At 45.1% G+C, this 1,146,694-nt stretch overlaps 1 protein-coding gene across 1 annotated transcript; it reads left to right on the forward strand.

The window, feature by feature from the left end:
* Positions 1-19,395: 19,395 nt before the first annotated feature.
* Positions 19,396-949,932, forward strand: DOC2A (double C2 domain alpha). Its single transcript, XM_085618777.1, has 11 exons — positions 19,396-19,749; positions 167,706-167,997; positions 315,011-315,090; positions 418,114-418,188; positions 608,219-608,328; positions 609,326-609,452; positions 660,099-660,158; positions 661,416-661,573; positions 934,675-934,756; positions 943,503-943,599; positions 943,709-949,932. Exons 2-11 carry the CDS (start codon positions 167,715-167,717, stop codon positions 943,843-943,845), a joined length of 1,209 nt encoding a protein of 402 aa, XP_085474903.1. The 5' UTR covers positions 19,396-19,749; positions 167,706-167,714; the 3' UTR covers positions 943,846-949,932.
* The last annotated feature ends 196,762 nt before the right edge of the window (positions 949,933-1,146,694 follow it).

A 1,146,694-nucleotide genomic window follows, 5' to 3' on the forward strand; every position in this document is an offset into this window, starting at 1 on the left:
AAAGATGACATCACTGGTGTCGTCAAGCATGGCACCAGTTACTTAATATAATCACTGAAACATGGTTGCATTTGTGTTTTGGAGATATTTCTTCTGACAATGGAATTACAGTCTATTTTTATACGTAGCAATTACCAGCAAGCTACAGTATTTTTAACTGCAACGGGAATTATATTTATGTACACAGATGATATAAGAAATGAGATCATTAGTAACATTACTGGTGACTTGCCATATCACTTCAGTACCAACATCATTAAGAGTATAGCTGGTGCTGCAAACAATTGCTATTTTCATGTGTTTGCTGACAGTGAAAGGACAGACTGGATTCTATTGCAGGGATGTATAGACATAGAAAAATAAGCTGCAAAACATCCAACTACTATTAAAACCTGTCTATATTTACTTGGATAAATGTCTTGTGAACAGCAAGACATACAGATTTTGTCGGGGGGCACCAAAATCCAAGTCTTACACCCCATTTAATAAGCAATACTTGTAATTGCATTTATATGGTGCTTACTACCCCTGATGAGGCGTTGAAGTGCTTTTCGGCGAGTAGCACACTACTCCAGAACCCACAAAGGATTCGTGGTGAATTAGTAAAGGGAAATATGAATTCATTTGAGTGGTGGACATGTGAGTCTGTTAGTTGAATTGAAAAGGATAGTGGAGACATAGAAGAGGGAAGGGTCTAGAAAGTGTCTATTTGGAGATCATTGCAGTAGGAGGGGATTTGGGATGAGTAAAGGAGAGATGGAGAAGGGAAGAGTTTCTAGAAGTGGATTAGTGATAAAGATGATGAGGTATTGGATGAGTCTCGGAGAGATACATGAGGGAAGGGTTTAGAAAGGCTTGCTTGGGAGATCTGAATAGTAAAACGAGTATGAGACGATGCAAGGAGTGACAGAGAAGGGATGAGTCTAGAAAGGGTTATTTTAGGGAACATAGTAGTGGAATGAGGTTTGGGATAAGTCAGCAAGTGTAGTTAGAGGATATATTGAGAAAGGTATAGGGTGAGATATAGGGATGTGTATTGGTGGGCTGATTTGTTTTTATTTTTATATTTTGCTACATAAGTACATGGAAGGTATATATGTATAAGGAAGGTAATTTATCAATATTTAAGTTGCATTTAATAAACTCAGACTCTAGGTGCCCATGCATGTGTTTTTGCGCTACAATGCTTGTTGAACACTGAGGTGCTTCTCAAGTGGCTGCCTTGCCTTTGCATCTGCTCCAGGAAGGAAGGGGATTCTTTCCTAAACATCGCTACTTGCTTAGTGTTCCGATCTGGCACTGTTTTTCATAAGAAGAACTCTCAAAATACTTTGGATATTTTTCTTAGTTACCGTTAACCACCATGATTCTACCAGCTGGAGACTTTTCTAAGTTGTAAACTTGCAAATACGTAAGGACTATTCTGAATTCCTCTGCACCCTCACTGACATTCCAAATCTTTGGTTTAGAAGAACTGCTCTCACCCTTACGTTTCAGTTGAAACGTTTTTTTATATTAAAGACATGTTAGTATGACAAGCTTGTTTATCGGATTTCTGGATTTAAAGTGCCACTCAAATCTAGCTGTAGGGACGAATAACCCCGAAGAAAGTATGAATGTGCTACTAAAAATTGCATTTACAGAAGGAGACTGAACAATCTTAGGAATTACCCTACAAGCAGCTATTTCTGAATTACCCCAGTCCAGTGCACAAGTCCTAAATAAAGAAGTGGGGGACTAACCAAGTTAGGCAGTATGAAAGTGACATCATGGCACATGAAATCACAGCGCGACATCATGGCGCGGCTTCACAGGATGTGACATCACAACCCATGACCTCACAGGAAGTGACATCAGATCTTAACACCTCACACATAGGTTTTGCAGGTCTATCATGAGCTCATTACAAGATTTAACAAATTAGATTTTGCGTCAGGGTTGTGCCAAAAAGGTGACATACCAAAGCAAAATTTGAGCCTCAGCTTATACGTCTGGCACATAAAAATTGGCAACAAGGAGAAGCATGACAGTAAATCTGTTCTGCTTAATTGGATGCAAAGTCCACATTTTTAAATATCTTAAGGCTACAAAAAAATAAAATAAAGGTATGTAAAATGTAATTTGTGTAGACACTGGGACATCAACACAACAAAACCAGGTTTCTAAGTCGCTTTTTATTATTAACCTTCCAACTTTCATCAATGTGTGTGAATTACTGCCATTTGCTCAGTTGTACTACTCTATTTTATATATATTTTTATAGTAGTCACACTCCGTGTAGTCGCCTTTCTTTTTTTTAAAACACAATTTTTACAGTAGGGAGTCCTCCAATAGCAGGGTTTCTTCAAACTAGCCTGATGTAAACCCCGCAATCACAAACTGTGAGAAATAATACAAACAATGTGGAAAGAAAAAATGTGGGAAGACAAAATGACCCCTCACGTGCGCACCACCAATGACATAGCTGGTTGGTACTCACCAGTTGTGCCCACTTTTATCATCATTGGCAGTCATTTTGTTAAAAAGAAAACGAAAAAGTGTCCAAACAAGAAATTATAAAAATCAAGTGCGGTGAAGTGAAATAGGTCACATCACTCGATGTAACCAAATGTGATATTAAAATTGAGCAAACACTCACAAAGCAATCCTTTATTATTTACTGAGTGTTTTTATCAAATTAAAATGAATAGGTTGTCACTCATGCATACCTTTTCAAATGCCAACATGTTTCTTTGCCGCAATAATTTAGGCAAATTCATCAGGGCCAAAAGCACTTCGTCAAAGCACCCGTTTTGGACACAGAGTTATGGAAGACCTCAGATAGCCAACGTTTTGTATACCAGCTTCACTTTTGAGGTCACCTACAGAACTCCTTTTATGAGTCCTCCTTGCGAAATGACCATACCAATGACTGACGGCAGCTGACAACGCGCTCCGTGAGGCCCCAAGAAATTGACATAATAACTATATGGTCATTTCGCAAGGAGGGCTCATAAAAGGAGTTCTGTAGGTGACCTCAATAGTGAAGCTGGTATACAAAACGTTGGCTATCCGAGGTCTTCCATAACGCTGTGTCCAATACGGGTGCTTTGATGAAGTGCTTTTGGCCCTGATGAATTTGCCTAAATTATTGCAGCAAAGAAACATGTTGGCATTTGAAAAGGTATGCATGAGTGGCAACCTATTCATTTTAATTTGATAAAAACACTCAGGAAATAATAAAGGATTGCTTTGTGAGTGTTTGCTCAATTTTAATATCACATTTGGTTACATCGAGGGATGTGACCTATTTCACTTCACCGCACTTGATTTTTATAATTTCTTGTTTGGACACTTTTTTGTTTTCTTTTTTACAAAATGACCGCCAATGACGATAAAAGTGGGCACAACTGGTGAGTACCAACCAGCTATGCCATTGGTGGTGCGCACGTGAGGGATCATTTTGTCTTCCCACATTTTTTCTTTCCACATTGTTTGTATTATTTCTCACAGTTTGTGATTGCAGGGTTCACATCAGGCTAGTTTGAAGAAACCCTGTTATTGGAGGACTGCCTTCTGTAAAAATTGTTTTTTTTTAAAAGAAAGGCGACTACACAGAGTGTGACTACTATAAAAATATATATAAAATAGAGTAGTACAACTGAGCAAATGGCAGTAATTCACACACGTTGATGAAAGTTGGAAGGTTAATAATAAAAAGCGCCTTAGAAACCTGGTTTTGTTGTGTTGATGTTTGATGAGTGGAGGGCGACCAGGCTTTCTTTTCCCTCTGTTGCTCCTTTGTGAATACTAGACACTGGGACATACCAGCAAATTTGGCATTGGTACAGTGCATGCATATCCCTTATATACAGGGATTGAACAAAGTAAAAAGCACTCCTCTCTTAAGTATTTGTGAAGAGATAACAAGCTGTGACCCTTTGTTTCCCCTCCCTTGCATCTAGGTGTGACAGCTCAGATAGCTCCCATCCAGGATGATTGAACAAAAGGAGACCTGATGGCCTCTTAAATTCGGCTTTTGTTATGGACCCAGCTGGAGTTTGAAATAGGAAAGCCCCCTCGCTGCCTGCACATTGCTGCTCTGAAAGTAGACAACGTACAGGTGCAGCTGAATGGGTCCCGGAGCCTGGAAATTACGCCAGAACAACTTCAGCATTTTTCAGTGGGGTCCAGCTTCTTGCAGGGTGGACGGCATTCACCCTGTGAAATAGTGGGTTGGCTCTGTGTACCCATGTGTACCCCCGACTTGTGCCCTGCTCCTGGGAACAGAGGATGTGCAAGTGGGAACTGTACATGCACAGAAGAAGAAAACCTAGTACCACTAAATTGAAAACAAATTTTGTATAAAAAGGGAATTCCAGGAAAAGCTTCCAATAAGGCTGTGCGCAGAGAGAGTATTGAGGGTGGCAATAAAGGGGCTTAGAGGTTGACTTGAGGAATCACCTGGTGCCTCATCTTGGTCAGTTTGGTACCCTCCAGCTATCAAGTAAGCCCAACAATAATAATGGGCAAAGGGCTTTACAAAATTGGAGGAATGAAAAAACAATAATGAAGAATGAATTCTGAAATTGTGCACATAGACAACACTGGAAAACATCTAGCTAAAATATTGATTAATGGGAACTTAACTAGAGCAATACATATTGGGAGAGGAACGAGACAGGGTTGTCCCCTGTCACCGATACTCTTTAATATGTATATCGAACCGTTAGCACACAATCTAAGATCATCTCAGAACATTATTCCCTTTAAATGTAATGGGTGGGAAAAAAGAATAGGCCTCTATGCGGACGACTTAGTTATATTCACTGGAAATTTGGAAAAATCATATGGGGGGATATGGCAGGAAATAGAGAACTTTGGAAGGGTCTCGGGCTATCTTCTCAATCAACAAAAAACAGAACTTATGAAGTGGCATATAGACTTTGAGAGTCCCTATGAAAAAAAGGAGATAAGATACTTAGGAATTCAGATCGTGCAAGACATCAATAAAATAGCGCAAGTTAATTTTGACAAAACAACTAAAGAAAGAGCCTCCCAGCTACAATCATGGGGAGCGCTTTCTCTCTCTTTTTTGGGTAAATCTAATATCGTGAAAATGTCCATTATTCCAAAATTCACTTTTTTGTTCAACGCTATCCCTCTAGAGTTCCCAAAAATGTGGTTCGGGAAAGTTCAGGGGCTCCTCTCAAGGTTCATATGGGCTAATAAATGTCCGAGGATTGCACGAAATAAACTTAGGAAAAAAAAGGAGTACGGTGGAATCGCAAGCCCCGACCTCTATTTGTACATGTGTGCATTCCAATTAAAAAACTTTCGTCAATTAATGTTAGAGGACTGTTTGTTCTCTCCCCTCTTTAATGCCCGTACAAAAGAATTTTCTAAACAAGCTGGGAAGTTTCTTCTTAAATTTGGGAACCCCAAATTTTTCAAAAAAGTGAACTCAAGATATTAAGTGCGGCAATAAAAATTTGGACACAAGTAAGACGATTGCTAAAAATCCCATACTACAATGAATCTGCGCCAATTTGGGACTCTCCTGGCACTCCGGAATGCTTAATGGACAGCTTGGCAGCCCTGTTAAGAAGATCTGGGATCAATACCTGGGGGCAAATTCTACATGAAGCCGAAATAATTTCCTGGCCTCATTGATCATCTTTAACTGGAGGTTCGATTTCCAAGTTCAAATTTTATCAGCTGACAAGCTGGATCAGATCTGCCGGGAATGACGTGAAAGGGAACTCAAATTTGGCGTATAAGATATGCACTCATAGTGGCAAAGAAAAAGAAGTGGCTGCCTGGTACTGGCTACTTGCCCAAGGTGGAGAGGAGGACCAGGCTGCTTTTATGGAAATTTGGAAAAAAAGACCTTCCGGATGAAGACCTTGAAAATATTGGGCAAGTATCTATGTTCAATCTTTGGTCCTATGTAAATGCTGCTTCTTTAAAAAAGAATCACATCTTTACAGCGCACAAGGCATACTGGACTCCCCAGAAAATTTCAAAGATGGGAAGTCGTGCCACTAAGAAGTGCCCCAAATGTGGAGATGAAATGGCTAACGAGGTACATATGTTCTGGAGTTGCCCGGTCTTAACTCCCTTCTGGGATAAAATTGGTAAGACTCTTTCTAAAATTATGGGATTAGAAATATAGCTAACAACAGTTTCGGTTCTTTTCGGGTTACTCCCTAGGGAAATTAATGATCGAAGACTAACTAGAAACCATAAAGCGCTATTTTTTGTCCTGATCCTTTTAGCCAGGAGGGAAATATGTATTAAGTGGATATTGCCATCTTCCCCTACGGAAGTAGAATGGGTACATTCCATCCAAAGGATAGCTATGCTAGACCAAGTTGGGACCCATAAGAAAAAAGCCAGATTGTGGGAAATATGGGAAAATTGGGTTGAGTCAGGGACTAGTTATACTTAAAGGGAAGGGGAGGGGGGAGAGGCGATATGAGAGATAAAAGAAACCAAAATGTATAGAAATTAAAATATATTGTTGATCTCCCTTTTCCTTTCCCTTTTTTTTTTTTTTTTTCGGGTTCTATGATTATCTAACATGCCCAAGGTAAAGCCCAGGCGTATGGGCTGAGAAGGCCTTTTGTTTTTGTTTTGTTTTTATGGGCAACGTGTTATCGGGGGCCAAATGTAGACTCAAGACAAAGTCGAAAACCCATATAAGGAGTCGAAGGTTCGGTTTTTTGGAAGTTACATTGTATCCTCCTCGCTTTGAGGGGTGTCCTTAAATCGGTAATTACAGGAGTACTCCTTCAGACTACAATTTGGGTTAGAGACTCTCTTTTCTTGTTTCTTTTTCTTGGAACATGTTATCTTCATATGAGGACAAAGAAAAAAAAAAAACACTGGAAAACATCTACAGAAAAAATACAGTTTACAACTCTGAAGCCATAGTGACAATTTTCTGTAAGTATACCTACAATGAGATGTTATTGAGACTTGAGAGCTGCTCCAAGCTGCTAGCTTAGTAAGACCATAAACTGCAAACCTATCTCTAACACTTCTTCACTCATCACTCAGCTAAGTTGTGCCCCCATAACACGATAACCACAGTTCAACAGTCCGCACACATGCTATGGAAATACTTCTAACGTAGGATCAAAACATGGACAACACCCTTCCGACCACGCGCTCTATACAGTGTAGCACGCAGTCCAAATCGGCAAGCGCTTCAGCACCCCATGAAAGGATAGTAAGTATTATATAAGTGCTGCACATCTTAACAATACAGTGTTTCAAAGATATCTGAAGATGTTTAGTTACAGGAGAGGAACGGAGCTGAGGAGGACAAAAAAAAGGGCTAGTATTTAGAGAAAATACATATACCAAACCCCAGAAATGTTCTCTGGGCCTCTTACACACAAAGGCCTTTCTGGTTTTGATAACAAAGCAAAAATAAAGCTAAAAAACACCTCTGGTGAGTGAACTGCACACACTGGGGCCGATTCCGATCCTGGAAAAACCGGTTACAAACCGTCGGTCGGAGCGTTTTCTCCGTCCGACTCGTACCCGGGAAAAAAAACCTACAAACTTGCAAGTACGATTCGTACGGAAACACCCTTTCCGTACGAGTCGGAAAAAACACCGACCGACAGTAAAATACATCCGAATGTGACCCGGGACACCGCGGACGTAACGTCCGGACGGAGTTAGGCATGCTTTTACGTACCAGCAAGTACGATTCGTACTGACTGCAGTCCGGATGGGAATATTTTTACGGCACCCAATAAGTGCCGGAAAAGCTAAGTACGCGGCGATGCGAGCTGACTAGGGGGCCCGGTACGCGCCGTACCCCCCCGCCCCCCGTATGTTCGCGCCATACCCCCCCGCCCCCCGTATGTTCTCGCCGTACCCCCAGCCCCCTCGCGGATGGACGCGCCATACCCCCCAGCCCCCCGTATGTACGGAGCGTACCCCCCAGCCCCCCGTATGTACGGAGCGTACCCCCACCCCCATATGTACGGAGCGTACCCCCCAGCCCCCCGTATGTACGGAGCGTACCCCCACCCCCGTATGTACAGAGCGTACCCCCCAACCCCCCGTATGTACGGAGCGTACCCCCAGCGCTACGAGCTGGCGGTCCGTACCGTACATACGGGTGTGGGGGTACGCTCCGTACATATGGGGGGCTGGGGGGTATTCTCCGTACATACGGGGGGCTGGGGGTACGCTCCGTACATACGGGGTGCTGGGGGGTACGCTCCGTACATACGGGGGCTGGGGGGTACGCTCCGTACATACGGGGGCTGGGGGGTACGGCGCGTCCATCCGCGAGGGTGCTGGGGCTACGGCGCGTACACACGGGGGAGGGCTAGGGGGGTGTTCGGCGCGTACCAGGCACCTGTTTGGACATCTCCATGGTTGCTATGGGAGTTCGCTCCGGACGGTCTTTTTTCCATACAGTTGTACAATCGGACGGATCGTACTTGCGCATTCGGACTTCAGTTTTCCCATTTGCACGTAAAAATGTCCGGGGACGTGTCGGAGACTTTTCCCGACCCGAGGACGTGTGGGGGAATTTTCCCAATGCGATTAGTATGGACTTTTTCCCATACGAATCGTACTTGCCAGTTTGCACGGGACTTGTACGATTCGGTCGGAAAAAAATCCAGATACGATTCGTACGGGGAAAATTTTTCCAGGATCGGAATCGGCCCCACTATGTCCAAGTGCTGATTTCCAGATTTATTTCATGACCGGTCCCTAGTAACCAGGAATGCTCAAAGGGACATTGTGCTTCTGTAGCATTCACTAGATGCTGTACGAGCTGGCCTGTCCTCCTATGCGTGTCTTGCTGAATTGTGGGAAGTCGTTTGATTGAACGGGGACTTTTGAAACAGACATCCAAAGGATTATTTTTACACATGCATCAGTGTGACACCACCCCCGGAGGTTGCTGGGGGTAGGAAGAACACCCCAACCAATGGCCAAGCACTGTGTGGAATAGATTCTGCATTATTAAATAATGCTATTACAAATACATTTAAACATCTATTTCGGCTTCCACCTAATGTATCACCTGCTCAGAAAAGGCTAGAATTTGGCCTTTGTAATCAACAATATGCAAGAATGGGTCAGTACATTAAGACCTGGAGACAAATTAAAACTAATATCAATAATCCAATGTGCACATTCTTGTGGAAAGAAATGGAACAAAATAAAAAACTGTCCTTCCATAAATATTTACAAAAAGTACTTGAAGATTTGTCAGTTGCTAAAATCTGGGAAATGTCCTTAACAGCACAAAGTTTTAAGAAAATAATTAATAAATCAGTTAAACATTTGTCCCTTTTAAAAGATAAAGAACTGTTTATTAAGAGATCTCATGCATGGATGTTGGTCCAGGAATATACAAGTCTTAAGGTCCAGCCATACCTAGAAATACCATGGTCTGCAGAAACTAAAAACACTTTTATTAAAGCACGATTTGGCAATTTACCTGGCTTAAAACATGCAGTGCCCTGGTTGAGACCATCTAAGCCGACTATGTGCAGATTATGCAATCTATGGGATGAAAGTATTCTACATCTTGTTTGTATATGTACAGTAATGATGGTGGAAAGAAAACGATACTTGAAAAACTGCTTCATTGACAGAGGTGTTCGGACCTGCAGACACGCCATGGTAGTCTGTTTTAGACCAACGGATATTCAAATGATTTCCAATTTTAATAAATTTTTAATACTTGCTAAAAAGAAGTTGGATGCCTGTGAGTTGGCCACAGGAAATCTGGAAGTCTAAAATAGCTAAGGACAAAACTTAGGACTAAGTTTAGGATCTCATGCATAAGTTATAGAAATATTAATTGATACTATTCATATTAAGTTCTGGAAAGATGATGGCCTGATGTAATGTTTATACATTGTATTTATGTCTAAGAAAACTTTTTAACTTTTATAATTCTTTTTAAAAAATGGAACTATATTTCTAATTGGTGCGTTTTCGCAAAGAATGTAGTAATTGTAAGATATTTATTAATCATGCAAATAAAAATTTACCTTACCTTACAATGGCCAAGCATCTCTGCCTGCCCACACCCGTGTAACAGCGGAAGGCTGCTCCAGGAAAAGATCCGTGGAGATGTGGAGGGACCTCCAGGAGTCGATGCTCTTGAACAAAGCCCTCCATTTCCAGAGCTCTTGGTATGTAGTGTACCCGGGCACATGTAGAAGCCTGGAAAGAGGAACAAAGATTGTTGAGGGCAGCCGATATGTTATGGCAGGCACATTATTTCCATGTCTCAGAAAGTAAGCAGCGTGAAAAAAAGATTTGTAAATTCATTTGGTTTTCCTACCTGTATATGAGCTGTAGTGTGTAGAGTTGAAATTCACGTGTCTTCAGGAGCCCGTACATGTGTTCTTTGCAGCTACAATATTTGTTGAACACTGAGGCGCATCTCAACTGACTGCCTTGCCTTCGTGTGTGCTCCAGGAAGGAAGGCGACTCTTTCCTCACTGTCACTTCACTTCATGGCATCACTGCGTGGGCAGAGATGGCATGACGCACACTGAAGTGAACGAAGCATGTTGCTTAACCTTTTGCAGTGATGTGCACAATTACATCAGAGAAACGTATTCCCGTTTTGCAGAACAATTGCACTTCTACATGATATCACTGCGTGTGCAGGGGTGATATGACTACAATAATGCTGACTTTCAACTCGCAGTGACACAGAGAATGATTTCGTAGACATGCACAGTGCAAGTGCTGTGCAGGGCGATTACGTTAACAAGCACAGCACAAGCGCTAAGAAAAAACTATTGACACAGAGAAAGGACTGTTTCTGCGAGCGCATCTTTCATATTAGACCATAAAATTGAGGAGCTCAGGTTACGGGGTAACGTTACACCGAGCCAGTTGGAAGGATGAATTGTGCGTTTGCAATTCTAATAATACGAAGCAGGCAACAAGTTAGGGGTTTTAAAAGTTATGCCTGACTCCAAATGGTGGCAATCTAACATAGGCTGTGACGGGGATGTGTGGAGATTTTTGTAATTGAAGTGGTGCGTGGGAGGATGGAAAAGGGGAGGGGGACCAACATGAAGGACACATACTAACTGTAGAGAGCCATGCACTCTGCAGCCAGTGCAAGAGTGATAGAGGAAGGGGAATGATGGCTGATGGCAAAGAAAATACTTCCAGAAAAGCGGATGGAAACAGTACTTTGACACAGGAAACTGATAAGAGAAGCACATGAGGAAATACACAGGAACAATCATTGGTAAATGCAGGAATCAGTATGCTATAGACAATAGAAATAGAGCAAAAGTAAGTGGCAAGCACAGGAACCAATGAAAAGCAAGGAAAGCAAGGAGGCGGGATGTAAGCCCCTTTTAAGATGTATGTTAAATACAAATGATTTCACAAGCACAGGGAAAGCGTTGTACAGGCCAAACCTAAAAAGGGGCTAACAAAGCTCAATAATTTAAACTGAGTAATTCCCTGAGCTTGTGGGAAAGCTCAGAACTGCTGAAACAACAGAAGAACGGGGCAGGAGTGGTTGTGATCCCATCATTTATTATAAAATGTTGTTCTATTCTTCTTGAGTATTGAGTCCTTTGGATACAGAGTCACATTTGAAAATCCATTTACATTAAAGTCTGTTCAGTATTTGTTGGTTGTTTTCTCCTTTGGGTTGTGGTCTCCGCACATTGATTATTTGCCACGTGAAGTCATTCTCAGTGTGACTTTTTTGAAGGAAATGTTCGACCAACGGTGCCGTTATTACTGTGCAGCGGATCATGCTTTTGTGATGAATGATGCTGGACTTAACCTTTTGGGTTTTTTGCCTAATGTATATCAGATTGCTGATGCAACTAATGCAGTAAATGACATTATTAGTATTACAGTTGGAGAAAAAAATTCAGTGTTTGGTGGACTTTGTCATGATCAAATGTTTAAACATTTTTAGTTTGGTGTCATGCCTGACATTTTCCACATTTGAAGCGGCCTCGTATGAGCGGAAGTCCTAGGAGGGGATGAACGGTGTTGTCTATTTTAGTCGGCTTGTGTGCCCTGACTAGATGATGCTTAATATTACTTCCTTTTTTAAAGACAAAAAGGGATGTTTCCAGAGCTAGATTAGCTGTGGATAGGACATTTCAGTGGTTTTTTTTTTAAAATATTTGTTGTCCGTTTATTAGTTATTGGGCAAAAAATAGTAACACACTGGATTTTTTCAAGTGGCGTTCTGTCTTTGGGTTTCAAAAGTATTTCTGTGTGTGTGTGTACCCGGCTTGTTTTAGCAAACACTTGACAAGCCTTCTCGGCTATCCTCTTTTTATGAGCTTATTAAAGAGGACCTCAGATTCTTTTTAATAAATCCTCTTTGTATTTGTAATTGTGCCAAATGCACAAAAACTGGCCATAAGGAAGGTCATCTTTCAATGAACATGGATGCCAACTTGAGTATTAAAGGAAGGTATTTCTCTTGGTTGGTTTCCGAAATAAAGTGGTACATAACTGGTTATCTAACGCCCCTGCTGTTACGTCCAGATAGTCAATACTGGTATTAATATGGTGGTGTGTAAATCTCAAATCAGGATGGCAATCATTGGGCTAATCGCAGAAAAGGGAATGGTCTTGTTCAGTTTCAGACCAAATCATGAAAACTTCATCTATATACCTTTTCCAAATAAATATTTTTGAGAAAAAGGGGTTTCTGGCATTGAGAGTGTACTTCAATATTGTCCCGAAAAGTATGATAAAATTGGGAGCAAAAACTGCTCCCTTGGAAGTCCCTTTCTGTTGTCGGTAGTACTTGTCTTCAAATAAGAAGCAGTTTTTGTGAGAGCAATTTCAAGTAGGGAGATGATAAAACTGGTATGAACTTGTGTAGGGGCAGGCCGTGAGTTCAGATGGTTTGTTTTCTCATACGCCTGTCTGTGGTGTATTTGTACATAGAGATTCTATGTTTAGTGTCACTAGAAATTTTATATTGGGGTTGAAAACCTCTGTCCCAATGATAATAAAAATGAGTGGTATCCTTTACATAGGTGGCCGAGGAAGGTACTATGTCTTTTATTTAAAAAAAAATCTATGTATCTTACAAGAGGTTCTAAAACTGAGCCACATCCTGACAGTAAGGGCTTTCCCTGGGGTGCCTCAAGACTTTGTGTATTTTGGGGAGCGTATATACGATGGAAGGGTTGAGGGTATTCAAAAATATATATTAATTGTGGCTTTGGAACCCTTCTTACTCAGCTGTTTTAGTGAGAGTCTGGAAAGCAGCCTGTATCTCACATGGAGGGCACTGCGTCTGTACTTGATAATGGTCACTAATATTAAGCTGATGTAAAATCTCATCATTGTATTTTTGTTTGTCTTGGATTACTATCCCTTCACCTTTGTCACAAGGTTTTATTACTGTGCTATCATTAGGTTTTAGAGCCCAAACGGTTTCTTTTTCTTTGCGAATTTTATTGTATGGGACAAACAGCTGCTAGTTCTGAAGAGAATCAAAACCTTTAACTACCAATTTTTCAAAGGTAGTTATTTCTGGAGGCATCAAATGGGAGGGTGGTTGGAAGGCTGAGTTAGGATGGAGCCCTGATGTGTCATGTATGGCACTGCTTTCTTTATCCAGAAAGAAAAAACATCTTCCTAGAGAATTGTAGGAGTTTGGTATATAATGTGAACCAATCAGGTTTTTAAGTTATTACAAAAGTACAACCCGTTATTCAGCTTGTCACTCTCTGCAGAAGATAACTGATGTGAAGAGAGGTTGAATATGGGTACCTCAGTAGGTGGATTGGGAGTGCCAGTAGGCGTGATAGTATTGGGGACCCCATTGTTAGAATTTCCGTCTCGTTTTCCGTTTCCCTGAGGAGAAGTTGTTCTTGGTCCTGCCTCTACCTCTGTAATTCTGTTGGCCTCTAGCTAAAAATGCCTGTTGGGCTTGTGCAGATGTACTCAGGCCATCCCCGGGGTCAGAATAGTCCGACTCCGCTGAGGACACCGAAAAAGTATCAAAAGTAGAGTTTTTACTTGGGCACAGCCTCAAAGTTACGATGGAGAGTTTAAAGAAATGTGTACTGTTTAATGTGCTCCCGGGGTATCGCTCTCCGATCACGAGCGTGTTTAATACTGAATGTTAGTTCACCCGAAAGGAAATGGGGTGACTCACCCTAGGCACAATCTATACCCTCTGTAGGGTATTGAACTGTTTGTTGTATCAAATAATGAAGACACGTAATCGCGGTGTTTTCCAATTTGTATTTTGAAATGAAGATGGACTTAAATTCAATTCATGATACTTAAATATCCATGAGAGTCATAATACAATGTGTTGCATGTTTTACTATACATTCAAAAAGTAATCCAATGCATTTCGGACATCCCTCCCTTCATCAGGGAAAACTTTAAATGTACATGCAATAGAACTCGGCTGGAGGAGCTCCGACGAGTGTCTGAATTTCCTGCGTTGTAGTAGGAACAAAAAGCAATCATCTGTTGGTTCTTGAACCTGTCCCATGTGTTGTTGCAGTTTCTCTGTGACCCTTGTGGGTGGGAAGTAAAATATTCGTCAGGAGGTATGGGTACGGCCTTTCTTTATTATATATTTTTATGTCTTTTGATGGTTTGTTAGATTTCTTGTGGCGCTCGAATTTTTGGACTTATAGTGTTGCTTTATCCAGTTTTTCTAGTCAGGGTATTGGATTCAAGAATTGCTTTTTCTAGCTCTAGGACCACAGGGTCCCTGCACTGTTTTATGTGAACTCGTTAGTAGTTATTGCACTCCACCTTCGCTGGCAGACTGGCTATGCGTACTCAAACTGAGTTTGTCAATTACCAGTCGGATATTTTGGTCCCCCTTAGGTGATTGTATATTCTCTTCTTCAAAAATACAGAATTTGTTTTTCTACTTACTTATGGTATTTATTATTCTTTATTTTTAATTAATTTTTTTCTGCTTATGCTCTCATTTGGCTGCCCTTCACTACGCCTACCCTTTATTGATGGACCTATCTCATGATTCATTCCTTCTTACTAGGCAAGCTCTGTTTAATGACAGTTTCATATACAGGTCACATCTGTCCAGGGCATATTTTACACTGACATTCTCTGCTTAAAATTCAGATACTGGGTGCTCTCGCTCATGTCCTGATGATGACCTCACAGTCAGAGAGGTCGAAACGCCATCAACACTAGACTTAGATAGCAATATCAATTACATAAACGTGCAGGTAGGAGTCATATGTCTCTTTTTAATAGCAATTCACTTGTTTTGCTTCATCTCGCACTTCGCACTGCACCTTCCATGTCACTTATAGCATGAGCACCAGATCTTCCCTTTTGATGATAAATATGTCTATATAATGCAATAAACATTGCAATTGCAATTGATGCAGTGTTTTTTTGGCCTTTTACGTTTTTATGCCTCGGTATAAAGTTATATTGTTGTGGTGTCTTCATACACAGAAGACTTTTTCTTAAGGTGTTAAATTGATTTATATCCTAGCGAACTATTGTTCTTTTGAAACACTACCCCACCGCAGGTTCTCTAAAATAATGGGGTCACCCTTGTTTATAAATATATGTTTTCACAAGGATAGTGTTCATTTATCTAAATAGGGCAACAAGTTGTTTGTTGAATCTTTGCTAGCATTAGCTGTGCAGCATTTCTCACAGTCATAAGAATACCAACTTGAGGGGGGGGGGGGGATAGACAGTCAACCGCCCAGGCCTGTGGTGAGGGGTAGAGTCGCGCTTGGCAAAGATCAGGTAGACACCTTAGCATCTGGCATTAAAAATCAGGTGAATTCTAGATTGATTTGGCTTGAAATATTATCTTAAGCCTGGGCAGTGGTACTGCATTGTGAAGTATAAAGCTGAGGACATGCACAACAGGGATTCTCCTTAGCCCTCTGCGGTACTGAAATCTATTGCACTTCCCTGGGAATGTTGGAAGTTGATGCTTGCACCAGGATACCAAGGTTTGGCCCACTTGCTCAGGCCTATCTCCTGCCTGGTGCTGAGTAATTCCTCTTCTAGGTGGGTTCTGCAGCTTACATGCTGGCCCAGGCTCCCTGTGGTGTGAGGGTTTCGGGAGGGTTTGTCCAGTGAAAGTCACATCTAGAGGGCCCTGGGTACACTTGTGCCCAAATCAATTAACCGTTGCTGTAGTGGCCAGCGGGATGTGAACCATGACTCCACTGAAATGTTGGTTAGAACATTCAATGTCTAGCTTACTGTCAGTCATACAATATGTCATGATGACTATAGCCATGTTAAGTGTGTTATGGAAACAGGAGATAGTGTGAATTATAGTTCGTGTTTGAGTGAAGGTGTAATGCATACTTCCAGAGAATGATTTACTCTATAACACAATACGCAACTGGTCTCAGTTTGTTAGTGCCTGCTTTGGAGAATTAAATAGAGTTAAATGTCATTTTATCCTATATGGCTCGCTTTGGGCCTTCGTCATCCCGTGCTTAGGTGTGGTATGCCACCTGTTATGAAAAGTGGTTCGCAATGAGGGCAGACCACGGTATGCAGGCTGGGCCTCACCTGGGTAGGGGGAGCGACGTTCCATGGCCACTGTTGTTGGACTTTTGAATTCTGACCCGGGGAGGGTGACGGCCCAGGAAGCTGAGTTCCGTGCCCATTGGCTGCCAGGGTACCGCAGAGTTTCCAGATTGGAGGCAGGGGCAAAGAAAGAGGCATATGAACTGGATGAGCCATTACAGCCTACTTGTCCCAGCTGGTTAACCCTGACGCCCACCGACGCACCCATTGCTTCTTGGAACCCAAGTTGCTGTTTTACAACCCTCCCATCCCTCAGGGTACAGAAGGGGGGAGAGGATATGTTTTTCTTTTTTGGTTATGTTCCGAATGGAATTGCTGCTGCCCATATTCGACCTACTCTGTGTGTGCGGGAATCCTGCAATGCTGCTGGTGCATTGTACATGCGACGTGTGTTTAATGAAGGTTGCCTTTTCTCTATCTTCAGCAGACTTTAGGCTCACACGCTGCTGTTCTACCTTCCTCACCTGTTCTGTTGTGCCCTTTCTCTGCCTGAGGTAAGCTTAACCTTCTGCTGCTCGTCTGTGTGCAACTATAAGCTTGTGTGTAAGTGTGTGGGTGCATGTGTGTGTTCATGTGTATGTGTACATATGTGTACGTGTGTGCCTGTGTGTATGTGTTTGGATGTATGTGTATGTGTGCGTGTCTGTTCATCTGTGGGTTGCGCATTTAAGTGTGCGTGACTATGTGACGTATGTCTGCATGTGTGTGCATGTGCCTACTTGTGCGTGCGTGTGTGCATCTGTGTGCGTGTGTCTGTGCCTCCGGTTCTGGGGTATGCCCATCTGTCTCACTCCATGGGTGAGTGCCGCCCCCACCCCCAGGCTGGCATTATGCAGTGCTCGATGCTCTGCAGATAAGTCACACCGCGCGCCGCTGGGTGCATTATTTCCGTGTCTGTGATATGCTCCGTTTTCATTATTCAGGAGCCCCTCCCCCACCCTCCCCCCTCTTCTTTGCAGGTTCTTGAGTGCAATCCTTGACCGCAGTGGTGTGAGCGCGGTGCTGAATGAAGTGCTTGCCTGTGATGAATGAGGTCCGGATTAATGTTCTCGTTATCGCGCCTCCCGTCTCTCTTCCACTGCTCCCTCTCGTTTCCCATTTCAGATCTTTTTTTCCTTTTGTCCACTCTCCCTCTTTCCTTTTAATTCCTCTCGTTCGATTTCTTCAGCCTTTGCTTCCTCCACCTCGATTTCCCTCCTCTTTACCAGTTCACTCTTTCATCCAACTGCTCTCACCCCCTCCTCTCGTTGCCCGCCCTCTTTTTTCTAAGCATTCCCTTTGCTTATTTTCCGTATCTCTCGCCTCTTCCTTTTCTCTTTCTCCTCCTTTTTCTTTATTTGCCTATTCATCCTTCTCATTCTTCCTTACATTATGCCTCTCGATCCCCTTTCGCTTTCCTGATTTCACACCTCCCCCTCCTTTCATTTCCGCTCACTCTTTCTTCCGTGCCTTCTCTTGCCCACTATCCTCCTCCGTCGTCTTCCGCTACTCTTTCTTCCTCTCTTTCTCCATATCATTGTCTAATCTCCTTCCCGCGTTCTGTGTCCCAATCCATCTATCCGCCCATCCCTTTTTCTCCCGTCCACTCGCAACCACACACACTCTTGATTTACACTCACTCGTTTTCTTTGTCTTTTTCTCCTTTTGGTGACCTTTTCCCCACATTTACCCTTTACTCTATCGTCTCTCTATTTCTGTTCCTTTCCGTTTTAACTTATGTCCTTCACTTTTCTTCTTCTTCACAACTCCCTCTCCCGGCCACTTTTCTCTTTCTATCTCACAAACACACCCCTCCCCTCTGGCGCCCCTCTTAACTTCTATCCTAGGTCATTCTTTAACGTTCGTACATCTCTTTAAACACCCAGCTATCACAGCTACACCAACACGCCCCCTACACCGCACTCACTCTCTCTCTTGAAACACACGTACAGAAACACACGCACAGATCTCTTACAAGTGCATGTTAAGTCTTGACCTAAGAAACACATCCCCTCAAATGCACCTATGGGTCACTCCGCCGTAGGCACCTCTCCCTCACTCGCACACTTCATTTACAAACAGCTTACCCGGCCACATATCTACTTAACACATTTCTACCACGCACTGTATATCCACACAACATACACACATACATCTATTTCCGACACAACGCTCTCTTACATAGTCTCCATGAAGACGTGTAGCCCTTAGGCTTAGAGGCTCACATTACTCTTAAACACATATCTCACTTGCACAGATCCCCGTTGCACTCAGACCGCTAGTAAACACGCATCTCCTTACCACATAACATCCTTACACAACAGACACACACAAACACACACATGCACGCATATATCAGTCACAAGCACACATTGCTTCAACAGCAAACACTCCCCTTACATTTGCACATCCCTTAGGTATACACCGCTCTTAAACACAAATACAGTTCTCCCTATCTCTTTATCCCATTAAAGACACTCACCTCCCTTACACACATACACAACTGCACACATGATCCTTACACATAATTTCGCTTAAACACTCAGGCTTACACACATAATCTCCCTTTTACACAATCCGTTTGCCTGTTGGAAACCATGTTTTTCTCCTTCTGACTTATTTCTATCTGACTTCTCACACTCTAACTAACACCCCTCTTCTTCTACCCCACGGTGGAATTTCTCAACACTTTTCTCTTTCTCGTCTCAGCTGTGTTCTCTTGCTCACACACAGCTTTTTCTCATTTTATCGTTCCCCTGTCACCTCTGTGTTCTTTCTCGAGCATCTGTAGGCCATTGTATCCCTTCCTCTCTTTACCCTCTCCTTACACTCTGTTTTTCTTTCTTTCTTTCCCCCCCATTTTCACATTTCCACTTCATCGTTTTCAGTCCTGTGTTTTCCGGTTCTCCCGCTCCCTTCCACCCCTCGCTCACTCTTGTGTACATCTCGTCTTTTTCTCCCATCACCCTCTCTCCTCTCGTGGTCCCCACCGCTTTCTCGTGCTCTTTTCCTTCTCTCTCTCTGTCTCCTCCTCCTCTCCTCCCCTCACGCGCAGCAAGTCAGAGATACAGCACAGAGAGCCGCTGACTCCTAACTCCCCCACCCCAATCTCCACCACCCACCCACCGTCTGAGCTGTGGGAGAAGCCCCCTCCTCGCTGCCAAGGTGCCAGCCGCTTGTCCTTCTACCCAACTGAGGACCTGTGGGGGGCAGGATATACAGGTAAGAAGGTGGCTCCCCACCCTGGGCGTGGCTGGGAGGAGAGGGAACAGGTGTCAGAGATCCCGTCCAGCCTGGGAAAGGAGCTTGGTGCATTAGTGTAGCAGCGCGGCAGTAACTGCACTTGCTCGGTACATGACCATTTCTTCATACATGTGAGGTGTTTTGTCACACGAGGGTGTGAGACGGCACCTCGGAGCGTGGACAGCGCGACGGGGGAGGTGTAAAATGTGGTCCTCCGAAGTTTGGCGGCTCTCAGTCAGAGGCTCCTGTTTGTTATTGTGTTGGTGCGTGCCTTTTCCGTTTTTCGGTGTTAATTAAGTGCACGCTTGCGGGGCGCGTGGTCTGCACGAGCGGCGACAGCAGCGGCTTTTCTCGCTGGCTTCGCGCCTTTTCGCCGCCGGAGCTGAGGCGCCGCTGTGCGCGCGGGTCGCAACCTCCGGGAGGGGGGACGCCGCTCGAGGGAACGCGCCAACTTTGTCGGTGGCCGCGACGGTGGTCTAGCTGCAGCACAGAAGGTCGGGGGCCACAGTGGTTTCCTGCTGGGGGAGGCGGCTAAGGGTGTTCATGTTTGGCCACACCGCTACTGTCTTTTAGATTTCCAACAGCCATGCATTTCGTAGCGCCGCACCACACTCTGAGCTGCCTCGTGTCGCTTTTTACCAATGAATGCCGTTTCCCCAAAGTGAAAGGCCAAGTCTTCCACGCGGGGTTTCGTTTAAAGCTGGAGATGAACAAAAACCTCTGTGGCAGGCGCACATTCCACTGAGCTGTTTTACCAGTATGTATTCTCCTTTTCATGATAGATATGTTGATGGCATTTATGTGATGTAATGCAGTTTGCTAGCAATGTAGTACAATGCTATGGCTTATGGTCAACTTTGAAAAAGTGGTTATTGTGTAATTAATTATCCGAAGAATCAGAATATCCGCATTTTACCTACAGCTTCCCATGTTTGAAAAGTGTGTGATCCTTTGCACATCACCTTATCACCCATGCCTCGGTTCCTTATCCAGCAAATATGTACAATTAGAGACACGTTATCTACAAAACTGGCCCATAACACCTAAATGCATGTCTCCATCCTTTAGGTGCAATCAAATCTTATCCTTTAAACAAGAGTGAAGTCACATTTCTGAAAAGAGAAAATACATTACTGAAGCAGACTATTATGTTTGCAAAGAAATAGCACCAGCTGCAACCCACATGCCTACGGAAATAAGCATTCTGACCACGTTTTCAAGTGGAAATTACACTTGGTAAAAATGTTGTTTTAAACCCAAAGCATTTTGATGGAGGTTGTAAAGTAGGCATTTCCTTCTGGGTCTAAGCGTTTTTGGGGAATTGGCTGACAGCATTTCTTGAAAAATGGCTGACTGAATTAGGACTAATATGCAAACTTAGCCTCAGAATCATAAAAAGGCCTGTTGGGGAGTGGTCTTCGGTACTAGAAGCAGTACATTTGATGTGGCCTCCAGGACTGGACACAGTACTTCAGAGCAAGTCTCAATCACTGGGCATACCACTCTAGATCAGCACTCCAGAACAGGAAGCAATATTGAGCAGCGCATGCTTCTCAACCTGCATCCCCAGAACATGCACTATCCAGAATATATTGTTTCTGTAACTGTACATGATACTACAAGGGTAGCTTCCAAAACCAGGTATGATGCCCTGGATGTTGTTCTTAGAACGGTACATAGTGTTCCAGATATGACAATTGAAGATCACACAAAACATCATGAAGGAAACAGTATTCCAAATGCGGAACACAACACTTTAGAAGGGCCATCAGAAATGGATGCAATACTACAGATGTGGCCTCCAGCATTAGACACAATCTACCAGGAGTGGTCTCAAGCATTGGGCAAGACCCTGCAGATGTGACCTACTGAAGATCACAAGATATTTCAGAAGTGAGAACAGGACTAAAAAATTGGCCTCAGAACTGGTTGAAAAACTTCAGACGTGGCTTCTGGAACAAGCAAATGATAAGAAAGAATGAGACAATGCAAGTATATGTTGGATAAGTTATCAAGATGAAGTAAGAGAGGAAGCGAAGAACGGATGAAGAGCGAAAGGTTAAGAAACTGCTGTGGGATATTCAGTGTGGGGAAGGGAGGAGCAGAAGGAAAGCAAGGAATACATGATAGTAGATAATAACTTCACTGGGGTCCATTGACATGGAAGACTGCATACCAGGTTAACACCAAGTGCTTTGTGTAGGACCATGCTCCAATTTCAGTAGCACAGGTCAATTTGTTAACATGCCTGCTGCATAGAACTGTGTGTAGTGTAAAGGTGGCATGTTGCAATGCTAGGAAATAGCAGAAGAGAATAATGAACCTTCTTGTGAGAGCGTTTAACTTCCTGGCCAACCCAACAAGATAAATAAGAATGTTATATCTGCAGAAATGTCTGTAACCTTAAGGCTACTGCATAAAATCTCTCTGGGGCCAACTTGGCCTGGAAGTCCACAAATTGAATTGGGCAGAATCAACATCTTGGGCAGCGACAGTATGACCGCTATGTACAAACACAGGTTATTTGTATAGCCAGCTGAATGAGCTCCTTTTTTCGTCACTGAGCTCGGTAACCACCTTCTCACTTTCATACCCAAGGCTCCCATGAATCGCCTCGGATTGCAGAGCTGTGAATTAATGAGAGGGAATGCGAATGGGTCTTTTATTGCACTCGACACGTTCATAGCGCAGTATGGCCGCAGGAAATCATTTTGACATCTTTTATGCTTGGTTGACAGTCATTTATTCAGCATGCTTCTCCCTCCCTTGTTACATCTTTTATGTATGTGAAGGTGAGTTCTCAGCATTGAGATCTGTCCGGGAGGGATGTGGGTGGGAGAGGGGGTATTATGAGCAGAGTAATGCCCGGGGAGGCGTGGAGGGTGCACAAGAGCTCAGGGTGTACAAGCAAAACCAAAACAGTTGTGTCAATAGGAGGGTATTTACTGGTGGCTAACGTGTTTTTCTGGCAAGTAAAGGAATGTTGTTATGTTTTCTTGATTTTTTTGTTGTTGTTGGTAAAACACAAAATTTGGCGTTGTTATGACTTCTTGGCGCTGAGGGGATGTCTAGTTCAGCTGGATTCATATTTCGAAGGCAGAGGGGGCTGGCAGCCAAGTAGGGGACTAGCGAAGGCTGTAAATGTGCCGTGGAATAACTTACAGTGTCACTCAAAGTGAATGACTGACGATTATTGTGCCATAACAATTGTTTTGTTAGGAGCAAACATACCTTAGTTTTGCCATCTCTACAGGCTGTAATCTGAAGATTTTACTATTATCAAATGTAAAAAGACTCAATTCACCTAGCTTGAAAAAACGAACATTTAAACTCCTTACCTGTATATATCTTTAAGCGAGTACTTAACACATGGAACCCTGCTGCCAGCTCATATCTGTTGAAGAGGAAGCTGGTTCCCTGGATTATTGCGTAGACTTGCTCAATTTACGATGGTAAATATACACCATGATCTCTCAAACCACTAAAATGAGGGGTTTTCTTACATGGTCTGGCGAGAGGACAATGTTAGGTTGTCTCATGTCAGGCATCCTCATCTTACTGGACCAGGGTCGGACTGGCCTATACCGCAGTCAGGCAGTGCCCGATGGGATGATCTGACAGGTCAATGTGTGAGCCATTTTTTGGTAGTTCTGGCCTGTTTCATGGTCTGCTGGGCCAGTTTTAACTATTTCCCTAATAAAAAAAAACACTGCCTGCAGCGAGCTCAAATCCATGCAGCCTCCCATACCTTGCAAAACACGTACACAGTGTGTCTTTACACATTCAAAACGGACCCAGTTTAGAAACATGGGCCACTTTATAGCTATCTGATTCATTGATGGGGCCACTTTTATTTTGGTGCTCGGACCTACATTCTGTCCCAGTCCATCCCTGCCCCGAACCACTAGTATGTCCACCATGAAGATGCTTTCATACGTATACTTTGGTAGGCCCTGTCTCTTTAATATGGTTGAAAAATGTGCATAGTTGTCTACTTCAAGACTCTGTCCCCAGGGGCAGTGGTTGGGAGCTCCAGGCATCACTCTTAACATTCCTACATGTCTCCTATTTCCTCAAGGTCTTCTTGATAATTTCCTTGTCCCAAGATGTTTGTAAGTCTTCTCGAACCTTCACCTCAGTTCTCTGTGGATCTGGAATCTGCCAACAGGTTTCCTAATTCCTCCCATGCATTCTTCAGTTCATTACAGTCCACTTACTGATAGGGTGCTGCCAGAACCCTGTCAGTCACTCCCACTGCAACCGCCCGGTCCACTACACTGTTAGTGTGGCTGCATCTGAGTTCAACATGCATCTAAAGCAGAGGTCTTCAAACTTTTGGGTGCCGAGACCCCCCTGTCAACATTTTCAGTCGTAAGGACCCCCTCCTGACAAACATTTCTAAACCTGTAGGCCGGGCTTCTGGAATTACAAGGCAGGTGAGGACCAAATTACACGACAGGCTTGACTAAATTGTGTGGGAAGAAAATTTAAATAATGTTATGTGTTGCCGCGTTATTTTGGGATAGAATTGCTTCATTATTTTGACATTTTTTTGCACACAGTAACACTGTGGAAAGATTTCAACCCATCAGTACCAGTTTATAACCAAAATACAGCCATTAACATCAGAAAGATGTCTAGTCAACCTTTGTGATGGGCCTTCCACTCCGCAGGCATACGTGCTGCCACATTAGAAGCTCACCTGGCCCTGGCAGGGAGCAGCAGGGGTCCCTTAAAACCCTGGCGGTCTTGTGCAGAGTTAAGCAATTTACCCATGCCGCTTTCCTCTCACCCCTCCCTTCCATCCCTCTCTCTTCTCATCTCCCAATCCCGGATCCCTCTCTCACTTTGCAGGCCATTTTCTTTCACCCCTTTTTACAACTTCTGAACTCTCCCCATTCAACTTTTCACTTCACCCGTAATCACCTCTTGCCATCCTGTCTTTTCACTGCCCTCATCTCTAACAGTTTCTCGCATTTATCTCATGGCCTCTCTGGCCCCGTCACCTCCCGTGCCCATCTGCACTTCTCATTCACCTCAAGTCTCTCCATTCAAATTGTTGTCTATTTGTATGTTACACCTCTCCAGTCCCCCATTCATCTTTCACATCTCTCCTTTGTTTTTTCACACCTTCTTGAACCAATGTCCCTCTCCCCTGTTACCTCAGCACCAGTGCTTAATTTGAGCAGGTGGTTTCCGGTGCTCCGCACTGGCACCTAATTGTGCACACTGGCACTATGACTGTCTGCCACATGGCGGCTCTGTCTGTGTAATTTAGAGATGAGCAGAACAGCTGTTTATTAATTCATCAATATACATTAAAAACTCCTGACATCCATGCCATTCTTATAACTTTGGGGGCTTGAAATAGTCACACTTGTACAGTGTTATGGTTGGTAGTTGCACAGGTATTGTCATTGGCTGCACAGGCAAGGCAATTGGTGGGTAGTTAAAGTTGCAGTGGCCTACTGGTGAGGGCCCTGGCACATGTTTTATTACAAATTAATCACTGCTCAGCACCCACCCCTGTACTCCCTCTCTTCCCCTATCGCTGCTGTTCCTCACCCCTGTCGCGTCAAATTACCTTTTAGGTCACAGATCATCTCTCAGCAATCTTCTCTCACAGTTTGACAGTAGCCCTCCTCTGTGCCCTCAACTTTCCCTCACACTCACTTCTTGCGTATCCGCACTTCCCTTCGGCGCTTCACATTTCTCCTCATCCCTGACCTCTTCAATCAAATTCTCTCACTCCCTTGCTGTCCTTTCTCATCCTCTCATCTCTCCTCACCGAGCACACGGGTTGGACCCGTATGCTCCTCTTGGCCTGTGCCACTCTGCTTATTGTTCCCTAATTCAGGAAGGCATGAATTGTCTGTCTTGCTGTTTTGGTGCAGGCCACACAGTTATGGAACGTGCATCCTCCTTTGCTTCGCTCCACCAAGAATCTATTATCCTTTAGGAAGATGTAAAACCTGGCTCTATGCTCTGTAGGTCACCCCATTTGGCTGGTTCTCCTTCTCCTTCTGTGTGTTTCTCATTTGCCTTCAGGCAGCAGATGGCTATTAGCCCCAGCACACCTTTTGGTAACAGTAGTGCACTACAAATGTAAATAATAATAGTAATAGGCAGAAGCAGGGGAGCCACTAGACCCAACCTTCGCAGGGACCTACACTCCCAGGCATGGCTGGCCATAGCACTGGTCACACACGGCGCAACAGTCGTTTTTGGTGCCCCATTCCCCGTTTCCTCCTTCTCCATAAATTCCCTCACTAGCACTCACAAACAAAGCACCTAATCTATCTGTTGCACCTTTCTGACAAACATTTTTTTTATAGTGCTACTCATAGTTTACTCACACTCAGTTCTGTGATCTGCATAGTACATGTTCTTTGTAGCAGGCACATTAACCCTCTGCACTCTGTGGATGAGAAGAGTGCCCATGTGAGTGCGCGGTGAGCGATGCAACAGTGTGATAGTAGGGAAAGAGGAGTGACTGCAGGGTGAGTGAGGTGACCATATGAATTTGGGTGCGGATGTAAGTGCAGAGTGGGACAAATGAATGCATGGTTAATTATGGGCTTGTTTAAGTGAGTTGCAAATTGAGCAGTGAGGGGGCAGGTGAATGAGGTGTCACATGAGTGTAGATGAGTAGTGTGACTGCAGGCTGACGTACAGGGTGAACAACGCAAGTGCGTTGTGATTGCAGAGTGATCACTGTGAGTGCAGGGTGAGAGGGTGAATGATGTGAGTGCATGGTGATCAGTGTGAGTGCATTGTGATCGCTGTGAGTGCACGGTGAGCGTGAAAGTGAAGTGCGAGAATGAGAAGTGAGTCTTCTGAATGCAGGGTGCATTCCCAGACACTTGAAGTAACTCAGCATATTATTGACGGCAGCGTAGGGTTTAAAGATACAAGTTAAACTATTGCTATTATGACATTAATCAGGGATCGAGGGTGGAGGAAATAAATAATGTGCTGATCCTGCAACACACTTCCACTCCTATGGGTAGGGTTGCCTACTCATTATTTTGATGTCCCAGACGGTACAAAAATAAGCAGTCACCTAAAGCTGTATATTTCAGCACTCATCTGTGCGTACTTGGAACAGCAAATATAAATAGAAAGCACTTTTAATTGTGTTCTAGGGCGGCCTCAATGATCCATGACTGATAATTAAAGGGAACAAAGACAAAAAAGTCACATTACGAATGAATGCATATGATTTTATTTACAATCCCATTTAGTGTCAAGAGGAGGCCTTTGCAGGCTCTTTAAACATCACATGGCTGGTATTTTTCTTCTTGCAACCCTACTTTATATTTCTTTTCATGAAATGCGTTCTAACACACTACTGTAGTAAATGTAAAATACAAATGTAAGGAAAAGGCAGAGTTGAGGCCCAGGGGGTACTGGAACTAGAAAAAAACTAAGCCTCAGTAACCAGTTTACTAAAGTTATGTAAACATGCAAATGGTCTTTAACAACCTGTGAAAAACTCAGGCGTGCCGTGCCCTGCTGTGCTGGAGATAAGACTGCAGACACAGCCCAGCGGAGCCCACAGCAGCTCGAGCTGAGACACACTACGGGGGAGGAGGGGGGCTGAATCCCTTCTTGTCCGATGGGCCTGGGCAGAAGTGTGACCGGGAGTGCGCGACCCCCTTTCCATCACTTCATGGCCCCCCTGGGGGTCGCGCCCCACACTTTGAAGACCCCTGATCTAAAGTCTCCCACTAGTAAGGTGGGACGTCTCCAGCTGCCTCACTATAACGTCGCCAGCTGCCTCGCTATAACGGCTCAATCCTAACCTGTTTTTATGCAATTAGTCCTTCCAAGTCCTCTACATGGTGTGAAAGTTGTGAACATCAAGGACTGTGTTGATCCTGTCAATGGTGTTGATGGATACTTTAGGCCCTGAGTGGTATGTGCAATGGATAGTGTAGTATAGACCCCGTACGATACTGCTGCTTAATACTGCAGCAAGTTGCAGTGGCATGTTTCAAAATGATGAAGGTCACACAGCCCTAGTTTGCTCAGGGGCCCTTAAAACATCACTCAGTTTGGCCGTCTCAAAGCTATGCAAAAGTCTTGGCCTGAGTTTAGGGTCCGAAGAATGGGGTCCTGCATCCAAGGCCAGAGTTTCACAAGCCAATGTTTCAGTTCTGAAATGTGGGAAATTTGGATTACTTTGAAAGATGTCAGCCTAGTGGTAAGCCTCAAAGGAACAGGGGTCTAACACGAGTAACCAGCAAAATGATCTTGTGGGTATGTGTGCGGGGAGGGAGTGAGGTGACATCCTTGTCATTGGAGAAATAATGGACTGGAATGTGGCAGAGCAATCAATATTGGCTGAGATTAGTCCAAGATTTCCTCCAATCACTGTATCATTTGTTGTATGGTTGTATGGTAATGAAGAGTCAAGTGAGGGGAGGATAGTCAATACAAATGAGTTCATGTTTTCAGAGACGGTAACAAAGGAGTGACTCGATAGCCCACTCTTTGCCACACACACCTTTCCAAATGTAGATCGACACTGTTTGCAAGGTAGACACTTCTAGCTGAAGAAAGGGACAGGAAGTTTAGTGCCTTTTTGAATTCGGTCCATTATTTTACTGATAATATAATTATATGTTTTTAACAATTTTAATATGTTTTTATGTACTTTTATGGTTATGTCTGTAACCGAATAAAGTGTTATTGATTGATTGATTGATAGTGCCTTGATGAAGTTAAATAAGATAACCCCTTCCCTCACCCAGACCAAAATCTGAGGTGTCTGCCATAAAGAAAAAGTCTGCAAATAAGTTTCTGTATTGAGTGTGAACTTAAGGCTCACTACAAATACTTTAAAGTGTTAATAGATAATTGACTTAATATCGTTCTCTTGGACACCGTTTTTGAAGAAATCTGTTAAAGGTGCAATCTTTGTATTATACTTACTTTAATCTTTATTTCGACTCCATAGAGTCATAAAAGAACAAAAGAAAAATATACAGTCAAATAATAACAGAAAACAAGCACCCAGGGTAAAGGAAAAGTTACATCGACTGCAAATAATATAATATGTCAGGAACATAGACTTCATAGATACAATTATATTTCATAATGTCAAAAGAGTTCTTCTAATGTTCCATACAGCGGCTAAATACTTGGTAACAGCAAAAACAGTGGGAGGGGATAGGTCAGATTTCAGCAAGCGATAAGCATCCAAATGATTCCTAAAACCCCAATTTTTACAAATAGGAATAATCCACTTTTTCCTGGGTTTCATATAAAATGGACAAAAAAACATTAAAATGAATATCATTTTCCAGCTCATTTATACAAGCTGGACAATTTTTAGAAGTGGGTGGGTGCCAGCGACTAGTAAGGGCTCTAATAGGTAGTGCATTGTGTCGCCATTGCAGGAATAGTTTCCTAAGACCAATGGGGTTAATATCGTCCAAAACTGTCTCCAACATATAATAATCCTTCACTATTAGGAAGGAGGTAGACATGGGCCCCCAAAGTGGTCATTGTTGATAAAAGAGTCATATTACGATCTTTGTATTATACTGATAATAAGAGTAGACCACAAAGATACATTATTTACTGCCCTTCTTTGTAATTGTATCCGTCGTTTTAGACTTTTTCTGTATTTTTATTCCCCAGAATCTACAGTGCCAGGGCAATGATTCATGGATAGCCTCTCATTTGCCTGTCTGTGGTCAGATCTCATAGTATAGATTGTAGCCAAGTACTTCACCAAAGAGCCCTCTATCACATAGTTTGAGGCTGTAGCTGTGTCTATCCTGGACTGGCAATCAGTGTCCTCCAAACATGCCACAGAAGTGCCACAAAGATCAGTAAGAAAGTAGAAGTTGGCCCAGTGAAACATTGAATGGTGATGGACATCCAAACCATTACATTGTTAGTTCTTACATTTGAAAAAACTGTTGGGGGCTGAGGGAGCAGTCTTGCTTTTGGTTTCAGGGTCGAGAGGATATCTCTTCATCAAATCCAACTTCGATTTACAGGATCCTGGCAAAACTATTGGTCATTCTCTTTACTTGGGATATATGATATGGAAGAAACAGAATTGGCAATCCTAATAACCATGATGAGTGTCAACACAGAAATGAATTGAGTCATTAGGTGTTGGTACAATAACAAAACAAGAAGTCTGATTAAACCTACAAATTATCAGATGAGTTTAAAATTCCTGAGTTTAATGTTTAAGGTACCACTTGGTGAAATATCTCTAGAAATACTTGAATATAGTAAGCAATTTGTTTTTGACTTCTCGAGTTTCAAGGAAAACGCGGTGCTAAAACGTAATGTTATTTTTAGGTAACCCAGATTAAACAGATTTGTAATTATCCATGAGATTCTCAACTCCTCTTCATTGTTGCCCGTGAGGATTATCGGTGCTATACGTCCTTCAGTTACCTCAGCCAATTCCTAACTTCTTTTCAGTATTCTTAATTAATTTGTGAAAGAATTTTATATAGCACAAACAATTTAGTAAAACGATTTTGTTGTTGTTGTTGTTTTTTTGTAGTAATACAAGTACCTTTGAGCCAGGGCAAATATTTGTAGAAAGTCATGTTCATGTCAGTATGTGGTCTTTGGCTATCTATACTTTTAAATATTATGGATTGCAAAGAATGTATACATCATGAAACCATAAACGTGTTTGCTAATTGCTTTATGTCCTAGGCTGATTTTCCCGACACTGATTTTGTCTAGTAGCACATCTAGGGTGACTGAAGGACAAAAACCCAAAGTAGGAGAAGCCGGAGTAAAATGATCGGGAATAAACAATAGAAACAGCACCAGGAGTAAAACTGCATCCCATGTTCTTCCCATCTACATGATTACCTTTTGTAAAATACTCTTTATGTTTTGATTACCTTGTTCAAATAATTTGGCCATTTGTGAATGAAAGATGGATGTCTAAACCCCTTAGTTAGAGTTTGTCAAAGTGGGAGCACCGATGTCCACTAAACTAGTGCTTGCCTCTATTTCCAGCCAGGTTTACCCCAGTGCAGCCTCCACTGACTCTGCCCCTGCCCTGTCAACCTCAACCTGCTAGCCCATCTGCCAAGAGGCTGCCTCATCACAATGATGGTCAGTTGCCCTATTTATGGCGTAAGTCTAATCACTGACCCCTTGCATGGCAGACATGGGTAGGGGAAATGTGGAATCGCCCCTACATGCCAGGAGAAATCTCGGGGCATGGGGAGCATCTGTTTATTTTATATTGCGAAAACCAACTTCTACTTTCAGAGTTTGTTTTCTTAATTAAAAACGTTTGCCAAGTGGGTCTTCTACACATGGCGCCTGCTCGACAATGCTTCACACACCTTCAGCTCCTGTCAAGGAACCGTCACGGCAACTCTCTTCACCTTCACAGAGATTTCCACCAGATAGGCGAAGAACTCTAAAGTCCTCCGTCTGCCAGGGGGAGGCCAAGGCTACAAGCCCCCTGAAAGATCAATGGACCAGAGTCTAAATTACTACTTTAATGTTTTTAATCCTAAGGTTTCACAAGTTCATGTCATTAGGACAGGGGTTCCATATCTGTTCAAGTTTTTTTCTTTGTGAAACTTTGGGCTCCATTTTGGGGTATGCTTTGATGGGAATCCACCGAAAATATCTTGCCTGCTCACCTCTTTGTTCCTCTCTCATTTGTTGGTGGAAAACCGGATTGTTGTTGAAGGCAGATTCTCAGCATGCTTCGTGTTAGACTTGGCATCTTTTGGCGTGTTTCCCTTGAGTTTTTGCTTTCTGCCCTCCCGGTTTTGACTCTGTTTTCGCTGGCGTAGTGTTTCTGCGCTCTTTTCTCACGGCTGATCAGTGGTAAAGTGCAATTGCTCCTGTGGTAAATTGGTGTTTCCATTAATGGATATTTGATTTACTTGTTAGTCCCTAGTAAAGTGAACTGCGTGTGCCAGGGCCTGTAAATCAAATGCTACTAGTGGGCCTGCAGCACTGATTGTGCCACCCACGTGAGTAGCCCTAAAAAGGTAACTCAGACCTGCCATTGCAGAGTCGGCACGTAGTTTGTAACTGCCATGTCGACTTGGCAAGTGCCCCCACTTGCCAGGCCCTAAACCTTACCTTTTCTACATGTTAGTCACCCCTAAGGTAGGTCCGAGGTACCCCTGTGGACAGAGTGCAGTGTATGTGAAAGGTAGGGCATGCCCTGGTGTGTGTGGCATGTCCTGATAGTGAATTACAGCCCATTTCGTTTTTCACTATTGCAAGGCTACCTGTCACCATATGACAGAATGGGAAGTTTGTTTATAACATCTTATAAACATAACTGGCCCTGGGAACTAGGTAGGAAGATACAATTTAGTATGCCTGAACTCAGAATCTAAAGATGCATCATATAGTGAAGTTGATTTTTACATTCTGTGTTTGAAAATACCACTTTTAGAAAGTAAGTATTTTCTTGCTCAGTCATCCCGTGTGCACTGCTGCAATGTGGATTGCCTGTCTGGGTTTTGGATGATAGAAGGCTGGGGAGCGGGAGGGGCGCCAGATAGTCTAGGTAGGTCAGGAAAGGGCTGAATAGACCTGGGCTGCGATGGGGGAAGAGGGAGGGGATTTCCTTGCACCTCAAAGGGCCTGGTCTGCCTCTGACAATGCCGTCTCCACCTCCTGCCAGGAAATCACACCAGAGAAGGCAGAACTGGTTCTAGCTGGGCACAGACACACTCTGCCTAAGACATCAAAGGAATTTTGGATATAAATATTGGGGCCCAGCCCCCTGGACTTTAGAACTCTTTGTATCAAGAAGACTTCCAAGAAGTACTGCTGGAGAAGCTGTGAGGAGGACCTATCACTTTGCTGTGTGCTTTGCTGTGTTGGCCTGCAGTGACTGCTTCTGTCCTGGGCAGTGAAAGGACTGGACTGAACTTTCTGCAATCTGCTTTGTGAGTTTCTCCAAGGGCTTGAGGTAGAGCTTGCCCCCTGTTCAAGAAGTCTCAGGAACAACAAAGACTTCAAGCTCTTCTGCCCGCAGCACTGGGGACTGTGTGTTTTGTGCTGCAAACAGAGGAAAAGCAACTCGATGACGTCTACGACGCCGCTGCCGACTCAGTGTCCTGACTGCACCCCAGAGGGCACTGCCGCAACACCGCACCGCGACCGTGGTCTCACCGACGCTGCCTGCTGGCGCCGCCACGAGCCGCTGCTCACACCGCGACCTGTGGGCTCCGCACCACCTCGCTTCACGACGACGCCTTGGCATCGCAGAGGGCACCGCCGCAACACGGCACTGCGACCCTGGTCTCACCGACAACGCCTGCTGACATCACCACCGAGCCGCTGCTCGCACCGCGACCCGTGGGCACTGCACTCCGCACCGCCTCACTTCACAACGATGCCTTGGTATCCCCGACACTGCCTCTCCACGCCAATATCGACGCCTCTGCTTGCACCGTGGTTCGAGGGCACCGCTCGTAAAGTTACACGACACACCACCCTCATCCCGCACTGCAGCCTTGGCCTAAAGATGCCGGTGCCATCGACTCTGGTTCGCCAGACGACGACAGCGTTTTAGCAACGATGACGCCGCTGCTTGCACCGTGACCTGCTAGCACCGTGACGAGCACCGCCTTCATCTCGCACCGTGACCCTGGTCTCACCGACGACGCCATCTGATGCCGCCGCCGAGCCGCTGCTCGCACCGCGACCTAAGGGCACCGCTGCACTTCGCACCGCAGCACCCGACGCCTGCCGACGCCAGCGCTCCTGACTTGAACAGAGAGGAGATCGACCTGCAACGCATGTGACTCCTGCACCGACCTCCGGAACCGATGCCTGCGGACTCCATGTTTTCGGAAACTCCACAAGAGGTCGCAGGCGCCCTGCATTTCTAAAAGGTACTGTTTGCGGTCAGCCAGAACTGTTTGGATTTGTTTGCTCACGACACCGTGATAGCTCCAGACGGATCTATCGACATCAAGGAACAGTTTTTAAAGCGTATTTTGATAAATGTAGATTTTTAAGTACTGTATTGTGGATTTTCATCGTTTTGGGTCTTGTATATAAATATTGGATATTTTTCTAAACTGCTGTGGTGTCCATTGGTAGTGCTTACACTGTATTACTGTTGGGTATGTGCAAATACTTTACACACTGCCTCTAAGATAAGCCTGACTGCTCGTGCCAAGCAACCAAGGGGGTGAGCAGGGGTTATTTTAGGAGTGTAACTCCCTTATCCTGACTAGGAAGAAGGGTCCCTATTTGGACAAAGGTGCAAGCCTTTGCCAACTAGAGAACCTCATTTCTAACACTTCGTTATCAAATACACATTTTAACAAGCCAGCAGTTGTAGATGCCTTCTCTTTCGTTTCCAAGGCGTGCCCTTTTAAGTGCTTTGGTTCCGTCGATGCTTCTCACTTAGGAGGACCCTCAATCCATGGCATTACGGTCCTGAATTGGAAAAAATGTATGCACAAGCCATTTACTTTTTTTTTCTTCCAAAAACAAACATCTGTTTTATGGGTTTATTGTGGGAAAATACAACAAAATGCCATCTGGCCTGCCATTCCGCTATGACATGGTGGACCCGGCATATTGTGTATTTTTCCCAAAATTGTTCCTGCTGTGTCAGCATATCCAATTTCACAAAATATTTACCATCTGGGACCTGTAATGTCAGCAGGTGAGTTTTGACAAAGGCGCCAGAGTCACCACCCCTTTGCACCCTACCCACAAACGTTTAAACAAAGTCTTCAGTCTCAAAATTAAATCTAACTTAAAATGGCTTACTGTGAGAGTACTCACATTTGGCAGCAGTATTGCATTATGGTACCTTGTGGCACCACCCTCTTGTACCAGAATATATCTGTGTGCTCATGGAAAGGGATCCAGTGACCGTAGCAAATATGCCCCTATGTACTTAATTTGCATTCCAAGTAGGGACAAAAGGCTTACACTGGAGCTTTGGGTACCCTTGCTAATTTAACAATTTGCAGCTGGGACAGCATTTACAATCGTTTTTACATCGGTGTATAAATTGTTCCGTATAATATTTCTCGAAAATTTACGTTTTCAAAAGTGGTTAATAGAAAAATCAAAAAAAGAGTTTTGGTTAGGGTTAGAGTCACCTGTTCCTCTCCACCTTTGGCCCTGAAGGCTGTGGTTACAGAGGTGACGTCACCTGCAGTATGACCATGTGATCATCTCAGACACAGGATGCAATAGACCCCTGTGGGGCTTCTCACAATAGTTCCAAGTAAATCTTGTTGATCACTTTTCTGCAGAAGTTGATATCCTGTAAAGCCACACATCGCCCAGATGGATGATCATGTTTGGACAAGAGGGTTCTTGTATTCTTTGTGTACATTGCTGTAATAAAAATTAATATTCATTCAAATTGAGCTATCCAAGGATGACCTTTTGCAGCTTGTCAGAGGGAGTTGTACCTGAAGTTGTACCTGAATGGTTGACTGCCTGACGTTTCCTTCCGAGAAGATGAGGTATATATACAACTCACAAAAGCTGTATTTGTCAAATTGCATTATGTGATCCTGACCAAGTTTGTAAAAAATGCAATGTGTCTTATCTGTCTCAATAGCACTGTAGAATGAAAACAAGGATGTTCAGATGTAATCTAGAGACATAAATTACACTCATCAACAGAAGATGAACACTGTGTTTTTATCTCTGCCATGCAGTTTGTCACTGCCAATAAGCTTACTTTGCATGCTGATGGAGATAGTCTGCCTGAGTGATTTGCTACTCCAGTGCCCATGGTTACCTCTAGTTCGGTGGTAGGCTCTGTCATGAAAGCTTCCATCTTGTCTTAACCTCCAGATAATACTATACCGCCTCACGTAGAGTAAAGATGGTAAAAGAAGTTTTTCGTTTTGAGGTCAGATCATGTTTTGATTCAGAGGTATGTTCACAAGTAAACCAATATTCCATGTACAATTTTTAACCTGCGTTTTTTAAATATATTGTTTTCATAAACTTGTTCAACTTTGCAGTTGATCAATCCAGAGCCTAATGAGGTTGAGGCGGCCAAATATTTTGAAAGTAAACTAGTGTCAATGTGAAATGCAACTTTAGAGAACTATCCAACAGCCTTTCGCAACCTTAACTAACATACGGAGAGCTGCCCAGATTCAAACGTTTCTGTAAGTTTTTAGAACGTTTCGTGAAATTTTGTAAAAATGCGATCTGTGTAAGAACTAAAAAAAAGTTCCTGTAGAGTAGACTAATCAGCTCAACCATAACTCAAGTTAGTAACATAAAGTCTTATATCTCAACTTTTTACAATATGATTTATTGCATTGCACAACATTCACAAATTATTTGACCCGGCACAGTAGGGGTGTTTTTGCAGCTATCAGCTATGACAACTGGTGGGGTGGGCTATTGAAGGGATCTTTGTAGGTAATATTCATCTCTCGTACTCCCATGTGGCCCAAGTACTTTGTTTAAGCAGTTTGTATATTATGAGTAGATCCAGTGGGCCCTGGATGGCTTGGCAGTTGTTTTGGCCAGTCTGTGTTCCATCATCGAATGCTTGTGCATGCGGCCTGTGAGTAGGCCCAATATTGCCAGTGAGAACAGGTGGTATCGCAAAGGGGGCCTGGGCCTTGCCTTCTCTCAACTTGAGTCTGCGATTAGATTTTAATATAGGTGTGGTTTTATAGAGCTCAATGACTGCCTACATCCTCTGTGTCATTGTGAGTCTCAGCATTGTGAGTGTGATCCTAGGGAAATACTTATCTAGTCCATGCCATTGTTTTATTAATTCATTATCAGTTTGAAGACGCCTTACATCATTTTTTATTTGGCTCTCCATGGTCTCCTTTCCTTTGAGTATGAGGAACAGGTGCCAGAGGAGTCACTTGCAGAAAAGGTATGATGCAGAGAGGTATAGCAGGATGAGTCACAGCTTTCTGCGGTAAAGAGCTGGGGTGCAGAATGGTGTTGGTCGTTATAGAAGGGTAGGTAAAATGTTTGGAAATGGAGTGTGGGGACAGGGTCTGGCACACAGATTACAGATTGTGGTTTTAGAAACACAGGTTAAAGGTCACGTGACACGCTCATTCATTGTTGGATTTAATACACTTGACAAAGACGGAATGAAAAGGAATTAGCATTTCACCCTTACAATGTAGCCACAATTACCTCAAATCTTTCGAAGCGCATGTCCGCCAAATCTTAATGTCAGAGGGAAAGAAAAACTGAATCAGTTAATGAAGCTTAGAGATTCTGAAGACCAGTAGACGAGCAAGATCCCTGATGAATTAGTGACTAGCGACTAAACATTTTGATACTTTGTTATTTAAAGTGTCATGGCGAATTGGGTAAATTGTAATAATCGCTAACTTCATCAGATTCCAACACTTTTTGGTGTGGTGCTGCCGCTTGCACATTAGAAGATTTAAATGATGAAATGTATGTGTTTTTTTAATATTTGAAGTCGGAGTGTGCAGCTGGTATTTTCTTTAGTTTTTGTAATTGCTGATTCGCGAGACCCATACCTGGCGGCAGGATTGCGGTGGTGAAATAAAAGTGAATGACACTAATTTTGCAACAGATTTTCCCAGCATGCCCGTATCCCAAAACTAGGATATTCGGATGGAACAAGGTCCCTTGCTTGGCTCTGAAGATTGCGTCCTGGCCTTCAGTTCACTGTAGCAACCTGTTGCTTTTTGACACCTGCGTCAGCACTCATGATGATCATGCTTGTGTCCTGGAGGTGTCTTTTGTGAGAAGGATTGGCACTCAAAGCAGAGGTCTGCGGTGGCACATAGAACCTTTCACACTGGGCTGTCGAGGACAGACAGCAGTGGCAGCAACATGGCTCAAGGAGCAGCGCAACACTTTGTAAGTGTTGCCTGCCAGGGAGCATAGCCCAGCAGATTCTCACATGGTTTTAAATTATTTTGCCAGTACCCTGCAACGGGATCCGTCGCCCATCTATGTGTCTAATGTATGTCACATCTGTGTAGCATTTGGTGTGTGTGGAGGATGCTTGTGTGGAGAATTAGTGAAACAGTGGTCAATAGGATGCATTTTGTATTTCCTACATGCTAGTAGTGATGGAGGCTTGAAGGGACAGCCCAGACACAGGGGCATATTAAGCCCCTGCAGCCCCTGCAGTGTAGTGGGCCCGAACCAATTTGGTTGCCCTCAAACCCTTCAGCGGTCCCTCAATCAGGCCAATGTCAATGAATATCTGTGAGAGATGGGAGAGTCAGGGTTCCCTCATTAAATGCTCCATCACTGCCCAGACTGCTGGTGTCTATTACAGCGCTCCTCCTAGAACATTGCAGAGATCCTTTATAGTGGGTCAGGCTGATGACTGTTAAGTGAAGGAAAGAAGGCCTCTTTGAAGCAAGGGAGACTCCAATGCCATTCCCCAGTCCATTGGTCAATGGATGGGTTACCTGCTTTTCCTCACAGGTTAACAGATAATTAAGAGGGACTGCTTCTCTTGCCTTCTTTTACAAGTTATGGCGTCTCCTGGAAGGATACTCCACTCGCATCTTGCGACAAAGACTTTGGTTAGACTATTCTGCGTGGAAAAAGCGAAAGGGCTGAAGTGGTCTCAAACTGACTGTTGGGTTGCACAACTGCTGTCTGAATCTGCAGTAAAAGGATGGGGCAACCTAGCGTGCCAACATTTTGCTACCAGTAATCGTTGTTCAACACCAGTGTCAAATAAGAAACTCTTTTGTGCATCAGTGTTGAGGTATAGACCACTAACTCCCCTTGCCAGGTTTGTAGACTACAAACTAAGGAATTTTGAGAGTCTGCCATAAAAAGCTGCCTTGGCGTGTGCTTTGAAATTGTTAATGGAGATACCCTTGCACGAGGAAGACACTACCTAGATAAAGACAGTGACAGAGCTGAGGAGGATACAAATTGCTACGGTCACTGAGGATGAAGTGTGAGGTCCCAAGTGTCACAGCACCATGTGCTGTTTGGTGGAAGTGTCTGAGAACCCAGGGCGATCCTGAAGATCCATGAAGTACATGGCGGATGATTCCACTGTCAAGAGCTAGCCCCTAGAGGTGTGAGGCACCATATGACTTACAATCATAGGCAATGGTTGCATTGAACTGTGCATGAAGAGTAGACAACCACTGTCCATGGCCAAGGACATCGAGCACCTCGCTGCTGCATCTTGGGTGTGAGCTAACCTTTTTTTGGTTAAGAAGATGCTGTTTAGGCTAGAGAAAGAACCCAAAAATCAAGACTCATCCAACTGCAAGCATCGCACCCTCCATACAGCCACTCAACTGCTGGTACTGACACTGCCATAGGTCCCCCAACTAAGCAAGTGCCGGCACATCTACAGTGGACCACAGTAAGTATCAGCTGACCCTGGGAAGAGAAGCAGGTGAGGGCCACTCAGAGGGCCATGCTTGGGGCACATCACCTTGATTACTGTACAAGAGAGGGGGCCCCCCAGCCCAAGGGGACAGGGCACTGCTATACAGTGAAGAGAACAAAAATTCCCCTTGGAAATCTTTAACACACACACTCACATGCAAACACAGGCTCACTTTGGTAACTTATAACCTGTACACAACTTCAACAAGAGGTTACAGTCGAACCCACCTTCCAAGCTTGTATGCCACCAATTATGAGATTCAACAACCAAGAGAATTTTCTTTATATAAAAAAGTTGTTTTAATAGAATAGGTTTTCTACTTTATATCAGATTGTCATTTCTTACTGCTTATAATCACAACATATAAACATTTCATAAAATTCATATTTAGCATGCAATATACAATTTAAAAACAATATGTGCAGTATATAAAAAAACACTTTTTTGAAGTATCTGGAAAAAACGATATCTTAATGGGGAACCCTTTGTGCACAGTTCAGAAAAGAAGCTGTTCCATTAGCTGAGCCAACAGTTCACATCAAGTTTATGTCCTGGTGAATGTGAGAATCCATTCATTCCAGTAGTTCCTTGTGGTCGGATTCAGCAGTGCACGCTGAGCATCACCTTGAGCCAGCTTAAAACAGCCCCAGAAGGAAGGACTAAAATATATGGTGTCACTGTGACTCCATGTAGTGACGAACTGGTTGGGGAACTAAAAGACAAACTCTTGGGCACAGAGTGATCTGAGCTGTGGGAACTCCCTATAGATAACTGTACTAATGAGTATTACTATGCATAGACCTGTCCATAGAGAGCCGTTTAGAGTTTACCCAGAAATGTCCATGCTTACTAATTACAAACTGTATACCACATGAAGTGTCCTCTCATTATTATGTATTGTGCTGTGTTTAGTAAAGAAGACATTTTTCGTTTCCTAAACTAAGGTATGGCTATACAGTGATTCAGAATTTGTTGGGCATTATTCTGTTTTCGGAGACTCTAAGTCCACGCTGCCACCCTGAATGAGCCTTGTACTGCTTGACATCGCTATTATGAGGGTCAAGTGCTACAGGGGTGTACTTGATACTCAGTTTTTGGGTCACTAGTAAAGGTAAACCCCAGGGCACCTTTGAGTGACTTAATAAGAACCCAGTAGCACCTGCTTTCCCTGGGTCTCCTGAAAAAGGTCTTACATTGGCCAACTCATTATAATTCCTGTCTGGCTCTGATAATTTTCCCTGTGTTCATCTTCCACTTCATGCTCAATTTAGAGGTTCTTCTCGAGTGTATGCCTCTGAACAGTCCTGGTTTATTCGTGTGCAATGTATTATTGATTGGTTATCTGTTCGAGTGTGCGTGTCTTCTTGCGCCCTATGTGTGGGGTTCTTTACTCTTTTGTTCCTCCTTTGTCTCTTGCTGCTCATCCTTGTTCCAGTGAGGGTGTGTCAGGTTCTACTGTGTGAGCATGTGTCGTCTTGAGTGCAGGGTGTTGGTGAGTAGCTAGTGTGAGTGTCAAGACATTATGGGGCCTACCTCAGTCGCATCAGTATAGATAGATGACAATGAAGACTGTGCAAGTAAAATGGACTTATCTTTTGGATCCATGAGCCCTAACCCTCACCTCGCCCAGCAACAAACCACCCCGATCAACTCACAGCTGTATTACCGTCTCTTCATATTGGGCTGGTTAGATGTCCTTGGGAGGATGCGAAAAGCCTTGTATTACCAAAGGTTTTCTAGGAGACGGTGATTGGGAATGGAGCAGAAAGAGAAAGCCCCGTGAACATTATTCTGAATTCGTTTATCATGGTGAATCATTCACCCCGGGGAGAAAAACTGTCCCAAAATGTTCATTTTTTAATCTTTTTGTTCTGAGAATTATAAATAAAAATTTCAACCAAGAGCTTTTTGACGCTTCAGTACCTTCAAGTAGATAGAGTGAAAGGTTGAAATCTGACATTGTTCCTTACCTATTAGTGGTTCATGGGTAAACGGCCACTGTGACTTTCTGGTGCGTTTTGTGTCTTCCGGCCTTCCAAGGCTTTTTGTTCAGTGGGGTCTCAAGGCCATTGAGGGATGTACTTTTCATATTTTGCTGCCACCATCTGAATGCTAGACTTTGCAGAACTGGGGATATACTCTAAAAATACCATGACCTATAGCAGAGGCTTAGTGGCCATGCTGCGTTAATATGGACAGTTGGTGGCAGAGGATTTACAGTACATCACTATAGGACTTTGATTTACAGTACATCACTATAGGACTTTGATTTACAGTACATCAATATAGGACTTTGATTTACAGTACATCAATACAGGACTTTTCCTCTGAAAGCAATGCCTGCTGATCCTATGGGACGTCCAAGCAGCTTCCCATGACTGGCATCCTTCCTTTCACCTGAGTGTATTTTGCCTGAATTACTTAAGAGTTACGTGCATGTACATTGAATGAGATATAAATTATTGGTGCGCCGGATTTGAATTTTGCTGTTGAAGTTTTGTGAAGGTGACCATCTTTGCAATATGACAGTCACAAAAAGTGTCCTGTTCGTAAATCTGCACATGTAGGCAAAATCCCCGTCAAAACAGTATTCCCTGTAGAAGTTTCCAGCTAAAAAATTTTTAAAGAAAAATATCCAGCTGAAAATGATTTTATTTGTAGCTTAACTTGCTACAAAGCCTACATTTTAGAGACTTTTTCCCCACACCGTTTGAAAAGCTTTACCACCTTTAATGAATTTCACGAAGGTTGCAAAATCTAAACAAGCATGCTTAAAAACGTGCATTTTGCAAACACAATGTGGGAAACTTTTCCCACCCCTAGTGGAACTTGAGTCATCTGCAAGAGTCAGTAACATGCAGCATCCAATTGCTGCTCTCTTTGGAGGATTTAAGGCAGTTCCACCTTCGCAATCTCGGCCTGCACCTTAGAGACCCTGTAGAAGTTTAACCCTTGTCTGGTTTGTAGTTGCAAGAAATATTCAGCCCAGAGGCCTGGCCAAAAACAAACTGTCATGGCAGGTTTACCAACTTGGACATTTCTGCCCCTGATCTACAAACAACATAATGTCACGGTTAATCGACATCTGGCCTGTGCTTCTTGGAATTCTAATTATTAAGGCCCTCTGTGATCTCCCCTCATCTGTGCCTTGAGCTGTCTAGGAAGATCAAAGACCAAGGTGAAGACATATTTACTTTCTGTCCTGTAATAAACATTTCTTTGAACGTTTGCTGCTTGCTCCTCCCCCCGGGTCGAGATTTACCCGACAAGATGTGCCCAACATGGGACTGCATGAAACTATGATTCTTGAAGTTTCCTTCTTATTGACCCTGCTTATCAGTAGGCCTAAACTGGATAAGAGCTGGACCTTCAGAGTAAAGTCCTTGCATTTTCTTTGGACTTAGGAGGAGCTTGCCTTCCAGCTCTGGACCTTGTGGTGCTAGCATTTGAAAAGGCCATTTTCCTTTGGCTTGCTCTGAAGAACAAGGCTGTCCCATTCTGAAAATGGGAGGAGCCATACAATTAGAATGAAATAACCTGTTGTACAACCACAACGTCCTGTAGTCTTACTGGACTGATTCAAATCCAAAAAGCATCTGACATCATCTGCATCGCTTGAGTATTGAGGCTGTGAGGGTTCTGAGGAAGAATGCGCCATGTGCTGAGCCAGCTCTGTTTATCGGCGCCCCCTTTGTTTTCTAAGGCTATTGGGCACCCTTTAGTAGCTATAAAGGAGCTGAATTGTTTTCTTTTTAACTTAGGTTCTTCAAGCGTGTTCTGTTAGCAGAGACTGGTCGCTCTGATTCCAGAAGCCATTTGGGCCATATTCACTTCACCTGTAGTAGTAGAGATTTCATCCTTTAATGATGCAGTGGGAGCATTACTCTAAGCACCATCTTCCCCAATCCCCAGTGGTTTTTGTTTATGACTCACAATGAGTAGCATCTGAGGCCATTAAGGTATGCACTCCCATGTGCTTAATTAAGAAGAAAAATCTTTATTGCTTGATTGTTAAAACCGTTGCAATATAGTGCATGGTAAAATATATTTAAAATACATAAAACAAACACGTTGTGCCATCATCTAGAAAATTATAGCCGTTGTTTATTTTCTATAAGTACTTTTAAATCTGCACTTTAAAAGCTTAAATCCCTTTTGCCTAAGCCTTAATTGAGCGTATTTAAGGGAGAGGACTCTCTGCCTACCCTACTACTCAGGATTGTTGACCCCATAACTATGGGCGCCCTACAGCTTGGCGGGCGGTACATACGGTTTAAAATTCCTAAAAGATAGGACGTGGTTACCTGGGAATACCCAGTCTTTCCCAGGGAGACGCACACCAAGATCTTCTAGCGATTATTTTAATTAGTGTGAGAGTTTACTGGTGAGTGTGGTAAATAAAGTGCAAAAGATGTTATTGGTGTAAAAGTGCAAGTGCAGTAGATAAAGTGCGCAGTGCTTATCTGGATTAAAATGCCACTTCTCATTGTAATATAAAGAGCAGGTAGTGGGCAGCTTTAAGAGAGTCATCAAGGGTTGGGGCAGGTGGCTTTAGTGATTTTTTTCTGAGCTCCCCGACCAAGCAGTCCCTTGTGCTGAGTAATACTAGGCTGGGGGAATTGTTGGTGTTACAGGGGCTGCATCCTCACTGATCAGCAGTGCCAACCTTGGCCCCGGCCTTTTCCCCCAACCTCTGAAGGAATTTCACCGTTCCACAGCTCAGCCTGGTCTTCGTTGGTTCCAAGCAGGCCATTACCGCCTCCCTGCAGGACCTTATTCCATGATCTTTTAGTTTTCTGTGTGGGAGCTCCAGCCGATACTCCATGAGAGAGACGCACAAGCAGATTGCATGAATAATGTCCTCCTGCCCTTGCTCATATAGCCGACAAATCTCTTGACCTTCCCATCTTTTCCTCGGGGTGTAATGACTTAGGATAGGTAATATCCGCAGGCTATATTTCAGGAACTGTCCCTTAATCAGATTTCAGTCTGGTATAACTATGAAGTGCCATCCAACCATGTTTATGTCTGGACAGTCTTTGTCCTCAAGCACTGACCGGAGCTTTGTGCTAGATTTAACCAGGTTTTTCAACTCCAGGTGACTTAGGGGTAAGTCCCAAATGCTGCTTAGATCAGGGGTGCACAGGGCCTAATGCATGTAAATCCGTGCCAGGGAGGTCAGTCTTTCTTCCAATTCAGATCAGAGATGATGGCCCAGGGAGCCTTCCGTTGCCAGCTTCAGTTTGTGACAACACATCGTGAAGGCCGCCTTCAGAGCCAATGATTGTTTGGCAATACCGAACTCCAGCCTGATCTGGGCCGAAGATGTGTAAGTTGGTAGTTGGAAGATTGACCTATATACTTTGAGTATCATTTTGCCCAGGATCTATCTAGTCCCCTAAGAGCCTCACTCCCATAGGTCAAGGTTCTGAAGACTTTTGCTTAAGCCACCTGCGAGATCGGTGTAAGCGTTGGGCCTTTTATTATGTTATAAACAGACCGAAGGCCAAGGCATTGCCTTTCTTTCTTATTTCTTCGAGCTAATCAATGTACCTTTCGTTACCGTTGAAGTAAACTCCGTGATACTTCAAGCTGTTTGTCAGTCCCATTTTTTCACTTCCCAAGGATCATGTGTGCTTCTCTAACCTTTTGCCTTGGACTACCAGTATCTTTGTTTTCATTCTGTCAGTCAATTCCTCACTGAGTAGGCCAAGGTTACATCAAAAAGACACTGCAGGCCAACCTTGGTTCTGCTAATGAGGACTAGATCATCAGCATACAGGTTATTTGAAAGCTGGATGCCTCCCAATTTGGGCGGGTGAAAGGTGACTGCATTTAGTATGGGAGTAAGACCTGATAAAAACAGGTTAAACAAAGTTGGAGTCAGGACGCAGCCCTGCTTCAGGCTTTGAGTTATTTTATTAGTCTTAGATAAATGGAAGGCATCCCTAATTTTGATTCTGACCCTTGTGCTTATTTACAAAGCTAAGTTTCTCCTCAGCACCATAGTGCCCCTGTTCAAACAATGAAACTGATAACCAGTGGAGCTGTAACTAACAAAACCCTGCACATGCAGGAGTGTAACCAAGCCTCTGAGGTGCACTGGTGGAGCCCAACCGTCCAGGGGACACCCAACCATAAAAGAGGGGTCCCATTCAGCACAAAGCCAAAGAATGTATATGAGACATTGGAGGCTCAGGCCCTTCATCACGTTTTGCAGGGGGCCCCATTATTTTGTGTTACGCCAATGGGCATATGTATGCGCATTTGTAAAGCATATTGTTAGATCAGATATGATCCTGTTAATTGGATGCTGGAACTTTGAATTTGGCATCACCTTTTCACCATATACTTTGTGGATTGGGAGGGTGTGGTAGTTGTGAGTTTTGGGGATTTTTGACAAGCTCTCAGCTCAAGCTCTCAGCTACCTGGACTCAAACCACCTTGCAGCAATGCTTTTAAGGCAGTACAGTAAAGGGTGAATACATCAGATTGCAACATAGCATGTTGCATATCATCTTGTAGCATTCAGTCTGGCACCAAGTATCATGAAAATCGTTCACAGTGATATGCTGAGACCAGAAGAAATCTGTAAAATGTAGGGCTGCGGTTCTTAACCTCTCAAACGTTTGGCTTACATGGACCCCCAAAACATCACCATTGGAAGCCACAGATCCCCACCTAAACTATCTGTAATACATTAAACTCAAGGAAATACCCAAAACTGCAGACAGAAGAATTTATAAAACAAATACACAAATTGTGAACAATTTTCTTTAATCCGGAAACAAAAATCGAAATTTGATTTTATTGGGAAGGTTGAAGCTTTTCAAAATGTGATTTTATTGTAAAAAAACGAAGTAATGGAACAGGTTCTCACAAATTGCTTTAACTCTTATGCTCCTAATGCAGCCTCTCTTTTTGTCAAAGCATTCCAGTGCTCCTGTGAGGCCACCTTTGTCCACACTGTTGTTTGCTTTACTTGTACTGCTCCAATGAATCAAAATAAAGATACCAACTTATTTTAGCCGGCAAGTGTAGAGGTGGCATGCTTCATCATAGGGACCCAGTGTGGGCTATAAATCCCCCATGGGGAGGATCAGAGGAAATCTACAGCACGACATGCACTACAGAGTGACATATATATTCTGGTCCCTAGGAATGCCTAGAACTTTTTAAGTCCCGTTTGGCAGAAACATGTTGACTATATTATAGGGTAATATCCATAATCCCTATTCATTTTGCTTTTTTTTAACCCTTTCCATTGGGGCACCACCAGAATAAAATACTTTTTTGCCCACCAGGAGATCGTTTTACTCACTTTTCTTTATCTACATCTGCACTCTGCCCCCCTCTCGCCCCACATCTGTAGTGCTCATTGTGCTGTAGAACACCTCTGCTCTTCCCCCGCGGGTAGTTGTAGCCCACAGTGGGTGCCTTGCGGTCCCAGTGTGAGGAGGGGACCCTATGATGAAGTATTTCACCTTTGGGTGAGTGAGGGTTCTTGTCCTAACAGAGCAGTGCTCTCCACTACTTTTCTTTTCTACCCACATACATAGTGTGTGTTTATTCATTATTAGAAAGACACAGGCAGAGGGTGTACATCATTTAGGGGTCGCCAGAGGTAGCAGTTGCTACCCCTCACTTCCCCCTTGCAACTACTAGCTCTGTACATGCGACTTGGGCCTCAGAGGTGGCAAAGCAGTGCCAAGAACAGAAGGCAAACAGCAGTCTCATTGAGTGGCCTCATGAGCACTGTTTACTTTCTACAACCCCTACTAGGACATTTCACTTTGAGTTTTTTAACTTAAATATATTCATACGTGTGATGTGCACTCTATAGAAAACTGCATAAAATGAAATAAGTTTAAAAAAGAAACATGTTTTCAAAATTTTCCATGTTTCAATATTGAAAATACATAAAAATGTTTTTACAATGATAATTTTTCCTCTGTGATTCACAAGAGTGACAGTTCCTTACAAGTGATCACAAAACAATACTAATCAACAATGATAAGAAGTAATTAAAACCAATTAACATAGTTCATATTCATTTTATTATCCATACGATTTAATACAGGTAGACATGACCTTTAATCTCTTTTTTGAGTGACTCCCTGTGATCTATAAACACCATTTCTTTTTTATGTATATACTGGGATTAAGTGAAGCCAATTATTGTTATAGGAAGAATAAGGTCATCTAATGTTGCTTTCTGTGATGTCACTAAGGTTGAAGGGAGTATGATGCCACTTTTGCTACACTTGGCGTTGAGTGATTCAATATCCTCTGACAGAAGGGCGTGGAGAGAGAGAGAGAGGCAGAAGAAAGAGGAGAAAGACACTGACAGAGAAATAGAAACACGGAGAAGAGAGAGACACAGATGCAGAAAAATAGGAACCGAAACATAAATGCAATTACAATTGACAGGGGAAAGAAGCAGCAAGTCGCAAAAGAACCTGAAAAGCAATCACCTGAACTTGGTTCTTGTAGACCTTCTGGTAGTCCTTTTCATGGGCGTAGAATTTGCAGACAGAAGCGAGGAATTTATAAGATTGATATTGCAAGCATTGCTGTTTGATAATAGAGAGTTCCCTGATGAAGCAGTATTCACAAATCGCGAAACACAAAGTTGGCATGGCTTCTTGGTATTGCACTTAAAGGATTGAAAGAAACCGATCAATACATTCGGTATCAATTTTATACAATAGTAGGAATACTGATCATTATTTTAAGCAGAAAAAAGTGTTTGATAAATCTTTAGAAACCTAAGTTGTGGTGCACCTACTTTGTTTAATCTTACCTTTGATGGCAGGTTTCACCTCTGAACTAATTACATTTTCTAAAATATCATCAGTCTGTCATAATTAGTTATTGTTTATTTTATAGTGACATGTCTTCCCATCCCAGCAGGAGACTGACTATATCAGTACCCTTCATGGGAGGAGTAGACATACATCGAATTGGCAAATCGATGGACATAAGATATGATATGTTTAGAACATCAATTTATTTGTATACATCATGCAATCAGCATTTCCTCTGATAAGTGGGTAGATTGCTAGGATGGAGCATGTGCAGTATCTCGTTGTGACTTCATGGAAGCCAATACATTTTTTGCCAGAAGTGATGGTGCAGACTCTCAATGTCACCTGAATCAGTGTGCATGTCGGACGTTTCACTAATTAAAAGGGCCGATCAGACGGATCAGGGCATTATGAGTGGCAAAGGACGCTGACCCTAAGTAAATAAAATAAATCAACACAGAAAAACCCATACATTATAATATTCAAAGTCCAAACCATAAATGTTTATTTGAAATTAGGAATCTTTACAGAAGGCAAGAGGCAAATGGTTAGTTAATTCAAATCAGCATCAATAAAGAATTATCAAAGCATAGAGTCATATAACAGACTGTCATAGAGTCTGCTCTTAAAGAAAGCAAGGAAAATCTGGCGTACATCCCAAACAGCACTTTTTATAGTTACAGAAGAGTAGAACACCACACTCTTCATACAGTGTGAAGTGGCATTGTGGGTCGTACTTATTATAGTTACATGGCATAGACTAATCAACACTGCAGAACTTAAATTACGTAAAATAGGATACCTCTAGAGCTCCACCCAAATTGAATAAGCAGTGAATGCCTTTAATCGACATACAAAAGGAAATGCCATTGAAGAATATAGCACTTTACAACACAAATTTTACACCGCGATACATTCACAACGCGGTTGTTACAACGACCACGTTGTTTCAGCGCAGTGCCATTACAACGCAAGTTGTTACAACGACTTGCGCTAGATGGCGCGCTGGACTTAGGAATAGTATGATTTACTATTCCAACACCAGTGTGTGAAACAGTAGGGAAGGTGTTGGAATAGTAAATCATGCTATTCCTTAGTCCAGAGCACCATCTAGCACAAGTTGCTGTAACGACTTGCGTTGTAATGGCACTGCGTTGTGACAACGTGGTCGTTGTAACAACCGCGTTTTGAATGTATCACGGTGTAAAATCCGCGATGTAAAGGTTGTTTCCCACCATGGAACTACTAACAATTTTATGAATAGGAGCACAGTTAACCAGCAAGCAGCATCAGCCTTGAACTTTGGAAACATTACATGTATATCCCCAGAAGGCTTCCTACGAAGCACATTAGTTGATACAAGCAAAATAAACAACACCATGGTGAAGAACACATTTTATACCTGCCACCTTCAACAAAAAGCTCACAGTGTGAGGAGGGGACAGGGCCTTGGAGGGGCGGGACCTCATGCTGAGAAGTACCCAGGAAGCACTTTTGACCCCAAACCGGCCCCAAGCCCCCTCGTCTAAAAAAAAATAAAAAGTAAAAGCTTCCTGAGACTTTTTTCCGATGTCCTGGGGTGTTTTCACACCCATTAATGGGCATCAGCAGTTGAAAGCCTCCGAAAGCGATCTGAAAACCACTGTTTACAGTGGTTTTCAGCTCGCTGCCCCTGCCACCATAATATATCTTCTCCTCATCGTGTGATGGGAGCTGATATCGTGTGTCACACGGTGACACCATGTGAGTTGGAAGGTCTGACATTTTCATCTATTTTATGAAAAAGGAAGGACAGAAAATTAGTGAAAGATATCATGCACACAGTGCAACTTTCAAAACACCACGTTTTTTAGCAGTCAGTGCAACCAGCCCAGAGCCCCAGTTAACTTGTGACTTAATTACGTTAAACTAAGCACATGAAAATGAATGTTAATCTTTATTAATAAATCTGCTTTCACGTGTGAATGCCGAGATCCAACATGGTGGGCCTTTCCCATTAAAAGGTCATTGAATGACACATAGCACCTTGTGAGACATGTGCTGTGTCCCAGGGCATTTGTGATGGTCTGAGCTCATCAAGCTGTGCACATGGGAAACCTTAGCGCTGCATTCTGCTTGCACTGATGTTTTTGATTAAGGTGACATAATTCCCAAATACACATCCCAGCCATGGTTCCAACTGAAACATACTAAAAAGGTAGTTTAGTTGCCTGGAGTACAGTAAGAGGCTCCAGTGTCACTTACGGTCCCAGACCTATGCTGCCGTCTTCTGAAGGCAGCAGTACATAAGAAATATGGCATCATCTGTGTTTGCACTGTATTTTAAATCCAGGTTCTGTGCAAATTGTGTTTGGTCCCCAGCGTTTACATTTTCGTCAGGCAATACCTTTAGGAATTTATGCAGTCGGGTGAATACTGGTTGGAAAGCATGGTACTGGCATTTGTTCCCTATTACTGGGAGGTCAACACTCTGAATCAGCAAAAAAATGTTACGCTACCTGTTTTGAATTACAGGAAAAAGGTCATGTACAGCGAAGAGTAAAAATAAGGATAGCATAATTTCACGTTATAATATCGCATATTAAAGGAAATACATAACACACAGTAGTGAGTGAAAAAATGAGTAATATGCAAGATACAAAAAGCAGAAATAGATTGGCTTTCTATATATGTATCATAATACTCTTAGTAGGACTAGTGTCAGTCATGGCTTTTATTTTGCATGGAGACGTCAACTTTTTATCTTGTGCCAGTGAACAGGTAAAGCCAAAGGATTGAAATAATGGCACCCATGGGTAGAGGTATATGATGGAACGGGTGTAGAATGACACAAAGCTACACGGTACCCAAAAGGAGAAGACAATGGGGAATGACTAGGTTGGGTGCAGTGGACAACACTGCTCCCTGCTTGACAGGAAGGATCAATTCCAGGCCCATGCTACGCCTTCCACAACATCAGCAGCGTCAACAAAATATTATGCTATTTCTGAGGAATGTGCATTCTCTCATCAAAATACAGTATTCCACTGATTGTGCTTCAGTGCCAAGTCTTTGACTAAGTTGTTCTCCTCGTGTTCTACAAATGTGTTTTTTAAATAAGTTTAACAGAGACATACTTTGACAGCGGAATCTGCCGTTGTACAAGTTTATCTGACACTGTCAATCAATCAATCAATCAAAACATTTGTAAAGCGCGCTACTCACCCGGAAGGGTCTCAAGGCGCTAGGGGGAGGGGACTGCTACTGCTCGAACAGCCAGGTCTTGAGTTGTCTCCTGAAGGCGAGGTGGTCTTGGGTCAACCGAAGGTGGATGGGGAGGGAGTTCCATGTCTTGGCTGCCAGGTAGGAGAAGGATCTGCCTCCGGCGGTGGCCCTTCGGATGCGTGGTACGGCGGCGAGGGCGAGGCTGGCAGACCGTAGCTGGCGGGTGGGCGTGTGTAAGGTCAGGCGGTCGTTGAGGTACTTGGGACCCAGGTCGTGAAGAGCCTTGTGTGCGTGGGTGAGGAGCCTGAAGGTGATCCTCTTGTTGACGGGGAGCCAGTGCAGGTCCTTCAGGTGGCTGGAGATGTGGCTGCGTCGGGGGATATCCAGGATGAGTCGGGCGGAGGCGTTCTGGATGCGTTGGAGTCTTTTCTGTAGCTTGGCTGTTGTTCCAGCGTAGAGGGTGTTACCGTAGTCTAGTCGGCTGGTGACGAGGGCCTGGGTGACCGTCTTCCTGGTTTCGGTCGGGATCCATCGGAAGATCTTGCGGAGCATGCGGAGGGTGTGGAAGCATGAAGAGGAGACGGCGTTGACTTGTCTGGTCATCGAGAGGGAGGAGTCCAGGATGAAGCCCAGGTTGCGTGCGTGGTCTGTCGGCTTGGGGGCGGTGCCCAGGGCTGGGGGCCACCAGGAGTCGTCCCAGGCGGAGGGTGATGGTCCCAGGATGAGGACTTCCGTCTTGTCTGAGTTCAGTTTCAGGCGGCTGTTCTTCATCCACTCGGCGACGTCTTTCATCCCTTCGTGGAGGTTGGTTCTGGCAGTGTCGGGGTCTCTGGTGAGGGAGAGGATCAGCTGGGTGTCGTCGGCATAGGAGATGATGTTGAGGTTGTGTTGGCGAGCGATGATAGCGAGAGGTCTCATGTAGACGTTGAAGAGGGTGGGGCTGAGTGATGATCCTTGCGGGACGCCGCAGATGACTTCGGTGGCCTCTGATCGAAACGGGGGGAGGCGGACTCTCTGTGTTCTTCCGGCGAGGAACGAGATGATCCACTTCAGTGCCTTCTCCTGGATGCCGGTGTTGCTGAGGCGTTGGACAAGGGTGTGGTGGCAGACAGTGTCAAACGCTGCGGAGAGGTCCAGGAGGATGAGTGCCGCAGTTTCCCCGTTGTCGAGCAGGGCTCGGATGTCGTCGGTGGCTGCGATGAGGGCGGTCTCGGTGCTGTGGTTGGCTCTGAAACCGGACTGCGAGGGGTCGAGGGATCCATTCATCTCGAGGAAGGCAGCAAGCTGTCTGTTGGCGATCTTCTCGATGACTTTGGCCAGAAAAGGGAGGAGCGAGATGGGGCGGAAGTTCTTGAGATCCATGGGGTCTGCTGTTGGTTTCTTCAGTAGGGCGTTGAGCTCGGCATGCTTCCAGCTCTCCGGGTAGGTGGCGGTGTTGAAGGAGGTGTTGATGACGTCTCGGAGATAGGGTGCGATGGTGGAGGCGGCTTTGTTGAAGACGTGGTGGGGGCAGGGGTCAGTCGGAGATCCGGAGTGGATGGTATTCATCGTGTGGGCTGTGTCTTCGGTGGTCACTGTGGTCCAGGTGCGGAGAGTGGCGGTGGGGGGCGTTGGTTCGGCGCTTGGGTGCGAGGGTGGTGTGCCGAAGCTGTTGTGGATGTCGGCAATCTTGCGGTGGAAAAACAAGGCGAGGGAGTCGCAGAGATCTTGTGAGGGGGTGATGTCGTTGTTGCCGGTGCTGGGGTTGGAGAACTCTTTGACGATGCTGAAGAGTTCCTTGCTGTCATGGGCGTTGTTGTCCAGTCGATCCTTCAGAGATTTCTTCTTGGTGGTGCGGATGAGCTGGTGGTGCTTGCGGGTGGCGTGTTTGAGGGTGGTCATGTTGTCGGTGGTCTGGTCGAGGAGCCAGGCTTTCTCGAGGGTGCGGCAGGTCTTCTTGGAGTCCTTGAGTTCGCTGGTGAACCAGGGGGCCTTCTTGCTTCTGGGTTTGCTGGGAGGGTTCTTGAGTGGTGCGAGGTCTTCGGCGCAGGCGGTCAGCCACTGCGTGAAGTTGCGGGTTGCAACGTTGGGGTCCGGTGTGCTGGCAGGGGGGTTCTGGCTGAGGGCGGTGGTGAGCTGGTCGGTGGTGATCTTGCTCCAGCTTCTGTGAGGGGCCTGTTGCGGGTGGTGGTGGGTTGTGGCTTTTCTGAAGCTGAAGTGGACGCATCTGTGGTCGGTCCAGTGAAGTCCGGTGGAGTGGTTGAAGGTGACGATCTTGCTGGATGAGAAGACGGGGTCAAGCGTGTGGCCGGCATAGTGGGTGGGGGTATTGACCAGTTGCTTGAGTCCGAGGTTGGCGAGGTTGTCCAGCAGGGTGACGGTGTTGCGGTCCTTGTTGTTCTCCAAGTGGAAGTTGAGGTCCCCTAGGAGGATGTAGTCGGTGGAGGGGAGGGCGTGTGGGCTGATGAAGTCCGTGAAGTCTTCGCTAAATTGTATGCGTGGTCCCGGGGGTCTGTAGACGAGGGTGCCTCTGAGGGTCGTCTATGGGTCGGTGTGTATCTGGAAGTGAAGGTATTCGGCGGTGGCGTAGTTGTTGTCGGCGTCGGTTGTGATGCGGATGGTGTTCTCGTGGACGATGGCGATGCCTCCTCCAGTCTGGTTGACGCGGTCCCTCCTGATGATCTTGTATCCATCCGGGATGGCGATGGCGATGTCGGGGGCTGAGGAGGCGTTCATCCATGTTTCAGTGAGGAAGGCGATGTCTGGTGAGGTTGTGTCCAGGAGGTTCCAGAGTTCGACGGCGTGTCTGTGGACGGAGCGGGTGATGAGCAGGATGCACTTGAGGTGGTTGTTGCTGGAGTTTGGCTTGGCTGGCGCGGTGTATGTTCGGAGGCAGGTGAACTTGCAGGTTGTGCAGGTGACGGGTCCGTGGAAGCCTTTCGGGGCGGCCCGGCAGCAGGTGGGGTTATGGCCGGTGTTGAGTGCGTTGAGGGTTGCGGCGTCGTAGGTCCGTCGTGTGGGCTGGCGTTGGCGGGGGCCAGGGGTCCTGGCACTGGGTGCGGTCCAGGCGCGGACGGGCGCAGATGGGCTTGCCTTAGGCACGCCTTCGGCGCGCCTTCGGCGCGCGGCCTCCATAAGAGGGTAGAGGGAGGGAGGAGGAGCTGGGAGCGGGGTGGCCAATGGGGACGAGGGGGGCGGAGTCGCAAGCCAACGGAGTTGAAAAAAAACGGCGGGAAAAACGGAGGCGGTGGGGCAGGGAGGGGGGTGGCACAAGGGTACAGAAGGCAAAAATGAAGGACACAGGGGTACAGGCAAGGGCGATGAGGAGGGGTACAGAAGGAAAAAAAGGGAGAAGGCACAAGGTACAATCGAACAGCAGTCAGGGACACACAGGGTACAGAAGGCAAAAATGAAGGACACAGGGGTACAAGTAAGGGCGGTAAGGAGGGGATACAGAAGGAAAAAATGGAGAAGGCACAAAGTACAATCGAACAGCAGTCAGGGACACACAGTCAGGGATACACCAGTGCGGGGCACAGTGATCACCTGGCAAGCGGCTGGAGCAGCGGAGCGCGAGTCTCCCAGGGGCTGTGCGGCGGTGAGGGAAGCGACCTGCCTGGTGACAGGGTCAGAGGTCGCTCTCTCTACCGCTGCGGGGCCTCCATAAGAGGGCAGAGGGAGGGAGGAGGAGCTGGGAGGTGGGAGCGGGGTGGCCAATGGGGACGAGGGGGGCGGGGTCGCGGGCCAACGGAGGTGAAAAAAAACAGCGGGAAAAACGGAGGGGCAGGGAGGGGGGTGGCACAAGGGTACAGAAGGCAAACATGAAGGCCACAGGGGTACAGGCAAGGGCGATGAGGAGGGGTACAGAAGGAAAAAGAGGGAGAAGGCACAAGGTACAATTGAACAGCAGTCAGGGACACACAGGGTACAGAAGGCAAAAATGAAGGACACGGGTACAAGTAAGGGCGGTAAGGAGGGGATACAGAAGGAAAAAATGGAGAAGGCACAAAGTACAATCGAACAGCAGTCAGGGACACACAGTCAGGGACACACCAGTGCGGGGCACAGTGATCACCTGGCAAGCGGCTGGAGCAGCGGAGCGCGAGTCTCCCAGGGGCTGTGCGGCGGTGAGGGAAGCGACCTGCCTGGTGACAGGGACAGAGGTAAGACCCTGTTCTCCCTGCCACCTGCCATGATCCAATGATGAGTGGAAGTTTTCATGCATTGTTGCCCCTGTGTTCCTCCCGCCCCCTCCCTCTAAAACTCATGGTATCTGCGCTTCCTTATAAATGCTAAATTGTATTCTCTCGTATATTGAATAGATGATGTAATTTTAGATAAAGAGCAAAATGCCCCAGAGTTGGGGGTAAAGGGGTTACCCAGTGCATTCCCTTCTGATGTCTCATATTGGATCCCCTCATGGTAATCACGGTCAGTGGCCCGGACTACAGATTCTTTGTCAAGCTGTACTACGGTGTTAAGTGTTTGAGGCATCCAGGCCCTCAACTCAGTCACTATACTCAATCAATAAGGAGCTACAGAGGGAAAGAACAAACAGGTTGCCCTCCACTCAGTATACAATATAAATACAAAGACATGTTCATTAAAGGCTCCTCATCAAAAGGATAGTTGTATAAGTGGAGGAGGGGGTTCCATCACTCTTTTTCCCATAAACACTCCTCACTTTCACCAGAGGTAGAGTCCTCCCACTTTACTGCCTACACTTTCTTTTAATATATATGAAACTTTTTCATATGACAGTCACTATATCTCCGTACCCCCTATACATATAGGGATGTACCTTTGATAATGTGTCAAGAAAGGTTACATCAATCTATGTGTGAACCTAAAAAATGTGAAAAAGGACAAGATGGCACCTCACGTGTGCACCACAAATAGAGCTTGCTGATTGGTACTCACCAGCTATGCCCACTTATCTTCTGTTTGGTAACCATCTTGCCTTAAATAATAAAGACGTGTCCCAAAAAAAGTGCAAAAAATGCCAATGTGGTGTTTATAAAACAAGACCCCGTGAAGATAAAATTTAAATAAGTAGCACAATTACCAACTTTATTTTTCACGTTTGCACTTATTCAAATTTAAAACCGGCTGCATTTATGCAGACCACTTCATGCTAGGCCGACATGTTTCATTGCCAATACTGCTTTAAGGCAATTTTGTCAGGGCAGTAGGGTCATTAATCACCAATCAGGGACACTGGTATAGTTCCATACAGTGACTGTCAAATGTAATAAGAGACACAGCCTGGTTACTAAACCAAGTTTTTTCACTCTCCTGAGTTAAGCACGCATCATTACTCAATACACGCATTATCATTACCATGTGGGAGCCAAAGTCACTCGTACCAGCCCTCCACTTCGTCACAATGAGGGTAACTCCAACCGTGAGTATGTCTTGTGGGCGTGTACTCTACTGTCGTAAGAGATCTAAAAACAATAAGAACATGGAATCATGCCAATAACCTCATTTCGCAATCATGTCGGTACCTCACTCGGTATTTCAATCCATTCATCTACACCGCCATGGATCGATATCCGTCACTTCAACATCACCTGTAATTTAGGTTGTCATTCAACATTACTGCCAAACCCCTACCAATTTTTCTAACACAACCCACGTGAATGAATGTTTGTGTTCATTACAGTGTTGTACCAGCTTGGTAGACAATTTCCCAGCTTTGATAGTGCTCAAGTGTTCCTGCACTCTGACTTTGATTTTTCGTGTAGTGAGCCCTATATAATGTAGTCCACACTGACACGTCAACCTGTAAACGACGTTCGCCGTATTACAGTTACTAAACTGAGTCAAATGCTATACTTTTCCAGAGCTCAGATCCACACTAAGAGTCTTCTTTGTAAGATTACACACTGAACATGTACCACAAGGGTAATGTCCAGGAGGGATAGTAGTGTCTTCCTGGTGTGGTTTAGCCCGGGAATCTACCAGTTTGTCCTTGAGGTTGCTTGACCGTTTAAAAGCAAATCTCGGGGGTGTCATTTTAAAATCAGTTGTCGACAATAAGGCTCAATGTTTCCGTATCAACTGGCGGATCTGAGTCGTCAGTGGATCAAAAGTCATCACGACTGGCAGGCAGTGTTCCTTAGCCCTTACATTTTTTTCCAATAATGCACTGCATGGGGTGTTGAGCGCTCTTTTCCTAGCCTGATTAACAATCTTCAGAGGATAACTCCTCTGCCTGAATTTCTCACATAAGCCTTCCGATTGTTCAAGGTATGACGTAGTTGTGGAACAGTTCCTGCAGTAACGCAGGAACTGACCTACCGGAAGGTTATCTCGTAGTACCCTCGGGTGGTATGACTGGTAGTGCAAAAGAGAGTTCTTATCGGTCAATTTATGATGCACACCAGTACATAGTGTGTTATTTTCCACAATGATGTCCAAGTCGAGTTACATCGCTTTCTGACTGCTGTAAGTCCATGTAAATCGTAAACTGGCATCTTGACCATTTAACCAGTTAAGAAACTCAAGTAGAGCCTCTTCTCCACCAGACCAGATGCACAACACATCGTCTATATACCGCTTCCAGAGGTGGAGGTACCTCTGGAAGGGATTATATGCAGTGCTCCTCAAACTGGCCTACATAAATGCAGGCCAGACTGTGCGCAATAGTTGCGCCCATAGATGTCCCCGTGGTTTGTAGGTACAAGTTAGCTTTATAACTAAAATAGTTACGAGTTAGTGCCAGTTCTATACATTGTAGTACGAAGGACTGTGGTGTATCATAGAACCACTCCTGTTCACCCAAGGCGCGCGCTGCTGCCACCAGCGCCGCGTCTTGGGGTATACAGGTGTAGAGTGACTCTATGTCAATCTTTCCCAAAAAGTCACATGAAGAATCAAAGTGGGTATCCTCCAAAATATTCAAAACATCTGTAGTGTCCTGAATGAATGAATGATCGTTGGTTCACCACTGATTCTCTAAGGAAAAAGTCGGCAAGCTGAGATAACGGTTCTAAAACCGACTGGATCCCCGACACAATTGGTCGACGGGGTGGACGCTGAGGTTTATGTATTTTGGGCAGGATATAGAATGTCGGAGTCCTGGGCTTAGTGTTAATCAGGAACTCGGCTTCTTTCACAGTGATCCATTTCTTCTCTTTGGCTATTCCTACCATCTCTTTAATGGTATCTTGAAGTTCATTTACTGGGTCACGAATAAGAGGTCGATAATTATTACGTGCCCCCAATAATCTCAACACATCTGCATCATAGTCTGTAGAGTTCATAACAATCACTGCCCCACCCTTATCAGCTGATTTAATTGCCAGCAACTGGTTATTCTGTAGACTACTGACTGCCTGCCAGTCGTCCCGACTCATGTTGTTAAACTTCTGATGTCTGTTGCTTTGATCAAGTGCTGTGATGTCCTCCAAAACCTTACTCTAAAAATACTGCCACTTCCGGGCCCATCAGAATATTGGTAGGACAGAACTGGCATGGTTTTCTCAGTGTGATACTAAAGAGGGATGGGGGGTCCTGAAGTTTGTTCGCAAAAAACGTTTTACGTTTTATCTTTCTCATGGTCTCCTGAAATTCAACCCTGCACTTAAACATGTCATGGTTGGGTGTCGGACCGTACCCCAACCCTTTATTTAAAACTCTCACCTCACTATTAGTGAGAGTGTGGTCAGATAGATTTACCACTATATCATTCATAAATGATTCCTCCCCCGACTGCGTGTTATCCGGGGGGGAGTATGTTTGCCATGTTTGGTTCTGATTGCCTCGTGCACGGCCTCTGCCTATCTGACCCTCGCCTCTGCTGCCCCTTTGGTTCTGCCCTAAAAAAGACCGGCTTATAGCTCCCAAGTCTTCGTTAGTTTTATCCTGATGGTTGAACCTCACTCTATTCGGATTAGATGTTTGTTGACCAACTTCTTCTTCTTCGCTTGAGGTGTTATCGAAGGTTGTAATAATGGAGAGTAGTCACGTGACATGTTGACGACGTCTGAAGTGTTTTTAAATCGAATCACCGGCACGCTGGGAGCGAGGAATGAGGAAACGCTCTCCGGTTTGAGAAGGCGGTAAGACTGCCATTGCTTTACCCCAGGGTTGAAACTAGTAAGTGAGAGGGCTTGGCAGTAATGTTGAATGACAGCCTAAATTACAGGTGATGTTGGAGTGACGAATATCGATCCGTGGCGGTGTAGATGAATGGATTGAAATACCGAGTGAGGTACCGACATGATTGCGAAATGTTGTTGTTGGCATAATTCCATGTTCTTATTGTTTTTAGATCTTGTACGACAGTAGTGTACACGCCCACAAGAGGTACTCACGGTTGGAGTTACCCTCATTGTGACGAAGTGGAGGGCTGGTACGAGTGACTTTGGCTCCCACATGGTAATGATAATGCGTGTATTGAGTAATGATGTGTGCTTAACTTGGGAGAGTAAAAAAACTTGGTTTAGTAACCAGGCTGTGTCTCTTTTTACATTTGACAGTCACTGTATGGAACTATACCAGTGTCCCTGATTGGTGATTAAGGACCCTACTGCCCTGACGAAATTGCCTTAAAGCAGTATTGGCAATGAAACATGTCGGCCTAGCACGAAGGTTTTAAATTTGAATAAGTGCACACGTGAAAAATAAAACTGGTAATTGTGCTACTTATTTCAATTTTATCTTCACGAGGTCGTGTTTTATAAACACCACATTAATATTTTTTGCACTTTTTTGGGGACACATCTTTATTGTTTAAGGCAAGATGGTTACCAATGATGAGATAAGTGGGCATAGCTGGTGAGTACAAATCAGCAAGCTCTATTGGTGGTGCGCACGTGAGGTGCCATCTTGTCCTTTTTCACATTTTTAGGTTCACACATAGATTGCTGTAACCTTTCTTGACACATTATCAAAGGTACATCCCTATATGTATAGGGGGTACGGCGATATAGTGACAGTCATATGAAAAAGTTTTATTATATAATAAAAGAATGTCTAGGCAGTAAAGTGGGAGGACACTACCTCTGGTGAAAGTAAGGAGTGTTTATGGGAAAAAGAGTGATGGAACCCCCTCCTCCACTTATACAACTATCCTCTAGATGAGGAGCCTTTAATGAACAGGTCTTTGTATTTATATTCCTCAACTCAGTCAATCAATCAATGCATTGTTTAATTTGTTTAGCTCAAAAATCGAAACAATTTGAAACACAAATTAATTTTAAAAGTGCAAATTGAATCTCTGCATTTAATCAGAGAGTGTAAATAGCATTCTTAGTTGTCTTGAGTCAGTCATCTTGAGCCCAGAGACAATCATTTGGGGGTAGAATCTCTCACGCCATAATGTGGAGAATCTAGACATAGATCATATGAGGTTCCTGAGATTGATTTATGTGGCGCATTTGCAAGCCATCTATCTGATCGAGCGGGGAATTTTAATCCTCAATCTCTTGGTAAAGTCCTCAAAGAGAATCCCCCATTGCACATGTGGTGCTTTGGTAAATAACTTGAACCGTTGAGGGAGAGCTAAAACTCAGAGTTCATTTGAATTTAAATTAAACCAATATAGTTCCACAATAATGACAGAGAGGATGGTATGCAATCATTCAGGTTTATTTTAAAATTATTAGTTCATTACAATTAGCCAAACTGATTAATAAAATATATAATTACCGGAAAAGGCTAAAGGCGCTCAAGCACTCTGAATTTAAATATTATGAAGTACTGAATGCAAACAATCAATATGTAAAGAATGTGAAGCATCTAAACCAAGTTTTCCATAAAGAAACTAACCCCAGCAAAATCGAGCAATGAAAGGGCCAATGGGATTTCTAAAGGGAAAGAAAGGAAGGTATCTGCATCATATGAACCTCAAACAAAAAGAGCGTTCAGCATGAAGCTTTACACTCAAGGACATCAGGAAAGTAGAGAGAGATGATCTCTTTCTAGTCACAAAAAGGTCCCCCCAACTACTGTAGAACAACAATTAAAACACAAGTGAAAGTTCTAGAGCATCCAGATCTTACTCCCGCAGTCCAGAGCCAATCCCACTGCTGCATTTGCCAGGAGCCAATAATTTCACAAACTACCATCCCAACACAATTAGGTACACATCTGCTCATCCTTGAGAGTTTCATCTTCCTAGTACGCCAGGTACAGGAGACTCTTTTAATTGTCATTTCTCTGCCTCTACTGCCAACTTTCGTCTTTATGCCTCACTGTCAATCTAGTAGAAAATAACAAGCACCTGCCAAGGGAGAAATACACAGCATACTAGCAACTTCAAAATGTGTAAAACTCAGCTTAGGCCTAATGTTAAACTAAGTTAGCGTGAGAATCAAAATGGAGGCACATTATAACATTAATCACCATAGGAAAGTAAGTTGCCATCATTATTACGTGAATATCAAATAAATGCAAATACGTGGGTTATTTATTCACTCAAATACACTACATGTGGCTTCTAACTATGCACAGCAATGCTTATTATCTACGATAATGCATATAGGTGAAACCCACAAATTAATGAGTTAAGGCATAGTATATGTAAAGGATGGGGTCTAGATTACGGTGCTCCACACCCATCAGCTTTTGTTGTTTTATCTTTGTTTTAATTAACACCTCCATCTCAATTTGTTAAGAAGGCATGTGTATACTGCTTTCATTAGCCTTGCCAACCAGGTGAGGAAACCGTGGCTTTGCTTGTGATTCCAGGCCTAAGCACTGATAACGCCCACAACAGCAGTGGGATTTCTCGCCTTCCCGCTGTGGACTCTGGGTTTATCCTGCCATGCATATTTTGCTTTAGTATGCCACAGATTTGCAGCCATACCACTCTGTTTTGCTTTGAATTTATTACATAGCTGTGTTCGCATTTTTTGAAATTTAATATAAATGGAAAGCAGAGTGTCTCGTTCTCGCTGTTAGATCCAATTTCATATATTTATATCATTATGGCATTGTAATAACTCGCCCCTATTCCTCCATGGTTGGAAGACAGGGGTGTTTCATGACAAGTGAACAATTGCCTTTTAGTAAGCAGCCATTTGTTTCACTTGTCGATCTGCGTGAACGTTTTTTCAAACTTTCAATTCGTATTCTAAGGTGACTGTCTTGCAGTTTTAGCACACCGATTTTACATTTTTAATAACAGAGTTTAAAATATGTATGCATGTGCAAATAACACAGAAGGTTTGAAATGCCCACAAAGACTTCAAGGGGTCATAATTGGCAACAAATGCAGATTTTCCACAGTTTTAATGTATAGAAAATCATGATTTTATTAAAGGCACGGAGGCTAATATTATGCATCGTTCCTTTATTACTACTCAAACAGCAGCAACATCACATGGAATTAGAATACGAATAAACACTCTAGAACACTGAACATGCTTATATCCCCGAACAGGCAGCCATCTTCCTCTTTGTAGCTGCGAAAAACCAAGTCCCTTATAAACATACTCCTTCTTCTTCCAAATTCTTCCGTCCTCAATGCCAAATCTCTTCTTCTTTGTTAACCTATAAAACAAACAAATTTATTAACAATCATGGGCGGGCACAGCGGAGGGATAATATTAGCCTCCGTGCCTTTAATAACATCATGATTTTCTATACATTAAAACTGTGGAAAATCTGCATTTTATGGCAAGACCCAGAGGCCAATATTATGCATGTTCAAAGCTCTTCTAAAACAGAATCCAACTCATTTTCTACAGGCTTAAAGTAAAACTTTCTAAAAGTATTATCATTAGACCAATCAGCGGATTTCATAATATCATTCAAACTAAATCCTCTCATGAAGGCCTTACTTGCAATAGCTCCTCTAACCGAATGAGCTCCAAAAACACTAATATCCACACCGGCCTTAATCATTACTCCTCTTATCCATCTTGCTAAAGTGGGTGTTGAAACAGCCTTCTATGGTCTTACATATGAAATTAGTAATTGTGTACAATTTCCTGCTCTCAAACCCAAGGTTCTTTTTTCATACTCCTTTAAACAACTTACCACACACAACATTCTATCCCCCTCAAAAAGAGGATACAAAATTGTCTTAGACATAGTCTTTGTTCTTTTCCTAATTTCAAAACAAACCCCTTCTAGCTGAAAAAACCTTGAATTCACCTCCAATGTTCTTACATCAGAAACCCTCCTAAAAGAAACTAGACATAAAAGCATAGCTAACTTCCATGATAAGAGTTTCAAATCTAAACTAGAATTTGCTCCCCAACTCTCCAACTCCCTTAATACTACTGAAACATCCCAAAGTGATAAATACTTCGCTCTTGGTGGATGCATAATAAGCACACTTTTAACTAACCTTTTAATCAAAGCATGCTGACCAACAGGAACTCCATCAACCAAAGCATGACCTGCTGAAATCGCCGACCTGCTTGAATTTACTGTACTATACGCCAAACCTTCTTCAAACTGTTCCGACAAATTATCTGCCACCTCTACCACAGGTGCCGATATGGGATCCAAATCCCTCTTAATACACCAATCATTCCACTTTCTCCATGCTGAACCAAATGACTTTGAAGTCCCCTTTGACCAGCATTTAGACACAAGATCCTCCGCTCTCTTTGATAATCCATGCATCTGCCATACTCTCCTGAAATCAACCAAGCTATTAACCGTAACTGCCCTGTCACCACCAATTTGTGAACATTCCCTTGAACATCCTGTAGAATTTCCCTTATGTTTGGCAATAGTACCGGATCCTCCACCAGAAGATCCATCACATCCGGAAACCACACCTGAGCTCTCCAAAAGGGGGTTATCAGTATTAATTCCATTTGTTCCCTCCTGACCTTGTTCAGGACTCTCTGGATCATTGAAAAAGGAGGAAACGCATAATGCCTTCCCTCCTTCCATATCTGAAGAAATGCATCTACCCCCTTCACCTCTGGATTCGGTCTCCAACTGTAAAAATCTTTCAACTGTGCATTCAATCTGTCTGCAAAAAGATCCACTTTCAGCGGACCCCACAACCTCTCCAAACTCAGAAAAACTTCTCTCCTCAGCCTCCAATTGCTTACATCCCTCAGGTATCTTGAATACCAATCCGCTTCTACGTTGTTCAGCCCTGGTATATACTGTGCCTGAACCTTTATCTTCCTTTCCAAGCAAAACTCCCAAAACTCCTTGGCAAGCTCTGCCAATCCCCTTGACCGAGCACCTCCCATCTTGTTCACATACCGGACTGCTGACAAATTGCCCATTTTCAAAAGAACATAACACTTCACCCGATCCTTTACAAAACTCTTTATCGCAAAAGATCCTGCTAGAAGTTCCAAGCAATTTATGTGCATCCTTCCTTCATTCTTCGACCATTGTCCCCCGTTGCAACCATTCCACACCTTGCACCCCATCCGTGCATGCTCGCATCCGACTCTATCTCTATTTCTGGCATTTCTCCAAAAATTGCCCTTCCGTTCCAAGCATCCAAACTCATTATACACCAATCCAACTCCTCCTGAGTTTCCTGATTCATTCTCACTTTCTGTGAATATCTTGCATCCTTCCTTAAATGATATGCCTTCAACCTCTGTAAAGCACGATAATATAGAGGAGCTGGGAATATTGCCTGAATCGATGATGACAGAAGACCCAGCAAATGAGCCAACTGTCTCAGAGTTATCCACTCCGCATTCCTGACTCTCCTCACTTCCTTCCTGATTCTCCTTACCTTCTCCATCGGCAACTTCAATACACATTCCAATGTCAGTATCTGAAAACCTAAAAACTTCATTTTCTGTTGCGGTACAACACAAGACTTCTCCTTGTTCACTACAAAACCCAGATTCTCTATGACCTTCACCGCGAATTCTGTCTGATCCTTCGCCAGAGTACTCTCCTCTGCCATAATCAGAATATCGTCCAGATACACAATCAGACGAATCCCTCTTGATCTCAACCATGCTACCACAGGCCCCATCACCTTGGTAAAGAACCATGGAGCAGATGTCAGCCCAAACGGAAGACTCTTGAATCTCCATCTCTTCCCTTTCCACCTGAATTGCAAAAAGTCTCTTTGCTCCTGACACATTGGAATCGTTAGATATGCATCCTTTAAATCTAACCTCGTCATCCAATCTCCTTTCCTCAACAAGTCTCTCAACATGTGTATCCCTTCCATCTTGAAATGATTGTAACCAACCCAATTGTTTAGCTCCCTCAAATTTATTACCGGTCTCATTCCTTTCTCTTTTTTCTCTACCAAAAACAAATTGCTTACGAATCCGCCTTGAACTTCTCTTGCAGGCTCTATTGCACCGTTCTCTTCCAATGCCAACACCTCCTCTGTCACAAGCAATTCCATCTCTCTTGTGAATCTTAAAATTTTTGGTACCCTCACCTGAACTGGAGTACCGATGAAACCAGCTATAGTTTCCAACACCCAAGGATCTTGAGTAATTTCCTCCCATCGTGAAAAAAATTGGGCTAGTCTGCCGCCCAATTTTGATCGTGTAACAGAATGGTCTGCTAGAGGTCTTACCTGAAACTCCTCTTGGTCTCCTCTCAGCACGCGAGCCTCTTGCTCTTCCCCTCTGCCTTTGCGGAAAGAAACTTCCCTGATCTGACCTCGAGTACACATATCCTCCTCCAAAACTTGCTCCATAGGGTCTTAAACCTCTTCCAAAATTGCTTCTGGTGAAGCCTTGTGCTCGGCCGGGAAACCGACCCCGTGTTCTCCCGGCCGGCCCAAGAACCTTCCTAATGTCTTTTTGGACCTTTTGTAAGCTATTGAAGGTGCCTACATATCTGGCCATGTCCTTCACGAAATCATCTCCGAAAAGTAGGCCTTCACTTTCTTCACCCAACTCCTTGCCAGCCAATTCTGCAAGTTTTGGGTCTATTTTAAAAAGAATACTCTTTCTCCATTCTATGCACAAAGCTGCATTCTCATTTCCCAGCAAACAAATTGCCCTTTGCAGCCACTGGCGCATCTCAATTACATCCACACCAGTGTTACTGCTATGAGCTTCCTCACACATATCAAATACTTTAGTCAGCGGGACCAAGACGTCTAAAAGCCTGTCTTGGCAACCCTTTAAACCCTTGTCAAGTCCTCTTCTTGGATCCCTTCCACCATTATTTATAAAGGCCAACATCTTCTGATCTAATTCAGGTGTGTATTAGGGGTGGGCGGAATTACCGGAAGTGCCTTTCGCCAAATATCGCGAAACGGCACAAAATCTCCGCGATCACGCGATATTTCGCGTGATCGCGGAGATTGTGCTTCCGGTTGGGGTTTCACTTTCATAGTGGGGGAAAGGGCGGGAAGACGTTGCCCACCACTGGTGTGTGGGGCGGGGCTTCCATGCAGTTCACATGCCGCGGGCCAGAGACCGATCAGAGCAGCAGACGAGGAGACAGAACCTCCTGGTGTCAGGAACTACATGGGGATTGCGCTCGAGAAAGTCATGGCTGCACAGAGCTCCATCAAGGACCACAGCTAATTTTTTACGGTAGATATGGGGAGAAAAGCACACCATGGCGCCGACGGGCCCCCTCGAGTCAGCTGTCCATCATAGTGGGGGAAAGGGCGAGAAGACGTTGCCCACCGCTGTTGTGTGGGGCGGGGCTTCCATGCAGTTCACATGCTGCGGGCCATAGACCGATCAGAGCAGCAGACGAGGAGACAGAACCTCCTGGTGTCAGGAACTACACGGGGATTGCGCTCGAGAAAGTCATGCCTGCACAGAGCTCCATCAGGTAAGGAGTCGCCAGGACCACAGCTAATTTTTGACGGTAGATATGGGGAGAAAAGCATACCTGCCCAGCCTCGACCTAGCTCCCGAATGTTTTGTGCTGATTAATGCGTTACTGAATTTGAGCTTGCCTGCTGCCTTCAACTCGACGAGGCGACAATTTCCGTCCCCTCGCGGAAATTGCGACAATTCGACATTTTTGCGTTCCGTGCGGAACGCGAAAATGACAAATTGTCGCAATTTCCGCGGGCGGCACGGAAACTGTCGCCCACCCCTAATGTGTATGCCACCTTACTATTCAGACTAGGCCTTGGGCACTCCGAACGTAGCCTTGTTCTTACCTCTTTAGGTCACTGTGGTGATAATGGATGCTAAATCAATAGTGGGTCAAACATATCCTCTCCTTGAGGATCCACAAATTCCCCTATTTCCATTTTAATTTCCTTGTCATCATATTTCCTTTTCTTTATAGGGACCCCTTCAACATCTGCATCCTCCAGGCTAGAACTACAAGTCAGTTCCACATCACCTGAGGTTGAACTTGAATCACAGGATACCACACTGTGTTTCCTCTTTTGCGCCTTTATTGCGCTTATTTTGGCCTTTATAGCCTTTTCCTTCTGAACCTTACGTTCATCACCAACTATTTTTTTACCTTTCTCCACATTTTTTCTTTTCTCCTTCCTTTTCCCACTTACACCAGACCTTCCTGCCACAACCTCGACATCCTCAGTCGTCCAATAATTCTCTTCCTCACCACTTTTCTGTCTATTGTCTCTTTTCCTTAAACTTTTTTCAAAAGTATCCTCTATTTTCTTATCTATTGATGCTGACAATCCATCAAACATTTTCTCCATATAAGATTTCATCTTATCCTCCAAATTTCCCTCCATATTCTCCATTTCAATTTAATTTTTTAATTTATTAATTTCAAATATTTCTCTCAAATCAAATAAGTATCCTCCTATTTTAAACTCTCCAACAAAGCTGCAAATCCTACCTCACAAAACAACACCTCTCACATTCCTAACCTTCCTGACCAAAACTCGACCTTTCTGTATGAAAAAAACGATCGCTCTCAGTCAGAAACTGTCATCCGATCACTTTGACTTCCCTAAATATGGCCGAATGTTTTCTTTACTTTGTAAAGCTCTCTCCCCAAGCTCGCAAAATGGCCGCCGTACGTTGCGCTTGTACGGCGGCTCCTTTAATTCAATTTCCCATTCTATTTACTTTGAATTATCAAACACGCTCATGTGCCACCTAAAACCCGCTCATGGACCGTAACTGTGCACGCGCTGATGCGCGCATAGCAACACTCCTCTCAACTCCCTCGTGCGTGGCTCTACTGCTCTCGCGCACGTAACAACCTCCTCTACCTCTAACGGTAAATTTACTTTACATCAAACCTGCTGTCCGTTTCACCGCCTACAAAACATCCTCATAATTATGACGACTACTACCTAAGCCTCTCTTTCCATGCGTCATTCTCGCTAAAAATCCGTCATCCATCTTTTAAAACGTTCCGTTATTTATTTTTTATTTTTTAAATTGCCCTCTTAAGCTTATCTCACAACCTTAAACTTTATAATGATTTCTTCTAACCTTACATTACTTGCTAAATTAGCTTCAACATCTATATTCCTTAAATGATATAGTTCATGCAAATGTACTTATCTTGTTGTTCGAGCAGCAACAAAAGAGGAAGATGGCTGCCTGTTCGGGGATATAAGCATGTTCAGTGTTCTAGAGTGTTTACTCGTATTCTAATTCCATGTGATGTTGCTGCTGTTTGAGTAGTAATAAAGGAACGATGCATAATATTGGCCTCCGGGCCTTGCCATAAAATTAGCCATTAAATAATTGCATTTTCTCGCGGTCGTTATAAATGTTATGTTTTACATTTTTGGAAAAATATTCACAGTTCAGCAGCACTGCTGTAGACACATTGTACAAGCTTGACATGTGGCAGTGTCAAATTTGGTGCTTTATTTCCTATAGGTCCAGCTGCTTCCGAACCCAAATTACACGATCAAACTATGGTATAGGGAGAGAGAAGCAGTGCGCTTTTCTCTACTATCGTTTTATTTTGATGCTAGTTCTAGGAATAGTATTTGTCCTGATACGTCATTTGGCAACATAAGAGAAGTGCACGCATATGTCAAGCAAAATTTGTACCAACACTAACCATTAGTAATCTAGACTATTAAACTATCTCTACTAACCAAACACACACAACATATCATAGACTGTTGATCGATGAGAATTCCATAACCATATAGCTCCCAAAGCCATGAAAGTGAAAGTGCGTGTGAAAGTGAAAGAGATCAGCAACAGAACATTGGAGAGGCGGAGCGAGGCGCGTGCGCTTGTGCGCGTAATAGCAAGCTGGTGGCCGGCCATGCGCTGGCTCTAGCGAGACCTAAAAAGGATATTTATTCAAAAGGTCACTATAATACTATTGATAAACATAACATGACGCAACGTAGTATAACATGTATGGTATCACTTTAGGCCTGTGCAAAATTCTTATTATGTTTATGACTAGGAGCCCCCTGAAAATAGCAGAGGGGCGCCATTAGTCGCACCACGAGCACAAGCGAAGTGGGAGTCCCTCATCGGTGTTGCTATCAAGGGGAGTTCCTGCTGACGTCATCTGGGGGCGCCGCCTGGGAGGACAGAATATAAGGCATCACCGGGCAAGGAGTTCGCCTCTTTTCCCTCCACTGCGAACCGGATTACATCCTAATGTATTTTCAAACTCCTGGATGAAGACGGTATTGGCGGACTTTATTGCAGCTGAAAAGGGGGTCTACCCCAAATGTGGACTGAATTTCTGAACTTTTCCCGTGAAGGGGTGTTGATTTGTGTGGGCACTGGGCAGGCAGGTAGGGGGACTGACCTACTGGTGGTCGTGGACCTTTTTGCTCTACCCAGGGATGCCTGGAGTTGATTAATTTGGGGGATTTGCCTGGTGACAGGTACCCCGGCAGGGACAGAGCGCTATGCGGTTCCCTTGTGTATGTGTTGGTATGGAATGGCGGGTATTTCCTGCCCATCCCTCTGAGTGATGAGGGGAAGTGCCTACTAAGGTGTGGATGCTCTTGGTGGAGGGCGTGGGCGATGGTTAAGGAAATAGGCATTCTGGCACTTTCCATCCTGAAGTGTTCAGCAGTGATGGAAGGTAGAGACACCTCTGTATCATTGTATCGTTTTGCTGACCTGATGTCATACATTCTCCTAACAATAATGTATGTCTTTGCTGATCTTATGTCCTGTATTCTCATAACAATGTGTACTTAAGTCCTGTATTTACATAACAATGTGCTTAATTGTGGCTATTGTTTCTCAGTGATGCTATGTGAATAAAAGGCTACACCCTTGCTTAAACCACAGTAATGGATTTTGTCTCTCTCCTTGGGAGTTGTTGCAGTAAGGGGGTAGCGAGTTGCACATGTGAGCGCACTATAAATTGTGTACCGTTGGGTACTGAGTCGAGCAGAAAATGTCTTGTATACATAGTGGTTCATTTTTAACATGAGATACTGCAAAATGTAATTTTGTGGCATTGTGTAATAATTTTGTGTATTTTTTGCGGTTTCACAATATAATGTTTTGTAATTCCACACAGGCAACGTCAGCTTTAGCTAGGTAGAGGGAATTGAGGTGAGGAGATTGGCAACACTTGACAGTACTACAGGGAGGGTTAGTGCCAGGGTCTCGGAGCCTCATATGGAGAACTGGAGCTCTATGGGGTGGGGAAGAGCTCCGAGATCTGCCTTCAGAGCCGGTGAGGTGGGTGGCTATCTGAGGTCAAAGAGAAGGACATTCCTGTGCAGGGCAGGAAGGAGAATGAGGAGAATGAGAGGAACTGGGGGGGAGGCCCGGAAGCATTTGGGGGACAGTTGAAATGTTTTTGAAGCTGTGGGTAAGAGCAGTCTCAGTGAAGAGACGTTTCAGACTCCTCCTTGAGTAGGTTATAGAGTTCTTTGCAGATGAGGTGCCGGGATCTATATCCTCTGCCACACAACCTCTGTCTTTGCCAGCAAAACGTTGGTCATACAATTGGACACCTCACTCTAAGATAGACGGATGAACTATCTGCCGTTGTGTGTCTGTGCCTCTGTTACCACACTCTTCTAAATGAGGCCCAGTCCCTTTGCATGAAGTGCTCTTCATTGTGTCATTTGTCATATGGCTTGCTGTAACACACAATGACGGAATAGGCACTTTGGCACATTGGTATTGCAGCTTCACTCTGGTGACCAACTGCATGGTTGCAAATTCAGGACAGTGAGTGTAAAACTTCAGGACAAAGGGTCAAAATTCAGGACAGATTTGTAGGACAGAAAGTCAAAATTCAGGACAAAACTTCGAGGCAAAAGGTACGTTTTACAGACACATGAGTGCCATTGTGAGATGTAAAGCGTCACGCATAAGATTTAGCTGATTGGGACCTGCAGTGCTGGACTCGAGTGCAGTCCTCCCAGTGGCCAGCTTTATGTGTCAGATCGCTTCAGGTATTCCATGTCTGTTCAGCTGGTGATGAGCGGTTTAGGGGCTGGTACAGTACAGAGTGATGGATAAGATCCATAGCGAACAGGTCTTGTGTGAGGGTAAGAGCATGAAGCAATAAAAGGAAGTTAACCAGCCTGCATGAGCTATAATTAGCCACAGACTGCTGAGCGTTATGGGATTTTTGTGAGTTAGAATGGTTAGATAGGAGTTGACATTACTATATAATGCCCGGCTAATCATATATCAGCCCTCCTCATTTTACCTGTATATGGGAAATAGTATACTGCTTGGGATGTTTCATTTCTGTGAGCTGTAAACTGCAGATTCTCATTGATGCACTGAAGTGTGCTACAGACTAGAGACTGTATACGTTGTTGAGGCATTATTGCAGGTCAGAAGGAGCACTGTCTTTTACATACAGAAATTTTCTATTGAATGGAAGCAAAATGCCAACATGCAGTTTTACTGATAAAACCATATAGCGCACAAATACTAATGTGTGGAAATCTGGTTTTGGCAAATAAGAATAATTTGAAAATCACGTGCAAAGTGTCTTGATTGTTTTTCTCCTATTAAAACTCTGTTTCCAGCACACTTCTGAATTACAAATAAGTGGGCCATTTGTGGTTTCCTAACTGCTGATATGTTTGAAACACTTCCACAGTGCATTTGCAGAAATTTAGAAGTTGTGTGTTACAAACAAACTGACAGCTTACAGCCTTTGTTTTCACACCCCCAAGAAAATTTGCGAAAACATGGTGTATTCTGCCACACATTTGTCATTCTACATTGAATTGTATTAGCTTCCAAAGCAAAGTAAATGATGACCTTACTGTACGCCAGGATACGACAATCTTTGATCGGGCTCTTCAATGAGTCCCTCACTATCACCAACGTCGCCTCTCTCTCACATGTATTTAATTTGTTTCACAGCACCTCTCATAACAGTGTAGGGTGCCAGAGCACTTTACATCACACACACAGAGACAATGAATCACATGTGCGTAAATCAGTGTATAGAAAATGTTACATAATACAACGGGGACTACAAGGTGTAGGATGCACGTCATCCATACCGGTAGGCATTTTGTAAGAGTGCTTGATCTGAAGAAGCACAAACTCAGGATCCTGAACATAACACAGTAGTTAACATTGGCTTTAATGATGAGAATGTATTTCTATCCAAACAAACCCTTTTTAGCAACATCAGGATAATGAAAAACTGGGAAGACAACATAACTTTGTAACCTGTACCATGCAGATTGCATGCAGCTTTTTGATGGCAGTTCATAGCTCACTTTGCTAGATTACATATTTAACTTATGAACTGCACAGTAACAAAAGAATCTCAGTGACAAAAGCAGTACCCCACTGAGCTCTGCACATAAAAAACTATTCTCTGATGTGAAGGGTACACATTATTTGCAGCAGGTATTTTAACCCCCCTGTGCTACTTTAGATGATTCAAAACTGCCACTAAACAAAACTCCCATCTCTCTCCAGCGTGTACATTAGTCACCAGAGTTATCATGGTACTTTTTTGGTTGCCTGAAAACTGATGGATATACTAGGAACTTTGCAGTGCCAGGCTCCAGTAACAAAACTGCCCCCCCCCACCCCTCCACTCTCCCAGGGAAATGCCTGATGCCGGGTATGACCTGTCTGGCCTTGCTATCACCCTCCATTTGCTCCCCCTTCTTCACATAGACCCTCTCTCATGTTAATTTAATTTCTTGTATGGTGCTACTCATCCAAAGTATGTATGGCAGGGTGTCGGAGTGTGTTACATCACACACATATTATATACAGACCATGACTCATAAATGTGAAAGTCATATGTAGAAAATGTTACTTAAGACAATGAGGGCTACAAGGTGTAAGAGTCAGATGTCATTCATTCTGGTAGGCAGTGGCGTAGCGTGGGCACGTAGCGTAAGCGGGGCCTCAGGGATGGTTGCCCTGGGTGCAATATTCTTAGGGATGTAAAATTTTCAAAGAATTTTTTTTGTGGTGGAATGGGACTCGAGTCACGTCAGTGCTGCTGTCTGCAAGTGCAGGTTATGCTGTCTTCCTCATCTTTGCCCGCAGAAGGGCTCCACGGAGCCGTACCCTCATGCATCTCTCATGGCCTCGTTGCAGGGGGAGGGCTGCTCATGCTGCTTGCCGGTGGCATGGGAGCAGCTCCACCCAATGGCACAACAGCAGAACTGCACTTGTTGCCTGACGTCTTGTGTCGGTTTGGGATGGTGGGTTGAGTCACCCAGGGGTGTGGCATCCATTCATTCTTTCATCCATTATTCAGTCTTTCCTGATTCATTCTGTCCTTCCATCTGTGTACCCATCTATATCAAACCTATTCAACCATTTCTAAACCTTTCCATCATCTATCCTTCCATCCAACATTTCACTCATCCATCAATTCACTCATCCATCCAACCATTTACCCTTTCACCCATATAGCCATCCTTTCGCTTACTCATGCATACATTCACCCAGTCACTCATCCATCCATTTGTCCATCCATTCACCATTTCACTCATCCATCCATACTTTCTTCCAGCTCTGCACTCTCCATTTCACTCATATATGCATTCTTTGACTCATCCATCCTTACATCCTTCTTTTCACTCATCCATACACCCATTCGCACTTCCATCCTGTCAATCATCCATTCATACTTTCACTCATCCATCCATCCTCCCTTTCTCTCTCCATCCCCCTTTCACTTAGCCATCTCTTCACCCATCCATCCACCCACCCATCCATCCACTCATCCACTCATGAATCCATCCATTGACCCCATCACTCATCCAGTCTTTCACTCATCTATCCATCCTTTTTCCTTTCTACCTTCCCTTTCATTCACTCATCCATCCTTACATCCACCCTTTCACTCATCCGTCCATCCACTCACCCTTTCACTTATCAATTCATCAGTACATCTATCATTTCACTCGTCCATCCACCCATTCACTCATCCATCATCCACTCTTTCACTCATCTATCCATCTTTTCACTCATACATCCACCATTCACCCATACATTATTTATTCACCCTTACACTCATCCCATTCATCCATTCACTAATCCGTCCAGCCATTCACTCAATCCTTCACTTACTTACTCGCCCACATTTTCACATTAATTATGAGCTCAGCCTTTGTCTGCAGAGTTGCAGATAGAAGAGGCCCATCAAGAACTTCACTCTTTCTGTAGTTCCTAAAGCAAGGGGTGGGGTAGGGGAGGGTTCACTATGCCCCTGCCCATAGGCAATCTGAATTTCATGAGTCTTGCATGATGCATAGTGCCAGGACGTGATGTGACTGTGACATGGTGTTGTTTCCAGGGCTTTAAGTCGGTTGAAAAAACTTGGGGGTCTCACCAAAGGGCGTGTCCGATGTAATTAAGTGCGTGTCTTAAAACACATAAGCTAAACATCTGTGCTTAGCATAGTGTGCTGCCCGACAGGTATTCTGCTACATCTGTTATTGCATCCAGATATATAATACGTTACACCTATCACAAGCCAGGACTATTGGCTCTGTCAATGGTTGTTAGTTGCATAAAATAAGAAAGCAACAACTATAGCTTCATTGTATATAATAGGGAGAAGTGTGGCGCAGCGGCCAGGGCGGCTGACTCCGGAGCACGGGGCTCATGGTTCAATCTCCGGTGCCGGCAGCAGCTCAGCCGAGCACCATGTGGCTCTGGGCAATAGCTCGCTTAATCTTCCTGACGGCCCCCATGCCTTGAGACCCTTTAGGGGTGATTAGTTTGCGCCTTACAAATACCGGGTTATTATAATATTGAAAATGCTTCAGTTCCCAAATGATGAGACTGTGAAAGAACTATAACCCTTTATTTTTACCTTCTTCCACTGGCTTCTATTCATGAACTGAATTCTGTGCATTTCTTCCATCTGGTGAGGTGCAACATTTTTCTTTATGTACTTTTTAAAACAGAATGCCCTGCCCCTGACCAAGGTAGGAGGAGGCCACCACATGCTGTAACAGCCCAAGACGGGCCCATTGTCATTCTGTGTGTGACAATCATCAGCTGCATACGTGGGGCTGGCTGCTCTTGAGCTCAGAGGAAGAGTGCGAGGCGGCCCCATGAGGGAGCTGAGCTTTCTTGCAGGGCTACAGCGCTGCTCCCCGCAACGCCCAAAATTACAGACAAAAGGCGTCCGTAAAAATAATCATCACGGACAACGGAAGTGAGATCCAAATCACGGACCGTCCATGAAATTTACGGACGGTTGGTCACCCTAGGCTTCACACAACAGTTCAGTTCATTTTGACTTACAACTACCAAAACGAGTTATTTCCCTTTCAGATTACTTCCAAGACCAATGGAAAACTTTTTTAAAGATATTTTAGTCAACATAAATACAACCAAACAACCATAAGTAGCAATCCATTAGTACAGTCACGGAATCCCAAAAAAACAAGTAAATATGCCTACACATGAATAATGAAAGTGATGCATGCTACTTGCCCAGACCAATGTAAGTACAGTATTTACAAAACTTGAAATAAAAAGATAGACAAAAAAACTAAAAAGTGCAGTAGGCTAGACAACGGGGTAGATGACAAAAAAAATACATCCTATCACCGAATGAGTTATCGTATGAGTAATTGAACGCCATTTGTATATCCTCATATTTCACCATTTTACCATTTCTTGGGTCCCAACTGCCCTGGCTATCAACACACCTGTGAATGGGTATTAATTGGTATATATTCTTTGAGAGGGTAAAATTGCTTTTTAGATAAGTATAGCTACTATGTTAAAACACCGCACCCCTGTAACATAACATAGTAGAACAAGCATTGGTAAATGCATTAGGTGTCGCCTAATAATATAGATATGTATGTATTTTTATTTAATTTTTACGTTAGTGAGCAGTTGTGCAATATAATGATTGGACCAAGACCACGCAGCGTGTGAAAAATGGTGAAGCCAGGTTTAGAACTAGGCCTGGGCGTAGTTCGCGAAGTAGCACTTCGCGAAGCTACGCAAAGTGAAGTTCGCACTACGCGAGCTACGCGTAGCACTTCGCGAACTGCGTAGTACCTTGTTCGCACTGTGCCAGATGTCATTTTCAATGATTGCACAGTGCGGACAAGCAACCGGCACTGCGCAATCATTGAAAATGGCATCTTGCACAGTGCGAGCTGTAGTTTTCTGCTGCTCGAGTAGATTTTTACTCGAGCTTCAGCTTTCTCAACGCGAACTGGTAGTTTCTCATCGCGAGCGGTCGCGAGCATACGCGACCACTCGCAATGAGAAACCTGACCTCCTCGAGTTGGGAATCTCGCCGGGAGGTTTATTTTCCATGCTCGCGATCGCCAACTTGCAGTTGCTGATCGCGAACAAGGAAAAAGTCTCGCCGGGATGTCATTTTGCTTGCTCGCGGTCGCCAACTTGACGTTGAGGACCGCGAGCAAGCAAAAAATGACCGCAGCACTACGCAACACTACGCTACGCGTGTTCGCACTGTGCTACGTGCAGTTCGCGTAGTGCGAAGTAGCGCGAACTTCGCAAACTACGCGAGCGTAGCGTAGTGCTTTGCCCAGGCTTATTTAGAACCAGGTGTGCTGATTTCGAAGTAAACAATACAGGACAACAAAAGCAATTTATCAATGCGGGGTGGAGGGCACAGTCAGCGCTTTGAAGCAGCACGAAGGAAGCTCGAGGCTCTTTATCATGCAGGTAATAAATTCATGTTGCCATACAGTCTGCTTCTGTGTCCCTTCTCACACAGGCTATCATCAAGAAATGCTTCGAGGAAGATGTTTTCTTCGCCAGTGTTTCAAAGCTCCGTCAGTTATAAAAGTACAAGCAAAAATAAAGTTTGGACCAAAACCACGCAACATGTGAAAGTGGAGAAGTGGGCTTAGAACCACGTGTCCTGATTTTGAAGTAAACACTAAACAGCAACGAAAGCAATTATCAATGCTGGGGGGAGGCACAGGGAGATTAAGTGAAGGGCGCACCAGCGCTTGGAAGCAGCACGAAGGAAGAATGAGGTGCTTTATCATGCAGTAAATAAATGCACGTTGCACTGCACTTTGCTCCCGCGTCCCTTCTCAAACATGTGTTTTTAAAGCTGTGTCAAGATGCTGAATGGCTACGTTTTGATTGCTTCCCGGTGACTACATAAGGTATGTGGGGAAACTATGCATACCTTAGAAAATATGAGTTTTTTTTTTTTTTTTTTTTTTAAAGTTTTTATTGAAATTAGACAAATCAAATAATACAGATTTTGCGGCTGTGCGATACATAAATGACCAATCAGTAGCAACATTGTGACTTTTCCGGTCCTGAAATAAACAATACCACATCATGAATGCAACCAACAACAAGACCCCATCTACCAATCCATCATCAACACCCGTCCGAACCTGAACCAGGGGGATCCCTGACCCGTGGGCTGTCTCCAGGGTACTAAAGACGTCCCCCTCCCCTGCACTCATTGCTAGCATGGGAAAACGCCACTCGGTGTACAGTACCTGACCCCAGGAGCTTAATATCCCCGCGTCGACACCCCAGCAGGACCCCTACATCTTCGTAATAGTGGGTTGGTACGACCTACCCCACTCCAGTGGGAGCTATTCCGGGATTCGGGGATGGCGGGGTCGAGCCAGGTAAGCCTGCAATGTATGTTTTATAAGGGCCCCAGATGTCCCTAGGACGCGCTATCGTTGGGAGGAGACTAGAGTAGAGCTCGCTATTCGTGCTGCAGAAAGCCATGGCTGTAAGCCATGTCTTGGACGTGGGAGCTGTCTTCCTCCCCCAGTGCTTTGCTATCTCCCTCTTGGCCAGAAGAAGCCCTAGAGAGGCCAGTTTACGGACATTCTTTGGGAAATTGACCGTATAACCCAACAGTGCGACCTCAGGAGTGGGAATGAGTGTAAGCCCTAGCATCTCTTCTAGGATCTTGTGAACCTGAGCCCAGAATGTCTGCAGTCTCGGACACGTCCAGGCCATGTGTGCAAAATCGGCATGTGGTGCAGCGCATTTCCAGCAGGCGTGCAGCCGCGCGGGATCAATGGCGTGGAGTTTAACCGGGGTCATATACCAACGGCGCAGGAATTTATAATGTAGGAGTTTGTGACGGCTATTCAGTGACACGGTGTCGGTGACCTTGCAACATGCCGTCCATTGTTCGTCCGTGATAGGCCTACCAAGGTCTGTCCCCCACTCCTCCCGCGCACGATCATCCGCACAGGGGACCCGCGCCGCGCACGCCCTGTACAGCTTGGAAACAATATGTGCCCCGTATCGGCGTCAATCAAGATGGTGAGGGGTTCTAAGGAGGCCGGCTCGAGGGGAAATCCCTGAATCTCCGCCCGGGCGGCGCAATAGAGCCGGCGAAGAACGAACCGGTCCATGAATGTAGCGTCACTTAATCGCGCGTCCTCTGACGCCGAGAAAATGTGCCCGCCCGGGTACAAGTCCCCGATCCTGGTGAGGTCAAATTTCGTCAACGTTCGTCGCACTAGTGCTTCATCCGTGCCAGGTAACAGACCAGGGTTGGGTATCGGGAGGGAAGACGAATACAGCAGAGGCTGAGCCAAATAGCGCGAGAGCCTGTTCCACGCCCAGCTGGTGGTAGACACGGTTTGAATGTCCTTTGGGTCCCTGGGGACACCTTTGGGCAACACCGTCGACAGGCGACCCGGGAGGACAAAGTCCGCCTCTGGGCGAAGGAATGGGATCCGAGCATCAGGGTGATACCAGGCATAGGCATGTGCACACTGAGCGACTAGATAGTATAAATATAAATCCGGCACTCCAAGGCCGCCACGCTCTTGTGGGAGTGTGAGGGTCGCCCAGCGGATCCGGGAGTGTTTCCCACCCCAGACCAGCCTAATCATGAGGGACCGCAGTGTGGAGAAGAAGGCCCGGGTCAGAGGGATAGGGATGTTATTGAAAAGATACAAGAATTTGGGGAGCACTATCATTTTAAGAATAGCTATCCTGGCGGACATAGAGAGCGGGAGCCGCAGCCACCCATCCACCTGAGTCTCCAGCCGCGCAATCGCGCGGCCATAGTTGAGGCGGATGATTTCGTCCGTGTTCAAATGTATTTGTATGCCCAAGTACCGCACCGAGTCTGAGCACCACTCAAGAGGGAACTCACATTGCCATGGGGAGGTGCCGATAGTCAGTGGGAAGATGATGGACTTATGCCAGTTTATGCCCAGGCCCGAATGGCTACCGAAACGAAGGATCTCATGTATCAAGGGGGCCAGGTTGGCCTGCGGCTCCCTGACATACAGGATTGTGTCATCGGCATAAAGAGAGGCCAGCAATGGGCCCGTCCGAAACTGGAGACCCCTGTGGAGGTGCCGCTCTTGGAAATGCCGAATCAGGGGGTCCATAGCCAAAATGAACAAGAGCGGTGAAAGCGGGCAACCCTGCCGCGTACCGCGCGTGAGTGAGAATGGGCGAGATAGCGTGCCGTTAAGACGCAAACGGGCCGTAGGGCGACTATATAGGAGTCTGACGGTCGCCAGGAAGTTCATGGGCATGCCCATGAGCTCCATGACGGAAAGAAAGAAAGGCCACTCCAAAGAATCGAACGCTTTTTCGGTGTCTAGGAGGATCGCTGCAGCCGGAGTGGTCGGGTTAATTCTGTGCAGAACCGTGAAGAGCGTTCGCAAATTAAGCGACGTAGAGCGGCGAGGGACAAAGCCGGACTGTGCGGGCGATATAATGAATTCCATCAGCTGGGAAAGCCTGTTGGCCACTATTTTGGCCAAGATCTTATAGTCAGTGTTTAAGAGGGAGAGGGGCCTGTACGACCCACACAATGTAGGGTCCTTATTCGGCTTCGGGAGCAGCACAATGACCGCCTCACTAAGAGTTGACGGGAGGGAGCCACGTTCCAAGGCCTCCGCATACACCTCTATTAGCTTGGGCGCCAGCAGATCCGAAAAGGCCTTGTAGAAGTCAGCGGAGAAGCCATCAAGGCCCGGGGCAGAAGAGCCCCGGAGCACTTTGATCGCCCCCCGCACCTCCGCAACCGTTATAGGTTCCGCCATGAACTCCTGCATGCCCTTATCCAGGAACACAAGAGCGATTTCCGATAAATAGGCCGCACGCGCGGCCGCGGAGTCCCCCAACTTGGTGGTGTATAGATCTGTGTAGTAGGCCAGGAACTCGTCCCGGATCTCAGCGGGCGCTGTGCGGAGCTCCCCGTCCGCGCCCCGCACCTCGGCGATCAGGGACTTGCTGTATGGTGGTCGCAAGGCCTGCGCTAGCGTGCGCCCTGGTCTGTCCCCCTCTCCATACCTACGCGCAACCTGGTACTTCCCCAGATACAGGATCTCCCTGTCCGCGGCCTCCCGGAAGTCAGATAACAGTCGTAAGCGCCTGGTAAATACCTCGTCAGCGGGTGCCTGCTGCGCCTCAGTGTCTAGCGCGTCTAGCTGCGTCTCCAGTTGCGTTATTGTGGCGCGCAATACTTTCAGGACCCCCGCGTGCTTGGCAATGCAGACCCCTCTGATGTATGCCTTGAACCCATCCCAGAGCACTGCCCACGAGTCCACCGAGCCAGTATTTATGGTGAAGTAGTCCTCTATCGCCTCGGAAACCTCGTGCACAAAAAGGTCATCCAGCAGCGCCCTCCCAGGGAAGCGCCACTGCCGCTCAAACCCCTCAGGTCGAGGAACGTCTAAGCCAAGCAGGACTGGAGAGTGGTCCGAGTACGTTCTAGGGAACGTCCTCAATGCGCGGAACCAAGGGGACAGGCCCGGGGAGAGGAGCCAGTAGTCAATTCTGGTCCAAGTGTTGTGCTGCCCTGAAAAGTGTGTGTAGTCAGTAGTGTTTGGGTGTCGCCTGCGCCATATATCCGTCAACAAGAATCGACGGCACAGGTCCTGGAGTGCGCGCCTTGCCCTAGGCTTAGAGTCTGTGGCCCCAGAGGTGCTATCCAGCCCCACATCCAGCAGCATGTTTAGGTCGCCGCCCAGCAAAACGCCAGCCGGTGCCAGGGTTACCAGTTGGGCCGCAAGCGCATTGAAAAAATCCGGGGAATCAGTGTTGGGGGCATACACACAGACAAGAGTAACAACATGGCCCATCAAGACCCCCTGTACAATACAGTAGCGCCCCTCCCTGTCCCCTAGAAACGTTTGGCATTGAAACGGGACTCTCTTATGGATCAGCACCGCAGTGCCTCTAGCGTAAGTACTATAATTAGCGAAGTATCGGTGAGCGCCCCAGGAAGTCGCAAAGCGGGAGGGCATGGGGCCATGCAGATGAGTCTCTTGGAGAAAAGCAATGTCCACCTGATGCCGATTTAAGTAATGCAGTACTTGTTTGCATTTACTCCGGTTGTTCAGGCCCCGGACATTCCAAGTCATTAATGATAGATTGAGAGGAGCTTCATTCAAACCTATGTGGGCCATTGATGCCAGTCAGCAAGTGATGGGAGCAGCAAAATCGGAATGTCACTGTGTATCAATAAAGTTCGTTCACACATAGCCGTAGTAGTAGAATCAAAATTGCTTACCCCAACCCCCCTCCCCCCGCCCAGCCAAACCACGCAAACGTGAGGCAATCCCAACTCTGGAAAAAAAGAAGAACATAGCTCTAGGCAGGAATACCCAGTGTAACCAAACAACAAAAAATAGAGCATCGTAACAGAAAACGATCCCAGCGGTTTCAACCAAAGGGGGGTGACAACGATCCGCAATCAACCCAGCGCTGCAGCACCTATATACTCCAAATGTTAATACGTCCTCAAATAACCAAAGTTAAAACAGTGCAAAGTTCAGTAACGGGCGCAGTCTCAGCCGACACCGGAGGATGAGAACAGGTCCTGGCTGCCCGCAGACCCACTACCAGGGGAAGACCGTCCACCCTCATCTCCCCCCGGCGGGCCCCCGCGCGGCTTGTAGGTACGGCAAAACTCCTGCACTGCAGGGGGATTGTCAAATAGCCGAGCTCGGCCCTCAACTTCGACCCGGAGCCGGGCCGGATAGAGCATGCCATATTTAAGGCCCAGGTTCCGGAGCGCCGCCTTCACCCCCGCATACTTACGCCTGGCCTCCTGGACCATGGCAGTGAAGTCTGGGTAGAATGAGAGTCTCGCACCCTGCCAAGTAATCTCGCCCTTCTCCCTGGCAAGCCGCAAGGCCGTGTCACGGTCTCGGAAGTTCATAATGCGGGCAATCAGGGGGCGAGGCGGGAGCCCCGGGTTAGGCCTCGGCCCCAGTGAGCGGTGGGCACGCTCCACCACGAAGCCAGGAGTGAAGGAGTCTCTTCCAAAGATATCAGCCAACAGTTGTTCCACGAAAACATCCAGCCGGCCCGTGGCCGTGGACTCCGGAACCCCAATAATCCGTACATTGTTTCGCCGACTGCGCGATTCCAAATCTTCGTTTTTGCTGGCCACTTCCTTCAGTATGCGCTCCAATCTGTCCACCCTTTTGATCTCCTGTACCGATTTATCCTCCACTGCCGAGATACGGGCCTCAGCCTCCCCCAAACGCTTGTCATGGGCCTGGATTTTGGCCCCCATAGTTTCCAGCGTCTTATTGAGGGCGTCAAAGCGACCATCCAGGGCCCTGAAGCCGGCACGCATCTCCTGTAGCCAGTCCGGGGCCGGAGCCTGGGTCGTCGAGCCGCCGGTCGCCCCACCAGCCGGGTCCGGCATGTCAGGGGGGTTATCCGTGGGCTGCTCAGACAGTTTCTCAAATTGCAGCGTTTTCTGTTTGGGGTCCTTGCGACCCATTCTCACAACCGCCAGACGTGTGGAGCGCAAGGGAGGCGATGGTGCGTTGGAGCGTCCGGCTAATCCTTAGCCAATCTGGTCAGGAGCACTGATGATGGTGGGCCCACCGGGCACCGGACAGATCACGTCCTCACTGCACAGCAGGCAAGAGCCACGACTCCGTGTAGCCAGCAGGGCCCCAATGGAACATCAAGTGCGCCACCGCGATGTGTTCAGCAGCCACGATTCGGCGCCGCCGGGAGGGGCAAGGAAGGAACGCAACAACCAGCCGCGGAGCACATGGCAAAACCCGAGAGGGCCCAAGTGACGAGGCAGAGACAACCCGGGCGCAGCGCAGGGCCCCAACCGCCCCCCCCCACCGCCAGCAGGCCGTCCCGCCACCCCTCCCAGGCTCCCCGACCGGATTAGTCCGGGGCCCCAGGGATGAGACAACGAGCGAGGCCGCGGCCGGAGCGCAGGGCCGGAGCCGTGCGCCCGGTCGTCCTCCGGTCCGCAACGGCGTAGGGAGAAAGAAGCGGGCCCCCGCCAGCCAGCACCCCGGTGCTCAATGCCCCCCCCTCCGAGCCCCCCGGGTACCTGTCTCTCGGCCGGCCGCCCTCCTCGCACTCGAGTCCCCCGCTCCCGGATCAGCCCGCCATCTTGGGCCTCAGGATGGTGCGCTCATCTCCGGGCGCCCCCGTGGCCCGGGAGGTCCGCTCTGCATCCCAGCGCACTCCAGGGTCTTAGTAGGGTCAGCGGCAGCGTCTGGCGTCCCGCGCCCGCATCAGGAGGGCGAGGAAAGCAGGGTTTGCGCCGGGTCGATGGCGGAGCTTCAACGCCGTGCGGCCATCTTAGCCCGCGGCTTGGCCACGCCCCCAACCACCAATGCTTCACATGTGTAGCTTAGAGACAGCAGAAAATATGAGTTTAGTATACTAAAGCAGCTGTACAGGTTAGATGACCGACATCATCTTGAAAATTCTGGACTACCCTTTCCAGGAAAATGTGACTATCTTGTAGAGTCTGCCCACCCCGGGGAATTGTCCACCTTGTTAAACAGTGCAGCCGCGGCCTGTGCAGGTAAGAGCAGTGGGGCCGGGAGGTGGGGATTTGGACAGACAACGAGGGAAAATTAATTATTTATTTAATTTTCCCTCGTGGCCATCTGTCAAATCCACCCCCCACCAACCCGGCCCAACAGCCCCGACGCTCTTACCTTCACGGGTCGTGGCTGAGGCAGTGCGGTTCGGATTTTTGTGTGATAGCGCGCGCTGCCTGTACTGTGCCTGTTATAGCCCCAATGCGGAAAAGGCAGATGTAGATTACGAGAACCTTTCTTTAAATCCTGAGCCAGAAGGGAATTATCGGGCTGTTTCTGTGTTGGATAGTGTGGTTCACCACTGGTGTTGCAGGACTCAAGACTCTTTCACTCCATTTAGATGACAGTTATTCATTTTGCTAACTTGCTGCTCCATGGGTGACAGTTGCGGCTTGGCAAGTCTTAATCCTGAAGGTGGTAAATAGATAGGGATTCTAAGACAGTGTGACATATAAATCATAATCAATATGTTCCATATACCTAAGGGTTAAAGATTTATAAAATGTTTTTATTTAAAGGAGGTGTTCTGCTATGAAACCCCAAAAATGTTCTTTGTGACTCGTAGTCTACCCACTTCTCAACAAATGTCTTCTGGTATTCCCACACGTGCAAGGGTGTCTGCCCGTGCAAAGTGTCTATAGAGGTGCAAAGGGACGTGTGAAGTGGTAGTGGACAGTTGGCCAGCCTATTCGGACCACAATAGTCAGAAAAACATTAAGATCTCCGAAACAGACAAATTGAACAAATATTCGACAGCTTGTTCGACTGATGCAGAAGAAAACTCAATTTTTTTGTTCATTTAGTTGTGAATATCGAGCTGTGACATCCAGCTATCAGGTATGGCGCGGACAGAGGGTCCAGCAAGGTACATCCAATGATCCTTCCTTCGAGATGGTTAAAAAAAGAAACAGAGAGATATCTAAAATGGCAATCAGACGGGGTGCACCAGATATACTTTTCAGAAGGCCTAATATTGTGAAAATTAGATGCTTGCTTGCTGCAATTCAAGCCTCCTGGATAGAGAAACAGCAGGGGGACCGCAGTAGGAGTGAACTGTGTAACTTATCGTCCTACCTCTATGAAAACAAACAGCTGATGCTTCAGTGTAAGCACATGAGCTGCGCCAAGCACTCACTGTGAATGTTTTCCCAAAAAATAAAGTCTTGGACCTCTGCCTGCATCGCAGATAAGATTGTGCTTCTCTGAGCTCTGTGAGTGGAACCGGTCACTTCGAGGTGGGGCAGCTGGTGTACATTCATTGAGGGTATGTCACCACTCATGAGAACTAGAGGGTGTGACAAAGGTGACTTTGGGTCCCTGGAAAGATCAGGCATGTGGTCCTGTGGAGTGATCCCCCCTCTGAAAGTGACAGAGTATGAAAAGCATTTCCATCAGATTTTTTTTTTTGGTTATGAGGCAATCTCCCAACAGTGGGTGACTAGGTCATGATGTATTCTCCAGGAAGAGCATGGCTGGGTGAGGTGTTGCTGTAGTGATGCTGGGTTGTGAGGAGCGACCGTTTCACCCTGTGCGGGTGTTGTTGAGTGCAGGATCCTGTTCCTGAAGTAGGTACAGTTCCCTTGTGGAGCTAATCCCTCAAAGAGTACCTTGTGCGCTTCCTTCAGCAGTTTCTGATGAGGCGTTGAAGCGGCGAGTAGTATGCTACTCCGGAACCCAAAAGGATTAGTGGTGAATTATTATAGGGAACTATAAGTATGATATTAGTATATGGAAGTATGAGTTGATTTGAGGGGAGGACATGCGAGTCTGTTAGGTGGATTGAATAGAGAAATGGAGGGATAGAAGAGGGAAGATAACCAGGAGTTCATAGTATTAAGTTGAGGTCTGGGATGATTAAAGGAGATGGAGGAGGGACAATCCTGTAGAAAGGGTTTAGGGGAAAAGAACCAGTAGACACATTTGGTTAGGGATGTGTCAAAGGGGAGGTAACATGAGTGAGAATTTAGTAGGGTTGCTTGGGAGATCATAGAAGTAAACTGATGTTTTGGGTGACCCAGGGGGTTTAGAGGAGGGATGAGTCTAGGATGGGTCACTTTGGAGATCATAGTAGTGGTAAGAGTTTGGGATGACAGAAAGTGAAGATAGAGGATAAATTGATACAGGTGTAGGGTGAAGGTAGGAAAGAGAAAAGCTTTTGAGTGTAATTTTTGTCTTGTACAATAGGACTAAGATATATAGATACATGATAACATAGTAAGGGAATGTAGGTGGAAGGAATATAATATATTAAGATGTGTGTGTTTTGTTTTTATGGAGTAGTGAAAGTAGCTATTGATGTAGTGGTTTTCTGTGAAAGATTTGTATGTGCAGTACTGCTGTTGAGTGGTATTTGAATAGTACAGGGATACTGATGTATGTGGGGTTTAAGAAGGGGTGGACAAGAGTTATGAGCGTTTGTGTTACATGTGAACACTGGAATAGGTAATGTGTGTGGTGGAGTGGCGTGTAAGGATTGTATGGTTGTGTGTAATTGGTAAAAAGAGGAGGCGGGTGTTGGTGGATAGAGGCGGAGTATAGGTTTTGTCATGATAAAAGGGGATCTGTTAGGAGCAAGTAGAGGATAGAGCTGGTTTTTTAACATCTCATCGAGATGGCAACAGTGGAGAGGGGTGGTCAATCATAGTGTATTAGACAATATGTGGTATTTTTATGTAGTGACAGAACCTTGCTGCTCACTCATAGTGATGTGCGTGCCGACACGAGCTATTGAATGAGTCTTTGTATTGAATCAAAGGGACTCGGCTGCAGCTTCTAAATTGGAACCGGCAGTGAATGATGCTGCAATGGGGTAAGATTAGCAATACGCAGAGTGCGCAATATGTGGGCCGTAAGTGACGAGGTGCGCTGCTGCATGCAGCGGGTTACCAGTAGCTGTGCTCTGTTGTGGGGTGTGCTATCGAATGAATGAGGTGCGATGCTTATGATTATATTGTGGGACGACGGGTCAGCCACTAACAGCCACTAACAGACAATTGTGGAAGTACATAGATGAGCAAAAGATCCAGCTTAGTTTGGGAGTTGTAAGAAAGGAAGTTGGCACCCACTTTGTTTTTGCTTTATCTCAACAATGTTGTTTCTTAACTGTGCTCCATACATACTGATGCTCCATCTCTGACGGGCATCAAGACACCGATTCTTCTTTTTGCGGATGACACCCTATTGATTTCCAAAACTCAGAGCGGTCTGCAACTTGGTTTAGATCGCTTCTCAGAATTTTGCTCCCTTCGAGGTTTGGAAATCAATTGCACAAAGACTAAGATAAAGTTTCTTTTAAAGAGAAACTTGAGTTAGGGGGCGAGCCACTTGATAGGGACCATCTCCCCAAATCGTTCATGGAAACCTCAGCTAGATTTGCTAACTCTTCAGCAAAAGCAAATACCGGGAGCAATAATTAGAGAGAACAATATCGCCTTAACGAAACCCATTGCCCTGACTTTGCAAATTTATGATGCTAAACATGTTGGTGCCTGTTTTTATGGCTTGGAGTTATGGGGCCTGTCTGACCTCTCCCTGCTGACTAGATCAGAAAATTTATTTCTGAGGAAATTGGTCAATTTGCAGCAAAGCACTCCTCTTAAACCTCTGATGTTGGACATGGGTCAACGATCATTGGCAGATAGAGCCAAATTGAGGTCCTTGTTATTCTGGAGGAGGTTGTGGTTTCAGCCTGAGCTGGCACACTATGGTGGCACATTAAGGGATGTAATGACTGCAGACACGTTTTATACCATGCCTGAGACAGGTCCGCAAGTTGCTTGTAGTCATTAGTCTTGGGGACTATTGGCTCAATCCTCTTTACAGTTTGCCCCTGACACCAAGGCTGTTGAGAGCCCATTATTGGCAGTGGGTAGACGAAATGCAGTTAGATCAAGCATTGGTCACCCGCTGATTGGAGGCTTCTATGATTTTAAATTCACATTTTATCTGAAATCATAATGGGATCAAATAACTGTAACCCCAAGATAGGAAATTATATTTCCAATTTAGGTTAGGTACACTGCCCCCCCCCCCCGATAAAAATGACATTTGTCCACTGTGCACTGCTGCTTCGGAATCTGTTGGCCACGTATTCTTTGCCTGCTCTGGATATGACAGCATTCACCGATCATTGATTAATTCGATATGCAGGCTGTTGGGGACTCGCTGTTGCCAAACTACCCTTAGGATACTTAGATCAGACCAGAACCAGGCATCTGTATGTGCTGTTGCCAAGTTTCTGGGTAAATTATTCTCTCAAAGGCAATAATAAGGGCTGCATGATAAGACTGACATCCTTTGAACTGCTCAAGCAATCATCACATCATCTGTCCATGTTTACTTATTGTGAATAAATGAATGGTGACCACCCTTACAGCTCCACGTATGCCCTTTGATCTGTAAAATAACATGTGTTATTCTGTTGTATTTCTTCCAATCTCTGTATGTAAATAGAGGATCAGGCTGTTCAAATCAACCTCTTAACAAATGTTTATTTATTTATTGATGATATTTTGTAATGAATGGTTTTATTCTATTTTATACTGTTTTATTATGCTCTATATAAGGTTGCATTTGTATGAGTACTCCTGTATTTAATATATGCTTTTATGACTTGTATTGTCGAATAAAGCATTGATTGAATTGAATTGTAAGAAAACTACAGCTTACACCTATGGGTTAAAATAACTCCAACAGGTGATGGAACACCCAACATGTGTGCCGCTGCTACCTCTAGCCTAGATATCAGGCTTTAAGAGAACTCCAGACATCCGGGCTTGCATAGAGCCCTGCATGATTCATATACATTATAGTGGCTTTAAACGACCTCAACGAGCAAGGCAAAGACACACTACATCATCCAATGACAACCTGAGCAGGCAGCAACATGCACTACCCTTCAGCATGTGGCAGTCATTAGCTGTCCTTTCTTCACTCTGCAGAATTAAAACGCACACTCATGCTTCAAAACCACCCACCACTCTCAAAGCTTGCAATAAGTAAAATGCATTACCTGCATATCAAAATCAGATACTCCATTGGCCCAGAATCTGCACATCTATCAGGTGACCAGACTAGCAAAACCAACTTACACCAAGCCAGGAGATGAGTAGACACTACAATTTCAACCTATTACTCCATTTTAACTTCTATGCGCAGGTGCTGAACTGTCTCCATGACTAAGGAGATTGTCAAATAATACAGGGATGGTGTGTGTCGAGCCTGAAGGTCTGGTAGGGGCAAACCCAGGAGGTCTGCCAAATCTTTTAGGTGGGTTGGTACTTTAGTGGAGAGGCTAGAATAGGTGTGATTAAATGGACAAGAGGGGGAACCGCTGGTAAAGAGAGGATGACTTGGACGTAAGACGGTATCACGGGGGGAAGCCTTTAGGAATCCTAGATGGGGGCGCTGAGATGGTAGGGGCTGTAATGGGTGTGCAGAGTCGAAATACTAAGTAACTGGGCGGGAGACGTGGCGAGACTGCAACAAGGATTTGGAATTCCCTCGTCCCTGTCACGAGTAACGTACAGATCTCTTTGTTCTCCTTCCTGGCTCAGATCTAGGCTAACCTCGTCGTCCAGAAAATCCAAGTAGTCTCGCTGAGCCTTGCGCATTTCCCTGTCATCTACCAAATCAGTCTGCGGAGCTGCGGCCATGCTAGCGGTTCAAAGGGGGTGCAGGTAACGGGAAGAGTTGGCTGCCGGGTGGTGCAGGTTATTGTGCACAGATCGCAGTGCCGCATAATGCATTTCTGGCAGGCTTCACTTTCCCCGAATGTCAAGATTGCACTATGGTGCTGCGGGGCCCGTACGCGTATGACATGAATGCACTTTCTTGTCCTAATTCACAAATGTATAAAGCAGTTAAGAGTGTATGCTGCTTTGAAATAGCAAGTCCTTCCCGTTCCCTTTTGCCACATGTTCCTCAAACAGCAGCGACATTATCGTTTGTCATGTAGCCTCACCATTAGTGTTGAAGTGCGTACTGCGGAATCAGCTTGTTTATTATCCTAGGCTATTGCATGGCTACAGGAGCCAGTATCCTGAACGTTCAGGGCACTCCATCAACACAACTTCTAAAACATGTGGCTAACCGGCCCATTCACTACACCTGCTGGAGCGGTGACGAAGTCACAAATAAAGAGGCTACAGATGGAAACAGAGCGGCCATTTTCAAAGGGACAGATTACAATGCAGAGGAACATTACAGAATTTTAACTAGAAACACGAAAATAATTTTATTTCATGTTACTTTCACAAAATAATACGTAAATTGTTCATACTAAAGAAAGTCATTTTTTTACACTGCTAAAAACTAAATAATGTGTTTGTAAGTTTGAGACATTAAAAGTGATGTTAGCTATCATGCTGTGAGGAAATCATAGGTTCGCCTGTCGTCTAATTAAGCCTCCAAACAGAAATGCGCTCTAAATGCTTGCAGCCAGGGAAAGTAAATGATGCACAGCATTAATCAAAAGAAAAAGAGTATGAACAACCATTGTTGATGAGAATGAGTAGTTAGGTCACGGGCAACTGATAAGTGACACACAGAAAGGAGAAAAGGCTACAACCAATAGAAACAGGGGAAAGTAAACTGGCAAACATATGGTCCAATAAGAATTGAAGGCGGGATGTAAGTCCCTTTTAAGATATATTAAAAATGATAGATTTCACAAGCACAGTGCAAGCACTGTGTAGGGGAAACGTAAAAAGCACAGCAAACAAAAGATACCACAAAATAACAGCCAAGCCATTAAAAATAAGGACGTATGTCCCACCATGATTGAAGCATGTCTTCAAACATCATGCACCTCAAGTCACACCTTCCATACAGGGCTTACTAGAGCCAACACTGTTCCAGCCACACACTTTCGAAAGGGAGCCCAGAAAACAATGCTTCATTTTAGCCTGTGGTTCCAGTGTTCAGCACTTAATTGGCAACACTGGTACTTATGAAAGTCTGCCACACAGTAGCGATGTTTGTCTAATTTACATGTGAGCACAACAACAATTGTTTATTAATTCCATATACATTCAAAATGACGACTACCTGCCACTCAAGCTATTCTTATTGCTTTGGGAACTTAGAATGTTCTGAATTGTCTCACTTGTAGGAGTGTGATGGTTTGTAGTTGTGTTGGTGCTGTCATTGCCAGCGATGGCAGGGGTAATGGGTGGCATAAGGTGCAGCAGCCCCAGACATGGGTCCAGGCACTTATGTTATTTACCAACTAAGCACTGATCAAACCAGAATACTTTGCAGCCTCGTCAGGTTTATAAGGTCCTATACAAATGCTTAAATACAATGCAGCCCTGTCTTTAAATAAATCCACTTCACTGGTGTCTCTATTACCACAGTGCCAATTAAACTGTTTTTCTACTGGATCACTCCTACTTCAAAAACACAGGTGCAACAGTAGAAAGCTTCATTCTCTGTCTATCATACTAGGACGGATGATAGACTAATTTGGTCACACCGCGATTGGACCGTGCGACCACAGTAATTGCACATATACTTATTTGTCACTTACTTTTAGATGCTGAAAATTACTTTTTCAAAAGGTCCATCACATGCAGAACGGTAAATCATAGCTATTGCATTCAAAAAATTAAATGTGAATCTTTTTAGGTCTTGCTTAAGACATCTTGGGGACATTCAGAAAGCTTCCCAGGGAATGTATTTCGCCCACTGCTTACCATTGACATTGTGGGTGTAACTCACATTTTCAGGCTTTCTCTTTGCTGGCTTTTTGGTTTTTTTAGGCTGTTCAGGGTGGGTTTGTTTTTTCTCCCAAGGAGCAAAGCCTTTTCACACCATGTGCCCTTGTACTCTTCCACCAGTGCTCCCCTCTGTAAACAGGCCTGTAAATCTTGTTCTTATCTTGTACACTTGCTGTGTATTCAAACACTGAGGTCAAATGTCACGCTCTGTCTTCAGAGGAGCTTAGAACTTTTCTTTTTCCTGACTTCAAAGTGAGAGAATTTATGTGACAATCTTGCAGGGTGGTGGGGAGCAAAGGGTTTTTTCTAGCACACAACAACATTTATATGAACTGCGCAAATATTTCAGACTGTTTCAGAATTAAAAACAAAAATGGAGCACATTTTTTGTTAATTCTGAAGTGTGTTGGAAAACAAGCACTTTAATATGATCAAAACAAATTATTACACTAGGTGATGCCATTTCCACACATTATTGTTTGTGCGCTGTATGTTTTCTTTTAGTAAAACTGTGTGTCTGTGCAAATGTGATGGTCATTTCAATTGAAAATGTGTTTTCTGCAATGGCAGTGTGCTAGCACACCATGCATACTTCACTCTACACCATTCCATTTTACTCTGCACCACTCCACTTTACACCACTATATGCCACTGCACTCTGCACCACTGCACTCTACTCCACTCTTCACAACTCTACTCTATGCCACTGCACTCTACGCCGCTTCACTCTACGCCTCTACTCTGCACCACTGAGTGGAGTGAAGTGGCATAGAGTGGCGCAAGGCAGAGTGGAGTTGTGTAGGGAAGAGTGTAGTGGTATAGAGTAGTGGCGCAGAGTGCATTTTCATAGAGTGCAGTGTTGCAGAGTGGAGTGCTGCAGAGTGGATTGGTGCATAGTGGAGTGGCCCAGACTGGAGTGGTGTAGAGTGCAGTGGTAAAGAATGCAGTGGTGCACACTAGAGTGGAGTAAAGTGCACTAACATAGAGCAGAGTGACGCAGAGTAAAGTAGAGAGGCATAGAGTGAAGTTGCGTAGAGTACAGTGTACAGTGTAGAGTTGTGCAGAGTAGAGTGCAGTGGCATAGAGTAAAGTTGCGCTGAGCAGAGTGGCATAGAGTAGAGAAGCATTGAGTTCAGTGACAGAGAGAGCAGTGCTCCAGAGTAGAGTGTTGTAATGTGCAGTGCTGCAGAGTAGAGTGTTGAAGAGAGTAGAATGCATTGGTGAAGAGTGTAGTGGCGTACATTGGTGCAGAGTAAAGTAACATAGAGTGCAATAGTGAGAGTGGAGTGACGTACAGTGCAGTGGCGCAGAGTAGATTGGCCTGGAGCGCGGTGGTATAGAGTGTATTGATTTTGAGTAAAGTGGTGTAGAGTGCATTGGCATTGAGTGCAGTGGTGTAGAGTGTAGTGGCATGGTGTGGAGTTGCGCAGAGTGCAATAGAGTGGCATAGACTGCAGTGGCAGAGTAGACTGTTTCTGAGTAGAGTGAAGTGACGTAGAGCGCTGTGGTATAGAGCAGAGTGTAGTGTGCAGTGGTGCAGAGTAGATTAGAGTGGCTTGAAGTGGATTGGCATTGAGTGCAGTGACGTTGAGTTCAGTGGCGTAGATTTCCATAAAGCAGAGTGGCACAGAGTGTACTGTTGCAGAGTATACTGTTGTGGAGTGAAGCGGTGTACAGTAGAGTGGCGTGGAGTGCAGTGGCGCAAAGTAGAGAGACGTAGAGTGCAGTGGCATAGAGTAGAGTGCAATGGCACAGATTAGAGTGGGGTAGTGAACAGGAGCATAGAGTACAGTGGTGCAGTGTAGAATAGAGTGGCATAGAGTGCAGTGATGCAGAGTAGAATAGAGTGGCCTTGATTGCAATTGTGTAGAGTATAGTGGGTAGAGTAGATGGCACAGAGTGCATTAGGTTTGAGTAAAGTAGTGTAGAGTGCAGTGACATAGAGTGCAGTGGCATAGAATGCAGTATCGTAGAGTAGGGTAGGGTGGCATAGAGTGGAGTGGTGTAGAGTGCAGTGGTGAACAGTGCAGCGGTGCATAGTAGAGTAGTGTGGGGTAGCGTGCATTGGCATAGAGTGGAGTGGAGTAGTGTAGAGTAGAGAGGTGTAGAGTGGAGTGGTGCAGAGAAGAGTGCAGTGACACAGTGTGAAGTGGAGTGGCATAATGTGGAGAGACGCACAATAGAGTGCAGTGGCGTGGATAGTGCAGAGTAGAGTGGAGTGGAGTAACGTGGAGTATGCACCTTATGGTATTGTACTGCCATTACAAACAACACATCTTCAATTGAAATTACCATTACATATGTGCTCACATACAGTTTTTCTGATAAAAGCATACAGTGAACAAATAATAATGTGTGTAAATTTCATCACCCAATGTATTGATTGATCGTCAGCAGAGTTCATTTACAGAAATTTACATTTTTTTGTGTGCTAAAAAAAAACATCTGTACAGCCTTCCTCAAGTAGACCTCCACTAGCCAGCATGATTGTCACATAAATCCTTTAACTTTAAAGTCAGAGAAAGAAAAATAAACCTCAAGCTCACTGCATGACACAGCCTGATATTTGATCTCTGTTTTTGAATGCACAGCAAATGTGACAGGATAAGAAAAAGATTTAAAGACCTGTTCACAGAAAGCAAGTTTGTGGAAGAATGCAGTAAACAAGGTTGGGAAGTGGGAGGGATGAACTTGAGCTGGACCGTTGGGCAATGGGAGGGATGTACTCGAGCTGGACAGCCTAAAGCAAATAAAGCCAGCAAATAGAAAGCAGCCATAAAATGTGAGTTACAAAACACAAAGTCATTGGTAAGCAACATGCAGAATCCATTCTTGGTCCTCTTTCTCAATGCCCCAAGATGTCTTTAGCAAACCAGATAGCTGTGTTGTCTGGTAGGCCGTGACATTAAAAGCACTAGGCAGTAAATGACTTCATGTAGTGCCACTTCCTGTGGTGTGCCTCTAGTTGGTAGTACTTCTGGCCTTCAGTAAATTATTATGTGCCCCTAGAGTCATAAGGGAACATGCTAAATATGGATTTTTAATATTGTCATTGATTTCCTGGAAAGGTAAGAAGGTATTGATTCGGCCATGTTTTGGCTATAGTCCTTTGTAAACAACTATCTGGATTGGGTTTTTTTAAAGATTTATAGTGCATTTGCACTTTCTGTTCAACAGGACTGAACTCTTTCTTTGTCATGTCTTTGTAAATGTATTGAATTTCAAATATTTCAACTGCGTGCACTCAAATTAATTAATTGTAGTTCGTAATTCTCTCCAGCCAGTATTTTGTGCATGCAAGTGAATTTTCAATGGCCAGTAGCCCTAGTAAAATTCAAAATAGTGTACGAAATAGAATTGAATAATTCAATAGAATTCTTATGTGGTCCATATATGTTACTGTAAGGGCGGGCAATGAGTGGAGGAGAGAGAAGGACGTTTCAAGGCAGGTTTTATTTTGCTATAGACTTTTTTCTTGTAATACTCCAGTCTGTGGGGATAATGCTTCTTATCCTCCTCCGTGTTTGGGACTGGGAATGGGGTAGTTGGTCTAGGGGAAGCTGTTCCTTCTTGTCCTTTTCTTGCAAGGCCATCGACAGTGCCTCCTAGCGCGTCCTCTCTCCCGTGGGTTTGGTCCTCGTGGTGGGCCGGGGGTTAGGGATAAAAACAAAGTCAAAAAGAATAAGGCGTCCGTGAGGTTCCGGGAATCATTAGTAGTTACAGGGAAAAGGAGTGAGGGACCACCGGTGCAGAGTCACACAAATCTAGGCGGGTGAAAAGTGCAGGGAGTCCGGGGTTGATGCCGGATGTCGGGAAGAGTGTTACGCAGCAGGTTTCCTCCCCACCCACCCGGTAATGCGCTCCCGTACCTGTTGAAGCCAAGCTCCTCCTGGAGCGTTTCTCGGTGCAGGACCGTCTCAGAGGCCTCCTGGCTCTCAAATCGGTACTACCTTTCGCATTGGATGAGTACAGCAAGGTTCGCTCTCTCCCTCTCGTATTTCTTGGTTCCTTCGACTCCTCGACTCTCCAACTCCCTCCGATGCTTCCAGGTTCCTCCTCTTCTTCAGGCGAGCCTCCCTCTAGTGGCCAGCTCCCGTCGACGTCATCCTGACGTCTCTCTTCTCTGGGCTCCTGCTCCCAGTTAAAGGGACCTTGTCCTATATACTCTGGGTCTTCCTCCTGCAGGCAGTGTCCAGAAGGGTGGTGTTCTTCGGGCTGGGGAGACAGAAAGGGACTAATTCGGTGAGATTCCTCCCACCCTGCCACCTGATCTCTCAGTGGGTCCCGCGCGGATGTGACCCTGTGACAGTTACACCGGAACTAGCACTCTTTTTAGGTCTCGGCTAGCGAAGGCTGCGCTTGCGCAGTCTCGCTCGCGAGATTTAATGTTTTTTAGTACGGGGCTTGAACCCGCCCCTCTTCACCATTGGCTGGCTTCCTAAACGGAGGCCAGCCATTGGAGGAGAGGAGCGTCTGTTTGTTTAAACCCCGTCTTTTTCGGATTCGGGGGCGTGTTTTTTACTTTCTTTCTCTCCTCTGGAATGTAAACATTCCAGCCAATGGGAAGAGGAGAGAAAGAAAAACACGCCCCCCAATCCGAAAATGCCACTGCGTTTCTCCGAGGCATTTCTGCTTGACCTCGGAGAAAGGCGGTGGTGTTCATGGCGTCATCCCCGTCCACCACTCCCCCTGCTCTCGGCTCCCTCGGTGCTCCTCAGTCTAAACACGGTCCCTCCAACTTGGACGGTCCCGCCTTTCCGCGGATGGCTTGCCATCTGGTGAAGCCCATCCATGAGAAAGCCTTTCCGTCCCTCCGCCCCCTCGCTCATCATTTCACTGATGACTGCCCAGGCTTCACAACATCACTCACACAGACAACAGTCACTAGGAAAACTACACAAAGCACTAAAAACACCATTAGAGTTGCCGCTCCTGCTAGTCAAACAACTCATGCTTTAATTATGGGTCTATCTGCTGGCTAAATACCACTGGCACACACTGCTTGCCATCAAGCCACCGATGTGCTATGTACTTCCTGGCAATCACCAACGTTGAAACGCTTGCAGGATACAGTGAACTGGTTTATAGAGATTAGAAATGGCAGAAGCACGGTGTGCAGGAAAGTCCGCTACGTGCAGCCCCCCCTCCCCCCCGTACTGTACAGGACAGTAAAAAGTGGGCATGGGTTACATAGCGACAGTGATTTGAACAGAGGTGACCCAGTCACATATCTGCAATGAAGCTCTCCAAAAGTCTTCCGAGTGAAAAACTGCCAAAAGTTGTGCTGCTCAAGCACCCGAGCTGGCGTCACAAGGAGGTTTCTAGCCACACTCCTTGGCTGGCCTCGTGGTTTTATATATTACACCCCATCCTTCAGTAAAACAACATGGCAGGCGTTTCACCTCGTCATTACAAAGAGCACGTGAAGGAGACTCCTAGCATTACAAGGAATTGACATGGGAGTGCGGCGATCAGTTTATCGCTGGACAGACGCAGAAAAAGCCCCACAACACAGCTAATAGAAAATATGTACACCTCTTTATATACGTGCTCTGAACCCACTGCAGCCTTTCATTCAGTTGCATAAGCAAATTCAACATCTCCCTTTGCAGACTTCATAAAGACGATGATGCGAATGCGCACGGAAGCAGCTTGCTATATAGTTACACGATAAGATGTCCATAGTATAGGGGCCAACGCGAGCATCCAGGCCCTGTTCCTTAGACTGACAGCTCAGATTGGCCTGATGTCTTACATACAATGAACAATTACCGCAAAGCTGTCATTAACACGCGCAGCAAACCAAACAATTGGGACTAGCTTATCCTAGTGATGCCAGCACAAGCACATGGGACGTTACACTCACAAGCCGGCTGAGGGAGCGCAGATGGCTGTGTGTGTGTGGGTGGCTCTGTGTGTGTGTGGGTGGCTCTGTGTGCGTGTGGGAGGCTCTGTGTGTGTGGCTGGCTTTTTTTGTAGGTGCTCTATGCGTGGTGACTTTGTCTGTGTGTGGGTAACTCTGTGTGTGTGTGTGTAGGTGGCTATGTGAGTGGCTGTGTGTGTGTGGGTGGCTTTGTGTGTGTGGCTCTGTGTGTGGGTGCAAATGCAATATGTCTCGCATTTGAGAGTGATTAAGCTATTGACATTGTAAATAACAATGCCGTTTCTTTAAATGTTTTAAAAACAAAAACAAAAATAATGTCATGAGCAATGCCAATAGCTCTAACTTTAACAATGCCGAGACCATTGCATTGTAAATGCTTGTTTGGTGCCCTTTTAATCCATGTCGTGCTGGTACAGCACCCTCGAGGCAGACCAGGGGTTATTTTAGGATTTCTAGTTAGTTATTCGTAAGAAGTCTAACCGGGACTACTCACCAGTGGACTCTATACTCATGAAAAATAACTGTCCCTTCATAGCAGTGACATACAAGTACTGAGAATATATTAATATTACCATGACCGTCATACATGGATACTCTGATATAAAATGAGCACTGACTAATCTACAGGCCCAGGCTGGCCCTACTGTGGGCATCAGGCGTTTTCCCTGGAGGCAGGAAAGGATGGGGGCCGGTTCTGATGGTAAGGGCCAGTGTAGATGCTGGCCACCGGCAGGACTTCACTCTCTTTAGCCCAGGTTGGCGCTTTCAGCGCAAGCAAAGTCACAAGGAGGAAAGTCACGAGGAGCAGAAGCAAACAGTCAACTTATAAATTGACAAAAAAGAAACAACGCTGCTGTAAATGTGAACTCTGTTATGGCTTACCTAATTGTCACAAACATGGTGCATTTTAAAATGGCTTATAGACTTATGGTACTTGCTGTAGAGCTCTTTATGTACCCAGAAAGTTCTGTGGTATAATAGTAGTGAGATACCTCTGGTGGTCAATGAACTTGCCCTAGAAATCTGCACGCTTTATTGCCATAACTTTGACTCCTCATAAAAATCATAAAGGGTTAATGTGTCCACTTCAAGGTTAAGCGTGTAACAGGTAGAGCCAGATTACAGATTTGTTATGAAGACAACTGAGAGGTTTTACTAATTCTTTTGTAACTTGTGACCTGGAGGGCACATGTTACAGTCCTTGAAATATAGCTTAGTGGGCTATGAACTGGAATCAGTGAGCTGCATGTCACCTGCAAAGCATACGTTTAGAACCTTACTGTTTTTTCCAGTGTTTCATTATTCTATGTTTTTAAAAAGGGTGCCTGTGGGAAGCAAAACAGATACATTAGTAAGTGCACATAGACGGTTATTAGTGCAATTACTCATATAGACAGATGCATCTGTCATTATTACAGTGTAAGCATCTCACTTGTATTCAAAGCTTAGAAAACAAAAAATGCACGCAAATCATAGTTTAACTCTTGAGCACTTGTAAAGTGACACGCGAATTATATTTGTTTCCGGTAGGCCTGGGTGAAAATTCCGTTCCGCTTGCGGAAATTGTGATAATTTGACATTTTCGTGTTCCGCGGAGAGCGCGAAAATGTCAAAATTTCCGCAATCCGCATCTTACCGGAAATTGTTTTCTTGCCCACGCTGTAAAAAAATACATTCTCGCGTGTGCGCGATCGCCTTACCTGAATCCCCGCGTTCGCCGACAAGTTTTCCCGATCCGGTCGCGTTCTCCACGAGATGTTGGATTGTTGGTAGCCATTTGCGCTGTCTCGCGAACGCATGAACGTCATTCGTCGCGCGATCACGTCTTTCTTCTCGCGATCATGCACCGCGAGACAAGTGAAAACAAGATGGCCGCGCCCGTGAGCAACTGCATGGGTAAGTTGGCGAGCCGCGATCACGCAGAATATACAGCGCACGGGCGGGAAAAAAAACGTCTGCGTCTTCGCGATATTTCCGCGTGTTTGCGGAGATTTTTAACATTTTCGCGATAGTTTGCGGAAGTGAATTTCGCAAATTCCGCCCACCCCTAGTTTCCGGCATCGAGGTATTTGGGTCCAGCTAGCTCACAGCCAGGAAAAGTCTCAGACAGAATGAGTGCTAACGGCTCTATAAGTGAGGTATATTGGTCTTTGAGCAGCGGCAGCTTATATTAGCAGGCCTCCTTCACCTCCTGCAGGTTGATGCGCGGTGTTGTAAAAGGCATCATTTTTGCAAAATGTTTTTCAAAATATTCTTGGTGAGAGAACATCCTTAAATCCCCTAGCATTTGCCAGCCTCATTTACTGAGATCTCTCACTACGTGCAGTGGGGAATGAGCTGCTTTTAGTTTCCAATCCGTCCCTGCTAATCGTGCACTTTGGCTCATCATTGCATGCTTTCCCATCCCAGAGTTGACTTTATAAAAAGCTACTTCCAGTATTACCATAGAGTGTAACTTCTGTGCCTTTCAGCTCCAACGCCCTTCGGGAAATGTAGAAGTTTGCTCCTCTGACACTAATAGAGAAGGGTCATCATAACACTGGTTACCACTGCCTCGGTTAACAGGGCCTTATTCCAACTGAATGGGTTTATGTTTGAACACGGGTGGTGGTACGTTACATGTGGATATGGCCTGTTAAAACAGCAAGCCACTGTGACAAATCAGGGTAAAGTTATCCATATACGGTTTTAAGGATTTTTCTGTTTTTTTTTAAATAATTGACAACTACTTAACCGAATGAAAGAGGGGCCGAGTAACCACAGGAAGTGTCCTGTACCCCAGGCGATCACATACAGAAACAAAGGAATATAGTCTGTGTCAGTAGTTAATGCAGGTTCCCACATCACTGAGCAGATATATTAATTCATAAAGCAGGGCATCAACCACATTTGCTGTGCTAAATTGCACAAGGGGAAAACCTAGCACCGAGCCATGTCTGCTAAGATAGGTCGGCTGCTGCCCTCTTCCCCTGCACTGGCTCTCTTAATGGCGGCCTTACAGGATGCACAGCCTCGCAGAGATGAGTGTGCGCTAGCTAGGATAAGGTTTCTTCTGGAAGCAATGGCATACCTTTTCAGTAAAATTCCCTATGTCAAGACAAATAAAGAAGGATCCCACGCGCTGGATATGTGCTGTGAACTTACATTTAAACATGTCTCCTTGTTAGCTGGCGCCTGCTTCAAAGAGGTGTTAGTTTTTGATGCAAAGCAGAGTCTGGCCATCATATCAGATTAAGGTTTGCACAAAAAAGGATGTGTATACGCACTGTAATGCCCAGTAATGCTCCCTTGCTGCAAAGCGACACATACCCCCCCCCCTGCTTTCTGCTGCTGAAAAGTAAACATCGCTGCGTTGCTGTGAACTGCCTTGCGTGACTCTGAATCACTGTGCAACAGCACCAAGTATTAGTAAACCTTAGCACACATTGCCTCTTGGATTTAATTGCCTCTGGTGCACTGAATGTTCTAAACCATTTCAGAACTCAGATTATTGGATACTAAGCTACAGATTATCTCTGGGGTGAAAGCGGATAGCAACAAAAACAACACTGCCTTCAAGCCCAGAATGAAAAAGAAGTATAAAAAAAATAATCACAGGATAACCACTGAAAGCTGCACACTGCATTAAGCTCTGGGGTGGTGGAAATCAGGAAGACTTTACTTAACAGCAGGGGCGGTGGGTGAGATTTTAAAGTGGTGGGGCGCAAACGAATTAGCATACAGCACCGTAGTGAGCGAGCGCAGCGAGCGAGCCCGAACCCCAAAAGGGGGGTTTGGGGGGATAACCCCCCCCAAGAAAATTTTGAAAAAAAAGAAGAAAAATCGTGCATTTTCAAGCAAATTTGAGAAAGCAGGAAGGTTAATAAAGCAATTGTGAAAGTGCAGTTATTACATTAATAGATGGCATAACATAGGTAGCTGCTTATTCAGTATTACCACAGAGCTTCATACATTCTGTCCTATTATGCTCAGGTGCTGAATTCAGACTATAAGACTCATGGAAATCTCAGCTCTAAGAGTAGAAGAAGTTGCACAGCAGTGTAATGGTTGCCAGGCTCGTTCCGCAGGAGCGTCAGGAACTTGAAGAAAAGTCCACAGTCTTCCCCTACGGCCTTCCGACTCTATTAGACTCTAGAGTAACGAATGGCACGCAAGGGGAAAACAGGGAAACAAAACAAGGAAAGGCGGGGGAAGAAAAACAGTCTTACAACATACTGAATAAGACTCTAGAGTAACGAATGGCAAGCAAGGGGAAAACAGGGAAACAAAACAAGGAAAGGCGGGGGAAGAAAAACAGTCTTACAATATACTGAATATAAAAGAGGCAGCGCAATGCGCTGTTACCGTGATTCTGGTTGAGCTGAACTTTGTACACACACTTCACATAGGTCCACGCAAGTACCCCAAATATAAATGGTATAAAGCAGTGTTTCCCAAACTGTGGTCACATTCCCAGGGGGGTCCTCAGGCAGTAATTTTAAAAGCACAAAAAAGTTCCTTGTAGAATCAGCAGTTTTCCAGCAACAATAAAAGTGTCAAGATTACGTCGGTGATTAATGTACCTGCTGGAGAGAGATGAGAGTTGTGTCAAGTGGCAGCTTTGACTTATCTAATGTAGCACAGAGGGTTAATATGCCTACTGCAAAGAACGTGTACCATGCATTTTGAGTTATGGATGCCTTGCAGGTAAAAATCTGATCCATGCAGCCCACTCAAATTATTTACATCAATTGGTGCGTTTAAACCTTTGCTCATCAAATTATTGGGTGGATGGACTTGGATAAGTGAAGTAGAAAGTCAGTCACAAGTATCCATGTTCTACAGAGGGGCCAACCTGTAGGTAGAATACTATTGGCTGGCCTAGAAGTAGAAACCAAATGTCTATTTGCAAAATGGCTCAGACTCTGTGTATTCGATCTATACATAGCTGGTGGCTTATAAAACAAGCATTGGCATAGCTAATAGGTCTCGCCTTTGGGACCTTTTAAGTATTTATCCATGCAACACTTGATGTTGTTGCACCAAGGATATTGTGCTGGATAACTAAACACTTATAAGGTCCCAAAGGCAAAACCTATTGGCTATCCCAATGCTTGTTTTCTTTACTTTTAATTTACTGTATATTTTAAAGTGTGTGCAAATGCATTACAGAGAAAGGAGCAGCTCAGTAGCAAATTAAAGCTCCGGGGCCCTTCGAAAACAAATTATTATATTTTTTTTAAATGGTGAGGGAGACAAACAACGTCGGAGCTACGGAGAGGTGGGAAGAACATTTAAAAGTCTGTGGAGGACAGAGTGGGGTAGAGCAAAAAATGGACATGCTTGGGGCAACAACACAGAGAGTGCAGGGTGGGGATGTGAGGGGAAAGCAGCACACGGAAAAGGCAACAAGAAAACACATGCACTTCCATGGGGTGATTTAAAAAAACATTTTTTTAAGTTGTTCCCTGAATAGAAACAGTGGAAGGATGCAGCTCATCCAGTCAGAAACACTGTAAAACAGTTATGCTCAAGAGGATGGGCAAACACAAGAAAAGGAATGAAAGCCATTGAGTAAGAAACACGCAAAAGAGGCAAGAAAGTCATACAATCATGAGAAATAAGTCGATTCAAAGCCCTCTGTAAGCATTGGTTTTGTGCACAATAGATCGTTCAAGCGAGACCTAAAAATGTTAAAATAAGAGATGAGGAAGAGCTAAAAGGAGGGAGAAAGAGAAATGATATAGAAAGAGAGAGTGGGAATTTGAGTTAGAAGAGAGTAAAAAGTATAGGGTGCAAGTGAGCGACTAAACATTGGGTGAAGGAGAATGAAAAAAAGGAGGCGAAAGCAGGGTGGAAGAGAGGTTAAGGAAGATGAGCTAGAAAGAAGGAAGGCATGGAGGGGATAAAGAGGAGATGGAAGACATAGTGAGCAAGAGAGATGAAAGGATACAGAAAGATGGAAGAATAAAAATGGGTAAAGAGGGGGAGTGGATTGGGCAACTGAGTGTGGAATCCTTGTTTAAAACACAAATGCGTCAAAAGTCTCCATGTTCTGTATAAATCCCACTTGCACATTTTGGTGCCCCCCAGCGTGATCACAAATTATTTAAGCATTCTAATGATTCAGTGCTTTGAAAATAGCCTCTCTGGTTATGTCAGGGCCCATTTTATGTCAGCATTTGAATTCTTGCAAGGGTCTGACTTTGCTACCTTTCTGTAAATCTACATGAAGCGGCTGGAATTATGTCAGAAGCTATAACTCCAGCAAGCCCGGGAGCGGTGCGTGCGTGCGCCACACGCGTGCTTGTCACAGTAAAAGACAAACACACTGCTGGCACAATTTTTTTGATATTAATTTATCTTTCCTCTTCGGGAATAGCAATACGCAAGGCCAAACACCAATCAAAATATAACCTGGTGTCTTCCTGAAACATTTTGGACTATAGCGTTATTTCAGGCTTGTCCTACCAGTAGCTCTCCAGCTCCTTTTGAGTAGCTTTCCGGGGGGGAAAGCGTACTCTACTAAATCGAAAAAGTGTTTATTCGAGAAAAAAAAATTATTTTCAGAGCTCAAGTCATAAGATTTTTGGAGAAAAATGGTTGGATTTCAAAAATACTTTTAAAGTCAAGTGATAAAACATGTAGCATTGGGGAGACATATTAATAATACTGTTACCTTAGTGCCATAAGCATTTCAGCTACAGCTGTTAAGCACTTCCTATGTAAAAAGATTCCAAATTGACAGACTTTTTAAAGTTATTGCTGGCAACCCTGCCAGTGCCTTATGCACTGAGCTGTCAGTAATGTTGAATAGCGTGGCCACCACCTATATCATCTTGTCTCATGTCGTTGCTATTACAAGGCCAACAACATTAGTAGCTCGGGAAAACTTTTATTGAACATAAGAAGCTCTGGTTACAGAAAAGGTTTGAGACCCCTGCGTTATTTACTATTCTAACTTTAAAAACTAGAAATGCTATCTGTTTGAACGTTTTTCCTCAGCAGCCTGCTGGGCACAGCCCACGTGTACAGCGGTGCAATTTGTGATCCCGGTTTATACCCAAAAGAAGCTTGAATGGCGCACGCACGAGTCATGATCAGGCAGAGCGGGACAGTCGGCCGCCGCCGCAGCGGTGGTTTGGAAAGGTTTCTGCACCTATGAAATCTCACCCACCGCCCCTGCCTATGGCTTCGGCTAGCCTGGCGGCATGAGAGCTGAAAGCTTCGTGTGCTGCCACCCGAGTGTGAGAAGGAAGTTTATTGCTGGACCAAACTAAGCAAGCATTTGCAATGCAACAGGTGTCTCGTTTTCGAAAGCTTGAGCGTTTGGTGTTGAAAATGACAAGTATTTTCCTTTAGTTTGTTGGATGGAGTGGAGTCATATATATTTCCATTGCGCTCTTGACATTTGCATGAACTCGCCGCGCTGGAAAACCAGAAAATGGGAAATAGATTATGAGGGGGGGGGGGGGGGAGACCAGAGTGATTTGCTGCCTGGGGGGCAAAAGAAAATGTCACAACAAGAGAATGAGATGCTCCTGAAGCTACAACATTTTCAACAGCGGAGAGACAAGCGTAAAACACAGACACGAGAAATAGAGATACATAGATATGTAAAGAAACAAGAAATGTTAAAGACAGAGTGCGAGATGGGGCAACATGGATGGTAACTTAGCAGAGAGAACGAGAGAAAGTGGAGAGAGACGAAGACAGAGGTCAGTGTGTAGGGTGAGAGAGAATAATCTTACCTGTCTATAGGGGAACTAATGAAGGTCCTGCGCACACACACCGTCCCTCACGACCACGAGGCTGGGCTCAGGCAGCGACGCGCACGCACGAGTCAGTCAGTCGAGACAGAGTGAAGTTCAAGTTAGTGAACCCGACCGTTACTTACGTCGTCACGCTCTCGGCATCCAATTGCCCGCCCCTGCGGTGACCGGCCAATCCTGGCGCAGTGGCGCTGCATGCAGCACCAGGATTGGCTTGGAGGGCACAGTGACTCCTCGCCCTGTCGGCCCTTTTGCTGCCAGCGCTGCCGCCAGCAGGTCCTGCACCCCCCCCCCCCTACTAGCTAATGGGGCCGGCCTGGGTGCGCATGCTCGGGCAAGTTGCTGCCCGGAGCATACATGCGGGGATAAAAACGTATTTTTTTAAACACAGACACCAGCCAGCCCGGCCCGCCCCCCCCCCCCTGCACACTCCCGATAAAGTCGGGTGCTGCCCGGCGCAGCGGCGCCGTGTAAAATGGTAAGTAATATTTATTAAAACTTGATTTATTTTAATTGAAATTCTTTAACGCGGGTCCAGGGCTGGTGGGGCTACGCCCCTACGCCCCAATGGACGCACCGCGGCTGCTTAACAGAGGATCACGGGTCTGGAGCAATAGGGTTTACAAGCTTAGTGGAGGGAATTTTGAATGATGGAAGTCTCCAGGGATTGAAAACCTGACGGTCACACACCTGGCATGCCACCAATTATGGAGGTTGATCTTTGGTAGATATAAGGTAGGAATTTATGGGACAGCCACACCTCTCGTCTCGTCTCTAATCAGAAGCTGGAAAGTCTTTAAAACCGAACTTTTTAAAGAGGCTCTCAAACTAAACCAGGTGTCTACATTTGGAGTGACCAAAGACTGTTAGATCTGTGTTCACCTTACGCATCCAGCTGGCCTCTAACTCTCACACACTCAGAACTTCACATTCTTATATTTTTCTTTTTCTGCCCGGTACTTTGAAGTGGCGTAGGCGAGGAGTAGTGCTACAGATACATAAACAAATGAGGTGCTTTTGGTTGATTTCCATCCTACCCAAGTAGGCTGCCATGGAGGCTTTGAGATAAGTCTGGCAATTAAAATCCCACGGGTGAGCAGCTTGTCGAAAATCTATTCATGGATTAAGGAATGGCAGATTAGCCCACAATATTCAGAAAACTGTGACGATTTACAACAAAAGTAAAGAACACGTTTTACCCATTCACAATCACAGGCCCCAAAAGATCTCACAACCCTGCTACCACATTCGTTGATTGATAGGACATACTCAGATAAGTACCGCCCAATGATGAGGCTTCACATGCAAAATCTTCTGAGGTGGCCTTACATTTCGGCCAAGACAGGCTTCCGCACAAAAAATCCAATGTTGGGCACAATGGGCCTTAGCAATATAGTTTTAGGCTTATTCCCCAGGCACTCTGACTAAGAATCAGTTATGACTACAGTTCCTTGCCGCTGACAACCAGCCCCTTCTTGTGTAGAGTACCGTCAAGGGATTGACAGCATCTTGAAGCCTCAGGGTCAGATTTAGAGTAGGGAGGTGACTGAAAATCTTAAAATTTCTGGAAGAACTGCAAAACTTTGAAGAAAACCCAATGGTGACATTTCCTTCACAATATTATCCTTAGGGGGAGGAAACTTTGCTGGTGGATTTTCCTCTCGATGCAGCACTCACTCCAGAATATGTAGGACTTCTCATCACCAGACCACTTTAAATCAGGCCCTAGTTCTTCTTTATGCATCCGTCCAAAAGTCAATAAAGGGTAACTGCATACCCTGGCCCTTGCACACTTGAGGCGCTTCAGCTGGCTTTTATCCGTTACCCTAAATTAGGCAGTTAATGGTTTCTGAAGATTTGCTATCCAAACCCAATTCTTACCTACTGGCCTGGGCTTAATCCTGCTGCTCGACATGGACCATCTTGTATAACATAAATAGTGCCATTCTCCTGGAGTTACCCCAGATAGAATTATAAAATTGCAGTCCACCGAAAGTGATAGGTAGGTTAGATGCTCTGAGGGCTGGGTTAACCCGGTAAAGCCAGCCCGTGGCCCTATTAAAATGTAGCACATATGAATCAATTTTTACAGTAGGTTCTCAAAGTGTTATATTATCTTTATATGAAGGCTTTATCTTACATTTGTAAAGCCCCCCTTTCCTTGAAAACAATCAAAATAACAATTATATTAAAAGTAATCATCATCATTGCATCATCATGGTGGTTAATTTATCCCTTTACTGCCACAGATTTGTTCTGCATCAGAGCACTGCAGTTAACCAGTGTTACTATGGCACAAATCAATGGGATCTCCTTCAACCGTTCCAAAGTCCTCTTTTTGCACTTTGCACACTCTCACTTTTCAGCGTTGACTTTGATATCAGTTGTGGGGAGGATTGTTTGGATAACATAGTTACTATCCAGACGTGTGCTGTGGCAAGCCTAATGAGTTCCCCTCATGCCGCTAATATAAAAATAATCCAATTCTTGATCTTCCTACTCAAGATCTGTGCACTTGCCAACTTACTACAATGCTTGTTTCTTGGCAGAACCATGTTCAGTTGTGAAACCTTGGATCAGTTCTCTGCAGCCTCCAGCCACTCTCTATCTTGTATCAGCGGCTTTTATATCAAAATGCAAATTTTGGCTGTCCCCAGTACTCAAAGTCGATAAGCCATGGTATTCTTCTTAGATGCTCTAACAATGCCTTCTCTGGCTTTTGGGTAACAGGACTATCAGCTACGTGGCCAAACGGGTAGAGCTACAATAGGCAACACCACATACGTAGTAAATCTGACACATGATAGACCTATTCAGAAACCAACTAGCCTTCAAAAGATAAAGGCCAATCATGATATCGCCCCATTTACAGGCATTTTAGTTGCCTGTTGTCCAAGGCCTATTGAGGACAATTCCAATACTTACAGTAGGTTTTGGCATAGCCAACTGCTTACCATTGGCTGGGTTTCCTGCTAACCTCATTAGGTTGCTTGTTTTTCAGTGTGCTTCGGCACAGCCTTTGCTGACCACTGACTGGCTTTCTTGTCAATCTCACTTGGTTGCTTGTTATTTGGTGGTTTTCCCTCCTCTTCTTGTGTTTTTTCCTTCTCTGGAGCATGGTTTTGTTGTCATTCTTTTGATAGGACGACTTGTATCAGTCCACGACTCACATTCAGCAAAATACTTTTTCTTACAGCACGCCATAGGAGTGCATGGATTTTATGTGCTTGCCCTTGTACTCTGCTTCCCCCGCAAATACAGGCCCCTTTTGTGTATGTGTTGCTCTTTCCTCTTCACCACAGCTCTGCTGTCCCTTCCCCCACCTCTTCCAGACCAACATTTCTTTTCTTTTTCTTTTAATTATTTTCACTGCAAACGTATGCTGTCCTACCCACCCACTCCATATTGCCCTCTAGAACTTGACTTTTCTCCACAGCCGCACCTCCATTGCTCACCTGCCCCTCTGCCTGTAATCTTTTCATTTGTGGAGGACCTGACAGCTGCAGTTTGCTTCTGGGCCAAGCTGCATAAGATGCATTTCTGGACATTTTTTTTAAATTACTATTTTCTTTTATTTACTGGTCCAAAACTGGAATCTGCCGCCTTTGAACAGTGAATAAAAAATAAACAAAATGTTCATCATATGTAAAAAGCATTGGCAAAGGCAACCGTCTTGAAGTGGGCGCCGAAAGGATTTTCTATATACAACTCTACCTCTAAGTTGTATTGAGGATACGCCTCAATATAATTCACTTTATTTTCTGGGCAAAAATGTAAGATCCTTTTTCCCTTTTAGTCAGCTTCTAGTCCACTTTTCGTCTGGTTGCCTAAATAGTAGGCAGCACTACAGATTTATTTGGTTTGACGATTGTGCACCACTCAACCTCCACCAGTGTCAAGTGTGTTGCAAAGGGGGAGGTGTGCTGCAAAGGCTCCTTTGTTGACATGCATATTCACTAAAGTTTGCCCTGGTCCACCAGGCACCTATGCTTGCCAGATGTTCAGGACAACCCTTGAAGGTGCACGTGATTAGAATTTATATTAATTGAATGCACTTTCGTGCCATATGGATATCGTCAAAACAGTTATGGGACAAACACTCGTTGATAAAGTTTGACCAACAAGCTGGGCTAACACCACAATCATCCACGTAAAAAAAGTTTTAAACACAGCCCGTTTCTTTCAGAGTAACTTTGCTGCAAATTGTTTCTTTGGTCTTGAATATCACATTGGCCACTTCTCTTTCTCTTTTTCTACATTTTTATGGCTAAAAACACCCACAGCTATCAAGGATGTAGAGTGGCGTAATAATGGGAAAATGTGTGATTTCTGGAGGTCTTGCAAGAACTGGAGAAGAATCGTTGGTTTCTGACATTTGCTCCATCATACAGTCACTGGAAATCCATCAAATGAGTACAATAGCCGTATTAGAGTAACTGTTTGTTGTGTAACTAATATTCCATGATAGAGAATGTTATATCTTAATTTCTTCTATAGAATAACTGCCAATTGTTCTTTAGGGTGCAGTTGAGCTGATATGGATATGGAATTCTGTAACAATTACGTAGATGGGCTCTAAAATGCACCATAGTGCATACACCAGGAGTCACCCATATACCCAAAGGGACCTGGGTAATGTTTGTATCATACAACAATGTCCCAAAGGGCATCAATGAAAGAAATGCAATTTGGTCACTCTTACAATACTACAAGACAATGCATTGCATCTGTAACTCGATATTTAAAATGTATATTTAATAAATAGCAGCATCAAATATGAGTTAGAAGTGAAAGTGCTTAATGTGTACAGTTAGCACACAGTGCTTGGAAAAATCATGTGCGCGGGGTGAAGTGATATACATAAAAACAAGCTAACGGCGAAAAGTAATGGTAATCCAAAATTATACATTCATGAAAATAAAGTCCAAAATCTCATTAATGTGTCATTGCACAATACATATTCTTTCCTATTTGATGTTGCTATTAGTTGAATATAAAAATTTAATAGCTGTCTTTGGATTGTTGTTGGCCATATCTTCTTTCTTATGTTGTAATCTAGTTACGGATGCAATTCATTGTCTTGGAGTATTGTAAGAGTGACCAAATTGCTTTTTTCCCATTAAAGCCCGTGGGGACTTCGTTGTATGATACAATCTAAAATGCACCATGCATTATTTCCTGGTGTTTGTGTGAGGTCACGTGTGTTTGTCCGTTCCTCAAATCGAACTTTCATAGAGAAGGTTAGATGTTTTTCAGATTTCTTATTAATATTGTGGTGTGTGTATTCCCAGAGATACTCCGGACACTATTCCACACCTGGGTCACACAGCATCTTTCCAAGTAAGTTGAAATAGAATCAAATGCATCCAGGTTTGTTAGCTATCTTATACAAAGGGAATGATACATCATATCAATCTGGTATGCTCATTTGTGCGCTGAGTTAGACTGAGGCATATACAATGACATTCAGTGATGCTTTGATTCCTGGATGCTCAGGTGGTACAGTTTTCGTCATCTCCATCCTTCCTATTCTATGGAATAAGATCACCCCCTGAGAAGGACAGCCCGCTGTCTCTGAAACACCAGCCCCTTTGCCATTTGGCATCTCCACCTCTCCCTTAGCAGCAGATCCTCCAAGGCCTCCTTAACAACAATAGATCTAGGGCATCATCTACAAGAAAATGACACAGTACGGCGTTGCAAGCCATCTGCTGCGCCATTTTCAAGGCACAGGGATGCATCGTATTAACAACAATGCAGCACATCCCTAAGTTTTCTCCTGCGCTGGTGCACAGTTGGCTGTCATGAGACAGCGCAGGCACCCTTGCGTCATTTTGCAAGTGTGCCTGCGCTGCGGGGATGATTGTTTTTGTGCAGGAAGGGACACCTTCCTGCACAAAAACAATGATTAATGGCATTTTCCTCCTTCTATGCTTGCTGTAAATCTGGGAATGGGTCACATTCCATGGATGTTGAGTGAGAACACCCACAGCAACACCCATGGAATGCCCTTTCACTCAGAGTAATGCATGAAAGGGGCCCATGTTTACAAGGTCATGAAAAGTCACGCAGGGTAACTTTATGTGGCCTTGTAAATATAGGCAAGCCCATTGCGCCGCTAGGGCGTCAAAAAAAGTGACGCATCGGCGGCACAATCGGCTTGTAAAGCTGAGGCATTGCCCCCTCACCCCAGCCATTGCAATCCACAAGAAAATATCAAAACCATATCAAGTATTTAGACCCTCTTTAAAATAAAACAAGCAATCCTTTGCGTTGCAACACACTTGCAAAATGTATTCTCAGCAAGCAGCTACCCCCGTAATACACTTGAAAAGAACTCAAACAGAACCCCAAACCTCTAGCATTGCCAACGTCCACCCAGTAGGCGGAATCAGATACTCAAATCAATGGCTCATGCATAAGAGAGCTTAGACTCCAAATATGGAAAGGCCTTTTTTCTGGGGGTTGCTGGTGAAATCTGGCTGAAGGAACTAAATCTAGACATTACATATAAATAGAGAGTAGAAAAAAGCAAACTCATAAGGTAAGATCTCAGTGATTTGGGTTTGCCCCTCACACTCCCAACCCCTGAGGCTGAGCCTACCATGTCCTCCTGCCTCTCAGCCACTCTCTGGCAGACTGGCTCTGGTTAGACGTGTAACAGGTGACAGTAAAATATTTTATCCCATTCCCCTGAAGGAACACTGCTCCAGGTGTGTTCGTAACTGAGCAGCAGTGAGTTGAAGATCTGGAGAAGGAGAGACAAAATGTTTCTTGGTTCATTCAGACTACGGCCCTTTGTTTGCACCCATAACTTATGCAAAAGGGAAGGATCATGAAATTAAAAATAACAGGAACTATTAGTGGGCCTTCAGGTTACGGAGGTATGCTTCCTTTAGATACAGATAGGACAGTACATTGTATGGGAGTAGGAGAGAAATGACTCACAAGAGGGTATCCATTACGGGTGGGAGGGGGGGTTGTTTGAACCAGAAATATTTATAAATGTATTCCATGATTCCAATCTGTAGAGAGGAGTGAAGACGTTCTTGTTTAGGAAAGCCTGAACCCCATTAATGTATGCTTATTCTTTTGACAAAGTTCAAGGGCAATAGAGGCAGGATAACACTAGAATAAGAGAGAGAGAGAGAAAGAGAGAGAGAGAGAGAGAGAGAGATTCTATTGTGTTGCCTATGCAAATTCCATGCTTCACACAAATATCTAAGAAATTAATTGCCCAAGACTTCTAGAAAGTGAACCAGTCTAACTTCGACTGGAAGACTGCTCCCCTCTCTGGTGGTCTAGCTTGAGTAGTGAGAGGGTCTAAAGGAACAACAGTGTGATCCTTGCCCAAGCACCGCTCTGAGAGCTATCTCCTAACACGACCCATGAACTGACAAGAAGACCACTGGGGTAAAAAGACTGAATATGAGACAAATATGATGGGGCTAGTACTCTGGCACTCCAAAGGAACATCTGAGCCTGATTATGTTGTGGAAGGAATATGCCATCCAAATGAAAACAAAAAGGCTTACAGTCTCGAATGGTGTTTCCAGCAGCCTGGTAGACTTCTACACATTCCAGTGTCTCATTCCAAAGGACATTGTTTTCTTCAAACATACTGATCAGTGTCAACAATGGTGTGGCAGCGGCATTTAGGACAGAGAGCTATGAATAGTGCCTTAAATCCTCAGGAGACTTGCAGAATCTGTTAGCTGTTCCTCCTGTGGCTTCTCGACCCCCGCCTCGCTATGACCTCTTCCTCCTTAGTGCTGTTTGCTGCAGGTCCACCCATCAGACGAAGGTGCACCTCGGCCAAGCCGATTGAGCCTGTCTGACCATGCATTGTGCCCTGCACAGCACACCAAATTGTCACCACGGACATAGCCTATATTATTTTTGAGCTGGACTCAACAGTGCTCTAAAAGCAACACTGCAGATGCATCCATTTTCAATGGTCGAAGAGCTGATGCATCTTTCCATCCTAAAGCAATGCTATCCATCAGTTCCTGCTCATTGGTTCCATGGGCCTCCTTTGCATTACAGAGAGCTGGCTTAAAGAGCACTCAATACATTTTACTGCTGAAGCTATTAGCCTGAGTAAAATATATTCTGGAAAGATTTCTCCTTAAACACCTAAGGTACTTTGGAGGACTTGTTTAGGTTGACAGATGTTGGAATCACATTTTGTTGTGGTTACCGTCTCTCTCTGTCGATGGTGAAGCTTCAGTTGTTAAATGCACCGTTTCACCACCACCAATATAAAAGTTAATATTTACTGCTCCCTGACTATAAAGCAACTTTTCTGAACTTTCCAATGTTACTTCATTGCTACTCTTGACTTGAGACAAGAAAGTCTTAAGGTGAATCAAAGGCCACTTTGACAAAGTATTTTTTCAGCAGATGGAACCTGTTCACCACATCCAGCTGGAATATGTCCCCATTTGTTTGGCTTGTCCCCTAATGTACTTGCTGTCAGTTACTGGGGATCTGGCCAACACATTATTTTTTAATCTGGCCTGTTCATGTAGTGAATTTAAGCCTCTAAGAACCAGTGTCACTGACCTCAGCATCCTAGGTTATGAATTGGGTCACATTAGTTCTTGTAGCATATTTTGCTCCTGTAATGTAATTATTCTTGAGGAATGTCCTAGTGAGCTCTGCTTTTGATATGTTACTCATGTGGATAACCCATTTGCTCAATATCCTTGCTCTGGTTGGGCCACACCTAAATATTTTGTTTTATTTTTATCTGTTTTTATAGTTTTGTAAAGCGCAAAGCTACGCCTAAAGGTTTCCCAACGCTTAGCATGATGAAACAAGAGAACTATCTACTTAGAATTGCCATGTCTTCAAATCTTTGTGGAAAGTAACAAGAGAGGTACTGTCACTAAGGAATTTGGAAAGGGAGTTCTACGATTTCGGACCAAGCACTGCAAAAGAACGTCCTCTCATCTAGGCCAGATGGAATCTCGGTACAGTGCAAAAAGCCAAGTTGGAGGACCTCAGGGGACATGATGGGATGTAAGATGTCACAGGGTCTTGGATGTAATGTGGCCCTGCTCTAGCTTTGGCCTTAAAAATATTGCAAGGAGCCTGAAATTGGATCCATTTAGAAACTGTCAGCCAATGCAGTTCAGAAAAGAGATATGAAACTGAAGAATGTCTGGGAAGTCAGTAGAGCAGTCTGGCTGATGAATTCTGGACCATCAACAAAATGTATAGGGGTTAGCCATAATCCTCCGCATAAAGTGGGCTGAAACACGTGTGAATGACAAGTGGTGTAATGCAGGAAAGGATTATTGTATCGTTAATTATCCAATGATTACATGAATTAATCACGTGGGCTATATTCTCAATTTCTGCTAATTTATTGTAACCTTTTTAACTGAGCCGATAATCGTTCACTCCTGGAGTAGGTTACTGGGTTATACAAATGCTGTAAAACACATTAAACATACACAAATTAACACAAAAATGCAAACATGCACAAGGGACAATCAAAGCACCAATTTGCATATACATAAAACATATATCAACTACCAAACAATAAATGTGCCAAATAGGAAGTTACTTTCTTCAGTCTTCCAGTTGTTTTAAACAGATATTGCTGTGTTCTTTACTTTTTGCACAGTTTGCAATGGAAATAGTCTGTGGATTGTACAGATGTGAAGGGCAGTTTTGCCCTCTATATTCTTGGTGTGTATCAAATAATGTCTTTGAAAGTTGATTGGAAATTATAGAGACTCCTCCATTGAAAGTGTTGTTGTGTTTCGCCTATAAACTGCAGGCCTCTTCAGGATGAAAGAAAGACGAGGTACTAGTTGTCCTGTCTGTAGGTGGGGAGAACCACCGCAATCCTCTGGAAGGGATCTGTATCCTCGTGTCAAGGGGTTGACAGGCATACAGTCATGGTGAGGAGGATCCTGGAAGTTCCTCACCCATTTCAGCACAGCGAAACAATTAGAGGTAACTTTAGACACCTGAGGTTTCATTGGTAGTTTGTCATCAAGAACAAAACCAAAGTTCTTAACCTTGGAAGAAGAAGTAGGGATAGGTGGTTTAGTTGACCCCATTGTTTTCAAAAGTCCCTCCCACAATGATGGGAGTTGTGTCACTGTATAAAATGCACGGTATCAAATGACAAACACACTGCATTCACTATATTGACTACCACAATATCTTCAAAGTTGGTAGAGGTGGAATTAGGAAAAGAAAATCTATGCTCACCTACTCATAATTACCTTGAAGATATAGTGGTAGGCAATATTTTTGTAGGTCGATTTTGTTAACTTTGATATTGTGATATTTAACCTTCCCCAGTGACCTTGCCAACTAACGCCCCATCTCTTCGCTGCCCGCTTCCACGAAAGTCACAGGGTCTGATTACAATTTAGCCGTATATAGGTATAGGGTCATCAGATGTTCAGATTTAACATTTCCAGTGGTACCCCCACAACTACATTTGGCTGTTATGAGTTAATCCACCCAGAATAAGAAACACAATGTGGTCTTTTTGTTATCAGTACAAACTCTGCATGCAGATCTTCAGTCCATGCATAATATGGGCCATATTTGTGCTTTGAGTAAATGGGAGAAGAGATAGGTGAGGGTTGGGCAAGGGGAGAGTGGAGAAAGGAGGAGAGGCATCTGGGGTGAATGGAGGTTGATGAGACACTGGGGGAACAGCTAGTAATTAATAGTTATTGGCATATGTCTACGAAACCCTTGAGGGTGACGTTGTGCTATACACTAAATGTTTGGTTTGAGCAAAAAGGGCACCATTTGCACCATATCCAAAAGAGGATAGAGATATGTTAGTATGCGAACTGTAGAAGAGCAAATCAGAAATTAATACATACGTACTCACCGGCCCCACAACATTGTAGTAAGGCATGTAGAAGTATAGATACTTAACTAATCAATAGTAACCAGTAGCAATTAAAGAATATAAACTAGTGATAATATTAGTACATAAAGTTAGCTTGGGACAGCTCAAGCCTGTTTTGGCAATTTAGACATTAACATATTGCATAAAAATAAGATAGAATCTGACCCGAACTATAGCGACCCTGAAATGTCTGGGTTTTTTTGTGAATATATATATACATATATTCCCACACAAAAAAACAAAGGCTACAGGGATGTTATAGTTAGGGTCAGATTTTACTCATACAAAACCAGAGAAATTCAGCTGTTATAGTTACCTGAGTTAACTATAGCTGTGCCCCCGCAATGCACTGCTTATGACCTCACATATTACATCACTCATGACATGGAAGATGACATCACTGGGGGGATTCGCTCATCCAACGTGACTCCCACCGACAATTATTTAAAAAATGATTTTGTGGGCCCTGGGGTTCCCTGTGGGACCCTCTGAACAGGCCTAGTGGGTCAGATTATTTCTACCCTGCCCCCTTTGCTTTTTTAAAAATGTTTTTGCTTGAGACTCGGTTCAACCGTGTTACAGGATGGCTGCCAACACTTCCTGGTTCGAAGGAATGGCAGCCAATCAAATCTCAGAACGAGATTTGGATGGTTCGCAGATCCACTGTGGCCACAGTTGCATATCTGAGAAATCTTTAGATTTCTTAGGCACTACTGAATGGATTTACATCAATTAACGAAAAGAGTGCTTTTTGGACCAAGAGCTACCTTTCTGCCAAATTTGGTGTAATTCCAATTCAGCAGTTCGGGCTGTAGCCATGTCTAAAGTTTCCTATGGAAATTAACATAGTGAGAAAGTGTTTTGGGACCCCCCTTTTTCTCAGCCCCCGCTTGATGGATCACCCCGAAATTTTCAATACAGCAGCTTACGTGACTGACCCCTTAGTTTTGAAAATTTCACGAAGATTCGTCCAACAACCCTAAAGTTACTGGCAAATCAAAAAACACTCTTCCTATGGAAACTAGGTCCAAACTAGGTCCAACTAAACGCTCTTCCTATGGAAACTAGGTCCAAATTGTAACTACCTACTGGTGACCGCCAGTAGGTAATTTGTATATATATATATATATATGCGTCCTGTTGGAGCGGACTTACCACCCCACTCAGTAGTCCTGTGGTAATCTGGTGACTGGGTACCGTAGGAGTATCCACTCCCAATGGTGAGGTGGGTGAATAGCAATTCATTTTTTACGTGTACGGGTCTCCACGGACTTTGCAATACAGCAATAAACAAATCTGTACTGTCTTCACGGAGCCCGATTTCAAGCAACTCACTAGATGCATGCTGGGAATAGTAGTTGTTTTTTTTCAAGCGATGACTATTGGTTGAGATGCCCTGTGACTTTTGAACTGCGGATTTGTCTGCTCTGTAGTCGATGGTGGCTGGATCTAAGTCATGGGGAAAGGTTATAGTCACTCATTAGCTCATAGAAGAAACGTACAAGCTGTTAATATTTGCTATGTTTGTTGTTTTTTTAAATATTGAAGTCATGTGCAACATAACGACGGAAAGCGGGGAGGACTTTTAATAATGAGTCTCACCTGTTGATAACGGTTAGATTATTTCAGTGCTAACACAGTATTTTATGTGTCAGGATATGAACTGCATTTTGTTGCTTTTATTTTTCATTAGTAATTTTCATTTCTGACATCTAATATGTGTATTATTAGCTGGCCTGCAGATTTTCAAAAATCATGGACACATTAGGTTTTTCTTTTATTAGCAGGTATGTTATGAACTTTAATGAGACATATTCACCGCGCACTCATTATGAAGTATGTCTTCTATGTTTAGCACTTTAAGATATTTAAATGGCGTTCTCTTGATTGACAAAGGCATCTTTTCTGCCAAAACGTGTCTCTCTTTTGTGCAGAGTCTTTGGAGGCCTTTGGCAATAAAGATGTGCTGCATATTTTACCTGCTTTGAGTGCGTGCCCTCTTCTTGTTTGCATGAATTTGGTTTTGGTGGAATATATATATATATATTCACTGAAAAAAACATAGGTTTCAGGGATGTTATAGTTAGAAATTAGCATTAAAAAACTTTGAAATTCACTGAAAAAACATAGGTTTCGGGGACGTTATAGTTAGTTGGACATTTCACTCGTACAAAACAAAGGAAATTCGGCCATTATATTTAGTTCAGCTAACTATAACTCGCGCCCCCGCAATGCACTGCTGATGACATCACATTTTACATCACTCATGACATTTTCAGTGACATCACTGATGACATCTCAAATGACATCACTGATGACACCATCCAGTGACTGTGTTTCTGTAAAGTTTAAATTTGTTATATATATATGCCAAGGTGTATTGAAGAATGAGTGGGTGTAAGACTGTCTGAATGGATGATTTAGTAGGTGCGTGACTGACTGTATAAGTGAGTGATTAAATGTGTCTTACAGAATGCATGGGTTAGTGACTAAACTGTGTGAATGTCTGTATCAGTCTGTCTGTGGGTGTGTAAGGGGCTGCATGGGTTGGTGAGTAGCTACATGAGTGTCTATATGGGTTATTGATTGAGTGTCTGGGTATCTGTATGGGTGCCTGAGTGTCTTTGTGGGTGTGTGGGGTGTGTGTGACTCCCTGCATGGATGTGTGAATGGGTGATTCACTGGGTGTATGGGTTCAAGATTGTGTCTGCCAGGGGCTGTATGGGTGGGTGAGTATGTGTATGGCTGTGTTGGTGAGTGAATGGATGTCTCAGTGGTACATGTGTGAGTAACTACATATGTGAAAGGCAGTATATGTGAGTTTTGGAGTATATAAATGACTATATGTGAGATTGAGTGATTGTGAGAGTGGCTGTGTGGCTGTGTGGATGAGTGTATGCTTGTGTCATTGATTGTAGAAGAGAGTAAGTATGTGTTAGTATCTGTATGAATATGTGAGGTGGTGTGTGTATAACTGTATAGGTGAGTAAATGGGAGTGTGATTGATTCTTTGCATGACTGACTAGCTGTGTAAGTAACTCTATGGGTGAGTGGTGGTGTGTGAGTGTCTGTATGGGTGTATGAGTGCATATGATAATGGCTGTATTGATGAGTGACACTGACTGCATGTATGAGTGACTGTATGGGTGAGTGAGTGGATGTGTGTAGACCTAGGAATCAGTGAGTGGGTATGTAATAATTGGTATTGGCGTGTCTGTGGTTTTGAGAATGATAGTCTGTATTTTAGAGTGGGTGTATCAAAGATTATATTATGATGTGAGGAGGTGCATCAGATTATCACAGGATGATATCATCAGTGATGTCATTTGAGATGTCATCAGTGATGTTATCAGTGATGTCACTGAAAATGTCATGAGTGATGTAATATGTGATGTCATCAGCAGTGCATTGCAGGGGCACGAGTTATAGTTAGCTGAACTAACTATAACGGCCGAATTTCACTGGTTTTGTATGAGTGAAATGTCCAACTAACTATAACGTCCCTGAAACCTATGGGTTGTTTCAGTGAATTTCACAGGTTTTTTAAATGCTAATTTCTAAATATAACGTCCATTTAACCTATGGTTTTTTCAGTAAATTTCAAAGGTTTTTTAAAGGTTAACTTCTAACTATAACGTCCCTGAAACCTATGTTTTTTTCAGTGAATTTCAAAGGTTTTTTAAAGGCTAACTTTTAACTATAACGTCCCTGAAACCTATGGTTTTTTCAGTGAATTTCAAAGGTTTTTTAAAGGCTAACTTCTAACTATAACGTCCCTGAAACCTATGGTTTGTCAGTGAATTACAAAAGGTTATTTAAATGCTAATTTCTAACTATAAAGTCCCTTAAACCTATATATATATATATATATATATATATACACACACAATTTAATAGTATCTTATTCTCTAAGCATTTAAGACTAGCAAAGCAGGCTGGCACCACGTTAGAACAGTGCACCAACCCACATGGGTTTTATTTCAAGCATGAAGTTGGAGGAATGAAAGCGCACCCACTCGGGAACACTTGAAAGTGGACTACAGCAACCATGAGGCTGTGCTGACAGCCACGCCCACTGAGGCAGGTAGTTGGAACATATAAATGTGCGCGATTAACGTAACTTTCATTCTTGCTGCATAGCCACTGAGGAAAGGAAAATGATTCCTGAAACGCGTCTGGCGTAAGATTTCAGATGCCTGTTGTCTGGTGAGGTGCTAGCTGGCAGGTTGTCGATAATTAAAGAATTTGACCTACAAGAGCTTCCTGTGGACTCCCTCCTTTGGTGCTACCTGGTATGTTGGGATATATATATATATATATATATACACAATTTAATAGTATCTTATTCTTTAAGCATTTAAGACTAGCAAATTATAGTAAAACATTTTACTGTGACGTACTTATTGTTAAGATTAAGCGTAGTTACATTTGTTTTAGTTTAAATTTTGCAGTTGAAATAAATATGCATCTATTTTGCCAGACTATTATTAATATGGCACGTTACGTGTCCACCGTTTCTAAAACTCAATACATGGTTAGAGGGTGTAGCGAAGGTCAACTTTATCAAAAAAATGGTTAGATTATTAGCACTTTTTTTTTTTACAGACTACATGAACGTTGTCACTGTATGGAGATAATTTTTGTATGCATTTTATTTATTGCATGGCGGTATTTTAATGTTGTGTAAAATCTTGTAAATTTTGCAGAAATTGTGAAACTGTCAACATGAGCGAAAATTTTAATGGAATGGGAATTGCTGGTGAAAGCAGAAAGGAAAGCTAGTCACACATGGTTATCATACAATGCGCTCACGACTTTCTGGAGACTTTACATCACGTTTTGTGTTATAATTAATGGTGGAGGTGGTTGGAAGCTGAACTTTTTTTATTCTGTGCTTGCTACATCCTAGTTTAATAATTTTACAATGGGGTTGCCCGAAAGATGGAAGTTGTGCACCCTGGAAGTGGGCGCCCTCGCTGTGTGAGTCACTGGTGCCCTTGTATTATCATGGCCTCTTCTGTGCCTCAGTCTACCCCCTCACCTCCACAAGATGAACAATTCCCTCATCCCCTCCGTGTTCTTGTGAAGCGGGGCAGTGCTTGTTTGCACCGGGTGCTGTTATATCCATTGTATTTCAAAGGTAAGACTTGAACTTGTATCCTAATTACACACCGTGACCGTTCACGCTCTCTTGCTTTCCAAATCAAAGCTGCAGGGATCTCAATCTTTCTCTCTAATTACAGACTGCGTTTTAAAATAAAGAATTTGCGGTTTGAAAGTTCTTTCCTTTTATATACTCGTTTTTTACCTGTGCGCAGCTGCTCTGAGGTGATTCGCTTTCTGCGCAGTTGGATTGAATCCATGGGGGTTGGGATGAGGGTGCCTTCCTTCTACATGGCCTGTGGTTTGTTTTCAAGGTTTGGTGCATTGGGAGCAGGGGGGCGAGGCAGCTCCCTCGTGACCCTCTTCGCCCCCTCTTCCCATTCCTCGTGCCCCCACCCCTTGCGCCCTCCAGCCATCGTCTGTGGTCATCTAATGCCTGGTTTTCTGCCGTTCCCAGGGCTGAGGTAAGCAGCAGCCTCCGAGTCTGTGTGTGTGTGAGGGGGGGTGGCTGTCAGGACTCACGCTGTGTGTGTAAAGGGCTACGCATTTAAGAGGTGTGTGGTATGTGTACATTGTTGACTAGAGTGAATGCAGTAGTGGAGTGTTGGAGGAGATGAGTCTTTACATGCTGGAGTAAACACAAAAGGGCGCTGTGCCGTGAAGATATCTGCCATGAGAGGGAATGACGGTATGTATATTGGATGAGGGGTGGCACATGTGGATACCACCACAGGCGAGGCGCTAGGACAATCTCTGGTGGGATAGAGCCATGAGGAATCAGGCTTGGCGCTGCACAGGTGTCACTGAGAGGTAGTGGGCAAACCCTGAACCAGACACGGCTCTACACAGGTGACAGTGAAGGGTGTGGATAGTCCCCAGCTGAACCCCCTGGTGAAGTCGACACAGCCCTACACGGTGATGGTGAGGGGTGCAGGATGGAGGCTGACAGCCCAATGAAGGAGACTCGTCTCTGCACAGCTGACGGTGAGGGTTACAGTGCACTCCCTGGAGAGAGCCGTGGGGAAGGAGACAGTCAGACTGCTCCACCTTTGACAATGAAGGGAACAGTGCAGCCCCTGGTGAGAGAGAACCCGGTCCTTGAGTAAGCAGGGAAGACTTTGCATCGGTGCCAGTGAGGGGGGCAGAGCAGGCCTTGGGGAGAGAGAGCCCTGGTGAAGCTGCTATGTCACTGCATCGCAGGAGCTGTGTATGCTGCCACATTCCTCGGTTCTTCAGAGCTGTGGGACACAGTAATGTCCCTCCCTCTGAGCCCCGGAGCAGTGGCGCTGCTGTACCCCCATGGGACCTGGAGCTGTGGGTGCTGCTGTGGGCCTTGGAGCTGTGAGTACTGCTGTGTCCCTCGGGGCCCCAGTGCTGTGGGTGCTGCAGTGTTCCTCCGACCTCTAGGAGCTGTGGGTGCTGCTGTGTCTCACCGTGCCTCCGAGCTGGGCTCAGCCTATGTCACGGGCATGGCCGGTGCCATCGTTGGGATAGAGTGTGCAGGAGGCCACATGGCCGGTAAGCCTCTGGTGTAGCCTCATGGTGCAGGGCCGACTGTGGAGAGCCCCCCCACCCTGCCCAGGAGAGGGGGAGGAATCCTTATGAAAAACTGCGCCGTGGTTTTACCAGCATGTTTTCACACATTTCCCTCCTAAAATATCTCCCGCGCCAAAGTGTGCAGTCTGACTCCATTTATTGGCTGCTCATCACCTGGCTCCTCAAATCAAGCCAGCGCATTGGCTCATCTCCCTGCCGACCCATCTATTGCCTGGTGCCAACTGTTCCCTTAAACGATTGGCTTTGCCCCTGGAACCTGGCCCATCCGGGGGCTTACAAATAACGAAGCGCGAAGCATGTGCTTCGTTTTTTAAAAATGTTCTCGGCGGATTCGCGACCCCAGCGCGAATTATGCAGATTTAAAAACAATACATGCTTTTTTGGGCCCTGGGGTTCCCTGTAGGACTCCCTGAGCAGGCCTAGGGGGTAAGGGTGTTTCTACCCTGCCCCCTTTTCTTCTTTTTGAATGGGTTTTCTTCAGTGTTTTCTTGTCACTCGGTTACCGAGTCACAAGATGGCTGCCAAAACGTCCTAGTTTGGAGTGTTGGCAGCCAATCGGAGTGAAGCTCGTGCCCAGGAGGGTTCGCGAATCCTCCTCTGTGCTCAGATATAGATATTTTTATTTTTCTAATTTCTCAGGAACTATTGAACGGATTTACACCATTTAGAAAAAGGGCTCTTTCTGAACTAAGGGCTACCTATTTGCCAAATGTGGTGTAATTACGTTCAGCAGTTCGGGCTGTAGCCTGTTCCAATTTTTCCTATGGATATTAACATGGGGAAAATGCGTTTTGGGACCCCCTTTTTGTTTGGCCCCCGCTTGACGAATCACCCCGAAACTTCCAAGACAGGAGCTGACCTGAGCGCGCCATTAATTTTGAACATTGCGCGAAGATCCGTCAAACGACACAAAAGATATTGGGAAAAGAAAAAACGCTACTTGAATAGAAATGAGATCCTAACTATAACTACCAACTGGCGAACGCCAGGTAATTAATATATATATATATATATTAATATATATTAATATATATTATATATATAATCTACTGGCGGCCGCCAGTAGATAGTTATAGTTAGGACCGAGTTCCCATAGGAAATCTGAAAATTCTATTTTGAATAACTTTGACGCCGGTTGACTTATCTTCGTGAAATTTTCAAAACGAATGGGGCGCTCCACTCAGCTCCTACCCTTTAGTCGAAGGTACCACCCGAACGGCTGAACAGAATTACTTGAAATTTGGCAAAGAGGTAGTCCTCAGGTCAGGCATGTGCCTTTTGCTTAAATGGTGTAAATCCGTTCAGTAGTCAAAAGTAAAATCACATATATATCTGGGCGGAGCCTAACCACACATCTCATCGTGAGATCTGATTGGCTGTCAGCACTTCATCCAAGAAGTGTAGGCAGCCATCTTGGGACCAATATACATGATAGCACCTCATTAAAAAGCATTGCAGTTAATAGAAGGTTTTAAGACTTTAGTTACATTATAAATCATTTGTTGATGGTACCATACTCATTTTAGGAATTGTGGTGTGTTCTAAGGTGATTTTACCATGTGAAAAAGCCTTCTGCTGTGATATCACGAATCATGTTTGAGAGAAAACTATTTTCCCACAGAGGTTTGGAAGGTGATCTATAAGCTAACTGAGAGCATATTTTCTGTAAATTCCCATTATCTTTCTCAGTCATGTGAGAATGAAGTCTGACATTCTCAGTAAAACATGTACATCCAACAAGGGCAGAGACTGTCAGTTGATTCCTTTGTGTTCTACAGCAGCTTCCGAGAGTGTTCTAAAGAACAACTAGAGCGCTAACAGTCCTACTTATGACAAACGTATGGCACACCTGAAGCCATCTTGGTCGGAATAAAGTGGTAATTCTTAAAACATTTAATTTAAAAAGGAACAACATGAGGGGGTTCATTTTGCCATAGAAAGTATGATTAAATTAGTGCTGCAGAAAGAAAAATTAGGGCACATTTTGAGTGACTTCTCAAATCCTCTTCTATTTCATTAAAAAATTCTGACATGCAGACTGAAACATGCACTTTCAATACCAGCAGCAGAATTCCCTGGTGAGCAGTAGCTTTACTACAGTGATCTAATAAGCAACTAGAGTGCTAACATTCTGAATTTATGGTAAATTTGTGACACATCTGAATGCCTTCTTGATGGAATTAAAGTAAAAAACTGAAAGTATTTCCTACTGAGGAGACTGTAGTAAATGAGGAAATTAGGAAACATTATAACAAATAAGTCTCCCAAAATGGCCACCAGAGACAAAAGAGCCCACATGTAGCCCAAATATCACCCAGATTAAGCCCAAGTATAGCCCAATGACAGAATGTCCCAGAGTGTTCTAACGAACAACTAGAGCGCTAACAGTCTTACTTATGACAAAAGTATGGCACACCTGAAGCCATCTTGAATGGAATGAAGTGGTAACACTTAAAACATTTAATTTACAAATGAATACAATGAGAGGATTCATTTAGCCATAGAAATTATGATTTGTGCTGCAGGAAGAAAAATTAGGCCACATTTTGACTTCTCAAATCCTCTTCTATGTCATAAAAAAATTCTGACATGCAGACTGAAACATGCACTTTGAATACCAGCAGCAGACTTCCCTGGTGAGCAGTAGCTTTACTACAGTGATCTAATGAGCAACTAGAGTGCTAACATTCAGAATTTATGGCAAATTTGTGACACATCTGAATGCCGTCTTGATGGAACCAAGTAAAAAACTGAAAGTATTTCCTACTGAGGAGACTGCAGTAAATGAGTACATTAGGAAACTTCATAACAAATAAATCTCCCAAGATGGCCACCAGAGACAAAAGAGCCCAAATGTAGCCCAAATATCACCCAGATGTAGCCCAAGTATAGCCCAATGACAGAATGTCCCAGAGTGTTCTAACGAACAACTAGAGCGCTAACAGTCTTACTTATGACAAAAGTATGGCACACCTGAAGCCATCTTGATTGGAATAAAGTGGTAACACTTAAAACATTTAATTTACAAAGGAACAAAATGAGGGGGTTCATTTTGCCATAGAAATTATGATTAGTTCTGCAGAAAGAAAAATTAGGGCACATTTTGACTTCTCAAATCCTCTTCTATTTCATAAACAAATTCTGACATGCAGACTGAAACATGCACTTTGAATACCAGCAGCAGACTTCCCTGGTGAGCAGTAGTTTTACTACAGTTATCTAATGAGCAACTAGAGTGCTAACATTCAGAATTGATGGCAAATGTGTGACACATCTGAATGCCTTCTTGATGGAACCAAAATAAAAAACTGAAAGTATTCCCACTGAGTAGACTGCAGTAAATGAGGAAATTAGGAAACTTCATAACAAATAAATCTCCCAAGATGGCCACCAGAGACAAAAGAGCCCAAATGTAGCCCAAATATCACCCAGATGTAGCCCAAGTATAGCCTAATGACAGAATGTCCCAGAGTGTTCTTAAGAACAACTAGAGTGCTTACTGTCTTACTTATGACAAAAGTATGGCACACCTGAAGCCATCTTGATTGGAATAAACTGGTAACACTTAAAACATTTAATTTAAAAAGGAACACAATGAGGGGGTTCATTTTGCCGTAGAAATTATGATTAGTGCTGAAGAAAGAAAAATTAGGGCACATTTTGAGTGACTTCTCAAATCCTCTTCTATTTCATTAAAAAATTCTGATATGCAGACTGAAACATGCACTTTTAATACCAGCAGCAGACTTCCGTGGTGAGCAGTAGCTTTACTACAGTGATCTAATGAGCAACTAGAGTGCTAACATTCAGAATTTATGGCAAATGTGTGACATATCTGAATACCTTCTTGATGGAATCAAAGTAAAAAACTGAAAGCATTTCCTACTGAGGAGACTGCAGTAAATGAGGAAATTAGGATACTTCATAACAAATAAATCTCCCAAGATGGCCACCAGACACAAAGGAGCCTAAATGCAGCACAAATATCACCCAGATGTAGCCCACATGTAGCCCAATGACAGAAGTGTGCAAACCACTTTTTGTGTATTTGCAGGTTTATATAGTGCAGACTTGTCAGGTATTGGAATGCTTTACATGAGCATTGGCTACATCACACAAGATCAAATTCATTTTGGTTGTAGACATGGGGAGACTAAGTGATTTGACCACAATCACAGAATGTTGAGCTGAAGCAGAAACTCCAACCTGGTTCCCCAGTTTCAAAGTCTGCAGCTCTGGAAGTAACACCACATCCTCTCGCCAAGGTGCAACATTTAATCAAGTGGTCAACTGGATAAAAAAACATAAAGATTAAAAATAATTTAAAAGTTCTTTGTCGCTATTTGAAAACTCAGAAAATATGTCCTCATTTTAGTTTTTTAGAGCACTAACCATAATTTTGATGCAAATAAGACCCTCTCATATATGTAATTTCTAAAGGAAATACTCTAGGTATTACAGTTTTGATTACATCAACATGACGTCAGGCGTTCCACACTTTTGTAATAAATATAGAATGTTAGCAATCTAGTTGTTCATTGGGATACTGTTGAGAGGCAGAGGCCAGGGGCACGGACTCTGAAAATTGAAGGCAGGTAGGAGAGTGCAGAGGCAACAATTTGACCACACTGGGCAGGCAGGAAGGGCAGTGGCAGAACAACAGACTATGGAGGGCAGTGGAAAGGGGGGGCAGGGGCAACAAACCAACAATACAGGACTAGCAAGAGAGGCTGTGGCAATATAATAGACCATTGTGGGCAGAAGGAAGAGGCAGTGGTAGTACAACCATACATGCCAACAGACCCGTTTCAGCCCGGAAACGTCCAATGTTTTTAAGCTCAAATGGGCTTTATTTGATCTGTCTCCTGTCTACAATCTCCTCTTTTTCAATGTAACTCAAAGGGGAAAATCAATACCCCAGCTTTTTTTCAAAATCTCCCTCTTACCAAGTTCAAAATGTTCGCAAGTATGGTACATTGAATCCTGGTAGGCAGGAGGAATTGGGGTAGGAACATGGACTCGGATAACAGAGGACAGGAGGGACATGGAGAGGTGCACCAAACTGACCCTACAGGGCAGGCATCAGGGTTTGCAGCAGCACAATACACCACACAGCGCATGCGGGACGGGAGTGCAGCACAACAATCCATAGAAAGCAATAGGGAGGGGACAGGACCATGCACATGGACAACAGAGAACAGATGGGAAAGAGGCAATGGTAGCTAGCTGACCATAATGGACAGACAGGAGAGAAAGCTGCAGCATAACAGACCATAAAGGGCAGGAGGGACGGATCAGGGGCATTACAATGGAACAGACAAGCCAGGAGGGAGGGAATAGGGGGTCTGCACATGGAAACAGAGGGCTGGGGGCAAGGTGGCAGGGCAGGAGCAGCAAGATGACCATGGAGGTCAGGCAGGATGGGCACTAGAAACAAGACACACCATGGAGAGCAACAATGAGACTATGGTGGCATACACACAGAGTATGGTGGGAGGGGGTCAGGGGCAGCTAGCTGACCACACAGGGAAGGTGGGAGGGGCCATGGCAGCACAGAAGACCATGCATGGCAAGCGGGAGGGTTAGTGGCAGCACAATGGCTATGATGGGCAAGAAGGAGGGTGCAGGGGCATGCACAAAGGACTATGGAGGATAGAAGGGAGGGTCAGGACCTGGGCACAGACAAGAGAGTTCAGGGGAAGGGGCCTCACAACAGACCACGCGGGGCAGGCAGGAGGAGCAGTTGCAGCACAACAGATCAGGGAGGGCAGAAGGGTGTGGCAGTAAAATGGACCATGGAGGACAGGAGGAAGGGGATAGGGGCATGGCATGTGGACAGGCAGGGTGGAGGTGGCAGGGACAGGTTACAGTCATCTGACAATGCTAGGCAGGTGGGAGGGGAGTGGCAGCTCAACAGAACACTCAGAGTAGATAGGAGTGGCAGGTCCATGGAACATAGTGGGCAAAAAGGATGGAGCAGGGGCATGCAAAAAGACATCGGAGGGCAGGGGGAAGGAGAATAGGGGCAGCAAGCTAAGCACAGAGGCTAAGCAGGAGGTCAATGATGGGCCATAGAATTGGGCAATGGAGGGCAGGAGGAGTGGACTGGTACATCATGCTAAATGGAGGGCAGTGGCAGCACATCAGACCATGCATGGCAGGAGGGAGGAGGCTAGTCCATGGATTCAGACAACAGAGGATAGGGAGGAGGTGGATGGGGCAGCAAGCTAACTGTTCAGAGAAGGTGGGTATTAGGAACTTTATTGTTTTTAAAATGTGTGTCTGTGCGAACTACTTAAAATATGAACAAGTATGCAGCATAATCTCACTTTTATTCAGGAAGAAGAGGACGTTTGTGACTGTGACTCTGGGCTCACTTGGCAGAAACACCCCCTGACCCTCCACCCCCTCGCAAAATGTAATGCCCGTGAAAAGGGTAGGTGGACGCAGTGTTATATAGAACATAGTCCTGAGAGCACGATTGGAAATGAAAACTAGATGTAGTATATGGTATAAACTATGCACCAAAAAGTGTGATATAAGATGAACCGGGGCGTGAAATATAATATGCAATACATTGTGCGCAATGGCAGATTCATTGGAGAGCGCGAGATAGCACAGGCACTAGCGCGTGCTATGCGATATGCGCCTTGGAGTGTAATATGCACAGGGCAGTGTTGTGTAACATAACTAGTCTCTAAAGTTGTAATATAAAATATGTGCTGGGGAGTGTAACGTTGCATATGCACTGTGACAAAGATATGGATCCCAGATTGTAATATGTATGGCATAGCGCTGTGCGTTATAACATACACATCGAGGAAAGGCACGTTAGATGGGGCAATATAACCCGTGCGAAGGCAAGTGTGGCATGACATATTCACGGGGTGGTGTTACAGTGCACATGGGCTAGAGAGTGTCATAGCATACGCACTAGCTGGTGGAATACAACACAGAGGTGTGAGGCAATCGGCGGGCACTGGTGGGTGTAACACAGCATTGGGCTCAGCCAGGAACACGCTGTGACTCTCAAGTGAGGTTCGTCTCCTTTCCAGAGAGTAAAATAAAAAGTATTACACATCCAGCGGTGGATGTGTTTTTTATTAACCGTGAGGGTGGCTTCTAGCATAGTTTGGTCGAATTTTTGTCGAATCCCCTTTGAATGGCTTGGTGTGCGTGTATATTAAATGTGCCCGTCAATAGCTACCCATGTTTGTATAAATAAACGACAAGGGTGTCTACTTGGAGAGTACCCACCGGCGGGGGCGCCGGGATTAGGCACGCACGGTAGGGCGTCAGACACGTCAGAGCTTCACTGCGGTGTAAATACATTCCATGTGGATTCATTCTATGCATAGTCGCCTTTTTATGAATATCACGCAAATCGTCATGGTGATAGGTACATACGGTTTGTCCAGCATGTCCTAGGTGTTTCTATAAATATATATATTTTTAAAATAATAAAAAACAAAGGCCGGCCCCGGGGGATGGGGTCCCCGGAGCCATAAGTGGAATGAGGAGGGGGGCAACGCAGCCTCCTCCTAAAGAATTTAAATAAAAAAAAGGCCATGACCCGGGGGCTGGGGTCCCCGGGGCCGATTAAGGCCTTGGAGGGCCAAATTTATTTTTTTCAACAAAAACAATTAGGGTGCAGGCCCTGGGGGATGGGGTCCCCAGGGCCAGTAAATTAGAAAAAGAAGGGGGGCCACACAGCCCTCCTTCTTAAAAAAAATAAATAAATAAAAGACCAGCATCGCGCTGGAGGCCACGCCCCCTCCTTGCAGCACTCTGCAAACACGCCCCCTGGCCAGTTGTAAGTTGGGGAATTAATTTCCCTTCAATACTGAGGGTCCCTGAGGGCCAACTAGCCCAACAGGTATCTCCAGTGTGCGCCAGGGAGCTGCGTTGCAGACAGGTGTTCTGAGGCCACGCCCCTTTTTACACCTCTATGCAACGCAGCTCTGTGGCGCTTACTGCAGGTACCTAGTGGGCTAGTTTGACCCTAGGGACCCTTAGGATTCAAGGGGACTTAATCTCTCAACTTAGAACGGCCACAGGGCGCGTTTACACAGTGGTGAAGGGAGGGGACGGGGCCTGAGGTGACGTGTGCAAACATGCCCTGTGGTGCGTTTTAAGTTGGGGAAATAATTCCCTTTCAATCCTGAGGGACCCTGGGGGCCAACTAGCCCACCAGGTGCTTCCAGTAAGTGCCACTGCTCTGCGTTGCAGAGAGGTGGTGCAGGCCGTGCCCCTTTTTACACCTCTCTGCAATGGCGCTTACTGGACGTACCTAGTGGGCTATTTTGCCCCTAGGGATCCTCAGGATTCAAGGTGACTTAATCTCCCAACTTAAAAAAACGGCAACAGGGCATGTTTACACAGTGGGGAAGGGAGGGGACGGGGCCTGAGTTAACGTGTGCAAACAAGCCCTGTGGCGCGTTTTAAGTTGGGGAAATAATTCCCCTTCAATCCTGAGGGCCCCTGGGGGCTAACTAGCCCACCAGGTGCTTCCAGTAAGCGCCACTGAGCTGCGTTGCAGAGAGGTGGTCTAGGCCGTGCCACTTTTTACACCTCTCTGCAACGCAGCCCTGTGGCGCGTTTTAAGAGGTAGTTTTTATACCATGCCCTAATATATACTAGGGGCTTACAGAGGAGGTCATGCTGATCACAGGGGGGCCCCAACACATAGTGTTCCCTAGTGTATGTAGGTGTTTTCACTGTATTGTGAGTGTCTTTTAACATAGCACTGGCTCTAGGACTGGTTAGTCAGACTCAGTTACCACCAGTATCCGTCTGAAAAAGTTGAGGGTACAGGATGATTTTGCAACAAGGCTTCTTTCTGCTCTTCTGTTTGTTCTTTCTGCACGTTTTCCTTCTTCCTGCACTTTTCTTCGTCTTTGAGGACTTCTGTTGCTTCTTTCTGCATTTCTTTTTTTTCTTTCTGTGCGTTTTTTCTTCTTTCTTCACATGTCCTATCTCTGTAGGCATAGTTAGAAATTAGCTTTCAAAAAACCTTTGAAATTCACTGAAAAAAACATAGGTTTCAGGCACGTTATAGTTAGGAATTAGCATTTAAAAAACCTTAGAAATTCACTGAAAAAACCATAGGTTTCAGGGGCGTTATAGTAAGCTGGACTTTTCACTCGTACAAAACCATTGAAATTCCCCCGTTATAGTTAGTTCAGCTAACTATAACTCGCGCGCCCGCAATGCACTGCTGATGACGTCACATATTACATCACTCATGACATGGTCAGTGACATCACTCATGACATCACTGACAGTGCATTGCGGGCGCGCGAGTTATAGTTAGCTGAACTAACTATAACGGGGGAATTTCAATGGTTTTGTACGAGTGAAAAGTCCAGCTAACTATAACGCCCCTGAAACCTATGGTTTTTTCAGTGAATTTCTAAGGTTTTTTAAATGCTAATTCCTAACTATAACGTGCCTGAAACCTATGGTTTTTTCAGTGAATTTCAAAGGTTTTTTAAATGCTAATTTCTAACTATGCCTACAGAGATAGGACATGTGAAGAAAGAAGAAAAAGCGCACAGAAAGAAAAAAAAGAAATGCAGAAAGAAGCAACAGAAGTCCTCAAAGACGAAGAAAAGTGCAGGAAGAAGGATAACGTGCAGAAAGAACAAACAGAAGAGCACAGATGAGTGTATTTGCAAAACCTCCAGCTGTGACTGTGATGCTGGCATATTATATGAGGACCAACGCATACTTTTCTTCTATATCAGGTAAGGTTTCGGATGTCACACCCTTCATCTTTTTGTCTCTTGTCTTAAAAGACGTCTAGAGGAAATTGGAGCTCTACCACAGACAAATGACTTATGTTCTCTCGTACAAGATGTGCTGGCCTCCTAAACAATGCACATCATGGGCTACCTAGCACCAGATAATTAACTTAGCCACTGGAGGCCGGTTTACCTTTATGAATTCATGTCTGAGGAATCCTCAATGGACAGGCTGTAATGCTAACACTTCTGTCTCATGGGAACCAGAAACCCTGCACAGGTACGCATAGACACACTTGACATGGGTCAGCAGAGTGATCATGCATATACCCATGAAAACCCAGCGAGAACATATAAGGCGTACCTAATATAATTTTTAGGGGGCATCAGAGAGCTGAGCAGCAAGATGGACATCACCAGTGAGGCTCTGCCAGCCGAGAGATTAATTAGATAAGTATCTCTGTGACAATGGCTTGATTGGCGTGGGGCCTGCTGGTCTGTATCTGCGCCTAGTGGTGATCTGCGTGGAACTTGGTGGCCTGGCTTTATCCTTACGGAGATTGGAACTCCGACTTTTGTGGGAGTGTAAATGAGTACTGAGCCCACTACGGGAGACTGGCGCGGCTGGCCAGTGAAGGAGTGTGGACTGTCATGAGGCTGGTCTTCCTGCTGGAGACAGTGCAGCTTAGGAAGTGGGTCTTCATGCTAGGCTGGGAGTGTGCCCACATGGCAGGTCCGTGGCCCTGAGAATTCTACTCGGTGAGTCTGTCTAGATCCGTTCTCTCGTATGTCTGGGAGCTGCCAGAAGGCTGTGACCGTGATCCTGCGACCTCCCTAATCAGGCGAACTGCACGGAGCAGCCTACTGGATGCCGTGGTCCTGCTCTCTCCTGTAGCTGACAGCCCGAGCCTCCACTGTCAGCCCTTCATTGAGCTGCATCTTGGTCCCTAGATGGCTGAAGCGGAATGGCTGAAGCGGAATGGCTGAAACTGGTGAGATGGTCTCTGGAGATCGGGTGTAACCACAACTCCGTCTTGAGAAGAAATTAACTACATCACTGCATCACTCGTGCCACCCTGCTTATGCCTGAGTGGTGGCCAGGGTGTGGCAGGACCCTGCCCGTAACCATGAGGGAACCCTGTGTATAAGGGATACACTTCTGGTGCTTATAGTGCTGTTTATTTGAAGCACTGGTAGTGCTACCTGCACCTCTCCTCTGACCTCCCCCCTCTCCAACATGGGCAAACTTGAAATCAAACAGTCCAAACTGGCCTTCAATAATAAACGCCTCAGCAGAACTACAGAATCAAATTCTGTGGACAGTCTCAGAAGACCCCCAAGCCTGGTCCCTTCACCCCAGGCCAAGAATACAGAGATAAAAGATAGACTCTATATTATTGATTCAAAAATCAACCTTTGCACTATTAGGATTGATCACATGAAGAAGAGATTGGACAAGAATGATGGCCGCTTTGATCAACTAGGCCGTCATACATCTCACGTGAAGATAGTCATACAACTACTAACGAACACTTTCCACGCATTGAAAAAGTGCTAAAAACTTTCAAAAACAAGAACAAAGATTTTGAAGCGAGATCCAGATGTAACAATATCCACTGCAATGGATTAAATGGAGAACTATGTTGAGACTATATTTCACTCCCAATTTAGTGATGCTCTATCGATTTTCTTCACTGTAGAACGTGCACATCCCTCTTTGGGTCTGTGACCCCTGCTGGGTGTTTCAGCGTAGCCGATAGTAGCCCACCTGCTCAACTATAAAGACAGAGACACGGTGCTGAGATTGACAAGAGAGTGGAGGTACATTCAATACCAGGACAATGCGATTGCCCTGTATACGGACTTCGCTCTTGTAGTTTAGGCTGGTGCTGTGAGGCCAAACGTGATCTTCAGAAGGAAGGGGCCACCTACTCACTTATATTCCAGGGCAAACTGCATGTTAATCTAAACAGTCCGAATATTATTCCACAGACCCTAAGGCCACTCGGAAGATCTTCTGCAGGTTCATGTCTCCCAGGGTGTGTAGCTTGGCTTTGCCTGGGGACGAATCTGGAGGAGGGACTAAAGATCATGTCAGGCCGGTGGTCCTTAAACAAACTCCCTGGCGGGCACAGACTGTCAGCCCATTGTAGATGCGAAGAGGTAATTCTTTTGATGAAGCCTGTTGATCCCGGCACGATAATGGTACTTCCACGTTATTGCAGTAGGAGGTGGAACTAATGTATACATTGCTATAGATATCAGTGACTGTCTCCTGGCTTTGTAATTTGTTTATTGCCATGCTTGCTCTCTAGTTGTTTTCAAACTGGGTTGCTCACCAGGCATCCTGGTTACCCCTGGGATCAATTCCCATGTGTCAGCCATATGTTGGGCTATTGGGATAGGTGTTGAGGGGGATGTTGTTCTTCAACAAGTTGGGAGCATTGGAGTGGGTGAGGGGTGGTTCTTCTGAAGATCTACAGTTTTAGCTATCCACAGCGTGGGACTGATATTGCTATCAGACAAGCTCATGGTTTTGTCCACACGCAGTGCATGCATATGCTGCTCACTGACTTTGGAATGCACAGACTCTCTTTTACTCACAACTACAATTACATGCCTCACCTGGAATATCTGCAGTTTGAATGAGCAGCACAGTGCGAGGCAGATGCTTACCTATCTCATTCGGCACAAAATTGAAACCAGCTGCCTCCAGTAGCTGCATCTGGCATATCACACACAATCCCGGCTGCATGCTGATTGGATTCATGGAAATGCATAATGCCACGTACTCTGTCCTTTTTATGCCATGGTAATCATTCGAAAAGGCACGCTTTTTTCACACACACAGAGTTATACACGTCAAAGAAGGCAGATTTGTACTACTACAAGGAGTGCTGTACAGCTGACAGGTCACCCTGGCCTCCATATAAGGACCCAATGTGGTTTGACCTGACTTTTTTGCAGCAATATAGCATTTGATTATTAGTGTTGGTCCAGGTACTGTGCTTTGGGGTGGGGATTTTAATGTGAACCTTGCCTTGTTTGCAGATAGATCTAGTCATACCAGCTGCCCCCGAGATCTAGTCATAACAGCCGTCCACACCATGGGACTGCCGCTCAGACACACACCATTATGCCAGACAATGATCTTTTAGAGATATGAGCAGTGAAAAATGCTCAGAGCATCAAGGACACATGCATCACTTCCACACATAACACTTGAACCAGAATTGACCACTGTTTGGTCACTAGAGACGTTTTACTTGCACCTCTAGAATAGAGCACTTTCCCAGGACATTGTCTGAGTTAGTCCCCCTGCCACCAGCAGTAGATCTTTTTTGGGTTTAGAGATCCCGTCTTCAGAGACAAAATCAAATCCGACATTCTTGAATACTTCTCTCTCAACACACAGCCTGTGGCATCTTCATCCATGCTTTGGGAGACCTTTAATACTGTTATTCGTGGAGCTTGTATTCATGGAAGTTTCTGGTATTGAAGGCACTGTGAAAGCAGGTAGCCACTCTAGAAAGAGACTTCCTCACACTTGCACTCAACTATTACAGGTCTGAGATTATGAGTATATTCGCCACCCTCAAAAGCAAGCTCCTGGAATTATTATATTTAAGTTTGTAAATTATTATTATTATTATATTTAAGTTTGTAAAGCGCTCAGCTACCCGTAGGTTTCCCGGCGCTAGAAACCAAATGAGAGGGGAAGAGTCAGAAAGGAAGGTTGTTACATATTGAATAACCAGTTTTTTACCTGTCCGCGAAACTTAAGGTAGCAAGGTTCAGTTCGCAACTGGAGAGGAAGGGCGTTCCAGAGTGAAGGGGCCAACCAAGCGAAGGAGCGGCCACCCATTCTAGATCTTTTGATTCTAGGAATCGAGAACAAATGCTGATTAGATGAGCGCAGAGTACGGGGGGGACAGTAATGCTGTACCAAGGAGTTAAGGTAGGATGGGGCCAGGCCAGCATTTATTCTGTACATGATGCAAAGGGCCTTAAATTTTGTCCGGCTTTCAATACGGAGCCAATGCAGAGTGCGTAGAGAGTTGGAGGTAGGGGATGTATTGGGTAGATTACAGAGCAGTCGCGCTGCCATATTCTGGACTGTCTGTAGTTTACGAGTCACCTCTTTGCATGCTCCCAGGAGAAGAATGTTCCCGTAGTCCAGTCTAGAGGTGATTAAGGCCTGGACCACGGTTTTCTGAGTATCCTGGGGGAGCATCCAAATGATCTTACGCAACCACTTAATGATAGTGATGCAAGTGGAAGAAGTCTTAACCACGTGGTTTTTCATAGATAGCTGGTCGTCGAAAATGACGCCGAGGTTGCGTGCTGTTTTAGATGGAATAGGTAACGTGCCCATTTGAGAGGGCCAATGTTGGGGTCCCCATAAGGTGGTCTTATGGCCAAACAGAAGAAGCTCTGTTTTCCCCCCGTTCAGTTTCAGTTTGTTATCATACATCCAAGCTGCGATGTTACTGAGACCTGTACAGAGGGAAGAGGGGGAGGAATGTGAACCCGTAGAAAGAGAATAAAGGACCTGGGTATCATCGGCGTACGAGTAAATAGTGAGCCCGGCTTGCTCCGCAATAGTAGCCAGAGGTCTGACATACAAATTAAAGAGCAAGGGGCTCAAGATGGAACCTTGCGGAACACCGTACGCCGATTTATAGATTCGGGAGACAGATGAGGAAGAGAAGACTTGAAAGGTACGGTTTGATAAAAAACTAACGAACCAGTTGAGGGCTGAGCCGATAATGCCGGATGATCTAAGGGCATTAATAAGAATGGGGTGGGAAACCGTGTCAAATGCGGCACTCAGATCAAGCAAAATGAGTGTCACGGTTTCCCCCCCTCCACTCGGCATCGTATGTTTTCAGAGATCCCCAATAAAGTAGATTCCGTCGAGAAACCTGACCTAAAACCGGATTGGGAAGGGTGTAGAATTCCCCTTGATTCGACATGGGAAGAGAGTTGAGAGTTGTTGTGCTTTTCCATAATTTTTGAGAAAACTGGGAGAAGTGAAATAGGACGGAAGTTGGAGGGAATACTGGGGTCGGCATTGGCCTTTTTTAACAAAGGCACTATCATTGCATGTTTCCATGCAGAGGGTACTGTAGCTTCTCTAAGGGAGGAATTAAGAAGATCCATAATAAGTTCAAGGGACGAATTGTCCAGCATTTTTAATATTTGAGGGGGAAAAGGATCCAATGGGGAACCGGATTTAATTTTACTGATAATATCAGAGAGAGTATTAATGTTAAGAGGATCCCAAGTATCGATCAACTGTGAAGCAGGAGGACAGGTATCTCGTAGGACCCCTGAGTCATAGGAGGTCGTAAGGTTAGATACTGTGGGGGGGGTCTGCTGAGCAGGGATAGGAGACCTATCCTCTAAAATCACTCGATCAGAAGATGTAGTTAAAGCTGGTGAGTGAAACGGAGAAGGAGGGGGGCCAGATTTTTCAAAATCAGAATATATGGTATCAATTTTGGCAATAAAAAATTCAGCCAAGGAATTGCACTGTGCGGTATCGAGACAAGGTGGTTTGGGCTGACACAAGGCACCCGAGAGTTTTTGTACTACCTTAAAAAGTGCTTTAGGGCGATTTTGTGCCTCAAGGATAGTTAGATTGACATGTTCAGCTTTTGCAGTTTTGCATAGGGAATGGTATTTAGCTAAGGCAGCTTCATAAATTTGCTTGGAACACAGATCATATTTTATACGCCATTTGCGTTCGAGGTTTTTGCAGATGGTTTTTTCTTTTTTTAGAGCAGCTGTAAACCAGGGCGCAGGCGGGTGGTGAAAGTTGTGTTTTTGCATGCGCTGTGGAATACAAGCGTCGGCAGCATGTGCCAACCAGGCTTGAACAGCATCAGCTGCGTCAATGCTAGTAACTTCCGTAAAAGGTCTAGAATTCTCAAGACAGGAGTTAAGTTTCTTAAAGTCCAAATTATTCCAATTTCTAGATAGTCTAGATTCTGTAGAGTTAGAGAGGATATTCGGAGGACAGCTAATGGTAACAGAGAAGGTCACCATATAGTGGTCAGACCATACAATAGGTAACGGAACCTCGCATGTGATAATGTCTAAATTAGAAAAAATGGGGTCCAGCAGGTTCCCTGCTTTATGAGTAGGACCAGAGTTATGTAAAATAATGTTTAAAGCAGCCAAATCCTGTAAAAGATTGGTGCTGGTGGGGCAAGAAGGATCATTCAGGTGCAGATTCAGATCACCAATAATTGAAAAGTTTGTCGACTGCTGAATTACAGGTGCTACGTACTCAGGAAAGGTGGCGGCCCAGGAACTCGCTGGGCCAGGGGGGCGGTAAATGAGCATTCCTGAAAGAGTAAAGTTGGGAGATAGCGAAAGTTTGAAAAGACCGGCTTCACTGTTAGGAAGTTCAAAGTCTTCCCATTTGCAGGAATACAGTCTATTATAGATTATGGCTATTCCTCCACCATCCTTCACTGATCTATTTTTACCAACATAAGTATAATTGTCAGGGAGAGCAGCAGCAATATCCGGGCCAGAGTAGTCTTTTAACCATGTCTCAGTAAGAAATAAGGCTGTGGGTTCCACCGAGACGAGTAGATCAAAGATCTCTTTCTTATGTTTGACTAATGATCTACAATTTAAGCTGATCAGCGTGCGAGATTGAGGCAGGTCAACAGATGTAGGTTTAGAGCGTGAAGGCGGAAAATCAGATAAGGCTGTATTGGTTAGGGAGGGGAAGGATGTAAGGGAGAGAAAGCAAACCGAGCAGGTTAAAGGAGCGCAATGAGGATTCATAGTAGTACAGTGAGAACACTGTGATGGCCTGAAGCTAAGGAGTGGCAACAATGGGGGTTCTGGCTCCAACGCAGTAAGGCTGCGCCAATACAAGAGTCAACAAAAAAATGCCAGTACTGCACTTCAATTCAATAGTTTCTGCTAATTGAGTAACAATCCTCAATTCGTAAAGACCAATCTTTTAGTCTGGTTTCTTATGAACATTTCTTTTATTTTGGATTTTATTCCTAAAGTTTTTTTAAAATTTTTTTACATTTTTTTTGTTGGACCTTCTTTAAACAAAAATTAATTTCACAACAAAATAGAGACTTGAAAAGTATATACAAAAACATCCAATATATACAAAGACATCAAATAATGTCACAACTCTCATACAATGTATGTCACTTTGCAAAATATTAAGTGAGCACATTAAACATTCAAAAGACAACATTAAGTGCACTTAGAGACATAAACATCAAGACTGAACAAATTGACGACACATTAACAAATATAGCCTGTTCAGAAACAAGTGAAAACGCCCTGTGTTAAATAAAGGTTTTTGAGAACAGGTGCGGATACTAGTGATTAGTACAAAATTTGTTTGTTCTTATTTTCATATAATAGACCATCAGATAATTCAATTTTTAAGTTGTAATCCTGGGGAGATTGGTCTATTTGTGAGGACGGAGGTAAAGAGAACAGGGGTCGAGAACAGGGGTCGACGCGTTTCGAATCCCTTATGTAGCAGGGATTCTCATCAGGACCATGAAGATTCAATCTACAGAAAAAATAATAAAAAAACATTCTGTCAGTCATACTCACAACACTCGACTTCAATCAATCACGCACACTCTCAGATCATACCTGTATTTATGATTCAGTGGTCGGTCTCCCAAAAAAATTGTCTAATCGTGTAGCTGTAATGTTAAGAATTCAATGGGCATAATTAGTGTTGGTGAACCAGTAAAAGGGAAAACAATGATGACGTTCGTTAAGGTACTTACATGGAGATGCGGTGTGACCGCGTGGTCAGTTCCTTATTGTCAATTTCTTCAAACAATTCTGAAATGAAGAAAAAGTCCTATTTACTTTGGCGAAGAAAGGCACGCAGATGCGGCTTAGTGGGGGGGGTGTTTAATCGAGCTCTTAAGTTTGTTAGCACGCAGCAAGTCTGATTTCTAAGAGAAGGTGTGCCAATAAATGAGGTGGTTTTACGTTCGGTAGCGTTCATTTAGGAAGAATGTAGAATTCATTTAGGCACTTCTGCGTTCTATGAATCGGTAGAGTGTCTATGCTCGTGTTAAATGACAGATTTCGTCAGGCGGCTTCCCAAGTGCACGGATGGGTTGAAGCTTTTCGGCTGCGCGCTAAGAAGATCTTACCGGTATTAGTTTCTCAAGTCTCCTCCATACGCGTCCACGTCCATCACTGAGGCGCGTTTGTGATTGACCCGGTTGACCCGGTTGTATAAGTGATTGGAGCCTGCTGCTAAGGCTTCTGGGAATCGTAGTTTTAAACATGTTGCGCTGATTGCAATATTTGTTTAGCGGTATGTAAAAGTGTGGTTTAATCCGTTTTTGGTGGCAGGATATGCCGATTCCGTAGGTCTGGAGGTTTTTTAAAAAAACTTGACAGCTGTCGCTTAGCAACCCTTGTAAGTGCATTATAGATCAATTGTCTAGTGGTGGAATGTGTCATTGCTGTCCACTGTATCCATGAATTCTTGCCACAGTAGATGTAAAATGGAGGGAGAAAGAAAGAAACACTGTATTCATAAGTTGTAAAGTTCCGACATTTCGTTCAAGCCCTGTGTGGCCGAGTTAAATTTTAGGATCAGCATTGCTTCTCGTTGCTTTAGTTTGGTCTCTAGATCTCCGCCCCTCTGGTCATGCTCTAACTTCGAAATGACGGTCCATCTGAAGTCAAGATCTCCGTGTGACTCGTCAATCCAATGTTGTACAAGGGGTGCTGTGGTGATTTTTTTCTTTATTCTTGATTTATGTTGAGAGATTCTCTGTCTGATTTCCTGATTTGTTTTCCCTATGTACAATTTGGGGCATGGACATAGGATGGCATAGATCACATTTTTCGATTTACAATTCGTAAAGATGTTGTGTTTCCATGAGATTCCTTCGTGTTGGAATACATTCCCCTCAATTGTGGAATTACAACACATGCATGTTCCACACTTCTTATGTCCTGTAACAGGAGGTAAATTGACAAATTCACGTATTGTAGGGGTCTTCTTGACAGGGACGGCTGCCCTAATGATTTGGTTCGCAATACTCTTATCTTTTTTGAAGGCGAAGAGTGGTTTGGCGTTCAACTGTATGTCAATATCCTTTATTAGATGCCAGTTCTGGTGGATGACCTTTTTGAGAAAGTTAGATGATGCCCCAAAGGTAGTAACACATACTGTGCGCTCGAGTTTTCTCTTTTCTTTCTTTCTCAGGAGTTCTTCTCGTGGTGTCCACCACGCGCGTTTGATTGCTTGTTTAACCAATTTAGATGGATATCCCCGGTCTAAAAGTCTCCCCATGAGCAAGTTTGCATGGTACATATACTCGTCTTTAAATGAACAATTTCGACGTATACGGAGAAGTTGGCCTATTGGTAAATTTTCTTTCAGACTGCGCGGGTGGTTACTTGAGAAATGCAAGGATTTGTTGCGGTCAGTCTCTTTTCTGAAGAGGGTGGTCACCAACTGTCCATCTGTGCAATAAACTTCCACATCTAGGAAGGAAAGTCTTGTGGGTGATGACTGGATACTGAATTTGATGTCCATTGTGCGACTGTTGAGCCATCCATGAAAGTCAGTTAATTGTTCCATTGTGCCGGACCATGTGAAAAAAATGTCGTCAATGAAACGGACCCAACCCCCTATCCATTGTGAGAAGGGGTTGTTATTGTGTACGTATCTGTCCTCATATACACTCATAAAGAGTATAGCCAGCTCCGGGGCAAAGGGACAGCCCATGGCTACTCCCTTTATTTGGAGAAAGAAGTCCTCATGGAATTTAAAGTAGTTTTTAGTTAAAGCCATTCTAGCTAATTCCAAAATGAAGTCCGTAGGAATTTTTGCTGGACGATCTCTTTTATCCAAGAAGATTTCCACCACTTCCAAGGCCTGATCTTGGGGAATTTGGGTATATAGTGAAACTATATCCATGCGGATATAGTTTCACTATATACCCAAATTCCCCAAGATCAGGCCTTGGAAGTGGTGGAAATCTTCTTGGATAAAAGAGATCGTCCAGCAAAAATTCCTACGGACTTCATTTTGGAATTAGCTAGAATGGCTTTAACTAAAAACTACTTTAAATTCCATGAGGACTTCTTTCTCCAAATAAAGGGAGTAGCCATGGGCTGTCCCTTTGCCCCGGAGCTGGCTATACTCTTTATGAGTGTATATGAGGACAGATACGTACACAATAACAACCCCTTCTCACAATGGATAGGGGGTTGGGTCCGTTTCATTGACGACATTTTTTTCACATGGTCCGGCACAATGGAACAATTAACTGACTTTCATGGATGGCTCAACAGTCGCACAATGGACATCAAATTCAGTATCCAGTCATCACCCACAAGACTTTCCTTCCTAGATGTGGAAGTTTATTGCACAGATGGACAGTTGGTGACCACCCTCTTCAGAAAAGAGACTGACCGCAACAAATCCTTGCATTTCTCAAGTAACCACCCGCGCAGTCTGAAAGAAAATTTACCAATAGGCCAACTTCTCCGTATACGTCGAAATTGTTCATTTAAAGACGAGTATATGTACCATGCAAACTTGCTCATGGGGAGACTTTTAGACCGGGGATATCCATCTAAATTGGTTAAACAAGCAATCAAACGCGCGTGGTGGACACCACGAGAAGAACTCCTGAGAAAGAAAGAAAAGAGAAAACTCGAGCGCACAGTATGTGTTACTACCTTTGGGGCATCATCTAACTTTCTCAAAAAGGTCATCCACCAGAACTGGCATCTAATAAAGGATATTGACATACAGTTGAACGCCAAACCACTCTTCGCCTTCAAAAAAGATAAGAGTATTGCGAACCAAATCATTAGGGCAGCCGTCCCTGTCAAGAAGACCCCTACAATACGTGAATTTGTCAATTTACCTCCTGTTACAGGACATAAGAAGTGTGGAACATGCATGTGTTGTAATTCCACAATTGAGGGGAATGTATTCCAACACGAAGGAATCTCATGGAAACACAACATCTTTACGAATTGTAAATCGAAAAATGTGATCTATGCCATCCTATGTCCATGCCCCAAATTGTACATAGGGAAAACAAATCAGGAAATCAGACAGAGAATCTCTCAACATAAATCAAGAATAAAGAAAAAAATCACCACAGCACCCCTTGTACAACATTGGATTGACGAGTCACACGGAGATCTTGACTTCAGATGGACCGTCATTTCGAAGTTAGAGCATGACCAGAGGGGCGGAGATCTAGAGACCAAACTAAAGCAACGAGAAGCAATGCTGATCCTAAAATTTAACTCGGCCACACAGGGCTTGAACGAAATGTCAGAACTTTACAACTTATGAATACAGTGTTTCTTTCTTTCTCCCTCCATTTTACATCTACTGTGGCAAGAATTCATGGATACAGTGGACAGCAATGACACATTCCACCACTAGACAATTGATCTATAATGCACTTACAAGGGTTGCTAAGCGACAGCTGTCAAGTTTTTTTAAAAAACCTCCAGACCTACGGAATCGGCATATCCTGCCACCAAAAACGGATTAAACCACACTTTTACATACCGCTAAACAAATATTGCAATCAGCGCAACATGTTTAAAACTACGATTCCCAGAAGCCTTAGCAGCAGGCTCCAATCACTTATACAACCGGGTCAACCGGGTCAATCACAAACGCGCCTCAGTGATGGACGTGGACGCGTATGGAGGAGACTTGAGAAACTAATACCGGTAAGATCTTCTTAGCGCGCAGCCGAAAAGCTTCAACCCATCCGTGCACTTGGGAAGCCGCCTGACGAAATCTGTCATTTAACACGAGCATAGACACTCTACCGATTCATAGAACGCAGAAGTGCCTAAATGAATTCTACATTCTTCCTAAATGAACGCTACCGAACGTAAAACCACCTCATTTATTGGCACACCTTCTCTTAGAAATCAGACTTGCTGCGTGCTAACAAACTTAAGAGCTCGATTAAACACCCCCCCCACTAAGCCGCATCTGCGTGCCTTTCTTCGCCAAAGTAAATAGGACTTTTTCTTCATTTCAGAATTGTTTGAAGAAATTGACAATAAGGAACTGACCACGCGGTCACACCGCATCTCCATGTAAGTACCTTAACGAACGTCATCATTGTTTTCCCTTTTACTGGTTCACCAACACTAATTATGCCCATTGAATTCTTAACATTACAGCTACACGATTAGACAATTTTTTTGGGAGACCGACCACTGAATCATAAATACAGGTATGATCTGAGAGTGTGCGTGATTGATTGAAGTCGAGTGTTGTGAGTATGACTGACAGAATGTTTTTTTATTATTTTTTCTGTAGATAGAATCTTCATGGTCCTGATGAGAATCCCTGCTACATAAGGGATTCGAAACGCGTCGACCCCTGTTCTCGACCCCTGTTCTCTTTACCTCCGTCCTCTCAAATAGACCAATCTCCCCAGGATTACAACTTAAAAATTGAATTATCTGATGGTCTATTATATGAAAATAAGAACAAACAAATTTTGTACTAATCACTAGTATCCGCACCTGTTCTCAAAAACCTTTATTTAACACAGGGCGTTTTCACTTGTTTCTGAACAGGCTATATTTGTTAATGTGTCGTCAATTTGTTCAGTCTTGATGTTTATGTCTCTAAGTGCACTTAATGTTGTCTTTTGAATGTTTAATGTGCTCACTTAATATTTTGCAAAGTGACATACATTGTATGAGAGTTGTGACATTATTTGATGTCTTTGTATATATTGGATGTTTTTGTATATACTTTTCAAGTCTCTATTTTGTTGTGAAATTAATTTTTGTTTAAAGAAGGTCCAACACAAAAAAAATTTAAAAAAATTTTAAAAAAACTTTAGGAATAAAATCCAAAATAAAAGAAATGTTCATAAGAAACCAGACTAAAAGATTGGTCTTTACGAATTGAGGATTGTTACTCAATTAGCAGAAACTATTGAATTGAAGTGCAGTACTGGCATTTTTTTGTTGACTTCTGAAGCTAAGGAGGGCCTCCCTAGAGTAAGTATGAGGTACACCAGGGAGTGTAGTACCAGGGGTTGTAGCCCCTAGTACCGGCCCGTCGCGGACGGGTGCAGACGGGCTTGCCTTAGGCGCGCCTTCGGCGCGCAAACGGCGCGCCCGCTGCGCTCGTCCGCTGCGCTTCCTGGAATTGCACATTTATATATGTGACGGAGGACGGTAGGGGGGGGCGTGGCCTCAAAAGGGGCGTGGCCAGCGGCCTCACTGGTGATGGCGGCGGGGTGTTCCGTGACGCGCAAGGTCCTGTGTCAGCGCTGGATCTGCTGCACAGTGACCCCAAGCGAGTGAGGAGCAATCAGGTAGGTTTTTTAGTTTAAAAACACACACTGGTTTAAAAATAACAAGCGCAGCCTACTCCCGGCTTTCCACCTCAGGAGAAATGGTAACTAAAGGCGCTCGAATTCAGCACAAGTTAAGTATCATGGGCGAGGGGCGTGGCCTCAAAAGGGGCGTGGCCAGCGGCCTCGCTGGTGATGGCGGCGGGGTGTTCCGTGACGCGCAAGGTCCCGTGTCAGCGCTGGATCTGCTACACAGTGACCCCAAGCGAATGAGGAGCAATCAGGTAGGTTTTTTAGTTTAAAAACACACACTGGTTTAAAAATAACAAGCGCAGCCTACTCCCGGCTTTCCGCCTCAGGAGAAATGGAAATGGAATAATGAGGAGGCGGCAGCCGGATAAACTCACTACCTCGGGATGCTCCACAGCCCACAATCTGCGCACTGTGTTTCAGCCTTTTTCATGCTATTGAACCCCAACTCTGTGCTGCTGCCATTCTCCTGGACACAGCAAATGCGTTTGATTCCTTAGAGTGTAAGTAGCTCTTCCAACTTTTAGTTTGTCTCAGTATTAGTTTCTGCTTTCTCCGCTGGATCAAACTCCTCTACACACACCCTAGTGCACGGTGGCTCATAAATGGTTTGGTCAACCCTCCTTTTTCCATATCCCAGGGCACCAGACATGGATGCCCATTGTTGCCTATTCTGTTTGCTATCGCGATGGAACACCTGAACACCTGGTGGATAGGCTGCGGCAACACCACTCACGGAGAGGTTTCACCTTTACTGCCAGAAGGATATTAGGATCAATGTATGCTGATGATGTTACATTGTAGGTGCGAGACTCTCAAACTAATATACCACTTAAAATTCGAAGTTGTCACATTTTGCAACTATGTGGGAATCTCTACTTATTGGTCCAAATCAATCATCCTACCTCTCAACCCTGCAACTTATTCAGTTGAATCTGAATATCCATTGCAATGGGCAACTGGGGCTGTTTGATATCTCAAAATATATGTCAGCAGAAATATTGATGGATTTTGGAAGGTGAACTATGGTAAGCTAATGAGGAGGCTGGAGGGAATTCCAACGTGGTCCTGACTACTGCTCTCTGTAGTAGAGGGGACGCCGTTGCTAAGATGGGAGTCTATCCTAAATTCCTTTATTTGTTTATCAGTTTCCCAATACTTCTCACCATGAAATGTTTCATAACGCTCCGGGCTAATCTTATGACTCTGACCAACAACCCAGAGTTCCATGGGAAATGCCAACTTTACCCGTTGAGCAGGGCGGTCTTTGTGCCCCTGATATGGAATTGTATTACCACTTTGCCCATGCACCGTTAGCAGTCTTCTAGCTATAGCTCTCCTTATTTTAGCCACATACTGCTGTTAAGACAGATAGCATGTCTTTCTGCCCCCTAAATACCGCTCTTTCTCTGCCTGTCGGCCAGGGGCAGAGATTGACACAGTGGCCGGCACTGTGTGAGTGGGGATTGTTCGCATATATATTCCCAGATGGAATGCATTTTTCACCAAGCATACTGCTAGCCAGAAACCCCATGCTGCCCGCCACAAATTATTGTGGTGTTTGTCTCCAATGAATACGTCTTCGGCTCCACATGTTTGGTGACTACCTCCCAGAAGAGCAATTTTTTAAACCACACCATATCTTGTATGACCCAATACACACCACTCTTGATATTGTTCTGTACCATAGGCTTCGAGTTGTATTTAGATTGCTACATAACTCCTTCCTGGGGGCCCCTCCAACCCTTCTTGGAGACATTGAAAACAAATTTGGCCCCTCATAAATGAATTACATGTCTATATGTAGATGACTCAATCCAGGAAAAGGCCTGTATACGCACTCCGAAAGCTCGGACAATTGAGGAGATGATTTGAAGCCCCTCCACCCCCACACTGAGGAGCAGTGGCGTTACTACTGGGCCCAGTTTAGAGCACTCTCATTGAATTACAGACTGGGACTCCTCCATATTAATTTCATACACTGAATGTATTGTACACCTGACCAACTACATAAGATGGGGCTCTTGGAGGATGCATGTTGCCTCAGATATGCTGCCAATGCACCTATTTTCATTTGTCTTGCATAGGAGTGCACCGGAGCTGCCCCGTTCTAGACTTGTGTCTTCAATACCACTGAAATAATTTCTGACCACTGTCCTCAGCAATCTCCCCTAGTTGCTCTTTTGGGATATGTGAAGGATGTCCTGGCTGGTGTCAGATGACCAATCGCAATGCTGCTACTCCTCGACAAGCAGAGAGTGGCCATACATTGGGGTTGACGCCCCTCTACCCCAATTAAATGTTGGTTGCAGGACACTGCATACTCTCTAGAACAACTTGAGGCATACTAGAAACTGAGGCCAGAGCTATCTCGCCCAGGAATATCTGAACCCCACTTATCATCTATGTTATCCCACGGACAGAGACAGAGTCTGATGGGAGGTGCCTGATCCCTGGTCGACCCATTGAGGACGCAAAATGAGCATCACTTAGATGATTACACTGAAGTTGTCATGCTACTTGCTTTGGTTTTCACAGTATGTCATAAATTGTCATTTCTGTTTCTTGCCGCTCAACATCTATTGTATGTAAACGGACAATGGGACAATGTATATTAGCGTAAACTAACTTGCATGTAGCTTTATTTATCACATTGCCTTGCTACAAAAGAAGCTGTAATGCAATTGAATCATATCGTTGTACACTGTGGAAATGGTCTTGTTCTGTACCATTCAATTTGGAAAATCGAATAAAAACATATAATTCTTAAATAGCAAACATCAGTCACATCAGGTCCATAATCTGCCAGACAATCTTCATGGGACCTCCATAAAAGCTAACCTTGGATCCTGTGGTGGCTGGTTTCAGTGATGTATGTAGATTGCAAACTTGTTGTCTTATGCTACATGCTGTTTTCTTAGCACAGCGGTCACCAATTGGTTGGTTTCTTGGTGCTATTGGGTGATTCTGAGAACAGACTGTTGTTTGCTACTATATTTTCCCATGCATATATCAAAAGGCTTTTTCACAGGACAGGGTCTAAAGATGGATCTTCAGAGATTGTGTAGCTTGCACTCCAATGTATTTATGAATCTTATCCCAAAACCTATGACATTTTGTATCTTTTTGCTTGCCTCTTTTTTGTGGCCTGTTCCACACATGTTTTTAAACTCCTCACCTCTAGATACTGCTTCTGACCACTTCTACTCTTCTTTATTGGTTCAATTTGAATATCTTGCTTATTTCCTCAATCCTCTTCCATTTTCTGTTCTGAAATATTGGTAGAAAATCCACATATTGGCAAGCAGTTTACACTGCCCCATTTAACCATTTATTGAAAGCTGTGATAGCTTTCAATAAATGGTTAAATGGGGCAGTGTAAACTGCTTGCCAATATGTGGATTTTCTACCAATATTTCAGAATAAAAAAAACTCACTCATAAATTGTGAGTATAAAATTTATCAGAGGTGGACATAAAGCACTTGGGTCAAAAATGTGCTTAAAAGCATAATAACCTTACTCTTTATCATTCTGAGGTAACATCACAGGAGCTGAATGTGCCTGTCTGGAGGTCTTGCCTAACGATTCTGCCTGTTGTTGAAATACCTCTCCTGGACCATACCAAAGCCTATAGTGGGCTTTTGGCCAGCCCATCGCTTACCATTGGTTGACCCTCTTGCCACTCTCATTTGCTTGGTCCTTCTTTGATGGCTTTCCTTTCTCATCCCTCCTCTGAACCACAACTTCTTTACTATAATTTTGACTGAATTAATTGTATCCTTCCATTACTTACATTAGGAAAACTACTTTTTCTTTACATTTCAACATTCCATGTGAGTGCCTTTGTTTTCTTGATCTCTTAGTCATTTGCTCCTTCCCTCTCAAAGCCCCGTCACATCAAGCATTCCTTATTGCTGTAGCCTACAGCTCTTCAATTGCTTCCCCGCTCTTGCCAAGTTTATTTAGATTTTTTAAAACCTACAACAAACCCAAATTTCGAGCTTCTTGTTGCTCTCCTATTCCCCATGGTTTCCCTGTGCCACTGCACCTCTCCTCCCACGACCCCCTGGCTCCAGCTACTTGGTGGCATTTACTTTTTTTAAAAAATCCCAACCCCCAATGTTTGCTCCCCAAAACCTCTTCCACTGCTCTCCCACCCCTTTTACGACCCTCCTTGTCACTTTCATTTCATTTTTTACTTTTACGGGGGGAGAGGGGCAGCAGCTGCAGTCAGCAGGTGAAATATTTTGATAAAAAGCACTTTTGCATACATTCAACCTATTTTTTTAATCGACTTCTCTGCCATCTTAGAATGGTAAATAAAGAAAATGAAAGCAGCATCATGACACTTATGTGTAATTGCACCCTTTCTTTTAATTTTTCTGTCGATGTTATACAACTTCGGGAAAGAGATTCTTTTTCTTTTTTTGGCAATGCTGAACAGCATAATCAAAAATTATTCACAAAGCCAATGGGTCCACAATAGCAGCTAAATAGTGAAAAATATTGACTTTGCCAGTGCTTGTTTACAACTTGTAACTTGAACATCAACCTGCCCAAAGAAATTGCTGCTCCACTGTTTACCACTTTGACAATTTTGGTGAGGATCAGCTAAGTGGGGGAGGACTATTGAAGTGCTCCAGTGGAGGTCAACAAGCTTACTTGAGTTACATCAATCAGCCTCCGTATTACTCAGATCACTAAAGCATAATTCAAAAGCTGCTAAAAAGAGCTCGATGAAATTGCCATGCTGACACACACAACCTGATGTATTACCTTTTGAAGAAATGTGGTTTTTAGGGATCAAATTCACACATCTGACACAAAGGACCTCATTGCATTAGCTGGATAATTTCCAAGATGTGAGGCAACTTCTGTTAACTTGTATATCATAATTATGAGTTTTGAGGTTTTTATCGCACCACTACAAAGACGTGGGGCAAAACCGCATCCTTGACCTGCTGAAATATAGAGTCAGAAAAAGACCCAGAAAATACCAGGACATGTAGATTTTGGTGTAGTGAGCTTCGCAATCCCAATGTTATGTTCCCTTTTAAGGGGAAGCTCTTAATAGGTGCTATTTGCCGCAGTGGTAATTAATCTACCCCACGGTATGATTATTACCAGGTATGATAAATTGCATCTAACACAGGGCAACGTTTTTTAATGAGAGCCTATTGTAATTGTATTTATATAGCGCTTACTACCCCTGCCGAGGCACTGATGCGCTTCCCTGGAACCCAAAGTGAATTGGTGGTGGATTTGCATAGAGAAATATAAGTTGTTAATTGGAGTGTTGGGCATATGAGTCTGTTAGTTGGATCGATAAGGGTAAAGGAGGGATAGAGGACGGGAGAGCCTGGAAGGTGTTATTTGGGAGATCATAGTAGTAAAATGAGGTTTGGAATGAGCCAAAGGAGGGATAGAAGAGGGAAGAATCTAGAAGGGGTTATTTGGGAGCTCATAGTAGTAAAATGAGGTTTGGAATGAGCCAAAGGAGGGATAGAAGAGGGAAGAGTCTAGAAGGGGTTATTTGGGAGCTCATAGTAGGAAAGTGAGGTTTGGGATGAGTCAGGGAGTAGAGGTAGAGGATATATCGAAAGTGGTATAGGAGGAAACATAAAGTAGAGTTGGAGAGAGTTGCATGTTTTTTTTCCTACAGGGGAGTAAAGTAATAAATATATGGATACATAACTAAATTAAAATGTATATGGAAAAAAATAAAGATATATAATGTTGTACTATATAAAGTCCCATATGTACATATATGGAAAAATATTTCGAAACTCAGACTTTCCAGTGTTCCTGTACATAAAGCTAATTTATTTATTTATTTTTATTATTTCATATTCTTTTTGATAATTTTATGTTCTTTTTTATTTGTTACTTATTTATTTATATTTATTTTTTTATTAATATTTTTCCTAATATTTTAATATTGAAGCACTTATAGATACAATTGTTGTGATCATATTTACACATTGTGATAGATAATAAAACAGACACCCATAAGTATATAATCTAATAAATGATAAGTATACTATGCAGTGACCTATATATATGTTAAGCATAAAATAATATATAAATATATATATATATATTTAAAGCATAAGTAATATATACATTTGATAAGCAGACCTATAAAAATATCTATATATTTTCAAACCATAAGTAGTATTTACATTTATACAAAGAAATGCACATATCTAAATACATACATATAATCAAATTATACATGTTTACATACACAAGCATATGCTGTGCGCTTGTATTTTGAGTATGATGGTCATGTAGGAAAAAGCCATCTCTTGAGTAGTCTTCTGAAGATAAGATACTTATCCGTGGATCTTATTTTTGGGGGTAATTTAATCCATAGTTTGGCTGCTTGAACAGAGAAAGATGTACCACCCATGTTTTTTTTTGGAATGCTGGGGTTTTGAGGCGGGGTGCCAATCAACAGCAGAGGTTCCTTTAATGTATGTATTTGGTGATGTAATTCCTGGTGAAAAGTGGACCTGTTCCATGTATGCCTTGCCGGTGGTATAAAGCAGCTTGAAATAGATCTTCTGGCAACTGGTAACCAATGTAGGACCCTCAAGGCAGGGAAGATGTGGGCGTGTGTCTTTACATGTAGGAGTAGTCTGGTAGTCTGGCAGCATAGTTCAGAACTCAATGTAGTCTTTTTATAGTTGATGAAGATGGTTTGTGGTAAAGGCCATTGGCATAATCAAGTTTAGACCGTACAAGTAAGATATTAGCTTGGACCTTGAGTGGAAATCCTAAATTGAGGGAGATGCATCACAGAGTTTTGATAGTAATGAAAGCTTGACTCATGATGTCCACTTATTTTGGTGCCCGGGCCTATTTTCGATCCCAGTCTGACCCTACTGGTGAGAATAAAAGCGGGAGGCCTTGGCTGTAATCCTGGCTGTGCACTAAGCAAACTCTATGTTGGTGAACAAATAACCATGATCAGACAGCATATCAGCAGAGACAACAGACTTCATTTCACATAACGGACTCTTATCAACCAACACAAAACTGAAACTGTCACTAAATAAAGTGACAAAGGCTCTCGCACACTTCCCTGAAATCACCTTGAATTAATATTCTGTCTTCCCTAACCAGTCTCGCGGATGCACTCTGGACATAAAACACTGTGAAGGCGACAACACAGAAATCTGCATCCCATCCCCCTGCAGCAGATCCCATTAATCTCTGCTATGGGGCAGTCCAAAGCAGAACAGATCCAGTAAGCAGAAGGTCCGATGCCCATTCATCTAGCCATCATTACTGGAAAAAGGGCTAATGTCCACTCACATGGAAGCGGTGGGGAGATGGTGTGTGTCGGGGGAGGGTGCACATGGTATGTGGGCCAGGAAGGCTTTGGTGCAGCCAAAATAAACACTGCGTTCAAATGGAAAAATAAGGAGGTGCCATCACTGGCTCAGTGGTACCACAGATCACATAAAGGGAGAGGTGGGCGGATTCAGGTGTTGTTTGAGAAACTGTACCATACTGTAGCATTGATGTTGATTAAAGACACCACGGGCCCGATTCACAGAACTAACTTAAGACAAAATCCTAAACTTACTACCATTGTGGTATTCACAGAAGGCATTTACTCATTTTGGTATTCACAGAAGGCACTTACTAATTTCGGTATTCACAGAAGTTAGGAGTCCTAACTTTAGGACTCCTAAATGCCTTCTGTGAATACCGAAAGTCTTAAAGTTAGGATTTTTCTCAGTTTAGGAGTAGTAAAGTTAGGACTCCTAACTTTAGGACTCCTAAATGCCTCCTGTGAATACAGAAAGTCTTAAAGTTAGGATTTTTCTCAGTTTAGGAGTAGTAAAGTTAGGAGTCCTAACTTTACTACTCCTAAACTGAGAAAAAGCCCTAAATGTGCACACTGTTCCCGGCTGGGCGTTGTAGGACTTGGCCTTTTTGGCTAAAGTTCCCTAAACTTTTTGCTTTCCCCCAGATCTTTTTCCTTTTTGCCAATGCAGATGCTTTGGGTACTTTGCCACTGCTGATCAGTGTCAAAGTACACGAGTTCCCTATGTAAAGTACAATGGTAATTGGTTGGCCATAATTGGTATGTTTGCCTTACTACTAAAAGTCCCTAGTGATGTGCACTGTGTGAGCAAGGGCTTGTAATACAAAGGCGCGCAGAGAAGGGAACTCAGGTCTTCAGTGTAGGGCCTGCACGCAGAGTGCTAAGTTAGCATGTTGTCCTGACAAGTACAACCTCTTGTCAGGCCTTACTTTCCCTTATGCATAAACAGTGGGCACCCCTGTGGTAGGTCCCGGGTAACCCCTCGGCAGGGTGCAGTGTAAGTAAAAGGCAGGACATATACTGAGGTGTGTGCTATGTTCTGACAGTGAAAAACACTTGATTTCGTTTTTCACTGCTGAAAGGCGATTCTGCCCATAGGACAGAATGGGGGAGGCTGGGTGTTGTGTTTGTTAGCCTAGTTTCCTATAAGTTTAAAATGGAGAGGTGAAGTTTAGTATGTATGAACTCACAGTGTCATAACACATCTTTCTTTGAAAGTGGTTTTGTCACTGTGTGTTCAGAAAGCACTCTTTTAGTTTTGTGCGTTAAGCATTTCTGTGTTTCTCTGCTGAATGTGGATTGACTGTCTGGATCTGAGAGGTGAGAGGAGCTGGGAGAGGTCTTGACTCAGGGAGGGTTTGAGATGGCACCAGGCTGCCCAGCATCTGGAGTGTAGGGAGAGGAGAAGCCCGGGAGGTCAAAAGGCCTGGGCTGGTGCTATAAACCAATTGACCCATCTCCTGCTGAGTGAATAAGGATCCAGACCCCCAATATCAAAGGGAAAAAGGTGACACTGAGAGGGAGACACCCAGAACTGATTTAGGCAGGGGTCAGGGACCCCTGAGCACAACAAACTTCAAAGACATGAAGGGGTATAACTAAGAGAACTGAAATCCCTAGAATTTGGTGTAGTTTTGAATGGCAAAATGGACAGGTTGAGTCTGCAAAGACTTTGACCTCATTCGTGGTCAAGAAGAACCTCTGCCAAGGAAGAAGTTGCTGAAGAGACTGCTTGATAGGACTGACCCTTGCTTCGTAATCTGGGGCTGGCCTGCAGTTTGTAACTTTTACTAAGGAAGAGACTAAAGGGACATTGCAGTGGGTGGTGTCCCCCCTTCTTGAACAGGACTGTGCTTTGTGCTGTGTCCTGAACCCCAAGGACCTGAGGTGAGCTGGCTTCCTGTTTGGAAACACAGGAACATAAAAGTTTCCGGAGACATCCTAAGCAACGCGGTGTGCGCATGCTTTTGCAGCTTGAGACCCTCGGAGGTTGTGCCTTGTGATCATGGGCACACAGGAGTAAACTGAGTCTCAGACGCGCAGGGTGCGTGTCTTGGTGCAAGCCAACGCATTGGTGAAGAGCGCCTGGTCGTTGTATGCACCGGGAGAAGAGGAGACTCGGACGTGCAGGGTGCGTGTTGTGGTGCAGCCGAGGCGTTGGTGAAGAGCTTCTGGTCATCGTGTGCACCGGGAGAAGGGAGGAGACTCGGACGCGCAGGGTGCTTGTTGTGGTGCAAGCCAAGGTGTTGGTGAAGAGTGCCTGGTTGTTGTGTGCACCGGGAGAAGAAGTGAGTCTCGGATGCACAGGGTGCGTGTCGTGGTGCTTCTGAGGCATTGGTGAAGAGCGCCTGGTCATCGTGTGCACCGGGAGAAGAGGTGAGACTCAGACGCGCAGGGTGCATGTCGAGGTGCAAGTCGAGGCGTTAGTGAGGAGTGCCTGGGTAGTGTGTGCACGGAAAACGAAGTAAGTCTTCACAGTGCTGAGTGCGGGTCTCGGTGTCCACTGAGACCGCCGGAAGGAGGGCCAGGTCATTGGGCCCTCCTGGTTATCACCTATGCACCGTCTTTAGCCTTATTTCTGTAAACCACTGCCCATCTCTGCACTAAGCTGTGCAAACACAATGGTTTGTTCTCTCGTGTGTGTTCTATGCAGTGTTCTCTACACATACGGTTTGAATACAGCTTTAACTGGGATGCGGTATTTGAGGCAAAAAAGCTAAAACAACATATTACAAGATGAAAAATGGATGTGCCTGCTCAAAAGATTATTGACTTATGGTGTCCAACACACATCTTGCCCCATTGATGGACACAGCCACACACCTCTGTGGGAGGCCACTTTCCATTGATTACTGAGTAATGAACGGGATCTTTGTACAATAGATTGGCAGGTCTCAAGGTTTTGAAGTGTTTCCAGCCTTACTCTCAGTGCACCAACCTCTCCGAACATTTCTCCTTTACCCAAATGCACGGTTCGCTTTCAGGGATCAAGGGTGAGAAGTGCAATGGTACAAGTGCCTGTGTTAGGACCCCAGCCTGCTGCAATACCTCCCAGCGCAATTACAGTGCAAGCAAGAGGTAAATAAAAGTTTAACTTGCCACACTGCCTGCAGTGCGTCTCAATGTTCCTTGTGCCAGACTCCTCAGAGTGCAAGGTCCATACCAATCAAGACACAGCTCTCATGCTGTTAACTGTGTTAAGCAGCATGATTGAAGCATCTTGATTGGCTGGAGCACGCTGGCTCAGCTCTCCAAAAAGTGCTGGAAGACTTTGCCACAGATGGGTTGGAGAGGTTTGAATTGAGCATGTCAGGCTGGCTGTAGCAAGATAGCTGGCCAAATGGAAATGCGCACTTCAAACTGAAGCAGACACTCCTCATAGCTGCCAATCAGCAGCAATGATGCACCGGCATCGCCCCACATTGTTCAGCAGAAAGTATAAAATAAAATGGTAATAAAATCATTTTATTACCATTTTATTCTTCATGCTTTCTGCACAGCAATGGGGTGGACGCTCCTCCGCTCCTGTGGCGGAGCCGCCGCTGCTAAAGCTGCCATTTCAGCATAAAGCTGAGTCCTTGGATGGATGCATGAGTGGGACGTCAAGAGGACTGAAGGCTTGGCTCGTTGACAACGTTTTACGGCATTTTGAGGGGAATGGTTCTTTCCCCACAGAGCACTGAGCTTTCAATGTAGTTATGCAGCTTCATTAAAAATGGGAACGTCTTGTCCTTCTGATGACAGTTGTACATTTATGAGGCTAGCATCTTACCTCGGTGGTGTAGATGACAGGATTCTTGGAAGGTTGCCTGGATGGAAACTTAGTTGGTATGCAACCAACCCACAAGCTTGTTGTAGGCATGTGGAATCAGTCTCTCACTTTTTTACCAGCTTGCAGTATAGAGGCCAATTCTCCTAGAGCAGCAATACAATGATGCTAGGTTATTTTACGTTATGTTATGTTATGTGAAATCTATTTCTTGAGCAGCCTTTGGGCTGGGTTTCTGGGCGCTATAGGATTAAGGCAACATGCCTACTGATTAGAAGAACTAGCAAGGAGTAGTGAGTAGTAAAAGATAAACAGCCAAGTCTTTAGGAGTTTCCTGCACCTGATATGACAGTTTTCTACCCACAGCGGGATTGGGCCTGAGTTCTAGGTTGGAGCTCCAGCCACTGAAAGTGCTTTAGGTTAGCAGGGGTGGTGCCAGCTGAACTTCGAAGCTACGAACTCAGTAGACGTATGTAACATAGTTCTGTAAACTACAGTCATGGCTTTGAAAAGTTCCTGTAAGCAATGAATGGAAGATGGTGGAGACATGCTACCCTTTTGAGGGACTAGTAATTTAGTGTGAGCCAGCGTTTTGTCCTAATAGTTATCTGCCTAGTATTTTTACAGGTAGAGCAAAGAAGATTCAATTTCTATAATACAGGCTTGAATGAATGACGGTTTTACAACTGGTATTTGTAGATGTGACTCAATAAAGTGCATATTCTTTTAGAGACTTTTAGCTGAAAAGCAGGTCCTTGTTACCTTGAATGCTTAAACATCTAATGTAGAATTTTGATCAACTGAAATTACGAGATTACACACTGACTCACTAGGGTTGAGACCCAGGGCCGTGGCTGCTGGCCACACACACTTGACCCAAGTTGCAGGTGCATTGGATGAAAGATGCACCTCTATCTGTAACGGATTTACTTTCAGGAAACAATCAGCCATGCACCATCTAATGAAAGTGACCACATCTGTCACGGAGTGATGCTTCTGGGCAAAGTGTGTCCCACTGGAATCTTTACGGAGACTGAGGGCCTGAAGTAGAGTTTGGCAGATGGATTACTCCATTACAAACGTAACAGATATTCTGTTCACCTTATTACACGTTTATTGTATCCTTTGGCACTTTTAATAAAGATAGAAAGGATATCTGCAGCAAGGTTTGGTGACAGATGCTTTAGAAGCTTAGGTGGCCAGGGATCTAATGGGAACCCTGTGGGCCGACAACCGGAAGTGAAAGGTGTCAATGCTTGCCATTGCTGTGAACAGCATGTCATGCATGGCAAAGACTGTCTGACATGGTACAACGACTTGCACAAGTCGAACATATTGCCAACTCTATCAACCGAAAAGGTGAAAAGTTGGTACAGAGCTTTTAGATGGAATGACTGTTGATGGAGGTCCCTAGGTTTGCCTATCTCAGGCAAAATCCAGTCGGTATGCTGCCTTGATTTCTAGTTGTCAGGCGACGGGTGGGACTGCGATCACAGTAATGCATTCAGGTAGTGGTAAAGGAGGACGACTGACTACTCGCTCTATATCCAGATGTTTCCGATTCCTTTCAGATTTCAGAAATGTACCAGGCATAAAGATGGAGCAGACAGGAACATGATATACACGGGTACTGCTTGGTGATCTTACCATGCGAATGAGATAGGATCGTAAGGACTAGCATAGTCGCAGACTGGAAACTATAGGTCCAACAGGCACCTTGTGATTAAGTAATACAAATTTAGAGGACAGATTGCATAAAACGTCAAGTGCATTTCATTAAGGAGCTTCCAGCCAATGCCAAATCACACAAGGTGTGATGGGTATGTGTTTTAAGACTGGAATACGTAAAACATCAACATTTTCATCACATTTCATAAAGGTGGCGTCGAGTGAGGTTCCATTCTGATTTTTGCAAGTAAATGTAAGTTTCTAGAGTGGTAAATGCAACTTCCCCTGTTATAACTAGGTATCACCTTACATAAGATACTAATATTAGTGAGGACTAGTTCAGTCTTCTGTTTAACAAGTATCTGTCAGACAGAACACATCAAGGGGTGTAAATGGCTTCTCTAGTTTTCACCAATGCGCAGACATTTGACAAAATGGCCCTGATGGAAATGTCTTTGGATTTCATTATTACAATATTAAACTGTACCTTACATAAGCGGGAGGTGATGAAGCTTCTGTTTCCTAAGAGTATCAATCTGAGTGGCATCATATCTTTTCAGTAGGAAGTAGTGAAAGAAGGCTCTTGAGAGGACAGGTTAAAATGAAGTCCACAGTGGTGTGTTTGCATGTTGTTAACAAGTGTGGCCGACTTCTGGTGGCGTTTGGCACAGAGAGGCTCAGACGAGCTAGCTCTAGGTGTGAAATGTTGTGCACTTTTAGCACTCCCGCTGCATAGGCATGTTGCATCCTCCCCTAAACAGTGGCCCATCGGAAAGCATATGACAGGCACCAGAAGCTGTATGGCTCATGCAAAAAAAATTAAAAGGTTGCTTGAAGAAGGTATAAGATTGCTAAAAAAAACAATTCACAAAAATGGTGATAAAGGTCAAAATGTGTGACCTAAGTACAGTTACATTTTATTCATGTTGATTGGCACAATCACAAAGCAATATAGATGTACCGCTTATAGACCAAAATATCAAATGGTTGCTTCTAAGCCAGAGAAACATTGAGGCTCAGAGGGGATTCTGAGCCTGCCGATTGCTGCTAGGAGTAGAACTAAACATCTCAGAGCTCCAGGTGCCATGACAATAATTCCAACCTACAGAGAATGTTGACCAATACAGACCAGAACACCAAAATGTCAGGTGCCAGTAGTGACATATTGAATCGGTCCACACCTTGTCTCGTGGCTTGAGAAACTCAGGGTGGCACATCAGTTGTCATAGGCCACTGATGTGCCACCCTGAAAAATGCAACTTTAAAAGAATGCTGGTATGGGTAGGATATAGCACACCTCCGCCCAGATCTGTGGTAGACCCCTTATTTACTGGGCAGAATGCAGTGTGTTCAGAAATTAGCTTATAAGTACGATTGTGAACATAACTTTCCAAATAAAAGATGCTAGACTTATATATTACTATCTCTGTATTATCAACTATCTAAAAACAGCATTTTAGCATGTTAAGAAATGGAAAATTTCATGGTTCGGGCATTTCTTGTGGCTCTCCAAAACAAAACGTGGTCCATGGAAATCCTGAATAACTTTCTAAAGCACTAGTGAACCTCTCAGATCTCATGGTTAATGTAGTTCTCACTAGACCTCATTTCACAAGTTGGAACCGCCCGAGCTGCCCAGAATGGTAATTTCTAGGTTCATGTGCCTTTTTTTTTCTTCCACTGTAGGAGGTAGCCAGTTCACGAAATTTAGTTAGAAATAATTTCTACATACTGTAAAATAAAAAAAATCATCTAGCAGTACTCTTAATCCCACTTCCAATCCCCATCACTTTCTGTAATTCCCTAGACAGCAGCAAGAGAAGCACAAGTCTCGGAGAGAGATAAGCGGAACCAGTAACTTGCCTTGAGAGTAATGAAAGTTACCAGTAAGTAATCTGATTATTACCTTCTCATTCATCTATGTCCCAGTCCCTATGCATTGAGGACACATCAAACAAAGTACGGGCCTTTACAGGAAACCACACCCAGCACTGAATAAAAAAGAAAACACAGATACTAAGTACATCTACACAAATGGTTGCAAAATAGAAGAATACAATCCAGAAAAACACTCCCAGAGACCCACTCTCATAAGACCCGGCACACCTCCAGTATGGAGACTCCTCTCCACTCCACTCAGGTGAGATCCTGGAGCGCAGGAGAGAACAAGGAACCTTCAAAACCTAATATGCCTTATTCTCTAATCATATCCCCAAAGCTAACAGCCACAAGGAAAGCCAAATTCGCTAATAGCAGGGAAAGGGGAACCTGTTCAAGAGGCTTAAAGTGAAGCTTGTGCAAAAAGGTCAAGACCGAAAGGCAATCGTAGTAGGTCAGTGGAACCTAACACAAAGGTCTCTGAAGCCAGAAACTACACAGTAGCTGAGCAACAAGCAGTTCTAGAGACGACGAGCATTGCAAGGGATACTACAGGTATACAAGCTCATCCACTGGCACGTCAACTTGGATTGAGACAACCTCTTCATGAAACCACACTGCAAAAAATCGTTGAAAGGGATCGCAAAACAAAGGCAAAAAGGCCTTCAATGTTCAGAGAAATGGAACCAATGTTGCAAGTCGCTCACTAAATTAGAAGACTCATTGGAAGACTGAAATCCTATCACTGCCGCCACCTTAAAACCTAACTACTCACGGTAAGATAACTCACATACGAAGCAAATAGGTGCAGCTTGGAGAGGGCTGATGGTAGGAGTAGAGGAAAGAGTGATGGAGGAAGATCGTGCACAGTGGCGGCTGCTACGGAACAGAAATGGTAGGGCAGCACAGGAGAGAAAAAAACTGAAAATATTATTTACCTGCCGGCCGCCGCATCTCCTCCGTCCTTTTCTGTTCCTGTCAACTTCCAGCAGAACACAGTCTTCCAAACTCCCTTAAACCAATCAAGACGCTGCTCTGAGCAGTGCCTCGATTAGTCTGAATGGCCTGGTTTGCTTCTCAGACAGTGCCTGGGACCGTTCGCCACCTGGCTGTTCAACAGTCTGGGTTGGAGAAATGTTAAGTAAGCATGTGAGTTTGGCCATCCTACGATGGCCAGCCAAACCGAAATACGCACTTATGGTGCCAACCAGTCCTCCACCTTGCTCCCTTACGATAGCCCAGCCTTGCCCCGCCCTAGACTGGCTCAGACCTGAAAAATAAAATGATAATAACATTGTATTATCATCATTGTATTTTCCTTTTTGCACTGCTTAGAGAGCAGTGGGGCGACACTCCTCCACCTTAATGGAGGAGCTGCCGCTGATCATGCAGAAGGTAGAATGGTGGTTTCACTGTCATTTGAAGCAGAAGACAAACCAATGACCACTGGAGCCAGTGTAGAACAGTAAGAATCAATGAAACACTCTCCCATTGGCTCTTAATCAGCGTCTGCGGGAGATGGGGAATTGAAGTAAAGGCATAAAACTGATTTTGAGGTCACCGGAGTGACAGGGCATCCATTGCCCCTCCCACCTCACCTTGGGACAAAGAATAGAAAAACAGAAAGATGGCTTTTGATTGGGAGGCAATACAATCGACCCATGGACAACCCAACTTCTCACAGGGTAGTCTGTGATCCATCATTAGAATCAGTGGTTTGGAAGGGGATGGGCATCCCCCACCAGAAGGACGCTGTCAACCAACCACTCCACTATGACAGTTCAGATCACAGGAGTGGCCTAGAGGAGATGCCAACGTTTTACTAAGCAGGAGTCCAGTGACCCAGAAGAAACTGAACCCAGGTAATGGCTGACAATGTATTTTAAACCCAGACTTTTACCATTAAAAGAGGTGTTTGACAGGGTTGCATCGTCACCCCTTTTTTATTTATAATGTATATTAGGTGCCTGGAAGGGGTGATGTCTAGTAGCGGCTTAGATGTTCTGAAGGTAAAGGGTAGGCCTAGTCCGTGCTTTTATGTGCTGATGACGCAGTTTTGATTGCTCACACTGCCAGATGCTTAAATCGACTTTTAGATTCATACATCTTTTTTATGATCGAAATGGATCTTTCCATCAATCATAAGAAATCTCATTTTATGGAGGTTGGGCCAAAGAATACAAAAAACGCCAATTTTGTAACTCAGGGACAATTTTTAAGCAGAGTGGAAAATTGTTCCTATCTGGAGATTCTTTGAAATTCAAATTTTAGTTTCCAACCCCTGATAAAAAAAAACGCTGGGACTTTAAAGACAGCTATTTCTGTCTTGAACAACTTTGTAATCAGTTGGGGCGCAGGCCAATAAACATAATGTTAGAACTCCACATGGCAACATATGGGAGTGAGATCCGGGTCTTTGCATCTATTCACCCTATCCAGGTGACTGAAAATAAGTTTTTAGGTGTTTACTGTCAGTAGGCCAAAGTACCATATATGAAACCCCCATAAAGGATAGGGCACACATTTTATTTCTGATTTTATTCGATTGTGTCCACTCTTATTCTGGTGTTCAATCTGGCATAAGGAGGAGTTAGAGTTAAATCGATTGATTCTCCGGGATTGTTGGTCCTTAGATAATGCCCTTTATATTCCCTGGCTTAACCATATAAAATCCTGCTTTGAGAACCTAGGGAGGCCTAGTTCAATTTTCAACCCTGAATCCATTGTAAAAACAGATGTTCGTTGGGTCTGGCAGACGTTCTCCTGCTGGGTGGCAGCCGAGTGGGCGTCTACTGCTGTTACTAAGCAGTCTATGCAATCATATATCATGGGCAAATCAGTCGGGGAAATTAAGCTGTGTCTCCTCCTGGATTTGCCCAAACAAAACCAATGGTGCTTAACCTGTTTTATGCTTAGTATTCTTTATCAGCTTTTGTTACAAAAAGGTTTATGGTATAAGCCAACCTGTGTGCCTTACTGTACCTGTTATGATATTTCTGTGTGTGACACCATGCATCTAGTGCTTGTTTGCCCCAGATTCTCTTCCCTGTGCTCCATGTATATCAGGCCTCTTCTGCTGTCAATGAACTTTAGACAGATTAGGCCTGCTTTTTTGCATTTACAATTGTTAAGGACCCCAAAACTGTGTTTTTGTATATCTAGGTTTCTGGCTGTTGTTTTGTGCTAATTGTTAACTACAGGCTTCTTTTCTTGACACTATTGCTCCTTATGAGAGACTGTTGTGGTATTATTGCACTTAGATTGTTTTTATGCATTGTTTGACTTGGCAAAGGATTTTAATGATGTACATAAAGATCTGTTGTGTTTACATGTATACTTATATGATTTTCATGAAAAATTTAATACAGTTTGTTAACCAAACTGAACTGACTGACATTGTGGTGGCCAAAAAACTCTGAACTCAGACATTGACAGGCACATTCCTGTGAGAGAAGCACATTTGAAAGAAGAGTCTTAAGGACAAGTACTTTGTCCATCGTTTGGGACACCCTTCCCAGCATTGTCTACAATCTGCCACCAATGAAGTGCACATGGCTGCAAACAAGACATTTCTGTGTTCATGAGGAACCTGTGTTTTGGAGAGCTTCGCAAACCCACTGCATGCTGTGGAGCACATTAGGGTGACTAAAAGGGCACACATTAGCCAGTTGTCATGGAAAGGAAGGAGCAGAATACCATCCTTTAAGATGGCAGCAACCACCAGCGCAAGTGCCTTGGGAACAAAACACTTGGAGTATTTGGCAAGGTGAAGGATGAAAGGCACAACTGGTAAGGATCCATTTCAACCGCAAAGAGTAGACACTGACAAGAGCTTGGTTGAACCATTAGTTGCAGTGACAGGTGATCAAATCTAGAGAAATGAGGAGGACACCTGACTCAGGAGAAGGATAAGGAACCAAAGGGGCCCTCTCCTGAAAGACTTGCTCACAAACTTGTTGATCCCTACTGGGTTTGAAGCCCCCCTGTTGGCTCTGGAACGAGAAACAGAATGGAGTGACATTCCTTGCCAGTATACCCTTGCGGGTGAGATGCACGTTATGCAAATAAAATATAATTCAGGGCTCTGACCCAAGGCTGACACCCAGCTGTTCATCGTTTTTTTCAAAAGAGAATGAATCTCATTCCAAAGTACAGCCACGCTGATCAGGCACCGCAGCAAAAGAGTTCAACTGAACCTGGGAGGACAAGGACAGTTGGAGAGTTCAATGACATATTCTGAGATGACCTATTGAGCCCAGAGATCTTGAACCGTCTTCCAGTCGGTAAAAATGTAAAATTACCCCTCATCACTCCCCCTGTAGGCAAGCCATAATTTGGCTCCAGGAATGGGAGGTGGATAAGAGGGCCTTCTGGCCAGTCTCCATCTAGACATGCAGGCAGCAGGAGATGGAAGCCTCTGAAGTTCTTACGGTGGACCATAAGCCATCAAAGGTTGCAAAAGACAGGATACAACTTACTCCAGTGGTGCCAGGTCGATACAGTCCAGACTCTCCTGGGTAGAATAATGTAAGGCTCGAAAATCTTTCGGGAGTCCCTGAGCAGCGTAGGTGGCATAGGCTATAGCATGCAGCAAAACATTCATTGTAGAAAAAGAGCACTGAAGTCTGTCTTGGCCTTCAGGTCTGACAGGTCCTGTGCTGTCCACTCTTCAAATGCCACGAAGGGGACCGAAGGAAACGCAGCCTCAAACTTTCCACTGGGTCTTTTTTTGGTAAGAAAGCAAAAGAACCAGCACATTATTCCTTTCCTTATGAAATACAGTCCTATTGGCCTTTTGTAGAGGGAGGGCATCTGATGTCTTAGTATTGTATTGAAGCAAAGTCCTCAGGCACTGCAATCACAAATGTGGTCTGTAATTTGGGCCAATACGTCCTTCCTCAGGATCAGGGACTGAAAACACCATGTGCTCTGTAATTTGAGCCACCACGTCCTGCAATTGTGACTAATGGACATACTTCCCACGAGGCAAAGGGACCATAGGCTCTATAGCATTGAACGCCCAACCCTGTTCTCTTCACAGTTGGCTGGTCATCATGCTGAGTAAAAGCAGCATCACTCATGGGTTAGAACTTACTGCTACATAATAAGTGGAGGGAATCCTCAGCTTGCAAATTCAGCTCTATGTTGAGTCACTCCCCTGTACATTTTCACAACAAGCCTCACCTGCTTTTGTGACCCTGATCCTAGCATTCAGGTGCATATTTACAAGGAAATGACAAAGCGTGGAGCTGCGGCAAATTTTGCAACTCCACGCCATTTCCAAAATGCAGGGATGTACTGTATTTACAACAGTACGGAGCACCCCTGTGTTTTCCCTAGCACTGGCGCTAAAAATAACTGCCTAGCGTGTTGGAATGAAAATGTTTTCGTTATTCCTGTCATTGCATTATTCTATGTAAGTTAGTATTCGCTGCACCATTTTAAGTTTTGCCGCCATTTTGAACCATGATCAAAACTAATCCCTGCTTTCTCATCAAATGGCCTGTGTTGAATTTTGTTTTTTCAAAGGTTAGATTTTGCTTTGCGAATGAATACACTGTTCTTATTAGTGCATACCTTTCGCACTAGATAGAGGTCTTCTCCCACCAGTCTAGTGGCTGGCATGGACAGAGTGACCTTGAGTAGGAGATAGTGTGTGCCCGGCCTCAGAATCAAAACCTATCCTTCTGTACTTCTTTGTTTAGCTGCACCTGCTTGGAAAATTCCATTATGAGCGTGCCTTCATTGGTTCTGAATTGGACATGATGTATCTCCATGTTTGCTGATGTCAGTCCTCTCTGTAGCACCCCTAAGCGACTGGGCAGACGGGGCTCAGTTCGAGTATATCTGAATAAACATATATTGGTTTGTATTCTCTACTATCTGACCTACTCTTCATTTGATATGGAAGGCTGAGCGGTGGTCACGAGTGACCCTGGTGACCCTGAACGGGTCACTTCCTTCAAGCGCCAACGCAGACACCCTTGTGCCATAGTGCAAGGGTGCCTGCGTAGCAGGGAATGATTGTTTATGTGCAGGAAGTTGTCTCTTCTTGCACATAAACAATCAATAATGCATTTTGCTCTTTCTATGTGTGCTGCTGAATGCGCCATTCTAACACCTTCTATTGCATGGTTTTAGTTCTTGGTGCTGCTTCAGAATTACACCTCCTTGTAAATCTGGGGCAACGTCAAAAAGCAATGGGTGTGGTGGGGGAACGCCCAACGCAACACCGATTGCACGCAGATACCTGCGTGAAAGGATACCATATTTACAAAGCGGCGTTAAGCCACAAAAAGTGGCTTAACGCCACTTTGTAAACATGGTGCAGGGCACTGCGCCACTGGAACATCAAAAAAAAGGATGTTCCGGTGGCTCAATCCCCTTCTTATTATGTTTTTTCTTTGTTTATTGATATGTAAACATTGACTGCTCTTTTAGATATTTTGACCCCAAGCTTTGAAATTTTCTACCTTATGACATAAGCAAAATTAACAATCATCTTGGTTTTAGGAAAGGACTGAAAACCTTCATGTTTTCTTACATTTGGTGATGGATATGATTGCATTTTGTTGTGTTGTTGCTTGTTTTTTCTTAAGGACCATAAAGATAGTAGTGTGCTCATATAAATTACGTCACATACCAATATGCTTCAAAGCGTAAGGGCTGGGAGGAGAAAGATTTGAGAAACAGGTTATGTGGGAAGTTTTCTGCACTTGAAATTCCAGATCTGTAATAGACCTCATTGTTGGGCAGTAAGAGGGTGCTTAATCTTTCAACGAAGGTTTGCGGCAGCTCAGTGGTGTTACGAATACTGTATGTCTTCATTTCACTCAAACCCTCACCAATGGTCTTTCTCTCATGGTCCTTGTGCAGGACGCATGCATGACCGTGCGCAAAGGGGAGAAGATGGCCATCACCATCCAGGAGCACATGGCCATCAACGTCTGCCCTGGACCCATCCGGCCCATCAAGCAGATCTCAGACTACTTCCCGCGCTGCCACGGCCTGGGCGCCGACGGGGCCCGCTCGCCCACAGGACCCACCGACCTCTCGCCCCTCGACATCTCCCCTACTGGAAGGCCACCAGCTTTTGACCCCACCGCGGACCCTGATGTGCGCATGGAGGAGGGCACAGAGATCGATAGCTATGACTCAGACGACACAAGTAAGTGCCCAATTTACCTCCTCGTGGGCTTGTTTTAAAGGTGGTGGGCCTATGTGCATGTGTGTTCATGGGCAGAGAAAGTGAAATTAAAGACTAAACTCTTGTGCTCCATTTTTCTCAAGGCTCATTTCTTGAATATTCTTTCCTACTTCCCTATATTTCCCTTACATTTTCATTCTTCGTTCCATCTTTTCCATCTTTCATTCTTTCCACTATCCCTTACTTCCTTCCTGCCTGCACTCTTTAGGCCTTTCCTCTCAGCCTTGCTGCTACATCGCCTTATTTCTGTTCACCAATACTCCCTTACTGCCTCCATCAACCACTTTCTGTCTTTGCTTCATCCTTTAATCCATTTATTCCTGCCTACCCCCCCGCCTTTTGTCCAGTGCTTCCTTCTTCCTCCAATTTGTTCTTTGTTCTTTCCTTCCACTTCCTTGCCTACTTTTTCTATATTCTACTTACCTTCAGACAGTTCCTTCTTTCCCAGTCATTCTTAGGTATTTCCTTCCTTCCTTTGCCAGTCCTTATTTGGTCATTTCATTCAATTGTACACAAGCTCCTTTATTCATTCGCCCTCCCTCTCAATCTTCTAGGTTTAATCATTTTGTCACCGCCTTCCATACTATTCCTTTGCATCTAACTCGCTCCCTTTTGCTTGGTTAAGACATCCTTCATCTTTCCCTGCATTTTCACTTTCCATCCTCCCCACCCCCTTCACTCCTCTCTTCTTCTGCCAAGCCCTCCGCCTCTGCCACTCGACCCACTCCCCCAGGGACCCTGACTCCGGTGTGAATGAGTGAACAGACAAATCAAGTTAAGATGCAGCTAATGGAATACTACAGTCATGCAGAACCTGCACCAGCAGCCAGAGCACCGAGGGGAGGAAGGGTCTGCGGTATCCAGCCTTGAAGAGCACTGAGAGAGAGCCCTGCCGCAGACACTGAGGGAACCCTGCCGCAGACACTGAGGGAGCCCTGCCGCAGACACTGAGGGAGCCCCGCCGCAGACACTGAGAGATCCCCGCCGCATACACTGAGGGAGCCCTGCTGCAGACACTGAGGGAGCCCTGCCGCAGGCACTGAGGGAGCCCTGCCGCAGACACTGAGGGAGCCCTGCCACAGACACTGAGAGAGCCCCGCCGCAGACACTGAGGGAGCCCCGCCACAGACACTGAGGGAACCCTGCCGCAGACACTGAGGGAGCCCTGCCGCAAACACTGAGGGAGCCCTGCCGCAGACACTGAGGGAGCCCTGCCGCAGATACTGAGGGAGCCCCGCCACAGACACTGAGGGAGCCCTGCCGCAGACACTGAGAGAGCCCCGCCGCAGACACTGAGGGAGCCCCGCCGCAGACACTGAGGGAGCCCCGCCACAGACACTGAGGGAGCCCCGCCGCAGACACTGAGGGAGCCCCGCCGCAGACACTGAGGGAGCCCCGCCGCAGACACTGAGGGAGCCCCGCCGCAGACACTGAGGGAGCCCTGCCGCAGACACTGAGGGAGCCCTGCCGCAGACACTAAGAGAGCCCCGCCGCAGACACTGAGAGAGCCCCGCCGCAGACACTGAGGGAGCCCCGCCACAGACACTGAGGGAACCCTGCCGCAGACACTGAGGGAGCCCTGCCACAAACACTGAGGGAGCCCTGCCGCAGACACTGAGGGAGCCCTGCCGCAGATACTGAGGGAGCCCCGCCACAGACACTGAGGGAGCCCCGCCGCAGACACTGAGAGAGCCCCGCCGCAGACACTGAGGGAGCCCCGCCGCAGACACTGAGGGAGCCCCGCCACAGACACTGAGGGAGCCCCGCCGCAGACACTGAGGGAGCCCCGCCGCAGACACTGAGGGAGCCCCGCCGCAGACACTGAGGGAGCCCCGCCGCAGACACTGAGGGAGCCCTGCCGCAGACACTAAGAGAGCCCCGCCGCAGACACTGAGGGAGCCCCGCCACAGACACTGAGGGAGCCCTGCCGCAGATACTGAGGGATCCCCGCCGCAGACACTGAGGGAGCCCTGCCGCAGACACTGAGGGAGCCCTGCCGCAGACCCTGAGGGAGCCCTGCCGCAGACACTGAGGGAGCCCCGCCGCAGACACTGAGAGAGCCCCGCTGCAGACACTGAGGGAGCCCCGCCACAGACACTGAGGGAGCCCTGCCGCAGACACTGAGGGAGCCCCGCCGCAGACACTGAGGAAGCGCTGCTGCAGACACTGAGGGAGCCCCGCCGCAGACACTCAGGGAGCCGCACCACAGACACTCAGGGAGCCCCGCCACAGACACTGTGGGAGCCCTGCCACAGACACTGAGGGAGCCCTGCCACAGACACCGAGGGAGCCCTACGCAGACACCGAGGGATCCCTGCCACAGACACTGAGGGAGCCCTGCTGCAGACACCGAGGGAGCCCTGCTGCAGACACCGAGGGAGCCCTGCTGCAGACACTGATGGAGCCCTGCAGCAGACACTGAGGGAGCCCTGTCACACACATTGAGGGAGCCCTGCCGCAGACACTGGGGGAGCCCTGCTGCAGACACTGAGGGAGCCCTGCTGCAGACACTGAGGGAGCCCTGTAACACACACCAAGGGAGTCCTGTTGCATACATGAGAGAGCCCTGCCGCAGACACTGAGGGAGCCATGCGCAGACACTGAGGGAGCCCTGCCGCAGACACTGAGGGATCCCTGCCTCAGACACTGAGGGAGCCCTTCCGCAGACACTGAGGGATCCCTGCCTCAGACACTGAGGGAGCCCTTCCGCAGACACCGAGGGAGCCCTGTCGCAGACACTGAGAGAGAGAGGGCTTCCCTGCAGTCATCTCTAGAAGGCCATGCCACAGCCAATGAGAAAGAGATGCCAGTGGAAGTTACGGAGAGGGAGCCCCGCCGCAGTCACTGAGAGGCAGCTCTGCCGTAGTCACTGAGAAAGAATCCCGCCACAGTCTCTGAGAGCCCTGTCATGGGCACGGAGAGACACTGCCAGAGAGTCCTGCTACATTCAGTACCAAAAAGACCCGCCTCAGCCACTGAGAGTCCTTTTCCGACAAACCCGTTCTCGAAATTTTAAAGACTAAAGGCATTTACCACATTCAAGGATCAAACCTGGACAATACCCTTCATGTCGAAAAAGTTTTCTCTGTTTGTTTTTCCTGGGATGGCGGCGATCCTCCTCTCCATGCTTTCCTTTACTGTCTTTATTAGAAGATAACCCCACATCACTCTTCTTTTCCCACCTCATCTCCCTCTCTGTGCTACCATTTTAGGTCTCCCCTACAGACAGCCTATATATAGCTTTCACTTTCTGACGGATCATTCCTTACCATTTGCGGACTTTCTTTTTAATCTCATTTGCTTTAATCATATTCAATGACTTTCCTTCCGTTTCTGGTGTTTTAACCTCCTCTGAGCATAGCATACCACTCATTTGATTCGATGAATTTTATTCTTCAGCGGCACAACACCAGAAAACTACTTTTTCGGTCTCGACAAAAAACAGCTTTACCTGTCTGTTCACCAGACCTATTGTTTCCAATATCCATGAAGCGGGTCCCTTGATCATGAGTGTATGGCTTTGTTGTACATGTCAGTTTTCTCCTCTTCATTCAGTGGCTTTGCTCCCTATTTGTGTGTTTGTGCCGCCCAGATGCATTTCGATCTCAAAGTGTTCTGATTAGTTGACATGTATTTTTGCACTGCTGATGCTTGTACTCGGGGAACTATGTTTTTATTTTCCCTTAAACATTCTGGGGAGGCATGTGTCTTCTTGCTTTCATCCCATCTTCCTTCACTTTGCCGGTAGCTCTTCTGTCTGGGTTGCTTCCTCCCTGTCCGCCCCAGCTCGTATGTTACTGCCCCAGCCCAACTCATTCCACTCGATTTTTAAAAAGCCCCTCTCCCCCACCCCTGCTACTTTGTTGCTCCCCCGCCACTCCCTGCTTCTTCCCACCCTTCCCTACCCCTCTCTCAGGAAATGTTAGTTTCGATGATTGCATGGAGTTCATCTTAAAATCATTTTTAACCCATTTCAAGACTTTCGCTCTCAGGTGTGCAAGCAAAGTCATGCGTCGCAGGCACACAGAAATGGGTTGTTATTATTTGAATAAACGTATTCTAAATGGGTTTATTCAAATATCACAAAGTAATCAAAGATGGCTATCGTAGTCGGGGGGAGTGTCGCTGGTGCCAGAGCCCAGGCGTTGTCTCCTAAACGTGTGGGAACCCAATGACCTTAACCGACAGGCTCAGAGCTGGGCTACGCTGGGGATTGTGCTTGCTAAGCGGAACATAGCTCAGAAATGGGGATCGGGAGAGGCACCGCTGCTGTCTGTATGGGGAAGGGACATGGATAGGGCTATGCTGGCTGAGAGATCGGTGTTCATCGGGCGGGGGTGTCCACAAAGATGGCTATCGTACTTGCGTATGCATCCATGGCTCCCATCTTTCAATGCATTTGTAATGTTTTAACATACCCATTCAAAGATGGTCGCAGCAATTCCATCGCACCCCACCTTCACAAAATTATCAACCTCTCCTTCGAGACCGCCACTTTCCCTGAGAACTGGAAGCATGCAGAGATCAACGCCCTACTGAAGAAACCCAAGGCGGATCCGAGCGAACTCAAGAACTTCCGACCCATCTCCCTGCTCCCATTTCCAGCAAAGTTCATCGAGAAGATAGTTGACACCCAGCTCACCCATCACCTCGAAGACAATAACATCCTGGACCCCTCCCAATCAGGATTCCGCAGCAACCACAGCACCGAGACCGTCCTCATCGCCGCCACAGACGACATCAGGATCCTTCTAGACAAAGGCGAGACGGCGGCCCTCATCCTCCTGGATCTCTCCGCCACCTTCGACACCGTCTGCCACCGCACACTACGCACACGACTCCAAGACGCAAGGATCCGGGAGAAGGCCCTGGACTGGACCACCTCCTTCCTCTCCGGCAGAACTCAGAGAGTCCGCCTCCCCCCGTTCCAGTCCGAGGCCTTCGAGATCATCTGCGGCATCCCACAAGGATCTTCCCTCAGCCCAACGCTGTTCAACGTCTACATGGCACCACTAGCAGGCATCGCCCGACAGCATAACCTCAACATATTCTCCTACGCCGATGACACGCAGCTGATCCTCTCCCTCACTAAGGACCCTCCCACCACCAAATCCAACCTCCACCAGGGAATGAAGACAGTCGCCGACTGGATGAAGGAAAGCCGACTTAAGCTGAACTCAGACAAGACGGAGATCCTCATCCTCGGGTCCAACCCCTCAGCATGGGATGACTCATGGTGGCCCGCATCACTGGGGACCCCCCTGGCCCCCACCGACCACGCACGCAACATGGGAGTCATCCTTGACTCAAAACTCACCATGACCAAACAAGTCAACGCAGTCTCCTCCACCTGCGTAAACACCCTCCGCATGCTCCGCAAGATCTACAGATGGATCCCGACAAACACGAGGAAAACAGTCACCCAGGCCCTAGTCAGCAGCAGACTCGACTACGGAAATGCCCTCTACGCCAGAGCCTCGTCCAAGCTCATCAACAGACTGCAAAGAATCCAGAACGCCTCTGCACGCCTGATCCTCGACGTCCCGTGCCGCGACCACATCACCCCCCTCCTGAGGAACCTGCACTGGCTCCCCGTCGACAGGAGAATCTCCTTGAAGCTCCTGATCCACGCACACAAGGCACTCCACAAGACCGGACCAGCCTATCTCAACAGTCGACTCTCCTTCTACATACCCAACAGGAAACTCCGCTCTGCCGACAACGCCCTGGCCACGGTCCCGCGCATCCGTAGAACCACTTCCGGAGGCTGGTCCTTCTCCCACCGCGCCGCCAAGACCTGGAACACCCTCCCCCTCTACCTACGACACACCGAAGACCTGCTGACTTTGAGGAGACAACTCAAGACCTGGCTCTTCGACCAGTAGCAGCAGCACCCCCCCCCCCCCCCCCAGCGCCTTGTAACCCTTACGGGTAAGTAGTGCGCTTTACAAATTATATGATTGATTGATTGATGTCTATACGTTCAAGGTAGCTCTCTTGCACAAAACTAATTGCCAAAGTTGATTGTTTTTACGGCTGAAATCTACTGGCTTTGCCAATGCTTGTTGATTTTGCTTTCAGCACCCCATGGGAGTGCATGTATTTTCTTGTTCTCTCCTATGTTCACAGTTGTCCTCTTACATCCCAGCCCCATTGCTCTCCATATTGCTCCCCGTAGTTCTTCTGTTGCGTGCATTGGCTCTCCCCATCCGCCTCCGATTTTTTTTTAATGTAACAACCCCACAACTAGGTCCTCCATTAATAATCCTTTCCTCTCATGCCACTTTTCACCTGCTCCACTGTCAAACCCCATTCTTTTTTTGGGGGGGGGTGGGGGAGGGGAGGTTGGCATCTGCACTTGCTGCTAAGCCTCTCTTTTCTTTGAAAAATGTGGTGCAGTCACTTTTTATTCTTTTAAAATGCCACTCCAAGATGGCTGTCCACAGTCTTGGAATGGTAAATATAAACACAAAAAAAATGGACACAATATCAAGGTGGATGTGGACTATAAAATATTAAGCAAGATACTAGCGACACAGCTCTTGCTACATATGTCGACCCTGGTCCACGCAGACCAGACTGGGTTTATCCCAGGGCGTAACACTGCCATTAACATAAGACGGCTCCTTGCTGTTATTGACTCCAAAGAGTATGACAAACTGGAGGCAGCGGTGTTCGCGGTGGACATCGAGAAGGCCTTTCACAGCCTAGAATGGCCCTTCTTGTTTGAGGTCCTGTCAACAATGGGAATGGGGGAGGCTTCCTTGCATGGGTAAAGCTGCTTTACGCAACCCCTACAGCCCGAGTACGTACCGGGAACACTATTTCGCCTAGACAGGAGGTGGAAAGAGGCACGGGGCAGGAATGCCCCCTTTCCTCACTGTTATTTGCCCTTGCCATGGAGCCCCTGGCTTGCGAGGAGCGGGCAGGACTATAGTGGCTTGTGGACAGGAGTTGTGAGGCACTACATAGCTCTATACGCGGACAACCTCCTGCTGTTTCTCCGCAATACAGCTACAGAGCTGACGGGGCGCGAGACATGCTGGCGCAATCCGGCAGGCTATCCGGCCTTAAGGTCAACTGGCAGAAATCAAAATTGTACCCTATGACACCTAACAGACCCCTGACACCCGACATGGGAAGTCTACAGTGGGAGCCCGACTGCCTGCCATACCTAGGAGTAAAAATATACCATGGCTCAGCTGAATTATTAAAGGGCAACGTAGGCAGAGCGATACGCTCGATCCGGTTCTCTATGGATTTCTGGAGGACCTTGCCGCTCTCGGTGGCTGAACGAGTAGCAGTCCTGAAGATGGTGGCACTCCTACGGCTGTTCTACTTTTTCCGCACTCTTCCAGTGTGGATACCGCGAGCGACATTCAGGGACCTCTACTCAATGATAGTGTCCTTCCTTTGGGGGACGGGACGCAGGAGGGTAGCGCTGGCCACGTTGCAGCACCCCATGGCTGAGGGAGGCCTATCAGTCAAAGACTTTGAAGGATACAATATAGCAGCCCAGCTGTATTGGCTGATCCAGTGGCGAGCAGCCAGAAGGAACCCAGGCAGAGAGCAGTGCCCCTCGGCACCGTCCGCCACAACCCTTGTGAAGATAGTACTGCGGGTGCAGAGGAACTTGTCAGGAGATAGGGCAGAGACCAGAGTGGTAACGCGTTGTTGGGCCAGATACCTGAGGCGAGTAGGCGCTAGAACTCCTTATTCTCCAGACCTACCCATAGCAATGCTTCATTGCCTCCCACAGGGAGAGCACTGGGCGGGACTGGAGGATTGGGAAGAGGCAGGTCTGAAAGTGATGGGAGACCTATACAGAGATTCGGTAATGCTTCCTTTTGAAGAACTTCGAACAGACTACGATTTGCCTAGGGGCCAGTTCCTGAAGCAAAGAGCGCTCGTGCGGAGGATTGGGAAGCACTAAGGGTCCAGGCAATGCAGAGCCCCGAGTGCTTGCAGGATGCAGATATGTTGCACTGTTGGAGGGAATGATCAAAATGATCTACTGTCTCTATAAGGCAATCAAGCAGGACATGTAAAGACCGATGGACCGCCTACGATTGTAATGGGAGGAGGACTTGGGGAAACAGATCCCAGAGTAAGACTGGGACACGATAGTGGAAAGGACCTGAAGGAGTTCAGGAACACGCGGTTCAAGCTAATCAACTACTATGTGCTCCACAGAGTATACCTTACCCCGTCCCGCATAAGGCAGTACTTTGGAGTAGACTCCGCAGCATGCCCCAGGTGCGGGGAGAGAGAAGCCCACATACTACACATGTTTTGGGACTGCCCTATCTTGCATGCATTTTGGGAAGAGATACAATGCACAATAGGGGACGCCATCGAAAAGGGGTTACCGCAAACCCAAGACCACTACCTATTGGGATAGTTCCCACATATGGCCAAAAACAAAACGACAGGGAAATTTCAGGACCTCGCTTATGTCCTGGCCAAGCGAGAGATAGCCAGGAACTGGAAGACACCAAGGGGGCCGCGGGTGGGCACATGGAAAAAGGAATTAGAAAAATGGGCGGGGCAGAAGGAAGACTCTTACTCAGGGAACAAGACGGGTAATAGACCGGGTGAGAGCCTGGGAACACATAGTGGGTGAGTTAGCAGCTGACAGGCAGGGATCCAGTAGAGCAGAATCCCCACAATGGATAGCACAGGACCAGGAAGAGGGGGAGGCAAACAGGCGGGTCAGGGATAGATGAACTACTCCAGCACCCTGACCCAAGACAAGACCCATAATGAGCTAGCGACACCCGGCGGCCCATCTACTGAGAACCAACAGCAACTCAAGGGGGGGGGGGATGGGGGTTTCGTTCTTTGGCAGTTAGGCTAGATATGTACACAAGCATGGTAATGCATATGAGTGCATACGTTATCCGTAGCCACTATAGCAACATGACAAAGGTGTGCTCTTGCGTCGTGATTCTTGCATGTGTATTCATCATAATGCTTGTTTTGGTCGACGCTGTGCTACATCGGCAAACAAGATATTATTTTTTTTTGTTGCGTAAGGAAAAAAGATTCATTGCCCTTGATAATGCTTGGTTTCTATTATTGCACCCCTTAATTGTCACTCATTTTCTTCCTCCTTCCATCTTTATCTCTATGCAATATCTCTCACAAAAGATAATGCGCATTCTCTAGGGCAGGGTTCTAAAAAACGGCCTCCCAAAACCCCAACGGATCCCCTTCAAAGAAGTCGTACCTGCAGCAGCTCATCTGGCCTCCGCCACAAAGACTTTCGACCGATTCAAGCTGGCTCGCAAAGCCTCCTTCCCGGTGGTAATCTGATTAATTTATTCAACGGCGTATTTCACTTACAAGGCCATCAGAAAACAACACTCTAAGAGGCTTCGCCCAGTTCATATCCGTGGAAGGAAGAGAAGCTTTAGGACTGGGTCTGTCCTCCGACGGTAACCCCCCAGATTCAAAATAAAATCTATTTCGGCTTCCGTTCCTCCTAGCACCGGCCCTCAGTACACTACCTAAAAGGAAGGCACCAGAGCTTTTCGGAAACTGTTCAACGAGTCCATTTCTGTGTCATTTCCATTCTTATTCTTAGGCCTAATGTGCAATAATCGAGTGCTTTTTGGAGTCAAATAAGCGTTGCAATAGAGGTGAACTACAGATTAACTCTAATCTCTCTGCTGGTCATTCACTCTTCTCGCTGTCTAGCTGTTTACCTCTTTATTAGCAGACAATTCGTATTCCAGTTTGCCAGGCAATGTTGTGCGTGTTGGTGTGTTTGTGGCCGTTTATTATGTGATGGATACCTGCGAGTCAGCACCGGGCCCATGATTGTGTTTAGCTTTCAACTCGGCCACAATCAGCCATGGAGAGCCCTGCCGCTGTCACTGATACAGAGTTCTGCTGCTGTCACATATAGAGAGCCCTGCTGCTGTCACATATAAAGAGCCCCGCCGCTGTCACTGATAGAGAGCTCTGCCGCTGTCACTGATACAGAGCTCTGCTGCTGTCACATATAGAGAGCTCTGCTGCTGTCACATATAGAGAGCCCTGCCGCTGTCACTGATAGAGAGCCCTGCCGCTGTCACTGATAGAGAGCCCTGCCGCTGTCACTGATACAGAGCTCTGCTGCTGTCACATATAGAGAGCCCTGCTGCTGTCACATATAGAGAGCCCTGCCGCTGTCACTGATAGAGAGCCCTGCCGCTGTCACTGATACAGAGCTCTGCTGCTGTCACATATAGAGAGCCCTGCTGCTGTCACATATAGAGAGCCATGCCGCTGTCACTGATAGAGAGCCCTGCCGCTGTCACTGATAGAGAGCCCGGCCGCTGTCACTGATAGAGAGCTCTGCTGCTGTCACATATAGAGAGCCCTGCTGCTGTCACATATAGAGAGCCCTGCTGCTGTCAAATATAGAGATCCCTGCTGCGGTCACTGATAGAGAGCCCTGCTGCTGTCACTGATAGAGAGCCCTGCTGCTGTCACATATAGAGAGCTCTGCTGCTGTCACGGATAGAGAGCCCTGCTGCTGTCATTGATAGAGCCCTGCTGCTGTCACATATAGAAAGCCCTGCTGCTGTCACATATAGAGAGCGCTGTCACTGATAGAGAGCCCTGCCGCTGTCACTGATAGAGAGCTCTGCTGCTGTCACATATAGAGAGCCCTGCTGCTGTCACATATAGAGAGCCCTGCTGCTGTCACATATAGAGAGCCCTGCTGCTGTCACTGATAGCGAGCCCTGCTGCTATCACATATTAAGAGCCCTGCTGCTGTCACATATAGAGAGCCCTGCTGCTGTCACGGATAGAGAGCCCTGCTGCTGTCACATATAGAGAGCCCTGCTGCTGTCACGGATAGAGAGCCCTGCTGCTGTCACATATAGAAAGCCCTGCTGCTGTCACATATAGAGAGCCCTGCCGCTGTCACTGATAGAGAGCCCTGCCGCTGTCACTGATAGAGAGCTCTGCTGCTGTCACATATAGAGAGCCCTGCTGCTGTCACATATAGAGAGCCCTGCTGCTGTCACTGATAGAGAGCCCTGCTGCGGTCACTGATAGAGAGCCCTGCTGCTGTCACATATTAAGAGCCCTGCTGCTGTCACATATAGAGAGCCCTGCTGCTATCACATATAGAGAGCCCTGCTGCTGTCACAGATAGAGAGCCCTGCTGCTGTCACTGATAGAGCCCTGCTGCTGTCACGTATAGAGAGCTCTGCTGCTGGCACATATAAAAAGCCCTGCTGCAGTCACATATAGAGAGCCCTGCTGCTGTCACATATAGAGAGCCCTGCCACTGTCACTGATAGAGAGCTCTGCTGCTGTCACTTGTAGAGAGCCCTGCTGCTGTCACTTGTAGAGAGCCCTGCTGCTGTCACTTGTAGCGAGCCCTGCTGCTGTCACTTATAGAGAAAAACTGCTGTCACCTATAGGAAGCCCTGCTGCTGTCACTTATAGAGAGCCCTGCTGCTGTCACATATGGAGAGCTCTGCTGCTATCACTTGTAGAAAGCCCTGCTGCTGTCACGTATAGAGAGACCTGCTGCTGTCACTTATAGAGAGCCCTGCCGCTGTCACATATGGAGAGCTCTGCTGCTGTCACTTGTAGAGAGCCCTGTGCTGTCACGTATAGAGAGCCCTGCTGCTGTCACTTATAGAGATAAACTGCTGTCACTTATAGAGAGCCCTGATGCTCTCACTTATATAGAGACACTGCTGTCACTTATAGAGAGCCCTGCTGCTCTCACTTATAGAGAGCCATGCTGCTGTCACATAAAGATAGAAACTGCTGTCACTTATAGAGAGCCCTGCTGCTCTCACTTATAGAGAAAAACTGCTGTCACTTATAAAGAGCCCTGCTGCTCTCACTTATAGAGAGAAACTGCTGTCGCTTAGAGAGAGCCCTGCTGCTGTCACTTATAGAGAGCTCTGCTTCTGTTAATTATGGAGAGCCCTGCTGCTGTCACTTATAGAGAGCCCTGCTGCTGTCACTTATAGAGAGCCCTGCTGCTGTCATTTATAGAGAGCCCTGCTGCTGTCACTTATAGAGAGAAACTGATGTCACTTGTAGAGAGCCCTGCTGCTGTCACTTATAGAGAGAAACTGCTGTCACTTATAGAGAGTTTTGCTGCTATCACTTATAGAGAGAAACTGCTGTCACTTATAGAGAGCCCTGCTGCTGTCACGTATAGAGAGAAACTGCTGTCACTTATAGAGAGCCCTGCAGTTGTCACATATAGAGAGAAACTGTTGTCACTTATAGAGAGCCCTGCTGTGCTCACTTATAGAGAGCCCTGCTGTTGTCACACATAGAGATAAACTGCTGTCACGTATGGAGAGCCCTGCTGCTCTCACTTATAGAGAGAAACTCCTGTCACTTATAGAGAGCCCTGCTGCTCTCACTTATAGAGAGCCCTGCTGCTCTCAATTATAGGGAGAAACTGCTGTCACTTTTAGAGAGCCCTACTGCTCTCACTTATAGAAACTGCTGTCACTTATAGAGAGCCCTGCTGCTGTCAATTATGCTCTCACTTATAGAGAGAAACTGCTATCACTTATAGAGAGCCCTGTTGCTGTCACTTATAGAGAGAAACTGCTATCACTTATAGAGAGCCCTGTTGCTGTCACTTATAGAGAGAAACTGCTATCAATTATAGAGAGCCCTGCTGCCTTCACCTAGAACCATGCTCCTACCACGTAATTAAACCCTTTCTTTTAAAATGTTTGGCGAGCTCTGCTGCTATAGCATATAGAGAGCCATGCTCCTGTCACATATAGAGAGCCCTGCTGCCATCACTTATAGGAAGCAGTGCTACTGTCACGTGTAGAGAGCCCTGCCGCTATCACGTATGGAGAGCCTTGCTGCCATCACTCATAGACAGTCCCCCTGTCTTCACTTATCAATGGATACAAAAATGCTGAGCAGTGACTAAAACTTCAGGACGAAGGGTCAACATCCAGGAGAAAAGGTTTTACAGACTCATCAGTGTAGGTCAAATGATGATATAAAATTAGGTAAATAGACAGTGGACATAAGTACTAGGCCTGGGCTAAAATTTCGTTCCGTTCGCGGAAATTGCGATAATTTGACATTTTCGCGTTCCGCGGAATGCGCGAAAATGTCAAAATTTCCGCATTCCGCAGCTTGGCGATAATTTGTTTCTTGCTCGCGCTGTAAAAGAATACATTCTCGCGCGCGCGCGATCGCCTTACCTGAATCCCTGCGTTCGCCGACAAGTTTTCTTGATCCGGTCGCGTTCTCCATGAGATGTTGTATTGTTTTTAGCCATTTGCGCTGTCTCGCGACAGTTCGCGCCCGCAGTGACGTCATGCGTCGCGCGATCACGTCTTTCTTCTCGCGATCATGCACCGCGAGACAACTGAAAACAAGATGGCCGCGCCCGCGAGCAACCACATGGGTAAGTTGGCGAGCCGCAACCATGCAGAAAATCTCGCAAACATGCGGGAAAAAAACTTCCGCATCTTCGCGATATTTCCGTGTGTTTGCGATAATTTTTAACATTTTCGCGATTGCGAAAGTGGATTTCGCAAATTCCGCCCACCCCTAATAAGTACAAGTCAAAAAAGGTTTGGATTCATTGTTTGTATTATACATTGCAGCATTAAGCAACCATACACATGTAACTGGACTTACGTAAAGATAAAAAAAAGCAGCTAAAATATGCACACTAAGCATTATTTGACAGCCAACATATGGGGCAGTTGTTACATGATTCAGACCCTTACCACGAAAGATAGCATCCGAAGCAGTGCTCTGTTGAAGGTGGATTCCAGCTCATACACAATAGTCTCTAGCTACCACAGGCGGCGAGTGGAGTGATGAAGTTTGAGGGAGAGGGTGCTTATGTGTGACTAATCTCACCGTGAATATTTCTGACAAACTTGCACAGGCTTTCAGCCAACCCCTTCAAAGCTATTTGCGCTGCCTCTGCATCAGCCAGCCTTGACTCAGTCTTGAAAGGTAGCTTCAAGATTGTGTCAAAGCACTGGCAAAACCATCAGTTTTATGTTCACACCTGAGTACTGACAGAAGCAACAAAATTGTCTGCTGGAGCAAAAAACATTTAAAATACAATTGCTTTCTCCATGAAGTGCACAGATGAGATAAAGAATAAAATGTGTATCAATAGTCTACACTTTTGTAAAATAGTACCTCAATCAATCCGAACGAAGCGGTAGTATATCCCGAAATAGAAAATAAAATGAAGGTGAGCATAAAATACTCCTGTGGTCAGATCACAGATGCGATTGACAATGTCTCATGTCAAATTTTGAATTGTTCCTGATGCAAAGAAGCGTCTGGCTGAATATAGCTGATCCAATTGCAGTCAATTCTAAAAACATGAATGAGGCGCAGTAAAGGAGCACGCACAACCATTAAAAAAATTCCACTTATTTGCACTACGTGGATGTGCCAAACAGTGCACCACCATATGCTGCACAGTGCAACATTACCCACTGTGTTGTGAACCACAACAAATGGCATAGTGCACCAGCCCACATAGCACCTGGCACGGCCACTTACAGAAAAGGGCACCTCTACCTTCAGCACACTCATCTACAATCTGAGACACATTGCGCCACCGCTATCAAAACAGGGCAGGAAAACATACGGGATTGTTCCCCACTACACATTGGCATCGTGCACTATCACACACATTGCACTACCACCACAGATCAGTGCACCTTCTCCCTCAGCACAATGAACTCCAACCTGTGGTACAATCCCCCATCACCCTAAGAACAGTGGAAAACAATCTGTGGCACAATGCACCACACACCCAAGCCAATATGCACCAATAGACTCCACAAATAACTTACTTCCACACTGCCTAGTTTTTCCCAATTCTGAAGCAATAGTTCAGGTAAAACATTTGACGAATGAAGACGTTACCATCTACACACCCTGGAGAGGTCACCATCAGAATAATAGTCATTATCTGCATCATTTACAAAGTAGTTATAACTGTTTGACATCCGGGCTTGGAGGGGGTGTTTCCTCTTCAGGTCGGATCGCAACCCCCCGTTTTATTCACCAACATGCAAGTGCTGAAGTGCAGAAGACATTTGCGCCAGCGCCAGAGCTCTGCAATGGATTCTTTCCTCAGCTGGCAGCCAGTGCATGTCATGCACAAAGCAAGGTGACAAATATGCCCTCTCACAATCCTGAACACTGCCCTCGGCGGGGGTGGAATTTTGAAGCACCTGTAAATTCTTCAAGTTGACTTTGTGGTCGTCGAATGTTATCTTCTTGTCAGTGAAAAAAAGTGTTTTGGAGAGACGTCTTGTGAAGGGAGGGCAGGGGCGTAGCCGGCCGGTCGTGTTGCTTGCCCACTGGTCTGGACAGGTTAGGCTTGGTTGGGGGGCCGGATCCAGTTGGTGCCTCTTAGAACAGTTGGCTCCTCTGAAGGGCAAAAGTAAAAAATAAGACCAGTGCATCCTTGGGAAAGAGCCCGTCAAATGCAGTGTACTGAACACTAGGATTGGCTGGCTGAAATACAAGCCAATCCAAGGTCAGCACAGTCACCGTGGCCGCACTCGAGGGTGGCATTGGAAGGGTGTAGTAACCCACCTGATTAGCTGTCAAGAAGCATCATTTAAATTATAGGCAAATGTTAACCGGTACAGGATTAGTTATGGATAATGGACAAACCTGCTGTTTAACATCATGTAACTCACACTGGCTCACTGTGGAAAGTGAAAAAGTGCTGAACTTATGAACAGAGCCTGTTCCTTGTCTGATCAATAACAGACAATGGACATTATGCTCAACTTATGGACAGTCCGTGTAATTAGTGGACAGGTGGACATCCTACCTCAGGAAGGCATTTTAGGGAGCTACACTGGCTGCTAACATGTAACCCTCCACCCAGGCGTGATATTTCCATCATATGGATGTCTCCCTCTTTGCTAATTTGAGTTTTTTATGAGATATTTTTTGGAAGTAAATTGTCAAGAGGGTCTTAGCTTGTGTTACCTTCCTATTTGATGCAGGGGAAATATTGCGGAGCCATGTACAAGAACATTCTTTCTCCAGGGAAGGGAAGTGGCTGGTACTGGTTGTGACACATTAGGCACAGTAGGCAAACAGAGGAGGCTCCTCCACTAGGGCAGAGGACTGTCGCCCCACTGCTTTCTAGCAGTGCAAGAAGCAGAAACACAAAATGGTGATAACTTCTCGTTATTACCATTTTATGGTTAGTTGCAGGTGGGCGGGAGGGTGGGGCAGCTCTGAAAGCAGGGGAGTGAGAAGTGGTGTGTCCACTACTCAGGTGCAATAACTTTGGTTGGCCCTCTGGGCCGTCCCAACCAGTCATGCGCTCTCTGCCCTTTCTCTATGTGGCCTATAGAATATGGCCTCCCCAAAGCCCCTGGCTGGGCGGCGTCCCCACCAATCACATTGCTGCCATTGCAGCATAGTGATTGCCTAGGGGAGGGGAGGGAGGCTTCCTGACCTCTGTTCCTGCCGGAGGCAGGAGCAGAGAAAACACGGGACCCGGCCGACGGAAAGGTACGTTTTTTTTGTAATTTATTATCAAATTATCACCCCCGCGTGACACCCTGCTCCCCTCCACCCGCAAGCCCGTTGACAGCAAAGAACCCTTTAATGGTGTCGGGTAGCATTTTTGTTTCACCTTTCCAATGTGAAGGAAGTGACCCAATTTTGGCCACCCGGGTCACTCACGACCACCTCTCAGCCTTCCAAGAAATGAAGAATCGATGAGACAGTAGAGAATACAAAGCAAGTTATTTATTAGCAATTGCGCTCGAGCAGAGTCGAGTCAGACTAGCCTCCTTAGATGCTAGAGAGGCGACTGACTTCAGAACACTTGGCAAAACATAATATGCATTTCCAACACCCCTATAGACCCGCCCAGACTGGAATTTTCCAGCTCGGGCACTGATGAACAAAGGAGGTACAGAAAGGTGAGCTACCACCTGCAGAACGGGTACATGTTATCACATTCTCAAGGTTGTGGTGTTCAATCTTAACGCTCTCTAGTGTGGGAGCAGGGCTACAGTAGAGGAAAGGCATGCAAAGACAGTATAAACTATTCATTAGTGTGTTAGGATTCAACCTTGAATACGATAAGAAGTAACTCAAAGCAGCTTTTCACTGAGGCAGACTGTTCATGAGGCAGAAGCTTGCTTTCGATCACAGTGCAAAATGGCGGCTAACGACAAAATGGTGCCGCAAATGCTAACCTAACTCGCACAATGCTAGAAGGAGTCGGCTATTTTAAATGTCCAGATTGACGTTGGTCGGAATCAGTTTGCCTTGCGTACAGCATCTTTTTCCCCCCTTTATTTCTATTCCGGCGTATCTGAGTGGGGAGACGCTTTTGTGTACTGGGATTAGATAATGAACTGTCTGAATCCACCTCCGAATCCTCCAGCATAGATACTTCACAACCACTAGCATTGGATGGCTCAGAGTCCTCATTAAGAGAAAAAAAATTGTCACCTCCTTCAGGAGTCCCTGCAGTCAAATTCTGTGTCTGAGAATGTCTAGGGTTGACAGTCAAACCTTCATTAGTGACCTGTTCCTGCTCCTTACACCCATGTCTCCCCACCATGATACTAGCCTCCAGGCACTGTGGCTCCTCCTGCAAAATGTCCCCTTGTTCTAGACATATGGGTGCAAAGGGCACAAGTCCCGTACTTACAGTGGCCAGGGGTGGAGTGCCATCACCACTTGTAGCCGACACTGGTGTAACCTCGGTATTGCTCGCCACAGCCTCACTGAGCGTTTTGCCTTTCTCTTGGGTCTTCCCACGGCCGGCAAACATTCCAGGAATCACTTGCTGCCTGTCGGAGGCAGAGCCCGCCTCCTCCCCATGGTGCTGATCCCTTGCTTTCGGTTTCCCAGGGGCTGCCTCCGCGCTTCCTGTTGCTGCTGCGGGAGTAACGTCTCCTCACTTCTTCCCGCTCAACGCTTTGAGTCACCGGGGGCCGCGCTGGTTCCCAGACGTTCCTGCTCCATTGCCCGCAGCATCAATGAGACCGTGGGGGTTTGCATAATTTTGGCAGCATATTGACTCGTCGAGGGTGGGACTATTCCACTACGTATTTTGAAATTGATGATGGGTTGGCACCAGATGACAGCTCTCAAGGGGAAAATAATATACTTACTCTAACCAAGTGTACAACTCAGGTTTCCCCCTCGATGGATCTTATTTAATCCACTCTTAAGCAGATACAATCTGAAGCTTCACAGGAGCATAAGAGGGCTCATCATGCAACAAAGTTGATACAAGGGACCATTCGGAAAATAAATAAAACCTGCACAGAAATTGCCGAAAGAACAACGGCATTGGAAGAGCGAGTGGTGACACTAGAGACCAGAGCAGGGAGGATCATCCAACAAGTTACATCAAACGAATCCAGGATGATGGATGTCATGTGGAAGCTCAAAGATTTCGAGAATTGCCAGAGTTGTAACAATCTAAGGTGATTGGGTATTCCGGAAAAAAGCGGAAGGTGAAGACATCAGAGGGTTTGTGCTGCGATTGCTGAAGGGCGACTTTCCTGAACTTGCACACTGGGATTGGGACACAGAAGTACAGCATGTGCATCATTTCCCACTCATGCTGGGAAAAAAAGGAAGGGTCAGAATGAAAGGAATGATAAACCCTGAGCTATATTATGTTTTTCCAGCAACTTTTTGTTACGACAAGCACATTTTGACAAGGCGTGCCCTGAAGTAGGACGTTCAGCAGAGGGCCATTCCTTTTAAGCCAGACCGGACTTCTGCCACATTACTGTGGAAAGGAGGTGGAGGCTACGGCAGCTTATTACTCCCTTCCAGAAGGCTGGCTGTGAGGTGTTTTTGTTGAGTTCTGCCAGCCTTAAGGTCATCTACCGTGGACACACAAGGGTTTTCGCCTCAGAGATACAAGCACAAGATTTTCTACGGGAGATATCAGGAGCCACAAATCATAAGTACCCTCTAGGCTGATGTACTCGGACAATAATCACATTTATTTTCTGTTGCTTACATAAGCGAGTTAGATGGGTGGTGGGGGGAAGCAGTTTCATGCAGGAGGCATCACAAGGGTCTTTGGACCTTTTTTACAGCAAGGAAGGGTGGGAAGAGGGAGGGGGGGGTGGGATTCCTTTTGGGGGGTTGGCTGGTCCATTGGGCAGTAGTACATGTAATGGCATGGAGATTATGCAGAATGTTATGTACTTTCATTTATGACAACTGGAAATGTAACAAATGGCAAGGGGTAAGCTAAGGATTGCATCTGTTAATATATGCAGTTTGAACTGTCCGCTTAAAAAGAGCAGGGTCAACGAAGACATCCAGCATCTTAATGCGGATAAAGTATGTCTACAACAGACACATATCGAAGCTGGGAGACAAAAGGTGGCAGAACTCGCAGGTTATCAGCTAGTTTCCTGCACAACCCAAGGCACACGCACAGAAGGGGTAGCCATCATGGCTCGCAGAAATGTTTTTAGCTTCCCACGCTCTAAAGCGGATCCCCTGGGCAGATGGGCTATCACTTTATGCAATGCCGATAATTAGTCCTTCACGCTTTGCTTGGTCTATGGCTCAGTGTTTGATGATCCTGCCCTTTTTAATTGGTTAAATATGGAACTTGTTGGCTGGCCATTGCCTTTAATAATTTTCAGTGATTTAAATTTAAATTTGAGTGCTAACACTATGAAGCTTGGGCCTAGCCTATACAGAGGTCGTAAACCCAAAGTCTTTAAATCTTTGCGTAATTTATGTATGACTCATGGACTTATTGATGCTTGGGCCTCGCAAGAACCCCAATACTCTGGCTTTACCTTTTTTTCAGCCCCACATCAGACACATGCCAGGCTTGACTATTTCTTTGTGTCCCAGGGTCTCTCGATTAACTGCCGGATCTCTAAATTTCCAAGGGTCATGTCTGACCATAATCCGTTAGTCCTTGAGATTCCAATTCAAGCCTAAAAGAGGGGGGTACCACGATGGACTTTTGATAGAGCACTCCTTTATGATCAGGAGTACTTAGCACATATGAGAGTATGGATTCCTAGATTTATATTTGAGAATAGGTTTAGCACTCGGGTGGATATTTTATTGGATGCTCTGAAAGCTGGGATAAGGGAGAAAACCTCAAGGTATGGCTGGCGGTCTCAGAAGGTGGTTAAAGTCTATATGCAGGAACTCTATGACAAACAAGCTGAGACAGAGGCACAATTAGTAGAAGTTATTATGAATGGTGGAGAGGTGGGTCAGGTACAAATTCGGGTAGCATTAACTAAATCTAAAATCTTAGAAGTTTCAACAAATAAAGCGGCAGGGAAATACGCAGCGTGGAGATCCAAAATGTATGAATGCAGTGAGAGAGTGGGACATTTGCTTTCGGTACGCACTCGACAAAGGGTGACACAGGGAGCAATTCTTGGGTTCGTTTCTGAGGCCTCAGATATTCGGGCTGCCTTCCAGCGTTTCTATCAACTGCTTTATACTGAAGAAATCATTGGAAATGAGAATGAAACTCAGGACTATCTAGCAGAGCTTCCAGGGGAAAAGCTGACTAGGGAGGAAAGAGAAGCACTGGAGTTACCCATTACGGCTGAAGAAGTTGTGGATGTCATCAGCTCTTTGGCTAACGGGAAGGCGGCTGGCACCGATTCTATTCCAGGGGAGTTCTATAAAAAACTGTCTCCCTGCTTACTGGAACTAATGGTTGATGTCTTTCTCAAAGCCCAGTCTGGTCAGAGGGCACCTGACTCATGGGGCTCTGCCAAGATTGTGGTTTTTCCCGAAAAAGGGAAATCGGTTAAGGAGTTGGGGTCTTATCGGCCTATAAAGTTAATTAACAGTGATGTAAAGGTTTATGCCAAGATTCTGGCAAATCGGCTTGCCGCTGTGATTAAGAAACTGGTTTCACCCACCCAACATGGGTTTGTTCCCGGTAGGAGCACAATTGATCATATTCAGAGGGTGATTGATCTCTTTGATACGGGAGGGATTACCGGAGACCCTATCGGGCTAATCCTGCTAGATGCGGAGAAAGCCTTTGATAGGGTCTCCTGGCCGTTCTTGTGGGCAACACTCGAGAGTAGAGGGCTTGGTACAGGCTTCATTAAGGCTATTTTAATAATGTACAACAATCCAGTGGCAAGAATTGCTATTATGGGGGAACTGTCAGATCCTGTGCCAATTAGTAGGGGGACGCGTCAGGGGTGCCCTTGCTCCACCCTATTATTTGCTTTGTACATTGACCCTTATGTCAGGAAAATTGTGGATAACAACCAGATTTTAGCTATACATAGTAAGGGGGGGAGCACTAAGATCTTGGCGTATGCCGACGACCTAGCTATTATGACCGCTAACCCACTTTGTGCACTAGCTGAAATAGAAAAAGAGGCAGAGATTTTTGGGCATATCTCGGGATATTGACCCAACTCCAATAAAACCCTTGTTGTTGTCGGTAAGGGACTCCAGACTAATGACCCCTGGGTCGTTCGGAAGGCAACATATCTTGGGGTCGAAATAATGGCAGATGTGTCTAAGATTGTTGAAACTAACCTGGATCCACTGCTTCCAAAATTTAAAGCAGATCTTAATCGCATAGACAATCTTAGGCTAAGCCTGGTGGGGAGGTGCAATGTCATTAAGATGGTGTGTTTGCCAAAAATTCTATATTTTTTTAGGGCAATTCCATTGGCTATAAACAATACTTGGTTTAAAGCTATAAACCAGTTGTTCACTAAATTTCTTTGGGCCACTTGTCGCCCCCGGAGAGCGCTAACATTTTTGACGCTACCTAGGGACAAAGGTGGATGGGCAGTCTCCAATCTGCAGCTATATCACTGGGCTGCTATATTATTTAAAATAGGTAGCTTAATTAGGGCTGAACTTGATCAGGTGCAGGAGGCGGCTCCCTTATCAATGTATGATTTATTATTGGGGTCAGGGGCTAGGGGTTGTCTCTTACAGTATTGTGATCTTAAATATTACAAAAGGGTGAAATTCAAGACGCTGATGTGTGCTTTTAAAACTTGGATCTCAGTTCGAAAAAGGCTCGGTCTGGGCCGCATTCATGCTTATACCCCACTGTACGGCAATAAGCTGCTCCCTAGTATTTTTAATGATGGGTTTATGAAAATATGGCATGACAAAGGCATAGGATGGTTGGTGACATGGACGAGGCAGGGGTGATTACCGTTGACATGATTAAAGAAACCTTTGGGGTCGATAACAGACAATTCTTTAAATATCTCCAGATTAGAGATTTCTTAGTGAGGAAATCGGGAGGCAGCAGCGGTTTCGCCCGGGTGACGGTGGTTGAGATGTTGCTTAAAGGGTCAGGTACACTAGGTGGGATTTATGAAAAAACTAAACGAGACGATGATTGATGATTTACCCAAACACTGTGACCGTTGGCAGGAGCGACTACAGGTTGAAGCGGGGGAAGTAGAAGATTCACTTAATATGGCCCAAACTTCATGTATAGCTGCCAACCTCCAATTGCAATGTTTTAAGACCTGGTTTAATCTTTATATAACACCGGAAAAGATTTCTGAATGGGGAGGAGGTGCGGGAACATCATGTCCACGCTGCAGTTATCCAGCAGCAGATATCGTACACACGTTTGCCTCCTGCCCCGATTTGGGTATAACTAAAAGGGAAGTTGGTACCATTTTAGAATCCCATTTGGGCCAGCGACTAGAGATGACACCACAGCTGATTGTACTGGGAGTGAGTAGTTCTCACCTACTAACTCGGGTTCAGACTTTTCTTTTTGTTGCGATGATAGTATTCAGACTCTGTTTAGCCACTCATTGGCTCGATCCTGTTCCACCTACGGGTCAACCATGGCTGGGGAGATATTTGGCAATGTTTAGGCTATAGACGGCAGTATATGCTAGAAGGGGGCAGAGAGCAAGAGCCAAGGGGATGGAAATTTGGGCCCCTTTGATTAGATGGTCTGAAGATAGTTAAGATGGCGGGAATAGGCGATAATGTATCTGTGCTTGTGCTTCATTGTTTATGGCCCAAATGTTTTATAATACTTGCAAGCTTTTGTTTGCTGCTACTTTTTGATCAGTGGTTTTTCTATTTTTTTTTTTTCTTCTTTCATTTTTTGTTGTCTTTTTCATGCCAGTGGAAGAACTTATTTCTTTCTTTCTTTTTCTTTCTCTCTTTCAAGAACCAGCTGGGGGGGGGGAGAATTTTGGGGTTGGGAGCATTTGGGATACTTGTCGTTATGCATTTGTATTTTGTTATATGCTGTATATGCTTGGTTATTAAACTTAATAAAGAACTTTAAAAAAAAAAATAGAAGGAGCCGGCTAGATGCGTTTGCGGTCCAACAGACCCTCCTTTTAGCATTTGCAAACAATTGTGTCTATTCTAGCATTATAAGAACATTCATTAATGCAGAGCAACACACATACTGCTAATATTAAAAAATACCGCCGTCAATATTCATCAGGTCATAGACAGTTTGCATCATCATTGCTGAGGGCTTAGCATCATGCCCTGGGGCCTTGGGTACAGGTGTTAACTTGCTAACACAATATGTACAGCAGGCAGGAAGACAATACACAGGCAACAAGTGAAAATTACAACCGCAATGGCTACTAGGAAAAGGAGTATTTTCCAACCCAAGAATGCTATGAAACACCAGAACTAGCCAGAAAGGGACCAGGTGCCATTCTCTAGGTGAATATCTGATGCAAGTTGGTGCAACTTCTGTATTGCTGCATAGACATTCGGAGCATGTTCCCGTATGTACACAAAGCAACTACTACCGATGACGCAACAGGCCCCACCTCGATCAGCAAGGATGACGTCTAACCCCATCCGGTTTTGAAGAGCAACAAGTTTCATAGCCTAAAGTTCAGAGTTCAGCTGTAATGTTGGTCAGCATTCCTGCCGTGGTGTTGATAACTCTCTCCACAACCCTTTTGAGTCTGCGAATGTTAAGGCTATTGAACATAGGACCCCAGAAAGGTACATTACCCTTCATGGCATCAGTGAACTACTGCAATGTGGTGTCTGTTTGATCAATGTCCTCGGTATTGATTACGGGATAGACTGACTTACGTACGCTGTAATCGGTGGTCCCTATGGTAATTGGACGGGCTATATATATTGGGGGTAAGAGGAAAGAGACGTAACATATACCAGACCACCCCCTGAGAAGCCATACATAAACCTGGGACCCACAAACAAAATACACATTATGGGGTGGAAGTAAAGGTGGGTTGTTGATCGTGCTCAAATCATAGGTATAATTGCAAATACTCCTTCCCACTTTAACACTCCCAAAACCTTGGACACAGAAACTAGCTGTCGTGTTAACTATTGGCACTGGCCTTGCTTCGTCTTTAGTAATATTACGCATCTGAAAAGACCTGAAGTATTCAGTGACATTAAAATATTGAAAATCCATAATTTCATTTTGGAACCACGTTACATTCCTTTTGACTTCATACATTTTCAAACAGGCATTTGGATGCAAGGTATCAGGGGGCCCCTTGTTCTCCTGGAGTAAAACCCTTGTGTACACGGATATATTCTTACACAGTCTCATGATAGGCATACGTCATATTCATTGCATCAGTATGGTAATGGATATACACCATGGTAAACAGTTGAAACCATGCCTCACAGCTCCCTAAATAAGAGAAGGGTAGGGACATTAATAAATCATTATTATGCGTCACAGAAGGGAGCAAGCCACATACCCAGCAATTAGTAACATTATAGGTATGGTGCACCTGAGGGAGCATCTGTAAGAAAACATTATCAACGTACGTTTGTCTGTGTCTCCCCTTATGAGGGGCCAAAGTGACAAATACATGCTCAGGGGGATCAGGAGCAGTACCAATCAAAGAGTGCACAGGACATTTTTCTTCAAGGAACCACATAATTCCAAATGCAGTTATTAAGAAGATCAGAACAATTACTACAAAGATTGCCTTGCTTTTAGTAGACCAGCTAGACAAATGCTTGATAGGGGTGTTCACTTGGCTCAGGTTGAATCAATTAAAGTGCAACCCAGAGAAATCGGAGATAATTTTCTTTGGTTCTTCATCCTGTGACGAATGGCGTCAATGGTGGCCTTTAGACATGTCACCCCCCTTAACAACAGTCAATACAGTTAAGAACCTGGGGGTCAAGCTGGATGACACTTTATCCATGAAAGCTCAAATTCAGACAGTAGCGGGATCCTGTTTTGGCCTCCTAAGAATGCAAAAGAATATTCTTCCCTTACTATTGATCACTCACAGGAAGACCGTAGTCCAAGCTCCCATTGTTTCTAGGCTGGACTATGTAAACGTCTTGTACATGGGCCTCCCAGAATACCTACTGAATAGACTTCAGTGGTCCAGAATGCAGCTGCCAGGGTAATTCACATGTTGGGACCCAGAGCGCAGGTTTCCACTCACAGGAAAGCTCTGCACTGGCTTCCTGTGCAAAAGAGAATTTGTTTTAAAGCTTTGGTCTTAGCTTTTAAAGCTCTACATGCTGTGTCTTTGATGTATTGGATGAAATGTTAGAGTGCAGTCTGGAGAGCTCTCCGCTTACTGCTTTGCTGGGGTATTGGAAAAACCTCCCAACAGAGGTAAGGCGTTTGGCCGATATGTTGTTTCTATTAGCCAAGAGGCGTGTGGCTATCTTTTGGGGCCACAGGCGCTGACCGCTTAGGGATGAATGGTTTAGGGATGCTGCTTTCTGCCATCACCAACTATCAGAGTTCTGGGAACTCATGCCGGTACAGGCCCGCCCCCACGGCATTTGGGAACCACTACAAACGTTTTTGCAAGCACACTCGGATGATCGTGCATGCATCATGCATCCCAGCAGTGGAGGGATGAGCGGCTGTGCTGACGTGCGCGCTGCCGGTAGGTGGTTGGCTTGCGCGCCGGTGCACCCGCCTCTCCAGCACAACCAGAGAGCTACTATTCCCTCCCCCCTCTCGCCCCTCTCCTCTTCTTCTCTCTCCTTCTTCTGTTGCATTCCATTTGAGATCCCTTTCTCTACTATATATCTCCTCCTTTTCTTTTGTGGCTAACCTGTGGCTGCTGACACCCGGACTGTTACACAGACTGGCAAGCCCCAATATTATCGTGGACCCACAACTGCATTGAGGACTCACTATTCTTGCCTGCAGTATGATTACTATGTAGCTGTATGTATGCATGTACAATCTTGCGCATTTATGTGTCTCCTATGTCCACCCTCTCGGGGCAGTGGGCCGCAGCCTGTGTCTATATAAATAAAGTTACAAAAAATATTAGAAAGAGAGTTCTACACTATATTCCTTGTAGAACCTTGAGGTCTTCCTTTCGGCAGCAAGCGATTGTCCCCAAGTTTTCCTGCGCCCGCATAGGTGGCTGCTCCTTCCAAGTTCAGGCTGCCCGTCTGTGCAACTTTCTGTCGGTGTCACTAAGACAGGCGCCTGACTGAAGCAACTGAAAACCTGACTATTTTAGCAATAGCCTAATGGCCTCTTCTCTCTTTCAGTAATAGTAACAGTTCTGCCTGAGGTTCTTTATCGCAGGAAAACTCTTCCTGAGTAGTTGTGCGCTCTATAAGTACCAATTTAAGATAACATAACATAACCAACCGGGTCCACTTTGCTCAAAACGGGGGGCTGCCAAAGGTTGTTCTTCTTCCATAATTAGGCGGCCAAATGGGTAAATTATTTTTGCTTTTTTTTTGTATCAGACTACAAGAGACTACCAGAGGAAAGGTCATACAATGGAGCCAATGATGATGAAATAAAGAAAAGAGGCACAAAATCCAGCGTCCTTCTGAGCCTCGCTGGTAGACTCCTATTGTTCATTGACGGTGGTGCTACTGAGCACTTCTCGGTGGAGCTGCGCAATCGCAGCCCTTTCTGCAGAAATCCACATCGCTCAGGCATCCTCCCTTCTGGGAAGACACCCTCAACTTATCCTGTCTAGTGTCTCAGACAATGCACCAATTTCCCCTTCCCTGCTCTATCGTTGGTACCGCAAACAGGGTACATACACCCTAATCTTCATCCATGCAGTCCATCCCTACTAATCTGACTTTTCCTTTGGTGCACTGTCCCTCCGTCAGGGGCGTAAATTGTACCTAGCCACTCTGGGCACTGTGTCATCATGGAAAAGGATCTTAAACTCAGAGGGGCCAAGGAACTGGGACTCAAGCTCCTGTGGGCCAGATGGAGGAGGATCCTGGGCAGCCCTTACTTCTGGGGGGGCCACCTTTTTCAAGACAGCATTGTTCTCTTCCGTTTGCACCCATGTCAGTCGAGTGTCAGAAAAGGGGATGAAACGTGGTACCTTCTCTGTCTCGTGGTCCCCCACACCCTCCAAGACCCACTGGTCATAGGGGAGGGGTAACGGGACTCTCCGGCAGTGGGGTGAGTGAAGCCAATGCTTCTGGCCGTCCACCTTCACTGCTGTCTGGTGGCGAGGAGGACCTGCAGGGGTCCTTTCCAGCGTGGCTCCAAACTCCCCTTCCTCTGGTAGTTCTTCACCAAGATGTAGTCATCAGGTCGAATGTCTTGACCTGGTCCCACAGGTATTGGAGGTAGAGCCTCGTAAATCTGTTGGTGAATAGAACGCAAATTTTTAGTCAACTCACACAAGTAGCCCACAATCAAAGGGTATTCTATCTCAAAGAAAAGATGGGGCCGTAGGACGCCCCACACATTTGCCGGGTGGCCAAAAACAACCTTGTATGGTGACAACCCTGTTCTAGAGTTGGCTGTGGCCCTTGTGGACAACAGGGCTAGGGGTAATGCATCTGGCCATTGCAATCCTGTGCTTTGTTTGATCTTTGCCAACTTCAGCTTGAGAGTACCATTGTACTTTTCAACTAAACCTGCCGATTGGGGATGGTTTGCTGCGTGTGGAAACCATCGTACACTAACTGGATAACCTTTGAGTTGGAGTGACTTCTGCTGGTACTCCAAATCAAACAGGGCAAGCCGAAGCGCGGGAATAACTCTTTTAAGAGTACCTCTGCCATTGCCATGGCTGAGTTCTCTTTAATAGGGTAAGCATCAATCCATTTACTGAATGCACAAACAACCACTAACACATATTTCAAATTGTTAACTCGTTCCATTTCAATGAAATCCATCTGGAGAACCTCGAAAGGGAAGGAAGGTGGTGCAAAGTTACAAGACGGTGTAGGGGTTTTGTATCATGCAGACCATGCAGTACTTCACCAGGTGAGCGGCTACCTTGGGGATGTTATCATTGTGCCATACAGGGTCTAACAACTTTTATATACCCTTTGCACTAATGTGAGCTGGCCTGTGCACCATTGTGACTACAGGGAGTACATATGCATCTGGTAACATCCATCTCTGCTTCTCTGACGTATCAGTACAGCACACTTCTTTGTCTAAACGTCCTGTTCTTTCCTGCCATATTGCTAACTCCTCAATTGTTGCCTCGCTTTTAATCTCTTTAACGCTCTCCAATGTATCTTCGAACATCGCACCGTTGTGTACCCATCTAGCAGGACCTGCCACAAACATTATTTTCATTTTAGATCGGGCTGTCTCCTTAGCTGTCTGATCTGCAAATGCATTTCCCCTCCCCATATCATCAGTAATTGCCTTGTGGGCACTGCACTTCACTATTGCTAGCTTTTTTGGAAGTGTCAGAGCTGACAAAAGCCTATGTATCAAGGGGCCATTCTGGATTTTTAACCCATGTGAAGTCAAGAATCCCCTCTCCGCCCAGGGCCTCCCAAAATTATGAGCAACCCCAAAGGCGTACTGGCTGTCAGTATAAATATTGAAAGTCAGTCCCTCACTTAACTCATAAGCTCGAAGAAGAGCAACTAGTTCTGCAGCTTGGGCCGATTGATAAGGAACATGTAATGTCTCAGCTACAGTACACACCGTAGTAATAGCGTATGCTGCAGTGGTGGTGCCATCTGGTAGTTTAAAACAAGAGCCATCGACATATAGTTCCCCTTGTGGGTCAGATAAGGGAACATCAGTCAGGTCTACCCGTCCCTTCCTCTCTTCTTCTGTTCTGAAAATACAGTCATGTATATCGCTGTCCTCACTTTCAGAAGAGAGGGGTAGTAACGTGGCTGGCTTCAGAGTGGCACATCTTTTAAGTGTGACATGTGGCGCAAAAAGAGTCCGTTCATACCCAGTCAGACGTGCACTGGTGAGGTGCAGTGTCTTCGTTTTGTTCAAAAGTGTGTCTACAGCATGAGGTGCCATAACTGTGAGATCAGTATCAAGGATGAGCCCCACCGATTGTCAGATAGAGACGGCCACGACTGCTCTTAGACAGCTTGGGAGGGTTCTTGCGACGTTATCAAGCAAAGCGGACAAATAAGCACACCGCCTCTGCTTACCTCCAAAGACTTGTGTTAAACAGAGAGCATGCAACCAGCCGTCTCGTGTACATACAACACGAACGGCTTAGCATAATCTGGGTTGCCAAGCACAGTTGCAGAGCAAAGCTCAACTTTTAATTGCTCAAAAGCTTGTTGACATTAAGGCGTCCAGGACAAAGGTTCATGGACATCTTTAGTGGTTAGCTGCAACAGCGGCTTTGTTAGTAAAGAATAGTTAGCAATCCAGTGATGACAGTATGAAGTAATGCCAATGAAGGCACGCACATTCCTCTGAGTCTTAGAGATGGGCATTTTAACAATAGCACTGATGTGTTCAGGTGTTAGTCTCCGTCCCTCCTTCGACAGTAGGTGACCTAAGTAGGTGACCTCCTGTCGACAATATTGAAACTTTGAAAGGGACACTTTATGTCTGTGATGTGCCAAATGTAATAATAATTTGACCGTTGCATCTCTGCAACCTTCTTCAGTGTCAGAAGTGATCAGGAGATCGTCCATATACTGCAGTAATACATTACCTGGGGGAAGTGTGAGAGAATCCAATTGGCCTTTTAAAGCTTGGCTATATGCTAGGACTTTCAGTATAGCCCTGAGGAGCGTGACAGAATCGGAAGCTGCTACCGGCCAGAGTAAATCCAAAAAGGTGCCTGCTATCTAGATAAATGGGAATGCTAAAGAAAGCATTTTTCAAATCAATCACAGAAAAGAATTTGGCAGTGGAAGGAATCATCGTCAGAAGGGCAGTAATGTCGGGGACCACAAGAAACTGAGGGACCTTTATTTTGCTAACCTCACGCAAATCAATCACAAAATGATAGACATCAGGATGAGCATCAGAGGAATCCAAGGGTGCCGTCTTAAGAATGGGAAGAATAGGACTATTACACACATTTGCTACTGTTTCCTCAACATCTCCTGACTTAATCAAATCCTGTATAATCTGCAATAGAGCTTGTTCCCCTGCCTGCCATATTTTGTACTGAGGAATACGAGGCAACACAGCATTGTCTTTGACCCTAATAGAGACCGGAGGTATCTGCAACAACCCTACATCCGTATCACCTGTAGCCCGCAACGTGGGCAGCACATCTTTGAACTCAGCAGGGAGTGGCGCATCTTTGGAAAAACACTATTTGGTACTAGCCACATTTGGTCCTACCGTCATATAGACACCATCCAGAGAACAGAAAATTATTGCATGCAACTTTTTCAACCAATCCAGTCCCATTAAATCCTCTCCGCAATTTGTCCCTGGCTGTCCGAGCTGTAAGACATCCCTGTCACCTTGTCCATATCATAATCATCGTGATCATACTGTCTTCCTCGAGGGTCATCAAAATAGTTCTGATCAGAGGGACCCTGCGACGAACCTCGTCATGACCTCTTCCACCATGACCCCGTCCGCGAAGACCCCATCCTCTGGGGGCCGCAACTTTTTGTAACAACTCTGGGCACTCACTTCGCCAGTGTCCCTCCTTCTTACAATGCGCACAATTGTTTTGACCCACCGGTGCGCTATTTCTGCTAGTGCGGGGCAGCTGTCAGGCTGGACCGGTGCCACGTTCTCTTCCATTTCCCCTAGTCGCCTGCTGCATCAACACCTTTGTCTTCAACTCTTTATTTTTCTTCTCCACCTTTTCCTTCTCCTCATTTTCCCTATGCTCATAATACTGTGCCATACTATATATCATTGAAGGGGAGAATGTAGTACAAGTGCTCTCCGAAGCCTGTAACCGAGTCGCGATCTCAGGAAGCAGGTTCGTAACAAATCTGTTAACGAACAATCGGACACCTCACTCCATTGACAAATCCTGCCCACTGAATTTCCAAAACACACCTTCATGCCTAGTAAAGAAATTGGATACGCTTTCATCTTTCTTCTGACGACATGCTGCTAACTTGTCCCAATCTACCCGTCTAGGTGGGATGAGGGAGTGCATGTAAGTTATAATGCGACTAGGTAAAGCTAGTACCTCAGCCCTAGGTTTCTCACAAGGCTTCCTCTCTTTATCCCATGCCCTGATCTCGTCCCAAGTGCCACCCAACTCCACAACGTGGTCCTGTGTATGCACCTCTCTCCAAATATCCACCGGTACCAACAAACCGAAAAATCTGCCAACGTCATCACTGTTGACGAGGAGGTCTCTGTCAATTCTTTGTAATATGCAGTCGGATTTTTCCTAGGGTCTAGCAACTGACTCTTAAGAGATAAAACCTCACTCCTTTTCCATGGAGTGTAAACCCAATTGATCTTGAAAGTGGGCCTCTACTCGCTGTCTGATAACTACATCATGCTGATTACGCAGCCCCGGTATCTCAGGGTGAAAAATAGGAAGTACTTCCCTCATTGGAAACTGGGACACTGTCGTTGGTGTTTTCTGTAGTAACCTACCTCGGTAACCAATCAGTGTGGCAACATTACTAAAAACGTCATTTGGATCCATGTCGGCAGCATACACATGGTCCCGGATGTCATAAATTATCTGAGGTGCGACACTATTGAAACACTGTTCCCACAACCCTGTTAGTGTGGCTGACATATGCTTGAGGGCATGCTGTTGCACAAACAGCTCATAATCTTTCACCACACTCCACACATCCTCCACGATGTAAATCGGATGCCGGGCCCACTTCATGGCCTGATCTGCCACCATCTTCTTCTCCTCATTACCCACATCAGATCAAATCAGCACCAGCTCCCTTCGTCCGGTCCACGCACCGGCATCTCAACACTCAGCACTGTCGGGGAAGAGGCATTTGAGGAAGACACAATAGATGAAGGGGCAGGCACCAGAGTTATTAATGGCTGCGTTGAGAGTGTGAGGGAAGGAGAGAGCGCAGCAGGGAGACTTGCAGTCATTGCATCCGAGGTATGTGAAGCTAGAGAAGAAGCAGGTGGGGCCGAAGCAGCCAGGTCAAGAGCAGAAGAGCCAGAGGTGGAAGCAGGAGGGGCGGAAGATTGGGATGTCGGGACAACAGGGTATATTCTCTGCGGGGCATAATGAGGTGGAGGTCGAGCATCTAACAGCTCCTCCACAAATGTATCACCTTCCTCTCGGGCGACATAAGATTTATCACATTGCAATCGAAATTTCCTATCAGCACACTCTATACCTTTTTCTTTTTTCTCTCTATCATACTCTACTGCTTTCTGACTCACTGTCTCCATCTTCCCTCTGCTTTCTGCTTTCATGCGCCTTTGCCTAGCTTCCTTTTGCCACACCTGAAGAGAATCAAACATCAACTGTCTACTTCGTTTTGAAAACAATTTATCCTGCAGGAAATTCAGTTTTTGTTCATCACAGCTACATGTTAGTGGCCACTGCAGCTTGCATTGTCCCTCGTATATTTGTGCCGTAGTGTACTAAACATAATAGGGCCGATGCTGTGCTTGGTATACATTTCAACGTTCAGGGTGCCTTCCGGAAGTGCAAGTTGTCTTTCCTCCAATCGGGCCTCAGCGGAACAACAACGGCACCCCAAACAGCACAATTTGCTCAAACAAGGCATCTTAATAAAAGACACGTTAACTGCATCAAAAAAAAGGAAACCAAGAGTCAGTCTTCAGACTGCACCAAAGAAACAGGCTCAAGCCCCAGGTGTTTTCAAGAGGAAGCCAAATTCATTATGTTGCCTGGCAGAGTGTCCGCAGACACTCTGTATCTAAACGGTCCGCAGACCTACCAAGTTCGAACAAGCCAAGAAATGGTATCCAGACCATACCCAAGATTATTCAAAATAGCGCAATTTTCATGAAGAGTCAAGACCAACTCACCTGGTGCACACAGGTTGAACAAAGTTATTCTCCACTGCCGACTCTTTGGACCAAACGGTCAGATCTAAGGGTTTCACCTTTCAGGACCCCAGCTGGGATGACCGCTGGGTGAGGCACCGCCCGATCATACAGGCGCGGGCGCTGCGAGTACTAGGCTCTATCATGCGGGATCCCTGATCCGCCCATCTGACCCAACGTGGCCCCGTCCTCTCCACCCATTCGCGGGCAAAGATGGGTCAGCCCGATGGAGTCCCTGTTCGGGCGCCAACTGAAGGAAGTGACCCGATTAGGGCCACCCGGATCACTCGCGACCACCTCTCAACTTTCCAAGAAATTGAGATTAGATGAGACAGTAGAGAATACAAACCAAGTTATTTATTAGCAATTGCGCTCAAGTGGAGTCCAGTCATACTAGCCTCCTTAGATGCTACCGAGGGGACTGGCTTCAGAACACTTGGTAAAACATAATATGCATTTCCAACACCCCTAAAGACCTGCCCAGACTGGAATTTTCTAGCTCAGGCACTGCTGAACAAAGGAGGTACAGAAGGATTAGCTACCACCTGCAGAACGGGTACATGTTATCACATTCTCAAGGTTGTCGTGTTCAATCTTAACGCTCTCTAGTGTGGGAGGAGGGCTACGGTAGATGAAAGGCATGCGAAGACAGCATAAACTATTCATTAGTGTGTTAGGATTCAACCTTGAATACGATAAGAAGAAGTTACTCGAAGCAGCTTTTCCCTGAGGGATACAGTTCATGAGGCAGAAGCTTACTTTCAATCACAGTGCAAAATGGCGGCTAAGGACAAAATGGCGCCGCAAATGCTAACTAAACTCACACAATGTTATAAGGAGTTGGTTAGATGTGTTTGCAGTCGAAAAACTGTCAGACGCTCACTTTGATTGTTCCACAAAAAACTCAGACAGCATGTTTGTGTGTCTGAATGAAGAACTCCAAGGCTTTGAAATTGCCTCTGTTGTTTCTCTCTGACTGACCTTTCTGGTATCTATATGAGTCACAGCAACTTCTTTATATCACAATCCATCCATCCATCCATCAAAACATCCACCTACCTATCCACCCATCCCTCAATTCATCCATCCACTGCACCTAATAGTAGAAACATCAGCATGCTCAAGTTAAATGAAAACCTGCTTTGGCAGTAAAAATCTTGTTGCTAAATTATGAGAGGAAAACAGTAAAGAAAGAAAATAGATCGGAAAACCATAATAATAAAAGCCATAAAACAGCAGGACAAGCAACAGGCTAGATCTTTTCAAATTTCCTGTTTGTTCTTGTGTTATGTTCAAAACATCTCTCTGTTGGATTCATTGCTCAATAATGTTTGACGCTGCATGGAAGCCATGTCTGATATCTCCTCTGAAGCAGATTAAAATTACATCACATACCTGCCAGCAGCAGAATATTCCAGAAAGCTATAAAGGTAAATGCTGAAATTATGGAGAAACGCTGACCGTTGTCAGATCAATAACAGACAATGGACATTAGACCATCATTACAGACAAGTTGTGTGATTTACGGACAGGGAGCCACACAACTCATAAAGAGCCTTGCTGCCATGACTTTTCGAGAGCCCAACTGCGTCACTCATAGAGAGCCCTGCTCCTGTCACTCTTATAAACCCCTGTTACAGGCACTGATAGAGCAGCCTGCGCCTGTCCGTCATCGCACAGGGCCTTAAGACAGAGACGAGCATCCTGCTGTAGTCACAAGGAGTCTAAAACAGTTGTAGCACATTCCCAGCAGAGACCGGTGACATGAGACCTGCTGCCTTCCCAGCCAGAAAACTCTGCAACAAGCATGGAAAGAAAACAGTAGTACAGTCAGCTCTAGAGACTTTCTGCAATCTGGGATGTAGCACCTCGGTGCAGTCACAAGAGAGCCCTTCTGCAGTCAGGCATAAAGCCCCCCTCCACACCTAACTGAGGAAGAGCTCGCCACTGTCACTCGGGAACAGGCACTTGCTCAGGTATGGAGAACCCTTATACAGGGATTCGGGTCCAGAGAGACTCATTACATTCATTCTGTCAGAGAGAATGCTCTTACGTTTCTTTTTTTCAAAGAGAATCCTGCTAAAGTACACAGACTCCTGTTACGGTCACTCATATAATACAGAACTCTATGCCAGTCACTGAAATATACAGAAACCTTTTAAAGACGCTCAGATACACAGGGCCTTTTTGCAGTCACTAAGGTACACAGACCCCCTAGACAGTCTCTCAGGTACTCAGATCACTAAGTTCAGACACCCCTGTTGCAGTCCCTCAGGTACACAGAGCCCTTTTACAGTCACTCAGAGAACTGTGACAGTTGCTTGAGTTCACAGATGGCTGTTACAGTCTCTAAAATACACAGAGCCCTGTTACATTCGCTCAGGTACACAGAGCCCTGTTACATTCGCTCAGGTACACAGAGCCCTGTTACAGTCTTTCAGGTACACAGAGCCCCGTTACAGTCTTTCAGGTACACAGAGCCCTGTTACACCTTTCAGGTACGCAGACCCAACTACAGCCTTGCAGCTATGGAGAGCCCTGTTACAGTCGCTTAGGTAATCTGAGCCTATGCACAGTGCCCTGTGACAGTCTTTCACAAACATAGAGCCCTGTTACAGTCACATGGGGCAGGTGCGCTGAGCCCAGGAACCGTTTCTCAGGTACGCAGAGTCCATTTATAGTCCCCCAGGTATTTAAACCCTGTTAGAGTCGCTCAAGTACACAGAACCTTGTGTACATGATTGTGTCAGTCAGGTACACAGTGCCCTGTTGCAGTCACTCAGGTACACTGAGTCATTTCGCAGGTGCTCAGGTACACAGATCCCTGCTACAGGCATGCAGTTAGGCAGAGCCTTTACAGTCGCTCAGGTATGGAGAGTCCTGCTATAGTCGAGCAGGTACACAAAGTCCTGTTTCAGTCACTCAGGTACTCGGAGACCTTTTACAGTCACTCAGTTACAAAGCCCTGTTACATTCGCTCAGATATACAGAACCCTGTCACTTTCACTCAGATTGAAAGGTTCCTATTACAGTTGATCAGGTACACAGAGCCCTGTTATAGTCCCAAAAAAAATCAGAGCCCCATTACAGTTGTTTAGGTAAGCAGTGCCCTGTTGCAGACTCTCGTTTACACAGAGCCCTGTGGCAGTCACTCAGATATGCAAAGTCCATGTTATATTTGGTCAGGTACGCGGAGCCATATTGCAGTCGCTTCGGCGAGCAGTTCCTGTTGCAGTCACTCATATACACAAAGCTCTGTTAGAGATGTTCAGACATGCAGAGCCCCATCACAGTCGCTTCCACATGCAGAGCCCTTAGGTAAGGTAAGAGGTGCCCTATTATAGTTGCGCAGGTGGGAGAGCCTGAGAAGGTCGCTCATGTACACAGAGCCCTGTTACTGTTGTGCAGGTATGCTGAGTCCTGTGACAGTCACTGAGGTACGCAGAATCCTTTTATCGTTGCCCAGGTATCACACCTCTTTTACAGTCAACAAGGTATACAGAACTATTTACCTTTGCTCAAGTACACAGTATGCCAAACCCTGAGGCAGTCACTCAGATAATCAAACCCTATTTCAATTGCACAGGTATGCAGTGCCATTTTACAGTCTCTCAGGTATGCAGATCCTGTGTACAGGCACTCACAGACTTGCCAACTCACACGGTGCGACAGTGTGTCACACGATTTCGTCTCCCTTCACATGATCACCCGGTGAGGAGCCCAAATCATGGGGTGCCAGAGAAAGCAAGCTGGAAGTCACTGCACAAAGGGGCTTTCCAGCTCATCATTGGAAGGTCTGAGCCGCCGATGTCCATTAAGGGGTGAGAAAACACCCCCGTACATCGGCGACAGCTTCAGCGACTCTTTGAGTTCTTTCATTTTTTCTTTTGTGGGGCATGGTGTGGGCGTCTTGCTGAGGTACAGAGTGCCTCTTAGATATCACTCGGCTTAAGGCCATGCCCCCTCCGCGGCCCTCCCCCCTCATCACATGGTGAAATAAGTTTATAAATTGGCAGTTCTGCACTCAGGCATTCAGAGCCATATTACATTCACTCAGGTAAGCAGTGCCTGTTACAGTTACTCAGGTACACAGAGACCTGCAACAATTGCTTAGGTATGCAGAGCCCTGCTACAGTCTTGCAGGTACGCAGAGTCATGTGAAACTTGCTCAGGTACACAGAGTTCCTGTGACATTTGTTCCAGTAAGCGGTGCCCTGCTATGGTAGCTCAGGTATGGACAGCTCTGTTATAGTCACATAGGTCCGCAGAGCCCTTTTGTAGTTGCTCAGATAAGCAGTGTCCTTTAACTGGCGTCAGGTAGGCAGAGCCCTGTTGCAGTCGCTCAGATATGTCATCCTTTTTTTACAGCTGTTCATGAACGCATAGTCTTATTACTGTCACTAAAGTATGGGGAGTCCTGTTACAGTGGCACATGTATGAAAAGCCCTGCCCTGTTAGAGTCACTAAGCAGAGCTGTGTTACAGTCACTCAGGTAAACTGTGCCCTGACAAGTTGCTCAGGTATGGGAGCCATATTACCACTGCCTAGGTACGCAGTGCCCTATCACAGTCGTCCATGGATACAGAGCCCTGTTACAGTCTCTCAGATACAGAGCCCAGTTAAAGCCACGCAGGTAAGCAGTACCCTGCCATAGTCACTCGGGTACGCAGAATCCTGTTAACTGTCATTCAAATATGCACAGCCCTCTCTCACAGTGGCGGCTCCTTAACAAGGGCTTCAGGGTGCAACCATGCACCCTGGGAGGTGTCACTTAATCCCCCTGCTATAACTGCTAGCCTTCAATTGCACAGCGGTCATGAATGAAAACACGACTTTCGTGTTTTCATGAACGCTACCAGTGTACAGGTCAACCTTCCCAGCATCCTCTCCAGGCTACTGATGACAGGAGGAGGAGGAGGGAGATGGGGGGGGGGGGGGAGGGGTGGGAGATGAGAGGGTGAGCAATGATCCCTCTGCAGACTGTAGTTTAAAAACTCAGCACTCTGTAGCTGGATCGCTGGATTGCACATGTGAGGGGCGTAGTTCAATTATATTCCCCTCACACAGGCACCATCCATTTTATTTAGCAGATATACTGCACAGGCCTCAGGCAGCACCGTTTTTCTGCTGCAGTTGGGCTGTCAGGTCGCACATTAGCACATCCCTAAGGTCAATATTAAGCCACACAAAGCAGCAGGAGCAGAGTCGTCAACACCATGCCAGCTTCTTCTAGGGCCGTGCTTCCGGTCCAATCAAGCAGCTGGGAGAGGGATTTAGGAGGGTCTTCCCCGTTTTTTAAACTTGGCCTTTCTGGTCTGCCTGGTTCCTCATTAGGAATCATGGCTTGCTGGTTCCAATGCCCAGTCCCAGATTCCTCCTCTGCTACTGCCAATGAGACACTGAGTTGCCAGCAAAGCATGCAAAGTAATTAAAAAGAATGTATCTTTGTGCATGTTTGTAAGGGATTGAAAGTGAGATTAAGTGTGGTTGTGTTTGTGAATTTTAAGAGTGAAAATCTGAGTTTAGGAGAGTGTATGAATAAGTGAAAGTGAGTACAAAAGTGAGTACAAGTGAGAGAGTGAAAGGAGTGTGAGTGTGCTAGATAGAGTGAGTGACTAGAGATTATGAGGGGGAGTGGAAGTGAGTCAGGGATGTAGCTATCAGTGGTGCAGCAGGTACAGCTGCACCAGGGCCCAGAGTCAGTGAGTGTGAAAGGATGAGTGTGTGTGTTTTTGTATGTGAGCAACTATGCAGTTGGGTTCTCACTTTCCAGACCAAATAAACAAGTAGACCAAAACAACGATATTAATAGGGCAGGAAGAAATTGGAAGGGTCTATCAGATGAGACTCTCTCAACGGCACATAGAACCAGGAATGGTACTGAATATGAAGATATGGAACTGGCTGCAGTGGAGTTCTCATCCTGGCTCGGCTCCACACTGAACGTGTTGGCCCCCTAAAGAAAACTCAGAGGCACAGGAAAGTGCCATCAGCCCCTTGGTTTACCAAACGGCTCAAAGCACTGAGACAATCTTGCCGGCGACAAGAATGCGCCTGGTGGAATGATTAAGAGTCAGGCGAAAGACACATATAAGACTCATATTAGGGATTATAAAGCTGGAATCAGGGTAGAAAAGGCTAACTTCTACAGTAATAAGATTAACCCGGCCAAATCTACGAGGGTACTTTTCAAGGCTGTAAACCTTCTATTTGCCCCTAAAATCCTATTAACGCAGAGGGATCCCAGGACTTTTGTAACAAACTGGCAGATTATTTCCAAACCAAAATTCTCACAATTTACAGAGAATTTGATCCCCCACTCAAAAGAAATATGGATGCACTCCCAGCTGGCACTAACAACTGAGCCCAACGTCTCAGGTATCAGAGATGAAATAGGGGCACACACAGGTCTCTGTAACTGTGGAACAAATAGAGCATTATCTTCATGGTATAAAATCAGGATCTCCTTTTGAACCTTGTCCTCCTAATATAATGCATCTAGTAGCCAATACCATTGCTCCCACCTTAACCTCCCTCATGAACAAAATAATGAGCACATGATGCTATCCACGTACGTGAAAAAAAAAGCGGCAGTCAGGCCCTTACTGAAAAAGCCAAATCTGGATACAGTTCCATCTCCTTGCTCTCTGTACCACCACAAATCCTCGAAAAGCATCTAAATGTAGAACTTATGTCCCATACTGAATGAAATAATATGATAGATGTTTCTCAGTTTAGATTTAGGAGCAATCATGGCATAGAAACTGAACTGGTTGCAGCAGTGGACATTATCAGATGCATGGTTGATGTTGGTCAGACTGAGGTACTAATCCTATTGGACTTGTCCACAACCTTCAATACCTTCTCCCCCTCCATTATGATAAGTCGACTTTAAGAATTTGGAATCAAAGCTCCCACACTAGACCTACTAAGATCCTTTCTCACAGATAGATCATAGATTGTGACAATCAACCAGTTTAAGTTGGACTATTTCACCCTGCCATGTGGGGTTTCTCAGGGATCTTCCCATAGTTCAAACTTATTTAATATATATGTCTCCCCACTAGCAAAACTAATCCAGACATTTGGACTTCAGGCACTATTTTACGCGATACCAAAATAATTGTCTCTATCACTAAAGACATTGAGTCAGTCGAAGTCAGTTTCAACAACTGTATGAAGATGGTGGCTAAATGGATGAGAGATAATTGTTTAAAATTAAATGGGGGAGGGCGTGGTCTGGCCACGCAGGAAGATGGCCGCCTGACGGGTGAGCTCCGCCGCGGGATGAGCTCTTAACGGAATTCTCTCACCTTCCATCGGCTTTGGAGTCTTCTTTTCATGCCCTGCTGCAGCCGGAAGGTGGGGGGCAGGATTTGGGCGGGTTTCGGAGGCATGACGACAACAGCTCTCTGTTGCTGACCGTTTCGACGATGTTCTGTGGTGCTGCTATCCGGCGCACTCTGCCTGACATGCTCCCTCAGGCCGCCTCACTCTCCTCATGAAGCCGCGCCCCCGATGTTGACGACGGGCGCCTGCCTGGTTTCACTTTGGCCGCGCCTCCTTCAATGTGCCTGCAGCAACACCTCCTTCAGGAGTTTCATCTGACAGGAACCATGATTTTTGCCGCGCTGTTCGTCAGCTACTGGTAGGGCTAATTTCTCCTATACTACTGTTGTAGCACCTTTGACGCACATTTCGCACAGGAATTGTGCATTCCATTCTCTACACGGTCAACGGCTCTCTTGTAATTGGAATTTCTGGTTCCTCAAGCTCAGCTGAATTTTTAAAAACTGAACCTTTCGCTCTTTTGAGAGTTGTTTCTCCACACCTTTACTGCAGCTGCAATTTTGCGCTTTTTGACTATTGTATAAGCTGGTGCTTCATGGAAATGGCTTTCTTTAGCGCAGACTGACTGACATACATTAGAGTGTGTCTCCTCATAATGTCGTCATAGCGCTCTTGTCAACTTTTTCAGTCAGGAATTGTGTTCTCTGCTCCTGCATGGGCCATGACTAGTCTGCATTCTGGAATATTGATTATTTAAGTCTCGTCATAATCGCAAATTTGTCTGCCACCGCCATAAGCGCACATACGCTGATTATCATTCTATTACTGTTATATTTCTGTGCCCTTTTGACTATAGCGATAGTTGATACCTTGTCATTGCACAGATACCACTTTTTGAAAATATGCTTTCGCATTCCAGTGTTTGAAAGTGAGACATAAGCTCCTTTTGGGGGGGCCAGTGTCTTATTATCATATATATGTACAGTTATTAATTGTGCTGCTTTTGCATATTCCGATACTTTGCCATATTTTTTGTGCTCACATATAAGTATTTCATAACACGGAAAGACGTCTTCACGTATTTTCAAAGTTTCCATCAAGCCTATTCTCCAAATGTCTGCTGCCAAGCAAGGAAATAAGACTCCTAAACCACTTCTTTTCGCAGAAGCTCTTAAACAGTCTACTACTATGCCAACGAAAGGCAATGCATCCTCCTCGGCCCCTTCACCTCACACTTCGCCCTCTAATGGTGGGCAAGCGTCGGCGGCAACTATGCAGCGTATTCTGCATGAAATATCTGAGGTTAGTCGCCGACTAGATGACATGAACCTTACAATCACGTCCTTGGCTGAGGAGACTAAATTGATTAGAGCAGAAATCACCAGCTTCCATGTGAAGGTTGAATCCCTGGACTCCAGAGTTCTGGCAATGGAGAAACGATTTGATTCCCTTCCAAACAAGGACCAAGACCTTTTATTCTTTCATAGCAAACTCATTGATTTGGAAGACCGTAGTAGGAGGGACAACATCCGTTTTTTTGGTTTTCCAGAGCGCATTGAAGGACAAAACTCCAGTGCATTTTTGTGTCGTATACTTCCAAAGCTGACTGGCATTTCTTTCACTCCACCTCTGGAGATACAGCGGGCTCATAGACTTGGCCCTCCACGTAATGATCCTGCTGCGCGACCACGACCGATCATTGCCTGTTTCCTTCGCCACGAACAAACAAGACAATTACTGGCGGCTGCTCGGTTACAAGGCTCCTTTTCCTTTGATGGCCATCGGATTCATATGGCAGCTGATTTCTCTAAGGAAACAAATGAGCGGCGGAAAGCCTTTCTCTCCATGCGACCTCAATTACGTCAATTAGGCATTAAGTATGGCCTATTTGAACCTGCACGTTTTCGCATCACCAAAGATGGAGATTCTAAGGACTTTTATGACCCAGAGCATCTTCAGCAATTTTTGGACTGTCTTCAACCTCAAGATATGGAGGTCCTCACTCCATCTTCGCAGCAGAATCAGTCCCATTCTCCCTATAAGTCTTCTACTCCATTGCCAGACCGCAGCAGACGCCCTCCTAGTAGTCCTCGGCCTCGTGGTAGGGACTTCGAAAGACTTCATCGCTCACAAGAAGATAGGAAATCTGTATCACAATCGGTTTCGACGCCTCAATTCCCACAAGATCTGCAAAGAGACAAGTCTAGGTCTCCTCTTAAAACTCCTTCAGATGCAGATTGAATGATTCTTTTCTCCCCTGAAAGTTGTTATCTTCAGACCTTTTGGTAGTTACTTGTAGACTCCATACTTGTTTGTGAGTCTTGTTCTTATTGTTAGTTACATCAAGGTTAATTAACGTATTTTGGTATATTTTGCTGTTCTCACAATGTCTGACTCCCCTCCTTCTTTCCTTCCTCACTTGCTATATGCCCTATTTTCTTCCTTTTAACCCTGTGTTCTACCATTTCTTTGCATTATAGCACTACTTTTATTTTTAATATATTATTTGCTCTCCATATTACAATTTACAGTATATCATTATTAGTCCTGCATTTGTTTGGGTGCCTTGGCGCCTAATTGTTTGATTCGCGTTTTACTAATTCATTTTGTGCCTGCCTGCATATTGGTTTAAGTCTATTTATATGCGCAACGTATGTTCTATGCTTTTAGGTTATTCTATGTTATCTAATTACTACTCGATCTCTTCTTCCTGAGCAATGCTTCACAGTTTCTAAACCCCTATTTTGCTTTCTCTTACTCTTCTATTCTCCTCCATCGTACTTGTGTTCTATATCAAAATGTTTTTATGGGCTCTCCTTCTATACTATTATTATTTTTCCTAATCCTTTCTCTTTTTCTGTGGGTTTTTTTCCCGCGGCGGCACTCCAGTGCGCCCAGACCCGCGGGTAACAGTTTTCGGTCTCTTGATCTTTACTTGCTACTACCTGATATTTTATAGTTTTGTTTACTATTGTACCATCTGTCCAAATCTCATTTTCTTTTCTTTCTTGCTCTTTTAATTCTTTCTTTATGCTTTTCACTTGAACCAGTCTTTATCCTTTGTTCCTTTTGATTAGCTCTGAACGTTGTTTTGTGTTTTATTCTTCTTCTGGTACTGATATTGGCACTATTCTAATATGGCAAAAGCACATTCTCTAAATACAATTACTTGGAATGTACATGGTCTCACCCATTACATAAAACGGAAGAAAGTACTCTCTTACCTTCAGACTAAACATGTAGATGTAGCTTTGCTACAAGAGACTCACTTGGATGCTCTAGAATCAGATAAACTTTGCAGAGATTGGGTGGGCAAGGTTATACATAGTAGCATCCAAAAGGATGAATCCAATGACGCAGGTCCCTCTCGCAAATGTGGAGTTGCAATTCTCCTTCGCAAGTCGCTTCCGGTCACTGTTTCTAAAACATGGTCAGATGTAAATGGCCGTTATGTATTTGCTAAACTCAAAATTGGAGATTCTCACATTTGTGTAGGATCTGTTTATGCCCCTACAGGTACTAAAAAAACATTCTTTCTTCAATTATCCCGCCTGCTACTAGAATTTAATGCATCACAATATTTGATTGGCGGGGACTGGAATGTGACTCAAGACTCCATTCTAGACAAAACTGGCCCATTAGATAGGGGCAATGCATCAGACAGAGCTTTGCTAGGTGATATCATATCAGATATTGGATTGGTTGATCATTGGCGTTTCAGTCATCCAACGGATAAGGAATATACCTTTTTTTCACCGGTCCATGGTACGTTTTGTCGTCTTGACTATTTCCTCATCTCGCATAACGTAGTTCAATTGGTCACAGACTCCTGTATTCTGGAGGCAGCCTTGTCTGACCATTCTCCTGTTTTCCTTTCCCTTGATTTGGGACTTTCTAGGCCTGGACGAAAGCCCTGGCGTATGAGTATACAACGCCACAGGACTCCTACTGGTAAATCCCAACTACAATCACACCTTCAAACCTATCTTTCCACTAACCAGGGGTCTGTGGCCTCCAGCAGGACTCTTTGGGCTGCAGCTAAGGCTACTATAAGGGGCCAATTAATGCGCGATGCAGCAATTGCTAATAAGCAAAATGCAAGGAAACAAGCTGAACTAGAACATGACATACAAACCTACTCTCGCTTGTATATAGCTTCCCCGACCTTACAAAATCGTAAATTACTCGAGCAAGCCCGAATGGCTTTAAACAGTCTTTTTACGTCTAAAGCAGAATATGCCTTACAAAAAATGAAAGGTCGACACTACGAGCAAGGGGAAAAAGCGGGAAGATTATTAGCTGCGCAGTTACGCCAGAGGGAGGCGGCTATGGCCATTCCGGCCATCAGATCAGAGCACGGAGACTTGTGCACAAAGCCTCAAGACATTGTTAATGAGTTCGCCTCCTTTTATAAATCCCTCTACACCTCAGATAACCGCATGGATCCGGATAAGATGTCAGCATTTCTTGCAAAGGTGCACCTCCCTTCTCTCTCAGCGGATGGCAGAGCCATTCTTGAGGGTGACATAACCAAGGATGAGGTTTCTCGTGCGATAGCTGCCCTGCCTTATCATAAGGCTCCTGGTGAGGATGGATTTCCTGCTGAATTTTATCGATGGGCAGGTCACAATGTTATTGACACTCTACATGCCGCACTCCAGGAGGCGGATAGTGTATCTTCATTAGGTTCCGTCTCTAACAAAGCTATTATTGTTGTGCTTCCGAAGCCAGGTAAAGATCCCCAACTTTGCAGCAGCTATCGTCCTATTTCTCTGCTGAACTCTGATATTAAAATTCTAGCTAGCATCCTTGCATCCCGTTTACGTAAAGTCTTACCTTCTTTGATACACCATACTCAAGTAGGCTTTGTACCGGGACGTTCTTCCCGGAATCATCTGCGCTCTCTGTCCCATGCACTATGGTCAGCTCAGCATCTTACAGAAGATGCGTTAGCCCTTTCACTTGACGCAGAAAAGGCGTTCGATCGCATTGAATGGGATTATCTTTTTACGGTCATGGACAGATTTGGTTTAGGTAAGAACTTTATAGATAAGGTACACTTATTGTACAACAACCCCTCTGCCCAGGTGAATTGTGGTGGGTTTTTATCTGACTCTTTTACGATTAAGAGAGGGACACGCCAAGGTTGTCCATTATCCCCCCTTCTCTTTCTTCTGGCTATGGAGCCTTTGGCTGCTACTATTCGCCAATCTGAGGAGGTCTCAGGTGTCCCTCTCCCAATCAGACATTCCAAAATATACCTATATGCTGATGACATTTTACTCACTCTTACTCGTCTTCCTCTGTCGCTTCCTTCTCTTCTTCAAATTATAAATGATTTCTCTTCTTTTTTAGGTTATAAAATTAATTGGGACAAGACTGAGGCATTACCCATTTCTAATGGAACTACAAAAGCAGCTATTTATGGATTTCCTTTTCACTGGCAGTCTTCACGCCTTAAATACTTGGGTGTCCTAGTTAATAAAGGGTTACAAGACATGGTTGCAGATAATTTAACTCCTCTAATCTCCCAAATGCAACGGGATTTTGATAAATGGAAGGCTTTGGGTCTTTCTCTCTGGGGTAGAACCCAGGCTATTAAAATGGTCACCCTTCCGAGATTTATTTACATTTTAGGTATGCTTCCCCTACAGATTCCCTTATCTTTGCTTCGATCAATAGATGCCCAGATTAAATCTTTTATTTGGGGCACCGCTAAACCTCGTCTTGCTATAACAAAGCTAAAGGCTCATCAGTTATGCGGGGGACTTGGCCTTCCATCTATTGAACACTATTCTCTAGCATTGCACATTTCCCAACTTTCATATTTTCTACCCGGTATCAAAGATTTACCACAATGGGTTCAAATAGAACGTCATCTTCTATCCTCAGAAACAAATCTTACTCCTTTGTATGGTAGTGGTACTAGTCGCTTTGATCCGAAAAATCCAATGCTGTCTGCCATGCATAAATCCTGGCAGAAAAGTCATAGGTTACTAGGTTCAAATCCAAGCATCCATATCAAGGCTCCCCTATGGAATAATTCGGGTATCCATATCAATGGTCGTATGTTATCCTGGCCTGAATGGCAGGCTGCAGGTATCCTTTGTCCGGATCAACTTCTTCAGGATGGTGACTTTAAATCGTTCTCTCAGCTCAGTGCGGAATTTGACCTTCCCCAACATCATTCTTCTAAATACCTTCAGCTTCAGCGATGTTTGAAGACTCATCTGGGGTCATCACCTTGGTTATTGCAAGATTCCCCTATATTATCCTATTTAAATACTTGGGGGAAATTTAAAGGTGTTACTTTTGGTTTATACAAAACATTTTTGTCTCATCTTTTCTCCAAATCTCTTTCGCATGATCTTCAATGTAAATGGCAATCTCGTCTCTCAGTTTCCTTTTCAGACACCAAATGGGATCTTATCCTAGAAAATTTACATAAAGGAACCCGAGAATCAAGGCTCAAATTCTGTCTCTTTAAAATACTGCATAATTGGCACTGGTCTCCAGTCAAATTACACAAAGCCGGCCTTCTCTCTCATACTAATTGCTGGAGATGTTCCAATCCTGGTTGTGATATCACCCATATCATTTGTGAATGTCCTAGTATACAAGCCTATTGGACTTACATTGGTGCTTCCTTGAGTTCCACTATGCCTCTAAAATTACCACTTACACCAATTAACATTCTCTTGCATGATTTAGGTCACTCCCCAAAGCTCTCGAAACCACAACTCCGCCTTTTTCATACCTCACTTGCTACAGCTAAAATATGTATACTGCGTCATTGGAAATCATCTTTACCTCCCTCTCAGGAAGATTGGTTAGTAGCGATGATGCAGACAGCCTCACATGAACGCACAATTTATAATCTCCAGGACCAAGCTGATCTTTTTCTTCAAACTTGGTCTCCATTTCTTAAATCAAACGCTGCAGACCCTCCTGCTTCCACTCTTGCCCAAGCAGATTAATCAGCTTTTACCCTCTTTTGCTTTTTATTTCTCTCTTTCTCTTTGCCTCTTCCATCCTTTAGAGCGTCCTTCTGTTTCTATCTAATTACTCTTTCCTTGCTTCATTCATTCATATTTTGTGTACTTATCTTCTAGGTTTTTTCCTTTTTCTCTTTTCTATAGGTTACTCTTTATTATGTATTAACCTATGTTTTAATTTAATTGTTGCTTCACCTATTATTTATTTATGTAAATGCATATTTATAACATATTTATTCATCAGTACTTCTTTGCACTGTATATTTCACTATGGATTTATCATCTTCTTATTTATTGATGTTCATGCTCTGATGTATTATCGATCTATGTTTTAATCTAATTGTTGCTTCAGCTATTATTTATTTATGTAAATGCATATTTATTTCATATTTATTCATCAATACTTCTTTGCACTGTATATTTCACTATGGATTTATCATCTTCTTATTTATTGATGTGCATGCTTCGATGTATTCTTATTATAAACCCAATAAAAAATGTCAACACAAAAAAAAAAAATTAAATGGGGACAGGATGGAGGTCCTAATATGTGGCAATCAACCATCCATGTGGACCATCATTAAGTGGGCAGAGATGCTAGGATTTTGCTGAGCCCCATCTACTCGCAAAAAATCTAGGTTTGATTATGGACACTAAGCTGGCCTTTGACCGGCAGGTGAATCGCATAGTTTCCACCTGTTTCTGCATCATTAGGATCCTGCGCAACTACTTTAATTTATTCCAACATCAGCGAAAACTTAAGTTGTACTATCACTTATATCATCTAGAATTGACTACTGCAGTGCACTCTATCTTGGCATCAACAAGTCGACTTTGACCAAGTTGCAAACAGTGCAAAACGCAGCAACAAGACTAATCCTAGACATCCCTAAATACCAGTCAGTATCAGTCGAACTAATCAAGCTGCACTGGTGATAAGCGCATTATGTATAAAGCTTTATGGCTTGCTCATAAGGCTCTTCATGATTCTGACCCAGAAGCACTGAGATCTATTTTCCAGTGGTATGTCCCCTCCAGACGCCTTCGATTGTCAAATCGAAGGTTGATAGTTATCCCCAAATTTTGGAAGGCAAGATGGGGAGGTAGAGCCTTCTCGATTGCTACAGCCAAGTTGTAGAATTCTCTCACTCAGCAGCTCTCTAGCCTGGATTCCCATGCCTCCTTTAGAAAAGCAGTAAAAACTTGGCTTCTCACTCAGTAATCTCCAAACATATAGAAAAAATCTTTTTTGCTCATTTCTCATCTGAATTACCTAGTCTTTTAGCGCCTTGACGCCTTCGGGTATGTGCGCGTTTTCATCAAACTAATTTCACTTCATTCAGATTGAGACCCACTGAGTATGAGTGGATTTGTGAGTCAAAGTAAGTGGTGGTGAGTAGGAGTGAGAGACTGGGTTAGTGTGAGTAAGGAGGAAGAGAGTGAATTTGAGAGGGAGCGAGTATGAGTGAGGGAGTGTGAGTGAGTGAGTGAATATGTGTGTGCTTGTTTACATGCTTTAGGATTGTGAATCTGTCCTTGGGTATAGCATACTCACTATAATTCTGAGCATATAGTGGCACCCAAGCTAATATGCGGCTGCTCAGCTGCTGCCATATCGGAGATACCTCTTGGCACAAGTAAAGGTACCCATGGCAAAGTTCAGGTCCCGACATACTAGCAGTAATTCATGACATGGGGCCTTTGTAGGGAAATGTTGGTGCTTGCATACTGGTGGAAATTCTTGGCATGGGTTCACCTGTGGTGAAATACTAACACTGGAACATTGGAGGTAATTCTTGGTATAAGGAAAGGCATCCAAGGCAAAATGCAGACCATGAACGTCTGGAAGTAATACTTGACATAAGGGGGCACCTATGGGAAATGCTGGTGCTGGCACACTGGAGGTAATTCTTTGCCTCAGAGAGGGCAGCCTTGGCTTTTGGGGGCTGGTTCAGTGCTTAATGTATTAAAAACAATACGTGCCTGGGCTCCTGTAAGGAGGCCACTGTAGCTTGCACCAAATATTGCCCTCCTATGCTGCCAATGATAGTAACAACACAACTATTAATCATCACACTCCTACAAGTGTGACAATTCAGACTGTTTCAGGGCCATAAATCTATGAGAACGGCTTGGGCAGCAGGTAATAGTAATTTTTAAAGTATATTTAATTAATAGTTAACTGCTGTTGATGTAATCTCTTAATTAGTCAGACAGCGCTACCTTGGGACAAACTGTCATAAGCGCCGGTGCTGAGCACAAGCTCAAATTAAGTACTGCTCTGTTTGGGGAATCATGAAAAAATGCTGGCTCTGAAATAATGGCAGTAGTTTTTAAATACGAGCCACCCATAGTACATGGGCAGTATCAATGGTAAATTTGTGGTACTGGAATATTGTAAGTAATGTTCGGCATAAATGGGTACCCAAAACAAAATGCTGGCATTGGCAAAATTAAGGTAATCCTTAACATAAAGCAAATTTTGAAAACAATTGGGTGAAGTCCTGTCGCTCAGGATCGCCGAGCTCCTACAGCCACTCAGGTAAGCAATGTCCTGTTACAGTTGTTCTGTTATGGAGAGCCCTGTTACCTACAGTTACTAGCTGAATGAGGATCCTAGGAAAATTAAGTTGTCCATGCCAACTAATATCAGAACCTGATCCCCACTTTGTCATTCTTGGCTGACCCAGATTTAACTTCTGAAAAGATCATTGGTGCGCACACCAGATGCTTCAAGAGACTAGAAGTGCAGTTCTTTACTAAACCCTCCTCCTAGAACCGCGTTGTGACATCAGATTCTATATGGTACAACAAAGGCTGCAGAGTGGCGTAAAGTTGCCTCCTGTGTGGATTGCCCAAGATGTTAAGAGAGCTACACCCACTTATAAATCTGCCCAAAAGTATTCGAAATCTACCTGGGATAGAGCTATTTGGAGTGAGTTGTTGTCTGCTGTGCAATTGGGGAAACAAAAGGATGTGTGGCACATAATTTCACATTGGGGCCAAGTCTTTTAAAATGAGGCCAGAATCTCCTATCTTTCCCCAAGTTTGGGTGACTCATTTTAAAACCCAATACAGTTCTTTACACGATCTTACTAATTGTGTACATAGCCAAATCTGGTCCCAGTATTGCTTGAACTCTCTGCCCGCCATTCTTTGACACCATATTTGCTGAAGGGTTTTTTCCCCCATGGAAATGAAATATGCTTTAGAATCCCAGAAACCAGGGAAGTCCCCTAGCTTGGATCGAATTCCAGTTAATCTTTTTATATCTGACCCACCCATTTGGATACCGTATCTCACCTGTATTCCTAACGTCATAATGGCAGGAGGGGATATACCTGTATTATGGAAGGGGATGGAAATTATCCCTATCCACAAGAAAGGTTCAAAACTGGATCGGGTGAACTACCGGTCTGTTAGCTTCATTGATTCGACCCAAAGCATTTTCTGTAAGGCAATCTTAGATCGGTTGCTTTCACGGATGAAAGAAAACAAGGTCCTGCCAAAATTTCAGCCAGGATTTCGCCCAGCACGGCCGACCAAGTCTTTTGTTTCCAACTTTTGAGGTGGAAAGAGATGGCCTGGTAGGGGTAAACTCTATGCCACTTTGCCACTTTGTAGATCTCAAAGCAGCATATGACGTGGTCCCAAGAGATTATCGAGGTTTACAGAGGTGTGTGGAAAGGCTGCATTCTTGCCCCCACGCTGTTCCTGTTGTTTACTAATGGGTACTTAGATTATCTAATGACCTGGGACAACAATGCCCCGGTTCTTGGAGGAGTTCAAATGCCAGCTTTGTTGCTCGCAGATGACACGTTCATTTTCAAGACTCCCAGAGGTCTCGAGACTCTCTTGTAAAAATTCAGTTTATTTTGTTTGGACCATGGCCTGAGGATCAATTAAAATAAAACTAAAATGATGGCTAATCATCCTCCCAGGGGCTTTAGAGGGACTATGGTGCACATGCATCAAGCAAACCAAAAGCGATTCCTTAATAGCGAGAAATAAGGATTCGTTATTAAGGAATCGGCATGCATCAACAGATTCGGTAAATTTTAGCGATTCCTTAAAAATCGCTATTTTTACCAATTATTCAATAGCGGGGCATGCAAACTCCGAATAGCTAATTGCGAGTTCGGTAATACCGAATTAGCAAATAGCGAATTCGGTATTCCCGAAATCGCAAATGACCACGTCGCACCGGGAACGTGCAGATGACATCACCAACCAGGAAATACTGCAGCCCCACCCTCATTGCCTCGACAGAGGAGCATACAGGAGCTCTGACTGCAGACTGCCTGTGCAGACTGAAGCCACACAGACTGTGCCATCTGGAAAAAGAGACCATCCATGGAGAAGGAAGCACCATCCAGCGCTGAGGCTGCACGCAAGCGCAAGTTCTCCGACAGGGAGCTGGAGCACCTAATAGAGGGAGTCTCTAGCAAGCACGATCGCCTCTTCGGCAAGCTGTCCCTCAAGGTGCCTGAGGCGGAGAAGCGCCGCATATGGCTGCGCATCCGCGAGAGGGTGAATGCTGTAGGTGTGACGCCCCGCAGCATCGACGACCTCAAGAAAAGGTGGTACGACCTGCGGAAGCGTGCGAAGGAGAGGATAGCAGAGAGGCTCCGGGACGCAAGCAGAACGGGAGGCGGCCCTTCCACGGTCCAGGCTAACACTGCCCTGGAGGAGCTGGTGGAAGGAACAATCGAGCGGGAAGCCGTCGTGGGAGTGACCCAGATGGACATGTCCGGCGCAGCCACAAGTGCCCAAGGTAAGATTTATGCCTGTGGCCATACCCAGCATAGCGTTAATCCAATTCCATGCCCCCAGCAGGATCTGAGTGTGAATGCAGCTTTGCAACACACAGCCTTACTCCTAACACTAGTGCATCATGGGAGTTGTAGTCTAGTCAGCCCAGTGTGCATTTACAGAGGTAAATGCAATAACCATTCACCACATCAGTAGAAGCTGGGTATAGACAGTATATTTAGTGGATCACAGAGGGACATGTATGTGTACAACACTACGTAGGTGTAACCATCCCACTAACCATGCACTGTTTCACACACAGATGCATCTCCTGGGGATTCGGATGACAGCGGCCAGCTCATAATCTCCGAAACACCTGTTGATTCAGACCTGGAGACAGCGCAGGATGCGCCTACAGCACCTCCACCTGCCGCCCCACCAGCACCACCAGCACCAGCCACACCAGCACCAGCACCAGCCACACCAGCTGCAGCTACGACAGCCACCAAAGTGCCCAGGCGCAGGTCCCAAGTTGCGCCCTTGCCGGTGATGGAAACACCCACCACACAATTGGGACACGGTCAGCGCGCCATCACACCACCTGAACGCGCCAGACTTAGACAGCGGCGCAGGGCTCGGCAACGTTCGGTCTCCTCAGGCAACCAGGATGTCCCACACACCTCTGCCATCGAGGAGAGGATGCTGTCTGTACAGCACGTGCAGAGCCGCCACATGGCAACCATTAGCACCAATATCGTGACCCTTGCTCGTGAAATGCGAGCCATGACTGCCGCGGTAACGGACATGGGCACGGCGGTTAGGGACATGAGCACTGTGGTGGCAGAGGGCAATGCTCACCTCAGGGAAGATATCCAAGAGCTCACCCGTGCCATGAGGGAGGGCCATGAGTGCCAGAAGAGGAGGCACCGACAGCAATTGTTGCGTTCCGCCGCCGCTACAAAGGCCATCACGCGGCACAGCAACAGTACCGCTGTGTTGGCACGCCGCACTGTGTCCTTGCAGGTAGACCTTGGGCACTTCTGCGGGGATGTTACAAAGGCACTAGGGCAGATGACCACTGCTGTTGAACACTTACAGAGCAGCACATGCAGTGCTGCTGCTTTGGGAGGGGATGACGCCAGTGAGGCTGCCTCCAGTGTCAGCAGCGTGTCACTGGCAGAGGCCAGCACCAGGCGCCGCAGTTCGCGGGCCTCCACGGGGACAGGCCGTGGTGAGCCATTGGAGACACCTGAGCGGAGGCTTGGGGGACGTGGCAAGCACCACTAGACACTTGAACATGCATACCGGCCCATGGTGGGGCAACCATGGACCTCCCCTTTCTGAGTATGCACAGGTGTGACTTTAACGCACATTTAATTTTCCATTATTCATTTGGAGCATTATTGCCATTGCCAGTTTTGTTGCACATACCTCAGTGCTACTGTGCATTAAACAGTTGCACCCCAAACAAACTTGTAGTGTTTCATTCTCACCTGATTCAAAAATAATGTTGCATGATGTATGTAAGCCTCCTATGGCCCTCTGCTGTGTTAGGGACGTGTGCCTGTCGGTGTTGTGCGGGTGGTTGGTCACCCCGGTGGTCATAATTCATGTCAACCTCTATGGGTATCCCCCTTCTGGTCGCAATGTTGTGCAGCATTGCACATACAGCAATAATCCGGCAGCATGTTTCAGGTTTGTATAGCAAGGCGCCGCCAGTCTTATGTAGGATTCTAAAGCGACTCTTCAGAATCCCAAATGTCCTCTCTATGACATTCCTAGTGCTTATTTGTGCTGCGTTGTAGCGATGTTCCTGTGGGGTTGCTGGATTGATGTATGGGGTGAGTATATATTCACGCAGGGCATAAGCACTGTCACCTAGAAGATAGAAGCAAAGACTTGGCATTGGTGATGTTCATACATGTGTGGTGTTGGTGTGGGGAAGCGTAATTTGTACGTACCAAGCAGGAGGCCCTCTCCGAATTCTCCGTTGATTAGACGCCTGTGGATTCCACTGTGGCGGAATATGTAGGAGTCGTGTGTGCTCCCCGGGAATTGTGCCACTAGGTCCGTGATGATGTGCTTGGCATCGCACACAACCTGCATGTTGATTGAGTGGTATGACTTGCGGTTCCGGAATATGTACTCTTTTGCTGCGGGTGGACATATGGGGATATGCGTACAGTCGATGCATCCAATTACATGGGGGAATTGTGCCACCTGGTAGAATGCCTGTTTGTTGCGGTCCAACTGCTGTGGGGTTGTGGGGAAGCTGATTTGAGTGTGTAGCATTGTCAGCATGGCATCTAGGAATTTCTTGAAGAAGCGTGAGAGTGCGCTTTGCGATACGCCTCCCGCCACCGCAATTACCCCCTGGAAACTCCCTGAGGCCAGTAGGTGCAGGCTGCATAGGACCTGGACGTGCGCAGGGATAGCATTGGTCCGGTGTGTCTGGTGCTGCAGTAATGGTTCCAGGTCTGCAATGAGGCGCATGATCATGGCACGATTGAGTCGATACTTCTCGTACACCTCGTCCTCATTCTGGCCGAGCAAGGTGATGCGCAGTCTGAAAACTCTCTCCTGGACCCTTCTCCTGCGCTGTCCTGCCGCATTGATACGCATCCTCCTTGCAAGCACATAGAGGGCAGCCATTTTGTGGTAGCCAACAGGGTCTCCTGGGCCACATTTAAGGGTTTGGTGATTGCCACAATCAGTTGCACATGTGGAATCTTTTTTTTGTATTCAAATTGTTTTTTTTTTAACTTTACCTCCAGGTTCTGATTCCCCTTATTTAGCTCAAGCAAAATAGCGAATTTTGGCATTTTCGGTATTACCGACTGCTGTTGCATTGGGGTGCGATTCGTTATTTGCCATTAGCACTTTCCGGGAGCTAATTGTGATTTCGGTATCTGCTAATTCGGTATTTTGCGATTCGGTAATTTTGCTTTTTGGTTAATTGCGATTCGGTATTTTACCGCTTTTTTTTTAGCGATTCGTTATTTGCTCACATTTTGGGTTCATGCATTGGAAATGGGTATTTTTAATTCGCTAACGGGTGTTTTTAGCGAATCGGTATTTTACCGACTGGATTTTGGCTTGATGCATGAGGCTGTATATCCCTAGAAGGAGAACAGCTTGAGAGAGTTTATGAGTTTGATTACCTTGGTATCTGCCTGTTTAATACCAATTATTGGGTAAATCAAGTCACTAAAAGCACTTTAATATTGAAACACCAAGTAGCTTTACTAAAATTTGCTAATAAACCATCCCTTCACCCCTATACTTGAGGTTTGGAGGGCTCAAGCAGTGGCTGCCGCTACCTATGGTGCAGAATTTTGGAGCCACAGTAAGTTGGACACCCTGGAAGTGGCAGATAACAATTTCCTAAAGGGATTCTTAAAATCCCTCAAAGCTCCCCTTTAATTTTTAAGCAAGACCTAGGGATTCGGTCTATAGCCCAATTAATTTGTCTGAGACCAATATTGTATTGGTTTCGCTTCTGGTCGACCCCAGAGTGGGCCAATTTCAGAGAGGGACTAAAAGATGCTCTGGTCAGGGCCCAGGGCAGGAGGAAGCTACCATGGATGAACGTTGTAAAACACACATGTTTTTCGTTAGGTCTGCAAGAGTACTGGCAGGATCCACACACTATTTCCCCTATTGCTATGAAAAAGTTGAAGGCCATCCTCTGGGAACGGGAGAAACATGCACTGCTACACCAGGCAGACTTGGGGAAGCTAACAGAACTCTCTATTGAATTCAAACCATACCCATCCTTTGAGAATTATTTGGATGAAATAGATCACTCCTTTGCTAAAGCACCATGTATCAAGTTTAGGCTGGGGCTTTTGCCACCAGCCACAGTCACAGCAAAACTGGAAAGGTAACCACTGGGTCAATAAATCATGCCCTTTATGTAGAAGAGCTGATGAAACGATAGACCATTTATTATTTTTTCGCCTGAAATATGGTACACAGCGTAGTCGCTGTATAGTCGTCCCATTATGTAGTTCCTTAGGTATCCGAAGCTGCAGGGTAGCGCTGAGAATATGCAGAGTTGAGACGTCTCCAGTTGTAGTGTTTTCCATTGCTAAATAGCTTGAGAGCATCTGGCGCAACATGTTATCTCTTCCCACTCCAATACTAGTGTCGACTTGATCACTGACCACGGGCACTTAATAACGCTTTTTTGCTGGGAAACCGGATTGTATGACTATACACCAATAATGATGTATTTTATGATTTTTTTTATTGTATTGTTTTAAGTTTTAAAATTTGACATTAAATCTTTATCTGAACTGTATATTTTTATGGTCTAAGACCGAAATAAAGTATGTAAACGAATGAAATGAGGACCCTATGTTTTATGCCTCTTCAGTTATTGCGCATTATCTTCTGGCAACAGGAGGGTCTTATAATAGATTCATAAATTGGAACTCGATGACAACCATCTGTTCCGAGCTGTGACGGCAAACACTGGAACAAAACTTACGGCGGCCTCCAGACGAGACAGAATCATACTGGAACGGGGAGATGCTGCCTGCAAGCAGTGGGGGAGAGAGAGGTGGTATATCAGAGAGTGCTTCCTTCAGCAGTCAGGGAGAGGAGAGCGATATGTCCTGTGGCGATCTTCATTTCGTGCAGTGATACAGTAAGAGAGGGTAGAAGGGCCTGGAGTGTTCTTCTGCCCATGCACTCCTACCCGCAGGAGAGTGCGCATGTCTGGGGAAACGTTTTTAAATGTTATTATACCGTGCATTGATACATTGAGCAACAAGGACCGGAAGGCCATGGCATCGTAGCAGTGATGTAGTGAGACACGGTCAAAACGTCTGCGCATGCTCTTCAATATATATGGCGAGCCAGTGATGCCGGCCTCCTACATCACAATATCACAACACTTAGAGCTGTCCTTCATGCTTCTCCCAGGGTGCCCACAAACACGAAGCAACTGGACCGCATTTGCCCCATAAAATAGTTCCGATAGAGCCATGCTGCTCCATGGGAAGGATGCATGGTGGAACAATGCATGCTGTTACCACGCGTGCCTTTACAACGTGGCTACCATTACCATGCATTGCCACGCAGGATTTTACCACGCATATGCCTTTACCACACATGTCTTTGCAACAAATTTCATTGTGAGGGCGTGAATGGTAAAGGCATATGCTTCGTTAAGGTTTTAAATTGAAATGTACGTTTTTTCAGGTAAGTAGAAAACCCTTTTTATGTGTATATAAAATGTTTATACTTATCTGTATAATACTCATTTTCGCGGTAAAGGCATGCATGGTAAACACATGTGCTTGGTAAAAATTGTACAGTCGGTACAAACTCTATACAGATATATATCACAGTCAATCCTTTTTCTCACACGGTGCCCTGCAGCCTGGAACCAGAAACAGGAAAGGATTCCACTTTGTTTGTGCAAATTTTCGTTTTTATTGATTCGTGCGCTGTGTATATCTATATATATATGTGCATATATCTGAATGTGTGTGTGTGTGTATATATCCACATATATATATATGGCGGTTGGTGCTGGGCATTAAACTAAAATAAATTACAGCACTACGAATGTGGGTCTGTATCGTCTGTTTTCCACTAGAAAGGAATGGTGTGCAGTACGAGAAATTGGAATATATATGTATATATATATATATATATATATCACTAAAAAAACCATAGGTTTCACACATGTTATAGTTAGCTGGACATTTCACTCATAAAAAACCAATGAAATTCCCCCGTTATAGTTAGTGCAGGCAACTATAACTCACGCGACCGCAATCCTCTGCTGAGGACGTCAGATATTACATCACTGATGACATATGTGTCTTTATGAAAAATAAATATTTGTAATATATGTATAGCTAAAGATACAGTATTAGCATCAACAGAGGATTGCGGTCGCATGAGTTATAGTTGCCTGCACTAACTATAACAGGGGAATTTCATTGGTTTTTTACGAGTGAAATGTCCAGCTAACTATAACATGTGTGAAACCTATGGTTTTTTCAGTGAATTTGCAAGGTTTTTTAAATGCTAATTCCTAACTATAACGTGTGTGAAACCTATGGTTTTTTCAGTGAATTTGTACGGTTTTTTAAACAATTTTTTTTTTGGAGATTTTTGGTAAACCTATGTATAAAATAATATATGTACTATATCCTGCATTATGGAATGGTTAATTTTTTTTTTTATGCATTTTTTTCCGTGCGCGTACGGTAAGCTGACGCTACGCGCTCCGTACGTCATAAGTACGGTGCGCTTACGTGATACGATGCGCGTACCGTAAGCTGCCGCTACGCGCTCCGTACGTCATAAGTACAGTGCGCTTACGTGATACGTACGTGACGTACGCGTACACGCATGCGCGTTGGGCGGAAGCAACGTCGCGGTTACGCAGGGGCGTGTAATGCGCATGCGCGAGTGCGTCTTACGTACGCGCTCCGTAAGCGCTCCGTAAGCGTCACGTTTGCGCATGCGTACTTGTTTACGAGCGCGTACCGTAAGCTTACCGAGCGCGCACGGTAGGTCATGTGAGCCACAAAGAACACTTTTCATTGCAAGCAGGCACCCCACAATCAGCGGATCTAGCGCTGCTTCGTGGGATAGTTGTTTTACGGCCGCCATCGCTGCACACGCGAGGCCACGCCCACCTGACAGGCCACGCCCACCCCCCCTTTCCCTAAATGTGCTTCCCACGCAAGCGCAGCGGACGAGCGCAGCGGGAGCGCCGTTTGCGCGCCGAAGGCGCACCTAAGGCAAGCCCGTCTTCGCCCGTCCTCGCCAAGTCATCGCCTCTCGCCAGTCCCCCTGGCCTTTCTCCATCAGTACCCCTTCATTATGACAGGGAACAACTACTTGCCGGGAATCCTGGACGGTCCTGCGCAAACATTACAGGTACGCTTGGTCTCACCTGCCTTCAATGTCAAACTTGTGACCTTACTACGGCCAACCCCCACACTATTCGACAGCTACTAGAGCCTGCCGATACTACCCCCATCACGATTCTCCATCTTAACGTCAGGTCACTATCTAAACACCACCTTGAGGTCAATACCCTCATACAGAGCGAAAACCCTGACGTCCTCTTCCTCTGTGAAACCTGGTTATGGGACGGCACCTCTGCCATACCTAACCTCACGCTACCAGACGACTATCTTATGTCGACCATTAATAGGGATGGAAGAGGAGGAGGTATCGCCATAATTTATAAGAAACAGTTTTCATGTTCATTCGCCAAGAAAGAACTGCCCGACTGTGAAAGTGCATATTTTAAAATCATAATAAATCCCAACTTCACTGTGTCGGGCCTCTACATCTATCGCCCCCCTGGCCCTGCTTCAAAACTCATTGGGGCTCTACTCGAGACAGCAAACTCTCTAGTAACAAAAAACTCTAACTTTACCATCCTAGGCGATCTCAACCTTCACTTTGACCTGCTAAATGACGCCACGATTAAAAATCTTCTCGCTGATCTCTCTGCCTTGCAATTTAATTCCCTCATTCTAGCTCCAACACATTTAGCTGGTCATATTCTAGACCCAGTATTCACAAACATTGAAGAACTTAAAGCAGAGACACCCTTACCAATGGGATGGACAGACCATCACCTTATCAAACTGTCCATTCTAGTCAACAAAATTAGGCACAAAACTGCACCAATTCGTCGTCTAAAAAGACCATGGCACAAACTTTCAATCAGCGATCTTCACACCACCCTTGGGGATTTCCACCATGACACCAATTCTGATATCAACGTAACCTATAGCGCGTTTCATGACTGGATCACCGGAGGACTTGACGCCCTCATACCAGCAAAATGGACGAAAGGACGCAACTTACCGTCCAACCCATGGTATAACGACATCCTCAGAACCATGCGCAAAGACTGTAAAAAAGCCGAGCGCTTATGGAGAAGGAAATATAACAACGAAGAAAAATACAACTATCTACTAAAACTAAAAACGTACCATAAAGCCATCCGTGCTGCGCGAACTGCCTTCTATGCAGACAAAATCGAATCCAGCCCCACTCCTGCCAAAGAAGTCTTTAAACTCGTTCAAGAACTTCAGAGCGGCAAATCCCCCCTCCCTAGTATCTCCTCCGCACAACAATGCGAAGATCTTGCTACGTTCTTTGTCGACAAGGTACAGAAAATCTATACTTCTTTTCCTCAGCGCTCCCGCAGCCCTTCCAAAAACCCTACTCCTTCCCCCAACCATACTACCCTGACTCACATCCCGAAAATTTCCATTGACAACCTTACCAAACTATGCCGGAAAGTTAAATCTGGTTCGCCGGCAGACCCTATGCGCCCGGCCCAATTTTTAGAGTCACTTAACTTTTTTCTACCTTCACTTACCTCTATTCTGAACCTCTCCTTCACATCAGCAAGTGTACCACCTGCCTGGAAGCAAGCGTGGGTTTCACCCATTATCAAGAAACCCACCTTAGATTCATCTAAACCGGAGAATTTCCGACCAATCTCCCTGCTCCCATGGCTGTCCAAACTTGCTGAAGCACATGTGAACAGTGCTCTATCCCAGCACATGGTCCAAAACATCATCCTGGACCCATCTCAAAATGGGTTCAGACCAGGCCATAGTACTGAGTCTGCTCTCCTGGCCACCACAGAGCACCTCCAAACGATTTTAGATGCCGGTCAAAGTGCTGCGCTGATTCTTCTTGACCTCAGCGCGGCCTTTGATACGGTATCCCATGATATCCTTCTAAATCGTCTGGAGATATTTGGAGTATCTGGCCACGCATTGGAGTGGTTCCGATCTTTTCTCAAAGACAGATCCTTTGGGGTCTCAGCACCCCCCTTTCTATCTAAACCTCACCCCATTGCACAGGGAGTTCCGCAGGGCTCTGCGTTGAGCCCATCCCTTTTTAATCTTTACGTGCAACCTCTAGCAGCAGTGGCCAAAGAATGGGGACTGACTTTGGTGTCGTACGCCGACGACACACAACTGGCCATCGCTCTTACAGAAGGCCCTTCCATCGCCTCCTCCAGTTTTAAAAACGGTCTCTCCGCAGTAGCCCAATGGATGACAGATAACTGTTTACAGCTCAATGCTGGTAAAACAGAAGTGCTACTCTTTGGCAAAAACACCAGCCTCTGGAATGAGCACTGGTGGCCGTCCTTCCTAGGCACCATCCCACCTCCCAAATCCCTAGTTAAAAACCTAGGAGTTTGGATGGATTCCTCACTCAACTTTCAGGCCCACACCAAAAAAGTTGCTGGCACCTGTATTGGCCTGCTGAGGAGTCTTAGCCACATACTAGGCTTCTTTAACGCCAAGACTCGCCAACTTATTATTCAGGCTACCATCCTTTCGCGTCTTGACTACGCCAATGTACTCCTCCTTGGCGCCAACAAAGGAGAGATATCACGACTCCAATGCGTGCAAAACTCTGCGGCTAGAATGCTAGTCGGCCTCCCCCGCAGATGTTCAGCCAGAGCGACCATCCAAAAACTACACTGGCTACCTGTGGACTCCAGACTTAAATTCAAGACCCTCATTATTACCTTTAAAATCATTAAACTGGATACCCCTCCACTGCTTCGACCACTCCTCACCCCCTATGTCCCGACACGTAACCTGCGTTCCTCCAACCAAAACCTCCTGTGCGTTCCGCGCATAAAACTCTGCCGCATGGGCGGCCGCTCCTTTAGGGTCCTTGGAGCCAAACTATGGAACAGTCTGCCGCAATACATCCGCTCCATAGAAAGTCTTTCGGCGTTCCGGAAAGCAATTAAGACGCATCTATTCCCTCTTTCCTAATTCCCTTCATCTTATTTCGCTCAGGCCTGGGTTTTTGCGGTTTCTCTAGCGCCGGGACGCCTCATTGCTGGGGCAGCTGTTTGCGCTCTACCAAAACAATACAATACAATTGGTTGAAACTACTTTCAGTTCCAGAAATTTCCCACACCACACCCATTCCCCTCATTACTGCTTGAGATCCCCTAGGAGAAGGAGCTGAATTGACATTGAGATACAATGGCAGAGCAGCAGACCTCTTCTGAGAGTGAGCCTAGCAGCACCATCATCAGACAGAGAAGGAGGAAACAAAAGGATTCTTTTGTGTGGGAGTATTTTACTTTTCCAGAGGGGCAGAAAAAGGTCAATGCTCCATTGGTCACTTGCACACTTTGTGACCGTGTTTTATCTAGAGGAGATCCAAGGAAGAAGTATTCCTTTGGAAATGACTCTATGAAGAGACACCTTAGGGATAGACATCCCAGGACCTTTGCTCGACATACTGGAGAAAACTCTTCAGTAAGTCACCTGAGCCCAACCTCAGAAGCTCAGCCGAGTACATCATCGGCAGCTCAGCTGAGCCCTTCCTCTGAGGTGGGAGCATCACCTTCGTCTGCTCCTCTGGACATTAACCCTCGATTTCGGAGGGTTGCAATGAAGTGTACAATGTGTTGTGGTCTTATTGTTTTTGGGGAGACCAGTGTTTCCCTTATTAACAATAAGATAGACCAGCACGTTTGTAGACGCTCATAATATTCCCATTCTTTCTTTCCTCCATCCCTATATTAACCCAACGGCTCTTTTAAGAGCCAACCTTACCTCACAATTTTTTTTTTTTTTTTAAGCTTTCCTTTTTGAATTTTTTTTTTGCCGTGCGCGCACGGTACGCGTAATAGTTACGCGAAGTTCGCAGAATTTTTCCTCGCGGAATTTTTCCGTTTACGCCGTACGCGCACGCTACGCGCATTCGGCGATTTTTCGAAAAAAAATTAAAATTAATTTTTGCCCTTGGAGGTCCTTCTGGGACCCCCTGACAAAGGCTAGGGGGTCAGGAACTGTCCACTCTGCCCCCTTTTCACGTTCTCCACCTTTGTTTTTCACCCCCTCAGACTGCGAGAGACAAAATGGCGGCCGACACTTCCTGGTTTCGACCGATTCGAATGTTTACTGAGATCTAACAACCAATCAGAATCGCGCTCGCGCACGGCAGCGTGCGCGTACGGTAAGCTTACGGTACGCGCTCGGAGCGCGCCCATAGATATATATATTGATTTAAATGGTATTTTCTCAGGAAATACTGAACAGATTTACACGAGACCTTCAAAAGGCACATCCCTGACCTGAGGGCTACCTCTCTGCCAAATTTCAAGTAATTCTGTTCAGCCGTTCGGGCTGTAGCGCGGACTAAAGGTCCTATGGAAAAATGCATGGGGAAAACGCGTTTTGGGACCCCCCCTTTTTCTCAGCCCCCGCTTGACGAATCCCCCCGAGACTTTCAGGGTAGGAGCGGAGCGGAGCGCCCCACCTATTTTGAGAATTTCGCGAGGATTCGTCAATCGGCGCCAAAGTTATTCCAAATAGAATGTTGCGGATTTCCTATGGAAACACGGTCCTAACTATAACTATCTACTGGCGACCGCCAGTAGATAATATATATATATATATATATATATATATATATATATATATATATATATATATATATCAAAAACATCCTGTCCACACTTGTACCCTTTCGGCAGAACCCCAGGCACGGACCTCCAGACTCCAAGGAGAAATCACGGACTCCCACAAGACATAGGTGGGTGAAGCAGTGGCAATTTATTAAACAACAAATATGACAGGAGCAGTGCCTGCCATGACGCATTTCGCTCCTCGGGGGGAGCTTGATCACATGATGGGTCTCCACACTGTGACGTATTTAAAGTGAAAGATGTGCACAATCAACTAAAGAAACAGGCTGTCATTGAAAAACAACATAGAAAACAGACTACGGCCATGATACGGTCAATTACTAACAATAGAACATTTACCATAGGCATGGAAAAACTTCAAAAATCAGTGCAATATAAATTATAAATAATATAGAGAGAACTGCATGATTTCATAAAAGCGAAATACAGTAATTTAAAACATATAATTCATAAACAGTTCAGAAGTATATACTGTAATCGCCAATAAACAGCCTAAAAATAAAGGTTGATGATGTCCATTGAGAACAATGTTCAGCAAGTGCCCTAAATACAAAGTTACAAAATACAAATCTCTCAAAAATAGATACGAAATGAGTTTGTCGACCGGGTGTAAATAATGCCAAACATAAACCCTGAGGCATCATACAATCGCATATCATGTCATGCAAATCGATCATAGACTGCAAATACATAATTGTTCATCCCAGATTGGTCTAATTAGCAGCAAATAATACCTCAATAAAGTGCAAGTGCAATATTGAAAGGTAACTGGTCTAATCTAAAGAGACCCAATACTAAAAGGGGGACATGAATGTATAAAATCAGTAAATATCAAAATTGAAAGCTAAAAAATACATATATATACAATTAAAATGCCATATGATAGTAAATAGTCTGTATAAAAAACAAAGTACAAAATACCAAAAAAGTGCAAGATAGTGCAGTGCAAAAAAATCCTCTAACACTAGCAGCAACGGAAAAAAAACCTGAATCGCTTAGGCCTAAACGATCCTAAAGTGCAAGTGCAATGATAATAGTAAAATCCCAGGACAAACCACTATATAATTAGCAAAACATATATAACACTGATCCAATGAAACAGATGATTATCATATTACATTACCATCATGATAAATGAACATCATAGAATAATTTCATAAAAAATTGTGCAAATCTTCATTCATCTTAAGACCATTAGGGACTCTTGTGTCAAGAGCTAAGATAAAGTGAGATTCTCGTTGTCACAATAATTTCTCTCGATTGCCCCCCCGTCCGGGGTTGGGAACTGACCCTAAAACTGTGATTTCCAAGTCTTTTAGTTTGTTGTCATGAATAGACTTGAAATGTCTGGCCACCGGGTAATTGTGGTCAGAATTAACAGTTGCCCTAACATGCTGAAGAATGCGTTTATGCACCGGGAGCTTTGTAGTGCCAATGTATTCAAGATTGCAGGAGCACTTCAATTTGTAAATAGCATATTCGGTACGACATGTGAGATGCTCATGAATAGCTATCTCCTTCTCACTGAAAGCTGTTTTATAGTGAGTACAGTTTTTGGCAAAAGTGCACGCATGAAAAGAATTACATTTGAAAAAACCCATCTTAGTGAGCCAAGTATTTTTAGATTTCACCTCAGGCATAGATTTAACAAGGGCATCCCTCATAGAGGGTGCCCTTCTAAAGGTGATGGCTGGTAAGCTCGGTAGAATGGGACCAAGGATGTTTTCGGTCAAGACAATAGGCCATTCTGAATAAATATTCTTACGAATAGCCTGTTCTTGTGCACTAAACGTGGTTATCAACTGAATACGACAGACATCTTTCTGAAAACTCTCTTTATCAGATTTCATACTAGAATGGGGCAAGAGCAGGATATCTCTTTGCAGATTATTAGCCTTGTTAAGGGCAAGGGTGAATTGGAGTTTCTTGTAACCCCTGCCAAGAAATCTGTGAAAAGCTGCCATTTGACAATCCATGGAGACTATATCAGAACCTGAATATGGATAATTGCAGGTAAGTAAACAATTAAATAAATAAAACGAATTTCGTAGCGTGCGTTGCATCGCAAAATGCGTCCTCTCCATCTGCATAACGTCAGGAAATCGAGTTCGTCAAAGAAGAACGTGCGATGCAATAGCATTAGCATAAGCATTTGTTCAATTCCGTACCTACTTTTATAATGAAAATAATGTCAAAAAGTATCAAGATCGGGGTTTAGAAAGTCCTGATTGGTCCATTTGGGGTCGAGGGGTACAGTTCTCAGGGTGTCAAACGATGAAGTCATCAAACTTGCTTGTTCCGGTTTTTAAATTGAGCATGTTTTTGGTCTTGGATAGGTTCTCGGAGCGTCCTTGAAGGGTACATGTTCTCCCGGGGTTAGGTCTAGGCCACTGCTGCTGGCGGTGACGCCTGCGCACTTCACCCAGAACCTCGTGTTGTCAGGGCAGTCACGTTTAACGTCTCGTTCAGCCATCTTGTTTAGGCCGAAATGGTCAACTTAAGCAAAAGAAACACCAAAACGTAATTAAAACATAGAAATGGCTGATAAAATGTTATTCCCTTGCCAATACCCATATGTGTGTGTATTTATCTAGCAGAAGCAACACTCAGAGCGGTTTATACTCACTGAATAAAGCACAAATCACAAATACGTCACCAAAGCAACATAAAACATGCAGTTTCTAATTTTCTACTATTAATATGCGTACACAAGTTAGTTTACAATTAATATAGCCATGCAAGTGCAATTCCCACGTGTAATTCTTTTGTTAGTATGATTGGTAAATATTTCACTGCAAACCAATTAATAAGATTACTATTAGTTAATTATTCAGATTAATATAAACATGCAGAATGGGGGGGTATACAAAACTACCCGCTCCATCAATCCCCCCTTTGGTGATTATAATCACCACACTAACCCAAAAATGTTGTATCCCTATTTACGGAATTTTAAATTGATTTCTTGTTTCATTCATATTTCATGTTTCCCCTGTTTCTTCTCTTTTTGCTGTTTTATACATGCTATCCTTTAACTCTTCTAGTTCTATTTCTTCAAATTCTCTTTCTTGTTTCTTATCCCTTCTCCTTAAGTTTTCTCTTTTTATTCTTTTCTGGTTTTTATTCTTCCTACAACAAATACAACCTAGTCTAATTATTAATACTAAGGAAATCACACATGTTAATGGAAATAATATTTTTCCTATAAATGTACTACCCAATTTTACTACAAAGTCTTTAATAGGTGATATTTTCTTACCAATCTTCTCCCAGACACCTTCAACTTCCAGTGGTACAATTTCGTCATGCAATTCTGTAATATTTTTAATATAAATTTTCAAATCTCTACTTTCATCAGGAATGTAAGTACAACAATGTTGAACTTTCAGCATTCCACAGACTCCACCCTCCTTTGCCAATAAAATATCAAGGGCAAGTCGATTTTGCATTACCATAGCACACATGGCAACCATTTCAGTATTCACTAATAAGAATCCTCCAGCGGTGCTTGTTGACAAGCGATTCACTACTGTTGAAAGTTTTCTAATTTTGTTCGCATTCAGAGATATTCCCACTGCGGGTATCAGTGCTCCAAAAATGACACCCACAATTTCAGTCCAAGATTCTCTCTTACTACGTGCTAAATAGCTACCTAAACTATGTACACCATCTTCTCCTCTATCCATGTGAAAAATCTTTGGAAAAACCAGGCCAACATAACATGTGCCATACCAGTGGTCTGGCAAATGATAATATGCCCTGTTCCCACAAATGAAATACAGTCGTGGAAAGACTGGATCTCTTCCACCTTTAAATCCCCATCCTCCCATGATCCGGTATGTATCATGGCATTCACTATTCCCTAGAAAATAATTGTCATACGCCGTCTGATTCCTTCTTATACACAATTTCCCTTTCTGAGGCCAATCTAAAGCCATAGTTGGACTCGTTTCCCCTCTTAAGTGTTTCTCCGTTTCTACATCCCAAACCGTTTTCTCCACTTTCCTTTCTGAAGCCTTTCTTTGCATTTTCAATCTCCTTTCTTCAACCATATCCAAAAATGTCTTCTCTTCTTTCTTTAAACTGCAAGTCAAGTTATTTCTAAATATATATTCTAAGGTTAGTTCTTTAGTCCCTAAGAAAAATATACCTAATACCTTTTCTTATGGACCCTCATTGATTTTATGGGCGGTGCGCTCCTCCACGGCCGGGGCTGCCATGATTAAATGTATCCATTGTTGTGCCCAAAGATGAGGACGCACTCCAACTGCATGTAGGTTTCACACCACTTTATTGAAGGGAAAGTCCCATTACTGCTGAGCACGGTCTTCTGCGTGTCCAAGGGAAAGTGGCATTTCCACGGCAGCCCCGGCCGTGGAGGAGCGCACCGCCCATAAAATCAATGAGGGTCCGTAAGAAAAGGAACTTTCCTTTGCTCAATGGCACTGCAGTGGAGCATTTGGTAAGAGGTACTTTCCTCCCCGGGGCCCACTGGAGGGCTGAAAAACAGGTCCTGATTCGACGTGGAAGTGTCCGACCCACCGGAGGGTGATTAATTTGCATTAAGAGACTACAGGTCCCAGCGCGCCTTGAAAAAGTATTTCAACTTGAACAGCACACCAGAGGCTGATAAATTAAGGAACACGCAGAAGACCGTGCTCAGCAGTAATGGGACACACACGTTTGCCTCTGGCGAAGAAGCAGGATAGCTTCGAAACGCGTTAGGTAAAGGATTAATAAGCCGGGAAGAAATGCCACTTTGCCTTCAATAAATTGGTGTGAAACCTACCTGCAGTTGGAGTGCGTGCTCATCTTTGGGCACAACAGTGGATATATATATATATATATATATATTCACTGAAAAAACCATAGGTTCAGGGATGTTATAGTTAGCTGGACATTTCCCTCGTACAAAACCCTAGAAATTCCCCTGTTATAGTTAGTTCAGCTAACTATAACTCGCGCCCCCGCAATGCACTGCTGATGACGTCACATATTACATCACTCATGACATGGTCAGTGACATCACTGATGACATCACTGATGACATCTCAAATGACATCACTGATGACATCACTGATGACGTCATCCAGTGACTGTGTGTTTCTGTAAAGTTTAAATATGTTTTATATATTTATAGTGAAAGGCCTGTGGAAGAATGAGTGGGTGTACAAGTGTGTGAATGGATGATTTTCTAGGTGCGTAACTGACTCTATAAGTGAGTCATTAAATGTATCTTACTGCAGACTAGTGACTAAACTGTGTGAATGTCTGTATGCGTCTGTGTGTAGGTGTATAAGTGGCTGCATGGTTTTGTGAATAGCTATATGAGTGTCTATATGGGTTATTGATTGGTTGTCTGAGAATCTGTATGGGTGCCTGAGTGTTTGTGTGGGTAGGGTGTGTGTGACTCTATGCATAGATGTGTGAGTGGGTGATTCTATGGGTGCATGGTTTTAAGAGTGCATCTGTGATGAACTGTATGGTTGAGTGAGTGTATGTATGGGTGTGTTAGGGATTGAATGTATATCTCAGTGGTACATGTGTGACTAACTACATATGTGAAAGGCAGTATATATGCGTGTAAGAGTATATAAGTGGGTATATGTGAGAGTGTGTGATTGTGAGAGTGGCTGTATGGATGAGTGTGTGCTTGTATCAATGATTGTATAAGAGCGTAAGAATGTGGTACTATTTTTATGAGTAAGTGAACTTGAGTATGTATAACTGCATAGGTGAGTAAATGGGAGTGTGATTAATTATTTGCATGACTGACTAGGTGTGAGAGTACCTCTATGGATGATTGGTGGTGTGTGAGTGTCTATGTAGGTGTATAAATGCATATGATAGTTGTAATAATCAAGATGAACCGAGGTGTAGGAATAACTGCTTTATTCAGGCCAACCGCTCTCGCTCTGGCGAGCAGTATGTCAACATTCTAAGGTAAGCTTCAGGAGATACCAAGGTGAGTGGGAAGGCAGGGGTGGGTGGAAGGTACCAAGGTGGGAGTAATAAGGGAAGATACAACACATCTCCTTACCCAACATAACTGAGAACATGAGTAGGGTGAAACTTTACATAGCAACTCTATCCCCACTCCATACATGACCATCCTCCAACTCCACCACATTTCTCCCCTTGTTCTTGATTTTTTGTGGAAGGAAAAATTTACTCTGTCCCACTTGTACCCTTGTGGGTTTCTTTATCACTGCAGAATCATTAACATTGGTTTTAAATTCTTCACACCATATTTCTTGTCATACCACCCTTTGTAGCAGGATTGATGTTGCTGAACTTTTATCTGACTTTCTGTTCTGTCATAGACAACAGTCTTACCCCCATCAAGCCAAAGGGGAAACAACTTTGTGCCAGGTTCTCTCCCTCTCAACACCACAAAAGGAGAGATACCTGTCACTAAATTGGGCACCGTGTGGTAGGCCCACAAACAGTCTCTCAGAGAATTGTCTACGTTGAACCCATTAGATATTGCCAGTTGGATATGTTCTTTGATCATGCGGTTCATCCTCTCCACTAACCCATTTGCCTTGGGACAGTAGAGGGCCGTTTTCTCATGCTTGATGTTAAGGTTCTTAAAAAAAATATCATTTCCTCCGAAGTAAATTGTACCCCATTGTCGGTCACTAACATGGAAGGTACCCCTTCATAGGAAAACACTGACTTTAAGAAGGCAATGAGGTTCTTGGTCGTAGTGGAAGGAGTAAATTTGACATTAACCCAGTGGGAAGTGTAGTCCACCAAAACAAACATGAACCTTCTTTGTGGACCTAGGGCATCCATTGGGCCAATTATGTCCATGGCCAATTTTGTCCAAGGAACAGTAGGTACCTCCACAGGGGAAAGAGGAACCCTATGAGTGGACCTTACCTTGTCACTTTTGGCGCAGTTATAGCAGTCCTTAACCTTCAATTCTACCCTTGAGTCCATCTTTGGGAACCAGAAACTGTTCCTCACTTTACTTTTTGTGAAGCTCCTCCCTAAGTGGCCTTCATGGGCAAGATCTATTATCCTGTCTCTGAGAGCTTCAGGTGGCACAATTTTAGAATTGCGATAAATTTTGTTTCCATTTATAATAAGACCTTTGAGTGCCTTCATGCTGGAATCCTTCTCCATTTCCTCATTCCATTCCTCCTTTGAAAAAGAAGGTGTGAGAATAGAAAGAATGGGAGTATCTAAAGGGTCTGCCTCTATGTTGCCTGTATTAGGAGATCTGGATAAATAGTCTGCAAGGACATTGTCCTGACCAGGAAGATACTCAATACGAAAGTTACATTTCTCCAGCCCAAGGACCCATTTAGCTATCCTAGGGGATTCACAAAATACCTTCTTAGATGAAAAAATGTGTGTTAGAGGTTTGTGATCCGAGCGGACAGTAAAAGTACTTCCCCAAAGGAAAAACTTAAAATGGTTAATGGCCCAGTAGCATGCCAAAGCTTCCCTTTCAATTACGGAATAATTCCGTTCAGGTGGACTTAAGGTGCGGGAAGCAAAAGCTATGATAGTTTCTACACCTTCTCCCTTCTGTGTTAGAGTGGCCCCAAGACCTTTGTTGGATGCATCAGTGCATAAAATGGTTCTCTTCCTATGGTCAAAAGGGCCCAGTGCACGTGAGCTTATGATTTCTTTTTTTAAATTGGCTATGGAATCAGAGTGACTTTTTTCCCATTTGAATTCGCAATTTTTTTTTTGCAGTTCTCGTAAGGAATCACATTTTTCTGAAAAATTGGGAATGAACTTCGCCATATACTCAACTAGTCCTAAAAATGATTTCAGCTCTTCCTTGTTCGTTGGTAAAAGGAGCGTTTTCCACTGCTTGAACCAGACTGAGTTTAGGTTTTATCCCTTCAAAGGAAAGATTGTGACCCAAGTAACCCACTTCAGTGACTTTGATCTTGCATTTATCTTTTTTTTACAGTAAGCCCTGCATTAGTTAGCCTGGTACACACTTTCCTAAATATAGAGTCATGTTCTTCTTCATCCGCACCGTAAACCAACACATCATCTTGAAAACACATGCTGTTCGGGATTCCTTCCAGTACCCTTTGCATTATTTTTTGGAAGACAGCCGCCGCCGAGGCAAGGCCGAAAGGCATTCTACCAAACATGTATGTGCCAAAAGGAGTAGAAAATGCTGTTAGTAGCCTAGAATCCGGGTGAAGATCAACTTGATAATAGGCCATGGAGAGGTCTATGACCGAAAAAAACTTAGCCTTACCCATGGTACTCAACATTTCATTGATGTTGGGAAGAGGGAAACGTTCCACCCAAATGTTTTCATTAAGGCTGCGTAGATCAATACAAAGGCGAATGCCCTGTCCATTGGCCTTGGAAGCTATAACGATTGGAGATAACCACTCTGATGCGTCAATAGGATGGATGACGCCTAATTGGCACAATTTGTCGAGTTCTTCTTTCAATGGTTGTCTTAAGAGTAAAGGAACCTGACGCGTTTTATGCACCACAGGTTTAGCCCCTTGTCTAATTTTTATCTTATGCTGATAGTGTTTCAACAACCCCAGATTATTAGAGAAAAGATTGGGAAATTCATCACAGAGGGGTGATTCTCCCGTGGCTTCTTTAACTAATTTGACCTGTTCCTTGCTATTGGGGTCAAGGATAATGCCAAGTTCCCTTTGGTGACGCCACCCTAGGAGATTGGATCCTGAGCTGACCAGGTAAACCTTACCCACCGTGGACCTCCCTTTAAAATGTATTTGTGTCTCCACCATTCCCACTAACGGAATAGGATCTTTGGTATAGCCATGGGGTGAAATGTCAGGTGTAGATATAACCATACTAGATTCCCCTTTGATTTTCCTGAAATCATTCACATTTAACAGAGTAAAAGGAGAGCAGGAGTCTGCAAACATTTCAAAAGATTCGCTATTGATTACAATATTGCATTTAGGGTAATCATTGGAATTTCTTCCAGCCGAACTCTTTACTTGGAACACAAAACTGAGTTGGTCTTCGCTGGGTGCACTGATGGCTTTGACTTGGCTCGAATCGCTGTCCCTGCACACTCTAGCTAAATGTCCCCTTCTGTTACACTTCTTACAATGAGCATTACGAGCAGTGCATGACGGGTTGTTAGCTAGGTGATTACTACTCCCACATCTATAGCATTTGAGTTCATTTTGTTCTCTTGGGAACTTTATGGAAGACTCTCCTTTATGTCTGACTTTTGTAAAATTCTTATTAGACGCATCAACTTGAACCGCTGCAACCACTTCCTCAGGTATTTTGATTTCCTTCATACATTTAGTGGTGTGTTCAATTGACTGGGCTATGGAAACAGCTTCTTCCAGTGATGGATTTTTGGATAGCAATTTCTCTTGGATCCTACTATTACTTGTGCACCTGACCAACTGGTCACGTATAAGTGAGTCATTAAGATCTCCAAAATCACACCTTTGAGTTAGACCCCTCAAGACTGCTATGTAGTTTTTTACGGACTCATTTTTTCCTTGGGACCTACTGAAGAACTTATGACGTTCTAGGACCACATTAATTTTGTCCCCAAAATGATTACCTAACTTTAACATAGTTATGTCATAAACATCTAGGTCATCTTCCTCCTCCAACTCAGGTTCTGCCAGAGTTTCATACACTTTACGCCCATGAACACCAATATTGTGTAAGAGAAGGTGCTGTTTCCTTAAAGCAGAAAACCTCTCCCCACCCATGGCAATCAAGTAGGATTCAAAAAGCTTAGTCCATTCCTTCCAATGAATTTCAGGGTCAACACAATCATTTAGGAATGAAGGAGGTTGGCAAATTCCCGGAGTGCCCATACTATTACACAGGAGGAATCAAATATGCAACGAATTGAAACAGGGAGTCCAAACACAAGCACATTTTGAAATATAAGCTCCCAACTGTAAGTACATAGAATTGTGGCACAGCGATAGGTTCAGTATATTCTTTCACTGGCAATACCTTGGAAATTGTAAAAGCAAGTATATTTGGCCAAATAGACAGTACTAATAGCTGGCTTAAAAGTGGTTCACTGCTGGCAGGGTTAATGATTGTAGAAACCTACCACAACTTCCCCGAAATAAATTAGATTGCACAGTGAGAATGCCTCGCTTCAGAGATGAAGAACAATTTACGCCAACAGCAAAGGTAATGACAGGTTTAATATAGCAAACCACGTTGAAATGGTGAGGTAGCTAACTTTTACCTCAACCTAAAGTAGACAGCAGCCGAAAAGTTTAGTGCCCCAAGGTAAAGGATACTTGCAGCAGGCGAGTAGAGTATGCCCAACCAATAGCAGGAAACTAGGACACGAAGGAACTGAAGATGAAGACGCTGACAACACCACCTGCAGGAACGAGCACAGACCTCCTCCGAGCACCCGCAGCAGAGAACCTCCGCCGAGCAGGACCCAACGGAGCACGAAGCTTCTTGCCCGCTGTACGACACCACCTGCAGGAGCGAGCACAAACCTACTCAACCAGCACCCGCAGCAGAGTACCTCCGCCGAGCGGGACCCAACGGAGCACGATACTTCTTGCCCGCTTGTGGGCGTGGAGAGGCGACTTCACTCGATCCTCAAAGGCACCGTGGAGAACTCCGCCCGCTGGTGGGCGTGAGGAGGCGTTCTAAGCCTCGTCTGGAAACCGCATAGGAAACTGACAGGACGCGGAAGCTGCCACAGAACGTCCACCGTCTGACACACACCACTCCACGATCAGCTCCGCCCGCTGTGGGCGTGGAGAGGCAACCCAGTCGATCTTCCAGCAACCCCAGTCAACTCCGCCCGCTTGTGGGCGTCAGGAGGCGTTCACAGTCCGACAGGAAGCTGACAGAAAGCAGAGACTCCCCACACGTCGGCTGCCAAACGAGCTGGAAAGGAAAGACGAGAACGCTCATCGGAGATTCCTCACTGCTGTCAGTAAATCCTTCCTCAACAGGTGATGGAAACTACCACGTATGCTGTCGTACAGGACACTACCCTATTCCGGTACCATCCACTCCAGAACAGCTTGACGGAGAAGATGCACAGCTGGTCTAAACCGTGTTCGAGAGCAAACACAAAGGGGAGTTGGCCTGACCTGCCCCCCCCCACAGGATCGTCGCCAGTGTAATAATCAAGATGAACCGAGGTGTAGGAATAACTGCTTTATTCAGGCCAACCGCTCTCGCTCTGGCGAGCAGTATGTCAACATTCTAAGGTAAGCTTCAGGAGATACCAAGGTGAGTGGGAAGGCGGGGGTGGGTGGAAGGTACCAAGGTGGGAGTAATAAGGGAAGATGCAACAATAGTCTTTTACAGAGTGACTGTAAGTATGAGTGACTGTACAGGTGAGTGAGTGGAGGTGTATGTAGACCTAAGAGTTAATGAGTGGGTATGTAGTTATTGGTATTGGAGTATCTAGGGTTTTGAGAATGGACGTCTAACTGCAGTGTGCTGTAGTACTTCCGAAGCACAGGGATGCAACATATGTACATAAATATGTTGCAAATCTATGCTTCTGTCTGCACAGCTGCTTAAACTGCAGCCATGTGGTGACACAGGCACCCTTGCACCATAGTGCAAGGATATCTGTGTCATGTGCGGTTTGTTTTTCTACAGGAAGACACACCTTCCTGCACAAAAACAATGAGAAAATGCATTTTTCTCCTTCAATGTATGCTGAACATTTCAGCATGCATTGAAGATATAAAAATGTGGGGAAATTAAAACAATTCTCCTTGTTGTGCTTTCCTACACCAATTTTAGAATGGTGCATAATTCACACACATATCGAGATTTATGATTTCTGATAAATCTAGACATGTGTCTTGTTCTATGAGTATTAAGTGCAATCATGCCCAACAACACTTATAGAACACCCTTTCAACACAAAGTGGTCTACATGATGAGGTTGTATTTACATGGAGTATAAAAAGTGCACAGAGTGCCTTTTCCTCTCTTTGTAAATATGAAAGAGTATCTTACACAATAACTATGTTACAAAAAGTGACATATTTCCGTTTTTAAAATTCCTTGCGAATGATAAAAGGTAAGCACAGAGTTTTGTTTGCAAAAATGTTCAAAGAAGAATGATTGAAATAATTGCGGTCCTTCAATAGCTAAAATGGGAAATATTATGAACCCCTCAAATCTCTTTTTTGGCAGGTCACATGATATCTGATTATGGTCAGATTTCAAAACTACATAGGTATAAATAGAGTGTTTTTAGAAACATGTTTCAACTTTGTAGCTTCTTGCAGACCTCCTTATTCTGCATATTGAGACTTAGTTAAACTTACCTTCACAGTAAAAAGAATAAAAAATGGTACACAATTTTTTCACATTTTCATTCCAATATAGATTCATAAAAATTGCTTATTTTAAAATTTTGGATCTGTGAAAGAAAAGGAAAAAAAATTATAACATGTAATAATACATTTTTTACAACACAGCATAATTTCCACAAAGTAATTTTTTTGCCTTTTTTGCTGTTCTCAGAATATATAGAATTTCACTAAAAATAGTGATTTCAATTTTACTCATCACTTAACAGCGGGCAAAAAAACCAATCTCAAAGATTGTTAAAAAAAAACAACATGCTATTCTCAAACAAAAAACAAGATACAAATCACAGATATATAAAATGCATACAGCTAACAAAATGTTATAAGTTTAACTTACAAAAACTGTAAATGTTGTCGCGTTAAAATATTCACCGAATCTAAGGATGAATTTTTGGAGGATACACCACGCCCACAACGTTTTCCTTCAGTGGTGTGGAAATGTTCTACTTTTCTCGAGGCGCAAACAAAGACCAATGCCACCTTCGTCACGTGCAAGATTTGCAAAAGAGTTTTGTTACGAGGGTATCCTAACAAAAAATACTCGTGCGGCACGGCAAGTATGATGAAACACCTAAGGACCCTTCATCCAAACAATCTTGCACGAGAAGAGTGCAAACGGATGAGAAACACTCCTGTTCTGTATCTGTAAAAAAGAATCACAAATAAATGTATATTAATACCTTTCAAATTTATACTATTCCATTACTGTACAAACACATTTTATATAAAGACTGAATAAGAAACTATAGTCCTGAACCACAAGTGTGACGATCGTTAAAAACACCACATGCATAGTGCATACTACTTTGAAGCAGTTCATGCCCTAAAGCCTACCTCACTAAAAGACTACATGCTAACTGACTAAATGATTACAGTACTATAAGGAGACACACTGGGTGAGTGACAGGGTGTTTGCTAGAAGTGTATAAATACTAACTAGGGAATTGAAGGTGTGAAAGACAACTGTGTAGGTGATTAGAGGACTGCATCCATACTGGATAGGCATTTAAAGCAGCCCATGTGCTAAGGCCTGGCTCACTGCATGAGTACTTGGGTACTGACTGAATGATTAGAGTACAGCAAGGAGAGTGCCTAGGTGAATTTATAAGTGGTAGGCTTTTCGCACAGGGAATGGATCAGTACTTGGTACTGAATGGGTCACTAGAGGAGTGCAAAGGGAGTGACAGGATGTTTGCTGGACTGTATGGATACTGACTAGGGAATTGAAAGTGTGAAGGACTAGTGTCTAGGTGGTTAGAAGGCTGCATACATAGTGGATAGGGGTTTGAAGCAGTCCATGTGCTAAGGCCTGGCTCAGTGCACGAATACTTAGGCACTGACTGAATGATTAGAATACTACAAAGATAGTATCTTGGTGAATTTATAAGTGTTTGGGTTTTGGCACAGTGAATGGATTAGTACATGGTGCTGAATGGGTCACTAGAGGACTGCAAAGGGAGTTACAGGGTGTTTCCTGGAAGTGTATGGATACTGACTAGCGAATTGAAAATGTGAAAGACAAGTGTATAGTATGTTAGAAGACTGCATGCATACTGCATAGACATTTGAAGCAATCTATGTGGTAATGTATGGTTCACAACATGAGTACTTGGACACTGACTAAATCATCAGACTACTGCTAGGTTAGTGCCTGGGTAAACCTTTTACATTTTCAGTTCTGGCACAGTGAAGAGAATAGTACATGGTACTGCACTTTAGTGTCAAACCCTGACTCATTTTATCAATGCATAAGCAAGGAATTGCTTCTAAAGCTACTAAAACTTGACAACATGACCGATTTTAAAACAGTTATCTGTCATCAAATACACCATGTTACCAAATGCTTCTCTCACAATCCTTACCCAAATGTACACAGACTCACAGTGTGATTTTAGACAAGCAACACTATCCCTAGCAGTTTACCAAAACTCATTCACTAGTCTAGAAGAGGTAATGGTACTGCACACAATCTACAAATTTAAGTACAGCACATTAGTGTCAAAGCATGACTCATTTAATCAACGCATAAGCAAAGACTGGCTTCTAATACTACCAAAACTTGACAACATGACAGGTTTTAAAAGAGTTATCTGCTAAAAAATACACGATGTTACCAAATGCTTCTCTCACAGTGGTTCCCAAATGCACACAGACTCACAGTGTGATTCTAGACAACAACCACTATACCTAGGAGTTTACCAAAAATCATTCACTACTGTGGAACTGATAAGGGAACTGCACACAATCTACATATTTCAGGACTGCACTTTTGTGTCAAAGCCTGACTCATTTAATAAAAGCATAAGCAAAAACTGGCTTCTAATTCTACTAAAACTTGACAACATGACAGGTTTTAAAACAATTATCTGTCAGCAAATACACAACGTTACCAAATACTTCTCTGACAGTGGTTCCCAAATGCACACAGACTCACAGTGTGATTCTAGACAAGCAACACTATCCCTAGCAGCTTACCAAAACTCATTCACTACTGTGGAAGGGGTAAGGGGACTGCACACAATCTACATATTTCAGTACTGCACTTTAGTGTCAAAGCATGAATCATTTTATCAATGCATAACCAAAGACTAGCTTCTAATGCTACTAAAACTTGACAACATGACAGGTTTTAAAAGAGTTATCTGTCAGCAAATACATGATGTTACCAAATGCTTCTCTCACAGTGGTTCCCAAATGCACACAGACTCACAGTGTGATTCTAGACAACAACCACTATACCTAGAAGTTTACCAAAAATCATTCACTACTGTGGAAGTGGTAAGGTAACTGCACACAATCTACATATTTCAGGACTGCACTTTTGTGTCAAAGCCTAACTCATTTAATCAACACATAAGCAAAGACTGGCTTCTAATGCTACTAAAACTTGACAACATGACAGGTTTAAAAAAAGTTATCTGTCAGAAAATACACAATGTTACCAAATGCTTCTCTCACAGTGGTTCCCAAATACACACTAACTCACAGTGTGATTCTAGACAAGCACCACTATCCCTAGAAGTTTACCAAAACTCATTCACTACAGTGCAAGTGGTAAGGGAACTGCACACAATCTACATATTTCAGGACTGCACTTTTGTGTCAAAGCCTGACTCATTTAATCAAAGCATAAGCAAAAACTGCCTTCTAATGCTACTAAAACTTGACAACAAGACAGGTTTTAAAACAGTTATCTGTCTGCAAATACACAATATTACCACATACTTCTCTCACAGTGGTTCCCAAATGCACACAGACTCACAGTGGGATTCTAGACAAGCAACACTATCCCTAGCAGCTTACCAAAACTCATTCACTACTGTGCAAGGGGTAAGGGGACTGCACACAATCTACATATTTCAGTACTGCACATTAGTGCCAAAGCATGACTTATTTTATCAATGCATAAGCAAAGACTGGCTTCTAATGCTACTAAAACTTGACAACATGACAGGTTTTAAAACAGTTATCTGTCAGCAAATACACGATGTTACCAAATGCTTCTCTCACAGTGGTTCCCAAAGGCACACATACTCACTGTGTGATTCTAGAAAAACAACACTATCCCTTGCACTATACTAAAACACATTTCTTCATCTAGAAGAAGTACTACATTTTAGTATAGAAACATAACATAACTCATTTCACAAATCCATAAACAATGACTGGTTTCTAATTCTACCAAAATATAAAAACAGCACAGTTATCTGTCTGCAAACACATGAAAAACACAAATGCTTATCACAGAATGGTTTCTACATGCACACACACTGTCAATAAGATTGTAAAGAAAAAAAGTACTCCCTACACTTTAGCAGGAGAAATACATTAGTCTGATTAAAATCAAAATAGTCTACATACATCCCCTCACAATTAAATAACTCACCTTTCAAGTTGTTTTGTAGATTAAGAAGTATATCAGTCACACACCAGATTTTCTTTTACAGAATCTCTGCACTGTGCAACTCTCAGCAAAACAAAGAATGGAAAAGTTTCCCTTTCATTTTCCACACATATACATGTAAACATCAAATCACAATCCTTCACACATAAACTCAAAAGCAAACACACATTTCTATTGGTTAAACATTTCAACCCTTCCCCCAATCTGCCTTCTGCCTCTTACCATAGAAACAGGTCATGAAACACTGCACTGAGCACACAGGTCACAAGTTCAGCACACAATATTGCTAAACAAGACAGGAAGTGTGCTTGACTTTTCAACATATCAGCTTATCATATATAATGTTCCTTACAATCTGTTTTTGTTAACCAATAAGAATCATACCTTTAAAAAACAGAAATATACACCCTAGTGTAGAAAGTAGTCATACAACCAATGATTTCTTGTCTTTTTTAAAAGAAAAATTCCGTGGATCCGCGCACCCAACGCGAGAGAATCCGTGCACCCAACGCGATAGGATGCGCGCACCGTGCGCGCATTTTGCCGTTAAAAAAAAAAAAAAAAAGGGGGGGCCCCAGGGGGTGCTTCTAGTATTGAAGGGGAATTAATTCCCCAACTTACAACTGGCCAGGGGGCGCGTTTGCAGAGTGCTGCAAGGAGGGGGCGTGACCTCCGGCGCGATGCCGGTCTTTTATTTATTTAATTTTTTTAAGAAGGAGGGCTGTGTGGCCCGCCTTCTTTTTCTAATTTATTGGCCCTGGGGGCCCCATCCTCCAGGGCCTGCACCCTAATTTTTTTTGTTGAAAAAAATTCATTTGGAAGGGGCCCGCGTGGCCCCCCTCCCAAGAACTTATTCAGCCCCGGGGACCCCAACCCCCGGGTCATGTTTTTTTAATTTTTTTTTAATTCTTTAGGAGGGGGGCTGCGTTGCCCCCTCCTCAGGCCACTTATGGCCCCGGGGAACCCACCCCCGGGGCCGGCCTTTGTTTTTTATTTAAAATATATTTATAGAAACTGTACAAATGGCAAAAGACTTTGTGCATTTCTATCTCGGCGTGGATAACATTGTGCTAATCCTATGCTTAAAAACTTTGATAGAAAAGCAGACATTTGAGGTGAGCAAATTTAGAGTGTCGCTGGTGTTGAGGGTGCTCTGTACACGAGCTGCCGTCCACCTAAACTTGGGAACTACCCAGAGTTCTCTCCTTCTTTTTTGCATAATTTATGCATCCCTCTATGCCTGCAAGGGAATTGTTTTGACTAATACTAGGTGCTCCCTTGTGTCTGGACAAAGCTAAATCTCTCTGAAGAGCTGTAATGACAGCGAAACACGTGTCAGGGGTTGCTTTTATTCATTTCAGGTTGGCTTGGATGGTATTTCACCAATCCAAAGCTATAATACAGTGCCCGGAGTGATAAATGGCTTTTGTCATTTTACAGCTCGGCGGGGATAGCACTGTGCTAATGCTATGCTTAAAGACTTTGCTGTACAAATGGCAAAAGACTTTGTCCATTTCTATCTCGGTGTGGATAGCATTGTGCTAATCCTATGCTTAAAAACTTTCATAGAAAAGCAGACATTTGAGGTGAGCAAATTTAGAGTGTCGCTGGTGTTGAGAGTGCTCTGTACACGAGCTGCCGTCCACCTAAACTTGGGAACTACCCAGAGTTCTCTCCTTCTTTTTTGCATAATTTATGCGTCACTATGCCTGCAAGGGAATTGTTTTGACTTATACTGGGTGCTCCCTTGTGTCTGGACAAAGCTAAACCTCTCTGAAGAGCTGTAATGACAGCGAAACACGTGTCAGGGTTTGCTTTTATTCATTTCAGGTTGGCTTGGATGGTATTTCACCAACCCAAAGCTATAATACTGTGCCTGGAGTGATAAATGGCTTTTGTCATTTTACAGCTCGGCGGGGATAGCACTGTGCTAATCCTATGCTTAAAGACTTTGCTGTACAAATGGCAAAAGACTTTGTCCATTTCTATCTCGGCGTGGATAGCATTGTGCTAATCCTATGCTTAAAAACTTTAATAGAAAAGCAGACATTTGAGGTGAGCAAATTTAGAGTGTAGCTGGTGTTGAGGGTGTTCTGTACACTAGCTGCCGTCCACCTAAACTTGGGAACTACCCAGAGTTCTCTCCTTCTTTTTTGCATAATTTATGCGTCACTCTATGCCTGCAAGGGTATTGTTTTGATTTATATATATTTATATATATATATATATATCTTGCCACCCAAAAAACCATACGCACCATAAACCCTAAAAATTCCCTTGCCACACACACACACATATATATAGATATATATATACCCATTGATTTACACACACACACATATATATATACACATGCATATATCTGAATGTGTATGTATATATACATATGAAAAACACACACACATATATATGAGAAAGAGGCTTTGCCAATAAATTTGCACGCTAAAAGAAGTTTGAACCGTGGTGTTGTGTTTTTTTCAAGGAGTAACGACGCATTTGTGGATATATATATATATATATTCACTGAACAAACCATAGGTTTCAGGCACGTTATAGTTAGGAATTAGCATTTAAAAAACCTTAGAAATTCACTGAAAAAACCATAGGTTTCAGAGGCGTTATAGTTAGCTGTACTTTTCACTCGTACAAAACCATTGAAATTCCCCCGTTATAGTTAGTTCAGCTAACTATAACTCGCGCACCCGCAATGCACTGCTGATGACGTCACATATTACATCACTCATGACATGGTCAGTGACATCACTGATTACATCTCAAATGACATCACTGATGACATCACTGATGACATCATCTTGTGAATGTGTGTTTTTCTGAAAATTACATATGTTTTATATATGTATATCTCAAGGTCGATGGAAGAATAAATGGGCATATAAGTGTCTAAATGGATGATTTGTTTTTGAAAAATTGATTGTATAACTGACTGATTAAGTGTATCTTAGTGAATACATGGCTTAGTGAGTAATGTTTAAATATGTAAATATCTGTATCAGTCTCTCACTTTGTGTATAAGTGGCTGCATGGGTTGGTGAGTAGCTACATGCGTGTCTATATAGGTTATTAGTTGGTTTTTTGAGTATCAGTATGAGTGTCTGAGTGTCTGTATGGTTCGGTGGGGGGTATTACGTAGTGCATAGGTGCATGAATGAGTGACTCACTGTTTGTATGTGTTGAAGACAGCATGTGTGCAGGACTGTATGGGTGGATGAGTGTGTGCATGGGTGTGTTAATGAGTGAATGGCTGTCTCAATAGTGTCTTTATGAGTAACTACATATGTTTTAAACTAGTATATGTGACTATTGGTGTATATAAGTGAGTATATGTGAGAGTGAGAGATTGGAAGAGTTCCTGTATGAATAAGTATGTGTTTCTATAAGTGATTGTTTAAAAGACTAAGTATGTGTACGTTTCTGTAGAAGTAAGTGTGGTGGTGTGTGTATAACTGTATATGCAAGTAAATGGATGTTTGATTCTTTATTAGCATGAGTGACTGTGTGTGAGTAACTCTATGGATGAGTGGCGTTGTGTAACAGGATGTATAGGTGTATGAGTACATATGATGAGTGAGTACATGTATGAGTGACTGTATAGGACTGTTGGTGAATGAGTGGATGTGTATGTGGATCTTAGAATTACTGAATAGGTTGTTGTAACTGGTATTGGTATGTACATTGTTTTGAAAATTTTAGTTTCTATTTTTGAATGTGTGTCTCAAAAGTTATATTAGGAGGAGAGGAGGTCTGCCACTCTAACACAAGGATAATGTCATCAGTGATGTCATCAGTGATGTAATGAGTGATGTCACTGACCATGTCATGAGTGATGTAATATGTGATGTCATCAGCAGTGCATTGCGGGCGCGCGAGTTATAGTTAGCTGAACTAACTATAACGGGGGAATTTCAATGGTTTTGTACGAGTGAAAAGTCCAGCTAACTATAACGCCTCTGAAACCTATGTTTTTTTCAGTGAATTTCTAAGGTTTTTTAAATGCGAATTCCTAACTATAACGTGCCTGAAACCTATGTTTTTTTCAGTGAATTTCAAAGGTTTTTTAAATGCTAATTTCTAGCTATGCCTACAGAGATAGGACATGTGAAGAAAGAAGAAAATACGCACAGAAAGAAAAAAAAGAAATGCAGAAAGAAGAAACAGAAGTCCTCAAAGACGAAGAAAAGTGCAGGAAGAAGGATAACGTGCAGAAAGAACAAACAGAAGAGCAAAAAGAAGCCTTTTTGCAAAATCATCCTGTACCCTCAACTTTTTCAGACGGATACTGGTGGTAACTGAGTCTGACTAACCAGTCCTAGAGCCAGTGCTATGTTAAAAGACACTCAGAATACAGTGAAAACACCTACATACACTAGGGAACACGATGCCTTGGGGTCCCCCTGTGATTAGCATGACCTCGTCTGTAAGCCCCTAGTATATAATAGGGCAGGGGATTAAAACTACCTCTTAAAACACGCCACAGGGCGTGTTTGCACACTTCACCTCAGGCCCTGTCCCCTCCCTTCACCACTGTGTAAACACGCCCTGTGGGCGTTCTAAATTGAGAGATTAAGTCCCCTTGAATCCTAAGGGTCCCTAGGGTCAAACTAGCCCACTAGGTACCTCCAGTAAGCGTCACAGAGCTGCGTTGCATAGAGGTGTAAAAAGGGGCGTAGCCTCAAAACACCTGCCTGCAACGCAGCTCCCTGGCGCATACTTGAGATACCTGTTGGGCTAGTTGGCCCTCAGGGACCCTCATTATTGATGGGGAATTAATTCCCCAACTTACAACTGGCCAGGGGGCGCGTTTGCAGAGTGCTGCAAGGAGGGGGCGTGTCCTCCGGCGCGATGCCGGTCTTTTATTTATTTAATTTTTTTTAAGAAGGAGGGCTGTGTGGCCCCCCTTCTTTTTCTAATTTATTGGCCCTGGGGACCCCATCCCCCAGGGCCTGCACCCTATTTGTTGAAAAAAATTAATTTGGAAGGGGGGCGCGTGGCCCCCCTCCCAAGGCCCTATTCAGCCCCGGGGACCCCAAGCCCCGGGTCATGGGCTTTTTTAAAAAAAATCTTTAGGAGGGGGGCTGCGTTGCCCCCCTCCTCAGGCCACTTATGGCCCTGGGGACCCCACCCGGCCTTTGTTTTTTATTTAAAATATATTTATAGAAACACCTAGGACATGCTGGACAAACCGTATGTACCTATCACCATGACGATTTGCGTGATATTCATTAAAAGGCGACTATGCATACAATGAATCCAGGTGGAATGTATTTACACCGCTAGTGAAACTCTGATGTGTCTGATGCCCTACCGAGCCTAATCCGGCGCCCCCGCCGGTGGGAACTCTCCAAGTAGACACCCTTGTCGTTTATTTACACAAACATGGGTAGCTGTTGACGGGCACATTTAATACACACGCACACCAAGCCATTCAAAGGGGATTCGACAAAAATTCGACCAAACTATGCAAGAAACCCCCCTCACGGTTAATAAAACACACATCCACCGCCGGATGTGTAATACTTTTTGTTTTACTCTCTGGAAAGGAGACGAACCTCACTTGAGAGTCACAGCTTGCTCCTGGCTGAACCCAATGCTGTGTTACACCCACCAGTGCCTGCCGAGTGCCACACACCACTGTGTTGTATTCCACCAGCTAGGGCATATGCTATGACACTCTCTAGCCCATGTGCACTGTAACACCACCCCATGAATATGTCATGCCACTTTGCCTTCACACGGGTTATATTGCCCCATCTAACGTGCCTTCCTCGATGCCTATGTTATAACGCAAAGCGCTATGCCATACATATTACAATCTGGGATCCATATCTTTGTCACAGTTCATATGCAACGTTACACTCCCAAGCACATATTTTATATTACAACATTAGAGACTAGTTAGGTTACACATCACTGCCCTGTGCATATTACACTCCAAGGCGCATATCGCATAGCACGCGCTAGTGCCTGTGCTATCTCGCGCTCTCCAATGAATCTGTCATTGCGCACAATGTATTGCATATTATATTTCACGCCCCGGTTCATCTTATATCACACTTTTTGGTGCATAGTTTATACCATATACTATATCTAGTTTTCATTTTCAATCGTGCTCTCAGGACTATGTTCTATATAACACTGCGTCCACCTACCCTTTTCACGGGCATTACATTTTGCGATGGGGGGTGGAGGGTCAGGGGGTGTTTCTGCCAAGTGAGCCCGGAATCACAGACACAACGTCCTCTTCTTCCTGAATAAAAGTGAGATTATGCTGCATACTTGTTCATATTTTAAGTAGTTCGCACAGACACACATTTTAAAAACAATAAAGTTCCTAATACCCACCTTCTCTGAACAGTTAACTTGCTGCCCCATCCACCTCCTCCCTATCCTCTGTTGTCTGAATCCATGGACTAGCCTCCTCCCTCCTGCCATGCATGGTCTGATGTGCTGCTACTGCCCTCCATTTAGCATGATGTACCAGTCCACTCCTCCTGCCCTCCATTGCCCAATTCTATGGCCCATCATTGACCTCCTGTTTAGCCTCTGTGCTTAGCTTGCTGCCCCTATTCCGCTTCCCCCTGCCCTCCGATGTCTTTGTGCATGCCCCAGCTCCATCCTTTTTGCCCACCATGTTCCATGGACCTGCCACTCCTATCTACTCTGAGTGTTCTGTTGAGCTGCCACTCCCCTCCCACCTGCCTAGCATTGTCAGATGACTGTAACCTGTCCCTGCCACCTCCACCCTGCCTGTCCACATGCCATGCCCCTATCCCCTTTCTCCTGTCCTCCATGGTCCATTTTACTGCCACACCCTTCTGCCTTCCCTGGTCTGTTGTGCTGCAACTGCTCCTCCTGCCTGCCCCACGCAGTCTGTTGTGAAGCCCCTTCCCCTGAACTCTCTTGTCTGTGCCCAGGTCCTGACCCTCCCTTCTATCCTCCATGGTCCTTTGTGCATGCCCCTGCACCCTCCTTCTTGCCCATCATAGCCATTGTGCTGCCACTAGCCCTCGCGCTTGCCATGCATGGTCTTCTGTGCTGCCATGACCCCTCCCACCTTCCCTGTGTGGTCAGCTAGCTGCCCCTGACCCCCACCCACCTTCCCTCCATGGTCTGTGTGTATGCCATCATAGTCTCACTGTTGCTCTCCATGGTGTGTCTTGTTTCTAGTGCCCATCCTGCCTGACCTCCATGGTCATCTTGCTGCTCCTGCCCCCTTGCCCCCAGCCCTCTGTTTCCATGTGCAGACCCCTATTCCCTCCCTCCTGGCTTATCTGTTCCATTGTAATGCCCCTGATCCGTCCCTCCTGCCTTTTATGGTCTGTTATGCTGCAGCTTTCTCTCCTGTTTTTTCATTATGGTCAGCTAGCTACCATTGCCTATTTCCCCTCTGTTCTCTGTTGTCCATGTGCATGGTCCTGTCCCCTCCCTATTGCTTTCTATGGATTGATGTGCTGCACTCCCGTCCCGCATGCCCTGTGTGGTGTATTGTGCTGCTGCAAACCCTGATGCCTACCCTGTAGGGTCAGTTTGGTGCACCTCTCCATGTCCCTCCTGTCCTCTGTTATCCGAGTCCATGTCCCTACCCCAATTCCCCCTGCCTACCATGATCCAATGTACCATACTTGCGAACATTTTGAACTTGGTAAGAGGGAGATTTTGAAAAAAAACTGGGGTATTGATTTTCCCCTTTGAGTTACATTGAAAAAGAGGATTTTGTAGACAGGAGACAGATCAAATAAAGCCCATTTGAGCTTAAAAACATTGGACGTTTCCTGGCTGAAACAGGTCTGTTGGCATGTATGGTTGTACTACCACTGCCTCTTCCTTCTGCCCACAATGGTCTATTATATTGCCGCAGCCTCTCTTGCCAGTCCTGTATTGTTGGTGTGTTGCCCCTGCCCCCCTTTCCACGGCCCTCCTTAGTCTGTTGTGCTGCCACTGCCCTTCCTGCATGCCCAGTGTGGTCAAATTGTTTCCTCTGCACTCTCCTACCTGCCTTCAATTTTCAGAGTCCGTGTCCCTGGCCTCTGCCTCTCAACAGTATCCCAATGAACAACTAGATTGCTAACATTCTATATTTATTACAAAAGTGTGGAACGCCTGACGTCATCTTGATGTAATCAAAACTGTAATACCTAGAGCATTTCCTATAGAAATTACATATATGAGAGGGTCTTATTTGCATCAAAATTATGGTTAGTGCTCTAAAAAACTAAAATGAGGACTTATTTTATGAGTTTTCAAATAGCGACAAAGAACTTTTAAATTATTTGTAATATTTATGTTTTTTTATCCAGTTGACCACTTGATTAAATGTTGCACTTAGGGGAGAGGATGTGGTGTTACTTTCAGAGCTGCAGACTTTGCAACTGGGGAACCAGGTTGGAGTTTCTGCTTCAGCTCAACATTCTGTGATTCTGTTCAAATCACTTAATCTCCCCATGTCTACAACCAAAATGAATTTGATCTTGTGTGATGTAACCAATGGTCATGTAAAGCACTCCAATACCTGACAAGTCTGCACTATATAAAACTGCAAATACACAAAAAATAAGTGTTTTGCACACTTCTGTCATTGGGCTACATGTGGGCTACATTTGGGTGATATTTGTGCTGCATTTGGGCTCTTTTGTCTCTGGTGGCCATCTTGGGAGATTTTTTTGTTATGAAGTTTCCTAATTTCCTCATTTACTGCAGTCTCCTCAGTAGGAAATGCTTTCAGTTTTTTACTTTGATTCCATCAAGAAGGTATTCAGATATGTCACACATTTGCCATAAATTCTGAATGTTAGCACTCTAGTTGCTCATTAGATCACTGTAGTAAAGCTACTGCTCACCACGGAAGTCTGCTGCTGGTATTAAAAGTGCATGTTTCAGTCTGCATGTCAGAATTTTTTTATGAAATAGAAGAGGATTTGAGAAGTCAAAATGTGCCCTAATTTTTCTTTCTGCAGCACGAATCAGAATTTCTATGGCAAAATGAACCTCCTCATGTTGTTCCTTTGTAAATTAAATGTTTTAAGTGTTACCACTTTATTCCAATCAAGATGGCTTCATGTGTGCAATACGTTTGTCATAAGTAGGACTGTTAGCGCTCTAGTTGTTCTTTAGAACACTCTGGGAAGCTGCAGTAGAACACAAAGGAATCAACTGACAGTCTCTGCCCTTGTTGGATGTACATGTTTTACTGAGAATGTCAGACTTCATTCTCACATGACTGAGAAAGATAATGTGAATTTACAGAAAATATGCTCTCATTTTAGCTTATAGATCACCTTCCAAACCTCTGTGGGAAAGGAAGCATGAGAAAATAGTTTTCTCTCAAACATGATTCATGATATCACAGCAGAAGGCTTTTTCACATGGTAAAATCACCTTAGAACACACCACAATTCCTAAAATGAGAATGGCACCATCAACAAATGATTTATAATGTAACTAAAGTCTTAAAACCTTCTATTAACTGCAATGCTTTTTAATGAGGTGCTATCATGTATATTTGTCCCAAGATGGCTGCCAACACTTCTTGGATGAAGTACTGACAGCCAATCAGATCTCACTATGAGATGTGTGGTTAGGCTCCGCCCAGATATATCTATCTTTTTAACTCTAATTTTCTCAGGAACTACTGAACGGATTTACACCATTTAAGCAAAAGGCACAAGTCTGAACTGAAGACTACCTATTTGCCAAATTTGGTGTAATTCCGTTCAGCAGTTCAGGCTGTAGCTGCGTCAACAGGTCCTATGGGGAAATGCATGGGGAAAATGCGTTCTGGGACCCCCTTTTTTCTCGGCCCCCGCTTGATGAATCACCGTGAAATTTTCAGGATAGGAGTGGACCGGAGCTGGCCAAAAGTTTGGAAAATTTCACGAAGATTCGTCAATCGGCGCCAACGTTATTCCAAACAGAATGTTGTGGATTTCCTATGGAAAATAGGTCCTAACTATAACTACCTACTGGCGACTGCCAGTAGGTAATATATATATATATATATATTACCTACTGGCGGTCGCCAGTAGGTAGTTATAGTTAGGACCCCTTTTCCATAGGAAATCCGCAACATTCTATTTTGAATAACTTTGGCGCCGGTCGATGAATCCTCGCGAATTTCTCAAAATAGGTGGGGCGCTACCCTACGCTCCTACCCTGGAAGTCTCGGGGGGATTCGTCAAGCGGGGGCTGAGATAAAAGGGGGTTCCCAAAACACGTTTTTCCCATGCATTTTTCCATAGGACCTTTAGAACGAGCTACAGCCCGAACGGCTGAACAGAATTACTCGAAATTTGGCTGAGAGGTAGTCCCTAGGTCAAGGAAGTGCCTTTTGTAGGTTTGGTGTAAATCTGTTCAGTAGATTCTGAGAAAATAGCCTTTAAACCAATATATATATCTGAGCCCGCTTACGGTACGCTTACCGTACGCTTACCGTACACGTACGGTGGCGTGCGCGAGCGCGATTCTGATTGGCTCTTAGATCTTAGTAAACATTCGAATCGGCCGAAACCAGGAAGCGGCGGCCGCCATTTTGTGTGTTTCACTCAGAAAAAAAAGAGTGGAAACAAGAAAAGGGGGCAATGAGGAGAGTTACAGACCCCCTTACATTTGTGAGGGGGTCAAAGAAGGACTGTAAAGTACAAAGAAAACATTTATTGATTTTTAAAAAAATCACGGGGTACGCGTACGGTAAGCTCACCGTAAGCGTACGGTAAAAAAAAAAAAGAAAAAAAGAAATGAAAGGCAGATTTAAGTGTTTAGATATTAGGGGGCTCTAAAAAGAGCCGTTGTGTTTATGAAGTGATTTTTTAGTGGTACCTACAAGTAAGTACCGATGCAGAGTCTAAGGTTCAAGAGGAAGACTCTGTTCCCTTCATCATTGAAGTGCACACCATCTCCTCTATAAATGTCTTGCATGTCATAACGCAAGTTGTTGTGGTAAATGGCACCCATACCATAGTCACGGAGGAAAGCAGAAACAGATTTGTTGACGTGCTTTCTTGCTTTGTCAATCTGCGGACAGAAATGATTGGACCAGTTCCATTTTTGCCTTTGGCATATGTTGGAAAACACAAAGGCAGTTTTAGGGAAAAGTGAAAACAGTTGTGCAAAGGTGTCCTTCATAAGCATTTCCAGACCTACCCCAGTCAAAGTGCCTAGGTCATTGCCACCACAGTGCACTATTATGAGGTCAGGGTGTTGGATTTGCATGAAGGATTTCACCAATGGCATCAATTGGTGCCACTTTAACCCTCTCTGACCAATCCATTTAATGTCTACATTTGGCAAAGCAAGGTCTCTCACCATATCTGTTTTCTCTGCAAACTTTTCACTCCAGAAGACATAGCTGTGCCCTACAATCCACACTGTGAACATCTTCAAAGGAGAACTGGATGCACTCAGGAGGTGTCTTTCAGTGGAATGGCAATATGAAAAGAAAGACAGTTTGGAAATGGAGGCATACATATTTTTTTTTTTTAAAAAAGAACTGATTGGCTGTTTCATACCATTCTAGAATAAAAACTAGGCTGTATGTGTAAATTAATAGAAGCATGTTTTGTATTGGTACAAAAAAATGTGTTACCAAAGAACAGTACTATGGATTTGCTGTTAGGTTTGAAAAGTCAAGCACTCTTGCTCTGTGGAATTGAAACATTGTGTGGCGAACTTCTGACCTAACTCCACACAGCAGTGTTCCATGAGCTGTTGCTATGGTAGCAGGCAGAAGTCAAGTTGGGGGAAGGGTACTAGGCAGAAGTCAAGTTGGAGGAAGGGTACTTTTGGAAAAGGGTTGGTTTTCAACCAATAGAAATGTGTGATTACATTTGAAAAAAGGGGGAAGCACTGAGATTTGAAACTTACATGTATATGTGTGGAAAAATAGAGGGAAAGTTTGCCATTATCTGGTTCTGCTGAGAGGAGAGAGGTGTAGAGAACAGAGATCCTGGCTCTGATAATCTGCTGTTTGAGTGCCACATTTCTTTCACAACTAACTAATTTTAAAGGTGAGGTTAGAGTTTGAGAGGAGATGTATATGGTAAATTAAGAAATGAATAATAGAAATGGAAATTCTTTTTGTTGAAGTTGCGTTTATCATTTTCTGTTTTGGGAGAAATTTAAATGTGAGGAACATGTAAAATAATATGGACTATGTTTTCACGATAAATTAAGGTGTACTGGAAAAAAAAAGAATAGTTTAAGGGTTTGAGGTTGGACTCAGTAATGCAAATACATTCAGCATCACTAAGGCTGGTTGCCCTTGCTGGAATGTAGGCAGCCACCCAGGTTACACATGGTGGTGGTCTGAAAAAAGCAGTTTGGACATGTGCATTTAAAAAAATCAAAAAAGTTGTTTCATAATGTGTCAGTCTGTAAAAGTGATTTTCACTTGCCAAAAAAAAAGAGCAGTAAGTGTGCATTCAAATTGGCAAAGAAATTTCGTTTTGGGACTAATGTGAAAACATGACTCTGTGTGGAAATAGGAATTACAGGCAGAGATTTATTGCGTTTTTTTCTGGTGATTTCACAGTTGCATTAGTAGGAAAAAGGGGGAGCGATTTTTTGGGGGAAGAAGCAGACTCTTAGCACACACCCATCTGCTTGCCATGTATAATCATGCACAGTATTTACAAGCGAGTGGGGTTTTCAGGTTTCAGTCTGTAATGCAAATACATTCAGCATCACTAAGGCTGGTTGCCCTTGCTGGAATGTAGGCAGCCACCCAGGTTACACATGGTGGTGGTCTGAAAAAGCAGTTTGGACATGTGCATTTAAAAAAATCAAAAAAGTGGTTTTATAATGTGTCAGTCTGTAAAAGTGATTTTCACTTGCCAAAAAAAAAGAGCAGTAAGTGTGCATTCAAATTGGCAAAGAAATTTCGTTTTGGGACTAATGTGAAAACATGACTCTGTGTGGAAATAGGAATTACAGGCAGAGATTTATTGCATTTTTTTCTGGTGATTTCACAGTTGCATTAGTAGGAAAAAGGGGGAGCGATTTTTTGGGGGAAGAAGCAGACTATTAGCACACACCCAGCTCCTTTCCATGTATAATCATGCACAGTATTTAGAAGCGAGTGGGGTTTTGAGGTTTCAGTCTGTAATGCAAATACATTCAGCATCACTAAGGCTGGTTGCCCTTGCTGGAATGTAGGCAGCCACCCAGGTTACACATGGTGGTGGTCTGAAAAAGCAGTTTGGACATGTGCATTTAAAAAAATCAAAAAAGTGGTTTCATAATGTGTCAGTCTGTAAAAGTGATTTTCACTTGCCAAAAAAAAGAGCAGTAAGTGTGCATTCAAATTGGCAAAGAAATTTAGTTTTGGGACTAATGTGAAAACATGACTGTGTGGAAATAGGAATTACAGGCAGAGATTTATTGCGTTTTTTTCTGGTGATTTCACAGTTGCATTAGTAGGAAAAAGGGGGAGCGATTTTTTGGGAGAAGAAGCAGACTCTTAGCACACACCCATCTGCTTGCCATGTATAATCATGCACAGTATTTACAAGCGAGTGGGGTTTTCAGGTTTCAGTCTGTAATGCAAATACATTCAGCATCACTAAGGCTGGTTGCCCTTGCTGGAATGTAGGCAGCCACCCAGGTTACAGATGGTGGTGGTCTGAAAAAGCAGTTTGGACATGTGCATTTAAAAAAATCAAAAAAGTGGTTTCATAATGTGTCAGTCTGTAAAAGTGATTTTCACTTGCCAAAAAAAAAGAGCAGTAAGTGTGCTTTCAAATTGGCAAAGAAATTTCGTTTTGGGACTAATGTGAAAACATGACTCTGTGTGGAAATAGGAATTACAGGCAGAGATTTATTGCGTTTTTTTCTGGTGATTTCACAGTTGCATTAGTAGGAAAAAGGGGGAGCGATTTTTTGGGGGAAGAAGCAGACTCTTAGCACACACCCATCTGCTTGCCATGTATAATCATGCACAGTATTTACAAGCGAGTGGGGTTTTCAGGTTTCAGTCTGTAATGCAAATACATTCAGCATCACTAAGGCTGGTTGCCCTTGCTGGAATGTAGGCAGCCACCCAGGTTACACATGGTGGTGGTCTGAAAAAGCAGTTTGGACATGTGCATTTAAAAAAATCAAAAAAGTGGTTTCATAATGTGTCAGTCTGTAAAAGTGATTTTCACTTGCCAAAAAAAAAGAGCAGTAAGTGTGCTTTCAAATTGGCAAAGAAATTTCGTTTTGGGACTAATGTGAAAACATGACTCTGTGTGCAAAGAGGAATTACAGGCAGAGATTTATTGCGTTTTTTTCTGGTGATTTCACAGTTGCATTAGTAGGAAAAAGGGGGAGCGGTTTTTTGGGGGAAGAAGCAGACTCTTAGCACACACCCATCTGCTTGCCATGTATAATCATGCACAGTATTTACAAGCGAGTGGGGTTTTCAGGTTTCAGTCTGTAATGCAAATACATTCAGCATCACTAAGGCTGGTTGCCCTTGAAGGAGTGTAGGCAGTCACTGAGGATACACATGGTGGTGGTCTGAAAAAGCAGTTTGGACATGTGCATTTAAAAAAATCAAAAAAGTGGTTTCATAATGTGTCAGTCTGTAAAAGTGATTTTCACTTGCCAAAAAAAAAGAGCAGTAAGTGTGCATTAAAATTGGCAAAGAAATTTCGTTTTGTGACTATTGTGAAAAGAAATGTAGTAATATATTTAAATAAAATAAAGGAAATTTTTTTTTAGTTTTTTTCAGGTATTGCTGAAGAGCAGTGAACAAAATTTAAGATGCCTACAAAATCCATAGTTCAAAAAACGCTAAAAAAAAAACTATATTTGAAGACAACTAGAGGATCAAAGTTAGTAGAAGATGCTGATGTTGGGAGGAAGAAAAAATCTTCTGGTAAGCAAACAAAAGATTTTCTAAGGAACATATTCAAAAAAAGGAAAAATGTACAAAATGTCTGTACTGGAAAGAATGATTTCAATCGAAAAGGACAGGAAAAAATTGAGAATTTAGTTAATGCAAATATACCTTCTGCAACTAAAAAGATAAACTTAAACAGAAAAACAGCGTTTAAAGAGATACGTAGAAAAATGTTTCAGAGGAGAGTTATGTCCAATTTGATAAAGGATGTGAAGAAATATAAGCAAAAGGCAAAGTTTTATAAGAGAAAAAAAGAAATTGAAGCCATTGCAGCAAAGGCATTAGAATTAAAAAGGAAACTATTCATATTAATTTTGAATAGGATGTGTACATTAGACAAAATGGTTAATGTACTGAAATCACATAGCAAAAGGAAAAGAGTAGTGAACAGAACAAACTTTTGTAAAGTGTTTTTAGGAAAGTGGATGCATAGTTCAAGTAGTGAACCTTTTTTTAATGAAGAGAGCTATTTTCAAAGTAATAGTTTGCTGCATGCAGTTGACACCAGAGGTCGTTCATACGAAGTAAAAAATGGTTGCATAATGGAGAAGGAGATAATGGTTCCAAGAGATGAGGTACAAGTGATGGCAGATGAGGCAATGGGGAGACGTCCTAAAGCCCCAGTGTACACTTGGAATTGTAGTAGTATTTGCACTGTGCGTCAGGAATCTATTGACAAATTTCGAGAGTTTCTAAGAGAATATAGTAAAAAAAGTATAAAACAGAAGATTAAGGTGCTTCAAAGTCTGGATCCATGCAGAGTGAGAGAGAATACTGGTTTGCAGGGTCATTCTCTGGCTTGTCTATCTAGAAAAGTGTGCAATAGTGTTTTCCATCATTTTAGGATGCTGGCTGTTCATCATACTGAAATGAGAAAGTTTGTGAGACGGTTGTATTTTGCCAAAAGTCCAGCAATAAAGTTAAATGAATTGAATAGGGCTCTGTTCCGAGGAACGGTATCAGATGTAGAGAAGGTTGTTGATGAAATTCAGTTTTGTTACTTTGGTCCTGAACAAAACAGTGCAGAGAAGGATACACTAAATGAGGAAGAAGTGGAAGAGAATGTAGAACCCTCTGTAAGTTACACATTTAATGATCACATAACAAAATTTGCAATTGTCTCTAATGAAAGACCAAATTTTACTTGTATTTGTTGCCGCAGAACTCATTATAGAAAACAAACTAGGAATGTTGATCTCTACAGAAAGAGTGAAAATGAAGATAATTATAAGTGGAAGGATTTTGCCACATATATATTTCTAGAAAATTGTTTTGAATTGGGTGAAGATCAGCGTATTTGTAAATACTGTTACAACAAGTTAGAGGAAAATAGAATGCCGACCAGAGCTGTACATAATAATTTAGAATTGGATGCTATTCCTGCTGAACTTTCTGAATTAAATACATATGAGTCTATACTCATTCAATGTGTTCATCCGTTCCAGACCATAGTACGTATGGAGCCCAAAACTGGTAAATTACCTCCTTCAGATTTACTGAGAGGTTTAAAAGGTAGAGTGGTGTATTTGCCCTTGGATTTGAAAAAAAATATGGAAACTATTGATGCGGATACTTTGGAAACTGAACCATTAATTATTCTGGTTAATGGTGTACCTTCAAAGAATAAGAAGATTTGGCAGGAGCTGGTAGATGTACGGAAAGTACAAAAAGCAAATTTGTATTTGAAAAGGAATAACAAATGGTATGAATCAATTTATATAGAAGAAGAAGAAGAAGAAGATTTACAAGAAGACACAGAAACACCAACTGGACAAATTGAAAAAGTGGACAAGTCAAAGGAAGAAGAAATTTATGAACATTTTAGCATACATCCTCTTCATTCAAAAGAAGTTATGGGAGACAATATTGATCTCTTTCAGATGAAGAAAGCAAAAGGAACTCCCGTGAGTGTATGGGAGGAGAGCTTGGAAGCTCGATGTTTTCCCCAGCTGTTTCCTAAAGGAAAAGGAGGACGATACGATGAACGTCCAGAACAGATTCCAGCTTCTGAGTATCGGACTACAAGACTATATGCTGAAGATCCCAGATTTCGAAAAAGTATTCCTTATTTGTTCCATCTTTTATTTGAAAGCGACTTGTCTGCACTGTCTTATGCAGTAAATCACATTTTAAAAAGTGGAGTACATTTACAAAATGTGTCTGCTAAGGATTTTATGGAGAAAGTGCAGCACCGAGATGATCATTTGGAAACACAACTGATCAATCTGATGGCTTGTCAGCGTGGGACAAATGAATATTGGTACCGACGCCATGGTGAATTAAAATGCATGTTACGGAATTTAGGAACACCAACATGGTTCCTTACCCTAAGCTGTGCCGAGTACGCTTGGGATGATTTACTGGATTTTCTACGAGAGGCAAATTCAAACATTAAAAACATCGAATACAAGACACCAGGAGAACTGTGCTCATTGGATCCGGTTAATGTTTGCAGATATTTCAATCATAGATTTGAGGCTATGATGTCCTTCATCTGCAATAAAAAAAATCCACCTCTTGGAGAAGTAGAGGATTTCTTTTGGAGAAAAGAGTACCAGGCAAGAGGTGCTCCTCATATTCATATGCTGTTGTGGATCAAGGATGCCCCAAAGTTTGGAACAGATACTGATGAAGCAGTGTTATCTTACATTGAAGAATATGCAACATGTGCTATACCAAAAAGCACAGAAGAGAAAAAGTTAAAGGAGCAAGTTTTACGTTTCCAAAGTCATCGGTGTGGAAAATACTGTCGACGGAAATACAAGAGCAAAGATAAATACTACACTAAATGTCGATTTGGATTTCCAAGACCTGTTCTTTCAAATGGAAGAGTCAACAGTTTTATGTCAGCTGTGAGACATACTATCACAAGAAAATCACCTAAGAATACCTACAACCTAAAAAGAAAAGAAGAATCAAAAAATATAAATGACTACAACCCAGTCATTTTATCCATGTGGAACGCTAACATGGATATACAGTATGTTGCTGACAATTCCATTGCTGTTGCTCGATATGTAACGTCTTACATTACAAAATCAGAAAAAACAGAATTGAAGGAAATGTGGAAAGAGATTTCTCCGGAGAAGACTGTCAGTCAGAAGCTGTACAGTTTCAGTTTGAAGATGTTATCGCATCGAGAAATTGGATCCTACGAATGTTCAGATAGGTTATCTTCTGCAAGTCTCTACTCGAAGTCAAGAAGAATAATTTGGGCAAGTTTAGGCCTTGCAGCAATGAGAAATCGGGTACTGAAATCTGTAGGAGAAATTGAATATTTGGCCGAGAATGACCCAGAAAGTACAGATATTTTGAAATCAAACATGTTGGACACTTATTATCCCAAGAGAAGTCATCATCTGGAGAACATGTGTCTCTATGAAGTGCTGCAGAACTACATTTATTCACGGAAAGCCGCAGAAGACATCAACAATGGAAAATATAAAGTCGTTGGTGAAGAAGGATGTTTGGTGAAGCAAACAAAAGGAAGTTTGATAAATCACCGGAAGCTGAGTTGTGACACTACTGACAAGAAGGAATTTTACTACTTGGCTCTTTTACAGTTTTTTAAACCATGGCGTACAGAGGATGAACTACTGGGAGAATTTCAAAGCTATGAAGATTCTTTTAATGCTTGCAAAGACAGCATACAATGCAGTACATTCTCAACTTATCTGCAAATGTTAAATGAAGAAATTGAACAGGAAACTACAATTGCAGCAGAAATAGCTAGAGACAGTTCTCAAGACAGCCAAAGTTCAGGAACACTCAGTCAAGATCCCCTAGGACAACCAATCGTTGAAAATGAAGCATCAATAGCCATGAATGAAGTGGAAACGGCTATGAATCAAGCTCAAGAAGAATTTATAGACTTAGAAAATTTGGAAAGACAACTGAATCAAGAGCAGCAGCAAATTTATGAAGAGATCAAAAACAAAATTGATCACGGATTTCTACATGAAAAAAAAGAGTGCTCATGCACATCATTTCAACCAATCAGGATGTATGTAAGCGGACAAGCTGGAACTGGAAAAAGTTTCCTTATAAAAGTCATCAGAAGCTACCTACAGCAAAAAACGGATTCTACTTTGTCTTGTGTGGTTACTGCTCCAACTGGGTTAGCAGCATATAACATAAAAGGAATCACTTTACATCGTTTGCTAATGTTACCAGTGGAGCATGAGAACAAAATACAATACAACAAGCTAACTGGAGAAGCATCCTTGGAAGTTTCAAGAGTATTGAAGAAGATGCAAGTTCTCATTATTGATGAGGTGAGCATGGTATCAAACTTAATGCTTGCCTTTGTGCATTTAAGAATGCAGCAAATTTTAAAGACAGACTATGACATGTTATTTGGTGGAAAACACGTCATAGTTTTTGGAGATCTTTTGCAACTTACTCCAGTTAAAGGACAACCAGTATTTAATACTGTCACACATGAAGACACGAAGAAGTCATTGGGAAGCATCGGAAATACAAATATTTGGTCCTTCTTTGAGTACAAGGAACTTACTACTAATATGAGGCAAGCAAGCGATGAAGAATATGGAAGTATTCTGAAAGATATCAGAATTGGACTACTCACAGAAGTTGGTAAAAAAGCATTACAGAGTCGGCTGCTACATAATTTATTTCCAAAGGAAGAAATAGTTGCAGAGAAAATATACAAGAATATTGCAGAAAACAAAAGTGTCATCTGCTTAATGCCAACTCTACGTGAATGCTCAATATTTAATGAGGAGCTTTTGAAATTGGAAAAGGAACAGATCAGGAAATTGGAAGCAGTGGACAAAATTGAGGATGGAAGAATTACTGTCACAGTAACAGGCAAACTGAAAAATAAATTGGACTCACTAGAGAAGAACATCTCCAAAACAGCTGGATTAGAAAAAAATCTATATGTTTGCATGAACTGTAGAGTATTTTTAAGAAGAAATTTGGATGTTGAAAAAGGTTTAGTTAATGGAGCTATGGGAAGAGTTGTGGGTTTTATTAATTATCAGAAAAAAGAAGGAATTGAATGTTTAAAAATAAAATTTGATCAGATAGAAGAAGTTAAAGATATTTGTCGTTGTACAGTTCGTTTCATGCTTGTGAAAGACTTATATGTACGTAGGAAGCAGTTTCCGTTTTCTCTAGCATATGCTGTAACTATTCACAAGTCTCAAGGATTGACTGTAGATTGTGCATTTGTGAACATTGGTTCAACTGTGTTCAAAGAAGGTATGGCATATGTTGCTTTGTCACGAGTGAAAACATTATCAGGTTTATTCATGATAGACTTTGATGATTCAAAAGTTAGTGCTGATACAAACTGTGTAAAGGAGTATAATAGATTAAGAAGAAGCTATGCTCCTCATTTAGGTCAGTATCCTGTGTTGGAGAAACGTGTAGTTTCTCGTAAAAGAAAAAATGAGAATATCTGTAATGAAGATGTAGAGAAGAGGAAAAAAAAGAGGAGTGATGTAATTGCAAGCAAAAAGAAAAAGGAAAATGAAGAACAGGTTGTAGGATGTCATTTTGAAAATAGCTCTGGTGTCAACTGCTACGCTAATGTAGTGCTGAATGTTGCATTTTATCTGGAAAGTTTGCAAGAGCAGATAATAGTAAATCAGGGAAAAAGATTCTGTTCAGAGCTGAGTCTCCTTTTTCAAAAGCTGAGTAAAGATAAAACTCAAATAGAAAGTGCTACTGAAATTAGAAAACTTTTAGATATATGTTCAGGACGAACACCGTTTTCTCAAAATGAACAGCAAGATGCACAGGAATTTTTGATGTATTTTCTTCAGGTAGTGGAAGAAAAAGGAGTTCCCATTGAAATTTTTTTTGGTCTCTCTTATAAATGGGAACATAGTTGTGAAAATTGTTATAATATATGTGGCTCTAATGTTGATAATGAAAGGTTTATTTATTTGACATTGCCAGAGAGTAAAACAGTCACTTTTGCAAAATTAGTTAAAGATGCTAATCATAGCATGAAATGTGGTGAGTGTAAATCTGACATGTTTTCAACATTAATTTTAAAGGAATACGGACAGTATGTAATTTTAATGATGCAACGATGTAGAGCTGATGGTTCAAAATTGGATACTTTAATAAAGAAGTTTACAGGACAGCAATTATCAATTTCAGGAAAAACTTGTGTAACTGTTGCAATAATTTTCCATGATGGACCTACTGTTACTTCTGGACATTACACAGTTTATCTTAAATGTGAAAAAGGCTGGACACTGTGTAATGATTCCCAATTGATTTTCAAACAACGTTTGCCTTTTGATTTAGCAAATTCCTATCTAATCTTCCTGAAACCTAAATTTTAGAGAGATTTGGCAAGATCTGGACAAAATAATTGTACCATTTTACTGGATTACCATTGCAATTTTGTAAAAAAAAAGATTTTTTAAATTATCATTTGGCCTAATGGAAAGATAACCAATTGTAATGTGGACTTTTTTATTTTTTAATGAAACTTTCAAAAACCAATAATTTAGAGATAATCGGTAACATCTGCACAATTTAAATTTTGGAATGTTATTGGACTGCCATTGGAAATTTTTTCAAAAATGATTTAAAAAATTACTATTTGGCCATGCGGAAAAGTAACCAATTCTATTGTGGACTTAATAAATTATTCAAAAAATTTTTGTGAACGAAAATGTTACAGAGAATCGGTGAGATCTGGACAAATTAAACGTTAGAATTTTATTGGATTACCGTTGGAAATTTATTCCCAAAAAATTTTTAAAATTACTATTTGGCCTAAAGGAAATGCAATCAGATGTATTGTGGAGTTATTTGAGATATAATATTGTGATTATACTTCTGAAACAAACATATCAGACGGTATTTTAAAGAAATAAGTATTGGTATTAGATGATATTTTTTTAGAATATTATGCATTTCTATAATGTTAAGTTTAAGTAAAAAGAGATTCTGGGCTTTTTTAATACAATCTTTGTGATTGTTATTTTTTTTTGCCCGCTGTAAAATGATGAATGCAATTGCTTTCACAATTTATAGTGAAATGCAATATATTCTGAAAACAGCAAAAATAAGGCAAAAATATTTTTTGAAAAATATGTAAAAATGTGTACTGTATTATAAAATGTTTTAAAAATATTAATACTTTTTTCTTTTTTTTCAGATTGATATAGAAAAATTTCGAAAACTAGAACCATTTTTAAAGCTATTTTTTTTAAAAACAAATGAATAAATATTTTTTTGAGTGGGTATGGTAAGTCAAAAATAATAATTGTAGTCTCTCAAGGACCTTGTAATGTGATAATTGATTTTTAGTGTTTTTTAAAAAAAAAAAAAAAAATTACGCGTACTGTACGCGTACGGTAAAAAAAAAAAAAAAAAAAGTTTTTAAAAACATATGTAAAAAAAAGATGAAAGATAAGGTTGGCTCTTAAAAGAACTGTTGTGTTCATGCAGGGACAGAGGAAAGAAAGAATGGGAAAATTACTCAAAGCGACAAATGTGCTGATCTATTTTGTTGTTCACTAGGGAAACACTGCTCTCCCTATGGCAAATTAGATCTTGACAAAAGGCGCATCGAATATCAACCCTCCGAAATCGAGGGTTCATTTCCAGAGGGCCAGCAAAAGGAGATGCTCCCCCCACAGATGAAGGGCTCACCTGACCTGCAGAAGAAGGAGTCAGCTCTGCAGATGATGGTCCAGGCTGAGCTGCTGTGGATGTACTTGCTTGTCTTTCTGAAGAGTTACCTCCAAAAAGATGACCATGTGTCCTTCTGTGTACATCCTTGAGGTGTCTCTTCATGGTATGATTCCCAAAGGAATACTTCCTGTCAGGATTACCTCTGGAAAGTACACGCTGACACAGCCTACAAGTTACTAAGGGTGCATTCACCTTTTGCTGGCCTTCAGGAAAAGTAAAATAATCCCATACATAAGAGGGCTTTTGTTTCCTCGCTCTCTGCCTCAAGACAGTGCTGCTAGTGCTAGCCTCACTCTCAGAAGAGCTCTGCTGTTCTGCCATCGTATCACAAAGACAACCCAGCTCCTTCTCCTAAGGGATCACAAGCAGAAATGAGGGGAATGGGTGTGGTGTAGGAGAGTTCTAGAACTGAAAGTAGTTTCAACCAATCAAAAGTTGTGTTTCATGATCACATGACCTACCGTACGCTTACGGTACGCTTACGGTACGCTTACGGCAAAAGTACGCATGCGCGTAAAAAAGACACGTGCTTGCGCGCATGCGCATAACAGTCACTACCCGACACTTCCGCGTAACGTGCGCGTGTAGCGTACGCGCGCACGCGTCCCACGCGGAATACGCGCGGCTACGCAAATTGCGTAACTATACGCAAGCAGCGTAGAAAAATTAAGGGCGTTGCGTAAACCGTACGCTTACCGTGAGCTTACGGTACGCGTACTAAAAAAAATCAAAAAAATAGAAAAAATGTACTGCAAATAAATTTTACATGTTTATTTTAAAAAATATATTAAAAAAAAACATATTAAAGAATTTTAAAAATTTAACCATAGTCTTTATAAAGGGTAAGAAAATAAAAATAAAAATATGTTTAAAAAAATAGAAGAAAAAAAAAGAAATTTGCATTTAAAAAACCTTGCAAATTCACTGAAAAAACCATGGGTTTCACACACGTTATAGTTAGGAATTAGCATTTAAAAAACCTTAGAAATTCAGTGAAAAAACCATAGGTTTCACACACGTTATAGTTAGGAATTAGCATTTAAAAAACCTTAGAAATTCAGTGAAAAAACCATAGGTTTCACACATGTTATAGTTAGCTGGACATTTTACTCGTAAAAAACCAATGAAATTCCCCCGTTATTGTTAGTTCAGCTAACTATAACTTGCGCGCCCGCAATGCACTGCTGATGACGTCACATATTACATCACTCATGACATGGTCAGTGACATCACTCATGACATCACTGATGACATCTCAAATGACATCACTGATGACATCACTGATGACATCATCCTTGTGATAGAGTGGCAGACCTCCTCTTCCCCTAATATAACCTTTGATACACACATTCAAAAATAGAGACTAAAATTTTCAAAACAATGGACATACCAATAACAGTTACAACAACCTCTTCAGTAATTCTAAGATCCACATACACATCCACTCATTCACCAACAGTCCTATACAGTCACTCATACATGAACTCACTTATCATATGTACTCATACACCTATACATCCTGTTACACAATGCCACTCATCCATAGAGCTACTCACACACATAGTCACTCATGCTAATAAAGAATCAAACATACATTTACTTGCATATACAGTTATACACACACCACCACACTTACTTCTACGGAAACTTACATATACTTACTCTTTTAAACAATAACTTATAGAAACACATACTTATTCATACAGGAACTCTTCCAATCTCTTACTCTCACATATACTCACTTATATACACCAATAGTCACATATACTAGTTTCAAACATATGTAGTTACTCATAAAGACACTATTGAGACAGTCATTCACTCACTAACACACCCATACACACACTCATCCACCCATGCAGTCCTGCACACATGCTCTGATCAACACATACAAACAGTGAGTCACTCATTCATGCACCTATGTACTACGTCATACCCCCAACGAACCATGCAGACACTCAGACTGATACTCAAAAAACCAACTAATAACCTATATAGACACCCATGTAGCTATTCACCAACCCATGCAGCCACTTATACACAAAGTGAAAAAATGATACAGATATTTACATATTTAAACATTACTCACTAAGCCATGTATTCACTATGATACACCTAATCAGTCAGTAACACAATCAATTTTTCAAAAACATATCATCCATTTAGACACTTATATACCCATTTATTCTTCCATCGACCTTGAGATATACGTATATAAAACATATTTAATTTTCAGAAAAACACACATTCACTGGATGATGTCATCAGTGATGTCATCAGTGATGTCATTTGAGATGTCATCAGTGATGTCATGAGTGATGTCACTGACCATGTCATGAGTGATGTAATATGTGACGTCATCAGCAGTGCATTGCGGGCGCGCGAGTTATAGTTAGCTGAACTAACTATAACGGGGGAATTTCATTGTTTTTTTACGAGTAAAATGTACAGCTAACTATAACATGTGTGAAACCTATGGTTTTTTCACTGAATATATATATATATATATATATATATATATATATATCTCCAAACACCAACGTTGGCTTTATCCCAAGCCTCTTGCACGGCGGGCTCACGGGAGGGGTAGCCACCCCCACAACATCCAAAACAGTCATCAATGTGTCTCCTACAATCCAGGAATACAAAAACACTGGAGCCGTGGCCTCTATCCAAAGTGAGATTTATTCAGTCGACACTACGTCCGACGTGTTTCGGAGTTAAACACACTCCTTCTTCACGGGCAATTAGACTTGGGTTATATGTTGATCACGTCACCAATTGATTACCTGAATGTACATTGTTACATGCTATTACACATTAGCCATGTCTACCAATTATGAGTTTCAACGCTTTGAAGTATTAACTACTATATATATATTTTTGGTATTACGATGTTTGTGCTAAGACATAGCTCAGGACGACTGCACTCTGATTTCTTTTGTAAGTGCTAGCAACAACATGAGTTCGCGGCTGGGTCTGAGTGATACCTCCGCTCGGAAAAAGTTTTTTCTTTACTGGCTTTAATTTTCTTTTGCAATTATTAGATGCATTACAATATAATTTTAAGTGTTATCACGCATTTGTTATGATTGTATATACCTTCAATTATGCCAGTCTATGCCATGTCGATTGACTGTTTAGCCCGTAACACCGGCGGTATGACCATTTAGTCTTGGCGTGTTATCTGATTAACATGAAATGTTCGTCCTGTTTTATTTATGAATCTAACATGGCTTTGATGAAATACATGATTTATAAAGTTTAATTATCATGTTAAAACTTTATTGAGATGGTTAAAGGACATCAAATATTTCTTTTATGTCTATATCACATGATCGTCATTGTTGCACTTTATTAGTAACCACAAACACACAGTCTAATTGCCCGTGAAGAAAGGAGTGTGTTTAACTCCGAAACACGTCGGACGTAGTGTCGACTGATTAAATCACACTTTGGATAGAGGCCACGGCTCCAGTGTATTTTGTATTCCTGGATTGTATGAGACACACATTGGTGACTGTTTTGGATGTTGTGGGGGTGGCTACCCCTCCCGTGAGCCCGCCGTGCAAGTGGCTTGGGATAAAGCCAATGTTGGTGTTTGGAGATATATATATATATATATTACCTACTGACAGTCACCCAAAATCCCATACCCACCCTAAACCATAAAAATTCCCTTGCTACTCAAAAACTCATACCCACCCTAAATGCTGAAAATTACCTTGGCAACCAAAAACACATATCCAGCCTAAACCCTAAAAAATCCTGGGATTCCTGAGAGCTGGTCGGAGACCCGCCCTCTTTCTTCACAACTCTGCAGATGCGACTACTAGTTAAAGAAAGCCATAGGAATTCACTGAAAAAAAACAAAAGTTACAGGGACGTTATAGTTAGGAAATAGAATTTTTTTTTAAAATTAGAAATTCACTGAAAAAAACAATGGTTACAGGGATGCCATAGTTTGGAAATAGAATTTTAAAAACCTTAGAAATTCATAGAAAAAAAACAAAGGTTACAGGGACACTAAAGTTAGGCTCAGATTTCACTTGTACAAAACCATAGAAATTCAGCAGTTATGGTTACTTGAGCAAACAATAACTTACGCCCCACAGTGCACTGTCTACGACCTCACATATTACATCACTCATGACATGGTCAGTGATATCACTCATGACATCACTGATGACATCTCAAATGTACTATGTACTAACCATATTTTGGGAGTCAGTAACCTAATACTAACTTGCAATATAGGGTTTGCGAGTTGCTACTAGGAAGGGGCTTACCAAGGACGTCCTTTCCTAATAGCGAGTTGCAGTGGTATGTACAATTGTTTTGCGACCGGAATGCAGTCGCAAAACAATTGCAGTTTTCCACCTACTTCAAGAAGATAGTAAGCTAGTCGCAAACGGGAAGAGGTCCCCAGCGGACCTCTCCCCTTTTGTGAATGGTAGCAAAATTGTTTTTTAAGATCAGGCAGTGGTCCATGGACCACTGACTGCTCTTAAAAAATGAAACTGGAGTGATTCATTTTTCTCTTTGAAACGCATCCCGTTTTTCTTTAGGGAAAATGGGCTGTATTTTTAAAAATAAATTCTTTTATTTTAAAAGCAACCTAGTCCCACTGGGTCGCAAATTGCGACCTGCCTTATGAATATTGATGAGGCAGGTCATTTGTGACCCCATTGGGAATGGCAAAATGTGTCTCAGACACATTATTACATTTCCTTTTGCGACTCGCAAATTGCGAGTCACTAAAATTTGCAAATTGCAAAAGGAAATGGTCGAACATGTGACCCTAAGTCCCTATCTTAATCTAAAGGACCTAACCTATCATAGCAAGAACCCATGAAGAGTTATTTTGGAAAAGAGTGAAATATTTGAAGCAACAGGCTAATAGCTATGAACGGTTGAATTCCCCATAAAGAGTAATTCTGGAAACTAAGCTGAGTTCCCTAATAGCTGCAGTAGCAACCGCTAAAACAGGTAGAAGTAAATAACCACAGCAGTAACTATATCAGCATGGAGCAAGTCTGCAAAAAGGCATCCAAATAATGGCAAGTCACTGTTAGCAGTAGCTCACAGCAGTTTCGGGCAAGAGTACCACAGTCAAGTGCTAGAGGGCATGGCAGGGAAGATGATTTGCATAGTATGCATTGCCTCTCTAACTAGGAACACATACTATATAGAAAAGTACAAAACATGTTGCAAACTCTGAATGTTGGATCATCTCTAGCCAATAGAAAAGGATCTTCGATGCTCCATCGTCTTCTCTCACTCGATTCCCAAGGTAAACGTCCAAGTCGGCATGTTGTTATTTGAATACGGATACAGCGTATTACAAAATGATACATCCACGAAGGTTCTCATGAGAACTTTTGCAAGCCTACTCTGTTAACTGTTCAGTGTCACGTTGTGCAACAATGGGCCGCTCTGAAACTGAACATTAATATCTAGGATGTCATGGTTACATCATGAAATTCAAGTCTATAAAAAGCATTTTCTTTCATCATTATAAGCATGTGGCAGAAAAATAAGTTGAAATCATATGGCGCGAGGAAGGAAAGAAATTCATTCTGCAGCAAACAGCAGAATTTGCTAACAGGTCAAGTTCTGTAGTTCATTTATAACATTCAATGAGCATTTATAAAAAGCATACATTTTTTTAAAGGAAAAGCAAGGAATTAAGGAATAATTAGGTCTAGCAGTGAGAGAGCGATAGAAATTGGAGATTTCTGTAGAAAATAGAAGCATTTTTCTCTTTTTGCACGTTTAATACAGGCACATTTTCTCTAACTACTATATTGACACACATTTTCTATGTTAACATTAAGGTACATTTCTGAATTGTTATGAGGTAAATTTACATAAACATTTTCAATTTTCACAGTGTTCTCTTCATTTTGCTGAAGTGGTAAACAGAATAGCAAACAAAAGACCCTGAACTGTAGCAGGAATGATGCATGTTGGTGACTAGAATAGCCAATTGTTTTCTCAAATCACAGACTTAAGACAGGAACACAACCCATCAGTAGACCAATGTATTATGTATTTCTTGCTCATGAGAGCTGTAAGACTAACTTGGGGATGTGAAACTACTGAGCCACCTATTCACAGGATCCTCCCAGCCTTGAGAACACTGGGACCACCCCAAAAGTTAGCAACCCCCAAAAAATAAGACAATTGAAAGACTTGTTAACACTGGAAGCCTCCTAAGAGCTAGTGACCCAATCGTAAAAGGTAACCTGTGGCTGTGATTCTGGTAGACTCAAGTGTACTAAAACTCAAACGCAGACAGATCTACAGAAACAACTGTCAGAAAATGAATGAGAAACAGAATTGCACCACACAGCCATGGTCTCTAGCAATGCTAGGTTTAAATTACTGCCATTTAAATACATACAAAACCCATGCCACATACTTCATAGGCTCCATGAAATGTACACAAGTGTTTCAGACATGTTTTAAGTATAGATCATAAATATCATGCTTCTTCAACATGGTATGGGACTTTCCGATCCTTGAGTAGTTTTGTTTAGAAGGTTACGGATAATATTACTTCCCTATCAGGCAGGGATCATTTGTATTCTCCGGGACCATGTTTGTTGGGAGATTGGCCAGACCCACATCTGACAAATCAACAAGTAAATTCATTGACTTAGCACTCTTAGTAGCTTAATTATTGATGGCAATGAAGTGTTCAACCCAGGTCCCTAATGTTGCCATTTGGAAGTCAAAATTGTCAAACTGGGCAAAGGTGGTAGCAGATAGATTGGCAGCATTTTGTAGAGTAGGCAGGGGCACCCTTGCCCCACTGACATGGGGCATCCTATTAGATTTGATCCAGGACACTGGAGCCCTTCCACCGTTAACACCTGGGCCTTGATGACTAGAAAATGAGTTAGGTAAATGTTTAGCTATTTGCCAGGCAACCAGCGTGGCACTATTGCAAATTCATGCAGTACTGACCCACACATGTGTCTAGCTCAAATAGATGCAATTAATATCCTCTGACTACGGGACAACTGGACTTATGTTCTGTCAAACTCTGCTGTCATTGATGTAAGGTTCACGTATAAAGCTGATGGTGTTATGGGTGAGAAGTGGGTGGATGAATTAATTCAAGAATGGCTTACAATGAATACAGAATTGTAGATATGTAGAGCAAATGGTCTCAATGCACTGACTGAGGGTGTAGCTTTGGTTTTCATTTCAGCTACTGAATTACATCACCCTCCCCAAACACTACCACCACCAATCCTTGTACCAATACATGCACAAACTGGATGTATTTAACACAGTGCACTTAGCACCTCAAATAAAAAAACACAAAGTATTAAGCTTTGAACCAAACTGGGAGAGAGAAAGAGATAATCATGTAGTGGTCGAAATGACCGATGTTAAACTAGGTAACCTTACATCAGTCGCGGCTGGCATGCCTCTCCCGCCGCTCCCGAGGTTACTGCTTTTGCTCTAACCCAGTTGTCTTGAGACAGCTGGGTTAGAGCTTTCAAAGTGCGCATGTCTGGCTGGCCGTCACAAGAAGGCCGGCCAATGGGACATGCGCACTTTGAAAAGTGTCCAGGCAGTCAGTGATGACTCCTCTGCTAAGGCAGAGGAGCATCGCCACATTGTTCAACAGGAAAAATGATAATAACTTATCATTATTATCGTTTTATTTTTCCCATTGAAGGCAGTGGCTCTTGGGGCGGGGCGGGCTGGACAGAGACAGGGAGAGGAGTGTTTGCACTCCTTAAGTGCATATGACTGTTTGGCTGGCCCTCTAAGGCCAGCCAAACAGTCCTGCGCACTCTGCATCTTCCCCACTGGGCTTGCTTTACGCCCCCAACCATGGCACTCAGACTAATCACAACGCTGCATTGCAGCGTTGTGATAGGCAATGGTGAGGCTGTGAGCCCGGGTGCTTCCTGCTGACGGTGGAGACAGAAAAAAGTGGACGGAGGAGATGGGCCCAAGTAAGCGTTTTTTTTTTCCCATTTCCTTTCAGCCCCCGCCCCACCACCTCCGATCAGTAGCAGCCACTACTGTAGGCAGCCCACCCTCATCCCTGCTGCTGTCACTCTGCAAACCCTGCCCCATCCTGGCCCTCATATTGGGACGGGGATGGAAAATAAAACGGTAATAGATTAGCTTTATTACCGTGTTAGTTTTCATCTCTGGGGCTTTTGGCAGCAATTGAGGTTGCAGGAAAATGCTCCTCTGCTCTCACGTAGGAGCCGCACCTGCCATATATCAATCCCAGCTTCCACTTGACCACATTGTATGATCCTAAGCAATTACTTTCTTTCACAGCCCCTCTTTCCCTTCGTTATGAGAGCACTGTAGAGGACACCAGTTCAGGGTGAGCTGTACAAAAACAAAAGACTATATTATTACTATAATATTACTCCATTGACAGAAGCTCCCTAGGCTACATGTAGGGACAAAAAGACAATTGACTTTCCTCTTTGTTCACTGATAGCACTGTCGTCAGGGTAGTGGCAACGTGAATATTTCTAAATTCATTTTTAGAATTACTTCGAACAATTGTCACTCAATGCAGTGGTATAATTTATTACGTCATAAAGAAATACACAGTTTTGAATTTTGAAGAGTCTTTACCATATAAGAACTGGAATGAGGGCAGTATGGGGGCTGGACCGACTAAATTTGCATGGAGTGCTTTCGGTTCCCACTCCAGCTCCGATGTAGCGTACATAAGTTCCTGATTGAAAGAGTTATGAAACGAGTGCCATGTTTTCTGCTCTGACATATTCTTCACAACAGGGATCTTTCAGGGCTCCCTGAGATTGCCTCTAGAAACCATTAATGTTCATTTATGAAAATGGCTGGGTTGGCAGAAGTACCATCATAAATCCTTTGATGCAAATGGCATCACAAATGTCACTCCTAGGCACACGTTTAGTCTATCAACAGCCACCTATTTGTTACTGAAGGACAGTAAAGACGGTCAAAAAAGTGGAACAGGAGAAAAACAGGGACTCCATAGGCACCGTTTTACGTCATGCACAGATACTGCTTACATGGCCCGCAAGACCACAGTTGTCAAGTGTAGCATCATGGGTGCCAGAGGTCATACCCCATAGCTACTGCTTATCAACATCTCTGGCAGGATCTGCTTCGAGGGTACAACAGATGTATATTTCTCAGACTCCAATAATGTGGCACTGTGGATTGACGATAGCTCATCTTTCAGAAAAATATATGTCCTTCTCCTGCTCTTATGGTTAACATATCATTCTTACCAGCACCCTGCTCCCAATACACAAACTAAATGTACGTAATCTTGAAAACTGAGTCCTGATAAATGTCGCAGTGTTCTCATCCCACTTGAATACAGCAAATCCCAACATCTAAACCATACTCACTTCAGAAATAGTTTATTTTAGTCAATAAAAGTAAATTTCAACAGGATGTGTTCCAACGGCTAGGGCAGCCGACTTCGAAGCTGGGGAACTGGGTTCAAGTCTTGGCAAGGACGCTCAACATCCTGTGATTCTGGGCAAATCACTTAATCTACCCATGCCTTACAAAAAGGAATGTGTCCCTCTGCAACTGGTGCTCATGTAAAGTGCTTTGATACCTACGGGTCTAGTTCAGTGATGTCATTTGAGATGTCATCAGTGATGTCATCAGTGATGTCACCGACCATGTCATGAGTGATGTAATATGTGACGTCATCATCAGTGCATTACAGGGGCGCGAGTTATAGTTAGCTGAACTAACTATAACAGGGGAATTTCTAGGGTTTTGTACGAGGCAAATGTCCAGCTAACTGTAACACGCCTGAAACCTATGGTTTTGTCAGTGAATTTCTAAGGTTTTTTTAAATGCCAATTCCTAACTATAACGCCCCTAAAACCTTTGGTTTTTTCAGTGAATTTCAAAGGTTTTGTAAATGCTAATTCCTATCTATAACTTATCTCTGAAGATATCATGTTTAATGATTTTGATTGGATTTGTATATTTTTCAAATTCAGTGTGTCAATTTCATTAATTACATTTTTTTTTAAATACTTTTTTATCACCATTTTTTAAACTTATTTTTTCAATTAATTCTTTCAAAAATTAAAAAATATTATTTTAACTTAATGGATTTTTCAAACATATTTTTTTATATTTTTTAAAATATATTTTTAACTATATGTGCAAAACTTTATTTTATATATATTTTTCAATGCTTTTGGATCCACGCACCCTAAGCGCACCGTTCCCGATTCCTACGCGATAGCATCCGCGCATGGTATGCGTTGGGTACGTGTTCAGTGCGCGATCGCAATGCGACCGATATACGACTCCCAGCGTATACGCGACACGTTCGATGTACGTAACGCGACGTTTACGCGCTTCCGCGATGCGTCATCTGCGTCTATGATGCGGTAGGTGCGCGTATCCCGCGAAATAGTCAACATTTAAAAAAACATATATATATCTATTTCATGTGAATATTAATTGGAGACAAACTCTAAACTAGTCTTAAAACTAATATATTTTTACATCTAATCCTATTATATTTTTTTAATTCAATTTTGCGGATGCGCGCTGGGTGCGTGCTGCGTAAGCGCACGGTGCGCGGATCCCATGTGACCTGCAAAAAAAGATATTTGATTGGTTCATTACACTTCCTATTCTAACTATTGAAAGACCCTACCCATTTCAATCATTCTTAGAGCTTCTTTGCAGGAACACCTCACACCTTAGAACTAGAAGAAACTTTTTGGGGAAGATTTCCACAGCTGCAATTTTTCTGAAGACAAGGGCTTCTGCACAGCAGCCACCATCAGAATCAGACCATTTATCCGATGAGGAATTTGTTGTGGAACCTCCACGCCCAGAAAGATACACCTCTGTGGTGTGGTAATTGTTTTCCTTCCCAGAAGGACAAAATACAACTAATTCAACTAAAGTGACATGTAAAATATGTCAAAGAGTGCTTTCCAGAGGAGATCCATCACAAAAATACTCTTGTGGGACTGCAAGTATGTTAAAACACCTGAAGACTCTGCATCCCGTGAACCTGGCCAAGCAGGAATGCAGAAGACTCCGACAGCAGCCTCAGCCAGCAGTGGCAAGCACTTCTGCAGCATCACCATCAAGCACTCACCCGGACATACGTCTAGAATTTGGAAAACTAAAAATTAGTTGCATTAAATGCAACAAACTACTATGTTACGGCGAGCAGTCAACTGAACTAATCTGTCGAGCGCAGCAAAACTACAAGTGCTAAACTTGTGTTTTTTTTTTTTTTGCAGAAGTTGACTGTTTTGTTCTTCCTGTTGTTTTTTTTTCCTTTTGAAAAAAAAAAAATAACAAAATTGTTCCAAAAAGTACAAAAAAATTAAAAAACAAAAAAGAAGAAAAAAAAAAGTTCTTGTAAGAACTAACTTTCCTGGTTTAAAAAAAGAGCTACATTTCTTTGTTAGTGTGTGAAAGTTTGGATGAATGTATGTGTAGTACGTAATTGACTGAATGAATGCATTAGTAGCGTATGGTGAATGTATTGAGGAAGTGCTGCAGCATCACACAGTAACCTCTTTAACTGCAGTGTGCTGTAGTACTTCCGAAGCACAGGGATGCAACATATGTACATAATGTGTTGCAAATCTATGCTTCTCTCTGCACGGCTGCTTAAACTGCAGCCATGTGGTGACACAGGCACCCTTGCACCATAGTGCAAGGATATCTGTGTCATGTGCTGTTAGTTTTTCTGCAGGAATACACACCTTCCTGCACAAAAACAATGAGAAAATGCATTTTTCTCCTTCAATGTATGCTGAACATTTCAGCATGCATTGAAGATATAAAAATGTGGAGAAATGAAAACAATTCTCCTTGTTGTGCTTTCCTACACCAATTTTAGAATGGTGCACCATTCACACACATATCGAGATTTATGATTTCTGATAAATCTAGACATGTGTCTTGTTCTATGAGTATTCAGTGCAATCATGCACAACAACACTTATAGAACACCCTTTCAAAACAAAGTGGTCTGCATGATGAGGTCGTATTTACATGGAGTAAATATGAAAGAGTATCTTACACAATAACTATGTTACAAAAAGTGACATATTTCCGTTTTTAAAATTCCTTGCGAATGATAAAAGGTAAGCACAGAGTTTTTGTCTGCAAAGATGTTCAAAGAAGAATGATTGAAATAATTGCGGTCCTTCAATAGCTAGAATAGGAAATATTATGAACCCCTCAAATCTCTTTTTTTGCTGGTCACATGGTATCTGATTATGGTCAGATTTCAAAACTACATAGGTATAAACAGAGTGTTTTTAGAAACATGTTTCAACTTTGTAGCTTCTTGCAGACCTCCTCATTCTGCATATTGAGACTTAGTTAAACTTACCTTCACAGTAATAGGAGTAAAAAATGGTACACATTTTTTTCACATTTTCATTCCAATCTAAATTCTTAAAAATTGCTTATTTTAAAATGTGGATCTTTGAAAGAAATGGAAAAAAAATTATAACATGTAATAATACATTTTTTACAACACAGCATAATTTTCACAAAGTAATTTTTTTGCCTTTTTTGCTGTTCTCAGAATATATTAAATTTCACTAAAAATAGTGATTTCAATCGTACTCATCACTTAACAGCGGGCAAAAAAAAAACAATCACAAAGATTGTTAAAAAAAAACAACATGCTATTCTCAAAAAAAAGAAACAAGATACAAATCACAGATATATAAAATGCACACAGCTAACAATTTTTTTTAACTTTAACTTACAAAAACTGTAAATGATGTCGCTTTAAAATATTCACCGAATCTAAAGATGAATTTTTGGAGGATGCACCACGCCCACAACGTTTTCCTTCAGTGATGTGGAAATTTTCTACTTTTCTCGAGGGGCAAACAAAGACCAATGCCACCTTTGTCACGCGCAAGATTTTCAAAAGAGTTCTGTTACGAGGGGATCCTAACAAAAAATACTTGTGCGGCACAGCAAGTATGATGAAACACCTAAGGACCCTTCATCCAAACAATCTTGCACGAGAAGAGTGCAAACAGATGAGAAACACTCCTGTTCTGTATCTGTAAAAAAGAATCACAAATAAATGTATATTAATAACTTTCAAATTTATACTATTCCATTACTGTACAAACACATTTTATATAAATACTGACTAAGAAACTATAGCCCTGAACCACAAGTGTGATGATGGTTAAAACACTACATGCATAGTGCATACTACTTTGAAGCAGTTCATGCCCTAGAGCCTACCTCACTAAAACACTACATGCTAACTGACTAAATGATTACAGTACTATAAGGAGATACACTGGGTGAGTGACAGGGTGTTTGCTAGAAGTGTATGAATACTAAATAGGGAATTGAAGGTGTGAAACACAACTGTGTAGATGATTAGAGGACTGCATCCATACTGCATAGGCATTTAAAGCAGTCCATGTGCTAAGGCCTGGCTCACTGCATGACTACTTGGGTACTGACAGAATGATTAGAGTACAGCAAGGAGAGTGCCTAGGTGAATTTATAAGTGGTAGGCTTTTCGCACAGGGAATGGATTAGTACTTGGTACTGAATGGGTCACTAGAGGAGGGCAAAGGCAGTGACAGGATGTTTGCTGGACTGTATGGATACTGACTAGGGAATTGAAAGTGTGAAAGACAAGTGTCTAAGTGGTTAGAAAACTGCATACATCGTGGATAGGGGTTTGAAGCAGTCCATGTGCTAAGGCCTGGCTCAGTGCGTGAATACTTAGGCACTGACTGAATGATTAGAGTACTGCAAAGATAGCATCTTGGTGAATTTATAAGTGATTGATTTTTCGCACAGTGAATGGATTAGTACAGGATGCTGAATGGGTCACTAGAGAACTGCAAAGGGAGTGACAGGGTGTTCCCTGGAAGTGTATGGATACTGACTAGGGAATTGAAGGTGTGAAAGACAATTGTGTAGGTGGTTAGAGGACTGCATGCATAGTGGATAGGGGTTTGAAGCAGTCCATATGCTAAGGCCTGGGTCACTGGATGAGTACTTGGGTACTGACTGAATGATTAGAGTACTGCAAGGAGAGTGCCTGGGTGAATTTATTAGGGTTTGGGTTTTGGCGCAGTGAATGGATTAGTACATAATGCTTAATAGGTCACTAGAGGAGTGCAAGGGGAGTGACAGGGTGTTTGCTGGAAGTGTATGGATACTGACTGGGGAATTGAAGGTGTGAAAGACAAGTGTGTAGGTGGTTAGAGGACTGCATGCATAGTGGATAGGGGTTTGAAGAAGTTCATGTGCTAAGGCCTGGCTCAGTGCATGAATACTTAGGCAGTGACTGAATCATTAGAGTACTGGAAAAAGAGTGTCTTGGTGAATTTATAAGTGTTTGGGTTTTGGCACAGTGAATGGATTAGTACATGGTGTTGAATGGGTCCCTAGAGGACTGCACAGGGAGTGACAGGGTGTTTCCTGGAAGTGTATGGATACTGACTAGGGAATCGAAGGTGTAAAAGACAAGTGTATAGTATGTTAGAACACTACATGCATACTGCATAGACATTTGAAGCAGTCTATTTGGTACTTAGAAACTGACTAAATCATCAGACTACTTCTAGGACAGTGCTTGGGTAAAACTTTAAAATTTTCAGTTCTGCCACAGTGAAGAGAATAGTACATGGTACTGCACCTTAGTGTCAAACCCTGACTCATTTTATCAATGCATAAGCAAAGACTAGCTTCTAATGCTACTAAAACTTGACAACATGACAGGTTTTAAAAGAGTTATCTGCTAAAAAATACACAATGTTACCAAATGCTTCTCTCACAGTGGTTCCCAAATGCACACAGACTCACAGTGTGATTCTAGACAACATCCACTATACCTAGGAGTTTACCAAAAATCATTCACTACTGTGGAAGTGGTAAGGGAACTGCACACAATCTACATATTTCAGGACTGCACTTTTATGTCAAAGCCTGACTCATTTAATCAAAGCATAAGCAAAGACTGGCTTCTAATGCTACTAAAACTTGACAACATGACCGGTTTTAAAACAGTTATCTGTCAGCAAATACACGATCTTACCAAATGCTTCTCTCACAATCCTTACCCAAATGCACACAGACTCACAGTGTGATTTTAGACAAGCAACACTATCCTAGGAGTTTACCAAAACTCATTCACTAGTCTAGAAGAGTTAATGGTACTGCACACAATCTACATATTTAAGTACAGCACATTAGTGTCAAAGCATGACTCATTTAATCAACGCATAAGCAAAGACTGTATTCTAATGCTACTAAAACTTCACAACATGACAGGTTTTAAAACAGTTATCTGTCAGAAAATACATGATGTTACCAAATGCTTCTCTCACAGTGATTCCAAATACACACTAACTCACAGTGTGATTCTAGACAAGCACCACTATCCCTAGAAGTTTACCAAAACTCATTCACTACAGTGCAAGTGGTAAGGGAACTGCACACAATCTACATATTTCAGGACTGCACTTTTCTGTCAAAGCCTGACTCATTTAATCAAAGCATAAGCCATACCTGTCTTCTAATGCTACTAAAACTTCACAACATGACAGGTTAAAACATTTATCTGTCAGCAAATACACAATGTTACCAAATACTTCTCTCACAGTGGTTCCCAAATACACACTAACTCACAGTGTGATTCTAGACAAGCACCACTATCCCTAGGAGTTTCCCAAAACTCATTCACTACAGTGCAAGTGGTAAGGGAACTGCACACAATCTACATATTTCAGGACTGCACTTTTGTGTCAAAGCCTGACTCATTTAATCAAACATAAGCAAAAACTGCCTTCTAATGCTACTAAAACTTGACAACAAGACAGGTTTTAAAACATTTATCTGTCAGCAAATACACAATGTTACCAAATGCTTCTCCAAAACACATTTCTTCATCTAGAAGAAGTACTACATTTTAGTATAGAATCATCACATAACTCATTTCACAAATTCAGAAACAATGACTGGTTTCTAATTCTACCAAAATATAAAAACAGCACAGTTATCGGTCTGCAAATACATGAAAAACACAAATGCTTATCACAGAATGGTTTCTACATGCACACACACTGTCAATAAGATTGTAGAGAAAAAAAGTACTCCCTACACTTTAGCAGGAGAAATACATTAGTCTGATTAAAATCAAAATAGTCTACATACATCCCCTCACAATTAAATAACTCACCTTTCAAGTTGTTTTGTAGATTAAGAAGTATATCAGTCACACACCAGATTTTCTTTTACAGAATCTCTGCACTGTGCAACTCTCAGCAAAAACAAATAATGGAAAAGTTTCCCTTTCATTTTCCACACATATACATGTAAACATCAAATCACAATCCTTCACACATAAACTCAAAAGCAAACACACATTTCTATTGGTTAAACATTTCAACCCTTTCCAACTGAAATACATTTCAACACTTCCCCCAATCTGCCTTCTGCCTGTTACCATAGAAACAGGTCATGGAACACTGCACTGAGCACACAGGTCAGAAGTTCAGCACACAATGTTGCTATACAAGAGAGGAAGTGTGCTTCACTTTTCAACATATCAGCTAATCATATATAATTTTCCTTACAATCTGTTTTTGTTAACCAATAAGAATCATACCTTTAAAAAACAGAAATATACACCCTACCTTTCAGTGTACAAAGTAGTCATACAACCAATGATATCTCGTCTTTTTTAAAAAATAAAATCCGTGGATCCGCGCACCCAACGCGATAGGATGCACGCACCGTGCGCGCATTTCGCGGGTTTTTTTTTTTGTTTATAAGGGGGCCCCAAGGGGTCCTTCTGGGACCCCCGAAGCACCTCTAGAGGGTCAGAGTATTTCCACTCTGCCCCCTTTATATGTTTTACACACTTATTCCCCTTGCTTCTTCAGCCTCGCTTCTACCGAGGCAGAAAATGGCTGCCAACAGTTCCTGGTTTCGAATGTAGAGAGACACTCAACAGCCAATTAGCATTCAGCGCGCAATCGGGAGAGTGCACGCTCGGTTCTCGGAGGGTGCGCTTACGGTGTGTGTAGGGTCCGCGGATCCTCCCCGGCCATAGATATTTATGTACTTTTAACTCTAATTTTCTCAGGAACTACTGAACGGATTCACACCATTTATGCAAAAGGCACGAGTCTGAACTGAGGACTACCTCTTTGCCAAATTTTGTGTCATTCCGTTCAGCGGTTCGGGCTGTAGCTGCGACAGCAGATCCTATGGGAAATTGCATAGGGAAAATGCGTTTTGGGACCCCCCTTTTTTCTCAGCCCCCGCTTGACGATTCACCACGAAACTTTCAGGGTCGGAGCGGAGCTGGCCAAAAGTTTTGAAAATTTTGCGAGGATTCGTCAACCGGCACCAGACTTATTGGGAATAGAATGTTGCGGATTTCCTATGGAAAATAGGTCCTAACTATAACTATCTACTGGCGACCGCCAGTAGTTAATATATATATATATATACACACACACACACATACATATACTGAATGCCAGAAAGGCTTAGACAAATGCAAAATCCTTAATGTCATGCTGGCTTGAAAACGATGTGTTCTATTTAAAATTGCATGTAAACATTACATTTCACCCTGAGTTCCAAGCATTCTGCCTGTGAAATACAAAATAGCAGCTGAAATAGGTTAAAAACTCTTTTTATCTTGGGGTCCATAGGTTTAAACACCGTAAAGGCAGAGATCTACAGTGCAAAAGCTGTGGAAATGGGGAGGGTGTGCCATTTTGGAGCAAAAATTGTTTAGATAACTGAATAATGTAGTTTTCGAGCAGTAATTTGAAGTAAAAGCAAGTAGTAAAGACATTTACAAGGGCATGAAGTGATTTGCCCTATCCCCCTACCTCCAAGTGTCCCAAAATGTTGCTTAGATTTTGGTTAGGAAGACTGTATTGGCCAGGTGAATCAATCTTGCTCTATCAAAGTTTGACTTCCAGGCGGTGGGCCTTGGTGGGGGTACCCTTCTTTATGTGCTTCCTTAAGCAAATGGTCTTCGGCTTTATCCAACCTCTGCTATTTCATCTGTCCCCAAATAGTGGCGTCATAAATTAGGGTCGAGACCACCTTAGAATATAACGCAGTTAAAAGGCAGGGCTTTAAGTGGGGGGTCTGTGGGAATCTGAGCCCCCCCAGTTTTTTGGGGGGGGCCTCGAAAGGGGTCTCCAGGGGGCTCTATTTTCATGCCTCAAAGGTCATAGGTAGGGTAACATGTTTACCTGCATATCTTCCCATAACAGCAAGATAGGCATATGGAATCTGGTATCCCTGAACTCAGAATTTAATAACACATACTTTAGTGAAGATGGTTTTTAAATTCTAAGTTTGGAAATAGCACTTTTAGAAAGTGGCTATTTTCCTGTTCAACCTTTCTGTGTGCCTCTGCCTGGTTGGGTATTGACAGTCTGGTTTGTGAGTGACAGGGGCTGGGGGTGGCTCCAGGAGGCTGGGTGAGTCAGCACTGGGCTGAATAGCCCCATCTACATGTAGAGTGGTGGGGAGGAGTAGCACCTGGGTCTCAATAGGGCTGTGCCTGCCTGCCACAATGCTGGCTCCACCTCCTGCGGTGCGTCTGATGTCCCTGGCCCACACTCACAAATGAAGAAGAGGTGCACTGGCAGAGTGCACCCAGAACTGGTTTAGACTGGGTCCAGGACCCCTCACACAAAAAGAACAAAGACTGTTGGGGTATAAAAGTAGGACTGGAGCCCCAGTAAAATTAGATTAGGAAACTTCGTGATCAAGAAGGAATCCCTGCCACAAGAAGAACAGCCAGGAAGACTGAGGAAAAGTGCTGCCATTGCCGAGTGTCTGGGAGCTGACCTACAGTTGCTGTGAATGCTGAGGAAGAGGACCAAGGGACTGTCTGCTGTGTGCTGTGTCCCCCTTACTCTGCCTCAAGCGTGATCTGCCCCAGGATCATGTCCCTCGTGCTCTGTGCGGATTAACGCACCGCTGAGTAACTTTGGGGTGCCTGCTTTGCCCCCGAGCGCTGTGTGTGCATTGACTCCACTGCCGCCCCTCGAGCTGTGTTGTGTTCCCGAGGCCGGGTTCGCCGCTCGGAGAAGGAGCCTTGAAAACACCCTGCCGGTATTCACCACCGCCGGCCCGGGATCGTCATTTCCGAGCCGCGCTCGGATTGGTCACAGCAATGAGGGTCTCCCCCAGCAACGCGGAGGTTCGTCAGGCGGAGCTACATTGAGTCTGGAGAGGCGCGTGGCGTCCCCTAGCAACCGGGGTTCACTCGCGCTCATCATCTAGGAAAGGAGCTGAACCTGAGGCCGAGGCGCGTCCCACCGGTGAAAGCGGCTTCACCAGAGATCAGCGCGGACCGCAGAGCCCCCTTCACATCCTAAGGTAAACGGCTCCAACACGTGACCAGAGTTTGCACGGGGGGAGATTGTGATCAGACGCGCTACCGGCGGGCCGCCGCAGGGGTGATTTAAGCTTGGTGACTTGACTATGGCAATCACAGGAGTGATTTGAGAAAGCGCTATTTTTGTGATTTGAGAAAGCGCTATTTTTGTGATAAGGAAAACGCAACTTTTTTTTAAGAAAACTTTCTTTTGCGTTTAAATAGTAAACAATATGATACATTCGTAGTATAGCAGTCATTTACGCAAATGACGATGTTGTTTTACAGCTTACAGTTAATTGCATTTTCATCGCATTTATGTGAAGGGAAATATACAAAATTTCATATCGCCTACACATTAGCCAATCTCTAATTACACATTAGTTGCCCCAACTAAGCCGTTGTAGTGTAATAAGAAGGTGTTTTACAGTTGTGATATATGAGAAAACGCTAATTTGGGTGATTCTCTGACTTCACGAGTGCAGCTGGGGCATTTTTGAAAACATCTCAGTCACATTGGTTTTGAAATAACGTTCCACACGCTAGGAGCAGGAGTCCTCCAAGCCGAAGGGCTCAGTCAATTTCATTATTCATCAGGTTTAAGGGAACATTATCCAAGTGAGCATTTTTAAGAGAACATTATCCAAGTGAGCATTTATAAGAGAACATTATCCAAGTGAGAATTTTTAGGAGAACATAACCCAAGTGAACATTTTTCAAGAGAACATTTTCTAAAACAGGAGTGATTGTGTATGTGCTGTTTATGACATTTTGATCTGCCTAATCTATATAAAGTAATTTATATTTTTATAAATACTTGGTGTAGTGTCCATTTGTGGTGTTGTGCTATGTTACTGTGAGTGTTGGTACAAATACTTTACACATTGCCTTGGGGATAAGCCTGTCTGCTCGTGCCAAACTACCAAGGGGGTGAGCAGGGGTTATCTACAGTGTGAAAAATAATATTTCTTTTTTCGATGCAGTAATGCAGTAGGATGGCAGTGCCTCAGGATATTCTTTATTCCATGCAGTAGTCTATTCTTGTTCCACTGCACAATGAGAGATCCTTTCAGGAGCAGCACAAAATGAAGAGTAACATCTGCCTGCCACATGGCACTCCAATTAAACCTTGTTGATCAGTGGAGTAAACTATTCAATTTTTGTTGCAGATAAGAGGCTTAATATTCTCGTTCCGTGATGCAAGGCCTTATCACCTGGAAACCAAAATCAGCAGAGGAAATCAGCAGAGGAAGCTTTTCTTTTCTTTTTCAGATATGCCAGTCCAGCCTTCAAGAAGGAAGTTCTACATTTTTCCATGGCTACTAGGGCTTATCTGCTTCTGCTCTGAAGCGCAAGTCTATGCAGTCTTCAATGATTGACTTCCTACCGTCACTGAAGCGCCAGCGTGTTACAGGGGAGTCTTGTCCAGTGCAACCAACTAGTGATGAGGCTAGTAAAACTCAGCAAGAGTCTACCAAGGACAGTCCACCTTTACAAAGACTCCAACGTGTGCCAGAGAAAGAAAGTGTCAAACTCCCTGACTGCTGGAACACTAAACAGTGGTATTTCAAGAGGAATATAAATGGTTGTATCTTAAGTCAGGCAATATTGGATGTTCTTCCTGCAAACAGGCTAAATCAACAGGTCTTTCAGTGCACAATAACACCCAGGGCATGCGCATAAGTAAAGTGTGGGCAGATGGCGAGGTTGGTCCTTCCGGTGATGGAAAAGCTTCCAGGCAGAAAAAGCTCATGAAGAAGATCATGAAGCATATGGTGAGCGCTGGTCACTTGGCAGCTGAAGACATTCTTACAGCTCAGCAGGAAAATACATTGGGGGTGACAGTACACAAATGTAACGCAAAACATATGGAGAGCACATGCAGGATATTTGACACTGCCTACTACTTGGCAAAAAAATATCGCCCTTTCATTGACCACCCTGATCTAATTCTCCTTCAGGCAAAGAATTGCAGTGCAATGGGCCGTGTTTTGCACAGCAATGTGACTGCAACTGAAATAATAAAACACATTGCACTGGAAATGCAACAAAGATTGGTCTGTTATATCAGACAACACAAACCAAACATCACAGTATTAATTGATGAAAGCACTTCTAATAGCAATGCTTCTACCTTAATCATCTACCTCCGTGGCATTTTTGGAAATGAAAGTACCCCAGTGACCATCTAGTTCGGCCTTCTGGAGCTGGCAGAAACAAAATCCCTTGGCGTAAAGACAGCTCTCCTAAGCTACTTCGAAAGAGTTGGACTCACAAAAAGTCTGCTACATGATATCTTGATTGCAGTATGTTCAGATGGAGCAGCAGTAATGTTTGGTAGAAAAGGAGGAGTAGTAGCATTGCTGAAATCAGAATTTCCAAATCTTGTACTGACATGGCACTGCTTGGCTCACAGACTAGAACTTGCTGTGGCAGATACAGTTGAGGTTGCCTGGGTCAATCACTTCAAGATTTTCATGGACTCATTGTATGCCACATACAGCATGTCACCAAAAAACCAGAGAGAGCTAAATCTGGCCGCCAGCGAGCTATGTGTACAGCTTCAGAAGATAGGGAAAATGCTTGATAGTAGATGGGTAGCATCCCGTTACAGATCTGTGAAAGCTGTTTGGAACTGCTTCCCTCCCTTGTGCAAACATTTTGAGAATGCTTCTAAAGACCCATCTGGACCCATAAGAGACCGGAGTAAGTATGAAGGTCTCTTGAAGAAGCTTACATCCTATTCTTTTATCAGAGATTTGGGGGTAATGTTTGATGCACTTCAAGAGCTCAAATACTTATCACTCTCCTTACAGAGGAGAGACATTACAATTGTTAATGCCCACAGACTTTTGGTTAGTCAAGTACGTATATTCAGAGAAATTAGGGACTCACCAGGGGAGTTTGCTTCTGCGGCTCAGAGAGCAGTTGATGAGGGCAAATTCAAGAATGTTCCTTTTTTCCATGGTAGAAGTAACTCTGTTGCCCTTAATCAAAATCAGTTTTACCAAAGTCTGTCTGTAAATATCAATAAACGATGTGCCCCAGATTCTGAAAAATAACTTATAGCCAGCTTCAGTGTGCTAGATGCAGGCAACTTGCCTTCTGGTGATGAATGCATTCTTTATGGTGAAACAGATATCCAGAAACTGTGTTCAGAGTTTCAGCTGCCAGCAAGAGATACTATCCAAGCTTTTAGACTTTTCAAAGATTTTGGTGGAAAGAAAATCCCTGAAGCATTAAAAAAGTTAGTAGTTTGCATGGAAACCCTGCCAGCAAGTAATGCGGATTGCGAGAGAGGTTTCAGCGCAATGAACTTAATTGCTAGTCCAACAACGGCCTCTCTTCTTGTAGAGACCATTTCTTCATGTTTATGGGTAGAACTCAATGGTCCTCCATTTGAAACATTTGACGCAAAGCTGTATGTAAAGAGTTGGCTGGCAAAAGGTAGAAGGTCTGCTGAAGAAAATTTTTGTGAGAAACCCCAGCAAAATAGACACAGTGAATATCTTCAATGGTTTTGGGAAATCCTGCAATAGATTTCAAAGTAATGTAAATAATTTTTACATGTTTTTTCAAGTGTTTGGTATTTTATGGCTTATACTTAATAAAAATACCTTTTTGCCTATTTTATTATCCTTTGCTGGATGTGACTTCATGATTTTCTTAAGCACACAATACTAGTTATCTTGATTTAGACCACGCCCCTACTCGGATAGGCCACACCCCTTTAATAAATGTGCCACGCCCCTTTTAGAGCACCCCCAGTTTTTTTCCCCACTTAAAGCCCTGTTAAAAGGGGTTGAATAGAAACAATTTCAATAGGATTGCGGCATTTAATCAAATTCCCATAATACTTTTTGACTTTGTTTTACATCTAAGAGATTTTACCAATACATCTTGTCATCATTTAGCAAATCTGGGCATGAATATTCCATGAATGTGTTTAAATACGGCCTTTGTAATGGCAGACAAAATTATAGCCACGTTAAGAAGCAGACAATTTTCCTTTTGCTTGGTTAATAGAAAGGTAATAAGTATTGTTGAAGTCTTTTGGTCCTCTCTGCAGAGGTTGTAGGCCCACAGGGGTGGCAAATAAATATCATGTCATCTATGTATAAAAGTGCTGGTATATGGCTGTTTCTTATTTTCGAATCAATACCATTAGCTTTCATGAGTGGAGAAATTAAACAAAAACAGGCCAATAAGCAACCTGGTTTTACCCACGAGGTGTGGGAAGGTAAAGAGTGTGGCCCTCCCCGTTTCCAAGATGAACTGAAGTCCATTTTTGATTGTACTGAATGGCACTTATGTCCGATTTTCTTTAGGAACTTCTAATTTATACATTTTGTTGAACAGAGGAGCACCTAATGGTGTTCAACAATCTTTCAAGAATTACATACACTTAATAAAGCTGTAGGCTTGTCTTGTATTAAGAAAATAGAAATCAAGTTAATAAACGCAAACCAGTTAGCGAGCTTATTGCTTTCGAAAAACAGTTTATATCATTTTCCTCAACCTAGTTTTGAAAAGGGAAGAGCGAACTTTGGCAATTTATTTTGGTAGCGATGCAACAAAGAGCCCTCCAAGTTAGTCAACCTCCTCCCAGGAGTCACCAAGCTGTGGAATACAGACAAGGAATCCTTGCCCAGCCATTTAAATCTGCAGCTTTGGGTGGTTTGAAAGCTTTATAACCTCAATTATCCGACCAGCGGTGAAGGTGGATGAACAGATAGAGACAACCATGAGAAGTCACAAAAGGGTCACACGACTCTATAAGGATTTAATGTTTGAATCAATTAGCACTACTGATTGGATTCCCTTGGGTTGTCGATGCTGCACTTTTTAAGGCCTGCCTCATTTGTTTTAAGGTAACCCTTTTCAAAGTTGACCTGCAACGGACATCCCTAATACAGCTACAGGAACTATGCAGTATTCCCCAGTGTCTTTTGAAGAAGTCATTCTCTGGGGCTCAACAGCAGGTTCGACGGCGGCTTTTGAAGTTATAGGACAATGCAACTATAACCAGCCCCCACACGGTCTCCATGGGGCTAAACCTCTAATAGGTTCCCATAAATTTTCCCCTACACAGAATGCTGTACGGTTGCCTCACCGTAAGTATATGGTCTGGCTATTTGTTGAACCAGGTGACGGATGCGCCTTCGCGTTCGCAGACCTCCTGGTCTCAGCTTTTGGTCCTGGCGAAAACCTTGTATTACCACACATAGGTTGAAACATGTTGACCAACGACCTTTGCACTTAAAACACTGATACTTTTTGGTCAATTAAGCCATTTTAAGTATCTCACTTGTTTTTAATCTTGTCTTGTTGCTCCAAATAAAGACTTAGGGAGTACAACAAAGATATTTTTAATTCACCCACGCACACCATCTTGTTCACACAAACAAAAAAACCCAGCTAAGCTGTAGTCCAGGCGTCGAAGCACACCCAAGTGACATTCTGCTACTTGGGTGGACCCCGATGATGAAGCATGTCACCAAATAGGTTGGTGAGTGAGGAGTTTCTTACAAAAGGAAATACTTTTTTCCTTTGATACCACTTTCCATTTTTTCAAGCGACGAGGACGCCTTCGTCCTTGGGATACTCTCTCTTCTTGTTTCGATACAATTACCTCAGGGGACTGGGAGTGTGATCCCAATAAAATACCCTTTCTCTCTCTTTGTTTAAAGAAGTCATTCTCTGCCCAGGTGTTGGGTGCTATGACATGGCCCAGATGGATGATAATTAAGGGTTTCCATTATTAAACTGGCAGATAGCATGCTATACATGTGACTGACAGACACAGCTGTGACCCCCTGCCTCAGGGTGTTGTTCGTCAGTTCAAGAGCATATTCAGAGCACAATAAGGCCTTAAAATGAGATAATAATGATATTGATTTGTGTGGCTTAAAGGAGCTAGCCTGAGGGAGGTGGTCACTCTACAGAAAGTTATGGATCTCAATGTCTCCATCAACTGAACCTTGCAACATTGTCAGCTTCGCATTGACCAGAGGACCACATTAACTTTCAGCAAGGGTCAAGTTTTGGTAGTTTAAATTAATGCTTAACATGAAAGTTATGCTGTACCCCAAGGCGGACAACGTGGTAGGGGGTTTTAAGGAGGGAAGTCCTCCTTGTCGGAACTAGAGTCCTCACACACCCAGCAAGCTAGGTGTCATGCTTCATCATATGGACTTGCACCTCATTGGGTCGGCGCTGCAATACCTGACGGGCACCTGCCGTATGATGTGTGGGTGTGAGGGCCCTAAAGAACAGTGTGGTGCGGATATGTGACGTTAAAAAAGGTTGGATAGTCCACATAAACTCTTAATTAGGCTGGTAATCCACCTTCTTAAAAGCAAAATGAGTGGCCGCTCTGGCTCTGTGGTCCAGTGGAGCTCAGCTCATCTCATATAGTGTGGTCGACATGTTTCATGCGTAGTGGTCAATACTGATTGCATTTCATCAGGACCTAATGTTTTGATACTATCTACACGAGGTGGTGGTGGGCAATGAGGCTCCTACCTACCACACTCGTAGAGTTTAAATTAATGACCAGGAATTGACCATACATTGTTAGCTGATAGAGCGCGAGCTTGTCAAGAGATAGAACCCCACTAAATTCCCATTCACGAGGTAAGCTCATGGTGGAGGCCACGGATTATGCTCTTTCCAGTTTAACAAAGCCATTTAGAGTAGAGTGAGGCAAAGGGGTGGTTGGGGGGACGGTAGATAGTGACCAAAACACGATACTTCCAACATAAGTAAAAGGTCTTGAGATTGGTGGTTATCAGGACACACACGAGCACACATTGGACCTTGACTCAGATTAAAACTGAAAACGTTCTACCCTTCAGCATAGTAATACAAACACATACAAAGAGAGTGGCAGGGCTTTAAGTGGGCCGGTTACCTCCAGGTCTCTAACCCGTAGTAAATAAAAGTTAACATAAAAAACGGCCCTTAGGGTACCCTATTTATAGATGTAGCCTTAACATTACTCGTGTCTAGTGCATACTTTTACCAGAGTTGCATCCATATGTTGAGAAAGGACTACAACTGAAAGTTCTCTAGTTGAGGCTGACTGAATTGCAGGTTTCTCACTTTGGCTGTCTCTGGGTCAAAAAGGTGTTCGGGATAGATGGCCATCCAACCACTGACAAAGCCAACAGTCATGGCTTGTTTCAGTAAGCATCAGTTGTGTTATGTGTCTTGATGAAATAACAGAAAACACAGAGAAACAGCAAAATACCAGTCGGGCGACACACTATGGGAAGCACGGATTTTTAGTTTACATGTTCAGCCGCGCCCTTAATGACGTGGGCCACGCCCCTTTTAGAGACACCCCCGCTCTCCCCCCAGTATTTTCTGCCCACTTAAAGCCCTCTAGGGTTATTATAGTAGAGGTGGTGTAGAGCAAAATGATGTCCCACTCTACGAAATGTGATCAGGGGTGCGCCACTGTCCGTAGAACTGGGCACCGCGCGGGTAAACGAGGCTTTAAGGCCGGTGTCACCGAGGGCTGTGCACCGCTGCCTGAGCTGGGATGGACGGACGGTTGCTCGGGCTCCTGTGCCTGCAAGAGAGCTATACAGACGTATGAAGCCGCGCTACCCGCAGCCCTGGGGAGCTGTTCTCGGCGCCCGCCCTCGCCTCGCCTTTGTTCCCTCTCCGGTGACACGGCTGCAGACTGGGTAATGAAATCTGTACTCACAGATCGCATCTCTCCTCCTCCCCCTCCCGCGCGTTCTCTTTCTAATCAGTGATGTGGTTTTAATTGCAAACCGAAGCCGTCTGAAATCGAGGATTCCCCTTCCCCCAGCTCTCTCCAAGCACCTGCTTCCTTCCTTCCCCTCAATTTGTCCTCGCGCATGAGGCAGTTAGCCGTGCAAAGCAACATGCAAAGAGCGAGCAGTGCATTCTTCAGCACACGAGTGAGCAATTTGTACCCAAGAATCCAGGAGTGAGTAAAGAATAACCAAGCAGAAGAGAGTGAACACCGCATACTCAAGAATGCAGGAATGAGCAGACCATTCTCATACATGAGAGTGAGCAGTGGTAACCTAACAGGGCAGCAGCGAGCACTGCATACTCCAGCACAGGAGAGAAAGCACAGCATACCCAAGAATGCAGGAGTGAGCACTCACTACATCTTCAAGTACAAGGGAGAGAGCCCTGTATGCTCAAGAATGCAAGAGTGAGCGCAGTATGTTTACGTACATGAAAGTAAGCATTGCATGCTCAAGAATGCAAGAGTGAGCGCAGTATGTTTACGTACATGAAAGTAAGCATTGCATGCTCAAGAATGCAAGAGTGAGCGCAGTATGTTTACGTACATGAAATTAAGCATTGCATGCTCAAGAATGCAGGAGTGAGCGCAGTATGTTTACGTACATGAAAGTAAGCATTGCATGCTCAAGAATGCAAGAGTGAGCGCAGTATGTTTACGTACATGAAAGTAAGCATTACATGCTCAAGAATGCAAGAGTGAGCGCAGTATGTTTACGTACATGAAAGTAAGCATTGCATGCTCAAGAATGCAAGAGTGAGCGCAGTATGTTTACGTACATGAAAGTAAGCATTGCATACTCAAGAATGCAGAAGAGGTCATTTAATATTCAAGCACAAGTGAATGACCACTGTATACTCAAGAATGCAGGCGTGAACACAGTAGATTTACGTGCATTAAAGTAAGCATTGCATGCTCAAGAATGCAGGAGTGAGTGCAGTATGTTTACGTACATGAAAGTAAGCACTGAATACTCAAGAATGCAGAAGAGATCATTTAATATTCAAGCACAAGTGAATGACCACTGCATACTCAAGAATGGAGCAGTGAGCAGAGCCTGCTCAACATACATAAAAGCGAGCACTGCTAACCCAACAATTCAACTGCGAGCATTGCATACTTAAGCACATAACAGTGAGCACTGCATATTCAAGAGTACAGTAGTGAGCAATGAATATTTAAACACAAGGGAGAGAGCATTACATACCCAAAAATGAAAGCATGAGCACTCTATAAATAATTACTTCTACATGTAAATATGCAAAACCCCATCTTGCCAGTCTTGAGGCTCTACACCTTCTCCAAATAGCAAGATCCTCTTTTGAACTACTGTGCATCTCACCCATATCTATCAATGGCAAATAAATCAAATTCATTCCAACAAAAATCACAAAATACTCTCAAGCAAGAACTTCTGTTCCAGAATGACACTGCTTTTAATAATTGCCGAAGACAGGAAGAAATCCATTGGTGGCACTAAAATTCTCCCGTCAAGCTGCACAACTATGAAACTCCCTGCCTGCAAAGAGCAGAGCCACTGAAAATCACTTAGGGATACAACAGGGAGCCCTGATCATTCAAGAACAAGGGAGTTGACACTGCATGCTCGAGGATGCAGGAATGATCACTGTATAGTTCTGCTTATGGGAGTGAGGAATGCAACAGTGAGTGATGAATATTCGAAAATTCAGGAGTGAGCCCTGTATACTTCTGGACATACTCAAGAATGGAAACGCGAGCCCCGATTATTGAAGCAGAAGGGAGAAAACACTGCATACTCAAGAATGCAGGAGTGAGCACTGTATTCTTTAGTACAAGGGAGGTAGCACTGTGTACTCAAGGATGCAGGATCAAGCAGTGCGTGGCCAAACACGAGAGTGAGGACTGCAAACCCAGCTATTCAGGACCGAGCAGTACATACTTGAGCGCGTGAGCACTGCATACTCAAGAATGCAGGAGTGAGCACTGTATACTTTAGTACAAGGGAGGGCGCACTGTGTACTCAAGGATGCAGGATCAAGCAGTGCGTGCCCAAACACGAGAGTAAGGACTGTAAACCTAGCTATTCAGGACCGAGCAGTACATACTTGAGCGCGTGAGCACTGCATATTCAAGGATGCAGGAGTGAGCACTGAATATCTAAGCACAATGGACTGAGCACTCCAGGTACAGACATGCGGGAGCAAACAGTAAATGCGCAAACATTAGAGTGAGCACTGCAAGCCCAACAATGCAAGGGGGAGAACTGCACACATAAGCAAATGTGAATGAGCATTTCACACTCAAGAATGCAAGAGTGAACATTGAATATTCAAAAGCAAGGGAGTGAGCACTGCACACTCTAGACTGCAGGTTAGCTTGGTATACTTAAGCATATGAGAGTGAACACTGCATGCTCATGAATGTATTAGTAAGCTCTGAATATTCAAAGCATAAGAGAATGAGCACTGCACACTCAAGAAGAAGTGAGCAAGAATTGATTATTCAGGCACAAGTGAGTGAGCTCTGCATGCTCATGAATGCAGGAATGAGCAGGGTAAACTCACGCACACAGGATTGAGCTTGGTGTACTCAATGCAGGAATCAACACAGCATACTTCAGCACACGAGAGAGCCCTTCAGACTGAAGCATGCAGGAGGGAGTAATGTATACTCAAGCACGTAAGACTAAGCGCACACTCAACAATGAAGAAGTGTATACTTAAGCACGTGACAGGGAGCACTGCAAACTCAAAAATACAGGAGTGTGCACTGAATAATTAGGAATAGCAGTGACTACTCAGTATTCAAGCACAAGGAAGAGAGCACAGCATAGTCAAGAATGTATGAGTGTGCACTGCATAACCACATGAGAGCGGGTATTCCATACTCAAGAATGTCTGAGTGAGCACTGCAAGTACAAACACAGGAAAGCATACACTGCATACTCAAGAATGCAGGAATGACCATTGAATACTCAAATATGAGTGAGGATTGCACTGCAGCCTTAAGCAGCAATTTTCAAAACACTGCACCAACTGACGACCCCACCACCAAGATATTTCTGGTTAAAGTTAGAGGTGTAAAGTTACCAGTGGGAAGGGTTCAATGTACTTCAACGTCAAATGCTGATAATGGCAGGGTTTGGGTGACATCTCTGCAATGATGTCACTCAGGAGGATGGGTCCAGGAAACAGCCAGGCTAGCCAGAGATATTGTGACCAGTCTTCCTGTGATAGGGGATGGCTTGATATTTTCTCCGGCAATGCGATCCGAAGGGTCATCAGGAGGGAACAATGTACTCAGTAATCAGCAAGGCTTGTCCGAGACATAACAACGAGCCTTTGAATATTAAAGGCAGTCTAATGTTTCAGTGTACCTATATGGCACAAGACCGAAGTTCTTGAATGAACCAATACACTCAATCAACACACAATGGTGTCTGGAGCAGGCATTCAGAGGGGTTAAATTATGAGTAGTCCAGGTAGGAAATTACACTTATTGGCTACTATTGTTTTAGCTCAAAGGCCTCTGGCTAGAGGTGAGAGCAGAATTAGGGGATGGGGTGGGACAGGGTGGGAATAGACCAGAAAAGGAGGGTGGAAGAGAAGTCAATGTGTGGAGGCCTATGTGAAAAGAGTTTTTCAGAAGGCTAACAGGCCAGAAAAGAGCTTGGATAAGAATGAGTAAATTGAGAACTACCAAACCGGGGCCATGCTGCAGTCCTCATCAAAATAATGGAAGTAAGGTAAACAGCCTTTAAAATCATTATCTTTACTTACCCTGAAATGTCATATACCACTAATAATGAAAATGGAAGTTGTTCTGGGAGGAAATTCTAGAAGGTTAGGAGGATACCTCATTATATAAACTAGAAAGAGCAAAGGTCTCTGGGATCCACAAAAGTACTGAATCCACATGGAGGGATGAGGACAGCTGAGTCACGAAAGGCAAGCCAATCTGCTCTTGTGCTGTCAAGGCAGCAACTTACCAAGCGCTTCATCTCTCACCCTCACATGTGAAGTGTGCCCCTCTGGCTCGGATCAAAGCTACGGTCTGATTAGGGCTCACCCGACTGGTGCTTCTCCTCCTTAATCGGGTTGCCAGCCTTGATTGCTCTTCTACGTCCTTCATCCTAGTGGGTGTATTTGTTCAGCAGCAGACAGTATAAAATAAATACTTAAAATAAAATAATGCATGGTTACTACTTTTGTCACCCATTCCCATTTTAGCACTTTTGATATGCTTTTACGCATTCAACAGCATCTCTGCCGGGCACATGTCACTGTGTGGATTATTGGGCCTTCTTTGATTAACCCCCTTTTTTATGTACGGGCACCCAGCATCTGATTGACCGTGTGTATCTAGGCTGGTAAGTTCTCATTATAATTATAATGTGCATTTCTGTCTCTCACATGCCCTCACCCATCACACCGCCAGGCACTGCGTCCCACAGCGGTATGTGCATCTTGGTGGTCAACATAAAAACACTTGCAATATAGGCTCAAGACAAATATAACCTCAGAACCACACTTCCTACATTGTGTTGCTTGCTATCTGTGTGAGCAAGCACCACAGCGCCCCCATAGGGGTGGTAAGCTATACACAATTGATGCAATACAAAATTCAAGAATGTTGTAGCGATCACTATATTATCAAGCAGTCAATCACATGAAGCACTGCAGACTCAAGAAAGCAAGCATGAGAACTGTTTAATAAAGCACATGAGAGCGAGCACTGCATATTCATGCTCATAGGAGGGAAGACTACATACTCAAGGATGCAGAAGTGGTACCTGCATACTTAGGCAGTATACAGGATCACACACACAGCAGTGTGTCCGACAAACAAATGCAGCCTATCTACTTGAATCAACGCAATAATGCAAAACAACCCCCCCCCCCCATATTTATGAACAAGCATACAGACCCAAACTCAAAAACACCTAAGTTTTCATACTTATTTAAGTATTTACTTCTGTCTTTTCACGTTAAAAAAAACCTTTAAAACCACACAGACAAAGGCACATATGTTCCTTTTAGGAAAATTCATATTTTTCAGTATACATAACTAAAAAGAGCAAAAATGAAAAACTAAGTCAATAAATGTGCTCCTGGAACCAAACATCGCTTTGGTGGAGACTGAAGATATGATCACGTCTAATGTGCGCTACTTAAATATCTATGCTTGAATATATTTATGGCTTAAAATGTTCAGTTTTTACCATAGGCGCTGGTAATAGCAGCGAGTGATTGCTGCAGCTCTCCCAAACTAACCATGCTTGAGTTCAGAAGGTGAATGAAGAATAAAGACGTCTTTACATTTTGTTGTTATCTTGTCCATGTATATGTTTGTAGAAAGGGCTAAAAAACAAAACATGGATGGGCTTTTCAGAACACTCCTCACAGCCTGGAGACAAATCACCGCTTTAACCCATAACCTGGTTCCATCAGCTGGTAAATGACTTTAAGGGTATGGTACCATACCTACATTGAAGATAGAGTTTCCTTGCCAGTGGGGCAGGCAATTTCATTGATGGTGCCTTCATAGGCGGCCATTGCTTTCCGGTCAATAAAGGACACAAATAGAGTGCCCTTACATTGCCTAACATTATTGACTGTCACATTTTTCCAAAAGAGTTCCTTATACTGGCCTTGCCATCAAGCACATGCTTTTAGGAGTGGTCAAATATTCATCCAATTTCAATTTATAAAGTAGATCTTGCGTAGCACAGAGCCATGGTATTTTACGAGCATACTGTGGAACCAAATGATCTTTGACAGCCTCACAGTAGGACTCAAGAGTAGGTGTTGTTCATTACCTATACCAAAAAATCAGCGTTCTGCATTCTATCTTGCCTGCAATTTTCATTTGGGACAAATCTAAATATAAGGGGGTCAACGGTGTGCTTAAGGGGAGATTCAGTAGGGTTCTTAGAAACCTATGCTACACTATGGATTGGCCCTCAATATGTGAATAATCCCACAGCTCAGCACCATAAGGAACCGCCCTTAAGGCCTTCACATCATAGATTTTAAGTGCTGGAACTGCCCTTTTATATAATGTTTTTCAGTGGATTTTCCCTATATGTGCTGTGTGCTGAATCAGAGACAGGTGGGCTTTTTGCACCTATAGTGCCTAGCTTAGATTCCTGGTCAATTTAATCCCCAAATAGTCAAAACAGGGCACCATACCTATGATTGTATCACCCACTAACATCCTCCTCTTGTAAAAAGTCGACGTCTGTCTAGTAAAAATCATACATTTGGTCTTGGAGCTATTAAGCTCCAAGCCTCGATCCACACAGAACAATTGGAAAGAATTCAGAAGTTGGTGCAATCCCTGCAGTGATTTAGAAACTTGCAATGTATCGTCTACAAAGAGAAGTGCAGGAACCCTCTGCCCACCTATCTTAGGTGCATCACACCCATCTTAGTCTAAAGAGCCAATTACACCATTTATATATAATGTAAAAATGGTGGGCACCAAAACACACTCCTGCCGGACCCCCCGATCAATATGGACGGGTCTGTCAGTGCCCCGTGCTGCCCCCACCTCACCTGTGCAAGTGTATCAGTATAAAACCTCTCGATGATGTCCAACAGGGGGGCTGGTAGTCCCATCTCTTCAAAAACCTTCCATAATCTGGCTTGTGGAACTAAATCAAAAGCTGCACGAAGATCGCCAAAAGCAACATGAAGTTTGCCCTTGCTTATGATCACCTCTCTCCAGTACAAATACACAAAGCAGAGAATCTGATCCACTGTGCTCACATTTTGCCTAAAGCCTGCCTACCAATCCATGAGTATACTATCATCTCTAATCCACTCCTGTCATCGAGCCCGTACCTGCTTGCAAAACATTTTTTGTAGGGAAGCAATCGGATTTATTGACCGATAGTTGGTCCAGTCCCCTTTTTTATAGAGGGCAATAATTTCGGCTAGTTTCCAGGAGGATGAAATCTCCATACCAGCCAGAATTGTGTTTGAGAGCAGCTTAATGTATGGCCCCCAAATTTCTGGATATTCTCTGTAAAGATCATTGGGCAGTCTATCTGGCCCCATGGTGCGACCGGGGATAGAGGTATTTATCGATAATAATGTTTCAGTGAGCGTAAAAGACAGATTGGCAGGCCTTGGAAGAGAAACTGGTTCGAATAGCATTTGAATCGTGTCACCTTGAAGAGAGTAAAGTTGTTTAAAATGGGCCATCAGTCTTGTAGCTGGATGCAAAAGTCTTTATGGCACTCCGGCGCCTGACAATTATGTTGCGGCCCCTCCTCAGGCTGAGAGAAGTGGAAAAGAGCTGGTGCGGCAAGTGGAGGGTCCTGCGCTGTGGGACGCCTCCTATGGCTTTATGGCGCTCCGTGCACCGGAAGATTAGTTGCAGCCCCTCTGTGGGGCATGGCTCACTTGCTGCACTTGTTCTTAGGGTGATTCTTGGATTTTTCATAATTCCAATGACATGACTTCAGGGATGGAACACTGATGGCACCATCCACACTCTGTAAATTATTCCAGCTCTACTTGTTTTTACTGACTTTTACACATAAATGCAGATGGAAAGGAACCTGTTTCCCTGCCTGTTTTTTATTTTAAAAAACAAAAAACAACAAATATTAGATCTTCTTTAGAGTGTGCTGTCAATTATGACCAAAGCACACAGAAGGAGATGATGGACGGAGTGCTGAAACTTTTCAGACACTCACACCCAGTCACTATTAGATCTGAGGTGAATCCATCATTGTACTTTAGGTCACTTCGCCACCCCAGTTCAGACCCAGCCATATGCAAGTCATTCTTGACCCTGTTCCTCATGGGAACATTCCAACTCGAACTGCCAAACCAGGTCTTCCTTGGACCGGAAAGAAGCATCCTGGGACCGTTTCGGGGTAACACCCCTCATCAGCCAGGCTAGGTTGAATCCAGTGGCAAAGTGAGCAGGAGACCCATGTCTGGGCATACCCTGCCTACTTAGGGCGAACAAAGCAAACACAAGGAGATGATGGATGGCAATTGTTCTTTTTGCATGTGTCCATAACCACCAGCTTGCCAAAGCAAACCTCTTGTATTCAATCTAATAGGAGTGTGCTTTTGGTCAAGCTCTTTCAATTGAAGGCCTTGTGTGGCTGAGTCCCTTTCAGCCATAGGCCTGAAACATTGTCAATCATATCTTGGATCAGCCCAGAGGAATATTCTATTCCCACTTTCATGCTATTAACTGTTTGAGTGTTTCTTTTCACGTCCTTGGAAGTGCTTCCATTGGAATTATGCTATTATTAATTTTAGGCATCCAGGGATAGCGCAGCGCCTTCTTGCTCACAATCTGTCAGGCAATCAATTGATAGAACACATTAACATATTACCTCAGAGCTTTTTTTTTTACAGACATCTGAATCCAGGCTGAGCTTCCGTACACCCCCTAATGCCTTCTGGTCCTATTTGCTCAAATAGAGTTAGTTTACCATGTGAGAATATTTTTTATCCACTCATAGATCTGAACGAAATGTATTGACTTCAACAGACTACTGTAACAATCGAGGTGGTTCTCCAGTCAGCAGTTCATGGCCCATTGTCCTTAGTAGGATTGAGGTTTGGGGAAAACAAATCAAGGCAATTTCCCAGGTGCAATATGGTTTTTGGAATGGTGTTGGTACCCAGGAACATTGCCTCAACTCACACCTGATCATTAGTAAAAATACCGTGGCAAAAAGGGGGCCATATACACTTCATCTATGGACCTCAGTAGTGCTTTTGACAGGGTCAACTGAGGTAAATTATGTAGCATTTTTACCCAAATTGGTCTTGCCAAGCATCTGGTTGATTTTTTAAGGGAATTGCACTGCAGGGTTTCAGTCTCAGTTAGGATTGGGGCAGTGTGGAGGAAGGGGGATTGCTCCGAAATGTTTTTCCTAGCAAGAGGTGTGCGCCAAGGATGTGTTCTGGCTCTGGCATTATGTTTATTGAATAATAATGTTTTTTAAAATTTCCTCTGAGATGGACATGTCTGTGATTAATTGAACTCAAATCGCAGCCCTTCTATACACAGATGACGTGGTCTTGCTTTCACACACCACCTGCCACGGTCCGTGCAGATAACTGCGGTGGGTCAGTGGGGCCGCATGAGGGGGAGATTTCGAGGGATGATGGAGAGGGAAAATTAATTATTTATTTAATTTCATGATTTTTAATTTTTTAAAATATATATATATATATTTTCAATTGTTTAAGTGTTATTAGTAATTTTTGTTTCTCTGCTATCCAAGACTTTCCCTAATGTTGTAATCACTAGAGTGGGAATAGTAATTTTTACCTCTCTGCTATTCAGCACTTTCCCTACTGTTGCATTCGATGGAGTGGGAATAGTCATTTTTACCCCTCTGCTATCCAACACTTTCCCTACTGTTGCACTCACTGGAGTAGGAATAGTAATTTTCACTCCTCCGCTATCCAACATTTTCCCTACTGTTGCACCCACTGGAGTTGGAATAGTAAATTTAATTCCTCGGCTATACAACATTTACCCTACTTTTGCACTCACTGCAGTGGGAATAGTAATTTTTACCCCTCCGCTATCTAATACTTGCCATACTGTTGTACTCTGGAGTGGTAATAGTAATTTTTGGCCCTCCGCTATCCAACACTTTCCCTACTGTTGCACTCATTGGAGTGGGAATAGCAATTTTTACCCGTCCGCTATCCAACACTTTCCCTACTATTGCACTCATTGGAGTGGGAATAGTTATTGTTACCCCTCCGCTATCCAACATTTTCCCTCCTGTTGCACTCACTGGAGTTGGATTAGTAAACTTAATTCTTCTACCATCCAACACTTACCCTACTTTTGCACTCACTGGAGTGGGAATAGTAATGTGTACCCCTCTGCGATCACACACTTTCCCTACTGTTGCTTTCTTCGGAGTGGGAATAGTATTTCTTTTCCCTCCGCTATCCAGCATTTTCCCTACTGTTGCTATCACTGGCGTGGGAATAGTAATTTTCACCCCTCTGCTATCCAACACTTTCCCTACTATTGCACTTGCCTGTAAGTTTAAATTTGTTTTAATAGTTAAAATTTTAAATTTATTATAGAGTTTTTTTATTTTAAATTATTGATATATATATTTTATTTTCTATATAAATTTAAAGTTTAAAAATTAAATAAAGATAATAGTTAATACATTATTTTAAACTAAATATGTATATGTATACATTTTTATGTTTGTGTTTATATTTTTTAAATGATGTTTATTTGTTAAATTTAGTTAAAATGTATATTAAATGTAATTTATTTTGATCCAAATAATATTAATATTTAATATATTTACTGTTAGACCCGGGATCCCTGGTTGGCTGAGGTAGGTGCCTTAGGCCAAATAGTGACCCGCGGTTCCACGTCAGGGAAAGGAAGATCACCTTCTGAGATAGCCCGCTCACCTCCTTGGAAGCTTGGCACAAGCAGCCAGGCTTATCTTCAAGGCAAATGTGTAAAGTATTTGCAACCATGCTCACAGCAACCTAATGATGACACCACAAATAGACTCCACACGACTTTTATAAAAACGAGTTTAAACTTTATATAAAAAGATATACAATAAGACCACACAATATAAATCCAACATATGCGTATTTGTAATATTCCTTCTGGACGGTTGTTAGGCCATCCAGCCCTTGTAAGTTCTAGCGATATTAATGAGCACTTCTAAACAGTCTACTGTAATCCTAACACCATGTTATGCAGATCGTAATGCTGGAATCAGGCACTTTGCAATGTAAAAATTATGCAATGCGTAGGGTACTTTGCAATGTAAAAATAATGAAATGCGTAACACAACCACCAAGTACGTCGCTATGCAGAAATAAGGTAATACGTAATACACTAATCAGGTAGTTCATTATGCAGGAATAATGCACTTCGTAATACGCTAATCAGGTAGTTCTTTATGCAGAAACAATGTAAAATGCGTCATACGACAATCAGGTAGTTCATTATGCAGAAATAATGCCATGCGTCATACACTAATTAGGTAGTTCGTTATGCAGGAATAATGCCATGCGTAATACTCTAATCAGGTACTTCGTTATGCAGAAATAATGCAATGTGTAATACGACAATCAGGTACTCCGTTATGCAGAAATAGAGCAATCCGTAATACACTCCGGCAACGATCACGGTGCCTCAGGTGGTCCCTCCGCCACTCGTGCTGACTCGCAGGAAGCCTCGGACAACAGTTGCCCCCCCCCCCCACGGGTATGGTATAACACAAAAAGTACAGCACCGCACTCCGGCCCTGGTACTGCCACTCCCATGGCAATACGAGCCGCGATACGAGCTGAAGCAGAGGCTCACGATGCTGAGATGAGAAAGAGGCCGAGAGCGTCTCCCTCTGACCCCACGGCCCGCCCCAGGAGTCGGCACACATTACCTGGGGGCGCAAACTTACTCTCCTCTCCTCATCCAGCGATTTGGGCCTCCGATGCAATCTTTGGGACTTGGCAACGGCGGGCTCGGGCCGGCGGCTCGGCTCCTCCGGGGCTGCCACTCCGGGCCGCTACTGCTAGGAAGATCTCAAGCTGCCACTGGGCACACACACATAGCGTCGCTGAGACTTCCTTGAGCTTCGGGTGCACGATCACCGGGCACTCCACACGAAGGTCTCAGGCTGCACGATGAACATGCACGCAGCGTCACTGAGACCCACTTTAACTCCGGGTGCACGATAACAAGGCAATCCACACGAAGGTCTCACGCTGCACAAAGCACACGCACACAGCGTCGTGGAGACTCACTTGGATTCCGGGTGCACAATAACAAGGCAATTCTCACGAAGGTCTCACGCTGCACAAAGCACATGCACACAGCGTCGAGAGACTCACTTGGATACCGGTGCACACAATAACTGGACAATCCTCACAAAAGGTTCATGCTGCAAAAAGCACACACACACAGCGTCGCTGATCCTCGCTTGGACTCCAGGTGCCCACGATCACAGGGCACTGCTTACGAGGGTCTTGGGCTGCAACAAGCATGCACACACAGCGCCGCTGAGACTCTCCTGGAAACTTTTGTGTTCCTGAGTTTCCGCAACAGGGAGCCAGCTCACATCGGGCCCTTGGGGATAAGTTACTTCAGGACACAGCACAAGCAAAGTCCTTTCAAGCAAGGGGGACACAGCAAAGTCCCTTCAGCCTTTCCTTGGTTAAAATAACAAACTGCAGGTCAGCCCCAGAACACACTGCAAGGGTCAGTCCTTTCCTTCAGTCTATTCAGTTGTTTCTTCCTTGGCAAAGGTTCCTCTTGACCATGAAGTAGTTCCAGTCTTGTTCAATCTCGATCAAGCCATTCTCCACAGTTCAGGGGCTTCAGCTCTCATAGTTATACCCCTCAATAGCTTTGAAGTATTGTGTTCAGGGGGCACTGACCCCTGTTCAAACCAGTTCTGGGTGCCTCCCTGCCAGTGACACCTTCTTCCTTTGATTAGTGGGGGTCTGGACTCTCAATCACTCAGCAAGAGATGGGACAATTGTTTTATAGCAGTAACCCAGGCCTCTTCACCTCTAGGGGCTACTCTTCCCCCTACACTCCAGATGTAGGTCAGCCTGCTGCTGTCTCACCTCCTCCCCTGGATCAAGACATTCCCCAGATCCTATTGCTTTCAAATCCAGTCAGTCAATACACAACCAGGCAGAGACACACATAAATGTTAGAGCACAAAATCCCAGCCACTTCTAAAAGAGTGGCTTATAAACACAGAATGCAAAAACCACCTTCATAAAAAGATGTGTTATTACATTGTGAGTTCAGGCCTACTAGACTTCACCTTTCCATCTTAAGCCTTTAGGAAGATAGGCTGGAAAACATATTACACAGCCTTCCCATTCTATCCTATGGGCAAGATGGCCTTTCCACAGTGAACAAGCATTGGCATAACCAATAGGTCTCGCCTTTGGGATCTTATAAGTGTTTAGCCTTGCAGTTCATTTATTACATGGCGTGGTCAATCACAGAGTGACACACACTTCTGTAGGCCAACACTGAGGAGTGTAGAATTGGGTAGAAAAGGCACCAAGAGTGACTACTGTGTTTAAATAGATAAGCCGTCTGCCGGAGCATCGTACAGCTCCTGCAGCGCTCAGGCTGGCAGTAGCCGGGCTGACTCTTCCTCTGTAAACAGACGCTGCATACAGTAGCGAATAAAAGCTAATCAAGCCATAAAGGTTTGTGAAGTATTACAGAAGTACAACAGCACAAACAGGTGCAGAAATAAAATCCATGCCATGTAAACTCAAACATGCATCTTTCTACACAATACATACCTTGCCTAAGCAGTACAGGAGTGCCAGAAGTAAGAAACGCTGCAGTCAAATGCACACTACTGCATCCCATCCGTGAGTGTTAGAGTGCACCAGCCATCATTGCCAGTTCGACTGCTCTTTCCTGCACTCAGCCAAACAGGAAATTACCTCTTTGGGGTGTGAGTGGACTGTGCAAATTCTATGGGGGCAAAGGGAATTGGTTGTGCAGGCAGTTACCTAGGCACAGAGCATGGTACCAATAACATAAATATTCAAATAAAAAATAAGTTTGATTGAAATCATCCTCCCCAGCTTTAAGAGCGCATGTCATACCGGATGAAGGGGTGAGGTCACCTCTGCCTAAGTTACAGAGTGCAGGTGTTAACATCAATGAGCTGACAGGGTAAGGCTCGCACACGTGATTGGCTCGCACACGCGATTGGTCACGTGCAGAGTCCACGCATACATCGCAGTTGCAAACTGGTCGGCAATGCGTTATACGCCTGGGAAAAAATTTGCCAAATTGCGCCGCATTAGATTAAGTAGCGAAAAACTCATTTTGCATGAGGTACAATTTGTATTAAGTGAGAGTTGCATGTGGATGGGAGGTGCACTGTCAGGGGTGTGGCTCTTGAATAAGTCAGCCCCTGATCGACACACACGTAAAAGTTATACTTTGGAAAGCCACAGGAATGGGAGTTGCCTAAATTTAAACATGCAGCTATAACTAGCACCATAAAAGAACAAAACGTTAGTGGCTTAACGTTACAAGAAACAGGCTGGCCTTGAGAGACAATGTGCAAAAGTGATTCACAACACAGAAAAACAAGCATTGGCCGCGTGGATTTCACAGAGGGGGGCGCGCTGCACGGGAAAGCACGAATATGGATGAAGCTTGACCTGGCAATTTATCAAAAAGCAGTCTGTAAATTTGTGACAGAGTGAATAGCTTACCCTGAAACAAACACATCTCGAAGACTCTTCAGACCCTAGGCCGTAAAGACTGCTGCAATAATCCAGAGGCAATGACCCCTGCAACCGCGTAGCTACATAAGGATAAGTGTTGGACGTATAAAAGTTCTGCAGCAGGAGGACATCTGTTAACCCAATTTCAGGCAATAACATAAACTGCATTTTTTGAACCCTGCATGGACCATCTCTTCCCAGTTATGAGAAGGTCACTTTTTTATCAAATTTCGTTTGGGAACCCAACACGTCAAAACAGTCACAGAAAAATGGAAAATACCTGGGGCAGTCTCAACCACATGCAACTGAAAACAAGGAGGGGAAGAAGCCCTGCTTCACTTTATGTTGTTATGTACCAAGTCACTGCCAGTGAGGAAAGAACATCTCAGGTCGGTATTTATTAAGCATAATATAAGGCACTACAATCAGCCAGGACATTTTGCCTACATACTGATAATGAGGCAGGCTACAGGCCAGCACAGCCCAGTAGCGGTATGCATTTATGGTCCTGGCAATCAACAAGGGGCATCTCCCAAAGGCACACCCAGCTCCAAAGAGCGGGACTGCTCTAGTTATGGTATTCATAGTGCTGAAGCTTCCTCCAGCTATCGGGAGGAAACCAAGGGATAACTTTTAGCAATTTTATCCTGTGGTCCCCTTTCTTTGTAATTCCCCATATCTATCTAAGGTACTGGTCACCTACTCTTTCACAAAGGTATTTAGACATGTATTGTTAAGTCAAAAATATATATATATATATATATATATATATATTTATTTATTATAGATTACAAGGTAGTAATGTTTAAGAAAGCGCACCTCAAAGAGGTTAATGTAATCAGATTAGGTATTCAATAATATATGTCATCTAGTGTTTAAGAAAAGACAAAAAAGGACAAAAGCAATTTACGGTGCCACTTGGGATGGGAATGCACCCTACTACCTAGGTGCTAGATTACACAGATCATGCAAAGCAGTCACCGTGATGAACAAAGTTTAAACAGAAGTATCCCAGCACTCCACAGTCACAATTTATTATTCGTGTTGGTTATTAACCATAAAAACAGAGAATATTGTATCATCGATATCGCACTGGCTGCAAAGCAAATTGAGGTTCTCACAGTGAAATATATCAAAAGATAATTTAATTTAGAAGTGTTTCTTGTGAGGGAAAGGCACAATTGTTAGCAAAGATCAAAGTTCCCTAATACATGTGATTCTAGTCAACAGTTCATACAGTAGAGGCTCATAGTCTCAAGGTCTTGGTCCACTAGTCAACAGTTCATAAAATAGAGACTCATAGTCTCAAAGTCTTGGTCCAAATGGATGACAGCCGACACGTGTTTCGTCACGTTAAGTGACTTCCTCAGGGCTTTGTTTGAATAGAGATTTATGTATCATTCATATATTGATGTAGTACCAAAGATGTTTCGATTATTGTCCTTCCAGAAGCGCACTTTATGAGTTCAAAAAGTGCGGTATTCGCGTTATTCTAGAAATGTTCTCTCTATATAATGAGAAATGGTTGTAGTGTTAGCTCAGCTTGTGTTTGAAGAAACATGTTTCCTACAGATGTTCTAGAAATTGAACGGAGATTGACCGTCTTTCAATATATGAGCGGCCCAGGGTACTCGACTGTATTGTCTCTGAGAGTTGATCGTTGTGATAATCTTCGTTATTGTCTTCTAGATAATGGTTATCATTGTGGTCGTTGTCTCCACCAACTTTCGTTGTGGAGGATATACGGGACCCACATTTCGGGAATCTTCAACTACACTACGCGGGCATATCAGAGCTGGTCTTCCAATTCACCTATGGTGGAGACAACGACCACAATGATAACCAATATCTAGAAGACAATAACGAAGATTATCACAACGATCAACTCTCAGAGACAATACAGTCGAGTACCCTGGGCCGCTCATATATTGAAAGACGGTCAATCTCCGTTCAATTTCTAGAACATCTGTTGGAGACATGTTTCTTCAAACACAAGCTGAGCTAACACTACAACCATTTCTCATTATATAGAGAGAACATTTCTATAATAACGCGAATACCGCACTTTTTGAACTCATAAAGTGCGCTTCTGGAAGGACAATAATCGAAACATCTTTGGTACTACATCAATATATGAATGATACATAAATCTCTATTCAAACAAAGCCCTGAGGAAGTCACTTAACGTGACGAAACACGTGTCGGCTGTCATCCATTTGGACCAAGACTTTGAGACTATGAGTCTCTATTTTATGAACTGTTGACTAGTGGACCAAGACCTTGAGACTATGAGCCTCTACTGAATGAACTGTAGACTAGAATCACATGTATTAGGGAACTTTGATCTTTGCTAACAATTGTGCCTTTCCCTCACAACAAACACTTCTAAATTAAATTATCTTTTGATATATTTCACTGTGAGAACCTCAATTTGCTTTGCAGCCAGTGCGATATCGATGATACATTATTCTCTGTCTTTATGGTTAATAACCAATACGAATAATAATTGTGACTGTGGAGTGCTGGGATACTTCTGTTTAAATATATATATATATTTATATATATTTAGACCAGTTTTTATTAGCAGGTTCTGACAATGAATTATGCCAAGTGTAAGGAGTTCTCTATAGTGATTTAACTAAGTCTTGAAGAACACAACTGCCAGCTCCAGTATGTTTTGAATGTGTGAATTATGTACTAGATCCATGTTAATTTTTATTGTTTTTATTTTATGCTATATTGGGGAGCTTCTAGTTGATAAGCTGGAACAGTAAAGATTTCATTCAGTACCTGTTCAAGAATGCTTCTTTTGATTCTTATGGTTTCTATCAATAAAACCGTGCTTTGTACTTTTTACATATGTTGCCAACTCAACTTGTATGTGACTCCGTGCAATAGTTTTTGAAAGCTGTTATACGCAAAATCAATCAATTTAATTTTTGAAACTCTATTTTACATTTCACCCTTGCATTGCTGTGTGATATTGAATGCTCTCTCCATGCGAACGGACGTGCTCAGCTTCTGTGTCACGTCGGCTGTGTTTTTAGCTCTCTCTCTGTGGATGTCCAGCTCTGATCCTTTTTCCGATTTTGTATTCCAGCAGCGCTCGGCACCTTGGAGTTTGACTTGCTGTACGACCAGGAAAAGTGCACCCTGCAATGCAACGTGCTGCGAGCTAAGGTAACCGGCGCCCCGCCCCCTCCCACCATCCCTGCTTCTGCAACAGTGCAGAGGCCCTCCTTTAATGCTGCCTCGGCAAGGTGAAGGGCTACCAGGGTATTCTGGTTATGACTACTAGAAATGGACAAATTTACCCATGGGTCTAGGCTGCCCTGAACATACCTACCTTGGGCACCCCCTTCAACCAACTTCTTCATCCCCCAAAGGGCTAGGAGGTGGTAGCAGTAGAATGAGGAATCACGGGTCGGAGCTATGAGGAGCAGAGTCTAATTGACAATATAAATGTTTATTTTGTAAAATCTCTGCATTCAAGAAATTGTCGATAGGGAGAAATGTGATAGCAAATCTGTTCTGTTTTACTTCATTGGCACAAACAGACCCATTTTAAAAATATTGTACGTGTCAAGGCACAAGCTGCAGAGATCTTTGTGTACCCAGCAATTTTCAGGGTATAATAACAGTGAGATAACTCTGCTCATTAATGCACCGGCTGGCGAAATATGTGTGCGGATTAATCATGGGTTTGAATAATCGTGAAAAAACACAGAGGGACAATGTGCCTGCTGCAAAGGACAATGTATAAAAAGCGCGTCACAGATGTGTATTTTATGTAGGCAGCTTTGCATGATAGTGTGTTTGCTGCAGAGATTCTTGTGATACTTGCATGTCACACATTATAGTCCTTGCAATAGACTACAGTAGTTAGAAACTGGCATTAAAGACAAAGACATGCTTTTTTGGACTTGGAGCAGTGTTACTGGTTTTCTCTCAATCTTTCATTATTTAAAGCTTGCTAAAAAGGTTCCTTTGGGTAGTAATGTAGAAAATTAGTAAGAACTATGTAACGTGTTAGTGCAATTACCCATATAGACTGATATATCTGACTTTCTTACAATGCATGCATATCTTTTACATAACAGAGGTTGGAAAACTCACAGACCTGCCGTCATATCATATGGCCACTTTTTGGAATTGAGATCGCAAGATCTCACGCCGTGTTTTTATTTGCACACACACAACATAATACCATCATTTTTCACAGTAACCACATAATTTACATATTCCTTACAAGTGAAAACCTAACCTTAACAGAGCCTCTAGTACATGGGAGTCACCTAACCGTAACTAGTTAGTTCCAGTGCAGCTAACAACACAAACTGTTCCTGAGTGAGATCATGACTATGTGACCCCGTCCAGAGGGAGGTCCCCAGCTTCTCTCTCCCGCACAAGGAGTTCTTGTGCATGGGTCCTGGCTACCCTTAACATACCCTTAACATACCTACCTTGGGCACCCCCTTCAACCAACTTCTTCATGCCCCAAAGGGCTAACTGTGCCTGTGCGGGTGGTTGACAGGTATGGACCAAGTGTCAGCAACCGTCCTCAGCCTCCCGCTGAACTACAACCTCATTACGACTTGCTGCTAGCACCCCTTTCACGGTCCAGTGACGCTGATGTTTTAGCCATTGTTTTGCTACAAAAAGGATGCCGCACGGGACCCGGAGTGTCCCCGCCAATCATGACCTGGCTCTCCAGAAGCCAGCATAGTTCCTTTACTATCTTCCCACCCTCCCCCGTTCTAGGTGCATGGACCCGGCCATGCCAGCAAATTTTCCAAAACATTGTATTACCTTCCTTGGACAAGGGCACACCATCCTGTAAGAAAAAACGCTCACCCTTGATTCAACCATGAGAAATAGATGATAAACTGGATGTGTTCAAGAACTTACCCACCTTCCTGTTTAAGAGTTTTGCTGACTCATTGAGGACCCTAAATGACTTACCACCTCTCCAGTTCATCCTTGGGACAGTATTTGACCATGGTATTATAGCTCCAGGGAACCTCCTTGAGAGCCAACCCACTTCTGAGACAATCAATTCAAATAAGCCCCTGTGCCCTAGATCATTCAAATAGCTGGCTCCCAAATGCACGATCACCACCTCTGGGGCAGAAGTCTTTGTGATAGTACTCTCTCCAATGCAGATCTCAAGTCATGTAGGTGCAGGCGTCCTTGCCTCAGAAAGCTAGCTGAAATAGGGCCATTTTGCACACAGTGCGCTGCATACCAGACCTTTGCCCGGCTCACATAGAAATGACCCAGCACAAGCACTTCTTCAATACCACTTGCTCCCGCGTTGACAGGAGACAACAAAGTATTTAGCAGCCGCATCTCTTTACTATGCCTTCCACCTGCGCTAACAGGAGCATACCACAAAGGAATAGCAAAGATTAACGTCCCATCATCACAACATGTTCAATCTCAAATATCACTTTTAAAAATCAGATTTCCATCTGCCTATCCTTTGGACCAATTGCCCCCCAGCCCTATGCCTGACGCCGCAGTGGCTGCCCAGATTCTGAAGGAATGAGGGTGTACTCTGTAGGATCTAACCCTGCTGACACCAGGGCAATACTGAGGACCTTGGCAAACTGAAATTTAGTGAGTGGTGTCCCATCCTCATGAATATACAGGGTGCTCAGAGCCCGTTCTGACCAGTGAGCCATAAAAACCTCCAAGTTCTCCAATGGACAGCACTCATTTCCTGGCACCCATATACCCTCTACCCATTTTGACGGTCTTTGAGAGAGTGTTTGTCACTGCCAAGGAAGCATTTGGACACCCAATATCTCCCAACTGCAGATCACCCAGTTTGTCCTTCTTGCCACCAGTTCCCCTACCTACCCTCAATGCCTAATAAAATGCCAGGGAGAAAGCTGCTCTGAAAATGCATATCTCCGCTGGTGACTTGCACACATTCTCTAGGATGGCCATTATCTTCCCCAGTTTTAGTGTGTTTATGGGGAGCCTAGTATCCTGCTTGGTCCCTTTCAGTCTCTGCCAGCTTTTCAGCACCCTTTGTACCAGGAAAACCTTGGTCCCATTCGCGTGACCCAGCATCTTTGCAAAGAAGGAAATAGCTGTGGTGTGCCGCCTAGTGTACAACAATGGCTTCCCTTCCCCTCTCAAGGCTCTCAGGAATGGAATAATAGACGCCTGTAAAAACAGTTCCTCCACCCCTGCGCCTCCATGAAACCTGCGGTGTGTGCAGAATGCTCCCTCATAGGCACGCCTCGTTCTGGGCGCAAACCTGGCAACCACGAGGTCTGGAAGGCTGGGACACCAAGCTGCCAGAGTTGGTCTGGGAATGGTGAAGGAGACTCTACTGCTACTGGGTGGTGGTACCTGATGCCCTGCATCTTAAAATGAGACGGAGCATCTGCTGCATTGTTCAATATTCCAGGCACGTTTGGATTTAAAATTGACATTGAGCTTCAAACATAGCAGTATGATTTCTTTTAATAATCACAAGATCATCTTACATTTTGCAGCTTGCTGGATAATGCCCTACAGTCATGTTGTCCGACCCAAATATCAAGGACTGAATGCAAAACTGATCAGGCCAGATTCTGAGGGTCACCGGGATGGGGAAGAGCTCCAAGAAACCTATGTTTGCCCCCAGCCCAGATTCAATCAAGTCTGTTGGCCAATGTTGGGCACACCAAGAGATGCCCAAAAGGGAGCCAAATCCTACGCTGCCTGGGGAGTCTGTAAACAGACCTAACTCCCTGTTGGTCTTGGCGGGGCTTGGCCATATGACCAAACTGTTGAAATCTCTCAAAAATGCCTTGCAAATTCTCATGTCTTGTCGCAGTTCGCTCCACAACCTGGTGTGATGTTGTTTCAATTTCAGACCAAACATGGTCTGAGCAATAGACCTGGAAAATGGTTGGCCTATGGGTATGATACACAAAGCGAAAACCAACTGTCCCACTAAACCTGCAATTTATGTAATGTCACTTTCTTGGCCTCCAGACATTCCTTCAATGCCCTCGTAAATGCTTTGACCTACTCTTAGGGAAGCCTGGACATGCCTGCCTTGGAATCCAGTTCTATTACAAGGAATTTGATTTCTGTAACTGGACACATGTCTTCTCCTGCGCTAAAGGCACCCCAGACACCCCCATTAGCTCCTGAAATACTTTGAGGGGCTCCCCACAGCCCATTGTGTCTGGGGACCCAGACAAAAAGGAAATCACCCAGATAATGCAATATCCACTAGTGCCCTGTCCTCTGCCGGAAAACCCACTCCAAAAAAGTGCAAAACCTCTCGAAGTAAGTGCAGGAGATGGAACAGCCCATGGGCATACATTTGTCAAAGTAGAAAGCACCTTCAAATTGGAAACCCAATAAATGGAAATTATCAGAATGCACAGGCAGCATCCTAACAGTTTATTCTATATCTGCCTTGGCTAGCAATGTTCCAGGTCCCAGCTCCTGGAGCATCCTAATCTCTTAATCTAGCGAGGCGTATTTTACAGAGCACAATGCCCCATCAATAGCTTCATTGGCCGACTGACCTCTAGGTGCTGATAGATTCAAGTGATACTCCCCTGGATCTTTCTCCAGGGCCACCCCTAAAGGGAAACACATGAAATTCTCCAGTGGGATGGATTCGAATAGACCTGCTACCCTCCCCAGATTTCTTTCATTTGGGATTTTATTCCTTGCAATGCCTGCAAGGATTAGCCCGCAGCGACTGCCGGTTTTTGCAAAATGTCACACCTACACAGCCCTCTGTCGGGATTCTGAAACCATTCCTAAAACTCTCATTCAATTGCTGTACTTCCGCTGTCTTGTTTTACGCATTAAACCATGTCACCATTGCCTACCAATTAAATGGGGAGAGGGCCGTAGCCAATAATGGGTGCCCCTTCATGCTTTTAGGGGCCCCTATCCTTTGATTTTTTTTAAACACTTGACTGTGGGTGTGAGGGGAGGCCACAGAAGGAGCAGCATTGCTTGACCTTGCATTTCCCTGGGGCTGTAGAACACTGGCTCGTAATAAAGTCTCAGCATGACCCCTTTCTTGACCCCCCCCCATGTGGGTAGTTGCCCCCGAAGCCACCCAAAAGGGCTGACCTGGGACAGCCTCAAATGTCTGATCCCTTCATGAAGCACAGTCAAGTATTCATGTCTGTCGGATCCCATACCAGCGTGCGTGGGTCTAGTGGTCTTTATCCTCCTGAATTCCTTATCGTAAACCCTCCATGTAGTACCCCAAACTCATCATGTGCATACACTATTCTATTCTAATAGCACGCTAGTTGTGCTCCCAGTGTTGGAAATCTCTTGCCCATGGTTGCCTGGTTCAACAATGTTTCTTCCATCTTCTTCCTGTATGGCCAATGCCCACACTGCCAATGCCATTTCAAAATCTATTAACAGACACTGGAAAATTCTGGAGAGGAATAACAGAAAATGGACCAAACCTCTTTTTTCATACAAAAAAGCAAGAAGTATCAGAGATGCCCTTGTCCACACTCGACCGAGGGACATCATAAAGGACACTACCCCCACAGTATTAAATGCTTGGGGTTTACCTAAGATACAGGGTAATTTCCCTTGCGGTAACTGTAGTGTCTGTCACCTTACCACACATACAAAAATTCTGAATCTGGAACCTGGCTCCACATGGACCCAACGCTCGCATACCAACTGTAATTCATCAAATGTGGTATATTTAATTATTTGTCCCTGCAATCTGAGATATGTGGGAATGACTACGCGTAAAATCAAGCAACGCATGTGTGAACATCGTAGTAATATCCGTTGTAAGCGAAGTGCTACTCGCATGACGGATCAATTTCTACAATTGAACCACACAAACAACGATTTTCAGTGGACAATAATTGAACAGATCAGCACATGGGGTAACCAATCTCAACGCCTTTTTGAAAAGGAACAAAGATGAGTGTACCGCCTGTCAACTCACTCTTCTGGCCTCAATGATAACATCCCATGGGGCACGATTCTGGCACGCTAGTCACACCATGCTCTTCTGAAATATCCAATGTTAATATACCAATGTTGTGAAGATGTAGTGATTAATACGAGAGATGCCACATGCCTTTTTGGGTTTCTTCTGGTCTTATTTCTGAATTTTTTTCTGACCTTTTTGTCTTTATTAATCCCTGGCACCTTCTATATGTACCTTGTGACATATCTAATCCATTGACTGTCGGCAGTAGAAACTCACATTTAGGTAGCTCAAGTGAGACCAAAAATTCCATTTCGAATAAGTCTGCTGTCTCATTTGATTAGCGTCCAAAATACAATACACTCCACCCGTATCTTTCACTTTTGTGAAATAATACTTATGTGTGCTGCAGACAATTGCTTTCCCGTTTAATGTAGACTAGATTTTAAAACGATATTTGTGCTATTTAACACACACAAACATTTATCCATTTAAAATATCATGGTGGAATTAATAATTACTATGACTATTGTCTCTTGGTATGGCCTAAATGATACTTGTTTAGGACACCTTAATAAAGTTTTTTCTATTGATTTTAAATTCAGTTCCGTTTCTTCCCCCCTTTTTTTCTCTACTACATTACGGCGTATCCGCATTGAAAACCGGAAGTCGTTTTCAAGACGCTGGGCTCTTAATCCTTATGTAGAGTACTGGTCTAGTTTTTCTGTTTAACTGACGCGCGTTGACGTTGCAACGTCATCTCACGGACGCACGCAGGAAGCAGAGGGCTACACCGCATTGACTCCTTTAAAAAGCCTTCCCGCGATCAGTTCATCATCGTCGGTGTCCTGCTACTGGGCCGTCATAGGTGTTTGGCGGTCGGCGTACTTTGGAGTAGTAAGTAATTTTAAGCACAGATTTTCGTTAGATGGGTGAGCAGTTTTATTTGTACGATTTTGTATTTAACTTGGTCCTACGTCTCTTACATTTTATAAACAGACTGTGACTACAAGTACGCGCTCCCCTCCTGGACCCATGGGGCTATTCCCCTCTCCCTTTAAAGTAAGTGATATATTCCTAACATTACCACACTTACTATGCTACCTATCACGTTTTTTGTAAGTTCAGTCAAACCATATGGATTTTAATGTGTATGCGTGTGTATGTGAAACTCCACCGATAATTCTCACGTCCCACATAGAGTGCATGAGACAGTCACTCTACCTTATAGGAATTTTCTGTTTGGAAACCGAGGTATCACACTATTAATCCCGGGTGGGATTTGGTATGCTTCAATTACAGAAAGTAATATACCTATATAAGTAATACCATAACAATGCTGCAGAATTTGTAGGATTCTTTGCCATATTGACAATTGATTCACTCTTGTGTTGAGAATATCTTACAAAATTATATTATGTCCACGCAACTGTGTGTCTTTTTTTTCATTATTTATCTGCAGATACTAATGGCTTTCTGAAAAGCGGTAAGCCGGACTACAAATTGTAAGTCACCTTGTATTTGTTCACAAACACCCCAGGTTAGGGTGCACCTTAGAGTGTGCATACCGCCGAGGTGTTCTCTAATTTTTTCACCAGTTGGTCCTGATGAAAGCCTTGCTAAATGGGCCAATCTAAAGGCAGAAACATGTAAACCATGATTTTATTTTACCTGTATTTTGGACTAGACTAATAGATTCAGTCTTCACGTCCAATCACGTTTTAGTAGAGCTTGGCTAACCACAAATAAAGTTGGTTTGGGTTCAAACCAAGCCCTTTTTAAAATCACTATCTTTCTATATCACCACACCCTGAAAGAAACCTGCTCCGCTGTAACCAGGCGAGGTAGCACACCAGGGAAGCATTCGGCCTCTCTGGTGGGAACCCAATGATGAAGCATGTCACCAACCAGGTTGGTGAGTGAGGGTTCTTTTACTCACAAGAGTGACTCTCCAACCTTTTTCTAGGCGTTGTATAATGATTACGTTTGTTGTGCACTCTTTCATTGTTTTTTGTTTAGATTGATCAGGGGATTAAGAGTGTCTCATTTCTCCCTTCCTCTCTTGTAGTTATAATACAATGCCCACAATCCACAGAATGCAAGCATTCCTTACACCACTTACTCTCCTCCCACTCAGTCATATCGGAAAGTTGTTCACATATTTCGACATAATTTCCTTTTCAAATCTTCTCTTTAATCTCAGTTTGGCACGTCTAACCATCTGATCGTGCTCTGAATGCACTTCCCCCAAATCAATGCTTGTTAGTGTTGTAACTGTACCTGTTGACATAGAATCCTTGGTAAGGGGTGGGGCCCCTGTCTGAAAAAAATCCTTTAAGTAGCTAAAATCATTAATCACCACATCTGCAACAAAGGGAGGACAAGCAGGTTTATTGCATATGCACAGAATAAGACAGCTGAGAGAGTGTCCGCACCATAAGAGACGCACAAGTCAGTCTCAAATTACACACGCTGCAAGTCCATTCTTATAATACTATTTTTGGCAAACAGCCATAACTTCAATACAATATTAACAATAGAAAAAGCTTCCTGCTCTCCCGTTCTGTGCCACCCAGCCTGCACACATTTCCTCAAAATGTAGTTTTCCTGTTTTCATAACTCCAGCAGTCACGCTACATATACAATTCTAAGTTTGGAACATCCTCTGCTGCTCTGAATTTCTTGCAAAATATTCAAGTCACGAAAATTCCCAGAAACACACAATAGGAGGAAAAACACTTGAAAGTCAGACAGCATTTGGACCTTTTGTCAAAGCAAGCTGTAGATTATTACCAGATAAATGTGCAACTTAAACATGCAGCCTCATACAAAATGTCCTTCTTTACATGATAATAATGATTCGCAGTTTCTGGGTGAGAGACAGGTAACACAGAATAATGAACAGAATGATGAGGGCCTTAAGCTAAATTTGGGTTTTGATTCCTTAACCCCCATTGCCACCTGCAAGGCCTGAGACACACTGCGTGTGTGGAGAGTACTGGCAACTACTGGATACTGTGCAACCTTAGTGACCACTGCGGAATCCCCAGCCGCTGCTGCAGGTGCGCTAGCCACTCCAGCTTGCTGACCCTGCCTATATTGCCCACCTGCCCTGTCCAGATACGCCACCAGCCTCCTCAATCAATCAATCAATCAGCGGCATTTGTATAGCGCACTATTCACCCGGAGGGTCTCAAGGCGCTGGGAGGGGGGGGGACGTTACTGCTCGAACAGCCAGGTCTTGAGTTGCTTCCTGAAGGTGAGATGGTCCTGGGTTGTCCGGAGGTGGATGGGGAGGGAGTTCCATGTCTTGGCCGCTAGGTAAGAGAAGGATCTTCCTCCGGCGGTGGCTCTGTGGATGCGTGGGACGGCGGCGAGAGCGAGGCTGGCGGAGCGGAGCTGGCGGGTGGCCTGGTGGAAGGTCAGGCGGTTGTTGAGGAGCTTGGGGCCCAGGTCGTGGAGGGCCTTGTGTGCGTGGGTGAGGAGTCTGAACGTGATCCTTTTGCTGACTGGGAGCCAGTGAAGGTCTCTCAGATGTCCGGAGATGTGGCTGTGACGGGGGATGTCCAGGATGAGTCGAGCTGATGCGTTCTGGATCCGTTGGAGTTTCTTCTGGAGTTTGGTGGTGGTGCCGGCGTAGAGGGCGTTCCCGTAGTCCAGCTGGCTGGTGACGAGGGCCTGGGTGACCGTCTTCCTGGTCTCGGTGGGGATCCATCAGAAGATCTTTCGCAGCATGCGCAGGGTGTTGAAGCACGAGGACGAGATGGCGTTGACTTGTCTGGACATTGAGAGGGAGGAGTCCAGGATGAAGCCCAGGTTGCGTGCGTGGTCCGTTGGCTTGCGGGTGGCGCCCAGGGCAGGGGGCCACCAGGAGTCGTCCCAGGCGGAGGGTGATGACCCCAGGATGAGAACCCCCGTCTTGTCTGTGTTCAGTTTCAGGCGGCTGTTCTTCATCCATTCGGCGACGTCTTTCATCCCTTCGTGTAGGCTGGCTCTGGCGGTGTCCGGGTCGTTGGTGAGGGAGAGGATCAGCTGGATGTCGTAGGCGTAGGTGATGATCTTGAGGTTGTGTTGGCGAGCGATGGCTGCGAGGGGGCTCATGTAGACCTTGAAGAGGGTGGGGCTGAGCGATGACCCCTGAGGAACGCCGCAGATGACTTCAGTGGCCACGGACCGGAACGGGGGGAGGCGGACTCTCTGGCTTCTTCCGGCGAGGAATGAGGTGATCCACTCTAGGGCCTTCTCCTGGATTCCGGTGTTGTTCAGGCGTTGTACCAGGGTGCGGTGGCAGACAGTGTTGAATGCTGCGGAGAGGTCCAGGAGGATGAGGGCCGCTGTTTCCCCGTTGTCCAGTAGGGATCTGATGTCGTCTGTGGCTGCGATGAGGGCGGTCTCCGTGCTGTGGTTGGCTCGGAAACCGGACTGCGAGTGTTCGAGGGAGCCGTTGGTCTCAAGGAAGGCGGCTAGCTGTCTGTTGACGGTCTTCTCGATGTCTTTGGCGGGAAACGGGAGGAGCGAGATGGGGCGGAAGTTCTTGAGGTCGGTGGGGTCTGCTGTAGGTTTCTTCAGCAGGGCGCTGATCTCGGCGTGTTTGCAGCAATCCAGGAAGGTGGCGGTTTTGAAGGAGGCGTTGATGATGTCGCGGAGTTGGGGTGCGATGATGTCGTCGGCTGAGTTGAAGATGTGGTGTGGACAGGGGTCCGTGGGGGATCCGGAGTGGATGGTGTTCATCGTGCGTGTTGTGTCTTCGGTGCTGACCGGGGTCCAGGTGCGGAGGGTGGCGGTGGGGGGCATTGGTTCGGTGGTGGGGTTCGTGGTTGGAGGGCCGAAGCTGTTGTGTATTTCGGCGATCTTGTCGTGGAAGAAGGCGGCGAGAGAGTCGCAGAGGTCCTGCGAGGGAGTGATGTTGTTGTTTCCGGCGTCGGGGTTGGAGAGCTCTTTGACGATGGTGAAGAGTTCTTTGCTGTTGCAGGTGTTGTTGTCCAATCGTTCCTTGAAGGCTGTCTTCCTTGTGGCGCGGATCAGTTGGTGGTGTTTGCGGGTGGCGTGTTTGAGGGCAGTCATGTTGTCTGTGGTCTGGTTGGTGCGCCAGGTATTCTCCAGGGAGCGGCAGTTCTTCTTGGAGGTGATGAGTTCGTCGGTGAACCAGGAGGTTTTCTTGATGGCGTGTGGGCTGACGAAATCAGTGATGACTTCGCTGAATTGTGTGCGCGGTCCCGGTGGTCTGTAGACGAGGGTTCCCCTGAGCGTGGTCTTGGGGTCGGTGTGTATCTGGAAGTGGAGGTGTTCGGCGGAGGTGAGGGTGTCATCCGAGTTGGTCGTGATGCGGATGGTGTTCTTGTGGGCGATGGCGATGCCACCTCGCGTCTGGTTGACGCGGTCTCTCCTGGTGATCTTGTAGCCGTCCTGGATGGCTATGGCGATGTCGGGCGCTGAGGAGGCGTTCGTCCAGGTTTCCGTCAGGAAGGCGATGTCTGGTGATGTCGAGTCGAGGAGGTTTCAGAGTTCGCCGGCGTGACGGTGGATGGAGCGGGTGTTGAGCAGGATGCACTTCAGATGGTTGTTGCTGGGGCTCGGTTTGGCTGGTGCGGTGCGGGGTCGGAGGCAGGAGAAACTGCAGGCATGGCAGGAGAAGGGTCCGTGGGTGCGTCTCGGGGTGGCGTGGTGGCAGGCGTTGTTTTGTCCGGCGTTGAGTGCGAGGAGGGTTGTAGCGTCGTAGGTGAGTCGGTGCGCTGGCGGCAACGAGGACCACGGGCTCTGGCGCTGGGCGTGGTCCAGGCGCGGACGGGCGCAGACAGGCTTACCTTTGGAGCACCTTCGGCGCACATTCGGTGCTCCCGCTGCGCGCATCTCCTGTGCGGTCGCTCAGGGGGCGTCATAAGTAAGGAGCCGGGAGGGAGGGTCCGCTGGGTGGCGGGAGCGGGGCGGCGAATGGGCAGGAGGGGGGGCGGGGCCGCAGGGAGGCAGCGGCGGGAAAATGAAAATCCGGCAGCAGGAATCGGCGGGAAAAGAGGAGGTGGGTGGCTCAGTGAAGGCTGGGTCGCCCTCGAGGAGCAGCGGCAATCAGGCGCAATCCGGGAAGCAGGACAGGAGGCAGGAGGCAGTGGAGCGTGGGGCGACCTCGCCTTTGGGGAGGCTCAGCGGTCGCTACCTGTCTCTGGTGTGGACCCCTTAAGTAAGGAGCCAGGAGGGAGGGTCAGCTGGGTGGCGGGAGCGGGGCGGCGAATGGGCAGGAGGGGGGGCGGGGCCGCAGGGAGGCAGCGGCGGGAAAATGAAAATCCGGCGGCAGGAATCGACGGGAAAAGAGGAGGTGGGTGGCTCAGCGAAGGCTGGGTGGCCCTCGAGGAGCAGCTGCAATCAGGCGCAATCCGGGAAGCAGGACAGGAGGCAGGAGGCAGTGGAGCGTGGGGCGACCTCGCCTTTGGGGAGGCTCAGCGGTCGCTACCTGTCTCTGGTGTGGACCCCTTAAGTAAGGGCGCCGGGAGGGAGGGTCAGCTGGGTGGCGGGAGCGGGGCGGCGAATGGGCAGGAGGGGGGGCGGGGCCGCAGGGAGGCAGCGGCGGGAAAATGAAAATCCGGCGGCAGGAATCGGCAAGAAAAGAGGAGGTGGGTGGCTCAGCGAAGGCTGGGTCGCCCTCGAGGAGCAGCGGCAATCAGGCGCAATCCGGGAAGCAGGACAGGAGGCAGGAGGCAGTGGAGCGTGGGGCGACCTCGCCTTTGGGGAGGCTCAGCGGTCCTGGCCCTTTCAACATTGTAGCTCTTAGCTACCCTCGCCAATGCACCCCCCATAAGGGGTGGAGATAACATCCCCACTTTTGATAACCATGGCAACACACTGGCTGAGTTTGTGACCAAATCTGTCTGCCTTGCACTTCCCGCTGGCATCATCCCAATCGCAATGCAACTATTGCCATTCTGCACAATGTTGTTGTACGCCACAGGCACTATCACTGCAGGGGAGGTACTCTGCCCTTCCACTGGCGCAACATCCGGGGTAACCTGTGAACCTTGACCAGCTTCATTACTTGTTCACAGGCGTAACACAGGCTCCTGCAGCCCCCCCGGTGCGGGGTGACTCCCAAACTCCAGGGGGCCCCCTCAGCACAGCACTCTGGCTGCAGAGCTCCTGATTGAGCCAGGTGGGGGGCCCTCCAAGTGCCTTGCAGAAAGGCCCCCTCCAGTTTCATTACGCCAGTGTACTTGTTCCTACCAATATTTTTTAATGACAAGAAAGCCACCCTTAGAAGAACTCCTGGCCTCATAGGCCTCTCTAATGTCGCCACTAGCACCAGTGTTTGTCCTGCTTTGGGGCCTGTGGGTGCAAAAGTGCCAATAACTCATCCATTGCATCCATCCTATGCATCAATACCTCCATATCTACTCCAGTATGTGAGCGTTTGCTGGCTTTCTTAGCCACAATATTAGTCTTAGCCAATAATCGCCAACAAACCTTTCTCAAAGTGACCTACACTCAATACCCTTGCTGCCACAACTCTGAGCAAAGCTTGCCTGCTTAAGGCCCCCCCAAAATAGATTGCAATACCAGCAGCTGGACTGCCAACCACCTGTACACAATTCCAAATTAGGGGCAAGAACTGCTCATAAAGCCAAAACCAAACAGTGGTTAGTGCTGCTGCTTAATTAATGCCCAACTGCCACCATATTCCTTACAGGGACTTATATAGAAGCAAACAAATGATTTTCTTTACTATATGCACACTCTGCAACAAAAAGGGCCTAAAATAGCACCAAAAGCCCCTCGCGATGTGATTACATAAATTTGAAGGGCCACACAAGCCTCAAAACCGCCTCATTATCCCCAGTACCTGCCGCTGGCCGCTAAAGCCCCTTGATGCCCTCCAGAGCCAACACTAAAAGTGTATGCACTCCTGGCTTGGGTAAGAAACAAGCACTATAAGCGTGCGGCTCACGGAGGACATAATGAGGGGCTCTCAGCAGCTCTGTGGCTCCTCGTGGATCCGGGCGTCCTGGCTGTCTCCAACGTCGATGCACGGTGCTGCCGAACGGGAATAAAGAGACCTGCTCGTCATTGAGCGCGCCTTTTTAGGTCCCGCCTGAGCCAGCGTATGCGCTGCTCTGGCGAGACATTTAGTGAGTGGGCTTTAAAAAGCCGACCACAGCTTTTTGGGTGGCATAGAGCGTGCGGTTACACGCGCAATGACGAGCAGAGGCGCCATCTGGCTTTCCTCTCTCATCATGGTGCGCGCACATCGCACACCACTCGCCAGCAGACGTGCCGCCTTTTTTTTTTCTTCCAACTTGCAGCGCGAGGCGCGCGTTTGTTTTGTCTTTACAGTCAAAGCATGATAGCAGATCAAAATTCGCCTTCCTGATTTCGTTTGTGAACTATCTGCTAACTACTGTGGCGTGCCTACCTCGGCCTCCTTCCCAGCCTCTGCCCTGCTGTCTACCTTGTTTTCCTCATAAAGTATGTATATTTTGCTTCGGGCTGCTGCTCCCTGTCTCCTCTATGGCACACTTTCCATATGACGTTCAATCTTTTTCCTTGTGTGTGTGGCCAAACATTTAGCTTTGTTTCGCTGCATCCATCACTCTGCCATTCGCTCTGCCTCTGGCTTTATTTCTCTTTTCGTTTTATTTCCTTCTTTCTCTGTTCTCTATCTCCCGCTTTCTGTTTCTCATACATGCCTGCTTCCTTCCACGTCTCTGTGCCTCAATGTCTGGCTGCATCTGTCTTTCTCGAAGAATGTAGATTCATAAAGGCTTCTTGTGGTGCGTCTGCTGCTTCTGTGGCTGAACAATGAGTATTATCTGTTTGTTGATGGACTTTGAAATAGTCACACATGCCAGTGTCAGTACGGAGAAACCAATAAAGACAACATTTGTGTGAAACATAAGTAGGGAGGGACCTATGCACACTGCCACCGTGTCCTCCTTTTCCTGGTGATGATGCATGCTTGTGCGCGCTATCCATCTTTGCTCAGGGCTCTTGGGGGCAGCAGAGGCGCGTGCATCTCTCCTTCAAAGGTGGACAATTCCAGCTCGGGTTCACCCTGGCGACTACAGAAAACCCCCCTCCCTCTGCGCCGCTTCCCATTCACATAAGCCATCTGAAAGTGGCCATATTTAATTCTGCCCATTTAAAACAGCTTTTGTTGTTTGAGTAAGGCAATTTTGGAAATCGTTCAGACAACATTATAACATTCCTTTAGCGTCTTTAACACCTGATGTTCTCCATTGCAGACATTTTACTGAAATAAATTGCCCTTCCTTGTTTTTCTTGAGGGAATATTGTGCTGAAAAGCCCGGTGGGAGCACTCTTAATGCCCAGACTCACCTTCTTGTAGTTAAACTGTGTTTGTGGGCTTTTTCAATGGCCCTTTGTCCCTAGTTCATCGAGGAAAAAGTCCGCATTTTAAATGTATGCAAATGGGAAGGTCTGGCAGGGCAGATATATACAGTGGAAACATCGCCCTCAAGCGTGCAGCAATTGTGTAGTGCGTGGAAGTACAGGGCTAGTTTGTTTAAATGTGTCATTTCATAATGTAACACAGCAGCCTCTTGGTTACACACTGTATACATCTCTCCTCTTGTTCTGTGTCCTAATGGTTTTGACCAGTTGAAGCCACCCTTGGAAAGGCTTCAGTATCTTTATTCCATCAAATAAGCAGAAGAGACTAAACATTTCAAATGCAAATGTCACATTTAAAGTGGGTAGTAAGTGGACAGGCTGTTGGATTGTAGCAACAGTGGTAGTCATAGCATAAGAGAAGTGTCATGTAGCGCTGAGCACAACATCCAGGGCCACTTCCTGGCACATGCACAAGGCTGCCTGCATCACAAGGTGCTGGGCGCTAGCTTGGCCAACGCTGGGGCCACCTTATTAAGATCATACACTCAAGCGGCTCCCTGCCTCTGCATGGCATGGTTAGGGCTATGACAACCTCCTCTTGGCCACTCAGCTGGGGTCCAGGCTTCCCCGCTCCAAAAAAGGGAAAAACATTGGGGTAATTAGGGATTTGGAACTCTCATTAGACCCAAGTTAAATATTTTTGGATTGGGAGCTCTTATTAGACCCAGGTTAAATAAGCATTGGCATAGCCAATAGGTCACGCTTTTGGGACCTTATAAGTATTTAGTTATGCAGCACAATATCCTTGGTGCAACAACATCAACTGTTGCATGGCTAAACACTTATAAGGTCCCAAAGGTGAGACCTATTGGCTATGCCAATGCTTGTTTAGCCCATGGCCCTCGCACCGCTGGAAGTGACCTCTCACCCTAGAAGGACTGATCCCTTCAGGGGTGACGCAGGAGTGGCTAGCCCACCCCCCGGGTTGACCTCGCTGGTCCGGAGGAAATGTAACTGCACCAGCCTGGTCCCGTCGCCTCCCGCGATAAGGGTTGGCTCTCCCAAGTTGGGAGAGCCTCTTCGATACTTTACCTCAAGCACTAGTGAAGAGGCAAACTGAGTGTCATGTTTCCTCAGTGGCATTTGCATTAAGAGTTAGGCTCCAGGTACCTCTCTTCCAGGATGAGACTGGAACAAAAGGAATGCTGATGGCCCTTTAAGTGAGGCAATTGTGTGAGGCAGCAGGAACTGAAAATTGGAGACACCCTACCCTATGCAATTTGTTGTTTTAAACAAAAAAGAATTGTCGGTGTTGGCTAATTACACCTGGAGAAAGTCAGGACATGTCACTGAGCCCCGCCCCGATCCGGGGTGTGGCTCAGGAATAGCTGCTGGATCCCAGATCCGTATGGATCTTTCTCATTTCCAACTCTGACGGAGGAACTGGAATTTACTGTGGAAACCGGTGTTTCTGCATGAGATTTCCCACGTTAATTCTTTATTTTTCACCCATTTTCCACTTGCGTATTTTAATTGCTATTTGTCTGAGAAATGTGCTGGGGCAATATATTATGAGTGGTTTTACCACATTACTTGTAATTCGGATTCAGCCACAAAATTAGGCTAGTTTAATTTGGCAATTTCAAGAATTTTGCAGTAAGAATGTTTATGAAATTCATGAAATTACAGCATTATGCCACTTCATGTATTTATGTACTACAATTGTGCCATTCCTGGTTAAAAAATGAGAGCGAACATACAGGAACAACAGCATGCAAGTGGCTGTTGCATGCAGTTTCTTTTGTGCACTTTGTGTGATGCAAAATGCATCCTTCTTATCAAAAACTGAAGAGACAAAGCAGTTCACAATAAAATATAGCACAAAATGACGTTCACATTTCACACTTCACACAATTACACATAATTTTGCTTATTTCCACAAAAGCAAATTGCGTGAATTTTGCACATCCCTAATTATCAGCAGAATCAGAATGAAATACTTATTTAGGTTGATGGCCTAAGAGCCCTCAGTATTCAGAATGAGACCCTGAGAGTATTGGAAATTTTGGTGGATTATGTCAAAGAATACAAAAGGGAGGGGGGACCAGGAGCTGATTAAAGGTCCAGTGCCCATGCTCCGGGAGTTAAATGTAAAGTCAAAAACAAGGGGACACTGTTCCTAGGGAGTTGTGCAGAGTGTCACTCGCTCCCTCGAAAGAAGGGGAAGAAGGAGAAGTGAGGAACATAGGCTTAGTGACAGGAAAGAACAAGTCTTGTCCCTTGTTGCCCTCACACACCCCGAAGGATGTCATGCTTCATCATTGGGCAGTTGCTCCTCGTCGGGCCGGTGCTGCAATGCCCTACGGGTCCCCCAAAGGGTCACTTTGTCGGAGATCTTCTGCGAACTGCCGTATGGTGTATGTGGGTGTGCAGGGGGAGTCCTAAGTAAGTAGTGAGAAAGTGCGTGCAGTGATCTAAAATTGACTAAGGGTTAGCAGGAGAATGTGTTTTAATATGGCGGTACCCTTGCCATGGTAAACAAGCATTGGCATAGACAATAGGTCTCGCCTTTGGGACCTTATAAGTGTTTAGTTATCCTTGGTGCAACAACATCAACTGTTGCATGGCTAAACACTTATAAGGTCCCAAAGGCGAGACCTATTGGCTATGCAAATGCTTGTTAATCTGGGCATTTGAATAAAAACCAAGGTTGGCGAGACGCGCAAACACTTCCCTGTGCAGTTGCCTTGGAAATACAAGCAAGGAAGTCGGGGACCTCATAATGTGTTGTGAAATAAAAATATATATTCAGGGGAGGGGGCTTCCTCAGGAGAATTCCAGTGTGCGGCTGTTGCTTGCCTTTGTTAATCCACTTGTTTTTTGTTCTGACGGTGCCTCGGGGTTAATCACACAAAAAAACATATATAGCCGTGAAGCCTCGCGTCCTCCCACACAAAAGCTGTCAGTACAACAAGACTGCAAATTGAGAGGCGGGTGAAGGGACACTGATATCAAATGTATGCCAGAAAGATATACAGAAGAGGCTACGCGCACAAGGCCCAATGGAAACAAGCATTGGCTCACAGAGAACATCAAAGCGGAAGTGATCGCCATCAAACATCAAAGCGGCCGTGCGGCTGCGAAAGTGAAAGTGATCGCGAACAAACGCGGCGCGCGCCCGCGCACATGCACTGTAGCTCTAGGCTGGCCATGGTAGCATTTTTTCAAGCCCTCACAAAAAGTCTCGCCAGACCAGCGCATGCACTGAGTCAGGCGAGACCTAAAAACCCGTTGGTTAAGTGTTACCCCACAAAGTGTAATGTGCCTGGGTAACTCAAACGGTCGACATGTTTCGTGCCTTTAAGGTCCCGTAGGATCCGTGGTGCTTCTTCAGGACCAAGTGAACATTGTGTGCTGTCTAGTGCACGTGATAAGGCGTAATACACAAGCAAATGAATAAATGCAGAGGGTCCTTAGAGGCGCCTACGGGTTTTTTACCTTGGAAACACATTCTCCTGGTAACCCTCAGTCAATTTTAGATCACTGCACGCACTTTCTCACTACTTACTTAGGACTCCCCTGAACACCCGCATGCACCATACAACACTTCGCAGAAGATCTCCGACAAAGTGAACCTTCGGGGGACCCATAGGGCTTTGCAGCACTGGCCCGAATTCTACTAAAAGTCATGTTTTTTCTGTCACTTTAAATCGTAGAAGTGTTACCTCACATTTCAGGGGACTTTTGCTTACTTCCTTCTATTTGCAAAAGAGGGTCTCGTCCCATACAGTAAGTAAAATGTTTAGCCTCACTTCACCTGCAAATTGCATTGCTGAAAATGTTTGTGAATGATTCATGTCTCAGACTTGCCAACTCAAACGGTGCCACCATGTGGCACATGATATCTGCTCCCTTCACACGGTCACCTGCTGAGGAGCCGATATCACATGGTGGAAATGTAAACAAACTGACAACCACTGTAAACAGTGGATTTCCAGCTCATTTGCAGAGGCTTTGAACTGCTGACGTTCATTAAGGGGTGTGATAACACCCCAGGACATTAGCACCCACCTCACCAAGATTATTTATTTTTTGGGGGGAGGAGGACGTTTGGGAGTAGGGAGGCGACAAACGTGCCTCTTAGGTAATACTCTGCATGAGGCCTCACCCTTCCAAGGCCATGCGCCATCGTCACATGGTGAAAATGTTGTTTTAGTTGACAGGTCTGATGTCTGGAAACTCTATCAAAGTTTATGCCTTTATTTTCAGGAAATCTGTTGTGGCTGTAAAGCTATTTGTCCTTACTGTGAATACAGCTGAAAGGGAATATGCTTTAAGGGGTGTAACTCATGCCCCTGCAGCCCCTCTAGCGGGGGGGTGGCAAACCTTCAGAGGGCCCCAACCCTTCCAGGGGTCCCCCATTCAGTTGAAGGCCTATGAATATCATAGACTCAGGAGACTATAGGAGACATGGGCCCCTCATCACATTGTGGAAGAGGCCTCATCTTTTGTGTTATGCCACTGTGTGCTTTATTTGCCTAGAAAGTAATTTGGACTAGGTCGTCCCAAAATTTTTATTACACAGGCAAAATCTCACAAAATTTGCCTATGTTACCTTCCATTATGTTTTTTAGGTCTACTCTGACCCAGCGCATGAGTTGGTCTTACGAGACTTATTGAGAGGGCTCCAAAAAGTGCTACCAGGCCAGCCAAGAGCTACAGTGCATGTGCGCGGGCGCGCGTGCCGCGCTTTACCGCGATTACTTTCACTTTCAGGGCCGCTTTGATGTTTGATCGTGATCGCGATCACTTTCACTTTCGTGGCCGCATGGCCACTTTGCATAGCCAATAGGTCTCGCTTTTGGGACCTTATAAGTATTTAGTTATGCAACTGTTGCATGGCTAAACACTTATAAGGTCCCAAAGGCGAGACCTATTGGCTATGCCAATGCTTGTCCTTTTTGCAGTCGCGCTAGTTTAAAGAATTTTGGCATGTGAGGAAGAGGTTTAAGCAGAAAATGTTTCACTGTAATAGTAATACTATGGGAAAAACATATTTTCTGCTCAAAGCAGTCTCCTGCTGGGTTCTTGCTTGAATTTGTTCACCAGATATGCTGTTGCATTAATTTTGCTGTTGGATACTAGCAAATTTTACGTAAGACTCAGGGCCTGATTTAGATCTCGGTGGATGGGTTACTCCATTACAACAGTGACGGATATCCCGTCAGTTGAAATATAAATCCTATAGGATATAAGTGGGATTTATTTTTCGGCAGGTAGGATATCTGTCACAGTTGTGATGGAATAACCTGTCCGCCCTGACCTAAATCAAGCCCATCATTTTGAGTAATCGTGGGCATTTACAGTTTTTACCCACCACCATTTTGGACAAAGTTTGGGTCAAAGGTGCGGTGTACAAGGTGGCCATTTTCCGTGTTGCACTCTGTGCTTCGTTTGGCGTTTTGAGATTATTGTTTTAGGGTGATGGACATTGTAATCTCCGAATGCTGCATGCTCTAGGGTATTACTATAGACATATTCATGCCTTTTTGTCGACTGTTTTAATTATTTAACAGCAGCCTCTTTAAACTGTGCCCCAAGCCCTCTCACTGCCCTCCACTCCTACTCCCTCCTACACCAAAACTGACTTTTTCCAAGACATTCATAGAAGATGAAGTTGTATTTTGTGTTCCATTCTCTGCTAAGCTAGAAACTACTCAAAAGTGTCAGACCTTTCCTTCAAGTCCTGGGAGATGGAATATATTCGACAATACTTTTATGATAGTGTTATTTCTTCTCCCAGCCATGCATCCCTTGCTATCGTTCCATACTGAGACTACCTCAGTGTCCTTGACTTTCCAGAGGTAGCTGTGACCGAGCAGTCAAGGCCAAGCAGCCTAGGCCTGCTCTAAAAGGTGACTGAAGCAGAGATACTAAATAACAAAAAATAAGCTATGAAAACTGCAATATATGGCACAGAATACAATGGTATGTTCCGACAATGTAAGGGAGCATGAACATGGCCCCAATGGGGCCGGACCCGTGCCAATGAAACTCTATGGGGTCTTTTCAATAGGCATCTGAAGTGGCTGGGTTCAGGATTACTGGTGCTTAATATTGAGACCAGAAGGCAATGGGGTGATGCACTGTGTGTTTAAGAGATAGCCCAGACTTCCTAACTTTTTGGAGTCTCTCTTTGTTCAAAGCTGCTGAGTGGGCTTTGGCTCCTACCCGGTAGCACAGGTATGGATTCTTGTTAGGTTCCCAATTTGGTAAGTCATAAGGTGGGGGAAAGATGCATTTTAACAGGACATTCGGATAAATGTTGCTGCAATGCAAAATTTCTCAGTGGGGTAGTCTTCCTTAGCAGATTCTATGTGGTGGGTTTACCAGGAACTATTCAGAGGTCAAAACCTTTAAAATGGCTGGTTGGTGGTCGAATGTTGGGTTTTTTCATGTGGTCAGTGTTGTTAAGTGGCCCCAGATGGTTGTTTAGAAGTGGTGGGCCTTAACAGGAAAACTTAGAAGCTTGCTATCTTGGGAACCACCAGTCATGGATGAAATATTATTTTAATGCGGGGGCCCTGCGGTCATGTAGCCTTTTTTGGGTTAGGTGGCAGTTCTCCAGGGTCAAATGAACTTGGAGCAATATAGTTTCTACCCGGGGGACTCCTTCTCGGGCTAAGCACTGAAAGTTGAGGATCCATGCCGAGTCAGAAAGATGGGGCATGTGAATCCTGAAGTATTTAAAGGAATCCTGCTGGAGAGGGATATCCGGCCACCGATCCTGCCCCCCAGCATCACCTCTCACCTCCCTCAAGTTAGATTTGCTCGTTTTGATTTGGAGGCCATGGCTTCGCCTTAGAGCCGAAGGATCTCAAGGCATTGGGGTCCGGAAGTCTGAGGATCACTGAGGAACAGAAGAATATTGTCAGCATATAATGCTATGCGGTCTTCAAATCCGATCCCCCATATCCAACAACGTATCTGTGCGTCGCAACGTAGCCAGCGCGCCAGGGGCTCTATAGCAAGAGCGAATAGTAAAGGGGAAAGAAAGCAGCTCTGGCACATACCTTGTTGGATGAGGAAGGGGGCGGACAGGATACCGTTCACCCGGACCTGAGCTGTAGGGTCACTATAAAGAAGACTGACCATCTTGAGGAATGTAGCTCCCAAGCCCACCCGTAGGAGGACCACATTCAGGAAGTCCAATGAAACTGTTTCTAAGGCTTTGGAAAAATCTATCAAAAGGAAGGCCTGCATCTCGGAGAGAGCCACCTGTACTCTGCATATGCAGGGGCGGGTGCTCCTACTTGGCATAAACTCACATTGGTCCGGGTAAATGAGGTGTGGAAGAGTACGGGTCAGTCAGGTCGCCAAGGCCTTAGCATAAATCCTAATGTCTGCATTGATGAGTGAGAAAGGGCGATAGGAAGAGTATTAGTCTGGGGGGAGACCCTCCGTGGGAAGAACCATGATAGTGGCACAACCCATGTCCGGTGGGAAGGACCCCCGCTGTATTCCAGCAGTGTAAAGATTTAACAGATGAGGGGTTAAGATGTCACGGAACCTCTTGTCCCGGAGGATGGGATTCTCCATCTCCTTCAAAGGTGCTGGGCACAGAGTGTAGAGAGTTCGATAAAATGTTGCAAAGGTCTGGGAGATTTGGGACAGTTCCTCCTGAAGGCGGCTGATTGAGTCCCGGATGGCAAGCACCACTCTTTTGGAGATGCCATGGGCCATCAGCCAGTACATCAATTTTCCGGGTTTATCAACCGATTCATAGATTCTTTGAGTTGGATCCCTCCAGCGTTGTTTTGCCTCTTCTAGGGAGACGGCTTGCAGCTCAGTGCGATCCAGGGCCAGAAGTCAACAAGTCTCCTCCATGTCATTGCGCAGAGAGCGGCTTCCAGTTGAAGTATCCTGCTTTCAAGGTCGGTTACCCATGCTTGCTGGCGAGACTCATAACACCATACATGGCCCTTCAAGAAGCCCCTCAGGGAAGACTTGCTTAATGCCCACAGTGTGGTTGCTTATGACACAGAGTCCTCATTAAGCTGAAAGAAGGTCTGGAATTCCTTATCTATGAACGTGATGCAATCAGGGGCCTTCAGGTGCCAGGCACTAAATCTCCAGATGGACAGAGGGATTGGGGTTGAATGCTCCATTCTATCATCAGGGGGGAGTGGTCAGAAATGCCGCATGGAAGGATGCGAACGGACTGAAGGGAAAGGAGGTCCGCAGCAGGCTGATCCGTGAATCCGTGTTGTGAGCCGGTGATTGATGTGTGTAGGCCCATGCTGCAAGATGCCATCAGCGCCATGCTTCACACAAACCCATGGAGTCAGCCCAGGAGGACAAACATGCCGAAAGGGAGCAGCGGCCTGGTCCGCCTGTTCTTTAATTGCAAGTGTTGAAAATGTGTCTTTAATGTGGGCTGTCCTGCCTTGAATTTGCTGTTGGCCAAGGCCCAGGCCCAAAATTATTTTTAATTTGTTTGCTGAATTTTAGAACCAACATACAGCAGGTGCGTTACCCCCAGGACTCAACAATGTGATAATTACATTATATTATATGTTTTGACCCCATTCCATCTTTGATGTGATTCCCATTCAGGTAGTTGCATAGTAAGGACCCCAATACATTCTGTCTTACAGACAGCTTTAGGAATCAATTCTGTTCCCCATCCTGTTACAATCATCAATATTGCAAATAGATAGAGATTAACATTTGAGTTGGAATACATTGGGAGTTGTATCGTAATCATCAGAAGCCATTGTAAGGAAGCTCATTATCCTGTCCCAATATAGTTTCTACCCGGGGGACTCCTTCTCAGGGTTGTATGATAGACCACGCATGCCTAAACCACGCATGCCTTAACAACACAGTCTGAACAATGACTGTGTTGTACCCAAGTTGTTACAACAACTTGCTTGAGGGAAGTGCAGGACTTTGGAATAGTATAATTTACTCTTTCAACTCCAGTCTGTGTATCACTATGGAAGGTTTTTTTAACTGACTTTCTGGAACGGCTTTGTTATACGATGAAATTTGCGGAAGACAGGGGCATATCATTGCCCGATGCTCGTCGTTGAATTATCAATCTCTATTTTAACATTTATTTGAAAATATGGGGAATCATTTCCGTTGTGGAGACAAATACTTTCCTTGATAGGACTAAATATTCTTGCTGGAAGACCAGAATCACTTATGGAACATTTTTAGAGTCCATCTAGTATCTCTTTAAGCCTTGAAAAAGTTTCTTTGAAACTAAACACGTGTCGGCTGCCAGTTTAACGCTAAGTGGAAGGATCAATGTATCAAGCTTCCCATCGTTGAAACATAATATTGTCCGTCTCCAAATATATGATTTAAATGTATTTGCTTGATGTGTTTATTGTATTGAACAGCAAGTAACTTTTGGTATTTTGAATAAAAAATCTTTTTGTACGAATCAAAATTGAACAGACTTGAGTGCCGAGGTTTATCTATAGTCTTTGACATTCCCACTGGGTTCCTCTGAGCCACAGTGGACAACACCTTAGGTAGTGGGGTGTAAATCTTCAACCTTGAGGGGCACCAATACTGTGTACCGATATTTAATGCACATAGAGTGTGATGTGCTACCAATAAGACCACCGCTTCCATTTGTAAATATTGATCACTATGGAAGGTATTGGACTTAAAATCTAACAACTGTCCAACACCTCGTTCCCAAAAGCAAGTCGTTGTAACGACTTGTGTACTAAGCAACGTGTAGTAAAGACACAGTCGTTGTTCAGAAGCGTTGTAAAGGTACTGTATGGTTCAGACTGTATGGTAAATTATGTTTCCCCCTTGTCGGCCATTGCCACAGGCCCCACTCCTGTGATTCAAGGTGGCTTTCAGCTTGCTGCGCTAGATACATGCTGAATGGACTCCAGATGTCCTTCGGTCCAGACCTGATCATCCAGTTGTTCTTGGTAGAGGTTCCTCTACACCAATGCATATCTTGTTAGTTTAAGTTTGACTAGGAGGAGCTTTAATGCAGTAAGTTTGCACCTACCTGGCGGTACCTCTTTGATGTATCCTAATAGTGCAACTAGCAGCAGCGCTGAACACTGTTTATCTCTCTACATGTGGTGCGCACGCGGTAGCATAAGAGCACATCAAGAGGTGTGCAGTTCACAGTGTCTTGGATTTTCTGGAGGCTATTAAAATTCCCCCCCAGGGTGAATATCCCTCAGTCTATGCAGATTCATATGTCTCAGCAGATGGTAGGCCTATATGTCTGCAGAGAAGCAAGCATGGGGGTTTGTGCCAAACGGGTATCTCATCAGTATATAAGCAAGTCAGTTTAACTCAGCGTCACGACACCCCCCCCAGCACATTCCATAGATGCTACAGTATCGATTTCACTCAGTTCCAACATTGTCTGCAGTTTGGCACCTACTTTTCAGTGCCGGCCCTTTTACATGTATTGGGACAATCTGCATCGGAAACACTTTGTAGTCAGGGTTCAGTAGGTGGGCAATGTGCTCAGTGTATTGACGGAGTTCTTGTATTCATTGTCAGTGCTCATGTTGGGGAGACTGACAGTGAATTGAATTGAATAAGCTTTATTTCGATACATAGATATCATAAAAGCACATATGATTATAAAAATGTTGGCAATCATAAAAACAGAGATTAAGAAGTAACAGCATCGCCAAGGTTCCTAGGCAGATAAAATTTAAAACACATATAAATATAATAAATAGGACAATTGAGTTAAAAAGATATATCAGAATAATTAAACTGCATTACATTTGGACTGCGAGACGTTTAGATCTTAGAATCCAGGCCCACCTTAAAAACTTGGAGAGTGCACAAACATACAGGGTTCTGGTATCTGATCTAAGGATACACAAGGCTTGATTATAGTTTCTGATCCCCATGTTTCTGCACAAAGGTTTAAGCCAAAATGACCTTGGGTGTTTATATTCCGGACAAGCAAATAAAATGTGTGCTATTGATTCAGGCTTGGTCTCGCAGAAAGGACAGAAGGGCGATGTTTGTAGAGGAGGTTTCCAGCGCGTGGTCAACTCACGCACTGGAAGTGTGCCCACCCTAAATTTAAAATAAAGTGCGCGATCAAAGGGTTTCTGAATAGTATCGAGATAAGGCTCAAAGCGCACTTCTTCTTTGAGCCTTAGGAATTCCATGGTGCATCTAGCACCATGGGAACTTGAATTCCTCCTCGCGGTGACCCATCTCCAATAAATTAACTTAAATTCAGGTTTGGGTGGAGAAGTTCTATTTACCCAGGCATCCTTTAGGCCAAGGTCAAACAGTAAGGACTTAAGATCCCTTAACCACTTGATCTTATGCCAACACGACATGGAAAGAATTTCGGACAAACCCTCAGCATACTTCGCGAGCTCCGGGGTGCGCCAGAGGCGGGCCCAAAGAAGGAGAGGGCGAACTCTTGCCGTATCCTTCAGAGCCTGGCACCCTAAATCCATCAGCAGGGGAGTGACAGGTGTACTCTGAGGGAGTGCCATCAATTCTTTAAGGAAGGTCGACTCGGATTTAGCGAGCTGATCAATATTATTCATACCCCATAGTTCAGCTCCATAAAGTGCTGAGCTTACGCCTCTAGCTTTATATATCGTAAGGGCGGGAGCTATTGGTCTAGAGGAGGAAGAACGATGCTCTCTAAGGAGGGCTCCAGTAATCCGCTTGTGATTTAGGAGCATCTTGTGTATGTGTGATGACCACTGCATTTTGTCGGAAATACGGATGCCCAAATAGTCAAATTCTTTTACCCTTTCCAAAACGGCTGAGTTTAGTATAGGGGGCCGACCTAACTTCTTTGGTGGATTCAGAATCAGGTATTTGGTTTTAGAGGAGTTTATTATAAGCCCTCTATTGGTACAAAAGGATTGGAAGCTGTTCAGTAGGGTTTGGAGACCCATAGGTGATTTGGATATTAGGAGAGTATCGTCAGCGAACAGGAGAGTTGGAATACGTTCGCCCGCCAGGGATGGTGCATCAGAGGGAACTTGTGCCAAATGCTCCACTACACCATTCACGTAAAGTGAAAATAGAGTAGGGGCAAGAACACATCCCTGGCGGACGCCCCTGTTCACTGGAATTCTCTCTGTTTTTTGGCCTTGGGAACCCCAGCGTACCTGTGTAAAATTCCCCTCATGTAATTTGTACAGAAGAGCTAACAAATATGGTGGGATCTTCATAGTGGCAAGGACATTCCAGAGGGTGGAACGGGGGACTAGGTCGAAGGCTGTTTTAAGATCTATAAAGGCAAGGTAAAGACTACCTTTCCCAAGAAAAACAACCTTCCAGTAAATAAGGAGCAGTCTAAAGACTTGCTCAATAGTACCAGTCCCAGTTCTAAAACCCGCCTGGTAGTTCGAGAGGATGTTATTATCACTTATCCAAGATAACATCCTTTCCAGGATCACCTTTCCTACAAGTTGAATCTATCAGGCTAATAGGGCGGTAATTTGCCGGGTCATCCCTACCTCCCTTCTTAAAAATTGGAACTACCTCGGCCCCCTTCCAAGAGTCCGGGACCGGTGCTCCATTCATAATGGCATTAATTAAAGCTGACAGAAGCTTCGCCCATCTTACTGGGTCGAGTCTAAGTATGTCCCCGGGAATACCATCAGGGCCTGCTGCCTTCTGGGGGACATTGGATTTGATGGCATTAATCACTTCCCCTTCACTAAAATGATCAAATGATGCTAAATCCTTGATGGGGGGAGCCTCCAAACAGGGAGGCTCGCCCTCACTCTCAGGGCAAAATGAATAGAGCTTGGAGAAATGGTCAAACCAAGCCGCACAGGGGATGTTACAAGTGATGAGATCTTGATCAGGTCTATTCTTTGTCCTAATAGTGCTCCAAAAGAGGCCAGAATCCCGCTTAAGGGAAGCTTCCTTTAGTGTCTGCCAATATGAGTCTTCCCAAGCCTTTTTAGCACCAGCCACACTAATCCTATACTCTCTCCTAGCCAGCTGAATCTCAGGAATGACTCTGCTTTTAAGGGCTGCAATTAAGGCCGATTTCTTCAACCTGCAATCTTTTGAGTACCAGCCTCCTACTGATTTCTGCTTTCCCCCCCCTGCTAGTTGTCTACCTTTGCCTTTTACTAAAAATAAGGACCCCAAATCTTTAATGAGGCCTTGGAAAAGCGTAGAAACCTTAGCATGATAGGTCTCATGGGAGTATAGGGAGGCTAACTCTTCTTGTGCGTCACACAAGATGGATCCAATCGACTGGACTTTCGTCTCATCGAGCATCACTTTGCGCCATTTAAGGCGTCTCTCACAATTAGATGGGAATACCTCAAGGGTAGTCATGAGTGGACCAACTGGCAAGATCATGGGGCCAGTGTCTTTCTCCCATAAAGGGTGTATGCTTAGGGATAGCTGATTGTGGTCGCTGTCCACAGACGAGATTACTTCCATGTCTTGGACAAATGGCCATAGTTTAAAATCAAGGAGGATGTAATCGATCCTTGAGGTGTGGCCTGTCCTGTTATAAGTGTGGGCACCATGTTGGTCCGACCAAGTTCTACCATTAGCCGCCCTTAGGCCAAACTCCAATGTCAAGGAGTTCATAAAAATAACTGACTTTGACCATCTCGTAATAGGAGGCAAAGATAATACGGGAATACCTCTTTTGGCATCGTCCTCCAGAAGCTCTGGGGAATCTAGCACGGAAAGAGGCTCAAAGGAGCAATTGAAGTCTCCTGCAATCAAAACATGAGAGGCCTGGGGACACTTGCGCAGTTCCTGTTCAAGGGACGTGAGAGTGGATGACAAAGCTCCCCCACTTAAGCCCCTAGCATAAACGTTAAATAAAATAAGGGACTTTTCACCCTGTGGTCCCTTGATAGTAATTCTTAATAGATCAGGGGAAATGTGGTTGGCCTGCTTGACAGTACATCTCAAGGAGATACTAACCCAGATGAGGAGACCGCCAGAGGGGCGGCCTCTCCCAGACGGGGATAAAACGGCCGGTTCAAAAAAGGTAGTGTAACCCACCATATGGTGGGGTACTGTACTCCATGTCTCCTGAAATATACAAATACAATAAGACTCAATTAAAGAATTCCAAGCTGGGAGATCTAATTTGCTCGAAAGGCCAGCAACATTCCAGCTTAGGATCTTCAAAGGAAAGTCAATTTTGGAGGGATCACAGGGAGGTGAAGAAATAATATGATTAGGGACACCCTGTTGACAAGTGAATAGCGGGGCCAGTGGAGGGACGGCACTAAGCTGGGGGTATAGACCAGGCTGTGACCACTGGTTAGAGTAATAAAATAAAGATGGATTAGAAGAGAAATCCGCAGACAATGCGAGAGGGGTCGTCATTGCATTATTAGAAGTCTCCCCTGGGGAAATACAGAGATCAGCCATAGGCAGGGTTCCATGTCAGTATGAGTCATTCTGGAAATGTGGTTCTCTATGTCTATTAAAAGAGGGAATAGCAAGGTCAGTAACTCTAATCAGCTGATCCCCATCATAGCACCCTTCATACGCTGTATGGGAAAGAAACCGTGAGTGCTGGGAATAAGAAAAGTCTGAATAAAATTGGCTTAGATCGTAGCAGCCTATGCCATTCTGAACAGGGCCAGCATGATGATTACAGATAAACCTTGGGACCCTTGGGTCTCTAAAATTTACAAGGATACAATCCCCAGATAAACTTTTGCATCTATTACCCACCCAAGAGACTCTTCTGACGTAGAGAACATGGCCATCCAAATGCCTCGGGAGCGGCCTGTTATTGTTCAGCCAGTATGTCGTTTTGTTTTTTAGTTCAGAGAAGGATTCACGTTTACCAGCTTTAAGATGGGGAACTCCCACTAAGACAACCACGTAAGGCAAACACTCGGGTGGTAAATTAATATGTGGCAAAACTTGCTGAGTGCTGGCAGAATTGTCATTCGAGGGGGCAAGAGCAGGGTTCACATCAGGAGGTATATGTTGATACGTAGTGGGCTCCATCTCGTGAGACGATGCTCCTGCACTCGCACAACATGGTACCGGACCATAAACCAGAGCTTCTTTATTCTTTGGTTTGCAATTCCGAGAAAGGGAAGATGGTACTGATTTATGGGGTGCAGTGGAAGGTACGTTCTTAGGCCTAGTGGTTGAGATGGTATTAGAGTTTGACAAGATAGGCGGGGAGATAAGCTCACTTGACGCCATCATTGTTGGTTGACCACTGTCACAGTTATCATGACCAATCTTCGCATGCAACTTGATCAGAGATTTAAGGGAGAAGAAATTATCTAGGGAGGCCTGTTCAAACCTCTCAAGCCTCTCAGACAGAGTCCTCACCCTTTCGATCAGAGGGAGCATAAAGGATTTAAAAAGAAGTTCTATTTGGTCAATTATAGGAGATTGGGACTCGTGGCCAAGAGCACCTAAGTTGGAAGATGGATGTTCTACAGATGAAAAATCAAGGGCTGAGTTAGTAGGAAGCCTAGGCGAAAGGTGATTTCTCTGGGGGCAAGAGGAAAAAGGAACTGCACGTCCAGAGTTGGTATTATTATTATTACATGGCTTGGATTTTTGTTTCTTGGAAACTTTTTGGGGGTCCCCCTTATGGCCACTACCTACTCTTTTCCTTTTACTAGGAACAACTTTTGGTCCTACAGCAATAGGGGCCTCAAGAGGAGAGACAAGAGCGTGACCTGTTACAGGGTTAGCTGACGGCATAGGGAGAGCTGGATGAACTACCTGCGTGGGAAAGCAAGGAGAATCTAAATGAAGGGGAGGACCGTTAGTAGCAGAACTGTTAGTAATTACGTCTCCGCTAGGCTCCACAGGCTCCACAGACTGCGTAAGACATGGACTAGATGTAATAATCTGTGTAGGTCCTAACATGGGGGAGGCTGCTAGGGCATGTTACCCAGTGACGACCTCTTAGTATACAACGGATCAAGTGATAGGCGCCGTTCCGTGATGGCAATTTCTTTTTCTAACACAGAGCAAGCACGTATAATAAAATGGTCTAAAGTGCCACTAATAGTACGATCACCAACCCCACCTCCCTTTCCCGAACGTGTGGACATAGCCATAATTGCAGAAGAAGTGATCAGTATTACACACAAACACAAGTGTCTATTGAAGTGCTCTGTGCCAGGAGTTTTTACCAGAGTCAGCGTGATCTTCGTAGGAACCAAAGGAGATGACCCAGCCGTGAAAGCACTGGGTATGATAACACACACCGATATACAAGAGTCTCGAACAGTGCCAACAGACAGGCTTTACCTTGAGCAGTGAAACGCAGATGTAAGGGGGATAGGCCCTGCCCGGCCTCCTCCGGCCCCGGACGGCCACAGACGGTCCCGCCCTTGTCCCGGGCTTCTCCCGGCGCCGCCCGCGCGCGTCCCGCGATGCGGGGGGCGTGAACAGTTAAGTAGCGCCTCCGGGCGCGCGATCTTCAATTTTCCCGCTTCCGGGTCCCCGGGAATCCTGGGCGTTGTGGTCCCGTCCCTCGCTCCCCCCGCACCGCGGTCGCGTTGGCAGGCGACGGCGGGAGGGAGACGTGGAAGCAAGCAAGAAGCCGGTAGCCCCAGGAGAGGAACCTCGCAGGTGAGAAACAAGGACCTCGCAATCGTGGTTTATTCAGTCAGCCAACAGCCCCCGCTCTGCCGGGGGCGTGAACAGTTAAGTAGCGCCTCCGGGCGCGCGATCTTGAATTTTCCCGCTTCCGGGTCCCCGGGAATCCTGGGCGTTGTGGTCCCGTCCCTCGCTCCCCCCGCACCGCGGTCGCGTTGGCAGGCGACGGCGGGAGGGAGACGTGGAAGCAAGCAAGAAGCCGGTAGCCCCAGGAGAGGAACCTCGCAGGTGAGAAACAAGGACCTCGCAATCGTGGTTTATTCAGTCAGCCAACAGTATCGATTTCACTCAGTTCCAACATTGTCTGCAGTTTGGCACCTACTTTTCAGTGCCGGCCCTTTTACATGTATTGGGACAATCTGCATCGGAAACACTTTGTAGTCAGGGTTCAGTAGGTGGGCAATGTGCTCAGTGTATTGACGGAGTTCTTGTATTCATTGTCAGTGCTCATGTTGGGGAGACTGACAGTGATTTAAGGGGGCCAGGTTGCCAGAGCTTACCACCAGCAAAGCAGAAAAGATGATGAGAAGGCCCCTTTTTAATGCCCTCATTGCCTTCAATCACCATAAAAATCCTGACGCTGGTTAAAACAAGCATTTGCAATGCAATAGGTCTCGCATTTGCAAGATTTTTATCTATTGGCATTGTAAATGACAATGCCTTTTATTTATGTTTAAAAACCTGCAATAATAAAAGGTATTTTCATTTACCATACCAATAGGTAAAAGTTTTGAAAATGCGAGACCTATTGCATTGCAAATGCTTGTTCTTTTTCCATCCTCCTAATGATTCCAACCGGACACTTTCACTTTCATATTTAGAATGAAACGTTTTATCTGGTAAAATGACTGGGGAGATAGCACAACTAAAAATAAATTATAAAATTAAGGAGTATGGTGTTTCCACTCACAGACACAAGTAAAAAAGAGCATAGGACTTTTAACAGTTGCGATGAATACCCGGCGGGGACTGCAACACCTTCCTCCTAAATCCAGAAATGTCTAAAACGAGCCCAAGGAGCCCACGTCATGTGAGTCGTCCTTGAGGATTCATGTATTTTATTCTGCACCGCGACCTTATGAGAGGAATTAACTCCCACTCCCGCGAGGTGTTTATCGTACCCTCGCAGCCTTCGCTAGCCAGGTGACGACAAGCTACACAATGTTGCTCTAAATGAATACCCTTCCTATTCCTGGGCGTTATTTAAGGTTTCTTGCCCGTAATTGGCAGGGAACGTAACACAGAACCTCTGATCAATTCCACAATGCCCGGAGGTGCCATAAATGTACTACCGCATTAGGACAGATGTGCACCGCAATTACACAAGAGACGTACTCCCCAAACTGGAGCACCGGACAGAGGAAAAGTAGCACCACGGGTTCTAGTTCCACTTGCTGTCGCGGGTTTAGTCGGTGATGATTTTCTGGAGCCAAAAACTCTAGCTGGGCACGCGCTTTTTAAATCAAGGGAAAATGAAGAGTTCCTTTCAGGCGATTATTCCTACTCTAACATTCAGTGTGGCACTAACTATCCCGAATGCACAGATACACAAGCATTTGCAATGCAATAGGTCACCTTGTGCAAACCGGGCCAGCGATAGACGGCTGCTGCGGCACACCCGCACAGTCTCTCCGCTCCCCGAGCAGGCGAGCATGAGCTCATTTGTAAAAGAGGCGCTTTCTACACCTGAGCCCGGCCGTCACCGCCACCTAAACACACAACAATAGTGCACACGGGTCCTTTCTGTTCCCATCGAACTCCTACCAGGAGCTAAAATCACCTCGGCCATTACATCATCCCAGTCGTGGGCTGCAGTCTCTCCACAGCAGAAAAAAACAAATGGGACTATGTCAAGGTGCGTGAACGCCAAACACCCTTTCTTTCTCAAGATAAAGGGCCTTGTTCATGTGATGTCTCCCACCTGCTCATCTGCAGCTCGCCGTCCGGAGAGGGGACTTGCAGGAGAGCAGCATGTGTCATGAATGAATGAATAAATTCACATTTATATAGCGCATGGCTACCCATGGGCATCCCAGCACTTAATGTGGCACCTTAAAAACTAAGAACAGATCACAATGATTTCCGGGGAGAGTTCGAGGTTAGGGAAACATGAAATAAAAAACCATAAAACCGGGCGCCGTGCCAGCGCAGCGCCCAAGCACATTAATTAAACAAGAAATGGCGCGGGCGTGTTTCATGTGCTTTCAGGGGAACTCTAAGGGTGCGGGAGAGTCCGAGGTTAGGGAAACATTAAAAACAAGCTGTCACCATTAGGCGAACAGCCGCTTGTTTATATTTGCATCGCGATTTCACTTTAACCCCTTCAGTGCCCGCCCCTTTCCCCGCCCTGTGCCGGCCGTTGCATTAGCGGGCGGGGTTTATGACGAGCTGGACTCGTCATGGGCACAGCGCCACCGCGGCCCATGACGAGTCCAGCTCGTCATGGGCACTGAAGAGGTTAAGTGACAGCGCGATGCAAATATAAACAAGCGGCCTCCCTTGCCAAAGACGACTGAAAAAGCTGTTGCCATTACACAAATGAAAAAAAATAGTGCTTGCCCATTAGTTGAAGGAGAATGTATAACGCCGCAAGTAAAACATCCAGTCTGGATGGGCTGTCCAAGAAGAAGACAGGGCGGTAACAAAAAAGCCTAATTCTGAATCACGAGCCAGCGTTTAGCATAAACGGTGATGCCACCCAATCAAAATGATGGGCGTGGCTTCATCTCCACTTCTGAAATATCGCAATTGCACGAAGCCTCGCAGAGCGTGCAGCGCTTGCGCGCTGCAACGCAGGTCTGCGAGACCTAAAAAGTACAAGAGTTGCAGGCTTGGGGACCGAGACTAACCTTTAATTTGTTCTGGCTAATGCTGCTTTTTGTCCACTTATCTGCTGCTTCAGGACCACTTCACTGTAGGTGTGAACCTTCCTTCTCAATAGAATTTCTAAAGTTGAAAGTGGTGTTTATCAAAAGGCCTTTCTTGCAGTGCCTTCTCTCTCCCAGTCACAATGTGCACAAATGTGCCCTGCTGTTGTACCTGTGGGCCTCTAGGATGCATTGGCTATGGGATGTCTCATGTCGCTCTCGAGCCTGTGCCTGCGTGCACTTGAGAGCAGCTCGGGGCCTTGCGTACCCTTTGAGAATTGTTCTTGTTCGTGGGTTTATTCGCATGCTGTGTCTTTTGTTTTTCACGCGCCTACTAACTATGTGATGTTTAGTTTTGAAATATGGAGCTTTCCTAATGTAGCCAGCGCACCAGTTAAATCAGTTTATCCTGACTGTTCGAGGTGTTGGCTGTGTCAGCTGTGGACTCGTTATCTTATTACTAAATAAAAGATTTATCACTTACCTGGATATCACTCGCTTTTCTTAGTGAGCACAACGGACTTGTAAACACTTGCACAGCTCATGTTAAAGTGTGGAGGGCTGTGAGAGGCAAACCCCACCAGGCCGCTGGAGGTTTCAAACCCTGCCCTGCCTGAAGATCAGACTTGAGTATGAGGTGGAAGTGGGAGCGGCAGTCAGTAAGGATGAAGTGGAGGCTGGGAGGCCCAAAAGGATTAAGTGACAGACAACGAGCAGACAGACAAGGAAGACAAGGAGTGGGCAAGAAAGATCATGAGGAGAGAGAGGATATAAACCAGAGGACCAAAACCAGGTGACCAGGGCCACAATAATTAGGACCAAAAAGGAGGGGGAGAACCAGGAAGGCTATGTCAAAGATGACGACCACCAGGAGGACAAGGACCACTAGACCAGCAGAAGGACCAGGAAAGCTAGGAACACTAGGAGGACTATAGCAAGAGATCCAAGCCTAGTGCTAGTAGAATGAAGAGGAGAAAGGAGGATACGTAGCAGTATGAAGAATACGTGAAGTAAGAGGACCAGGAACACCAGGTGGACTAGAAAAAACACTCTCACCAGGAGGAGCATGAGGGCAGAGACCAAAGGACCAGAAGAACTGAGAGGCCTAGTACCTGGAGGACTCAGAGAGGGAAGTTTAGGGGACCCAGAGCCGGAAAGACTAGATAGAGGACTAGGAATGCCAGAAGCAAGAGGAATAGCAGGAGAAGGAACATGACGAGATTGGGAAGAGGATGTAGCCTTACGGCTAGAGCAGTCGACCTTGAAGCTGGGGAAACAGGTTCGAGTCTCGGCATCGACGCTCAGCATCCGGTGATTCTGGGCAAATCACTTAATCTCGCTGTGCCTAACAAAAATTAATGTGTCCATCTGTAACAAAACTGGTGCTCATGTAAAGCGCTTTGATTCCCTCGGGTCTAGTGCACTCTATATAAAACTTTAAAAAAACCCTAAAGGGACACGACTACGAGTAGGAGGACTAGGAAGCCCATGACCATGAGGAGGACGCCCAAAATATGGGTTCTTGATAAACAAAAGAGCAAGGAAGATGCAAATGTAAGCCACAAGAAGGAAAAGGAGGACAACGGAAAGGGGAGGAAGAGGATCAGGACAAGCAGGAAAACATAGAGCCCTAGGACCACCAGGAGGTCCGAGCCCAGGAGGACAACAAACAGGAGGACCTGGACCAGAAGGATCAATACATTTACAAAGACCAGGAAGAGGAGAAGGGCAAGGGAAACCAGCAGGAGGTGGAGGAACAACAAAAAGAGAGAGAGGGAAAAAATTAGGAGGGCCAGGACAGCCAAGGGACAACCACTATGGAAGGGGGAACAGGATCAACAGAAGCATGAGCAGAAGGGCCGGACCAGCAGAACAAAGAGGAGGGTGTGGAGTAAGAGAAGGCAGACAAAGTAGAGGAGGACAGGATGAGTAGGAAGAGGAGGTCAGGTGGTCAGATAGCTTTAGCTGATACCTTTGAAACCTGGGGAACCCGGATTCGAATCTTGACCTTAGCTCTAGACTCACGATTGTGTGATTCTGGAAAATCACTTAATCTCTCTGTGCCTAAATGTGTGTAAAATGTGTTTCATAATCCCCTCTTGATGTACATGATCTATGATTATCTTTCATTCCCATATGTAATGAATAGTACTCTGATGCTTCACAGCTAGATTCGTACTAAATAAGTGCCAATACACCAATACCCATACATGAATAGAAAGAAGACCAGCACTATGACCATGCGAGGGACCACGAACTGAAAGAGCACGACAAGGAGGTAAATGAATAAGTGTAACAGCACCAGGAGGTTTAGAAAGACTAGGAAGGCTGGGGGAGAAAAAAGACTGATGTATGTGGATGTGTGTAACTATACAGTTACTGATTTGAATCCTGGTCGGTGTACTGAGGAACAGTGACATGCATTTACAGTGCCAAGAAGTCCAAGCCTGTGACAGTAAGCACTGTGAATATGTAGGACATTAGACATATTATGAATTGGTGGTCGCAAAATGTACAAAACGATTGTGCTTAAATGTTAACAGTGCTTGCGAATTTGATGTTTTAGTAATACGCTCACTGTACCCAGTGGAAATCTTTTTTATAGGTTTCCATTAAAAGGACAAATTACAGATTATATCAATTAAAGGCTATACTGAATCCCAAGTGGCCATCTATATTTGATAATTGATCAATTGCACATATTTACGATTCTTTCAGGTAGTAGGCACCCGGAAGTGAAGGTGTGTTTCTTCGTTAGCTGCCTCTCCCTTCCCTCACATTGCGTATGTTATGTTATGTTATCCAAATGTAATATAGCGCAACGAATCACCCCAGCAGGGGTATCTCAACGCTAAAGCACAGTCCCAAGATGAGAAAGGAAAAAATAAATATGGTTAAAAAAAAGCCAGGTTTTAAGTAGCTTCTTGAAGAAGACAAAATGAGAGCAAATTCGAATGAGAGATGGAAGCCTGTTCCAATAAAAAAGAACCACGTAAGAAAACGATCGGCCGACTGCAAATACGACATGGGCAGAGCAAGAATTGATCCTTAGATCTCAAACTTCTGGTTGGTCGATAGATTGACAGTTTGTTTTGGAAATACGTTGGTGCCCTAACTGAAAGAGCTCTGTGTACAAGGCGCAGAAGCTTGAAAATGACTCACTTTCTAATGGGAAGCCAGTGCAGTGATTTAAGCGTGGTTATAGAAGGTGTGCGAGGTAGGAGTTTGAGGACAAGCCGGGCTGCAGTGTTCTGAACTACCATAAGTCTGGACAGGACAGAGTCATCAGCCACTGCCATGAGGGCATTACAATAATCTAAGTGGCTGACCACAAGTGCCTGCATGAGAGTCTTTCTTGAATGGAGATGCAGACATTAAAATACTATTCTTAACATGCACATTATCCCAAAGCAGGTGCCACATGTAGATATCACTTTCTCTCTCATTGAGAGCTTTCGTCAATAAGAATACCCAGGTTTTTGACCACCTTTTTGGGTTTAGGGGGAGTGCCTAATTCAGGTGGCCATCAATCATTCGTCCAGTTGTCATGGGCCTTGCTGAACAACATTATTTCTGAAATGTCACCATTGAGCTGTAGGCAATTGTGATATCTAGGAAGCAGTTTTCCTCATGCACTCTCTGATCTTCAGTTTAAGAAAGTCCGGGTTTGGGCCCATGGAAATGATTAATTGAGTGTTAGCATATGAGACGACATCGAATCCACAGGACCTGATTACTTGAGCCAGAGGTGCCACATAGATGTTAAAAAATACAGGGCTTGGTGAAGGGACTCCTCTGCCCAATGACATGATCTGAGATTTTAAGGGGCCTAGATTGATAACCTAGGTACAGTTGCTGAGGAAGCTATGAAACCAGCCATGGGCTTTGTCACCGACACCAATCTCAGAGTCTTTGAATCATGATCAAATGTGACATGGTGTCGAAGGCAGCTGAGAGATCAAGCAACACCAGCCCGGCTAGACAGCCCTCATCAAGGGAGAGTCTTATAGTATCTATAACCCCCATCAGTGCTGTTTCAGTGCTATGAAAGGCTCTAAACCCAGATTGCGAGGGGTCTACTAGGGTATTGGATACTAAATACTGGGTAGGTTGTTGGCTAACTAGGCTTTCCATAATCTTGCCACGGTAAGGGAGAAGGGAGATAGGCCTATAATTTTCTGGATTCAAAGGGTCCGCATTAGCTTTCTTCAGGATGGGCATGACCTGTGCTATTTTCCACACCTGATGTAAAGTGGCAGTATCCAGGGAAAGGTTACACAGTGCTGTGATGGCGGGGATTAGAGAATTGGAAAGTCCCACCATTTTGCGAGGGGGAGAAGGATCAGGGGGGAACCCGACTTGATCTTGCTCATCATGTCTGTTAGAAATGGGGGTCTCTAGTTGGCAATGGTTTGCATCGTTGTCCAAGTATGGATCCTTCTTCCTAGTCAGGGTAAGGGGGATACACTTCTAAAATTACCCCTACTCACCCCCTTGGTAGCTTGGCACAAGTAGACAGGCTTATCTCAGAGGCAATATGTAAAGCATTTGTGCATGCATACAGTAGCACAGTGAAAACACTACAAATGGACACCATACCAGTTAAGAAAAATAAGCAATTCTTTATCTTAACCAAACAAGACCAAAAACAACAAAAATTCACAATACAGTTTTAAAAAATATGCAGTTTGCAAGAAAACTTTAAATTTGTAGAAATGTCCACAAAACACAGTTCTCCTGAGTCGGAAGCTCAGTCCGGGGCTACCGCGATGCTGAAAACAACAGAGTCTAACATTTACAGACGACCGCGTTGGTACGAGCCAGCTAAAGCGTGGAGAGACTCGAAAACAGCACCTTTCTCGTTGCGGCCAACACGTTGGTGCAAGTCTGTCGGGGCAACAGTCGCGGTTGCGTTGAAGAGGATTTGGCCCTTTTTGCAGGGTTATCCCCAAACTTTTTGCTTCTTCCTCCTATTTTTTTCCTGAACTTTTTTGTTGGTTTTAAGACTCTGTGCACATTGCCACTGCTGATCAGTGCTAAAGTGCATTGTCTGCAGTTTGGTTTCTGATGCCCTCAGATATTGTTACCTTGACTTGGAGGATCGGCTACTCAGCAGTGTCTGTGTGCAGTTGCTTTCCTTTTCTTACATGTAAGGCACCCCTATGATAGGCCCAAGGTACGCCCCTGGGCAGAGTGCAGTGTATGTGAAAGGTAGGACATGTACTGGTGTGCGTGACATGTCCTGATAGTGAAATACTGCCAATTTTATTTTTTCACTATTGAAAGGCTATTTTACTCCATAGGATAGAATGGGAGTTTATTTATAACATCTTATAAATATAACTTCCCATTGGGACAAGATAGAGAAATTAAGTTTAGGCTTCCTGAACTCAGAATTTAATAACACATGTTTTAGTAAATGTGTTTGAAAATGCAACTTTTAGAAAGTAGCCATTTTCTTGTTTAACCATTCTGTGTGCCTTTGCCTGTTTGTTTATTGACTGTCGGTTTTTGGAGTGACAGGGCTGGGGATGTGCATTTTCTCAGACAGCCACCGGGAGGTGGGGTGATGTGTGTCCCTCCTTTCCTGAATGAGTCAGGGCTGGGCTGAATAGACCTGGTCTGCATTCAGAGTAGTGGGAGGAGTTTGCACCAGCACCTGAATAGGCCTGGTCTGCATTTAGAGTGTTGGAGGAGATTTTCCTTGCATCTGCGTAGGGCCTGTCTTCCCTGCACAATGCTGTCTCCACTCCCTGTGGTCATGCTGCACCAGTGAGGAGAGAATTGGTTTGGACTGGGCTCAGAGACCCTTCTACAAAGAGAACAATACATTTGGGGGTATAAGTACTTGACCTAAAACCTCTGAACTTTAGACTACTTTGGAATCAAGAGGAACCTTTTCCAATGAGAAGAGCTGGAGAAACTGAGGAGAAGTACTGCCCCTTTGCTGTGTGCTGTCTGTGGTTGGCCTGCAGTAGCTGTTCCTGCCAAGGAAAGGAGAAGGACTTTGCTGTGTGCTGTGTCCCCCTGCTTGAGGAAGATCTCCAAGGGCTTGAGTAGAGCTTGCCTCCTGTCCTGAAGTCTCAGGGACATAAAGGGACTCCCCCAGCTCCCTTGAACGTCCTTGCTGGGAGTTCTGACCTGCTAAGAGGTGCTTGTGGCTTTGTTGGGTCTCTGGAGGTTGCTCCTGCTGTTGGGAGCTGGAAAAGAAACGCGACTGCAAGAACATCGATGCATTGCTCTTCTTGCAGCTGTTTTTCCGATGCAGCACAGATGTGCGAGAAGAATCTCCACGCATCGCCGCTCCTCTGCCAACGCAGCGCCAGTAGCAGCTGCAACAACCAACACATCAAGGGATCACGGCTGAAGAAGCTAGACGCTGCAGCATCGATCGCCGACGCATCCCGGATTTCCACGTATTGCACCTGTGTGGCAAGTTTTCCCGATGCATCACCTGTGCACCGAAACCGTCTCGGAATCGATGCATCACTTTCCCCTACAGACCAGATTTGACGCACCACTTCTCCTGCATGCAGTAGAACTGTTGCACCACCTCCCCATGTCTCAGGAACTGACGCATCTTTGTTTTTCGATGCGTCCCATCTCGGCGGCTGTTTGGCCTTGTAAATTTTGTCGCAACTACGGGTACTTTGAGAGAAATCACGCATCCATAGTTTTCTATGGGCTAAGTTGTTTAAACCTTTTTAAAGTCATATTCTTATTACATGTATGATGGATTTTTGTTGTTTTAGTCTTGTGAGTTTAGATAAAGATACTTAATTTTTCTAAACTGGTGTGGTGTCCCTTTGTGTTGTTATCACTGCATTACTGTGTGCTTTGAGTACAAACACTTTACACATTGCCTTTTGGCTAAGTCTGTCTGCTTGTGCCAAGCTAACCAGAGGGTGAGCAGGGGTTATCTAAAGTGTGTATCCCCATTACCTTGACTAGAAGCAATGGTCCCTATTAGGACAAAGGTACTTACCTCTGCCAACTAGAGACCTCCATTTCTAACACGTTGCAAAAATGGAGGTGGTGCAGGGTGCGATGCCCTCACGACGCGGTGCAGGCAGCGGCTCGGTGATCATCATCCAGACGGCGTCAGTGAGGCCAAGGCTTACGGTGCGGGTGAAGCGGTGCTCGATGCGTTGCTGAGAGGCTGGGGTGCATGCGATGGAGCCAGTCGACGTTTGAGCCGTGCAGCGACGGTGTCGGTGACGTCCAGGTAGGATGAAGTGAGGCTGTGCGGAGTGCAGTGCCCACAGAACGCGGTGCAGGCAACCACTCAGTGACGATCATCCAGACGGCGTCGATGAGACCAAAGATGCAGTGTGAAGTGCGGTGGGGCCTTCTGCGGTGCCTTCACGACATGGAAACCTACATCGGACTCGGCAACAGAGTCGGCTGCTCCTTTCCTCTGCGGTGACTGAAACCAGCGGTTCCAGAGACAGTGTCCAGAAGGATGGTGAGGTATTTGCTGTTCCTGAGACCTCTTGAACAGGGGGCAAGCTCCACTTCAAGCCCTTGGAGACACTTTACAAGCAGGATACACACACAGTTCCTTTCCTTGGCAGAAACAGCTACTGCAGGCCAACCCCAAACAGCACACAGCAAAGGGGCCATACGTCTCCTCCAGCTTCTTCCAGCTCTTTACCTCGGTAGAGGTCCCTTTTGAATTTCAAAAGTGATCTAAAGTTCAGGGGTCTGGGAGCCAGTTTTTATAGTACAAATGGGTTTGTTCTTTGGTGGCAGAGAAGCACTTTGCCCAGTCAAAACCAGTTCTGCCCTCTCTGGTGCAGCTTCCCGGCAGGAGGTGGAGACAGGATTGTGTAAGGAAGACCAGGCCAAAACAGGTGCAAGGAAATCTCCCCCGCCTACTCTAAATCCAGCCCAGGTCTATTTAGGTCAGCCCTGACTCATTGAGGAAAGGCAGAACACACATCACCACCCCCCAGTGGCTGTCTGAAAGAATGCACATCCCCAGCCCCAGTCACTATAAAGCCAGACAGTCAATCCACAAACCAGCAAAGGCACACAGGGTGGCTAAGCAAGAAAATACCCACTTTTTAAAAGTGGCATTTTCAAACACAATATAAAAATCATCTTTATTGAAAGATGCATTTTTATATTCTGAGTTCAGGCATGCTAAACTCCATCTTCTCATCTTATCCCAATGGCAAGTTATATATATATATATAAGATGTTATAAATAAGCACCCATTCTTATCCTATGGGACAGATAGCCTTTCAATAGTGAAAAACGAAATACACTATATTTCACTATCAGGACATGTCACACACCTCAGTACATGTCCTACCTTTCACATACACTGCACCCTGCCCATGGGGCTACCTTGGGCCTACCTTAGGGGTGCCTTACATGTACGAAATGAGAAGGTTAGGGCCTGGCAAGTGGGTGTATTTGCCAGGTTGACATGGCAGTACCAAACTGTGAACAAACACTGCAGTGGCAGGTCTGAGTTACATTTACAAGCTGCTCTTGTGGGTGGCACAATCAGTGCTGCATGCCCACTAGCAGCATTTACAGGCCTTGGGCACCCACAGTGCAATGTACTAGGGACTTACCAGTAAACCAAATATGCCAATCTTGGAATCACCAATCCATAAACACAATGTATAGGGAAAACATATGCTCTTTAGCACTGATCAGCAGTGGTAAAGTGCCCAGAGTCATAATACCAACAACAACAGGGTCCAAAACAGGAGCCCAATAAGCAAAAAGTCTGGGGCTAAACCCACTGGAAAAGCAAGGTCTAACAATGTCTAACACTGATTCCGGAGTGATGGATTCAAAATGATCCAGGGCAGTGGAGGAATTATGAGTAGAGGAAATGATGGGTAAAGAGCTAGTAGAAGGGGGGCAGTTGGAGAGACTCTTGTAAGTATTTTCAGTTTTATTCTCAAACTGGTTAGTTAAGGCATTGCACAGATGCTGTGAGATTAGAGTAGGGGAAGTGGAAGCTGTCGGCGCATGAATTCATTAGGACCTTTAAAAAGTTCTTTGGTGGAATTACAGGCGTTATCAATTCTATTGATGAGAGGAGCCCTAAGGGTGGCTCGACTTTTTTCAGAATAGTTATTTAGGGCTGACTTGTAGATCATTTTGTCAGAGGGAGCTTTAGATATACGCCATCTCTTTTCTAGTTTCCTACAAGCTGACTTTTCTTGCTTAAGTTCCTCTGTGAACCATGAAGCAGGGGGTCTAGTGGACATGCAGTGATTGGTTCTTAAAGGTGCAATTATATCCAAAGTCTGAATAAAAGACTTCTGAAAAGTTGTGAGTGCACTATTTTTGTTCGAGAATTCTCAAATATATTGAGTAGGAAAGTTAGAGGAGAAGGATGACTCAGAAATTTTCTTCCAGGGACAGATCTGCCCTTGTGGTTTATTGTTCCTACTGGTTTGCATTGCAGTGTGAGACGTTTGAAAACTGAGCATGAAATGATCTGACCAGCTTAGGGAGAGGAGAATTAACTTGAAGGTCCGAGACATTTGTAAAAATAAGATCTAGTGTATGACCTGCAGTGCGAGTGGGGCTGGTAACCTTCAAGGACCGCCCCAGTGTCTCCAGATCGGAGACAAGAAGTTGGGGTTCCAGATCTGTGACCAACTCTGCATGATAATAAAGGGTCCCCCACCAAAATAACGTTTTTGTGAAAAAATTACAGGTGGGGCAAGGCATTCAATGAGTTTATGGCTGAAATCTTCTTTGGGGTGGCGGATCATAGACTAAAGCAACCTTCCAGTATTCTCCCTTAGTAAACTCCAGGCTACATAAACTAAGCTCAATCCAATCCTCACAGAGAATATCTACACTAGGGACATTCACTGTGTTACGAAAAACAATGGCCTCATGCCCTTTTTTTATTACTTATTTATTTAGAGTTTTATAGAGCGCGAACGTGACCCGTTAGGGTATCAGAGAGCTTTACAGGGATAACACGTTGCATACAAGTATGAAATAGTCAAAGAAAAAAAAATACATAAGTAGGGGTAGATGGAAGTGAAACATTTGGGGAATAACAGGCTGTAAACAATGTTCAGATCATAATTCAGAGAAATCCAGCAATTACATTTGTGGGAGTACAAGGTCAGTACAAGATGGATAGCAGCCAGTCAGTCCAAACTCTAGCGGCAACAAAAATAAGCAAAGCTACTGAGCAGTGTGTGAAAAGCATGATTTATGGAAGAAACTTGCCCATTAGGAAGGTTTTGGCTTTCTTTTTAAATTTTGAAAGAGAGGGAATTCTTCTGATGAAAGACGGCAGTGAGTTCCAGATTCTTGGTGCGGTCCCAGAGAAAGCATGATTGTATGTTTTTTACTTTGGGAAGCAGGGAGGCTGGAGCAGAAACTCTCTAGCGGACCGGGAGTTTCTGGCTCCTCCAGAAATCATAAATTTCTGGGCAAGATATGCAGGGGATTTTGTGTGTAGCGCTTTGCTGGTGATACATGCCAGTTTGAGTTGGATTCTGGCTTCAAGAGGAGCAGTGAAATGTGGTTGAATTTGTTTGAGCCTGTTAAGAGTCTGGTGGCGGCGTTGAGGCAAGCTTCTAGGAGGGGCCATGGAGATCTTGGGCAGGCCTGAAAGGGTTGAGCATCCGCATTCGATTCTGGAGATAACTAATGCCTGGACTACCATTTTTAGGTCTGAGGCATCAAGGAAAGGTTTTAGTTTCCTCAGGTAGCTCAGGTGAAACCTGGCAGTTTTACCCATCGAGCTGATGTGGTCTTGAATATTCAGGTTGCTGTCTAGGATTATTCCAAGAGATTTGGCAGATTCCACTCTGGTCGGTGTGCAGTTTAGTGCTGTGATCGACTTGGTCCATTCCCGTATGTCAGTGTTACTTTTAGGGAGGGGAGATTAGAAGAACTCCATTTTTTGGGGCATTTCGTTTGAGCTGGTTGCAGGCGAGTCATTGAACAGTCAGTTTTAGGGCCTCATTCAAAGAGTACATCTCCTCTAGAGATGAGATTTTGATGTAGATCTGAGTATCATTGGCATACATGTGAAAGGAGATGTTTGCGGTACATAGTAATTCAGCTAACGGTTCAAGGTAGAGATTGAAGAGGATTGGGGAAAGAGTTGATTCTTGGGGGACTCCGACCGTTATTGGGGAAGGAGCAGATAGATTACAGTTGACTAGGAATCTCTGGGTGTGGTTCCCCTTACTCCCATCTTGAATTTGAGTCATTCAAGCAGTTTCTCGTGGTTGACTGTGTCGAATGCAGAGAATAAATCCAGTAGAATGAGGAGACATGTTTTGCCTTGGTCAAGGGCCTGAAGAGCATCATTCACAATATGGAGATCAGTAGTTTCCGTGCTGTGCCCAGGCCTGAACCCGGATTGGAATTTGTCTAGCAGATTAAAGTTGGTGATATGTTGGCTCAGTTGAAGTTGCACACATTTCTCCAGAGCTTTCTCTAGAAGTAGGTTATTGGTCTGAAATTGTCTGGAGTAGCAGGATTCAAGGTGGGTTTTTAAAAGATGGGGACGACTTGACCAGCTTTTAGAGAGTCAGGTATGGACCCTTGCAGTAGAGAATCGTTGATTATTGTAGTCCAAATGGGAATGATAAAATGGGAGGTCGCGGCCACGCAGCTAGAGGGGAGTGGGTCATTAAAATGGTTATTCGGATTGAAGGAGGATAGAATGTTTGAGATGGAATGGTCCTCATATAACTTGAAGTTGGACCAGGGCACTTCGTTCTTGGGTGTTGTCTGGGAGGAATGAGAGGAGAGATGGGACCCGTCAGGAAGAGGTCGGATGTTGGTGGCGAAATTAAGTTATTTTCCTAGGGAGGTAATTTTGGCTGTAAAGAAGGAGGAGAACTCCTCACAGGTTATTAGGGATTTTGAAGTTACTCTGTCTAGTCTTCGTAAACTGTAGTCTGTGAGGATGGCTATGAGAATACATTGGGTGATCGAAGGATTGAGCCAGGTTTCAGAAAGGAAACATAAATCGGGTTTGTGATTAGTAATGAGGTACAAAATACAAATAGTGAACTGGTGGTCATGGAACAATGAGGAAATGAATACAAAGAACAGGTGAAAAATAGAAGGATGCTATAATCAACTATTCTGAGTGTGGTTAATAGAAATAGAACAATGTACTCTTGATGCGGATTCCCATCAACTGCCAAGGGAGGCCAGTGTCATCACTTGGTAATCCTTCCTTCCTGTCACTACTCCGTATAGCCAAGAGGCCAGTGTAGTAGGCAAGATCAGAGCAGAGTACAAGTTCCAAGGAGAAATCGACCAAGAGTGGCCATATCTATTCCTGTTGACAGGTACTATGTGTAGTAAGTGCAGTGCAAGTGAAAAGACTATTAAAAAGGGAGTTGGACAGGGAAAACTATGTTTATTGAATATCTCTGTTCCAATCCGATTAAAAAGAAGAATTGTAGCGGCAACTTTTAACAAATAGGTTGCATCATATAGGGGTCAACTAGTTTCAGCCAGTTGGGACTATTTTCCCGGCTTTCTTCAGGACCAATACATAATTGCTACTGCAAGTGAAAAACAAGAAAAAGTGGAAAAAATGGCAAGTTGTTAAGTGATACAACCTGGTACCTATCGACCTCACAGCAAGTAGGGTGTATTTCACTCCTGACTTGTGTGAGCGTCAGACCTCACCTCACCCGGTAACAACTCAGGTAATTGAGACCCCGCCCTCTCCGTCGGTGCCTCGGTCCTTCCTGTGTTTGTGGGACCTCCCACAAACACAGGAAGGACCGAGGCACCGACGGAGAGGGCGGGGTCTCAATTACCTGAGTTGTTACCGGGTGAGGTGAGGTCTGACGCTCACACAAGTCAGGAGTGAAATACACCCTACTTGCTGTGAGGTCGATAGGTACCAGGTTGTATCACTTAACAACTTGCCATTTTTTCCACTTTTTCTTGTTTTTCACTTGCAGTAGCAATTATGTATTGGTCCTGAAGAAAGCCGGGAAAATAGTCCCAACTGGCTGAAACTAGTTGACCCCTATATGATGCAACCTATTTGTTAAAAGTTGCCGCTACAATTCTTCTTTTTAATCGGATTGGAACAGAGATATTCAATAAACATAGTTTTCCCTGTCCAACTCCCTTTTTAATAGTCTTTTCACTTGCACTGCACTTACTACACATAGTACCTGTCAACAGGAATAGATATGGCCACTCTTGGTCGATTTCTCCTTGGAACTTGTACTCTGCTCTGATCTTGCCTACTACACTGGCCTCTTGGCTATACGGAGTAGTGACAGGAAGGAAGGATTACCAAGTGATGACACTGGCCTCCCTTGGCAGTTGATGGGAATCCGCATCAAGAGTACATTGTTCTATTTCTATTAACCACACTCAGAATAGTTGATTATAGCATCCTTCTATTTTTCACCTGTTCTTTGTATTCATTTCCTCATTGTTCCATGACCACCAGTTCACTATTTGTATTTTGTATGTAAGGATAGGGGATTTGAACTGTTGTGTTGGTCATTAAACTTTTCCCTTAGACCCTTTCTTCCCCCTCGGGGGATTTATATTGATATTAGTAATGAGGTCCCATATTTCTACTGTATATCTGGGAAGGGAGCGGACATTGCAATAGAGACCCTTTATCACAGACTGAATTTTACCAGTGTGTTGTTTTTCACTTAAAGGTGAACAGTAAGTGCTTATAGAATGGTCCTGTGTGGTATTGTTCTCTTTAAGGCCCATAGAAGACACAGGAAGGCATGGGGTGAAGGCAAAGCTACAAGACTTGCATTTAGTGGGCATGCCATATTCCAGAGATAGGTGAGTATGTCCCACCAAGTCTTTCTGCTTCAGTTATGTAATTTCAGTATTGATCTTCATAAGAGTATCATTGGAGTATGTCAGTCTTGTAGTATGTCTTACCTCTAGAAATAAAGAGGCAGAGTTTCTGGTAGTGGTCAGGCGTGGATGGGCGCAGACGGGCTTTCCTTTGGCACGCCTTTGGCGCGCCCGCTGCATACGTCTACCGCACGTCTGCACCAGACCAGCAAATTTATAGGCCGTTGAAGCATTCCTCAATGAAGAATCAGGATGCAGATGTGTTCAAAGAAATAAGTTTATTCCATCGAGATCCCATCCATCCAGACTCTTGTCATCCAGCAACTCCCAGTTTACTTCTAAATCCCATTCCTAGAATTCAGTGACATCGCAGATGACACTACTAACATTCTAAAGCTAACGTCCAATAATAAGATGAGGTAAAGCAAGTGTATGCCATGCTTATGACATACTACACACCTCCCTTCGTCACATGAAATTTAACATACATTAAAATACAATAAATCAAAATAATTACATCACATGCCTATAAATCAGAAGACAGAGAATATTCTCTAAACATAGTCTAACAGATAAGGTGGCTTCTTACAAACTCTAGTTGAAGCACGAATCTTACCACTTTCAGATGTACTCGGATAAGCCTCATCATCATGACAACCATCCACCCTTCCTTTTATCACTACAACCCTGTTCAAATTCCAAATTCTATGATCTTATGTCTTTATGGCATTTTTGAATACCTTAATAACTTTCATAGGTTTCATGAACTTAGAAACAGAATTACCCAACAAACCAGGGCGTTTGATCATAACCAAATCGCCAACCATAACCTTGGTTACTTTTACAGCTTTTTTTCCATCAAAATAACACTTTCTCAATTTACTTTTTTCCTCCTCTCTCTTTTGAATCATTTCATTATCACACTTCTTTTCTTTACCCTTTCCCAACTCATATCTATTGACCCATGTAGGTTCTACATCGGTGTTAGGAACTCTCCCACGGAACAACAGAAAGGGTGTTTTACCAGTAGTGGAATGAGGAAACAATCTGTACTCTTCAATTTTCTTCAGTACTTCATCTTTCCAATTTAAGGACATAGATTTAGATAATGCAATTGTCTCTTTAATCACCCTGTGAAATCTCTCCACCATCCCATTTGCCTCAGGATGGTAAAGAGAGCACATTTTATGTGTAATGCCCTTGGATGCTAGAAATGTTTTCATCTCATTAGACACCAATTGCACCCCATTGTCCGTTAGTATAGAATCAGGGATTCCCTCTTTAGAGAATACATTTTTCAAACATTTAATTATGTGAGTTGAGCTAATGCTTGACAAAAAGAAAACTTCAGGCCAACGTGAAAACATGTCAATTACCACTAACACAAATGTTTGAGATCCATTTGAGTGAATAGGACCAAGAATATGCAAAGCAATGTCCTGCCAAGGATTCGAAGGACGCCTCCTTATCACCATAGGCTGAACACGTGTGCTCTTGGATTTATCACTCAATGTGCATGGCATGCAATCTGGAATCACACGTTCCACTTCTATATCCATGCCCGGCCACCAATATGACATCCTCAAGCGTTCTTTAGACTTTGTAATGCCTGCATGAGAGGAATGAACCAGATCTATAAGTTCCTTCCTAAGACTACAAGGAGGAATCAGCCTCGTTCCCCGAAATAAAAGATTATTCTCTACTGACAACTCATTGCGCACTGCCCAGAATCTCCTTGTGTCCAACGATCCTTGTTTGTTGCTGTTACAACCCTTCCTAAGTAGATGCATAACTTCATTTAGAACAGTATCCAGAATCATTTCATTACCCCATCTCTCTTCACTAATAAGATTCTGATCAATGCCACAAACCAATCCCTCAGAATCTTCCCAATCATCCTCACCAGATGATTTCATGGGCGTGAGGCGTGACAGTACATCTGCCACATTATTCTCGACCCCTGGTATGTATTTCATTTCAAAATTATATTCCTGCAATCCTATTACCCATCTGGTAATTCTACTAGATATCGAATCCAGACCCTTCTTGCTAACTATCTCTACCAGCGGCTTGTGATCCGTCCTCACCTCAAAACTTATGCCCCAAAGAAACTTTTTCAATTTCTTTACAGCCCAATACACTGCAAGAGATTCACGTTCTACAACAGAATATCTCGTCTCAGGATCTTTGAGGCTACGTGACAAGCACATAATGGTATGAATGCCATCCTCACCATGTTGCTGCAAGACGGCTCCCAAACCCTTTTCGCTTGCATCCGTGATGAGGATTGGTTTGATCATGGGATTAAAGCTAGCAAGGGAAGGAGCTGCTTTGAGTTTATTCTTGATATCCTTGAATTCATGCTCACAGCTTTCCGTCCACTGAAAGTCTACTCCCTTCCTTAGTAGATGTCTCATTTTTACTGCACAATTGGCAAAATTCTTAACAAATTTTGAGTAATACTCAACTACCCCTTAGAACTTCATGAGTTCACTTTTGTTGGAATGCGAGCTCATTTCTTGGATAGTATTAATTAAGTCTTTTTTAGGTCTTACACCATCACAAGTTATATTATGCCCTAAATAATCAATGGAGCTAGTTCTAAATTTACACTTTTCCGCCTTAATTGTTAAATTATACTCAGAAAGTCTTCTCAAGGCTGACCTCACACGAACATCATGTTGATTGGTATCCTGCCCAAAAACTAAAATGTCATCCTGGTAAACGTAAATACCAGGTAAGCCTTGAAGCATGTTTTCCATAACCCTTTGAAAGACAGAAGAGGCCGATACTAACCCAAAGGGCATGCGTATGAATCTGAAAGTACCAAATGGTGTTATGAAAGAAGTGTAGTCCCTACACGACTTCTCCAACTCTATTTGGTGGTATGCCGAAGTTAAGTCAATCGTACTAAAGACTTTAGCTCCACCCAGTAGAGACAGCAACTCATTTATGTTAGGCAAAGGGTATTTATCAATTACCACACACTTATTCAACTGTCTCAAGTCGATGCAGAGTCTCAGGTCCCCATTAGGTTTGCGTGCTGCCACAACTGGGGCCAACCATTCAGTCCCTTCAAGCTCCTCTATGATGCCTCCCTTTTTTAACTTTACAATTTCTTTCTGCATGTCATCCCTTACCGAAATCGGAACATTTCTTACTTTGCAACATGCAAGAGTAGAATCCTTCTTTAGTAATATCTTATGCTTGTATCCTTTGAGACAACCCAGCTCTTTTCTGAAAACATTAGGATAATCTCTTTTGAGATCATCCAATAGATTGACATTACCAGCCTTGGAAATGGAGTTTACATCGCTCTTCAATTGAATGAGAGGATCACCATTGGGATCAAGAAATACACTGAGATCTCCTTGATGGATCCAACTAATGATGCTATCACCCTTTTTAGATACGTAAATCTTACCTTAAATCAATCTCCCTTTATACTCAATTAGACCTATGAAGAAAGCATGTAATTTGATGGGCTCCCCGCCATAAGCCAACGGCTTTATGTCAGGCTTTAAAAGTTCAACCTTGGTTTTCAAATTATTCATGTAAAATTCGCTTGAGACAATTGTGATTTTTGCCCCTGAATCAAATAGGACTCTGGTTTTTGCTCCTTCAACTAGAATTTCATCAAATGGGGAATTTCTTTTCTTTTCACCAGTCACTACCTGCACAACTATCTGACCACCTTCATATTCCTCAGAGTTAGTTTCATCATAGCTATCATCATCAACTTGAACTTCTTTTACTTTTGATACATTTTTACTATTACACATAGAGGCAAAGTGACCTTTCTTTTTGCACTTGGGACACAATGAGCCTAGAGCAGGTCACTTTGGATTATTTGCTAAATGTCCCAACTTCCCACATCTGAAACACTTGCTATTAATCCACCTCTCACTTATCTTTCCTTTTGTAGACAAAGATTCCTTTTGGGTCTTGTCTTTATTTTTAAAGTCCACTTTGTTTTTACTCTTCACCTCTTGAACCTTGCATTCATTGGGGGAATCTTTCTTTAAAACAGCAACACATTTAATAGAATGTTCTATTCTTTTAGCTACGACAAGAACCTCATCTAAAGTGGGTTCATCGCGTAACCACAATTCTTCCCTAACTTTTTCTATATTGCATCCAAACATGAACTGATCACGAATGCGTTCATCAGTTGTGCCATCAAATTTACATGAAGATGCAAGTTTTCTTAAAATGGTTATGTATCCTTCCACCGTTTCTTCATCCGCTTGCATTCTCTTAGCAAAAGTATACCTTTCTAGGATGGTACTTACTTTTGGTAAGTAATGTTTATCTAGTTTTTTTATGCAAATTTCATAATCATTGAGCCCATTTCCTTCCTCGTGCGATAATTCTGGAAGGTGGTCAAAAACGTCCTGCCCCTCTGACCCCAAACAGTGCAATAATAAAGCAGATCTCCTCTCCGCACTAAGTGAATGGCCACATACTCTAGCATAACGTTCAAATACCACTTTCCACTTTTTCCATTTTATATTAGGGTCGCCAGGCTCAGATAAGAAAAACGGAGCCGCAGTGACGTTTTGCATTTTTCACAGGACTTAAGTATTGGTCTTGAAATATATGTTATATATTGAAAGCTGCGCGCATCAGTGAAAGGAAAACAAGAAGCTGAGCGCAGAAAACAATGTAAAGTATTGTTATATAGCCTTCTATGCTAAATAAATGCACACACCAGTAGATATCCTATAAAACAAAAAAAACTTGAATATTGAAGCTTGCTGTTACCTTGTAATATTCATTAAGATGCAGCACAGATCATTATAAAACAAAACATCGACCAAGCGAAACGCTGTGTATATCAGTGCAAAAGAGTTCCATCTATGCCCCCAAAATGTATACGTTTAGCTAGATAAGATGCACGATGCAAAACGAAAGCTGTGTGCATCGGCGAATTTTACTTTGTTGCTTGGATATAAAAGCCGTGCGTATCGGCGAATAATATTCTGTTGCCAAGATACGTGATACAAACATCCAATATGGCTTCTACGTTGTCACGCACGCAATGACCTCATGCGTGCATCACGCTATTACGCTGGTGCGTCTCTCGTGATGAGTTACATGGAGAAGAAGACGAGCATTCTCATCCAGGCAACGCAGCCGGTCGCACCCTGAGACTATCCAGGCAAGGCAGGCGGTCGCTCCTCGAGACTGGTAATGTTCGTTGGGATGTAGCTTGTTATTAATTGAACGTCTGTAGCAAAGTGGAGCGAGCGTTAGCGTTGAAAGAAAATCCTTCAATTATTAAAAGTTGAAACTCAGGGTCAAGCGATGCGATCCATTACTTCTTTTTCTAAGCCATGATGCAAACATCGAGTTGAAATAAGTTTGCAACAGTTGTATAAAGGCACGTATTATAATCCACATATGGCAAAGCTCTCAGTATTCAGATACTTCCCAATTGGTCTTGCTAAATCTAGATTAGTAAAAGATACTTTGCCAAGTACAGTCAAATTAACGTATAGTCAAATTAGCGCAATAACCTCCAGGAGTCGATACTTTCCAATTGGTCTTGCTAACCTCCAGGAGTTGATACTTTCTAATTGGTCTTGCTAAATCCAGATTGGTAAAAGATACTTTGCCAAGTACAGTCAAATTAACGCAAACTTTGCCACATATAGTCAAATTAGCGCAATGACCGCGCAATGACCTCCAGGAGTCCACTCGTTCCTTTAAATTTGATTAATTTCTCACCAATGTTCCATGTTCTGTGTTGGGATCTCAGATGGCTATTCTCTGCCGACTACGCCAGTGAAGCATTCCTCAATGAAGAATCAGGATGCAGATGTGTTCAAAGAAATAAGTTTATTCCATCGAGATCCCATCCATCCAGACTCTTGTCATCCAGCAACTCCCAGTTTACTTCTAAATCCCATTCCTAGAATTCAGTGACATCGCAGATGACACTACTAACATTCTAAAGCTAACGTCCAATAATAAGATGAGGTAAAGCAAGTGTATGCCATGCTTATGACATACTACAGACGTCCTAGTCTAACATTGCCAAAGTTAGACTGCTAACCTCCCAAAGATGGCGACCGCAAAGTGTCTCAGATGCCGGCAACCATACAAGGATTCCCTCCAAGGCCGAAACCACGGCCAACTGTTAGGAGATCCAGGGAAACAGTACAACCCGAGAAAGAGTGAGCCAAAGATGCAGGCTATCGAGTAGAAAAACAGGTTTCTCTCAGCTCAAGTGGCCGGAGCCGCGGCAGAATCCAGAATCCAGAAGCAGTGCACCAGCACAGATGCCCAAGGTGAGACAGCAAGAGTGAGATGAGAGTTAAGATCCATACTATAACAGGTAAAAAAGTGCCAGTGACAGTAAAGGAGATCTTTCAGGTAGTTCAAAACACTGTGGCCTGTCTTGTTAAGAACCCACCAGCCAGGACAGCGTCCCTCCCCCTCTTACAACATCTGCATTGGCTACCGATACGTAAGCGGGTTAGGTTTAAGATATGTTGCATTGTGCACAAAGCTTTGAACAGTAAAGGACCTGGTTATCTAGCTGAATAACTCATCCAATATCAGCCAAATAGATCCCTTCGATCAGGAGAGAAATCTCTGCTTCTCATTCCCCGTTTCAAGAAATCTCACATGGGTGGGAAAGCTTTCTTTTACTTAGCCCCCTACTACTGGAATCAACTCCAGATTCATCTTCGTAAATGCTCAGAATATTTTTCATTTAGAAATCTTCTTAAGACTGAGCTCTTCTAAATTGTCCTCACCTGGTCTGTTCTGAAAGCTGTACCTCCTACAGTGCGGAGATACCCCTTAGGGGCTGATTTGGGCGCTTTCTAAGTAAATAAAATAAATAATAAATATCCCTGTCAACCAACAGCTACTCAACCATTCAGAAATGGTTGTTTTTGTAAGTAAAAATTATAGGCACAGTTTTGATCAAATAAATTAAGCTTGCTAATGGGAACTTTGTCCCCCTGTCCATTTCGATCTCTGAATAACAGTGCACATTAACGGTGGAAAGGTCAGGAGAGAAGAGAAGAGTGAAGGCGATGAAAAGAAAAGGGATGACATTGGAAGATGGAGAAGAAGAGATTAGAATGGGCGAGGAGTATGCGAAGTGGGAGATTATGTTAACAGAAGAAAGGAGATGTAAAAGTAGAAACCGGTAGGGATGAGGGAATTGGGGAAAGATGAAAAATTAAAGGGGAAAATAAACGAGGGAGCGATAAAAGAGCCGTAATAAAAAGAGTAAAATGTAGGGAAATGATAAAGGACGAAATGGGAGGAGAGAGCAGTGCACATTAGAGGCGGAAAGGTCAAGAGAGGAGAGAAGAATGAAAGCAATGGAAAAAGTAACAGGTAGGGTATAACGTGAAGGATTGAGAAGAAGAGATGAAAAAAGACACTGCAAAAGGTTTAGACGGAAAAATAGGCGGAAGAAGAGAAATGTAAGAGGGAGACAAGAAGAGGTCACAGAAAGAGAGTAAGAGGTATAGGGTTGGAGCCAGCGTCGGATTGGTAACGCGGGCACTCGGGCAATGCCCAAGGGGCCGGTGTCCAGTTCCAGCTGTGGGCTGCTTTTTTGAGCAGTCTGGGGAGTGATGTGGCGGTTTCTACGTTATTCGGATGCCGCCAGCAGCCGAGTGGGTGCCTGAGTGGCCTTTCTGGAGGAAGATGAGCCGCCATTATCTCCCTTTTATCAAAGGGCAGAGGTGGCACTCCCTTTCTCTCGCTGGGGCCGGCCCATTCACATATGTATATTGAACAGGGGCAAAGCGGCTTGAGCAAAGTGGCCTCACTTGTATTCAGGTGAGTTTAACCAATGTAAACTAATCCTTGCATTTTTTTTTACCCCTTTTTTTTTTTATAAATCTTCGCCGAAGCAGTGTTTTGCAAAGGCAATATTCAAATGTGGGCCACTTTTTTTTAGTATGCCCGGGCGATTTTTAATCCCAATCCAACCCTGGTCGGAGCAGACGATAAAACCTAGAAAGGCCGAGCAATACGAATGTTAGAAAGGAAGGGAGGGGTAAGAGAATGGGCGAAAGGTTGGAAAAAGAGAAGGGGAAGGAGAAATAAAGGAGAAAGGAAGCAAGCAGAAAGAGGAAATCAAGTATGAGGTGGCTATAAAGAGGGCTGGTGGGTGATAATAACAAGTCTCCCCTCCACCCTCTTACTTGCTTAGAGGGTGCCAACCCCGGGGAGTCTGCAGGAAGCTCTGTCTGCAACCTAGCGCTACCCTGCATTACCTGCTGCCATGGCAACCGTGAGGGATGTCGCGGAGACTGTGAGGGCCTGTTCGGCCAAAGCGAGCTGCACCGCTGATGTTAACTGCGGGAGATGTCAGCACCGAGCACGCAGCCGACAGCTGTTGATGCATCTCAGTGCTGACCCGCAGCATCAGTTGTGCTACCTTCCCTGTCACCCCGGGGTGGTAAAGAGGTAGTGACGGGCGAGTGATAGGGTCAGCACCGTGTGGTTTAACACCATCCTTCGGTAACGGGCTGGAGGTAAGGGGTGTACTATTCGTTTGAAAGCAGTAGGTCAGGTCACCGGGCTATTTAAGGTCGCAGCTGTAATCCCGCGAGGCTTGTAAAATATTCCCGAGCTCTCGTTTTGGAAGGCAGCCGAAGAGAAGCAGCGCGTGTAGGAGTGTGTGGGAGACACAATTAAATACGAAGCAATTTGGCGCGCACTGAGGGAACAACAAACAAGAGAGCTTTACCAACAACTCAACAGCTTTGATCAAAATCCTCTAAAAGAATACAAATCTACCCGAACGTATATGGACTTTTACATACTATGCGACCCGTATGCTATTTGTCAGCTCAGCCCTGATGCCCCAAAGCCGCATCAAAGTATTGGCAACACCAGTGACCGGGCTTTAACGTAATTCTGCAGGTCTGTCTTTGCATGTGCTATCACATTACAGGCAAATTCGTTGGCTTTGTCAATATGTTTCGCTATTTTAAATAGTTAGCAAACTTACTGGTTAAAATCAATATTTTGATGACACTGGTCCCCGAAAAATCATTTTTTTGCCACCAATATCCTGACTGAACCTCTTAGAAAATGTCTAAACAAAGATTAATGGTAGTGCGAGTGCAGAGAGGAAGGGAGCAATAGACGAGGTGAAGCGAAACAAGACAATGGTGAGGAAAACAAGTAAAAGTGATATGAAGCATAAATGAATCATGCTAAGATGCACACTTGACGAGGTATAGTTATACAAGTAAGTCAAAACAATAATAAAACTCTTCACAAATTTCGATTATAGCACGCTTTTAACATTTTCATAGCAGTAAACCTGACATTGCGCCAGAGTATTCAAAAACATTTGCGTGAGGTTTGTATTACTTGTACAGTACATTCTTGAAAGTAAATGTGATTGTATGTTTACATTTACATGCAGCAGAGAGAGGATGTGGCTTAACGGCTAGAGCGACCAACCTTGAAGCTGGGGAACCAGATTTGAGTCTCGTGGGAGGCTTAAACATCCTGTGATTCTGGGCAAATCACTCAATCTTCCTGTGCCTAAAAATGAATGTGTCCTTTTGTAGTGCAACTGGTGCACATGTAAAGTGCTCTGATACCTTTAGGTCGGGCTTGTGCTATATAAAACTGCACACACAAAAACAAGCATTGGGAATGCAATAGGTCTCGCATTTGTTTGAGTTAGAGCTCTTGGCATTGTAAATGGCAATGACTTTTACTTGCAGGTTATGGAGTGTACGTATGTTATGTGTAGTGGAGTTATGCAGGTTGGATTGGATTCGTTGTGGACTTGTGTGGCATGGAATCGTGTGGTATGTAGTGGATTTTTGTAATGGAATTATGGGGCACGGTGTGCTTTGGAAACACTCTCATGGCATGCACGCACACAGCGCACTCCACAACACTGGACCAGTTTACCTCAACTGACGACTCACCCTCTACATCCCCAACTGCCAGCTCTGCTCCGCCGACCTCGCCACCGTCCCCCGCATCCAAAGAGCGACCTCCGGCTGCAAATCATTCTCTCAACTCGCTGCCAAGACCTGGAACACCCTCCCCATCCATTTACGGCAGACCCAGGACCTGCTAACCTTCAGAGGACTTCTCAAGACCTGGCTATTCGAGCAGTAGCAGCAAGCCCCCCCCCACCCCCCCACCCCCCCAGCGCCTTGAGACCCCCACGGGTGAGTAGTGCACTTTACAAATGTTCTGATTGATTGATGATAACAAAAAAGAACAAGGTACTGCTTGAAAATCAAGCAATGGAAGAATAGAAGCCATAAAAAACAGGCTACAGTGACAGGTTTTACTGCGTATGGCCCAGTGTAAAGTTGCTATATAAACTGCTAAATATTGTGGTGCTTACTGATCGCAGTTATTGTTATGATCAAAAGCCCCATTTATGATTTTGTGAGGCAAGTTATTCTATTCCACAGGTATTTGGCCCACCTTTTATAAAAGGGCCTAAACTCATGCCACGTCCCCATTAGAGACCAATCACCATTTTCATCCCACCCAAAGCAGTGAATATAACATTATCTATATTTAAAACCTTGACACTTATCAGCTGCAATATGGTGGGCTGCTAAATTTCTACTTTACAACACTTTTTCGTGCTTTCAAAACAGAAAAAATGCATGTATGTACTGATGCTGCAGGGTCAGATTGGGATCAGAATTCGGCCTGGGCACTCCCAAAAAAGTGGCCCAGCATTTGGCTGGTCTCATCGGGCTCATTTTTAGAGAAATGTTTGATAAATTATGTATATTAAAGCTCATAGAGCCAGAAACATTGGTGAACACTAGAAGCACTACATTTTGGCTGGGCAGGCGAAGGGAAATAAAGTGGCAAAAGGCCACAACTCCTGATAAGCTATGTTTGCCACCTGGCTGTCTTTTTTTAACCAGCATTACCAGTATTTCAATGCCCTTGCCAGTACGAAAATGAAGAAAATCACCTAAAGCTGGTATTTTATCCCCTGATCGATATGTTCTTTAAATGTTTGAGCAGTAAACGTAAGGTGAAAGCAGTTTAAAATGTGGTCTAAAGCTTCTTTAAAACTAAGGAAGAAAAGCCATGTTACGAAGGAATACAGTCTTTTTAGGTCTCACCTTGCTATCGCGTAAGCGATTGCAAAGCGAGACTATAGAATACGGGTTTCAAAAGTGCTCCCAAAAAGCGGATTGCATGGCTAGCACGCGCACAATCACGCGCATCGTGCCGCCATGCAATCCGCCTTTTGGGAGCACTTCAAAGGGTCCGCTCCCCCGCCCCCAAGCGCGCGCGCCACGCTCCGCCGGGCTTGTTTTTCTTTTTTTTTTAAACTTCAAGTGCGAGGTGCGCGTGCGGCCAATGCTTGTTGGATTTGTCAACCTGCCGTGTTTTGACATCGTCTTGTCTTCTCCTCGTTGTCTCTACTGAAGGCTGTCCCCCTAAGTGTCCACCTACTTCACAGGAAAGGTAACAGACTTCTTCTAAATTTTTACTTCCATACAATATGTTCCTACCTAAACATATCTACAAACATCACTGCATTACAAACTGCACACACAATACACGTCATGCAAAGGCCCACAACATTGAAATCTCTCGTCATCCTTTGCAGCAGCCTAGACTCCTTACAAAAGATTTGTTTATCCCAACTTTGAAGCCACATGTTGTAATATGCTTCCCAACTGCCTTTATAAAATGCCTGGCGTGCACACAGGACTACACTGCCAGGCACAGCGCTGCCGACTGCCTGCCTTCCTGTCTACGCACTGTTACCCCGTGCTGCAGCCACAGGACAGTGGCTACATTCCCTGCATCTGCTCCACAACACGTTGTTCCTGCCATGGGGGTTCCCACAGCCGGGTGCAGTTAATAAGTACAGGGACCCAAAGGCATGTGGCATCGCAGAACGGACGAGGTACAGGTAATCTTAATGTGTTTTACTTTTATATAGTGCAAACTTTACCCGAAGATATCAAAGCGCTTTAAATCAAAACCAATTGCATTACAGTTAGACACAAGCTTAGCATGAAAGAGAGTAGGCATGCACAGTGGGGCAGAGGGGGGAGCGCCGGCGTTTATAAAGTATGTAAACCACAGTGCATGTTTGGTGAATTACATAACACTGCGCAGCCTAAAGGTGGGATGCCGGGCAGGGCTTGTACTAGGTTCCCTGGTTCTATAGTGCACCACTTGAAGTGCAGGAGTGTAATGCAGTTAAATCCCTCCACAGAGGCTTGACAAGGTCCTCGGGAATTTATTTATAAAGGGCTGCCTTTTCTGGTCTTCACAGCTGCCCCGGCCGTGGACTGACTCTGGTGTTTGTTTGTCCTATTTCACACGCAATGTGACACTTTGAAACAGGATGTGAAAACCAGACCCGCGGCAGCTGTGTTGATAAGCTGTTGACGATAAGCTCATCTCGCTCGAGCATCGGCTTGTTCACTCTTGTAACAAATACCATACAGAGGGAGACGTGTACAGTTACACTCAGTGTTTCACTCTTGTAACAAATACCATACAGAGGGAGACGTGTACAGTTACACTCAGTGTTTCACTCTTGTAACAAATACCATACAGAGGGAGACGTGTACAGTTACACTCAGTGTTTCACTCTTGTAACGCAAATACCATAGAGAGGGAGACGTGTACAGTTACACTCAGTGTTTCACTCTTGTAACGCAAATACCATAGAGAGGTAGACGTGTACAGTTACACTCAGTGTGTGGTTCCCAGTTACCCTTTAAATCGTTTGTTTATTGTCTCCGGCTGAAGGACACTTCTAAAGCACCGGTCAATTAGTCACTGTTTTCTTATTCCCATTTTTATTATGCACTCTTTCAACGTGATAATATTATTGAACTTTAAAAAGCATTTTACATTTGGAAAAGAAACAAAGTAAATAAAGAAGCCAATAGAATAGTCTAATGCTTAACGCTGACAAACGAAAGGAGCAGCTGCACCGGGACATATAAACCTCCAGCCCGTCCCTCGCTGAAACTCTCAGAGGCATCAAGTTCGCCCACACCGTAAAATGCATTATCACGTTTTAAAACAACAGCAATCTGCAGAAAAGTACACTTGAGCCAGTTGTAGTGTGCCAGCCAGTGCTTAATTTGTGCCGGTTACGTTTCCGGTGCTCAGCACCCGCACTTAATTGTGATAATAGCTGTCTGCTACATGGCAGCACTGTTTGAGTGATTCAGAGACGAGCACAACAACAATTCTTTCTTAATTGAAAAGACATTATAAATGACTAATACCTTGCGTCCCAGCTGTTCTTGTAGCTTTGGGGCATGGAAGAGTCTGATTTGCCACACTTGTAGGAGTGTGATTGCTAGACATTTAACAGGTTTAGTTCGCTGGACATGGTGGATTGACAACACAAGGAGAGTGGAGGGGTGGCCACCAGTTCATCTAAGGGTCCCAAGAGGAGAAATGATACCCCAGTTGGTCTAACGTCAAACTCCCCCAAGGTAGCTCAGTCTGAGGCGCTCAGTGTTGTTAAGGACCCCGAGTCATGGGCAATAGTCCCCCCACCTAGTATTAACGTTCCTATAGCTGATAGGGAGGAACCCCGACAAAACATCAGATCTATGGCCACACTGGGTGAAAATACCCCCACAGTTCCCTATGAAATAAGCAGCCCTCCACACCTAAAGATGCTGTCTTGGAACGTGGCCGGTCTGGGGAACAAGCTGGATTCCCCAGAATGGGCCTCCTTTGTGGAAAGTAATGATATCTGTATGTTCCAAGAAACCTGGGCGAGAGAGGAGTACTCTCGCCCAGGTTTCGCAGCATTCTCAGTGGCAGCTAGGTGGGGGGGTCGTGGGCGGCCATCGGGAGGCCTTATCATCTGGGTGGCAACTGATCTGGGGTGCTCTGCTACACGAATCCTCACCCATTCAGAGGACATCCTCGGCGTGATACTGGAATGGTCAAATTCTTCCAGGCTCGCCCTGGTTAATGTCTATTCAAGGCCGGTTAATATCACCCAAGAATCGAGGACGATGGATAAACTCTCAGCCTTTCTCGATAGCATTTCCCCGGACATACCCTTCGTGGTGGGGGGAGATCTGAATTCACAATTCGAGCCTCTACCGGGCTTAGTGGATGGACCCTCTCGAGACGAGGACGCCGTTTGGTTGGTTCCTCCCACATATGCTATCCCACCTAGAGCTTGGACACCCCTTGCGGTCCAGGTCACTGCACTAACACTTAAGCACGGTTTGCGGGCCTGTAATGGCCGTGTAAACTCTGATATCCCTCCAAAGTGGACGTATAATAAACAGGGTAGGGAATCAAGAATAGATTATATCTTGGTCCAACTCTCCCAGTGGTCGCTAATCATTGACTTTAAGGTAATTACAAGGGAGGACAGCGACCACAATGCGCTCCAGTTACAATATAAGATTCCGGGTCTAGTGGGAAGAAGGGTCATGGTAGGTTCTGCGTCCACGGGGCTGGTCCTTACGTCTAATAGAAGGAGAATTAGATGGGAAAAGCTTTCCACTAATCAAGGGAAAGTCGCAGAATTATACTCCAGGGTAATCCCCACTTTGGAGGTAGTGAGTACTTTAATGGGAAATTCTATCGCCAAAGACAATTATGAGTTATTGCGTTTGGCGCACGATGACTTGATAAAGTCTCTGGCTGAAGTCCTCTTTTGTCCACATAAGAAGGGGGTGGGGCCCACTAATCGCCAGACCTGGTATAATGTTGCTTGCCGTAAGGCGAAATCAGACCTTTTAATCGCCGTTAAGGAAGGCAATAGCCGAGTTGAGATCAAGGCTAGGAGGAGGGAGTATAAGCGATTGATCTCTAACGCTAAGATTGAGTGGGATCAGGAGAAGTGGGAGGACCTTACTAAATCGTTAGCCAATAGGGACTCCCGCAAATTCTGGAGAATTGTAAATACTGGCTCAGAAGATCTTCCATCGGCTATAGAACCTAACATCTCAGCTGAAGCTTGGAAGGAGCATTTCTGGTCCCTTTATAGGGTGGAGGCTGGGGTCCCCGGTGAATTACCACCCACTGTAACACCATGTCATTCTGAAGACCATTTTACGGTGACTGAAATTAGAGCAGCAATTTCTGCCTTACCCCTTGGCAAGGCTCCGGGTTTGGATGGCCTCCCCGGGGATCTTTTTAAACAGGAACCAGATGTTTGGGCACCATATCTATTGTCTATGTTTAATGCTATTCTGGGTGGCATGGAGGTGCCTAGTACTTGGCTGGGCGCAGAGATTGTGCTCCCAGCCAACTACAGGCCCATTAGCCTTATAGATGTCTCCCAGAAGTTGTTTGGTAGGCTGATTCTTGATCGCCTCCAAACTTGGATTGATGACTTTTCCATCCTTAGCCCCTATCAGGCCGGTTTTAGGAAGGGGGTTTCATCTACGGACCAGGTGTTCCGCTTGAACCTTATTTACTGGAAGACCGCAATAATCGAGGGTGGCAGCTTGTACACGGTTTTCGTGGACCTGCGTGCTGCCTTCGACTTAGTCCCAAGAGCAAGACTCTGGTCCGTCTTGGCGGACCTGGCCATACCGCATGATATCCTTTCCATTTTGATAAGACTGCACATGGGAAATTTTGCACGTGTGAGGTGCGGTAGGAATGGGGTACTTACGGATAGATTTCCGGTTGACAGGGGGGTAAGACAGGGCTGTGTCCTCGCTCCGACCCTGTTTTGCCTCTTTGTCAACGGGGTTATCGACCACCTGCTGAGGGTGGCCGACTCCGATGCACCAAAACTCAATGGCAGGAGGGTGCCCGCTATTATGTTTGCGGATGACACCCTGCTGCTGTCTAAGTCCCCCATGGGAATTCAACGAATTTTAGATGGATTCTCGACCTTTTGTACTGAGCGGGGTCTAGAGATCAACGCAATGAAGACGAAATACATGATTCTCAATCCCCCAAATTCCACCTGGCCTAATCCCATCATAGGCACTCAGAAGTTGGAGAGAGTATGTACATTTGAGTATTTGGGGGTCACCATTAATCAAACAATGTCCTGGGACACCCATCGTAACAAGGCCAATTTGAGACTTGTTCAATTAACTGGAGGTATCTGTAGGTTGAGGAATACTTCGTCCTTTAAACCTTTGACCCCAGCCCTACAAATTTATAAAATGCAAGCGCGTGGGGCAGTAGTATACGGCGGGGAACTGTGGGGCCACACCTCTACACAGAACTTACTAGTCACTGAAAACAATTTTATTAGGCAGCTGGCAGCCCTTCCAACAAGTACACCTCTTTTTCCGTTGAGGCTGGACCTGGGATTGAGACCAATTAGTGAAGAGCTGGCACTCAAACCGCTGACTTTCTGGCGTCGATTGTGGGCTAGGCCAGAACTTGCAACATATAGGTCTGAACTACAAGAGATTTTAACTCTGCCAAAAGCCGCTCTTATCCCATGGTTATCCTATGTGAAAAAGACATGTGAGAATCTGGGACGGCCGGAGCTTTGGCTAAACCCAGGGAGTGTGTGCTGTAGGATCCCTAGGAAACTCCTGGCAAAGGAATTTTATGAATTTAAATTATCAAAACTTATAGGGGCTACAAAGGAGGGGTCTCTTACTAACTTATTTGTTAAAATGAAAGATGTGTACCACCAAGAGAGTGTTCTTGACAATATCAGCCCGGTCTTCACCAGAAAATTGTTTCTTCAGTGGAGACATAGCTCACTCCCCCTTGGGTCATTTACGAAGCAGTGGTCCAATCCCCCCTCATCCGAGCAATGCTCACTATGCACCCAAACCCGGGAGGATGACCTACAAATGATCTTTTTCTGTAAAGCATACCGTAGACCCAGAAATTATTGGCTTGTTCCCCTTCTTAAGAACCTGGGTCTTAGGCATTATCTACATGCATACAGAGTGTTAAAAACAGATCTTTCGCCCCCGGTTGTGTTTGCGGTAGCTAAATTTTTAAGAGCAATGTGGCACATTCGAGCAAGACATATAAAGCAGGTTGAGGCTGGGGATAATAGAACTATTGAATAAATTGTATTTTGCACCATGTTGTTATTTATGCTCCTTCTCAAAATGTCATGTGCTTTTTATTCGAAAGTTAACTCTATTTTAAATGTTTTTATTGTTGTATATCTTTTATGATCTAAAACGGTCGAAATAAAGATTATAAAGAAAGAAAGATTGCTAGAAGTTGTGGTGTTACTCTTATTGGCAGCACTGGCAGGGGCAACGGGTAGTGTGCGAGCTATGATAGTCTCATTAAGAGAGCCCTGGCACATATTGTTTTACAAATTAAGCACTGGTGCAAGTGGTAGCTTGATGCAAAGCACGGCATTCTATTTACTATCCAGCTATTTTGCATTGGAAAGATGCACATTTCACTGCGTAAAAAATGGAAGGCCCTGGTTTGTGTCAAGGGGCAAACAGTGATAGAGTTTGACTCCAGGCCCGACTACGAAAATAGCCAGACCAGGCTCTACATTCAAATAGCAATATCTACTTAAAGCAAGTGCAAAATGTGTTAATTTCTCCCACAAATGACACACTGTATGTGTGCTACAGTGCACAGCACACATCCAATGTGTGGCAACCTTTTGAGTTTGTCTACGCATATACATTTGTGGTGGAAATGTGTGCCCCAAGTACAATCCTATGCTAGAAGCTTACACTCCCCCTGTGCACCCTGGTGTGAAGCTACCTGTCTCACAGGGCAGCCCTGTTTGTGTGACAGCGCAGGGGATGCACTGTATTTTTCTCCTTGCACAAATCAGCACAATAAATTCATTTGGATGCGGCACTGTGTGAAAAAAAGAATATCTGGGCCTTGTTTACTAGGAGCACGAAAGTAAAAGAGTGTAGTTTCGGTTACAGTGCCAACATGTATGTAAAACTCTCTCCTCTCTTTTTACTATGACATATATGCACTGACTGGCTGCATAACAATTACACTTGCCACATCTCTTACTACCCCTCTCTCTTCTTTCTTTCTTTCTCTCTCCATCTCACTCTCTCTTTCTCTCTGTTATTTTTGTCCTCTTTTCCTTTTCTTACTCATCCTCTTTTTTTGTCTTCTGTTTTCTCCCTTGACACTCTTCCTTGGCCCTCTCTTTCATTTTCGTCTCCACAGCGTTACTCATCTCTCTGTCTTTCTGTGGCGCACGCACTGTTTTTATCTTCCCTTGTCCCTAAAGCAAAGACAAAACCATTGCTCAGTTTAACAAGCATTTGCAATGCAATAGGTCTCGCATTTACGCGAGTTTAAGCTATTGGCATTGTAAATAATAATCCCTTTTATTTATTTGTTTTAAAAACCAAAACATAAATAAAAGGCATTGTCATTTACAATGCCAATAGCTCAAACTCAAGTAAATGCGAGACCTATTGCATTGCAAATGCTTGTTTTATTATTGAATAAAGAATCTTCTCTCATTATTAAGTTCCAGCCTTTGCAGATTCTTAAAAAATGAGCAAACAGAAGGTTATGTTTTTTATTGTAGTTTTATATAGCGTACACTCGGCAAAGGGCGCACTATTATGAGTACCAGTTACATTACAGAAGATCAAATTCATTTTTATTTTAGGCCTTTGCGCATTTAAGTCATTTGCCAAGAATCACAGGATGTTGCGGTGATGCTGGGACTCAAACCTACTTCCATAGTTCCACATTCGGCAGCTCTGACCCTAACATTACATTATCTCAATTTTCTGTTCTGGGCAAGCTGCTTCACAGCGAGGTTTATGCAAAGATACACCCTCTCCACCACCACCACCACCACCAAGGCCTGAAAGACACTGTAGCCGAGGTGTCAACAACCGGCCCTCAGCAAGGCCATTAACTTACTCTCCCTAGCCCAGTCAACTGTAGCCTCAGGGTGATGGCCTGACAGGGGAGGGGTGAACAAAAGCAGGGAAGCCGAGGTGATGATGGCCCACAGCAGGGGAGTGGGACATTGCTTCTGGGCGTCTACGCCGGCCCCACGGGAGGCCAAGATAAAGTCTGCAGAGGACAGAACAATATTGGTCTAGGGACACTGCTGAAAGCAACCCCCTCAGCGCCTCCTTGCTCGTGATGCTGCCACCCTCTTATAGTGGCCTGGTGGGGAAGACGATAAGTCTCTGTGGGCCGGTTGACAAAAACCGGCCCACAGGTGACCGGTAGGCACCGGCCCATCGGCCAACGCCCAACTGCTCGCGTTACCAATCCGATGCTGAGATGCTGTAACCAAGAAGCCACGAAGGGACACACATCTTACACACATTGGACAGACTGAGATTCGGTTTCAGCAAGCTGTCAAGTGCCTTTCAGGAGACCAAAATTACAGAGAAGATGTGAGAAACAAATAAAAGTCCAATTTATATGCACTTCTCGCTATTAGCGAATATAAAATGTATTCACCAAAATGCATATGTCAACGTATACAATGGAAATCCTGGCCACTGTTTGATGATTTCAACTATACATAAACATACCCCAAATCTCAATGAACAGTACTATAATCACCAGAAAACCTGCGACAATGGAGAGAGCAATAACAGTTCCTCAAGAAAATACTTTTAGCTCAGTGCTTTAAAGCTGCGAACAATTGCCATTTTGTATTATAGAAGTATGATAACCCTGTTACTATTGTATTTTACAAATAACCGAATCTGCCGGGTCTCCCCAAAATAGATGGATAAACTAGATGTCTGTTTGCTAATAGCTCACCTGAAACTAGCTTTTCTGGAACATCCTGCTCCACACCCGGAAGGCGGTGAACTTCCAACCTGACACAAACAATGCAGCACCGTAAACATAACCGCTGTCCGTCAGCAGCTGTTGCGTTTTTTCCACTACTGTGCTCCTCCTTTGGATTCGTTTTAGAGGAAAATAGCAAAGAAAAAAAACACAACATCAATACAAAAAAACACTGAAGAGGTTTTTGGTTGAGAACGCTGCAAAATACTTCCGGCTTCCAGCAGAGATAAACTCACTACCACCAATAAACTATACGGAACTCTTTCCAGCACCCCAGGGGCACTCGTTAAAGCTAAGGACTCGGGAGCACTTGCAAACTGTCCAACGGGTACCAGTCGAAATTGAGATGGAAAGCTACCTTTTTAACGCTCAAGAAGACCTCCCTTTCCGCCTGTCTAAACCACGCCCACTCTCGTATACTGATGTTAATATTTAGGTCGAGTGTGATGAGTATTGTAACTGCATGAGTAAGTCTAGATTTTTTTTTCTGCCGTGTTTTGTTCCAGTACGAGGGATAAACAGGCGGATCTATGATACTTTCAGACTCATGTACTCTTATTTATTTATACATGCGTTTTTATATTGCGCGTACTCTACCCGAAGAAGTAGTAAGATGGGCGGCAAAGTGAAGGTAACTCCTGCAAGAACCAGCCAAGACGAGCGGGCAATGGGTGCCGAATAGTAAGGAAGCAACAGCTGGTAGGAGAAAGTACTTTAAGAAAATAGATCCCAGAGACTAGTAATAAAACCTGCAGAGTAACAACACAATTAAAGGGCCAGTCCTCGTGGAAGGTTACAAAAGTAGAAAAGGCTGTACTAATGAGGGACTACTAAGACTATTCATGAATCAAAAGCAACCATTTAGAATAAACAGTAACAGGAGCCAATTGAAAAGATGGGCAGGGAAAATGGGAGGGGCTTCAAGTCAAAACCTGAATACAGCATGTCTTACAGAGACAGCGCAAGCTCTGCCTAGGCGAGACCTAAAAACAGGGAGCAAGGCAGTGAAGTGTACTTATAAAGGTGTTGATTCTTCAGGGGGGTTTTCCCTGTTGGAATCAGGGTGGCCTAACCTCAAGATGGCTGTCTGAAGTCATGAAATACCACAGCTTTTGTTATTTATCTCATAAGACTTTAGGTAAAGCTGTCTGGATCTGCAAATATAAAAGACAATAAGGCTGCCATTATATGGTCAGACTTGCACTTAAGTCCTGACAAATGCATTAAAAAAATGTCTTTTACTGTGCAAAAAAAATCAGCATTGGCAAAGCCAGTAGGTCATGCCTTTGTGACCCATTGGCTTTGCTAGTTTTATTTAGACACACTGCACTGCATTTGAGATGCTGAGCAGCATGGCTAAAGGGAAAAAAAAGGTTTTGACATGGCCACCAGTGCCATTTTATAGGTACCCGCACCATGCATGTGCGCATACAAAATTATACTGGCACTTTTTTTTTGTTACCGACCCTAGGTGGATCGCTATTAAACAGAAAATAAAACTCGCAAAAGCGTTGTTTTTTTTTAAAGTGGGCAGGCAGGGGAACAGAACTAACATGGGGAGGCTGGTAGGAATGGTGGAGCAACACAGGACAAGATGTGAAAGTAATTGGAAGAGGGCTGGAGGGTCGGGTGGGAGGAAGCACTAGGGAGAAACACATGGGCGAGCACAAGGAGGGGGCATGGAAAAGCAGTTGGGCAACAGAGAGCAACACAGAGTGCAGCGGGAGAGATGTACATGAGAGAGGTGGCTCGAAAAACACATACTCTAATTGAGTGCTTCACACAAAAGAAAAATATTGTGCTCGGAAATCAAACAGTGGAAGCAGTGATGCCATCCAATCAAAGAGGCTGTAAAGTATCACTGCTCCCTTGCAGGGACAAACACAAGATTGACAATCTGGGACACAAATAGGGAGCAGGCAAATTAGAGTGACAAGGAAAGCCAACCAATGGGTGATTCTTGGTAGGAGTAGGATAAACACATTTAGTCATAAACTTACCTTTTGGACAAAATTTACCTTTGTAAAATTGCTCCAATGTGTCCATTTGTTTGGAAGACAATGGGGCAGTATGCCAACCTATTCAAAGATATTAAAAATCTATCTGTATGACTGTTCTGAGAATGTATATTATTTCTGCAAACATTGTCTCTCACTCTGTGGTGGAATTTTGGGTAATATCATTTACATTTGTGAAGTCAGAATTAGCACACGTGCTGCAGTATGCTTCTTGTTAAAAAGGTGATGAAGTTGTGTAGCTCGACGTCTTGTAGAGAATGGAGCATTGTACTGACTGTGACACTGGGTTTGAACTAATATTGAGAAGCATTTTGTGATGTATAGGATGATTATAAATTCCACAGTTCTGGGGGGTGGAGACTATCCTCCTGTAAACATCAGTACTATGTGGTAACACCACACCACTGTGAAATTACAAGTTAATCTCCAAGAGATGGGAAGAACCACAAGAACTCAGTTTTTCAATGGGTATTAACACTCTCTTTTACTACCTGCTGTGGGTAGGTGGTAAATAAGTGTGGGGTGCTGGCATAGGGTTGGCGGATGCACTTGAGGGAAGTGCTCAGGGTGGCAAAGAGAAGGGATGATGTTGCTTAGCAGGGGTGAGCCTGGTATACTACCCTTGTGCCTTAGAATGGGTTCAGGGAGGCCTAATGATCTGCACCAGGATTCACTTACAGCCCAATACCAAAGAAATACTACCAGCAAGGTTTCCTGGCTGTTAAAATCTGGTCAGGTGTCCCCGCACTCTGGAAAACCAGGTGTGGTACACCAGGCAAGTTACAACTGGGCTGAGTGGTATCCAACCCAAGGATGAAGCTCTGCTCAACTTGTAACTGGGAACACTGTGGAATAGCAGTCAAGCATATCAAACCACACAGTTATATTTGACAACATATCCTGATGTCCTGAGACAGAATATTTTCATGGAGACATTGTTATACAGACATTTGATGACCTAATTTGTTGGAAATAATATAATTTACCCTTGGAAGATCACAGGTAAACATCTAAAGACAAAAAGATTCTTAAACTTCAAGAGGCAGTCACTCTGTTTACCTCAGTGATTTAATTGAGACCTTCCACTGTGCTAATTACCTGTCTTTATTTATTGTTTATCTATAGTGTTGACTTAGCTAGGGCGCCACATGACTTTACAAGCAAGTTTCTGTTAGGAGGCCAGGAACAGAGACTATGTATAGAGAAGATAATGGTAGTTGTTCTCTCAGTCAAAATCATAGAGTTGAGGTCCAATTAGTTAGTACATCAAAATAATGTTTATATAGCGTAGATATAATCTTTCCAGTATGTTAGCAAGGCTCCGAAGCTTGCATGTGACTAGTAGATGGCAGCCATGCGTATGTTTTATTCCAAATATTTGGAGCACTCCTGGAGAAATAGCATTTTATAAGGCACCTTTTGATGTACTTCGATATTTTAAGTTGTAATGATAGTTTTCCTCTCAGAATTCTGTAGTTTCATTTGGTGGCGCATTTGTGTGTCAGGTGATTGAGTGCATGTAAAAGCCTGCTTCCCTTTTGGATATCATGATCTCTATAGCACACCCTCTTTATTGGCTATTACTACCGCAAGTATGCAGTGCTTAATTTGTGCTTGTGGTTGAAGGTGGTGGGAACCTATGCTTATTTTTGTGGTAAGACTTATCTTTCATCATCAGACTATGGCCCTATTCAAGAGAGATAAAGGCTGAAAAGGGAGCTGGGAGGAGGAAGAGAAATAAAGGAAAACAGTGACAAAGAGAGAGAGCAGGAATGAAAAGAACCTGTAAGAGTGAGATAAAGAGACAGGAAGTGTAGAGTGGCAGAAGAAAGCAGCATGAAATTATATCAATACTAAACAACCCCAGACTTCGGTAACACCAATGTTTGTTATAAAGAAGTGGCTGGTTCTTAAGAAAAACCTGGGCTCCTTCACCTATTTTTAGGTCTCGGCTAGCGATGGCTGCGCTTGCGCAGTCTCGCTCGCGAGATTTAATGACTTTAAGAAGAGGGGCTTGCACCCGCCCCTCTTCTCTCCTGTTCTCCATTGGCTGGCCTCTTAAATGCTGGCCAGCCACTGGAGAAGAGGTCCAGTCACTCCGATTATGCCCCGTCCCTTTCGGATCGGGGGGCGTGTTTTTTGCGAGAAGTCTCAGGGAGGAGACAACAGCAAAACACGCCCCCAAATCCGAAAAGGACGCTCCCTTTCTCCGAGGCATTTTCTGCTGTGCCTCGGAGAAAGGCGGTGGTGTCAATGGCGTCCTCTCACCCTGCTGTCGGCTTCCGTGTTGTTCGTTCCTTGGAGGATTCAACTCCTGCTTTCCTGATCTTCGGCCTCATTTCAATGCGGCATACTTCTCACCACAGCCGCTCCGAGGGTCACCAAAGTGCGAGTCTCTCCCCCTGCACTCGTGGCCGGGGCCTGCACCACGTGTGAAGCCGCGAGCTCGAGTTACAGGAGCCGCCCGCAGCGTTCAGCTCCGCCACCGCGGCCGGCCGCCTCTCTCCGGGTCACACAGCTCGGCACAGTTCATCTTCCAAGGCGAGTGTCTAATCTGTAGGGACTTTGACAAGAGTCGGCATAGAAGAGTATGAAAGTAGGAGTGAGGACTTAACCAACTTTGATGTATTCTGTTCAATATCCGAGGAAGGTTCAAGGACCTTGTTTGTTATCATTCTGCAGGCGCTTTATATCTATTTGTAAATACCGCATTATTCAATGACCTTCTACAAGACCTTTGGCACCACCTTTCCGCAAAGCTCTTAGAACCTTACCTTTCCCCCGACAGAACTGTCCTCCTTGGCTGGCACCACTAGTTTATTTGAGGTTGGATGCTCGAAGTAGTGAAACATTATTTTATCCTCTGCGACAGAGATCCATAATGTGGCACATCAGCCCTAAATGCTGTTTATCCAACATTCCCTAAACAAAGCTGCTCACACCCAGGCCTCCGAGGTATATTGTGCAAAGCAAGTTGTATGTACAGATTAAACACCACTATATTTTTTGAATTTCTCGAGTTGGTGTTCACCACAGACAGTATAACCACTCAGAGCTGGCAAGTGTACAGTTTGAACAATATAGTGTTTTTGTTGATGATGTCATTACCGCTACTGGCTTTATAGTGCTTAGCATGTTTACTGAAGAACTCGCTTTCTCAGTTGATTTCTCCTCCCTCGTAGTTATCGTAGGTATAGAGCTTGTCACTCACTTTCTGTTCTTTCCAGGATAAGTTGTTGTCTTTGCTGCAGATGGTGAAGGATTTGTTGGCCCAGAACTCCTTTTGCCGCTCAGTGTTCTGCCAGGAGCTTTTACTTCCTCATCTCCGTCCCCAGGGACCGGGCGCGCAACACCAATTGGACTCAAAGTGCTTCATCCCCCCCCCCCCCCACCCCCCCTCGTGTGTGGCAGCCCGGGATGAGACAGCTTCCCAGTGCCCACACAGCCGCACCCGAGCACTTCACAGGTCTTTGAAAGACCATTGGCATGTTAATGAGGCCTCGCTGGTGTTTCACCCTTTCTAAGAGCCCCTGCAGCTCCACTCTGCCTATTGCTTCAAGATTCAGGCCAGGCCCCCCCCCCCCCTCCCCCTGCAAAAAAAATGTCTTCGCCCCCCCCCCTCCCCTCGTAATTGGGATCTAGTTGCGCCTGTGTGTGCAACCAGACCTCTTGCACGGTCTGGGAGACACAACCTAACACATTGCTTTATAAGTGTTCCCCTTAACTTAATTGTTTTGTTCGGTGTTGATTGTTTCTTCTCCCTGTCACATAATAATTAAATGCACGATACAACTGAAATGCTTGTGACAGAACATCACCAGTAAAACAGTCCGATGTTATTATTTTTAATTCCACAATATTTATTGCAAGCATATAGTGGATTGGTCAGGAAGCTGCCTGTTTTCTCGTTTTTGTTTTTGTGCCGCTTGCTAAATATCCATTGCAACAGCTTGCCAAGTCCAGATACATTGGGTTTGCCAATGCTTGTTTGTAGTGGCTCGGCTTCCGCTTTGCACCCCGTGCGCTGTCTCAGCTGAGGTCTCATAGTGAGACGCGTGAAGTTTGAAATGCCCACTCCTAATTCAGATGTTGCCACCTCCCTAAGAATTGGTGCAAATAATGTTTGCTTCTGTGTTCAAGCATAGCGCCTAAGCGGTGTGAAGCGCTTTTTACACTTTGTTCACTTCCCCCGTCATTGTTTACCGGTAGCAATAGAAAGTGCAAAAGTAAAAAGAAATGTGTAACCAATACAAAGAAAGGTGACGTAAAAGCCACTTATATGTGTTTCCTTCACTTTGGGGTTAGTGATTCATTGGCTGCAAAAGCGTCTTTTAAATTATATCACGACAAGAGACAGCAGGGTGATTCTTATCAACGTGGTTATTTAAAGGACTCTTCTATTTGCCTTCCAAAATTCTTTAACTGCACAGAAATGTGAGTTTTTACATGATTAGCATAAAAGAAAGCAAAGTATGTACATGTCGTGAACTAAAATGGTGAAAAATCAGGAATGAATGGAAAATATACAAAACTACAAGTCCCATAATGCCTGTGGTTAAACGAATCCCTCAACGGGAGCCGAGCACTTTTAAATGTTGCACGAGCGGATTTGTCGGGGTAGCGCTCACGCTTTCAAGCATATGAACGTGGTCCCTCGGAGCCTTGCTTCCTGCGCAGGGGTGCGTGCGCCCCCGGAGAGGCAATTCTGTCGCTTGACCGTTGAAATGCGTCGTTGTTTACACTGTAAGTAGATGCTTTTTTTGTTGACAAAGATTACAGACAAATCAACATATGTTTGTGAAGACTTACAGTGCTGAGAAGGAATGACTGCCAATTGAGACTACGAATACCATGATGCAACGCGTGAAATAAAACTAAAGGGGGCTGGACCTGCCCAACCTGAAAAGCGCGTGATCTGCAATTCCTTTGCATCAATTTCTTTTCCTGTGTTGTCATTGGGACATCCTTCGCAGCATTACTTTTAAATATAGCACCCAGAAGCGATCCAGTCTATACAGTGCTCTGTGAAACTAGAATTTCGCACTCAGTGCGAACATAGCGCAGCGAGGCACACAGGGAAATCAATGAATTTTCATGCAAAATCACCCCCAGCCTCATGTACCTCTGGCGCTATTACCGGACTGGTGGTCTGAGCTCCTCTTAATGTTTCTGGGCGCTATGTGTGTGGTTGGGTGTTAGGGGTCTGGGTTAGAACAGATAAGGGCATCATTGTAAAGAACAGGAGTGACAAAGAGTGTCTGAACTGTTTTGTTTGTTTACAAATTGTGATGTAGCGCTGGTATGCTGCCTGTCTGCTGTTTCAAAGCGCTTTGAGACACTGCAAGCATGCAGACATGACAAGACAGGGCTCAGAGAATACAGTGATAGTGTAATATGAATGCAGGGGCACGGGCTGTGAGATAATGTTGTCGCCTAGAGCCCCCCCACCCCCGTGGGTTCAAAGGGATCCAGCCAGCAGGATATATTCTGGTTGTCTATCTGTCCACCCCAGCTGTCAACTTGTATTAAATAAACAAGCATTTACAATGCAACGGTCTCGGCATTGTTAAAGTTAGAGCTATTGGCATTGCTCATGACAATGCCGTTTCTTTAAATGTTTTAAAAACAAAAACATAAACAAAAATAATGTCATGAGCAATGCCAATAGCTCAAACTTTACCAATGCCGAGACCATTGCATTGTAAATGCTTGTTTATATTATGATTCTGATAGAGACTTCTAGCTGCAGATTCCTCACGTTTTGAATATTGCCCAGGCGTCATATTGGATCCAGATACTTTTCCATAGTACCTCTGCGTGCTGGAAGGTGGCACCGTATGGCTTTGCATTGACACCGTTTCACACTGGAAGTGACATGCGGGAACAGTATAGGCGCCGCTCCTGTGCGCAGATGTCAGTTCCTTTCTTTCCACACCATCAGCCATGGATCTGGAGTATCTTCTCATCTCTCAGAGACCCTTACTTCAATTGTTCTCTCACACAAACATTTTTTCAGTGTGCAAGGGATGTCAACTGACATTTGGCCTCTGTTTTTAAAGCACAGCACGTTACCAGAAAAAAAACAATTTAAAGGCATCTTTATTGCTCGTATTTTGGGGGTGCTGCAGCACTACAGGCACCCCTACTTCCAGCACCTATGACAAGAGGCCTGCAGCTCCGAGGGCCCCTTAAACCTGACTCACAGCAGCCCAGGTCTGCTTCTCCAGCACAGGGCCCCACACACGGCTCTGCAGCACAATGGGGAGTTAGTACACAGCTGCTCAGACCTCCTCTTCCAGCGCTCGGGATACACACTCCGCTCTGTAGCACTACTTAGCCATGACTTAGCTTTGAAGGAGGCTAAAAAGAACTTTTTTAGTGTTCGGATCGAGAAGGCTAGCAATTCCCCAGGGGAATCTTTCAAGATCTTTAAAGAGCTGCTGAAGGCCCCGGCTCCCCCAGTTGTCTATGACGACCCGCAGGAGAAATGTGAGGAGCTCGCCAAGTTTTTTCACTTGAAAATCGAAAAGATTCTGTCCTCACTGCCAGCGATGTTGCAGAGCGTGGAAATGGACATCAGTTCAACAATAAGTCCCGCTGAGCTGCTATCATTCGGCCCCTTCTCAGAGGAGGAGGTCGAAAAGGTCCTGAAAAAGATGAAGAGTGGGTCTCCAAGTGACCCGGCGCCTATGAAATCCCTTAAACAGGTGGCAAATGTTCTTTCCACTCCGCTTGCGGATCTTATTAATCTTTCGCTTGCACAAGGAATAGTGCCTCAAAGGTGGAAAGCCGCTGTTGTCAAAGCACTTTTGAAGAAACCGGGACTAGATCCGTCTAATCTGGCCAATTTTAGGCCCATTTCACTCTTGCCCGGTTTTTCTAAAGTTGCAGAAAAGCTGGTCAATTACCAACTTTCTTGCCATCTTGAAGACCACCATTTGCTCGGGGATTCCCAGACGGGTTTTCGCCCTGGTCAGGGGACAGATACAGCCTTACTGGCAGTGGTGGAGGAAGCAAGGAGCATTCTCGACTCAGGGGGGTCAGTGGCAGTGATCCTCCTGGACTTGAGCGCGGCCTTTGACACCGTTAACCATCAGGTGCTACTCCAACGGCTGGCAGAGGTGGGTGTTAAAGGGATGGCCCTTGAATGGTTGAAATCCTTCCTCTCAGACCGGTCCTATCAAGTCTGGGAAGGGGGAGAACAGTCCACCTTGTTCCCTCTTCAATGTGGAGTCCCGCAGGGCTCATCTTTGAGCCCTACCTTATTTAACACCTATATGGCTCCCCTTGAAAGAGTGGTCTCCCCCTCAGGAGTGAAGATCATCAGCTATGCTGATGATACGCAGCTGGTTGTGGGCCTCACCCAGCTGGAAGAACATCCCGAAGTCCTTCATGACTGTCTCTCCAATGTCCATCGCTGGATGTCTCAGTCCGCGTTGAAGCTCAACGGTGACAAGACTGAGCTGATGGTGCTGGGCAAGGCCTGTCCCTCTCTCATTACCAGTTGCTGGCCGCGGTCCCTGGGTGATCCACCATCCCCCAAGAAGGAAATCAAGAGCTTGGGGGTTTGGTTGGAGGAAGATCTATCCTTCAGGACCCATGCTAGGAAAACCGCGGGGGTATGCTTTGGCTTGCTGCGTTCTGCTCGCAAAGTGCTACCTCTGCTCCCTAACACTTCCAGGAAGCTTTTGATTCGCGGCCTAATCTTGTCGCGGCTTGACTTCGGGAACGCACTATTTTTAGGCGCCCCAGAAGCAACTTTCAAAACCCTTCAGCAGGTGCAGAATGCAGCAGCGAGGGTGTTAATGGAAGTGCCACGTAGACAATCAGCTGCCCCCGCCCTGAAAGCGCTCCACTGGCTCCCTGTTAAGGAGCGGGTGAAATTCAAGGCGCTATGTACGGCCCATAAAATCTTGTACGGCAGGGGCCCTTCTATTCTGTCTTCTATGGCACGCCCCTACAAGTCCACACGCCCACTGCGTTTGGATCAAAGACATCTGATGCAGACTACAAGAGTAAAAAGAGCTCGCTCCGGGGGCCGACGCTTCTCGGTGCAAGTAGCGTCACACTGGAATTCCTTGCCCCTTAAGATCCGCGCTGAGCCCAATATCCTGCACTTCAGGAAACTACTTAAAACACACTTATTCCCAGTGTAGGACTGAGTAAGAGCCTTTCGCGTCTGTGTTCACAGCGCCGGGATGCCCCTGGGTAACTGTGCGCGTTACAAATTTTATATAATAATAATAATAATGACCAACAGCAGCCCAGGCATACTCTTTCAGCCCAGAGCCCCACACAAGACTCTGAAGCACACCTTATCCCTGGCCCACCACAGCCCAGACCTCTTCTTCAAGCACTGGGACCCATACTCTTCAGTATAGCTAAACCCTGACCCAGAGCAGCCTATACAATATCTTCCCTCACTGGGACTCGCATATGGCTCTGGCTCTGTAGCACACGTTAGCCCTGACCCAGAGCATCCAGTCCTGCTCTTCTAGCACAGGGCAACACAGTGGGCTCTACAGCACCCTGTAGCCTGACCCACAGTAGTCCAGACCTACTCTTCCAGCACTCGGGTACACACATGGCCCTGCAGCATCGGTCAGCCCTGACCCACAGCAGCTCAGACATGGTCTTCCCTCACAGCACCTCACACAAGACTCTGCAGCACAACATAGATCTGACCCACAGCAGCCTACACCTACTCTTCCAGCCCTGTGACCCAAATTCAGCTCTGCAGCACAACTTAGCCCTGATCTACAGCTGTCCAGACCTACTGCGCTTGATACCCATACGCAGCTCTTCAGCACAACTTAGCCCTGACCCACAGCAGCTCAACCTTAATCTTCCAGGACTGAGACCCACCCACGGTTTAGCATCTCATCATAGCGCTGAACCACAGCAGCATGCAGCTGTGCATGTCCCCTTTGCCCTTATCCACAGCAGCACAATCCTGCTCTTCGAGCATGCAGCTGTGCATGTCCTCATAGCCGAGACCTACAGCAGCCCAGACCTCTTCTTCCTGCACATATACCAAGATACTTCTCTGCAGCACTTCTCAGCCTGACACACAACAGCCCTTCCACACAGCTGTGCAGAACCTATCATTCATTGACAGCTCATTTCATGCATCTACTAAATTTCCTCCCTCTTTCCCTTCTCTCTAGCACTGAAATGGTTAAGGATGGGATGACTTTTATTATCTAGTTTATAACTCCCCCATCTCACAAATCAAGGTCTCTCAATGGGTCCAGAAGCCATTGCTGCTAATATATGTACTGGAATACTGTAATGAGATGCAGCGAAGCGCAGAGCAATATCTAGAGTGTATCCACTCAAGCGCACAGGCAGGCAGGCGAATGCGCACCCACATACACACCACCAACAACAACACACTCTTGCTTCATTCCAAGCTATTGTAGTTGGTATAATAATAATTCCTACTGTCCTTAAGGCCTGATTAACAAGCCGCTCATACACAGATATTGTACATACCTGTACATAATGCACACTCATATACACAGAAACGGAGGCATACACAAAGATATGCCAATGTATACACAAATATATTACGTTCATGCACATAGTCCCACAAATTTACAAGCATGACAACACATACATTGATCACTTGCATGTAAATACACCCACACACACACACTGGCTGACGTCTATGCACATGCAAAAACACAACTACACATTTTGAAAGTATAGAAAGGGTACGATTGGGGGTGTGGCCTGGGAGCTGATCAAGATGGCGGCGCTCTAGCGGAGCTCCGACACCCGACTCCATAATATCCTACAATCCGTCTATCGATCCGATGGGAGCGGAGATCCCGTGCGAGGCGGACGCTCTATACCCCTACAGCGAGGCGGAGAGACGCAGCAGACTGTGACCAATTGCACGATCTGTACTCGGTGGCCCCCGGAGACGCGGAACAGAAAAGCGAGTGGCCGGATCGCCCGTGGTGGACCCAAGGAGGGAAGACCGACCGCTATGGTGCAATCCGGGGGCCCGACTGTAACAACCCCGGTTCCGGTGCGGTGCGGCACCACCAGCCGGTTGGCCCCGTGAAAGTGCAGGCCGGTACGGTAGATATCGAGGTGTGCCAGCAGACACTACCCATAGCACTGGAGGGCCAACATACACCACCTATGAAGGCAAGACGTGGGACAACCACACTACACGGAGCCATTGGGGTTTTGAGGTCCCCCCTAGTGCTTTAAGCTCGATCTACGTGAGCTGCCATTCAGTGGCTGGAACGGCAGTGGTGGTCGCGGTGGGCCCAGGGAGTAGAGGCCAACATCTGCAGTGTCATCAGCTGGGAGCCCTGGGGAGGTTGCCTTAGATCCAGTGAGGAACACTACTTCCTGCAGGGCTGATGCCCAGGGAGAAAGGGGGACAGTGTGGCTGAGGCTGCGGTGCGCCACAGTAAACAACTGCTGCAGCTGGGAGTTATACCGATACACGCCGCGCAACAACAGGGGGAGAAGAGCCAGCACACACAGTGTCCATCAGTAACTGAGTGGGCGATTGAGGGGTATAGAACAAGGGAATTTTTGCAGAGGGCATACGACAGTGGCTATGGACTCACAGTTAGATGGCATGCCGACTGGGGTGGTGAAACAGGTCAGCACCCCCTGGGTGATAAGTCCAGAACATGATTCCAGGAGGGGCTTATACTTACTGGGAGAAACAGAACTGGACTGCAGCGCTGACCCCTTATGGCCCCACTGGGAGAGAACAGTTCGGAACTGAGGTGGGAGACACGTGAAAAGCCTCAACTCGGGGGGATCACCAGCAAGTGAATTGACTGTGACACAGGGCCCTCGTATGAAGCCCAAGGAACAACCCAGGATGCAGACTAACAAAATGGACAAATACGCTGTTCCGAAGTCAATGGCAGCTGGCCCAGAAAACAGCGACCGAAGGACACGATGGAACCCTCCCCGAGTGCAATAATGGCAGCGATTGCGGATCTGAAAGGTACGATAGAACCCAAACTAGATGCTGTGACTGCGGATGCGAATCTCCTGCGGGCCGATTTTCACAAAATGGCCGACAAAGTCGCTGCCACTGAGACAGAGCTGGCGCACCCACAGACGAGCACGAAACACGTTTAAGAGCAAGTGCAGTCCCTTACGAAGCAGCAAGAGACAATAGCGGCTAAGCTAGAGGACCAGGAAGGGCGGGCACATAGGAATAATATCAGAGTGTTGGGGGTCCCGGAAGGTATGGAGAGATCGAGCGTTGATCTGTTTCCAGAAGATTTAATCCTCAATCACTTGAAGCCCCCACAGCTCTCCACCCACTTTACTATAGAGCATGCACATAGGGTGCCCATTCCCAAGCCAAAGCCTTGATCCCCACCCAGTTATAGCACGGGTCCTTAATTATCGTGACTGAGACGCTATCCTGCAGACAGCAGAGGCACACGGGGATCTATACCATGAGAACGCCGTGATACGCTTCTTCCTGGATTTCACGCTGCAAGTCCAACGGCAAAGAAGAACATTCGAGGGAGTTAAAAGAGAACTGCGCAGCACAAATACTCAATGCTATTTCCAGCGAAGTTAAAAGTGGTCGCCAAGGGGAAATGTGATACTTCAGCACTGCTGAGGAAACCTGGGAATGGCTGGAGGGTTGGCGCACAGTGGGCCGCTGAGAGAAGACCGGGACCATCCAAGGACAAGCAAGGGGGACCGACGGCAGACAGGTCCCAGGTCTCGGACTAAGACATGTCCAGAAGGGGGGTCCGGCTTAAGACGGACATGCGATTGTGCAACATTGGTAACTAGAGACACAAGGTTGGACACCCTGCATTAGGTGTGAGGTATAATGGGGTGTATGGAACCATACTCATTGGGACATACAACTGGCTGAGGGCCTGACAAGTGTACGGCAGTACTGGAACAGAACTAAGAGAACCTTGGGATGTGCGGGAGGTCGGGGGTGGTGCTCTAATTTGCTCAGCACCTTCCAACCCACGGTTAGTTATTCAGTTAAGGGCGACAGGCACTCTGTGAGTTTGGGAGGTGGGTGGTTGTTTAACCCGCCAGCAGGGTAGCAGGGAGGGGGGACAGTGGGGTCAGGGTATGAAGGGTTATTATAGTTCTCTTATAGATGTTTATTTCTTGTTAGGGAAATGTTGGATTGCACGATTTATGCAGTACTTAGCGGCTGAGATGCTGTGGTTGATATCTAAGTGATCAGTGAAGGAGCTATTTTACTCCAAATGGAGGACCAAAGTGTAAAGGCGCTGCGCCAGGAGGAACATGGGAGTGGCGATAATCTTAGAATCCTGTCATGGAACGTTAACGGTTTAGGTAATAGAATTAAACGCACAGTTGTTTTGCAATATCTTCATAGACATACCCCGGATCTGGCGCTGCTTCAAGAAGCGCACCTTAAAGGCAATAGGTATAAAGCACTGGAGAGATATGGCTATAAGCTTGCAGCACACTCAGGCTACACAACAGGTTCAAGGAGGGGTAGGGATAATGGTCAGGACTGGCCTCCCACTAGTAGTGAGGACGATCTGGCACAACCCCCTAGGAAGATATGTGGCGCTCACAGGAACATGTCCAATGCGATGACGTGTTGGCACTGCGAAACACTATTGTGGTAAGGAGAGCCTTTTCTGTCTGCTGTAATTATGCCATTTTGACCGACCTTTTTAGATCCCCAACTCTCCTGATCTCTTGGCAGGATCTAGGGAATAGGAGCTCTATACTATCTTTCAACATCAATGCGGGAAGGATCTTGATTTTACATCACTATAATACTTTTCAGTGATGCGAGCTGCAAATAGGAATACTTTGCTTTGTGGAGTGAACTGTCTCAGCTCTGGCTCCCTTTCGAGCTGCCTTTTACTGCTTGGTATTGTAGCAGTGTAGAGTGTGGTGGTGAGGCAACAAACCACCCTTGCTTTTCTTGGTTTGAGGTTGAGAGGGGGAAGACTGAAGGTGTAGTAAAGAGAATGAAGTTATAGAAGTCGTGATTGGATTAGACTGCTCAAGCTGAAGGCCCCTTAGCCAGTAGATGTTAAATTGTGAAGCCTGTTCCTCGTGTTCTGCTGATGAGGGTTGTGGTAAGAGGATTAGATGTTGAAATTCGAGGATTTAATGATGTTACAAACTCCCACTCTTCACTTGATGATCGACAATTGAGAGGTGGTTATTATAGTGAAGAATTGGGTTTGTAAGTGATTAGCTCGCTGGAGCCAGACCAAATGCTCCTCTCCTTTCAGGCAGCCATCTTTACTTGAGTAAGGGGTAAGCTGGCAAGCGCAAGTGAGGAAAATCCAACGCTATACCACTTCCCTTTGAGATTTCTCAACGTGGGTGGTTGCGAATGGTCACTACCACTCGTGTTGAGAAACCTTCCGTTTGCAGTGAGGAAGCTATCTCTCGAGAAGAACTTCTTCTCGAGCGGCAGAAAGAAGCAGTGCCCTCTTGCACTGTGTTAGATGCTGTTTGCGCGGGACAAACATGTGGCTCTAAAAATCAGTGCTAAAGCCTGAGGTACCTCCCTCCGCCGCTCACGGAACTCTGCGTAGCTTGGCAGAATTTTTTTCCGTGAACTCCACCCAGACTTAGACTTGATTTGGTGAGGTCGTTCTTTTCCTTCGCTCTGCAGAGCTGCATCAAAAAGTAAAATTACGTCCATACTGTCACCTCATTCACACTCATTTTATACTTTCAAAAGGCATGGTTGTATTTTTGCATGTGCATACAATGTCACCTCAATCGTACCCATTTGTTTTCAACAAATCTTTTTATTAAGCATGCATTGTTTGCAGTATACAGTACTATCTTCACTGACAATTGAAGATATAGACAAAGCTTACATCTACATTTTCTTGATCCATTGGTACATCAGACATTCTGGATCTTACATCTCTGACCTCTCTTATTGTAATAACACTTTCACCATCTGGTTTCGAGCCTGCTATCCCCCCTACCTTCCCCTCCCAACCTTACAGACCCCTATATGTCTCTCATTGGTGCCATATTTTCTCCCATTTCCTAGGGCAACCCTAACTCTCATTTACTACTTTTTCTGCAGCACAATACCAATCTAGGTCGGCCTTCCACTTCTCCACCTTCGGTATTACCTTCCCATAATATTGTTGTATAACAGGACACTACCAAATGATATGGAAGAAGGTACCCCTTCGGTCGCAGCCCCTCATGCAGCTATCTATATGGATGCGCTCAGGTTAGTGCATGAGTCTACTCGTAGAGTAGGACCTATGGAGAATTCTTAACTGTACTAGCCTGAATCTCCCTCTGACTGCTACTTCTCTTGGGCTTTGTATGGCCTCTACCCAATCATCATCTTCCAATAGGCTGATGTCAGTCTCCCAGGCCTCCCGCAACACCACCAGGGGATCGGGTGAATTGTTAACAATCTTCCTATATGTAAGGGATAATGTCTTTTCTGGGATTGGGTCTAATAAGAGTGGTTCTTCCAAGGGACTACATTCCTGAATGCGTTCCCCCTATCTAATATGCCTACGGAGTGCATGCCCCAAGTGCACTGCTTCCGCTTGCTGAAACTCCTTCTGTAGATTTTCAAACGAGATTATCGCTGGGCTATATCCAGCAGTTTCCATTTACTGAAGCCCTGTAATTTGCCGACCTCCTCCAGCATATCGCTATCCCATAGTGGGGTACATTCTGTCAGTTTTTTATCCCACACAAGTAATTTATTGGCCCCTTTCAATGCATCCAGCACAGTCTTTGTATGTGAGGGTGTGCTTCCCAGCCTATTAACGATACAGTGCACCTGTATAGCCTCTGGGGCCCATCACAAAGTGGTCTACGCGGTATGCTGTGTTGTTTCTGTCCCCTAAGATCCAGTCATTAATAGTTATCAGCTGGCGTGCTCAATAATATTTCCTAAGGTTGTACAGCCCGGCCACCCTCATATATGCCTCTCTGGAGTTTGACCAATGCTATTCCTGCACCTCCCCATCCCACAATAATTTCCTCAATTCACTTTCTACTTCCCTGAAGAATCTGTCAGATATCTTGTATGGGGTGTTCTGGAGGACATATACCATAGGAAGTAATTACATAATTTTAAACAGAATCGCTCTCCCCATCAGGGAGATTGGCAGCGTCCTCTAATGCGCCACATCTCTTCTCAGGCATTCCAGTTGGGGCAACAAATTACTTTCTATAAATCCCGTTTCTGTTTTGGCAATAGTGTTACCGAAATATTTGAAGCTATCTTTCAGTTGGGGCTTTATCCCTCTGGAGAAAGCGGGCGGTGGGCCATCAGAGAGCATAAACATGAGGGACTTCTCCCAATTAATTTGATAACCTGCATACCCCCGAATAAGTGAAAAATGTGAAGGAGTCTGCGAATTGTAAAATGAGGCCTAGTTGCATATAAAAGCATATAAGGATATTTCCTTCCCACTGTCCACCGCCTACGATTCCGGAGGCCACTGGGTCCCCTCTCACCCATGCCGCAAGCAGCTCCAGAGCCAACGTGAACAACACGGTGGAAAGTGGGAACCCTTGTCTCGTCCCCCTGTGCAAGGAGAAGGAGCGGGAGACAGAGCCATTCACCAATACCCTAGCCAATGGGTTTTTGTAGGGTAGCCTAATCCACGATTGGAACCGGGGGCCAAACCTGAATCTGTCCAAGACTGTGAACAGGTAGTGCCATTCGATACTGTCGAACGCCATACGCGCATCCAATGACAGTAATGCTCTTTCCTCACCTGGACGGGATTTGGTCAGATGCATCACGCCATGCAGACGACTTAAGTTTACTCTGGTGCTCCAGCGTGGCATAAATCTGGACTGGTCAGGATGTATCAGTGACGTGATCACTCCTGACAGGCGGTTCACCAGGACTTTAGCAAGGATTTTAACTTCCATATTTAATAAGGTTATAGGCCTGTAAGAGCTACATTGCTCCAGTGGTTTGCCCGCATTGGGTATAACCACAATGGTGGCTGTCCGTTGGTCCAAAGGCAGGCAACCCACATCCCTAGGCTCCTCAAACATGTTCAGGATATGTGGCACAAAAATGCTTGTCATGTTCTTGAATAACTACGCTGGTAGGCCGTTTGGCCCTGGAGCCTTCCCTGCCTGTAGATCTTGGATGGGCCCCTCTATCTCTTTGACCGTTATATCTTTCTCCATGCCCTCTACATAAGACAGCGTGGGAAGCCAAACATCAATCAGCAGCCCCCGACATTCTGCTTCTGTTCTGATGAGGTTGGAGGCATAAACCTCCTCATAATACTCCGCAAATGCTCCCGCTATCCCATCACAGGTTGAGTGTGTTACCCCCTGAGAGTCACATACCTTAGCCCTTTTCCAGCCAGGCGATCATTTTGTTGGCCTTATCACTGAGATTGTATATCCTACTTTGTGTAGCCAAAGCGGCGGACTTCACGGAGTTATCTGCAAGGCTCCTCATCTCCTGCTTCAAGTTGCTGCGCGAGCCGTGGATCCGCCTCCTCCCCGGCCAGAATCCTAGCCTCCATCATGGCTACTTTGGTTTCTAACGTATCCCGTTGAATCTTTTTTTCTTTTTTACACCCCCCGAGGTGGACCTGGATATGCCCTTGTATTACTGGCTTGAATAAATGCCCAGTCTACCGATCCCTCATTTTCTTGGAAGTAGAGTTGCGCCCTCTCTCTAGTTGGTTTGTCCAAATCCTTATTCTTAAAAACCAAGGCGTTTATCTTGGGCGCAAATACATTAGTTCTTGTCGGGCCCTGCAGTGTCACCTCCACCGGCGAGTGGTCCGACTTTCCATGCGACTTGATGCAGGCATTACGGAACCACCCTTCGCTACCATGAAGTGTTAAGATGTGATCCAGGCGAGAGTAGCTGCCATGCGTGGCTGACCAAAAGGTGTAATGTCGTTCTTGGGGATTATGAAGACGCCATATATCTGTTAGGCCCATGGCCTCTACAATGGTGTGAAGCGGTTCCACCCCCTCCCCCTATTAGCCTTAGTGTCCCTATTTCTCTCCTGGTCTATAGTGGAATTCATGTTTCCCCCTAATATTAAATCCCCAGTGGGAGGTCCACTAACAGGGCCTCCAGTGGCGACAATACCTCCGCGTGCAGAACTGGCGGTATGTAGCCCGAGACTATATTCAACGTCTGTCCCTCCCATGGCAAAGTAGCTGGTCCTAGACTCGGAAAGCTAAGGTAAGGGTCCGACACCCTGTGCAGGCCTTCATGTGGAATGCCATTTAGCGCTCCAGCAGTGGTCATCCAGTAACAGTGTAGTTCAACCTACCAAAAGACACTAACTACACACCTCTAGAGCAACAGGCAATCAAATGGTAAGAGAAAGGGCACTACCTTGGAAGCCCCACTGAAGTAAACAACCAGTCTGACTGTTCAAGCCTGTTCGTAATCACTTGTCAGGCTACAACAACTTTAACAACTAGACCAGTCAAAGCACAATTTCTCCCACCAAAAGGAACCTAACAACGGTTCCCTCACAAAGCTAAAATCCATTCCTAAGTCTGGGGCCTCATAGAATCTTTCAACAGGCTCACTGAATAGCAGCACCTAGACTGCTCACTCAGAGTAATTCATAAGAGGCCTGAGGCTGGTTCCCTAACATTGGAAGGACGCAATCGAAGTGAAACGCGTTTATAGGTTACATCATTGAACAGATATCCCTGTTAAGACATAAAGCCCTTTTATTTACATTGTGCAACAAGCAGCTTCTGCTAATGCAGTGAGAAGCACTCTCTGTTCCAGCACTAAACAGGTAATCCGGTTAGTACCTAGCTCCATCTCCTTTACATTGTGCGAAGTGCAGCTTCAGCCATGAATCATTTGTGAACAATAGACTCCTTTAATTCATCTATGATTCTGCTGCCCGAAGCCCTTTTCCACTTGATCATTAGTTGCTTCAGTATTCCATCCTTCCCAAAATTTGACCCAAGAAAGATTACTAGCCACCCCCAGATATCCCATTAAATTGAATAGATCAAGCGCCAGTTGCTTACCCCCCTCCGCCACCAAATATCTGCCACTACAGCTCCCTTTTAAGCCAGTTAGCACATTAGACAGATCTCTCATGCTCATTTCTACACAGACACACACCACCGCTTACCAAACTCACTTGAATCCAAATGTGTTGGCTTTAGCTCAAGCTCCCTCCACCACTCACACAATTCACTTGAATACTAGAGCGATTCCCGGTCGATCCCTGGTTCCTAGTAGGACTCTGGTGACCTCAATTCCACCTCAGGCTCCAGTAATAAAGTGTAAGTTCTTTCCACACCTTCCACTTATCCTCCTACTCACTTGCCCTATTCACCTGCTAACAACTTCGTTCCTCTCATTCCAGCACACTATCCAGCCAGTTTGCAGTTTTCTAGACTAATTTGTGGTTCTTTTTTCCTGCCTCCGGCACACAGTTCCTCCTACTCTGGCGCCCGACAAAGCCAGCTTGCAATTCAAGCCCTCCTTCTACAGCGATCCCTCAGCAAGCAGGCGCATTTCAAGGACAGATCCCCAATTCCTCTCTTTCTACGCACACACCACCACCTCCCAACTCACCAGAGTGTTCAAGTTGACCCCTCATTAGCATCTTGCAAGTGTATACCATACATGCAGATATTTTAGAACAGGATAATGAGAGTATTTGAAAAAGAAATTGGGGTAATGTATTTTCACCATTGGCTTCTATTGAAGCAGAGGCAATTTGGGGTGGGATGCAGATCAAAGAAATACATTTTTGGATTTAAAAAACGTGAGTCTCCCACCTGAATCAGGTCTATTGGCATGTATGAGATACCCTTGTGAATCCAGCTTCCCACTCCCTTCCCAACATCTGTCTACCAAGCCATCTCTGAATCTTCCCCGCCGCCCATGCCCTTCTCCTAAACTACTCCTGTCCTTCATGCAAGGAGCATGATATTTCCCTCAGGGAATTATTTCTTCCGTTTTACTTCCTTGACATTCAACATAGGTCTTCCTGTCACATCTTAGTAGATAACATGTGTGTACAAACTCAAGTCAACATAATTCACAAAAATCGTGGAAGCCCTTGGCAAAGGCCACCACCCCAAAGATAGGTCAACCTGGACAGCCTGAGAAGAAATACATAAAGAATCCCCTGCTGGAAACACATCAGCAGACTTTGATCAAAGGCATTCTCCGGAATATCAGATCTGCGAATACTCACATCTGCAGGTTGGCTCCTTTTTTTTCTTAATAAACAAGTGCTATTGGACTTTGTCATAAAGCATTGCATAAACAGTAAATCAAAGAAGCATCATTATGAAGTAACATAGAATTTAGTTTGAAGGTAGTTTTTTGCAGATTGCCTCCTTGATAGAACAACACACCATAGACTTACAATGCATGACGGAAAGATGGCTGCATGAGCTTTCTAACAATATTCTTGGCTCTCCTGTGCCAGAACGTTACAATATATTCACACTCAATAGACAAGGCATGATAGGATGTGGGTATCTCTCATCATCAGAGACTCCTTTAAAGACATCATCTTACCCTTTATTTGAGAATATGAAAATAGCAATATCAATAAATCCATCACGTTTCATTTATTTACACATTATATCATGGCCACTTAAGTCCCAAAACTTCATAGAACACTTATCTGAAGATATTTTTACCAATCAGATGTTTTCAATTCACAATATTTATATGGGAAACTTCATCATTGATTTGGGAGACCCTAATTCCAAAACTTTCAGTGAAATAAACAGCTTAAGCATCCACAACTAAGCCCAATTGGTGTCACATCAAAAAGAGATGGCTAGACTTAATCTTCTCAGAGTTACAAGGAGTATCATGCATCCCAATTCAGATGTTAACTGGTCTGACTAATTTCCACTTGTCTTTCAAATCCAAATCTCAGGACGAATCTGCTAACTCAGAAAAAAACAGTAACCACAATTTGAGATGTGATAGCAGGCAATTTAGTGAAAAGAACATCAACAAGATATTGATTCCTACACTAAACCACATTAATCGCTGAGACAATATTGAGTCAACGGGCACCAAATATACCATGTGCACCGAAAGATTTGTGGACATAGTTGCACTAAAAAGCTAAAAACTCTCAGAACCACTCACAATAAACCTTGGTTCAATGAAACCCTAAATGCCATCAAGAAAGAATTAATACAGATGGAAAGACAGTAATGGAAAATCAGACAAATTGAAAAAAACAATTACATTCATGATCACATCGTACTAGAGGCTAACCTTACCAAGCATTTATTTAAATTCATAAAAGTCAACACCAGAGTCTCCCAAGCTGAAATAATAACCTGATCCAAAGTGAAATGCAACATTATCCTCACATTCTTTGATAACAAAATTGTTAAACTAAAAGCAGAATTCGTGTAGAAGGGAAGCAAGACCCAACCATGATGCCATAATTACACAACATCTGGAATTCATTCCTGACTCTTTCATTTATTTGCTCTTACATGGCTGGATTTAATCAATGCATTCTTATTACTATTACAAGGAATATACCCCAACAATTTCATGGTAGGAGAGAGATAACTGATCCTCCAGAAACCGAATGCAAATCCTGATAACATGAACGATTATAGACCTATCATAACATTGTTTTGGCTGGGCAAAATGTGTGACTGTATAACTAAACAACTACATTAAGGAGAACTCCCTACTTGCCTCTTCCCAATCAGGCTTCCAAGATTGGCATAGCACTGAAAGAGCCACACTGAAAGTAGTAGACAAAATTCTACAAATCCTGGACAAATGAGAAACCTACCACCTGGTGTTACGGCAGCCTTCAACACAGGAGAACACAATCTACTTTTAAAATCCTCATATACTGGAGGAGCTACTGAGAAAAGATACCCAGATTTGTTCAAGTCCTTCCTGAAAGGCAGATCACAAATAATAAGAGAAATTTTGTGGAACTGCGCTCGTTGCTTTTTTGGATGTGGAAGTATGAATACCTTCCACATCCAAGAAAGTAACGAGCGCAGTTCCACAAAGATTCGCTGTTGCTCCTATTATATTCAACCTATATGTCGAACCATTCAGTAAGCTACTCTACAACTCAAGTGTGAAGGTACACAATGATACACAATTATACCTAAAAATGACATTGATCAATGACCTCTTTACACTTCAGTCCATGCTAGGTAGTTTACACAATTGGATGGACTTGTATTGCCTAAAACGAAACCCCCCAGAGACAGAATTTATGTTCATATCCAGAAAAGGCAGCAACTACAATCACCCAGCTATCTAAGATTGACTACATACCTTCGCCCAACTATACTGTTAAATCAAAGGGTATCATAATTGTCTGCATTTTATCTATGGGGGCTCTTTGACAGTGTCTAAGGACAGCTAAGGGTTTGGGCATTCGAAGGGTCTCTGAGAGTATGCTCATGGATCTTTAAGGGTATGCTGTAGGGGTCTGAGGGCAAACAATGCACACCTGTTTGTTTTTTAATTCCAGAAGATGGTGTGTGATAATAGGCTGAGGGACAGCTGGCCATGTCTAAGAGCTGAATGGAGGTTCCAAGGGGGAAGTCTGACAGCAAGCTGGGATCTCTGAGGAACGTTCAGATGTTTCTGAGAGTGGTATGGGGGTGTTTTACTGGACAGTGAGGGTGTCCAATTGCTGGCTCAGGGTCTCTGAAGGCCAGCTAGCAATATGTGAAGATAGGATTAGGGTTTCATTGGGACTTCTTGTGGGATCGATTGATGAGGGGAGGGTGTTTCAGGATTGACCACGGACTGGCACACATTGATAATGACTAAATATTGGAACATTACATTTGTCTGGCTGAGCGTTACAGACACCGAGGGTATGCTGAGGATCACTGATAGCTAGTTCAATTAAATTGGGGATGTGTCTGAAGTGTTTGAGTTGGCTGGAGTTATCTGAGAAAGATGGTAGTGTGGTTGAGGGATTTCTGATGGTTTGTGGGTGGCATCCGATAGCATGCCAAGTGTTTTGTGAGGACCAAATGAGGGTATATGATAAAAAGCTCTGGGCCCCTGAGGGTGACTTGACACTTTTGGACGGTAGATGAGTGAGTGTCATTTGTGGTTTTCTAAACACCTTTGAGGCTAGATTGAGGTACCTATGGGCCTGCTGTGAATGCCTGGAGGTGAGCTGAGGTTAGGATGGGCAGTAGGGGCTGTTTGAAGGCCGTTGGAGGGTCTCTCTGACATTATCATGGTTTTTAAGGGCCCACTAGAGGTGTCTATTGCCTACCTGAGAAAGTCTCTGAGAGCAGGCCAATGGTGTTTAAGCAACAGCTGTGGCTAAATGAGAGAACGTGACTGTCACTGATGATGTGCTGAGTGTCTCCTAGAGTCCACTGAGAATGTTTAAGGACAAAAGATAAGTATCTAAATATAGACAGAAGTTCGCAGTGGTTCGGCGAGGGTCTCTCTTTGTCTCTCTTTTTGGTGTCTAAAGCCAGACCAGCAGTCTGTGAAGGGGCCCAAAGGACCAACTGGAGGTTCCAATTGGCAGACTGAGGGTCTCTGGTATTATTCTTGGACCATCTGGGAGTAGCTGAAGAGTGGTGGAGGGCTCATTCAGTATATGCATTGGTCAACTAGGGTGTTAGAATGCCAGCTGAGAGTCTATGGGAGCCTGCTGGTAATGTGAGATGTAATATTGAAAGTTCCTGGTGGACATCCGCTGGTGTCTAATGACTAACTGTAGGTATTTAAATGTATATTGAGGGCTAACTGGGGTGTTCAGTGTACAAATGCAGGTGTCTGAATGTCAGATGTGCCTTAAGGTCTCTGAGGACAGGCAGAGCTTCTCTAATGACTGGTGCAGAATATGTGGGACTGGTCCAGGGGTGTATCAGAGTTGGTTAGGGGTGTCTGAAGGTAGGTAAAGTGTGTCCAGTGCATGCTTGAGAGATCTTTGAAGGCCTTCTGGGTGCGTCAAGCACAAGAAAACGGTTTGAACCCAAATACCATAGCATATTGAAGGACCAACTAGCTGTGTCTGTGAAAAGAGCTGAGTGCCTCTGATGGTGAGACAGTCTCTGTGGACTACCTGGAGGTGACTGAGAGCCAGTTGGTGGGGTTCGGGGTGTATGTGAAGGGGAAACGGATCTTTAAGAACCAGCCTGAAGTGTCTGAAGCAGGGTTGTTACAAAAGGGGGGGGGCGCAGGGCGGGAGTGGTGCCAGTTCATTCTCTCCTGTCCCAGTGCCTCTGATGGCCCCAGGTATTAATTTTCAGATTCAGAAGGGCATCGAGAGGCTAAAAACATGTTTTCTTCAGACTTGGACATTTACTGAAAAGGCATGTGTCAAAAGAACAAATGCTGTTTAAATTGTATGTCTGGGCTGGGTTCTGCTGAGCCCTCAGTGCTGTCAGTTTCCATCCACAGTACTGTGTGGAAGCCCTGCTCCTTGGATGCTTCATAGTTGTCCTTCTTAGGAACTTTTGTGTTTTTTAATCCAACATATAATTCCCAAAGTTTGTTTGCTAGTGGTATATAATTTTTTTAGTAGAGGAATGTTTTAGCGATGCCACAGATAGTGCATTTTGGAAATTAGTTTTGTATTTCAAGTTGGATTTTTTTTGTGTGCAGTTGAAACGTCTCAATTATATCCCTTTCTTTTGATTTTCAAAATCTCAATACATAGTCTCTGGTGTACTAGCATCTCTGGTGCTCTCAATGATATGGCTTATCGTGCATGGCACATTCCCAGTTTAGGCAGGTGATTCCTCATCCTTAAGCCATAAATGACATAATTTTAGTCTTCTCTCTCCAAAATCTCCCTCAGCTCCCATACAAGTTAATGTGAGGTTTTCTTTCTTTGAATCTCTCTTAGAAATTCCTAAATGACATCATGAGAGCTTTACTTATGTGGTGAAGATTTACATTGTTTGATTTGGATCCAGCATCACTTGGTCTATTTAAAAAAAGAGTTCTAAAGTTCAAAGTGAATTTGACGTGCTTCAGTGCAAAAAGTGTTCCGTCTAACAACACTTAGGGCCATATGTACGAACACATTTTCCCATAGACACAGAATGGGTAAAACCCTTTGATACATCTGGCCCTTAGTCATACAACAGACAATTCGCCACTAAAGAGCCGCTCCTCTGAGCGAGCACGCGCTACTTTCGGTCAGTTTTCAAGCTTGTGATATCTTCATTTATTTGTTTTTCAAACAATTTCAGAATCCATTTCTAAATGTTGAACACATTTTTTCGTAGTCCGATTCCATTGACAAAACATATATTACGTTCATGTCAGAAATTCGTCTTCAAATTCCAAGTGTTTGTATTAGGCCATGCAATGCACCCAGGCATTACTGAATAAATAAATGGAAAAAAAGAAGAAAACCCAGATGTCGAAAATCAAATCCGTGCTAACCATTCCATTACTACACGAAGCGAGTGAGGCAGTACATCTAATTTCATGCACCACCAATACCGTCCAAAGCAACCAAAACAAACAAGGACGCAATTCGGAATGTGGTTTTTCCGTGGTATTCCCGTATTGGTACTCTCGATTAAAACACGTTTTTTCTGTTTATCTCGTAGTTACCACCAGTCCCCCCGACAAAGGGCTAGAAGAGCCCCCAATGCAAATTCCCCAATTTGGGGATCTTAAAAATTGATAAATGAAGGTTCTCAGTGGAGGGTCTTTTACATTAAACATCATGAAGACAAATGTCTGACTTGAAATACATATATGTTTTGTCCATGAAAGTGAACTAGGAAAAATATTTTTGTTTAACTCTTAGAAATGGATTCTGAAACTTTTTAAAAACAAATAAACTGACTTTATCACAAGCTTGAAGACTGAGCGAATATAACTCGTGTGAAAACTCAGAGTGGCCACTCTTTAGTGTCCGGTGGGACCCCTTTCAGTGGAGCAGCTATCATCTATTTAAAGAAGCACACACCCAAAATATCTGTTTTGGTGCATAACCCAACTTGATACATAGTTACATTCTATGTGTAACACCTTCCGTCAGTACCAGCTATATTTAGCTAAAAGAACTTTGCCCATAGTTTACAATGTACAAAAAGACTTGAAACGTCCTAGAATGCACATGCAGGGCACTTACAAGCCAGGACTGACCCCTAGACCTGGTACTGGGCATATCTTTGTAGGCTTCTCTGCATACTCCCTCCATACCTGGGGAGGTATCCGTTTATTTTTTGTTGGCTGTGCCTTGCCAAGCAGCTGGGGTCTTACCTGGCAGCTGGCCTTTGTGCAATGGTCTGGAATGGCTCTCCCTCAGCAGCAGGTACAGTTCTGTTTATGGCAGTAGGAGAGCCACCCGGAGGCATTCTCCCGGTGTTCACGGCGCTACTTTTGATGAACCTGTTAGTCCCAATCCGGTTTCATTATTTGTTGTCTTGCGACAGAATCGTAACGTTACACAATGTCATCTTAGTTGAATGTGTGTCAGTTTTATTTTCCTAATTGCGTACTTTACTTAATAAAAGCAGAGTGTAGTGCCTTAACGGCCAGTCACGGATTGCATACAACGAAGTGAAGCAAGGCAATACTGTTTACAGTGCTGGTGGTGTAAACATCAAAATGATGAGTTCAGGGTGCATCAAAAGTCCAAGCAAAGTTGATGCCTTATGGCACCCACTAAGTGGCACCAAATTACAAGAAAACAGCTGAAAGGAATGCTGTTTTCTTGAGTGGGTAGGAGCGTTCAAGCAGCAAAACACTGTTCCTGGAAAAGTAAACTCATTTATATATGCTAATCCAATCTCTCTCATTTGAACGAGTTGTGGTCATACTGAATGCTCTTCGGAACAGATGGCCAGATTATTTTAGAAAACAGGTGGCCAGCCAGTTTTTTAGGTCTCGTCTAGCGACGTAGCGCATGCGCTGCTGGCCTTGGCGAGACCTATTGTTGTCAGTTTGGTGGGCGAAGGGGGACAGGACATGTGCACCCGCACGGCTGGCAGCGTAAGCACAAGGGACAGCAGATGTGCGCGGGTTCGGCACCCTCAACGTGCGCAGGACAGGAGATGTGCACGCATACGGCTCGGCTCCCTGAACGCGCGCATGGCGTGCTTTCGCTTTCCCCTGGACACAGACATGGCCTCCGAGACTGAGCGGCCGTTTTGAACCTACTCATCTGCTGCTCATCTGTGTGTGTGTGTGTGTGGGTGGGAGAGGGGTTGAAAACCTGCTCTTATCTGTAATACCGTGGGACAGTGCATGTCTTCAGAGCTTTGAGGGGACCTGCAAGTCACGTGAGTACCGTGAAACTCTCGCCATCTTCACTTACCTGCGGGACAGTGAGGCGGCGACTGCAAGTCAGGTAACATGTAAAGTTTTTGTAGCGCTACGAGGCATTGAGTACTTGCACGCCTATGAGACATCGAGGCGTGCATCCCTGCCTATGCTGCGAGACAGAGTACGCTGCATGTGCGTCTATAGTGAGACTGACACCAAGTGATTAGGCTTTGAGATGGCGACAGTGTGCTCTCGGATAGTCAGTTACATAGCGCGTGATTGAATCAAGTGATTTCACTTCCTGCCTTCTCTATCCCAGCTACGCTAAAACACTATCATAGTCTCTTCTCTCTCGATTACTTCTCACCTGCGGACAGTCCCTCTCTTCCTCTTCCACACACGCCCTCTCCCTCATGCTGACACATCTGTCACTTTTGCGGTGAATGCGGGTCATTGAGCAGCCTCTGTGAGGCCAGCCTCGCTCACATGCCCCTCTGCCCTGGCTAGTTGATTGGCCGTGACACTTCCCCTTCCCCGAAGGCAGTGAATACCATGCGGTCACTAAGCAATTCTTTGGTTCTTAACAGCCATGAATACAGCAGTCGCAAGGCCCAACAATTCACACTGTGGAGGCATAGTGCGACTAGACGCCACAGTCGCACAGCCCCAACGCAAGGGCAAAGTCAGAAACAGCACTAGACTTATTCCCACATCAATACTACCAGGGCACATCCGCACATACATACTGTATAGGATCAAAGGCCCCCTCTTCACCTCCAGTGCAAGGCCTCTCAGTCCTATACAGATGTGTGCCACTTCGTAACTGCAGTGTACAAAAAGTGATGGATCAAATGTTAGAATTAATCCCAGCCACTGGTAATTACTCAGGGTCCCATCCCAATCCATCGTTATTTTGCACAGCATGCCTCCTCAGTTTGGACCCAGACATATGCAAATTAGTCTTCACCCTGCTCCAGTCAGAATAGTCCAGCCCGAACTGCGAGGCCTGGTCCTGTCTGATCCAGAGCACAAGTGACCCAGGACTGGTTTCATTGTAATTGGGGGTCTTCAGTCAGGTGTATCTTGGTTCCTGTAGGACGGCCAGCATGAAACCTATGCCTGGACGTGTCCTCCGCACCAAGAGCGGCGCACTGAAGTATACCAAACAAGCAGTTGCAATGTAATAGGTCTCGCATTTGCAAGAGTTTGAGCTATTGGCATTGTAAATGACTATGCTTTTTGTTTATGTGTTTTGAAAACCTGCAAGCGGTGAGTAAACACGCACTTTGTACAGATAGTCCTTGCTTATGAGAAGCAAGGCTGGCAGTAAAATTGGCGCAGTTATTGCCAGCCATGCTTCTCTTAAGCAAAGGCTATAAGTACAGAGTGCATGTTTACGCCCCTCTTGCAAGTTTTCAAAACACATAAATAAAAGGCATTGTCATTTACAATGCAAATAGCTCAAACTCTCGCAAAAGCGAGACCTATTGCATTGCAAATGCTTGTTCTTAATGATGCTTGTCAGTTTATTGAAGGAACACAAGTCCCTTAATATTATTACAGGCTCAAAATGTTTTCTCACCTCTCCGATTCCCGTATAGAAGACTGTAAATTTATTTTCCACACTGAATTGATATTTTTGGTAGATGTACAAAGTTGTAGCAGAGGCGTCCCAGTATGACTCTGTTTTGATACTGTGGTCGGGTGGTCAGTCCTTTTATTCTTTTATTTTTCGGAAACAAGTTTAAGGTAAATAAGTATGCAAAGTCATATATTTGGATATCTTATAGGTTTTCTCTTCTTACTCACGTTTTAGAAGCAGCCTTTTGCTGTTTTGAGAGCACTCTGCATGTACCTCGCTTACGTTTACAATGGATTAAATTAGAAACAAGCATTTGCAATGCAATCGGTCTCACCTTTGGGACCTTATATGTATTTATCTATGTAGCACATTAGCCTGGGTGCAGAAACATCTACTGTTCTTTAACATGGAGGGAAAGTAAGAACCAAACTGCGTGACATGCCAGGTATGGGAACACATGGAGAGAAATATTGCCATTCAGCGGGAAATGGTATAGTCCAAGGCTATGTTTTTAATATAAAATCAGGGCCTTCGGTGGTCATATCACTGAAAATACAAGATTTGAAAAAAAATATTATTGTCTACAGGTGCTCGTGGAAGACAATTTCTATGGACTGGAATCTAAAGAATGCTAAAGTGATTCTGGTATTTTACTGACCTCTGCTGGTTGTTTTCTATCAAGAAAGTTAAATAGAGTCAGTTGCCAGAAAAATAAAAAACATGAAAGTCCCTCAGCAGAAAGCAATTCTGGTATTTTACTGACCTCTACTGGTCGTTTTCTATCAAGTCAGTTAAATAGTGGCAGTTGAATAAGCAGAAAGCAAGTCTGGTATTTCACTGACCTCTACTGGTCGTTTTCTACCAAGACAGTTTAAATAGAGGCACTTGAACAGAATAAAAGTCCCTAAGCAGTAGCAGACAAGTCCTAGGGCTGATTTCCAGAGCACACAAAGTACATACACATATAAGTATATACTAATGTATATACAAGAGGTCTCAAATGCTCGACCTAAAAAGCTGCGAAAAGATCTGTGGGTGCCTAGTGTAATGGAACTGTCAGGAGAAATAGACTAGTAGCACACATACATGTGCAACAAGCATACAGGAAAGAAAGTTAAACAGAAGGGAAGACTGGTTTGATTGGGAAAGATGTGATGGAAGATATAATAGAACAACCACGCACCAGGTGTAGGAAAACAGACCACATCAATTAAAAGACTTTAGAACCTGTGCAGCAAAAAAAGGCGGTTGTGGAAATTTTAAAATGTGGCCCAAACCATGTGAGCTTAATAATATGTCAAAAGTAAAAATGCTCGATTTAGATAGTCCACTCTAGCATTGGATGTTTCCTGCACACAATGAGGCAAATTCCCCACAAGTTGATAAAATTATAACTGACCGACAGAATCCTACCTTATACTGTTGCATGAAAATTCCTTTTTTTAGGGTCATATATGTTCAAACTAATTATTCATCTGAAAGATTCCTAAAGGAACAATTGATAACAACCAATTTGAGAGACTTCTATTTCTTCTCAGTGAATGTAGTTTGCTTTCATGTGAATTATTTTCTCTGGTATAGTCTCATAAAATGCTTTAGTGGAACTTAAGCTCTCATTCTCAATGCTATTTATAGCCTACTAGTTTAATGGTATTAAACATAGACAATTCTGTAAATTAGCCATTATTTCCACCTTTTATGGTCAATGTATAATGCTTACATATATGTTTTGACACACCATATACATCAACTCCTCCTGATTATGCTCACCAAGCACCCAGACCACCCCAGTGCCCAACAGTATCAGGACATTTTATGTAAATTATATCCCCTCACCCACACTCTGGCAATGCTGGCTACACCCTTCATTGTTCCATATTAAAAGGAAGCGTCATTGAGGAGAAGGAATGTTAAATACTTTCAGGATAAATGACTGCTGATTGTTGGGAAGGACTGTTGGAATGAAGAATAATTGTATGATGCATTTCTGAAATAGAGAATTGTTGGTAACGAGCATTGCTAGAGTAAGAATTATTGAAATGTAATGTGGCTATAAAGTACTGCTGGACTGAAAGAGCGTGAGCAGTGCTTAGTTTGTAAAATAATAAGTGCCAGGGCTTTCGTCAGGAGGCCACTGCAGCTTGCATCACACATTGCCACTGTACTTACACAACTACTAAAAATCACACTGTTACAAGTGTGACAATTCAGATTATTTCAGGCCCCGAGAGCTATAAGAATGGCTTGGGCGGCAGGTAATAGTCGTTTATAATGTATATTGAATTACTGAGTCTCTCTGATAGGAGCAAACACAGTTGGATGCTCGGGATTCTACCAGAATAGAAAATATCACAACAAGCGTACACAGATCCTGTTGAGGCAAAACATTGAAAGAAACGAGGATCTTTCCAGTTCGATTTCGCAAAAATTTCGCAGTGCAAAGACACAGATTATATGGAGACGCATTGTTATTTGACAATCACATTGCTCTGCTGATTCCAATTTGGCAGCCACCACTGTGCGTGAAAAGGATTTCTTTCTACGCCTAACAACTCATTGAACCCCTAGCTCACAATACAGAGTTAAGAAAATGACCTTTTGGTCCTGAAGAAGGTGATATAAATTAAGAAATCACCGAAATGTACGTAGACCACTGATTACACATCTGGGAATCTTACACAAAGAGACGTATGAAGAAATAATAAAGAAGAAACAACGAGGGAAAATAATTGAATTAATCTCTATCAAATTCTGATATCATTACCTGTCAGATATCTACAGTAGATTGGATCCCATTGTGATGTGTATTTTATAGTTTCTTTTTTGCTTTTGTATGGTATGTTTGAGAGTATGATTGATGAGAATGAAAGTTATTAATACGGAGATGATGGCCTTGTCTAGGGGAGCTCGTTTTTTGAATGTTTTTCTTAATGCTTTTTTCATTGATGTTCTAAATCATCGTGTTATGTCTAATTGATGTTTTTTAGTGTTTCTATGCTTATATAAACATAAAGAACGGTAAAAGATAATTTTGTAATGTAAAATAATTTGCGAATTTAAAAAAATAAAAATTCATTTTTTTTTTATTGCACGTGAAGAACTGTTTGCCCATGGGAAAAATGTCTTTTTTGGGAGTCTCTACCACAGTTAAAATACGATAGGTCAGATAAGAGGTTTTGTTCTTTGATAGTTTTCCGTCCCCCTCCTCTTGGACCTTAAAGTAAATTGGGGGTTACCTTCTTCTTACTGTTTGACACACCATATACATCAACTCCTCTAGATTATGCTCACCTTGCACCCAGACCACCCCAGTTCCCAACAGCATCAGGACATTTTATGTAAATTATATCCCCTCACCCACACTCTGGCAATGCTGGCTACACCCTTCATTGTTCCATATTAAAAGGAAGCGTCATTGAGGAGAAGGAATGTTAAATACTTTCAGGATAAATGATTGCTGATTGTTGGGAAGGACTGTTGGAATGAAGAATAATTGTATGATGCATTTCTGAAATAGAGAATTGTTGGGAAAGAGCATTGCTAGAGTAAGAATTATTGAAATGTAATGTGGCTATAAAGAACTTCTGGACTGAAAGAGCGTGAGCAGTGCTTTGCTTATGAAAATATAAAGTGCCAGGGCTCTCGTCAGGAGGCCACTGCAGCTTGCATCACACATTGCCACTGTACTTACACAACTACTAAAAATCACACTGCTACAAGTGTGACAATTCAGATTATTTCAGGCCCCAAGAGCTTTAAGAATGGCTTGGGCGGCAGGTAATAGTCGTTTATAATGTATATTGAATTATTAAGTAACTGTTGTTGTTGTCATCTCTAAATTAACCAGACAGCACACCTTGTGGCAGACTGTCACAAATTCACAATTATGTTTCAGTGCTGGGCACCAGAAACCACCGGCTCAAATTAAGCACAGAGAGTGAGAATAAAGAATGACTAGAATTACGAATTTATGGGATGAAGGATTGGATAAACAGTAGAATAAAGGCAAGTTTCTTAAAATTATATTATTAGGATAAATGATTGTTGTGGGAAAGATTGTTCATAAGTAAGATAGTTGGGATGAAAGAATTGGAATATGAAGAATTGTTGGAATGACGGATTGTTGGGATGAAAGGATGTAGAAAACATGGGCTGTTAGTATGGAACATAAAAAGGTCAACATTGCATAAATAATCTTTGAACTCAGGAAATCAAGCATCATTGAGAATAAACAGTAATTGAATAAAGTGGGTAGGAGGATCAATGTGAAGATGGAGGATTGGGACTGAATGATTGTTGGGCTGGAGGGTTGGAATGACGCATTGTTTGGGTTAACAATTCCTGGATGAAGGATCCTTGCAATGAAGGCTCGTTGTTTTGGAAGATGCTTGGAACGTGAAAATATCAGGGTGAAAAGTAGTTCATTTTTGGGATTGAGAGATGCTTGAATATTTTGTCAGTAGCATTGCAGATTGTTGTCACTAGGGGTGGGTGGGACTAGTGAGTTTTTCTGCATAGTTACATAAAAACTCTGCAAGATTCTGCGGACTTCTGCCAACGGGCAGAAAAGACGAAGCTTGCGCTGCAATTTTGCATCTGTAGCACGTGCTGAGCTGAAAAATCAGCGCAAACGGCACCATGCATCGTGCAAGGGTGCACAGCCATTCAAGTTGATTTTGCTGTTTCTCAAGTAGAAAATCTACTTGAGTGGTAGGGAATCTGCTTAAATGGCAGCTCTCTTACCGTGACCGCCGCGTCTGCCCACATTCGAAAATCACGCTAGGGCACACAAAATCCCACTCGCACTTACCATTGCGGGAGAAAGATTCTGTCACACAACAATTGGTGGAATTTGGCCAGAACTCTGTGTTAAAGAGTAATGTGGAGTGACCACAATTCCAACAATTCTGCTGGCAGAATGAAAACTTTCCCCCACCCTAGGTGTCCCGCCTCGCACATGTGACTAAAATGGAGCACTAGCACTATAGGAAAGGGTAGGAATAATCTGTCTACTCCTGTCTCCCTGTCAGCTAATCACCTCATTGATATTTAATCTTCAACAAATGCCCATAAAACAACCAAATTTACATAGAAGGTCTGGTCTAATTCATGCTCCTTCTTCTCATAGGGACTGAAACCCATGGACTTCAATGGCTTGGCTGACCCCTATGTCAAACTCCACTTGCTGCCGGGGGCATGTAAGGTATGTGTCAATGACTTTGCAAGATATGTTCATAGGCTGTCGAAGCTTTGTATTCCTAGCATTACAGGCATGCCTCAAGTGTATTTACCGTTTGTGAAAAGAAAAGTACGCTTGTAACGAATTTACATGAAATGAGCCCACTTGAGATGCAAAGAATACAGCTTAATACATATATAGCACATCAGAATGAATATAATAATGAACAAAAAAAATACTATAAATACCAGCATGAATATGATATGCAATACATAGTATAAAAATCACATACACACAACATTGAATAATATACTACAATGAAATTGCCTACACCAATATTAATATGACCTCTGTTGAAAAAATATGATTATTACTGAAATGAAAGACCTGTTGAGGTGAAGATGACATCTGTTGAAATTAATGTTGCACGCTGAAATGAATATGACCCACATGGTAAGAAAATAAGTTATTTACCTTGTACTGTATTTCTCCAGTGTTAGTTTCTTGCATAGATTCACATGCTTAAATCATTCCCCGTCGTTGAAGTGGGAGTCCCACGGTACAATAATAAAGCAGTATGTATCATTATCATTGGCTCTAATAGCAATTAACAATCTATGTATTTTTTTAAAAAAAGAAACGAACTTCAGCCAATCATGCAATAGCAGCACCCTCTAGAACAGTCTCAAGAGAGTCCCACTGATTTTCATAGCACAAGTGGGAAATAGATTCCAAGCTATAAGGAGAGCCTCTCGCCAGAGGAGCGCGGTTCGCATGTGAATCTATGAAAGATACCAATACTGGAGAACTACAGTTACAGGAAAGTAATTTATTTTCTTCTCCAGTATTGGATCTTTCATAGATTCACATGCTTGAATCAGAATAGCAAGCAGTTAATGTATTTGTATACTTTATATTATTAGCACAAATAGCGGATGATGGAGATATATATATATATATTCACTGAAAAAACCATAGGTTTCACACATGTTATAGTTAGCTGGACATTTTACTGATAAAAAACCAATGAAATTCCCCCGTTATAGTTACTGTAGGTAACTATAACTCACGCGACCGTAATCCTCTGCTGATGCTAATACTGTATTTAGACACTTATTTGCCCATATCTTCTTCCATTAAATTTTAGCTATACATATATTACAAATATTTTTTTTTCATAAAGACACATATGTCATCAGCAGAGGATTACGGTCGCGTGAGTTATAGTTGCCTACAGTAACTATAACGGGGGAATTTCATTGGTTTTTTATCAGTAAAATGTCCAGCTAACTATAACATGTGTGAAACCTATGGTTTTTTCAGTGAATTAGCAAGGTTTTTTAAATGCTATTTCCTAACTATAACGTGTGTGAAACCTATGGTTTTTTCAGTGAATTTGTACGGTTTTTTAAATGCTAAGTTACTTTACGCCATTTGTGGCGTGCGCGCCCACTTAACGCAGTTCGTTCCGTGCACGGTTTTTATCAACTTTAATAAGCCCTGTACATTTGGTGGCCTTCGGCCACCAAAAGCACAGGGGGTGAGGTCAATGTGGATAGTGTTTTTTTTATTTCGATTTTATAATTTCATGTTGCCAAAATTACGTTTTTTTTCTCTATTAATAAGCCCTGCACATTTGGTGGCCTGCGGCCACCAAAAGCACAGGGGGTGGGGTAAGTGTGGATAGTGTTTTTTTTATTTTTATTTTTTTACCGTAAGCGTACGGTAAGCTTACGGTAAGCGTACGGTAAGCGTACGGTAAGCGTACCCCGCGAAATTGCCGAAAAAAAAATAAAACCGTTTTTGCTCTTGGGGGATGTTTGGGGACTCCCTCAACATGACTATGTGGGAGGGAGTTGTCAAAACAGCCCCGTAACATGTTTTTGGCCATCATGTTTGATAAACAACACTCAGTGCGAGAGACAAAATGGCGGACGCCGCTTCCTGGTTTCGGCCGATTCGAATGTTTACTAAGATCTAAGAGCCAATCAGAATCGCGCTCGCGCACGCCACCGTAAGCTTACAGTAAGCGTACGGTAAGCGTACGGTAAGCGTACCGTAAGCGGGCTCAGATATATATATTGATTTAAAGGCTATTTTCTCAGAATCTACTGAACAGATTTACACCAAACCTACAAAAGGCACTTCCTTGACCTAGGGACTACCTCCCTGCCAAATTTCTAGTAATTCTGTTCAGCCGTTCGGGCTGTAGCTCGTTCTAAAGGTCCTATGGAAAAATGCATGGGAAAAACGCGTTTTGGGACCCCCCTTTTATCTCAGCCCCCGCTTGACGAATCCCCCCGAGACTTTCAGGGTAGGAGCGGAGCGTAGCGCCCCACCTATTTTGAGAAATTCGCGAGGATTCGTCGACCGGCGCCAAAGTTATTCAAAATAGAATGTTGAGGTTTTCCTATGGAAACGTGGTCCTAACTATAACTACCTACTGGCGACCGCCAGTAGGTAATATATATATATATATACACATATACATAACATATTTCTATGTAATTTAAAATAAACATATACACATATACACCTGTAGCTATATATCTGTGTATAAATTCCATTAAAGTTTGCATAAATACAGAATCAAGCAAATGTAATCCAAACATGCTCACGTTATAGAAGTAAGTGGAGTATAAAGCCTGTCCAACCCGTGCATCACTGCGTGTGCCGATTCCAGGCAATAATGCTGTCCGAATGTATGTACACTTTTCCAGGTCGCAGCACAACATATTTTGTCCAGAGGCACTCCCGTAAACATAGCATTTGAGGAGGAAACTGCCATAGTTAAATGTGCCCTGGTTTTTGTTGTGAGTGCTTTGCCCGCTTTTGAGTGGCAAAACTAGATCGCAGCTGAGATCCATCGAGCGATGGTTGCTTTTGTGATTGCAGCACCCTTACGAGTGTGTGCATATTTGACCAACAGCTAGTCAGTTTTTCACAGTTGTTTAGTGCAGTGTAGATAGAACTTTAGACATCTTTTAATATCTCGCATATGGAGAGACCTTTCTGCTGGTGAGGTCGGATTCATGAAGAAAATCCATAATATTATAGGCTCATTAAGGAGAAAATCAGAGGGTCCTTTGGAATGAATTCTGGGGTGGTTCCGAGAATGACAGAATCATCCATGAAGCGCAAGATGAGTTCTTGAGTTGTGAAAGCCCGTATCTCACTCACCCATCTGGGCGAAGTGAGCGCTAGCAACAATGAGACCTTCCATGTGAGACATTTGATGTCTGCCCTGTGTATGGGTTCGAACAAACTCTTTATGAGTTGAGAAAAAACTACGTTCAGGAGCCCTTACCGGAGGGAAGAAGTCTGAACAATATTTTCATGAACTGTTTGATGGTTCAGTTCGAGCACAAAGAGAGTGAATGCGAGGAATGCTTATATCTTGATATTGCAGTGAGATGTACCTTGATAGAGGCATGCACCAACCCAGACTGAGCTAGCGAGAGGAGACAGGGTAGTATCTGCTCAGGTGATGCCTGGAGAGGATGCAGATTAGATTTCTGGCACCGTAAGCCAAAAAGTTTCCATTTGGGTTCATATGTTTTTATCATGGCTTCCACCCTTGCTTTGGACAGAACATCTCTGCAGTCCTGAGGAATATTCAGATCTTTGAATTCATGGAATTTAGAAGCCATGTGCATAAGCGTCGAGAAGTTGGGTCTGGCTGAAGGACCTGGCCTTGTTTCATCGTCATAAGTGTTTGGAATGTTAGTAGGTGAATGTGGTTGGAATACGAAAGTAGGAAAAATGGTGTGAATCAATGCTGCCTGGGCCACCTGGGAGCCATTAGGATGAAGCGACACCCTCCTCTTTTATCTTACTGAGAACTTTTGGCATTAGAGGAGTTGTGAGAAAAGCGTAGCACAGATCCCGGACCATCTAATCATAAAGGGAATCCCCCAGCAATCCTGGATGTGGATGCTAACTTGCATAGAACTGGCGATTCCAATCCTTGTTTGTTACAAAGAGATCAAGTGCCGGTTTTTCCCAGAGTGAGAAGATCCTGTTTAGCTCTGACTGATCAAGCTCCCGTTCGCAGCAGCTGTTCCTAGTTCTACTTAGCATGTCTAATAAGAGATTGCCTGTTTGGCCCGAAGAGTTATCCTGTGTGTTGTCAGCCAGCGCCTGATTTCCTGAGTTTCCTTGGAGAGCGCCAATGATCTTATGCCCCCTAGTTTATTCATGTAGTACATGCTGGTGGTATTGTCCATGCGATCTAACACCTAAGTCTGTGCTATGCTCGATAGAAACGTTTGGAGACTGAGATAGATGGCTTTGAGCTCCCGGCGATTGATAGGAATGCTCTTCTGGAGTGGAGATCACTTTCCTTGAATTTGCAGGTCCTGCAGATGACTGCCCCAGCCCTCTAGGCGGGTATCCATAGTTATTACGAACTCGTGTATTTAAGATCAGAATGTGAGGCCCTGAGGGAGGAGCCTAGCGCGCAACCAAGATGGCCGCGTAGGCTTACGGCTCTCGAGGGCCTCCGCAACCTCCCACGTCCATCCTGACTTAATCCTGGTTTATTTGACGGGCTTTTGCAGATGAACTTGCGCTGAGGTGCCACCCGTTTTCCAAATTCAGATCGGACGCCGGGACCCGGAATGGTTGCACTCCGAAGTTTGCGGCCTGCTCTTGCCTTGGTCCCGATCTTGAGCTGGTGAAGTGCCCGGGTACGAAGTGAACAACAGCGGCTGGCTGGGCTTGACCTGCCACGGACCCCGCACTTTCACTTTCGTTTTCATGCTTGTTCCCTGATATCGGCTGAGAGACTTTGGTGTTTCAGAGGGGCGCGGACGGCGAAGTGTCTGGCTGCGTCTCGGACTATACATGGGCTGACTGTCGGCGACGGCTGTGTTCAATTGAATTAGCTACCTGGTCCCTTTCTCCTGGTGCGGGCGGGTGCCGGCCTTGGTGGCCTCCGGACGATGGCGGCGAGACTAGACGGAGACAAGTCGAAACCCAAGTCAACCCGGAGGGGTACCTATACCCAGGTCAATAACATGGATCGATATGCGCAGGCAAAGGGATCCCCTGGTGGCTCGCATAAATCGCCTGAGAGGTCTAAGGAGGTCTCAGGCCCATCGTCGGAATTGACCTTGCTGGACGTCATGGGCGCCATTGAGGAGATGAAGACCGCTGTGGGTCAGCAGTTTGATACCCTGGCTCATAAATTGGACGCGGTCCTGATCGATGTGAATTTGGTCAGGGCAGACCTGTCCAAGACTAACGAGCGGGTCGACTCCTTGAGTCAAGCGGTGTCGAGCCTAACTGTGGACGTGGCTGCCATGCAGACGGAGGTCCGTAGGTTGCGGCTGGCCAGTGACCTGACGGACCGTCGACTTGAGGACTCCGAAAGCAGGGCTAGACGGAACAATGTTCGTATCATTGGAGTGCCGGAAAGATCGGAGGAATCTGCTGCGGATCTTTTTGTGGAGGATCTGGTGACCAATCGTCTCGCGCCCAAGGGCCTGAGCAAGTTCTTTGCGGTGGAGCGGGCCCACAGGATTCCGGGTGGTGCGCCCAAGGTGGGTGCTCCCCCGCGGCCGATAATCGCCCGACTCTTTAACTTTCGGGATAGGGATGCTATCCTTCAGGCGTCGAGGGTGGCCGGGCCGCTGAAGTTTGAGAACTCCAATGTCAGCTTTTATCCGGACTTCACGCAAGCGGTCCAGAAACAACGGCTGGGATTTTTGGGTGTCAAACGGCGCTTGAGGGACATGGAGCTGAAATATGCGATGTTATTCCCGGCGAGGCTGCGGGTTGAGTTCCAGGGTCGTTCCCACTTTTTCGACCGGCCGGAGGCGGTTGGAGACTGGTTGGATGCCCTGCCTCGGGGACAGGATCGAGACAGTCGGATGGCGGAGAGCGGACGGGATTTGGTGGAGCAGAACTAGAACTTGGTTCCTGGTGATGGACTGGACTGGTGACGTTTTGTACCTTGGCTCAACTGGACCCTAGTTTGGCACAATATGCCCTCCAAATGCCTGGGGGCTGTGGGGAGCTTTTTGGGGTCCTTTCCTCCTTCTGGGGTTCTTTTTGTGGTACATGTTAGGGCGACAGGCACACTGCGAGTTGGGGGGGCTGTTTGGGCTCAAGCAGGGGTGCAGGGAGGGGGGAGTTGTGGTTTTGGGATTGTGGGGGAGGGGGGTTGTTGGGGATTGTTTGTTTGTTTCGCAAGGCAATGTGAAGTTCTCTGCTGACTTATCCGGGTTGTGCTTTCCGGGATGTGGGTATCATGCAAGGGAGTGGGATGGGGGGTAGGGGATTGAGAATCCTTTCGTGGAATGTGAATGGACTGGGGGACAGGATCAAGCGCGGGGTGGTGTTGCAGTTTTTGAAGCGGATTTCGCCCGACATTGTTTTCCTGCAGGAGACACATTTGATTGGGAACTCCTTCCATGCCCTAAATAGGAGGGGCTATCGCCTTGCCGCTCACTCTGGTTTCACTTCTGGCTCTAGGGGAGTGGGCATATTGGTTAGGGCCTCTCTCCCATTGGAAGTGGATGAGGTGCTTCACGATGATAGGGGGCGCTATGTGGCACTGGTGGGGAGATGGGAGGGTAGGACTATTTCGCTCGTGGCTGTGTATGTGCCTCCGGGGTTACAGACGGCTACATTTGCTGATTTGGGGCGTTTGGTCCTGGGACTCCCTGGGGGGGTTCTGGTGTTGGGGGGTGACTTTAATGCTGTTGTCTCCGGGTTGGAGGACCGTCACCCCCCCAGGGACCTCCCTAGGGCTCAGGCCTGTTTGGGTGGCTTTTTAGACACTTTGGGACTTGTAGATTGCTGGAGATTGATGCACCCGGGACAGGCGCAATATACCTTTCACTCGGGGGCCCATGGGAGTCTCTCGAGACTTGATTACATGCTTATGCCGGCGATCCAAGCTGGTATGATTGGGGAGGTGCGTCATTTAGCCCGAGGTATTTCTGACCATTCCCCTATATGGTTGCAACTGAAGGTTGTCCCTGGGGCAGAGGGGAGAGTGGCACCCATTAGCCCCTGGTATCTACGTAACCCTAAGATCCGCGCGGAACTGGTCAAGTCCACTGATCACTACTTCAATGATAATGTGGGGTCGGTGTCGTCGGCCGTCTCCCTATGGGAGGCTTATAAAGTGGTGATCAGGGGGCAGGCCTTGTCCCTTATCTCCCATGCTAAGAGGTGCGAGAGAGCAGAGGTGGTTCGCCTGGAAACTGAAATAGCGGAAATGGAGGAGGACTTGGAGCGGGGAGTTACTGATGAGAAATTGCATGTTCTCAGCCTCAAACAATCAGATTATAGAGCGCTAGTCACGGAAGCCGCTAAAGGGCTGAGTAGAGAGCAGCAAGGACGACTGTATGATGTGGGGGATAAGGCCGGAAAGTTGATTGCCTGGTTGGATAAGAAGGAGAGAGCGAGCAGGGTGGTGCCCGTTGTGGAGAGAATGGATGGAGTGTGTGTGACTGACCCGGTGGAGATCGTTGACTGCTCCGCGGCTCATTTCCGCGGGGTATACTCTCCGGTTTCTGTGCGTTCGGAGGAGGATTCTCATCTGTTGCTTAGAGACATTGCATTGCCAACCCTATCGGAGGCTGATGCAGTATTGATGGAGGCGAAGTTGTCGTCAGATGAGATCGCTCTGGCCACTCGCTCGATCGCATCGGGTAAAGCTGTGGGTCCTAATGGTCTTCCCATCGAACTATATAAGTTGCGTCCCGATAAGATAGCGCCGTATCTTCGGGACATGTTTTTCGCGGCACGTGCGGCGGGCTTCCTCCCCCCTGACCAACGCTTCGCCAACATAGTTGTGATACACAAAGAGGGGAAGCCGCGAGATCGCTGCGCCTCCTATAGGCCCATTTCGCTGTTGAACGCAGAACCCAAAATTCTGGCTAAGGTATTGGCTAATCGACTGGTTCGGGTCGTGGGCGACTTGATTCATCAGGATCAGTCCGGTTTTATACCCCATCGGAATACCGCTCTAAATTTGAGGCGGTTGCACGGCGTGCTTGCTAGAGCGGAATTTATACGTGAGCCGGCCATCTTGGCATCTTTAGATGCTACTATGGCGTTCGACACTTTGGAGTGGCCATATATTTGGGCCGTGCTGGCGAAATTTGGGTTCGGCCCTGAGTTTATTGGTTGGGTAAAATTACAATATGCTGACCCACTGGCTCAGGTGGTGGTGAATGGGAGGGTGTCGGCTCCCTTCGCACTGGGGAGAGGTACGCGGCAGGGATGTCCGTTATCACCCCTTCTCTTTGCACTTTCTTTGGAGCCTCTCGCCGCCTGGTTGCGTTGGGACCCGTCGTTGCGAGGCATTAGATGGACGCCAGAGTTTGAAGACCGTGTCTCCCTTTACGCGGATGACATCCTTCTGTATCTCACCTCTCCCCGACAGTCGCTAATTGTATTGGTGGACGTACTGAATTCCTTTGGTCGCAACTCCGGCCTGGTCATCAACTGGGCCAAGTCGTGTGTTTACGTCCTCTCGGGTGAGGCCCCCCCTCCTGCCACGGGATTGCCCTATCCAGATTGCTACCCTGGTGTTCAAATATTTGGGAATCTTTATCTCACTGGATCCCGCGGTCCGCTGTGGGCGAAACCTTCTCCCTCCCCTCCAGCGATTGAAGGCCGACGTCGCGAGGTGGCGACGACTTCCGCTCTCGCCGCTCGGACGGGCGGCATTGTTTAAAATGATGTCGTTACCTCGCTTCTTGTACGCTTTGCAAAATACTCTGGATGTCGTTCCAGCCCGTTATTTCCGGGAGGTGGAGGGTCTTCAGCGCCAACTGTTTTGGGACGGGCGGCCGCGGACTGCTCTCGCCAAGTTGACGCTCCCTTGGTACGATGGGGGGGTCGCCCTCCCCGATATTAAACAACACTATTGGGCGTCTCAGTTGGCGGCGGTGAACCACGGGATATACGGTCCTGCCTTGAATCCGGCCTTCGAGATGGATACATTTCTGCTCCCGGGTGGGGACTATAATAGGGCGCTGTATTCAGTGACCCCGGACACGCGGTTGACAGGACCCACGCAGGTTGCGGTACGTGTGTGGCACGCGGCGAATGCTGCGATGGGGTGGAGGGATCGCTTGACTCGGGCGACGCCGTTGTATGCCTCTGGGCGGTTGGGCTGTTTGTGGAGATCGAAAGGCTTTGAGAAATGGGATATGATTGGTATATGTAAGGTGGGGGATCTTTGGGCGAAGGGGTCTTTCAAAACGTTTGAAATGCTTAAAATTGAATATAAATTAAACGATAGAGAGTACTTCCGGTATGCTCAAGTCTATCATGCGCTGTGTTCAGTTTTTCCGGACGTTGCTGCTATCCCCTAATATTCCCCACTGGAGGATAGAGTGTTGGATGGCTACGTGCCCGACAGCACTATTTCTCTGATTTATAAGAAACTCATTAATGATCGCGCGGACTTGCTGCTCTGTCTGCGGGAGGCATGGACGGGCGATGGCTTGGAACTGGACGATGAGGACTGGGTATCGGCGGTGGCCTCCCCGAAAGAGGTGGCGATCCCGGCCCGCTTACGATTCGTACAGCTGAAGATCCTTCATAGAGTGTATGTCACGGGGCCCGGTTTGCTGCGTATGGGTTACTCGATGGATGGACTGTGTAAGCGTGGATGTGGCCTGCTGGGTACCTTTCTTCATATCTTATGGGAATGTTCGGAGGTTGTGCGATTTTGGAACGGTATCCACACCGTAATGGAGGAGGTCACGCACGTTGCTCTGTTGCCAGAGGCTAGGAGGTGTTTGTTGAATGTCTGGGAACCGAATGATTGTAATGCGGCACAGACGCAGTGGGTGACCTTGGGGTACATGGTGGCTAAGCGTAACATTGCACAGCTATGGGGCTCCCCGAGGCCACCCACGATCGAGGTATGGAAGGAGAATATGGACTGGTGTATGTTTAGGGAAAAGACGGTGTATGTGGCGAGAGGCAAGCCAGGGAAATGGACTAAGGTATGGGGTCCATGGAATTTATATCGTGGACGTATCTGCACCCCGCCTCTGCCATTAGAGGACGATATTGCTTTGTCCCCCTAGCCACACATTCTGCGGGATGGTGTGAGGTGTGTTCCATGCTTTGTTTTCCCGTTGCCCCCCTCTACCGCTTCCAGACAAGAACTGCTTTGGACACTGTACGTTGTTCCCCGTCCTGGGAAGAGCACGCTGCTATTTCGGACTCTCATTGCCTTGAGTGTGTTTTATATTTAATAGAAAATGAAACTGTTTTTTCCGATTGCTCCTGGCCTATGGCCACGGCCTGTTACATGTGCTCACGAACTGCCGGGAGCTTTGCCTCTGGTTCATTTGAATGTGTGGCGTTGCACTGCGGGCCCTCGGGCTCTATAGCGGCCGGCCCTGGTGGTTGTAGGCCCTTGTCTGTATTTTATTGTGTACCAACGGTTTCTAATAAAAAAAAATAAAAAAAAAGAATGTGAGGCCCTCTGACAGGTGGGATATCTGGGACCACCAGGCTAGTGCTTTTATCATACCTGGTGTGATGTTCCTCCGGTCCTCGATAGATCTTTCTGTTTGAATCCATGGTTTTGTAGCTGTTCCTGTAAGGCTCTCATTTTTAGGAGTGCCAGAGGGATCAGATTGGTCGCTGATGACACAATTCCCAGAGGCTACTTGAACAGACGCACTGGAACTGCCTTTTTTTCTGGAGTTTGATTGCCAGTTAGTTGAGCCTTTGTTGCCTGTCCTGGGATAAAAAGTATTTGTCTTGGACAGTATCTAGTATTGCACCCAGGAACATTAACTTCTTGGAATGAGTAGTTGATGATTTTTGATAATTTATAGTGAGACCTATTGAGAACAACTTGAGGCAAACCTCTGTGGCACTGGATGCTTAAAATGCTGTTGGTACTTTTATCAACCAGTCAAGGAGGCAGGGGAATACCTGATGACCGTCCCTCCTGAGAAAAGCTGCCACAGGGGCTAGGCATTTGGTGAAATAGAGGGAGCTGATGTGAGGCTAAATGGGAGGACTTTGGATTGGTAATGGGTGTCGGCTACAGGGAAGTGTATTTGCAATGTGTAGGATGGATGGGGAGGTGGAAGTATGCATCCTGTTAATCGAGAGTTGTCATGTGGTCTCTGTGGTTTAGAAGATGCAGAATGCCTGAGAGTGCGACCATGCAAAAAGACTGTATCTGTAAATACTTGTTTAATTTCTGGAGGTCTAGGATGGGTCACTATTCCCCTGTTTTCTTGTCTATGAGGACAAAACGAGAATAGAAGCCCATTACTTGCTGAAAATGTGGGACTTTCTCTATGGCACCTTTGCTTAGCATAGCTAGCACTTCCTTCCGAAGAAGATGGCGATGAGGTGGGTGCCCTCGTTTTGGTGGAGTGGTGGGTGGAATCTGGGTGAACCCTAACATGTGACCCTATGTGATGACACCCAGTACCCATTTGTGTAATGTTATTTTCTGCCACAGATGTGAACAATTTTTACATTTTTCTCCCACAGGATGGTGTGTTGTAGGGGCGTAACCGGCCCTACAATGTTGACATTGTTTTTTGCCAGTGTCTCTTATCTGCACTGCCTGCCTTCTCCTTGGTGGTTGCTTGGGGTAGGCTACTGCATGATAATCTAGTGCATAGGGCTGCTGAGAGGGCTGATAAGTCTTGTAGCGCTGGTATCCTCCTGAATAAAAAAAAGTTTATTTTTCGCCGGCCCCCTAACAGGTGTTTTTTTAAATTGCAATGTGCCCAGAGATCTTACAGTGTCAGTGTCTGCCTTGATTGCTTACAAGGCGTCATCGACGTGCTTGCCAAATGGAGCGTCACCATTGTATGGCATATCAAGTGTTTTGCATCTCAGGTTAAATGTTGTGGCATTCAACCAACCTTGGCGTCTCGGGACCGCTGACCCTGCCAGCTGTCGGGATCCTATTGAAACTATATGCATAGTGCAATCTATAATTTTCAATGAGGAGCTCGGTCCCTCCTGAAGAATCTGCCCTTTTGTCTTCCGGCAGAAATTCCATGTATGTGGCGATGTCTGACCACATCTGGTGGTCATACTTGCCCGGTATTGCCTGTGAATGCCAGCCCATACAGTAGTAACGGACATGGTTGAGAATCTCTCTCCAATGTTATCAAGAATTCCACTTTGCCTGTCAGGCGGGGTTGTGATTGGTGTGGAAGGGTTCTTCGAACAACGGTGAGCCACTTTTCTGATGATGGAGTTTGCTTCCAGGCGTTCACCAGAGATGGTGGTGAGTCTTCAGGTGCTTTGTACTTCTTATCAATTCTTGGTAGGACTGCTGTGATTGTAATTCTTCCCAGATATAATCAACAATTGGAATAGTTCTCACAGTCTTTCTCTTTAAAATCATAAAGAAAAGAAACCAATTGCTTGTTTGTTATTGGAAGTTGGAAGCATTTGGGTATGGAAACCACCAAAATCATATGCTGGAAATTCCACCAGTTGTGGTGCCGGAGGTGAAGGTGTTGGTATTTAATAACTGTCCCATTTATCGGGTACAGATTGAGTATTGTGAATGTGACCTTCTCTTTGTCATCATCCGAGGCGGACAGGTTGTTTCGAGGAAGCACAGGAATATTTGGCATGGGGTCATTCATGGAGTGTCAGTATACTGATGTATCGGAGATGATGTGACCTTGCAGGCTCAGGAAAGTGTTTTTAGTAATCCTGTAACATGCCCTGTAGGTCTAGTACTAGAGCTACCGGGACCTGAGCCATGCCCTCTGGAGTTGAAGGTAGAGCGCAGTGTTGAAATTGCTCCACATACTTATATTGCTGCCTGTTGTAAACATGCTCATATTGGTCCCCTTCATTCTTGTCATTAAGTTATGATGGACTATTGTGTCTTTGGTTTTTGCTAATGACTACGGTACTTTCGTCATCGTTTGTGTCGTCAACAAGATCTTCGCCGACAAGGCTCACGCAAACGAGGTTGCCATCGTCGATGAGGTTGTCATCGTTGACGAGGTATATCGTAGACCGGGCCATCATCAATGAGTCTTTCATCGCAGATGAGGCCGTCATAGACTATGTTGTTGTAAGCAAGGCTGTCGTAGAAAAGACTTTCGTAGCCGAGACAGTAATAGTCAACGTGGTTCTATTTGTCGACATTGTCATCATAATTGTTGTTGGTGATGGTTTTGCCATAGATGCATCATTGTCAGGTTCTGTTTCACCATGACTGGCTTCTGAAGAGGATTTCCCTGATGTAGTGTCTGGGCTGAAGAGGGAGTAGCAGGGTCTGATATTGCCTTGGACGAGCTTTTTTCCATTTTCTTTCTCTGAGAAGTGCCTTTTGAAGACTCATGTTGAGTCTTTTGTATAGATTTCCTGCGCACCTCTGTAGACCCTATGCACGACCTCTCCCATTCACCTCTTTTGTGAGGTGATGGAATCCTCACTAACAAATGTAAATTTCTGTAGGCAAAATAATAGCCTCATCACTCTATATGTGAAAGTTTTAGAGGAAAAGATAAGACATATTTTGAAGTCCTTTACCTTGTGGGCAGGATGAAGGTAGTAGATTCACCCATAATATCTTCAGGGTGTAACCTCTCCTTTTATTTGTCTGCTGCTCTGAGATATTAGTGCCAGGGTCAGAGAACTGAAACAGGAAATGTAATCTTGGATGATCCAAAACAAGTAATAGCTTAAGAAACTGAGCAGAGCTCAGGGAGACTCCCTTCACACAACGTGCAGTAGAAAATCTGAGGGATTCAGCCTCTCTTGGGAGTGTTCTTGAGGGTGATGACACCTCATTGGCTGAAGTTTGGTTCTTTTTAAAAAAAAAGATATGGATAGGCTATTAAAGTGATTGTTCATTGCCGTAATAGCCTATGATAATGATACATACTGCTTTCTTATTGTACCGTCGGACTCCCACTTCGACGACGAGGAATGATTCAAGCATGTTAATCTCTGAAAGATCCAATACTGGAGAATGATTATGATATATGTTGCAGTTACTATGACTCCCTAAAAATAGCCATCCTCACATTTAAAAGAATATGAACAATAGTTAAGTAAACCGCAGGCAATGAAATAAGTATGACATGTATAAAGCATGGCACTGGCCCATGATCTATGACAAGATAGGTATGTAGCCAGTTTACTGTGAGAACATCATAAGTTTACTGTTGGTAATTTCATGAACCATGCCACAAGGTGCTTACTGGGCACATTAGATTGTCAGTGTCAGCACATCATCATTTCACTGAAGAAGCCACCCTGATGGTACGGTCTGTCACCTGGTCAGAATTATAGTTCTGCTCTAAAATTTGCACATTTCAGAATAAGTAATTTGTGAGAATTTAAGAAATTTTGCATTGAGCTATTTTACATCATGCTGAAATCTGATTTAAGGATAAAAATTCTCACCCATATTTTCTGCTCGCACCACTGCTGTTTAATGGTGGTGGTGCTCCTGCCAATATGTGGAGGCCTGCATCCGCTGATAGCAACATTGGAAATGCCACTTGCATCATCACCCACATGCATTCCGCCTCAGCTACAAATACTTAGTAGAGTAATAAGCCAGTGGCTACTTGACTTGAACTGTGTCGAACAATTTACTTGAAAATATTGATTGCTTATCTTGTGTGCTTATTTTGAGTTTCACTTGACATTCTCTTTTTTTGATAAATGTTTGGGTTGCACCAATTGCTTAGTAACAATGAAACAACAGTGAGGCACAGCGACCGTCCCATGGCAGATCAACAGATATCATCATGGTGGATAAGGTTTAGTTATGGGTGAAGTTTGAATATTGAGGTACTTGCAAATATTCCAGTAATTACAGGCCTGCTGTTTGTGTTGATTGAATGAGAGTGGTATTGGCCTCTACCCACTGAATATTTACTCTTGTGTGGTGGAGCAGGAGGGCCGGACCTACGTAGAGGGTGGAGGTGGAGTATAGGGTGCAGGATACTTCTTTATAATGATAGGGTGGAGCTCACATGGATGGTTTGAGGAACACGAGTGAGCACCTTAAACTACGCCCTGTGAATTGTTCTGCTTCATGTCTGTAATGCGAGCTGAGTGATTATCTAGACTAAAGATGGCCCATGTGGTCTGTGCGGTAATGTGTTTGATGTGGTAACGGTGGTAATTTTGTCAAACAGAGTGATTGCATACTTGGTTAGTCCCATTGGTTGGAGCGTTCGCATTAGTAAAACTTTTTTTCATTATCCAAACTGTGTTGGCATTGTTGTCATGTATACAATTCAGTAGTGTGGTACCTCTTTCAAATGGCATCACGTTTGTGAACTTGTGTGTAGATCATTTAATTTGGAATTTTTATGATTTTAATATTCAGCAGGGTAAGAGGCAGGGTGCATTACACGTTACAGTATGAACATAATTGCTATGTGAAGTGCTTGACTAAATGTGAAACTTGTTTCCTGACTGTTATTGTGGCCATGGTCATTAAGCTTCCACATGTGCAGAGGCCTAGACCTGTCCACATGGACGTCATTTAGTGGTTGCAATTGCGACCCCTAGTTTGACCCTTGCTACACCAAGCACTGCCTTTGCGACCCCTGGCCGCAGAGGTGGCCATATCAGTGGCAAGAACACCGGGGTGTCTCGCAGTATCAGTCAGGCTTTAACCTTGATTTCTGCTCATTTTTATTACATTAATAGTGATTAATAATATATTATCCACTATGAGTGTAATAAAAAGTGGAGCAGCAAGATCTGGACCTTCACTGGCATCTTAGATGAGAAAAATACAATTGTGTTAATGTATGTTGTGTGCGTGCTTGTGGGTGAGAGTGAGTTTGGGTGAGAGAGCATGGATATGTGTGAGCATGTATGTTTGTATATGGGATCGTGGATGTGTGTGTGTGTCAAAATGAGCGAGTAAGTGTAAGTGAGTAAGAGTGAGTGAGAGAGTGTGAATGAGTGATTCAGGATGAGAGTGAGTGCATGAGAGTAGGTGAAAATGAATGAGTGCAAGTCAGTGCTAATGATTAAATGAGTGTGAAAAAGTGAATGTAAGTGAGTATGTGTTGTTATGCTTGCACATCCGCTGTTGGACCTGACACGCTTCTTCGCTTGTAGAAGCACCCTTGAAAAAATGTTGGCACTGGAATACTGAAAGCAATACTTGCATAAGGTATACCCTCATTAAAATGCTACTGCTGGCATTCTGTAGATTCATTTTGGCATGGAGCACCTATGATAAAATGCCAGTGCTGGCCTCCTGGAGGAAATTCTTGGCATAGTTGGCCTCTGTGGCAAATTGCTTGTGATGGCACATTGAAGGAAATTTCTGGCATATGGAAAGACAACTGTGGCAAGGTCATGGGGCCATCCATGACAAATTGTGGTCCTTGACATATTAGACATACCTTTGACATAAGAGATCTTCATAGTGCAAGAGAAGCAGCCTCAGGAAAACTCTGGAGCTGGCATATTGTATGTAACGTTTGGGCAAAAGGCACAACCATGGCAAAATTATGGTCCCAGCAATGGAGGTAATATTTGACATGAGGGGGCACCCATAGGACATTTTAAAAACATAATTAGGCGAACTCATGGGGACTGTCAGATTTCAGTAGCTTGATGCACCATGAAAGGACTTGAATATTTAGTGAGTGTTTATTTAGAGCCTATGGCTTTTTAACAAATGTATGTGAAAATTCTGCATTAAAATGCACAAGTAAAACCCTTTATTTTCGAACCTTTCTCAGGGAAGAGAAACACCCACCCTTTGTTCTCCCCTAGAAGAATATATAATATTCATTATGTAATTATGTAACTTCAGCATGGTTAATTATTGTGATGTCATCAGGATTAAGATTATCTGACATCACTTCTTGGGATGATGTTGGGTCAAATGTCATATGATGCCACTTCCTGTGACATCATGAAGGTCAAAGGGTATATGATGTCACTTCCCCTACCCCAGGCATTTTGGTGAATCGACGTCATGCCTGTCGATGGTAATGCAAGGTCCAGAAACCATTCTGTGACCTCAAGGGCCACAACACATGCCCTTGTGGTGGACATTGGACTTGTGTCCATGCCTTGAGTGTATCACATAATGCAGAGGTGGCAGCAAACCATAGTCTGTGAATATATATTGTGAGCAGACCATTATCTCTATTTCAGGGAGAGGCGAACCTGCTGTAAATTCTCTCATGTAAAGTTCCACTGTTATGACAACCGAGGGCAAGAGGTAAATTTTTTTGCATTTCCAAATAATCCAATTTGGAGTTTGCGACTGCATAAACATTTCTGGCAATCTAGCAAACCCATTTTAGGGGTCTGTAACGTTACTGACTCCTAGAATGGGCCTGCCAATGGATACTGATTCAATATAGGGAAATAGCGTGCTTTGGGGGTCTCTTTCAAATGCCAAATCAGTATCAGATCTATCAATCGTTTACAGCCAGAAATCTGGTCGCAAACCATTGAAAAGTTACCAACCCCTAGTGTAAGTCCAGCATGTTCTCAAAATGAGGAGCAAACAGAGAAAATAAACTATTCTGGAGGTTAAAGCTAGGAACAACTGGTGCCATGAACTGGACCCCGGTCACTCTGTGTGGGTCCTGTGTGAGCCACACTAAGACTGTTACAGAGCAAGTGCCCATGTAAAGTCCAGCAGTCAGCCAAAGGCTCGAAAGAATGGTGTTGCTGCTGGCATCAGGTAGAGTGAAGCTGCATTCCCACCAAACAGGAAGCCCTGAAGAGCGCAGAGGCTGCAACTCAACTGCTGAAGGTCCATCACCGCAGATGACCTAGACTGGATGCCAGTAACTGCAGAATCTGAACCGTGGTCTGCAAATGTAAGCACGGCTGCTGCTATGAAAGGTGTGGGCGCGTCGCAGCCCGTACAGGAGGGGAGCCTCGGCCATGACGGAGGGAGCATGAATCACTTTCACCACATTGCTGCAGCTCTGTTATTAACCAGCAGGTAAACGCTGGGTTTATCCTTTACCTGGGTAACAGACTGAGGCATGCAAATTGATGCGCACGGTGAATACTTTTTCCTGTAGAGTAAAATAAGTTATACTGAGCTGCATTTGACCTGTGAGAGAATTTTACACTATCTGCACCTGTGCCTGACTGATGTCATAAGGTGATGTGGAATCTAGACATACTATCCGGATCCTGGCGGGAGGCAGGGCATCACCAGAGGTGGGTATAGTACCTTAATGTTGAACAGAACTTAGGTTACAAGCCTGTGTTATGACTTATCGAATTGTGTAGTACTGAGTTCTGCTGTGAGAGTAAACATACTCTCTCCCTTCCCTGCTCATGACGGAACCGTTCCGTCATGAGCCACGGTTGCGCTGTGCTCATGACGGAACGGTTCCGTCATGACAATCCTGTCGGCGGCCGCTCCGCCTGCGCGGCGCTGTTTCCCCGCCTGTGCGGGGCGACAACGCAAATGGGCGGAGTCATGACGGAACCGTTCCGTCATGAGCACAGCTCAACTGTGGCTCATGACGGAGCGGCTCCGTCATGAGCACAGGCCCACCGCGCTGCCCCCCTGCCCCCCCCAGCGCTGCAGCGGAATGTCCGCAGCAGCGAAGGGGTTAACATAGAAGATAAACATGGGGCTACTCCTTGTCATTACATCATTACCTCTTTTGTTGGATTCTGAGCAGTGCAGAAAGGGCTGTACTTGGCCCTGTTTCAAAGCCTTAATAGGACGGACGCCAGGACACCATTGGTAAACAATCTCAACCATCACATTTTGGGCCCCAGTCACCACTATCTTCCCTGTCCCTCCCGCCCCCCAAGGTGGGTCTGACAAACAATATTTATATTGTCGTAATGTTGAAAGTTAACATTCTCTTGTTGAGAGCTGTTAGCTTTGTCAGATTCTATTCTGCCAGTTGAAACATAGACTTGATACCAAATGTTATTCCACTTCTATGTCTGCCAAAAGAAACGAATACGGTAGAAAGTGGGAATAAAGTAAATGCAGTAGTATCAACTAAATGTGACTCAAAGGTCGAATAAGAAAAAAGGAGAACTAAAGAATAGCTGTAATACAGTACTAGGGACATTGGAAGGAATGAGGGAGTTCTCATTGTCGACACATTAATAACATGAACACCCATTCGACACTCAACATATATTTAACACAATCTGTGATAATTGCATACATTGTTGCCACTGAATTGCCAATGTAAAATGATGTATGAAACAACGGTCCAACTTTGCCCTCAGAAAAACTGTGTTGAAGAAATATTGCATTCTATTACTTTGGAATTTAGTGCCCCTGGAACAACTTCCCAATCCTAGGTTATTTTTTGACACCTTCTACAATAAAGGAACATGTTATGACGAGACATTAGAGGATCATTCAAGAATAGAGGAATTCACCTAGACCGTTAGTGGAGGGTGTTGCGGACCTTGACGCGGTGGATATCTGGCGAGAACTACACAGGACAGAGACTTTACATTTTACTCTCATGTCAATAGGACTGCACATTTTTTTGCACTAAGACGTCCAATATCTCAGTTTCTGGAATGCACCACAGACACCCGTTCTATCTGACCATGGCCCTGTTCTTGTTCAGAATGTGGGGCATCACTCGCTCTTCGCTGGCTAGACGCTGGTGCATGAATGAAAAAGCGTTCCGAGATCCTCTCTTTCGGGATTTGATACCAGATGCCCTGGATAATCGCTTCCAGATAACAATGAGACTGACATTTCCCTCGCAGTTCCCTGAGATGCTGCAAAAGCTGTCATACAGGGGGAATTCCTTACTCACACTACATTTTTTTTGTAGAAATGGAGCCACTAAACACACCCTAGAGACAGAAATAATACAGTTAAAGGGAAAGCACGAGGCTACAGGATCTAGGCAGGTTTACGGCTCTCGCCAGAAACTGAGGAGGGAACTTGAATATCTTCTAATGAGGGAAATGGCTCGGAAATTGTTGTGGGCACAACAGAAGTACTATGAGAGGGGAGATATGGCAGACAACATTTTGCCTTACAATATCAATGTATGAGGAACAAGGGCACCCCAATATTAAGACCTGGGGTAGTGAATGCTTAAGATAGGTAACAATGGTCTGAAGTGGCCCTAGGGGTCCTAAGGAAGGCGTGTGCCTGAAGCAACTTGTAATAGGGTTGAGTCCAGATACACCAAAAAATGGTGGTCAAGTATTTATGCGACAGATGCTTGGAGACACGATAGATGCAATATAACATTTATTAGCTCCATAAATGATATATCATAAATTATATGCTAGTTCCAGTGTTCAACAAACAAGTGTATAGTGCGTGGTGACAAGGTGATAGTGAAGTTAAAAGAAAACATCGCATTGACAACATTGTAAAAACTCTATAGGTGAATTTAAACAATTTAAGGACGTTTTTTGTTGTAAGCTGGCCGACGACAGGCCGACGACATTTCGATCTCAATTAGTTGAGATCATCATCAGGACGTAAAAGTGAGCACATTGGAATCCTGAAGTTGGAAGGAATCAATAGTCTAGATATGGCGGGAATAAAAAATTAGCTAGCATTCACGCCAAGAATTTTCAATTCTATTAAGGACACGGAGGCGAGGATTATGCTTCTCTTTCTATTTATTGCTTCTCACAGCAGCCAATGAAAACTTGTATTATGTAAACAAAAACTATATTTCCCTTGATGCATATATTACATCACATCCTGCAATGCCCCATAAGAGCCACCATCACCGGAACTTGTCCTCTTTCTTCGCTTTGAACATTAAAGTCCAACAATATAACCGAAGTCCAAACAATAGCTTCCAACGTGGAATAACCAGGCCAGCTGGGAGGTACGTCATCTTCAACCAGGATTACACTTAATCCATCTTCTTCTCAGACCCTGAAAGAAAGAGAGATAGAACAACCCGTAACTTCTGCGTAACCAGAATATAAATGCAAACGGGTGGGTAATAATTACAATACTGTAATGTAACCGGGTGGGATAATCCTCGCCTCCGTGTCCTTAATAGAATTGAAAATTCTTGCCGCGAATGCTAGCTAATTTTTTATTCTATTACAGGACCGGAGGCTTCGTATTATGCTAGTTTAACGCTGATTAAAGACCACAGAGGATATATCATAATAAAACTGTTTAAAAGTCGACTCAGAAGACCAATCTGCAGAATGCATGATATCTTGAACAGTAGAACCCAACATGAACGTCTTAGAGGCCATGGCGCCTCGGACAGAATGTGCACCAAAGACTTGAGTATTAATACCTGCTTCCTGCATAACATATTTTAACCATCTGGCTAAAGTGGCCGCAGTAACAGGCTTGTAAGGTTTCTGCAAGGCAATTAATAATTGCACCACACCCTCAGGCCGAATAGATCTGGTACATTCGTCATAGGCCTTAAGACAATGAACCACACAAAGCTTAGTATTAAGAGGAAAAGCGTGATATTCTACGTTGCGTGACAAAGTTTTAGTCCTGGACGTGATATTAAAAGAAACTCCTTCAGGAGTAAATACTCTACTTGTAATATCTAGAGCCTTAACGTCCGACGAACGTCTACAGGCCGCCAGGCATAACAGCATGGCCAGTTTGGATGAAAGTTGTTTCCTTGTCAACATATTGTTGCAGGGCCATTGATTGAATAAGGAAAGAACTAACAAGACATCCCACAAGGAAGAATACTTCGGCTTGGGTGGATTAGCTACTCTAATACCTTTTAAGAGTTTACATACTAAAGGATGCATCCCTACTGGCTTGCCCTCAACCTGAGAGTGGCCCGCCGATATGGCTGAACGAAAATTGTTAACAGAACGATATGCCAAACCCTCAGAAGTCTTTTCGGACAGAAAATGTACAACATAGGGTAAGTCTGCCCCCACGGGATCCACGTGTCGTTCCACCTACCAACAAACCCAACACTTCCAAGCTGAAGAATACCGTTTCTTGGTAGAGGGGGCCCAAGTTTGGTTGATGAAGTCTGAAGCTTGCTCCAAAAATCCTGGCATTTGCCAACGTTGCCGGAAAGTCTCCAGGCCATCAGGGACAACTGCCCCGATATTACCATCGGGTGCATCTCTCCATGAGGGCCCTGAAGCATCGTTGAGGACCATGGGATCCTCCTGGGGAAGTCGCAACTCGCCTCCAACAGTTTCGGGAACCAAGGCTACGACTTCCACAAGGGAGTTACTAAAATCACTTCCGCCTTCTGACGCATCACCTGTGTGAACACGCTTGGAATTAGAATGAAGGGTGGAAACGCATAATTCAAATGCGGAGTCCAATCCTGTGAAAAAGCATCTGTCGCCAGAGCTATCGGGTCCGGCCTCCAGCTGAAAAACTTGGTCATTTGACGATTCAGTCTGGAGGCAAACAGGTCGATTTCGCAAAGACCCCAGATCTCCTGCAACCACTCAACTATCTGGGGTTGGAGCTGCCAGTCGCTGTAATCCTTGAGATGGCGTGAGTTCCAGTCCGCCACTACATTCGACTGACCCGGAATGTACTCGGCTATAACCGAAATCTGATGATTCCGGCAATAATGGCAGAAATCCTTTGCTATTTCCACCAACATTGAGGATCTCGTGCCCCCCAGTTTGTTGATGTATTGAACCGCCGAGATGTTGTCCATCCGCAGAAGGATGCAACACGAGACTTGTTTGGGTGATAGTGTCCTGATCGCAAACGACCCTGCAAGGAGTTCTAGGCAATTGATGAGGAGATTTAGCTCGCCTAGGGACCAACGTCCCCCTGTGGAAATATTTCCGCAGCGCGCTCCCCAACCCCAACGACTGGCGTCAAACTCTATGACGACCTCCGACAGAGAGCCGAAAATGGCTCTGCCGTTCCACGCCTCTACCTGAGCAAGCCAACACTGGATCTCCTCTCGTACCTCTTGGGAAAGAGGTACTAGGTCTGTGTAAGAGAGACCCTTCTGCTAGTGTTGAATCTTGAGTCTCTGAAGGGCCCGATAATGTAAGGGTCCTGGAAAAATTGCTTGAATGGATGACGCTTGAAGGCCCACTATCCTAGCGATCACCCTGAGTAAGACCATCTGTTTGGATAATAGGGAATACAGCTCCTTCTTGATGTCCCGAAGTTTGGAGCATGGAAGACTGAGCTGAGCCGTCTGAGAATTTATGACGAACCCCAGAAAATTTATAGTCTGGGTAGGACACAGTACAGATTTGTTTTCGTTGATCACGAACCCCAGATTTTGTAAGATACGAATGGTCATGCGCAACTGCTGAGCTGCCAAAATTGGAGATTGCGCCATGATGAGAATGTCGTCTTGATAGACTATCATGCATACCCCCTGTTCCCTGAGATAAGCTATCACTGGCTTCCGAACCTTGGTGAAGCACCACGGTGCCGAGGAAAGTCCGGAAGGAAGGACCAAATATTCGTACCACCGGTTCCGCCATTGAAACTGTAGGAATCTTCGATACGGGGAAAAAATGGGAATAGACAGATAAGCGTCTTTCAGGTCCAGACAGACCAACCAGTCCCCCTGTTTCAGGAGATCCACCAAAAGATGGATACCCTCCATCTTGAAATGCTTGTAAGTCATGTAATGGTTGAATTCCTTTAGATTGAGTACCAACCTGTAACCTCCGCCTTTCTTCTGCACCAGAAAAATATTGCTGCAGAAACCGCGAGGGCCCTCGTCGCAAGGAGCTATCGCGCGTTTCTGCAGCAATCCTTCGATTTCGGAATCTATAAAATCGCACTCTAGTCGGGAAAAAGAAAGCTGTCTTGGCCGATGGGCCTGATAGGGAGTCTGGAAAATGTAGTTGGAAACCCTGAATTGTTTGCAAGACCCAGGCATCCTGAGATAGTTTAACCCAATTGTGATAGAAAAATTGAGTACGTCCCCCCAAGGGTAGATGGAATAGGTCCGGGGCACTCACCTGTAGATTCGGTGTTCTGGAAACCTCACCGATAGGATCCTCTATTAAAGCGCCGCTTGTTGAAGTGCTGCCTGGTGGGGTAGAAGGTTCCTCCACGGGTAGAGTCCCACTCTCCCCTGCCACGACCGAAGTCTCCTCACTGAGGACCTTGTGAAAACTGACAGCCAAACGAGCGTACCCGGCCTCGTCCGGCCCTGTTGAAAACCCCAGCCTAAAAGACTCGTTTTATTCCTAACTGCTCTTTATCCAAGGCCGTGAATGTGCCCACATACTTGGCCACATCCTTGACGAAACGGTCCCCATAAAGGTTTCCGTCCGCCAAGGGTCCAGGTTCTGCTGCTGCCAACTCAGTTAGATTAGAGTCCATGCGCATGAGTATGGATTTGCACCGCTCCGTGGAGATGGCGCAGTTGGCATTACCCAGAAGACATATGGCTCATTAGGTCCAACCCGCCAACACATGGGAATCTATTGTGTTCCCCGATTCCTGTGCTTCCAAGGCCATTTCCAGAATCTTGGCCAGAGGGCCGACTACATCCAAGAGCTTATCCTGGCACCCTCGCCAGGCGCAATCGATACCTTTTTTGGGGTCCTTCGTGAACTTCTTTAGGAAAGTCAAAAGGCTAGAGTCTATTTCAGGGGTTTCGGCCACTTTATCCGAGATGTCTGGTCGAGGGCATTCAGAGCGTAGTCTGTTGCGCACCTCCTTATCAAAACTTTTGCAGAGATTTTCATGCAAATACGCCGCCACCTCAGGGGCGGACAGCCAATCCGAGGACCTGGGATGGACGTTGTCAGCGGGGTTAAATGTAAATGAAGTAGGGATTGCTTGTGGGACTTCCACATTTTTGGATTTCTTCGTTCTCTTCCTGGCAGGGGAATCGTCCTGGGGTGTCAGAGCTGGTCGTATCGGGATCTGTATCGGAATCCTGACCCTTATCTTTGTCAGCATCGGGACGAGGAAGCGAAGAGTAAGAGGCAGAGTTAGGCAAAGGCTTAGGCTGGGAACCGTCAGTGGGAGCACCTGCCGGGGCAGTGAAGCCATGGCGCTTCTCAAACTTCTCAAGTTGTTTGGTTATAGGTTTCAAAGCAGTAGCTAGCGCTTGCTGCACAGTTCCAAGAACTGCTTTCTCCAGGGCCTTGTTGACCGACTCCTGGACCGAGGCGTCCAGGGCCTCAACAATGTTCTCTTCAATGGAAGGGGTACCCACTTCCTCCTCATATATGGTCTCATCCGCCTCATAATGGACCCAATTCTCCATCGCTGAACCAAATTTATAAATATAATTGCTCATAAGGCTACTTGCCTTATGAGCAATTATATTTATAAATTTGGAGGAGTAGAGGGGGGAGCCAACCCACAGCACAAATCAGAAAATGTACCTAGCTCCTCAGCATAAGCTGTATCACAGTTATTTCAGCCCTCAGGGCGTAGTGGAGCCAAAGAGCCAATATTGTCCAAGGAGGTGTGCTCCCTCCAGGTCCAGATCGTTTTTACAGCCAGCCAGGCGTAAGGCAATTCTCAGTGGTGAAATCCCCGGTGGAATAGACAAAAAACGAAAGAAAAACGGGTAGTATCGACGTGCGTAGCCCAATCCTACCAAAATATAGCCCAATTGGGCTACGCACGTGGAAACATGATGAAAACGAAAGTGACAGGCTCCAAGCGCACCGGCTGACAAGGGGAGCCTCGCACTGAAATTCTATTTATTTAAAACACTGCCATAGGCGGAGCGGTACAACACTTGCCAAAGCATAAATCATGCAAAGCGCTTGTAGCGCTAACAAAGCGAAGCGGGCGGCGCGCCCAGAAAGTCTGCAGATACTAGCGCGATACGCGTGCACTTAAGGGAACTCACACAAGCCCGAGCGGGCCGCCTGGCATGTAAATTAATCAGCGCTCCCAGTGGGAGTGTCCCAGCGCCCCCAATGGCTTAAACAATAGTCGCACAGCAAAGCGGATGAAATGTAGTCCCTTAAATACATAAACATGAAGCAGCGCGTGCTGTTGCGATTAGTAAAAGCATCACATAACAATTTATATCAATATAAAACTCTCGAGCACTTAACTGTCTGCGTGAGCAGCAAAGAAAGAGGACAAGTTGCGGTGATGGTGGCTCTTATGGGGCATTGCAGGATGTGATGTAATATATGCATCATGGGAAATGTAGGTTTTGTTTACATAATAAAAGTTTTCATTGGCTGCTGTGAGTAGCAATAAATAGAAAGAGAAGCATAATACGAAGCCTCTGGTCCTGTAATAGAATTCACACTGCAGCGTCTATGCACTATCACTTCGGTAGGCGCTAGTTGAGCAATTCAATGCAGGGGGTATGTATTCCACTCCAATTTTAGGGATCATGGCGATCAATCCGCGCAGCTTGAGGCAGCACTCAATGCTGAGTTGGGGATTTCTCCGTGTTGCAGCACTCAATGCTGAGTCGGGGATTTCTCCGTGTGGCACAATAACACCGCAACACAATTCATAGTCTTAGTTAGGCATCCATCTGGGAATACCACTTACCCCACAAGAAAGATTCTGCAAATTTTCTATGAATTCATCTCACACTTACACGAAGCCACCCTGCAAACAGCACACAACCCAAGGCATATTGATTTATAAATTCCATCAAGCCATTACCATCAGACAGGGTTCCCGATCATGGGGGCTTCAGTGCCACTTTTTATAAAGCATTCAAGTAACTCCTAGCAATCCCTCTTGCGAACCTGTCAACTCTTTTCTCGACACAGAGGAAATATCAGACACCATGACGGACTGTGCAATGGTCCTAATCACCAAACCAGGCATAGAACCAGAATTGTGCTCCTTGTAATGACCATTCTCCTTGTTAAATACCGATTTGAAAATATTCACCAAATCTCTCTGTTAACGACTGGAGAAGATCTGGGTTGTTTTAATACAGCAGACTCAGTTCAGATTTGACCAGGCAGACAAACGAGAGATAATATTTGTGTAGCTATAGATTTATGCCATGTAGCGTAACAGCAGAACACTAGTTTCTTGCTGCTTTCTTTACATGCCAAAAAGGCATTCAATAGGTTAGACTGGCAGTATGCTTCCAAAGTATTAGATAAGACCCCTGTAGGCCCTAATGTAAAATGAAGGATAAGAGCTAATTTGGCTGCTCCAGCATGAGATTATGTATCCACGGTATTTTGAGCTAGCCGTTAATACTGGAGATGGGGACAAGACAGGGGTGCCCTCTTTCGCCCTATATTTTTGCCATAGTACTGGAGCCGTTGGTCCTTAGGATCCAGGCGAATCCCGTAATTTGATGCTTAGAGGATAATGGCACTGAGTTCAAGATAGTCCTTTTCGCGGATGATATTTTGTGCTTTTAACTGACATGCAAATGGCTATCCCAGCATTCATTTTGGAGATTTGACACTTTCCATCTGTCTCGGGCTTTAAAATTAACTACAAAAATTCAACAGTGGTGGGGTTCCCTAGTATCCCGACACAGTAGAGGTACACCTTGCTGAAACATTCCTCACGTATAGTTAGAAACTGGCTAATTGACCTACCTTGGTGTCTTTCTCCGGGCCCAGCAGAAACACAGCTATAGAGAAAATGTTCCCTCCTTATTGGATACACTGTATAAAGAACTATATAGATGGGGCAGACTGGAGATGTCTTGGTTTGGGTGCATCTTCTGTATAAAAATGAATTTTCTACGTAGACTCCTATATGTTTCTCGGAAACTGCTTCTCCTATTTCAACTTGCTGTCATACGCATGATGTCTGGCCATAGCAGACAATATAGCATATAGTAAGACAGGGCTCCTAACTGTTGAAACCCAGATCTCATCCTAATTCTTCACATACCCTGCTCGGATCCATCCATCCTGTTAATTTTCTGGGACTTCCTCCTTCAAACTTTTGATCTTTTCCCATGTATCAGCAACATTCAACAAAAGGCTTGTAACAACATCATTTTCAGAATCATTTTAATGGTCTCTATTCAATGTGCAAGATCCAAGAGTGCAATATCTGGCCATGTCATCCGCACAGGGGTTGCCAGCAGTCACAAAATCACATCCACTCTTGTATGCTGCACATTTCACAACCACTATTTCAGAGGGCAACTGTAAAGCATCAGGCAAGTCAATGACATAATTTCCATTGCAGGTAGGGGAGTCAGATGAGGTCATGAAACACCTCTGGGACCACAGCTGTCCTAAATCATGAACGACACCAATCCTGTATCAGTGTGAATGGTGCCTCTCACATTGATAGAGACACAACAGGCTCTAGAAGGATCAAGGGGCTTTCTGTGTACACCCTTGGAACTCTGCACCATTATACACTGACACAAAAAGGTGGATTTGCCTTTGAAGGAAATAAACAACCCATAAGGGAGGGGAGACCTTCTAAGCAGTTAGGGAAGATATGGATAGGTTCACCGGGAACGTAAAACTTTAAAACAATAAAGTAACCATCTGCCCATGCACAAGTAAACCCACAGAGCCGAAGTAACGTAGTGTGGTGTCTTGAAATACAGGGGCGGAAAAGGCTTTCCTTTTTATATACAACCCTCACTCTAGTAGTGGCATGTTTTATCATAGGATTCATCCTGGCCGCTAAAAGCAATGATGAGCTCAAACTGATTCATCCACGTTCAGGTATCCCTTTATTGACGGGGTAGATGGGAGCTATAGAAATAATTATACTTAGGATAATTATAGGGAGGGGCAAAAAAGAGTACAATGGTCCTATGACCAACATGTTTCTTCCCTATTCCTATCGCCAAAATTGGTCCTGGGCATTCATCAGAACAAAAGAAATGTCAGTGCCCCAATGTGATTCTAGGGTTCATTACACACAAATGGCATGTACATATAATTGCATGTGACAGGGAAGGCTACTTGCCTGTCCACGGACTGGTACGATAGTACCAGAAACACCAAATCTGTGAACAAAAACAAACACATTAGTATATAGTCACATCATATACCTATATGAAGCATGCTATATGCAGGGTTTCCAACATACTGTTCACATCTAGTCTGCTTAAAATAAATGAGCAAATGTCTGGTCTTATGCGCACTGTGGGACCAACGAAAGATCAAAGTGAAAACATGCAATTGTGATACTGTAAAAAAAGTGGTCTCTGCAAACCATGCATCAGTTTAAAAACTGTGTGATGCGATATGGTGCTGCAGCAACAAATGATTTACAGAATGCTGAGTAAATCAAACATTCACCCCCTTCAAGAGATCTGGGTTAAATCCATCATTCTTTTGCTCACTATGCCACCCCAGTTTGGACAAAGCCATATACAAATCAGTCTTGATCCTGCTCCACATAGGAACAGTCCAGCCCGTATGCCCAGAAGTGGGTCCTTTGCTCGCTGTGCCACTGGATTCAAGCTAGCCTATCTGATGAGGGGTGTTACACTGAAACGTGTCCCAGGATACTTTTTATCGGTCCAGGGAGGACCCGGCTTGGCAGTTCAGGCTGGACTGTTCCCATGAAGAGCAGGGTCATGACAAGTTACAGCATAATACAACTCAATATCCATCCCTGGATCTTAGAGTCCAATGAGTCAGATAACCAAATTAATCCCTACAAGCAATATGCATGAAACAGCGAAGACAAAGTAGAACTGGCTATAAAGCAAATGATCAACAACAAGGCCCCTGGCCCAGACGGTGTCCCGGCCAAATTATATAAACAAAAGCCAACTTTCTGGGCCAAAATTTTGACAAATGTTTATAATGTGTTAAGTCAACAGGGTTTTCCCACACCGTGGGCATCTTCCATAATCATCCCAGTTTTTAAAAAAAGGCCAGAGAGGAGACCCACGCTGTTACAGGTCAATATCTTTAACTGACTCTGCTGTTACAGTGTTGGGGAGAGTGATATTAACGTTGGACGAGAATGGTGTTTTAACAATCCTCCAATTCGGTTTTAGACAAGGAAGGTTTACATTAGATCAGTGCCTAAATTTACACTTATTAGCATGGAAATTCACATTGGCCAAAGCAGGGACACTACAGCTGGCCTTTCTGGACCTTTCCTCTGCTTTTGGTCTGGTAAATAGATCAAAGCTATGGTCCATCTTGAAAGGGATGGGAATAGATCAATGTTTAGTTCACTTCTTGGCTGACTTACACAGGGATCTCTCCGCAAGGGTGAGAGTCAACCAAGAAGGTAATTGCACAAAGCACTGTAGGTCTGGATGAGGCATCCAACAGGGCTGCATTTTAGCTCCACTGCTTTTTACTCTATATATAAATAACTTAGGAAAGTTTTTAGACTCTGCCAGCTTCGATATTGCGCGAGTAGGAGACAGGGTTATCCCTGTGCTGCTATATGCGGATGACGCTGTATTACTAGCCCGTACACCTGTAGGGCTTCAGAGGCTTTTGGACTCCTTTGGGGCCTTTATGAAATCACTGGACCTAGTGGTTAACATAGCCAAATCACATATAATGACTATGGGCCAGAGGCCAAGAAAGCCAAAAACTGTTTATTGTGTAGGTACAGAGTTGTCTAGGGTGACCTCTTTCACCTATCTGGGAGTTCTATTCGACGAGATGAGTTCGTGGGTCCCTCAACAGACAGCGGAAAAAAATGCGATGGCAATGTCTACGGTTGCCGTTCATGGTTTTGCACAGCGATTGGGTGCCAGGCCAATCACAGCCATGCTTAACATTTATAGGTCCAAATGTATAGCCATTGCAACATATGGAGCTGCCATCTGGGGCTAAAAGACAGTGGAGGGGTTACAGACAGTTGAAAATAAGTTTTTACGTACTCTTTTGTCCGTCCCCCAATCTACCTCTACTTTTGTAACACATCAAGAGCTAGGTGTTAGCTATCGTTCCGATTGGTTAAGGTTGGCCAAGGTGGTTTGTTGGCTTAAGACTTGGATCAACCCAGAATTAACTTGAATCACGAGATCATTAGGGATTGTTTCTCTATGGAGCAAGCTAGTTGTATCTCTTGGCTCAACTATGTTAAGCAAACACTATATAAACTAGGGCACCTAGATTCCCCGGATAAAATAAGAAAAGTGGATCTGGTGTGGGTTAAAAAACATTTCCTTAATTTAATGTTGGTAGAGAGAGAGGCGAATGAGCTAATGAAACCCTCAGTAAAAGTCTATTTCTTGCTAAAAACTTCTCCCAAGATTGAACCCTACATGACTATTGTCACAAAGCCCTTCCATCGCCTGCTTTTAACTAGGTTTCGTTTTAACTTGATTCATTTTCTTTTAGGCTATACACAAGGTTGGAGCAGGGCAGGTGACTTAGGCCCCTGCACATGTGACAATTTTTCATCTCAGGACACTATGCACTTTATAATGTTTTGTGATCATTATAGTGATATCCGTAGGAGTTTTTTACTCCCAATTTTGAGAGGAAATGGTTTTACTCAGGTTAGACCTGCCTTACTCTATCTTCAGATGCTAAATGACCCGTGGGAGATATTTAATATTGTGAGTTACCTAGTGGCTGCTGTTAGACTTAGGAGAAAACAGTATCCTCTGACAAGCATTTTACGAGTTCCCGCTATGATTAACTGATTACCGTTTTTATGCTGGCATATTTAACTCTGAACTATTTTTTAATTTTTAACTGAGCTATTTATTAAGTATATATGTATTAATGGTATTTCGGGTTTTTATGAGTATCAATGAACTCTGACTTTGTAATGTTTTTTAGGTCGCCCATATTTAATGATGATTTGTATCGCAGATGTTTTTATGGTGTTGTGTAATATGTTGTATGTGCTGTACTGTTATGGTTTTAAGTAACCGAATAAAGTGGTTTGACTGACTGGCATGAAACAGCATTTCAGATATCAACTTCAGCAAACAGCTCTCCTGAACCAAAATGGACACCACGTGACAAAACAAACTACCTCATAAAAACTGATTAAAATGCAATACTAAGCAACACACAATCAAAGACACATAATCCTACTTATTCTCACACTTCTAGGACACTACAACTGCTTCAGGAATGCTGGAACACAACCAGTCCTCCGGTCTGTACCATGGAACCATGGGTAAACAGACTGGGCTCGGGCAGATTCTGACTCACTCTGGGGCAAATTCTAACTCTTTAAATCTCAGCAGGGACCATCCCCTACTACCAGAATTTTGTTGCATTGCAGATTTCCACTGTACAGGTCGCTGAATCACATTCAAATCCAAGCTTCACAAGTGCATGGACCTATAGGCCGGGACTAAGGTTCAACATCATTAGATCAATGACCTTGAAGAACATAAGGCCCGTAACGGAAACAGAAAGTAGCAGATCTGCAAACCATGAAAGTTTTATACGCAGATTAGCAAAGTTACAAATTCAAATCATTCATAAATGAACGATTATGATATTGGTTCATTGTTCAGTATAATTCGTAGTGATTCAATAATAGCAAATACACAAACAACTACTTAAAGTTGTCTTAAGCAAATTGAGCAAATTTCAGTTTCCCCTGAATGGAAATTCACTAACATGCTAAACTAAATCAAAATCAGGAAATTTGCGAAAGAAGTCAAACAGAAGTTGTCAGCAAGTAAAGCCTCCAAAAGGCAAAATCAAATTAAGATTCAGTCAGGCAAACGAGAATGGATTCGCTCAGGAGTCTAAGTCGTTGAGCAGGAGCAGAATAAGGCATCTAATCTCAAGAGAGTGAATAAAGGCATCTGAATCTAACTATCTCAGCAATGCACAATTAAATTGTGGAGTTCTCGACAAGTAGCAACACTCAGAGCTCGCAGAGTAGAAGGATACATCGCGTTCAGCCTGTCCTCAGCACAGGAGCAGGAATTCATTATTCAGCTTTTGGTGAAACACACACAAATAATTGTCACAGAATCCAAAACATTTTGCAACAATCTAATTAGTGTGAACTACAGAACTATGGCTAACCTAATGTGAAAAATCACAATTTACATATGTGTATATGATGTCTATGAAAAATAGTGACAGAGCGTCACCGCAGACATGGTGGTCTGCTGACCCTAGTAGGCCATCATCCGACTTCAAATCGGAATTTAGCAAACTGACCTATTAGTAAATGTTAAAATTCTTTACTTGATTGAAAAAATACTGGTTGCATTCATTAGTACACTGTGCTCTATGTGCTTTCTGGTCAATCATTATGTAGGGCTGGGTTTTTTGTATATTTAAGACATGGGTAAATCAAAGAGATAGGTAAATTTCGGGCAAGTGTCAAATAAGGTGGTGTGTACTTTTTAACAACAGGCCAATCAGAGCTGTGTACATTTTAGCCATGGGCCAGGTTATGTGCCTGCGAGTGTTGAGTCCTGTCGGATAATGGGTACTTTCAGTTATCACTCAGTCAGGAAGCCTTGCACCTTGAGTGAAGTAGAAAGTTGAATACTGTTTTTCATCAGCGTGTCACTTGGGTGCTTTGTGTTTTTTATTCCATAATCCTTAGGCATTTTTGTAAATTCGGCTTCATATTCCGGTTTCTTTGTACTTTGATTGGCTGACCATCAAAGAAACATTTCTTTTGCAGCTGCCATTACCAACATTGTGCACTGAGCACCGTGTTGTGAAAAATCAAACCAAGCAGAGCATAAGGGGGCAGGGTGATGCTACTGTCACCCCTAGGCCTGTGTCGAGGGTCCCAGTGGTATCGACTGGCAATAAAATAAATATTTTAAAAAACTGCTTTTTACAGTGGGATTTGTTAATCTTAAACCCTCCCTGGCTTCTCTGGACCTTCCTGGGGTTTCAGGATTATTGTATTCTTCAGAGGATTTGTGAATCTTTAAAAAAAGTTTTAAAATTATCTATATCTATATCTATCTATCTATCTATCTATCTATCTATCTATCTATCTATCTATCTATCTATCTATCTATCTATCTATCTATCTATCTATCTATCTATATATATATTCACTGAAAAAACCATAGGTTTCACACACGTTATAGTTAGGAATTAGCATTTAAAAAACCTTGCAAATTCACTGAAAAAACCATAGGTTTCACACATGTTATAGTTAGCGGAAATTTTACTGATAAAAAACCAATGAAATTGCCCCGTTATAGTTAGTGCTGGCAACTATAACTCACGCGACCGCAATCCTCTGCTGATGCTAATACTGTATTTAGACACTTATTTGCCCATGTCTTCTTCCATACATTTTTAGCTATACATATATTACAAATATTTTTTTTTATAAAGACACATATGTCATCAGCAGAAGATTGCGGTCGCGTGAGTTATAGTTGCCAGCACTAACTATAACGGGGCAATTTCATTGGTTTTTTATCAGTAAAATTTCCGCTAACTATAACATGTGTGAAACCTATGGTTTTTTCAGTGAATTTGCAAGGTTTTTTAAATGCTAATTCCTAACTATAACGTGTGTGAAACCTATGGTTTTTTCAGTGAATTTGTACGGTTTTTTAAATGCTAAGTTACTTTACGCCATTCGAGGCGTGCGCGCCCACTTAACGCAGTGCGTTCCGTGCACGGTTTTTATCAACTTTAATAAGCCCTGTACATTTGGTGGCCTTCGGCCACCAAAAGCACAGGGGGTGGGGTCAATGTGGATAGTGTTTTTTTTATTTCGATTTTATAATTTCATGTTGCCAAAATATAGTTTTTTTACTGATTTAATAAGCCCTGTACATTTGGTGGCCTACGGCCACCAAAAGCACAGGGGGTGGGGTAAGTGTGGATAGTGTTTTTTTTATTTCTATTTTTTACCGTACGCTTACCGTAAGCGTACGGTAAGCGTACTCGGCGAAATTGCCGAAAAAAAAATAAAACCGTTTTTGCTCTTGGGGGATGTTTGGGGACTCCCTCAACATGACTATGTGGGAGGGAGTTGTCAAAACAGCCCCGTAACATGTTTTTTGGCATCATGTTTGATAAATAACACTCAGTGCGAGAGACAAAATGGCGGACGCCGCTTCCTGGTTTCGGCCGATTCGAATGTTTACTAAGATCTAAGAGCCAATCAGATTCGCGCTCGCGCACGCCACCGTACGCGTACCGTAAGCTTACCGTAAGCGTACGGTAAGCGTACCGTAAGCGGGCTCAGATATATATATTGATTTAAAGGCTATTTTCTCAGAATCTACTGAACAGATTTACACCAAACCTACAAAAGGCACTTCCTTGACATAGGGACTACCTCTCTGCCAAATTTCTAGTAATTCTGTTCAGCCGTTCGGGCTGTAGCTCGTTCTAAAGGTCCTATGGAAAAATGCATGGGAAAAACGCGTTTTGGGACCCCCCTTTTATCTCAGCCCCCGCTTGACGTATCCCCCCGAGACTTTCAGGGTCGGAGCGGAGCGGAGCGCCCCACCTATTTTGAGAAATTCGCGAGGATTCGTCGACCGGCGCCAAAGTTATTCAAAATAGAATGTTGCGGATTTCCTATGGAAAAGGGGTCCTAACTATAACTACCTACTGGCGACCGCCAGTAGGTAATATATATATATATATATATATATATATATATATATATATATATATATATATATATATATCTTTGGTGCACTACAGCTGTGTTTGACCAACAACCGCTGTGCATGGCCATGCATAGTGGGGACTCTCCACCCATGATGGGTTGGGTGCGAGATCTGATGTAGGGTAAAGGCCATACACAGCAGTGTTGACCCAGTGCTTTGGCATTTATGCAGTGCCTGACTGAAAAACAGGCCCTCATGCCAACCCCAACAGCACACAGCCAAAGTGATGTTATTAAATATGTCATTTAATATCTCACGAGTGCTGTCATATGTAAGGTAATAGGCTGTGTAAGACAGCGGAGCAAGCCTTTGTTCACTTTTCTCAAATTTGTGAATGTTAGTATTTTTAGGTTTCTTTTGTAAACATAACTGCAATTTCCAATGAAAATTTGATTTTTTTAAAATATACGTTAAGGTTCTGTAACCAAAACTAACCGTAACTTTTTTCATATATTGATCATGGAGCTAACGACCCCGAACCGGATTGGGCGTTTTTGCTGCCTTAAATAAACTCATCACACTGAAAGAAGTTGAGCCGCGGCCCGTCTCTTCTTTTGAGAAACTCTTCTTTTGAGCAAGTCCTGTATCTGAGTAGGGGTTCGCTACCCCAGCGCGGGCTCACCATCACAAGAAGCGGGGGATCCAGCAAATTACCTGGTTGAGATATAGATATATATATATATATGTTGTATAATTCGTCACCAGCTTCCACGTCGCACAGGAACAGACGAAAATAGACCCGGGTATCAGTGCAAGAATTTTATTTTTATTTTTCACCCAGCACTGCCGCCATTACGCGTTTCGGCCTCCCATATATATATATATATATATAGGCACTCCCCACTGGGGGAGTACTTACGTTGGATTGCCTGCAGCAGATGGACTCGGAGCACCGAGTTTTGAAACACTCCTTTTTGTACCTATTAGAGTGTCTCCACCAATAAAAGAGAGGTGCTCTGAATTTTAAATGTGGACTCAGAGCAACCGAGATGGTAGAGGCATTTGAGAAAGGTATTACATTCGAAACGCCAGTCAGGAGGCACTGGTTCCCGGCACGCCATCTCGTTCAGGCGCAATGCGCCAGCTTGCAAACATTGGACTGTGTACTAAAATACAGCACGTTGCCCCCCAGGCAGGCAAGATATTTACTGTAATAACACTGCTGCAAGGGGAGAGAGGAAGCAGTATTGACTGCGTGAAGGTGACACACAAGTGACTTACCATCAATGCCTCCCTTAGAAAGGCTGCTGCGGTGGTTTTGAGGACCGTGGCCAACAAGTTTGGGACACCACTAGTTTTACAGGTGCCCAATTACTTAATGTGCACTCGCAGCGGGACACACAAAACCTGGCCTGGATCATCCTGGGGAGCAGCGCATGCTGTGGCCGTACAGCGGAGGATGGGCTAACATCATACTCCAATGGGAGTGGACCGCTGAAATCTTAAACAAGCCTCCAGGTGGAATATCGCTGTTGATGTGGAACTGGCACAGAGGAAAGCCACAAGGGTGAGACGCGTCTGCCCAAGCATTTCACGAACATAGTTTTTCAATGCCATGCGCCTGAAGTAATGGCATTAAAGATCACTTGATGTTACAGAGCAAGCGTCGGACCTATTCTTTTGTGAGTGGAGGTGGACTTCATGTTTTACCAGTCAGCAGGAACTGGTTCCCGGCACGCCCTCTCGTTCAGGAGCAACGCGCCAGCTTGCAAACATTGGACTGTGTACTAAAATACAAAAGTTTCCAATTTCCTTCCTGATGGGATTCCATGTGTTTCGCCACTGCCTTTCCTCGATCTTTATTGATTGTTACGTGAACATGTTCCAAGTTCCGTTTTTTTAACCCACAAATTGTACTCCCTATATATGTCAGGGAGCATGGACATTTGATGACATAAACAACAAACTGACTTTTGCACGTGATTAGCTCCTTGATTTGCACATTTTATTGATTGCCATTTAAATGTCTGTTGTGTTCTTTGCTATTTGGCACGATTTACATTTGTGGCATTTTACGAATCCTTTGGCTTTAAGCCACTGATATGCTTTATTACTCTTCTTTTGAAAGTGGCTATGGATTAACTGGTCTGGGTGGAAGAGGTGTGGTGCAGCGGCCAGGGGGACAGACTCCGGATCCTTGCGCTCACGGTTCGATCGCCGGCGGCAGATCAGCCCAGCACCATGTGACTCTGGGCAATTTCTCGCTTAATCTTCCCGACAGCCCCCAGCGCCGGGACACCTCTCCGGAGGTAGCTGTGCGCTTTACAAATACTGGACATTTACATTACCCCAGTATTGGAACTTTCATAGATTCTCATGCTTTGTATCATTCCCCGTCGTCGGAATGGGAGCCTCTGTAAATAAAAAATATATCATAACCATAGAAACAAAAGAGAAAATAGGCTTAGCCCTCATCTCATTTTGTAGTATATCATCCTCTTTGTGTAAAAGAGCCCAAACTTTTGCCAGGACCAATCAGCACAGCCTCACCCTTTGGAACCTTCCTGAGAGAGCTCAGAACCTCAGATTTTTCTACCGCATGTTGTGCTAGGGAGTCTCCACTGAGCTCTGCTCAGTTTTTCACAAATTTTCTGTTAGAAATCTACTTTTTACCATCTATAGTGATATTATGTTAGAAAAGGAAAAGAAAGCCTTATTCAGACCCTGTGCTTCTTGTGGAAAGAAGAGACTTTTCATTGAGGATAGGATTGAGAGTTGTATTTACTGCTTATACCCGGAACACAAGGCCACAGACTGCAAGATTTGTCGGACCTTATCTACCAAGACTTTGCGTGACAGAGAAGGTCGGTTGCTGACATTGCTGCAAAAGCTGAAAACCAGGAAGGAGGTTCTCTCTTCAGATGAGGAGGATTCGATTTCTGGCACCTCCTCCAGGAGATCTAAGAAGAGGGGTAGGTCATCTCCCTCCATCTCTGCAGAACCCCCTGTCAAAGCCCCTCACGGGATCTCTGAAAGGTCTGAGGAGGCTGGTCCCATGAAATCTCCTCACGGAAGTAAAAAGGAGAGGCAGGGACAGGCTGCTGGTGTGGACACAGCCTCTAGGGACAAAAAGGAGGTTTCCAAATCTTCTCCTCCGTCCCAAAAGGAAAAGCCTGTGAAGAAACACTCTCCAGGAACTCTACAGATGGCTCCGGTGAAGAAACAGCGTCCGTCGACACTGACTAAAGCAGGTACGTCGACGACGATTTCCATAGTAAAGACTGTTTCCTTGGTATCGTCGACGGGACCGTCGACGATGTCTGCTTCATCATCTACGACAGCTTCATTCTCGTCTTCGACGGCGGTGTCGACGACGAAGACCACGACGACGATGACAACGACGGCGACGTCGTCGTCGATGCTGATGACGACGAGTTCGTCGACGAGACCATCGACGGTTGTCCCGTCGACGATGAAGAAAGCTCCGTCGACGAGCTTGCCGTTGACGAAGAAGAAGGCTCCGTCGACGATCCCACCGTCGACGACGATTCAGGCATCGTCGACGACCTCATTGTCGACGACGATTCACGCTCCGGCGACGAAGACTACCGTGCCGTCGACGATTTCATCGGCGATTTCGTCGACGCTTGGGATTCCTTCGACGACGACTCCGTCGACGGGACCATCGACGGGACCGTCGACGGCGAAAAATTCAGGATTTTCAATACAGAGGTTGAAAATTACACCGGACATGACTTCACCTAGGCGGGTTACGCCTTTACCACCATCCATGCTTCTCGATGAGTCGTAGGACGAGGATGAGGCTGAGCAGTATGGGGATGCCTACAGTCCTTCAGATCTGCATGTAAAGCAGCAAGAGACTGATACTGAGGAGTATTATGGTCAAGAGGAGCAGGAGGAGCAACAATATGTTCAACAGGAAGTACATCCTCGCACTTTGAGGCAGGACATGATAGCTTTACCAGTTGCTCTGGTTACGGACTTGCAGATGATGTTGCAGGACTACAGAGCTCGTTTTCCATCACACCCTGACGTTCCACCAGTGCACCCATTTACATCGGTGGTTCCGCGAGGGCCGGCATTGGACTTGCCACCTCTTCCTAAAGACATACCCCGTACCTCACCAATGGTGGTACCAGTAGTGGTTCCTCAGACTTCGTATTCGGAACCTGCCAATGAGGATACACAAGATGTGGATACGGATGACGATGATGAGGGGCACGTGGTCCCACTAACTGATCCAGGGGATCCGGATGTGGATCCTGATGACACTGGAATGCAAGATCCGGATGCTGCAGGCCGGGAGACGAACGTGTCGCCTCCGGCAGATATTGGGGGGTTCCATAATCTTATGGAGCGTGCATCCAAGAGGTTTGGTCTGCCTCTTACAGTGGAACAGTCGGACTGTTTTCTGTATGACTTTAAGGCGCAGTATGAAAAGTCGGTCAGATCGATTCCCATCATTGAGCATGTCTGGGATGAGGGAATTAAGACTATGCAGAACCCAGCTACGGTCATCCCGGTTCTTCCCCGGCTGGAGAAGAAATACAAGGCCCCTGAGAGCAGTCCTGCATGTCTTCTAGGACAACCAAAGCCTGACTCTGTAATATCTCAGGCCGCACAAAGCAAGTCCAAGAATCCGTCAACACCTTTAACTACGCCTCCGGATAAGGAGGGCAGGCGGCTGGACAATGTAGGGAAGAGATTTTCCACCATGGCCAGCTTGTTGGTTCGAGCGGCAAATTCATTAGCCAGTCTAGGCAGATACGACCGCCAGATGTGGTGCGACATGGAGCCGTTTATGGATCTACTGCCAGATTCGACTCAGGAGGAGGCCAGGCAGGTTCTCATGGAAGGAGAGAGATGTTCTTCTGAAGTCATTGACTGTGCTATGGACATAGCCTCTACTGCTTTCAGGGCTTTGGCAGGGTCAGCGGTCTTGCGCCGTCAAGGCTGGTTAAAAGCAACCTGGTTCCGTCAGGAGGTCCAAAATAAGATCCTGGACCTTCCCTTTGACGGAGAAATGCTTTTTGGTAAGCATGTCGATGAGGCCCTGCAAAGCATAAAGAAGGACACAGACACAGCAAAGTCCTTAGGATCCTTAAATTATCGCAAGGTTCCATTCAGAGGAGCACGTGGACGAGGGTTTTCTACTTATAGAGGAAACCAACGTCAGTATTCAACACAGTCAGGACAGTCATATAAGAATCAGCACTCAAACCAACGCCAAGGTCAATCGGCGTCTTTCTCTCGTCAGTCCCAGAGAGGACGTCAGAATCATCAGGGACGAGACAATGCCAAGAGGCAATAGCGGCCTCCTGGCTCTGACTACTGTTCCTCCCCTACCAAGGACACCGGTTGGGGGCAGGATCTCCAATTGTCTGGACAGCTGGGTCCTTATAACATCGGACCGGTGGGTTTTGAATATTGTTCAGAGTGGCCATACGTTGGAATTCCAAGATCTTCCTCCAACGAGAGCTCCGGACGCCCGTCCCTCAAAACATCTCCGACTGTTACATCTCGAAGCCCACCAACTATTCATCAAAGGGGCGATAGAACCAGTACCTCTTTCGCAGAGGGGCAAGGGTTTCTATTCCAGGTTCTTCCTGGTTCGGAAGACGGAAGATACGTGGCGTCCTATACTAGACCTAAGGGAGCTCAACACCTATCTCATCAAGCTCTCCTTCAGGATGGTCACTCTCCAGGATATTCTCCGTCTACCGAATCCGGGCGATTTTTTTGGCGTCCCTGGATTTAGAGGATGCGTACTTCCACGTTCCAACCCACCCAGCTCACAGGCAATATCTACGCTTCACAGTAGGCAAGAGCCATTTCCAGTTCAAGGTGCTTCCGTTTGGCCTTCGGTCTGCACCTCGGATATTCACGAAGATGCTGGCACCAGTCGCTGCTTTTCTCAGAAAGCAATCCTTAGAAGTGTTCCCATACTTGGACGACTGGCTCGTCAAGGCTCCATCGCTCAAGGCAACTTCTCAAGCCGTGTCAACTTGCATTCAATTGTTCGCCCACTTGGGTCTTCAGCTCAACAGATCCAAGTCGGTGCTGATACCTTCCAGGTCCCAAAGGTTCCTTGGAGCTATTCTGGACACGACACTATGCACCGCTCGTCCGTCGGAGGAGCGTCAACGCAAGCTGATCACCTGCGCTCAAGTGCTGCAGAGGAAAAATGTGTCGGTTCGCCGGTACAAGTCCTTACTCGGATCGATATCATCCTGCATACCATTAATACCGCATTGCAGGCTTCATATGCGTCCTCTGCAGGAGGAGTTAGACAAACAATGGCGCCAGGCAGAAGGGTCGTTCAACGACAAGGTGTGGGTAACACCAGCTATGCGCAAGGCCTGCGAGTGGTGGCTGGTAAAGCAGAACATCGCAGTAGGATTAACATTCCGGACCCCTCCTTCTCCTATGGTGGTGACCACAGATGCCTCCTTAGAAGGCTGGGGAGCGGTACTCCAGGAGCTTCAAATCAGCGGTCACTGGAGTCCAGCGCAGAGCCTACACCACATCAACCTCTTGGAGCTGATGGCTATTCGCTTAGCATTGCTGGCGTTCCTTCCCAGACTTCAGAATCATGCAGTGCTGGTCCGGACAGACAACACGACGGACATGCACTATATCAACAAGCAAGGGGGAACAAGATCGCGGACTCTGTCCAAGGAAGCTCAGACGATCTGGGATTTTGCGATTTCTCACAAGATCACCCTACAAGCCGAGCACCTAGCAGGGTGCCTCAACATCACGGCGGATGCTCTGAGTCGTCAGACGGAAGTGACTCACGAGTGGGAATTAGACCAAGCCACGCTGGAGGGAGTGTTCGAGAAATGGGGTACTCCGACCATAGACCTCTTTGCGTCCCCGGAGAACGCCAAATGTCGGTTTTATGCAAGCAAGGTTCCCCATCGAGGATCGCTGGGGAATGCCCTTTCGATTGCTTGGTTCGGCGCATTTTGCTACGCTTTTCCTCCCATTCCTCTCATTCCTCGAGTTCTCAGGAAGGTCAGGGCGGAACCATGCAAGAGGATTCTCATTGCTCCAGCGTGGGCCCGGCAGTTCTGGTTCACGGAACTCCTGCTTCTCTCCCAGGATCACCCAATTCGCTTGCCGCTGATTCCATCTCTGTTGTCGCGGGATCAGGGACAGGTGCTCCATCCGGATCCGAAGTCACTACACTTGACAGCGTGGCTCCTGAATACAGAGAATTCCGTCATCTGAATCTCTCCAGGGAGTGCAGGGAGGTTTTGTCTCAGGCGCGGGCGCCAAGCACTAATAAGACATACAGGGCAAAATGGAAGAGATTTTGTCTGTGGTGCCAGAGGAATAAACTCCATCCTTATAAATCCCTGCCACATCAGGTTTTGCCTTACATCCTGTCACTGGCTAAATCAGGTTTGGCGCACTCTTCTGTCAAGGTACATCTGGCTGCCATATCCCGTTTTCGACGTAAGACATCGGGGCCATCTCTATGGTCCGCAAGGATTGTAAAACAGTTCCTTAAAGGGTTGTTTCGGATGTATCCTCCGGTCCGAGCACCTCCACCGATCTGGCAGCTCAACCTAGTACTGGCTCAGCTCATGAAAGCTTCCTTTGAGCCAATTCACAGGGCGGACTTGAAGTTCATATCTTGGAAGCTAGCCCTCCTTTTAGCATTGACTTCGGCTAGGAGGGTTAGTGAACCCCAGGCTCTGTCCATAGTGGAGCCTTTTCTGCAGTTCAAAAAGGATGTGCTAATTTTGAGAACCAACCCAAAATTGATCCCGAAGGTGCCTTCGGATTTTCATCTGAATGAACCCTTGATTTTGAATTCCTTTTTTCCACGTCCTTCGACCCAGGCGGAACGAACATTGCATTCTTTGGATGTCCAGAGATGTCTGAAATTCTATCTCGAGCGCACACGATCTTTCAGGAAGTCCACACAGCTATTTATTGCCTACAGTGCACCACGGAAGGGGTTGCCTCTCGCTAAGAGTGGCATTTCCCGCTGGATCTCCAGTGCAATTCAATTCTGTCATCAGGCTGCGGGCAAACCTTTGGACAGAAGGGCCCGTGCTCATTCTACAAGAGTGATGGCATCTTCAGTGGCTCTGTTTGCTGGCGTTGCTATCAAGGACATTTGCAGGGCAGCAACGTGGAGCAGTGTACACACCTTCACGAAACACTACTGCCTGGAGTCGGTGGGACGAGATGACGCTGCTGTTGGTCAAGCAGTCCTCAGGAATCTTTTTCATTGAGAGGTGAGCTTTCCCTACAATCCCTCCATCCTGGTAAGCACATTTGGTTCAGTAATGTTGTTTTCTCTTGGTTACCATGTACTAGTTGTAACTGTAAACTGAGATGGTTATGTAAGGCCAGGTGTCTACCAAAATGTGCTTTTGTGATTTACTGCTAGCTATTCTGATACAAAGCATGAGAATCTATGAAAGTTCCAATACTGGGGTAAGAAAACAAGTTACTTACCTGTAACTTTGGTTCCCCAGTATTGGTAACTTTCATAGATTCTCATGCGCCCACCCACCTCCCCTGGGAAAGCTCTGCCGGTTTACTGAGGTAGTGGCTGTTTGCACAACGGCTACGAAAATCTGAGGCTCTGAGCTCTCTCAGGAAGGTTCCAAAGGGTGAGGCTGTGCTGATTGGTCCTGGCAAAAGTTTGGGCTCTTTTACACAAAGAGGGTGATATACTACAAAATGAGATGAGGCCTAAGCCTATTTTCTCTTTTGTTTCTATGGTTATGATATATTTTTTATTTACCGAGGCTCCCATTCCGACGACGGGGAATGATACAAAGCATGAGAATCTAAGAAAGTTACCAATACTGGGGAAGCAAAGTTACAGGTGTGTAACTTGTTTTCTTTTTTTAAATTTTTTGCTCTCCTAAAAGTTACGTTTACCCATGAGTTTCCCGACTGTGGGGTCCAATTGGAGTATTTTCAATTTTCCCAATATTGCATTGATCTTCTTGGATTCATTCGAGTAATCAGCAATCAGTCTGATTGTTTCTGAATCTTTTTTATTCACCATTAGTTTAGCTTTTAAAGTTTCTTCTCTCGTCTTTCGATTGGCTTTTGTCCAGCATTTTTTTATGATGCCTTCATTGTATCCTCTTTGTTTGAATCTTCGAGATGTTACTGTGCTATGCTTGTTCCATTCATTATTCTCTGAGCAGATTTGTCAAATTCTTAAAAATTCCCCATACAGTATGTTTAGAATTAACGTTGGTTGGTGAAAGCTTTCCGCATGAAGTGTGGCATTTGTTGATGTAAATTTTCGATGTAGCGTTGTATGGAATTGATTGTTCTTTATATATATTTCTGTGTCCAGGAACGTCACTCTCTCTTGACTGGTGTTGTAAGTGAACTTAAGATTAGCTGTTGTAGCAGTCAAAATTTTAAACTATTCCTAGAATTCTATCTCTGATCCATCCCAAATAATCAGAATATCATCGATAAATTGAAGCCACATCACTGTGTTATTTACAAATTCGTCATTTTTCTGGTGCCAAGCTAATCGCTGTTCCCACCACCCCATCACAAGGCATGCATAGCTGGGCCTAAAGGAAAACCCCATCGCGGTTTCTGTGATCTGCTTATAGATCTCTTCTCCAAATAAAAAATTGTTTTGGGTCAAACACATTCCAATCATTTCAAGTAGCATTTGATTATGCTGGGTATAATGTATGTTCCTTTCTTTAAAAACAAAAACCTCACAAGCTTTGATTCCTATGTTGTTCTCTATGTTAGTTTACAATGATACCACGTCCATTGTGATGAGCTTATATTATTCCTGCCAAGGTGTTCCTTGTAGGTGTCGCAGCAGGTCACTTGTATCCTTGATTTAAGCTTAAGACAAACGGCATTAAAAAGTAATCAATGTAATTGGCAATTGGTTCCAGGAGCGATCCTTTAGCCTTTAACCAATATGATCGGTCGGCCTGGTGGTTTCAACGGATCTTTATGGAGTTTTGGTAAGAAATAAACAGTTGCTGTGATTGGAAAGTCTGTTGTTAGATATTTCCGTTCATCATTGTCAATGAGGTCTAATGAGAGCCACTCCATCAGTTTTTGGTCTAGATCCTTTTTAAATTTCATGGTTGGATTTTTTTCCAATTTCTGATAATATTCAATATTGCTTAGTTGTTGATGTGCCTCTATTACATAATCTTTTTTATCCCAGATGACAATTTTACCGCCTTATCCGCCATGTTGATAACAATTTGTTGATCCTGGGTTAGATCAAACAGGGCTTCTCTCTCATGTATGGTTAAATTGTCAGAATATATTTTTTTCTTGATTTTGTATATGTTTTGAATCACTGCTTCGTGGAAAATGATGATTTTATTCCCCGGTGTTAGTTGGGGGTAGAAACGTGAATTTGTTTTTTTTTCCACTTAGGCCTGCTCCCATTTGGGGACAGGCAGTTTCCAAGGTTATATTATTGCATTCCTTTACTATATCCAGATTGATCAAAGTCAATAAATCATCCGATTCTTTAGCTGTTAGAGTGGGAACAAGCATTTTGGTCTTTTTTGCATGTTCACGCAGTTCTTTATTTTCTGAATAGATTTTGCCCAATTCAATTTTTCTCACATACTTATAGAGGTCTATTCTTGTTTGGGCCATGTCCATCTGTTGGACTGGGCAGAAATTAATGCCACGTTTCAACAACGATATTTCTGATTCTGTCATTTCTCTCTTTGATAGATTTACTACTGCTAGCTCTTCCATTGGGTTTGAAAGGTCTTCTTCTGGCACATGCTCCTCGTAGTTGTTCCTATTTTTACCTTTGTTTCGCTTGCTCCTTTTTCCTCTTCTCGTTTGTTTCTGGAGTCCCAATGGCGTCCTCTTCCTCTTCCCCTTTGGCCTTGTAGGGTATTTCTGTTTTGTTCCCACTGTCATCGTTGAAGTACTAGTCGCATATCCCCTAAAAAACGTATGTTTTACTTTTTCCCCAGTTGTTTCAATTTCACCTTCACTTGCATCCATTGAAGTGAGTGACGAGATGCTACTGAAAATATGGGCTGCACTATCCATTCTGTCTTGTTGTTTGAACGTGTCAAACTTTCTCGAATATGTGAATATTCTTTCTTCCGCGTAATTGTCTTTATCACGCTGGAATTTCGTCTGTTTTTGTAGTCTCACTGTTACCTCATGTTTTTCAATCTGTCGTTCCAAGTCTTCCTTGAGTTTGGTCATTTCTGAATTTAATTCTAACTTTATTAATTCCTTTTCCATATCTTGTAGTTGTTCCTTGATCTTCTTTAATGCAGTTTCTGTATGTTTCACTAATATGAACATTAAACCCATTGAGGAATTTAAAATATGTTCCTCCCACTCCTGCAGTAATTGATTGGTCGAAACTTGGTGAGTAGGCATTAACAATATCCTCAATCCTCTTGGTAACCTCTGTACCTCCAGATATATTTTTAGGTTAATTAGTTCCTACCATTTATTTATTTATTTTCTACTTAGTTGTTCCCAAAGTTTCAATTTACTTCTCGTATCCAATTTTTTGGGGGAGAGATTTTTGTTCTGTTTTAATTAAAGCATTAATTTCTTGGTCGAAGAATGATTCCAACAGTTAACTGCATTTTGCTTCTCTTTTCTCCATTGAAAGATTTCAAAAATTCCTATAGAGTAACTTAAAGGCTTGCTGCATGTTTCCAATGCCAGGGGTACCTTCGGTATGTGAATTTAAACAGAACTTCCTAAAAATCCTCTGCCACACATTTACAATTAAACATTAATGTGGTACTTTATACGGTCGGTTTGATTTCACAGGTTAACCAGCTTTAACAACATAGAGAACAAAATAGGAATCAAAGGTTGTGAGTTTTTTTTTTTAAAGAAAGGAACATACATTATACCCAGCATAATCAAATGCTACTTGAAATGATTGGAATGTGTTTGACCCCCAAAAAAATGTATTTGGAGAAGATATCTATAAGCAGATCAAAGGAACCACAATGGGGTTTTCCTTTAGCCCCAGCTACGCATGCCTTGTGATGGGGTGGTGGGAACAGCGATTAGTGCGGCACCCGAAGAATGAAAAATTGGTAAATAAAACATCGATGTGGCTTTGATTTATCGATGATCTTCTGATTATTTGGGATGGAATTCCAGAAATATTTGAAAACTTTGAATGCTACAACAGCTAATCTTAAATTCACTTACAACATCAGTAAAGAGAGAGTGATGTTCCTGGACACAGAAATATATATAAAGAACAATCAAATCCATACAACGCTACATCAAAATTTGACGTCAACAAATGCCACACTTCATGCAGAAAACTTTCACCAACCAACATTAATTCAAAACATCCCATATGGCGAATTTTTAAGTATTCGACAAATCTGCTCAGAGGATAATGAATGGAACAAGCATAGCACAGTAACATCTCGAAGATTCAAACAAAGAGGATACAATGTAAGCATCATAAACAAATAATGGACAAAATTCAATCAAAAGGCAAGATAAGAAACTTTAAAAGCTAAACTAATGGTGAATAAAAAATATTCGGAAACAATCAGACTGATTACTGATTACTCGAATGAATATAAGAAGATCAATGCAATATTGAGAAAAAAACTGGAAAATACTCCAGTTGGACACCACAGTCGGGAAACTCATGGGTAAACACCCAAACGTAACTTTTAGGTTAGCAAGAAATGTAAAAGACCAGTTAATCCATGGCCACTTTCATAAGAAGACTAATAAAGCAAATTAGTGGCTTAAAATCAAAGGATTCGTAAAATGCCACAAATGTAAACTGTGCCAAATAGCAAAGAACACTACAGAAATAAAAATGGCAAACAATAAAATATGGCAAATCAAGGAAATAATCAAGTGCAAAAGTCAATTTGTTGTTTATGTCATCGAATGTCCATGCTCCCTGAAATACATAGGGAGTAAAATTTGTGAGTTAAAAAAACGTATCCTGGAACATGTTCGCGCAACCATCAATAAAGATCGAGGAAACGCAGTGGCGAAACACATGGTATCCCATCATGAAGGAAATTGGAAGTGTCTGAATTTTTATGCGAGACAGTAACACAGAGTGATACAGGCGGAAACAGGGAGAAAAAGTTACGACGAAGAGAATCACGACAGAATCTGAATTTCAGAACCTTCACTCCACATGGGTTGAGCCAAAACGAAGAACTGTATGTACATTTATAAAATATTCGTTTTGCTTCCGAAAATTTGGTTTCTAAATCACACTTTTAAAAAAATGTTGTCACTTGATGAACATTGAAAGATCCTTTAAATCTTTAAATTTTAAGAAATAACCATCAGTTGAAAAATCTAGGGAACGCCCACTGGAGGGCAGGACTGAGGCAAATTCCGTTACTGAACTGGTTTAAATAAAATAATATATAAATTGTTCAACTAATGAAGTGAAAAAACTTTAAACACTGTTGAGTATCTGGACAAATCACAAATGAATTATTCACTTATTGTGCACTTTATCACTTTTTTAATCACTTGAAACACTGTGTGAAACACGTATGTAAGGACACTACAACTCCCAAAATGCTTGGCGATGTTTGCCAAAACAGGTAATGACCACATAATAATACTGTTTATAATTGATTGTGGCAAACAAAGTAATTACCGTCGTGAACAAGGTCTCGGGGGAGACCGAAACACGTCGATGTGGCTTTCATCCTGTGAATAGAAATAATGGAATAAAGGGTAATTTAAAACCTTCTGTGAGTGCGACCCAATTTCCTCTGCTGAAAGGAATTTGTAAATTGATTTTGGCTGGGCTTTGCCACGGGATCTCGCACCGTTGAAGAAGCTCCGGGAAGCCAGCGAAAACGGAGCCAGTGGAGGAGGAGATATGTATATATAAATATATATATATATATATATATATATATATATATATATCCCAAAAATTGTGAAGCGATCCACGTGCGCTCTCAGGAGAAAAACCACAAACAAGAATGATGCAGGAAAGGGTTGTTTAATCCACAACGCGTTTCAGCTCGGAAGCCTTGTTCACCTATATATATATATATACTTACCTATATCTAAAGCCCTAACACTAAACACAGCCAAAGTGTAGTACAAACAATATATCTGTCTTTTTATTTTCAAAAAGCAGCAATTACCAACTTATATTCTGACTTGTCATTTCCATGTACCACATTATACTGCAGAGTTATCTCGGTATACCATGGCCTAGACTATAACTAAGGCCTACCAGTATTATTGGATTGCAGTACCCTTGCGCCACTTATGGGTAATAAAATACTTAAGTACGTTTTACAAAGAAACGTTAGGACACCATGCATGGCCCTGCATTGATTGATAAAGCTGGATAAATGCAAGGCAGCGTAATTCGCTGTTTTGTGCCACTAGGCACACCTTAATCTGCATTGCTGTAAATTTCACATACATCTGTATGCCATGACACTGTAACCACTCCACTATATGCTATTCCACGCTATGCCACTCCACTCTAGGCCTCTCCACTGTATGAGACTCCAATCTCCCTGACTCCACTCTACGCTATTAGACTGTACTCAACGGCACTGTATGCCTCTACAGTCTACGTCACTCAACTATATGCTACTCCACTGGATGCTACTCCACTATAAGCTATTGCACTCTACATCATTCTACTGTACACCACTCCACTCTACTCTACTCTATTCCACTGTATGTCACTCCACTCTGCAACACTCCACTTTGTGCCAGTCCACTGGATGCTACTCCACTCTATGCTACTCCAGTGTATGGCACTCCACTCTACGCCACTTCATTCTAAGCTATTCGATTGAACCCCACTCCAATGTACGGCACTCCATTGTTGCTATTATACTCTACCCCACGCCACTAAATGCCACTCCAGTCTACACCACTGCATTATACGCCACTCCACTGTACATGACTCCATTATACACTAATACACTCAGCACCACTCCACTGTACAACACTTCGCTCTACACCACTCCACTCAACGCTATTACATTCTACACAAATCCAATCTACATCAGTCCAGTCTACTCTATTACACTGTATGAAACTCCACTCTACGCCTCTTCAGTGTACGCCACTACCCTGTATAATACTACTCTATACACCACTCCAGTAAATGCTATTTCAACCTATGTTATTCCACTGTATACTACTCCACTCTACACCACTCTAGTGTAAGCCGGTCCATTCTACCCCACTCCATTCTACACTATTCCATTGGACACCACTTCACTGTACGCCACTCCACTGTATGCTATTACACTCTATCCCATTTCAGTGTAAGCCACTACAGTCTACACCACTTCACTGTACGCTACTCTACTATACGCTATTCCATTCTGTGCCACTCTACTGTACAACACTCCACTCCACTCTATGCTCTTGTATATGCCACTCTACTATATGCTGCTCCACTCTATGCCACTCCACTCTACACCACTCCATTCTATGCTAGTCCATTGGACACTACGCCACTGCACAATATGCTATTTTACTTTACCCCACTCCACTGCACACCACTTACGTCTACGCCCACTCCACTGTACACCACTCCACTCTATGCTATTCTACTCTACGCTATCCCACTCTATTCTATTCCACTATACGCCACTCCATTCTACGCTTTTACACTGTACGCAACTTCAATCTTTTACCCTCTACTGTATGGTATGCCACTCTACCCCATACACTGTACGCTACTCCTCTGTATTCTATTTAACTCTACCCCACCCCACAATTGACCACTCCAGTCTAAACCACTTCACTTTACCCACTCCACTGTACGATACTACACTATACGCTATTACACTTTACGCCACTCCACTGTACCATACTACACTATACGATATTACACTCTACGCCACTCCACTCTACGATATTCCACTTTAAGCCACTCCATTCAATGCTAATCCACTCTACACCATTCCGGTGTACTCTCCTCCACTCTACAAAACTGTACTACACTCTATGCCACTCAACTATACTCTAGTCTACTCTATCCTCATACACTCCACTGTCCAAATTTGCACTCAATTCTATGCCTGTAGACTTTATTGTAAAACAGTCTACTCCACTGTACAATAGTTTCCAACACTGTACAACTGAGCACTCCACTCTACTGTATGAGATGCCACTCTCAGTTATAAGTTTCCTCGATTCTACGCTACGCCACTTTAATGTATGCCACCCCACTATACGCTAATCCATTGTGCCCTACTACACTGTAGACCACTCCACTCTATGTGAATCTATGCCACTCCACTCTTCTACATTTCACTGTACACTATTCCACTGTATGTTACTCCACTTTATGGTAATCCAATCTACACCACTACAGTGTACGCCATTCCACTCTACATCGCTCCATTGTATGGCACTCTCTTTCTCCACTCTATATAATCCATTCTATAAAAGTCTACCACTCTTCATGGCAGTCTACAACATTCTATTCTACTCTATCCCCATATACTTCACTTTCCAACTCTATACTCCACTCTATGCCGTACACTATAATGTACAACACTCCATTCCACTATACGACACAGCACTCCACTCTACTGTACAAGACAGCACTCCAATTTATAACAGTTTACTACCTACCCTGTCCCAGTACACTCCATACCACTTTACTATATGACACACCAATGCACTCTATTGTACTTTACTCCACACCACGTTACACCTATCCACTCAACTCCACTTTACGAGACTTTACCTCACTCTACTCTACTACATAACCATCCACTCTAAGCAGTTCCACTGTTTTACACAGAACTGTACTCTATGGACCTCCACTCTACTACACTATGCCACTCTCTGGCACTTTACTCGTGTGTACACCCCTTTACTCCACTGTACAACACTGTACGATACTGTATGCCACTGTATAACACTTTACTCTGATACTCTGGTCCACTATATGAAACTGTACGCAACTCTTTGCATGCCACTGCACCCAACTTTACCCCACTTTACTCTGACACAGTACCCAACTCTACTCCACTACTTCCCTGTATGCCACTCCACTTTACGCCACTCAATGCCATTGTACTCTATAACACTGTTTGCCAGTCCACTGTACCACACTCTACAATACTGTACTGTACAACACTCCACTCTGCAAAAATCAACTAGGCTGTATGCCATTCTACTCTGCTGTAGTCTATATCACTTACCAATATTTTATGACACCCCACTACACTCTAATCTACAACACGGTGCTCCAATTTATGACACTTTGCTCCACTGTATGTTACGCCACTCGGCTCTACTGCAATCCATGCCAGTATAGTCTACAACATGCCACTCCACTCTATGACACTTTACTTCACTCTACACTACTTGACTCCAGTGCACCCCACTCCACTATTCTCCACTCTACTACACTTTATCCCACTCTACACCACTGTACTATACACCATACTACGCCGCTCCACTGTCCGACACTCTACTCCACTGTATGCAACTCCACTCTACAACACATTGCTACACTCTATGCCACTCTACTCCACTATATGCTCATCCACTCTACACCACTGCACTACACTGTATGACACTCAACGACATGTCACTCAACTTCTCTCTTCGATACGCCACTCCACTATATGACATGGTACTCCACTCTATGACACTCTCCTCCACTACACTCTATGAGACTCCACTTGACGATACTCCACTCTATGACACTCTAGTTCACCCTACTCCACTTTAAAACACTCTACTCCACTCTATGACAGTCTACGACACCCTACTCTGCTGTTTGACATGCCATTCCACTATACAACTCACTGCTCCAGGCTACGATACTTGACAAACACTAGATCAGACGCTATGCCACTCCACTATATAACACTTAACTATACTGTATGATACGCGACTACACTCTACTCTACTACACTCAACTTCAATCTATATTACTCCAGTCTATGACAATAGACTTTACAACACTCTCCACTGTGCTGTACTACAGTCCACTTTATGACACTCCACACCGCGATTTGAAACACATTTTAATAAAAAAATAAAAACCATTAACATACAATGAAAAAACAAAGGTTAAAGATAATTTATAGTTAGAAATACCTTATGTATTCTTTCTATGCAAACCCAACTTAAAACACACAAACATTAAAAATTGTAAAGTTATAATTATACCTTTAATTTATAATTTAAGCACCACCTTCAAATTACTATATTCGCACACCTCCAAACACAGTCTTTTCACCACACTACATTAACTATAACTCATGGCTTTTACATGCCCTGTTTATACCCTTTCATACTACATCACTTATAGCATGCGAAATCATAGCATTGATAACAACACTTATAACTTCTCAAATTAAATTATTTGTCCCAGTACAGTTGGTAAGAGTAATTGTTGTGACAGAGTGGCGAGTTTTAGTTAGTGTTGTCTGGTTAGCGACCTGAAAAGAGTGTGTAACAAAGTCTGCGGCTTATAATAATTTGATGGTGGTGGGGAAATTGTAAAGTTATAAATATAACTTTAGAATTTATAAAGTTTGTGTACTTTAAACTTGGCTGGTATATGGAAAACAAGTTTTCCTAACTACTATAACTAAGCTTTAACCTGTGTTTTCCCCCCATTATTTGTTTTTATATATATATATATATACATACATACATACATACATAGATACACGACTGCTTAATATTCTGATTCAAGCGTTAAAGTCTATGAAAGATACCACAATACTGGCTATATATATGACTCTCACAACTCCAGCTCTCTCGTGGTTTCGGTGGAATTGAGGCAGCACTTCAGGGGTGATTTCCAAAGATTTTATTATAATACTTGTGCAATATAAGGACAGTCTACGCATTTCGGCGAGTTGCCTTCTACAGGACCCTAGAGTCCTGATTTCTAGCTAGTGCTTTTAAACTGTTTGTGACCTTAGTCCATCAACAATCTTTACTACTCAGGTCGTCACTAGACCTCATGCAATATTTACTTTGTTAAACCATTCATGCATCGTGTTCAACATTATATACATTTCAAAAATGTCCTAGAGGAGAAGCAGCACTCCATTAAGAATCCACTACACCTCTTTATTGTGTGGTCACAAGCAAACAAAGGGGCATATTTACAAGCCCCTATCGCCACACTAAAGTCACTTTTTTGACGTTCCTGTGGCGATACTGGCTTTGCCTTATTCACAAGGCAGTTTTAAGCCACTTAACATGGCTTAACGCTGCCTTGTAAATAAGGCACCCTTTCAAGCTATACTTAGCGTGAAAGGGGAGGGCATTGGGTGTTGTGGTGGGTGTTCCGCTGCAACACCCATTGATTTTTACACAGCCCCATATTTACATGGGGGTGTAAATATGTGGCAGTGCCAAAATTAAGGCCCAAAAAAACCTGGTCTGAACATGGCGCAACGAGGAGAAATGCTTTATTTCTCCCTGTTTTTGCTGTTTCAATGTGTATTGCATTGTGCAGCATTTGGGAAAAAGGGGGTGGTGATGGACAGAGTTTCTGAATGATGCAGAATACTCTTACCAAGTCAAGAGATCATGGTTTTAATCCATCACCGTTTTTTAGCTCACTGCACCATCCCAGCTCAGAACCTGGCTACATGCAAATTAGTCTGTACCTGTCCCAGTGCATGATGGGAACAGGGCAAACCAAACTACCAAGCCAATTCTAATACTGGGAAGGAAAAAAGCTTCCGGGGACTGGTTTCTGGCATCACAGCCTTCGTCGGCCCGGCTTGCCTGAATCCTGATGGTGCAATGAGCAAGGGACTCACGTCTGAGCATACCCTCCCACACTAAGTGTGGATAAAATCGATTTGGGAAAAAGGGGGTGGTGATGGACAGAGTTTCTGAATGATGCAGAATACTCTTACCAAGTCAAGAGATCATGGTTTTAATCCATCACCGTTTTTTAGCTCACTGCACCATCCCAGCTCAGAACCTGGCTACATGCAAATTAGTCTGTACCTGTCCCAGTGCATGATGGGAACAGGGCAAACCAAACTACCAAGCCAATTCTTATACTGGGAAGGAAACAAGCTTCCGGGGACCGGTTTCTGGCATCACAGCCTTCGTCGGCCCGGCTTGCCTGAATCTTGATGGTGCAATGAGCAAGGGACTCACGTCTGAGCATACCCTCCCACAAGCACACATAGAAACAGAAAAACGCTATGCATGATTGTTTATGTGCAGAAACATAAATAATCATTTTAAAAATGACGAGTTGCAACTTCTATGTGTGCTGCACAAAGCAGCACACAGAGAAGTTACAAATCACCAGTTACAATTATTTATGTGCAGGAATGGACACCTTCTTGCACATAAACAATCATTCCCACAAAGCAGGCATCCTTGCACTATAGTGCAAGGGAGCCTGGGTTGGCGCTAAGCAGCTGTAATTAGCCCCAGCATAGGGGAAAAAGCAGGGCTGCACCGTATTGTTGTAAGTACGGTGCAGCCCTTCATTTCCAAAGTGGCAGAGTGCAGCGTTAAGCCAAGAAGGCAAATGTGGCGTACTTCCCTTGTAAATATACCCTAAAGTGTTTCAGCATGGCCGAAGCGTGAGAAATTGGCCTGGTATATGCTGTCCACTAATTAAAGTGGGCACCGTGTACCAGTCTAAACAACCCTTATGGTGATTTAAGAGGTCAAAGATAACTTTAGAAAGCTATCCAAGTGGTAGCTGTAGAAAGCAGCCTTGAGGCTTCGTTTTGAAGGAATGTTAAGCAGCTTGTTTCACCAGAATGTAACCGTATTGTATTGGTTAAATGAAAGGAGAATCACACTGTAGGTATAAAAATATGTATTTATCTTTATAACACACTCTAAATACCTCACATTATCTGCTACATGAAGATAAACATAAAGCACACAATACTGTTGCACAGAAACAATCGTAAGTAGCACTAGTACACAGTGGGCTCCGGGGGGATCAAACCATATACTAAAATAGTGGTATAAGAATCATGACTTGATTCACGACAGTGTCTGGAAGATGTAGAATCGCTGGGACCGCAAGGAACCACCCAAGGTGAGTAAGTAGGGACCCCACGGAGGACAGGTTCAGTGTGGGAACACAAACTTGTTCGCCGTACAATTCTATGGGAGAGTCGCAGTTGCAGCTTTAAAGTTTAAGGACCCTTCCCAGTGGATTACGAGGAAGCCATTTGGACCATAAGAGGTTGAAGAGCCACCCCACCCGTGGATACCATATGACCAGAGTTACCTATCCCAGGGAAGCTGGGTGTATAGGGCTGAAGTGGTGTCGGAAACCATTGTCGATCTAAATGGAGGACATCAAGGAAATGCCACTGCGGGAAAGAAGGAAAGTGTCCGATGGAATCCAAAGGTGGATTCTAGATGAAGATTACCTGAAAGCAGAGGGGACAGAGTTTGGGTCATTCAGTAGTGACCAGGGGCTCGGTAGACGAATGCCCACTGATGTCGGGTGCTTCAGGTGCGTTAAGGGAGTTCTGGACTCTGCAGCCACCGGAACCAGGAGACATCAAGAATGACCAGGAGCCAGATGTGAGCAGTCCCACAAAGGATGTTGAGTGCTGAGGGGTCGTAGTCCAGCTGGTGCACTAACAAGCCTTGGCAGCGGCAACCCATGAATATGGTCAAGAAAGGTTACGGTTCGGACCAGCACGGTCTAGGAGACTCACCAAACACTGGGGAGTCAGGGCAAGCCTGGAGCAACCAGAGAAGCAAATATGACACTCAAGAGGACCCACAGGCCAGAGGCACAGGATTTGCAAGGGGACATTGAGCAGATTTACAAAGCAACAGCCCACGGGGCACTCGGTGTGAGGAAGCCAAGGTTCTTTAGTGGAAAGGGTGCCAGAGGTTGGGGCTACTCGGACCCCAGTACACTTGTTTTGGGAATGCCAACAAGCATATGCAATTGCAAAAGTATGCAGTGCACAGGGGTACGGGTATTGTAGTCCGCGCAAGGGATTCTGACCTCAAACTTAGTGAGACGGCAGCTCGGACCTCGAGAGACTTGGAAACCCACCGCCTGTGTTGCTGGAGACTTTGGAGTTCATAGGAGCAGCAGACAGGTCAGTCGTGATGTGGTGCCTGTGGTTGCAGGGGAGCGACTCCTTCACTCCAGGGAGATGTCTTCGGTTGTTCTTGATACTCCACAGGTCTTGCACGGAGCTTGTATGGTGCACGGGCACAGACGATGATTTGGTCGGAGTGGGAGATGAAGTCGGGACCAAACAAAGTCCAGTGAAGTCCAGAGTGTTCAGAGGTTTCTGGTCCAGAATCTTGTCCACATCGAATCTAGGGTCCTACAGCCAGGTAAGCCCTTTCGTACCCATGGGAGAGGGTTGGACAGATTCAGGGGACCCTCCCAGGGCAGGGTTTGGACAGTGCGAAGGTTACTCCCATGTCCTTTGTCCAGTTTCACGCTAGAGCAGGAGCCAACGGCTCCCAGGACTGGTTGGAACTAGACTATGCACAGGGACACCAAATGTGCCTCTCATGCAGACTTTCGGTCACTGGCAAGTGCACCTACCCAGGCCTAATACACTAAATCCTGTCTGGGAAGTGGTCACACCTCCCTGTGACATGATGCCTATTGTTCTGCCTTCCCCTGCTCGAGCTTGGATCAGCAGCAGGAGTGCAGAAATGGGTCAGTAGCAACCTTTTTGGTCTGCCCGGGACTAGAAGCCTGGTACCGGGAACACCAGGAACCTCACAAAGCTCGTTTCTGAGGGGTGGAATCATACCTTCCACACCGGTTACCAGTGTGGGGGTATGATTCCACAATGTTTCATACCAAACACGATTGGGTTACTTTCAGCCGTTTTACAGTTGGTCATCACACGTTCGCATAATGCCACCCTATATGTCATAAATGGCTGCAGCACTGACAACCTGGGAGAATGGACTCTGTAGGCTGCAGGGGTATCCTCCTCATGCAGTGGCACCCTCTCACTTAGAACCAAGCACCCTGCCTTCAGTATTGTTAAGCCCTGCGATAGAGGTGACTTATAGGTTTTCAGTGCTGTGACCCTTCAGGTGTTTCTCATGAGGTCCGCCTTACTCTGAATAGGAGTGAGTTGGCGGTTGAAAAATAACTGGGACCTCTGGTATTGATTGGACAAACAGTAATGAAGGAATCTATGGTGATTACATCAAAATATCTTTATGCAATTGCAGTGGCGGCTGCTCCGCTAAGGCATTGCTTTTAAGCAGCGTAAATAAAGGAAAAATAAAATGATAATAACTCAACGTTATTATTATTTTATTTTTTCCTGCTGCTGCAGTGCGGCAGCGTGGCAGGGCTGCTCTGCTCTCAGAGCAGGGGAGGAGTAGTGGGCACTCGGTAAAGTGTGCATGAATGTTTGGCCAGTCGTCTCAAGCCGGCTAACCATTCATGCACACTTTGCATGTTCCCCACCCAGGCTGCATTACATCTTGGGTGGAGAACATGACCAGGCCCATAGTCCCCGTCTGAGTGCCGAACCACGGTGCTCAGACCAATTACAACGCTGCATTGCAGTGTTGTGATTGGCTCAGGTGAGCCTGGGTGCTTCCTGTTCCTGCAGAGGGAGGGACGAGGAGGAGAGAAATTGCAAAGAGATAAGTAGTATTTACTTTTTATTTCCCTCCACCTCCCCGGGGTTTCAATAGAAATAAAAGTGTGGGGGGGAGCTTCTGCCCCCCCCCCCCCCACACTGCCTCTGGGACTACCACCTCCCCAGGGCATTGACTAAATTAAATACGGGGGTCCGTAGCGACCCTCCGGCCCCATGGACCACTACCTCCCCAGGGCTTTAATCTGTTGGGAGGGTCCTGGAGCTCTCCTTGGCCCTGGGGACTGCCATCCCCCAGGGCCGGCTCCAGCAATGTCCCGGTGTGCCCACCCCCGGGACATTGCAGTTTGCTATGTCAGGGCGGGAGCACAGCTCCTGCCCTGTCATAGCAAACTCCTGCTTTGCTTCGTGGAAGCCTGCTTTCACTTCCACGTAGCAAAGCAGAATTGCTTTTGGGCAAAGGGAGCTGCATGTTTGCAGCTCCCTTTGCCCAAAAGCAATGCCGGCTCCCTCAGGAGGTGGGGAGCCAGCAGGGACCGCGGGGCTTTGGGGCTCCCCCCACGGTCCCCAACGTGAGGGCTAGCCCTGGGGGATGGGGTTCCCGAGGTCAAAAGTGGTCCAGGGAAGGGGGCCACCAGGCCCCCTCCCGTGAAAAATTTAAATTATATATTTTTTAAAAGAGGCAATGCCCCGGGGTATGGTGTCCCCGGGGCCAATAATGGCTTAAAAATAATATAGCTTTTAAAAAATAAAAATTGTGGCTATGCCTGGGGTGTGGGGTTCCCGGGGCCGAAACCGGCCTCGGGAGGGGGGCTGCTCAGCCTCCTTCCCCTTTTTTTATTTTTAAGAAATGTCACAGGCCCTGGGGTATGGGGTCTCCAGGGCCCATAAAATATTGAGAGAAGGGGGGACCACACAGCCCCCCTTCTAACTAGAAATAAAAGAGAAAGAAAAGCCGGCATCTCGCCGGAGGCCCCAACCCCTCCCTGCACCACTCTGCAATAATGGCTCCTGGCGCGTTCTGGGTTGGGGGATGTCATCATTGTCATTTAAGATGTCATCATTGATGTCATCAGTGATGTCACTTACCATGTTGAGTGATGTAATATGTGATGTCATCAGCAGTGCATTGCGGGTGCACGAGTTATAGTTAGCTCAACTAACTATAACGGCCAAATTACTCTGGTTTTGTACAAGTGAAATGTCCAACTAACTATAACGTCCCTGAAACCTGTGTTTTTTTCAGTGAATGTATATATACTGTGTGTGGATGTTGAAACAGTAGCATTCTACCATCTGTGACAGGTCAGCTTACTTCTAGAGTTGGATAGTTCAGGGACTAGGAGCATGGTGACATGGATTGGTGCACGAGGACAGAATCTGTCACTCCTGGAACAGAATGGTTCATGGCATTGATAAAGGAATATAGAGGCTTTCACATCCTAGGTTCCACTGTTTCCAGGTTCAAGGAAGAGGCATAGGAATACAGATGCTGCCCCCTTGAGCCCTGGTGGTTTCAAAGAGTTACTAAGCGTGCAGAAAGTCACGTCCTATAATGAACAGTTGTGTGTATTTAGATAAGAGACATCGAGCATGGACATGTTAAGGAGAGTGTGCACAGATGTCTTCACTCTGGGACTGGATGAACGCCGTGGCCTGAGGCCATTCCCACAGGGGTGGGGCTCACCACGCTCAGAAACTCAGAAGACGGGAACTGCAATACACACTGGTCGAACATGTTTGGTATATTAACATTTTCACCAGGGCAAAAAAATCCACTGTTTTTCTCTGTGTGGTTAGTATGGGATGAAGCAAAACACGTTCACCTTTTCATTCCTTAAATAAATGGACTCGGACTGAATCAACATTTTGCTGTTTATCGTATTACATCTCCCCATCTTTTTACAAACTGCAGTAAAAGACCCATTTTTTTTGTTGAACACTTTAAAAGTAAAGCAGAGTATAAGCAATAAAAGCATCATGATTTTTGCAATGTTTTCCAATCTGATTCCCTCCTTTTTGCCTTGTACTAACATCTTGATGTTACACCAAATGGAACAATGTAATTTGCATAAGCAGACAAGTAAGGCTCCAGGTGTTACAGAGCTCAGACTGCCGTCAATGGTAAACACACTCAGTGGATGGAAGCCGGGCGGCTTTCTTCCTTCCTACATCCTGAGAAGTCCAAATGATGGGGCTGCTTGATTGCTGTCTGCTTGCTGCTTCTGCGGTTGCGTCTGCTGCTGCTGTTGCTACTATGGCTGTGTTGGGTCCTTCACGTGTGCCCCTGGTTACCAGTGAGAGGCATAGCAACTCATTGTTTGAGGACCAGAACTTTGTAGACTGAACGAGAGCAAATGAGAGAAAGAAAGGGGGAAAAGGAGGAAGAAAAAAAAGAGAAAATGTAACAAAGGAAGAAATCGGGTGATGAAAAAGTACCTGCAACAAAGTGGGCCACAGTTTAATGCATGTTAAAAGTAATAGAAGGTATAATCGTGTTGTGGTTAATTTCAATGTGGGTGATAATAATCTCAACCGGTGTCCTAGTTTTCAGGACGCATTATATTAATTTCAAGAGGTTTCAGATTAATGTCAACATGTCACAAATATTTCAACGTAGGTGTTGTGCATTTCAGTGCATGTCATACTGTTCTGATCATATGTCGATGATTTTAGAGATTAGCATATGCTTTCTACCACGTCACCTACTTTTCAGTGTTGTATTTTTCCGTGATATTCATTGTAATGGGATTCATTTTCACATTGATACGTGTCTTTTGCAGCCGAGGTATGCGTTATTTGTATGTCATTCATTTTATAATGAATTCTGGTGAGCGCTGGATTAATTTTGATACGGTATATTATTCTATGATGTGTTTTTTCTGTATTACTCATTACAAGAGTTTTCATACTTTGTCGAACTGTAATTTTGCATTGAATGGCTTCCCATACACCATGGCGAATGAGATTAACACAGACTTGTAGGATGTGTGTGTTGTCTATTTTTATGTGTGTGTTTGCCCTATTACCCTTTGATCTCTTGCTTCTACCTTTCGCTTTTTCTGTCGTACTCGATTCCTCCTTCACTTTCTGTTTTATCTATTATGTTCCCTCTTTTCTTAACATCACACCTTCTTCCTGTTCACTGATACTCTTTCTATCTCTCTGTTTCTATTCTACGCCATCATTTCTCTCTCTCTCCATCTTGCTCCCCTCTCTCTCAATCCTTTCTCTCTCTTTCTCTGTGTATCTCCCTCTGTCTCACTCCCTAGCTCTCTCTTTTCAATGATGGCTTATTGGCGTGGTCTGCACATTTCAAGGCACTGGCCAGAGGATGTTTGCCAATAATGCAAGAGAACTCATACAGCGTGAACGGATCTACACAGCAACGGCGCGCTGACAGGAATAGACTGCCGCTGTTACTCTTTCATTTAAGTCTCTGACAGCATCATATTTCCTACGATGCTCTAGTCACGTGACTGACAGGTCCAGCTTAGCTCTGCTGTCAGGTCAGATTCTGCTGGTGTCACGTCCATGTCTGTTATATTCCTGGCGTACTCTCCCCAAGGCCCACAGGCTGCCCAAAGAATATCCACCGAATATTCAAAAACGGGCTTTCTCAAAGTGGATAAATAAAAAAAAAGAATCAACCCAGTCGTGGAACATTATGCTTTTGACATCTCACATCCTCTTTGGGCGTCAATTAAGTGTTAGAAGATTATATTTCGAAGACTATCCTGTAATGCATACACAAGGGCTGTAATTGGGCTGAGACAGAACCCCCATCTCACGCCCGCTCCTCGTTGATAGAGTCTGTAGGATTGTTGTTAATCTTCACACTTCACGTTTGGATCACACTCCTTTACCTCTGACGCATGTCCCACTGAGTCACTTTATTGGAGTAGTATGAGTGACACAATTGAGAAAATCGAGAAGATGCGGAAATATTTCAGGTTTGTGAATCTCGGAGATGTATTCATTTACAAATGTGTGTAAGATGCACACGTACCGGTTGTCTTGCCTTTGGAGAGATATTGTTCCGTGCTCCAATGTAGACTATTTTTGTCCCTAAAGCGCCTCTTCAATATTCTATTTAGGACGACACAGAACCTTTGCCAAATTGCTTGTCTCACAAACGCCTCTATATCGATTGTGATGCAGATTAAATAGTTTTTGCTTGTGCTAAGCCTCTTAGATCATGTTTGAGATATTTTGTGGAACTGAGAACGAGCTCGAACAGTTTTGTCAATGTTACTTGTGGTTTCAAAGTGTTGATTTGCCGTTTTATTGATTGTTCCATTGATTCTAAGTGCACTTTTTTGTTTTAGATGTTTCAGTGCCTGTTGTAATTTTGGGATTGTCGCCTGTAGTAAATGGGATTTTAAATTATCTTGGACAGCAGGGATATGATCAACTTCCATCCAAGTTTCTTATTTTCTCCCAGTTACCAAGGTCGTGGAAGCAGAAGTGACATCTCAGTTCATTGATTTTTGGAGACCTCTTGCTGTTTGGATGAATTGCCATTTGTTTTTCTTCCTCACAAGGATACTGAATCTGCACTGACCTTGATCTTTAATTTTCAGACCTGTCTTCAGTGATTGGCAGGTAGTTTCCCTTCCATCTTTTACATCTTATTTCATACCATCAACCGTGGTGACTGCAAGGCCCATTCTTTTCTGAGGTCTGTTTAGAATTCATCCTGAGACACGTGCTCAACTGATTCAATTCTGTGGCTGCCACATTTACAAGAAAGCTGGCAGTGCTTAATGTGTGAAAACTGACTGGTACTACTCAACAGGACATAGAACTATAAAGGGTGTCCTCTTAAAGAGGACAGGATCCCATCACCCACCAAGGTGGCATGCTTCATCATATGGGATCTCCTCTTAACTGCAACCTAGTGCAGTTAAGGAGCTACAACTCCTTGCAAATGTCAAAAGAGGAGCTCACGGATGTTTTAAGATGTAAACAGAGGACTAGATCTCCTAAAGATCGATGAAGCTTCACAAAGTGTGGTGAAAAATATATGGTGCAGTGTCAATGAAGTGTCTGTTAAAATTGGCTACCAGGAGAAAAATATATTTATTAGATATCTCAAGGTGTCAAGGTTAAAAAGCAGTAAGGGCGCGGTCTGAACAAATAAACAAACGCGCTGGTGAAGAATGAGGTAATTTGCAAGGAGTTGTAGCTCCTTCACTGCACTAGGTTGCAGTTAAGAGGAGATCCCATATGATGAAGCATGCCACCTCGGTGGGTGATGGGATCCTGTCCTCTTTAAGAGGACTCCCTTTATAGTTCTATGTCCTGTTGAATAGTACCAATCAGTTTTCACATATTTCCATAAGAGACCCGTGGACTCTTTGTTATTGTAGATATAGTAAGGGGACTTGTCCGCGCTGGTCTGAAAATCTCCCTCAGACCCTCTAACCCACCCGGTTTTGTGATAGTGCTTAATGTGTGCCTGTATCACCGGCATTCACTTTTGGAACCAGGATTCATCGTTCCATCATCAAACGTTGACCCAGAGCAAAAGCAGGAGAAAGGGGGGGGAGTGAAAGATAGGAAGAGTGACAAAGGTAAATGGAATTGATGAACAAAGTGAGATAAACAGCTGAAAAAGGTAAGGTAGTGGAAGAAAGAGACATGAGGTGGAATCAAATCTAGACAGCCTTGTTGTCCTGTATCTCAGCGTTCAGAAGGGCCGGAAGAAAAACTCTGGTCTCTTGGGCTTAATTTATACAAATTAACCTCTATATGCTGATGTTAGTAAGATACTATTGAATTTGTGGGACATTACGGTGTGCAGTCTCCAACAGAATGTAGTGGCTATCAGGAACTAATTGTGCTGCAACTCGCTGAAGCACAAAAGAACTTGGAATTCTGGTGGTGCAGAGAAACATTCATCTTCTGGTCTGCAAATATGGGAACATTGCCTGAACGTGTACTGAAGAAAATAGGGTTTCTGGACACTTTACCGGTTTAGCAGTTAAGGCCATTGCACCTACTTATTTTTTCTATGTGAAGGTATCATCAAACAGGATCATTTATATGCTGACGGAGGGCTGAAAAAATACTGCAAGTTTGCACATTGGAATAAGGTTATATAATGGTGAAGCTCCCTACGTTGGTCTTCCTGAAATATGACTTGAAATCCCAGCAAATCATTTAAAAAGAGGCAGCTAGTCTGCTTGATAGTAAACAAAAGTCCCAAAACGCTACTGCGATTCGTTCATCCTTACACTCGCTCCCAGTTTAGGAGCATAATCTATTATGCCTGTGAATGGCCCATGAGCCTATGTATAGCATATGTACCCTTTCTTAAGGCAATTTCTTAGATATTACAAGCCAACTTTCTAACTCAGGACTCGGAACATCCAGCACTTTTGGAAACAAATGAACGGAAGATAAGTCTTTTATGGCCCAGTCCCTTTCACATGGAAAATAATCAACTAGCTCTACATGCTAGATCCATTTCTTTTCACTTCCAAAGACCTTTAGACCTGGCCCTTATGTCTGCTGATCGTCATTGCGTTTTTCCAGAGACCACTGTGTTTCTGCCAGGAAGTCCTTATAGGTGACTAAGTCGTGATGAGCGATCTATAAAACATCACATATCATAACATGATTGTATTGTATTTTTACGGTTGGTGAAGCCTTTTCAAAATGTACATTTGCTCTGATGGTCTTTGTAGAGGTTGGAGAATGTAGCTGTCCACACATTTGCAGGTGTGGGGCTTGCCTATTCTTATTTTTCTGAGCATTGCGCATTGCAATTCATGTATACCAGAATTTATTCAATGAGAATGTTTGCTAACTAATACGTTTTTGAGTCGTGGAGATACTCCATAATTAGTACAATTCAACCAATTGAAGGTGCTTTGTTATTTAAAGGCTCAGCACGATGTCGGTCGGAGTTGCCTCCAACCAACACTGTCTCTGACTCGGGACCGACTGACCTGAGGTCGGCAGTTCTGACCTCCTGATTACGATGCGACCGAACAGTATTCGGTCAGATTCCCATTATTCTCTATGGGAGCTTGTGTTAAGGCTGTGAATCGGCCATAATACAGACTCCTATTGTGAAATGGGGGTGTGTGTAAAACCTTGCACCCTGTGGCAGGCCCCCCATGGTGCCACATGTGCAGAGTTTTACAGGGTAGTACTCTAATCACCCCCTCGACCACCGACAGTAGACCGCGGAGGCAAGGAGGCAATGCTAGGGGCCCCCAAAGTCACTGACAGCGTTTCCATGCCAGAAATGCCGGCACGGAAGGGCTGTGAAAAACCGACATTGTAATCCCGACAGCGGAAACACCGTCCATAGGAGATTACGTGCAGCTCTGACCGACAGGAAGAATCCGAGAGCTGGCCGGAACCGAGTTGGAATGATCGGTCAGTTTACGTTCTGACCACCTACATCGTAATCCGTCGATCGGACCACAAACCGACCAAATCAGTCAGAAAGCTTCCGACTAGAGGTCGGAGGCTTTCCAACCAACATCGTAATCGGCCCCTAAGATGTGAAAGCATGCATTCTATTTCTGAAATCTTTGCTAGCTGAATATTTGAATAGAGTATGGGCCTCATCCAAAGTTTGGCACTGCTTTGACAGTCATTTTTACGTGTCAACTACCAGACAGTACAAGTTGCTTAACATTCGCTGACTTTAGTCTCACTCTCGTTTACTTGATTCTTATTCAATAGTTTGCCTTTCTCTTCTTATGCTATGGCTTTACGATCCTGTGGATTGGCTGAATTGTATTCTTCCTCTGCTCACATTTAAGGAACACATTTTTTTATTTTTCTCTCAGCTCATCCAAAAGTTTCATGTGACTTCTAGCTCTCTGCTTTATGTGCTGCTTCCCCTCTCAAATACCGCATGCTGTGCTGCAACTCAGCTTAACTTTAAAAGCACAGCCAACAGGGATCCTTTTGATGGGGAGTGACTGAAGAGCAGACTTTAAGGTGTGTTTGTTTTATCTTCTGCAATCTACACATTGCATGAAAGATTAAGCTGAAGGACTCTAGGTTTTGGAGTAGAGTGACCAAGGTCATATCCAGAGTCATCTCCAGACCAGTGCCCCTTGATGCCAAGTGGTTACTATTAGCGATACAGGGGGAAGGATAATTGGCCTAAAAACAACATAATCTGGTTAAAAATGGCGACCGGGTGGCTAAGAGCAACATAGCAAGATGGTGGGGCCTAGACACTCCCCCAAACGTTGAAGAATGGGAATCTGATCTTGGTGGGTGCCAGAGGGTGGAGGAGCTGATCTATCATAGTCGCCCCCAAAAACGGGAGAAAGTGTGGTGGAGCTGGAGGGAATTTAGAGATGCTGCCACAGGGCTCTGATAGCGCAGACAATGTTGAATCTTGCACTTCGATGGGTTGACCGCACTAGAGCTCCCAAATCGCTGGCAGTGATTATCATATGAAGGTTATTGGTCTGTTGTATTGCTTTCTGAATGTGGCCTCAACTGTGTTAAGCTTTTGTGTTTATCTCTATCATGTAATGTAGGATGAGAAAGGTTTAATAAAATATATATTTTTTAAAAGCTCAAGGACTCAAGGGCTTTTACGGCGCCTGAGGTATGGCCAACTACTGCATTCACTCAGCTGGCATCTGAGGCAGAAGGTGTACTTAACAGGACACTTCTCCTGGAGGTCCATAAATCTGTGTCCTCGACTAGTACAGATGGCCAGATGGCTGGATCTTGTGCAAAGTAAATTAGGACACGGAAAGTATACCCTTTAATTTTGACACTTACATTCTGTTCAGTTTCCTGAGTGAAAAGTATATGAAAAAGAAACCATGCAATTTATGAGATTAAAAATAAAAAAATGCAATGTGCAGTATTAAGATATATTATAAGATATATGTTTGCTTTTCTTCCAGTATTTTGATTATTTTTCAATCATACTTTACAAACATCGGCAAAGCCAATACATCAGCACTTCAATATAAAAGCAAGGCCAATTCCTTTTACCAGTGCTTGTTTCACATTACCGTTGCTTGTGTCCTGTAGCAGCTCTCATGTTCAAAGTGTCTGCTACAGAAGTAGAAAAAGGCATCAGAGGCAACACGTCCACCACACCATGGTGGCATGGCAGACTTAGAGTTACTTATGCTGTTTCCGAAGACGAACAGATAGGCTTCAGAAATGACATAACTAATGTCACCCAGTGATCAATTTTTGGCGGATGTTCGATTGTCACCCTACCCTCATTGTGATAGGATGTAATCAACTCAGTATGAAGAGATTTATAACTAGAGTCAAGCCATGTGTTATGTAGTTTCTAGTGTTTTTTCTACATGCTCGTGTCAGAGTTAACTTGAGTGTTGGACAACCTCGTAAAGATAATCTTCAAAAGGAACACATGGACGGAATGCTGAACAAATCAAACATTCACTCTCAGTCACAGATCTGAGATTAACCCATTGTGTTTTTTTGCTCACAACGCCACCCCAGTTTGGACCCAGCCATATGCAAATCAGTCTTGACCCTGCTACCCATTGGAACAGTCCAGTCCAAATTGCCAGGCCAGGTCCTCCCAGACTAGAAACAAGCATACTGGGACAGGTTTCAGGGTATCACCCCATATCAGCCAGGTTATCTTCAATTCAGTGGCACAGTGAATCTGGGACTCACGTCTGGGTATACCCTTCCCACTTAGGGCACCAAAAGCAAAAAGAACAGATGATGAATGGAATGGTAAACAAATCAAACATTAACCCCCAGTCATGGCATTGTGAGCAAAGAGTGATGGTTTTAGGCCCAGATCTCTAGACTGGGGGTGACTGTTTGACCTTGATCAGCATTCCGGCCATTAATTGTTCTTTCTGCATTTGTCACCCGAGTGTGACAGGAATGCCCAGACATTGGTCCCGTGCTCTTCGTGTTATTGGAGTCAAGCTAGCCTGGCTGATGAGGGGTGAGACCCCGAAACCAATCCCAGGATGCTTGTCCAGTCCAAGGAGGACCTGGCCTGGCAGTTCGGGTTGGACTGTACCCACTGGGAGCAGGGTCAAGACTGATTTGCATATGGATGGGTCCAACATTGAATGGCATGGTGAGCAAAAAAAGGTGGATTTAGGCCCAGATCTCTGTACTGGGGGTGAATGTTTGACATTATTCAGCATTCCGGCCATCAATTTTGTTCTTTTTCCATAAAGACTATCTGGCAGTTTTTTTGGCGTTGTTGTACTTTAGCACCACTAGGATAAAGTAGTGTATTGATATCTTAGGAAATATGTCAAACTGGCTTTCCACCTCCACAACCAAGAGTTCAAACAGGTCTCAATGAGTGCCAGCAGCAACCAATTATGCTTGCCTCTTGCAAATAGAAAATATCTCCAAAGTCTGACTGGTTTCTCACAACACAGGTGGAGAAGACCTGCTGAAAATGCGGTACTTTACTTGAAAGGCAGGCAATGAGCGGCATCCCCATGCCAGGCTACACGCATTTGGCCCATATACTAAGTATGAGTCTTGCTTCTTACTTGGATGCAGTGGTGGAAAGAGAGAGCCTGGTTGATTCTAGGCCTGTGTGGAGTTTGCAGAGTTCTGCGTGACCCTGCCCAGCTTCAGAGTTCCGTAAGAAGCAGAGCGCGTTACCTCGCGTCGTTCACACATGTTTGTCCCACGCTGTAAAATCAGCGCAAACGACATCGTGTGCAGCGCAAGAGGGCACTGCTTCTTTCTGCTGCTCGAATGGAAGTTCTACTTGAGTGGCAGCTTCTTCAACAAGAACATAATGTTTCTCAGCGCGCAGAGTTGCGACCATCCGGGACCGGCTGTGTTGGGAAATCTTGCTGGAGGTCTAGAGTTGGATTTTCCTGGCTCGTGTTCACCAAATTATCCTTGGCTAGCGTGAGCAAGGAAAAACTCTGCACCGCAATGCGGAGCGGAGTTTTTCGGAAATCCATGAGCTCCATGGAGCGCAGAGGGTGAAAATCTCCGCAAACAGAGCGTAGTTCACCGCCCAGGCCTAGGTGATACCTGATGCTACCTGGGCCCCACCCCTTCATCTCTGTATTCATGGGAGGAGCATGCATAGCGACATCATGGTTAAAGGTCACTAAAAGAAGAGAGGTGGGGGAAGAACTATCTTCTGAGATTGGCAATAACATCTCTGAGCCTCTCTGGCATGTGTGAGGTGGTATGGTCTGCTTACAGTGGTGGTATTAAAAGTATCAAATGATAAAATAATAACTTGCAATAATATTATTACTATAGTAAAGATAAATATATAAGGAAGTGTGGATTTATTATTCTTCACTCTGTACCTTGAGTATATATACATTGTCAAGGTACTCAGATGGGGCTTTGAAAACAGTAAATCTATAATTACCTATGTACTTACCATGATATTATGATAGTTGATGTTCTGGAGTACAATTGTTGTAGACTGAAATTCTACACTTGTTATCATGGTAGAACACCCCTTACATCCCGCCAATCCCTGCACGAAGGAGTGGTACCAGATGGTTGGAAGCAAGCAATAGTGACTCCCCTGTTGAAGAAGCCGTCCCTAGACCCAACGCTGCCAGCCAATTTCCGCCCCATATCCCTGTTGCCTTTTCCTATTAAGATCTTGGAGAAGTTGGTCAGTAAGTCCCTGTCGTTTCACCTGGAAGAGAACCATCTTCTGGACAGGGATCAATTTGGATTTCGGCCAGGGCACGGGACGGAAACTGCTCTGACTACAGTACTGGATAAACTGCGAATGCGTGCCGACAGTGGGACCTCTTCAGTGTTGGTCTTACTGGATATGTCGGCCGCATTCGACACGGTTAGTCATGCGGTACTGGTGGCAAGATTAGAGAGCATGGGAGTGAGGGGCTATGCCCTGAAGTGGCTTCAATCCTATCTGTCAGGTCAACAGCAAGCGGTCAGCATGACACCATTTGTTTCTCCGTGGTCCCCAGTATGCTATGGAGTACCCCAGGGTTCGGCTATCAGTCCGATCCTCTTTAATGTCTACCTCAGCCCCCTGTTTCCCATCATAAGATCCTTTGGGAGTGATGTTGTCAACTACGCCGATGACATTCAGCTGCTCTTCTCTATCGAAGGAAAGCATGCAGTGTCCATGAACTCCTTTCAGGCGTGCATGGGGCAGATCTCGGACTGGTTGGGGGCTAACTCCCTCCAGCTTAATGCCGGGAAAACAGAGCTGCTGTACTATGGTATAGCGAAACTGTCTAAACATCGCATGGACGAATTTAGGTTTACACCAGAGGACGCTCCCATAATGGCAGCTAAAACGGTCCGCAATCTGGGGGTTATGGTGGATGAAGACCTTCAGATGCGAACCCAGGCCAATAAAACAATTGGCATCTGTTTTGCACAGTTGAGAGCCCTTCGTCAAATCCTTCCTTTACTTTCAAGTGAGGTGAGACCATTAGTGGTCCGCAGCATCATTCTGAGCAGACTGGACTACTGCAACTCCCTGTATTTGGGTGCACCCCAATATATTCTGCAGGGGTTGCAAAGAGTCCAGTCTATGGCAGCAGAATTGGCCCTTAAGAGACAGCGCAGCTCTTCTGCGACGCTGGCATTGAGGGACCTACACTGGCTGCCTATCAAGGATAGAGTCAGCTTCAAATCCCTATGCCTTGTCTACAGAGCACTACACTATACAGGCCACTACAAGAGCGATTCACCTGGTACATGCCCAAAAGACTCCTCCGGTCCACCAGCCAAGGTCTGGCGGTTGTTGCCAGAGTGAAATTGGCATAGCTAGGAGGCAGAGCTTTTGGCACGGCAGCAGCTCGTCTCTGGAATGAGATTCCTCAAAACCTCAGACAAACTGACTCTATGCTCATTTTTAGGAGGAACCTTAAGACCTGGCTATTTGCTAGAAATGGCTAGTAATATGCTTGACTATTGATCTTGTCGCTCCGGTTGCTCTATGTCATCTGGGTCTCTAAGCGCCAAGATACCCGAGGGGTGAAAGCTGCGCTATATAAATGTTTATACAATACAATACAATACATCCAACACCAAATACTTCATGCTGTTTCCTCACAGGAGAGCTTAGAGACTTGAGATGTTGCCGTCGTTAGTATCTGTTAGACCTGTCAGCCTTAGGATGGTCTTCTCCCAAACGTTTTGCCTTTCTCCTCCATTTTTGACTGATCTAATTTATTTACTTATAAGTACCTAATAAAGTGGCCCTACATGTGCCATGGGGCTGTAAATTAAAGGCTACTAGTGGGCCTGCAGCACTGATTGTACCACCCACTTAAGCAGCCCTGTAAAGTAAACACGTCTCAGGCCTTGCACTGCAGCCTATGTGGGCAGTTTTAAACTGCCATTTTGGCATGGCAAGATAAACCTTTTGCCAGGCCTAAACCTTCATTTTTAATACATATAAGTCACTCATAGAGTAGGCCTTGGACAGCCCAAAGGTCAGGGTGCAGTGCATTTAAAAATTGGGACATACAATTTTAAGTTCTACATGGCCTGGTAGTCAAAAACTTTTACATTTGTTTTTCACTTGGGATAGGTCTACCTCTCCCTTAAGATACCATTGGAGTAACCTCAGTACATGAATAATGTGTAATTTCTAAATGGGAACAGGTACCCAATTCATGTTTGGTGTCTTTAGATTTGTAATGAAAAAATCCTAACTTACAATGAAATAGGATTTTAAATTACAATTCTGTATCCGGGTCATGTGATTGGGTGTAGCGGACAGTTGAGCTTTGAGTATTCATCCTAGACAGCCACACACACAAGTGAGCTTAGGTGTACCTAGATGGGCCATCACTAGCAGGAGGGGAGGGGGGAGCTGGGCACAGCCCCACTTATACTTGAATAGGCTGTGTCATGTCTCCAAAAAAGGGCTACATTTCCCCTGAAGTTAGTCTAGAGCCAGGACAGGGAATACAGGATGCCTGGGGACTTTAAAGGGAAACCTCTAGAAGCTTCTCCTCCACTTCAAAGGCATAACTGGGTATAAATATTTGACCTCAGACACCACCTCTTCATTACACTTCTTGGCCTGGTAACACTCTGCCTGAATGAGCGACTGATGTGCTGCTGAAGGACTGCTACTCTGCCAGACTACTGCCTTTTACCCGAACTGCTGCCTTGTGCTGAGCTGCTGCTGCTGTCCTCTTGCCTGAGTGAGAAGGACTAGACCTGCATACCTTGAACCCAGAAACCCAGGGTGAAACAAGGGATAGTTGGCCATCCTCCTAATTTGCAGCATCAGGGACAAAACAGACTTCCAAAAACCTTGCACTTGCACCTGGACTCTGCCATCTGTGAGTCTACTGGGCCAAGTGGTGTCGCTCAGTCTTAGACATTTGGAAGTGGCCCTAAGATGCACTGCCAGCCTCAGTGAATGCTTTGGAACCGACACATCTCCTCTGCTGCATGGTAGAACCCCGAGTAGAACCAACTCATTGCCGCTGCTGCGTGGATCGGAACCGTCCCAAAGACCCGCATTGCATAGCAGTCCATTGCCACATCGGAACTGACGTGTTGCAACGTATCCTGGGCACAGGCTCTAGCATCCCTCATCAATGGCAGCCTTGCTGCTCCTCAGAACCGACGCATCACCTCAACTGAGCGACACATCCTCAATGCTGGACTTTGCATCACAAGCCCTTGTCGATGGGATGGGATCCTAGATAATCCTGCAGGACCTTGCACCGCAGCCTCACTGCATCTGGGAACTGACTAATCCCCTTGGCTGTGCAACGCATCTTCGATGCAGATACTCGCAATGCTCCGCAGTCCAGGATTTAAGGCACTCTGTTGAACCGTCCTTTAAAAGGGACATTCCACCGTGGTTAGGTTCCCAGCTATGACAGCAATATTTATAGACCCAAGGATTCTGATTGATACGTTGAGTAGGGGAGCAAACCCTTGCAAGTCTTTAAACCTCCTCTGGCCCTCCTTTGTGTTATTACTCTGTTCAGCTGGCCTAACTGGGTCCCTGTAGCCGGTCTGCACTCCATCGCAATCGGCCTGAAGTTTTAACTTTGTCCCGGTCCGACGCGACCAGATATCCACAGTGGGTGCTTTATGCCTTTTGATGCGAATTTCACTGAAATCTATGACATTGAATGTCTCTGGTTCTACTCTCTGGATTTATTTTGACTTTTTCTATTTATTAAAAATTACAAGTCTGTTGTGAGATCCTTTTGTGGTGTGTTTTCACTTTGTTGCTGTTTGAAGTGTTGCAAACATACTTTACACTTTGCCTCTGAGTTAATGCTGACTGCTCTGTGCAAGGCTACACGAAGGATGAGCAAAGGTTAATTCAGGTTTTGCTTGTGACTCAACCCGTAACTCAGTTTCTTACAGCATCTATTTGCACACTGCTCAAGCTACAGCAGCTAGTGTAGAGGTAGCAAGGAGAAGTGTGGTCCAGTAACTGGAGTTTTGGCTGCTACCTCAACACTAGGCTAACCAGTGTACATGGAACTTGACCCTCTGGGCTACAGAGACAGTGAGTTTTAGGCTCATTGACAGGCTGAGTGACCCACAGGGACCAGCCAGTAGTTAACTATTGACATTCACATATACAGGGGCTCTACTGTGTGAGGTAGAAAAATAGTAAGTGTGGTAGTCATGTTTGTGCATAAGTGGACAAGCACTTGTGCTCACCAACACATTCACCCAAGTACACTGATGATACATCAATCACTCTAAAGCTGCAGTAGCCTTCTGACCTTAATTTTGGCACTTATGGTAACTACCTCCAAGCAGCTGACTTAGGCAGATTTTGCCAAACCATCTGATGTTCAACACTTCTAAGACAGAGATTATCTCCAGTGGATCCTGTTATAACTCCTACGGGAGCATGGTCCCAGGACTGCTACTAACTTCCTCGATAAAAGTGATCAACTTATGAGTGATCATGGATTCCAAACTCTCCGTCCAACCACAGGTTACCGGAGTGTTTGGTTGGAAAAGTCCCTAGCATGGTGACCGACATGTACCCCTTCCCTTAGGGCCCCAAATGCAAAGATTTCTGGATCCCTGGTGCTGATCTTTGTTGGCCTAGTACAACATGGATCATACGTGTTCACCATGAGAAAGACCTGACTCATGGATTGCGGTCTCGATGGGCCAGGAGGAGCCCCCAAAGTGCTACCCCCATAATGGTGAAAAGCTACAGCCTTTCCCAGGAGTTTAGTAGCACAAGCGTGGGGGTGCCAGCATACTGTGTAATGATCAGTAGGAGTGAACAGAGCCACTGGAGTGAGGCCTACAAGCCCAAACATGTAAAGTTCCGCTGCTGTGTGCTTGACTCACCCTTGGCCTACATCAAGTTAACATGTAGCACTGTGCAGTGCACATGTGGTTACATGCTTGTGCTAGGTGTGTGTGTACCTGTGAGTGGTACATTACATGGAAGACTCACACTTCAAAGACTTAGACCCAAATACCGCAGCCAAAATGGGTCAGCTTTCATAGCAAAAACTTCATGTCTCTTTGTTGCATTTTGGGGCCTATAATGTTTCAGGCACTAAGCCCAAGCCACACAAATGGGGTGCCTTTTTACCAGGAGAAGCATGGGAATCATGGGAGAGGTGTGGCGCAGTGGCCAGAGCAGCTGACTACAGAGCACGGGGGTAACGGTTCGAGCTCTGGCGGCAGCTTATCTCAGCATCATGTGACTTTGGGAATAGCTCACTTAATCTCCCCGAAAGCCCCCAGCGCCTCGAAAACCTTAAGGGGGTGACATGTTTGCACTTTACAAGTATAGATTTATTTTTTTTCATTTATTTAATCTAGAATAATAAGACATTTGCAATTAACAATTGAGTTACTTTCCAATTTTTGCTACTAAATGGTTATAAAGAACACATTTTACATATGCTTTCTCAATCATGTGATAGTATTGGTAACCCCAAATTCACAGTTGTTCAAATAACTACTGCTCCTCAACTCTGTATCTTGGGCACATTCGAAAAGTGCATAGGATTCTTTCATACCCATTTTTTCATTCATTAGATTTCACTATATAAATTGCTGCTTGTTCTGTACATAATTAAATATCACTTTAGCTTCATCTAATGCCATGCAATAGCAGGTGTTAGACTGAAACAACTTGGAGAAATACATTTATTTCTCCACGTATTGTGCAGCACACAAAGAAAGAGCAAAATGCGATTATTGATTGTTTATGTGCAGGAAGAGACACTTTCCTGCATGTAAAGAATCATTCCCTGCAAAGCAGGCACCCTTGCACTATGGCGCATGTATCTGCGTTGGTGCTAGGCATCTATTTGTAGCACCAGAGAAACACAGGGGTGGCCTCTATTGTTGTAAATACGGTGTATCTCTGCATTTTGGAAATGTCAGAGTGTGGTGTTGCCAAATTTGCTGCAGCTCCGTGCTCCGTCATTTCCTTGTAAATATTCCCCTATGTGTCCCTGCAACTGGAAGAGTCTGACAAAAATAGCAACATGTTTCCTTTGTAAATTAACCAGTAGGGCAAACTATTTTAACCTGTTTCTATGTTCCTCTATTTTTGTTTTACATTTTTTAAATATCAATTATAATTTCTTTTGGAAAACTATGAGTGATCTACACAAATAACCCCTTGCTGAATTCAGAATTAAGTCTACTTTTCAGAAATGTACAGCTCTCCAGGTTCACCCACACCCTTTGGCTTCACACCTGTTTCCAGCACAAATTGCAGGTAGGTAGAAATCAAAAAATAAGAAAATGGACTTACACTTAGAAAAATTTAAAAACTCTAGGAAAAAGATTTTTTATAACTCTGGTTGTTACTGAAAGGTGGGAAGATGTTGATCTTAGCACATCAAACCTTTTGGTAACACCATTTTTAGAAAAAAGTCTGCTTTCTTGCACAACACTTTTTTTCCCATTTTCCTATACAACAACAAATGTACTATATTTTAACTAAGGGTACCCTTAGAATCTTCAGCGTGTGAGAAAGAAAGGGTGCAAATTTGGTTTTGATACATTCTGTGAAAAAATGGTTGCAAAAGCTTAAGTGAGAAGTATCCCAAATATCAAAAAAGGGCTTAGCAATGGGGCAGCAAAAGCCTCAACAGCTAAAGGGGTTAACCCTGGGGTCAGAGAGGAGAGTTGGGCAAACAGTCCCAAAACTTTCTCGCACTCTCATTGCTGTCTAAAAATCAGATCTTTGACTGGTCCAGGTATTGCACTATCAACTATCAGTGGTCAGTCTCATAATCCACTACATGCTGTCCAGGGGGCTCAGGAGTTCCTCTGCATACCACTCTGACCAAGGACTAGAGGACATGAACAGAATGTCTAAATCAAACTAAAAGGGACTAAACCAATGCCATTCTTTGGAATCTCTTGAGAGGCAAATAAGAGACTGGCACAAGAAGAACACGCTTCCTTCCAAGATCTTCTCCAGCAGGATACATATAATGCTCTCAAGGGTCTTGTTAAAACATTCCAGCAACCCAGTGGTCTTCAAGTGGTAAACAGTGGAGAAGTAGCATGGCACACCAGCTTACTTCCACACCCCTCACATTTAAGGGGAGAGAAAATGTGTTCTTCTGTTGAAATCACTCTCTTGGCTAATCCGCCCACCAAAAAGATCTCCAGAAGTGCCCTCTCTACTAACTTAGCGGTTGTTCTCCTCAGAGGTACGTCTCTGGATACCTATTGGTATGATCCACCACAACGAAGATGTACTTGTTGCCTGATGGAGGGGAAGGCAAAAGGGATTGACAGTATTAATGTACTCCCACTCAAACTGCACACCTTCGATCAGTAACGCATCCAATGGTGCCATGGTCTTACCCCCAGAATTACCACTCATTTGGCTATCTGAACAGGTCCTACAGAGCCGCGGTGTGTTTGCCACATACCCGGCCAATAGAAAATAGGGTTTAACTATCCTGGGCCTGCAGTGAAGGGAATGTTGTTTAGTGGAGAGTGGGAGGTACTGTCTAGGGCATGGGGAAGCTGCTTTGTGTAGGAGAGGGTAGACCGGGATCTAGCTCTAAGATGCCCACAACCCCAGCAGCTTTCCATACTGGTTGGTTGTTTCCTGGCCTGGAATTTGCAAGTCCGATATTTGTGACACCGTTATTCCCAGACCATAAACACCAGACCACCCAGACTTGCACTAAGTGGAATACTAGGGACACTCCTTCAAGCAACTCATAATGATAGTCTTAATGTTTGACACTTGAAGGTTCATTGGTGGCTTTGCTGAAAAGTGGCTAAGGAGAGGTTACTTGCTGGGGTTTAATAGTGGGCTGTTAGCCAGTGGGTGCTTCCCGCACTGGTTTTTAATTGCTTTCTGACCACTTGGTTCCTTAGTATGAGTATGAGAACATTGACCCTTTAAGGCAACTCTGAGTAAATCACATCGTACAGTCTAAGAGCACCAGTACCTGAACATTACTCAGCTCCATCTCATGGTTAGCTTGAAGGAGTCCTTGACACAGCATGCCTAAACCACTGCAATGCCATCTACTCTGTTCTGCTGTGGAGACCAATTTCCAGGGCCATACACTTCAGAACCAGGTCGTCTGAAAAGTCGGTTAACCACAGAAAATGGAAACATATCAGTTCAGTTCAGTTCAAAAATGCTTTATTCGGCAAGTATATACAGCCACATAGCAAACATAAAATGACATACAACAATCATACAATAAAACTATAAAATGGCAGAATATAGACCAATTACAAAGTTGGGTACAAAACAAGAATAATTATTATACTATCCCCGAAAGGTTAATTATGTTGCCATCCCCGTAGAAAAGTCAGTGCAAGATAGGATGAGCAATATAGAACAGATAAAATAGTTCTGATAGGCACAATTTCCCATCCATCAAATTTAGTGGCAAAATGGCCAGGGGGGTAAAAATAAGTCAGAGGAAAGGCCTTAATTGACATACCTATTTTAGAGTCATTCCAGTTGCAAATGTAGTCAACTATAGTGGGGTCATCAAAGTTTATTAGAATACAATCCCCCTCTATGTTTTTTGTCAAATGGCCAACCCATGGCGCCCTCCTAACCATAGTTATCTTACAGGCTTTGTGCAATGGGAGTGGTCTATTTTTATTAAGCCAGTGCACAACCCTGTTTCTCAAGGTTATTGGGGATTCAACCTCATGTTTGCCCAATAAGGGAACCCCTGTTAAGATAACAACAAATGGGGCAGCTTCAGGTGGTAAGTTTGGAATATTTTTCCCCCTTGGTGTCTCTGGAGTAGGAAACTTAGCATCGTGCTTAAGTTGGAGTGCTTTGCGTTGGGCAGGTTGCTCTTAATCAGGCACAACTATAGATTTGTTAGTTGTAGTTAGATCCTGATGAGTTATGGGCAATCCTGGCAAGTTTTGGGGAGCAGCCGAAACAATTTCTACTCGAGTGTTATCCAATGGTTGGCAAACACCAGGATGGCCAGTATTACTTCTGGAATCGATAAAACCCCTGAGCCCTAATTCAATCCTGGATAGGTGATCTTCGATCTTATTTATTCTATCCTCTATAGGGCGAAGGAGAGATCTGATTGTGTCAAGAATTTTGGACAAATCATGGCACATTCCCTCCTCTCTAGTTATGACGTTTGCCCCCCACTTGCAACCTGCATAACAGGTAAAGGAAGGGCTGGAGGTGCATTTTTATTGACGGGTGCGGCCAATATATGCTGCTCTAAATGGGCATTAGACGATCTGGAACTACTCAAGTGGTTCACAGGCTTTGTTTTTTTACTTCCTTTCTTGGCCTTACCACCATTTATGGGAGTATAGCCATGTTTAGTTTTAGGGACAGCCCCAGGATTCCTATCTCGCAATTGTCTAGTGCATGGTTCTGTGATTACACTGTGTGTAGGTGGTAACAGACGAGGAGAGCTCAACAGTGAATCAGAAACCATGGACTGTTCACTCGCTGATACTGCGACTGTTCCGCTAGGCAACAAGTCCACAGTCGAAACATCAGCATCAGAGCATGGCGTTGCGAGGCTTGTAATAATATGTTGAACGGGGGTACAAACATTGGCTATATGACCCAACGAAGACCTCCTGGCCGCCGCGAGATCCTGTGATACGCGGCGTTCCAGGAGCGTGATTTCCTGGTCAATAACAGAATTTACTTTAGTGATAAATTGGTCCATAGCTCCAGAATATTGAACTTTGGAGGCTTTCCCTTTCGTATCTTTAACAGGCATAGTAAAACACAGATATGATCACAAATTAAGATGTAATTAGCTACGCTAGTCAGCGGGGTTACACGGGAGATATGTGCTCAATATATTGTTAGGTTATCACTATGTATCCCTTTCTCTGCACTCTACAGCATACACAATTTGAATAGGCAGTAAGTGGTACCTGAAAGCATCTACCACAAATACGTCCTTAGGGGGGTTGCCCAGTCCAGTCTGTTCCTGTCAGTGACGGGCAAGGACGGGCCCGCCCTTGGCCCGGGCTTCGCCCGGGCGCCGCCCGCATTCGCGTCCCGCGCTGCGGAGGCACCTGTGATCTTTTGAGGGGTCCCGGCTCGCTCTGATGACGTTAGGTGCTGCGCCGGACCCAGGTGGTGCTGGGGAATGTAGTTGGTAACAGCCGTTCCCCTCACGGCGACGAAGAAAGTGGCAGGAAGCAGGATTCGCCCGCTAAGGACAGCGTTCTCTTCACGGCAGGTAGGTAGGGTTTCTCAAGCCACACCAGTTAGTTGCGCGCGTCCCGCGCTGCGGAGGCACCTGTGATCTTTTGAGGGGTCCCGGCTCGCTCTGATGACGTTAGGTGCTGCGCCGGACCCAGGTGGTGCTGGGGAATGTAGTTGGTAACAGCCGTTCCCCTCACGGCGACGAAGAAAGTGGCAGGAAGCAGGATTCGCCCGCTAAGGACAGCGTTCCCTTCACGGCAGGTAGGTAGGGTTTCTCAAGCCACACCAGTTAGTTGCGCGCGTCTCGCGCTGCGGAGGCACCTGTGATCTTTTGAGGGGTCCCGGCTCGCTCTGATGACGTTAGGTACTGCGCCGGACCCAGGTGGTGCTGGGGAATGTAGTTGGTAACAGCCGTTCCCCTCACGGCAACGAAGAAAGTGGCAGGAAGCAGGATTCGCCCGCTAAGGACAGCGTTCCCTTCACGGCAGGTAGGTAGGGTTTCTCAAGCCACACCAGTTAGTTGCGCGCGTCCCACTCTTTAAGTTCTCCATTGGCTCCAAGATTAAACTTAAGTTCTTGCGCATCATTTGTAAAGTGTACTGGGGCAAAGGTCCTAGATATGTGCATGGCCTGACAGCTCACCAGAGAACTATGCTCAATGTCTGCCATCAGATCATTCAAAAATGCTTCATAAGATTGCAGCACAGTGACAGGTTTCTGGATGTACAAGGACCAAGACTCTACAATGATGTTAACCCCAAGCTAAAAGCTAAGCCCAACCACAGAAAGCTCAGAAAACTCTGAAAATGTGTACTTTTCAGACTCGCTTTCAACTTTGACTGTCTAAAAAGAAGGCTTGTATTGAAGTAGATGTCAGCCATGCTTAAACACCATGCCTGACTTGACGTAATCCCTTGTTCCAGCAATCTGTCCTTTCACCTGCAAGTGCTCTGAAGTTACCAAAATGCAATAAGTATAGCAATATAAAACACCCCAATAAAGAAATAATTATCATGTATGTATGTATGTATATGGTATTTCTATAGAGTGAGCCAAGCCAAAAGACAGCAGAGCACTGTACATTGTCAAAGGCAAGCTTAAAGTCGCAGACGAAACTGAGTTGGGGACAGTTAATGCATTGTGATGTAGTGTTCAGTAAAGAGAAGATGGACTTAGGATGTTGTTCCAGATACTGTATGAATAGATGGAAAAGGCATGATGCCTTGTTTATTTCTTTTTTACAATTCTTATTCTTCAGTCTGATGGTGTCCTAGCTGCAAGTGTACCGAAGACCACCAGAAATGGTGAGCTTGTCTGCAGGAAAAGAAGAGTTACTGGTTGTGATAGCTTTGTAAATTATGCCACTAGTTTTGAAGATGATGCGGGCTGGCAAAGGGAGGCAAGGGGAGCCAATGGAGTTCTTAAGGCCCTCAATGGGAAGGGATATGGGGCCTCATGTAGGTAGCTAATACCGGTCGGTAACGGCCGAAATTCGGTAAATATCCCGTTACCGACCGGTATTTAGCTATTTGAGATGTAGGAGGCATATTTCAGGATTCGGTAAATTACCGAATCGGTAAAATACCGATTCGGTAAATACCGAATACTGAATGTAGGGAGCACTCTAAAGAGTGAAAAATAGTTTTAAGAATTCGTTATTTACCACCAAATACAGGTTGGTGATAAATAACGAATACCTTGCAAAAAGCAATATTTTGCTGATTTAAGAGTGCCATGTGGCAGACATACATGCCCTTAGGGCATGTATGTGCGCCACATGTGCACACATGCAAGATTCAGGGGTGCAACAGGGTGTCAATGTGACACCCTGCCACCCTTGAATATGCTCCCCCCATTACCGAATCGGTATTTACCGATTCGGTAATGAGGCATACCTTCCCATTGATTCCTATGGGCCTCCAGGCCCATAGGAATCAATGGGAAGGTATGCCTCATTACCGAATCGGTAAATACCGATTCATAATTACCGAATTATTCCGATTCGGTAAAATTTACTGAATTATTACCTACATCACATTTACCGATTCATAAATACCGAATCGGTAAAATTCGGTATTTATGAATCGGTAAATGTGAGGCTACCTACATATGGCCCATGGTGAGTAGATTGCCCCTAAGGGCCACCCACCCGAGCTTTCAAGTACCTCCAATTAAGACATGCACTAAGGGCGGGTATCACACCAGACGTGGATGTTATGGAGACTTCACCTCTGGAGTATAGATTATTGGATGGGCCAATGCTTACCAGTATGATTTATGTCACCCATCAGACACTGATGAGAAATACACAGAAGGACTTAGAACCTCTGAGAATGAGATGGCAGAGAGATATGGTAGAACTGGAGGAGATGATTGGGAAAATGCACTGCAGTTCCCAAGACTGGTGGCCCTCTACAGATCGATACAGCTCAAGATTTTACTTATGGGTATTTTATACCAGGGTCCTCTTTCGTAAACTGGGTAGAGCACCAAATGAAAAGTGTTTGCCGCGATTCGGTTAGAGGGGTATGTTTCTTCATGAATTGTGGGATTGTCCAACTCTCCTCTAATACTGGAGAGGGTGACCCATAGGTTGGAGAGCGCTACTGATATTCAGGTGGACCTACTGGCCCAACTAGTATTGCTGGGGTTATGGAGCAGATCTGAGGCATCTGACTACCTGTGGCTCCCATTTAATCTAGGCTTCCTTCTGGCTAAGAGAGAAGGGGCACACAAATGGGGCTCCTCGGTGATACCAACGGTAGGTGACTGGGGAAGTGAAAATAATATTTGCTACGAGCAGGATAAAGGGATTTATAAGAGGAGTGGATGCCCAAACAAATGTGATAAGATTTGGAATGGCCGGGTTAGTGATGAGTAGAGCAGTTTAGCTGGTGACCTCAATGAGTGGTGGTGGTGCGGGGGGGGGGGGGGGTTAGAGTTGGGGAACTTTTTTTGGGTTGCATAACCATGTTGCACTGTTGGAAATTTAATAAAATATGCTATAAAACAAGAATGCCCCCGAGGGGTGTCAGTGTGGAGTCAGCGAGACCTTTTAGAAAGGTGCTACCACCATCCAGATGCAAGAGTACAAGGTCTTGAACAACAGTTCTGAAGTGGCTTTCTGGAAGCAACGGTTTAACTTTCATTAGAAGAGAGGGCTGGTATCAGCTCTGTAATATATCCGCTGTATTACAGTTTCCCTCCGCCCTCCACCTGGGCCTCCCATACTCACCTGCCTGCCATATAATGGCCTCTTTCCTGTACAGCGCCCCCTTGCTTCACAGCTAAGTTTGAGCCATTGAAGTCTTGAACATGCATATGTCGGACCATTTCTGTTAAAGCGTAAATGAGGATAGTTTCGCTTTACTAGAGATGAGTTTGTGGGCTGATGACAGAAGTCTTGGTAATATTACCCTGCACACCAGTGGAACTGCATACTCTCTGCGCCGGACATGAACCAGTGAATCTTCACAGGGCTTTGCGTGGATGCGGCATTATTTGCCCACAGCTATTTCTTGTGGCGTGTGGGCGGCGTCCGCCTTTATTCTGTGTTTCTCCTTGAGTTTATTGCTCTGGCACTCTGTCTCTGTCACCGGACTCTATTTCTATTTCGCGCTGTCTCTGTCATTTATGTTCCTATCTCTATCGGGCTCTGTTTGTCTCTGTTTCTCGGGTTTACGTCACTATCTCTCTTTATCTGTTTCTCTCGTCTCCCCTGCACCCCTCTTTATTTTTCCCTCCGCCCCTCTCTCCCTCACACACACACACACACGCTCTCTCTCATTCTTTGTTTCAGGACTGCAGATGTGTGAAGGGGAGGGTGTAGTGATTCAGAGGGGGCTACGTGGACAGCGATGAGACATGAGGGGTGGCAACCTCGGTGGGTGGCAGCGGGGGATGTGACAGTGAAAGACTGGGTGGCATTGTTGGAGTGTGGGGGCACGCACAGGGGAAGGGAGGTTAATAGAAAGACGCAGGAATCTCCCGGCTTCATTAGATTTCACAGATAAGAAATACATCTTCATCAGATAGAGCAGGGGCTCACTGGTCCCAGAAGCCGAAGGGAGGGGGAAGGAGGAAGGTTTGGAGAGAGGATTGAAATGGACGGAAAGAGGGGCGTAGGAGAGGCGAGGCAAAGGTAGAGCGAGGTGAGGTGAATTAAACGACTTTAAGGGCAAAAATATACCTGTTTAGACACTGTCTATAAAACGAATTATCTGCCTTTTACTCTTGTCCCCTGCCTCTTCGCTTTTGGAAACATCTCCCCTACGTTCTACACACCACACCCTGCATCTAACTTATCACCAGAAAGCAGCTTTTCTCTCCTGCTTAATAAACCCACTTCCCTGTATTATGTAGGCTGATAAGTATATTGTAAAGAAAACTTGTTTCACACGGTTTTTGTGAATGGACAGAACTGCACTGCATAAACGTATGGAATAAAAAAAGATGGAGAGGTTAAGAGAATTAGAAAAAAGAAAATGACAGAGGAAATGCAAAGAGACAGAGAAAAGGGCAAAATAAGAGAGAACATTAGAAGACATAAGGGAGAAGAAACAAGATGTGTGGTGGTAAAAATTAAAGGAATAGAATGGCAGGGAATTGAAAGGGGGGAAGCAAGTATGTGCTGAGGGGAAGAGAAGTACAGTGGGAGAAGGGGTGAGATGAGGTACAGTATAGTAGATGAAACCAGATAGGATAGATGAGAGAGTGGAGCAAGTGAAATGGGGAAACTGAAAATGTAAAGAGAGGAGAGAGGTCAAGGGAGACATAATGGATGTGGGAAAAGAGTATTGAAAGGGAAGTATGAGTGAAGAAATTAAAGATGTTAGAAAAATGACAGAAGAGAGGTGGAAAATAAAGAGGTTTGGAGGAGAAAGATGAGAGCAAAGGGTTGCCACCTTGTCCTATTTGGGGGTCTTATTTGACGATAAGGGTACTTGGGCCCCACAAAGGAAAGCAAAGAGCAATGCTATGTCAAGAGCTACAGTTGCAGTTATTAACTTTGCTAAAAAGATGGAGGCGAAACCAGTTCAAGCCATGTTAAAGGTTTACAATGCAAATTCACCATTGCCTGTTATGGTTTGGATATTTGGGGACAATGGAGGTCGGGAGATCTCCAAATAGTGGAGGACAAGTTTTTGAGAAACATGCTTTCTCACCCTCAAGCTCTCTCATCCTACATCAGGAATTAGGGGTAGTGTCTGTATCTGATTTGGTCGCAGTGACTCCACCATCACGCTGGATAAGGATATGGACTAATCCGGATGTAGAACTGCCCCAAAAATGGTTAAAGATTGCCTATTTTTGGAAAGAGCAAATAATATCCCTTGGCTCTGCTACATTAGAATGTTAGCAGATAAACTGGGGCGCCCAGATCTGTTTGAATCCCCAAACGGGCTAGTTAGAAAAGATCTGATATGGGCCAAAAAACAATATTTGTCCAGCATGAATACAGAAAGAGAAGCAATGGAGATTCTTAAACCTACTGTACAGGCCCATATTCTATTAAAAACATCCCGGCTACTAGATCCATACCTAACGGTAATTACAATTCCCTACCATTGCTTCCTTTTAACAAGGATTCTATTAAATCTTTTTCATTTCTTGCTTGCAGAACCTCAATGGTGGCATAAGGTTGATGAACTGGGCCCCTGTACCTGTGATAACTTTTCTATTCCAGAAACACTGCATTTTATGATGTTTTGTGACCATTGTTGCTTTTTTCGCATAAGTTTTATATTACCATTAATAAAAGATAAAGGTTTTCTGCAAGTAAGACCGGTGTTAGTTTATCTCCAGATGTTAACAAGTCCCTTGGATTCTTTTAGTATTACCAATTTTTTTGTTGCGGCCGTCGGAAAGAAGAAGAGACGGGCTTTTTAACATGTTGAGAAATTGATTTTTTTACGTCCTTTTTTTAGGTCTCGCCTAGCGACGCAGCACATGCGCTGCTCGCCTTGGCGAGATCTATTGTCATCGGTTTTTCAGCAGAAGGGGGACAGGAGATGTGCACGTGCCCGGACAGGCGATGTGCACGTGTACAACTCCCGTCGCGCTTTCACTGTCCTAGTGCACGCGCCAGGACAACACTGAGCGCGGTGCCCGCTTCAGGGACACCGCGCTTGGTTTATTTATTTATTTTTATAAACTGTAACACTGAGCGCGACGTCTGCTTTTGGGGCATTGCGCTCGTTTTTTGTTGTTGTTTTTTTTCAAGTTTAAGACAAAGCGCAGCGTAAGTAGACTCCGGCCGCCAGGCAGGTGGAGGACAAACGGGCATCTGCAAGAGCGGCCCCTCCGCTTTCGCAGCTCGGCAAAGTGTGAAACTTGCCTCCCTCATCAGATAAACGGAGATTAGCAACCTTTGTGGGATTTCCTCATTAAAGCTCGGGGTGCCGGGGGTGGTCAGCTGCAGCCTTGATACACATGCATCACCTCCGGGCTTCTTCAGTCCCACTACCCCTCCCAGTCTCTTTCCGAGTGAAACTGACCTTACCCCAGCCCTACCCAGCCCATTTCCACTAGATTCGGTCGTTGGCATATCATTAGGGCCCGCGCCTGTAACTTTTCATGATGCAGCCGCGCTTTCATTAAGGCACGTGCCGGTAAATAATAGTGTGCTCTGCTGCACAGCACTGCAAGAATAGATATTTTATCTGTGGCATGATAAAGTCGCTTGACAGGAGTAGAAGTGGGCAGTGCTTTAATTTTGCTTAAGGTTGATGATCTAGCGTTTGGATCAGATTTCAGCTTTGAGTGTTGAGTAAATGCATTTAAACTGGGCTTTTATGTAGGTGATGGACTGTGCTTTAGCTCAGCGGAACATTATAGGCAGAGAGAGCAACTCTAGGCCAATAGGCAGCAATGGAGGACCACATTATGCAGTAGGGTTTACTAGATTATGCGGCATGAAACGCAAATTAGGTGGCATAATGCTGCTCATTGTGAGGCAGTTTATTTTGCTTTTTTGAATCGAATTAATACTGCCTGGGTAAAAGATGTACATTGGTAGGACTAGTTTAACAAGTTAACACAGAAATTAACTACTAAAAAGTGACCACTCAGCCTTTCCAGAGGGCCTGCCACTGCGCAGCGCCACTGTGGGTAGTAAGGCGCAATGTCTGTTTTATTCCATGTTACCTCTCAGTACATTCTGTAGCTACGGTGGGCGCTACAAATGGAGCTGGGCACGAGCCCTTCCAAATACTTTCACTGGCTAGGACAGGTCAATGCAAAACGAAAGCACCATAATGCGAAGGAACAATCATAACTGAACTGTCTCCTCCCACGGAGCACAGGACATTTCGAGTTCTCTAAAAAAAAGAAGATCTTCGTACAGGGTTGTTTTCAGTTTGCCCACCGCCCTTCTGTCTCCTCCCCAGAACACAGACACTAATGTCTTGCGCTCCCCTCTCGACACTTCACCCACGTGTAAACCTCTGGCTGAGGGTTCCAGGTGGCGTGACTCCTCCCCCCGCCCTTGCTCCACCACTTCAGCATACAGCGCTCCGTAGCCAGAATAGCGCCAAGTAAATCCCATTCACCTTCAGTGGGGTGCTCTGTCCCTATCTACACCCCTTTCAAAGGCCCGGGGTGTAAAGTCACGGCTGGGGGAGGTGGGGGTGGGCGGGCTAACCACAGCTCAAGTCTCAGACACCAGGATGAAGGGGGCAGGGGGCAGAAGGAGCCACGCTGGAGGGTGTGGCCCAGCAGGGAAAGAGCTCACGCGCAGCACTCATAAGAGATTAAACTGGCAGGGTGTCTCTCATAGGGCCGTGGCCACTGTAATTAAGGGCATGGCTTTCAACAAAGCTAAAATTCTGCGCTTAGCATAGTATGCGTTCCCACTGGTATTTTGCTTTATCTGTCCATTGATCCAGAAATATCACACAAGTAACATCATACCTACAACAAGCCAGGACTATTGACTTTGTCAATGGTCGTAAGTTGCATAAGATAAATATGCAGCAACTATGACTTTGCTGTATATAATACTGAAAATGCAACTGGCTCTTGTGGGAGAGGTTGTGGTAAAATTAGAGGAGCCAACCTTCGAGCTGAGAAAACCGGTTCGAGCCTCACGGCTCAACATCCTGTGATTCAAAAATGAATATACCCCGCCTTGTGTAATGTAACTGGTGCTCATGTAAAGTGCTCTAAGTTTGCGCTATATAAAACGGTCGAGTTGTATTATTGCAGAGTTGAGGTTCTTTTGTTTTCAACCCGAGTGGAACAAGCATTTGCAATACAATAGGTCTCGCATTTGCGAAGTTTTAAGCTATTGGCATTCTAAATGACAATGCTTTTATTTATCTGTTTTTAAAACCAACACATAGATAAAATGTTTGTCATTTACAATGCCAGTAGCTCAAAGTCTCGCAAATGCGAGACCTATTGCATTGCAAATGCTTGTTTATTATTATTGTTATGCTGTGATATTTTTATCAGTGAGATTTTACGAACGCTTTTATGTAGGATGATTCTATGCTTACTTTTGATTTTAAAGGATTTACTTTTATGGTTTTAATTAAACAATTAAAGTATTTTGACTGAATGAGAGCAAAGGAGATGAAACAACAAAATCCAGAGGGTAGAAGGTTGGATGGAGGGCTAATGCAAGTTACTTCTGTATGAAAATCAGGCCCAGTTTATAAGCTGAGAGAATATAAATGGTGGTGCGGCTGCACGAACAGAACCATTGTGACCAATCACACACACATCTCAGGTGGGTCCAAGCCCACCCAAACACAGCAGAACAATGCACCCATCACCCTTCTGATCAACCCGTTCTCTGGCCACCTTAGCAAGCACCCGATTTAAAGAAGGGTGTATATAAACCTCTGATAAGCAGCTGAGAACTCTCTAATCCTGTAGATCTTTTCTTTCCTTGGTGGACCTTTTATTTGTTGCATGAGAGGTAAGAGGGAGTAAACATAGATTGCACATCACAACAACAGTGTAACAAAGTAGTTACACAATAAGGCTAGGACTACTGAAGAGAGTTAAATGTTTTTATCATAGACTCAGAAACAACCTGATATAGATGAGTTTCTGAAGCATATTATAGAAATATAGTATCACAAGAAGGAATCTGAATCTCCTCATGAAATTCAGTCCACACAGCAGGAAGCACACCAATAACTCGGTGGCCGCAATACAGAAAATGAGAAATAGAATCAGAAGATTTATTTGCAGAACGTGATCCTCCTGCCTAGTCATTAGTATCTCTGATGAAATCTAACTTATCCTGCTCTAGACTAACTTCGGGGAAACCCTAGCAAGCTATGGAAAGGTTGGAACAGGTGTCAGTATTATGGAGTCTTTTATAAAAGTACTCCTAGTCTAAAGAAGCCACACAGTGAGAGGAATCGCTTTAGAGGTCTGTACCTCATGAAATGCTAAAGATCTTTGCTCTCCAGCTAGCAATAGAACATCTGTTAGCACACAGAGCATTCAAGGTAACCAGTGTCATCATTTTACAGTACATTTCCATCTTTCTAGGTAGACTTTAGCAACATCCAGCTCTTCGCCACACTTTCAATTGGGCACATTCGATTGTCCTTGAGCGTGCCTTATCTACCACGAGAACTTGTCTCCTACCTCGTTAATGCATCTTGTTTTTGCCAAGAAATTCCTCCCGTAACTTACTATCGCTACAAACAATCGATGCCTTGCTCTAACTCCCAAAGCATTGAATCTGCACCTGCGTAGGAGAGAACATTCAAGAAAAACAATTCTCATGTGAAGTATTGAAATTCACAAGCTTACGGCCTTTGGTTACACTAATTTAGCACAGCAGTTAGAGTGCACTTGGCATTTGAATATATGTGCATTCACATTTATAATTAATACACATATGAAATATCATGTGGCATAAATCATGACTACATAGAACCATGTGTTACATTTGAAAACATTTGTATGATTATGAGCAAAAACTACCTTTTTACTAAAACCTTCAAAAGTAGTATGCACACGTTAAATGATTCCATTAGGTTTGTGATAGAGTATTTCAGGCAAACATTCAAAATTCCCTTATTTATTAGAAAGTTAGAACACACAAAATGAAATAAATGCCAATCTGCATAAATCAATGTGAATAAGTGATGTGTAAGGGTGGAGACAAATGAAGCTCCTACCTTCTGCTGACTTCACTGGCGTGGAGACTTGGGTGCTGTCTCTCTGCCCCTTGGCGGTGTCTTGGCCCTGGTCTCCCTCCCGCAGCCGCGCCTGTCAATATCGCGCCTGCGGCTTGGAGGGGGACTTCATTACCCAGGTGTACCTGCTTCCTGTTTTCGAGCCCGGACGCTCCCGCCCACCACCCGCACTTGGAGGTGACTACAAAAAGGACCTGACCCTCGGCGGAGCGGGGACCTACCTTCTGCTGACTTCACTGGCGTGGAGACTTGGGTGCTGTCTCTCTGCCCCTTGGCGGTGTCTTGGCCCTGGTCTCCCTCCCGCCGCCGCGCCTGTCTATATCGTGCCTGCGGCTTGGAGGGGGACTTCATTACCCAGGTGTACCTGCTTCCCGTTTTCGAGCCCCGACGCTCCCGCCCACCACCCGCACCTGGAGGTGACTACAAAAAGCACCTGACCCTCGGCGGAGCGGGGACCTACCTTCTGCTGACTTCACTGGCGTGGAGACTTGGGTGCTGTCTCTCTGCCCCTTGGCGGTGTCTTGGCCCTGGTCTCCCTCCCGCCGCTGCGCCTGTCAATATCGCGCCTGCGGCTTGGAGGGGGACTTCATTACCCAGGTGTACCTGCTTCCTGTTTTCGAGCCCGGACGCTCCCGCCCACCACCCGCACCTGGAGGTGACTACAAAAAGCACCTGACCCTCGGCGGAGCAGGGGCCTACCTTCTGCTGACTTTACTGGCGTGGAGACTTGGGTGCTGTCTCTCTGCCCCTTGGCGGTGTCTTGGCCCTGGTCGCCCTCCCGCCGCCGCGCCTGTCAATATCGTGCCTGCGGCTTGGAGGGGGACTTCTTACCCAGGTGTACCTGCTTCCCGTTTTCGAGCCCGGACGCTCCCGCCCACCACCCGCACCTGGAGGTGACTCCAAAAAGCACCTGACCCTCGGCGGAGCGGGGACCTACCTTCTGCTGACTTCACTGGCGTGGAGACTTGGGTGCTGTCTCTCTGCCCCTTGGCGGTGTCTTGGCCCTGGTCTCCCTCCCGCCGCTGCGCCTGTCAATATCGCGCCTGCGGCTTGGAGGGGGACTTCATTACCCAGGTGTACCTGCTTCCTGTTTTCGAGCCCGGACGCTCCCGCCCACCACCCGCACCTGGAGGTGACTACAAAAAGCACCTGACCCTCGGCGGAGCGGGGGCCTACCTTCTGCTGACTTCACTGGCGTGGAGACTTGGGTGCTGTCTCTCTGCCCCTTGGCGGTGTCTTGGCCCTGGTCTCCCTCCCGCCGCCGCGCCTGTCAATATCGCGCCTGCGGCTTGGAGGGGGACTTCATTACCCAGGTGTACCTGCTTCCTGTTTTCGAGTCCGGACGCTCCCGCCCACCACCCGCACCTGGAGGTGACTACAAAAAGCACCTGACCCTCGGCGGAGCGGGGACCTACCTTCTGCTGACTTCACTGGCGTGGAGACTTGGGTGCTGTCTCTCTGCCCCTTGGCGGTGTCTTGGCCCTGGTCTCCCTCCCGCCGCCGCGCCTGTCAATATCGTGCCTGCGGCTTGGAGGGGGACTTCATTACCCAGGTGTACCTGCTTCCTGTTTTCGAGCCCGGACGCTCCCGCCCACCACCCGCACCTGGAAGTGACTACAAAAAGCACCTGACCCTCGGCGGAGCGGGGGCCTACCTTCTGCTGACTTCACTGGCGTGGAGACTTGGGTGCTGTCTCTCTGCCCCTTGGCGGTGTCTTGGCCCTGGTCTCCCTCCCGCCGCTGCGCCTGTCAATATCGCGCCTGCGGCTTGGAGGGGGACTTCATTACCCAGGTGAACCTGCTTCCTGTTTTCGAGTCCGGACGCTCCCGCCCACCACCCGCACCTGGAGGTGACTACAAAAAGCACCTGACCCTCGGCGGAGCGGGGACCTACCTTCTGCTGACTTCACTGGCGTGGAGACTTGGGTGCTGTCTCTCTGCCCCTTGGCGGTGTCTTGGCCCTGGTCTCCCTCCCGCCGCCGCGCCTGTCAATATCGCGCCTGCGGCTTGGAGGGGGACTTCAATACCCAGGTGTACCTGCTTCCTGTTTTCGAGTCCGGACGCTCCCGCCCACCACCCGCACCTGGAGGTGACTACAAAAAGCACCTGACCCTCGGCGGAGCGGGGACCTACCTTCTGCTGACTTCACTGGCGTGGAGACTTGGGTGCTGTCTCTCTGCCCCTTGGCGGTGTCTTGGCCCTGGTCTCCCTCCCGCCGCCGCGCCTGTCAATATCGCGCCTGCGGCTTGGAGGGGGACTTCATTACCCAGGTGTACCTGCTTCCTGTTTTCGAGCCCGGACGCTCCCGCCCACCACCCGCACCTGGAGGTGACTACAAAAAGCACCTGACCCTCGGCGGAGCGGGGGCCTACCTTCTGCTGACTTCACTGGCGTGGAGACTTGGGTGCTGTCTCTCTGCCCCTTGGCGGTGTCTTTGCCCTGGTCTCCCTCCCGCCGCCGCGCCTGTCAATATCGCGCCTGCGGCTTGGAGGGGGACTTCATTACCCAGGTGTACCTGCTTCCTGTTTTCGAGCCCGGACACTCCCGCCCACCACCCGCACCTGGAGGTGACTACAAAAAGCACCTGACCCTCGGCGGAGCGGGGGCCTACCTTCTGCTGACTTCACTGGCGTGGAGACTTGGGTGCTGTCTCTCTGCCCCTTGGCGGTGTCTTGGCCCTGGTCTCCCTCCCGCCGCCGCGCCTGTCAATATCGCGCCTGCGGCTTGGAGGGGGACTTCATTACCCAGGTGTACCTGCTTCCTGTTTTCGAGTCCGGACGCTCCCGCCCACCACCCGCACCTGGAGGTGACTACAAAAAGCACCTGACCATCGGCGGAGCGGGGACCTACCTTCTGCTGACTTCACTGGCGTGGAGACTTGGGTGCTGTCTCTCTGCCCCTTGGCGGTGTCTTGGCCCTGGTCTCCCTCCCGCCGCCGCGCCTGTCAATATCGCGCCTGCGGCTTGGAGGGAGACTTCATTACCCAGGTGTACCTGCTTCCTGTTTTCGAGCCCAGACGCTCCCGCCCACCACCCGCACCTGGAAGTGACTACAAAAAGCACCTGACCCTCGGCGGAGCGGGGGCCTACCTTCTGCTGACTTCACTGGCATGGAGACTTGGGTGCTGTCTCTCTGCCCCTTGGCGGTGTCTTGGCCCTGGTCTCCCTCCCGCCGCCGCGCCTGTCAATATCGCGCCTGCGGCTTGGAGGGGAACTTCATTACCCAGGTGTACCTGCTTCCTGTTTTCGAGTCCGGACGCTCCCGCTCACCACCCGCACCTGGAGGTGACTACAAAAAGCACCTGACCCTCGGCGGAGCGGGGACCTACCTTCTGCTGACTTCACTGGCGTGGAGACTTGGGTGCTGTCTCTCTGCCCCTTGGCGGTGTCTTGGCCCTGGTCTCCCTCCCGCCGCCGCGCCTGTCAATATCGCGCCTGCGGCTTGGAGGGGGACTTCATTACCCAGGTGTACCTGCTTCCTGTTTTCGAGTCCGGACGCTCCCGCCCACCACCCGCACCTGGAGGTGACTACAAAAAGCACCTGACCCTCGGCGGAGCGGGGACCTACCTTCTGCTGACTTCACTGGCGTGGAGACTTGGGTGCTGTCTCTCTGCCCCTTGGCGGTGTCTTGGCCCTGGTCTCCCTCCCGCCGCCACGCCTGTCAATATCACGCCTGCGGCTTGGAGGGGGACTTCATTACCCAGGTGTACCTGCTTCCTGTTTTCGAGTCCGGACGCTCCCGCCCACCACCCGCACCTGGAGGTGACTACAAAAAGCACCTGACCCTCGGCGGAGCGGGGACCTACCTTCTGCTGACTTCACTGGCGTGGAGACTTGGGTGATGTCTCTCTGCCCCTTGGCGGTGTCTTGGCCCTGGTCTCCCTCCCGCCGCCGCGCCTGTCAATATCGCGCCTGCGGCTTGGAGGGGGACTTCATTACCCAGGTGTACCTGCTTCCTGTTTTTGAGTCCGGACGCTCCCGCCCACCACCCGCACCTGGAGGTGACTACAAAAAGCACCTGACCCTCGGCGGAGTGGGGACCTACCTTCTGCTGACTTCACTGGCGTGGAGACTTGGGTGCTGTCTCTCTGCCCCTTGGCGGTGTCTTGGCCCTGGTCTCCCTCCCGCCGCTGCGCCTGTCAATATCGCGCCTGCGGCTTGGAGGGGGACTTCATTACCCAGGTGTACCTGCTTCCTGTTTTCGAGCCCGGACGCTCCCGCCCACCACCCGCACCTGGAGGTGACTACAAAAAGCACCTGACCCTCGGCGGAGCGGGGGCCTACCTTCTGCTGACTTCACTGGCGTGGAGACTTGGGTGCTGTCTCTCTGCCCCTTGGCGGTGTCTTGGCCCTGGTCTCCCTCCCGCCGCCGCGCCTGTCAATATCGCGCCTGCGGCTTGGAGGGGGACTTCATTACCCAGGTGTACCTGCTTCCTGTTTTCGAGTCCGGACGCTCCCGCCCACCACCCGCACCTGGAGGTGACTACAAAAAGCACCTGACCCTCGGCGGAGCGGGGACCTACCTTCTGCTGACTTCACTGGCGTGGAGACTTGGGTGCTGTCTCTCTGCCCCTTGGCGGTGTCTTGGCCCTGGTCTCCCTCCCGCCGCCGCGCCTGTCAATATCGTGCCTGCGGCTTGGAGGGGGACTTCATTACCCAGGTGTACCTGCTTCCTGTTTTCGAGCCCGGACGCTCCCGCCCACCACCCGCACCTGGAAGTGACTACAAAAAGCACCTGACCCTCGGCGGAGCGGGGGCCTACCTTCTGCTGACTTCACTGGCATGGAGACTTGGGTGCTGTCTCTCTGCCCCTTGGCGGTGTCTTGGCCCTGGTCTCCCTCCCGCCGCTGCGCCTGTCAATATCGCGCCTGCGGCTTGGAGGGGGACTTCATTACCCAGGTGTACCTGCTTCCTGTTTTCGAGTCCGGACGCTCCCGCCCACCACCCGCACCTGGAGGTGACTACAAAAAGCACCTGACCCTCGGCGGAGCGGGTACCTACCTTCTGCTGACTTCACTGGCGTGGAGACTTGGGTGCTGTCTCTCTGCCCCTTGGCGGTGTCTTGGCCCTGGTCTCCCTCCCGCCGCCGCGCCTGTCAATATCGCGCCTGCGGCTTGGAGTGGGACTTCATTACCCAGGTGTACCTGCTTCCTGTTTTCGAGCCCGGACGCTCCCGCCCACCACCCGCACCTGGAGGTGACTACAAAAAGCACCTGACCCTCGGCGGAGCGGGGGCCTACCTTCTGCTGACTTCACTGGCGTGGAGACTTGGGTGCTGTCTCTCTGCCCCTTGGCGGTGTCTTGGCCCTGGTCTCCCTCCCGCCGCCGTGCCTGTCAATATCGCGCCTGCGGCTTGGAGGGGGACTTCATTACCCAGGTGTACCTGCTTCCTGTTTTCGAGCCCGGACGCTCCCGCCCACCACCCGCACCTGGAGGTGACTACAAAAAGCACCTGACCCTCGGTGGAGCGGGGGCCTACCTTCTGCTGACTTCACTGGCGTGGAGACTTGGGTGCTGTCTCTCTGCCCCTTGGCGGTGTCTTGGCCCTGGTCTCCCTCCCGCCGCCGCGCCTGTCAATATCGCGCCTGCGGCTTGGAGGGGGACTTCATTACCCAGGTGTACCTGCTTCCTGTTTTCGAGGCCGGACGCTCCCGCCCACCACCCGCACTTGGAGGTGACTACAGAAAGCACCTGACCATCGGCGGAGCGGGATCGCGCGCGGTTGGCGCCGGGCTAAGCCCCCCTAATGCGGATATACTGACACCAATTTACAAATCATTTGTTAAGGTACTATGCTCCGGCTAATTGACTTTTATGTAGTGTGCGAGGGTCCCGGTTCATTGTGGTGTAACTACGAGCTTGTTTCCTGTAAACTGTTTATTTGTTGCCTCATAGCTTGTGCTATCTCTTACTCTGTTGGGTTACAATCACTTCGAGAACGCCAGAAGAGAGACAGCAGCCGGAAAGGAGAGAGAAGACCCCGGAGCACCGTAGAAGCGGACCACAAAACGCACAAGTAAAGAGAAAGAAACCAGCAAGATACATACGAGGCAAGTCATTTCCTGTCAGCTGGCACCACACAGAACACGGCAACACATAGAAGACAAGCCACCTTGTCTCGGAGTGAGCGAACAGAAGTCCGATTCCAACTTTACATCTGCCCTGAAGACGACCTTATAAACATCACACAGGTCCCTAGCTACACAGGTCGAAACGCGTTGGCAAACAAGCAGAGATCGTGAACACCTCTGTAGGAGACAAATCGAGAATAAGCTCCTACACACAAGCAAATGCACAGAAGGACTACAACCTGCATCCTTGTTTAAACTATTTATAGCCACAAGTATCCGACTCTGCTCAGGACCGCAACAATAGCTAGAACTATAGGAAGCCAACCGGCTTAAGTTCCTTAAGTAAAAAAGTATCGGACAAATGACTATGGTTATGCAAAATAGATCTATTTGATTGCTTTCATGTTATTTTTGACATGTTCTGAAGTCACTGTATAAATGTAAATATATATGTCACGGTCTTATGTATATAATAAGTGTATGTCTAACGAGTAGTGTTCATCCAGCCAAAAAGTTGATAAGTAAAAGAAAAAATTGCTTTTCAGATCGCAGTCATTAAACAGACTTGCCGATAAAACAAACGTTGTGATCAATGGTGTCAGAGGCAAAATGTATGTTGTAAAAAGGGTTACAATTATGGGCAAAAGGAAAGCCGTAGAGGGAGGCCAGATGAGTACTAGCAAAAAGGGCAAAAAGTCTAAGAAGAGCATCCACGCCGCCATGAATTTCGTTTTGACCAGAATAGAGGAAGTTGTTCATGACTGCGAGGACACGCTGCTTGACGAGCAAGCGGGGAGTCAGACAGTTAAAGCTGCCCCAAAGTCTAATAGCACAATACCATCTATGTTTCATACCCAGCGCTTGACCAAACAACAAAGGTCTAACTCCGTCCCCGCCATTACTATTCCTGATCCGCAACTCACTCCTTTACAGCCCATGGTCACCATGAACGCCTCTGAAGTGGCCCTAGTAACTCCGGACCTTGCCCTCCAACCCTTATTATGTTCTAACAGGTTTTCCTCCCTTGATCCTGACTTATTTCATCCCACTGGCCCGGCAGCTGAGCCCATAGCGGACCCCGTGATTTCTACCAGGTCTGACGTTGACAACTTGGCATCGCTCTATGGTAGAATTGAGAGATTAGAGGAGTTGGTGGCTGATCTCAGTGAGAGAGTGGAGAGTCTTCCTATGAGCAGGGTTCCCTCTCCGAGCTCCCCTGTTCTTCCACCACCCTCTGGGGCAGCCCTCCCTATGAAGAAGTCCGACTTACCAAAGTTAATTTCCCCGAAAACTAATGTCGACCATGTAAATGTGGGAGCTCAATTAGAGGAAAACCATACTAGAGCAAATGGCCATTCCAAGCCACATCTAGACACGATGAGACACTTTGTGCCACCAAGCGTACCCACTGTAAATCCTTCTTCTAGATGTACCCCTAGTTCTCTTCCGCCTCGTAATAACAATCTAACATTTTACACTTCAGCTTACCCGGTCACCTCCCTTCCCGCGTATAGCAATCCTCTTGTTTTCATGACTCATGCTCCAAAATTGACTTCACGCTGCGTTGTTGAAAACTGTGACTCTTTACATAATAAAGTTATACACTGGTTGAGACATATAAGAGGATGCAGATCAATCATTAGAGAGGACATCACAACGGTTAGAAGGCTTTCACGGGTGGACGCCAGTACTGATTGTGTAGAGATTGTCTTCAGGGATCCTGCCTTAGCAGAAAACCTACTCTTGTTAGAGTATAGGACCTCGCCACCTGCTCACTCTTCAATTCAGATCCGTAGGTTTCCTGTTTGGACTCATCAGAGGGAGGGAGAGGATTCTGGCTTAAGACAAGTAGATTGACTACCTAATGTACATATAAGATCTCCTTCTTGTCCACTTATACCTCATCCAGCTGCGGGTCTAGTTTTGAATACCACCCCAGCTTCTAACCCGCTCTTAAATGTCTTGGGTGAAGCTGCTGATAGTCTGGCAGCAGACGAGGGCTGTCAAGCTAGTATGTCGGTGGACATGGGGACCTCCTTAATGCCAATCCCCTCGGGTGTCATCAAGTTTTTATCATGGAACATCGCGGGGCTAAGGAGGAATCTGACAGATCCTGTTTGGAGTGATTTTATCGACAAGTTCGATCTCATCCTCTTTCAGGAAACCTGGAGTCTGGTCCCCCTGCATAGATCAGGGTTTACTACCTTTTTTGTTCCAGCAATTAGGTCCACACGAGGACGACCCTCTGGGGGTCTCCTTATTTGGGTTAACATCAGCTTGAACTGGGCAGTTAAGATGCATGTAACTACATCTCATGACCTCTTGCATAGTTCTATCAAGGGGTTAGACCATCAATTTCCCCTTGAAATATTTAACATCTATGCTAGAGGTACTTCTGGCGGACAAGTAAGCCCGACTGTTTCAGCTCTTGAGTCTGAACTCTCAGCAACTCCCTCCAAGGCGGATGTCATAGTTGCCGGGGACCTAAATTGTACTTTTGAGCCCCTGAGCAGCGATGACATCCTGGATATCGGCGATGCTGATTCCAAGCAGGGTATACCCCAACTAACTCTTCCGCCATTGAAGAAATGGTCTAAGAGAGCTGTACAAATCAATGCTCTTACTTTGGAGTTCAACCTGAGGGCCACAAATGGACAAACCCAATCAGATGGCTTGGGCGCCCCTACATTCACGAGAACTGGTGCCCCCTCACGCATTGATTATATCTTGTTGGACACAGAGCTCTGGCCGGATCTCATTGATATGGAAGTGGTCTACAGGCCCGAGAGCGATCACAGCCCTCTGTTCATGCAACTTAGGCGTGGGCTGGTTACTACTTCTATTGAGCCCTCAATTGAACAGAGGCCTGGGGCTAGAGAGGTCGCCCCTACTAATTGTAACAGACGCCTCAAGTGGCCAAGGGTGGCAAAGCGAGAGATGGACCTGTGCAAAATCAGAAGCTTAGTTGAAGACGGCATTGCAGCTCTGAACATGCCCATGGCCTGCCTCTCGCAGACTCTCCCCCCTAATGACGTCTTAGAAGTCTACCATCGGACGGTAGCAAGGGTTGGGAACTTCTTTGTGAGGCAGGAAAAGGGGGACCAAAAGCGACACACCTCAAAAATAGAAAGCCCTTGGTTCTCACAGGACTGTAGGGAAATGAGACAGACCCTATCCCGAGCCATCAAATCCAAGGAACAGCTAGCCATCACCAATGCCCGGAAAATGTATTATAATACCATAAGGAAGGCAAAGCGTCTGTGGGACGAAACTCACTGGCAGGACTTAAAGGCCGCAGCCATATTGAAAGACTCCTCCTCCTTCTGGAACCTCATAAACATCAGTACTAGGGGTGGGGTCGATCCAATCCCGAACTATATAACGGGGTCCCAATGGCATTCACACTTTTCAAATCTTTACTCATCTAGGGAAAGTGTGGGCCACGAGGAGCAGATTCTGGAATTGGAGCACCCGGCATCTCTAGAGTTGGAGGCCGACTTTGGTCTAAATGAGGTCCTCTCTGCAATCAACATGATTGCCTCGGGAAAGGCAGCCGGACCCGATGGTCTCCCAGGTGACCTATTGCTTCATGAAAAAGATCTCTGGGCAGAATTTATTCTCCGGATTCTAAAAAATCTAGCTCTAGGATGCCCAATCCCAGACTCCTGGAAAGGGGCGGAGGTGGTGGCCATCTACAAAAAAGGGGATAGGGGGGACCCTGCCAACTACAGACCGATTAGTTTAATCAATGTAATTCAAAAAGTGGTTGGCCGAGTCCTCCTGACTAGGATTAAGGCCTGGATAGATGAGGAGGGTATCCTGAGTCATCTACAAGCAGGTTTCAGGGAAGGAGTAGGTACTATCGACCAGGTCTTCAGATTTTGTACCATATACTGGAAATCTGTGGTCATTGAAAAAGGCAGCCTTTATCTGGCATTTATTGACTTAAAAACAGCCTTTGACCTGGTCCCACGATTACAGCTGTGGCAGGTACTGCATGATCTGGGTATCCCTCCCCTAACCCTCGACCTCCTTAAACGCCTCCACGTAGGCAACTTTGCCAAAGTTAGGTGGGGACACCAGGGACAGCTTACAGAGAGGATTTCTGTCGAGAAAGGAGTGCGCCAGGGTTGTGTTCTGGCCCCGACCCTGTTTTCTCTCTATATAAATGGTGTGGCAGACTATTTGAGAGGCGACATGGTCGATGCACCAACCCTGTGCGGGGAAAAAATATCTACCCTGCTCTTTGCCGACGACACTCTCTTGATCTCAAAAAGCCCTATGGGCTTGCAAAGACTGCTGTCCCGTTTTTCCCAGTTTTGTGACATCAGGGGCTTGAAAATAAACACATCAAAAACCAAGCTGATGGCACTATCTCCCTCAAAAAACTTTAGGAATAATATCAAGCTTAATGGTACCACACTTGAGCTAGTGGAGGCTTTTGATTACCTTGGAGTGAGGGTGAACAACAAGCTTAAATGGGCCCCCCATCTTTCGAAAATGCTCCTTGCCAATAAAAGAGCCTCAGGGGCAATATCGAAACATCAGAGGCTCTCATATAGCAGGCCAATAGCGGCGGCTGTTAAGGTCTATGAGGGGAAGGCATTGTCAGCAGCCCCCTACGGGGCGGAACTGTGGGGATTCGAAAATCTGACAGAGCTACTTAGATCTGAGAACAAGTTCTTCAGAGACTTAGTCTCGCTCCCCATGTCTACCCCGCTAGTTCCACTCCGTAGCGACCTTGGCAGACAAAACATCAGCAACGTGGCCAGGTTGCGCCCTATATTATACTGGTCAAGGATTAGAAGGTCCCCTGAACTCCGCCACTATGCTTTTGCCCTGGACGAGTTATTAAATCTAGGAGCAGAACACAAGATCCCTTGGGTATCGAACCTGAAAAAACAACTGCAGAAGATAGGTTTGGAAGAGGCTTGGGTGAGCCAGGTCCCTCCACCCAAACTAATGTTGAAAAAAATCTACTGGGATTGGGTCACGGCCGATACCTTAAGAAATCAGGAGGGTGCGCTCACTGTGAACTTTCTGGACACGAAACCTGCTCCTAGTTTGGAGTCCTTTTTGGACCTCATTGAATCCCCTGAAGATAGATCGCTATATCTCAAATTGAGATATGGTACACTTCCACTCCATGAATTTCAATCTAGCTGGAGCAAGGCAATCGTGAACTCAAAAGGCTGCCCAGGCTGTGCCTCGCCTATAGAGTCCATTGGCCATTTTATGTTTGCCTGCCAGGCATACAGGCAACCAAGACTAAGGTGGCTCAAACCGGTCTGAAAAAATCGGGGTATAAGGTCTGCCAGGGTGGCACTGCGCATTCTGACCTACGAAACATCTGTCCCTAGCGTAATCTGTGGGACCGCCAAATATCTGGGTTGGGCATGGAGGATAAGACGCAGGCTACTCAAGGCGCACCAATTACAACCAAACCACCCACCTCCTTGACCCTGTAGGACTAATACTGTTTACAATATCACCCAAAGGGGATACATGAAAATGTCAAGTGTATATATACGTTGTCTTTTTACTTCTTTTTAACTATATAAGGAATGAAGTCATCTGTTGTAGTAGGTTTTAAATTGTTCTTATATGTACTGTGCTACACTTTTATGATATTTTTTATATGTCGAATAAAGTACTACAACAACAACAGCTGCTACACAGCGATAACATATTTTTCTCAAGAGTATAATTTCCACTGGAGGATTCTCCACTAGAGGAACTTCCATCATCATATTGTGTGAGTGCAGTCTTGAGCCAGAGGCCTGGCTCTGACTCAGCTCGAAGTCCTCTTGAAACCTTGCGCCCAATTCGAGCTGAGCTTTCATGTTGTTTTCGCCTGCCACACATGCTCTAACCTCATGCACCAAGAATTAAAAACAAAGAATACATCTTTGATGTTAAAGAGGAAAGATAGCCATCTAATGGCTGAATTGCATAGCAGGGATCAATCCCAGCTTCCTTGCAGGATCAAACTGTGTGATCCCAGGCAAATATTTTATTGCACAGAGCTTCCTGTTTTTTCAGTATGATATGTAAAAGCACCTTCATCTAAGTTTAGAATGTGCGCTGTATAAAAACACCTCTTGTGTTTGATTTAACAGACGATAATGTTGCTCCATGTACAATAAGAATGTAGGCAACATTTAGTGTACAAACGACAACTGAACAACTGACTTGCTTGATAGTTTACTAACAGCATTGTCCTCAGGGTGGAGGGCAGGAATGTATCAAAATTCTTGTTTAAAAGCTATCACTTTTCATAAATACCTCTCAGTGCAGTGATATAATCTAACAACAAAGGTGAAGCGCTTTTATGTGGTAAAGAAATACACTTTTTGATTTTTGAAGAGTCTGTATCATATTTCTACATAATGTTTGTTACATGATGTACAAGCCAACTATTACCAGGACACGGCTTGGCTCGTGCATGGGCGTGGCTCTGGATCCGCTCTCCCCGTTAATTCGATGGCTCACTTACCTCCATTTCCGCCGAGAGTTATCCGCTGCAGGAAATACTGTTCTCCTGCTAAAGTGTAACACTAATATTTCCACCAGCATAGAGTCCTCCAAAGAAAATGAGATTTATGGAGGGAATTATGTTACCACCGCTTCTTAGAGAATTGCAGGCTACCGCCCTCTACTACATCAGGCCCCGGATGTCTACCAGATGAAAGATCACACCATAATCAGATCATGAACCTACATGCACTGAGCAATGAAAGCATCACCGAGGGAGACTCCACTCCGGAAGCAAACAATATGACCTCCCGTCAGCCAGTTCTTGGTCTATTCAAGCAAAGCAAGTACAGGCAAGTTTCCAGCTGACAACATCACGAGGGCCACGTCTGCAGCAAAGGAACAGCGGGTGAAGGCCTTTGGCACCGCCAATAGGAGGCAGCAGAACTCCTTCACCATAAAAGACCGAGTGCAAAATATGGCTTCAGGCTGAGCTGCTTAAATAATTGCACCAGCCTTTTTCTCTTCTGACCCAGCACTCCTGACTTACACAGTGCCAGTCAGAGGCAAAACAAGGACGCTTCGCTTCCGGAGCCCATGTTTGGAGCACAGAGCTCGACTCGGGCGGCGATTGTGAGCGGCAGACCAACAGAAAAGCATCTTTAACAAGGATGCAGGCATCTTTCTTAACCAATCACAATGCACGGATGTGCCCATAGGTCAGGGCTTCAAGTGGGATGAAAAAACTGTGGGGTCTCTCACAGGGGCATGGTAAATGTAATTAAGGGCGTGGCTTATAATACGTATGCTAAAAATCTGTGTTTAGCACAGTGTGTCGCCCGATTTGTGTTGTGCGGTTCCTGTCCTTGCGTCCAGGTATATGATACAAGTCACATCATACCTACAAGTCAGGACTATTGGCTTTGTCAATGGTTGCTACTTGCTAGTTGCATAAGATAAGCAGCAACTATGGCTTGTATATAATATTGAAAAAGCTTCGATCTAAAGCCCTGGTGGCACCACAAATGCAAAAACAACAGTTGATGGACACAATGCAGAACAATGTCATACATTCACCCCAGTACAGAGATCTGGGCCTAAATCCATCGTTTTTTTGCTCACCATGCCTTTCCAGTTTGAACCCAGCCATATGCAAATCAGTCTTGACCCTGTGCCTCATGGGAACAGTCCAGGCCGAACTGCCAAGCCAAGTCCTCCCTGGAGCGGAAACAAGCATCCTAGGACCAGTTTCAGGTTATGTCACCCCTCTTCAGCCAGGATAGCTTGATTCCAGTGGCATGGAGACCACGTCAATGTTGCTGCTCCTGAGTTTCAAAAAGAGAAGGGAAATCCATAGATAATGACTCTCTTTAAAGGATTTCCCTTCCCCTACAACGCTCACTACGCGCACATTGATGTGCCTGATGTCACTGCAGTCTGCAAAAAAAAAACGGACCGGCTGTGCCAGGGCACAAAACAGAGCCCGACAGAGACCCGTTTCGAGGCCCCTGTAAAAAAACTGCCAGTGCTCAGACCCGGTGAGACCCGGCCCACTTAAAGCCCTGCCATAGGTAGTAACAATTCAATGCAAGAGTATAGGTAAGGTCCAGAGGTCTCTGAGAATGTCTGTCAATCAAACCAGTGAACTCGGGCCAGACAGAGGGTAGTCGGAGGATTAGATGGATTCCAGTCGAACTATGTTGCAGGGTGAGGCCGCTGTAAAAACCCACACAAGAGTATAAGGTCCGGATTCTTTTAAGAGGTGCCGTCTGCTCGGCCAGACACGTTCTCCCAAAGGGCTTCCTCAGCCTTGCAGTACTTTTCGGTACTGCCTTTACTATTGCCAACTTTTCTTTAGGTCCAAGGACTGGACCGAAACGCGTAGGGCATGGCAAACATCAAATAAATCCGCCCTAATCCTGAAAAACGAGTGAGTGCGTTCTTTTCTCTTGCTGCAAAGCAAAATTGTTCTCATGCACACCGGCGTGGCTCTGCCAGAAAGAAACGCACCGCCCCCATCCAAGAGCGCCGGCGGCAAACTACTGGGCTGAATTGTGGCAATCATATATATATATATATATATATATATATATATATATATATATATAGGTGTGGGTGTGCGTGCGTGCGAGCGTGCGCGTTGATACTCAGTAATGCTCCCTCGAAATATAAAACGTAGAGTCACTAAGCTGTGGCCTGGAGGTTGCCATAAATTCACCACACGAGGAACCTTTCCCCTCTAAAACATCTGACTGCCTTTATCTCTTGGTAAAATAGGATTAAGGCACCTTATGCAGAAATTAATTTGCATTTGCTCCCCAGAGTATAGGCAAGTACAAGAGGCAACACTGTTGTTCAAACCCGTTGGATTGTTTAGGGTTATGTACTAGTTGATGTGGTGGTATAGACATACTCCAACATGGCACAGGATAATCACAGATATAAATTGGTCCTTTTATTATGTTGCCATGTGAAAAATCGGGGAAATTAGGAATTTGTACATACTGAACTGGTAACCCATTTCGGGCGTGATATCATTTCTTTAACAATGTTTGTCAAAAATTGTACTTGTCTAAACAAAGTCGTTGTTAACAATAAGTACCTGTGGTATACTAATGATACATGATGTATAAACCATTACAATATGGTGCTAGCGATTTACGGGGATGTGTTAGTCCCTTGTTGCTGTTGTTGCACAGGAAATGTGGTAATGATACATAAATATGGCGGCTTCCGATGTGCCTGTAAACCATTGAGGAAGGCATACCCGAAACGTGTCTGGTTTTAGCGCTGTGAGTCGCAATAAATCTTTGACTCTCCCCCGCGAGTGCTGTGTCTTTTCTAAAAGAAGAGGAGACGTGGAGCGTGGATATTTGGCGGGAGCACCCCCCGCCTTACAGCACCCGTTCGAGAGTGCGAGACACTGGTGCAAGTGAAGCGATAATATATATATATATATTCAGTGAAAAAACCATAGGTTTCACACACGTTATAGTTAGGAATTAGCATTTAAAAAACCTTAGAAATTCAGTGAAAAAACCATAGGTTTCACACATGTTATAGTTAGCTGGACATTTTACTCGTAAAAAACCAATGAAATTGCCCCGTTATAGTTAGTTCAGCTAACTATAACTCGCGCGCCCGCAATGCACTGCTGATGACGTCACATATTACATCACTCATGACATGGTCAGTGACATCACTCATGACATCACTGATGACATCTCAAATGACATCACTGATGACATCACTGATGACATCATCCAGTGAATGTGGGTTTTTCTGAAAATTAAATATGTTTTATATATGTATATCTCAAGGTCGATGGAAGAATAAATGGGTATATAAGTGTCTAAATGGATGATTTGTTTTTGAAAAATTGATTGTTTAACTGACTGATTAAGTGTATCATAGTGAATACATGTTTTAGTGAGTAATGTTTAAATATGTATATATCTGTATCAGTCTCTCACTTTGTGTATAAGTGGCTGCATGGGTTGGTGAGTAGCTACATGGGTGTCTATATAGGTTATTAGTTGGTTTTTTCAGTATCAGTCTGAGTGTCTGCATGGTTCGGTGGGGGGTATTACGTAGTGCATAGGTGTATGAATGAGTGACTCACTGTTTGTATGTGTTGAACACAGCATGTGTGCAGGACTGTATGGGTGGATGAGTGTGTGCATGGATGTGTTATTGAGTGAATGACTGTCTCAATAGTGTCTTTATGAGTAACTACATATGTTTTAAACTAGTATATGTGACTATTGGTGTATATATGTGAGTATATGTGAGAGTGAGAGATTGAAAGAGTTCTTGTATGAATAAGTATGTGTTTCTATAAGTGATTGTTTAAAAGACTAAGTATGTGTAAGTTTCCGTAGAAGTAAGTGTGGTGGTGTGTGTATAACTGTATATGCAAGTAAATGTATGTTTGATTCTTTGTTAGCATGAGTGACTATGTGTGTGAGTAACTCTATGGATGAGTGGCATTGTGTAACAGGATGTATAGGTGTATGAGTACATATGATGAGTGAGTACATGTATGAGTGACTGAATTGGACTGTTGGTGAATGAGTGGATGTGTATGTGGATCTTAGAATTACTGAATAGGTTGTTTTAACTGGTATTGGTATGTCCATTGTTTTGAACATTGTAGTTTCTATTTTTGAATGTGTGTGTCAAAGGTTATATTAGGGGAAGAGGAGGTCTGCCACTCTATCACAAGGATGATGTCATCAGTGATGTCATCAGTGATGTCATTTGAGATGTCATCAGTGATGTCATGAGTGATGTCACTGACCATGTCATGAGTGATGTAATATGTGATGTCATCAGCAGTGCATTGCGGGCGCGCGAGTTATAGTTAGCTGAACTAACTATAACGGGGCAATTTCATTGGTTTTTTACGAGTAAAATGTCCAGCTAACTATAACATGTGTGAAACCTATGGTTTTTTCACTGAATTTCTAAGGTTTTTTAAATGCTAATTCCTAACTATAACGTGTGTGAAACCTATGGTTTTTTCACTGAATTTCAAAGGTTTTTGAAATGCTAATTCCTAACTATAACGTGTGTGAAACCCATGGTTTTTTCAGTGAATTTGCAAGGTTTTTTAAATGCTAATTTTTTTTTTATTCTTCAATTTTTTCAAACATATTTTTAATTTAATTTTCTTACCTTTTATAAAGACTATGCTTAAATTTTTAAAATCCTTAAATATTTTTTTTTAATATATTTTTTAAAATAAACATGTAAAATTTATTTCCAGTTCTTTTTTTTTTTTTTTATTTTTTTTAGTACGCGTACCGTAAGCTCACGGTAAGCGTACGGTTTACGCAACGTCCGTAATCTATCTACGCTGCTTGCGTATAGTTACGCACTTTGCGTAGCCGCGCGTACTGCGCGTGGGACGCGTGCGCGCTTACGCCACACGCGCACGTTACGCGGAAGTGCCGGGGAGTGACTGTTATGCGCATGCGCGCAAGCGCGTGTCTTTTTTACGCGCACGCGTACTTTTTGCCGTAAGCGTACCGTAAGCGTACGGTAGGTCATGTGATCTTGAAACACAACTTTTGATTGGTTGAAACTACTTTCAGTTCTAGAACTCTCCTACACCACACCCATTCCCCTCATTTCTGCTTGTGATCCCTTGGGAGAAGGAGCTGGTTTGTCTTTGGGATACGATGGCAGAACAGCAGAGCTCTTCTGAGAGTGAGGCTAGCACTAGCAGCACTGTCTTGAGGCAGAGATCGAGGAAACAAAAGCCTTCTTATGTTTGGGATTATTTTACTTTTCCAGAAGGCCAGCAAAAGGTGAATGCACCCTTAGTTACTTGCAGGCTGTGTAAGCGTGTACTTTCTAGAGGTAATCCTGACAGGAAGTATTCCTTTGGGAATCACACCATGAAGAGACACCTCCAGGATGTACACAGAAGGACACATGGTCATCTTTTTGGAGGTAACTCTTCAGAAAGACGAGCCAGTACATCCACAGCAGCTCAGCCTGGACCATCATCTGCAGGGCTTACTCCTTCTTCTGCAGGTCAGGTGAGCCCTTCATCTGTGGGGGGAGAATCTCCTTTTGCTGGCCCTCTGGAAATGAACCCTCGATTTCGGAAGGTTGATATTCATTGCACATTTTGTAAAGATCTAATTTGCCATAGGGAGACCAGTGTTTCCCTAGTGAACAACAAAATAGATCAGCACATTTGTCGCTTTGAATAATTTTCCCATGCTTCCTTTCCTCTGTCCCTGCATGAACACAACGGTTCTTTTAAGAGCCAACCTTATCTTTCATCTTTTTTTTACATATGTTTTTAAAAACTTTTTTTTATTTTTTTTTACCGTACGTGTACGGTGCGCGTACTTTTTTTTTATTTTTTAAAAAAAACACTAAAAATCATTTATCACATTACATTGTCCTTGAGAGACTACAATTATTATTATTGACTTACCATACTCACTGAAAAAATATTTATTCATTTCTTTTTTTAAAAAATAGTTTTAAAAATGTTTGTAGTTTTCGAAAATTTTCTATATCTATCTGGAAAAAAAGAAAAAAGTATTAATATTTTTTAAACATTTTATAATACAGTACACATATTTACATTTTTTACCAAAAAATCTTTTTGCCTTATTTTTGCTGTTTTCAGAATATATTGCATTTCACTATAAATTGTGAAAGCAATTGCATTCATCATTTTACAGCGGGCAAAAAAAAATACCAATCACAAAGATTGTATTAAAAAAGCCCTGATTCTTTTTTTACTTAAACTTAACATTATAGAAATGCATAATTTTGTAAAAAAATATCATCTAATACCAATACTTATTTCTTTAAAATACCGTCTGATATGTTTGTTTCAGAACTATAATCACAATATTATATCTCAAATAACTCCAAAATACATCTGATTTCATTTCCTTTAGGCCAAATAGTAATTTTAATTTTTTTTTTGGAATAAATTTCCAACGGAAATCCAATAAAATTCTAAAGTTTAATTTGTCCAGATCTCACCGATTCTCTGTAACATTTTGGTTCACGAAAATTTTTTGAATAATTTATTTAGTCCACAATAGAATTGGTTACTTTTCCACATGGCCAAATAGTAATTTTTTAAATCATTTTTGAAAAAATTTCCAATGGCAGTCCAATAACATTCCAAAATTTAAAATGTGCAGAAGTTACCGATAATCTCTAAATTATTGGTTTTTCAAAATTGCATTAAAAATTTTAAAAGTCCACATTACAATTGGTTATCTTTCCATTAGGCCAAATGATAATTTTAAAAATCTTTTTTTTACAAAATTGCAATGGTAATCCAGTAAAATGGTAAAATTATTTTGTCCAGATCTTGCCAAGTCTCTCTAAAATTTAGGTTTCAGGAAGATTAGATAGGAATTTGCTAAATCAAAAGGCAAACGTTGTTTGAAAATCAATTGGGAATCATTACACAGTGTCCAGCCTTTTTCACATTTTAGATAAACTGTGTAATGTCCAGAAGTAACAGTAGGTCCATCATGGAAAATTATTGCAACAGTTACAAAAGTTTTTCCTGAAATTGATAATTGCTGTCCTGTAAACTTCTTTATTAAAGTATCCAATTTTGAACCATCAGCTCTACATCGTTGCATCATTAAAATTACATACTGTCCGTATTCCTTTAAAATTAATGTTGAAAACATGTCAGAATTACACTCACCACATTTCATGCTATGATTAGCATCTTTAACTAATTTTGCAAAAGTGACTGTTTTACTCTCTGGCAATGTCAAATAAATAAACCTTTCATTATCAACAATAGAGCCACATATATTATAACAATTATCACAACTATGTTCCCATTTATAAGAGAGACCAAAAAAAATGTCAATGGGAACTCCTTCTTCTTCCACTACCTGAAGAAAATACATCAAAAATTCATGTGCATCTTGCTGTTCATTTTGAGAAAACTGTGTTCGTCCTGAACATACATCTAAAAGTTTTCTAATGTCAGTAGCACTTTCTATTTGAGTTTTATCTTTACTCAGCTTTTGAAAAAGGAGACTCAGCTCTGAACAGAATCTTTTTCCCTGATTTACTATTATCTGCTCTTGCAAACTTTCCAGATAAAATGCAACATTCAGCACTACATTTGCGTAGCAGTTGACACCAGAGCTATTTTCAAAATGACATCCTACAACCTGTTCTTCATTTTCCTTTTTCTTTTTGCTTGCAATTACATCACTCCTCTTTTTTTTCCTCTTCTCTACATCTTCACTACAGATATTCTCATTTTTTCTTTTACGAGAAACTACACGTTTCTCCAACACAGGATACTGACCTAAATGAGGAGCATAGCTTCTTCTTAATCTATTATACTCCTTTACACAATTTGTATCAGCACTAACTTTTGATTCTTCAAAGTCTATCATGAATAAACCTGATAATGTTTTGACTCGTGACAAAGCAACATATGCCATACCTTCTTTGAACACAGTTGAACCAATGTTCACAAATGCACAATCTACAGTCAATCCTTGAGACTTGTGAATAGTTACAGCATATGCTAGAGAAAACGGAAACTGCTTCCTACGTACATATAAGTCTTTCACAAGCATAAAACGAACTGTACAACGACAAATATCTTTAACTTCATCTATCTGATCAAATTTTATTTTTAAACATTCAATTCCTTCTTTTTTCTGATAATTAATAAAACCCACAACTCTTCCCATCGCTCCATTAACTAAACCTTTCTCAACATCCAAATTTCTCCTTAAAAACACTCTACAGTTCATGCAAACATATAGATTTTTTTCTAATCCAGCTGTTTTGGAGATGTTCTTCTCTAGTGAGTCCAATTTATTTTTCAGTTTGCCTGTTACTGTGACAGTAATTCTTCCATCCTCAATTTTGTCCACTGCTTCCAATTTCCTGATCTCTTCCTTTTCCAATTTCAAAAGCTCCTCATTGAATATTGAGCATTCACGTAGAGTAGGCATTAAGCAGATGACACTTTTGTTTTCTGCAATGTTCTTGTATATCTTCTCTGCAACTATTTCTTCCTTTGGAAATAAATTATGTAGCAGCCGAGTCTGTAATGCTTTTTTGCCAGCTTCTGTGAGTAGTCCAATCCTGATATCTTTCAGAATACTTCCATATTCTTCATCGTTTGCTTGCCTCATATTAGTTGTAAGTTCCTTGTACTCAAAGAAGGACCAAATATTTGTATTACCGATGCTTCCCAATGACTTCTTCGTGTCTTCATGTGTCACAGTATTAAACACTGGTTGTCCTTTAACTGGAGTAAGTTGCAAAAGATCTCCAAAAACTATGACGTGTTTTCCACCAAATAACACGTCATAGTCTGTCTTCAAAATTTGCTGCATTCTTAAATGCACAAAGGCAAGCATTAAGTTTGATACCATGCTCACCTCATCAATAATGAGAACTTGCATCTTCTTCAATACTCGTGAAACTTCCAAGGATGCTTCTCCAGTTAGCTTGTTGAATTGTATTTTGTTCTCATGCTCCACTGGTAACATTAGCAAACGATGTAAGGTGATTCCTTTTATGTTATATGCTGCTAACCCAGTTGGAGCAGTAACCACACAAGACAAAGTAGAATCCGTTTTTTGCTTTAGGTAGCTTCTGATGACTTTAATTAGGAAACTTTTTCCAGTGCCAGCTTGTCCGCTTACATACATCCTGATTGGATGAAATGATGTGCATGAGCACTCTTTTTTTACATGTAGAAATCCGTGATCAATTTTGTTTTTGATCTCTTCATAAATTTGTTGCTGCTCTTGATTCAGTTGTCTTTCCAAATTTTCTAAGTCTATAAATTCTTCTTGAGCTTGATTCATAGCTGTTTCCACTTCATTCATGGCTATTGATGCTTCATTTTCAACGATTGGTTGTCCTAGGGGATCTTGACTGTGTGTTCCTGAACTTTGGCTGTCCTGAGAACTGTCTCTAGCTATTTCTGCTGCAATTGTAGTTTCCTGTTCAATTTCTTCATTTAACATTTGCAGATAAGTTGTGAATGTATTGCATTGTATGCTGTCTTTGCAAGCATTAAATGAATCCTCATAGCTTTGAAATTCTCCCAGTAGTTCATCCTCTGTACGCCATGGTTTAAACGACTGTAAAAGAGCCAAGTAGTAAAATTCTTTCTTGTCGGTAGTGTCGCAACTCAGCTTCCGGTGATTTATCAAACTTCCTTTGGTTTGCTTCACCAAACATCCTTCTTCACCAACAACTTTATATTTTCCATTATTAATGTCTTCTGCAGCTTTCCGTGAATAAATGTAGTTCTGCAACACTTCATAGAGACACATGTTCTCCAGATGATGACTTCTCTTGGGATAATATGTGTCCAACATGTTTGTTTTCAATATATCTGTACTTTCTGGGTCATTCTCGGCCAAATATTCAATTTCTCCAACAGATTTCAGTACCCGATTTCTCATTGCTGCAAGGCCTAAACTTGCCCAAATTATTCTTCTTGACTTCGAGTAGAGACTTGCAGAAGATAACCTATCTGAACATTCGTAGGATCCAATTTCTCGATGCGATAACATCTTCAAACTGAAACTGTACAGCTTCTTACTGACAGTCTTCTCGTGAGAAATCTCTTCCCACATTTCCTTCAATTCTGTTTTTTCTGATTTCGTAATGTAAGACGTTACATATCGTGCAACAGCAATGGAATTGTCAGCTACATACTGTATATCCATGTTAGCGTTCCACATGGATAAAATGACTGGGTTGTAGTCATTTATATTTTTTGATTCTTCTTTTCTTTTAAGGTTGTAGGTATTCTTAGGTGATTTTCTTGTGATAGTATGTCTCACAGCTGACATAAAACTGTTTACTCTTCCATTTGAAAGAACAGGTCTAGGAAATCCAAATCGACATTTAGTGTAGTATTTTTCTTTGCTCTTGTATTTCCGTCGACAGTATTTTCCACACCGATGACTTTGGAAACGTAAAACTTGCTCCTTTAACTTGTTCTCTTCTGTGCTTTTTGGTATACCACATGTTGCATATTCTTCAATGTAAGATAACACTGCTTCATCAGTATCTGTTCCAAACTTTGGGGCATCCTTGATCCACAACAGCATATGAATATGAGGAGCACCTCTTGCCTGGTACTCTTTTCTCCAAAAGAAATCCACTACTTCTCCAAGGGGTGGATTTTTTTTATTGCAGATGAAGGACATCATAGCCTCAAATCTATGATTGAAATATCTGCAAACATTAACCGGATCCAATGAGTACAGTTCTCCTGCTGTCTTGTATTCGATGTTTTTAATGTTTGAATTGGCCTCTCGTAGAAAATCCAGTAAATCATCCCAAGCGTACTCGGCACAGCTTAGGGTAAGGAACCATGTTGGTGTTCCTAAATTGCGTAACATGCATTTTAGTTCACCATGGCGTCGGTACCAATATTCATTTGTCCCACGCTGACAAGCCATCAGATTGATCAGTTGTGTTTCCAAATGATCATCTCGGTGCTGCACTTTCTCCATAAAATCCTTAGCAGACACATTTTGTAAATGTACTCCACTTTTTAAAATGTGATTTACTGCATAAGACAGTGCAGACAAGTCGCTTTCAAATAAAAGATGGAACAAATAAGGAATACTTTGTCGAAATCTGGGATCTTCAGCATATAGTCTTGTAGTCCGATACTCTGAAGCTGGAATCTGTTCTGGACGTTCATCGTATCGTCCTCCTTTTCCCGTAGGAAACAGCTGGGGAAAACATCGAGCTTCCAAGCTCTCCTCCCATACACTCACGGGAGTTCCTTTTGCTTTCTTCATCTGAAAGAGATCAATATTGTCTCCCATAACTTCTTTCGAATGAAGAGGATGTATGCTAAAATGTTCATAAATTTCTTCTTCCTTTGTCTTGTCCACTTTTTCAATTTGTCCAGTTGGTGTTTCTGTGTCTTCTTGAAAATCTTCGTCTTCTTCTTCTTCTTCTATATAAATTGATTCATACCATTTGTTATTTTTTTTCAAATACAAATTTGCTCTTTGTACTTTCCGCACATCTACCAGCTCCTGCCAAATCTTCTTATTCTTTGTAGGTACACCATTAACCAGAATAATTAATGGTTCAGTTTCCAAAGTATCCGCATCAATAGTTTCCATATTTTTTTTCAAATCCAAGGGCAAATACACCACTCTACCTTTTAAACCTCTCAGTAAATCTGAAGGAGGTAATTTACCAGTTTTGGGCTCCATACGTACTATGGTCTGGAACGGATGAACACATTGAATGAGTATAGACTCATATGTATTTAATTCAGAAAGTTCAGCAGGAATAGCATCCAATTCTAAATTATTATGTACAGCTCTGGTCGGCATTCTATTTTCCTCTAACTTGTTGTAACAGTATTTACAAATACGCTGATCTTCACCCAATTCAAAACAATTTTCAAGAAATATATATGTGGCAAAATCCATCCACTTATAATTATCTTCATTTTCACTCTTTCTGTAGAGATCAACATTCCTAGTTTGTTTTCTATAATGAGTTCTGCGGCAACAAATACAAGTAACATTTGGTCTTTCATTAGAGACTATTGCAAATTTTGTTATGTGATCATTAAATGTCTTACTTACAGAAGGTTCTACATTCTCTTCCACTTCTTCCTCATTTACTGTGTCCTTCTCTGCACTGTTTTGTTCAGGACCAAAGTAACAAAACTGAATTTCATCAACAACCTTCTCTACATCTGATACAGTTCCTCGGAACAGAGCCCTATTCAATTCATTTAACTTTATTGCTGGACTTTTGGCAAAATACAACCGTCTCACAAACTTTCTCATTTCAGTATGATGAACAGCCAGCATCCTAAAATGATGGAAAACACTATTGCACACTTTTCTAGATAGACAAGCCAGAGAATGACCTTGCAAACCAGTATTCTCTCTCACTCTGCATGGATCCAGACTTTGAAGCACCTTAATCTTCTGTTTTACACTTTTTTTACTATATTCTCTTAGAAACTCTCGAAATCTGTCAATAGATTCCTGACGCACAGTGCAAATACTACTACAATTCCAAGTGTACACTGGGGCTTTAGGACGTCTCCCCATTGCCTCATCTGCCATCACTTGTACCTCATCTCTTGGAACCATTATCTCCTTCTCCATTATGCAACCATTTTTTACTTCGTATGAACGACCTCTGGTGTCAACTGCATGCAGCAAACTATTACTTTGAAAATAGCTCTCTTCATTAAAAAAAGGTTCACTACTTGAACTATGCATCCACTTTCCTAAAAACACTTTACAAAAGTTTGTTCTGTTCACTACTCTTTTGCTTTTGCTTTGTGATTTCAGTACATTAACCATTTTATCTAATGTACGCATCCTATTCAAAATTAATATGAATAGTTTCCTTTTTAATTCTAATGCTTTTGCTGCAATGGCTTCAATTTCTTTTTTTCTCTTGTAATATTTTGCCTTTTGCTTATATTTCTTCACATCCTTTATCAAATTGGACATAACTCTTCTCTGAAACATTTTTCTACGTATCTCTTTAAACGCTGTTTTTCTGTTTATGTAAAACTTTTCAGTTGCAGAAGGTATATTTGCATTAACTAAATTCTCAATTTTTTGCTGTTCTCTTCGTTTTGTTACATTCTTCCCAGGACAGACATTTTGTACATTTTTCTTTGTTTTGAATATTTTTTTAAGAAATTGTTTTTTCTGCTTACCAGAAGATTTTTTCTTTTTCCCAACATGAGCATCTTCTACTAACTTTGGTCCTCCAGTTGTCTTCAAATATAGTTTTTTTTTTAGCGTTTTTTGAACTCGAGATTTTGTAGGCATCTTAAATTTTGTTCACTGTTCTTCAGCAATACCTGAAAAAAACTAAAAAAAAATCCTTTATTGTATTTAAATATATTACTACATTTCTTTTCACAATAGTCACAAAACAAAATTTCTTTGCCAATTTGAATGCACACAAACTGCTCTTTTTTTTGGGCAAGTGAAAATCTCTTTTACAAACTGTCACATTATGAAACCACTTTTCAGATTTTTTAAAAAGCCCATGTCCAGAGTGCTACACTCCAGCAAGGGCAACCAGCCTTAGTGAATCTCAATGTATTTGCATTACAGACTGAAACCTGAAAACCCCACTCGCTTCTAAATACTGTGCATGACTATACACGGCAAGCACATGGGTGTGTGCTAAGACTCTGCTTCTTCCCCCAAAAATTCACTCCCCCTTTCCATCTAATGCAACTGTGAAATCACCAGAGCAAGACGCAATAAATCTCTGCCTATAATTCCTCTATGCACACAGAGTCATGTTTTCACATTAGTCCCAAAACGAAATTTCTTTGCCATTTTTAAAGCACACTTACTGCTCTTTTTTTTTTCGGGGCAAGTGAAAATCACTTTTACAGACTGACACATTATGAAACCTTTTTTTTTAATTTATTTAATTGCACTTGTCCAAGCTGTTTTTTTCAGACCACCACCATGTGTATTCGCGGTGACTGCCTACACTCCAGCAAGGGCAACCAGCCTTAGTGATGCTGAATGTATTTGCATTACAGACTTAAACCTGAAAACCCCACTCGCTTGTAAATACTGTGCATGACTATACATGGCAAGCACATGGGTGTGTGCTAAGACTCTGCTTCTTCCCCAAAAAATTCGCTCCCCCTTTCCATCTAATGCAACTGTGAAATCACCAGAGCAAGACGCAATAAATCTCTGCCTATAATTCCTCTATGCACACAGAGTCATTTTTTCACATTAGTCCCAAAACGAAATTTCTTTGCCATTTTGAAAGCACACTTACTGCTCTTTTTTTTTCGGGCCAAGTGAAAATCACTTTTTACAATTGGAAATCACTTTTACAGACTGACACATTATAAAACCACTTTTTTTGATTTATTTAAATGCACATGTCCAAGCTGTTTTTTCAGACCACCACCATGTGTATTCTCTGTGACTGCCTACACTCCAGCAAGGGCAACCAGCCTTAGTGATGCTGAATGTATTTGCATTACAGACCTAAACCTGAAAACCCCACTCGCTTCTAAATACTGTGCATGACTATACATGGCAAGCACATGGGTGTGTGCTAAGACTCTGCTTCTTCCCCCAAAAATTCGCTCCCCCTTTCCATCTAATGCAACTGTGAAATCACCAGAGCAAGACGCAATAAATCTCTGCCTATAATTCCTCTATGCACACAGAGTCATGTTTTCACATTAGTCCCAAAACGAAATTTCTTTGCCATTTTTAAAGCACACTTACTGCTCTTTTTTTTTCGGGGCAAGTGAAAATCACTTTTACAGACTGACACATTATGAAACCTTTTTTTTAAATTTATTTAATTGCACATGTCCAAGCTGTTTTTTCAGACCACCACCATGTGTATTCTCTGTGACTGCCTACACTCCAGCAAGGGCAACCAGCCTTAGTGATGCTGAATGTATTTGCATTACAGACTTAAACCTGAAAACCCCACTCGCTTCTAAATACTGTGCATGACTATACATGGCAAGCACATGGGTGTGTGCTAAGACTCTGCTTCTTCCCCCAAAAATTCGCCCCCCTTTCCATCTAATGCAACTGTGAAATCACCAGAGCAAGACGCAATAAATCTCTGCCTATAATTCCTCTATGCACACAGAGTCATGTTTTCACATTAGTCCCAAAACGAAATTTCTTTGCCATTTTGAAAGCACACTTACTGCTCTTTTTTTTTCGGGCCAAGTGAAAATCACTTTTTACAATTGGAAATCACTTTTACAGACTGACACATTATGAAACCACTTTTTTTGATTTATTTAAATGCACATGTCCAAGCTGTTTTTTCAGACCACCACCATGTGTATTCTCTGTGACTGCCTACACTCCAGCAAGGGCAACCAGCCTTAGTGATGCTGAATGTATTTGCATTACAGACTTAAACCTGAAAACCCCACTCGCTTGTAAATACTGTGCATGACTATACATGGCAAGCACATGGGTGTGTGCTAAGACTCTGCTTCTTCCCCCAAAAATTCGCCCCCCCTTTCCATCTAATGCAACTGTGAAATCACCAGAGCAAGACGCAATAAATCTCTGCCTATAATTCCTCTATGCACACAGAGTCATGTTTTCACATTAGTCCCAAAACGAAATTTCTTTGCCATTTTTAAAGCACACTTACTGCTCTTTTTTTTTCGGGGCAAGTGAAAATCACTTTTACAGACTGACACATTATGAAACCTTTTTTTTTAATTTATTTAATTGCACATGTCCAAGCTGTTTTTTCAGACCACCACCATGTGTATTCTCTGTGACTGCCTACACTCCAGCAAGGGCAACCAGCCTTAGTGATGCTGAATGTATTTGCATTACAGACTTAAACCTGAAAACCCCACTCGCTTCTAAATACTGTGCATGACTATACATAGCAAGCACATGGGTGTGTGCTAAGACTCTGCTTCTTCCCCCAAAAATTCGCCCCCCTTTCCATCTAATGCAACTGTGAAATCACCAGAGCAAGACGCAATAAATCTCTGCCTATAATTCCTCTATGCACACAGAGTCATGTTTTCACATTAGTCCCAAAACGAAATTTCTTTGCCATTTTGAAAGCACACTTACTGCTCTTTTTTTTTCGGGCCAAGTGAAAATCACTTTTTACAATTGGAAATCACTTTTACAGACTGACACATTATGAAACCACTTTTTTTGATTTATTTAAATGCACATGTCCAAGCTGTTTTTTCAGACCACCACCATGTGTATTCTCTGTGACTGCCTACACTCCAGCAAGGGCAACCAGCCTTAGTGATGCTGAATGTATTTGCATTACAGACTTAAACCTGAAAACCCCACTCGCTTCTAAATACTGTGCATGACTATACATGGCAAGCACATGGGTGTGTGCTAAGACTCTGCTTCTTCCCCCAAAAATTCGCTCCCCCTTTCCATCTAATGCAACTGTGAAATCACCAGAGCAAGACGCAATAAATCTCTGCCTATAATTCTTCTATGCACACAGAGTCATGTTTTCACATTAGTCCCAAAACGAAATTTCTTTGCCAATTTGAAAGCACACTTACTGCTCTTTTTTTTTTCGGGGCAAGTGTAAATCACTTTTACAGACTGACACATTATGAAACCACCATGTGTAACTACAAAAAAAACAATTCCCATTTCTATTATTCATTTCTTAAGTTACCACATACATCCCCTCTCAAACTGTAAACTCACCTTTAAAATTAGTTAGTTGTGAAAGAAATGTGACACTCAAACAGCAGATTATCAGAGCCAGGATCTCTGTTGTGTTCACCTCTCTCCTCTCAGCAGAACCAGATAATGGCAAACTTTCCCTCTATTTTTCCACACATATACATGTAAGTTTCAAATCTCAGTGCTTCCCCCTTTTTTTCAAATGTAATCACACATTTCTATTGGTTGAAAACCAACCCTTTTCCAAAAGTACCCTTCCCCCAACTTGACTTCTGCCTAGTACCCTTCCCCCAACTTGACTTCTGCCTGCTACCATAGCAACAGCTCATGGAACACTGCTGTGTAGAGTTAGGTCAGAAGTTCGACACACAATGTTTCAATTCCACAGAGCAAGAGTGCTTGACTTTTCAAACCTTACAGCAAATCCATAGTACTGTTCTTTGGTTACACATTTTTTTGTACCAATACAAAACATGCTTCTATTAATTTACACATACAGCCTAGTTTTTATTCTAGAATGGTATGAAACAGCCAATCAGTTCTTTTTGTTTTGAAAAAAATATGTATGCCTCCATTTCCAAACTGTCTTTCTTTTCATATTGCCATTCTACTGAAAGACACCTCCTGAGTGCATCCAGTTCTCCTTTGAAGATGTTCACAGTGTGGATTGTAGGGCACAGCTATGTCTTCTGGAGTGAAAAGTTTGCAGAGAAAACAGGTATGGTGAGAGACCTTGCTTTGCCAAATGTAGACATTAAATGGATTGGTCAGAGAGGGTTAAAGTGGCACCAATTGATGCCATTGGTGAAATCCTTCATTCAAATCCAACACCCTGACCTCATAATAGTGCACTGTGGTGGCAATGACCTAGGCACTTTGACTGGGGTAGGTCTGGAAATGCTTATGAAGGACACCTTTGCACAACTGTTTACACTTTTCCCTAAAACTGCCTTTGTGTTTTCCAACATATGCCAAAGGCAAAAATGGAACTGGTCCAATCATTTCTGTCCGCAGATTGACAAAGCAAGAAAGCACGTCAACAAATCTGTTTCTGCTTTCCTCCGTGACTATGGTATGGGTGCCATTTACCACAACAACTTGCGTTATGACATGCAAGACATTTATAGAGGAGATGGTGTGCACTTCAATGATGAAGGGAACAGAGTCTTCCTCTTGAACCTTAGACTCTGCATCGGTACTTACTTGTAGGTACCACTAAAAAAATGACTTCATAAACACAACAGCTCTTTTTAGAGCTCCCTAATTTCTAAACTCTTAAATCTGCTTTTCATTTATTTATTTTTATTTTTTTTACCGTACGCTTACCGTAAGCTTACCGTACGCGTACCCCGTGATTTTTTTAAAATCAATAAATGTTTTTTTTGTACTTTTCTGTCCTTCTTTGACCCCCTTACAAATGTTAGGGGGTCTGTAACTCTCCTCATTGCCCCCTTTCCTTGTTTTCTCTGTTTTTTTTCTGAGTGAAACACACAAAATGGCGGCCGCCGCTTCCTGGTTTCGGCCGATTCGAATGTTTACTAAGATCTATGGGCCAATCAGAATCTCCTTCGCGCACGCCATGTTTCTTCCGTACGCTTACCGTAAGCTTACCGTACGCGTACCCCGTGATTTTTTTTAAAAATCAATAAATGTTTGTTTTGTACTTTACAGTCCTTCTTTGACCCCCTCACAAATGTAAGGGGGTCTGTAACTCTCCTCATTGCCCCCTTTTCTTGTTTTCACTCTTTTTTTTTCAGAGTGAAACACAGAAAATGGCGGCCGCCGCTTCCTGGTTTCGGCCGATTCGAATGTTTACTAAGATCTAAGAGCCAATCAGAATCGCGCTCGCGCACGCCACCGTACGCTTACCGTAAGCGTACGGTAAGCGTACCGTAAGCGGGCTCAGATATATATATTGATTTAAAGGCTATTTTCTCAGAATCTACTGAACAGATTTACACCAAACCTACAAAAGGCACTTCCTTGACCTAGGGACTACCTCTCTGCCAAATTTTGAGTAATTCTGTTCAGCCGTTCGGGCTGTAGCTCGTTCTAAAGGTCCTATGGAAAAATGCATGGGAAAAACGCGTTTTGGGACCCCCCTTTTATCTCAGCCCCCGCTTGACGGATCCCCCCGAGACTTTCAGGGTAGGAGCGGAGCGTAGCGCCCCACCTATTTTGAGAAATTCGCGAGGATTCGTCGACCGGCGCCAAAGTTATTCAAAATAGAATGTTGAGGTTTTCCTATGGAAACGTGGTCCTAACTCTAACTACCTACTGGCGACCGCCAGTAGGTAATATATATATATATATATATATATATATATAGGTGTGGGTGTGCGTGCGAGCGTGCGCGTTGATACTCAGTAATGCTCCCTCGAAATATAAAACTTAGAGTCACTAAGCTGTGGCCTGGGGGTTGCCATAAATTCACCACACGAGGAACATTTCCCCTCTAAAACATCTGACTGCCTTTATCTCTTGGTAAAATAGGATTAAGGCACCTTATGCAGAAATTAATTTGCATTTGCTCCCCAGAGTATAGGCAAGTACAAGAGGCAACACTGTTGTTCAAACCCGTTGGATTGTTTAGGGTTATGTACTAGTTGATGTGGTGGTATAGACATACTCCAACATGGCACAGGATAATCACAGATATAAATTGGTCCTTTTATTATGTTGCCATGTGAAAAATCGGGGAAATTAGGAATTTGTACATACTGAACTGGTAACCCATTTCGGGCGTGATATCATTTCTTTAACAATGTTTGTCAAAAATTGTACTTGTCTAAACAAAGTCGTTGTTAACAATAAGTACCTGTGGTATACTAATGATACATGATGTATAAACCATTACAATATGGTGCTAGCGATTTACGGGGATGTGTTAGTCCCTTGTTGCTGTTGTTGCACAGGAAATGTGGTAATGATACATAAATATGGCGGCTTCCGATGTGCCTGTAAACCATTGAGGAAGGCATACCCGAAACGCGTCTGGTTTTAGCGCTGTGAGTCGCAATAAATCTTTGACTCTCCCCCGCGAGTGCTGTGTCTTTTCTAAAAGAAGAGGAGACGTGGAGCGTGGATATTTGGCGGGAGCACCCCCCGCCTTACAGCACCCGTTCGAGAGTGCGAGACACTGGTGCAAGTGAAGCGATAATATATATATATATATATATATATATATATATATATATATATATTCACTGAAAAAACCATAGGTTTCACACACGTTATAGTTAGGAATTAGCATTTTAAAAACCTTGCAAATTCACTGAAAAAACCATAGGTTTCACACATGTTATAGTTAGCGGAAATTTTACTGATAAAAAACCAATGAAATTCCCCCGTTATAGTTAGTGCAGGCAACTATAACTCACGCGACCGCAATCCTCTGCTGATGCTAATACTGTATTTAGACACTTATTTGCCCATGTCTTCTTCCATACATTTTTAGCTATACATATATTACAAATATTTTTTTTTCATAAAGACACATATGTCATCAGCAGAAGATTGCGGTCGCGTGAGTTATAGTTGCCTGCACTAACTATAACGGGGGAATTTCATTGGTTTTTTATCAGTAAAATTTCCGCTAACTATAACATGTGTGAAACCTATGGTTTTTTCAGTGAATTTGCAAGGTTTTTTAAATGCTAATTCCTAACTATAACGTGTGTGAAACCTATGGTTTTTTCAGTGAATTTGTACGGTTTTTTAAATGCTAAGTTACTTTACGCCATTCGTGGCGTGCGCGCCCACTTAACGCAGTTCGTTCCGTGCGCGCACGGTGCGCTTCGTGCACCGCGCGCCCACTTTACGCAGTTAGTGCCGTGCACGCACGGTGGGCACGCGGTGCGCTACGCGCACCGCGTGCCCACGTTACGCTAGATGGGCCATGTACGCACGATGCGCTTCGCGCACCGTGCGCACATGGAGGACATATTATGCGCTTCCTTGTGATAGGTAATCTGTTGAAATTTTTTGGGGAAATGCTGACCATAAATAAAAAAGCGATGCACAAATGGTGGCCTTCGGCCACCATTTGCACACGGGGTGGAGAGAGTGTGGATTTTTTTTTTTTGTAATTTTTTACCGTACGCGTACGGTAAGCGTACGGTAAGCGTAATCGGCGAAATTTTTTAAAAATTAAAAATTACCGTTTTTTGCCTTGGGGGATCTTTGAAGACTCAACTAACATGGTTATGTGCATGGGCGCTGTCTAAACAGCCCCTTTATATGTTTTTGGCATTTGTTTATCAGCTCCCCCCTCAGAGTGCGAGAGAGAAAATGGCGGCCGCCGCTTCCTGGTTTCGACCGATTCGAATGTTTACTAAGATCTAAGGGCCAATCAGAATCGCGCTCGCGCACGCCACCGTACGCGTACGGTAAGCGTACCGTAAGCGCACCGTAAGCTGGCACAGATATATATATTGATTTAAAGGCTATTTTCTCAGAATCTACTGAACAGATTTACACCAAACCTACAAAAGGCACTTCCTTGACCTGAGGACTACCTCTCTGCCAAATTTCTAGTAATTCTGTTCAGCCGTTCGGGCTGTAGCCCTGTCTAAAGGTCCTATGGAAAAATGCATGGGAAAAACGCGTTTTGGGACCCCCCTTTTATCTCAGCCCCCGCTTGACGAATCCCCCCGAGACTTTCAGGGTAGGAGCGGAGCGTAGCGCCCCACCTATTTTGAAAAATTCGCGAGGATTCGTCGACCGGCGCCAAAGTTATTCAAAATAGAATGTTGAGGTTTTCCTATGGAAACGTGGTCCTAACTATAACTACCTACTGGCGACCGCCAGTAGGTAATATATATATATATATATATATATATATATATATATATATATATATATATAGGTGTGGGTGTGCGTGCGAGCGTGCGCGTTGATACTCAGTAATGCTCCCTCGAAATATAAAACTTAGAGTCACTAAGCTGTGGCCTGGGGGTTGCCATAAATTCACCACACGAGGAACATTTCCCCTCTAAAACATCTGACTGCCTTTATCTCTTGGTAAAATAGGATTAAGGCACCTTATGCAGAAATCATGTCGATCCAGCAAGCCCCTGTACCTTCACCTGGCAAGATAGCTCAAACAGTTAATGCTCTCGCAGCTGAGATCTGATTGCAATCTAGTGTAAATCATTCCGCGGGTCATGAGATTATTGTACATAGCTCTTTGTGTAGCCTGCAGATCAAAGGTTTAAATTCTAGTAAGATAGCTCAGTGTGTTCATGAATTTGTTGCAAGGATGCGTGTGCAACGGGCAGGTCATATGTTCTGATTCTGCTATGCAGCTCAGTAGACTGTGCAGATAGTTGCGTGTAACCTGCAAGAAGTACATAGGAATTCTTCCAAGACTAACTCAGACTTTCGCCTTTTAGACGTGCTAAAATTAGTGTGCTGAATAAATAGTTATTATTGACTAAATCGTTTTATCTGGCACGCTTGCACGCTACGGAGTACTGGGTGCTTAATAAAGAACGCATTTGGAACTTTGAAAAAGAAGGAGTACACTGAACAGACCAGAGAAACAGAGATCAGGTATCGCAGGAAAAGAGTGGCACCAATGTGTAGAGTACACAAAGGTACGGCAGGGATCCGACATCTGTCTGTTCATCTGTAGCAGAGTAAGGCATCAGGGAATACTTATATATCCATCCACATACAGATTCTTACATATAATATATGTTGCATGGGCTTGCCTATACAGAATGACGAATACAAGCTTTCTTGCAGCAGTATCCGACATATACTTATTCTTCTGGTATAATCACAAACGTGCTCTACTTTTTCACTGTAAGGCTTTTGTTCTTTTTAGAGACTTTGAAAAAGTAGGACTCTTTGAAGTGATGGTGCGTCTATGCTTCCCCTGGTGGCCTGCTGAGTCTGGAGACAACCTATGACAGTGCCTGGCTGTGTTTCTATGACAGCTGGCATCTACTCCAGAACACAACTCTGACAAATAGAAGTACAGAGTGCTGTTCAAGTAGTGTGTTTAAAAAGCAGGTACATCTGTCTCTGGTTCCATTTCGCAGGGGAGAAATGTTTGTGAGGCCCGGGGAAGAACTGGAGGCAGAACCTAATGAGGACATTTCGTCTCTACAGGGTAAAAATTGTAAATTGTAAATTGATACTTGTATAGCGCACTACTCACCCGCAAGGGTCTCAAGGCGCTTGTACAAATACCGCTGTGGAACCCATCCTGGCTTTCCCTGTGAGGTGTCCACTCCTGGGCACCCCCAAGGTGGAGGCCAGGCATCCTTAGCGTTGTGGGGGCCGTTGTGGAGATTAAGCAAGCTATTGCCCTGAGTTGCAGAGTGGGACTCCATGATTGGAATAGGCACCGAGGCGAGAATTATCAGGTCCATGGAATTTTGAGCCCAAGACCCGCCGAGGCAGGGAATTGAACCCTGGACCCAGGCCAGACCTCTGCATCAGGGTCTGCCGCTCTAACCATTGAGCCACACTTCTCCACAGGGTCCTTCCTTGTGGTCTACAAGATGGTAGCTGGGAGGGCTCTACTGGGGGGAGGGGTAATTTTGGAGGGCCTTGAAGGGACGTTTTGCATTATATGCAGGCAGCCGGCAAGATGCGGATCAAGCGTTCTGACTGGTACATTGGAAAGCCAGCAGAATCCCTCCTCTGCCTCTAGAGTTGCTTTTGTGGAAAAAAGATTTGTCAGGTTAAAGTTTAAAAGAGCCAATCAAAAGGGATTTATTTTTTCAAAACAACACCGAATTGGTCTCAACACTGGTGGAACGCCAAGGCATCACATAGCTAGAGGGCTCTGTGGCCATCAGCTTCTAGGTTGAAAAACCATTGCTGGCCCCATGATGGACTCTCGGAAGGCATGTAGGAAGAAGGCTCATTTTACAGCTCGACATTCCAAGTACAATTGTGGGCTGAGAGCAAAGATCTCCGGATCTATCAGCTATTTGGAGCTGAGTTGCAATTTCTAGGCCACTGTGAAATTAAAATGTGTGGTCTGGCACGGACCTGCCACTGATTATTTTTAGGGGCACAAGGCAATCATTTCACCAAAGATCTCTGCCAGGTTTCTCAACAGTCTTCCACATCCCACACATCCATGCACATTTATTTGCATGTCAATATCCACACTCCTAGGGTTACCGTCAACCAGGAAGGTCCTCTAATGTCATATCGTGGGGAGAGATGGTCCAGGTTGCCGTCGGAATTTACAAATGGGGAACGAGATAGCGACATTTTGAGGACTCTTGGAAATACGGAAGAAAGCAGTAACAAAGACAGTGAGGCATTTTACGTGGCACATATACCACAACTAAATGGTAGTTTAACCACTTTGGCCATAATGATGGAAATATATGATTAGAAAGGACAAAGAACCTGTTTACACACCTTGAAAAAGCCCTGGCTTGCAAGCCAAGGGCGAAACACGTGTTGGCTGACTCAGCTTCTCAAGGAGTTTTTAATATGGATGTAGCGTGAATTAAAACAAGACACAGAGATACAGAATTGTGTGCGTAAACTCATGTTTTTCTGAGAAACAGAAAAATAAACAAATATTGGAATTGAATCCATCCATCCTTTATCCTGCCTGTTGCTCAGGAATCTTTCAAACATTGAGTAATCCAAAGGTTCAACAACACTTCATATCCTCAGCAAAATGTAAACCCAACCGTCCTACTCATTGACTTGTGGGTCACCCCAAGTTCAAACCAAGTTTAGGCAAACCTATCCTTAGGCTCTGTTGTCTTAAATTTGAATCCCATCTCTGCCACCTACATAGGGAATCAGACTGTCAGGTCACATTCTGTTTGCTATCAGTGGCTGTCACCAGATCCTAGATGAAAAAACAAACTATGGTCTAACAGTACTTTTGCGTAGAAAAGATGGGCTGCAGCATTGCAGTCAATCTGTGACATGGCACACCGGACTTTGAGTGGTACTTTTGGATATGGGGAAAAGTTATCCTAGGATACACCAACATAACAAGTACATATGTGACTCGTATGAGGTGTTCCAGACATATTACAATTATCTTATAGTATGTTACATTTTAATATTTGGCACTTAACAGGATCGGCTCAGTGGCTTGAAACAAAGCTAGGCCACTCCCATTAGAGCAAAGGATGCTATGTGAGGGAATGGCAGAACATCTGACTAGAGCACATGTGACTGAGGCCTAGGCACCAGGTCCTAAAAGATAAATAATTGGGATACACACATGGCAGAATGAGTTCCTCACAGCCTTCATTCATTCACCCACGGATTATGGACTAAGAGATCTCCTCAAGATCTGATTCCAAGTTCAAGTTTGACATAAGACCTTCTGCATTTCGATTTTGGGGGTCCAATCTGTTGTTCTACGGTGAAGTGTAAACACAGAATTTGAAAGAGAGAGATCACCTTCTGTAGCTTTATGTGAAGCGACTTTAATGAGTGATGTTAAATTTGTGTAAGGGACTGTGTCCAAAGAGATGTGGTCTGGATGTTTGCAAGAGTCACTGAATAGAACACAACTTCCTTACAAAGTCTGGCAACAGTCTCTAGTGGTGGACATTTAAATTATATACATTTGCACCTCGGTTGGGTCATCATCTGTACAATGAACTTTCCACCAAAATTCTGTAACTTTCCACACACGGTGAATTAGAGAAGGCTGTCTTCAATATCTCAAAAACAGTATTAGGGCTCTCTTGAGTTGCCTAATTTTGATTATTACATGGATGTCTGTTTGGACGGAGTCCCAGAGTTGCTCAAACAAGTTTGCTGATACCTTGTGAGGACAAAGAGGGCTCTCAATGGCGTCTGTCTCTTGGATGGGGCCACAACATGAGCATTTGGATTTAGGCTTAGAGAGGCTGAACATTCCCTCGATTTATTCAGTTTACAATCTGCACATCTGAGTTTTCTCCCACTTGGACTTGCACTCGGTTGCCTTCATGGTGAGGTTAGGCTGTTGTAGTGTCTACAACACCTTCCTATTATGAGTTATGGCGGAATCATTTTATGAATTGGGAAAGACAGGCGATAACTTAAGGGTGGCAAAGGCACTCATAAACAAACCCACTGAATAAAGCATAGCTACATGAGTGACAAAATCGTGGCTTCCAGTAGATGGATTCCCATTGGATTGAGAAACATCAATCTGTAGGCAGCACAGGTAGTATTTGTTGCGGCAAAGAGGTTTTGACTGGCAGAGCAGAGATTTCTTCAGGATAACTATACCAGAGAAGAGCAGATTGTTGCCGTGAAGAATAGGCTCAAAAGGGTGGACAGAGCCCTGCTTGAGGCAGTCAGCCAGGTGAGGTAATTGTTTGCTTGGGGAAGTTGAACACGATTGTGGAGGCAAGGTTTATAACTCTGAACAGAAAGACAAAGGTGTTGAGTGGTATACCGCCTAGGGTACTGTCTCAGTAATACACTAATGCAGCGATTAAGGCTTTGGCTGTGGAAAGGGGAGATGAGGGCAGATCCTTCATTCATTCAGTACCTGAAATTAACCTGGTAAAATAATTTTATACAATCATTATGTTATTTAAACCCTCACCATTGGCTTTGAGGTATTTGAATTATTTTTTGTTTTTTTTGTACATTCATACTTTTATCATAATTATCTAATAGGGCAGAGGGTACAAAAATTCACAAAGGCGAACATCCAATACATTGAGCAGGGATATCTTGTGATTTTTGTACCTGAGGGCAACTTTCAAGTATTGCTTTCAGACTGACATCTGCCTACCTCATTGAACAAGTTCTCTCTTGACATTTGCACCGAAGAGTATATCTCAAATACAAGTTTCATTCATATGACCACCCAAGGCATTGAGGAGATATCTTGGTGTATGGTCGCAGGCAACGGCGGACACAATGACCGCACTATCCCAAAGTGTACCCTTAGTATTAACGTCCGTAATATCTATGGGGAAGGTGTGCGTTAGCCACTTCCAGCACCTGCCGTTGTTGGGTGCTAGCTGCAGAGCAGAGAAATACTGAATTCGGGTTTTTGGAGTGGCGCACTACCAATGTATACACAAAGTTGTTATTCCCAATGAGTCGCAAAGTCTTTATAGTTAGTAAACCAATAATGTCTTTTATTGGAAAATGTTTGTCATTTTTAAGACGATTGTCAGCCAACGCGTTTCGTTCAGAGATGAACTTCTTCAGGGCATGTGCGAGTGTTATCTTGTGTGCACTGTAGCGTGTTGCTTGCCAGTCCGGGCCTCCTTGATAAGGGCTCGTAGTCTGGTAGATCAAAGAAAAGGCTGCTTGCTGCTCCGTCCAGTCGAGTCTATTGTTGAGGAGATATCTTGCCTGACTCCTTAATGTGAGAACATATTTGACATATTCTTCGCGACACCCGCCAAAGTAAAATACACATTATGCACGTCATTTTTAAGAAAGCTTTAGATTGTACGCTTAAGAAGCTTGACACAGTTTTGGTCAGCCTTACCTGAAACCTGATGGCATGAATGACTCTGGCTGCATATAGTTTTTCTTGCGCATCCGAGTTACAAGAAGGGTGCCCGAGTTGATTTGTGTCTCTCGGACCCACAGAGGCATCTTGTCTGTCAAAGACGTTTGGATCCATGTGTTTTAAGTTCCTAAGTCTCAATGTTTTCCCACCTCTGAACCCATCAGTGTTAAGCCTCAGCCACTGCATGATACCCGGAGAGCGCTATCACTGCTGCAGCAGAACCGTCCAAGCTGAATCAGACTGAAGACAGCCGCTCAAGGGCTCCATTGAACGTGTCATTAACATCTTTCAGAGTAATCGCTTCCAGGCTTTAATCTGCCAGCAGGGGTCCCGGACTACGTGGTCCATAAGCCCCAGTGAGGGGAGGCGGAGATTTGAAGGCTAGCACCAGGCAGGAGCTTAAAGATTCAAAGCTCTTCCTTGCGGCACAGATGCTTGTTTGTTTGCATGCTGGTGGGGGCCAGGACTATGTGGCCCACAAGCCCCAGCGAGGGAAGGCAGAAATTGAGACGCCAGCACCCAGCGGGTACTGGAAGAACCCTCGTTCTTCCCTGTGGCGCGTGAAGTGCCCGCACCCAGGTGAAAAACAAGCCCATCTGAGCCCGTCAGTGGCCGAAAGACGTCCGAGCGGAGCCAGTTCTTAATTTGTGCCAGTGGTTTCCGGTGCTCGGCACCGGCACTTAATTGTCAACACAGTCTGCCACATAGTGGCACTGTCGGTCTAATGTAGAGATGAGCACCACAACAGTTGTTTATCAATACAATATAGATGAAAAATGACTATTACCTGTCGATCAAGCCATTCTTATAGCTTTGGAGGCTTCGAATAGTCTGAATTTTCGCACTTGTAGGAGTGTGATGGTTGGTAATTGTGTTGGTACTATCATTGGCAGCGCTGGTAGGGGCAATGTGTGGTGCCAGCTACAATGGCCTCCTGACGAGGGCCCTGGCACTTTTGCTTATTACAAATTAAGCACTAGGCGGAGCACCCCTGTTTCGTGAATCTTTTGTGAATCTTATCCTAACCACAGTGCAACCCACTACTCTGAACTTTGCGAACCTTCGACAACTAACACTACCACTGCTATCCAGCACTATCATTGGTGCCCTTTCGCAATATGTTCCCTTTCTATTGTATTCTTTATATTTTGTGTCCTATATAACCTAGTCATTCCTTAAATATATTTGTGGTGTGTACTTTCTCAAACCATTCCTAATGCTATTTCTAGAAGTTGTAGTCTGTAACATTGGCAATGGAACTTCCAGGTGAGTGTATCTATTCTATAGTTGTAGATGACAAAATGTGATGTCCCCTATTAGTGTGCATGTTATTATCTACTAGGCACTAGTCATTATAATGGCAGCAATGGGGGGGTCAATACTACTAGGAGCACCCATGGCCATTTTCTCTCATTGTTCTGAAAGTCTTGAGGCATTCATTGTTCCATTCGTTGGTACGTGTGGCTAGTGTGACTAGTTGGAAGAATGTCTTATCTTCTGTTGCACTTTCACTCTTTTCAAAAGTCCGCTGAGGAATAATGCAGAGACTCAGTGATGATACCTGTAAACAGAAAATTAACCGTTGGTGCCTGTCTTCAAGCAATTTGAAAGGTTAGCAAGCACCTCTATTACTTAGGCACTTTCAATATGAAGAAAACAAAGTGATGAGGAAGGTAAAGATGTCTCGTTCTCACAGCTTGTAGACTGAGGCGTTGGGGCATTGATGTTCCAGATGTCTTTTGTTGATGTATCGTTGGGGCCCACTTTCACACTCTCCCTTTCTCTGCTGTGTGCAGCACGCGCAACCCTTCAGGATGAGCTTGGATACCTTTCTCACTTGGTACCTTTCGTGGGACACGTGTTGTAATGATGTTGTACTTGATGTAATGCAGGGGAAGGTACTGGAGGCTCCTGTGGTGGCAGCGGAGTCACTGCTTTCTTTGTATGAGAGCCATGGATCTTGGAAGTTAGGCCCTCACACGTGACTGCTGTTGCTGTTGTCAAAAGGACCAGATATGGCCCCTTCCACAGATGTTGGAGACAGTACCGTCTGGTGTGGGCTTTTATCCAAACCCAATCCCTTGGTAGGAGGCCGTGGGCTGCTGGTGTCTCTGCTTCAGGAAGGGCCTACAGCACCTGATCATTTGCAGTATTGAAGAATCAGATCATCAGATACGGCAGAGGGACAATAGACATGTGGCCTGGAATGTTCTTTGGCCGTCCAAACACTACTTCATGTGGGCTGAGCTTTTTCACTCTGTCCTCATGGACAACAGAACAAGTGGTAGTGCATAAATCCAGGTCAGTTTAGTGGATGCACAAATCTTCCCTATCTTATTTTCCAACACTCCGTTCCTTCTCTCAACAGCAAACACTGCTGGAGCATGATAGGCACAATGTTGTTTCTGTGTAGCTCCTAGCCCCTTGCACAACCCCTCAATCACATGTGAGATGAATGTCAGTATATTGTCAGAACGCAAAAGTATAGGCACTTAAAAGCGTGGAATGAACTCTTTCAGGAGGCATTTAGCAACAGTTTGTGCATCGCAGTTCTTAGATGGGTATGCCTCAGTCCATTTGCTGAACATGCACACAATAACCAACACGTACATGTACTTTTGAGTAGGGGAGCATGTTGATGAAGTCCATCCCATTTGGGTAAGGGAACTGGCCTGGGGCAGTGAAAGTACCCTTTCCAATTTTACCATTGTACCAGCATTAGGAAAACAGTCTGATCATTCCATCACGTCCTACAGGTGATGGACCATGAAAAAGTTGGGCCATGGGTGAAAGCATTATCGTTGGTGAATACATTTTTCCATTTGGGCCTATCCATATTCACTCTTCTGTTTGCCTACATCCTCCCCTTTTCCATTCTTTCTTCTCTTCCACACCCACCCTTTGTGCAATATACTTTGGGGCATTGTACATATCATCATTCTTTATCTTGATATCATGATATCATGTGAAGTACAAGCAATTTGAACCATTGTGTTCTCACAACCATTTAATGCTATTTTTTGTTTTTCCTCCTGCATCAATGAATGCGTTACCTCTTGATACATAGTCCTTGGAGGTGGTGTGTGCAGCACATTCTACAATTGAAACTCTCTTTGGTAGCAACAGGCCTTGCAATAGTTGTGCTATTATTGGTGCATGCTGTATTTGTTGGCCAGCTGAGGTAAAGAATCCCCTCATAGCCCACAGCTGGCCAAAATCAGGGGCCACCCCAAAAGTATATTGGCTGTCTGTGTAAATGTCCACTATTCTTCCTTCATGTTGTTAATCTTGCAGTACATTCCAGTACATTTCTAGCCGTGCCCACTGCGTAAGAATTTTACAGTGAGCCTGTGTTATTGCTGATCCATGAACCACAATTAGAGCTACATCTCCATCGGAAAAAGGTGTGTCTCTTAAATCATGTTGAACATTTGCATACTTTTTCTGTAGCTAGCACACATGGGCTATTCTTTACCAAACACTCTCCGTCTATAACCCATTGCTAGGTGAGAAATCAGTAGTGGAGCAATGTGTGGGCCAAATTGTCAGAAAAACAGAACACATTTGCACCAGTGGAGCTTCCTAACTTGATATGAGAAGATGAAAAATGTATAATTAAGCACATGCAGGCAACCATTTTTGTAAACAGGGAGCTTCTCTGACACAGTAACACTTTAGGGAATCAAAATACTCTTAGTTGTCGAACTGTGCCAATTCCTTATACCTGGAAAAATATTTGCAATCACCTCTAAAGGCTGCACCTATATAGTAAAATACATAATACATTTCTACACATTGTATCCTTAAAACATTATAATACGAAGCACAGTTATTCAATGCACACTATTCTTCTACATTGGCATATACTCATTACTAAACACCAATATATAAACATAAGATTACTACTTTATATCCTATCCTTTGTAGCCCCTGGTGAATGCACTGTATTACAATGCATTTTAGTGCATCACACCTTACAATGTAATTTGTTATAATAATATTTTCTGCAACTCTAAAAGAACATAGAAAAAGAAAGCATTAATATGCATACTCATTATTTCTTTTACATACATACATACATAAAATAGTACTTCTCCTTGTGCCATTTAATTTTGCAAAACTCTTCAAGAACTCAATATACCTAGTGCTATTATATATGGGCTTGAGAGGATGGCGGTGTTATATGTTTGGCGGCGGTCTGTGGAGTGAGAAATGGGGAAAACAAGCCAGCTACCTAACCTAAATATTTGTGTGATCCTGGGCATTTAATTTCCTTTAATACTTTTGGTGTACTATTATCCCGAAAGTGATGCTGTGCAGGGCACTCTGGCTACCTCACTTCAATAATGTAACTTCATCATTAAGCAAATGTTTGGCTCTATATCTTACCTTCTCTCTTACTCCAGCACTTAGTCATCAGAGTAAACAGCACCCTTCTGCTGTTCATAGGCCCAGATGTGACCGGCAGGAAGTCTGTATATGGCTCCCGAAGCGCACTTTCACTATGAGGGCAGTTGCCTTTCACACCTGTTTGCATGTACATTTCCTATAAACGTACCCCCTACTTTTTGATTAAGTAGCTATTTAAACGAAATGTAATGCACTCTTTTGTTCTTTAAAACAGCAAATGACTCCTGTTGTAAATTACTCTGGCAGATGGGGGTGGGGGACCTGTGGATGCCGTCACTCTGGCCCTTACAATGTAAATCGACAAGAGACATACCATGAAGCAAGACATAAAACAGACATGTAGGAGAAACGAACATCTCTTCACTGACGTTCTTGCATCTGAAAATGAAAATATTAGGAAGCAAACCCGTTGCACCAAAACCTATTAAAGTGCATATACACAAAATAACACTTCTCTTCGTTAAGTATTTGCATTCCTTTACATTCTCCGCTGCGAAGAATACATTTTTTTAACCAGTTCTGTTCATACCCACAGAAAACTGTTGTAGTGTGTGGTTTGGTCTTGGCGCAATGCCCAGAGTCTGTGGCCAGCCAGGATCGTTATTTCAAAGCCAGTCCAAAAGAGTTTTCTTTAACCCTTCAATATATCATAATATCAAAGGCCTTGCTGGGCAGAACATTTCTCAGTAACTATTGTTGATCACTCTTTTTACTCTATGAAATTATCAGGGGTGCAAAGTGTCTCCGGAGAGGTCAGGTCTCCTCGAGCGGTCTGAAACACACTTTCCAGTGTATTTTTGTGCCTTAGAAGCTGGAAATCAAATGTGGCCAGCTCCAAGGGCGTTAATTGAGAGACTATAGCTGCTGTTTTTAAATCTAGTTATCCTGGAACAATGGGTGTATTCCATTCCACCTATTTGTCTCCCTTCCTGTCTCATTAGTTCTGTGTACCCTCTGTCGGAGGGTCAGGTCTCTGAACAGAAGATCCAATATCCACGGGAGGGAAGCGTGAGCCTTTCCTCTCCCCTGAGATACAGTCTCCTCCTGCTAAATGCAATATGCAGAAGGATAGTTCGGTATCCCCAGGGAGCGAAGAGACAAGGCAGGACCACCAAGGAATATCCAGGCCAATCCAATGGAAAGGAGGGACGACTCTGAGGGTAGTTAGCCTGTAGCAATAGATAAGAAGAGAGGGACAGGTTAAAAAGGAAGCAATACTTAAACACAAGAGTTCTAGGCCACTTTAAACTAGGACATGGGTTGTGCATCCTCACATACTCACTATGGTGATCACTGGTTGTCCTTTTGAAAAAAAGCGCTGTTCCCAAATGGCACAACAAAAAGTAATCCAACAGAAAAATCAATACTGGACTTGTGTGTACTCCAGGCATGAAGCAAGTGGCATACAATCAGGCTGTTTTGAAGGCAAACATCTGCCTTGTGACAATTGTCCCAAAGGGAATCACTGAAGTGCCATAGCAAATTCTTTAGAACCCTTTTTACCACTTCTTCTGGCAGATGCAAAGCTGCTTACAGGCTCTATTACTGCATAGAGCGATCAAGAGATACAGAAGGGGAGTGCAGAGTCCCAGGAGCTACAATGTATCCGCAGTCCACGCGGTTAGGGCAACAACATAGTAAGAACAACAACACAAAAAGAAACAGCGCTCCCTCGCGCTATGTTTGGAGCAGTTTGTTAGCTTGCACAAAGATCTGCACTCAGAGCGTTTTGACGCTCATCCAACAAATAACAGAGCGTCCTCTTCCTTGCTCTCTACTCTGGGAAATAATGAAGGCAGTTGGAGCGCGGCTTCGTCCTCGCGCTCTGAGCTGGGAGAAAGGAAGTCAGCTGGGGCACGGCTTCGTCTTCTCGCTCGAAGCTGGGAAATCAGCTGGGGCGCGGCTTCGTCTTTGCGCTCAAAGCCGGGTGAAAGGAAAGCAACAGGAGCACGGCTACACACTCCTCGGGAAGGTAGCACTATTGAGGAATTAGCGCGTCCTCGCGCTCAAGGGGCAAAAAGGTCAGGCAGTAAAACACGGAGGAAACAAATAACAGCGCTACCTCGCGCTCTGAAATAGGTAAACAGAAAGTTCAGGAAAGCTCTTTACGAATGGGTTCCTCAGAAAAGCACCAGTACACGAACCAGCAAGGGAAAGGAATTCAGAGAAGGGAATCCAAGAGGGAAAGGGCGTCGTCCTCACAGGAAGCAAAGCCAAGCACCTGTGACAAGGCGCTAACAGCTTATAAGCTAACACAGTCAGCTGACCTTTTGCCAGTGCAGTATGGGAAGGCACACAACCCCACATCTAATCTATTGCATTATGGGAGTGGTAGTCTTTATATTCCAAGGCAATGAAAAGGTATAGGAGGCTTGGCAGCTAACAGTTCTCCCCCTAATGGTCTATTCACAGGTCTGGTATAGAGCGTGAAATCTCCTCACCAACACAGGAGTATGGACATTCTCAGCAGGTTCCCAGGTTCGATCTTCAGGGGCGCACCCCACCCAGTCTACAAGGAATTGTAGTTTACCGCTATGTCGCCGTGAATCTATAATGCATCATACTTCATACTCCAATTCTCCTTCTATGGTAATAGGAGGAGGAGGAGGCTCAGGGCAGGAAGGAAGAGTATAGGTCTTAAGTAGAGAAGTATGAAAAACAGGATGTATCTGCATGTCTGGGGGAAGCTCTAATTTAACAGCAACAGGCTTAATTACACGTGTTATGGTGAAAGGTCCTATGTATCTGGGTTGTAATTTACGGGGACCTGTTAACTGGAGGTTTTTTGTGGATAGCCACACCTGATCTCCTTCAGTGTAATCTGGGGCGGGACGTCTGTGTTTATCAGCTTGGGTTTTCATAAATTGTTTGGCTTCAAGCAGTTCGTGTTTGGCTAGTTCCCATATGGACAAGAGATGAGTGTGGTGCTCCGCAGCGGCTGGTACGTCAGAGATAGAGAGGGAGAAATTTAGGATGATACCCTTTATTGAAGTAAAAGGGTGATATTTTGGAAGCAGAATGCGTGAAATTGTTGTACGCGAATTCAGCCAAACGGAGAGCCTGGACCCAATCACTAGTGGTAGTTCATATCAAGCATCTAAGATATTGTTCTAGGGTCTGGTTTGTTCTCTTCGTTTGTCCATCCGTTTGAGGATGATACGCAGAAGAGAGGCGATGGTCTATGTGAAGCGCCTTACGTAGTCCTTGCCAGAACTTGGATACGAACTGTGGTCCCCTACCTAAAACAATGATAGAGGGCAACCTAAGTAAACGTACTACACTTTCTATAAAGGTATCTGTGAGTTCTTTGGCGTTCTGCAATTTCTTTAGGGGGATGAAATGTGCCATTTTGGACAGCATATCCACCACCACCATTATAGTGGTGAATCCTCTTATTGCTGGCAGGTCTGTAATAAAATTCATGCTGAGGGAAGACCAGGGAACTTCAGGGACGGGCAAAGGCTGCAACAGGCCTGCAGGAACGCAATGTAATGACTTCTGACTGCACAAGTAGGACAGGCTGTCACAAAATTAATGATGTCTTGGGACATGCCTTTCCACCAGAACCATCTCTGGCAAGTTTGTACTGTCTTCTCTCCCCCGGTGTGACCGGACAAAGGCAGGGTGTGACACCACTTCATAATCAGGTTTCAGGTTTCTTCCAAAGGGATAAACAAATGGTCCTCATGATAGAATAAATTGTATACTATTTTGTTCAAAGGATCTGTCAACCATCTCTCACGATCAAGGGTGGCAAAAGCACATTCTAGTTGAGCAGCAAAAGAGTCAGACATATCACCTACAGCTATGATTTTGTTTTCAGGTATGATGGGCACAGGAGTCTCCACTATGAATTTCTGGTCTTTTCCCAAGCGAGACAGAGCGTCCGCTTTCCCTTGTTTTGCGCCAGGGCGAATGGTGATAACAAAATCATATTCACAAAAAAAGAGACCCACCTCATCTGTCTTGGTGTGAGGACTCTGGCTGATCTAAAGAACTGTAGATTTCGAGTAAATGGTGATGGTATGAAGCGAACCCATAAGATAATGGCACCATTCTTGAAAAGCCATTTTAATTGCTAGGAGTTCCCTTTCTCCAATGGTATAGTTCTGTTCCGTTTGTGTAAGGGTCCTAGAAAAGTAGGCTACCGGATGGAGAGTCCCTGATTTCATATCACGCTGTGATAGAACCCCATCTACGGCATACAGGGAAACATCAGCTTCGACATAGTAGGGCTGAGTTTCGTCTGCATGTCGTATGATGGGAACCGATGTGAAGCTGTTCTTCAGTGCTTGAAACGCCCTTTCAGCTGCCTCATTCCACTCAAATGCAACTCCCTTTTTTATTAGCCTAGTAATAGGAGTGACGAGATCAGAAAAACGGTCGATAAATCTCTTACAGAAATTTGCGAATCCTAAAAAGGACTGTACCTCTTTGACTGTCTTAGGGCTATTTCACTTGGTTATGGCTGACACCTTGGCAGGATCCATGTGTATGCCTGCAGGGGAGATCACGAAACCCAAGAAATCTACTTTCTGGGCATGAAATAGACATTTGTCTAGTTTGGCAAACAGATGGTTGTCCTGCAATTTTTGTAAGATCAGTTTAACATGTTCCACATGTTCTTGTACAGTTTGGGAATAAATTAAAATGTCGTCGATATAGACGATTACAAATATGTCCAGGTATTCCCTAAGGATTTCGTTTACAAAAAATTGGAATGCCGCGGGGGCATTGCACAAGCCGAAGTGCATGACTCAATATTCATACAATCCGAACTTTGTACTTTAGGCCATCTTCCTCTCATCTCCTTCTCTGACTCGAATCAAGTGATAGGCCCCCCTAAGATCTAGTTTAGCAAAGACCTTGGCCTTATGCACCTGATCCAAGAGATTGGAGATGAGCGGAAGAGGGTATTTGTTCTTTATGGTCACCTTGTTCAAGGCACGATAGTCCAAATAAGCTCTTTTAGGTATAAAGAAAATAGGAGAAGAGACTGGAGAAGTTGAGTGACGTATAAACCCCTTGTTAAACATGTCCTGAAGAAAGTCATAGAGATATTTAGTCTCAGGTTGAGTGAGTGCGTATACCCTACTATCAGGCAGCTCTGCGCCCAGTACCAAGTCTATTCTACAATCGTAGGACCTGTGTTGGGGTAATGCCACTGCTTTTACTTCATCAAAGACTCCTGCGAACTCGAGATATTCAGAGGGTAGGACGGAGGAGCCTGTATGTGCTAAGGCACAACATAGAGGGGTTTGCCAGAGTGAGGTTTTTTGGTAGCAATGCATCAAACAATAAGAAGAGCGTAGTGTTACTTTTCTAGACACCCAATCAATGAGCGGATAGTGTAGCTGTAGCCATGGAACTCCCAGAATGGCACCAAAATTAGGGGTGTCGATTAGATCAAATGATATAACTTCCGAATACCTGTTATCACACACCATGATAAGATCAGGGGTTTGGGAGGTGATCAAACCAGAAGATAATTCTGTTCCGTCAACCGCCCTTACTCTTCCGGGTTGTGCTTTTGGAATGAATTCTACACCAAGAGCCTTTGCTACTGAGATATCGAGAAAATTTCCTGTCGCCCCCGAATCCAACAGTATGGACATGGACTTTCGATATTGGGATGGTGATACGAATACAACTGTAACTGTGAAATGCTTAGGCACGGGAGCCAGTGTATTAGCTAGGAAGTGTGAGATCTGTAAGAGGTAAGGACTTGGTGGAGCGATCTCTGTACTCTCCAAGTCACTTAGTTTTCTAGTTGCACCGCTGCTCCAGTCCTAATCGCAACGGGTTTCAGGGAAGATTTGGGTTTGAAAGGACACTCCCTGGCAAAAATGACCACCCTTGCCAAGGTAAAGGCAGACATTCAACTTCCTATGTTTTTCTCGTTCTTCGTTGGATAACGGGCCCCTAACACCCCCTATCTGTATGGGTTCACTGGTATCCCGTGTCTCCTTCTTCTCGTTTTTGGCAAGAAAAAGGCGGGTGTATTCTCCCTTGGACTTTTCCCCTTTCCTTTCTGCTAATCTATGATCCAGTTTGTCTACTAGATCCATGAATGATTAGCAGTCCTCCGGCGGGTCCACTATCTGGGACAAGATGTCCTTAAGCTCATCTTTTAATCCTCGGTAGAACAAAGAAGTTCTCTTTTCTTCTGGCCATTGAGTTTCAGTAACAAACTGATTGAAGGTGGTGATATACGTTAACAGGTCCTTTGAACCTTGTTTGAGACTCAACAGCTCATTGTCACTTGCCTGCATATATGAATGATGTGCAAAGAGACTCCTCATTCTTTCCTTGAACAGTGATAGGTCATACAAAATGAGGTTGTCATTCTCCACTAGGGGCACTGCCCAAAGTGCTGCATTGCCGCTTAAATAGGAAATTTTAAAAGCTACTTTAGCCGCGTCATCCGGAAAAGAAGCCGCTCTACATAAGAACTGGAGGTGACACTGATTCATGAAAACCCCGTACTTGCTGCTGTCCCCATTGAATCTTTCGGGCATTGCTAAAGGGGTCTGGGGAGGCGTTACGACTGTCACGTTCACTGGAGAAGAGGGAGAGGCTGCAGGTGCAGGGACAGAGGCAGGGGAAAGGACTTGGAAGTGAGCAGGTTGTATGTAGCTTCTTTTGTGTTTTGGGATGGTATCTGTTACTCTCGCCTCTATCTGTTTTTTGCATCTTAGGACACCTAACTCTGAGACAAGGCGCTGGTTTTCCCCTCTCAGCATTCTAAGTTCATCTTGTAGGTTTACTACTGCTGTTGCTAACCCATTCATAGTGGTTTGTGGGGACTCAAGAGACTGGGCATCATCCATGAGTGCGTCAAATGAGGCTCCCTTTTCCATCTTCGCTCAGGGGATAATATAAACGTGGGATTGGCTTTTCTGTTGGAGGGTCAGGTCTCTGAACAGAAGATCCAATATCCATGGGAGCGAAGCATGAGCCTTTCCTCTCCCCTGAGATACAGTCTCCTCCTCTAAATGCAGAAGGATAGAGCAGTATCCCCAGGGAGCAAAGAGACAAGGTCGGACCACCATGGAATATCCAGGCCAATCCAATGGAAAGGAGAGACGACTCTGAGGGTAGTTAGCCTTTAGCAATAAGATAAGAAGAGAGGGACAGGTTAAAAAGGAAGCAATACTTAAACACAAGAGTTCTAGGCCACTATAAACTAGGACATGGGTTGTGCTTCCTCAAATACTCACTATGGTGATCACTGGTAGTCCTTTTGAATAAAAGCGCTGTTCCCAAATGGCAAAACAAAAAGTAATCCAACAGAAAAATCAATACTGGACTTGTGTGTACTTCAATCATGAAGCAAGTGGCATACAATCAGGCTGTTTTGAAGGCAAACGTCAGCCTTGTGACAATTGTCCCAAAGGGAATAACTGAAGTGCCATGGCAGATTCTTTAGAACCTTTTTTCAAGTTACCACTTCTTCCGGCAGATGCTAAGCTGCTTACAGGCTCTATTACTGCATAGAGCGATCAAGAGATGCAGAAGGGGAGTGCCGAGTCCCAGGAGTTACAATGTATCCACAGTCCACGCGGTTAGGGCAACAACATAGTGAGAACAACAACAACAACAAAAAAACAGCGCACCCTCGCGCTATGGGCCCGATTCACAGAACTAACTTAAGACAAAATCCTAAACTTACTAACATTTTGGTATTCACAGAAGGCACTTACTCATTTTGGTATTCACAGAAGGCACTTACTCATTTTGGTATTCACAGAAGTTAGGAGTCCTAACTTTAGGACTCCTAAATGCCTTCTGTGAATACCGAAAGTCTTAAAGTTAGGATTTTTCTCAGTTTAGGAGTAGTAAAGTTAGGACTCCTAACTGTAGGACTCCTAAATGCCTCCTGTGAATACAGAAAGTCTTAAAGTTAGGATTTTTCTCAGTTTAGGAGTAGTAAAGTTAGGACTCCTAACTTTACTACTCTTAAACTGAGAAAAATCCTAACTTTAAGACTTTCGGTATTCACAGAAGGCATTTAGGAGTCCTAAAGTTAGAAGTCCTAACTTTACTACTTCTAAACTGAGAAAAATCCTAACTTTAAGACTTTCGGTATTCACAGAAGGCATTTAGGAGTCTTAAAGTTAGGAGTCCTAACTTTACTACTCCTAAACTGAGAAAAATCCTAACTTTAAGACTTTCGGTATTCACAGAAGGCATTTAGGAGTCCTAAAGTTAGGACTTCTAACTTCTCTGAATACCGAAATGAGTAAGTGCCGTCTGTGAATACCAAAATGAGTAAGTGCCTTCTGTGAATACCACAATGGTAGTAAGTTTAGGATTTTGTCTTAAGTTAGTTTTGTGAATCGGGCCCTATGTTTGGAGCAGTTTGTTAGCTTGCACAAAGATCTGCACTCAGAGCGTTTTGACGCTCATCCAACAAATAACAGTGCGTCCTCTTCTTGCGCTCTACTCGGGGAAATAATGAAGGCAGTTGGAGCGCGGCTTCGTCCTTGTGCTCTGAGCAGGGAGAAAGGAAGTCAGCTGGGGCGCGGCTTTGTCTTCGCACTCGAAGCCGGGAAATCAGCTGGGGCATGGCTTCGTCCTCGCGCTCGAAGCCGGGCGAAAGGAAAGCAACAGGAGCACAGCTACACACTCCTCGGTAAGGTAGCGCTATTGAGGAATTAGCGCGTCCTCGCGCAAAAGGGGCAAAAAGGTCAGGCAGTAAAACACGGAGGAAACAAATAACAGCGCTACCTCACGCTCTGAAATAGGTAAACAGAAAGTTCAAGAAATCTCTCTACGAACGGGTTCCTCAGAAAAGCACCAGTTCACAAACCAGCAAGGGAAAGGAATTTAGAGGAGGGAATCCAACAGGGAAAGGGCGTGGTCCTCACAGGAAGCAAAGCCAAGCACCTGGGACAGGGCGCTGACAGCTTATAAGCTAACATAGCCAGCTGACCTTTTACCAGTGCAGTATGGGAAGGCACACAACCCAACATCTAATCTATTGCATTATGGGAGTGGTAGTCTTTATATTCCAAGGCAATGAAAGGGCACAGGAAGCTTGGCGGCTAACACCCTCTTCTTTGTTCTTCACGTAATTTCGGAATGTAAAAGACATGAGATCTGCTCTGGGCCATGGAACATGTACATATGCTACTTTATATTCCTTCTCCCCAGGTGGAGGGGACACATTTCACAGGGGCATTATCAATGTGGGTGTTGTGGGCACTTGGAAATCTGTGAACGTAAATTTGGCTACATCCCAACTATAATCTGGATAGAGGGGGTCAGTTTCTGTATTCCATCTTTTTATAGGGCCGTGGCTTGAAGCTCATACGCACAGTGGCCTGAGGACCTTTCGACATTAATTCTGCATGTGTTAGCGAGAGTACTGTATCCTGGTATGAGCTGGAGTTAGTGGCTGTGAAAGCGTTTACTTGTAGCCTTCCCTCTCCCAGTTGGTCAAGAAGGGCTTGGCATTTACAGATGTCATTTGTAATAGTTTCTGTTGTACTACAGGGGGCAAGTGCTGTGTGGTGTTAACGGAATAGTGATGATTAAAACTCTCTTTGTGAGCCTATTGAGGCAGAGCTGACTGTTCTATTTAAGGCCTTTCTAGTGTTGTTATATCGTGGGCTGTCTGATGAGCATAAATGCAGATGTCCCATGCCAAAGTTTCCCATGTTTTGGCTGTAAATGTGTCAGCTAGTGAATTATCATCAAAATGTGGTTTCCACATATTATCAATACAACACAGTCCTGTGTTTTGGTTTTCTGTGCATAATTCTAACAGCACATTTTTCTTTCTACAGAATTTGGAAGCCGCATAGGCTGCTTCCTGTCCCATTGTTACAAGAAAAGCAATATTTGTAGCATTCTAATGAAAGTTCTATTTCGTTAATTTCCCCAGTCATGAGTTTGTGTGCGAGAGATTTGCAAAAGGTCTGTTCATCATTGGACAGCTCGGTACGTTGTGCACCTGTGGCAGAGAATGCCAAAAGGTGGCGTGTTAGGTTAATGCCAGGTGACACAATAGGAAGGACAAAGGTTACCACACACTTTCGGCCAGCCTGAAGCCTTTGAAAAAGCAGAGGAAGCCGTCCGTCATTCAACAAACAATGCAATTGCTACTAGTTCAACAAAGCATTCACAAGTTGGAAAGGGAAGGAAACGTCCTTGGTACCAGCATTCCTTGGACAGTATAAAAGGTGACAGGCATACACATGAAATACAGGAGCAGGAATTCAGTCCCTGCGCAGTGGCGCTGTGTTGTACTGTATGCTATGGCTGAGTGATGTACTCCCAACCTAGTCCCAAGATAATAATAGTGGAAACAGAAAGAGGATAATGGGGACGTCAAGTGCGATAAGAAATATCACACATGCAGAGGGTCATCTGTCCAATATAAAGTAAACGTCAGATGGTCGGTTAGTCAAGTCGACAGTCTGTATCAACATAGTATTGTGACGTTTCAAAGTAAAATTTGTATTAAGGCGGCCGGTAATCAGTCATTTGATATATAATCAGCATATGAAAGGTCAGTCGCAAAATATTAAGAATCTAAATGAATCACAATATATTATGTGACAATCAAAGACAGCATGTCAAAAAAATAAAAGCACTTCAAAGAAATGCATACAATACAATAACAGCACTTCAAGTGAATGCACATAATGCAATACCAACCCCCTCCTTGTTGTGAGTAGATTGACACCTATTCACATCTGGAGACCACCCTTGGTGTCCAGCAGGAGGCAGTGCACCAGAGCCAACCGCTCTCTGGCTACACTATAGTGTGGCTACCAGCACCAACACCAGGGTTGTCACTAAAGCCAGCGCCAAAATACCTGTTGCAACACACAGGGGGAAGCACCACCTGCTAGCCCCCCACGATATTGTCATGCACTCAATGCCAGTGCCAAACCGGGGAGCAATTCCTGCATCAACCCTAAACCTGGGGAACATTACCTGCTATTGCTACAACGCGAAGCAATACCTGCTACCACCCAAAATTTGAGGAGGGGAAACCACCTCTAGCACTCACCTAGTGATGTCCTGTCTGGGAATGCCCACCAACCTCTTATGTTACTCACGGCTGAAGCCTTCAGCCCGTGCTGGGGAGACATGGCTGGCAAGACAGGGAAATTGCAGTACTACACCCTCTCTGACCCACAGTCAGTAAAAGGGCTGCTTAGAATCAGAGAGTCACTGCTGGCTAGGAAAGAATTGCAGAATATTTGCCCTCTCCAGTGCCCTGAGGTTAAGGCGACAGCCCAGCAACTAAAATTCAAATTTAAACGCACCTGAGTAAATATGGAAACACATGGTCAGACGGCATAGACAAAGAGAACTGTACCAGTAGTGCAAACTCAATGGGGCCTGTGAGCCAACGGTAGCCCAGTGACAACGACAGCAGATGGAAAAAGAGAAGGAATAAAACAGAGGATAGCACAATCAGAGGATATACATGAGAGGAAACCTAAAACCAAGACCAAAACAAATACTCCTCCCCTTTGTAACTGGCCCTTCGCCAGGGACAACCGAAGCGAAATACGCAGGGAGACGGCAACAGTGTCCCCCGGTGGCTAGAGGCAACAAGATGGTGCAGCACTGGCCGAGCACCAGAAGTGCACACCAGAGAGAGACATAGTCACCAACAGAGCCGTCATTGACAGTGTGGCGACAAACCCGAAAATACACAGATCATACAACGCCAAAAAACCCAACCACGAGAAGGAGGGTGAGGCTCGCAAAACACAAAATCATGCGCTGAGAGAACCTGGGAAAACATGGAGCACGAGCAGCCCAGAGATGTGACAACTACTCACAGCTAGCGCAGCACCCAGCTCAGAGCTGAGGGACAGAGAGACCTCAAAGACAGGGAAGTGTCATGATCAGACTACAGAAGGGGAAGGCTGCAGCCCACCACAGCAGAAGACATGCCTTCTGGAGTTGCATTCTCTCACCAAATGTGGTAGCCTAAATGAAATATTAGCAATCGGTACATATGATAAAGAAAATTTAATATAGATGACAAGATAATACAAATACGTGCAGCACGGAGACAGTCAGCATAGCCGCTGAGTGTCCGAAGAGGAGATGCCCTTGACAGCTTTTATTGTCGCAAACCGCATAGGAAGCATCGTCATAATACACGTAACACAAGTTAGGCAGTGCGTTTCTATCCAATCAACAAGGGCCTAGGTTGCATAATACCATGTATGGTCCGAACTACATTGTTGCTGACCACATGTCTTAAGTAGGCATCTTTTGGGACTTTCCACTGTAATACAATGTATTAGCCTTGGTACTTTTCCATAGAAATAATTGCAATATAGCACATGCCAGACATATTTCTAAATGTGAAATGCTGAAATACTTGTGGCTAAGCTAGCATCCTGCGCTGTTCTGGTATCTCTCTTACAGAAGCCTTGCATTACAAAATAATCGTTACTTTCAGCAGCTTCAGTAACTTTTAATTAATTATTTTGTGTCAACGTTCCACAGGCCTTTAACTTAGATATTTGGTATCACATTAGAAAGGCAGTTTCTACAATCTAATTTGCTAGATTTGTATGGTGCTAGCTGTCAGCAATATGGGACAGGGAAATCGGTCGCCATGTGCTCAAGGTAAACAGCCCTCAGTGACTCCAAACATTTTCACCTTTTTAACCAATGCCATTTGGGGAATTAATGAAGAGAACAGCAATGCAGAAGAGAGGCAGTGAAAGAGATGACTAACAAGAATGTTCACTTGCCCTCTCCTGAGGAAACTAGTATGGTGCTAGCTCAACAAGGCAAAAACCAAAGGAAATGATGGACGGAGTGTTGAACATTGCAAGCACTCACCCCCAGTCAACTGATCTGGGTTTAATCCATCACCGTTCTTTAGCCCACTCTGCCACCCCAGTTCAGACATGGCCATATGCAAATCAGTCTGACCCTGTGCCTCATGGGAACAGTTCAGCCCGAAATGCCAAACCATGTCTTCCCTGGACCGGAAACAAGCTTCCTAGGACCGGTTTCTGGCATTTCAGCCGTCTTCAGCCAGGCTTACTTGAATCCAGTGGCAAAGTGAGCAAGGGACTCACGTCTGAGCATACCCTGCCAACTTATGGCGAACAAAGCAAAAACCAAAGGAAATGATGGACGGAGTGTTGAACATTGCAAGCACTCACCCCCAGTCAACTTATCTGGGTTTAATCCATCACCGTTCTTTAGCCCACCCTGCCACCCCAGTTCAGACACGGCCATATGCAAATCAGTCTGACCCTGTGCCTCATGGGAACAGTCCAGCCCGAACTGCCAAACCATGTCTTTCCTGGACCGGAAACAAGCTTCCTAGGACCAGTTTCTGGCATTTCAGCCGTCTTCAGCCAGGCTTGCTTGAATCCAGTGGCAAAGTGAGCAAGGGACTCACGTCTGAGCATACCCTGCCAACTTATGGAGAACAAAGCAAAAACCAAAGGAAATGATGGACGGAGTGTTGAACATTGCAAGCACTCACCCCCAGTCAACTGATCTTGGTTTAATCCATCACCGTTCTTTAGCCCACTCTGCCACCCCAGTTCAGACATGGCCATATGCAAATCAGTCTGAGCCTGTGCCTCATGGGAACAGTCCAGCCCGAACTGCCAAACCATGTCTTCCCTGGACCGGAAACAAGCTTCCTAGGACCGGTTTCTGGCATTTCAGCCGTCTTCAGCAAGGCTTGCTTGAATCCAGTGGCAAAGTGAGCAAGGGACTCACGTCTGAGCATACCCTGCCAACTTATGGCGAACAAAGCAAAAACCAAAGGAAATGATGGACGGAGTGTTGAACATTGCAAGCACTCAACCCCAGTCAACTGATCTGGGTTTAATCCATCACCGTTCTTTAGCCCACTCTGCCACCCCAGTTCAGACATGGCCATATGCAAATCAGTCTGACCCTGTGCCTCATGGGAACAGTCCAGCCCGAACCGCCAAACCATGTCTTCCCTGGACCGGAAACAAGCTTCCTAGGACCGGTTTCTGGCATTTCAGCCGTCTTCAGCCAGGCTTGCTTGAATCCAGTGGCAAAGTTGAATTGTAATACCCATGGTGGGACCACCAACAGCAAGTCAGGCGGTCCCATCCCCGATATGATGGCAGTCAGACGAAAGTCCAACCACCATCATAATCAGGCACTTAGTTTTGAAATATGCCTCATTGATTGATCGTGAAGGGTCTACGGCCCTTACATTGGCCACAGGATTGCAATGTACTGCATTTTTATGTTCCTTTTCAAGAAATTTCAATTAAAAGATTTATTTAAAAAAAAAAAAAGATGGATCCAAGATGTTGCAGGTCACTTTCTCTGCTAGACTCCACCTTTAAGGAGATGGGTATAATCTTACTAATGAGCCACTTGGGCTGAAGAGAATATTATATGTGACGCCCAGCAAGGTTTCTAGAAACAAAATAGAGCAATGTTTGAATTTGCATCTTTTAATTAGTAAGTGTACTCTGGCAAAAAAGGGTTTGCCATACATGGCATTTATGGGCTTGTCTTGCACTTTCGATGGTGTATATTGCAGTAAATTATGGGACCTTCTGATGAACATAGACGTTGAGATGACAATTATACTGTTTTTAAAGGCAACTGTACATGGGGATCACAGCATGTGTAAGATATGAAAGCAAGGGGGAGTGACCAAGTTATTTAATGCAGATAAAGGGGTTAGGTGAGCTGCATCTTAGCTCTGTTCTTATTCTCTTTGTATATTTATGATATTGAGGAATACCTGGCGGGTAAAGCATGTTAATTGCCTCAAGTTGGGTCTCGACCTTTGCCGATTTTGTGATATGCGAATGACGCAGTCTTGATGGCGCATCCGGGCAATGCCCTTCAGTCATTGCTTGATCACTTTGTGCTGTTTATGGAGGGCTTGGGGTTGAGTGTGAATCAAGGAGAGTCCGTTAGAATGGTCATAGGGGATGTCAAGAAGAAGACTGGATCACACTTCCTTAAAGGAAGAAAGATGGTTACTAGTGATGCCTTCTCTTATTTGGGCCTCTTATTTATTGTCCCAAAAACTGGGAATCATTGCTGGAGGCAAGAAGCATGTATTTTCAAAGAAACAAAGAAGCTGTTTTTAGATTTGCCACAAAGTTAGGTTTAAATTCCTTGAATGGGATATCCTCCATATACAATTTTAAATATGTGGCAGGGGCATCCTATGGGGCAGGAGCATGGAGATAAGCCCATGTGAAAATTCTTCAGCATGTAGAAAATAAATGTTTGAAGAAGATGCTGGAAGCCTATCCCCCTTGGCCCAGTTTCACTCATTGTACTTGCCAAGAAGATCTAGGCATCTTATTTATTGAGTATAAAAGCCATCTTGCACCCTTACTCTTGTGGCGAGCAATATGGAGTAAGCGGGCAACTTCTTGCCTGGCCCTAGAAGGAGTGGGTCAAATACTCTGACTAAATTGTATCAGGAATATGTTTGGTAAGATGGGCAAGAGTAAGTTTTTTCTTAGATCCTGAATCTATTGCAGGTATGAGTAAAAGGGAACTGAAAAATAATTTCCTCAGTCTGGTGAGGAGAGAGAAAGGGAGAACAATGAATTAAAGAAATCCAGCATATCTGCCCATACCCTTTTACTCATCCAGCCACGTATCCAACCCTATATTAGAATGGTTACCAATTCAGATCACAGGTTTTTATTACTATATTTCATCTGAACATTGTACACCGTTTGTCTACCTTCAGTGATTCTGATGGGCTGGATTGGTCTCTTCCGCCTTGCCCGGTAATAATTTATCGGAACAAAGCATTTTACATGTATGTTTCTTTAGTAGCTTTTGTACGATACCCAGAAGAGAGCTGATCAATCCTGTAATTAAACATTTACATTTTGTGCAATGCAGATCATCATTTGTATACCTTCAGCATTTACATTCATGCGCTATGTGTTACTCCATAGCCAGCTTTCTTGTCCAGGTTAGGAGGATCAGGAAAAGTTTTAATGGTGGATAGGTATTTATTCTTTTTATTGTGTGTTTTTAAATTATGTATTTTTAGCAAAATGTAGGGAATATATGCTGCACATATATAGAACCTGGGTTATAATTAACATATAAATCTTTATTTTGACTTTGAACCGGGTGATGCCTCAATCGGTGGTACTGTATTGTCGAGCTGTGCCGCGAGCCAGTGTGAAGCGCCATAACAGTAATTGGTTGATTAGCTTACACCCCCGGGTGTATAAACAATATGAGGCAGCCTTAATTGAAATATCCTACATGGGACTGAAAAGAATCATATCTCTATTAGTTCAAGGCTAAAGAGACATAGGAAAAGAAGGTAAGAAGTTCACCAATTAGTGCATGTATGCTCACCTAGTAATAGGTACAGCATTAGTATAGTGAGAATGTCGATAGATATGAAAATAAACCAGGAGATTCCCAACCTCTTTGTGCACATCATAAAATGCGCTATTAAAAAATACTCACCACTTGTAAACATTTTATGTTGCTAATATAGTCGTAATTGTCGCAAGACATCAAACTGTGTTGTCACAGTAAACCGCATATCCTGAGAGGAACACAACGACAATAATGCATTTTCTCTGTCTTAACCCCTTCGATGCTGCGCAGATTCCGCCGCTGTGCTGACGGAATCTTGCGCGGGCGTGGTCATGACGGAATGGTTCCGTCATGAGCACAGCTCAACCGTGGGTCATGACGGAACCATTCCGTCATGAGCACCGAAGGGGTTAAGGTTCTAGTTAACTATCAAAGTAATCAATCTCTTATTACATTTTCAAACGACAGTCACCGACTAGGTCCATGTATCATGTTACTAATATAAACGTAAGTAGCATTATCAGGCGGCCATGTCTATCTGATATGTCCATAAAAACACTGTTCCATGTTCAAATGCATATTAAAACCAAACTGGCTTCAGTTAGATTCACTCAGTACTCTAAGTAACTGCATGCTAAGCAATTCAATGTTTACAGGTATTGTCCCCCGTAAGTCAATTAAATCAAATACGAGATACACTGACTAAAGATAGTGGATTGCTAATGAAATTAACCCTCATTACATTTATGAAGTCATGTTTGTCCCCGTGTGTCCATCTTAGGGTAACTAGGACTTACTATGTTACGTATAGTCTTACCTTTACGGTAAGCACTACTCGGCTGTTTCGTTATATATCTTTGTAACAAAGGGTCAGCTGTTAGTAGATGCCAGTGCCGTTTGAAGATATTAAAAACCTTGTTTGACCATGGATGGTAACTAGTAATCATTCTCACTGGTGCAGAGCCCTCATTATCCTTTTTAGTTCTAGGCTTAAGAGTCTCGTTCCTGGCAGTGGCGTAACGAAACTTGAAGGGGCCCCCCTGCAAGTTACATGGAGGGGCCCCCCATGCTCCAGACGACCTGGAGCACAGGGGACTCCCCTGCACCGCAGGGACTTTTCGTTGGCTATAGTTACGGCACTTTCCCATAGATGATCTGTATCTGTATATGATAATCTTATGTGACACACCTCAAATCAACCCAGCTTCTCCAGTAGAATGGGCATGTAACAGTAGTAGACACATATTAAAGAAAGGTCCTAAGACAGCAAAAACCGCAAAATGCAGGATGCTTCTTTGAATGCCAACCTATGACAGTATCTATGAACTTTATCAGAATTTCACAAAAGGGTAATGTTACTAGTTGATTCCCTGTCACAAAGCACACGATGCACCTGTAGTGTATACCGATCATTGTTTTCAGCATCAATTGATGTGATAAAAGAAAACACTAGGAATTGTTTAGGTTGTTAAATCAAACATTAAAGGTGGAAAACTGCATTCCTGTTGATATGGAGTGACCTTACAAAAATGTATCGAAGGCCTGAGCCATCTATAAACAAGCAGAATGCGCTGCAGGCTGCAAGAGCGCTAGAGGACTTAACCAGGCTCAGGGGCAAAGCTATCATTGGTGGAGCCAGTGCAGTGGAACTAGTGCCCAGGGGCGTGAGGGGTCCACTGCACTATACAATAGCTGCATGTGACTACTCAACCTGCAAGCAGGAGGATGGTTTTCCTTACATGCATGAGGACTGTGTGCACCCTTTCTATGCACTGACCACCTGTGTCATTTATGCAGCAGCTTGAATGAAATGTCCTGGCAGTTGCTTATCTATTTTCTTAATTGAGTCAAGTCGTGGTATGCCGGGCATTCAAAGATCCCAGACTCTGCAGCTGATGAAAATCACGTTATAACAAGATCGATTAATTACATACGTCTTTTAAAATGAAAGCAAGACAAATACATCTGAGGTGTATAACTATTGATTTAATAGAATTAAATTAGAGACGTGTTTTACAAATAAAACTCATAAAACAACTGTCTGCGTGCTTATTTCTGGAAACTGACACAATCCATTCATCAACAGAGCCTCTTTGATAAGTAAATAACTGTCTCCGTCGATGGCACACGCTGAACAGTTAGCGTAAACGCAGGAACTCCGAGCAGCCACAGATTACTGTGCTGAGGGGGCCCCCTGCAGCTGAGGGCCCCCCCCGCACCGAGGGAGCAGCAGGGGCCTGTGTTACGCCCCTGATCTGTGGAGTTCTTTGGCTGCGAGGTTGGCGTCGGTCGAGGTAGTGGGGGCATCGTTGCTGAGGGTGGAGTTGAGCTGCTCTTCAGTGACTTTGCTCCAGTTCCTTCGTGGAGGGTGTGGTGCGGGTTTGGGCGGCGAGGGGTTGTCAACATGGAAGTGAACGCAGTGGTGGTCCGTCCAAGGGGGTTGTGTGGTGTGGCTGAAGTGGATATTGTTGCCACCCGCGAAGATGCGGTCGAGGGTGTGTCCTGCATTGTGGGTCGGCGTGGTGATGAGCTGTTTCAGTCCGATGTTGGCGAGGTTGTCCAGGAGGGAGGTGAAGTTGGGGTTGTTGGGGTTGTCAAGGTGGAAGTTCAGGTCCTCGACGAGTATGTAGTCCATGGAGGCGATGGCGTGGGGTGCGATGAGATCAGCGACGGCAGTGACGAACAGAGCGTGGGGTCCAGGGGGTCTGAGATTCGGGTGCCACGAAGGGTGGTTCTCGGGCTGGTCTGGACCTGAAAGTGGAGATGTTCGTTGGTGGGGGAGGAGTTGCTCGTGGTGGAGAGTCGGAGGGAGCTCTTGTGTGTGATTGCATAGTGCTAAAATACCCTCCAGTGCGCACACACACACACACACACAGTACATAGCGCTAAAATACCCTCCAGTGCGCACACACACAGTGCATAGTGCTAAAACACCCTCCAGCGCACACACACACACAGTGCATAGCGCTAAAACACCCTCCGGCGCACACACACACACAGTGCATAGCGCTATACAAACATACTTTCAGCAAAACATTCCTGACTAATGTGCACATGATAAGAGCAGATGGGATGTGTTTTAGAAGGTAAGTTAACAAGGACTGTTTATAACATGCTTCCTGTTTTTTATACATGACAACATGCATTGCTTCATACAATCGTAGGCTGGAAATGGAACCCTTGAAATACATCACTTGAAGGAACTGGAACATTAGACTGGTTATTTCAATCATTTGTTTTAGTGGTGTCAGTGAGGGACATTTTGCAAGCAAATGGAACGGGTGTATACAGCTAATTTAAATCCTTTCGAAAATTTGTGAGCGCGATGGAATAGTAATTGTGCAGGAAAAAAAACTTGGGTGGCTTCTTTGACCGGCTTGGCTGAGGCGAAGCAAGGCCAGCAGAGGGCATGGTCGTGCCCAGGAGACGCACGTGCCTACATGGGAATATATTCTTAATACAGTAGTGGGCTCGCACAAGAACTCAAAGGAAACCATGTTTATGAAGCCGATGTAAAAAGGCTTTGAAACAATCTTTGACGCCGCGAGAAGGCTGACGGGGACCACTCCTTCCTGAAAAAGACTCGCACACCATGGAAAATAAGACACAATAGCTCTCAGCACTTCCTGTCACTTTTTACACAACTGAGAAAACATGTCAAGGATTGACCTAAGGCGGGGGACTGTGGGGCAGAGAGCGATGGCAACTACCCGATTTACTGATGCAAAATTCAGCGCTGCATAAATATACAAGTAAACAGAAGCAACGTCACTGAAGACAATGTCGCACCGTGGCTCTGCACTTTAGGGGGGCCTCTGCAGCTTGGGGCCGGGCCACTCCGCACCGCGGGGCTGTGGGGGCCTGTGTTACACCCCTGGTTCCTGGCTAAAGTGTGTGCCCTTTTCATTGCTTTATTGATCCCATGTTTATTATAACCTCTTGCTACAAATCTTTGTTCAATATCAGCAGTAAACTCATTAAATTCTGAATCCTTGCTGCAGTTTCTACGTGCTCTATAGAATTCTCCATACGGGATAGAGTTGATTTGTGTTTTGGGGTGAGCACTAGCTGCATGTAGCAGAGAATTACAAGACGTGTCCTTTCTATACATTCTGCAGTTAATTTTATCATCTTCAACATATAAGTCCACATCGAAGAACACCATTTTCTCTTTACTGTGTGCCATTGTAAATGTGTGCCATTGTAAATGTCATGTTAAACAAGTTATCGTTCATGTATTGAAAGAAATACTGGAGTTCTGTGTCGCTGCCAGTCCAGATTAAAGGGCAGTCATCTATGTATCTGCCATAGTATACTACATGATCCTGCGAATTAGCCCCCTATGGGCCCCAGAAATGAGCCGCCTCAAACCACCCCATAAAGAGGCAGGCAAAGGACGGCTCAAATCTGAAACCCATTGCAGTTCCGCACGTCTGCTGGTACCAATTTCCCTTGAACAAAAATATGTTATGCTCTAAGATCATTTGCGACATAGCAATCAACATTTCAGAATGTTGCATGAATTCCACAGGTCTTTTATAGAGAAAATGTCGAAGTGCAGACAAGCCTTGTTGGTGTAAGATATTAGTGTACTATCTGAGACCTTATAGCTCATTAGAAATCCACCATCTTTAGTCAGTGTATCTTGTATTTGATTTGATTGACTTACAGGGGACAATACCTGTAAACAATGATTTGCTTAGCATGCAGTTACTCAAAGTAGGGTACTGAGTGAATCGAACTGAAGCCAGTTTGGTTGTAATATGCATTTGAACTTGGAACAGTGTTTTTATGGACATATCAGATAGACATGGCTGCCTGATAATGCTACTTACCTTTATATTAGTAACATGATATATGGACCTAGTCGGTGACTGTCGTTTGAAAATGTAATAAGAGATTGATTACTTTGATAGTTAACTAGAACCTTAAGACATAGAAAATGCATATTGTCATTGTGTTCCTCTCAGGATATGCGGTTTACTGTGACAACACAGTTTGATGTCTTGCGACAATTACGACTATATTAGCAACATAAAATGTTTACAAGTGGTGTTTTTTTTTAATAGCGTACTTTATGATGTGCACAAAGAGGGTGGGCATCTCCTGGTTTAATTTCATATCTATCTACATTCTCACTAAACTAATGCTGTACCGATTACTAGGTGAGCATACATGCACTGATTGGTGAACTTCTTACCTTCTTTTCCTCTGTCTCTTTAGCCTTGAACTAATAGAGATATGCTTCTTTTCAGTCCCATGTAGGACATTTCAATTAAGGCTGCCTCATATTGTTGGTACGTCCGGGGTTGTAAGCTAATTGGTGTAAGACCCTTTGTAAATACATTAGTAGAGCTTTGCTATAATGTTGTAATATAGCTGCTCTGCTTCTGTTCTAGCCCTGATGAAGTCTATGGTTTTAAAGCCTTATAGACGAAACACGTGTTGGCATGCTTTGTGGCTACGTCTGTTGTAATGAAGATTGAAATGCGGATGTACACTTATCAAGAGTTGGAATAAAGCAAAGAAGAATTAATCAAAGACTACTATTTGGATTCATATGTGCTTTACTTTTTTGCTCAGGTTATTGGTTTTAGGTTACTATGTTGGTGTGGAACTAGGTCTACATCTCTTACAACGTGGGCTGGTCGTTGTACAATAACCTTTGAGCATATACACTTGTTCTAATATTGTCACTGAATATGTTTGTACATAATCCTGCGCAGATTACCCCAAATGCCTCTCTGCTGTCATGAGTAAATGGTTGATGTTTAATGTTTAGGAATAACTGTCTTTTTATGTATTTTCTTAAGTTTTATTGATTCTATGTTTCAAATTTATTTTATTGTATTGGCTCATTGTATATGTATGGTTTTATTTAAACCGAATAATGTATTTTGGATGGATGAATGAATGACTCAAGTCGCATGCTGGGTTTTAAGAGTGTGTTGAGGTTTCTGGAGGAGGGGGGCAAGTAAGAGAAGCCGGGAGTGAAGTTAATCAGGATAAGTAGGTTGCTTAGTGCAGATGAAGCAGACAAAGATATGGTCCCAGTTTTAGAACAATTCAGAAAGCAAGTGCAGAGTGCCTTTAAGTGATGGATGACTGCAATCCGGTGAGAGATTCCAGAATAGAGGGCAGAGGCGAATGTTGCAAATGAGAAAAAGATTTGAGTTTGGTCCGTGTAGACGTGATTGCGGAGCCCAAAAAAGGAGATGATATTGCCAAGGAAGGATGTGTAAAGGTTGAAGAGAAATGAAGTCAGTCCTGAGCCTTGAATGACAATGGGCAGTGAAACTGGTGGTCAGAGCAGGGACTCGCCAGAGACAGAGACATGCATACTTAAAAAATGTAGAATGAGAACATGTGGAACACTAGCCTGGTAAGGATGAACAGCAGTGTGGAGTGGACAACACAGTCACCAGTCACAAAGAAATCAATGAGTATCACAATAGATGGCTGCACATACAGTGAGCAAGAGTGGTGAGTGTGTGAGGGCAGTATTTATTTGTGTGGACGTGCTTTGGAGACGAATGGCAGTTCAGAGACTGGGAAAGAAAGAAACATGTTCAGCATTAGGTGCTTTGAGCAGGGATAGGACCATCGATGATTTAAAAATGATTGAGTAGGTGCTGGAACGCATGAATGGGTTGAATAATGTAGTCCTGTGGGACAGAAGAATGCAGAATTTGAGTGTACGAGGCTTGATAGCAGCAGCTAACTTTTCAGCAGTACCTCTGCTTGTCAAAAAGTGGCGCAGTGTGGCTCAGCACTGATGCTGCTCCGCTCCAAAAATGATGTGCAGAGCCTATACAAGTGTGACTCCCACGCGCTGATGTCAGTAGCTTTCAGGACTGTCTGCGTCCCTAGGCGCGGAGCCCCAAAACCAAATTGGCTGACCAGTGTCAGATCCCCTAGACTTGGAATCTTATTAATGGATAGAGTCCAATCACAGAACGTGAAGGACTGTAGGGTAGTTGAGGAATCTGTGGCTATATAAAGTTGGCAGGGTATGTTCTGACGTGGCTCCCTTGCTCACTTTCCCCTGGATTCAAGCTAGCCTGGTTGATACGGGGTGTTACCCTGAAACCAGTCCCAGGATGCTTGTTTCCGGTCCAAGGAAGACCTGGCTTGGCAGTTCGGGCTGGTCTGTTCCATGAGGCACTGGGTCAAGACTGGTTTGCATATGGCTGGGTCTGAACTGGGGTGGTGAAGTGAGCTAAAGAACAATGATGGATTCAACCCAGATCTATGACTGGGGGTGAGTGTCTGAAAAGTTTTAGCGCTCCGTCCATCATCTCTTCGTGTTTGCTTTGTTCGCCCTAAGTTGGCAGGGGATGCCTAGATGTGGGTCTCTTGCGCACTTTGCCACTGGATTCAAGCTAGCCTGGCTGATGAGGGGTATTACCCCAAAAGTGGTCCCAGGATGCTTGTTTTCCGGTCCAGGGAAATCCTGGCTTGGCAGTTCGGGCTGGTCTGTTCCATGAGGCACAGAGTCAAGACTGGTTTGCATATGGCTGAGTTTGAACTAGGGTGGCGAAGTGAGCTAAAGAACGATGATGGATTCAACCCAGGTCTGTGACTGGGGGTCAGTGTCTGAAAAGTTTCAGCGCTCCGTCCATCATCTCCTTGTGTTTGCTATATAAAGACTCTACCAGAAAGAGCGTTATTAAAGCACAGTAACTTGTTCTTCTTATAGAGACTTCTAGCCGCAAATTCTGCACCTTTTGAATAGATACCAAACTTGAAAGTACTGAAGGACCAAGTGAGCACACTACTTCTCTCGGCAAACCTGGCTTTTCAGGAAATAGGGCTTTTTGAACACATGCCCACATAGACACCTGTCAGATGTCCAGGAACTGGACACTGCATGCTAAAACAGTGGTAGCAGCTTTTGCCTTTGTAGAATGAGCACACAGCCCTTTCAGAGGCAGTTTGAAAATGGGGAACAGCGTCACATGACCATCGGCAGCCAATCCCACCTCAGACTTTTCAGGAGTGGAGTTGTAGGCCAAGTACCACCTAGGCAAAGGAGTAAATGATGTAGGTTTGCATGCCCTCAATTAGCTAATTATAGAAAGTTTGCAGTGATGTTGGTGACTTTCCAGATGATGAAGGAGTCCAGAGAAGAGACCAGATGGCATATTTTAAGGGCATGGAGATCGGACGACCAGAGCAGAGGTACGGGAGGCAGGAACAGGAGTGACCCCTTCGAGCAGACCGGAGACGAGTTGAGGACGCCGGGAAGCTTACGGACGTCAGGGAGTAGAAGGGGAAGACGACTGCAGTGGAGTGCCTCAGGCCTGGGCCCTGCCTTAAAGCAATAATACCCCCGGCGCCCAGGACAGGGTCGGCCGAGCAGGTGAGAGGAGTACCCACGTGAATACCGTCCCTGAGATGACCAGGAGTTATAGAGGCAGGATCGCAGCCCCATGCAGCGGTAATTAGGCCGGGACAGACGAGAGCAAAGACTGCCTTGGGAGGTAAGTCTGCTCCGTTGAGTGGTTGGCCAGCTGGGAGCAGAGAGTCGGAGTGGAGGGCGCCTGGTGAGGTAGAGCACGGTCTCGGGGACGGCACACAAGACGAGGTCGCCAGCAGTAAGGCAACTATCTGGAGGGAGGTGGTGGCCACTGAAGAGACCTGAGGCTGGGTGCCCTGAGGTTCTGAGTTGGACAGGCCCTCACAAGAGACACAGGGGAGGGGTGAGCTTGAGTCCCACCAAGACAGGAGAGGGGAGGATTAATCTCTCAGACAAGTGAACCAAAGTGGCGTAGTTTGACCTCCGGGACCCACAGAGGCCATGAGAGAACTCTGAGGGCCTGGGGGATAGGTCCAAGGGCACCGCAACCAGGTCAAAAAGAACATAATAGGACTCAGAGGGTCCACTCCACATAAGGCACCAGAAGTAATTCGCTGATCGCTTGAATACCAAATGAGAACCTAGGGTGGCAACACCACAACAGGATAGTAAGGGGCCTGGGAACTGTCAAGATCCGGGTCCGTAGGCGTGGATGCTCATTGGGCGAGATCCCATCAGAGGAGTTTGGAAGGCGACAGAACCTACGATTAAGGCCACAGAACTTCGCTCATGCCCATTGGCTAACCTACTGGAACCTGCAGCACAGGAGCTTTTTCAAGCTTTAATAAAGGATAACCGTTCATCCAGAATTGGAATCATAGCGCAGTTTTGGTTTTGTCATGTCTTCATTAAGGGGAAAGAAAGACAGGAATTTAAAGGACATGTCGACCAAGCCTTCGAGGGCAAGCGGAGGAGAGGGGCGAGTGTCACTTAACACACCAATGGGGCAGGATTCAGATAATGATGAAGAGCCGGTCACACGTTCTTTCTTGGAAAAGCTGTTCAGTGCGCTACGGGAGGATTTGCAGACTCTCAGAGGGGAGTTCTCGAAGGAGATGAAAGAGGTCTGACAGGATGTCGAGGCAATGGGAGAACAGGTGGCACAAATTGAAGACCACGAGTTGGCTCAGGATGAAGAGGTGGAACAGCTACAACAGGAGGTCATTCGATTACGGGCGCAGCAGATTGATATTCAGGCACAAACAGAGGACTTGGAAAATCGTTCTTGAAGAAATACCATCCGTGTTAGAGGAGTTCCGCCCAAGGAAGAAGGCTCTCCCGTCTCACTATATTTACAGGACCTCTTCAGAAATATATTGGAGGCCCCTCCAGAGTTTGCAATCAAAATAGACAGGGCACATAGAGTGGGCTTGCAAAGACGATTGCCAGCTCCCCCCCGGACATCTTAGCCTATCTCCCGGATTTTCAATTAAAAGTACAAATTTTACAAAAAACCCAAGATAGGCAACCTCTGACTTACCAGGGGCACGCCATTGCTCTCTACCAAGATCTAGCCGCTATAACTTTACAAAAAAGAAGAGATTTCCGTCCGGTTGCGACATACTTGCGTAAACTTGGGATCGCATATTCATGCGGTCACCCCTTCAGATTGATCTTCAGATGGGAGGGCAAGCTGCACCAACTTAGGGCATTACAGAAAACGTGCCGCATCCTGGGTATCGAACATTCTCAACAAGAGGAACCAGAAAAAAGTGGCGTCACGGGGCTTCAAGATCGGTGGCGAAGGGCCCGAGGCGGCCGATCCTTGGAGTACAAGGCAAAACCAGACCCCACCACGATAGCGTAGGAGAAACAAGAAATTTTAGAGACATTGTCTAACGAGAAGCTCTCCAAAGATGGCCTTTGAAGTTTCAGGGCACAGATAAGCGGACAGAGATGGGCTTGGTGGGTGGCAGAGAGGCTTCTGGGAGCAGGGAGGGCACATATTGGTCACTTTATGCACCCAACTAATTTGTGTACCACGGACATGTGGACTCAACCTGCGGGTCCTGGACTGAATGGGGATTGTTTTTGTTTTCTAGTTGGGGTTAGGGAGGGGCTGGTTGGAAACCGGTAACCAAAGAAGAGGGGCAACAGAGGTATTACATGGTCAAACGGGGGACGGGCGACACTCTGGATAAGATGGAGGGAAGGGTAAATGGAGGTCCATAGAGAGCTCAGCCTAGCTGCACATGATCCTGCTTAACATGTCAAACTACACATTGAAGGTCCTTACTCTTAACGTGAAAGGACTTAATAAACCCATTAAAAGACGGGCCATCCTCTCCTATTTAGAAAACTCGGAAGCAGATATTTGCCTCCTACAGGAGACCCATCTCTTAACTAAGGACTGGCACCGCATGCGGTCACAAGCTTTCCCCCAACAGTTCTTCTCGTCTACCCCAGATTAGAAAGCGGGAGTCGCTATCCTGATTGCCAAAAGCTTTAGAGGAGAGGTGAGAGACAAGGTAGAAGAAATAAAAGGGAGACTATTAGTTTATACATTCTCGGTGAGAGGTCATACTACGGTGATAGGGTCGATTTAGGCACCTAATTTGGGACAAGGGGTTTTTCTGAAGAAGGCAATATCAGATGCCATGAATACTCAAATACGCATGACATTGTTGGGGGGTTTACTTGAATATAGTCATGGATATGGCTAAAGATTGATCAGGCAGTCGCTCCACTCAGACTGGAGAGATGTCACGAGAGGGGGTAAATGGCTACAGACCATGGGGTTGGTGGACCTGTGGAGAGAGGAGCACCCCTAGGTGTCGCAATACATTCTTCTCTCATGCTCAAGGGACCTATGCACGCCTCGATCATCTTTTGGGCATGGGGGAGATTTCATAGGGTGGTGAGAGACGTGGATATAGAACCTGCGGCGCTCTCGAACCATGACGCAGTGACTGTCACCTTACTGCTGCTACCACAACAGAAGCGGGTTTGGAACTGGCAGTTGAGAGAAAACATGCTCCACAAAGTGTAATCAGGATTATTTAGCAATAAATGATTCCCTGAATATCTCCATTCCCACCCTGTGGGAGGCTCTGATGGTGGTAGTGAGGGGCGAGCTTATCGCTATATCGGCAGCAGATAATAAGGTGTGTAAAGAAAAGAGAGAGCAACGGACTGCACGAGTTAAGGAGCTGGAGAGGGTGCATAGTCGTACTGGGGCACTAGAGTGTGGCGTCAGTTGAAAGCAGCGAGAGCGCAGCTAGCGGGAATAGATCTGGATAAAGCGGAATACGCTGCGTGGTGCCTAAAACACACCTACTACATAGGGAGGGGGGGGGGGCAGGACGAGACGCCTGCTGGCTAGTAAGCTCGGAGGGTAGAATGGGGGGAACTCACTGAAGACGAAGACATAGCTCAAACATATTGAGACTTTTACGGGGAACTATATAATGGGGAGGCCCTAGAGGAACATCATATGCCATCATATTGAGGGCACTCACACATCTAGGATAACTCCCGACCAAGCTGACTCCCTTGATGCCCCTATACGGATTGAGGAGGTGATCACTGCGATATCACGCCTTAAACCCTTCAAGTCGCCGGTCCCAGATGGGTTCTCAGCGGCTTTCTACAAGACATTTTGCCAACTCTTAGCCCTGATCCTGACACGATTAATTACTTTGGGGTGCCGGTATAGGTTCCCTTTAACATGTTAGTGGCAGCCATTGTGCTATTACCTAAACCTGGGAAGGATAAAAGACTATGCGGCTCCTACCGCCCTGTATCTCTTCTCAATGTGGACTTAAAATTGTTCACAAGTATTTTGGCTACACGATTAGGCCCACTGATGCCAAATATAATAGAACCTGATCAGGCAGGATTCATAAAAAATCGCCAAAGCGAGGATAACACCAAACGGATCCTTCATTCAATCGACAAGGCCCATCATACAAACCTGAATGCACTTTTATTGACGGTCAATGCCGAAAAGGCGTTTGACCGGGTGGATTGGGAATACCTAGAACGAACATTGTCCCACTTTGGTATGGAGCAGAGATTTAGATTGTGGGTAAGGAGTTGTTATAGCTCCCCAACAGCTTCAATTAGGGTTAATGGCATCTCCTCTCATCCTTTCTCCATTCACCAGGGTACCAGGCAGGGGTGTCTTTTGTCGCCCCTCCTGTTTGCGCTTTACATTGAACCACTGGCACATAGGGTTAGAGACAACCCTGATATTAAAGGGATTCCGTTTGGAGGGGAAGACCACTCCATTTGCTTTACGCTGATGACATATTAGCATCACTTGAGAATCCGGAGAAGTCACTTCCAGTTTTTCTGGAGGAGCTGGAGAATTTTGGTCTGGCTTCAGGGTTCCGGGTAAATGTAGGTAAATCTCAGGCTCTCAGCTTATCCACAACGCTCTGGGGCTCGGTGACAGGGGAAAACCGTTTCCCAGTGGCTCAGGCAGCTGAATCTGTCCCGTTTCAGCTGATTGAATTGGCCCCAACCATCTAGCAAACGGTAACGTTGAACTGCACCAAACTGGCTCGACAGGTTAAGACAGATCTAGATAATTGGAGACATGATCACCTGTCACTCTTGGGTCACGTGGCAGCTATTAAAATTTAACTTTTACCTAAAGCACTATATTTGTTTCAGACATTACCGGTTTCCCCTCCTAGGGGAACCCTCTCCTCACTACAAAAGGACATCCTCCACTTTTTGTGTGCCGTATCTCGACCCCGCATGAGACGGGAATGGGGGTTTTTGAGCCCGGAAGACGGGGGCCTGGGGATCCCAAATGTAATGGATTACTTTCGAGCGGTGCAGATGAGGTATCTTGTAGAGTGGGGCAGAGATGAGTCAGAAAAGCGGTGGCTGTTTCAGGACAGGGCAATAGCAGGGCTCTCCCTTTGGAAGGTACCTTTTCTAAAGAAAGTAGATAGGCCGTGGAGTCTTCAGAGGTCACCCATTACAATGACGGTGATGGAGGTGTGGGGCGGGGTAGCCACTCGAAGGGAGCTCACAACATTCCCCTCACCTATGACGCCACTTTTTGAGAATGGGGATTTCTTCCCGGGTGTGGAGGGCAGTACTTTCGCTGCATAGCATGCTACGTCATGCAAGGCAGCAGGACATATGTTTGATGTTGAGGGTATTATTCCATTATCTCAACTAAGACAGGCATACAACATATCAGCATCAGAATGGCTACGATACTTGCAGCTTCAAAATTTGAAAAATTATTGGTCACAAAACACAAAATGACAAGAGACTGATCTCCGAAATAAATGCTATGATCTGGCAACCGCCCCCCCCCCCCCCCCCCAGCTACCCTTTACCAACCAGAAAAGATAGGCAAAAAAAATAGGGAGGGACTTATCAAGTAAGGAATGGGGAGAAATTTATTATAGGGCTAAACACACGGCGCATAACGCATCTAGTATAGAAACGGCCACTAAAATAGCCACTTATTGGTATTTGACACTGATGCGCCTTAACAAAGGAAACCCAGATCGAAGTCCCACTTGCTGGCGGGGATGTAGGAAGAATGGTACTCTTTTACATTTGTTGTGGGATTTTCCTGTCTTGACATCTTATTGGCCCAAGATATTAGATGACATAGATCAGCAATTTGATACACAAATCCCAAGATTCCCTGCGTACATAGTGCTGGGATTGCTTAACCCCTTAACATTTCCACTTAAATCTCGCAGGGGGAGACAGATGGAATTAGCCCTGGGGACGGCGCACCAAAATATTGTGACACACTGGGGGACACAAACAGTACCCACATACTTAGGCTAGCTTCATAGATTATGGTACATCCTTGGGATGGAGCGAATACATGCCACCCTTGCAAATCCAGCATCCACATTTAAAGAGATGTGGAAGCCATTCCTCACCCTACTTTCTACAGAATTCAATGAAATCCCTTGCCCAAGGTATCTCCGCCTTCTCCGATTAGCGGAGGTGGAGAGATCCCCCGTAACCCAAAAATAAAACTCAGCTCAGACAGTCCAGTGAATACCAGAGCTACAAATACAGTTGGTAATGAGAATACCGGTAGAGGGAGGGGGGAGTTGGGAAATGTTTGAATTTCTTCTACATTTTTTTCCCTGTGCTTCACATATTTTGGAATAGTACCACAGTGCATGTAATTCTCCACTGTCATGGAATGTAATCGCAATGAAAGGAGGAAGTAGATGGGGTTACAGACATATGTTGTATTTTACGAATTGTGTGGTGCTCATAGCAATTGAGTTCATTTTGATGATAATAACAATAAAAGATTTAAACCTAAAATATAACTGCACATCTAGCCCCAATCCCATCCCTATGCATGAACCTACCCCTAGCACTGAACTTAGCCCTAGCCCTGAACCTACCCCTTGCCCTGAACCTACCCATAGATATGAACCTACCCCTAGCTCTGAATTTACACCTAGCACTAAACTTAATCCTACCACTCTTACTTAACACTTACCCGGTTATATAAGTGCAGAAAATATTATGACTCCAAGTATCTGTACCCTGATGATATTTTGCCCACAAACATTTTGAGACATAATACTGTAAAGAAAATCTATATTTTGGTGTTAGCCCCTTGCAAGCACATCGTGCATGGTATACAACTTCACAACCTACAATCTACCAAAAAGCACAGCTCATTAAAAACTGTTCAGCAGCCCCTTCCTATCAAGCTTCATGGATTTGCTAAAAGTAGCCCTGTCTATAACAACCTCACTTCATTGTCTGAGTCTCCACCCTCCAGCCACAGGAATGCAGGTAATACACTTCCTCTGTAGGAGGAAACTACCCTTACCACCACCTTGTGCAGTGCATGCCACAACCAGCAAAAATCAAAATGGATCCCACATGTCTTTCGTAATTAATACTGTGAGCCAAACATTAAGGGTGAACATCAGTAAATATCCACAGCATTTGCAGAATATCATTTTTGATGTTTGTGTTATTTACCCAGTGCATTCATGTTGCTATGATCATGAGGCTACTGCTGTCTTTGAGCACAGCATAAACCTCTCGAAATGTCCCTATATTCGTGTCCGGCCATTACTTTATGCTTCCAGTCCTTGAGCTGATCAGCTGTTCTTACTAAAGCAGTGGGCTAGCTGTACCTGTTCAGGAAAGGACTGTTCACCTGATTCTAGTACTTATCAAAAGTACCTAACATAGCACTCTCTCACCTGCAAATAATATTGTTTCTTCTACAGTTTTGCATCCTCAGATTGCATGATGTCTCAAAAAACCCTCCTCTTAATTCCCATGAAAATTGACCTTGCCTAAAAATCTCCAATTATTGCCTCTCCTTTTCTTTCAGATGAACCTCTCCTTACTTTCCATCCTCTGCATGCCTCCTCCTAATACCTATCATTGAATTTCTGCAAATTGCCCAACCTCGCCTTTGAAAGTCATGCTCCTGCAACCTAACAATACCCAATCTCCTGTAGCTCATCTATTATTACCGATGACGATTTGCATGAATTAACCCAACTAAAAGATCACAATTAAATCCTGTTTGTTTAATTTGCCAATAGCAACTGAAGTTCATGTGTGGAATGGTTTCTTTAAGAGCAGAAGACTAATCCCAATAGCCAACAAAAACCACTGATAAAAACACTAACCATGGGTTTCAGATCAGCATGCTGCAGAGTATAAAGCCCTTCCACACTTTGTCTGGGGGAGTAAATGCTATATAAATGCAATTACAGTACAACACAATGTATTCCTCTCCTGGCTCACACCAATACCATAGGACTCAGTGATCAGGCAGTTGGTTGTACTTCATAAAGGCTGCATAATAATTGCCTTATACAGCTTGGCACCCTCACACTCACATAAGAAAGGTATGCTACAGGTTTTCTCCATCACCCAATACTGCATCAGCTCATGAAGGAACTGAACATCCATGGAATAACTGAAGAGATCTGCCACATACTGCTGGCCAATTGGAGGATTCTAATCTAGTCTACTACTGCAGGTTCCAACAAATTAAATTCTATGACTGCTTCTTGACATCTCACACTGACAATCAGATATTGGATGATATTAATGTAGTACATTAACTTAAAAAATCAAGGACCCCCTGAAAATACTAGGAGTTGCTAGGACAGGGAAGCAATTCTTATTGAAGTAACATTCCTAGGCAACTAGAGACCAAGCGAAAAACAAGTCCTATACATTTTAATTAATATCAACACAGGCTCAGTGAACTACCATAAATCAGTTAAAAACAGTTCATTTTATTCATACAATTTCTTTTCTTTTTTTTACATAAGCAGCCATAGTGAAACATAAATAACATCACAAACAATATCACAATACATGTACTAAAATAATCACTTTACATACAATTATAGAACAGATAGCTCAACATCATGTAAGACAAAATTAATATTCATGTGGTATAAACCCCAAGTGGCCAGAATTTGTAGATGTAGATGATATTCTCTACACGCGTTTCGGCGTGTCACATCCCTTCTTCAGGAGGAGCCACATAAATATCAAAAGGATAAATGGAAGCTTGACACAAGTTGTGAATCTTTAAAAGAAACAATTCTGTTAGAGACCTTGGGTCCACAAAATGTGCAGACAACTGTAGTTTTAATGATGAAAGGTCAATAAAGGGATCTGAAAATAATTATACCGGTCTCAGAGTAGGAGAACAGTGATACTGAGATGACGCTTGAGCCCAAGACATCAAACCGGCAAGACTTCGGGAAAAGGAGAGAATGACAACCCCCTTCACAGGTATCTTTAACTCTGTAATGTAGGTCTTGACATATTGGCACTGAATAACTGAGTGACGGAGTAGTCACGGGAAAAAGCTGATTATGAGTAGCGTTTATATGCAGCACCAAAAGTAGGGTCTACCCGAAGCCCATGCGTTTTTTCACCGCATGGACTTCGGGTAGACCCTACTTTAGTCACTTCAAATAAACGCTACTCATAATCAGCTTTTTCCCATGACTACTCCGTCACTCAGTTATTCAGTGCCAATATTTCAAGACCTACATTACAGAGTTAAAGATACCTGTGAAGGGGGTTGTCATTCTCTACTTTTCCCAAAGTCCTGCCAGTTTGATGTCTTGGGCTCAAGCGTCATCTCATTATCACTGCTCTCCTATTCTGAGACCGGTATAATTATTTTCAGATCCCTTTATTGACCTTTCACCATTCAATATCTACAGTTGTCTACACATTTTGTGGACCCAAGGTCTCTAACAGAATTGCTCATCTTTTAAAGATTCACAACTTGTGTCAAGCTTCCATTTATCCTTTTGATATTTATGTGGCTCCTCCTGAAGAAGGCGTGTGACACGCCGAAAGGTGCATAGAGAATATAATCTACATCTACAAAGTCTAGCCACTTGTGGTTTATACCACATGAATATTAATTTTGTGTTACATGATGTTGAGCTATCTGTTCTATAATTGTATGTAAAGTGATTATTTTAGTACATGTATTGTGATATTGTTTGTGATGTTATTTATGTTGCACTATGGCTGCTTATGTAAAAAAAAAATTGTATGAATAAAATGAACTGTTTTTAACTGATTTATGGTAGTACACTGAGCCTGTGTTGATATTAATTAAAATGTATAGGACTTGATTTTCGCTTGGTCTATAGTTGCTCAGGAATGGTATTTCAATAAGGATTAATGTAGTACATCCAAGCAGATCTCACCACTGTATCTTCCTTGAACCTATGCCTAGTCAGAACCAAAAACTTGAAATAAAATATCTCACAATGGACAACACGGTGCAGTACGAGACTATGATCATAGGTACTGTAAAGGGACCGGTAGAGCTTTTCAAAGTGGCCAGCTCACTAAAAATCATACCCTGTGTGCCTCTTTTTCACACTTTTCCATCAATCACACTGCTAGCAATGTGTCCCATAACACAATAACCACACAATAACCACACCTTGTTTGTCATCATGCAAGACATAGAAACGATTCTCACATACTTCCTACCATTTACTCTACACGGGGTAGTGTGCACCCATGTAGGTAAGCACTTCGGCACCTCATATAGGGGTAGTAATTGCTATATAAATGTTGCAATATAATACAATACACCAACCACAGGACTCAAACTAATCACTTATAACACAGCACTCAATCCATTATCCAAGAGGCTCACTCCAAATACAGCTGTTTCCACAACAATATTGTCCTGTAGTTGCATTAAGGTAGGCTTCATGTGCTGGATGAAGAAGCATGGAGCATTGCTGATTGGCTGCACATGACTCCACTAGTGTGTTTGGTGGAAAATTGTGGATTTGTAGTGTTTAGTATGTGTAAAATGGATCCATGTCGTGTGACAACCCGCACTGTGCTTTTATTGTGTTATATGTCACCGCACTCCAGTGTGCAGTGGAACTAAAAGGAGTTTAGAGACAGGATGCTTACACTTATAAGGTGTTGTTATGTATGGTGGAAGGGTGTGAGAAGTCAGTGAGACCTATGTAGGAAGTATATTGGCACTTGGTATGATTAGCATAATCTGCTCTGATAGTGTTGTTGCGAACAAGAGGCTGCACTTGTGTGTGGAGTGAAATGGAGGAGAATACACAGTAGCTGTGTATGTGCTTGGGCCTACCATCCTTCAGGGAAATTTGGTTCCAGTTGTATGGTGGGTCTGAACCTCAGTTCTGTGTGTGCTTGCCCTCCTTGAGATGACAAATGGATGACAAATGGTTCTTTCTGCTATTTAGTGGTACAATCATTATCAAATGTGGAAACAACAGTTTTTTAAACAATGTTTTATTGTCAATCTGCTATTAAAGACTAAGAAATGTATTTGCAGTGCAAATACTAAATTCTTGGTGGTCTTGGATATGATTTGCTTTTTGCAGGAGTGAGTTTTATCATTTTGCTACTTTACAGAGTTGAGGTTTCCATGTATTCATTTCTTCTAGAAGAAGTGTATGATCAGCTGAGGTATCAGTCTATAGAAGAGGGGTCTCTTCTCTACTTTTTTTGCTTTTTTTGCTGCTTTATTTGCATGACGGATGGACATGACTTTGATGGTCCAATAGTCAATCCAGAGTGCCTTGGAAGTGGCATCTGGCCATGGAAAGCCAGGGAAGAGGTTGGAAGAATGGTGAAATGGGGTGCCTTATGCAAAGATTTAGGAATTATCTTATTGCTACATTCTCGATTATATGCATTGTTCAAAGTAATTGACAGGTACTTCTTGATTGACTCTATTTGTGTAATCTAGTAGAGGCTTGCCAGGGTTATGAAGGCCAGAAATGTTTTTGAGAAATCTAGATTGGTGCAAATATGCTGAAATGTTTACATTTTATAGAATCAACTGAAGTCAATGGCTAAAAAGGGGGTCATTCATAAAACAGTATACTTAGTCATTTGAATCACAGAACCAATCATGAATAACAAAATGAATTAAAAACATGAATGGAAAACAGGCATACTAAAATAAAGATATGCCTTTGTCATATGGTTCATACTTTCTCAGTAAAACTGTGCGTTTGCTGGACAACATAAACATCAAAACTGTGCGAGACTGAGTCCACGCACGCCATCAAGATATGTTGACTATAGTCTTGGCTAGCTCACAGTGCCCCATCTGTACCCCTAACATAGCAAGGTAACTGGTGGTATGTGCAACCTTAGAACATGACAACCCTGATTCCCGAAGGAAATCGTGGAAACATATCTAAAGCCCTTGTGTTTGGTAACTCATGCTTTCCTAAAGGGAGACACACAAGAATTATTACAATTTGCATTTCAAATATTTATTGAAGCAAAGAGATTCTTGCGTAAAAGACGTGTGCTGCAATTATCAATAGAAGGAAACAAAACAGAGTAATCAGCATCACATGAATAGTAAAGAAAATGAACAGTTCAACAATTGTGCTGTTACATAGAATATATGCTTGTATATAAGTATAGGTATAGTTATGCTCCTACTGAGCGCTCCCTATCCTAGTGTGCCTAGAGTGGGTGATTTTGCCTGATCCCTGCGTGTGATCTAACTCCCCAGTTACTTGTGGGTATGTTTCATCTGGGAGCCCGTATTAGTGTACAGCTGGGCACCATCCTTCTCAGGAGGTAAACAGAATTCAGCTGGGCTGGAATTCTAGCATGGGGCGACCTCAACAGTGTCAGCAGAATGCTCCCTAACTACACAAAGGAGTGATGTTGTTTATATAATAAACTTCCCCCATGTTGCGATACCGTAGTCCCAGTCAGGCTGTCATTATTGATTCTATCTTGTCAAATCTGTCGTGAGTGAATAATAACAAACAACAACATTTTGCGCAGTGAACTTTAGCTTTTGTACAGAATGTTCAAGGCTGTGATAATATACCTATGAAGATGTGTAAATATAAGCAAAGTTATTTCATGGAACATTATCCAATACGAGCATGCAAGTAAATGTGTGTCAAATGTCAACGTTCAAGAAATTATGTCAACTTTAAACTTGAGAATTAAAAATGGTGGTGCTCTTGCCTGGGCCTAATATAACCACACCACACCTTCACTTTATGTATATTACAGAATAAGATACATTAGTAGAGGTACTGAGAAAAGCAATCAGGCACACATATGTCCGGTGTGTATTTTGTCAATGTTGCTAGACTAATAATAATGTGGGAGACAAATGTATGTGAACTCCATTCTCAAAAAACATTCAGAATAACATTTCCATTAGCTGTGGAATTTGTTCTAATGATAAATAAATCACAAATGAGTAGTGTAACTGTGCCGATGTTGTGGTCTCTATTGTGTTAAATACGTGTGCTCTTCCTCATTACTAATTGCATTTGTGAAATCTGAGATCCCCTAAGGTGTCTCATTCACCGTGGGGTAAGAGAAATGCACCAGATTTGATTAACACTGGTTAAATATGCACAACAATGGCAGAGTATTAGGCTGTATTTTGCCAGGCATTAGCACTAGTATGGTCTGAAAAAAATCACACCGGTAGCCAGCCGTGAATCAAACACACCAGCTCTCCTTTATCAAAGTCCCCTATTCTAATTTTTCTCTGTGCCCCTTCTAATGTACGTTAGTTATTCTGTAATATGCATAAAGTAAATGCAATAGCTTTATTTTTGTATGACTGTTTTTCATTCATTTTTTACATTATTTTTGTTACCCAGGATTGATTTTGTTGATCTAATTCAATTGATTTGTGTATTTGCTTTAATACAGTAATAATTCAGTTTAATTCATATGCTTCGATTCAAGGCGTCATATGTCATAATTGCCTAAATATCTGGACTAAGTATACTCTGTTTTGTGAATGACTCCCTTTCTGCCCATTGACTTCTGTTGATTCTGTTACCCAAGCTCGCAAGGGGCTTTCGGGTTGCCCTTCATTTGTAATGAATGGTATAGAAAGCAGTTCTTGAGACTTGATCCATCTGGGGGATCAGGCCAAAGCAGTGGTCCATTCTTTCACTTGGTGCTGTTCCTAGTGGTAGGCCTACTTCATGGGGCCAGATGGATGTAGAATGGTAGCCTTTCCATACGATTCAGGTTAGGAACAGTGTTTGTGAAGAGTTCGGTTTAATGTGATTACACAGCATTTATTGGTTGATTTCTGCAACTAAGTGGTCTAGTCCTGAGATGTCTATGTACCTCATGGCTTCCAACTTCTGAATGAAGTGACTGATGTCTGCATTGTTGTAGCAGATTATATGGAAGGACTTGATGAGGTCCAGTATTACGTTGGAGTAGGTCTTGAAAAGTAGTGCTGTGATGATGGAAACTTGAGGTACGTCCTACACATGAATCCAACAATGTGCTCAAGGCCTTCTGCCACACTCAGGATCCACTACTCTCCAAAACGACAAGCCTTCTAGGGGTACATATAGTGCACATTACATACCCAATGAACACACACACACAAATCACACCTACAACACTACAATTAAAAAGAAAGTGGCAGGTACATGCTTCGGTCTCCTAAGAGCCCTTAGAAAGACGCTCAAGTGTTACCCTGCAGAAACCCAGAGAAAAGTGGTACAAGGCCTTCTACGTTCTTGTTTAGATTATGGCAACTCGCTTTATGTAGGCAGTCCTGCCTATGTCACTAGGAAGCTGCAGGTTATTCAAAATGCCTCAGCCCAAGTACTGCTGAGCTTTCCAAAAACACAGTCTGCACGCCCAGCTCCGGCTAGCCTACAGTGGCTGCCAGTGAGAAAAAGAAAATAATTTATATCTCTTTGCATTGCACATAAGGTAAAACATGCTCACGGCCCACTCATCCTCAGTCATCTCATTACCCCGTATAACAATGCAAGAGAGTTTAGATTGAACAATCGTCTACTTTTGGCTATTCCTGGAATCAAAAGGCGAGAAGTGGAGAGCGGTCATTTGCCTATTTAGTGTCCAAGCTCTGGAACTCCCTCCTAGACTAAGACCAACAGCAACTTGCTCAGCTTTAAAAAACAACTGAAGACTCACCTCTTTGTATATTCAGCGCATTATTTATCTCACAATCCGTGTCAGCGCTGAGAATCACGTCTCTGGGTAGCCATGTGCTCTACAAGAAACTGTAACATAAGATAACATCACACATATCACACCAGGCAACAACTACAACTTCATACTCCACATCCCATTTTGTGTGATTCAATAGGCAATGCAGTGAAGCATAACCTAAACCATCCAGAATTGTGTAGCAACATGCAACTGACACTACCCAGGCAACAAGCAATCAGAATTATCCAAAGCAGTGCCGCAATACACCATCAGGACTTGCAAGCTCGGGTCCCAGGCGGGTCCCAGGGTCCAGACCCTCCACTGGGGCGTGGCGGCCGGTTCAGCTGCCGCGTGCATCCGACTCCATTCCTGACGCTTTCCTGTGGGCCCCTGCTGTGGAGAGCAGAGAGCAGATCCAGCTGGCAGGAGTCCGGCTGGGAATTTGAAGCAGGCTTAGTAGAGAGGCGAGCGAGGCTAGAGGGGTGGTCTCTCCTGTGGAGGAGGAAGCGGGGTAAATTAAGCTGGTGCGGCATGCCTCCCTGTAACGGCCGCTTCCGACCTGTCCTCCTCCTTCCTTCCCTGGAGAGCTTGACAGTCTGCTCGCCATCCGGGGGGGGAGAGGGGAAAGGGGGTTGGGGGGGTAAATAAGTAAAATTTCAATTGTTCAACTCTGCAGTCTCCGTTCCCCTCCCCCTTAACCGCTTGCAGCACCCAGCCTGGCCTTTTACAGGAACTTCAGCTAGACCTGGGCCCAGGCACATATATTGGTGCCAACGGTATGTGTAGCAGAACACAGCACAGTGGGCTCTTGGCAGGTTCAGGACCTCTACAACCGGGACGAGTGCACGCAAGAAGGTGGCTTCAGGATTATAAGGTATCCCCCCAGAATCTCTATAAGTAATAGTGACCCTCATACAAGAGTGCAACGATTAGCATGCTCTTGCCCATCCCCCCGGGCAGCCAAGCAGGATCCATAGGCTGAGGAGAGGTGTAGCAGCGCTGACTGTTTTTCATTCATTTTTTACATTATTTTTGTTACCCAGGATTGATTTTGTTGATCTAATTCAATTGATTTGTGTATTTGCTTTAATACAGTAATAATTCAGTTTAATTCATATGCTTCGATTCAAGGCGTCATATGTCATAATTGCCTAAATATCTGGACTAAGTATACTCTGTTTTGTGAATGACTCCCTTTCTGCCCATTGACTTCTGTTGATTCTGTTACCCAAGCTCGCAAGGGGCTTTCGGGTTGCCCTTCATTTGTAATGAATGGTATAGAAAGCAGTTCTTGAGACTTGATCCATCTGGGGGATCAGGCCAAAGCAGTGGTCCATTCTTTCACTTGGTGCTGTTCCTAGTGGTAGGCCTACTTCATGGGGCCAGATGGATGTAGAATGGTAGCCTTTCCATACGATTCAGGTTAGGAACAGTGTTTGTGAAGAGTTCGGTTTAATGTGATTACACAGCATTTATTGGTTGATTTCTGCAACTAAGTGGTCTAGTCCTGAGATGTCTATGTACCTCATGGCTTCCAACTTCTGAATGAAGTGACTGATGTCTGCATTGTTGTAGCAGATTATATGGAAGGACTTGATGAGGTCCAGTATTACGTTGGAGTAGGTCTTGAAAAGTAGTGCTGTGATGATGGAAACTTGAGGTACGTCCTACACATGAATCCAACAATGTGCTCAAGGCCTTCTGCCACACTCAGGATCCACTACTCTCCAAAACGACAAGCCTTCTAGGGGTACATATAGTGCACATTACATACCCAATGAACACACACACACAAATCACACCTACAACACTACAATTAAAAAGAAAGTGGCAGGTACATGCTTCGGTCTCCTAAGAGCCCTTAGAAAGACGCTCAAGTGTTACCCTGCAGAAACCCAGAGAAAAGTGGTACAAGGCCTTCTACGTTCTTGTTTAGATTATGGCAACTCGCTTTATGTAGGCAGTCCTGCCTATGTCACTAGGAAGCTGCAGGTTATTCAAAATGCCTCAGCCCAAGTACTGCTGAGCTTTCCAAAAACACAGTCTGCACGCCCAGCTCCGGCTAGCCTACAGTGGCTGCCAGTGAGAAAAAGAAAATAATTTATATCTCTTTGCATTGCACATAAGGTAAAACATGCTCACGGCCCACTCATCCTCAGTCATCTCATTACCCCGTATAACAATGCAAGAGAGTTTAGATTGAACAATCGTCTACTTTTGGCTATTCCTGGAATCAAAAGGCGAGAAGTGGAGAGCGGTCATTTGCCTATTTAATGTCCAAGCTCTGGTACTCCCTCCTAGACTAAGACCAACAGCAACTTGCTCAGCTTTAAAAAGCAACTGAAGACTCACCTCTTTGTATATTCAGCGCATTATTTATCTCACAATCCGTCCTCCTCCTTCCTTCCCTGGAGAGCTTGACAGTCTGCTCGCCATCCGGGGGGGGAGAGGGGAAAGGGGGTTGGGGGGGGTAAATAAGTAAAATTTCAATTGTTCAACTCTGCAGTCTCCGTTCCCCTCCCCCTTAACCGCTTGCAGCACCCAGCCTGGCCTTTTACAGGAACTTCAGCTAGACCTGGGCCCAGGCACATATATTGGTGCCAACGGTATGTGTAGCAGAACACAGCACAGTGGGCTCTTGGCAGGTTCAGGACCTCTACAACCGGGACGAGTGCACGCAAGAAGGTGGCTTCAGGATTATAAGGTATCCCCCCAGAATCTCTATAAGTAATAGTGACCCTCATACAAGAGTGCAACGATTAGCATGCTCTTGCCCATCCCCCCGGGCAGCCAAGCAGGATCCATAGGCTGAGGAGAGGTGTAGCAGCGCTGTTTAAAACAAAACAAGAGAAATGCGATCAGGCAGAACAAGGAGGGCTCCCTTGGTAACTACAAGACGCAGAAAGCCTGAGTAGGGCACAGTAGGATTTACAAACAATCCAGCGAAGCCACCTAATCTAGCCCAAGATATAACCTTACAGCACCCACTTTCACCAAATTCTGCTAAATCTTCAGTGCTGGGATCAGTCCAATCGACGACCTCTGGCTGCACCTCTGCAACCACAACTTTGGACAATCTCTCAACCACGCAAATTAATACCACTGGTCCAGCAGGCTGTTTTCACCCTCATACCTCTACTCTTCTGGACTTTAAAAAAAAAAACATCCGGTGCAGTGGGTAGCACCCCTCCCTCTTACAGGTTGGAACAGCCGAAGGTGAGCCCTCCATTGTTAAAGGTAGAGGCAACAGTTCATTCATCCCTGAAAATTAGTCTCATGCCAACCCAGGATGAACTCAGTGACGGTGCGGTGGCGGCAGAAACAAATTTCCAACAAGACCAATATAATGCACTAGACCTAGAGCCATGTCTAACACTAGCTAAACAACATTCTAGCAGACTGCCCCTCCCCGGGGCACTCTCCGGCAACCATCCATTCTCAATTCACACAACACTCAACTGTAGACTCAGAATTAGCCTTTAAAGAAATCCTGCATCAAGTAACACATACTTTCACACAGACCTCACAAGGTCTTCAAACTAGTCTCCACGTGAACCCAGCTTAGTCATCACTGTCCTTTCCAAACAAAGGAAACATGTGCCAGTAGCATTATCAACCCTTAGTGTTATCAACATGTCCAGTCTGCCAGCCACCCAGTGGGCTAGGTCCCCAAAGGGGAATATAAAACTACTCTGGCCCACAAAGCCACTTAACACGGAATCCACCAATGACCCCACACAACAATCTGGAGGCATGCAACCTAACGATCAATCCCTTTTGGAGTTATCCTTTTTCCTCAAAGACCCTGAACGGCCTCTTAGTCAGGAAATTGAATTTAGCTTCAACAAAGCTCCCAGTCTGCAATGTGGCCATAACTGCTGCAAACACTCCAGTCTACTGTTTCGGCTCTAAATTATCCCTCGAACAAACTGGACATACAAGTGTACTTCTTGAACTCTTTAGCAGTATTTACAGCAGGTATCAACAGTAAGCTGGATAATTAAACAAGCTAATTGTTAGAGGACAATAAGCCTCAAATTTGGTCCTGTCTATCTGCTGCTGTTCTCCAATTATAGACTATTTGTCATCCCTTCCGATGTTTCTTAACACTGTCCTGGACGAAGTTAAAGTCCTGTCTGGAGCTTCAGGTAAAAGCGAGCATCTCACACAGGCGCCCCTTAACCACATGCCATCGATGCTGGACAGAAAAACCAACACAGGTCTTGAGTCTTCGGATCAACGTCACACAGCAAGTCCTGTAGCAACCAATCACTTGGTCTCCAGTACCACTCTCAAGGACCAGCCTTTCCACCCATACGCCACGGTCCGGTCACCTCGCAATGGATCTTCATGATAGGATTTCCTCTGAGCAGCCAAGCCACACAATTCAGGACCTCAGGCAGTCCTCGGCTGCTAAATAATTCTCCTCTGCCGAGTCACAAATACCCCTCCCACTAAGTAAGTGGGAAAAGAAAAGGCTGCAAAAGCAACAAAATAAATCCTACTATAATACAGTTTCGGGCTCTCGCAAACTGTACCCACTGTTTTCAACAAAACACATAGAACTGGGTCGAAGCAGTAGCGAGCAGAATGCCTCACAACAACATCCACACTTCACAAGAACTTCTAATGCACAAGGCCGGTAACATGAACAGAGCAGCCCTTCCTACGTGCAGCAACTTACACCGGAGGCCCCTGCAGTCGGAGTGCCGATGGCTGTTTCAACAAAGCCACACACTTACTTGCCTTGAAAGTGTTAAGACTCATCCATCTAGGCACCATGACAAGGCCATAAGTGAAGAAACAAGGACCCACAAGGGTACCGCAAGTCCAAATGGATTGTTTACAGCCCAAAAAATACAGCAGGAACAACAACAGCCCCCCTCATGGTCTCACACTGGCTTCACCCACGCCGGTGACGATCCATTAAGAGTAATAATCAGTAATATAACAAGGCCAGTAAGTAAAAACCAACCCGACTTCCACCAGTCTCGAGGCAAAAAGATGCACAGCCGAGGAATTACATCAAGGTCACCTCTGGTAGACCAGGATTCAATCGGACATTTGATCACCACCAGGACAGACCCCCCCACTCCGCTAACATCAAGTTATTATTCATTCCAGAGTATCACTCGAAAGGCCGTCATGACATTCTAAATAGGAGCAATATCTTAAGACTATTGAAAGCAACTCCAGGGCTTGGTGCTCTGGAATCAAGAGACTTTGAGTACATCAAATTCCTCCCCCCCCCCAAGAGGTTGGCAACCCTCAGAAGTCACTTTGGTAACGTTTAATTCACCCACCTGGGTACCAACTCTTCCATCCAGCTCAGAAATTTCCAACACATGGGGCATCCATTCTGCCCGTACTCAGTCTGGTTACCCTACCATGTTGACAAAATACCAATATACATCTGAGTTGTGTTCAATCAAACAGTACTCAATTATAAGGAATGGCCAAGGCTGTGCGGTCACCAAAGGCAGATCCCGGACCACCACTGCAACCTTTCATACTGAGTCCGACTGGAAATGGCTGCCTGCCCTCAGTCACTTAACCTGAACCTGGAGTTGCTCCAAACCCACTCTTGGCAGTGGTATATAAAACATACAAATGCCCTCAAGATGAGATCGATACAGTGGAGGTGTTACGCTGGAGCTGGGAGGGCTTAAGCAAAAAGGGCTAAACTTGAGAATCTATATGCTCCATCCATGCTGCTGTCTTTTCACCTGCACATCTCTCCCCTGAGTGACAGGGGCGAGTTGGCTCTGGCACAACAGTTAGGCCTAAATTACTGAAAAAGTGTGGAGCGAAGTGACACCCCACTCCAGAACTCTTTGATTAAACGTGGAAAAATTGGTGTGCATTTCGTCATTCTTCTTTCGTAACTTTATACAGTACTGCCTACCTGACAAGTTGCACCCTTGGATTACAGATTAACAAACGGATAAGAGAGACATCATCACATGACGGACTATATAACAGCCTATTCCGAAATTAATAATGACGAACTGCTATTTTGGAACAGCTGATTTTGAAACTCAAAATCATGAACTGCTATTTTGTACAGAACATTAAGAGAATGAAATACAAATAGAGACACGTTTTTTTGTAACGTTAAAAAATGACATCTGTAGGTGGGCGGGGAATCTAAAGTTTTAAAGTGTAAATGCACAGAGGGTGATCAATATGGAACACAATAGGTGATCAACATGGAATGAGTACTATAGGTTGATAATCATTCTAGAGAACAAGTAGGCGCAGGCGAACACAGGTGAACTTAGAATTCTCCATGAAATTATATGCGCAAACGTCCATTAAGGCATTTCTAACTTCCAGTTGCAATGTACTATGGTTAGTGTAGTTGGATGGAATAGTCGGTTTTCATTGGATGAATACTAAAGGGCGGGGAATACCAATGGGCGGGGATATGTTGCAGGTGATTAAAATCGAGTGAGAGAGAGAAGCGATTAGAAGGGTTTAGAACATGAGGTGATTCGGTGTTTGAGCACAAGATAAAACCGCCATCTGTATGATTAAGGTATGTGTTCACTTGATAAAGCATATTTAGAGGGATATTTTCATCAGAAGTGGTTGTTGACACAGTTGTGAGGGAACTGAGTGATGTGAACTTAAGGGGTGGCGGGAGAAAAGATCGGACAATGAAGCACTGGGCATTTATAAATTTTTCAATCCAGCGGGCATAACGTTACCAATGAGTTTAACTTTAGTCACTAAATGTGCTTAATGTGGATTATCATGATGTAATCTAACAGAAATGTTTTGAAAATTGCAGAGTACCCCTGACGACTGGCCATGTAGGCCCAAAATGCATTGGGTGAGGATAATTATCATTTGAGGAATACCTATGTATCACACCGTGCTCTAGAACAAGGCCAGTATCGGAATGTCTACAGCATTGTGGCCAATTGCACATGCTGTCCCCCAACTACAAGCTAAGGTTGATTCACTTTAAATTCTTACAACAATTTTATCGCACCCCTATACAGCTGTACCAGATGGGGATCCGATCAGACACTAGCTGCTGGAAATGTGGGGCTACACCTGCAACCTTCTTACACCTGGCCTGGTCTTGTCCGGTGATAGCGAAATATTGGGTTGCTGTTTTCACCACCATAGGGGATATTCTGGAAACATTGGTTGAGCCTACACCCCTATTAGGCATACTGGGATATGTAAAAGATACACCTACAAGTTCCCGTTGTTTGCTCGCCATGCTACTATTGCTGGCAAAACGTAGAGTAGCTATGCATTGGGGGTCAGTTATTGCCCCGAGAGTAAAAAATTGGCTACAGGACATTACCTTTTGCCATCCCAATTGTCATTATTTTGGGAGCAAATGCCTATTGCCTCTAGGTCAAAGGATATTTGGGAGTCACTGCTAGCTTTGTTCCGCAATAGACCACCAGATGATGGCGTTGAGCCTTGTAGTGTAGTTCCTATATCCCTGATAGGCTCTGCGCATTGGAATAACATACACTATAGATGTGACATAGGACTAAGGTCAGTATGTCTCTATCGAGTATATTAAACTTAATTACTTGTGTGTGCCAGCTAACTCAGAGGTCACTAGAAACTTCTCGAATATACAAGAAGGGATTGGTCTCTGAAAACCGCATAAACATGACAACTTTGTTTCCCTTTAGAATCGGAATAGTCTCAGAATCGTGGAAACAATAGATAACAGTTTCACTCAGTCAATCGTGCATGCTTCGTTTCTACAGAGTTGCACAGAATTAGAGAGACAGGAGTTTCAATAAAAGGGTTTATTGAACAGTCTTATTTTTCATGCAAGAGATATGAATTGCTATAATCGTAAGACAGACTGCGTACAATATGTACGAGGTTAGCAGTAAGACAAAATAATACTGCAATAGCATGGTTTTTAGCTATGACATAGATTAATCAAAATACATACATAAATAACATAATGCTAAAATGTGATACTCATCGGATGTTTCTAAATTGTTCTACCCCAGTGTACCTAACCTAAGTGCAGTACGAGGTTTGAAGTGGGTGCTGTTTCTAAAGTATAGCTAGCTATATTTTACTTTAGCCAAGAGTTGCCAAAAGTTTCTCTAAGTTCTAGTCAGCTCCATACCTGAGAATGAGAGAGGTTGGAATCTCTTTTCTGGACTTGATAGTCTAACCCCCGCAAGGGAAGTCAGAGAGCACTGGAGCTGGATTCTCTGCGAGGAGGATGGCAGCGTCAGGTCAGTGCATCAGGCTGGAACTCGATCTCCTTCCAAACTTGCCGTAGTCTGGGTTAGATCGAATCCTCTGGGAACCGCAATTTGCCAGGGCAAGTGCTGGTATATTTATACCTTGAAGGTGTCTAGGAATGCCAGTATTGACTTAAAAGTCGGGCAGAGGAACGTCATGAATGAACCCCTAAGGAATAGATGTTCATGCATACTTAATGAGTTCTTGGAGAAATCAATATTCAAGCTGAGGGAAATTCCTAAAGGCTTAACTGTCTGGTTTTCCAAGAATTCGTTGTGACGTGGATGGACGGATGTAGGTGGCCATGTCTGTATTTGGTTTGTATGAACAATGTCTAAATAAGGGCCGGATTTCTATGTCCAAATAAGGGCAATGTGAATTGTACCTATGTAAGGGCATAAATCGGGAAACTTATATACGGAATCTAAATCTGCACACAACACCCACTCCAGTTTCGTATGAACAACGTTACTAAATCCTAAACGTCCTAAACATATCTTAAAACCGAGTATCGCATGGGTTTGCTAAAACAAGCTAAAAACATATGGTCTAAAAATACATTACAAAACCATTGCTATGCATAAAGTGTTGTACATATTAAAGGCAATGTTCCATTCTAAGCATAGGATCACATTGGAATGCTAAATGAATGAACCAAAATAAATACATGTGATGGAATGGCTCGTAAATACAGAAGAAAAAAGGGGCCGAAACCATTTCATATCAGGTTACATAAGTCAAATTGTTATTCATGACAAGGTGGCATACTGTCCCTGGAAGTGTTTATCAAAGAATTCTGTTCTCCATGAATAGTTCTACTATAAGCAGATTACTGTGCCAAAAAATGAAAAATACAATTTTGGGATGGGAAAAAAATATAATCATAGAAAAAGTTCCAAAGTCAGTATTACGTTTAAAAAAGAATGAAGGCCAAATTCAGAGTCTCCCCGGAACACTGTGTGATTGAATCAAAAGTCAGTGTATGGGGATGGAGAAAACAAAACATTTTCTAATCCTGTAGATTTCTTTGGCAGAGGTCAAAGGCACAGTTTTTTGCAAAAGAATGGCTTTCATTCTGCTTAGAGTATCAATTTGTATAGAAGAAATATTCAGTGAAGGCCATAAAGGCAACTCCCTGGCTATGTCTATTTGTGGAAACAAGACTTGCATACGGCAAGTGACCCTGGATGTAACCGTTACTAGATATGGGATACCTGGCAGCATGCCACAGCAGCTGTGATCATTCAACATAATGTAACTCCCATTTGAAAGTTGACCAAAGATTGGATTAATCACTGCTGCCGGTGAACCGTGCAGGTGGCAGGATAAGTTTGTAGTGGAACCGTCACAGGCGTGGTCACAGTTTTCACCACTAAGAAACACTTCACGTCCCCCACTCCAACATCTATGTGTGTAAGGTAAATCCCAGGATGTCTTGATGTATTCTTTACCCAACCTTTCATATTTGCCTGCTGGTATATTATTTAGGCAATACTGAAAATGGAAAGTCGTAACAGGCAGAGTAATCTTACCATGTATGATCCAATCAGTAGCTGGTTTTTCTGCCACTATGAATGGTAATTTTTCCAGTTTTTCAATGCTCAGCACCGTATAGTCTGCTCCCCTTTGTGCCATTTTGATCTGTCTATCAGTGAGATTGAATTCTGCAAACAGTGATGTAGTTTTGATTAAACGCCAAGGCACATTGCCAGAACGCAGGTTTTGAAGCATCCAGCCTAATAGCATGATAGAACGTAGAAGTGACTGACCATGTTGCAACATGACCAAGTCTTGTTCCATGATGTCTATGAAAGAGGATACAATGCTGTCCAAAGAATATATCCTCGACGACAGAGTTGTTAACCCATTGTCTACTACAGAGAGAGATTTCTCTAAATTAATACGATCAATTTCTCGTATTCGTTCTGCAGTCTCTACTTGGGTGACCTTCCATGCTTCATTTTAAGCAGCGTAGATACCGGCATGTATGAAACGTTTTTTACGCCATTTTCTTGGTCCTAGCAAGAATTGCCTAAGGTCTGCGCCTTCTTGAAGTAAAGTTAAGTATTGTTTTACATCCTCTAGTGTAGCTTTCTGTAGCCAATCAAGGCAAAGTTTCCCTACACTGTAAGTTCTTACTACCCCCAGATGCTGTCTTTGGACAGAACGTGGGTCTGTTCTATGAAAGGTAAAACCTTGTGTCTTGTTCAGGAATCTATCTTGACAGTTGTTTGTGTCTAAGGGTCAGAGCAACCATTTTTTCCATTCAGGATCTGATCTGGTATTTTTCAAAATAGTATGTACGTCGACCTCTCCCTGTGTAGTACTTTCATTTGTAGGTGCAAGTATAGACGGAGTGTTCATGTCTTTTATCTTGGCTATTCCAAGGCATGATGTTTGTTGGACAGTGTCGTTCAAAAACATAATTTGCTCAGGGATGATACAGGCTCTAAACAAAGGTTCTATTCCCTGTACTTGCCAATCTTTAGTACCCCAGACAGTTTTCGTCTCAATGTTGTCTTTCCAAAAGTCGTAACCCTGTCTAGACAGTTGGGCAATAAAGGCTGTAGAATAAATCTATTTGGTATTCGTTAACATACTTTTCATTCCTGTCTTATTGACATTCTTAAATTAAAATGTCTCTGCATTCAAGATATTAAACCCTGAAAAATATGGACATTTTATTACAAATGTTTTCGAGCTACCCTTTGGTGGCGTAGGACAATGTTCCCATTGGTAATACATAAATACATTTCTAGGTGTTGCAGAGTTATGCAAGAAATGATGACCATAGTGGTTATAACAATACAATTGTTCATAGTCTGATGAACCTTGTAAATATTCATTATTAGTAAATGCAGTTGACATCTCAAGATCAGACATCATATTATTAACAGTCTCGAAGTTCCAATCATCAGAAAATGTACTGGAGGTAATAAAGTCACTTAATGAAATTTTAAATAAATGTGGAATCTTCAAAAGCTCCGACGGACCAAAAATGTCATATTCGGTTTTGTCCCAAACTATACCATCTGGTATAGGAATCGCTGTGATGTTCACTGCTGACAAGTCTCTTGATTCACGATGGGATGATTTGTGTGGCTGGAGAAGTAAGTTCACTCTTTTACTTGCTGTGTCCATTTGAATATATCTTCCATTTCGCTTGATCGCTTGTGCACTCTTGTTTGGAGGAGTATTCAGAGAATACACAATGGGATGTTTGCAATAGTTTTATTGAACCGTTATTCTTGTATAGAATACATGTGCTGCGATAATCAGTAGACAGTGCTAAAACAGTGTATATTTTCAGGCATATAAAACAAGGTAGTAATCAGGCGTACTCCTACAATGCAAACCCTGCTCTATGTGCATCTAGAGTGTATGTGAGCGTATAAGCAAGAATCCCCACACATGATGATCCAACCCCATTACTTGGTGATATAGATTGTAGGACCCCTGTCTTGGTCACGAACTGAACACCTCTCACAGAGGTGTTAGGCAACTGCTTGGCTAAGACTCAGCATGCAGGGACCTCTCGATGTCAGCAGAAGTCTGGCTAACCCCTGGAAATGTTATTTATATATAATAAAAAGCATCCTTGCGAAACATATGCAGATTAGCATTCTTATGGATATGTAGATAACCCTGTCGCCCTGTGATGAAGACAGAATGACATTTGTACAGCAAGCGAAAAGGCCTTGTACTCTGTGTTTGAGGAGTCATGATAATGTTGCGTGAAGCAAAATGCATAAGCAAAGCAGTTTCAAAGAAACAAATCCAAAATTGTCTCACACACACAAATATGTGCAAAAGGTCACAGTAAAATGTTATTGTACTGAAAGAGAACAATGTAAGAAAATGTGTAGCGTTGCTACATGGGCACAAAACACCAGTTGCTCACCAACACCTACCTTCAAGTTAAGCTGGGGGACGGTTCACACCTGTATAGGAAAATCACCACGTCACGGGAAGTCAAGCAGGGATGTGTGCTAGCTCCCCTGCTTTTTAATCTGTTCATAGCTGATCTCCCTCAGGTACTGGACACAGTAAATTGTCATCCACCAAAGATCGGCAAAGCCCAGATTTGCAACCTCTTAAACGCCAACGACGTTGCCATTTTCAGTCTTACTAGTGTAGGGTTGCAACGGTTGCTTAATCAACTGTATATATAAACAGCCACTAATAATTTAGAGGTTAACTTGAAGTGGTAAAATTCGGCAGAAAAAGGTACCAAGGGTGTGGCTGGACTTATAACAACCATCAGATTACAGTAGAATAAACATACAGGTACCTGGGAATTCATATCAATGCAAAGGGCTCTTTTATTAAGCACCGGAGGAAAATCGCAGCAAAACCCACAGCTCTCCAAGTCAGCTTATCCAAACTCTCAAGAACACTGTTAGTCCCAAGCCTAGCCCTAATGCTGGAAGTTATGTGAGCTAAGAGTTCCCCTACCTTATCTTATGGCTCTGAAATCTTTTTGGGCAAGCTAAGCAGTGCACTGAACCAACATGCAATGAAGATTTATAAACGTATGATGCGGCTGCCAAAAACCTCGTCTACCTTTTGGATCAGACTGGAACTTGGCCTCCTCAACCATCAAGCGGTAGGTACAGCGCTTTCCTCAACCTAAGCCGTAAGCTGAAAAGGGTCAGAGCCGGCTCTCTGGAGACCCTGTTATGGGCCGACATTTGCTCCAGTTGGCCAACTGGGTCACATCGTCTGTTTTTGAATGATTGTGTGCAGCTACTGTCCGCAAATGAAATGTGGGACTTAAATCCAAGTCAAATATCCTTTAAATTAAGCATTAAGAAACGTATACATCTTTGGTCCTGCCACGCAGACAGAGCAACCTCAGTCAAACGCAAGCATGCATGCACAGTTAATAATTCATACCAGCCGGCCTCCCAGCCTCCTATCTTGTCTTTACATACTCGTTGCACTTGAAGCTAAGATTCATGGCTCTCAGACTGGGTGAGTGGCTTTAAAAACATTTAGCCCACTGGCGTCATTTAACGGAAGAAACCAAATGCAAGGGCTGTGGCAAGTCCGATGAATCCTTGGAGCACATACAGTGCATCTGCCCAGTAATGATGGACTTGCGTAAATCAAGTCTTATGACTGAGTGGAATAAATTGGGAGTCCGAACCTGTCGGCAGAGCATCATAGCAGCGCCAATCCCAAAAAACACAGCCCTAAACATTCATCTGACAAAAGGTATTCATCTTGCATATAGAAGGTCTAGGTCCTTAGGTGGCCTCCCAGGAAGTCCAGCCTGATGTACAACTAGCTGCTACATTCGCGCCCTCGCGCCTCCTTAGGACTGCTAGATGTAAACATACTGTCGCTACCTTTTGAAGGCTCTTGGAAATCGATTTGATATTTTATGTGCTTATTTATACCCTGTTTTTATACTATCTTCTGTCTATTTTATAATATGGACTGTTTACCCTTGTTCACTAATAATGGTTATGGTTCTGCTTCCTCTTAGACTCGTTAAATGGAATTATAATGCCGCTAGTACCTGAAGGCACTTGAAAATCAGTTTGGCATTATACATATTTATTTAAAACTCGTTTCTATCACTTAATATCTGTCTATTTTATAACATGGATTGTCTTTTCTTGCACACTTGTAAAGGTTTTAAATATTCACATACAATAAAGATATAACGAAGACTGCAAGACCCTCCAGTCTAGCTCAATGGCAAAACTGAGAGTCTGACTCCCAAGTCTGTACTACAGTATGATACTGACCAGAACACTTTGCATTACATTTTTCAATGATGGGGTCCTGGCAGTAAGACCTTACAGTCTTCTCTAGATTACATAAATCTGTTCTAGGTTGCAATATTGCCTCTAAAACGGTACAGTTTGTTCTGTATTGGTATACTGACAGTAAGACCCTCCAACATGTTCTAGAGTGTAATTCTGTCTGTAAGACCGCCCCAGCCTGTACCAGTTTGATAGTAAGTGTAAAATGTTGCCCCAGTCTTTGATGTGAGGTTCCGAATTTGTATGTAAAAAGACTAAGATATACCCAGGCGTTCGCTTGTTTGATTAGAAGGATTAATTCTGGCTTCTCATCAGAAGAGATAAGGCGACAGAGTAAATAGGTGGCCAGTGAATACAATATGCACTGTCCAAACAATGCAATCAATTCAATAAGACAAGAATTTGAGCAAGGTAAATCAAATGGAAAATATAACTGGGGTTCAATTAAGAAGGAGTGCCACAGGCCTTGAAAAGTAATTAAGTATTTTGCAGTTCTTTCAGCAATAACGAAGAACAAGCCAAGAATGATTAAAAAGAGTTTCACAGACTCTCTGAGCAGAAATTATAGTTTGGGAAACATTGAAAGACATGAACATATGCTGGTATTTATTTTTTATTTCTGAGTTTTGTATAGCGCTGCATGCCACTTAGGACACTTCGGACAGCTATACAGTGAATTAAAAACATGATAATGGGAAATTCCTGGATAAATTACTTGGAGTCCAGGCAGATGATTATGAGTATACACTGGGTAGGCTTTGGTCTCTCCCATGTGGCTGTACACAGGTTTCTGACTGCAGTGTAGCCACTGGCCACGCCTTGGTTTGTTTGTCTCCAAGACCAGGCCTGCTGCTACGCTGCAGCCTAGGACGTTTGCATCAGTAAATGTGCACACAATCCATAGGCCTTATCACAAATGGCCGTAAAATTCCAACCCCTGCACCACCCAATACTTTATGGCGCCCTTTGATTAACAGGCATTATAAAAGGGGCATCCAGTGAATAATGTCACAATGTGTCTGGAAACCAAGGCGGAAGCCATCAAACAAAGCAGAGACATGCAGATGTTGGTGTATTAAGCAAAATGTGCATGTTATTCTCCATTGTTTGCAATAACTTGTGACAGGTGCAATTTATCACACACGGTAAATCAATAAGTCCCAAACTGTCTTCTTTATTGGGTGCGATAAATAGTGACAACCTCCCAGGCACACTCACGCCCAGGGACGTTGGGCGTGAGTTTTTAACTAGACTCTGAATGCCAAAGGCAGCCAACAGAGAGATTCCAGGGCTGGCTTAATGCGGCCATGTTCACCTGACTCTCTTATCGAGCAGGCATAGTTCCGAGGACGTTCTGGGTACAGCACTTTAAGTTGATACAAGCACTGCTGCTTAAAAAGAAGAACGTGTCTCTATAGACGCAGCAGGGATGCAGTGCTGCTACGCCTGGTGTCCTACAAGTCTGCAGGGCACACAGGGTTTGATTTCAACAATCTGTCCCACAGCTTGCTTCAGTGACAGCTGATTTTCCATGCTACCACACCTCACTTCACAGAGGGCTGGGAGGGCAGATAGCAGAATGGAATAAGCTGTTTCTGCAGCAGCATTGAGAGTCTGGCCTCTGTCATCGCCTTCCATACAAATCAAGAGGAGCCTAGAGTTTGTGACAGAAACCTACCAGCCTCAACACAATCAAACTTCATACACCAGTTGTGTATGAAGTAGGTCCACGAACCCACATTCGTGCAAGAATTTATACCATCCATGAGATACATTTATGTAGAATTAATAATAATGCGACTAGTTTACGTAATTGGCCGATAACCCAGTAATCTGCCATTCAGTCGCACTCCTATGCCTAGTTTGGTCATCTCTTGTTTTCAGTCTACAGTTTGTCAGAGGGTCCACATAGTGACTGTAAGAACCTGAAATATGCAGAAGTCAACTTGTCTGCAATATCCTTCATTCTGAACCTGTCCTAGATGTCCACAGAGCTTGTTAGCCCCAGCGGACTTTACTAGGTTTCTGTGCTAATTGTAAGACCCCCACAGTCTGTGATAAGCAATGACGCCCTGTGTGCTAGATACCTTTCACCTTTTCTGAATTGTACAGGCTGTCTTTCATGTGATCTGGCCAGGTCTAAGCTGGTATGCTCCTGACCTTGTCTTGTTTTTGATTCGCAGGCCAACAAATTAAAGACGAAAACTGTGAGGAATACGCTCAATCCAACCTGGAACGAGAATCTGACATACTGTGGGATCACTGAAGAGGATATGGCACGAAAAATCCTCAGGTAAGGACCAGGCCTACAATGATATCAGTAATAGATGTTAATTTTGATGAGACTTAATGGTCTGGTTCTCCGATGTCTGCTCTAGATCTCTGAGAGGTCGCTTCTAAATCGGATTGGTCAGCTGTAGGTCTCTGCGAAGTTGGTTCTAAATCTTAGAAGTTTATTTCACATCCACATGGGACAGCTGTTTCAGATTACTAAAGTACGTGTTCTAGATGTGACACATATTCTATAGATCTTCAAGAAACCTGTTCTAATTTTGTAGGGGGTATTTTGTGTGTTTCTGAGAATCCTATTCTAAGCATGAAAGCAATGACTACATTTGTTTGCGGTATCTGTTTTCTATCTCTAAGAGGTGTGTTCAAGATCCCTGAAAAGTTAATTGAGTCTTTTGACTTAATCTTGATCACTGAGGTCTGTTTCTGTTCTCTAAATGTATTGTCTAGCTTTTAAGTGTACATTTTAAGTCAGTCTTTTCTAGATCGGCCTCTAAATGCTTCTACGTTTATCTGTTCCATATTGCCATGTCGCTTGTCTTTGAAAGATATGATATAGGTTTTTGAAAGGATTGTTCTAGGTTTCTGAAAGGATTGTTCTAGCTCTAAAAGGGGTGTGCTCTAGGTTCAATATATCTCCCCTGAATCTCTGTGTCTGAGTAACGTGCACTAGGCCTCATGTATATATCTGTATAGGTCTTTGTGAGGTTTGCAGTAGGTCGCTGATGTGTGTTTAACAGGTCTACAAGGGAGATATGTTTAGATGTCTGTGGAGTACAAGCCATGTTTTTGAAAGGTCTGTTCTAGGTCTCTGAGAAGTATGTGTAGATTGCCAATGTGACTACTAAATATTTTTCTTGAATACGTGTACTAGGACTCTGTTTGAGATGTGTGCTAGGTCTCTGTGGGTTCGACTGCAGGTCTTTGAAAGATGTGCGCCAGGTCTCAGTAGGCTACTGTTCCTAGTGGGAGTGTAACTAACCCCTGTTTTGTACTTCTAGAATATCCGTCTGTGATGAGGATAAACTGAGCCACAATGAGTTCATTGGCGAAACACGGGTTCCACTGCGACGACTCAAATACGGCCAGAAGAAGCACTTCAATATCTGCTTAGAACGGCAAGCCCCTGTGAGTGTGCAAACAACATTCTAGCATGCAGACCTAGAATACAATCCCCAAGAGAGCTACAAATCTAGAGCAGTTTTCTCCCCAGTAGACATAGCATAGGCAGGCCAGATAGAGGCAGTGGAGTCTAGACAAATGCAGACATAAACACATAGACATATACACAGACCATTGCTCTTGCTTATGCACAGCCAGTATAGGATACTACATTTTTTGATGATAGCCGCTACCCGTACTAAGATTGTGTCCGAGGAGATTGAAAGAGCTTCATATAGTGAAATTGATATCTTTATTCAAGAACAAGACAGGAAAGCGAAGAATCTGAACCAAAAGAAGGCTATTACAGGTAAGTAAGTTTATTAATTCCCAGGAAGGTAATAAGATATTTGGCTGTCTAGAATGGAAGGTGAGAACAAATGTTTCTGATTTTCAGAAACTGGTATTTGGCTTCTGTCGCGATGGTTGGGACAAATTCCTCCAGCTGGATGAGTAAATCAAAGAGTAAGCCAAGGTTCCCGGCAATCAGGAATGAACCAAGAACATCAGAGGGAAAGATGGTTGGTTGCGTAAGGTACAAGATGCTGGAAAGTAGATCATCGCAGTTTTTAAGGAGTTACAGGAAAGAAGATGGAGAACAGTCGAGTGTCAAATGACTGTGAATCCTTCTGAAATGCAAGACTATGGATAGGAAGAGAAGGTAGGAAAAGGATTTATTTGTCCTGTCTGTGGACATAGGGCCTCATTACGAGTGCCTCAGATTCCTACCTGTTAGTTCCACCCCTATGATAACTGGTTTAAAACACCAATTGCATGGTATTATCTGCTCCTTCTGTTTCCCATACTCCTAAAGACCCTCGATTTTGAGTGTAGTTTTAATTTTGATGCCACCCCTATATTACTGAAATCTCTGGGTGAAACTCTGGTTGAGAATGAGAAATTAATAGTGGATCTGGATGAGGTATTCTTGAGTAACTGCATCCCTTGAGTAACCAGTTGTAAAGATGCACTGGAAGGAGAAAGGCTGAACTTTGATGGATGGCCCTTGATAGTGGTATGTGCAGTGAGTGCAAGAAATGCCAGAAGACGGATTAGAAGGAAAGAGAAACAACTGAATTATGTGGTCTCTATTAAGTTGAGGGTGGCCAAAATTGTAGCGTGACAATCAAATTCTGTAGACAGATTGAGGATTGAGGAAAAATTGATATTTTGGGGAGAGGTGATTACTGGTCAATCAAGTGGTTTGGAAAAAATGCGGGAAAGTTGTAATCATTTTAAGTCATGGGATGAGCTCAAGCTGGTTTGAAGGAATGAGGATCAAAAACAAAAGAAAGGAAGAGGCCGCAGAGAGTAGGCAAAATAGGATTCTGGAGGAGAGGTTAGCAGGCTTATGGTTTGAGGGTCGATTGGAACAAATGGAGCACAGGAGGGATTGCCTTGACAATCTTGAGAATCACAATGTTTACATGGGAAATGGTGGCACGTTGTAAATAGACTAAGGGGGTTTGGAAATTAATGCCGAATAGAGGGGCAGTTGGAGGTACTGACATCCCAACTGGCAAATGATTTTCCATCCCTAAGTTCAATTTGGGTTTGCAAAATTTTCAATTAATGTCCGAAAATTCCCAATCCTTATTCACAGAATTGTGGCAGGTTGAATTTTTTACTTTGAAAATGTATCTTGAAAATACAGAAATTCCATTATTTAGTTACTGGTAAGGGTTTGTGAGTGTACTGGGCAGGTCTCACCATAAAGGTTGATAAATGCATACAAGTGTATGTTCACCAACAATTGCAATGAAGTATCCCACCTAGGAAGTGCATGCAAATCTAAATTTGTTATGGGCAACAGTAATTGTGTTTTTGGATTGGGAACAAATCTAAAGGGGGGGTTAAGGAAAAGGAAAACATTTTTCCTATTGGGAAATATAAGAATAAATAACTGTAAATGTGGGAATGAACATTCATCCTAAAACCCCATAGGAAATGTTTGCCTTGTGTAGATTCCACGTAGGTAAATATTGTGCGTAAGAGCACCCAGAGAAAACTGCAATGTCAGAATTTTCCAGGAGTAGTCTTGGAATTATTTGAGAATTTCAAAAGAGTCAGGAATTTGTTGAAAGCATAGACATAAACTATAACAAGTGTGAAGGTAAAAATGTGTTACTATTTCCTCAAGTACCAGACAACCGAAGTATGGATGCTGAGTTTACCTCACCAGAATTTGTACGTGTGACCTCCAGTTTACCACATTTTCCTGCTGCCTTCACCTGAGCAGGAGCTCTCCACCTGAGAACACTGAAATATGTCCAGACATATATTGACTGACTCTAAGGGTTACAGCTGTAGAACACGTTCAAAATAACATTTTACACATTCCACCTGCACCTTCTTGATCACACTGCACTATAGCAGCGTGTTAAATTGGGTTACTGGTTGACTGGCATGTTAGCCTTGGTCAAACAGCAACCACAATTCTTGTCAAGGTAAGGCACATGCAAATCCCAAATTAACCTGCGCTAACCTATGCTCAACCCCCTGGCAGCTTGGCACAGAGCAGCCAGGCTTAACTTAAAGGCAATGTGTAAAGTATTTGTGCAAAATTTCAAACAGTAAAATAGTGAAAACACCACGTGAAAAAGATCTACACCAGGTTAGAAAAATATAGCTGAATTTAACAAATAAAACACGACCAAAATGACAAATATCCAATCAGTAGAACTGAAGTTATGATTTTATTAATGAATAAATTGTAAAACAGCACCTAAAAGCATTGAGTGGCTATCTGGTCACATTGGACTGGTTCAAAGTCAAAAGCAAGCCAACCGCAATGAAACGAAGGTCATATACAGTCCCAGATTAGTCCAGCTGAAGTTTACCTTCTCAAGTTTTGTGCCAAAATTCCTGTTTGTGATGGAGAAGACCACAAGGGGCAAGGAAAGCATTGCTGGAGGGGTAGTGTAAAGAACAGGCTGGGTTTTGCGGATGGGTTGGCTCGTGCTGTGCTCTGGCAGTTCCCCATGACCGGTTAATGCTGTAATGCGAAGAGACGGGCTGGCAGTAGCTCATGCAGACTAGGAGTCACTCTGGGGTCCTGGGTTCAAAATGAAGTTGCAGGTCCAGTTCTTTTCCCCAGGTAAGAGAGCAGCAGGCAGAAAGTCAACACAGCAGGGGAGCAGTTCCTTAATAGCAGCAGTCCAGCTGAATGGCAGTCATTTCAGCAGCACAGCAGTCCTACCTGGCAGAGTATCTAAAGGTCCGGAAGTGTACTGAAATGGTGGTGTCTGCGGTCCATTATATATACACAGTTGTGCCTTTTGAAGTGAGAAGAAGCTTCTAGAGGCATGCTTTGAAATGCATAAATGCCCTGCCTTCCTGGCCTTGGCTCTAGACTAACTACAGGGGGTATTCAGCCCTCCGTGTGGAGGCTGGACACAGCCTATTCAAGTGTAAGTGGTGCTGTGCCCAGCTCCTCCTTCCCATCCTGCCAGTGATGGCCCGTCCAGTCACACCATAGCTTCTCATTGTGTGTAGCTGTCTTGGAGGAATACACAAAGCCCAACTGTCACCCACACCCAGTCATGTGACCCAGAGACAGGCTGCAGGCACCAAATCGCTCAGGCACAAAATGCCAACTTTCTAAAAGTGGCCTTTTCAGAATTGCAATTTAAAATCTGACTTCGCCATTAGCTAGGATTTTAAAATGTGATTCCAGAGACACCAAACATGCAGTGGGTACCTGTTCCCATTTGGAAATTACACTTATAGATTGTAATAAGGTAATTCTAATGTTATCCTATAGAAGTGGTAGACCTTGCATTAGTGAAAAACGAATGTAAGAGTTTTCACTACCGGGACATGTAAAACTTAAAAGTACATGTCCTATGTTTTAAATAGATTGCACCCTGCCCTTTGGGCTGTCTAGGGTCTATCTTAGGGGTGACTTATATGTATTAAAAATGAAGATTTGAGCCTTGCAAAAGGTTAACTTTGCAAGGTCCAAATTGCAGTTTAAACTGCACACACAGGCTCCAATGACAGGCCTGCAACATGTTTAAAGGGCTACTTAAGTGAGTAGCACCATCAGTGCTGCAGGCTCACTACTAGCATTTAGTTGCAGGCCCTGGGCACAGGTAGTGCCACTTTACTAGGGACTTACAAGTAAACTAAATGTGCCAATTGGGTATAAGACAGTCCAACTAGTGCTTAATTTGTGCTGGTGGTTTCCGGTGCTTAGCACCGTCAATTATTTATCACTGCCAACTTGTATAAACGTTGCTACTGCACTGCACGTCATATGTCAAAGTAAATATAATTGACTAACTTACAGCAGTGTTGTTCACACCCTGTTACAGTCTCCCGAGTCGCTCAGTGAAGAAGAGTGTTGCTGTGCTGCTGAGAGAGCGAGCCTGATAATAAATCCACAACCATGCGAATTTGCCTTCAGTTCAGTGTTGCCAGTGGGCGGGCCACTGATTGGCTGTATTTGGTTCTATGGGGGTAGGGCCTGTGGCAGTGTGCGTAATCTTTTTTCAAAATTCCACACCCCGGCACACACGCACCGCACGAGTCACCACCAGTTCAGCACGACGTCTAGGCGGGCACTATTATTTGAAGCAGCAGCAGGCCTCTTAATAAAGGCAGTGCCACCAGCAGTAACCTAGTAAGAAACACAACAAACCAACACTGCTATTTCTTGTGCGTGGTGACGGTCACCGTTGGGTTGCAAAACAGACTTATGAACGGAGTCAGAGACCTGAACAATCATGCCACTGGCGCCGAACGGGGCACCGTATGTAATGCCCTGGCCCCCAGGTCAGGAGGCTGGAAGGGCAGGGCCTTACCCTTAATCCCTTTTGGTTCAGGTTGTTTGTGTTGTGCATGCAGTGGTGGTTCTGGTTGTGGGGTACGGACCAGTTGAGCCACTCCATATGTTTGCTGCATGGCCTCTTTCCCTTAGGTGATGTTTGTCTGCATCCTGAGTTAGTTTAACTTTAAATTGAGTTCCATTGCCATTCAAAGATCGCCAGCCTTGCTTGTGCACCTTCAGCTTCCGGTGCTCCTTCCACGTTTGTCTGTGTTTGCTGGATGACCTGAGGCCCCGGAGCCCCCCTCTGTGCAGAGTTAGCAGAGTGTGGTTACCTTCTTCAGATACTTTGTCTGCGGTGCTGTGGGTCCTGGGGGCACACAAGAGTTGCCAATGTGCATTTTGTGCAGCAAGGGATGTATGTAGTCAGTACCTAACTTTCAATTTCCAACCCCAGTAAGTTAATGCCACATAAGTTAACAAGTGACTAGAGAAAAAACCACATCCAATATTACACATATTATTCATATACAGCGCTTCACTCAGCCAAGCAATACCTAATTAATGAAAGTATATTAAAGAATATGGATTTCATTTTTATTTCTGTATTCCTCACATTTGACACTCGCTACTGGCCCATGTGGGATTGAATGAAAGGGGTGGGATTGTGTCTAAATATGTATAGAATAGATCATCTCAAGGAGATTTTATTTTAGGTTGTTGCAGTATCATGAATCTAACTGCAAGATGCAGTGCCACTTTGTACAGAACATTTTTATGTCTGCAGCAGCATTCAAAACATGAGGTGCTGCAGGTCTGGTTTAAATCTGATTACAAAGAAGCATAATGTGGGATAAGATTTTACATTGCACATATTTTATATATATATATATATATATATATATATATATATATATATATATATATATATATATACACATAGAGAGAGAGAGAGAGATATACATATGGAAGTTTGTTGTTTAGTTCCATTGTGTGCTGCTATTGGCTAAGAAGGGGGGAGGGTACTTTGTGACACTATTTGAAGATGAAATGGGTCCTAGCGTGTCATGTGATCAAGGTCGTGTTATATGCGGCCGAAACGCGTCATGCTGATCCTCACGGAATAAATATGCACTGAAATTGAACCTGCAGCACATTGTGGTCTGTACTTGTGTGTTCAAAGATTCGGAGTTTGGGATTGTGATTATATATATATATTCTAATTGTACTCCTCCTCCACCGTTCATACTAGGAAACAGCCACCCAACGTGGTATTTAGTTTACGTGTTTTGATCTTGCAATCTTTATCATATATAAATATATATATATATATATATATTATCTACTGGCGGTCGCCAGTAGATAGTTATAGTTACAACCTAGTTTCCATAGGAAATCTCAAAATTCTATTTTGAATCACTTTGGCGCCGGTTGATGAATCCTCGCGAAATTTTAAAAACAAATGGGGCGCTCCGTTCAGCTCCTACCCTGAAAGTCTCGGGGTGATTCGTCAAACGGGGGCCGAGAAAAAGGGGGGGTCCCAAAACGCGTTTTCCCCATGCATTTTTCCATAGGACCTTTAGTCGCAGCTACAGCCCGAACGGCTGAACAGAATTACGTGAAATTTGGCAGAGAGGTAGCCATAAGGTCAAGGAAGTGCCTTTTGCAGGTCTGGTGTAAATCTGTTCAGTATTTCCTGAGAAAATATCATTTAAAAGCATATCAATATCTATACGCGCGCACCGTGCGCGAGCGCAATTCTGATTGGTTGTTAGATGTCGGTTAACATTCGAATCGGTCGAAACCAGGAAGTGTCGGCCGCCATTTTGTTTCTCGCAGTCTGAGGGGGTGAAAAAAAAGGTGGAGAACGTGAAAAGGGGGCAGAGTGGACAGTTCCTGACCCCCTAGCCTTGGTCAGGGGGTCACAGAAGGACCCCCCAAGGGAGAAAAAAACATTTTTTTTTGTTTTAAATCGCGTGGTGCACGCACCGCGCGCGCACGGCACGCACTGCGAACCGTGGGTGCATGGTGAGCGCACGGTGAAAAACCTGAAAAAAAAAAAATTAATAAATACATAACTTAGCATTTAAAAAACCATACAAATTCACAGAAAAAACCATAGGTTTCACACACGTTATAGTTACGAATTAGCATTTAAAAAACCTTGCAAATTCACTTAAAAAACCATAGGTTTCACACATGTTATAGTTAGCTGGACATTTCACTCGTAAAAAACCAATGAAATTCCCCCGTTATAGTTAGTGCAGGCAACTATAACTCACGCGACCGCAATCCTCTGCTGATGACGTCAGATATTACATCACTGATGACATATGTGTCTTTATGAAAAATAAATATTTGTAATATATGTATAGCTAAAGATTAATGGAAGAAGACATGGGTAAATAAGTGTCTAAATACAGTGATGTAATATCTGACGTCATCAGCAGAGGATTGCGGTCGCGTGAGTTATAGTTGCCTGCACTAACTAGAACGGGGCAATTTCATTGGTTTTTTACGAGTGAAATGTCCAGCTAACTATAACATGTGTGAAACCTATGGTTTTTTAAGTGAATTTGCAAGGTTTTTTAAATGCTAATTCGTAACTATAACGTGTGTGAAACCTATGGTTTTTTCAGTGAATATATATATATATATATATATATATATATATATATATATATATATATATATATATATATATATATATATATATATATATAAGAAAAGAGAGAAATAATGTACACTATGCATAACATATTTAGTCCCATTCTCTGGTTCCTCAGTCTACAACCCCATTTTGAAGGGGGAGAGGGCCTGCTCTCTCCCCAGTTGAGACTATTATCGGGAGGACCCACCACAACTGACAGCAATTTTCACCTCAAGAGTTAGATATCAGACACACTTCGACAGCAAGCCAGTAGCATGCACACAGAAACTAATATCACTTACAGGGTTTGTTGGAAAGTCACACAAAATACACCATGCAGAAACAGCGCATGAGAAGAAACCCACAACCATTTAACAAACTATATCCATACTAATTACAGGAACACAACAACATGCAGGTAAGCGGAAGGTTAAAACACTTGGTCGTGCCTGCCATTGGGAAAGCCTCAACCATAACAACAACAGTCTATTTGTTATGGGCAAGCGATAAAAAAACATCCCAACAAACTCCAACGGGTTTGGTGATGAACGCTCTATCCAAAACCAATGTTGTGTGATATATATATATATATCAATAAAACCCTAAAACGTTTGCTGATTTCTGCATTAGGGCATCATTCACAACCAATAAATCAGCCAAGGTGTTGAACGTGAGCCTGCAATATGTGATATTTATTATGTGTTCTCTTAATAGCTTGTATCTGGAGAACAGAAAGATTTGGACATGGTATCATAGACTATACCACCATTGTGTTACCAACCTTGTAATTTTAGGCAGTCGAAATGATGAAGTGAAACCCATCAAAGATATACAAGATTTTTCTAGCTGGTTGGATGCTTAGATGGTTCCACTCAAACTAACCACAGGTCACCTAAAGCTACAAGAAAGAACACTTGTTTAAAGAAACTTTTTTGTGCACTAAAGCACCCTGAGTAAAGATTTCAGGTAAATTATGTGCCATGCCATAAGAATGCCAAATGGGATCCTCTTTTATATTTCAGGAAAATATGTTCATGCAGTGCTTAATGTGAAATAATTTAAGTGCCAATGCCATCTCAGGAGGCCACTGCAGCCTGCACCACCCATTGCTCCTGTCAGCTCTTCCAATGATAGTACCAACACAAATACTTACCATCTTACTTACATCCAAAGCAATAAGGATGGTGTGGGTGACAGGTATTATTCATTTTCAATGCATTTTGACACATTAAACCCTGTCGCTGTTCTCATCTTAAAATTAGACAGACAGCTTGGCCATGTTGTGGACTGTCATTCGTGTCGGTGTTGAGAATTAAGTGCCATTGCTGAGCATTGGAAACCACAGCCTCAAATGTTGCACTGGTTTCATGTAGTTTGTGGAAAGCATCGCCTGATTACAGTCATGCAGTTAAGTTTAGAGTACGAAAGAAAAACGGTGCTTTGTGCCTCAGGGAAAGAAATCATCACATATGTTATAGCTGTGCATTTGAAGCACAGGCAATAGTAGTATGCTCAAACAGGTAATTAGTTATTAGCACTTGCCCCTTCTTTGCATGCCACCATTAGTGCTTAGGCTTGCATAGGAGATCAGTGAGCACTGCTGTGTAGGTAAAGAAACAGGTGAGGGCACACACTAGCACGCACACTGTTGCAGGTGTGGAACATCTTTGATTTGAAGTTTTGGGCCACACTCAACATCAGAGGATAACAAATAAGCATGACTATCAAATCTAGAATGTGCCAAACTGGCCTTGAAGAAAAACTATTTTGAGTTTGAGGGAACCCTGTTTCTTCAGACAGGGGGTACTTCTATGGGGAGCACCTTTGCTCCAAGTGTGGCGGGGCTCTATGTTTTTGATTTTGAAACAAAATTCATACTGACTAATCAGAATCCCTTCCGCTCCAACATTATTTTCTGGAAGAGATATATTGACGACGTCCTTGCCATCTGGCAAGGACCAATTGAAACATTGAGGGAATTCATTTTTTGGATCAACACCTGTGACAACAACCTTAGGTTCACACACACTGTGGACCCTCAAATGATGATTTTCCTGGATGTAGTAATCACCAAGGAGAACGGCCTGCTAGAAACCAGAACCCATCACAAACCTAGCGCGAAAGACAACCTACTCAGATTTGAGAGCTTTCATCCCAGACACCTGAAGGAGAACTTACCCTATGGCCAGTATTTGAGACTGCATAGAAATTGTAGCAAGATCACTGACTACCGCAGCCAAGCAAGAGATTTGACAACTAAATTAACTGACAGAGGCTACCCTGAAAAAATCCTCTACAAGTGTCAAAAACGAGCACGCAATCAACCAAGAGAAGCCCTCCTTGAGGACAAAAAACATCCTGAAAGGAAAATCCCTCACACCTGTGTGACAGCTTCCAATCTGATGACAAAATCTATCAATAAACATTGGTCAATTATCAATTCAGGCAATCTACATTGGGAAAAACCTCTGTTCTCTTTTAAAAAAGCAAGAAGCCTCAAAGACTCTCTGGTCAACACACGCCCTAAAGAAACAGGGCTGGTTAATTCCCCAACTGTACTAAATGCTTGGGGATTACCGGATATTGTAGGACACTATCCATGTGGAAACTGTAGCGTTTGCCACTTGACCTGTAACACAAAGACACTATCACTGGAACAAGGAAAAACATGGACCAAAAGAACCCATACAAACTGCAACAGCACCAACGTGGTCTACTTGATCAAGTGCCCTTGTAACCTCCAATATGTGGGGATGACAAGCAGGAAGATCAAACAGAGAATATGCGAGCACCGCAGTACCATCAGGTGCAAAAGGGTCACAACAAAGCTCACTGAACATTTTCTTGAAAAGAACCATATCACCAATGACATGTGATGGACTATAATTGAGCAAATTAAATTGGGTTCTAATGTTCAACAGAGGCTGTTTGAAAAGGAACAAAGGTGGATTTATAGGTTATCAACCCACATTGAAGGTCTGAATGAGAATATTCCATGGAACTCTGTACTACCAAAATAATACCTCACCCCATTAGGTATTCTGGTATTCAGTTACACGAATATACTCTGCTTTAGGAATGATATATGATCAATCTCCTACAGGTATGGTTTTTGCCTCTTTTTCTATTGAACATGACCCCTTGTAAGACACCACTGGTTCACACTCCCAGCGGGAATAACATCTTAGATGAATGTGTAATACTGATTCATATAATGATGATGGAGTGTCTGTTTAGGAGATTTCCAATTTTTTACCTTCATGAATATGATGTCTATAGACTAATACGTGAATTTTATGATCAGAAACTTTGTTGTTACACACTTATGTCGTCACTCTCTTCCTCAGTGGGACATCTTACTATAATAACAGCTCTGAGGAAATGCCCTTTTCTGAATTAAGAGGCGACAAAATGTCGACTTTAACGAATGTATTGCCTGCTTATGATTCTTTGACCACCTTGGACTACATCAAGCGCGCTAATATTGTAATTGGAATCAATTTTGCGCCACCCGTATTCCTCACTTGCCCCTTTTTATGATCGACTGTTCATAACCTGATCCCCATTCAATAATACATGCATAGTACATTGGATCAATTGCATTGACAGGGACTTCTAACTCTACTGCTCCCATTATTAACTCCGTTACCACAGGCTCCGAAGCAAATGCGAACACGGTTCACAATAATGTATGCTTGGTTCCTTTTTATTTACGCTGTCAGGATTTTTTTGTCCATCTAACTTTACTACTCTCAGCATAGACTAGGTTAACACAGGCTGCCCAATACGTGCCTACGCGGGTCACATGACCGCTAAGCCACGCCTTGTACCCACGTGACCCATAAGCAGCTGCTAATCCAAGACCCTGCTGCTCCGGTTAACGTATCCTGCGGGGAGATGCGGCTGGTCTTGCTTTTAGGTACAACACGGATTGATTAGTTCCACAGAGTGAGTACTTTGGCCATTTACGGGAGCACCCGTTTTCTGTGCTCTGCTTACGATCACGTCTTTGGCGTTATTTAACACTCTCTCTCACCTTTTTCTATCTAGATCGTGTAGAGAACAAATCACATGACCCCGACTCCCATGAGGCATGCAGTCACCGCGCTCTCAGTAAGCTCCCCTTTTCTCTCTCTCCCTTTTGAACTCGACCTTTGGTTTTGTACACATTTGCGAATCCTACAACGCTAGCGATCTCGATCTTGATATCACCAAGCGGCACTCTCACCTTATCGAGTGAGAGTGTTTGAACACCCACCACTAAGTTTGGATGCGTGTGGGTTTGACATAACCATGGACCTCAGGATATTTCTCGATAGGTCCTGTGTTTGCACCGGTGCATTGGCACACTTTTACTCTTTATAGAGTATGTTGACACCCGCTCAATTGAGTATGAGGAGTGGGTATGTATTTTGTGTGAGTGGCTCTGGATCGTCACTGTCAGATGCGCGTGATTATGTGAGTCCACTGCCTCTTAACCAAGGAGGCACACTGTGAGTTGCATGATCATCTCACGCTTCACAACTCCTTCTGGTAACCATAAGAGCACTTATCCAACAATGAATAACTATTACAAGTATTAGATGTTTGTTCTGTGATTATGTGTTTATCTCCACAGATTTTTTCCTTTCGACGAATGACACTAAGGGATTCCTAACCGTGAGTAGATGGTTAGGTTCTGAGTGACCATGGGCAGGGTACACCTTAGCGAGTGTTAACCCCCCGGGTCACGTTCACTGGTCCTGACGAAAACCTGGTAGTAACAACTGATGGTTGAAACATGTAGACCACCTTTTTCACTTTTTACTCACTAGAAGGTACTGTAGGTCAATCTAACCTAACACGGTATCCCCATAATCTTTTAACATTGTCCAAATTGCCCTAGAATAAATTATTTGGATTGGGTTAAATTTGGCCAATTTTTAACCAAAAATTCTTTCTATTCACCTTCACAAAAAACCCAGCTCCACTGTAGTCAGGTGTCGCAGCACACCTGGATGGCATTCGGCTGTCCAGGTGAGACCCCGATGATGAAGCATGTCACCAACCAGGTTGGTGAGTGAGGGTTTTTTTTAAGAAAGAAAATCTCTTTCCTATGCTCCACGTTCCAAATACCATTAAGACAGGTCTCTGTCTATTGGGTATACTCCTCTTTTTTGTTTGTTATATCTAATCTAGGCAGCATTAAGGCCATGTCCTCCTATGAAGTCCATGTAAGGATGCAGAAGAGCAATAGAAAGGCAACTGAAAACAAGCACTTGTCTCTCTCGCTCTCTCTCTTGATCTCTTTCTCGCAAACACATGATCAGCAGTGCCTCAGGTTTTTATGAGACATGTCAATTTAACAAAGACAAATTTATGGTTAGATGTCCCTTCTTGCAATTCAAGTCATGTGGTTGCATTGCACAGCGTGGGTAAGAAGATGTGCGGCAACTCTAACAGCACTCATTAGAAAGTGTCCACAAGATCATTTAAGTACTACAGTGTCAGCCACCTGCATCACTGGCCCAGTTATTGCCTGATGTGAGCATCTACGTAGGCTGGCAGGAAGGCAGCGCACCAGTGCAGCAATCGATTATTTCTTTAACAGCAACTGACTGCTGCTAACTTGCGACCCTCTTGTCAGAGGAATGAAAGAAATCTATTAAAAGTCAGATAATATTTTGACATGGAAATGGAGTGCAAGCATCACTATCGTTACAAAAAGGCTATCTTTAGCGAACCAACACACTCACAAAGATGGTGTCTTGATTTTGTTGTGGTGAAAGGGAACTGATGGACTAATGAGTGGGGATAGAGTAAATGTCTGGGCACTGTCTCATCTTCAATAGCATGGGACCCTTACATTGTCAGAGATTGAAGTATGGAGTTCCCTTTAAATCACTTATTCCATTTTCACCCAATCAACACTCTTACAAACTACATCCACCCACCCACCACGATCATGTAGATAGATGGTATTAGAGAGAATTCAGGGAACAAGTGTTGAGCCAGTATTAGCACCATCTAGCAAAAGGCGGGAGACACTGACTGCGCTCTCTTGTCAGCAAAGCACAGTGTTTTGCTATTGTACTCCACACGTGTGTTGGCACATTCTGCATTTGTTAATGTTTAATTTGTTTTCTCTGCCTTTAGCATTGAGTGTGTGTGTGTGTTTGGGACAGTGAGGGTGGAGGATGGGTAACGCTCAGTATGGAATGATTTAGGTTTTTGTGTGTTTGTATGTGAAGAGAACATATTTTGGTTCTATGTAAGTTTCAGTTGCTCTCGTTCATTTTAATTTCTGCCCTTGGTCTTTGAAACTGAGTATGTGCAACACCTTTGTATTGTTATGTTTTTGCACTCTGTGTGTGTCCTCTACTATCCACAAATTTAGTATGTCTGAGTATGCGCGTGTGCGTGTATACGTACAGTTGTCCTTGTGTGTGCGTCTGTGTTTGAATGTCTCTGCTTTATTCAACCAACTCAACAAACATCACAGACCAAGATGTTTTATATAAAGTACGTCTCGCGGTCCTTCGTTTGTAATCATGGAAAATGGTGGACATGACTTGTGGCCATGGATTGGTTGTTCTTGTTTTCAGGTGTGATGTTTGGATGTTTCACAATCCTCTGACTTCAGTGATGTAACATTGAGGGAAGCACCAACACTGAAAATTGTTCCAGCGCCACTGGCCTGAATGCCTTTTTTTAGACATTTTCATGCTTTCTGGCCTCGGTGCCTTTGTGTGACATTTCTGTGCTTCCTGGTCTTGGTACTTATGTGTGACATTTCCATGCTTTCTGGCCTGGGTGTTTATGTGACATTTCTGTGCTTTCTGGTCTGAGGCCTTATGTACGACATTTCCACGGTGTGTGGCCTGGGTGCTTGTGAGAAGTTGGCCTGGTACATGATGTCCACTAGTTAGTGGGCACCTTGCACCAGTCCAAACAACCCTATGGTGATTTAAGAGGTCAAAGATAACATTAGAAATCGATCTAAGTGGATGCTGTGGAGAGCAGCTTTCAGGCTTAGTCTTGAAGGAATGTTAAGCAGCTTGTTTTACCAGAATGCATGTGTGACATTTCCACGGTTTGTGGCCTGGGTGCTTGTGAGAAGTTGGCCTGGTATATGATGTCCATTAGTTAGTGTGCACCTTCAACCAGTCCAAACAACCCTATGGTGACTTAAAAGGTCAAAGATAACATTAGAAATCGATCTAAGTGAATGCTGTGGAGAGCAGCCTTCAGGCTTAGTCTTGAAGAATGTTAAGCAGCTTATTTTACCAGTCCAGAATGCAATCTTATTGTATTGGTTAAATGAAAGGAGAACCACACAGTAGTTTTAAGAATATATATATTTAATATTATAACACCTTAAATACCTCACAGTACCTAATACACACAGGTAAACACAAAGCACACAATACTGTAGCACAGAAACAATCGTAAGTAGCACTAATACACAGTGGGCTCCAGGAGGAGAACAACCCATATGCTAAAATAGTGGTATAAGAACCACGACTCAAGTCAAGACAATGTCTAGAGAGTGTAGAATCGCTGGGACCCCAAAGAACCATCCAAGATGAGTGAGTAAGGACCCCACGGAGGACGGGTGCAGTGTGAGAACACAACTGCGTGCTACGTGCAATTCAATGGAAGAGCCGCTGTTGCAATTTTAAAGTTTAAGGACCCTTCCCAGTGGATTACGAGGAAACCCTTTGGAACATAGAAGGTTGCAGAGCCTCCCTACTCGTGAATACCGAAGTACCAGAGTTACCTATCCCAGAGGAGCGAGGTGCACAGGGCTGAAGTGGTGTCGGAAACCGCTGTTGTTCTCAATGGGAGTCTTCAAATAAATGCCACTGCTGGAAAGAAGAAAAGTGTACGGTGGAATCTGCAGATGGATTGTTGATGGAGGGGACAGAGTCTGGGTCACTCAAGAGTGACCAGGGGCTCGGTAGATGAATGCCCACCGATGTCGGGTGCTTCAGGTGTGAAGAAGGAGACCTTGACTCTACAGCTGCAGGGACCAGGAGATGTCGAGGGCAACCAGGAGCTTGATACATGCTGTCCTACAAAGGATATCGAGTGCTGAGGGGTCGGTGTCCGGTGGGAGCACTAACAAGCCTTGGCAACGGCAACCAATGAAGAAGGTCAAGAAAGGTCACGGTCTGGCCCAGCAAGGGCCAGAGGACTCGCCACAGCAAGGAGAGTCAGGGCAGGCCTGGAGCAACCAGGGGAGCTCGAGAAAATCAGGATTATTCCTCAAATGGACCCACAGGCTGAAGGCACAGGAGTCGCGAGGGGACCTCTAGCAGTTTCACAAAACAACAGCTTGCAGGGCACAGTGTGCAAGGAGGCCAAAGTCCTTTGTATGAAATATGTGCAGAGATTGGGGCTATTGATAGTCCAATGCACAAAGTTGGTGAGCACCAAGAAGCATATGCACTTGCAAATGGACGCGGTGCACAGAGGTTCGGGTTATGTAGTCCCCACAAAGGATACTGGCCTCAAACTTAGTGAGAGAGCAGCTCAACCTCAAAGAACATAGGAACCCACCTCCTGTGTTGCTGGAGCCTTCATAGTCCACAGGAGCTCAGGATCAACAGACCGGTCAGTTGTGTTAAATTGCCTGCGAATGCAAGGGAGTGACTCCTTCACCCCAAGGGAGATACTTCAGTTGTCCTTGATGCTCCACAGGTCCTGCACAGAGCCTGTATGGTGCATGGGCACAGACAATGCTTTGGATGGAGAGGGAGATGAAGTAGGGCCCAGTCGAAGTGCAGTGAAGTCCATAGTGTCCAGACGGTCGAAGCTCAGTGGTTTCTTGTTCAAAATCGTATCCACATCGAATCTAGGGTCCTACAGCCAGGTAAGCCCTTTTGTACCCACGGGAGAGGGTTGGACAGATTCAGGGGACCCTCCCAGGGCAGGGTCAGGACAGTGGGGAGGATACTCCCATGTCCTTTGTTCAGTTTTGCGCCAGAGCAGGAGCCAACGGCTCCCAGAACTGGTTTGAACTGGACTATGCACAGGGACACCAAATGTGCTCCTTGTGCAGACTTTCAGGCACTTTAGAAGTGCAACCACCCATCCCCAATACACTAAATCCTGTCTGGAAGGTGGTCACACCTCCCTGTGACAAGATGCCTATTGTGCTACCTTCCCCTGCTCGACCTTGGCTCAGCAGCAGGAGGGATGAAATGTGTCTATGGTCGGCAGCAACCATTTTGTGCTGTCCGGGTCGAGAAGGCTGATACCGGGAAGACCAGGGACCCCACGAAGCTTACTTTTGAAGGGTTGAATCATACCTCCCACACCGGTTACTGGTGTGGAGGTATGATTCCAAGGTGTTTGATACCAAACATGACATGTTTTGTTTCAGCCGTTTTTGAGATAGCATTTACTGCAAGGATATAATGCACCTCTACCTATATGTCTGGCTGTGTCACAAACAGCCAGGGAGAATGGTCTCCGAAGGCTGCAGAGTGGCTCTGCTCATGCAGGGGCACCCTCTCTCGTAAAACCCAGCACCCTGCCTTCAGGATTGTTAAGGCCTGCCATAGGGGTGACTTATAGGTTTTAAGTGTAGCGACCTATAGATATAGTAAACCTATATCTAAAGTAAGTGGTGCATGCACCATGTTACACAGGCTGCAATGGCAGACCTGTAGTTACATTTTGCATGGCCTCTCAGGGTTGGCACAATACATGCTTTAGCCCATGGGAGGCCTCTGGGATACCTATGCCCTGGGTACATGTGTACCATATACTCGGGACTTATAAGGGTACCCCAGTATTCAATCTGGAGTGTACCTAAGTACATGTCATTACATTTTAGGGAGAAAGCAGATAGACTGGGGTCCTGATTAGCAGGATCCTAGTCAGACTAGTCAAAAACCAGCAAAACACCAGGCAAAAAGTGGGGGTAACCATGCAGTCAGATCCTACCTTCCTACAGTGACATTTCTACGATTTGTGGCCTGGATGCCTATGTGTGACATTTCCATGGTTTATGGCCTGGCCCTGGATGCTTATTTGTCACATTTCCACTGAGTATGGCATGGGTGATTATGTATGACATTTTCATGCTTTCTGGCCTGGCTCCTTGTGTGCAAATTTCCATGGTTTATGGCCTGGGTGCTTATGTGTGACATTTTCATGGTTTATGTCCTGGATGCCTATATGTGACACTTCCACAGTTTATGGTCTGGGTGCCTATGTGCGACATTTCCATGGTTTAAAGCATGGGTACTTATGTGTGACATTTCCATGCTTTCTGGCCTCGGTGCTTATGTCAGGTCATCATTTACAATTTACTAAGCTTTGAAAGTTAATACAATCATATCTGTAATAAAAATTGTGTTGTGCACCGTTTCGGTCTTTCTTTTTACAAATTTTTTTGAGGGGAGAATCACACCCAAACCCCTCTAGCAGTCGTTACGCTCGCTACGCACTGTATATGGGCTGGTCTAACGAAACTTACCAGGTCTGCTGTCTGGTCCTGAGTGTCGATTAATTAATAATTGTTGTGAATCGCAGTGTGTAACTAACTCTGCACACTGCCACCGCACTCTGCTTTTGTAGTAATACTGGAAGCCAAAGCTTAAACGTGAGCCAAACTATAAAGACTTTGTGTGTCTTTCAAGTGAGCGCTGAAGGGCAGGGGTATGAATTGGAAAAGACCTGAATTTGGGTAGGCAAAGTAGGATCCATTTGGGTTTTACTTGACATCAGTCTTGGTAATAGATGTGCAGATGCAGAAATGTCTTTGGTGTAAACCAGTGCAAATACATTTTATGCTTGTTCAGAACTGTGCCTGTTAGATGAATTGACATCACACTTTACACATGTCTAGCCAGTTTTCCTTCACTTTGCTTCCCTAGAATGTCACACACTGGACAGAAGAAGATTTCAAGCTACTTCACAAAATTTAAGCCCAAAGATGATGAGGAGCCTGCTAGCAAACTTGCTAGAAAATACCATGTACTTACAATGGATGAAGGGAACAAGGAAGATGATTAAGTGCGAGAGAAGGCACTAGATGAGAGTGACACTACTACGGGTCGTGTTATCACCCCTACAAAAGGAAAGTCACAAGATAGTCCTCTTAGAGATGAGCAGCATCATTCTGTGGAGATTGATACAGAGACAGAGAAAACACCAAGCACTAGCAAACAGTTTGACACTTTATCACTTAAACCACATTCAGCACTCCTCCTACTTAGTTCCTTCCTGTCCAACAGGTCTCAATAGGTGACACACGATGCATTTGTCTCCTCGGCATTCTCACTCTCCTGTGGAGTCCCACAGGGCTCATCATTAAGCCCCATCCTTTTCAATCTGTATGTCACCCCCTTGAATAGGCTCATAAGCAGCTTTGGCTTCACACTGGTGACTTACGTGGATGACACACAGATAATAGTGTCCATCAACAGCTCGTCCACCGACACTGCAGTTCGATTTAAAGACTGCATGAGCCACAAAGGGAAGTGGATGCAGGATAATTGTTTGTAGCTTAATACATCTAAAACAGAAGTCATGCTCTTTGGCAAAACGCCAGTTAAATGGTCAGACAGATGGTGGCCGAATCATATGGGCTCTCCTCCGATACCAGTCAATGAAGCAAAAAATCTTGGAGTTCTCTTCAACACCAAATTGTCCTTTGAAACCCAGATTAATCACACTACATCGGCTTGCATTTTCATTCTTAAAATCTTGAAAAAAGTACTCCCACTTATCCCATTTGAGCTAAGAAAAACAGTAGTCACAGCGCTTAATGCCTCCAGGCTGGACTATTGCAACACCTTTCTTACTAGTGCAAGCAAGCATAGCATACATAAACTCCAGATGACACAAAATGCTGCAGCTAGAGTCCTGCTTGGGCTCACTCGCTATGACTTGGTATCCAAGGCCCTCACAGAATTACACTGGCTGCCCATCAACAAACACATTCATTTCAAAGCATTGTGCATTGCGTTTAAGGCTACACATGGCCTTGGTCCCTGGCAATTGTCACAACTTTTCAATCCTTACATTCCAGCAAGATCACTGAGATCATCAGACAACAGCAACCTGATCATCCCCAAGGCACACAAAGTTAAATGGGGAAGAAAATGTTTTGCATTCACTACCTCCAAACTTTGGAACTCTCTGTCTAGTTTTCTTAAAAAAGAATCCAATCTGCTTAATTTTAGAAAGCACCTAAAAACCTGGCTCTACTAACGTCTCTCGATCCTCTCCTTTGCTTGCCTATCCATGTTAAAGCGCCTAGACACCTCCAGGGACATGTAGCGCTATATAAATTCTTCATTTCATTTCAGTTACAGTTTTTAGGAAAGGCATTCTCCCTAAAGGTTGGAACCATATCCCAAAAAATTCTTTCCAAATCAAGAATCCGTGGTTACGTTTTAAAGGCCCCAACCTTGGCTGTTCTGTGTGTCACCAAGTCCGTGATCTTAGTGCTGAGAAATCTAGGGGAATGAAATTGTCCAAAGGATGGACTGAGTCTACTGTGAAGGCAAATGGCACCAATATAGACCAACTGCAGAAATTATTGAGGAAAAAGATTGTAGAGCATGCACAAACCAAGGCTCATGTTGCAACTTGAAAAAACTCAGAAAACGCTAAAAAATATCCTTTATTGCAAGTAACTGCAAAAGCTCAATCTGTACAAATGTCAGCAAAAGCCAGAATATTCAGTGTAGCTTTTAAGGAAGCAAAGCAGAACAGGCCAGCATATGGTTTTAAACAGCGAGAGACTGCCACCAGTTGAATGGACTGGATAGGGGGCGAATTTTGCACTCCAATGTAGCTTTCTCAAACATACAATGCCACATATCCTCAGAAATAAAGAGGAAGATATTTGTCAAAATAATTGAACTTTCCCCAAAAGTCTTTTACTAGCTAAAGCCACTGCTTTAAATAGGAAAAGTGTTTTAATTGTGTACATGCAAATGAAGCTACCTGGCATGGTCTCGCCAGCTAATATTTTTGTTGACCTCATTGAGCTGAGTTATTTGTCAGCTGACAGCATAGTAAATAGTCTACAATCTGCACTAAAAAAGATCCAGTTAACATAAGTGAGGACTTTCTCTACAAATGCCTGGTTACAGTTGCCTGTGATGACGCTTCAGTGATGTTTGGCCACCACAGTAATGTGATAAAGAGGTTGCAAGAAACAATCTCTCTCAGTATTGTAGCCTGGCACTGCTCAGCACATCATCTATAACTTGCAGTTCATGATGCCATGAAAGATATTGGTGTAACAAATGATTTCAAAAACGTACTTCATAAGCTGTATTCTCTATTTGCCACATCTGTTAAAAACCGTTTGGAGCTAAGAGAATGTTCAGAAGCTCTTATTATTCAGCTTTGCAGAACAGGTAGAGTGTTGGATGCTCGTTTGGTTGCATAAAGCTTCAGAACAGTAGTGGCTATTTGGAATGTTTATCCTGCTCTCTACAAGCACTTTACTAGTGCAGCTGATGATGGTTCCCGTGACAGTTCAACACGAAATATGTACACATGCCTAGGAAGGCGGTTATCATCTATCCAGTTTGTTGCTAATCTTGGCCTCCTCGTGTATGATACTCCTCAGGAATTATCAGAGTTATCACTTGAGTTACAGAAACATGACTCTGCGATCATTGATGCCCATAGAGCTATTTGTCGGCAAATAGCAGTGTTTGATGCCATGGTAGACAGGCAATGGAACCATTTCTCACAGTGTAAAAAGGCCATACAGGAAAATATATTCCAAGGTGTGACGCTGCATAAAGGAAAGACCACTGATAAAATAATTGAACTGGGACAATATTTTCGCAGCCTTGCAGAAAATTTAAGACATCGTTCGTTGTCTACAGGAGGTACTAATTCTACTGACAAAAAGGCTGAGTATGATATCCTGATTAGTGAAATTAAAGTTTTATACAAAAGTACTGGCCTGATGAACTACATACCCTTTATTGTGAAAGTGATATTGAGTTTCTGTGTAAAAGATTCAACATTGTCAGTCGAGAAACCATACCAATCTGGAGGGAGAGAAATGAAAAGGCAGTTCAAGGAGCTTTCGATAGCCTTACACACTATTGCTATCAGTACTGCAGAATGTGAGCGGGGCTTTTCTCAATTAATCTTATATGCACATCTACAAGAGCATCATTGCTGACTGAAACAACATCCTCTTTAATGTTTTTAAATCTTGTTGGACCACCTTTTAAGAGATTCAACTCCATCCTCTATGTTCAGCCATGGCTTGCAAAAGGACGAAGAGCGGCTGATGACACTAGGAGTAAAGCTAGGAAAGAGGAAGACTTGGAATGCACAAGCAATTTAGACAGTTTGTGGGTTTTCTGGAAAAATAGTTGCTAGCCCAGTCCAACTGACAAAACGTGCCACTGCAGTGTTTTTAAATAAGTTAAAAAGTTAGTCTTTACTGTGTTTGGATTTCTGATTAGTGTTCTAGTTTATAAATGTTATTTATTTGCATTTATAACAGTGTCAATTTATTTAATATGTTGTTATATTTGTGTCTTCCTTAAATGTATTGTTCTATTTTTATCTATTTTATTTATTTTGTATGTATAAGACTTAATTTGCTTTTTCACTTTAGAACATGTATTTATTTGTATTTATCAACATTTTATTTTTAGTTATTTTGTTTTTATATACTTATATTTTGTATTGCACTGCGGTCATTTTGCACTAATAGGCAGGACTTGAGATATGCAAAAACAACAGTTGATGGACAGAATGCAGAAAATGTCATACATTCACCCCAGTACAGAGATCTGGGCCTAAATCCATCGTTTTTTTGCTCAACATGCCATTCCAGTTTGAACCCAGCCATATGCAAATCAGTCTTGACCCTGTGCCTCATGGGAACAGTCCAGCCCGAACTGCCAAGCCAGGTCCTTCCTGGACTGGAAACAAGCATCCTAGGACGTGTTTCGGGGTTTCACCCCTCTTCAGCCAGGACAGCTTGATTCCAGTGTCATGGAGAGCACGGGACCCACGTCTGAGCATACCTGTCGCTCTAGGGGTGACAAATGCAAAAACAACAGTTGATGGACAGAATGTAGAACAATGTCATACATTCATCCCAGTACAAAGATCTGGGCCTAAATCCATCATTTTTTTACTCACCATGCCATTCCAGTTTGAACCCAGCCATATGCAAATCAGTCTTGACCCTGTGCCTCATGGGAACAGTCCAGCCCGAACTGCCAAGTCAGGTCCTCCCTGGACTGGAAACAAGCATCCTAGGACCTAGACACATTATGCAATAAACCTCATACATAAACCACAGTTAGGAAATAATCTCAGACATAAAACATAGTATGCAAATAACCTCCTGCTTACACCATATCTAGAGGCATATATCACAGTATAGAATAACTCACACATAGACACAGTATGCACAACCTCCTAATCATAAAACCACATTTAGAGAATAAAACAGGATGCGTAAATCATACTACATGAATCACATTTCCTAGCACCACATAACCCACATTAGAGAATACAGCAGAGTTCATAAACCATAATCCATGCATCACATTTCCTAGCACCACATAAATCCACATTAGGGCCTGGTGCCCTATAAACCTAACTGTCCCCCCTGGCCAACTGGCCTTCTCAATGGGGCTCAACTGCCCTCTGTTAAAAATTGTCAAGGCGGCTGCCAAGGCAGCAGAATCCATGGGCGCAATTGCGCAGACCTAAACGTTGCTGCTGGCACTAAGTGCTGCGCAGCTGTAGAAGTACTGGGGCAGAGGAGTGCATCTCACTCCCAACTCGAAAGACATGTCCCCCAAAGAACTGTGGCCTAAACGGTGCAGCTGCCCACGACTTGCTGGGCAGCTGTGAAGCAGAACTTGGGCCCTGGCGCTCGAGGTACTCTCTGAACAAATGTGCAGCAAAAACGTGGCAGCTGCCCGCGCTGGTGCGGTGCAGTTGAGCACAAAGGAAATGGGCCCTGGCACGACTGTGCCCTCGGGGCCCCCACTGGGGCTCTCTAAATAACCTGGCCCCATCGTTGCAGCTGCCCTCTAGCAAGCGGGGCAGCTGGAGAACATGGCCAAATGAGCACCGACAACGTGCCCCGATCGGCAACAATGTGCCCTTTTAAGTCCCACTCTGGGACTTCTAAAATAACTCGGCCAAACGTTGAAACTGCCTGCGCTGGGGCGGCGCAGCTGTAAATAAGGTAAAGGGGACTGTCACCATTGTGCCTGGGAGGAGCCCACTGGGACTCTTCAACAGACGCACAAAAACGTTGCAGCCTTCTCACTTCCCCCGGGCCCCCTCCTGGGACCCAGGACTTCGCAATGGGAGCCCGCGAGGCTCCCGGACTTCCGGCAGGGTTCCTTCTTTGCCCGGTCCCTCTCCTGTGACCGGGACTTCAGGTGGAGCCTGCGAGGCTCCGGGCGGCCCCTCCTTGGACATCGCGGGGCTCCCTCCTTGGCACAGACCTCTCCTCCTTCACCCGGGCTCCCTCATGGGACCCGGGACTTTACCATGGAGCTTGCTAGGCTCTGGGCGGATCTCCAGTGTTTTCCGCTTCCCCCGAGGCTCGGCCCACGTCCGGGCGTCTCCTGCCTGGCTTCCTGTTTTCACCCGGATTGCAGCGGTGATTCTCTCAAAGTATAACGCGGGGTGGGCTCCCGCTAAGGCAGCATAAGGTGGAGTGGGCACCCGCCATTAACCTAAACTAAGGATGCAGCAATAATGCGGGGTCGGCACCCGCTAAAGCACATGAACAGCGGGGTGGGCACCCGCTAGTGAACAATTAAATGCCACGATGTGGGGGAATCCCTACACCAGGGATTCCCTCCAGGATGATTGCAGCTCCAGGCTGCCAGCTCAAGGGCAACGATCGCAGCTCGGCGCTGCCAGTCCAAAAATAGAAGCGCTCTGGAAAAGAAAAGTAAAGCGCTCCCCAAGCGCTATCACCAAAGTCCAAGGGAGAATAAAGCGCTTCTTCCAGGATATAAGCAAAGTGTCATGGGGCAATGCAGGGCCCAGGGAGGCAAGCCCTCCCCTGGGCCCCAGCAGCAGCACGCCCCAGCAGGAACAGCAACCAAGAACTGACCAAACTCATGGAGTCCCAGCCCCTTTACTTATACTACCAAATGTCTTTGTTCTCAACAGTTACAAGTCATTGAACCCAGCCAGAACCAGTTCTGTGTGGTCCTGGGGCATCTTTATTACCAGGCTGCATCCTGTCTTTCAAGGAGTGGGGGTCTGCTATCAGACGCACCGTGGGAGGTGGAGCCATCATTTACCTTGCCAGGCACAGCTCTGCTCAGATCAAAGAGTCACCCCTCCCCACACTCCAAAGCAGACCTCTCTGTTCAACCCAGGTCTGGCTCAGCCTGCCCTGACCTTCCAAAACCAGACAGCCAATACACATCAGGCAGGCAGGCACCTAGCACACAGAAAGGCCAACTTCTAAAAGTGGTATTTCTCGTATAGTCATAATAAATCTGCGCCCACCATTGCGCAGCATTTATTATCACTATTTCATACATACTAGACTTGACCACACTGCTCCTCTCCTAACAGGAATTACCACGGACACACACTTAGCAGGGAATTCCCAATGCATCCCTATGGGAGGGCAGGCCAATCTCACCAAATGTAACACAGAGCGCACGCACTTCATACTGAACAGCAGTGTAAAAGCGCCAAGAGGCCTAAAACCACTAACACTGCACAGAGAAAAGGCTGGGAGAAATGCAAAAAGTTTAGGGGTGAACCTGCAAAAAAGGCCAGGTCCAACACTGTCCATCAACTGTTGTTTTTGCATTTGTCACCCCAAGTAGGACGGGTATGCCGAGACGTGGGTCACGTGCTCTCCATGCCACTGGAATCAAGATATCCTGGCTCAAGAGGGGTGAAACCCTGAAACCGGTCCTAGGATTCTTGTTTCCAGTCCAGGGAGGGATGATTTGCATATGGCTGGGTCCAAGCTGGGGTGGCGTAGTGGGCAAAAGAATGATAGATTTAACCCAGATCTTTTGACTGGGGGAGAATGTTTGCATTGTCAGCATTCCGTCCATCATTTGTTTGCTGTATGACTTGAGATATGGTCAAATTCAAACTACCCAGGCACTACCTCTTCTTTCGGCCTAGTTTCTTCTAGGACTTTTTTGGGGGGATGACATTATTGTTTGCTTTATGTTAAGATACAAATCTTTAATTAAAAAGTAATATTTTGGACATATGCCTCTTTTGTAATATGTTTTGTCTGTGTGATACAGAACTACATTGAGAAACGCCTGTTAAGGTCCATGTTTACTTACTATTCTGAATTTCTAATAAATGTACATATATTGCTCCAGGGGAGTAAGTTATAGTAACAAGCCAAATTTTTATTGCTTCTCTAAAATGAATCGCTTTAACAGAATACTCTACTATTTATGAACTAAACCCCCTTCAGCCACTGGAAGTGACAAAGTGGCTCATTCAAGTGCATCGCATGATTTTATTCAATGTATCTGTTTAGAGTGTTTTCCAAACATTTTGGTTTATTTTGTGACATACGATATGTAAAGTTGTATCTTTGAACTCATGACACACAATTAGACTCTGTTAAAAATGGCATACCCCAGTATTGTCCTTGCCCCAAATCGGCACATAGAGCACTGGACTGTTTCACGTGTCCCTTTTCAATGCATTAGTCATTTTAGCTAATGTATTCCAAAATTGTGCATCAAATGCACTTTTGATTTAATCGTTTTCGGGCAGGGGAACCTTCTATCAAAACCTTACTTGGAGGAAGGCTCCCTTGCTAATATTCAGACAGGATATTACATCTGACTTTCAACAGTGTCAGTTGAGGACCTGGGCGGAGCCAATAGAGTAAGTGGGTGGAGCCAGTGGAGGGAGTGGGTGGAGCCAGTGGAGGGAGTGGGTGGAGCCAGGGGAAGTGGGGGTGGTCTTCAACAAACATTTGAGCACCTGGACTTCATATTTTACAAATTAAGCACTGAGTCCAACATGTTTTAAAGAGAGAGCACAAGCACGTTGACACTGGTAAACAGTGGTAAGATGCTCTGCTCAGAGTCCTAAAGCCAGCAAAAACAAAGTCTGGAAAAACAGGAGACCTTAGGGCAAAAAGTTAGGGGGAAATCTATGCCATGGATTCCAGGTCTAACAAGCAGTACAACTGTCAAAGTGATACCATCCTAACTTCACAAATCGCTACTCACACCCATAATTGATTGTGGTTACCTAATGCACTAGTCAAAAACATACTTCTGATAAGGGACTGTTTCCAAACTAACGAGCCCAACACTTCCTTTCTTTCATTTTGACAAACCGTCATCAGCACTAATACCAAAGCTGCCTGGCCTTAATTTCACTTCATGACCCTTTTTTCTTCCATCCTACTCTCCCTGTCTCTTCATGTCACTCTTGCAGGTTCTTTTTCATCCCTGCTTATTATTGCCTTTCTCACTATTTTCCTATCTTTCTCTCCCTCCTTTCTCCCTTTTGTACTGTTTTCTCTTTTGCTTTTGTCCAAGTCTGATAATATGAAATAAGTCCCAGTTCCTAAAAATGTGTGTCAGTGCCCACCACTGTCACAAATTAAGCACTGAAAAGTAGCACAAAGGTCAATGGCAAGCTCAGGCCACACACTATGAGGCCTATTTACAAAGGGCTTTTTGGAGTTTCTAAAAACATACTCTTGTAATACTCTTTTACATACTCTCACATGCCTTTCTGAATTCTTCCCTAAACATCTGAAATAGGAATAAAATATGAATATTTCTGGAATATTCATTTTCAGGTAGTAGAAACAGGAAGGTATGTGCTCTCTGTGAACTTTTACTAATAGGAGTTGGACTATTCAGGGCTGATTAAAAAATGGATGTAAGATTACTTTAAACAGAACTACGGGTGTACATTTTACTGGCCAAACACCATGGCATCAGACCACCTTGACCTGGTCAATGAGAATTCCAGGAACCCAGTGCTTAATTTGTGTTGTGTTTTATCAGTGGTTGGCATCAGCACTTATTTCTTAACATCAGCTCAAATTTCTAACATTCCACCACATTGCAGAGACACCTGTCAATTTTTATACAGAGCACATGCACATAGTTTTTAACAATTCAATCTATATTAAAAAAAGAATAGTAGCATGTCAAAGCCATTATCACAGATTTGGGTGACCTCAAATAGTCAAATTTGTCACATTTGTGAGAGCGTGATTGTTGCTAGATAGCTTTGGTACAGGCATTCAGTAGAACTGTCAAGGACAGGGGATGGTGCTAACTTCTGTGGCCTCCTGAGAAATATATTGGGCCACGCCACTGAATGTTTTTACAAATTAAGCACTGCTGGAACCACATAGAAAGGACGCCCAGACTTTGAAAGAGCTATAAGAACAGTCAAGAGGTATATGTGTGCAAAACAAACCCAGGTGTAGAAAATAACAGTGCTGAAGCAGTCAAATAATATGCTCAGGCTGCTGGCACAGATGATGATACTTTAACTGCATTGTAGGAATCACATGCCCTTGGCACTGCAGTCTGTAACAAGAAGGGTGAGTGCAAGATCTTTGGTGTGACAGCCCCTTTCCCTGGGCTCTCTGCCATGACAGAGCCTAAATGAGGGGGGGGGTGGAGCTTGGCTACGCTGGCTATGGAGGCAGACTTGCTTGTTTAAAGCTCCGTTGGAGTCTCCCTGAGTTGTCTCCCATTCTCTGCCAATACGGGCTCTGCCAAAGGTTAAAACGTACTCACCGCTTGGTGTGCCTGTCCTGCAGCCTCGATGAGATTTCTGGGGCGATTGTGCGGCGCTATCCGCACCGGGACCCGCCGCCTTCGCTGCAGCCCAGTCCCTAGGAGGAACTGGACGAAACTCCATCTGGAATCCTGGATGCATAGCCTGGACTCTACCCGCCCACCCCCATGCCCAGACCCCGGTGTAGCAGACAGAAACTATGTTAGCTGGATCACAAACTCATTAGATTCGATCCTCCCTCTCCGCAGATCCTCCTCTAAGAGAATGCAGAAATCAGCGCCCTGGTTTTCTGACTCTCTAAGAGACCTAAAACGCTGTTGTAGGCAACGAGAGAGAGCCTGGCGACTAGACTTTCTCCCGGAAAAAAAGGCATCCTACAAAGAGGCGATAAAAGCTTACAGAGAAGGGGTTAGGACGGCGAAGGCCACCTACTACTCTGACAAAATCCTGGAGGCCAAATCAAAGCCCAGGGAAATTTTTCAAATAATAAAACACTGTACCAGTGTAACTACTGCCCCCCCTCCGATTAAAACTCAGGACCAATGTAATGAGCTTGCGGAATTCTTCCACAATAAAGTCCTGAAAATCTACTCCACCTTTCCAACAGTAGCTACATCTTCGGAGGCAACCGATCTACCCTCTTCGAGAACCCCGCCCTTCCCAGACCAGCCAACCCTTGAGCACTTTCTCCCTCTGGACCTCGACACTCTGGCCAAAATAGCATGCCAAGTTAAATCGGGCTCCCCACGTGATCCAGCCCCACCAGAAGTTCTGATACAGGCACACGAAGCCACTCTGCCTGTAATCCTGGAACTTCTAAACACGTCCATATCCGCATGCTCTGTCCCCACAGCGTGGAAGCAAGCCATGGTGCGGGTGCTGTTGAAGAAACCCAACCTGGACCCCGACGACCACTCCAATTATCGCCCCATCTCACTCCTCCCTTGGGCTAGCAAGGTGCTGGAAAAATACATAAATGCCCAGCTGGTCCAGTTTATTGAAAACCACTCCCTTTTGGATACGTCCCAGACAGGTTTTAGACCGAAGCACGGCACCGAAACCGCCTTATTAGCGGTCACCGAAGAATCTCGAAGGGTTCTGGATCGGGGAGGATCAGTGGCAGTGATCCTCCTTGATCTAAGCGCCGCCTTCGACACGGTCAGCTATGCCACCCTGCTGAACCGTCTCCAGGACATCGGAGTCTCAGGCGACGCTCTAAGGTGGTTCGACTCTTTCCTGTCCGACAGATCTTTCCAGATCTTCGACGGTGACACAGTATCAACCAGCAAACCTCTTAGCTGCGGAGTACCACAGGGCTCTTCTTTGAGCCCTGTACTATTTAATGTTTATATGAAACCACTGGCTGGGATCGTCGAACCGTACGGCATCAAAATCGTGTCGTACGCCGACGATACTCAGTTAGTGGTTTCATTGGCCCAAGAAAACATCAGGCAACCCCAGGGAGGTTTGCTGAATTGCCTAGAGGACGTCAAGGAGTGGATGACCAACTCCTCCCTCAAACTGAACGGAGAAAAAACAGAGCTCATGCTTCTAGGCCCAGCTTCGCCAGTACCTTTCATTTCCTTGTGGCCCCAAGTTCTGGGCGTTCCCCCAACTCCCAAGGAAAGCGTTAAAAGCCTAGGAGTGTGGCTGGACAAGAAGCTTTCCTTTTCCACGCAGGCCACCAAGCTGTCCGCCACCTGCTTTGGCATACTTAGAACTTTGAGGAAAGTACTCCCACTTCTGCCTCTAGAAGCCAAGAAGGTGGCAGTACAAGGTCTCATCCAGTCCCGCCTGGACTCAAATAATGCCCTATATGTAGGGGCTCCTGAGATGACTCTCCGGAAGCTGCAGGTGGTGCAAAATTGCGCCGCTCGCACCTTGCTGCAGATTCCGCGAACCCAGTCAGCCAGACCCGCATTGAAAAGTCTTCACTGGTTGCCAGTGAAGCACAGAGTGGCATTCAAGGCGCTGTGTATTGCGCACCGGGCCTTCTGGAAGACGGGACCCGCTATCAACAACAACCTTGTCATCCCTTACCACCCAAACAGGAACCTCCGCTCCACTAAGGCCTTCTTGGCAGTGGTTCCTAGAGTGAAGAGAGCCAGGTCCGGAGGTAGGCTGTTCTCACTGAACACCGCCAAGCTCTGGAATACCCTCCCCTGCTCACTTCGTTCCAACCCAGACCTGCTCTCGTTCCGGAAAGAGCTGAAGACATTACTATTTGCCAAAGCCTCCGAGCTCTAATCCCGGTGCTCCGTCTCGTCTCTCTGTCTCACCTCAGCGCTTGGACGCCCCTGGGCAGCAACCGCGCTCAATAAATTTATTTTCAATTCAATTCAAGCAGCTGAGCCGGTGAACCTCCCTACGTGAGCTGAGGGATTGGCTCCACCCACCAGGCCCAGTGACGTGACATGACGTGACGCACTCACGAATGGTGGCCTCCGCCTGGAACGCTACACCTGCCCTCCGGTAGCGCGCCGCTGGGACGGACACAGTCGGAGGCCTGCTGACCTTCTTTGGAGGCCCGGGGGATTTTTAACCTGCTCCCCTGTCGGTGAGTTGGTGGAGGGTGCGGCCTTTCGGAGCGTCGCGCCAGAACCGCCCTGGTGCTGCGCTGGTAAAGGCAGCTGAGACGGACGCCGTCGGAGGCCTGCTGCCCTTCTTCGGAGGCCCGGGAGATCCTGCCTTATTCTCCTGCCGGTGAGCCTTGGTGGAGGGGGAGGACTTGCACAGCGCCACACCACGCTGGAACTGCGCTGGTGAAGGCAGCTGGCGCTGCGGACTATCGGCGCTCCCTTGAGGCATGTGACTGAACCTTGGGCCTCATTACTGCGAATAACGGCGCCGGTGAGCAAGGCACTTGCAGGACCCCAGCTGGGGAGATGGCGAGTGACGGTGCCCCGGGCCGTGTCCCCGGTGGCCTGGTGTGCCCTGTGGCAGCGGGGGAGCCCCAGAACCAGTAAATGAGAGCCCAGCGGAAGTGCGGGTGCAGAGCGATACACCCGTGACTTGGCCCCCACTGTGTTGCCCCGCAACTGGGTCTTGTGCCTCAACCCCAAGCACTGAGCTGCTTGTGGCGACCCACACGACTGGTGGGAAAGAGTGTTGGAGTGTGGACTCAGCAGTGGCTGGCTGACCCATCAACATTTAAGATGATCTCGGCACACCAGGCTTGAACGGAAATCACACCTGGTTAGATGTCGCGAGGTCGGCGTAGCAGAACGAACGTGCCGGATACCCCCGCCCCACCTCCACAAACAAGTTCCAAGGCGGGAACGATGGCGGAAGCGGAGTCTCCGGCTGCTATGTCTGGCAAATTGGATGCGGTCTTGGCTGCTGTGGAGAGACTGGGGAGACCCTGAACAACACCCGTACCGCCCTTGAGGGCAAAATTGATAAAGCGATCATTGGCCTCACACTTCTGCACGCCGACCACCGCAAATTGTCGGACCAAACAACAGCACTGGAAACCACAATGACGGATGTGTCCCCACAGGTGCTGGCATCGGATAAGCACATATAGCAACTCCTCAATCGAGTGGATTTTCTTGAGGACAGGGCAGAGGATACAGAAGGTCGGGCCCGGCGCAACAATGTGCACGAGGTGGGGCTGCCGGAGGGAAAGGAGGGGAGGAATCCGGTCACATATGCGGAATCTTGGTTACGTACCCTCCTGCCAGACGGAGCCCTGTCCCCACATTTTGTTGTGGAGAGGGCGCATCGAGTGCCGACCAGACCCTTGCCATCAGGGTCCAACCCTCGACCACTCCTGATCAGACTGCTGAATTACAGAGACATAATCTTGCAGGAAACCAGGAAGTTACGTGACATCCAAGAAGACAACCAAAAAGTAATGTTCTTCCCTGATTATACGATTCACGTGCAAAGGCAGAGACATTCTTACATGGCAGTGAAGAGATGCCTCAGACAATACGATTTAAAATATTCTCTGTTATTCCCGGCACGCTTGCGAGTTGTGGTACAGGGTAAGACACACTTCTTCACTACATCTGAAGAGGCTGAGGGCTGGCTCGACACCTACTCCCCTTCGGAGGTTGTGCCTCTACCTGATCACGCAAAGACCACTGCAACTGGTGCGACTTCCCGACGTCATCGTGTCCTGGGGAAAAGGCTGAGGCAACTACCCCCCTCACAGCTGCCGGGCCCGGATCTTGCCCAGGTGTTGCGCAGTCAGCGGGGTGCCCTTCAGGCTGTAGCCAGTATCAGCGGGTCGCTCGTGGAGGAGAGTGAATCTGTCACCAGTCAGCAAGACCAGGACAGCGACGCTGAGGTCCTCTCGGATGACCCCCACACCACACAGGACTCTTACGAACTGCCGGATGTTACTCCACAGACTGCCGACGATATAGTTTGATGCCTGAGGTTGTTTTATTCTGTCAGACCCATTCTGTCTCCAGGGACGTCTCACGCAAGTATATGGTTGGACGTTATGTAAGGTTATGTGATGTTTGCTGTGTACACCGCTGCAGCCCCTGGTGCCTCACGGTACCGTACCCGCTCCCACCTGCTCTATTTGTTTTGGGTAGCACGGGGGTGGCACTTTACAAATGGCTAATGACACCTCATGGTCTTTCTCCTCTGGAGGAGGTCACGGGGGGCTTCTGGTGGGCACCACACTGATGGGATCATATTTAGTTCTTTGCAGGGAGCCCCGGGGGGACTCTTCTTTCTCCCAGAATTTCATAGGCTATACCACATAGTTCACCCCCCTAGACGTGGATTGTAAGATGGTTACATACATAGTTTGGACGATTGCCTGTTTCACACTCGCCCTTTTGGTATTCCTTTTAGGTTTGAATGGATGCGAGCTGTGTCGCAGCCTGTACGGTTTTGTTTTTTTGTTTATTAATGCTGCCATTTGTTTTATTGTTCCGTATACCACATGCTATGTACTGGGATGGGGCACCTATGACATTGCACAACACTGGGGAGTGGCCTCTGGGATCATGCACACGTGCGACGCGTTCTCCTACCCCATTCTTAGGGCTGACTGGGTCACGTACACTGCGTGCTCTCCAATGATATGGCACCCATCAAGATTGGGACTTGGAATGTGAAAGGCATTCATAGTCCATCTCGTAGATATCTTATTTACTCCTATCTTAAGCGTCATCACGTTCAAGTGGCACTATTACAGGAAACACACTTGCAGAAGTCAGAAGTAGGGCAGCTGCATAGGCGCTGGAGGGGACAATTGTATGTGACAGGCTACTCAGCATATATGCGCGTGGGGTGCTGGTGTGGGTCAGACTCCTTTTCCGGGTGATAGACTCCTGCATAGACGCAGAGGGTAGCTATGTTCTGGTCAGAGGTGTTTTAGATGGGAGGCAGATTGTTTTGGCATCATTGTATGCGCCTAAGACGGAGCAAGCGGCCTTTATGGACGCGGTTTCCCTCAAATTGGCTGGTTGGCATGATGTTCCCATGATTTTGGGTGGGGACTATAATAGTGTCCTAGATGTGTCGCTGGATCGTTCCTTCCCTCCCCTGCCTAGCACAGTCACACACGTGGCTGCGAAAGCACTAACGTAGTGGGCCGCACATTGGTGTCTGACGCATGGCGTCACCACAACCCACAAGACAGGGTGTATTCATATTACTCGGGAGCGCATGACCTCCATGTGCGTTTGGATCGCATTATGGTGTCAAATGACCTGCTCTCGAGCGTGTCTGGTTCCTATTACATGGGGCGGACACACTCAGATCACAATCCTCATATGGTAGAATTGCAATGGGAGGCCACCGTGCCACCGATACCTACGTGGCGACTTCAGCCGGACGTCTTACTTGATGCGCCTTTCCGAGATCTATTGGCCACAACCGTGGCACAATATTTTGAGGAAAATGCGTCGCCCCTGCTTGAGTGGGATGCCCTTAAGGTTGTAGTGCGGGGAAATTGTCTGGGTGCACAGGCGGGAATTAGGGTACAGCTAGAAAAATAACTCACCACCTTGGAGAGGAGGCTGGCGACCGAGGAGCAGGTTGCACTGGGGGGATCCCGGTGCCGGCTTGATAGCAATAGGGAGGAACATGCCAGATTACTCGAACGGCTATGCTGTCTCAATTACGCTGCCCATTCGGTGCGAACACACCATATGGGGTACAAGGCTGGGAAATTGCTCATATGGCTTGTTCGCCAAGATGAAACACAATCTCCAGTTACCTCTATACGTACGGCGGTCAGAGACCTAGTTTACATGCAGCGGGACATACACGACGCGTTTGTGGCTCATTACCAGGTATTATACGTGTCTCGCGCACGGGGCACGATCCTGGAACTACAACTTTATTTAGATGGGATGGAACTGCCGAACCCTACACGCACACAACGGGACAAATTAAATATTCCTCTTCTAGCGGAGGAAATACGGGACAGCATATTCTCATTGGCAAATGGGAAATCGCCGGGACCGGACGGCCTGCCGACTGAATTCTATAAAGCTTACGCGCATATATTGGTGTCAAGGCTGCTACAGGTGTACGTGCTGGCGATAGAGGAATCCACACTTACTGATTCGCAAAATGAGGCCCTGCTAGTGTCCCTCCTCAAGCCTGACAAAAATCCTGAATCACTCGGCTCCTACGTCCACTAGGACTCCTTAATACTGACTACAAAATATTTGCTTCCCTACTTGCTAAGCGTCTCTCACCCATGGTGAAGACATTGGTGCACCCAGACGGAACGATTTTGTACCCACTAGGAATACCTCGCTCAATCTCCGCAGATTTTTTAAAATACAGCAGTATGCAACACTTAGTTGGCCCCGCTCCGGGTCCCTGGTACTGGACCTGGAGAAGGACTTTGATTCTCTGGAGTGGCCCTACCTGGTGGCGGTGCCTGCGCAAGTATGAGCTGGGTGCTGCCTTTTTCAATATGGTCCAGTTGCTGTATCAGCGCCCTACAGTTCGCGTCCGCACCGGCAGGCTTGTGTCAGCCCCCATTAGAGTGAGAAGAGGAACCCGCCAGGGTTGTCCGTTGTCCCCGCTCCTTTTCTCTTTTGCCATGGAGCCAGTTGCGATCCTACTCCGCAGTAGTGGTGAAGAATGGGGCATACAATTGGGGGATGGGACTCACGCCGTGTCTCTCTATGCCGTCGACTTACTGCTCTATGTGCGTGATGTCACAGCCATAACTACATCTATAGCGGAGGTGCTGAGGATGTTTGAAGAAATGTCGGGCCTGCGGGTCAATTGGGCCAAGTCCAGAGTGTACCCCTTTAACGCGGACACAGCAGAAACCGATGTATTCATTAATGGTTCAAGGCTCCCGTGGTACTCCACCACCTTTCGTTATCTGGGAACCCACATCTATCGGACTCCAGATGATCTGTTGGAGGGAAATTTGATTAGGGCAATTTCGGCAATACGGGCCTCGGTGCATTTCTGGAAGTCACTGCCGTTAAATGTCATGAGCCGAGTTACCCTGCTCAAAATGATTGTCCTACCAAAGTTACTGTACTATTTCTCTAACCTCCCAGTTTATGTCCCTACCAGGCTTTTCCGTGAACTGGACCGTTTGTCCCAAGACCTTATTTGGAACAAAGGCAGACCCAGAGTTGCGTTGTGGAAGCTGTATGCTCCCACCTCCCAGGGAGGGCTAGCTGTTCCCAATCTGGAACTGTACTACATAGTAGCTCAGCTGCAGTGGGTGATGAGGTGGCTCAATGGCACTGCTCTGGATGATACAGCAACCTTGCAGCAACCGTGGACTCACGCTCAATTATCTCACCTATTCCATCCAGCTGCCAGGTCCCCTCGTCCACTCCAACTGCATCTGGGTCTAGCACATAGATGTTACAAGAGGAGCTTATATCTTACTTGTGAGACGTTCCCATATGGCCCGATATTACCGCTCTTGGGGACGCCCCGAGGGAACACGGGTACTTCCGAAGTCGTTCTTAGGCACTGGCACGCAGTGGGTATAGAAACTCTGGGTGACTTTTACAGAGACGGCGCCCTCTTAACGTTCGAGGCACTAGCGGAGGACACTGACTTACCTGCTGGGCAATTTCTCCTACATGCCTCTCTTATACGAGCCCTTTCGGCAATCTTGGGTGATTTGACGACTGAGCCACCGACACACCTGCTGCTGCAGTATCTACACGTAATGGGGGCAGGATCACACATAGTGCACTGGCTGGTGACGGCCTTGCTCACACACACGCTGAAACCAATGTTGGTGCTCCGTGCCCGCTGGGAAGCTGATGGAGGCCGACCCAGGACAGACAAGGAATGGGCAACCATCTTAGCTGGTGCTACTTATATACCAAGAAGCTCTAAATTCAGGCTAATACAGACTTTCATAATACAAAGGGCGTATCTTTCTCCTGACAAAATAAACACATATTTTAATATTGCTACATCTGAATGTCCTCGTTGTCAGCAGCTCGACGCAGATCTGCTCCACATGCTGTGGTCCTGCGCCTTCCTCCACCGTTACTGGCGAGACGTTGCTGCAGCATTGGCGACCTGCACCGACACGTCCTTGCCGCCCACGTGGGAGATTTGCAGTCTAGGGGTCTATGTTAGGTCCAAGAAAAACAGAGTTACTTCACGGTTCAGAGACTTAGGACTAATAGTTGCCAAACGCTTGATAACAAAGCGGTGGAGGCTGGCAGGCCCCCCAGAGAGAATCAGTTGGACGGGCTCACTTAATATATGGGCGCAGGCGGACAGCACAGCATTGCATAGGGAGCAAACGGTGGGGCTCCGCAGATACCCTATAGCGCAACACTGGGACACCATACTTACAGCATTCCGCAATGGAACCACAGGGGAAGGCGTAGGCACCCAACCAGCAGTCACATAATACACCTGCTGCAGGCCTCGGGAGGCGGGGTGCTAGATGGATGGCAGCGGACGGACACACCCCATTGAATCTCACCTCGTACAGTAGGTCTGCTGCAACAAACCCCTGCCCCCTTCTGTCCCGGCACCCCACTCTTGACATCGGCCCCCAACACTCACACGAGTCCGAGCTTCACCCTAGTATATTAGCATTTTGTGACTAATACACTACACAGACCCACACCCAGTCCTGTAAAGGGTATTCCGATTGAAATTTTTTATGTTTTTTTTCTTGATGGCAGCTCTTTCAATATGTTGTTTGATATGGTTATAATAATATTGTATACTTTATTGGTTTGTGTAAGTATCTCCGTATTCCTTTTACTTTGGGACACATCCACTCATCGGCCCAGTGCGTTGGCCACATGAGCCTATCTTTATCATTTGCTAATGTTTAGGTAGTTCTTCCATAATGACTTCAAGGATACCAACAATGCTGTCAAAAGATATTGGAGACTCCCTCTTCCCTCTTTTGTCAAATCCTTTCTTCAACGTCGATTAGACACTGTGGGACGGTGCGGAGGATGGGTAACCGCACAGATGTTGTAAGAAGCGACCTATTAGTAGCACACTGATGTGCGAACACACATTGAAAAACTTTCTTCTATATTATTGACGATTTATGATAGTACTGTCGAGATATTGTAATGTACTACTGGTACAATGTTGCTGACATATCTGTCTTGCCATGTGTTATATGAAAATGGACAAATATGGGACAAAAAAAAAGAAAAACCAATAAAGATATAAAAAAAAAAAAATGACAGAGCCTAAATGGGCAGGCACAGCCTTTTATGGTACCCAGGGTCAGATCTTTGAAGCCTCCAGATGCCATGGAACAGAGTCCAAAGGCCGCTCCTTTGAAGATCTGGCATCAAGGGTGTAGAACAATCTCCCTCACCATTGGAAACAAACCCAGTTTCTGTCAGACGACTGCAAATATGATTCCAAGTCTAGGGTAACCACCTCACTCTAGGTCATTATGGACTCTGTGTCCAATCCTGTACTTTTCACCAACAAACCACTGATCTCAGGAGTGTCAGTTTAATTAGTTCAATGGAAGTAAAAAAAGAATAGAACACCCAGAATGCATTACATTATCAGACATGTATAGGACTGGAAACAGCACCTTCATGGAAAGCTTCATGCTGATCCATAAAGCCAGAACAAGAAACAAGGGCGGGTCCCAAAAGCACAATTTTCCATGGCAATTCCCATAGAAAACTTTGCTCTTCAATACAGAAAAAACAGCTGAACGGAATTATACCATATTTGAGAAAGCGTGCCTTTTGGGATTTGGTGTAAATCCATTCAGCTGTGGGGGGCGCTAGGTGGCACACACGCAAGATGGCCGCACTATCGTGAAGCTCCTGAAGCCTGGCATTCAAATCCTTTATTTATCCTGCTCAAAGGCGCTGTCGACTGCCCAAATCGTCACCCAGCGCAGCTCTGAGTCTGCTTTGCCTTCGGGGGGGGATTCAGCCTGATCGCGCCGACCGCGCACCTGCTGCAGAGCCAACGATCTGTGGCCGGGGGCCTGGCAGTGAAGCGTGGAGCGCCAGAATGGCAGACGGCGGCATGCGAGTCCGAGGCTTCCCACGTGGCGTTTGGGCCCGTAGGCGTGCAACTGCAGGGAACCGCTGCGGACCTGGTGAGAGAGGGGACGCCGCCCACTGAAGCCGAGCCTGGCGTCAAGCTCACAGAACACTCGCCGTGCTGACACCCTCGGGGGCTCGCTGCATCAGCCCCGACAGGAGTGAAGCGGTAGGTGGCGCGCCGCGCTGGGGCCCATAGAACTGACACCCTGGGCTCCTCTGCTGCGGCAGTTATATAGCACCAGCCATCCCCAACATAATCCTGCAGAGCCCTGGACCCATCGTAATCACTGGCACATCCCCCTGCGGACGGTGTACCTGCCGTCCAGTGCTGATTCTGATTAGCGTCCTGATGTTGCCATCAGTGAGGCGTGTGGTCAGCTTGTTCTCCCCGCTATCGTTGTGCCTCAGGAAGAAGAAGCAGCCCGATCGGGCTATCTACGCACCTGCCACAGAGCCCTTCCTCCTTGGTTGCAGGATCAGGCGAAGGGGCGTGGAGCGCTGGAGCAGCAGACGGTGGCACGCAGGACCGAGGCTTCGCGTGCGGCGGTTAGGCCTTATGGCGCGCGACTGAGGAGAACTGCTACTGGCCGTGTGTGTGAGCTGCCATCTGAAACTGCACTTCGTGTTGGGATTGCAGGACACTCCCGATGCCGACACCACCTGGGGCCGGTTGCACTGCATCCCGGTGGTGGTGGAAGTAATAGGAGGCATTGGGGCCCCACAGAACTGTAACTTGGGCTCCACTGCTGTGGGTGTTCTAAAGTGTCCGCCTTCCCGATAATATCACCACGGGACCCAGTGCCTCTCCTACTTAGTGTCTCACTCCCCCGTAGGCCTTGTACCTGACATCCATGCTGCATCTAGTGATCGCACCCTGCCCCCGCCGTGTTGAGGAGCGCAGGTAATTGGGGTGCCTCGTGACTCTGCCGCACACTCTTTGCCCACCTGCCACTATACCTGCCTGGAACAAGTTCTGCAGCGCGCTGCTTTGGCCACTCTGTGCAGCCTCGGCAGGGGCCCTATCTCGTCCTGGCGGGCTCGGCCTCCTTATTTGACCGTGTGGTGGTGCGGGAGTAGCGTTCCCTCTCTCATGGCGCAGTGCTGACTGTATGGTGTGCGGCTCTTCATTAGGCCTGCGATTGGTCCTGCGAACATCCTACCTCCGTGCCATGGTGCAGGGGACTCCCTGGTCTTTCCTTATTGCCCGTGAGTCTCCACTACAGTGACCGCTCCGGTGACAGGACTATCTCCTCATCCCTCTGACGATCCATCACAGCCATAACACCAGAGGAGTTACATATGGCATATTGAGTGGCGGCTTCTGTGTTGAGTACTTCAGGTCCCTTGCTCCTCAGCAGTGCGCACCTGCATATAGGCACTGTGGTATGTCGGCATGTGAGTAGGGACAGCTGTTGATCCCGGTGGGCGGCCATTTGTCTGTACCCAAGCACATGGAGTGTGGGAAGAAATGCTAAAAGCTGTACAACATTATCCTGCCACCGCCCCCACTAGCCGCTACCACAGCCGTATCAAAAGCTGCCTCCTCTGATTTGAGTGCGCGAATAAGAGTAAGATTTGCCCGCCGGTGGTCACTGAGCACGTGTCAACCAGCCTAAGCTTCACTTTGAAGCCAAGACAAGTACCCGTGTCCCTCCGGACGAACAAGACTCGGATAAAGGGAACGGCGCCCAGGTGAGCTCGGCCGCACAGGACGCTGACAAGCAAAGCATCCTTCAGGAGGTTAGGCAGGGCTTTGCCACTATCGCTGACAAAGTGGACAGAATGTCCACGTGCATGGATGCCATCGCTCATAAGCTCGAGGGCCATGAGGACCGCATAAAGGAAGCGGAATGCCGCATATCTGACACGGAGGACACAACATCACAGGTCACAACACAAATCGCCCAAATGGATAAGCTCTTGAAAATGATTGCAGCCAAGAATGAGGATTTAGAGGCGCGCATTAGGCGCAATAATATCCGCATCCTTGGGATTCCAGAAATGACCAATACAGGGAAGATGGAGGAGTACGTTGAGAAGTTACTGCTGGCGTCCGTCGGCGCAGACTCTTTCTCAAACCAGTTCATAGTAGAGCGTGCACATCGTACCCTGGGACCACGACCACTGCCAGGCAGCATGCCTCACCCTATCATCGCAAGGCTGTTGAATTATAGGGACCGGGACATTGCGCTCCGTGTGGGGAGAAGTAAACAACAACTATCCTATGATGGTAACACGTTCTCAATCTATCCTGACTTTACTTCCACGGTACAGGAAGAGAGGCGCAAATTCACAGAAGTTAAAAATAAGATGCGATTGTCCCAAATCGATTATGCGCTGCTGTACCCTGCGCGCCTCAGGGTCACTCACCAAGGCAAACAACGTTTTTTCACGAAACCACAACAGGTGGATGAGTTCTTAAAACATTTGCAGCGTGTGGGTCGTGCCTCTGGATCTTGCACGGCATCCCAACAATCCACGTCATTGTATGCAGAAGATGAGTTATAATGACTGCTACACAGACATTCATTACCGCCTTACGGGCTGAGACGTGCCGGAGCGTCCAGTTGCAGGCTGGATCTGCCTGCCATGGTACACTCCTTGTTCAGCGGGTAGACGCCAGACGCCAGACGCCACATTGAGTCTACTTCTAATGTCACGCCAGGCACCCTCTCCCTCATTGAGTTCACCCATTTCATCTATCATGGACTCTGAGGGCGAGGTGCACTTGTGCTGGCACCTAGGGGTTTCCCCCAGCGGGCATTCCCCCAATGTTGATAGCTGCATATTTCTTGCAGCCTATATTTTGTTATTGTTTGGGGCAAGGGTGGGAGGGCGGGTGTACGTTTTCGGGCAAGTTGGGGCTGCTTCAGTGGGTGGGGGTGGGGGTACGGGGGATTGTTTGAGGTTTAGCATGTCAGTAGCAGAGCGGGATCTCTTAGTTCATGGATTAGTACTCATGATGCACCTTTTTGTGCGACCTTTATGTCCATAGATACACCCTTCCTGAACAAATGTCGCACACACCCCCTCTTGGGAAAGTGAACATCATCACCTGGAACGTCAGAGGGTTGCGTGATCCTCGAAAGAGGAGCCAAATTTTAGCCTATTTAGATAGGCACCAAATTAATATAGCGTTCCTCCAGGAAACACATAGTAATCCTCAGCACACTAACAACTTTGCGCAGAAATGGGTTGACCATAGAATTTTCTCATCCTATTCCTCATATGCCAGGGGTACAGCAATTATTATTAAAAAATGCACGCCCTTTGCATTGATAGGAGCGCTCAGTGACCCTGACGGGAGGTATTGTCTTGCATGGGGGCGTTTGGGGACAGACTCCGTGACTTTAGCATGTTGCTAACACGGACACTCCAGAATTCTTCTCAACCCTGTGGGGCAGGATCTTGGAAGTCGGATCCACCCACGTAATCTGGGGAGGGGATTTTAATACAGTACATGACCCTTCCATAGACCGATCTAACCCTAGTCCACATCATTACACAAAGTCCTGTGTGACTCTGCAGGGTATACTGGCATCGTGCTCCCTAACAGATACCTGGAGACATACGCACCAGCTTAAATGCGAAGGCACACACTTTACTACCCAGGCCGCCTCATGGGCACGCCTGGACTATCTGCTGCTTTCTAGGGGACCTGTGCCTGCCATAGTCAGTTTCACACACCTCGCACGCACGTACTCGGATCACTCCACAGTCTTGCTGACTCTGAGCCCGACAGGGTATTGTACTCCGCGCTATAGATGGAGATTGCAGCCCACTGCACTTTTGGATACGGTCTTTCAGAGGGAGCTGGAGGATGAAATACGGGATTTCTTTAGTAGAAACAAGGATTCTGTGGAAGAAGTAGGAACTATATGGGAAGCCTTTAAAGTTACTATTCGTGGCCTTTGTATATCCAAGAGTGCAGGTGTACTACGGACATACAGAACACACTGAATAAGCTAGAGTCGGAGCTGAGGGCATTGGAGTCACAGCTTTCCACTAATCCTACTGCGACCCTAATGCGCAAGTTCCGTGATACACTGATTGAATACATATATACGGCCGGGCGCGAAGCTAAATTCAGGGGCAAGTATTGGGTAGCCAGGAGGTATGGGGAAGGTGAGCGCCCTGGGAAAGCGCTAGCGGAAACAATACGTAAACCACGTTTCTCCGGCTATATTCTATAAATTCAAGGGCCTGATGGGACGCTCAATCATGACACGGCAGACATTCTCGATATATTCACCGAGCACTACTCCTCGCTTTACACATCCACCAGAGCTGACCCATTCAATTGGAGTGAGTATATCAGTGATGTAGCTTTAGGCTGGTTAGGCGATACGCAACGCAAATTTTTATGTGCCCCCTTAGAATTAGACGAGGTACGGGAGGCAATAATGCACACACAGTCAGGGAAAAGCGGCGGGAATGGATGGCATACCCATTGAATTTTACAAAACTTACATAGATCTAATGGCCCCCATATTGCGCGAAGTGTATGAAGACGCTCTTGAATCTAAAATACTCCCACCCTCGATGAGGGAAGCCTTGGTGATGTCTCTACTCAAACCGTGTAAATCTCCGATTAGTTGTGACTCATACCGTCCGCTCTCTTTGATTAACTGTGGCACCAAGATTCCTGCTAGGCTCATTGCTAACCTGCTCAGTTTACTTATGGAAAAGTTAGTCCTTCCCGAACTCTTTTCACGATTCTTCACAACGTAGCACCAGAGCTCCCCTTGGCTGTGGTATTTCTCGATGCCACTAAGGCATTCGACTCGGTCGAATGGGATTACATCTTCACTGTTATGCGCTGCATGGGCTTCCCTCCTCTTTTTTTATCCTGGATACAGCTTCTATACCACCGGCCGATGGCCACAGTTCTCATAAATGGGCACAGAGCTCCTGCCTTTGAGATTTCAAGGGGGACGAAACAAGGCTGCCCGCTATCGCCTCTACTCTTCGCCCTTGCGGTGGAGCCATTGGCGGCAAAACTCCATCAACATCACCAACACAGGGCACTCCGATGCAATCCGCGTAAGATTTTGGTGTCACTCTATGCTGACGATATCATCTTGTATGTCAGACACTCTCAGGAGAATTTAAACCCCATTTTACGTGAATTTATAAGTTTCGGGCACCTCTCCGGGATAAATATCAATTGGCAGAAATCCAGTCTCTTCACGCTAACTTCATCGACATCTAAATTTCCCCTAGTTTTCCATTTAGAATCTAAAATATTTGGGTATTCACATCTCCTGCGATAGGGAAGAACTGATGCGCTTAAATTACGGTACATCCATTTAACGAATAAAGGAATGCGTCACTCGATAGATCGCTCTACCGCTGTCTCTGGCGGGGCAAGCGTCACTAATAAAAATGGTTATCCTACCGCGGCTCCTTTACCTCTTTCTCAATATTCAAGTGCTACGGTCTGAAATGATCCGACTGGTGTGGGGGGGGGGTAAGCAGTCGCGGGTAAGCTGGAGCATTCTCACTAGGCCCTACGCACAGGGCGGTTTTGATATTCCAGATATGGAACTATACTATTTTAGTGCACAGGCGCACTATGTTTATTTTTGGATACATCCTCCCCGTTACATGCCACAAGTAGTGGCAGAACACTGGCTGACCGATCCCATACCCATTGCAGGTGCGCTTCACAACGACATACAACCTCGTGAGAAGACACCTACTACGCTCACATGCTTGATAATGGCGTGGACTCGTATAAAGGCCATCATGCAAACTCCCATGTTATACTCATCGACGCTCCCCCTCGTATATCACCCTAAAATGCCGCTGTTACAGGAGATAGCCTTTCGTCAGCTCCTAGACCGTGTTTACATTAATACATGGGGGGACTTATATCAGGAGGGCAGATTTCGTAATGCGGACACCTTCTTCCAAACACATCAGCCAACCCCCCTGGACACTTTCTTATACATACGTCTTAGGCAGGGTATGCGCTCTATCACCCCAGAATTCCCGCAGGAACCTCCTTGCCTTCTACTGCTCCACGTGCCACTCAGCACGCCCTCCCCGAAGCGTCTTGTTTCTACGATATAACATACCACATACACACAATGTTGGAGGACTCCCTGTCCTGCGCGAGCACAATGGGACTCTGAACTCGGTATTGAATTATCCGATGATCAATGGGGTTATTGCTGTTTGCAGACTGAACAAATCTCCGCTAGCAGCAGGCTGTGTGTTACACACTTCAAATTTCTACAACGCACGTAATATACCCCCGCTAGAATGCACAAATACAAGCTCAGGGACTCGGATTGCTGTGATAGGTGCGGCTGCCCAAACGCAGATTTTCTACAACTGGCTTGGGACTGCCCGGGGGTACATGAGTACTGGGGTCAAGTTCTGGATGCCTTAGAGCAGATGACCACACTAACTATAATGAAAACCCCCTCTCCTCGCTTTCTTCGGCTACACCAAACACATCCTTAAAGCACAAAGTAAATACATCTCCCTGTGCCTGCTGTTGGCCAAGAGAAGAGTAGCATGTCGGTGGGGTAGGGGGCAGGCACCTAAGTTTAAAGATTGGCTGACGGACTTAGTTTACTGCCAGGAAAAAAGTTCTCATTATGCAGAATTAATCCCTAGTTCATCACGTCCTACAGACATCTGGGGCTCTCTAAAGGGCTACTTGATCACACATCCAGGGGTAAATCCACCCGTTGATACTTCATCTACTACGACCCCACCAAATGGTCCGCGAGTAGGTAACGGCTCACACTTCGCCTAAGCAACTATGCTTCCGATACAGATTGTTACGCTCAACGGTTGGTCATCCTACTGCTCTGCTCACTGACAAGTAGCTATCCGATCAGAAGTTTCCGCTCTGTATTCAAGCGTTCATTACCTTGCCTCTATCTTCACCATTGTCTGTTCCGCGCCATATGACATGTTGATTGTGACTGCTAGCTATATCTGTACTTAGGTAAGGCGCACAAATTAGTCTTTTCAGGCCCTACTGTATTGTTACATAGTATGTATATTGATGGACTTTTTCAATGTTTATACGCACTGCACAGCTTATATATGCTATACTAGCTCTGAGTACCTATTGACATGCTTTGGTTTTGTAATGTAAGACACAAAAAATCTTGAAAATAAAGTTAAAACAAAAAAAAATCCATTCAGCTGTTTTCAAGAAATTAGAGGGTATTGGTTGGGCATGAAAATTTTAGGTATATATGAACCATTGGTCCTGAGGTACCAAATATTAAGAAAATAGCAACTTCTAATTGGTCTAGGCTGCTTTATCTCCCATGAGCCATTTCGGTCCAATGGGAACAGCCCTGGTTCCACAGGACCAGACCAATCTGATTAGCTGGCCGCAATACTAACCAAAATGTTGTGGCCACCATTACAGGACTCATGTACTTGGTACCCAAGTTGGGAATTTATAGAAACAATGCACATAATAGAGCAGGGTGAGCAGACACGGACAATCAGACCCATGAGCGGGATCCGTTGGGGTCTCTTTCAGTAATTCTTTTAAATTAGCCGTTTTATTTGGCAGTACTACCACGGGACACAACGCTGACTTCCGTTTTGAGCCGCAGAACTCCCTTGGTATTCGGATACTGCTGGAGGGCAGTGTACTGAAAATAATAACAAAAACAGCAGTGCGCAGCTGCGGTCAACCCAGTGCACACAACCAAAGGCCTTGTCCAACTGTGTGTGACCACTACCCTAGGGGGAGTTGGGCACAAGGCCTGGCACAAGTTATATTTAGCTCACTGAACTGGTAAATTCTAGTCCTTTTTCGATTCATTTTACCTACTGGCAGTTGCCAGTAGGTAGTTATAGTTAGGACCTAGTTTCCATAGGAAAAGCGTTTTTTTGTTTTGCTAATAACTTTGGAGCCGTTTGATGAATCTATACAAAATTTTAAAAACGAGTTTGCTAGTCATCATCATCATATTGCTTTATTTCGGCCAAACAGTCCTAATAGTACAGTACAGCAATGTCAAACATGCATACAGATAGCTCAGTTAAAATAATAAAATAAATACAACTTCTTATAAAAATAGATATAAAATACAAGGTACAAAGTCAGCACCTAGAAAATAGCTAGACATGTGAAAGTGCACAATGCTTGGCAGAAAACATATCATATCCACAGGACAGAGTACACATTCAGGTTTACCAGGATGTAACTGCTAATCAATTGTAAACATTAGTTCCTGAGTCTTGGGCTAGAATATAGCTAGATAAGCAAAAGTGCATAATGCCTGGCATAAAACATTTAATTAACTGTAGGACAGAGCACACATTTGAGTTTACCAGAAAATAGATGCTAATCAATTGTAAACATTGACTCATGACCCTTGGCATTTGACCTCTCGCCTCAGGGTCCAGCCTTTAATACATCAGCACGAAAGGACCAGGCCCACTTTAAATATCTGGTAAGGGCAAACAAAATGACTTCTGTCGTATCACTTTTCATTATGCGTGCAGCTACTTTGCATTGATTGACTCGCAGATTTCGATAGAGGGAGAGGATCCACTTGGCTAAGGGGCTTTGTACTTTCGACAGAACAATAGAAAGTGAACCTCAAATTAAGCAGTGTTTGGGCAGTAAGGGCAACTCTCGAGTCCTTGCCCAAGAAGTTCCCACTTTATAGTAAAGGACCTCAATGGCAGTTTGTCACTTCGAACGTGTATGTACAAGGATTTAGCCTCAGCTGGTGTAACCCTATCAAGGCATGTTTGAAAGTATGGAATGGGCTTGTGGCTCAAGAATTTGTCTACCAGCCCTTGAGACCTCGTATGACACCACACCCTCTCCAGGACATAGTCCCAGAAGAGCCTATTTATTTGTCTGCCTGAGTTTCTGTAAAGCGTGAAAGGGTCTTCCCATATGCTCATTAGATTTAGATTGTTTCACAAGGATCTTACAGCACTCAAGCAAAGTGTAATGCAATTCTGGTCTAAGGTAATGAGTTCCTGCAATGCTGCTCAACACCACACAACTACAGCCCTAACCGCTGAAAGTAATTGCACTGAAGTTTGAAGAAAGCTAGATCTTTGCCCAGAAAGATTGCCTTTTGTAATTTGGTGTAAATCTGTTCAGTAGTTTCGGAGTTATTAAACTAAAAAGATTTATGAATTGAGATTCACTGCAGAGGCTACGCGGATCCACGCAACAACAGCAATGCCGTGATAGGCTGGCCAAGATCCTGAGAGGAAAACTGAAGATGCCATTTTCTGCATCGGCACTCGGCTCCTCATGAGCAAGAAACTGTCCAAAAATATTTTTGGGAGCGAGCAATGGTCAGTGAATCCACCACAGTGCTTATCACGACCCTGTTTGTGTGCCGCTGTGGTTCAATGGATCCAGATCCCAATAACAAAAACACATACACCCACTCACAGATCCATATACCTACTCACACACTCCCTCAAACATTCACACACCCATACAGCCACTCACACCCCCATGCAGCCACCCGCACACCCACAGACCCACAAAAACACTGGCACACCATTCACAGACAAACAGCCACTCATCCACTCACACAACCACTTACATACCCACACACACAGCCACTCACACACCCCCACGCACAGCCACTCACACCCAGCCAGTCACACATTCACACACCCACTTACAGAGCCACAGAAAACACTCACACATTTACTCAAAGCCTCACAAAACCACTCACATATCCACTCAGATGCACACACCCACTCACACACTCACTTCCACACTCACATACCCACTCACACAACCATACAGCCAATCACACACCCACTCACAGACCCACAAAACCACTCACACACCCCCTCACAGACATACATAGGTACTAACACACCCATTCACACATACCCTCACAACCACTCACACACCTAATTATGCACCCATACAGCCACTCACACCCACTCAGACCCACAAATCCACTCACACACCCACCCACTCACAGACCAACACAGTCACTCACACACTCACTCACACACACACATGTCCACTTCCACACAACCACTTACAAACACCCATACAACTGCTCACAGACTGACACAGCCACTCACAGACCTCCATACATACCCACACAACCACTCATACACCCATACAGCCACTCACACACCTACTCAAAGACTCCCCAAACCACTAACACACCCCCTCACAGGCCCACACAGCCAATCACACAGCCCCACACAGGCAATAATTTACCTGCTCACATACCCACCCACACAACTACTCACACATCCACTCATGCACCCATACAGCCACATGTACACCCACTCACAGACCCACAAACCCACACAGCCATTCACCCTCCTACTCACACACCCACACAGCCAATCCCACACCTACACAGCCACTCAAACACCTACTCCCACAACCTTATAGCCACACACACACCTACACAGTCACTCACACATCCACACACAGGCAGTGATACACTTATAGAAATTGTAATAGCATATGTTTGTATTAAATGTGAGGGTGTTTTTGTACTAAATGTGTGCTTTTGGATGGGAACACATCTGCGGATCCATAAAATAAATGAAAAAAGAAAAATTTGGTGCACTGCATTTTTAGAAAGACTAACTAAGTTACCTTACCTTCATTTTTTTATTTTTTATTTTTAAAATATCAAATAAGAATAAATGTGTGAATCAAATGTATTTATAAACTTGCGAAAAGGTATATTAGTAAATTAAAGTTTTGGGTCGAATTGTAATACAATTTATATTTTTCGAAAACTGTGAAATTCACTAAAAAAACAAAGGTTACAGGGATGTTACAGTTAGGAAATAGCATTACCAAACGTAGAAATTCATTGGAAAAAACTAAAGTTACAGTGACATTATAGTTGGGAAATAGAATATCTATTGTCTGCCTCTCTATTAGTCCTTGGTTATCTACCTGCTTTCCAACACATCTATCTGTCTGTTTGTCTGTCTGTCTATCTGTCTATCTATCTGTCTATCTATCTATCTATCTATCTATCTATCTATCTATCTATCTATCTATCTATCTATCTATCTATCTATCTATCTATCTATCTATCTATCTGTCTATCTGTCTATCTATCTATCTATCTATCTATCTATCTATCTATCTATCTATCTATCTATCTATCTATCTATCTATCTGTCTATCTGTCTATCTGTCTATCTATCTATCTATCTATCTATCTATCTATCTATCTATCTATCTATCTATCTATAGAACATTTATATATCTGTGTGTGTGCATCTCAATGTATGAATCTCTATCTGTATAAAAAACATTTTATTTCTTTTGTCCATCTAACCATATAGGATTATTTATATCTAACTAGCTGTCTATCTACAAATCATTGATGTTTTTCTCTAAATTATGGCTTTATTTGAGCTAGTGGTTGTAGATCAGGCCAACAGCACTCATTTTGGGGATATTTACTCCTCACAATGTAACACAGAGCAAGAGAGAGAAAAACACAAACGTGGGAAAGAAGGAGGAACAGAAAGTCAGTAAAACAGCAAGAAAGAAAGCAAGAATTCAAAGGAACATTAAAAAGTGAGACAGAGAGGTAGGTAGTGTCTGGTGGTGGGTTCAAGGAGTATTTGGGGAATCAGGACTAGGTATTCACACTCTGACCTTTGATAGCACTGGCCTCAGGCTTTTAGGTAAAGTTCGGGCTTGGTACTTATTATTTTACAAACTAAGCACTGCTTCATGCCTCTCGCACTTCCTCGATGCTATCCTTCTAAGGGCCCGCCTCTTGCGGCACACCTCTTATCAGTTCTATCTTTCTTCATTTCCGGCCCTCTCCCATTCCCTCCTTTTTTATTTCCCTTGTTGCCAGTATTTCGCTCCTGCTTCTATATACCATCTTCTCTGCTATTATTTTACAGTATCTCCCTCAGTTCAATAATATTTGCCCAAATCTTACCCTCTCCTCTATTGCTTCCCGTTTCTTTTCTGCCTCTCCTTTATAACCCTTCCGCATTCTCTCATCTTGCAGTTGGCGTCTCCGTCCTCTATGACAGCCGCCCTGAGAGGGATATCCTGCTACTTGAAAGAGGTAAGATACAGATTATAAATGTGCATATTCCCTCCCATTAGGGCCCACCCTCCCTTTATTACCCCAGGTCTATCCTTAGGAAGGGACGAGTGGGGTGTGGAGAGGTAGAGTATATGTGTAAGAAATAAGCAATACCCTTCCACATCTGTTCATCTACCCCTGGCTCTGCTGGGACCTCAATTTGTGAACTGTGCTGAATCTTTTCCCATCCCTGTGACTTTCTAACCCTGACTCTGCCACTGATTCTTTGTGTGACCTGAAGCCTGTCCCTCCTTACCTTTCCATCTAATCATGGCACTGCTGCAGACTCTGTAGGTCCTCTTCCTCTCACTGTGTAACCGTGGTTCTGCTAATGAGTGAGACCTCAAACTGGCCTCTTACCCTAACTAGCTTTGCCACTTACTCTGCTGGAACTCAGACAGGCCCCTTCCCCTTAAAACATCAACATGTGATGGGTGTAATCTTGCAAAAGCCTCAGCCATTCGTTTGCATTCTGTTCAGCCACTTTGTGCCTGCTATGCTATTCGAGAAGATAACCAAACACAATTTAAATCAGTCTTGACCCTGCTCCAATAGAAACAATTCGGCCCAAACTGCCTTGACACATGACCCCTAGACAGTAACACTAGTAATCTAAATCTGGTTGAACCTTTTTGGGCCTAATCAGTTAGGTACAGCTTGGATGTTCTGTTCTGTTATGTGTATTTGCACTATCACAAGCGAGTGTATCCTGTCGCTGAGAAGGTGTGTATGTGCCTAGCCCTGCCTATGGTAGGTTGGTTAATTCAAAAGTCAGGTCTTCAGCTTCCTGCAGACTTCAAGAAGAGAAAAGGAGATCCTTTTGTACAGTGAGCACAGGACCCACATCTGGGTATACCTGTTGCACTTAAGATGCCACTTTAACAAACAAAAGGTCACTGATGAATGGTTGCAAAAGTCTAAGCTGATGGCAACCGCTTAATACTGATATGGATATTGTGCTCTCCAATCGCAAATAAAGCATGACCATATGGCCTACAGTTACGCTAAAATTATATTACGCATATACCTTACTGTGCTAAACTTTAATCCCAACTATTACCATAACTAACACAGCATGGGGTCTAACTATTATGTGGTACCTGGCTTGGTAGTGGACAAAGGCCCAGGCAAAGTGATTTACTGTCTCAACCCAGTTACTCATCTGGGCCACACTATGTGGACCTGATTGGTCAGCTTAGGAAGTGGCAGTACTGACACTGTCTTTTCTCCTTACAGCTGGAAAAGGCAGAGGAATGGGAGCTGGAGGAGCGGGGTCGCATCCTGCTATCACTTACCTACAGCTCGGCACGGGGTGGCCTAGTTGTGGGTATCGTGCGCTGTGCCCACCTGGCTGCCATGGATGTTAACGGATATTCTGATCCCTATGTCAAAACGTGAGTCAGGGTTGCAGGCATGCTGGGTGGAGAAAAAAAAGTAATTACTTCATATCTGAGATCTTCCCACAAAACTTATTACACAAGTTGTTTGTTGGAATGCAGAGGTAGAATCTATGACTTAATCACTTTTTCAAAAAAACATCTTCCACTATATAGAATCTATATGATGCATGCTTTCACTTACAGATACCAAAGAGATTTACCCATGATTTGTTAATTAATAAAACATTTTGAAAGGATAACATAAGGGATTGCTTGACTCAGAAGCAGGCTTCCTGCTTTTGCATTGTAATCATTTTAAGGTCCGGCTTGAGATAGCGTTGGCTGTTTCTCTGTGCTTTTTCTATCAATATCCAATACACAATAAGAGCCCCCTCAGCCAGCGGCGGTGTGTGCAGGTAAGCACAGTGGGATGGAGAGGGGCGGGGGGATGTCGACAGACGGAATAGGATTTATTTATTTAATTTTCCCTATTTCGTCGTCAGTCAAAATCCCACCAACCCACCCCACTTACCTGCACTGACCACCACTGCCTTCAGCCTTTGCTTGGTGCATCATTTATATGTTGATTACCCCACATTACGACCATTGGGTGTTGCAACTGTTGTTCATGACAAATGGAGTACTTCCTCTTGTTTGCTGTTGGTGCTGTTGGTAGAAACAAACCTAATCACTATCTTATGTTTTAAATCCTACCTTTGAGTTAACCTAGATCATCCACTTTTAATATGTAATGTCTATAAGTATGGATGATGTGTGACTCCTACACTTTATAACCCTCACTGTCTTTTGTAACATTTCCAGTACATTGATATGCACACCGGGATGAGTAGAGCTATAAAGGAATTACATACAAAATACATTATTAAGTGTCATTTAAATTGTGATTTGATTAATTACTCATGCACAGACATAAAGATGAAGTTTTTCAAGAAAACAACAGCCAACCTGGGCAACAATCTGGATCTAAAAGGATACAATGAGTCACTAAGAAATGTAATATCCAAAACAGAAGTGACTCAAAATAGATGGACTCACAAAAGTACAAAAATATATTTCCACTACAATGTTTTGGCTTTTATCCTTCCACTGTTTGCTCAGTGTTTCTTCATAGCTGACATTGCTGCATTTTCAAAAAGCATCATGAATGAAGATTCGATTTGGAATGTGGAATCAAAATACAGTCCTGAGATCTGCAGTAAGCAATTAGGTGGTGACGTCAGTGATGTTCAGTCCATTTAGATGCAATGATTTTGAAAGGTACATCCACATATTTTCCCTGGAGTCCAGTAGTTCTTCCTTTAAGGCATGTTCCACAGGGAAAATGTTCAAATCTGATAGCAAATGGTCCACAAGGTTCACGTGATTAGCTACAATGATTGCATCTTTTAGAATCACAGCAATGAACCCCTTCATGTGTTACAACTTCCTTGAGCTCAGCTCTCACAATAAGAGCTCGTAAATTAGGAGCTTGGCGATAAGCAATGAATGACAGTTTGGAAAAAACCTTTTATAATTTTTCACCCGTGGATAACAAGGGGGATTTATTTTCTTTGTATTATGTTTTCATAGTTAGGAACTGATGGATGACAGTCAACCACACTTAGGATTCTGTCACATTTGTTTCTGCTGTTGGTATTCCAATTAATTGCTTTCCTGGGTAAATGCATAGACTTGTCAGTTTGTTGCTGTATAATATGCAGAGGATATCCTTGTAGTTGAAATAATCTGAAAAGCTCCTAGCAAGCTCCTGAAGATGTTCTTTGCAAGTATCCCATTGCAGCAGATGCATCTTATTCCGAGTGCTTGCCTGTAGATGATGCTGAGTTTAGTCTGGTGTGGGTGACATGAAGTCCAGTTTAGATATACATGAGCATCTGTAGGTTTGTGGTAACGAGCAGTTACAGTTTTCTGTTAATAAATGGTGAGTAGCACATCCCAAAAAGGGAGATGGTGCTTCTCTTTAATACACTCATACACACAGATACAACTAGCACTTTTACAGTGCATGCACATCTCTTACCCAGGTTGTAGTGGTTGAACAAAGACAGAAACCTGCTGGCAAATCATAGTTTCTCTAAACTAATTGTAAAGTCATAAACTGTGTGCCTTTCTTTTCTTCCATTGCATTAGTGCCTAGGTGATAGGCTTCAGATGGGTGTCAGCTAGAATGATACTTGAACAAAAGAAGAACTGATGGCCTCTTGAATCAGGCCTTTGTTTTAGGCTCAGGTAGAAGAGAACATAAGAAAACTCCCCCGCCGCCTGCACGTTGCTGTTCCGAACAAAAAGCAGACAGCATGCGGGCGCTGCTGAATTGGATCCCGGTGTCTGAAAATGTCACCAGATCAAAGTCAGCATATTTCATTTGGTCGGTTGGATCCTAGATCCAGCTCAGAAATAGCTGCCGCAACCGTAATCTGGCAAGATCCCCCTCATTTCCTGCACTGCTTCCGATACACTGTGAGGAAGTGAGCACTTGGCCACTGTTTGCTGAGTTCCCTGAGCATACGTAGGCTGTTTGGAACCAGAAGTCCCTGCACTAGTGTCACACCACGGAGCCCAGCATCCACCACTGGTCGGCAACCAGTGCTAAGTCCTGACCATGGGTTCAGAGACACTAGGCAGTGACATGAAGACAGGTTCATAAAATTAGGCATTTCACATTATGGGTGGCTACGTGCCTCGTGAGTGGGTCCTCTTGCTTAGCCACATGGTGCACACACTTGTATACATAATGCTCTTGCACAGGCACCAGTAGCTGTCAGTAGCCACCGGCCTGATCTGTTCTGGAGCATACGACTCCAGAGCTGTTCAGCAGCTTGTTATGCCTTGGATGTACAGGACATTGCACAATGTTGAGCACCAACCAGAGAAAATGTGAACTGTGGTTCAGACGTACCGTATTCCCTGACTGGGGCTAACTGTACACTCTCTTGTGTATCTGCAGTCAGAACTTTCAGTGGGATGAAGAATGTGGGGTTCTCCAAAAGTGGCATGTTCTATCTAATTAAGGGAGACACACTGCACGTATGTGGAGCTGCAGTAAGACAACTGTGGAATTGACACCCAAGCTGAACCCTGGGAGTGGAAGGGGGGTTACAGCAGGAGACAAGAGGAAGGGAGAGACTGAAATAAAGATATGGAGATAGAGCACACCTGTGAAAGTGGTCTCACATTCCGTGTCCTGGTACCTGCAGGGTTAGGCGAGACAGCAGAACCAAGAGGGCTGGGGAAAGGAGAGGAGGGAGAGGATAGGGAGACGGCAAGGGCATGCAAGGAGCTGTAGTGAGATATCGCTCAGTGACACACAGCAAGCTGATCCCTGGTGTTTGGGGGTGGGGGAGTGGCGCCTACAGACATATTGAGGGGCAGGTGAGGAATGGGCTGGGGAGGGTGTGAAAGATGGGAGCAGTAAGAGCTTAGGTAGGTAGTCCGTGCATGTCTTAAGCTGCAGTAAGACGTCTCTTGTGGTGACGCCCATCTCACAGCCAGCGGATGCTGAGAGAGGGGGGAGAAAAGACAGCAGTCAGCAGAGAGAGGGAGAGGACCTGACAGGAGGGACAAGGAGAGGCTTTATGGTAACCCTGGGCATAGTACTAGGCTACCCTCGCGGCGCGTGGATAGTTTGCGCTACTACGCACTACGCAAATTGCACGTAGCACAGTGCAAAAACACGTAGCAGGCATTTTTTGCTTGCTCGCGGAAAAATACAATGTCGCAAAAATAGTGTTGGGCGAGTCGCACACAACAAAAGAAAATTTGTGCGCTGCGGAAGAGTGTGTCGTGCCTGCAACAGCAGGTAGGAGAAAGTCATGTAAGAAAATAGTGCTCACAGACTGTAAATAAAACATACCGAGTAACACATGCAAGAGGGGCAGTCCTTATGGGAGGTAACAACATAAGAAAAGGAGGTACTAAAGAGGGACTACTGCATCTATTAACAAATCAAAAGCCACAATTAGCAAAGGACAGTCACAGGAGCCAATTGAAAAGATAGGCGGAAAATGGGTGGAGCTTCAAGTCCATACCTGCATACAGCATGTCTCCTAGAGAAAGCACAAGCGCTGCCTAGGTGAGACCTAAAAAAGGAGCACAGAAAGTGCAAGTACTAGAAATGCACTGGGCAAGGAAGCACTACTTGGGCAATGGTCCAGGAGAGAGACAAACGCACAGAGGAAGTGAAGCCAGCATGTGCTTACCAAAGGGGAGAGGAGGTGGCCTAACAGCTAGAGTGGTCGACCTCGAAGTTGGGGAACCGGGTTCGATTATTAGCAGGGACGCTCAACATCCTGTGATTCTGGGCAAATCACTTAATCTCTCGGTGCCTAACAAAATGAATGTGTCAGTCGGTAACGCAAAAGGGGCTCATGTGAAGTGCTCTGATACCTGCTGGCCGAGTTCGCCCTATATAAAAATCCCCAAAGAACAAAAAAAAAGAGAAACAAGGAGGGAGAAGGGGAAGGGGGGACAAGGCACGGACAATGGGAGGTAGGGCAGGCAGGGGGGAGAAGGCACGGAAACGGGAGGGCAGGGAGGTGAGAAGGCACAACAACGGGAGGGCGAGGGGTGGAGAAGGCACGTACAATAGGAGGACGAGCGGGTGGGGACGAGCGGGAGGGAGCGGGGGGGAGCAGGGGGAGAAGACACAGACAACGGGAGGGTGGAAGAGGAGAGAAGGCACGGGAACTGAAAGGCGTGACAATGGGAGTGAGGGGGGAGTAAAGAAGGCACCAAAGCATGCAGTACCTGCAGTAGGAGAACCTCATTAAAGAAAGTAGTGCACACAGTCTAAATAATAGGTACCATGTAACAACAGAAGTAAAGGGGCCCCTCGCAATGGGAGGTGACAAATGAAGGGGATACAGTACTAAGGCGGGACTAACAAGCCTATTGACGAATCAGAAGCCAGCATTTAGGACAGACAATGACACAAGCCAATGGCACATATGGACAAAGAGTGGGCGGAGCTTCTATTCACCTACTCCTCTACAATAAGTCTTGCAGAGCAGCGCATGCACGCTGGCTCTAGGCTCAACCTAAATTTTAAATAAATAAAAGCAGAATTAAGGAGTTTGCCCAACCTCACAGATTTACTTATAGTGGAAAGCAAAGCAATGTGCAAAATTTGTCACAATTGCCAACACTACCATTCCCTTTTTTACATGATACACCGCATTGACCAAGCTGAAAATGTTAGAGAAAATATTTAGTAGAAATGAGATAATTTTAAGGTGGTACTTTATGGTCTGAATATTTAATTGTAAGCGAGTTAAAACTCGGATGGAACATCCTTTACTCTTTCAGAATTCTGTGTTTGGGGAAGAAGGGGAGCAGCTCAGACCACTGACACCAGATTTGTGTGAAAAAGGCCTCTTTTATTGAAACAGGTGCACATCACATATGAACCCTGGGCCTTTCACTTTACAAAACTAAAACCTCACTATACAAACGTTATTTATATTACCCCCACCACTAAATGTCTCTCCCCCCCACTAAATGCCCCCCCCAAACTTAAAACTGCAAGTCTGTACCTCCTCCTGGGCTGATCTTCAGCAATTGAGACCTTTAACCCCCTCATACAGTTTTACTGCAACTATTGACCTCTAACTAACTTAACTTCCTAATGAACGTTAAGCTTCCAACCTCATCCAGGCGTGAGCGCTCCCTTTCAGTCTGGTTTCCCACTGTCAACAACAATAAACTTCCTTAACCATGCCAACGTCTTGGCCAACTGCTCCTGCACCTCATTCAAAGTGACAACCGTACAAAATTCCCTTCCCCCGTACACCTGTTCCCATCCAAAGCCTGCCCAGAGTAAAACCAACCTCAATATAACCCAACCCCGAAAGCTCGAAATTAGGAGTGGGTAAGTGGGAAAAATGCTACCAGCCACTGTGTCACCAATATAAAATGGTGGCTGGTATACAAAATGCTGGGTTTTATACCCTTGGGCTACCTCACAATCCAAAAGAGCCCAAACCGCTGCAGTCGCTGGACTGCTCCAATCCTCAATCTCTCCCAGTTACGGACCTCCCCATGGTCTGCTGCCCCCCCCCTCCCCCAGACCCCATTTGTATAACAATAAAGCACGTACTAAACACACAAAAATATGAGAACCCATTTTAGATTAACGTTTATTGATGCAACATCTTGGGGCACCATTGTGAATTGCCATTTGGATACTCCAACGTGTTTTAGTTAACTTGTATATTAAACATGTATGCAGACATGAAAGAGAGCGAGAGGGTAGACACAAACTGGTAATCATCAAAATGATGCAGGTTTTGGAAGTCCCAAGAAAAATTTCAAGAAGTGTTTTGAATCATAAAGGCATGAGTTGATTCCATGGTGACATTCAATTGGGATATGGCACTTTCAGTAGAACACAGCTGCACAAATATAATTCAGAATTCAAGAACTAAAGTGTAGTTTGTGTCACAGACACTTTCTCAATTGTATGAAAAAAAATGTGAGACTGAGCTCACACTGTGCATGATTAACATAATTGGAAAGTGAGGAAATAAGCTTTGTAAAATGAAATTATTTTGATCAGACGAGTTAATGTTAAACAAAGCAATGGATTTAGCACAATGAAAAGATTTACCAAGAGCCACAAGCACACAGCTGATGTACATGGGGTTGGGGAGGAAAGAGCACTTTATCCTCAAGTGTATTGTGATTTTTGCATTTTATTGTTTCTGAACTAAAAACTTTCATAATGTATGTATTCTTTTGATGTATACTTACTTCTGTATTGTGTGTATTGTTTAGAAGTTTCAATTGTAGAAATTGCTTAGGCCGGGGTCCTTGAATTGAAGTAGACTCAAAAGGGATCAACAGAAGACAAAATATTAAGAACTGTTGCTCTAGAGTCTACGCCAATCCACTCTATGCCACTCTACTCTGCAACACTTCACTCTATGCCACTGCACTCTAGGCCAGTGCACTCTGTGCCACTACCCTATGCCACTGCACTCTAACCTGCACCACTCCACTCAACCCTACATCACTCCACTCTATGCCACTTCACTCTACTCTGAAACAATCTACTTACACTACTGCACTCTACGCCAGTCTACTCCACTCTGCACCACTCTACTCTACTCTGCATAACTCTATGCCACTGCCCTTTACGCCACTACTAAATGCTACTGCACTCTACCCTGCACCATTCCACTTTACTCTACTCTGAAACAATCTACTCTACACCACTTCACTCTACGCCACACTAACATAATCTGTACCACGCTACGGCACTGCACTCTATGCCACTGTACTCTACACTGTATCATTCTACTCTGCACCACTCTACTCTAAACCACTGCCTCTACACCAATGCACTCAACTTCACTTTACTTAAAACCAATGCACTCTGCACCACTGCACTCTAGGCCACTCTATTCTACTCTGCACCACTCTACTCTGAACCACTCTACTCCACATCACTGCAATCTACGCCACTCTACAATGCAAGAATGCACTCTCAGGCACTGAACTCATCACCACTCTACTCTGCACCACTGTACGCCACTGTGCGCTACTGCAATGCAAGCTATGCCACTCTCCACCATTGCACTCTATTGTACTCTACCAACTGTACTCTGCACCACTGCACTCTATGACACTCTACTCTGAAGGACTGCACTCTCTGCCACTGAACTCAACACTACTCTACTCTACACAACTGCACTCTACACCATTGCGCTCTACATCACTGAACTCTAAGCCACTCTCTTCTGCTCTGCACCACTGTGCTCTATGCCCCTGCTCTTTTCACCTCTATACTCTGTACCACTCTACTATGAGCCATTCTACTCTATGCCTCTAGGCCAGTGCACTCTGTGCCACTACCCCATGCCACTGCACTCTAACCTGCACCTCTCCACTCTACCCTGAATCACTCCACTCTATGCCACTTCACTCTACTCTGACACAATCTACTTATACCACTGCACTCTACGCCCCTCTACTCCACTCTGCGCCACTCTACTTTATTCCTCACCACTCTATGCCACTGCGCTCTACGCCACTACTATATGCTACTGCACTCTACCCTGCACCACTCCACTTTACACCACTTTACTCTACTTTGAAACAATCTACTCTACACCACCTCACTCTACACCACACTAACACAATCTGCACCACGCTATGGCACTGCACTCTATGCCACTGTACTCTACATTGTATCACTCTACTCTGCACCACTCTACTCTATGTCACTCTATTCTAAACCACTGGACTCTACATCAATGCACTCAACTCCACTTTACTCAAAACCAATGCACTCTGCGCCACTGCACTCTAGGCCACTCTATTCTACTCTGCACCACTCTACTCTGAACCACGCTACTCCACGTCACTGCAATCTACGCCACTCTACTATGCAAGAATGCACTCTCAGGCACTGAACTCAGCACCACTCTACTATGCACTACTGCACTGTAGGCCACTGCACGCTACTGCAATGCAAGATATGCCACTCTCCACCATTGCACTCCATTGTACTCTGCCAACTGTACTCTGCACCACTGCACTCCATGACACTCTACTCTGCAAGACTGCACTCTTTGCCACCGAACTCAACACCACTCTACTCTGCACAACTGCACTCTACACCATTGCGCTCTACATCACTGAACTCTAATCCACTCTATTCTGCTCTGCACCACTGTACTCTATGCCACTGCTCTCTGCACCTCTATACTCTGTACCACTCTACTATGAACCCATCTACTCAATGCCACTGCACTCTACTCTGCATCACTAAGCTCTGTGCCACTCTACGCAACTCCCTCTATACCACTCCATGTCACTTAACTCCACTCTATTCCATTTCTCACTACTCCACTCTGCCGCTCCACTCTATGCCAGTCCAATCAATGACAATCTACTCGCTCTACGCCACTCTACTCTACAACACTCTTCTCCATTCGACACAACACCCTCTATGCTACTCCACTCTGTTCTACACCACTCCATGACATTCTATGCCACTCCACGACACTCTTCTCCACCCCAACTATCTACGCCACTCAACTCTGCTCCACTTTATGCCCTTCTACGACAATCTTCTTCCTCCATGACACCCAACGCCACTCCATGATACTCCACTCTACTCCACGCCACTCAACTCTACACCACTCCAGGCCACTCCATAACACTCCACTCTACTCTCCTTTACCCCACTAGCCTTTAGCCATGCTGAACAGCAGCTATGCTGGTGTTCAACATGGCAAAAACCTGTTGGCAAAGCCAGAAGCTCTTGCATAGGCGAGACCTATTGACTTTGCCAATGCTTATTATTCTAATGCAAAATAAATAGATTCTCTTTGAAACACCACAACCAAGTGGTGTAAAGTGATATGCTGCATACCACCTTCGTTAGGAAATTAAGAGTATTACATTATTTTCAAGTTTATGAGCCTCAAATACTGAACTAATACAGAGTTGCAAAACACGAGTAATATCAAACAACACTACACATTTCCAAAGGATATATGCTTTAAAAAGCACCCTTCAGTAACAGTTACCTTGTTGAAACAAACAGGTGATTGAAGTATGTGTGTCAGAGTCACAAATCGAAAAGTGTTCGGAGGAGCTGGCTGAGTGGAGGGTGCTGTCCCGCATAGGAAATTCTGAATATGCAACGTCGGGCCAGTAGCAGATGGTATTCATAGGAAAAAATATTTTTGACAGCATTTTAATTTTGCTCTCTACTTAAAAGCGTGTGAAAATTTAAGCCATAGTGTGAAAATAAAGCGTGAGGTTGTTATGCCACAAATTGTATGAGGAATGGATTGAAGAGATTGGAACCCCACCCCTAAAGCATGCAACTGAATTCATATTATCAGTGTTCCACTCATAGTGAATGAACTTGTTACCAAAGATGCACTGAGTAAAACATGCAATGGTAAAGCCAGTAGGTTTCGCCTTTGCGAGATCTGTTGGCTTTTTCGTGTTTTTTACATGCTGCACTGCAGCGCGAGCTGCATTCCAACATGGCTTAAAGAAAAAAAAACGACATGACGTGGCCAGCATTGACTGTGTCATAGCGCTTTTTTCCTTTAGGGCCATGTTGCACAGCAGCCTGTGTAACTGTCTTTTGAGGTGTCTGTGAATTCCTGAAGTTGCACCTTCACCGCATGCCCTTAGAGTGTGGCATAGAGGCCCCTCACGAGGGTGTAAGAAGGTTGCATATCCTGAGGCCCCTGTGAATTCCCTAGGGTCATGCATTCGCATCTTTTGACGAGACCCCATATACTCTCTGAGGTGTCACTTGTAATCTCTGTGTCCCGCCACTTCTGGGTGAGCTTAATCAACCCACTACTGTGGTATACTTTAAGTTCTACCTCGCCCGCACCTGGATGATAATTATAACATAACGTGTATTTCTAAAGCACACTTTCACCCAGAAGGGAATAATAGATGTTTATTGATTCCCAACTGGATCATTTTACCGACCTCGGAAGGATAAAAGGACCTGCCAGGATTTGAACCTGTGACCATAAGGTCAAACACAGGGCTCTAAAGTGGGCGCATTAGTCCACTAAGCCACCAGACCTGTTATGCATGCTCAAAAGCAGCTCTGTATCTCCCACATGCATTCGCTATATACCATGCTTAAGCACAAATACATGTTTACTATGGCACTATTCAGACAAACCGGGAACCCCACCAAAGATATTACATTTTTTTCCCCATACAACCTGTATAAAAAACACACACTCAGACAACCATGCAGAACACACGGAGGAGTCTTTGGGCCTTCCAAATCGTTTAGTAAGGAGTAGGAAAGCTACGTAGTGCAACCAAATACAATCTCTCACACTCACACTTGTGCTCATTCACACCTTATTCACGTTTTTTATACGCACTAATTCACACCTCTCTCACGTACACTTATTTCTCATGCACAATCATAGCTCGCACAGACTAATCCAAAGCATATACATTTCCACATCTCGCACATTCCTACCGCACTTGTGCGCGCCTCACACACACATTCATATCAAACGCCCCAGCACACGCTTATTCACGAGGAGGGGGCACGCACTGTACGAGTGTTGTGTTCTGAAGCCTCGCAGGGAGGTGACGTGAGGGCGCAGCTTATTAAGACAATGAGGGGCGGGGGCAGAGAAGCCACGCGATGTCGCTGTGGGGAAAGTGACCTAGATTTCTATCTCTCGCGTGGGTGGGAGCCTGGTTTCCTCTCTTTGTCTCGGGAGAGAGCGAGGTGCCTCATGCAGTCCCGCGTCTAAGACATGTCTCATATAGTCACATTAGCAGGATGCATCTCATACACCTGAGCACTCTCACAGACATGTCTGATGCTGCCACTTACTGGATGTGTCTGTTTTTTTGCAGTTTAAAATAGTGTGAACTCCACCAGAACGCGCGGACCCATTCTGTTTTTTCGGCATGGCGAGATTCAGGGCACAAGTCCTAAACAAGCATTGGCATAGCCAATAGGTCTCGCTTTTGGGACCTTATAAGTATTTAGTTATGCAGCACAATATCATTGGGCAACAACAACAACGGTTGCATGGCTAAACACATAAGGTACAAGGTTTAGCCATATCATTCTGATTTTCTATAGGGGAACGCAGGGAGAGTGCTTAAAGCCCACAATGTATATATTTGTGCTTCACTGACTACAATGACTTTCAGGTCTGCATGTCCCTTCTCTGTCCTGTATCCAACTTCGAGAAACAGCTTGTATTATAGCTGTATTCAAATAAATGTTGTTTTTCGAATCTGAACACCCATGCCATGTCCCTCATTTGACAGCACCAAAAAAGAGTCATTGTGACAGAATTGCTGAAAATTCCTGCACCTTAAAATGTTATGGTGTTTTATAAAATATGTAGAGCAAAAACTAATTTCACTGGATTGGAACCTGGGGGCTTTATAAATACCCTGCAGAAGCCTCTTGACCTCCTGACCTATCTCAGTTGGTTTGGAGACTGTAATCTGCAGATGAAGCACAGATCATCTGGCCTTTGATTTATTGCATATGCTGAACTCACACATTTTTTTAATCATATTTTTGCAAGTGCGTTTGATACAACTAAGAAACGTAGGCCCTTGGATAGATTTCAATGGTTGTAGTATTCTGTCGCCCCTGAGGCCTTTCCTAGTGGAATAGCAAGAAATCCCAGAGTCCTAGTGAATTCAAGGAAATGAACTCCAGCCGAAATTAGGTGCAATGGGTACGTCACACCTGACACCTGGCCCTTGGCTCCACTGTAACCGCTGCACTAATGACACCTGCGCTCCTTCCTCTCGCCACAAAACATCCTCTCGCGAGTGTTTGGAAGTCTCAGGCAGTACATTGGAGCCGTGTGAGGACTGGGGTGCACCAGCAGAGCTGTAGAGATCAAGTTGCGTAAAGAGGGGTGTACGTTGCTGAGCTGTGTCCTGATTGGGTGCAACAGTGGCCCTGTGTGCGTTTTATGTGGCACAAGCACGGATCTCTGTGTGGGCCGATGTGTGACTGCTGTGGTGCGTTGGTATAGTTACGCCATGGGTGGGGGCTGTGTAAGGAGGTGGGTCATTGACAAAGCCGTCTCGTTTGGGGTTCGTGGGGTCCGGGGCGCAGGCGCAGTGTTCTCTCTATTAATAGTGGTGCGCATTGGGGGAGCCGTGAGAGGAATCACGGCACTCTGACAGAGTCCTGTGGGGCTTGCGGTGCATGAAAGAGCTGTGTAAGGATGGGGGCGTGGTGATAACTGATTATCTCCTCTCGTGTGCGGTCTCTGCTAAATTACAGCCGCGGCCTGCGGATGCCTTGCCCACTATAAATCTGCCTGACGTACATCCTTTTATCCGACCCAACAGCGCTGCAGGAGGGAGCAGATTGGCGAGTGGCGCGCTGAAAGTTTAAAAAAACAAGTTAAAGCGCAATGTTGCTGGAGCAGCTGGCAAAACACATAAAAGAAAAACAGGGTTGAAAGAGCCGCACAGCCGTAAAAGTGACGCGGCCGCAAAAGTGATCGCGCTCTGTGATGGGGGAGGGGCAGAGCGAGGCGCTTGGAAAAATGACGACATGAAGAAATGTAGAAATGCAAAGGCAGCCAAGGGGGTTTGAGTGGAGCGGGCCGGCAACGCCACGGTGGAGAACGGGGGCGCGGGTTCGAGGCTGAAAGCTGTAAGCATATGCAGAGTGAACTTTGGGTCAACCCATTTCTTGATGTTTGCTTCAATTGAATCAAGTGGAAAGAGGAGGTGATGGGTGTAAGGACTGCAAAGAGAGAGGGGAGAAGGAAGCATACCAAAACAAGACGCATGGCCGCGAGACGCGCTCTGTGGCGGGGGAGGGGCTGGTAACTGAGAGGGGGAGCAGGAGGTAAGCCTGCGAGTTGTGCGCACGGCAAAAGTGAAAGTGATCGCGAGCAATTCTGCTTGCACCATGACGAGAGAGGAAAGCCAGATGGCGCCTCTGCTCGTCATTGTGCACGTAACCGCACGCTCTATGCCACCCTAAAAGCTGTGGTCGGACTTTTGAAAGTCCACTCACTAAATGTCTCGCCAGAGCAGTGCATGCACTAGCTCAGGCGAGACCTGAAAAAGAAGTGGGAGGGGGCCACTAACTAAGTTAGGAAGAGATTCATGGCACGTGACATCACACTTGGCATTACAGCAGGCAGTGACATAATAAGTGACACCAGACCTTAAGATTTCACACATTTGTTTAGCAGGCCTATCATGAGTACATTCCAGCGTATTCCAATATTTAACAAATTTGATTTGGCGTCAGGGTTGTGCCAAAAAAGTGATAAGCCCCAAGTAAAATCTGGGCCTCAAGTATACATTTATTTTCTAAGACCCTTCCACAAAGAAATCGGCAACAAGGCGAAACGTGGAAGTAATTCACAGCGACCCGCCTCCTCATCAGAGTAAGAGCCTTACTGATGAAACTGCTTGCAATGCTACTTCACCCGTCTTTCCAGCACCCCATCAAAAGTTGGTTTCTGCCATTGTTCCCGTACTTAAGGAGACTCAAAGACTCCCAGAAAAACACTCCACATAAATGAAACTAGCTGCCCAGTGGTTCAGAGCCACAGCCATGTACCCTTGCACCAACAATGTCAAGTGAAAAAGGCGTTAGAGGCCCTACTGGATCAGGACATCATTGAACAAGACCCCGGCTGACCCTGGACATGTCCGATCGTGTAAGTACCAAAGCAAAACTTGAAAAAGATGCAAACGTGCATCGATTTGTGTATACCTAACTCACCTATTGAGATGGAGCAACAGCCGTGGCCTCATCTCAGTGAAAAACGTAGCTGTATCCACAGGTATCATAGTTCAACAATAAACACTAATTCATCATAAAGTGTACATTATAAGCACACTCCTAACATATGTATGTAAATTGTAAAGTTGAAAATAACTACAGGAAAAACACATTAGCGCTCATTAAGTTCATTAGGGCAACTCTTATTATATGTCACCAGTTGCCACAACATGACCATTGAACTAGGATCAATTTAAAAAGATAAATACATTAATATATTTTATTTTAAAAATATGAAGAACAATTGAGGGTGATATAAGAGATTTCTCCACCAGAAAACGTGGCATTGACAGAACTATAACAGAAAAAGCCATATCGATTATTACAAACACTACTGAACAACTCTCTTGATGATTTCAATAGAAGTAAAGAAAACATTGGCCAACTAGAAGACGACTGAGAAAGAAAGGCAGACCCCAGGATAAGTGACATTAAAAGCAAGGTTTTGGTTGGTGCGACTTACAGTGCTGCTCAGAACATACTATACCAGGACCTGTTTTAAGGCTATAGGATGTATACAATTGGATGTTTGCTTGAGAACATGTGGCCTAAGAAGAACGTTTTTTCAAACATGGTGGCAGTACCCCTAAATAGCTAAATACTGGACGAATACTGGAAAACCACAAAACAAAATTAACGGAAACCAAGACCGGTTAAGGTGCCAGAATAATGTTACTGTGAATAATCAATCAATCGATCAATCAATTTTATTATCTTTTTTTTTTTAAACGATAGCAATGCACTAAGATAGTTAAGAACCTTTAAATATATTTTTAAGAATTCATCACATATGATTAAAAACAAGATGGCTACCAAATTTTGAAAACATTAATTAACAGGCAAAAGCTGAAATCTGTGAAATGAGACAGTTTTCCCAGTTTATGGTTCTTGCAGGAAACTGTTTCACAAAGGCAGTAATCAAATGCCCTTTGGTAGCTTAAAATCATTTCGAAATTGCGTCCTGGGAGTGCAAACCTCAAGACTTCCTAAGTGTGACAGTAATATTTTTTTAAGATCACACCTTCAAGCGGGAACCAGCATAGGACATCAGCCAGAGATTCGAGATGTATTTGCAAAGGCAGCAGCAGCTCTATTTTCTCTACTTTTGGAAGATTTCACCAATGTCTAATAGGCAATGTAGTATTGAGTACTTAATCTTGAGTTCCTAGAGGACCGGATTTTTGACATAATAAACCACTTGATTACTGATATAGCTGGGAAGAGATGGAAAACTTTAAACTCTTTAAATGGAGATAGTAAGATCTGTAGATTTTAAAACAAGCTTACCATTTTTTGTTGAAATTCTTTTACAGCAGCCATGGGTTAGAACTTGCTCCCAAATCTTGCTCATATTTACCTTTTATAGGTCTGATCCTGAGGATGTGTATCAATGAAACAGCGGGTTCCATGAACCCACATTTTTTTTTTCAGGTGAGGTTTCAGCGATCCAGGCTCGGCAGATTTTAAAGACCATCAAGAGGGTTATCTACCTTTGTCTGGACTCAAATTATCACCGACACTACTGTGCTTAATATTGGTAGCTCATGGCTGCAGGCTATCACAGTAAAGTTTAAATAAAAACAATTGCATTTTCACAGTTAGTCATTCTTAATTTATTTCTTCATCCCTCGTCGAAACGGAACATTTCAAATTAATAGCCTTTTTTTTCTAACAGGAAATTGCAGTCTCAGTTTAATGGAAAACAATGCTAAAACACCTTGGGAAGAATACGAAGACACGCTTGTAATATACTCGATGCCTCCATGATATATACATTCGCTGAAACAAGAAACCGACCAACAAAGGCAGGCGACGAAAGTGACTCAACAAACACAAAGTGCCAATACAATCATTAACTTATCAGACATCGTTCTTGACCAAGCAGAGCAACAACTTTTAGCACTGAGGCTCACATACAGCCCAGAGATTATTTACGACTATCCCCAAACAAGGGCTGATATTTTCAAATTTATCGGAAAGCTAAAACTGCAAACATTCCACCAAGACAAAATAAAACATCTACACAAGTATCAGGAGAGGCTTCACCAAGCAATGTGACGACACTGGCAGCTTCAGATGTCAGCCTACTCCGCAACATTCATGCTCTACAAAATGATGAATCGAGTCAGGCGCAATCAGAGTCTACCCAGTCTCTTATGAAATTACAACGAATAAACATTACTACCACCATAAACACAGAATTTAAACCCAAATCTATATTTGTACCCATCATGCCCAGGAATTCTATTGATACCTTCAATGAACTGATAACGGCGGAAGTAAAAAAACTGAATTTTAAAATCCAAACTGACAACAGGAATCAAAACGCACACCAGCATAAATACCATCAACTGGTCCAAAAACTTCGGGACAATGATTCAGTAGTTGTCCGGAACTCGGACAAAGGTGGCAACGTGGTCATATGTCCAAAAAAGCAATACATGGAGGAAGCCATGACACAACTGAGTGACCGCAACTGCTATAAGTTAAGCAATAAACAAACCCTCACGGCAGTACAAAATGAACTGTTTGCCAAACTCCTGGCCTGGAAAAGTGCGGGACTAATCAACCAGGATGAATACAGGTTTCTTAAGAAAGATTATCTGATCATGCCCATTATCTACTTTATACCAAAAGTTCATAAAGATATCTCAAGACCCCCTGGAAGGCCAATAATTTCTGAGAAACAGAGGCTACTTGAAAATGTGTCTGTCTACATTTACTACTTTCTACAAGACCATGTCAAAGCCCTACCGTAATATATATACAGGATACTACTGACTTTTTAAAACAAATTCATGACTTTCAATGGCAAGATGACTATCTTCTAATGTCATTAGATGTATCCCGTCCACGGACTCGATAATTCTCGCTTCGGTGCCCACTCTAAGCATGAGTTCACACTATGCAGCTCTGGGCAACAAGCCTGCTTAATCTCCACAACGGCCCCCCGCGGCGGGATGCCTGGCTTTCACCTTGGGGATACCCAGTACGGGTTATCTTACAGGGAAAAACCAGGACGGGTTCCCAATGCAAGCGCCAAGATGCCCGTAGGGTGATAGTTGCGCTCTATAAGTACCTCAATCAATCAATCAATCAATCCAACCTCTTTATATCAATACATCACAATGACAGAATTAGGGCATTGGAACATTTTTTAATCACCAGACCAATTGACTTTTATCTACATAATAAGATGCTTATCAGTCTGACGAAATTCTACCTAGAGAACAATTATTTTCTGTTCCAAAAACAGGGCTATCAACAAACAAGGGGTGTAGCAATAAGGGCGAGCTTCTCGCCGAGCTACGCCTGCCTTTACATGGGGTGGTGGGAGGAGATGATTTTAACTACCACATATGCAGACACTATAGCAGATCATGTGATAAAATATGTTCGTTACATTGATGATCTGTTTTGGTTTGGCGGGGAGATAGGCAGAGTGCAGAGGAATTTGTAAAAAATATAAACAGCAATGATATGTTATAATCTTTATTGCTTGATTAATTAAAATCATTGCAATCACAACATCTTACAACTCCATGAGAAACACATTTACATTACAAACAAAACATCTTCTCATCACATAATAACAAAAACTGTCCCATAAATACAATTTAAAAACTTATCAATAAACCCAAATCTAACCACCTTACATCCTTAATTACAGGATATTATTGCACATTTTAAATTTTAAAGTGACGGCGTGCATTGCATACTATTTCCATGTATACAACGGAAAAATATTCTGACACATAACCATTCATTTCCACTATGAAACACCACACATGTTATATTTCAAAGTGCTAATGGTAAAGTGCAGAAGTGACTAAAGCGAAGAAGTTTCTATTATACATTTCTTGCCCCCATTACCTTTCAAAGTGCTAATGTGCAATAATTGCAACAACCATCATATCAAAACAATAAAAGTGCATCAATTTACTGCGATGGTAACCCAGCTATTGTTACATTTCAAATTAATACCCTTGCAACAAAAGTTATTAAGTGATAACATTTATGAACCGGTTAAAACTGTTAGTCACCAAAGTCATAAAAATAGAGGGGATCTGCCCGATTATATTAGACATTTTTCAACTACCATTAAACATTTTACCAGTTGACATAGTAATGGAACTGATTCACCAGACAATGACATGATTAATGCCAGTCGAGCAGATCTCTCGCCACTCATCAAAAAGTAAAGTCTCAAAACGAAACGTCTAAGATTAATCAGCTTACACATACTATATGTACAAGAGTTTCCTGTGGCCATCCACAAAATCTACAGTTGGAAACCGGCCACTGCTTGATCCAAGATTGAGTGCCCTCCTTTGTTGGGTTTATTCCCAAACGTAACCTTAAAAACGTTTTTTTTAACTTTGCAGAAAAGAAAACATTCAGATACGGCTGAACACGCAGGGATTTGTATGAATTAATCACATACCATGCATAATTTATCTCAGCTAATGCATTTCTATCCAATTTGAACGATTCAGCTTTGATATGCTTTTTTAAAATTAACTTGTATTTGGGAATTTTCAAATCTCGCAGTGCACTTTGCAGGCCGATATCTCGTAGGGAAGTTAAAATATAAGATCTCCATTTAGCCACGTAGACAGACTTGTCTATTTCTTGCCAACAAATATTCCCTAAAGATTCAGGGGCTGACGTTGACAATGCGACCATACATTTAAAAAAAGCTCCTTTTGATACCAGGCACTGTCTTTGGAGACCGAATTCCAATCTTATTGCTGCTTGACACACTGACCTGGCAATCCCAAAAGTTGCTTTGAAGACCTTGACAATCAATAGGTCAGGTACCTTCCCATCTTTCCCTCTAGTAATGGGGGAACCATAAATGGGGGTTGGTTGTAACTTGACTTTGATTACTTTAAGAATAAACTCATATGATTGACAGTTCAGTGATTTTTTTAAAAACATTTAAAATCATGGATCAAGGTCACAGCCTTGGCCCTTAAATCCTTAAAATGAAATTTAAAAGACACGTGATTGTCAAACATCACCCCTAAGTATCTGTATGTTGTAACATTATCAATTGTACCTGCTCTGGCCATCCAGGGATTAAACTTCTGTTGAGCTACACCAATTTTCATCACTTTGGTTTTTTTAACATTCAATTCAAGGCCATTCTGTTATGTATAGTCATCAAAGGCAGTAATAAGTCTTTGTAGGCTGATAGGAGTATGACTCACAAAAATTGTGTCATCGGCATACTGGAGGTAACTAATTTCCACCTCCCCCCCCCCCCCCATCCTAGGACCATGCCCATTAACAACATCCAAATGCTGAGAAAGATCTGATAAAAATAAATTAAATAAGCAGAGGGCAAGGACACAACCCTACTTTAGGCCATTATATGTTCAAATCTTCCTTGATAAGGAAATGCCCTCCCCAAGCTTAACTTGAACCCAAGTGTCGGTATACAGAAGTATGATAGCTTTCAACAATTTCTTTGATATGCCCCGATCTGACAGTTTTTTCCATAACAAGTTTCGTGGCACAGAGTCGAAGGCTGCCTTAAGATCAATAAAAGCAATATATACATTTTGTTTATTCAAGACAGCCCTCTCTGCAAGTAAGGTTAGAGCCAACAAACTTATAGTAGTGGATTGTCTTTTCCGGAAACCAGTCTGATTAAATGGAATAATACCCTCCTGCATAGCCCAATCTTCCAATTCTGTCAGAAGAGAAGAAGCAAACACCTTTGCAGCGACATCAGTCAACAAGATTAGTCGATAATTAGCAGGATTTGCCACCGGGCCGCTTTTATAAATAGGTTGCACTATGCTACCTTGCCATGATTCTGGGACAACCCCCAGTGTCAAAACTTCCCTAAATTAATTATGCAGAATGCCGGCCCACATGTCACTATTAGCACGAAACAGGGCATTAGGTGACCCATTAGGACCAGGGGCTCCATTTGCTCAAAGCCCACATAACAGGGTCAATACTTGATTACAACTTGGAATTTCTAAGTCAAGATTTGTATTTAGACTAGAATCAATAAAATGATCTATGGAATTCAAATCGAGACACTCTCCCCACATTGGTTGTTGATATATTATTCACCTCACAAACAGCCAACCTGTCTGGTTGATTCCCCATCTGAACCGGTAAACCATACAAATTGACTATAAACGTTACCCAACTGGATACTGATATATTTACAGAAAAAGCCCTACAGCCTCCCCTTTTGAGCTTATTAATAACTGCCCACATTTTTTTTGCATCATTTTGCATAGAGGCGGATAATAAACTATCCCATAGCCCAGTTTGATGTTTAAGTTTGGCTTTCCATACTTCTTGGATGTGGGTCTTCTTAAGTTCCTTCGGATTTTCTTTATACACTAAACAGGACTGACAAAATCTACGGGCATATGTCTCACCGACAGCTCTGTTAAGTAATTTCTTTAACTTTAATAGTTTGGGGGGAAACCATATTTTTTGAATATTCAGATTGGTATTAATTTTCCTAGTCTTTCCAGTTGCAAATTTCCCCACAATGGACTTTGTAATAAAATTCAATTTATTAATTATATTCGTATCACCCTGATCACATTCCTTAATCAATGCCTAAGCTGTCTGCAGAATTTCCTCCTTTTGGGCTAAATGCCAAACCAACCTCTTTAGGTTATATGCAGAATATGCCATGTTGGGAAGATCATTGGATTTAGAATGACATTCTACAGAAAAATTCAATGTTACAACCTGGGGGTTGTGATCACTTTCTGGCCGGCCGATCCCTTATATTCAGACATACTTGATCTCAAATTGTCTGAAATAAATGTATAATCAATGATTGAACCTTGCTTAGAATTCTTAAACGTGGGAGTAAATCTAGATTTTTCTTTTATCTGGCTGGCTCCAGCCTCAGACATAATGTCACAGCAGTCCTTTGCCAAACCTCCAGACTTACAGTTAGATTCTGAAAACCGAAATAGTTGCAAATTAAATCACCTGATACTATTAAGCCAGCATCTGGATATTAGATTATTAATGCACTCAGTACATCCCGCAGGATATACAACTGTGCAGACTTATTTTTATTAGCACTCAGGTACACGTTAAGAATAACTAAACCTAAATCAGTGGTTTTTACCACAAGGCATTGTAGCCAACCCAAATTAAAGTCTACCACTTCCACAACTAGGTTTAACTCGGCCGCAATATAACACGCCAATCCACATTTTGCACGGCCAAATGTATTCGTTTTTACTGCCGGAATACTATATTCATTAAATCCAGACAAAGGAGTCATTTGTTCGCACCATGTTTCTTGGAATGATAAAAATGCAAATGAATTTAAAAATAATATCGTATCTGGATCAGACAATAAATGATTCAGTCTGTGGACATTCCAGGAGCATAGACTTATTTCATTTACGTTAACATCAATAGCTCCGGTTATTCAATTACTATCTTCATGGGGCACCTTTGCCAATGATGCTGGCGGCCAAGACCAGTCCTCCATTCGCACATTGTTTTTGGGTAAACAGCAATGATATAAATCTGCACTTCACCCATACCATAAGTGATAGCTCTGTCTGTTTTCTGGATGTAGAAGTATATGTTGCCGAAGGTAGTTTACAAACAAAGTTACATAGTAAACCGACCGCAGGGAACACCATACTTCACTCCACCAGTTTCCACCAGAGACATACAATCTGCAGTATACCTTATGGAGAAATGCTCAGGATACGCAGAATTTGCAGAAGTGAGAAAGATCTGATAGATGCACAGGAAGAATACAAATTACGCTTCCTGGCCAGAGGCTACTCAGAGAACATCATTGACAAGGCTATACGACGTACTAGAGCACTATCTGAATGACCTGCTGTTTAAACCATCAAGCAGCAAGGCCAAACAAACTAACAGTGCAAGGCAAAACAGTAGCAAACCTAGGCTAATCTTGACATTTAATAAGCAGAAAGATAGCCTGAGTAGAATAATCAAGATAAATTGGCACTTAGTACTTAAAAACTCCCACAAACGCCTACAATAACATTCAGGAAGGCCCCAAGTACCAGCGACTTCTTGGTCAGCAGTAGCCCAGAGATTAAAACGGGCTCTAGTTGGCTGTCAGGTCGCAAAGGATTTGTGAGGTGCACCTCATGTAGGGCATGCAAATTTGGTGTCAGTAAGACCACCTACTGTACGCCATTTAGTAACAAGCCCATCATAATCAACAAGTTACTAACCTGCAAAACCGAATTTGCCATTTACGTGCTGGAGTGCTCTTGTGGACTGCGGTATGTGGGAGGCACGAAACTGCAAGTCCACAAGAGAATTCTCCAGCACCTAAGGGCCATGTCTAACTCGAATGTAACCTATCCGGTGGCCCGCCACTTCAAAGAGGTCCTCAATAATGATTTGGACCACTTAAAATTCTATGCTGTGTACGCAGTCCCTCAATTAAGACGAGGTGGCAACAGGGAGGCAACTCTAAGGAGGTTAGAAACCAGGTACATCTTGGAGCTAGATAGTAAAAGCCCACAGGGGCTCAACACCACCGAAGACTTGTACACTTGGCTGTAGTTCTGCCTTGACCAATACAGCCATTGCACAATCTAAGAAACATATCCACAATGACAGATACACTATTAAGGTATATATAGTGCTAATATGCTGTACTCATTTATCCCTGAAGAACCCTATTTTTTTTGTAAAAATGTGTTTACATTGGACTGTTTTTACAATTAGCGTTTTATGGCACTTAGTCACTTTATTTACGTTTCTTCTTTCGTAGGAACATAATTTAACGCAGATCAGCATTTTATTAACACTTGCACTTTGCACACATTTGTGCACTTTACAAGCAGCAGGACATATGCCCACAGAGGCAGTTTTCTCTTTTGCACATGGATTTAAGAATGGTCCTTGTAATTGATTTTAACATTCTTTTAGCATTATATTATATAATCTAAATATCTAATGAACCAAGTACATGTTGGTATTTGACAGCAATGTTGAAGCATTGGGGTGGTTTTATGTACTTGCATTATGCTTTTAGAATGTTATTAACTATGTGTGTAAATATTTATTGTATTTATACAGAAGAAATTGCGTATTTTGCACATGATTCTTAAAGTCAGGTTTATTTCTTTCAAATGTAAAATTGTGCTGCATTTTTGTATTGTGAAATCGGAAATCAGACAGGTTGTTTTTTTCCCATAGTTATCTTGCACTTGGCACTTTAGGTGTGGGGAGGAAATGATAGCCCATCATGTGATCAAGGCCTTCAGAGACCGAAATGCATCATGGCGGCACAGCGCACAAATTAAATAAAACAATTTGCACAAAGAAAGGGGAGCCCGTTCCGTTTCTGGTTCCAGGTTATCGGTGGAGAAAAGGACTGTGTGTAATATATATATATATATATATATATATATATATATATATATATATCGTTATCCAGACACCGCGCGCAAATACACGGCTCAACTACCAATAATTTAACTGCTCAACTACACTGAGCCCGCTCTACTATAGGGGTCGAACGCAATCCCCTCCGTATAAGAAGCTCCCTAAGAACCGTTTTTTGATTGGACCATTACTAATGTCCTCTCCGCCCTGAAGAAGCCCTTGTATGGGCGAAACGCGTTGGCTGTTGCTTATGAAGGCTGTTGCATATGAAATGAAAACTGCGCACAACAAGACTTTTGGCTGACGATCCCGTCTTTACATGTTGAAACAATTAATCTATTTTCTTTGTATTTTGCCTCTCATCCAAATTGTATACTAATGCATATCTACCATTAAGTTTAAGTCTACAGTTCATCTTATAGTGGCACAAAATTCCTACGTGTCCTACAGGCACCATCCCATGGTTATTAAGAAAAGGTACAACCCCTTTGCAAACTCAATTCCCATTTTGGGTGCGAACTTGTTTTTTTTGTGAATAATGGGATGTGTATCCACCATTCAAGCCTGTTGGACTCTTCGTTTGTAGCTCAATTATATATCTAGACTCTAGTTTTCTGAGTTTTTTAACTCTGTCCCCACCCCTCTCATCTTTGGGGATCTGGTCAATGCAGAAAAATTTCAGGAGATTTTGGTTAGATTTATGATGTTCCTGAAAATGGCGTGCCACCTGATATGTAATATCCCGGTTTTTTATGGTCCGCATGTGCTCCAAAACTCATTTTTTGGAAGGATGAATGGTACTCCCCACATAATTTAGATCGCATGGACAGGTCAAGCAATATACTGTGAAATAGGTGTTACAGTTCATTAGTTTATTGATTTTTCTTTTCGTTTTCCTGCCAGGAATACTGAATTCCTTTACTTTTTTACTGTTTTTACATGCTTTGCACTGCATGCAAGGATAAAATCCTGTTACGACGGTTTCTTTTTAGGATTTTTCGAGAAATGGCTTCTTACTAGTTGGTCCTTTAGAGCCGACCCTCTCCTATCGGTTATAGGGGTTTTTTCTGGGATATGCCGCTCTATGTTGATATCTGATTTTAGAACCCTCCAATTCTTCCGGAAGATTTGGAAAAATTCAGAGGACTGAGCTGAGTATTCTGTTATCATTCTTATTGCTCCTTTCTTTTCCTGTTCCTGTTCTGACATTTCTCTCTCCCCCAGTAACAGATTCTTCCTTTCTAGTTTTTCTGCTTTCCTCTCTGCCCCTTTCAACACACTTTCTTTGTCTCCTCGTTCCCTCAGTCTATTGAATGTGTCAGTTTTAGACTTTATAAACTCTTTTTCGGTGGTACAGCTTTGTTTCAGTTTTACTAGTTCCCCGTATGGAACCCCATTAATCACGCTTTCAGGATGGAAACTACCCGCATGTAAGGTACTGTTTCCAGCCATGGGCTTCCGATACAGTGTGGTTTGTATGGTGTTTTATAAAATAGTAGGTCTAGGTATGGTACTTGCGTCTCACTGATACATTCCGTGAATGTAAAGTTACAGCTATTGTGATTGAGACACATGGTCTGAATGAATTGCTGTCCATTCTCTATGTTTACATACTACTTTAAAAATAATGAACAATGTTTACCCTACCAACATTGACGAAGGCGTGTAGCCGAAACGCGTCTGTCGGGTGTTTTTGTGTTGTGGCTGAAATAAACTAAGAATACGAGTCTCTAAGTGTGTGCCTCATCCATGGTTCAGGAGCAGGGGCCGTTGTATGGGAGAAATATATATATATATATATATATATATATATATATATATCTATACACACTTTGACCACACACAAGTGAGAATTGACTTATATAAATACATTCGTAAACTGAAACTTGCCAAAGTCCATGCCAATCGAGCCTCAAAAGAAACTACGAGTGTACAAACACAACTTGACGAACTCACATCTAATTCGGAACCAATGCTCAGTATTGATCAAGCAACTGATTTAAAGAATATCTTCGATCTTCTATACAATTTACAGGATGATGACATGACAGAAGAACAAGTTCTCGCACATCTATCAATAGACACAGATAAAAGAGTAGACAGTGGGCTAAAGAAAAAATCAAAGTACTGCCCTGTCCTACCACCTGGGAATCGCTTCGATCAATTTAGCGAGGCAGTAATCGAAGAACTGGACAAAATTACAAACACTAGAAATGGAAATCAAAGAGAAAACTTGAGCAAGAAAGAGCGAGAAGCAATCAAAAATCTGATGCAAGATAAAAATTTGACAATAAAACCTGCGGATAAAGGTGGAAATACTGTACTTTTGAACACCAAAGACTATCTAGATGAAGCTTACAGACAGCTAAATGACACTTCAAACTACAACAGATTAACCACCAATCCGATGACTAAAATGATATATGATTTGAGCGAAAAACTGATAAAATGGCATAACGAGAATTTGATCAGTGAAGATGAATTAAAATTCCTGACAAATGAATTTCCGGTAATACCAACTATATATTTTTTGCCAAAAATTCATAAGACCCTCAATCATCCACCGGGCAGACCTATCGTATCTTCATGCGACTCGCTTTACGAAAACGTCTCAGAGTACGTAGACCGTTTTCTTGCTCCAATAGCTCAAAGTATGAGCTCCTATATCAGAGACACTGGAGATTTTTTGCGTATCCTAAATGGCATCTCCTGGAACAATCAATTCCTACTGGTTACTATAGACGTCGTGTCACTTTATACATCAATACGGCATGAGGTGGGCCTAAAAGCATGCAACTATTTATTGAAACAAAGAAAAATCACAGAAATGAAACACACACAGATGCTACTCACTATGATCGAAATGTACCTCACAAATAACATCTTCTGCTTTAATAAAGAACTCTTTAGACAGACGTGTGGAACAGCAATGGGCATTTCCTTTTCTGTGAACTATGCCAACATCACTATGGGGTGGTGGGAAAAGATTATGGCTTGGGATTCAGATAATCAAGACGAGTTGGACAAGATCATATTATGGGTACGTTACATTGACGATCTGTTTTTAATTTGGAATGGAACTGATGAGGATTTTCAGAGATATTTCAATAAACTGAACAACAACGAGGTCGGCCTATCCTTCACGTACAACATGAGTAGGTCGGAGATCCCGTTCCTTGATACCCTGATTTATATTGAGAACGATCAGATCCACTCAACACTCTATAGAAGGGAAACAGCCACTAATCAGACCCTCCAGGATTTCGCGATTTCGCGGCTTGCCGCGAAATCGGCACTTTTGTAAAAATGCCGCGATTTTTACAAAAGTGCCCGCGAAATCGGCACTTTTGTAAAAATGCCGCAATTTTTACAAAAGTGCCTGCGAAATCGCCAATGTACAACCCCTGAAACTAATTGATGATGTTCTGCCCCCACAGGCAGAGGAGCAACTAGAGCCAAATGTCTGGGGGGGGGGGGGCACTAAGAAAAAACTTCGGGCGGGGGGGCTGAATCTTTAAGCAATAGGCAGAGTGGAGCATAGTGAAGATATGCAATAGATGTGATACGCGCCGGCAAGACAGCAAACATTAACCGCAATATAACATAAACAATAGAGAAAGGGGGAGAATGGGGAAGTGAGGAGAAAAGGGAGGGCACGCAAATTCCAACTCAAAATGACATGGATTGGGGTGAGTTGATTGAAACAATATTGCATGAACAATGAGACAAAAACCAGGTCAAATGATCCTGTGCATGCATAAAAATTATTATCATATGACATTGATGATATGTGAAATAACATAATACATACAAGATCCAGTATACAAAGGTCAGAGTTCCAAGGATGGATGTGCAGGTCAGAAAAAATACACAGTGAAATATTAGCATACATGAGACAAGGTCGAACAATAGAATATTGACTTGGGCCGGTTTATTAGTCCTATGTGGCATAGCTTGGGATTATCCGGCCCGAGGTGCTAGGGATTATTGAACTCCGGTGATGAAAGAATGCCTGTGGCCTCTGTGGATGCTTACATGTATCGTGGTGTGGTAAAGCCTTATATATTTGATAAGGATGGGTGTGGGAGTTTACTCTACGCCAAGAGTAAAAAGGGGAAGTAATCAAAGGTTTGTGACAAAGAGTGATAAAACTAAGCCGGCGTGCCTGAACAGCGCTTACTGTTGGGAATCAATGCCTGGGTTAGGAAATCAGTCCTTTCCCAGTAAGTCGTGAATCAGCAGTACTAGAGAGTGGGGGGAAAAGGGAAAGGATACAATGAAAACAACGCGGTCGGGTTCAGGCTTTGAAAAGATAAACGACTGGTCTTGCATCATGTCAGAGACCAAAATTTGTGCTGTGTTTTGTAAAAAAGCTGCAATTTTTACAAAAGTGCCTGCGAAATTGGCAATGTACAACCCCTGAACCTAATCCCGCAGTTGATGATGTTCTGCCCCCACAGGCAGAGGCGCAACTAGAGCCAAATTGCGGGGGAGGGGGGGGCTAAGAAAAAACTTCGGGGGGGGGCTGAATCTTTAAGCAATAGGCAGAGTGGAGCTGCAGGGGCTCTTAGACTTTCGGGCGAGAAAAGGGTTAAGGATGTGCCAAACACCGGTCCCGCAATGTGTCAAAAGGTGTGATAACTGCTACCAACCTATACTAAAGCAAATGGAGAATTGCATTTCCAAAGGATAACAGCCTTCACCTGTGGGCTGCTTCCTCTGTTCCATATTCCAGGTTCCCTATTCAAAGTGGAATACTCTGCTAAAAGAGTTTCCATTGATTTAAAGCTGAAAATGAATGATTATGAGTAAAATAAAGTGCCTCAAAAATGCCGCTAAATTTCCATATTTGTGCCGCTAAATTTCCATATTTGTGCCGCTAAATTTGCGAATCCATGCCGGTATATCCTGGGGGGTCTGACTAATAGTATCTTGCATGGAACTAGCTTCCACCCTAAACCCCTTTTGGACAGCATTCCCTACGGGGAGTTCATGCGACTCAAACGCAACTGCTCACAACCAGAAGACGCTGAAGAAACAATTCATGAAGCCATGGTAAGATTGAAACAGAGAGGGTACACAGAATCTACTTTAAAGAAAAATAAAAAGAGAATCGATCACAAGACTCGAGAGGACACTTTAACTTCCAAGCCCATATCTGCACATGATAATGAAAAACAAGTCCCGAGGTTCATTACTACTTATAGTAAAGAGAGCGGCATTATCATGAGCAAAATCAGAAAACATTGGCATTTGATCACAAAAGATCCTGATATAGGCAAATTAGTCGGGACAAAACCAACTGTAACATACAGAAAAACTAAATCCTTAAAGGATATACTCGTCAATAGCCACTTCGTACAAAAAGAAAAAAACGAACTGGCTAGCAGAACAACAAAATGGGTTCATTAAATGTAATTCATGCAAGGCGTGTAAAATTGGTAAAAATGTAAAAAACATCACTCAGCCTAATGGAAATGTAATAATACTAAAGAAAAGAATAACCTGCAGCACAAAATTCGCAATCTATGTCATCGAGTGTGATTGCGGACAAAAATATGTAGGAAGCACTATTTGCCCACTGAAAAAGTGCATCCTCGAGCACATTCGAGCAGTAAAGAACAAAGATATCTCATATGCAACTGCCAAACATATGATATTATGTCAAAATGGAAATTGGAGAGCAATGTGCTACTATGGGATTGATACCATCATACCTAATGAACGAGGCGGGAATAGAACCAAGAAGTTACGACAATTAGAATCCCGCTACATCATCAAGCTCAAAACTAAGACACCAAGAGGAATGAACAATGATGAGGAACTTTATGTGCACCTGGAATGAAAAATAGATCATATTTGAATATAGATGAACTTATTGCTTTTCAAAAATTAGACTTAGATCAAGATATTAGAATCTTCCTTTTTCCCTCTCTCCTTTACTCATAATAATCTCATGCTGGACCTTCTTATTTTTCACGTTTATCCCCGATTCCCTCTTTCTTTCTTTCTTATTCTTTGCTGCTCTCTTGGTTACTGTACTACACAGGAATACCAATTCGAGATTAGTACTCTTATGTATTTGTCACTAATGATATTGAGTATTCACGTACTAAACAGAAAAATGAAAAATGAGATATTAATGAATGTATGTGACACGATATACATCAAATGAAATCTGTGGTACTATACCTTGATCTAGAAATGCTACCAAGACTATTTCCCTGTCAATTACAGTTTAATATTGATTCCTTTTGTGCTAAAATATAACTTTATATTCTAATTTACTACAACTCCCACAATGCCATATCAAGGCTAAGTGGGCGTATATATAGTATGTTAAAGAAAGGACTCACTGACCGTGATCAAAGCCTTGTTGGCTGAAACGTGTTGGTTGAGCTGTGCTGTGAATAAACACACGCTTGAGAATTACCTTCCCGAGTGCCGCGTCTTTGGTTGTGAAAGAGGTTTCGTGGCCAGGATCCGGCCCGTGCGCAGAGCACCCGCTGCGAGAGTGCACTAGGATTTGGATCCCTTTGTTTGGCGATATATTACGGGATGTAGAAGGACTTCCAGGTTGCCCCGGAAGAAGAGTCTCACTGTTGCGTCGACCTTGTTCCGAGGAGGGGGTTCTGTGAATGGTCGTGCGAGACAAGCAAACGACCAATAATATTGCGAGTGTTCCTCCGCTGCTTCTTCCCAGACGGTTCTCCCGAAGGATGGACACAGACCCGAATTTTGTGCAAAGTATTCTTTTATTCCATTGTTGCCATTACGCGTTTCGGCTCACCAGAGCCTTTATCTTTATGTGATCATAGGGACTACCTCTCTGCCAAATTTTGAGTAATTCTGTTCAGCCGTTCGGGCTGTAGCTCGTTCTAAAGGTCCTATGGAAAAATGCATGGGAAAAACGCGTTTTGGGACCCCCCTTTTATCTCAGCCCCCGCTTGACGGATCCCCCCGAGACTTTCAGGGTAGGAGCGGAGCGTAGCGCCCCACCTATTTTGAGAAATTCGCGAGGATTCGTCGACCGGCGCCAAAGTTATTCAAAATAGAATGTTGAGGTTTTCCTATGGAAACGTGGTCCTAACTATAAGGTAATATATATATATATATATATATATATATATATATATATATATCAGTATATAAGTGACTCAAATAGATAGATTTATATATATGTATATATATATATATATATATATATATATATATATATATATATATATATATATATATATGTCTATATATAAATATATATGTGTATGTGTGTGTGTGTGTGTGTGTGTGTGTGTGTGTGTGTGTGTGTGTCTAAATATTACCTATTGGCGGTCACCAGTAGGTAGTTATAGTTAGAACCTAGTTTCCATAGGAAAATAATTTTTTTATTTGCTAATAACTTTGGCATCGATTGACGAATCTTCGCAAAATTCCCTAAAAAAAAGTCTATCCAGGTCAGCTCCTATCCTGAAAGTTTGGGGGTGAATCGTCAAGCGGGGGGCTGAGAAAAAAGGGGGGTCCCATAACGCGTTTTCTGCATGTTAATTTCCATGGGAAATTTGGAATAACCCCAAATTTGGCAAAAAGGTAGAGCTTGGTTCAGAAAGCGACCTTTTTTAAAATGGTGTAAATCTGTTCAGTAGTTTTTGAGAAATTCAAAAAATAAGAGTCAGAAAATCAATTTCCCGTAGGAAACTTTGGGCAAGGCTACAGCTGAAACTGCTGAACGGAATTACCCCAAATTTGGGAAAAAGGTAGTGCTTGGTTCAGAAAGCGACCTTTTTTTTTAAATGGTGTAAATCCGTTCAGTAGTAGCTGAGAAATTAAAAAAATAAAAGTTTCGATATCTAGGGCAGCGGTGGAGTCTCGACCCCTCCCGACCACGACCTTCATTCTCCAAACCAGGAAGTGTTGCAGCCATCTTATGACTCGGTAGAAGCGAGTCACCAGAAAACAGAGAAACAAAGATATAAAACAAGAGAAGGGGGCAGGGTAGAAAAAGTCACAAAAAGCATTTTTAAAATAAAAAATCGGCGCAATACGCGCTGGGATCGCGGATTCCACCAAAACTGTTTAAAAACAATGAAGCGCGGGTACCCGCGTTTTATTTTAATGAGGCCCCCGGGTAGGCAAGGTCCCGGGGGCATTTCTTAATAAATAATAGCGGGGGCCCGCTGGGGCCCCCGCAGCTCTGGGGACCACCACCTCCTCTGGGCTTCACTCATGTTGGGAGGAGGGGCGCACGGCCCTCCTCCTGGAGCCCGTGATGGCCCTGGGGACCGCCACCCCCCAGGGCCGGGTCATGCCCACCCCGGGACACTGCTGTTTGCTATGACAGGGCGGGAGCCGCGCGCCTCCCACACTCTCATAGCAAACTTGCTTTGGATTTTGGAAGCGAGAGCAGGGAAACCTGCTCTCTCTTCCAAAATCCAAAGCTGATTGCTTTTCCACACGAGGGAGCAGCATGTCAGCAGCTCCCTGTGTGGAAAAGCAATGCCGGCTCCCACAGGACCCGGGGAGCCGGTGGGACCGTGGGGGCATTAGGGCTCCCCTCACAGTGCCCAACGGTGAGGCCAGGCCCAGGGGGATGGGGTCCTCGGGGCCGGAATTGGCCACGGAAGGGGGACCGACGCGGCCTTCTTCTCGTTGTTTTTTTTTTTTTAAAATAATGAACATGTTGGCATGCTTTGGGATGGGGTCCCGAGGCGAATGTAAATTAGTGAAAGAGGACTTTTTAAAAAAAATTGAGTCGCGACTCTAGCGCGGCCCCCTGTGTGAAAGCGATGGATGCGCAGCACTCAGGGCGCCACTCAGGTACTTTCAAACACCAAGGGGTATATTCTGATGGACACATCGCCAAGTTAACAGCACTTTATCACAACCAAAATGGTGATAAATTTAACGCACCATTCACAAGCTGGAGCAAACAGCCCATATCACCAGTTTACCAGTGATGGCATTCTCAAAAACCATCGTCACGGATGACCCCGGCAAATATTGCTAATGAGATGTAGAATAGGCGTTCCCGTGCAAAAAGCAGCGAACACATCACTTCGCAAGTTTCTCAACCACCAGCAAGATCGTCAAAGAGAGTACAAAACAGGCGATAAGGTGTGCTAGTAGCAGCAAATTTACACCTGCTCTGAGCTGGTGTAAAGTTGGACTACAACCTGCAACATGAAAGGGAGCCCAGCCCAGAGCCACACCTGAATGACAACAGATGCAATGGAGCCAACGATCATGCAGCTCGGACACCCAACACTGCTCCGTCACCCCCCGCCACCAGCCCCTTGTCCGCCATCCCCCCTCACCCCCCACCAACAAATGTGGCAGCAACCTTAGGAAATCTGGAATGTAACAAACTGGCTGATGTCGCACAATTATAATAAAGAAGATGCATGTGAGGTTTGACAAATAAGAATCTCAGCCATCTTTGGATTTACATATAAAACATTTTATTTAAACAAACCAACAAAATAAAAGTAGGTACAGGCATGGCGTGTCATCCCCCGACAATTTGTGAATCACAGCCTGCAAGACAAAAAGAAAGATAAGATTGTGCATCATGCGTCCATCAAAGGAGATAGAGAGAAAGAGTGAGAGAGATGAAGAGAGAGAGAAAGAAAGAAAGAGTGAGAGTGAGAGGAAGACAGAGAGAGAGAGGAAGAAAGAGAGAAAGAGTGAGATACAAGGAAGAGAGAGAGAAAGAGAGAAACAGTGTGAGAGAGAGGAAGAGAGAGAGAGAAAGAGTGAGACAGAGAGGAAGAGAGAGAACAAGAAAGAATGAGAGAGAGAGGAAGAGACAGGGAAAGAGAAAAAGAGTGTGAGAGAGAGAAAGGAAGAGATAGAGAGTGAGAGAGAGAGAAAGAGTGTGAGTGACAGAAAGGAAGAGATGAGAGGGAGAGGGAGTGTTTACACTGTGGAGAAAAGCCTCACAGCTCACCTTTCTGCCACCGATGTGTCTCCAACCACGTGCCAGGACATAGTGCAGCCCTCAAGTTTAGTCATCTGAAACATAGTATAGAATCAGTAATGGCAGAGTACATACAACTGCACACACGTAATTCTCTGTTTCGCCCCTGCGCTCCCAGGCTGCTGCACCCCATCGGCTCATGCCGCCCAGAGGTGTCTGTCCACCCTGCGCACTCAGGCTGCTGCACCCCATCGACTCCTGCCGCCCAGAGGTGTCTGCCCGTCTCTGCGCACCCAGGCTGCTGTACCCTATCCACTCCCACTGCCCTGAGGTGTCTGCCCGCTGCTGTGCACCCAGGCTGCTGCACCCCATCCACTCCCAGTGCCAGGAGGTGATTGCCCGTTCCTGCGCACCCAGACTGCTGCACCCCATCCACTCCCACTGCCTAGAGGTGACTGCCCGGTCCTGTGCACCCAGGCTGCTGTACCCCATCCACTTCCACTGCTCGGAGGTGTCTTCCCGCTCTTGTGCACCCATGCTGCTTCACACTATCCACTCCCACCGCCCAGAGGTGACTGCCCACTGCTGCGGAAACAAGCCTCTCTGCTCACCTTCTGCCACCGGCATGTGTGTAAGAGGGTCCACCACATGCCGAAGCAACCTCCTCAGCTGTTGCGTATATGCGGTCAAGCCAAGCTCACAATTCAGAGTGGGTGTTGATTGCCAGAATGGTCAAGCATCATCGCAGGCTGCACACGCGTTCAGCTCTGGTGGCACTAACTCAGTGGAACTGAAGTTATCGCCTCGTTGCAGGAGGTTCGTGTGGGGGGGCATCAATCTGTGAATCACAGCCTGGTAGACAAAAAGCAAGATAAGATTGTGCGTCATGCGTCCATCAAAGGAGAGAGAGAGAGAGAGAAAGAGTGAGAGAGAGAAAGAGAAGAAAGAAAGAACGAGTGAGAGGAATAAAGAGAGAAAGAGAGAAAGAGTGAGAGAGAGAAGAAGAGAGAAAGAAACAGTGAGAGAGAGAGGAAGAGAGAGAGAAAGAGAGAAACAGTGTGAGAAAGAGGAAGAGAGGAAGAGTGAGAGAGAGAGAAAGAGTGAGAGAGAGAGGAAGAGAGGGAGAGAGAATGAAACAGTGTGAGAGAGAGGAAGAGAGAGAGAAAGAGTGTGAGGGAGAGAAAGGAAGAGATGGAGAGGGACAGTGAGTGCCCACACTGTGGACAAAACCCTCACAGCTCACCTTTCCGCCACTGGTGTGTCTCCAACCACCGCTGCTGCGTACCCAGGCTGCTGCACCCCATCCATTCCCACTGCCCGGAGGTGACTGCCCGCCGCTGCACACCCAGGCTGCTGCACCACATCCACTCCCACTGCCCGGAGGTGAATGCCCGCTGCTGCGCAAACAAGCCTCTCTGCTCACCTTTCGCAACCTGCGTGTAGAAAAGAGGGCCTACCACATGCTGCTGCAAGCCCGGGGCCCGTGGACAGGGCACCATGCATATCATGCAGCCCTGCCACCAGGTCTCACATTTGGTACTGGGTCTTGATTTCGCCATGGCAGAGGACATACCAGTGCACTCGGCTTTTCATCGCAGGCTGCACACTCGCTCAGCCTTTGCGGTGCCACTAACTCTGTGACCAGCGAGGCGACGCCACATGGCGATAGGCCTGCGCTGTCTGATGGCTCAGGCCTTCACTGCGGTCCAGCAGGGCACACAAAACCTGAGCTGTCCAGACCGCCGGGATGGGCCATCACCGCAGGCTGCACACCCGCTCAGCAGTTACGGTACCCGTACCTCAGTGGACCAAAAGTCACCATCCTGTGCCGGTGTGCCAGTGCCGGCCGCAGTGCACCCGTTGCGAGCAACTGAAATGGCGTAGAGCATGTGCGCCCTGTCTTTTTTATTTGAAGGGTCACGTGTTCTGTGATGCCTGTGCTGGATGGGTGTGGTGTGGGTGTATACCAGCCGTGAGGGAGTGGCTGTGGCGTACAGACAACTAGGCTGTGACCAGCAGATCACTGCAATGAAAATCTGGGCCATGTAGCGTTGTTGTCCTTCGCTGTAAGCGGAGAGGGCTGGCCTGGCGTATGCCAGTCCTGCGTGAGGCTGTGAAGAAGGACTCCGGAGCTATGGGCGTGGCTCCGTCCTGGGCTGTATGAGGAATCAACTGATGCGGGTGTCCCTGTTGTAGTGTTGACGTCACCCGGGTCGCAAGCGCCAATGTGTTACTCGGTGAGCCAATTCCCACAACATGGCCAACATGGAAGGTACGGGGAATCACTGACCCTACATTCATCCATAGTGTGGATATGAATGTTTATTGCACATTCAGTGGAGTGTTGCGGCTGTAGCAATACAGGGTCATACAAAGTTCAGGTTTCAGTTTTTGGCACATGGAGGGCAGCCAATTAGAGCCAAGCTCATGTTCGGGGTTAGGCTGCACCAACATATGTACTGATAAAATCACTCCGCCACTCCCCAAGCACTTATAAATTCACTATACACTCTCCTTGCAGTACTCTAAAGATCAAGTCTCTACCTACGTACTTATGCAATGACCGAGACAAAGTTAAATAACTGAAGTCTTCCACACTGCCAGAGGTAACATGGTTGCATTCACTGCCACAGCACAATGTAATGTGGTTGGGCCGAGGGGCAGCATCATGCATAGATAATGAACACACGGACACAGTTAGATAGATAGTGGAACTGGGTACGGGCACGTGCGCTCGGCCCCTTTTTATTAGCAGAGTCATATGTCCAGTGACGTCTGTGCTGGGTGCGTGTAGGGTGAGTGTAAGCCAGCCCTCAGGGAATGGTTAGTGCTGGCAACAAGTACAACAGTAATCATTGGATCACACACAGAGATTCAATCATAAAGGGTCAATGATTTGTGCTGCACTAAGGTTGGGGCACCAGATGTGAAATAATACACAAAAGATTCTATCGTAAAGGGTCCATGACTTGTGGTACACTGAGGTAGGGGCAGCAGATCTGAAATTATACACAAAAGATTGTATTATATAGGGTCCATGGGTTGTGGTGTACTGAGATAGGGGCATCAGAAGCATTCAGCGTATGCACAGGCAGCGATGATGTGTGGTCCGGGAGGGTCGCACTGGTAGCAATGTCTGTTGCCTACTGGACTGCGTCATCTGCAATCGAGACTCGATGTGAATTGTGAGCCCTGCTATCCGCAGTGTAGGTCGAAGGCAGTGGTCAGCACAGGCATCAAGGAATGCTCTTTGCCATTTCCTCGTGACAAAATCCAACGACATAGAGTACAGTTCACTCTGCAATGAATAAATCAAAACTGAATTCGAACTGTGAGCTCTGCTGTCCGCAGTGTAGACTGCCATTCAGTGTTCCTTTGGGCTTGCAAGATGAATTTGGTCATTGTACTAAAGCTATAATTGATATAAAAAAAGTTCTTGAAGCAAGGATACTAAAAGGATATTATGTAGGTTTTAGGGACGTTGTAGTTAGTTGCCTACTGGACCCTGTAATTAATGAATCAAGACTCAATTTTAATTGTGAGCCCTGCAGACCGCAGTGTAGGCCAGAGGCAGTGTTCAGCAAGGGCCCACAGCCACGTGGTGTTGAGTTGCGCTGCACAGTTAGTGGCATCAGAAGCATTCAGCGTGTGCCGAGCCTGCGATGATGCGTGGTCCGGGCGGGCTGCACTGGTAGCAATGTCTTTTGGCTAATGAATTCTGACTTAATAAGGGTACGTGGTGATGACTTATGGTGCACTGAGTTAGTGGCATCTGAAGCACTCAGCGTGTGTGCACCCTGTGATGATGCGTGGTCCAGGCGGGCCACACTGGTAGCAATGTCTTTTGTCTAATGAATTCTGCATTAATAAGGCCATGTGGTGTTGACTTGTGGTGCACTGAGTTAGTGGTACCTCTGGCGCTCCGTATGTATAGGCAACCTGCGATGATGCGTGGTCCGCACGGGCCGCATTGGGAGCAATGTGTCTTGCTTACTGGACTGCGTCATCTGCAATCGCGACTCCATCTGAATTGTGCGCCCTGCTGTCCGCAGTGTAGATCGAAGGCAGCAGTCTGTACAGACATAACTCTGCGGTGCTGTGCCACTGTGTTCGCAGGGGGCCTGTGTCGAGGAGGCCCGCGGCCATGGCAGCAGCCACGTGGTAGGGTGAGGGCCGATGCTCTGGCAGACGCATTGGCCTTCACACAAGTGAACCACGCCCTTAGCCCCGGCCTATTTATTCACACTTCTATGCTGGAGTGGCATACGTTGGACCAGTCCACTGCGCTTCCGCTTACAGGGGACGACGACACAGGTACATGACCAAGATCTTCCCTACTGCCTGAGGTAACATGGTTGTGTCCACTGTCCACAACACTACAAGCACCAGCAGAATATGTACACATGGAGAGGTTTGTGCTCTGCATAGTGAGGTCTGTCCAGCACATCACCGCTACACTTGGTATTGTGTGCATTATTATTAAGGCTCCCTGTTTTCCGTTTTTTTTTTTAAAACAATTTTTATTATTTTCTTTCAACACAGTACAATACAGCAATTGTCGATCATTTAGTTGTTTTTCAGCATATGACAAAATCTGAAGCGGCTCAGCCCCCCGCCTCCCAACAATCCCCCCATACATGCGCCCATCCCCAGCAGTCACACCCCATATGTGCACCATAGAGGTCTGCACCTCAATCCGCATCAATGGTTTCATCATCAAGCGTTGGCGGTGGCTCGCATATATCTCCCCGATATGTGTTCCATGCCCCCCATATTTTGGACCATTTTTGGGGACACCCCCTCCCGATGTATACTGAGCGCTCGGCTATCATAGCCCTATCCATGTCACGCCCCCATACAGACATCAGCGGCACCTCTCCCACCCCCCACTTCTGCGCTATGTTCCGCTTAGCTAGCACGATTCCCACTGTAGCCCAACACTGAGCCTGCCGGCCAAGGTCGTTAGGCTCCCATACATTTAGCAGGCAGCGCCTGGGCTCTGGCACAAGCGACACACCCCCCGCCTGGGACAGCGTTCGCATCACTCGCCTCCAGTATTCTTGGATTTTGGGGCACTCCCAGATGGTGTGATAGAAGGTGCCTTCCTCCCCGCAGCCGCGCAGGCAGAATGGGTGGGGTGCTCTTCCTATTTTGTGGAGCGTGTACCTGGTGTAGTAGGACCTGTGCAGAATCCGGAGCTGTACCAACCGAAGCCTGGAAGGTATCCCTGCCTCCCGGGGGGACGCCAGCGCCTCCCTCCATTCTGGGTCATCAAATTCCCCGACATCACTGGACCACCTCTCCCGCAGGGTGCCCATAGGGTCCGGGAGATTATTTATCAGCTTCCGGTACGTGAATGATGTCGCCCGCTGGGGCATATAATCTGTGAGTAGCCTATCCTCCAGTGGCGACGCTTCCGGAACTGTGGCTCCAGGCACCAAAGCGGCGAGTAGCGCGTGCTTAATTTGTGTGTATCGGAACCATTCCGAAGGCGCCAGCTCGTATTGTTGCTGTAGGCGCGCAAAGGTGATCACTGCACCCTTGTGCCACATGTCGCCCACTGTGGAGATCCCAATGTCATCCCATTTATCAAAGCCCCTGCTATGCCTAAGTCTCCCGAGCCGTTTCGCATCCCACAAGGGCGTGAGCTGGGTCAAAACTCCTCTCCACCCCAACCGGGCCTGGGCCGCGTGCCACACGGCCACTGTTTGCCGCAGAGGGCCAAGGAGGTCTGGGCCGAGCCTCCCATCGTACAAGGGCGACAACATACCTCTCGTGCCCAATATGGCTCTATCCGCTTTAAACGCCGGATCTGAGTGCGGGGCATGGAGCCAATAGTTGATGACCTTTAGCTGCGTCGCCCAGTAGTAAAGTTGGATGTCGGGCAGCGCTATCCCCCCGTCGTACCAGCCGCGGCTAAGTTTGGACTGTGCAATACGCGCCGGTCGGTTGTGCCACAGAAGACTAGTCACCTGTGCCGCAATTGAGCGGAAGTACGCCGGAGGCACTGGATATGGCGTGTTTTCGAGCACGTAGATGAAGCGAGGCAGGGATATCATCTTAAAGAGCGCCGCCCTCCCCAGTAGGGTCAACGGCAGCGCCCCCCAGTGACGGACGTCCCGACGAAGACGGTCCAGTGGGGGCTGAAGATTCTTCTGATAGAATACTACCGGGTCCGCAGTGATGTGTATACCCAAATACTTGAACGACCCTTCCGCCACCCTGAGGGGGCAATCCGCCGGTAATTGCGGTGGAGGGCCGCACAGCACGTACATGACGGATTTGGACCAATTTATCGTGTACCCCGACGCCTCGCCAAAGACCCTGCATATATTGAGCAGCGTGAGGATGGAACGCCGCGGGGAGGCCAAATACAACAGGATGTCATCTGCGTAGAGAGAAACCCTGTCCTCCCAGCCATCTGACCACCTGAGTCCCCTTATCGAGGGTTCCCAGCGTATCCACGCCGCCAGAGGCTCCAACACAAGGGCAAACAATAATGGCGACAGGGGGCAACCTTGGCGCGTGCCCCGCGACAGGGGGAAGTCGCCGGACATATGCCCGTTGGCAACATGAGCCAACGGCTTAGTGTACAGGAGACGTATCCAAGCGCAGAATTTGGGCCCGAATCTCAGATGGCGAAGGACTGCGAACAGGAAGGGCCATTCGACCATGTCGAACGCCATCTGCGCGTCCAACGACAGAAGCACCGCCGGCTCACCCACCCGACCCGTCCGGGCCAGCACACCGTGCAGACGCCGCAGGTTATGGGACATAGTTCTGCCGGGCATAAAGCCAGACTGGTCCGGATGTATAATGTCGGCTAGGTGCGGCGTCAGCCTAGCCGCCAGCAGCTTGGCCAGAATCTTGGCCTCTGCGTTAAGGAGCGAGATGGGGCGGTAGGAAGTGCACTCCCCCGCCGGCTTGCCAGGCTTTGGGATGACCACAATAGTTGCCGTGCGCTGATCCGGCGGGAGTTCGCCACGTCGCAGACTATCGGAAAACATATTGAGCAGGTGAGGAGCAAGCGTCCCTATCAGCCTCTTATACAGCTCAACCGGGATGCCGTTGGGACCTGTCGCCTTACCCGACTGAAGCGCTCCCACCGCAGCCTGTATTTCGTCCACCGTAAGATCGGCTTCTAGGGCCGTCATCGCGGTAGGGGCCAACCTGGGCATATCCAGATCTCGAACATACGACAGCGCCTCCTCCTCTGACATGGAGGAAGCGGAAGAGTAGACCGCAGCGAAGTGACCCTCCAGGGTGTTCACTATATCACACGGGTCAGTTGCTATCCGACCCTCCCCCGAGTCGAGCTGCGCTATCCACCTGGAACCACCCTCCCTTCTATCCAACCATGCCAACAGCTTCCCTGTCTTGTCCCCGACATCGTAGATTCTGTGTCGCGTGGCCTCTAACCGTCGCCTGGTGCAGTCCGCCAGGTGCTCCTTATATTTCACCTGCGCCACCTGTAACCCCCGGGAGGTCGCAGGCGATGGGTGTGCGGCCTGGCGTGCCTCCGCCGCGGTAAGATCTGCTTCTAGCGACTGTAGCTCAAGATGTCGCTCGCGCCGGTGCGCCGCAATGGAGGCGACCGCGTGTCCTCTCAGGACCGTTTTGTACGCCTCCCAGAGGATAGCCGGAGAGTCTACCGTCGAGGTGTTTTCTTGGAAGTAGAGACTAGTAGCCTTCCCGAGTGTTTTGCAGATGTCGGGAACCTGGAGATAACACGGGTGTAAGGGGGGGACACGGCGTCTAGTCAGGTGGTAGTGCCTGTATTGTAGAAGTATCGGTGAGTGATCCGATATGCCCCTGGGCCTGATTTCCACGCTGTCTACATACTGGAGACTGCCCTGCGAACCCAGGAAGTAGTCTATTCTGGTCAAACTCTTATGCACCCCCGAGTAGTACGTGTACTGGCGTTGTGTTGGGTGGTGAAGCCTCCATATATCTGTCAGTCCGAGTGCCTCGAAGAAACTCCCGAGGCGAGATGTTCCCCCTCCACCAGCCCGCTCCGGGTGGCGGTCGAGCAGACCGTCCACCACCGCGTTAAAGTCGCAGCCCACTATGAGCTCTCCCTCCGGTAGATCAAGCAAGAAGCTGCTCAGCGCGGGAAGGGCCGCAGCATGCAGGGCAGGAGGAATGTAAACCGAAACAATGTTCAGGGGGCGTCCCTCCCATTGGGCATGCAGCGCTGCAAACCTCCCCGATCCATCGGCCCGAGTGCCTTGTATGATTAATGGGGACTGTTTCCTTACCATTATACCCACCCCGCGGGAACAGGAGGAGAAGTCAGAGTGTATCACCATCTTGTACCCCCATCTATCCATCGCTTTACTAGCAGTGCCCATTAGGTGGGTCTCCTGCAACAGGACCACCGCAGGGGAGCATCTCTTGAGACCTTGGAGGACCAAACCCCTCTTAATCTTATCGCCTAAGCCACGCACGTTCCACGTAAGTAGGGAGAGAGGCTGCGCCGGAGTGAGGGGGACCCCAGTGGATTGCCCAAGCGTTGTGTCAGCCATTCCCGTGGTAGGAGCAGCGCAGGGCTGATGCTATGAACGGATCGGCACAGACCGTGCCTGCATTGCATGGTGCGTGTATTGTGTGTTGAAACATATGCGACATCATAAACAAGAACTGTAGAACAAAACTTTCGAACAATCCCTTACCCCCCCACCCCCTTCCTGCCTCCCTGCCATACGGACTCCAAACTGCCCGCCACCCCAACTCAGCAGAGTGCTCAGATCCCAAGTCCCAAAACAGTACTTGCGTGTAGTGGAGCGGGCGGTCCGAGGAAGACCAAATACTCCCCCTTGGACGAAGTTCAACTGTCCACCCCTTGTAATATAGTTGAGCAGGCGCCGTCTATTCCCATAAGGCCTCCAGTTCTAGGCACCTCCGAATGCAGTAAAGAGCATCCAACACGGAGCCTCGCTGCCTACTAGGGACGGTCCGATGTCTCCCCTCCCGGATCCAGGTCGCCGGTGTCCGCCGTCCCCTCTGTGCGCCGCCTCCGCCTGTCCGATCTCCCAGGGCCGCCCGCCGGCCTCCAGCCCTCGAGCCAGTCGTGCGCCTCCTCCGGCGTCTCGAAGAACAGGGTCTTGCCCTCCGCCACCACCCGAAGGCGTGCCAGAAAGACCATGGAATAGGGCAGCTCGCGGGCTCTCAGCGTCCTCTTGACCTCCAGGAAGCTTCTCCGCCGCGCCGCCACCACCGCCGTGAAGTCCGGGAAGAACGACACCGTCGAGTTCTGAATCTGTAACGGCGGCGCCACCCGGGCCGTCTGGAGGATGACATCCCTGTCACGATAGTTGAAGATGCGGGCCAGCACCGGTCGGGGGGGCGCCCCAACCTTGGGCTTACCCCCAGGTACTCTGTGGGCGCGCTCCACCGAGAAGAACGACGAGAGACCCCGAGGCTGCAGTCTGGTTTTTATCAAATCCTCTATGTACAAATCCATGGCGGATTTCCCTTCACTCTCGGGAATTCCCGTAATTCGGACGTTATTGCGCCGGGAGCGCCCTTCCTGATTGTCCATCTTCGCCGCCATTTGTTTGGTTTCAGCCTCCAACTGGGACACCCTTTGGAGCAGGAGGGTAGTGTCGCTCGTTAAAGCTGCCGTGGTGCGTTCCACGTCCGTGACCCTGGACGACATTTTTTGGAGGTCCGCTCTGAGCAAGGACACATCCGTGGAGATGGATCCCACCGTGGTCTGCACTTTGTTAAGGGCTAGCATTATGTCCTCCAGCGTCACTTTAGGCGCTTCAGCCTCTGCAGCCGCCCCGTCCGTCCTCCCGGCCCCCGTGGCCGCGTCTTTATTGTAGGCAAATTTGTCCAGCTTACTCTGCTGGTGCGTGCGATTCCCCTTCCCGGACATCTCGGGGCTGGCGGGAGCCGTCCCGGGTCGTCTCCTCTCTTCACCCAGCCGGCCGGGGGGGGGGCAAGGTCACCACACAGCTCGGGAGCGGCAATCAAGCCTTCAAATAACAGGACGGCCACCGGCACACAACAGCAACCCGGAGGCCACTCTGCAGCCCTCCTCTTCAGGCCCCCACGCACAATTTACACGGGGCCGCGCTGGGGCAGCTGCACAGCAGACGACGGGGCAACACCCCCGGGGACCACAGCGCCGGCCTCAGCCCCGCAAGGCGAGCTCCCCTCTCCCGGATCACGGCGACGATACTCCCTCCGCAGGGGCCGCTGCAGACTGCCCCCAGTGCGGGGCGCACCCACCTGGCCTCAGGGCGCGGACGATCTCGGTCTGCCCCAGTGCTGCCTCCTTCAGTCCGGCGACGCACCTCGGTTGTCTCCAGGAGCAGCCACAGTCCCCGGCTCCGGCTCACTGCAGCAGCTTGGAGGCCACTCCGCAGCGTTCCTCTTCAGGCCCCCACTTACGCCTTTCGCGGGGTCGCGCTGGGCAGCTGCACATCAGGCGACGGGGCGACACCCCCGGGGACCACAGCGCCGGGCACAGCCCCACAGGGCGAGCCCCCCCCCGCTGGATCACGGGGATGATACTCCCCCCGCACTGCCCCCAGTGCGGGGCGCTTCCACCTGGCCGCAGGGCGCGGGCGATCTCGGTCCGCCCCAGCGCCGCCTCCGTCAGTCGCTCCGGTCGTCTCCGGGAACAGCCGCAGTCCAGGCTCCCTCACACCGCGGCCGGCCCTCAGCTTAATCCAGGCCCCGGTCGTTGCCGGCGGCGCAGGCCGCAACTAGCGGATCGATGCCGATCAGGCTCCCGAGCACGTAGGAGCCCCGGAGGCGGCTCAGTCGGCGTCGCTTCTTGTAGGCTACCAGCCTAGCGCAGTTAGGGATAGTTAAATAAGCGGATCAGTGCACGGATGGCAGGGGAGTCGGCCTCACCCTCGGAGCTCCGTCAGGCTGCGGCCATCTTGCTTGGCTGCTAGCCACGCCCCCCCCTGTTTTCCGTTTTTACGGATTTTTACAGATAAATACAGACAATAAACAATGTGTTTTCTGTCTGCATTTATTTTTAAAAGTGGATAAATACAGAAAATGTGCTTCCTTTAAGTGACGCTTCGTGCTGTCTTTCATGAATTATAGCCCAACAGCTGAGCAGATGAACAGCATGGGAAATTAAAAAACAGGATGAAATGGATTTAAATAACTGCCTGTATCAACATACATTTGTGGTATAATGCTAATATTAGCCAGAGGATGTACTGCTTTGTAATATGTGGTAACTTAAATAGCTAAACCACGACGGACATCAAAGTATGGGTGCGCGTCTATCATTTAAATAAATATGGAAATGTACAGTTTTACAACTACATTTATACGCAAAACATAAAATAAATATGGATAAATACAGACGGAAATGTTAATAAAATAAATACCATAAAACCGGGAGCCCTAATTATTATTGGTGGTTGACTTGCATCCTTCACACGTTTGGTTGCCACATCTCGCAACATTCAGCTATTGTGTGGCTGAGGGGCCATGCCGTTTTTGGAAGGTCTGCTGTCCTGTTGTGCGCTGCCTCGGTGGTAGTATGGGGGGGGCCGGGGGGGAGGTCCTGAGGGTGGTGGCAGTGGGTTTTGTGGCCTTCTTGGGTGTCGGAGGTGCATGATCAGTAGCTCTATGACATGTGTTGGTCTTCAGATGTGATTCTGGGCTGGGCTCCCTTTCACACTGTAGGTAGTCGTCCTACTTTACACCAGTAAAAGGCAGATGTTACATTCTTACTGCTAACGCAGCTTATCGCCTGTTTTTGGATCGCACCGCAGATTTGGCTGCTCATTGGAAATATCGGGAAGTGGTGTTTTCGTGTTATTTTTGCACAGGAACGCCTACTCTGCACATTATTAGCTTTAGTTGTTGCTCTCATTTGTGGCGATTTTTTTTTGCGGAAGCTATTGCTGGTAAACTGGTGATATTAGCTGTTTTCACCAGGTTGAGAATGGAATGATAATTTAAAATCACTGAAAGAACTATAGGTTTAATGAACATTATAATTAGAAATTAGCATTTAAAAAACCTTTGAAATTCACTGAAAAAACCATAGGTTTCAGAGACGTTATAGGTAGAAATTAGCATTTAAAAAACCTTAGAAATTCACTGAAAAAACCATAGGTTTCAGGGACGTTATAGTTAGTTGGACATTTCACTTGTACAAAACCAGAGAAATTAGAACGTTATAGTTAGTAGAGCTAACTATAACTCGCGCCCCCGCAATGCACTGCTGATGACGTCACATATTACATCACTCATGACATGATCAGTGACATCACTGATGACATCACTGATGACATCTCAAATGACATCACTGATGACATCACTGATGACATCATCCACGTGATCATCTGATGCACCTCCTCACACCCTAATATAACCTTTGATACACCCACTCTAAAATACAGACTACCATTTTTGAAACCATAGACAAATCGATAGCAGTTACTATATACCCACTGACTAATTCCTAGCTATACACACATTCATTCATTCACCCATACAGTTACTCATAGATGCAGTCACTCATCAATACAGCACTATTATATGTGCCCATACACCTATATAGACACTCATACACCATCACTCATTCATAGAGTTAATGACACACCTAGCTAGTCATGTAAAGAATCAATAACACTGCCATTTACTCACCTATACAGTTATATATTCACTATCTAACCTATTCATACAGATACTAACATATACTTACTCTCGTATACAATCACTGACACAAGCACACACACATTTATACAGCCACTCTCACAGTTACTCACTCTCACATATAGTTATTTATATACTTCAACACTCACATATACTGCCTTTCACATATGTAGTTACTCACACATATGCCTATGAGACATACATTCACTCAGCAACACACTGATACACACACTCACTCACCTATACAGCTATTTCCACATGCACTATTGAACCCATACACCCAGTAAATGATCCACTCACACATGTAGGCAGAAAGTCACACACCGCCTACTCACCCACACACACAAACACTGAGGCACCCATACAGATACTCCATCAACCAATAAGTATAGACAGTCATTTACCTAATCATCAACCCATGCAGCAGCTTCCACAACAACTGAGAGACTGATACAGACATTCACAGTTTAGTCACTAACCGATGCATTCAGTAAGACACATTTAATCACTAACTTATACAGTCAGTTACACACCTATTAAATCCTCCACCCACACACTTATACACCAACTCATTCTTCAATACACCTTGGCATTAACATATATAAAATATATTTAAACTTTACAGAAACACACATTCACTGGATGATGTCATCAGTGATGTCACTGACCATGTCATGAGTAATGTAATATGTGACGTCATCAGTAGTGCATTGCGGGGGCGTGAGTTATAGTTCGCTCTACTAACTATAACGTTCTAATTTCTCTGGTTTTGTACGAGTGAAATGTCCAACTAACTATAACGTCCCTGGAACCTATGGTTTTTTCAGTGAATTTCTAAGGTTTTTTAAATGCTAATGTCTAACTATAACGTCCCTGAAACCCATGGGTTTTTTTCAGTGAATAGATATATATATATATATATATATATATATATATATATATATATATATATATATATATATATATATATATATATATATATGTGTGTGTGTGTGTGTGTGTGTGTGTGTGTGTCCAAACAAACTGCGATGAAGGGGACACCTCAGCCTCACGGGCCAGGGCCTGCTCAGCGATGTCACCGCTATAATATTGCAAACGAAAATCACTCCAATTCCACAGAGTCACACCACTCAAACGTTCAATGAAGGCTGGTATAATTCATAACCGGATATTGTGGCAGACAGCATGTATTATGCTTTTCGACCCCCACTGGGTCTTAATCATATGCAAAATCACGGGTCAGTTTCTCTGTGTTTTTAAAGTTTGAAGTAGTAAACAACAAAATAGGACTTGTGTGCAGACTTGATTTAAATAAAGTTAATCATTTTTTAAAGAAAAAAATTATTGCTTTTGTTCATGTAGGATCAAAATCACCTTTACAATCACAGTACTCTAATGTTATTCTTTGCTAATGGGATTGGTATTTACAATATTTGAGTCTGTGCTATTGATCCCAATTTCATACTTCAAAACGGAACTTCATAGTCCACAATCCTTTGCACGTGTATTACTTCATCCTATGGCTCACAGAGGTATGGCCAATGTCTTTCAAAAGTGATGAACTTTATTTAAAACAAGTCTGCACACAAGTCCTATTTTGTTGTTTACTACTTCAAACTGATGCCAGTGTGGGATTTAATATAAAATGCACTCAGAGTGCATCTTATTGATGCCCCCTGAAAATCGACCAGCCCTGGTGTGGTCCCTGAATGGCTGACTGCCATTTGCCACCACCAGATAGGTTTCTGGACCCCTCCACTCTTTGGGTCCAGAAACAAAGCTCATCCTGGGCAGAGGTGTCATGCCTCCCAGGGCCGGACTGGGAACTCAAACCGACCCTGGCAATTGAATCTGACTGGCCACACGGGGGGGGTGGAAAACACAGCAGCTGTTTTTGTTACAGGGGCCAATATTGCAAGCTATGGTACCTGCTACAGTCAGTCCAGCCTTGATGCCTCCCCCCCAAAGGCAACGGGTCTGGGTCCACAAAAGGGGAAGCTTCAAAGGTCTGCCGCCTTTATACGCTGTCCCTGCCTTTTGCTGCGCCCAGCAACTGCCTCCCACTTTGGGCAGGAGAATCGATGGGAAATCCAAGCTAGGAAGAGAGGTGTGCCCAACGATGCCGACCTCACCCCTCAGGTAGGGGGGGCGAGGTGAAACAAACATCTCAGTCTCCTCCAGCTTTAGGATGAGGGGACTCAGCCAATTAGGATGAGGCTCATGCCGTCTCCCACTGGAGGGTGGCATAATGGGGGTGTACCCACCCCAAGGAAGGGACCTATTGGCCCCAACCTGCACACGCTTTTAACACTCCTAAATCTAGTATTTAGGGGCGACCCTGAACCCTGCCTTCTCAGATTCAAGGAAGAAAGAAGAAGGACCGAAAGCTGTGCTGACCCAGGAAGGAGAAGAGGACACCAACTGCCTTGGCCCTAACCCTACCGGCCTGTCCCGTCTCGGCCTGCCTCCAACAAGAACCCTGGTGAGTCCAGCAGCCAGCAACCCCGAGAGCCCGGAGGACCAGTCCTGCAACCTTCCCACAGACTCAGTTTCCCGTGAACACCGGATTTGCTCAACCAAAGACTCACCTCCAGAATCCAGATTCCGTTGACTCAGCGATTCTGCACCACTCTGCACCAAAAGGCCCACGGCTTGAGTTCAAGTGGCCCAACACCCCCAAGCAAGTCTCCCCAGCGATCCTGACCTGGGATCGGGTGATCCCTGACCCCCCTCAAGATTCTCGACCACGCCAGCAACCTCAACCTGAAGGGTCCCCCCCCTGACTGCGACTGGAGCTGGTAAGAAAATCCAACGCCAGAAGACACCCCAGCACCCGATGCCCATGGCCTTGGGTGGCCCAACCGGAGAGGTCCAGGCATCCCCCAAGATCCCAACTTACCTCTCCAGCCAGTGGTCGCCTTCAGGAAGTCTCCCTGCCCAAACCTGCAGCATATTTCTTAAACCAAAGGTCTCCATTGGAAAGCAGAGCGTCCCCAACATCCATTTTGCACCTGCACCCTGGCGTTCGAGTGCCGCTGGCGGTGCAGCTCCTGTGCTGGTCATGGGCCCTGTCTGTGCTGACGTAAACCCCAGGAGCTTGGCTCCCACACCTAAGTGGCCTGCTCATCAGAATTCCCTAAGCGAAGGCCCCCATAGTCCCATTGGCTTGCATTGGGCCACACCACTCTGCACCCGGCCACCCCACTGCCACTGGGGGTACAACTTGAGTGCCCATCTAGCCCTTGGGGAACACCAGTCCTAACTCCCAAAGCTCACCCTTGTGAGTCGATTTCTTACCTTCAAAACCAATACCCATTATTCTCCAATAGGAATCCATGTTATAGGATTTTGGGCTTAAAAATGTTTTAAGTGTTGAACTGTTAATGTATGGAGAAAAGTGAACTCAATTGCAAAGTATAAAAAGTTGCACTTACCTTGTATGTAGAGATCCTAAGATGTGGTATATAAGCATACCACCCCCAGTACTCAAAGTAATCCAAAGTAACTCAAAAGTAATTTGAAAGTACTTCATATATGACATATATGATACAAATTGCATTTAAAAGTTATACAAACCTGTCACAATTGTAATTTCATGCTCAATTGCATTACCTTGAACAGTCTTGTATTTTGAAAGTATATATTACTCACCCGTGCCAAGTCCTGCTTGGTTCTAAAATAAAACATAAGTATATCTTTTTTATACTTACCTCATTTGTCTGGATTATGTCTCTGAGTGTGTGTATCAGTCCTTCATTGAGTGAATACAATAATGCTTAACACACCCTCTGGATAAGCACAACTGCTCGCCCATACTACCACAAAGAGAGCTGTTAGTTCTTACCTTATTTAGCCTCTGCTATACCTCTGGGGACTCCCTGGACTCTGTGCACACTATACCTTCTTTAGTCAGCTTCCTACAACGTACAGCAAAAACTACTAAATAGAATTCCACCGAATTTGGCAGGAAGCCAGATCTTGGTCCACAGATTATGCGTTTTGGTGAAAAATCTGTCCAGTAGTCTTTGAGAAAATAAGGTTAAAATATAATTGTATATCTGGACAGTTGCTAGAGAGTCGAGAGACTCTTGAAAAATCTCCAATTCAAAAACGGAATGTTCTGTTTCACTTCCGCGGGAGTCAGACTCCCACAGGAGCGAGCGCTCTGATTGGCTGCCGGCAACATGAGAAAATGAATGCTGGCAGTCATTACATGATTCGGGGACTTAGTCCTCTGTCCTGAAATTTAAAAAGAAAAATAGTATAGTGGGGCAGGGTAGGATACCCTGACCAGAAGGTCCCATGTGGGTGACCAGGAGGGACCCCCCTGGGGTCAAACAAGAAAAGAAATTGTGAACAATCTGGCAATCCCGCAAGACTCTCAAGGGATTGAAAAAAATATGGGAGCCCTGTCCCGGGGCTGTATTTATGAAGAGGAAGGGGACTGCATGGACCCCCTCCTTGATCATCCAGAGGCCTCAGGGAGATCACCCCAGGGACTGAAACTAGATTATATGGGGAGAGGGGCCGTGCAGTCCCCTTCCCGAGTTCCAAAAAGCCACGTGGAGCTCACTTCCCGGACTGAAAAATGTAAGAGGTGGCTTTGTCACCTCCTTCCCAGAGCCATCCCCCGGCGCTGGCTCAGTATCTATGTCCCAGGGAGCCCACCCCAGGGACATAGCAGTTTCCCTGCCCACACCGGTGCGGGCAGGTAAACCTGAGGTTGATTTCACTTGGCAGGAGCATTATTGAACTTCCTGACAAGCTGGTAACAAACACTAAGTCTTCTCCCAGCAGCCAGGAGCTTTGAAAATGCTCCCGTCTGCTGGGAGCAGACTTTTGATCTGTTTCCCGTCAACACTGGAGCGGGCAGGGGAACATATCAAAATATTGCTCCCGCCTGGAGGGAGCAGCATTAGCAGCTACTCCCTGTGTGCGGGAGCAATGCTAGCTCCCACTTTATGCAGGGGACCACGGGGGCCTTGGTGCTCCCCCATGACCCCAAACAAATGTATCATGGGTGACGTGGTTGGTCACCAGAGCAGTCACCTTTAAGTTGGAGGAACATGGGTGATGGGGTCCCCAGGGCCGAAATCGTCCCAGGGAGGGGCGGTTGCGTGCATCCCTCCCCTAAAAATCATGCCAGGCCCTAGAGGAAGGGGTCCGAGGGGGTGCTGCATGCTCCCACCCATTAAAAATATTCAAGGCAGGATTGGGTCCCGAGGGCCTATAGAGGCTCTGGGGGGTAGTGCGGTCCCCCTCCCTTTTTTAGATAAATGCAACCGTGGGAGATGGGGTCACTAGGGCCTAAAGAGGCTTGGGGAGGGCAGCTGTGTCACCCTCCTCCCTTTTTTAGATATATGTGCGGCCGTGGAGTAGGGTTTCCCCAGAGCCTGAAGAGGCTTGGGGAGGATGGCCATGCAGCCCCTTCCCTGTTTTTAAATAAGTTGCCCTGGAGAATGGGGTCCCCTGGGCCAATAACGGATCGGGGAGGAGAGGGTGCGCAGCCTGCTTCCCTTTTAATTATAAAAAAAATGGCCCTGGGGGATGGGGTTTCCAGGGCCTTACAAGGCTCAAGGAGGGGACGCATGGCCAACTTCCCCTTTTAACATATATGTACGGCCATGAGGGATGGGGTCCCCAGGGTCCAAAAAGGTTCAGGGAGGGGGCAGTGCAGCCCCCTCACCATTTAACGTATATGTTGGCTCTGAGGTCCCCAGGGCCTGGCTCTAAGGCCAAACCCCTGCCGTCCATGGCTGAAGCTCGTGTGCAGTGTGGAGTTGGCTGCCTGTGGGAGGGGTTGGCCACAAGGCCTGGCTGCCGTGCAGGCCTTGTGGCCAACCCCCCTCTGTACACGGCCAAAGACCGTGCACAGTGTGAGGTTGGCTGCATATGAGGAGTTGGCTGCAGGGTCTGGCCACAGGTCAGACCCCGAGGGTGGTTGCATTTATGTATGGTAATTAAATATTACTTTATATATATATTTTTTAATTTAAATTCACTGAAAAAAGCAAAGGTCAATGCATTGTTATAGTTAGGTGAATATGTCAATGGCAACATTAACGTTTTGAACTAAAACAACAAAGAAATTCACCAGTAATAGTTAGCAGAGCTAACTATAACTAGCACCCCCGCCATGCACTGCTTATGACCTCACATATTACATCACTCATGACATGTTCTATGAAATCATTTATGAAATGACTGATGACATTTCAAAAGATACCATTTGTGACATCACTGATGACATCATCCAAGCTTCTTTTGTACACATTGCTCTGTAAACGGGTATAGCATTAATGCTCTAAAATGTAAGTATAAAATAGCCCAGAAGAATATGAGGCATCATTAATGCAATCCCAGAACCAACTCCCTTAGGTGCAGATAGCATGGGTTATGCGCCACACTGCCCCAATACCATACATTTCACGTGCAGTGTAGTTCACCTTAACAATCAACTACAGATATATGGAAAACCTTTATTGCATACAGTGTTCAATCTGTTTACAACTGTTCAGAGAAAGCCAAGTTCCTAAACATAATGAACCTCTGTTTCAAAAGGAATGCTCTACTATGGACAGTTTTTATCTGAATCAAACCACTTGTTTTGTAATAATTTTTATTGGCAATTATAAAACCATCAATTAAAAACTGACAAAAACAATCATCAAGCAGTATTCAGATCATTGGAGCAATAGTGTCCTTGTACATCAACTACTTATTCAACAATTATCGGATATAATCAACAGCCATATATTCACGACATCGCGACAGTGGCCGGCACATCATTCTGTATGCCCGGTCCAAACATTAAGTAGGGGTAGTAGACTTTCGTTCCTAGGTGTAAATAAATCATTGTTACCCTGTTAAGAACATTAGAGGTCATCTGTGTTCACCGTGTTCAACCAGTGTACAAACAGTTCCCAGATATCTCTGGGATGGGACTGTGCCGGCAATTGCTCCCAATATGTCTCTAATTGCGTTTTGCAGTGTGATACGCTGATGATCCAGTTCTTAGTGGTCGGCAGCAATGCCGCTCTCCAGTGAATGGCCACCTGGCGCTTAGCCATGACTAACAGCATAGCCGTCAATTTCTTTCTTTTGGGTGGTACTACAGTGTTGTCCGCTAGCAGCGCCGCCAGCGGCGTGCAGGGTAATTTGTGTCCTGTGATAGCATGTATGTGTTGCAATGTTTGTATCCAGAAATTAGCCACCGGGCGGCAATGCCATGCTACGTGTAAAAAGGTAGCCTGTGCGTCCCCACACCTCCAGCAGTGATCATCAGGACGCAGTCCCATTTGGTGTAATTGCATCGGGGTCTGATATAGGCAGTGTATGTACTTAAAATGGATCAATCTCAGCCGGTAATTTGGGGACAGCAACCGCAGCTAACCGCAGATTAACTTCCATTGGCCATCCGAGATGTCCACCCCCATATCCGTTGCCCATACCCTTCTGGCCCCAGGGGTAATCTGTGGGGATGTTTGTTGTGGGGTGTTGTATATCCGGGTGATCAGCTTACGGCTGTGTTCTATCACAAGCACATTTTCCAATGCAGGCAGTGCCGCAGGGGGACTTGGAAATTGTCGAATCGGCTTCTGCAGGAGGAACGTAATTAATAGTTAAGGAGCATATCCGCATCTGAGGAGGGGGTTTGCCCACACATTTGTTGTAGTGTTAAGAAGGTATCTGCTGGGAAGAGGTCCTTAACTATGTGTAATTTAAGGTGCGCCGCTCTTTCCCGTGCTCTACGGTCCCCCACTGGGGGTATCTGTGGGTGATTCGCCAGTGGCATCGAGGGGGCATAAAGTGTGTTCAGCCTAGCTCTCTTGCGGAGCCCAGTCCAGGCCCATCGCAGCTCCTCTACTGTGTTTACTTCATCTCGTGGTCTCTTGTATGGTAGGAATATGGCTTTGTTAAGTGGCAGCGGTGCAGCTCTATCTAATTCTACGGCCACATGCGGCTGAAAGGGCGTGGGGTGGACCCAATAGTGAAGGAAGTGTGCTTGTGTGCTGTAGACGTATAGTGCAAAGTCTGGGCCTCCCTGGGATTGGGGAAGGGTGAGTACCTCCCATGCTATTCTGGGCTGCTTCCCCGCCCATACCAGTTCGACCATAAGGGAGCGCAGTGTTTTAAAAAAGTGTATTGTTAGAGGAATCGGGATGTTGACAAAGAGGTATAACAGCTTGGGCAGGATGATCATTTTTGCCAGCGCAATACGACCCACCAGGGAGACGGGGAGCGCTTTGCACCGGTGTACTCGCTCTGTGATCCAGTTTACCACTTTCCCATAGTTTTCAGACCACAGTTTGTTGAGGTCATTACTAATCCAAATTCCCAAATATCGGGTTGGCCCAGTAGCCCATGCGATCGGATACTCAGTCTCGAAGGGTCGAGTGCCGAATGTCAAGGGGATAATAACAGATTTACTACAGTTTATTCGTACCCCTGAGAGTTCATCGTACCGGATCAATTCTCGCGTTATGGGTGCAAGATTGTCTTTGGGGTCCGTCATGTAGAGCGTAATGTCGTCGGCGTATAATGATATATTCAGTCCTCATCTGGTGAACCCAATGCTTCGGTGTGTGTGATGTTGTCTGATGCGCGCTGTCAATGGCTCAGTCGCGATGGGAAATAGTAGGGGCGACAGAGGGCATCCCTGCCACATTCCCCTGCTGATAGTAATAGGTTCGGATATTAGTCCGTTTAATTTTGACGCGCCGTAGGCATAGTATATAATAGTTTTATCTGTTGGATGAATATGGGGCTGAGACCTATCCGATGAAGCAGCGGGAAGAGGAAGCCCCATTCTAGGGAGTCAAATGCCTTAGTGGCATCCAGTAGGGCCGCGATCAGCGGGACGTGTGGTGCCTAATAGTGCATTAGGGTGAACAACATTCGCAGATTATGGGACGTGGATCTTCCCGGTATAAAACCGGATTGGTCGTGTGAGCAATGGCTTGCATTCGGGTAACTAAAAGTTTAGCGAAAATTTTCGCATCTATATTTATTAGGGAAATCGGGCGATAAGAATCGCAATTAGTCGGATCTTTGTCCGGTTTTAAGATTGTGATAATACCGGCTTCTCGCATAGAGGGGGGGCAGACAGTCAACTTCCATGGCTTCCTGATATACCGCCAGGAGACGAGGTGCTAGGATGCCAGCGTATTCCTTATTGAACTTGGCTGTCAGGCCATCTGATCCAGGGGCCTTGTCAGCCGGGAGGCTGCCTATTGTCTGTTTGATGTCTTCCACCATGAAGGGCAACTCCATGTACTCCTGGTGGGCATTGTTAAACCACACCAGTGCAATGGAGTCAAAGTAGTCGCGTAGCAAGTCCTCTGTTGGGTCTGCAGCGGGCTTATATAATTGTGCATAAAAACGACGCATGGGGGATAAGATGTCTGGTGGAGAGCGCACCGTTGCCCCTTCTGCAGTAGTCAATTCTGTGATGAGGGAAGAGCCTCTGGCCTGACGCAGTAAATTGTCCAGTGTTTTACCCGGTCTATCCCCTTCCCCCGTAACTGCACGCCGCAGCCTGCTTGTGTTAAAATTTGACTTCGCGCGCCGCCTCTTCCTGGTAGGATGTGAGCGTGGTGCGTATATTAGCTAAGTTAGTGGAATGTAACCACTTACTGTCACCGAACTTATATCGAGAAATTAAGTTGATATAAGTAGAAAAGTGGGCACTTTAAAGAGTATTCACTCTATGGAGATAGTTTACCCTTTACTAGAATGTTTGTAAAGAATAAAACCCCCATGAGAAACACTACAGAGCATTAAAAAGTATCTAAGAAAAGTGTACACTCTATGCAACACTTGGCAAGATAACACCATTCTCTTAAAATATGCAACGCCGGAAGATGCTAAATATTATGCTACCTGTAGCCTTAAACTGTGGTGAAATCGTTACAGAGAGCCACTCTTCTGAAGCAAAACAATCACATGCACATAGCTTAACATCTGGTGAACACAGTCTTCTATGTTAAGTAAAAATTATCATGCTGAGACGGTTTTGTCTAATAACTCAAAGCTGCTCACAATACTTAGTCTTTAGAATCTTTACACTGCTGGAAACTTTTTCTGTAGTGCCCAATAAAATTGTGTTCGATACCTCCACACACCTATGTTGCATTAGAAGCCCATGCCTTTTGTAAACAGTTACACCCATTGGCTGGACACAGGTTGTACAAAATTAGGTAGAAACATAATATTTATTTATTTATTTATTTATTTATTTATTTATTTATAAAGTTTTATATAGCGCTAACTTGATCCCGAGGGATATCAGAGCGCTTTACAATTTGAAGGAAAGGAAGGTAACAGTTCACTACATGAGTCAAATGGGAACATAAACAGACAATGAATCAAATAGGGCTCACATAACAAGGCCGGTTATAAATCCTGGGGTCAGCAAAGAACGGGCTAGTAGCTGATACATAGCAACATAGGAGGGGATCAAATGAGACAACAAGAGCGGAAGAAGAAGAAAAGGAAAAAAAAGTGTTGATAGTAGCTCCTAGATAAGACTGCATCTGTGCAGGACACAGGTAAGACTTTTGTGCATTGATGGTGAAGCCCAATTGATTAAGTAGGTGTATTGTTTTCGGAGTGTGTTGCAGAAAGGTTTGGTAAGTGCTGGCTATGATGAGCCAGTCGTCTAGGAGGGAAAGACATGAATACATTGTCTTCTGAGATGAGCGGCTACTACTGCTAGACATTAGGTAAATAGTCTGAGAGTAGTGGTGACTCCAAACGGAAGTACTTTGAACTGGTAATGCCTGCCTGCTATCAAAAATCTGAGGTATTTGCGATGAACTGGATGAATTGGAATATGAAAATATGCATCTTATGTCGCCTTGCTGTAGAAGAGGAAGTACCTGTTGAAGGGTCACCATGTGACAGTATGCATCAGTTCAACTCTCCCAGATCTAGAATAGGTCTTAGTGAGCCATCCTTTTTGGGGATCAGAAAGTAAAGATAATAGATCCCTGACCCTTGGTACTGAAGTGGAACTGTTTCTATGGCTCCCTTCAGTAAGAGATGCACCTCTTCTTCGAGCAATAGCAGATGATCTGGTGACAATCTGTGAAAACGAGGTGGAATATTTGGAGTATTGGTTGTAAGCTCCAGGCAATAAACCATGTTGGATAATTCCAAGCACCCATTTGTCGGTTATAGATTCCCAAAGGGGGAGAAAGCATTGCATTCTTCCTCCAACAGGTGTGGAATAATCGGAGGGAAGTGTGGGGAAGTCACTGCTTATTAGGGCAATGGGAAGTTACGGGGTGTGGTGTTTTTACCCCTATCCCTGGAACGGTTTCCCCTATAACCGCCTCTGAAAAATACTCTTGTAGAAAAGGATTGGTTGTTACCTTGGTAAGAGGAAGTGTTTTGATCTGAGGCTGATGTAAACTATAAAACAAACTTCCACACTCATTGGATGGTGTAATTATTGTTGTCATTTGAGATGTCATAAATGATGTCATAGAACATGTGAGTGATGTAATATGTGAGGTCATAAGCAGTGCTTGGCGGAGCGCAACTTATAGTTAGCAGAGTGAATTCCTGTGTTTTTTCTAGCTTAAAATGTTAATGTTATCACTGACATCTTCACCTAACTATAACATTACTTTAACTTTCGTTTTTTCAGTGACTTTCTAAGGGTTAAATAATTGTTTTAAATCTTTTTATAACACCTAACTATAACTTTACTTTAACCTTTCTATGCAGTGAATATATATATGGGCACCTATTTATATATATGTTAAATATGCATCTGACACATACTCCTGCTGGTAGGTGAAGACATTGTTATATAAGCACAAGGAATAGATTATTATTCCTGCAGCCTAGGTTGTTAATGACTATACACACACTCTGACACACAATTAAATACACTAACCTATAAATAAGTATCAGTCCAGTATTTATCTAAGAAAGAATATTTGAAAAAGAAAAACTGGACCTTAACATTGTTCACTAAAAGAGATTTTATATGTTTGGGGTGTCGTTTGAGACTGAGAAACATGGCCGCCTGGGTTCGGAGGTCCGCCATAAGACAAAAATAAATGGCAGTTCTAGGCTATGGAGCTGAACATCGTTTCACCACCTTGTGATTTGCTTCCATCCCTAGATAATAGCGATTTTGGATTCAATTCCCTTTGAGCTTTCTCTGCTTGATGCAGTTGTTGTAGCTCTGATACAGTGGTACTTAAGATGGCATTGTGAAGTATGATCTGACTTCCAATGGAAATTGCAGTGACCGCTTCAATTCCCCTAATGGAAGTGCAAGTGGATGGAAATCTGATCCCTTCATGATCGCGGTTCTGAGTAAGTGAGTGATCTCCTACAATCTCTTGATCGCACCCTTCACACCACTCTGATGGCTCTGCTTGACTGCCGGCCTGCCTACACAGCACTCGCTGCTCTGCTGCACCAGTTAGCAACCGCTACCACTCACCAAATCAACAAAAAAAACTATAAGGCCTAATTTGATTACCGGATTACACTCTTCCACATACTTTTTCTCTTCACTGGCCACTGATGAGGCAATTTGAGTATCAAAATGGAAAGGCAGATATAAATCAGTCACATCTTTGTGACAGTTCAGCTTACTAAGATCATCGTAAAAATCTTGACCTACAATCATACCCTCAATAAGATTACTCTACAACACTTAATATTTTGTTGCCCAGTAAACATCCTATACCTGCAGACAACTTCATGAACTGTATTGCCTCACAGTGTCTTTTGTATCAAATGTACGGATGCACTCCGAGTCCCCGTTGGGTTTCATACCATATGTGGTTGTGATTACAGTGAACATCTTCAGTTTTTCACAACAACAGCTCTTGATCAACATATCATCCCCTTATGAGCCTAAATTTCTCACATTCCAGGTCTACCCCCTTACGATTGCTATTTACACTGCATTTCAACATGGCGGATTTAAAAGAAGGCAGACAAACAAAAAACATAAACAACCAGAAAGTGTGTAAAAAAAAAGAAACAGGAACCATCCACTCCCGCCTCAAGTTCAAGAGTGAATCTGATAGTGTCATGAATATCATTCTTCAATGATTAAATTCCATTCATACCCTAACAAAATGCAGAAAAACCAACATGTAAGTAATACAAGCTGAACTATCTGTCCTGAGAAATTATGTTAAATGTCTAATCAACAGAATAGAAAAGGCAGATACGGAGATCCGCAGAATAGAAGACAACCAGAACATTCTGTCCAAAATATCTGATGTGATGGCCAAGAAACTAGCCACACTACAAAGAGAAGTCACAGATTTAGAAGACAGGGACAAAAGAGGTAATTTGCAAATCTTTGGCCTCTGGTAGAACACTGAGGCAGATTACTGTGTACTCTTCCTGGAGTCTTGGTTACCAAAAGCCCTAGGCTTATCTTTCACAAAAGAGTTTGAAATTGAGAGAGCCTGTAGGATCCCCACCAAGTGCTCCTTGGCCCACCAAAGTCCGAGGCACACAGAACTAATCCTTGACTGAATGAGGCAACTAATATCCTTGATATGGAATGGCCACAAAATTGGGATTTCCTAAGACCATAGCAGTCCAACAGTGATTCGGTGAAAGAGTATTCTACATCTGAGATCAGAGCTTAAATCTCTTAATATCCCTTCCTCATTCATGGGCCCAGCAACTTTAAGGATCATCCATGAGGGTTGTGCAAAGAGTTTTGATAACCTGAAAAATTTAGAAACTTCCTTCAAGGACCTTACAAACTCTAACATGCTTCCTTCTCTTTTTTAGATTGTCTTTGGCCAAGACTATTGCATTTTCCCTAATAGTTAGTGGAGCGACTAGGTGAAAACTGTAAGTTTTCCCCAACCTCAGTTTCCACATTCCATGCTTTGTGTAATATCTCGGAGGAGTGGTGGAACTTTATTTTACACACATATACCTTCCAAGTGGTAAAGGCAACAAGGTTTAGAGTGTGTATGCGGCACCACCGGGGCCTGGATCATCTAAGGCACGGCTTAACTTATGGATCCGCAAAAAACCTATGATTTTGGACAATAAGTGGACTGGTGTACTTACAAAGCTGAATTCAGGGAGAATTTCCTTTTTTGAAACTTTATAGGAGATTAAGCATGAAGGGGATTGTAATAAACTTTGTTTCATATTAAGACCCAATTTTTCGATATAATGCCGGGATCAAGGTGGAAGTTATGCAAAAAAAGTCATAACTCCACCATTGAAAGGAAGACCTGTGGAGGCACAGGCTGAAAAGGGACATTTAGCAACTACCCCATCAGAGGGTGTTGGGTGTTCAGAACAGATAGCACCCGATACAGAAACCCCCCTGGTCTTTAGGAATTTGATCTCTCCAATCTCTCAAGATATAACCCTGTTGCACCCATAAAGGAATTCTTGGGTAAACATTTTAGTAAAAAAGTTAACAGGGGGATAAACCCTGCATCTGAAAGAAACATGTTAGTTAGATTCCTTACCTTAGAATTTCCCCAGGCGTCAGGCTGGATCCGGAAAGATTTTTCGTCAGCAATACCGTTGCGCGTCACTAGGCGTCGTCTGTGACTCCGCGCCCCTTGTCAGCGTCGTGGTTGCCGGGATGACGTTGTCGGAGTACTTAGACGCCACCCTCACGCGCTGATGTCAGTTCTTCTTTTTTCCGCGCCTGTAAGCGCAGATCCGGGAAGAGCATACCCTTTAGTCACTTTTTGACTAAACTTTTTGGACTTTTTGGTTCTTCTTTCGAGTCGACCTCGACTCCTGGTGCCGGTAGGGATACCCGGTTTCAAGCCGTGCGACGCCTGTAACCGACTGATGTCGGTTACGGATCACCACCGTCTGTGTCTCTACTGCCTTGGGGCCGACCATGATGCCCAGTCGTGCCACGACTGCCGGGCCTTGACCTCAAAGGCTAGGCGGGAGCGGTCCCGCAAGCTCCTCGAGCTCAAGCAGTCGGCTCTGCGCCGCTTAAGGTCCCGGTCGAGGAGGAGGTCGAGGAACCGGTCGCGGAGCCGAAGTCATCACAGTTTGTCGGGTTCGAAGTCCTCACATTCAGGTAAGTTGAGGCACAGTAAGAAGAAGTCGAAGAGGCGACATGGCTCTTCTGACTCCTCTCGCCGGTCGCGCGACTCGGCTGAGGGTTCTGTTGGCTCCATCGGAGCCGCAGGAGTCGTATCCGGCCCCATACCCTCCGGTCCCTGGGCCTAATACGACTTTGGGCGAGATTCGGGACTTCCTCATGGCCATGAGGAGTCTCGTTCCACCGTCGAGGCCTGCCGGCGCGCCTTCGGGCCCCGCAGGCCTGACTGGGAGGCCTAGCGAGCCGGCGGCTTCGGCCCTGGCACCGTCATCGACTTCGGTCCCAACGCCGCAGGCCCCCGTGCGATCCAGGCCTGGATCCCGGTCGACGCCAGTTGACCTTACAACCCCTCTGCCGGCGCCGACCCCTATGGTGCCGCCTCCGGAGCCGTCTTTGGATGACGTCGTCCCCAGTTTTAGCCCGGTCCAGGTCCGGCGTCGGAGCGGCACCGCCAGGCGCCGTCTCCGGCGCCGATGGATGAGCATTTCATCTACCGCCCGGCTCCGTCCTTTCTACCTGTCTACCAGGAGATGGATGACGGGGACGACTGGGAGGGGTCTGAGGACCCTCTGGCACATAAGTGCCGGTTAAGTCAGGACTGGGCAGACGAGTTGGGGGATGCCAGTGGTCTCGACACTTCGCCTGACACTGGCTTCATCTCTCCTCCCTCCGTGGCTACGGAGGAGGGTGCAACCTATTCTGTGGTGCTGCGCAGGGCTGCCGAAGCCCTTCACCTGGAGCTCCCTGCAGCGGCCATGAGGACTAACCTCCTCACCGAGGTGTGTCAACCGGCAGTAAGCTCTTCGGAGCCTCTACTGCAGTTCAATGAGGCACTCACTGACGTTCTGATGGGTACCTGGTCCAAGCCCTCCACAGTCACTCCTGTGGACCGGAACATGGCCCGGCGCCACCGCCCTGCTCTGGGCGACCCCAGCTTTCTGTCAGTGCACACCACCCCTGAGAGTCTGGTTATTCAGGCCTCTATGTCCCAGACCGCCTTCCCATCCGCCCCTCGGGATCGGGAATCCAAGAGGTTGGAACAGTTTGGGAAGAAACTGTTTTCCTCCCTCAGTTTGGGGTTGCAGTCCATTAATACCGCGTGCCCTTTGGACCGTTACACCCACTCCTTGTGGGATACGGTGGCGGACATGCTGCCCCAGTATCCGGAGGAGGCCCGGACATGGCTCGCCCAGGCTCTTGCTGATGGGTGGGATGCAATCACGGTACTCCATTCGATGTGGGCTTGACACCACGGACTCGCTAGGTAGGGCGATTACGACGACGGTGGCGATTCGTCGCCATGCCTGGCTGAGATCCACGAATTTCTCTGGAGATGTCCAGAGCACTCTCATGGACATGCCCTTCGATGGCCGTCGCCTTTTTGGTGACAAAGCGGATAGTGCGTTGGAGCGCTTTAAGGAATCCAGTGCTACGGCCAAGTCCTTGGGCCTCTCGGCCCCACGCCCGCAATCTTCCGCTTTTCGCCTCTTTTGTGGCCAAGGAAGGAGCACCCCCGCACATCCGTCTAGCCACAAGCCGCAGAACCAGCCTTAACGCGGTCGCGGACGTGGATTCTGCCGAGGCAGAGCAGGGGATCAGAGAGCCGGTCAGCCCACATCTGCTCCAGCAGCATCTGCCTCAAAGCCTTCCTAGTCCGACTTTTCAGGCCCATTCCATGCCAGTGGGAGGCAGAGTCCGCCATCACCTGCTCCACTAGCGTACCATCACGTCGGACAGGTGGGTGCTGCAAATCGTCCGAAGTGGCTGCTCCCTCCCCCTCGAGGCGACCCCTCCAGCCATGCCACAGCAGTACCACCGCATGTCGGGGGTTCACTTGCAACTTCTGCAGGAGGAAGATACGGCCCTCTTGGCCAAGGGGGCCATCGAGCGCGTTCCTGGCCCAGAAGTAGGTTGGGGTTGTTACTCCCACTACTTTCTGGTTCCCAAGAAGGGCAAAGGGGGCCTACGCCCTATCTTGGACCTCAGGAGCGTCAACGCCTTCCTCCGGAAGGAGAAGTTCAAGATGCTCACCTTAGCTCAGGTTCTGGCTTCCCTAGACTCTGGAGACTGGATGGTAGCGTTGGACTTGCAGGACGCGTATTACCACATCCCCGTCCTGCCGGCCCACCGGCGTTACCTGCAGTTCAAGGTAGGCCACGAGCACTTTCAGTTTACTGTGCTCCCCTTCGGCCTCACCAGTGCCCCTCGGGTGTTCACGAAAGTGATGGCGGTGGTCGCAGCTCATCTGCACAGATTAGGGGTTCCAGTCTTCCCCTATCTCGATGACTGGTTGTTGAAGGCGGGCTCGCCCCAGGCAGTCGTCTCCCACCTCCAGACTACGGCCGACCTCCTGCATTTGTTGGGGTTCTCCATTAACATACCGAAGTCGCATCTGAGTCCCTCCCAGAAGCTTCTTTTCATTGGAGCGGTGCTGTTTCTGGTCTATCCTCCAGAACAGCGGGTTCGGGATATTCAGGCTCTGATTCTGATCTTTCAGCCTTTATCCCGAGTTTCGGTCAGGATGGTCCTGCGGCTGCTGGGTCTAATGGCCTCCTGCATCCTGCTGGTACATCACACCAGGTGGCGGATGCGGGCTCTGCAGTGGGACCTGAAGTTCCAGTGGGCTTAACATCGGGGTAACCTGTCCGACCATGTCCTGATCTCGGAGGGCACTGCAAGACAGTTGCAGTGGTGTCTCACGGATCGCGATTGGGTCAGTGGCAGATCCCTCTCCCTACCCCAACCGGAGCACGTAGTGGTGACGGATGCGTCCCTCCTGGGATGGGGGGGCCACATGGGAGAGGCGGAGAGCAGAGGCCTCTGGTCTCCGGCAGAGTCCCGGCTCCATATCAACCTACTGGAGCTGCGGACGATCCGGCTTGCACTGAAGGCATTCCTTCCCTCTGTACGGGGAAGTGTAGCGCAGGTGTTCATGGACAACACCACCGCCATGTGGTATTGCAACAAACAGGGCGGGGTGGGGTCGTGGACCCTTTGTCAGGAGGCTCTGCGCCTCTGGACATGGCTGGAACATCAGGGCATCACCATGGTAGTTCAACACCTGGCGGGCTCTCTGAACGCCAGGGCGGAAAAACTCAGCCGCCGGACGTCGCGCAAGGCCTCTTTCGGCAGTGGGGAGAGCCTTGGTTAGATCTATTCGCCACCGAAGAGAATGCGCAATGTCTTCTTTTCTGCGCGTTGGAATTTCCAAGGCGGCACTCGCTCGGAGATGCTTTTCGTCCCGAGTGGAGTTGCGGTCTGTTGTACGCCTTTCCGCCTATACCACTTCTGCCCAGAGTGCTGAAGAAGATCAGGCGCGACCGGGCCCAAGTCTTCCTTGTGGCTCTGAATTGGGCACGAAGATACTGGTATCCCGAGCTACTCAGTCTGTCAATCGACCCCCCGATTCAACTGCCTCTTCAGGAGGACCTTCTGTCACAGCAGCAGGGGTCGGTCCTCCACCCGAACCTGTCCAGCCTCCACCTCCATGTGTGGAGATTGAGCGGTGACAGTTGATGCCATTTGACTTGCCTCCTGAAGTCTGTGATGTCATTCTGGCAGCCAGGCGTCCCTCCACTAAAATGGTATACGCCTGCACGTGGAACAAATTTGTGGCATAGTGCACAGCAAAGGATGTGGATCCCCTTTCCACCCCTCTTTCTGAAGTTCTCCTCTTTTTTCTTTCCCTGGCCCAGCAGGGCTCTGCTCTGGGCACCCTCAAGGGATATCTTTCAGCTGTTTCTGCCTTCTTATGGCTTCCTGATCAGCCTTCTCTTTTCAAGTCCCCTGTTGTTGCTAGATTTTTTAAAGGCATTACTCACATGTTTCCTACTGTCCCTTTCGTAATGCCTCAGTGGGACTTGAACCTGGTGTTAACCTATCTGATGTGCGCTCGTTTTGAGCCACTTCATAATTGTCCTCTTCGTCTTCTGTCTCTTAAGACTGCTTTCCTGATTGCCATCACCTCTGCCAGAAGAGTGAGTGAGCTCCAGGCTCTTTCTTCTAAACCTCCTTTCCTCTTTGTCCATCTGGACAAGGTTGTTCTCAGGACTCGTCCTTCCTTTCTCCCTAAGGTGGTTACTGCCTTTCACATCGGCCAGTCTGTTACATTGCCCACCTTCTTTCCGCCTCCGCATCCCTCGAAAGAGAAAGAGAGGCTCCACCGTCTGGACCAAAACGTGCGCTCTCCTTCTATCTGGACCGCACGAAACAGTTCCGGGTGGATGACCAACTCTTCGTTGGCTACGTGGGCGCTAAGAAGGGGCGGGCGGTGCACAAGCAAACCATCTCTCGGTGAGTCGTTTTGTGCATCAAGACCTGTTATTCCCTGGCTAAGAAGGAACCTCCTGTGGGGCTGAGGGCCCATTCCACTCGGGCCACAGTGGCTACTACTGCCCTGGGACGGGGAGTCCCTCTGCAGGACATTTGTCAGGCAGCAACGTTGGCCTCGCTGCACACGTTTGCCAAGCATTACTGCCTGGACAGCCAAGTCCGGAAAGACGGCTTCTTTGGCCGTTCCGTTCTCCAGGACTTCCTAGTGTGAACTTGGTTCGCAGACCCACCACCGGGGTTGGTATTCCAGGGTATCCTATTCTAAGGTAAGGAATCTAACTAACGTGTTACTTTCAGATGAATAAGTTACTTACCTTCGGTAACGATATATCTGTAAGAAACATTAGTTAGTTAGATTCCTTACCACCCCACCCATCCTCCCCGTTCTGAAAGCTGATATCTAGGGTTAAGGTCATCCCTTTCAGGGCCCTAGATTCATGGCACCGGTGTCGGTTTCTTGCATGGCTCTGCCTTCCTGGCGCGGAAAGCTATGTACAAGAACTGACGTCAGCGCGCGAGGGCGGCGTCTAAGTACTCCGACGACGTCATCCCGGCGATCACGACACCGACGACAGACGCCGAGCCGCAGATGATGCCTAGCGACGCGCAAGGGTATTGCTGACGAAAAATCTTTCCGGATCCAGCCTGACGCCTGGGGATATTCTAAGGTAAGGAATCTAACTAACTAATGTTTCTTACAGATATATCGTTACCGAAGGTAAGTAACTTGTTCATTTAAGCCATTCAATGGAAATGTGTGCAAGGACCAGTCGTTTGAAAGTATGTTTTTTGTCTCTCAACAGCGTGCGGTTTCACTATATGTACCAGAACCACGATTATTTTCTTCACTAGTAATTTGGCAGGCGAATATATATGATACCCAAAGCCAATGAACGTATGGGAATTCACTCTGGTGAAAGAGGATTGTAGTATCAGGCAATGACAACCGACACGATACAATACTGGTGTGGCGGGTGAAGGGGGTACGGGGGGAGAGGGGTCCAGTGGGAAGCACAGTGGGGCCAGTGGGAGAAGCATGCGGCAGTGGGGGTGTCGGACGCGGTTAATGATAAAAATTAGTTACCTGGTGCTGCTGTCCGCCTCGCACTCCTTTGCTGCATTTTCTGGAGTTCCTGGGAAATCACGAGACTTCCATGAAATCCCTGTGCTGCTCTCATATGAGAGCAGCACAGGGATTGGCCTGAGTGGGCTGAAGGACGCTCTGCCCAGGACAGGGAGTCTGTGGGGTTTCTCCAGCCCTACTGTTCAATACAGCCAGGCTAGAGAAAGTTAAGTGGGCTTGTGTGTTTGGCGGGCCTGAGACGGCCGGCCAAACACACAAGCACACTTAAAAGTGTACATAACACTACTCCTCCCCCTTCCCATGCCCCGCCCCGCCTGCATAAGCTGGCTCAGATCTGGCAAATGAAAAATAAAACAATACTAAGATATTGTTTTATTTTTCATTTGCTGGCTCTGAGCCAGTGGGGCGACGCTTCTCCGCTATTGCGGAGGAGCCACTTCTGGTATCAGGAAGAACTGTCTCTCAAAGGATGGAAGGGACAAAATCAGGAAAGATGGTAACTGTTTAGAAAATCCCCTCCTATTGGAACAATAAAATCAGTTATTTACACCAAATGTAGATATTTCCGCAGCAAATGAAGGGTCTCTTGTTGATGTGTTATTACTGATGCAAAAAACTCTGCAAGGGATTCAGGAAGCAATGGTGGCTAATAATGATGAATCAAAACCCAAAGGTGCAAAGGAAATACAAATGAATAGTAAAAGGATGATAAAGCCCAAAGTTAGTAATTTGCACACAAAGGGAAAACATGAATCCATTATTAAAAATATCAAGGACTTTGTGAAGTATTCTGGTCAGGAACAAACCAAAAAAAGGGCAATCAGAAAAGCCAATTGAAGACAATAAGCAAGTGGAAAATTTAAGCCCCAGAGCTATGGGGTTCCCTGGGGGTGTTGATCAACAATTGAGCAATGGTAGATTGATTAACAAAGGTACGAGTAAACCAACTTTTATAAGATAATCGACCCACTGCAAGTGAGACTAGGAAACCAACCTAGGAAGGTCAGAGGAAGTCAGATGGGATTACCATTGCCAAAATGAATAACCCTCAGGTGTATTACTAGAACCAACATTGATAAAAGTAATAATCTTAAATATGCCGAAGGACGGCAGCCATTTGCTAAGCCTATAGTACTGTACTTTAATATTGCTAAAAAGGGAAGCAAGCCAGCAAAATGAAACCACTAAATAGGCTGAAGCTACTTTAGGTCCTCCATACATGTACTTGCCTAAAAGATATAACCTCTAGTAACATTAAGAAAGTGGGATTTCTACATGGTGGATCTGCAAAAGAAATAACAATGGTTAGTTTTTTTTCTAGATTTATAAAGAAAATCATAGAAGATGCTATGGTCTAATTAGTGTTAAATGGTATAAAATTTGTACCACCCCCAAAAAAAGATATTAGACAAGTGGGGTTATTCCTAAATTGCCATGCAGGCCTTGAGATCAGACAAGTAAACATGGTTTTAGAAGATTGCAAGATCAATGGCTCAAATAGAACAGCTGGATATTAGAAAGGGAATTTCCGCATAACTGTAGCAGTGAATAGTTATAATAGATTTGACCCAATCAGTCTGGACAATGTAACTTGGCAGGAATTTTCTAGGTTAAGTGATATTGATTAGGATAAGACTTCTGGCAGCCTTTCGCTATTAGTGTAGAATGTGTATGGGCTAAGATGTATCCTGGAATTTAAACAATCGAAACAATTCTGGTGGAACATAAGATTCTATGTTTCTAGGAGACCTCGTTGTCAGGGGAAAATGCTCTTCCCGGGTTTCATTCAGATCTATTCTGAACCATCACAAAGTGATACTGGGTGCAACTCTGGAGGATTACTCACTCTGATCTCTACACAGATTGCTAAAATGGTAAGCCAGATGCTAATAAAAGTGAGTGGCTACATGATGCTAAGATAGATCTGTTTAATTCAGGTCAAATCGTAGATAGTATGGCTATAGTAAATGTTTACATCAATCAGAGGGAACATAAGCATAATTCAATTCAATATATATTATTGTAGGAAAATGTAAGTCAAATTGTAGTGTTATATCCATTAGGTCTGATACTAGTTTTGGAGGATTTTAACAGGAGGGTGCAACTAGATCAGGACGAGACTAGTACTGGGGATATATTAGAAGCCTTTAAGATACCATTGGCTTCTTTCCTCGTTGCCAAAAGTCCAAGTCATCAACCAAATTACTGTTTTTTTGTTATACCTGCTGCTCAGCCTCTGTGTGTCTGTGGAGTGGAATGTTGGTGTGAGAGCTGATTATGGAATGTTGGATGAGAGAGAGTGTCAGTTGGAGGAAGGGCTGAGCAGCAGGGAGGCTGCTCCTGGTGGGGCTCTACATAAGATCTTGACTTGAAATAAATCTACATAAAGAAACTACATGGAATGGACTTGCTTATTTACAACAGTTTTCTACAAAGCAGTAGAATTGTCTGCCTTAATAGCCTCTGTGCTTCAGACTTCAGATATACCAGCACAGTGGACGTATAGGCATGGCATCATAGAAGGGCCAATAGATTATATTTTCATACAAACGTGGTATTTCTCCCTGGCTGAAGGCTTTCAGGTTTTGCCATATCAAATGAGTGATCCCTTTCCCATTAGCAACCAAAATGGATTTAAAAATAAACGGCATAGAAGAGATTATGCCATTACATACTATTTCCCTAAGTGCCTTACAACAAGGATAAGTGTTCAACATATCCAGGCACTAGCGAAATTACAAAATAATGTTGACCCAAACTGTCATTTTTCTCATGAGGAAGGTCCAATGAATAAATATGTCAATACGATAAAAGCGTTGGTTACCTGTTTAGTTATAGACTATTGGGAGAAACTACACTAAAGCCATGCACCTCTAAAGGGGGGGAAAGGAATAGATGATTTAATATGGAAAGCCAGTTGATGAAGTGGAAGTTAAGGAAGTTATGGTGGGCCTTGACGCCAATTAGAAATAGCTTGCCAGATTGTGAACTGTAAAACAGTACAAAAAATGGAGAAGGCACAATAAAGCAATATTTTACAAGGAAAACCGAGAGAAAATGATATCGGCTATTGTAGGGAAATAGGTCCAAAATGTTTGGAAATTGGTAAAATATGGTACCTAGGGGAATGGGGACGGTGAAATCAACATGGTTCTAGAGGATTCATGGGTAGAGTTCATGTCTACCCTTTATAAGGGGTGATCTTACTCCCAGAACTTTAGCTCCATAGCTAATGAGACATTGGCTCTTTTTTATGGGTCATCAGTAAGAGATACAATCTCTAGAATTAGGTTCACTTGAGCTGCAGGGTCTGATGATCTTCAAGCAATGGTAATAAACTCCAATCAGGATTGGTGGGCAAAATTCCTCTCTGAGGCATATTAAACTTTCACAGCCACGGGTGTGTATCCCGTGAATTGGAAGGGGGCTATTTTTATACCCATTCATAAAAAGCTTGATCATATGGTCCCGAAAAACTATAGGCTTATTAGCTTTATCGATGTGGGGGCCAAGATTTATGGGAAGATTCTTTTGAAAAGTGTTAAAGGAAGAAGGCAATTTGATTCCAATAGAACAAGGGGGCTTGAAAGAAGGTCATTCAACCACTGATCACTGTTTTAGTCTTTGGGCCATTACCCGTGAATCAGTTGAAGTGGTGAGAGGCCTTTATGTTTGTTTGGTTGATTTTAGGCCAGCATTTAACTAAGTAAAGCGTGAAATCCTATGGACGAAATTAAAAGACATGGGAATTCCAGAAGACATACTTAGAATTTTAAGAGAACTCCATACTAGTAACTAGGCAAGAGTATATAGTGGAGTAGTGGATAAAGGGGGGAACCTCTCAAGGAAAATTAATGTGGAGATTGGTTTGTGCCAGGGATGTGTGCTGGCTCCAACACTCATTGTATTTAGCAGATCTGCCCAAAATGTTACAGTCTACACAGGTGTTTTCACCAAAAACGGAAGGTTCCCACATCCCCAAGCTCCCTTATGCGATGATTGGAAAGTTTTAGATAATACTTTGATTGGCCTCAAAAGGAAAATGGAGGAATTTAGGCACTATTGTGAAAAGATTATCTAGAAGTGGACTTTTGACAAAACTAAAATGATGGCATTTGGCAAAAAGTGGGGAGGGGGTGGGTTATTGGGAATACACCAGTGAGGAAGCGTTACAATATACGCATCTGGGGATGGTTTTTACTAAATCTCCCTCATGGAGTTTGCCCATTGATACTTTGATATTTAAACCCTGCTCAACTTGAAAAAATGTAAAAGTGATTATGGGGGTGCCGCTCGCAGGCTGGGACTTTGTTTGTTTTAGATAAACCTTTTAACCTTTACCATTACCGAGGAGCTGGCTGGAACAGCGGGGCGAAACTGACAGGCGCGCTCATCGTGGGAGGCTGCCACTGTGTAGGGACTGCGAGGACCAGGGTGCAAAGGGCTAAAATCATCGAACGCACCTGATCCTCTTCCCGGACACACCTCCCTCTGCCTCCAACTGCCATAAAACGCCTCGCGGCCCCCGCTTCGCGGGAGCCGCTCGCAGGCTGGGACTTTGTTTGTTTTAGATAAACCTTTTAACCTTTACCATTACCGAGGAGCTGGCTGGAACAGCGGGGCGAAACTGACAGGCGCGCTCATCGCGGGAGGCTGCCACTGTGTAGGGACTGCGAGGACCAGGGTGCAAAGGGCTAAAATCATCGAACGCACCTGATCCTCTTCCCAGACACACCTCCCTCTGCCTCCAACTGCCATAAAACGCCTCGCAGCCCCCGCTTCGCGGGAGCCGCTCGCAGGCTGGGACTTTGTTTGTTTTAGATAAACCTTTTAACCTTTACCATTACCGAGGAGCTGGCTGGAACAGCGGGGCGAAACTGACAGGCGCGCTCATCGCGGGAGGCTGCCACTGTGTAGGGACTGCGAGGACCAGGGTGCAAAGGGCTAAAATCATCGAACGCACCTGATCCTCTTCCCGGACACACCTCCCTCTGCCTCCAACTGCCATAAAACGCCTCGCGGCCCCCGCTTCGCGGGAGCCGCTCGCAGGCTGGGACTTTGTTTGTTTTAGAGAAACCTTTTAACCTTTAACATTACCGAGGAGCTGGCTGGAACAGCGGGGCGAAACTGACAGGCGTGCTCATCGCGGGAGGCTGCCACTGTGTAGGGACTGCGAGGACCAGGGTGCAAAGGGCTAAAATCATCGAACGCACCTGATCCTCTTCCCGGACACACCTCCCTCTGCCTCCAACTGCCATAAAACGCCTCGCGGCCCCCGCTTCGCGGGAGCCGCTCGCAGGCTGGGACTTTGTTTGTTTTAGATAAACCTTTTAACCTTTACCATTACCGAGGAGCTGGCTGGAACAACGGGGCGAAACTGACAGGCGCGCTCATCGCGGGAGGCTGCCACTGTGTAGGGACTGCGAGGACCAGGGTGCAAAGGGCTAAAATCATCGAACGCACCTGATCCTCTTCCCGGACACACCTCCCTCTGCCTCCAACTGCCATAAAACGCCTCGCGGCCCCCGCTTCGCGGGAGCCGCTCGCAGGCTGGGACTTTGTTTGTTTTAGATAAACCTTTTAACCTTTACCATTACCGAGGAGCTGGCTGGAACAGCGGGGCGAAACTGACAGGCGCGCTCATCGCGGGAGGCTGCCACTGTGTAGGGACTGCGAGGACCAGGGTGCAAAGGGCTAAAATCATTGAACGCACCTGATCCTCTTCCCGGACACACCTCCTTCCGCTACTTAATTGTCCTCAGTTCACGCGTGAGCGGGACGCGTGCGGGGCGTAGTCCGGGGCGAAGCCCGGGCAAAGGGCGGGCCCGTTTAAGCCCGTTCATGCACGGTCAAGACCGGACCGGGCCCCCTCTCTTTTTTGTCTCGCCTGTGAGGAGAAATTATGGCCACACGGTCGAGAACACAGCTATCAACCTCAATGCTCTCAGGTACACTGGACAATTTTCTTATCAGGGCTAACTCGTGGTTAACAATGAATTGGTAATGTTGGAACAACGACTCTCGGAAGACATCGAAAGTGCCAGGAGATCCTCTCTTGGCCTACTTGCAGCTGCAAGAACCCCGGAGAGATTGGATAACTCTCATACTGCCCTAATGAACAGCATTGATCAAACGATTGATTCGGTACTTCAGGATTTAAGATCTAGCTTAACTGTGGCACCGGACGTACCTACGGAACTGGGGAAGGAAATACCTCTAATCGTAGCTCATGGTTCACGGGAGGGGGCGATACCCAAAAGGAAAAGTGTGAGGAAGTTGAAGGGTGGGAAAAAGCCCAGGCTAGATACTGACGCCTCACCTATTGAGTTATCAGGCATTATTGAAACCCAGACTCTAGCACCCACATTAAGTTGCAATCAAACTCCCCAACCCCCCTCACCCCCCAACAGAGCTGCTGGATCAGAGCGAGAGAGTGATTTGCTTGTTAGCTCCTTAGTAAATGCGCTAAAAGTCTTAATACACCCCTTTTGGCTTGATTTGATTCTATTAATGACACGCTTATAGAAATAAAAAAAGCAACTGGAACTATTACTAACTGTTTGTTAAACAAAGGCAGTTCTATCTCCAAAACGAATAATGATGCCCAAAAACAATTACCAGAGTCCTTGTCCCTAAGGGGGGAAAGTTTAGGTGCTCCACCCAAACAGGCAGGAGTGGGGGTGGTTACTGACCAACAGGTTTTGGCTCAATCTCAGAATCGCCAACAGACTTCTGTCGTGCCCCCCCACCCTATCCAGAACTGTTTATCTGCCCAATCTAGGCCTGTGGACAACGCTGAAGAATTGAATGCCTATAGTGTCCCAACTGGAAACAACACTAGTGCGCAGGGTAAGCTAAGTAGGAAGGATGTGATTAACTTACCCCCCGAGGCGGCCCCCTATGTACTAGTGTTGGCTGGAATTCCTAAGTATACCAACTCTGATGCAGAAACCTATGACTCTCTTAAAAACAAAGTCACAAGTTGGTTAAATACCCATAGGCCACTCCCGCCTTCTGTAACCACGGCTGTTTTGATGGTCAGGAGGATTAATTGGTTGGGAAATTCACTTAAACGTCATAAGGGCGATTGTGTCCTGGTGAACTTCAGAGACCCTAATATAGTATCATATATCCTTAATTGGAGGGGAAAACTGCGAGAGACCTGTATTCAACCTTTACCACTCTCCTATTTTTATCCCCCCTTAAATAACAGTGTATATGCTGAGAATATAGAAGGATGGACAAGGGTGGGCTCTCTTTCTTCTGTTTCTCGTAACTGTGATAATTCCTGGCTATATCAGCCTACTGCTTATAATGTCCCATGCCACAATAGGTTTAGCCCACTCGAAGAGGTGGACTGACTGCAGGCTGGATCTACTCTTACTGTAGATGAGTGTGATTTTGTATTAGCGCAGACTGAGGAGATTCCACCAACTGATATTACTAACAACGACCTCCCACGTATCTCAGTTAACGTTGGTATATCTGCCGACCTCCCATGTCCTCGTTCATCATTAAAGATCCTTTCCTGGAATATAGCGGGTCTCCACAATAAGCTTGATTGCCCCGAATGGGGCCTTTTTATAGATCAACATGACATATGTTGTTTCCAGGAAACATGGGCTAGGATTAACTATCATCGAGTAGGATTTGCCTCCTTTTTTATCCCGGCAACCTGGGGAGGTAGAGGCCGACCGTCTGGTGGCCTCACCATTTGGGTGGCATCTCATTTAGGTTGTACCGTTACCGCCCTTAGTACTGGATCCGATGATGTTCAAACTATATTAGTGAAATGGCAGGCTAGGGTACAGATGGCCCTGGTTAATATCTATTCCAGACCGACTAATTTTTCTGCAGAATCAAGGGCTGTGGAGGTTTTATCAACGGTACTGGCGGAGCTACCAGAGGGTATCTCTCTTGTGGTGGGCGGGGATTTCAATTCTCACTTTGAACCCTTAGAGGGATTATTAGATGACATAAATCAAGAAGAGGATGACTCTTGGGATATCCCACAAGTAGCTGGTCCTACAGTGAGATCATGGACCCCATTGGCACTTCAAATTACCTCTTTATCGTTGGCCCATTCCATCAGAGCATCTAACGGACGCTCCAAATCCGATAATCCCCCGAAGTCGACCTTTAATGTATCGGGCAGAGAAGCCCATCTCGATTACATCTTTGTTAAGTGCAGGGAATGGAATCGAGTCTTGGACTTTCTGGTGTTTCCAAGGAGGGAAAGTGATCACAACCCTTTAATCTTGGATTATGCTTTGTTAGGTTTGGGTCCCATTCAACCCTTGTTGACTCCAGACAGAACTGAGAATCTTGCCCTTTCCAATAATAGACGGAGGGTGAAATGGTCGAAATTGGTCAGCAATCCGGAGGACATCTCCAAAGTTTATGGGAAGGTTAGTTCAACTTTGGAACAAATTGCCGACCTTATTGAGTCTCAATTAGTTTGGGATATTAATAGTGAGATTGCTGTACATAATGATGCACTCTATGCAAGTTTAGGAGATATCTTGAATCCTGTAGTTCCCCTAAAAAAACACCAACCCAGGAAACACGCATGGTATAATCGACCTTGTAGACTCGCAAAAGCTGAACTAATGACTGCATTAAAGGAAAATGCTGAGCGAGATCTAATCAAACACAAACGGCGTACGTATTGTTATTTGATTCACCATGCCAAACTTGAGTGGGCTAGTCAGAACTGGGCCGATCTAACATCTGCTTTGGTGGAACGAGATTCTTTTAGATTTTGGAAAATTGTCACTACCGTTTCCATTGATATGGTGTCTGCTATTAGCCCGAATATTGCCCCGCAAGTCTGGGAGAATCATTTTACCCTTTTGTACAATAATCCAGCCCCTAGCTTAACTCCTCTTTTATGAGAATCACCACTGAGTGATGATCCCACTTTTAATCCAATCACTTTTACCATATCTGAAGTCCTGACTGCTATCGCTGCACTCCCAGCAGGGAAGGCTCCTGGCCTTGACAAGGTCCCTGGTGACCTTTATAAACATGAACCAGAAGTCTGGGCTCCTTATCTTTTAATTGTATATAATGGAATCGCAAGGGGCATGAAGATTCCTTTTACCTGGCTGGGTGCGGAGGTGGTCCCTATCTATAAGAAGGGATCGCCTCTCCTCCCAGTCAATTACCGGCCTATCAGCCTCATCGATGTAGCCCAAAAACTGTTTGCCAGACTGATTATCAATCGCATACTGGACTGGATTGATGAGGAGGAGATCCTGAGCCATTATCAGGCTGGCTTTAGGAAATCTGTATCTACTATTGACCAGATTTTTAGGTTTAACATGCTCTACTGGAAAACTGTCATGGTTGAGGGTGGATCCCTATACACAGTCTTTGTAGATCTTCGATCAGCCTTTGACTTGGTCCCACGTACCAAGTTATGGGCTGTTCTTCGTGAATTAGGAATTCCACCCTCCCTTCTTGACATCATAATCCGATTACATACTGAAAACTTTGCTAAGGTTAGATGTAGGAGAGAGGGAAAATTATCATCTAGTTTCCCTGTCAATAGGGGTGTGCGCCAGGGATGCGTCCTGGCTCCTACCCTCTTCTGCCTATATGTAAATGGAGTTATCCCCTATCTAAATAAGGTTCCAAACAGAGATGCCCCAAAGCTCGCTGGAGTGGGGATTTCGGCAATTATGTTTGCTGATGACACCTTGCTACTTGCCAAATCCCCTATGGGTATCCAGCGGGTATTGGATGGGTTTGTTTCTTTTTGCCAGGACAGGGGCCTGGAAATCAATACTTCAAAAACAAAATTTATGATTCTGAACCCCCCAAAAAAATCCCGGCCAAACCCAACCATTGACGGAGTTAGTTTGGAGAGAGTTCGGGTGTTTGAGTATCTGGGAGTGACAATAAATGAAAACTTCACATGGACTCAACACCAAACCAAATCCCAATTAAAACTAACACAGAAAATTGGGGCGATTGGCAAACTCTGGAAAAACTCCTACATAAAACCAATTGGCCCACCTTTAGAAATTTATAAGGTACAGGCCAGAGCGGCAGCAATTTATGGGGCGGAACTATGGGGCAATAATTGCCTGCAATCATTTATGGTCGTCGAAAATAATTTTCTTCGACAATTATCATCTTTACCGGCTAGCACTCCACTTCTTCCCCTCAGGCTGGACCTAGGAATTAGATCCATTAAGGAGGAATTAGCCTTAAAGCCTCTAACCTTTTGGCGACGTTTATGGGCAACCGCCGAACTTAACACCTATAGACAAGAACTTTTGGATTTACTGAAGTCCCAAATTATACAAAATCTTCCTTGGATAAGGTATATCAAGACAGAGTGTGATAGGTTGGGTTGCCCTTCCCTATGGAGTTCTCCAGAAACTGCATCTAAGGCCATATCACGTAAAGCCCTGGTAACAATGTTTTATGAAAGAAATTGCTCGGTCTGGTTGACCTCTGATAACCTGGGCTCCATGACAAGATCATTCATTTTAATGAAAGATTATTATAGGTTTGAGATGGTCCTGGATGATATTTATCCCACAACTTTAAGAAAAATTTATCTACAATGGAGATATAATTCCCTTCCCATCCGCGCTCTTACGAAAAGATGGCGCCCCTCCACTGATCCTAATTGTCCCTCTTGCACTATTCAGTCTGAAAATGACCTCCATGTAATTTTCTTTTGTCCACTATATACAGTATCCAGGAAAAAATGGATTATTCCCCTATGCAAAAAATGGGGTTTTAGAAAACACATGGAGGCATACCGAATACTAAAAACGGATCTATCGCCTCTAACCGTTTTTGCTGTTAGCAAATTTTTAGACGCAATGTGGAAAACAAGGAGAAAGTACTGTAAACATGATACCATCTAGTTTTACATTTTTCTGTTAGGACGAATGATGCTAATTGTGTCTGTTAACGTGATTAATGGCTTTTCCAATTATAAGTGCATGATGGATATATCCTTTTTTTTTTTTCTTTGATTGTAATAACTATGAAATTCTATGTCACTCTGTGTTATAACTGTGGAATTTATGTTATTTTGTGTTATCTTTTATGACTTATTGTAGTCGAAATAAAGATTATAGAAGAAGAAGATTATGGTGGTCCTTTATTTCAGCCAGTCTTCGCTGCATTTAGTCTTCGCTGCATTTAGGGCTATTATTCTCCCACAGTTTTTATATGGAGTGAAGGTACTGGATCTGAGCAGATTACGATATTGGGCAGAAATAGAGGGGTTATTTCTAAAGAGTTTGCCCACCCTAACAAAATGCACCATGGCCCAAGCAATATGGATGGGAACTGGATTAGAATCATGAGCAATTGTTGCTTTGGTTCGCTTGTTGAAATGTTAGGCTAATTTAATACTATCTGAGCAGCCAAAAGTAACCTTGTTATGTAGAGATGACATAATAAAAAGTGAATTAGGTTAGGCCAGAGGGATTAACAAGCTTTTTTGATATAGCGGTGATATTACAAATAAATATTTATAGTGCTGCTTACGCTACCACCCTATCAAAGAATGAATTAAAGATGAGGGGAGGAAGGTTTGGGAGGGAAAGGGATTTTGAATACATAATAAAAAGGCATCTGTGGCTGACATCTGTGAAATCTGGGAATCTAATATCTATTTTCCTTATTTGTACATGCTGCCCAATCAGGCAACGCACAACAAATCCTAAGGCGTAGAATTGGTCTACACCCTCTGCAATCTTACCCTGCTGGGATAGTATTTTTTTTTATTCTGAAGGTTTACACAGTTAACTATGCATTTAAGAACCCAGCATATTGTATTAGGGTTGTTTTTATTTTTTAATCACATGTTGGAAAATTTTAAACCTGTGTTTTTAAAAATACAATATAAGGGTAAGATTGGAAGCAAGAGTATTTCTGCTTCATATGCAATATATGGATGTGGCTTGCTAATTGGCTAGATTTTTAATGGTTTTAATGGTTTCAATGATATCATGCGTGGGATAAATGATGTATAACTGTTTATAGATTTAATAGAGTATTAATATTTTTATTCTAAAGAGTGTTGTAATATCATGTTTTATGGATCTGATACTATGGTGTAAGGGACATGGTCCCAAATAAACTTATTTATGAACCCAAACCTGAGCCTGACTCTAACATAAGCCATTAAGGCAGTGATTGAACTTGGTATTTTATGACTAGGACACTATGTGATGTCTGATTGGTATTGAAGCTATATTACTATATTGTTATATTGATGGGGCTTGGTATTGTATATCTTCAGTACTATACTGGTACTATTTCTGTAACATGATGATCAAACATTTTCCATACGGTCATCTACTGTTTCCATGTTACATTGTTTATAGACTTTATATAAGATATTGTCATCATATCACTTTAAAATTATCTTTGTTAGAAAGGCAGTACACTACTTGATATGCACTGTATGTTTTATGCCATCTTTTTTATGTAATGCCATGATAACTTTTTTTCCTGAGCACTGCCCCCATCCTTTGCAAAGTATTAGCCAATTAATATGTCTATAATGTTTGTATTAGTAAGTGCTTGATTAGTTGCTTCACTGACCAGGATAATCTCTTTCTAGGAGTTGTAACTCCCCTCTGGTATGTGTCTGCCTTCCTAAACAGTGCTATTTATTGTAAAACCGTGATATAGTGTTGCTATAGAACTGTCTTTGACACATCAGTCGTACATGCGATTTGAGCTTTGTTAGCAAAAGTCAAGATTATTGAGTATTTTAGATATTCTTCCTTCTGTAGGTTTCAGTTCGTAATCATCCAGTATACTGTTTTTTCTTCCCTTTCTCCTTTCTTACTCTCAGTGCACACACAGCTTTTGTCGCCTGCAAATATTCCTATGTTCCGAAGTCTCGCTATATAAGAGCTTTGGGAGCCTTGCCTGTATTTGTATCTCCATCCTGTTTTAACTCTTGGTAATGATAACACCAACCTGAAAATACTCTTAATGAACAATGAGGGCCTTAATCATCCCATTAAGCGAAAAACGTTCTAGACTATTGTCATAAACTTCATGGGGATTTCATCTTACCACAGGAAACAAGAGCTGTTAATACAGAAGCAAGTAGTATGCAACATATATGGATCCAACACAGCACATGTTTCTCAACTAAGAATAAGAAAAAATTGGTTATTATGCTTTTATTCAAAGAAAGCCAGTGGCAGTTTTGAAATCATTTCTGAAGATGAGGATGGTAGGTGGCTTATTATTCGTCACACCATAGGGGAATTTTCAATGTACTTCATTAACATCTATGCTCCCACTAATGAAGAACCCGCCTTTTGTATTGACATCAATAAACAAATATCTACTTTACCTAAAGATAGCTACACAATATTTGGAGGGACTTCAAACGTCCCTGGAATGCTACCCTTGATAGACTATACTCCTGCATCTACAAACCACCTAGATGCCATCTACAAATGCTCAGTATGTGCAAGAATAATAATCTTGTAAATGTCTGGTGCTTGCATAATCTGAGTGACAGATAATTCATATTTTACTCACACCCTCACAACTAACTAACAAGAATAGATTATGTACTTACTGCCAGCAATCTTGCTCCACAGGTATCTCACCCTACTATTGAGCTCATTGTCCTTTCCGACCTTGTTTGTATCTTCCTCAACATTGAGCTGACAAAACCTCATCCCAAAAACAATACAAGGAGAATGAATGAATGCGTTCTTGACAATCCGATCACAACAGAGTATATACATAAGGCCCTCACTAATTGTCTTTCAAGATAACGTTCCTCATGACCTCTCCCCAGAATTATTTGGGACCCGAATAAAGCCAATATTAGAGGAGTGATTTTGTCTATTATGGCTGAAAAAATAAGCATTTAAACAAAAGGCTTGAGGACCTAGAACCCCTTATCAAGCAATTCAAATGAGAGAAAACCTATTCAATTGACCAGAGTATCACTTCTAAAATTAAACCGGTTAAATATGAATTCAATCAAATCCTTAGTGAACGAACACATATCTGGTCAAATAAATTTAAAGCTATGAACTTACTGACTCATAATCAAGCTGGGATCAATCTTACCCTCTACCTAAAACATAGACGTGTAGGCTCTTGAGTAGCAGCCATCAAGGATATTCATGGCTCCATCTTATCAAACTCTGGTGAGATTTTGAGCTCTTTTCTCTCGTTTTATGCAGACATGTATAACCCTACTTAAACTAGGAATACAGATTTTTGCAAATCATATATTAAAAACATAAATCTACCCAACCTCGATAAATCTACAAACAAAAATCTCAATAAAGAAATTGATGAGAAAGAAATCCTGAATGCCATTTATTTCCTTAAATGTAAAATAAAGTCCTGACCCAGATGGATTTCCAGCATTTATGTCTAAAACATATCAAACTACACTATTACCCCACCTCTAAATTGTTTTTGCACACTTTGGGTCATCTGGACAGGTTATTGGGAGTACTTCTGAGATATATACTGTGGTGATACACAAAGCAAGGACCCACTTGGCAATCACAAGGAGATGATGGACAGAGCGTTGAAACTTTTCAGACACTCACCCCAGTCACAGATCTGGGTTGAATCCATCATCGTTCTTTAGCTCACTTCACCACCCCAGTTCAGAACCAGCTATATGCAAATCAGTCTTGACCCTGTGCTTCATGGGAACAGTCTAGCCCGAACTGCCAAGCCAGGTCTTCCGTGAACCAGAAACAAGCATCCTGGGACCGGTTTCGGGGTAACACCCCTCATCAGCCAGGCTAGCTTGAATCCAGTGGCAAAGTGAGCAAAGGACCCACGTCCGGGCATACCCTGACAACTTAGGGCAAACAAAGCAAACACAAGAAGATGATGGACGGAGTGATGAAAATTTTCAGACACTCACCCCAAGTCACAGATTTGGGTTGAATCTATCATCGTTCTTTAGCTCACTTCGCCACTCCAGTTCAGACCTAGCTATATGCAAATCAGTCTTGACCCTGTTCCTCATGGGAACAGTCCAGCCCAAACTGCCAAGCCAGGTCTTCACTGGACCGGAAACAAGCATCCTGGGACTGGTTTTGGTGTAACCCACTTGAACACAAGAATTACAGACCCATTTCGCTATTGAACATGGTTTATAAGATATATGCCAAATATTGACTGCACCGTTTGTAAAGGGTATGCTAGTAGCAGACAATATATGTTTATTAACTCACATCCTTAAGGAAGCAAAATCCACTCCCTCCCTACTTGGCACCTAATGTCAAAAAGGCCTTTGATAAGGTCTCTTGATCATTTCTCAAAACTGTTCTGAACAAATTCAGTCTTGGTCCACGTTTTATTCACATGGTATTGTCCCTCTATTGTAAACCATCAGCATGTGTCAAAATAGGTCAAATTTCACAGTCTTACTTGCTTCATCAGCATACCAGAAAGGGTTGTACCTAATCCCCGTTACTTTTCATTCTTACTACAGAACCGCTACTTTACACCATATGCACCAACCCTTTAATTTGTTGGATCCCCTTTCCCTCTGCAACTCAAATATTGGCCACGTACGCAGACAATGTTTTGATTTTCTGCAGCTATGCAGTAAGATCTATCCCCGAAACATTCTCCTTAATAATCAGTTATTCACTTGTATCAGGATACTTGTCTAAAATATCTTGGTATTGAATTAAAATTAAAATATTGAAGAGACAAGACCTAATTTAAAATAAACGTATAACTATGCTTGAGCCATGGTCTCCTAAGTACATCACTTGTTGGGAGTGCATTGAGACAGTTAAAATGATGGTGGCCCTCTAAGTTAATTTTATTCTTGGAATGCTACCACTAATTTTCTATGAAAATGTACATAAGAAAGTTGATTCCTTATTCTCCAACTTTATCTGGTAACACAAATTTCATTGGGTAAACTTAAAATGAATAAATTCAAAGGTTGTCTGGGGCTTCCAAATGTTCTCAATTTCAAACTGCCTCCCATGCCTGACAAGCTGCCCTCTGGCCAAAACCTTCACTTTCTTCTCACCTCCCCCATGGGTGGATGTAGAAGCAGATCTAGTCCTCCCACTTTCCCTCACCGACTTGCTCCACAAAAAATATTAAAGTGCCTCATTACTACCCAATCTTAAAAGATACTGTCATGCCTATTAGGTTGCTTGACAAATGCTTTCAAAACAAATTAGGAAAGGCGGAGGTGACGTTTTTCTAGTTTAAGCCACATTTTAAAATTGACTCCAAGTATCTGGAAATGCTGGGCCAACTCGGGAATCCTTCTAGGTCCCTTATACCTTCTTTGCTTTCTTAGGATCATTGAGAAATTGAAGATCCAACACTTAAGAGTTCAATAATGCACCTGAAATTAAAATGTTGCCCTTAGGAGACTAGTTAACATTTACCGCTCTGACTGTTTGAAATTTCGCGACTCTATCTCAAACAACGGACATGTAGCCTCCAAAATGTATTAACGTCTGGGGGAAAAAGGTTTGTTTGGCAGTATCCTACATTCAAGACAAATTGAATGAGTCCTGTATAAATAATAATATCCCCTCTCCATCAAAATCGCATTAGGTGCTTATTTGGCATTCTTTGCCTCCTTATTCAACTCAGTTTTGGACACTCTATAGAGCCTTTTGGACTCCTTCGAAAATATGCAAGATGGTTTGGGCTGAGTGTAATCCCTGGCATTGTAATGAATCTGCTGGTAATTTTGAACTACTTATTTTTGCTTGTAAGTTTATACATCCCTTTTTGAAACACATAGAGAACACTCTAAATGGAATATTTAACACCATGTTTGACCTTTTTTTTTATTTAAAAAACAGATTTTATCGGTTTCTATGGAAACAAGCATTGGCATAGCCAATAGGTCTCGCCTTTTGTGCCTTATACTTATTAGCCATTGCAGCACATTATCCCCCACTGGGCAAATTTCTGTAATGGAATTAGTGCTCATATAAAGTGCTTTGATATCTTCATTTGCGCTATATAAAAATGCAACAAATAAATAAAAAGGAATGAAAGGAGAAGTTCTTTCAGGTTCTGGAGGTGGGGGGAGTGAAATGCCCTCTGTAGAGTGATTGAATAAAGCATGTTTGGATGTAAGGGAGATCTGGCTGGGTTTGATTGGGAGGGGGGAGACGCGGTTGCGTGTGAGGGAAGCCTGGAGAGTTTGCAAACACTGAACACTGAAAATCAGGATCTTCGAAAAAAGGGCCCTGGGGGTGGGGGAAGGGTTAAAATCTCGCCGCTTCCGAAGCAGCAGGCTTATAAATGCAAAGCGGGAGTTCAGTGGCGCGAGCCCACTAGTTATACAACTCAAAGAGTATATCTCAAGACCAAGTAACTTTTGGGTGTGGGAACAAAAACCCAGTGATGTGAAAAGGCTGCAAACAAATAATATATCAGTATGTAAATATCTTGTACGTTCCTCCCCAGCAGTTTTATATTGTTTATAGATTTAAAAACATGTACTACCTTATGTGGTATCTTATGTGTTATTACATATCATCTTTCTCTCACCCAAAAGGCAAAATAAATCTTCCTCATTAGGAGTGACATCTCCCTGCTCCATGACATTAAATAGCCACCGCCCACCCCCAGTTACTCACCCTGTCCCTCAAGCATCACGATCCAACCTTGTGCTGACTCGAGGAAGCAGACACTAATAGGTTTAGTGGCAGCACACTGAGTGACAGCTTCAAAATTCTGCGGCATGTCTGCCGTGCCTCAGTCAGCGTCAACCGCTGTCTAGGCAGCTGTTTTATTATTTCCGCCACATCTTCCTGTGGTGAAGGTCCCTTCAGGGACGGCCCAGCATACGGACAGGTCCCAGAAAAAGATCAGGCCTCGCAGCTCTCCGAAGAGATACCCCTGAAAACAAAGAATGCTTTTGGGTTCCGGAGTGGCGTGCTACTCGCCGAAAAGCACTTTCACGCCTCGTCAGGTGTAGCAAGTGCTATATAAACACAATTACTATTACAATTAATTGACACAAACTAATTCAAATGTAATACATAGGAAGGGAGACGCGAATCCATTATAAAAGCTGGGAAGTACAAATAGGAGAATGATCGATTTGTATAGAGCAGTTACGTCTCCTAAAATCCAAGGCTTCAATAACCCCACACTTACAGAGTAACTTATGTCCAGGATCAGCCTTGAATGGACTCTACGTTCAATGAAAAGGAACTGCCCTGAGTCAGCCTTGGCTTATCTGAAGGACTGTCACTGAAAAACGTTAACACTTGGCACTGCCCACTGCACTAGGATCCACTCTGCGCCAAAAGGCATCGTGGATGCCATGGGTATGCTGACTAAAAGGTCAAGATTCTCGAAGCTGAGAGGCTTTTCCAGGTTATACAGAATCTCAAGGCTAAGATAATATGCAAAGGTCTTAAGCACCAACATCGACTTCAAAATGCTGCCAGGCTTTGGCACCGAGTCCACAGACTCATCAAGAAGATTATGAAATGCCAGATGTTGGGTAGAGGACCATGTATCTAGTAAAGACCAAATCTTAGGTGTCTAGAAGCATACTTTCTGTGTTTTGACTCTGTACGATTATTTTCTCCTATTACTTACTAAAACAAATAAAAAAAACTCACAAAGGTTTCCAAGCAACAGTATCCCACTGAGACATTGAATTGTTAATGCTATTAAAGACTTCCTTTGTGTTCCCTTTTCTGGGGAGACCGAGGTCACAAGGAGTGCGGAGGAGCTTGAAGGGCACGTCCTTTTTAACCCTCCCACTAGTTGTACGGTGCATTTGGCTGCTGGGGCACCAGGCAAGCTCCCTGGAACAGTGCAGCACTTTTAGAGGGTGTTCTGCCTCTAAAGCCACTCACAATGACTGCCTTCATTCTTTTTTTTTTTTTTTTTTTTTTGTTTTTGAAAAACCTTTATTGACATTTCAATCAATGACACGTATGGGCCTACAACCCCCGGGGCCGGCCGCTAAGCAGTCAGAGTAACAGAAAGCACTTTTATCACAGTCAGCACCTTGGGGAGCAGAATCTCCACGCTAGTATACTCTCGGTCACTGAACAGCCCAAGTAGAAGACCAGGATACAAAAGGTTTACATTTTATAATAAGGGAGGATGGAAGGATCAGGTGCCAAACAGTTTCCCAGCAGCGAAAAATGGCAGGCAGAATAATAAACGTAAACAATAAACAGCAATCTATCTAATCAATGGCGCTGAAACAGGAACTTCAGGATGTGGAGGAATATCACGGCCATTTGCGCCTGCAGTCCCCTGCCCTAAGACCCAGAAAACACCACGGAAATTGTGGCACACAGGAAAAAGCAGTGATTAACAACGAAGGAGTTCTACCATGCTGATCCCAGAAAAGAAAGACAAAGAAGAATAAGAGAAGAAAAAGGAGGCCATGGAAAAAAAAGGGGTTAAAGACTAACGAATCCCCTCCCCCAACCCCCCACCCTGCACCTCTGCAGATGAGTACGGCCCCCCCCCCCAGCAGTGTGCCTGTCGCCCCGGAACCAGACCCGAAATATAGAAGAAACAGAGAAAAAGGAGTAGGAAAAGAAACCCCACCAGACGGGGGGTAGAGAGAGTATTAATAAACTGGAGGAGGGCCTTCAAAACATGCCTCCGGCTTCTCCCTCCCGCACCATATGTTTTCCCCCAAAGCAAACAATAAACAACACAAAATCGACCATGTCAAGGAAAAACGGGGAGCATTACGCATCTATTACACTAACAGTTATGCCGTGAGAGCACGCAACCCCCGAGCCCGCCCGCCTATTAGGTGACCACCTCTGAAGGATCAGCCTTATCCTTGGCCACTCTTTGCAAATCTACCCATGCATACCCATCGACCCAGTGCCATGTCCAATGTTACAAGGAAGAGGAGCGTCCAAAAAAGACCAGGAAGCGACACACACAGGTAGGGTGGAAGTCTCTGAATACCGACACAGTCAGCATTATGGAGGGTCATCTTTCCCAGTGCTGCTCCAGGATCTGCACCGCACACAAGGTCCAGGAAGGCGGAATCGGCCAGAGCAGGCGACCGTTGCTTGAATAATGCCTGGGTCGCCGGAGGCTGCGCACGGGACAAGGCCACCACCCCCCACTCAGGTCCAAAACCTCCGGAACAGACCAGACCCACAGCCAGCCGATCACACGTTAGTATACTGTCCGGAGTTTCCAGCTGTTCACTATTCACAGGGGCGGCCACGACACTGTCCTCCTGTGTGCAGTGTAGGAAGTCCCTGCGTACCTGGGGACAGGCAGGCCGCAACTGTTCCGACGCTGATGCCACACCATCAAGCTTACTCCCCAACACCCAGGCGCCGTGAACCAAGGTGGAATGAAGGGCACCGATAGCTTCGAGCAGGTCACCGTACCCCAGTACAGCTCCCGGCGCTCGCTCCACTACGCTCCTCATAGTCGCACACTCCCAATCTTGCTGCGACCCAGTGTACAGGATGGTGGACTTCGTCCTATCAAGATGGCCGCCGGGTAGGTCCAACCCAGATTGGGACCGGGACTCAGGCACAAGCGCCTCAAGTTCCATGTCACTGGAAACAGGGTTCCGGGGGCAGGCAAAAATATGTATCCGGTGTGTGGTCACGGGCAACAGTCATCCCCACCACGGACCAGCGCCCGTGAAAATCCGGGAGCAGCCCGCAAGAATCGGGGCGAGTTACGGGCGGCGTCCGGGCAGCTCACCGACGAAGGCTGAGGCAATCACCGGAGAATCTTGGAATTGCCACCTCGGGCATGCACTCGTTCCGCTCCGCTTAGTGGTAGGAACGACCACGGCGAAATGTAGGCCGATATTCGCACCGCTCCGGTAGTCCGACTCCACCCAGTCACCAAAGGCCGCTGTTGTTGAACTGCCGCCTGGCCATGTTGTCCACTCGAGGTCCCGGTTCCAGGGTTGCACAGGCCGCAAACTTCAAATGGACATTTCTCCGGCGGTACCGCCGCCAGAAACTTCGGAGTCACACGATCGGTTGCCGCTCTCATTCACCAACACGGGCATATAGCGCAGGCTAAGGATCTCATGCAGGATATCTGTGCGGGATGCGGAGGTTCACGGAGCGGGGAGCCTACGCTGCCGTCCCGGTCGCCATCTTGGCTCCTCCCGACTGCCTTCATTCTTAAGTGAAAACCCTACATATTATTTCGGCATATTGTGATCCATCACCAACTATTTACATTACTGCAAATTTTTCCGCCCACTATTCTTTTTGGTTAACTTCTAAACAATACAAAAACTCATGTAGATACAACATCATCAGACCACCTTCGGTTCTGTGCACAAGTACCCCAGAGCTGATTCTGAGGGCTACACTACCTTACAAATGCACATAACGTAACATGATGTTACTTGTATGCAAACCGTCATTGGGATTAAAATAAGCAAGATTTGACTTTTTTCTCACAGCATCTTGGATCGTGGCAGGCCTGGTGCCCCTTTCCTCATTAACATGGTCCAATATGGCCCAGCGAAAACAGCAAAGGACGGACTGATGAAGGTGGCTCTGAGGGCATGGGAGCGAGAGGACGGTGGTGGTAAAGCAGTGTGCTGTATGGATGACCATGACCCTGCGACTTGTCTGTTTTCTGCTAGACTCCTCAGTGATAAAAGACATCCAGTGCACAAAATTATTTATAGTTTGCGCCGTTGTAGCAGTGTGGGGTATATATTTGACATGTGCTGCCACATGCAGGAAGGTCAGTGTCATCCCTTGCGTTTAAAAAAAAAACGAGCGACCTCATTCGGCACATGTTCAGAATGTGCCTTTCTTTGCTTTGGGTGGGGTTAAGTGGAGAAAGGGGGCGGGTTTGTGTGGTGTATACAGTTACACAGATTACAGGGCCCCTGTGTCTGTCGCTCCACAGGTCGATCTACTTGCGAGACAGTAACAGCTGAAGCAACCACAGGAGAAAGTCACTTTCAGAGAAGACATTATCAGACCTTCCAGCTTTTTCGTGATTCACGTAATAATCCCGAAATCAGCTCAGTAGCGCGATAAACGTGACAATTCCGATTTTGGCCACAAAAAATGGTCTCTTGGCAGGCAGCAAACAAAATGTGACATCTTATTGGCTAGGCATACACGGCCATACAGCCGTAATAGCTGCTTTCGTCTGCGTGTGTTCCCCGTCTATCAGTAAGTATATCTACTGAAACGCAAGAAAAAGCTCAATTTACATTGCCGTGACATCCAGAGCAAATACTTCTAGGGTCACATTTGACCAAGTGATGTTTTGAACTCACATTAGAGCCTGCCCGTACCTGCACCGAGAAATCTAAATGTATAAACCGAAACACGTGCGGCCACGCGGCCGCAAAAGGAATGTGAGCTATGCAGCTGGCACCAGGCTGCGCTGCTGCTCGCTCCCGAGCTCCCTAGGCCAGGGTAGAGAGAAGGTGGGACATGCACCCGCCTTTAGCCAATTGCGTGCTGTCTTTCTTAGATAGACGCACACAAAAGCCAATAAGTGTGAGCAAAAACAAAAGCACCCGCACAAGCGTGTGCTCCGAGTGGAAAGTCCTTACTAGAAGCAGAGCAGAGCAGCGCATGTGCGTAGGCTCAGGCGAGACCTAAAAAGGGGGAAAGTACATGTTAACATGTGAGAAGACCTGTACATCATTCATAATAAATCACGGGTCACACAGTCCGTACCGTCTCACTGTTCAGTATGTGAAATAACATAACACAAGGCAACACAACATGTACATTAAGCCAATCATTAGCTGTAAGATGTAGTCATGCCCATATTATGCAGGTTCCTCAGAAATTCCAAATAGCAATAGAAGGAAAAGACATTAGGAAAACAGGGCAACAACAACATACCCCCCACCCTAACCTCAACTAGACTTCTGTATGATGTGGGTTGTCAGAACGAAGCGTACACAAGATGGCTGAAAGAGAGGAGGAAGGTAGAAGACCCCATCGAGCGGGACTATTTAATTGTGTCACTCGGTCGAATGGGTGAAACGTCGCTCCCATGCAGTACAGTTCCAATGGAATGCCAAGGGGCACCCTGGGAAATGTACTGGTAGATCCTGTTCCGCCGCCAGAGAACACCTAATCCTCGTCTGTCTGTGTCTTAAAGGATTCCAGAAAAGCTTCCCATGATGTGGTTATGGGCTGCCCCTGAGCCTACAAGATTCCTCCCCGCGCAATGCCTGTCCCTCAGCTGTGCCCAAGATTCAGCCATTTGCTGCGGGGGCCCGAGGAGATTTCCATCTCCTGGTGATCTGTCTCTTGGCCAGCAGAAGTGCCAGATTCATAAAGAGGGACATGGTTGTGGAGGTTTTCGGACATGGGAATAGTCACAAATGGCAGTGTTCCGTGGAGCTCCAGTGGAGAACTTCTTCCACTTCTGTCAGTGTTGTGTGCACTTCTGCCCAATGGCCCTGCAGAGAGGGGCACAACCAAAGCATGAGCACTTGATCGGCCGGGTCATTGGGGCACCTGGGGCATCCTGAGAATGCCATGGGGAAAATTTGTCACTCCTTATCATGCAAGGCACGACTGAGATCCTCTTACCATCGGGACTGAAGGGGAGCTAGGGAGATATGCAAATGTGTGTGCAAGCCTTTTTAAAGAAACTTTACTAGGTGACGACCGGTGCCCATCTCATATACAGCCTGTGTGAAAGCATGCATCTCTGGTTTTGCCACTGTAGGCACCCAGGGCCGACGAATGTAACCACAAATGTTGGTGTGTATAATGAAGAGGGAGTTCTGTAAGCTGTGCGCTTGAACAAAGTCCTGATGCGTTGCAAGCCCACTGTCTAGAAACATGTCACCTGTTGTTTGAATACCCGCTGATTCCCGAGGCTCTCATCTAGCAGCCATGAGTAAACCTGTAGGTGTCGGCAGACCTCTAATCGGTATATTGGGTGCATATGGATAGGGGAAGCTATGTATTTCAGGGCCTGTTTCCAATATGTGAGCGCACTATTTAAAAGTAATGGTAGTCGCGGGGGACGTGTCCCACCTAGGAGCAATAGTGTGTGTAACCTACCCGAGCGAGTATATGCAGAGTGAAGTCTATTTCACTAAGGTGGAGGCCTGCCAGGCAATATGAGAGCCACTGCAATTGGCCTGCGTAACAATAAACCCGGAAATCCAGGGTGCCCATTCCTCCCCCAGTCTGTGGCAGTTGTAAGTTGGCCATACTCACTCTACGTTTACCTGACCCCATACCAAATCAACAAGTGGAGTATTAAGCTGTTTAAAACAGGTTGCAGGCACCAACACAGGTAAGTTCACCAAAGAAATATAAGAGACGGGTAAGCATTGCCATCTTAGAAAGGGCCAGCCGGCTCACTGCTGTTAGAGGTAGTGTGACCCAGAATCTCACCTGTGAGCAGAGGGTAGTAATAGCTCTATTAAGGTTACCATTCAGCGGATTCCCAGGGTTTTTGTAGATCTGGAGACCAAGATAGTGGAACATGTGTGGAGCTATAGGTATTGTGTGCAGGCTGAGTGGTAGGGTATCCCAAAGATCTTCCCAGAAAGCAAAAGTATGAGATTTGGCATGGTTCACATGCAAACCAGAGATATCCCTAAACAGGCGGAGCAGGGAGGCTAAAGGTGTAGGGTCCAGGGTGAGGTCCTGTACATATATGATCATATCGTTGGCATATAGGGATAATGTGTGCTGAACGGGTACTTGTCTGATATGCCAATCTACAGAATAGCTCAGCACATTCCCAAATGTTAGAATTAGTTACAAACAATATGATACAATATTTGAATTGACAGATAGCAAGTACAAACTAATCTCCCAAATCAACGACTTGAGACTCCCAATTCTTGTTAAAAAAAATATATTCTTCTTTTATTCTGGTAATTCTTCATTAGACTTCATTAAAACCACAATACATGTTCATAGCCGACGAGGCGCGTTTCGTCCCCACGGGACTTCTTCAAGGCTGTTTGTGTTTTTATTAGATCACGATCATAGTATACGAAATCAGTTCCTGATGTGTACAATGAGAAAAGTATCTTTTCTTTTATCGCAAATTAAATTCTTATTCATAGTTTAAATTCACCATTGTTAGTCATTTCAAACAATGAAAAATATTGATGGCTCACCTATCTCATAGTACAAAACAACACTGTTATTTGTTGTTGTAGCTGGTTATATATTCATTCTTCTAAGGGGTATAATAGCCCCTAATCTGAATGTGCGATTAAAAGATTCATATAGGCCCTGGTGTGCAGCAACATCTGAAGGACTGCTCCCAGACACAAAGAAAGCGAGATTATTCTTCTCTTCTGCCCGCCCTCCTCCTCGCCACGGCGGCTTTATTCCAGTGGCATGCATTCCGTCCATCAATTGTGTATCTTTTGCTTTCTTGCCCTAAGTGCGCCAGGTATGCCCAGACGTGGGTCCTGGGCTCACCGTGCCACTGGAATCAAGCTATCCTGGCTGAAGAGGGGTGAAACCCTGAAACCGGTCCTAGGATGCTTGTTTCCGGTCCAGGGAGGACCTGGCTTGGCAGTTCAGGCTGGACTGTTCCCATGAGGCAGAGGGTCAAGACTAATTTGCATATGGCCAGGTCTAAACTGGGGTGGCATGGTGAGTAAAAGAATGATGAATTTAACCCAGATCTCTTGACTGGGGGTGAATGTTTTGATTTGTTCTGCATTTCGTCCATCAATTGTGTGTCTTTTTGCTTTCGCGCCCTAAGTGCGCCAGGTATGCCCAGACGTGGGCCCTGGGCTCACTGTGCCACTGGAATCAAGCTATCCTGGCTGAAGTGGGGTGAAACCCCGAAACCGGTCCTAGGATGCTTGTTTCTGGTCCAGGGAGGACCTGACTTGGCAGTTCAGGCTGGACTGTTCCCATGAGGCACAGGGTCAAGACTGATTTGCATATGGCCAGGTCTAAACTGGGGTGGCATGGTGAGCAAAATAATTATGGATTTAACTCAGATCTCTTGACTAGGGGTGAATGTTTTGATTTGTTCTGCATTCCGTCCATAATTGTGTGTCTTTTGCTATAACTGACAGCGGCTCTTGAATGAAAGTGTTGCCTCTGTTTGAGCTACCTGCTTCTCAGTGTCATTGCTTTGTTAAGGCTACTTTAGGCAGCTGCATTATAACACCACCACGAGACACCCGGGAGCGTATTACAAAAAGAGCCCTGGGGTGTAATCGGTGTGTGCTCCCGCATCTTGTGCCCTATTGTACTTTGGTGTTAGAGAGTGGGCTAAAAGTGCTTGTGTGGTCCCTTCCATAATATGGATCACGCTGCTTCACACTTTGCGCTGGTGCGATCATAAGAGTGCAGTCTCTCTTTTGCATGCAGGTGTAGCTCCATGCAAAGGAGTAAACACTTTGCTTTTGCATTTGTGCTGTATTACAAATGTAGTAAAAGAGGCCATCAGGTTGCAGACTGTGCGCCACAACGAGGTGGCTCACAGTGTGCCCCCGTGGGCCACCATATGTCTGTGTCTTGGGTGTCCCAAGCCCCTTCCACCCAGGCATCCCCTTGCAGGCAGGTGCAGTCACTCTCTGCACTGCTACAGGAGAATCTCTGCCCCTTTTTAGGTGGAGCCTGCGCAGTGCATGCGCTGTTCTGTGAGGCATTCTGTATTCAGGTATGGACTTGAAGCTTTGCCAACTCTCCACCCATTTTTAGGTCTCGCCCTGCTATCGCGTAAGCAATCGCAAAGCGAGACTATTGTAAGGGGGTTTTAAAAGTGCTCCCAAAAAGCGGATTGCATGGCTAGCACGCGCATCGTGCCGCCATGCAATCCGTTTGGCATCGCACTTCAAAGGGTCCGCTCCCCCGCCTGGAATGCGCTCCCCCGCCCCCAAGTGCGCGCGCCACGCTCCGCCGGGCTTGTCTTGTTTACCATCTCCTGTTCTACTTTCTCTTTCGTCTTTCTTGTCTATTCTGGTGGGCTTGTATTGTTTTTTTATAGCCTTGTGGTTTGTGTCCGTGCTTGGTGTGTACAGGCACATTTGATGTTTATAAAACACCAGAAAATGTTTAATATGTTAACCCTTTCGCTGAGGCGGGAATTCCGCCGCAGCGCTGGGGGGTGCGGGGGGGCAGCGCGGTGGCGCTGTGCTCATGACGGAGCCACTCCGTCATGAGCCACGGTTGAGCTGTGCTCATAACGGAGCGGTTCCGTCATGACTCCGCCCAGTTGCGTTGTCCCCCCGCACAGGCGGGGAAACAGCGCCGCGTGGGCGGAGCAGCCGCCAACGGTCGTGGCATGACGGAACCGCTCCGTCATGAGCACACGGCAACCGTGGCTAATGACGGAGCGGTTCCGTCATGAGCGGGGAAGGGGTTAAAGCAACCAGTCTCTGTTAGCCTGGAGCGTCGAGCTCTCCCTGCCCCGTACGCCGGCTCGCATTAGCGCTGCTCTGCCGTGCAGTGTGCACGTGAATATTTGGCGCCTTGTTTTTATTGAGGGAAGAATGGAGATATGTTTCACGGCTCCCCCTGACTTCCGCATTAGCGCTGCTCTGCCGTGCAGTGTGCACATCAGTATTTGGGTGCTTATGCTATATGTAACAGTCGAACAGCTTTCAGAACGCTGCATTCCGCTGCTTGTGTGCACGTGCACGGCGTCCACTTCAGGGACACTGCGCTCCTGTTTTTGTTTTTTTGTTGTCTTTTTTAGTTTTTTACTTTAAAACTAAGCGCGGCGCTGTTTGAGACATTGCGCTCGGTTTTTTTATATATATTTTTTTAACTTTAACACTAAGCGCAGCGCCCGCTTCAAGGACACCTCGCTCAGTGTAAAGTTAAAAAAAAAAAAACGAGCGCAGTGTCCTTTATGCGGTGCCACGCTCAGTTTTATTTGCAATGCAATTGAACCTATTGCATTGCAAATGCTTGTTAGTGCTGTGGTGTTCCACTATTTAGTTAGCGCCTAGTATTGCATCTGTTTTCACACCCATTACATGTCTGTTGAATGGGAAAAGGACACAGACATCAGTCAACCCCGGGGCCCAACTGAAATACACAGGTCAGGGCAAACTACCCTAATGTGTAATAGGTTCAGAAACTAGTTGCACTCGGCTTTCCTCTTAACATTTTGTTAGCGTGAAATCTATTGACCGGAGTTAACGTTGTTGCGCACTGCTGGTCTGAACTTGCATATTTTAAAAGCAGAGTTGTTTCTGGACAATACTGTCATAGTTGCTGCAGAATCTACACTACATGGCTCACACATCTCACTTTAAGCAGTTTCAAAGATGATGCAGAGTTTAAGACACCGGCATCTACAAAATGCTGAATTTTTATGCTTTTAGCCAGGGTTCATTTTTATTTAAATTACATTCCTAGCTCACAAACACCAATAATCGATTACTTTTTGAATGTAGCAATTTTCTTGTGCCGGTGACTAATGTTACTGGTGGGCTTTTGACTAATGTTACTGGTGGGCTGTTGAATGTCTGCATCGTCTTTTGATTTTTATTAGATCATGGCCGTGTTTTCTATATAGGATGTTGTTTCCCACAAAGGTCGCCGTTTATCAGACAGCACAGCTGACTGGCTGGCTATGCGAAAGACATATTGGTAACTTTCAGAAAGTTGACCTGGTGATTCAATTCCGCCCATGGCTTGCTATTGGCTTTGTGGTTTCTAGCTCACGTTAGTATTCTTGCATGAACTCGTTTTCTGTAATAAAAGGCCTTTAAATCTTATCTCGTCACATTTGCTGAGCATCCACAGACAGAGGTAAAATGTCAAGTTGTGTTTTCTTGAGCGCCTGGTGTTTATTTTGCTTTTAAGTTGCTTGAAAGTGACCAGCATTTGCAATGCAATAGGTCTCGCATGTACGCGAGTTTAAGCTATTGGCATTGTAAATGACAATGCCTTTTATGTATGTTTTTATAACGAAAACAAAAATAAAATGCATTGTTATTTGCAATGCCAATAGTTCAAACTTGTGTAAATGCGAGACCTATTGCATTGCAAATGCTTGTTTCAATTGGTTCCTGATACTGTCCTTTCTAAATGGTTGCTTCTGATTCATTAATAGGCTTGTTCGCCCCTCCTTAGTAACACCTTGTCTGCATTTGTAACCTCCCATGAGGGCTGGACTTTTTACTTGTGTGGTTACACAATATGTTTATTTAGTCTGTGAGCACTCTTTTCTTTAATTATTTTGTCCTACTGCAGACACGACATGCTTTCCCGTAACGGCTTTTAAGACGTGTGCGAGGCACCTTCAGGTTTGAGAACGGCAGCCGCTCCTTTCTTTTGTTATGCGCGGCTGCCAAAATGAATCAATACAAACTCACTAATGGTGCCCGTGGTTCACAACCCCTCATCTGCGTCCTGAGGGCTGCACTTTAGGTTTCAGCACGGCGCCCGCTTTGAGATTAACAACATGGGTGCCCGCTTTCACATTAACACGGGCGCCCGCTTTCTTTGCGACCGCACCTTTGTTATGTGGGTGCACAACTGCTTTTTCCTTGTTTTTACCAGCGCAATGCACACTGCACTTTCGTATGTTTTTTTTTTTTTAGCTGCATGAGAACCGCTGGCCCTGCGCCTTTATTTCTTAATAATGACGCACATTATGATTAACAAGCATTTGCAATGCAATAGGTCTCGCATTTGCGAAGATTTCAGCTATTGGCATTGTAAATGACGATGCCCTTTATTTATAATGCCAATAGCTTAAACTCTCGCAAATGCGAGACCTATTGCATTGCAAATGCTTGTTCAAATGAAGGCTGGTTGCTGCCTGTACTGTGAAAGGTGGATCATCCGCTTTGAACAGTCATTCTGCTTGTGCACTATTCCCAGCGTGTCTAATAGACTATCCCCAGTGCAGGTGTTGGTTCGCACCTACCTGGGAACACAGCAATTGCTGCAATACTGCCCCAGAGGCGCATGAAAAAATGCTACAAATGTTTTTTTTTTCGGGGGCGCCCAAATGACGAAATCTCATTTTGCGGGAGATCCTAAAATGTTTGCAATGGACCTTTCACCTCGAGACCCTACTCCTTCATTTAGAGGCTGGCATGAACTGGGACAGAAATGTATTGCCCGGCCCAGTCTTTACTATAAACGATTCTGTTTAAGAAATGTTAGTGTTGTCTTATTTATTTGCGGTGGTATGCGGATAATTGCGGATCGCTGTAACTCTATCAATCCAAGCTGGATGATTACATTCATCAGTGAGTAAATGCTAAATGTATGCAAGAGAGCGCAATAAAATATGTAGCTGTAGGTTTATTGGTTGCGAAAAAAAAAAAAGCTTGATAATCGACGTTCATGAGGGGAAATCAGTGCTAATATTGCATGATGTTTTTCGATTGTCATTTTCATAATTTTCTTGTAAGAAAAAGTATCCCAAACATTGATTATTTGAGATAATGCTGTGGTAATTTATTTTCCATTTAGTTTCATTATGCTGTAATATGTGAAAATTGCGTGCAATGGGACGATCAAACACTGTATGTTATTATTTGCAAAGAAAGCGATTGCTCTAAAACACGCAGGTATTGGAGTAATCACGCCCAGACAACACGGGTTCTGAATAAACAGAAACAGTGAAATGCTGCCTCTGTACGAGGCCGAGCTGTGAGACAGGGTTCGGTGAACAATTCAGCACGAAAAATGAAATTTGTTCTGCATATTATGCATATATAGGCAAATTATGCAGCCCATTCTTTGTATTTATTATTCAAATTGCCTGCACATTTCCACCCTGATATGCGGATACAAAGCAGCTTCCGTTAATTTAATTTTAGGAAGTAGGTCTACAGAAGTAAAGCCTATCTCAACCAAATGTATTCATCAATACTGACAAATTTGGTTTTACATTAAAACAAAGAACAGCATTCGACAATTCTAGACAATAGGGCTATGCATTCCCCAAATGCATTGTGGTAAATGGAGTTCAAATCAGTCTGTTCCCACACATTCCAGTCAGTGTTTGCTGACAGATTCAAATGCAGCCAGTGATGGAAATCTGTTTGCAGACATGAGTAATCCACATTATGTGGTGCATGACTTGCTGATTTACGTTCCTATGGCTAAGGACCCAACAAAGCTAACTACTATCGAGTACCAAAGTGTGAGTAAAAAAAAGTGCTTTGTGAGTAAAAAAAAAAGTGCTTTGGACTGCATTAACCATGATGCATTTGAGAGAACTAGGCAGGCATGCCAAGTTTGCGTCTTTTTTGTAAACATTTTATTTGATCTGAGCCAGTGGTAGATACCTGAGCATTGTTGAGTACTTAACCATAATAACTTAAAGCCACAAATCAGGCAACCTCATTTTGTGAACTGCTGTTTTCTGACTAGTACTAAAAGTTTAAATGAAACTTATGTAAAGAGATGTTGAGCATTGGCTGCGCTTGCAATTGTCAGCGAATACCCAAAGACAGGTGAGTAATCCGAATGCTTTGAATTACGTTTTTCATGAAGCACTTGGGAGCAGTGCTTTAAATCGTCCGGTACTGTCCGGTACTGTGTACCAGCACTTTTTTTATTTTGAGAGGGAGAGTACCGGCACTTCTCAAGAGAAAAGGTAATACTTTTAATAGGAGCGTACCGGCACTTCTCAGAAACAAGCAGGTACTATGGTGCAGAGTACCTGAACTTTCCATTGCAAGCACTGCTTGGATACACAATTGTGCAACTTGTTTGGATACAATTAATTCAAGTCCCTCCCACTGGAGGTGCAGGCAATGGTTCTTTGACCCAGTGGTCTGCACCTGAGCTTTGTCGAGTACTTGACCGTTATAACTTCAGTGCTTAATTTGAGCCGGTGGTTTCCAGTGCTCGGCTCCGGCAATTAAATGTCTACACCAGTGCTTGTGACAGTCTGCCACAAGGTGGCACTGTCTGGCTAATTTAGAGATGACTACAACAACAGTTAATTATTCATTCAATATATATTAACAAAGGCTATTACATGCTGCCTAAGCCATTTTTATAGCTTGTGGGTGTGTGATGGTTAGAAGTTGTGTTGTTACTAATGGCAGCAACAATGTGTTGTGCCAGCTGCAGTGTCCTCCTGACTAGAGCCCTGGCACTTATTTTTTTACAAATTAAGCACTGGGTAACTTATAGCGGCGAGTCATGGACTCTCCAAAGTTGTTTTAAACGCTCTCTTTTGACTACTACCCAAAGTATACAGCTTACCTTTGCAACGAGCTGTCCAGCTCTGGCCACCTTTTTAGGTCTCACGCCTTGCGTGAGACATTTTGTATAATTTGTTTTATTTCTGCATGTGCTGTGCGGGACACTTACCAAGCCGTGGAGGCTCACTTGCCATATCTCGTATAGCTCTTCCCACTATATGACTGATACCGCTAAACGCCCTAGTAGGCGTGCAGGTGAAATAGCGCGATTTTGGAGGTACCTTGTAAATTCGAGCTGACTATATTGATAACCTTGAATCTTAGTGCATGTTACCAATCACCTCAGGAAACTAGAGTACCCTGAGTGTAAATGCACTATACAGAGCACCAGAGCATGATAATTCTCTGACAAACAAACACGCAACATAGTGAATAATTATGTATTTTCTTTATATGTTTGTTACTGTCCTTTTTCCATTTACAGGTGCAATCTGGTTTCTCTCAATAGAGCAACCACCAACTATTTTTCTGATTGCATTTTTTATTCCCTTTTTCACATTTTACGTCCTCTGGTTAGGGTGGGCCTTAGCGCGCCCATGCCGCCGAGGTACAGAGCTTTGGTCCTGATGAATGCCCGGTAAATAATACCACCTGGGCAGAAACATGTTGACCCCACATAATGGGATGTAGTTGAACAATCGATCCAGCCCTTCCATCCCTCACCCTGTATTTAGAGTGTCTTATTGGCCATTTAATAACATTTTCTTTGGACACAATCTAGACATTTTTAACCACCACATTCACACTTTCACTTGTCACCACAAAAAACCCGGCTCCACAGTAATTCTGGCGGTGAAGCACACCGGGGAGGCACTCGGCCTCTCCTGGTGGGGCCCGATAATGAAGCATGTCACCAACTAGGTTGGTGAGTGAGGGCTTTTTAAAGAATCTAGTAAGATTCTTCATGCTCGCTCTTCTTGAAAGAAGGCACACTCTTTTGTTGTTTACATTTAAGTGTTTAGTTAACCAGCACAATATCCTTGGTGCAACAACATCAACTGTTGCATAGCTAAACACTTATAAGGTCCCAAAGGCGAGACCTATTAGCTATGCCAATGCTTGTTAATTGGGTTCTGCTGGCCGTACTGCAGCGCACAAAGAGATGCCAGCTCTATTTAGGGCAGGGGTCCCCTTTTGTCAACAGTGCACTGTTTGCTAAGCTCCCAGGAAAACTCCTCTTCGAGTGAAGCGTTGAGAAGTTTGTTTTACCAAATCCGCCCTTTTAAGTTTGACAACACAGAAGCTTTGAAGTCTTTTTTTCTCCGCATCAAACTGCTTTCAACTCATTTGCTGTTATTTAGCCGACCTGTATGTTGTCACAGAAACCTGCCATGACAACATGACAAAGTCCATACATGATTGCAAAATTACATTTTATACTTAAACTAGAGAACATTATTGTGACTATGAGTAATGGATAGCAACATTTGGCGTGCTAAGTCTTTCAGTGGTTTGTGATGAAAATTTGAAGCGGAGTAGATTCAATTCTCCAACAATTTTGGCATAATTAGATTAAGAGTCTGTCCCCGTTACTAAATACTTTGCAATAAAACAGGCTGCTCACAGTAATCATACTATGTGTTAACAAGGGTGTATAGCAATGATATATCAAAGCTCCTTCCTGATTCACACACCCGGCAAATAATTGCCGTCAGCTTGAAAATTATGTATATTGTTTCATTGCGATCTAATTGCTTTAAAATTACGCGAAGCGGCGTTTGGCGGGCCTGGCCTCTTGCTTCAACAGCAGAACATTTAAATGTATGTGGTATGTTATGTTGAAAATAAATCAGAATGTAGAATTTGTAACAGTGTTTTAAAACAAAAATGTAAATTAGAATTAACAAGTGTCAACAACTTTTTATTTTGTTTTTATTTCATTGACAGTTATACTCAGGGCAAGGTTTTCCGCATTTGAGTTAAGGTCTGTGGAGCTGCCACATGAGTTCCACTTAAAAGTGTAAAGAGAGATATCATTGGTCATAATTATTACTGCTATACCTAGAGTACGATAGATTTACGGTGCAACGCTTTATATGTACACACGCTCCGTGTACGTACTCACAACGCTTAACCCCAAGCTGGCTTAACAACTAGTGAAGGGAAGTTTAATATGGAAAGACTAAGACGCGTTATGCACGACTAGTACTGAAGACGAACTGCTTTACATGTTGTGAGGTTTGTAGGTAAAGTAGATAAGAGGACGTTAGAAAGTAGCAAACACATAAGTGTTTGAAGAATCTAATTGTGCCTGAATTTGGCTGTGATTTAAAAGGTGTGCATAAACTGCATTTAAAGTCTATATTTAGTATATACTAATCCTCGCTTTAAATGTGTAGTCCCCAAGAATTGTAAAAAAAGCTAAACATGGTGCATTATTGTTAATTAATTAATTGTATTTCGCCCAAACTACCATTAGTATGGCATTAACAGGGCTTTCTAGTCCAGACGACGTATCTCGGATGATTACAGGTGGCTCAACACAAATATTGTATATAATAAAGGAAAAACTCTTCATCCGGTTTTCTGATTAATTTTTGCATCATAAACCACTGTGCTCGAACTAATGAGGCCGGTGTAGATGTGGCTTTTAAAACAAGCATTGGCCGCGCGGCCGTGAACGTGACACGGTGCGCGGACCATGAAAGTGAAAGTGATCGCGATCAACGGAGGAAAGACAGATGGCAGCTGCGCACGTGCACGCTCACGTGCACGCAAGCTTTAGGCCACCAAAAGCCTGTGGCAGCACTTTGAAAACCCACCTACTAAGTGTCTCGTAGAGCAGCGCATACGCTGGCTCAGGCGAGACCTAAAAAGCATTGGCAAACCTAGGTCTCTTCTATGTGATCTGTTGACTTTGCAATTTTTTTATCCGATACTGTACAGCATCTGCAAAAAATAAAATAAAAAAACTCAATAATGTGCTGCATGCATGAGTGAATGTGTCATGAGAAAATATGGGTAAATTATTCAGTAGGTGCGTGTATGCTTGATGACGATCGCACATGTATGAGAGACCACACGTGCATGCCTACTTAATGATATGGTGACCATTTTCATTATTTTTACATTTAGCAATCCATGATGGTGAACGCCCCTCGGAGCAGTAAATATTAATCAAAAGCAAAAAACCTTTTTTGTTGTGTGAAAGCGCATTTCTCAAAGAGGAGTGGCCTGGCAGCAAATGGGGAGTTGCCAGGCCCTCCCAAAAAAGTAAAAATAAAATCATTTTAAGGACCGCGAAGGATAAGAGCATAATGAAGCAGTGAGTGAGCGGAAGCAAAGGGGAGTTGGCAGGGGGAGTATCAGGCATCCCTTACACAGTTGGGGGATTAAATGCTGGAGTGGTAAAAAGGGAGCAACACGGAGCACATGGCTTGGGGCTAGCATCTAAGGGAAAGCGGGGCACACGAGGGACAGAGGAATGGGGAGTAATGTGGAGCACATGGGGAAAGGGCAAAGCAATACACAAGGAAGAGAGCTAAAAATCATGCACTCAGAGTGCTGAAAGGTGAAAAAAATAGTTCCTTACTTGTGAGCAGTGAAGGATGTATCAGCAAATCAAAAGGATGGTAAAGAAGCTATGCTCCACGGGTGAAACAAACACTAGAAGAGGAAGGAATTAGAAGAAAGTAAATGAGTGATAATAAAGCCAGCCAATACATGCAATGGGCAGACTGTAAGCCCACTGTAAGTTTTTTGTATAGTCCACAAAATGTCTTTGTCAACCTGAAGGCGTGACCTAAAAAAGGGCCCGCAGGAGCTCTGTGTTTGTCGTAGTATTTATATTATATATACAATTCTTCAAGAGATGTGTCTTCAACTTTTATCTGAATTGCAGGGGGTTTGGCACATTTTTGATGTCAGTGCGGATGTTGTCCCAGGTCCTAGGACTGTAGGTGGAGAAGAATTGATCTCTTTTTTCTTTTTTTGTATCTCTTCATCTCTAGTCTTGTGATGTTCTGGCTCCTGTATGTCACTGTCCACCTGAAGACAGTGGAAGCTTGGCTAGGCAGGGCAGGGTGTTGTTTCAGAAGGTCTTTCCAGCGATGTAGATGGTATTGAAGATGATAAAGGCCTGGAGAATAAGTCTGTTTCCTTGAAGGGTGGGAGCTGGGTTAGAACTTCTTCAAGCCCTTGATGATTGGTGCCACAACACACACAGTGGCGGTGCGTCCATTAGGGCGCTGGGGCGTTGCCCTACAAGCCGCCCGCACCCGCATCTCCCGACATTCAAATAATGCATGTCAGTGTCAGGTGAGTTAGCATGACGCCAGACCGCCCACCCCCTTCAGGGTCTGAAGAGGGTGGGCGGTCTGGCTTCATGCTGACTCACCTGATTGACATGCATTGTCAGACCGGCAAGGGGTGGCGTGGAGAGCACAGCAGGCAGCAGCACAAGTACGCATGCCGGGCTTAGGTCAGAGAATTTTTCCGACCAGCCCAGTCATGCGCACTAGTGTTGTGTCTGGCTGGCGGCTGCACATTAGGAGAGCAAGGGTTGAGCAGCGCCTCAACCCTCGGTCTCCTAATGGGCAGGCGGGCGGCGAGTACCCCTGCTAAGCCAATTCTGGCGCTGCTGGAGCAGCGTCAGTATTGGCTGAGAGCAGATGGGTTGCCACTCCAGTCAGTGACGCGGTAACGTTGAAGGTGCCAACGCTGGAGTCGGACTCCTGCCCAGAGGCGCGGACCTGGTAATTGATCCAGCAGCGCTTTACCAGCTCTGTGGCGCTAGTGCTGTGTTGAGTGCATCAATTTGAGCGGGGTGTTTTTGGTGATTGCTAATTATGGGCCTTTGTAGGCCAGATATCTGAAACAATAGTGCCTGGTGTTGTTGTTGACTGAGTGTGGACTGTCCCTGCCAGTCTGAGCACAAGCATGGGTTATCAGAGGTGTTGGTCACATGCATGAAGGGAGGTCTGTAACATCTTAACTATGAGGTTGTGTGGCGGTTTTCAGCTTGTGCAGTGACAGTAGCCACACAAACTAGTTTTCAAGGCTTGAGAGCGCCTGGACCTGGTTTTTAGATAAAAAGTTGGCACCCTCACTCCGAGAGGTATGTAGTTTGCCGGGGCTAAACTCCAGGTTCGGCGTGGTCTGGGGGCTCTGGCTATGCTCCGGGGCTCGTGGTTAGAGTGGGGTGAAATCTAGGGGCCAATTCTGTGATGAGGAGTGCGGAAGGGTTTTTTCGACAATTAGGGACTGTACTGAGTGAGATGGCTTTTGTTGGTGGGTTATGGGGTGGGGTGACGGTGAACGGTGGGGTGAGGAAATTGTGGGGTGACGGTGAACTGTGGGGATCAGTACGCTCTGGAAGGACTGTAAGCTTGGGAAGGCTGAGCTCCGAGATCTGCTCGATGCTTCTGGGGAGCTTGGGTTAGCGGGGGCTGTGAGCTGCGTTTTGAGCTATGTTAGGAAGGGATGCTGAGATCGCTTTGATTGCTTTTAGTTGGTTGTACTCTGTAGTTACTAAAACATATAGCTCGTGAAAGGCTCTGACGAATAGGGGCGTTTTACCCTGGATGGTGAAGCGATTGAGGGGAGCTGTACTGTGGGCAAGGGGTGAATGGGTTCTCCATAGTAGGCGCACACGTGACATTCACTCTTCCCATTTGCCCAAGAACTCTCAAAAACAGAGCGTGTTGTTCATGGCGTAGCCTTTTTATTCACGAAACAGGTAATTCACCAGTGACCAACACGAGAGTAACAGTATCCCTTTTGGATATACAATTATCAAAGCCTCACTCTTTAGCGGTATTAACTTGACGAAGGCTGCCGGGCAATTAGGCACAACATTACAGTTGAACTTGAGCTTGGCCGTACAGTTTAGTGGCCTTGGCCTGTCAAAGGCAGTAAAGAAGATATGCACCACATTTCATTTGAACTCTTGAACTTGGCCATACACTTGAACTTGGCCGTCTCGGCCCACCAAGCCCCCACTCTGCTGTGCACATTGTGCCAGCAGGCCCCAACGCGCTACAGCGAACAGTTGCACTACTTGTAAACCAGGGCCCCGCATGGCACACTGGCATGCCCACCGGGGTACCTGCACTCAGGCAGCCTCCCCAGGGTTCACCTCAGTCCATAGGTTGTGGGTTAGGGCAGAAGAGTCAGGGACCACCAGCAGGCCAATCCCCCCTTCCGCCTACCCTCTGCACACGTGGCTCCTACCCCTTTCTGGGGGCCATCCAGTTGTTTAACCGCCATTGTTGTGCTTGCTTGTTGTTAACTGTCACCGTTCCGCCCTCGCTCTCTTGCCGGGTGGGTGGGTGGTTGACGATGTGCCCCTTGAGCTTGCCGGAGGTTCAAAGGGGTGAATGGGTTCTCCATTGTGTGTGCAGTAGGTGGATGTAGTGTGTGCTGCCTCCAACTGCCGTGCCCCAGAAGCGTGTGCTCTCAAATATTTTCTGGTGAGATTGTGTATGGACCTGCTTGTCTTCCGTCATTATATGTGGGTGTAATGTGTTCCACTAGGTTTGTGCAGCGTGTGGTGCCAGGAATTTTCACTGTGCAATCTCGGGTGTACAAAGTGCTCTTGTGCCTGCGCAGTGAGGCCTTTTCTACATGTGGTACTGTGCGAGCAATGGACCTGTGTGTGTGCTGTGTTCGCAGGCGCGTGCAGTGTGTGAGCGGTGAGCCTATGTGTGCATCGCGCACGGGGATGTGGGCAGTGCATGTTTCTAACTGCTTATCATGCTCCCAGTTGTGTGCAGTGCCGTGCAGTGCATGCTTTCGTTGTGTACAATTTACCATCCCAGGCCATGCTGTGCCCGCATCGTGTATGCGGTCTATGATGCCAGTGTGTGCAGTGTGGCGTCCCACCAGCCTACCATTCTACTAGGAGCGTGCAGTGCATACTCTTCTGTGCGCAATGTATGCCCTCGTGCGTGCACCAGGAGTGTGCAGCAGCGTATAGTACAAAAAGTTGGATTGGCTCATTTGTATTTGCTCTGATTTCGAACATACCAGACACACCAGTAAATTAACTGTATCCAGCAATAACGTTTTAGTTGCCTGTGCTCGTATTCAAATGGGGTGATATTAAACAGTTCTTATAAATACGCGCTAAACGGTAATTAAGTAATGTCAGAAAGACTTGCCTTGTACCATTTCAGATCCTTTATGCCTCTTTTGGTAAAGAGCAAATTTGTATATCACATTTTTTTTAGGTAGCTTTAAATTTCATTAGTCAGATGTTTATAACATTGAAAGTCCTGTTTTTCAAATCAGAAATGTGCAACGAAACCTTTTAATCAGGGTCATGCTCGAAGGATTTAGGAATCGGGGGCACTGCACTGGCAAAGCAAATTGTTCTCTCCTGGTGTTCTTGAAAGGAGTATTGTGCAGGGGAGGAAGGATACATTGGAAAGGGCAGGGGGATGACTGGGAAAAGGGGCCGAGTGGGGAAGGAAGGTTGCAATCAATAGGGGAGAGGGGTTGGGAGGGAACGGTGAATCGGTGAGATAGGAGATCCATTCTTTGGCTTTACCATCAAACAAGGTGAGATCTGCAAGTAAGGTTGGGTGGCCAGCCTATCAGTGTCTAAGATGTGCTGATATGAGGAACTTCTAGATAAGCCTGTGAGGGCAGTTTAAGACCAGCACTAATTGCTTCATTAACCTTCCTGCTTCCTCAAATGTGCTTAAAAATGCACCGTTTGTCCAATCTTTTTTAAAACTTTCTTGGGTGAAGAACCCCCCCATAACCGCCCCTAGGGTTGTTCAAGTTCGCTCGCTATGCTCGCTCGCCGCAGTACGACAATAATGTTACACCCTTCCACTTTTACATGTCACCAGCCGCTACTGAACACACAGTATACCCTTCAGATGTGACAGACAGAGAGACATCTGGGAGGTTACTGAGCAGACCATTGCCAATCACTGTTCTGACCCTGCTGTCTAAGACCATTTGTGGACATCTTCTCTGTGTTATAGTATGTTTCACAGGTATGCTATGGTGCTGCATTTACTAATTACTTAGTCTAATCGCTCCGTGGGTTGTTCTTGATGCACTTATCATCTGCAAGTGGTGGATTGGAACACTAGAGCAGAACCAATAGGCAGGAACGCATCTTAGTCAGAAAGATTGGTGGGGTGTTAGCTTCAGAATGTCCAACAATCACACTTGCATATTACATTAAAATATATTATACGAAAGGCTTCCAGTTTTCTGGTTTTACTGATTTTTACAGATAAATACAGACAGAAAACAATCTATTTCCTGTCTGTATTTATTTTTAAAAGAGGAAAAATACTGAAAATGATGCTTTTTGTGAGTGACTCTCCTTGTTGTCCTTTATGAATTCCAGACCAACTGCTAAGCAGATAGACACCGTGGGGATTTAAAATCAGGATGAGATTCCCTTAAAAACAAGCATAATATTTATATATAATGCTAATATTTACCTGTTTATGTAATGTTTTGTTATATTTGGCTTCTTAACTTGCTGAAATGCGACAGGCATCTAAGTATGAGTGCATGTTTATCAGTTAAATACATGTGGAAATATACCATTTTACAATTCCATTTATTCTCAAAACATAAAATGAATACGGATAAATACCAATAAAATGGGCAAAAAATAAAGATGGATAAACACAGACAGAAATGTTAAAAAAATAAATACCATAAAACCGGTAGCCCTAATTATACGATAAGCAGGGCATGAAGGGCTTAAAGGGCAGTTGAAAGAGATGGAGTGCGGATTGTTAGGGATACTAAGTGGAAGTAAACACAACATTTTGGACAATAGCCAACATTTCTGAAGATCTTGAAAACAGAGATGGTGTGTGTGTGTATTGTGTGTGTGTATGTAAAACTTTCAGTTGTAATCCAAAAGCCACCTCATCATATCCATCTTGAAGGACCTGTACCCAAATATTTACTGGAGAATACATTTATTAGTGGGTGTAAACACCCCAATCAACACCCTCCCCCAAAGATACGCCCCTGCCAATAGGCATCATTCATCTTCCCATCTTCCTGCTATCCCCTGTTCTTGTGCATAGTCAGTTTACATGTAGGTTGTCCCTGGGGAAGATGATTCTTGCAACCCTCCAACTAACCCTTCTCCGAAAGTGTGAGAGGCTTTTATTACAGGACTTCTTGTCACAGGCCTTTGTGTGCAGACAAGAGATACACATTCACCACTAGGAAATGAGAGCTAACCCCCTTTACTTGAAGCAGAGAAACTTCCAGGCAGGTGGGTAGAAAAAGCATATAAATACTGATGCTTAAGATGCTGGGTCGAGTACAATCACACAGGACACAGTTTGAGTAACATAAGCAGCCAGTGTACTGTAATATGACATGCTTAAAAAAACAATGTAAAATGGGAAATATAGGAGTGATTGACTGTGGGAAGAATTATGTATTAAATAGGAACGAATACCACAAGGTAATAAGCAATATAAAATGAAAAACTGTAACTAGGGTAGCAGAAACTGGGAAACAAGTGGAGTTATTGGAGCACAAAGTGTGATCAAGTGGCATATTTGGGAAAACATGTACCCCGGGTAACAGAAATTACTAAAATGACAAGGTGTGGGGGTCAGGTACAATACATGCCGGTCACAAATGGCATTAAATAGCACAATTAAAAAGCAAGAATCTTAAGGGAACACAACAGGGGAAGATATCATTAAAATGATGCTATATGGATAACATGTACAATTAGTGTGCTTCATAGTGTCAGACCAAATACAAGGTGGCAGGCTCCACACATATAAAGGAACTAAAGGCCATGTCCGATTATGTACAGCAGATCAGGAGAGGGCATTGCACGCATAAACAAAAACATGCTCACCCCATACAAGTTCGAAAAGGACAGTTCATTTGAAAGAGGAGGGAGTGGAATTCTCTACAGCTTCAATAAAAAGAGAGCTTCCTGCCCCTGGGCAAAGTCGACAGTATTCAGAGCGTAATATTGTGACTTAACTAAGTCATTCGAAGTATGCAATGGTAATGACCCAAAAAAGGACTCATAATATTAATTCTTAAACAACCATTTTCAATGCAATAGGTCTCGCATTTGCTATTGGCATTGTAAAAGCCAATGCTTTTATTTATGTGTTTTTAAAAGCAACACATAAATAAAAGGCATTGTTATTTTTAATACCAAGAGCTCACACTCTCGAAATGCGAGAGCACTGTAATGGTGGCTGCGCCCCTTTTTTTAGACACTGCCTGCAAATTCAGGTTACAGTGAGCAGCGTCTAAACAAAGGGATGCGGCCAACATTAAAGTGAAAGCGCCTATGGTGCTTTCACCGAAAGTGAAAGAAATATATATTTTTTCAAAAGCTTCTGTAGTGCGGCCGCCACAGTAAAAGCAGCCCTCGCCGTCAATTAAATAATTCAATAAGTGCAGCCGCTAAAGTAAAAGTGAATCGCACCGTAAATAAGCGCGGCAGCTATAGTTAAAGCGACTGCGCGGTAATTTGAATAAATACATTACTTTAAAATAAAAGTGGACAGGAGCTGCAATGCCGTGGGTGGAATAGGGGAAGAGCATTAAAGAAAATAGTGCACACCGACTTATAAAGCAGACCATATAACAACACCAGTAAAAGGTCCAGTCGTTATGGGAGGTAACAAATGCAGACAAGGCGGTACAAAGGAGGGACAAATAAGCCTAATAATGACTCAGAAGCCAGATTTACGAAGGACAATGACACAAGCCAATTAAAAATATGGGCGGAGAGAGGGCGGGGCTTCAAAGCCATACTCCACTACTGCATGCCTTGCAGCAGCACATGCGCTGCCCAGGCTTGACCTAAAAATAAGTGACACGGAGCCCAAACTTTTTCTGTATTGTCTTACACCACAATGCCACAGAATGCCGGAGATGCCAAATACCAACGCTGCCAAGCCTTGCTTCCACCTCATGACTCTTTCTCTACCTTCCTAAACTTCCTGTCTCTTTATCTCACTCTTGTGGTTATTTTTGTATCTCTGGTTTGTCCCTTAGTTCACTGTTTTACTTTCTGTTCCTCCTTCTTTCTATGTCAATTCATCAAAATTGCCAGGGGTAGCAGAAGTAACTTCACATGCCCCTGGACTTTCACTTTCGCTCACACATACACTCGCAATCCCACAAACACACTCACACATACACACACACTGCCTACACATGCACACACATTCACACATACACAAACTGTAAACACAATCAGAACTGCAAGCATGCACACAACAAACACACATTTAAAAGCATTTTTTTACTTACCTCAGCTGCCAGGGAAAGTCATATTCCAGCTATTTCTACTACTTTTTTTAATGAAACTAATAGCGAATAATGTAATTTTATTAATTATTAGTATAATAACAAATTGACAAAAAACGAGGTGATGAAGCCCCCACTGATGTCCGTAATGACGAGCTACTTCTGTTTCTGCCATTGATTTTGCCACTGTTGACCCTGGGGGTCACAAACGCAGTGCCAGGGGTCACAAGGAGCATGCCTGGGGTCGTAGCAGCGACCCTTTGTGACCCGCTATATGTCATCCATGCTTCTTTTCTGCCTGTCTCTCTCTCTTGCTCAGGGCCAAACTCTAGTGATTAAATAAGTTCCAGTTGCCAAAAATGAGTGTCAGTGCTCACCACCTACAAACACCAGCACAAATTAAACAGTGTATAATGTTCTCCTTCACTGGTTCTCTCTGTGTCAATAATTGGATGCAAACTGCTTCTTGTAAACTCAATAGGATTACACAACAACCGTCTGACTAGTGGTAAGACTGGGTCAATACAATTTAATATCAAGATTAGTTATCGGGAAAAGTAATTGGCTGCTGTTAAAGATAGTCCAGCAGGAGGAAGCAGCCTCATCTAAATGTTAGTGCTGAGGCTTTTCCAAGGTTACCTGTCAAGCCTCACCAGCCACAATCCACCTTCCTCCCCTCAGGACTGTTAATTCCATGAAGCTGTTTCATGTTAGCTTTGGTGACCTCCGAGAAAGGACAGACTTAGGGCTTCACAGACCTCCCATAACTGCAAGCTTGTGTCTTTTCTCGACAGGATGTATTAAGGTGAAGTCACAAACTGGTCTGTGTTTTTGCACACTAATTGAGACCTCGCCTTTACTTGGCACCGCGTGTGATGTACTAATAAGTCACAGCGTAAAATGCCCATTTGGAGGGAGTTACAAACATTCATGTCTCATTAATATGCATAAGACAGGAGCCCTTTTGCAATACCATGTAAATGGCTGCTAATGCAGCGATGGACGTCTGCCAGGAACAGCAGACCCCCATCCCTGCATGTACATGCACTGCATACCAATAGGTCTTTGAAGGTAGATCTGAAAAGGGAGGGTTTGCATAGGCCAGCACCGCCTCAAGGCTGCCATTCCCATGACACCAAGCTTCCACAGGAGCCTAAATGTTTCCACTTCCTGTTGTAGTATTCCCAACTACTATGAAGGTGCGGAGCAGGATTAAGGGTGGTCTGTACATTTCCTACTGTCTAACCCAAATGCATGCGGTCTGTTTCTGTGTGTTGTGCATAGTTTAAGCAGGGAGAGGATCTTATTGAGGTGTGGGATTTACAACCTTCTTCTGACAACCTTCTTTTGCAGCTGTCTTGTTGGTCACATGAGATCATTGCTTGTTTTATATCTCCTATCTTTACTACAAAAAACTTTCTTCCCCTTTTTTGTGAATTTCCTATCTGTGTATGAAAGTGGTATGATTGTGGAGTGATTTGGTGTGGATAGATATGAGTTTGTGAGAAAATATATATCTTTTTACAATTTGTTTTAGGGTGTCCCAGGTACTACTGTTTGGAAAAAAAATTGATATGATGCACTATTATTGTGACGAATACAATCATTGACTGTCATGTATAAAGAAATTATGAAGTAAATTATTTTTGAAAATTAAAAGAAATGTATTGAATCATATAAGAAAATAAGTAAATAAAAAATAAAAATTAAAAATAATTAATTTGATTGTGTAGTGTATCACTGTTTTTAGGGCCCTTTTTCCCTGCATCCAATTGAATTGTATGAAAAGAAATAGAGGTCACGAGGGAGTTCTCTTAGTATGCTTGCTCTTATTGCCCCTCTTCACGTTGACCGTTAGTAATTTTTGAGGGGGTCCCATATATTTTTGCCCAACCTTCTTCTGACACCAAATGTGTGGCTGCAAGCTGATGACGTATTGCCTAACTCATCTGTCTGCTCTGTGTACGTGTGTGCCAGTGTTTCTTTAGAAAGTCTTTGTTTTAGGGTACTTCTCGTGAAGTGAAGGTCCCTGGTGGACTGTGCTCTGTTTCCCCCAGTTCATGAACATGTAACTGTTTGTGATTGCCTAAATTATTCTGTTTGGCACCCATCTTCTGGACAGTGTGGCCATTGTTAATGGAGGTGGACGAGCCAATAATTTAACAGGAAGAGTCGAGCCAGAGCTGAGTTAAGAGTTGGAAAAGTAATTTGCCCTAAGAGCCTATGCACGAGCTGAGCCTTGAAAACAGTTGGCATATACATTGTGCAACAAATTTCATATTAGAATATGGTAAGATGTTTTCAAAATGTAAACGATGTGTATGTCTTTAACAGAAGGAAGCGTGTCACCTTAGTGCATCAATTATATCCATGCATTGAGGCATTCATTAAAGTTTTTTTAACTATGGTTTGAGAAACATTCTTGCCCCCATCATGATGACAATGCTATTAGTGAACTATGAGGCAAATTTGATGTCTTGTGTACGGCCTCAGTTATTTTACATGGAACAACATTATAGGCTATTAAATCAAACACGAATAGTTTTTGTACAGTGCACATCCTAAACTCACGTATTTGAAGGTGCTATCTTGTGATAATGAGGATAAGGGTGGCTTGGTGAAATTAAATATTTGTTTAGGACTACACAGTTTGGTCAGGCAGGGATGCCGGGATTAATCCCGATTTTCTAGTTGCACACTGTGCAATTCACCCACTAGATGGCATCAAATGTTAAATTATTGGAGGATGAGATTAGAGTGTGGGTGACAGGCAGAGTCCACAGTATTTTTTGGTTGTAGCGCGAACTTTGTCCAGGATCATAAGAGCGCTTCACAACAAGGCTGGGATTCGAACCTGGTTACCTATGGTATACCGTCTGCAATTGGAACCACTATAGGCAGGGCTAGTCACACACTACTGCTCAGCACTAGGGTACACTCCCAGCTGACTGCGCGCTTTACAAGTACACACAACATAACATAATTGCTTTGAAACTCGAGTCGTTTTGGGCTCGAGGTCCCATGAGGACCTCGAGCTGAGCCGGAGCCTGCCTTGCCCAGCTCTAATTGTTAATGAGTCTGTAAGGCGCGTGTAGTCCCAGGGAGGGCACTCTGATGGTGCCTCTCCCACGGCTCACGGGCCCACGGGTGTGTTGAAGTGGAGCGCAGCGCGGGCCTAATTGCAGTGGCGCGCAATGATGGAGACCACACATGCGGATTCAAAGTCGGTGCGCAAGTGCCCGACATGGGCACGCCCCTTTCATTTATACTCTGCGCGTACGCCACCGTCGTGGCGTACGCACGTCACAGGCAACAAGGGCGCTCTAGCGAGAACCGCTAGAGCGCTGACTGCAACATCCCTATCCAACTTTGGCTGAAAAAACTCGGACCAAAAGTTCCTTTTATCAGTCACTTACTTGACAGGCAAAGTCTTTGAGGCGGCTGCTTGGCGCGGGGTTCCGCCGCAGTTCATACCTGGCCGTCGCTCGGGTGTTGGTGACCCCCGGGTCGTCACGGGCTGCTTCCTCAGCTCCGGAGCTGGGCCCGTCCCGGGCTGCCGTCTCTTCAGGCTGGTCGGGCGGCGGTGACTGCGGCCTCACGGGGCCCTGTGCGTCCCCGTCCTCCTCTTCCTCCGATTCGGGCCGGTGTCTTGTGGCTGTGGGGATGCGTTTGAACCACAAGATGTTTCGGGTGGCTGACTCATTTCCCCGGCGAACTGTGACCATTGTCCCCTGGCGTCGTTCTACCGTCCAACTTCCCGGCTCGTACCGTGGCTTGAATTTGCTCCCCGGCCGCCGATCCTTGATAAGGACATTGTCTCCCGGCTCGAGGGCGCGCTCCCGACACCCTCTCGTCCGGCTCACCTGCTGGTTTCGGTGCGCTCGTCGCCGTAGCGCTTGTTCTGCATCAAACAGTGGGGGAGCCCACCCCGGGATCGTGGGTAAACCATCCCGGCGGGCCCCCTTCAGCATGAGGGCCCAGGGAGTTTGCTTGGTTGAGCAGTGGGGTGTACTTCGATATTCTCCAAGGAAACGCTGGATGTCTCGCTCGGGGTCCAGCTGTTCCGTGATGGCAATGCGGAGGATTTTGTTCAGTGTCCTCATAAACCGTTCGACCTCGCCGTTTGCCTGAGGCCACTGTGGAGTGATCCGCCGGTGTCGTATTCCTTGGCGGGCGAGGAACTCTTTAAACTCGTGGCCTTGGAACGGTGGCCCGTTGTCGCTTTTTAGTTCAGACGGGCGTCCGAACATGTGGAATATTTTCTCCAGCGCTGGTCCTACAAATGTGAACGCAGTGGATGGCAGCGCTTCTACCAATGGATACTTGGAGAAATTGTCCATCACTACCAGCGTGACTCTGCCATCAGGGAGGGTCCCAAAATCAACGCTGACTTTATCCCAGGGGTGTTTTCCGGGTTCCTCAGTTGTGATGGGGGCTGGACGCTCTGGTCCGCTGGTCATTTGGCACGCTGGGCAGCTCTTTACGACCTCACCCACCAGGGCATCCATCCCTGGGAACCACACCTTCTCTCTCATCCTGGCTTTCATTTTCTCAGTCCCTTGATGTCCATTGTGGGCCAGAAGGGTGGCTTGGCGTCGCAGAGTTGTTGGCACGACGATCCTGGCCCCTCGTAGGACTATTCCGTCTCTGGTAATGCTGAGCTCGTTTCGTACTCTCCAGATCTGCTGCAAGTCCGCTCTTTCTTCCGGTGTCCACGCGTTAGCGGACCGTAGGAAGTTAGCCCATGATCCGTGCAGGAGGGCTTCTTTGGTTCTGGCCATCACGGGATCTTGTTCCGCCGCTTGTTTTATCTCTTGTATTGTCAGCACTTGTGGGCACGTTAAGGCCGCGATGAAGTCGAGGTGTGCTTCGGCGTCGTCCTCCTCGGTTGTCCCCTCTAAGATGTGCTCGCAAGGGCCTGGGTGTCTAGACAGGAGATCGGCGGGGTTCTTGGCTCCAGGCCGGTACATTATGTCCAGGTGGTACTGTTGCAGCCCGATGGCCCACCGTTCTATCCGTGGCGGGGGGTGCGGAGCTGTTCCTCTGAACAGGGGTACCAGCGGTTGATGGTCCGTCACGACCGTGAAAAGATGTCCACAGTCATACAGGTGGAAGTGTCGACAACCCCACCGTATGGCCAGTGCCTCCCGCTCAATCTGGGAGTATCTCCGTTCGGTCGCTGTGAGGGCCTTGCTTGCGTAGGCCAACGTGGCCCACCGGCCTGGTTCTTGCTCTTGGGTGAGGACTGCACTAAGTCCCACTGGGCTGGCGTCGACTATCAGCTCTGTCTTCTTTTCCGGGTCGAAGTATACTAACGTGGCTTGGTCAAGGAGCGCCGTCTTAACGGACTGAAACGCCGAGTCTTCTTGGGGCCCCCATTGCCACGGGGCGTCCTTTTTCGTGAGCTGTCGGAGCGGCTCTGCAATTGTTGCTAGGTTCGGAATGAACCTTCCACAGTATGTGGCCATCCCTAGAAAACTGCGCACCTCTGCGGCTGACGTGGGTGCAGGAGCGTCCTTGATGGCTTGTGATTTGCGGGGGTCTACTTGAATGCCGTCGTTTGTGAATGTGTATCCGAAAAACTCTATCCGCTGCTGGAACAGCTGGCATTTGTCTTTGTGGAGGGTAACTCCGTACTCTCTGAGGCGTGTCAGTGTGGCTCTGACCCGCCGATAGTGTTCATCTACGGTCGTCGAGTGAATCAGGATATCGTCGCTCACATTCATGACCCCAGGCAGGCCTTGTAGGATGTCTCTGATGGTGTTCTGGAATATTTCCGCTGCCGAAGATATTCCGAAGTTGATTCGCCGGTATCGCCTTAGCCCTAGGTGTGTGCTGAAGGTGGTGATGTACCTACTCTCCTTGGCTAGTGTTAGTTGGTGATAGCCTGCGTTAAGGTCCAGTTTGGAGAACCACCTCGCGCCATTCAGATCTGCAATGATGTCATCCATGGTGGGCGTGATGTGCCTCTCCCTCTTGATGGCTTTGTTGGGGAGCCTCATGTCGATGCACACCCGGATCTTGCCTGGTTGGCGGGGTTTTTCCGCGATTACCATCGGGGACACCCACGGAGTGGGTCCGGTGACTGTCTCTATGACCCCTTGTTCTTCGAGTTTCCGGAGTTCTTCCTCTACCAGAGGTCGTAGACAGAACGGGATTCGCCTGTGCTTCAGGGCTGTGGGCGCAACAGAGCGGTCGATGTGAAGTTTGACCGGCGGACGTTTGATCTTCCCTAGGCCCGTGAACAGCTCGGGGAACTGATCCAGAAGGTCGGCCGTTTGCGTGTCCTGAACCTTTCGGAGGAACACCAGGAGCCCCAGGTCTTCAGCGGCGTGCCCACTCAGGAGGGTGTCTACCTCTTGGTTGATGATGTGCACTTCAATGGTGATCTCCGCATCTTCCGTCCCCACCGGCACTGTCATCTTCCCTAGGAGGGGCAAAGGGACATCGCTGCCGTATGCATAGATCCTGGCCTTCGAGGTTCTGAGCTCTGGCTTGGGTCGAAGGCGGTTGTACTGCTGCACCCCCATGACGGTGACAGACGCCCCTGTGTCGATCACGGCGTTCACCTTCAATCCGGCAACCATGATGTCGCACCGAGGCTGGGGACGTCTCGTGCTCTTTAGTGCCCTGGTAAACGAGACCACGTAAGTCTCTTCGTCGTCATCGGACTCCAAGTCGTCTTCTTGTAGGGCTTGCGCGTGCCGCTGCCCTGTGTCGGCTTTGGATGAGAGGGACAAATGGGACAGTTGCCTCACCATGCCTCTTATGGGCCTCCTCCCTCGAGCCTCCTTCCTTGTGGCGCGCTTTCTGCAAACGGAGGAGAAATGGTTCATCGTACCACAGTTCGTGCACGTCTTCCCTTTTGCTGGGCAGGTTTTCCCCTGGTGTTCTTCATACCCGCAGTAGTCGCACTGTGTCGGGGTGGACTGTCTGGCTGCAGGCCTGCGTTTCTTCTCGTGCGTCCGCACTGCGTCTGCGCGCTCTGTTTTGATTGTCGCGCTCGGCCCTGGGCCTCGCGTCAGTGCTTGTTCCATCTCTTCTGCCCGTGCGTCGGATAGGTCGTGGGAGCGGGCTAGCACGAGGATGTCGGCCATGGGAATGTTCGGCTGGCGGAGGATGAGGGTCCGCAACTTCTTGCTGCGGATGCCGTAGATGAGCTGGGCTCTAATTTCCTCCTTTGCGCGGTCGCCGACCAGGTGGGTGTCCGCCAGCACCCTCAGTCGTGCATGAAATGTGTCTACTGACTCCCCCTCCTTTTGCTTGGCCTGGCGCATCTTGAACATCTCGAAATCCGGGTTCGTCTGGGGGTCGAAATACGTGTTGAGGGCCGTCACAGCGGCATCGTAGTCATCCGCGTTACCAGTGTTCGGGAGGTGCTTGAATAACAGGTATACCTCCTCCCCCGCGTAGTGTAGAAGAAGGGACCTCTTCACTGCGCCATCCGTCTCCCGGGAGCCGATGAAATAGTTGTCCAACCGCCCAATCCACGTGTGCCAGCGTGGTGCGGCGGTCGCCGGGTCAGCCGTCTCGCTAAACGGAGGCAGGACACCTGTGGGCGGGTGGAACGGGTGGGCAGGAGGCGGAGCCTCGTCATCTGCCATGGCGCAGCAACTGGGGAGTGACCCCGGGCAGTGAGGAGCAACGAGAACGGCCTACGGCGGCACAGCCAGGGCGCCGGGCAGTGGGTGGCACGTGGGCTGTGCCAACAGCCAGGGCAGAAGCAGGTTCGGTGCAGGGCCAGAGGGCGGGAATCTTCGTCCGCTCAGCTGCGTGGTCTGTGTTTGGTGCACGTGCTCACCTCGCAGGTCAGGCCTGTAGCGTGAGAGGCGCTGGATCAGGAGAAGCTCGAGGGCCTCAGGTGCGCGATCGCGGGTCTGCCGCGACGCGCTCAGCGGGGCGCCGTTGAGGGTGTGCACGGCGGGTCCGACCGCCTCGTCGCCAATGTTGCGGTGGAGCGCAGCGCGGGCCTAATTGCAGTGGCGCGCAATGACGGAGACCACACATGCGGATTCAAAGTCGGTGCGCAAGTGCCCGACATGGGCACGCCCCTTTTATTTATACTCTGCGCGTACGCCACCGTCGTGGCGTACGCACGTCACAGGCAACAAGGGCGCTCTAGCGAGAACCGCTAGAGCGCTGACTGCAACAGGGTGGACAGGCCGGTCTAACAATGCAGCACTGCCATACGCACTGAGCCGACAGGCCGCCGAGGCCGGTTTTGTAAATATTTTGGACCGTTGTGTGATCACCCAGATGTTCCTTTTGTCGGTACTTGTGCAGTCAGTGTACAGAATGCACAGAGCAAGATACAAGTGCCGCCTGGGGAGGGGTCCGCTGCAGCTTTGTGCATACACACAAGCCAGCTCATGGGCATGTGTAAATAACAGAGCCAGGGACTGCAGAGAGTGCATAGGTGCAATAGAACTGCGTGCACGTATATTGTGCAGTATTCATTCCTTTACCACAAATGCAGTCCTTTTTTTACAAAACCTTTCTGAAAGATGTTTCGAGTAGAATAACCAACTCCTCTTAAAATGTCTTTATACGCTATAGTGCTAAGTTAACATTAATAGCCAAAGGAGCAATATTTGCCAAGCATTCATAAAAAAAGAGTCATTTAGAGAGAACACCTAAATCCCTTGCCAAATTGCCTGTAAATGCTGTTAGGTTTTGACCAATTTTATTGTGTTTTAAAATTCAGCAAATAACCAAGGTATTTGCAAATTTAAAAAAAACCTTTAAGAGATATGTCCAGCCTCCACTCCATAAAAGTGTCTTTAAAACCTGTTCCCTATTGACTGGTGTAGTTTACAATGCCCCATTCGCAAAATATGCTATCCTTAGGGAAGAACTCACACAAACCCCGTAGAATTGCCATTAAAACATGTCCAATTTCAACAACCTGGCTACATTTTCGTCAAAATATGCCATTTGCAATGCACTTGTTTCCAGTTGTACACCCACTGCACTAATTAAACAGTGTGCTTCCCAGTCCAAAATACGTGATTCACAGGTGCCAGGCCAATTTTTGTGGGTGTCTGGCCACTTATTTTTGGCTAAGGTCTACTTTTAGTCCAAGCCCATATCTGCCAGCCACTATGGCAGAACCGGAGTCCTTTGTGGTGATCAATCAATCAATCACTGCATTTCTAAAGCGCGCTACATACCCATGAGGGTCTCAAGGCGCTGGGGGGGGGGCCGCTACTGATCGAAGAGCCAGGTCTTGAGGAGTCTTCTGAAGGCCAGCAGGTCCTGGGTCTGTCGTAGGCTGGTAGGGAGAGTTTTCCAGGTCTTGGTGGCGAGGTAGGAGAAGGATCTGCCGCCGGCGGTGGTTTTCCGGATACGAGGGACTGTGGCGAGGGCGAGGTTGGCTGAGCGGAGGCTTCGGGTGGGGGTGTGGAAGCTGAGTCGGTTGTTGAGGTAAGTGGGTCCGGTGTTGTGTAGTGCTTTGTGTGCGTGGATGAGGAGTTTGAAGGTGATCCTCTTGTTGACGGGGAGCCAGTGCAGGCCTCTCAGGTGGGGTGTGATGTGGCTGCGGCGGGGGACGTTGAGGATCAGTCGAGCCGAGGCGTTCTGGATTCGTTGTAGTCTTCTCAGGAGCTTGTTTGTTGTTCCTGAGTAGAGGGTGTTCCCGTAGTCGAGTCTGCTGGTGATGAGGGCCTGGGTGACGGTTTGTCTCGTGTTGAGGGGGATCTATTTGAAGATCCTGCGTAGCATTCGGAGGGTGTTGAAGCAGGAGGCGGAAACGGCGTTGACTTGCCTGGTCATGGAGAGAGCGGAGTCGAGGAGGACCCCCAGGTTGCGTGCGTGGTCCGTGGGTTCCGGGGCTGTGCCTAGCGATGTGGGCCACCAAGAGTCGGCCCAGGCTGATGGGGTGGGTCCGAGAATGAGGACCTCCGTCTTGTCTGAGTTCAGCTTCAGTCTGCTGTCCTTCATCCAGTCAGCTACGGCCTTCATTCCTCTGTGGAGGTTGGCTTTGGCGGTGTGGGGGTCTTCGGTGAGGGATATGATCAGCTGGGTGTCGTCGGCATAGGAGATGATGTTGAGGTTATGTTGTCGTGCGACGTGGGCGAGAGGTGCCATGTAGATATTGAACAGCGTCGGGCTGAGGGAGGATCCCTGTGGGACGCCGCAGATGATCTCAGTGGTTTTTGATGTGAAGGGTGGGAGGCGGACGCTCTGGGTTCTGCCGGAGAGGAAGGATGTGGTCCAGGCCAGGGCCTTCTCTTGAATACCGTCGTCATGGAGGCGTGCTGATTGGGTGCGGTGGCAGACTGTGTTAAAGGCAGCTGATAGGTCTAGGAGGATGAGGGCGGCTGTTTCTCCTTTGTCCATCAGGGTCTTGATGTCGTCAGTGGCGGCGATGAGGGCGATCTCGGTGCTGTGGTTGCTGCGAAAACCGGATTGGGAAGGGTCCAGGATGTTGTTGTCTTCGAGGTAGCGGGTCAGCTGTTTGTTTACAATCTTCTCAGTCACTTTTGCCGGGAATGGGAGCAGGGAGATGGGCCGGAAGCTCTTGAGGTCCTTGGGGTCCGCCTTGGGCTTCTTCAGAAGGGCGTTGATCTTGGCGTGTTCCAGCTTTCTGGGAAGGTTGCTGTCTCGAACGAACAGTTGATTGTTTTCCGGAGGTGGGGCGTGATGGTTGTGCTGGCTTTGTTGAAGACGTGGTCAGGGCAGGGGTCCGATGGGAATCCGGAGTGGATGGAGTTCATGGTTTTGATCTGCGACCTAATTAGACTTTAGCAGGGCAGTAAATTAATAGAGTCGGGCCAAGGATCTGGACTGGCTCTGAGAGGTATGACACGAGCCAAGCCATCAGCATGGATGGCATGCAAATCGTGCAGCAAATATCATGTAAAAATATGATAAAGATTCGTCAAAATGCACCCAAAAAAGTGTATTTAATTAACACATGCAAGCTTTTCACTTTAGTGCATAAGATTGCGTAACTGCATTCAGTGGCATTTATTAGAAGCTATAGTTTATAAACTTTGAACTATTCATGCCTTCCCCTCTGTCCTGCTGATGGTGACTTTAAGTGAACTGAAAGACAAGTCTCTTACAAAATTTGTGCGGGTAGATTTTTGAACAACACACATCCTGAACTGATGTGTTTCAAGTGCTCTCAAATGTGATGATGAAGGAAAATGAGGCACTGTGAAATAAAGTAATTGCCTAAGATCACACAGTTCGGTCAAGCAGGGAACCTGGGATGGATCCAGTGTTTCCTGGTTTCACACTGTGCAACTGAGTCACTTGATGGGTATCTCTTTATCTCACCTGATTTACATCAAAGTACAATGCTTTGTATTTTATTCTTCGAGGAGCTCCTTCAGTACACGTTTACAGGTCAATTCAAATTAAACTAAAAAGCGTTCCAGGAAAAAGGGAAGGCTGGGAACTCTTGGGTTTATGTTGTTGTCACCTGCTTCCACCAACTTCAGGAGATTTCAGCAGAGGCTTAACACCTACAGTGAAAGCAATTACACCCATTAACAAAACCAAGGTCTGGAAGAACCCGCAGCAGAGCTCAGCTGCTGGAAGTCCGTCATCCAAAGCCCAAACCATGCAGACATTTTGCGCTTTTCTTCATCCCATTACATTTAATAAGTGATAACTTTTGTTTGGTTTCAGGTAGAAATGTCATGTTTGGTGTCTGAAGAATTGTAATTTAAAACCCTCTTTAATGGTAAAGTCATATTTTAAATCACAATTTTTTAAATGCCACTTTTATAAAGTTGGCATTTGTTTGTCTTAAACATTTGGTGCCTGTAGCCTGTTTTCTGGATCACATGACTAGGTATAGTTGCCCTTTGTGAATTCTTCCCAGACAGCCGCACAATAGAGGGGCTGAGTGTTGACAAGATGGGCCAACCAAGCAGGAATGGGAGGTGGAGCTGTGCACAGCTCTAGTTGCACTTCGAAGACCCTGCCTCAACTCACACACAATAAACTTCACACTAGTCTATTGGGCTCCCTGACAGATGGCTACCGAGGAAGGGAGGCAGAAAATTCCAGACAATTCTGTGGGGGGAAAATCCCACAAGCTTCTCCCACTTCAAAGGGAGCTCCAGGTATAACAATATGATCCTCAGACCCACTTTTCAGTGCACTCATGGACCTATGAACACTACTCTCTGTCTGAGGCCTGTCCACTGTCTAAGAAGAAACACTGGACCTGCTCCTTTCATCCCAGGCTACCTTAGTGACTCCAAGGGTCAACTGACTGACCTCCTGTTCTGAGCTACAGGGACACAATAAGCTCTAGAGGCTTCCCTCCAACTGCCCAGTTGACTAACCTGCTGCACTGAACCTGCTTGGACCTGCATGAGTCCTGCTGGCCTCTGCTGGAACAAGTTCCTGATCCTCAAGTGATGTTTCACCACGTCCTGTAACCTTGGCTGGCATCAGAAAGTGCTCCTCCTGGTTTAACTGAAGGTTGAACCAAATCCAGTGCGAAGTGACTCGAAGCCTCACCGCACAACTTGGTGGCCTCATCGGAATTCATGCTGAGCAATAAAAAGCCCCACTAAGCCTCTCGGTACAGCTGGCAGCTTCATTGGAACCGACACCAAGAGACACAAAGCCTTGCTGCACAGCTTCAGGGGAACAGACGCTAGATGCGAACCCTCGCAAAGCAATGCCATGCTATCGTAGAACAAGGACATAAGGTACAATCTTCAGCGGGCCAAACTTGGTGCTGTGTCAGGCCGGCCCTCCATCGTGGTCAGCCTGAATTTGAGACTTTGTCCTGGTCCAGCATGACCAGATAACCACAGTTGGCACTTGCGCCGTATGGCTCTACTTTTATCAAAACCTTCAAAATTGCATACCTCCAGTTCTATTGATTGGAATTTTGTTGTTTTGGTCTCAATTTATTAAAATGTACTCTATTTTTTAAATTTATATGCGATTTTCTTTGTGTTTTGTTATCATTTTATTACTGCTTTAGTGCTGCATAAATACTTTACACATTGCTTCTTAGTTATGCCTGACTGCTTTTATGCCAAGCTACCAGATGGTTCAGCATACAGTAATTTAAGGACCTGACAAGAATTGTGGCAGTTGCTTGAGTAGGGTTTCGACCCCCTCAACCAACGACCCAATTTCTCACACCTAGTTTTTCTAAACTACATTTGAATGAATCTAAGATATGATTGCAAGCGTCATAAACTTGAGGGTGCTAGGCACTATATAAAGATAGTAGTATTAGAACTAGTAGTCTGCTATGAATCAAAGGTTACAAGAAACATTTGCACTTCGGTATTAGAGGATTCAGTCCTTCAGATGTATCGCCTCTGCGGCGTACACATAGTTTTGATGTACATCTTGCCTTTCTACACGGCACATACGTGTAATCTCTACTGTTGGGGAATATTTCTATAGCGGTGATGTGGAACATGCTCATGTTTTGCATGAATTCATGAGCTGTCCAGAAGCGTCTCTGAAAGCTATCACTTACCCTTCAATATTCATGGAGAAAATGTTAAAACCTGCTTTCAGATGCACCATGTGGGGCCATGTTTTATTGATGATCTTAGAAGGAATCCCAGTCCTCTTTCCCGCCTACCGTCCATTCTCTTCACTTCACTTGCTCACTCTCAAAGCTCCCAGCCCTGCTCCCAGACACGATTTAACATTTTGCAAATTCACTTTTGGTAAACTGAGCTATGAACTCCTTTAGATATCAGCTAATTGTTTGGAGAATGCTCTAGAAGGTTGCAAAATGTGTGCACGTAAACCCTTTTAACAAGAAGGAACCGTCTTCATATACAATTATTTAGTAGATTTGATGTACACTTTTTTCAAACGCCTGTTTTATCTGTACTCTTGGGCTTGTGACAAAGGATTGATTCCAGATATTCACACAGGCCTCTGTGCTCGGGATTTAACATCTGATCAACGTTCACTTTTGGATTTTCTAACAAAGAAGTCCATGAAAAAGTTTAATGATGCTTTGAGGGGAACCTCAGGGCTGCTTTCTAGCAGAGGAAAATTATAACAATGGCAAAGTGATAGTGACTCAGAATAGCTGGCTGTGTGTGGATGACCAATCTTACAATATGACATTTTACAAGGCACCAAAGGTGCTGCCCCGGTGGTAAGCTAAACCCAGGCAGGACAATTATCAATGGTTTATACCTGTGGAATGATATAAATGGCAGGGCATCCATGCTCATCCACAGACACCCAAGGATCATCGACAAGGCCTACCTACTGCATTCATCCCTCCAACCAATAATGGCCATCACTAATGGATACACTGACTTCATCAACTACTGGCAATGACACCAGACAGCCATGGCCCTGTCAACTAGAAACAAGGGTTCACAGATTCCGAAAGCACCATAAATCTCATTCAAACGGAAGAAATGCACCACAAAATTGCTTGTAACACAGTATAACCTAATTGTTAAAAATAAAATACGTCTGTTCATGCTGTTATTTTGCCGTTGTGGTTATTTCCAGTTGTCCAGGAACCAGTTTGCTAAAACCTAGATTTAAATAAACCACAGACACCCCTTATTCAATTAAATGCTTTTTTTTTTTTTTGCAAGCTGTGATGGCAGAATGATGTTGCTCTGCCTACAGATTGTGGATGGAAGATACCGTTGAAGTGATATTTTGGTGAAAATGTCTGCACATATGGCAAGGAACTCCAACGTGCACAAGTCTCAAATCTGGTGCAAGAACTTTCGAAGCCTCGCGCACGTGTTGCTGTTCACATAACATTTCAAAACAGCCATTACCTACAGTAACTTTGTTTATTTTAGAGTATCACACCATGCACAAAGTGATACTTGAAGGATATTACAAAACGGGCACGTCTTTTGACATTGTTAGGAAAGTATTTAATAGAAATAGTTATCATGCGATTTGACCTTTGTTAGACCTAGCATTTCTTGGCGTGATTACCCCTGACTTTTTGCCACTACCTCCTCTATTTTTGATGCTGTGATGGATTTCGTTTGACTGGCTTAGATGCTTTGGCCACTTTGCCACTGCTGATCAGTGTCAAAGTGCAAGTGCTCCCTGTATAAAGTGTAATGGTAATTGGTTGTCCATGATTGGTATGTTTGCCTTACTAGTAAAGTCCACTATGTGTGCCAGGGCTGGTAATGCAACTGATACTAGTGGGCCTGCAGCACTAATTGTGCCACCCACACAAGTAGCCTTAAAGAGGGAACTCAGGCCTGCCATTTCAGTGCCTGCGCGCAGTTTGTTAAACTGCCATGTTGTTCTGACAAGTGCATCCACTTGCCAGACCTTACCCTTCCCTTTCTATGCACATCAGACACCCCTATGGTAGGCCCAGGGTACACTCTGGGCAGGGTGCAGTGCATGTGAAAGGTAGGACAAGTCTTAAGGTGTGTACCATGTCCTGACAGTGAAATAATCTCCATTTCAATTTTCACTGCTGAAAGGCCATCTTGCCCATAGGACAGAATGGGAAGGCTGTGTAATATGTTTTCCAGCCTATCTTCCCAAAGGCTTAAGATGGAGGGGTGAAGTTTTAGTATGCCTGAACTCACAATGTAATAACATCTTTTTATGAAGGGTTTTTGCATTGTGTGTTTATAAACCACTCTTTTAGAAGTGACTGGGTTTTTGTGCTCTAACAATTCTGTGTGTCTCTGCCTGGTTGTGGATTGACTGTCTGGATTTGAAAGTGATAGGCCCTGGGGAATGTATTGAGCGAGGGGAGGAGGTGAAACAGCAACAGGCTGACCTGCATCTGGAGTGTAGGGGGAGGAGTAGCCCCTAGAGATGAAGAGGCCTGGGTTGCTGCCATAAAACAATGGTCCCATCTCCTGCTGATTGATTGAGAATCCAGACCCCCACTAATCAAAGGAAGAAGGTGCACTGGCAGGGAGCCACCCAGAACTGGTTTGAACAGGGGTCAGTGCCCCCCTGAACACAAAGACTTCAAAGACATTTAGGGGTATAACTATGAGAGCTGAGGCCCCTGAACTTTGGAGAAATGGATTGATCAAGTTTGAACAAGACCGAAGCTACTTCGTGGTCAAGAGGAACCTTTCCCAAGGAAGAAACAAATGAAGAGACTGACGGAAAGGACTGACCCTTGCTGTTTGTTCTGGGGCTGGCCTGCTGTTTGCTGTTTTAACCAAGGAGAGGCTAAAGGGACTTTGCTGTGTGCTGTCTCCCCCTGCTTGAAAGGACTTTGCTGTGTGCTGTGTCCGGAAGTAACTTATCCCCAAGGGCCGGAGGTGAGCTGGCTCCCTGTTGCGGAAACTCAGGAACACAAAAGTTTCCAGGAGAGTCTCAGCGACACTGTGTGCGTGTGCTTTTTGCAGCCTGAGACCCTCGTAAGAAGTGCCCTGTGATCGTGGGCATCTGGAGTTCAAGCGAGTCTCAGTAAAGCTGTGTGCATTTGCATTTTGTAGCCTGAGCCCTTCATGATGATTGTCCTGTTATCGTGTGCACCGGAGTCCAAGTGAGTCTCAGTGACACTGTGTGAGTGTGCTTTTTGCAGCCTGAGACCTTCGTGAGGATTGCCTTGTTAACGTGCACACCCGGAGTCCAAGTGAGTCTCGGCGATGCTGTGTGTGTGTGCTTGGTGCAGCCTGAGACCTTCACGAGGATTGCCTTGTTAACGTGCACACCGGAGTCCAAGTGAGTCTCAGCGACGCTGTGTGCGTGTGCTTTGTGCAATCTGTCACCTTCGTGAGGATTGCCTTGTTATTGTGCACCCGGAGTTCAAGTGAGTCTCAGCGATGCTGTGTGCGTGTGCGTGTGCTTCGTGCAGCCTGAGACCTTCGTGTGGCGTGCCCGGTGATCGTGCACCCGAAGCTCAAGTAAGTCTCAGCAACGCTGTGTGCGTGTGCCCTGTTGCAGCCTGAGATCTTCGTAGCATCAGCGGCCCGGACCGGCAGCCCCGGAGGAGCTGTGCCGCCGGCCCAAGCCTGCCGTTGCCAGAGCGGGACCTCGAACCATCCTCTTTGAGGGAGGGCCCGAGTCCCACTGCCCGGAATTCACAAATATTGCATCGGAGGCCCAAGTCGCTGGAAGAGGAGAGGAGAGCGAGATCGCACCCCACAGGTAACGTGTTTCAACACCTGGGGGGGTGCGGGCTCAGAGGGAGACGCTCTCGGCCTCTCCCATTGCTGAGAGAACCCCTAAGGCACTGTGATCAGTGCTGGAGTGTATTATGCATTGCATTATATCTGCATAACAAACTACCCGATTGTCGTATTACGCATTGCATTATTTCAGCATAACGAACTACCTGATTAGTGTATTATGCTTTGCATTATTCCTGCATTACCAACTACCTGATTAGTGTATCACGCATTGCATTATTTCTGCATAACGAAGTACCTGATAGTTGAGTTATGCATTGCATTATTTTTACATTGCAAAATACCTGATTCTAGCATTACGACCTGAATTATTTTTACATTGTAAAGTGCCTGATTCTGGCATTACGAACTGCATAGCATTACAGTAGGACTGCAGTGAAACGTTTAGAAGTGCTCAATAATATCACCAGACCTTACAAGGGCTGGCTGGCCTAACAACCAGCCAGGAGGAATATTACAAATATGCATATGTTGGATCATTATTGTGTGGTCATATCGTATATCTTTTTATATAAATGTATACTCGTTTTTATGAAACTCGTATGGAGTTCATTTGTGGTGTCATCATTGGGTTGCTGTGAGCGTGGTTGCAAATACTTTACACATTTGCCTTGAAGATAAGCCTGACTGCTCGTGCCAAGCTACCAAGGGGGTGAGCGGGGGCTATCTGAGAAGGCGTCCTTCCTTTCCCTGACGTGGAAACGAGGGTCCCTATTTGGCCTAAGGTACCTACCTCAGCCAACCAGGGATCCCGGGTCTAACATTTGGTGGTCAGCGGTTGAGATTTGAATGTGTATTTGCAAATTCACTCACAGTGATTGGTGTACATCACAAGTTTAGCGCAGAACATGACGCAACCACATATTGTATTTTTGATTTTATTGGTTCTATTTTTGAGCGACCTTTAAGCCACACATCATGTCTCAGAGGAGTCAAGTAGCCAGTGAGGCTGCAGAACTAGAATTCGACATTGAGGCATTGCTTACCTACAAAGTTGATCAATTGAGGCAATTCTGCAGAGCTTTGTGATGTCCCATGATAAGTAGCGCCAAGAAGGAGGAGCTGCAAATGGCCTTGAGGGCCTGGTGGGAAGCCAAAGGGGCTCAGGAGATGGGTGATGTTGAGGTGGATGAGGATGACCCAGGGAATGGATTTGGTCCACAGGATTTGCCAGTGGAGGGACCAGCCTCAGGGGCTAGTAGTAGCCATTCAGGGAGGAGTTTTTCACCAGAGGAGCTGGAGGAAAACCAAAGGGTCAGAGAGCATGAGTTGGAGGTTTTAAAACTTAAAACTCAGGCAGAAGAGAAGAAGCTGCTCATTGAAAGGAAAAAGCAAGCAGAGGAGAGCAGGAACGCTCTCGCCTTGGAGGAGAAAAAGATTCTCTTAGCTCATGAGTTAAGCATGAGGGAACTGGACATTAAGGTTAAACAGGCAGAGTCCAGTTCAAATGGTGGCAGCATACTGTAACGCCCTGAACGTCTCAGGATCGTTTAACAGACACGACAATGAGGACGCAACCACTTGTGAAGGGTTAGTTCTTTTAATGAAGGCAAATAAAATACAAAGAACAAACAAAAGTTATAGTCACTGGAATCCTCCAGGCTAAGTACGTTACCAGCCCACAGCACGGATGGTCCTAACCGTCCTCTGCATATACGCCGATCCCGGCGTATGCCAACAGAGGGCAGAAATGAAATGGCCGACAATGCCAATCGGTAGGCTGTGAGGGGCACGAAGAGTGTTGGGGAGAATCGAGGAGTCAGGGAAACACCCAGCCGGGGTCTCTACCTGAAGGGAGCAGCCGCTCAACCTCTTCCTCAGACTGCACCGGGACGCGGAGTCACCTCCTGGTGCTGCGTCACCGATACCCCAATCACAAGCAAGAAGACTGAACCGAGAGCAGCCGCTCGATCGATCCTGTGGACTTCCGAGTCTGTAACGCGGCAAACACCTCCTGGTGTGCGTTACAGCTGGCAGTCCCTGTGTCTCTGGTCGGGCTGGGAGTTACGACTCCAACCAGCAAAAGCGCCACTGCGCTTGGACTCAGCCGAGTCAAAAAGCGAAGCTCAATGGTTGACCGGTAGAGCTTCCGGGTCCTTCACAGGTGACGATGGGGCAAGACACGGCCCAGGGAGTAACGACTCGACCTACCTCCGTTCTTGCCTTACTGGAGCACCACTCCGGAACACTGCTCTTCACGAAGCAGGTACGTCGGTGTAAACACAATATCCGACAGCCTTGTACCTCCCGGTTCCTCCCTTTATAGGGCGTGTTTTCCTTGAGTTATGTAACAGCTCTCCTGTTTACATAAGGGCGTGTTTCCCTTGAGTTATGTAACAGCTCTCCTGTTTACATAAGGGCGTGTTTCCCTTGAGTTATGTAACAGCTCTCCTGTTTACATAAGGGCGTGTTTCCCTTGAGTTATGTAACAGCTCTCCTGTTTACATAACCTCTCAACCGCTAAGCATCCTGGGAGATGTAGTCCGTTTTCGCTGGTTACCGTTTTCCTCCCCTCGTATGACAGGAATTCTTGACAGTACATCCTCCCTCTCAGCGGCTCCCCACGGGTCCAGCACTGGCAGGAAAACGCCGATGGAACAAGGAGACCAAACGCGGAGCATGAACCCCTTCAGCCGGTTCCCATGAATGCTCCTCCGGGCCATAGCCTTTCCACGCAACCAGGTACCACAGCTTCCCCCTGCGCCATTTGGACGCCCGTATGCCCGACACTTCATACTCTACCTCCGACTCCACGCATACTGGCCTAGGTGTCCCAGACGGCTTGGAGGGTGCTGGTTTGAGCAATGATACATGAAAGACAGGGTGTATCCGCAATGACTGGGGCAAGCACACCTTCACGTTCACGGGACCCATACACTTGGTAATTCGATAGGGGCCCATGTACTTGGGATGGAACACACTGTTCTTTCGAAACCTCATGTTTCTTGTGGATATCCAGACGTAGTCTCCAGTGCGGTACAGTGGCCCGGGCCTTCTCTTCCTATCTGCCGCAGCCTTGTATCTTCTCTTGGCCTCTATTAGGACAGCCCTTGAGCGCATCAACGTGTCTTTTATGTGTGCCACCCTGTCCGCTGTGGCGGGAATCCTGTCCTCTCTGAACGGATGTAGAAATGGCAAGAACCTGGGATGTTGGCCATAGTTGCTATAGAACGGAGATGACTGTGTGGAGCTGTGAGTGGCGTTGTTATAGGCTATCTCTGCAACCCATAGCAAGTCGACCCATTCTTCCCTGCCCTGGTCCACAAAACATCGCAGATACTGTTTGAGCGTTTGGTTCAGGCGCTCGGTTTGGCCGTCCGTTTGAGGGTGGTAGCTGGTGGACAGGGCGGTCTTAACATGCAGCGCAGTGCACCAAGTCTTCCAGAATTGCGCAGTAAACTGCGACCCCCGGTCCGACACGATCACCCCAGGTAATCCATGCAGTCGTACCACATTCTTTAGGAGTAGTGACGCCAATTCCCCGGCCGTAGGGACTCTCTTGCAGGGGATGAAGTGCCCCATTTTCGTCAAGTAATCCACCACCACCAGTATTGCCGTCATCCCCTGGTCTACCGGTAGGCCCACCACGAAGTCCAGTGATATGCTATCCCATGGTCTATCCGGGGTCGGAAGTGGATGTAAGAGCCCTTGGGTTCGGCCATGGTCGGCCTTCATGGTAGCACACGTAGGACACTCCTGTCCCCACCTCCTGACATCCACTCTCATGGTTGGCCACCAGAAATGCCGTCCCATGCTAGCCACCGTTTTTTCAAAGCCCAAATGACCTGCGCATGGAGAGTCATGGCACCAGATGAATGCTTGTTTCCTTAGCCTAGGCGTGGGTATCAATAGGCACCTGCCCTTCAGGGGTATCCCGTCCTTCAGCTGCCATTCTCTGTGACTGAGGAGCCACCTCCGCCATGCGAATGACCTGATCCCTCTCTTTATTCCCCTCAGGAAAGTATCCGGTTGGATAACCCCCAATACCATCCTCGGGGAAATGATGGAACGCTCGGTTGCAGGCAATGGTTCCTTAACTGCAGATTGACGGGACAGGGCGTCCGCCTTCCGGTTTTCCGTCCCCGGCCGATATGTGATGCGGAAGTTGAACCCCGCAAAGAAGATCATCCACCGCAGCTGCCTGGGAGAAAGGTGTCTAGTGGCCGTCATGAACTGTAGGTTCCGATGGTCCGTGTACACCGATACCACATGTCTTGCCCCCATCAACCAATGCCTCCATTCGGTGAAGGCGTCCTTGATTGCGAGAAGCTCCTTCTCCGCAATATGGTAGCTGCGTTCGGCGTCGTTGAGTTTGCGGGACATGTACGCAACGGGATGAAGCACCCCTGTGTCGTGGTTGCGTTGGGACAAGATAGCCCCCAGCGCCACATCCGACGCGTCCGCTTCCACCACGTAGGGGAGATCCGGATCGGGGTGAGCCAACACCGGCGCCTTACCAAAGGCGCTTTTCAGGGCCTCAAAGGCTTTGTTCGCTTCAGGGGACCAGACAAACTCCTTGGACTTCCTCAGTAACTGTGTGATTGGGGCCACCACTCCTGAAAATCCATCTATAAACCGCCTGTAAAAGTTGGCGAAGCCAATGAAACTTTGGACGTCCTTCACGCTTTGGGGCACCGGCCATTCTTTCACCGCCTTGATCTTTCGTTCTGCCATCTCCTGTCCCTCTGGACTCAGCATCACTCCGAGGAATTCCACGGATGTGACGTGGAAGTCACACTTGCTGAGTTTACAAAACAGCATGTTTTCCCTCAGCTTTTGGAGCACAGCTTTGACGTGGTGTACGTGCTCCTCCACACTGGACGAATAGATGAGGATGTCGTCGATATATACGACCACGTAGATATCCAACTCCTCTCTGAATACCTCATTCAAAAAGTACTGAAAGGCTGCCGGGGCGTTGCACAGACCGAACGGCATGACGAGGTACTCAAAAAGGCCGAACCTGGTCTTAAAGGCGGTCTTCCACTCGTCTCCGTCCCTCATGCGCACCAGATGGTATGCCCCTTTCAAATCCAACTTGGTGTAGATACGAGCTTTCTTGACCTGTTCCAGAAGTACACTGATGAGAGGCAAGGGGTACCGATTTTTTATGGTTATCGCATTCAATGCCCTAAAGTCCACACAGGCTCTCAGCTCCCCATTAGCCTTCGGGATGAAGAAGAGTGGCGAGGCGGCCGGAGACTTGGACGGGCGGATGAATCCTAGCTTGAGGAGTTTATCCAGGTACCCCCGGAGATGCACGTTTTCAGGCTCCGTCAGGGCATACAGCCTGCCGCTGGGAACGCTGGCCCCTGGCACCAGGTCGATCTGGCAGTCAAACTGTCTATGTGGTGGTAGCACTTCCGCCTTCACCTCATCAAATACATCCTCAAAACTGTGATAAGCCTGGGGGAGAGCCACATCTTTTTCTGCCGCTGTAGCCACCGTCTGACTCCCGCTCTCATCTGCGTCAAGGGATTCCGTTCTTATTCCACAATGCAGGATGCAATACGGTGACGTCATTTCGATGCGATGTGTTGGCCAATCCACAGAGGGGTTGTGTTTCTGTAGCCACGGCAATCCCAATATGACGCCATATTGGGGCGCTCGGATGATGTTAAAATCGATTTGTTCCAAATGGTTCCTCCCATATCTCATCGGAAGGACCCCCGTGTGCTGTCCGATGGGCCCCGTCACCAATCGCCTTCCGTCTACCGCATAGACGTCTTCGGGTACTGCTTTGGGAAGAAGCACTAGCCCTAGCCTGCATGCCTCGTTGTGGTCCATAAACATGCCAGTGGCCCCTGAATCCACCATGGCCACAACGGGTATCCACTGGTCATGCACTCCCACGTGCACCGTGATAAACAGGTGTCGTTGTCCCTTAGTGACCGAGTTGGAAAGTGAAGGGATGGATGAGTGACTCCGAGATGCCCCTTCTCTGGTCTTGGAGTCCTCTAGTTTTCCACCGGTATGTCCACCACGGCTGTTACCGACCGGTTGGCCCGAGAACGTGACGTCTTCGGTTTGGCAGGGCATTCACATACGTAGTGGCCTTTTTTGCCACAATATAGGCACAATCCTTGTTTACGGCGTGACTCTTTCTCCGTGGCTGTGAGGCTCGCTCGTATTGCGCTGATGTCCATGGGTTCTCCCTTGGATGCGGTGGAAGTTTCAGGACTTCCCACCGTCACATAGGATGGAAGGGATTTTCCTTTTCTCCCATGATCCCACTTTCTTTCACTTAGCCTATGTTCCAGCCGTAATACCAGGTTGATAAGGCCCTCACATGTCTTGGGTTGAGGGTCAATATGAGCCACGGCGTCCTTGAGCTCATCGCACAGCCCTTGATGGAAGAGCGCCGTCTGTTTAGCAACAGGCCACTTGGTTTCCGCAACCAGCCTTCGGAACGCGTTGAGATACTGCACCAGGTCGTTGGATCCCTGTCTCAACTCAAGCATTTCACGGTCCGCCGTGTACGAGTCAGCCCTTCTGTCGAATACCTTCAGGAATTCCTCGCGAAAAGCACCCCAATCACATAAGAGGGGGTCGTCCCTGCTCACCAGAGGTACGGCCCATTGTGCCGCGTTTCCAGCCAAATAGGATATAAGGAAAGCCACACGAGCCTGACTCGTGGGGAACGCCTTTGGTTTGCACGATAAATGTAGCGCCACTTGTGTGAGGAATACCTGCACTGTGTTAGGATCCCCACTGTACCTCTCTGGTGTTGCCAAGGGGATGGCTACCGGCATTTCCACTACTACCGCAGGGGTCTGGTTCGTGAGGGAGGTGCTGGGCGTGAGCGGGTCCAATTGGATAGCATCCAGTCTGGCTTTTACATCGGCTGATTCTTGCCTAGAGGCAGCCACTTCAACTTGCATGGCCGCTAAAGCAGCCAGCACATCATCAAGTGTTGCCATGTCTGTTATCGACCGGGAGACAGCCCTGAACGTCTCAGGATCGTTTAACAGACACGACAATGAGGACGCAACCACTTGTGAAGGGTTAGTTCTTTTAATGAAGGCAAATAAAATACAAAGAACAAACAAAAGTTATAGTCACTGGAATCCTCCAGGCTAAGTACGTTACCAGCCCACAGCACGGATGGTCCTAACCGTCCTCTGCATATACGCCGATCCCGGCGTATGCCAACAGAGGGCAGAAATGAAATGGCCGACAATGCCAATCGGTAGGCTGTGAGGGGCACGAAGAGTGTTGGGGAGAATCGAGGAGTCAGGGAAACACCCAGCCGGGGTCTCTACCTGAAGGGAGCAGCCGCTCAACCTCTTCCTCAGACTGCACCGGGACGCGGAGTCACCTCCTGGTGCTGCGTCACCGATACCCCAATCACAAGCAAGAAGACTGAACCGAGAGCAGCCGCTCGATCGATCCTGTGGACTTCCGAGTCTGTAACGCGGCAAACACCTCCTGGTGTGCGTTACAGCTGGCAGTCCCTGTGTCTCTGGTCGGGCTGGGAGTTACGACTCCAACCAGCAAAAGCGCCACTGCGCTTGGACTCAGCCGAGTCAAAAAGCGAAGCTCAATGGTTGACCGGTAGAGCTTCCGGGTCCTTCACAGGTGACGATGGGGCAAGACACGGCCCAGGGAGTAACGACTCGACCTACCTCCGTTCTTGCCTTACTGGAGCACCACTCCGGAACACTGCTCTTCACGAAGCAGGTACGTCGGTGTAAACACATACAACCAGTGCCAGTGGGGAAGGTGTACATTCCAAAGGATTTAGTGCGAGATTACCAAAGAGGTGATGATATATAAGCGTGGTTCACGGCATATGAGATAGCACTGAGGATGAATGAGGTGCCTGAGAAGCATTGGGGACAGGACTATGGAAACACTTTGAGGCTCCTGGGAGGGATGTTTTATCCCCTTTAGAGAGGGAGGGAACCCTGACCTACGCCAATATGAAGGAGGCTTTAAGCCTCAGGTATGGGCTCACTCCTGAACAGTACAGGCAGAAATTCAGGAACTTTAAGAAACTGGAATTCAGTATTTGGGTTGAATGTGTGAATGCGTACACATGTGCACTGGATGGTTGGATGAAGGGCAGCAAGGCAACTGATTTTAAGAGCTTATGTGATTTAATTAGTTAGGAGCACTTGAGTAGTCTGTGTGATCCAGAGCTGCGCCAGCATCTTTTGGGAAGTAAGCTGACTGATCCCAGTAAGCTTGCTGAAGAGGCGGCCTGCTGGACCACTACCCGGGTACACAAGGGGATTGGAGGTACCATTACCAAAAGTGTACAAGATCCCCCGACGAAGGTGGGGGGAGGACAAGGGTAACCACAAGGTGTTCTCTATAGGGCCCTAAAGTAGTTCCTAGGAGAAAGGGTCCCAGTCCCCCAAGGCTAAAGGTCCTGGCCCCATAAGGGCAAGCAGGACAACCGAGATCCTCCTACTTGTTACTTCTGTAAAGAAGTGGGTCATATTTCCCCTAAATGCCCCAAGAAGTCATCTGCACCCACTGGTGCTCCAACAACAAGATTAGTGAGTGTAACGTTTGGGGAGGAATTGAGTCCTTGGAATGGGGAGGAGCCAGCAGTTACGACCCTGGTCTTGTTAGGAGATCGAGAGATGGTCCTGGAAATCTCCCTGCCTGAGAATACTAAGAAATACAGGCAGTGGGTGACCATCAATGCAAGGAGGGTGGAGACTCTTAGGGACACCGGAGCCAGTTTGACATCTGTCAGGTGTCAGTGGGTGTCTGAAGAGCAGGTAATGCTTGATGTGCTTCACCCTGCAGTTGCAGCAGACAACACAGTGAGCCTCTGCAAGGTGGTGCTGGTTCCCTTTGAGTGGGAGGGTCTCAGGTTCCTTGAAGGTCATTGTAAGTCCGTCCATGCCTGTAGAATGTCTGCTAGGGAATGACCTGGAGAGTTCCCCCTGGAAGGAGGTGGAGCGCCAGGCGCATTTGGAGATGTTGGGTCTGCCTGAGTGGGCTTGTGTGACCACTCGGTCTAAGGCAGCCAGTAAAGGTATTCAAGAGGACCTGGAGCCTGAAACAGTGGCCCGGTGCCTGCCGTAAAGAGAAGAGGCCGGGGGTGCGGGAAACCGACCCCCACAGTTCCCACGGTCCAGGAGGAGGCAACCTTTGAGGGGGATGCCCTGGAGCTTACGGGGGAGCAAGTTGCTGAACTGGGGCACCTACCTGAGCTGACCGAAGGACAGCAGGAAGGAGGGCCCTCCAGGGAGAAATTCTGTGAGGAGCAGAAGAAGTGCCCTTCTCTTGTAGGTTTGCGGCAACAGGCAGCAAACCAGGCAGCAGGTGATCAGTCTGGATCACACTTGAATTTAACTGGTACAATGATCTCCTATATAGTTAGCCTAAGGTTGCTGAGCCGGGGTCAGCCCGTGCGCTGGTGGTACCCCAGCGCTTCAGAGCCTTCCTACTGGGGTTGGCTCATGATGTACCTTTAGCAATACATTTGGGGCAGGACAAGACCTTTGAGAGGCTTGTCACCCACTTTTACTGGCCTTAAATGCGCAAGAGTTCTGATACTCATTGCAGGACCTGTCAGACTTGCCAGGCAAGTGGTAAGAATGGAAGGAAGCGCAAGGCTCCCCTCCAACCTTTCCCTGTAGTCAGCACCCCCTTTGAAAGGGTGGGCATTGACATTGAGGGGCCTCTGGATCCCAAGACGGCCATGGGCAACAGGTTCATCCTGGTCTTGGTGGAAAATGCCACCCGGTACCCGGAAGCCATCCCTCTCCGGATGGTGACAGCCCCCATGGTGGGCCGCGCACTGATTTGGATTTTCTCCCGCGTGGGGTTCCCCAGAGAGGTGGTGTCCGACAGGGGTACTAATTTCATATCTAGGGATATGAAATCTCTGTGGAAGGAGTGCGGTGTAACCTACAAGTTCACCACGCCTTACCACCCCCAGGGGAACAGTCTGGTTGAGAGATTTAACAGGACCCTAAAGGCATGATTATGGGTCTTGAGAAACCCAGGAGGTATAAGTGGGACGTCTTTTTACCATGCCTGCTGTTTGCTTACAGAGAGGTGCCACAGAAGTCCTTAGGGTTCAGTCCCTTTGAGCTCCTGTATGGGCACCCTGTAAGAGGACCCTTGAGTTTGGTGAAGAAGGGCTGGGAGAAGGCTCCTAGTAAACCCCCCCAGGATGTATATATCTACATGCTGGCCTTCAGTAACTAAACTAGGCATTTCAGGCAACCTGCTCAGGTGAACCTGGAAGCCAGCCACGAAGAAATGAACAGTAGTATGATCACAATGCCACTGTGGTCGAGTTTCAACCTGAGCAAAAGGTGTGGATGATGGCGCCAGAGGAGCCTTGCGCGCTCCAGGATAAGTGGACTGGGCCTTCTGAGGTGGTGGAGCGCAGGAGCGAAGTGACCTACCTGGTTTACTTAAGGTCTCCCAGGAACCCTTTGAGGGTCCTCCATGTGAACCGCCTCAAACCCCACTTTGAGAGGTCTGATGTGACCATGCTCTTGGCTACAGATGACGGGGAGGAAGAGGAGAGTGAACCTCTTCCTGACCTCCTGTCAGTGGATGGGGTGAACCTCTCTGGTTTACTTAAGGTCTCCCAGGAACCCTGTGAGGGTCCTAAATGTGAACCGCCTCAAAACCCACTTTGTGAGGTCTGATGTGACCATGATCTTGGCTACAGATGACGGGGCGTCAAAGAAACAGCCCAAGAAGGTGATCTGGACTGATGCCTGCCAGACCGCTTTTGATGCCCTGAAAACTGCCATGTGCACAGCACCCATGCTCAAGGCGCCTGATTTCTCCAAGGAATTTGTAGTGCAGACAGATGCTTCAGAGCATGGTGTGGGAGCGGTACTTTCACAATTGAATGACAAGGGCTTGGACTAACCCGTAGCTTTCATTAGCAGGAGGCTCCTTCCCAGGGAACAGAGGTGGAGTGCAATTGAAAGGTCCCTCAGATGGTTGATGCAGATGAGGGGTGAGAACCCAAAACTGTTGAAGTGGTCCATCTCCCTACAGGGAATGGACTTCACAGTGGAACACCGTCCTGGAACAGAACACGCCAATGCTGATGGTCTGTCCAGAATTTTCCGCCTTAGTGATGAGAACTCCCATGAGGGTGTGTAGTTCCCCCCACTTTATGGCTGGAGGGGACACATGTTAAACCCTTTGATTACCCCTGACTTTTTGCCTCTACCACCTTTATTTTTGATGCTGTGATGGATTTTGTTTGACTGGCTTAGATGCTTTGGGCACTTTGCCACTGCTGATCAGTGTCAAAGTGCAAGTGCTCCCTGTATAAAGTGTAATGGTAATTGGTTGTCCATGATTGGTATGTTTGCCTTACTAGTAAAGTCCCTAGTAAAGTGTACTATGTGTGCCAGGGCTGGTAATGCAACTGCTACTAGTGGGACAGCAGCACTAATTGTGCCACCCACACAAGTAGCTTTAAAGAGGGAACTCAGGCCTGCCATTGCAGTGCCTGTGCGCAGTTTGTTAAATTGCCATGTTAAACTGCCATGTTGTTCTGACAAGTGCACCCACTTGCCAGCCCTTACCCTTCCCTTTCTATGCACATCAGACACCCCTATGGTAGGTTTCCGGGTACCCCTTTGGCAGGGTGTAGTGCATGTGAAAGGTAGGACATGTACTAAGGTGTGTACCATGTCCTGACAGTGAAATAATCTTCAATTCGTTTTTCACTGTCCCACAGGCTTAAGATGGAGAGGTGAAGTTTAGTATGCCTGAACTCACAATGTAATAGCACATCTTTTTATGAAGGTGGTTTTTGCATTGTGTGTTTAGAAGCCACTCTTTTAGAAGTGGCTGGGTTTTTGTGCTCTTATTTCTGTGTGTCTCTGCCTGGTTGTGGATTGACTGCCTGGATTTGAAAGTGATAGGATCAGGGGAATGTCTTGACCCAGGGGAGGGGGTGACACAGCAACAGGCTGACCTGCATCTGGAGTGTAGGGGGAGGAGTAGCCCCTAGAGATGAAGAGGCCTGGGTTGCTGCCATAAAACAATGGTCCCATCTCCTGCTGAGTGACTGAGAATCCTGACACCCACTAATCAAAGGAAGAAGATGTCACTGGCAGGGAGGCACCCAGAACTGGTTTGAACAGGGGTCAGTGCCCCCTGAACACAAAGACTTCAAAGACATTTAGGGGTATAACTATGAGAGCTGAAGCCCCTGAACTTTGGAGAAATGGATTGATCAAGTTTGAACAAGACTGAAGCTACTTCGTGGTCAAGAGGAACCTTTGCCAAGGAAGAAACAACTGAAGAGACTGAAGGAAAGGACTGACCCTTTCTGTGTGATTTGGGGCTGGCCTGCAGTTTGCTGTTTTAACCAAGGAGAGGCTAAAGGGACTTTGATGTGTGCTGTGTCCGGAAGTAACGTATCCCCAAGGGTCCAAGGTGAGCTGGCTCCCTGTTGCGGAAACTCAGGAACACGCAAGTTTCCAGGAGAGTCTCAGCGACGCTGTGTGCGTGTGCTTTTTGCAGCCTGAGACCCTCGTAAGAAGTGCCCTGTGATCGTGGACACCTGGAGTCCAAGCGAGTCTCAGCGACGCTGTGTGCATGTGCTTTTTGCAGCCTGAACCCTTTGTGAGGATTGTCCTGTTATAGTGTGCACCGGAGTCCAAGTGAGTCTCAGTGACGCTGTGTGCGTGTGCTTTTTGCAGCTTGAGACCTTCGCAAGGATTGCCATGTTAACGTGCACACCCAGAGTCCAAGTGAGTCTCAGCAACGCTGTGTGCGTGTGATTTGTGCAGCATGAGACCCTCGTGAGGATTGCCTTGTTATCGTGCACCCGGAGTTCAAGTGAGTCTCAGCGACGCTGTGTGCCTGTGCTTCGTGCAGCCTGAGACCTTCGTGTGGAGTGCCCGAAGATCGTGCACCCGAAGCTCAAGTAAGTCTCAGCAACGCTGTGTGCGTGTGCCCTGTTACAGCCTGAGATCTTCGTAGCATCAGCGGGCCAGCAGCCCCAGAGGAGCTGAGCCGCCGGCCCGACCCCGGCCTTGCCAGAGCAGGACCTCGAACCAACCTCGTCGAGGGAGAGCCCGAGTCCCACTGCCCGGAATTCACAAAGATTGCATCGAAGGCCCAAGTTGCTGGAAGAGGAGAGGGGAGCGAGGTTGCACCCCCCTACCCCCACCCCCCCCCCAGGAAACGTGTGTCGACTCCTGGGGCGAGGTGCAGGCTCAGAGGGAGATGCTCTCGGCCTCTCCCATTCCTGCAGCGCGAGCCTCTGCTTCGGCTCGTGTCGCGGCCCGTACTTGCCAAAGGGGTGGCAGTACTGGGGCAGGAGTGCGGAGCTGCACTTTTTGTTTACACCATACCCGTGTGGGGGCAACTGTTGACAAAGGCTGACTGCGAGTCAGCACGAGTGGCGGAGAGACCGCCTAAGGCAACGTGATCGGTGCTGGAGTGTATTACGCATTGCATTATTTCTGCATAACAAACTACCCGATTGTCGTATTACGCATTGCATTGTTTCTGCATAACGAACTACCTGACTAGTGTATTACGCTTTGCATTATTCCTGCATAACCAACTACCTGATTAGTGTGTTACGCATTGCATTATTTCTGCATAACGAAGTACCTGATTGTTGCGTTACGCATTGCAGTATTTTTACATTGCAAAGTGCCTGATTCTAGCATTACTACCTTCATTATTTTTACATTGTAAAGTGCCTGATTCTAGCATTACGAACTGCATAGCATTGCAGTAGGACTGCAGTGGAACGTTTAGAAATGCTCATTAATATCGCCAGACCTTACAAAGGCCGGCTGGCCTAACAACCGGCCAGGAAGAATATTACAAGTACACATATGTTGGATTTATATTGTGTGGTCTTATCGTATATCTCTTTATATAAATTTATACTCGTTTTTATGAAACTCGTGTGGAGTCCATTTGTGGTGTCATCATTGGGTTGCTGTGAGCGTGGTTGCAAATACTTTACACATTTGCCTTGAAGATAAGCCTGACTGCTCATGGCAAATTACCAAGGGGGTGAGCGGGGCTATCTGAGAAGGTGTCCTTCCTTTCCCTGACATGGAAACGAGGGTCCCTATTTGGCCTAGGGTAACTACCTCAGCCAACCAGGGATCCCGGATCTAACAACCTTTCTCAGGGAAAACGTAGAAGGGAAACTTTGACATATTTAGCTGTAATGGAAACAAGTAAGATGCAAGTTGAAAGGGGGAAGGTGCTGGCGATCCAAATGATTTAGGAGGAACTATGGCCTGACTGGATAATCCTTGTAAATATTTTTACGTGTAACAATAGAAATGTATTATTTTTAAATTCGTGCACTGGAAACCAAATGAGTCATTTGGTGAGTTTTCAGCAGTTCTTTGGGTTCATCAACCTCGTGCAAATTTGATGCAGCAGTTGACCAAATGATGAGAAACCTATCAACGGTTAGTACCAATTTGAAGAAAATTCAAGAACAGTCACAGGTCGTGGGGCATTCAAGACTTATGAGGTCATTACCATACCCAAAGCAATAGCAAAAATGATATCATGTATAAGATAAGGGAAGGGGAATAGGTAAGAAGGAAAAACAAGTAAAGTGTGTAGCATTGGCAACAAAAGCACCAATATGGGAAATAGCATCGGAGATACATTTTTTTAAAAAGGATATAAAATTGCCAGATATTGTTGCAGTAGCCTTGTTCATATTGCCTCCTTCAAATGATGTCCCCGTGTAGATAAAGGATGTAGTGTGTGGAAGGAATTGGCATTTTGCTAAAGTGTGCGAGGATGATAGGAAGTTCTCTGAAGACAAAGGTAGCCCACATAAGTGAAATGAGAAATGCTAATGAACGTGTAATCAAGATAACCATTTTGGTCCTGGTGGTCAGAAGAGTGAATAGCAGCACAAACGAGAATGACCTTGGTCCTCCAAAGTGCACTATTGTAAGCTTATGTAAATATTTAGAGGTCATTGCGGACTCTGGTTCGCCATACGTCATTATCTCTAAGGAGTTATTTAAAAAAGTGCTGTCAACTTGTGTTGGAATTACAACTATCCCATATAAAAGCAGTATCATATACATAACATAATGCAGAATTTATCAGATATAATCCTACAGAAGTAATATTTAAACAAAGGGAAGCACAGATTAAAAATATATTTTGATCGCAAAGCAGTATGTGTTTTGGGTTGCCATGCTCAACTCTACGGCTGCCAATTATATCTTAAATCCACTCTCTCCAGAATAAGTATTGATGGTGGGGGAACAGGACCTTAGCAACAATATCACTAAAAATGTCCTCTGGTTTTTTCTGAAAAGCAGTACTGGAATTGGAAAGCCCAGGGACCTCTTAAATTGGCGATAAATGTGTGTGTGGGGGTGGGGGGCGGAATCATAAGGGGGGCGGTCATGAAAAGAGGTGTCTGATGGTTAATTCAGTAATGTATACGTTTATGTTTTAAAAACACTGCCACAAAGTAATTGCCAACAAGTACAAACTTGACATTACATCTGTTGTAGCTTACTTGGTTAGTCACTATGAGGCTGCACTTTAAAAAACGTAACCTCTATTGGCACCTGCTTCATCCTTTTAATATACCACAGTGAGCTATGAACCTGCATCAATAAGCTGCATCGAAACAATAATGCATGTATTTACAACCTTATGTCTTTTTTTTCTCAATATATCGTTATTTTAAGGTTGCTAAAAAGGGTTCCTTTGGAAGTAATAGTCTTTCCAGTACAGACAACCCCAACCATGCACTTTTTAAATCATGACTTTGTGTTTCTACTGCCAATGTACTCTTAATTGGTGACACCTACATTGTAACTCTATTTGTATTATGTAATTTCCTATACATTGATCTACACACTTGTATGATGTATCTGTAAATTACAAATATGAGTAATGGAAAACTCTCTGACTCCCTACAGTATGATGAACAGTGCTATACAAGAAATACAAATAAAATAATAAGTACTATTTAAATTGTTATTTGTGTAATTATTCATACAGACAGAGATATCCTACATTCTTACAGTGCATGCCTATATCTTCCATATACGGGCTTAAACAAAGGAAAAACATGCCTTCAAAGCATAGTTTCTCTTAAGTACTTGTGAAGTGATAATGTGAAACAGTCTTTTCAATGAGGTTTTTAACTCGTTGTGCCTTTACCACACTTTTTTTTAGCACATATATTTGTACCATGTGCATGGCTTAACAATGCATGCCTTTTCCACACATTTAAGTGCCCCCCCCCCCCAATACATTGTTTTTATATATAGAAACAATGTGTGGTAATGGCATGCATTGTAAAAGCATATCAGTGGTAAAAACATGCGTGGTAAAAAATGTGTGGTAAAGACATACAATGTATTTACCTGCGTTGTACCATCGTACAACCAGTGATAACAAGTGAAGTTCCTTTTCTTTTCTCCATTGCACTGGTATCTAGGTGTTAGGCTCCAGATATCTCCAGCGAGGATGGTACTCCAACAAAAGAAGGGCTGATGGCCCCTTAAATTAGCCTTTGCTTTGAAACTATCAGGAGTGAGCATAAGAAACCCTAATCACTGCCTACAGGTTGCTGCTTGAAACACAGGTATACAAAAGAACACAATTGACCCTAGTGACTTTTTAGATAAGTACCTCCTTTATGATTCAGAGGTAATAAAATCAATTTTGCATGTATATTTGCCTTATTGAATCCATGCGCTACAGTAAAAAATCAATAGCTTTTTTCTTTTTAATCTTTTTTTTAATAGCATTGCCTCATCTGCACTATTCCTCATTGTACACATGGCACTTTGTTTTGAATAACTAAATCTGGAGCAAAGAGAAAACTATGTAGGCTCAAAGTTTGTCCCGTATATATAGTTAAAGTGGATCAGACAAAATCAGGCATTTCTAGTGGCCGTGCGTGTGAGCCCCTTTCCTCTGTATATCTGTTAGAACTGTGTCACAGTCGGCTTCGCACTTCACACTTGATTTTAATTTGGGGTGGGCAATAAAGTCTGCTCCACCAGCGGAGTTGTGCAAGTTTTGGCCACTCTGCATTACACGTCAAAAGCAGAGTTCTGGCAAAATTCCACCAACTGCTGTGTGACAGTTATTTTCTCACACGCACCTCGCCAACGGTAAGTTGGCGCTTGAAACTTAGCATTCGCTAGTGCAATTTTCAGTCGCTAGGAGGGCACCCACTAAGATTTCCCCAAAGTAGGCGGTCGTGACCATTCACAGTCAGAAAGCTGATGCACGAACAGAAGATCTACTCAAGTGGTAGGAAAATCAACTCGGGAATAAGTGTGGGCGGTGAACTCTGCTCTGCTGACGGAGCTTGCAAAGTTTGTTTTACTCCGTGCTCCGCTTAGAATGCAGAGTTTGGGGGAAAACTCTGCCTCCCGCATAGCGGAGTTTACCAGCAACGGCCCACTCTATACATCCCGGAGTGATTCAAAGCAACCAGTACTTCTGGAACCTCTTATTCCAAAAGGTCACTCTTACAGACCCCGGCTCAAGGGCATGCCCCTAGCAGGTCTCAACAGAGACCACCGTGAGAATCTTGAGCACAAAGAGACAGGCTCTAGACTCGAGTCGAGACCTTACAACACAGCTTGAGCAGGCATGAGGCCGTAGCACGCAGACCGCCATGACATACCCAGTGCACGCAGCCTTCTGAGTCTACGAGGGGTGCTGTGTGACCTCGGCAGAGAGGAGGGGGAGACGGGGGAGGGTGAGCAGGCCTGGGAGAAGTAAAAGAAATGGAAACAGGGAACAACTTGTGCCAAACTTGTTCATTTGAAGTTTTTGCCAATAAAGCATTATTGAAAATTTGAAATCAGAGACGGCATGAGGGAGGCCAGTGCTGATACTTTGAAGGTGGGGCTCGAGCTCCCAGGGCTAAAAAGCAGTCCTCCAAGCAAGGCTTCCACTACTGCAGGCAGGGTCGAGCTCCATGAGGTGTCTCTGCACACGCGGCTCCTGTGCTTTTCTTTCACTGCGGTAAGTCCCTGAGCAGCCGGGCGGTAACATGAACAGGAGGGAGCCTTTCCGTGATGCAGCCCTGGATCCGGCAGCTGTTGTTTACAATGCTCATGGGGCGGGGCGGAACTCCACGGAATCGCACAGAGTTTTCATGCAACTCCGTTGAATTCCGCGTAGTGCTCCACCCACCCTTACTCAAGCAGCAGCGCCTCGCCGTATGGTGCCATTTGTGCTAATTGTGCAGCAAGAAACGGGCTCCAAGCGGAATCTCACAGTTTTCATGTAACTCCATAGAATTCTGTGGAGTAAAACTCTGCAAGTTCCGCCCACCCCTACTTTTAATGGGTTCTTTTTGACGCCCTCAAATACTGCAGTGTATGTTCTTGTAATCACTCCTTTACCCTGAACTGCCTGTTAATGGAGATCTTGTGTGGATGATCTGCGTGGACAGTACCTATCATACACACCCAACATTGACTATTGCATAACAATGTAGGTATTGACCCGTCCCGAGACTAAAGCATTTTATTGCACTCTGTAATAAACCCCTGAGGGAATTAATGCACAAAGGTCAAGATTTCGTATGGGGTGACTGACATCAAAGTACCTTTGAGATGATCAAGGAACTATTGCTGCTGTATCCACCTAGAACCCTTCTTTTCAAACCAAACATGCATCAAAACAGTAAATGCCTTTATGTTGTAGTTTTGAGGGGAACAAGAATAGAACGTAGCCTCCGCTTCTAGAACACTGAGTTTCACTGAGCAAAGCTATGGAGTCACTGAAAAGGAACTTTAGCCCGTGTATGGGTACTCAGTAATTTCAGGCACTATGTTTAGGATAACATATTTTTTAAGAAGTGTACCACAAACCGTTAGTGATCCTATCAAGCAATGGGGCGCGTCTTTCTGCTGCTGCATGTGTAACCTGTCTTCGCTCAAAACTGCAAGAATATTATTTAGATGTGACATGTGATTTAGAGTGGGAAAATAGAACAATTGACAGTTTATCGCGCCTTCTAAGTTCTTTGTCATTTTAACAGGATCAATGTGAGGGGCAAATTCAGGTGATTGCTGTCATCCACTAAGTAGTTGACTACTCTTTTGGGGGTTTATCTTAGGAGGAAACGGCAGTGCCTGAAAGTAAAGTCATCAAAATTATCTAAGAATGTTTTGGTTGAAGTCTGGCCTCTGCAGGATCTTCACTCTTTCTGTCCTCTTGAAAGGCAGCCACGTAATAGGAGGTAAGAAATGCATATGTGAAACAAGCTATTTTATAAAATAGCCATCAGAGTCAGATGGGTATGTCCGTGAATAAAACCCTACTGAAAACTAATTTCTTGTGATCTGGCATGAACTTGGAGGCAGATAAATGAGTCAAGTTACGTAACATATGTTCTTTAAGTGGCAAAAAAGGTAATATCTCAGCCCAAATTTTCTAAGAACATGCATTGTCCTTGATAGACGCAAGTGAATGCACTTTCTTAACTGAGATTTACAAAGTTACACAAGGGGTGATTTGCGCCACTGGTGTGACTTTGTAAAAAAAAAAAAAACACAGAACAAAGTGCTGCCTTGTGTTACCTTGCGCCAGGGAGGTGTTCCATGGGTTCAGCATGGACGTTCCCACGCACCCACCCATGGATTTTGCAACATTCCCAGATTTACAAACACTTGTAAACTTGGGAATCCGTCAAAATTGTGTGCCTCCCAGACACAGGAATGAAGAAGGGAAATATATTTTCGTCAATCCATTCACCAGTACCCCAGAATGCACCACCAGCTACATACTACACCCTTATTACTCTCCCGCAGAATGGATGTGGCACATTTGCTACACTTGTTGTTTGAGTTGCACTGGGATGCTTTACAATCCCTATGTCTTCAGTGATATAACATTGATCACAACCCTCCCACTCTGAAAATAGTTTCAGCACCTCTGCCTACCACTGCTGTAGCTTCTAAATAGAGGAGTTAACGTCGACCCTGCACCCATCCATCCACCCTCTCAGATTTCCCTTTACTCTGCCATTCTTTCATCCACTCGTTGTGTCACCCACTCATCCACACATCGCTCATCCAACCATCCTATTACCCACTCATATTTTCAGCCACTCATCCATCCTTTTACTCACCCATTTTTTCACCCACCCATCCTTTCACCCACTAATGCATCCATTCTTTCACCCACCCATTCTTTCACTCACTCATCTATCAACCCACCCGTAAAGTCACACATCCATCCATCCTTCCTTCCCTTTTCTATCAGACCATCTTTTTTCCTTTTAGCATTAATTATGAGCTTTTACCTATCATGTTGCACATAAAAAGGACCATAAAGAACCCCACCCCTGCTGTAGCTGCTAAAAGTGGGCCAGTTTACCCATGTCCCGGTTCAGTTGTCAAAATGTGCATGGCAAAAAGTGTAATTTGTGGTCCTTTTAAGATTTTGTGAAAAGGGAGAAAAATCCTTTGGGCAACACTGGATTGCCTAGGAGCGTTACAAATTCTACACTTAAAACCAGCCTACACCATTATCATTCTATCTCACTCTAAAGTATATACTAAAGTATATACAAGAGGTCTTGAATGCTCGACCTAAAATGTAGCCTACGTAAAAAGTTGTGGGGTCATATTGACAAAGGAATACAAACATTTTCTTATCCACCCAGAGTTTTCAAAGTAAACAAACATAGTGTGGTGGCCCAAGACAAACGATGTTGGAACTTGAGGGAATTGCATTGTTTTCTAAGTATTCATCTGCGTCTTCAAAAGCAGTGCTAATAGGGGGGAAAAACTTTAAAATGGTAGATGACAAAGAACCTTCCGTCATCAGTATTCAGGGAAGAGTATACAAAAATGCTAGTACACCAGAACATGATTTTTCAATATAAGCACCAGGAGTCACATGACCCTATCTAGAGAAGTAATATGTTTGACAAGGCAAAAAATCCGTCCGAAAGTAATGAAAAAATTGCTGGAAAAGTCAAAACGTTTCCCAAATCCTGGAGAATTTTGTAAGATTGCTTTGATTTTATGATCTGTTATGAAGCCATATATGTACCTCACAGTTAAATTGCACTTATAATCTTTGCTGGTGGGACTTGTTTTTCTTGCATTCCATATGTTACTTGTTGTAAAGAAAAAGAATGTGTTAGATTTTGCCTCCTACATGAATATCATAATCTTGCTTTTTTCCTTGGTTATTCTTATGACTTTCACCGTATCCCTCTTTCAGCCTCACAAGATTCCTCCCTCTACCATTCTTAGATTACGTTGGGTCAGTAAGAAATCTCTTCTCTGTTGCTGAGAAGGTGCGAATGAAGTAGAATGCTTACTCTGACCTTGACATAAAATTCTTAGGCTTAGAAGACTACCAGAGTTCTAGCTTCGCTAATGCGACAAACTGGTAAAAATGTGTTGCAATAAATACTATGCATCTTAGAGGGAGCAATAAATAAATGTATCAAAGGGTTCACCTGTAGTTGAGGTGAGTTAATTGTAGATATGAATTTTGATTCATCAACATCTCAAGGGTATTTGCTAACAAAACAAACAGAAGTGAATGTAATGTTGCACAGTTAACCAATTAAGACTGTAATTCATTGTTAACATCGGAACTGTATGAAATTCTGCATCTTTTCTTATGGGGCCAATTACCCAAAAACTGGCACTCAGCATATGAGGAAGACTGAAATGATTAAAATTAAATTTTAATCAGCTTGTGTCAAAGAAAACATGTCAGTGTGGTTATCAAAACACGATCCAAAGATACACTTTTATAAATGCTCCGAAGAGAATGAATTGACGGGATGGTAGATAAAAATGATTGGCAATTTAGCAGACCCAGAAATGGGAAATATATTGAATTTTTGTGAGTGGGAATGGTTTTGCTGTGACGCCCTTTGACAGCCTTTTTACGAAGTCTCTGCGTATTTGATATTTGGCATTGTGCAATTACGGTGTATGTATAAATGCATGCGCTCAAGCCCTGTCCAAACAGTGCACAATGAAATTAAATATTTTTGCGCTTTTTTTGAGAAATGTGTGTAGTAGAAGGTCCAGAAATGTTCCCGATGAATACACTACAGTGGGTTCCTAAAAAGCTCTGGAGAACCTAATTGGGCGTTTTCAGGCGGCTTTGATTGGTCGGGGAATGGGGCACTATAATGGTTTTAAAACACTGTGCCCACCAAATCCACCACAACTACTTCACAATGGAATGAGAAGGGATGAAATTGTAGAGCTGCAGCTAAGAGACAAGTAAAACGCGATAGATGGAAGTACTTGGGCTAGCTCTCCTCAGCAAGCAATTGCTTTATGTGGCATTCCAATACATCATATTTTGCCTGCCTGCTCCATTACAGAAAAAGGGTACCCAAGTGCAAGTCAGTACTGACTCTATATGTTAAGGAGCAGTTCATGTCTCAATGGCAGGCCTCATCCCCTCTGCTTAGGAACACAGGTGCTTTGCAGCCTTATCGTTGAGGTGCCTATTGAGCCCATTGGAACAACCAACTCATACTCAAACCTGGGCATCCCCCTTTCCGTATTAGGGAGAACAACAGCAGTGCCTCTTGGTAGCATTCCATTCCATCACTTTTAGATTGGAAAAGGTCTATCTTTGTGCAAATCAGTATGGACCCAATCACAGCATTCCCATTTCCCTCATAGGAAGATTCACAACCTCCATGAAATGTACAGTTATTTGCTCTTGTTTAAAAAAAAATAGCCTGAATGGAGTACTATAAATTTAGCATAAAAGTAGATCTTCACTCAAGGAGGTGTCTTTGCTTGGTTGGGTTTAAATCTGTTCAGTAGTTTTCAAGAAATTAAAGTTACAAATCTATGTTGAATGGGCTTTGAAACATTAAAAGTTAAGCATGGCTAGAATGTTAGTCTGTGTATTAAATTAAAAAAATAAATGTCGAAAAAGCTACTTCACATCATCGAGAATGCAGAAAGGAAATGCAAAAATGATATGCTATCTCTTGATGCCAAAAAGGCATTTGATAAGGACTTGGTACTAAAGATGCTTCAGCCCCGGGGTCTGTCTAATTATTTCTCGGTGTAACTGGCCCAATGCGTCCCTGGAACCCAAACGAGACCGGGCGCTCCACCCAGTCCAATTATTGCTAGAATATTTACCTACTGCAATGTTATTCTTCTTCAACACCCCTCTACTCAAGTACAAAAATACTTACTTTATTTTCTTCCCGGACTTCATTCTGAAAGTACAGAAATTGAGACGCAGCTTTCTTGATGTGGAGAGAGCACTTAGGGATAGTGAGATCAAGTACTCAATGATATTCTCTGAGTTGCGTCTGGAGGGCAAGATTTGGCGCTGCCCTAACCCTGAGGAAACATGGGACTATCTAAAGGGCTGGAGAACAGTGGGAAGATTGCGCCCGGGGGCCTGAGCCGGCGGCCAGACTGGCCCAATGGAGACGCGGATACAACAGGACAAAGGAGACGAAAGCCCACAAGAACACAACTCCCCCACTGCCCACAGGGAGTGATCACTCAGCTTGTGCCGATTGCCTGGGATCATTAGGCATCCTCACACACAACAGAAGGGACATTCAGACCTGCACTGATACTGCCCAACACCTACCTGCACGTGTTTTGCTACTAAGTGAACCACTGTCTAAGGACAAACACCTGAATGTTTTGTACTCAACCGTTTCTCTTTGGTAGTATTGATAACACTTCTCCTTTATCTAGGGGGGGACTGGGCAGGGGTACTTCGTGACTGGCCTTCATTTTCCCCGAAGTTTTACATGTTGGGAGGGGGGCGACAGGCACTCTGCACAGTTCAGGGGGTGGGTATGTTGTAGCCCACCATGAAGGAAAGCAGGAAGGGGGGGGGGATAGTTGGGGTTGGTTTATTTCTTATTGTTGCACACTTTTGTTCTGTTACTGGTAGCACACAGCTACGACAGACAACATGACTCTACAGGGGAAGGCTCTCTTGCCTCCTGACCCAGCGCCCTATTACTATTGATTATGGCCACCAGATTAGCCCCTCCACAATTTAAGGTACTTTCCTGGAACGTCAATAGACTAGGTGACAAAATCAAGTGGTGGGTGGTGCCTCAGTCCCTTAAATGACATGCCCAGATGTTGTGCTCCTCCAGGAGACTCATCTCCAGGGTAACACTGTTCGTGCCCTGGACCGGGGGGTGGGGGATACCGAATGGTGGCACATGCGGGGTACATGTCAGGCTCCAGAGGAGCAGGTCTTGTAATACACAAATCCTTACCACTCAGGATACAGAGTATCTTGCCAGACACACACAGTAGATACCACAAAAACAAAATGGAGAGTGAAGAGGTTGTGTCCACAAAGGGGCACTGGAGGTGGATGCGTCCTCCTCTAGAAACGTTTTTAAAAACACAAAGATCCACCTTCAGATGATTCCAAATCCTGTACTCACAGATAGTGTGTGTCTCCTACAGTGGTTGGAAGCACACAGTGTTTGCTTAAATACCCCTCACACACCAAGAGGGCCCTTGGTGCCATGCTTCATCATGGGGGTCTTCCCGCCCTGCTGCGGGACACGGCGTGCTACGACCTACGAATACGTAGGAACACTGATGTTGTGAAAAACTATGTGTCGTGCAGGAAGGTGAGTAGAAGGGCCAGGAGTGAGTGGAGTAGTGAGTTAAAAAGTACCTGGCTCTGATGGACTAAAAAACATTAATATTCCTAGGAGCTGGTACTGTTAAAAATATGGGTGGCTTTAATGGGCAATCCCTCCTGTGTACGTCAACATGTTTTGAAGCACTGAGGCTTCTTCTTCAGGACTATGCGAGATCCCTTCGGTACTCACTCTAATGTCGAGCAGATGTTGATAAGATATTCCAGAGTGAATATTTTAAAAATGATATATTGTACAAGTAGTACTACAACGTGGTAGGCATGCTAAATACTCATGCACAAGATACAATACCCAATAGGTATTTTATGCAGTAATCTGAAAGAAAAAGCACGACATTAAAATTGCAAAGACCAAAACTTCGGCCAGCGTTTTACATCGGTGACCTGTAAAAAAGGTGATATATAGTGGTAAAAAATTCTCCTTAGCCATAACTATTTGGTGAATACTGGTGATGTGTCCTGCAAGTGAAATGACAATACAAGACACACAAACATTGAACATAAAGCACACACTCTATATTGTGAACTCCCGTTGTTGCAATAACTGGGTAAAAATGCTTCAGAATATATAAAATATCTTTTAGTCTTAGACGACTTTCGTGCCTTGGGGAGGTAGAAAACATAGGTACATACTTGTTCTTAATGGTGATAATGCCCCATGAGCCTTAGAACGGGTGGGAAGGGTGCCTATTGTCACACTCTGTTTTTCTCGGCTATGCCGTACTTACTACATCAAGGACACTGCCTCGCCAAGGTCATGACACGCCGCGGCTCCGTCGAACACTGAGACCGCGGGGTGGGTTCCTTAAATAGCATCCTTAATTGGCCGTAATTGCCGCTTAAAAAAATGCATTGAATTATACCATTGCTGAATTGCTTATGGTGACCCGGATGTTGTTTGAATCACTTCCTATTCGGTGACCTTAACAAAGGAAATAGGAAAAAGATCCTATTTCCTTTGTTAAGGTCACCAAACAGGAAGCGTTTTTTGGGGGGGGGGTTTAAGCGGCAATTACGGCCAATTAAGGATGCTATTCTGTGCTTGGTTGGAAAGGCAAACTAACCTTAGCCTCTCCCCTTTGGGACAACGCACTGCTAGTGATGCTGGGGAAACTACAGGGTTTTGATGAATGGGACCTTATTGGTCTCTCTAAGGTCGGAGACTGGTGGATACGGGGGGGGGGGGGTGGTCATCTCATTTGTGAAACTACAAAAGGAATACCAAATAGCTACCACGGAATCATATAGAAACTTACAAATCCGTCATGCGCTTCAGGCGGCGGTGCCAAAGGGAGAGGAGCTCCCACTGGAGGATTGTCTCCTTGATGACTATATATGCCCAAGAAAGTCATATTCCTCACATATAGAAAATTGCTTATTAATCATCCTAATACCTTGGTCAGGTTATGAGAGCAGTGGCACAGGGACCTAGAGGGGATTGAGGATGAGGAATGGTTAGAAGCATTGGCATCCCAAAGAGAGGTAGCTATTAGAGGTTCTGCCTCATACAGCTAAAATCCTTCATCGGTGCTACTATGCATATTTCACGTTGGCACGGATGGGCAGGGCATCAACCTTGCACTGTCACCGTGGCTGTAACCAAGAAGGGACGTTTTTCCACATGATATGTGAATGCCCTACAATACAAAACTATTGGAACTCTGTGATTGCATGCCTGAATGGGTTGTTTGGGGGGCGATGTAAAGGCCTCTGCGAAATGGTGTCTACTTAATATATGGGAGGGCACACATCTCACCCGCATGAACCATTTTTATGACTGTAGGACTGATAGTAATGAAACGTATCATTGTGCATGTGTGGAGGACCACCCAGGTGCCCTGTCTGAGTGCCTGGAAAAAAGACATGGACAAGGGCATGTTGGCGGAGAGAGCTGTGTATGAGAGAAGAGGTTGCCCCAAGAAATGGGTCAAAATTTGGGGAAGGTGGAACGATTTCCGACATGGAATCTGTACTGCGATGTTCTTCTTGACCTTAATGTCCTTCATTTGGGATTGTCCACTAATGAAGGGTCCTGATGCCTGACTGGTGGGGTGGGAAGGGAGGATGAGAGGAATTCCTTGATTTTCTGTACGACTATGGTTGCTTGATTGTGCTGTGATGCCACTAATGTTACAATTCAATGTTCATGCCTTATTGCTTTTTCTTGCAATTTGAAGGATTTGTAAAAAACAGACATTTGATAGGGTGGACTAGAGGTTTATGGAGGGAGTCCAGCACCTAGATCTGGGTCTGTGTTTTTTTAAATGGGTCATAGTGAGGTATCGCCATCCCACACCTAGGATAAGTCTGAAAGGCATCACATCTTCTCCTATCACCACAGAGCAAGGCACAAGGCAGGTGGGCCCCCTTTCACCTCTTATCTTGCTCTTACACTCTTACCATTTGCCAATACAGTCAGACAGAATGACAAAATCAAGAGAGCCTCTCTCTGATGTCAAAGAGGCATTCAAACTCCCGATATTCGCTGACGACTTCATGCTCTCTTTGGCCGACTCTCCGACCTCCGTGGAACTCAGCAGATTGTAGTCTAATTTCAAGATTCATTTCACTAAATTGGAGGTCTTCCTCTTTTTTTTTTTTGCATATTTATATAGCGCGAACTCGACCCGAAGGTATTGGAGCGCTTTACATGAGCACCGTATTTACATTACACATTCAGGCACGGGGAGATTAAGTGATTTGCCCAGAATCACAGGATGTGGACGCGACCTCGATGCTCGAACTCCGTTTTCTAGCACCAAAGTCGGCAGTTTAAGCCGACGGACCACATCCTCTCCCCATCCCATACATCCCTTACATCCCATGCTGCTCCAGGAGTCAGTGCTGACCTTCTTTATTCCTATCCCACGGTCTAGAGACTCACTAACATGCTTGGGGATCATTTTAGCCTGCACCACATCTCAAGTGATAATCCTAGAATACGCTAAACTCCTAAAAGACATCTGACATGACTACCAAAAGTGGCACAATAAACAGTGTTCGTGGCTGGGGCATGTGGCAGTAGTAAAGATGAGGGTTCTCTCACAGAACCTCCATTTTTTTCCAGACTATCGCCTTTCCACTTCCTTCCACAATGATGAAACATTTGCAATCCATGGTGAACATACAAAGCATACCCCCTGCATTGCAAGCAAGACTCTCTACTCTCAGTTAAACATGGATGACTAGCCCTCCCACATATAGTATCATGCTTCCAGGTGGCTCAGCCTACATATGATATTGAATGGGGGAAAGAGGAAGGAGTGAAACAATTGTGGATCAGTTAATCGCTGCAGCCATCCCACGGCAGGTCCCATGGCTTCAGAAGTCACAGAGAAGCGAGTTACTCCACTCCTCCCCAGTAATCAGAGTGGCACTGGAAATCTGGGAAAAGGTGGCTCTAATTCCAGGGTTTCCAACCTTTCTCTCCCCATTTACAGCTATGTTTTATAACTCAGATTTAACCCCAGTTTGAGAACCCTCAGCTTTCAAAGCATGAAGCGTGGAGGGAGGGGAAGTACCTTAGGGCAGGCTCCCTTTTTAAAAGCCAGCAGATATTCTCTTTTGAGGCGCTTAAAGACCAATACAGACTCTCCTAAATGGTGCACTTCCACCCTAAAAAGACAGAGGAAGCTTCACAAGTGCTCACATTCCTCGAGAAGAGGTTTAAGGACAGACGTCTTGAACCCTTCACTTAGTTGGCCGCACTAGAGAAAAATCAGAGGAGCCTCATTTCAGGGCAGGAGCTCAGTGGCAGCATCAAGAAACATGAAAGCGAAGGAGATACATGAATGCAGTTATTGGAATTTCATCCTTTAAACTTTAAAGATATATAAACATATTGAATTAATTACAATACATTTAGAATAATCCCAACAACAACAAAAAATTGCTTGCCATACTTACACCATGTTTGATAATCTCCTCCTCCCGACTTAACCTGAAAACAACTTTGCAGATGAGACTTCGGGGCATATTTAAAGGTAAGGGCCAGAACGTGGCGTTAGCCTCCTAGGCCTAACGCCACGCTCCGCCACTTCTAAAACGCTAGGCTGCACCGTATTTGCAAGAATACAGTGTAGCCCTGCTTTTCCCCCTGCACGGGTGGTAATGTAGCTGCCTAGGGCCAATGCAGGCGCCCTTGCGTTGAGGGGAATGATAGTTTAAGTGCAGGAAGGTGTCCCTTCCTGCGCATAAACAACCTCGAAAGGCGTTTTGAAACTTCTATGTGTGCTGCATAGTGCAGTACATATAGAACTTGCAAACCGTCATTTTATGTGCAGGAAGGGACACCTTCCTGCACATAAACAATCAATGGCGTTTTGCTGTTTCTATGTGTGCTGCACAATGCAGCACACATGAAAACAGCAAAAACAAGGAGTAATTAAACATTTCTCCTCGTTGAGCCAGGGTAAGACCAGGCTTTCCCTAGTCTAAATTTGGGTGCTGCTACATATTTACGCCACCCTTGTAAATATGGGGCAGCATCAAAATCAATGGGTGCTGCGGTGGAACACCCACCACAACACCCAATGCCTGCCCCTTACACACTAAGTATAGTGTGAAAGGGTGCCTTATTCACAAGGCAGCATTACGCCACGTTGGGCCAGATGTACGACCAATTTTAGCATGTGCAAACGGGTTAGTGACCCGTTTGCGCATGCTAACATTGGTATGGCCATGTACTAACACAATTTTGCGCGTCACAAATGAATTGCGACTCTCAAAAAAGTGTATAGAGACTCGCTGTTTGGAAGGGGCATTCCCTTCCAAATAGCGACTCTCTAACCCATGTACTAGCTAATGTTTTGCGACCGCAATTGCGGTAGCAAAACATTCGCAATTACCACCTACTTGAAGTAGGTGGTAATGCATACGCAAATGGGAAGGGGTCCCCAGTGGACCCCTTCCCTATGCAAAATTATTTTTTAAGGGCAGGCAGTGGTGCCACGGACCACTGGCTGCCCTTAAAAAACAAGCACTTACAATGCAATGGTCTCGGCATTGTTAAAGTTAGAGCTATTGGCATTGCTCATTACATTATTTTTGTTTATGTTTTTGTTTTTAAAACATTTAAAGAAACGGCATTGTTATTTACAATGTCAATAGCTTAATCTCTCTCAAATGCGAGACCTATTGCATTTGCACCCACACACAGAGCCACACACACAAAGCCACCCACCCACACAAAGCCACCCACACAGAGCCACCTACACAGAGCTATTCACATAGAGCCACCTACACACAAATAGAGCCAGCCACACAGAGCCACCTACACACACACAGAGTTACCCACACACAGACAGAGCCACCCACGCATAGAGCCACCTACAAAAAAAGCCACCCACACAGAGCCACACACACAGGGGCACACACATACACACACACACAGAGGCACACACATAGAGCCTCCCACACACACACAGAGCCACCCACACTTACACAGAGCCACATACACAAAGCCACACACACAGAGCCACACATACATACACAGAGCCACATACACATACACAAACAGCCACACACACACAGAACCACACACACACACACATAGATCTAGACACATACACATTGATCTTGGGAGCCAAAGCAGAAGTGGCACCGTTGTTTCTAGATATTTGCATTTATCACTAAAAATTAAGCATTTAAAAAAGATAAATGACTAATAAAAATTGACAGATTATCTGAAAGGTGGAAAAGACGTTTTGAGATTTATAATTTTTGAAGCAGCGAAATAAAAAGGAAAGAAAAGTGTGCGTCTGTGTGCGACACTCATAAAGAAGGAAATAAATATCTACAAGAATGGAAAGGAATTGAGAGGATGAAAGAAAATGAAGTGGGAAAGAAAAAGAAATAAGAATAATATATGAGAAAAGAGGATAAGAAGAAGCGAGAGAAGGAAAGAGAAATAAAGTATGTGTGTTCGGGTGAGACTCACTGGAGCGTCATTTTTCGTGTGCACAGATCTCTGTCCTAAACCCATGCGATGTCTACTCCCGGTCGTGTTTTCAGCCAGTCACTGGGGTTCTAATAACGGCTGGTGCAGCTGTGCAAGTGTTAGCGTGTGGTGAGACACGACGCAAGACACACCCTCTCAGTGAAGGGGGGGGAGGGGCGGCTCCGGGGACACTCGTGCATAAGGCAAGGAATGAAAGTGCTGCCCACCCGCAGTTCCCCAACAATTTTAAGAAGTGTAAACAATGAAAGCCCTTTAACTGGTCTGGGGACAGACTTTGCCAAAACACTGACGAAATCTAGAATTAATACGTGTTAACCATCTGTATGTGGCACAGCGGCCTGCAACACGGGGCGCCGGAGGCGCTACACCAGCCCGCACAATTTGAAAGATTTTAGACAGAGAAGAACAATTATATATATGCTCAACATCTAGATGGGACTCGAGGTTACTTTGCCTCCGCCATTTTAGAAGCCATTTAAGAATATCAATTTGTAATGCAATAGGTCTCGCGTACCTTTTGTAAACATACTTCAGTGGCGCCCTGCCGCACAGGAGAGCCGTGAATGTCCATCCCTGGTGAATGTGTCATTCTGTCCAGCTGGAGAAGCGCTGCATTGACGCAGACGACCTGAGTGGCTCACAGACCTCTCCTCCCCCAGCCCGTCTGGAGAAGCCGAGCAAGCCTGCGCATTCCAGTGAAGCACCGAGCGCCTCGGGGACTCGTGGCGATACCCTCTGCTAGTCTATTACACAGGTATATTAGGGCGAGATTGGGAGCCAGTCTGGAGCGACTTTTTCTCTCCTCGCCTTAATTTGCCTCGGCTGCTGTAAGAGCGGACGACACCGAGGAACCCGTGAAATCCTTACACTGGATGTGGGCAGGAGGTGGCGGGAGCGGCCGTCGGGGACTGTTACTGTCGCCCCCTCGCTCCTCCGCCGCCTCAGTTAACAGCAAGCCTGGTTGTGCCCAGCTTATATACATAGCTGTGCAGCTTGCTGCTTACATCTTGCCTTTGGGAAATGTCTGCGGTCAGGGTTAGATTAGAGTAAGGGCACGAAACTCATCGAGCCTAACTTGGAAAATTATGCTAAATACGATTCAAGAGCGGACAGGAAAGGGACGTTCCCACGGTCATATAGTGCATCAGCCAGGACCAAAAGCAAGCCACCCGAAATGGAAAAGGAGAAAATCGAGTGTAAGAGAGAAAGGGGAAGAGAGAAACGTGAAAAGGGAAAGGAAACAACGAGAAAGTAAATTTAAAAAAGAAAGTAAAAATAGAAGAGAAAGTAAAGACGAAAAACTATTTGACTTGACTTGAATGGAAGACATTGGAAAGTAAAACCGGGTAAAACGGGGAAACAGTGAGAAGTGCACGAAGGAGACACGCAAGTAGAGGTGCCCCGAAGGAAACCTCCGCTTGTCATCCAGGGCGTCACTGGTGCCAGTGAGCCCGGCCACCAGAGGAGGCTCCAGACGGTGAAGTTCACTGGCTTACAACAGTGCAGATATGTACACTAGCCAGCCACTAGGCAGGGCGAGATGCTGCATATTCCGACTCGCCACTGAAGGGTCGTCCCTGCTGATGCCACCCCCGGCAGATCACCGCGCTCTCCCCACTGGGCTGTGGGCAGGACCACTGGAATTATGTGGCGGCAGATGACCACCTTATGCGGTATGAGTAATCACCAAAAGAAAGCCGAAGCAGCACAAAGGCGAATTATGAGGCACAATGTGGAACTTGGACATTTCAGTACACGTTGCACAAAAGGCGTCTCCACCTTTAAATAAAAGGGGAATTCTTACGTGCTTCGCGATTTTGTCTGGCATCGAAGCACTTCACGTCATTCGGTTTATACTGCCCAGCCTGCCGCCCGGAATAAGGCAGTTCATGCTATCCTGATGCGATTGGGGGCGCTGGCAGTGACCTCACTAACTTCTCCGTGTAGCGGTGCTGCCTTGTATACGTACCTGAAGCTTCTGTGAACAAGTCTTATGTGCTGCCGCGGCGAGCGAGCCCAGCTGCCAGTCGTTGAGGGAATCGCCCTGAATACCACCATGTTTCTCCGAGGTCAAGCAGAAATGCCTCGGAGAAACGCAGCGGCATTTTCAGATTCGGGGGCCTGTTTTTCTTTCTCTCCTCTTGCCATTGGCTGGAATGTTTACATTCCAGAGGAGAGAAAGAAAGGAAAAAACACGCCCCCGAAACCGAAAAAGACGGGGCTTGTTTGGAGAGACAAAGCTCTTCTCCAATGGCTGACCAGCATTTAAGAGGCCAGCCAATGGAGAAGAGGGGAGAAGAGGGGCGAGTTCAAGCCCCTCTTCTGAAGAACATTAAATCTCGGAGCGAGACTGCGCAAGCGCAGCCTTCGCAGCCGAGACCTAATGAAACTAAAAAGTTTCATCTTTATGTTTTTTAAATGCATCCCATTTCCCTTTAAGGAAAACGGGTTGCATTTAAAAAATAAAAAGCTGCTTTATTTAAAAGCAGTCTCAAACATGGTGGTCTGCTGAGCCCAGCAGGCCACCATCCCTGGGAAAATGCGAGTGTCTCATTAATATTCATGAGCCTTGTATTTTGCGGCCCCACTGGGAATCGCAATCAGTGTCTCTGACACTGCCGTACATACTAAATTGCGACTCGCGAGCAAACAAGCGCATACTGCGAGTCGCAATTTAGTATGGTCGTACATCTGGTCCGTTAAGTGGCTTAACGCCAACTTGTGAATAAGGCGAAGCCCCTATCGCCACCACAACGTTGAGAAAAGTGAGGTTGTGGTGGCGATAGGGGCTTGTAAATATACCCTTTAATTTTATACCCACTGCAAAAATAAGTGGTAGGTGGAAACCTCCACCGAAGGACAAGCAACTGTGTTGTGATTGTGACAATAGGAAAGAGTCACTCTTGCATGCTATGCTTTTTGTGAAGTATTAGATGTTCACTGCAAATTTCTGAGACCTTTGGGATTATTTAGTACGGTTTTGCCCCTGCGCTTGCATGAAGCAAATCAACGCAAAGCACTGTGTAAATGTAATTACTTTTATAAAAGGAAATAAACCCCCCCTTGCATTTCGGACTATAGAAACCCAGAAAAAGGAACACTCTTAGCTTTCTTTACGAACTCAAAATGTTATGCATGTTTGTGATTCAGTTGTGTTATTATTCTTATACATCTTTATACATGCAACCTCTCTCAATGTAATGCTGCATTTAAGAATCCCCGGTTGAGCAGCACTGTCATCCAAAACAGAATTAAAACTGTGATTGGTTACTGGTAATATAAACAACATTTTATTTGAGCCTCCTTTCCACAAGGTTAAAAGCAGGAGGCAGGGCCGAACTGAGAACCAAAACCGGCCCTGGCAAAGTGCTCGGCCAGCACCCTCCCCCTCCCCCCCCCCCCCCCGGGCTTGGGGGTGCCAGGGCCGGTTTTTGGCCGATTTTGTCACAGGGCCGATTTTGCAGCTATTCTGCAAAAACGGCTCTGTAACAAAAACGGCACCAAGGGGCCAAAACCGGCCCCCATCCGTGCGGCGCACCGGGGGATTTCCCGGTGCCCGCTATGGCCAGTCCGAGCCTGGCAGGAGGGTACTTTACTCTTTCCCGCCTGTAGTAACGGTATCGCCTGTTGTGATACGTCAGTTGTGATGATACCACGGCTCACCCCATGGCATGTGGAGTTTTTGGTTTAGCCCACATTGCGTGGGCACGTTGAATAAATGTTTGCACCGTGGGGTGTGTCTTTAGAGAGGGACTCCGCGTGGAAGCATAAGACAAAACGAAAATTTGGTCTCCATTATTGTACTGAGAGCCCGACCTTGCGCAGGCCCAGGCGCATGCAAACTCACGCTCCCAGCTGGGTGTTTAGCCGAGGTGACCCTAATCCCGGCTACAACACCACATTGGCGACGAGGGCAGTCCGGACTGATCTTTGTGTCCCGCAGCGGCCGGGCACTGCATACACGTGTGCGCTGTGCTTGTGCTGCGGTGAGAACCACGCCCACTAGCCCCAGGCACTTTCGAGGAACTGCTGCGGCATCATGCTAGGTTTTCCATTCCGGCACATCAGGACAAGGAGCAGGAAGCCCCGCCCAAGAGTGGGCACTCAAAGAAAAATCAGGAAAGGAGGTCAACCAAACTTTCGCCTGCGGTTGACGCCTCTGTAAACACCAGCAAGAAGGTACAGCCACACAACAGTGAGTGACAAACAAGTGCAGATAGCAAGCTAAAGAAAAAGGGAGTTTATAGAAGAAAAGAAGGAATATCCACATCAAGGGGAAGTGCTCAGCAGTGTACAACCCTATCAAGCAAAGCACACCAAGGGATAAAAAGCACAGGTCACTTCCAAAGATGGCTCAGATTCCTCCAGTAGAGCCTTTTATCGTGGAAGGGGACCCATCAGCACAAACGCCAAAGTGGAAGGAGTAGGTAGAGAGAGTCCTCCTGTTTTTCGAGGCCAACAAAGTGGAAGCAGCACCAAAGATGCACCTCACCCTCATAGCAGCTCTAACAGCTTATTTTGAACCCATGGCCAATCAGGACTATAACTATAAGAGATTCATATTCAGACAGGTGAGGCAACAGCCAGAAGAATCCCTTGATGTATTTTATGCACGCCTGAAAGAGTTAGCAAGCATGTGTGGTTTTCAAGATGAGATGGAAGAGATAAGGGGGCAAATAATTCAGGGGTAAGTCTCAACAAAACTGCGGGAACAAATTCTGGAAGAGTCTGGCAAACCATTAGCTGACATCCTCACCCTTGGCAGTACCAAAGAACTATCGAGAGCTTGTGCGGTGCACATGAAAGCTCCTCTTCAAAAGCCTGTCAAGACGGAACCAATCAACGCAATCACTTCAAATACCCTGTTGTAATCATATAGGATGAGAAATCAGAGAACACAGTCTTGTGGATACTGTGATGGACCTCCTCATCTACCATCAGAGTGCACATCGAGGGGAAAAAAGTGCACTGCAGGTGGAAAATTAAATCACTTTATGAAGGCATGCCGCTCCAGCAAATTACGAATGCTGCGATCAACCGTCAACAATATTCCGGAGGTACAAGAAAAAAGCAGTGACATGGACGATGATACTGGTGTAGGGACACCCCTCCACTGCGGTAGTATACACTGGGGCGACAATTAACATAATGCCCTCTGAAGCATATGGGGAGATGTGCTCGCTGCTGTCCTTAGTCCCGGCAAAAATTAAGGTCTTTGGGTATGGGCAAGAGTGCCACTCGTCATCCAAGGCCGATTCAAGACCACCCTAACATATGAACATAAATCCATCAACTCTTGGGTGTATGTGATGGAAAAAGGCCAAGGCATGCTCCTGGGATGCCGATCAGCGGAGGCCCTGGGCACTGTTATGTTTGCCTTTGGGATACACCAAGAGGAAATCAACCCCATCCTCAACAAATTTCCCCAGGTATTTGATAGCATTGGGTGCCTCCGAGGAAAACAGATACACCTGCACATCGACTCCTCAGCACAACAAGCTGCCTTACGACACCGGTGCATCGCATTTCACCTCCGACCTCTGGTGGAAAAGGAGCTGAACAAGTTGGAAGCGCAGGTATCATAGAGAGGGTGAAAGGGCCCAACCGCCACACGAAAGCTCAAGCAATCCGGAGAGGTGAGGATTTGCGTGGACATGCGCCTGCGAAATGCTGCAATTAAAAGAGAACGGCATTTCACACCAACGATTGATGCTCTTATTGGCGAGCTAAGTGGAGCCAGTTGGTTCTCCAAGCTAGATCTCTGCTCAAGGATACCACGAGATAGTTCTTGATGAAGAGTCAAAGTACATAACGACCTTCTCACACGTGGAGCTAAGGCGATATCAGCGGCTGAGCTTCAGAGTGTCGAGTGCCACGGAGGTGTTCCAGAACACCATCCAAGAGCCCCTCACTGATCACCCCGGAGTGGTCAATATCAGTGATGACATTGTGATCCATGCAAAGTCAATACCAGAACACAACCCCAGACTACGACAAGTACTTCAACAAATTCAGAACTCGGGACTCACCCTTCACCGCAACAAATGCGAGTTCCTCCAGTGGAAACTTCAATTTTTTGGGTACATATTCTCATCAGAGGGGGTTGCCCATGATACGGAAAAAGTGAAAGACATCAAAGAAGCCCCTGCACCAGCAACGTGACTGAGCTGCGCAGTTTCCTTGGCATGGTAAACTACTATGGCTGTTTCATAAAGGATCTCACCTCGCTGACGCTACAGTTGCGGGAACTAACCAAGGCGTTGGTTCCATGGTTGTGGGGTCCTGAACAAGAAGCTGCTTTCCAAGCCATCAAAGATGCCCTCTCATGCTCCACCACCTTAAGGTATTTCAATCCTCAGCAAAACACGTTAATTGCAGTCGACGGTGGTCCTCAAGGACTGGGAGCAGTTCTGATTTAGCGGTCAAGTGAGGAAGAAGAATGGGCACCGGTGGCCTCCACGAGCAGGTCACTGACCAACACAGAGCAAAGGAACTCTCACATCGAAAAGAAGGCCATTGTGATCCACTGGGGTTGCCGCCACTTCCATCTGTATGTGTATGGAAATCCCTTCCTGATCACCACTGACCGCAAGCCTTTGATTCCCCTATTCATGGGGACAGCGTTGAAGCCACCACCCAGGATACAGAAACGGATGCTCCAACTGCAGGAGTACAATTGCCGGGTTGAATACCACCCGGGAGCAAATAACCCAGCTGGCTATCTCTCCCGGCATCCTCGTGCGGCCACATCCAGGGAAGAAGAGGATGCGGAGGAGACTGAAGAATATGTACGTTATGTGGTGGACCGGTCTCACCCGATACCAATTTCGCTGAAGACTTGTGTCAGGCCACATCTCAGGATGAGTGTCTACAAAAGACTCTGGAAGCAGTGAAGACAAACAAGTGGCACCAGTTCAGAGGCCAATGGGCTCTTCTCACCCCAGAAGCACGGCGCATACTCGAAAGCCTGTACCACATGTGGCAGAAACTGAATGCTGATCCCAACAGCTGTCTTCTGCGAGGCCATCGCCTAGTTATCCCTGCCTCATTGGCTGATCGAGTAATCCAACTAGCCCATGCTGGACATCAGGGCGTGGTGAAAACCAAGGTGCACCTCTAAACTAAGGTGTGGTTTCATCTAATGGTAGAGAAAGTGGAGGAAGCAGTACAATCCTGTTCCTGGTGTCAAGCAACTGGAGAACCAAGCCTTCCAGCACCCAAAGTGACAGAACAGGGTCCCGGTGGCCCCTGGCTATGTGCCAGCATGGATTTCAAGAGCCTCCCAGATGAGAGGCACGCATTGGTGGTACTTGATGATTACTCCAAGTATCCGGAGGTAGAAGTATTGTCTTCCCTTTGTGCCTCTGAAGTCCTACCTAAGCTGGAGAAGACCATGACCACCCACGGACTGATCAAAGAATTGAGGACAGACAACAGCCCTCCCTTCCAAGGGCAGGAGATTGCGTCCTATCTCACCTCTCTAGGGATTGTCCACAAGAACATTACCCCCAGGTGGCCTCAAGCCAACGGATAGGTGAAACACTTCATGAGGACCTTGAATAAAGTCATCAGGATCGCCATTGCAAGTTGTGAGTCCCCTAAACAAGCTGTTTACTCCTTCTTGAGCGACTATAGACAAACCCCCCATTCCACCACCGGTCGAGTCCCTGGACATCTTCCCATGGGAAGAGTAATTGCAGACTCCACCCCTCATTACCCAAAATGGGCTCCTGGGGTCATGAATGATCAAGAAGCGTATGATCGGAGGAAGAGGTCGAATGACAAAGCCAGCCGTTATCGCTGAATCAAGAATTCTAATTTGAAGGTTGGCGATTTGGTGCTAGTCCAAGATTAACACCCAGGCAGCAAGTTTAGGCTTTCATTTAAGAAGGATCCATGGCATATCACTTCGATGCAAGGCACCCAAGTCATTGCCCGTTGGGAGAAAGGGGCCATAAAATGGAACATTTCAACATTTAAGATTCCATCCCTGTCAAGGCACGACGTCCCCGGGTGGCGACACCGGACTGGATGATCAGGATCAGGACGCATGGTCAGAAGGTGAATCTGGAGAAGCAGAACCGGCTGAAGAGGATTCACAAGTAAGGAGTCCCAAAGCTGGTCGTGGACCTATGGAGAATCCTGCAAGCATAGAGAGAGATTGAGCCAAGTCGTGAGTCACGGATAAGATATGTTCAGAGGAGCAATCCCCAGCCGTCAAGTAGACTGAAAGACTACCGGTGTTAGAGGGTTGCCTTTGAGCTACGAAGCCAGATGATGTTCGAGTTCTGCACATTATAAGATTACGCAAAGCCTGCTACACGTCTGAACTGTGAGGTATTTTTTGTCCTGTGGGAATCTTGTGCAAAGTGTCTACTGCATTGTAGTTCATGGTTCATGTTATTAGCCACTTCTGGCATATCTTTTCATTTTGGGGAGGAATGTAGTATTGCCTGTTGCAATTCGTCAGTTGTGATGATACCACAACTGTTGGTATGGCCAGGGGGTGTGCCTTGGCTCATCCCGTGGCGTGTGGAGTTTTTGGTTTAGCCCACGTTGCAGAAGGTGTGAAAGTGCAACATTTGCTTCCTCACTGGAGAGGGACAGCATGGCAGCAGCAGTGCACACACCTCTCGTTCACAGAAGAGCAGTGCAAGATTCCCTTCCTTATAGACCTGCAGCAGTGTAAACTTCCCTGACTAGATAACAAGTACAGCACGGTCACAGGCAGGGACAAAGGGAACTGGAGACGATGCACCATAGAAAGCATGAATAGAGCACAGGCGGATGGGCAAGATGGCTAAAGGGTCACAGACATAGTTTGGAGCAATGGGAACAGGAGAAGGAGGTGCATGCATTTGTGAAAGTGACACAGGAAAGCAAGCAGTGTAAGTGAATGAGTGGGACGCAGGCAGGATATAGGGATTCCGGGCAGTGTCAGAGGAGGACCGACTGGGTGAGGAGCAAGCATCAGTGCAAGCTTAATTCCCTTACTAAAGAGGTCCCTCACAGAAGAGATACAGCATAGCAGCAGAAGGAATTTTTCATAGCTCGCATGTAAGTAGAGCGGGCTAGCAACAGTGCAAGTTTCCTTTTCTCAAAAAAAAGGAAAAGTATTGGCAAATCCAGAGGGTGTGGTAACTATGGTCTGTGGAGATATGACAGGAGCATAATGCGCCCAGTTGTGCTACGCGGTCCAACCTTCATCAACCAACAAACTAACCGCTATCTCATTAATACACACAATCTTCAGTTGGAGATAAGAAACATTAATCATGGGTAGGTGCCAAAAATCACTGTTAAGCATCATAAACCACTGTCACTGCTCACAGGTGGGACTTCAATTGTCACTATACTGGATGTGAAGCTCCTTCGGATTGAGTGCAGCAGCATCTAGGATTTCCTTTCTCTCTATGTTTGACCTCCACCTTTCAGGCCATGTCTCAGTTGCTAGTGCTGTGACTATTTGCTACTACCTCCTTGCTTCTTTTGTTACCCACTCCTGGTGCTAATACCATTATGCATCACAAGAGCCATCAGTATGAAAAGTCTATCGTTCCTTAGGCTTTCCAGCCACCAGAGGGTGTTCTTAATGCTGAATAATGCTGCTGCCTCCTCCATGCTGCCAAGGGTTCCATAATCCTTGGCATCTCCCTCTTTCGGTCCTGTCAGCACCTACCTACTAACAGCCAAACAGTTATCTGCACCCGCGCCGCAGAGCAAGAACCTGTGCATGCCTCACCCTTGACACATGGATCCCCTTCTTTACACCCTTATATACAGAACTAACAGTATTTGCCACTGAGATGAATACCTCTCTGACCGGACGCCTGCTGTCTCCACCGTCCTGTGGGGTCCCGCGGGGAGAGCCGCGCATCGACCACTGTGCCTTGGGGGGCCTGGGGGAGAACCGTGCAGCCTGGAGCACCGTCAGGGAGTGTACCACAACTCCCATCTCCCCCAGCACACAGCATCGTTTCCTGCTTCCGCCTCCCTGATAACATAAGCGCGCCACGCACCAGCAGCGCAGGACGCACGTGGGGACGCACCCGGGCCAAGGGCGGACCCGTCGGAGCCCAGAGGAGGCTGAGCTGGGCCACTCCTCTAACTTCTTCTATTCCTTTATTTGCTACCAAGAACTGGATTTGGATCTGGCCCGGCCTGGTTGATGCAGATGGGCAAAAGGAAATCTACAATGAATGGAGGTGAGTCATCTAATACCTTAGATGCCTTCCTTATAAGAGCCTCTGATGCTCTGAACATGGAGATTCAGACTGTCGAGCGCAGACTTTCTATGGGCGACCCAGCAGTGCCCGGTCACACGCCCGCTCGCACTAACACTGGGCCCCCAAATGCACTGGCAGAAGACATGTCTATTCTTTCTCCCCCTTTACCATCTAAGCAAACTGTAACTCGCTCTAAATGTAAAAAACCCTGAGCTAACGGTAGAGCCCACTCTCCCACTGTCCATATCGAACCGCCGCCAAAGAGGAAACAAGCATTGGCATAGCCAATAGATCTCGCCTTTGGGACCTTAAAAGTGTTTAGCCATGAAACAGTTGCATAACTAAATACTTATAAGGTCCCAAAAGCGAGACCTATTGGCTATGCCAAGCGGCCGCAAAAGTGAAAGTGATTGCGATCGCGATCAAACATCAAAGCGGCCGAGCAGCCACGAAAGTGAAAGTAATTGCGGTAAAGCGCGGCGCGTGCGCCCGCGCACATGCACTGTAGCTCTAGGCTGGCCTGGTAGCACTTTTTGGAGCCCTCTCAATAAGTCTCGCCAAACCAGCGCATGCGCTGGGTCAGGCGAGACCTAAAAAGGGGGAGTGAGATCAGCTACAAAGCCAACATCTGCTATTGTATCGGAGGCCGCAATAGCTTCTACACCCCCAATGCCTTCAGCAGTGCCTTGCTCCTAAAAATGGAACAGTCTCTAACTTGCCTGCTACAGCCATTCTTAGATAGGCTAAGCAAAATTGAAGCAACCCTAGAGTCCCTATATTGAAGCATTACAAGCACCAATGGTTGTAATCGGGCGGGGGCTAGGGAGATGTCCCCTCGTTTTCAGCCTACTATAGCCATTCAATACCCTTTAACCACACAGGACAGTGCGAGACTGAATAGTGATGTCTCAAAGGCAAGAGGTCCACAACCAGTAGGTATCAGGGTTGGTGAAGTCCGAAATAACTTTCTACCTCCAAACACGCAAGCCACCCATCCCCCTCACCAACCTTCCCTTCACCCTTCGCGATCACAGGGAGCACTTAGCCCACTTCCACCATTGTCTCTACCATTAGCGACATACTCTAGAGATTTTGATAATGAAGCGATAAACAGGAAAAATCGGCACCATGATTCAAAATTGGACCTTCCCCCCGCTGCTTGCCCATATGTCATAGTCCTGGCGAATGTCCCGAAGCTATCGGACACTCATATTGAATCTACGGATTACCAAGGCATGCCATTGGATTAGTAAGCATAGGGGGGTCGAGGGGAGTTATTACCGTGTATTCTAATGGCATGATGGGTGGCTTGGGTAGGGAATTCTAAGAGAAACTTCCAGGGGGATTGCATGGTTGTTCATTTTAAATCATACCACTTGGTTCAGAAACTGTTATGGCACTTACCTGATACAGCTACACAACAAACCCAGATGTTCGCATTACCCCTTGGCTTCTTCTACAGACCTGATAGGCCTTCTAACAGGGCCCAGAGCATTTTAAATTTGCACAGTAAAAACTATCAGGATCCTTTGGGCCTAGCCCCAGGTTGTTCTTCTACACACCTCCCCACAAACAACCCTTTTAGTGCCTTAACAGATCTGGATGGATGTGATTGACAGGGGGGATTGGGACCTCTATTAATCCATCTCAAAGTTCTAGGGATTTGGGGCTCGTCTCATCTAACACCCAGTTGGCACCTGTTAATCACTCACCCACTCTAGCTTCCTGGAATATCGCTGGCCTAAAGTCCAAAGCGCTTAACTCAGATTGGTTAGCAATTATTAACAAACATGACCTGATTTGCCTCCAGGAAACCTGGGACACAGGACCAATTTATTTAGACGGTTATCGCTCCTTTTATACCCCAGCCTGCCTACTGTTTCTGGATGTGCAAAGGGAGGTATTTTAACGTTACTAAAAAAAACTTACATTTAGCAGTCTTATAATTTCTTAACGCTTCTTCCTATTACCACTTTCTTTACTTAAAGGAACCAAATGGTGACACCATCCTTTTAATCAATTATTGTAATAATCATTTTAACGCAAATATGAAAGAGATCGTGGATATGCTGGAAAGAGATGTCAATACCCTCTCTAAGGGCCATATGTAGGTACCTAAATACCGGTCGGTAACGGCCGAAAATCGGTAAATATCCCGTTACCGACCGGTATTTAGGCAATTGAGATGTAGGTGGCTGGATTTCAGGATTCGGTAATTTACCGAATCGGAATTTTAAGAAATCGGTAAAATACTGATTCGGTAAATTACCGAATCCTGAAATCCTAGTGCATTTTTGGTTTCTGGATTCGTTATTTACCACCAACTACAAGTTGATGGTAAATAACGAATACCTTTTAAAAAGCAATTTTGTGCTTTTTGAAAAGTGCCATGTGGCAGACATACATGCCCTTAGGGCATGTATGTGCGCCACATGTGCACACATGCATGATTCAGGGGTGCAACAGGGTGTCAATGTGACACCCTGCCACCCATGAATATGCTCTCCCTATTACCGAATCGGTAATAGTGAATGGCTTCCCATTCATTCCTATGGGCCTCCAGGCCCATAGGAATGAATTGGAAGGGATGCATTATTACCGATTCGGTAAATACCGAATCAGTAATACCGAATATTACCGATTCGGTAATAATTACCGAATGTTTACCTACATTCTATTTACCGATTCATAAATACCGAATCGGTAGAATTCGGTATTTATGAATCGGTAAATAGAAATTGTCTACATATGGCCCTAAGAGTCTTAAGCAGCCCCTTAAAATCACATGGATGGGTGATTTTAAGGCACACTGCTGTACTTTACCAAATAAAACAGCATGCAGCTTGTTTAACAATTCAGGTGATCCAATTTCCCTTTTTTTACATAATGCCTACGGCAACACGTTGAATAGGCTTTTTTCATCAATGATTTGGAAATTATAAATCCAATTGACCCCGGCTCCGGTTTATTTAAACATCCCTTTGGATTGACCAGCCAGGGTTCAACCCTAGATTACCATTGTTATCTTACTTTGGGAAGGTGTTAGAACATCTAGTCAATAAACGCCTCACTGCCCACCTTGAGAACCATGGTCTCCCGGATCCCTCTCAATCGGGTTTCTGCGCAGCCCATAGCACGGAAACTGCGGTTGTTGAGATTACTGATAACATCAGGCTTGCACTGGATAAAAGAGAATCAGCAATGTTGGTCCTCCTTGACCTATCCGTGGCCTTTGATACCATCTCCCACAGTATTTTGAAACATCGACTCTGGGAGTTGGGAATCAGAGGGAAGGCCCTGGAATGGCTTGAGAACTATTTAACCGACCGCTCAACTGCTGTCCTTATTGACTTTATATCCTCGTGCAGCCGACCAGTAAGTGTAGGGGTTCCACTCCATCCTCAGCCCTATGTTGTTTAATCTTTATTTAACACCGTTGGCTGGTATCATTAGATCATTTGGTTTTGAAACAGTGTCATACGCTGATGACACTCAACTGCTTATCACCTTTGGTCCAGACTACGCGGACACAAAATCCCATTTTAAAAACTGTATGGTCCATGTAAACGATTAGATGGGCAGGCACAAACTACAACTTAATGGCAGCAAGACCGAGATCATCTTGTTCGGTAGAGTGGAGGAACACTGGTCATACAACTGGTGGCCCACGGAACTGGGACCTTGTCCATCTCCCAAGCAAGCAGTGCGCAATCTTGGAGTAACCATTGATATCTCATTGTCCATGAAAACCCATGTTAATATGGTATTCGGCACCTGCTAGGGGATCATGCGTAATCTCCGCAGAATCTTTAAATGGTAACCCATTGAAGCAAGGAAACCCCTGGTGCATGGTCTTGTTATCAGCCGTCTGGACCATGGGAATGCACTGCTGGTGGCACTCAATGAAGGTCTGCTTTCCAAGCTCCAGATTCTTCAGAATACTGCTGCCAGACGCATTCTCAATCTTCCATCCAGGTCACCTTCTGCTCCCAACCTTAAAACCCTCCATTGGCTTCCGGTCCGGCAGAGAGGCCACTTTAAAATTCTGTGTCTCACACACAGGACCCTGTATGATACCGGACCAAGATACCTAGCTAAGAAACTCCAATGGTATAAGCCCGGTAGACCGCTAAGGGCTAGCACCAAATGCCACATTGTCCTGCCACGTATCCGAACATCTCGAAATGGCGGTCGATCATTCTCTTATTTGGCTCCTAAGCTTTGGAATAAGCTACCATCGCATCTCCTATACATAGTTGATCGTAGATGCTTTCGTAGAGAATTAAAGACCTTGCTCTTTCCCCAGTAAACTGGTTTTACATCGCCTTTTGCTGAAGTTCTGCTCAGTGCCATGAGACCTCCCCGATGATATGTGCGCTTAATAAGAACATTTGACATTGACATTGACATAGATTACCTATTGACTTCTTCATCCCTGTGTAAATTCATTTTTAATATTGCAATTATGCCATGTGAATTTATTCCCGAGGCGACCGGAGTAGGTGTAATGGCGGGCGCTCTCCCTTGATGAATGTTTGACTACAGGGGCACGCCCCTCCCGGGACCAGAATAGTTGCGCAATTCTCATAGCTTATGTATTCTTTAGCAGTGGATCTGAAAGCACAGTCAGTCCACAGCATGCACAGCACACCTTAGAGTGTGTGCTGAAAAACCAAAATACACGTGGCATAATTTTTACCACTTTCACTTTTTTATCACTCTCTATCACTGTTTCACTTTATTGTGGTCCAGAAGAAAGCCTTACAATTTTTTCATACAGGCTCAAACATGTTAATAGTTGTGCAATTCTCGCAGCTTATGTATTCTCTAGCAGTGGATCCGTAAGCTCGGTCAGTCCCCAGCATGCACAGCACACCTTAGAGTGTGTGCTGAAAAATCAAAATACACGTGGCATAATTTTTACCACTTTCACTTTTTTGTCACTCTCTATCACCGTTTCACTTTATTGTGGTCCTGAAGAAAACCTTACCATTTTTTCATACAAGGCTGAAACATGTTGACCAGTAGGATAATAAAGACCAATCACTAGTCTTCATACATTATCCGCATTTCTGTTTTTAACATACCCTGAGCCGCTGGGAATAAATGATTTATCAGTACGAATCCCCAGAGGTATTTTTAACTCACACTACTTCACCATACACACAAAAACATTCCCGTTCTGCTGTAACCAGGCGTCGTAGCACAGCTGGGTAGCATTCGGCTACTCAGCTGGGAACCCGATGATGAACCATGACACCAACTAGGTTGGTGTGTGAGGGTTCTTCTAACAAACCCTAGTGGTGCCTGGAACTACAAGCATTACAGAGCTATCTATCTTGGGTCCGTCTAAGTTGATTGTGATATATATACCTCGGGATGGGGACGGTCCCACGCAAAAGTCCTTGCTTTCTTTTTTGTTCTTGCTGATATGAATTTAGCGACCATCACGCCGTAATTCCCAACTTGGCATGGGGAGGAACTCCTTTAGAGCAGGTAGGACATATCAACCCAGCAATAACAAGGAAAAATGGGATAATTTTAAAATGGGAAATGATAAAGAGACATTAATCACTAGAGTGGTTGGCAATAGCCTTGACGATATTATGATTTGCCTGGCAGCAATCCCTGACCCAATACCAACATTAACAGCCTTAGAAAGGATATTGTCAAAGGCAAAAAAGCTAATTACTAGGCAAAGAGGAACTTCTAACAATCCAGGCCTCAAATGGTTTGACCAGTCCTGCACGAAGGCCCTTACTAATTTACATCTAGCAGTTAGATCTACCCCCAGGGATGCATCACTGGTTAAGACCCTACAGCTTTGTTATTCAGAGGCCAGGAAGCAAGTAACCAACACCCTCAAGGAAGAAGCCTGGGAGAAACTTCATCAAGCGGCTCTCTCAAAAAACTCTAGGGATTTTTGGAGAATCATTAATGCCCCATTCCTTGAACGTATGGAAGATCCGAGCACAGCGTGCCATGTGGATGAGGATTCTTGGATCGCACATTTTTCCTCTATTTTTAACTCCTATATGGAGGAGGTGGTTAGCCAGCTGCCATTAAATAGCCCCCTACTAACCTGTCCTTGTGTTTTAACTTACAGGAAATTAGATTGGCCCTCTCACAGTCCTCAACTAATAGAGCCCCTGGCCCAGATGGCACTCCAGTAGACCTTTTTCTGGAACACCCCTATTTGTGGGGGCCGGTGCTCACCAATGTTTTTAATGTAATAGCTGCAGTGGGCCCACCTGATTCGTGGAAGAGGTCTATCATAATCCCAATCCATAAAAAGGGAGACAAAGCCCAGCCTAAAAACTACCGTCCAATCTCCTTATTAGATAGTACTGCCAAATTGATGGGTCCTGTCCTACTTAATAGATTAGAGGAATGGGCACTGATAATAATATCTTGATCCCGTTGCAATACAGGTTCAAAAAGGGGAGTTGTACCCAGGATTGAAACCTCTACCTGACCCTACTAATGGCTAAGTACACTAAAGCAAAGCAGGGGAAATTGTATTTGGCATTTATGGACCTCTCAGCAGCATTCAACTGCGTAACCCATCACCGCCTCTGGGAAATAATGGCAGATGTGGGTATAGACGATGCAACAACCACCTTCATCAGACAGCTTTACTCTTCAGCATCGGCAACGTTGCGTTAAGGAAACCAGGGGAAGTGCTCTAGGTTATTCCCAATCCTGAGGGGATTCCGTCAGGGGTGTGTTCTTGCCCCATTCCTTTTTTCCATCTACACGAATGGGGTAGAGGCACCCCTGTTGAATTCCACCCGGACGTCCTATTAATTAAGAATGTACGCACCCCAATTCTGCTATATGCAGACTGTGCTGTCTTGATTGCTCGTACTGGCCAAGCCTTAAAACAACTACTAGGGATTTATGTAAACTTTATGAGTAGCCTAGACCTAAAATCAAATGAGGCAAAATCTCTTGTTTTAATAACTGGACGTAGACAGAAGAGGCCTCCACTTTTTTACATAGAAGGACATGAATTGGCACATACTGACACCTTTTCGTACCTCGGAATAACGTTTGAGAGACAACTATCTTGGTCTAATATGATCATAACAAGAGGCCTAGCATTGGAAAAAAGTATTATAGCACTAAATTCCTTTACAAAGAAATTGGGTGCAAAGCCTCTTGATATGATCAAAAAGGTTTATTCTGCTAAGTCAATATCGGTGGCAACTTATGGGGCAGGAATATGGAGACAAACCAATGCCCATTCTCTCCAGACTATCGAAAATTCCTTCTGGAAAAGACTCATTGGCCTACCAGCGAGTTGTTCTAATTTCTTATGCCACACCGAGCTGGATGTCCCTTATATTTACGACATAATTAGGCTAGCACACATATTGTTGTGGCATTCCATCTGGAGAAGAACTACAGTAAACCTCACCCAGAGACTAATAGAAGATTGTCTCACTTTGGAACACATGCTAAAGATCCTGTGGTTATTATATATTAAAAATAGCCTCACCTCTTTTGGCCTAGGCCAACTATTTATATCTCCTTCAACCTGCATCACAGTATCAAAAAAAGAAATAAAAGATCTTTTTTAAATCATAGGACACTGGAGTGGGCTAAGCGAAATTGCTCAAAAGCACTCGTTAAATTATATTTAAAGAGCCCAATTGAACAAGAAGGCACCCCGGGATACTTATTTTTTGTGACCTACCCACACCATCGATTTATCCTAGTAAGTTTTTGTTTGAACCTCATTCCTTGTATGTTTTCTTTCCCAGCTGTTAATTATTCTATAGCAGATCTTCCACCCTGTCCGTGTGATGGTTCTTCTTCTCAATCAAATTTACACATCCTTTTTTTCTGTAAATTTTATAAGACGCACCGCAAAAGATTAATTTGGCCGCTTATGCGCGAATATCATTTTACTCAGTGTCGTCCGGCCTTGTATTTTTTACTATCATTATTCAATGAATTAGTATGTTTTACTGTGGCCTAATATATACTTCTTTCATGGAAGACAAGGCGGCTGGACGATCTTGTCCTGTTAATTTTGAATTTAATCCTGCTTTTAAACCTACTGTCCTAAACAAATCATTGTTCCCATTTGAATTATGAAAGTTGGATTTTTGGAATGTATATTTTATATTGTGCTTTCTGTGCTTTTATGATCTTAATAATTTTAAGTATCGAATAACGTGATTTGACTGACTGACTGAATGCCTGATATGTCTGGCAGGAGCAAAATTCACTTTTAGAATTACATAGCTTCCTCTTTCTGGTTCATGTGCAAACCCATCCATTGTCTTATTAGGAACAGGAGTCCCTATAGTTACATTTTGTAAGGATTTACGGGTTGAAACAATTATGCCCAGACAAAATGTTTGACACTAAAATAATGTAAATAAAAGAGTGATCACATCAATAAGGTTCTGTGATCATTTGTTTGAGAAATTCTTCTAGCTGTTAAGCGATGTCAGTACTGGCTTTGTGTTTGTTGGTGCAATTTTATGTGGCCTAGCCGTGCTGACTTTAAACAGGCCCAACCCCTTTTTGTTGGTTTCTTTTTTAACTTTCTAAAAGGGGCATTTTCAGAATTGTGGCTTAATATTTGACTTTACCATTAAAGAGGATTTTAAATTACATTTCATTGAAGTCTATACATGAAAGTTCTACCTGTTCCTAATCAAATGTTAGCACTTATTAAATGTAGTAAGGTAATCCAATGTTATCCAAATGGGAGAGGTAGACCTTGCATTAATGAAAAATTAATTTAGGACTTTTTCAATTCTAGGAGATGTAAACATTATTCCCACATGTCCTACTTTTTAAATACACTACCTATTGGCCTTTAGGGCCTCCCTTAGGAGTGACTTATATGCATTAAAAACGATGGTTTAGGCTTGGCAAAAGGTTTATTTTTCCAGGCCGAAATGCAGTTTAAAACAAAAGTACCAACTGCAGTGGCAGGCCTGAGACACATTTTAAAGTGCTACCATAGTGGGTGGCACAATGAGTCCTGTAGGCTCGCTAGTAGCATTTAATTTACAGGCCTCAGTACTATGTAGTACCATACACGAGGAACCTAAAAGTAAATTAAATGTGCCAATCAGGAGTAGGGCAATTTTACTAAGTTTTAGGGAGCGAGTTCAAGCACTTTAGCACTTGTTAGCAGTGATAAAGTGCACAGCGTTCTTATGCCAACAAAAACGAATTCAGAAAATAGGAGGGTAAAGACAAAAGGTTTGGGGGTGACCCTCCAAAGCAGGCCAAGTCCAACAATATCCTATCAATCTTCACTGGTGTTAACACAGACCTGCATTCAAGCTGGGTTAACATACTCTTTGACTCATCCATGCACCCATTTGCTGCACCTCCCCCTCATTATTAATAAGCTCAGTATCCTTGGTTGCCTGGGGATGGGGGTCACAAACTAGGGCTTGGCTAGCCCACTACCTGATGACCTTTCTTGATAGGCCCTTAGGCCCAAGGGTGCATTTGGATCGGCTGCAACACTGGCCATGCCTGCACTCTAAACCACAAGGAGACGCAAATAATGAGGAGAGAACCAGGAGGGTAAACATGTCACATGCAGGGGCTGGGCAGTTAGGCTCTGACCGTAGAGAAGGGCAGCAATAATTGCAAAGGTGGCATCAACAGAGTGCAGTAGGACAGAGATAGCATGACTTCTTCGTGATTTTAAATGAAGGCCAACTTGCATTTAAGGAGGCCGCAACAGCCAGTGGCTGAATGGTAAGCAGTATGTTGCTTCAGTTGCCTAAAAAGTGGATTCTGCTCACAGAATCGAAACATGAGAAAGACTATTATGGGAACAGCTCTGGCATCATCTGTGTTAGACAAATGATAGACTGCCATTCCAAGAAGGCAAAGCAGCATTTGCATGCAGCAGATCACGCTGACATCAATACACTGGAGGATTCACTGTCACCCCAATGCAGTGAAGGCACTCATTTGGCAAAGTGAGTATTTGTGATGTATCCAGGTACTTCCTGAAACTTTGTCTATTTTTGGTAATCCAACCCTCCAAAAATTCCATTATAGTGGTGCTAAAGTGTTACTATGCCAAGATTTACTCAGCATTTGTAAAGTCTATACGTACACTTTATATAAGCAAATGTGTTTCTCATTGATTAGTAACTTTGCATGTATAGTTGTTGTGATGGGTATGTGGGTAAATGCAAGGATAAGACAATGACTGAATGGATAGATAAATGAGGGGGTGAATGCATATTGATATTGACCTGCCAAAATATTAAGTCCAAGTTATCAACTACAGTATGTGGATAAATAAATTCAAAATTGTCGTAAACCTAAAAAATGATATGTGATAATGATAATAAATATGTGATATGTGATAATGATAAGATATGTGATAAGGATAATAAATGATATATGATCAAATTGATGTTAATTATCATTCAATTTATAAACAATTTTTTCAAATTTTGCCACATCAAACATGTCTTCGAACCATGAGTGAATCATCAGAATAACATTGGACTTTCAGAAATGTAGTATGTTGCCTTTAGCTAAGGTGAGGGCTGTGGAAAGCCATTTAAAGGGAAGCTCTTTTATTTTAATTTTTTAATTTTTCACGGTTCCCGTAGAACTTCCACAGTACCTCTGTACCTACCACTCAAGCTTCCTGTCCATTTTACTGTGGTACTACGCAAGCTTCTTAGAGGAAGCTTGCATGGTACCGTGGTACCATGGGGAGACAGATTGAGCAGTGACTCCCACAAGAGTACCACGGTACCTCACTGGAAGGCCACACTAGCAGTGCTTTAAATGGGCCGGTACTCACCGGTACTGAGTACCGGCACTTCTGAATTTTCTGGCCCTCAGTACCGGCACTTCTCATTCACCAGGGAGAGTACCGGTACCCTAGTAGATGGCACTGCAGGCTCCGGTTATTTATCTCCTCTAGCACAGGGCAGATGCCGCTCTGCTTCTCAGGAGCTTGTAAGAGCGCCAAGCCTCATGCTGAGTCCCTGCTGGAGATTCCAGCAGCGCCCATGTGAATGGCCTGAGCCTGCAGGGGGCAGAGGGCTTACCGTGCGTCACGCTGTGACTAACAGTGCAGGGTCTAGACAGACCCTTCACTGTCGATCATCTGCCCGAGGACTATTCTGCTGAAAGTGCTTTAGCCTCACCCCGCCCCTCTCCATCAGGTGTGTAAATGGGTTGGGACGGGCAGTCAGTCAGGATATTGATTGCACTGGCCATTCTAAAGCAGTGACAGCCCAACAAAATCCTCTGCCTTCGCCAAAGCCGGTTTTCTTTTCATCTTTTTGTTCAGGACAGGAGCTGCTTCTCTTTGTGGACGGAAGGAGTAGGGATGAATGTAAAGACGTGAGGTGGTTGAGTTTTGAAATCATTAATCGTCTCAGAAATTGTATTTTAGCACACATTTCTGTAAAGTCAAATCTGGTGCATTTCTTAACTCTAATTTTCCAGACGGCAAATTTAGGGGATGAGTGCAGCATGGAGGGGTGAACAGGAGACAAGTACGGAAAAACCAGGGAGAAAATGTAAGACTTGTGGAGAGTAAGCAAAAGAGGAGCAGAACTAGTGAGAAGTTTATAGGCTGGGTGAAGATTAGAGGCAAGTGGAGATAAAAGGGAGAGAATCAGGACACTCAGTAGATTTTAGAGGGAATGTGGAGAGATAGAGCGTGTGCGTGTGTGTGCACGCTTGAGAGCATATAGTATTGTGCCACATAACAGCATGGCATTAAGAAGCAGCAAATATTACAGAACGATAAACTGTTAACATATCATCCTTTTTGGGTTTCATTTTGTGTAATGAGTTAACCTGTTTTGGTTACATAAACACATTTCTCATGTGTTTTTCATAGTTGCTGCAACTGATATAGAAGTCATTATGTATCGTCATATGTTGCCTTAAGCCCCGCCCCTAGCCCCGCCCACTCACCACGCCTCTAGCTCATATTAATGAGTACCTGCACTATTTTTTCCCATTTAAAGCACTGCACACTAGAATCCACTGATGTACCGTGGACTTTATGTGATGCCACTCTGGTTTCCATGATACCCACGGCATGAGAAAAGAAGTTAGCTGAGGGTGGGGCAACCATCTGGGTTCCCCAAGATGTGCCAAGGGAAGTCAGAGTGTTCCTATCCTGCCCCCTTACACCGATTCTTTACAGGACTCTAGTCCCCATGTCTTGTAACGGCGGAAGCAAAAATTGTTTTCTCGGTTGCAGCCAGCCAATCACATTGTACAGTATTGTTAAATGGTAGCGGCAGTTTCAGTCGATAATCTTTCAAGTATTTCTCCCCGGCGGTAATCGCCTCTCATACCACTCGATGATTTACCAATAAAAGAGGCAGGCGCCGGAGACTGGAAGGCAGGAAACAAAGTTTTATTCCGTCGGAGCAGAACACATCAGATCAGACAGCAAGGTATCGTCACGAGGTGCTCTAACTGCATCTCTGAGACCTGGTCTCTTATACACTGGTTTATTGCTTTATTACACATAGTACATTCTTGAGATTCCCTTGATGCCTGAAAGAACATCCCCTGAAGCCCCGGCTCAGATCCGATCCCACACATAGATACAGTAGAAGTTCCCACCCTACCCGCAGTGGGAGATGGCTATCGCGCAGCAGGGAATTCCGCTAATTCCCGGGGGTGTGTGCAACTGGCCGGGTCTCAGGGGGTAGGGGCTTTGATCTACTGTAATCCCTTTGATGTGGGGTGTTTCCCTTACAGTAGGGGCAGTAAACTGCATCCGCAGGGCTAGGTGATGGCCTGGGACCAGTTCAGACAATGGGGCGCAGAGGAAGGGGGGTTATCAAAGGAGAGGCATGACCATGTATGGGTTGTCGGTTGGGAGTGGTTCCGTAGCAGGGTCGCGCAGAAGGAGAGGGTTTATGGCCTGTATGAGAGAGCGGGGGTGGCCGGCGCGCGGGGGATGCTTGCAGCGCCAGGGGAAAGCGCTGGCGGTCGAGAGTGAGCGGGGAGAGAGTGGGGTGCCTAAAATGGCGGCCGTGCATTCGCCGTGCGTGGCGCTGGGGAGAGGCAAGATGGCGCAGATAATGTTCAGTTTGCACGCTAAATTTCCACAGTCCTCCCTTTTAACATATCTCGCCAGCTTGTCCGGCCAATATTCACCTTTGTTAGCCTTTCAGTTACAGCATCGTCAATGTTCGTCGCACATTTAAAAAAAATACAGAATCGTTAGGGTAGGCTAGAGTAATCTGACACATTTGTACATTGTCTCATACAGTTTGATAAAGTAGGCGAGGAGGAAGTGCATTCAAAGTTGCAGTATAGTCGTGTACATGGCTGGTGTTACTATACAAAGTTACATTTTCTTAACTTCTCAGTGTACAGTCGGAAGTGATCGATGCAACATCATGAAAACTTGATAAGAAGATAGTTAATATAATAAGGTGGTTGGGAGAGTATTTTCAACTTTGACATGTGTTCTTCTTTCCAGTGTCCTTGTTTTATAAAGAGCTATCACTGGTAAGCTCTCATTGTTGTTCTTCTTTCGTTGGCACCGTTGAGCACCGGCGGTGGAACTAAGGTCCAGCTCAAATCCGATTTCTTCACGTGGCAGGGTGCGACCACTCACTGTTCTTTGATCACAGTCCTGTTCCTTAACACAGTTCACCACAGGTACTTTTGAGACAGGGTGCCGGCCTTTTGTTCCTCGGTAGTAGGTCAAAGTCATAGTCCAAATGAAAGAGGAAGAGAGAATGGGGTGGCATGGGATCAGATCAAAAGTGCGGACCAAGGGGGGGGGGGGGGGGCAGAATCTTTTCAGCACTGGGCCCATCAATCGGGCCCGACGGGTTGAGACTTCAGGCACGCTGGTCAGTGAGCAGGGGCCTCGATGCAGCCCTTCGCGCTCATCGTTCTGATAATGGTGCCTCATCTCACACTCTTGTTGCTTCGTCGCTCCCCCCTTGGTCGATGTCATAGATGTTTTATGATCCTCAGCCAGACTGTGCGTCACGTCCGACCCCTTTCTTCCGATGGCTGCAGGTTATCCTTGAATAGGTTACAAGAAACGAAAGTCTTAGAGATCTTGGCAGGGAAGACATTTACATACTTCATTCTCTCTCCCAACCACCGAGTAGTTGCGGAAATGCTTTTATCTGTTACTACATGATTGGTGCCTATTAACTCTGATGTTACTGTGCGTGTTACTAATCTATTAATTACTGCTGTCGTGCAGGGTTCTGTGGGTGTCCCTGTCCATCGTCTGGCCTTCTAGGTGTCGGTTTCTGCGCCTTATAATACAAGGTTTGGTAATACCCGTAAGGGCGAGGTGCTACTGTCATGCGTTCATGAGTATCCTTTCCATACAGTAGGTGACCCTTTATCGGTTTAAAACAGGGCCATCAGCTGTTTCGTTCGGGATACTCTGAGACGGCTAGTATAGGGCTGGAGTTATCTCTGGGAGAACAGGGTGTTTTAGACATTCTATTTCGGGCTAATTGGTCAGGGGTAATTCTGGGTGGTGGAGATGGTATCCTTTAAGAACAAAAACCACTGACATATAGTCCCCGTGTTGAGGGTCAGATTGGGAGACATCAGTCGTCTTACCCGTCCTTTCCTTCTCAGCCGATTAGGCTTAATGTTTGTAAAAAGGAGGGGTAGTAACGTGGTAAAGTATGGTCGTTTTTGTTTCTGTCAATTTGTTCGAACACCACTGTGTTCGGGCCAATTATACACTTACCAAAGAGGTGTATGTCGTTAATTTATTCAAGAAGAGAGAGAGAACAAGAAAGAGCCTTTTGCGAGGGAGGGGGGGGGAGAGAGTGAGAGAGAGAGAGAGAGAGAGGGAGAGAGAGAGAGAGAGATGGGTAAGATAATAGGCCACTTGGCGCACATACAACATGGAGTAGCATGTAAGAAAACACAAGCGGGGAAAAGACATAAATTCGGTGGTCACGCACACACAAATGTTGGATAGGGTGTGACAGTACATGCATCAAGACGGGGACTCAGGGCTGCGTTGAGCACGGGGACCTCTCCTTTCCTGTCCTCTATTCCTATGCAATGCTGCGTACCTTTAGTATTTGGCAGTTTATCTTATGGGTTGTCTGACCCTTTATTCTCCTCCCTTTGATCGGTGGACGAGCACTTCAATCATACAATGACGCTCTCTTCAAGTGACCCAAACATGAAATGCATACACATTCATATCGTATAGTCGTAGTACACACGCACAATCATATCATACAGTTTTTCATGTTCCCAATGATGATCTGTAATTTTTCGCACTATCTCGCAACATTTGTCTATGTTTTCCCTGATATTGAACTTGGTGCGGTCCGTGTCCACTCCACGTTTCAGTCGGAACTTCGTCGTGACCTATAGAGGGGAAATAAGAGGGGAGGGGAGGTGCAGTATTCAAAATACCCCAGCGCGCGCAGACACGAAAGGTTCTACCTACCATGTACCAGGCTAGCCGCAGGGGTGGGTAATACCACGGACCTATTATTCTTTAGTTCGAGGCAAAGATGCTCTAGTTCATTCATCTCCTGAATTCGGGTTCCCTGGTCGTGCATGTAGTTCTCAATTGGTCGTGTATTATGGTGCAGGATACCATCGTGCGACATATACCTTAAGTCATAGCTCATTATTGGTTTGACAATTCTCGGAAAAAGGGCAGGCGTGATTGGTACAAATTTCGTTAAACAAAAAGATTTTTAGGCAAATTGTGTCTGTATGATCTGTATGCCTTCGCTTAGGAGTAACAATCATTTATTTAAAAGAAAAACCTTCAACAACCTAGATTATTAGTCATGACACTCATTTCGTAATTCCTTTTTAAGAAGCCCTTTATTTAAAACAATGTCAGTATGGAAGTACGGGCCTACAGCCGCCATAGACCGGCCACGGTGTGAGAGGCGTCGAGCAACATGAGCAACACTATATTAACATAAAAATCGGTTCCCCCCTTTCCCCCATCATCATGTGTGAAAGCATCGTGTACATATATATATATATCTCTTTTTAACACAAATGTCACGTGACTGGAACGCCACAAGGAGTTGTAGGCCACTCCTACATCGGCGCCATCTTAGGGCGGGGTCGGGCCAGTGCACAGTCTAAGTCTTTCCATGAATTAGCAGTTGAACCAGAATTCCTTTCGGTAGTTCGAGAACTTTCGTTAGCGTCAACTTTGCGTCAGCATGGCGTCACTGCAACCTTGTAGCAATGTCATGGTTCGTTCTTAGGGCGGGGCAGCAGGCGGGTTCTTCCGCCGACACTCTACTTTCTCACTGCACCAAGCGGAGGCAAGGTGGCTGCCGCCCGGGGGGGGGGGGGGCAAAAAGAGCAATGGCGGTGGTTTTGTCCTTACCGGAAGTCCGCAGGAGTCGAATGTCAAATGACTCCAACCAATTCTGCAAGGCTGAGGGGAGCGTTCTGTCAAGAGTGGGGCCCATGCCCTAGCAAACAAGCTTTCGAGTCCAGAATTGTCTCACGGTGGGCCAGGCCTGGAACCGGAGGGGTCAACCGCCGGAGTTCAATGGCAGCAGTAGCAGCAGCTCTTCGGTACGGCTATCGGAGAGGGGCCAACAGCAGCTACAGCGGCAGTTCAGATGGTATTGCCACCGGAGTGGTTCCAGTAGCAGCGACAACAGCAGTTCGGATGGTATCACCATCGGAGTGGGCCCCTACTTACTTGGCTGCGGGGGCCCACTCCCCGCGTCGGGTGCTAGCGGCAGTCTTGGTGAACCCTGTGCCTGGGTGGTTGCCTGGCGGTCGCGTGCAGGGGTGCCGGCTCAGCCGAACGGCGAATGAAGTGGCAGGACGCAACTCAGCTGGCCGACGTATGAAAGATGCGGTTGGGGGTGCCCTCGTCTGCTGGCGAGCCTCCACCTGGGGAGGTGGGGGAGGCCCGTCCGCGTCGCCTCCCCCTGCCAGGGCACCAGCCCTCATTAAAGAAAGAAGAAGCAAATGGGAAGATCCGCACGGCGTGCCAGGGTGAAATTCAGCAGGCCGATGAAAAAGATGGCTGGGTGCAGCTTAGCTGGCCGGCGAGTAAAGGACTGTTGGGTGCAGCTTAGCTGGCCGGCGAGTAAAGGGCGGTTGGGGTGCCTGGCAAGCCTCCACCTGGGGAGGTGGGGGAGGTCCGTCCGCGTCGCCTCCCCCCGCCAGGGCACCCTCCATTATTGAAGAAAGAAGCAAATGGGAAGATCCGCACGGCGCGGCGGACTCCGCCTTGGTGTTGCCAGAACTTCGGCGCTTCGTATAGCCTCCGGCCTATTCGCACAGTCGCCCGCCACTGATGTCAAGGGATTTTTGCATGGCTTTTATAGCCCAAAGTCAACTAAAAGGGACCGCCCAAAACAGGTCAATGTTGCAACTACGAGGAAGGAGAGGCGAGGACGGTGTCACGTGGACGTAAATGCTTTGGGATGCAGGTCGCAGCAGACTGTCATGTAAATAGTTGTTCAAAACATGTTTTAACCTGTTCATCTTGTCGGAATGTTGTTTTACTTATAAGTTATTAAAAATGTTTGACCACACTATTTTGTAGGAGCATTGTACGTATCAGCGATCTAGTTAGCGTATTCGGAAAATGGCGTTGTTCGATGGCACGTGATCCTAATCAAGTGTGGTGACGTTGATGGTGGGTATCAACAAACTTCCGGTTGTGTTTATTGGGGTCCCTATTTTTGTTCAGTTCCAAAAGGACCGGGCACTGGGATTTCCAGTGTCCGAACCCTCTACAGAACGCACATTGATTCCCATCTAAGTCTCTCCGTCCGTTGTAGGGCGTAGGTGTATGGTCTCTAGGGGGTAGCTTTCTAGGGGCGGTTGGTTGGTAATTCTCTTTTGGGGGTTCCCTTCCTATGGTCACCCCTTGCAACTGTGCTATCATCACCCTCTCCTTTAATTCCTTTTTCTTCTTCTCTGACGCCCTATCGTTCTCGTTCTTCTGGTTTTCGTAGTATTGGGCCATCTGGAGAATTGCTGCGGGTTTGGAGGCTGCCCAACTACTCTCGCTGGTCTGTAACTTCTGGGAAACTTCTGGCGACAGACCCTTTACATAATTCTGGACAAAGAGGTGGTGTCCGGTTGCGGTGGTCATGTCTTGGCCACTGTAATCGGAAAACACAGTCTCGAATCGGGAGAAGTATTCAGACACATCTTCCTGGGGTTTCTGGCGGCAAGCCGTCACTATCGACCAGTCTACCTTTCTTTCTGGGATTAGAGTCTTCAGCTTTTGTACAATCTTGTCTGGGAGCTCTAAGATGGCTTTCGGGGGTTTCTGTCCTGGCTCTCGCTGTTTATCTATGGTATCGAGTTGTACCCAGGTATATCCGAACGGCTCAGCGTGGTCAACTTTCCGGATTTGTTTCCACACATCAGCCGGCAGGCATAGCCCAAAGAACAAGTCGATATCTGCTAACGTCATTATCGTTGAGCCTAAGGCTGTGCCTAATTCAGTGTAGAAGGCAGTCGGGTTCTTTCTCAAGTCGGGTAGGGTCTTTCTAAAGGTCAAAATATCTTGCCGGTCCCACGGCTGGTAGACCCAGTTATATACAACCCTTCCCTTCGCATCTTGGTGGTTGATGTCGTCGTGTGTTCCCTGACCCCGTGGGGGGACCCAGTAGGGGGCAGCTTCTTTAATGGGCATCATGGCATCGGCCCTTCCTCCCTGGGGCTTAGTTGCTATGGGGGTTTCCGTTTTGGTGGTCTGTCCATGTTCTTTAAGGTGTCGGTAGACCTCGAGTGTACGAGTGAAGAGGTTCGTTACATCGCCCTCTCTTTCTTCCCCAATGTCTACCTTCCTATATAGGGCCGCTAGGCCTTCGGGACCTTTATCGTGGTACCTATCCTCATATGTATTCAGGGTGTGATAACAGAGCCGTACGACGAAGGGTCGTCTGCGGCTGTCGGCATACGATTTATACACGTCCGTTATATACTCCTCACTTTCTTTTCGCTCCACCAGCGTCCCTACTATCTTGTCAATTCCTGCTCGTTCATCTTTAGTTAACCGATTCATCCTGGTGGACTCTTTCTTTCCTATCTCATGGTCGTCTAGCGTTGTAGTCGACGTTAGGTTCAGTACAAGAGGCTCAGCCGGCGCGGAGGCCGTGAGGGCCGAGGCCCCTGTACTGCTTTCGTTCGTGTTCGGGGGTTGTGGGTGTTGCACTACCGATTGGGAGGGTGCATACGGAGGGGGCATGTAAATGGTCGGGGGACCTAACAGTAATTCGTCATTCGTTTGCTGCTTGGAGGACAATACAGGGTAGAGCAAAGAAGGGGTCCTAACAGCGTACTGGCCTGAGGTTTCGGGCTCCTGTCTTAGTTTAGTTTCCCTTCTCTCCTTTATGTCTTCTTCTAACTTTTTAGCGGCTAGGTGAGCTGCCTTTCGTAATTCCTTTTCTGCTTTTACTTCCTCCCTCTTTTTCCGTTGCGTCGCTTCTTTGCGCCACATGCCAATACTGTCAAGCATAGTAGGCGTCGTCTTATTGCTACGCAGAGCTACTTCTAGCGCTTCTATCTTGCGGTCGTCGAAGGATCCCATCAGTGGCCACTGACTTTCGGGGTCCTTCTTGGTATATTTATGCCACAGCTTGCTATAAGCCACGGCGACTAGTCCGTATTTAGTGAACATGTCCTTATTAGGGGTGCCTTCCAGTGGAGCCGGGTGGTTCACCTCTAATAAGCGGTCCGGGCAGAACCAACTACCAATCAGTGGGGAGAAGATAGGCATGACGGGTTTCAACGGGGACAAAAGTCAGCACTACCTATCTTTTCACTGCTTGCAAAGACTAGACAGAATATCTCTATTCCTCGTTATTTGTAAGCAGAGAATACCTCCAAAGAACCAATATCGAACAACTAGTGTTCGGACAATCAATCAATCAATCAATGGGGAGATAAAGATAGGCACGACGGGTTTCAACGGGGACAAAAGTCTGCGTTACCTACCCTTCACTATTTGCAAAGACTAGACAGAATATTCCTATTCTACGTTATTTGCAAACAGAGAATATCTCAAAAAGTACTATTCTTCAAAACAATCAATGTTCGGACAATCAATCAATGGGGAGATAAAGATAGGCACGACGGGTTTCAACGGGGACAAAAGTCTGCGTTACCTACCCTTCACTATCTGCAAAGGGAGAGAGAGAGTGTATTTCTACTCCTCCCCGTTTGTAGACAGCGAATATCTCAAAAAGAACAATCAATGAGCAATACTAGTATTCAAACAATCAATCAATTATTTCGCACTTTTGTCGTATTTCACGACCTTACCCGGACCGCGTGGACAGTTTCTCGTCTTCCGCCTCCAGCGCCCGATCGTCCTCTATTCTCCGTATTTGCCGCGGCACTCCTGATGGTTCCCAGTCAGGACCGTAGATCACTCGAGAGAGGTCTGCTCGGAACCAGTGAAGTTCGGATGATCGGCTGCCAGACGAGGGTCTATTGGGCAGGAGCTCTCCCGATCGTTGCAGTCGTTCACTCTGTCGTCGGGACCTCTCCCACTGGATCCACGTGTCGCTGATGGGCCCCACGTTTGGGACGCCAATTGTTAAATGGTAGCGGCAGTTTCAGTCGATAATCTTTCAAGTATTTGCCCGGCGGTAATCGCCTCTCATACCACTCGATGATTTACCAATAAAAGAGGCAGGCGCCGGAGACTGGAAGGCAGGAAACAAAGTTTTATTCCGTCGGAGCAGAACACATCAGATCAGACAGCAAGGTATCGTCACGAGGTGCTCTAACTGCATCTCTGAGACCTGGTCTCTTATACACTGGTTTATTGCTTTATTACACATAGTACATTCTTGAGATTCCCTTGATGCCTGAAAGAACATCCCCTGAAGCCCCGGCTCAGATCCGATCCCACACATAGATACAGTAGAAGTTCCCACCCTACCCGCAGTGGGAGATGGCTATCGCGCAGCAGGGAATTCCGCTAATTCCCGGGGGTGTGTGCAACTGGCCGGGTCTCAGGGGGTAGGGGCTTTGATCTACTGTAATCCCTTTGATGTGGGGTGTTTCCCTTACAGTAGGGGCAGTAAACTGCATCCGCAGGGCTAGGTGATGGCCTGGGACCAGTTCAGACAATGGGGCGCAGAGGAAGGGGGGTTATCAAAGGAGAGGCATGACCATGTATGGGTTGTCGGTTGGGAGTGGTTCCGTAGCAGGGTCGCGCAGAAGGAGAGGGTTTATGGCCTGTATGAGAGAGCGGGGGTGGCCGGCGCGCGGGGGATGCTTGCAGCGCCAGGGGAAAGCGCTGGCGGTCGAGAGTGAGCGGGGAGAGAGTGGGGTGCCTAAAATGGCGGCCGTGCATTCGCCGTGCGTGGCGCTGGGGAGAGGCAAGATGGCGCAGATAATGTTCAGTTTGCACGCTAAATTTCCACAGTATCAAAAATGCCAAAGGGAGAAAAGGCCTCCTTGGTCCATCAGAAGGCCAGATTATTTAAAACGTTTATTCCTGAAGGACTCCTGCAGGACCAACGATCCGGATATACCTAACTTTCTAACCCCTTCAAGCCCACCCCGTGTATCCTTTTAAGCAGAAATTTCTCAAGAATGACAAATAGATTTACACCAAATCACAAAAAGCTTTCTAAACATTTTCCCAAATTTGGTGTAGTTCCGTTCTGCCGCTTTTTTCATGTATCAAAGAACAAACTTTATTGGAATTAACATTAGAAATCAATGCTTTGGGACCCCACTTTTTCTTGGTGAAACTTTTTAGGAGGAGCTGAGGTGGATGATACTTTTATTTTGGAAAGATTTGTGCAGATATGTCTAATGGTGCCAAAGTTATTAGCAAAACAGAAAACGCTCTTCCTATGGAAACTCTGACGTACTGTAGTTACACAGTTGCAACCGCCACTGGGCCATTTATTCATTTATGCAATGGCAGTGTAAATAAAGGTGGTAGAACAGTGCATGATATTTAGAAGATCTATACTAATAAACGCACATGAATACAGTTATTACTGCAGTGCAATGGTCAAATTCACATTATTACCACAGTACAGCAAACGTGACCAGAGAAAACACTTTTAACTGGCTCTTAATGTAACTATTAATTTATATAGGGAAACTGCTTTCTTAATGGTGGAGATATCTCTCTCAGAGTGATTTTAACTTCCGGCACACATTTAACGCCTTACATCCTGGTTTTGGTTAAATGCCTTTTGTTAAAGGAAATGCACATGAAAAAATGACATGCCATAAACCATATATCCAGATGCACAAAGTAAAATATGGTATTTCTTACTACTTTTGGGGGGGGGGGGGTGAGCATCAGGACCCACTCGAGGCTTCCCCTTGCACGATATCTTAGATGTGCACTACATTCTACCACATATTTAAAATTATTTCAAGGCCACTTTCTTAAGCCTCGTGATTTGTGGATTTGTGAATATGGTCTGCGATCAATATGTTGAGGTACATTGTCAACAGGTACACTATTCTGGGAGGGGATTATATTTCTAATAATGAGGTAATTAACATGGGGCATTATTTCTAGCAGGTGCATGTTAATTATGATGGTAGTGATTTTCATAGCAGTGTATCATATGTGACTTTATTTTACCAGGATACATTAATTTTGATGGCCAATAAATTATATTTTACCAACTTGCCCTATTTTCACATACATCACTTGTGCAGGACACCTTTGCTCATACTCTCCTGCTGAAGTTCTGTGGCCCATTAGCTTTTTCTATGAAGTCAGGAGCTTTCACATTAGTGAGCTTCCCCTTCCTAGTCTGAGAATTGTTCCAGCCCCGTTGGGTGGGAGGATTCTGATTCCACGCCCGTTCAGTATTTGGCCTCTCATCTGTGGTGTTCATGAGAACCCTGGTGGCTAGGGAAGGTGGATTGGATATCCAACTTGTGCTTACTCTCCCACATTAATCCCTCGCCCCTTCATCTGCTGTGAAAAGGTTGAAATAGCTGTCTGGTTTCAATGCATCTCTTAGGGAGAGGACTAATTCCAGCTGGCAGCTCTGAGCTGACTCCCAGGCCGGGACAACTAAATATGGAATTCAGCCAGAGGGTCCTGGCCGCAGCTGTCGAGGAGGGGCACCGTGGATGGGCGGAGCCTATTCTGCTTTCTGCACAACACTGATATAAAACAGTCTTAGTTTGAATGAGTGTAGAAAAGGGTGTCAGTGTTCAGGTGCACTACCTACTGGTCCAGCTCCAAGAATAGCAAGGGCTTTAAGCCAGCAGAGGGGTATACTGGGTGAATTGTGCATGGGACCGTGTATTGGAATTGCAGGGTTCTCCTGGTGAGGACTGAGGTACATTGGCAGAGCTCTGTGTGGGCATCAGTATGCAGGGGGCGCAGTAGGTCAGTAGTCTCTAGGCATGTTACAAAAATAGAATGTGTGAGTTAATGTATGTGCTTGTTGAAATAGCAGGGGTGCTGAGGCACATCAAAGCGCAAGCACTTTCATTGAGCTTGGTGTAGTTCCAGTACTTTAAAAGCGAAGGGCATGAATAAGAACTGAGGATAAATTGCCAATTTACTCGAGTAGCATAGAACCTGCTGGTCAGGACTGAGGTATAGTGAGACAGCTTTGTGTGGGGATCAGTCTGCAGGAGGTGATGCACCTCAATCTTTAAGGGAAGTAGTATAATGGGTGAAGGGGATGTGTGTGGCACTTTGGTAGAGCTGTGTGTGGGTTCCAGTGCTTCAGCAGCAAAGGGTGTGGATAAGGATTGAGGTATATTGGCCCCAATGTAAGATTGCAGAGGACATGCTGGTCGGGACAGAGTTATTTTGGCAGAGCTTTACATGGTCTTAGGTATGCAATGGGTATTGCAGGTAAGCAGTGGTATAAAGCAAGCTGGTGAGCCCCCCATGAAGAATGTGATGATGGGTCTCTGAGTAACCCACCTCCCATATTGATATAAATTGTCTGAGGGCTGAGTAGGAGTCCCTTCAAGGGTTGGAGCCCGCCTGAAGGGGTGGGGCCCCCCTGCGCCGCAGGGGCCTGTGTTATGCTATTATAGGTCCGTCTTGAAGTGCATTAGCAGATATGGAAGTGTGACTTTGTGTGTGTGTGTGTATGTATGTTTGTTTGTTTTTTGTGAAGCAGCGTAATTTCAGCACCACACTTAAACGGCAAAAAAATGCAATATTTACGTGCACTTAGCATCATATATTCTGTGTGCCTTAACCCAGTGGTTCCCAAACGTTTTCAACCTGCGGCTCCCCTGACCTATTGACCATTGGCCACGGCTCCCCATTATGTTAATTTTTTTGGGGGGTAAGCCAGGCCTATGTAGTATTTCTATTTTTCACCCTAAAAATAATTAGTATGAATCCGATGGAGGTATTATAATCATAGATGTAACAAAATAAAAATATATCAGTTCTTCAATAAAAAAATTTAATTGGGTAAGTCAGAAACAATACTCTTCAGCACTGGAATCTACATATGGAATTTTTTTTAACAATTTTTTTTTCATTGCCTTCAGAGAGGCTCACTCCTGGGAACAAAGTGGAAGGGAAAATAGGCAGGGGACGAAATAAATAATTCTCATGGGCACCTTTAACAAGACCACGTTAATGTGCCAATGCACGCCAGGAGGAGTATAGCGAATGTAGAGAAGTATAGCTGTCAATTAATGTGTCTTGCAGTTCAATGCAAGCATTCAAGTGGACATGGATAGATACACCCCAAAAGTAGATAGCATCAGTTAGCAATAGTACAGAATAGCTGCATCTGGGACAACATTTTGCTTGTCCTTAAAAAGAAAAAAAAGGAAAGGGTGTAGCTTTCTAACTATCAGCATATGTTCTAAAAATGTTTAAGCATGTAGAAACTGTTTTAAAAATTGAGACACTGACTAATTGTTACAGACATGTGAAGCAACTCTATTTCCCAGTTGTGGCAACTAAGAATGTACTGAATTTAGAAGCTGCAAAAAGGGTTCAATATATTTTGGTCAGGGAATGGAATAATCGCATTAAAAAACAGAACTACCTCTACTACACATCTGTTCCCATTTTGTAATACTAAAAAAGCTATCTTTTTAACCTTTCTTATTAACTCTTGTGAACTCTTTCCCCTCTACAGTGGACCTGCATGTTTAGCCCCAAGACACTTTGGTGAAGTTGTGTTTACAAATAATAAATAAAAAATGCACAGATGAACCTTTAGCTTTAAATAACTACCAGGAAGTCGAACAGTTGTAGCATTCTACAACCTGCAAGCACAGGGCCTTGTGTGGTTTTCAAAGTCTGAAAGGAAATACTAACAGTGCTTAAACCAGGAAATGACATAGTAACCATTTTAAACCTTGTTCTGGGGTGCACCCTAAAAATGAAAAACATCAGTCATAATGATTCCTGGGACCAGCTCTGACAGTCTCGAGGATTGGCTTAACTTTTGCTGTATGGCAGTAATTTCCTCAAATCCCCACAAAAAAAAATGTTTCAGTGTTATATTTCCTAATGAGTGACTCCAAGCATTGCGATTACAAAGCTGTTCAGTCAGGCAGCCGGCTTCTAAAAATCCAAGCTGGAGAATGTGGCCGGGGATTTACGCTCATGGTATGCAGCAGTTTCTTCCAGTGGTTCCCGATCTGTTTGTGGCACCCCTTGCTAGTTTTGACAGCGCACCAGGATGTCGCAGAGCACAGATTGGGAAACTCTGCCTTAACTCTACTAATGTAGAATAAAGCACCAAACATACTGCTGGAGGGCATTCACTGTAGGAAGTATCCATTCATATGTGTGTGCTCTAATACCTTCATTATAATTAAGGCTCCCTGTTTTCAGTTTTTACGGATTTTTACAGATAAATACAGACAGAAAACCATTTATTTTGTTGCCTGTATATACTTTTAAATGTGGATAAAAACGGAAATTGGGTGCTTTTTGAGTGATTCTAAGTACACTTTGCCATTACTGCCAGGACAATAACTGTGTGGATTGTTAGATAATGGGGTTAAAAAGAAAGAATTTTAGTCAAAAGTCTTAAACAGCAGTAGATATGCAAAAGGCTGACACTGAAATGTGCATATTTTTATATAAGTCTATTGATTTATCTTCTGCGGATGTTCATAATACTGTAACCTGGCAGGCATTCAAGCATGACTGCATATTTATTGGTTAAATAAATCTGGAAATATACCAGTTTTAGCTTTATTTTTTCACAAAGCCCATAATAAATATGGATAAATACAGATAAAGTTGGCAAAAAATAAATACGGATAAATACAGACGGACATGTCAGTAAAATAAATACCATAAAACCGGGAGCCCTAATTATAATACTACAAATTCTAGTTCTTCGTCACATTTACATTTGTGCATTTCGAATTATACTGCTTTTACTGAAATGTTATTCTTATCTACTCTTGTATTCATTTATTAGTGCATATAGAATCATGTATTTACTGTGTACACTGACTGTTTTATTAAGTTAGCTTAACCAAAGGCCTTAAGCATTTGGTCTTCAACATTTAACCTTCAACGTGAACATTTTGCGCGCGCTGCAAAAAAAAATTATTTTGCAGGTGCATTCACATGATTTTATAGTTAGTGAACGCCATATTGTGTGTTAGAGATAGTGAGGTTCAGGAGGAGAACTGTTGGCAAGAATGAGAGTCGCTAATGAACTAAGAGAAGACGCCTATTCATGTCGTGTCAGGAGCAGGGAGAGATCCAAGGTCCTCCTAATGTTCAAACCGTAGGATGGGAAAATCAAGTGAAGTTGCCAATTTCTACTGTGAGAAGGTGGAAAACTACTGGAGTTGATGACATGAAATTCTCAAATGTTCTGTGGGTTTAATTGGTGTTCACAGTTTAGTCTTTAGGGTGTTATGTGACTGGGTTAGGTCTAAGTAACCGAGCTACATATTTTTCTTACATTGTCCTAATTTTGCAAAATAAGATTTTTGCTGTGACCTTTTGCACGTATTTGCGTGTGTGACAATGTTGGACTAGTTTCCCTTATTTGCTTTATTCACACAGCTAGCTTCGCATAACATTATCACAATGCCTCGAACACCATGTACAACGCCTCGTGATGCACTATGTGCAAATGTCGTTCTATCTTCATCCACGGGGTGACATCGCTATCTACATATCCATAACATCGCCGATCTATACACACATTACAAGGATACTTTCTATTAAAAATAATGACCATCCCAAAAGATTAGCAGAGGAGGAACTTCAGCTGACACCGAGGGTCTTTGCATGCTGAGACTTCACCATGCAGCGGTCTGACATCTCCTTGAGGGGGTGTCCAGTTCGTGACCAAGACGCGCTCCTACATTCTCTTCCGCCAGGTAATGGGTTGGATCATCCTTTTAGGGGATTCTTGGCTGTACACCTACACACACTCTAGGTACACACAGAGAAAGGTTTGTATAGTAGGAGTACGCCTGAATGTCTACTGAAGCCTCCACTATGCTGACACATTCCTGCTATCCCCTGATTTAACTAGGTTTCCTTAGTTTTACAACCTTTAGTTTAGGACTAATTTAGGCACTTTAGATTTATTCATGCACAGACTGGAGGATGGAAACATGTACACTGATCATCAAATTTTCTTTCTTATCTTTTAAATTGCTGCAACTGAATTTCTTGTATGTTTTATGCTACTAAGACTTAATTTTATTTGCCATTTAGGTTTTCCTTTGGTGATTCTGTATCTTTATAATATGTTCTTGAGATTCATATATATCAGTTTGGCTCTTAATTTGTAATAGAGCTCATTTAACATCACTTAGCGCTTCCTGGGCCTTAATGTGAGGCTAAATAGGCTACGCTGTAAACTGAATTGTTGGATTAATGTTAACTCCCCTTTACGTCTCAGGCAACTAGAAAAGCTTCATCACAGGATAAATGGGAAGACGGGCCCAGTGCTCCGTCCTTTGTGTTGGAATAGCAGGGGTGTTGCTGCAGACCAGAGCTCAGGCACCTTGGTTTAGCCGTGTTCAGGTTCCAGTATTTGAAGAGAAAAGAAGGCGGCTTGAGGTACATTGGCCCCAGTGCTGGAAGGACACGGAGACTGCCATTGCCAACCCTCCCGATTCAGGCAGGAGACTGCCAATCTCCAGGTGTCTCCCGCCTCCCGATTCCTACATGCAGAAACCCGATTCAGAGTTTTGTAAAACTGCAAAAAATAAAAAGTTGATCCCTGTCACACACTCTACAATCTCCCCCTCCAAGAATTACTTCTGATACCAAAGGTTGACGCTTTGTCCTTAATTCTTGGAAAGGAAAATTAGAGGATGTGACCAGCCTCCACATTTTATTTTTGGCAGTTTTACATAGTGCAAACCAAAACAGAGTTTAGAACTGTTTCTTTTGCCAGAGTTTAAAATCCTATTTTTGTTTGCACCATGGTATTAAACTGCCAGAAATTAAATGCTAAGTGTCACTAAACATACCAATAGACCCCATTCAGGCAGTTGCCTCTGCTCCAATATGTCAGTGGGGAAAATGCATTCTCCCAACCATTTTCTTTTTCATTTCCCACTTGTCTGCTCTAAAATGTTGGCATGTATGTGCCAGGGAGGACTGAGTGAGGTGCATGGGTAAAGCTGTCCTGAACAGCAGGAGGTACTGCGTGTATCTAGGGCTAAGGTGCACGCACTGTACACCACTGTGATCTGCATCCCGAGATATCAGATTTCGACTTTTAAAAAAAAACGATTTTTGAACAATGTCAGCTCTCACCCACCCAACGTGGCTGCACTGTCTATCGGGCACCCATAATGAGGCCCCCGCGCTCATTAGGCGGGAAGGAGCCTTCGGTGCTGTCTTCTGAGGCAGACACTGACGGCCGGATGAGAGGCCCGCACCTGCTGAGGGCCGCCGATGCCAGCGAGCTGGATGCCAGATGAAAAGGCATCCCCGCGCCCCTGCGCGGCGCGCTGCTCCGGAGGCAGCTGATTAAAAACCAAACACAACGAGCGTCCCAGCCGAGACGCCGTGTTTGTGGACAGTTTGTGTCGGCGCGCATTCCGTCTGCCTGTGAACAGCGTCTGACGTCTCTCGCCACAAGCAGTCAGCGATGGCGCGACGTTTTAGACGGGTATGCACTAAAACGAAAAATTACCTACATGTTTAATTTCCCCAACCTGTAGTCCCGGCAATCGTATGGATTTCGTAATATCCTTTATTTGTTAATGTTTGACGAGGCTTAAAGAGACCATACAGTGACCAGAAAAACAGCTATCCCCTTAACGAATCGTGCACCATCAGCAACAACACCAGGGATCTAGAATGCCAATTTGTTAGATGGTCTGGTTGATGATTTGCACAACCTAGTGTGATACCATTCACTAGATGTCCCCCGCCCCTCCCCCTTTTGAGGTATGAAAGTCAATTCAGCAAAATAGTAGTAGTGAAGTAATACATCATACTCGCTTTGATCACGGATGATGTCACAAAGTGGATCTCCTTCTCCCGCCTTTTAACACACAGCAACTTCCTATTCGCTGGTGGTGGGAACAATAACAAGCATTGGCGTAGCCAATACGTCTCGCCTTTGGGATCTCATAAGTGTTTAGCCATGCAACAGTTGTTGTTGCACCAAGGAAATTGTGCTGCATAACTAAATACTTATAAGGTCCCAAAAGCGAGACCTATTGGCTATGCCCATGCTTGTTAAACTTGGTAACATTGTCAGGGCGTTGGTTGCAATGCATTAGTACCAGTTTGAAACCCAAAGATTGCAATAAGGAACAGAAAGATGGCCAGCTCAGCTTTGAAAAGGGCCTTCCAGTGCGCAGCAACATGTGTCTTTGCATTTTTAGTAACTTTTGAACAGTTTGAGCTAGAACAAATTTTGTTTGTTAAAATCTGCAGATTATGCGGCAGATTATGGATTATGTGGCAAATGCAGCAAATCTAAAATCATGACAAAATTGCTGAGGACACATATTAGCATAATTCCAGTGGCCCAGCTTGTAGCACATGAATAAGGCAGTGTGAGAAAGTGGGAAGATCTAGAGAGCCTGAGTGAGGAGCATGGGCAACATGGGTAGAGTGTGTGGAGCTTGTGGCACATGGCTGTGGGTATTAGAAGCATGGTAGTTTAGTCTAGTGCACCTAAGCGGGCTACCCTGTGGTGGCTTGATGGAAGTAGCTGGTAATGGCATTATGTTAAAAACAAATGAATTTGAAAAATTTAGGACTGGCTCAGATTGCATTATGCATTTAAAGAGATTCAGCTTTAAACAGTAAAAAAAAAGAATGGTATATGTAGACTTTTGAAAACAGCAAGACGCATCACTGGTGCTTTCGGTTCTGTGGCAGTCTCTAAATCATTTCTTCATTCTAGATGTTTTCCTACATGTTTGTAGAGGGTTGGGGGGGAAGAGAGGGGTTGGGCAGCCTTAGGAAGTACGAATAACATAAAATACATTCAATTTGCGCGAGCACTATCTTTTCTGTTTTGCCACATGCACATGCTCGAGCTGCTGTGAAGAGTGGTTGGCTGATCGCAGCTGCGGGACCTAAGTGGCAGGTACTGTAACAAGGGGAGAGTTGTAAGCGCGTGCAGACCAAGGGATGCAGGTCCTGCCCCCTACTTAGGAAGTGTGTAATGTCACGGAGTCTGCAACCTGCACCTGCCGGATGTTAACTTTGCCTTGAACTTTATCCGCAGCTCTGACAGGAACCTGCCCTCCCGCGAGGAGGAGGGGAAGCAGTGAGTGTCACAGACATCGGGGGTAGGAGAAGAGTGTGCCAGAACTGCTTATTACAGCAGGGATAGAAGGACAGGTTGCCAAAAGCAGCGGAGAAGGGACACCTAGTGCAGGGGCAGTTGTGGGCCGGCAACGCCACAGTGGGGAACGGGGGCTCGGCTTCGAAGCTCAGTCCATGTACAGGGTTTACCTTGCGGGAGTGAGCAGCAGCGCCATCTGTTTCCAAAGCGCGGGCGCGTTAATTGCAAATAGATGGCACCGCTGCTCGCTCCCAAAAGGTAAACGCCGTACATGCACGAGTGCTCATTGGAAACAGTGCAGTACATGCACGAGTTTCTGAAAAAGTCCGGAGTGATTCCAAGAGGTCACTCCAAAACAGCGCTTGCGCGCTGCGTAGGAGAGACCTAAAAACTACAGCAAGTAAACATGGCTTCAATGGCCAGATGAGCACAGTCTTTTTGAAGTCGCAAAGCGTGTTCTGCAATTTATAAAGCGCACACTGCTAGTCAAAAATGCCTTTTCAGTTAGCAAAATGCCATTTGAGACTGACTGCGAGTACGAACAAGGAGGGGGCATGAAATGTGCTCCTCCTACGTCAGCTTCCACTTTGTGAATGCCAACAACAGGCGTGTCGGTAATCAAAGGGCCCAGGCCACTGCATGCTCACTCCTTCCCCCACAATGTCGTTCAATGATTTGCAACATTTTTTTAATGCTGCACCTGTCCATTTAAATGGCAAGTTTTAAAAAAACAAGCATTTATAATGCAATAGGGCTCAGCATGCAATTTAGAGCGGCATAGCACTCCCTAAGAAAAGCGGCCGCCATTGTCCTGTGTGGGGACGCTACAAATACAAAAAGCATTTGCAATGCAATAGGTTTCGCATTTACGTGAGTCTGAGCTATTGACATTGCAAATGACAATGCCTTTTATTTTTGTTTTCGTTTTTGAAACATAATTAAAAGGCATTGTCATTTACAATGCCAATAGCTTAAACTCGTGTAAATGCGAGACCTTCATTAGGGATGTAAATAACATACTAAAAGACACAGATAAGACACCCACAACTGACACATTTAAATGCGTACACTATTTGTTCTCTGACCTAATGGAGTATTTATTTATTTTTTGCATATTTTTATAGCGCGAACTCGACCCAAAGGTATTGGAGCGCTTTACATGAGCACCGTATTTACATTACACATTCAGGCACGGGGAGAATAAGCGATTTGCCCAGAATCACAGGATGTGGACGTGGGGGGGGGGGGGGGGTGGGGGGGAGTTTTATATAGAGAAAATTAGACCCGAAGGTATCAGAGCGCTTTACATGAGCACCAGTTGCGTTACAGATGGACACATTCATTTTTAGGTCTCGCCTAGTGATGCAGCGCGAAAGCGATGCAATCGCTTTGCGAGGCATGCAGTATACACTATAGCTGGGGGAAGCTCCGCCCACTTTCCATCTATAAGTTTCATTGGCTTCCATTATAAATTGAGCATTCTGATTGGTTTTTAGCTTCATAGTCCCACCTCCTGACGGCCATGTCGTCATTATTATTCTTCCGAGGCTATCAGCCCCTTTACTGTAGAAACCGTTTTGTTCCCCTGCCTCTAACCGTTCCCTCCCGCAGTCCGTGATGTTTTTCACCACAACCACCCCCCCACCCCCTCCCATTCGTGCCTTTTTTAATGCCCGCACTTCTGTTTCAAATGCAACAGGGCTCGCGTAAATACGAGTCCTGTTGCGTTTTCAGTGCTTGTTTGTTTTCTGATTGGTGGCCCAAATTGCACTCTTTGTTTCACATGTGCGCGATGCCTTACATCGTATGCATGCGTGACAAATCAGTGCTGTTTTTTCCAATTGACTGTCGGAGGCAGAGACAGCGCAAGCAGCGGCCGGGAAAATGCTGGGAGAAGATAATGAGCATTTTCCCGGCCGCTGCTTGTGCTGTCTCTGCCTCCCACAGTCAATTGGAAAAAAGGGCACTGATTTGCCGTTGGACAATGGCAGTGTGTAGTGTCATTTCAGCCCCTTGCAGTTAACTTTTACATGTTGCTTATTGCGACGTCTTGGGCTCATGCTAACTGCCTTAAAATCACAACCCTACCATTCCGCCATGATTGCCTTCCACTTCTCACACAACGTTTATCATAAACCTCCATGCCGCGCTGGAGCGTCTTGTGACGCTGCAGTACTCCAAAACTGCGGGACGTCTACTCACAAATGTGAACAGATCCATAGGGGTGACGGGACGATGTTCCACCACGCAGTCTCAAGCGACAAGATCCGCAGTCTGAAGCAGACCGACACTGTCAATTCACATCACGGTTGCGGGACAAGGAGAGGCGTTTGCTATGCACAGATAGGTCGAGCGCGTGCATCACCTGTTGCCTTTATTCTGTTTTTTCTATGTAGGAAAAGGGCAGGATTTTGTGTGGCTTGCTTTTCTTTTTTTCCATCGAGGCAAGCGAGTGAGCGTAATATTGACACAGTCAAAATGTTTCAGCCCTGAAGGCCAGTTATCGAAACTGCCACATTTCACTTGATTTGCAGCATAGAGAACGGATAGAAATTCTTTGACTTATTTTTGTTTCTATTATGCCTCGTGTCCGTTGTTTTGGTGAATCTGTTTTTGACTTCTAATTCTGAAACATGTTAGGTAAATATTCTTTTGCAGCTTTAACTCACTGTATATTGATTTGCTTAGCACATGCCTGCCATCTAGTGGTTTTATCCAGTATAGTTTAACATTTATAGCGCAAAACACCCTCGGTATATTGACGGAGAGTTTACACTTGTCAGGAACTTCACCATTAGCTCTCGTTAGACTCATTTTCAAAGGATCAGTGGCAACTATCAGTTTTCATCAAGGCTGCCTACCATTCCCCTGTCTCTCCATGTACTGAAACGAACACTACTCCTACAGTGATCAACTTTTTGTCCCGGCAGGTAAGTTCTGCAACACCTATCTTTGTCAATCCCTAATCCGTCTACAAGAACCTCGAACAGCTGTCCTTCCGAACCCTAGTAGAACAAATCCAATCAGTTCGCACTGTCGGAATTCAGAGCTGAGCCTACCATGTGCTCAGGAAGTTAGTTCTGACTGGTGCATGGGTAATGGCACTTGCTCTACAAATTCTGGTTTGCTATGCCCAGGGCATTTTGTGGAGTGCTGCACCGGCAATTCCACGCAGAGAGAGAGGGAAAAGCTAAGGACTATGACCTTCAGACAAGAGACTGCCCCTGACGACGCACCTTATCAACCATGGACCTGCCATGTGTGTCAATGCTGCCAATGATTAGTTGTTGCCTATTACATGTAATGCTCTTGTTTCAGTCTCGAAGCTTATAAAGGTTTTTTTTTTTTTAAAAGGTATAAAAGTTTGTTAGACTGTGACATGGCTTGCTGTTTGTAAGCCACACATGCTTAGAAGGGTAGTACAAACACTACAGGAACATGGATAGGTGTAACGTCCTCGACTGGAATGTCTGTGACCTGGGAACATACGTAAAGAGACACAGGATGCTGTAATTCTGGTTGAGGCTCTACTACTCCTGTTACAAACCTGTGCGCACGGACGTAACGCATTTAAGGGTAGCACGCCTCAAAAATCAAAAATATTGAACTTTCACAAAACATTAGTAAGCATGGAATGCGGTGTGCATTCTACCACCTTTCTCGAATTAAGTCATTCCTGGGCAGATATAACCTATACATAACCTGCCTTCAACAGACACACCTAGTTAACATTGCAACTTTATTGTCTATAAAATGAAATACTATCGAAATTGTTCGACTTCAATACACAATGGGTGATGTTTGCATGCTTGACATGTTGACGGTAATACGACGTGCGGCACGAGGGCCGAGTGAGTGATGAATGCTGAACTCTGATTTTTCTCCTGAGCACTTTGACCGCTGCTAACAATCTATTTAATAAACCACCATCGGGCTCACACATGTGAAATGTCTGATGTGAGGAGTTTCTGGGGCTTATGAAGAAAGGCAGAGCACAGCAATTTGCATCCTTTGCAACACCATCAGTGCTGCTCCCCTTCACAAGCACAGACAGCGACAAGTTGGGCTGCAGCTGAACTCAGCTGCTAAAATGATCAGCCTTAAAACACAGATTTGCAGACGTGGGCTCAATAACACACAGAGCTGAGCAGAGAACAGCACCAGCAGTGACACTGAATGTGTGAGTACTGTACACAGTCTGACACGGGTGCGGCTGTACTGTAGTCAGTGCGACCTGGGGTGCCTGGAGAATTTAACATATTTAAGGCTAGAAGCGCCCTCCGCGAGATCATCACCGGGAGCAGTTAAAGACTGCCGCCGACCTCCCGAGCCAAGGGCTCTTCTCAAGCGCAGAGCACATCCTGCTCAGTCCATCCCAGTCTGAGTCGCCCTGCCACACGGCCGTGCACGACTCAAAGCCGGCTGCAAGCCATGGCCCTCTGCCCCAGCCCTGCCCCAAAAGCAGTCACTCAGAGGCCGTGCTGCTGGACCTGGCGGTCACTGTCACTTTTTTCTATTAACTGCATAGAGGTGCACAGGGCTTTAAGTGGGATGAAAAAACTGTGGGGGGGGGGTTCACTCAAAGGGGCGTGGACAATGTAATTAAGGGCATGGCTTAAAACACATAAGCTAAAAATATGCGCTTAGCATAGTGTGCCACCTGACTTGTATTTTGCTGTTTCTGTCATTGCATCCAGACATATGATACAACAAGTAACATCATACCTACAACAAGTCAGGACTATTGGCTTTGTCAATGGTTGTTAGTTGCATAAGATAATCAAGCAGCAACTATGGCTAGTATATACTATTGAAAAAGCTTCCACTTAAAGCCCCGGTGTCACCACAACAATGTTGCTGCTTCTGAGTTTCGAAAAGTGAAGTGGCAATTTGAAGTATGCGCTCTTCAATAGGGCCCCGTCACTCGCATCAGCGCTCGGAGTTTTGTGTTTTAAAAAGCAGACACATGGGAGATGTAAGAAGCAAGGATTTCCCTTCCCCCACAACACTCACCTGGCATGACATCATGCCGTAACTCCGCCACTTATGGGAAGTGAGCAGTAGGCTAATGTGCTGCATAGCTAAATACATATAAGGTCCCAAAGGCGAGACCGTTTGCATTGCAAATGCTTGTTTGTTAGGCGGGGAGATTAAGTGAGTTGCCCAGAATCATAGGATGTTGAGCGTCCCTGCCAAGACTCGAACCGGGTTCCCCAGCAGTGAGGTCCATCTCTCAAGCAGTCAGGTCACATCCACTCTTATCAAGCTCAGATGCTTGGTTGAATGAAGGTAGCTGTTATCCGCAACAGATCTCTCTATGAGTTTTAAGTGTTATCATGAGAGATTGAAGCAGCGTGTTAGGTATCAAGCTCATGTCATTAAAGCGATTTGAATATCAACATGACAGATGGCTGGACACACATGGGTATTTAAGTAGCTCAATTCGGGGTGTCCCCTGGTGCTTAGAACAGCATTCCGAGTTTGTGAGCCTTCTTTGAACGAACAGAGCACCGGGTGAACCTATTTTGAGCTCCCTGGTTTCAGTTGGGCAAATACATTTCTGTTGAGCTACTTTTAGGGCCATCTTTCAAATAAGCGAGTAACAGTTGATTTGTAGATTACACAGATTTTGCGATGGCTTTTCACTAGTTGTGCTGTTTTCACATCATCAATGGCTGTAGAAAAATGAATGTGCTCGCCAAAGGTGCATTCCATAGTTCATGTTATGGAGAACTGTCTTTTTAAAGCCTGTTGTAGACTCTGTTTCTCTTGAAGCGTGCCAAAGGGGAGTTTACCAGTTGCACTCCCGCTTGGAAAGGGTCTGGTATTTTCTAAATGTGGTTGTTCCATAACACCATGGATGTTTAAAATTCAAGTAACATTCGTGAAGCGGGGCCACAGACCAGCGCTCCTGTTGTGAAACTCATTCTAGCACTTTTGGAAACCACTTTTGGTAGCCTATGAAAGCCAGCCGAGGCTTTCATCTTCCCTCAAGCCTGGTTGCCTGCTTGGGCCCATGTACCGCTATTAACATGATGATCCCTCAGGGACGATCAATGAGTCGAAAGCTACTTCCACTAATCTGTTGCTCAGAGCTACTTCCACTAATCTGTTGCTCAGCTGCGAGTGCTAGCATGTGGGAGAAAACACAAAACACTCCTCGCGACTCAAACTTACAAGCAGTGACATATTTGTGATCCTGGGCTGAGCCAGGACTATCGAGCAACCTACAAGGAAAGACGAGAATAGGTTTCCGCTTTTGCACAGCCACGACTCCATGCCAGAAACCGACTTTTAACAAAATAACCAACACGCAACTCTTCTAGACTCAACCTCGCCAACAGGACGTAGCAAAATTCCACAACCGCACTTGCTATGAACGCCCTGTCGTCATACCGCAGTTTATAGTTTACAGCCCAAACTTGTGGTAATATTATTTTTATTGTTAGAACTACTGCTATTCTTCTTCTCATTATTATTATTAGTTATAATAACAAGAATAAAGGAAGAAAAAGGATCTTGAACCCTTCCAGCCTAATCCTCCAACGTACTCATTATCATCTGGGCAGCATTAATTACTGTGCCGGACACAACAGATTGCTGGCAGATGTGATCCCCTCCATGGAAGCATTCAAGTGACTGTACGTTTTCACTGCCTCCTCTCCACAAATGCGGGCTGACAGCACGGAGTGACTTCTGCAGCTCAGAGATGCCTGTGGGGAGGAGGACATGCTAGCAGTGGCGTGAGAGGGCCCCAGCGTTTACTTCCCCCAAAAGTGCGAGAGGCGTCTAGAGCAGGAATGACAACAAACTGATCCAAAGGGGGCGGTTCGAGGAGCCGGGCGCGTTTACTTACAGGAAGATTCAATTCCGAACATGGGTTTCCCCCAGATGCTGGTATGCAGAAGAGGGTGAGTGAAGAGAAACGAGGCTGCTACGCAGCAGGGGTTGTGGAGCCAAGACCGGCTGCTGTGCACCAGGACTCGGCGAGGGCTGAAGCGGAGAGCAGCCATTGAATTGGGAATGCCTCTGTCACAAAGTGTAGACGGCGGCGAGCTGGACGTGCAATCCCTCCCCGGGCAGAAGAAGCGCTGGCACAGGGGCACTGGTGTAAAATAAATAAATAAATGGAGTGCGTTGTCCCTAAAATGGGCACCGCGCTCCGATGTAAACTGTGAATTATTTGGCCGCACATGCAGGGGTCTGCTGAACGGCATTATGCCAGTGCTCCAGGTTGTAGACACGCTGTCTGCACTACTAGTTGGCGGATGCATAAATAATGTAGCATGGAATTGCTGTGATCGAAAGCCCTTCTAGATCGATACGTTAGCTGAAATGCAAACAAAAAAGTGCATTGGGAGTAATAAAGGGGAGAATGTCACGCAGCCGGTAAGGGATCAAATCCTGGTGGGCGTGGCTAAAATGAGACAGGGTGGCAACAAGCAGCGATTGACATGCCTTGCATGCAATCATTGCACTGCCTTCGGCATAATTCGTGACGCCAAACAACGCGCACGAATCAACACTGAAGGCGGAGCTGGGACGAGGCTTCTGGAATCGTATCGATTCCAAGAAGCCTCGTAAGACGAGAGCAGCGCATGCGCTGCTTACGTCACGAGACCTAAAAAGCAGCCACCATTGTCCCCATCAGTGTCAATAAACAAAATAGTGCTCACTGACTTATAATGCAGACCGTGTAACAAGCCAAGTAAAAGGTCCAGTCGTTATGGGAGGTAACAAATGCATACAAGGCGGTACCAATGACACAAGCCAATGACAAATATGGGCAGAGAGTGGGTGGGGCTTCCAGTGCATACTCCAATACATCATGCCTTGCAGAGCGAGCAGTGCATGCGCACAGCTGCTACACTCGACCTAAAATAAGAACACTGGATTTCAGTAAATGTGAATGCAGTAAGTGCCACTCAAGCATGGAAAGCTGGGAGCATCTGGGTCTAGCTCAGCTCTAACCAGCAGGAGGAACCCAAATTACATGTTCCAGGATCGTGTACGAGCTGCACAAAGTTCACAGACCTGGTAGCAGGGTCGGGGTGTCTCTGTGTTGCATGCTGCTAGACTTTTATGGTGTTCACGTGAAATCACAGGGTTCTTGTAGTCATTTCAGTGTTTCACAACAATTAATTAAGGGGTGTCTATGCACTTGGTAAATAGGAGTATTAGTTCTGCCTTTCTTGTGGGTGAAAATGTAGGATTGTTAGCGAGAGGCCAGCAAGCTGGTCTACTTTTGAAATTGGAGAAAGATGAAATAAAATGTCTCCAGCGGATTTTGTTCATTGAGCCCCACCTGGTGAAGAATGAATGTTTGTGTCCCTCGCTAGCAGACAGGAGGAACCTGTGGTCTCTCTAACTGGTACTGGCATCCACCACATCCTGCAGGAAGATGGATACGGGTGAAGAATCGAGTGGCCGGTTCGAGCTCTCCCTGACCCGTGAGGGGGACAGACAGCCATGCTTGGTTTTTGTAGCAGCAGCGGGTCACCAGTAGATTTGCAGAGTCTGGGTTTGCAGGGGTGGACCAGCAGGCAAGTGACTAGACAGTCTCTAAGTTCCGGTAGATGAGGGATGTATGAGCATGGAGGTGTCCCACTCTGAAAGACCCCTCCCGCAAGTTATAACCTGAGAAGTACAGCAGCACTGTAAATGAACAGCTCCCCATGGACTCCTTCTCCGCTCTTATAGCTTCCACTCACACCGACCAGAATTTTAGAAGACAGGACCCCCCCGTTGTGGCCTTATAACATGTTTGAGCTCCAAGGATGACTCCTTGCAATCCCAAAGGGAACATGAAAACTTTGCTCAATCGTGGACTCACTACTACACCAGGTGTCCCTACTGAAGATGTAGGAGCGTCCTAGTGCCCATAGTCTTCTCTACGGTCTCCTCGAAGGTCCAATAACCACACCAGGCAACCTCGGCTTACAAGCAAATGAGAGACAGGCAGCCGGACCTTGCTTTACTTCCATGCTTGGTCACTTCATGAGGTCTAGCTCTCTATGTGCCCATGTGAAGCCAGGTGCTATATCAGCTCTGTACTCCACACAGGGAGCACCCTGCAGGTGTCCAGGAACTATACTACATTAAGTTCCCTGAGGGCACAGCCACGGCTAGACGGGTAACTAAAAGCATACCCACCACTTATCAGTGTCATAGCAAAGGGAGTGGCGGTCCGCCCCGGGCAGCATGAGTTTTGGGGGTGGCGGCCTCTCCCCACTCTCACCTGCGGCTGTCGCGGGGCAGCAAACGTAGGAATGGCCAGCACCTCCCCCGCTCTTACATGCGGCCACCCCGTGGCGGCAAACACAGGGACCTCCTTGAAGGTCCAATAACCACACCAAGCCAAAGGTCTAGCTACGCCACTGCCACATAATCCCCACCGCTCTCTTCCATCCATCCACATTCTGTCTCCCTCATTCTCTTCTGCATCAGATCTCTCTATTCTCTTTCTTTCCCTCCAGTTGTGTCTTGCACTGTGGCTGCTGCAATAAGGTGACAGAAGATCCTGCACCTGAGCGAAAAGGCCAGTACGGCCCTGGGCACAGTGGGCATGCGTTCCTGCCTTCTGAACCCCACATACTGCTCTCTGGCACTACAAAATGGGTCTCAGGATCTTGTGCTGCACCTTCTATAATACCGATTGCACTGGCACACATGTAGCACCAGTTTGATCTTAATGGGGCATTCCCTCATTTTTCATGCAGGTATGGTCCCAGGCAAATGAGGAAACAGCACCTTAATATAGATGCGGGTGTGGAGGCAAAGGAGATGTCAGGAGGAAATATGTGCCATAAATTGGTGACACGCAGTCTGTGTTTCCCTTGAGTGTGCCCTTAGCAAGGTAGAAAAGTAAGTTCTATGGACTATCTCAGGAAACCAAAACCCCCATGAGGATGCCCTCACTCATTACAACTGTCTGAAGGGGTTCTCTACACCCCCTTTCAAATGTAGGCCAGGTAGCCACTTGCACAGTGAAAGGCGGATTGGTGTAGCCAAATAGCCAGTCTGCCTTTTAGTAAATCCCTGCCCCACCCAGGCAGGCTCGCGTTCCCCGCTGTGCAGGGGGCAGTGCATTCATTGTAATAGGTTGCACTGACCCAGTCTGCATCTGGTGCACCCAGTTAAAGGTGCACTGGGATGCAGGTTAGGGCATTGCGCACTGTATCTCTGATATGGGCGTGGATCCTAATCGATGATCCACAGAAGTGCTGAAACGTATGGCCTATTCACCCAGCACAAGTAGGCAGACCCCATACTCCTCACAGTATTGTCTTGAGCTGAGAAACCCAACATCTGTGTGAGGCAACAGCCCCAGCCCATCCACCTTGCCCAACATTTGGGTTACAAGGAAAAATCTAATAAATGCAGGTCAAGCTGTCCCATACCGACCTATCCATGTTCGTTAGGGTCCATTCTTACAGCAGGGTGTGCTTTTGACAGAAAGTAGCAGGTTCACCATTCTTTCTGGCTGTTTTAAGTTGAGGAGTCGTGGACACCACCCTTCACCACGTCTGCATAGGCTTAGCACACAAGACGGGGTAGGGGTCAGAGCATTACTTAATTTGAGTCGGTGGTTGCCGGTGGGGGCTACCGGCACTCCTGTTTGCCGACCAGCACTTATGTTTCCTCATCAGGACATTTCCCAAGAGCAAGAGAGGGAAAACACACAAACAGGAAAAAAGGAGGAAGAGAAAGACAGAAAAAACTGATAAAGTGAGAAACCAGGAACACGCAGGAGTGAAATAAAGGTGCAGACAGTGTCTGGTAGTGATTTAAAGAGGCCTGAGGTGGATTCAGGACTACGCAGCCTTGGTAGTTGGTGCACTGACATGTAATAGCGCCACAAACAGGCTTCTGAGAAGCCCTTTGGGCACTGGCACTCATTATTTTACAATGTATGCACTGGTTGAGAGACATGGAGTGGACAAATGCACATACAAACCAACCTGTATGTAGAATACATGTGCATGTGTATCAGGCGGGATGGCCTAGAAGGAAATCTGAGGATTTCTGAAAGAGCATAGATTTAAAATGTTTCAATGTAGATCCCGTCTGGGTGCATCTATCTGCATGTGCACTGCCCATGCAGTGATTCGATCTTGTATTTACACATCATGTCCTATATGTATAGATTTTTACCTACGTGTGTAACTGTTGCAGAGGTGTATCCGCAGAGTCGCACTGTTTACAGAAATGAAAAGGTAGGAAATATAGCCTGCTCCCTCTGGACAGACAGACTATCCCACAGGAGAAGACGGTGTATCTTGTTCAGCTGAACAGGGGTGAGATCACCACTTTCCACCCCATTGGCTCCAGCCGGAAACTTAAACACCGATCTTACCCTGAGGTGGGCCAGGAGGTGTTGTTCAAGGAAAAGGGCGAGGGAAAAGCATACTCAGGAAATAATGAGCATATTATTTATCAAATCTGCAACAAAGCTTGGTGGGTTAATGCACCTGCTGCAGACGGTGTGAGAATGTGTGCTTTTAATCTGCAGGTCACGGCTTCCAAGCACAGCACAACAAGTTGGAGCAGTTGTTCTTAACCTGTGGTCTGGAGACCTTGGGGTCCGCGAAGCCTACTCAGGGGGTCCGCGACTGCTTAGAAAATTAAATAATATTAACAGATTAGTAAAGCGAATATAAATAATGAAGCAAAAAATACAACTGAAGAGTTTAAAACGTTCTATAAATGTGAAGGAGTTTGAAATTGGAGGCTGAAAATGAAGTTGATATTCTCAGATTGATTTTTGGAAGCAGGCCAAGTGCATCAAACAAAATATAGTATCGACAATGAGTAACCTCAATTGAACTCAGAAAAGCCACAACCTTCCTATTTTGAATTTATTTATATTTGTATGTGAATTACATAAAATATTGAATCATTTGTGTATTTGTTTGATGAATGCTTATTTCTGTATTTTTTCTTTCTTTTTTTGCCATGCAAATCATTAAAAATGCTTGGGTCAGGGTCCTCTTCCACTAATGACTCAGTGAGGTTCCCTGGATTCCAATAACTATTCAGTGGGGGTCTCTGGGTTCCAGTAATGATTAAGTGGGGTACCACAGAAGTGAAAAGGTTAAGAAGCATTGAGTTAGAGAGTTAATTTACTGGTTGTAGAAATGTGACTTCTGTAGGTCACAGGTCACACAGTTCATTAGCTCAGTGTATCAAATCAGTAGGCTACAGGTCCCAAGCCCAATAATGTATCTCAGTGGGTTAATGTAGTTACTGATGATTTGCATATTTTGCAGATTATAAATTCAACTCAGTATAGTAGTTACTGAGCACCACGTTTCAGTCACAATATGAGAGCTCTGGGTGTTCAGACGCCTGGTGCAGAAAGATGTAACCTGCTGGTCACAATAAATATTTTTTTGAAGATAAGGACCTGGAACATTTACCTACTTACACATAGTTTACCGAACTGTCAATCTGCAGGGAGAACTGATTGGGGGTTGGGGGTAGGGATGGAAGAAGAACAAGAAGCACTGCACAGCTCTCATCATTGCCAACCTTGTAGCAACCAGTACAGTGGCAGGGCTAACGCCACCTTTCATCCTTTTGAGATCAATGAAATGGAAAAATCAGTTGCTCAATAGTAATAACTTTTGTTACGTTGTAATGAAGCTGCAAGACAGGACCATACAGTGCGACCCTGGGATTCACTAGAGTAGCTGACAAACTGTGTACAGGTACCCACTATTCATTTGAAGACTTTCTCCTATGTCTCCACATTACGAACTATAGTTGAAATGGCTAGCCTGTAGACCATGGTTAGCCAGCATCAAGTAACTTTAGCCCTGTTTGACGAATCTGCACAATTGAAAAAAATAGACATGCATGTGAGAGTGACCCAGGTTACTTTTTACAGACTGAAAGAGATGCAATGTATGGACAATGTCACTGTCCCTACTCCAAACACAGTCACATATGATTATATGCCCTTTGCAACAGAATGACTAGGTTACTTGTAAGGTGCAACGGCTACTGAAAACGAGCAAGTAGGAGGAGGCACAATGAGAGTGAGTGGAGATTGGCCAAGCAGATCTAAAGAGCCAGCTTTCCAATTGTGTTTTTGAAGCAAATGTCGTTGTCATTGCAATGTAAAGTAACAGGAAGATCATTCCGAAAAATGCAGCCGGAAGAGAACAGGAATGCCAAAATGTTCTCACCCGTTTGATCCTCGGAATTGTTAACAGTCATGCATTGGACGATCTCAAATCACTGATGGGACGATAATGTTTTACTTGTCCAATCAGAAATTTGGAACCCATGCAACGAAAAGCCCGATATGCAAGGACTAAGCTTTAAAATATAATTCTCTTGCTCGCTAAGACCCAGTGTATGGATCTGGAATGTGGTATTCAGCCTGGTAAATCAGCCTGGCTGCCGCATTTTGCACCAGTTGAAGCCACCTAAACAAACACTGAGGAGGACCAGGATAAAGTGAGTTAGCATAATCCAGTCTAGATGAAACCAAAGCATGCATGACTGGCTTTCTCATGAGACAGGCGAGATGTCCAAAAATCTCTTTAAAGAGCAGAACATAGAAAAATAGGTGCCAGCAGTGGACAATGTATGGGGGTGGAAGGATACCATGACTTCAAATTTGACAACCAGATTTCGTACCATGCTAGTAGGGCAAGGAAAGTCTCCCAGCTCCTTAGGCCACTAATTATGTGATCAGATGGATTAGGGGCCACCAAAGATCAAAATCTCAGTTTTGGCCAAGTTTAATTTCAAACAACTGGTTTCCAACCACTGAAAAACCGGAGTGAGGCATAGTTTAAGGCTTCCTGAGAAATTGAAAAATGTTTATAAATGGAGAACATCAGCTGCCGATTGTAGCACACAAACCACCTTAAGACCATAGGACTGAACAATTAGAGCTAAAGAGGCCTTGTAGACATTAAATCACATTGGGCTCAATGAAGAGCACTGTGGCATTCCAGAGTTTAACTGATTGGATTTTGATCTAAAGGGACAGATCATGATTGATTAGCTAAATGGGTTAGAAATGAAAAATAGAATCAAGCGGAGTGTCAGCCCATCTACCCCCACACTTGCAGACCGTGCAGGCAAAACACAATCCAACACTGTGACGAATACTGAGGATGAATCCAACAGCACCAGAGCAGCAGCGCGGCCTTGAGCCAAGCTAAGCTTAATACATTTGGTAAGACAGCTGACAGTTGACAAACTTTTCAAGCATATTTGTGGCTGCTGAAAACAAAGATATTGGCCCATAATTCAATAGGATGCTTTTTTAGCAGTAATACAACATAGGCATGCTTTCAGCAGCCAGGAACAGTCAAAATCTCTAGTGATTGCTTAAACAGTATGTTAAGTTAAGGATTGAAGATTTGCAGTGCCTTCTTAAGCACTCGCAGGGGGAGAGGGTCAGATGGGAAGCCAAATCTTTACTTAAGCAAGGCTTGGTCTGAGTCCTCCAGCGAGATGAGGTTAAAATGAGACAGACATGGCCTATTAGGAAAGAAGACTAGCTCCATATTAACCAAAGCATGGATATTACCTGGAGAAACTAAACCATCCAGGTACATTTTCTCTATATTGTCATGAAAGAACTCAGACAAGCATTTACAAAGGTTTTAGGAGAGGGTTTCCTGTCTCAGACAGATTTAAGGAAACAGTTGTGATTACTATCTTGTGAAGGATAAGGACCCAAGGGACCCAAGCTCCTATCACCCAATAAGCCTATTACATGTAGACTACCAGCTTTTTATGAACATTTGGGAAAATAGGATCTCGGGATGTGTGCAACAGGTGGTACATGCGGACCAAACAGGGTTTTTGCCCGGTAGGTCGATGGCTGCTAATACCTTTTTTCTAATACAAGCAATTGACTATTTTTCAGCCAGGCAGGATAGAGCGGCTATCTTAATGATGGATGCAGAAAAGGCATTCGATCTGGTGGATTGGCAGGCCCTTTCTTTTTATTATAGGGGAGTTTGGTTTTTCACCCCACCTGATAGAGATGTTAAGAGGAATCTATAGGGGGGCAGTTGCAAAGATAATTATAAATGCGGATCAGGCTGGTGAAGTGGTGATTAGGCGGGGTACTAGGCAGGGCTTCCCCCTGTCTCCCCTTCTATTTTCTCTTTTTATTGAGCTACTGGTGATAAGGATCCGCTCTAATACATACATTTTGGCTCAGCTAACAGGAATGGCAAAAATTAAGCTGTTCGCCAATGATTTGATTTTATCCAGATAAGGCAACATGGGGGAAATCCATGCATTTACAGCGCTGGAGGGGGTACAAGATCAACCAGGCAAAAAGGGAGCGGCTTTTTTTTACCTCGGCGGAGGCTGATCTTCCCGAAGGGCTAAAAATTCTTGTCACTATGACCTATTAGATATTTGGGCCTATAAGTTACAGCTGATTTTTCTCAATTGTTTCAACTAAATTATGTAAATACGCTTAATAAAATAAAAAACCTTTTAGAAAGATGGTCGCTATTACCTCTGTCTATAGTAGGCCCAGTTTCCCTAGTAAAAATTTCTATACTTCCCTTGCTGGTATTTCGGTTTCTAAATCTTCCTTTAAAAATACAAATTTCATACTTTAATGAAGTGGATAAAGTTATCCGTGAGTTTATATTGGTAAAAAAAAACTCGGGTCAAATTATCCATTTTACAATTAGACATGGAGCACGGGGACTAGCATTAACTCACTTTTCCACTTAATATCAACCTACGTTAGTTTACTAACTCAGCTAGCAGCACCTTCCTCTAAATTTGATAATTTTATGTTAAGTCTTATGCTAACAGAAAGCACAATTAAGCAATCAGCATTTTTGCGCACTAAGAAATTACATGAGAAAACAAAATATAAGGTCGTAAATATAATTGCAAATCATACGCAGCAGTTCTATAAAACTTACAATGTTCCAACATGCCACACATACACCTCTCTTCAAGATTGTGAGTTATGGGGTCTCCAGCTTTCGCAAAAGGGACTGCAGTCCTATAACAATCGAGGGTTTTGTAAGCTTTGTGATTTCTATAACGGTACCAATTTGATAGCATGGGAATTATTTGTATCACAACTCGATCCCCAAAGTTGAGATCTGTGGTTAAGTTTTAGACAAATAACATGCTTTCTTAAAAACAATTACACAATAATTATTGAGAGGGAAAGAATAATCTTAAAGCATCCTTTGAGATGAATCTGAGTGGTGTTGGAAATTGGTATTGGCTACTGCACCAGGATACAAATAAGAGACTCATTGAGGCAATGCTTCCTAAAATTGCTGAGGAAACTAATTGTCGATTTAACATTCCGGAATGGCATCTAGTGTGTGAGTTTGGGGGTAAAGCACTGAGGGTGGCCAACTTCAAAAGAATGTCTTTTCTTTCAAGATTTTCGGTCTATTACACTCCCCTTAGGTCACATAAATGGTTTCCGTCAATCCCTAATGAATGTTTCAGATGCAATGTGACTGGGGCAGGAAACTGGATACATATATTTTTTACATGTCCTAGACTGCAACACTTTTGGGAGGAGGTGTTTAGGTTTATTAGCTGTTGTATGTCTTTGGCTATCCTACCCTCAATGTCGCTGGCCTTATTTGGGTTCTCTCACACAGGTAGTCAGCTACCAAAATATAGGCAATATTTTGTTTTCATAGCAATAGCAGTAGCCAGATCCCTGGTGTTACAAAACTGAAGATCACCGAGTGTACCTACAATGGGCCAGTGGCTTCCTAAGTTGTATCAGACCTATCAATTTGAAGAGGCCTATGAAAAAAGGTTGGGCGCTTTGTAGTTTTAGGGCAACTTGGGAGGGCTATGTTCTGGCTACACATGCAAACGAGAACATGTAATGTAGGCTATCCTCTATGTAATGAAATACGAGATGTTTTATTCTATCAAGTTTTTTTCAACTATTAGATTGATGCCAATTTATAGCAATATTTTTTGTACACTTTTATCTGTACTCTAGGTAATTCATGTTTTGATACAAAGAATGCTGGTTATATATTATGTAAAATGTAATATGAATGTATGTTATTTATTATCTAATGAATTGTGAGATTGTTTTTATGTCCATGATTAATATGTCTGCCTTTTTCCACCCAATACATTTAAAAAAAAAAGAAGAAAATAAATAAAGGTTTTAGGAGAGAGTGATGCAGGGTTTTACGCCCAACAATATAAGTAAGATTTAACAATTGGTGGAATGGTGCACCCATTATTAAGTGAAACAACAGATCTTTCAGTCCATTAGAAAAAATCTTGCTTTATTCAGTATCCAAAATTGTGAAATCCAATGTTTAAAACACATCCAAGCAATGTGCAAGTTCTTTTGAATTTCATCAGGGCTGTAAGCAATACAATAAACATAATAAATACAAACATGAACACAAATACAGACATAGAAAGTGCAAAACAAACACATGTAAAAATATGTAACAACGCTAGGAAATAATCTTGTTTAAAGGGACAAAGTATCATAAGAGAACATCATATATTGATAACAAACAAATACAGAACAGACAGAAAATATTCCTTAACTTTATTGCCCTATAAACCACATAGGTGTAAATGTCAATATAAATATAAATGTAGAGGGGTCTACTAAAGAGAGCATTTCAAATTTAAACATCAGCAATGGTTTGCCCTTCCATTGTTTAGAAAAAAGGGCAACTCAATAAGGAGATTTTCCGTAAGGAGAATTTAACAATGACATGTTACTATATAATTATATATTGAGTACAAAAACAAGAACAGAATCAGTTAGAAATTGTATCAAGTGGCGAACCGCCACATATTGCTTGCATTGCATCCAAATATTCAATATAGTATTTGGTATCATCAACTACATCCCAATAATTAATATTGTAAAAATAGATCATATTCCATACACAAACAATTATTGTGCCATTTTCCAAAGTGATTGCTATATGATTGCCCCAATACATTTTAAACAAACATACCTTGTATTTGTATGTAGTTAAGCCTTTGAATCGCTCTATTATTTGTCAATTTTTTTATATTTTTCACATTATGTTGCAATGGATTCCAATCCTGGTTACTCAGTCGATATGGGGGTAATTGCTCCCCTGTCAAATACCTAAGAAGAGTGGTTACAAAAGTTGTAACCCACAATATTAGCATATCTTACATCAATTCAAACATAAACCCAGATTCCATGGCATCTAAGAATTAATACACAGTCATACCACAGTCCATCTATCCCAAACATACAGATTTCAAAATTCCATATTCAAATCACCATTTAGATATCCAATCATATAATGAATCATATTTCATACACAGACAACTATTGTCTCACAACGAAGTTAGGAAACAACCACAAACTTATTCTAACATTAGTAATCTGCCTATGCCAGAAGATGTACTGTGGAAAGTGAGAACCAATAATAAGGTTAATCAACACGGGCCTCAAAATTAGCACAATTTCAAACCAACATTGTTCTCCCATCAGTTATAATACCCCTGCCTCTGAATGACCAGAATCGGGCAAAAGGGTTTGTCAGCACGTGACTCGAGTGACACAATTTTAAAGAACCAATGTTTACCCACCATCAATTTGGGTCATTCGGTATTATCACCCACCTCTAAATGTTCGAAAACTATTCCCCACTTGGAAGGGTACCCCAGCTAGTCTTCAAGAGTGACATGATTTCAAATTACCAGTTTGTACCTATCATCAATATCGATCGTCCAGTATTATCCCTCCGCCTCCAGTTGGCCAAACGTTGTTCACCAAACGGAAGGATATCCCAGTTAATCTGATACCCCACTCCCAAGCCATCGATTATTCAATGCATATAGGTACTAGTGGCAAATAGCCCCCTTAGTCCATTATATATATAGTCAATCTTTATTCGATAAAAAAAAAACATAAAAGATACAAATTCCAACATTTCGTACATATCGGACACAAGGCAAATCAGATATATAGTGCAATATCATAGTCCAAACCTGCACATAGTGGTTACAAGGTTATTTACCTGACATCTATTTTTTAATTTGTTAAAATCAATCTAAATATAAGATTCATCGTTTAAAAATAGCACTATAAAACACATTTAATATATAAAAGAGTACCATTTGAATAAGGGAACAGCCATAAAATTAGTGGACTGCAAATGCATTGATCACTTTCTCCACTTTCTGGAAGGCGTTACTTCTAGGCAATGTCAGCCAAGCGCCCATTCTATTTCTGGACAATAAAGTGCATGATAAGTCATATAGGTGATGAAGTGGTAATGCATCGGTCACATTGTCAATATCAAGTACATAGTATACATAAACAGGGGATTGTATACACAGTCTGAAGTGCTATAATCAGTATTTAAAATGGCCATTAATTATTTAAATTTCGATCCATTTCTCTTGCTTATTAGGTTAATAGCAAATAGATATCTACTAAGGCTAAAAACAATTTTCTGCGATGTGTCTGTTTTTAAAATACGTAATGCTACTAAATGTAACCTGAGTCCCATGTTAATGCAGATCGGTTTGATCCTTTTTTTCAGGGGAATTATGTATGCTGGACAGAAGAATAATGTGTGGGGATCATTTTCTACAGCATTTAGTGTGCATAAAGTGCAAATGGTTTCCTTATCATTGATATTTTTGCACATCCACTTTGATGTATTGGATTTAGTCTATAATACATTAAAGCGAAACTTCATATATAAGGACTTTGCTAGTTGGGGTTGTATTTCGTCCATGTAAACCTCAAACAAAGGGACAGATTTTATCATTAAGAACTGCGTGGTCAACCTTCCCACTTTTGAACTGTGATGTATGCTGTCCTGGATATACATCCAATTGGAGTTTTTCAAGATTTGTTTTGAATTTTTTTAATGATGTGACAATGATTGGGGATCGTCCCAATAACTATTTAAACCTAATTTGTAGAACCAACTGCGCACATGTCAAAGCCAAGGAAGTGTTACATTATAATCAAGTCCCAGTATCTCGATTAGCCCAACTGTATAATGTTTGAGCTCTTGTATAGTCCACAGACGAACCCAAAGTAGCGAAGGTCTTAATATAGCTTGGGGCTCAATTCGCCTGAGTTTTGTGTTTTGTATTATGGGAATCATGGGTGTACGTACCGGAAGCTGCAATAACATCCTTATAAATGTATTCTCTTCCACAGTGAGCTTGTATTGGTTGTTGATGCCCCAAAGTTCTGTGCCATAAAGGGTTGCTGTTTGCGCCCTGCACTTGTAAACTTCTAGGGCCAGCAGCACTGCTTTAGATGTACTTTTTGATGTTTTTTCACAATTGCCATAGAATTTTGGACCAGAGTTGACTTGTATTTAAGCATACGCGACTTCCATGACAATTTGGATTCAAGGGTAATACCCAGATAATTGAAGCTCGGCACATATTCTAATTTTTGCCTTCCAACTATAATGTTTTTCTTGAATGATTTGTGTGGATTTAGGGCCATATATTTGGTTTTATTTGTGTTAATTTCTAGACCTTTTTCCATGTAGAAGGCGCCAAAACATTCAAAAAGATTTTGAAGACCCTTGGGTGTTTGAAATAATAATATCGTATCGTCTGCAAAGAGTAAAGCAGGTACTGGCACCCCTCCTAACTTTGGTGAGTCGTGCTTACATCCCTGAAGAAATTGCACAACATTGTTGACATATAGTAAAAAGAGGGTGGGTGTCAGTACACATCCTTGTCTTACTCCTCTTTTTAATGGGATCGCCTCAGTAAGTTCGCCACCAGGTCCCCATCTGACTTTTGCATAGTTGTCTATAAGGAGTCCTACTGTTTGGGAATGAAGGTCATCAGGTACTCCCTGGAATTATAAGGAGTTCCACAGAGAGCCCCTAGGAATGAGATCAAAAGCAGCCTTCAAATCTATGAAGGCTATGTACATGTGGCCTCCCTTGAGTTTGGTGTACTTCCATATTATACATAGCAGTCTAAAGACCTGATCTATTGTACTTCTTCTCGCTCTAAATCCAGCTTGATATTGGGACATAATATCATTTTCTTCTAACCAGATGTTAAGCTTAAATGGTATCTGCTTGGCATATATCTTCTGTAGGGTATCTATTAAGCTAATTGGCCTGTAATTGGCGGGGTCTTGACAGTTCCCCTTCTTAAAGATTGGAACTATTTCGACCCCCTTCCATGTTTTAGGTATTGGTGCACCTGCAGCAACATTATTGCAAAGTAAATTTACATAGGGTGGCCAACCCTTAATATCGTGCCTCAACAGGTCACCTGGGATCTTTCCCTGCCTTAACAGCTTTTATTGCTGTCACGTCTAAGGTAAAGTAGGGAGTGCTGTTTTGACCATACCAGTCTGCTACTCCGGTGCTTGTTCCCTTTGCAAGTTTGTCAGTTATTACTGGATCACCAGGATCCAAATATAAGGTCGAAAAGTTATTATGCCATGTACCTGGGTCCAAGTAAAGGTCCAGACTATGGTTCCCCATTTTGCTACCCTGGGCTAACAGATTCAAAAATCCCATATGGTCCTTATTTTTTGGTGCCACAAGTAATTCGTTCCAATTACTTTCCTCCCAATTTTTTTGTGCCTGTGCTAGTAGTTTCCTATACAGTGTGCTGCTAGCTCTTAACTTTGCGATATTGTTAGATCGAGCAGCCCGCATCAATTGCTGCTTTGCCACACAGCTTTCCTTGGTAAACCAGGGATTGTGAGAGGAGTGCCTGATGGTATTTGATGATTCTTGGTCGCAAGGGATTTTACTCAAGAGAATTTTTAACTTCTCGGCCAGAGTATAATGTATTTGCCGAATTGGGATGTCTTGTGGGGGAATATTTATATAGGGAGTTAATACATCTGCAAAGGTATTGTAGATCTTTGCCAACGCTTTGGGATTCCCTATAATTGAAGGCCACTTCAATGCCCTGCGGTTATTGCTGATCAATGGATTTAAATGAGGGCTTTTCTTCGTACAACTTTTCCCAATGCCCATGTTTCAAAGAGTGTTCCCTCCATTATCAAGCATAAAGGAAAATAGTCACTGTCATCTCTTTGTTCTACTTGTAGATCAATTAGGTTGCCCCATGAATTGGTGCTCACTATTATGTAATCGATTTTGCTCCTAGAAGTGCCTCTTTTAAATGTATATGCACTCGGGCTGTCTGATGGCATCCTAGTGTTGCAGGCCCTAAGTCCTTGCCCTGAAACCAATCGAACCAGTTGCATTGCCGCTATTGTGCAAGGTACAGAGGTTCCGGCTTCCAATAGTGGAATACCTCTTGCCATGTCCATTTCTTCTAAAACGGTTTCTAGGCCCACCACAGGCTCAAACTTACAATTAAGATCCGCACCTATAATTACTGGTATCCTAGGATCAAAAATATTTTAAAAGTTGTCCAGTATCCCCAATACTGGGGATTCAGTGCTAGCTGCTCTTGGTCTACTATAGACATTTATCAGGAGGATTTCTCTTTTGTTTTGTATTTTTATTTATGTCTGGGGATGATAATACAAGTTGGCTAATATCTATCTTTAGGGGGATTATGGCTAGGCCTCCTGATGGTCTGCCTCTTGGGGAAGGTACAGCGTTAATACTAAAGGTCCCGTAGCCCAGCTTATGGGGCGGATCCAAAGCCCATGTTCCTTGTGACAGAGATCGAATCGATTCATATATTCTTGCCATTCTGAGTCTATTAGTTTATGCCTCACCCCCGCTATATTCCATGAAACCAGGTGTTTCAATCTTTGTATGAATTCCTCACTACCATTCTGGGTGCTAGAATGAACCGCTACTGCTTCCGTGATCTCACCCTTTTCTTTGACAGTACCCTAGTGTACTTTATGGCAGTGGTCAGGTGGAGGTTTTCCTTTGGCTATTCCTTTGAACAGACTGGGGACACATGAGGGTCTAGTGCAGTGCGTGACTCCAGTTCCCTGCATTCCTAGTCAGTCGACTGCCTCTAGGTCATTTTGGGTGCAGTTGTTTTTTGGTAGTTTTCCAGTGTTTGCAAGCGTTTTTTTGGTGTACTGTCTCGGTTCTAGATCTATTTAGCTTAAACCTCACTGCGGAGTTGGAGTTTAAAGGTGCTCTTAAGTCCATTGCTATCAAGCCGTCGACTAAACTTTTGGATTTAAAAATAAGGAGCATGGTGTCATAGGGTTTGTGCTTACTCACTAGATGCTCCACTTTTATAATATCGGAATGTATTACTGACAGGCACTCACGCTTAGATCTAATCCAGTGGATTACCTTTTTTAATGACTCTTCATCTTCCCTATAGGACGAGAGAGTCAATTTAGAAACATTATTCATATATAGTGTCCGGTTTGCCTTGCTGTTTTTGTCATTAAATACATTACTATTGTGGTTCTGCCTAGGATCTAGATTTATACTACCTGGGCGATATTTTAACTGCTCGCTTTGTGGATCCTGCTCTTTTCTGGTTGTTATGGGCCCTGCAGAATGATTGAATTGCCCCCCCCCCCATTTTATGGTTGTGTTGTAATACGTTTTTGTATGGGTAGTTTTGGCCAGCGTCACCCTTGTTATTCCGTATTCCCCTCTCTCCAAGCTTGCTCCCATAGTGCCAGGAATCCTCCCCCATATCCTTTTCCCCATGTATAGGTAATTTCTTTTATACCAGTGTTCATACCACTAGCTGATTTTATTGCATGGTTATAGGGTCGCATCAGGGTTTTAGAGATGTTTGCAGCTTTGGACTCATTGTGCTGTTTCATATTAGTGCCCTGCACCTCCTACAAGTTGACCTGGATCTCTAGCATACCTCTGGATGTAAGGTTCCTAATTTGTGTTTTTAGGGAGGCAACTACCTCTGTGAGGGCATCAAACTTCTGCACTAGTTCAGTTATCAACTGGGCAGAGACATTAATTTGAGCCCTTTGAGCCAATATTTCAGGATTGTCAATCAGACGAGGGGGGGGGGAGATTTTTGGGCCTTGTGGGTATTGTGTTTTGAGGGTGTTGTTGAAATAGGATTATGGGTTGAAGAGAGTACACTCTCACTAACTAGCGTTGGTACTGTGCTGGCTAATGGTGAGTATCTATTGGTACACTCAATCGCTGGTATATCCTCCATACCCCTATCAGAACAGGATAGGTCTTCTAGAGTTTTTGGTTCTATAGAGTTGACTGCGATCTTTCCATGTCAGTTTCTATTTCAGACTGAGCTACTGTTACTGGCAGGGGGGGTACTGCTTCATGGGGTGGGATCTCGATAGCTGCGAGTGTTTCACCTGGTCTTGGACTGATATAATTCTGGGGATTTGCCTCTCGTTTCCCATAAAATTGAGTAATCTTAGATTTGTGTGTGCTAACTGGCTTGTGTTTATTGCTTAATAGTGACTCAACTTCTTCTAATAGGTCATCAATCTCCTCTAGAGTGCAGTTCTCTGCTGCACTTTTCCTTATTTTTGGTTTTTCCCCTTATCCGTGCCCTCCGTAGCTTTCCTTTTTCCCATGCTGAAGTTGTTTGTGAAGTGAAATCCTTCTCTAAAAACCTCCCCCTTGTTAGATAGTGACAAAGACTATTTCCTATTCAGGGGATGGCATGCGGGTAAGGGACAGAAACACGCTCCAAAAAACAGTAAACAGTGGAGCGAAGAATAAGCTAGCTATGACCTATGGAATCAAACTCTACCACCCCTCTTGCTACAGGTGATCAATAAGATAGAGTTGCAGGGTAATCGCACTCTAAGGGTGAGGTCCGACCGTTTCCGAGGTTTAGCCTCGCTACTGTAACAGCTTTAGCCCACGATAAAAGTTCCCACAGAAGGTTAGCAGGTAGCCCTTTGTGGTTAGATCAAAAAGGGGAGCTACAGAGGGGAAATATGCCAGAACACCCTCCAATCAACAATAGTTTCAACACAAAAGTACTGGCACACAGTAGCAAAGAATTTTTTATATTATTGATCTGGAATGAGTGGAGGAGCGAAAGCTTTTCAAAAACCTCCAATACTTATTGTATTATATAGTATAACCCCTTCCAGAATGCTACAAATATTTAAAAAGGATGTACGAGTCAGATAGAGAAAGTGAAAACAGAGAAATGTGAAGTCAGTCCACGGGAGAATTAAACTACTCACTTAACTCTACACACCCCCTCAGTGATGAAAAAAAGAGGTGAATAAATGTGTAGAGAAAGAGAAAGTACCTCACGCGCGCACCACCAGAGGAGCTACTGGTTGGTTCTCACCAGCTTGCCCACGTCTATTTCATCATTGGTACCTTTCTCTTAGGAAAAATGTGTAGTGTCCTGTGCAAAGAAAAAACACATAACAAAAGAAGGTGTATTGTGAAGACAAAAACACAAAAACTGTGCGAACAAAGACATAAAGGGGTTAGACTCTCAAATATTTATTTATTCTGGTTAGGAGTCTATCCCGCTGTTTAAAAACACAGCGTGTTGAATACCTTGTTAATATGACGGCCAACATGTTTCATTGCCAATTATTGTGTGGCAAATTCATCAGGGCAAGAAGGGGTCAAAGATCACCTCCCTGGACACATACCATTAAAAAGGACTGACAAACACAAAAAGACAACATACAGCATAATTAGTTCATCGGGAGGAGTATTCACAGTGCATAACCGAATTCAGAATTATGAACTCAGGTCCATTACCTGGTTGGAGCTATGGGCCCACATACCAGCCACCAACCAGTCACAGTGGCGTTTTAACCTGTTTATTTACGCCTTCCTGTTCGGCACAGCACGACCGTTGCTAGTGCCTGCGTCTGTGAAAACAAGGTTTAACGATCATATACACCTAACAGGGAACAGTCCCTAATATGTACAACGTCACACACCATCCTGTGACGCAAAAAGATTCCACCTATGTGCGTGTTTAAATCAACACAGGTCACGATGAGAAGGCACACAACCAGCCATCATCATCACCATCAATCAGCATAAAGTCACTATTAGTTTTCTTCGTGGCCCAGCCCGCATAAAAACAGGACTCCAGTAACTGCCAACTTATTCATATACTGTCAACGTTGTTATTACCTTTGCTGATAAGGTTCTTAGGTGTGGTCACTGAACCAGATTTCAACTGCATTAAACCACGCACCATGACGACTCATCGTAAAATTGATCCCATGGCTACAGATGACTAAACTGGTCATTTGATGTTTTTATACCCCCACACCACCTATAAACAGCTAGCCCCAGCTTGTGTCACACTCGCGACCAACTAGAGATCAGTAAACTGCTACAGCCATGCGCCGCTCGATATACGAGCAAAGGACCCTCAGCGTGTCTCACACCCCCTGCTTACCCTATAACTTTGCACTCGGGCGGCAACTCAACACTGGAACGGCTTGTAGCCCGCCCGTGTCTGTTTACAAACAATCACAGGTCACATCTCGCGAGACTAAGCACTTCTCAGTCTCAATCCAGAACGGTGATGGGCAGTGCGGCGGCCATATTAACACTATGCTGGGTCCTATTTGATCCTGACCTGGACCATATTTTCGAGGTTATTTTATATTGTAAACCCACGGTAAAGTAAATCATCGATCCGATATGTTGTGCCATTACAATTTAAACACAGTACTTGAGCTAAAAAGCTCTGGCGGCATGGATTCGTTTTTATAAGCCAGAAGATACCTCAGTGTGTAAGAGAATATGGCGGCCATCTTGGCACTGTGGTGGATGCTTATACCGAATCATAAGAACTTCACTTTGGGACCGTCACAGTCCCTCCACAAGTCAAATATACAATTTAACATCAGGTTAAAAGACCCAACATAGTCCCAATGACCTCTGGGCGAGTTGCAGAGAAAAAACGGTCTCAGAGATAGAAAATGCCAAACCCCAGTAACTACAAGATGGAAAAGAACAGAAACCAAATGGTAGTACAAGTAATACCCAAGTTGATTTCTTCAATTATTGAGGTTGGACCTATTGTGTGTTATACTGAACTTAATACCACACACATAAAAAGGCAGGGGTTGACCCAGGTAATCAGATCATATTCACTTCGTATTACACTGGAGTTATAGATGACCATCTATCTGCTCACTTTGTTCCACTCAGTTTGGTCATTCAGACCAATAGTATCCCCCTTCTCTGAGTAGATCCAGCGAGCTTCCTTCACCGCCAATTTTTGGTCTATGTCACCTGCATCACCGAAAACCTTCTCCAAAATAACCCACTTTAATGATTTGAAGTGGTGTGGCTGGTCACGATAATGTTGTACCAGGCGTGTAGTAAGCTTGCCTGCCCTGATTGTGCTCAGATGCTCTTGTATGCGTACCTTGACCTTTCTAGATGTTAAACCAATGTAGTGTAAACCACAAGGGCATGTCAGTCTGTATATTACATTATTTGCCGAACAGGAAGGCGTAAATAAACAGGTTAAAACGCCACTGTGACTGGTTGGTGGCTGGTATGTGGGCCCATAGCTCCAACCAGGTAATGGACCTGAGTTCATAATTCTGAATTCGGTTATGCACTGTGAATACTCCTCCTGATGAACTAATTATGCTGTATGTTGTCTTTTTGTGTTTGTCAGTCCTTTTTAATGGTATGTGTCCAGGGAGGTGATCTTTGACCCCTTCTTGCCCTGATGAATTTGCCACACAATAATTGGCAATGAAACATGTTGGCCGTCATTAACAAGGTATTCAACACTCTGTGTTTTTAAACAGCGGGATAGACTCCTAACCAGAATAAATAAATATTTGAGAGTCTAACCCCTTTATGTCTTTGTTGGCACAGTTTTTGTGTTTTTGTCTTCACAATACACCTTCTTTTGTTATGTTTTTTTTCTTTGCACTGGACACTACACATTTTTCCTAAGAGAAAGGTACCAATGATGAAATAGACGTGGGCAAGCTGGTGAGAACCAACCAGTAGCTCCTCTGGTGGTGCGCACGTGAGGTACTTTCTCTTTCTCTACACATTTTTTCACCTCTTTTTTTCATCGCTGAGGGGGTGTGTAGAGTTAAGTGAGTAGTTTAATTCTCCCGTGGACTGACTTTACATTTCTCTGTTTTCACTTTCTCTATCTGACTCGTACATCCTTTTTAAATATTTGTAGCATTCTGGATGGGGTTATACTATATAATACAATAAGTATTGGAGGTTTTTGAAAAGCTTTCGCTCCTCCACTCATTCCAGATCAATAATATAAAAAATTCTTTGCTACTGTGTGCCAGTACTTTTGTGTTGAAGCCCTTTGTGGTTGACAAAATGTTTTGACAAGTGTCCAGTTCCAACCCAAGTGGAGGGAGATAAGCAAAACGATCTTACCAGCGATACAGATCTGCAAAGTTGGAGCCAAGGGGGGTGGCCCTGCCCTGCCTCTTCCTGGCGCTGACGGGCGCAGGACGAGCCCGCCCTTGGCCAGGCTTCGCCCAGGCATGTGCTGCGGAACGGAAGGCAGCGCTAAAAGCGCGAGATGACCACCCCCTCTCCCCTGTCAGCTGAGAAGGATTGCAGGCCTCGCTGCACCCTGGGACCTGATGTACCACCAGGGTGTAGCTATCAACAGCAGTAATGTGGCCCCAACAACAACGGCGTCCTGCGCTGCGGGGAAGAAGGCAGCTCTAAAAGCGCTAGATGACCATGCCTTCCCCCTGTCAGCCTAGATGGATTGCGGGTCTCGGTGCACCCTGGGACCTGATGTCCCACCAGGGTGTAAATGTCAACAGCAGTAATGTGGCTCCAACAACTGTGGCGTCCCTCTTAGTCCATTAGTTTGAAAAGCATTGAAACAAACAGAGTGTCGTCTTATCTGGGTCAGTATTGCATAGTGCAAGTCTGTGTCTGAACATTCAAACATGACCGACAGAGATGTCCGTATTTTTATATTGGAAGTCCATAGGTGGAAGAGACCACACCTGCATATACCCTCACGGTGTTGTGCCTCCCACATTGTTCACAAGACATTAACATATGCACTGTGGCAGCCATCTTGGAATGCAGCGAATACACGCTTTTATTGCACATGTCTATACTCCTATTTCCAATATTCAAAACTGCATAGGTCACCAATGAAGAAAAGAAAGAAAGAAAGAAAAAGCAAAACAAGGGGGCACTCATTCATTTTCTGTATATAAATGTCTGCCTGTGTCCTTCTGATAAATTTATGGTACTTTTTAATGCCTCCATGTAGATGGTTGTAATGGAAAGGAGTTCATTCCTTCTCCATATTTTTTCCAGTGCTTTAGACTTGCTTCTTGCTTTCTGCAAGGCCTGTGAGAATCATGGGGCCTATAAAGGGTGGTGTCCTAAATCTTTCACTTTAGAGGAACTAAGTTATTAAGAGTTGATAAGAGCCAATGTTAACACAGCTGACATCCTCAAAAGAGATAGTTCGGTGGTGCATGCGGCTAAAGCTTTAATAAGGGACTGCTCATAAATAATGCTCCAAGCCTAAGATAGGTAAAAATCAGAGTGTTGCAGGGGCTGTTTTTCACGATCCTTAAAATGAAAAGGCGCAAGAATGTGATCCGACCAGGTAATCAGGAGAAACATGCCAACTGTAATAGATGGCATGTTCGAAAATATCAAATCAAGCGCGAGTCCCACCGAGTGTGTCGGAGAAATGTCCAAACTGATTAAAATTCAAAGCGAGGAAAGCATCAGCAAATGCAAGGGCCTGCGCATTATTTGGATCATCACTACAGAGGTTACAATCCCCTAACATAGTGAAATTAGAATACTGAAAACCGTAGGGGGCAACAATGGCCTCTGTAAGCGAGTCAGTGGACTCCAGGGAGTGACCACAGGGGCAATAAACAAGGGCCCACGAGAAAAACACTCAGCCCTGAGTTAATGTTGAAAACAGCTCCATCCGCTGTGGCAAGTTGATTTAAATAGGTTGCATTACACTCAAAACACGACTGGTACATAACGGCGATTCCTGCCAATCAAAATGGAAAATCATATAACCTGGAGCTATGGTGTCCGCCGCATCAGTGAGTGAGGAGTCAATCAACCAGGTTTCCGTTAGGAAAACAATATCCCAGGAGGCAGGGGATAGAAGGTCAGATACATCTATAGCATGTGTAGGTCAAGATCTAACAATTATAAGCAAACAGAAAATACCCGAAATCAACCCGCCAAGCCCTTGGTAGCTGGAAACGATATAGACAAATCCCACTATCCTGTGGGGGAAAATATGTTTGAACAAACACAGCAATAGCATGCTGACAGTTTGGCCAATGGCTGTATGAAAAATAGAGGCACACTCGTAACTGCAAAGGCACTTCACTCCCCTATTAATATTCAATCACCCGCGTGCATCAGATAGCCTGCCCCCGGGCAGTATGGCTGGCGCTGGACTCCCAGACAGGCTTTCCTTTGCACTGCTGCCTGGTTTATATGGGCCAGGATGATGAGAGCAACCCCATGGGTAGAATTTAAACAAAAAATGAATTTGCCTTGCTTCGAAATGCCCTCTGAAACTGGACAAATGCCCGCCTCGTTCTATAAGAAACAAAGCGTGAGCCTAACCCGATTTTCCAACGCAATCCCCCTAGAAACACCATTTTTTTTTAAGTGCGAGTATTTTTAAAATCAAATATACAAACAAACTACATAAGTAGAAGGGGAAACCTCTCTAACTTACAGGGCGCATGCCCTCTTTACTGCCTGCTTTACAGAGGCGCACACTGATGAATCCATTTGCTTTTATAGGGAAACTTATTATATCACGCTTTACTAGCAGGCAATTGTGAGCAAACTGGGTAAAAGCAACACAAGCTTCATCAACACATAGAACAGGTTCAGTAGGGGTGGCAACAGCAGTGCAATGTTCTCCCACAAATGAAGAACAGTTAGGCGGCAACAAAGCAAGCTTCCTTTCCACACAAAGAACAGGAACAGCGTAGGCAACAAAGCAAGCTTCCTTTCCACACAAAGAACAGGAACAGCATAGGCGGTAACAAAGCAAGCTTCCTTTCCACACACAGAACAACAGCGTAGGCGGCAACAAAGCAAGTTTCCTTTCCACACAAAGAATAGTAACAGCATAAGCAACAAAGCAAACTTTCTTTCTACACAAAGAACAGAACAGAGTAGGCAGCAACAAAGCAAGCTTCCTTTCTACACAAGGAACAGGAACAGAGTAGGCAGCAACAAAGCAAGGTTCCTTTCCACACGAAAAACAGCGACAGCGTAGGCGGCATAAAAGGAAGCTTCCTTTCCACACAAACAACAGGAACAGCATAGGCAGCAACAAAGCAAGCGTCCTTTCCACACAAAGGACAGCAACAGCGTCGGCAACAAGGCAAGCTTCCTTTCCACACAAAGAGCAGGAACAGCATAGGCGGCAACAAAGCAAGCTTCCTTTCCACACAAAGAACAGGAACAGTGTAGGCAACAAAGCAAGCTCCTTTCCACACAAAGAACAGGAACAGCGTAGGCAACAAAGCAAGCTTCCTACCCACACAAAGAACAGGACGAGATAGCCTTACACACAAAACAGTTACCATACAGGCAGCATCAGTGTAAATAAACGTCTGCCAGATAGGAACACTACTAGAAGAAACAGAGCAACCTTTGCATGCACACACAAAACAGTTAAAGACGAGAGCAGCAATTTTCCCTTTTCTTCAACAATCTTTAGGTTCTCATATCACATGAATTCAAAGTGGGTAAATAATATGGCAGCCAGAGACTAAAAATATTTTTTTCAGTCAGAAGGCGGAATAACAAAAGTAGCTAAAAACAAAGGTGGGTACAGAGTACAAATCGCTTTTAATGCCTGGCGTCTGAAATATTGCGTGTATGGTTAGAGTATTGCTTCAACGTTTAGAGACCACCTCTGACTATTGCATATTAATTTGGAGGTCACCTCTGGAGTGCTGTGTCCAGTGGGGGAGGGATGATCCGGAGTATTGTCCAAAGTGCTTGTTGTTGCGCTAGGAGTGCTGTCTGTGGCTTAACAATGGTGCCCTGGGCCCGGGTTCAAGGACGGCAGAAGGGTGATAGTAAAATGCTGCCATAATGTGGTTACAGTGGGACACAGTGAACCTGCTGCACCATTGACTGATCGGTCTCGAGTACTGCTCATCGCTTTAGAGCCCATCCCTGCCAAGCTAGAGGCCACCTCTGACAATTGTGTGGTGATTTGGACGCCTCATCTGTAGAGCTGTGTCCAGTGGTGTGGCATTGTATAAAGTGTTTGAAGATGTACCAGGCGTATTGCCATCAATCTTTTGAGACCATCCTACCAAACCTGAGGCCATCTTATTGACTTGTGTCTGTTACTGAAAGCCCTGTTCACAATGTTGCTTCCAGTTCATAAGGCACCTATGATGACCTGTGTCCACTTACTGAAGGCGTCATTTGGAGCACTGCACGACACGCCTGAATGCGTGATACGCATGCATGAACAGGGAGGGTACAGAGATGAGACTGAGACAGAGAAGAGCATCGCTGTAAAGTTGTAAAAAGAGCACTGTGCAGGGAGTTGGGTACTCGACAATGCAGCGTGGCCCTGCGAATTTTGAGCTCAGATACTCGGCCGCTGTATGTTTGTAGCTTAGCCAAATACTTAAGCTGGGCGTGGCTTATTAGGACAAAATGGCTCTTATTAATTGTTTAATTATGGTCTTTGTGACTTGACCTTTTTTAGCCACTTATTGTTCATGCTTTTATAGATTTTAATTAACTTTGTTGTGTTTTTATTTCTGTAATACTTTTAAAGATATTTTTATATCGAAATAAAGTCACTTTGATTGATTGATTGATTGATTGTAAAAAGAGCAGGGTCCAAATGAGATCCTGCAGCCCTGCGCCCGCACTAGGACACTGCATAGGAGAGGTTAGCACTCTAGTTGTTTCAGCCAGCAGAGGCAGTGAAGCAGCATCCCCTAACAAAGCATCCTTCCGACAAAGACTGTGGGGACAAGGCCTCATTTCCAACATATACATGCAGCACTTTATACTCATGGAATCTTTATGGCATGTTGTCACCATAATATTTTGCCACAAGGACACCATTGCTATGGATACTTTTTTTGTCTCGGTGCAGGTAGACGAGATTCATGGGACTATGTTCCCTTTCTGTGCTTTCTTATGGTGTTTGCAAGACAACGTACCCACTAGGCCAAAATGAAAACCTGCTGGATGTAAAACATGGTATGAAAACAGAGTGTGCAAGGGGCGTGCTTCCGTTTTGTTTTGTTTAAATATGTTCAGTGGATGGTGGAAAGATTAAAAAGCACACTGTATATCTGGATGGTAATGGGGTTGACGCAATTATTCCAATAAATGCCAAACCTAGGGTGAGATCCCCTAATCGTCCTGGACCCCTCTAGACCTAACCATAACTCATACTATAACTTGCTATTGGTAGCAGTCTGCACTGGGCACATCGCCATGCATGTGCACACTGGTACTAGGGGATGTATGACGTTACAACGCACACTTTTACAACGCATGCACTTACAACGCATTTTTTACAACGCATAATCCATTACAACGCATGACATTACAACGCATGACACTACAACGCATTTTTTAAAAATACCTTTACAACGCATTTCCATTACAACGCATACTACCTTTACAACGCATACCATTACAACGCATAATATTAAATTACATTTAAGGTAAGTATTAGATAGTATAGGGGTAAAAGTTACTATTCTAACTCCAGGGGGTGCAACAGTAGGGTAAGTGTTGGATAGTATAGGGGTAAAAATTACTATTCTAACTCCAGGGGGTGCAACAGTAGGGTAATTGTTGGATAGTATAGGGGTAAAAATTACTATTCTAACTCCAGGGGGTGCAACAGTAGGGTAAGTGTTGGATAGTATAGGGGTAAAAATTACTATTCTAACTCCAGGGGGTGCAACAGTAGGGTAAGTTTTGGATAGAATAGGGGTAAAAATTACTATTCTAACTCCAGGGGGTGCAACAGTAGGGTAAGTGTTGGATAGTATAGGGGTAAAAATTACTATTCTAACTCCAGGGGGTGCAACAGTAGGGTAAGAGTTGGATAGTATAGGGGTAAAAATTACTATTCTAACTCCAGGGGGTGCAACAGTAGGGTAAGTGTTGGATAGTATAGGGGTAAAAATTACTATTCTAACTCCAGGGGGTGCAACAGTAGGGTAAGTGTTGGATAGTATAGGGGTAAAAATTACTATTCTAACTCCAGGGGGTGCAACAGTAGGGTAAGTGTTGGATAGTATAGGGGTAAAAATTACTATTCTAACTCCAGGGGGTGCATCAGTAGGGTAAGTGTTGGATAGTGTAGTGTAATATTATGCGTTGTAATGGTATGCGTTGTAATGGTAGTATGCGTTGTAATGGAATGCGTTGTAAAGGTAGTTTTTAAAAATGCGTTGTAGTGTCATGTGTTGTAATGTCATGCGTTGTAATGGATTATGCGTTGTAAAAAATGTGTTGTAAAGGTAGTGCGTTGTAAAAGTTGCGTTGTAAAGGTTGTTCCCCGTACTAGGACATACGAGCAAGTATAGCAAAAGCATTTTTGGGATTGCTAATAAATTTGTCCCTAACAAGAATCTACATGAAACGTTCGAAAAACAAAACCTGTAGGCTTTAGTTCTAGCTTGAAAACTGGCATGCAGATTGGTAAATTCGGAGAATCTGTAAGCATTGAAATTCCAACCAGGCATTCTTAAAAAAGACACACAAAATATTCCCCTTTAATTTATGGCCAGTGAATGTGTTGATGAGTGGGACTCCAGACATAGAGCGCATGCTGTGTCAATGAGTTGCTGCAGGCAGGGTTGCTTGGCACCGGCCATGCCCTCTGTCCAGTGTCCACTGGACACAATAGTAGGTCGTTTTTAGTGGGCACTGAGGCTAGGGAGGGGCTAGGGCTGAATGGAACACCCTGTGCCTACTGGGCATAATCTTGCACAATGGCTTGTGGCTGTGGAACTGAGCACGGGGGGTGTTCAAAGGATAAGTCTGAGTCCAGAGCACACTGGGCACGTTGTTAGCCATGCTTACTTGGAAGAGGGACAGGGGTATTGGGGACAAGGCATGCCAAACGTCTTGCTGGGTGCCGAGTGATCTTAAGTCCTGGTAAGGGTATGTCTAGAAGGCAGTAAGGATAGGACGTCTGGTACAAGGTATGAGCGAATGCTTGAATGCTACACCCTGTTCACAGTGCACGATGGGCATAGCCACGGTGTGTAAACTGTCAGCAGTGGGGACATAGGCTGTGGGTATAGTAACAAGCTATCCCAACAGGTACAGGTGGCAGGTATGCTGGGCAGTGGGTTGGCTGCAGGTCATGCACAGAGGATGCTAGTGTGTGGGGCACAGGGTATGTACCAAAGTGTATGATTCTAGAAGAAAATGTATCATTAACAAATTAACATGTGCTGCAAAAAGTTCCTCTGAAACCTTCTGGTTATCACACTAAAACTAAAAGACTATAAGCATTCACTGGTTAGGGTTAGCTATGTAAACATAAATGGACAGATTTCTCATTCTTTCACGCAGCAAGCCACCTCGCTGGGGTACGCTGCATGAAAGGGAAAGGGCAGAGGTGGGCCGTATTTACCAACATATGGCGCATTCATGTGCTTTACTAGTGCTGGCCAACTGGGCACCATTGCGTCATGATGCACGGGTGCCTGCGTTGTGACAGGGTCGTTTTTGTGCAGGAAGGGACACCTTCAATCCAGAGAGGCATTTTTCTCTTTCTACACCTCCTGCATTCTGCAGCACATGTAGAAAGAGGAATAAATAAAGATACTTCTCCTCGTTATGCATCACCTAGGGAGGCATAGCACTTTAATGCATTCCCAGGTCTACCACTAATGGTAAACCTAGGAATGCGGCAAAAACCATGGGTGGGAACACCCATGCTCCACCCATGGACCGACTCCCTGGGGCAGAATAACACAACGCAGCTATTACTCCAGATTTATCAAGCCATACAGGGCCAAGCATGGTGGCCTTGCGTGGCTTGATAAATCTCACTTAGATTTTGCATCACCCCTTTGCACGGTGCAAGGGCAGTCATGGCCAGCACCAATCGGGGGTAGCAGGGCTGGAGGTGGCGGGTGGGCGTGGTGGGGTGGGGGCGCAGGGTCAGAGGAGGGGGTTAAAGAGAATAAAAACTTACCGTACCGCCGCGTCTCTCCTCCTCGTCCTTCAGCACTGCCGGAATAGAACAGGAACCACACCCAGTCTCCCTAAGCCAATCACAAAGCTGCAATGCAGCATTGTGATTGTTCTGAGCGCAGAGATTCGGCGCTCAGCCAAGGAATGGGAGCCTGGGCCTGATCTTCACCCAGTCTGCAATGCAACCTGGGTGGAGAACATGTAAAGTGCGCATGAATGTTTGAACAGCCCGAGACGGCTGGCCAAACATTCATGCACCCTTACAGAGTGTCCTCACCATTCCCCCTGCTCCTATGTCAGAGCAGCCCGCCCGCCCTGCAAAGCTGCAGCAGCAGGACAAAACAAAATGATAATAACCTCGAGATATTATCATTTTATTTTTCCTTTATTTCGCTGCTGCACAGAGGTGGGGTGACGCCCCTCCGCCTTAGCGGAGGAGCCGCCACTTGCCAAGGGTGTCGCAAAACCTTTATAAATCTGGCCCAAAGTGCTGCCAGTGCACTGATCATGCCCTAAACATGACATCACAAGTGGTGTCCTCAAAGACATCATAGGTGATATCAAATTAGACATCATTATTATGGATGATATCACTGAAGGGGCACACAATTGTACTTTTTGACATCTGTGTGCTGGCAGTGTAAATACAAGACATGCCTCCAGTGTCGGTTGGCACGGATCGGCATAGGGGTGTGAGGGGGCATAAAAATAAATAAAAAACACTTCCCTGAAGCCATGTCTCTCCTTCATTTCTCTGTTACCGTCTCTCTCCTGGGGCCGGAAAAGGAAGCACCCAAGTTTCCCGGAGCCAATCACAATACTGCAATGCAGCGTTGTGATTGGTAAGAGCCCAGGCTCCAATGAGCCAATCACATTGCTACAATGCACGTTGTGATTGGTCTGAGCGCCATGGTTCGGCACTCAGCCAAGGAATGGGAGCCTGGGCATGTTCTCCACACAAGCTGTAATGCAGCCTGCGTGGAAAACATGCAAAGTGTGCATGAATGTTTGGCCAGCCAACCACTCCTCCCCCTGCTCTTCTGTCATCTGGGCAGCCCCGCCCGTTTGCAAACCTGCCACAGCAGGAAAATCTAAAATGATAATAACCTCAAGTTATTATCATTTTATGTTTTCTTTTGTTCACTGCTTCAAAGCAGTGGGGCGATGCTCCTCCGCCTTTGCGGAGGAGCCGCCTCTGCATGCCTCTCAAATCAATGTGTTGGAGGTATATATTCTCTGCCAGTGATGTTTTGACTTTCTTCTCATTGTAGCATCTGGTGCTTTCTCGTTACAATCTCTGCAAGAACAGTGGTAATATAGCCTTTCATATTGTTTGGTTCTCATTTAGGCTAGCTGTTCTGTTCCTAGCTATCGAGGCCTTGTGAGGACATCTACTTTCTGACAGTAGCACTGCAGACTTTACTCACTGTACAGTATCTATGAAGACACACATTCAGTGAAATTGCAGTATATTCTATTCATATAACGGGACATACATTTTCTGGCAGTGGTGCTTCATTGTTTAATAGCCATTCAAGCTCTCTAAGGACATATTTTCAGTGCAATTGCAGTCTTTCCTTTCAGAAAATCTTCAGTGAGGACACAATGCAATTTTGTAATTATTGAGGAGCAGCAGCATTGCAACAAGAATTGCTGTACATAGGTCAATGGCACATTTCTACAGGTCTCAATCTGATACATTCTGTGTCACCAGATGATACCATAGACCAATTCACTATCTGATCCCTCATCTTTTACAGGACAGACGCAAAATGTATTAAAGGTCGTGTGGCACCTTGCTGGCAACTGGAGGGTTCAGATACTGGCTACACCAACCTAATTTACCACTCAATACTACCTAAACAGGTTTGCGAACACTGGAGGGAACGGCCACAAATTGCTCGTCACCGGAGCATTTTCACATAGTCACACTTGCAGATCCAAAATAGCCACATATCCTGAACACCACCATCTTGTTATGACAAAATGATATTTATAAGTGTATTTGGCAAATCTCCTTAACTAAGGTCTCATAATGGCAATTATATAAAGAAGGAGTGTAATGCTTTCTATTTGGGCAGCCCACGAGATCAAAGAAATAATGACCTCCTGACACAACCAACATAGAAGAACAAGCTTTTGCAAAGCCAATAGATCTCGTCTTTGGAACCTATTGGCTTTGCCAATGGTTTTAGCCATGCAATCCTCGTTGTTGTGCTGCATGGCTAAAGAATAAACAAAAAAAAGCTTTTGACGTAACCAGCCACTTCATTTTGTTAGGTGTATGCATCACACAGTCGCATGTTTACAAGGGGAAGCAGCTGTTTTTTTATTTTTAGTTAGTTGGATCGGCAACTACAAAGAAAATAAACATTTGAAAGCATTTTTATCTGAAAATGGATGGGGAAAACAACACAGAGGGTGTGGGTGAGAGGCAGAAGCAACACAGGAGAAGAGGGGAGGAAGTAAACGTGGGGCATGGCTGGGGGGTGTTTTAAAAAAGGGTTGGTGGAAGCAACGCAGGGAGGAAGCAACACGTGGATCACAGGGGGCATGGAAGCATCATGGGGCAAGAGGGGTGGAAGCAACACGGGTGTGGGTGGAGATATCAAATGGACCATAGAAAGCAACGTGGAGCCTGCGGGAGGAAGCACATGGGCAATTAAACGTGGGGAAAGTGGAGGAGAAGCACACAAGTAAGAGTGAGGAACAGGGCATGGGTGAGAGAAACACACGAGGGAGACATCAGGAACACACATGCAGTCTCGTAGAGTGCTTGAAGAAAAACAAAAAAGTAGCACCTACAAAAATGGGCAGTTAAAGAACAAAGTGATTTGTCCATGCTCCAAAGGTGGAACAAACACAAGAAGAGGAAGGAAAGTCCATACACCTAATTAATATAAGACACAAGCAAATAAGAGTGATAATGAAGCCAATCAATGGTAAGCAATGGCCGGGCTCGAAGACCACTGTAAGAGAACAATATGTCTTGGAACAGACAGCACATGCTCTATCTTAGGCAAGACCTAAAAATTGCCTACACTATAAAGGGCTTTGCAGACCTAATCAATTCTGCAGGCATACCCCCAAACTATAAAAATACATGTCTCTTTCTCACACTTCCTCGTTCATCACTCTGCCAAATGTCATGTCATATAACACAATAACCACACCTTGATGATCATCACTGATGACATGGCAACATCCTACATAGACTCAAATCAAAAAACACAAACAACAACATTCTCAACACATTTGTAGCCTTTGTGAAAAACTGTGTTCATAGCGGTGATATTGTTTGTATCTGTGTGTGCAATCATGAATAAGTAGAACTCTTGTTTACTGTTTCAGAGTAAGTTCTTTGAACATCCAACTAAATTGGTATGATATATATTCTATAGGTTTGTATTATGTAAGCAGTCACACCAAGTGTACCTAGACTCACACGCTGAATATCATACTATCCAGTCTTCCTTTGGCAACCTTGACTCTAGCAGCCCCACGCGGTGAACAAAACTTACCAACAGTTTCATTAAACCTCCAACCAGGCCTCAAGCAGGGCAGCACCCGGCCAGGGCTTCACATCTTTCACCATCCGGGGCTTTACCTCTTTCACCGTCACGTTGCTTTAAAACTTGTCGCCAATATTTATGTGGTGTCTAAAGTTGAATTGTGACACGGCAAGTAGAAGAATAGAAGTTTATTCTTTAAAGGAAGCCCCTCACAAGTTGTCGCATCCTCTGCTCAGTCTGCTCCTCAAATATCTCCATTATCCCCACAATACATTCCATTCACACATTCCAGACAAGAGACGGTTGCAAGCCAGACTGATGCAAAGTCGCAACCATGACAACATAACATAGCATACAACAGGAAGCAATTGAATGAACTGGAGCGGGTCAGGCTAGGTTTGACTGACAGCGAAGGAGATGACTATTCAGAGCACAAACAGGGAGGTTGACACTCTTGGGTCAAGAGACATGAGGGCCTTCGAATGAACCCGGGTGAGATGATGGAAAGGGGAGTGGCGAGAGACTGCACCGAGAAGTCTGGGAAGGGTGAGGAGATGAAGGTCAGCAGAACACAGAGGTCAGGAACTTGAGCAGGAAAAATTGTCAACCACGTAATAAAGCCATTTGAAGTCAATCTCAAACCCCAAGGGAAATCTAAAACCCAACCTCATAACCAAGAAAAGCATTATCACGATGGGAATCATGGCGTGACCTTCACAGCAACGCAGAGTGTTGGCGGGACCTCTGGGAGGATTCTCCAGAAATCAAAGGAGCAATGGCAACAAAAATAATGAAAATCCATGGTGGTAATACGTTTCTTCTTAACGGGGGTCAGATAATAGGTTTTTTTATTTTCACATTGATCTCCACTGGAATACTAAAGTGAGGCATCTGTCCAAGGCGACCAAGGATCGCTGCAGGAGTAGGGCTGTCGACGCGTACCGGCGAAGAGCACGTGGCTTGCAAAATGGCGAATATGTAGAGGGAAGAAAAGACAGGCTTTAGTTTAAAAGTAGCATTTGTTTGCTGTGCCACTGTTGTCTCTTCTGTTATGTTATAAATATAGTAATAAGATGCAGAGGGTAAGGAGTGGAAGGGAAATAACTCTCAATCGGCCTGAACGACAGACACTCTGTTCTTTTCTTGCCCGTAGCCAGAAATACATGTTTTATGAAGCATACAACCCAAGGGACGACAAGAACATAAAATGTGTACCCTGTGGGACATTCTCTGTCTGGAATTTTGAGGAAACATTGTACAGCATGGTGAGCTTTTTAAGCTTAAAATGTATCTATTGGTGTTTTCAGACTTTCTATAAACGGTGCGGTGTGGTGCAGTGTCACAGTACATTTGATGGGAAGTAAAGGCGTCAATAGAAGGTTTGATATTGTGTATCACAGATTTTTTTTATGTTAATAAAAAATTTCTGACTTCAATATTTGAATGGGCGCCGATTTCTTTCACATTCGTGAGTGTAGAACACTGGGCTCCCTTAAAGGACTGTGGGGTCGTGTTGAGAGTTGAATCTTCAGAATTCATTACATTATCATTACAATAAAGTATTTTTCAAAGGCTAGTCCAAGCAGCTCTTCAAGAATTAGACATAATACTCCAGATGAGGCCCTCAGTCAACACAGTACTTACAATTTGTCTTCCATGCCTATACACAACACTGTAAACGAGTCTTCTAAAACTAAACACTCTACTACAGGTGAACCATCCAAAACTAGACACAGTAACTAGAGGTGGGTGAGCCACTGAAACCTCAAACCAGAAGACTGCCTCTGATATACTCGGGGTCCTCTTGGAACTTTGAGCCCAAAACGAGAGGAGCTTTCAAGGGAGGCGATATGGCCTACCCTTGCTGATCATGCAATGTGGGGATCCAGGTTTGAATCCAACCTCAATTCAGCATCTTGTGAATCCTGGCCAATGCCACAGTGCTGAAAGAAAGATGCCTAACTAGTCTGTGTCTGCTGTGAAGCACTTTTATGGACATGAGCAAGGTTTAGATGTAAAATTGCCAATAATAAAGTTTGGTTTCTGCCTCACACTCACACTCTAATCTCATCCTCCAAGAATTTAGGACAAAGCATTAACCTTTAATGTCAGAAAGCGATACTCATAAAAGTGTCTGAATTGCACTGTGTGAAACTGGATAATCTGGGCTCAATACCTGCTTGACAAAATTGTGAGACCATAGGCAAATAATTTATTTCACATTCCTTTTTATTTTAGCTCATTAACACATATGAGAGTCCCTTCAATTATGAGAGTTCAGGTTGTCCCCTGTCCAAAAACCTCTCTAGACTATAATGTTGCTACATCTATAATAAGAACTTCGACCACATAAATAATACCACTTAGTTCACTCATAGCGTTGTCGTCAGAGCGGGGGGCAGGAATATTTCTCTCACTTTTAATAAATACTTCATCTCAATACAGACATATAATCAGATTTACTATGGTAAAATGTTTGTGCTTGTCAAAAAAATACACTTTTTAACATTTTGAAAACACTTTATCATTTTTTAATATGATAGTTGTTGCATGATTTACATACCAAATATTTTAAAGGTTTGACCTGCGCACGGACTCTTCGAGCCAAACCTAACCCTTGGCTTGGCTTTGGCTCAGCTCTAACAGTTAACGTCGGCTCGCCCGCTTCTAACAGTAACCCAGTAAGCCTGAGCTTAGGAATTGTGGGGGCATATTTTTCTCACAACTTTTTCAGTTGAAAGGACACTGGGAACAAATGTGGGAGGATGAGGGGGTACAAAAGAATTTATCAGCTCACCTCCAAAGGTCGGGGGTGATAAGAACTACCTATAATGGGCCTGCTCTTAAACTGCTGACCTGCCTTCAGTATTTGTTACAAATCTGATGGTCACAGAATGAAGATGATGTCACAGAGGCCACCCTCGCCCTCTGCCCTTTTATTTGGGCTAAGTTGTCCTCTCCTTTTGGACTGCAGCACAGACATCTCTGTACCCAGAAGGGCTCCATTGTGCCTACCAGCCTACCCATGACACCAGCGGTGTTCCTGTTGGCCTCATTGCCTGGCTTGGATAGCTTCACCCTTCCTCTTCTACCGCCCGCTCTCCCAACCATCACCAGCAGAGATTTGGCTGTTTAGGGCGGCCCAGCCCTCATTGACCGTCATCCAACTGCACTGGCTGAGAGTACCAAGTTAAACCACAAGCATTGGCATAGCCAATAGGTCTCGCCTTTGGGACCTTATAAGTGTTTAGCCATGCAACAGTTGATGTTTTTGCACCAAGGATATTGTGCTGCATAACTAAATACTTATAAGGTCCCAAAAGCGAGACCTATTGGCTATGCCAATGCTTGTTTTCTCTGCTCTCGCCCAGGCCCCGCTAATGATGTAACTCTAAATGAGGCCCACTCTAATGACGCAACTCCAAAAGAGGCCCGGTATGATGATGCAACCATAAATAATACCCACTCCAACCCCACTTGACTATTACGTGGTTATGGTTTACAAACCCTCGCTGGGGAAACTTGAATTATATTACTGTCCTGCAGCCTCCATGCCCGTTCAGCCAGCATTGCTGCACTGTTCTTGATTTTCCCCAGGACTACCCCGAGTGCTTTTTAATGATTTATAGATACTCTTCTAGGTATTAAGGCCAGGGTCCTTGCAGAAGAGAACCTCAACGAAAATACACAAAGCTATAAAAGTCCATGAGGTCATTTCTCTTAAAACCAGAGCCATTTCGCACCCCTTAGCTTGTTAAATAAGTAGGAGGAGTGTGGAGCTGGGGTGGCGCCAAGGGTTCCATGGTTGTGGTGACTGAGAAACATAAAAAGAACTGCTTAGAGTAAGGATATTTGAATGCCTGGGTTTTGGAACTAACGTCATAGAATGTGGAAGTGGAGCCGCCGCAGCTGGCCGCTGCAGGTACCAGAAGGCAGCAGGCACCATGTTTGACGACACACATGGCTTGTTTATGATTGGAGTGGGCGCCCGCGGACAGGGCGGTGGGAGCGGAGTGATCTGTTGTCCCGGTAAAAGTTCCCTCAAAAAGCATTGGCCACGGCCACAAATAAAGAAAAGCACACACGATAAAATAAATTACCTGCGCAACTTTTTTTCTATTACAAGGGAGTTTAATATTCCACTTTATATTCTAAATGTGAAGCTCGTGCAGTGTTTGCCGCTCGATGGATAGGAGAATAAAAGTCAATTGAGATCTAACAAAAGCAAGGTAGTAGGTAAGGTTGGTAGCTCAGTCGGTTATCACAACCACCATATTGGCGCCCTGGCCACCACCTGCTACTGAGTAGGAAGTTAACGGAACCTGCACTAGCAACACTGGCAAAATATTACTTGTGACCTAATACACAAAGATGAGTCAACAGCTAGTAAGTAGTATAACGTGCATTTGATCTAACATCTTCCAAAGCATAAAATATCTCCCTTTTTCCATTTAATCTCTTTCAACTTTCTATACAATATTTTCAATTACATATAGCACACGCTGATGTCTAAAACATCTTCCTCTTGCATTTCCATCTGCTTACCATTTCGATACAATGTTTTAAATTATATAGAGTGGAGATAAGGCCAGGGCTGCCGCCTTTGGAACTAGATAACCAGGTTAAAGTCTCGGCGTCGGCTTATCATTTTGTGATTCTGGGCAAATCGCTTAATTTACCCTTGCGGAAAAAATGAGTGTGACCTTGTGCAATGTAACTGGAGATCGTGTAAAGCGCACCAATACCTCCAGCTACAGTGCTCGCTAAGTAAAAAGAAAAGTAAAAAAAATAATTTAAAAAATGCACTCCCTGATGAGAGTTCTATCCTAATGTAAACTAAAATATGTTGTCATAAAAAGGGGTAAAGTAATTCTGTTATCCGCCCATCCCATTGAACAACTTTAATTTTTCTATTTAACTTAGAATTTATATTTTTATTCTCATGTTCAGTGTAGCAAACCCTTAATCCGTAATGTATAATTCTTCAAATAATTTAACATAATCCAAGTCACACTTAATTTCCCTCATGTATAAAAAACAAAAAGTAATTTAGACGTGTCTTACCGAGCAGTAAAAAGAATACCGCGCTCGTCAGGAAGCAGACCGGGCTGGCGGAGGGCTCCATGAAAGCACCCTGCCCCATGCAGAGTGTTATATCCTGCTAATGTTGATGCAATGCCAGTCTACCACCAGTGGAATGTTCATGTGATGATGCAGTCAGAATGTTGGGAATCTCCAGTGAGTAATGTCAGTTGACTGGGGCTGAGCTGCCTGCTGGCTGCTCCTGGTGGGGTCTTTATTTGATCTAGACTTGGTCTTTATACTGTCTTAATCTAATCTACCTGTGATCCTGTACCATCTTCCAATAAACCTACCTAAATCATCACTACTGAATGGTCTTGATTACTACACAGAGATCACCTTCTTCTCGGCGCCGAGGCTCCGCCTGGACCAGCAGCTGCTGCTTTATTTGCCAGAGAAATCAGTAACGAGTTAAGAGCCCGGACCTGTCTTCCGCCTCCAGTCATTTGCGTGTGTGTATAAAAAGGGACGTAGGGCATAGCAACACCTGTTAGCTGAGGGCTTGATATCTTCTCTGCCTGCGCCTCTCCCGTGTTTACGGGACATAGGGTCCGATGCACAAAACCCTTTTGCGGTCAGCAAACGGCCTGCGACCTCAAATGAGCGTTTTTCTATGCACTAAAACTGCTCTAAAACTGTGAAGCGACCGGGAACAAAATGTTTTTTTGCGATCCACTCCAAATCTCAATTAAACAAGGGCGGTCACCCGGGCTGGCGCGCAGGGCACGCGCGTGCGCGCATGGCGGCGTGCTTTCACTTTAAACTGCGTTTAAAGTGAAGGCACGCCGTGTTTAAAGTGAAAGCTTGCAAGATGGCGGCGAGCTGTCCACTGTCCTTACATGCACGCGCATGCTGTTAGGTTTGGACAAATGGCGAGAGCAGCCATCTTTGTCCATCCCTGCGCGTGCATGTAAGGCTTTCGGAGAATCGATACCAAAAGGTACCTGCAATAGCGAGGGCATCGCATGCGCTGCTTTCGCTAGGCGAGACCTAAAAAGGAAGTGGAAAGAGGGGAGGGTGTGTTAGACTTATCGAGCAATGGGAGTTTTCCTGGTATGCTAGAAAGGTTGCGGCCAGGTGTGTTGCTGGGGACCATCTTTCTCTCCTTCAGCCCTTTTAGAGCTAGGTTTGCAATACCAGCCACTAGTTTTTAAGTGCCTGCAACAGCCCGGAAATGATACCCAGTGCTTAATTTGAGCTGGTATTTGCAATTAGGGCCCACCTACACTTATTTTTAGGGACCAGTACTTATTTTTCCTCAACAGACTTTGACCCAGAGCAAGAGAGAGAAAAGCACAAAAGTGGTTAAAAACAAGGAAGAGAAATAAGATAAGCCATGGCAAATAAGAAAGCAGGGATGAAAAAGACACTGCAATAGTGAGATAAAGGGTTGGGGAGAGTCTGGTGTGGATGAGTCATGAGGTGGAATCAAGACTACATAGACTTGAAATGCCACACCCCTGACATTTACGACAGACTGTGGGCTTCGGACCAAAACTTTGGCCATCGGCACTTATTCTTTTTACAAATTAAGCACTGATGATAACTTAATGGAACTTTACATTAAATTGTCTGTTTTCATTCTTAACATGGCCTTTCTTACTTTGTCAACTTTAATTATCAAACAGGGGTCATTAGGGTAGCCCTAGATCACATTTCAAGTGCATTCTTCTAATGCAGACTGTTTTTAGTAAGCACTGATAAGAGGAAAAAATATCAGCTTTTGGACGTTTTCCCTAAAATTTGTACCGGCTGGGACATTAAAATGTTGGTCATTCAGGTAAAAAGAAAAACAGCCAGGTGGCAACACTAGTTGCCACCTGTCCCAGACAAAAAGACTGGCTATTTGTTCATGTTTTAAAGATTCTGCATAAGCCCGGACATGAAACTCAAGTAGAAATATTTTAGTTATTTGTAACGTAGCTTTCTGTCTTTGGTTACTTTTATTAGCGGTCAGGGATCATTACGTCAGCTCTAGAGCATTCTAAAGTGCGTTCTTATATTGATTATTTGAAGGATGTACTAAGACTAGGAAAAAATATCAGATGTATGTGTTTTTCCTAGTTTTTGTTCTAGCTAGGACATTACAATACTGGTCATGCTGGTAAAAAAAGATAGCCAGGTGGCAACCCTATTCAGCACTATAAAAATAATTGCAAAACAAATGAGCAGGCATCCATTCACACATACATTTTAGAATGCGTGGCCGTCAATAATTTATGTAGCAACACATGCTCTTGGGCTATGGAGACCTGTTTTCCAGCTGGCTTCGGTGTCTAGTCATGCTGTTTCCTCCTCTGCAAATGCCTGCATAGAAATGCAAAAAAAATAATCCCAAACCTCTCCAGCAGTTTTAGGGCATAACATCTCCAAAGGTTTTGCTGTCCAAATATCTGGCATGTAAATAATGCAACTATCATGTAAGAAAACATGGTCTTGAGCTATGAAGACCGGGTTTTCAGCTGTATTTGGTGTCTAATAATTTTGTTTCCTGCTCTGCAGATGCCTGCATAGAAATGCAAAAATATCATCCCAAAAATCTCCAGCAGATTTAGGGCACTACATCTCCCATTGTTTTTGCTGTATGAATATGAAACTCTGCTGTGCTGTTGAGGTTATTTTTTGTCTAATACTAGTTAAAAATGTCCAAGGTGAAACATTGTCGATCATCTTTTTATAAGGACGTAAACACAAACCCCTCACTATTATATTTTGTTATTTTTCGGTTTTTGGGTGTAACCCTCCCAAACCTCGACTCCCCCCTTTTTTAAACCCCTTACCACCTTCATCTTGTCCCTCCCGTGAACCCTAAAAATCCCTTGCCTCCCTACCTCTATTTGCCCCTCATCCCCAAAACCCATACCTCCCTTTACCTCTACCCACACCACACCTGAACTCTAAAAAACCCTTACTTCCTATTACCTCTACAATTGCCTAACCATAAAACCCCTTACCTCTACCCACCCCTCAACCATAAAAAGCCCTTTACCACCCTTTACTCCTACCTGCCCCTGAACCCTAAAAACCCTTTCCCCCTACTTACTCCTGAACCCTAACTACCCTTTACCTCTACCCACAACCGAACCCTAATAAAATCTTAACTCCCTTTACCTCCACTTGCCCCTGAACCCTAAAACCCCTTACCTCTCTTTACCTTTACCCAACCCTGAACCCTAAACACATTTGATTCAATTACTTTGCAGAATCTATGTATCAATAAAGCATACTTGCAACCTGTGACTACGTGCTTACTTTTCCATTTCACTTAAAAACTATGTGATTGTATACGTTTATCAGAGTTTGTGGCTCACGGACCACAGGCAATTTGTATAGGGTCACTCGACAGTCCTTAAGGCTGTTCCAGTTCCCCCCAGATATTTAGAGTCTTCTACACCACGGCCACTAAGTCTTCCTGCACTGGCTAAACATGCATGTCAATAGACTCGATTCAGACGTGAGAATCCTCATTTTTTAAGCCAAAAATGCCTTTATTTTGGCTGTCCCCGTTTGAAATTGCCTCTGCTTCAATAGAAGTCAATGGGGAAAATACATTCTCCCAATTATTTTTTGTTTAAATCTCCCACTTTCCTCTTCTAAAATGTTGGCATGTATGGATAAAGTACTCCAGAAGACCCTTCACCAGTGAGGATTCAGGAAGCAGCAAGTTCTGTTTCAGAGTGGAATTCACCTCCCTTACCTCACAAACATTGATTTTCAGCCAAGCGCTGATAAAAAAAAAGCTAGAGAGCCAAAAGCTAGTAATGCCTGGAAAGGAGACAGAAAAAATAAACAGGCATGGTCTGCCATCTAGTGACTCAATGAAGTACAGCACACGAGGTTGGAAAATTAGTATTTTTTTAAATTGTCTAGTACTTCCTGCTTTGGGTAGCTAAAGCCACCCTGGATGCAGGTCTATTGATTTTCACCTGCACGGGCTGTGCAGGCCTTGCCAAGCCGCGAACCCTACTGGAAAACAGCTTCTATCACCGACTTCAAACGTCCTCATCACCAGCATGGTTATACGTGTATTTTTTGTTTTTTTGTAGAGGAATCCCGGGGCTTAATGTCAGTGGCGGCTGGTTAAATTTGAAAGTGGCGAGGCTTAAAACTTCTGTATGCGTGCCCGGTGGCGCGCATAGCGAGCGAGCCCCGCCCACCATAAGGATCGCCCTCATTTGCTGTGATTCAGGGGGCTTCCCCTCCCCACAGACATGTTTTAAAAAAGAGAGGGAAAATGGTGCATTTTCAAGGATATTTGAGGAAGCAAGAACGTTGATAAAACAATTAACAGTTCAGCCATCAATAGAGAGATTTCGTATGATAATAACATAGCAGCTGCAATATTGGAACCTCTATCAGATGTTTTCTGACTCGAATGTAAAAGGGTTGATAAGGCTTGCTGCAGCGGGGCACATCATTCTCATAATGAATAGGAAGACATAAGAGAGTGAAGGGAGGGTCAACATTAACCTGAGACATTAGAATAAAGAGGTAAAGATCATAGAAACCAGCTTGTGTATAGCTTAGGGCCAAAATAATCCCCTTGCCTATACCTTTACTGCCCACACCTTGTCATCGAGTAAAGACAGTTAATCCAGAGCGGTGTCAGTCCAGTCTCGATAAACCAGATACAGTTTACATGTGTGCTCTAGCTACAAGATAGAACATCTAATCTTGGACATGCTTGTGGCATCCACATCAACATACTCCTCCTTGTAAAAGGAAAGCTCAATACAATTTTAAATAAATAAGACTTCTGAATCAGAAAAAAAACATTATTTACACTACTTGTCACGTTTTATTTCACCACACTGAAAAACCATGGTAAGTTTTTGCAGGGAAATCTGCCGGCATAGACACAACTGGGTCCGGCTCATATATAATTGTAACCAATCAATACAACATCCAGCACAGCATAAAAAGTTGTTCAGCATTGAGAAAATTATTCCTTCGAACACGTGGCCTACTGGCAGCTGTGCTAGACCCACAAGCACAATCCTATCAATTCAATTTTCACAACTTTCTGTGTCCCCTCATGCCTAGCCACCGCTCCAAGTTCACTGCACCACGATAGAAGTGTCTCTTAGATCCTCACACACTAAAAGGGATTCCTCCCACATAGGCTAATCTGCAATCCATCCAGACCCCTACATCAACCATGCACTGTGAAATGGCCCCTGGGGACCAAAGGTGAATCAGAGTGCTTTGCAGGCTCATCAGGAATACGAAGCGCTATCTAAATTATACATTACAAAAAATGTAGTTAATAATGAATGTATTAAATGCTATAGCATATGGGGGTTTTAAATACTTACCTGAGTCTTCTATGAACAGCACTAGAATATGGAAATGTGTTGCAAAGGAAGTCCAGTGGCTGTAGTGTAGGTTACAAGAAGGTTTATTAGATCTTTGTTGCAGGTGGGTAAGTAGATAGCTAAGCCTAAGTATAGCCCCACCAGGAGCAGCCTCCTTCCTGCTCAGCCCACACCCTCCAACTGACACTCTCAACCTCACTAGACACTCATGCATCACCAGACACTCGCGGCTGGAGATTTGCTGGGCAGTCACGGCCTTGGGGCAAATTCAAATGCCGCGGTGGCCCATTCAAATGCTGCATCAACTCTTGGCCCAGGGACAGTAAGGGGGCAAGTGCTCTGCAATTACTTAGGTACACGCGCCCCCTGCCGGTATGAAGACATGGAGCAGCCCTTCACATGCTTATGGCTGACTGTTAGCAGCACGAAATACACTCACCACAGTGGTTTTCTGCTGCCAATTAAACTTCTCCATGCCTCATGCTGCTGCTTGGTCACTGCCAGTTCAAACTCACCGGCATCAGAAATTCACACCCAGCAGCGCCCTGCAGTTCAAATGCCTCACCAGTTCAAGTTAGAAGACTGCAGGCTGTCGGATCCTTCAAAACATAAACACAGCAGGTTCATAACTCAGCACACTGCAAGTTATCTCCATTCCCATGAATGATACCATTCCATGTAAATAACAGATCCAAGTCCTGGCTGTGGGCTGTCCGATGGAAAGGTCACTGGTGGGGCTGCAGCGCTTTGTTTCTTTCAGGCTTCATATTCTTCACTCTAAGCGGGTGCAACTTGGTCAAATTGTTAATCCACCGAAAAAGAAATGTCTGCCAATAGTATTGCTGAAGTATTGCTGAAGTTCTTTTACAGCAGCAGCTCTCCCTGTGAGGGCCTCTCAGTTCGTCCTTTGAGCTAGGCAGGCGGGAGTTGGTTGCAATCACCAGCGACTGTCTCTGGCTCCAATCGTACAAAAATGGGGGACGGACAGCCTCCCCCCACCTTCGCTGCTTTACCTTCTAAGCTTAGCCAATCCTAGCCCTGCACCTGCTGTTACATCAGTACCTGGATTGGCAGAGGACCTCACCCTTCATTTTTGAGATTCGAAGATGCAACTTTGAGTCACCCCCTCGGCTCACTAACGGGTAGGTAGAGGCACCTCTAGTGCGCATGTCGGGCTGGCTGGAGAAAGGCAGCAGTCCAACCCGGCATGTGCACTTGGTCCCAGGTGTTTTCTGGCTAATGTCACTACCAGAGTCTGTCGGTCAAAATAAGCCCCAATCTTTAGGCCTCTTCTACATACTGCCAGTGCCACAGCTCGTTTTTTCACTGTTAGTGAAATACAAATAACAGTGCACGTAATTGTGGGTCGAGGGGGCAAAATATGAGTTGAGCAACGCCCCTACACCCTAAGGGAGTCACTGCCCTTGCTTGATGTGTAAAGGCATAAGGGGCAGATGTACGAAACATTTTACCAGAAGCAAAACAGCCCATGGGGCCGTTTTGCGACCGGTGACATGCATTTTGCCATATACAAAAGGCAAAATAAGACTCTGTAAATTGTGGCCAAATCGCATTCTGATTTTGCAATTTGGTATCAGGAAGAGACGTGTTTAGGACGTCTCTTCCTAATACCAAATAGCACTTGTAGCTATGAATGTTTTGCGACCAAAATGTGGTCGCAAAACATTCATAGTTTACCGACTCCGTGGAGGAGGCGGTAATCCATTCACAAACAGTAAGGGTCATCAAGAGACCCCTTCTCCTTCGTGAATGTGGGTGAAAACATTTTTTTAGGAGCACTACTGCCTATTCTTAGTAAGTGAAAAGAAAATTTTTCATTTCGATTTTTGTAATGCAGCCCGTTTTAATTTAAGGGCCTGCTGACCCAGCCAACCACCATCCCTGTGATTGTAGTAGCCATTCCCAGTGGGCTGCAAATTGCAAACTGCCTCATGAATATTGATGAGGCAGGTCCATTTGTGACCCACTGGGAATCGCAAACAATGTCTGAGATACTGTTGTACATAGCTGTTTGCGATTTCCTAATTGTAAATCACAAAAATGCGCAATTCGGAAATAACAAACTGACTTTTTTGTACATCTGGCCTTTAGTTCTATGGCTCTAAGTTTTGCTCAAAAGTTCGCCGACGGTGCTAACAAAGGTCGGGTGCCAAATACTAAGGGCACATATTTTGATTTCACCTCATGCCTTCTCCATTCCCACCAATGTATCTCTCTAATTCATGTTCTTTTTCATCCCTGCTTTCTCCCTTTGTCACCATTTTCCCTTGTTGCTTCCTCCGTCTTTCCCCTTTTGTGCTTTTCTTTCTCTTATTCTGGGTTAAATTCAGATGAAGAAAAATAGGTGATGGTCCCTAAAAATGAGTGACGATGGGCCCCACCTGCAACCACTGGCTCAAATTAGGCACTGGAGAATATGAACCTAGATGGACAGGAACGGAACGCTGGAACGGTGCATGGCTCTAGGGAAGAAACAATCATTTAGGTAAGGCCAAGGGTAGACTGGTAGGGCAGGTATGCTGTCCTGTTTAAAAAACAGGACAGCAAAGAATAAAAAATAGCCATTTTTTCAGACCTTTCCAAATATGAAAAGCTAATTTCAGATTTGCCAAACTGAGTAAAAAGGGATGCTTTGAAAACAGGGATTAGCGTACATTTTCGTACAAGTAGATTTGTACATTGCAAAACCTGATTGACTTCTACCCAGCCCTATCCCCATTTTATTAGGAATGTCGGTCTATTGCCTCAATGAGGGAATACAGTGATTTCTAGGCTGCCCATTGCCTCTGAAAAGCCACTTTGTCTCTGTTTGAGAATTGTGCCTTTTTAGGTCTCGACCTAGGCAGCGCATGCGCTGTCTCGTCGAGAGATGCTGTATACAGTATAGTGGGGGAAGCTCCTCCCACTTTCCCGCTATCTTTTTAATTGGCCGAAATCGTAAATGCCGCATTCTGATTGGTGTTCGGCAAGTTAGTCCCGCCTCCTGACGGCCATGACGTCATTTTTGTCCCTCCATGGCTATCGGCCCCTTTACTTTCAAAAAAGTTCTGTTCCCCTGCCACTCCCCGTTCCCTCCCGCAGTCCGTCACTTCACTGCCCACCACAACCCCCCCACCCACTCCCGTTCTTGCCTTCTTGCACGACCGCAGTTTTGTTTACAATGCAATAGGGCTCGCGTAAATACGAGTCCTATTGCATTTGTAAATGCTTGTCTTCTTCTCTGATTGGCTGAGTGGATTTGCAGTCTTTTTTGCCTGACCTGTCCAGTCTCTCGTTTAAGTCTCGTTAAGCATGGCAGCTGTCATGCAAATGCGCATCCTGCGATGCGCTTTACCGAGGGCAGGCAGGAGCTCGCGGCAGCTGGCAGTGCTCTCCCCTACCTGGACCTCCCGCGCCGTCCCCTCGATGACGTGAGTGATAAAGTGAACACCGTTTAGTTGGGTAACATTACACATCTGGGGCTGAATTAAGTAAAGTGGTGAACTGTTCCTGCCTGCGACAGATGAAACTGGGCAGTGTACTCTCTTGCATATAAGATGTGCTTCTCCAGTGCAGACATGAACTTGCGGAGCATTGAACGGCAGACCAGCGTTTTGACCCTACCGGCTTGTTCAAGGCAGAGGTTCTGCTGCTTATTGAGAAGGTGCCCTGACAACAACAGATGACAAAGGAGCCCCACAGTCAGAATCAGAGAGGGGGCACCACAGTCCTCTGCTGGCCCTTCCTGGGGCGATTCAAGGGTCCCTCATCCCTTTAAGGGCCCCTATTCAGGGTAAGGCAAATGACTACCTATGACATATGAGGGACTCATGCCCCTCATCACATTCTGCATGGGGGCATCCTTTTGCGTTATGCCACTGGCCTCCCTTCTGTAATACCAAAGGTCCTAGAGGTGCGAAAAGGTAGATCAAGATAGCCTAATGTATTAGGCATACCAACTAGGGATGAACGTGCCCTTTACAGATACACTGTGTGTTACCTCAAAGGCGTACCTCGCTCATTGCCGAGCCGAGCCCTGCGCCCGCCATGCTCACATCCGTCTGAGATAAGCCACCACTGCTCTGCACTTTCCACGCTGTGACGCCCATGTCCCCGGAAAGGCCGCACTTCAGCTAGGCGCATTGATTGGGCGCAGCCGGCTCATTAGCTGGCTTTCATTTACAAAGCTTCCAATGCAACTTGTCTGGTTTTCTGCCAGGAACACATTAGGGAGATTGGAAAATGTTTTATGTCCCAGTGGCATCAAAAATTTACTGCGTTTATTATTTTCTTTGTAAACAAGAAAAGAGGACATTTCAACTTGAATATCCTTGACGCTGCCCTTCACAGAGAGCCCAGGCCGCACTCACTAGAGGCGTTTTTAGGTCTCGCTGAGCCCAGCGCATGCGCTGGCTCGGAGAGACATTTTGTATGTGGGATTTTCTAAGTGCTGCCTGTGGCCTAAAGCTTGCGTGCACATGAGGGTGCACGCGTGCAGCCGCCATGTTTCTTTCCTTCGCAGTGCTTGATCGCGATGCGATCACTTTCACTTTCGTGAGCCGCGCGGCTGTGTCACTTTCACGGCCGCGCGGCCAATGCTTGTTTTCTTCAGCAATGATGGTTTTGATGAAGAGTATCCTAAACATTTGTGTACCTCCTTTTGGAACTGTACAATAACACCTTCTGAGTAGTCAGAAACCTGTTTGTGTCCCCTTTGCTCTGCGCTAGTGTGTGAATTAAGCGCCGAAATGCAAAGAAAAATGAGTGAATGTAGAAACGAATTCATATCTTAAATTTCTGGATATTTTACCCGTAAATAATAATCTGAAAGTGGCTTGCCACCTTCGTCTTTCCACCAGCTCTTTCCATCTGAGTTTGTAAGAGCGTTCTGTTGAATGTGACCATTGAATCCAGGACACTTTTTGAGCGCATAAATAGATTGTTATCCATATTTTCCTTCAGTCTTTTAGTTTTGCCAATGACCTTTTAATACTTTCTATTTCAAAATGTCCCACTGCTTCATTACGTTGTGAATTTGGGCAGCATTTACCGGCATGCATTGATGTTCACGTTAGAATTGAGACAGCCAGTCGCAAATGTAAATTACCACCTAACTGCACACTTACGTTCAGAGTGAGTCAGACACGATAATATGATTTTTAGGTCTCACCTGACCCAGTGCATGCACTGGTCTGGCGAGACATTTTGTGAGGGCTCCAATAAGTGCTACCAGGCCAGCCTAGAGCTACAGTGCATGTGCGCGGGCGCCGCGCTTTACCGCGATTACTTTCACTTTCGCAGCCGCACGGCTGCTTGTTTATTTTGTTTTGCAAATGCATTTTCTACAATTATGCAATATTCCTCATTTCCTTAAATTTAGAAACTATATTTGGTGGTTTATACTCCTCTTCGTTACCAAGCGGCGGTATTAAACGCCTGGTTTCATGATTTACTTATTCACTATCAAGTTCCATCTCTTCTTGGTATAATTAGCATGAAGCCCCCACAAGACATTTTATCAGAAGTTGAATCATCTCTGTTAAAAGACGTGCGCCTCGTATCGCCTTTCTTTTCTCAAGTGGTATTAGTTGTATTGTCGGTGTCAGAGACTTTCTTATTTCCCAGCTTAACTATCACTTACTTCTGTGTACTAAACGACTACGGGGAAAATTGTATTTGGGATTAGGCCATTAGGAGTGCCATAATTGATGAAGCGCTGTTATTGTTGGCGTCTGCCTTTTCCAAAACAAATGTATTCGGCGCCAAACCTCATAAAGCATAAACACGTGAGTTTTGCACTACTATAACAAGAACACATTATGATAAATGTATAACCATCACATTGCGTTAAAACCACCATATTAAAAATCAATATAAAATTCAGTTTCATAATTTAAATATATCCTTATACATTTTATATAAAATTTGTGGCTGTACGAACTAAAGTGCTTCGTAAAAAAAAAAAATTGCCAACTCTAGTAGTTATCTAGGATAAAGAAGTTTTAGTAACCATGCTTACCATTTCTATTAGACAATTTCTTCATCTGGTATCACATGGACAGAGGGAATCTGGATATGCCAAATACGTATACCTCTCCAGTATCCGCCCTCAAAACTCTTAAGGCTGATTGGTAGTGTCTTGCCAATCGAGCAACATACAGGTGCTATCCATTTACTATGTTGGATGTTATATGCTATGCAAAACAAGCATTTGCAATGCAATAGGTCTCGCATTTACGCAAGTTTAAGCTATTGGCATTGTAAATGTCAACGCCTTTTATTTATGGTTTTGTTTTTTAAACCTAAATAAAAGGCGTCATTTACAGTGCCAATAGCTTAAAATCGCGTAAATGCGAGACCTATTGCATTGCAAATGCTTGTTTTTTAAAGCATTTTACACGCTAGGACCCGACCCATACCCTACTCTCTTGAATTTGTGCAATTTGGCTTTGTATTAACATTGCTTTTCCATTCAAGCATTCATTTCTCACGCAGAATGTTTAGGTGTTAAAATTCGTAGCTGGCTGTCAGTTTAGTTCCTGTCTAAAATTTGGCCATGTCTAGCTTTGGTATGTTTACGAAACTGCTCATAAATCGCATTGTTTAATGTAAAACGCATCATCAATGACATCTGCTGGCTGGTCCCTACATTTTAGACCTCACTGTGCTTACGATCGATTTCAGTTTTAATGTTAAAATTGTAATGAAGGGGGAGGTATCGGTTTGGTGATGTTGATTTCCTGTTTGTTAAATTGCCCCCCCCCCAACACCCCTCCCCCCCTCAACACATTTGACAGTTTAAAAATTCTATAATGTTTGGGAAGTTCAAACAGTCTTATTTTAGTTAGTATTGTCTTTTTTAAACCTTACTTTTTGCCATGTTTTATGGTTCTGGATGTGCTTAGGCAAACCCTTGCTCATATCGTTTTAAACTCATTTGTCTAGCGGATTTACACAATTTCATCGTTCTTCGGTGCTTTCCAACAGTTTGCCAAATTGTGTTCAGGGTGTTCTCCTACGAAAGTTATTTTGTTGTGGTATACTCATATATTATCGAAAAAGAGTCCAAAATCTGGGCAACATTGTTAAGCGTCATTCCAGAGGCATGGGGAAGCATCACATTAGCTATAAAGTTAATGGTCAGGAGTTGTAATTTGAAACAATGCTTGACTTTGGGAGATAAAGTGTTGATTCTCTGTGAGGGGAATGAGACCTCTGTTCCAGTGGCATTGCATTAGTGACCACAATTGTATTGACATTATTATCTTGTTTCTTGTTCTTCTGAGCTCCAATTGTGACACAATGGCCTGTGTCCATCAGATTATTTGTGCTCTTTTTCTGTGGGGAAACCTCTATTGTCTGTTACCTTCCTTAGTTTCTCCTGCTATCCCTAGCTTATCCTCTTTGCCTTCAATGAACACCTTGATTTCTCGATACGTTTGAGCTTGGTACTTAGCAGGTATTGTCGGTCACAAAAAAATGGTCGAGGTCTGTGGACAACATTTCAGACATCTGTAACTGAGCCCTGGGAGACTTACAGACAATAGCTTATTTCATGCTTCAATGTACCAACACCTTGCTACACAGAAGGTACTTTTTCTGTCGCTTGTTTCTAAAATATAACACACAGTGCTACAAGGAAGCCCTCGAACTTTGTCACAGGAGGGACTCAAGGGAAATGTACCTTGCAGTAGCAGCATATATTTACTCAGCATGGAAAGCATTAAGATCTCATTTGAGATGAGCCAGGATTATTTGGCTGCTGAAGTGTACAAAATGTATTTTTCTTCTGGCAGCTTTTCTGACTCTAGAAAGTTCCTTACAAACAGCATGAATGTACACAGTTAAATTATGAGTAACTGTTATATTAGGTTAGTGTTTTAATCTCTGTGGGTAGATCATGAAATTGGGGTTTTAAATCAAGATTGTCTTATTAGATTTTTTTTTTAATGAATTGTATTTATATAATTGTGTTGAATGGAGTTTCTATATTTACATTGCAACAACTATTAGTCATTTTGCACATCATCAATTATAATGCATTTTTTATTGTATTGCTATTTCGACTAAAACAATCAAGGTACTTTGATAAGTTTGCGACAAAGGCATTTAGATAACTGTTTTGTGTGTCCTGAGGCGTCTTCATATGGACCCACACCAGGGCTCCACCTTTGTGTGTTGGATATAAGTCTTCTCTTGGCTTTTGTGTATTAATGCAGGCATCATGTTGAGTACAGGAATTCTATAGTAAGATGAATTTACAGCAGGTTTGTCTGTGCCATCAGGTTACTTCTGGTGTGGAATCATTTTAGGGATTTCACTTGAGGATTCACCTGCCATTACTGGAGTTTGATTGGGTACAGCAGAATAGCTCTCATCCTCTTGTGGTTCTTCACTTCACTCTCTTCAGTTCTTTTCTAAGAAAGATTAAATTCATTACCTTTTCCCCCACCCCAAAAACCTTTCAGCTTGGTCGCCTTGAACTGCTCTCGAAATTCACCTTTCCAATTGTGCTGTTCCTGTGACTTCTCTTTCCCTGTTGGTCACAGCTGTTCATACCACTACACACACTCACTGTCTCACATCGTAGCTTCTGCTTGCTGCTGTTTCAGCAGTAGAAACTAGTGCTTCAGTATTTTCTGGTCTTCCACCAGATCGCTGTGGGGCTAGGTTGATTTTGACTTAAGAAGCTATGACTTGTGACAGATATATATGCTTTCTTTTCTTACTCAGTAATGTGGTGATTCTGAACAGCATACTGCTGATCATTTTTATGTATTCATATGTAAAGGGCTGTAGATGTTTTTGTGGGTTGACATTAGGTGAAAAGTCTGTAGCAAGCCAAACTTATTTTACCTAACAGTCTGGCATCTTGAGGATTGGCTGTGAGATACAACAAATATGTGAGCTCAGGCAAAGCTGAGTGATGGAGTCTGGGGCAAAATTAATTCTGGACCTAGAAGCACTTTGTATGTTGATCACACCCCCTTCTGCAGTTAGCCACTTCACTGATAATCAACCAAATCAAATAGATTGGTTGGGAAATGGGGAGAAATAGGGGTGTAGAAGCTTCCTGTAGATCTTCCTCCTTGTTCGGTGGTGGAGTCTGGGCTCATTATCTCACTTAGCTTTGCCTGCTAGTCCAGGACCATTGCCCCTTTCTCGTCTCTCTTCCATTTAGTCCCCTACCCACTCCACTGCCCCCCACTCACCTAAGGGGAGATCCACAAAAAGTGAGAAAAATGTCACACAGTGCTGTGAAAACGGTAGTCCACTGGTGGGTATTGACAAGGCAATAGCAACATTTAAATCCATCCCATTGGTCCTTGTTATAAGGGGTGAGAACAGAGATCTGCAGGCTGCAATCATTGATTTGTCAGTGACTGTGCCTGCAAGACTTGTCAGGCTGGGTTGTAGACTCATCGAGCACTGCCGGCAGGACATTATCTCTGATGTGGTGTTGGGAATGCAAGGGCAGCATGTTGCTCTGAGCCCGCTGCAGTCAGTGTGTGAATAAATGAATAAGAATTTTGTAAAGAACAGTTTTAACCAAACTTGGCGCCAATAGGAATAGGTGTCACCTAATCAGACAAGCATTTGCATAGCCAACAGGTCTCGCCTTTGGGTCCTTATAAGTGTTTAGTTATCCAGCACAATATCCTTGGTGCAACAACATCAACTGTTGCATGGCTAAACACTTATAAGGTCCCAAAGGCGAGACCTATTGGCTATGCCAATGCTTGTTATACATTGAACCGGTGCCCTCTTCACTTGGGGCGTGTCCTCCAGACCATAGATTGACAGCCGAGTGAGTTTGCTCAGTGTGTTAATGTGTGTGTTAAAAAGTCAGCCTGTAACTGATCCCGTCAACAGATGTAACCCTGATCAAATAGGTTAGTAAGTCAGACACCCTATGAAAACAGCTGGACGCAGAAAGCCAACCATCCTTGGAGGGTTGAAATCAATATGATTTTTTTCCAAACTTAATTAAAACGTGTACCATAGAGTTGGGTAATAATTAACACCCAATTAAGTGCCAAACGCAATTGTATTTCTTTTGACATCTACTTCTATTGACATCTAGGGCCACTTTCATAATCGTAATCACTTACTGTCTGTGATGAGGGCGTTTGTGAGAGCTTTTAAACTTCATCATGAAGGCTGGAGCTCAGAACAGCATTCGCACAGTCTCTATGGCACCACTGAGGAGCCAGTCACTCTGTGCCCCAGTGTGGTACATTACACTAGAATGCAAGAGTGGGGACAATTCACTGGGGAAGATCCCGTCCCAGCATAACAGTAGCTGGCAGAGCTGGGATCCAGCCAGTCCCCGCTGTTTGCCTTCAAAGATGGTCTGTACTCTTGGAAGGACGTCTACTGAGTTTGACATATTCCATGCTTGGCCATAAATTCATGGTTCCTTCATATGTGGTGTGGTTTGTTCATTCTGCCCGAGATCAATGAATTTGTAGTGCTTGGTGCTTGTTTCCGTCTGCAGTGGGTACTTGCTGGCTCTTAAGCGGCCTCAGTAACCTTCCCTTCTCGATCTTCTATTGAAGTTGTACCAGAAGTCACTGCCCGACACGGGTGCAGTTAATATTTTGCTTCTAATTGTCTGTATTATCTCTTGTTTCAATTACAGCACAGAGACTAAATCTAATCAGTCTGAAAACACAAGTACCACTAGTCCTCTTAATGCAGTTTTGTCAGTTTCCATATTCTCCCTTTGTCTTACACTCTCTCCTCCTTTTGCTCTCTCTCTTCAACTCTGTTTTTCAATGCCTTTCTCTGCACTTTTAGTTGTATTCTCTTATCTGTTACTAGTTCCTCGCACACCTTTTCCCTCTGTTTTTGGTCTCCTTGTTGCCCTTTTCCTTTGTTCACCTTATGTCCTCTTCCCCAGTCAGTCTCTGCTCTTCTTCTTTTCTGTTTCCTCAATCATTTGAACTCTCTGTCTTCCCAGCTCTTCTCCTTATCCGTTCCACACTGCAGGGTGCTTCCCCTTTAACTTTATTTGCCTCTCTTTTGCTTTTGGTCTGTTATTTCTCTTCCGAAGTTAAGACTGTGAGTGTGATGACACACGCCTTGTTGCTTAATAGATAGTAAAGATGAGCAGAGCTTGAGGGGAAGCTAATGCAACACAGACCAATGCAGATTCTGGCATAGCTGTTGCTGAAGAATCTTAGGGCCAGATGTACGACGCTTTTTAGCATGCACAAACGGGTCTTAGACCCGTTTGCGCACGCTAAAAAGCATGAGCCCATGTTCAAACAGTATTTTGCGCCTCGCAAATAAATTGTGACTCGCAAAATACTGTTTTGCGACTTGCTATTAGGAAGGGGCGTTCCCTTCCTGATAGTGACCACAAAGCTATGTACCAATGTTTTGCGACTGCAATTGCGGTCGCAAAACACTCGCAAATTAACACCTACTTTCAAGTAGGTGGTAATGCATTTGCTAATAGGAGGGGGTCCCAAGGGGACCCTTTCCCCTTTGCAAATGCATGCAATATTATTTTTTTAAGGGCTGGCAGTGGTCCCAGAGTTTTTGAATCTTTTTTATTTGAGTTTAGAGCCTCAGGCATCAGAAACTAGAGCTAATCAGTGTCAGCTCTAAACAAGCATTGAAAATGCAATAGGTTTCGCCTTTCATTAAATTAAAGCCATTTGCTTTGCTATACAATAACATTAGCAAAGCAAATGGCTTTAACTTAATCAAAGGCGAGACCTATAGCATTTTCAATGCTTGTTTGGATCTGTGACTGCTATGAGCCTGGTTTATTTAGAATGTCAAATGTTTTCTCTCTTGCTTGAGAAGCTCCTTTGGGCAGGATTTGAAGGGTTTGATCTTGAATGATGGATGCGTTATTTTGAGTTGTTCTCCAAGTCCACCCTCCGCAGCATACTTCACCCCGTTGACAGACTGATGACTAGGAAGGAGCCAATGACCCAATTACGTCCCGGTGATCTCCCTTACACCGAGCAGTACCCTCGCTTGTCTTGCATACGTGTCAAGTACCGAGGCCTCCAAGAAGGTGCCCTGACTTGCTCATTACAGCAGTATAGCCTATGATCAAAGCATGTCGAAAGTCGATGGGAGTGTGAAGAGGGGGCGGAGGTAAGGGGTGAGAAATTAAAGAGCAGAAATCAATGCAAAGATTGCCACAAAGCAGGACTGCTGGAAATACGCAGTCTGCTACCGTGTTTCCTGCATAGTTATGAATTTACTGTATTTGGGGAACTACAACATCTTCTACATAATTTGGAGATTTTTAAAAATTGTCTCTAGCTCTAATGGATGAAGCGTTACTAAAAAGCACCACGCCTGGTGCTGCGTGGTGGGAGACCCATGGCACCCTTTACTTTGTCAACTTTCAAATCCTCACTGCAGTACCTAGGTGTTAAACTAGGTCCAATGAGGTGAACCATCTGCCCAGACAGTTTTAATGTGTGTTAAAATGACAAACAAGTGAAATAATGCCTACACATCATGCCACAAAATGTGGCTTTTCTTGCCGGTCCATTTAGTCAACACTGACCCAAATGTGGTCCTCCATTACCACATATTTGCAGTGGTCATGCCAGGAAGTGATGGGGGCACATCTGGCCCTCTTGCTCATCACAGTCTTTACCGTACAAGAATATAATAAACTGGAGACTAGCTTTTAGTATAATGCCACAGCAGCTGTGTATTATACCGACATCCAAGACGATATCTCTTTACCAAGCTGCTATAATGAAGCCCGCCCCGGGGGCATCCTAAGAGTTCCTGCCATTTAGTGAGAAGTAACAATAAAATGTAAACTATTTGATAAGACAAAGTTGCCACATGACAAATGCCCCTGCCTTTAGTCCTTGGAGCGGCAAGTCCTGTTGACGTTTAAGGACAAAAAAGTATATTTACTAACAAACAAAAATCTAAAGTCCACAGGTCTACTATTTTATGAGTGAAAGCGCTTCTTCGCTTTTGACAAGTGCGTGAGTGTGGTTGTCTGGATGGGTTAGTGCGTGAATGTGAGGCTCAGTCAATGGTTGGATGGATGTGGGAGTGCATTGATGAATGAATGAGTAGCTGAGTTCATGGATGACTGATCATTGAGTGAGTGAGCGTGTGATGCATATATAAATGAGCAACTAAATACATGAATAAAAGCTAAACTACAAGCAAGTGAAATGAACAAAAATGCCAAAAGTAGCTAATCATCTCCCAACTAACAAATAAACCCTTGAGTGCTCCAAATTCAGCAGAATGATATTGCGTAATTTAGAGAAATCAATATTGTCAAATTATTATAATCAAACATTCCTTAAATTAAAAACACATACAATATGTTTTTAACGCTGACATCTTGAAGAGTCATTTCTGGCTGCATAAGAATTAAGGCTTATCACTAAAGGCTGGTAATATGCATATTAGCTCTCAAAACCATAGGTGTCTACCAGCCCCTGTGACAAAAGTCAAGCCTTGTGGTTTTCAGGCAACAATGCTAGGCATTGTTATTTCCCATTCTTGGAGACAATTGAATCTACAGTCCTGAAACACGTTGTGGTGTTGCTAAAAACAGTAGTGCCTCATTACAAGGCACCTTTGACATCAATGGAGCCAACAAAAATGCACTTCCTGGATGTAGCTTCTTCCCCAGCCCTGGAACATGCAAATACTTCTTTATTCTTCAACATACACTTAAACCTCGCATTACCTCGTGTTCAACATTTACACACCCTAACACCTCCCTGCATATGATGTAGTTCCTGTTCAGAGTCTGTCCCAGAACCATGAGGGCCCTAGTGCGTATAACATCAATGTGCTGCATCTCACGTTTTGTTAAATATAAAGTGCTTGATAAGATCCGCACTAGAGTGGATGGGGGCCAGACCACCCTCCTGGTCCTGTTAGATCTTACTGCGGCCTTTGACACCCTCTCCCCCTCAGTTCTTATATATCGTCTGAGGGAAGTGGGGGTGAGGGACGCAGCTCTAGATCTACTGACCTCCTTCCTTGAAGGAATGGAACAAAGAGTCAAGCTGGGGGAGTTCCTATCTCCATCCCGACCGGTGCTATGTGGGGTCCCGCAGGGGTCGGCTCTCAGTCCGACCCTATTCAACATCTATATGACCCCACTAGCCAGATTAATTAGAACTTTCGGGATGGAGGTAGTCTCTTATGCAGATGACACCCAAATCCTCGTCTCTCTTTCCCATTCAGATGTACCAACTGCCTCCAATTTTAGATCTTGTATGGAGGCTGTTGGCCAGTGGATGGTTCAGAATTCACTTAAACTGAATGGGGAGAAGACTGAGGTGATGGTGTTTGGAGGGAATGAGAACATATGGTCAGCCAGCTGGTGGCCTGACTCGCTAGGAGTATGCCCTTCCCCCACGAGATCTGCTAGGAATCTTGGGGTGATGATAGACCCTGCCCTGGACATGGGCGGACAGGTTAATAGAACCATCTCTACCTGTTGGGGCTTAATTCACACCGTGCGAAGAATCAGAAAATATCTTTCTCTCCAGTCCAGAAAGCAAATAGTTGTCGCTCTTATTGGCTCACGACTGGACTACTGTAATGCGCTGTATGCGGGGCTAAATAGGAGCCTACTACAGCGCTTGCAGGTAGTCCAGAATGCTGCAGCCAGATTTGTTCTGGATGTTCCCAGACGCTCCTCGGCCACGTTGGCCAGGAAAGCGCTGCATTGGCTACCGGTAGAGCATCGAGTACGGTTTAAAGTCTTATGTATGACTTATAGAGCCATTGCAAGGAATAGCGACATGGGAGTTGGTTCTATCATCTCCCACTATATCCCTGGAAGGGACTTGCGTTCCTCCAGGAAACTGCTCCTGACAGTCCCCCGCATACGAAGAGCTAAGTGGGGTGGCAGGGCTTTCTCCACCTTGGCTCCTAAATGGTGGAATGATCTTCCTTTGGATCTCAGGTCCCTACCTTCCCTACAGAGCTTCCGAAGTGCCCTTAAAACTCGCCTCTTCCTGCGAGCCTATGTGTAAGGCTGTACATGTACATTTCCATTTCTGTTTTTGTTAGGCGCCTTGATACCTGCGGGTTATTGTCTTGGGCAATATAAATTTTCTATCATCATCATCATCAAAGTGGTAAATATTATGAAAATCAAATTTCTTCAATCAATCAGTGCAGTGTTTGCACTTGTCGGCCTGACCGGGTGATCCGAGATGTTCAAGGTCCAACCTGATCAGACAACAGTGGCATAGGCTCAGGTGCTTGATCTGGACCTGCTAGCAGAGCTACTTCACGCATTGTTTCAGGACTCGACAAGTGTTGCGGTAGATGTCTGAAATGTGACATGTCCAGAGTGATGGGTTGTCCAGGACGATATGCTGTTCTCATATGCTACTTGCATGCCACTAAGTGTAGAGGATCTGCGGCAAAAGGAGTGCCTATTTTCAGTTATCGTCTCTGCTTAACCATTAACCAGTCTCCTTGGTCAAAGGTGATCTCTTGGGCATGGCAACACTGATCTAGATATGTTTTCATTTTTCTTTTCCGAGTCGCATCAGTGTATTGAGCCTTGTCATCATTCACTGATTGACCCGGGGTCCATTTGGGTAGTTTTATTCTGATGGTTCTCCTAAATAGCAAGGTGGCTGAACGCTCATCAGTAGTGGAGTGAGGAGGTTGATCCATAAGCCTGGAGGGCCTGGCACAGGGCTTGGTTTAGATCAATTCCCTCCAGGGACGCTCGTTGAATGCCCCTCTTGTATCGTTCAACTATACCATTGTCCTGGGGCCAGAGGCGTGTACTATTTCAATGTTTGAAGTTGAGTCGGACAAGAAATTCTTTGAACTCTTTGCTGTTAAAGGGCTGTCCGTTATCAGATTTGAGGATTTCGGGAATGCGCAAAAGATGTCATCAAGCCATTCTATGACATTGTCGAAGATCGGTCTTTCACCAATGAAAAACATGATTACTAGTCTATGACTGCCATGAGATGATGTCCATTTCCTAATGGGCCAAAAAAGTTAACTGCAGCCCTCTCCCAAACCTGGGCAGGAAGGTCAGACATTGTGGCTGGGTGCTGTGTCACCTTGGGGGCCAGACAATTGCAAATGTGGAACGCCTTCTTTAAGTCTCTTTTGGTGGTCACAATAACACAGTTTACTTCATAGGCCAGCTTGATTACCCACTGTCATAGGCTTCCAGGTAAGACAATTCTTGAGCCTTGCAGTATTACACCTTCTTGGATGAATTGCTAACTCATCCTGTGTATTTCTGAACTTTTGGAATTTCAGCATCATATGTAAGGGACTGGGTACCTCTCCTCCATGATTGTGTGGTAATATGTTATTTGATTATGGTCATGTCTTTATCTGCATTGGTGGCAGCAATGATTTGTTCCACAGACAGTGCCACTGGTGTGCTGAATCTCACAAAGTTGAGATATGCTTCAGCTGTCTTGGATGTTGAACTGTGACACTGTAGCAGCACTCATAAAAAGTAATCTGCTGTGTTTTGAACCTTTCCTGGCTTGTGTAAGATCTCACGGTCGTACTCTTGCAATCTCCACCCCCACCCCAACTTTTGATGTTAGGGGGTATCTTAGCCTTCAGGTTTCCAAAAATTGTAGGCAATGCTTGGTGATCTGTGATGACAGCGAATTGATTTCCATAGAGGAATACATGAAAATGTTCATAGGCCCAAACCACAGCCAGACTCTCCTTTTCCAGGTGAGAATAAGCATGTTCTGTTTCAGACAGACTAAGGCAGGTATAGGCCACAATGTGTCTCTGAGCATTCAGATGGCCAATTTTTTGAGCAACGATTGCTTATAGCCCGACCGGGCTCGCATCAATCGTTTGGGAATGTAACTTGGGGTCAAAGAAGGCCATTTCACTTGCATTCTCAATTGCATGTTTAATGTCTTTGAAACTCTGGTTGCATTCCGGAGATCACTGAAATGGTAAATTTCCCTTTGTCAAATCTCTCAATGTGGCACTCACTGTACAAAGTTGTGAATGTAACTTGAATAACAAATGGCCATGCCTAGAATGGATCACAGCAAGGTAACATCTCGGGTGGGGGGAAGTGGATGACTGTGCTTGCACCGTGTCTGGGTCTGGAGTCATTCCCCCAACAGAGAATATGTGCCCAAAATCTAAAAAATTGAGTTTGGTTTTGTGAAACTCACATGTCGCAGCATCAGCAGGTAGCTGACACACTTGTTTAAGGGCTTTGTTGTGTTCTTCTCGTGTTCAACTGAAAACAATAGTGCAGTAAAAAAGAGTACAGCACTCAGACACCGTGATCCAAGCTCATGCCCCACTGGTGGGCATCTCAGTGCTATTCCAATGTGTATGGAGATCCCACATTCCAACCATTGCCGCCGTGATGACTCCTCCAAAAGGATCGATGAGCTTGTGGATATCTCACAGGTGTTGCACCCCCAAAACCAGGTGGTTCCGTTCACAGTAAGGCAGCCATTCCAAGCAAGTCAGGCAACCCAAACCCTAAGCTTAATAATTAACATAACCACAGAAATAACCCATTCCTCTACTGTTAGAAAGGCCCCAGCCCCCAAAAAGTTGTACTGTACCCCAAACCAAATTATGAATAACAAAAACAAATGCTCAAAATGTTGAGATTTACCTAATTTGCAGCCAATATAAAGATTACCCATAATCACGTCTCCCCATTTGTTGTTGTTGTTTTTTGTTATTCCATTTGTCTTCAAATTGTTTCCTGATTTGTGACCTAAAGCTTTGGAGCCGGACAGCATTAAATCATGACCAGGAAAGCGATGGGAAGGCAGGACTCAAGTCCCGGCTCTGGCAGCTTCAGTGGGGGTGCAGGGGCAGGAGGGGAGGGCTAGAGAAATATATCAGGCAGTGCTTAATTTGTGCTAGTGGTTTCTGCTGCTCAGCACCAGCACTGAATTATCAGCACCGTCTCTATTGACAGTCCACCACTTGGTGGCACTGTCTTTTTTTAATCTTGCGATGAGCACAACAACCCTGTTTATTAATTCAATACATTGGAAATGAATAATACTAGCCTCTCATGCCATTATTATATCTGTGTGTGTCCTGAAATAGTCTAAATCGTCACTCTTGTTGGAGTGTGATGGTTAGGTGGCCGTACTGCCCTTGGCAGCATTGGCAGGGTATGGGTGATGCATGCTGCATTGGCCTTCTGAGAAGGGCCTTGGACTTCATTTCTTGTACAAATCAAGCACTAGTATCAGGTCGTAGACAAAGAACACATTCAAAATGTTATTTATGACTCCTTCTTCCACTTTGATCGGAGACTCCAAAGCCTCTATAGAGGGGCTTCTGAGTAATACTGGAAAACAATGGCTTGACAGGGTTGTGGTTGGGGAGGATTCGGGTGTCAAAAGAGGCAAAGCCAATGAGAGGAAAATTATGAAAAAAAAAGTAAAAAAATAAATATAAATCACATGTTGCGCGATGGTGAGGGAAATGAAGTCAATAAAAGTGGGGCGAGGACAAAAAGTGGGCTGGAAGAAAGAAAGGGGCTGGGGAAACAAAGAAGAGAATCAGTCTTTTCGTGGTCCTGGCATGGGCCTTGCTCTCGCCCGCCTCAGAGGTTGGGAAGGAGTTTGCAGGTATATAAAGCTGATAGGGCTCTAAGAGGGCTGTCTCACGTTTTTTCCCCTCTGAACTTCCTCTGGATTTGTGGGAAGGTGACGTGACCAGTGGAAGCATGACGTTTCATCTGTCAACGTTGGCATTTTAGTTAACTGGCCTGCAAGAGGTCCACACTACACAGTTAGTGAGCTTATTTACAACACAGAGTTACAACTATGATAAAATAAATGTTCGCAGCAATTATTCACATCAATTAAACACAACTATGCAAAGTATAAAACTAACCCATAATGTACATCCCTGCCTCCCTCCTCTAGCCCCAGTTTATTATCTATAGTATATATATATATATTTTTGTACAGAGAACTGAAGAAAAATTATGATTTTTTTTCTTCGACATTAGCTCTAATTGGGGGACCGAAGCTCTGTTTTTAATGTGGTATCGGTACAATAGGGAGGCGAGAGAGGGGGCTTGTAGCATGTTGCACATTAGCAAATTTTAATTGGTGCTCTAAGCAGGCTTACATAATCTTTTTTTTTGCATTTACTACCTTAATCGCTGTCAAGAACAATGTGTAGGATGCAACGCAAAAACTTGAATTGATGAACAATTATTACCAAAGCAACAACTGGAGAATCTTATGATGCGAGCTCAAAATATATTATATTCATGGTCAAACACAGGGGAGGGGAACATATGGGGTAGAATTAAAACACAAGCAAATCGCCACATTACCCATTATACTGTACGGTTTATCTAATGTTGGTAAATGCAGCAACCCCAAATTAACGATGTTCAGAAAGTGAATGAGCAATAAAGATGCCTTTAAATTTTGTTTTAATCTTGTCACGTTTGCTAGCCATTCAAAGACAGAGGTAACAAATGTCAGGCAATGCCTTTTGTCAAATTTGCTGTTTATGTTTTCTAACATGGAGATTGATGTTTTTCAAACACTGAAAATTTAAATTCCTGTAAATGAGCTGTACAAATTATTCAAAATATATCAGCAGTTAGGAAAGCACAAATGAAAGACAATTTATTTGCAATTCTTAAGTATGATGTAAAATAGGATTTTAAGATGTTCAAATCGAATCCAGACACTTGGTGATACACAAACGATAAATATTTTTGAAACCCGATGTTCACACATTATGGTTTGTGCGCTTTATAGTTTAATGTTAGCTGCATACCTGTGCACATTTCGTGGCCATTTCAAAAGAAAATGTGCAGCCTGTAAATGACTGCGTCCTACCACGCTACACATTCTTAATATATGTGTGACAATGTGCTAACTATCACACCCCTACCACTATTCTGCTGAATGTGTGTGGTTCTTTTGCTACACTTGTTCTTAGTGTGAGGATTAGATTTTTCATAGTCCTGAGTTCAGTGAAGTAGCATTGATGGCGCACCCTCACTCTGAAAATTGTTATAGTACCCCTGCTGACAAGAAGCTCTCTAAAATGTGGTCACCTATAATAATATACATGTCTACAAAATAGCCCTAAAATGTTGTGCCAATTAAATAAACAGCACTATGTTTACACGATTTTTGTGAAACCAGAGAAGAGATTAATTTAAAGACGAGTAAAATGTAGCAGATAAAATTTGTATAAATACACTGGAATCTATGAGTGTGTTGCTTGGCTTACTGCGGAGTTTGAAAGACGAGTAGTGGGGGGTGTTAGGAGATTGATATTATTCTTTTTTTTCATTATGCTTTGTTTAGATACAATTGCATTACTGTGAAATTAATAAAAAAGAATATATCAAAAACATTATAAAAAATTACCACTGCCTCAAAAGTACCCGATTAACCTGAAACTCAGGACAGTAACCAGCATGTAGTAGACATCTCAACAGCATGATCTTCAATTGGAACAGGCGATACTCAGAAAGGTTTGAATGACATTAGGTTAGGTCACAGGTGTTAAAAATGTCTTGGATACATCAGACGACAGATTATGCATCACTTTTCTTTACACTTGCATTCCAGCTAGTGGGTCATCCTCCCCACCCCAGGGACGGACTGGCCTGAAGGGCAATCAGGCAGGGCCCGATGTGCTGGTCTGATAGGTCAGTGTGTAGGAAGGATTTTTGAGCTTTGTTGGCTGTTGTTTTGGTCTGTTGGGTCAGTTTTTACTGTTAAGGTCCCTGAAATTACCACAAACATTACCTGCAACAAGCACAAATCCAAGCAGTCTTCATGCCTTGCAAACCAGCTTATTCCATGTGTCTTTACAAGTTCAAAACTGTCTTGATTTCTAAATGTTGGCCACTTTTTAGCTTTTGGATTCACCAATGGGGCCATATTTATTTTGGTGTCCAGGCCTACTTTCTGTCCCATTCCGACCCAGCCTTCCCCCTGAACTGCCATAACATACGCCAACTTCTCTAATTCCTACACTCTATTCCCAAATTAAGGATCATTACATCGAAAGACCTGAAATGTACCTCTTATGTTGAAATAACAGTTGATAAAAAATTTGGGATAACCATGGTCCAGTGTGGAAACGCACATGTTTCTGATGAGGAATCATGCAGAGAAAATCCGTATTGCTGGCTTTAATTTGCTGCCAGGCCCTGAGGCTTTTCTGAGCAAGGATTGAACCATGAACACAACTAAAACAAAACCTGTTGAGAGCTGTTCTATGTTATGTTTGAGGTTGCAGCGCTTGCGTTTCATGACACCTGTAGAATTGAACTAGGAAAATGGATATAGGACATATATTATGATGATACCATTTCAGAACGCAACCTCTTCACCCCCTTATCTGCTGGGCCTTTCCCTCAAACCCCTCCCCACCCCACCATGGCAATTTAAGGTAGTTCACGTTTAGGGCTCTGTCACTTTTTCCCCACATAAGATATCCATGCTAAATGTGTGTCCCTTTATTCCAACATCCCGGGGATTCTAAAGGTAGACATGGTTTGTGGATTGCTTTGGAGGAGACCAAGAAAATAGGCAAAATATAGCTACATTTTCTGGGGGGGGGGGGGGTTCTCCTAAAAATGGCATCAATGGTTTGCTTTGCTAAAGTCATCATCTTCCCAACTTTCAGGAACATGTCGAGCTGAATAAAGAAAACATTTTTTTTTTACCACAGTTTAATATTTTTAAAGAGGTAGCCCATTTTTACTATTTTTTGTGCTGTCATACTTCCAGTTCGTGGTAGACTCTGATGTGAAACCAATAGGTGATCCAGGAAAGCTATACATTTCTGCAAAGTAGGCACACTTCTTAATTCTGCAAGGGGTCATACGTGTAGATCCTTTAAGATTTTCTCAAATAAACTATCTGTTGAAATAAATATTTCAAATGAGTAGACAAAAGGGCCATTTGTGACATCGTTTTCAGCTGTAACTTTTTGTCATGTTGGCTGATTTACAAAATAAATATATCATTGTGTCTGCTAGACTCTACTGGTTGTGGGGATATATAGGGTTTGTAGGTTCTACAAGAACCTAAGGTACCCAGAGCCAACAAATGAGCTACACCACACAATGGTTTTTCATAGTATACAGAGTATAGACCAATGCATATGGTGAAACAAGTAGAGTGAACAATTGGATATCAAGGAAACCTATATATTTCTGAAATGGGCTTAAGATGTGGAGTTTAGGAGCAGTGGTTTTTTGTCCATCTCTGAATTTGTGGGTACCTGTACTAGCATGTAATTCAGAGCATATTTTTCAAAAGGTCTTCTTTCTTACACACTGGCTTACATTTAGAAAGCACAAATGCAGTGAAATGCAATTGGTAATAACAAATGTTCTACTATTTTATGCTCCGACATATCTTCTGATAAAAAAAAGTACCTCACTTGTGTGGGTAGGCCTAGTGCCCGCAACAGGAAAAGGGACAAAACACAACATGAATGCATCATTTTCTTTTTTTTTTTACTTAAAACTGACCTTTTTTTCAATGTGAGCAGCTGTGGATTTAGGACCCTAGCTCATTCAGCATCTAGGGAAACCTAGCAAACCTCTACATTTTTTAAAAATAGACACCTACAGCAATCCATCCAGTGTGGGATGACTCTGGTGGCTGTCACTAGATTTTGTTTACCCAGAAACCCTTGCAAACCTCCAACTTTGAATATAAAATCATATTTTCCTCACATTTCAGTGATGTAACGTTCTGGAATCTGCAGGGAGCCAAAAATTCCCTTCTAACCTGCATTTATTTCCCTAATTCTCCTGATAAAAACGGTACCTCATTTGTGTGGGTAGGCCAAGTACCATCAACAGGAAATGGCCCAAAACGCAACATGGATACATCACATTGTTCGACTCAAAACTGACCAATTTTTTCCAATGTGGGTAGCTGTGGATTTTGGACCATAGCTGAGTCGGCATCTAGGGAAACATAGCAAACCTGTAATTTCTTTTAAAGTAGACACCTACAGGAATCCAGTGTGACTCTCACTAGATTTTGTTTACCCTTGCAAACCTCAGACTTTGACTATAAAAGCATATTTTCCTCACATTTCTGTGATGGGAAGTTCTGGAATCTGTGGGATGCCACAAACATCCTTCCACCCAGCATTCCCCTAAGTCTTCCAATAATTATGGTACATCACTTGTGTGGGAAGGCATTGGGGCCCGCGACAGGTAATAGCCCAAAACAGAACATGATACATCACATTTTTCCACTCAAAACTGAACTGTTTTTGCAACATCGGTAGCTGTGGATTTTGGGCCTTGACTGAGGCGGCACCTAGGGAAACCTAGTAAACCTGCACATATTTGAAAACTAGGGGAGTCCAGGGTGGTGTACCTTGCATGGATCCCACAAGGTGTTTTTACCCACAATGCTCTGTAAACCTCAAACTGTGCCTGAAACACACATTTTCCTTACACTTCTGTGAAGGCACAGGTGTCCACAAAATTCCTACCATTCAGTGTTACCCCACTTGTGCTGATAAAAACAAACTTGTGTGGCTGGGCTTACTGCCCACGATAGGAACAGATCAAACCAAGGTCAATGGGAGTTCTTGCGAGGGGACTCCCTACCCTCCCTCCGAGGTATGTCTTTCCACTTAGAAACAGCTCTGCAGAAGAATGTATTAAATTGATAATTATTTAATGAATGTCTAGCAGGAAGAACGTCGTTTCTAGATATTGGACCTTAAAATAAATTTTTCATGCCTTCTTGAAATAACTGCTACTTTTAGGACAGTGACTAGTGAAACAAAAAATGTATAACAAAGTCCACCAGTTGTGGATGTTTTCACTATCTGAGCAGAATAGTCACCTAATGCATGAATATAGCAATCAAAATCTGAAAGATGACAGCTTTTGGAAAGTGAGGCTTTGCAGCCATGGACAGCAATCTTATTAACTTTTAATCAGTTTTGCCATAAACTTTTTTTGTTATAACTTGCATATTGACTATTGAAGGTGTGGCTTTTTACTGCCTCGGACTCCATGTGTCATTAATTAATTAGATGAATCGGCTGTAGGTCTATCTCGCTGATACTGAGTTCTAGTTTCTTTTAACCAACTGTTATGACTTTTGATTGCTCTTTACCGCCTAGCACCAGGATGCTCCCTTGGGAGTGACAGTAGCGCTCTATAAATGAGGTGAGGCTTATGCACATACATGCGAAAAAAGCCAAAGTTTCAGAATTGCGTTTTTCAGGCGTCATATTTAAAGGTTAATCTCTTTAAAAGGCATTTCTTTGCTACATGCTGTCACGATTGTCTCTGTGCCAACGTCTTGTAATGCTGTCTGAAGTAAACTAGACATCATCTCGCAATGCTTTCTAGGTGATTTGCAAGATCCCGTGAATTGGAATCATGTCAGATCCTTAATTTTTATTGTTTCACCTTCATGGGTGTCGCCGTTACCTGTTACTTAACTGCAGTTATTTCTTGGCAGGTACCTGAAGCCTGATGTGGAGAAAAAGTCAAAGCACAAGACAACTGTCAAGAAGAAAACCCTAAACCCGGAGTTCAATGAGGTAAATGGAAAGTGAGGCCCACATTCTGGTACACTGCAGGGATCATTTTATTGCCACAGTCAGTTCATCTCAGTATAGATCCACACCACCTATTCCCTACACATCTCCCTAGAGAACACCTCCATCCCAACAACCAGTACATCTCGTCCAAGAACTTCATCACCCACAACATGCACCTCTCTGCTGAGATCTCCATCAGCTGAATCCAGCCCACTTAGCAGATATCCTCTTAATCAGTCATTCCTCATAGGTTCCCTCACATCCCCCTAATGTGTAGTTAGCGAGGCTGCCTTGTAAGCGAGATCAGGCACAATCCAATCTTCCTTCCAACTCAAGTATATCTCAAAGGCAAGGGCAAAAAAAGGGCATTCCAAATCTTATTTGGTTAAACGTTGGTGTGGTCGAAAGCAAGGGGAAAAAAGCAAATAAGCTGTGTGAGATACAGTGTAACTAATGCACGTCGGATTTAAACAAAGTGAAGTTCTCAGACTCTGTTCTGCTATAATAATTTATTCATTATGGGGGCGTGACATGGCGGGTCTTCTTATCTGAGGCTTTACTGGATCCTTTCCCATCAAGGTCTATACATTTTATATTCTGACCTCGGAGATTGTCTGGCTACTTGCCTTGCAATTGTGGCAGACCGGCACTTCCTCATTGGACATTTTGATGCCCTGCTGCTGCCTCAGTCCTGTTGATAATAGTAGCAAAAGAAGCTGAAGCGAGAACCTGCTGTACACTGTTGAGCTCGCACTGCTGCAGGAGAAAAACACTGTGCTCTTTCCTCTAATCTCTTGTGTACAGCAATCTGTACCGGAGTGCTCATAGCCCGACGTCAATGGTTTCCGGCCCAGAAAGGGGGAACTGACGTGACCTGGAAATATGGTGTAGGGTATGCAGGGTTACAAACTGCCAGTGAGGAATGTCTTTTGTTATGTCCTTGGTGGGACCCTGCAACAGTGAAAGGATTTGATGGAGCTTGCTGGACAGGCCAGCGACTATCTTACTGTGAAAGCAAGACGGTGAGGGCACATGGATGCCAGCTCTGTAGACGTTCTGGGAGAAGAAAACCAGAGACCAGAAGGGAACTGATCCCCATAAGTAGAGTGGAATGTTTGGCAAAATAAGGAGGTGGTGTTGGCTGAATGCTATCCCATCATGTGTTAGGACTGGAGACTTTCAGTGCAACCACCCTACACCCCCTTCTTTCCAGACAAATTGGTGCTGAGTAATCGGGAGGGGCTTCTTGCCTAAAGTTGTAACTCCCTTGCACATTGGGCAATTGATCATGCTACCAGCATCCCACTCATCACTTGAAACAGAAGGAGAGTTCTATTGGTTGGATCCCAAAAGGGTTTCAATATATTTGATATCAATCATACTAAGGATGATCAAGTGGATGTCCAGCTCTTTGTGGAGTTCTATGGAACAAAGAAAGGGAAGGCTGTGCAGAAGATAACCCTGTTGATATGTATAGTCCTCTGCATCAAGATCTGCTACACACTGGCCAAGAAGCAACATCCGGAAGGTCAGAAAGGACATTTCACCAAGGCCACAGGCGCTACAACTACAGTGGCATGAGGTGTAACTGTTCTTGAAATCTGCCATTTAACAATGTAGGCTTCAGTGCATACGTTCACAAAACAATTCTGGTCTGGTGGTGGGGACACTTCGTTCATTTGATTCAGCAAGACTTTTTTATTTGAGTTCACTCCACAGACCCATCGCTTTTTGAAGGTACTGCTTTAGTATCTATCTATTTAGATGAGGATCAAGTTACTTACCTTTAGCAATGTCCGCTCTGGTGGATACTTTGCTTAACTTCAGCTTCTTCACTGCTCTTCCATCTCCCTGTTCAGTGCAGCGGCCTTCTTTTATCATCCAAAAAAGCCTCCAGGTTAGTGTTGCCAACAATTATTCACACTCTGTGTTTGAGGTCAAGGAAAAGGAAAGAGACAAGATACATACACCAGCATGCACCAGTAACAATAGAGGGGGAGACTGAATTTTATGTAGAACCTGGCTGACTGGCAGTGGTAGTCAAATAAGCCCTTTAAACGGACCCAACTAAAATAATTTACCTTCGATATGCGAACAAACAGTATTCAGTCTCTTAGAAAACATACAACTAGTAACTGAAGCTCACAAATCAAGCAAGAGTGTAGCCACATCAATAGGTTAGGACCAGGCATCTTACTGAATGTCACTTATTCAAAGGGAAAAAAAATGAAGAAAGTTGTTCTGGTAAAACATTCCAGTTGCGCATGTTTATTCTGAATTCTCTACATCACTTATATTTACCAAGATTTCTAGTGCATTTGTGATGAATGTCTTTTATGGAAAAAGACTCATTCAAATCTATATTTTTTAGATCAGTTAGATCCTATCTTGTGCCTTCCTTTCCCATGTGCTCTTTTAAGGTTGGAGCCAACCAGACAGTACAGCTATGGGGTTTGCTAAAGACGTCTTGGGGACATTCTGAAAGCTGACCTCGCAATGCATTCTGCCCATTACTCGCCATTGGCTTTGTGATTTGTAACTCACAATTACTTGCTTTCTATTTCCTGGATTTATTTGTTTTAGGCTATCCTGTTTGAGTTAGTCCCTCCTGTGGAGCATAGCCTGTTTACCACTGATCCTTGTTCTCTTCTACGAGTGCTGCTTTCTGCAAACAGGTCTTCTTATTCTGTTCTTATCTTGTCACATTTGCTGTGCATTCACATATTGAAGTCAGATGTCAGGCTCTGTCTGCCGAGGAAGCTTGATGTTTACTTTTCCCTCTCTGACTCCCAAGTGTGATGATTTATGTGACAATCTTACTGTCTTTTGGGATTGTGAAAGGAAAGGCTTTTTTCTAGAACACATCAAAATGTAAATATCTGTAAATTATCTGTGCAGATATTTCAGAATATGTCAGAATAAGGAAAGCACAAATGGAGCACATTTTTTGTAATTCTGAAGTGTGGTGGAAACAAATATTTTAACACAATCAAAACAACTCAATACACTAGATGATGCCATTTCCACACATTATCGTTTGTGAGCTGTATAGTTTTATCAGTAAACCCATATGAATGTGTAAATGTATTGGTCATTTCAATTGAAAATGTGTTATCTTCAATGGCAGTATGCTACTACAACATACATACTCCATACTACGCTACTCCACTCTACACCACTCCTCAACACTCTACGACACTCTATGCTACTCTATGCCCTCCATTCTTTGCCAATCTGCTCCACAACACTCCACTACACGCCACCCACTCTATTACCCTTCACTCTGACACATCAAGCCAGTCTATGACATGCCACTCCCTCTTCGCCACTCCCTCTTTGCTACTCCACTCTATTCCTCTTCACGATATGCCACAATATTCTACCACTCCACTCTATGCCAATCCACTCTACACCAGTGCTCAGCACTCTACTCTACGCCATTCCACAACACTCTAAGCCACTCCAATTTGACATCTTGCCCACTCTATACTATGCCACTCCACACCCCTCCACTCCACGACACCCTAGTCCACTCTGTGCCACTCCACTCTACAACATTGTACTCCACTCTGACACTCTATGCAATATGATTTTATCGGTAAAACTGTATGTCTGCGCAAAATGTAATGGTCATTTCAAATGAAAATGTGTTGTCTGCAATGGCAGTGCACTACCACACCATACATATGCCACTCCACTCTACGACACTCTGCTCCACTCTATGCCACTCTATGCCCTTCCACTCTACCTTAAACCTCTCTGCTTTATACCACTCTACTCTATTCCACTCTACTGTATTCCATGCCACTCTAAGCTGCTTTACTTCAGTTTATGCCACTCTGACACTCCACTTGCTACTCCACCCCACCGTACTCAACTCTATGCCACTCCACGCCACCTTACTCCACTCTAGGACACCCCACGACACTTTACTCCACTCTACACCACCCCACTCTGACACTAGTCCACTCTAAGACACTTTATTTCACTCCACATTATGCCACTCCACGTCACTCCACTCTACGACCCTCCAATCTGACACTCCATTCTATGACACTCTACTAAATTCCCTCTACATTTCTCAACACTTTAGTCCACTCCACTCCACACTACTCCCCTCCACTCTATGCCTCTTAACTGTATGCCTCTCCATTCTGCACCACTCTACACCACTCCACTCCAATCCACTCAACACCACTCCACTCCACTCCACAACACAACACTGAACTCTACTCCACAACACTCCACTTTACTCCACAAGACTCCACTCGACTCCACAGCACACCACTCTACTCCACAGCACCTTACTGCACGATGCTCTACTCCACAGCACTTAATGATACTCTATGGCACTCCAGTCTACTCAACTCTACTCTATGCCACTCCACTCTATGTCACTCCTCTCTACACCACTCTATGCCACCTAACTCTATGACACTCTACTCAACTCCACTCTGTCACTTTAGGCCACTCTACAACACTATACTCCATTCTACGCCACTCCACTCTCTGACAGTGTACTCAACTCCACTGTATGACACGCCACTCTGACACTACTCCACTCTAAGACACTTAATTCCACTCTACGCTATGCCACACTATGCCACTCCACTTTATGTCACTCAACTCTATGACACTCTACTCAATTCCACTCTACACCACTCCACTCTATGCCACTTCACTCTACGATACTCTACACCACTCTATGCCACTTAACTCTAGGCCTCTCTGCTCCACTCACTGCTCCTAAACTCTAAGACACTCCACTTTATGACACACCACTTTATGACACTCTACTCCACTCTACACCACCCTACTCTACTACCCTCTATGGCACTTCACTTCACTCTACACTACTCTACTCACTCTTGGCTACTCTACAACACTCTATGACACTATACTTCACTCGATGCCATTCCACTCTCCTCTACGCAACTTCTCTCTAGGCCACTCTACACCTCCCTATGCCGCTATATGACACTACACTCTATGCCACTCCACTTCATTCCATGCTACTCTACTCCACTCTATGCCACTTTACGCCACTCTCCACCACTCCACTCTGTCACAACTCCACTCTAAGACACTTTATTCCACTCTATGCTATGTCACTCCATGCCACTCCACTCTATGACACTTTACTACCATCCCCTCTATGACACTGTACTCTATGACACTCTACTCCATTCTATACTACTCCAGTTTATGACACTCTGCACTCCTCCACTCTAGTCCACTTTATGTCACTCCATTCTACACCACTTTACTAAACTCCGTCTACACCACTCCACACCACTTTACTTCACTCTAAGCCTCTCCACTCTACGACACACAACTCCACTCTACTACACTCTATGCCCCTCCATTCTGTGCCACTCTACACCACTCCACTCCACTCTACACCACTCCACAACACTGAACTTTAATCCACAACACTCCACTTTACTCCACTCTACTCCACAGCACTCAGCGATACTACACTCTACTTCACGTCACTCTACTCCATGGCACTTAATGATACTCCCCTCTACAACACTCCACTCGACTACACTACACTCTATGCCACTCCACTCTACGCCACTCCATGCCACTTAACTCTATGACTTAACTCCACTCCACTCTGTCACACTAGGCCACTCTACAACACTATACTATACTCCCCTCTACGTCACTCCACTCTCTGACACTCTACTCAACTCCACTGTATGACACTAAACCACTTCTCTCTAGGCCACTCTCGACCTCCTTATGACAATATACGACACGCCACGCCACTTTACTCCACTCAAGGACACTCCACACTACTACACTCCACTCTACTCCACGACACTCTACTCCACAGCACTTAATGAAACTCTACGGCACTCCAGTCTACTCAACTCTACTCAACGCCACTCCACTCTATGTCACTCCTCTCTATGCTACTCTATGCCACTTAACTCTATGACACTCTACTCAACTCTACTCTGTCACTTTAGGCCACTCTACGACACTATACTCCATTCTACACCACTCCACTCTCTAACACTGTACTCAACTCCACTGTATGACACTACACCACTTCTCTGTAGGCCACTCTCAACCTCCTTATGCTAATATACGACACAACACTCTACGCCACTTTACTCCACTCCACTCTGCTACTTTACTCCGCTTTATGCCACTCCACTCTGACACTACTCCACTCTAAGACACTTTATTCCACTCCACTCTATGTCACTCTACGCCACTCCACTCTATGTTACTCAACTCTGACACGCTACTCCATTCCACTCTACACCACTCCACTCTATGATACTATACACCACGCTGTGCCACTTAACTCTAGGCCTCTCTTCTCTACTCACCGCCCTTAAACTCTAAGACACTCCACTATATGACACAGCACTTTATGACACTCTACTTCACTCTATGACATGCCACTTTATGACACTTTACTCCACTCTACAGCACTTCCCCCTACGTTATTCTACTCACTCTAGGCTACTCTACAGAACTCTATGACACTATACTCCACTCTATGCCATTCCACGCTATGACACTGTATACTACTTCTTTCTAGGCCATTCTACACCTCCATATACCACGATATGACACTACACTCTATGCCACTACACACCACTTTCCTCCACACTCCATGCAACTCCACTCCACGACACTTTAATCCACTCCACACCACTCAACTCAGACATTACTCCACTCTAAGACACTTTATTCCACCCTACGCTATGCCACTCTAGGCCACCCCACTCTATGACACTCTACGACCCTCCACTCTGACATTCTCCGACACTCTACTCCACTTTATGCCACTCCATTCTATGATCCTCTACTAAACTACTCCCTCTACACAACACTCCACACCACTTTACTTTACTCTACGTCACTCCACTCTACGACACACCTCCACTCTATGCCACTCCACTCTACAACTCTCTACTCCACTCTATGCCCCTCCATTCAGCACCACTCTACACCACTCCACTCTACACCACTCCACAACACTGAACTCTACTCCACAACACTCCACTCTAATCCAAGCACTCAGCGATACTCCACTCTACAGCACTCCAGTCTACTCCAGTCTACCCCACAACACTCTTCTCTGCTCTATGACACTTTACTCCACTGCACTCAGTGATACTCCACTCTACGGCACTCCAGTCTACCCCACAATACTCTACTCTACTCTACGACACTCTACTCCACTGCACTCAGCGACACTTCAGTCTACGCCACTCTACACCACAACACTCTATTCTACGACACTTTACTCCACAACACTCCAATCTAAGACACTCCACTCTACGACACTCCACAACAGCCCTCTTCACTCTACGCCACTCAACTCTACAACACTCCAATCTACTCTACGCCTCTCTCCTCTATGCCAGTAGCGTTTAGCCATTCTGAACAGCAGCCATGCTGGTGTACAATATGGCTAAAACACATTGGCAAAGCAAAGCCGATGCTTGTGCATTTTCCCTTCCCTTATCCACCCTCCCCCCCCGCCACCTCTGTCTTCTTTTTAATTGCAGTCTTTTCAGTTTCATCTTTGTATTTTCGCCGGCCAGCCTTCTCTGCTCCTTCCTGCATGGTTATAGTATTTATAGAAAAGACAGTAGTAATTGACTATTGAATAACAAGTGTTTTCTGTAATTTTCTCCCTTTCATATTTAATTATAAAAATGATTGCCATTTTTTAACATGCTAGTGGTGGGACTGCATCCAGTGTTATTTCATGGATTCATGCACTTTACGGAAAGTAGTTTGACCATCTTGGAGTATTTTTCACTAGAACGTTTTATTTATATGTTTTCCATCCAGAGGACACTTACCAATCTTTCTAGAACTCAAGGCTGTGTCTAATCTACTTTTAGAGGACTTAGCCATTTCCAGCAAGTAATACTGCACCTAGCATACGTCTATTCCGAGATAATACCCTTCAGGTCAATTTATGCATGACTTTCCCAATTCTGAGTGGTTAAACATTATCATTTACCACTTGCCCTGAGGGTGTGGTCAATGGGATCAGGCGACCGGCTGCAAGGTGGGAGACAGTCTAGGGAGGTTGTCAGGTGACAGGCCAGTCTCTACACTAGAAGAGGTGAGGGTTCCTTCCTCCCTGTGCCCTAAGAGGGGATCAGGCAATGTCTTGGGCCGGGCTACGATTGTAGCTGATCCTCTTACAATTATGCAAGATGGATTTTCTAGCTGGTAAAACCATGCCTGTAGGTTCCACACCTGGGAAATCCAGGTGTGGGACACGGCCCCAGTTGTAATCAGGAAGAGCAGTATCCCACCCAGGGGTTCCGTTATGTAAGACTCGTAGTCAGGCCCCATGCCCCAAAGCTCCATACATCTGTTACTACAGCTTACTGGTTTCATACCTATCCAGCAAATTCGGGACCTGTTTCTTTCCTCCTAAAAGTGGACGCTGAGGTAGCATATTCTGTAATGACCCTTACTTGATCAGAAAATGTTAACCAATTCTGGTGCAACAGTAATTTCAACTTCTTAAACCTGCATGACCCACATCCATTGTATTCCGTCCAGACCCTTAATCTGAGGGCTCCGTTGAGCTTACCCTATCACCCAAACGTCTGCCATCTCCTCAGAGATCTCCTGTATCACCAACCATCACCTCTATCACCCACACCAAACACATTGAAAATCTCCACCAAGGTGAAATCACCGGTTTATGGCTTCCTGGCTTGTTCATTATTTTCATTCTGGCTTTCCGCAGGAGTTCTTCTATGAGATAGAGCAGAATGAACTTACTAAGAGAAGCCTGGAGATAACTGTATGGGACTATGACTTGGGGAAATCGAATGACTTCATCGGTGAGTGAAAACAAATTATCGGGGATATGGGTTTTCATCTAGTGTTCCAAAGAAGCGAGACTCCATCCACACACTCATCGGCCATCTTGTTTCCTCCTCCTTTCTGCAGGTGGTGTCACATTAGGAATGAACTCTAAGGGCGAATGCCTGAAGCACTGGACCGAATGCATGTCTGTCATAGACAAGACGGTGGACCACTGGCACACACTCACAAATGAGCTCCCAGGCTCCAACCTCAATGACTGAGATATCAGCTACACCTAGAGTAGCCATGGAATGACACAGGAATGGAGGGGGTGGGTGCCTCGAGGGGCCACATCCACGCTCCCCAGCAGTGATGGGAGACTCTTGTGCTGTCCTGCCTTCTGCTTTTCAATCCTGTAAGGGGAACAGAGCAGCACTCAAACTTGCTCTGTTCCATTTTTTGGATCTTTCCACCCCTCTCAGATGACACTGGTATCTTCCAATGACAGCTAGTGGCGTGAGTGCACACCGCATGTGTCGCACACGAAGTTGCACGTTTTACACACAGGTGTGGCATTCTGTTTTACGTTTGTGCAAGGTTCTACATTGTCAATGTTGAGGGGCACGGATGGAGTCAGGGTAGTCGTGTGAGTGTGTGTGTGTGTGTGGGTGTGTGTGGGTGTGCATGGACTGGGTTGGGAGGGATTCTTCTCTGTGTATGTATGACATTTGTTTGCAAAGGGCAAGGGTTTCCTACTATATTGCAAAAAAAAAAAACTAAGCAAAAGAACAACATATGGGAAAATATGCAAGTGTTTTGTAACGTTCTTCTTGGGTCATTTTGTTTATTGTAGGACAGGGGACTGATGGATGCAGGTGCCTCCTCTTTTATGGACATTTTATATCGAACACTGTCGTAATATCACTGCCAAAATTAGTCTAGTTGAATGAGAATAGTATTTATTGATTTATTTATTGAGGTGAGCAGCAACTTGGCAGTCCAAACTGAATTATGAGTACAATGATTCACAATAGTGTTTTATAATCACAGTTTATTCTGCATTTCTGAACCGACACATCCCCCACTCTTTATTTTTCACCAAATAGATGATTCGAAATATTTTGAAGAAACTCCGAAGGAAGACCAATTTCGCATAGAAATATACCGCACTGTAGAAGTCTAAAACAATCTACTAAACTTTTTATTCTACTCCAAAATCTCTGGCAAATGTGAAACCAGAAAAAACTTTCTTACTTGTCAAAATTCTCTGGAATTCGTTAAAGACTTGCACATTAATGACCCTCTGCATTTTGTTGCAGAGAATATATGGTTAGGCGTTGTCAAGATATATGTCCGAAAGTATGCTTTTCTACTCACATCCAATAAAGGTCTGCGGAAATTGTGAGTCTGGAGGGGGCATTCAACAACACACTTGTGGAAACCTGTGAAAGCATTGCACGAACAGACCAAAGCCTACAAAAATCAAATCCTTATGGAATGTGGAATATAAATAGCTGTGACATGTTGTTAAGGACAGATTGCTACCATGGCAATGCGAGAAGGCACTGCTAGAAGGCAACATCACAGTGTTAGAATTTGATAACGAGAACATCAACTTTCTCAGCATTGTTTCAGCCCTGAAATAAATCAGTAAACAATCACCCATGACTATGTTCCCTATGAACGGTTTTGAAGACTGTGGTATTTCAGGCAGCAGCCAGGGCTGGCACAGTAGGACACTCTTGACAGACCTGCCCTGATCTCTCGAGCGGTTTAGAATGGACGAGTTCATGCAAACAGGAAGTTCTACCGATGAGACGCAGAAAAAGTTTCATCTAACCGCTGGTTTATTTCTGGGGGGTGGGGGGAAGGTGTTGACACAGGCATGCGCTGGTCTGGCGAGACTTATTGAGAGGGCTCTAAAAAGTGCTACCAGGCCAGCCTAGAGCTACAGTGCACGTGCGCGGGCACGCGCGCCGCGCTTTACCGCGATTACTTTCACTTTCGCGGCCGCTTGGCATAGCCAATAGGTCTCGCTTTTGGGACCTTATAAGTATTTAGTTATGCAACTGTTGCATGGCTAAACACTTATAAGGTCCCAAAGGCGAGACCTATTGGCTATGCCAATGCTTGTTTACTGATGAAAACATCTACAGGGAAAATAAATGGAAATCCAGCATATTTGGAATCTTTGGTTTACCTTTTTCAGAAGAAGAATATTTCCTCAGTTATGAGCACTTTAACAACTCCCCAGTCAGACATTACCTTCGTCTGGAATGCATATGAAAGACTGTTTAAATAAAATAGACAGCCTCACGCTAAAGGTGGGCAAAATGCTTTTTTCCCTATCAGAAAAGATGCCCTCCTCTAGAGTACCAACTTTGAATTTCATTCTGTGCCACTGGACTGAGTAAAGAGCGACTTCATTATTCTTTCCCTCTCATCAGTGAAGATAAGAAAAGACAACACCATTGAAAAACTCCATAAACCTCACTATCCCGCCCATATCATCCCATTTGATATTGCTTGAAAAAATAAGTTTTTTTCATTTCGAGTAATTTTCTTTATTAAAATATTGGAGTGGATGAGGGTTTTCTATAAAATTTCATGGGTATTCCCAATATACATACATTCCAGACAATGCCTATATTACGAAATTGATCACCATTAAATATGCAAAGAGTGTATCAAAACGCTAGACTTGTGGGTAATATAAGGAAATTAGAGTAGCATAAAGTAGTGGTTATTAAAAATTCTTCTTCGAAATCCTGTGGCATTCCAAAACAAATGCCCATAATCATACTTTCTCTGTGTTCATCAAACAAAGCAGAGGGATGGTCTCGCAACAGGAGTGAACAGAATTGATTGTTTCAAACCTTTATTGGGAATTTGTTTTGAAGGGATGCATGCAGCGGTAAAGGAAATATGGAGTCATTCCATGAACCACAAAGAAAGCACAAAATAGTACTTTATAGTAAATCTAATTGCTTCATCTGGTATAAGTGAAACAATAAATCGCTACTTTTTACCCTTTATCTGATTTAATTGATTCCTCAAAACACTTCAGTTCTAATCAATAGATGAGCCCACAATACAGCTCCACCTCTAATATAACGCATAGGTATGACTAATTATAGTAATCCGCATTACAGGGCCTTCCAGTGTAGAGAATAAAAACACTCTTCACCCAGTCCTGCATAACAACAATAGGCATCCAGGAATGCTGCTCTGTTTGATGACTTCTGCTGGGGTTTTAAGATGTATTGTGATATCATTCACTGCACTGGATGGTCCCTTTAAATCTTTTCTAGGAATTTTGATTTTGTCCTATATTCAACTTTCCAGGTGTGTTGCTCTTCAGCTTCACTATTATGGGTCAATTTATTGCCCACAGCAGCACCTGTCTACAGCTATGATCTGCTTAGTAAAATGAGGACTCCCTAGGTCATTTGGTAGGACATTTTATTCACCGTTTGTGAAGGACTATATAATATTGCTCCAAATGAAAGGATACTCTTGGTCCCGAGCATAGGGTTTGTCACTTGCATACTTGCTTCAAAGACACCTTAGAATTTAATTAATGAATCCCATGATACTGGGAGCACAGGAGTCATATCTTGTCTTTGCATTGACATAAAGTTCAGCTGAAAAGAGGTACAACGAAATATAAGTATAAAGTGTGATAACAAATAGGAATTGGTAGCCTACCTCTGTGCCTGACTATTCTTAGTACACAGCTTCTACGTAGTCTCCAGCTTTACATTTGCTTTCTAAATACTACTGTATATCCAAGATAATGTTTTGTTTCATTCACAGATTTGGTCTCCACCACTCCTACCTAGAGCCAATGAAATGCATGAAACCTGATGAAGATATAATAGTCAAAGAAACAAATGTGCATCAGAAATGTATTTTTTTAAATTGCTTACATATGACACAATTGGTGTACTCCTAACTACATTGTTTTCATTGCACAGACCTGGGTGATAGAAATCGTGGTTTATAGTGAGAAATGCTCACTCATAATGTTGTATAAATGCACGCTACCGAAAGCAAATGAAAAAGTTATGAAAATCCTGCTATGCGTATTTTTTTCAGCTGCGGTTTACTAATTCTTCCTCTTTTTAATATTTTGTTCTTCCAAAAAAACATCTTTACATAAGAGTGTCCTTAGTAGATCAAGACTACCCCTGATTTTCCATTTTAAAATTATTCTGATCTGGAGAGCTCCATTTTGTTTTTTATTAATAAACTTTCTTGATTTTTTCAGTCAATGGAGCATTAGCAGTACAATCTAGGAGTTTCATTTGAACATTCAGTGTCACATTCCATAGCTTGGAGAGCTCAAATTTTGCATGTAGACAAGTCACCCCACTGCCCTATCCAGAAACGCCTGGAGCTACAGAAACTCCAATAGCTCAGAGGCAGAGTTAGCAGAAGACCCTCAATTTCCTTAAAGCTAGTTTACCTGTGGCATTATCAAATATTTCAGCATAGAGGTTATGAAGCAGGGAAGAGTTAACCACTGTAATAACAATGTCATACTAAAAAAATGTAAGTCTGTAATATGAAATCGGCAAAATTCGTAGGAAATGTTAATGAAAATCAAACAAGATAACCGTCTGCTCATTATAAGCTTAATTCCTAAAACATATATTTCAGGCTTCTAGGTACAGAGTATTTGGGGATTCTGACTAAGCATATCCGCACTTTCAATTTCCGAAAAGTTAGAACTTCAAAATTCAAAATCGGTTCATTGATTTAAAATTCAAAATGTGTACTTGTTTGTAGTAATTTTTATCCATAACTATATTAACTATCCTAAATACTATCTTATTGTGGAGGCCATCACAGAGCTGATTCCTAAGTCATTTCAATCCTCTGTAAATTTAATTTTGTAAATATAAAAGGGCTGTAAGCCTTAGTTACAATGAATTGCCTGGCTGGACATCTTGTTGTTTTTATTTCATTAATCTTTTCCCATCTTGTAAATAAGTATCTTCTGAGAGGTTAAAATCGATTGAAATGAAAAAACAGTTAATTAAAAAGTACATTCAGTTTTATACATTTTTTAAAATAACATCTATTTTTTTAAGATGGAGCACAAAACAAGGATTGGGAAGTTTGCAGATTTCAGGATGGCTGCCACATCTCTGTACATTAACAAATGGCAGTGAAAACACTTAAAGCACAGGGAAAATTAAACTATCTAAGTGCTGTTTTCAGTAAATATGCTTTTTAAAGTAATGGGTAACTGGGGTGTTTTGCCTCCCAAGGATGTTTCATATTATGGGATCTAGCCCTTTTTAAGAAACAACATCCCATAAGTGTGCTACATGGTACACATATTGGAAAAAAGAGCGATCCCCACTTTGTTACAGATCACATAAAAATATGTTCTTTCCATAGACACTAGCTAATGTTGGTGTCTGGTATATGCTAACTAATTCATAGTAGGGGGCCTTTATTTTCATGTATGTTGTCAATCAAATATGGCTCAGAAAAGAATTGACATTCTTAAAGTAGTGGTTAAATATGTACATTACCTTATAGCACCATGGTAGTACTTTGACAACAGAAAACCTATAAGGAGTGTCCAAAGTAATTATATTCTATATCTATATATCCCTGCAGAAAGTAGTTTCTTTTTGTAGGAGCAAACAGATATTCATATCTGCAGTAAATGTAAGAAGGTTCTAAATGGCTGGGTAGATATTTGCATTACTATAACATGGTTCATTACCCAACACACACGCTCATATAAATCACTTGGAGCATACAATATTTTCAACTATTATTGATAACAACAAATATTAAAGGGGCATACTCGATATCTAACAATAACACATAGCTTCTTCCAGCTATAACGACAGCAAACCTTAAGACTTTATTGCATTAATGGCATGGAATCCACAGTAAAATATTCAAACTCCTAAAGGGATTATCACAGTGAATGTTCATGTAAGGATGGCATGGCCATTTACTCAGAGCGATCTATTCACATTATTAAAGGAACAACCAGGTATCCACCTTAAAGTGATAGACAGGTATCCACAATGCCTTCCAGTCCATAGTAAACTGCATAGACTTTTAAAATAAATGTAATATTGTTACCTTATCTTCTTTGTTTCAACACAGGCAGTCTTACAATTTTCAAGAGCACTTCTTTTCTGCTCCACCAGGCTGTGTCCTAAAGGTGTCCTTTCTGGTGTTCCACTGTGCACTCTTTTTTGCGTATTCTTCTTGCATCTTCGGAATGTAGAACCTGTGTTTGTCTTTCTACCTTTGTTTGGTTTTGTTTCTTCTGCATGTTTAAGTTAAACTATAAATGCACTTGAATGGAAATCGAGAACAAAATAAAAATCTGGTCAAACCACCTTGTGGACTCGTAGTGTTTTATGTTTTTTGTTATAGTTTAAAAAAATATAATTGCCAATTGTACATAATACAGTGCACCTGACCACTTCCTAACACAACAAAACATGTAGATTGTTTGTTGTTGATTGTTTGTATTTAAGGATTGGTGGGTTCCTGTTTCTATTTCTTACTGTATTGTAAAAATTGTACACTTTTATGATGATTTTTTTATCGAATAAAGTATTACTTACTTACTTACATTAAGGGAACAACAAAGAAAACCTGGCCAAAATAGTGTTTTGATATTCAAGAAGCATAATTATCATGATGTACACATTACAACCCTTGTAATGTAGAAATGCACTAGCTACATGCAGCCTTTTCAACTTTACCACAGTAGTCTAATATGTGTTAAGTTGTATAGATGCCCCTAATGACTTGGCATCCATTACAGTTGGGTTTTTTTTCCAGTTCATCTGCATTTTCCTCACAATTACCAGTACAAAATATTTCTTTCACATATGACATCCGAGAAAGAAAGGAAATAAAAGACAAAGGGGCATATTTACTAAAGGTTAATGCAACACAAGGCAGCAAGCAAAGTTGCTGTGCCACATTGTGTGAACCGAAACAAGCTGAACAGCGCTATGTTTATTAAGATATGGAGCTCTTGAGTTCTCTACCTGTGTGGAGCACTAGAGGCTGCCTAGCGCCAACACAGGCACCCTTTCACTTTGGTGCAAGGGTGCCTACATTACAGCAGGATTGTTTTTGTGCATGGGAACGCTATGCTCCACCCATGGAATACCTGCCACGACGAAATATAATGCAGCGCAAGCCACTGCTTTGCATCACATTTCTTTACAAAGTCATGCAAGGTGTTGCAAATCGCTTTCTGTGTGGGTTTGTAAATCTTACTCAACTGTACCAAAAAGGTTTTGGAAAGAGAAGCAAAGACATACGTAAATACATCAGAACACATGATTCAGGTATTCTCCCCCACCTTGAGGAGGGTAGTTGTTTTATTTTATACTGTTGTTTAATGTATTACACAGGTTAGGCACACAAGAAATGTAATATAATAACACTACTTTGCCACAACATTATAAACTTGCTATATGGTTCAAACCTGAAGATGCACAAGTCAACATCTCCACCCTTCTCTCTCTCTCTCTCTCTCTCTCTCTCTCTCTCTCTCTCTCTCTCTCTCTCTCTCTCTCTCTCTATATATATATATATATATATATATATATATATATATATATATATATATATATCTCTATATGTACACACACACACACACACAAACCCCCCACCCCCCGAAACTGAGAGACGCAATACACCAGGAGTATAGAAACTAAAGAAACATACACCACTATTGGACGTACATAAGTGAGACTTGAAAGATGCACCTTAAGTTAATGCACTGTGTCAATGATTCAAAAACGTGGTATAACCATGTCAATAATTCTATAAAATCGTGTAAAAACTATATTTTTATACTTGATATCCTTCCTAAAATCGGGGTTGTGAGAAAGATTTAGATATGGGGACATTTGGCAGGAACTTAACATAAAAAAAAATCTAATATGCTTTTTTCACAGCAGGCTAAATAACGTCGGTTTCCCTGACAAACCCCAATCCACCACATCACTCTGATTTTCAACAGCATCCCAGATCTGAAAGCCCAGACTACAGAACCAATAAAGGCACCAGTCAGGTGTTCTACTTTGCCCTAAGTTGCCTGAGATGTAGCCTGTCAACAAATAACAGAAGAAATAGTTAACATACAACATCTCACAGCAGAACATCAATGCCCCCAGCAGTGATGCCCTCAATGTGAATTAATTTTCAGCTCCGCCCTAAGCATAATATTTATATCCTGCCAGGGCTTGAAATAAGAATGTGATGAGATACCTTTAGCCTCCATGAAGGGCAGCCAGCATAGCTTTGCGCCCAACAATGCACTCAGATATCTATATTTGAATGTTACTATAGCTATCAATGGGCCAACTGAAGTTGTTTTATTTTGGAACTACCATGATTGAGCTTTTGGAGAAGTTTATTTCAAATTCATTTCTGTCTGAGTAATGATGTAGCTTGTTGAGTGGTCGTGAAGACCGTTTGCGTTTTGATCTGATCTTAGTATGCCGTTTGCACACAGAACAGAATGTACAAACTTGGCTCACAGTTTCAGTGACACTCTAATTAAACTTTTTTGTTAAACTATTTGATAATTGATATAAATTGTAAAAATGTCATTAGCAAGGTCACATAGCCTAGCTTACTCATTGTGCTCTATAGATCTGTGTGGGGTAAACACCCCTGGTTTACTTTGTGAATACATTACTATTCAACCCGCTGGTGAATTGGTTGAGCAGTAGAGGGTCACCCAGTCTTATCATTGTCCCACAAGGGACTTCTCCTTCAACTTGTCATGGACTGAAGAGAAGTCAACAAAAGCACAGTTTCAGAAGCTAACACCCAGAGCACAGCTGTAAAGTCAAGGCAGTCAGCCACTTCACATTGTACATCAACAACCTAGCTCTAAATCCTATTTAGAATAGTGTGATGGTTATTGTTCTCTCTCAACCCAATCCAGCAAATGTCCACAAAGATTACTGGGCCTTGCTGAAAGCATAGGCAAGAGCCTGTAATGTGGATTATCTTTTTTGCCGACTTGAATAAGAGCCTTTGAAGTGTTTTTTCCCTCAATCCTTAACATTCTAGAGAGTCGCACATTCCACAAAATGAGCATGATAATGTGTGACTGACCGTCTGTAGAAGGGCTGTTGAGAACTTTTAGGGAAAGATTTTGACAGTGCATTTTCTGTACAATATTCATTATAACTGTATATTGAGCTGTTCTGAAGTGGAACATATGTGTTTTTTTCCAATGCCCCATGGCATGGGAAGGCTGTCCGTGCATTTTACTGTGTAACCAAAACATTTGCATATTCGATTTATCTGGGAAATTGTGAGACTCAAACACTGGATAAAGTTATTTTCAACATTATAAAGCTTGATAAAAATGTGTGCTCCAATACTCATTTAGATACAAAATGTTAGGATTGTATTCTTACAATGCCCAGAGAACGCAAAACCAAGTGTACACCAAATATATAATTTTTTTAATTGATCAGATTTTGTTATTCGTTGTTAGCTGAAATATACTTAATATACTTAAAGTAAACCATTAGCACAATTGCTCCCAGGAAATGCCTGAGGGTAGAGCTCCATACTCATTTACAAGTTTTTAACAATGTTTCTGGCCCAATATATTTTCATATGCCCCTTTTGGTACTATTGGTGCGTTGTTTGTTGTGAACCCCATACTCATTAACACACAGGATTTTGGGCGACTGTGGGGTGGCAGGACAGTGGCCAGTGGTGAACTTAGCTTTCGGTCAAACACCAAACTGTGGTCTTTAACCAACCTTAAACATTTTGTGAGTATCCCTTATTTAAGAAAATAGGATTATGTCATTCAAGCAATATAAAAGTTAGGGAAAATGGAGGGATCAAGCCTCTCTAAAACAGTGTAAAGGCTTACATACATTCAACAAGACAACACATATAATATGGACAAGGTTTGCCAAGTTCAAACACGTGGCTGCAAACCATGATTTAATCTTTACAAGGTATCTGACTACATATATTAGTGAGAAGATAATTGCTCACGAGATAACTGGGACATAAATCCACATCTTAATAAATGAGTAAGAGTATGCAGAAGTGTCTGTAATACAATATATTCAAACATGTATTAGAAGGAAGCAGAGCTCAGGAACAAAAAAATGGGAAACTAGAAAGACAACTCAAGTTTAATACTAATTCTATCACATCAGAAGATAATAGGAACTTAACAAGAAGTTCCGAAAATATTTGAGTTTGGCAAGAAAGTGAATACACAGGCTCAGAAAGCATTGCCTGCAAATTTTATAAAGAGCTCCACAAACAATGACGGTATTCAAGCATGAATATTTTGAACATTTGGGATTCAGAGATAGGGCGTGATTATTATGGCGGTCCATGAACCACCACACTCACAGTGGCACGGTGGTGGCGGTCCAGCTACCGCCACACCAGCGATCAGTCTGCCCTATTAGGACTACGGTGGTCAGACCACCATTCCACCACCGCAACCACCAGGAAGTGGCAGTGGCGTGGCGGTCTGAGGGCCGCAATGTGCTTGGTGGTGCCTTGAGGCACCGCCAACCACATTACCACTTTCCTCACTGCCAGCGGTCTCCTGGAGAGGCAAGAAAGGGGGCCCTGTGGACCCTGTGCACGGGGTGCATGCAGGGAGGCACATATTGTGCCCCGGTGTATTTTTGCGCTCCCAGATACTGCACGGAAAGGTATTCACGTGCAGGAACATGCACTGATGATACTGCGGCCGTGCAATTTAAGGCTCACTATGAAACCTTAAACAGCCCCGCTGAGGGACCCCCCGCCCGCCTGCCAGATCCCAAAAATACTCGTACCTGGTGGGCGGGCGGCGGTGAATTTTCCCGCACAGCCAAAACTCGTAATCAGGCCAATAGTATTTCAAAGCTAGGAAGGAGAGTACAGGGGGCACATGGCAAAAAAACGTTGAGCCTCACTCCCCCTGTTCATACTTTTCTGACTGCCATGTGTTGTTTACAACTAGACTCAATAACGGGTAAGTCCACTGGAGGTGCTCAACAACTTTTGTGACCATCATCAAAGAAACCTCAGCCTCAGCGAGTAAAGGGGTGTGCTCAAAGAATATACTGAACCCTAAATTGCAATTACCACATCATATTAGGCTAAGGAGAGATTGGATGGTTGTTGGAAGCTGCTTATTTCATGCTGCTCTTTTATCTTAAAAATCTTGAGGAAGGTACTACCATCAATTCCGCTTGAGCTAAGGAAAACAGTGATATTCGTCCTGATATCCTCAAGGCTTGATTACTGCAATGCCTTACTTACCAGGGCAACAAAACGCAGCATCCAAAAACTGCAGACCGTACAATACAAGGCAGCCAGGGTTCTCCTAGGAATTCCCAAAACAGAGTTGGCAACCGTTGCTCTCTTCCAACTTCACTGGTTGCCGGTAGCAAAGCGCATTCAATTTAAATCCCTTTGTACTGCTATTAAATCTCTCAATCAAATGGGCCCTACCCAGTTTGCTAGTCATCTCAAACGCTATGTGTTGGCCAGGGCACTAAGATCAGCTGATTTCTGATATCTGGTCGTTCCCAGAATAAAAAAAGACCAAGTGGGTGGCAAGAGTTTCATCACGACTACAGCCAAATTGTGGAACTCATTACCTACCTCTCTTAAGAAAGAGACCAACTTGCTAACTTTCAGGAAGAGACTAAAAAACTGGCTCTTCAGGGCATAAAACACATATTCCCCTTATGCTCAGATGCACATGCTTTGCAGGCAGCACCTAAACACCTCAGGGTATTGTTGCGCTTTATAAATTCAATCATTCATTCATTCATTTATTATTGATTAGGGACATCGCTTTTTGCCTCTATTCCTGGAGGTGGAAAGATGTTCTCTCTCTCCAAGAGAGATTCCCAAGAGTCCCCTGTTGCAAGGCTCGTTACTTTCCCCATTGTGTTTGCGTATTTCCATGCTGGGTATTTGAGTTGTTGCATGCATTTTGTGTAACTAGGAGACTGCATGCAGGATAAATGGAGTTCTGTGGAGAACAGTGAGCAAAATGGTGTTTTCCCTTAAGGTTTGCATTGGCCTTCCTTGTGGATATGCATCGCTTCATGAGGCTGTCTTGGTCAACTTGACAGATATGCACCCAGTTCCTGCAAAGGCATCTGTCCAGTAACAGTACTTGAACTACTTCATACAATGTTGTGCAAGTTATCGCCTAGCAGCCAAGAGGCTACTGCATGGACAATTTAGCTTCCCTCAGCCTAATAGACATTGCACTGACTATTTGGTGCCTTCCTCCTCCTGTGTGAGGTAATGTAAAGGAATGTTAAGGAAAAGGGTAGTAAGCCAGGAAATTTGAAATCAGTTGAGTGGAGGAATGTTCACAATTTAAATGTAGATTTACTTGTAGTTAAATACTACCCTCTTTTAGCTCATAACTTGTACTTCATCACAGTTGATTGAGGGGCTTTGTCACATAAGCCCACAGAGATGTTTTACAGTAAGAGGAATCTGCATGTCACTTAACCATCTCAACCCAGACCAGACCTAGGACCTGGAAGGAAGCCGCACTGCCATGGAAGACAAGAAAGTTGTACTTTTTAATGTGAAGAGGAGCAGATGCTTGATGAAGATCCCAAAGCAAGGCACAACAGATTGAAATCCATGTGGAGAGACTGTGTGCAATACCATTGAAACAGTCCTTCTAGTCCTTTCCGTTCCCGCAACATGGAGGCCTGAAATACTAGCCAATGTTTCTGAAACCTAACAGGCCAGTCACACAGTTTCAACTACTGAACAAGACAGCCCAGTTGGTGCTCTTGGTCCCATGGGTGTTCTCACAAACAGAAATCCCACAGCAACTTGCCCTTCATGAGATGTGGGTCTGTGAGCTTTTGGCATTCATGAGGGACATACTTTGGATGCTAGTCACATTCCAGTATGAGTAGTCCCTCTACATTAACCCTTTCACTGCAAGGCCTTTTCCCCGCCCCCTGTGCTAAGCCTTTTTTTGCTATTTGGGGTAGTTTGTGCTTAGGCCCCTGTAACTTTTGTCCACATAAGGTATCCATGTCAAATTTGTGCCCCTTTTTTGCAACACCATGAGAATTCTAAAGGTGTCCAAGGTTTGTGGCTTCCCCTGGAGGGGACCCATTTTTTTTTTAATGGGAAAAAATTGCTGCAGAAGAAAGCGTCTTTTTTCTCCCTGCAAATGGCATCAACAAAGGGTTTGTGGTGCTGAAATCACCATCTTCTCCGCTTTCAGGGACAGGCAGACAAATCAACATTTTCTACACAGGTTCGGCATTTTACTGGCACAGAGCCTATTTTTCCTATTTTTTGTGCTTTCAACCTCCTTCCAGTTAGTGGTAGAAATGGGTGTGAAACCAATAATGGGTTCCAGAAAGCTATACATTTCTGAAAACTAGATAACATTCTGAATTCAGTAAGGGGTCATTTGTGTAGATCCTTCAAGCTTTTTTATAGAAACTAACAGTTGAAAATAGAAATTATTTAAATTGAGTTGAAAAAAACACCCATTTGTGCCAACGTTTTCACCTATAGATTTTTTAAAGCAATATACCATTACATCCGCAGGACCCTTCAGGTTGTGGGGATATATAGGACTTGTAGGTTCACCAAGAGCCCGAGGAACCCAGAGCCAATAACTGAGTTGCGTTTTGCAATGGTTATACATTGTGTACCGGGTATATAGCAATTCATTTGGTAAAATATAAAGAGCGAAAAATCGGTAACAAGGAAACCAATATATTTCTGAAATGGGAACAAAATGTAGAGTTTATAAGCAGTGTTTTTTTGCACATCTCCAAAACTGTAGGTACCCATACAAACATGCGAGTTAGAGTTCATTTTTCAAAAGGACTGTTTTTTTTTACAAATAGTCTTACATTTGGAAGGCAGAAATGCAAAGAAAGTCATTGGTAATAACACTTGTTCTACTATTCTGTGTTCCCCAAAGTCCCCTGATAAAAATGCTACCTCTCTTGTGTGGGTAGGCCTAGTGTCCACGACAAGAAACAGCCCAAAAAGCAACGTGGACACACCGTATTTTTACAGTGAAATCAGACCCTTTTTTTTGCAAAGTGCCTAGCTGTGAATTTTGAACCCTAGCTCAGCCAGCACCTAGGGAACCTAGCAAACCTATACATTTTTGAAAACTAGACACCCTGGAAAATCCAGTATGGGGTGATTTGTGTGGCTCTCACCAGGTTCTGTTACCCAGAATCCCTTGCAAATCTCAAACCTTGTCAAAAACACATTTTCCTCACATTTCTCAGATGGAACGTTCTGGAATCTACATGGATCCACAAACTTCCACCCCCCACATTCTCCAACGTCTCCCAATAGGAGGCCTAGTGCCAATGACAGGCAACGGCCCAAAACGCAACGTGGACACACCACATTTTTTCAGTGAAAACTGACCCTTTTTTTGCAAAGTGCCTAGCTGTGGATTTTGAACCCTAGCTCTGCTGGTACCTAGAAAAACCTAGCAAACCTATACATTTTTGAAAATTAGACACGCAGGGGAATCCAGGAAGGGGTGACTTGTGTGACTCTCACCAGATTCTTGTTACCCAGAATCCCTTGCAAACTTCAAACTTTGTAAAATAAAACACATTTTTCTCACATTTCTGTGATCGAAAGTTCTGGAATCGGCGTGGATCCACAAACTTCCACACATCCCGCATTCCACAAAGTCTCCCGATAAAAAAAATGGTACCTCCCTTGTGTGGTTAGGCCTAGTGCCCGCCACAGGAAACGGCCCAAAACACACCATGGACACACTACATTTTTACAGTGAAAATTGACCCTTTTTTTTGCAAAGTACCTAGCTGTGGATTTTGAACCCTAGCTTTGCCAGCACCTCGGGAAACCTAGTAAACCTATACATTTTTGAGAACTAGACACCAAGTGGAATCCAGGATGGGGTGACTTGTGTTACCCAAAATCCCTTGCAACCCTCAAACTTTGTACAAGACAAAAACACATTTTCATCACATTTCTCTGATGGAAAGTTCTGGAATCTGCGTGGATCCACAAACTTCCACCCACCCTGCATTCTCCAAAGTCTCCCAATAAAAATGGTACCTCACTCGTGTGGGTGGGCCAAGTACCCGTGACAGGCAGGGCCCAAAATGTATTGTGGAGACATCAAAATGACCCATCATAAAATGACCAGGTTTTGCAAGGGGGGGTGGTCACCTGGGTTTTTGGCCCCGGGCTCCGTGGCCCTCTAGGGAAACCTACCAAACCCACACATTACTGAAAACTAGACACCCAGGGGATGGCAGGGCACTTTCCGGCTGGTTTCTTTGCTGCCCGGTGTCCTGCTGTTTCTATCCCTGGTGGGACAGGAGTGCCAGGGATCCTGTGTGCTGCATTTGCACTGCCGCCATCACCCTTCTAGGGGACCACATGTCCCAGGGCGCAACACTTCCCACACAGGTGCCGCGAGTGAGGGGGAGGCGCTTCAACTTCCAACACGCATAAAGCGCTGCCTCTACCCCGCGGCGCGGGACGCACGCTGGCCTGCCCAGGCCAAGCCCGGGCCAAGGGCAGGCCCGTCGCGCCTGTCAGAGTCCGGAGGAGGCTGGGCTGGATGACCGGGACACTCGAGCAGGTGACTACATAGAAGTAGCACTCACTTTTAAACAAGTTCATTGCTCTGTATTCTGATCAAAGCCAAGAGGGACTAGGAGTACCAGAAGTGTTCATGAACAGTGGTGTATGGACATTGAATTAAACTTATCTTGGCCTAACAGTGCTCTTAAACGCGTAATATTTTATTTTAATTTGCCGGGGCTAGTTAGTATGGGGAAGAGGAAATTGTGTGAAGGAGGTACGGGTGATGCAAAAAAAAGGAACTTTAAAAAGGGAAGAAGAAAAAGCCCTGGTCAAAATGATGCTGAGGGTGGTGTTATGGATAGGATAGACAGCTTACTATCCGAATGTGAGGGTTTTTTGGATTCTACACACCCTGACCAAGCACCTAGGGATAGCATGCAACAAATCTCGAGTAGCAAACCACTCAAAGGGTGTGTACCCGACATGTTTAAAAAAATCAGCCTAAAAGCCACCAATACCGGATCCCCAGAATGTACTAGAATTAAACACAACAGTAGAGAGACCCCCTCAGCACCAGCCAGACACCCACAAAGCTTTCACCACTTTTGCATGTAATAATATATTTTCGATCCCGGCTGATCTAACTGACCCGTTGGCAAATTCCCCACATAATGGGACTGAGAGAAACACTATGGGCCTGAATAATACAGCAAGTAGCACCCCCAATAATTACAGGTGTATGGGTGATCAAAGTGTAACTGGCACAGATAATATAGCGTCTGTTGATAGCAACATACAACAGGAAAGACCCATAGATGATACTGTCCATCAAACAGTGTCTAACAAGTTGGTAACATTGATGAATGAAATCAGGACCCTCAAAGTATCAGTTAGCATACTTAGTGACACCCTAATTAAGGTGCACCTAGCTGTGGATTTGATTAATCATCAATGGGTAGTCATCCGAGTCATAAATCACCCTTATATACAGTTATGGGTGCTAGCAATTATCCAGTGGTACAAACTGTGGCCAAGATATCACAAAGGTCAAGTACAAGTGAATTTTCCAGGCCCCTAAATACGGACACTACGAGTAAAAATCAAGGGCACCCCGGGAGGAAAGACATTTCGACGCCTACCCTGAGACCCCTGTTGTCCCTTGCTACGGCTATTGTTCCAACCTTTAACACCAATGCGAATAGACATAATGGCCAGAGAGTGGTAGGAGAAGAGAGTAGCATACCAAGCACATCAGATAAGGAGTACATGATTAATGTCCCCAAACTTTCAAGTGCATCCTATAGAGAAGACGAGGGATCACTCAAGAATAAGTGCACTCAGTGGATTCGTTATGGTAGGGGTTGTCGGTCAATATTAAGGGATGACATCATTACAGCTGAAAGACATTCATGCCCTAATGCCACATCCGACTATATTGCCCTGACACTCACTCATCAACATCTAGTGGAAAACCTTGTAAGCTTTGACATTCGTACACAAAATCTTACCCGCTCTAATATCAGATTAAAATACAGTCCACCAGAGTTGGTTCCGATTTCCAGCACGTCAAGGGAGGTAGACTGAAGGTTGGTTTCCACTCGCTGGTGATCTTTCAAAGAACATAATACAACTATCTCCCCGTGTGAAGCCCCCGTGACACTAAATTTAACATCTACAGAACCAAGACAGACACCTGACGCTGTCCTGACAATTATAAAGAAACAATGGTCCTGGACCAATTATTCAAGGAAGAGTTAGATTAACAGAATTAACAACTTGGTTGAGCTTACATTAATCAGCTCCCAAACATCTGTAAATCGTGACAATAAATGTGCAGAAAAAAACACTAAATATTATTACAATATATTTATTTAGTCATTTAAAGGAACAATCGTTAGAGGGTCAAGAAGGTAGGAAAATGTTCTAGAGAACGTGTAAGAAGGAGTGCTCTAGTGTATATATAGGAGTCAAGAGTGCTCAAAGTGTGTAGAAAAGTAAAGGGCATATATTTACAAGACTATACAAAACTGATAATCAATAAACAGTTAGATGCAACCTGGCCACATGCAATCTATTCATTTGAATTTGTAAGGAGAGTTTCCTTAGTAGTAGCAGCCAACCGCGATGGAGTAAGGACGTCGATCAGATCGTCTCCAGTTGTATAAATCACGCTGAAACCTGGATTGCCTGATTCATTCAGCCAACTTTTGCCACAAATAAGGATCTGAATATTTCTTTCCATGGATGGTTTGGGCACCACCGCCATGGTCTATATCTACTGAATAACGGGAATTGTCCTTAGCTGGCCCTTGCCACGTTACGGGCATTGGTGTAACCAGGTTTTGGACTCCAATTGAGCATTGCAAGAGTGATGAGGGTCACTTCACCCGTCCCCTTGTCCTGTGGAAGATCCGCATAGCTGAGGTATTAAAGTCCCTCTGTTCCGATAAGCCGGATCGAAACGTCGACACTACCCCCTAAAGCACCTGGACCTATTTTCCCTTCCCCATTATCCCTGTTTACAGCCTTAAGGAAACTCTCCTTACAAATTCAAATGCATAATTTGCATATGGCCAGGTTGCATCTAACTGTTTATTGATTATCAGTTTTGTACAGTCTTGTAAATATATGCCCTTTACTTTTCTACACACTTTGAGCTCGCTGGACTCCTATATATACACTTGAGCACTCCTTCTCACACGTTCCCTAGAACATTTTCCTACCTTCTTGACCCTCTAATGATTGTTTCTTTAAATGACAAAATAAATATATTGTAATAATACTTAGTGGTTTTTTCTGCACATTTATTTTCACGATTTACAGACGTTTGAGAGCTGATTAATGTAAGCTCAAATAAGTTGTTAATTCTGTTAATCTAACTCTTCCTGGACTAATTGGTCCAGGACCATTGTTTCTTTATAATTAACCGATACCCAGGTCCAGGGACCTTTTGGGAATACCCCATTGTTTATAATGGCTGTCTCGACAATAGCGGGAGGGTGGGATAGCGGAACACTATCTACCAGCGGGGGTGTCGGGGGGATTTCACGTGGACTTACTACACGTAGGCTAGCAGTCTTGTCATGGAACATTGTAGGGTTGGGCACTAAGGTTACGTCCCCTGATTGGTTAACATTCATTGACCAGTTTGACATCTGCCTATTTCAAGAGACATGGCTGGTGGACTCTCTCTATCGAGTGGGTTACCTGAACTATCGTATTCCAGCCATAAAGGGGGGTAAAGGTCGACCTGCAGGGGGCCTCACCATCTGGGTGCATCAGGAGATTAGTTATAAAATCCAGTCTCTTTCGACCCAGAGTAATGATGTACTCCCAATACGGCTAAGAATAAGCTCACAATGTAGCATCAACATTTACAATGTTAACGCAAGGGGTCTTAGCGGGGGGGGGGGGAAGAAGTCTGAGGTTATAACGGCCCTCGATGATCTTCTGGATATACATTCCTGGGAATCCTCAGTGTTGGTGGCTGGAGACTTCAGCTCGACCTTTGAGCCTCTTGGCATTAAAGACCAACACCTCACAGGCGAGGAAGATACTCGGTAGGGCATCCCAAAACTGGAACTAGTGCCCATAAAAAATGGACGGATGCAGCAATTCAAATTAAAGCACACAGCCTTGAAAAAGGGTTGCGGGCGGCACAGCCTCCGATAGGCATGGGGCTAACACTTTCGATAATGGCCATAGTCTAGCCGTATAGATTACTTATTAATTAATTTAAAATTATGGCACGCCTTAGGGGATATGATTGTCAGGGATCCTCTAGAGAGTGATCATAATCCCTTATGCTCAACTCTAGATTTTCAAGTATAGAGCACAGTGGTCCAGCCAGTTCTTGAATTACTTACCTTACATTTGATGCCCACTAACGATATGCAGCGATTAAAATGGGCTAAGCTCGTTGAGAACCCGTATTTCCTAGATACTATTAATAGGGACATTGATCTTACCATAGCCGACCTAGAGGCCTGCCGTGATCACCCTGAGTTCACCAAGATAATTACCGCCACTCATAACTAATATTTTTTCCATCTAAGATGGTATTTTTTAAAGCAGTATATAGATAAGATCATTAAAAGGAAAAAACCTAGTTCATGGTTTAATGAGGATTGGAGGCTGGCTCGTAGAATACTGGGATAGGAACTCAAGATAGGGGCACCAGATAAAGTAAGGGTGGCCAGGAGTAACTATAGGAAGATCCAGGAAAAGGCCAAGAAGCAATGGGGCGAAAGCAGATGGCAGGATTTGAGACAGGCATGTGCTAGTAATAGCTCCAAACAGTTTTGGAACATTGTAAAATGGGATAGGGGGGACAGCCAGTTCCGTCACAAAATCATGTAGCCCAGGATCAATGGGTCAACCACTTCAAACCCCAATACACTCATAGCGATAAAGAGGGGGACCCCGTTGTGCCTTTACAAGTGTTCTACCAAGACATGGCCTTTACACTGGCTGAGGTTAACATTGCCCTTGGAGCTGTAATAGGGGGTAAAGCACCGGGTATAGATGGCATCCCGGCTGACATTTTTTGTATGATAAACCGAAGTGGTGCCGGTACATTATATTACTGGCTAATGCCATTGCCAAAGGAGCCCCAGTGCCTGATTCCTGGAAAGGGGCTGAGATTATACCAGTATATAAAAAAGGGGATGAATCCCATCCAGGTAACTATAGGCCCATAAGCCTCATAGACTCACTAAAAAAGGTCATGGGCGGGCTAGTACGGAACAAGATCCAAGCTTGGATTGACGAGTATAATATTCTTTCACCACTACATTCAGGCTTTCAGGCCCATATCAGTACTATTGATCAGGTTTTTCGGTTTACACTAATATATTGGCGGTCAGTGGTTTTAGGTAAGGGTTCCTTGTATGCTGCATTTGTTGACCTTAAGTCAGCATTTGATTTAGTTTCCCGCAGCAAGTTATGGGCAGTGTTACAGGAGCTAGGGATAGCACCAGAGTTGCTATCTCTTATCATTCGCTTACATGAGGACAATTTCGCCCAAATACGGTGGGGGTCACAGGGTAGTGTCACTAAACCATTTCCCATTGATAGAGGTGTGCGTCAAGGTTGCGTAATGGCTCCTACATTATACTCACTTTCTATGAATGGGATCGCTAAGATTTTATCGTTAACTCCCACGGATGCCCCCCTATTAGCGGGAATTCACATCCCTATTTTAATGTTTACGGATAACACGCTGATTATCTCAAAAACTCCCAGTGGACTCCAGCGTGCCTTGTTGCTATTTGAGGAGTTTTGTCATCTTAGGAGTTTGGAAATTACTGTAGCCAAAACAAAGTTTATGTCCTTTAATCAACACAAAACTTTCAAAAGAAGTGTATGCATGAAAACCCGCCCCTTGGAACAAGTTAGGGCTTTTACTTACCTGGGGGTCATCCTCCAAAACGACCTGAGGTGGAACTGCCAACTTGATATGGCTATTTCCACCTATATAAGGAAGAGGTGTGGCGCCGCGGCCAGGGCGACTAACTCCGGAATCTGGGGATCACGGTTCGATCCCCGGCGCCGGCGGCAGATTAGCCCAGCGCCTAGAGACGCTTATGTGTGATTGTTCGCGCTTTACAAATGTGGATTATTATTATTATTATTATTTTAAAACACCGGCAAATATCTGGGGCTCTATTTACTAAGTTCAAAACCTTGCTCACAAAGCCAATTAGCCCTGTACTTCAGATTTATGGCATGCAAGTTGTGAGCTCCGCTCTATATGGGGCCGAGCTCTGGGGTTTTGAGAACCTATCCCAGTTAGCCACTGCAAAAAACAAGTTCTTACGTAGTATCATAGGCCTCCCACAAAGTACCCCAGTGTACCCATCCCTATTTGAATTAGACAGAAAATGTTTGGGTGATATTGCAAGATTACGCCCACTACTCTATTGGCGAAGAATTTGGTGCACGCCAGAACTAGCACCTTATGCTTCTTGCCTTAATGATTTAATCCGGGCAGAATTATATCACAAAATCAAATGGCTACGGGAGATAAGAACCGTATTAGTTAAGATTGGCTTGGCCATGTTGTGGGAAGATCCCTCTAACACGTCTTTCCCCCCAAAAGAGTATCTGAAAGAAAAGTACTGGGAATTGGTTTTCTTTGATACCTATCGAAATAGTGCTACTTCCACGCTTACGGAAAGTTTTCTGGAAGTCAAGTTTTGGCCAAATCTAGAGCAATACTGGAATGTAATAACCAAACCACACGAATCTGTATTTTCAATTCAGGGTGGGCACACTGCCAATAAGATTGCATACTGCAAAATGGGATCCATCTGGTAATAGTAAGTGCCCCTTGTGTCTGGACCAACAGGAGACCCTGGCACACTTATTGTTTGCTTGTCCAGCTTATGCAGCCCCCCATAATGTGTGGCTGAAGTCAATTTGTAGAACTTTGGGCTTTAGAGGCTGCACCGATGCATTAAGAATATAACGCACAGAAACATCTCCGTGTATTACTATTTCAATGGCTAAGTTTTTGAGTAGGTCATGGATTGTTAGATCACGACAAACCCTTGTAACCAGAAGAACGCATTGAAAAGAGCTTCCTGACGACTGCAGATATGATGCTGATTATTATAGATCTTGTAATGGATTAATGTCTGGCTCTATGGTAAAGTGCAAGGACCTTGAAAGAAGCATACTTAACAGTGCCATATTTACTCTTATGTCCAGTAATAATATAATAATTTTATTCTCTCGAATTTTAACTTACAGAAATGTTTTAATACTTGCTACGACAGTTATTATGAATATTTAATAATGTTTTAAAATTTCGCTTGTTTATTTATTTGTTGTCTAATGTGCTATGAAATATTCTATTTATGTGCTTTTATGACTTAACTGTCAAATAAAGCTTTTGGTTTGGATTGGATTGGTATGGCTTGCATGGACTCCCCAAAGTTTTCCTACCCAGAATTCTCTGCAAACCTCAAATTTAGCTGAAAACCCCCACATTTTATACACATTTCTGTGTGGGATCACCGTGCCGGCACAAATGTCCTACCACTCAGCGTTCCCCTCAGTCTCCCGATAAAAATGATACCTTACTTGTGTGGATGGACCAAATACCTATGACATAGAAGGGCCAAAAATGTGTAGAGATTGAGGGAGCCCAAAGCGGGTCAAAAAGGTCCGTTTGTTGATTCGTTTTTAGGCTGAAGTACTTTAGGCACCCACACAAGTAGGGTATCATTTTTCTCAGGAGACCAAGGGGAATGCTGGGTAGTAAGAAATGTGTGCCTGCACAGTGATCCTACAACTTAACCACACAGAAATGTGAGGAAAATGTGACTTTGTAAGTAAATTTGAGGTTTGAGGGGATTCTGGGTAAGAACAGGCTGGGGGATCCACGCAAGCCACACCGGCAGCCAAGAGTCAGTACACGCACACCACCAACCATGCACACCAGCAGCCAAGTGCCATCCATGCACACCGCCAGCCAAGCGTCATCCAGACACACTGCCAACTAAGCTCCATCCATGCACACCACCAGCCAAGCGCCATCCACGTACACCGTTAGCCAAATGCTATCCATGCACACAGTCAGCCAAGTAATATCCATGCACACCGCCAGCCAAGTAATATCCAGCACCTACCCCTCCGGCCCACCAGGGAAACGCCAGGTGCCCACTACGGTTAGTCCAGCCCTTCAGCCAAGCACACAGCCAGCCAAGCACCAGTCCACGTACACCGCCAGCCGAACGCCACTCCACGCACACAAAACAAGCGCCAATCTACACACACCGTCATCAAGTGCGAGTCCACCCACACCATTAGCCAAGTGCAGGTCCACACACACCTCTAGCAAAATGCCAGCCAAAGGTCAATACACGCAGACCGTCAGCAAAACTCCAGTTTACACACACACACACACAAACTCTTCCTGGTTTCTAGTGGGTTTCTGCCCTCGCTTGGGTGCAGATGAGACTAAAAATATCAATGAAACAGCCAAAATGCGTGCCTAAAAAAAGGGAGCGACCCTTGTCTATGGGGCTTCTCACTGGCATGCCCATAATCATATACCCTGGTGCCTAGTGGGCTTTCTGCCCCCTGAGGGGACAGATAAGGGGCTATTGCCCTCAACTGCCTTCCGGGGGGGCAGAAATACTTTTTGGGGGTGTGGGAATTAGCATGCCCATTTTCAGCAGCCCCAACCCCTACATATAAAAAAAATCCCTGATGCCTTGTGGGCTTTCTGTCCTCCCCCGGGGGCAGATTAGGGACTATTGCCCCCATCTACCTCCCATGGGAAGCAGAAAGACTGTGGCTCAATTTTATGGGGGGGGGGGCTTTGGCATGCCCATTCTAGGCAGCCCCCACCACTATGTATAATAAAAAAGCATAATCCCTGGAGCCTAGTGGGCTTGGGGGGCAGAAAAGGGCTAGTGCCCCATCTGCCTCCTGGGGGAAGCAGAAAGAATCTGGTAATTATTTGGGGAGAGTGGGGGCATTTACATGCCCATTTTGGGCAGCCCCCACCCCTACATATAAAAACAAATACCTGGTGTTAAGTGGGCTTCCTATCCGCCCTGGAGGGGCAGATCAGGGTCTATTACCCCCATCTACCTCCTGAGGGGGGCAGAAAGACTGTAGCATAAAAATAAAATCCCTTGTGCCTAGTGTGGGGGGCAGAAAGACTGTGGAATTTTGCAGGGGTGGGAGCAATGGCATGCCTATCTCAGACAGCCCCCACACCTAAATACAATAAGTAAAATAGTCCCTGGTATCTAGTGTGCTTTCTGCCCCCCCCGAGTGGGGGAGGGCAGATCAGGGTCTATTTCCCCCATCCGCCTCACGGGGGGGGGGTAGAAAGACTTTGGAATTTTGCGTGGGGCATTGGCATGCCCATCTCGGGCAGGCGCCACCCTTAAATACAATTTAAAAAAACAATCCCTGGGATCTAGTGCGCTTTCCATCATCCTGGGGGGTGCAGAGAGACTGAATAGCCCCAAGAATAATTGGGGGGAGCAAAGGCCCTTGCCCAAGGGGCCGCTCCCCCTTCCCTGGTATCCAGTGGGTAGATCCCTGCTTAGTAATCGTTCTCCTGAGGGGATCTCCAAGCAGGGATTCCCTAGGGAGGGGTAACATTTGAAAGAGGAGATTCTCCCCTCATCAATGATACCTTTCTTGTCTTTCTTTGTGCTCGGGGGGCTGAGATAGCCTCCTGAGCAGGTAGAATGTAAAACTGAAATGAGCCTATCCGCTCATTTCAGTTTCGGTTTCAGAGAAATGTCGTCAGCACAATGATCGTAATTTTTCCGAAACCAGCAGAACAGCCTTGGGAGTTGGGGGAAGCCCTCCCCCAGCTCCTGGGCTGTTTCTAGCTCAAAGAAATCCATCTGGTGCCAGCACCAGAGGGATTTCCAGTGCCATGGTGTCAGACAGCCGGGATCCGTCCAAAGCACATGAGCACTGGTGTGTCGGACGGCTCCCAGCCACCCGACGCAGCTAAGGGGCTAGCCTTGAACATAGGACATGTTGGCGTCCAAATGATGGACCTTTAATGCCCATGAACACCCAATAGTAGATTCCAATAACCCTGTTAACTAACACAGAAGTTAATTCCATAGCTTGACATAATAAAAAGTGTGAAAAAACTAATGATTGATTGAAAAGCTTTATTTTCGATCTCCGGGATCATAAACGCAGCATAAAGTACACAACAAATAAGTTAGTACACTTAAAAATATACAGACAACACGGTCAATAATTTCTCCAACAAAGCCTCATAACAGTACCCAAATTATCTAGAATTCCTGAGGCAATATCAAGATAAGATGTTATTTTAAGGTGCAAGTACATACTGAAACTGTAAAATGCTTCAGTAAAAATAGGATAAAAATAGGATAAAATATATACTAAAAACCATGATTATTAAAAACAATTGACAGCCCGATTTGTTAAACTGCAGAGTGCAAAAGAAAATGTCTCATCACTTACAGGCTAAAGTACACTTAGCCAGTAACTACTCAACACTTGGAACACCAAAACCAGGCGGAGATTAAATATTTTGAAGTAGCAAATACTATGACATGCTTTGTGTCAGTTCTAAGAACTCTGAAAGCCTCCATGTGCTTCTTGATTGATGCCCAAGGACGTATAAATGGGCACCAACCATTTGTTTTGTTGAGAGGTGTATGCCAGGGAGAAGAACAGCAAATCAGTAACCGTTTCTGAAGCTCTCCTTCATGGGGGGCTAATACATTCATGCTGTCACACAAAGAAAAACAAGACCCCAATGCCACCATGTCACCATCACAGCACCACCTACTCCCATTTGGTCATACTCATAACAACACAAGTCAAACAATTGAACTGTCCCTAACTGGCAGACCAATGTTAACCATGCAGCTCTAACACTCTAATACAACTTGTGTATCCTCTGGCTGATTTTTATCATTGTACGAGCTCTATCAATCAGGTACACTGTAACAAGTCTGATCCCAAGGGCTAGAAAAAGTCTAGTCTAATATATAAGCATGAGGCAGGATTCCTGCTGTAAAATTCTTGCAACCATATGGCAATGCAGAGCAGGAGGCCAGGATCCAAGTATCTGTTTTATTGAACAAACTCGCAGGGGGCAAGTACCACTTTGAGGCAGGATATGAATGGAGAAAGTTAAAAAAAACTTAAAAAACGAATAAGAGCAATTTAAATAAATGTGGTATACAGCTATGCTTGAGAAAACCTTGGATATTGATTTTCTTTATTCGACAATCATCATACTGGTTGTGTTCTTGCTTCTACATGCCAGAATGCTGTTCAGTGAGCATACTTATTAAGCGCTCTTATATCTCAAGAGACTTCAACCTCACCCATGAAATCTTCAGACAAACACTCAACACTCTTTAGCCACTGACACTATCAGAACATATAATAAAAGTGAGTCTTGAAGGAAAAAAGGATCCAATTTCTGAGGCATGCGCTACTTCTCTAACTTCCTTTCCACAGGTTTACCAGAGAAGGGAGTGAAAATATAGGTACTGTGGACTTTAGTAAGCCTTGAACCAAGATAACCACTGGTATTGCATGTAGTTTAAGTAGCAAAGTTGCCAAAATCAATGAGATGTCATACACAAATGGAATGGCCTACATTTTCATGTTTGACCTGCTTGTTTGATGACCTTAGCAAAAGTAACAGTATCATCCACCAGATTGATCAGGGATGATGGTGTGTCACATGGTCCTATGGTGTAGGGACTCCACTCTGAAGTGTCATCAGTTGTGTTACAAGGGGTTTGTGTTGTAACTTGTTTTTCAATGGGAGATAAGTCTCATTCACTGGATGTTCCTAATGAACCTGTGGCTTCACAAAACGATGGTTCATCTGACAAAGCTATACCTGCATTGCTATGAGGACTTCATGACCCAGAGGGCATGGACAGGAAAAGATGGAAGGGAGATTGCTTGGTGGTTAATTTTAACAATCCCTTGATTGTGGCAGATGTTTTGTACGCCCTGCCCCTGCCTAGGATATGTGACCCTCCTAGCATAGTTGCCCTCCCCTTAGCATTTTTTATAAGCCCGAAAGTGTCTGCCAACCCCTCGGGTTTCAACAATGAGAGGGCGGGGCCCCTCTAGCAAACGTCTGTTCGGCACCCAGGCAGCCCTCCTCCGTGAGCACCTCAAATGGATTTACCCCCCTAAGTAATTTAAAGCTGTGCGACTGACTGGGTATCCTTGACCCCTCCTAGCTGTCCCCGGGGCCTCCACCATCCCCAGAGGCTACTCCACTATCATTCTAGGGGTGGAATCTTTTGTTGTGGGACATTAAGGGACTTTCGGCCAAGTTCTCAGATCCTAGTTGGTTGCAGTTTGTAAAAACATATCAGATCATCTTCCTTCAGGATACTTGGGATGTTAGGAACACCTTCTTACTGAAAGACTATACTGCCTACTTTCATGTAACAGATCCCTAGGTGGCATGGAGGGCTCAGGGGGTTGATTATGTTTTATTGCAGCTGAATTGAGTGGGTATGCTCTTGACCTGCACTGGGACGCACAGGTGATGCAAGGGTTGTTGTTTTCAAGGCCGGGCTCTCCTCCAATAGCCATAGCCAATAGTCTCTCCCTTCTTAATTTGTCCCTGAACGCCCTGCAAAGATATGCACTGGGAGGGAACAAATTGTTTTCTGGGGACTTTAATTGCCACCTATGTGACCCGGGGTGGGTCCCCCCCCCCATACCTCCCCCCCCCCCCCACCCGGGATTTGATGTCTTAAAACCCAAGCGTTTCCTATCGGAGAAGCTTCACTTTTTTCACTCCAAGGAGGGCCTAAAGCTTGGTTCAATTTTGATTCATATAATCTGGCATTTGCCCTGGAAAAATTGGTAAACTCCACTAATACCATTATTTATCCTGACTTCAAGGGGAGGGGCATCATATTGATTACAATTTTTTTTGTTTGTGCTCCATTGTTCTCACTTATTGTTAGTTTTAAGATCATCCATAGTCCCTTTAGCGACCATAATCCCTTGTCCCTGGCCCTGGATGTTCCCATGGCGATCGGCTTCCCCGGGCAAAGGGACACTCATGGGGCTTTCCCTAGTGGTTCAGGGTAGAGACTCAACTGCCCCAGGTGGATCTTTGTGCCTCAAAGCTTCCCTTTTTGCTAAGCATGCTCAGTTTGTTTGCTATCTGTTTGGATATAAATGCTGAGGGTAGAAAGGTCTTGCAAGCTTTTGATGGTATTGCCTAGGGTGTTCTTAACTTCTGACAAAAACAACTCTCAATAGAGGTCCGAAGACCCTAAATCAGAGGTCTTCCAACTTTTTGATGCAGAGCACCCCCTGTAAAAATCTTTTAGGCGTAAGGACCCCCTCCTGACAAAAATTTCTAGAACATATTACTCCTCATCATTGACAACTATCGACAACCATAAACGCCCCAAATTTCCATAGCAAATCATTTTTACAGTGGGGAAATAATATTAAACAGAGTTTATCTCATTTATGAGGAATTTGCGTAGGGCAGCGCTGTCCTACGCCAATGTTAAAGGGCAGGAAGGCACCGTATTTATGAAATAAGTTGCATTCCTGTCCTTTCCCACTGCATTGGCGCACAAATTGCTGCCTAGTGCCAATGTAGGTAGGATTGTTTTTGTGAAGGAAGGTGCATCTTCCTGCACAGAAACAATCCTGAGAGGGGTTTTCCTCTTTCTATGTGAACTGCAGAATGCAGTACACATGGTAAAGAGGAAAAAAAACGAGAAGTGAAAACATTTCTCCTCATTACACCTGCTATGGGGAGGCGTAAGGTTTTGGCGCTGCCACATGTTTACACAGTTTATCCAGTATTAGGGTATCTTTCATAGATTCACATGCCTGAATCATTCCCCGTCGTCGGGATGGGAGTCACCGGTAAATAACAAAGCAATGTCTTAGTAGACATATATAGTAACAGGCCCCAAAAGGCCTTAGCTTAGTAAGCTATCCACGTCCTTATGTAAAAAGGACCCAAGTTTGGCCAGTAGCCAATCAGCTAGCACCACCCTCTAGAACCTTCCTGGAAGGAGCTCTAGTCCCTCAGATTTTCTACCGCACGTCGTGCTAAGGGAGTCTCCACTGAGCTCTGCTCATTTCTTCTGGATTTCCAGTGTTTCTTGCTACCAAACTTCTTTGATTTCGTCATGGCTGATGCCCCAAAGAAGGGACTGTTCAGATCCAAGTGGAAAGAAGAGGCTTCACGTGGACGACCAGCATAAGGACTGTCTTTATTGCCTTTATCCTAGCCACAATTCGAAAGACTGTAAGGTATGTCGTACCTTTTCATCTAAGACCCTGAAAGACCGAGAAGGGCGCCTTTTAATCTGGCTGCAAAGGCTGAAGGACAAGGAATCTGTGGGGTCCTCTGACGAAAGTGAGGGTTCTTCTATCTCTTCTCACTCCTCACATAAAAGACCAAGGGTGTCATCTTCGGGCCCTTCGTCGCAGCCACCTCAAAAGAAGACGCACAAAAAGTCTTCAGAGGTCCTGGCCTTGCCTCCGCCAGGGATTGTTGCTCCTAAGGCTGTACCACATACCTTTAAGAAACCAGCCTCCACCCAGTCGACGACGACGACCTCGTCGACGGTGGCTACGACGACGACGAGAAGATCTCCGTCGACAGCAATCTATGTTACCTCGTCGACGGCGACACTGTCTACGGTTACATCCCACTCGATGTCTTCGACGACCACCACTCCATCGTCGACGGCAGGTAAAACTATCTCGTCGACGTTAACCATTATAAAATCATCGTCGTCGATTAAATTGCCGACGGGAGCGTCGTCGACGTTGACATCCTCATCGTCGTCGTCGACGCCATCGTCGACGAGGAAGCCATCTTCTTCATCATTACCTTTGCCGCTGATGACGACACCGTCGACGACGACCTCGTTGACGACGTCTCAAATGCAAATGATGCCGTTTTCACCGTCTACAACTCTACCGTCCACGGGCCCGTCGACGGATATGGACTCTGATATGCAAAGTACGTATGTGCACCTAAAAATAACCAAACGTGCACTGACTCCGGCCCTCACTTCACCCAGTAAGGTCCCAACCTTGCCTCCGACTCACCTTTTTGATGAGGAAGACTCGGATGACGCCAGTCTCTTTCCAGCGGCGACAAGTCCATCGCAACTACACGTAAAATATCAAGATGTCTCTAACTATGAGGACATTAACCAGGAATATCAGGAGGTTTCGCGTCAGGAATACGTGCAGCCCCCACCTTCCATGGTTTGTCTGCCTGCGTCTCCGGTCACGGATCTCGTTCCTGATTTCGGATTATAAACAGCGGTTTCCGACGCCGGCACCGTCCCCGATGCCAGCTGGGCCTCCAACACCACGGCCACGACCGCCTCCTTTGCTTTTGCAGTCAGAGCCTGTCCCATCGCCACTTCGTCCCACCACGGACGACGAAGATGAGGGGGAGCCCGAGGAAGGGGAGCTTCAGGACTCTCAGTCCCACCAGGATGAATGGGATGACTACATCCTTCCCTGTCCGGTTTCCCCTGCTCCTACCGCGGCTGACTCACCGCCAAAAGACATTGACGGTTTTCATAACATCATAGAAAGAGCGGCCCAGCGCTTCCAGATTCCAATGCCCTCGCACCAACAATACTGTTTCCTTTATGATTTCAACGAGCCTTTTAAGAAGTCGGTCCGGGCGATTCCAATAATAGATTACATTTGGGAACAAGGCATAAAGATTATGCAGAAACCCTCATCGGTCCCTCCTGTACTACCACGGCTGGATAAAAAATATAACGCTCCAGACACCGCTCCGGCTTGTCTCACAGGCCATCCAAAGCCGGACTCTGTCATTACTCAGGCTGCGCAGCGGAAGTCAAACAACCCAGCTGCTCTGTTGACAGCTCCACCAGATAAGGAGGGTAGACGACTGGAAAACATAGGCAAACGGTTTTCCTCAATGTCGGCCTTAACAGTGCGTGCCTCCAACGCCCTTGCACTGTTGGGCCGTTACAATCGTCAGATGTGGGCGGACATTGCACCATACTTGACAGACCTGCCAGAGGAGTCAAAAGAAGAGGCAAGGAAGATCCTGCTAGAGGGGGGAAAGATCTGCCTCTGAGCTTATAGACTGCGCAATGGATATTGCTTCGACCAGATTTAGACAACTGGCTGGCGCAGCAGTCCTTTGACGCCAGGGTTGGCTCAAGGCAACCTCCTTCAGGCCGGAGGTCCAAACTAAGGTGCTGGACATGCCATATGATGGCCAACTTCTCTTCGGTGCTCATATTGATGAGGCATTGCAGGGTATTAAAAAAGATACTGATACTGCCAGAGCTTTGGGTACTTTACAATTTCGGAACCCTTCCTTTCGTGGTCCAAGAGGAAGAGGTCACACGTCCACTAGGGGAGAATTTCAACAACGTTCTTCCTTCTCTTCCTCCCAAGAATACCGTCCGCAATACCAACAGCGACAGCAATCCTCATACCCAAAATCTTCCTTTCGTGGCAAAGGAGGAAGACAAAAAGGCGCCGCTCGGCGGCAATGACTGTCAACTACAGCCGGCTTCAAACTGCTCTCCGCCCTCCAAGATTGGCGGAAAAATCTCCCACTTTCTCCCAAATTGGCAGGCAATAACTATGGACCGCTGGGTCCTACAATTAGTACAATTCGGCCATTCTCTAGAATTCATACAGATCCCTCCTCAAACCCCTCCCCGCCAAATGCATCACAAAAATCTACGTCCTTTACTTTTAGAAGTGAAGATTATGCTCCAAAAGGGAGCTATAGAGAGGGTTCCCCCAAGTCAACGGGGAAAAGGGTTTTACTCCTGCTTCTTCCTCATCCGGAAAAAGGAGAAAAAATGGAGACCTATCTTGGACTTAAGAAACCTGAACAGGTTTTTAAAGAAACAGTCGTTTCGTATGATCACCATTCAGGAGGTATTACATCTACTCAATGCGAACGACTACATGGTGTCACTAGACCTACAAGACGCCTACTTTCATGTACCAATACACCACAACCACAAAAAATTCCTATGATTCATGGTGGCGGGCAGACATTATCAGTTTCGGGTTCTGCCATTTGGGCTCAAATCGGCGCCACGCATTTTTTACTAAATGTCTAGCTCCAGTGGCTGCATGTCTACGCCATCCCCATCACCAGGTCTTCCCATATCTAGACGACTGGTTTATCAAGTCTCCATCTCTAGAAGGCGTGACAAGGTCTTCCAACGCTTGTCTGAGGCTTTTCGGTTCACTGGGACTAACTCTCAACCAGGACAAGTCTGTCCTACAGCCGTCTCAGTGCATACAATTTCTGGGAGCTACACTAGACACCATACGGCGAAAAGCATTCCCATCACAGGAACGCAAGGACAAACTTCGGTCTTTAGCGCTCCGGATAATGTCCAGAAAGACGCTGTCAGTGCGTCTCTTCAAATCCCTACTAGGGATGATGTCTTCTTGCATCCTATTAGTCCCGCATTGCCGTCTTCGGATGCGACCCCTTCAGGAAGCGCTGTCGGATCAGTGGGTCCAGTGTACAGGGTCCTTCGACGACATCATCCACGTGACTCCTGGGATCAAACAGGCTCTACGATGGTGGGTTTGCCCCCAGAACGTTTCTCAAGGCTTGCCGTTCTTGCTTCCTGCGGCACCTCACATTATCACCACAGACGCCTCCTTAGATGGCTGGGGGGCTTTCCTTCAAGAACTGCAGATAAGCGGAAAGTGGTCCCCTTCAGAGAAGATACTTCATATCAATCTTCTAGAACTGCGCGCAGTCTATCTAGCTCTGGTGGCCTTCCTTCCAAGAATCAAAAACTCCATAGTGCTTGTCCGAACAGACAACACCACGACAATGCACTATTTGAACAAACAGGGGGGAACTCGCTCGCTGACACTCTCGCGCGAGTCGCAGAAAATTTGGAACTGGCTGCTCCGTCACAACATCTCTCTCCGAGCAGATTACGTTCCAGGTGCACACAACGTGTTGGCAGATTATCTGAGCAGGAGACAGGCAGCCTGCCAAGAGTGGGAGCTGGATCAACTAGTCCTCAGCAACATATTTGCTCAATAGGGCACCCCTCTTCTGGACCTCTTCGCCACACGACAAAACGCCAAATGCCAACACTTTGCAAGCTGGCATCCTCAACCAGGGTCCCTGGGGAATGCCTTTTCGATGGCATGGTGCAACGTCTTTGCGTATGCCTTTCCGCCGTTTCCCCTGATTCCCAGGGTACTAAGGAAGATGAAAGCGGAGCCCTGCACTCTCATATTGATAGCTCCAGCGTGGCCACGCCAACACTGGTTCACGGAACTTCACCTCCTTTCCCTGGAACCTCCAATCAGATTGAGGACGTTTCCATCTCTTCTAACGCTCAACAATCAGCAGGTTCAACATCCGGATCCGGAATCTCTCAAGTTATCAGCATGGCTCCTGAGTTCAGAGAGTTTCAGGGCTTAGACATTCCTCCGGACTGCAGACAAATTCTAGCTCGAGCTCGAGCAGATAGTACCAACAAAACGTACTCGCTCAAATTGAGGAGATTTTGTATCTGGTGTAAAACAAACAGGTTACACCCTCTTTCTTCCACCCCGGAGCAAGTCCTACCGTACCTCCTGCACCTAGCAAAATCTGGCCTTGCTCATGCCTCCATTAAGGTCCACCTAGCAGCAATATCACGCTTCAGGAGATCCTCTACGGGTCCATCGTTATGGTCTCATAGACTCATTAAGCAATTCCTTAAAGGGCTGTTTAGAACATTTCCTCCAGTGAAACCTGTTCCACCAGCTTGGCATCTCAACACAGTGCTAGCTCAACTAATGAAACACCCGTTTGAGCCTATACATAGAGCCAGGCGCGCAACACCCATTGGGCTCACCGGGCTTCAGCCCCCCCGTCATGTGCGTCAGCCCGGCTGAGATAGCCTCGCGGGCTGGCGTCCGTCTGATTGCAGCCGCACCCGAGTACTTAACAGGTCTTTAAAAGACCATTTACTCGTTAATGAGGCTTTTGTTGTGTGTTCACCCCTTCTTACAGCCACTCTCCCTATGGCTGGAAGACTTAGCCCCCCGAAATCTTTTTCAGCCCCCCCCCGAAATCTTTTTCAGCCCCCCCCCGAAATTTTGCTCTAGTTGCCCGCCTGCATAGAGCAGACCTTAAGTATGTCTCCTGGAAGGTTGCGCTCCTGTTGGCCCTTACCTCGGCAAGGCGAGTGGGGGAGCTCCAAGCGTTCTCAATCCAACACCCGTTCATTCAGTTCAAGCAGGATAGGGTCCTTCTCCGCACAAATCCAACGTTTATTCCTAAAGTTCCATCTCAGTTCCACCTTAACGAACCTATTGTGCTGCGTTCATTCTTCCCGAATCCACAAACAGTGGAGGGGGAAACTCTACATTCCTTGGACATTAAGCGCTGCCTAAAGTTTTACATTGATAGAACGAAATCATTTCGTAAGTCTAATCAACTCTTTGTAGCGTACAGTAGGCCTCGAAAAGGGCTACCGCTCACCAAACAGAGTATTTCCCGCTGGATTTCTTCAGCCATCACCTTCTGTCATCAACAGGCGGGACGTCCGCTGCGCTCAACAGTTCGTGCCCATTCCACAAGGGCCATGTCTACTTCCATGGCACTGTTTGCAGGGGTGCCCATTGTAGACATTTGTAGAGCGGCCACATGGAAGACGCCGCATACATTCACCAAGCAATACTGTCTGGACACGGAGATCATGAAGGATGCGTCAGTGGGTCAAGCGGTGCTCCGGCATCTATTTCAGTAGAGGTGAGCCCTTCTTTTCATCCCACCATCCTTACCTCTTTACGCACATTTCGCACTATAATGTATACATTGGCTGAGTCTTTGTTTTCTAGTGCTTCTTGTTTTCACATGGATATGTTATTATCTAGTGACTGGATATGTGATATACCTGTCGAAATGTGCTTATCATTGCTTACTACTCTGATTCAGGCATGTGAATCTATGAAAGATACCCTAATACTGGATAAGGAACGCTTTACTTACCTGTAACTGCGGTTATCCAGTATTGGTATCTTTCATAGATTCACATGCAACCCACCCGCCTCCCCTGGAAGGGCTCTCTTGGATCTCTCAGTGATACAACTACTTAGCACTGTGCTTACGAAAATCTGAGGGACTAGAGCTCCTTCCAGGAAGGTTCTAGAGGGTGGTGCTAGCTGATTGGCTACTGGCCAAACTTTGGGCCTTTTTACATAAGGACGTGGATAGCTTACTAAGCTAAGGCCTTTTGGGGCCTGTTACTATATATGTCTACTAAGACATTGCTTTGTTATTTACCGGTGACTCCCATACCGACGACGGGGAATGATTCAGGCATGTGAATCTATGAAAGATACCAATACTGGATAACCGCAGTTACAGGTAAGTAACGCGTTCCTTTTTGTTCATCTGGGGCAGCGTCAAAATCCATGGGTGTTGCATGGGAACACTCACCGCAATGCCCATGGAAGGCCTACTTAACAGAGTAAGACAACGCAGTGACTTGCGCTGCTTTGTCTTACTCCATATCTATGAGGCCATGCAAAGCCATGCAGGGTGTCTTTGCATTGCCTCATAGATATGATTGAGATGCTTGTGCCGCCGGAGGTTCCAAAAAAGTGACACTCCTGCAGCGTAAGCCTCTCATAAATCAGTTGCAAAATATTTTGTTCGTTTTTAGGTCTTTCACCATCAGGTAGCTACATATAAATATAATGGGTATCTTAAATGAAAAATACATTTTAAAAAGTTGTTACTCAGTGAGAAATGGACTGTAGTACATTAGGAAACCTCTATTAGATAATGCACCGCTCAGGTCTGTGTGTAACCAGAAAGCCACAGAATAAACGTTGGTTGGAGCAGTGCCAAGGCCACAACGCAGCCCTGATTCTACGCGACCTGTCAGCAGTATTCGACACCGTCTACCACAGCACACTTGCAACCAGACTACAAAACGCCGGCATACGAGGAACCACCCTCAACTGGTTCCGATCATTCATCAAAGGCAAAAGCCAAAGGATCAGACTGCCACCCTTCCTCTCCGAACCCACGGAAATCAACTGCGTAGTCACAGGGATCATCGCTCAGCCCAACCCTCTTCAACATCTACATGGCCCCCGTCGTCACAATCATCCGACAGCATGGCCTCAACATAGTATCCTACGCCGACGACACCCAGCTCATCCTCTCCCTCACCAAGGACCCCACCACTAGCAGACTCAAGTTCCAGGAAGGAATGCAAGACATCGCAGCCTGGATGAGCAACAGCTGCCTAAAGCTCAATTCAGAGAAGACCGAAGTCCTAGTCCTTAGAACCACCCCATTGGCATGGAACAACACTTGGTGGCCCACCACCCTCGGCAGCCCCGGAACACCCCAGGCCACGCCGGAACCCTCGGCATCGTACTCGACTCCTCCCTCTCCGTGAACAGACAGGTCAACGCCATCGCCCCCAGCTGTTTCAACACCCTCTGTATCCTCCGTAAGACCTTCAAATGGATGCCCCCCCCCAAGTCAAGGAAGACAGTCACCCACACACTCATCACCAGCAGGTTGGACTACGGAAACGCCCTCAACAACGGCATAAACAAGTCCCTACTCCGCAAGCTCCAGATGATGCAGAACACCACGCCAGTCTCGTCCTCGGCATCCCTTGACACAAGCACATCAGCCAACACCTATGGAAGACTCCGTGGCTACCTATAGAGAAGAGAGACACTTTCAAGATACTTACTCACACCTACAAATGCCTACACAACACCGGACCCCAGTAATTCAACGATAGAATCCCCCTCCATGTACCCAAAAGAAACCTCAGATCCACCAACCTCGACCTCGCCGAATCCACACGTATCCACAGAGCCAAAGCAGGGGGAAGATCCTTCTCCCACATCACGGCAAAGGCCTGGAATGAGCTCTCGATAGACATCAGACATACCCGGGAAGGCTCTATAGGCGTGGCTCTTCAGCTGAACGGAACTCCGACCCCCCCCAGCGCCTTGAGACCCTCACGGGTGAGTAGGGCACTTACAATTACCTGATTGATTGATTGATTGAGTGGAGAATAGTGATTAGTGCATTTTTAGTGCTCCGAGGTAACAGGCTGTGAATGTAGATTTTATTAATACCAGACCATACGTAATGCAATTTTCCCTTCAACACCTCCTCAGGGGTGCTAAGGGCTATGTAAATGCAATTCCAATTCAAGCATTTACTTCACAGCCCAGTTGTTAACTTTTCCTACTACCACTAAAAAAAACAAATCTTTGCCATCACAATGCTTGGAGTGATTCAAGCAATTAACCCCTTCGATGCTCATGACGGAGCGGTTCTGTCATGAGCATCGGTTGGGCTGTGCTCATTACGGAACCGCTCCGTCATGAGCACAACCCCTGGGGAAAGCGCTGGTGCTTCCCCCCTGGGTCATCGATCCTGCCCCCACAGAGGGGGATGGCAGTTGAAGAGTTTCCGCTGCCACCCCTGACCCCCCCCCACGCTTCCCCATGACGTCAGCGCGCACAGCGCACGCAGATGTCATCAGGAAGCCCTGGGACGCCTGGAAGCCATTTGCTTCCAGGCGTCCCAGCAAGGAGGAGGTGAGTTTTGCTGTCTGGTGGGGCCGCGGGGGGATTTTTTCAACTATTGAGGCATAGGGGGAGAGGAAAGAGTATTTCCTCTCCCCTGATGTCTCAGTACAGAGCATTCCTGAGGCACAATCGCGCACAGCGTCGTGATCATGCTGCAAGAATGCCCCCACTAGGCACCAGGGATGCTTTTTTTATTAAAAGGAAGCGACCCCTTGGGTAAGGGTCGCTTCCTTAAGGGGGCAATTATGTTTAAGACTTTTCTGCCTCCCCTGGGGCCCGATCGCCTCATTTTTTTGGCAGAAAAGCTCACTAGAGCCAGGGATTTATTTATTTTTTAAACGGAAGCGACCCCTTGGGGGAAGGGTTTCTTCCAGTCCTAGATTATAAAAAAATCTAGGGGGGCAGATTGTCTCGTAGTTTTGGCCTTGAATACCCCACTAGACACCAGGGAGTCCTTTTTTTAGCTATAGGAAGAGACCCCTTGGGCAAGGATCGCTTCCTTAGGGGGCACATTTTTTAAAAGTCTTTTCTGCCCCTCCATGCGACTGTTTTTGGCGTTTCTGGCCCCAGGGGGGCAGAAAAGCCCACTAGAGCCAGGGATTTTTTATTTATAAAAATGGAAGCGACCCCTTGGGGAAGAGTCACTTCCAGGCCCCTAATTGTTTTTAAACGTGTACTCTGCCCCCCCTGGGGGCAGATCAGCCTGTGTATTTGGCTTTTCTGCCCCCAGGGAGGGCAGAATACCCCACTAGACACCAGGGAGTCCTTTTATTATGTAATGGAAGCGACCCCTTGGGCAAGAGTCGCTTCCTTAGGGGGCACATTTAAAAAAAGTCTTTTCTGCCCCCCTTTTTGGCGTTTCTGGCCCCAGGGGCTGCAGAAAAGCCCACTAGAGCCAGGGATCTTTTTTTTAAAAAATGGAAGCGACCCCTTGCGGAAGGGTCGCTTCCAGGGCATCATTTTTTTTTTAATGTATATTCTGCCCCCCCCCCCTCGGGGGCAGATCGGCCCGTGTATTTGGCTTCTGCCCCGGGGGGCAGAATACCCCACTAGACACCAGGGACGTATTTGAAATTAAAATGGAAGCGACCCCTTGGGCAAGGGTCGCTCCCAGGGGGCAGATTTTTTTAATAAATTTGGTTATTGTTATTTTAAAAATTTGGTTATTGTTATTTTATAAATTTGGTTATTGTTATTTCTGCCCCTCCTGTGGACAGATCTGACCCTTTTTTTGTGGCCTTTTTGCCCTAGGCGGGAAGGGGGGCAGAAAGCCCTACTAGGCACCAGGGATTTTTTTCTTTTGCTAGGGGGGCATATTTCTGTCTGCTGTTTCCTGCCCCGCCCTCAGACAAGCTCACCCGATCCCTTGGGCAAGTTCACCCCCATTTTTGCACAGCCCTATTAGAAGGCCCATCTGGCAGATTGACCAATTGGGTAGTGACAGTGTGTTATAATGTTAATTCTTTTATTTTTTGTGACTTTCAATTGTAATGCTTTTTTTCTCCCTTTTTGTTCTAGTTGAAAGCTTTTTGCTCTTTAGACTGTTCCAGGTTGCGGTTTCGTTACTTTTGGTTCTGCTGTTTGTGTAGTTACTTGTGTTTGGTAAGAGACTTTTTTTGTACAATGTAAATCTTTTTCATTTCTCTGCATGAATGTGTTTTTGCAAATGATGTAAGAATTGCAGTATGTTTGGCTTCTGTTTTTTGAGTGCCAAAAACTTTTTGCATTTGTGCTCAATGTGTATGTTGTTCTTTTGTATAGTAACTGGTTTTTTTTTTTTTTCTTTCTAGTGGGATATCGTTTTTGCTGTCTCTCTGCAGAGTAGGTGAGTGTAGCGGTCTCCTGCAAGTGAATCATATAGTTTTTGAGTATATTGATCTATGTGATAAAGGCACACTTTTTTTTTTACTTACTTATTTTGCACAGTGTTGGTTGTTGTTGACTTGTTTGTGCAGTTTCCTTTTTTAGTAAGGATAATGGCTAGCCGCAGGATTACTGCTCAGCAGGTTGTTGGTATGCTTTTTGAGTCTTCCTCTGACCATGGTCCAGAGACTGACTCTGATTCTGAGGCACTGGTGGGAGGGGAAGATTCAAGCAGTGAGTTTTCTCTCCACATGGCATCATCGGATGATGAAGCTACTCTCACAGTGCAGATGAAGATACTAATAGTGCGGTTGAAGTGCCAGTGTTAGCGGAAGACATTGATGTGCCGATAGTGCAGCAAAAGGCATCTGGGCTACAGCCTGGGGCTGCAAGGCTTCCCGTTGGTGTAGTGCGGCAAGAGGCATCTGGACTGCAGCCTGGGGCTGCAAGGCTTCCCGTTGAAAGTGCTGACGTCTGGGTTGCCCCAGGGATGGTGCAGCCAGCATTGCCAGAGTTTACTGTTGTTCCAGGGTGTAGAGTGAATACTGAAAACCTTTTGACGATACATTTTTTTCAGTTGTTTATGGATGATGTGTTTTTGGCAGAGATTGTTGAGCAGACTAATTTGTATGCCGAACAGTTTCTGAGGGACAACAGTGGCAGCCTTAAGCCCCACTCTAGAGCTACCCGGTGGACTCCCACAAATCCGGATGAAATGAAGAAGTTCTTGGGTTTAACTTTTTTGATGGGCTTGCTAAGGAAGCCATCAATGTCTTCATATTGGTCTACTAGTCCCTTGATGGCAACTGCTATATTTCCAGCAGTCATGAGTCGTGATCGGTATTTGCTTCTGCTTCGGATGATGCATTTTGTCGATAATGGTTTAGCGTTGCCACGAGATCACCCTGATTGTGACCGTCTTTTTAAGATTTGGCCTGTCCTTGATCACTTTGTTGATCGATTTTCTGAGATCTATGCTCCAGGGAAAGAAATAGCAGTGGATGAGTCTTTGGTGTTGTTCAAGGGCCACTTGGTTTTTAGGCAATACATTCCTAGTAATAGGGCACGCTATGGAATTAAGCTGTATATGCTGTGTGACAGTAGGACTGGATATGTCTCTAATTTCAGGGTGTACACCGGTAAGGAATCCAGGATTAACCCCCCTGGTTGTCCGTCCACTTTTGGAGTGACTGAGAAAATTGTGTGGGAACTTGGTAGAGGATTTTTTAACAAAGGCCACCATTTATATATAGATAACTTCTACACTGGTGTGCGGTTGTTCAAGGAATTGGCCAAAGTGGACACTGTTGCTTGTGGCACAATCCGCTCTAACCGTAAAGGTTTCCCAAAAGAACTTGTTTGTCAAAAACTTGTGCGGGGACAGTGCATTGCGTTGCGTTGCGAGGAGCTTCTAGCTGTGAAGTTTTCAGACAGGAGAGATGTCTACATGCTGACTACCATCCATGATGAAAGCACTTCACCTGTGACTGTTTGGGATCAGGTTGCTGAAGTGCGCAAACCTGTGTGCATTTTAGACTATAATAGGCATATGGGTGGTGTTGACAGAGTAGATCAGAGGTTGGAACCTTACGCTGCGCTTCGTAAGGCTTACATTTGGTACAAGAAGTTGGCTATCCATCTTTTCCCCTTGGCAACCTTTAATGCTTTTGTTGTGTTCCAGGATTCTTGTCCTGAGTCAAAGATGACTTTTGCTAAGTTTCAGGAGTCTGTAATAGGCAGCCTTGTTTTAGTGGAACAGGCAAGTGTTCCTAGAGTTGGAGTGGTGGAGGATGTTGCTAGATTGAAAGATTGCCACTTTGCTGATCACATTCCTCCCACACCCTCAAAAGACTTTCCCAGTAGAAGATGTAGAGTCTGTTGGCGAAGAGGTACGCGGAAGGAGACTCGTATGTACTTCCTGAGTGTCCTTCTAACCCTGGGCTGTGTGTGCCTGCTTGTTTTAGAATGCACCACACGCAAAATAATTTTTGGGAGCATCCATGATTGGTAAAGTGACCTGCCTGGCCTCTATTGTTTAATATGTTTTGTTCAGTTTCAAAGTTGGCATTTGTGTAGGGTATTTAGTTTCAGTTTTTGTGTTTGTAGATTTGTATCTATTTGCAATTTGTTTGTGTTTTCTTATTTAGATAAAAAAAAATCCAAAATGTGTTGGCGGTGTGCGTGGACTGGCGCATGGCTGACGGTGTGGTGTGCTTCGACTGGCGCTTGCCTGGCGGTGTGCATGGACTGGCGCGTGAACTGGCGCTTGGCTGGCGGTGTGTTTGTACTGGAGCTTGGCTGGCAGTGTGGTGTGCATGGGCTGGTGCTTGGCTGGTGGTGTGCGTGGACTGGCGCATGGCTGATAGTGTGGTGTGCGTGGACTGGCGCTTGGCTTGCGGTATGCATGGACTGGCGCTTGGCTGGCGGTGTGGTGTGCATGGCCTGGTGCTTGACTGGCGGTGTGCGTGGACTGGCGCTTCGCTGGCGGTGTGTTTGTACTGGCGCTTGGCTGGCGGTGTGGTGTGCATGGCCTGGCGCTTGGCTGGCGGTGTGCTTGGACTGGCGCATGGCCGAGAGTGTGGTGTGCGTGGACTGGCGCTTGGCTGGTAGTATGCGTGGACAGGCGCTTGCCTGGCGGTGTGGTGTGCATGGCCTGGCGCTTGGCTGGTGGTGTGCGTAGACTGGCGCATGGCTGACAGTGTGGTGTGCATGGACTGGCACTTGGCTGGCAGTGTGCGTGGACTGGCGCTTGGCTGGCGGTGTGTTTTTGTACTGGCACTTGGCTGGCGGTGTGTTTGGACTGGTGCTTGGCTGGCGGTGTGCGTGGACTGGTGCTTGGATGGTTGTGTGTGAGTAGTGACTAGCTGCTGGTCACTACACACACTGCTAGCCAAACGCCACTCAACGCAATCCGTGAGCTGGTGTGGTTGCTGTGTCAGGAATGTGGGCGTGTGAAAGTGATGGGCCCTTGAATGGCACTGTCTGCTGGTGTGAGTGTTGTAATGTGCTGGGCCCACGGCAGGCGTTGTGAATGGTTTTGTATGTGTCCCACGTATGAAAGGTGTATAAATGGCCTGTAAAGAGGTTGGTGCCTTGTCGTGGCTTTACAGCTCACGAGCTGTGAGTCAATGGTTCAGTTTCTCGTCCTTTCAATTAACAGTGCATTTTATTTTTGTGAAATCTCTGGTTATTACAACTGTATATACTGAACCATCACTCAACCTCGTGCCAAATCCAACCAGTATGTATCTGTGCTTGAGGAATTGGTGGTTGTGCATAAAAATAAGTATTTTCTGTTTTTGTACAGCAGGGTGTACCTTGTCCTTTTTTGTGAATGTTTTAATGTGTTGGTTTTGTGCCTGGTGGTGTAAATGGTCTTGTGTGTATCATGTATGAAAGGTGTGTGAATGACCTGTAAAGCGGTTGGTGCCTTGAAGTGGCTTTACAGCTCACGAGCTGCGAGTCACTGGTTCAGTTTTTTGTCCATTCAATTATTGACAGTGCATTTCATTTTTGTGAAATCTCTTGTTAATACAATCTTATATTCTGAACCATCACTCGCCCTCGTGCCAAAACCCAACCCATATGTGTGTGTGCTTGAGGAATAGATGGCTGTGCAGTAATCTTTGTCTTTGCCTGTCGCGGGTACTTGGGCCTCCCACACAAGTGAGGCAGCATTTTTATCAGGAGACCTGGGGGAACGCTGGGTGGTGGGAAATTTGTGTGAGCCCAGTGATGTCACAACTTTCCCACACAAAAATGTGTGGAAAAAGTGATTTTTTTCAGCTAAAATTGAGGTTTGCAGGGGATTCTGGGTAAGGAAACGTTGGGGGATCCACGCAAGCCATACCTCCCAGGAAACCCCCGGGTGTCTAGTTTTTAAAAATGTGTGGGTTTGGTAGGTTTCCCTAAATGGCCGCCGAGCACGGGGCCAAAAACCCAGGTGACACCCCTTGCAAAACCAGGTGGTTTTGAGATAGGCAATTTTGATGTCGCCTCACTATGTTTTGGGCCCTTGCCTGTCGCGGGTACTTGGGCCTCCCACACAAGTGAGGCACCATTTTTATCGGAAGACCTGGGGGAACGCTGGGTGGTGGGAAGTTTGTGTGAGCCCAGTGATGCCACAACTTTCCCACACAAAAATGTGTGGAAAAAGTGATTTTTTCACCTAAAATTGAGGTTTGCAGGGGATTCTGGGTAAGGAAACGTTGGGGGATCCACACTAGCCATAACTCCCTGGTAGCCCCCGGATGTCTAGTTTTCAGAAATGTGTGGGTTTGGGAGGTTTCCCTAGGTGCCGGCAGAGCTAGGGTTCAAAAACTACAGCTAGGCACGTTCCCAAAAAAGGGTCCTTTTTCACTGCGAAATTGAGGTGTGACAACATTGCGTTTTGCGCCGTTTCCTGTCGCAGGCACTAGGCCAACCCACACAAGTGAGGTACCATTTTTCTCGTAAGACTTTGGGGAACGTGGTGTGGGTGGAAAATTGTGGATCCACGCAGATTCCAGAAGTTTCCACCACAGAAATGTGGGGAAAATGTGTTTTTTTGGACATTTTTTAGGTTTGCAAGGGATTCTGGGTAGCAGAACCTGGTGGGAGGCAGCTAAGTCACCCCATCCTAGATTCCCCTGGGTGCCTATTTTTCGAAAATGTATAGGTTTGCTAGGTTTGCCTAGGTGCCAGCAGACCTATGGTTCAAAAATTACAGCTAGGCACTTTGCCAAAAAAGGGTAATTTTTCACTGCGAAATTGAGGTGTGCCCACGTTGCGTTTTGCACCGTTTCCTGTCGCGGGCTCTAGGCCGACCCACACAAGTGATGTACCATTTTTCTCGTAAGACTTTGGGGAACGCGGGGTGGGTGGAAATTTGTGGATCCATGCAGATTCCAGAACTTTCCACCACAGAAATGTGGGGAAAATGTGTGTTTTTTGACAATTTGTTAGGTTTGCAAGGGATTCTGGGTAACAGACCCTGGTAGGAGGCAGTCAAGTCACCCCATCCTGGATGGTCCTGGGTGTCTAGTTTTCACAAATGTATAGGTTTGCTAGGTTTCCCTAGGTCCCGACAGAGCTAGGGTTCACAAACTACAGCTAGGCACTTTGGCAAAAAAGGGTCATTTTTCACTGCGAAATTGAGATGTGACCATGTTGCGTTTTGCGCCATTTCCTGTCGCGGACACTAGGCCGACCCACACAAGTGAGGCACCATTTTTCTCGTAAGACTTTCGGGAACGTGGGGTGGGTGGAAATTTGTGGATACACGCAGATTCCAGAACTTTCCACCACAGAAATGTGGGGAAAATATGTTTTTTTTGTAAATTTCTTAGGTTTGCAAGAGATTCTGGGTAACAGAACCTGCTGGGAGGTAGTCAAGACACCCATTCCTAGATTCCCCTGGGTGACTAGTTTTCAAAAATGTATAGGTTTGCTAGGTTTCCCAAGGTGCCGGCAGAGCTAGAGTTCAAAAACTACAGCTAGACACTTTGCCAAAAAAGGGTCATTTTTCACTGTGAAATTGAGGTGAGACCATGTTGCGTTTTGCGCCGTTTCCTGTCACGGGAATGTGGGCCTACCCCCACAAGTGAGGTACCATTTTTCTCGTAAGACGCTGGGGAACGCAGGGTGGGTGGAAATGTGTGGGTCCACGCAGATTCCAGAACTTTGCATTACAGAAATTTTGGGAAAATGTGTTTTGTTTACAATATTTTAGGTTTGCAAGGGATTCAGGGTAACAGACTCTGGTGGGAAGCAGTCAAGTCACCCCATCCTGGATTCTCCTGGGTGTCTAGTTTAAAAAAATGTATAGGTTTGCTAGGTTTCCCAAGGTGCCGGCAGAGCTAGGGTTAAAAAACTACAGCTAGACACTTTGCCAAAAAAGGGTCATTTTTCACTGCGAAATTGAGATGTGACCACATTGTGTTTTGCGCCGTTTCCTGTTGCGGGCTCTAGGCCGAGACACACAAGTGAGGTACCATTTTTCTCATAAGACTTTGGGGAACGCGGGGTGGGTGGAAAATTGGGGCTCCACGCATATTCCAGAACTTTCCACCACAGAAATGTGGGGGGAAAGTGTTTTTTTGGACAATTTTTTAGGTTTGCAAGGGATTCTGGGTACCAGAACCTGGTGGGAGGCAGTCAAGGCACCCAACCAATCCTGGATTCTCCTGGGTGTCTAGTTTTAAAAAATGTATAGGTTTGATAGGTTTCCCAAGGTGCCGGCAGAGCTAGGGTTCAAAAACTACAGCTAGACACTTTGCCAAAAAAGGGTCATTTTTCACTGCGAAATTGAGGTGTGACCATGTTGCGTTTTGCGCCGTTTCCTGTTGCAGGCTCTAGCCTGACCCACACAAGTGAGGTACCATTTTTTTCATAAGACTTTGGGGAACGCGGGGTGGGTGGAAAATTGTGGATCCACGCAGATTCCAGAACTTTCCACCACAGAAATGTGGGGAAAATATATATTTTTTCATAATTGTTTAGGTTTGCAAGGGATTCTGGGTAACAGAACCTGGTGGGAGGCAGTCAAATCACCCCATACTGGATTCCCCTGGGTGTCTAGTTTTCAAAAATGTATAGGTTTGCTAGGTTTCCCTAGGTGCCGGCAGAGCTAGTGTTCAAAAACTACAGCTAGAAAGGGTAAATTTTCATTGTGAAAATGTGGTGTGTTCACGTTAGGTTTTGAGCCATTTCCTGTCGTGGCCACTATGCCTACCCACACAAGTGAGGTACCATTTTTGTCGGGAGCCTTAGGGTAATTCAAATTTGTAAAGCAACCGTTATTACCCATTGATTTTTGATGCATTTCTGCCTTCAAATGAAAGACATTGTGTAAATAAAAAGTCATTTTGAAAAATGACCAATTATTCTCATGCTAGTATGAGTATTCTCAATTTCAAAAATGTGCAAATATGTACTGTTTCTAAACTCTATAATTTGTTCCCATTTCAGAAATACATAGGTGTCTTTCATACCGATTTTTCCATGTATACATTTTCCCACAATAATTGCTATATACCTGGAACATAATAAAAAACCATTGCAAATTGCTGCTCAGTTTTTGACTCTGGGTTCGTCGGGTTCTTGGTGAACCTACAAGTCCTATATATCCCCACAACCAGAATGGTCCTGCGGATATAACGGTATATTGCTTTCAAAGAGCTGTCATAATTAGAAGAAGTTACAGGTGAAAACGTTGACACAAAAGGCTGTTTTTTTCAACTAATTTTCAATTTTTCCTATATTTAACTGTTAGTTTCTATAAAGAAACCTTGATGGATCTACACAAATGACCCCTTGCTGAATTCAGAATTTTGTCTACTTTTCTGAAATGTACAGGATCCATTATTGCTTTCATACCCATTTCTACCATTAACTGGAAGGAGGTTGAAAGCACAAAAAATTGCAAAAATAGGCGATGTCCCAGAAAAATGCCAAAACTGTGTAAAACATTTTGGTTTTCTGACAAAAGTCTGTCATTCCCTAAAATTTGGGAAAATGGTGACTTCAGCCCCACAAACCCTTTTTTGATACCATTTGCAGAGAAAAACCCAGACGCTTTCATTTGCAGCCCGTTTTTCCCATTTTTCGCAAACAAAACAAAATGTTGCTGTATTTTGGCTAATTTCTGGGACCCCTCCACGGGAATCCACAAACCCTGGGTACCTTTAGAATCCCCATGATGTTGGAAGAAAAGGACGCAAATTTGGCGTGGATACCATATGTGGTCAAAAAGTTACAGGGGCCTAAGCGCACACTACCCCAAATAGCCCAAAAAAGGCTTAGCACAGGGGGGGAAAGGCCTAGCAGCGAAGGGGTTAAAACCAGAACCGCTCCCAAGCACCCTTTACATTTGCAGATTAACTTGTACATTTTCATTTCATTCAAGCAAGCAGGCACTCTGGCATGAAGGATTGTTTTACCTGTCTGCTCAGCCTTTTCCTTTCAAAGCACAGGTGACTCAATGAACTTTGGCTGAAGCATTGAAGTGTGCCGGACGGTTGTCTTTTTCCTTTTTATATGTTTTAGATTCCAGACAGAAGTGAGATTCAAGACCTAAATGGTTTGATAGAGATTATGCAAGGTCCCTTCTGCAGTTGAAGGCTGCACTTGAGCATTCACCCAGGGATAGGAGTTTGGTCGCAGGATGTAGGCAGGCCTATAAGAAAGCCTTAGTCAATCATAAATCTACTCTCTGGGAGTTAGCTTGGGAGGAGTTATGTCAGGCGTGTCAGAGTGGGGACAGCTCTCTCTTTTGGAAGGTGATTAATAGGCTTTGCAGAGGCCTCTGGCCTGGCAATATGCCATCAAATCTCTGAACAACAATGGGTGGACCACTTTGACGGTGTCTATAACCAGGGGTGGTATATGTTTCCAAAACAAGGGAACCCCTCAATTTAAGAACCTGGGGTGTTAGACAATATTGAGACATGGGGTAGGGCAGGGAGGTAATATCGGTCCCAGGTAGTGCCCCAGTGTTTTTTGCTCTGGATGAAGTTGCCAAGGGCTTCATGAAGTTATCCCGCAACAAGGCTCCAGGCCCAAATGGAATTCCTCTGGACTTGTTTCGGGCCGATGTGGTGGTCTGGGAGGCTCTGTTGACCCAGGTCTTGAATGCGGCAGCACGGGAAGGGTCGATGCCCTCATGGTCCACGGCAATGAGTGTACCGGTGTTCATGAAGGGGGGCAAGAACAATCCCCAATGTTAAAGCTCCATATCGTTAATACATACGGTGGTGAAGGTCTTGGGAGGGTAATCCTCAATAGGCTGCAGAAGTGGGCAGACACAAATAATATCCTGAGCAATGTCTAATATGGCTGTAGGTGTGGAAGGTCCACCTCTGATCAATGCTTGAATCTTCATCTTATTAAAAAATACACGGTTGTCCGGTTTGAATCTTTACACCTAGCTTTTATGGACTTGACATCCATGTGCGACAGGGTCAACTGTGCTAAACTTTGGCCATTTTTCTGTACGATGGGGGTTGACCTGAATATTGTGGCCCTCTTAGCTAATTTACATTCTGATACCTCTGCCTCAATGCATTATTCAAAGGGCACTGCTCACACCCGGTCATTCCCCACTAGTAGAGGTGTTCTCCAGGGGTGCATCCTTGCACCACTTCTGTTTACCTTATACAGGAGCAGGATGGAGCCTGGCCTCCTTTCAGCTCAACACTTATACGAGTCAAATATCAAAATTGGATTAATATTAATTATATGATCAAATACATTAAACAAATTAAGTCATGTGAAACAGTTGCTTCATAGTGAGTGGAAAGTAAAAGTGAATAGGAGTGCTCATGGGCAGAACAGGAAGGAGTAGATAATTCAAGTGAGATTATATACCGTGCATATGTACAATTCGAGTATGACCTGTCCGGAGACAATTATTGCCATTTAGTTTCCCAACATAAATAGATACAACATATACATTCTATATTATCTGGAAGTGGACAATAAACACAGTCCAGGTCGATAAAGAGAAATTATTGACGTTTCGACCCCTAAAGAGCACTGAGGTCAATGAAACCTTGGGGTCTTCGTCAGGACAGGAAGGGAGCAACCTAAAATAAGGGAATGAAACCAATCAATAATTGGGTAGACCCTGTGATCAATGTGATAAGATAAAGGGTACAAAACATAGTGACGCCAAGGCTCACCTGTATCCCACCCTAAGTAAGCGTGTGGGAGAACTTGATCAAAAGGAAAGGGATCTTTTCATGGTCCCTAGGAATATGACATTAAGGTGCTAAAAAGACAATGGCAGAAGTACTTGTAATATTGAACCTACGTCATGAGGTTTGTGTTTAAGTTCAATTAGAGATTGCCCACTTACCAATAGGATGTGAATCTCCTAAGTTAGATGTAGAAATAGATTCCAGGGCAATCAAGTGATAAATCTGAAACAATCAATTGCCAAGGCATCCATTCGCATGGCTGGAGGTCAGGGTGTTATGTTAAGGTTAAAAACGAGCGGTCTGCACTTACCGATAGGTTATATGTTTTGCTTAATTGTGGCGATGACATTAAGGCAATAATCCGAATAAATCAGGAATAGGGCCTGCAATAGTAATGAAAGAGCATTCATGAGTGGGATGGCAGAAGGACAAGGTGTAATGTAAAGCCGAGCGAAAAGGAAAATATGTTACCTTTACTTTCAGCTGTCGGTTGCCGGAGCGTCTTGCATAACCGCGATCGCACTGAGGAATGCCCGTATAAAGACATTGGTCCGCATGCACGCGGTCACGTCGGAGGCCCAGTCACTAGTTGCTGTGGCCTTGATTATGACCACGCGCACGGAGCAATGTACTGTACAACTGTGTGGTGTAAGAATGACAAGGAATTTTAGGAAAATGTAAATATGGGGACCAGTGCGATTTAAATTTTGTAAAATTCAATTAACGAAAGTTATTTTGAAAACAAAGGAAATGGAAAAAATCCTGTGATCGGGAAAAAGAGACAAGTGACAGCCCTTGGGAAAGATTTATATTGTGATGGAAATATGTCCATGATCTAAGTTTGAACAGTGGACAACCCTCGCATAAACAATCAGTCAGAAGCATTATGGTTAATTTGGAGCGTATACTCAAACAATAGAGCTGTAGAAATCCCTCACATATATATATAACATGGCACAAGATTTGTAGATGCAAAACATTGTATCTGTCAACAATATCATGAATAAACAAAACTTGAAACCATTCTAGTGATGCATTACATTTATAAACAATATCATAATAAATAAGCATTAGAAGAATCCAAGTGGTATTGGTGTGAGGATGGTCAAAAGGTGGTTTGTTCATTATCGGTCCTTGTGTTCAAACCGATAAACGGACAAAATCGATTTAGAGCCAAGGTATTGAAAAATGAGAGACACTGTATCCTGATCTGCAACACTCAATTGTTTACCGATGTATGAACAAGGATGTACCAAGGGAATGATCAACCAGTGCTGAGTAAGGACAGCTGCCTTGTAATTGCCTCATGTTCATTCAGCCCCCAGTTTACAGTGTCTAATAGGTGTATCCATTTGCATTCGGGCAGATGTAGGATATCAATTAGGTCAGTCCCCTATGGGACCCAGAGTGACCTTTTCAAGGACAACCTATTTCAAACTGTGTATTGGAGGGTTAAGTGTTGTCCACTAATGTTGCCCCTTTGACTTTACATCTAATGCCGCTGCAGTGTGGTAGTATGCGGGTTTTAACTTTTTGGTGAGTCTGGCCGATTTATAGTAGATCACAAGGACACTTTATGGCATATACCACATCTGTACTGTTACAGTTAGAGTGGCTCTTTAGCTCAAAGCTATGGTCTTGGTAATTAAAGATTTTGGTTTCTACCTTCAGGTCACATGATTTACAGTGTTCACATTTGTAGTGTCCAATGATTTCAGGTAGCCTCTACAAAGATAGTACGGAAGGTGGAGGTGGGGTACTCGGAAAAGAGCAAACTACATGGTCTCTAATTTTCTTACACATTTTGAAGGAATGCTTGGGAGTGGCTCCTTTATGTTGATCTCATCTGCAGTAAGATTTCAATGTATGGTTGATAATCCGTCTAATTTCATTGCTGCATGTGCATAAAGTTGTAACACAGATCATCTTGTCTGTGGACTGGTTTGAAAGGGATTTGGGTTCTAATAGTGTCTCCCGAGGGTTGAACCAAGCTCTTTTGCAGGCTTTTTTTAGTAGATTCCTGGGGTAACCTCTTTCTGATAGTCATTATCTCTTAGATTTTGTGGATAGTAGCTGGTATATCGTAACAATGTGTTGCATTCTTTGCTTTTCCTGCATAGGGTTGTGTATAATTGCCCTTCTTCAACTTTAATAGAGATGTCTAAAAAGTCGATACTCATGGGACTATATTGCACAGTGAATTGAATGTCTCTTGATCTATTATTCAACCATTCATGAAAGGCTAGAAGGTCAGATTCTGAACCTGTCCAAATCAAGAGAACATCATCGATAAATCTCTTCCACAAACTTATGTTATTCTGGTATGGGTTAGTTTCATTAAAGATAAAGCTAGTCTCGTAATCATCCATATACAATATGGCTAGGTTAGGAGCAAAGCTTGCTCCCATCGCAACACCCTTCGTTTGCAGAAAGTATTGCCCTTGGAAGAGAAAAAAGTTTTTCATCATGGTAATCTCAAGTAAATTCAAGATGAATTCAGTGGGGACTTGAACAGGTTGTAGTCTGATGGCGAGGACAGTCTTTATCACTTCCAATGTGGGTCTCTGGGGGATACTCGTATATAAGGGAGCAATGTCCAAACCAACAATTGTTGTGAAGGGTTGAATGCCATTCGGTCAAATAACCTGATGGTTTCCATGGTGTCCCTCAGATAAGTCTTGATGGAATTACACAGGGTTTGAGGAAAAAGTATACATATTTACATGTGGGTTCGAAGATGGAACCGCAGCCCGAGGGGGCGCTAGGTGGCGCACATGCAAAATGGCCGCACTGTTGTAAGGCTCCTGCAGCCCTGCATGCAAATCCTTAATTTATCCTGCTTAGAGGACCCGATGGCTGTTTGAAAGGGTGGCTTGGTGAAGCGGTAGCTTTGCTGGGGACTCGCTGAAGAGATCAGCTGTTTTGCGTCATTCCTGAACTTGCTGCCACGACGGGAAGATCCAGCTGGAAAGAGGGACTGAGCGGCGCGGTGCCCTAACTCGGCCTTACGAATCATGCAAGGCCGATGCTGAACACGAGGTGCCCAGGCGCCGCAACGCGAATTCAGCGGAGAGGCCAGAGCCGATATCCTTGTCCCCGCGAGTGAAGCCCGCAGAGTAAATGAGAAGAGCCTTGCCTGCTTCTTGGCTGGGAACTGCTGTGTCTGCCGCGGCGTTGCTGAGGAGCGGAGGTGAGAGATGCTGATTGCATGGCGCCGTGGCGCCCTGAGAGCTTCGGCGGATAGTTGCTGATTTTGCCCGCCTGGGGACAGGACACTGGAGGGTGCGTGGTTTCGCCTCCCCCACATCGAGGGGTGACTGGATGCTCGGAGCCTGCTCCTACCTGCTGTGGTGGCTGCGCTGACCTGGCAGCTCAAACTCGTTGCGCGCCCGGCCTGAGCCAGGCCTCACTTGCTGCTGCGGTGTTGGGAAGCTTTGGGGGCAGCCTGGTGGCGAGGCGACCCGGACTCTTCCATTTGGGCCTCAAGGTGGGCCATCTTACAGTGGTTGGGGGAGCGGGGGATGGAGTAATGACTGCGTCTAGGCCCCCCCCTCGTGAAACTCTGGAGATACGAGGCGCGCTTTGATCTGGCGCCAAACTGAGCTGGGGAGCATAGATACATGCACCCGGCGTGCTGCATGGCTGGTGACCCGGGGGTGCTGTTTAAGAGGAAGACTGAGGGGGCCACAGCATCAGAGTAAGTGGCATTTTGGACTTTCTTCCCACGTTGCTGGTCATATGCGTGGAGACCACCCTGAGTGGTTGTCCTGGCGTATTGGTGTGCTGGGGCCCCGGGACATTGCTGTACTTGCCCTCACGGCCTACTTGATTTGCATTACTTGCTGCTGGCGCGCTGGGGGAATTGCGATCACCTGGTGAGCTGAACGCTGGTGGAGGGCTCTTTGATATACCGGCTGCATTGCTACCCCACCTAGAACTAGCCCCTACTGGATTCTGTGTGCGACACCCCGTCCCCTCTTGAGACACAGGATCAGCATAGATTATCAAACCGAGCGTGCTGTGAATTCAGGGCGCCATGGGCAAATCAGATACCCGTCAACACTAACTGAACTTTGAGGCAGTGAAACGAAATGCTCGGGGCCTGCAGGAGAGCCAGGAGCTGGACAACAGCGATGAAGCCCAGAGTGGACCGGCTATGCCGGCTACTGATGTGCAGAGTATTCTTCAGGAGGTCCGGCAAGAGTTTGCTACCATCGTGGACAAGGTCGACAGAATGTCATCGCGTATCGACGAAATTGCGCACAAATTAGACGGACACGAGGATCGCATAAAAGAGACGGAGAGGCGCATTTCTGATACAGAAGATGCTACAACTCGGGTCACTGAGCAGGTTACCCACATAGATAAGTTGCTGAAAATTGTTGCCGCGAAGAACGAGGACTTAGAAGCGCGCAGTAGGCGCAATAATATTCGCGTCCTAGGTATTCCAGAGTCAACCAACACAAGGAAAATGGAGAAATACATGGGAAAATTGTTGTTAGCCTCAGTCGGAGCGGAAGCTTTCTCCAGCCAGTTCATAATAGAACGTGCACATCGCGCATTGGGACCATGTCCACCCCCTGGGGGCACGCCGCGTCCCATCATAGTGAGACTTCTAAACTATAGGGACAGGGATGTTGCTCTTCGTGTCGCAAGACATAAAAAACAGCTGACATATGATGGCAATACATTCTCAATTTACCCAGATTTTACCCCCATGGTCCAGGAGGAGAGACACAAATTCACGGATGTCAAGAACAAACTGCGGCTAGCCCAAATTGATTACGCGCTGCTGTACCCTGCGCGCCTAAGGGTAACCCATCAGGGAAAACAGCGGTTTTTCACCAAGCCACAACAAGTAGAAGAATTCCTTAAACATTTGAAACAGGTGGGTCGCAGTGCTGGAGCGTCGGCGGCATCACCACGACAACCCACAGTGACTATTGTACTGCTTACTATTGATTTTTTTCTTTTTGTTTAGGTCCTATTTGGGATGCGACAGAAGAATTGAGCCAGTTGCAATAGCTGGACAGCTGGAACTCTGGTGATCATTCAAAATACTGTTCAACTGCCCGGTCACTCTGAGTTCTTTCTTATACACGTTGGGCACCCTCGGCTCCTTAGAGTCCAGCCCTCACCATCTGTGAAGGACTCTCGGAGCGGGGAGTATCTGTGTTGTCACCTAAGGAGACCCCCCATGGGTATTCCCCCACGGTTGCACACTGCATGGCCTGTGCTGTGTGTGTTTGTTTATTTTCTTTTGAGTTTTCTTTTTCTGTTTTCAACGGGAGGCGGGGGTGGGTGATTACTTCTGGCAAGTTGGGGCTGCTTCAGTGGGAGGGGGAGGGGCCAAGTGAGGAATGTTCTTGTTTATACCTGTTCTTCCTAAAACAGGATGGTTTTGTTCATAGCTTAATAAGGATGACAGGCGATTTAATTGTTGAGCATTTGGCACAAGATACAGTAATGCAGTATATACCCACCCAAGAATTGAGCTACACCCTTTGGGCATGGGCTTCCTTTTTTATTGACGAGCATATATGCCCCTGGTTGACATAGATCCCAAGAAACTTAATATTGTTACATGGAACGTCAGAGGGTTGGGAGATTCACGTAAAAAGCGACACATACTACCCTACGTTGACCGGCACCAGGTGCACATAGCCATGCTCCAAGAGACGCATTTTAATCCCCAGAGTCTTAACACTTTTGCGAGTAAATGGGCAGAACACCGAATCTTTTCCTCTTATTCATCATATGCGAGGGGCACAGCCATACTCATAAAGAAGCGCACGCCCTTCCAGCTGGCTGGGGCTACCTGGGACGCGCAGGGGAGGTATAGCCTGGCTTGGGGTAGACTGGGTCCGGATTCCATCACTCTGGCTTGCTGCTACAGGCCGAATGTGGATGCCCCAGACTTTTATTCCGCATTATGGGCTCGGACTTTTGATATAGGCTCTAATCATATAATTTTGGGAGGGGACTTCAATGTCACATGCAACCCAGAGGTTGATAGGTCTCACCCTGCCCCTCATCATTACACTAAAGCTCGCGCTGTCCTACAAAGCACACTCAGTACTTATCACCTAATTGATGCCTGGAGGCATGCTCACCCCCACAAGCTAGAGGGCACACACTTCACTGCGCAAGCGGCGTCGTGGGCGAGACTGGATTATTTGTTTGTGACCCGTGGACTGGGCCCAGCCATATCCCAAGCACAGCACTTGGCCCGTACTTACTCGGACCACGCCCCCGTTAAACTTACGCTATCGTCGGCAGATTATGGCCCCCCACGCAACAGTTGGAGACTGCACGCTCCTATTCTATTAGACTCGGTTTTTCAGGAGGAGCTAAGGGAGGAGGTGCGCAACTTTTTTGTGCGAAATAAAGACTTAGTAGAGAATGTTGAGACCATTTGGGAGGCATTCAAGGTTACACTTAGGGGTTATCGCATATCTAAGGGGTCAGGAGTACTCAAGGACATCATGAGCACACTGCGCAAGCTGGATAAAGAACTCAAGACACTTGAGACGAAATTGGCTTCACACCCGGAAGGTCTCACCCAACTAAAATTTAGAGAGGCGCTCACAGAGTATATGGAGTCGGCACGGAGAGAGGCGTGCTTCCGGGGTAGATATTGGATGGCTCGACGTTATGGGGAGGGGGAAAGGCCAGGCAAGGCGCTGGCAGACACAATTAGGAAACCACGTTATTCCAACTATGTGTTGGAACTTGAGGTTCTGGGGGAGGCGGTATATAGAGACACTACCAGCATACTCAATGCCTTTACCACACATTATGCCCAATTGTACGCCACACATAGGGTAGATGAGTTAGATCTGGACAGCTATTTGGAGGATGTGACATTGGGATAGCTGAGCGATAGACAGCGAGAGTTTTTATGTGCCCCGTTTGAGCTTGATGAGGTAAGGGACGCATTTATGCACTTGCAGTCGGGGAAGGCTACTGGCACGGACGGCATACCTGTAGAATTTTATAAAACGTATATAGATCAGATGGCCCCCATACTTCGTGAAGTCTATGAAGATGCTTTAGAAACTGGACATCTACCTCCCTCTATGAGAGAAGCCCTAATCGTTTCTATACATTCGCGACCCGCAAAATAATTTAAAACCAATTCTCCGGGAGTTCATTGTTTTTGGGAAACTCTCCGGGATCCAAATCAATTGGGGTAAATCCTGGATTTTCCCTCTGACTGCAGCGGTACGCTTCTCACTGGATTACCCCTTGGAGTGGTGTGAGGACGAATTGCGGTATTTGGGCGTTCGTGTTACGATGGATAGGGATGAGCTAATGCGCCTCAATTACGGAACGGCCCTGACGCGCATTACGGATTGCGTCTCCCGGTGGATTACCCTCCCTCTTTCTATGGCGGGGCGAGCCTCCCTAATTAAAATGGTGATATTGCCCCAATTACTTTACCTTTTTTTAAATATACCTTTTTATCCGGGGAATTACTTTTTTAAAACACTGAAATCCGAATTGACACGCTTGGTATGGGGGGGGCAAGCACTCAAGGCTACAGTGGAGTGTTCTCATTAGGCCATACTCGCAGGGAGGATTTGGCGTGCCCAATTTTGAATTATATTATATCAGTGCGCAGGCTCATTATGCTTATTTTTGGGTGCATCAACCACGATATATGCCACAAGTGGCAGCGGAGCACTGGCTTGCACACCCCGTCCCGACTGAAGGTGCGCTGTATGACGTGTCTACTGGCAGGGAACAGACGTCGACTACTGTTACCTGTACTGTTGCAGCGTGGCAACGCATAAGCAGTATGTTGAACGCCCCCATGCTCTATTCCCCGCTGCTGCCTCTCGCATATCATCCCAGCATGCCCTTGCTTCAAGAAACAGTATTTCACAAATTCGCGGAGCGCGCACACATTAAAACTTGGGGGGATTTGTATCATAAAGGCCAGTTTTGGAAGATTGAGCATGTTTTTCAGAACATACAGCAGACTCCGCTTGATGTGTTTTTATATATCCGTCTTAGAGGGGGCATCCGCTCCCTTACTCCGAACTTCCCGGCTGAGCCCCCAGAACTTGCTTCGCTACAACTGACGCTTAAAAGCGCGACAGCCAAATGACTAGTATCACTGATATACCTCACAGTACACACACAAAGAAAGGAGCCATCTGCACTAGCTAGGACGCGCTGGGACGTAGAATTGGGCTTTGAACTGTCAGATGAGCAACGGGAGTACTGCTCATCACAGACAGCGCAGGTATTGGCTAGCAGTAGGCTGCGTATAATCCATTACAAATTCTTACATAGATTGTACTACACCCCGGCCCGGATGCATAGGTATAATCTGAGGGATACAGACAGATGTGACAGGTGTCGGGCACCGGGTGCAGATTTTTTGCACTTAGCCTGTGAATGCCCGGAAGTACATAATTATTGGAAACAGGTTTTTGAAGCTCTGGACTTGATGGTGGATACTCATATCGAGCCCACACCCCTATTGGCTCTACTAGGATGTGTTAAACCACTGAAAGCGGTGCATCGCAAATATGTGGCACTTGCTTTGCTTTTGGCAAAGAGGCGCGTGGCGTGCCGCTGGGGTAGAGGGCGGGCGCCCAAGTTCAAAGTCTGGATGGATGACTTAGTGGATTGTCAGGAGCAACTCACTACATATGCGGAATTGTTACCGAGCACCTCCAGGCCCAAGGATATCTGGGGCCCCCTAAAGTGCTATCTTCTAGCGCACCCGCAGGCGGACCCCGCAACAGAGTAAGAGGTGCCTGCTCTCCTGGGAGGTTCTAGGTACGCACATCAGTGGGGTTGGATAAATTTAAGAGTTGGGGGGTTATGGGTTTATGTTGGTTATAGTGCAATGTGTCAGGTTTGGGATGGCCGGGAGTGCCCGGGATTGGACTATACCAGGGGCGGCAGAATGATGGCTCACTATGGAGGGACTGGGTTGCGAGCAGATGGGAATACTTAACAAAATGTGTATATGTGTGATGCTTTAACCAACTGTAAGATACTCATCGATGTCTATGTAAGTACCTTATAATATTCTCCTAAACAACAATATGTGTCTGTCACTCTTGGAAGTTGTGCAATAGATGTACTGATACTATGCCAACCATTTTTCAATGTATATGACACCTATGAATGGTTTGTTTGAAAAAATAATAAACAGAATTAAAAAAAAAATAATGGAACAGCAGCCCGAGACTATGGGGCGTCCGGGTGGGTGGGTTAAGTCTTTATGGATCTTCGGAAGTGTGTATATCGTAGGTGTATGGTTTTTTTTTGTTGTTGAGAAAGTTTTGTTCAGATTCAGTAAGGAAACCCTCCTCAAGGCCGACATCTGTTGTCAGCTTGATCAGTCCACTTATCTCCTTGGTAGGTTCCCCAGTAAGTTTGGAATAACTGCCGCTCTCTGTGAGCTGGGTATCAATCTCCATTTTGGGATCACTAGTGTTTTGGATTACGATGGCACTGCCCTTGTCTGTGGACTTGATGACAGTGGTCCTGTTTTCTTTCAGTGTTGTCAGTGCTTCTCGTTCAACTTTGGAGATGTTGTATTTAACATACTACTTTGTAGAGACCAAATGCATAACACCTCTAAGCACTACTTTTTTGTATGCTATTATCTTATGAGGCATGAAATGTACAGGAGGTGTGAAGGTGGAAGGTCTACGTAACCCAGTGTAAAAGGGACTGGAGTAGGAAGAAAGTTTATTTAAATAGTAGCGTAGCCTTATTTTGCCAAAACAATTGTGCAGTTTCATTTTGAAGTTGAAGGAGTTGGGTAGGGAGGTGGGTACAAAATATAATTCTCTACCAAGTACCTCAGATTTCTTTTGGGTCAATTCATAGTCAGACAGATTTACAATGGGATTTGCTGTATCATTGTTTACCACCTGTAGTGTTGCCTCCATGTCTGTATCTCCTTGTGATTCTCTTGTTGGAATTAGACCAGTTTATGGCCCCTATTTTTCACAGTACTTCCTCCTTGTCCTCTCTGTAGGCCCTGTTGGCATTTGTTACGGGATGTAGATCCTCCCCTGGGTTGTCTCCATTTTATCTCTCATAAAAAAGGGCCCTCTGGTTGATCCCAATATCTGTATCCCTGGTTGTATTGGGCTGAGCTAGTTCGGGGCTTGTTCGGTGTCACTTCCTGTACTGCTTGCTCCAGATGAATCTGAGAAGGAAGTGAATCTTCTCAATCCTCGGACGCCTCCTCTACCTCTTGTGGGATATCTGCCCTTTGTGTCCTGTTTGTAATAATTTTCTTGTAAGTAAGGGTATGTTGTCATTTTATCATAAGATCTGATGTCTTTTGCCAGTTTGTCAAGTTTGCGTGCCTGTGTGTTGGTGTCAAAGTCACATGTATCGTCTTTTCAAGATGTTCACTGGCCTCCCTGGCATTGACTAGAGCTGTAGCTTCAGATATTTCGCGTTTTAAGTCAGCAATTTCTTTTATCAATTTTTCCACCGGTTCTAATGCAGTTTCAACTCCTAGAACCATTGAGTGGCATGAACAATTATTGGCCACAGAGTTCAAGTTCTCCTTGAATTTAGGTATATCTACAAAAATAGCGGGTATATTTCTGATTTGTAAACCAACCGGGATGATATTTGCCTGCAAATATTTGGTTAATAGATGGCCATGTAGTCTAGTACGGATTAATTTCTTCTCTAGTCTCTCAAGTCTGTTGATCTTATCATTAAGAGTGAGATCAATAGTGGATGGTGCTTAATTTAAAAACCCTGATCCCGCTTGTCCTTGTATAAGCCTATTGATGTATTCCTCAGTGTAAGATAACGTCTCATTTTCTGACATGGCAAAAAAGGCATATCATAAATGATTACTGTGAATACTAGTATTCAGAGGATTTAATCCTCACGAAAACCCTCGCATGTGATCACCTGCTCAGACAAAACCATTACACATCAATGGGGTGACCCAGTAACCCCTAGGACCTGGGTAGGAAGTTGTCCAAAGCACAGTGGTCACAACGAGAACAATATCATTTGCAATACTAATGTGTACCCAATATCAATGATAACATAAGACATATGAGTCAAATATCAACATTTGATTTATATTAATTATATTGTCAAATTCAGGAAACACATTAAGCCATGTGAAACAGTTGCGCAATAGTGAGTGGAAAGTTAAGGTGAATAGGACTGCTCGTGGGTAGAACAGGAAGGAGTAGATAATTCAAGTGATTTTATATACAGTGTATATGTACAATTTAAGTATGACCTGTCTGGAGACAATTATTGTCATTTAGTTTTCCAACATAAATAGATGCAACATATACATTCTATATTATCTGGAAGTGGAAAATAACACAGTCCAAGTCGGCAAAGAGAAATTATCGACGTTTCGACCCCTAAAGGGTGGTGAGGCCAATGAAACCTTGCAGTGGGATCTTTGTCAGGACAGGAGGGGAGCAACCTAAAATAAGGGTCCAAGGAAACTAATCATTAACTGGGTAGACCCTGTGATAAATGTGATAAGAAAAGGGGTACAAAACTTAGTGGCACCGGGGCTCACCTGCATCCCACCCTAAGTAAACATGTGGGAGAACTTGATCAAAAGGAAAGGGACCTCTTCATGGTCCCAATGAATATGGCATCAAGGTGCTGGAAAGACAATGGCACAACTATTTGTAACATTGAACCTACGTCATGAGGCTTGTGTTTAAGTTAGAGATTGCCCACTTTACAATAGGATGTGAATCTCCTAAGCGTCTGGGCCTACAACGTGATGGTGTGCACTCGGACCGATGTCTATATACACGCATTCCTCGGTGCGATCGCGGTGATGCGAGACGCTCCGGCAGCCGACGGCTGAAAGTAAAGGTAATCTATTTTCCTTTTCGCTAGGCTTTACATTACACCTTGACCTACTGTCATCCCACCCACAGATGCTCTGTCATTACTATTGCAGACCCTATTCCTGATTTATTCTGATCATCGCCTTAATGTCATTGTTACAAATACGCAAGACATAGAACGTATCGGTAAGTGCAGACGGCTCGTTTTTAACCTTTACATATCCCCCTGACCTCCAGCCATCCTTCTAATGGATGCCTTGTTAATTGATTATTTCAGAATTATCACTTGATTGCCCTGGAATCTATTTCCACATCTAACTTAGGAGATTCACATCCTATTGGTAAGTGGGCAATCTCTAATTTAAAACAGGCCATTTCTTTTTTATATATGGAAGGATTATTTTTGGTATTTATACAAGCGCTATTCACACCAGCATTCAGGTAGCACGCCGAGCAAACCATATATATATATATATATATTACCTACTGGCAGTCGCCAGTAGGTAGTTATAGTTAGGACCTATTTTCCATAGGAAATCCACAAAATTCTATTTGGAATAACGTTGGCGCCGATTTACGAATCTTTGTGAAATTTCCAAACTTTTGGCCAGGTCTGGTCCGCACCTATCCTGAAAATTTCACGGTGATTCGTCAAGGGGGGGCCGAGAAAAAAGGGGGGTCCCAAAACACGGTTTTCCCATGCATTTTCCCATAGGACCTGTTGACGCAGCTACAGCCCGAACTACTGAACGGAATTACACCATATTTGGCAAAGAGGTAGTCCTCATTTCAGACTCGTGCCTTTTGCTTAAATGGTGTTAATCCGTTCAGTAGTTCCTGAGAAAATTAGAGTTAAAAAGATAGATATATCTGGGCGGAGCCTAACCACACATCTCATCGTGAGATCTGATTGGCTGTCAGTACTTCATCCAAGAAGTGTTGGCAGCCATCTTGTGACCAATATACATGATAGCACCTCATTAAAAAGCATTGCAGTTAATGGAAGGTTTTAAGACTTTAGTTACATTATAAATAATTTGTTGATGGTACCATACTCATTTTAGGAATTGTAATGTGTTCTAAGGTGATTTTACCATGTGAAAAAGCCTTCTGCTGTGATATCATGTTTGAGAGAAAACTATTTTCTCATGCTTTTCCCACAGAGGTTTGGAAGGTGACCTATAAGCTAAACTGAGAGCATATTTTCTGTAAATTCACATTATCTTTCTCAGTCATTTGAGAATGAAGTCTGACATTCTCAGTAAAACATGTACATCCAACAAGGGCAGAGACTGTCAGTTGATTCCTTTGTGTTCTACTGCAGCTTCCCAGAGTGTTCTAAAGAACGACTAGAGCGCTAACAGTCCTACTTATGACAAACGTATTGCACACCTGAAGCCATCTTGATTGGAATAAAGTGGTAACTCTTAAAACATTTAATTTAAAAGGGAACAAAATGAGGGGGTTCATTTTTCCATAGAAAGTATGATTAGTGCTGCAGAAAGAAAAATTAGGGCATATTTTGAGTGACTTCTCAAATCCTCTTCTATTTCATTAAATAATTCTGACATGCAGACTGAAACATGCACTTTCAATACCAGCAGCAGACTTCCGTGGTGAGCAGTAGCTTTACTACAGTGATCTAATGAGCAACTAGAGTGCTAACATTCAGAATTTATGGCAAATGTGTGACACATCTGAATGCCTTCTTGATGGAATCAAAGTAAAAAACTGAAAGCATTTCCTACTGAGGAGACTGTAGTAAATGAGGAAATTAGGAAACTTCATAACAAATAAGTCTCCCAAAATGGCCACCAGAGACAAAAGATCCCAAATGCAGCACAAATATCACACAGATGTAGCCCACATGTAGCCCAATGACAGAAGTGTGCAAAACACTTATTTTTTGTGTATTTGCAGTTTATAGTGCAGACTTGTCAGGTATTGGAGTGCTTTACATGAGCATTGGTTACATCACACAAGATCAAATTCATTTTGGTTGTAGACATGGGGAGATTAAGTGATTTGACCAGAATCACAGAATGTTTAGCTGAAGCAGAAACTCCAACCTGGTTCCCCAGTTGCAAAGTCTGCAGCTCTGGAAGTAACACCACATCCTCTCCCCTAAGTGCAACATTTAATCAAGTGGTCAACTGGATAAAAAAACATAAAGATTACAAATAATGTAAAAGTTCTTTGTCGCTATTTGAAAACTCAGAAAATATGCCCTCATTTTAGTTTTTTAGAGCACTAACCATAATTTTGATGCAAATAAGACCCTCTCATATATGTAATTTCTAAAGGAAATGCTCTAGGTATTACAGTTTTGATTACATCAATATGACGTCAGGCGTTCCCCACTTTTGTAATAAATATAGAATGTTAGCAATCTAGTTGTTCATTGGGATACTGTTGAGAGGCAGAGGCCAGGGGCACGGACTCTGAAAATTGACAGCAGGTAGGAGAGTGCAGAGGCAACAATTTGACCACACTGGGCAGGCAGGAAGGGCAGTGGCAGCACAACAGACTATGGAGGGCAGTGGAAAGAGGGGCAGGGGCAACAAACCAACAATACAGGACTGGCAAGAGAGGCTGTGGCAATATAATAGACCATTGTGTGCAGAAGGAAGAGGCAGTGGTAGTACAACCATAAATGCCAACAGACCCGTTTCAGCCAGGAACCGTCTGAATGCTTTTAAGCTCAAATGGGCTTTATTTGATCTGTCTCCTGTCTACAATCTCCTCTTTTTCAATGTAACTCAAAGGGGAAAATCAATACCCCAGTTTTTTTTCAAAATCTCCCTCTTACCAAGTTCAAAATGTTCGCAAGTATGGTACATTGGATCATGGTAGGCAGGAGGAATAGGGGTAGGGATATGGACTTGGATAACAGAGGACAGGAGGGACATGGAGAGGTGCACCAAACTGACCCTACAGGGCAGGCATCAGGGTTTGCAGCAGCACAATACACCACACAGGGCATGTGGGACGGGAGTGCAGCACAGCAATCCATAGAAAGCAATAGGGAGGGGACAGGACCATGCACATGGACAACAGAGAACAGAGGGGAAAGAGGCAATGGTAGCTAGCTGACCATAATGGACAGACAGGAGAGAAAGCTGCAGCATAACAGACCATAAAGGGCAGGAGGGACGGATCAGGGGCATTACAATGGAACAGACAAGCCAGGAGGGAGGGAATAGGGGTCTGCACATGGAAAGAGAGGGCTGGGGGCAACGGGGCAGGGCAGGAGCAGCAAGATACACATGGAGGTCAGGCAGGATGAGCACTAGAAACAAGATACACCATGGAGAGCAAAAGTGAGACTATGATGACATACACACAGACCATGGAGGGAAGGTGGGAGGGGGTCAGGGGCAGCTAGCTGACCACACAGGGAAGGGTGGAGGGGCTATGGCAGCACAGAAGACCATGCATGGCAAGCGGGAGGGTTAGTGGCAGCACAATGGCTATGAAGGGCAAGAAGGAGGGGGCAGGGGCATGCACAAAGGACCATGGAGGATAGAAGGGAGGGTCAGGACCTGGGCACAGACAAGAGAGTTCAGGGAAGGGGCCTCACAACAGACAGCGCGGGGCAGGCAGGAGGAGCAGTTGCAGCACAACAGACCAGGGAGGGCAGAAGGGTGTGGCAGTAAAATGGACCATGGAGGACAGGAGGAAGGGGATAGGGGCATGGCATGTGGACAGGCAGGGTGGAGGTGGCAGGGACAGGTTACAGTTATCTGACGATGATAGGCAGGTCGGAGGGGAGTGGCAGCTCAACAGAACACTCAGAGTAGATAGGAGTGGCAGGTCCATGGAACATGGTGGGCAAAAAGGATGGAGCAGGGGCATGCACAAAGACATCGGAGGGCAGAGAGAAGGAGAATAGGGGCAGCAAGCTAAGCACAGAGGCTAAGCAGGAGGTCAATGATGGGCCATAGAATTGGGCAATGGAGGGCAGGAGGAGTGGACTGGTACATCATGCTAAATGGAGGGCAGTGGCAGCACATCAGACCATGCATGGCAGGAGGGAGGAGGCTAGTCCATGGATTCAGACAACAGAGGATAGGGAGGAGGTGGATGGGGAAGCAAGCTAACTGTTCAGAGAAGGTGGGTATTAGGAACTTTATTGTTTTTAAAATGTGTGTCTGTGCAAACTACTTAAAATATGAACAAGTATGCAGCATAATCTCATTTTTATTCAGGAAGAAGAGGACGTTTGTGACTGTGACTCCGGGCTCACTTGGCAGCAACACCCCCTGACCCTCCACCCCCCATCGCAAAATGTAATGCCCGTGAAAAGGGTAGGTGGACGCAGTGTTATATAGAACATAGTCCTGAGAGCACGATTGAAAATGAAAACTAGATATAGTATATGGTATAAACTATGCACCAAAAAGTGTGATATAAGATGAACCGGGGCGTGAAATATAATATGCAATACATTGTGCGCAATGACAGATTCATTGGAGAGCGCGAGATAGCACAGGCACCAGCGCGTGCTATGCGATGTGCGCCTTGGAGTGTAATATGCACAGGGCAGTGTTGTGTAACCTAACTAGTCTCTAAAGTTGTAATATAAAATATGTGCTGGGGAGTGTAACGTTGCATATGCACTGTGGCAAAGATATGGATCCCAGATTGTAATATGTATGGCATAGCGCTGTGCGTTATACCATAGGCATCGAGGAAGGCACGTTAGATGGGGCAATATAACCCGTGCGAAGGCAAGTGTGGCATGACATATTCACGGGGTGGTGTTACAGTGCACATGGGCTAGAGAGTGTCATAGCATACGCACTAGCTGGTGGAATACAACACAGAGGTGTGTGGCACTCGGCGGGCACTGTTGGGTGTAACACAGCATTGGGCTCAGCCAGGAGCACGCTGCGACTCTCAAGTGAGGTTCGTCTCCTTTCCAGAGAGTAAAATAAAAAGTATTACACTTCCGGCGGTGGATGTGTGTTTTATTAACCGTGAGGGGGGTTTCTTGCATAGTTTGGTCGAATTTTTGTCGAATCCCCTTTGAATGGCTTGGTGTGCATGTGTATTAAATGTGCCCGTCAATAGCTAACCATGTTTGTATAAATAAACGACAAAGGTGTCTACTTGGAGAGTAACCACCGGCGGGGGCGCCGGGATTAGGCACGGTAGGGCGTCAGACACGTCAGAGCTTCACTAGCGGTGTAAATACATTCCACGTAGATTCATTGTATGCATAGACGCCTTTTAATGAATATCACGCAAATCGTCATGGTGATATGTACATACGGTTTGTCCAGCATGTCCTAGGTGTTTCTATAAATATATTTTAAAAAATAAATAATAAAAAACAAAGGCCGGCCCCGGGGGATGGGGTCCCCGGGGCCATAAGTGGCCTGAGGAGGGGGGCAACGCAGCCCCCCTCCTAAAGAATAAAAAAAAAAAAGGCCATGACCCGGGGGTTGGGGTCCCCAGGGCCGATTAAGACCTTGGGAGGGGGGCCACGGGGCCCCCTTCCAAATTAATTTTTTTCAACAAAAAAAATTAGGGTGCAGGCCCTGGGGAATGGGGTCCCCAGGGCCAATAAATTAGAAAAAGAAGCCCTCCTTCTTCAAAAAAATTAAATAAAGGACTGGCATCGCGCCGGAGGCCACGCCCCCTCCTTGCAGCACACTGCAAACGCGCCCCCTGGCTGGTTGTAAATTGGGGAATTAATTCCCCTTCAATACTGAGGGTCCCTGAGGGCCAACTAGCCCAACAGGTACCTCCAGTATGCGCCAGGGAGCTGCGTTGCAGACAGGTGTTCTGAGGCCACGCCCCTTTTTACACCTCTATGCAACGCAGCTTTGTGGCGCTTACTGGAGGTACCTAGTGGGCTAGTTTGACCCTAGGGACCCTTAGGATTCAAGGGGACTTAATCTCTCAACTTAGAATGGCCACAGGGCGCGTTTACACAGTGGTGAAGGGAGGGGACGGGGCCTGAGGTGACGTGTGCAAACACGCCCTGTGGCGCGTTTTAAGTTGGGGAAATAATTCCCTTTCAATCCTGAGGGACCCTGGGGGACAACTAGCCCACCAGGTGCTTCCAGTAAGCGCCACTGCTCTGCGTTGCAGAGAGGTGGTGCAGGCTGTGCCCCTTTTTACACCTCTCTGCAATGGCGCTTACTGGACGTACATAGTGGGCTATTTTGCCCCTAGGGACCCTCAGGATTCAAGGGGACTTAATCTCCCAACTAAAAACGGCCATAGGGCGTGTTTACACAGTGGTGAAGGGAGGGGACGAGGCCTGAGTTAACGTGTGCAAACACGCCCTGTGGCACGTTTTAAGTTCGGGAAATAATTCCCCTTCAATCTTGAGGGACCCTGGGGGCTAACTAGCCCACCATGTGCTTCCAGTAAGCGCCACTGTGCTGCGTTGAAGAGAGGTGGTCTAGGCCGTGCCCCTTTTTACATCACTCTGCAACGCAGCTCTGTGGCGCTTACTGGAGGTACCTAGTGGTCTAGTTGGACCCTAGGGACCCTCAGGATTCAAGGGGACTTAACCCCAAAACTTAAAACGGCCACAGGGCGTGTTTACACAGTGGGGAAGGGAGGGGACGGGGCCTGAGGTGACGTGTGCAAACACGCCCTGTGGCGCATTTTAAGAGGTAGTTTTAATCCCCTGCCCTATTATATACTAGGGGCTTACAGAGGAGGTCATGCTAATCACAGGAGGACCCCAACGCATAGTGTTCCCTAGTGTATGTAGGTGTTTTCACTGTATTGTGAGTGTCTTTTAACATAGCACTGGCTCTAGGACTGGTTAATCAGACTCAGTTACCACCAGTATCTGTCTGAAAAAGTTGAGGGTACAGGATGATTTTGCAACAAGGCTTCTTTCTGCTCTTCTGTTTGTTCTTTCTGCACGTTATCCTTCTTCCTGCACTTTTCTTCGTCTTTGAGGACTTCTGTTGCTTCTTTCTGCATTTCTTTTTTTTCTTTCTGTGCGTTTTTTCTTCTTTCTTCACATGTCCTATCTCTGTAGGCATAGTTAGAAATTAGCATTTAAAAAACCTTTGAAATTCACTGAAAAAACCATAGGTTTCAGGCACGTTATAGTTAGGAATTAGCATTTAAAAAACCTTAGAAATTCACTGAAGAAACCATAGGTTTCAGGGGTGTTATAGTTAGCTAGCCTTCTTACTCGTACAAAACCATTGAAATTCCCCCGTTATAGTTAGTTCAGCTAACTATAACTCGCGCGCCCGCAATGCACTGCTGATGACATCACATATTACATCACTCATGACATGGTCAGTGACATCACTCATGACATCACTGATGACATCTCAAATGACATCACTGATGACATCATCCTTGTGATAGAGTGGCAGACCTCCTCTCCCCCTAATATAACCTTTGATACACATATTCAAAAATAGAAACTAAAATTTTCAAAACAATGGACATACCAATACCAGTTACAACAACCTATTCAGTAATTCTAAGATCCACATACACATCCACTCATTCACCAACAGTCTTATATAGTCACTCATACATGTACTCACTCATCATATGTACTCATACACCTATACATCCTGTTACACAACGCCACTCATCCATAGAGTTACTCACACACATAGTCACTCATGCTAATAAAGAATCAAACATCCATTTACTTGCATATACAGTTATACACACACCACCACACTTACTTCTACAGAAACTTACACATACTTAGTCTTTTAAACAATCACTTATAGAAACACATACTTATTCATACAGGAACTCTTCCAATCTCTCACTCTCACATATACTCACTTATATACACTAATAGTCACATATACTAGTTTAAAACATATGTAGTTACTCATAAAGACACTAGTGATATAGTCATTCACTCAGTAACACACCCATGCACACACTCATCCACCCATACAGTCCTGCACACATGCTGTCTTCAACACATACAAACAGTGAGTCACTCATTCATGCACCTATGCACTACGTAACACCCCCCACCGAAGCATACAGACACTCATACTGATACTCAAAAAACCAACTAATAACCTATATAGACACTCATGTAGCTACTCACAAACCCATGCAGCCACTTATACACAAAGTGAGAGACTGATACAGATATTTACATATTTAAACATTACTCACTAAGCCATGTATTCACTAAGATATACTTAATCAGTCAGTTATACAATCAATTTTTCAAAAACAAATCATCCATTTAGACACTTATATACCCATTTATTCTTCCATCGACGTTGAGATATACATATATAAAACGTATGTAATTTTCCGAAAAACACACATTCACTGGATGATATCATCAGTGATGTCATCACTGATGTCATTTGAGATGTCATCAGTGATGTCATCAGTGATGTCACTGACCATGTCATGAGTGATGTAATATGTGACGTCATCAGTAGTGCATTGCGGGCGCGCGAGTTATAGTTAGCTGAACTAACTATAACGGGGGAATTTCAATGGTTTTGTACGAGTGAGAAGGCCAGCTAACTATAACACCCCTGAAACCTATGGTTTCTTCAGTGAATATATATATATATATATATATATATATATATATATATATATATATATATGTCCAAACAAATGAGCCCTCGAGCTTCAATAGGGCACACACGCTCTCCCCCACCATCCGGTTCTGCTCGCCTTGCTGATGCACGCACAGCAGCGTTCCATTCAGTAATTCTCGAGTCCGACGCGTTTCAAGGCTGTTCCGCCCCTTCCTCATGGACTGTGAACATGGGGACACCATTTCACACCACTGTATGTTTCCATCCTTTTATTAACGGAAGCAAACGCCCCAGGTGGGCGTGACACAGTTTGAAGAACCCCCAGCAGCATGCTGGTAGTTGCGGTCCTTACAGGGTGAGTGCAATATTAACCTTAAGTAGGCTGGGTCCCCACGTTGTGGATTGCACATATTTAAAACCGATAGTAGGCTGGAAGCATTCTGGTGTGCGCGCTGTTTTCACCTGAGAAGAGCGTACTCCACAGATAGGAAAAGTTTCCCCTCTCGAGTCTTCCCATCCTCACTCCTCTTCTGGTACTGGACGGGAATGGTGCTCCTATTCACGGCCAAGGGTAGCCGTGTACTTTAATGTCCAAACAAATGAGCCCTCGAGCTTCAATAGGGCACACACGCTCTCCCCCACCATCCGGTTCTGCTCGCCTTGCTGATGCACGCACAGCAGCGTTCCATTCAGTAATTCTCGAGTCCGACGCGTTTCAAGGCTGTTCCGCCCCTTCCTCATGGACTGTGAACATGGGGACACCATTTCACACCACTGTATGTTTCCATCCTTTTATTAACGGAAGCAAACGCCCCAGGTGGGCGTGACACAGTTTGAAGAACCCCCAGCAGCATGCTGGTAGTTGCGGTCCTTACAGGGTGAGTGCAATATTAACCTTAAGTAGGCTGGGTCCCCACGTTGTGGATTGCACATATTTAAAACCTATAGTAGGCTGGAAGCCCACCTGGGGCGTTTGCTTCCGTTAATAAAAGGATGGAAACATACAGTGGTGTGAAATGGTGTCCCCATGTTCACAGTCCATGAGGAAGGGGCGGAACAGCCTTGAAACGCGTCGGACTCGAGAATTACTGAATGGAACGCTGCTGTGCGTGCATCAGCAAGGCGAGCAGAACCGGATGGTGGGGGAGAGCGTGTGTGCCCTATTGAAGCTCGAGGGCTCATTTGTTTGGACATATATATATATATATATATATATATAAGGACGGAGACTTGTGTATCAATTTCTCAAACCTCCACAAAGAAATGCCATGCACTTGAGGAGCTTTTCAAGGTTTCTTTGATTACCAGTGCACCATCAGAAAAAATACTCACAAATGCGTTTCGCCTTCCTCGGCTTTGTCAATGTCATTTTGTCACAGGTTCAGGTTACACCTTATAACATATTTACATTGGATTGGACAATTGCGGCCGCATGGAAATAGAAAGCGGACTATGCCTATTTGTATACATATATTTTCACGGTGAATTCATCAGCCATTTTTGACTTTGTCACCTATTCCATAATTATTACAGTATTCAGACGACAACAGATCAGTCATCTTTCCCCATACAATTTAAATCCAATTCAAATCAATTTTCATTTGATTATATATTATAGCAGCAGCGTTGGTGATCTTAAAATTCAAAAAAATCACAAGTGTAATACAAAATCTACATCTTAAATGTATCAATTCAGTCACATTGCAATTATTAAGCCCTTAAATGGGCTCAGGAGCCTTGGGTTGTACTACAACTGATCTACTTTCATTCCGATCAATAGGGTTAATTCATCCAATGACATTATAAAGCCCTCAATGGGCTACCCACTCTTCATTTTTTCTTTTTCAAATATATTTCCATTTGTAAGAACAGCAATTAGCACATCAAACATTAATATTCAGTAGCATCAGCCTTGTTACATCATATGTACATTTTAGTATTTATAGTGTCACAGTTACTTATACAGTGGATGTTACTGAGCTGTGGCGCCCAAGAGTTGAGCATTGTATGACTCGTAGCATACATCAGAAACCACTGTACTACCCTGTTTTGTTATCGTGTGATGAGTAACATGTAGCAGCTGGTACTGTTTAGGTGACAACGATGAGTAGTGCAGTTGATAATTGGGGGAAGAGAACATAAAATTAGGAGCGGAGTTGGAGAATCCCATCCACCTTTGTGTGGGTGTCTCGCCTGTTCTACCCGCACCTGTTGCCCTGCCGTGTGGCCTTTGGTGAGATCGTGTGTTGGAACGTGGCTGTGTATTATTTGGTCACAGGCTGAGGTTGGGTTAGTATGGAAGTACGGGTCGCGGGCGCCGCGTCACTCAGCCGAGTTGGTCGCTTGCGGGGTCAGGTCGGTTCCGGTACGCCTGCGCCCTGCTGCTGCGCCATTAGAATTGTGTCCCAACTTGCAGATATGGGGACTTTTCTAAGGCCCATGGCGTCTTCGCGCCGGATCGCTATGCTTTCTGCTCTAGCCCATGCAAGTGTGGAGTGCCTCCGTGCTTGTATGCACGGGAGTCGGGTGCCTTCCATTTTCTGGTGATTAATTTCTTGGCGGCCACGATGCCTAGGTCTAGGAATCTTGAGGTTACCTTAGCATTACGTGTTCTACGGAATTTGTGTAACAGATATGTTGGCCAGTCGAAGGGTATATCGCACTCGGTGCAGGTATGGAGTATATCCGCTACTTCCCTCCAATATGTGCTGAGGCCGGTGCAGCTCCAGAGCATATGTATGAGATCGGCATCAAGGGTGGCGCATTTGGGACAGGCAGAGTCGGTGCGGTTGAAATATCTGTTGATTTTGGTGGGCATGTAATATGCCCTCTGAATGATGTAGTACTGTATTTGCGTGAATCTCATATTTCTGGGAATGTTCACTGGACTGGCCAGCACCTGCGCCGATTCTGTGTCTGAGAGTTGACGGCCCAGATCATGTTCCCACTTGTGTCGGAGGGGGTCTAGGCTGATCGCCGCATGTTGCCTCATTGAGGCTGTGAACCACTGCATTAGGTGTCTGCTCTGTCCCATGACATGTAGATATTGTATAGTAAGATGCATTTGTGGTTTGGTAGCAAGATCGCCCCATTTCACCGTGAGTGTAGCCACTAGTGAACGATGCAGAAGGAATTGACCTAGGGAGCCTCTCATCTTCTATCAGTGTCACGTAGGGGACAAGTGAGCCGTCGCAATATAGGTATCCAAGGGACTGTATGCCTGCTTCATTCCAGTGTTGTAACTCAGTGGTTGTAAGCATAGACTGACCTCTAAGGGTGCCGGCGTAGGGTGTTATGCGTTGGGTTATGTAGAGGCTCCTGCGGTAGCATCTGTATGCCACATTTAGCATCAGGGATTCTGGGGGTCGTGTCTTTGCGCTGGGATGGAAAAGCCTGAGGAGCTGGAGTAGTGCGTATGGTGGGCACGTGGTCGCCATGTCATCACATTGGCGGTCTGCCATCCATCTGGCTATCCACTAAAATTAGGCTGCCAAGTAGTAGTGTTCGAAGCACAGGGCTGCTAGGCGTCCCTGGTCCACAGGCAAGTATAACTTCTTTGCTACCAATCTATGTCGACCGGAACCACATATGAAGTCTCTGCCCATCCTCTCTAGAGTGGCAAAGAAGGGGGTGGGGCACATATTGAGGCAAGTTAACAAAGTAATATAGTAATCTCAGCAGGGCTACCATTTTTACGAGTGCTACTCTGCCTGTTACGGCAAGTGGAAGTGTGCTCCAGAATTGAATCTGGGACCTGTTGGTTGTATGCGCACTGCCTAGGTTGCCATCGAATAGGTCCGGCAGGTGGTGATATCTTCATATGCCTAGGTATTGGAATGTGTCTGTACTCCAATGCACTCTCCCCCCGTTAAGTACAAGGCCCGGATCACAGTTTCTTCGCCGAAGGCGTATAGTTTAGATTTGCCTACGTTCACCTTCAGCCCAGATATGGCCGCAAGGTCCCGTAGGATCTAGGCCAGTTGTCCCGGCATGTCATTTATGTCCCTTAGATAGACCAGGTCATCTGTGTATAATGACACCTTGTGTGTGCCATCGCCTAAAGGGATGCCAACATTTAATTGCGTCCTTATTGACTCCGCAGGTGGCTCTATCACCAGCGTGAAAAGGAGGGGGTATTGTGGGCAGCCCTGTTGCATCCCTCGTCGCACTGGGATTATATCCGATACGTACGGACCCATCTTTACTATTACAACTGGTTCCATGAAGAGCAGGTGAGTCAGCTTTAGGAAAGTGGGGCCTGGTTTGTATTTTCCAAGGGTTGCGAATATGTAGTCCCACTCGAGGGAGTCGAAGGCCTTCTCAAGATCGAGTATGAGGCAGCCCACCCTTGCCCATGTGCATGTGGAATAGGCTGCAACCCGAAAGTAGAGGTGCAGGTTGAGTGAGGTGTTACGGGATGGCACAAAGCCGTTTTGCCACTTGTACAAGCCTGTCTCCCAGGACTTTTGCTAATAATTTATAGTTGGTGTTGAGTAAGGCGAGAGGTCTATAGGAGCTCATGTCCGCAGGGTCCCTGTCAGGCTTGAGTGTGCCTCGCGTAGGGAAGTAGGTAGCTGTCCCGCTTCTACCGCTGCTTCATAAAGGGCGTGTATCCGCTGTGTCAGTAATACCTGGTATGCCTTGTAGTACTCCGCCGGGAGTCTGTCGGGTCTCGGAGTCTTCCCCGTGGCCAGGGACGATATTGCCTCCTTGATCTCCTCTAGCAAGATCGGCTTGTTTAGCAACTCACTTTGTGCTAGTGTCGCCTCAGGTAGTTGTATACGGTCTAAAAAGGCTGTGAGAGATTGTGTATCGCAGCGGCCTTGGGATTGATACAGCCGGGTGTAGTGTTGTGTCATGGGTGTGTGGATGTCGCGTTGTGTGTGTATTAGGAGCCCTGTATCATTGCGCAGTGTGCCTATCGGTTTGCGGGCATGTTCCTGACGAATTTGCCAGGCCAGGACATGGCCTGCCCGATCGGCGGTGGTGTGAGTACGGGCCGTGTGTGCGGTGTAGTTGTGACAGCAGAGACGTTCTGTCAGTTCGGATTGCTCTGCACACTGTGTCTCTAGGCGCTGTGTGCTTCACCCCCTGCCCTCCCCATCTGTTTCGTACCACAGGAGTTGTACTTCTATTTTACTAAGGGCAGTGGATAGCTGCCTATGAATGCTGCAGGGGGCTCCCAAGCAGTGTCCCCTCGTTGCTACCTTGAATGCTTCCCATTCCACTAGTGTGTCTACGTTGAGCTCAAAATATTCAAGGAGTGCCGTTCCTAGATATGAGCGAAACGCTGGGTCTTCTAGCGCTGCAGTTTGTCTCCACAAGGGGGCTGGAGGACGCTCCAACTCCCAAGTGAGTTGCAGTGCTTGGGGGTTATGGTCGGAGTGTGTCTAGCCCAGATATTCTATCTGTCAAACTAGAGGAAGTAGAGCGGGAAATTCCAACTATTCCGTCCAGTGGCACGTGTAGCCCATGTACCGCAGAGTAATATGAGTAGACCCGGGTGTCGGGGTTGAGGGCGCGCCAGTGCCCGGTGAGTGAGCCAATCTGCAAGGGCCTGCGTTTTGGATACTACTGTGGTTTTGATCAGGGGCGGGCACGACCTGGCTAAGTCCATGCTAAGCACAGCATTGAAGTCCCCTCCAAGGAGCCACGGAGTTCTGTTACATTTAGCTAACACCCCAGTTAGGTTATCTAAAAAGGAGGGCTGATTTAAGTTCAGGGCATAGATGGAGCTGATCTGTATCAGTTGGCCATTGAGTCACCCACTAACTAATGAATATCTGCCTTCGGGATCAATCAATACCTCTTCACTTATGAATGGGATACCAGCTCTAACCCAGATGAGGACAACTCGTGCATGGGCCGAGTAGGTTGTGCCGTACACTCGGCCTCTCCAACTTCTACGCAGGTGCTCTAGCTCCATTTGGGACATGTGTGTCTCTTGGAGTAGCGCGATACTGGTAGGCCTGCGCTGTAAGTAGGCGTAAATTGAGTATCTGCATGACGGTGTGTGTATACCATGCGTGTTCCATGTAACTACATTGACTTGTGCCATGTCCAGTCGTTGCGTTGGCCAGGGCAGTTCAAGGAGGGCAAGGCGTGGTTGCTCATGGCATACTTGGGTGTGCTCCGAATTAATAACGTTAAGAACAAGGCACGAGTGTGAACACAACGATGCATAACTATCAAGGGCGATTTCCAATAGCATGCTCGTCCAAACTGGGGTGCCCAACTATGGCAACGACTGTTTCAGTGCGACGTGACGTATGGGTGTATGTGGTGTGTGACTAGATGGGGTTGTTCAGTCCCTTGGTACTGTGATCTGATTGTATGAAATCCCAGCCAATCCATCATGCAGGAAGTGTGTGCGTGTTGCGCATGTCCCCAGTCGCAGCATCAGGTAAGCGCTGTTCGCAGCGGTGTGTGGGGCGGTGCTGTTTTTTTAGCAGATATGTAGACAGCAGATTAGCTACCAAATGACAGTTTGCCAGGTTCGCAGTTACGTGCGTGTATTGGCTTCTGTAAGGTTCAGCAGTTCACAGAGATTCATATGATACCATCCTCCGTCTGCGGTGTGACATCTGGTAGCTCACAATCTTCGGGGTTGTCAAGCCTAGAGGGCGTGGAGACACTGGTATCTGAGGATCTGTCAGGGCTTGGGTGCCGGTCAAGGTGTTGCGTCATGGTTCCGAGTGTTGTAGCTACGTGTATCGCTTCCTGCCTCTCCATTCTTCTCTGTTCAGAGTTGGGAGCCGTGGAAATTGTGGCAGTGTCTGCACGGGGCCTGTTGCGCCCACCTTGCTGGCATTTTCTTCAGCCAGATTTCCTTGGCGCTTCTTCCAAGTGCGGTCTGGGTCCTGTCCATAATGCCGATTCTTCCAGCCAGTCCTAGACTTCAGAGGGTGAATCAAAGAAGCGCACCATGCCTTTTGCGACCACTTGCAACCTGGTGGGGAATAGTAGCGAGTAACTGAGGTCGAGGTCATGCAGTTGTCGTTTCTCTGCGGCGTATGCGCCCCTACGCCGCTGTACTTGTGCAGTGTAGTCAGTCAATACCATGACCTGGCTTTTGCCTATTTTGATGTCTGCCAGTTTGCGGGTTTCTCACAGGATCATATCTCTGTCCTTGTAGCTGAGGACTTTGAATAGGAATGGACGCGGGCGAGCTACCAGTGGGGGTTTCTGTGCAGGCAAACTGTGTGCTCTCCTGACCACGAATTGGGGCGATAGCATGCCAGTGGGTAGCAGTTCTCTGATCCAGCGCGCAGTGTACTCCTCCGGGTTGCGTCCTTCTTCTCCTTCCGGGAGGCCCAGTATGCGGATCTTATTTCGGCGCGAGCGCCCTTCTGCATCCTCCATTCTGTCTTCCAATGCATGTAGGCTGTCTATTAGGTCTTGTAGGGCCGCGGTGTGACTTTGCGTGATGAGGTTTAGCTCCGCGAGTGACTGCTCTTGTAGGTGCACTTGTTCCCCTAATTTGTGATGATCGGCGCGTAACAGGGTGAAATCTGAGGTGACTTTGTTGATCTTGGACTCCAGCAAGGAGCGAGTTTGGTCCAGAGCGGATTCGATCTTCTGCACCGCCGCCAGCACTGAGTCCAGCTTGGTGGCGAGCGCAGTGTGTAGCACCTCTGCTGTGTTCCTGACTTCCGCGATTGCCGGCTCCGAGTTGCTATTCGTGTGTTGGGCTGTTGCATGTTTGTGTGTAGGTGGCCAATTACTAGTTGTTGTGCTGTCGGCATTCGTTGGTAAAAGGTGGCAGCCACACAGTTTACTTGGGGTATGGTGTCTTGAATGCAGTCGCACCGATCTGCAGGATTGCTGTGTACCCGCAGCAGTGGGTGATTAACAGCTTGGGTTGGCACAGGCACCACTTACTTTGCCTCAGCTGCAGGTACATTGCCGCAGGGCGGGTAGTTCTGATGGGAGATGTGGCCATATTACATTTGTCGCAGTCACAACGCGCTCTACAGTGGGTTTGCGGTCTTTGGTGATCCTCACTGTGTGCTTTGAGAATGGATGTGCCCACCTTTGGGAATGTGGGGTTGGTTAAGCTTTGTGGGGGGCTCTTCCAGAGGCTGAATAGTTTGGGTGCCACATAAAGGAGGGGCGCACCATAGCTGGGCCTGTCCTGGGGAAGCTGTGCCCGCTGTGCGTCAATGTAGCGTCTCAAGAATCTGTCTACTGCGCCTCATGGCCTTAGCCAAGGTCCGACGGAGATCTCAGGCTTGATGGCTACTAGGGCACTGTCACACAGGCGAGTGGGTGAGAAGTGTTTGAGTCATTAGGGGGGCCTGTGTCGCCGGCGCGCTCCTGTGGTGTCTGCGGCCTTGTCCCCCACTCCTCATGGTCGTAGTCAGGGCTTGTCCTTGGACTGTGGAGTTCTTGCCATCTGTACGTGAGAAGGGGGAAAGAAAAGGGATGAAGGGGTGCCTTTGCCTCTGAGTTAGCGCCTCGATGTGTTGAGGGCTGTGCTCTCCGTTGCGTGGCTGGGGCCTGGGCCCGAATTGACCCCCGGACCCAGTGCTTCTTGGGACCAAGAGTAATCGTGTTGTGTAGGGGCGTGCAAGGTTGGCAGCGTCCTCTGTGCGTTCTCACCGCTCCTTTGGTCACTTCCTCCACCCTCCGCTACCACAGCCTGGGCCCGATCCGAACCCCGTGCCCGGCGCGGGATGGGCCTGCATCAACTCTCTGCTTCCCTAAGATACTGTTTCAGGTTGCCTGCGTGTTTGTGGTTGCCGCAGGCCTTTACTCGCCTGTCTGGTGGGTCATGCTCACCGCTGGGCGGGCGGGAGGAATCATGAATCTCGTGCTGCTCCGGGGCCTGCAGGGTTAGCCGCGCCCTCTGTGCGTGCCCGCTGCTCTTTGGGACACTTTCTCTACCCCCTGCTATCCCGTGCTGGGCCCGATCCAACCCCTGTACCCGATGCAGGGTGGGCCTGCTCCGTTTCCCTGCTTCCTGAAGTGCTATTTCGGGCCTGCCTGTATGTTTGTGGGGGCCTCGGACTTTGGGCCTCTACTTGCTGATCTGATGGATCATGCTGCCGCTGGGCAGGCGGGGAAATCGTACACTCCGCTGCCCGCAACCGAGACCTGGGTCTGATATGGCCCGGAGCCCGGCACGGGGCAAGTCTGTGTCACCCTCGCGTCTCACGGCAGTGCTTCTTCTGCCCGCTTATGTGCACGACCTTCCCCGGTCTCCACACCCCAGTCTGGCCGATCACACACACAGCTGGGCGAGAGAAGGGATCAGGGGATGGGGAGACGCAGCTTACCTTGTAACCGATGCGGTGTTCTTTTCTGCGGCACGGCAGGCGTACTTCCTCGCGGCGCTGGCTTCCTTCTTCAGCGGGCGGCGGCACTTCGTGGGCTCAGAAGTGCAGGGCCGCGGCCTCCCTGATGGTGTGGGCTCCCTGGATGCACATGGGACGCAAACGTATACAGCCCCACTTTGGCGATCACTTTATCAGGGCCTCGATGAGGGGGTGCCATCCCCGTGACGATTGCACGTTTACTGCACGCTCCTTCTCTGGGCAGCTCTGTGTCATGAGCCTGCAGCTTCTGGACACAATTGGAGGCGGAACGATACACTACCATTTTGAATGATAATTCTTTATAAGCCAGATCAGCAGTACTGTTCCTACATTTGTTGGTTTACATCGAAAGTAACCAGTTGTGCACCACATCGTATAGCTAGCCCACATCGGGCAATACAATATTATATGCACTTAGTCAACATCCCAAGAGTTTAATAGCTAGCGTACCATATGGGGTAGTTACTAAGAATTAAATAGAATTGTACACAAACTGAGGATTATCAGAAGGAAGCACAAAAGGCATTAAATCGGTTTAAACAGAGAGGATACCCTAAGAAAACATTAACTGGAGCAAGTATCAAGACAGAAGGAAAAGAGAGTCAAGATTACTGATTCCAAAATATAAGCAGAGAGGGAGGATCAGACCCTGAGGTTTAGCACTAATTTTTCATTAGTTTCAGAACAGATAAGAAAGCTTATTACTAGGAATTGGAATGTCTTACAGGCAGATACTATTCTAGGGTCTACCTTACCATTTAAACCAAGTATAACTTACAGGAGAGGGACGTCACTGAAAGACCTCCTAGTACACAGCCACTTTGTAAAACATCCACCCAAAACCTCAGAAGTCGCAGGTTTTTACCCATGTACCAAGTGTAAAGCCTTTAGAAAAGCGTCATGGTGAAAGAGTATGAGGTACCGGGGCAAAGAAGGTTGAGAAGAATTACAAAGTTCCTAAATTGTAATTCGAGTTTTGTAGTATATGTTTTGCAGTGCCCGTGTATGAAAAGATATGTGGGAAGTATGGTCCACCCAGCAAAGAAACGAGTGTTTGAGCATTATCGGGCAATCAACAATCAGGACACCACATACCCAGTGGCACGACATTTTGCAGTAGCACATCAAGTCAGAGGTGACTTATTGAACTACTTCTGCATTGATCAGATATTGAGTGGGAAAAGAGATGGCGACAGAGTTAAACAATTGAAAAGTTTGGAATCAAGGTATATTGTGGAATTAAGAACCCGAGCTCCTGGGGGTTTAAACAGTGAAGAAGAATTATGGACACACTTGGGGGACTAGGAAAATATGTGAGAGATTAAAAAGAACACAGAAAGTGAGAGGAGAAAAGAGAGAGAAAAAAGAGAGAACAGGAAATTAACATTTGAGGGGTGGGTAGCCCATCGAGGGCTTTTGAATGCCATTGGATGAATTAACCCTATTGAGTCCAGTGAAAGAAGCTTGTCTGTAGTACAACCCAAGGCGTTTGAAAAGAGAGAACAGGAAACCAATTAATGAGGAGTGGGTATTGCGGGCTTTAGAACATCATTGGATGAATTAACGACATTGATCGCATTGAAAGCAGATCAGTTGTAGTACAACCCAAAGCTCCTGAGCCCATTTGAGGGCTCAATAATTGCAATGTGAATGAATTGATACATTAAGTGTATTTAATAGATTTTGTATTACACTTGAGATTTATTTGAATTTTAAGATCACAAACGCTGCTGTTATAGTTTATAATCAAATAAAAATTAATTTGAATTGGATTTACATGGTATGGAGAAAGATGACTGATCTGTCGTGGTCTGAATACTGTAATAATTATGGAATAGGTGACAAAGTCAAAAATGGCAGACTAATTCACCTTGAAAATATATGTATACAACTAGGCATAGTCCGCTTTCTATTTCCATGTGGCTGCAATTGTCCAATCCAATATAATATGTTATAAGGTGTAATCTGAACCTGTGACAAACTGACATTGACAAAGCTTAGGAAGGCGAAACGCGTTTGTCAGTATTTTTCTGTAGGTTAACTGGTGATTAAAGAAATATTGAAAAGCCCCGTGAGCACATGGCATTCCTTCATGGAGGTTTGAGTGATATACACACATGCGCACGCACGCATAAACAACCCTTCAGGGCGTCTTCGAATATACAACTGGCACGGAGCAGCCTGTCACTTGACACACCAATAAAATGTTGAAGCACAGTTCCAAGAACAATAGTGCATTTAATGTCCAAATATGAAAGGCTTTGTGCTCTCATGTTGTTCCCTTACGCGTTTCGGCTCCACAATGAGCCTTGATCACAGGTGAGACAGCCTGCCTGTAAGGTAACTAAGTGCTACTTTTAAAACCTGACTATCACGTGATTTGCTTAGATGCAAAGCATACATATACCACAATGCACTGCTAATGTAGCAACATTCAATATTTTTCCATTGCAGTGTATCTCAAAATAAAAACATAATTGCATCTATTCACTGCAGTTCTGTATTTCAAAGTTCATTATTTAATCAGTGCACATGTACAGAAATTTCCTTCAAGTTTGGAAAAGCCATGTTCAATTTCTTTACAGCCAGGTTTGGCAGCTCGTAATTCATCAAGCAAAGCCTCTTGTCATGCTGTCAAAATAATGTCTAATTATTGCACAGTGTTTGGAACAGTCGAGAGGAGAAAGGTTCCCCACCTCTCGTATCCCTTGCTCACTTCAATACTCAAATATCCGGGTAAATCCACTTGCTGGCATAGAGGCGAGCGGGCCATGCCCCCACATTTAAAACCACAAATCACCTCTGAAATAGGGAGCCTCCAACCCTGCAGGGCGGCTTGGAATATATTAGAGAATTATTTTTTGGGTGGGTATGGGTTTTTGATGGCAAGGGTATTTTTTGGGTTTAGGGTGGGTATGGGTTTTTGGGTGGCACCGGCGACTTACGGGTTTAGGGTGGGTGTGGGTTTTTGGGTGGCAAGGGAATATTTAGGCTTGATGGTGGTTATGGGTTTTTGGGTGGCAAGGCTATTTTTTGGGTTGAGGGTGGGTATGGGTTTTGTGATGGCAAGGTTAATTTTGGGGTTTAGGGTGGATATTGGTTATTGAGTGGCAAGGGTAATTTTAGGGTTTAGGCTGAGTATGGCTTTTGGGTTAGCAAGGGAAATTTTAGGGTTTAGGGTGGGTAAGTGTTTTTGGTTGGCAAGGGTAATTTTAGGGTCTCAGGTGGGTATGGGTTTTTGGGTGGCCGGGGTATATTTAGGGCTTAGGGTGGGTATGGGTTTTCGGGTGGCAAGGGTCATTCTAGGGTTTAGGATTGGTATAGGTTTTTGGGTGGCAAGGGAATATTTAGGGATTAGGTTGGGTATGGTTTTTTTGGGCGGCAAGGGTAATTATAGGGTTTAGGGTGGGTATGGGTATTTGATGTCAAGGGTATTTTTAGGTTTGAAGGTGGGTATGGGTTTTTGGGTGGCAAGGGAAGTTTTAGGGCTTAGGGTGGGTAAGAGTTTTTGGGTGGCAAGGGTAAATTTAGGATTAAGAGTCGGTATGGGTTTTTGGGAGGCAAAGGTAATTTTAGGGTTTAGGGTGGGTAGGGTTTTTTAGGAGGCAAGAGTAATATTAGGGTTTGGAGTGGGTATGGGTTTTTAGGTGGCATGGGTAATTAAAGGTTTTAGGCTGGATATGGGTTTTTGTGTGGCAAACGTAATTTTAGGGTGGGAATTGGTTTTTGGGTGGCAAGTGTAAGTGTAGGGTTTTTTGGGTGGCAAGGGTAATTTTAAGGTTTAGGGTAGGTATGGGTTTTTGGGTGGCAAGGTTGAGGGGTGGTGGGGTTTTAAGGAGATCTATAAATGTAAGTATATATATATATATATATATATATATATATATATATATATATATATATATATATATATATATATATGTATATGTGTGTGTGTATATATATATATATATATATTTGTGTAAAAAAAAAAAGTGTTTGTACCTACCTGTACATTTTTTTACTATGCATAGGCCTTTGTAAGTATTTTACAGGAAAGTATAAACCCTTTGTGTGTATAAATATTACCTACTGGCGGTCGCCAGTAGGTAGTTATAGTTAGGACCTGTTTTCCATAGGAAATCCGCAACATTCTATTCCCAATAACTTTGGCGCCGATTGACGAATCTTCGTGAAATTTTCAAAACTTTTGGCCAGCTCTGGTCTGCTCCTAACCTGAAAGTCTTGGGATGATTCGTGTAGCGGGGGCCGAGAAAAAAAGGGGGTCCCAAAAGGTGTTTTCCCATGCAATTTCCCATAGGACCTTTAGCCGCAGCTACACAGCCCGAACTGCTGAACAGAATTACACCAAATTTGGCAGAAAGGTAGACCTTGGTTCAGAGTCGTGCCTTTTGCTTAAATGGTGTAAATCCGTTCAGTAGTTCCTGAGAAAATCAAAAGTAAAATCACATATATATCTGGGCGGAGCCTAACCACACATCTCATCGTGAGATCTGATTGGCTGTTAGCACTTCATCCAAAAAGTGTTGGCAGCCATCTTGGGACCAATATACATGATAGCACCTCATTAAAAAGCATTGCAGTTAATTGAAGGTTTTAAGACTTTATTTACATTATAAATCATTTGTTGATGGTACCATACTAATTTTAGGAATTGTGGTATGTTCTAAGGTGATTTTACCATGTGAAAAAGCCTTCTGCTGGGATATCATGTTTGAGAGAACTATTTTCTCATGCTTTTCCCACATAGGTAAACTGAGAGCATATTTTCTGTAAATTCACATTATCTTTCTCAGTCATGTGAGAAGGAAGTCTGACATTCTCAATAAAACATGTACATCTAACAAGGGCAGAGACTGTCAGTTGATTCCTTTGCGTTCTACTGCAGCTTCCCAGAGTGTTCCAAAGAACAACTAGAGCACTAACAGTCCTATTTATGACAAACGTATGGCACACCTGAAGCCATCTTGATTGGAAAAAAGTGGTAACTCTTTAAACATTTAATTTAAAAAGGAACAAAATGAGGGGGTTCATTTGGCCATAGAAAGTATGATTAATGCTGCAGAAAGAAAAATTAGGGCACATTTTGAGTGACTTCTCAAATCCTCTTCTATTTCATTAAAAAATTCTGACATGCAGACTGAAAAATGCACTTTCAATACCAGCAGCAGACTTCCCTGGTGAGCAGTAGCCTTACTACAGTGATCTAATGAGCAACTAGAGTGCTAACATTCTGAATTCATGGCAAATGTGTGACACATCTGAATGCCTTCTTGATGGAATCAAAGTAAAAAACTGAAAGTATTCCTACAGAGGAGACTATAGTAAATGAGGAAATTAGAAAACTTCATAACAAATAAGTCTCCCAAGATGGCCACCAGAGACAAAAGAGCCCAAATGTAGCACATACATCACCCAGATGTAGCCCAAGTATAGCCCAATGACAGAATGTCCCAGAGTGTTCTAAAGCACAACTAGAGCGCTAACAGTCTTACTTATGACAAATGTATGGCACACCCGAAGCCATCTTGATTGGAATAAAGTGGTAACACTTAAAACATTTAATTTGCAAAAGAACAACATGAGGAGGTTCATTTTGCCATAGAAATTATGATTAGTGCTGCAGAAAGAAAAATTAGGGCACATTTTGACTTCTCAAACCCTCTTCTATTTCATTAAAAAATTCTTACATGCAGACTGAAACATGCACTTTGAATACCAGCAGCACACTTCCCTGGTGAGCAGTAGATTTACTACAGTCATCTAATGAGCAACTAGAGTGCTACCATTCAGAATTTATGGCAAATGTGTGACACATCTGAATGCCTTCTTGATGGAACCAAAGTAAACAAGCAATGAAAATGCAATAGGTCTCGCCCTTGTTTAAGTTAAAGCAATTCTGTTTGTAATTAGGTGGCTTTTTAGCTTTGCTTTTATTAGTGTTTTTCAAACTTTCATGTAAATAACATGCATATGCATGCATATATGTATATGTGTGCATGCATTTATATTTGTATTCATATAGATATGCAGATTATATATATGTTTTTATATGTATGTATGTATATATATGTATATGGCTCGACATTTTAAGGATGCACACCGCAGTAACAATAAGGATTTAACTTTTTTTGTCATTGACTCAGTACCACCGAGCAGACGCGGGGGGAATAGGGAAGCAAGATTAAGGCAGTTGGAAACCAAATATATACTCCAGCTAGACTCCAAATTCCCGGGTGGGCTCAATGTCACAGTGGACCTGCATACTATTTTGCATTAAAATCATACTTCTCATTCTTTATATATACACTATGGAGGTCATCTTATGAGATCAATGCATATCAAGTCTGGACATAATGATTGGTATCTAACCAACCTATTAGTGGTTTTTATCAAGGGGTTTTTATATTATTGTGGGAAAATATTTTAACCTTTTTGTATTCTATTTATTGTTTTATTATAATGAATAGTTACTAATCATGAAGATAATTAAGTCAGCGTGAGGATGTTCAAGAGAATTGGACACTTCATTATTATCTTGTATCCACGTGGCAATAATAGGTGATGACATTGAGTCATATACACAACAATACCCTATAGTCATCAAATCTAATGTGGCTCTAACTGATTAACCCCATGAGGCACCTATAACTCCTAGTATTAAATCACCTTCTAACATCGGCAAACATCGGTATATGCATACCCCTCATCTGTATTCCTTTATAGGGGTTCATTATACTAGGTATCGTATTGGCAGGAACCTACTAAACAGTATCTGAGTATCTGTTAGGATTGATAGGTATACGCCAAAGAAGATGGTATCTGCAGCTGGGATCAGCAGCAGATTTCCTTCCCTACTTGCACTTTCATTGCACTTATCTTATTAAACTTCGTCTTTGCTGTTTACATATGTATTTATATATTTTTTAGGTTTTTTATGAAATAGCTATTTATGTAAAATGACTGAGTGTTAAATTATTAGATTATATGTTAATTTATTGGCATTTATTTGCACTTAGTACACTTCCTCGTATTCGTGCACAATTGCAGGGATCTGCAATTTGGTAGGTTTGCAAAACCTTGACACATGGAGTTCCCCCATTTTTTGGGGGATTTATCCCGCTATTTGAAAAATTATGCAGACTCTAGCAGGTCTTTACATCTTTACAGGAATTCTATTTGGCCATACGGGTCTCCTATTTATAGTTTATCAGGAACTTCAATTATCCCATTTTCATGCGGTTCAGGGAAAGGGATATAACAGAATAGGAGTCGGCCAAAACTAATTGGTTTATTTACGTTAGCATTAAATTGATTTTTGTATAACGTTTTTTATTTGAATTCCTGTTGGTATTTTACCAATTATTAGGTGTTAATTACGTATGACAAGACTAAGAAAATATTGCAAATTTTGTAAGGTATTTTTCTGTACAAAGTTCATGTCTTGGATCTTTGACTGTATTCCGAGAGTCTGCTTTCTTTATCCATGTCAAACCATATCACGTGCGAGTACCGTTCTTCCTACTTAAGGAAGTGTTTTGTATTTGCATGTTGTCATGTGATCAAGGCTCAGGGAGAGCCGAAACGTTATGGCGACACTTTTGCAGTTAAGCTATTAAATCTTTGCACGAAGAAGTTGGTCCGTGTTTGTGTTTTCTGACCAGAGGCTACGAGGAGGCAGCCCTGCCAGGGGTACAATTCAACTGATATATATATACACATACATATATATAAATGGTGGTACGTGTTGCACTTATGGATTAAAAATATCTTCATGCACCGAATTGCTTGGGTCCGTGTTCGTCCTTCCAGAGTACGTGGTAGCAGTGGCGAAGTTCCCTTCATATATAAATGTATATGCATATATATATGTGCATATGTGTGCGTGTAGAGAGAGGTAGAGAGAGGTAGAGAGGTAGAGGTGTAGAGGTAGAGAGGTAGAGGTAGAGAGTAGTAGAGAGAGGTAGAGAGAGAATGAGTAAAAGAGAGTAGATAGAGAGTAGTACAGAGTAGTAGAGAGTACTAGAGAGAGTAGCAGAGAGTGAGTAGTAGAGAGTAGTACAGTGAGTAGTAGAGAGTGAGTAGTAGAGAGTAGTAGAGAGTGAGTATAGAGAGTAGTAGAGAATGGGTAATAGAGAGTGAGTAGTAGAGAGTAGTAGAGAGTGAGCAGTAGAGTGAGTAGTAGAGAGTAGTAGAGAGTGAATAGTAGAGAGTAGTAGAGAGTGAGTATAGAGAGTAGTAGAGAATGGGTAATAGAGAGTGAGTAGTAGAGAGTAGTAGAGTGTGAGCAGTAGAGTGAGCAGTAGAGAGTAGTAGAGAGTGAGTAGTAGAGAGTAAGTAGCAGAGAGAGTAGTAGAGAGTAGTAGAGAGTGAGTAGTAGAGTGAGTAGTAGAGAGAGAGGAGTAGAGAGTCAGTAGTAGAGAGTGAGTAGTAGAGTGAGTAGTATAGAGTAGTAGAGAGTGAGTAGTAGAGACTGAGTAGTAGAGAGTAGTAAAGAGTGAGTAGTAGAGAGTAGTCAGTCAGTGTCAGTCAGTCAGTCAGTGTCAGTCAGTCAGTGTCAGTCAGTGTCAGTCAATCAGTGTCAGTCAGTCAGTCAGTCAGTGTCAGTCAATCAGTGTCAGTCAGTGTCAATCAGTCAGTGTCAGTCAGTGTAAGCTAGAGCAGCTCTGCTGACCTGGTTCTCTGGCTCTAAAGCAGCTCTGCTGACCTGGGTCTCTGGCTCTAGAGCAGCTCTGCTGACCTGGGTCTCTGGTTCTAGAGCAGCTCTGCTGACCTGCTTCTTAGGGTCTAGAGCAGTTCTGCTGACCTGGTTCTCTGGCTCTACAACGGCTCTGCTGACCTGGTTTCTCTGGCTCTACAGCAGCTCTGCTGACCTGGTTCTCTGCACTCACGATGCACGCACCCAACTTCGCGAGAATATATTTAAAAACAATATAAGTTTATTATAGGTGCAAATATAATATTTTTATGAATATCTTAGATAATCTCTTGCCCTAATATGTATATTAAAGACATATACATATCATTTTGGAACATAAATGTTTTTTGCGGGATTCGCGCACCCAGCGCGCCCCAGCACGTATATGATGTCATGAGGGACCCGCAACCACGCAAGCATCTCGTACCGTAATGTGCATGTGTCGCCAATGCGCGGAAGCAGGAGTCGCGGACTGGTCGCATACCAATCGCGCACATCACGTAATATTAAATGTATATGATGTAACTGAAAAACACGCAGCCGTCACACACCGTACGCGGATCCTTCACGACTTTTCCAAAATGGCGGCTAGAATGCGCGCACCCACCGCGTATGCTTTGAGTGTGCGACTTGGAAATTCGTTTTTTTTAAAGAAAATAACATAAATGTATTAAAATAACAAATTAAAACAAGAAAATTAATCAATATTTCAGTTTGATTTTTTTTATTTAATGAATAAAATATTTATAAATAAACAGTTAAAAAACTGTAGAAAATCAGTACAAAAAAATAGGTATAACTACTATCACACTTAAAAATTAGAATTTAAAAAACCTTTGAAATTCACTGAAAAAAACAGAGGTTTCAGAGACGTTATAGTTAGAAATTAGCATTTAAAAAAGTTTTGAAATTCACTGTAAAAACCATAGGTTTCAGAGACGTTATATTTAGAAATTAGCATTTAAAAAACCTTAGAAATTCACAGAAAAAACCATAGGTTTCAGGGGTGTTATAGTTAGCTGGCCATTTCACTCGTACAAAACCATAGAAATTCCTCCGTTATAGTTAGTTCTGCTAACTATAACTCACGCGCCCGCAATGCACTGCTGATGATGTCACATATTGCATCATTCATGACATGGTCAGTGACAACACTGATGACATCTCAAATGACATCACTGATGACATCATCCATGTGACAATCTGATACACCACATCATACACTAGTATAACCTTTCATCACTCACTGTAAAATACAGAGTACCATATTGACACACCAATACCAGTTACTACAAAACCCACTCACTGATTCCTAAGTCTACACACACAACTACCCATTCAACAACAGAATCATTTATACATGCAGTCACTAATTAATAGAACACTATCAAATTCACTTATACACATATATAGACATTAACACATCAGCAGTCATCTTAGTCGGTTATGCAGTCATCCTACTCACTCATGAAAAAAATTAATCACACTTACATTTACTCACTTACACAATTATCCAACACCTCATTTATTCAAACACATAGTAACTCGTAGTTAATATGTTAAAAAATCACCATTACAATTATACACTCATTCATATAGTTACTCTCACAATCACGGACTCTTACACATACTTATTTATATACACCAACTCTCACATACAATGCCTTTTATTTTTTTACTTTGTTGAAGATGTACAACTAAAACATATATTTGCGCACCAACACACAAATAAATACACTCAGTCACCCAAACAAATGTTTCCACATGCACTCTTAAACCTATACACCTAGTCAATCAACCATTCACACATCTATGCATAGAGTTACACACACCCCATTCAACCACACACAAACTCAGTATCCCATACAAATACTCTCCCAACTAATCAATAACTAATATACACACTCATGTAGTTAGTGACCAACTGATGCAGCATGTTATACAACAACAGAGACAGTGCTGCACACATTCACATAGTTTAGTTACTAATCCATGTATTAAGTGAGACACTTTTAATTACTCACTTAAACAGACAGTCAGACAGCTACTAAATCCTCCATCCAGACAGTTATATATCCACTCAATCTTCAATACAGATTGGTATATATATAATACATATTTAAATTTCAAACTAAACCACATTCACTGGATGATGTCATCAGTGATGTCATTTGAGATGTCATCAGTGATGTCATCAGTGATGTCACTGACCATGTCATGAATGATGCAATATGTGACATCATCACGAGTGCATTGCGGACGCGCGAGTTATAGTTAGCAGAACTAACTATAACAGAGGAATTTCTATGGTTTTGTACGAGTGAAATGGCCAGCTAACTATAACACCCCTGAAAGCTATGGTTTTTTCTGTGAATATATATATATATATATATATATAAAAACAAAAACTTTTTCTCCCTTGAAAGAAAAATGCCGTGACCAAGCCGTAAAGGTGAAACGCGTCGGTAGGAGGCTGACTGTTATGCAATAAACAGATTTCAGCATCTTGGAGTGTCCTGAGCATTTTTCTTTCAAGGGAGAAAAAGTTGTTGTTTAAATTAAGGAACGCCGGATTCTGCTCAGGACGGCCGCATGGCAAAGCCCCGCACTACTTGAGTGATAAAAAAAAAAATAATATATATATATATATATATATATATATATATATATATATATATATATATATCTACTGGCGGTCGCCAGTAGATAGTTATAGTTAGGACCGTGTTTCCGTAGGAAATCCGCAACATTCTATTTGGAATAACTTTGGCGCCGGTTGACAAATCCTCGCGAAACTTTCAAAATAGGTGGGGCGCTCCGCTCCGCTCCTACCCTGAAAGTCTCGGGGGGATTCATCAAGCGGGGGCTGAGAAAAAAGGGGGGTCCCAAAACGCATTTTTCCCATGCAATTTTCCATAGGGACCTTTAGTCCAATATATATATATAGATGTATATATATATCTCTTCACTGAAAAAAACATAGGTTTCAGGTACGTTATAGTTAGCTGGACATTTCACTCTTACAAAACCATAGAAACCATAGAAATTCCACCGTTATAGATAGTTCAGCTAACTATAACTCGTGCACCTGCAACGCATTGCTCATGACGTCACATATTACATCATTCATGACATGGTCAGTGACATCACTGATGACATCATCCACTGACTGTGTGTTTCTGTAAAGTTTAAATATGTTTTATATATATTCCAAGGTGTATTGAAGAATGAGTGGGTGTATAAGTATCTGGATGGAGGATTTAGTAGGTGTGTGACTGACTGTATAAGTGAGTGATTAAATGTGTCGTACTGAATGCATGGGTTAGTGACTAAACTGTGTGAATGTCTGTATCAGTCTGTCTGTTGTTGTGCAATCTGCTGCATGGGTTGGTCAGTAGCTACATGAGGGTCTATATAGGTTATTGATTGGTTGAGTATTTTTGGGAGATTGAGTGTGTGTGTGGGTGGGTGGGTGAGAGGTGTGTGACTGTGCATAGATATGTGAGTGGTTGATTCACTGGATGTATGGGTACAAGAGTGCATGTGGAAACAGCTGTATGGGTGCCTGAGTGTGTGTATGGGTATGTTGGTGAGTAAATGGATGTCTCAGTGGTATATGTCCAAGTAACTACATATGTAAAAGGCAGTGTATGTGAGAGTTGAAGTATATAAATGACTCTACATGATAGTCAGTGATTGTGCGACTGGCTGTATGGATGAATGTGTACTTGTATCACTGATTATATAAGAGAGTAAGTATGTGTTAGTATCTGTATGAATAAGTGAGGTGGTGTGTGTATAATTGTATAGGTGAGTAAATGGGAGTGTGATTGATTCTTAGCATGACTGACTAGGTGTGTGAGTAACTGCATGGATGAGTAGCCGTGTGTGTGTCTCTCTATAGGTGTGTGAGTGCATATGATAGTGTTGTATTGATGAGTGACTGCATGTATAAGTGATTGTATGGATGAATGAGTGGATGTGTGTGTAGACCTAGGAATCAGTGAGTGCGTATGTAGTAACTGGTATTGGTATGTCAATGATTTAGAAAATGGTAGTCTGTATTTTACAGTGGGTGTATCAAAGTTTATATTAGAGTGTGAGGAGGTGCATCAGATTTTCATGTGGATGATGTCATCAGTGATGTTATCAGTGATGTCATTTGAGATGTCATCAGTGGTCACTGACCATGTCATGAATGATGTAATATGTGACGTCATGAGCAGTGCATTGCGGGTGCGTGAGTTATAGTTAGCTGAACTAACTATAACGGTAGAATTGCTATGGTTTTGAAGAGTGAAATGTCCAGCTAACTATAACGTCCCTGAAACCTATGGGTTTTTCAGTGAATTTCAATGTTTTTTTTAAATGCTAATTTCTCCCTATGACATCCCTATTAAGTCCCCTTGAATCATAAAAGTCCCTGGTGGCCAAGTAGCCCACCAAGTACATCCAGTTAGCACCACAGACCTGCGTTTCAGAGAGGTGTTCTAAGGCCATGCCCCTTTTTACACCACGCTGCAAAGCGGCTTCTGGCGCACTGCTGCTCAGAGGATGCTCAGAGCTGCGTTGCAGAGTGGTATAAAAAGGGGGCGTGACCTTGGACCACCACTCTGCAACACAGCTCCCTGGCGCTTACTGGAGGTACCTGGTGGGCTAGTTAGCCCCCAAGGACCCTTAGGATTGAAGGGGACTTAATCCTCCAACTTAAAACGCACCACAGGGCGCATTTGCACACTTGTCAAATCAGGCCACGCCCTCTCCTTGCACCACTGTGCAAACGCGCCCCCTGGTGCGTTGTAAATTGGGTGATTAAGGCTTCTTGAATCCTGAGGGTCCCTGAGGGCCAACTAGCCTACGAGCTCCCTCCAGTAAGCGCCACAGAGCTGCATTGCAGAGAGGTGTAAAAAGGGGCGTGGCCTTGGACCACCTCTCTGCAAGGCAGCCCTGTGGTGCATACAGGAGGTACCTGGTGGGCTAGGTGGCCCCCGGGGACCCCCAGTATTGAGGGGGAATTAATTACCCATCTTAAAACGCGCCACAGGGCGCGTTTGCAGAGTGTTGCTGGGAGGGGGCGGTGCCTCCGGCACGATGCCAGTCTTTTTTTAAATTTTTTTTTTTTTTTAGAAGAGGGGCTGTGTGGCCCCCCTTCGTTTTTCTTTTTGTGGGCCCTGGGGACCCCATACCCCAGAGCCTGACCCCTCTTAAATTTTTTTTTTAAAAAAATCTAAACTGGAAGGGGGCCGCGTGGGCCCCCCTCCCGTTGCCAATTCCGGCTCCGGGGACCCCATCCCCCCGGGGCATGGCCACATATATGTATTTATTTAAGGAGGGAGGCTGCGAGGCCCCCCTTCTGAGGCCTCTATTGGCCCCGGGGACCCCATCCCCTGGGGCCAGCCTTTATTTATTTATTTTTGGGGGGGAGGGGGGCTGCATGGCCCCCCTTCCCAGGCCACTTCTAGCCCTGAGGACCCCATACCCCAGGGCCAGCCCTATCCGTTGGGGACCGTGGGGGAGCCCCAATGCCCCCACAGTCCCACCGGCTCCCTGCCTCCTGCGGGAGCCGGCGTAGCTTTTCCACACAGGGAGCTGCTGACATGCAGCTCCCCGTGTGGAAAAGCAATCTCCGCCTTCCTCGAGACCAACGGATCCCTCGACCCCTCGCAGTCCGGCTTCCGAGCAAACTACAGCACCGAGACCGCCCTCATCGCAGCCACCGACGACATCAGGTCCCTGCTCGACAACGGGGAAACAGCTGCCCTCATCCTCCTGGACCTCTCGGCAGCCTTCGACACCGTATGCCACCGCACCCTGATACAGCGCCTAAGCAACATCGGAATCCAAGGAAAGGCCTTGGAATGGATCATCTCGTTCCTCGCCGGCAGAACCCAGAGAGTCCGCCTTTCCCCGTTCCGGTCCGTGGCCACCGAAGTCATCTGCGGCATCCCGCAAGGATCCTCGCTCAGCCCCACCCTCTTCAACGTCTACATGAGCCCCCTCGCAGCCATCGCACGCCAACACAACCTCAACATCATCTCCTACGCCGACGACACCCAGCTGATCCTCTCCCTCACCAACGACCCCGCCACAGCCAGAGCCAACCTCCAGGAAGGAATGAAAGACGTCGCGGAATGGATGAAGCTCAGCCGGCTGAAAATGAACTCAGATAAGACGGAAGTCCTCATCCTGGGAACATCCCCCTCCGCCTGGGACGACTCCTGGTGGCCCCCTGCCCTGGGCTCCGCTCCAAAGCCAACGGACCATGTTCGCAACCTGGGCTTCATCCTGGACTCCTCCCTCACGATGACCAAGCAAGTCAACGCTGTCTCGTCATCCTGCTTCAACACCCTGCGTATGCTCCGAAAGATCTTCCGGTGGATCCCCACCGACACCAGGAAGACGGTCACCCAGGCCCTCGTCACCAGCCGACTGGACTACGGAAACACCCTCTACACTGGAACCACAGCCAAACTACAGAAAAGACTCCAGCGCATACAGAACGCCTCTGCACGACTTATCCTGGACACCCCCCGCTTCAGCCACATCTCTCCCCAGCTGAGAGACCTGCACTGGCTCCCCATCAGCAAGAGGATCATGTTCAGACTCCTCACCCACGCACTCAAGGCTCTCCACGACATGGGACCCACATACCTCAACAACCGCCTCACATTATACACACCCACCCGCCACCTCCGCTCCGCCAGCCTCGCCCTCGCCACCGTCCCGCGCATCCGCAAGACCACCACCGGAGGAAGATCCTTCTCCTACCTGGCGGCCAAGACATGGAACTCCCTCCCCACCCACCTACGACTGACCCAGAACCATCTCTCCTTCAGGAAACAGCTCAAGACCTGGCTCTTCGAGCAGTAGCAGATCCCCCTCCCCCAGCGCCTTGAGACCCTACGGGTGAGTAGCCCGCTTTACAAATTGATTGATTGATTGATTGATTGAATCTGCTTTGGATTTTGGAAGCGAGAGCAGGTTTCCCTGCTTCGCTTCCAAAATCCAAAGCAAGTTTGCTATGACAGGGCGGGAGCCGCACAGCTCCCGCCCTGTCATAGCAAACAGCAGTGTCCCAGGTGTGGGCACCCCGGGACACTGCAGGAGCTGGCCCTGGGGGGTGGCGGTCCCCAGGGCCATGGAGGGCTCCAGGATGGGGGCCGTGTGGCCCCCTTCCCAATGTGATTGAAGCCCCGGGGAGGTGGTGGTCCCCGAGGCTCAAGGGTCCGTAACAGACTCCCGCATTTCCATATTTAGTGCCCGGGGAGGTGGCGGTCCCTGGGCATGTGGGGGGGCTCGAGCCCCCACACAGATTTTTTCTTTTTCTTAAAAAGCCCCGGGGGTGGCGGTCCGCGGGGCAGCGGGGGGGGGGCGTGTGCCCCCTGCGAATAATTAAGAAAAGCCCCGGGGTGGCGCTCCTTGGGATTTGGAGGGGCCTTGGAGGCCACCTCACACATTAAAAAGGAAGCCCTGGGGGGCCAGGGTGTTTCTACCCTGGCCCCTTTTCTTTTTTTTCACCTTTGTTTTACTGTTTTCTTGTAAGATGGCTGCAAACACTTCCTGGTTTGGAGTGTTGGCAGCCAATCAGAGTGAAGCTCGTGGTCGGGAAGGTTCGCGAATCCATCACTGCCCTAGATATTGAAACTTTTATTTTTTGAATTTCTCAGCAACTACTGAACAGATTTACACCATTTTAAAAAAAGGACGCTTTCTGAACCAAGAACTACATTTTTGCCAAATTGGTGTAATTCCGTCCAGCAGTTCGGGCTGTAGCCTTGGCTAAAGTTTCCTATGGGAAATTGATTTTCCGACCTCTATGTTTTGAATTTCTCAGGAACTACTGAATGGATTTACACCATTTAACAAAAAGGACTCTTTCTGAACCAAGGGCTACCTTTTTGCAAAATTTGGTGTAATTCCGTTCAGCAGTTCGGGCTGTAGCCGTGTCTAAAGTTTCCTATGGAAAATAACATGGAGAAAACACGTTTTGGGACCCCCCTTTTTTCTCAGCCCCCGCTGGACGAATCACCCCGAAACGTCCAAGACAGGAGCTGATCGGAGCGCCCCGATAGTTTTGAAAATTTCGCAAAGATTCGTCAAGCGGCGCCAAAGATTTTGGGAAAACAAAAAACGCTTTTCCTATGGAAAATAGGTCCTAGCTATAACTACCTACTGGCGACCACCAGTAGGTAAATATATATATATATATATATATATATATATATATATATATATATATATATATATTACTCAGCTTCTTGTTCAGTAGATGAGGGAGCCTTTGAGCATAACAAGTATAAAATGAAACACATTCATGTGAAACCCTTAGGAGATTAAACTGTGGAGATAAATGCACTACTTCTAGCCTTATCAAAAGCAGACTTTTCAGTTTCAACACTAATAGTTTCTAAATAATCAACTTGTGTACAAGGTTACTGTGTAGATTGGAAACATTGAGCGTCCAATAATTACAAGGACTCATGAGGGGAAACAAAAGCAAAGCAGCTGTAAATAAAATAGCTGCTTTCAAAAGTCAACTCCCATTAGTGAATGCACAATACATGCTGCAACGAGGTGGTGGACGGAATGGTTGAATTAATCTCAGTCACCGGCAATCACTCTGGGCCACATCCCAATCAATTGTTTTGCGCCAGCCACACCACCACAATTTTGAGCCAGTCATATGCAAATAAGTCCTGACCCTGCTCCAATGGGAACAGTCCAGCCAGAACTGCCAAGCCAGGCCCACCCTGAATCAAAGTGCAAGCAACCCAAGATCTTTTCTGTTGTTATTGGGGCTCCTCAGCCAGGTAATGCTTGGTTCCAGTAGCTGAGTGTGTCCAGGACCCACGTCTGGGCATATTCGGCTCACTTACAGCATCAAATGCAAAAAGCAACAAGGTGATGGATGGAATGCTTGAATTATTCTCAGCCTCTGACAATGGTAAGGCCTTCGCAGACATCACCATATCAACTGAGTGAATCAGTGCATTAATAATCTAATTAGATATCAGGAGGCCTATCTGCACCACCTTGCCGCAATCATGCTGTCTTTCTCGTGGTAGCTCTTCAGCACGTCTGCTTTGTCTTCCTTAGTGCCTAGTCATACTTCCCTAAGAAAGCTGAAGCTCTGAAAGCCTTAAGGGCAGTGGTAGAAGTATGACACATCCTTTGCGCGTGGCATCTATCCTCTTCCTTTCACTGTTGGGGAAGCAGATGTTCCAGAGTTGGCATTACCATAAGAAGGTCATTTTGGCTATGCCTGATGTCTAAGAAGCCAGATATGCAATTATAAATTCTCAAACCTTCCTTTTTCTAGTTCCTCATTATTCAGCCAGCATCAGAAGGAGGTGGTCTGCATGAGAAACGAGAGACAGACCTTGAAAGCAGTGCCATTGGAATGAGAGGAATACTTCGGATCTCAATACCTCTGAAAAGAACACCTCAGCCCAAACCTCCGGCCTGCACCCTAATCGATCATACAGCCCACCTTCACAAGGAGAAAGCAGTTTTACTTAAGTGGAGAGCAAAAGGGCCTGTCCTCATCTCCAAATGAGGTGAGGCATCTATTCAAGATACATGCTGATCATGAAAAAAGACCCAAAGAATGAATTCAGACTTGTAGTTAGCCAACCAATGGGTCAAAAGTGAGAAATTCAGCATGCTAGTGATTCGTCTAATTTTGTTCAGGAAAGAACTGAGTGTGTTTAATGGAACTTCAGGATTATTTCTTTCACATTCCAATCATAAGGAAGCCCAGATAGTTTCTCCCTCTTCTGGTGGGACTTCCAGGACGCAATCTTTCCTTTGGGGTTGAAGCTCACACCTTGTCCTTTCTCCAAACGGATGGCAGTTGCCTCTTACATTGCCAAATGATAAACAACTATGCAAACCTGGACGAGTTGCTTCTCAAAGGCAGCAATCTGATTAGACGAAAGGAGAACATTCAAACTAATATGCGAGCGTCATGAAATAGGTCTGCAGAACAACTACCAAAAGTCAACATAACCTTATTCAGAGTCGTATTTACTTAGGCGCAATCTTAAAGACAAATCAAGGAAAAGTGTATGGATTCATAACTTTTATTAGCGTGACTGTAACCAGCTCGATCCATGGTTTTTCGCTCAGGGTAAAAAATGCCTAAAGGAAGTGCCCATCTCTGTTTTTCGGAGCTTCTGTGTCACATCTTGGCTCTCTAACATAGGTAGTGTTGATTAGCTTGCTCAGCCAAATATTATATATAAATGTTGCAAACCGACGGTTGTGTCAGACACCCGTATGCCACCTTTGTTTGAAGCCATCATGTGTTCCCCACAGGAGATCCATGGGTCTGAATGGGACCACCTCATTGTCTCTTAGTGCCAAGGGTCATCTCAGCTGGGTCGCCACACCCACCTAGGACCAACTCCTCCCCAAGCGCTACACTAGCCATCCACGATGTCTGCCCACCGGTGGGGGGCTGTGTCCGCTTGGGACACTTGGAATACCCTCTCATGTGAACCTCCTGAATACAAGCTAAACATTTCCAGGATCCCTTCTCTGCAGGTTTACCTGAAGAGAACCATAGTTCCCTATCTCCTGAGTGGCGGGAACCCTTACCCTGGGAACTAGATTGGGGCACTTTAGAGAACTCCTTCTGTTTACCCTTGTCCCCTCCCTTCTGCTGCAGGGGACACCGCCCGCCTTTAGTGGAGTATCCCCCATACACCTTCTTATGGACCCTGGTACTCACCGAGCGGTCTTCCTCCTGAGCAAGCTTCCCGGGGTCAGTAAGCTTGCTGTCCATCAAGTGCTGGCGCAGCTCTGGAAAACATACACCAGACAAGTGCTCTCATCCAATCAAATTGTACAGCCCCTGATAATCTGTTACCTCACTGCCCTTCACCCAACCATCCAGTACTCTGCAAAAACAATCTACGCACTAAAGCCATGTCTGGAAATCAAGCTTCTTAATCTAAACGGATCCCTGTACTTCTCAGGGGTAAGACCATACCAGGTAAGGAGGGATGTATTCATGTCCGGGTAGATGAGGTCCTGTGCGTCCCCTAAGGCTAACAGTGTGTCCCTCCCCTCCACTGTGAAATGATTCCATATCCCTGCTTCCCAATTCTTCTCAGGGACCCCATTCATGTGAAGCACTGCCTCATAGCCCTGAAACCATCTCTGGATGTCATCATCCTTGGTATACTCTTTCAATATATGCTTTGGCCAGAGCACCACTTTCTGAGATTACATGGATGAAATGCTGCCACCATCTGTGCTGGACTTGGCCTTCAAGTCCAACTCTATTAAGCACAACTCCTGACCTAGCATATTTTTTCTATCCTCTACTGCCAATTTATCCTTTTGGAGCTCGCTTTCATGCTCCATCCTGAGCCTCTCCAGCTTAAATTGATGCCTTCTTGTCTCCCATCTGTTCTCCAGCTCCTCTGGCGACAGACCTCTGGAAGAAACACTGCTGCTTTCCCTGGAGGATGCCTTCTTCCCACGCGGCACCTGATTTACAACATCTTAATGCAGGTTCTGCTCCTCCATTTCCACATCATCATTTTCATCCCCTGGGCGCCCACTAGCCTCTTTTGCATTCCTCCAGGCTCTCAGCGCCTTCTGAAGTTCTTTCTTTTTAGTGAGGCCCCTGATAGGACATTTGAGCTCCTTGCAGTTGAGGTACCGTGTAGCATTCCAACCTCTCCAGCTCAAACACTGACTCTGCAGCTCCAGCTGCTGGCTTCCCAGACTGAGACATGATTTGTAGACCAAAATCTCAGGAGTTGCAAAAGAAGAGAAAAATCAAAACAGTTTGTGGTTGCATAGTGGTCTGTGATATGGAGTAGTGTACACCAATCACTGTTTGTAAAGAACAAACACAAGTCTGATCCCACCGCTGCCACCAATATTAGAAATGGGGTCTCTAGTTGGCAGTGATTTGCACCCTGTCCAAGTAGGGAAGCTCAATCTAGTCAGGGTAAGGGGATTACACAGCTAAAATACCCCCTTGGTAGCTTGGCATGAGCAGTCATGCTTATCTGCAGTGTGTAAAGCATTTGTACATACAAACACAGTAACGCAGTGAAAACACTACAAATGTACACCACACCAGTTTAGAAACATAACCAATATTTATCTGAACACAAGACCAAAACGACAAAAATGCGACATACACAAGTAAAAATATCACTTTTCAAAGGTAAAATAAGTTCGGTCCATAGAGATCTACGCATGCGTTTCTTTTAGCACAAAGTACCTGGGATGTCAAGTCAATAAATAAAACAGCCACAGGAAAGGTGTGGCACCAGAAAAGCAAAGCAATGCGTCTGTTCCATACTTCAAGGGGAGGTGAGGCATCAGTTCCTTACTGCCAGGGGAGGTGATTTGTTGGTTCCTTACTGCAGCGCAGGGGAGGTGATGCGTTGGTTCCTTACTGTGAGGGGAGGTGATGAATTGGTTCCGTACTCTCAGGGGAGGTAATGCCCATGGGCTACCTTGGGCCTACCTCAGGGGTGCCTTACATGTAGTAAAAGGGAAATTTTGGGCCTGGTAAGTGGTTGCACTTGCCAGGTCGACATGGCAGTTTAAAACTGCACACACAGGTCTGAGACATGGTTGCAGGGCTACTCATATGGGTGGCACAATCAGTGTTGCAGGCCCACTAATAGCATTTGATTTACAGGCCCTGGTGACACACAGTTCACTTTACTAGAGACTTACCAGTAAATCAAACTGGCCAATCACGGATACCCAATTACAGACACAATTTACATAGGGAGCACTTGCACTTTAGCACTGGTCAGCAGTGATAAAGTGCCCAGTGTCCTAGAACTAGCAAAAACTAAATGCCGCACATAGTCAAAAACAGGAGGTCAGAAGCAAAAATAACAGGGGAATAACACACCAAAGATACCAGGTCTAACACGAAGCCTAGCAAACGTGCACATTTTTGACAACTAAACACACCGGAAATCCAGGGTGGGGCGACCTGCATGGCTCTCACCAGGTGTTTTAGCCCAGAGTCCCTTGAATAACTCAAACTTTGACAAAAAAAACACATTTTCTTCACATTTCTGTGATGGAAAGTTCTGGAATGTGCGGGAAGCCACAAACTCCCTTCCACCCACCATTCTCCCAAGTCTCCTGATCTGTGGGTTGGCCTAGTGCCAACAACAGGAAACGTTCCAAAACGCAACATGGATACAGCACTTTTTTCCCCTCAAAATTGACCCTTTGTTTTGCAAAGTGGACAGCTGTGGATTTTGGGCCCTAGCTCAGCCAGTACCTACGGAGACCTAGCCATCCTTCCCATTTTTAAATGATAGACAACCAGGGGAGTATAGGTGTGCATGTCTTGGAAGGCTCGCACTAGGTCATTTTACCCAGAAGCCCTTGCAAACGTCAAACTTTGGTAAAATAAACACCCAGTTTTCCTCACATTTCTGTGATGAAACGTTCTGGTATCTGTGTGGAGCCACATATTTCGTATCACCCTGAGTTCCCACTCGTTTCTCGATAAGAACGGTATCCCACTTGGTGGGTGAGCCACAAGACCACGACACAAAAGGCCCTTAAGTGCTACGATAAGAGATGAGCAATCGGGGTAGCTGCAGTATTTGGGGCTGTCCAGTGGTCCCACTCATGCAAAATCACAAACCACAGGCATTTTTGAAAACTACACAATGAGGGTATTCCAGGGTGGTATGCCTTACATGGATTCCATGAGGTTTACATACCCACAATGCCCTGCAAACCTCAAAATATGCCTGAACTCACACATTTTCCTTACACTTCTGTGATGGAGACAGCTGGAATCATCGGGACTCCACAAAACTCCTACCCCCCCCCCAGCGTTACACCACTTGTGCCAATATAAATGCTGCACCACTTGTGTAGCTGGGTCTACTGCCCACAACAGGAATGTATCGAACCGCAGTCCCCTCACAAGGGCTCTCATTGATCGTGGTTTGATCTGTTTTTCCGGGTGTCTAGTTTTCAGAACTGTCTGCGTCTAGTAAGATTTCCCAGATGGCAGCCTACCCAAGCCAAAAAGTGCAGCCATTCACAACTGCAAGTGGGACAATATTGGGAGTTAGCCATACTCTCCTGGCCCATATGTAAAGACAACACCGAAAGGAATCAAACTAACAATGGTCACACCCCCACCCCAATTGGGAAAAAACAATTTTTATGCCCCCATCCACCCCCTAGGCCAGACAAGGTTTTGCCTTCGATTTGCCCCTGAGGGGGCTGAAAGCTCACTAAACGCCAGGAAGTTCAAAATGGATGCAAACCAAAAGAGGGTGCAGCCTACTCAGGCATTGAGCTATTCCCCTTGCCCAGAAGGGGCAATAGTGTATTTCTGAACCCCCAGGAACAGATGGGAGATTTGTCTTAATTTGGGAGGTTGCCACCAAGCATTTTGTTTTTGGGGTAAATGAAAGCTGTGTGGGTGTTGCACTCTGGCATTGGCCATAACCCCAACCCAAATGGGAAAAAAACAGTGAGCAGGCAGAAAAACGCTATTGCCCTTTCTGGGGTGGGGAGTATGGCTTGATGCCTTGATACCTTTTGTTTGTTTTGGCTCAGTTATGAAATGCTAGGTGTTTAGTGGACATTCTGCCCCTCCTGGGGGAAGATTGTGGGTATTTAACTCTATCCACTCTCCAGTCTGGTTTCTTGTTGGGATGGGGGCATGGCCATGATGGGCAGCCCCCACCCCTATATATATTATGTTTTTAAAACATTTCCTGGTGTCTAGTAGGCATCCTGCCACCACTGGGGGATTGGGGATAATCATCCTCCAGGGGTGGCTGAAAGACTGTCACCAGGTGTTTGAGGGGTGGGGGCATTCTGCAACCCCCACCCCACTATTTATTTTAATTTTAGTCCCTGGTGTCTAGTGGACTTTCTGATCCCCGGGTAAAACATTGGGGGTATTTTCCCCATTTGCCCCCCAGGAGTGTCAGAAAGACTGTCTGGCATCATGTTGGGGTGAGGGCATGGCATGCCCATACCCATAGTGGGCAGCCCCCACCCCTATATTTATTTTTATAATTAGACCTATGTGTCTAGTGGGGTTTCTACCCCCCCCCCCCCCAGGGGAGGAGATTTGGGGTAATTACCCCATCCAACCCCAGAAATGGCAGAAAGACTGTCTGGCATCTTGTTGGGGTGAGGGTATGGCCATGCCCATGGTGGGCAGCCCACACCCCTAACCTTTGTTTAAATAAAACATTTCCTTGTGTCTAGTGGGCCCAGGAGGCAGAGTCGGGTTAATCACCCCATCCACCCTCCGGGGGGGGGGGGTTTAAAGACTGTCACCAGTTTTTTGGGGGGATGTGGGGCACAGGCCATGCCCACAGTGGTAAGTCCCCACCCCTATATTTATGTATACATTTGACCCTGATCTCTAGTGGGATTTCTACCCGCTGAGGAAGGGGGAGTAGATCAGATCGAGGGTAATCAGCCCCATCTATCTGGGAGGGGGGAGAGGTACTGCTATTATAAGGGGGTGGGGGAAATACAAGCCCTTACCCAATGGGCTGCTCCGCCAAAATGCCTGGTGTTTAGTGGGTGCATCCCTGCTTGGGGATCACTCTCCTGTGGCGATCCTCATGAAGGTATCCAATAGACAGACATATCATTGGAAAGGGTAGATTCTTCCCTTTCCAATGATACCTCTTCCAAGATAATCAGTTCTTGGGGGGCTGAGATAATCCCTCCGGCAATGATTCAGGGAAAGTAAAACAAGCTCATCGGTTTGTTTTACTGTTGCTTTTTCACTTTTACTGTAATGACGTCAGCATGCCCTGCGCACTGATTGTCATTACAGAAATAAAAGCATTGGCATAGCCAATAGGTCTCACCTTTGAAACCTTATAAGTGTTTAGCCATGCAGCACACTATCCTAGGTGCTGTCTCACCAGGGAATGAACAGCTATAAAATTACTACACACTGGGTCATGCAGTCTGATTCAGGAATACATGCTTGCTTGATACACGGAATGGAAAGTGTATCAACCAAAGTGCAAAGTTTAAAATATTTTGCAAAGGACGCCCTGCTGCTCCTGAGTCTTGCAATGAGGTGGGCCCCGGGAAGGAGCAGCAAAACTATGGGGGGTGGTGGGGGTGGTTTGGGATCATTTAAGAGTTTAAAATACCTATGTGAGAGCAGTACATTATGCATAACATTTCAAATTATTTAGTTGCCCACTCAAGGATTCCACGCACGCAACAGAACATACAGCAGTCATTGGCAAATGAAACCTCCTAGTATGGGCAAACTTTGAAGGTGGAAACGGCATCAAAATAATACCATCTGCACCTAATATCATTAGCAATCTGTCTGTGCAAACCCAAGGAAAGCTATGTTCAAATTTATTCCCGAAAACCTTGCCCATTCTACTCTGCAATGTGTGTGGTGCCAACAGCAATACAAGTGGTAAATGCATTACTAGTGCAGCTGCAGGTGGAAAAAGGTAAAACATAGCGAACAGAAGAAAGTATTAAAGTATTGAACCCGCTCACATGTGCTTAACAAGAATGGCTGAGTGGCCAGCAAAGCACTTGCCTGCAGCAGTTACCTACTCAGATGGCACCTCCAATTCCTTAGTGACAACATTAATGTAATAGAGAGCAACAATAACAGAAACCATATTGCCATGGAGGCTCTAAACAAAGAGATTAAGAGGAAATTGGACTTCCTTGATAGCACGTGGACTTCGAGTCCGACAGCGCAGGGAACGGGCAGCCGAGCATTATACTTAGCAAGTGGTATTCAAGATCATAAAAGAGACAGTCTCAACGTGTGCATATGGACTAATCATTTTAGAGTCAATAGAAAACAGGAGAGCACAAGATCCTATAAACCATTATGAACCGTGCTCGTCCTGAAGTGGACGTGAAAGCTAAGTCAGAGGAAATAGTTTGCTTTATCCCCAAGATAAAGGAGTCGAAAAACAACTCCACTGTGGCATAATGTATCCTACAGACAGTGCACCCATAAAGTGTGAGTTTCAATATGGCCACCTGTGAGAAAGTGGGTTTCTGTTGCAGTAAACCCCGCCCCCTTTTTATTTTGTTACCAGACTACTGATGCTCTTTGACTTGATGTGCTCTGGGGCCCTGCCAATCAGGACCCCAGGGCCTGTGTTCTTTCCCCAAAACAAAACCCAATTGACAACTCTGGCCACAGGTAGGTCCTTGGTAAATGGTACCCCATGTACCCAGGGCACTGTGACCAGAGAAGGCTCCTAAGGACTACAGCACCAATTGTGCCACCCTTAGGGGCCCTGTACCTTTTCACAAACACACTGCCTTGCAGGCTGCGTGTCTTGGTGCAGATCAAAAGTGAAGAGTCGACAAGGCACACATCCCTGTGTGCCATGCCTACCAACCAAGGCCCTGGCCTAGGTCAGTCAACCCTCTAGCTGGGTGCACTATGCCAGTGGTGAGGGCACAGAGGCATGAGCCCTGTGTCCGTACAGTGTCTGAGTCGATTCTCAGACATTGTAAGTGCAGTGTACCTTTAAAGAGTATATGGTGCTGGGAGGTTGTCATTACGAACTCCACAGGACCATGATGGATACACTGAAGTCTGGTAAGTTTGGTATCAAACTTCTCAGCACATTGTACCCACACTGATGCCAGTGTGGATTTCAATGTAAAATGCACAACAGAGGGCATTTTAGAAATGCCCCCTGAACTCGACCCACAACCAGTGTCCCAACTGAGTGTCTGCTTAGGCTGCCACCCACCAGACGTGTTGCTGGACCCCTGGGTCAAGAGCCATCCGCTCTCGAGGGCCTGCAACAATGCACATCCTGGGACGAGGTGCTAGGTCCCCTCCCCCAGGATGGGCAGGGGAAGCTTCAAAGGCCTGCCGCCTTTGTGAGCTTCTCCAGACCACTTGCTGTACTCAGCAACTGGTCCCCACTGGTTCTACCCCCCACTTTGGGCGGGAAAAACAAGTGAGGAAGAGAGGTGTGCTCACCTCTGCCACCTCCACCCCTAAGGTGGGGTAGGCGAGGTGAAGCACAACCTTGAGTCCCCGCCATCTTGAGGATGGAGGACCCAGCCAACCAGGGACAGGCCCCTGCCCCCCTCCCGATGGAGAGTGACAGAATAGGGGGTGTGCCCACCCCAGGGAAGGGACCCAATGGTCCCTGCCCTTTACCTACCTGTAACGCCACAAAATTTAGTATTTAGGGGCACCCTGAACCTTGCTTCCTCAGATCCAGCAACCACAAGAAAAGAAGAAGGACGAGAAGCTGTGCAGAGCTAACAAGAGGACGACGCCCACTGACTTGGCCCCAGCCCTACAGGCCTATCTCCCCTCGAACCTGCTCCTGCGAAACCCCGGCGTGTCCAGCGGTCAGCAACCTCAAAAACCCCGGAGAACCTGCCTGCATTCACTTTCCAAGCTGTTTCTCCTGTGAACACCGGACGTGTTTAAACTGCAGCTTCTGGTGCCAGCCAGAAACTGCAAATCCAGCACACTCTGCACCCGCCAAGCCCGGCCCGTGTTTGAGTGAATAAACACCACGAGGAGGTCCCCCTGGCGATCCTGACCCTAGATCCGGTGACCCCTGACCTGCCTCAAACCTCCAGACGACGCCTGCAGCCTCAATCCAGAGGACCCCCCTACCGCGACCAGAGCGGTTAGAAAATCCAACGTCCCCTGCACCCGACGCCCCACGGCCTTGTGTGCCCAACCCAGCGGTGCCTAACCATCCCTCTACATCCCATCTTACCCCTCGAAGTGGTAGTCACTCCTGAAAGATCCTGATCCCCGAGCCTGCAGTGTTTCTTTGGCCCGGAGAATCCCCATTGAAATCAACAGGGCACCCTACCTCAAAACAGTACCCTGCACCCGGCTGCCCTAGGGCCGCTGAGGGTGCCCCTTTTGTGCTAACTTGGTCCCCAACTTGCCCTAAAGCTTAACCCTAGGAGCTTTGCTCCTACAACCCTGTGGCCTGCTTGCCAGCCGCCACCAACCGGAGTCCCCCTATCCTCCATAGGATAACATTGGGCCTCAACACTCTGCACCCAGCCGCCCTAGTGCCACTGGGGGTGCAACAACAGTATGTCACTGACCCTTGGAGACCCCTGAGGTTAACCCCAGAAGCCTAACTAAAAAGACCGATTACTTACCTTGAAACCGATAACTCATTTTTCCTCATAGGATAACATTGACACTTTTTCTCCCAAAAAGTTTCGAAGTGTCGACTTTTGAAAACTACAAATATTCCTTAAAAATCAGCCAAATAACCAAAATGCATTTTCTCAACTGTTTTCGGGAAATGTCCCAGTGCTGAATCAAGGATCCAGCACTGAGTAAGAAAAAGTATTGATAACATAACTTACCTGCTAAGTGAATTTCCTCCCATAGGATAACATTGGTGATTCTATGTGAAAAAGTTTCTGTCAACATTTGAAATGCAATACTATTATCTAAAAATCGTACCTTTAACCAAAACACAATTACTCACCTGTTTTCAGGAAATGTCCCAGTACTGAATCTAGGATCCAGTCCTGTGGTAGCGAAAGTAATCTGAAAAGTAATTAACTGCATTTTACTTAAAAAGCCCATTCAATTGAATGTACTATACACCTGCAATGTGTTGCAAACTGCTTACTTAAAACTGTAACCAAAACCAGTACAAGTTACACTGCAATTTTGAACTGTGTCCATACAAGTAAATTACTACTGAAAGTATTTTTATGCTTACCTGTACCAGGCTTGCTTGGTTTTAGAAATAAAACAACCGTATATTTTTTTACATAAAACAATTGGGCTAGAGTTCAGTTCTTGAGTGTGTGGATTCATTTGCTGACTGAGTGTGTACATCAAATGCTTTACACTGTCCTCTGATACTGCCTTACTGCTCGACCAAGCTACCACTTTAGAGAGTAAGGTTCTATCTAACTTTAACCTCTGGCAAACCTCTGGAGACCCTTGAACTCTATACACACTGTACCTCACTTTGGTGCAGTATATATAGAGCCAGTTTCTTACACCACCTAATCAGACTGAACTCAAGTGCATACAATGGTAATACCATTAAAATAAGGGGCAACCATTCAAAAATGGCAGCTGATCTCAGAGTCCCTTTGCTTACATGAAAGCTTCTGACCCAGAATATGGTCATCTGCAGCCGCCATACACGTGCCTGGATAACAGGAAGCTAAGAATCCCAAACATCATCTGCAGTTGGAATGACTACCACAGGAGCCTGCTACATCTGAAGCTAATGCGGGCTGACCCGGGTCCACGAAGGGGACCTTCCTAAGAGGGCGGCCCCCCTTAGTGCCACATGAGGGCACAGGAGGCAGCCGTCCAGTGTTTGCGACCCCCTAGGGTCTGCGTGTGCGTCACTTCCGGGCAGGATGGGGCGGGGGCGAGGTACATATACCTCTCCCGCCCTCTGGGCACCCTCTTTTTCCGCTGCCCTGACGCCGTTTATGTGGTGTGCCGCTGTTGTGTCCCTGGTCTGGCATCGGTTCCCGCTGTCGTGTTCCTGGCATCAGCTTTGTCCCGGTGAGTGCAGGGGCATGTCAGCCCCCTCACACACAAGTCTTTCCCCTCCAGTATGGTGCTGTGTGGGGGAAGGACAGTCGAGCGGCAGGGGGGGTGATCCGAGGCCCCGTGTGCGGTGGCGTCGGGTTTTGCCATGAGTGCTGCCTTGTATGTTCAAGTGGGCCTTGCCTGCGAGGGCAGCAAAGCTCGGACCCAGATTTCATGCTTTCTGGTTCCCTACGGGTCCGGGAGGGGAACTTTAGGGCAGTGGCGGCCAAATGTGGGCAGACTCTCCTGCCCGATTTCGTTCGTGCGCGTGTGGGTGATTACCTTGTAGTGTAGTTCCTATTTCCCTAATAGGCTCTGCGTATTGGAATAATATACACTATAGTTTTGGCATAGGACTGAGGTCAGTATGCCCCTATTGAGTATATTAAACTTAATTACTTTGTGTGCCAACTAACTCAGAGGCCAATAGAAACTCCTTGTGAAACAAGAAGGGTGTAGCTTATGGCAACCGCATAAACATGACAACTTTGTTTCCCTTTAGAATCGGAACACTCTCAGAATCAGGGAAACAATAGATAACAGTTTCACTCAGCTAATCCTGCATGCTTAGTTTCTGCAGAGCTTACACAGAAAGAGTAGACGGGCGTTTCAATAAAAGGATTTATTGAACAGTCTTATTTCTCGTGCAAGAGATATGTGCTGTTACAATCATAAGACAGTATGCAAGATATATTATGTACAGCGCAAACAGTAGAAAGAAATAATACTGCGCTAGCATTATCTTTTAGCTATGACATATATTCATATACACAAATAACATAGGCTAAAAATGCGAGTACTCATACGATGCATTCTCTAACTAATTCTACCCCAGTGTACCTAAGTGTAGGACAAGGTAAGAAATAGGTGCTGTATGCTATAGTTTGTGTGCCAAGTTTGTATTCCAAGAGTCCCTCTGGGTTCTAGTCAGCTCCATACCTTAAGAATGAGAGAGCTTGGAATCTCTATCCGGTTCTCGATCTCTAACACCCCGCGAAGGGAGTCAGAACACTGGAAGCTGGATTCTCTGCGAGCAGGGATGACAGTGTCTTGTCAGTGCATGAGGCCGGGATACGGGCTCCTCTAAGTCGAGGTCTCCTCCTTGCTTGTCGCTGTGGCGAGCAGTATCAAGTCTTGCAGCCGAGCCGTGGCTTGCCATGGTAAGGGAAGGTATATTAATACCTGGAAGGTGCTTAAGAATGTTTGCATTGACGTAAAGTCGGGCAGAGGAAGACGTCATGAAACCTTAGGGTATAGCGGTTCATGCATAATAAATGAGTTCTTGGAGAAATCAATAATCCTAGGCTAGGGAAACTCCCACCAGCTTAAGGGTCTGTTTTCTAAGAACTCGTTGTGACGTTGGGGTGGAAGGATGTAGGTGACCATGCCTGTATTTGTATTGCATGGCTAATGCCTAAATAAGGACTGGGATCCTATGCCTATATATGGGCAATGCGAATTGTGCCTATATAAGGACATGTATCAGGAAAACCTATATACGGACACCTAAAGCGGAATACAATAACCTGTGGGGCTTGCTCGGAGAGCGGTTACAGTTCCAAGGTGGCTTGCAGCTCCGATAGCGCCTCCAAGCCTTATGGAGAGGCACGTACTGGTTTCATCCCGTCTCGTGTTCGGTGGCCGGCCTCGTGGCCTCATCAGCATTGATGTGGTGTGGGGCAGGGTCACTGCTTTTCTTGGAGTACATGACAGGGTATCCCTGTCTCCAGAGGCAGGCATTATAAATCCACCGTTTTCTCTGTCATGAGCCTCTGAGGGTTATTTACGATTGCAGCGGTCTCGTTTTGTCCGGTTGCTTGACCCTGGTCTAGAGGTGGGAGGAGTGGTGCATGCTGGGGGAACAGTTGAGTCTGGGCCAGGTCCAGGTGGCCCATGGCCCCGTCGGACAGGAAAGGCCCAGGATAATAATATCTGTGTTACAAACAACATGAACGATGTGCCCCTTCTGCTGCTTCGGTGTCGACGGATTACAGAGCAGTTAAGGTGTACACAGCTCCGAGATAGCTCGGGGGTTCAGCGCGCATGGCATGCATCAGGGTGGACTTTCAGGTATGGTTACCAGATACTACAGTTGATTATTTGTGCGTGCTGTCCAGGACAACTGTGCGGCTGCGCCCATCAAGAGCTTTTAACCTGCCAATAACTCATGCCTGGTCTTTTTATCTCATTATTCTGGACACGCTGTCTAGGACAACTGTGCGGCTTCACCCGGTTCAGAGTTGCCGTGGGGGTGGTCGTCGCATGGTTCAGGGATATGAGGGCGTCGGATCGGCTGCGGGTCATTATTCCGTCCTGCGTTAACACTGTGGATCCGACCCAATGGCTGCCCAGGGCAGGGGCTTTGGGTTGTCCTCCATGCCTTGGCCCAGACTTTGATGCGCCCGGGGGGTATGCTGTTCAGGTCAGGCTCAATTGAACACTACCATGAAGAACTGAATGGGTTTGTGTACGCAAAGGCTAGGCGGGCCGAGATCATCGCTTAAATGCTGCTTAATGATTGCCCGCTTGCCACGCTGTTCGGAACTCGGACCTCGATTGGAGGCTTGCGTCTCCTACAGGCCCAGGAGAGGAACATTGGGGCTGCTGAGGCCGAGCAACCCCAGTCTGGGGTGCTCCCCTCCTCGGTGATGACCTGTATTCAGTGTCTCACTGAGCAGTGGGGGAAGGCTGCGTGCAATGAGGAAGGGTAGGGACCGCATTGTTACCCGGAGCTGTGAGTGAGATCCCTGGCGAGTGAGGACTGTCAAGGTGGGGGGTCTGTGGGCGCTCTTTGGGGACATACAGGTTTGTAACCCTAGTGCATGGATTTGAATGTGGTGCGTTGTGATTGTATATGTACAGCTGAAACACCATGTTTTAGAAGTCGTCAGGTTTTGCAGCGGAGAGGTAGTGTTGGAGTACTGCCCCGGTCCAAATACAGTCCATCATTTTCAATTTTCTATGTTTTGCGTCAGCACTTAGGACTCGCCTTGTGGGAATTATTTTGCAGTGCACGCGCTTAAAGTGTGGTTGGGGCAGAAGTCCGGCGGGGATCTTGTCCAGCTGCCAGAGGACCAGCCCGTGCATTTTCCTCATCACACACAGATTTAACCACTTTGACCACAGATAGGGCATCAGCGGTGCGGGAGTGCCTGTTTGCGTACAGTTATTTTCGCAGTTTTGTTTTGCAGGAGCACGCGGTGAACTTTGTCATGGACCGGAGGTCCACCCTTCCGCAGGGGGTAGAGGTCCAGATGGTTAGGTATGGGGTCTCGCATAAACAGGCCCGGTAGATTCTTAAATGCGAATTGCCAGCACCGGTTGAATCGGGGCAACTGTTGCCTGAGTGGTGGCTCTTGGATGAGTTTTTCTCGTCATGCCCGGTCAGCGCCAGAGTACGTCCGGATTGTTTTCATTTGCAATTTTGGCATCGGAGGGCCTCACAGTGGTGGCAGTGTACTGCGTGTTAGTTACAATACTTTACATAGTTACCAAAGTTTCAGATTGCTATGTAGGACATGTTCCTAACTTCAGTGTAAGAATGGGTGATGTTTTCTTGATTATGGGTGACACTTTCACCATTACAATATAGGCACGTAGGATTGTTTAGCAGCCCGGGTGTCTGTTTGTTCGCTAAAATGGTTCCGCTCATGGTTTAGGAAAGGGCTTCCGGCGTAGGTGCGGTGACTCCGGAAGTGCATTTGGAATGGCTTGTTGCTGCTGGCAGTGTGGTGCCAGTAGAATAGTCTGGTCGTATTTGCTCCTCTTTACCCATTGAGCGCAGTTCCGATGGTCAGCATGCCAGAGCTAGCCGTGGAAAGGGTGGTGGCATTTTCTGGTGCTTGTAAGCATTGTGGACCAATTCAACAGGGCTAAGCGCTGACGCAGGACAGCCCTCAATAAGAATCCCGGGAGACAAGCCGGCAAAGCAACACAGCAAACCAGCAAGTGTTCGGGGTCAGGATAGATGGGCAAAGCAAGGAGAGACAATTTGTAAGAGGAAGTGAGACTAGTAGGCATTGACATGCCATGCGCGCTCTCCCGACTTAGATTTGATTCATCTGGCTACTCCTCTTTTGCAGTGAGAAACACCTATCTTGCCTGCTTTGTCCCTGGCTCCAAGTAATGGCAGATCGGGCGCCTATCAAGTTTTTATTGGCAATAACAGTACACTGCAGTTTTGCACTAATGGATTAATAGTGGGCATAGTGTAAGGAGCACTCTGTGTATTGTGCGGTGGGTAATTCTATATGGCACAACCTACCAATATATCCGCGCAGTGCTCTCTATCAGTAAAGAATCTGTGTTGTGTCCAGTACACTGGGGTTGCCAACCCGCGGGTGGAAACCGCAGCTGTTTGCCGAGGCCCGAGCTCAGGACCTACCACTACACACTAGTTAAAGTTTATTTTGGCTACTAGGGGTTCAACTCATGGAGCCAGTCATCCGCCTTTGATTGGTCCATAGTTTGATTCTGGCACAGAGCAGGCCGTGAGTCTCTTGCCCTGCAACAGATATTTGGCCTTTAGAACGTGCTGCTGTGGGATACTTGATTAGTCAAGCAGCGCCCTTGGCAATGTGTGTGGTCGGTGTCACAGAGTCGTGGGAGTGCTCGCGCAATCCTGCAAGCTAATAGTGAGTGAGAACATAGAGGGTTCTGGCTTTCTTTTGTGGGATAACATAGCAATACTTTATGTTGCATTGCCTAGTTGTATTAGTTTTCTGTCTCTGTTAATTATGTCATTGGATGTCCTTGAACACGGATAGGCACGGGGGCGCTCTGGGTGCTATGTGTCTTGAGTAGTTTGCTTGGTGGGTGCAGTTGTGGGCTTGTTAGGCGCGAGCGGTTCAATTTACAGCACTGGGGATCCACCGTGGCATTCCATGTCTTATAGGAAGGTAACCTTTGGAGGCATTCTCATTTTTCTGAGGAGTTATGCATAAATAGTCACCCCATGGCGGCACGGGAATAAGACCTCCAGTGGGGGAGGCATTCTAGGTGGAACTATGAGCAGACAGGGCCAGTTGCTGTATTAGGGGATGCACTATTGCCAAGGTGTAGGTTTGAGAAGTTCAGATTGACAAGTTTATTTCATCAAGCGATCAAGGAGACGCGAGGGCATCACCACGCGGTGGCCAGTACACAGGCATTGTGCGTCAAGGTGTAGATTTGAGTAGTTCGAATTGGCAAGTTAATTTCATCAAGCGATCAAGGCGACGCAAGGGCATCGCCACGTGGTGGCCAGTATACGGGCATTGTGTTTGCCCCAGGGGGCGGCATGCGAAGGCAACACCCTGTCTTATCTGGCATCCGAACACAAGGACCGTCTGGGCCAAACTGACTGTGGGGTGACTGGGGCAGGAAAAGACTCATTACAACTCTTGGACAGTCCCATCATCTCTAATTGACGCTGTGTTTTAGGTATATCTGAGTATAAGAAGAGGGCCAACCCAGAGGACACAGAGCAAGTACACTCTATTTTGAGCATAGGAGATGTAGGCTAATTAACATTAGTAGCCTCCAGCGGATACGTGCATCACCATGGCTAGAAAGCAGAGATGTCCTTTTAAGGTTAGGTAGGACCCATACAGGACAGGAAGGAATATTTACCTAGGCTATCTTGCCAGTGCAGATAATTTCATTCGGGAACGACTGAGCACGGTACTGCAATGCTATGTTGTTCACAGCTCTGTAGGTATGTCCCCTACACCCCCATCAGCCCCCCTGTGCACGTCAGGGGGCATGGTGCTCGATCCTGTCCGAAAGCAGTTACTTGGCTAGGCGAGGCTAACAATGTTGCTTTTCACATAGCGGCAGGATAAAGTCTCTCTATATGTCTCCCCCTCCCCTGTCAGAAGCAACTGGAAGAAATAGTTAAATAAAAGGTCCTGGCCACCCAACCGTTACCAGTTGGCCCCACAGAGCCGGGTGCATCAGATTGTACCCTCCCTTAGCAGAAGTGCGCCAAGCTGTCGCTAGGGCCTCCCTTATTGGCAGGCATGCACGCTGAGCAAAAGGTAACCAGGTTTCACCCAGTGAGGCATGAGGGTCCTTGCAGGACATTCCAGAAGGGGGGCTGCATTTGGAGCATAATCTGTGAATATTAGACTTGACATGATATCATCTGGACCACTCACAATTGCTTGTATTCACTACCTGGGCAGTGGGCACAGAGCTGTACAGTAACTTGCTGCGGGGTTCGGATGGCTTGGATGAATGCTTGGTCTACTCGCACAGGCAGGCAATTTCTGCAGCGGCTGAGCTTTCATGCTAGCTGGAACTGGCCTTACCGACTAGTGTGGTGCAGTGGTAAGTGTTGCATGCATGTGACGAGAGAGGGGTCCTTTGATACCATCCTTAATCTTAATCTGGTTAGTATTCAGGTCATGAAGGGCTCCATGACCCCCTGGTGCTGGAGAGGGTTTGTGGGTTGGCATGCTGTCCCAGATGTCTGTTGCAAGCTCACACATGTTGTTTTCCGCAGAGTTTGGGGCAGGTTAGCATACCTCATGTTAGGGGCGGAGGGGTTGTACCCCCAGGCAACAGGCTCCTACTTCAGGAGCAGGGAAAAGCAGATGCCGGGGCAGGTTAACACAACTCAAGGGTGTATCTGTGGGCTTAATGCATGCGTATCGCTGGACTTATGGCTGGGTAGAGCCATCCCCACTTAGAGGTATGTCCATGTTAAAATTGCAGGCTATAGAAAATATAGGGCAGGCAAGTTATGCGTATGATTTACTACAGGGCTCCACTAGCCAAGAGCACTGGCCCTGTGTGACACACTTGTATACCTATAGCTAACGCTGGCTTATGGGCCCCATTCGTTGGAGCCACCAGGTCAGCCAGGGGGGTTGCTTTAGGTTGTCACTCCAAATATAGGTGCTGTTTCAGCAAGAGTGTTGAAAACATGGCTTTGGAGCATCAAGGCTGACTACTACCAGAACACACTTGCAGTCACATTTAGAAGGGGGGGTAAATTTGCTCTTATGTTACTCCATCCTCAAAGCGAGTGCTGGAACAGCGTGCCGAAGAAGCTGCAGCACAGACTAGGGGGGGTGTCTCCCCTCCCAACATCCTGGTCCTACACTTGGGAGGCAATGAGCTGGCTCTCGTTGGGAAGAGGGATCGCTTGCAAGAATTGAAGTCCTCCATGTGTTGGTTAGCAAATGGGGGGGGGGGGGGGGGGGGGGGAACTCTCCCCCCAATGTGTTGGTTATTCACCTGGGAGGGAATGATCTGGCATCTCTGGGGAGAAGGGCACTGCTGCAAGAAATTAGGTCCACATTGTGTGAGTTGAGCAACCAGTTGAGTACCTGTGAATTATTGTGGTCGGAAATAACCCCCCGTCAGGTGTGGCAGGGGGTTGGTCAGGGGAAGCCATGGAGACCTCGTGCAGGAGGGTTAACAGCGCCATGCGTAAATTCACCAAACCAAGGAAGTTTGGCTTCATCCGGCATGGGTTACTGCACGCCAAGTCCACAGGGTGTTTTGAGGAAGATGGGATACACCTGTCCAGAGTGGGAATGGACCTGTTCTTGCTTGATCTGAGGGAGGCCTTGGAATCAGCCGGGTGTAGGTAACTAGGCCTATCGTGGTGGGGGGCCCTGGGGTGACGGTGGCCACACCCAGTGCAGTGGTGGAGTTACAGGGCAATCCAGAGGCTGTAAGGTACATAGGGGTACCCTCTGCACGAGCACCACAAGAGAGCAAAGGCCAAATATTCCCAGGGAGGTCCTCGTGTTGGACCCTGGAGGAGCGATGACACCCCGTTAGTCCTATGGGCGGTTGTGGACCTGAGCAACCGGGGGTTGCCTGGAATGCTCCGCCCCCCTTCTGGGGGCGTGAGTAATGGGGTGGATTTGCGGTCCACCGGTGGGAGGTGCTATCACCTCCCCCAAATCTGGCAATCACCATTTGGCTAGGACCAAGGTGTAATTTGGCTCATCAGATGGCAGGCGGCAAGGGGCTGCCTGCCCTGGGATCGCCCGTAAGATAACCCACCATGTTGGCATATTTGTTATGCAAATAAACCTGCAGCAATTTTCTCCACTAAAAAGGTGTCTGGTCTGTTTATTTATCCAGGTTATTGCTGTGGGAGGGATGGGGAGTGTTGCCGATTTTGGTCCTATGGGGGCTGCCCCGGGTCCACGAAGGGGACCCTCTTAAGAGGGCGGCCCCCCCCTTAGTGCCACATGAGGGCACAGGAGGCAGCCGTCCAGTGTTTGCGACCCCCTAGGGTCCGCGTGCGCGTCACTTACGGGCAGGAGGGGGCAGGGACGAGGTACATATACCTCTCCCGCCCTCCGGGCATCCTCTTTTCCTGCTGCCCTGACTCCGTTTCCCTCCCTACCGCTTACCCGGCGTTCAGGCAGGGGGTAGGGAGGTGTGTTGTCTAATTTATTATTTTGTGTTGCAGGCGGAGTTACAGGGCGATCCAGAGACTGTAAGGTACATAGGGGTACCCTCTGCATGAACACCACAAGAGTGCAAAGGCCAAATATCCCCAGGGAGGTCCTCGCATTGGACCCTGGAGGAGCGACGGCGCCCCGTTAGTCCTACGGGCGGTTGTGGACCTGAGCAACCGGGAATTGCCTGGAACGCTTCGCCCCCCTTCTGGGGGCGTGAGTAATGGGGTGGACTGGCGGTCCACCGGTGGGAAGGGCTATCCCTTCCCCCAAATCTGGCAAACACCGTTTGGCTAGGGCCAAGGTGCAAGTTGGCTCATCAGGTGGGCAGGCGGCAAGGGGCTGCCTGCCCTGGGATTGCCCGTAAGATAACCCACCATGTTGGCATATTTGTTATGTAAATAAACCTGCAGCAATTTTCTCCACTAAAAAGGTGTCTGGTCTGATTATTTATCCAGATTATTGCTGTGAGAGGGATGGGGAGTGTTGCCGATTTTGGCACTAAGGCACCCACAACAATAGCGTATGTAAAGTGGAGAAGTGTGGCTCAATGATTAGAGCGGCAGACCCTGATGCAGAGGTCTAGCCCGGGACCAGGGTTCAATTCCCCGCCTCGGCGGGTCTTGGGCTCAAAAATTCCACGGACCTGATAATTCTCGCCTCGGTGCCATTCCAATCATTGAGTCCCACTCTGCAACTTTGGGCAATAGCTTGCTTAATCTCCACAACGGCCCCCACAACGCTAAGGATGCCTGGCCTCCATCTTGGGGGTGCCCAGGAGTGGACGCCTCACAGGGAAAGCCAGGATGGGTTCCACAGCGGTATTCGTACAAGTGCCTTGAGACCCTTGCGGGTGAGTAGTGCGCTATACAAGTATCAATTTACATTTACATTTAAAGTCTAAGATGGCCTCCGACCACATTTCCCTGTAAACTGCACGTCTGGGCGGCCACGCAGGTTGCATTTTATCTCCATACAGGAAGCCAATCCGAAGAGCACATAACAAGAGTCATTCTGCTGTGCTAAGTGGAGCTCGGGCACACAAATCAAACAAATAATCAAGGCATCCGGCATCTGCAACATGCAGAATGCTCTTGCCTCTTGGAAAATGACGTTTTCAAGCTGTGCTTACACACTGCAGTCACATTTATTTACAGCACCATACTCTTTTCAGTCAGCTCCGACAGTAGAGGTGCTTTGATGGTTCATCTTGTTTTGGTCATTTAAATTAACAAGACGTGCTGTCTGTCTCTAGCCCTGAAACAAACGTATGTCTCAGAATGCTTTTTACAAGAAAGCAGGCTCAGTGGGATCGCTTTACATGTTGTTGCTTTGCTAATGTATACATTCAGATGCCAAACCACTTCTCCTATCAGTGTGTTCAAATCCGTGTGATTTCAGTACAAAACACAGTCTATTTGTCTTTATGATTAACTTTGCTCTTTGGAAAGACTTCTTATGTTAAGTTAATTTAACATGTGAGGCTCTAAATACATACTAATTTATTTCCTGGAAAAAAAAACTAAACCCAAGCTTTTTCTTTCATGTCAAAATGAAGAGCAAAAAAGACATTCAGGCAAAAGCTGAGTAGCACAATGTCTAAAAGGAAAACATGAGACGAAATCTCAGCTCCCATGCTTGACTTGTGATCTTGAGCAAATCGCTTCACTTCCCTGATCCTCATTTTTCATGATCACCAAATCTGATGACACCTTTAAGTCATTCAGTTCATGATGTACGCAATACAAAAACCTCACATGCATGGTTTGATAAAAAATAACATTACTCAATATATAAAACAATGTTTTGTGTATATACAGTGTGAATGATGGGCTGACCCTAATGGCAGCATCATAATTGCATGGAGGACTTTGAGAATGCTATTAAGTACATGTTTGGAAACTAATACGTTTAAAGTCACTACGATTTAATGTACCTAGTGCTGGGCTGGAAATCCAAAGCAGCCCTGGAAATATTCTTTTATACCAGCCCGGAATTTTACCAAGTCAACATAATGAGCAAGACTGACATTTTCCAAGGAGTAGAGATAAAGAGCCATTTTCTCCAAGGACGTTTTGGAAAAAAAACGATAGTAAAACATGGTGAATTTTATAGCACAATTGTCTAAATATATGGTTTAAAACATAATAGATTCCAGGCAGTTCTAAGGGACAAGTGATAAATATTACATTATGTCAAAAGCTGCAACAAAACAAATCAGGCATACTTCACTACTGTCGTATGTCGTATGTGCCTATAAAGAAGCTATGTACTTATTTAAAAAACATACACTGTATGCACAATCAGCTATAAATATGTGCTGCAGTGCCTATTATATGCAGGTTGTCCTCTTTGGAAACAAAACACCTTCAAATAGTCTATATCAAGAGACATGACACCAGTGGTTCTCAAATATTCAAGGATGCTCATTGAGTAGGGAAGGACTTTTGTGCCAGGCCTAAGTAGCTGTTCATGTTGCTAATGGCTGTTGCTGTGGGACACCCCCGCGCCGCACGGCCACCTGCTGCTGCGTGTGCCCCTTGCTTCCTTGTGCCTCGCTGCTGCCTCGTTCCGGACTGCCGCCGCTGCGGTTGTTTTGACCTTTGTTTAACGCGAATTTGTGCCTGATTGTCTTTAACCCGTTTTTTCCCTTGTTTTGACCAATCTCTGTGCCTGTTTCGCTGTATTCCGTTTCCCCGTGTTTTGCCTCCTTCCCTGGTTGCCCGCCGCCCTCCGCCCTCCCTTCCCGCCAAACGCCGCTTTTCCCCGCCCTTTCTTGTATTCTGTACCCTCCCCGCTCCCGCCTCCCAGCTGCTCCGCCCACCCGCGCACTTGGCCTCAAAAGGCGACCGTGCGACGCAGGTGAGTGTGACCCACTTGTGGGACACCCCCGCGCCGCACGGCCACCTGCTGCTGCGTGTGCCCCTTGCTTCCTTGTGCCTCGCTGCTGCCTCGTTCCGGACTGCCGCCGCTGCGGTTGTTTTGACCTTTGTTTAACGCGAATTTGTGCCTGATTGTCTTTAACCCGTTTTTTCCCTTGTTTTGACCAATCTCTGTGCCTGTTTCGCTGTATTCCGTTTCCCCGTGTTTTGCCTCCTTCCCTGGTTGCCCGCCGCCCTCCGCCCTCCCTTCCCGCCAAACGCCGCTTTTCCCCGCCCTTTCTTGTATTCTGTACCCTCCCCGCTCCCGCCTCCCAGCTGCTCCGCCCACCCGCGCACTTGGCCTCAAAAGGCGACCGTGCGACGCAGGTGAGTGTGACCCACTTGTGGGACACCCCCGCGCCGCACGGCCACCTGCTGCTGCGTGTGCCCCTTGCTTCCTTGTGCCTCGCTGCTGCCTCGTTCCGGACTGCCGCCGCTGCGGTTGTTTTGACCTTTGTTTAACGCGAATTTGTGCCTGATTGTCTTTAACCCGTTTTTTCCCTTGTTTTGACCAATCTTTGTGCCTGTTTCGCTGTATTCCGTTTCCCCGTGTTTTGCCTCCTTCCCTGGTTGCCCGCCGCCCTCCGCCCTCCCTTCCCGCCAAACGCCGCTTTTCCCCGCCCTTTCTTGTATTCTGTACCCTCCCCGCTCCCGCCTCCCAGCTGCTCCGCCCACCCGCGCACTTCGCCTCAAATGGCGACCGTGCGAACGCGCAGCGGTCACGCGCAGCGGGCGCGCCGATTGTGCGCCGAAGGCGCGCCAAAGGTAAGCCCGTCTGCGCCCGTCCGCGACCGGATCGCGACCAGCGCCAGGACCCCTGGCCCACGAGGACCCCGACCGACCCGCCTGACGTACTCCGCCGCCACCCTCACCGCACTCAACACCGGCCGACTCCCTGATTGCCACCAAGCCACTCCAGAACGCACCCACGGACCCTTCAGCTGCCACGCCTGCAAGTTCTCCAGCACCCGGACCAGCCCCGTACCAGCACCCGCCAAGTCGAATACCAGCAGCACCCACCTCAAGTGCATCCTGCTCAACACCCGCTCCGTCCACAGACACGCCATCGAACTCTGGAACCTCCTAGACGCCACAGCCCCTGACGTTGCCTTCCTCACGGAGACCTGGATGAACGCCTCTTCAGCTCCCGACATCGCCATCGCTATCCCAGAGGGCTACAAGATCGTCCGGAGGGACCGAAACGCCAACCAGATGGGAGGAGGCATCGCCATCATCCACAGGAACACCATCCGTCTCACGACCAGCACCGACAACACCCTGACCACCGCCGAACACCTGCATTTCCAGATCCACACCGACCCGAAGACCACCCTCAGAGGCACCCTGATCTACCGACCCCCTGGACCACGCACGCAATTCAGCGAGGACATCGCCGACTTCGTCAGCCCGCATGCCCTCCCCTCCGCTGACTACATCCTCCTGGGAGACCTCAACTTCCATCTGGAGAACAACAACGACCACAACACCAGCGCCCTGCTCGACAACCTCGCCAACCTGGGACTCAAGCAACTGGTGTCCACCCCCACCCACCTCGCCGGACACACACTCGACGCCGTCTTCTCATCCAGCACAGACATCGACTTCAGCCACGCCACAGAGCTTCATTGGACGGACCACAGCTGCGTCCACTTCACCTTCAAGAGAACGACGACCCACCAACACCAGCAACACACCGCCCGCAGAAGCTGGAACAAGATCACAGCAGACCAGCTCGCAACCTCCCTGAGCCAACACCCTCCGGCCAGCTCAGCGAACCCCAGCCAGGCCGCCGATAACATCACGAAGTGGATCAGCAACTGCGCGGACGAGCTCGCCCCGCTGAGGACCCCGCCCAACAGACCCGGCAGCAAGAAGGCCCCATGGTTCACCGACGAACTCAAGAGCTCCAAGAAGAACTGCCGAGCCCTCGAGAAAGTCTGGAAAAGGGACCCGACACCGGACAACAGGACCTCCTACAAACTGGCCACCCGGAAACACCACCAGCTGATCCGCGCCGCCAAAAGAACAGCATTCAAGGACCGGCTGGACAACAACGCACACAACAGCAAGGAACTCTTCAACATCGTGAAAGAGCTCTCCAACCCCAACGCAGGAAACAACGACATCACCCCATCACAAGACCTCTGCAACTCCCTCGCCTCATACTTCCACAACAAGATCACGGACATACACAGCAGTTTCAACAACCAACCAACGCACACCACGGCCGACCAGCCACCCCCCCCCACCACCACCCTCCACGCCTGGACCCCGATCAGCACAGAAGACACCATCCGCACGATGAACTCCATCCACTCCGGATCACCAACCGACCCCTGCCCTCACCACGTCTTCAACAAGGCCGACGCTGTCATCGCACCCCACCTGAGAGACATCATCAACACATCCTTCGACACCGCCATCTTCCCTGAAAGCTGGAAACACGCCGAACTCAGCGCTCTACTCAAGAAACCAACAGCGGACCCCACCGACCTCAAGAACTACCGCCCCATCTCGCTTCTCCCGTTTCCAGCCAAAGTCATCGAGAAGACCGTCAACAAGCAGATGGCCGCCTTCCTCGAGACGAACGGATCCCTCGACCCCTCACAGTCCGGCTTCCGAGCCAAACACAGCACCGAGACCGCCCTCATCGCCGCCACAGATGACATCCGAGCCCTGATGGACAACGGAGAAACAGCGGCCCTCATCCTCCTAGACCTCTCCGCGGCATTCGACACGGTCTGCCACCGCACCCTAATACGGCGCCTCAGCAACATCGGAATCCAGGACAAGGCGCTGGAATGGATCATCTCCTTCCTCAACGGAAGAACACAGCGAGTCCGCCTACCACCGTACAAGTCAGAGGCCTCCGAAGTCATCTGCGGCGTCCCCCAAGGATCATCCCTGAGCCCCACCCTCTTCAACGTCTACATGAGCCCCCTCGCGGCCATCGTACGCAAACACCACCTCAGCATCATCTCCTACGCCGACGACACACAGCTGATCCTCTCCCTGACCAACGACCCCGCCGCCGCCAGAGCCAACCTGCACGAAGGGATGAAAGAGGTAGCCGAGTGGATGACGACCAGCCGCCTGAAACTGAACTCGGACAAGACGGAAGTCCTCATCCTGGGCCCTTCACCCTCCGCCTGGGACGACTCCTGGTGGCCCCCCGCCCTGGGCACCGCACCCAAACCAACTGACCATGCACGAAACCTGGGCTTCATCCTGGACTCCTCCCTCTCCATGACCAGACAAGTCAACAGCGTCTCCTCGGCGTGCTTCAACATCCTACGCATGCTACGGAAGATCTTCTGGTGGATCCCCACAGAGACCAGGAAGACCGTCACCCAGGCCCTCGTCACCAGCCGACTGGACTACGGCAACGCCCTCTACGCCGGGACCACCGCCAAGCTCCAGAAGAGACTCCAGCGGATCCAAAACGCCTCAGCCAGACTCATCCTCGACATCCCACGATCCAGCCACATCTCCGGACATCTGAGAGGCCTTCACTGGCTCCCCGTCAACAAGAGAATCACATTCCGCCTCCTCACCCACGCACACAAAGCCCTACACGACCAAGGCCCGAGCTACCTCAACAGCCGAGTCAACTTCTACGCTCCCAAACGCCACCTCCGATCAGCTAACCACGCCCTCGCCGCTGTCCCCCGCATCCGAAGAGCGACTACAGGAGGAAGATCCTTCTCCTACCTGGCCGCCAAGACCTGGAACTCCCTCCCGTCCGACCTGCGCCTGACCCAAGACCACCTCTCCTTCAGGAAGAAGCTGAAGACCTGGCTGTTCGAGCAGTAGCGGCACCACCCCTCCCCAGCGCCTTGAGACCCTACGGGTATGTAGCGCGCTCTATAAGTGTCACTGATTGATTGATTGATTGATTGAGGGTCGTTTTGGTCATTCAGTACCAGCAGATTGATGCTATTCGTAAATTGGGCACCACACAGAAGTATTAGCCTACAGATTGTGGTTAGTGCCATGATGCCAGTGTTCTTAACGGAAAAGAATGGATACTGCGACAATATTCAAATTGCCTCACTAAGAATGTCATTTATTGCATAGAGTGTCCTTGTGCATTATACTATATCGGTAAAACAACGCAGGAAATTAAAAAACGAATAATTCAACACCAATCACGCATCAGATGCAAAATTGTAACTGCACCCATGGTGGAACACTACATGGAAAAAGAGCATACTCCCTCAGATATGAAATGGTTTGTGTTAGAGACTGTTAAAAATACAAAACGAAGACAAAATGTCGATCGTTTACGTACACTGAAGGAAAACAGGTGGATTTGGTCAGCTAAAACAGTAGAGATGGGATTAAATTATTTTATTGAATGGCAAGCTTTGGCGACATTATGAACTAAATAGCTTACTTTATGGTTTCTTTGCTGGCATATGATGGTCTGCATATGATCTTACAGGGGTTGTATATTCAGATTTTGAAATTTTCCTATGAGCCCTGAATGCAGTTACTGATCTTTGCTGTTATACTACCTTCGATTAAATGAGTAAGATAGTAGAAACTTACACCTCAGCACACTTGGTACACTATCGACCTGTCCTTTATCAGTTATATGCTGCATTCATAATTCAACTAATGTAAGATAGAGAGATCTTACAATATGCACTGCTTATTATGCAAGAACATTATCGGCATATATTCTATGTTCATACGATGCTAAAATGGCCGACACGTTTACCTTTTGTCACAGGTTCTTACATATGAATTCCTTTATAAAAAGTTCTAGTGAATACTAAACTCTCGCACTTAGCTCACGGCTATTTATTTTCTCTCTCTTAAAGATTTGTCACGCGGATGTGTCCTGGTCTATATTACCTGCATTAGTGCGTCCCCCAAGGTATTTATATTATGGCTTATTAACATTTGTCAATGTACGGTAGTCACGACCAGATCTAACTCGGAGATCCACAATGTATTATATGTGAGATAGAATGACCCTAAAGTTGATACTTGTCACTATATGTTAACACCATGGGCAAGAAGGCTATGTTTAAAGATGGCCGACACGTTTTCCATCGATACGGGGACTCCGACTTGACGTTACTCTTTAAAATAACCCACTCTTCCAGCGCGAGGTTGCTACTCGGACTTGTTTGGCGAGTTTTGCAGGGGGAAGCTAAGTTGTTGGAGTAAGAAGTAAGTGTTACACCTTAAGGCGGTACATATTCCTTATGTAAAGAATGGGGACGAGTCTAAATTACTTGTTCTATGATTTTTTGCAGATTGAAGAAGCGCAGACGAAAGTTGCCGCTTGCTTGTAAGTATGGGCTGAGACGATGATTTTGGAGTGTTTGCTCCGCTCGTGGACATAGTGATGGTTTCCTCGATTATTGCTGAATATTTTGTTCTGTTTGATTTCTGATTTAGTGCTTCCGTGGTAGAAGAATGCTATAAAGTAGATAAACGAGATTGAAAGGTGTGATGTTAAAGATGGAGTAAGTCCTTACTCTATATGTCTTTATTTACCTATGGAAGAGATACACTCACAGGATGGTGTTTCTTTGGGTTCATTATTCTTGGTGGCTTTATAGGTGTCGGGTACTTTGGACTGACACTCTGTACGTATTTATTTATGGAAGAGATACACTTGTAGGATGGTGTCTGTTTAATACCTTGATTAATATTTTTGGTGGCTGCATAGGTGTTGGGCACTTGGGACTGACACTTTATATCGGGTGGTTAGAATGGGATACACCTGTTTTCCTTTAGTGTATAGACAATACAAATGTTTGAACTTAGATGCTGATATGTGTTAAAAAAAATTGTTATTATTAAATGTATGTATATATTTGTATGATAGATACGTGGTGCAACTTTTGTCCTAAGGATGGTCTCGGTGATTAAGCTATCAAAAAGGAGACCGAAACGTCGACGCTACGACACTTCTTTGATGCAAATAATTTCCATTTGATGCTTTCAGAAATTACAATTGTCCAAACCAATTGTTTGTGATATATGACCAACTGTGGATGGTTCATATCTGTGGAAAAAGTGTCATTAACTACTGCTTATGTGTTTTGGAGCGAGACAGTAGTTTTGTGTTGCCATTGTTTAAATGAAAAATCGTATATTCCTTTACTTTTTTGTATCAAATTATTGAAATTTACTAAATAATAAAAAATAATATTTTTGGATAAAAATCAATATAAAAGATGAACTGTGGTCTTTCTGTAATTTTTCTCCTTTTCTGACTTCCTTGAAATGAAGCTCGCTATGGTGACTATTTAATTAATTAATATAAGTTGAATAAATCCTCAAGGTTTACTATTGTTTTGACATGATGCCAGTGTCTGCATTGTCCTTTGTCATGCCAATTTCTCCATTGCACCCATGTATAAAGCACCATATGTAAGGTAGGTTCCACTATTTCAAAAAGTTTGAAGCACCATGACGATGACTACATTCACAATGACCCAGTATGTAAAGCATCACCACAACAGGGTCAATTTCTGTAATGTACCAGAATGTACAGCACCATAGCCAGGCCTGTGAGTCCATGCATGTAAAGCACTGCAATAAGGCCAGTATTTAGCCAAAAGGTGAAGCACCACACCTAGCACAGTTTCCATAACCTGCTCTGTCTGTAAATTGATACAGCCTGGCCTGTACTTTCCCAGTATGTGAAGCACCAGAGCCAGGCCAAAAATGTTTTTGTATTTGAAGCACTACAATATGGCAATTATCTACACTGCACGTGTATGTAACGCATCAACATATTAAATAAATAAATAAAGCCCAGTCAGTCTAGTACTTCTTCAATATCTGAAGCACCACGGTCAGGCTATAATGTAAAGCATGACTACCAGACCAATCAATCAGTTGTATTTTGTAGAGCGTGGCTTGTCACCCCGGGGGGTCTCCAGGCGCTGGATTTCGGTGAGCTTCGGTCAAAGAGGCAAGTCTTGAGCTTTTTCCATAAGTCTACAAGCGATGGGAAGGTGCACAGAAGGTCATTCCAGGACTTGTGGTGGGGAAGGAGAAGGAACGCCCTAGGCAGCGGCTCCGACATATGTGGGGGACATGGGCCTAGGCGAGGGAGGAGGAGCAGAGTTCTCCTGTTGGTTGGTGGAATGTCATGCGTTTGTTGATGTGGGGGTCTGCGATTGTGGAGGGACTTGAGGCATGTTTGACGAGTTTAAAGAGGCATCTTTCTTGGAAGGGGAGCCAGTGGAGAGCTTTGAGATGAGGGGTGATGCTGGTTCTTCTGGGGAGCTTGGGTTGAGGATGAGTCTTGCTGCTGAGTTCTGGATGGACTGTAGGCGGTTTTGGAGCTGTATGGTGGTTCCTGCATAGAGTGCATTGCCGTAGTCAAGGTGGCTGGAGACAAGGGCTTGGGAGACCATCTTCCGTGTGGAGATGGGGATCCATCGGAAGATCTTGCAGAGCATGCGGATGGTGTGGAAGCAGGCAAAGGAGACAGCATTGATGTGTTGCTTCATGGTCCGTTGGCTGTCCAGGAGGATTCTGAGGTTGTGTGTGTGGTCGGTGGGCGTTGGTGCAGGGCCGAGTGCGGTAGGCCTCCATGTGTCATTCCAGGGGGTAGGCTTGTTTTTGAAGAACAGTACCTCTGTTTGTCTGAATTGAGGCAGTTTGACTTCATCCAGGTGGCAATGTTGGACAAGGTGTTTAGGAAGGTTGCTCTGGTGGTGTCAGTGTCTTCTGTGAGGGATAGGATGATCTGTGTATTGTCGGCGTATGAGATGATGGTTCGATGCGGGCGATGTCAGCAAGTGGCGTCATGTAGGTGTGGAATAGGGTGGAGCTGAGGGAGGAGCCCTGGGGTACACCGCAAATTATGTGTTTGGGTGCGTACGAGAAGGGTGGGAGGCGTAATCTCTGTGTTCGGCCGGTGAGGAAGGAGGAGATCCAGTTGAGAGCATTGCCTTGGATGCCAATGTGGTGAAGTCTGCAAAACACTGGTTGGTGAAACTGAAAATTGTTTTTTGTTCATGGCCCTACAATGCTCTGCCTCGAGGTGCCCCCCGCTACAGGAAGTGGCTTAACACTAGTTGAAATATAAAAACAACATGCTCGTAGTGGCCCTGAGGCAGAAGAGTACGTTGGCGTTATGTGGATGGCTGGAGTCTCTATTTTTTGTGTTGCCATGTGCATGCATTGGAAGGAACTGCAGCACAAGACTCTGGGCTATCTGGGAGGCCAGTACCCAGAGGAGATGACCACAACTGAGAGTACCTCGGCGGCAGACTGAAAGCTCCCAAACAAATGGAAATATGGACAAAGGGGCCTTTTTATTCAGCAGGGCAAGGTAAAGATGTTATTCCTGAGTCAAGATCCACTGGCCCTCGATGTGGACAATTGGCTGGTGTCACTGAACCTCCAGGACGCCTATTTCTATCTGCTAATCATCTGTGCCCACAAACAATGCCGAATATGTTGTTCTTTTAGCCACATTTTTGGGCCCGCCCCACACTCACTGATCCCACCGCCACTGCACTCAGGTTCACCAAACCTGCCAACTCACACGGTGCCACCGTTTGACACACATCGGCTTCCATCACATGGTCACAAAGTGAAGAGCCGATATCACACGGTGGCAGGAAAAATGAGCTTTCGTTTTCCGAGGCTTTGAACTACCGACGTCCATTAAGGTGGTGTGGAAACACCCCAGGACATCGGCACCAGCCTTAGCAAGCTTTTGGGGTTTTTTGGAGGTTGGGACTTGGGGACAGGGTGGGTGCAAAAGTGCTCTTAGATACTTCTCGGCATGAGGCCATACTCCTCCAAGACCCCGCCCCCTCTTCTTATAGGGAGATTTTTGTTTGAGTTGGCAGGTATGGTTTACAGTTTCCATACTTTTATGTATTGCCTTCAACCTCTGCACAACAGTTACATTCTAAGAATGTGAAGAGGGATCCTTAGGCAGAACAGTCCCCTCCTTTGTTCCGAGTGTGGATACACAAGGAACACCACATTGCAGCTCCTAGTTGTCGCGTTCTACTCGTTTTAAGAGCAGCTCAGACAGCCTGCCGTTTCTCCTTCAGTCACGGGCAATATTGTACCTGCTGTAGGAAACACTCATGACCACTAGCAGTACTGCGCCCTGCCTCCTCCGTTCAACGAAGGTCCGTCTATTATCACCCATTGGAGAACCGAAAAAATAAAATAAAAACAGACGTACAGTCCGGGCTCCTTCCATCGACCACATACTCACGCGGTGTGACACACACCACCCAGTCTGGCCTATCGCGCTCTGAACAGCTCCTTCTAGTGCGGGCCTCTCGCTTCTATACATATTTTCTAAACGACATTCACAGTCATAGCCACAAGAGGGCAGCAGAGGCAATGTAATGCGGCAGGAAAGACAGCAAGGACCACAGTACAGCACAGGGCACCTCAGCGGCAAACTGAAAGCCACTGAACAAATGGAAACACAGACTAGAGGACCAGCAGGTCATGTCAGAAAGTCGATATATGTAGCTAGGATAGATTCCGTCAACAAGGGGCAGTCTGCGGCAGCACAGGGTGGGAAGCAACAGTACTCCGGAGCAACGGGAGTGAGGGCGGGCCAGCGCAGTGCTTAATTTGAGCCCGGGCTTTCTGATGCTAAGCACCAGCCCTTAATGGGTTTCCTGTGCTCGCCCCGGCACCTAATTGTCAACACCATACTTAGAACAGTCCACCACATGGTGGTGCTGATCATCTAATTTAGAGATGAGCAGAATGGTAGTTTAGGAGTACAATATACATTAAAATTGCTAATATCTGCCTCCCCAGCCATTCATTTAGCTTTGGGAACCTGAAATAATCTGAACTGTCGTATTTACATGTGTGAGAGATGGTTAGTAGTTGTTTTTGCAGCGATGACAAGGGCGATGGATGCTGCAAGCTGCAGTGGCCTCCTGGTCAGAGCCGTGGCACTTATTTTACAAATTAAGCACTGGGCTGGCGGAGGTGACGCGAACGCCAGGTGACTCTCGGCAGTGGAATGCGTTCAGAAAACGGAAAGGTAAGAGATCAAAGAATCGCCAGGAAACAGCTTTACTGTCTCGAAAGCCTAAAATAAAAAAAAGCAAGAAGGAGGAGCTGAGACCATCAACATGGAGTGCTAAATTAAGAGCACCCAGGGCTGTAGGGCACTGAAGAGTAGAAAATGCTTTGAAAAGTCCTTTCATACATTTCTTTATAAGTTGAGAGAAAAGAGTGGATGAAGAATGGTTCGTTGTTCTGAACGTTGATATTGCGGCCAGATGGACTCGCACTGATCAGTATTTAAGACCACTCTTGCGAGGTATAGCAAATATGGAGTTGTATGCAGACTGGGTGGAATCATCTGCTTCTATACCATACACAAAAATGCTTCCATTTAAAGTTGTGCATCTTTGTGGTTGCTGGCACTCGTGCCTGTACCAGGGTATTCTTGTAGTTCACTAGCAAGTCTAAATGACTGAACTCTAGGAAGTCAGGTACCATGTAGTCAGGCTGAGCGGCCAAGGTTGTGATGGCATATCTCTGTTGTATCTGGAGAGGAGTCTGGGGTGCATCTTCAATTGTATAGCCAGAAATGCAGACAGACTTAGGAACTCGGTGTACTAGTACTGACATGGTCACACTGGGGGAACGGAAAATAGGGTAAAGTGATCTGCTTTTAGTTTCTTCAATACCCTCACGAACAGGAAAAACAGACGAAAGGCTTATGCAAAGGCGTTGGAACATTTTATCAAAATGGCACTGCCCCTGATTCCCGGTTGCCAAAATCTGCTGCGTAGTACCGGCACTTCCCACTGCGAACAAGTCCAGAGTAGGATGAGCCCACCTGGAGAATATTAGAAATGGGGTTGTTCGTAGACAGCGGTGTAAGCCCTGGTCAAGCAGCAACCACAATTCTAGTCAAGTTAAGGGGTAGGCAAACCCTAAATTAACCTGTGCTCACACTCTGGTAGCTTGGCACAGAGCAGTCAGGCTTAACTTAGAGGCTGTGTGTAAAGTATTTCTGCAACACTTCAAATAGTAAAACAGTTGGATGAGAGTGCTACTGGGACGGGTGAATGCCGGGAGGGTGGCCCCCATTAACCCATGGTATCTGAAGAACCCAGGCACCCGGAAGAGCATTGCCCATACTACCGACAATTACTTTCAGGAAAATGTGGGTACGGTCGAATCAGCTCAGACGATATGGAAAGCTTACAATACGTTAATTCGGGGTGAGCTCTTTCTCGAATTGCCGGAAGAAATAAGGAAAGGCAGGCAGATCTCGTACAGGTGGAGGAAGGAGTATTAGAAGCAGAAGAGGATGTAGCCCAAGCAGTAATGCCAGAAAGACTCCATCTCCTGAAATGAAGACAAGACGAATTTAAAAGCATTGCGGAGGATAGGGCCAGGGCGCAGGGTAGAGAAGTCCAGAACAGAATCTGTGAACATGGGGATAAGGCGGGAAGGCTAATAGCATGGTTGGACAGACAAGACTGGGCATCCCGCCTGGTACCGGAGTTGCAAGACGAAGGCTCCGCCCCCATAGTTGACCCACAGGCAATAGCTGACGCGTTCGGGAAACATTACCAGACAGTGTACCGCACAACCAGTAGATTCACAGAGGACGAAAATAGCGAGCTGCTCAGGGACATTAGGCTTCCCACCCTCTCAGACGAAAACAGATTATATTTAGAATCCCCGCTAACGGATGACGAAGTAGCACAGGCAATAAGGGGGATCAATTCAGGGAAGGCATCGGGTCCTAACGGCATCCCCATTGAATTGTACAAACTGAGGCCCAACAAGATTGCCCCTCATCTCCGCTCCATGTTTGTGGACAGCAGAGACAAAGGAATACTACGATGTGATCAGCGGGTCGCAAACATAGTAGTCATACATAAAGAAGGCAAACCCAAAACTAATTGTGCGTCATACAGGCCTATATCGCTGTTAAATGTTGAGCCTAAGATTCTCGCAAAGCTGCTTGCAACACGCCTAATTAAAGTTATAAACACGTTAGTCCACCCTGACAAGTCAGGCTTCATGCCACACCGTAATACAGCCCTTAATTTACGCCGCCTACACGGAGTACTGGGCAGAGTACCGACCATACTTGAACCAGCTATTTTGGTGTCTCTAGATGCCACCATGGCATTTGATATGGTCGAATGGCCATACCTCTTTGCGGTGTTGAGCAAATTGGGGTTAGTTCCTGCATTTGTGAGCTGGGTCTGCCTGCTGTATTCTAGCCCCATGGCCCGGGTGGTAGTGAACAACCGTAAGTCTCCAGATTTCCAACTGAGCCGGGGCACACGCCAGGGATGTCCTTTGTCTCCGCTCCTCTTTGCATTGGCACTGGAACCCCTGGCGGCTTGGATTCGGCAAGATCAAGTAATTTGCGGAATGCGATGGGCCCAAGGCTGGGAGGACAAGATCTCGCTATACGTGGACAACATCCTTCTTTATATGACTTCTCCAAGAGCCTCATTGATTGGTCTCTTCGACATTCTCGCAATATTCGGGAAATTCTCAGGCTTTACCGTAAACTGGACGAAGTCAGTTGTCTATGCCCTCCAGGGAGGTCCACCCACTCTACCGAGGAACTGTCCGATACCAATAGCAACAGAGGGCTTTCGATACCTCTGCATCTATGTGACGCTGAATCCGGAACTCCGCTTTGCCCATAACCTGGAACCACCTATACAGAGGCTAAAAAGGGATGTCTGACATTGGAAATTCCTCCCCCTTTCCTTATTGGGTAGAGCGGCCCTTTTCAAAATGATGGCCCTGCCCCGCTTTCTGTACGCTCTCCAGAATGCAATGGACCTAGTCCCTGCATCCTATTTTAAAGAAATCAAAAACCTTCAAAGAGAACTCCTTTGGGACGGCAGGCCCCAGATTGCGTTCTCTAAGTTGACGCTCAATTGGAACGACGGGGGCATCAGTCTCCTGGACATCAAGAAATACTACTGGGCGTCCCACCTTGCGGCGATTAACCATGGGATCTATGGTTGTCCGAATGATCTCGGATACGCCATGGACAGATGGTTGCTCCCAGGGGGAGATTACAGCAGAGCATTATATGCCAAACCCCGCAGATTCCACCTTACCGGACCAACTGCACATTCAATCCATATATGGCACGCAGCCAACAAACAACTAGGATAGGATGATAAATTCACAATGGCTACTCCACTATGGAGTTCTGAGAGATTGGGGAGCCTGTGGAAACCAAGGACTTCGACAAATGGGACCTTATCGGAATCTCGCAAATTAAAGATATCTGGCGGGCGGGGACGGTTATCCCTTTCGCCTCTCTTAAACAGCAATACAGCCTGGCAGACACTGAATATTATCGATACCTCCAGATACGACATGCCCTGCACACCCAGGTATCCGGGAACACCACTGTTAGAACTGGGGTCACCAATTCCGACGTGGTAGATTGGCGCGAGGTAGGAAGGCACCCGAAGGCAATGTGTAAAGTGGTTGTTCAGCACTCCCCCACCCGGACTCAGTAATGCACACACAATGAAGGACACCACACCAACCTTGATTGGTAAAAACAGGATCCTTTATCTATTTCAAGTCATGGCGAATCAATTCATTTCAGGAATAATGCAGATAGGTTCAGGGCAACACTAAGTTCATTCGAGTCAATAGGGTAGATAACCTCAGGATAACAGTCAGTTCATTCAGGTCAATGGATCAGTGAATCTCAAGATAACAAGTAATTCATTTCAGAACAAAAAAGGCGTAAATTCCTTCGAGTGAATAGCGCAGGTAAACTCGGGGTCACAGTTAATTCATTCAGGTAAACAGAGCTAGTATTCTCAGAGCATCAATTAATTCATTCTAGTAAACAGCAGGTAATCTCAGGGCATCAGTTAATTCATTCTAGTAAACTGAGCAGGTAATCTCAGGGCATCAATTAATGCACTCTAGTAAACAGAGCAAGTAATCTCAGAGCATCAATTAACTCATTCTGGTAAACGGAGCAGTCTTCTGCCCTTTCCGGCCCCAACAGTTTCACAATTAGGCGTAAATTGGGCCTTCAGGGCCCGGTTGCAGTTCCCTGAGGGGAGGGGCGGTCACGGGGCTGCCACTCTGACTCTGCGAGGCTCCTCGGCAGCCGTGCTATCCCCGGTGATCTACGCCCTCCCGCAGGGGGTTACCTTGGTTTCTCTGGCCTCAGAAGGCCTGCGCTGCTCTGTCCTGGCCTGCGGGGGAAGGTCGGGGGCTCCCGCTCTCCTTGGGGCCCCACGTCGGTGTTAACAGGTGGCTCCGGGCCTTCCGGGTCTCTCCTCGGCACGGGAGCCAATGGGGTTGCGGGGTTTTGGGGGCCGGGCGCGGGAGCCAATAGAATTGCGGCTTCCAGAGGGCGCGGCCACCGGGACCTATGGGGCCGCGCCTGCCACTAGACGCGGCCGATGACGTCACGCTGCGAGGCCTATCGCAGCCTTCCCACTACCGTGGTGGCCCTCCCCAGGCCTCGGAGGCCGCAGCGGTGATTCTCGGGCGATGAGCAGCTTTGGGTCAGCAGGCGCCGGGGCCGCGGCGGTGATTCTCAGGCCCACGGCACAATCGGCGGCAGCGCCCAACCAAGGCACACACGTTAGCGATGCAGGCGGCACCTCCGATCTCACAGCGCCCGGGCCGCAGCGGTGATCCTCGGCAGAGGAGCGCTTCCAGGGCACAGCGCGAGGACGCAGATACTGAGCTGCGGCGGTGATTTGGGGCGTGCAGCGCTTAGCGTTCACAGCGCTTGAGAGTCACAACATGCAAGGGGCACAGCAGTAGTTCAGCTAAATCCTGGGCTGTGGCGGTGATGGCTTGCAGCGCTTAGAGTTCACAGCGCTTGGGAGTCATGGCAGGCAGGGGGAGGTACAGCAGCAATTCGGTGATGTTATGGCCAAGTAGCGCTGGGAGGCTACACAGCGCTTGGGGGGAAAGACGGTGGCAGGAGCCCGGTAACTGATTATTCAGCAGGCACAGCGGGTTATTGGGGGGAGAGTAGGGGGTGAGTTGGCTGGCATAAAAGGGCAGGATGGTTCCCTGCAGCACACTGGCCTTGGTCCCCTGGGCTACCCCTCACAGGGCAAGATCAGTTGGCTGGCAGAGTCCCTCATCTAACTTGGGTACAGCAGGGCCTAAGCTCAGTCAGTCCCAGTAGTGTACGTTTCTCCACTAGGCCCAACCGCCTACGCTCCGGCAGAGGTTCCTCCAGGTCCAGTGGTGCCCCAACTGACTAGTTCAGTTTCCCTCCTTTCCTCTTATACCCCTAGGTCAGGTGACCCTCCTGAAAAGGTGGCAAAGCATAACCCCTCCCTGGGCTGGAATGTTCCAGGAGCTTCCACATATCTGTCTATGGGACAAAAAGGCGGGATGGAAAAGATACATTCTCAAGATGCCCCAGCCTGCTCCTAACTACTAGTGCGTGTATGCAATGGCCACTCCGCAGTAGCAGCGGCCTGTGGCAGCCATGTTATTAGGAGAGAGCACCTGCACCTCAGCACTGTTTGGCAATGGTAAGGTGCCCAGAGACCTAGGTCCAACAAAAAGATGATGGCAAAAATGAGGCGACAAGGGTAAAAAAATGGGGTAAGACCACCCTAGGGCTGACAGGTCTAACAACCACGATTCCAGAAGTCTCCCCCCTTGAGGACAGAATACTTGACGGCCATCTCCCGGGGAAGGCCATTTTGCTTATCTATAAAAAGCTGATTAATAACATGGCAGACCCACTACAAGCCTTGAAGGAGAAATGGGTCAGAGACGGCTTGGAGCTAGATGAGGAGTATTGGCAGGGGGCAGTTTTCTCCCCGCGGGAGGTTGCCATCCAGGCCAGACTGAGATTGGTACAGTTCAAAATATGAAAAACAATGAGAGAGAAAGGGTTTTCTTTGGGGGGTACTCCTATTCCCCTTAGACAAATATTTTCAAACAAAAAGAAGGAGTATGCCCTCTGAGGTCAAATGATACCTCCAGGTTTAAGAGAGGTGTGCTGAAAGGGACAATCCTTTTGTTGAAGACCCCTCACTCACCAACCTGGTTGGTGACATGCTTCATCATTGGGGTCCCACCCAGAGGCCGAGTGCCATCTGGGTGTGCTGCGACACCTGATTACAGTGGAGCTGGTGTTATTTGTGTGTGCAAGTGATAGTGTTTTAAAATTTGGTCAAGTGTTTAACTCTGTAAAAAAAAAAATTTTAATCATAGAGTACTTGATCAATGTTAAAAAAGTCAATGGGGATACCCTATAGGGTTAAATTGGCCCGTGGTATCTATTAATAGAGTGTGAAGTGGGTGAGAAAAAAATATATATATATATGTGTAGTTGGTCATATATATAAAAAGGTCAGGTCTACATGTTTCAACCCTGGTGGAGAAAGTCTCCGGGTTTTCTTCAGGACCGTAAGTGATGGTGCTAACCAGGGTGGTGTACACGCACTAAGGTGTACCCTGCCCTTGGTTAGTAGTAAAAAAATCCTACTGAGAATCCAGTTGGAATAAAACCTGTGGAGGAAAACAGAAATGAAATATACTTTTTATTTGTATTCTGCAAAGCATTGCTTATTTCAGGTACCTCTCAGTCACTAGATGGTGATACTATGCCGTGGTTGTGAAGTTTTATCGGCTAATCCAGTCATCCATTTTGTGGTGAAAAATAGTGTATATGTGCTCCATTTGTGGAATATGACTTACATCCATCAAAAGTGCGCTTACACCTTGCTCCAATCATACACTGTTGTGACCAACAGGTGAGAGAGTGCATTCGCTCGGTAACTTACCGGGGTGCACGTGAATGGCGTTGTGACAATCAAGCGACTAACACCTAATATTCGTGTAGTCACTCCGTGTGTCCACAAATAGTCGTACAGGTGATTGTGTGCACTTATACGATACTTTGTGTGGCGTACGTAGCTAGCGGCGAGTGATCAAGTGAAAATCACAAATGTCATTCGTCACCAGTGAAAACGTACCGTGCCAGTATTCAATTTATACCGACGACTGGTTCAAACAAGGTTACAACTGACTAGCATACTCAACACAACACTCCTGAAACAACCATGCATGGGGCGAGAAAAATGAAATGAAATTTCCAAGGTTGGGCTTACTGGTAATGCGGGAAAAAAATGCCTCGAAAGTGTCGAGAGCACGGGCAGAAAATTCACCTTCAATCTGCCGGGGAAAAGGTGTAGAACATAAGTGGACCGAAAAGGTCGATCCAGAACGATGCGTGGTGCCCACCCACGAGAAGTCCATATTTTACTTACTTGGTGAAAAGGAAGATCAGCTATTATGCCTACAACCGTGTCCCGCCACCGCGTCCCGAGAAATGCCCGGGATGCGGAGAGGAACCGGTGGGGCGTGTCAAGTACTTCCTGGTGGTCCGCGATAGGCTGGGAGTCAGCCAATAGCAACATTGGTTCCCATATACGAGCCAATCGATGGAGGTGTAAGTGTCAGCCTGGGACCGGTTGAAAGTCGAAAAGCGACATAGGCTCAATCTGGGGGGTGTGTGTTTGTTTATTAGACTCCATGAAACTGCACGCATAATGCGGTGGGGCGTGATAGGCTAAGATTAAACAAAAGCCCAAAAGGGTAACGGCGAATGTGGCCGCCTAAAGTCGGTTGCGAGTGGCAGAGAGTAAAAGCACACGCATAAGGCGGTGAACCACAAAAGAGGCAAAATTCTCACATCTAGTGTTATATTAATGGAAAGCTTAGCGTCAGTAATAGGCCAAGGAAGGAATCGTCTCAAAGGGGACATATAGGTTGGGACATAGTAAGGTAATAGTAGGTGTCAATACCTGGCATACCTATCCTAGTTTTTTAACCCACACAAGACAACAGGTATATCTATCATACTGATATCAAACAATCCAGTATTTTTGATCCAGTATGTTTCTTTTGGGGGACAGAACTGGTATTTTTGAATGGAAAAGTGTTAATTCTGTGCCAAAGGGAAGGTCATCTATTGGGAAGAACAGAGTTCCATGGGATATTATCGTTCAGCCCTTTCTTGTGAGTGCAAAGTCTGTACACCCAACGTTGCTCTTTTTCAAAAAGTCTTTCTTGTGATTTTTCTCCTGCTGTAATCTGTTCAATGACAGTCCATTTCAGATCGTTAGTTGTATGACCAGTTACTAGGAAATGTTCTGTTAGTTTGGTCATTGTTTTTTTGCATCTGATTGTGCTGCGATGCTCGCAGATTCTTTGTTTGATTTTTCTGGTTGTCATACCCACGTATTGTAGTTTGCATGGGCACATGATTAGGTATACCACATTTGTACTATTGCAGTTTGTGTGAGTTCTCAAGGTCCATATTTTTCCTGGTTCCAGGTTTAGGGTTTTGGTGTTCTCTGTGAGATGACATACACTACAATTGCCACATTTGTAATGACCGATGATACCAGGTAGACCCCATGCATTCAGAACAGTTGGTTGCTTTTGCAGATCTGTCGTTCTTGGGCGTGTATTCACCAGAGTGTCTTTTATGCTCCTGGCTTTTTTGTAGGAAAACAAAGGTTTTTCCCAATTGAAGATCCCTGTATTGAGTATTTTCCAATGTTTATTGACCGATTTGGTTACTTGGTTTGAAGCACTATTATATGTGGTTACACAAGTTAGAGGTGGGGTGCCTTCTTTAGGAGGTCTATTTTCCAAAAGTGCTGCTCTAGGTTGATTGCGCGCTCTTTTTTCGCATTTGTTGAGGATCTTCTCCGAATAGCCTTTTGATTCAAGTTTCTTAGTCAAGTCAAGGGCTTGTTTTTTGAAGTCATTGATTTTACTGCAATTTCGTCGCAGTCTTAAATACTGGCCATAGGGGAGATTCTCTCTCAAAGGCCTAGGGTGAAAGCTTTCAAATCTCAATAGATTATTTTTTGCTGTTGGTTTATAGTGGGTTATTGTCTCCAGGCGGTCCTTTTCTTTTGTGATCTCAACATCTAGAAAGATCATGGTGTTTCTATCTGTGGTGTGGGTGAATCTTAGGTTCTGGTCACAGGTGTTGATCCACTGGCAGAACTCCACTAGGATGTTTTCTGGTCCTTGCCAAATTGCAAGCACATCGTCAATGTAACGTTTCCAAAAAGAGATGTATTTGTGGAAAGGATTCTGCTCGGTGAGTATGAATTTCTTCTCGAAATTGAACACGTAGAGGCCCGCTACGCTCGGCGCAAATGTACTTCCCATAGAAGTACCCCCTATCTGCAAATAGAGGGTACCCTCGAATTCAAAGAAGTTTTTCTTTAGTGCTAGACTAGCACACTCCAAAATAAAGTTCTTAGGTGTTCGGTATGTCCAATTTGTAGTGTCAAGGGTATTCCTGAGTACTTCAATTGTATCATCCTGAGGAATACTTGTGTATAAGCTCTCAATGTCAAAGCTTACTAGAATTGTTGTATCGTTGACTCTGATTTCTTCCAAGAGTCGAAGTAGACTCTTGGTATCTTGAAGGTATGTTGATGTGTTTTGTACAATGGGTTTCAAAAAAACATCACAAAACTGGGATAGAGGCTCAAGGAGAGAGCCTATACCCGAGACAATTGGTCTGCCTGGAGGAGGTAGCTTATTTTTATGCATTTTAGGCAATGTATAAAAATACGGGATTTTTCCTTCACTGCCGGTGAGGAACATGGCCTCTTGTTTAGAGATGTCGCCTTGAGTTTCTGCTTCTTCAATTAGAGTTGCTATTTCTTGTCTTAGACTCCCGGAAGGATCATTGGCGATTTTTTTGTAATTCCTTGCATCCGACAGTAATCTCAGACATTCTTCGCAATAGGCTTCCTTGTCTTGAATCACTATCCCCCCTCCTTTGTCCGCCGGTTTTATGACGATGGTCTCACAGTTCTTGAGGCTTTCAAGAGCTAGATGTTCTGCCTTGCTGATGTTTTGAAACGGTTGTTGTGGTTTAATGTTTTCAATGTCATTAAACACTGCCTGTTCAAAAGTCGAGACCTCAATTGGGATAGTATGGGGGGGAGGAGTGAATGTTGACCTGGGTCGTAGGCCTGTTTCATTATGATCAGGTTCTTGTGATCTTTCCCCTTGTTTCTCAAAGTAAGCTCTTAGTTTTAACTTGCGGAAGAAACTGGCCAGTTCACAATGAAGTTGAAACTTATCTAATCTCGCAGTAGGGACAAAGCCAAGACCTTTGTTCAGAACATTTTCTTCCATAGTAGTGAGTGGTCTACTCGCTAAGTTAGTTACTAGATTCGGCTGTTGCTTGGTCCTGCTTTCGCTTCCAGGGTTCTGCTCCGTGTGTTGGGGCCTGTTGGGTCCTCGTCTTCCCAATGGACTTGATTCGTCCCTCTTCTTCGGCCTCTTCCCCTCCTGCCCCTGCCTAAAAAAGGAGGTCTGAATGGGTTTGGAGGGAACATGGGCTGTTGGAAGGGTGGTTGCCAACCAAACATGGGATAGTGTTGTTGTGGGTTAAACGGGTTTTGGAAACCAGGTAACATTTGGGTATTGAAGGCAGGCCAGTTGGTTTGAGCTCTGTTCCTTCCTCTTTGTTTTTGGCGATAGCTGCTAGTGCTTGAATTACTACTAGCTGTGGAATCATTGCTAGAAACATCTGAGTCCTTATCTGCTCTGGTCGGGGGAGTGTAATCAGGATCAGAGTACGGGTAGGTTTTTACATAAGAAAATCTTTTCAGATCCTTTTGAAATTTTTGTACTTTCTGCTGAGTCAGATTTTCTTTGTACTCATTCATCTCTTTGTTAATTTCATCTAATCTTTTTTTGTAACCAGATATAGTAGTTTTTAAGTGACTCTCGGTAAGTTGTATTTCAATTAAGATGGTTTCTGAGAGTCTCAATGCAGTTTTGATGATCAACACGATCCAGTCACGTGTGCAATGCCATGCAATTTGTGCCCAATCTCTTCTAAAGGTAGGGTCATCTAGAAAAATGCGAGGCGCATTAGTGACTAGTAGCCCTTTAGGTGCCATGTTGTTTCTTAGGTACTCTTTAAGGATTGTTCCATGGAGTATCGTTCTTATTTTGTTTCGTTTCATTTCTGTCAATTTTTCCCAATCTGTTGTCTGTGAAATGGTTTGTGCGATGCTCGCATCGGCAAATAATGAGGGATCTGTCAAAATTGCATCCACTTCTTCAGTGGTGTATGAGAGGCCTTGATTTTCGCCCATGGTTGCAGGAGTTTCACGAGTGTAAGGTGTGGAGAGCAATACAAAAAAGTTGTGTCTCTCACAGCTGTGCGCTGCCTAGACTATGAAAAACAATGAGAGAGAAAGGGTTTTCTTTGGGGGGTACTCCTATTCCCCTTAGACAAATATTTTCAAACAAAAAGAAGGAGTATGCCCTCTGAGGTCAAATGATACCTCCAGGTTTAAGAGAGGTGTGCTGAAAGGGACAATCCTTTTGTTGAAGACCCCTCACTCACCAACCTGGTTGGTGACATGCTTCATCATTGGGGTCCCACCCAGAGGCCGAGTGCCATCTGGGTGTGCTGCGACACCTGATTACAGTGGAGCTGGTGTTATTTGTGTGTGCAAGTGATAGTGTTTTAAAATTTGGTCAAGTGTTTAACTCTGTAAAAAAAAAAATTTTAATCATAGAGTACTTGATCAATGTTAAAAAAGTCAATGGGGATACCCTATAGGGTTAAATTGGCCCGTGGTATCTATTAATAGAGTGTGAAGTGGGTGAGAAAAAAATATATATATATATGTGTAGTTGGTCATATATATAAAAAGGTCAGGTCTACATGTTTCAACCCTGGTGGAGAAAGTCTCCGGGTTTTCTTCAGGACCGTAAGTGATGGTGCTAACCAGGGTGGTGTACACGCACTAAGGTGTACCCTGCCCTTGGTTAGTAGTAAAAAAATCCTACTGAGAATCCAGTTGGAATAAAACCTGTGGAGGAAAACAGAAATGAAATATACTTTTTATTTGTATTCTGCAAAGCATTGCTTATTTCAGGTACCTCTCAGTCACTAGATGGTGATACTATGCCGTGGTTGTGAAGTTTTATCGGCTAATCCAGTCATCCATTTTGTGGTGAAAAATAGTGTATATGTGCTCCATTTGTGGAATATGACTTACATCCATCAAAAGTGCGCTTACACCTTGCTCCAATCATACACTGTTGTGACCAACAGGTGAGAGAGTGCATTCGCTCGGTAACTTACCGGGGTGCACGTGAATGGCGTTGTGACAATCAAGCGACTAACACCTAATATTCGTGTAGTCACTCCGTGTGTCCACAAATAGTCGTACAGGTGATTGTGTGCACTTATACGATACTTTGTGTGGCGTACGTAGCTAGCGGCGAGTGATCAAGTGAAAATCACAAATGTCATTCGTCACCAGTGAAAACGTACCGTGCCAGTATTCAATTTATACCGACGACTGGTTCAAACAAGGTTACAACTGACTAGCATACTCAACACAACACTCCTGAAACAACCATGCATGGGGCGAGAAAAATGAAATGAAATTTCCAAGGTTGGGCTTACTGGTAATGCGGGAAAAAAATGCCTCGAAAGTGTCGAGAGCACGGGCAGAAAATTCACCTTCAATCTGCCGGGGAAAAGGTGTAGAACATAAGTGGACCGAAAAGGTCGATCCAGAACGATGCGTGGTGCCCACCCACGAGAAGTCCATATTTTACTTACTTGGTGAAAAGGAAGATCAGCTATTATGCCTACAACCGTGTCCCGCCACCGCGTCCCGAGAAATGCCCGGGATGCGGAGAGGAACCGGTGGGGCGTGTCAAGTACTTCCTGGTGGTCCGCGATAGGCTGGGAGTCAGCCAATAGCAACATTGGTTCCCATATACGAGCCAATCGATGGAGGTGTAAGTGTCAGCCTGGGACCGGTTGAAAGTCGAAAAGCGACATAGGCTCAATCTGGGGGGTGTGTGTTTGTTTATTAGACTCCATGAAACTGCACGCATAATGCGGTGGGGCGTGATAGGCTAAGATTAAACAAAAGCCCAAAAGGGTAACGGCGAATGTGGCCGCCTAAAGTCGGTTGCGAGTGGCAGAGAGTAAAAGCACACGCATAAGGCGGTGAACCACAAAAGAGGCAAAATTCTCACATCTAGTGTTATATTAATGGAAAGCTTAGCGTCAGTAATAGGCCAAGGAAGGAATCGTCTCAAAGGGGACATATAGGTTGGGACATAGTAAGGTAATAGTAGGTGTCAATACCTGGCATACCTATCCTAGTTTTTTAACCCACACAAGACAACAGGTATATCTATCATACTGATATCAAACAATCCAGTATTTTTGATCCAGTATGTTTCTTTTGGGGGACAGAACTGGTATTTTTGAATGGAAAAGTGTTAATTCTGTGCCAAAGGGAAGGTCATCTATTGGGAAGAACAGAGTTCCATGGGATATTATCGTTCAGCCCTTTCTTGTGAGTGCAAAGTCTGTACACCCAACGTTGCTCTTTTTCAAAAAGTCTTTCTTGTGATTTTTCTCCTGCTGTAATCTGTTCAATGACAGTCCATTTCAGATCGTTAGTTGTATGACCAGTTACTAGGAAATGTTCTGTTAGTTTGGTCATTGTTTTTTTGCATCTGATTGTGCTGCGATGCTCGCAGATTCTTTGTTTGATTTTTCTGGTTGTCATACCCACGTATTGTAGTTTGCATGGGCACATGATTAGGTATACCACATTTGTACTATTGCAGTTTGTGTGAGTTCTCAAGGTCCATATTTTTCCTGGTTCCAGGTTTAGGGTTTTGGTGTTCTCTGTGAGATGACATACACTACAATTGCCACATTTGTAATGACCGATGATACCAGGTAGACCCCATGCATTCAGAACAGTTGGTTGCTTTTGCAGATCTGTCGTTCTTGGGCGTGTATTCACCAGAGTGTCTTTTATGCTCCTGGCTTTTTTGTAGGAAAACAAAGGTTTTTCCCAATTGAAGATCCCTGTATTGAGTATTTTCCAATGTTTATTGACCGATTTGGTTACTTGGTTTGAAGCACTATTATATGTGGTTACACAAGTTAGAGGTGGGGTGCCTTCTTTAGGAGGTCTATTTTCCAAAAGTGCTGCTCTAGGTTGATTGCGCGCTCTTTTTTCGCATTTGTTGAGGATCTTCTCCGAATAGCCTTTTGATACAAGTTTCTTAGTCAAGTCAAGGGCTTGTTTTTTGAAGTCATTGATTTTACTGCAATTTCGTCGCAGTCTTAAATACTGGCCATAGGGGAGATTCTCTCTCAAAGGCCTAGGGTGAAAGCTTTCAAATCTCAATAGATTATTTTTTGCTGTTGGTTTATAGTGGGTTATTGTCTCCAGGCGGTCCTTTTCTTTTGTGATCTCAACATCTAGAAAGATCATGGTGTTTCTATCTGTGGTGTGGGTGAATCTTAGGTTCTGGTCACAGGTGTTGATCCACTGGCAGAACTCCACTAGGATGTTTTCTGGTCCTTGCCAAATTGCAAGCACATCGTCAATGTAACGTTTCCAAAAAGAGATGTATTTGTGGAAAGGATTCTGCTCGGTGAGTATGAATTTCTTCTCGAAATTGAACACGTAGAGGCCCGCTACGCTCGGCGCAAATGTACTTCCCATAGAAGTACCCCCTATCTGCAAATAGAGGGTACCCTCGAATTCAAAGAAGTTTTTCTTTAGTGCTAGACTAGCACACTCCAAAATAAAGTTCTTAGGTGTTCGGTATGTCCAATTTGTAGTGTCAAGGGTATTCCTGAGTACTTCAATTGTATCATCCTGAGGAATACTTGTGTATAAGCTCTCAATGTCAAAGCTTTCCCGCATTACCAGTAAGCCCAACCTTGGAAATTTCATTTCATTTTTCTCGCCCCATGCATGGTTGTTTCAGGAGTGTTGTGTTGAGTATGCTAGTCAGTTGTAACCTTGTTTGAACCAGTCGTCGGTATAAATTGAATACTGGCACGGTACGTTTTCACTGGTGACGAATGACATTTGTGATTTTCACTTGATCACTCGCCGCTAGCTACGTACGCCACACAAAGTATCGTATAAGTGCACACAATCACCTGTACGACTATTTGTGGACACACGGAGTGACTACACGAATATTAGGTGTTAGTCGCTTGATTGTCACAACGCCATTCACGTGCACCCCGGTAAGTTACCGAGCGAATGCACTCTCTCACCTGTTGGTCACAACAGTGTATGATTGGAGCAAGGTGTAAGCGCACTTTTGATGGATGTAAGTCATATTCCACAAATGGAGCACATATACACTATTTTTCACCACAAAATGGATGACTGGATTAGCCGATAAAACTTCACAACCACGGCATAGTATCACCATCTAGTGACTGAGAGGTACCTGAAATAAGCAATGCTTTGCAGAATACAAATAAAAAGTATATTTCATTTCTGTTTTCCTCCACAGGTTTTATTCCAACTGGATTCTCAGTAGGATTTTTTTACTACTAACCAAGGGCAGGGTACACCTTAGTGCGTGTACACCACCCTGGTTAGCACCATCACTTACGGTCCTGAAGAAAACCCGGAGACTTTCTCCACCAGGGTTGAAACATGTAGACCTGACCTTTTTATATATATGACCAACTACACATATATATATATATTTTTTTCTCACCCACTTCACACTCTATTAATAGATACCACGGGCCAATTTAACCCTATAGGGTATCCCCATTGACTTTTTTAACATTGATCAAGTACTCTATGATTAAAATTTTTTTTTTTACAGAGTTAAACACTTGACCAAATTTTAAAACACTATCACTTGCACACACAAATAACACCAGCTCCACTGTAATCAGGTGTCGCAGCACACCCAGATGGCACTCGGCCTCTGGGTGGGACCCCAATGATGAAGCATGTCACCAACCAGGTTGGTGAGTGAGGGGTCTTCAACAAAAGGATTGTCCCTTTCAGCACACCTCTCTTAAACCTGGAGGTATCATTTGACCTCAGAGGGCATACTCCTTCTTTTTGTTTGAAAACAGTTCAAAATATTGCATAGGATCTACATTACAGGGCTTGGCTTGGTGCGAATGGGTAAAGCGGAGAATGAAGAGTGCAGAAGAGGGTGCGGGGAAATGGGGACATTTATACACATCCTGTGGAATTGCCAACACATACAATCATACTGGCGAGCCATTATCCGACCGCTAGTGGAAGTCCTACATATAGATATACAGCCCGAAGCTCGAAGGTGTCTCCTTAATGTTTGGGAGCCGACAGATCTCGATACATACACTACACAATGGACAACCCTGACATACATGATAGCAAAAAGAAATATAGCACAGCAATGGCGGTGAGTCAACTGCCCAAACTGAGCAAGTGGACAGAAGACCTAGACTGGTGCATGTTCAGAGAGAAGTCAGTCTATGTTGCAAGAGGGTGCCCCGGTAAGTGGGGAAAGGTATGGGGGCATGGAATCGATATAGAGGGGATATCTGCACTCCACCTACTCCCCAGACGGATACTGAAACTCTGGAAACCCCTTGAAGTCTCTCAATCTGTAAATGTGACCTGATGTATGATGTTGGTGTTTGGAAATAGGTAATTATGATGTCGCTTGAAACATTTTGTGATGGTGAGTTATGTCGGAATTGTTCAATAAAAATAAAATAGTAAAACAGTGAATACACCATACAAAAAGATCCCACACTAGGTTAGAAAAATAGATCTGTCTTACATAAAACAAGACTCAAAACGACAAAAATCCAATTAGTTGAACTGGAGATATTGAATTTCAAGGTTTTCAAGTAGAATAGCTCTTCTCTTCCTCGCACATTTGCGAGGGGCAGAGCCAAGCCCGTATATTAAGGGCCACGGACATCACAAATGCGCTTCGCATTCAGTGTATGCCGAGACTCCTCGCCTCATCCCCGCACACACCTGACTCCTGCTCCTCCCTAAGGATATGAACGCGCCGGTGCAATTCCACGTCGGGTGTCTGAGTGTTCTGCTTCCGGTCTTTGCTTCTGTACCCATTCTCCTTCCGGGTTGCTGACGGTTTGTTGGGGTGCGCAGCAATTCCTCGAGTTCTCCTCTGCCGTTCCTGATTATTTCTTCACGGAAAACCTCTCACATTTTTCCTGTGACAAACGAGAGGAAAAGACAAATATTTCTAAAGAATCCACACATCATTCTGGATGGTAATACTGTTTGTGCAATGTTTTGTTTTACAGATATGAAACACTTTTCTGATGTATGCATTCCACAGTGAGTTGACATTCAATTTAAGGGAATGGTACATCTTACTGGCTATAAAGATAAAGAATATATATTATTAGTATCCTGATGTTACAAGGTGCTAATTAGATATATCTCCTAACCCTGCTCCTTTTTGTGTATTTTTATCCAGTCCGGGAGAATATGTTTTTGCCTGGTATATATTGGATGTGAGTTTTTGGGCTCCTCTGGATTGTTTCATAACATATGTTGAGGTTAGTTACACTATTTATTATCATATACCATACGGCATATTTACATAGAACACTTGGTCTAAAAAACTGTACTTTTCCTTCTATTTTTCTAGTTACAACAAGACTTGTTTTTCTGTTCTCGGCCTTTCTATACCTAACTACGAGAGGAAGAGGGACTGTAACCAGGGAAACATACTTACAGGGTAAACACATAAATATAGATAACATTCCCTAGTTTAGTTATCAAACAACTCTTGTGTTTTATTTTCTGTTCAGGAAGTACACACCAACTGCTCCATCCAAACGCTGTGAGAGATATCCGACTGTGACACATCTCCTTTTCACTTTCCTTGTTTTGTTTTTCCCTCTTCCCCATACCACCATTGTTAGCTTTTACATTGTTGGGTTGGCTCTGGTCGGTGTGGGAAGTTGGGTTCTAGCATCGGATCTTGCATCTCACTCTTGCAGAAACACCAGGTGAGACCCACACAAAAAGCACAAAGCACTATTGGGGTAACTGGTTGCCCAGGACCGGGATGAAAAAAAAAGTTCAGGCCAACCACGATAGAGCACGGGCTGGCTACAGGGACCCAGCTTGGACCGCTGAACCGAGTACTTTAAATCCTGGTTGCGACGCGTTGCGTGGATCTGAATCGAAGATGCGTCACACATCAGAGACAATGCATCGTTTCTGAGATGCGGCGAGGCTGCAGTGCGAGATCCTGTTGCGTCAATGTTGAGGATCCTGTCGACAGGGCTTGCGATGTGAAGGTGGTGTCAAGGATGCGAGGCACAGCAGAGGTGATGCATCGATTCAGATGAGCAGTGAAGCTGAGATGAGGAGTTATGTCATTGTTGTCGAGGCTGCAGTCGACGAGAAATGAGAGGAGCTTGCATTGGGAAAAGAGATGCTCAGTGGCAGTTCCAAAGGCAATGCATCAGTCCTAACATGTAGGAGGTGGCGGTGGTGCAAGTCTTTTCCAATGGGTCCAAGTTATGTAGCAGCAGAGATACTTTGGCTCTGCTTGGGGATGCACCGGTCAGCAAAGGAGATACTTTCGTTCTGCTCTAGGATGCGTCGCCCAGCAGAAAAAGTGTATTGGTTCTGTTAGCAAGCACTTTAAACCCCCTTCAAGGGGTCCAGACCTGGGGTGGCATCCCTTAGCAGGGTAGACTCACAGATGGCAAAGTCGAGGTGCAGTGTTTGGAAGCCTGTTATGTCCCTGAGGCTTCAGATCAGGAAGCCAGCCAACTAGCCCTTGGAGGTTCTGGGGTGAAGATATGCAGGTCCAGTCCTTCTCACCCAGGCAAGAGGACAGCAGATCAGCAACGCAAAGCAGGAATCCAGCAGAGTGGCAGTCCTTCAGCAGTACAGCAGTTCTTCTTGCTGGCAGAGTATCTACAGGTATAAAAGTGTACTGAAGTGGTGGTGTCTGAAGCTCAGTACTTATATCCAATGATGCCTTTGAAGTGGGGGGAATTCAAAAACATGCCTTTGAAGTGCACATATATCCTCCCTTCCTGCCCTGACTCCAGACTCACTTCAGGGCGCGTATGCAGCTCTTTGTGTGTGTGGACAGGACACAGCCGATTAAGGTGTAAGTGAGGATGTGCCCAGCTCCTCCCTCCCATCCTACTGAGATGGTCTATTGAGATATACTTAAGCCCCCATTGTATGTGCAGGCTACAGGCACCAGGTGGCTAAAGCAAGGAATGGTCAACTTTAAAAAAATTTCATTTTCAGAACTGCAATTTAAAATCCAGTTTCACCATGAGTTTGGATTTTAGATTGTGATTCCAGAGACACCAAACCTGAAGGATTTATCTCTTCTCAAATGAAAATTACATTTATAAAATGGAATAATGTAATCCTAATATTATCCTATGGGAGAGATAGGCCTTGCAGTAGTGAAAAGTGAATATGAGAGTTTGTTTACTACCAGGAAATGTAAAACTACAAGTCCTGCCTTTTAAAAGCAGTGCACCCTGCCCTCTAGGCTGTCCAGGGTAACTTATATGTATTTAAAGTAAAGGTTTGGGCCTAGAAAAAGGTTTATTTTGTCAGGTCGACATAATAGGCTAAACTGCACACACAGGCTCTGCAGTGGCAAGCCTGAGACATGGTAAAGTTCTACTTAAGTGGGTGGCTCAATCAGTGCTGCAGGCCCACTAGCAGCATGTAATTTCCCTGGGTACAAGTATTATCACTTTACTAGGGACTTGTAAGTAAATTAAATATGCCAATTGGGGATGAACCCAATGTTACCATGTTTAGGGGAGAGAGCACAAACACTCTAGCACTGGTTAGCAATCGTAAAGTGTGCAGAGACCTAATACCAGTATAAAAACAAGGTCAGAAAAGTGGAGGAGGAAGGCAGGAAGTTGGAGGGTAGACCACCCTAAGGCTCTCCGGTCTAACAGGCCCACCCAGTACCCACTGCCACCCCCCAACTGAATGAGGTGAGAGCTACCCAACCCCTTAGTAGTTCTCTAAGGTGGAAGAACCTAAAGAGATCATCACCATTGGTGATGTCTGACCCTGGACGGCGCTACACCGTAAAGTCCATTCCCTGTAGGGAGATGGACCACCTCAACAGTTTGCGATTTTCACCTTTCAACTGCACGAGGGGCCTGTGGTCTGTCTGAATCAGGAAGTGAGTCCCAAGTAGGTATGGTCTGAATGTCTTCAGTGCCCAGACAACAGCAAAAGCTTTTCCTTTCAATCGCACTCCACCGTTGTTCCCGTGGAAGTAGCCTCCTGGTAATGAAGGCTACCAGTTGGTCTAGGCCCTCTTCATTCAACTTTGCCAAGACCGGCCGTATGCCATGCTCTGAAACGTCTGTCTGCACTGTGAATTCTTTTGAGGAATCAGGAGCCTTGAGTACCAATGCTGTACAAATGGGCTCTTTGAGGATATAAAAGGAGTTTTGACCGCACTCTGTCCAGATCACCAATCTGTGCTGCTTCTTCGAATTCAGCTCTGTTAAGGGGGAAACAATGGTGCCATAACCTTTAACAAATCTCCTGTACTATCCTGTTTGGCCCAGGAATGCTCTCACGTCAGTCTGAGTTTTAGGTGGTTGCCAGGCCATGATACTCTAAATCTTGGCCTGGAGTGGCTGCTCCTTGGCCCCACCCACCAGGTGGCCCAGATACACCATGAAACCTTTCCCTATCTGGCACTTATTCTACTTGACAGTCAGCCCTGCCTGCTGCAGGTCCTGAAGTACCTCCTAAAGGTGGTACAGGTGTTCCTCCCAGCTTGAGCTGACATCAGCGATGTGGTCCAGGTAGGCGGCACAGAAGGTCTCCTTTTCAGATAGGACACCGTTAACCAACCTCCAGAAGGTGGCAGGGGCTTTCTTCAAGCCAAAATTCACCTGAAAATTAGAAGTGGCCCCCTGTGGTTAAGAATGTTTACCTCTCTTGTGCCCCCTCAGTTAGAGCGATCTGCCAGTACCCTGATGTTAAATCAAAAGTACTGAGGAACTTGGCAGTACCCAGACCCTCAATGAGCTTTTCGGCTAGGGGTATAGGGGGTGTGTCAGTTTTTGTGACAGAATTGAGACCTCGGAAGCCCACACAGAACCGAAGTTCTGGGGTGGCGCCCGGTGGGGAAGCTTCGGCATCAACACCACAGGGCTGGACCAGTAATTGTTGGAGGTCTCAATTACCCCTAACGCTAGTTTCTTGGAGACCTTCTTCGTGATACTGGTCCTCCCATTATCTGACAACCTGTAAATGTTGTTCTTCACAGTTGGGGTGTCTCTAGTGTCCATGTCATGGATGCACAGTTGTGTGAGTCCGTCGGTGAAGGAGAACAGAGAGGCACCCTGCCCCAGTAACTAGAAAAGGTTACTTTGCTGCTCTGGGATCAGGATATAAGAGAGGTTGACACATTCCGCTGACCTATAATTTTCCTGGCAAGATAGGAGATCAGGGCGAGGCTGCTTGCTCTCCTCTTCCACTACCTCATCTGGCAGCAGGAGCAGGCTCACTTTGGACCTCTAGAAGTGAGTATTTGTTTTTTGGGGGGGTTAATAGTTTTTTCTCCTCAGTGACCTCAGGCGCTAAACAAGCCCCCTATTTTTTCTTTCATACACTTTTGTGGGGGAAGGGCCAAGGAGGCATATATTTTTTTTTGAGTTACCCCAGTCCAAGAGCCACATTTTTTTTATTTTTAAAAACAGCGGTAGGTAAACTCTTTGTATTACTACCAGTTTAACTGTTATTCCAGCCCAACCACTCCATCAAAGGTAACCAAAACATTCTACTCTTAGACATCCCCCGTACGACATCCATTTCGGATATATAAGATAGTGCATTAAGCCAATCCGTCCAAAATGGAGGTGCATCAACTACACACTCCCTACATATTTGCATTCGAGCCAATAAAACCATATAGAAAAGCAGTCTGCTCTTGTCGCCACTCACAACCTTACAGGCCCCAAAAATAATTAGCCTGAGGCATACCTTAATGTTTATCCTCAAAATATTCATGGCAACCTTACTCACTTTTTTCCAAAATTGCTGGATCCTAGGACACTCCATGAACATATGAATTTCAATTGCCTTCTCTAGCCCACATTTCACACACATAGCAACACCCCCTTTATCCATCTTCGAGATCCTGTAGAGCATCCAATAGGCTCTGGAAGTATTAGAAGGAGAGATACAGAAATTGGAGCCTGACCTGCTACTGCTGGACCACACAGATGTGCAGCACAGGCTACGAATTAAACAGAAAGAGTATAGAGATATCGCTGAGAGCAAAACATAGGGCAACCGTACATCACCTGTATGAGGTAGGTGATAGAGCTGGCAAACTTCTGGCGTCTAAATGGGTATCTGAGATTATTGCAGATAGATAATGGGGAGTCAATTAGGGTCAGACAGGGGATAGCGGATGCCTTTGCAGCATTTTACAGAAAGCTATATACGCTGTCATCTGGAACCACCGAGAATAAAGAGCTGGAAATATTGGGCACTCTTAACATGGCCTCCCTGTGGGTGGCTGACAGAGATAATTTATAGTATTTAGAGAATTTACAGATAGTAAAGTGATACAGGCTATCAAGTCAGTGAAAGCTGAGAAAGCAATGAACCTGTACCACCCACCGATTGAACTACATAAATTAAAAGCATCCAAAACCACCCCTATTCTAGTGAAGATGTATCAGGAAAGTCTTAAAATTGGGAAACTACCGGAAAATCAAACACTTACTAATATTGTAGTGATACATAAAACCGGTAAGCTGCCGGAGGGAGAGTTGTGCGTCTTATAGACTGATCGCCCTGGTGAATGCACAGGTTAACATTTTAGCGAAAGTGCTGGCAACCCGACATGCTCCAATGTTACATAAGTAGATCCATCCTGATGAATCCGAATTCATGCCTGGTGGAAATACTGCGCTTAATCTAAGGCACCTTCATGGAGTGTTGGGAAGGGCCAAAAGTATTCGGGAGGAGGCTGTTGTGGTGTCATTAGATGCTAGGTTGACCTTCGACATGATAGAATGGCCCTTCCTGTACGCTGTCCTCGAGAGATTGGGGTTCGGATTTTTATTTTTTTAACATGGGTCCAATTTTTGTTTACAAATCCCTTAGCACACGTGACAGTAAATGAGGGGGCAATTGCCGGCTTTTAAATTACAAAGGGGGATGAGACAGGGATATCCACTCTCCCTGTTGATCTTTGCTTTAGTCTTAGTTCCACTTGCAGTGTGGATACGGGAAGACCCACTCATTAGGGAACTCGGTTGGACTGAAGACTGAGAAGATAGGATCTCCCTTTATGCAGACGACATCCTTCGTTATGGGGCAAACTCTTACTACTCCGTACACAGAATACTCCATATTTTTACTTGTATCAAAATTACTCAGGGTACACAACAAACTGGGATAAGTCACGGATTTACATCCTGTGTGGCACAAGAGCAAAGCTTCCCAGAACATGTACTGCAAGAATTGTGACAGAGGGATTTAAATATTTGGGATTTTACGTTACCAGAGACCCCATGGTCTTTTATGAGCACAATTTAGACCCCCCCACGTCGACTTCAGGCAGATGTACAGAACTGGAGGTCTTTGCCCTTGTTGCTGTAAGGCTTCATTATATAAAATCATGGCGCTATATATATATATATATATATATATATATATATATATATATTACCTACTGGCGGTCGCCAGTAGGTAGTTATAGTTAGGACCACGTTTCCATAGGAAATCCGCAACATTCTATTTTGAATAACTTTGGCGCCGGTCGACGAATCCTCGCGAATTTTTCAAAATAGGTGGGGCGCTACGCTCCGCTCCTACCCTGAAAGTCTCGGGGGGATTTGTCAAGCGGGGGCTGAGATAAAAGGGGGGTCCCAAAACGCGTTTTTCCCATGCATTTTTCCATAGGACCTTTAGACAGGGCTACAGCCCGAACGGCTGAACAGAATTACTTGAAATTTGGCAGAGAGGTAGTCCTCAGGTCAAGGAAGTGCCTTTTGTAGGTTTGGTGTAAATCTGTTCAGTAGATTCTGAGAAAATAGCCTTTAAATCAATATATATATCTGAGCCAGCTTACGGTGCGCTTACGGTACGCTTACCGTACGCGTACGGTGGCGTGCGCGAGCGCGATTCTGATTGGCTCTTAGATCTTAGTAAACATTCGAATCGGCCGAAACCAGGAAGCGGCGGCCGCCATTTTCTCTCTCGCACTGAGAGTGATGATGAAAATACAAAGCACAAAAACATGTAAAGGGGCTGTTTAGACAGCTCCCACACACATAGCCATGTTGAGGGAGTCCCCAAAGATCCCCCAAGGCCAAAAACGGATTTTTTTTTTTCGCTAATTTCGCCGATTACGCTTACCGTACGCGTACGGTAAAAAATTATATAAAAAAAAAAATTATCCACACTCTCCCCACCCCGTGTGCAATTGTTTGCCGAAGGCCACCAATTGTGCATGGCTGATAACAGATGAGATAAACTATAATATTTTTAAAAAAAAAAATTAAAAAAAAAATTATCCACACTCTGTCCACCCCGTGTGCAAATGGTACCCGAAGGGCACCATTTGTGCATGGCTTATAAAAATTACGAAAAATTAAAATATTACCTTTCAAAACGAAGTGCATCATATGTCCTCCATGTGCGCACGGTGCGCGAAGCGCATCGTGCATACATGGCCCATCTAGCGTAACGTGGGCACGCGGTGCGCGTAGCGCACCGCGTGCCCACCGTGCGTGCACGGCACTAACTGCGTAAAGTGGGCGCGCGGTGCGCGAAGCGCACCGCGTGCTTACTGTGCGAGCACGGTGCGCGAAGCGCACCGTGCGCGCACGGAACGAACTGCGTTAAGTGGGCGCGCACGCCACGAATGGCATAAAGTAACTTAGCATTTAAAAAAACGTACAAATTCACTGAAAAAACCATAGGTTTCACACACGTTATAGTTAGGAATTAGCATTTAAAAAACCTTGCAAATTCACTGAAAAAACCATAGGTTTCACACATGTTATAGTTAGCGGAAATTTTACTGATAAAAAACCAATGAAATTCCCCCGTTATAGTTAGTGCAGGCAACTATAACTCACGCGACCGCAATCTTCTGCTGATGACATATGTGTCTTTATGAAAAAAAAATATTTGTAATATATGTATAGCTAAAAATGTATGGAAGAAGACATGGGCAAATAAGTGTCTAAATACAGTATTAGCATCAGCAGAGGATTGCGGTCGCGTGAGTTATAGTTGCCTGCACTAACTATAACGGGGGAATTTCATTGTTTTTTTATCAGTAAAATTTCCGCTAACTATAACATGTGTGAAACCTATGGTTTTTTCAGTGAATATATATATATATATATATATATATTTTACAAAATACGCCCTATTCAGTTTCCCCAAATATTTTTGAGTAGTAGAAGCAGTGGTGCGGATGCTCCTTTGGGATGGAGGGACACCACGGATAACTTTACAAAAATTGACTACGAACTGGAATGACAGAGGGATTGCTCTTCCGGCACTTCAGTACTTTTACTGGGCAGCGCAACTTACAGTGATTAATCAATGGGTCCATCTAGCACAAGACGAACCGGCCTATAGGATGGACAGATATAATATGCAATTGGGGGGGCCACCCTAGGGATATCTATGGGGGGAAACGAGAGACACCAGAAACCACCCCAACATCAATAACAGTTAAACTGTGGCATGTAGCGTCGGTGACACTAGGGTGGTAAGATAACATCACCCAAGCGACTCCGTTATGGGACTCAGAACAGCTTGGTCTTCTGGCAAACTACCCAGGCTTTGATAAGTGGGACCTTATTGGTCTTTCGAGGGTAGGTGACCTACGGGAGGGTGGGAAGTTAGATCCTTTGTCGACCTCCAGAGTTGCCGTCGTCAGAGACCTTCCGCTATCTCCAGATACGCCATGCCCTACAGCAGGCCATCTTAAGGGGACGGATGTCCCGGTTTCCTCCTCCCTGGAGGTAAGGTTGTAAGATGACTATTTGAAGGAAAAAGCCATTTCTTTAACCTATTGGAAATAATATACAATTCCCCTGACACCTTAGAGAGAGTTCATGCTAAGTGGATAGAAGACGTGGAGAACTTGGGTGATGAGGAGTGGCAGGAGGCGCTTGTGTCCCCAGGGGAAGTGGCAATATGGTCCCGATTCAGGTTAGTCCAGTTAAAGATTTTACATAAAACATATTATACGAGCATTACATTAGTTAAAATGGGCAGACTTGACTCAACAGAATGTCAGAGAGGTTGTGGCCAAGAGGGCACATTTTTACCTCTATGGGGGGATTGCCCTGTGCTTCGGGAGTACTGTAATGTGGTTATAACATGTATGATGACACTGTGGGGGGAAAGTTTAGAGGCCCTGCCTCAATGCTGTTTACTGAACATCTGGGAGACAAAAGATCTAACGGCTGTGGAACGATTTTGGGTCACACTGGTGGCCAAGCGCAACATAGGAAGGAAATGGAGGGCGGTTTTAGGGCCTGCATTCTGTGACTGGGGAACCAATATGGATTGGTGCATTTAGACGGAGAGGGTGGTCTATGAGGGAAGAGGTTGCCCACATAAATGGACAAAGATTTGGGGGTGCTGAAATGAAAGCTGGATTTTTTGCCTGTTAATAGGATTCCTCATCCCAAGGAAGACTGAAGGTGAAAGTAAGATAGCTATGCCGCTGGGATCTTGAAGATAGGAGATGGATCGGTAACACAACAAAACAGAGATAACTGTGCTGATATGTGTGATGCCATGTAATTTGTGATCTGATGCCAAATGTGATGATTACCATTGTCATGTGTTTTTGATTGCAATAAAAAGATATTTAAATAAAAAAAATCTCCAACAGCTCCCAATACCATAAGGATACTTCCTTCTTCCCTGTCGGCTTTTTCGTCAGCTGCTCTTCCAAATGGTTTATGGTTCCACCTTCATAATCCCAAATTCTGAGTACAACTTTTTAACTGAAGGTATTTGAACCTACAGAGACTTTCTCCATAGCCGCAGAAAGCTCATTCCATGGGAGCAGCTTACCATTGCGTGTGATTTGACCCCACAATTGTAGACCTGCCGCCTTAATTGGTAGTGGTAATTTGTCTTTTAGACACTCCAGGGTGCCCGGGAAAGTCCGAAATACGAGCATGGTTACTATAGTATTGCAATTTTGCAGTGGTTCTTATAAAGGACTGAATCTAGGCCATTGCTTGTAGCACTTTCAATCTCACATTTTGAAGTACTTTGTGTCTCCGAATTCAAACAGGAAACGATCATTAGCCCCTCAAACCTCTTTTAACATGGCTTTGAACAGAGAGCCTATCTCCCAACAGTCTGGGGTGGTAAAGAGCATCCTGGCATTCTTCATCTGGAAAGCCCAAGCATAATACTGTATGTCCGGCAGAGACAGACCACCCCCTTATCTCTCCTTCTGCAAAAGCTTCTTCCATGATATCCTCACCGCTTTTAGGCCCAAATGAAAGACTCAATAGCCTGCTGTATTTTCTATAACCTTTCCCTCTTGAAGTGCAAGGGAATTGTGTTTAAAAAACAGGTAAATTCAGGGAGAATAACTCTCTTCATTAAATTAGTTCTGCCGAAGGCCGTTAATGGGAGATTTGCCCAACCCTTCATCAATCTGGTTGTTTCAGCTAACACTTTGGCGAGGTTTACTTCAGGAATCTTGCCTACTTTGTGTGTAATCTTTAATCCCAAATATTTCACATCACTTGAATTAAGGGATTATCCCTCCCCTGCGGCTAAAGCTTGAAGGTCCCCATTTATCAAAAGTAGCTCGATTGGGTGCCGAAACTCCTTCATATGTTCTAGTGTGGTGCTGGTCGGAGGCATACGGCCTGTATAGTGCTCTAATAATACTTTGCCAATGTGATACGGTTGATTGGCCATTTGATTATTTGCCTCATCAAAAATTGTTTTAATGGTCTCATTATTCCATTTCTTCTTTACAGACCAAGTGTAGGAAGGTGGAATCTGACTATATGGTTGCCCCCAACTTGTTGCCTGGTATTTGGATGGTTTTTGACTAGTCTGGCTGGGATCCTGCTATCCAGGACCCCAGCTTATCTGCTTCTTCTCTAAACTGATGTGAGTACCCTAGGTACAACCCAATTGGATACTGAGAATACCCTGTCAGCCCTTGTAGATGGTACCCTAGGTACCCAGGGCATGGGTCCCTCAGAGGCCTACCAGGGCTGCAGCACTTATTGTTCCACCCTGGGACAGCCATACCAAATGACACCACCAGACCACTACTGTAGTCTGGGTAAGGTGGTGCTTGCACCCCCTTACAGGGATACAGGTACCCTGTATCCCACCTATGTACAACACATGTATTCTCATTGGTCACCCCTCAAGCAGGCCTTGCTAATCCTACAAAGCAGGGTGCTGGGATATGTGTGAGGGGGGACCCCTACCTGAGTAGGGCCCCTCTGCAACCCTCGTAAAAATCATTGCTGGGTTGTTTGTAGTGTAGCCATACCATATACTCTTAACCGCATTATAAGTATATCGCGATAGCGTGATAACTTGAGAATGGCTACACAGAACCATATCGTGTTTGGTGTCAAACATGTAGGAATCATACCCCCAGTCCAGCCATGGGCATGAGGGCATGATTCCCCCCTGCTAGAGGGGCGATATGGGAAAAGCGGCAGAATTTAGACACCAATTTAAAAGTGCACACGTATCACAAAATGGATGCTACTCGCCACCCACACGACTCTGGCTGTCTGTTGCTGGGCAAAACCCAAGCCTCGGCAGCTGGACAATAGGGATCCTGTTGCAGGGAGGTGCCAGCACCTTCCCAGACAGGCTATGTGGATTGGAACTGGGTGGGTGCACCATAGGATGCCTTTCAGAGTTGCACGTAGGCTGCTACAGCGCCTACATTCTGCATACACCGCCTGGAACCGGTTCAGGGGCATCCTGCCCCTCGCCCAGGCGGGAAACACACAAAGGGGAGAGGGTGTAGCCACCCTTTCCCGCCTCAACTCTCATTGGTGGACACTGATCTGGACACTCCCCTAATCTTGTGGATAAAGTTGAATAACGTGTCCCCAGAGAATCAGATTAATCTTGGACTTCACAGACCTGACCTTTGACGAGCTGCTGCCCAGCTGACTGAAGAAATCTCCCTTGGGGTAAAGGAGTTACCCCCCTGCTTGGCAGGCACCTGAAACACTACAAGTGACCCAGTTGGAACTTTGCTGCTCCTTCGGACATCGACGACTCCTCTCAACCTTGAGGTGGGTTTCCTAGCATCCCAGAGACCAGTGAGCGTGCCCAGCAAGTCTGAGCATCTTGGACCGCGTGGGTGCCGAGATCCCCAATACCCCAGGACACCGGCCACCTCTTGCGTAGCACACGACCCTGACCAGTGGGGAAATTGTGCTTTGGCCCAATATTGAGCCAACCTCTCAGCAGCAACTGTACCAAAGATCAGCACCCTAGCTCACTCCGGTGGCCCGTGGGCACCCTTTTACGCACTCCAAATTGCTGCCTTCCGCGGTCCCTTGTCTCTCGACTTGTGGGCCCTAGCGGAGGTCAATCTTTACTTTTAAGAGTTCCCCTGGTTGCTCCAGGCCTGCTCTACAGTCTCCTTGAAGGAGACCTCGCTCAGACCTCGTGGGTCTGCACCAGTAGCTGATTTATTCATCTTGCGTGGGCTGCGGTTGCCAAGACTTAGTGGATCCAATCCGGACACTAACACCGCAGCGACCCTCATCCTTTGTGGGACAGTTGCCCTCCAGAAGCTGGCCTTCCTTGAAGCCTCCCGGAGCCCATGGCTACAGATCCAAGCTACACCTTTTGCACTTGAAGCACCCGACATTGAAGGGCTCTTTTCCTTGAGCTCCCTGGTCACTGTGCCGTGACCCAGACTCTGTCCCCTCTGCTTTCAGGTTCTCCTCTACAAGATCTACAACTTCATTCTTCACGGCATCATCAACGCTTTTGGCTAGCAGCAGTTTTGTAAATGTTCCCATTGAAAATCAGCCCGCGACCCGACATCGAAAACGACCTATGCACCCGGCTTCCCTGGGGCAGGTAACAGTGGTACCTCGGTACTCCCATGGTAGTGGGCTCCTCAAAAGCTTAACTCTAAGTTTTTAACTTTGAACTCCTGCTAGAAGTGTCTTTAATCTGTTTAAATCAAACTGCGACATTCTCCATAGGCTTTAATAGAGATCCCGATAGCAGCTATTTCCACTGCACGCGCCTCCCGTGGGTCCCCTTCCTCATCACCTGGGGTGGATTCTCAAGGGGCCAGCGATCCTAAATGCCCTAGGCATTGTCTGTAGAATTGTCGTGGTTCTTATACCACTTTTTTAATATATGGTTTGGTCCCCCCCTGGGGCCCTGTGCTTCCAGTGCTATTTATTGTAAATGCTTGTTTGAATTGTCACTTTACCTCTAGCCTCATAAAGGGACTTGTGGGATTCTGTTTAGAATAAACACATATATTTTATATATATACCTGTGTGGACTACTCTTTCATTTGGTCATTGGAGAGGTTATCTATGGTAAAACAATAAGCTTAACACTCCTTCAAGACGTAGCCTGAAGGCTGCTCTCCACAGCTACCACTAGGATAGCTTTCTTTAAAGGTTGTCTTTTAAACCTATCACCTTAAGAGTCGAATTTGACTGGTGCAAGGTGGCCACTATAACTAGTGACCAGCATATGCCAGGCCAACTTCTCACACCAAGCAAAACAACACCCAGCATGCCTGCTTTCCTCATAATATTTCTGAAAGCATGTATTTTGATTGACTAGTTCCTGAAGTGATCTTTCAGGTTCTGACTTGCTTGCAGGACCTTGGCTCTAGAGGATAAAGAGTGAAGTATGGAGAGTTCAAGCGTGGCTTGATCGAGTTTGCGTTGTAAGGCCGAGGCCTTTTTTCTCCTTAACTTATTGACTTGAACCTTGAAGGGGATCACCTCACCTCGAATAAAGGCTTTAAATGACCCCCTCACTGCGAAGACGGAAGCTGTACCTATGTTTCTAAGGAAAAAGTAATCTATGGCTGACCATATGATCATGTGCCAGATTACCTCCATCAGCAATGTTTTGTCGAGCGATCACCAAGGCCGTTCGGCTCAATGATCATTCATTGACACGTCAAAAAAGGGGATCGAATGATCCGCAAAGGGGTTCAGCAGTATACCAAATCTGTTTCTTGCCCATTTATGGAATACTAAAAATAAATCTATTCTCGAGGTGGAATTAAAGCATTTATAAAAGCAGGTGTATTCTTTCTATTGTGGATGATCTATTCGTCAGGGTCAATTAAAGCCAGATTGCTATTCACATTTGCTAGAAACCATGAAGACCTCGGTTTATTTTGCTGTTTATTGCTGCAAGAACAATCTAATCTAATATCCATTAAAATGTTAAAGTCGCCCCCAATTATCAGTAATCCGTTCAATGAAGGCAGAATGCTGTAAACTTCATTGAGGGAGGTGCCGTCGCCCTCGATTGGGCCATAGAAACTAACAAGGTGGATAAGCTGTTTATGAACCATCAAGCTAATCAATATGCACCGGGCCTTTGGGTCACTGACAACCTATTGCACTTCGCCTGGAATATCCAGTGAAATCACAACTGCCACCCCGCTAACTGCCATGCTAGTTGATGCGTAAAATGCGTGTGAGATAAACCTTGGAGTTTTCTGTAGTTTGGCCAAAGCCTTAAGGTGAGTTTTCTGGAAAAGCATAATCGGCGCTTTAGACACCTTGAGTCACACCAGTATAAACCTAAGCTTGGCTCGGTTGTTAATACCATTGGCATTGCAGGATGCCACCCTAAAGGACCTGAAATTTATAACAGGGGCGTTCATACTGACTTGTGCGGCTGTCTACTAGCCTTCCCAAAGCCTTGGTCTAATAGTACCCCGCTGGACTCGCCCCTACTAAATGAGTAAAACATTAATGGCTTCCTCCCAAACCTTTTTGCGACCCTCTGCTCCTGGAACTATAATGAGGCCACTCACTGATCGTTCTACCTAAAAGAAAATGATGAACACCCAGACTTCTCTACCTAAATTTTCCTGGCCTGATGTGGCCCTACTCCCCCACCCTGCACCCTCTGCCCCTGGAGACCCATCCGTCCTGCGCTCCCTCAGAAAGAGCAGCCCATCCACCCTAAGTGCCCCCCTCCCCACACCCTCATCCCCCAAGTAAGTGCTCCGACATCGCACTCCTGAGACTGCAACCAGGGGTAGCCGAGGGCTTCCCAGTCTGTTACGTAGCCTCGTGGGACTTATCCAGATGGAACGACATATAAACTCTGAAAAAGATACAAAACCAAAATGTAAGGAGAACCACGCTGACGAAAGTTTGGAACACTGCATCAAATATTACCTCCTCCCAACCCCTGCCTAAGACTTTTGAATTAAGTGTAGGAAGTCCTTAACCTGATCTACTAAGTGGAACATTTGTGATTATCCCTTATAGAAGCCTTTCAACTTGGATTGCTGGAGGATCCCAGCTGGCGCTCTTTGAAGTTATTGACTAAATCTTTAAAGTTCATGTGCTGCTGTGCAGTGGATATTGACATATCTGAGAAAATTTTGAAGACGTTTTCTGGGGATAGGTACACTTTGTCCCTAATGGCTTTGGACAGGATTCGCACTTTCATACAGAAGGCACCAAAGTTCACCAAGATATTTTGTAGGTGTTTAGCGTTGGAGGGGAGGGGAGGGGGGTTAATTCAGGCTCGCGGTGCACGCAGGTAATTGTGAGATCCATGTCCTTAGTTGCCAATTCAGGGTACACATGCTTGTTGATAAGATTATAAACTAACTTGATAACAGTCTGACCATTTTCTCGGCCTTCGGGAATTCCAACAAATCGCAAGTTAGAGCGGTGAGGTCTATTTTTGTCACCTTCGAGTTTAAGTTGTAGTACAGCCAATTCTGATTGCATTTTTGCAGTTGTAGAGTCTTGTTTCAGCCTAAAATGCCCTAGGCTCGAGAATCTTAGTTCCCATTACACTAGCCATAGTGAAAGATGTTATTAAAAGATAGCCTAATGCCAAAGCATGTGGGAGTGATGGACTGCCTGCTGAAATTTATAAGCTATTTGCGGCTCAGGTAGCAAAATTCTTAATCAACCTAGTTAATGAAATTTTGGAAGGGTGTGAGATACCCAGCTCTTTCAAGGAGGCTGTAAATATTACTTTTTTAAAGAAGGACAAACCACCTGAGAAGTCTGACTCCTATCGTCCTATTAGCTTATTAAATAGTGACTACTAACTTTTTACGAAAGTCATAGCATTAAGCTAGCCTTTTTAGCGCAAACTGTGTCCACAGCGATCAAAGTGAATTTTTATCTGCAATGCTGATCTTATCAAACACTAATTTCCTGTTGGAGGCAATCAACTATTACCCAAACAATAAATTAAAGGCAGCCATTATTATGCTCGACACTAAAAAGGCATTCAATCTCATACAATGGGAGGTTCCGTTCGTTATAATGCTTCACTTTGGTTTCCGCTCAAAACTGGTTCATTTATTGAAGAAACTTTAAAAAGGTAGTGGCAAAAGTTGTAGTCAACTCGCAAACGGTGGAATGCGACTCCATCAGAAAAGGTACAAGGCAAGGATGACCTATGCCTGCGGTTCTGTTTGCCCTCTTAGTAGAAACCTTTGGCAGCCTCATTGTGGCAAGATCCACAGGTCAAAGCCCCCTCCAAGATTAAACTTTTGCGGATTATATGATCTTCTGTTTAGCCGCAGAGGCCAAAATATAGACATTCAAGGATATTGGGGGCTGTAAAATACACCACGCTAAATAAGAGGGCCTTTTGTTTAATAGAACCTCCTCAATCCTACCCGCTGAAATGAGGCAGCACTATTCTGCTACTCACCCGATTAGATATCTGAGCATTTATGTTTCGCATAACTTTGCAGATTTATTCCATATCACCATCCTTAAAAAGGTGCACAGTTTATTACTTCAATAGCAGTCCTTGCAGTTAATGATTATAAGATGTACTCCTTTAATGAAAATGACCATTCTCTTGCTATTCATTTTCATATTTTCCAACTTTATGATCAAAGTCCATCAATCTTTTTTTCAACGAGATAGACCAAGCACTACGCCATTTTTGTGGCTGGTGAAGAAGGCTCATGCCAATTTAATGACATTACAACTGAATACAGAGGACCGGGGGGACTGGCACTCCCGCACATTAGGAAGTACTGCCAAGCAGCCATTCTTGATTGGCTTATTTTTGCAGCGGCCTCGAGTATCTAGTCAAATTGCTTTTACCTCCAGCCAATAATATGGGCCATAGATATTCGGCTTCCTGTTTTCCTTAAAATCCCCAAACTGCCAAAGCGCACCAGATTTAAGAGCCCACTCAGTTTGGATTTTAGATATACTAAAATCATAGAGGAATTCCAGTTCCCCCAGTTGCATCCCAGTCTGTACACAAGGGATTTTTGTTTTAGGTATACAGCGAGAGATCGGAGTTATAAGGGGCCGGGAAAAGGTGGGCTTTTCTAGGTTTAGCGATTTTATGTTGGCTGAGACAGTGAAATCCTGGGACAGCTGACCATTAGTAATTGAGCATACAGAGTTAGTAATTTCCTACGTACAAACTAACCACTACATGTGGAATATCAACAGACAGCCAATTTACTAGCAGAAAGTATCAGCCAAGCCTACTTCGTGATCGACTTAACTGGAATAGGCAGCGGTACCGCCTGCTTCATCAGCAATGACACTAAACGGTTGTTCCATGCACTGACCAGGATCAAACATTCTACAGGCTGCAAGATAGATCAGCGCACTTGGGACTGGTATTAATCAAATGGCTCACAAGGCCATTAGGGGTGCAAATGATAAAAGAATGGCTTTTCATTCCAAATGGATGTTGTACTACATGCCTTAGTGCATTTTGAAAAAGTTTTCCAATAACTAAGCTGCGTGCTTTAGACGCGAACATAACAAGGGCGACTCTTGTTCACTGCAAGTCTAAAATATTCTTGGCGATTAGCGACAGGCTACAAGTTCGCGTGACCCCTGATCCCCTAGGGGCGCGTTTTGGTTTAACTGCCCCACACAGGGAAGTTACTTTAAGACAGCAACAGTTTCTCTTTATTGCCACCTCGGTAGCGAAATCCCTAATCCCTCAAAAGTGGTAGTCTTCCGAGGTCTGCACCTATCATAGATTCATGGGTAGGCAAAATAAAATTAGTGAATCAAAGAGAAAAGCTCTATGCACAAAGATTTGGGGCCCAAAACGATTTGGGGTCATTTGGTGCGATGTGCCAGACTAATTTAAGTATCACAAATGTAACCACTAGATTATGCTCGTATTATGCAAGCCTATGGTTTCTATACACGCTTGGCAGTGCGTAAGAGAGATTCTACCCCGTTTGTATATTGGTTTCAGCTTGGGGTCCTGCTGTTTATCTTTGCTGATTTTTGCATTTACTTTACGAAGGTCGGCGTTATCCTAATGTGAACGTTCAGGTGTTATGGATTTGCAGCCATGAATTTATGAACTCAGAATCATGTGCCAGTGTGCAAAGGAGATTTCCCCCTTCATGTAATGGCTGCAGCTGGGGCTTTTGTTACTCATCTACACGGGTTTTATATTTAATGTGCAAATGTCGTCGCTATATTAATGCGAAAGCTTATGTATTATTAATTCGAATTGATGAATTTTTGCAGTGTGAATCACTGCAATTTTTTTGTAATGGACCTTTTCTGCCTGATCAGTAAAATATTAATTTTTTTAAAGATTATCCCTCTCCTGGTACGAGACCACGATCTCAGTTTTTTCTGCATTGAATGAATATCCTGTGGCCTCTCCAAATTTCAATGTCAACTGGACTATAGCTGGAAAAGCAGTATATAGATTTGAAGTGCGTACGATAAGGTTGTCCGCATTTAGGGAAACTTTTTTCTCCCATCCATTGCAAGAGAAGGGAGAGATGGAGGTGTCTCGTCTGAGCCTGGATGCTAAGGAATCAATGTAAAGATTAAATGAGAAGGGGAGAGCGGGCACCCTTTCCTCATGCCTCTAGTTATTTTAAAGGATGAAGTTAAGCTTCCATTCACTAAAACTCTTGCTGAGGGATCTTGATCAATAAATTATATGGCTCTACAAAACATTTTGCCTAAATTGTACTGTTTAAGATGGTAACCAAATATATACACTCTATATACACTTTACACCGTTGAAGGCTTTTGTAACATCTAAGGTTGGAACTGCTAGTGGAATATTAAGGGTTGGGCCAAATCAATTGTACCAACAAAGCCATATGTTAGTTCACAAAGGGAGCAGCTGAAATCTCCCCAAACAGATCTGTCATAAATAGCAAATTAGTATAACCAAGGGCCTTGTACAGCTCCACTGGCAGACCATCGGGCCCGCAGCTTTGCCCCCTTTTCTTGAACTAATAGCCCCATAACCTCTACCAGGGTGATACAATCGTTCAAAACAGACTGATCAGTTAATGCTGGAGTAGGTAAGACATCCACGCCTATCCATTGATTAGCCACCTCCTCCATTATCTCTAAAAACCTATGGAAAGCTCTCTCTATCTCCAAGCTGCTATTCATCCTTAAACTGGTCAGACCACATTTTATTTCCTTAATGACATTCCTCTCTTAATCTGCTTTGATCTCCCAAGCAAGTAACTTCCCTGCGTTCTCCCCATATTCAAAGCGAGGTAGCTTACTTGCTTCCTATCTCTTCTTCACTCTGGCCTCCAATAGGGTTGCCAACTGCTCTCTCAGCAAGCATAGCCTGTTCACTGGGGGTAAAGCCTCCTCAGTATCTAATTTAGCAAAAAGTAGTCCCTCCAGTTTTATCATTTCGGACTCCAAAGTCCTAACTTAATTTTTGTACTCCTTATTGCTGAAACTAGATAAACTGGTGATCTTCCCCCTTTAAAAAGCCTTAAGTGAATCTCAAACCACAGACAAAGGGTCAGAACCAATATTAAACTTGAGGAACTCCTCCGTTTCCAAGCAAAGGTTGCTGACCAAATCTCTATCCAACAATAAGGTGCGGTCTACGGTCCATCTTTCTCGCTCGGCCTTAAATATAGGCTTACATTTTAATACTATGGCAGTGTGATAAGACAGCTAGGCTGAATTTCCTCTTTTATGACATGGTCTATCAAAATGTAGTAAATTCTGGAAGAGTGACCATATTTGTTATTGTAAAAATAGTAACCTTGTATTAACCCTGTTCTTTCCCTCATCAAGTCACATAGTTCTAATTGTCCCATCATATTTTTTGAGTAAGTCTGCAATTTAGAAAAACCTATTGACCTACATTTAGTCGATCTGGACAATTTATTGTTCAGTATCACATAAAAATCTCTGGCCATTATAATAGGAAAAGTGAAGTCTAAGAGACTGAGGAAAATCGTCTTAAGGGGCTCATTGTCACCGGAATTCAGAACACAATATCCACAAGGTTAAAATTCCAATCAGATAGTTGCAGTTTAATGATAATACACCTTCCTGATTTATCTGTGACACTTCCTGAAATAGATGCACTCATCTGTTTCTTAACCAAAAAGGCCAACCCTCTGGTACTAGTGCTCTGGTCTGTACAAACCTTTTGTTGGACCCATTTCTGGGACTTGAACAATTCTTAACATTCTACCCTGGCCAAATGGTTTTCTTGCAAAATATTAATGTGAGCTGGTAAGTCCCTCAGACATTGTAGGATCTTTTTTCGCCTCCCTTTTGTATGTAGCCCATTAATGTTCCAGGTAAGTATTTGCATTGGAACTATTATACCTCTATCTCCATGACTCATGAATGTCCTGAGAGTTCTGGCAAGCCTTATTGTGCACTCGCTGAGGATTCTTATTTTTTTTTTACTCAATGCTCCCCACCCTGTGTTCCCGACCCAGCTAACCTGTGTACACACCCCCAGGAGAGCCCTACCCTGTTTCCACATGGACTGTTGTTAGTCCCTTTTAGAGCGCCCCTGGGATGCCCTTAAAAAAGTGCAGAAAAACAAATATGAATATGAAAGAAGAGTCTAAGCCTACAAAATCAGAAATTTCTAAACATAGCCTAAGTCACTACGATGGACTACGGTTGTGGCCTGCTACCTTTAATCTTATCATGAATTCCCTATCTTAAAGGCTTCCAACTGTTTATCTGCTTCTCTATGTCCGTTTAAATTATGAATTTTGTTGTTGTGCATAACACGAAGGGAAGCTGTAAATATTAGCTGGGTCTTAGCTGCTAACTATTTAAACTCCTCTATCCCCTTCCCCAATTCCCATTGCCTGTTTATGGTTGTTTGAGAAATATCCGATCTAATCTAAAATGAAAAGTCATTTGCCCTCAAGGATTTCTATTTCAGGCTTTTGACAAAATCCTGTCTTTCAAAGAGTACGTGTGGAATTTCAGCAAAGTTTTCGGGGTTTACTTCCATGAGGGTTTCTCCTAAAAGGAGTCCTATGTATTCTTTGAATGTCTTTAGCTATGTCTTCCTCACTGTCTTCAATTTGTGTTCCTACCTTTATCAAAGTGACCCTAAATGCTTTTAAATCTTCCCCTTCGGGACGTGTCCAAGATGGCGGCACGGTAGTACGTGGAATGCTGCTCCTCCGGCCCTGCCACACCATTTGCCTTGTACTAGCCCCTTCCCCGCACTGCAATTACCGGGACTTGGCAGCGCACAGTCTCCTGACTGCACCAGCAACTAGACGAGGCGGAATCCTGCATACCTGGGCGCTCCTGCCGGATCTTGCGGTAAATCGAGCCGGAGCGGCAGCGGCCGGAGAAGAGGCCGTGAGATCGCCGTCTACAGACTTTAGCATTGTGCCGCAGGCCCGGGCGGCACTGAGACACCCTCTTCACACTGGTGGTTGCCCACACCACTGCCTGGAGGTCTCATGAGCCGGGACATACCGCCATCAGACGAGGTGAGCTGCACCAGGAGCGCGGCTTGTGAGGTGGCCGCCATCTTGTAATTGCCCACGTCCCGGCCGGGGGTCGCGCCGGCTGGCCCCCAGCACTCTAACAGCAGCGGCCCCATAACTACCCAGCAGCCTGTCGGAGGCCGTGCCTGGGCTGGGACTTCAGTGTGTGCGCCCACGCCCGGGCCCACAGTGATACAGTGGCCCAGCCGGTGGGGCGAATGGGCTCTGAGCCGCCATTTTGATTTGTGGCGGACCGCAACGTTGCAGAAGCGCAGCGCTGGTGCCTTCCTTCCACCCTGCGGGACTGAGGATTTTGAGGAGGCCCTACCTGCATCGGTATACAGACGATTCGCCACACGACCTGTGGCTGGGGGCCCTCTGGTGCAGTAAGCAGAGCTGAAGGTCGGCCCCTTTTGTGCGTAAAGCCCCTGGGAGTAATGGCGGATGGTGCAGCCCCGAGATCGGAGCCTTCCCTCCACGCTGCACAGGAGAACGGGCCACCCCGGATGCAGCGAGACCAGGCGGTGGGGCCGCAGCCGACTGCACGCCCTGCACCTAACGTCGGATAGACACCCGGTGAGTTGCGCGACCATCGGGGGTTGGAACGGTCACCCCTTGGCGCGCCCATGCAGCTCTTGTTCCAATATCCCTGGGGCTGGAGAACTCTGCAAAGTAGCATTTGGGCAGGCCGCTGCTCCCTTCCTACCGCGCCATAGCTGTACCGTGACCCGGTGGTCCATGACATGACTGGCTTCCCCGCATAAGACGGCACACAGGGCCCAGATCGGACACACAGTGAGGGCACTCCCGGGATCACAGATCGCCCACAACGCCCTTCTGCACAGCACTCGGCCACCTACTTGGAACTACGGTATGGAAGGCATTGGGGACAGACCCCACTGGTGGTAGCAGCGAGACCGTCATACAGAAACACAAGCTTTAACGACCCTTTACGCACTCTGCCCCACATTGCCTAACGCTCGCATTCAGACTGCGGGCATGGCAAGGAGGCGAGGGCGGTGGTGACACTCCTGGTTTGTACACATTACCGTGCCACCTCCTGCAGCCTTGGGTACGAAGATGGCATCAGCCTGTGCACGGAAGGAAAAATCCCTCAAAGAGCTTCTGCTTAAGCAGCCCGGGAACACAGAGGCATTCCAAGGCCCCTCCAAACATCAGGAACACGCAGACTCGGTTGCAGAAGCGGACAGCACAGCAACGAAGGCCTTCATGCTGGAAATCTTCTCTGCCATCAAGGAAGATATCATGGATCTGAAGAGTCAGTTGGCGTCGGATCTGAAGGAGGTGCGCCGGGTCATCGATGAAGTGGGCGAAAGAGTTGCTGTACTGGAGGAACACGAATTGGCGAGGGAGGATGACCTGCATCAACTCCAGCAGGAGGTCCTCCGCCTACGAGACCAGACTCTGGACCTCCAGGCCCATGCGGAGAATCTCAAAAATAGATCACGGAGGAATAACATCCGCATTCGCGCGATACCATGGAAGGCAGTAGGTGATGATCTCCGCGGCTACGTCTTGTCCCTCTTCCAGAAAATCCTGGGCGCCGATGGCACGCAAGAGATCCAGAGGTACTGCGTTCATCGAGTGGGCCTCCCAAGAGGTGCCAGCTTAAGGAACAGATCCTGCGCAAGGCTAGAGGGGGCCCAGCCGATACAGTTCCGAGGGCACACTCCGGCCCTTTTCCAGAACCTAGCTGCATCGACTTTGGCCAAACGTAGGGACTTCCGACAGGTCACGTCCTATCCCCAAGACAAGGGAATACCGTATTCATGGGGCCATCCCTTCCAAATCATCTTTCAACACCAAGGGAAGCTGAGGCAGATGTGCTACCTTGCCGACACCATGGATATTTTGGGACTTGTGGCAGACAAGACTCAGACACCGGATGACAGTCCCTCCCACTGCGACAAGAAACGACTCCCCCGCTGGCAGACTGTTGGCAAACTCTCGACACCCACAAAGCCAGGCCCAGAGGAAATGGTGAAGGAACGCGATGCCGTGCTCTCAACCCTCTCTCAGACCCAGGATCGCCCGAGCACCCCGTGAAGTTTTTCAACATATCTTAAGGGGATGGATGGTAGCTCTGCAATGGGGCTGGAGGAGCCCACACGCGGTTCACCTCTCCCGGCTCCCTAGACGTCCCTCCGTGGCGTGCATGCCACCTGGTACTCTGTTCCAGGAAGTCTCGTTCCCCCCCCTGATCTCCTCCACTAGACAGACTTTTGTCTCCTGTTCTTTCCTGTCCCTAGTTTCTCCGGAGTACCTGTGGTCCTTTAGCAGGCCACTCTTGAATGCTGTTCTCTTTAGGGACTATGTTCGTTTGGGCTGGTTTTTATGTTGTTTTCTTGTTGGGGTTTTTGCTTTTTCTTTTGGGGTCCTTCCGTATCACATATAGGGTCTACTGCTTCCCTGTAGGGGCCCACGCATGCTCCAGTCCACCCCCCGCGTGCCGCTGCCGAAGCAATAGACGACTAGCAAGCATGTTTCCCGCCAGTACTGATGCCTTGAGACCTGAAAATCATCAGCCTCAACGTTCGAGGCCTGAATCACCCCATGAAGCGCACTGTGATTCTTTCCCTTCTTGAGCAGACCGAGGGCGATATTTGCATGCTTCAGGAGACTCACCTACTTGCTAAAGATACCCCCCGCATGCGCTCCCGCCGCTTCACACACCAATTCTGGTCCTCTGGGGCAACGAAAAAGAATGGGGTAGCTATACTATTCGGGGCTAAGTTCGAGGGCAAGGTCCTCTCTACTTTTTATGAGTCCAAGGGGAGGGCATTAGCTCTCAGGATCCAATGGGGCCCCACTGTCTTCACCCTCCTTAACGTATACGCTCCCAATACACAGCAGGAAGCTTTCTTTCGTTGGCATTTAACAGAAGGGCTGGCCTCTCCTGACCCAGCATTGGTAATCGGTGGGGACTTCAATCTTGTAATGGACAATGAGATGGAGAGGTCAGGGCAATGCCATACACAGGTAGGAGCCCTCTCGCCCCACGGGAAGCGCTGGCTAGCAGAGAATGGCCTGCATGGTGTCTGGCGCCTTCGCCACGCAGACACGTGCGATTACTCCCATTACTCGGCAGCACACAAAACGTACGCGCGACTAGACATGCTCTTGGTTTCGAGCGGCTTCTCCCGAGAGTAACGGACGCTTCCATAGCTGTGCGCTCCCTCTCGGACCACGCACATGTCTCACTCTCTTTGCGCTTTGATGGGTTTGGGCAATGCGCCTTCTAGATGGCGGCTGCGGGTAGGTCTGTTGCATTCCCCTGCTGTTGTGAAGGAACTACGCGCCAAGATCACAAATTACCTCCAACTTAATGATAATGGGGAAGCTTCCCTGGCTGTAGTGTGGGACGCGCTCAAAGCGGTCTTGAGAGGGGAGAATATGGCGATCTCCTCTGCGGAGGCCCGCAGACGGAGAGAAGCCCGCTCAGCTCTAGAACAGGAGGTGGCGGAACTAGAGGCGTTACACAAACGCACCGGTGCCCCTCGGATATGGCACACGATGGAAAAGAAACAGACACTTCTCAAACAACTAGACCTTGATAGGGCCGAACACGCTCTAGTTCGCCTGAGACACAAGTTCTACTTGCCAAAGCTATAGCGGGGTCCATCACTTTCCTCAGAAACTCTGCTGGGGAGGAACTTCATCTAGATTCCCAAATTGTTGAGGAATTTAGATCATTTTATTGCACTCTCTATAGCGCCGACCACCAAGACACCCCCGAGACCCAAGACTATCTAGGAACTAGCAATTTTACCCGTCTCCCGAAGGCGGGAGCAGACCCTTTAGAAAACCCTATCCGAGTAGAGGAGGTCATATCCGCCATCGCTAAACTGAAGCTGGATAAATCGCCTGGCCCCGATGGCTATCCAGCACTTTTTTTATAAAACGTTTTGTCACGAGCTGGCCCCTCTCCTCACGCGTCTATATAATTTATTCCAGGACAGTGGAACGATGACAATATCAATGGGAGAGGCAGCGATCTCGGTCATTCTCAAGCCCAATAAAGACCCAAGCAACTGCGGCTCACAACGCCCAATTTCCCTAATTAACATTGACGCAAAACTGTTCACGGGTATTTTTGCGGCACGGCTGAATCCTCTTATGGTGGGTCTTATTGACCCTGATCAGGCGGGATTTATCCCCACCCGACAGGGGAGCGACCACACCAAACGCCATCTACATCTCATTGGTGAGGTCCACCGCTCTCGGGTGGGTGCAGTCCTTTTCTCGGTTGACGCGGAGAAGGCGTTCGACAGAGTATGCTGGCCATACCTGTTCGACGTCCTTCGAAGCATAGGGTTTGGCCCTCGTTTTCTCACTTGGGTACGGTGCATCTATCACGCTCCCCGAGCATTTATCGGGGCTAATGGGGTCTCTTCATCCCTTTTTCAGATTGCTTGGGGCACCAGGCAGGGATGTCCTCTTTCGCCCCTTTTATTTGCCCTATACATGGAACCCCTTGCACAGAAGATCTGGGACCACCCAGACATCCAGGGCATCAAATTTAGGGGCGACCACCATAAAGTAAGCCTCTACGCTGATGACATCATTCTCTCTTTAGCACAGCCACCGACCTCCCGTCCCGCTCTGGTAAACGAGCTTGAGACTTTTGGCCGGATATCAGGCTTTAAAGTAAACCTTACCAAATCCCAGGTCCTTAACCTATCCCTACCGCAACCACAGGCCGAAGCCCTTCAACAATCTCTCCCTCTCCATTGGTCCCACGACCACATTCCTTACTTGGGCATTCAGTTGGCACCCTATCTGCCACGCACGCTGGAAGTGAACTATTCGTCTCTGATGGCGTAAATGCGCAGAGCCTTAGATGGGTGGGCTAAACATACATTATCGTGGTTCAGGCGCATTGGGGTGGTCAAGATGATGGTCTTACCACGCATTCTGTATTTATTCCAAACCCTTCCGCTAACGCCGCGGCCCGGCATTGTGCGGTCACTGCAACTAGCGCTGAATAACTACATCTGGGGGAACAAAAAGGCACGCCTCCCAGTAGCACAACTCTCGCGTTCCAGAGACGATGGAGGAGTGAGACTACCTCTCATTCATAGGTACATGCAGGCGGCACATCTCCGATATGTGCTGGAGTGGAACTGCCCGCTATCGGAAAAGCATTGGACCTTCATGGACTAAGCAGTGGCGGGCGCGAACATCTGGCGTGAAATATGGCTTCCTCGCCCGCCATCTTCAAGCCTTGGGCCTATATTCTTCACTGGTGACGGCAGCAACTATGAAAGTCTGGGACAACGTGGCGCGGGCAAAAGGCCGCACAACGTTCCCCTGCCCGATGACGCCCTTAGCAGACAACCCAGACTTCCCCCTGGTGTCAAGCCCGCTGTAGCATAGAGATGGAGGGAAGCGGGCTGCAACCGCTTAGGCCATCTTTTCGATCTTAAGGGCATTATTCCATTTAGTCACATACGCCAGGACCTAGACCCCCCGCTCAGATGAATATTATTATTTACAATTGCGCCACTGGGCTACCTCTCGGGACTACCTCCCGCAGGCCTCTCGCACTCTGACCCCTTTTGAACAATGGGTGGCGAAGAAAACAGACGACAAACACCTCATAACGGAATTATATACGCTCCTCACACCAAGCCAGACAGGGACTCGCACTCGTGGGCAACCTAGATGGGAGGCAGAGCTCGGCAGGGCCCTCACAGACAAGGAATGGGACATTATCCATTACAGAGCGCATCACACGGCTTACAATACAGCAGGGACTGAGCCTGCGTTTAAAGTTGCGGCTTACTGGTACCTCACTCCGGCTAGGATACACCAATGGAACAAAAATCACACCGAAGAGTACAGATGAGGCTGCGGACTGTCAGGCTCCCCAGCGCATCTACTATAGCACTGCCCGAGACTGGAGCGATTCTGGGACCAGGTTTTAAATGATATACATGAGGCTTTTGACACTGAGATTCCCCGTTTTCCAGTGTACACCCTACTGGGTCTATCAAACCCTCTCACCTTCCCTCTGCGGTCACTGCGCGGCAGGCAGATAGCATTGGCTCTTCTTGCAGAACGTCAGGCGATCCTACTTCACTGGGGTACTACCACGGTTCCAGACCACTTGGCCTGGCTCCTCGGGCTTTGGATGACCCTGGCAATGGAACGGCGCTCCTTAATCCAAGCTCAGAAGGGGGAGAAATATGCTGAACTCTGGGCACCATTCATTTCGCTACTATCGAAAGACCTTTGTGAGGCCACCTGCCCCAAACTTCTGCAAGTACTTCATTTGATACCCCTTCAAGAGAACTGCACTGATCCCAGATAGTTGAAGCAGGCGTGGGTGGGCATGTGGAATAAAGTCCCTCTGCAGCCCCTGCTACTTAGATACGGAATCCCCCCCCCCCCCACTGTTCTTTTACATTTTTTCTTTTGTTTGTTTCTTTGTTGCGGGAAACGGGTGGGTGGGTAGGAGAGGGAGGGGGGTTTCTCCTTGTTGGCTCTTCTTGCAGAGAAATCCTGTTTGGTGCCACTTGGACTTCCGAAGGCACTGGCCGTTTGGACTCGCTAGCCTGGACTCTACTGGTTGACCACCTTCGGGATGCGGGCCTTGTACATCTTTGACAACTGTTTGTAGCCACCGGTCCCTGTGGTTGTAGGCAGAAGGCTGTGTACGACGAGGAGTTGATTTTCAAATGTCTAATACAGGGGTCTCCAACCGATCGATCGCGAGCTACCGGTAGCTCGCCGAACCCCCATGAGTAACTCGCGCCTCGCATCTCAATTTTGTAGCCTGTTATTGTCATTTATTGTTCTCAGGCCTTTTTCCATAGCCGCTGCCTGCCATCACCAAAGCCAGCTGCTCAGATTGGCCTAACTGAGCTCAGCTGGGGCGGGGCAGGGCAAAGCCGATGACGCTGTTGCTGAACTGGTTACCTTGCCACCTGCCTTTCACAGCCTGGCACTGCAGTCTTGATTGTGCAACACGTGTGCCGGAGCAAGCACCAGGCGGGTCGGATCGGAGGAGCAGGTCCCGTAAAGCCTGCTAGCATGCAGGTGGCGCAAGCAGTATTGAACTGCTACGAACCCGCACCACCTGCCTTTTTCTGTCTGGATTTGGAACATATTTCATCAAGAGCAGATCAAACGGTAAGCGCTGGCCTGGCCAGTAAACACCATAATGCACTGTTCTCTAAACTGGAGCTGCAATGTGCGCCTTCTATACTTAGCCGCTGGTATGCCACGGGCTCTTGAAAGACTGCTAATGTTTTTTTCCCCACTTTCCAGCTCTGGGTTATAAATGAGGAGAATCATTGTGTTGCCAAGTTTCAGTTTCCGTTACCGAAGGCACAAGATAGAAAGCTCTTCCAGTCAGCACTCCTAAAAAGAATGTAATTGTTACACTCTTGAGAACAGCTGTGAATTTATGATCCATTTTCAACTCTTTCATACGCTCTGTGGCCAGGTCACTGACAGAGCACAGGCACGGTCATCCACATTATACATGTGTTTGTAGCTTTCTAAACCGCAAAACTATCAATTCACTCCATGCCGCAGTCACCCTCGGGTCTTTAGATCACACCATCTTGTGTTACTAGGAAGGAGTTATGCTCTTAACATAGTAATTATGGACCCGAAATCCGTGCATGCATAGTATTGTTCGTAAAAAAAAAAAAAAAAAATCAACCTGGGTGACGGAAAACGCATGACAGAGCGCTGGGCAGGCAGCACTGGATGTGATGGTCTCGAGTGTAAAGGGGTGTGTGTTGTTCCTTTTCCCAGTTTAGCCGGTGTCTCGGGAGATTCGCAATGGGATGATGCGGCCTAACAAAGGACCCCCTCCCGTAGAATCCCACGCTCTGTTCCATGGACGTGATGACACGCGGTGCTTGACCGTGTGGGGCTCTGTCCACCACGTGTCCGAGGGGAAGCCAGCTGCAGTCGCAGGTGAGTGATTTTGCCCTCACGTGGTTCTCATTGTGGGGCGTGCGTAAGTGAAGTGAATCCTGACTTTAGTGTTACTCACACAGTGCCACAGTGCATGTTTGGTTCAGCTGCATATTGGCTGAGTGACCATATCCAATATTCAGGGATAGTGATGTGTGTTTTCAATATTTAGCACAGCAGCAGCTCACTAACATTACTGCACAGTCTTTGTGATGTTGTATCATTTCTAATATTCTAATATGTGATATTCTGTTTCGATCAAAAGAATCATTTTTATGGATATTGCATGAAACATTACCCACACTATGTAAATCTGCACATCCATCGGCCCACCTGCAGCCTTATATATTTATGCAATTTTTCCCACTAGCGAAATTCTGCGCAGGTCCAGCTTTCTGAACTTTGTGGCGGTTGCAAGTTTTCCCACTTCTCTCTTCTCGAGCAAAGTTTTTTCCTCAACTTGCAGGATAAGTTTCACTTCATAAACCACATAGTTTTCTCTGAAAAGTTGCGTGTGCGGTGTTACTAAAACGTCAAAGTGAAAAAATAATGTAGGTACATTTGCAAAGCGGTCCATATGATTGTACAAAGGTCGCAAAAGAAAAGCTTTGCTAGCTCATAATTGTAAGGTGCTCCCTGAACTCAGGTGCATAGCCTTGATAAAATACTGCAGGGGGACAGGAGGTGTATGGTAATTGTGAGTGCATCTTTTCTGCTGTGTTTCAAAGTGCTACTAGCAACATCTTATTGAGGTGTGCAGTGTTGTACGGAGTACCTGATTGGTGCATGGTGTGCAGATCCACCCATAGTCTCATGGACTGTAGTTCATGAGTTAGTTCAAGTAACACGCCATTCGACCGATGCTTGCTCAGTGCTGACCCCTGGTCTATAATCAGCCTCTCATTCAGGATGTGTAAAGGGAAGGGTATGGGATGCAAGCTACAGAGCTTAAGAGGGTTCTTCAAACACCTGTTAGGAACGGTTCCTGTTGTCGTAACCCAGCGAGGGCTCTACTAGGGATAACAAAGCATAGCAGCTGCCACCCAGGTGCAACCTCGTTTTACTCATATCATGCCAAATTCATCTGCCTCTTCATTGCTGGCGCCCACCAGTGACTATTAACCCAGATCACCGCCTACAAACCCCTCTGTACCTCCTCAAGGTTAAAGGTCGCTGCCCTCCTGGTACTTTTTCACCAGAAGACACTCTCTCCAACTTAAAGCTGGCTTAAAGCCTGCTGTATCACCGTGCACCTTCAAACATGTCCTCACGCCACACATTCTTCAGAATGACTTGTCCCATCTTTCCTCGCCCCACGATTCTCACCTGATCACCAAAGAGACTGGGGCTGGGCAATATCAATGCGCCTTATGAGGAGAAAATCAACTTTCCAAACCATGTTCATTACGGGGAACATCGAGTTTGTGGAGGTGATGGTATTTATTTAATTAATATTTGTGGTTTTATATTGTTCTGATGAGGCCCAACAAACCATACCAATGCAATGCAAAGTATAAAATTTAAAACTTTACAAAAAAAAGAGTATGTGGTGAAGGGAAAATAATTGAGGTTCTTCTTACTAAAATGAGTCTTTTTTTTAAAACTAATGACCACATCTAAGTTAGACTTTAATAAATCACATTTGGTAAGGAATATATGTTGAGGTTTAACTTTTGCAGTGTGTGAACAAGTTGATCGAGGATCACAAAAGGAGGTCATAGGCTTGTATCCCGCAGTAGTTCGTTATACTTTCAAGGAATGCTTCCAAGCAAGACAAGCTTTTGCTTCAGGTAGCACAACCTGCGGCTGTCTGCCACTTCAAAAGAGGGAGCGAGGCCCCTTTTGTTCAAACGACAGTAAGGGCTCCAAAGAAAGGGTTAAAATCAATTAAACTGGGCGTGGGGCGTCTCTCCCAAAAATAAGCGAGTTGCTTGGCCTTTTAGTAGCTCACGACGATTTTCACTGATCAAAAGTAGCTCTCACTACAGAAAAGGTTGGAGACCCCTGGTCTAATAAAATAGATTTGTTCTATAAAGCTTCCTCTTCTACCCCCTCAGGAACATTCAGGATTCTTAGGTTGTTTCTTCTTGAAATGCTCTCCAGCTCCTCTAATTTCTCCTGTTATTCTTATTCACTGTGCCTAAATGCATGTAACTCTACCTTATTTTTTCCACTGTGTGTTTCAGTTCCATAATTGTATCCTCAAGAACCTGAGTCCTGGCAGGCAAGAGACTGAACTTTTTCTCAAGTAATTCATATGACCACTGTATTTCTCTCGGTTTGTTTCTGAAATAGCAAACCTGTTTTTAATATTGGCAGGCAATGATAGAATCATTAACTCACGTGATGCAATAGTTGCCTGCTCCCCAGGCGCAGTAGCAGATACTGGAAGGGGGTGGTCTTGGGTACTCTCATTAGGTAGAACTTTAGGCAGGACCTCTGCATGGTTCTGGGGAGTTTTTTCAGCTTCTGCATTGGGCTCTTCATCTAACTCTTCTAAGACCTGGTATATATTGCTCACAACTCTCATTGGCCTGCCTCCAGTTGCCAAATCCTTTAACCTTGATTCATCTACTTTTCCCACTAAAGCCCCTTCAAACAACACCCCCCTTCCTTCCAGTTCACTAGCCACTTCGCTGGGGTCCGTGCTTTTTGGCAACATCTTAAAGAAGGACACTTAATGAGAGGGTGTTTTTTAGTGTCTTAGGGTTACTTGTAGCACGCAAATGAAAGGCTGGGGGTAGCTGAAAGATTTTGTGGTCTCAGCGACAGAGCCTGCCTTAATAGATAGAAGTGGCACTGTCTGTTGACAAGGAAGATGGCTGGGTGAATCTCTGCACTTTTCCTTAAGAATAGAAAGAGTTGAAAAACTGTTTCTCTTCTTGAGGTGTTTAGAAGAGCTTCTTCTATTTGGCCCCCTCCAAAATGTATTTAATTCCGCCACAGTCCTTTGGCACCTTAACCTGCTTGTGGCGTCTGGGTTCACTTTGCTACTCCGTTGAAGAGATCTCCAGGTACAGGTTCACTCTCTCGTCTGCTTCTCACTTCCTTTGCGGCCACCGATGTTGCGGTAACCGTGCATGTGCTGGTACTGCCTCCTTCCGCTGGAGAGGGACTCTTGCAGCAGCCCTGAGGTAATTCCGTAGCTCCAGAGCGGCTCACCACTAGCGTACTACAGCATTGATTACCACTTCGCCTTCTGCCACCTCTGCTGCTGCCTCGAGGATATCAGTAAAAAAACATATTTACCGATACTTAATCAGACAAGAATAGGTTAGAGACCAAGTTAGAGGCACTTCCACGCACAAGTTTAGAAGGGACATCCCAGAGAGATGGGTGCTCTAGCAACCTGTTTCCTTGCTGGCCACCATGTTCTACCCCAAGTATTCACAAATGTTTTCAAAGTGAGGTTTGAAGCGATCCACATTGAGCACCCTTTAGGGATTCCTAGGGGTCTTAAAATCCATCAGGAAGGGGGACTACCCTTTTGCTCTTCAACCTCGTATGGGCCATTCCAGTGATCCTGGAGAGCTCCGGGCTTCACAGGCTCAATGACCCATACTTTCTGGCCAGGTTGAAACTCCACCAAAGTGGCCTTCTGGTCATACCAGAGCTTCATATAGCCTATTAGCTGACCTCAAGATTGCTTTGTGCATTTTTCCAGAAGCAATTAGTCTGGTGGAGGAGGGCCAGCATGTAGCTGACCACATCCTGGGGAGGCTTCCTGGGAGCTTGCTCCCACACCTCCCTCATAAGGTTCAGAGGTCCCCTACCACGGTGGCCATAGAGGAACTCAAAGGGGCTGTACCCTCCTCCTTTCTGTGGCCCTCCCTGTAGGCAAAGAGAAAGCATGGAAGGAGGACGACACACTTATGCCTCATGGGCTCAGGCAGGCCCATTATCATGCCTTTCAAGGTCTTTAAGAATCCCTCCACAAGACAATTGGTTTGGGGTGATAGGGTGTGGTGAACTTGTAAGTCACCCCGCACTCAACCCACATGGACTTCATATATGCTGACAAGAAGTTAGTGCCTTGGTCAGACATTACCTCCTAGGGGAACCCCACATGGGTAAAGATCCTCATCAGAGGTCTTGCCCCCACATGTGAGTCACTGACCTCCGAGGAATGGCCTCTGGGTAGCAGGTGGGCTGTCCACCAAGACCAGGACAAAATAAAAGTGGACAACAAGCCTGGTAAACGTCTTGTCTTGCCTTAGATGTTCTGTCATGGGTAAATCATGAGCCAACCCCAGTAGAAAGGTCCTGCAACACTGGGGGACCACCATCACAAAGGTTGTCTCTGAACCAGGAGCCTTAGATTCACTATATAGAAGGTCATTCTCCCAGTAAACTGATCCCCTGTGGTGAACCTGTTGCCTGGGCCTTGGCTTGCTGTCTCAAGCCCTCTAGAGGGGGGCACTCTTTCTGCATCTTGTAGAATTCCTCCCTAGTGGGCTAACCCTCAACTTTTTTTTCTCAGCTTGCCAACCAGCAATCTTGGGCAGGTCACCAAGGGTGGCAATGTCCTCCCAGGGTGGCTGAGGCCTCCTCTTCAGGTGTCCCGTCCACCTTGACTGTAGGAAATTCAGGGACTGGTTTCCCACGCCCGATACGTCTCTCCTTCCTGGCAGCTGTCTGGTTCATTGTTCCTGACTCCATATGCCCTAGACTCCCTTCTCAGCAGCCAAGGACCAAGTGCGACCGGAGTTCTACATCCCTCCAGGTACCTGCTCCTGGTCGTTGCCTAGCAGACATTCTACAGGAATAACAGGACTCACAGCTACTTTCAGAGAACCTAAGACCCCCCCAATCAAAAGTAACCAGAGTCATCGGCAGATGGCTCTCTCAATTGTCAGCGACTAGGACTTGGTGGAAGGTGTTAGGAAGCATCGGCTTTGAGGACACCAGCTGACTCTTCACAGTAGTCATGCTGGCTACTCTGTCTCTGCGCCTCCACCCATTGCACATTGATGGCGACCCATTGCCAGTACTTGGAAGTATTGGCAGGCATATGGGCTTTTGGCGCCATCTCTTTATCCCTCAGGGACACTAGGGTTACCTCTATCTGTTCCTCAAAGCTAACTAGGACTATCTCCTCCCCCAAGTGCTACACTCACCAGCCCAGGTGTCTGCCCATCAGTGGGGGGCTGTGCCCCCTTGGGACATTTGGAGTCACCCTTGGAGTGTCCATACTTATAGACATCTCCTCATCATCTCCTATGGTCTCACCCGGTATGGAGTGAACTTCTGCCCAGGCCCCCAGCGCTTGTTGTAATTCCACCTTCCTAGTGGTGCTCTTGGCAGGAAGCCCAAACTCCTTGCAGAAGTCATTGAGCTGGGCTACAGTGTAGAGCTCAATGTTAGCCAGCTCAAATCCCATGCTCGCAGGTGTAGTTTCAGAACCGCCAGACCGAGACATGATTTTCGAAAATCAAAAAGGCCCATCAGGGAGAATTTAAACTCAAATTAGTCTTTGATATGGGCTGGCAGTGTACACCAACTCACTGTATGGCACTGCACAAACACACTTCCTCATCGAATGGCTGATCACCAATGTTAGAAATTGGGTAGTAGGTTGACTGGGGTGTAATGTGTCATGCAGCAGCCAAGTCAGGGTAAGGGGCAGGCAAACCCTAAATTAAACTGTGCTCAACCTCTGGTAGCTTAGCAAAGACAGTAAGGTTTAACTTAGAGGCTGTGTGTAAAGAATCTGTGCAACACTTCAAACAATAAAACAGTGACAACACCATATAAAAAGATCCTACATCAGGTTAGAAAAATAGATCTTAATAAATAAAACAAGCCCCAAAACAACTGAAGACTAGTTAGTGGAACTGGAGATATTTAAGTAAAATAGAACCAAAAATCACAAAAAAAGCACAATTTGGGAGTCGCGCTTGACCGGGGCAAAGTCACAAGTTCAGGCCGACCGCGATGGAGCATGGGTCGGCTACATGGACCCTATTATGCCCGCTGAACAGAGTACCTTAAATCCTTGTTGCGGAGCGCTGTGTGGATCCGTGTCGATGATGCATCACGCACCAGAGGTGATGCGTTGGTTCCGGCATGCAGCAAGGCTGCGGTGCGAGGTCCTCTTGCGTCAACATTGAGGATCCTGCTGATGAGGCTTGTGTTGAAAAGTCCGGTGTCAAGGATGTGAGGCGCAGCCTAGGTGATGCGTAGATTCCGATGAGCGGTGAAGTTGTGATGCGGATTTTCGTCCTCGTCGTGGAGGCTGCCGTCAACAAGAGATGCGAGAAGCTTGCCCCGGGAAAATCATCAGTTCCGAGATGTGGGTCCAATCCACACAACAGCGGTGATGCATCGGTTCTGCATGGGGATAAGCCGCTCACCCGAAGAGATGCGTCCGTTCTGCTTTGCTTGGGGATGTGTTACTCAGCAGAGAAGATGCATCAGGTGCGCTGGCAAGCACCTTAGGCCCACTTCAAAGGGTACAGGACTGGGGTGGCACCACTTGACAGGGTAGACTCACAGATGGCAGAGTCCAGGTGCAGGGGTTGGAAGCCTCTTATGTCCCTGATGCTTCAGGACAGGAGACAAGCCAACTAGCCCAGCAAAGCAGGAATCCATAAGAGTGCAGTCCAGCAGAGTGGCTGCCCTTCAGCAGCACAGCAGTCCTCCTTTCTGGCAGATTATCCACGGGTCCAGTAGTGTACTGAAGTGGTGTTGTCGGAGGTCAGTACTTAAACTCAGTGGTGCCTTTGAAGTGGGGGAGCCTTGAAAAACATGCCTTGAAGTGCACAGATGTCCTCCCTTCCTGCCCTGGCTCCTGACTCACTTCAGAGGGGTATGCAGCCCTTTGGGTGTGGACAGGACACAGCCTATTCAGGTGTAAGTGAGGCTATGCCCAGCTCCTCCCTCCCATCCTGTCAGAGATGGCCCATTGAGACACACATACGCTTCCATTGTGTTTGGCTGTCTAGGAGAAATGCACGAAGCCCAACTGCCAACTACTCCCAGTCATGTTGTCAGAGACAGGCTACAAGCACCAACTGGCAAAAGCAAGAAAGCGCTAACTTTCTAAGAATGTCATTTTCAAAATTGCAATTTAAAATCCAACTTCACCATAAGTTTGGATTTTAAATTGTGATTCCAGAGACACCTGACTTGAAGGATTTATCTCTTTCCAATTGAAAATTACTCTTCTAAAATGTAATATGGTCCTACCAATGTTATCCTACTGAATAGAAAGGCCTTGCAATAGTGAAAACGAATGAGAGTTTTTCACTGCCAGGACACATAAACACTTAAAAGTACAAGTCCTGCCTGTTGAATACAGTGCACCCTGCCCTCTGGGTTGTTGTGGCCCTACCTTAGGGTGACTTATATGTATAAAAATAGAAGGTTTGGGAGTGGCAAAAGTTTTATTTTGCCAGGTTGACATGACAGTGTAAACTGCACACAGACTCTGCAATGGCAGGTCCGAGACATGGTTAAAGGGCTACTTAAGTGAAATGAAATGAAATGAAATGAAAAAAGGTATTTGATAAAGCGCACTGCGGCCAAGCGGCTTCCTGGCGCTGGGGACCTGAGTCAGAACTCCCTGGATCAGCTCGAAGGACTAGGAGGGGAACGCCTGGGAGAAAAGAAACGTTTTGAGGGCCTTACGGAAGTGAGAATAGATGGGAATAGAACGAATAGAAAGGGAAGACTATTCCAGAACTGAGGGGCCAGGACTGAGAACCGCGTGCCACCCGATCTGGATTTACGAAAGCGGGGGATGTGCAAAAGAGACATAGAGGAAGAACGAAGAGTGCGACAAGGGGCATAAGAGGAGATAAGAGAAGTGATGAAAAGCGGAGCAGAACGGGAGTGAGCCTGAAAGGCTAGGCAGGCTAATTTGAAAAAGGATCTAAAGCGGACAGGGAGCCAGTGAAGAGACTTGAGCGCAGGAGTGATGTGAGAGTAGGTGGCACAATCAGAGATGCAGGCCTACTAGTAGCATTTAATTCTCAGGCCCTGGGTACATGTATTACCACTTTACCTGGGACTTGTATGTAAATTAATTATGCTGATTGGGAATTAACCAATATTACCATGCTTAAGGGTGAGAGCACAAGCAATATAGCACTGGTTAGCAGTGGTAAAATATGCAGAGTTCTAATACCAGCAAAAACAAAGTGAAAAAAGTGGAAGGTAAAATGTTGGGGAGAAGACCACCCTAAAGTTGTCAGGTCTAACAGGGAAGATGTAGCCTGCTTGATCCTGGTGGAGCTCCCACTCATGGCAGTCTGATAGAGTGCAACTGAGAGCACCTGTGTAATTGTGGCACATGTGTCACACAATGTCGATTCGGTGTCCCTTAGCAGTTGGGAATCTTCTGAGAGAGGCTGGAACCTCATTCCCCCAACACAGCAATGTATAAACATTGATGTTGTGTTGTAGGTCTCGAAAAGGACTTATTAAGCAGCCAGTCTTGGGATGAAAGACTGTAGGCCCAGTCTTATGGCACGAAGATATTGATATGGAGCATCTTTTCTGCACCTGACCAGAGGTCTCTGGTCACATCCGGCATATGAGCTCCCCAGTCCTCCATGGACTTGTTAGAAATACTCTCCTGAAAGATGGAAAGGGAGGCCTGCTTTGAGATTTGTGGGGAACCCCCATCATAGTAGGGTCTGCCTTTGTTGGCTTGTGAATTGAACTGTGTCGTCCAACAAGAAATCCATCTGTTTCCATTATCTAGTTCTGGTTGGATAAGTCTCATTCGGAACCTGCAATAAGGTATAAAGCCATTGCAGAATGGCAACAGGCCCAGCAGATATCTGTACTGTCTATGACTGGCTGGCTGGCTGGCAGGCTGGCAGAGAGATTCTTTGCCATGGCTTGAAGCTTCATAGCTCTGTGTGGCGATGGGAAAGCTTTTCCCAACTGCATTTTCATAATTGCTCCCAAGAACTGAAGTTTTGTCTGTGGTTTCATACATCATTTGTTGATGTTTAGTGCCTATCCTAACCTGTAAAACATATTGATCCATGGGGTCGTGGAAGTCCTTAACTGTTCCCTTGATGGAGGCTTGGTGAGCCAGTTGTCCACGTATGGGTATACTCGGTGACCTTGTCTGAGGACGGGAGCAACTGGCACTAGGCACTTGGTAAATTTCCATTATGTGCTGATTTGAGGTTGAATGGAAGTGCCTTGAATTGACAGTGCTGCCCTGTCACTGAAAAGTGGAGGTATTTCCTATGCTTCCAGTGTATATAGACATGAAAATAGGAATCTTGAAGATCCAAAAATGTCAGGTAATCTCCTCACTGGAGCATCAGGAGGACTTCTTGGAGTATAACCAAGCAAAAAGACTGGTTTTTCCAAGAACTTGTTCAACTCCTTGAGGTCCAGAATCAGCTGTCAATGGTTCTGTTTCTCTTCTTTATCAAAATGAATCTAGAATCAAATCCCTGGATATCTGGATTGTCCATATTACTTCCTTAATGGAGTAGGATAATTGCCTGTTGTAGTTCCCTCAAGTGAAGCTGATGTTCCTTCTTGGGCAGGCAGACAGGTGGCATCTTTATAAACTCCAAAACTCCAATGCATGTCCTGAAAGTACAATCTGCCCCACCCACTGGTCCGATGTTATGGACTCCCATGCATGAGCAAAAAAGCAAAATTCTCCTCCAGACTTGTTGAGTTCTGGGGGTGGTAGGGGGCAACTGTGGGAGTCCAGATCTCATTTGTCTGTTGTGTGAGAGCGTTGGAGAGGTGCTTCTCTTCCATACAGACGATCTGCCATACCCTTGTCTTTGGTTTGTATTGTGAGTATATCCCTGGTCATGGCTGTGATGGGGGAGGGGCGTGGGAGGGGCATAAAATGGTTGGTCTTGACCGCTGTACTGATTGACACCTCCCCTGTAAGTGTAGGCCCTTCTTGAGCCAGGAAAGTGGCTGAGCTGGGACAACAATACTGCAGGAGCCCTATGGATTTTGCTGATGAATGAATGGATGGATGAACAGTGCATGCATTGAACGCACTTCCAAGGACGAAACAGAAAACCAGTAAGAGGGAGTCTTGTTAAGTAAAGAGGTAAAATGTCAGTTCTTTCTTGAAACATTCAACAACTGGATTGGGCATGGAGAGAGATTGGCATGTCAGTCCAAGCTTTGGCTATCATTACAGAGATCGATCGACTTCCCCGACTGGTTCTTCTGAATATAGGTACATTAACCCAATGTTGGAACATTGATCATAGAGGACTTGCAGATGAGAGAAACAAGAGAACGTGATGGCCATGCAAGAGTCAGATGCTGTCCCAAACAGTGTTTTGTGACAAAGACAGAGTGCTTTTTATAGGCTTCTCTGGGCAATGGGTAGCCAGTTCAGTTGTTGCAAGCAACTTGACGTGTGCACTTCCTTTTACACTTAAGATGCTCTGGGCTGTGACGTTTTGTACTAGCTGTACTTTATGCACGAGTTGACTGGAAAGGCCTATAATTAAATTACAGTAGTCAAACTTTGATATTATAAGGGCTTGGGCCAAGTTTTACTTGGAATGTACTGGAAGAAAAGAAGAATCTTTCTAATAAATGACTGAAGATGGAAACAGGAGGTTGTGAGGGATTTTGATACCCCAAAACCAGTCCCAGGATGCTTATTTCCGGTTCACAGAGGACCTGTCCTGGCAGTTCGGGCTGGACTGTTCCCATAAGGAGTAGGATCAAGACTGATTCGCATACGGCTGGGCTTCAACTGGTGTGGCATAGTGAGCGATAGACCAATAGATTCATCCCAGATCTTGTGAATGGGAAAGAGTGGTTGAATAGTTTCAGCACTCCATCAATCATCTTGTTGTGTTTGCTATGTTCACCCTAAGTGGCCAAGGGTATGCCCAGGTGTGGGTACCTGGCTCGCTGTGCCACTAGAATCAAGCTAGCCTGGCTGACGAGCGGTGATACCCCGAAACTAGTCCCAGGATGCTTGTTTTCAGTCCAGGGAGGGCCTGGCCTGGCAGTTTAGGCTGGGCTGTTCACCGAGGAGCAGGTTCAAGACTGATTTGCATATGGCTTGGTTTGAACTGGGGTGGCATTGTGAACAAAAGAACAATGGATTTAACCCAGATCCCTTGACTGGGGGTGAGTGGTTGAATAGTTTCAGCACTCCATCCATCATCTTGTGTTTGCTAGGGATTTTATGTGCTCATCAAATTTGAGATTGGAGTGGAAAATGATTCCCAGGTTTTTAGCACATTCAGCAAGAGACATTAGTGTCCCTAGGGAGACAGGCCAATAGTCTGTTGTCCCTATGTTGTCATTTCCAAAACAAGAACTCGGTCTTGTCACCACTGAGTACCAAGGACATATGTCTCATCCAGCAGGCTACCTCTTAATGACAGGTTAGAAAATGTTGAAAATTTATTTTGTATCTCTGCCCAGCCTCAAAATCAACTATATGTCACCTGCATAGGCACATAAGTTAAAGCCCAAGGAGTCATTCAGTCTGGCCAAAGGTGGGCCGGGGGGGGGGGGGTTTGAGGTGTCTTTATGTATAGATTTAAAAGTGTTGAACTTAGGGCCAAGCCCTGCGGCACTCCCGACAAAATCGGTGTGCTCAGACATTGCAAACTGGCCATGCAGAGTGATTGAGTACGATTTTTAAGAAATTAGCTCAAATTAATGATATACCTTTTTCCAAGAAGTGGAAATGATTTCCCCAAAAAGGGATGAATTGCAGAGTTCTGTTAAAGCAGGAATTACTGAGGATGCTACCTTTTTCAAATTGGATATGGTACACACATCACCAGGAGAGGCAGAGGAAAAGAGAGTGAAGCACTTTGGCAATATGATTCACCAAAGGAAGATGTTGCAAATAGGTTCAGTTTATTTAGTCCACCAAGATTTTTCGCTTTGATCATACAGTTTGTGGACCTTTACTAGAAGTGAGTCTCACTACCAGAGTCTCACTCACGGAAATTGGACTGAACGTGTTTACCACCAGTGTCCCGTCTTTTAAGGTAAGGCTGTGGAGTGGCAGCTTGGTTAAGGGGCACTGGGCTGGTTACACATAATGTGTATCAAGCTGCATGTGTCAGACTACTGTCGTGTGCAGCCCTGCGCACAGTAAACCTTGCGAAGAAGGGACACCACAAGGATAGGTGCTGACCTCGGGTGGCCTTATATTATTAGTAGTCATTCAAAGATAGGTCAGTAGGGTTTATGGAAAATCTGGAGTGCTTTTACTGTATTGTATAGGTGAAATCTGCCTAAAAGGGCAGTTTCTCTCCACTTAGGTCTACACAGCCCAGCAAGGTGTCAAACTAAGATAAAACATGTGTGGCAAGTTTGATTTTGGAGGTTCCAATAATACATATATACATCTTATGGGACGTCAAGAATTGTTATAGTTCTCTGGCTCAACTTATCAGGTTTCAGGCCTTTCTCCCACCTGCTGGGCCTAGTTAATTACTCTGCTTCCCAGCACAGTGAACAAATGTCTCCCCCACACCAAAGAAGCAATTATCATGGATTTATCTAGTTTCTGGGAGAAGTAATGGGATTTGGGGAAATCTGCACTGATTATTAGCGGTCACACTGCACCTGGGCAGGGTCAACTTAGGCCAACTGAACAAAGGAGGAAGCCCAGACATCTGGAGTCAACACAGGAGAGACTTACTTCTGATGTATTGGGGGGAAGGAATCAGGCCTCTGGTGTACTGGTGGGAAGTGATCAGGAAGTGGTGTCAGCTAGGGGTGGAGCTGAGACCCTCAGAGGAGCTCTTCACAAAGAAACCTTGGCAGCGCCACATTCAATTGTCCCAAACTTTTGTACAGGAGGGTTGGGACATGGGTGGAGGGATGAAGTAGCATCCTAGGATTGGCCAGTGGTGACTCGCATCTAAATCTTTCAACGCCTACTTATAAACCCATGCACAATGGAGAGACACAGAAGAAGATCCTGGGCCTGGGAGGCGACAACAGCAGAGAAAAGGGCCAGCTGGAAACAGATGCCAGCCACCTAATGTCCTGAAAGATGGATTATTGCTATATTTCCGAGTTAGGCCCATGTAGCAAGGCAGCTCATTCCTTACATAGTCCTAGAAAATAGCATTTCAGCGATGACCTTTTGCACACATTTGCATGCAGGACAATGTTGCATTAGTTTCTCTGAAACTACTTTGTTTATACATCCAGCTTCGCACAACATTGTGACATGCCCTGAACATCCTGTACTAGGCCTCTCCACACACTAGGTACAAAAGTCATTCTATCTAAATCCACAGCACGACAGCGCTATCAACATATCCAGAACATCACTAATCTAGCACACATATTGCGAAGGCTGTTTTTTATTATAAATAATAGGCATCCTAATAGATAGGTAGAGTAGGCCGTTCTGTTGACACCGAAGGTTCCTGCCTGCTGAGAAATCAACACGCACTGGTCTGCCATTCCGTGAGGGGTGTCCAACTCAAGACCAAGACCGGTTACTTCACTCTCTCCCGTCAGGTAATGGGGTTGGATCGTCCCTCGGGGGGATTCTTGGCTCTACACCTACACACACTCTAAGTACACCTAGAGTAGGATTCGCATCATAGGAGTACGTTAGATTACCATTTTGCATATATGCCTGCATATATCCATTGCCTCAGCGCCATGGTAGACATGTATCTACTGTTTACTGTTTTGGTGCTTGTAATCTCCTTCATTTGCTTCTGCCTCTTAATCATTGCAGCACATGTATTTTATACCAGAATAACATTGGTTCAATAAATGTTTTTGAAAACGTCCCGCTGTGTATTCTCTATATATTTCTGAGAACAAGTGGGCACGAGTGACTGAGCGAAAGGTTCTATACGGTTTCCATGATTCCTGAGGAATCAGGGTTGTCATGTTCAGTGGTTGCCAGAAACTGTTCGCTCCTTGGTAAGTAAGGGGGGCTTGCAGTGGCACTGTGAGCTAGCTGGTCTATAGGCCAACATATCCTGCAGGGGTGTCCAGAACCAGTCTGGATACCAAAGCCTTCGTTTATGTAGTCCAAACAATGCGCAGATTGTACAGATTAGTGGGAACTACACAACACTATGGGCTTTGTCTCTAGCTGAGCCCATGGACTAGATGGGTCCCTCTAATTCCAGGGGTGGTAGCCCCATGAGGACCAGTTGGGGGATAATCTGAACTCCACTTCCTCCTGAGTGCCCTTTAAGAGGAGAAGGCTGGAACAGGAAGTCAGAAAACAAAGCCTCCAGCAATGTGCACCCCTTTTAAAGACCAAAGCTTGGCCTGAAGTGGGTCAATCTGGCAGTTGCCGCATCAAGCCGCAAACATGTTCCAGCAACAGGCATATACAAATTTAGTCAAGGGACTCCTGGCTATCAAGATGATCAACAACTTCAGGAGGAAGTTCAAAAGTCACAGTGATGGAGTTGTGCAGGCTCCGATGCAGCACCCCGCCTTGCTACTGTGACAGGAGATCTTCCTGTAGGTGCAGCATGATTAGACGATAGATGCTCATGCCCAGGAGTTCTGAGCACCATACTCTCTTTACCCAATCAGGTGCCAACAGAGTATGTTGGGTCTAGTGGTTCCTGATCTTCTTGAGAACCTGGGCAGGAAAGGTATCGGCAGAAAAGTATACAGGAGTCCTGAGTTCCACCCCAGGCGGAATGCACCTCCGAACGAAAGGCGCCTTGGAAAGGCCAGAATGTAGAAGTGCTAACATTGTGTGTTTTTGCTGAAGGTGAAACAATTGAGCCAAGGATCTTACGATTCTTAGAGATACCCTGCACCACCTCCGGGTATAGCAGACGTTCATTAACCGCTAACCGTCGGAGGCTGAGTTTGTCCACACTGGCAATTAGAGATCTCTCCAGGTGGTGTACCATCAGGAAAATCCCCTGGTGTTCCAACCACTTCTAGAGACGCAGCTCCTCCTGAAGAACAAGTTACTTACCTTTGGTAATGCTCTTTCTGTTAGAGACTCTATCTAGCCGCAGATTCCTCACCTTTTGAATATTCCCCGGGTGTCAGACTAGATCCAGAAACTCTTCAGCAGTATCTCTGCATGCCAGAAGGTGTCGCTATTCAAATCTGCACTGACACCATTCCTCTCCGTGTAGTGCTACATAGTAATATGGTGGTGACCTTTGAGAATGGGTTTTAACTTTCTCCATTTTGAATGTAAAACATCATTTTTGTGCTCTTGCATGATTTCATTTTGTGATGTTTACTTTCTTCTCAGTACATAGGAAAACACCCTTGCTTGAACAGAATGTGTGGGATGTGCGTTTGAAAACACGAGAGAGAAATGTAGTTCTCTGTCTCGGAGTCAAAACACAGAGGGCTTGACCCTGAAACAGACTGGTACGGTCAGTGTTGGTTGTGCAATAGATGAAGGAAGGGGGGAATTTCTATTAGTCACTCTCTGTGTTAGTAAAACGTATTGAAGACAGGAAGCTTTGGCGCGCATACAGAAGCTCACTCATGAGGTGGACGCACCATCACAGGAATATTTTTGCTGTCTCATTGAGACTTCTGGGCGACTGAAAGGGTTTCCCAGTCGAGCTGACTAGAATGATGATCTCAAAAGTGATGTATGAGCTATGAGTTTTATTGCTGCATGATATTTTCATGTTGTGTATATTTGAGTCTTTCAGTTGATAGTGTTTATTTCTGACATTTGACAGTGCTTGTTTCTTTCAATTGACGTCCATTAATAGTTTCTGCTCATGTTTTGCTTTCTTATTTGACTTGTGAATGTTCCATTATTATCTGCTTGTGTTTTATCTCATGCATTTGATTACTTGCGAGTGTTTTATTGTTACTGGCTTGCATACATATATATATATACATTTGCATGTTGTTTTACCAGTTTCATTTGACATATGGGAAAGTCTTTCTGTTAGAGAGTGTTGAATTAATAAAATGCCACACTTCATTTTGGAAACTGTCTTTTGATGTGCCTCATTTTATGAGTGCTGAGACTCCTTTCCAGGTGTCTTTTCCTGCTTCACTGAGTGCCTCTTCTTGGGAGTGCTGAAACTCATTTATTTGAGAGTATAAAGCAGGACATTTTGCACCAGAAGTGTGGTAGGATTTTGAAAGGCGAAAAATGTTTTTAAAAAACAGAATGTTTCCAGTTGCAGATTCCCAGATGCCGACTGAGATAATGGGGTGGAAAGACGCCTTTTATGCATGTTTAACAGATGAGGGGCAAGCACAGATATTTAAATGTTTGCAGAAAGTCTCATTTGAAAAGGAAAAAGAGCTTAGCACTTCAGGGAGAAAAGGTTGGATTTGTTTGAGTGCTTTTTGTAGCATGTATGAAAAATGTGCGCAGTTAGAAAATAAACACAATCAAATGAACAGCAGTTAGTTGAAGTTAAAAATAATTCTAATATGTTGATGTGTGAAAACAAATCGTTAAAAGATAAACTGCAGATATATCAGACACAGAAGAGCGAGATGCCGAATGTGTGATGCAGTATAAATTACCTGATAAATAAATAAATAAAGCACAAAATAACTGGCCCCAATCTTATCCCGCTACTGGAAGTTCTCCGGGCAAAACTTCTACCTACAATTACGTATGGCAGCGAATCAATGAGAGGGAAAGATTAAATAATTCTGGATAGGGTGGTCTCCAATGCTGCTGAATAATATTCAATCTCCCACAATACTCCTCTCCAGCACAAATAAGGCTGGAGCTTGGCCTACAAAAGCAGCAAATAGCAAGGAAGGGAGTCTATGCCAAATGCTGGTAAGAGTGCCAAGTCTTGTTCTTTAAACTCATACCTGTGGAAAGAGATTACAAGGAAAAATGACTGCCCCGCTATGGTTTATCTTCAGGCAGGAATAAGGTTGCTCGCTTTACAGGACTTGTGGAAATCCAGTCTTCCTTACAATAGTTTTAAGGCCTTGGTAAACAAATCAGTAAAGATTATTTCCCTCAAAGAAGATAAAGCAGACCCAAGTAAGAGGGCTCACAGCTGGTTCGTGATTCAGAGCTACTCGAGATGCTCACCTCAGCCATATTTAGGTACAAGCTTCTCGAGAAGTATGAAGGAAAGACTTTTGGCGATGAGGCTGGGAATTCTACCGGTAAAACCGCACTTACTGCCGTGGAAACGTACACATCCAACTGAAGATTATGTGACAACCCCAAAGAGGGCATCTTACACCTACTGTGCGTTTGTAAGAGTTTAGATCTGGAACGAAGACAGCTTCTAAAGCCGCGCCTGAATGAAAACCAGATATGAACATGCAGACAGGCGGTGAAGGCCTGCTTCGAGGCGGGCGACGTCCGGTTAGCCTGCAGCTTTGTTCGTTTTATGAATGTAGTAAAAACTAAATTAACCTTGTCAACCTCCCAACAAATTAGCTAGCAACCCAGGCTGCTGTTAATTCATTGGTATCTGCACACTGGGAATGATCAATCTTGGACTTACCACCAATTTGGTAAGGATCTTACACTCAATTTTATAGAAATTTGAACTGAGGCGAATTCCAAGGAGGATGGTCTCCTAGCAGACACCGAGTGCCTACACAAAATATATATTAATATTTTAATTTTTGTACCGTGTGTAAGTTATATATTTCTGTATTTTACGAAATCACTGCAATATGTATCGGATCAAGTGCAGATTTATTTTAGATGTGATTTATTAAGTAGCTGCTTGCTAAGATTTTTATTACTCAAGTTACCAGACTTTCCAGATAGCCAGAGTGAATCAGAACAAAGGAATGTTGTTCACGTACAGCCAGTGCTCCAACAAGAGTTTCAGGTTGGTTCACAATACCCACAGGAGGCTTTTATTAATACTCTGGAGGACTTTACTCAGCAAGGAATAAATGACATTTCAGACGATTTCAACAGAAACCAAGGGAGGCTTTGTAACATGGATTGTGTGTTTGTTTAATTGAGGAGCCTCTGAAGTGATGTTAAACTGAGAAAATGCAGCAAGGTTTTGTACACTTAGCGTTGACTTCACTGTACAGGAACAGGTTAGAAATTATAGAGAAGAGAAACAAATCAGCCTGTCACAATTAGTGGTTGCTGGGTGTAGTCACAAATCAGACTGTCCAGTGAGTGATAAACCTTGGTATACATTGAGAGATGCTATGCAGATCTTAAGAAAGAAATGTTGAAAAATGCTATTTTTAAACATGATCCTGAGTGGGGAAAGCAGTTGCAATGTACTTCTCAAATGACAAAAGAGGCTATACAATATGCTTTAGATGTGTGGCCAATACAGGAAGGAAACATGAAGTTACACTGGACAGTCCTGGGGCAGTATGCCAATTGGAGTATTATCAAAAAGAAGGAAAGAAGAGTGTGCTCCTGGGATTTTGGACTAAAATATTACCAGATGCTGAAGCGTGGTGTACTCCATTTGAAAAACAGTTGTTTGTGTGCTATTGTGCACTGATAGTCAGTGGGCAAATACAGTTGATTTTGTGTTACTGTGCTCTGATACACTGGGCAGACACAGTTGCTGATGTGCTACTGTACTCTGATAGACACTAGGCAGATGACAATAAGGCACAATGTGATTGATTTTAAGAATTTAAATTCCTCTAAGGCAATGGGTGATGAGTTCTCCTAAGTAACACAGGACAGGGCATGCACTATAAGCAAATGTAATCACGTGGAAGTGGTACATACAGGCAGAAACTGCAGTGTTGCATTAGCAGGTGGTGCAGGTCCCAATAAAAAATCCAAATCTATTACAGGATGTGTCTGAGAAACAAGAGTACCTTGTGAAGTGGGGCAAGGAGTTGTGGCGAGAGATCTCGGAAACATTACCACAAAGCATAGTCACTGTGTATAATGTTGATGCCCATTGCCCCATAACTTCACTAGAATGCTGGTTTAATTCTTATCAAGACACAAAAGCCAAAATCTTGGATGCAGAGGTGGTGACGCAGGATTCTGATTTGGTGGAAATGGCTAAGTGGGCACACCAAAAATGTGGACACTTGGGAGAGAAAGCCACTAACAGATCATACTGTGGAGTGTTGATGCCCTGGATACCCTGCTCTGAGTGTGGTTGCCCGTGTGTGAGTGGGGCCGTGAGGGACCGGGAGCCCCCAACCCCGAAATGACCACGTGACAGCGCAGACTGATGCCATTTGCTGATGCTTTCTTCCAAAGCAACGGATTGATATAGCACAGACTGTTTTCTACAGGTCATATTAAATATACTCAAATGAGACTGATTCTGAAAATGAAATATAAGTCCAGCTTGATAAAAATGGTGATTCCAAGCGTACTTTTCAATGACAAATATGAAAGGATGTAATTTTTAAATATAAGAAGAGGGCCATGTACATTCACATGGTTAGGACTGATGGATGATGTTTTTTATTAAATTCAGAATTGCATACCCAGAGTACAAGAGAAACACTCCAGCTTGATGAAGATGCTGTTTTATTATTTTGGGATTTATCGATTGTCTAAGACAGAATAGATATGTTTAGCTGCTTCAAGGGTAGGAGTTCCAGGATTAGCCATTTATGACACTAGGAGCATTAATAAGTTAATATGTTTGATTATATATGTGTATTTATCACACATTTATTCCTGTAGCTGATTTACTATTAGATCTACACAAGTTATTTTAAGTGGAATAATCACAGTAATGCGTGTCATGATTTTATTATGTCACTGTTTTAATATGTGCTTAATTTTGTTTTTATGCTTTCACCCAAAAGATTGATTATAGAGATGTATGTTATAAGGGTCAAGGGTGAAATGTAGTATACATAGTGAGTTGTTGGTGACCTTTGACAATGGGTTTTAACTTACTCCATTTTGAATGTACAACATCATGTTTGTGCTCTTGCATGATTTTATTTTCCAATGTTTAATTTCTTCTCAATAAGGAGCAAAAACATCATTGCTGGAACATAACGTGTGGGATGTACATTTGAAAACATGAGAGAGGAATGTACTTCTCTGTCTCAGAGTCAAAACAGGGAGGACTTGCTAGCTTCTGTCTTGACCCCGAAACAGACTGGTAGGGTCAGCTTTGGTTTTGAAAGAGCTGAAGGGAGGGAGAAATTCTAGAAGTCTCGGTCCGTGTTAGTAAAACGTATTGAAGACAGGAAGTTTTGGTGTTCATACAGGAGCTTGCTCATGAGGTGGATGCACCGTCACAAGAATATTTTTGCTCTCCCACTGAAACTTCTGGGTGACTGAAAGGGCTTCCCAGTAGAGCTGACCAGAATAATGATCTCAAAGGTGATGTATGGGCTATGAATGTCATTGCTCTGTAATGTTCTCATGTGTATGTTTGAGTCTTTCATTTGATAGTGTTTATTTCTGACACTTGACAGTGCTTGTCTTGCATTGGACATCCATTATTATCTGCTCATGTTTTGCTTTATTTTTTGACTTGTGAATGTTCCATTATTATTTGCTTGTTTTTCATCTCACACATACCATTACTTGTGAGTGTTTTATTATTACTTGCTTGCATACATATATATACATTTGCATGGGGTTTTACCTGTTTTGTTTGACATCTGAGAAAGTCTTCGTTAGAGAGTGATGCATCAATAAAATCCCACGCTTTATTTTGAAAAAGTCTTTTGATGTGCTTCATTTTATGAGTGCTGAGCCTCCTTTCCATGTGCTTTTTCCTGCTGTACCGAGTGCCCCTTTTCTTGGGAGTGCTGAATTTCTTTGATTTGGGCGTGTAAAGCAAGACACTTCGTAAGAAACATGCAAGGGCTATATAGGCGCCACTCCTGCGTGCTGACATCAGTTGCCTTCGAGACTGTCACCATCTTCAGACACGGAGTACCAAAAGCAAATCGGTAGACCAGTATGCAGATTTCCTATTTCTGGGATCTTACTAGTGGGTAGAGTCCAATCACAGAACGGTAAGAATGGGAGGGTCATTCAGGAACCTGCAACTAGACAGAGTCTCTACCAGAAAGAGCATTATCAAAAGTAACTTCTGATACTTCTAGCTGCAGATGCATCACCTTTTGAATATAGAGCAAAGCAATACCCATTAGATGTGGGTTTGTGAATAGACTCAAACTAGGAAGTCCTGCAGAACTGAGCAGGCAAAGAGCCCCTTTTGGCACACTTGGCTGACCGGGCAAAAGCGCTTAGTGAAGCCCACGTAGCTGCCTGGTAAATGTCTAGGACAGGAACTCTTCATCCTAACGCTGTGGTAGCAGTTTTGGGTCTGGTGGAGTGGGCTTATTTGCCAATGCATAGTAGATCTTAATGCACAGCCAGAGCAAGATATTAAGTTTTTGCATAGACTTGCCCTTCTTTGTGCTGGCGAACCCCACAAAGAGCTGATTGTTTACTGTGTGTTCTTTGTTACGATCTATGTAAAATGTCAGTGCTCTCTTTGGGTCCTAGCGATGGAGTCTCTCCTCCTCCTTAGAGGAGTGGGGCGGAGCATAGAACACCGGCAGGGTGATGGTTTGGCCGCCGTGATACAGCATCATGACTTTCGGAAGAAAGTAGGCTCTGGCACGCAAAAACAGCTTATATGGGACAATGGTGATATACAGAGGATGAACTCATAACACTTGAAGTTCACTTCCTCTCCGTTCCAAGGTGATGGCAACAAGGAACACCGTTTTTAGAGTGAGAAGCCTCAAGGAACAACTGTGCAGAGGCTTGAACAAAGCAGACATTAAAAATGTCAATATCAAATCCCACTGGGGCATTACAAAGGATGAAGGGGCAAACAAATGCTGTAGCCCTTTCCAAAAACTGGTCATTTAAATAGGAAGGTCTGATCAGTTAAATTAAGGAAAGCTGACAGGGATGAAAGATATTCTTTGAACTCCACTTGGCTTTATTATGTTCCTTGTGTTTACCTGAAAACTTCAGGCACAATGAAGAAAGGTCTCGCGAGTGGCTCTGGCGACTCCTGCAACAGGAATGAGATCGGGATCAGGACCAGGCCTTAGAGCAGGAGTTGGAATAGCCCAAGCAGGACATCAATTTGTGCTTCGCAATGTACAGTTTAAAGTCGCGTTCTCTCATGTCCTTGGGATTCATCGAAGCGCAGTCTCTGCAGGTCTTGGAGCCGTGGAGGTAACAGTCACAGAGATGAGAGAACCTCTAGATCCACATCTGGTTGCGCGGATAGAACTGATCTGATGTCAGTGCGCAGAAGTGGCACCTATTTAGGGCCCGCATATCACTTCGGGAGTGGAACGGCATCAGTGTGAAGCTATACAGCATCACCGTCTGGCGTGCAGAGGTACTGCTGAAAAGTTTGCAGATCCAGTCTAGTGCCTGGAGAATATTCAAAAGGGGAGGAATCTGCATCTAGAAGTCTATCAGAAACAGAGCACCGACCCTACCAACCCTGCTCTCTACAGTACCACATGGCAGTGACATCTGTGAACACCTGCATCAGTCTCCCTTTAATGGATGGTAGGAAGACTTTCAATGCAAAGTGAATGGTCCGCAACTGCAACAGGTTGATGTGGAGCCAAGACTCCAGAGGCCAGATGCCTCTTATCGCCACCTCTCCTATGTGGCCTCCCCAACTTAGAAGTAATATATCTATCACCAAAGGGAGCGGTCTCTGCCACTGACCAAATCTCAGTCACGCAGTTACCATTTCTGATCCTTACCAGTCTCCTCTGAAATCTGGACGTAATCTGAGAGCTACTCCTGATACTGATCCCACTGCAGAGCCTGTGTTTGCCACCTGGTGTGCTTCACCAGCAGGATGCCGTTAGTCAATGCAGCCTCACAGTCATCCTCATTAAAATCCAGGAGAGAGTCTAAAACATTGGTATCATAGCTCCAATGCCGTGAACTCTCATCTATGGGGGAAAGGTGCAAAACTCGGAGTGGCTCCAATGAAAGGGAGCATCTGCAAAGTAGTCAGGCATGACTTTGGCACTTTGAGAGTGACCCCAAAAGATATTAGGAGGGTCACCGTAGTCTGAAGGAGGGCGACAACTGCCTGGATGAGCCGGCCATCAGCAGCCAGTCATCGAAGTAGAGAAGACCGGGACCACCAGCAGCCAGTCACCGAAGTACTGAGGACCGGGACCACCATCTTCTTGAATACCCGAGGGGCACTGGTAAGGCCAAAGGGGAGCACAGCGAACTGGAGATACTTCTTGCCCACTGTGAACGGCAAGTAACAGATATAATGGCGAAAAGGGATCGACGAATGATCCTCGCCGCCACATTCTGAATTAGTTGCAATCTGAGAATCAGATAAGCTGGAAGCCCCAGGTATAAGCCATTGGCATAATCCAAGTGTGAGATCACCAACGCACGGACAATGATCTTGCAGCTCTCCTCTGGGAGAAAACGCAATAGCTTGCTGGTAGATCTTAACTTCACAAAACAAGATGAGGATAGCTGCCGAATTTGATCTGTAAAGGAGAGATCGGTATCCAACCTGATTCCCAGGTTTCTAGCTGACGCGACCGGAGTTGGTGGTTGATTAAGCACCGAAGGCCTCCAAATACTGGCTAAAGGAGGCGCAGGAGACGCCACCTGATTGAAAAAAGAACCTCAGTCTTGTCTGGGTTTAATTTCAGAAAATTGCTGTTCATCCACTTAGCAATATCTTTCAGGCACTCTTTGAAGTTATGGAAGGCTGCTACAGAGTGTTCACTGAAAGAAAACACTAGTTGCGTATCATCCGCATAAGAAACAACCTTCACTCTCCAGGATTCAATGAGCATGGCCAAATGGGCTAAATATAGAGCAATGGGCTCAGAGCCGTACCCTGCGGCACTCCACAAACCAATGGTGTGGATGAAGATGAAAAAGGGCGAAGAAAGACCTGTCGAGATCGGTCATCTAAGAAAAACCGCAGCCAGGATAGGACGGTACCCTGAAACCCAAGATGACTTAATCTCTTCAGCAGGATCGGATGAGCAACCGTATCGAACGCTGCCGACAGATCTAGTAGTACTACCATAGCGGGCGCGCCACTGTCCAGCGTCTCATTGACTGTTTCGGATACTTACAGTAGTGCGGTGTCCATGCAATAACCAGCTCGGAAGCCAGATTGTGTGTCATGCAGCAAGCCCGTGGCTTCTACAAAGGCGACTAACTGTCATTGAACCATCTTCTCTAGGATTTTCACGGGTGCGGATAGTAAAGAAATGGGCCTAAAATTGCTAAGGACTCCCGGATCCGCATTGGGATTTTTAAGCAGTGGCTGCAGGAACGCCTGTTTCTATAGTGCCGGGAAACTTATGGATTTCAAAGAGGTATTCCAAATTTGATTCAGTATTGGATTTATGCAGGAAGCCACCATTCTAAGAAGCTGAGGCCGGGAAGAATCCCCCGGTGAGCCTGACTTACACTTCAAAAGTTCCTCGAGTGAGTCTTTTTCAGATATTGGAAAAAAGGCTCGTTCAGAGAGCAGGGGAAGGATGAAAGGCGCTTTCCATCACCTCCGGAGTGGCAAAAGATTTCATGATATTAAAGATTTCTCTAAAGGAGTTCTCCGAATTCTCAATGCGTCTTGCAAAATATTCTCTCATCTTAAGCCGCATCAGTTTGCAGAGCTTTTTCAAAGCCTCCAAATAGGCACTTCTAGCGGAGGGATTGTATGACCTTCTCCAGCTGTGCTTCAGCCTCTTACAGATGCTTTTCTCTGCTCTAATTCCGGCAGAGAACCTGGGGGCCGATGGCTTAGATCTATTAGCTGGGACAGTTTTTAAAGGGTCGATCGTATCCAATGCATTAGTGATCCATAGGTTGAATCAGGTCGAATCACTGTTGGAGTTGCCTGTCAGAGATGGCAAGGCTGCCTGAAGGGCAGGCGCAAAGGCCTCTTTTGTGACTTTCCTCCAGTTCCTCCTCTTTTCTGAAGTTTTGTGATTCATTGATTGGTTGCCCTCAATACTAAAACTGAACTGGACAAGAAAGTGATTTGTCCATATCAAGCGTATGGGGGTCTAAGTTCTCATACTATGGATATTTGATAAGCCTAAGTTCAGCGTATGGATCATAAGTTGAGGAGGCAACTAACTGAGTTAGGTTGAGGCCATCTACGGTCAGAATTAGCTGGGAAGCCTGAGGGTAGTTTGGGACATCGGCATGCGTGTTAAAATCTCCCAGAACCGTGAAATTGGCGTAATGAAACGTCAGCTGGGCAATGGGATCGCATCGTTCTTGCTTACAACTATTAGGGCAGTCCGGTGGCCTATAAAGCAGCATTCTGGCTAAGGAAAATGAGGGTGTGAGCTTGATACAAAAGATCAAGCCTTCAATATTACCAATTTGACTCAGCCTAGAAGTAGAAACCTCCCATGTGTCCCTGAGGACAATGGCAACCCCACCCCTTTACTCCGTCTCCCACTGGTTGGCGCCCAAATCAGAAATCCGGAGGGTGGGGGGATTGAATATTAGGTCCCAGGTATTATCGGCTAGGGAGAGCCAGATGTCAGCTGAGTGTTTAGGGAGAGATCTGCAATTGAGGAGACAGGCTCTAACATTCGCTTTTCCTTTAGAGGTCTCAAAAGACAGAGCACCTTTCTCCTCAGCCCCGGTGGTCGCACCAAGATTAAAGCTAGAGGCCTTACATCGGTAATAAGAAATCCCTGCCCCAAGGTCTAAACATGCACTACTAAGGCAAGGGTCACAATTCAAGGCCAGAAGTGCCCCAACCATTTCTAAGGACGGTGCAGCTAGAAATGGTAAGGCATAGCCACGCTGGACAATTTGCAGGACCCACTTGTCCGAAATAACTGCTTGCCACCCTGGCAATAAATGTTGGAGCCTGCATCCTACATGTGGCTGTGTGCCGGTAAGGACGTGATAAGAGGTTTTATTAGTTGTAGCAGCTTGGTGGAGGACTGTGCTGCACACTGCCCAGGATATATACGTGGTCTGTCGGTATTGCAGCCTTGGCCACGAAAAGGCTAGGGAATGTGCCAAACTGGCTGCATTTGCAGGCGGTATTGATAGCCCCTACTGTAGCCACAGAGAGGGTGAAATTGCTGATGCTGTTGTCGTAGTGGAGCAGAAAGGCCCAAAGAGAGTGCTGTGGTCCAACTATCTTTAAAGCGCTAGAGGGCCAAGTCTACTTTATCCCCAAAAAGGCAAGAGCCATCAAAGGGCATATCCATGAGGCTAGCTTGGACATTACTGGAGAAGCCTGTAGATTTCATCATAGTATGGCTTCAAAGAGATGCAATGGTACCTATAATTCAGCCTAATGAGTCAGTAGTGTCCAAGCCACAACAAATTGTAAACTCTGCGGGGTCACCACCATACTGTATGGCTTTCATCTAAATACAGAATACAGAGTCAAAGACATTTGGAACGACCCGCGACACAGAGTCCCATAAACCATAAGACATACTGCCTAAAGGGATAGACAGTAATGCTAGAAGTAATGTCTCTATTTGTTTTGATTCTCTAGCTGGTGGTGTAGTAGGGAAACAGTTGGTATTAACCTTACTCTGTGAAGCCTGCGCTACATGGTTCTGGGGAGTAGGGTGCAGAGTTACTTAGTCAGGGTTACTTTCTTCTGTTGCAGGGCCTGGAGGCAAAGCCAAACCAGTGTCTGGAGAGGTACCGAGGCCACTGGCATTCTGGAGATCCTCATACTAATTGTCCTCAATGGAGGTATGAGTGAACTTATCCACAGCACAATAAGCGTCATTATCAGAATCAGTGGCAAATATAGTATGAAGGGTATAAGCCTGTCCCTGGGGCAAAGGTGGTGTACCAGAATCAGAAGGGTTGTTAGAAGGCTGCAGCTAGGGTGGATCAGGATATGGCCTCGCTCGAGGTAGAATCTGCGTCGACTCGGAGAGGGACACTATGGATTTTTATTTATCGCCCGGCGTTGACATCGCTGCACAACGCTCCATTATAGGTTGTGGCGTTGCGAGTCACCAACGGCACCGACGTGGAAACCGTAACGGGTTCAGGGGGTCCAACTGATGCAGATGGTGGCCTGCAGCGGAA

Source organism: Triturus cristatus, chromosome 7 (genome assembly GCF_964204655.1).
Source record: "Triturus cristatus chromosome 7, aTriCri1.1, whole genome shotgun sequence".
NCBI lineage: Eukaryota > Metazoa > Chordata > Amphibia > Caudata > Salamandridae > Triturus > Triturus cristatus.

What these genes read in the sequence shown, in the direction of transcription:
- DOC2A (XM_085618777.1), top strand. Translation starts at nt 167,715, where the DNA reads ATGACCGTGCGCAAAGGGGAGAAGATGGCCATCACCATCCAGGAGCAC. An exon ending in TGCTGCCGGGGGCATGTAAG is followed by an intron (nt 418,189 to 608,218) that starts GTATGTGTCAAT and finishes TTTGATTCGCAG; the next exon opens with GCCAACAAATTAAAGACGAA. An exon ending in GCTTAGAACGGCAAGCCCCT is followed by an intron (nt 609,453 to 660,098) that starts GTGAGTGTGCAA and finishes CTCATCTTGCAG; the next exon opens with TTGGCGTCTCCGTCCTCTAT.